Genomic DNA, 1076192 nt, shown 5'->3' with positions numbered 1-1076192 from the left:
GATGACCTCCTCTTTTGTAGCCCAACCTGAAAACTCTGCCTCCAACATACTGCCAAACTCCTTGGGGCCCTGGGATCCTGGGGTTATCGAGTGTCCTGATCCACGGCCCAGGTAGTACAAACATCATCTACCTGGGGCTCTCCATATCTCACCAACAAAGAACTATTCCCCCAGATAGCATACAGGCCTTGATTAACTGTCCACTTCCAAAAACGAAAAGGGAGCTCCTGTGTATCCTCCGCCTCCTCAACTTTTTCTGTATCTGGATCCCTAAATTCTCCCTCCTTGTAAAGCCGCTCTATGAGGCAACTAAAGGATGTCTAGGTGAGCCCCTCTTTAACCCCTCCTCGCTGACCCTAACCCTAACCCTCGCTGGCCAGTCCTCTTCGCCAGCTCACCCAGAGCCTCCTCCGACTGCCAACTTTCCACCTGCCAGATCACACCAGACCATTCTTTCTCTTTGCACACTCCAACCAAGGACAGGCCCTGGAACTTCTATGCCAGCGGGCCGGAGACACCTGGGCTCCCATAGCCTATCTATCAAAACAGCTTGACATGGTGACCAGGGTGGCCTCCCTGCGTACAGGCCATGGCTGCTATCGCAGCCCTTGAACCTAAAACAAATAAACTCTCTGGGCCTGCCCCTTTAACAGTCTGCTCTCCACGCACCTCCCGAGACTCACTATCACATCGGGCTTTCCTCTCCCTTCCCCCTCCCAGGGTACAGGTCCTACATGCCTTTCTCCTCGACTCTCAACTGTCATTCTCTCCCTGCTCTCCCCTTAACCCCGCCAGCTTATTACCCATGTCCTCTACAATAGACCCCCTCCTACATAGTTGCAGCCTAACAGTAGATCTTACCCAAAACCCCTTCCAACATTTAACAGATCAGCCCATCCTAGACGCAGACACCACATATGGGTTCATTGATGGCGGCTCTCAAAAATCCCCACCCTTTGCGGCAGGATATACCATCATCCAGGGGGACCTTCATCACAATCACAGGACCCAGACAATTGAAGCTTCACCTCTGCCACCTCACACCACCTCCCAACAGGCAGAACTGATAGTGTTGTAGCCACGCGTTCCAGGAAACAAACTCACTCAGAAGGATGATGCAGATAGTGGAGTGCAGTTTATTACACCCTCGGACCCAAGGCAGAGTCTCCTATTAGCCAAGGACCCCGGCCAGTTTTTGTGAAAACCTTATATACTCTAAGTGTACGTGTTCAAACCCACCTCCCCAAATTCTCTGAAACTAGTCTGAACAAAGGAAAAGAAAGATACAAACAAAGTTCACCCGTGATTCGTATGCCTTAAGCCTAGGCAGTTAACAGTGGACAGTTATCAATAAGCCTGTGGTCAACCCCAATAAATGTAATAGAATTTATTATTCTATTCGGTTATACAGATAATTAGGGCATTCTTTTAGGCGACAGAGAAGTCGCCTAAGTACGAGCACTGGGGCTTTTCCATCCTGGGGGCCTGGTTTTCCAGTTGGTATGTCGTTTCCATAGATACTGGGCATATAGCTCAAAATCCACAGTCCGGCCCAAGATGGAGTCCTGCTTTTAAGATGGAGCCTGTTCTGTTTCCTCCTTCAAGGTTATTGATATTTCTCCCAGCAATCTTGATTCCCATTTGTGCTTCATCCAGCCCAGCGTTTCTCATCATCTACTCTGCATATAACTTACATGCAGCGTACATTTAAGAGGTAAGTAAACTTAAATCTTTCCCTTCTGCCTGCAATGCGGGAGACTCTGGTACGATCCCCGGGTCGAGAAGATCCCCTGGAGAAGGAAATGGCAACCCACTCCAGTTTTCTTACCTGGAGAATCCAATGGACAGAGGAACCTGGTGGGTTATAGTCCATGGGGTCTCAAAGAGTCAGACACGACTGAGTGACTTCACATTTTCTTTAAACTTAAATCTATTAACAAAGGCAGTTCAACATCTGAAGAGAGTGTGTCCTCTTAACGGAGAGAAAAACCAAATTCAAGTTTTGTACCAGCTTACTTTTAAATTCATCACCTCATGTGAAGAGTTGACTCATTGGAAAAGACCCTGATGCTGGGAGGGATTGGAGGCAGGAGGAGAAGGGGACGACAGAGAATGAGGTGGCTGGATGGCATCACTGACTCGATGGACGTGAGTCTGGGTGAACTCCGGGAGTTGGTGATGGACAGGGAGGCCTGGCGTCCTGTGATTCACTGGGTTGCAAAGAGTCGGACACGACCGAGCGACTGAACTGAACTGAACTGAAAGGTAAACTTAATTACATTTACTTTAGACTTAGTCTGTCCTAACCATGCACAAAACTCTTTTTTCAGGGTCCACTTTCCACAAACCTTATCACTTTCTGTACCCATTACTTTGTTCTCCCATCTTGAGACAGCCACTGTAAGTCAGAGCTCCTTTCTTTTCCCTTCATAAAATGGAATTCCATTTCTCATAACTTCTTTACTGAAAACACACATCTTACTTTCCCTAAGCAACTAAGAACTGACCTTTGTATTAGCATTCAATAGAACGGTGTAATACATACCAGTGATAATTTCTAAAAACATTTGCTTTCTTATAGAGAACATCTCAGGTGATACCAAACATTTTCAATAATATTCTCAAATACTTTTAATTTTTTTTTTTTAGTAATCAACATCAGTATCTTTTAAATAAATAAACTTCTATCACAACTTAAATTGGCAGAGCTTTAGAATTTTAAGTTATCAAACATCTGGAAAATCATATTAATTAGACATTTCTAAAATATGATTAAAGTTTTATCCCAAAGTTTTTATCAAATTTACATTTATCTTGAATTTTCATGTCCAGAGATTCTTTTGCAAAAGATTAGTAAGGTCTTATTTATTAAACCTAAGTACAATAAAGTATTATACTTAATTTTGTGACTCTTAATGACATATGTATTAATTTGTATCAACAAACTTAAACATTGATATCAGGTATCAATGGTGTTGGAGAAGACTCTTGAAAGTCCCTTGGACTGCAAAGAGATCCAACCAGTCCATATTAAAGGAAATCAGTCCTGAATGTTCTTTGGAAGGACTGATGCTGAAGCTGAAACTCCAGTACTTTGGCCACCTGATGCGAAGAACTGACTCATTTGAAAAGACCCTGATGCTGGGAAAGATTGAAGGCAGGAGGAGAAGGGGACAATAGTGGATGAGATGGTTGATGGCATCACGGACTCAATGGACATGAGTTTGAGTCAACTCCAGGAGTTGGTGATGGACAGGGAGGCCTGGTGTGCTGCAGTCCATGGGGTCACAAAGAGTTGGACACTACTGAGCGACTGAACTGAACTGAACTGATCAACTTAATATTGAATATTTCCCAGTTCACATGAACCTGAAAGTCATCTTGACCAGTTTTCTTTAAATGTAATCGCTTTTTATTAAAATTAAATAGAGCTCTTTGTAACTCCAATTCTAAAAATACCTTTTAGAATTAGAGATATCTCATATGTATAATGTGTACACAGACATAAACAAGCTAGAGATCTCATGTCTTTATTAAAAGCTTAGATATGAACTAGGTATTACAATATTAATATAAACTTACTAGCTGACAAACCGTTGGAATACCTTAAAGTTGCTTGCTCAGATGATTAAGGCTTACCATCTATAAAGTTTGGCTGTGGGAACCTTTTAAGCAGTTGATTTAAAACTGCCTCTTTCTTTTTTCTTGGGCTTTCAGGTCTTGCCTTCTTAACTGGGCTTAGGCTAGGTCCTTGTGGTCTGTATTCACATTCTGATTTATACATTTGCAAGACAAAGGAAGTTGTTTAGTTTTTCAAAGAATGGTTTTATCACCTAAAGTAACTAAAGCCAGTGGCAAGATTTTTATCAAACTGAAATGCATTTACAAAGTTCTGTTTTCTAACTTTAGAGTTTTAATTTGTCACATCTTTAAAGGTTTGTATGTGGCATTTAGCACGTACAGATTTTCTGAGTTTATAAATTAAACCAAGGCAAAAATCATAATTTTTTGTATTTATTAACTCTTACATGTGAAGTTTCCATTTTACTTATTTTGTATGAATCAGGTGACTGTTGGTTTCCTGGGTACGTTTAGTTAATATTTCCTTAGTGGCAATCTGTATGCCTTGTTTATCCCAGTGAAAGTGAAAGTCGCTCAGTTGTGTCCGACTCTTTGTTTCCCCAGGCCAGAATACTGGAATGGATAGCCTTTCCCTTCTCCAGGGGATCTTCCCAAACCAGGGATCGAACCCAGGTCTCCCACATTGCTGGCGGATTCTTTACCAGCTAAGCCACCAGGGGGTGTTTATCCCAAAATGTAAGTAAAAAAGAATGGTCGTGACCTTACATAAAGCCCATTTAAATATACCAATTTATATACCTTAATCTAGATTCCAACAGATTTTGTATCTTTAGCTTTCATAAGGACCCAATCAACAAGCTTTGGTCTTAGGGGAGAGTTTAGAAGGCCTTTGCTTTTTGTTCCCTATTTTACCTACTTTTATATAAAAGGCTCTGGGATCCCCAGAGTTGGGTAGAGACGAGGAAGTCAGGCCCTTAGCCCGACTGGCCCCAGATAACTTGTCAGCAACAAATTGGCACTCACCAAGAGCATCGACAGCGACAGCTACAAAGGCATCTGCCCTGTACCTCTGGAGAACCCTGCGCTGTTGACCTTCAACAACCCCTGAGGGAGTTCAGGTTGGAGAAAGGACTCTGTGCTCCAGGGAATCTGGTGGGAAATAATAGCTAAACCTCTTTTCTTTTTTTCCAATTTTTTTGTTGATATTCTTAATTGCTCTTTTTAGCATCTGTAAGGCCCATTGAGAAGGCTTCAGTGAAGCTTCCTAAACCAGTTTTTCCCATTCAAATAAGCTCTTAGGTTTATTTGACTTTTGCTTTATGGTATGCTAAGTCACTTCAGCCGTGTGACTCTCCACGACCCCCCAGACTCCTCTGTCCCATGGAATCCTTCAGGCAAGAAAACGAGTGGGTTGCCATTTCCTTCTCCTTTGCAATTGTTCATAATGCATAGCTATTATTTTAATGAGGTAAAAATTTTTTTTCTTTTTAAAAAAAGAGTTACCACAATGAATTTTAAAAAATTATTTGGATGGTTATTTAGAAGGGAATAGGTAAAATAGACATTTATGTGATTAAAACAAGATTTGATATTACTGTACTACCTAAAGTGGGCTTCCCTCATAGCTCAGTCAGTAAAGAATCTGCCTGCAATGCAAATTCTAACTGCATACCCATTAAAGAGTCTCTTCAATATTTAGGTTGAGATTTATTTTCTCTTTATTTATTTATTTTAGTTAGGTACTTGCAAGTATGAGCTCTGTTCCTTATGTCTTTCTACAACGTAGCCACCTGGCTAACTTTCAACTGAGCCCCAGGTCACTTCAGGTCAGTTCAGTTCAGTCACTCAGTCCTGTCCGACTCTTTTGTGACCCCATGGACTGCACAACAGGTCTATCACCAACTCCCGGAGTTCACTCAAACTCATGGCCATTGAGTCAGTGATGCCATCCAACCATCTCATTCTCAGTCGTCCCCTTCTCCTCCTGCCTTCAATCTTTCCCAGAATCAGAGTCTTTTCCAATGAGCCAATTCTTTGCATCAGGTGGCCAGAATATTGGAGTTCCAGCTTCAGCATCTGTCTTTCCAGTGAATATTAAGGACTGATTTCCTTTAGGATGGACTGGTTGGATCTCCTTGCAGTCCAAGGGACTCTCAAGAGTCTTCTCCAACACCACAGTTCAAAAGCATCAATTCTTCTGCCCTCAGCTTTTTTTATGGTCCAACTTTCCCGTCCATACATGACTACTGAAAAAAACATAACTTTGACTAGATGAACGTTTGTTGGCAAAGTAATGTCTCTGCTTTTTAATACACTGTCTAGGTTTGTCATAGCTTTTCGTTCCAAGGAGCAAGTGTCTTTTAATTTCATGGCTGCAGTCACCATCTGCAGTGATTTTGGAGCCCAAGAAAATAAAGTCTGTCAGTCACTGTTTCCATTGTTTCTCCATCTATTTGCAATAAAGTGATGGGACCAGATGCCATGATCTTAGTTTTTTTCTCTCAGCCAAGATGGATGCCAGTGAGGAGGAGTCTGGGAGGTTGGTAGGACATATGGACTGGCATTGTTGTGGAATCCGGGGTCAGAAAACATACCTGGGAGGACACTCAAGACAGTGGAGTGTAGTTTATTATACCAGCGGGTCCAAGGGGAGTTCCCAACAAGGACCCTGATGTTTCTGAGAGGCTGAGTTTTATACCCCCCACTACATGACCGGTTACATGTTAGCAACCTCTTTATTGTATATGATTGAGTTTTACAAGTAGGTGTTCAGTTCAGTTCAGTTCAGTCGCTCAGTCATGTCTGACTCTTTGCGACCCCATGAATTGCAGCACGCCAGGCCTCCCTGTCCATCACCAACTCCCGGAGTTCACTCAAACTCACATCCACCAAGTCGGTGATGCCATCCAGCCATCTCATCCTCTGTCGTCCCCTTCTCCTCCTGCCCCCAATCCCTCCCAGCATCAGAGTCTTTTCCAATGAGTCAACTCTTTGCATGAGGTGGCCAAAGTACTGGAGTTTCAGCTTTAGCATCAGTTCCTTCCAAAGAAATCCCAGGGCTGATCTCCTTCAGAATGGACTGGTTGGATCTCCTTGCAGTCCAAGGGACTCTCAAGAGTCTTCTCAAACACCACAGTTCAAAAGCATTAATTCTTCGGTGCTCAGCTTTCTTCACAGTCCAACTCTCACATCCATACATGACCACAGGAAAAACCATAGCCTTGACTAGATGAACCTTTGTTGGCAAAGTAATGTCTCTGCTTTTGAATATGCTATCTAGGTTGGTCCTAACTTTCCTTCCAAGGAGTAAGCGTTTTTTAATTTCATGGCTGCAGTCACCATCTGCAGTGATTTTGGAGCCCAAAAAATTAAAGTCTGACACTGTTTCCACTGTTTCCCCATCTATTTCCCATGAAGTGATGGGACCAGATGCCATGATCTTTGTTTCCTGAATGTTGAGCTTTAAGCCAACTTTTTCACTCTCCTCTGCTAGGAGAACAAACAATTAAGGTTAAAAGGTGGGGAATAATGATTATACATCAAGGGGGTATGTCTCCATGGTTAATCTGACAGGGGCAGCCTGACTTCAGCTACAATCTCCGTTTGTCATCTGTAGGGAGGGAAGTCTCCAGGAGACCTGGTTTTCCTTAGCAACGGTTTCCTCACTCTTGGGCAGGGTTCAGGCCCAGTTCACATCCTGTCTTTAAGATGGATGACAGGCTTCAAGATGGAGTCTCTCCTGCTTTCCTCACACTGGCCCCAGCAGCACCTCCTTTTAACCTCCCCCAGTTCTTCCAGTTGGTGGTGGCTTGTTAGTTCCATGTTCCTTTCCAGGACCTCCTGTCCTAAAGTAATTGGTGCAAATGGTTACTATGGTGCCTGGCCAGGGCGGGTAGATTCAGTCAGTGTTTCTCCTAACAAAATCACAGAGTAAGTCAAATACCTTCAAGCAGGCGTCCTTGGCCTACGTAACACTGCAGGGCACAAAGTAGTTTGCTCCCCACAACTGTCTCCTGAGGAGGCGAGGAGGGGCAGTACTCTCCCCAGTAAATCCGGGTTCCCTCACGGTGAGGTGTGCTCTCCTGGCCCTGTACGGTCCTCCTTTGCTGGCTGTTATCCACTTGTCCCTCTGTTACCTGCTTACTTGCGTGCTGTCTCTTTAAGGGCAAGTTGTAAGTGAGGGATTGATTTGAGAGGGTTCCTTGTTGACTGAGGTATCCTCACCCCTAACACAGTGCCTAGAACATTGAGGTGCTTAGCACCGCAAAAGGCAAGTGTGGCAGTTGACTGTTGAGTTAGAAAGAGAGGCGACTCCTGTCTGCATCATCAGCTTAGGCACACCTTCTGTATAATGTGGGCAACACTTTTGACATGGATCCCTTTATTTATCTAGTCATTGAAAAAAAATTCGAGCACCTAAATCAAGCTAATTACTAGTTCTAGATGCCAGAGATACAGCAGTGAGCTAAACAGACGTGGCTGTTTATTCAGTACTATGTTTAGAATAAATTTCTGGCAGCAGATCTAAGCATTGCTGGGCTCACCTTCCTCTTTCCTTCAGACTTTAATTCTATGCTTTTTACAGTAAGTATTCAATAAATCTCAATCGAGCCACTGATTGAAACAAGAAGGACAAAGTGGGCGATTTTAAATGTCCTCATTATCATCCCAATTTCCTCTTTAAAATGTTACTCGGTCATTCTTTCTTTTTAAGTTTTATAGCCCTAAAGAAATGAGCAGTTGATGGATAATAAGGGCTGGATTATAAATTCTAATTCTCTTTCTTGGAATGTATCTTTGTAACACCCTGTACTGTTTTCCTTTGGACTTTGGATATTGTAGAAATTTATACAGAATAGGATTTTAGAGTGAGTGGAGCCCCACAACATCCCACAGTATTTTCTCTCCTGGTTCCATGGCCTCAAGTCTAAGGTCTCGTGTGCATGAAACCCCCAGCCACCATCACGTCTCTGTACAGATTCTTCAAAGACATTTTTCCTAAGCCTGATGTCTGAGAAAACAAATTTACCTCCCACTAGTTATTGAAATAAAAGTAACATTTTTCTATTTTGAAAAATATTTATTTTTAATTGGAGGATAATTGCTTTACAGTATTGTGTTGATTTCTGCCATATATCAACATGAATCAGCCATAGATATACATATGTTCCCTCCCTCTTGAACCTCCATATGACCTAATGATCCCTCTACTGGGCATATACCTGGATAAAACCATAATTGAAAAAGACACACGTATCCCAGTGTTCACTGAAGCATTATTTACAATAGCTAGGACACGAAAGCAACCTAGATGTCCTAGATGAATGGATAAAGAAGTTGTGGTACATATATACAATGGAATATTACTCAGCCATAAAAAGAATGTATTTTTTAATTTTTAATCATATATGTATATTAAAAAAGTTTTTTTTTCTGCTCACTTACCTTTCTTATGGTAATGGTGACAAAAGTGAATTAAAGCATGTGTCCCAACTTGGGAGTCTCTTAGTTAATGTATTACTAGTCTAGTGGTGTCAATGTAAATGGGGTATAAACATGAAACTGAGTCTCTAAAACAAGATACCACCATTTAAAAATATATATATTATTCATCTGCTTTTGGCTGTGCTGGCTCTCTGTTGCTATGTGAGCTTTCTCTCGTTGCAGTGTGCAGGGGTTACTCTAGCTGCAGCGGGCGGGCTCCTCACTGTGGTGGCTTCTCTGGCTGTGGAGTGCACTCTAGAGTGTGTGGGCTCAGTAGTTGTGGCACATGGGCTTAGCTGCTCCTCCGCACATGGAATCTTCCTGGACTAGGGATCAAACCCATGTCCCCTGCATTGGCAGACAGATTCTTATCCACTGGGCCAGCGGGGAAGTCGGATACCATCATTTCTATTAACGAGTGTCACAGCAGTAGGGTCTAAACACAAAATTATTTCTTTTGTTCCATTCACACCTTCCTTCGTGCATTTTCTGTTGAATCTTTCTTTCCTGTTCCGTAGAAACATTTCTAGAAGATTTCATCACTTTCCAGTCACTTCTAGTAACAATAGTCCAGTCCTGTTTATAGCTCCTTTTAGACTTTACCCTTTGTTCCCCCCACATCCTCTCCCTGCCTCCAAGTACTCACCAGGTCTATGGCTCAGGGATGTGGAGGCAGATGGAACTGCTCTGTGCTGTCTCGTCTTTTCTTTCCCAACTGCGGTGGAGGAAGGAGCTTGTGCTCTATCTTGGGGATTCCCTCCTCTTCTCTACTCCAGTTTCTCCAATGTGTTAGGGTAGCTAGATGGTACCCTAACTCAGGTTCTGAGGTTTTTTTTTTTTTTCTGATTGCTTAATCCTCTCCCAGGGGTTGTGATGGTTCATTTTAAGCATCACCTTGGTTAGGTCACGATGCCAGTTATTTGGTCAAACACAAGTCTAGATGTTGCTGTGAAGGCAACTTTTAGATGTGATTAACATTGAAATCACCGCACTTCGGGGCTTCCCTGGTGGTCCAGTGGTTAAGACTTCATGCTTCCAGTACAGGGTGCTAAGGTTTGAGCCCTGAGAACTAAAGTCCCATACGCTGCTCAGCTCCCCTCCAAAATCAGTCCAGTATGAGTAAAGCAAATTACCTTCCATAATGTGGAAGGGCTTCATGCAATCATTTGAAGGTCCTAAGAGCTAAGACTGAGGTCTCCACAAGAAGAACTCTGCTTGTAGACTGTCTTTGACTGTCCAGACGGCAGCGTTGACTTCTGCACGATTGTCAGCCTGCCCTGCCAATTTCAGACTTGCCACTTTCCACAATCGCATGAGCCAGTTCTTTAAAATAAATCTCTTTCTCAGAAATGAGGTGTGGAGCCATGAAGAGATATGGAGGAACTTCTGTTTATTATTAATTGAAAGAAGACAATCAGAAAAGGCTACCTACTGTATGATTCTAACTCTGTGATGTCTGGAAAAGGCAAAACTACAGGGACAGTAAAAAAAGATCAGTAGTTGCCAGAGTTTGCAGCTGAGGGATGACTAGGCAGAGCACAGAGGATTTTTAAGGCAGTGAGAATACTCTGTATGATTCCATAAGGGTTTGCCATGTCTCCAAACCCATATAATGTACAATATCAGAGTGAACCCCAAGGGAAACTATGGACTTTGGGTAATAAAGAGGCATCCCTTGTCCTCCCCCCAGCAAATGTGTCACTCTGGAGGAAGATGTTGATAATGGACGAGTCTGTATGTGCATGTGGAGCGGGGAAAGTGAAAGTTGCTCAGTCGTGTCCGACTCTTTGCAACCCCTTGGACTATAACATTCATGGGATTCCTCAGGCCAGAATACTGGAATATGTAGTCATTCCCTTCTCCAGGGATCTTCCCAACCCAGGGATCAGACACAGGTCTCCGGCATTAAAGGCAGATTCTTTACCAGCTGAGCCATCAGGGAAGCCCATGGAGTGGGGAGGCAGGAGTGTATGGGAAATCTCTGGATTTTCTGTTCAATTTTGCTGTAAACCTAAACCCATCTCAAAAAATATAGTCTTAATTTTTTATACAAATTATATATATATATATTCACATACATGTATGATGATCCTTAAGGCTGTCAACTGATTGGATATGGCCCACCCTCACTATCACACACACACACACACACACTTTGCTGGTTCTGTTTCTCTGGAGAGCTCTGATGAGCAGTCTTCTCTGCCATCACTGACTTGTCTGTGCCAATGACGTCCAATGTGCAGCACAGGGAGTCAAATCTTCAGAAGAATTTCTCTGGGAACCCCTCTTCATTTGGTCGGAGTGGTGGTGAGGGACCCGCTCCGTCCACCTCACAGAGACCGCAGGGCAAGCCCGCTCTGAAACAACAGCGTTCTACTCCTGTGACTCGTCCTAACTCCCCTCCCTAGTCTTCTTGGGTGGGGGTGGGGACTGACATCATGAAAGGGTGGAGAGCAGGATGGTGCCATGGTGATGGCAGTTCTCTTTAGAACACATGGTACTTAATGCTCCTTGGTCCTCAGCTGTAGGGTTTAGTAGTCACTTCTTCAGTAAAAGTCAACTCAACATCAGTCACAGTAAGTTTCCAAGATGAGACAGGCATTCCTTAAAAAAAAAAAGAATTTCAAGTTAAAACATATTTGTGAGCTACTCAGTGAAACAGAGTTATACACTTAAAAATTTTTTTTGTTTGACTGCACTGGGTTGCAGCCTCCAAACTCTTAGTTGCGGCATGTAGGACCTAGTTTCCTGACCAGGGATCAAACCCAGATCCCCCTGTATTGCAAACAGAGTCTTGTTTAAACGTAGGGTTTTTCTGAAACTTGAATATGCTGATATGAAAGACAGACTCCTAAGGGAGGAGACAGTATACAGGAATTCCTCAACTTTGACTCTGAAACAAAATTTGAATCTCAACTAGTAACTCTCAGACAGTGTTCACACATCAGTGACGTGGGAGATACCGATTTAGCAAGATGACTGAGATGCTGGTTCTCTTCCTTGAACCTTCATAACTGCACAATGCCTCGGGAATTTGGGACTGTTCCTTTAAATTTCTTTTGGGCTTCCTGGGTGGCACAGTGGTAAAGAATCTGCCTACCAATGCAGGAGTTGCAGGTCCGATTCCTGGGTCGTGAAGATCCCCTGGAGAAGGAAATGGCAACCTACTCTAGTATTCTTGCTTAGAAAATTCCATGGACAGAGGAGCCTGGCAGGTTACAGTCCATGGGGGTCTCAAAAAGTTGGACACAACTGAGTGACTGAGCACACACTCTAAGTTCCTTAAGTTAGCTTTTGTGAGCATCTGAGATAATAAATGGGGCTTCCGTGTGACGCTAATGGTAAAGATGTAGGAGACATAAGAGGCGTGTTTCAATCCCTGGGTTGGGAAGATCCCCTGGAGGAGGACATTGTAGCCCACTCCAGGATTCTTGCCTGGAGAATCCCACGAACAGAGGATCCTGGTGGGCTATAGTCCATTGAGTCACAGAGAGTCAGACGAGACTGAGGTGACTTAGCGCACATTCATGAGATAAGAAACATAAAGCACCTGCGACAGAGAAGATGTCCCATATATGATAGCTATGACTGGGCACAAGATTTCATGTACATGGGATCAATTCATAATCCATCCCACCATCAGCGAGTTTATTTTACTGATAGTGCTTTGTTGGGGTAATACTCAAATGCGTGATGTGTTGTTAAGTTAAAACTCTAAATTGTGTGTTTCACAAACCTTTCTGTTAAAATCACTCTTAATTTTCCCATGTTTCAAAATTGGTACGTGGAGGAAATCTGGTGCATATTTCCTAATTCCAAAAAGATCTGCACAGTTTTTCTACCAGTCAAGTCAATTTTAAAGAGATTGGTGAAGGCACACAGAGTGGGTTAAAGGGTAGAAAATTCAATTTCCTTTTACAAACATGCAGTGCGTAAACACAATTTCCTACAGCAAACAAACAGGGAAATCCCAGACCTGAGAAACCCTGAGATAAAAGGAACTGAGATCTAGTTAGATTGCTTCCATCCTCTGCCCAGCCCCTCTCTCACATGGAGAGAGGAAACAGTGAAAGGGGGTTGTTTCCGTCTTGTGGGGAAGGCTGGAAAAGAACCGCCAGTGATGCTAATCCCAAACCTAGGCAGACCAAGGTTTGCCCACATACGATACAGTTCCTTCATCTTTCTTTTGATGCCTTGTGAGACAGTATAGACTGGCTGAAAAAATAGTATTTTTCATTATTTTACAAAAACACTTTATATTTCATGTGATTTGTTGTTCAGTCACTGTTATCTCTAACCCTTTGCGACCATGCAGCATGCCAGGCTTCCCTGCCCTCCACTATCTCCCACAATTTGTTCAAGCTCATGTCCATCGAGTCGGTGATGCCATCCAACCACCTCCTCCCCTGTCGTCCCCTTCTCCTCCTGCCTTCAATCTTTCCCAGCATCAGGGTCTTTTCAAATGAGTCAGTTCTTTGCATCAGGTGATCAGAGTATTAGAGCTTGAGCTTCAACATCAGTCGTTCCAATGAATATTCAGGCTTGATCTCCTTTAGAATTGGCTGGTTTGATCTCTTTGCTATCTGAGGGACTCTCAAAACTCAGCACCACAGTTCAAAAGCATTAATTTTTTGGTGCTCAGGCTTCTTTATTGGAGAAGTAAATGGCAACCCACTCCAGTGGGTTGGGGATGGGGGAGCCTGGGATGCACTCCCAGGGATGGGGGAGCCTGGTGGGCTGCCGTCTATGGGGTCGCACAGAGTCAGACATGTCTGAAGTGACTTAGCAGCAGCAGCAGCAGCAGCAGCAAGCTTCTTTATGGTCCAAATCTCACATCTGTACATGACTATTGGAAAAACCCTAGTTTTGACTATATGGACTTTGTCAGCAAAGTGATGTCTCTGCTTTTTTTTTTTTTTCTGCTTTTTAATATGCTAGCTTTTCTTCCAAGGAGCAAGTGTCTTTTAATTTCATGGTGCAGTCACCATCCACAGTGATTTTGGAACCCAAGAAAATAAAATCTACCACGGTTTCCATTTTTTCCCCATCTATTTGCCATAAAGTGATCGGACCAGATGCCATGATCTTGGTTTTTTTAATGTGATTTAAGTAATGAAACATTTTGGATTCCATATCTACATTATGGCTAGATGTATACTGCCTTACACAGCATCAATGTCAAAAGCTATATAATGTTTAATCATTAGAGTTCAAGCTCTCAGAGAGAAAGCTTCTGGCAAATAAAATATTTAAATTTATGATGATAAAATACAGCGCATGTATACACTTTCCAAGAAGGGCTTTTACCCTGAACTGGTCACTGTTTATATTGTTGACGACTGCAAGGTATCTGACTTGTAATATTCTCCAGCCCTTTGTCCTGTCAGCTGTAAATTGGCACTTGCCAATCAGGCTTCCCTTGTGGCTCAGCTGGTAAAGAATCAGCCTGCAATGTGGGAGACCTGGGTTCGATTCCTGGGTTGGGAAGATCCCCTGGAGAAGGGAAAGGCTACCCACTTCAGTATTCTGGCCTGGAGAATTCCATGGACTGTATAGTCCACGGGGTCATAGAGAGTCGGACACAACTAGTGACTCTGAAGAGCATTGCCAGGGACTGAACAACAAGGGCGTTTGCCGTCTCCTCTGTGGAGACCGAAGCCTGTGCTGCGGCAGCTGTGGGCCTTCAACGAACCCTGAGGGAGTTCAGGGTGGAGTGAGGCCCTCTGTGCTCCAGGGAGTCTGTGGGACAGGTCTTTAGATAGTAGGACACTTTCAGGAACAGATTTCATAAGACCAATCCTTGCATCTTTTCATATCTAGTGATAAGTGTGTTAGCCGCTCAGTCGTGCCCGATTCTTTGCAACCCCATGGACTGCACTCACCAGGCTCCTCTGTCCATGAGATTTTCCAGGCAGTGATACTGGAGTGGGTTGCCATTCCCTTCTCCAGGGGATCTTCCCAACCCAGGGATCAAACCCAGGTCTCCAGCACTGCAGGCAGATTCTTTACCGAGTGAGCTACAAGGGAATATCTAGGAAAGCACTAAATCCCTTCATGATAACGTCAGATCCTTGTGACTAGCAGAAAATATTTTGTAAAATGAGTGCTTCAGTCAGGCAGTTCAGTCACTCAGTTGTGTCCGACTCTTTGCGACCCCATGGACTGTAGCACACCAGGTCTCTCGGTTCATCACCATCTCCCGGAGCTTGCTCAAACTCATGTTCATCCAGTTGGTGATGCTACCCAACCATCTTTTCCTCTGTTGTCCCCTTCTCCTCCCACCTTCAATCTTTCCCAGCATCAGGGTCTTTTCAAATGAATCAGTTCTTCACATCAGGGGGCCAAAGTATTGGAGTTTCAGCTTCAAAATCAGTCCTTCCAATGAATATTCAGGACTGATTTCCTTTAGGATGGACTGGTTGGATCTCCTTGCAGTCCAAGGGACTCTTAAGAGTCTTCTCCAACACCACAGTTCAAAAGCATCAATTCTTCACTGCTCAGGTGCAGAGGAGATAACTATTCAGAACTTTCTATTCAGTTCAGTTATTTCAGACATGATCAAGCTCTAGGTGATTGATAACAAACCAAATCAACCATCCCCAAGTGCATTTTCTGGTCTGTTATGCAGCAGCAGGATCTATTTTGGAGACCAGAATTTACCTGGGTCTACTAAAGTACCTGCTGTTTAACAGGATTTGAATTTATTTTCAAAATGGCTCTTATTTTAAAAGCTTTGTTTTGGGGGAATGTTATATGGCCACTCTGGAAAATAGTTCAGCAGTTTCTAACAAAATTAAACAAGCAATCATCAGACAAAACAATAATTTCACTCCTGAGCATTTATCATAGACGGACAGAAACTTGTGTCACACTAAAATATGTACGCTAATGTTCACCACAGCTTTGTTCATAATAGTGCAAATCTAGAAACAATCCAAATCCAGCAGATGGATGGTTAAATAAACTGTGTACATACACGCCATGTGATGCTATACAACAGCAACAGAAGGAAACTATTGATACAATAGTTTGGGTGGATCAGAAGGGAATTATGTTGAGTGAAAAAGCCAATCCCAAAGGTATTTGCAGTATGATTCCATTTATATTACTTTCTTGAGATGACAAAATCATAGAGATAAGGATCAGAGTATGTGTTGCCATGGGTCAGGGACAGGGGTGGGGCTTGGCAAAGTGTGTGTGATGGTAGAAGGGGAAACTTGTGAGATGGGGCTGTTGTGTAGCTTAATTGGTGCTGATTACACGAATCTCTGGGGGTTCCCTAATAGCTCAGTTGGTAAAGAATCCCCCTGCAATGCAGGGGACCTCGGTTCTGTTCCCTGGGTTGGGAAGATTTGCTGGAGAGGGATAGGCTACCCGCTCCAGTGTTCTTGGACCTCCCTAGTGGCTCAGCTGGTAAAGAATCCGCCTGCAACGTGGGAGACCTGGGTTCGATTCCTGGGTTGGGAATATCCCCTGTAGAAGGTAAAGTCTACCCACTCCAATATTCTGGCCTGGAGAATTCCATGGACAGAGCAGCCTGGCAGGCCACAGTCTATGGGGTCACAAACAGTTGGACACGACTAAGTGACTTTCACTTTCACACGAATCTCTGAGTGGTTAAATTGCATAATGTTAAATGCACACACAGAAGGACACCTAAAACTGAGGAAATCTGAATAAAGTAGTGGAGGATACCAATGTCAATTTCCTGTTTGCCACATTGTACTAGAGTTTTGCAAGATATGCCTTTGAGGGAAACTGGTGAAGGAATCTATATTATTTCTTTTTTTAATTTTTTTTATGTTATTTCTTACAGCTGCACATGAATCTACCATTATCTTAAAAAAAAAAAAGCTTAATTGAATTAAATGCTTTGCTTATGAAATTGAAAATATTGCAGAGCAAGCAATTCTTTCAATTCAAAAGACTACTACATAGCACAAAACGTTTGCATCAGTTCCTACTGAGGAATGGCGTACATTGCAAAATAGAACTGTAGGCGTAAGGAAAGATACACATCACTTGTGTTACTGAGGAAGCAATTTGGTGTCAGTAACTTCTGTAAGTCAACACGAGGGTAAGAGCAGCACATAAAGTGAAAGTAACCTAGGTAAATTCTCAATAAATTCTAAAAATGAGCATTTAATCTCCTTTCATATTCCTTAAGCTCAGAACTGGGCTCTATACTGCTGCAGGTCCAGACTACAGATTTGCACATAAGCAATTTCTATGTTGAGAGGTTAACGATTCTTGTCACACTTCAAAATCGTCTAGCAAATGGCTCTCCAGTTCCTAACTGTATGCATGGCATCATAGGGGCCCAGAAACGTGATGGACAGAAAAGGTCTCAGAAAATGTAGGAGCCTGTAGAGGAAGACAGGGCAACAGTGACATGGAGTGTAATGGATCCAACTACAGATGCAGGCCAGGGCCATGCAGAAAACAGGAGGCAACCTGTGTGTGTATATGTGTGTGTGTGTGTATGTGTGCGTGTGTGTCTGTATTTGTGTGTAAAAGTTATGAATAAATAAGGACTGAGGAGATCAGGAGAGGATTCCAAGAGACTTAAACTGATCTTGAAGTGATTGTCTATATGGCTCTTCAGAAGGAAATACAATATAATAAATTGAATTATAAATTTCATCTGTCAGTTTCACTTGCCATATTTTAAGGGCTTTCAATGAACCATATGGCTATAGGCTTCCGTATTTGGCAGTACGAATATAGGACATTTCTTCCATTGAGAAGTTTCTATAGGGCTGTGCTTGGTTGGAATTCAACTATAGGTAGCTGGGGAAGGATATTCTATTTTTTATTTACTTACAAATTTATTAAAATGTATATACGCATGTATGCGCGTATGTGACTGTGCTTAGTTGTGGCGCCTGGGATCTTTGATATCGGGTGTGGCGTGTGGGGTCTGTAGTTGCAGCCTGCGAACCGTTACTTGCATGTGGAATTTAGCTCCCTGACCAGGGATCGAACTCAGGGCCCCCTGCATTGAAAGTGTGAAATCTTAGTCACTGGGCCACCAGGGAAGTCCCAAGGGAAGGGTATTCCAGGTGGAGCAGGTAAAGAAGAGTCAGGAAGGGGTATGTGCAGGGAAGCAGTGGGCGTGAAGTTAAAAGGTAGCTTGGAATCAGACTTGTGGAGCGTCTGAAGGAATGGAAAATTCAGGAGTGTGAAGAACAGCACCTTTCAGTTTTTGATCACCCAGTGATCATGAGACATTAGGAGACAGAGATTTTCCTTATTCTTTTCTGCAGCCACATAGAATGCCATCCTTGCTAGAATGCCATCTCTGCATGTAATGTAAGTTATTCAACCAACACCTCCTGATGGGTATCTGGACTGTTCCCAGTCTCCCAGGTTAAAGCAGTGCCTAATGTCTAAGGCATTTTATATTATAGGCAATGTCCTCTTGACACTCCACTGGTAGCTTCTGGGGGCCCAGCCTAGAACCATTTTTCTAGTTCTTTCTTCTTGGAAAAATGGCAGTCAGGGTGAAACAGGGCAGAAAGGGATAGGACACAATCTTAAAAAGAATGGCAGAGCTATAGGCATGACAAAAACCAGTTAGAACTAACTAGATTCAAGATGGCAGAAGATCTGACTTCCAGTGGACCTTGAGCCTCATTATATGTTCATTGTAATGTATTAGCATATGCTAAACAGCACATCCATGGGTAGCATGTGTTCTGAGGCTGACCATAAGCGGTCAAAATTCTCAATTTTGAGGTGGCTCAATTCCTGGAAATCCCTGTGCCTTCCCCCAAATAGTTGACATAACCCTCCCACTCATTAACCTAAGAAATTTTCCAGCCCCTATAAATTTACCGCAGTCAGTTGTCATTCAGTCGTGTCTGACTCTTTGTGACCCCATGGAATGCAGCACGCCAGGCCTCTCTGTCCATCACCAGCTCCTGGAGTTTACTCAAACTCATATCCATTGAGTCGGTGATGCCATCCAACCATCTCATCCTCTGTCATCCCCTTCTCCTCCTGCCCTCAATCTTTCCCAGCATCAGGGTCTTTTCAAATAAATCAGTTCTTCGCATCAGGTGGCCAAAGTATTGGAGTGTCAGCTTCAACATCAGTCCTTCCAATGAACATTCAGGACTGATTTCTTTTAGGATGGACTGGTTTGATCTCCTTGCAGTCCAAGGGACTCTCAAGAGTCTTCTCCGACACCAAAGTTTAAAAGTATGAATTCTTTGGCGCTCAACTTTCTTTATGGTCCAATTCTCACTTCCACACATGACTACTGGAAAAACCATAGCTTTGACTAGATGGATCTTTGTTGGCAAAGCAATGTCTCTGCTTTTTAATATGCTGTCTAGGTTGGTCATAACTTTTCTTCCAAGGAGGAAGCGTCTTTTAATTTCATGGCTGCAGTCACTATCTGCAGTGATTTTGGAGCCCCAGAAAATAGTCTGTCACTGTTTCCACTGTTTCCCCATCTATTTCCCATGAAGTGATGGTACCAGATGCCATGATCTTAGTTTTCTGAATGTTGAGTTTTAAGCCAACTTCTTCACTCTCCTCTTTCATTTTCATCAAGAGGCTGTTTAGTTCTTCTTAGCTTTCTGCCATAATGGTGGTGTCATCTGCATACTGAGGTTATTGATATTTCTCCCGGTAATCTTGATTCCAGTTTGTGCTTCATCCAGCCCAGCATTTCTCATGATGTACTCTTTATATAAGTTAAATAAGCAGGGTGACAATATACAGACTTGACGTACTTCTTTCCTGATTTGGAACCAGTCTGTTGTTCCATGTCCAGTTCTAACTGCTGCTTCTTGACCTGCATAGATTTCTCAGGAGGCAGGTCAGGTGGTCTGGTATTCCCCTCTCTTTCAGAATTTTCCACAGTTTGTTGTGATCCATACAGTCAAAGGCTTTGGCATAGTCAATAAAGCAGAAATAGATGTTTTTCTGGAACTCTCTTGCTTTTTCAGTGATCCAGCAGATGTTGGCAATTTGATCTCTGGTTCCTCTGCCTTTTCTAAATCCAGCTTGAACATCTGAAATTAACCACAGACGTATCAATAATGTCAGATATGCAGATGACACCATCCTTATGGAAGAAGGCAAAGAGGAACTAAAGAGCCTCTTGATGAAAGTGAAAGAGGAACATGAAAAAGCTGGCTTAAAACTCAACATTCAAAAAACTAAGATCATGGCATACAGTCTTCATGGCAAATAGATGGGGAAACAATGGAAACAGTGACAGACTTTATTTTCCTGGGTCCAAAATCACTACAGATGGTGACTGCAATGAAATGAAAAGATGTTTACTCCTTGGGGAGAAAAACTATGACCAACCTAGACAGCATATTAAAAAGCAGAGACATTACTTTGCCGACAAAGGTCTATCTAGTCAAAGCTATCATTTTACCAGTAGTCATGTATGGATGTGAATGTTGGACTATAAAAAATGCTGAGCACCGAGAAATTGGTGCTTCTGAACTGTGGTGTTGGAGAAGACTCTTGAGAGTCGCTTGGACTGCAAGGAGATCCAACCAGTCCATCCTAAAGGAGATCAGTCCTGAATATTCATTGGAAGGACTGATGGTGAAACTGAAGCTCTAATCCTTTGGCTACCTGATGCGAAGAACTGATTTATTTGAAAAGACCCTGATGCTGGGAAAGATTGAGGGCAGGAGGAGAAAGGGACAACAGAGGATAAGTTGGTTGAATGGCATCACCGACTTGATGGACATGAGTTTGAGCAAGCTCTGGGAGTTGGTGATGGACAGGGAAGCCTGGTGTGCTGCAGTCCATGGGGTTACAAAGAGTTGGACAAGACCGAACTATAAACTAATCACACTGTATTTTGGGAACCTCTCACCTTCTGAGATGGCCCACCCTGTCTGTGGGGTCTAGTTCTCTCTAAATGAATCTACTTTTTATCTATCTGTTTGTCTCTTGCTGAATTCTTTCTGTGATGAGACATCAAGAACATGAGTTTCATTAAGTCCTGAGACCGGGTGTTTGACCTCAGTTAAAAGTGGGTTCGAGCCCCATTCCGGGTTCTGGCCAGGTTCAAGTTCTGGCCTATGGGTTCACGTCCCATCCGAGTTGCACGGTTTCAAGTGGATAGGGTGGGGGTTGAGAAGGCCCCGTGTTCTGGTAATAATCGCCATCTGTGATGGTTTCAGATTCCTCCTTCACATGTTAAATCTGCCCCGTGGGAGGCAATGGTAAGCATCAGGGGCCAAGAGGGCAGGGGATTGGTCGTGGATCAGCAGCCAAGTTACTTGCCTGGGGTCAGAGATGCCCTCAGTATCTCCTCAGCACTGTTGTCTTCTCCAAGTGCTGCTCTGTAATGTCTCGCTGCCACTTAGGGTTTTAAAGAGAATTCCCGATGCTCTGAGTTTGCACTAAAGCCCTGCAAAGCAGTAGGATTGCCCTGTTTTTGAGTTTTGAGTCCCTGTCAGGGTGCATCTTTAGCCATTCTCTCTGTGTCCTGCCTGAAAGGACACACAACATGCCTCCTTTATGACAAGGCTAAGTGCCTTTGTCTTGGTCCCTTCCTGCAATTCTCAAAACAACTCTTTATACTTCATATCTTAAAAATCTTACTTATAAATGTTTTGAGTTTCTGTATTTGCTCATGTGATGCTATTTGTAATTTATTTAAAATGCTGAGCATGGACAGTGTGATATAAATATGTGTGTTAGTTTAAGCTACTCCAGGGGAAGCTGGTTACTCTAATTACAGTGATAATCAGCTAGCATCATATCAGAAAGATCCTGCTCCAGAGGATCCTGTTCCATTTTCCGTATCATTGGTCAGCACTGAATTTGTCATTTGCCCTTCTACATTGCTTATTGAGTCTCTTGATTTGCCACGAGTGTTGTTATTTTTATAATAGAGTTTTTATCAATGGTTTTTCATTATACCCGACTTTTGAGGCAAACAAGCCTTTTTATTCGTCCACATTATATTGGAATTCATCCATATTCTCTTTAGTATTTGGATAGTGGGGGCAGGGGCGATGTTTCATGCCATTCCATTTCTATAAGTTCATTTCTATAAGTTCAGGTCGGTTCAGTCGCTCAGTCGTGTCCGACCCTTTGCACCCCATGGACTGCAGCACGCCATGCCTCCCTGTGCATCACTAACTCCAGGAGTCCACCCAAACCCAAGTCCATTGTAATCAGCACTTCATCTTTACATTTTTGACTACATGCTTTTGCAACAAAGTTCCTATATATTGTAACTTCTCCTTTACTTCCTGGGAGCAGTTCTTCAGAGCTAACTGAGTGGCTGTCCTCTAGGCCATAGTCCTCAGGAAGTTCCTAGAATAAAACAACTCACAACCTTTACCTCGCGTGGATTTCCTCTCAGTCAAAGGTTTTGGCGATCATGAAGGAACCCAGAGTAGACGTCTCTCCTTTACCTGAACCCGACGAGGATCTGGAGCCTTAGTACTGATTTCAGGTCTCCTTGGCCTGCAGCAGCTTCAAGCAGGATTTCGGTTCCCAGCCAGAGACTGAAGTCAGGCTGGAGCAGTGAGAATGCTGAATCCTAACCCTAGACCACATGGCCAGTGGTTAATGACAAGGTCCTGGCCGGTCAGCTTTATAGAAATAACTTTCCACAAAGAGATGGAAAGAGACTTCCCCGGTGGCACAGTGGATAAGAACCCACCTGCCAAATGTGGGGGACACAGGTTTGATCCCTGGTCTGGGAAGATTCCACACTCTGGGAGCAACTACAACCACTGTGCCGTAGCTACCAGAGCCTGCGTGCACGGTTACTGAGCCTGCGTGCTGCAACCCGTGCCTGTGTGCCCGGACCTGTGCTCCACAACCAGAGAAGCCTCCGCAGTGAGAAGGCCACGCACTGCAACGAAGAGTAGCCCTTGCTCACTGCAGCTAGAGAAAGCTTGCTTGCGGCAACGAAGGCCCAGTGTAACCAAAAAATAAATAAAATAAAATACACAAAACAAAAAGCAGGGAGTCAGGAAGGAGTGAAACAAGTAACATGTTTATTAGGAGTATGTGTGAACAGACACACGGGTGGACTCAGAGTCACACCCTTGTGGTAGTTTAAATTGGTTTTATGGGGCATTGCTTTGGGTTCCCTCTTGGCCAATCATCTTGCTCTGCCTGGTTTTGATTCTGCGTTTGGTTTATCTCAGATCCTTCCCTGTGTGAGCACATATCCCTGTGTGCGTGCACATCTCTTCTTAGCCAAGATCGATTTCCAGCGAAGAGGCCTGTTGGTAGGTTGACATCACATATTATGGCGTAGCGCCTCCTCCCTTTCTGACCCCTGAGGAGCCTTTCTGCACATGGGTAGCTGGGAAGTTCTTCTTGACCTCAAGCGTGACTAATATGTGGTCTGTTTATCTCTTATCTGGGCAGAGCTCAGCTCCTCTCTGCCCTTGCTATTACTATTATCTTAAAGTCTCCACCAGAGGCAAAGTCCAGCAATTTGTCCTGTTCCTGTTGTTATTTCTATCTGGATGTGTAAACTATAAATGACTGGCTATAAATGTCTAGCCTGGAGCCCATTTATCTCCTGCCTCAACACCTGCAAGGGTCACTTATGTCCTCCCACCTCCTTGCTGGGTCCAGACAAATTTGGGTGAGTCGTTTCTGGGTCTTGGCTCTCCCAATTACAAGCGGACAAGTTTTATTCAGTGATGGATTAAAAAATACCTGATTCCCCACTTGAAATACACTGAGGAGGGTTTATTTGGTTGAAAGATACTGGAGATACCTGTATTAAAGGACACCAGGGAAAAGTGCCCCCAGTGGAAAGACATTGGGATTTGCTTAGCTGAAAGACAGATGGGTCTGGACTGGGTGATTAGGTAGGAAGCCAGCCAAACGTCTTTCCTGAACAAGGGGCATCAGAAAGCCAACCTCCAACTAATACCACAGCCAGGTGTATAATTTATACTTGCAGATATTTAATAGGGTACTTCCCTTGTGGCTCAGCTGGTAAAGAATCCACCTGCAATGCGGGAGACCTGGGTTCGATCCCTAGGTTGGGAAGATCCCCTGGAGAAGGGAAAGGCTACCCACTCCAGTATTCTGGCCTGGAGAATTCCATGGACTGTATGTATAGTCCATGGGGTCACAAAGAGTTGGACACAACTGGGTGACTTTTACACATACATAATCACACACACAGTAGGGAACAAGGGAAATTGTACCCTAAAAATGGCCACGATGGGGCTCTTTTTGACATTTCAAAACTGGTGTTTTAGTGTCTCATTAGGGAAGGCTGGTTGATGAAACAACTTTGCAAAGCTCTGACCTTAAAGGAACAAAAATCCTTCTAGGAGGAATTTGCCGTTCTTCTGGGCCTTTAAACTGATTTTTTAATTACTCGATTACTTAATTTTGGCGGTGCTGGGTTTTCGTTGCTGTTGCTGTGCAGGCTTTTCTCTAGCTGTGGAGCTTGGGCTTCTCCTGTTGCAGAGCCCGGGCTCTGAGGCTCTCAGGCTTCAGTAGCTGCGGCAGGTGGACTCAGCAGTTGCAGCTCCCAGGCTCTAGAGCACAGACTCAACAATTGTGGTGTACAGGCTCAGCTGCTCCATGGCATGTGGGATCTTCCCAGACCAGGGATCAAACCCATGTCTCCTGCATTGGCGGGTGGACTCTTTACCACTAAGCCACCAGGGAAATCCTACAATATTTTTTAAATTAAAAAAAAAAAAAAAATTCTAGCTCATTTACGTTGTGTTACTTTCAGGCATACTGCAAAGTGATTCAGTTATAAATGTATATATTCTTTTTCAGATTCTTCTCCATTATAGATTCTTAAGTGTTAGTTGCTCAGTCGTGCTTGACTCTTTGCGACCCCATGGACTGCAGCTCACCAGGCTCCTCGGTCCATGAGATTTTTCAGGCAATGATACTGGAGTGGGTTGCCATTGCCTTCCAGGGGATCTCCCCAACCCAGGGATGGAACCCAGGTCTCCTGCACTGCAGGCAGATTCTTTACCGAGTGAGCTACAAGGGAAGCCCAATAGATTCTTACAAGGTATCAAGTATGTCTTCTGTGCTGTACAGTAGGTCCTGGTTGTTTATCTATTTCGTGTATAGAAATGGATATCTGTTAATCCCAAACTCCTAATTGACCCGTCCCCCTCCCTCTGTGCCTCTGATGTAATTGTTCCGCCTGATCTTGGGCGTTTTGTGTTTTGAGAGTACAGTCTTTGCCATCTGGAAGGGGCACACACACAGTACATTTGGCAGCCCGTTGAGTAGACCAGGATTCGGAGCAGTTTTTTGGTCTGGCCCTGCAGCTTTCAGGAAAATCTGTTATAAGGGGCCTTTGTCATCTCAAACTTCGCTATACCCACCTGTACCATGGAAGCCGTTACTGTTTTGGGGAGTAAACATTTTGAATTTGTTATAGAACATCGGTTCGTGTGCCTGACACATAGTGAGGCCAAGCAAACAAATGTCAGAGTTTGGAGCAGAGAAAGGTTTACTGTTGGGCCAACCAAGGAAAGTGGATGGCTCAGGTTCAAAACCCCTGAACTCCCCAGTGATTTTGGGGGGAAAGCTTCTGTAGGCAAAATTTGGGGTGAGAGCTACAGGCTGTGTTGTTTTCTTGATTGGCTGGTGGTGAGGTAACAGGCAGTGATGACACCAGGAGATCCTTCCCTGTTGCGTGCGGCTTTGCCTGTGAAACAGCCTTGGTTGGGATTTTTCCCTTTTGGACTAACCTTGGCCATTTATTTAGCCTCCCTGACCTTCCCTGAGTTCCAAAGGGCAGATTGACAGTCGCTCATCTGGAAGGGAGGAGATGCAGAGGGAGAGGAGGAGCCATCCAGAAACCACAGTGCGGCCTTGGGGCAGGGTCCTGGTTTCCCTCCAAAGACTATACAAAACAATACCTTTGAGTTGCAGGAACTAAGGCCCCACCCAGAGGGAGGGTGGTAACTTCAGGCTGAGAGCAAAATTCCTGGAGGACCGCCCTGATACCTCAGGACTTGATGGGTCCAAAGGCATTATACTGAATGAAAAGGCCAATCCCCAAAGGTGGCATGCTGAATGATTCCAATTATATGACATTCTCAGGATAACCAGCAATGTATTAGTGATTGTGAGGGGATAGAGATGAGGGTGGGAGTGGGAGTGTTTGAGTATAAATAGTGTTGCTTGGCTAAGGGTAGGACATGACTGAGCGACTTCACTTTCACTTTTCACTTTTGCATTGGAGATGGAAATGGCAACTCACTCCAGTGTTCTTGCCTGGAGAATCCCAGGGACGGGGAAGCCTGCTGGGCTGCCGTCTATGGGGTCGCCCAGAGTCGGACACGACTGAAGCGACTTAGCAGCAGCAGCAGCAGTGTTGCAGGAAGGGGGACCCCTCTCAGGGCCTGAGAGTGGGCTCTTGCCTAACACTTGGAAATGAATTGTCCGAGGAGACACACGAGCTGACAAAGCAAAAGACTTTACTGGGGAGGGGCACCTGGGCAGAGAGCAGAAACGTAAGGGAACCCAGGAGGACTCATTAGCCACGTGGCTCGAAGTCTCGGGTTTTATGGAGATGGAATGAGTTTCCAGGTTGTCTCTGGCCAATCATTCGGACTCAGGGTCCCTCCTGGTGGCCCACACGTTGCTCAGCCAAGATGGACGCCAGCGAGGAGGATTCTGGGAGGTGGTGTCTCCTTTTGACCTTTCCCAAACTCTTCTGGTTGGTGGTGGCTTATTAGTTCTGTGTTCCTTCCCAGGACCTCCTGTTGTAAAATAACTCTCACAAATGGTTACCATGGTGCCTGGCCAGGGAGGGCGGTTTCAGTGAGTGTGTTCCCCTGACAATAGGAAGCACAAGGGAGTTCCTTTGTGGTCAGGAACAGTTCTGTATTTGGATCGTGGTGGTGATTACATGAATCCACATGCAATAAAATTGCATAAACTGCACAAGTATACATACTGAAGGAAAAGCTGGTGAAATCTGAACAAAATCTGTTGACTGCACCAACAGGATCTATTTCCTGGTTTGCGTATTGTACTGTTCTTGGTGAATTTAACATTCTTGCCTTGTCTTGGAAAAAATTCGGAGATGAAGCAGGGAGGTTAAGAAGGTAAAGTGAGAGTTTATTAAAGCAAGAATAGTCTATCAGAGGGAGCGCAGGCAGAGAGGTGAGGAACTGGTGCCCTGGGTTTCTTTGGAAAACCAGTGATGAGGAGCATACAAATGAAGAAGTGGAATACTCACTGGGGAACGAGGGGTTTGCGGGCTATATTCCCTGCTTTTCATCCTGGCTCCATCTTCCCAAGGGGAATGATGTGGAAAGCTCAGCCTCTCTGTACACTGGTGCCAAGTGAAATCTTAGAGGCAGAGTTTTGGGGAAGTAGGAAAGGATAGCTCTATTACATTGCCAGGCAAAGTCAGACACCGTAGACTCCTGCCTCAAAAAATGATGTGTCCCAACCCAGGGAAGTTTGGTGACAGGTTTTATCACAATGGTTCAAGGGTGCAGGATTGTTGGCCTTCTAATATTTTTTTGAGCTGGTGGTGGGGGTGGGTTGCTGTGCTAAACACCATACACGGAGAAAGGAGCCTGGTGGGCTACAGTCCTTGAAGGTCAAGAGTCAGACACAACTTAGTGAGTAAATAGCAACAAGAACCAGCATACAGAACTTCCCAAAGACCGAACCCCCGCCCCCAGTACTAGAAGGGCAGAGTCCTACCTGACCACTGGCTTACCAGGGAAGTCCCTGTCTCCTAATCTTGATGAACTTGTGTGTGTTAGTCGCTCAGTCATGGCTGACTCTTTGCAATCCCATGGACTGTAGCCTGCCCGGATCCTCTGTCCATGGGACTCTCCAGGCCAGAATACCAGAGTGGGTTGCCATTCCCTTCTCCAGGGGATCTTCCCAACCCAGGGATCGAACCCAGGTCTCCCACATTGCAGGCAGATTCTTGACCATCTAAACCACCAGGGAAGCCTTGCTGAGCTTCTCCCGGACCTTTAGTCTTGCTTCTGGTGGTTTCTTGGCTGTCCCTCCAGTGATCAGCAACTGCTGGAATCTGGCCTTTGGAATTCAGGGAAGGTCATGGGGGCTGGAGTCTTGCCTACCAGAAATGGGGGAAAAAGCGCCTCCGTGCCTGAGAGCCCCACAGGGCTGCGCTCGGTCTCAGGACGGATTTTTGCCCTTATTTAGCTTAGATCAGAAGTATCATGGAATGAGTGCAAGATGGATACTTCTTATCTGCAAGGCTAATTTTATTGTAATGAGAGCATAATGAGCAAGGGGTTACCTTGGGCTGCAGGAGATTCTGCCTTTCCCCACCTTTCTTTGTGTGCTTCTGGGAATCTTATCACCCAAAATGTGTGATTTCCTGTCAGTCTGGAGGTTCCTGCTTTTCTTTGTTTGCCCAAGTCCTCCTGCTGTTTACAGAGATTCTTGATTTCCTGCCACCTGGTCCCTGTTTGCATTTCTGTGCTCCATAGTTCTTTTTTTCCTAGTTTCATATTTTTGTAAGAGATTCCAACTGGGGGGAATTGGGTGAGGGGACACCGGACCACTCTCGACTATTTTTGCAACTTCCTGTGAGTCTTTAATTATTTCAAAATAAAGCATTTTGAAAGTTTAAAAAAATTGTATGCAGTTGAATACGTGTATCTTCTATTTCATAGCTTTTAGGTTTCCAATTCTTTGTTAAGAACATCTTTGCATATAAAGTGATACATGTTAATTCTCCTAATGAAACTGGAAAAAAATTTCCTTTATAAGAAAAAGAAAAAAGAGTATCACCTCCACTCCTGAATTGTACATGTAGTTTCCTATACTGTTGTTTAAGATTAAAAAAAATTTTTTTTCGGTCTTAAATCCAACTGGGGTTTATTTTCATATATAAGGCACGATGTGATCCGGCTTTCTTTTCTTTGTTGTGCTGTGGCACCGATTAAAGAAATCAACCTTTTACCACTGAAACTAAACACCACCTAAACTGTAAACAAAATTACCACGAATGTATTTCCAGATTCCCCATGCTGTTCTTCCAACCTATCCTCTTACTGACAACTTATTAAATTGCATTGGTGTAGTGCTCAATAAATGTTGAACATTCCTATGTTTGGAGTTCCTCACATTGCCGAAGTTCATTCTGCAGCATCCCTTGCTGCTTGGCACACACAGATGGGAGTGTGCCTTTGCCCAAGGCTGTAAGAGGAGGGAGGGAGAGAGGGCCTGGGCAGAGCCAGTTGTGGACACCCGTGGCGTGGCCTCCAGCGGTGCAGACGCAGCCCCTGTGGAGTCAGGAGTCAGTCCTGAGCATCCGCAGAGGAGCTGGTGGGTGGGCAGTTTTTGCTGAGCAGCCCTTGAAAGAGGCCAGGCGCTATTCCTGGTGGCAAGGGAATCTACATCTCTTGTGCTTCCAGATTCTTTTTCAGCATGAACTAGCCAGAGGAGACTGGGTTTTACGGCTGAGAACCCTGATAGATGCAAGGCATTTTAAAGTTTATTCTCAAAACTGGTACTCATGAGCAGGTTCCCCTGGCCCTCTCCTGTAGCCACCCACTACTTTTTCTCACTTCATTTTTTTCACATTATTTGTTTTTATGGTCTTTGCAGTTGCAGTCTAACTGGAATTGAATTTAACATATATTTGGGAAATACTGATATTTTTGCTTTCCAAATAAAGGACAGTTTTTCATGTTAGATTGTTATTCTGACCTTCAAAAAGACTAGTTTTCATTTGGCCTTGTATCTTTTTTGAAACATTTAGTTCTAGATATGGTAGTTATGGAAACTCCCTGGCAGTCCAGTGGTTAGGACTTGGTCCTTTCACTGCCAGAGCCTGAGTATGTCCAGAGAACTAATGTCCTGCAAGCGCAGGGTGAAGCCAAAAAATAAATAAAAGGGCAGTCTATTTAAGACTCCTGGCTTCAAATGGTTCGACCCCTGGTCAGGAAGCTAAGTTCCCATGTGCCTTATGGCCAAAAACAAAACATAAAACAGAAGCAACATCTCTAACACATTCAATAAAAACTTAAAACTTAAAAAAGTGGACAAAAAATTGCCCACATTTAAATATTTGGTAACTTTAGTGGTGATGTAGTTTTTTTGTTTTCCATTTCCCTTTGTAGGTACTTACTCTAGTATATTCTGTTTTTGTGTTATCAGCCACTTTAGTGTATCCTCTTTCTGGTGCTCATAAGCTTTTTATTACAACCTCTTGGGTTTTCTAGGTATGCAATCAGGAAAAAATGGTTTCTTTCTTCTTTGATGTTGTACCAATTTAAAATTTTTCTTAACTGCTAACACGTAAGACAATGTTGACTAGCAAGTAACCCTGCCTTGGTTTGACTTTAATGAATCTGACATAAGTATTTCTCCTACTTTAAGTTTTTAAAATCTAATTTTGGAATAGTTGTTGGATTGAATACTTCAGCTTAGTGTCATGATCATGAACTTTTTCTGCTTTGTGATTAAATGGTTAGATTTCCTGCTATTGGATCTGTTTAATTCCTTTGAAAATGTTCTGGATTTTGACTGCTGATAACAAGATGCCTCCGTTTCTGGCACTGGATGCCCCTTTCCTAGTTTCAGTGCTAAGGCAGGTTTTCCGCCATTGTTCCTTATCGTGGTCACTTCAGTTTTGATGAGAAGTGGGAATAGCTCCAACTATTCCCAGCAATATATTTTAAAATCATGGAAGACGGTTTAGAAAAGAAATTATTCATAATTCTAGTGTCTTAAGGAGCTCAGAGCTCCGGTTGATCTGCCACGAAGCCCTGTGGTGTCTCAGAAAGTCTGTAGCCCCGGCACACTTCACAAGATGCCCTCGCCCTAAGCAGGACGCACACGGCTCTTCTGAGCCTGGGGGAGCAGCTTCTAGCAAAGAGCCTCGCTATCCTTCCTTGTGGAAAGGCTGCCACGCGAAGTGTGCATCGCACAGCTCCGAGGGCACTCTTCGCGCACGGTGATTCACTGTGTACCTATGCGTATTCATCCCAACAATTTCCCACCAGATGTCGGTGGGACGACTTTAGGAAGCAGCACCAGTGAGGCTGTGCAGACAGCCTTCCGAGACCTGGTGACGGGTGTTACCTGGGACCCCTAGTCAGTTCTGGCACCGATAAGGACCTTGCCAACCCTGGCTATCTGAGAGCAGCTGTTTTCATCCACACCTCCGCAGCCCCCTCCAACACCCCCCACCCCCGCCGCTTGATCCTGTTACCAAAGATCGCGCTCACCCCCAACACCCCCTACTGGTAACGTTCTATTTCTTAAGCAGAATGGTGGTTTCAGAGGTGTTCATTTTATTATGCTTTATAATTTATGTACATGTTACATATATTCATTTTGAAGGCTTTGATACAATAAATAAAAAAGGAAAGCACACATACAAATAAGAATGCCATTATCATGGGGATGACCTTGAATCTGCTTAAATTTTTCTTCAGATTAGCCTGTTCATGAACCTCAGTATTGTTAATTATTAGGTAGGTAGCAAACATTTTACAAGCACCTCATATACCTGTCTTGATGCTAGGATTAGAAATCTTTTATTATTTTGAATAGTAATAATGCCTTTTAATTTTTAAAAGATTATACACCAGGGTAACTTCCCTGCAAATTGTTATAATCTATACTTGCAGTGAATGTGTGATAGCAGGCTATTAAGTTTCTTTAAGCCTCTAGGTCTTTAGAATTTAAAGCATCGAGTGGCAGAAATTTCTTTCAGAATCTATTACATATGTTAGCATCCAAGAGATTTTAAATTTCTGCTCAATGGGAAAAGCTAACCTGCCCTTGAAAGTGATGCTTGGCTGCATAATATACACGATATATGCCAACCCTGTGCCAGAAGACGGCGAGCTGTTCCTGATGGCGTGCTCTCCTGCTTTCAGTCACGAAACCTGAATGTTAATTTGGCCCGTGACAGCCCAGGATAGAGACTTAGTATTTCCCATGCCCCTTTGAAGCTAGTAGGATCAAGTGATTGCGTGGATAAGCCTGTGTGGTGTGAATAACCTGCTAAGAGCTCTTCAAGGAAGGGGGCAGAAATGCTGAGAGGGGGTTTCTAACCGGTGCGGCTGTCTGCAGGCGTGACACGGATGCTGCAGGCTGAGAACGTGGAAGAGCAACACAGGAGGATGGACCCGGGCGCCTGGTCCCGCCGAGGGTCAGAGCAGCTCTGGACTGCTTTCTCGGACGGACATGAAAGAGAAATAAACTTCTAAAACAATGATGCCAATTTGGGTCTCAAAGGGTTGACGCGAGTGATACACTGCCCCTGGTGAGTTACGTCTACTGCTAAGACGATGGGGGCTGTTTCCCACAGACAACGCTGTGTCACAAACGGGGAGAGCGCAAGAGATGCTTCACTCTCAACACTTCTGCCTTTTCCAGTGCTTAAAACCTCCAAGTGCACCTATGGCTTCAGAGCATCAAGAACATTTGAAACATATAGAACCTAGAGTTTAGAAACATTAACAACATCAAAAAGTCACTGCCTCTTAGACTAGCTTAGGATGCGCAGTCAGTCCCCTCCCATAAGAGAATTGTAACGAGCAATTTAAACAAAACAAAAATGGCTTGTTTTATTTACAGTACTCAATGCATTTTACAAATAACATATTTGCATTCCCTAAGTCTGTTGGAAGGTAATTCCAGTTTGTGCAATGAGTTTATAGGAAAGTCTTAAGACATCTACTAGACATCTCAAGCCTAAATTCTAAAATTTGAAAGACATTTCACACTATATTAAGAGGATTGTTTTTAAGAAAAACTAAACTCTGTAGTTAAATATTGCCCTTCAGTATCTTTAACCCAAGTACAAACTGGATTAGTCTCTGAAATAATACCAACAGATTCAGATGACTTATTCCCACTCCCCATCCAATAAAATGCATGAGCAAAGGAAACACGGTCAATTACATTAGTGACATTTTATTTCAATACTTGTCTTTTGGACTCTCTCAACTGTTGTTTTGCTCAATGTAGGGTACAGAGAGGTAGGATTCCAGTCTGGGGAAGTCCTAACCCATTATTCCCTGCTCCAGGACAGGAAGGATTTTCACTAAGTATGGGGAGACAGGTCAGGATGAAGGCGTTTTATTTAAATAGTTTCTCTAGGAGGCTTTGTTTATTAATCAGAACAAGGATCCCCTTCAGGCCTGATAAAAGTTTTAAAGGGGTCACTTATGTCCCTACTAGTGGCTGGGGGAACGTCTAATCCAAGCCTCCAAAGGACGACAATTCTCCTCTCTTCCCCTCCTCCCTGGATTTTAATGTCTTTTGAGTTGATGCTGGAAAACAATTCCTCTGGTTCAGATGCCAGAAACTGCTTTCATGTCATAAACATTTATGGAACAAGTGGAGAGTGATGAACAATGAATGATGTTTTAACTGTGCAACAGCCTGCACCTCATGCATGTGTAAGAGAATGAACTGATAGTCATTTTAACACTCATAGCTGCCATCTCTTGAAATATAAAAGCCATGCCCTAGTTCTTGAGCCAGAGAGAAGGGATGGGTATTTATTTCCATCTCGGATCCACCCCAATTTAGAAGGGCACTTCTCTGTCTCTGCACCCATCTCCCTTCAAAAGAAGGTGTTTGTAACACCTGGCGTTGGTGGTTCAATGAGAGATACTAAGATGGAGAAATAAGAAGTCCGACATTTGACACAGCCAACACAATTCTAAGATAAATGGTGAGGTAGAGTTGAGAGAGTTCAATTAAATTTTTTGAGCATACATCTTTTGGCACATTCTAAAATTACACAGACTTCCTATTGAATTCTCCTTTGCTGATGCCTTTACAAAGTGCTGCAACGCAGGAATCCTTGGATCTCTTTAGGAAGCAGCTATATAAAGCTAATACAGTCATTTCAAGAAATTCACTCCTGGCACTTTAGCTTATTTATCCCGATACTGAAGCAAATAAAACCAATGCTATCCATTTGTTGAATTTATTTAAACAAATCAATTTAGAAATATCAGAGAATTAAACAAAACTTCTGACATGTAAACATACTGCCGTGTTCCTGAAACAGATGTTAACACCTGATAAAAGTTAATAATCGCTTGTTAGGAAAGCTGTCCATTAATAAGGCCAGTCTTCAGCAAAACTGAAACCATTCTGTTTCTTTAGCTTTCCGGTGTGACAATGCAATACTATCAAACCACAATCAAATAGAAGAGACAGAACTGGATGGATAGATCAGTACCATTGGTTACAGCTGTTAAACAGTTTCATTCTGGCGCCACAGAAAAACAATTAAGCCAATCACATCAAGTAAGTCATGGCTTTTTTTCTTTATCACAATTCACTAAGTGATGTTAATTATGGTCCTTGTCAAACACGTTTGGTAAAGGCTATTTACAGTGTACATGGCTGAGCATGCACTATTTATAGTTACAAAGATACCTGCCAGTTTATTACAATAGAATTACACAGTGCCTGAAAACGGTGAAACGTCTCACACATCATTTCAATCAATACAGTTTCAAGCAGGAAACGTTCCTTATTTGATCACGATTGCAATAATTACATGAAAATTCTTATAAAAACACGAATCCCCTTCAAGAAATTGATGCATATTCTACGCACTACAGGTTAAGGCAGTAAAAAAATGTATTCCTGATAACTGGAGGTCTTGACAATGTCAATTAAAGCTGTCTGACTCTAGTTTTTCATTCTCCATCATGTACTCAAAGTTCTGTCTGTATAACTAGTTTGTGAAAGATTTCACTTGTAAAGTCAAAAAAGTATTAGTAACGAAGAAGAATTGATGCTGGAAAAAGTAATTGCTAGGGAAAGGAAAAAAATGTAAGTTGGATTTTGCCTGAAAGTTTTCAAATCATACACAAGAGCATTATTTGTGAGCTGGAACCTTAAAAGTATAAAACAAATACATAGAGTTTACCTTTCTTAACTTAAAATATACTGTACTTTGAACAATTCAAGTAAAGTAAGACTATCAAAAAATAACTTCATAAGCCATACAAGTGTCAACTGCGTTTTGAATGTTTTAAGAACATTTTAAAAATTGTAAACTAAACCATGACAGTTTAGTTAAATAATAAATGACTTTTTATTTGCACTTGTGATTTCTTTAATACAAATTGCTACCAACAAATATGTAAAGATATGGCAGATTATGCATTTGATCAAAGCACTTTGATTTAAGCATAAAACAGATTCAAATGGTTTCAGTTCCGTGCATAAGATCCAAGAAGCTGCCTCCTAGTTTGCAGGCAGCCTTCTCTCTAATCAGAATCCTTTATTCCTTAGCTGCAGATGAGACAGGGCACAGCTGTTGTAAACAGGGCACTGCTGTACAGCCAGGATGATAACCCTAAGATCGCTCTCATCAGAGTGACCTTCCCAGCGTCTTCCAGCACTGCAGCGTGTTCTGCTGACCTCTTAATTTCATAAATTAACTTTCCTTTGATTCCATTTTTACGGTGGTTGTGTTCACAGTTTTGTTTTAAAAACTGGTTTAAATTTATATAAAACTCTGTACATGTTCACAAATTATTGCATAAACAGCATAATCTTCAAGACAGTGTTTGCAAACACATGTCCAATTCAGGAAGAAAAAAAATTCACGTTTCCCGTCTGGCTTTCTTCTTCTTTTTTATTTGTTTGGGAGATTCCCAACTAGTTTCAGACTTGGCTAAAAGGAAAAAAAAAAAAAAAGAAAGGGAGAGCGAGAGAGACGTCAGGAGGATGGTAAATACTGTTCTGTTTCAAAAATACAAAAGCAATGTCGATAAAAACATGCTTTGAAATCCACTGCTAATGCCTCAAATTTTACGTTCTCATTTTCAAGTTCTAGTTACAGGTTTTTAGGTTATTCTCCGGCTGCCCTCCTCTCTTTTCCTCAATTTCAATGTATTATGTGGTTTAACCACACGGATGATAGTTCATCATTTTGACCTAAAAACCCACCACTTATAAGACTCAATCTAAGTAGCAAGAGTGAAAGCGGGCAAAGTGGACACTAAAGGCAGCTGAAGGGAGAAGAAGGGCGGGGAGGGGGCACGGCTTCAAGAACTTGTGCACAGAAAAAGGGAGGGACCCGGAGAGTAGGGGCAGGTACCAAGGGCTCCCTTGTGTATGTCCTTAGCCACCTACTCTGGCCTGAGTGACTTTAGCTCCCTGGTCCTCACAACTGAGCTCTGCAAGGTGCCCAGGAATCTAGGCTTTGCAGAGGAGGAAAGGGCTGCTCCAGTAGTCCTTTCATGGGGTCGCAAAGAGTGACAGGACTGAGTGACTGAACTGAACTCAGTAATCCTTTAGACTTCCAAGACAGTGACACCTATAAACAGTACAGAGAACACCAAAAGAACCAACATGAGGATTACTTACTCTGTGAAGGAGGCACGCTATTTTGCTTAGTATTTGACTTGGATTTATCTGTTTCTTGTAGCATCGGTGGCACTTGGGAAGAGCTTTTGTCAGAATCATTTTTTGATAAAATAACAGATGGCTCGGTAGAAATAGCAGGTGGAAGAGTCTTGATAGGCTATTTTGAAATAAAATTATCTTAGGTTTTCATTAAAAAAATCAAATGTCATAGTAATAACAAGAGGCTGCTCAGCTGAAATACAAAGAATGAATCATTTACAGCAGAAGCACTACAACTCATGCCTGCCCTCTAGTGACATATAAGCAAATAAATCTTTAACTACAATATCCACAAATACAGGTTGAGATAAAAATGATTAAATGTGTAAAATTACAAGATGTCTACTGAATCTCAAAGAGGAGTGAATAATTCAGTTTTCATTAACTTTTACATTTGTCTTTTTCATTACAAATAACAGGATTTTTTCATGTGCTGGTATTCAATGGTTCTGTCCATTTTCCCACAAACTCTCACCTCCTCAAAAGCTTTTCTTGTAAAGTCAAAAATAGCAACTTTCTGAACTACCAGTAGTGACATCTCCTTTTCTCCTTCTCATGAGGTAGGGATATCTCAAGTAGCAGCAGCAGCAACAGCTTCAGTTTTCTCCCCAAGGAAAAAGATGGCCTCAGATAAAGCAGACTAGCTACTAGTCCTAATCTATTAAAGCAACTAGTAAAACTCAGGTTCAAATCTTCAGAGTTAGTGAGAGTCTGGTAGTGAAATTATAAATGCTCAGGGCCAAACTTGAGTCTCGCCTCTCCTCTCCAACCTGGGAGCAGAGCGGTCAACTAACTGATGTGCCAGAATGAGGCCCAACTGTTAATGAATGTTTAGGGCAGGTAAAGGACAGAAACTGTGGTACGTGGAGTGAGGCTGGAACAGATGAGTCAGAGATCATCTCACCCTTAAGCCGTATCCGTGACGACGATTCTGAGTACAGAAACAAGGGTAAGTCACACTTCTCTTGCCCCTTGTTCTTCTAGGCTCCATGAATTCAAAAAAGCAAAACAAGGAAGGAAACAAAGAGAAAGATGTGCGTGCCTAGGTAACTACCAGGACTCCTTTCTATTTCAGGTATCTGAAGCTGCATTTATGTCGCTTGGTTCAGTTTTATTAATGTTCCCTGTATTTATTACAAAGTTTTAGTACTCATTTGAAATCTCTTCCTACTCTCCATCCTCTCACTTCTCTATATTAAATCACAGAAGGACTCAAATACCCTTTACAAGGTGACTTCTGAAAATGACTTATCAAAATGTCACATGACCCTCTGCGGTCTTAATATTAAAGCTGTTTCATTAAATATGTAAGTGCCACCATAAAGGCAGGGATATTTTTTTCTGCTTTGTTCTCTGCTGTATCTCCAGAACTTTAAATACTGTGGGAGATTCTCAATACACATTTTGAATGAGAACCATGCACAATTTCATAGTTATTAATATTTCATGTATTTCTAAATGATACAACTTGCCAAATTAGAAATCAGACTTTAAAGCGCTATGGGCTTTGTGTCACTGGTCTAGGCCTTTTATAAAATGGTCCCTTCTGACATATCAAAATTTTCCACAGATGGCACACATTTTAAGATACTGCCACTACATTTAAAAAGATGCTACATTCTAGAGACTGGACCACAGTCATAATACATTATGTGCAAGCTTTTGGGAAAGTGCAACTACTCACATTTTCTGTAAGCCATGTATCTGTCCCTTGGATGCCTATATATTTAATAAGAAAAAGAAACCGTCTAGTGGCTTTCTCTAGTTTTGCTTCTGACAGCGGTAGGACTTGGGCCAACTTATTCAACTTCTCTACCCTCATTCATATGATGGGTTGTACCTCTTCTTTTCAGGTTGCTATGAGGGCAATTTGGTGTATTAAAAATGTTTAGCACGGTGTTTTAATAAAATATTAGTATTAATACAATTCTCCAGTCATCAGAATTTTATTTCTTGGATATCAAAAAGTTACCTGGCTATTTTTGATTAGTGCATCAGCTGGATCACTAGTGCTTATGGTCTTCAAAGAAAAAGCTTTTTCCTGTTTTGGACGGACTTTAGAGGTATTCACTGGAAGCTCTTCTCTAATCTCTTTTTCTAATTCTTCTGTGTCCTACAGAGAAAAGCAGTGCATTTATAAATCATTTCATGAATTAAAATATACTTGGTTTATAGTACCAATGTCCAGAAGATACTTCTCAGGAAGATAATTTTATTTCAGAAACTGCCCAATAGCTTAAAAGAGCATAAAAAAGTCATTATTATTAAAAGATTTTAAAAATCTCTGGTATGTTCATCATTCTTGTTTTCTTCAGGGATTTAAATCTTCTGTAAACTAAAAAGCAACACACTCACAACCTCGAATGGGAATCATTTAATTTACTAAATCAAACAAAAAACTAGTACTTTTTCCTTTTAGAAAAATTACATGGTGAATTAGTTGATATTTTAAGACTTTAGAAATAGCATTTCACTTAATGATTTCTTCAAGGCATGAAGAAGTCATTAAGTGAAATGCTATTGGAAAATCCCATGGATGGAGGAGCCTGGTGGGCTGCAGACCATGGGTTCACTAAGAGCCGGATATGACTGAGTGACTTCACTTTCATGCATTGGAGAAGGAAATGGCAACCCACTCCAGTGTTCTTGCCTGGAGAATCCCAGGGACGGGGGAGCCTGGTGGGCTGCCATCTATGGGGTAGCACAGAGTTGGACATGACAAGTGACTTAGCAGCAGCGGTAGCATAAGGCACGAAATATATATATATAAATGCATTTTCTAGATAAATTAAGCTTTCACAGTAGAAAGCTTAGGCATGTCATAAAATATCAAGGACAAATTTTTGATTTCCTCAAACTAGTTTTCTCAACTTTAAAATAAAATTTGTGTAGATAAATTCTAAGGTTCTTTCCAAGTTTAAACATTTTCATTCTTAGCCCTTTATAGACTTTTAAAAATACATTACATGCTTAGGTATGTGAAAGAAGTTATGAATAAGACTATATTAAATATGACATCATTGTAAATGGTAAGAAAGAAAAAAAATCCAAAATGTAATCACTTATGCATAGGTTAGAACTTCACAGATCTCATTTAATTCTCAAAAGCAACCTATGCAGTTAAGTAACTTGTGCAAAATACACCTAACAAAAAACTAGTAAATGGCAGAACAGAGAGATGAATACAAATTGACTTACTCTCTTATTCACTGTATATAAGTGAATTAAATACACTTAAATATATTTAAGTGATTATATACTTATTCACTGTATTTAAAAACACAGGACTTCCCTGGTGGTACAGTGGATAAGAATCCATCTGCCAATAAAGGGGACACGGGTTCAAATCCCTGGTCCGGGAGGTTTCCACATGCCAGGGAGCAACTAAGCCCATGTGCCAAACAACTACTGAGCCTGTGCGCCCAGAGCACGTGCTCTACAAGAAGCCACCAGTGAGAAGCTGGCACCACGACGAAGAGCAGCCCCCAGCTGCCCCAATCAGTTTGTGCGAAGCAACCAAGACCCAGTGCAATAATAATAAGAAAAAAAGAACACCAGCAAAGGAATTTTCACAATTTAATTAAGTAGGAAAATTACTATGTAGCCTGTTCTCTAAATATTTTGGCTATCTCTTACATTTAAAGGAATGAATACAATTAGCCACAAAGTTACAGATGAGAAACAAGATTTCCATAAGCTGCAATGTAATAGTGATAATGCTTTCAAAGACAAAGCCATGCATTTTTCTAGTAATCTAGTACACCTGAAATTAACCTGTTTTCATCTATATTAAAATCTAGAAATACTTTCCCAGATAGGAAAAGACCAAAGTTTCTGTTAAAAGCCAAAAATATCAGGAAAGGATACCAAGTGCAACAGCCAGCAAACTCAGAGTCAAGTGCAAGATACCCCTTGTTATGCACATGGCTTTCATAACTGTATTAAAGTTCTAACCTGCTAAATTCCACTGCTTAAAGAATTTCTGTTAAGTGTGAAATACCATAATATCTGTTTCATTTCACCATATAAACCCAAGTGCACTAATTTAGAATTTTAGTCAATTGCTTTTGGTTTATATCTTTGATATGATTTTCTTTAGAGCAACAATCTTTTTATTACAGTATGATATATAAAATCTTTAAAACATTCTATGACTTTTCAAACACTAAGTAAATCTGATGTCTCACATCCTGTCTTTATATCTCTGCATTTTCCTAGCATCTACAAATGATCCTTTCATAAGTCAGTAGTAGGTGCTTAAGGAACGATATCTGTTGTTTTGATACTTTACCTGTGCAAGAGCATTATCTTCACCTTGCTTCTTCTTTTTCTTTTTTTTCTTTTTAGATTTTCCGGTTGGAAGAGCTCCCTCTCCCTTTTCTTTATCATCATCTGAAACCTGATGTTAAAAGCAAAAGTACTGAAATGAATCAATGAAGTTTTCTTTATTCAGAATTTAGGAAATAATTTATTAGGTTTAGTCTTTTTCTCCCAAATTCTACATATTAGTAATAATAAAACTGAACTTAAATCACACACAAAGTAACAAAACTCTTCACTCTTCTATTTGTTTATGATAAACCCCTTTTTCTTACATCTTTCAATACTCACTACATGATAATTAGAGCTGTGCAAACCTTGGTTTTTAAAAGTTCATTTCATAGGTCATTCATTTTATTTAAACACAGAGCTATCTGCATTAAAATTGAATTTGACCCTGTTAAGACAACCACAAGGTACAGAGGAAGAGAAAGTATCTGTAAATTATATATCCAACAAAGGACCTGTATCCAGATTATATAAAGAACACTCAAAATTCAGTAATAAACAATCCAGTTGGAAAACGTGCAAAAGATATAAACAGGTATTTCATAAAGAGACTAGGAATGTTCTGCATCTTTAAAAATTTTTTATTGATATTTATTTTGGGGGCCATGCTGGGTCTTCACTGCTGTGTGGGCTTTTCTCTAGTTGCGGCGGGTGGGGGCTGCTCTCAAGTTACGGTATGTGGGCTTCAGGAGTTGTAGTTCTCGGGCTCTCTTGTTTTGTAGAATATGGGATCCTCCCAGACCAGGGATGCAACCCCTGTCTCCTGCATTGGCAGGTGGATTCCTCACCACTGAGCCACCAGGGAAGCCCTAGAAATGTTCTGAATCTTGACTGTATTAGTGTCAAGGTCCTGGTTGTGATATTGTCTTATTAGAGTTCTACAAGATGTTATCATTGGGGGCCCTTGGGTAAAGGGTACAGGTGTTTTTTCTCTGTATTATTTCTTGTAGGTACATGTGACTCTAAAATTACCTCAAAAGGCTTAATTAAAAAAACAAAACACAATGCGAGAAGGAATGTCATTAAAAATAATACTGTGCATGACAAAAATAGCACATTAGAATCTTGGTTAAGAGACATTCAGTCCAAGTCGGTTACTAGCTGTGGAGAAACTTCCACAGAAGTTTTTACCACAGGCTCATAATGATGAAAATATCATATGAAAAGATGCATCCTTTGAAGGATATTCAGGTCATAAGGACTCTGGTCAGTCTGCTTTTCAGCCAATTTATAATCCAGCCATAAGAGAAATGTGTTTCCGTATGGTATGACACTATTTTTGTTCATGGGAAAAAGGCTGAAATTAACATCTTTTAACTCATGAAAAAATGGACATTCTGGGCTTCCCTGGTGGTCCACTGGTTAAGAATCCACTTTATAATGCAGGGGACGTGGGTTTGATCCTTGGTCTGGGAAGATCCCACATGGCGCTGAACAGCTAAGCCCGTGTGCCACTTTTCTAAGGCAAATCTACAAAACACGCCGCATCTAACACATCCCAAACTGAACCAACCACCTTTCCCCTCAGTTAACTAGCTTCTGTTTTCTCTGTTGGGAACACCACTTTCACCATCCCAGGTACCTAAGTGTTCTTCAAGTCATTTTTGATGATTCTCCAATCAATTCTAACCCCCATGTTCTGTTGATTTTGCTTCAATTAATTGTTTTCAAACCTCTCCCTTACTCTGTATACCATTGTACAGGTCTACTAAAACAATGTTTAGACTGGTGTTCTCATATGCCTCCATTCCTTTATCTACAGGCATTACCAAAGCAGCAAAAAAACCCCCAAAACCAAAACACCACCACCCTACAAAAACAAACAAAAAAATCCCCCAAAACAAAACAAACCACTTTAAGATTCTCCCATTATTTATAGGACAAAATCCAAGGTTTTTTGCATAGTATTCAAGGGTTTGTGGAATCTTCCCTCTGCTTTTCTCTCCAGTCTCATTTCTGACCCCTCTTTGCTATACATTATGCTCTTACCTCTGGGATGCCTTTGCTAAAACTCCAAAGTGCTTTCAGAATACCTAATATATTATAACATTACCATTATCTTCTAGAGTGCTGGTCTCCTTCCTCTCCTCCCTGCCTGGAGTGTAGGCTCCTTGAAGGCAGTAATTATATTTTGTTTCTCTACTAGCACAATATCTGACCCATGGCAGATGCAATTAATCTTTGTTGAATAATAATGGCCCTATTATCTTCTCTTTGACTTTTTTTTTTAATAGAATAACTAGCAGAAAAGTTCAAACAGTAGCTTAGTGTCTCTTGTAAATACCACTTCCATTCTTTTTCAAAGTTATCAACTTAGTTTATTATCTCCTGCCCTGATTTATGTAATCAAAATAGTACAAAATAGGCTCCAAAATCATTCTTCTCAATTTTCTGCAATATCCAGCCTAGTTTTTCTAACCCGAGCAATGAACAGGTTATCCCGGTTTGAAAGCTGTCCTAGGTTCTCATTACTTAACGAATTCCATAAAACTGTGGCAATGTACATCATTCGTTTCATCTATTTACTAAATACCAAACATGTTGCTAGAGCTACAAAAACAGGAACTTCACAGTCCCTTTCCTTAAGGAATGAAGCCTAGAAGGGGAAGACTGACATATAAACCACTGATCCTACCACCAGTCGATTCCACACGTGTATTGTTCCTCCCCATCAAACATGGTACTTTCCTTGGTCCCTTTCTCATAATGTTCTCAGTCTTATCTTGCTATGAAGCTTTCCTTAATTTTTTACTGAGAACCAATCTGCTTTTATCTAAACACACCAAGAGTTGGTAGGCTGATATAATAATTCTGGTAAGAGGACAGGAATTGTGCGTTTGTTTTCTTATCAGTATATAATAGTGCTTTCCACACAGAATCCTCAATAATCTGTGGAAAGAAGAAACAGTAATAGAGAGAAGGCATGCGACCCTAAGATGACTGAAGCTAGTACGATTAGAATGCCTCTCTGAAGCAATTCGACCCCTGGATACATTAATAATTCCAATACAGCCGGATGCACAGAGAAATAAACATATCCACCGATCCTTTTACTCACTTTTTGATCATCAGGAATTGGTTCCTGGGACTTCAGAAGTGAGGCTCTTTCTTCATCTACCCAGTTCCCCCACTCTTCTGCTGGCGCATTCCAATCAGAACTGGGATCAGCAGAAGACAGACCATCTAAAATTTAACAGTGTGAATCAGGTTATCTGTCATTTCTGCCAAAAACCAAATGCAAAACCCCAACTTCTTTATGTTGAACTAAGCTGTAATTTTAAACTATTACTCTTCTTCCTTCCAATCACATTTTAAGAGTTAGGAAAAACCCCAGTAACACTAGATGCAATGACTAAGAAACTCCAGAAAAGGTGTTAATTAACCATTTATTCCATTCTTCCTACTTCCTTTTTTATCAAAGGAACTTTGTCTCCTGAATTTGCTTTCTTTTCATTGTGTATGTCTAACTATAAGAAGGACTTGGTCATTTTTTTTGTTTTCTGATTCTTCCCCCCAGGGTACAAAATGAGTCTTTAACAGAAGTGCCAAAATCACACTCTTCCCCTCCTTATGAACTATTTCAAGATTAGGTTCTTCTTCAAGTTCACCAAATCATACAGAATATTTAACCTCTTCCTTTTCTCCTCTTTTTAAAAATACTTAACCTGTACCTTACAGTTTTTTCAGATTATTCAATGCTACTTACATCTTTCCAAATATGTGAGTCATTTTTAGGGCTTCTATCACCCTATTCTCAAGAACAATTTTTTTTTTTTTTAAAGAAAAAAAATTTAACCTAGACTTTCATACACATCCATGTATACACCCATGACTACTTAAACTGTCAAGATAACAGAAGTTAGGCTTTATTTGTAAATGGTTAGCAAGTCATCCTAACATTGTTCTTTACTAGGGAAAAAAACCAAAAAACAAAACCCTGACTTTTGCCCAATTAATGCCAAATGCTACTTTCCCCAAATATTAAAATTCGTATTTACTTCAGTCTGTTTCTGGAATTTCTGTTCCATTCATCTATTCCTGGGATAGTGGCATACACAATGTAATTCTGTATGCATTTTAACATCTAGAAAAAAAAATCTGCCTGTATTTCTCTTATTTTCTTCACTATTCTTATTTTTCCACATGAATTCTATTATTTTTGTTTAGAGGGGAAGTACTATGATACATCTTCATGAAGACTTTTAAAAAGTCTGTGTTTCAGAAAAATATGTAATGATCTGGGAAAATGCTCATAGAAAAAAAAAAGGCAGACAAAACTGTCTGTGCTTCATGATCCCAAATTTGTATGAGGAAGAGATTAAGGAATACATTAATAATAGGTACATCTTAACAATGGAGTTACAGGAATTTCATCTTATTAAGTATAAGAACTTGAGCTAGACAGGTAACAGAGATACAAAAATGAGTATGACAAGAGGCCTTCCCACACGGAGCTCACAGTCAGTCTGCTCAGGGATGAAGTACAACAGACAGGTTAAGTAGAGTGACAGATTCTGTTATGAGAAGCGCAGAAAGGGAGAAGAGGGACTAACCAGTGGAGGATGGGGAGAGACTGAAAACGTAAGAATTTATGGTCCAGTACAGGAAAAGCATGGACAAGTGATTACTAGTGTGAAATGTATTACAAAAAAGGAAGTTCCTTTCTATGTTTCTATATTTACTACTACAAGCAGGTATCCAGAGCCAGTATCACATAGTAACAGCATAGAGGCTAAGACTTTAAGGTGTCTTAAGAGTCAAACAGACCTATATTTGAATATTGCTCTACTACTTAATAACTATGTAATTTGAGTCACATTTCTTAATCTTAACGGGCTATGTACCAACTTCATAGGATTGTTGAAAGGATTATATAAGATACGTGTAAAGCAATTCATGGAGAAGGCAATGGCACCCCACTCCAGAACTCTTGCCTGGAAAATCCCATGGACAGGAGAGCCTGGTAGGCTGCAGTCCATGGGGTCGAGAACAGTCGGACACGACTATGCGACTTCACTTTCACTTTTCACTTTCATGCATTGGAGAAGGAAATGGCAACCCACTCCAGTGTTCTTGCCTGGAGAATCCCAGGGACGGGGGAGCCTGGTGGGCTGCCGTCTATGGGGTCGCACAGAGTCGGACACGACTGAAGCGACTTAGCAGTAGCAAAGCAGTTCAGGACAATGCAGTAAGTGCTTAATAAATGGCATCCACTTCTTTTATACATTATCGATGACTTTAACAATAGAAAGCCAGTTTAAAAGTTATCAGGCATATACAATTAATTTATTTCTCACAATCCTATAAATCTCCCAGTAAGATACACTTGGTTATGTCTTAATGTAGAAGTCATTTTTATAAGTAAAAATGGATCTAGTAGATGTCTGGAACCAACTGCTCACCTTACACCAAGCATTTATTAACAATATTTTTAGGAGATTTCAATGTCAAAGTTGTCAATGATTTTGCTTAACCCTCACAAATAAGAAACCTACATTTGGAAAACTGGTATTCATAAACCAAGTCTCTTAAGGCCTCTTATCAGGAAAAAACCCTTTGTCAAGAAAAGAAAAAAAAAAATTAAGCAAATGGGGCTTCCTTGGTGGCTCAGTGATAAAGAATCCACCTGCCAACACAGGAGATGGGTTCAATCTTTGGGTCAGGAAGACCCCCTGGAGAAGGAAATGGCAATCCACTCCAGTATTCTTGCTTGGGAAATCCCACGGACAGAGGGGCCTGGAGGGTCCATGGGGTTGCAAGAGTCAGACGCAACTTAGCGACTAAACAAGAAAAACATAAACTCTTAATAAATACGGTAGTGGTGCAGGGGTGGTGAGGGATAAAAATCTAATTAATAAAGTACTTGGTAAAATTATTATTTTTTAAAGGTTTAGACAACCATAAAGCTTGAGGAATAACTGTAGCCCATGCTTCAACTTCTATCAGAACATTAACAGAAACATAAATTTCTACTTGCTTTATTAAAGCTTGATGGTGATTTTTCCATGTTTATTGATTTCAGGTTGGTATACTTATCTATTTTTTGCGGCTCGTTGTGAGTCGAGGCGTGTGGGATCTTAGTTCCCCAACCAAGTACTGAACCTGTGCCCCCTGCAGTGGAAACTACTGGACCACCTTTTAAATTAACTGGAGATCAGATGAAACTGCTTCCTACCCCTGCCCCATTTGTAGGATTTTAGTTCCCAGATCAGGGACCGAACCTGGGCTCTAGGCAGTAAAAGCACAGAATCCTAACCCAAACAAAACTACTTTAAAACAAGAGGTCAATCACTTAAGCCTAAAAATTGTCACCAGGTGACTTCTCAATGCATAATTCTTAACAGTTCATGGGCCCAATGTAATAAACTTCTTAGTTTCCTTGAAACTGTGTAGCATAGTTTCATTCACAGCACAGTTCTCTCCAATTATAATTTCTCACTTCTTAAAATTCTTCCATTAGTTTGCCAAAGTGTTTCCAAAGAACTGTATTAGCTGTCTTTTCAAAATGGTAGGAAATATTTCTCCATTTAATCTGCTTGTGAAACAACGTTTTAGGTTTAAGCATATCACAGCTGTTCTCCTTTCTATTTCAGTAATAACATGGCTGTCAGTTGTTTCTGGTCAAAACGTAATTCAGCATTAACTCTAATAAAACAAAACAATTATGTCAGAAAGACATTCTCCAGTGTTTGTATTAGATAATACAAATTAACCTCACTGAGTCGACTATGCTCCTAAAAGACAATCAATAGTACCACAACACTTACTGAATATTTACCATGTATCAGGCAGTGTTCTAAGAGCTTTAAGTCTGTGAGGGAAGAAATATTATTTACAGATGATGAAACTGAAACACAGAAAAACAAGGTAGCTAAGATTCAAACTCAGGTAGTCTGTTCTCAAAGCTCACGCTCTTAACCTCTTCACATGGGGCCATTAATTCTTTCTCATGTGTCAACAAACACAAAATTCTATTCAAAATCTGACTTTTTATAGGGGTTATGATATTGTTCCTTTATGATCAAGATAATTGACAGATTAACAGCTGCCTTTAAAAGACATTATCTTCCGTACTTTAGCATCTTAATTTTATTTTTTAAATTATTTCGGCTGCAAGGCAGGAACTTAGTTTCCTGACCAGGGATCGAACCTGTGCCCCATGCAGTGGGACTGTGGAGTCTTAACCACTGGATCACCATGGAAGTCCCAGCATCTTAACTTTATATTCAAGTGCTTCGATAAATTCAGTGCCTTTCTGCCAGATAATGATATCTATGCCTCAAACCAGAGGGTCAATATACTACTCAAATCACACTGTTAAATAATATATATACTTTGTGGGATCCGTAATCTCAAATACTTCATGAATTCTATAAATTTAGAAGGAATGACTAAATTCACTGAGTACCAAAATTAGTGACATTAAAGAAGGTAGCACAAAAAATAATTCAGAGAAAATGCAGTTAAAGAGGAACTGAGGACTTAAAAGACTGCCAATACAGCATAACGAACAAAGAAAGTGTTCTTAACACTTATTACTTTAAGAATAGAGTCCCATGGATATGTTTATTTTTAAGGATAAAATAGTAGAGCTATTGTGTCCAAGCAGTGAAGCCTAGAGCCCTGCTTGCTCAGTTTTTCTCAGCTTTAACCACAGCTTTAATCTAACAGCTGCCCACGACACCTCAGTGCTATTTTCTTACAATCACTACCCATCAGTCCTATAATCATTCCTCAAGTCTATTTTGCACATAGCTGTTCATTCTTCCCAAAGCACAGGTAAGGCTTTTTTCCCCTCTAAAAATTGCTTTCACATCCTTATAATACTTTGTATTTATCTGATACTTTATAATTTTCAAAGAACTTTCACGTTCATTCAATATCTCATTAAAACCTCGTAACACTCTATGGAAATAGATATGAGAGACTATTTGCTCTATTTTACAGGTCAGTTAATTTAGATTCCAAGATAAGTGACAAAATTCAACACATATGAGTTACTACTTTTTAAAGTCAGGATTAGAACTAGGATCTACCTTCTAAACTAGTATTCTGACCCTTACCTCCCTTACCGTCAGCAGACGGTAAACAATCTGCCTACAAATGCAGGAGACCTGCGTTTGATCCCTGGGTGGGGAAGATTCCCTGGAGGAGGAAACAGGAGCCCACTCCAGTATTCTTGCCTGGAGAGTTCTAAGGACAGAAGAGCTGGCAGGCGACAGTCCATGGGGGTCACAAAGAGTCAGGTTAGACACGACTGAGCGACTAACACTCAAGGCTTTTCACAGTATGGTCCTTCGTAATTTACCTTTCCAACCTCATCTCCCTCAACCTCTAAGAATTATGCTTCAACTAATCTAACAGAGACCAGTCTAAGACTAATTTTCAGACTATGTTTCAAACCTACCTTCGTGATTACTATCATCACCAAGGCTGTACATGTAGTGGTTACGAGCATAAACTCTGAAGCCAGACTACCAGTTTGATACCTGCTCCTCCAACTTAACTGTGTGGCTGGGGAAAATTAGATAACTTTTCTTTGTTTCAGTTTCTTTATCTGGAAAGTGTGGGGGGGAAATAATACCTACAATAGAACTGTACTAAACAAACTAATAATAGACATAAGACTCAAACTGCTTAGATCAGTGTCCGGCACAGGCAGGTGTTTGCCGTTATTGTCAGCATTGCTGCTGAACCCCTGTGTAACGCACTGCCCTAAGCACTGAGAGAAAGAAAGGCAAGCAGAGTTCCTGTCTTCAGAGGGTTTTCAATTCTAAGACGTGAGGTTGTGGGGGAAAAAAATGTTTTTTTAAAAATGAAGATGGTATGAGCTTTCTGAACATAAAAATCATATTCTTTTCCCCTTTCTCTTTTTTGTGACTCTTGCCTTTAACTTTCTTATGCTTCTATTGGAAATTAGACGAAGAAAATGGTTTTCTACCAACATAAAAACCTGCATACCTCACAAATTCAAAGCCACTCTTACATATTCTATTCACTCTAGTATATTAAAACTAGGGAAACAAATAGAACATTTATTTAAAACAAACAATTTTAAAAACTATAAAAACTACAGTGCAACTATAAGAAAACTTCATGTTTGAATATTGCCTCAATCATGAAAACTGAATTTAGTTTTCTTTTTTTTTAATTCTACAGGTATTTAATAATCGGTTTGTAGTACACATTTGGTATTAAGTTATACTGCTATGACCTAAAAGGTGAAAAATTAGATTTAAAATTAAAACATAAACATGAATTCAGGGTGCTAGAAAGAAAATTCTGAAAACAAAACAAAAGTAAACTAATAAAAGGACATACTTAACCCAGACCATTCATCATCGATATAGGGTTGATTACGGCTAACATCCCACTGATAATCAGAAGTGGTAGACTGAGAAACTGGCTCAGCGGTAGACCCTTAAATGAAAACGAATGCAATAAAATTAAAAATGGAAATTTCTAATGATGTTTCATAACAATAGTTCTATACTTTGCACACGAAGATTTAATTATTTTTCATTTCTCCTAAAAGGAAAAATTCAGACATTAGAAAAAGAGTTAAGATAAAGTAGAATTGAGGGTAATTTTAGATTAAGCATGATAATCACTAGATTGAATTCACTGACCAGAAATCTATTTTTTCCCTAGTACCGATCCATTAGATTTTATCTTTTATAAAATATACTTCAAATTGGCTATCTCCAAATTTCAAGTCAAAAAAATTTTATTTTTCTTAATGAAAAGTAATAAAGCATTAAAAAAAAAAATCCTAGATGTTTCAGAATATCCCTATATCCTTAGAACTGTGAAGGAGAGAACTAGAAAATGTCTGAGTTCGCTAGAACTTTCTAAGGAAAAAGACAAAAGAAATAGATGATATTTAGACAAGTGAGGCAGAAAGAAGCCAAAGAGAATTTAGAGAGTTGTGCCGGCGGTTTGGAGACCAAGTTAAGTTCAAGCGCACTTACAGAGAAGAGAAAATTATCTCCTAAATTTTTTGTCTTCATTTCTCTGGGAGGTGGGGAACAGGTGTGGTGAGTGGGAGTCACACTGCCCGTAAGCAGTGTGATGAAAGCTGTGGTCAGACTACTGTCCAGGACTTCCACAAAATTCTGCTTACAGTTTTCAGGGCATACACATTCGAAGATGTTTGGCTCTACTGACATAAGCTCATTTTAGCATGGAAATGTAAAGCAGTGCTTCTCCATCAGGGATTCATATACCCTGGACCTTCTGCATCAGAATTTGCATGTGTTTTGGAGTCCTTCTTAGGTGACTCTGATACTCACTTTGGATTCAGAGCCACTGATATAAAGAAAGGGTTAAGAATATGTTTGTATAAGACACTTAGCCATAATCACTTCCTTTCATAGAAGTCTTCACAGATTTTCAGTTGGTTGTAGATTAGCTTACCACTAACATGCTTGACATAAACTCAAAATGGTTACATATTTTAAAAATAAACGAACAACCAGAACAACCCTATAAAATTCATATATAATTAGCACATTAGTTGCTTAGAAAGACTATAGTAACACTGTTGCTATTTCTTTAGCAGCTTTCTCTGAATATATGGAGAGAACAGCATCCCTGTTGTACAAAGTCACCAAATGAAGGAAGAAATTAACTTGTACCTCTGGAACTACAGTGGTACCTCTGGAACTACAATGTAGCCTGTAAGACTGGGGGTTGGTAAATCACAACTCATAAGCCAAATCTAGCCACCCCCCTTTTGGTAGGTGCCCAGGAGCCAAGAACAGTTTTTATATTTTTAAATGGTTGAAAGAAAGAGAACAAAATTTCACCCAGATACACTCATCTGGTTTATGCATTGCCTCTGGCTGCTTCCGTGCTACAAAGGCAGAATGGCCCACATAGCCTAAAATATTTATTATTGGGCCCTTTACAGAAAAAGTTTGCTGACCTCTCTTCTAGACTAGTGATTCCAGACGCTGTGGAACTACATGATCAGCACACTGGGACCATGAATTATTATTGATAAATGGCATATCTATGTAAGTAATGCTGGATTGATGGTAGTTTGGTTAGTAATAATGGAATAAACTAGTAACAGAAGTGTCATGACTTTGAAGGAAGGCCTTCTATTAATATTTGCATTCGTCTGCATGAGTGCCAACATGCTTTCAGTTATGTTAGGCCACAGAATCTTCCTATCTACACAATAAAAGGAACTAAGCCACCAGCAGTAAGAGTTTAGGTCTTCCGCTCTCCGTTTCAAGGCCTTTGCTACTTTATGTTGTTTATCTATAATTTATTTGGCTAGTAGTACTTGACTCTGATTATTTTTTCAAAGAACAAGTGCTAAAATTAAACAGAAAATTTTTTGTTAACTAAATGAAAGACTGTTTTCACATACCAGAAACAGCAGAGTTAAGTGTGAGAGATGCAAAAGAAGCAGAATTCTGTTCAGAGGTATTCATTCCCCTATCCACACTAGACCAAGCAGCTGTTAAAATAAAGAACGTCACTTGGAACCTTCAATTTGCAATGAAACTTGAAAGACACGTAAAGATTTAAAACTATGATAATAATATTTAAAGATACCCTGAGAGATCAGAACCACCTAGTACAGTAATAGTGGCTGTTTATTGAATGTCTGTTATGTACTGGGCTCTTGACACCAAATACCTCTAATCCTTAGGGCAACGCTGCTAGGCAAAGTTTCAGAGCAGTTAAGTGACTTGCTGACAGAAAACACCTGAGCCAGCCTGGAACCAGAGCCAACTTTCCAAGTCCATGTTTTCTCTACTATGGCAACACAGCTGATTGTGCGCCACAATGAAGCTACTACTAGCCTGGATCAGGCACTGAAACTTGGTACTTGACTCTCATTCTAGCCAATCCTTTAAACTACTTAAATATGAGGTTCACAAAGGTTCAATAACTAGTCTAATCTCCATAAAAGCCAGTATGTGGAAAAATAGGGATTCGTACCAAATTACTAGGAACATGCTCATTCCACTATACAATGATATCTTCTCAACATTTTTAAAGCAATTTCCTACTTACATATGAGTATTTTTAGGAACATATACATCTATGAGGGCAGTCACATCTGCCTCTTCTCAGAAACTAACTGCAACCCTCATTTAATACAGTTCCTTTCAATTTCAATAAAGGTCCTAAATCCATCTAGGCAGGAACTCTAATCTGATGCTTAATTTTTATCTACAGCAACATTATGCAAGTACTACCATCTAATTTATGTCCTAATTATGATAACACTATATAGCTTTTACAAGTAAATTACAAATATCTCAAAAGGTCATAGTTCTAAAGATTACTTGATTAAACATGACCATTTCTTTTATTAAGTGTGAAAGGATGCTTTATACCATAGAAAGTTATTCTTTTATCACTGCTGGAATGAGGCTAGGAATTTAGGGACTGTCTTTTACAAAACAAATTTTGATATTTCTACACAATTTTTGGACACTGCAGGGGGAGAGAGAACAAACTTAAGAACAATATTAGCAAATGATCTGAGGTTTGTTTCTTGGGGATGTTGCTCAACTTGAGTTTTTCTAAGCTTGGAAGTGATGGGAAAAGCAAATAACATAGGAAGAAATAGTTTTTTCTACTTAAACACTAAAAATTCTGTAATTATCAATCCCCCAAACTAAAATAAACCTGCAATGAGCATAACAGAAAAGATATGTTTAATGCACAAGGAATTACAAATTAAAGCACAAAAAACAAGAGGCTATTACACAAATGGGCAAAGAACATGAATAAACAATTTATGAAAGAAATAGAAATGATCAAGAAAGTTGTGAAAAATATTCATCCCCATTAGTGGTTTAAAAAAGTTAATCAAAATAATTTATGTATTTTTTTCTTATTAAATTAGAAAAGATTAAAAAAAAAGAATAGTCAACCTTGGTAATATACATATGATAAATGACACTCATACTGATGCTGACAGTATAAATTAGAACTTTCCTAGAAAATACTTTGACAACATGTCGTAGAGCATTGCAAACATTCATATTTCCTTTAATCCAATCACTTTCAAGAATCTCTCCTAAAGAAGTAACCCCCAACAAATATATTCACTACAACATCATTTATATTTCTTTTAAAAAAAGAAAAGTTATTTCTCTGATAATGTAGGAACAGTGATTGTCTATGCTATGCTTACACAATGTATTATAGGATCATTAAATGAAATACAGAAAGTAAAGAAAATGTTTGAGGTACAATATTAAGTGAGGGAGGAGGAAAACAAAAATGTACACATGATTTGGATTATGGGGGAAAAAAAGAAAATACTGAACTTGTACACAGGAAAAAAAAAGAAGACCATAAGGAAAGGCCGTCACTGGGTGATATGATTTAAGAGTAGGTTTTTCCTTCTCTTTTTTGCAGTTTTTCATATTAAATATGCATCCGTTTTCTATCACACACACAACCTGAAATTAAGTTGCTTTTAACTTGAAGGCTCTAAACAGAAATAAGGCTCTAATAGTCTTTATCTTTAGAATCTAGGGGAAAAATTAATTAGCAACAGCCATTTTGTAGACTGTAAAACAGTATATAAAATTGATGCTAGAAACTGTACCTCCATTTATTACTTTTATTTAAACTCAATAGTAGTACTGCTGAAATTAATCTAGAAGTCTGCTCACACATTACACTTATTATAAGACTAAAAATACACAATTATACTAGTTAGCTACACTGATAATCAAACGTGATAAAAGCACATGAAAGCATTAAGAGTAAATAATGAATGCTATTATTCACTTATTTAATTCCCAGTTTGCTCCATGTGAAGGATCTGAGATGAGTTAATCATTTTCTTTCTGTACAGCTTGACTAATTTTTCTACCAATGGATCTGTTTTTCATTCTTGGAAAATTTTAAATGTACCAGATAAGCATTTTAAACTAGCTTAAAATTTTCTAACAGCTCTTACCAATGCCAGAAAATATTGATCGGTCATTCCAACTCCTTCCCCAGTCTTTTCCATTTGCATTAGCATCTCCAGTGTCTTGACCCCAAGCAGATGGCTCGGTTTTCCTCTTGCCTGCAGGAGCAGGTGAAACAGAGTTCCACTTCTCCTCACCTGCACTGATCTGTGAGGAGAGTTTCATAGACTTTTCATTCCAGCCTCCTCCATTTATAGTGAGGTTTTCATTCAATCCTGGAGAAACTTAAAGAAGAGAAAACAAAGATTAAAAATGGATACATGACTCCTTGTTAAAACTGGAGTATTTTCAAATTTCCATAATCGCTTGGCTTACATCTATCACTCATTTTCCCCCTACTGTCCTCTAAACAGATCAAGCTTTAAAGATAAAATGGAAGGATGTGAAAAGTAACATGACCACCATCGATGACTTTTAAAAAATACAAGTAGGTTTGAACTTATATATATATATATATATATATTCACACAGTAATAATGTTTTCAAAAGCAGACTGACCTGCTCAAAAGTACAAGAGAGCAAACAGGAAAACAAATATTCTGGTATACTCAGAATACTCACCCACTAAAAACACAAAGGCTTCCCCTTAGTTACATGCTCTTTCCTTAAATGTTTATCCATATATATTATGTCTAAGGCAGTGATTCTAAAACCTGGCTACACATAAAATCAAATGAAAAATTTCTTAGATGTAGACACTGGAGTTTGAATTTCAGTAAGCTCTGGGAGTTGGTGATGGACAGGGAAGCCTGGCATGCTGCAGTCCATGGGGTCACAAAGAGTCGGATACTACTCAGTGACTGAACTGAAGACATTAGAACCTCAGCCCAAATCAATCAAAATCAAAATTATGAGGGGTAGAGCCCAGGCATCAGTATGTTTGTGTGTACACATTTACATGCAGGTATCCATACATATGTGTAAAGCATGTATCTGTGTATACACACACACACATATAAATATACATAGGTGTGTGTATATAAGTACATGTTTCTTTTTATATACATGTGTGGCTTTCTAAGGTTCCTAGATGGCTGTAATGTGTAGCCAGGATTGAGTACGAAGGAAGCTGAAAGTGTTAAGAACAAGTCTGAAATAAGAAGTTGCTTCTTCATTTCTGAATTTTTGTTTTACTACAAACACTTCAGTTTTTAGGTAACAGATACCACTCTCTACTTAATTCAATCTTTATCATAAATCAATAAATAAAATATATTTTCCTTTTGTGAAGTACTGTATAATTTTAGAGCACAGTCCATTTATTATGAAAGATTTGATACTGTTCAGGAAGCAGTTTAGAAGATTAAAGGTATTAAGGTTTCTTATTTAATACACAGAATAAAAGTCTTTTATCCCATATATGCCTATATAAAACCCAAGTCCATGGGAAAAAAGAAATCTTTTTCTCTATTGGATTAAACAATGTAATTGTTTAATTCTCTATTGGATTAAACAAGTAAGAATCAAAATTGCATATAAACTATTACTAAAAAAATGTTTTTTCATACAAGGGAGAGGGATGAACAATGAGAATAAAGCAATGTACCGTTAGAAGTGGAAGTGACTTTTCTGTTTATCTATTTTCCAAAATCTCTGAACTATGATTATGTTACTTTAGTAATTAAAATCATTTCTAAGACTTTTTTTTTCCTTTCAGTGTCATTCATGTGAGGAAAGAGACAGATATATATGTTTCTATTAATACTTTGATGGGCCTTCAATTTAAGTTACATGTAATTTCTCTCACCCTGAAGTGTAGAATCTCCTTTTCCAGACTTAAAGTTGCTAACTTGAACATTTAGATGAGAATCACCTGGTTGAAATAAAAATAAAATTTGTTTAATACTAAATAGGTTATTATGCACATTAAAATTAGGAGTAACATACAAATTAATTTTTTACTAATTATTTATAATAAATTGTTCCTTGAAGTACTAAAGTCTTATACTGGAAAAGAGTTTTACTCACAACATATTTCACATGTTCTTAGGAATTGAGTTCTCTAGTTACCATATTCTTAGTCAACTAAAATGCCAATAAAGGACCTGGAAAATTGCCCAAGTAGATATAGAGTCTCCTGTTCTACAATGGTTATCAAGATTCTTTAAAGGAGGAATTGGAGAACTGGGCTCTGTAATTGGATTCAACTTTGCCACCTCTCAACAATACCAGCTAGCTGCCTTTTCAACAATCCTGGAAGCAAACACATCAACTTAAGAACAATTTTGCCAATATCTGGACCAGGATTTAGGAAATATGGCAAGAGGTGAGACCACACGTTATAACAAAGACACTACTGATATTTCTCTGACACTAAAAAGCATAATGATCATAATGTATCAAGAAATCAGCATGACACAGGACTGCGCTAGCAAGGAAGGCATGCAGCAAACAGTGAAAAAGGGCGAGCAACACAAATGCCACAGCAGGGCCATCAGGCGACAGTGGAACGGGCGAGCAGAGATCAGTGCTGTGCCGCAGCCATAAATTCCACCAATCCATGCAGCAAAAAAACAAAAGCTATCAAGGCCAAGACACAGGTCTGAAGACAAGGGGGAAGTGCTGGCGATTAATGAAAAGGTAAAGGCAGGAAAGCCACTGCTTTGAAGCAAGATGAACAGCATCACTGCAGACTGATGTCCCCAGGGTAAAAATGACAGCAATGGAAGAATTACCAAGAGGCCATCAGTATCGGATAGTCTGAACATTTGAAAACTTGGGAAAAGCATTAGCTCCATAATGTTTGCAGTTCCAGTCTAGCTTTATCAAACATCTACAGCATTCTCAAAGAGTCGGAGTGATAAGAAGTTCAGATAGAACCCACACTATCCAGAACATGCTTGTTTCATCTTGGAATGGAAGCACCCAACATGCAGAATGGTGACAAGTCATTTCATTAAATGAATGTCCACTATAAAAAATGGAGATGTTAAGAGAGCTAGGTCAAGGCAATTACCTTGAGAAAAAAGCAGCAATCATTTTCTCATGTGACTCAAGGCAGAAAGGCAACTTTAATTTAATAGGTCATTCATTAGGCAGTATGTAACAAGTGACACTGCTGGTACCAGGTAAACCAATATGTGGTCCACAATGCTCTCACGAAGAAGGGTATATCAGCACAATGAGGTAAGCGGTTCAAAATAGCCAGATTTCGATATAATGATATTTTGTACATCTGATTAAAAGAAATTGGATTTGATGTATCACTCTTATGTTCCACTAATATACCTTTATTCTTCTTGGAACCAACAGGAAATGATGCAGTTGTAACTTGCTCGGTGGTAACTGTGATGGTATTTTCTATCCCAGGGATAGTTGAATCCAATGAACCAGAATCAGACTGCACCTTATCACGTTTACGCTGCTGTCGTTTCTCTCTGTGACTAATTTTAGTTTCCCAGGCTCCTGACATAGCCCCAGAAAAAAAAGTGTTATTCAGTAGGGGGAAGACAAAAAGGTTGCGATTTTGGGGGGGAAATAGGGTGGGGCACCTGAAATATGATAAATTTAGATATTAAACTAAAAACCAAGAGTGCTGATTATATTCATTTATCCTATGAATTTATTCTAATTGTGCTGTTTCAGGCAGCTAATTGCCATTATTTATTCTGGTAATTTTGATCAGATCTGTCATCTATGGTTTAGAAAAAAATTGATGTAAGTTATCTTGTATCTTTTTTTATCTTGCTGGGTAGAACTAGTAGGGGAGTGTTATATATACTATGGGTTTATTAGGTGAGGACAATAAATGGCTTACTTAAAAATTTTGTACAGAGTCTTCTAGGGATGGTATATTTAAGAACAATGGGAAAAACCCAAGCCACACTTCTAGGAAACAAAGACAAAATGAATGGTTTTTAAATTGCTCAAGATATTGAGCTAGACCTTAAATTTCAAGGCAGTTCCCTTTAAGGATAGAACTATTAGATCCTTAAATAATTTAGGGGAAAAAGTGTCTCCTAATAATGTCACTGATGTGTACATTAAAATCTCGAGTTATTAAACAGAAGAGCTAAATACTAGATTAAGCAAAACAAATGCGGCTTTTATATAATGCACCTTGGTTAAAACATAAAACTTTTTTTTTCTACAGTCCTTTCACTTGCTCAAGTACCTTCATCAACTTCCTTTCCATCATGGCGTGAACTGTTTTGCACTGCTTTAGCATCTGACTTTGATTTCTTCTTATTTTTCTTTGACTGAAAATAAAATAGAATGTTACTTAATATTTCATTATGTTTTCGAAAAGGTAGAAGTCAGTAAAATACATAATGAAATGTATGATGCTGACAACTAAAAAAACTTAATGTTTGATTAAAAAACTTAACATATTACATGGCAATAATAGTATGAGGTTATCATTTATTTAGTCGTTACTATATGCTAAGTACTTTACACTTAATTCTTTATTCCTTAAAAAAAAAAAAAAATCACTGAAGACAGTATTATTCCCATTTTAGAGATGAGAAAACAAAGATTTAGAGATGTTCAATATTAAATAGGCTGCTCTGGGTCACATGAAGTTAACGGATTAGGAAATAGGTCTATCCGGCTCCAAAGTCTGTGGTCTTAGACATCATGTTATCCTACCCTAAATCATAAATAAGGCACTATGCCATGGTGTTCTCAGCACAATAAAACAAAAGGCTACTGCAAGTGGTCAGAAAGAAAATGATGTCCTGATTGTTGGTTTTTTGATTTCGAAAAACAGATTACTGGCATATTCTATGTATAACAAATTAATGAGTCAATTGCACAAAGCAGCCAATATTTTGTCAGTTCCAAAGCAGTGTTAAAATATCTAAGATTTGAATATGGTACATGTACAGTAATTCATTCAAGAAAAAACACCTACACGCATGCAAGATACGGACATTTTTAGAATGGCCTTCCAATTCCCTTCTGCTAATATTTTCTCCTTTCAAAAGCTTGCTAAAAATTTCACAAAGTCATGATAAGTGTTTTCAGAAGAGAACTACTATTCATAAAACACAGATTTTATTTATAGTTGTTAATTTATACTTGTTTATTTACTGAGATTGGCTATGTATGTGCTATTGTACACTATCAAGTTTACAATGAAAAAGAACAGGGTAAGCAGTAAATGACAGTTTGAGTAAGCAATAAATGACAGCTAATCGCTTTTCTTATTAAGAAACTACTGACAAATAATTTCAAGTGACATCAGAATATATAAAAAACGATTACAATTTTTTCTTATATTCTCCACAGTTGATGTGCATGTTTCTTTACATGTTCCCATTATCATGAACATGTTTTAATGTACTGCTTTATTACATCTATCAAACCAGGCTCATATCCACTTAAAGAAAAAAATTTGAGACACCATCTTTTCAAGTGCACAACTCAGTGGTTCCTGGTATCTTCGAAGTTGCACAACTATCACTGCTATCTAACTCCAGAACCTTTTCACTGTCCCCCAAAAGAAACCTGGCATCCATTAACACTCACTCCCCACTATCTTTCCCCCTCTGGTCCACTGACCCACCACTGATGTACTTTCTGTCTCTCACATTCACTCTTAAGCAACGATTAAGCACATGAAGCATCTATCAATTACAATCTAGAGCAAAGGTCAGCAACAGTTTTCTTTTTGCTCTGGCTGCGTGGCCTGTGGGATCTTAGTTCTCCAGCCAGGAACTGAACCTGTGCCCTCAGCAGTAAAATTGCAGAGTCTTAATCACTGGACTGACAGGGAATTTCCAGCAAACATTTTCTATAAAGGATCACACCCTAAATATTTCAGGCCTTGCAGCCCGAATAGATATGTATGTAGCAACGAAATAATCCTGCTGCTGTAGCATGAAAAGCAGTCACATACCACACAGAATGAAATGGGTGTGGCCATGTTCTAGTAAGTTCTATTTATAAAAATTAGGCATATCTGGCTGAATTTGTTGGCAGGGGGGTTGGGGGGTGGGGGTGGGGTGTGTGGTCCAGAGTTTGCTACCTCTTGGTCTAGCAGAATACTGTCCAACAGAAGTATAATACAAACCACAAACATGATTTAAAAATTTCAGCATATATTAAAAAAATATATAACATTAATTTTTGTATTTCACCCAACACACTATCCAAAACACTATCATTTCAAAATGTAATCAATATTAAAAACTATTAAGATGGGCTTCCCTGGTGGTTTAGCAGAATAGAATCCACCTGCCAATGTAACAGATACAGGTTAGATCCCCGGGTTGGGAAGATCCCCTGGAGAAGGAATGGCAACCCATTCTTGCCTGGGGAATCTCACCATGGGATTACAAAAGAGTCAGACATGACTTAGCAACTGACAACAAAATTAGTAAGATAGTATGAAAATAAAGAATGTTGAATAGCCATATGTGGCAAATGACTACCATATTGGACAGTGTATATCTACAAAAACTAGGGTAAGTACCCCAACCTATGGATAAAGAAACTGAGGCCATAAAGAGATGACATAAATTGCCTAAGATATAGGGTTATTAAGTTTTGAGACTAAAATCCAGTTCTGACTCCAGAGTCTGCCCTCACAAATCTTTCCTTTCTGCCTCTCTACATTTAATGCCAAATATAAATTCAATCAAGTATTAGTTATGTGATTTGAGGCTGAATCACTCTAAACCCCTTTCCTCAATGGTCATATGGGACAAAATCTACTAACTTCACGTAAGGTTCTTTTAAGGATTAAATAGGATGTGAAAGCAGACTGTTAACTACAAAGCACTATACATAAACTTTGATCTTCCCAACCCAGGGGTCGAACCCAGGTCTCCCGCACTGTAGGTGTTCTTTACCAGCTGAGCCACGAGGGAAGCCCTAACAGAGGGAAGTTATACAAAAAGAAAAGAAATTGTATTCACATTGAAATATATTATGATTTGTTATTAAAACAAGGTCTGCAGAAAAGCAAGGAAAATTATCTTGACTTAGGCTTTCATCTTGTTCGACTTCACTATTACCTTTAAAACTAACCTCATTTTAAAAGTAACCTCTCACTCAGATGAGACTTCAGTTCAATTCAGTTCAGCCGCTCAGTCGTGTCCGACTCTTTGCGACCCCATGAACTGCAGTACGCCAGGCCTCCCTGTCCATCACCAACTCCCGGAGTTCACCCAAACCCATGTCCATCGAGTTGGTGATGCCATCCAGCCATCTCATCCTCTGTCGTCCCCTTCTCCTCCTCCCCCCAATCCCTCCCAGCATCAGAGTCTTTTCCAATGAGTCACAGCATCAGAGTCTTTTCCGGATGAGTCAACTCTTTGCATGAGGTGGCCAAAGTACTGGAGTTTCAGCTTTAGCATCAGTCCTTCCAAAGAACACCCAGGACTGATCTCCTTTAGAATGGACTGGTTGGACCTCCTTGCAGACCAAGGGACTCTCAAGAGTCTTCTCCAACACCACAGTTCAAAAGCACCAATTCCTCGGCGCTCAGCTTTCTTCACAGTCCAACTCTCACATCCATACACGACCACTGGAAAAACACAGCCTTGACTAGATGGACCTTTGTTAGCACTTAGTAACATATAAAATGCTTTAGAGTCACAGGTTCACACACTAATTGACTCAGCCATCCTAGTGAGGTGAATCTTTTACTTCTGATCAGCTCCACTACAGCTAACAGTTGAAGGAAAACTGAGAACTTAAGTTCTGCCTGTTACCCATAGTTCCCCCTCCCCCAACACTGTTGTAAGCTTCACCATCAAGCTGGGTGAATTATTAAAGTAGCTTCTCTTGAATGGTATTCACGCAAATCAAGATTTATTAAATACCTACCATGTGTCAGACATTGTTTCAGGAGCTCAATATATATAGCTAAATAAAACTTTCTACTAGTGGAAACTGTACTATAATAAACTAATATGAAAAACAGACATGTAAATGAGACATTAGGAGAAATTCTTCAAGGGCTTCCCTGCCATTGCTCACTTCCCAACATTATTTATACCAGTCCAATTAATTTATATTCCCATTACAAAATTCATACTGTTTTCTACCATCTATAAAGTCTACCTTCCTTATATGACATATAAGGCCTTCCACAAATTAATCTCTACTTTATACTCTTTTATTCACATACATGTAATGATTTGGTTCCAACAGGACTGTCATCTCTAATACTCCTCTCTTTGCCCAAACTCTACTGACCATGAATTTTCTCTCAAAATAAAGTACAGTAGCCTGGGTGCTTTAGGATGACTTTCTTTGTACCCTTTACCATGTATCCTCCCCCACTGATGGCCAAATCCTAAAATGATGTTCACTATTTTTTCTTAACTCGGCTCAAGTTCCACCTCATCTGCTTTATCCCTGACACTTTCCTGTCCCCTAATTAATTAGTAACTTTTAACATCCTGAATAAAGGTGCGAATGACTAGCCATATATAAAAGATGTAGTAAAGCTTAATTAAAAAAAAAAAAAAAAAAGCAGTATAAATAGAAAGCCTAATATTTTCTTCGTTCATCCCAGTGGATACTTTTGGAGAGCACAGTCTTTAAAAGCACATGCTAAAGCAGTTCTTAGACGACGCATAATCTGCTCTCAAATTCACAGAACTTAAATATGAGCTGGGAATCAAATAAAACACACAGACATACTTCCATTACTAAGCTCATCTTTCAATCTTAACATAGACATTCCTAATATTAGACAATACCCAAATAAATGCTACTGTTTATCAGAGGGGCAAAAGGTACACCCTGACAGTAAAAGCAAATCTACTTAAATGGCTAACTGCTCTCTTAACAGATATTGCTATTTTAAAGAACTGAAAAGTATAAACAAAGGCAGAACAGTGCCCAGTTAATGCTAAAAAGATTAACTTAGGGAGTATAATCTAATATTTGTATTGCATCAAAACTATCATAAGAATACTGAACAAATTTTAAGTGAAATGATATTTTATTTTGCAATTAGCTATTAACACACAAGGTTAAGTAGCCAGGTTCTGAATGTAACCCTTAATTCAGTTTATTCTCTAACTTGGAAACTGGTTCTTAACATTTGGGGAAACTGACTTAATATTTACAACTCTATAATTATCTAAAGTCTCTGCTGGCAAAGTTAGGAGTGATAAAGTAAATACAGCACACACAAAAAAGGAACTCTGAGTATTTTCTAAAGGCTAGAAATGGATACTAGAGTGTTTTCGTCTGCTGACTAATGGCTGGTACATGAGGTTTTTCATTAACTCATGGCAATAACTTTTTTCTGAGATTTTTGTTCTGCTTCCATTGTATCAAAATTTCTTTTTTGCAATGGTGACAGTGGTTTTAAAACTGTACTTGGTACAATACCATTTACAGGTGGAATCTAGAAAGATGGCAGAGATGAACTTATTGGCAGAACAGAAACAGTCACAGACGTAGGGAAGAAACATGGTTACCAAGGTGGGGGAGTGGGACTGACATACATGCACTACTATCAACCAATGAGAACCTGCTGTGCAGTGCAGGGAACCCTACTCCACTATTCGTGGTGACCTAAGGGGAAGGAAATTAAGAGTGGATGCATGTATACATATAACTGATTCACTCTGCTATACAGCAGAAACTAACACAACATTGTAAAGCAACTATACTCCAATAAAAATTAATTTTAAAAAATCAGGAAGAAAAAAAGTACTTGATGGGATTTCCCTGGTGGTCCAGTGGTTAAGGTTAAGACTCCGTGCTTCCACTGCAGGGGGTGCACATTTAATCCTTGGTCAGGGAACTAAGATCCTGCACGCCACGAGGTGAAGCCAAAAATAAAGTTAAAAAAAAAAAAAAAAAAAGAAATGTACTTGACAAAATTAAAAGTTGTTAGTGAAATTTATTTTGAAAGTTTTAGCAAATGCCACTTGAAAAGTATGAAAACGACTGCTTCAGGATCAATTTCATCTACTTTCTACCTAAACAAATATGGCAAGTCCCTAATTTTATATTGCTCAACATTTTGGCACTATTTTCCTCACTTGTCTCAAACATACAGGCGAGCTGCGCCTGGTTAAACAGCAAAAGATGAAATGAAAGGCCCAAAAGGCATATGAATTCCATTCCTCTACTCTATCTAAACTAGCAGTTCTTAATTTAACTTAGCAACTTGATGACACAAAATCAAGATGAGATTATGAAAAATGTCACAAATCTTTTTAAAAGTAGAGGCTTGCAACTGACTTCCCCCATTTTGGGGAGTGGGTGTGATTTAAACTAGACTCAGGATCACCCTACTCACTACTATCCTGATACATTTTTTTGAATGGAAGAGTAGAGTTGCAGGTGTTGGGAATTGCACACAACGTGTACTTTAACTCTTCTCATCCTGGTTATTTTCTTCCACAGCATTTATACCTGCTCGTTTCTAGTTGTTTTCCCCACTAAACTTCATGAGAACAGTGACTCTTTTATCAACACTTTCATCCTGTTTTACCAACCATTATATTGCTAGAGCCTACAATGCTGTATTTTGTACACAGAAGTGTTCCATTTATGTTCGGTTTATTAATGAAAGGGCCTAAAACTAGACTGAATTACATATAGCCCTATTTACCCAACTTTCACTGCCCCCTCAAATAAAATCTGAGCTATTTGTATACTTGATTCACCAACCAAGCCATTAAATTATTTAAATATATTTGGTGTTAGCTCATAAGTTATGGTACATTGCATGAGCCGCATGATTATCAACTTATAATCTTAAAAATTTATAAGAAACCTTTCTTAAGAGCTTCTTTTATGGAGCCCTTAGCTCTTTCCCAGATATGGTTCTCACATTTCCAATTCTTTCTTGTTGTTCAATCTTTCAGTTGTCCAACTCTTTGTAAAGCCATGGACTGCAGCACACCAGACTTCCCTGTCCTTCACTATATCCTGGAGTTTGCTTAAACTCATGTCCATTGAATAAGTGATGCTATCCACCCATCTAGTCCTCTGTCGCCCCTTTCTCCTCCTGACACTTCCATCTTCCCCAGCATCAGAATCTTTTCCAATGACTTGACTCTTTGCATCAGGTGGCCAAAGTTTTGGAGCTTCAGCATCAGTCCTTCCAGTGAATATTCAGGACTGATTTCCTTTAGGATTGACTGGTTTGATCTTCCTGCAGTCCAAGAGACTCTCAGGAGTGTTCTCCAGCACCACAGTCTGAAAGCATCAATTCTTCAGCAACCAGCCTTTTTATTGTGCAGCTCTCACATCCGTACATGACTACTGGAAAAACCACAGCTTTGATTATACAGACCTTTGTTGGCAAAGTAATGTTTCTGTTTTTTAATATGTTGTCTTGGTTTGTTGTTGCTTTTCTTCGAAGGAGCAAGCGGCTTTTAATTTCATGGCTGCAGTAACTGTCTGCAGTGATCTTGGAGCCCAAGAAAATAAAATCTGTCAGTTTCCATTGTTTCCCCATCTATTTGCCATGAAGTGATGGGACCAGATGCCATCTTAGTTTTCTGAATGTTGAGTTTTAAGCCAGCTTTTTCACTCTCCGGTTTCACCTTTATTAAGAGGCTCTTTAGGGTGGTGTCATCTGCATATCTGACGTTACTGCTATTTCTCCTGGCAATCTTGATTCCAGCTTGTGATTCATCCTGCACAATAGCCTAAACTAATTCCACTTGGGTGATCCATTCTTGCTTCAATCTAAGCACTTTAAAAAATAAGTTCACTGTTTCACCTTTGAACCACCTACCACTTCCTGCCAGATAGCACTACAGCATCATGGAAAAACAATGTGCTAAGGCAGTACTCCTGGTTCTAGTCTCAGTTCCACTATTTGTTAGGCATTCAGACTGAAAAGTGTAAAGACAGAAATGAGGGTTCTTTTGGTTAACCTTAAAGAAGGCCTTGAAAATTAATTCCTTGGGTGGAACCCAAATCACAAAGCTATAGACTGTGGTACAAGGGAGCCTGGAAGGTCAAAGAGTCCAAGACCTAGAGAATCAGATGATATTAAAGCACTCCAGATAACGAGACATTTTAATGAACCCAAAAGACTATATTAAGAGTTTAAAACAGGGGTTCAGGGAAAACAAAAAAGAGATCAGACAGGCTTTGTAAACTATAAGACCTCTTTTGCACTCACTCAACTTTGCAAAAGCAGCAACAGACAATATATAAGTAAGTAAGTCTGTCTGTGTTCCCATAAAACTTTCAACAATAGACAGAGAACCTGATATAACCAGTTGGTCTTGGTTTGACAATCCCTGGTTTGAAACTACAGTTTCTAAGATGCATTATGGAAGATAAAACAAATATATGTAAGTTCCCTGGGCATGCAGGTTTTTCTCTATTTTGCTAAGAGCTGTTACAGTTTATGCTTGTATAAAATCTATGCTGCCTCAGAATAATTTTGTCTTTGGTCTTCTAAACACTACTCTTCACACGTCTTGGTCATAGGATAATCTTTTATACTCTTAAAATGTGTTGAGAATATTGAAGAGCCTTTGTTTGTGTGGGTTGTATCCATTGATATCTACCATTATAAAGTTAAGAATTAGTTTAGATATGAATTAACTTATTTCAAAGTATAATAAACTATATATTGTATAAATATACCTATATAAACAAATTATTTTCCAAAACAAACATTTTAGTGAGAAGACTGTCATGTTTTACATTGTGCAAATATCTTTTGCATCTGGCTCCATTTAAAAAAAAACACCTGGATTTGCATATTATGTTTTGGCGTTAATTTACTTTCATACGTTGTTTGATTGAAGCATATAAAAATATAGCTACATACATGCAGATATGTAACTGGAAGTAGTTTTTTAGTAGTTTTCCAGATAATAGTGTTACTTTTTTTTTGCATTAAAAAAATGTATTTGTAAAGCAATTTGTAAAGCCTGGTTAAATAGCAAAGTACTGGTTAAATGAAGTGTAACTGCTTTACAATGTTGTGTAATTGTGATATTCTTGATAGTACACTGAAGATTGGTAGTTGCAAGGGGAGGACAGGGAAAACAGGGAGCAACTGCTGAACAGGCACACGTTTTCTTCTTGGGAAGAGGAAAATGTTTAAAGATTAGATTGTGGTCACAGCTGTACAACTATGTAAATACACTAAAACTGTACACATGAAAGAGCTAAGTTATATCACAGAATAAAGCTGTTTAACAAGAAAGAATGAAAACCAATGTGTCTGGAGCTTAGAGACGATAAGTAGGAAAAGACTTGAGCTACAGTGCCTTTGATTATGTTCAAGATTGTACAACAAGAACAATGAGAAGTCACGAAGGAGTTTAGATAGAAGAAGGAAAAAATATTACACCAAAACTTGTCAAATGTAGTTTCTTAAAAACTGTTGCAATGTTGAAGTTGAAACTTCGTCAATGAGCTTTCTATACTACATTAAAACCCACTGATCTTGTACCTTAAATGAATCTTTTATACTTGTCTAATTTTAGAACATGCAGTCATTGAGCATTTGGAAAATACTGATTTGCTGAGTTATACTAAGCAGAGCATATACATCTCTCAAAAGGTTAAAAAGCATTCCATTATACACAATATCTTAAAAAAAAATGTTAACATCACCACTGACCTCATCATAAATTCATTAAGTACTGGGATGTTGTCAAGCTCATGGCAGTAGACATTTTCCAAATTTCTAATTTTTACTTGGAAACAAAGCACTTTTCAACAATACTATCAGTTGTTTTCCTTGAAGTGTCCTGACCATTTTTGAGAAAATTCTACAAATACCGAAGTCTAAACAACCATGGCCTGTTTACTTCTTGTTCTCTCAGGTAAAAATGGAGTACCAAGGACAACCACTGTTTTTCAGCACACAGCATACTTTATGCATACTTTCCATTTCATCATACAGAATAATGAAAAGGCATGTATTCAGAGGTCAAGATTTAATAAAATTATCATTTTTATAGATTCATCAAGGATACTTTTAAAGTGGAACAAGCGTTTTTTTTACACTGTAAGTAGACTACTGTCAAGAATTCAACCACTATTAGTTTGGTGTCACTGACTTTATTTGTACTACAGAGTCAACAGTTTTGCTCACTGTTGCTTTTGGACCATTAATGCAAGAATTAGAGTAAAAAAGACAATGTCTCCATTATTAGGAAAACAGTTTTGTCTTCTGGGACCCAAAAAAGGTCCTTGGAACCTCTGCCCAGGGGTCCATGGACCACACTTTGAGAACTGCTATTTTAGAGAAATTGAGACCATTCCTTGTGATCCTGGGAAATTTATTAAACTCTTTTCAATTAGCTGTATTAAAAAAAAAAGATAATACCCTCCTCCCCAGAGTTGTACGTTAGGATTAAGAGATGTGGAAATACTTTGTACATTGTGTACATCACAAAATGTAAGAAGCTGTTAATACTTATAATGAATATTTCAGTAGGACAATCACTGACTTCGTCCTCAACAACCTGATGGTGACTAAATGTTATATACATTTTTGCGTTTGTTGTTTTTCTCACTAACCACCTTTATATTTCTATCTTAATTCAGACCTTTACAATCATGGATGCAATGCTGATTTGTTCATTATAAATATTGCTGAACATATCTAAGTTTTTATAACACCCCACCCCACCCTGACCTGTCAAACTTGACTGGCCTTTCCCTTGAGTATGTCTAAATATATTCTTTCATTTCAAATGAACAATGACTGTGTTCACTTGTTTCTCTCCTCTGCCAAAACTGGCCCCCACTTCTACTTACTGAAATACCATCCCCACCCGCAATTAAGTCAATCTTTTCTGGCTACCCAAATAGGATAATCCTTCTTCTCTGAATACCTGGCACTCAAGGCCTTACAACTGATAGCTTCTCTTCCGTTTGCCTTTCCTTAACAAGGCTGTAATCTCTCTGAGGGTAAGTACATCTTCTATTTTTCTTTACTCCCTTTCAGCATCTAGTAGCACAATACATTCAGCCCGGCTAACGGACCAATGTATATTCTATTAGAGACCAGCATCAATGAAACACTGACCTTTAAGCACTTTTGGGTCAAGCACGGACCCAAATGAAAACCTGGTGGCTTAACTTGCTTTATATACTCAAGATCTATAGCTCGTCTTACCTGCTTTTTAGACAAAGTTTTATCTATAAGGCTTACTCAATTGATGGACTTCCCTGGTGGCTCAGTGGTAAAGAATACACCTGCCAATGCAGGAGATGCAGGTTTGAACCCTGGGTCAGGAAGATCCCCCGAAGAAGAAAATGTCAACCCACTCCAGCATTCTTGGCTGGGAAGTGCCATGGACAGAGAGCCTAGCAGGCTGCAGTCCATGGGTTCACGACGTGACTCAGTGACTAAGTAACAACAACAAACAAGTGACAAGACAAGGTATTCAGTATCACTGCACAGAGTCCAACTGCTTTATGGGCAAATTGTGTTTCTCAAATTGACTAAGGTGTCAGTCTGAGACAAAAACAAATATATAATAATATATATTAAGGTACATAATAGATCTAAAATGTTTATTTATAAAAACAGACAATAAGAAACCTGAAAAAAACCCACATATTTAAAACACATAAAAGCACGCAGCACAAAAAATTAACTGAAAAGAGAGCTGGACTGAACCAAGTTAAAAAGGATAAATTTAAGATGCAAGATGGAAAAAAGAAATACCAGCCATGGGTTGTAACATTTATTATTAAGCAAAAAGTCAAATCAAACAGGCAACTAACCGAAGGCAGAAGCCTTGCACTGAGAAGGCAACAGTGGCTAAAAGGAGGTGATTCTGCCAAGTGATCACAAAGTGCATGGGCTTTGGCATCAGAATGAGCTGGGTTCAATTCCTAGTTCAGAAACTATTAATATACATGAAATTAAGAGAAGTCACAAAATCCCTCTATACTTCAGAGCCCTTATCTGTAAATGGGGCTAATACTATTTGCCTGGAGGAGTTTTTGAAAAGGATTAGAAATAATACAAAGCAGTAAAAAGCACAGACTTTGGAGTCAAGATGGATCTGGGTTAGAAGTGACTATACTTGTAACAGCTTAGGTAACTTAAGCCTCAGGTTTCTTATTTTCAAGATAGGTATAATACCACCTCCTTAGTGTTCTTATAAGGATAATTAAAGTAACATGTATAAATATTCTAGAAAGTCTTAAAAGTACACTCAGCGAGCGCTCAGTAAGTTGTTCCCACTATATGAGTAAATACATTTACCTCATCTTGCACAGTGCCTGTCACATTATAGATACTTAACAAATGTCAACTATTACAATTATTTTCTAACATAAGATATTTCAGAATGATTTTAATCATCCTGTGGTTTTACATCCATATACATACAATCTATATATGATTAATCAGAGACAAATGGTAGCTGATAAATTATTCCAACTACACATTTTTCAGGATAATTCAGGGAGTAGAAGCAGGAGTTAAGTATAAAATGCTCACTAGTAGAGAGAAAGCCCAGGAATAAGGAAACATTAGATGCAAGAAGTATAAACCTATATTAAACATATAGATTATTCACACTGTAAATTCACAATTCCTAAACTGTATGCTTATTTGTTAATACAAGTAATTTTCTATTTATTTTACTGCCAAAGGACAAGTCAGGCATATATTTAATTCTTTCCCACAACCATCCTTCATTTTAAGCTATCCTACCTGCAGTTATCTTGGCCCTAGAACAATTTCACTGGATTACAGGGGCAGAACTGATCTCACCAGTTCTTCAGTGTTACTTTGAAATTACAAGCATTAAGAAACTGTATCGACCATTTCACACCAAGATTCTATGGGGCAGGAGCTGCAGTACCTTGGTTTCTAGACACTACTTACCTACCTGTGGCTGCTTTTTTGTTTGCTTTCCCCTGAAAAGGAGTTATGTATGCACAGGGTTAAAAAAAAAAAAAAAAGGGTGTGCATGTGTGTGCAGTTTTTTTTTTTTAATTTTCAACAAGTTTGGTAGTAATAAGGGAGTGCCTAGAGGAGACAGCATCTTCTAATACGGGAGCCCTGATATTATAAGAAATGAGCAAAAGCTGGCACACAAGTTCATCTCTTTTGTTGTTGTGTCACTGGTTGTGCAAAACTGGTATGCAGTTTTTAATATACCAAAGGAATTAAGTAAGAAGTCTCTTGCCCACAGCAGGAGGTACCACTGTTAAGTTTCTTATACATTTTGCCTACTTACAAGCTAAATTAAGTCAAATAAAAATGGGTCAGTTCTAACACTGGCAACTAGAAAATGAATAAAATCCCAGGGATGTATCATTATGGGGTATACACTGTCTTATTTGAAAATTTAACAGTGCACACCCAAATCTTTTAATAATGACCTGAGTATAGAACATTTTCCTGGTTAAACAAAGTCAAATTGTATCTAGTAAACAGATGATTATGCTGCTATCACAAAAGAAATCTACTTCAACACTACAATAGGACAATCTGTCAAGCTTTTTAGGTCAGATGTGCACTATTAGCAAAGGTAACACAATTTTGTTTTCCTGTAAGAAATATGTAACATATCTGGAACCTTATTCATATAAAAGATGTTCAAGTCGTGAATAAGTTGTCTTTGGCAGAATGCTTAATAACGGCACAGCAATGTTTAGAAACACATAGTGATACATCCTTCCTTAAAAACACACAACTTACTTAAACCTTCACCATTTATCCATCCACTATGGTAAGCTCACATTTTTAGTTTTCCTTAAATGGGGGGGTGGTATATATGTAACATTTTGTATGTCACTCTCTTTATTAAGAGTCTTGCATATAATTTCATAGGCTCCCAAACTTACCTTTTCATTTTTCTTGTCTGTCTCTATTGGCTGCTTTGCTGTTACACTTCGAGGAGTTCGGACAACTTCTTCCTCAGCCACTTCAATGGTCCGTCCATTTGGCTGCAGAGCAACAAAAATGGATTCTGTTATCAAATTGCCTGGCAGATCAAACCAAAGATTTATACTCAGGAAATAGAATCAATGATCAAATTCTTCCCCCAACCCAAATTAAAAAGACTTTTGTACAGCTGTGTCATCTAAGACTTGTCAGACTACCATTTCTAGGAACTTGTAGTGTAAAAAAGAATGAACTTATAAGCAAAATTTGTACCACAAACTTATATTCTGATTTCACCTAGGCATCAGTACCTCCAACAAAAAATAATGGAATGGAAGCAAGAACTAAATTGTACTTGCATTCTGACCACCAACTGGCTGTGTACTCAGAGTATTTCATTATCTTTGAGTATTATTTCTACATCTGTACAAATGATAGGTCTGATCTATTCAAAAGTCCATGAACGTTTCTGGTACAGGGCCAAACAGAAAATATTTTCGGCTTTATGAGCCGTGTAAGTCTCTGTTACAACACAAAACTCCGCTAGCACAAAAACAGCCAGAGATGATACATAAACAAATGAGTGTGCCTGTGTGCCAAAGAATTTTACATAGGTGGAGGGCCATATTGGTCCATGGACCATAGTTCATTGGTCTTTGTATTAGATAATCTCTAATGTCCCCTGTAATCCTACAATCCTATTCTAGGATTTAGAAGCTTTACTAACCCAATGCCACAATTTAAAAAGGCTATCTCAGCTTTCCCAACATCTCTAAAACCAAATGATAGCACTCAGAGATTTTCATGAGTAGAATGAAGTCTGTGAACACCAATCCTAGGTTTTAATCAGAATCACTCATTTTTTTTTTTTTAAATTAAGCATTTCTGAGCCCCATCGCCAGAAATATACTTAGATTCAGGGCTCTAAAGAAAAGGACCAGGAATCTGTATTCTCTCTTCTTTCTAGATCTTATTACTTCTTTTCACTTGCCCATTCTCATATTCAACACAGTAAGTTAATAATCAATATACTAGTTTTAATTGCTTTATTCCCAGTTCTTGCAGAACAAACTTTCATCAATTACTTATTATAGCAGAGCTATAGTCAAGAAAACAATATGAACGTGCAAAAGTCCTCTAATTTGACATTACCTACATTTGTGCTAAATTATCAGGGATATGCAGTTGGAAAAAGCAGACAAGATTTACAGCAGAAAAATCAAAACAAAAGCTGTCTTTTACTTGATTAAATTCCTAGTTAATCCAAATTTAATCTGCTGAGTTTTGAGCAACTTGTTAAAGGCAGACGGCTAATGCTGAAACCAGGTGTCCTTACTCTTGGTTTGGCTTTCTTTCTTCTGTGCCGCTCTGCTCCTTTAATGCTATCCTTCTCATTTCTGTTTATGTATACTGGGGGGCAGGGATGAGGTGGGGTGGAGGAGACAGTGCACAAAGAATGGTCAGAAACCCTAGAAAGGGACTTGGACTTATAGCCATATCCACATCAGGAATACAACACTTTTATTTAATTCTATCAATACTTTCCAGTATCACCACCTTACCTGTCAATTCTCACATGCCATTTATTTCAGACCATCCTCTATCTAGCCAAACTTATTTTTTCAGGTTTTCTGGGGTCATCTTCACCTTTCTATGTAAGCTGTACTCCACCTGAACAGTCTCATAGCTTCAAGTCCACACAGTTCCCCATCTCTTTACTTGGCAGCTCACAAGCCTCATATATGTGAAACTTCATTTAACTAATCCTTTCAGGAAACTATCATAGTCACTTATAAATACTTCCATTTTACTCATGTAAACGACTAAACTGAGTCATTTTATATACTGGGCCTCCTTGGTGACGCAGTGGTAAAGAACCCACCTGCCAATGCAGGAGACAGGTTCAATCCCTGGGTTGGGAAGATCCCCTGAAGAAGGAAATAGCAATCCACTCCAGTATTCTTGCCTGGGAAATCCCATGGACAGAGGAGCCTGTCAGGCAACAAGTCCCTGGGGTTGCAAAAAGAGCTGGACACAACTTAGGGACTAAGCAATAACAATTTATATACTAACTGTAAAAAGGTGAAATTAAGTGGTTAAAAACTATTAAAAAACCACCAAAAAGTTGAAGGAAATTCCTTTGAGACAACTGCAAATATGTTGACAGAGCCGCCCAAATCAAAGATGAAACCATCTCTCCTTTTGAACAGTCAGAAGTCCTCAATCAGTCATCAGGAACACTCAGTTTCCATTTCATAGGCTTCCAATGATCAGCAAGCCAAAGGTGGTCCCACGCTCCAATCCCTGCTGATTTTCCTTCCTTCTCTGCAACATCGACTTGTGTAGCGGCTAGAACTGCAGCTGTTCCCTTGGTCTATGCGGATTTCCCAATTTTCCACTATCTCTTGGGCTTTATATAGGTCTCATAATTATTGGGACTCCATAAGTCATCAACAACTTCCTGCAAATGCCTGATATCATCAAACACTGATAAAAAGCTTCCTACCCTAAAGAAAAAGTCAACAGGAGGAAGAAAGGATACACTATTGTGGTTGTGCCTCTCCTACCCACCAATAGCACTAATCTGGTCTTGTATTCTGCTACCGCTGGTCAAGAAGGCCTTGTCCTGGAAAAGCACTGTTGTTGTTCAGCTGCCCAGTTGTGTTTGTGACCCCATGGACTGCAGCACGCCAGGCCTCTCTGTCCCTCACCATCTCCCAAAGTTTGCCCAAGTTTATGTCCAATGTTATCAGTGATGCCATCCAGCCATCTCATTCTCTGACGCCTTCTTCTGCCCTGAATCTTGGCTAGCATCAGGGACTTTTCCAATGAATTAGCTATTCACATCAGATGACCAAAATACTGGAATTTCAAATTCAGCATCAGTCCTTCCAATGAGTATTCAGGGTTGATTTCCCATAAGATTGACTGGTTTGATCTTCCTGCTGTCCAAAGGACTCTCAGGAGTCTCTGCCAGCACCACAGGACATCAATTCTTTGGCGCTCTGTCTTCTTTATGGTCCAGCTGTCACAACTGTACGTGACCACTGGGAAGACTATAGCCTTGACTATATTGACCTTTGTCAGCAGAGTAATGTCTCTGCTTTTCAACACACTGTCTAGGTTTGCCATAGCTTTCCTGCCAAGAAGCAAACATCTTCTGATTTCATGGCTGCAGTCACCATCCACAGTGATTTTAGAGCCCAAGGAAAGGAAATCTGTCACTACTTCCACCTTTCCCCCTTCTATTTGCCATGAAGTAATGCGGTCAAATGCCATGACCTTAGTTTTAATAAACAGTTTTAAGCCGGTTCTTTCACTCACCTCATTCACCCTCATCAAGAGGCTCTTTAGTTCCTCTTTGCTTTCTGCCATTAGAGTGGTATCATCTGCATATATGAGGTTGTTGATGTGTCTCCCGCCTGTCTTGATTCCAGCGTGTAACTCATTCAGCCTGGCATTTCTCATGATGTGCTCAGCGTATAGGTTAAACTAACAGGGTGACAGCAGACAGCTGGGTGGTACTCCTTTCTCAATCTTGACCAATCAGTTGTTCCATACAGGGTTCTAACCATTGCTTCTTGACCCACATACAGGTTTCTCAGGAGACAAGTAAGATGGTCTGGTATTCCCGTCTCTTTAAGAGCTTTTCACAGTTTATTATGATCCACACAGTCAAAGGCTTTGGTGTAGTCAATGTTTTTCTGAAAGAGGTAGATGTTTTTCTGGAATTCCCTTGTTTTCTCTATGATCCAGCAAATGTTGGCAACCAGATCTCTGGTTTGTCTTCCTTTTCTAAACCGAGCTTGGACATCTGGAGGTTCTTGGATGGCATAATGCTGAGCCTAGTATGCAAGCTTTTAAGCATGACCTGACTAGTTTGGGAGATGAGTGTAATTGATAGCTAGCACATTCTATAGCACTACTCTTCTTTGAAATTGGGATGAGGATTGACCTTTTCTTGTCCTGCAGCCACTACTGGGTCTTCCAGATTTGTTGACATATTGAAGGCAACACCTTGATGGCATCATCCTCTAGGGTTCTACTGGAATTCTGTCACATCCACTAGCTTTATTAACAGCAGTGCTTAACGCCCACTTGACTTAGCTCTCCAGAATGTCTGGCTCTGGGTGGCTGACCACACCATCACAGTAATCCAGAAAAGCATTAACCACATTTAAATTAGTAAATCCCTAAATGGAAGCATGAAGGCTTCCCTAGTGGCTCAGTGATAAAGAATCCACCTGCCAATGCAGAAGACAGGTTTGATCCTGGGTCAGGAAGATTCCCTGGAGAAGGAAATGGCAATCCACTCCAGTCTTCTTGCCTGGGAAATTCCATGGACAGAGGATCCTGGTGGGCTACACAGTCCATGGGGTCACAAAAGAGATGGACACAACTTAGCGACTCAACAACAACAACAAATAAAAATGTATTATGTAGATTTGCTCACATGAAAAGAACTAATCACAAACTAACACTTCAAATCCAATATTACTTCCACACTCAGTTTTACATGAAAGTATTTTCTCTGGTCATGGAGCCTTAATATATGCAATGTCACTTCTATAGATTAGAATTACATGAGCTTCTCTCTATGCCCCAGTTTAAAATTCTCTGGAAAATTCTGAGGTGTTTCCCTCTAGGGCCAGTCAAAGTTAATTTTATATATAGCATGCAACCTATACTTTAAATTAGACCACTCCAAAATATCCTTCAAATTTGGTGAAAATCAACCAGTAACAGAAAAATAAAATTTCTTATGTGGATAAACTTGTAGACAATGCCATGTCAACCTTAATATTAATACATTTCCTCAACTCCCAGCCCAGATCTTTCTTAAAAATACATTCGCAAAAGAACATGTGTGTGTGTGTGTGTGTGTGTGTGTGTGTGTGTGTGTTTTGGGAGGGTGATAATGCAGAAAGAAAACACCCAGCTGACAATCATGAAAATAAAAGGGAGGAGGGGGCCACACAGCAGGGGAGAAGGGTCTTATTTAATAACTATGATTTCAAGGAAATAAAGTTCTTTATGTTAGTTTCCAATTTATTAATTTCATACAATTCTTTACACACTAAGTACTTTTTAGTACAAGGCACTGGGCTAGGGGCCTCAGGGACACGGACATATGAAAGAAATCTGCCCTCTGGGAGTCTTAAAGTTCAGAATAAGAAGGTATGCTTAATAACAGACTTCTACTCCATTTGAGTGACCTTTATGTATTTGTTAAATTTCAAATTCTAAATTTCTAAAATTCTAATTCTAAATTTCAAAAGAACCTATAGCTGGGACTTCCCTGGTGGTTCAATGGTTAAGAATCTGTCTTGTAATGCAGGGGACTTGGTTTCAATCCCTGGTCAGGAAACTAAGCTCCAATGTGCCACTAAACAACTGAGTCCTTGTGCTGTAACTAGAGAGCATGTGTGCCACAACTACAGTCCATGCTCAGCAACAAAAGATTCCACGTGACCCAACAAAGATCTGATGCAGCTATATACATAAATATTTTTTAAAAAGAATCTAAAGCGACAGTAAGCATATATAAGGTTTAACATTTTACACTCCTATTTTTACTTAATTATGTAAAATTTTATTTTTAGTCACAAAATGTAAAACCCATGACTTCAAATTTCTTGGAAACTTCTTAGTCTACTAACTACCAAAAAAAGTGAAATATGAAAAGTCTATGGGGTTTGGAGTGGACAACCTGGGATTAAGGTCCAACTTCTATATATAATCACCGTGATTTTAAACATTTTCCTTAACTTACTCCTCAACTTCATCATCTGTAAATATGAAGAAAATATGTAATTTGTCTTGTATAGGCTTCTTGTTAAAGTAAACGAGAGAACATGTGAAAACATACTTTACATGTTCAAGAAACAGTTTCTTTCCTTCAATATCCTTTCCTCTCCAAAGCTATGAAGGCCCATATCCTCACCCTATGTTCCAGCATTCAAGTCTTTTTTCGTATTAACAAGCTCAAAATGAATGTTAAGTCCTGGTGGTCAAGAGCCTTAAAAAACTGTACATGTATCCAATGGGCCCAATGCTGCAGACACAAATTCTTTTGGGAAGTTAACAGAATACAAATGATGAATAAATATAGCCTCTCATAGGCTAGAAATAGTCCAGGCTTGCTCGAGAGACATGTCGTACTATCTTTTTTCTTAAAAAGCTGCTTACAGTCTGTATTCTAAAAAAGATTACACAATATTTACTCGTGTTCATTCACTCAGTATCCGTTAAATGACCCCAGTAGAGTAATAAGCAGGGCTCTTAAAGCCTTGAAACAAGACAAGTGTGGCACAATCCCTGTCCTCACAAAGCTTAGACCCCAGCAAAGGAAGACAGGTATAGCTCAGAAAAAACTGCCCTGGCTCCCCACCTCCCTATCCCTGGCCTCTAAAAGGAGAACAGTATGTGTTTTGAAAGCAAGCTGAGATCACGGTTGAATCCCCAAGGTCTATCACCCTGGACAAGTTACTACTTCGCTGCAGTCTCAATTTGCTTAGCAAGAAATTATACTTTGCATACTGGGAAGCACAAGTCTACATAGTATGTCCATGATTAAAAAAAAAGCAAGACATCATGGAAATTCCACAGATAACATCTTTAGCTGACAGATCTAGAAACTTCCAAGTATTTGCCATGTCCCATCACTTCATGGCAAATAGATGGGGAAACAATGGAAACAGTGACAGACATTATTTTGGGGGGCTCCAAAATCACTGCAGATGGTGACTGCAGCCATGAAATTTAAAGACGTTTGCTCCTTGGAAGAAAAGCTATGACAAACCTAGACAGCATATTAAAAAGCAGAGACATTACTTTGCCGACAAAGTCTGTATAGTCAAAGCTATGGTTTTTCTAGTAGTCATGTATGGATGTGAGAGTTGGACCATAAAGAAGGCCGAGGGTAGAAGAATCAATACTTTTGAACTGTGGTGTTGGAGAAGACTCTCGAGAGTCCCCTGGACTGCAAGGAGATCAAACCAATCAATTCTAAAGGAAATAAATCCTGAATATTCATTGGAAGGACTGAGGCTGAAGCTAAAGCTCCAATTCTTTGGCCACCTGATGTGAAGAACTGACTCCTTGGAAAAGACCCTGATGCTGGGAAAGACTGAAGGCGGGAGAAGGGACGACAGAGGATGAGATGGCTGGATGGCATCACCGACTCAATGGACATGGGTTTGAGCAAATTCCGGGAGATGGTGATAGACAGGGAAGCCTGGCCTGCTGCAGTCCATGGGGTTGCAAAGAGTTGGACACGACTGAGCGACTGAACAACATTTGCCATGTGCCAATCACATGCATTATCTCATTCAGTGGACAAGACTTAGTCTTGGTCAGTTTCTTAGTTTTAGTTAGGAAGAGTGCTGATACATATTTAAGGTAGAACAATTTCTTGTCATTTATTTAAAAACACAAACTGTGTGCTTCTTTCTGTCAAATGCTGTGCACTATCAATTACATAAGCTAAACATTACAGTACACAGCTTCACTCACAGTAATTTATCAACTTGCTTTTAAATTCAACCTCAATTTTTAACTCTTAAAAGCTAGGAGAATAATCTTATAAATATGACCTAAAAATCAAATTTGCAAAAATCTTGCTATATATCCTGAGGTATTTCCTTTAGGATAAAGATACTTGCACAGGCTTCCCAGGTGTTGCAGACGTTAAGAATGTGCCTACCAATGCAGGAAACGCAAGAGATGTGGTTCTGTCCCTGGGTCAGGAAGATCCCCTGGAAGAGAACTGCAACCACTTCACTATTCTTGCTTGGAGAATCCCATGGACAGAGGAGCCTGGCAGGCTACAGTCCATGGGGCTGCAGAGTTGAATACAGGAGCACACAAAGATCCTTGTGCCTTCTGAACAGCTAGACAAAACTAAACCCTCTTCAGGGATTCCAAAACATCTCTTTGTTAACTCTGAAAGAGCAAGGATGTTCAGGACTACTGTTATAGATGATACTCAATACCAATCAAACGGCCAAGTTATGCTAAAGATAATTTTTGAAACACTAAATACAGCATTGGTTTTTAAGGTTTTATATCAGATGGATACTGAGATAAGGATTACAGGTGATACAGTCAGTGGACACATATCCACGTAGTTCTTTCTCAAATGGATCTGAGAAAGTAGTTTTGAGATGATTTGAGAGTAGTTTCTCTCCAAACTACTAGTATAGTTGGAGAGAAAACAGAGCAAAAAACTAGTCAGGAAATCTCTGGCAAGCCAGGGGTTAGGACTCCATGTTTTCACTGCCAAGGGCCCAGGTTCAATCCCTGGTTGGGCAACTAAGATCCCACAAGCTGCATGGTGTGACCAAAAAAACGAAACCAAACAAATACAAATTAACTACCAACCCCCCTCCACCCAAACAACAAAAAAACTGGTCAAGCAACACCAACTCCTCACATAGATCTCTTGATTTTATTTGAATACTACTCCTAATAATTTTAAAATGCTTTCAAGACTTTCACAACCTTGAAAAGTAGTACATTACCCAATAATGCTGAAGTGCAACAAAAACAAGAGCTCAGAGAGTTTACTGCTGCTCTTGGTATCTGAGATGAACACAACTGTTAAAGGTCTTTTCTGTCAGAACTATTAAAGGTCTTCTCTGCGGTGCCTCTGGCAGAAGAAAATGACAGGATGAAAAAGTCCTGTCATATGACCAAACAAATGAAGCCAAAACTCTGGAGCTGCTGTAAAGGTCATTATAATTTTCAGCAAAAACTTCTGGTTTTTAAAAGTAAAATTTAAAAGCAATAAAGTTATAACTCACCGAGAAAATTAGATTTGTTCTCTGAATGCAGTGTAATATCCTGGAACATGCTATCAAAACCAGAGTGGTATAATGGAAATAACAGTGAGTTCTAAAGCTAGAAATCAGGATATTGTTTTGCCTTTGAAATGCCTTTGCTCTATGACCTTGAGTAAGTCGATCTCTCTGAATCTCAAGATTCTTTTTTTTTTTTTTTGGTAAAATCAGGGATTTTTTTACTATCACTCAAGATAGTAAAACTCAAGTTTTACTATCACTCAAGATTTTTAAATTAAATGAGTATTCAAGGCTTAAAACATTAGCAACTTAAAGGGAAAAAGAAAATCCTCTAGATGACATGTCACTTTAGTAATACCTGAGATAATATGGCAAAACCACTACCTATGAATAAAAGACATAATCCTACTGAGAGTATCTTAAAAGACAAATTTATTTATCTCAATAACAGATTAGACCATCCAGCTAAACAGTAAGATATCATTTTAGATCATTCAGGATTTAATTTAACAAATAGCTACCAAAGGCTCTAATACGCCAGTCACTGTTTGCCATCAGATAGCATCGCTTATAATCTGGACGAGAGAAAAGAAAACCCGGAGCAAAAGTAAATGGAGAAGTTAATAAACAATTTACAAACTATAATAAAGGAAACACATACAAAAGACTGAGACAGAACACCGAAGGGGGTGACTATTTCAAATAGGGTGGTTAGGAAAGTATTTTCTAGGAGGGTGAGTTTCAAAGTTAGATCTAAAGGCTGATTAGAACAGTGGGTCAAGTTTGCAGCATTGGGTTGTGAAAGAGCCTGAGGAAGTGCAAAGGATTACTGTAAGTGAAGGTAGCAAATGAGAGGAAGCTGAGTCAAGTTTGTTTAGAAAGAAAAGCAGCTGCTGAGCTGTACAGGAAAAAAGTTTAGATTTTAAATGCAAAAATTACTAAAATATTGGTTTTAGACAAGATGGCGATTTGCTTTTAAAAAGCCTCATTACTAGGGTGTTGAGAAATGACTGGAGGCAGCCGACAGAAGCTACTGCTGTGCGAGTGAGTTACGGTGGAAACAGAATGAGAGCAGCTGGACTAAATATATATTTTGGAGATAAAAATGATGGCACTTGCTGAAGGATAAGATATGAGGTGAACAAGATGAAGATATAAGGAAAAGGGAAGAATCAAGAATGATTCTTAGATTTTTGGCCTGAATAACTGAAGGAAAGGCAGAGTCATTTACCATTTACAGAAATGGGGACAACTGGGAGAAGGCAGGGTATTATGAGTGCTGTGCTGGAGATGTTAGAAGTTTTTGAGATAAACATCAGGTTTCCTACTGAAGAAATCAAGTATGCATCTAGACATGAGGTTCTGGAGGTAGGAGGAACAGTCCAGTCATTGCTGTTGTTTTAGTCCGTCAGTCACATCCAACTCTTTCGTGACTCCATGGTTTGTAGCCCACCAGGCTCCTCTGTCCATGGGGTTTTCCAGGCAAGAACACTGGAGCAGGTTGCCAACTTCTTCTCCAGGGGATCTTCTCGACCCAGGGATTGAACATTCATCTCCTGCATGGGTAGTCAGATTCTTCACCAGTGAGTCACACCAGGGAAACCCATTAGTTCAGTTATAGATACAAACAAACAACTGATTGCCATTATTTGGAGATTTCATATCCACAAATCCGCCTACTAGCTAAAAGTTATTTCTAACTCCCAAATCAATACTTGTCATTCTTAGACATGCATAGAGTTATGAAAAAATTTGAGTCATCCCACAAGCACATTCCCAGGCAATGCTCTGTTTCAGCTCTCAATATAAGTATATGAAAGAGAAACTAACTCCATCTGGGGAGCTAGAGACAAGCTTTATAGCAGAGGTAGCAATGTAGCTGGGCCATTTAAGGATAGGTAGAAATTGGCAGAGATACAGAAAAAGGGGGCCTTTCAGAAGAAATCATATGAACAGAAGAAGGTAATATGAATAGAGAGACACTGATATCTAGCTAATGGTAATGTCTTATGGGTAATGTGCTGATGAGCTCAGTTGTGGCTGACTCTTATGACCCCATGGACTGTAGCCCGCCAGGTTCCTTTGTCCATGGAATTTTTCAGGCAAGAATACTGGAGTGGGTTGCCATTTCCTTCTCCACGTATGAGAGATAAAATCTAAGATGGGATTAGATTATGAAAAGGCTTGAGAGCCATGCCACTGAATTTCATTCAACAAGTGTTGGGGAATTACTGAAAGGATGTGAACTCGAAAGTCACATGATTAGAGTTGGGTTTCCTAGGTGGTGCTAGTGGTGAAGAATTCACCTGCCAGTGCAAGAGACATAAGTGATGCAGGTTTGACCCCTGGGTCGGAAAGAATCCCTGGAGAAGGGAATGGCTACGCACTCCAGTATTCATGCTTGTAGAATTCCATGGACTGAGGAGTCTGGTAGGCTACAGTCCACAGGATCGCCAAGAGTCAGACATGACTGAGTGACTAACACTTTAAAAGATTTAACTGGCATGAGTGGGTAGAAAGAATTGGCAACAAAGGGACTGGAAGCAGGAAAACCAGTTAGGATGCTGTTAGGATCGCCTAAGCAAAAGGTAATAAAGTCCGAAAGTAGGGCAGTGGCAGTGAAACTGGAAAAGAAGTAACTACTACAAAAGACACAGCTTACTATTAGAATGATTTGCTGGCTGTAGACAGATGGACCTTACAAAATTTATACCAGATGAGGCAAACACAGCCATTTTTCACTGTAAAAATAAAAAGGTGGCTCACATGGATGTCTTCTAGGCATAAAAAATAGAAGCAAGCTGCATACATACATTGGCGGGACATTTTACTGTATTAACATTCAATAACTACTTATCAAGTGCCAACCACTACGCGAGGTTATACAGTAGCAAACAAAACCCTATTTATTGAGCTTATAGATATTAACAATGGTACTATGGAAAATCTTTATGAAAAATGAATTTTCTTTGATGATGATCTTGGTTACCTGCTTCCAGCTGAAACACAAAGCAGTAACTGCTAAAGACCAGCTATTTGAGATGTTGTTCAGTTGCCAAATCGTGTCCAAAAACCTTTGGGACCCCATGGACTGTAGCCCACCAGGCTCCTCTGTCCATGGTATTTCCCAGGCAAGAATACTGGAGTGGGTTGCTGTTTACATCCATCTAAATCACTATACAGGTTAAGTCAAGAAAAAAATATTTACTGAGTGTCTACTTAATACTCATGATGAACGAGGTGTCAAGAAAAACATATGTAAGAAAACAGTGATAAGTCCAGTGAAAAGTGTCACCCCCTTCACTTTTAACAGGGGAATGAACACAAACACCTATGGCAAGGTATTAGGGGATAAAAAGCAAACCAATACAAGAATTAAAAAAAAAAAAGCTTATGAAGAGATTTTAAAAAGCTAAATGACATCTACTCTATTCATAAAAACAGGCAACTAGAAACAAACTGAAAATTTGAGTTGTGAAATCTGGAATGATTTAAGAGAAAACTTAAAAAGGACAAAAATAAATTCAGAATGTCCTTTCAAAAAAACTGTAGTTGACATTCCTGAATCCACTTGAATCAGAATTAAGTATATCCAAAATGTTCATCAGAATGATGTAGTAATAGAAGATCGATTATAAGATTAACATGACTGCACCTAGAAATCTCTCTTATACTTTGAATCTTATGGCACTACTGCAGTCAATGATTTTCAAGTAGGCAAGGGAGCTTATTAAAAAAGCAGATTCCCTGGACCTAGCTCCACAGACTGAATTTACATCTGTAGTTGGGCTCAGGAATCTACACAATTTCACAAGCATTCCAAGTAACTACTGCAAGTAGTCAGGGTGGACAGTCTGAGGAGTGCTGTAGTGTTTTACCCCAAGTAAGATCTTCCATTTATAAACAAGATAAGCTAATGGAAGCAAGGCTAAATGCCTCACTCAAGTTCAGAGTTCCAGTTCCTGCCAGCCAACAGAGTTAAGTCTTCCACCCTCAAGCCTTTGCTATTTCTTCAGCCTTTCCCAATGTCCATTTCCTCCCCATTTCAAAGTCAAATTCCATGAAAGGTTTTTCCTGGCTACCTGGGCACTCACTAAGGTTGCACTGTTAAGTTTCTGATATCTTTTTTCCACAACTGGAAAAGAAGTTCCTTGGGGAACACTGAGCTTTTGCTTTTGTATCCCTTTCACTGTAAGACACAAGAATATGGTGTTCCTTTTTTACTGCCTTCAATTTGCAAGCAGTATCCTGCTTTTCCCCAAACAGAAACTTAGCAAAGTGCTGAAGCATATGAATACTAACCAACTAATAACTAACTAAATGGAAGCTTGGATTTCTTAACTCTATAAAGCAGTGTTTTTCTGTGGGTCACCCCGCAAATCAAATGTGAAACTAATTTAATAAGTCACAAATACCATTAAAGAAAAATAGACTAGTGTGTGGGGGGTATTGTAAAATGTTTTCTCTAGGTTGTGGTCAAAACTTTTGAAAGCAGTTTTGTAAATGTTGATAAACTTCTCCAACACATCTTTACTGTTAGGTAGGCAAACATATTTGCTTTTGCAATTAACACTCAACCACCCTGTCAGCCTTCCCATTCTCTATTCTCCAAAGTTAATACTGGATTTATTTATTCATTCCCCCTAGCACAAATACTAAGTTTGAGGAGTATTTTTCACCACACAAGTTCCACAGGAGCCTGTCTGTGTTCCTTCTTCAGATGGGTCATCTAAGTATTGTGATGCACTTCGAATGGGCACCTGTCTGTTGACCTAAGTCTGTCTGAAATTTGAGAGGCGCAAACAGGGCTTTGAAATTTTCACAACCTGTTTCATCCACACTGGTCCTAGGCTTATGAATGAATGTGAGTTTTTTCAAGATCACCTTCTTTTTTACCTTGGAGCCAGGTTTCCACCATAACATTACTTTCTGGTAAACCTTGATACTCTTCACAAATTTAAATATAATTACATAGCTTCCAAATCAATTCTATTTTCCCTTCTCCTAACCTAAGGCAGTAGTCATACTAACAAAGTTGTATCCGTTTCTAGTTCTTGTACATATCTTGCATCCTGTTAACCAGCAGGTCTAATCTAGACCTAATAATGCAGTAATTGTGACTTGTCACAACTCTAATACAGTGTCATCTTTTGTACTGTTACCAACCATACTCTCATAACTTTAGCTTGAATTCAAATCTGACTTCCTCCATAACTTTGCTAAATTCCTCCAAATCCCTTCAACTCTCTAAACCTCATTTACACTGTTCACACCTCTACAGCACATGTCAGTCCACAAGATATTAAAATTACTTTTGAATCTGTCTCCTATATTAGTTTCCACGACTAACTTTCACGTACATACCGCTCACTGTCCAGCGAAAACCAGAGGGCATTTCTCATAGAACCTTATTGTGCTGAAAAGGTGAGGCGCTAAAACCAGTGGCTACAAAAATAGGTTAGGAGTTGTTTCCAATTTTGCACACCCTCCATACTCCGGTCAACTATACGCTATTTTTAAAGAAGTAAAATAAAACCATGAAAGTTCTAATGGGAGAACCATGGGGGACATGGCAATCAAGGCTGCAGAAATAAAAGGCGAAGGCACGATAAGACGGTCGTGATGCTCTGCCTTTCCACACGTGGTCCGGTAAATGGGCGCCTGATCCCTCTTCTCAGCCCGGCACCATTCTGCTCTGTCATCCTTTTTACCCTATTTCAAAACCTCCCACACCGTTCCGCTGAAGTTGCCTTGGCGCCCTCTCAGAGGGCCGTGTACCCCAAAGTACATTAGAAGACAGACTCCGTCTTGCCGGGCTCCTGTTCCGGCCTCCAGGGGCCACATGCACCAGAAGCAGAGTGGGCAACCATTTCCCTTCTAGAGCCCTAACTAAAATGGAAGCGCGTCCAGACCTGGGTACCTTTAATCCTCGAGTAAGCCCCAGGGTTTTTAGGTCACCGTTATCGCCTCCACTGCCTCCCACCTCGGCGGGACCTGAGCACGCAGGCTCTGGGCTTCCAGGAGCAGTCTTGCCACAACTTCCCAACGCCACCCTAAGGTCCCGTCGGCCTCCGCACACACAGGCAGCCTAACCCAAGTAGGCCTCGGGGTGGGGGGTGGTGTGTGTGCAGCGGCTTGGCATGTCATTCCGGCGGTCAAGGGTCCCCAAATTGTCTCGACCTCCGGGCGGCTTTTACTTAAATGTACCCCTCAAACAGTCTAACTTCCTTCCTCCAAACCGATCTGCCCCACCAGGTCCTATACTTCCTGAGTTTCCACCATTCCCCAAGAAACGTGTCCACCGATCGCCGCCTCCGCCTGGGAGGCTGCATCCCGGCTCTGGACTATGCTCCCTCGGTCCCCTATGCCGAATTCCCGGCGGGGGCGGCTGGGGTTTGGCCTCCCGATCGCTCGACTGGGGTAAGGGGCTCCCCACCCACCGACCACCCCGCCGCTCCTCCCCTACTCACTTTGGGCTTCTCCGGCAATTTCTTCCGGTTCTTCTTCTTTTGCTCCTCGCTCCTGAGATTCTTCAGCACGCCTTGGTCGTCAGCGGCCGGGGCCGGCGCGGCCGCCGCCGCCTCCTCCCGCTTGCGGGGCGGGTTCCTCCGCTTCTTGCGGGCGCCGGCGCAAGCCGCGGCCCAGCCGTAGCCGAGCAGGAAGAGCAGCAGCAGCCCGAGCGCGCCCGTGCCCACTAGGATCACCCAGCCCGGGTACCGCTTCGGCTCCAGCCCCAGGTCGAGGCCCAGCTCGGTGCGCAGAAAGCCCAGGCCAACCGAGAGCATTTCCTGCAGCCGGGCCGAGCCGTCCTCGGCCTCCTGGGCCAGTTCGTCCAGCCAGCTCCGTGTAGCCATCTTCCCTCCCCGTCAGGGGGAGCGGGGGGACTCACAGGATGACGCCGGGCCGCTGAGACGCCGTGGAACAGTCGAGGGAAGCGAGGACGCGCCGGGGCCCGACCGCCTCAGGCCGAGCGCATTGCGGCCGCCCCTCGCGCCGGAGCCGGGGATCGGCCGCTGCCGCTGCCAAGAGGACGAGGGGGTGCTCCCCCGGCTCCCCCCTCGTCAGAGCCTCACTCCGCCGCCGCCAGAAGGAGGGGGACGGCGGGAGGGAGTGTCTCCAGTGGCGGCCGCTAAGCGGCGTCTCCGCGCCAGTGCCGGGCCCCCGCCGTCCTCCCTCGGCGGAACAATGGCGGCTCCGGCCGCGATCCACGCAGCGGGAGGCGACGGGGGGGGGCGGAGCGGGGCCGCGGGTCACGTGGGCGCCGGTGGGCGGGGCGTGAGTGTCACGTGGGCGCGGCGAGGCCGGGCGGGGCGGAAGCCGTTGGAGGGAGTACGCGGCTGAGGCGGTCGGCTGGGACGTTTTTCGGCGTTTGCCGGAGGCAAGCCGAGCACTGGGGACCGGTGATCTGGGCGGGAGGTTGGGAGGGGTTCACTGGAGGAAGCCTCTGCGGAATGGCTGTTGGCCAGGAGCTAGGAGACGTGGCGCTTTGAATGGGTTCAGGGGAGGGGCTCTTGAGGAAGCCTGGGGGCTGCGGCGGGCCGGGGAGGTGGGGGAGCGTGGCTTGCAAGAGGGTGAAGAGCTAGGATGTGAAAGTTGGACTCTGAAGAAAGCTGAGCGCCGAAGAATTGATGCTTTTGAACTGTGGTGTTGGAGAAGACTCTTGATTCAGAGTCCCTTGGACTGCAAGGAGAGCCAACCAGTCCATCCTAAAGGAGATCAGTCCTGAATATTCATTGGAAGGACTGATGCTGAAGCTGAAACTCCAATACTTCGGCCACCTGATGCGAAGAGTTGACTCATATGAAAAGACCCTGATGCTGGGAAAGATTGAAGGCGGGAGGAGAAGGGGACGACGGAGGATGAGATGGTTGGATGGCATCACCGACTCAATAGACATGAGTTTGAGTAAACTCCGGGAGTTGGTGATGGACAGGGAGGCTTGGCGTGCTGCAGTCCATGGGGTTACAAAAAGTCTGACAAGACTGAGTGACTGAACTGACTGAGGAACCAGGTCACGGGGTGTAGGTCCAAGTCGCCCTAGTAGCTGTCTGCTTTTCTCCGTTCTTTTTCTGGGAGTAGTGTTGGGGTGGAAGCGGCTTCTACTCACTGGATCACGGATCCAGCTAGACGCTTCCAGAGTTGGGCTCAGTTGAGTACGAAGCCGGGCACTCTTCTTTCGGGGCCTAGGTTTCGTTCATAAGTTAGGTTTGTCTCAACTTCCAAGTTGTGTGTCTACAGTTTGCCTGCCTGACCAAGGGCGCTTTCTCGTGGTTTTCGCTCTTGGCTTTCGTTCCTGTCATTCGCCAGAACTCAAAAAAGTTGGAAGGCACGTGGGCAGTATTATTTTCCTATTGCAGTTTAACAAGAAGTAATGTGAGGCATATTGGATTGTGTTTTACATGTAGATGAAGTAGTTCCTTCGTTGCGTTCTATTTTAAGCTTTTGTGAAAGATCACAGAGAATTTCCAAAAATTCTTTTTTGTATGCTGCGTTGACCATATCTGGGTAACATTAGGAAGAAGTGAATTTTCAGATCTTAAAAATACAAAGATGATATTCACGGCTGCCTTAGGGTTTTGACGTTATATTTCCCTATGAGAAAACTTGATGTGTTATCGTTAAATGATAATTAGCATTTTTAGCAAGTGTCTTAAGTGAACTAAATACAGGCTTTCTCAAAGATTAGAAAGGGGAGTAATAAGTACCGAATGCCAGAAATGTATTTAGGAGTATTTTGACCTACTTTGCAACTGTGTTGTAACGCATATTGTGATTAATGAGTGAAAGGGAGTTTGGTAAATAATAAACTGTTACTCTAGCCAAGCTTTATACAGACTTATTATTAAAGACTGTAGTTAAAGACAGTGTAAATTACAAGGCCAAAAACTTGGAAGATGTATTTGGAACTACTTTATCTCTAAAAGGTTCCAAATTGCATTTATATTTATGAAAGTAGGTTTACAATTTTACATTTATGCTTTGGTTCCAGAGACATGAGGGTATCTTTCCTAAGAACCCCATTCTAGGTGAACACGTGAGGGCTTATGAATTAAGCTATTATACAATAATAGTAGCTGGATATCCCTGTTCTTTGGCAGTCTGGCAAATACTGATTATGTAAAATCCCATCACCTTTTTTTTTTTTTTTTTTTTTTTTTTCCGTGTGATTCTCCTTTGACCTTAAAAAGAAAATGTTTACTGTATATGGTAATACAGATATAATCATTTTTCACATATAGCTTTGTGTCATCTTTTAAAGTATTTTAATTTAAGAACAAAAATGGATTCATACACTAATTACTGTTTTGCATTTAATGACAAACGCAAGGTGACATTTTAATGACATATTTAATGACATCAGCATTCATGTCACTTGATAGAACCCAGCTGATAAAACTCACCAGGAACATACTAGTAGCCCCACAATGTTAGGTTTATTAACTTGCTGCAGAATGAAATTTAGGTAAAATTTAAATGAAGCAATGCTTTGAAAGAGTCAAAGCAAAGCAAGCGGTGTCTAAAAGAGATAATATCAAGCCTGGCCTGGAATATCCTAATTCCTTGAAAATGGTAAAGTTAAAAGAAATGTTAGATGTCATTGCTGAAACCTCTCTTCTTGAAACAACTGGGTTGGGAATGAAGACTCCTAATTCGGAGTCAAAATGACCCATACAATGGAATACCACTCAGAAATAAATACATGAAGCAGCATAGGTGAATCTCAACATAAATATACCGAGTGAAAGAAGCCAGGCAAAAAAGAGTATGTAATGTATGATTTCATTTATATAAAACTAGAAAATGCAAACTGATCTATAGTGACAGCAAATCAGTGGTGATTTGGGGAGGCGAGTGAGCAAGGAGTGGTGGCTGGGAGTGATTACAAAGGGGCACTAGGAAACGTTGGGGAGTGATGGATATGTTATCTTTATTATTCTCGTTTTATGGGCATATGGGTTTTATGGGTTTATATATGTCAAAACTTACCAAATGTGTACTTTAGATATTGTAGTTTATGTCAAATATACCTCAATAAAACAGTTAACAGTTTTTTGAAAAGTGACCCATGTGGAAGGAACAGCTGCATACAGGAGTGGCGTGCTCCATGTTCACTGATAGTATTTTTAACAAAGTTTTTACCAATCTATAATTTTAAGGTTTCTCAGCGGTATATACTTGATGTTAATTTTTTTAAACAGGTTTGCACAATAAATACTTATTCTATGATCTGGCTCTACTATATAGTTTATTTAACATAGTTTATTATTGGATAGGTTATTTACAAGTTTTTTTGTTGCTGTTCTTGTTTTTTGCCATTAAATGCAATTCTGTCATGAATATGCTTGTAACTAAATAGCTTTGTGAATACCCATAAGAACTTCATGAGGATAGAATCCTGGCACGGTCATTGCCTGAGCCATAGCCCACAGCATGTAACACTTATAGTTTGAGAGGCTTTGTTTTTGTTTTTACATCAAGGCAATTTATTAACAAACAACAATTTGAGGAGTCCTGTTCACAGATGGTTGCCATGGAGACCCCTCTTCCTGCGGGTGCTGTCAGAGGGGATGGGGGTAACATTCTCAATCAGCCCAATCTTCATCCCTTAGCGGGCTAGGGCTCTGAGCGCTGACTGGGCTCCTGGTCCAGGAGTCTTGGTCCTATTTCCTCCTGTGACCCAGAGTTTGATGTGGAGGGCAGTGATGCCCAGCTCCTTGCATCTCTGGGCTACATCCTAGGCAGCCAACATGGCAGCATATGGAGAGGACTCATCTCAGCCTTCACCTTACACGGCAGATGGTTTCCTTGCCTGAAAGATCGGTGACACGGACAAAAGTGTCAATGAACGATGCAAAGGTGTGGCACACCCAAATACATTTTCTTCTTCAGCCACCCGAGGGCCAAGGCTGATGGCCTGTTCTTCCTTTTCTTTCCCCCTGCAAGGTGCCATTTCTGCACATCTCCAGACTCATCACTGGAAAGAGCTTAGTTTGGAAGTTTTAAGAGACCTGAAGAAGTTCTACCTAAAACCTCTCATTTCATAGAAGAGAAGGATGCTTCAGAGGGCTAAGGGTTGTACCACAGAATCAGAGTGGCTGAGTTTGTAGTAGAACCCAGTCTTAACTGTTCTTGACCCCTTGGTTTCTCCTCTTTTTTCCGTATACCCAGTGATTAATTCTTGGGATTAGTTTGTTTGTGTTTGTTTGCTCAGACTACCAAAACAAAATTCCATAAACTAGGTAGCTTAGACAAGATTTCTCACAGTTCTGGAGACTGGAAGTCCAAGATTAGGGGACTGGTTTTCTTCCTGGCTTCCAGATGGCCACTTCCTTGCTGTGTCCTCACATGGTGGAGAGATAGCCAGTGAACTCTCTGATGTCTTATAATAAAAGATACTAATCCTGTCAGATTAGGGCCCCACCCTTATGACTTCATTTAACCTTAATTGCTTCCCTAAAGACCTTATCTCCAAGTAACAGTCATGTTGGGGTTAGGGCTCCAACATGTGAATTTGGAGTGGGGACAAAGTTTCACATTTCAGTAGAGCTTCCCAGGTCCCACAGTTGGTAAAGAATCCACTTGCCAATGCAGGAGATGCCAGAGACTCAGGTTTGATTCCTGGGTCCAGAAGATCCCCTGGAGGAGGAAATGGCAACCCACTCTAGTATTCTTGCCTGGAAAATTCCATAGACAAGCCTGGCGGGCTACAGCCCATGGGGTCACAAGGAGTTGGACACATACACACATTATGTGTAGGTTACAAACGAATATATAGTGTTTTTATCTCTTAAATTAGGTTATGGGTACAAGAGTGCTCCTTATCTCAACTTTTTGTATACCTGAGATACTTTGTAATTAAATTTAACTGACAAAAATGACAAAAGCTATAGTTTGCACGGGAGCTAGGCAAAATAATGGAGGCTCCTGTGGCTATACTGTTGTGGGGGTATGTATCTTATGGTGGGGAATGGTACACTGGCCCGTGTCTATGGGTATCCCTTTAGGCCTTTTAACCCCTTTTGCTCTGATTTCATGCTCAGCATGCCACAGCCATTTTGTAATGAGGCATCTTTATTGTAAGATGAGCTGACTTAAGTAATCTGATCCTCTTTGAAGTTATATTTACTAGTGTAAATCATACATTCTCAGTGGAGCAATATTGTTCCCACAGGGGATTTCTCAGTGTTGGCTTTGGGGGCTTAAAAAATGGTTTTTAGTGTACAAAGTACAGATCAATATACTACATGCACAGATATACAATATATATGTGGTATTAAAACTAAATAGGAAAGTATCTAAAAAGGCCCTTACAGGAGTGATAATGAAAAAATGATTGAAAAATACTGGTGCAAAGGAAGAAATTGGCACTCTGTCTCATCAGTTAGATGTCTGTGGTTTTAGTTAATCAGTTTCCCTGGATCATTAATTCAGTTTTTTTTTTTTAATATTTATTTGGCTGTGCTGGGTCTTAATTGCTGCTCAGGCTTTTCCCTAGTTTTGGGGAGGGAGGGCTACTCTCCAGCTGCAGCGCGCAGGCTTCTCTTTGTGGTGGCTTCACTTGTTGGGGCACAGGCTCTGGGCTTGCAGGCCTCAGTAGTTGCTGCTCCCAGGCTCTAGAGCACAGCCTCGATAGTTGGGGCCCACGGGCTCAGTTATTCCATGGCTTGTGGGATCTTCCCATACTAGGGATTGAACCCCGTGTCTCCTCCATTGGCAGGGGGACTCTTCACCACTGAGCTCCCAGGGAAGTCCCTGTTCAATCATTTCTTCACTGGACGTTTACTGAATTCCAGCTCTTTGGTTTGAATGCATGCTATCTGTCCTCAAAAATCTCAGAGCCTAGTGAGGCCAATGGACCCTTTCTTAAATGGCTTTAATGCAGGAGAGTATCACTACAGCAAACTGATTTGAGCATGAAGATTGTACTGGATGCTGTGATGTACCTCCCAGGTCCTGCTTCGTTAATGAAAGAATTTTCCCCCAACTCTGGGAATGTTGCCAGTGAATTTGAGGTTCTTCATTGAGAATTCGAAGATGAAGATGAAAGGTTAAGAAAATAAAGTGAAAGTTTATTTAAGTAAGGTTTCTTGCCAGCTGGCCCCTGCCCTCATTTCTCTGCTCATACCTAGCCACCTGCCTACTCTAACAGGAGTATTACCAAGGGCCATCTCTTAGGTGTCAGATTTTGGGGAAATGACTGAGGAAAACTTCCTCAGCAAAGGTCATGTCCCCATTCAGGGGCAACCTACATCCAGTGACTCATCAGCCTGGGGCTGCACAGTCTTGGCCTTGTCCCACCCTGGGTCAGTTTTGAAAGACCATCCCAGCCCCACAGTACTCCTTGAGCTTGGCTGAGGATTGTTGGTACTGTATCTCAGCCCACTTCTCGACCTCCTCAGTCCTGTTTCCTTCTCCTTCCCCTGGTATTGGTTCCAAGAGCGCTTCCTTATATGCTCATCTAAAAGTCTACTTCACGGGGAACTCAGTCTGTAACAGTCTGATGAGGATTTACAAAGTGATATCACCAAAAAGGGAAAGGTTATTTCTGCATTTGAAGCAGTGGAACACTTTCAAATACTATATATTTAGGTTCAGTCTAGGAGGATGAATGGGATGTTGCTACGAAGAGAAGAGAGTGGAGAGGAGTTTCCAAGCATGAGGACCAGCAAAAGGGAAGGCTTTGGGACATGAGAGAGCATGGGAAGCTTGGCTTATGGTAAGCACTATTCTGTAACTAGTGATAGAGTCCTTAAGATTTTGTGGAGGGATTTGAAGAAGGAATTCTTAACGACTCTTAGGTGTCTCACTTCCAATTGGATAGATGGTGGTGCCATTCATTGAAATGGGGAATATTGGAAAAGAGCTACGTTTGGCAACTCGAGATTAGTAGCTTTGTTTTATACACATTGATTTTGAGAGTACAAATTATCCAGATAAGTTATCAAATAGGTAGGTACACATGGATGTGGACTCCAGGGGAGAGATGAGAGCAGGGGATACCCCTTAGTTTCCTTGCTCTGTTCACACTCATTTCTTAATCACTGATGCTTTCTACTCTTACAAACCCTTTGCACTGTGCATGAAATTCATTGGTTGCTTTTCCTAGTTAATTTCCACTTATTCTTCCTATCTCAAGTGAAACATCATTTTCTCCTAGACGCTGTGCCCAGCACTTGACCAGGTCACTCCTCATGTTGTGTATATTTATGGCACCATGAAATTTCATAGTACCCATTGAAATTATTTCACACTTATTCACGTGACATTTGCAGAAGACTCAAAAAGTTTTGAGAACATCAGATCAGATCAGTTGCTCAGTCGTGTCCGACTCTTTGTGACCCCATGAATCGCAGCACGCCAGGCCTCCCTGTCCATCACCAATTCCCGGAGTTCACTGAGACTCACGTCCATCGAGTCAGCGATGCCATCCAGCCATCTCATCCTCTGCCGTCCCCTTCTCCTCCTGCCCCCAATCCCTCCCAGCATCAGAGTCTTTTCCAATGAGTCAACTCTTCGCATGAGGTGGCCAAAGTACTGGTTTCAGCTTTAGCATCATTCCTTCCAAAGAAATCCCACAAACAGTACCATTTTGGACTGCAAGGGACAAAGAGAGTAGTGAAGAAGGTATGGAACTTCCAAAACTTTACTGGCGAGAGGCAGGCTGAGAAAATTACTCAGTTGCAAACTGCACTACTTTTCTTGAGAAAAGGAGACTCGGAGCATAAAATTAAGAGTCCAGAGGGTGGAGTTAAGACTCACGGAGAATTATTCTAGACTTTGAAAACTAATCCAGGAACTTTCAACTTTCCTGAGCTGTATTTCAGGATTGCTATGGACAACTGATGCCTTTGTATCTCTAATTTCCCCCCAGTTTGAATGGGAATGTCTGTACCTATTTTCCTTTGCTGTAGCACCATTGTATGGTGGATGTCTAAGGAGAAGAAAACTTGTGTTTAGTTTCACAGTTCCCTCAAATTGAAAGAGATTGTGCTGCAGGAGATATCATGAACAAAACTACACCTAAGGAGCTTCATCTGTACCTGGACCTGATTTAGATGATGAAATCCTGGATCTGAGCAGATGCTCTAATGGGATGAATATACTGAGGGCCTTAAAAGAGGGTGAATGTGTTTTGCATGTAGAAGTGATGTGAGTCACTGGGGACCAGAGGGTGGACTCTGGTTGGCATTTTCCAAGATGTCCCCAGTGATTTCTGCCTTCTGGTATTTATGACTTTGTGTAATCTCATCCCCTTAAGTAATTTCCTTCTGAAAACCAATAAGCTACCTTAACATTGAGAGAATGTCATTTCTGTGATTCAGTTACAAAAGATTCTGATTTCCATCTGGCAAGCCGACCTTCTCCCTTCATGACTCTGATGAACCAGGTTGCCGTGTTGAAGAGGCACAAGTGGCAAGGAACTGAGGGCAACAGCCCATTGCAAACTGTGGCCCTCAGTCCAACAACCAAAAAGGACCTGAGTCCTGCCAACAACCATGTAAGTGAGCTCGTAAGCAAGTCTTTCCTCAAGTGATCCTTCTGAGGAGACCCCAGCCCTGGCTTATGCCTTGGTTGCAGCCTTGAAAAGACTTTAGAGGATCTAGAAACTTGAGCTAGTGCATGGGTTTTAAGTTGCCAAGTTTGTGGTAATTTGTTACACAACAGTAGAACTAATATATCTACGATAGTGTCAAAGTTGGAAAAGATGGGCAAAAGTCAGTGTTTGCAGAGCTATGGGGGAACAGACATTCTCGTACAGTGTTGATGAGAGTAAATAGGCACACAGCTTTCCGAAGGCAGTTTGGCAACATAGACATTTTAAAAATCCAAAGCTCAAAAGGCAAATGATTTTTTGATTCAGCAGAATCCATTGCTAAGAAATTGTCCACAAGAAATAATCAGACCAATACACAAAAGTGGAATCACATAGTCATTACATTGTAGTTTACAATCTCAAAAAATTGGAAGCAACCAAAGGACGCGATTGTTTGAATGTGTTGTGACATATATAAGGATAGGAATATTATGCAGCCATTAAAGAATATGACCTATATCTATGTATATCAATTATTCACTGACATGGGAAGCCTACCTCTTAAGTGAAAACATCAGGTTACAGAAAAACATGGGTATCACATCATTACAATTTTAGAGTATGTGTATGTATATACATGAATTGAGAGGCATCTGGAAAGACAATCCCTCTATCTGTACAGCAGTGTACAGCAGTAGGATTTTTTTGGAGGTTTTTTTTAAAAAAAAACTTTTTTCTTTATACTCTTCTAAATTGTTTGAATATTTTCTGTGAATATATGTGCTTAGTCACTCAGTTATGTCTGACTCTTTGTGACCCCATGGACTGTCACCTGCCAGGCTCCTCTGTCCATGGGATTCTCCAGGCAAGAATACTGGAGTGGGTTGCCATTTCCTCCTCCAGGGTATCTTCCTGACCCAGGGATCAAACCTGTGTCTCCTGCTTTGGCAGGTGGATTCTTTACCTGTGCACGACCTGGGAAGCCCAAATCTGAAGCAGTGGGAACTATTTTGTATGGTACACATTTGGGCTTCACCCATGGCAAGGTTATAGCAGGAATCTGCCCAGAGAGCCCAACTTCTGTCTTCTGAAATATTCTTTCCTTCCTTCTTCCTAAAAGGTTTTATTCATCTTTCAAAATTGGAAAAAACTTATTATTGACCAATAGAAAAATTTCTCACAAGAGGATAATCATTTTCATGTATATATATATATAAAATTTAGTATAAATTTAAAATGCCTCCCTGGGAAATGCTTCCTAAGAGTTATAATATTTACTTAAGTATTCTGTTTCATTTAGGCCTATTTTGCTGCATAATGCCACCACTAAACTTTAAGATATGCTGATTCATGTCATAACCAGTGGCTTCGAAGGTTTCTGTTAAGTTTTCAAAGGTATTTTTGAACTTGTGAAAACTTTATTACTAAAAGGAAAAACTTCTTTAAAATGTGGTGAGTCACCTCTGCTGGATGAGAGAAAAAAAAAATTCCTCAAACCTCATTTGAGACCTAATGTTTGTAAAAATGAGTAGCTATTTTGGTGGCTGAGCAGAAAGGAAAGACACAGGTGTCTGTTCTGGCAAAGACCAAAATCTTTATGTAAATTAGTAACCTCGGATACTCAAAAACTGACCAAAGAATTGATACTATAGTAGTTCTTGCCTGGAGCATCTCAGGGACGGGGGAGCCTGGTGGGCTGCCATCTATGGGGTCGCACAGAGTTGGACACGACTGAAGTGACTTAGCAGCAACCTCAGATACTCAAAAACTGACCAAAGCATTGATACTGTAACTGGAAAGGTAAACTTGGCAGTTAGTAAGCTATATCTAATAAATCCTAAGTTTGACGAATCACTTGGACTCAATGAGTTTTTGTTTGTTTGTTGTTTTGTTTTTGCTCAGGGTATGGTGCAAGTTTTGTCTGTGCTATGACTCTTATTCCTGATGAGTTATTTTGTGAGCGCATGTAGAGAATTTTACTTCCCTGAAGCTGAAGCCTGGTAGTTAGAGAATAGGGCCTGTTTGGTGAGAATGAGAGTAACAGCTTAGTCAGCTTGGGCTGCCTTGTAACAGAGGACCAGCGGCTGGATGGCCTAAACAACAGAAATTAATTTTCTCATATATCTTGTGACTGAAAGTGTAAGATTAATGTGCCCTCAAGGCTGTTTCTGTGGAGGCCTCTCTCCTTGGCTGCAGACAGCTGCCTTCTTGCTGTGTCTTCACATGGCCTTTTGTCTGCGTGTGTGTGGAGAGAGAGAAATCTCTGGTGTCTCTTCCTCTTCTTTGTCCTGTTTGTTTGTTTGTTTTTTGGCTGTACTGCACAGCTTGCAGGATCTTAGTTCCCCAACCAGAGATCAAACCCAGGGCTCCCAGCAGTGAGAATATTGAGGCCTAAACACTGTTCCGCCAGGGAATTCCTTCTTCTTCTTCTCAGAAGGACCTTGGTCCTGTCTGATCAGGACTCCACCCTTATAGCTTCACTTAACCCCGGTTATCTCCTTAAAGGCAGTGTCTCCAAATGCAGTCACACTGGGGGTTAGGGTTCCACTGTAGGAATTTTAGAGGGGACACAGTTCAGTCCATGACACAGGATAAGATCTGGGATTGTTCTTTGGAGTCTTTAAAGGCAAAAATACCATAAAATTGATTTGCTGGTATCTCTTACTAGAACATAAGCACCATGGGGCTGACTTGTGTACTGTGGCACCCCTGGCACTTACTGCACTAGGCACTATTAATACACACGTTTGTTTAACTAATGAATTAACAAACGTGGTGACTCAACAGGAAGATGGGGTGGAGGCTGTTGGCAGTGATCTGGGATGTGAGGTACCCAGTGCCTAAATCCAGTGGTGGTAGAAATGAGATGAAGTGTGACATGTGACAGAATGTGAGATGAAGGGGAGAGAAGAATCATGGATGATTGACTTTCTGTTTTTGAGTGACATGGTGATCATGATTCCATTAGTGGCAAAAGAGAAGTTGAGAGAGATTAATTTATTACCATGAATCCTCATTTATTACCATGAATCTGCCACTCCTTGGACGTGGGGTAGCTCCTCTCGGCCGCCTTCCCTGGCCTCGGGCGTGGGGTAGCTCCTCTCCGCGGCTCCTGCGCGGCGCAGCCTGGTGCTCTTGGTCACCGCCCCTGACCTCGGGCGAGGGGTAGCTCCTCTCCGCCACGCTTCTGCGCGGCCTGTCGCATCCGCGCACTACAAACTTAAAAGATTGTTAGATATAGATTTAGAGTAATTTGTTTATATCTGCTAAGAGGATTTAGCAACAGGAAATCATTTATCTTGAATGACTGGAATGCTTTTTTCTAGTTTGTGCCCTAACTGTTCCAAAAAGAATCAAGTTCAGTATTCAGGTACACTTTCTCTTAACAGACAATGTTACTATTCTATACAAGTAGACAGCACTGTGTGTAACCTTGAGAATAGGGTTTGTTTTACCCAAACTTGAATTTTTATAATTAGCTGATAAAATGATCATTCTGAGCTATTGCCTGATTTTAACACCCACCCATTTTAGCAAAGTTGCCGTGTCTCTCTGTACAGAAATGTGTGTATTTCTTTGAGTATTTTATTGTTCCTTGATGGAAGTGCTCTGCAACAGCTAGAGAAAATGAAATAGCAATTAGCAAGTAAAAGCATAATGTTAAAAAAGTAAAATTGTAAAGTGTTTCAGTTAGGGTACAGAATAAGCTGCTGTTAACAAAGACAGGTGTTTAAACAATATAGAATCATATAGAATTTAATAGTCTAATTAATTTCTCATATAATATTGTTACGTAGGCTCCTTCTATCCTGCAATTCAACCTGTGGCCCTAAAATATTAGCCACATCTGTGTGGTCCTACGGAGAAGGCAATGGCACCCCACTCCAGTACTCTTGCCTGGAAAGTCCCATGGGCGGAGGAGCCTGGTAGGCTGCAGTCCATGGGGTCGCTAAGAGTTGGACACGGCTGAGCGACTTCACTTTCACTTTTCACTTTCATGCATTGGAGAAGGAAATGGCAACCCATTCCAGTGTTCTTGCCTGGAGAATCCCAGGGACCAGGGAGCCTGCTGGGCTGCTGCCTCTGGGGTCTCACAGAGTCGGACACGACTGAAGTGACTTAGCAGTAGCAGTAGCATGGTCCTAGATGGCATGTTGCCACGTCTAACTTCTAGGCACTAAGAAGGGAGAAGAAGGAGTAGGATGAAAAGACGCATGTTCTGGGTCTTCCCTGATAGCCCAGTGGCTAAAACTCCGTAGTTCCAGTGCAGTTGGGGTTCAACCTCTGGCCAAGGAACTGGATTCCACATGCCGCGAGTGACCTGTATTGGCTATCTCCTGAAGCGCCAGAGTCACAATGGCTTGAGATGTTTGATATCAGACCAGGACTAAGTAGCTGTATGCTTGGGCTTCCGTGAGGAATCCTCCAAGTCTTACAGGACACATTTCATTTAGTAGTCTAGGACAGCCCGTAGGGACCTCTGACAGCTGTGAGATGCCATAACTTCCTTCTGGCTTCTGTGGCATGAATTTTTTTTTTTTTTTCACTGAAGGCATTCCTTTAGGTTAAGCCATAGCAGTGAAGCTTTGTCTGTGAATATGTTTTCTGGGAGGGGAAGGGAGTGGGATATTGTATCACTGATTTAATCCTTTAGCTCATAACCAGTTATAACTGACCTGTTTATTCCATTACCTGGTTGGCACTCAGAGGGTAAGAGAAGCTTGAATAAGTATTTTGGCAACAATACAGTCTGAATGACCATTGGTTGTTATGAGGGTGATAAGCTAAATTATGCAGAGTATATCATGCAAATGCTGGGCTGGATGAATCACAAGCTGAAATAAAGATTGCTGGGAGGAATACCAACAACAGCCTCAGATATGCTGATGATACCACTCTAATGGTAGAAAGCAAAGAGGAACTAAACAGCCTTTTGATGAGGGTGAAAAAGGAAAGTGAAAAAACAGGCTTAAAACTCAGCATTCTAAAAACTAAGATCATGGCATCTGATGGTCCTGTCACTTCGTGGCAAATGGAAAGGGAAAAAGTGGAAGCAGTGACAGATTTTATTTTATTGGGCTCCAAAATCACTGCAGGCGGTGACTTGTTCAGTCGCTCAGTTATGTCCAACTCTCTGACACCCCATGAACTGCAGCATTCCAGGCCTCCCTGTCCATCACCAACTCCCAGAGCTCGCTCAAACTCATGTCTATTGAGTCGGTGATGCCATCCACCATCTCACCCTCTGTCGTCCCCTTCTCCTCCTGCCTTCAATCTTTCCCAGCATCTAGGTCTTTTCAGATGAGTCAGTTCTTCGTATCAGGTGGCCAAAGTATTGGAGCTTCAGCTTCAGTATCAGTCCTTCCAGTGAATATTCAAGACTTATTTCCTTTAGGATGAACTGATTGACTCTCCTTGCAGTCCAAGGGACTCTCAAGAGTCTTGGGCTTCAAGGAGATCAAACCAGTCAGTCCTAAAAGAAATCAACCCTGAATATTCATTGAAAGGACTGATGCTGAAGCTGAAGCTCCAGTATTTTGGCCGCCTGATGTGAAGAGCCGACTCATTGGAAAAGACCCTGATGCTGGGAAAGATGGAAGGCAAAGGAGAAGAGGGTGGCAGAGGATGAGATTGTTGGATAGTATCACTGACTCAGTGGACATAAATTTGAGCAAACTCCAGGAGATAGTGGCAGACAGAGGAGCCTGGCGTGCTGCAGTCCATGGGGTCGCATAGAGCTGGACACGACTTAGTAACTGAACAATAGCAACAAAGCTAAGGAGGGCAGGGTCTGGGAACTGCATTGTATAAAGACGACTACTGGTGACTGTGCCTCAGAAAAGTAGGCATGGCACACAAGTTTTATCCAGTGGGACATTCTCTAGGGCTTATCCCGCTCTGACCTCTTTTAGGCTTAGAAGGTCTGGGCTGGAAACACCATACATTATGATGCTAGAGGTTTACTATATTAAATATTTTTCCTCCAAGGATTCATTCAGCTAGTTTCTTTTAGCTAGTTATGTCACTGCATTTTTGACACCATAATCTTTAAAAAGATATATTTCGATAATTATGAATTTGGGTAAAACTTTTATAGTGGGTATGGCCAAGATCAAGCTTTGGATGAGCTTAGTATGTCTCTATGACAGACCTATATCTTGTGAATAGTATAGAACTTTAATGATATGTCTCTTTACCCAAACTAAATAAGTAAAAAACTACATTTATTTATGTGCAAATATTTTTATAAACCTTCATGGATTAAAGGTAGTTCCTTTAATAATGTAAGATAAGCTGTCAATCAATAGAAAGTTCACTGGACCTAAATCCAGAATTCCTCCATTGTTGTCACGGGTCTTGCCAAAATGATTTTGTTGTGTTTTTAGTGGGCGAGATACCTAGTTAATAGTTTACAATGAGAAATGCACCTTCAGAACATTCATATCTATTGACCAAGAGGTGAATCAGGGTATTTGCTGCCAAGTTGCTTCAGTCGTGTCCGACTCTGTGCGACCCCATGGACTGCAGCCTACCAGGCTTCTCCGTCCCTGGGATTCTCCAGGCAAGAACACTGGAGTGGGTTGCCATTTCCTTCTCCAATGCATGAAAGTGGAAAGTGAAAGTGAAGTCACTCAGTCGTGTCTGACTCTTAGCGACCCCTGGACTGCAGCCTACCAGGCTCCTCCATCCATGGGATTTTCCGGGCAACAGTACTGGAGTGGGGTGCCACAGCCTTCTCCCACAGGGTATTTGGGAATAGGTATAATATTATTTCTGATGTAATTTCTCATGATCTTAATTCATTTTTTATAACAGGTTTAGATAAGATAACCTTTAAGGTTCCTTTCAATTTAAAAAATTCCTATTGTATAGGCTACATCATATATCTACATCTTCTTTCTTCTCTGGAAAGGAGAAGCCTTACAAAGTAGATGGTTCAGTGCCAGGCACTGTGATAAGCACTTAATGTGAATTATTTAATCCTTGCAATTGATGAAGTAGGTATTCTTATTATCATCCCCTTTTTCTCACCAGATTAAGATGATAAACAGGCTTTTCATAACTTTCTCACTATCCCGCAGCCCCTGAGTGGCTGAGTCGAGATTTTGAACACAGGCCTGTGGGACTCCAGGGCTTGGAAACTGACGTCTGTGCTTCTTTGCTATCATACAGTTGCAGTCTTAGAATGTTTAGAGCATATAAATAATCTGACCAAGAGCGATAAGTAGACTGACCAAAAGTTTTTATTTTTTAACAATTAAGTATCAGCAATATTTCTCGGGATATTTTCTGTTCACACATTATCATAAGCTTATAAGGTCTGAAAACAGGGTAAACTGACATCTGAAGCAATGGCAAGGTAAATCCAGGTTAAACGACCTTCCTCCAAATCTGATGAACAGAAATAGTGAGAAAAAAGGCAACAATTTACGAATGAAAGGCATCCAAATGAGGGAAAACAATTTTACATAATAAGCTTCGAAAAAAGATGGCTAAGGAGAATGTGAGAGGTTTTGGGGTAGGTCTTTTTTTCACACCCACGGGAATAGTATTGAGAAGCCTGAAAATTTTTATTAATGCCTTCTGACTGGACAAAAGCAGTCTTAGAGAGTTTGTAGGTGGCTCCGAGAAAAGGAGAGGAAAATGCCTCAAGTGTAGCCAACCCTACTTACTCTTAAGAAAGGCCTCCATGTCATCTGAATTTTCAGGTTTCTGTGGGGAGGTGGATGAATGCATGGGGTGGACACTGGTGCAAGATATTTAACTGGACTTCACAGGAGAAGGCTTCTCCTAACCCGGATGCTCACTCATCTCCCACTGTGCCCTCAGGCTAGAGACACTTGGATTGAAAGCAGCTCCACACATTAAATTAGCTCCAAACGGGGCAGACTGATTGGTCCTAAATAAGGTGCAAGCTTTAGAACAGACTAGTTAGGACTTTAGGACACAGCCATCCCATGAAAAATGAAAAGGAATGCAATGACCAGTAAGGAAACTCATTAGGCAAAAAGAATGAAGAAAAGATGAAGAGAAGAAAAAGAACAGAACCTGGTATAAAAAGACAGAAGTTTTAAGGGGGATAATGGGTTTTTTAAATAAAAATATACCCTCTCTAAACAAACAAAAAGATTTACTGGGAGTGCTTTAAGGTGTAGAGGAACTTCATAATACTATTATTTTATAAAACTAAGGCCCTCAAATGAGGTAATAAAAGAACTGAATAAAATGAACACAGAAATTTCTGCACTAAAGAAACTGAGACCCCACAGAGCACCATAATACAGTTAACAAATAATTTAGGAAGAGCAAGGAATAGGATGGACAGTGAGTGAAAATAAAATTAGTGATGCGGATGAAATGCTTGCAATAATCTGTGAATGCAGAGAAAAAAGGATAAAGATTAAAATATGTAAAAGACAAGCAATATGGAGGTCAGAGACCATCTAACACAGACACCAGATGGAATAGTAAAAGGAGCTACATACTTGAGAAATAAACTTTCTCTGAAATTAACAAAACTGAATTCTTAGATAGGAGGGCACATTGTATGCTAGAAAAAATTGATACAGCATCATGAACATCAAGACATATATTAAGCTATTTATTGGCTGTCAAGGATGAAAGTGAAAGTCACTTCAGTTCAGTTCAGTTCAGTTCACTTCAGTTCAGTTCAGTTCAGTCGCTCAGTCGTGTCTGACTCTTTGCAACCCCATGAATCCCAGCACGCCAGGCCTGCCTGTCCATCACCAACTCCCAGAGTTCACTCACACTCACGTTGAGTCCAGCTCTTTGGGACCTCTTGGAATGTCCATGGAATTCTCCAGGCCAGAACACTGGAGAAGGTGGCCTATCCCTTCTCCAGGGGATCTTCCTGACCCAGGAATTGAACCCAGGTCTCCTGCATTGTAGGCAGATTTTTTACCAACTGAGCTATCAGGGAAGCCCGACATTCAAGGATAAGAAAATAAATGTTTAGCTGTTTAGGAAGAAAAAATAAGTCACCTGTAATGAAAACTAGGCTTGCATTAGACTTCTCAGCAATATCCAAGGACATGTTGCAACGCCACAATATATATAAACTTTTGAGGGAAAGAGAGTGTGACCTGGTTGAACAACTGGGTTTAAAGTTAGCAAGTAGGTTTTCTCAAGCATGAAAAACATGGGGAAAATAGTGTTTAGAATCTAGTGTGTAAGAAATATAAAACCTGGGAGTCGTCGAACAAAGAGACAAAGGAAAAGCCACTTGATGTTGAAATTCAGCCTAGAAAGCGAATGAAGCTCAAGAATTAAAAATTGGTTTAAAAAAAAAAAACAGAAATGGGCACAGGATCTGTTTTTAAAAAGAACAAAGGCTGAATAATTAGAAGGACCACTATTATAGAACACAATGTAATGGTTAATAACCTGGCAAAGTGAAATGTATTATAAGTACTGAAAAATGGAGTGAGGGAGAGTGTAGGCAGTAGAAACAGCAGGACAGTATCACCTCATCTTTCACATCAGGGAGTCATGCTGTCTAAAATTTAACCTCGTATTTAAAAGGGTGTTTCCAAACCTTTGATGACTTTTTATAATCTCTTTACTTGAGAGCCAGGGAGACAAGCCTGTGTATGTGTGCCAGAATTGCTTACAGCTGTATTTTGGTTTTGTCAAGGACCCTTCAGTGTTTTTAAAGATTTTAAAGTTTGAATATCTTTAGGTGGGGCCAAAACTTGCCAGTCAACTCTTATTTTCCACCTTATTTCACACATTTAGGAGCTGCCTAGCCCTGCTGTTGAAGGACTCTTTAGGAGCTATTAATAAAGTTTCCTGCGGTGAAGAATCACTTATCTGAAGTTCAACAATTCCTAGAGTAAGATGAAATCATAATTGACCAATAGATACATGCCTCCCATTTGTTTGATGAAACGTCTTTTTCTCTGCATACTAAATGGTATTTTCCCTAGTTTCCAATGACAGAGATCTGTCTCCTGTCAAATGGAAGTGCTACTAGCCCACCTTTTTCTTAACTGGACTGCCTGCCACCCAGCCTTTGGCTCCAGTGCAGTCATGAGTGGTGTACGGGGAGCAACTTCCGTGAAAGGTCCCTTTTACTGTGAAGGAATACTCCAGGGAGACTTCTTATGCTGTGTCTCACTCTATTTAAAGCCTCGTGGGCTTAGCTGTTGTCACCTCCTAGCTATTTCTTTGGCTTGGTTTTAACTTTCAGCCCTTTAAATAGAGCACAGCTTGAGACTGAAACAGAGCCAGAAGGAACAGCTGATTGGCTGTGAAGGCCCCCTTGGGAGTTTCTGGTGCTGGCCTTAGAGGCTGAGCTGGTGATTCTAAGAAAAACTGTGTGGGCAGTCCCAGGGTCTACTCTGAAGGCCTCAGGAGGGGCATCTGATGGACATTGGAAGGACTGGTACTCAAGCAGGAGACCGGAGATTAGGCACTGAAAAACAGTTGCAGAATTCTTAAGTTAGAATTTCCACATGCGTATTCTGCAGTAGTTTTGTTAGGGGAAACATTGACTGAAAGCGCCCTCCCTGGCCAGGCACCATAGTAACCATTTGTATGAGTTATTTTACAACAGGAGGTCTGGTAAAGAACACAGAACTAATAAGCCACCACCAACCAAAAGAGTTCTGGAAAGGTCAAAAGGAGACACCACGTGTCCTACTACTTCCCAGAATCCTTCTCGCTGGCGTCCATCTTGGCTGAGCAAAGTGTGCGCCACCAGGAGGGACCCTGAGTCAGAATGATTGGCCAGAGACAACTTGGAAATTCATTCCATCTCCATAAAACCCGAGACTGTGAGCCACGTGGCAGAGCAGTTCTCCTGGGTTCCCTTACCCTCCTGTTCTCCGCCAGGCACCCCTTCCCGATAAAGTCTCTTGCTTTGTCAGCTTGTGTGTCTCCTCAGAGAATTCATTTCTGAGTGTTAGACAAGAGCCCTGGAAAGGGTCCCCCTTCCTGCAACAGTTCCTCAGCAATCTGTTGAAGACAAAAGATACTACATTCAAAAAGGCAAAACTAACTTGTTTAAAAAAAATAATTTTTATTTTTGGCTTCTCTGGATCTTCGTTGCTACGTGCAGGCTTTCTCTAGTTGCAGCAAATGTGGGCTACTCTCTGGTTGTGGCGTATGGGCTTCTCATTGTGGTGGCTTCTCTTGTTGCAGAGTGTGGACTCTAGGTGCATGCTGCTGCTGCTAAGTCGCTTCAGTCGTGTCCGACTCTGTGCAGCCCCACAGATGGCAGCCCACCAGGCTCCCCCGTCCCTGGGATTCTCCAGGCAAGAACAGTGGAGTGGGTTGCCATTTCCTTCAATGCATGAAAGTGGAAAGTGAAAGTGAAGTCACTCAGTCGTGTCCAACTCCTAGTGACCCCATGGACTGCAGCCTACCAGGCTCCTCCGTCCATGGGATTTTCCAGGCAAGAGTACTGGAGTGGGGTGCCATTGCCTTCTAGGTGCATAGGTTCAGTAATTGTGACTTGTGGGCTCTAGAGCTTGGCCTCAGTAGTTGTGGCACATAGGCTTAGTTGTCCCTTGGCGTGTGGAATCGTCCCAGACCAGAGATCAAACCTGTGTCTTCTGCATTGGCAGGCAGATTCTCAACCACTGGCCCACCAAGGAAGTCCTAAACTAGCTTTTTATTTAAATTAAATCCTGCAGTAATCAAGAGAGAGAGTCCTACCTTTCATATTTAGATTTTAAAGTTCTAAATGTTTCCATATTTAGAACACATTTCATGGGAAAGAAGAATGGCTGGACTGTATAATTGTGGCAGGGAGAATTGGCATGGGAGGGGATGGGGGTGGGGAGTGAGGTGGGAGGGGTTAGGTATGAGCCCCACCCCATTCTCAACGCCTTCTTCATACAGTCCTAACATGTGAAAAGAAGATCCAAAGTTTCATACCATGTGAAAGGCTCCAGTCTACATCGAAGGAAGAACCAAAGTTTGGGTCTGGATTAGATAAGGGAACAGAGAAGGACTCAAGCTTGATCACTTGAATGGTGGATAACATTCACCCTGGGCAAGTTGAGGGGTTTAAACACAATGTTCTCTCACTTGCACACTTATTGATTTTTCAGGTAATACCGTTAGAGTCAGAGTGTTTCCTCTAATAAGATGAACTTCCTCTGTCTCAGCAATGCTTACAATGGCAAGTCTTTTAGGATAAAAATACTGTCTCTGAAAGCACCATGATAGATTGTCCAGTGCAGATGGGCTTCTTCTGCTGAACATTTTTGTTGTGGAAAAAAGTTCATGAATTTGTGTAAAGCTGATCACAATTAACCTATAGATTAACTTCAAAGTTCAGCACTGAGAAAGGTGTTGATAAATTGCTTACAATGGTTTAGGCATATATATGGAATAATATATTTTAAACTGGATACTGAGAAGAAATCTCAACGGGAAATTTCCCCACCTTCTGTGTTCCACTCTGTGACATCCTTTCAGTTTATACCCGAGGCTGCTATCATGCAGGAAAGTACTATCCACATTTGCTTGTATTTAAATAATGTAAATTGGGAAATTTTGATTTTCTTAAGCTTCTGAAACCATTTGTTATTAATAAGTCTTGTGAATTTTTGTAAAAAGTCAAGAAAAATTGCTTTCTCTTGCTTTTTAAGTCAATGTTCCATTAATTTACAAATTCAACAGATTAAATTCTCCTAAATAAAACTAGTTTATTGAGTTTCCTGAGACATTTCAAAGTACTATTACAAGTTTAATTCCATAGCATCAAATCTAAGATGCCATCGATTGTGAGATGGGCCATTATTTCATATAGTTTCATGAAAGGAAAAATACTGCCAATACTATCTTTATCACATTGCTTAGAAGTCACACTCAGGTTGCAGATTTGTTAAAATGAGAAAAAAAGAAGTGTGGTCTAGGTATCGATTATTGCATATCTGAATATCTCAAATAGTACAAAAGCAGGGCAATTTAGTTGTTAGGTTTCAAACAAAAACCTTTCTAAGCATTTAAACAACTCTTGTAAATCTATATACATTAAATTAATATGCATGCTACGGCTTGAATATTTGTTACCCCTCTCCCCCCACAAAATAATTCATATGTTGAAATCCTAACCCCCGAGGTGAAGGTGTTAGGAGGTGGGCTTTTAGAGGGTGATTAGGTTATGAAGGCAGAACCCTCATAAATGAGATTAGTGCCCTTGTAAACAGGGCCCAAGAGTCCCCTTACCCCTTCCATCTATAAGGACTCAGCAAAAGGTTGGCTATTTACAAACCAGCAGACCACCTAATTTGCTGGCACCTTGATCTTGAACTTCCTGACTTACAGATCTTTGAGAAATAAGTGTCTGTTGTGTATAAGCTGCCCAGTCTATGCTATTTTTGTCATAGTAGCTTGAAACGAGTTAAGTACAGACTTCTAAATGTAGTATATCTCAAGTGTTTAAATACTGTTTATAAATGTAAACAAATTGTTACACTTTCTAAAATAAGTAAAAAAAGACAGATGGAAAATTTCAGTAACTCACACTGCTAATATGTCAGTTTCTGTAATATGTCAGATTCTCTTAAACATTTCAAAGACCTTAAATGCAAATACACCAAGATTTTCTTGATGTTTATAAAACTCATTCCTAAACTTAACACAAAAGAATTAACAATGGGTTTGTTTACTTCACATTTTTTTTTCCAATTCATTCATTTCAAGGCATTCAAATTCAATGCCTTCTTAGTATTTTCAAATCACTTACCCACTGAGCATATTTACTCCCTCCTTTGGGCTGCAGTTACTGGTTCTCAAACACCCCCACTGTATTATAAATTATTTCAGTGGTTCTCAAAATTTTTTGGTTATTTTTTTTTTGGTTCTCAAATTTTTGGTGTCAGGACCTTTTTATACTCTTAAAATTTATTGAGAACCTCAGAGGGATTTTGTTTATGTGGTTATTGCTATATAAAATACATTAAATATGAGAAATTTTTAAAAGTTATAGATTCACTTAAAACCAACAATAAACCCATTACATATTAATGGATATAACGCAGTTTTTATGGGAAAAAGTATTTTTTTCAAAGCATAAAACAAATTTTAAAAAGTACGAATTTTCGGCTGTGCTGGGTCTTTGTTGGTGCACACAGGCTTTCTCCAGTTGTGGCGAGCAGGGACGACGCTCTAGCTGTGGTGCACGGGCTTCCCACTGTGGTGGCTTCTCTTGCTGCAGACCGTGGGCTCTAGGGTGTACGGGCTTCATTACTTGTGGCATGGGCTTCGTTGCCCTGCAGCATGTGGAATCTTCTCAGACCAGGGATCCGACCTGTGTCCCCTACATTGGCAGGCGAATTCTTAACTACTGGACCACCAGATAAGTCCAAAAAATTCCTTAAAAATTTTGAAGGACTTCTTTGGAGGTCCAGTGGTTAAGACTCCACACTTGGAATGCAAGGGACATGTGTTCAGTTCCTGTTTGGGGAACTAAGATCCCACATGCTACATGGGGATATGCCAAAGAAATATAGTGAGAAGAGTGAGAAGAAAAATATAGTGAGAAGACATTGCTTTACATTTTTGTAAATCTTTTAAGTGTCTGCCTTAATTAAGGAAAATTGGATTCTCATATCTGTTTCTGCAGTGATATCACAGGTATGTAGCTTCTGGAAAACTTCACTGTATACTAATAAGGACTTCCCTGTAGCTCAAACAGTAAAGAATCTGCCTGTGATGCAGGAGACCAGGGTTCGATCCCTGGGTTGGGAAGATCCTCTGGAGAAGGGAATGGCAATCCACTCCAGTTCTTGCCTGGAGAATCCCATGGACAGAGAAGTCTGACGGGCTACAGTTTGTGGGGTCACAAAGAGTCAGACACAACTGAGGGACTAACACAAGAATACAAACCAATAAATGCTAATAAGAGAATGAGAGGAAAGGCAATAACTTATTAGTGTTATTATAAAGATAGTTTTGACCTTAAATCCTCCTGAAAGTGTCTCAGACAGCCCTGGACCACACTTTGAGAACCACTGAGTTAGGTATAATAATGACTTAAATAATCAGGCTACAACCTGGGTGCTACATAAGCAGGATAATTCTACCCAAGCCACAGGGTGACATGCTGAACTTCCTCTTGCAGTAGATTTGTCTGCTGTGTCAGTGGGGGCCAGTCCATGCCTTTCATCATGTGTCCCTTAGGCATCTTTTCGTTTTTAGCCTTTTTGAATTTGTTTCAACTTTTCATCAGATGATTTAGGAAGATGGAAATCTTTTTACTGCATGATTGGAACTCACTGACCCCTGCACTTTCTCATCTTGACTCTAATACTCCCCTTTACTATCTAGTTGGACTGTTGACCATAATTCTGTAATCAGTTTATTGCTAGGGCTGAAAGTCTTATTCTCGCTCATATAATAATCAAGCATCCAGACACCACTACGCTGTGTCTACTACATTGTGAGGCTGGATGACCCTATACTAGAGAAGCTATAGAAGTAACTCCTTCATTAGGCAACAAGTTGGACTAGACTGATGATCTCAAAGATTCTATATGCTGCTGTTCTTTCTCCTTTCAACCCTGAAAACCTGAAGGTTGCTCTGGGGATCACTGGAGATGAAGCTGTCTGTTCTCTTTCCTGATATCCATTCTCTTCTTTGCCCTTTGTAACAGAAACCCAGCTGTGTTAGATCCTTACAGTGTCCAGTTAAAAAGACAAAATTCCCTGGATCCTTTGCAACTAGGGGTGGCCTCGTGATCTAATTCTGGCCAATGAAATGTAAACAGAAGGCCACAGGTGAGGGTTCTGGGAAAGTATTTTCCTTATAAAAAAAGGAACACACTTGGAAAATTTGTGTCTTCTTGCTTCTTTCTTTCTGGGAGGTAGATGTACTACCTGGAGATGGGGTAGCCCTCATATGACCATGAAGAAGAAAGCCACATGCTTTTTGAAAACTGAGCTGAAAGCTAAAGGAGGCTGAGGTCTTGATGATCTCCTTGAATAAATGCATAAAGTCCATCCTTTTGGACTTCTCATTTCATGAGAGAAAGAGCCTTTCTTTAAGACACTGTAATTGAGTTTCTGTTACATGCAGGCTAAATGTACTCTTACATGTCTAATCCATTTGTACTTGTTAGCTGTGGCAGCTGATGCATTCTCATAGGACTTTAGCCTGTCATCTCACCACTTGAGTGTCCTGGAAGAGGTTAATACCAGAAGAACCCTGGCTCTGTACTACTGGCTGTGTGACCTCGGGCAAGTTACTTAATCCCTTTGAGTCCAAGTCTTCTCATCCATTGAAAGATTTAATATCGCCTGGGTTTTGTGAGGATTAAACAAGGGAACAAACAAAATCCCTAGCACAGTGCTTTGTGAGCCAAAGTAGGTACTTGAAAAATGCAGGCTCCATCTCTTTCTTCCTGTTATGGAAGTAAATCAGTTCCATTCTTGATATTTCAGACCTACCTCCTACCAGTTTGAAAAGAAAAATCTTGGTATACTAAAATAGAGCTTGATTTTAGTATACTAATGCTTAGGCAAATATTTGTACAGTAGGTCAGATAGGGTGGGGTTGCCTGTGACAACTGGCAGGCTGTGCAGCTGACAAAGGTGGTGTCCTGATGATCCGTGGAAACACTGAATGGTGACCCGTCAAGGGTCGGAGATTAATAAAAATAATGATAGTAGCGGATATCTCTTAAGCACCTATGAAGTGCTACTCACTGTGATTAAGTGTTTTACCACATGTTTTATCTCATTTTTAACACTCAAGAACTATAAAGCAGCTGCTTTTATTTCCAGTTTATGGATAAAGACATGGAAGCTTAGAGAGGTTAAATAAGGTATCCAAAGTCACCCAGTGGTAGCGTTGGGTCTAGACTCCAGCTCTGTCCAACTCCAAGGTCATACTGGTAAGTACAACTGATTGATGAGATGTAAATCAGTGGGGAGCTGAAGCTGGTTGTGAGATCATATTACTGTATGTACAGTTCAGTTCAGTCACTCAGTCCTGTCTGACTTTTTGCAACCCCACAGACTGCAGCACGCCAGGTCTCCCTGTCTATCACCAACTCCTGGTGCTTGTTCAAACTCATGTCCATTGAGTCGGTGGTGCCATCCAACCATCTTATCCTCTGTCATCCCCTTCTCCTCCCACCCTCAATCTTTCCCAGCATCAGGGTCTTTTCAGATGAGTCAGTTCTTTGCATCAGGTGGCCAAAGTATTGGAGTTTCAGCTTCAGCATCAGTCCTTCCAATGAATATTCAGGACCGATTTCCTTTAGGATGAACTGATTGGCTCTCCTTGCAGTCCAAGGGACTCTCAAGAGTCTTCTCCAACACAATAGTTCAAAAGTACCAATTCTTCGGCACTCAGTTTACTTTATAGTCCAACACACATCCATATGTGACTATATGTGCGTCTCTTCTCAAATCTGTGTTCAGTGAAGTCACACTGGTAGCTAGAAATCAGTCATGGTGAATGTATTTACATCAGTTTACACCAGAAATTGGTAAATGCTACAAACTGGGTCTCTCTCTGACTTCCCAGCCCTGAGAGCTGATTGTTATACACTTACCAGCACATGGCTGAATAGGATACAGATGCTGTTTTAAAGAAAACAATGATTGGGAAACAGCGAGTCTAGAGAAGGGCAGGTGTTAAAGCTTGGAGGAAGTGAGGGCAGGGAGGCCTCTTGAACATTTGTCCTGAGTTGTTTACCAGTGAGATAGATTCCTGCGAACAGAAGAATAGGAGAATGAATGATCCTTGGGGCTACAGAGAGAAGGGAGTGAAGCTGGAGTGAGGGTCTGAAGATCTCAAACAAAAAGCGTGCGATATACTTTTCCCCACTTACTCCTTGATCCTCTTTTTTAGTCCCTTTTCTGTGCTGATCCTTTTTCTCCTTTTAATATTCATTTATGTATTAATTTAGGCTGTCCTGGGTTTTTGTTGCGGTGTGCGGGCTTTCTCTAGTTGGGGTGAGCAAGGGCTGCCCTTCGCTGCGGTGCATGGGCTTCTCGCTGCAGTGGCCTCTCTTGTAGAGCACAGGCTCTAGGCAAGTGGACTCAGTGGTTGTGGCGCACTGGCTTAGTTACTGCACGGCATGTGGAATCTTCCCAGACCAGGGATCGAACCTGTATCCCCTAACAGGTGGATTCTTAATCACTGGACCACCAGGGAAGCCCTGTGCTGATATTTACATGTCACATATAGAAACATAAATAAAATAGAATCCATTTTCCTGTGAAGCAAAAATATACACAGATAATTGCAATGTAATGTGAGAAAAAAATAATAAAAAGCTCTGCACCTCAATTCTTAGTGGGATGGGAATTTGTCAAAATTTCTGCAAGTAAGTTTTTTTAGTGTTTTGTGGATCTTCTGAAATTCCTTTATTATGATGGATTATGTTAAAAACAATAAAGGCCCAAGTCATACAGATGTTGTGTCCTCAAGTCATGGTGTTAAGGTGCACAGCTCTAGAGACCAAGGTACCCCGTTAACATCTGTTTGTCCAGGTAAGTTGGTGAAGATTTCCAACTTTAGCTCTTTGTGGGTGACTTTCTTCTCCCTTTCAGAAGCCTTCGTGTTCTCTTCAGGTTGTGAATTAAGAAAGGATCTTGTATATTATTCTTACTGTTTGTTGACAAACTGCATGCCTATCCCTACTATGTACCACTTCCATCACTATGTTTTTTATTTTTATTTATTTATTTATTTTTTCACTGTTTTTTAAAGATACTTTTAGTTATTTAACTTCAACTTTTGAATAAAAGGATTTTTCTGCTGCTAAAGGGACTTCAGCAAACTGTAATAACCCATAATGGAAAAGAATATGAAAAATAATGTATATTTCAAGAATTTTGTGAGAAGTTGTTAAACACAGTAAATTATTAAAAACTTATGTATAACTAAATTATATTAAAACAAAGATAATAAATATGCAAAGTTCCTTGCTTCCTACTTATTATACTACAGTATACCATTATTTATACTCTAGAGCTTACTTATTTAGGTCCCTATGGTGAAGAATTAGATAACAGTGAGCTATTAGTGCATCTTTTTTCAACTCAACTCTGTTCTCCATGTACCTGGATGTCACATTCGTAGCTTGAAATTGGGGATGGCTCTTTCTTGGAAATTTAGACCACGAAATCTGAAAATGCTACAAATCAGAGCTTAATTTATTATTTTGTTGATTTTTTAAAAGCATAATTTCTATCAGGATATGGCCAAGGAAGAATAGTTTTATTGTAGTAATGAACGAACCTCAAAATCTCCATGGCTTTGCACAATGACTTTATCAAAGGAAGTTTGATGAAACTGGTGATTTTCAGGGTACCTTGTTCTCTGTCGTGATTTGCAACTCCAGGCTGCTCATATATTGTGAAACTTCATCTCAACATATGACCTCCACGACCTTCATGGCTGGGGAGGAAAGAGCTGGAAGGTGACACTGTCTCATATACTTCCTCCTGGAAGTGACATATTTCTCCTCCCAGGCCACTGGTCAGAACGAATCTCATGACTCTGTCTAATTGCAGGCTTGCAAGGTAGGTTGGAAAATTTGGGAGGCAACAAAGATATCTTGGTGAGTTTTCTGATAAAATAAATGTTCACATTTAGGTTCCACTTTTACACTCTCTCAAAGTACACTATACTTTCCTTTCTGGGAGTCATCAGAATTGTAATTACATTAGTTCCATATGTCTGCTGCTGCTGCTGCTGCTGCTGCTGCTAAGTCACTTCAGTCGTGTCTGACTCTGTGCAACCCCAGAGACGGCAGCCCACCAGACTCCCCCGTCCCTGGGATTTTCCAGGCAAGAACACTGGAGTGGGTTGCCATTTCCTTTCCAATGCATGAAAGTGAAAAGTGAAAGTGAAGTCGCTCAGTCGGGTCTGACTCTTAGCGACCCCATGGACTGCAGCCTACCAGGCTCCTCTGTCCATGGGATTTTCCAGGCAGGAGTACTGGAGTGGGGTGCCATTGCCTTCTCCGAGTTCCTAATGTCTATTACTGTCTAATTGTCTATTGAGTAGTTTCTCTCTCCTAGAGCTTCAGGTAGACAGGGACCACCTTATTCATAGTTGTATTCCCTGGGTCTAGCACAGTGCTTGGCATATAATATGGTGGCTTGTCAAGTTTATTGCTGTATTTTTGAAATGAATGAATAACTGCATTGCTGTATGAAATGTACATAATCCACATTTCCTATGGTATGAAAGAGAGTTATGTGAATGATAAATAAGTGCTTTTAAAAATTGAAAATAAAGAAGACAGCACCTACATTATCAGTAATCCCATAGAGTAATGGTGAATCCAAGCCAGGCTTCAGCAATACGTGAACTGTGAACTTCCAGATGTTCAAGCTGGTTTTAGAAAAGGCAGAGGAACCAGAGATCAAATTGCCAACATCCGCTGGATCGTAGAAAAAGCAAGAGAGTTCCAGAAAAACATCTGTTTCTGCTTTATTGACTATGCCAAAGCCTTTGACTGTGTGGATCACAATAAACTGTGGAAAATTCTGAAACAGATGAGCATACCAGACCACCTGACCTGCCTCTTGAGAAACCTGTATGCAGGTCAGGAAGCAACAGTTAGAACTGGACATGGAACAACAGACTGGTTCCAAATAGGAAAAGGAGTACGTCAAGGCTGTATATCGTCACCCTGCTTATTTAAATTATATGCAGAGTACATCATGAGAAATGCTGGGCTGGAGGAAGCACAAGCTGGAATCAAGATTGCTGGGAGAAATATCGATAACCTCAGATATGCAGATGACACCACCCTTATGGCAGAAAGTGAAGAGGAACTCAAAAGCCTCTTGATGAAAGTGAAAGAGGAGAGTGAAAAAGTTGACTTAAAGCTCAACATTCAGAAAACAAAGATCATGGCATCTGGTCCCATCACCTCATGGGAAATAGATGGGGAAACAGTGGAAACAATGTCAGACTATTTTTCTGGGCTCCAAAATCACTGTAGATGGTGATTGCAGCCATGAAATTAAAAGACGCTTACTCCTTGGAAGGAAAGTTATGACCAACCTAGACAGCATATTCAGAGAAGGCAATGGCACCCCACTCTGGTACTCTTGTCTGGAAAATCCCATGGATGGAAGAGCCTGGTGGGCTGCCGTCCATGGGGTCGCTAAGAGTTGGACACGACTGAGCGACTTCACTTTCATGCACTGGAGAAGAAAATGGCAACCCACTCCAGTGTTCTTGCCTGGAGAATCCCAGGGACAGGGGAGCCTGGTGGGCTGCCATCTCTGGGGTTGCACACATTTGGACATGACTGAAGCGACTTAGCAGTAGCAGCAAACAGCATATTAAAAAGCAAAGACATTACTTTACCAACAAAGGTCCGTCTAGTCAAAGCTATGGTTTTTCCAGTGGTCATGTATGGATGTGAGAGTTGGACTATAAAAATAGCTGAGCACTGAAGAATTGATGCTTTTGAACTGTGGTGTTGGAGAAGACTCTTGAGAGTCCCCTGGACTGCAAGGATCTCCAACCAGTCCATCCTAAAGGAGATCAGTCCTGGGTGTTCATTCGAAGGACTTATGTTGAAGCTGAAAATCCAACACTTTGGCCACCTGATGCGAAGAGCTGACTCATCTGAAAAGACCCTGATGCTGGGAAAGATTGAGGGCAGGAGGAGAAGGGGATGACAGAGGATGAGATGGTTAGATGGCACCACCATCTAACCATCTAACCATCGATGGACATGGGTTTGGGTGGACTTTGGGAGTTGATGATGGATAGGGAGGCCTGGCATGCTGCGGTTCATGGGGTCGAAAAGAGTCGGACATGACTGAGCCACTGAACTGAACTGATGGTGAACTTGATTTGCTGTTATAGTTCTTTTTTTTAACAATAACAATTCAATGTCTATTATTCCTCCAGTTGCATATAAAATATTGACATTCGCTCTTTGGTGGAAAACACTGATAAAGTAGAAAATATGGTATGATAATTTTAGTTGTCCTAATTTACCTACATGTTGGACACGACTGAAGTGACTTAGCAGCAGCAGCAGCATGCTACTGTACGGAGAAGGCGATGGCACCCCACTCCAGTACTCTTACCTGGAAAATCCCATGGACAGAGGAGCCTGGTAGGCTGCAGTCCATGGGGTCGCTAAGAGTCGGACACGACTGAGCGACTTCACTTTCACTTTTCACTTTCCTGCATTGGAAAGGAAATGGCAACCCACTCCAGTGTTCTTGCCTGGAGAATCCCAGGGACGGGGGAGCCTGGTGGGCTGCCGTCTATGGCGTCGCACAGAGTCAGACATGAAGGACGCGACTTAGCAGCAGCAGCAGCATGCTACTGTATATTTTCTCAGTTTTTACTGTTCTTTCTTTTTTAACCCCTTTGGGCACTATTAGATAATCTACGTGGGTTTTAAAATTTATTTTATTATTTAAAAAAAATTATTATTATTATTATTGTTTCTGGCCAGGCCACCCGGCTTATGGGATCTTAGTTCCCTAACCAGGAATTGAATGCACACCCTAGGCAGTGAAGGCGCCGAGTCCTCACCACTGGACCAGCAGGGAATTCATTAAGGTTTTTACAAAGACTATTTGAATTAGACACTGATTGATTCTGAATTTACTCTCTTAATTTTTTACCTTTTATTACCATGTGACAGACTTGGAATTCAGTAAAACTGTGATAAAGCAACCCTGGTTGTATATCTTTTGCAATGGAGAAAGGACAATTGGAAATCTATACCGCACACGCTCTTTCCATGAATCGAACAGGATTTACAAATCACCTTTTTATGATCAAGTATTTTATCTCTGGTGTCTGAGAAATCCTTGTGAAAATTGTATCTTTGTTTCTTAGAATAAAGAATTAGGCTGATTTCTTGCAGTGTAAAAAGTTATTTTCTCCCAGAACAGAATGTTGAGGACAGATAACAGTTTTCAACCTCAAAGCTATATATTCAAATCAGGGGCATAATGTCTGGGTGGTTAGATAGGAACAGAATCATAAACATAACTTTCTTGAGTTACATTCAGGGAAGAAGGTAATTTTGGCTCTAAATTAGACCAGGGATAAACTCCAGACTAATTTTTTTAAACTTGGTAATAAATCATTCTAAGCTTGATTCCTTCTGTTTCTGAAAAGCCTCCCTTAATATCTCGACAAGACTCTTTAATTATTTTGAAGTGGTGATGATTTGAAGTTGATGTCACTTCTCTTTAAACTTATTAGTAGTTCCACAGGTAATGTAAAAATGGACAAGCAATCCAGTGCTCTTGTCAGCCTGACCAGTGTGTGGCCGACACTTTTCTTTCTTCCAGATGGTCTCGCAAGCGGGCCAGCTGGGCCTCTGCCAGCATCTTCTGATTGCTATTGGAAGTGAACCAAACTTCATACATCAGGGGATCTAAGAAGCAGACCGTTCTCCATTGTTTAAATTTTTCTATTCAAATTCATATTCCCTTAAGGACCATATGTCCTTTTGCCTGTCTGCGAGTATTATGCCTGCTTTTTCATTCCCTGAAAGGCTCAGTAATACTTTTGGGAGGGATAATGTGTTGGTTCAAATAGGCTTTTTATTGTAAATAACAGTAGTGATACATTCTCTTTGGCGTGGGTTGGACACGCTATTGTTTACCCGATTATTTTTGTTATGTATTTTGGAGATTTAAAATTTTTTTAAATGATTGAAACCCAGATGCCTACTTTCCCCAAGGACTACTTCTGTTCTCATTTCATGCAGAACTAGACACACGACTTAGCAGCATTATAGTCTTTAGAAAATCCACTATAGGAGGGTGGTTAATAGGGTGAACTGAATCTGTTCTGGCTGTGGGACCTTCAAAATGTTAATGACCCTCGCTAAGCCTCAGTTTCCTTATCGCTAAAATAAAGATGATGGTAATAGTACCTAACTCACAAAGCTGTTGTCAACATCAAGTGAAAAAATTCATGTGAAGTGTTCAATAGATGGTAGCTGTTTATTAGTGGGTAGTATAAAGTTTACAAATGTTTCATTAAAATTTGAAATGTATAAAAGTAGAGAGAAAAGTATGATGTACCCCCATGTACTCATTTCCAAGTTTTAATGATGATTATTTTTTAAAATTTTTATTTATTTATTTTTATATGATTTCTTCTTATTTCCCATTTCTTTCCTTAGCATTCATTTTTGAAGCAGATTTCAGATATCATGTATTTTTTACTTCTAAATATTTTAATATATGTTTCTCAAGGATAAAGAGAAGCCTCATGTTTTTAAATGTCATCAGTAATCTCATAAAGTGATGATGGGCTTGATTTGCAGCTACAGTTTTTCTTTTTTTAGGAATTTAACATTTATTATTCTGATAGCATATAAAATATTGACATATTCTGTTCAGTGGAAAAATTTATAAAATAGAAAATCTATTTTCTGTGTAAAATAAAGTAATAATATTATTATTAATATTGATTAAATTAATATAACTATAAATTTTTAATCAGTTCAGTCACTCAGTCGTGTCCGACTCCTTGCGACCTCATGGACTGCAGCACACCAGGCCTCCCTGTCCGTCACCAACTCCCGGTGCTTGCTCAAACTCATGTCCATTGAGTCGGTGATGCCATCCAACCACCTCATCCTCTGTCGTCCCCTTCTCCTCCAGCCTTCAATCTTTCCCAGCATCAGGGTCTTTTCAGATGAGTCAGTTATTCACATCAGGTGGCCAAAGTATTGGAGCTTCAGCTTCAGCATCAATCCTTCCAGTGAATATTCAGGACTGATTTCCTTTAGGTTTGACTCCATTGAATTAATAAGATTATTAAGAATTTTAATGTCATCAACTATCAATCCGCTGTTCAAATTTCTAATCTGAAATCATAATTTTAAAAAAATCAGTTTACTTGTTTGAATCTGGATCCAGTTAAGGTCTACACGTTATTATTGGTGATATGTCTTCTAAGTCTTTTTAATCCACAGATTTCTTTATCCTCTCTTTGCTTTTCTCCTTGCAGTTTAATTGTTGAAGAAACTGGTCATCTGAACTTTGCTAATTGCTCACCCATAGTGTGTAGCCTGTTCCTTTTTCTCCTATGGTTCTTGTTAACTGGTTGTTAGACCATTTTTTTTTCTTTTTTTTCTGAATTGAAATAGAGTTTATATACCTTATTATGTTACTTTCAGGTGTAGTGATTTGACACTGGCATACATTATGAAATGATCACCATGATATGTCTGGTAGCAATCTGTCCCCATACAAACAACGTTATTACAATATTATTGGCCATATTCCTTATGCTATATATTATATCCCCATGGCTTATTTATTTTATAACTGAGAGCTTGTACCTTGTAATCTCCTTTACCTATTGCTCCCCACTCCCACCTCCTCCCCTGTGGAAACCACCTGTTTGTTCTCTGTATTTATTGTCTGTTTTTAATTAAAATTTCTTGTATTTTTTGTATAATAATAGTTTTTTAATTAAAAAAATTTTAATTGAAGGGCTTCCCGGGTGGCTTAGTGGTAAAAAATCCACCAGCCAATGAAGGAGATGCAGGTTCAATTACTGGGTTGGGAATATCCCCTGGAGAAGGAAATGGCAACCCACTCCAGTATTCTTGCCTGGGACATCCCATGACCAGAGGAGGCTGGTGGGCTACAGTCCATGGGGTGACAAGAGTTGGACACAACTTAGCAACTAAACAATAAAAACGCAGAGTTGATTTACAATTTGCATTAGTTTCTGTATGACAATTATATATATATACATATGATATATGAATATGTATTCATATTCTTTTCCATTACGGTTTTTGCAGGTTATTGGATACAGTTCCCTGTGCTATACATTGGGATCTTGTTGTTTATCTAGTTTTAATATAGTAATCTGTATCTGCTAATCCGAAACTCCTAATTTATCTCTCCTCCTCTTTCCATTTTGGTAACCATAAATTTGTTTTCTAAGTCTATGAGTCTGTTTCTGGTTTGCAAACAAGGTCATTTGTATTACATTTTGATTTCATATATAAGTGATATCATATATTTGTCTTCCTCTTTTTGACTTACTTTGCTAGTATGATAATCTCTAGGTTCATCCATGTTGCTGCAAATTTTTGTTTTTTAGACTTCACATATAAGTGAGATCATATGGTATTTGTCATTCTCTGTCTGAGTTATTTCACTTTTAGCATAATATCCTCTAATCTTTTCATGTTGTCACAAATGGCAAGATTTAATTTTTAAATGACTGAATAATAATATTGCATATTATTATTATATACAAATATATAAAGTAATTATCTTTATTGAAAATACCTTTATATAAAGTAATAATTATCTTTATCTGTTTATTAACAAATACTTAGGTTGCTTCCATATCACGGCTATTATAAACAATGTTACAATAAATGTTGGATTGCACAAATATTTTTGAATATGTTTTGGTTTGCTTTGAGTAAATGTCCAGAATTTAATTTGCTGGATCATGTGGCAGTTTCATTTTTAATTTTTGAGGAAGCTCCATACTGGTTTACATAATGACTGTGCTAATTTATTGTCCCATTAACAGAGTCGGACACGACTGGAGCGACTTAGCAGCAGCAGCAGTAACAGTGTGCAAAGACACCCTTTTCTCCATATCTTTGACAACACTTGTTATTAGTTGTCTTTTTGATAATAGCCATTCTGACAGGTGGTACTAGTGGTAAAGAACCCATCTGCCAATGCAGGAGACATAAGAGACATGGGTTCGGTCCCTGGGTGGGGAAGATCCCCTTGTAGAGGGCATGGCAACCCACTCCAGTAATTTGCCTGGAGAATCCTTTGGACAGAGGAACCTGGTGGGTTACAGTTCATAGGGTGGCACAGAGTCAGACTGAGGCGACTAACTGAAGCGACTTGGCACATACACAATACACATACACATTCTGACAGATGTGGGGTGATATTTCATTGTGGTTTTTCATTTTTGCATTTCTCTCATGATGAGTGATGTTAAACGTCTTTTTGTGTGCCTGTTGGCAATCTGCTTGTCCTCTTTGGAAAAATGTCTAGTCTTCTACCCATTTTTAAATCAGGTTGTTTGTTTTTTTGATGTTGAGTTGTATGAGTTCGTTGTATATTTTTGATAATAACCCCTTATTGGATATGTAATATGCAATATCTTCTCCAGCTGTGTTTTTGTTTTGTTGATAGTTTTCTTCACAGTGAAAAAGTTTGATGTAGTGTGGTTTGATTATTTTTTGTTTTTTCCTCTGCCTGAGAAGACATATCACAAAAAGCATTGCTAAGACATTAAAAGATGATCTACCTATGTTTCCTTCTAGTGGTTTCATAGTTTTTGCATCTGTTCAGATGATAATATGAATTTTATTCTTCATTTTGTTAATGTGGTGTATACTGTTGATTGGTTTATGTGTATTCAATCAACCTTGCATTTCTGGGATAAATCCCACTTGATCATGGTGTATGATCCTTTTAATGTATTGCTGAATTTGATTTGCTAATATTTAGCTGAGGATTTTTGCATCTATGTTTATCTGCAGTATTGACCTATAATTTCTATGGTATATGCGTATGGTATCTTGTGTATGGTATCTTGGTCTGGTTTTGGTATTAGAGTAATGCTGGCCTTGGCTAATGAGTTCAGAAGGGTTCCTTCTTTAATTTTTTTGGAGTATCGTCAGAAGGGTAAATGTTAACTCTTCTTAAATGTTTTGTATAATTCAGCTGTGAAACTATCTGGTCCTGGGCTTTTTGTTAGATTTTTAAAAAATTACTGATTCAGTTTAATTGTTGGTAATTGGCCTATTCATATTTTCTATTTATTCCTGATTCATTCTTGGAAGATTGTATATTTCTAGGAATTTACCCATTTCTTTTGGGTTGTCCATTTTTATTGGTGTATAATTGTTCATAGTAATCTCTTACGATTCTTTGTGTTTCTGTGGTGTCGGCTATAACTTGTTTCATTTCTATTTTTTTTAAGTATTTATTTATTTATTTTTGGCTGTGCTGGGTCTTTACTGCAGGCTTTCCTCTCGCTGCATTGAATGGGGCTAGTCTCCAGTTGAGGTGCGTGGGCTTCTCAGTGAGGTGGCTTCTCTTATTGTGGAGCACAGTCTCTAGGGCACACAGGCTTCAGTGGTTGTGGCACATGGGCTCAACGGTTGCAGCTTCTGGGCTCTAGAGCACAGGCTCTATAGTTGTGGTGCAACTAAGCACATTGCTTAGCTGCTTCATGGCATGTGGGATCTTAGCTGCTTCATGGCATGTGGGATCTTAGTTGCTTCATGGTACGTGGGATCTTAGTTGCTTCATGGCATGTGGGATCTTAGCTGCTTCATGGTATGTGGGATCTTAGTTGGTTCATGGTATGTGGGGTCTTCCCAGATCAGGAACTGAACTCACGTCTCCTGAATTGGCAGGCAGATTATTTAACACTGAGCCATCATGAAAGCCCTCTCTTTTATTTCTGATCTTAGTTATATGGGTCCTCTATCTTTTCTTCCTGATTAGAATGGCTAAAGATTTATCAATTTTATCTTTTCAAACAACCAGCTCTTAGTTTCATTCATCTTTTCTGTGTTTATTTTAGTACTTATTTAATCAATTTCTACTCTTATTTTAATGATTTCTTTCCTTGTAACTGAGTTTTCTTTGTTCTTCTTTTTCTAGCTCCTTTAGGTATAAGGTTAAACTATTTATTTGAGATTTTTCTTATTTCCTGAGGTAGACTTGTATTGCTATAAACTTCCTTCTTAGAACTGCTTTTGCTGCATCTCATAGATTATTGATCATTGTGTTTCCATGTTCTTTTGTCTCCAGGTACTTTTTGATTTCTTCTTTGATTTCTTCAGTGACCCATGGGTTGTTTATAACATATTATTTAGACTCATGTATTTGTTAATTTGCAGTTTTTTCCCCCTTATAGTTGACTTCTAGTTTCATACCAGAAGTTGGAAAAGATGCTTGGTATGATTTTACTCTTACTAAATTTATTGAGACTTTTTTGTGGCCTAGCATGTAATCTATCCTGGAGAATGTTTCATGTATACTTGAAGAGTTCAGGCTGCTATTTTGGCATGGGATGTTCTTTATATATCTATTAAGTCCATCTGATCTAATGTGTTGTTCAATGTTAGTACTTTTCTGTTGATTTTCTGTCTGGATGTGTTTATAAGTTTTTGGTTGGTGATTACCATGAGGTAAACACATCAGTATTTTAAGTTGATAATTAAGTTTGAATACATTCTAACCACCATACCTTTTTACTCCCACCAACACATATTTACCCTTTGTGACATCATATTTTATATCCTTTTGTGTATCCCTTGACTACTTACTGTGGATGAGTTTACTGCTTTGTCTTTAAGCTTCCTTCTAGCTTTTAGGTGGTTGATCCTCTACCTTTACTGCACATTTGTCTTTACCGGTGACTTTTAGAAAATTATTTATTTATGTATTTATTTAATTGACTGTGCTGGGTCTCAGTTGCAGCATGCAGACTCTCAGTTAGGGCATGTGGGATCTAGTTCCCTGACCAGGAATTGTACCTGGGCCCCCTGCATTGGGAGTGTGGAGTTTTAACCACTGGGCCACCAGGGAAGTCCCACCAGGGATGTCCCACTAGTGACTTTTTATGACTTTCCTATTTCTAGTTCTGGGCTTTTCTGTGTAGAGGAGTCTCTTTAACATTTCTTATAAACCTGATTTAGTGGTGGTGAACTCTTTTAGCTTTTGCTTTTCTGTAAAACTCTGCATCTCCTCCTCAAATCTGAATGATAAGTTTTCCAGATGGAGTATTCTTGGTTGTAGGTTTTATTCCTTTCATCTACTCTGTTTTGGCCTGCAAATTTTCTACTGAAAAGTCAGTTAACAGTCTTATGGGCATTCCCTTGTACAGAACTATTTGCTTTTCTGTTGCTACTTTTAAAATTCTCTTGTTATCTTTAAGTTTTGACATTTTAATTACAGCATGTCTTGATGTGGATCTTGTTGGGTTCATCTTGTTTGTGACTGTGCTTCCTGGATTTAAAAGTCTATTTTCTTTCCCAGGTCAGGGAATTTTCAGCTATTATTTCTTGACATACGTCTCTGTCTCTTTCTTGCTTCCTTCTGGGCCTACTATAATATGAATGTTAGTACATTTGATATTATCTTACAGGTCTCAAGCTATCTTTGTTATTTAAAAATTGTTTTTCCTTTCTTTTTTTTCTGTTCAGCTTGGGTGATTTCCACTACTCTGTCTTCCAGATTGCTGCTCCTTTCCTCTGTATTATATAATCTACTATTGATTCCTTGTAGGGTATTTTTAATTTCAGTTATTGTATTCTTTACCTCTGTTTGTTTCTTCTTTTTATTTTCTCTTTGTTGAAAGTCTTATTGTGCTCCTAGCTTGCTGGGAAGTTCCTGGGTTCCTTCATGGCTTTCTGCAGGGCTGGGTTCCTGCATGGCTTTCTGCAGGGCTCAGGGAGCTTTGGGCTGGTGCCAGTCTGCTAGAGGGAGGGGCCGGTTCATTGCACTGCTGCCTGTGCATGGCACCCCACTCCAGTACTCTTGCCTGGAAAATCCCATGGATGGAGGAGCCTGGTGGGCTGCAGTCCATGGGGTCGCGAAGAGTCGGACACGACTGAGCGGCTTCACTTTCACTTTTCAGTTTCACTTTTCACTTTCATGCATTGGAGAAGGCAATGGCAACCCACTCCAGTGCTCTTGCCTGGAGAATCCCAGGGATGGCGGAGCCTGGTGGGATGCCGTCTATGGGGTCGCATAGAGTCGGACACGACTGAAGTGACTTAGCAGCAGCAGCAGCAGCCTGGGAGGCTCAGTGGTAATCAGATTTTTGAAGCTTTGTTAGATTCAGATTGGAGTTTTCTGCAGGATCCCTTCATAGATCACATGGTCCCTCTATCTGGAGGTACCTGACATCTGGTTTAAATATATTCTATCCACCAGTGTTATCTTTTTGGGATGACATTGATCGTTAATGGCTAGATCCATTAATTCACTTGGAGTTTCAGACTGGTGGTATTCTAATTCTGTCATTCATTCTTCCTTTCTTAGTTGGAATACTATTTGGCTACAAAGTAGTACAATTTACATAGGAAAGTCAGGATAAACATTTGATTCTCTTTATCAGTTTTCAGAATAATAAGCCAGTTCACTAGTATCCTTCAGCAGTGACCAATACATTTTATTTTGCATTACTATCTTTACAAACTCATGAAATCAACATATTTGATATATTTAAATTCTTTTCCATTATTATTCATATTGATGCTCAGTGGTTCCATCTTTGGTCAAATTGATGCCTGAGCCCGATTGACATGACTCTGTAGTCACTGACAACTTCTCCCTTGTCTGACGAGATGTTCCAAGCTCACCTTTTATTTCTCTGTCCCTAGAATTAGTGCTTTTTGCATACTTGCATGCATGCTAAGTGGCTTCAGTTGTGTCCGACTCTTTGAGACCTCATGGACTGTAGCCTGCCAGGCCCCTCTGTTTCTGGGATTCTCCAGGCAAGAATACTGGAGCGGGTTGCCATGCCTTCTCCAGGGGATGTTTCCGGCACAAGGATCGAACCTGCATCTCCTGTGAATGCTGCATTGCAACTGGATTCTTTACCACTGAGCCACCTGGGAAGCCCCAGTCCTTTCTAAAGAGCCCTTATTTCTTTTAGTGGGCATAGTAGTTTAAGTTCTACAACTGGAACTTCTACAACTGAACTAGGGTGCTTATTTCTACTTTTTTTGGGTCCTTGTTTCTAGAACTTTCATCAGACAGAGCTAGGAAATATAGTGTTTGTTTTAAAGAAAAAATGAGTCGTTTGTTCATACTGATACTTTATATTCAAATTCATGACTATAGAATTTTTATTTAATCTCTTCTAATTCATTTATTTTCCTTTTTCTGTCTATGCCAAGAATCCCAGTTCTCAATAATGCTGGATATGAGAGAATTTGAGCATCACATAATTACTCATTTGCTTATTCCCAAGTTAAAGACACAATAGCTCAGACACTGACAGTTCACACTTCAAAACCTTTAAGATTTTATTAGTTTTTGCTTTTCACAGTCCCTTCTATCCATAGGGTGTATCCCACAGGGGGTGCCAGTCAAATTACATGTTTTTAAGTCATTTAGAATAGTTCCTCTCTGGTGGTTATGCCCTCATCTGAATATACAGTTATGTTCTTTTGTTTCCTTTCATCTTTTGTTAAGTACTGCTTTTTCTTTAAGTATAAATTATTTAAATATTTACATGATCTCAGTTAAATCTACTAAACAAGGCACATCTAAAGAAGTCTAATGTGTGTTTTTTTTTTTCTACCTCATTTCCTACTTCTCTCATAGTAGGTATTATTATTTTTATTTTATAATTATCTTTTTATTGTTTTAAAATATAATCATTTATATTTTAAAAATAAAAGTACATATATTTTTATACTGTGTTCTCCTATATGTCTAGCATACTATTCTTCACTTAACAATAGATCCCAGAGCTTATGATAGCCATCTAGAAATAGGGCTGCTAGATATAGGAAATGCAGATTTGAAGGCAGAAGAAAGAAAGAGGGTTTGTTTCATTATTCCCTTCAGTATCCTCTTCTCCTTGATACTTTCTCTACCCCAGTAGGAGCACTCCGCAGGATTCAGGCTCCCCGCTCTTTTTACTCTGCAGAGCTCACCCCCTCCTCCCTCTAACACTCCTGACCCCTCCCCTCAACGAGCAAAGACTCAGCTATCAGGACCCTGTCATTAGAACCACTGGGAAAATAAATCAGTAAGTAAGAAAACAAACAAATATATATTTCAACTGGATATACTGTACATTTCAAACACATTTTTTCGTCTTTAAGACGTGTAACAAAAAAACTCAAATTGCAATGCCCATGTAAATAACCAGTGGCGATAAACACCTATACTTTAAATCTTCTGCATCTAAGCCATTGAAATCTGTGGCTTTGGCTTATAGATAAAAATTATTTTTTAAAAGAGTCTAATTGATTGGAAAGTAGGACTATTGTCCTTTAAACAAACTCCATAGAAAGAAATCAAGTTAAGTGTGATCACTTACATCAGCTAAAAAAACTAAGATCATGGTATCCAGTCCCATCACTTCATGGAAAATAGACTGGGAAACAACGGAAACAGTGACAGACTTTATTTTGTTGGGCTCAAAAATAGCTGCAGATGGTGACTGCAGCAATGGAATTAAAAGACACTTGCTCCTTGGAAGAAAAGCAATGACAAACCTAGACAGCATATTAAAAAGCAGAGACAATACTTTGCCAATAAAAGTCCATTTAGTCAAAGTTATGGTTTTTCCATAGTTATGTATGGATGTGAGAGTTGGACCATAAAGAAAGCTGAGTACCAAAGAATTGACACTTTTGAACTGTGGTGATGGAGAAGACTCTTCAGAGTCCCTTGGACTACAAGGAGATCAAACCAGTCCATCCTAAAGGAAATCAGTCCTGAACATTCATTGGAAGGACTGATGCTGAAGCTGAAGCTCCGACACTTTGGCCACCTCATGTGAAGAACTGATTCCTTGAAAAAGACCCTGATGCTGGGAAAGATTGAAGGCAGGAGGAGAAGGGGACGACAGAGGATGAGATGGTTGGATGGCATCACTGACTCAATGGACATGAGTTTGAGCAAGCTCTGGGAGTCGGTGATGGACAGGGAGGCCTGGCGTGCTGCAGTTCATGGGGTTTCGAAGAGTCTGACATGACTGAGCGACTGAACTGAATTGAACTGAACTTACATCAGCAGTTTTCAGCGCTCTTGTCCTCCTGAAAATCTTCCTCCCGCTAAGCTAATCTGGTTGCATCCTAACCAGGAATTACTTGCTCATCTCGATTTCAGTGCCATGGACACTTGCTTTCCACACTTGGAATGTCTTCTGTTTCCATCCACTGCTTTCATCAGCAGTTGGCTTAAAACTCACATTCTCCAGGAAGCTTGTCTGACCTCCTCCACTCTGTTAGGATCCTTTCTGTTCCCCACATAACCTCAAATGTAGAGTTGTCAGATTTAGAAAATAATAAAACAGGGTGCCCAGTTAACGTGAATTTCAGATAAATAATGAATACTTTTTCCCCCTTCCTTTTAACATGGGACATGTTTACACTAAGAATTCTTTGTTATTTATAAAATTAAAATTTTAACTGGGGGTCTTGCACTTTATCTGGCACCTCAAAGTCTTAAAAAACAAGTAAGCTCCAAATATTGTTACACTTGATTATTTTGTTGTTCTCAAAAATTTCCCATGAGTTACTTTAAGTGTGTGTTTTGCCAAGTAGATGACAAACTCCTTGCAAGTGGAAACTGTCTCCGGTGTTTGTAGTCCACCCCTCCCTGACTTTGCTCCGCACACTATGCTAGTCATAAGTTCCAAGTTAATGTTTGATAAATGAATAAATCCTCAGAGTGATCTTTGTTTTGATTAAAAAGAAATTTTTGAGTTAAACATAAAATACTATGAAAACTTATTTTAATTATTTTAAAATCTAAATTTCTAAGGTTGATTTAGAATAAAATCAGAAGCTATTATTATTAATGATTTACATTCTGGGGTTTTTATCAATGAAATTATATGAACAACTCATTAAACATTATAAAAGTTGTGTCAAGTTGTGAGTTCTTTGAGTAGAAGTTATTTTCATTTACTTTATTTTATCCTTACAAAATTGTACCATTATCTTGCCTGTAATATACACTTATATGAATTAAATTTGGTGGCTTCACTTAAAAAAAAATTGTACTAACAGTTACTTCCATCATTTTAATCACTAAGGCAATGCAAAAGATTGCCTTATGCCAGAACCAGTATCTGTGTCATACTCTCAACATCAGCAGAGGGAGCCAACTTCAGTTTTGCTGAGAATTCACTGACTTCTACTTCCAAAGGTGCAAATGTAGAGCTTACTATTTGAAGGCCATTCATTTGTTCTTAGTATTGAGAATGAGGTCATGGGTAGAAAAGCTAATTGAGATAACACCATAACCAGTAGCAAGTTTATGTTGGCATTTGAGTGGGGTGCAGTTAAAGCTAATGCCATGAAAAACAGTTTAATTTGCTGTTAATTCTCTAAACAAAACATTCCCTATGCGTGTCAGGATTTTGACACGTTAATCTTTGTTTCTGGAGGAGCTGGCAAGGTTGTAAAGAGAAAACCCAAGGGGAGGGAGCTGAGGAATGTTTCTTCACTGGGACAAAGAATACAGAGGAACAGACAAAAAGGAAGAAGGGGTTTTGAGGGAAGGGTGGCCAGTGGAAGAGGAGAGCCCTTCCTCTTTTTATCTTGTTGTTCAATTGCTCAGTTGTGTCCGACTCTTTGCTACCCCATAAACTGCAGCACGCCAGGCTTCCCTGTCCTTTACTATCTCCCTGAGTTTGCACAAACTCATGTCCATTGAGTCAGTGATGCCATCCAACCATCTCATCCTCTATCGGTCAAAGGAACTAATTGGGAAATGGTGTTTAAAACAAACAAAAAACAGAAAAAAAAAAAAGCCCCATAGAAACAGTGTGACTGGAGGGAACCTAAGAGCAGAATGCAGTTTTCTCTAACAAGAAATGGTTTGGGGCCAGTGGGAGGAAGAGGAAGTAGGACTAGAACGGAAGGAACCCTTTTTAGCGCACCTGGAGGACTGGCTGGCTGTAGCGGGGGTGGGGAAGCCAGCTGAGCCAGGAGGGAGTGGAAAGCAGAGCTGACCCCAGCTTTGGACTAACCAGGGCTGGGGAAGAGCCTGACAACAAGTTGGAATTAAGGGTGGATATAAAGAAACGTTCAGAACAAGCTCTGGCGTGTGAGAGGTGGAATCAAATTTTAAAAGAAAGTAAAAGGGAAAATTATTAGATATGTTGTAGACTTTGTTTTAAAACTGTGATTTTTGTTGTTGTTGTTATTAAATAAGAAATTGAAAAAAAATGTTTTCCTGAAAACCAGAGTGGAAGATATAGTTCCAGATCTCCATGTATTTTAGCAAATAGAGCCATCGGGATTTTTCCTCCAAATTACTAGGAGCTTTAATTAAAATATCACCTGTAATTTCACCACCCCGATATTGTCAATATAATCAATGTAACATTTTGATATGTATCCTCCTCGAAAAGGCATGTGTCCATATATAGATATTTTGGATATTAAAAAAAAAAACGATGGGACTTTGCTGGTGGTCCAGTGGTTAAGAGTCCACCTTTCGATGCAGGGGAAGTAGATTAGATACCTGGTCAGGGAATTCAGATCACACATACCGTGGAGCAACTAAGCCCGAGTGCTGCAACAAGAGAAGCCTGTGTGTCGCAACGAAGATCCAGCACAGCCAGAAACAAAATAATAATTAAAAAAAAAAAGAACAATAGTGTCACACTGATAGCTGCTATCACAGTGCTAGTTAAGAGCAGCTGAGAGCTTGCTGCTGCTGAGTCGCTTCAGTCGTGTCCGACTCTGTGTGACCCCATAGATGGCAGCCCACCAGGATGCCCGGTCCCTGGGATTCTCCAGGCAAGAACACTGGAGTGGGTTGCCATTTCCTTCTCCTAAGCTGAGAAGCTTAGGACGTGCTAAATGCTTAGTACATGCTAAATGCTCTTGTTGGGTTTTCCTTGTAATACTGCACTTAATCCTCACAACAACCCTGTGAGGTAGTAATATCATTCCTATTTTGTAAGTGATGGTCAGACAGGTTAAGAAACGTGCTCAGATTCACACAGCTAATAGTTGGTATTTGATCCCTGACCATCTGACGCTAGAAGCTTTTGAATCCTTATAGCAAATTATCTTCCTTATCAGCGTTGGACAATCTGCTTTCTTTTCAATTAAAAACTACACTTAATGGGCCTCCTTCTCTGTCAATACAGAACTTCATTATTAATAAAGTATCACAATGTATGTACTCAATCCTCCGTGAGTGGACAATTTAAGTGGTTTCACTTTTGCTATTGTATACATACATCTGTATTCATTTATTCCATTATATTAATAATGTATTCCTACAAGTGGGATTTCTAGGTTAATTGCTTTTTGGGAGCAACATTGTAATTTCATTTTAAGAAAGAATTTCAATGAGGGTTCCATCAGCATTGGGTTCTGAAGGCTTTGCAAGCTAGCCTTGAAGCTGGACTCACACGTCAAAGACTCACTGTTGCCACCTAGTGGCACCATCTCTAAATTGTATAGCAACATTCGGAGGTCGTTCAAGAACTCTCCAGGGATAGATGTTGAGCAAAACGTCCTCAATTTTTCATTATGATAAATACTATTGTGATGATTATGTTTATTCGTATTTAAAATCACTTCATTTGGGAACAGAGTCATAGAAATTCTGCTGCTGCTGCTGCTAAGTCGCTTCAGTCGTATCTGACTCTGTGCGACCCCAGAGACGGCAGCCCACCAGGCTCCCCCGTCCCTGGGATTCTCCAGGCAAGAACACTGGAGTGGGTTGCCATTTCCTTCTCCAATGCATGAAAGTGAAAAGTGAAAGTGAAGTCGCTCAGTAGTGTCTGACTCCTAGGGACCCCATGGACTGCAGCCTACCAGGCTCCTCCACCCATGGGATTTTCCAGGCAAGCACTGTCAAAGGTAAAAACCTTAGTTTTTTTGTCTTATAAATGTAATATGTATTATAATAAAGCATGAAAACTACATTGAATTTTAAGAAAAATAAAATAAGTAACTTCATCAGCCAACAAAACCACTTCTAAGGGACCATTTAAGTAAATTTTAATATTAAAAAAAACAAGATTAGTGTAATAGATGTACACAGCTTAATAACCTGCTTTTTTTTCAAGTTCATTTTTTGGGCAGGGGTTATAGCTTACTGATATGACTGCCTCCTGGGGCTCTTGAGATCAGGACTTTGCCTCCTTTACTCTTGTGTTATTAACACCTGCAGTAATGCTTGGCAAATACTGGTTGACCAAGAAAGTTTTGTAAGAGCTGAAATCAGCGTGTTTTTTTTCTCTCTCTCTTTCTTTTTCCTCCCCATTTTTACGAGGTTATGTCTCCTAGGCTACGCAATGCTTGATCCCACCTTAAGGGGAAATAGCTTCAGTATTTTGATTTGCTGATTATTTGGGGCTGTTCTGAGCTTTGTTCTCCCTCTTCTTTTCTCTTTACTGCTTTCAGTAGTCAGGGGCATGAGAGACAAAAGGAACCCACACAAGAGTGGGGGGTGAGAGAAGTGGGCAGCCAGGTGAGTGAGTGGGGAGAGCTGGGGGCCGTGGCCCACCCGACATGTCCGTGTGGTTGCCCCTTAGCCACCCCCTTGGTCTCCGGGGCTGTAAGTGAAGGGGCTGGCCTCTGGGGTCTTTTGCAGCCTGAGGGGTGTGGGAGTCTGTGGTCCTAACATCTGCGTGGGGTGGGGCTGGGGGGTCACCGTGGAGAGGAAGCTGGGTGAGGAATGAGGCCCCAGCAGAGAGGTGGGGACAGGGCTGGCTGTGTGGGTGTGTGACCCTCCTTGTGGCACAGGCCCCCAGCGCACACGGAAGGTTCACTTTAAGTTTTGCTTTCTAAACTCTGGCCATCCTAAACTTTCTTTTTAATGATTTTTGAACAAGGGACCTCACATTTTCGTTTTATACTGGGCCCTGCAACTTGTGTAGGTGATCCTGGGAAGGGAATAGAGTAGAGGAGGGGGACAGAAGACAAGATGTAGCGTCGAGGGGGAAAGAGCAGAGTGTGAAGAGAAAGGGGCATGAACCCCCTGCCTGGTGGCTGCCACACAGACGTCCAGTCCCCGAGTTCCCACCAAAGGCTCCACCCACTGCCTGAAGCCTGGGGTCCCTTTCCGCCTCCTCATGTTTCCCATAGCCCCCACCCAGCCATGCTTTCCAGGATCTACTGTTTTTCCCCTTCACAGAAAATTATCATCAGAGAGCCTTCATTTAGAGTAGTTGTGTTTTTTTTTTTTTCCCTGTGAATTCAGCAGAATTTTTAGCTTAATAACACTAAATATTTACACCAAATATTTTGAAGGATAGACTTATGTTTAATTTGCCCGACACTTATGCTCACTTTGCCCGACACTTATGCTCAGACCTGAAGAATCAGGAAGTTAGAAGACGTCCATCAAGCATGTGCTCCTTGGCTGGGGGCAGAGAGGCCACGCCTACCTGCTCAGGTCACCTACCTGCACAGGTGTTCTTTGTCTCACCAGCCTCAGGAAGGCCTGGAGAGACTCCAAAGGCGGGCTTTCAAGAGTTTGCAGCAGCTCGCTCTGCAGAGGAGTGAGGGCTGTGGAGGCTGGCGACAGCAGTCTGGATGTTAAAGTAGATCTGGAAAGACAGAAACCATGATCTCTAAATATAATCAGTCATTTTTTACAGAATCCCAAGACATTTAACTCTCACACTGCATTGACAGATTACCTGTGGACATTAAAAAAGAACTGAGGGTTAAGGAACCATGAGATATTTTAATAAGCATTATTTATTTATCTTAAACAACTTGCCAAGGGCTGTGACCGAGGTTTAAATATATTATTTCACATAATCCTAACAACCCAGTGTGGTAAGTAGTTACTGGTCTCATTTTACAGAATTTAATCTCAAGTGCAGAGATTAAAAACATGTATGTGTGTGTGTGAGAGTCACTGAGTCATGTCTGACCCTTTTGTGACCCCTGGCAGACTGTAGCCCTCCAGGTTCCTCTGTCCATGGGATTCTCCAGGCAAGAATACTAGAGTGGGTAATCATTCTCTTCTCCAGGGGATCTTCTTGACTCAGGGATAGAACCCTGGTCTCCGGCATTGCAGGCATATTCTTTCCTATCTGAGCCAGCAGGGAAACCCCTAAAAATATGTACTAGGTCTCAATAGTAGAATTAATATGCAGAGCGTTTGTTGAGGGAAGCTAGTCCTTAAAGAAGATGGAGACAGCTGAATTCCCATTTACTCAACTCATTCCTAGACAAGTAAGATGACATATTCGAGTACTTGGGATCCTTCTCTGGCTCTGAGTTTCCTCTGACCTTGTGTGCTCTGTGTGGGAGTCAGGGGCCTGAGAATGAGACTTTCTCAGACCTCTCATCTTAGACTTCTCAGATATCCGGCTATCTGAGACCTCCCATCTCCAAAAGGAGCAGGCAGAGCGAGATGTTCTGTAATGGGAGATCATGATTACCTTTCTTAACTGGCTACTAATTGAAATTCAGTATTTCCTTAAATTACAAATACAGGCCACAAACCACAGTTTTCTTAGCAGTAGTTGAGACTTTCTTATCAAGAGAAACCACAGATTTTTTTTCTAAAATTTTTTATTGAAATATAGTTGATTTACAATATTGTGTAAGTTTCAGGTGTACCACAGGGTGATTCAGTTATATAAAATTCCTTTTCAGATGCTTTTCCCTTATAGGTTCCTATGTAATACTGAGTATAGAAATCATATTTTCATTTCATTCTGGTGGTAGCTGTGTGGGCAAAGTCGCTCAGTCATGTCTGACTCTTTGTGACCCTAGGGACTGTCACCCACGAGGCTCCTCTGTCCACGGGGATTCTCCAGGCACGAATACTGGAGTGGGTTGCCATATCCTTCTCCAGGGACCGAACCCGAGTCTCTTCTGTCTCTTGCATTGGCAGGCAGGTTCTTTATCACTAGCACCACCAGCGAGGTGTCTCCAAATGTCTACTCTCTTCTGCTTTAGACTGACAGTAGTTACGAGACTTGTGACTAGGTCTTGATTTTTAATATACATTATTCTATTACAAACTGTAAATATTCTGTTATCATTGTAAAAATATATAATCTGCCACTTTAACCATTTTAAAAAAGTATAATTCAGTGGCATTAATTACATCCACACAGTTGTACAACTATCACCAGGTTTTAAAAATATTTTGGTAGCTATATTTTAATGTAATAGGTTCCCTTGTAATTCTGTTTTTTAAAAAATATACACTTGAAAGCATTTGCCTCAGAAGGGGTTAATATGGTTCACCAGACATAGAGCTCTGGAACCCCAAAATGGTAAAACCCCCCAATCTATAAGCTCTTCCCACTTTTTAACATCCTATGACTATATGATTCTAAACCAGTCAAGCTTTCTCTCCATAAATGAGGATTATAACATTTCTCTGCTCCATCTGTGTTAGGGAAATTAAAATGGAGGAAGTCTTGCTCAGGCTTCAGAAGCAGGAGTGCAGGACTCTGACCTGTTTCTGATCTGCCTGGACACTGCCTGGATTCCGTGCCTGCCCACAAGCACAGCAACTCAGGCCACGCAGATGAGAAAGGCAGTGGGTCTTGGAATTTTTGAGCCCTGAGGGTCTGGCCACCTCCCTGGGGTCTAATGAAGTCCTATGACTTATAAGACTAAACAAACAGCATTGTAAAAAGGTGTAAGTAAAACCAGAGCTGCATTTTTGCACACAAACTGATGATGCTATCAATTTGCAACCTGGGATTTTAAGCTGGGGAAACCCCCAAACTATAATTTGAAGTCTCACGGGTGGGGTGGGCACACCACCTGGGACCCTTTCCCAACTGGGACTCCAGATTGCTATCCATGAGGGACTTCCCAGCACCGTTCAAGTCTGGATGTAGGTCGACCCAATTTGGTGATACATATGCTGCTACTTTTCTCTGTTGTTTCTTTTCTCTTAATGACTATGTTGAAATTAAGTCAAATAATCTTCTGTAAAAAAATTGAAATTGTTTATGTGTGTAACGAGTGGTTTCTTTTGTTAACAAATCCCTCGACTGTAAAATGAAAGTAAAATTTTTGGCAAAACAATCTACTCTGGGGGATTGCCACTCAATGAGCTTTTTGTCTGTGTAGTCGGATACTCAGCAGGTGGGCCGGCAGGCCCTGGGCCTTGCCCTCAGCAAACCGCTGGTGTTCCTGTACAGTCTTCCACATGTGAACACTCTTGGAGGCGCAGGACTTGGGATCACTTGTGAACAGGCTGGAGCCCTCCTTCTGAAAGCCTCCGGTGAATGTGGCTCTCAGGAAGGGTCCCCCGCTTCACTTCTGTGCCAGAACCAGACCAGTAGGCATCAGCTTCTCCTGGGCCATTCTCAGGATGGATCCTGTTCGTTGGTGAGTGTGAATGCCCCTCAAGTGCTATAGTTGGGAAGATACCCATTTATTCAATTCATGCCTTTGTTCAATCATTTGTTCAGTCATTTAATATAAATTTACTGAGTTCTAATGTATGTGCCAGGAGACTTCAGTGAAAAAAAAAGGTCAAAGGTTTTGCTCTCTTTTTTTTTAAGTTAATTTTTATCTGAGTACAGTTACTTTATAATGTTCTATTAGTTCCTGCTGTACAGAGTGAACAGAGTGAATCAGCTATACGTATACACATATCCCTTCTTTTTAGGATTTCCTTCCCATTTAGCTCACCACAGAGCATTTATTAGAGTTCCCTGAGCTATACCAGAGAAGGCAATGGCACCCTACTCCAGTACTCTTGCCTGGAAAATCCCATGGACGGAGGAGCCCGGTAGGCTGCAGTCCATGGGGTCGATAAGAGTCAGACACGACTGAGCGACTTCACTTTCACTTTTCACTTTCATGCATTGGAGAAGGAAATGGCAACCCACTCCAGTGTTCTTGCCTGGAGAATCCCAGGGACGGGGGAGCCTCGTGGGCTGCCATCTATGGGGTCACACAGAGTTGGACACGACTGAAGTGACTTAGGAGCAGCAGCAGCCTGAGCTGTATAGGAGGTTCTCATTAGTTATCTGTTTTATAGGTAGTATCAATAGTGTATATATGCCAGTTCTAATCTTCCAGTTCATCGCCCCCTCCCCGCCCTTGGTATCTTGGCTCTTTATGTCTATGTTTCTGTTTCTGTTTTTCAATCAAGATCATCTATACCATTTTTCTAGATTCCACATATATGTGTTAATATACAATATTCATTTTTCTCTTTCTGACTTTACTTCATTTTCTATGACAGTCTTTAGATCCATCCACATCTCTGCAAATAACCCAGTTTTATTCCTTTTTATGGCTGAGTAATATTCCATTGTATATGTGTACCACAGCTTATGGAGTTTACATTCTAGTAGGGAATAAGGTGGAGAAGGCAATGGCAACCCACTCCAGAACTCTTGCCTGGCAAATCCCATGGACAGAAGAGCCTGGTAGGCTGCAGTCCATGGGGTCGCTAGGAGTCAGACACGACTGAGCCACTTCACTTTCACTTTTCACTTTCATGCATTGGAGAAGGAAATGGCAACCCACTCCAGTGTTCTTGCCTGGAGAATCCCAGGGATGGGGGAGCCTGGTGGGCTGCCGTCTCTGGGGTTGCACAGAGTCGGACACGACTGAAGTGACTTAGCAGCAGGAGTAGCAGCAGGGAATAAGGAAGGGGTAGATAATAACCAAAATTTAAAAAGTGCATTGGTGATGGTGATGATGAATACTGGTAAGAAACAGAAGTAGGGAAGGGAGGCAGGAAGTGCTGTTGGGGGTGGGTTGTAACAATTCCCAGCAATGGAAGTGGGTTGACTGAGGAGTGAGTTTGAGGAGGACGCGAGCACCGTGAGCAGCAGAGACGGCCCTTCTGCCACCTTCCTTTTTGGGACCTGCCTGCCTGCAGGGACATGTGTTCCCCAGCTGCCTCTGGGGGTCCAGCATCTTCTGTGACTTGACTCTCCAGGGGCACCGAGGCGCCGTCATCTAAAGCCGGGTTCTTGGTTTAGCCTTGTCAGTTTTAAGTGTGATGTTTTTATCTCCACGTGTGGATCCTTTAACTTCTTGGTTGGTTCAGAAGGTGGGCAGGAAAGGGGATGCTATTCGTTGGTGTTCCATTCAACTCCCCCGATGGTTTTGTATTTGAGCTTTTGATGCTTAACCTCCCTTCTGAATGTGAGTCCTCCAGGGCAGGAAGGGTAATGGCCCTTTCCTCTGCCTGAGATAACCCTACTGACCAGGAGAGTGCTTGGCACAAAGAATATACTCCCTAATCTTTATTTACTAGATAAGTTTCATGTTAAAGTACAGAGTCACTGACTTTTGGTTGTGGGTCATCAGAGACTTACCGTGCTATAGGTCAAATGAACTGAAAGGGCAAAGGCGATTGTTTTTTGTCTGAAACTGCCCCTATTAACCTGTAACTTGTGTAAAGGGGTAATAATCCTTTTCATGGAACAGATATTTAAAACATGCTTTTAGACATTATGAAATCTTCTGAAAAGCAGGGTATTAAGTGACTTTTTTTTTCCCGCACAACCCATGTCAACTTGACAGCTCTCATAATCAGCATTGTAATTTATTTGTGAAGCCCAAGATGAGTCAGTATTTAAGATTTCTACCATTATAGCATTGAGCATAGCCTGGAATGTGAAGTACTACACATGGTATTTCAAGATCTTTAGACATTTGACAACCAGTTATGTAGCAGCATGACACCGTTGCACCCACAGACAGCACATTGTGCTGCACGTGGACTTGGTACAAAGAGATAAGTGAGACACACCCTCAACCCGTGAGCCACTGGGAAACAGGGTTGGGAAATAATGTGTGTGTGCACGCTTAGTTGCTCAGTTGCGTTCGACTCTTCCTGACCCTACGGACTGCAGCTGCTCAGCTCTTCTGTTCATGGAATCCACCAGGCAAGAATAATGAAGTGGGTAACCATTCCCTTCCCCAGGGGATTGTCCCAACCCAGGGATTGAACCCAGGTCTCCCACGTTGCAGCCAGATTCTTTATTATCTGAGCTACCAGGAAAGCCCCTAGGTTACATAAAAAACCAATGGGGTTTTATATGCACTTAGCTGTATTTTAAAGGCATTTTTAAAAAACACATTTATTACAACAACCTGGCAGTGTAGCTACTGTTACATTCCCCACATTTTACTGAACATGTAACACACAGCCTTGGGAGACATACCATCTTCTTTTGGAGCAAAGAGCAATTTCCCTAAATTCAAGGTTCCTCCTCTGTAAGCACATGGCAGGTGCAGATTTTTGCATCTCCTGCCAGAACTGGGGCTCAAGGAACCAGTATAAAACATGCTGATGCTCTGGCTACTGCAGTTGTTGTCGGTAATAAACTGTCATTTGTTTCTGACCCAGGAGTTTCATATGTTCTACCAGCATCTATGAGAGTATGGCAGGCTAACTTGCTAGTTTGCAAGTAGGGTACCAGCTCAGATTCTTCATAGTTCTCGATGCTCACGCAGGAGGAAATTGAAAGACAAATGGTTCAATAACTTACCCGAAGTCCCTCTGCGAGCAAATGGTGGAGGTGGATCTAAACTCTTGTAGTCTAGGCTACTTGGCGAGATTGCTTTCAGGCTTATGCGGTTTGAGGTGCCTTGGGCCGTCTAAATGGTGGTATATCCAGCAGGTCCTTGATCACATAAGGAGGAACCCAGGACATAGATTCACATTTGGGAACCACATTTGGGAGCTCATGTTGTCACTGAGACGATGAAGTCGGGACTGAATGTGTAGATTCCTCTAAAAGCTTGGCTATAGAGAGACAGAGATAGGTTGAATGCTAGAGAAGGATGTAGAGGCAAAATCCACTTTTTTTGTGAATTTTTGATTTGAGATAGACCTGAAGATGCAAAAATATTGTTGGAAAAGAACCATTAGCAGGATGAGATTGAAAGTAGAAAAGAGAGAGAAAAGTTGGTGGAGTCCGACCACCAAGGAAATGGAAACTAATGGAAGCCAGATCATACCTTTTCCACTGCGGTGGGAAGCAGGGAGGGAAAGATAGATAAGGTGCTGATATGCATGTGGGTGTCAAGATGGGATAGGAAGTTAAGGGAGCCCTTCTCTGAAATCAGCTAGGTCACTTCCAAGAGGAATGAGGAAGGTGTTGGGGCAGGGGTTTCCAGGAGAACAGTGTAGGTTAGAAATAGCTGAGGGAGGAACAGAAGATGGAACTGTCCTATGCTTGGCTCAATGCCTTGCACACAGTAAGTGAAATTAAATGACTTGAGTTAATGAGTGGACACATGTAGAGGAATTCTTGGGCAATATACTGAGATGTCGGTTGAGGTTGGAGACCACCTTTCTGCAGGGGCTAGTTTCTGAGATGCTGAGTTAGATGGAATTAGAGGCAGGGAACAGCTTCCTCTTTAGTAACTGCTTGTATTAAAAAATAGAAACATTGCTTTGCCAACAAAGGTCAGTCTAGTCAAAGCTATGGCTTTTCCAGTAGTCATGTATAGATGTAAGGGTTGGACCATAAAGAAGGCTGGGTGCTGAAGAACTGATGCTTTTGAGCTGTGTTGCTGGAGAAGGCTCTTGAGAGTCCCTTGGACAGCAAGGAGATCAAACCAGTCCATCCTAAAGGAGATCAGTCCTGAATATTCATTGGAAGGACTGATGCTGAAGCTGAAACTCCAATACTTTGGCCACCTTATATGAAGAGAGGACTCATTGGAAAAGACCCTGATATTGGGAAAGATTGAAGGAGGGTGGAGAAAGGGGTGACAGAGGATGAGATGGTTGACTGACATCAGTGACTCAATGGACATGAGTTTGAGCAAAATCTGGGTGATAATGAAGGACAGGGAAGCCTGGTGTGCTGTGCAAAGAACTGGACACAACTTAGCAGCCAAACAACAACTGCTTGTTGCTGCTAAGTGGGTGGCACCCAGCCCACCAGCTGAGAGATGGCAAGACAGTCAGTCCTGGAGGATAGGCAGGGCCAGCATGGGGGCTCATGGTAAGCTGGGTTTGGGAGCGAATAGTACAACGTGAGGGCTCCCCTTTGACCAGTACAGATGTCAAGAAGTTGAAGCCTGGTCACACTTGCATTCTAAGCATATTATAGAGCAAACCAGAATTGTTTGTCATGATGTGATCTGAGAATAAATTCAATGATATGACCTCGTTCCAAATGGGATCAGTTTTTATTTTTAATGTATTTATAGAACTGAGGTTCAGGCTTCCAAGGGAATGAGATAAAGGAATAGAGGTCAATATAAGGGGGTGAGAAAAAAAGCTCAAAATGAGCCAAGCGGCATTCCATTTAAAAGAAATGTGTCTGTGGCCAGCCGGAAAATGATCATAATGGTTGTAAAGAGAAAACAGTCAGAAGAGAAAGATTTAAGTAACTTTCCATTACTTGGCAATGTTTTTAATTTGGCTGCATCTGACACCAGGAGGCGAGGGAGAAAGCTGGTCGGAAATTCTAAAACTAAATTAAAACTGCTCCTGAGGCCACTGAAGATTTTGATCTTGAAGAGTAATTGGTTTTTGTTTCGGTTCACGCAAGTCAGCAGGCAGGGTGAAAAAAGCACTGACCTGCAGCAAAACATTAACCTTCACGCAGTGGCTCTTGTTTCCGTAAGTGCAGTGTAGGAAAAGCTCTGCAAACCTTCTGCATCTAAGCTCAATGGGCACTGGACAATTTAAACAGGCAGGAACCTTCACCCACATGCATTCGGCAGGCATCCAAGGATACCAGCGGCTCATGGGCTTGACTTGCAGCGAACGACGGTGTGATAGCACATCCCAAGAGAGCCATTCCCAGGGCCCGAGTGCGTGTCGTTTTCTTTAACTATCATCTACTCTTGATGTTTGGGGACTCTGCCATTTACTTCCACATTAAAGTAGAGCTTTAAAAAACTAGACCATTCTGCCTGCCCATCCAGTGGTTTCTTTTTACTCACCTGCCACTGCTTGGAAAAGTCATCTGGGGAAATGTAATGAGATCACTGGGGCAACCCCTTTTCCAAGCTAATTATTCCAGCACACTCTGTATTGCACTGTTATTTTTAACTTACTAACATAAGCTTTTTTTTTTTTCTTCCAAAGGAGACTTGAGTCCACTCAATTTCCCTGTCAAAGACACAAATTGCAATTTTATTTATTTATTTCTCATTTCCTTGGACATGAGAGCCTGTTTTCTTTTATTTATTTTTTAAATTTTCTTACCGAGCAGGGATTAAACATGTGCACTACCAGATGACATGATGAGAGCAGGCTGGACACATTTGCAGGGGAAGGCTGTTGGGAAGAGTGGCTTCCATCCTGTGGGGCAACGGCTCTCGACTCCTCTTCCTGCTCCGGCCCTGACCCCTCTCCAGTCTGCTCTTACTCCAGCTGCCAGGGTGATCCTGGTAAGACACCAGTTGCTCATGCGAGTCCTCCCCCGACCCCACCTGTCCTCCCAACCCCTCCTTTTTCTGCTCTGTCCCCTCCCTCTCTCCACTTTCCCTGTGGAATTTTTTTTTTCCCCCAAATCAAAAGAGTTCTTATTCATTGTCTCCTGTGAAATTTCTGTCTCTCAAACAAACGAGGCACGCTCCTGCCTCAGGACCTTGCCCTTGCTTTCCCCTCTAGCTGGAATGCCCTTTCCTCAAATACCTATATTTTATCTTTCGCAAGGAATGTGAAGTTTTCTTTTTGAAAATGTATTTTTTACTGTATATTGGAGCATTGAGTTTGAAAAAGAATAGATGCATGTATGTGTGTAACTGAATCCTGTTGTTTGCGTTCTCACATCTCTTTAAAAGTCTTTGCTCACTGAGGCTATCCTTGACCATTCTATTTTTTTCTTTATTTAGTTAATTTATTTTAATTCAAGGATAATTACTTTGCAATAGTGTCATGGTTTTTGCCACACACTGACGTGAATCAGCCGCAGGTACACATGTGTCCCCCCAGTCTGAACCCCACTCCCGTACCCTTCCCCGCCCCATCCCTCTGGGTTGTCCCGGGCACTGGCTTTGGGCGCCCTGCTTCCTGCATATAACCTGCACTGGTCATCTGTTGTACATATGGTGATATGCACGTTTCGATGCTGTTCTCTGCAATCATCCCACCCTCACCTTCTCCCACAGAGTCCAAATGTCTGTTCTTTACATTTGTGTCTCTTTTGCTGCCTTGCATGTAGGATTGTCGTTACCGTCTTTCTAAATTCCGTAGATATGCCTTAATATACAGTATTTGTGTTTCTCTTTCTAACTTGCTTCACTCTGTATAATGGGTTCCAGTTTCATCCACCTGGTTAGAACGGACTCAAATGCATTCCATTGTATAGCTGAGTAATATTCCATTGTGTATATGTACCACAACTTCCTTATCCATTTGTCTGCCGATGGACATCTGGGTTTCTTCCATGTCCTAGCTATTGTAAATGGTGCTGCGATGAACACCGGATGCATGCGTCTCTTTCAATTCTGGTTTCCTCAGTGTATATACCCAGCAGTGGGACTGCTGGGTGGTATGGCAGTTCTATTCCCAGTTTTTTAAGGAATCTCCACACTGTTCCAGTTTGCATTTCTACCAACAGTGTAAGAGGGTACCCTTTTCTCCACATCCTCTCCAGCATTCATTGTCTGTAGACTTTTTGATGACGGCCATTCTGACTGGCGTGAGATGATAGCTCATTGTGGTTTTGATGTGCATTTCGCTAATAATGAGTGATGTTGAGTGTCTTTTCATGTGTTTATTAGCCATCTGTATGACTTCTTTGGAGAAATGTCTGTTTAGTTCTTTGGCCCACTCTTTGATTGGGTTGTTTTTTTTTTCTGGTATTGAGCTGCATGAGCTGCTGATATATTTTGGAGATTAATTCTTTGTCTGTTGTTTTGTTTGCTGTTATTTCCTCCATTCCGAAGGCTGTCTTTCACCTTGCTTACAGTTTCCATTCTATTCGTAAGTAGCAAGCCCCCAACCCTCGCTTGGAAATCCTTCTGTGCTGTCCCCCTGTTCCTTTTCTCCACAGCACTTGTCACCATCTATCATCATGGGCATTTCTTTTTTTATTTTTTTCATGTCTGTTTCTCCCCACCAGCATATAAACTCCAAGATGACAAGGCAATTTGTGTATTTTGTTTATTGTTATATTCCTTTGGCTTAAGAGCGCCTTGAATGAATCAATAAGTATGTTGCCTAACTAGAAACACGTTTCAGGAAGCCTGCTAACATTTTACAAGGTCATCCCTTAATTCTGGCTGGAGTTTCCCTTCTGTGTGTTGTGCCGCTGGTATCCTTCTATTTATAAACAGAAACCACAAATGTCTGCAACCATCCCAGAAATGAGAAGAAACAGAAACACAATGGATTTTTAACATATGCCTGTGTTTCTGAACACTTGGTAAATAGGTCATTCATAGTCTTTCCCGTATCATTAAGAACTCCATTAGCACCATTAGCAAGTTATTAGCAGTGAGTTGGAATTAAGTAGGTATGTCATAATCTTTCCCCAAATAAAGGAAACAACTTTAATAGCTCTGAAAGATGTCTTTGACTGAATTGGTTCAACTTGGCTCTATTTTCTGCAGAACTGACTTTTCTGTTTTGGGGTCAATTTTTGAACTCATTTAATATTTATTAAGCAGCTTCTATATTCCAAGCAACAATATCATGCTTACAATATCATTGTTATTTCATCTGTTAACTTCTATTAGCCATCTTGAATTAGGGTGTTTGGTTTTTGCTGAACCAGGTCGTTGGTAAAGGTGTTAATTATTTTCCCTTTTAAGAATCCCCAGGAGGTTATACCTGTTAAAAACAAGCCAAAGGGCCCCACATGGAGTTGCTTATGCTAAACCCCACATTATCAAACTGAAATTTGACTTAATTACAGTTTTGGCTTTCTCAGAAATGGAATTTTAAACTAGTCAATCAGGAATGGCCTGATCAGCATTAGTTAGGTAATCCTCCTGATGCTCCCTCCTACCATCCCCTAAAGGAAAGTGACCTCCCAATAATCCACCTACTTTTTTGCCTAGCATAACTTTCTTATTCCTGCTCCCTTCTGGTTATAAAAGTCCTTCATTTTGTACAGCTCCTTGGAGCTCCTCTCTATCTGCTAGATGAGATGCTGTCTGATTCATTAATTGTTGAATAAAGCCAATAAGATCTTTAAAATGTACTCAGTTGAATTTTGTTTTCTAATACACCCTTTGAGAGACACACAGTTCATTTTCCAGGGGGAAAGTTCTGTCTTGCTTCCACCAAATTCCCAAATAAACCAACAGGATTTCCCTGAAGCAGTTTCTGTGGTTCTGTGTTTATACTCAGTCTTTTGTGGGGATATATGAGATATTTTGTGGGATATATATTTTAAATATGTAATGTATTCTAATAGATTATATGTAATTCTCTTTTTCACCACTTTACTCATTGCCCTTTCAGGGACTGATGGGTTCCAATTGTGGTTTGCACTCCCTTCTTTTAAAATTTACTTTATTGAAATAGAGTTGTAGTGTTGTGTTAACTTCTACTATTCAGCAAAGTGATTTAGTTATACATAAACATACATTCTTTTTCATAGTCTTTTCTGTTATGGTTTATCACAGAATATTGAATATTCTGTGCTATACAGTAGAGCCTTGTTTATCCATGCTATATATAATAGTTTGCATCTGTGAATCCCAAACTCCAAATGCATCTCTCCCCAACTCCCTTGTATTCCCTTCTTAAACAAAATCAACACATATTTACTTTTAGTCACTCATTCAATCATTAATTCATTCTAGTATAGTCGTTAAGCATGTGGGCTTTGGTGTGTCAAGTAAAAAGTTAAAAATATAATTCTCATACAAATAGAGAATGAATGTACCACACATTTAATTAACGCATTAATGACGAAACTAGCAGGATGGTGGACCTGGTTCAGAGGGTTGTAGTTGAAACAGAAGTATTTATAGTCTCTGAAAGAAAGAATGCTGGACTGAGACTGCTAAATTGGATGCAAAACAGGCTAGTCTCTTAGAGAAGAATACAACTATAACTGCTGGAGTTATCTTTTCCACTAGAGAAAAACTCACCTGCACTGGTATAGGTCAAGAACCATTTGAATCACCCCAAGTTAACATTTACTTTTATGAAGTTGTAGAATATCTTAATCAAGAGTAGAGAATCAGTCATTAGGGTAAACCAACACCCTAGACACTAGAATAATTCTGGAGTGGCTCTGTAATGTTCTAGCATGACTCTGAAAAGATGGGCAGCCATCTTTTCCAAGTTTTGGATATTTTTGTCTTAACATTAGTTAGGTTGTCTCCATTCAAATCCGGGTTCCTATTCTCACGAGCTGTGGCCTTGGCCAAGTTATAAGCTCCTCTAAGTCTCAGTCTCCTCATCTATAAAGTTGAGATAACAACAGTTTCCGCCACATTGGATTATTGTGAGGTGTCAATGACCAATGGTCACAGTGCATGTAGCTGCTGTAACCAATTGTTATAGTACAGTACGCCTCTATCACATGAGATGTGTCTGCAGAAGGAAGGTGTTTTGCTCCTTCAGGACTGTTCCAGCAGCTCAGGACCACAGACTGGTGGCAGTGGAGGTGACGAACACATTAAGAGAACTCTAGCAATTGAGGGGGTATTATGGGTTCAGTTGCGTACCCCTAAGATATATGTTGAAGTTCTAACCCCAGAACCTCAGAGTGACCTTACTTGGAATAGGTTCTTTACAGATGTGGGGCTTCCCTGGTGGCTCAGATAGTAAAGAACCCTCCTGTAATGCAGAAGACCCATGTTGGGAAGATCCCCTGGAGGAGGGCATGGCAACCCACTCCAATATTCTTGCCTGGAGAATTCCCATGGACACAGGAGCCTGGCAGGCTACGATCCATGGGGTTGCAAAGAGTCAGACACGACGGAGTGCCTAAGCACAGCACAGCGCTTTATAGATGTAATTGGTTAAATTAAGATGCAGTCATACTGCAGTGGGGTGGGTCCCTAATCTAATATGACTGGTGTCTTTATGAGGAGAGAAAAATTTGGACCCAGACATGCATAGAGGGAAGATGATATGAAGACACCCAGGAAGATGACCTGTGATGATGGAGGCGGAGACTGGAGTTTTACAGCCACACGCCAAGGAATGCCTGGGGCTACCAGAAGCTGGAAGAAGCCAGGAAGGATCCATCTTTAGAGGTTTTAGAGGGAACAAGGCCTTGGTATCTGACTTCTAGCCCCCAGAACTGTGAGAGAATACATTTCTGTTTGAAGCCACCCAGATTGTGGTACCCTGTTACACCAGCCCTAGGAAACTAAGCACCTTCTTTTTGGGAGGTAGTGTTATTTACAAGTGTCTCGAAGTCTGCATTAAAAACTCATAGAATAGGTCCACATTGATATAAGATTTATACAGCACACTGACACACTCATTTCTTGAATGGGTTGGTCAGAGAGGAAGATCGATGAGACCAAAATGATGAAGAACACAAGGGAACGTTCACTGTAGTTTTGTGATGGCCCACATTCTTCTTTTTTTTCAAAGTAATGGTAAGTTAGACTTTATTCAAGGGGGGCTATTATAGTGGGGTTTTGTAGTAGGTGAGAAAGACTGACTCATTCCAAATATAACAAAGAAAAGTGGTAATTTATAGCCAAAGAGCAGAGTGGATGGAAAAATACTGAGAAGAAATACCAGGGTAAGGGAGGATTCTAGGTAAACCAACCTAACAGGTTTCTTGCTAAAGGCAGACCAAGGTGATCAGCCATCACCTAGGGCATGGTAGAGGATGAGAAACCTGATCAGATATTCAGGATGGGAGATTCTAGATTAAGTGACTTAACAGGATTCTTACTTAAAATTGAATAACAAAGAGACAAATCTGAAAGCCCCTGAAGTTAGCCATTTGAGAAGAGAGTTCTGAAAGTCCTGAGGAGTTTAGTCAAAGAGAGATTCTTTGTCAGTGGTGATGTTCTAAAACCTTGATACAGAATATAAAGAAGGATGTAGAACAGAGAATTTCAGACTGGGATGTGCGGTTTTGGGTCTCGTGGACATCAAAATAGAGAATGTCCAGTAGGCAGTTGGAGTTTGGAAATAATATATATATACAGATGGATATTTTTAGCTTGCATGTAATTAATAGCCAGGAGGTTCCCCAGGTGTGAGAATGAGAGAGAGCTCTCCCAAGTGAGCAAATGAGAATACTGCCAAGGTGAGACCATTAGGAGAACTTTCACATTCTAAGTACAAGCAGGAAAGAGAAATCTATAAGAAAGATGTAGAAGGAACTCCCAAGACTTAAGGAGGAAACTAGGAGTTCCCATGGTCTTGGAAGCCAAGGAAGAAGGTTTCAGTAGGGAAACCTGCACACTCAGAATAAGTATTTTGTATAGATTAATTAATTTACCCTTTTAACAACTCCTATGAACTAAGTGTTATTATTGTCTCCTAGGTACAGATGAGGAAACTGAGGTACGGAGAGGCTAAGAATGCTGCCCAAGGTCACAGTTAGTCTATGATAGGACTGGGATTTAAAGCCGAGCAGTCTGGTTCCAGAACTTGTGCTCTTGACTGTAACAGTACTAGAGTCCTTCACGTGGACTTCAGGGATGAGGAAGGGACAGAAAGTGGCCAGCAACTTTCCACTGTCCACCACCCCCATACTCACGGTTGTTCCTTCCTCAGCCCTCAAACCCTCTCCCTGCAAATGTTCCCTGATACTGTCTCTTATGATTTTTCTTCAACTGACTTAAAAAAAAAAAAACTGAGATGAAATTCACAAAACATAAAATTAACCATTTTCAGGTGAATTAAGTGGTATTTAATAAATAAATTTATAATATTGTGCAACCACTACCTCTGAAAGTCTGTGGGAGACTTGACTCCTTTGGGACCCAACCCAGGGACTCACATAATGAGTGTGGGACTCATTATGGGACTTCCACCTCTGAAATATTTCATCCTCCCAAACCGGGTACCCATGAGGCAGCCACTCCCCACTGTCCCCTCCCCCAGCCCCCTGGCATTGCCCAATCTTCTTTCTGTCTCTATGGAGTCACCTATTCTGGATATTTCATATACATGAAATCTTACAATACGTGGCCTTTTGTGTCTCATTTACCTTTCTACTGGCATGTTTTTGAGATTCTCCCAGCATGTATCTGCAGTGTATCTTTTTGATGGCTGAATAACATCCCATGGTATGTATCGATGTACCGCAATCTATTTATCCATTCATCTGTTGATGGACATTTAGGTTGTTTTTAACCTTCAGCTATTGTGAAGAGTGGTGCTATGAACATGAATGTACAAGGTCTGTTTGAGTATCTGTTTTCAATTGTTTTGTGTCTATATCTAGGAGTACAGTTGTTGGGTATATAGCCTTTTTTTGGCTTTTTAAAAAAATCTATTTTTTAACTGAAGGGCGATTGCTTTACAGAATTTTGTTGTTTTCTGTTAAACATCAACAACATGTATTACTTCTTGTTTAACTTTTTGACGGAGTGTCTCTTCTTGTTTCTCACTTTTCCATGCTGGTTCCTCATCACAAAACCCTCTGTTGTTGTTCAGCTGCTCAGTCGTGTCCAGCTCTTGGTGACACCATGGACTGCAGCGCGCCAGGCTTCCCTTTCCTTCACCATCACAAAACGCTACTCAGCTGTAAATCCCACAACAAGCCAAAGAGTAGGGTCAGGATTAAGGAAAGGCTGGGAACATGCCCGCATTAATCATCCTTTATTTCATTTGTCACACTCATTATGTGGGACTATTTTCAAGTTTTGGGAAAATAGACTAAATGTTTGCTCTTTAACTTTGAATCATAGAACTTTCAGGCTGGAAGAGACCATAGAGATTTTCCAGTTTGGTGAATTTTCAAACTTTGCTTGGCTGACTTCTCTTAGGTCTCATGGGGAGGGCCCTGGGGCCCTCCCATCTCCCACCCACCCCTTAACCACATGGGTTAGTTTTTATCTCTCTTACATTTTGGCTTTCTGGATGAGATTTCACATGAAGAACAGAGGGATGATATTTTAAAATCTAAGTTGTTTTTTTGTTTCTGGTGTTTCTTTATACCCCTGGCTCCTAGACCCATTTGGTGAGCATACTTTCTGTGTTCATTGCCTTAGGAAAAGATGATTCAGAGAAAACAGAGGGACAAAGAAAAGAAAGCATTCTTTGGTTGTAAATTTCAAAGGCCTGGGCTTCCAAAAGGACAGATTCCTGTGCATAGACTAGAGATTTGGGAAATGAGGAAAGGCAAAGACTTCTGCCTGAGGAAGGACTCAGCGCTGGGAGGGGAGTAAGCAGGGTCGTGAATAGTGGGGAGGTCTCTGGGGCCTGAGTGAGGTACTAGACTCTGACAGATGCAGAGTCAGTCAGCTTCTAGTGACTGCCAGGCTCCCCTGGCTTATGAGCCATTGATGAATGGCTCCCTGTGTTGGGTCCCAAAGGAGTCACGTCTCCATTGGAGTGAGCGCTACATCCCCAACAAGGAGTTTTGATAATGGATTTCTTGGTGTCTGGTGAGGACTTCCTTTTAATTAAAAAGGGCTGTGCTGCATAGCCCAAGAGACCCCAGCTCCCCAACCAGGGATTGAACCCAGGCCCTTGGCAGTGAAAACATGGAGTCCCAACCACTGGACCACCAGGGAATTCCCAAGAACTCCCTTTTAGACAGACATGTGCATGTTATCTAATAACTAGCATGAGGACCTCCATCTGTGTCCCAATACTTTCTCATCTCTGTGGCATATGCAGCTATCAGCCTTTTCAATTTCCATTGACCTCTTTTCCCTTGCTGCTCTATCTCCAGTTTGGTTCAGGAGGGCAATGCACCCATCAAAAAATTCCCAGGCTTCCTTCAAGGTCATGCAGAGAGTTCTGGCCAATGAGATGTGAATGAAAGTCTTCCATCTTCAACTGGATAAAGCTTCCAGGAACGCTATTGCTTTCCTAATAAAAGTGGACAGACTCAGCTGGCATGGACTCTCTGCCCTCACCTTTACCTTCTTTTCCTGCCTGACATGGAGACATGATACTCAAAGATGCTCCAGATATGTTGTGACACTTTGCTGAGGATGGCAGAGCAGAGAGAGGTAGAGGGGGCAACTACTTTAGAATTGGGTACTTGCTACTCAGTTTCCTTTCTGCAGGAGAGAAATAAATCCTTCCCTTAAGCCACTATTTAGTTTCAGAAACATCTAACTGAGCACCCTTGGGCCCATGACTTTGACTCCGTGTGGACAACTCCAGTTGGAACACCTGTCCCACATACGTGATGGGGGGTGTGCTTCTGGAGGCCTGGAGAGGTGGTGCAGTGTGGAAGCGAGAACCCTCCGTACTTTGGTGAATCCAGATGGAACCCATTTTCCTTCTCCCTAGAGTAAGGACATTGATAGAATACTCCCCTTCCATTACAGAAGAATGTGTTCACTTAAAAATTAAAGTCCTCTGCTCTAATTCAGCCTTCTCTCATTTTATGAGGGAAGAGAATGAGGTTTAGAGGTGGGAAGTGATTTGCCCAGGATCCCACAGGTGGCTTATTGGGATTGGAAGGTAGGTCTCTCCCATCCCACATCCTTTCTCAACCACCAGAGTGGTTCCAGTGCTAAGTTCCTTATATTTTGTTTTGTTTTCAACTAAAGGCGATTAGCTGAAAATCTAGTGTGTGAAATTAGTGAAATCGGAGGGCTTTTAAATGGAAGTGAACAAGGATTAAACAAATCAAATAATTTGCAAGAAATCCAGATGGTAATTAAAAGGATTAATCCTGGTGTTTCTAAATGATAAACAGTTCCTTTAATCTTAAATATTAATTGCTAAATTAAATGTAACAGCTTCATATGTTCTCATATTGTTCTGATTTATTCATCATCAATGTACTTAAGAGGACTGGAAAACATAAATTAACCATATGTAAATTTCTATATTCATGAGCAGATGCAACAATAAGGCAGATGTCACTAGAGCAAGAGGGTTATAGCTGGCACAGAACTCCAGTTTGGGGCAAAGTTGATCCCACGTGACTCTCTGCCGCTAAGAAATGGTGTCCTGATCTGGAAATCGAGACCCGAAGATACAGTGCTTTTCTGTGGAGTACAGTTTACCAACAATTGGTTGGGAAAAAACCATGAAAGCTTTGAGCCTAGCCCTTGGTAGGTCTTTCATATCTGAGCTTTTCATAGGGAGTTCGCTGAGGGAGTGCCTTTGGATTTTGGTAGAGCATCCTCTGGTGGTCAAATATTTTCCTGCAGATTTTCCCATAGGAAAACTATGTGATGAGAGTAGTTCTGGAACCACCATTTTTATGGTGATTCTGTACCTCTTTTAGGAAAGCATTCCACTGCTTCACGTATTTTATGTTCTAAAATTTTTTACTAAGTCTCAACCTGGATTGGTTTTGAGGCTGTTTAAATTCGCTACTTGATTTTTCTTCAGTTGAAGAAGGTAGTGATGCTTCTTCTAGCACTTGGAAATGGACACCTTCAAATTCTGCATGTAAAGACCAATTTAGTACACCAATTGGAAGGAAGGAAACAACTTCTCCTAATGACAGTCAGTGTAAAAGGAAAACCTGTTACCATTCCTGTCATCAAGTTGTAGTTTTTGGATTCATTTAAATTTAAAATGACTTCCCAGGTGGCGCTAGTGGTAAAGAACCTGCTTGCCAGTGCAGGAGACTCAAGAGATGTTGATCCTTGGGTTAGGAAGGTTCCCTGGAGGAGGGCATGGCAACCCACTCCAGTACTCTTGCCTGGAGAATCCTATGGACAGAGGAGCCTGGCGGGCTACAGTCCATGGGATCGCAAAGAGTTGGACATGAATGAAGCAACATAGCATGGAAACTTAAAATGATTTTTAATGTATGTTAGAGTACTTGGATCATAATAAACTGTGGAAAATTCTGAAAGAGATGGGAATACCAGACCACCTGACCTGCCTCTTGAGAAACCTGTATGCAGGTCAGGAAGCAACAGTTAGAACTGGACATGGAACAGACTGGTTCCAAATAGGAAAAGGAGTACGTCAAGGTCGTATATCGTTCACCCTGCAGAGTACATCATGAGAAACACTGGGCTGGATGAAGCACAAGCTGGAATCAAGATTGCTGGGAGAAATATCAATAACCTCAGATATGCAGATGACACCACCCTTAATGGTAGAAAGTGAACTAAAAAGCCTCTCGATGAAAGTGAAAGAGGAGAGTGAAAAAGCTGGCTTAACATTCAGAAAACTAAGATCATGGCATCTGGTCCTATCACTTCATGGCAAATAGATGTGGAAACAGTGTCAGGTTTTATTTTTGGGGGCTCCAAAATCACTGCAGATGGTGATTGCAGCCATGAAATTAAAAGACGCTTACTCCTTGGAAGAAAGTTATGACCAACCTAGATAGTATATTGTAAAGCAGAGATATTACTTTGCCAACAAAGGTCCGTCTAGTCAAGGCTATGGTTTTTCCCATGGTCATTTATGGATGTGAGAGTTGGACTATAAAGAAAGCTTAGAGACATGTGTACCCCAATGTTCATCACAGCACTGTTTATAATAGCCAGGACATGGAAGCAACCTAGATGTCCATCAGCAGATGAATGGATAAGAAAGCTATGGTACATATACACAATGGAGTATTAATCAGCCATTAAAAAGAAAACATTTGAATCAGTTCTAATGAGGTGGATGAAACTGGAGCCTATTATACAGAGTGAAGTAAGCCAGAAGGAAAAACACCAATACAGTATAATAACACATATATATGGAATTTAGAAAGATGGTAACAATAACCCTGTGTACGAGACAGCAAAAGAGACACTGATGTATGGAACAGTCTTATGGACTGTGTGGGAGAGGGAGAGGGTGGGAAGATTTGGGAGAATGGCATTGAAACATGTAAAACATCATGTATGAAACGAGATGCCAGTCCAGGTTCGATGCATGATACTGGATGTTTGGGGCTAGTGCACTGGGACGACCCAGAGGGATGGTGTGGGGAGGGAGGAGGGAGGAGGGTTCAGGATGGGGAACACATGTATACCTGTGGCGGATTCATTTTGATATTTGGCAAAACTAATACAATTATGTAAAGTTTAAAAATAAAATAAAATTAAAAAAAAAAAAAGCTGAGTACCAAAGAATTGATGCTTTTGAACTGTGGTGTTGGAGAAGACTCTTAAGAGTCCTTTGAACTGCAAGGAGATCCAACCAGTCTATCCTAAAGGAGATCAGTCCTGGGTTTTCATTGGAAGGACTGATGCTGAAGCTGAAACTTGGCCACCTCATGCGAAGAGTTGACTCATTGGAAAAGACTCTGATGCTGGGAGGGATTGGGGGGAGGAGGAGAAGGGGACAACAGAGGATGAGATGGCTGGATGGCATCATCGACTGGATGGACATGAGTTTGAGTGAACTCCGGGAGTTGGTGATGGACAGGGAGGCCTGGCGTGCTGTGATTCATCGGGTTGCAAGACACGGCTGAGCGACTGAACTGAACTGAGAGTACTTGGAAAATTGTAAAGTTCTGCAGATATGTAAGTCTTATAGGCACCTCTGTTGTCTGTCTCAGGAGAATAGGAAATAGTCACCAAGTTCAATTATAAAGGCAGAAGATCCTCAGCCCGAAGGCTGGAAGATCATTCTTTCATTCCCTCATCAAACCTTAGTTAAGCACCTGCAGTTAGCAAACACAAAGACATTCTTAAATAGTAGATAGTCTAGTGGGGAGAAAGAAACATCAGAAAAATAGTTACAGTGAACAAGCGCTTTTATAAGACAAATTCCCTTTACAATAACCATAACACAAAACCACTTTAACCCATAGAATTTAGACATACTGTCTAAAGACATGTACCACTTGGTAACAATTACACATAAAGGAAAAAGAGCTCACATGTGTTAATCATGGAATAATATATTGGTTCAGATGATCCTGAAAATTTCCTTCTATCCTTCCACTTTCTGAAATAACAAAAAAGAATACTGACATATTCAAAAAACAAACAAAAGAAAAAGAGACCATTTCAGGGGCAAGCACAGTGTCTGGTACACAGTAGAGTCTCAACAAATATCTGAGAGATGAAAAAATATTAATATAGTAAGATGGGCAAGGAGATGTATCTATTTCTTACATGAGCATCCTAGTGTACCTGTTAACATCTAATACCCCCTTCTAGGATTCAGTGGGAAAAAATATGAAGGATTCATGAACACAGTGCTGTGGGAGACCACATGTCCCTTTTTCTTATAGCTTGATGTGGCCAGTGAGTTGGAAATGAAATGTAGAGTGGGAAATCCAGGTCATTTTCTTAAAGGGAGTTGACTTAGGTAGAAGGTAGGTAGATTCTTTTGCCCTATCCTTTCTTTGTTGGGAACACAGATATAATTACTGGAGCTCTAAGGGCCATGTTGGGCCATGAGACAACCTGGAGGAAGAAAACCTCTTGCTAAAGATGATGGAAACAGAAAGACAACAGAAAAATAGGTCCCTGATGATCACAGAGCTGCCAAACTAACCGTGGACTGTCAACCTCTTGCTTGCTTTTATGTAAGAGCAATGCCACCTTTATTTTGTTAGAGTCTAAGATTGGGTTTTCCATTATATGCAGCTGAGCCAAGTGCTAACTTACACACTGCCATTTTGCTATTCTTCTCAGGGGTTTGATTCAGCAATTTCCTGCCTTTTATCTCCCTTCACAGCTTTCCCTACCATAACCCCTCCAGCTATCCTTACACCCAGGGATTGGGGAGCTTTCTTTACAGGCATTTTAGGAGATATTTTAGGCTTCGAGAGTCATACAGCTTGTGTTGCATACTTAGAGCAGACCAAACTCTGCTTGTGCAGTACAAAAGCTGCTCAGACATCACACAAATGATGTTGGTAGGGACAGAGTAGAGTGACAAAATAGGTGATTAAATAGTTAATCCCATTAGGGGATTGTAAGTAAAGAAAGAAGTGTAAGAGACCCCTGAAAGTTAATGGTTCCTCAAGAAAGCAGGTTTGCAAAACTGAAAAAGACATTTTTCAATTGAAAAGACAAAAATGCTCATTTCAGCTCTATTTACAATAGCTAGGACATGAAAACAACCTAGATGTCCATCAACAGATGAATGGATAAAGAAGCTGTGGTACATATATACAATGGAATATTACTCAGCCATAAAAAGGAATGCATTTGAGTCAGTCCTAATGAGGTGGATGAACCTAGAGCCTATTATACAGGGTGAAGTAAGTCAGAAAGACAAAAATAAATATTGTATATTAACACACATATATGGTATCTAGAAAGACGGTACTGATGAAACTTCGCAGAGCAGCAATGGAGACACAGACATTGAGAACAGACTTATGGACATGGGGTGGGGGGCGGTGGGGAGGAAGGAGAGGGTGGGATGCATGGAGTCACATGGAAACATACATTATCATATGTAAAGTAGATAGCCAATGGGAATTTGCTGTATGACTCAGGGAACTCAAGCTGGGACACCGTGACAACAAAGAGGGGTGGGATGAAGGGGGTGGTGGGAGGGATGTTCAAGTGGGAGGGGAAATAGGTAGACCTGTGGCTGATTCATGTTGTTTTTGGTAGAAACCAGCACAATACTATAAAGCAATTATCCTTCAATTAAAAATAAATTAAAAAAAAATCCATCCCCCAAAAGAAAGCAGATTTGCTTAACCACATAACCAAGCAGGCTTGCTTAGCAACAAAACCTAGGCAGCAGAAGTGTGGACATGCCTCCAAAGAGCAAAGCAACAGTGGCCTGAGACCCACATCCTGTCCAGTGAGCACAGTAAGTTAATGACCCCTGGAGCATGGTCTGCACACATAAAAAACAGTAACTTATGGAAAGGTGATATTTCAAAATGAAAGACCCTCATTATGCTGAGATCTGAAATAATTTTTCCATAGCGCCAGGACAGTCCAGGCTTGACTATATAGGGACAAAAATTCCCCCTGTCCAACCTGGAGGAGAAGCTGATGATGTCTACTCAGTAATGCAGAAGAAGGTGGTCTTCTCTGCCCTCCTCACTTTTTTTGGAATATAAAACTACACCACTAAGTTCTTGGCATGGCACCCTCTTGCCCACCTGCTTGTAAACCTCACAAGGATCCTATTCTAATAAATCACTTTTTATCTATCAATCACTTTTCCTCTTGCTGAATTCTTTCTGTGCTGAGACATAAAAGACTGGAGCTCCTTGGAGCCCCCGCCCCAATGCCACCTAGAGGTTTCAAATGTTGTGGATGTGTTGGTTCCAGTAAACCTTTATTTATAAAGGTGTGCAGCTGGCTTGTGGGTGCTCATTAGCTGACCCTTCTTTAGCCCACAAAGCCCAGGGACACACCAACATGTAGTCTGGGGAAGGGCCCCCAGGTGGAACGCTAGGCTTGGGCTTGCTGCAGGAGCCAGACTCAGAAGCCTCTGAGAGGTGTCCATTTGGGGAGGAGTACTAGGGTTACTGAAGATAAGAGGGTGTCCCAGGAACGCCAGGTAATTTTCTTCTGACCCATCAATACTTAACATTAATGAAGAGTTGCAGAACAGAGTCAGTCTTTCCGAGATGAATTCTTCCAATATCATTATTCAAAGCCTCTCCAGTCTACTGGGCTGGTGATGCCCAGAAAGATCCCACTACCTGGAGGTGGGAGCTAGGGTGGCAGACTTCTGGGAAGGTGCATAGAGGATGATTTGCACAATGAAGTCACCACTAAACTGCAGCTGAAGTCCAGTCCCTGACCTTTTTCGGCTGGACAGTCCAGAAACATCTCTTTAAAAACCAGAGAGTCCATCATGGTGAGCACCTTGTGGAAAATGTCACTTCATCCTCATGGTGCTTTGAAGCCGCCATGTTAAATCTGGGAATCCGCCATGTTAAATCTGGGAATCCGCCACACCCCTGCTTCTATATACTTTTCTACCAAAGAAACGTATTTGTTAGAAACAGGCGTGTAGGTGAGCTCATTGCCTTCCATGTCTTCTAATCCTGGTAGTACTTGTCCATGAAATGCCTGTGTAACCTCTGGAAATCATCATCCATGATAATGTCGGCCGAATATCCAACCACAGCATCAAATTCTGCGTCAGAGGCGGAGGAGGATGGCGTGGAGCGCTCTTCCTTTGGGGCGTCCTCTTGCTGCCGCAGTCGCCTCAGCGCGGCCCTGGCGCGGCCTCCGCTCAGCCCCCCAGGGCGCCAGCTGGCATCGGGGAGGCCTCTCTGTGCAGGCCGGCCGGCTCACGGCCCAGCCGGGCAGCGCCTGCACGCGAGGCCCCGGCCTCAGGCTCCCGGGCTGCGTGCCGGGCCAGGCCTCACTGAGCTCGTGGCTTGCGCCGCCCACCCTTGCTTTCTTACCCGCCTGCAAACAGAAGCACCCGCCTTGCTGCTAACAGAACAAACGCATCTCACTCCCAGCCCCTTGGACAGGCTGTGCTACTGGCCCAAGCAGGAAAGAGGGGACCAACAGACTTTTCTCTCCTCTGCTTAAAGTAATTCAGAACCCAGACAGAGGACTCAAAACGAACGGCTTTCCAATCAGAAAGTGAAAGTCGCTCAGTCATGACCGACTCTTTGGGACCCCATGGAATTCTTCAGGCCAGAATACCGGAGTGGGTAGTCTTTCTCGTCTCCAGGGGATCTTCCCAACCCAGGGATCGAACCCAGGTTTACCTACATTGAAGGCAGATTCTTTACCAGCCGAGCTATCAGGGAAACCCCTTAGGGAAGGTCTTTTCAATCAGAAGGGAGGCTTTATATTTCTCGTCTCTTCATCACTTTGGGAAATTGGGAAGAAAAACCCTCGGCCTTGGTGACTAACTTCTGAATCACCAGCAGAGGGCAGGCACTGCTCACCTAAAGGAAAACCCGCGTTTCCCCCACCTCCTTGGTCAAGTAACAGGATGAAATGCCGGTATCTGCAGCGACCGGCTGATCCATCACCTCCCATCTTCTGGTGGTTTTCTTTCTCCCTGTCACAAGTGACACGATTAAAGTCACACAGTAATAATTCTGTATCAGGAAAGATTTAATTTGTTCTCTCTTTTGGAGACGATTGTGTGAGGCAATTTGAAAATCTTTCATGAAAAAAAAAATAGCATTGTTTTGCTAATTAAAAATAATGCAGGAGGGATAGGACTTCCCTGGTGGGCTAGTGGCTAAGATGCCACTCTCCCAGTGCAGGGGGCCTGGGTTCAGATCCCTCATCAGGGAATTAGATCCCACATGCCACAACTAAAGATCATGCATGCTCCAGCAAAGACCCAGTCCAATCAAATAAATTAAAAAAATATATACACATGATATTTAAAAAAATTCAGGGAATTCCATGAGGGTCCAGTGGTTGGGATTCCATACTTCCATTGCAGGGGGCACAGGTTTGAATGGATCCTTGGTCAGGGAACTAGGATCCTGGCATGCCACAAAGTGTGGCAAAAAAAAAAAAGAGAAAAAGGCATAAAGCATTGAAGAAAATTAGAAAAAATATAAAACCACAAAAGACATTTTCACCTTCTGGAGATGATTCTTGTTAGTTTGCTTTTTGGTGCTTTTCCTTTTAATCTCTTTGAACATTTATGAAATGCATTTGTAGCAATGACACGGGAGGGGTTCTTGACACTGAGAAACGTATCAGCTTGCTATGCTTTCTTGCCTCTGTACTCACCTCTGTACTCCTGCCTCACCCACCTCAACTGGAGATTCTTTTACTAATCTCTGAAAATCCAAATGTAAGACAGTCTTCAAGGTCAAGCTCAAATGTCTTGCTTGATTCTCCCCAGCAGGAATTGATTTCTTTTCTCTGTATTTTTGTGTCACTGTGTTTATGACTCTCATGGCAATTACCACCTTCTGCCTTGTTTTGTGATTTGTATGTACTCTGAATCTTCCTACTAGGAAGATTTGAATGTAGGACTCTCACTTGATCTTTCGAAAGGAAGGGAAGAGGGAAGGCCAATGATGGGATTTTCTCAGAATAGAAGACCCAAAGTTTGGGCATTTTGGTAGGCTGAATCATGTCCTTTGAAATGATGTGTTGAGGTCCTAATGCCTTGAATGTGAATGTGATCTTATTTGGAAATAGTGTCTGTGCAGATGTAATCCAGTTAAGATGAGACCACACTGGATTAGAATGGGCCCCTAGACAAAAAGACCTGTAAGAAAAAGGAAATTTGGTCACAGAGACCCACAGAGAGGGGGAAGACCCTGTGATGACCAGGCGGAACTTGGAGTGATGCATCGACAAGCCAGGGATGCCGGCTACCACCAGAAGCTGGGAGAGGCAAGAAAGAATTTTCCCTTGGAGTCTTCAAAGAGAGCATTGCCCTGTTGACACCCTCATCCCAGACTTCTGGCCTTTAGAACTGTTGAGAGAATAAATTTCCATTTGTTTAAGCCACCTGGTTTGTGGTAATGGTAATTTGTGACAGCAGCCCAAGGAAATAAATGCATCATGTTTGGAGTGCTTAGTGACAACAAATCCCCCTGGGAGTGAAGGGAAGTCCTATGGATATTTGAAAGGAAGTCAGAATAGAATCTGAAGGAAATATACAGCGTTCTTGGTGAGGATCAGACAGAAGCAGATGTGTTTGATGGGTTCAAAGTTAGCTTTCAGTTGTTTCTTTGCCAAAATTTTAGCACAGCAATCCATCTTTCCCCTTCATTTTTTTCTGAAGGCATTAGGCCTGGCTGAAGGTCTTTGAAAAATGTTGCAGAAGTGAAACATTTGATTTCTCTTGTGTCATCACGGACTATTTCTAAATGCCAACAGTGGCTGGCATCTTCTTATTTCTTACAGTTTCTATTGTATCATGATATATTTGAAAATATGATGTGAAAAGCTAAGATTATGGTACCCACTCACCTCAAACTCTCAGAAGGAAAATAAGAATTTCAGGTACTGCAGCCATTCATTTATCTATTATCATCCTAATGAAGGTTATTATTGATTCTGAGGATTAAATTAAAACTGGGAAAGTATTGCCAAAGCAGGGTCAGTTTTCATTCCAATTCCAACGAAGGGCAATGCCAAAGAATGTTCAATGTATCTCACACCTGCACTCACTTCACATGCTAGCAAGGTCATGCTCAAAATTCTCCAAGTTAGGCTTCAACAGTATTTGAACTGAGAACTTCCAGATGTACAAGCTGGATTTAGAAAAGGCAGAGGAATCAGAGATCAAATTGCCAACAATCACTGAATCATAGAAAAAACAATAAAATTCCAGAAAAATATCTACTTCTACTTTATTGACTACACTAAAGCCTTTGACTGTGTGGATCACAAAAAACTGTGGAAAATTCTTAAAGAAATGGGAATACTAGACCACCTTCCCTGCCTCCTGGGAAACCTGTGTGCAGGTCAAGAAACCACGGTTAGAACCAGACATGGAACAGTGGACTGGTTCCAAATCGGGAAAGGAGTATGTCAAGGCTGTATATTGTCACCCTGCTTATTTAACTTATATGAAGGGTACATCATGTGAAATGCCGGGCTGGATGAAGCACAAGCTGGAATCAAGATTGCTGGGAGAAATAGAAATAACTTCAGATATGCAGATGATACCGCCCTTATGGCAGAAAGGGAAGAGGAACTAAAGAGCCTCTTGATGAAGGTAAAAGAGGAGAGAATGAAAAAGCTGACTTAAAACCCAACATTCAAAAAATTAATATCACGGCATCTGGTCCCATCACTTTATGGGAAATAGATGGGGAAACAGTGGAAACACTGAAAGACTATTTTCTTGGGCTCCAAAATTGCTGCAGATGGTAACTGCAGCCATGAAATTAAAAGATGCTTGCTCCTTGGAAGAAAAGCTATGATAAACCTAGACAGTGTATTAAAAAGCAGAGACATCATTTTGCCTACAAAGGTCCGTCTAGTCAAAGCTATGGTTTTTCCAGTAGTCATGTATGGATGTGAGAGTTGGACCACAAAGAAAGTTCCAGAAGATGGTGAAGGACAGGGAAGCCAGGCATGCTGCAGTCCATGGGATTGCAACGAGGTGGACACGACTGAACGACTAAACAGCAATAACGACAAGGGGAATGGAGTTTCCCTTCTGAAATTAGCCCAATTGTTTCCCTTCACTTCTATAACTCAGGTAACTTAGGTTTTATGATCCAAGAAAGAAAGATCAATTCTCAAAATAAAATGACTTTCTGGGAGGTATAGGTGAGACTGCTTGATATATGTCATCATTTCTCCCCATCGTAGGAACCAAAAGTCAGCAGACATCTAGATAACTTTCTTGGGTTCCAATGGTGACCTTCACATGCCTCCAGCATGGCAGAAATAATGATGAATATGATGGTGACAGGGATAAAATAAGCATGATCACTGGAACAAAAACAGTAGCAAACATTATTTATTTCAGAAAAGACTTTAACTTAGCAGTGTCTGGCACATAGTATCCACTCAAAGAAAGTGCTGGGTGAATGAAAAAGATGAATAAATGAATGAGAGGATTTGAATCCCTTATAGCAGTGCCCTTTATTGCTTTGTGACTGAGTTTATTTCTGTAATTTCCCACCAGGATGTCTAGGAGTGAGGGAGGCTCAGTAAATACTGACAATAGAGGCCAAGAGCTATTAATTTCAAGCTGTTAATGAGTTTTGGTTTCTCTATATCACCTCCTGTCTTTTCAGGGTCACTGGCTCCTGAGCATATTAGTGGGCTGGGATTTGATCCTAGACAAAGATTTCAGGGCTGCTGTGATGCATTGTCTTCAAAACCAAAGGCAACTGTGTCGAATGTTGCAACGCCCATGACATTTCTGCCTCCAGTTTCTGCTAAGTCCCTCCCTGGATTAAATTTTTATTGGCTAAAAATAATATTGCTGTTTGAGTATTTCTTGATCTTAGGATTCAAAACTAATTTATTTACTCAACAAATATTTTGGGGGTAACTATTATGAAGCTCCAATATTTTGGCCACCTGACACAAACAGCCAACTCATTGGAAAAGACCCTGATGCTGGGAAAGATTGAAGGCAGGAGGAGAAGGGGGGGATTAGAGAATGAGATGATTGGATGGCATCATCGACTCAATGGACATGAGTTTGAGCAAACTCAGGGAGATAGTGAAGGACAGGGAAGCCTGGTTCGTGGAGTTGCAAAGAGTCGGACGCGACTTAGCAACTGAACAAGAACTATGGGCCAGATGTGTTTAAGGTATTGAGGACTTTTTAGTAAACAAAATGCCTCCACAGAGCTTAAATTCCACCAGGAAAAGAGCAATAAGAAATAAAAGTGTAAAACAGTGTCAGGTGTTGGTCATGCTATGAAGCAGAACAGCAGAATAAAAGGACGGAGAATGCTGGGGAGGCAGGAATCTCTCTTTTATTTTATTTTTGATTGAAGTATAGTTGATTTACAATGTTATGTTAGTTTCTGGTTAGTTTCTAACTTCAGTTATATATATGTATATTTTCATGTTCTTTTCCATTATGGTTTGCTATAGGATGTTGAATATAGTGTTCCCTGTGCTATACAGTAGGACCTTGTTATTTATCTCTTTTGTGTATAGTAGTTTATATCTGTTAATTCCAAACTCCTAATTTATTCCCCCCCACCCCCTTTCTCCTCTGATAACCTTAAGTTTGCTTTCTGTGTCTTTGCAGGATTCTTTATTTCATATAGATAAACTGGCCAGGGAAAGCTTCTCTGAAGAGGTAATATTTTAGCAGAGACCTAAATGAAGTGAGGGAGTGAATTGTGGGAAAATCTCTGAGAAGGACATTCAGGCAGAGGGAAGGGCGCTTGTGAAGACTCTAAGCTAGGAATGAATTCAAGGTGTTTGAAGAGCAGCCAAAAGGCCAGTGTGGCTAGAGTGAAATGCATGAGTCTGAGAGTTCTAGGAATTGAGGTTGCAGCCTATGTGGGGGGCTATAGAGCATGGGAAAGAGTTTGGATTCTGTTCTGAGTGAGATGGGAAGCCATTGGAGGGTTTTGAGAAGAGGTATGACTTGATATGGCTTACAGTTTGAAAAATAAAAATTTCTCAGGCTGCTGCGACCGTGACAGAGAAGATTCAAAGCATAGAGCATGGCCAGGTGGCCACCGCAGCAGCTCAGGAAAGAAATCAAGGTGCTCAGGCCAGGGTGGTGGGAGGTGGTCTTTTTCTGGGAATTTTCTGAACGTAGAGCCAGTGGGACTTGCTAACAAATGAGGTGTGGGATGTGAGGGTGTGAGAGAGACATCAAGGGAGATTTCCAGGGTGTGGGTGGGTGTACGTTGTACAGTTATTGGGGAGACAGGGAGAGACACATTTGGAGGAACAAAGTCAAACTTTGTTTTAGCCGTGTTAAATTGGAGATGCCTATTAGATTTCTGAACATCGTTTTCTCCTGATGTCAGAGTTGTAGTTATGTGTGTGAGTGCATGCACATGAATGTGAAGAAATGGGATTGAGTTAAAAGAGCACTGGACAGAATGTCCAGATGCCTGGTCCGAGCTGTAGGAAAAAGGAAAAAAATAAAACAAAAACCTATGTGGCTGTGAGCATGTAACTTAATCTTCTTAGGTCTTATTTTATCTTTAAAATGAAAAATTCATTAAGATGATCTCTTGTATCATTTTCATCCTGTGATTCTAATTTGTGGTATTTCTAGCTTTTAACTCTAGACAGCTTCCTGGTTGCCCTAAGAAGATTATCAATGTTCTAAGCTTTTCCTGAAGGCATGGTTATCTGGGCAAAGGAGACAGTGCTTTGACCCATTCATTCATTCTCCGTCACCTGTGGATGGAGCATGATGCATCCGTGATAAAGAGTTTTCATTAATGCACCTTCTAGTTGCTATATAATGGGTGATTGTGGTTGTTCTGTACTCACGATATTACACTGTGGACCTGTTATGAGGGAAGCCACCTCCATTGCACAAGAGGAAATGTCTAATCTCAAGGTGAAAAAATGCATTTAGGCAAGCCCCCAAACCCACCTCTACTGAGACCGTTTACTACACGGCCAGTCTACTTAACTGTGAAGTTCAGTGGGCTTGCTCATGTTACTGACTGCTTTATGCATGTCACTTGGCATTGCTGCGGAAACTTTCGTTGAACTGCCTCCTTTATTGTCTTTCATGTCCAGACAGCCCTCATTCTCTGCCTCCTTCTTTGATTCTTTCCTGTGTCATCGTTATTTGTTGGCTTTTCCTCTTTCCCTCTCTTCCTTGAATGAAGGTCTCTCTCCATATGGTTCTTTTCCTGGTTTTATATTTTCTCCCTTTTCTTTATGCACATCCTTCCTGGACCATATTATTTTTTGCCTTGGCTTCTTCCACCACTTAGATAACATTGGTTCCTAAATCCTCAACTCTGACCTCTCTTAGGAACTTCCTATTTTCAAGAGATGATTAGGCATCTCTGTATGTCTTCCACATGGCAGATCTAAAAATGAACTATTTATCTCCTCCCTTCTCTCAAAAACTGATTTTTTCTCTTGTGTTCTGTATCATGCTTACTTCCATTGTTGAATCATTCAAGCCAGAATGCTCAGAGTCAGCTTTTTTTGTTAACTTCCATCTTGTTCATTGTAGTAGTCAGGCTCCAAGATGGCCTCCAATTATCCTCACCTTCTGCTATTTGAATCTTTTTATGGTCCCCTTCAACAATGTATCATGGTTGGTTTGTCTGACCAAAGAATACTTTAGAAGTGATGGTGTGTGCCTTCCCAGGTTATGTTATCAGAGAAAGTGCCACCTCATTTCATTGTCTTTTAGGCCATTTGCTCTGGAGGAAGCCAGCAGCCATGCCATAAAGATACTCAAGCAGCCCTATGGGGAGGTCCTGATAGGAAAGAACTGGAGCCTCCTGTACAGTGAACATCAAGTTGTTGGTCATATGAGTGAACCACCTTGGTCATGGATCCTCTAACCCCAATCAGACCTTCAGATGACGCAGTCCTGGACAACATCTTGAGTGCAACCTGAGGGATCCTGAGCCAGAACCATCAGCTAAGCTCTTCTCGAACCTCCTGACCCACATAAAACTGTGAGATGATATATTTGTCATTATTTTAAGCTGATACACTTTGGAGGAACTTGTTATAAAGAAACAGATGACTAAAATATTTATAAACCACATTTTATTAATCACTGAATTCTTGTTGATTTTGTTCTTTAAATATTTCCTAAGTATAGCTCATCTTCTTTATCTCCACTATTATTGTTCTAATTTTAGGCCATTATCATTTCTATACTAGATTATTGCAGTATTTCCCTGTTGGTTTCCTTGCCTTTAATTAACCCCCTCTCCTACCTCTAATTCATTCTCCATGTTGCCATCAATTGCCTTTTAAAAATATCAATCTGATCATGTTATTCCATTGCTGTATCAGTCAGGATAGCCTGAAGTTTTGCTGCAGTAATAAACAACCTCTAAATCGAAATGGTTAAGACAACAAAGGTTTATTTCTTACTCTTGCTACAAGTCCACTGTCGTTCATTGTAATCACTCAGGAACTGAGTCTGACAGGAAAGCCAGTATCTTAAGATTGCTGGTCACTGGCTGGAGGTAAAAGAGAAGGCAGTAAAGCATGCACAGGCTCTTAAACATCTATGCAGAAGTGACACCCAGCATTTCTATTCACGTTTCACTGGCCAAAACAAGTCGTATGATCACTTCTTAACTTCAGGTGGGCAGGGAAATTCTATCCATCATGTGCCAGCTTAAAACTTTGACTGGTTCCACATCGCTTTTATTTTTTGAATGTTAATTGAAGTATAGTTGATTTACAATGTTGTGTTAATTTCTGCTATAAAGTGATGACTCAGTTATACATATATTCTTTTTCATATTCTTTTCCATTAGGTTTAATCACAGAATAGTAAATACAGTTCCCTGTTCTATCCCATCATTGTTGTTTAGTCTCTTAAGACGTGTCTGGCTCTTTGCGACCTCATGAACTGCACACGCCAGGCTCTGCTGTCCTTCACTATCTCCTGGAGTTTGCTCAAATTCATGTCCATTGAGTCAGTGATGCTATCTAACCATCTCATCCTCTGTCACCCACTTCTCCTTTTGCTTTCAATCTTTCTCCGCATTTGGGTCTTTTCCAGTGAGTTGGCTCTTCACATCAGATGGCCAAACTGTTGGGGCTTTGGCTTCAGCAACAGTCCTTTCAGTGAGTACTCAGGGTTGATTTCTTTTGGGATTGACTCGTTGATCTCCTTGCAGTCCAAGGAACTCTCAAGAGTCTTCTCCAGCACCACAATTCAAAAGCATCAGTTCTCCAGTGCTCAGTCTTCTTTATGGTCCAACTTTCACATCTGTACATGACTACTGGAAAAACCATAGCTTTGATTATACAGACCTTTATCAGCAAAGTGATGTCTTTGCTTTTTAATATGTTGTCTAGTTTTGTCATAGCTTTCCTTCCAAGGAGCAAGTGCTACACAGTAGGACCTTGTTTATTCCCTATGTATACTAGTTTATATCCCCTAGTCCTAAACTCTCAGTGCTTCCCTCCTCCCACTGCCCTTGGCAGCTACGTGTTTGTTATCTGTGTCTGTGAGTCCACACTGCTTTTAGACTAAAGTCCAAATCCCTTTGCAGAGTATGTAAGATCCCTTGTGATTTGGGCTCAGTCTGCATTTTCAACAGCAACTTAATACTTCCGTCTACTTAATACGCAATGCTCTGCTTCAATTACACTGAATTACTCTCAGTTGTAGAACGTTGCGTGTACTTTCTTGCCTCTGTGCTTTTGTACATGTTAAATTTGCCCAGTTGCAACTACTCATCCTTCAAGGTCTATTTTCTCTTCCTTTATAAAGCCATCCCAGAACTCCCTAAATACTCACTCCTTCCTCTTTGACTCCATTCCATTTTTGTACATATTTCCTTTCTAGCATACCTTTCATCACATCACAGGGTAGGAAGGTAGGAACATCAGATTTATTTCCATATCTGTCTCTTCTCTAGTGTAGAACTCCCATAGGGCAGGGCTAATGTCTTATTCACATTTATGTGGCCATGCCTAGCACAGAGACTGGCTTAAAAAATATTTGTTGAATGAATACGTAAATATCCATTTCCACAATCCCTGAATGTTAAACATATGCCCTCTGCTTTCTGATTCATGGACTTTTAAGCGATTTCTGCCATCTTATTTCTTTCCAACTATGTCATTTTTGTATTCCTTCTTTCTAATAAAAGACTGACTCTTTCACTTAAATCCCAAGAAATCTGTTAGTCATACTCCATGAATTCCCTAAGTAGCTCTGATTGAACTCTCACTTATTATTCTCAACTAATATCAATCACATTTAATGCCAATATTTATTGCCCTCTTTATATGCCAGCACCATGCTTGGTGCTGGGGATATGAAGCCAAATGTCTGTGCTCTGTTTTACCCACATCTTCGGGTGTACCCTGGGACCTGATGGTGCCTTCATAGAGTGGGCTAGCTAAAACTATTCCCATTTCTTTTCCCAATATAGGGAAAAACCCTTTGTGGGAAGAGAGAGTCTTCTGTCCCACCATCTATTAACACTCAGGCTGTCACTTGGCACTGCTGGCCACTTTAATTAATATCCCACAGCACCAGATTAGATAAAAATTTTAGGGCAGGGATCTGGGATTTGGGGTGAATACATAGCATAAGTCAGAGTGAATTAGGAACGTTATCGACTGGAGTGATATAATGGAGGGGAGTGGGTGGGGCTGCTGCAGTGGAGCCAGGGCTTCTGAAATGGAAAAAGCATGGAGAGAAGGTGATAGAGTCTGGAGCTATACTTTCAATATGGAGGCCTCTAGCCACATGTGTCTAGTGAACACCTGAAATGTGTCTAGTCTGAATTGAGATGTTCAATAAGTGTAAAATACACCCTAGATCTTGAACACAATACAAAAAGTTGAGAATCTCATGATCATTTTTTATATTGATTACATGCTGACATGATAGTGTTTTGGATATATTGCACTAAGTACACTGTCTTATTAAAATTTATCTCATCAGTTTCTTCTTACATTTTTCATGTGGCTACCAGAAAATATGAAGTTACAAATGTAGCTCACTTTTAGGGCTGGCATTACACTTACAGCAGACAGCCCAGGTCTAGAAGCCAGACATCACCATTCGATTGATTGTTACCTCCACCCTCCTTCTTCCCTTTCCTCACGCCTCCCTTCCTTCCACGCCTCCCTTCCTTGCTGAGCATCTTTTATGCTCAGGTTCTGTTCTAGGCTCTGGGGTCTTCCTAACCACTTCTAATTGAGTGGTGAATAAATTCATAGAGACAAATGATTATACTCTAGTACAATTATACTAGATAAGCTCTTTCTTAGGCTATCCATGGGGAGTCCTTTGGGGGACCATTTGGTTCTGAGGAGCTGAGGAAGCTGGAGCTGACTTTCAGTTCAGCCTGTAGCCATCTGTGGGGAATGGCTGCCCCAAATTAAATAGTTCTCTACAATTATGGTTCTAATTACTCACTAATACTCCATGGGAACAATGATCCTTTCAGTCAAGTTAGGGGTGGGAGGAGAAGAGAAAAGGAACTTAAAAATTGGGATTTTACAGTATACAGAACACTTGCTCTGGGCTTCACATGTACCATCTTACTTTATCCTCTCCACAAACCTTCCGATTATGTATTATCCTAATTACAGGTAAGGAAGCCGAAGCTTCCAGATATTCAGGAATTTGCATATTTCACCTTGGCCACCTGTCTTCAAAGAGGCACTGGATAATTCGGTGTGGCTGGCTCAATGCTAATCCTTCACCAAAGTGAAAAAGTAGCTGAAAGACTTGTCTTATTGATCAGGAACTAACAATATCAGACACAAGGGATATTTCATTGCTTTCACTTTTCACTTTTTTCCTTGATTTTTTAAAATTTTTTCTTACATTAAAAAATTATAGTTGATTTATAATCTCATGGCTTTTACTATCCATCATCAATTTACAGTTAATTTTGGTCCAGCATCCTTGTTTCTATGATTCTACCATTTGGTCCAGTGTCACTATCCAGACTTTCGTGGGTTCTGTCCTGTGTGTTACTCATCTTTCCTGTGCAGTTAACTTCTGCTTTCCTCTCAGGGGTTTTTCATATATTACATCTCAGGTGACAGAATGCCTCTGTTAACAGAGAAGAGCTCTCAGAGGTCTTTACTTTTTCTCTTTAAGCTCCTATTTTCCTTTTTATCAATGATACTATTTCCTTTCTCATTTTTTAGTTTGAATATCCTATTGCTACCAATGATGAATATTTCCTAAAAATACTAACATTGACCATGATTATAGCTATTGTGAATTAATGAAAATGATTCTTGGACTAGCACTGAATTAGTTGAGTCGAATTAGTTCCAAGAAATAAGTCTAGGACCTTTACCTCATATCTTCAAGAGCCCCCACCCCCCGCCTCCCCAACACAAATCGTCCCTCAGAAAGAGTCTAGGAGTAGAGTATTTAGGACAAGAGCACTGGCCTGAAGCTCACGATCTGGAGTGTGGTTTTTTGGGTCTCTGTTATGCCATCCTCAGTGCTGGTTGCATCTTCAGGTTAATTAGCAAGACAGCTGCAACTATTCCAGGCAGCCATTAAAAAAAGACAACCCAAAGAGCCTTCCAGTGGCTCTTGATGGAGAACGTGTCTTAGCAGGCTTTTTCTTGCGTCTCCTTGGCCATCCCTGGGTTATTAGCCTGTGCCTGATCCACTCACCCCCAAAACAGTGGCATCATCCTTGGTGGGATTGACTTTGGTGGCAGTCACCGTCCTCCGAGGCACTTGGCTATGTTACACCTGAGCAAAATTATGGCTCTGTTAGGAAGGAAGAAAAGAGAATGGGTGTTTGGCAGGCAACAAAAGTACCCACTCCAGCAAAGTTAGCACAGATCAATATGGTACAGGTAGTTATTTTGGTGGACTGTGGTAACATACAGAAACATTAGAGTCAGTGACTAGATTTTCGGGGTAATTAAGAAGTCATAGACAGTATCCAGTAAAACACTCTGCAGGCATTGAAGTTTCATTGTCAAGAATACAGTTATATATAGGATTGCTGTGTTATTGTTCTGCTGATGAATCCAGGCCTCTGCAGGGGAAAACAGATGTTTAGAGCAAAGAGCTAGAAGAGAGAAGAAATGAATCCAAGTTCTGCTGCGTAATATTCAGGTGTTTCATCAACTTAGCTGCTTGAGTCTCTGGAGAGAAGGCAAGAGGCTCTGAGTCAGATGTTCACACATAAGTAGTAGGTCAAAAATAAATTAGCCTTTTGCTACATCACGCAGCCTGGGGTAGTGTTTAGTCACATCAGATTTCCTATTTATTCACATTAATAGTAGGCACTAACAGGATGAGTATAACATGTGGGACTGGATCCGTACCACACTCTCCCTTGGGGATAGTGGGAAGTTCTGCAAATTCTTGATTATTCACAGCAACGGATGAAAGCAAGAGCACAGCTAATCTAAACTGGCAGTCAAAAGGGTTTCTTTTTGGCAACTATGACTTGCCTATGAATATGTGTGTTACCTGCTGTTTTGTTACTAAAAAATCTGGCTCCAGAATTAGCAATCTCTCCACTTCCTCCCTTCTGTCCTCCTGCTGCTCTTTGGACCCCTGTTTCACTCAGATGGAATCGCCCCCAGGCCTCTGCTGGTCATTCCTAGAATGACCTTCCCTGCCTTGTTCACCTGGCAAATTCATACTCTTTCTGGATTCAGATCAAGGCTTTGAAAGTTCTCTCCCGCTAACGATTCTCTGCCACCCGAGTGACTAAAGCGTTCTATTGTCTTCGGAATATCTCCAGGCTAAAAAGAAGCTCTTCATCACAAGGATGACACACTGTTCCCTTCGCCTGGGCCTGAGTTGCGGGGGAAGAGTGTCCGGGGATGTGGGATTTTCAGTGCCAAACCCACAAAAGTCCAGGGAACACTGGCACAAGTTGGTAATCCTAGAAGATCAGCCACTTAAGTGTAAGGAGGACAGAGAGGCAAGGTGGGCTGGGAGGCAAGAAGTAATAGGCGAGGGAGAGGGTGAAATGGTGACCAAGCTCTCACGAATCCCTTTCCCTCAGACTTCAAAATTCATCATGAGGTTCAGGCTTTGAAAAACTGAGTGAAAACAGTTTTGAGATGGAGACAATTAACAAGATGTTTATCTTTTCCGATTAAAACATGTGTATTAAAAGCTTTCAGTCTTACCAGGAAGCAGTACTATTGAATTGCCATGATCACTTCAGTTCAGTTCAGTTCAGTCGCTCAGTCATGTCCAACTCTTTGAGACCCCGTGAACCACAGAACGCCAGGCCTCCCTGTCCATCACCAACTCCTGGAGTCTACCCAAACCCATGTCCATTGAGTTGGTGATGCCATCCAACCATCTCATCTTCTGTCGTCCCCTTCTCCTCCTGCCCTCAATTTTTCCCAGCATCAGGGTCTTTTCAAATGAGTCAGCTCTTTGCATCAGGTGGCCAAAGTATTGGTCAAGCACTTATGAGGTGCTTAGTGAGAGCTCAATCTCCCAAACTGCCCTTGTAAGTTATTCCCCACTCATTCATTCATTTATCCCTTCAACAGTCATTCGCTGACTGCCAGGCACCATGTGGGGGCCGTCAGTCTGGAAAAGGCAAGGCGAGGGCCCTGTCTCCACCAGGAGCCAACTCTCAACTCTTTCCTGTACCTCTTCTTATTTGTAGTTGATGGCTTTTCTATGCAGGGGGATCTTGGTGGGCTTCCAGAACCATCTTGAGAACGAAAGAGCAGAACCTTGGCAAGTTTGACTATAACTTGAGACTCAAGTTCTCTGAGATGCCCAAGAAAGAGCATCACCAACTAAAGAGCTTGCCTGGTGGCTCAGTGGTAAAGAATCCACTTGAGAGACCAGAGACATGGGTTCAATCCCTGGGTCAAGAAGATCCCCCGAAGAAGGAAATGGAAACCCATTCCAATATTCTTGCCTGAAAAATCTCATGGACAGAGGAGTCAGATGAGCTACAGTCCATGGGGTCACAAGAGTCAGACATGACTTAGGACTCAACTACAGTTTATTCTCAGCTTAAATGCAATTGTGAGATGTAGAAGCAAATCATTTTTGGGTTAACTGTGTAGCTCCTGTCCTCATCACTTCCCTCCATCTATCCCCAGTGAACTATTCATAGCTCCCTGAACATGCTTGCTCCTCTGGCTTCTAGGCTTTCCTGTGGGCTGTTTAGTTTGCCTGACACCCTTCCCAGGATAACAGTTGCCTCAGCCCCCATGAAGTTTCATCTTCTTCACCTGTAGAAGAATATTGTGTAATAAATGTAATAAAGAATACTGTGTAATAATGCTGATTATAAATGTATAGCATTTATTACACAGTATTGAAGTTATTTAGTTGAAGTTATTTATTGTTAGATGTCTTTGTCACTAGATTGTGAGTTTTCTGGAGGCAGGACTGTGCTCTGCTCATGACAAAGCAGGTGCCTAATAGACATTTGTTGAGTAATTGAAGGTGAGAATAAAATAACATTTTCTTAAAATGACAGTAAATGTATATTCCATGATCTTTGAGGTTGACTGACCAATTCTAGTTCGAGAATAATATTCAGAATATTTATTACTACTGAAGTAGGCTATCAGTTGGAATAGACCCTGGCTCAGTGGGGCTGGATTAAGGTGCTGGAGCCCCAGCTGTGCCGGAGGATGTTAACCTTTTAGTTGCTGGATCCTGAGGAGGTGGGGAGTCCCCCAGGGAGGAGCCTGATGTTGGGGGGTGGGTGGTGGGGCATGATGGAAAGATGTCTATCTACCAATTGATACTGAAGCATTTTAATATTTTAACAACTGTCATGGTAATCCAGGTGCATTTGGGCCACATTTCAGCCCAGGTCAGGTTCATTTTCTCATTAAAATGGATGCTGTAGAGTTTTTAGCAGGAGGAGAAAGGCTGCATTTTAAATCACCCTAGTTTCCCCTGGTGGGATGCTCTGTGTAATCTTATCAGATATGTTTATGCATAGGGAGGACTCTCTATTCAGTTTCCATGGCAAAGCAGAGAAGCATCGATTTTGTCCAGAATTCTCTCCACTAGAATGCCAGGCTGTGGGGCTTCACTGGGGTCCACGCTGGCCACCGTCCCTGACGTTGGCGTTATTAAGCCCCATGCTTTGACAGAAGGTGTAACGGTTTGGGGAAGTTGGTTGTGGGGAAGTTGGTGGTGGGAATGTTGGCAGTCGGGCAGTATTGGGGGATGCTATGCTCTCTGGAGCTTTCCAAAAGATACCAACCTTCAAATTGGAGTTTTGAAACAGACAGACAACCCCCAAACTGATTTCTTTCAGAGCCTGAAAGTGCCAAAGTGTGAAATCATCAAGAAATGAAGACACTTGGATATATTTGAAACCTCTTTGTGTTTCCAAAGACTTTAAAATTTGGCGTCACTTAATTTAGCCATAGGGAGATGGCTGGTATAATCATTGGGCCTGTTTTGCTCAAGCGCGGAATATAGAAAGGTGTTGAACTACAACTTGGAGCCCAATGAGTGCACATTTCAACAACTTTGCCACGTTCCCCAGTGAAACGCTGATTTAAAAGAATTATACAAAGCCATACTTTCCAAACATAAGGGATTTGGGAAAGAGATAGAGTTCAGAAAGTGCAGCTTTGTGTTATTAAGCCTGTTTCCTACCCATTTTAATATATGCTTGGAAAATGCAGGAGTATTAGAAGCAGGGGAGAATGTAAGTAAGATCCGAGTTATGTACTGAAAGATCCTGGGGAATAGCTTCCAAGGTATAATAGGATGTAAGATGGTAAGAGATTGCATCAGCTCTGAGGACACCATCCCTGATTAAGAGCTCAAATCTAACGGCCAGGACACCTGAAGCAGCTGAATGAAAATAGAATCCCCCAAAGAATCTTTGAAAAGAAAATAGGACAGAAGCCCAGAGGCATATCTAGAAATTGCTAAAGGCACCAAGTAGAGAAAGATCACAAAGAATAAAAGAACATGGACTGGCAAAAGGAAGGAGGAGACCAGGAACGGGCATCTCATTAAAATATAGTGTAAAAACTCTACTGTTTCCACTTCCTGTGACTTACGCAGGGGGACAGCCTTCTGTGCAGGCCCCAATTTATGCTCAAAGATGTTCATCACAATGTTATTTATCACAGCTCAAAGTGGAAATTGTCTTAAAGGTCAACAGTAAGAGAATGATCGAACGAAGGCCAGTGTGCCTATAGGGTATGTTGCAGCATGCAGCCATAAAAAGAACGTTCTTTTGAAAGTTTTTACTGAAGTGAAAATATCTATGGCATCTACATAGCTTAATTTCATCCATGTACACAAAGAAATTTGTTTTTTGGCTTCAGGTTAGTTCGTTGAAATAGTAATTTGTTTTTCTCCCTATAATTCCCCTCCCCCCCATTTTTAATAAGAAGGCAGATTTTGTCATTCTTGGCCTTGGAGATATGAGCAGTAAGAAGAAACAGTCCGAAGTCGATTACCTTTGAAAATATTACTTTTATAATCAGAAAATGGCATAAGTGTTATTTAAAAGCTACTACTAACAGCGCACTTTGAACACTGGGGAAAAATTATGCAACGCCATTTGGCAAAACGGTGCGCGCAGCCTGCTCCAAAGCAGCTGCCTCAGCCGCTGCCCCCGAGTGGTCCTGGTCGCTTACTGCTGCCACGTTTTCAGAGGACAGGAAGGTTGCCTGAGGCTCCCGAGCCCCAGAGAAAGGATGAAGCTTCCCCATCCTCTCGCTGTGGAGGTCCTCTCAACTTCTATCAAGAGTGACTTTGATCTTGTGATAAACTATCATGGAAAAGAATAAAAAAGAATACATATGTTGTTGTTGTTTAGTTGCTCAAGTTGTGTCTGACTCTTTGCAACCCCATGGACTGCAGTATGCCAGGCTTCCCTGTCCTTCTTTATCTCCCCAGAGTTTGCTCAAGCTCAGATCCATTGAGTTGGTGGTGCCATCCAACCATCTCATCTTCTGTCACCCCCTTCTCAATCTTTCTGAGCATCAGGGTCTTTTCCAATGAGTTGGCTCTTCACATCAGGTGGCCAAAGTATTGGAGTTTCAGCTTTAGCATCAGTTCTTCGGCTTCCCTGGTGGCTCAGACTATAAAGAATCTGCCTGCAATGCAGGAGACCTGGGTTTGATTTCTGGGTTGGGAAGATCCCCTGGAGAAGGGAATGACAACCCACTCCAGTATTCTTGCCTAAAGAATCCCTATGGACAGAGGAGCCTGTAGGATGTAGTCCATGGGGTTGCAAAGAGTTGGACATGACAGAGCAACTAACACACACACACACACACACACACTCATGTGTACAACTGAATCACTTTGCTGTATACCTGAAACTAACACATATTGTAAATCAACTATACTTCAAGAAAGAAAATAAAAAAGAGCAACTTGGAGAGTTTACTATATGTACATATAATGTATTGGGAGAGCCAGGAGTGGTTAATGCTGGTACTATCCTTCTATTAACCACCACTTCCATAATAAGACCTTGCAGCAACTCCTGAATCATCCACATTAGCTCAGTACAAGTTTAGGGTGAAGTTCATTTCGTGTGGGCTTCCCAGGTGGGGCTGGTGGTAAAGAACCCACCTGTTAATGCAGGAGATATAAGAGACTCGGGTTCGATCCCTGGGTTGGGAAGATCCCCTGGAGGAGGGCATGGCAACCCACTCCAGTATTCTTGCCTGGAGAATCCCATGGACAGAGGAGCCTGGTGGGTGACAGTCCATGGGGTCGCAAAGAGTTGGACATGACTGAAATGACTTAGCACGCTCACACGGTTTGTTGTAATCCAATTATTCCAACACTGGTAGTTCAGGTAGGGTCTGGGTCATGGAACTTAACTAGTATAGTGGTTTCCAAACTTTCTTTTCAACAGAGTGACAGTCCATTCTTCAAGCCCAAGCTTATGTGAAGTTTACTAGGTCAAGGAAAAACAAGTTGAGTTGCTCTGGTAAAGCGGTGATGGAGAGCCTCCCCCATCTCCAGGTCAGTCTTACTTCTTCTCCTCTAAGTTACCACCTCTCCCCCATCCCCCAACCTGGGAGGACCCTCAGGACTCTTCAGTGCTCTGTGAGGACAATTAGAAAACCACAGAACCTCACTATTTTAATGAGAATGGGCTTTGTTCCAACCATAACAGAAAGAAGAGATTCTACAGCTTATGGATGCTCTAAGCTTATTACGGATTACTGTGGCTTGTGGGAAGATAGGGGAGAGAGAAGGAAAGGGATATCTCCCTTAACTGAAGAAGATTTGGCGATCCCTGGGCCCTTTCCCTCCCCTAAACCTCATCATTTATGCTTTTCTTTGGACTATGAAATCTGAGAGTGAGATACCGCTTTATGGAATGCAACATAAAATTAAATGAAACCCACAGCTTTAATATATTCCAGGGTCAACTGTACATTTGAAATGTGAGAAAGACGAATGCTCTAACAATGTTGTGTCAGAAAGCCTTTGCATTTTAAGTTCATTTGGTATGACAAATTTCTTCACCTCCTCTCTTTCCCTAGTTAAGGTCAGATTTTTCAGGGATCTCTGAGCTCATTTACTAACTCTGTGGCTTCTTCGGTGTCCTGGTGATCAACCTTGCCTGGATTCTGATGTAAACAGAATGGAGTCTGAATCCCTTCCCCCATGGAGTAGCTGCGTGCCAGAGAATGAGGCAGGTAAGCTGTATGAGCTCTGGTTTCTCTCCGGGAAGAGGAGAGGAAAAGCACCTATTTCAGAGGGCAGTTGTGAGGATTGAATGAGGTGATGCATTAAAATACCTATCACAGTACCTGGCACGTGGGAATCGCCCAATAAATATTTATTATTATTGTGATTTTTGTTTGTGAGCCTCTAAGGCAGTAATTAAAAAAATATATCAGGACTGTCCATTAGAATCACTAGGAGTGCTCTAGTAAATTACTGATAGCCCAGACCAATTAAATCAAAGCTTTTGGGCCAGGGTCCAGGCACTGGTAATTCAAAAAATTATCTCAGTAATTGTAATGTTGACAACCACTGGGCTAAGGAAGATGTGCAGCTGTGGGTGAGACACCTGATGGTGGAAGAGAACAGATGTGGGAGCAGGAAGAAGGCCGTGGGGACCCACAGGGATGCTCGGCTCGTCCTCCTCTGACCCAGTGTGTGTGTGTGTGTGTGTGTGTGTGTGTGTGTGTGTGTGCGTGCATGCGTGCACGCACATGTGTGTGGTAACCGAAGGAGGCCAAGGCTGACCGGGAGGAACTGATTTCAGAGAGACGCTTGGAGGGAATGGAACCAATCACCAGAACTTACGTGTTCATGGCATTTTCAAAATGCTTTCCCATAATTAACCTGTTCCGTCCTTTCAATAACCCTGAAGTACACAGGGCACAGGTTATGCCCAGTTAAAGAAAGGGGGATTGAGTTACAAAGAGTCAGGTCCTGTGATCTCAGTCCAACAATACCTGGCACAGTTGGGAGGAAATCAGTTTTGGATTTCGTGTCAATAACAAGCCTTCAGTTCAGTTCAGTTCAGTCGCTCAGTCGTGTCTGACTCTTTGCGACTCCATGAATCGCAGCTCGCCAGGCCTCCCTGTCCATCACCAACTCCCGGAGTTCACTCAGACTCACGTCCATCGAGTCAGTGATGGCAGGGCTACTTTTGTGCCTGAGCTCCTGGAAGTTGAATCAAGTTTGTTAATGGGAGACAAATACATTACAGGTTGGAGTTCAAACTACTTGTGTTGAATATTCCAGGAAAAGCCGACCTGAGAATACATGATGTTCTCTCTCAGTGTCCAGTGTAACTTCTTAGAAGAACCTGTTCCAAAGTCAACTGTGGTCTGGAGAACAGATGCTTACACACATATGTACCCGCCCACTCCCCCCGGGACAATAACCCAGAATTGGATCCTGCTCTTAGGTCCTCTGTGGCCCACTACTTTTTGATACTCCAGCCCTCTTCATTAGTCCAGCATAAACTATCTAATTTCCCCATCCTTGGGGATCTGTTGCAACTTCAAATGCTGTAAGCAGATGATGGGTTTACAGGAATAGCCTAACCAGGCATTGCATCTTGATTTGTGGTCTTACAATTGGTTTTGGAGTTGATCTGGAATCAAAGAAGTGAAGGACCACAGAATCAGGATGTGGGTTGGTCTTAAAAATAAGGGTGGATGTTCATTTAGATACAGCCTTCTGGGAACTAGCTTATTTTGTACCATGAAAGAGACCATCAAGGTGTTTTTTTTTTTTCATCTCCATTTTGTTTTTAATGAGACTTGGTTTAGTCATTTATTTGGAGACTTCAAGCTACACATGAAATCCCCCAGGACCTGAAGTTATAAAAGGAAAACTATTTTAAATTATGTTTCAGTCAATGCTGCTGAGAGAAATATTATCCAGGAAAACCTCTGTGCTCCATCCTTAGGGACTTTTTTCTCATGAGGATCTCAGAAACACAGAGAAATGTCAGGTTTATATCTTACACTTTGGGTTCTGATCAAGGTAACCATCATTACAGTTTTGATGAGCTGTCAGGAGAAAAGATTATCACACATGGATAAGCCAAAAAGAAGTGTGACTGTGGGGTAATGTCATCTTGCCTTCTTTCTGTTCCCCCAATATCACCTTCCTTCCTGCCATAGGACATTTGACAGACCCTTCCCTCTGGCTCACTTATCATCTCCTGGTTAGCTCCTAACCATCTGTTATGAGTTGAATTGTGTCCCCAGAATAGGTATGTTGAAGTTCTGGTCTCCAGTCCCTCAGAATGTGATCTCATTTGGCAATAGGGTCATTGCAGATGAACTAGTTAAGATGGGGTCTTACTGCAGTAGGGTGGGCCCTTGGTCCAATATGAAGGTGTCCATAAAAGAAGGTCTTGAGAGACACACAGGGAGAAACCCATGTGACAATAAAGGCAGATACTGATGCAGCTGCAAGTCAAGGTATCTCAAAGGTTGATGACCACCACCAGAAGCCAGGAAGAGTCTCAGAGGGATCGGGGCTCTGCTGACACCTTCATTTTGGAGTTCTGGTTTCCATAACTGTGATGTTTCCATAACTTCTGTCATTTTAAGGCACCTGATTTGTGGAGTTTTGTTATGGCAGCCATAGGAAACTAATACCATCCTGATCTGAGCTCAAACGTCATCCTGTGGAGAAGCCTTACAGATCCTTCCATGGCTTAGAGTATTCTCCTCCTTTACAGTCCGTTTTCCTTCAGAGCACTTATCCCAGTTGGCAATAACTACAAGCTTTACCTCTTCTCTTGGACTGTAAGAGCTTTGAGGGCAGGGATGATATTTCTAGGACTCAAAATTGCATTCCAAGCAACTACCATGAGCAGCCATGCTCTAAATATTTGTTTACCAAACCAAAGAATAATGAGTAGATTCTATTTAATTTCGTTTCTGACCTTTCAAAATCATCAGCAGGCTACCACTTTAAGAGTAGAAATTTTCTTGTGAAGTTCACTTTATCTGAGAGAGGGGAATGCTTTTTTTGAAGTTTGAAACTCACCCTTTTCATACTTAGTCATAATATTTTTTCAAAGTACTGAAAAGTATTTAGGCTTTCTTTTATATAAATAGTTTTCAAGATGGGAGCAGTATGAAAAAAACCTTGCTGAAATTGTTTGAAGTCTTTCCTCTCTCCTCCATAAAATGCCATTTAAAATATATTTTGAATATCCTCTTCTTGATGGATCTGCCACTTAAGGGAGTAACAAGGCCATTCATTGACTATGAAATGAGTCAACAAGTTGAAACTATTTTCCTTGCCTTTTCCTCAGTGTCTTCCACCTTCCTCTGTGAAAGATTATGAAGTATCTTTCTAAACCTTCACATTCCCTTTAGACCATGTATAATAGTTACAGGGAACACTTAGAAAAATGAAAATATGAGGTTCAACCATAAAGGAGTACGTTGAAAAAAGTGTCTCTTCACCTTTGGGTATTTAACCCAAAACTGCTAAAAAACATTGTTCTTTTATTTTGGAAGAGTTTCTAGAACTTGCAAGAAGACCTGTCATTACTAAGTTGTCATGTCTGGTTTTGGAGGAAAAAAAAGTAGATACCCTTTTTATTTATTTGTGTAATCTTTATCTGATTTTTGACCATCTCCAAGGATGAAAATTTGTCCATGAAGGGGAAATTGGAAGAGTGGGATCCTGAGGGCTCAGCTGCGTCAGCTGATGAGCCTGAGGAAATGCCGGCGAGGGGGATGAAGTCAGCATGGATGAACCAGAACTCCCATTGAGTGAGTCCTTAACTTTCTTGAGTCTCAGTTTCTTCATTTATAAAATGAAAATGAGATTTTATAATGTTGCTAAGAAGATGACTTATGACAATACATGTGAAAACACTTGACTGCATATTAAGTGCTCTGTGGATATGAATTGAAAGAGAAGTTAATCAGGTATAATTAAACGGTACACTCTGGTAATACCACTTACAAATACCACGTTTGGACACATTCTATTATTTGAGATTTAAAGTAGTCTACTAAGCAACCTGAGTTAGGCACTAAATTATTTTGGAGAAAAAAAATAGTTTCTAGTGTCATGGAGCTTGTGGCCTACTGGGAGAGAAAGAAAAAAAGTAGATAACTTCCACAGTAAGTGCAGTGATAAAGGCGTGGGTGAAGAGTAGTCACAGGTGACAGACACTTAGTGAGTGTTAGGAGGTGTCATATCCTTTACCTTGTACTTTACGTGTGTTAAACGCGTACAGTCAACCCATGCTGCTGCTGCTGCTGCTAAGTCGCTTCAGTTGTGTCTGACTCTGTGCGACCCCATAGACGGCAGCCCACCAGGCTCCACCATCCCTGGGATTCTCCAGGCAAGAACACTGGAGTGGGTTGCCATTTCCTTCTCCAATGCATGAAAGTGAAAAGTCAAAGTGAAGTCGCTCAGTCATGTCCGACTCTTCTCGATCCCATGGACTGCAGCCTACCAGGCTCCTCCATCCATGGGATTTTCCAGGCAAGAGTACTGGAGTGGGGTGCCATTGCCTTCTCCGAGTTAACCCATGAGGCAGTAATAATTACATAGGCGACTTGCCTACGGTTACACAGCTGGCAAAGGATGATCCTGGTACTGAATCTAAGTGTATCTCCCAAGTTTAAGGTTTGCTACTGCACTTGGCAGTGACTTCATAGATGTTCTGGTTTCATTACTGTGTAACATACCGTTTCAATCAGAGTGACAAAACGACAACCATTTTATTATGCTCATGGATTTCTGTGAGTCATGAGCCCGTAAAAGGGCACAGCAGCAGTAGCTGGTCTCTGCTCCCTGGTATCTGGGCCTCAAGTGGGCAGACTGAAAGGTTGGGAAAACGCAACAGCTCGGGGCTGGAAGCCAACTTACTCACATGTCCCATGGTTGACGCTGGCTGTCCACTTGGACCTCAGCTGGAGCTGTCAGCCAAAACACCCACATGTGGCCTCTTCAAGTGGCTGCTTGAATTTCCTCACAGCATGGTGTCTTGGTTTCAAGAGGAACCATCCCATAGGGAACCAGGCTGCAGCCGCACAGCGTTTAACAACCTAGCTTTGGGAGTCACACAGTGTCATTTATAAGCTCCACTCCCACCTCATAGTTAAGGAGAGGGAACATAACCACCATTCTCAATGGGAGGCGTGTCAAAGTTGAATTGTAAGAATATGTGGGATTGGAAAATACATCTGCCACAATCCACCCTCTCTCTGGCCATAGTAGCTCACAGTGCTTCTACATGTAAAATCTACTCATCCCCTTCTCCAAGAACCCCAAGTCTCATCCCAGTGTGGCATCAGCGTGAAGCCCAGGATCTCATTACTTAAATCAGATCCAGTGTGGGTGAAGCTCTTTCCATGCAGCATCTCTGGTGGAGTGTCTCTGAAGTCCAGAGACAAGCTATCCACCCTCCTCCTCCCCACCCAGTATACACTGGTGGGACAAGGCATTATGTAGCTATTATAGCACTCTTATTTGAGAAGGGGAAAATGAGTGGTACACAGCAGTTATTGGTCCTTAGCAATTTTGAAATTAACCTGGCAAAAATCGTCAGTTCCTGGGTCAGGGCTTAGTCCTACTGCTTGGGAATTGTTCTCTTGGTTCCACCATCTGAGTTATCCTTCCTTTTCTACAAGAAATTGCTGGTGCTTATCACTGAGTAGTTTTTCTAACTGATTAACCACAAATAGTAGGTCAAAAAATCAAAAGACCTCTTATTTCTGTACTTTTACATCAAATCTGATATAATTCATTAAACGATTTTGCGAGTTTCCTGTGTCTCTATTATTTCCATTACACAAAAACCATAACTATAAAACTCTTTGAGATAAGCACCCTCCTCTCTCAGGCTCCCTTGGCACTACGGTGGGACTATGTTCTTATGGTTCTTAGGAACCATATTGTTTAACAGGGAGAATCTGTGAAGTATGTCTTTAAGATCCTTAAAAGCCAGTTGCCTATTTGAAATGTTCTATGAAGTTTCAATAAAGGATCTTAGAGTCTTTTAAATTGAACTCCACCCTGGATTTGATCTTTGGCCTGAAATCTTTTCTTAATTTAAGAACTGGTTGCTGCTGGAGAGGTTGGGAATGAGAAATGTTTTCTATTTGAACCTAGTTAAGTTACTTGGTCCTTTATATTTAGCATTTCATTCTTGTTTTCTCACATTTTGTTATTGAAAGCAAGAAGAATCCAAATGTTATTTTCATTATTCTGCCTAGATAACAGAAATTGCAGAAATATCTTTTTGGATTGGTTTCCTAAAGTAATGGAAATAAAAATAAATGAGACCTAATTAAACTCAAAAGCTTTTGCACAACAAAGGATACCATAAACCAAATGAAAAGACAACCCACAGAATGGGAGAAAATATTTGAAAATGATGCAACTGACAAGGGATTAATCTAAAAAATTTACAAACATCTCCTGCAGCTCGATATTAAAAAAAATGACCAATCCAATCAGAAAAATGGGCAGAAGCCCTAAATACACATTTTTCCAAAAAAGACATACAATGTTGACCAACAGGGACATGATAAGATGCTAATATTGCTAATTATCAGAGAAATACAAATCAAAACTACAATGAGACATCACCTCACACCAGTTGACATGGCCATCACCAAAAACTCTACAAATAATAAAATCTGGAGAGGGTGTGGAGAAAAGGGAACCCTCCCACACTGTTGGTGAGAATGAGAATTGGTATAGCCACTATGAAGAACAGAATGGAGGTTCCTAAAGAAACTAAAATAGAGTTATCACATGACCTAGCAGTCCCACTTTTGGAGCACATATCCAGAGAACCATGGTTCAAAAGGATACATGCACCCCAGTGTTCATTGCAGCACTGTTAACAATAGCCAAGACTCGGAGGCAACCTAAATGTTCATTGACAGATGAATGGATAAAGAAGATGTGGTACATGTGTACAATGGAATATTACTCAGCCATTGAAAAGAATGAAGTAATGCCATTTGCAGCAACATAGATGGGTCTGGAGATTATCATACTAAATGAAGCAGGTCAGAGAGAAAGAAATATATCATGTGATACTGCTTACATGTGGAATCTAATAAAATGATACAAATGAACTTATTTACAAAACAGAAATAGACTCACAGAGTTGGAGAATGAACTTATGGTTATTGGGGGGAAGGATGCAGGGTAGGGATAGATTGGAAATTTGGGTTTATACACATAGCTATATTTAAAATAGGTAACTAACAAAGACCTACTGTATAACACAGGGAACTCTGCTTAATACTCTGTAATAATCTAAATGGGAAAAGAATTTAAAAAAGAATAAATATGTGTAATGTATAACTGAATCATTTTGCTGTATACTTGAAACTAACAACATTGTTAATCAACTATACTCCAATACAAAATAAAAATTAAAAAAATATTCTGCCTAGAATTCTCCTAACCTAGATTATTGAGTTTGTTAGCTATATGTCCCATTTTCCACATTACTACAGTGACAATGTTGCTAAACTTTCTGTCTCTAAATAAGAAGGGTCCCCTATCTTCCAGTTTCTGATAACATTTTTAAAAAGTTTCCTTTAATCCCTCATGAACAACCTCCTTTAAGCCTTACAGGTTTTCACCAACCAACCAGTCTCAAAGTCAGTGCTATATGTTTTAGGTTTTATTTGGGCAGCGCTCTACTTCTGGATATCAAAATCTATTTTGGATACTATTGCCACACTACGTACCATCCTAAACTGAGTGGTGTAAAACAGCAAACATGTTGTTATGTGGGTTCAGAATTCTGAGCAGGCATAGATCTCTCACCTCAGTTTCATGAAAATTTGGAACTGGGACTGCTGCTGCTGCTGCTAAGTTGCTTCAGTCGTGTCCGATTCTGTGCGACCCCAGAGACAGCAGCCCACCAGGCTCCTCTGTCCCTGGGATTCTCCAGGCAAGAACACTGGAGTGGGTTGAATGTCAATTGGAACATCTTGAAGACTGAGGGTGAATTGATGGCTGAGGACTAGAATCATCAGAAGACTCATTCACCCACGTGTTTGGTACTTGATCTGGATGTTGCTTGGGATCTTAGTTGGGACTGTCAGTCAGACCACCTATACGTGGCCTTTCCCTGCGGCTGCTTGGGCTTCGTATGAATTCACTCTGTGCTCCAAGAGTGAATTCTAAAGGGAAACAGGAAGTAACTGTAACATTTTAAAGATTTAGCTCTGTGAGTCACATAAGGTCTCTTCTACTCTAGTCACGAGCCTTCTCAGATTGAGGGAGAAGGAATATAGACCCTTTCTTGATGGAAAAAAGGTCAACGTTATTGAAGAATAATATATGGATGGGAGATGCTGTTACAGCCATTTTTGGAAAATACACTCTGCTATGATTGGAAAGTATGGGGTTATAAAGAATGAATACCTGAGGATTCCAGAAAGGTTGTCACAGGTCTGAATTTAAGGGGTGGACTTGGCAAGAGTAAGTATCATCCTGTTCCTTACTTGATGGCAAAGGAAAACAGAGTCATATGAGTACAACCTCTTATATTCCTGTGGGCATAACCTCCTGAAGTGACTCGTCAGTTCAGTCGCTCAGTCGTGCGACCCCAGAGATGGCAGCAAGCCAGGCCTCCCTGTCCATTACCAACTCCCGGAGTTTACCCAAACTTATGTCCATTGAGTTGGTGATGTCATCTAACCATCTTATCCTCTGTCATCCCCTTCTCTTCCTGCCTTCAATCTTTCCCAACATCAGGGTCTTTCAAATGAGTCAGTTCTTCGCATGAGGTGGCCAAAATATTGGAGTTTCAGCTTCAACATAAGTCCTTCCAATGAACACCCAGGACTGATTTCCTTTAGGATGGACTGGTTCAATCTCCTTGCAGTCCAGGGGACTCTCAAGAGTCTTCTCCAATACCATAGTTCAAAAGCATCAATTCTTCAGCGCTCAGCTTTCTTTATAGTCCAACTCTCACATCCGTATAAGACTAGTATAAGACAATCCGTATAAGACTACTGGAAAAACCATAGCTTTGACTAGACGGACCTTTGTTGACAAAGTAATGTCTCTGTTTTTCAATATGCTGTCTATGCTATGCTAAGTCACTTCAGTCATGTCCAACTCTGTGCAACCCCATAAACGGCAGCCCACCAGGCTCCCCGTCCCTGGGATTCTCCAGGCAAGAACACTGGAGTGGGTTGCCATTTCTTTCTCCAGTGCATGAAAGTGAAAAGTGAAAGTGAAGTCGATCAGTCATGTCTGACTCCTAGCGACCCCATGGACTGCAGCCTACCAGGCTCCTCCATCCATGGGATTTTCCAGGCAAGAGTACTGGAGTGGGGTGCCATTGCCTTCTCTGCAATATGCTGTCTAGGTTGGTCATAACTTTCTTTCCAAGGAGTAGGCATCTTTCAATTTCATGGCTGTGGTCACCATCTGCAGTGATTTTGGAGTCCCCAAAAATAAAGTCAGCCACTGTTTCCACTGTTTCCCCATCTATTTGCCATGAAGTGATAGGACTGGATGCCATGATCTTAGTTTTCTGAATGTTGAACTTTAAGCCAACTTTTTCGCTCTTCTCTTTTACTTTCTTCAAGAGGCTCTTTAGGTCTTCTTCGCTTACTGCCATAGGGGTGGTGTCATCTGCATATCTGAGGTTATTGATATTTCTCCTGGCAATCTTGATTCCAGCTTGTGCTTCATCCAGCCCAGTGTTTCTTATGATGTATCCTGTGTATAAATTAAATAAGCAGGGTAACAATATACAGCCTTGATATACTCCTTTTTTTATTTGGAACCAGTCTATTGTTCCAGTTTTAACTGTTGCTTCCTGAGCTGCATACAGGTTTCTCAAGAGGCAGGTCTTGAGGTGACTACTTTTAAACAAAACACTCATTTACATACACAAGTTATACTGCATGAGAAATGTCCACTTTGTAGCCAGCTTCACACTAAATATATGTTTAACAACAATCTGTGAATGGTAAAAAGTCACTTTTTCAAGAGATGTAATTCGAATGAATTTGTAACAAAGAGCTCTAAGAAACTGATAAACGATAAAAAGAAAACTCAAACACAAACATCAGGAAAAAGAATTCTACAGGAGGAAGAAAGAGAACTGAGAATCTGCCACAGTACACTTCAGGGGGATTCAAGGCTTCAGATTAAATGGCTTTTCGATTTGGGGATAAATACAGCCAGGACTGGTCAATACGGAGGGCAGAGGGATGATATGGAATCTCCTTTTAAAAGCTCTGGGTCACTATCTCCATAGCACTGCTCTAGATGGGATTGTCTATGCCATACATTTTCCTGTTGAAATGATGGTCTGATAGTGAATGGAGGGCCATTTGGATTTCTAAATGCCCTTCTAAAAAAGGCACTTTTCTAAAAAAAAAAAAAATTTTCTCTTTTTTCTCTTGTGCTGAGTCATGTCTGACTCTGTGACCCCGTGGATGTATCCTGCCAGTCTTCTCTGTCCTTGGAGTTGCTATTTCCTTCTCCAAGGGATATTACCAACCCAGAAACTGCATCTCTTGCATGTCCTGCATTGGCCGGTGGATTCTATACCGCTGTGCCAACTGGGAAGCCTCTGCTGCCCTTTTGATGGAGCTTTGTAGTGAAAACTTCTCAAAGCCTTATTTCATGTTTCTGTCCCAAGTTTCACCCTAGCTTGGCACACTATTTATTTCTCTTTAAAATAATTTTATGAGTAGTTTTAACATTTACCTTATTCAAAGAATCAGAAAGTATCAATTGATTTGCCATGAAATTCTTCCTCCCATTCTTGCCCCTATTTCACTTACTTGTAAGTAACCTCTATTCTTGGTCTCTTAGGTGTTGTTCTAGAGTTTCTTCATGCATAGAATAGCAAATACATTGACAAATACAGACTTTTATCTTCTTCCCTACCTACCCTTGCTCCACTGCCTTTTTTAAACACCAAAAGGTAGTATATTATATAACCTGTTCTGCACTTTGGGTTTTTCATATAACTACCTCTCGCAGATTTTTTTCCCTCAGATAATTATATGGTGAGTTTGTCTCTTTGTCTGACTATATATATTACAAGCAGTAAGAGAATTCTTAAACCATGAGCTTCCCTCATAGCTCAAATGGTAAAGAATCTGCCTGCAATGCCAGAGTGAGTGAATGAAATCGCTCAGTCATGTCCGACTCTTTGTGACCCCATAAACTGTAGCCCACCAGGCTGTTCTGTTGGTTCAATACCTGGGTCGGGAAGATCCCTTGGAGGAGGGCATGGCAACCCACTCCAGTGTTCTTGCCTGTCAGAGGAGCCTGGCAGGCTATAGTCCGTGGGATCACAAAGAGTCCGAAACGACTAAGCGACTAACACTTTCACTTTCTTTCATTGAATAGAATATAGATGATTGGGATTAGGACCAATATGGGTTTGAGACTAATGTTTTCAGTTTTAAAATATTTTTGATTCAGATTAAAAATTCAGTGTAATATTTGGCAACTTCCTTGATCTTTTAGAACCAATTTCCTCCTTTGAAAGTGGTAACAATGAAACCTGGCAACCTTGTGGTGATGCCATCAATGAAAGGCTGTATATAAATGGCTTAGAACATAGTAGATGATCAACAAAAGTATCCCAACTTCCACCCTAGCTTGGCCCACTATTTATGTCTCTTTAAATTAATTTTATGAGTAGCTTTAGCATTCATTTATTCAAAGAACCTGAAAGTATCAATTGATTTGCCATGAAATTCTCCCTCCCATTCTTGCCCCTATTCCATTTCCTTGTAGGTAACCTCTATCATTATTATCATTGTTTCATCACCTGAGTTTGGAATGATTCATGTCTCTTCAGTGCCCCAGTCATCATCCTGATCTGGTTCTGGAGAGGTTTAATAATTGTCTCCTAAACAAGTTGCATCTCCATTCTGTCAGGCACTTTGTAAATGAGGTTCTAGAAGTCCTTGGAGGATTCAAGATCTCTGATGAGCATCAACGATGCTGTGCAGGTAATTGGCAGTACTCAAGGGAACAATGAAAGGTAACAGATCTTAAACTGAAACTTGTATTATGGCTCAGATGCACTGGCCATTGGAACTTTATTTTCATCTTCTCCTGTATTCATGCCATTAGACATGTGACTCTGCAGCTGTATTGCTCGTCTTTCTCACAGCGCCAACTGCCTCACTCTCCATGCTGTCCACGTGGTTCGTTGAACCCAGGGTAGGCAAGGCACAGACTAAGAAGCTGGAAGGAGACTGGAGGAGCCGTAGGAGCTGCAGACATGTTTACGCTCTCCTGACTGACGCCCCAGACATAGCAGTATTCATGCTGTATTCTTTCCTCTTGTGGCTGACCCAGAGGACACAGCTGTGAGGCGGTAGTAATACCACCGCTTTTTAGGTGGAGCTCACATATCCCTCCAGCACAAAGAAGCCCGTGATCAAGCGAGAATCCCGCCATGCGCATGCACAGTGCTACGAGTGATCTCAGCTGTTACATAGTCGTTGTTTACAAAACGTGGGGCGAGAGAGCCTGAATACGCCCTCTTGGCTAATTCGCTCTATCCCCTCAGCAGTTGCCCTGCTAAAGGGGTGGAGTATATTTCCCTTTCACTTGACTATGTATTTGGTCATATGATTTGATTTCATCAGTAAAAAAGGGTGGAAGTGATGGTGTGTCACTTCTTTTTAAGGAGGCCTTGTGTATTTCCATTCTCTCTCTGTCTTTTGAGGAGAACACTTCTCAGTTAGCCCTCTGGCCATTAAGTGAAAGTTGCTCAGTCATGTCCAACTCTTTGTGACCCCATGGACTATACTGTCCATGGAATTCTCCAGGCCAGAATACTGGAGTGGGTAGCCGCTCCCTTTTCCAGGGGATCTTCTCAACCCAGGGATCGAATCCAGGTCTCCCACATTTATTTAACTTACACATCTGTGAGTTGTCTGGACCCTGCAAGGCTATATGGCTGAATTAGCCCTGTGGCCACAGAAGAAGACAAAAGATAGGTGAAACAGGGCCAACCCAGATGAACCATTCCAGTCATACAGCCTTGCTGGGTCCAGACAACCCATAGATGTGTAAGTTAAATAAATGGTTAATGGTATTATGGTCATTTTTTGCACAGCAATAGCAAGCCAGTGCAACTGCCCTTCACCAAATGCTAGGGAACTTTTGAAAAATAACAGGAAATTCAGAAGCCACAATTAGTTGAGGATAGATTTATCCTGTTATATACAGGGACAGAGTAGAGGTCAGGGGGATTAAGAAATGAAGCAGGGGTTTCCTCTGCGGTCCAGTGGCTAAAATTCTGTGCTCCCAATGCAGGGGGTCCAGGTTCGATCCCTGGTCAGTGAACTAAATTCCACATGTTGCAGCTAAGAGTTCACATTCTACAACTAAAGATATTCCACGTGCCACAAGGAAGATAGAGGATCCCACCTCCTGCAACTAAGACCCGGCACAGCCAAATAAATATTAAACAAAAAAGAGCAATGAAATGGTTAGGTATGTTACAATGCAGCCAGACAGGGATAGGAGCAGGTATATAAACTCACTTCAAGCATCTGAAGCACAAATAGCAGGGCTGAACTCAACAGTCCACTGAGCTCCAAGAGGAAACACTTAGGAAAAAATGTGTCAATGCTGAGCCAACAAAAACTTAAGCTGGGCCCAGAAAAAGTCTTCCCGGTAAGATCCACATCACTTTTGCTCCTGAGGAAGGATTAGGGGCCTCCTTGCTTTCACAGTTTTAAATGTAACTGAAGAAGAAAATAGAAACATATTGTGGAAATAACCTCTGGCCAACTGGATGGGGACTAGAATCTGCAGTTCAGTAAAGCTGAGCTTCCAAGTCTCATTAGACAGATGGGCAGCTATCCTGTCCCCAGCGATCTTCCTGCTGTCTAATTACATCCGTCTGTGAATTTTAGACAACTTAAAAGAAGAAATATTAGAAATCATCTCTTGACCCAGAACATTCTCCTTTAAAGCTAGATGTACAGCACAAACAGACCTGACAAGGAGTCCAGGTTAATGGGCTTTGGGTCAGAAAGGAATTGGACTAAAGTTGGTCTTGTAAAAGCTGGCACACAGCCTGGGACTATGGCTGGAGCACTGGTAATGCTCCGCAGTCCAGCCAAGGGAGGCCTCGCTGCTGTCATGGCGCAGGGCGCGGACAGGCTAGTTAATACTGGCCGGGAGGGTTTTCTCTCTCTCTCCCCCTCTCTTTTTAAAATATAGGAACAAGATTGAACATTTCAGGGGAAAATAATTCCAAAAGAAGTTCCTGTTCCCTAAGTAAATACAGGCTTTCAACACTCCAAACGGCCATTCCAATTTCTTTTTTCAGGAAACACATATTATTCTTAAAGGACCCATTTAGAAGTCCTTTTTGCAATTTGGAGAGTCGAATAGTCTGTTGGTTATACAGGAACCGATTTTATGGGAGTGTTGACGGGGCTCTCTTGTTGGGAAGGAATTCACAAGAGGACCGGACAACGTAGTGTACCTTCCTGTCATTAGCGGAGAAGGAAATGTTCTGTCTCTGGCTTTATCAGGGGCTGGGTCTGTGTGAGTAGCTTCTCCTGGTATTTGTAATAATCTACCTCATAATGCTTTTAAAATAATTTGGATTGACTTTTGTTGGCTTCTCACAAATGAATTCGTTCCAGCATCCTGAAATACGTAGCTGGGAGATTTGGCACAGTCTCCTTCCTAAGGTTGATTTAATTAAAACAGTTGCTTCCTCATGGCTGTTTGCTCTGATTCTCTTCAGGATTGTCTTGATTTTGATGAGTTAATACAGAGAAACAGAACACTTAGAAGGGCGTTAGAGCAGTGTCATTCCTAATGGTTAAATATTTTAGTGACAGCAGGGAAAGTCTAGATTCTAGACAAATTGGTAATGATTCTGGAATGTAGATTTATATACGTGTGGGAGAGCCTCTGCTATGTGAATGGTAGAACATGTTCCTCTAATGGTATGTGTAGGAAATACTTTAATCTTCTGTTCTCAGGTTTTAAATGGACGTATAGTTGATTCACCATATTGTGAATAAGTGGAGATGATCCATGTTTTTAAAAAATGACCAATTCAAAGTCACACAGTAGGTGAAAGAATTGGAGGGTTCTGGGATTAGAAAAAATGTTCTTATCACAAATGGGATATGCTTTTATGGTAGAATCAAATGAACAAAAAGAAGGACACTTAAATCATCTATAATTTCCCTATCCAATGAGTGATGAAATCCACACGTGGCAGGTGAGACCTCCCCTCCTGGTGGTCTCCACCTCTGTGGGCAAAAGGGAAACAGGATCCCCAGAGCCCTGCAGACTCCCTTCCACTCCCTCCCCGACAACTCTCACAGCGTTAGCCTCTCCCTACTTGGTGACCAGCAGAATAAATCATCCTGGAGTTAGTTGTCTCAGTCTCCCTGCTCACCCCTCTGTCCCCAGGACTCTGATGCCTATAAAGTTCTGTACACGCCCTTCTCTGACCTAATCTCCCTGACCCAACTCCTCAAATTTTCAAGTCCCACAGTAGGTGAAAGAATTGGAGGGCTCTGGGATTAGAAGAAATGTTCTTATCACAAATGGGATTTGCTGTTATGGTAGAATCAAATGAACAAAAAGAAGGACATTTTAATCATCTGCTTTACTCTGCCCTCAGGAACTCAAGGGCAGTCGTCAACCTTCTCTCTCCAGCCTCTTCTCTGAAGTTTCCCTTTATCATCTTGCTCTCATAACTGGCCTCTCTGCCTCCCTCTCACTAGGAGGTTTCTTTCTTTGTCTTACCATTCATACCATGGAGCCTGGAGATAGACTCCATCTCCTCCTGATTCTTCTTGCCATGGCCAAATCATTCTCCTTACCTTCTTCCTGAAAACCCTGGATTTGAATTTCAATCAGATTGTAACCTGTATTTCTCCTGTGACAGACATCTTCTAACCTAACCTCCTTCTGTTCTTCATTCCTAGAAACATGTTCAATATCATGCTTGCTAAGAGGACTAGAACCACTCACTGTAATCTTGGAGGTTTTCAATATCTGCAAAAATAGCTATTCTAGTACTCTGACCTCTCAGTTCCTTGGCTTCTTCATCTCCAGTGAATATTTTGGTTGCACCTTGTGCCTTGTGGGATCTTTGTTCCCCTCCAGGGATTGAACTCAGGCCCTTGACAGTGAGACTGTGGAGTCCTAACCCCACCAGGGAATCCCCTCCTCCAGTGATCTTGCCCTATACCCTGTTTCAGCCTCCACTTCCTGGCCATACCCTGGACCTCATCATTACCAATGACTCTGCTGCATCTACATGCCAGTTTTAAGCAAACCACTCTGAAGTTCTCTTTCTGTAGTTTACCTCTAAGTATCCCAGACACACGACTTCTCCAGCATCACTAGCACCAACAGTCCATCAATCCTCCCACTTCTCACCGTCTCTCACAGCCTCTCTATGTCCTCACCTGCCACCTTACCATACTTGGACTCCATGGTCGAAATTTTATCACTCCCTTATGTATACTCTTGATATATAGACCCTGATGCTGGGAAAGATTGAAGGCAGGAGAAGGGGACAGCAGAGGACGAGATGGTTGGATGGCATCACCGACTCAATGGGCATGAGTTTGACCAAGCTCTGGGAGATGGTGAAGGACAGAGAAGCCTGGAGTGCTGCAGTCCATGGGGTCACAAAGAGTTGGACATGACTGAGTGACTGAACAACAATATATACTCTTAATTCCCTTTCTTTTCCTCCATCATATTGTCTTGGCAAAACCCTGATTCAATCCAAGTCTCTACTGATTCTGTGTCTGTTCAACTGAGCATGGCTGGTAAAGCTTGTGATCTTGCTGACTGCAGCCCCTTCCAATTTATGGCCACTAACCTCAAGTGGGCCTCTTTTGCTGCTTGGCAGCCTCATTATATTTTCCTAATTCATTTATGCTCCCGCTCCCTGAGTGAATTTTTCATATCTATTTCTCTCATCTCAAGCTTCTACTGTAATCCTTACTCTCAGCTTGCTGCCTGTCTCACTAATAGAAGCAATTAGAAGATGATTTCTATTGCCATATCTACCCAGCTAATTGCATTTGTGTCCACACACCCCACCTGCCCTCCTCCCTGGATGAGCTGTCTGTGCTCCATCTATGAAGAGCATTTCCACTTTTGCACAGCCCCCATCCCCTCTCAGCTACTCAGGGATGCTTTGCACACACTGGCCCCAGGAGGAAGGACAGGAGAGGGGCGGGATGAGAAGAGTGGTTTCACCCAATCCACCTCCATCCAACATGACTTACAATCCACTTGGGAGAGCATGGTGTTGTCAAATTAATTGAGATTGGAGAGAGGATCAATTGGGAGTTCCCACTTGGGCAAGTGTCTCAGAAAGCCCCTGGAAGAGGGAGGCAGGGACCCGCTGAGGACTGCCTGACACATGGAGTGAAGCCTGAGAGGGAATGGATGACTACCTTGGGTACCAGTTACAGGGACATACAGGGTAAAGGATGACTGTCACTGTCACTCTGGATGGGAAGTGGCATTGTGGTCAGAACACAGATGAATAGGAGTTGTCACACAGGCCCGTCTACACCCAAGAGTTGGTGGTAGATTACTGGTAGCCCAGACTCCTGAATTTATCCTATAGAAGTGGTAGTGTTAGTCACTCAGTTGTGTCTGACTCTTTGCAACCCTGTGGACTGTAGCCCACCAGGCTCCTCTGCCCATGGAATTCTCCAGACAAGAATAGTGGAGTGAGTTGCTCTTCCCTTTTCCAGGGGATCTTCCAGACCCAGCGATTGAACCCACGTCTCCTGCTTGGCAGGCAGATTCTTTACCATCTGAGCCACCTGTGAAGCCCATATTCACTATGCTATTGCCTAAGAAACCTCAGTATTTCACAATCTACTTTAAATACATTTCTTCTTATTCTAATCTTAATTTTTAAAGCTGGGGAAATTGCTATTCACCCCTGCACTGGGCTGAACAGTGTCCCTCAAACACTCACATCTGCCCAGAATCTGTGAATGTGACCCCATTTGGAAGTAGGGTCTTTGCCGATGTAATCAAGTTAAGATGAGACCACGTTGGATTAGGGCGGGTCCAAATCCAACCTGACAGATGTCCTTATAGAAAGAGAGATTTGGACACAGAGATACACACATGGAAGACGGCCATATGATAGTGGAGACAGAGACTTTTGAAATGATGCTACCGCAAGCCAAGGATTGCCAAGAATTGTCACCAGAAGCTACAAGAGACAAGGGGTCATGCTACTCACAATCTCAGAGGGAGCGCAGACCTGCCAACGCCTTGTATTCAGACTTCCAACCGCCACAACAATGAGAGAATACATTTCTGTTGCTTTAGGCCACCTGGGGTGTGGTGATCTGTGATGGCAGCCGCAGGAAACTGCTGGGCCCAGGTCTTCGTGTCATCATCCTCTCCTGCCTCTGTGAGGGCTTTCTGCTGTAACTCCTGCACGCTTCCTTTCTAGTGTTTGCTTCGTAACTGTTCAGTCTATGTATGAACATGCATTTTCTCTAATCAGAAAGCCTCTTTGAGAAAAGTGTTAAAGAAAAGCAGCCGACATATAAAATAGGAGAGCTGTGGACCACACATGAAGAAATGTCTTAGGATTTCAGAAGACAAGCTCGTTCAGAGTCAGTGGTAGATGTGGCTTCCAAAAGAGCTAATGCATTGTTGAACTATACTTGGTATTCATCCAACAGAATCATCCCTAAGATCCACGCCAGCACCTTTGGTTTCCACCAAGGCTCTCTGTGAAGAGCCATTTCAGTTCCGTGTGGTCTGGACTGTTAGTCTTTAGGATGCATTCTTCTGGTGACAGAACAGTAACTGGTTCCCTTAGAAGTGAGATGGAAATGGCTGCCTAGAGGCTACCAGATACCCATCCACTCAGCTGATCAGACAGCCTTCCCCTCTAAATGCCTACCCGCTGGGACTGGAATTAGGAGGGCCCTTTAAAACAGTCTGCCAAATAGGCAATAGATTTCACACTCTAAAGGACGAGCAGGAAATAAGTCTGAGATTTGTCCCACTTCCTTTCCCCTGTCTTATTTCCGAATATGCTTTTGTAATTGGTTGTCACTGACTTCTCTTTCTTTTTCTGGATTCTTCCTTTTGATTGATTCCTTTACTGTCCCCACTCTGGTTTATTTTTTTCTTCTAGTTTTATTGAGATATAATTGACATACAGTACTGTGTAAGTTTAGGGTATATACAGTAATGATTTGACTTATATATGTCATGAAATTATTATCACGGTAAGTTTAGGGACCATTCATCATCTCACATAGATACAAAATTAAAGAAAGAAAAAAAAATTATTGTTCCCTGTGATGAGAACTCGTAGGATTTACTCTCTTAATGGCTTTATATATAACACACATCCATGTTAATATATTTATCGGGTTGTGATAAACACCTCTAGTTTATCTTATAATTGGGAGTTTATACATTTTTACTGCCTTCATCCAATTTCCCCTTCCCCCACTCCTACCTCTGGTAATCACAAATCTGATATCTTTTTCTATGAGTTTGTTTTTGAAGTACAATTGACCTACAACACTATGTTGGTTCCTGTTACAAGCATAGTGATTCAATATTCCTATACATTTCAAAATGATCACCTTGATAAGCCTACTTGCAATATGTCATCATACAAAGATATTACATAATTATTGACTATATTCCCCACACCATATGTTTCATACCAGTGGCTCATTATTTTGCAACTGGAAGTTTGTACCTCAATCTCCTTCATCTATTTCTTTCCTTACTCCCCCTCCTCTGGAAACCACCTGTTTGTTCTCTGTATCTATAACTCTGTTTCTGTTTGTTATGTTTGTTCATTTGTCTTTTAGATTCCATGTATAAGTAATAATTCCATGTATATGATTAATTACATGTGTAGATCCCATGTATAAGTATAATTTTTCTTTCTCTGCCTAACGTATTTCATTTAGCATAATACATTCTAGGTCCATCCATGTTGTTGCAAGTAGCAAGATTTCATTCTTTTTTATGGCTGAGGTGATGGAATTTCAGCAGAGCTATTTAAAATCCTAAAAGATGATGCTATCAAAGTGCTGCACTCAGTAGGTCATGGAAATCTGGAAAACCCAGCAGTGGCCACAGGACTGGAAAAGGACAATCTTCATCCCAATTCCCAAGAAGGGCAGTACTAAAGAATGTTCAAATCACCAGACAGTTGGATTCATCTCCCATGCTACTAAGGGTATGCTTGAAATTCTCCAAGCTACACTTCAGCATTACATGAACTGAGAATTTCCAGATGTTCAAGCTGGGTTTAGAAAAGGCAGAGGAACCAGAGATCAAATTGCCAACATTTGCTGGATCACAGAGAAAGCAAGGGAATTCCAGAAAAACATCTACCTCTGTTTCATTGACTACTCTAAAGCCTTTGACTGTGTGGATCACAACAAACTGTGGAAAATTCTTAGAGAGATAGGAATACCAGACCATCCTACCTGTCACCTGAGAAACCTGCATGTGGGTCAAGAAACAACAGTTGGAACCTTGCACGGAACAACTGACTGGTCCAGGATTGAGGAAGGAGTATGACAAAGCTGCTTATTGCCATGCTATTGATTTAATTTATATGCAGAGAACATTATGAGAAAGCCTGGCGGATGAGTTACAAGCTGGAATCAAGATTGCCAGGAGAGATATCAACAACCTCAGATATGTGGAAGACACCACTCTTACAGCAGAAAGCAAAGAGAAACTGAAGAACCTCTTGATCAGAGTGAAAGAGGAGAGTGAAAAAGTCGGCTTAAAACTCAATATTAAAAAAAACTAAGATCATGGCATCTGGTGCCATCGTTATGTGGCAAATAGAAGGGGAAAAGGTGGAAACAGGGACAGATTTCCTTTTCTTGGTCTCTAAAATCACTGCACATGGTGACTGCAGTCATGAAATTAGAAAACGATTGCTTCTTGGCAGGAAAGCTATAATAAACCTAGACCGTGTTAAAAAGCAAACATCACTTTGTTGACAAAGGTCTGCATAGTGAAAGCTATGGTTTTTCCAGTAGTCATGTACAGATGTGAGAGCTGGACTACAAAGAAGGCAGAACACTGAAGAATTGATGTTTTGAACTGTGGTGCTGGAGAAGGCTCTTGAGAGTCCCTTGGACTGCAAGGAGATCAAACCAATCAATCCTAAAGGAAATAAGTCTTGAATACTCATTGGAAGGACTGATGCTGAAGCTGAAGCTCCAGTAGTCTGGCCATCTGATGCAAAGAGCTGACTCACTGAAAAAGACCCAGATGCTGGGAATGACTGAAGGTAGAAGGAGAAGAGGCTGACAGAGGATAGGACAATTGGATGGCATCATCAGTTCTATGGTCATGAAAGTGGGCAAACTCTGGGAGATGGTGAAGGACAGGGAAGGTTGGCATGCTGTCATCAATGGGGTCATGAACAGTTGGACGTGGTTTGGCGACTGAATAAAAACAGCAACAAAGATTCCACACTGTGTATATCTATCTAGCTAGCTGTTTGTTGTTTTTAGTTGCTAAGTTGTGTCTGACTCTTTGGCGATCCCTTGGACTGTAGCCTGCCTCGTTTCTCCATGGGATTTCCCAAGCAGCAGTAATGGAGTGGGTTGCTATTTCCTCCTCCAGGGGATGCTCCTGACCCAGGGATTGAACCTGCACCTCCTGTATTGGCAGGTGGATTCTTTATCACTGAGCCATCAGGGTAGCCCCCGTATTAATGTGTGTGTATAAATATACACACATACCACATCTTTATTCAGCTATGGGGTGGGCACTTAGGCTGCTTCTATATCTTGGATTGTAAATAATGCTGTAATGAACATAGAGGTGCATATATCTTTTCTAATTAGTGCTTTTATTTTCTTTGGATAAATACCAGAAGTAGAATTTCTGGATCATATGATAGTTTTATTTATTTTTTCGTGAGGAATCTCCAGAACTGTTTTCCATAGCAGCTGCTCCAATTTACGATCCCACCAACAGTGTGTGAGGATTCCTTTTTTCTCCACATCCTCACCAACTCTTGTTATATGCGGTCTTTTAAATGATACCCATTCCTTCTGTTTGCATTTTCCTGATGATTAGTGGTGTCGAGCACTTCTTAATGTCCCTGTTGGCCATCTGTATGTCTATTTTGGAAAAATGTCTGTTCAGGTTCTCTGCCCATTTAAAAAATCAGGTTGTTTACTTTTTGATGTTGAATTATATGAATTCCTTGTTTATTTGAATATTAACCTCTTATTGGATATATTGTATGCAACTATCTTTTCTCTTTCAGTAGGTGGCCTTTTCATTTTGCGATGGCTCCCTTCACTGTAGCTTAATGCAGCCCCATTTGTTTATTTTTGCTTTTGTTTCCCTTGCCTGAGGAGACATATCTAAAAATACATTACTAAAACCAATGTCAAAGAGCTTACTGCCTATGATTTTTTTCTAAAAGCTTTATGGTTTCAGGTTTTACGTTTAAGTCTTTATATCATTTTAAATTTATTTTTGTGCCTGGGGTGAGAGAGTAATCCAGCTTGATTCTTTTGCATGTAGCAGTCCAGTCTGATCTTTTTTTCCTTTTCTGTTGTATTGCCTTCTGAATTGTCTTAGATTTATATCCACAAAAGACTGTTGGCTTGACTTGTACCACACATCTGTACTGAGTCTTACTGGCTTGCTCTGGATAAAGAGGGTCTTTTTAACAGGAACCATAGACCTCCGACCACAAACTAATAAGACCACAGCTCTTGATTCTACTTTTTGAGTGGCATGAGGTCGGAGGGGCCTTATAAGTGTGGAGTGATCTATTGCTTTGACCAAGAACTTTCACGTTTGATTGGTCCCAGTTTTCCTGTACTTTCTGATAGGAAACAGCCTGGACTACATTTTCAGGCTTCTCAACGTGAAGAAATGGGCCTAAACCAGCAAGATGAAATTGAACAGGACTATATGTATATGAGATCAGGATATGGCATCCTGAAATATTCTACTTTGGCATAAGGATTAGTTTGAGCTGAAGGCAATTAAGAAACACAGAGACAGGAGAAAATTTCTGCCTCTTTCTGTCTAAAAGCAGGACATAAATTTCCCTTTCATAAAGTTAACATAAATTTCTTTTTGCAAAGATGTCTCACTCTTCCTTATCAGGAAAAGGAGAATGACTCTTGATCATTCCAGACAATGCATCACTGGAGAGGGCACCAAATTGAGTCTGCATACAAACCTTACTCTGTGTGTGTGTGTGTGTGTGTGTGCACGTGCGCACGTGTGCGTGCTCAGTTGTTCCAACTCCTGATTTGATCTGTGTCACCCCACAGATGTGGCCTGCCAAGCTTCTCTGTCCTTGGGATTTTCCAGTCAAGAATACTGGAGTGGGTTGCCATTTCCTCCTCTAGGGGATCTTTCCCACCCAGGGATCGAATCTGAGTCTCTTGCATTTGCAGATGAATTCTTTCCAACTGAGCTGCTTGAGAAGCTTTGCTAAGCAACCCTTATCTACCATGAGTTTCCTCACATATTTACCTTCCCATAATTTACCACCTCTGGGATGTATTTTTTGTCTAGTCACTTCTCTGCAACTTACCACCCTTTGTTAAAATTGTATATAAGTTTCAAAGTCTGAATGCTTCTTTGGGTTTTTCACTTCCTTTCTGTAACCCTCCCCTCTATCCCATGCTTGTAAAATTAAAAAGTTGACAACAATAAAACATAAATGCTTTTATTCCTGTTAATCAGCCTTTTGTTTTTTTTACTTCGCATGCCCCAGCTGATAGACCTGAGAGGGAAGAAGACTTTTTTTCCCTCCTCTACATATGTAATGTTCTGAACAACGAGCCAGAAAACTAGCTACATGAGTTCAGTGGCATAACAGCATCAAGAGCAAGGGAAAGAAACTAGTCAATAGTAAATCAGTGTTAGTCAGAAATTTTCTTTGTAGTTTCTCATACAAATTAATGTCCATCTTAAAATAGATGAATAAAAATAGCATTAAGAGGGATCCACATGAGGTAGAGCTTATTACAAAGACCAAAATAGAGAGTTGCCTGTGTAGTAGATGAATTACAAAAGTGTCCCCAATCTTTCAGTCTCCTCTCTGTTTCCGTACATTCTGCCATTTGAACATGCCATTTCTTCCATCGTGAGATGAAATGTATTTCTTTACCCCTTGAATCAAGCCTTGTGATGTTCTTTGGCCTGTACAGAGTGTGGCAGAAATGATGGTGAGACAGTTCTGAGCCTAAACTTTGTGAGCCCTTGCACATTTCCACACTTTCTCTTGGAATCATGCCTCTATCAAGTGAACAAGTCCAGGCTGTGGTTAGTTGCTCAGTCGTGTCCGATTCTTTGTGACCCCATGGACTGTAGCCCACCAGGCACCTCTGTCCATAGGGATTGTCCAGGGAAGAATCCCGGAGTGGGTTGTCATGCCCTCCTCCAGGGAATCTTCCCAACCCAGGGATTGATCCCAGGTCTCCCACATTGCACGGATGCCACCAGGGAAGCTGAAGAATAATAGAGTGGGTAGAGGGGACGACAGAGGATGAGATGGCTGGATGGCATCACTGACTCAATGGACGTGAGTTTGAGTGAAATTCGGGAGTTGGTGATGGACAGGGAGGCCTGGTGTGCTGTGATTCATGGGGTTGCCTATTCCTTCTCCAGGGGATCTTCCCGACCCAGGAATCGAACCAGCATCTCCTGCATTGCAGGTGGATTCTTCACCAGCTAAGCTACCAGGGAAGCCCAACATGAGAAACACATGGCCTGGTCATCACCCCAGGTAACAGTCAGTCAATGGCTTCATGTGAAATGGCACTGTTGTAGACCAGCCAGTCACCAGCTGACCTGGCATTTGACTGAGGATACATACATGAGTCTGAGATAAGAGCCATCAGTTGGCCTGTAGATGCATGAGTTATAGTAAATGGTTTTAAAACCCAAGTTCTGGTTTGTTACATAGCAATAGATAACTGATAGAGCCTTGAAAACATAACGTAAAGAGGACTGTTAAAGTAATTAGTGATTTTGTACTTGTAGAAGAGAAGAGTTGTGAATATGGGGGGGCATGTCAAGTCTGGAGACAATGGGTGCCATAGATATTTGTGGAAATGTAAAGTTCAGAAGACTGCAGTAGCCAGCTGACCTGATTGATGACAGAGCAAAGAAAAGTGGCTGCTTAGTGAGTGGCCCGCCCTCCTGGTTTGTAGGAAAAAAAGGGTGTATATTTCCAATAGATCCAATGTGAACTATAGCCTGGAGCAAGTTTAGAGAAACTGTGCTCCAGAAGGTAGCCTGGAAGGTGTTACCTGCCAGAAACAGAGTGCTAAAGGTTGGTAATAATTGCTGACTGGAGGGAGTATCAGATATGTTAAGGGAATTGTGTGAGAGTTCTTGAGGGAAGTCTCTGGTGAACCCACCAATACACACCACGAAGAGTCCACAGGGCACCAAGGCCAAAACACAACAGTAGCTCTCGGGTAAGCTCTGTCCCTGCCCTTGACTGTCCCTCCTCCTACTCCTTATCTCTGGGGAGAGTCCTTCTGGTGCGTGGAGGAACAGGGGTGGAGGTGCCAGACAGGTAAATACAATGCAGAGAACTAACCACTATATGACCTTGGCAGGACAGCTAAGCATTGTAGAATAAATGATCATGTCTTCTTGTCTCTAGAGAGTCCCTTGCACAGCAAGGAGATCAAAGAGGTCAATCCCAGAGGAAATCAACCCTGAATATTCATGCTGAAGCTGAAGTTCCAATACTTTGGTTGATGGATGTAAAGAGCTGACTCATTGGGAAAGATCCTGATGCTGGGCAAGATTGAGGGCAGGAGGAGAAGGGGACGACAGAGGATAAGATGGTTGGATGGCATCACTGACTCAATGGAGAAGAGTTCAAGCAAACTCTGGAAGATGGTGAAGGACAGGGAATCCTGGTGTGCAGTAGTCCACAGGATCACAAAGAGTTGGACACAACTGAACAACTGAACAAAAACAAGGAAAGCCTGGCGTGCTGTAGTCAGGCACTGAGGTTACAAAGAATCAGACACGATTTAGCGACTGAACAACAACAACATAAGTCACATCTATGGAAATGGGAACAACCAGCTGTAACCTAGGAGTCTTCCTTATTTGGTTATTCATATACACAGGTGTGTGATATACATATATATATTATATACATTCCTAGTGTGTGTTACTCAGTCGTATCCAACTCTCTGTGACCCCGTGGACTATAGCCCACCAGGCTCCTCTGTCCATGGAATTCTCCAGGCAAGAATACTGGAGTGGTTGCCATTTCCTTTTCCAGGGGATCTTCCCGACCCGGGGATCGAATCTGGGTCTTCCGCATGGCAGGCAGATTCTTTACCATCTGAGCCACCAGGGAAGCCCATATATATTCCTGTATGTTCTTTATTATTGACTTTTTTTTTGGCTGCACTGGGTCTTGGTTGTGGTATGTGGGATCTAGCTTCCTGACCAGGGATTGAATTCATTCCTCCTGCATTGGGAGTGCTGAGTCTTAACCACTGGTCCACCAGGGAAATATCATTATTGATTTTTAATAACATTTTAAGAGCAGTTTTAGATTCACAGCAAAATGGAGGGAAAGGTACATATACCCCTGCCTCCACACAACAAAGCTTCCGCCATTATCAACAGCCCCACACCAGGGTGGTATGTTTGTTACAATTGATAAGCCTATACTGACGCATCATAATCACTGAAAATCCATAGTTTGCAATAGGGGCCATGTTGTACATTCTATGGGTTTAGGCAAATTTGCAATGACACGTCTTCTATAGTGTCATATAGAGTAGCTTCACGGCCTTAAAGTCCTCTGTGCCCTGACTGTTCACCCCTCCCCACTAAGCCCTGGCAACCACTGATCTTTTATTCTCTCTGTGGTTTTGCCTTTCCCAGGATGCCATGTAATTGGAATCATACAGTGAGTAGCTTTCCAAATTGCCTTCTTTCACTTAGTAAGATGCATTAACTTTCCTCCATGTCTTTTCATGACCTGATAGCTCACTTCTTTTTAGTGTTGAATAATATTCCCTTGTCTGATGTACCATGGATTATTTATCCATTCACCCAGCGAAGGACATCTTGATTACTTCCAATCAAGGATACTGACTGAGATAATACTACCTTAGAAAACTACAAGTAATTTCTAGCCGGTTTTGAAATGCTTGATAAAGTTCCCTTACATCTTTATTTTCCCAGTGTGCTTTTGTTTAGACCAAAGCTCAAATTAATTTTAATTTAACTAATGAACTTCTCACCAGGAGAGCTGTAAAGGTGTAGGCCAAGATTAAGTCTGATCCAAAGTTTAAAAACATGTTGATGGATAATCACAATTAACCAATATTTAACTGTTATTGAAATTTATACATATTTTATTCTCATGTCCATGAAATGCAAATACAATGGCTTCAAAATATTTGTCTGGCATTTCAATAAATTCTTCTGCATCTATATAAAAAGCATACCACAGATGTACCACAGATTATTTATCCATTCACCTAGAGAAGGGCATCTTGATGGCTTTCAAGTTTGTCATTCATTGTTCAGTCACTCGGTCATGTTTGACTCTTTGCAACCCCATGGACTGCAGCATGCCAGGCCTCCCTGTCCTTCACCATCTCCCTGAGTTTGCTCAAACTCAGGTCCATTGAGTTGGTGATGCCATCCAACCATCTCATCCTATGTTATCCCCTTCTCCTGCATTCAATATTTCCTGTATGTTCTTTTCTAAAGAATTGGCTCTTCACATCAGGTGGCCAAAATATTGGAGCTTCAGCTTCAGCATCAATCCTTTCAATGAATATTCAGGACTGATTTTCTCTAGGATTGACTGGTTTGATCTCCTTGCTGTCCAAGGGACTTCTCTAACACATAGTTCGAAAACATTGGTTCTTCATCACTCAGCCTTCTTTATGGTCCAACTCTCACTTTCATACATGACAACTGGAAAAACCATGGCTTTGACTGTACAGATCTTTGTCAGCAAAGTGATGTCTCTGTTTTTTAATATGCTGTTTAGCTTGGTCATAACTTTTCTTCCAAGGAGCAAGTGCCTTTTAATTTCATGGCTGCAGCCATTTTGGAGCCCAAGAAAATAAAATCTGTCACTGTTTCCACTTTCTTTCTGTAGATTTGCCATGAAGTGATGGGACCAGATGCCATGATCTTTGTTTTTCTGAGTGTTGAGTTTTAAGCTAGTTTTTTCACTCTCCTCTTTCACTCTCAACAAGAGGGTCTTTGGTTCCTCTTTGCTTTCTGCCGTTAAAGTGGTATCTGCATATCTGAGGTTGTTAATGTATCTCCCACAATCTTGATTCCAGCTTGTGAGTCATCCAGTCCTGCATTTTGCATAACGTACTCTGCATATAGGTTCTGGTACTTATAATTATAGCTGCTATAAACATCCTCGTGCACACTTATGTGTGAATATGTTTTCAATTCCCTTGGGTAAATACCAAGGAGTGTGATTGCTGCAGTGTATGGTAAGAGGATGCTCAGTTGTCTATGAAACCACCAATCTATCTTCCAGAGTGGCTATATCATTTCTTTTATATTTTTATTTTATTTTATTTTTGATTGTAATATAATTGCTTTACAATGTAGTGTTAGTTTCTGCTGTACAACATCATGAACCAGCCATATGTATACATATATCCCCTCCATCCTGAGCCACCGCTCCCCTATTCTTCTTGTCTAGGTCACTGCAAAGCTCCCTGTGCTGTACTGCAACTTCCTACTGGCTATCTATTTTTCGCATGGTAGTGTATTTATGTCAATGCTACTCTCTCCATTTGTTTCTACTTCTCCTTCCCTCCATGTGTCCATGAGTCTGTTCTCTATGTCTGTGTCTCTATTCCTGCCCTGCAAATAGATTCATCAGTACCATTTTTCTAGATTCCATATTATGCATTGATATACGATATTTGTTTTTCTCTTCCTGACTTACTTCACTCTGTATGACAGGCTCTAGGTTCATCCACATCACTTCAATGGACTCAATTTCATTTCTTTTTATGGCTGAATAATATTCCATTATATATATGTACCACATCCATTCATCTGTTGATGGACATCTAGGCTGCTTCCATGTCCTGGCTATTGTAAATAGTGGTGTAATGAACATTAGGGTACATGTGTCTTTATGAGTTATGGTTTTCTTAGAGTATAAGTGAAAAGGAACTAAAGAGCCTCTTGATGAAAGTGAAAGAGGAGAGTGAAAAAGCAGGCTTAAAACTCAACATTCAAAAAAATGAAGATCATGGCATCTGGTCCCATCACTTCATGGGGAAACAATGGAAACAGTGACAGACTATTTTCCTGGGCTCCAAAATCACTGCAGATGGTGACTGCAGCCATGAAATTAAAAGATGCTTGCTCCTTGGAAGAAAAGCTATGAAACTTAGACAGTATATTAAAAAGCAGAGACATTATTTTGCCTACAAAGGTCTGTTTAGTCAACGCTATGTTTTTTCCAGTCGTCGTGTATGGATTTGGATTATAAAGAAAGCTGAGTGTCAAAGAGTTGATGCTTTTGAACTGTGGTGTTGGAGAAGACTCCTGAGAGTCCTTTGGACTGCCAGGAACTCAAACCAGTTCATCCTTAGGGAAATCAGTCCTGAATATTCACTGAAAGGACTGATGCTGAAGCAGGAGCTCCAAAACTTTGGCTACCTGATGTGACGAATTGGTTCATTGGAAAAGACCCTGATGCCAGGAAAGATTGAAGGCAGGAAGAGAGGGGGATGACAGAGGATGAGATGGTTGGATGGCATCACCGACTTGATGGAAACAAGTTTAAGCAAGCTCTGGGAGTTGGTGATAGACAGGGAAGCCTGACGTGCTGCAGTCCATGGGGTTGCAAAGAGTCAGACACGACTGAGGGACTGAACTGAACTGAATGCCCAGTAGTGGGATTGCTAGGTCATGTGGTAATTCTATATTTAGTTTTCTTATTCCCACCAACTGTGTATGAGAGTCCCTTACCTTCCCTGGGGCAAGAATATTGTCTGGGCTGTAAAGAAAGAAGTTGGATTTATGAAAATACCTAGAGGGTTATTTCAAATATACTATCCCCACTACAGGGGCTTCCCAGGTGGCGCTAGTGATAGAGAAGCTCCCTGCCAATGCAGGAGACCTAAGAGACACTGGTTTGATCCCTGGGTCGGGAAGATCACCTGCAGGAAGAAATGGCAACCCACTCCAGTATCCTTGCCTGGAGAATTCCCATGGACAGAGGAGCCTGGCAGGCTACAGTCTAGGTTTTCAGAGCCGGACAAGACAGGAATGACTGAGCATGCATGCATCCCCGCTGCAAAGAGGAAGATCAAATGAAAGGAGAAGGTGGTTGAAAGCAAAATGTCCTTGGGGGAGGGAGTGGCAGAATGCACCCCATCAGTTGTGTGGTGGGTGGGGCGTCTGAATGCTCTGCTCTTCAGCCCAGCAAGTATTATGCACTTTCAGCTACATTGATCTTATGACTCTTAAATTCATGAGACCAGCTCACTTCCCTGATGATCAACTCTTTGTTTATCATTTTACTCTAGGGGACCAGGGTAGGAAAATGGCCGTGCTTCCTTCCACATAAGTATAAACAGATAATACATACTGTTAGTATCTAATAACCAAGATCTATAAACTCAGCCCAGGGTGATAAAGCTGAATTATTTTTTTTTTTATTCACTGTCTTTCGTGTCAATCCTCCTTCACCACAACATCATCAATCAATCAGATTGCACTTGGAGTTCTTACGTTCCCATGGCAATGCCTGCTTGCACAGTTAAAAATAAAACTTCTGCTCTCCTGCTGAAATTCGGAGAAAGCAAGAACCTAATTGCCTGGCGGTCCTCACCATGGGAGAAACGGTACCTCGGCAAAGGCAAGCCAGCCACTTTCGTCCTGGAGGGTGAAGATGAAGGGTCGCCACTGAGCGCTGTCTCTGTCTCCTGGGATGGTTTCCATGACCAAGCGAGCCTGCCTGTCTGCAGAGGTGCAGTGGTGGTTTTCCTCACAGACCCACTGAGGAGCCTTCTCTGTTCTTAGTCCTTGACAGACATCTTTTGGCAGTTTGGCAAACCTATGAGGAAGATAGAGAAAAAAAAATCAATGCAGAAAGCAGGTTGGGAGCCTTAACTGCTCTATAGGACATTTAAGGCTGCTTAATAAGGAAAAGATTCCTCAGAGATGTTGCCTTCATTTGCATTTCCTTAGAGACAGACCCTCATAGCTTCCCTCGTAGCTTCCCTTGTAGCTCAGTTGTAAAGAATCTGCCTGCAGTGCAGGAGGCCCGGGTTTGATCCCTGGGTTGGGAAGATCCCCTGGAGAAAGAAATGGCAACCCGCTCCAGTATCCTTGCCTGGAAAATCTCATGGACAGAGGAGCCTGGTGGGCTACAGTCCACGGGGTCGCAAAAGGCTGGGCACGACTGAGCGACCAACACTTACTTACTTAGAGACAGACCCCCGAGATAGGGATTCAAGGCCGAGTAGTTTATTTGAGAACATTAGTGGGGGAGGGGGAGGTGGAAAATAATACTGAGAAGAAAAGACAGTCAGTAAGGTTGACTGGATGGACATGAGTTTGGGCGAGCTCTGGGAGTTGGTGATGGACAGGGAAGCCTGGCATGCTGCAGTCCATGGGGTCGCAAAGAGTCTGACACGACTGAGTGACTGAACTGAACTGAAGGCTGTGTTAGTCACTCAGCCACCCTATGGGTGACTGGAACTTAGTTCAGCGGGGAAACTCCTTGGAGCACAATAAAGACTTGCCTTCAAGTTATCCTGTCTGAAGCGTGTGGAGTTGGGTCTTTCTTCCCAGCGCCTGTGTTCTGCCACGTGAAGCAGAGAAGCCCTTTGGCTCTATGAAACCTGCTGGTGCGGAGATGCACATATCTGCCGTCAGAAGTCTGTGGCTGAGGGTTAAGGCTGGGATGCTAATAGTGTCAGCTACAAGTTCTCAGACTGGGGACTTTCTTTCTTTTGGGAAGTCAGAGAAATTCTATGGAAGCGAGTTTATAAGAACCTAGTGATAGTGAGCTCTGCAAAGAGTGAGTGTGGAAAGAAGAAAGGAACAGAAGGTGGCTTTAAAAATCGAATTGTTTTGGTTGGTGTTGTTAAAATGGGTAATTTCCTATAGGATGGATATTTGAATCTTGACTATTGTAAAAGGGTCGCTTCATCCGCAACCAAGCACTTAGAACTTTGAAAGTCAGAGTGTTAGTCGCTCAGTCGTGTCCCACTCTTTTGTGACCCCATGGACTGTATAGCCTCCAGGCTCCTCTGTCCATGGAATTCTTAGAACTTTAGTTCCTCAAAATCAGCCATTTAATCCCCAAATATCCTCATGCCACCACATCAGTATAACGACCTTCCCTAAGTATGTTTTGCCTTTTAAGTTTTGCTCCTTTGAAATCTTTGCCCCAAATGACTCCTGAGAACAGTATCTGAGAATAAAGAAACTGAAGTAACATAAATAAGGCTCCCCACAGGAGGGGTAATAGTGAGCCCTTGCGTTTATCTAGAGTCCGCCATGTGCCAGACGCTGTGATATTGTTGAATCCTTTTACCTAAAACTCATAACCGCTCAATAAGGGAGATGCTATAGTGATTCTCTTGTACAGATGAGAGAACAAAGCTACAGTAATTGGAAAGTCCCACCTCTAACAGATTTGGGAGCCAGAATTCAAATCCAGGCTGTCTATTCCTGGAAAACATGTCCTTGGTCAACTTCATTATCTTTTTTTGTTCCATTAGTTCTTCCAAATCAAAGTTGATGTTTTGGGTTGACAGTTTTTAATACTCAGATGGACAATACTGCAAAGTATCTTGGGTTATCTAGGATTAAGCTACCCTCAACTAACCACTCCAGCTGGCCCTGGTCAGGAAACAATGTCACTTCAAATCAAAGGAAAGTGTGCTAGCATCCCTCTCCCACACCCCACCCACCAACACACACACACCCCCTCACACACACAAAGGCAAATCACTGTCAACATTCTTAAATATTTCTCTCAGGTCAAAGTTTGTCTTGTATTTCAATTTATCCAGATCACTGACAAGATACTGCTTGAAGACAGTTTGCCTCTGGTTTAACGACACCAGCAACCAATCTGCTAGAGAGGTGGAAGTTTCTTTCTATAGACAAAGCAATATATCTAAATTTTTCCTCTTTGGGTGAGTAAAGAGTGACTTAGAATACTGTCTTAGGTAATTCACCGTTTATTTTAAGGAGAACTGCACACAGGAAACCAGGGAAAACTGAAGAACTGGACAGGAAAGGGAAGGGTGCATAGACTGCAGACAGACAGAAGGGCCTGAATTCCAGAGCCTTGTGCCAGTGAACCTTCAGCCCCTCTGCAGACCTGCACCTTGAGTCTCTCTGCTCAGTTTTCCTTTCTGTATCTCCACGCACTTCCCTGCTTCCTACCTTCTCCTTCTCGTAGCATTTCCTCTTTTTTATCTTTGCTTTACACATGGAGCAACAGCAATCCTGGCTTCTATCTACATCATCATCTTTCAGCTGCTTTTTTTCCACAGTCAACTGTCCTAATCTCAGTATTTCTTTTCTTTCTTTCTTTTTTTTTAGCTTAAATGATGAAGGGAGAGGATTGCCGTGGACACAATTTTGTTTTCGATGACTGAGCCAGGTCATAAGTTTTAAGTGGCCTATAGTTCATTAGCCTATAAGCCAAGTGACTGCCCCTGGTTCGGTTAGCTTTGGCCAGGTACACACAGAACTCCTTCAGCAAAGGTGTCCACAAGGGCTGTAGGCGGGTCAGGCAAGGACTATGACTGAGGTCTCTTTGATTTCCGTGACCAAATGGCATTGTGCCCCCTGCATTTCTGTTATCAAAAGCACATGGATCTAACATCAGGTGTCAACAGAACTATAAACATACTTAGGAGAATTCAGTCTTGGGTTGTCTCTCTAGAGCCCAGCCATGATATTTTATATTTGAGAAAGATAATCTAACAGAATTTCTAACCATCTAATGTTCTAGAGTTTCCAGTTCTATCTCCACATCAAATTCTAGCACAGAAAATCACAAACCTGGAGCTCATTAATTTACTTCTCTGCAGAAATGCCTTCATAGAAATTAGACCTAATATTATACCCTTGGGGTTTAATATAAGAAATGGTTACATGAAGAATGTTTGCATCTTTAAAATTGCTTTAAAAGTTGCCTACTATTGTTCTTTAATGTTCTTTATATATAGATTGAGGCGATAATTTTCTCTTGGATTTTAGTCCCAAGGACAAAATATTTGTTTCTATTTTAATGAATGAGAATTATATAATTCACCAAATTGCCTATCTACCTCTAGAAAAATCTAAAGCAAAATTTAGGATTCAGTTATAGAAACTCTCTGTAGTCTGAGTTTTATATAATAATCTTCCTCGTTGTGGTACATGCTTTTTATATTTTATCTTTATTTTAATAATTGAGAAGTATATGTATCTGTTGGCTAAACCACTGCAAATACTTTTCAGAGTAGCTAGAATGGGCTTCCCTGGTGGCTCAGCAGTAAAGAATCCACCCGCCAATGCAGAAGACTGAGTTTGATCCCTGGATCAGAAAGATCCCTTGGAGAAGGAAATGGCAACCTATTCCAGTATTCTTGCCTGGGAAGTTCCATGAACAGAGGAACCTGGAGGGCTACAGGGGTCGCAAAGAGTTGGACACAACTTACTGACTAAACAACAAGATTGCAAATAATAAATATAATGCAATATATACTGTGTATTAATATTGTTGCTTTATAAAGTAAATTCTAATGATTTCAGGAGAATTTTTGATGGTTTATGGAATCTGCAGACTAGTAACTTTTTATGCTTAAACATGTAGTAAATGAGATATTAGTTATTACTGTGTTTCAGCTATTAAGCAAATGTCTATAGGGCTCCTGGAGCAATCTGAGGATGTACTTAAGTTGTAGAAAACTGGAATTAAAGACAGTTCACACAAAGATTTTTACTGAAAGGGGAAGGGCTGAGGTTGGTAGCCATTGGTGAAGAGTTATTTATTCCATGAAGGAATCAAAGAACATCTGAGAGTAATTGGCCTTTTATAATTGCTAGAAGCTTTTGCTAGTTACTTTTAAGTATGTTTCCAGTTTCATATTTCTGATATATATTCTGGAGTGGTGTCTTCATTCCAGCTACTTTAGCATCAGTTGAAAACGCAGTGTGTCAACGGCCTGTCTATGCAATACCAAGAATGGATTAATGGCTTTTTTCCTAACTATGTACACAGAGTAGTTGTTTTGACTTTGGCAGACACAACTCCAGGTTTCCCAGGTGGCGCTGGTGGTAAAGAACCCACCTGCCAATGCAGGAGACCTAAGAGACGCAGGCTGGATCCTTGGGTTAGGAAGATTCTCTGGAGGAGGGCACGACAACCCACTCCAGTTTTCTTGCCTGGAGAATCCCATGGACAGGGGAGCCTTGTGGACTGCAGTTCTTACAGTCGCACAGACTTGGACACAACTGAAGCAACTTAGCATGCAGGGCACTCAGATATAACCCCAGTATACAATTTTAAATAAGTCCATGGACTTATTTAAACACTTTTCAGAAAGGAAGCCACTTTTCTGGAAGGTAGCAAGCCATGTGGTCTATCAGGGTCACAAACTTGTTTTCCACTAAACGTTTTTTGGGGTTTTGCATTAAAATATGAGATGTAGAAATAGCACCAACAGAAAGGGTTGTCATTGTGACTTGCATCTCTGTGGAGTGGTATTTCTGGGTCACTGGGCATTCTCTGCTCTTGGATTTAGTGACATGTCAGTGAATGCTTATTTCAAAAGTTGTCAAGTCTTAAAACCTTTAGGCCCTTTAGCCCCTGTCCAGCTCTCCTGTGGCCTTGATTGGTCCTCAGTTGACCTCTGTGGCAGAGTGAGTTTGATCTGTTGCTTTGGGCCTTTTTGCCGTGGCTGCTTGTTCTTTTGGGTTCACTTTGGAGGACTCAATGCAGCTGCTTTTGGCACCTGAGTCTGTAACCTTTTTTGAATTTCTCCTTCACAAGCTCTTGTCACAGACTCAAGTCCCAAAGGCACATGCTAACTCAGTCCAGATGCCAGGAAGATCCAGCCCCAGCTGGGCCATCTGACCCTAATGAGTGGGCAGCCATATGCACAGTTAATTAAAACTGAGGTTGAAAAAATAAAATGAGTTTTCAAGTGCACTTAGCAATGGTTAAGTCTTCCTTTTGCAAAACCTAAACCATTTGCATAGCCACCAGGAAAAAGGGGAAAGCTACTTGTATTAATTCTGTCTCCTTCAAAATCTCAGTTTACTAGCTGTCACATGGATCTATGTGATATACAGAAAAGTCTACTGAAAGACGTTACAAGACAGATACAGTAAAAAAGAAAGCTCTGCTTTCAGCGAGCTTATAGCCTAGTGAGGCATTGAAAATTTAAACTCTCTCCTTCAATGACTTCAGTGACTGGAGACTAAGATTTTCTTTATTTTCTGTGATGCTCTGCAGGTAGGACTTGTCACTTACCTGTGTGGTTCCATGGCACACTGTGCTTGCCCCTGTATCCTGATGTTCTTGTCTCCCTCATTCCACTGTGAGGTTCAGTGGTTATACCTGAACCAAGTATTATGTTACATGTTCCAGAGTGTTGTGAGCCTGCTGTTAAATCAAAGGTGCATGCTAAGTCACTTCAGTCGTGTCCAACTCTGTGCGACCCCATAGACAGCAGTCCACCAAGCTCCCCTGTTCCTGGGATTCTCCAGGCAAGAACACTGGAGTGGGTTGCCGTGCCCTCCTCCAGGGATCTTCACGACCCAGGGATTGAACCTGCATCTCTTAAGTCTACCTGCATTGGCAGGCAGGCTCTTTACCACTAGCGCCACCTGGGAAACCATGGGTAGCTTGATGTTGGCCATAATGGCCATATTTACATCATGAAATTTGGCAAAAGCTACAAAATCAGGGCTAAGAATTTTTTGAGAGTCAATTTACCAGCACATAAGGTCCTTGAAGTCAGCAATATGGCTTTATGTTTGGATCTCCCAAGACTTACAGTATCTGGCATGTGATGGGTAATCAATACCTATTTGCTGAATGAAGGGACTCTACTTGGGCTCTTTAGGACACAAATAGAATGAAAGCAACCAACCTGGTCTTGTGTAGAATGAAACAAGCTGTCCCAACAATGTAGTGATTTGAGAAACCTGTTGAAAGGTCCCATCTCCTTATCAGAATGCATCCCTTGCTCTCCTGCTGCAGTACTGGATTCCCATATTGATGTCATTTATTTAAAGGAAAGTACACGTTTTGATTGGTTTTAGGGAGAAGTTCACTGGGTGGAGCAAAAGCAGAGGAAGAGATGGGGACAAGACAGTGGAGGGTGACACGTTAGCCATACTGAAACGAGGAGTACTTTATCCGCCATACTGAAACGAGGAGTACTTTATCCGCCATACTGAAACGAGGAGTACTTTATCCGCCGTACTGAAACGAGGAGTACTTTATCCGCCGTACTGAAACGAGGAGTACTTTATCCGCCGTACTGAAACGAGGAGTACTTTATCCGCCGTACTGAAACGAGGAGTACTTTATCCGCCGTACTGAAACGAGGAGTACTTTATCCGCCGTACTGAAACGAGGAGTACTTTATCCGCCGTACTGAAACGAGGAGTACTTTATCCGCCGTACTGAAACGAGGAGTACTTTATCCGCCGTACTGAAACGAGGAGTACTTTATCCGACGGCTGTTCCACTTGTGCTCTACCACCGACCTGGCGCTGAGCAGGACTGTGAAATGGGGATTTCTTCCTAATCCTTTCTCATGTCCCTTTCTCTTTGGGGCCTTTCCCTGTAACCTAGGGCCACTACGTCATCCCTTGTTGAGTCAAGGAGCATTTCTGCTCTTTTTAAAGAAAATAGTTCCTTAAGCTCTAGATCTATTTTTCCGATTTTTACTATTCTGTTACAACTTCTCTGTCTTTTGGTCCATTGTCTTTAAGCCTGTTATTCCTGGTTATGACTTCACTGTAATTCAACAGAAGGCTCATAGAAATGGTGGAGATTGACTCCAATGCAGCAAAAACTCCTTTGACAGTATTTGAGGACCTGTGGGAGGAGTGTGGGAGAGGACTTTATAGTGGGGGCAGAGAACATTCAGGACAGTGTGCTTTAAATCCTATCACATAAGCAAACATCTCTACGGCCTCAGTGTAACATAGGTTTTGAGTCATTTTCCATAGAAGTGAGTGTGGGCCTGGCGTGGGTAAGTTTTAATAAAGGGAAGGACGAGAACAGATCTAGGATAGGGGTAATGTTCCCTACCACAAATCCTAGACATTTGGAGGGTATTAAGAATATGGAGTGTGGGTGTGTGTTGGGGGTGGGGTGGGGGCTGGAGTGTCGTAGGGGAGGAGGTTTCTGAAAGTTGTAGGCGAGGGGATGGCAGAAGAGTAGAGGGTCTTGGACGAACACGCCTCGAGCTAGCCTTGACTGCCAGCTGTAAGTTTGGTCTTGTTCTACTATTTTTACTAGTTTTCGTAATTTCTGAAAACTTGTAATGGAATAAGCTTCTCAGATGAGATTTCCGGTTTTGTGTTGCTGGCCTGTGAATCCCATGAATCTTTTCTTGGAGGATTTCTAGGTTTAGAAATCCTTGTGCCCCTTGCCCACCCTTTCATTATGCTTTAGAGAGAAGGCAGCTCCCAGTGAAAGGGATTCTCAAAAAAGGCTTATTTACAGTCTACTAGAGGATTCTGCATTGGAGAAGGAAATGGCAACCCACTCCAGTGTTCTTGCCTGGAGAATCCCAGGGACGGGGGAGACTGGTGGGCTTCCGTCTATGGGGTCTCACAGAGTCGGACACAACTGAAGCGACTTAGCAGCAGCAGCAGCAGCAGAGGATTCTGGGAAATAATTTTGATACCAAAAAGCAAAAGGGGCAGAATCTTTTTATTAAAATCTCCACATTTACCTAAGTGTATGTCTTTATTCCTTAGATAAAGTGTGAGGAGCTGGCAGGTGGGGAAAATCCAAAAACCCTCCACATGTTTTGCAGTGTTTATAAGGTTTAGGTAAAGATTTCACCAAGGCTTCAGAAAATTACCTCTCCTCCCTTGACTCAGCTCTCTGTCTGGGAGTGTAAAGTATAGTTGGAGAAAGCGACTTTACTTTTGTCTCCACTGAGACTGGGACAAACAAGTAGCATCCTTAAAAACAGTATGAATAGAGAATTCCCTGGTGGTCCAGTGGTTAGGAAGCCACCTTGCAATGCAGGAGATGCAGGTTTGATCCCTAGTGGGGGAACTAAGATCCTCTGTGTCATGGAATCCCATGGAGTGGGATTCCTGTGCGCCACAACTGGAGAGTGTGTGCCCCAATGAAAGATGCCACATGATGCAACTAAAACCTGACATAGATAAAAAAGAAATAAACCACAGGGTGAATAGAGGAACGATGCCACTGGGTGAGTGACTTGCAGCAGGGTGTTGGTTTGTGACATTTTGCACAAAGCTCAACTGGAAGCTGCTTTGTCTTTAAAGGTTGCAGGTCACGCGGGGATGCAAGATGGCAGCTAGAGGGAGGCCCCGCGTGTGCGCCTAACCTCAGCTGGTCTGCCCGAGACCACCTGAGTGCCAACCCTAGTCCCCCGCGTGGCCCCATTTCCGCTCCAACAAGATGAAAAAAACTATCATGAACCAAGAGAAACTCTCCAAACTGCAGGCACCAGTGCTCATCGGTGGGAAAGGAACTGCTCGCAGAAAGAAGAAGGTGGTTCATAGGACAGCCACAGCAGATGACATAAAACTTCAGTTCTCTTTAAAGAAGTTAGGGGTAAACAATATCTCTGGTATTGAAGAGGTGAATATGTTCACAAATCAAGGAACAGTGATCCACTTTAAGAACCCTAAAATTCAGGCATCTCTGGCAGCAAACACTTTCACCATTACAGGCCACGCTGAGACAAGACAACAGACAGAAATGCTCCCCTGCATCTTAAACCAACTTGGTGCAGACAGTCTGACCAGTTTAAGGAGACTGGCTGAAGCTCTGCCCAAACAATCTGTGGATGGGAAATCACCGCTTGCCACTGGAGAGGAGGATGATGAAGTTCCAGATCTTGTGGAGAATTTTGATGAGGCTTCCAAGAATGAAGCAAACAATTGAGTTAACTTCTGGAGAAGATAAATCTTGAAGAAGTTACTGGGAGCTGCTATTTTATATTATGACTGCTTTTTAAAATTTTGTTTATGGATCTGATAAAATCTAGATCTCTAATATTTTTAAGCCTAAGCCCCTGGACACTGCAGCTCTTTTCAGTTTTTGCTTATACACAATTCATTCTTTGCAGCTAATTAAGCTGAAGAAGCCTAAGAATACAGTTTGAGACAAAGATAAATAAAATTCTTTGCCTAGTAAAAAAAATTATAAAAAAAAAGGTTCCAGGTTAGCGTAGTAAGGGAGTAATCAGTTCAGTTCAGTTCAGTGGCTCAGTCGTGTCTGACTCTTTGTGACCCCATGAACTGCAGCACGCCAGGCCTCCCTGTCCATCACCAACTCCCGGAGCTTGCTCAAACTCATGTCCATCGAGTCGGTGATGTCATCCAACCATTTCATCCTCTGTCGTCTCCTTCTCCTCCTGCCTTCAATCTTTGCCAGCATCAGGGTCTTCTCCAATGAGTCAGTTCTTTGCATCAGGTGGCCAAAGTATTGGAGTTTCAGCTTCAGCATCAGTCTTTCCAATGAACATTCAGGACTGATTTCCTTTACGATTGACTGGTTTGATCTCCTTGCAGTTCAAGGGACTCTCAAGTCTTCTCCAACACCACAATTCTAAAGCATCAGTTCTTCGGCACTCAGCTTTCTTTATAGTCCAACTCTCACATCCATACATGACTACTGGAAAAACCACAGCTTTGACTATGTGGACCTTTATTGGCGAAGTAATAGAAGTACTTACTGTGTATCAGGTACTGGGTACTAAGTACTTTCCATGGATTATCGCACTTGGTCTTTTAACAAAACCACCCTGTGAGGTGGTCAGTTATGATCATCCTCATTACATAGGAGAGGACACTGAGGCAGAGAACAGTTGATTAACTTGTCAGTGGTTAGCACTGGAGATGAGACTGCACACCCAGACAGTCTGACTCCTCAGCCTATGCTTCTAACCAAGATGCGCTCCTGTCTCCTGCAGGGCAGGGCAAAAACTGCACCAGCATTTTTGGAGCACCTACAGTATGCCAGGTGCTGCACTGAGCCTTTCTATACATCATTCACTTATTTTCTTAACAACACTGTGCAGTCGGTTCTGTTAGATTCCCATTTCACAGAAGAGGAAACTGAGGACATAGGTCACATGATTAGTATGATGGAGCTGTGGGTGGGGGTGGGAATGAAGCATCATATGGGCTTGAACTTCTGCAGCTAAGCATCAGAATGACTAAAAACCCTAGCAAGGACATACACCAGTTTCCATAAAGGTTAACCTAGAGGCCTCACATAACTGGTCATGAGTATGCTCAGACCCTGCAAACATGTGAGATTTCTCTCCCTGGGTGGTGCTACCCAGAGGTTGCCCTGAGGTTTCTGCTCTGCCTCCCACTGCAATGACTTCCAGCACCACCCTGCGTCCCTCTGCTCTGAGTGGCTCACTTCTCAGGGTCCAGTGGAAACCTTTGGTGCTGCCGGTGGACAGACAGGGTCTTTGGTTTGTTTGTCTGATTGTAGTAATAAATGAATAACAGATAGAAGGAATTTCAGGTACTTCTGCATCACTTTGTTCCTGTTACCAAAATTGTTCTCCATCTTTTTCAGGCAAGAAGAAAGGACCAGCAATCAATGGAATGGAAAAGTCACTAAAAGCAGCGTTTCAAGATGACAAAGATGCTCCCAACCCACGTGGGCAGGTTGAGGGACAGAAGTTTACTGAACATGTCTTGACTTAGCAAGGTTGGCTGAAAGCTGAATTTTATCATTTATCCTTTATTGAACTTCACTTGGTTACTGTGCTCCGTACTTTGGTGTTTTAGAGATTAAACTGGTGGTCCCTTCCCCTCCCCCAATCTCTTTTATCCCTGTTCTGTGCTTAGTCACTCTGTTGTGTCCAGCTCTTTGTGACCCCATGGACTGTAGCCTGCCAGGCTCCTCTGTCTATGGGGATTCTTCAGGCAAGAATACTGGAGTGGGTTGCTATGCCCTTCTCCAGGGGATCTTCCCAACCCAGAGATCAAACCCAGGTCTCCTGCATTGCAGGCGGATTCTTTACAGTCTGAGCCATCAGAGAAGCCCCTCTTTTATCCCTACACTGTACTTACCTTTTATGATCTGGAGATTGGCCATCTCAGTGACTTATGAAATGAGAGATGTCTACAACTGAAAGGTGTACCCATGCCTCATCATTTGAAGACTTACTATTTGTGCTTGAGTTGTTTTCCCAGACACAGAGATAGATTGGCAGTGAGCCATCCATACTACGTTGCTTCAAGCCCCCTGCCTCTAGAAGCGAGTGTAACCCAAGCCTCCTCAAGCCTCCTGCATTTATATGGATGGGGACTCAACTGGCCCTGCTCCTGCCTCACCACTATAGGTACCACAGCCCTGTACTCCAGTGTGTAATGAATGAGCCAGCCCCATTCAGACTGCTACCAAGGCTTTGCTGGGAGCTTATGAGCTGGTTTTTTTTTTTTTTAATTATTTTAATTGGAGGCAAATTACTTTACAGTATTGTAGTGATTTTTGCCATACACTGACATGAATCAGCCATGGGGGTACATGTGTCCCCCATCCTGAACCCCCCTCCCACCTCCCTCCCCATCCCATCCCTTAGGGTCATCCCAGTGAACTGAGCTGGGTTTCTATTTTGGACCCTCTTGTTGTTGCCCCAACAGTGTAGTCTCCTAATGCTTCTCACCTCGCAAACCCTAAGGGTGGCTATGGTGCCCAGCCCCTCTGCAGTTTTCCTGCACAAAACCTCCATGCAGAGGTGAAGCTGTGCTCTGCACCATGGTGTGTGCCCTTCTCCCCTGCGGGGTCTCTGAGTCTCCCAGGTCCCTACTGCACACATCTTCCTGGGTTTCTGTCTGCAGCTTTCTCTAACAGCATCAGCCCTAAGTCCATGGGGCTGACCCGTGTCAGCACCAGACACAGCATCTCCACCAGCCCATCAGACATGCCCAGACTATGGTGCATCCCAAGAGCGAGTGAAAATTAGTATGAGATTGGGACTGCAGTCTGTGATGTAATTTCAAGACATAATTATGTTATTCTGACAAATTCGGCTTAAGGGTTAGAGTGAAGCCAATGTTTCCATTCTGACCTGGAACACACTGCTTTGGCCTTAGCCCTGGCTACTCCATGCGCTGTCCCTGACCTGTGGCACCTGCATCACTCCAGAACCGTTCAGAGATGCAGTCTCAGCCTCCAGCCTCGATATACTGAATATAAATCTGCATTTTAAGCAGCCCCTGTGGTGGTTTACATACACATTTAAGCCTGAGCGGCACTGCTCTACGCTGTAACTGACAGATCAGGCTATACCTAAAAAATGATGCTGAAATGATTTTCCAGATTTGGGGAGCCATGCAGTGTAGCATGTCTCAAGTAAACCCAATGAGTGCTTGCCATTAAATCCCTACAGAGATTTTTGTTTTGTCTTTACCACTTTCATTTAAATTCATATTTTATCTTGGGATTTTCCGATATTCATGTTAGTCAATAATGGAGCTTGATATTGTATATTAACTTGAATTCTCCTTCTCCTCCATTCTTCTTGGGTTAAGAACTCTGATAATAGAAGAAACGTATAGAGCTGACATTCAAGGAAAATCCAGAAAATGAATTCCTTTTTTATCTTTGGGCTCAGCAGTGCCAATGAATGAGGTACTGTAATAAAACCTTTTTATATGCCTGTCATAGAAAGACAAACCTTTTCCAAAGGAAATGGATTTGAGTATTTGCGAGATATGATAAACAGCCTGACAAAAAAGGGCCTGAATTTCCCTTTTAAATGTTCAGGAGGGGAAGGTTTTAACTTCTCTTGTCAGGTAAAAAAAGAATTCATTATCAAAGCCACTCCAGCTGAAATTCAGAAATGAGAACTAGACTGGATCAGAGTGGAAAGCAATGATTTAGAAATGTGTTAAAGGGAGCAGTTTAATGAATAAAGTGTCAACTTTCTATAGGAGTAAAAATAAATCATGCATTGGCATAACCAGTTTTGTCGCCACGAATTAGCTGGGTGTAGCTGGCTCCGGCACTCCACGGTGTAAGGAGACATTAAAATCTAATTCTCACTAAGATCTGTACGTGTGAATTGCTGATAATGATGTTAATAATGGCATTATATCCATTTTATGACTACTCTATTCCAGAAAGAGCTAAAGGGAAAAAGAAAACAAGGAACATTTGAATGAAAATAGCCCAAATTCTCGCTTTTTTCTCTTAGCAAATAGCCTTGAGCCCTGGAATCATTTCGTCAGGAAAAGTCCAGGTACAGAATTGCCTGGACCCTTGGAGTTGTCTGTCTGGGGTCTTGGTTTCCAGGTGAGCTGCCTGTCTTACTTCCCAGGGCTGCTCTGACAAAGTCCCACCAGGTGCCTTAAACAACAGAGATGGGTTCTTGGACAGTTCTGGAGGCCAGGAGCCCTACAACAAGGGTTTGGAAGTTGGTGCCTTCTGAGAATCATAAGGGAGCATCTGCTCCATGCCTCTCCCAGCTGCTGGCGATTTCCTACCGGTCTTTGGTGTTCCTTGGACTGTAAACGCATCCTGCTGATCTCTGCCTTCGTTTTCACACGGAGCCCTCCCCATGTGTGTCTGTGTCCAAATTTTCCTTTTTTATAAGAACACAAGTCATGTTGGACTAGGGCCCACCCTGTGGCCTTATCTTGATTACACCTGCAAAGACTCTATTTCTAAATAAGGTCACATTTTGAGGGACTGGGAGTTAGAACTCCAAAATATCTTTTTGTAGGAGACATAACTAAACCCATAATACTAGGTGAGGCTGTTTTATAATGAGGTTGTTTGATTTGCTAATAACTAAACAAGGCTATGGTTTTTCCAGTGGTCATGTATGGATGTGAGAGTTGGACTGTGAAGAAAGCTGAGCGCTGAAGAATTGATGCTTTTGAACTGTGGTGTTGGAAAAGACTCTTGAGAGTCCCTTGGACTGCAAGGAGATCCAACCAGTCCATTCTAAAGGAGATCAGTCCTGGGTGTTCTTTGGAAGGAATGATGCTAAAGCTGAAACTCCAGTACTTTGGCCACCTCATGCGAAGAGTTGACTCATTGGAAAAGACTCTGCTGCTGGGAGGGATTGGGGGCAGGAGGAGAAGGGGACAACAGAGGATAAGATGGGTGGATGGCATCACCGACTTGATGGACGTGAGTTTGAGTGAACTCCAGGAGTTGGTGATGGACAGGGAGGCCTGGTGTGCTGCAACTCATGGGGTCGCAAAGAGTTGGACACGACTGAACGACTGAACTGAACTGAATTGAACTGAAAACTATGGAAGCAAATGAAATGTCCATCAACAGAAGAATGGATAAAGAAGGTGTACATATATACAATGGGATATTACTCAGCAATTAAAAGGAATGAAATAGTGCCATTTGCAGAGATGTGGATGGACCTAGAGACTGTTTACGGAATGAAGTCAGAAAGAGAAAAACAAATATCTTCTAATATTGCGTGTATGTGGAATCTAGAAAAGTGGTACAGATGAACTTATCTGCAAAGCAGAAATAGAGACAGATGCAGAGAACAAACTTACAGATACCTAGGTGGAAAGAGTGGGTGGGTATCTGCAGCAGCAGCAGATACCAATATATGTGTAACTGAATCACTCTGCCGTACACTTGAAACTAACACAACATTGTTGATTAACTATATTCCAATATATAATAAAAACTTTAAAAAAGAAATTCATTTGACCCAGTAACTTATTAACAAACATACAACTGATGCAAATGTCATTAAACACTACTTAATCTTCCTATGGAAAACTCCGGTAGCTCAGAGGTTAAGAATAAGCCTACCAATGCTGGAGCTGCAGGAGATGCAGGTTTGATCCCTGGGTTGGGAAGATCCCCTGGAGGAGGAAATGGCAACTTGCTCCAGGATTCTTGCCTGGAGAATCCCATGGACCAAGGAGCCTGGTGGGCTATAGTCCATGTGGTCACTAAAGAGTCAGACACAACTGAGCAACTAAACAGCAACAGCAGCCTCCTACATGCAGTAGTCTCTGAACTCTCCTCTCTTCTCCCCTCCTTTCCCCTCCCCTTTTCTACTCTTTCTTTCGATTCTCCTTTCTTCCATCCCATTTTTAAAAGACGCTAATTTGCACTTTTTAAATTGATTTTATGATGCACGAGTGAATTCCAACCTGTAGTTTAAAAACCCAGTGGAAGAGACCACTAGCTGCTCATGCAAATCATCATCCCTCTTCCGGTCACACGGTGAGATGAGGTTTTTCCGCCTTCTGTGTATTTCAGTGTGACCCTGTACCCAAGTCCTCTCCACTGGCGTGTGAGTGGAGGCAGCGGGTACAGCTGCCAAGCCCAGCTCTTATGGGTCCTTCATGCTCCTTCCCCCTCCTGGTGAACTGGGAGGGCAGTTCTCAGGGAGACTTATGTAGCCGCCTTCTGAAGATGGCAGAGGCTTTGTCAGCCTGGGCACCTGGACTCTTACAGGAGAGAGAAATTCACTTCTTAGTCTTTAGGCTCCTAAATCTTTGCAGTTCTTTGTAAGGATAACTTAGTAATATCTCATCCTCACTTATCCAGTGACCGAGTAGAGATTTGACTTTTGAGAGATAACAGACCTCTGTGTAACACTCCTTTGTAGCTGTGGCCATCTTTCTGTTTACAGGCCGAGAGCAAACCTATCCAGGTAAACAGAGGCTGCCTGCCCCATTGCCTCCTAAATACGAAAGTCTCAGAAGATGCTCTCTTCACCAGGGCTATGCTGACTGACTGAGCTTGGTACATGCGAGATGGGCACATTCACACGGCTGCTGCTGCCTTTTTATGCACAGTGGGAAACAGCACAAATAAGATGAAAGCACAAATTTGTAAGAACGAGAAGACCAGATCTGTAATGGGAAAACACACTCCAAATCTGAGTTATCATGACAAATTACCCATTTAATGCTAACGCATGCTCTTTGGATCTCTCCAGCAGGCAGTGAGGAAAGATGGCCATTACGTATTGGCTCTCCCTGCATGCCTGAGACAGAGAAGCCCATTGTGTTATGTGATGCAATGCTTGACATTTCCTTCCTCCTTCTGCTTTTCTTCTTTGATGTATTAAGTTTCCACCTGTATCTTACTTGGCTTTGCATGTGGCACTAGTGGTAAAGAACCCACCTGTCCTTGCAGGAGACGTAAGAGATGTGGCTTCGATCCCTGGGTCAGGAAGATCCCCTGGAGGAGGGCATGGCAACCCTCTCCAGTACTCTTGCCTGGAGAATCCCATGGACAGAGGAGCCGGGCAGGCTCTAGTCCATCGGGTTGCAGAGTCGGACTGATGCAACTTACCGTGCATGTACTTACTAGCATGTTGTTGCTCGAGATTTGCTCTTTACTAAGTAAGGAAAACCAAATGATGGAATTATAGTTCATTTTCTTTTCTTCCGATATTCACCAAATGGCAACCTTGATGAGCTGCCATGATTTCAAGGGTAGCAGGAGCAGAGAAGGAGAGAAAACAGGGACCTGCATCATTTCTAAACTGAGTTCATTCACATGTCATCTAGAAATGACCATGAAAAGACACAAAGTTCTCTTGTATAAGACTTGACTTTAGGTAAATTCAGTTTCGTAATCATCCTATTGAATGGAAGTACCACAGAGCCTTACAACTTCTAGTCCAACTCTCCCTCTTTACAGGATACTGAGCCCAGAGAGGATAAGGGCCAGGTCCAAAGTCACAAAAATTAGTTTTTGCCAGAGTCTGTACTGGAGTCTACATTTCCTTCATGCCTGAGTTTCTATTAGAGTATGCTACATCTCCTCCTTCCCTTGTGGCTCTGCTGGTAAAGAATCTGCCTGCAATGCTGGAGACCTGGGTTCAGTCCCTGGGTTGGGAAGATCCCCTGGAGAAAGAAAAGGCTACCCATTCCAGTATTCTGGCCTGGAGAATCCCATGGACTATACAGTCCATGGAGTTGCAAAGGGTCAGACATGACTGAGCGACTTTCACTTTCACTTTCACATTCCCTCCTAGAACTCAGAGCTTTTTTTGCTATCCCTTTCCTCTTTTTCTTTTCTTTTTTATTTCAATTTAAAAAATTGAAGTCTAGTTGATTTACAACATTGCGCTAGTTTCAGATAACAGCAAAGTGATTTGGCTATCATAAGTGCTTTAATGTCTCCTAAAACTTGCTTCTTTTCTCATTATCTCCTTCTATTTCTGCATAACCCCTCTCATATATTCATTCTAGAAGATGGCTAACCATGAAAAATGTATTCTTTCTCTTCCCCGTGTGGCATTATTACTGGGAGCAGGCAAGTCAGACAGGGATGGCATTTTCCAGCCTTCCTTGTGTACGTGTGTGACAGTGTGACAAGTTCCCAATGATGAGAGGTGAGCAGGGAAAAGTCTGTCATTTCAGGCTGGGACTTTGGGGAGGAGGTCTGCTTTCTCCGCTGTCCCTTTCCTCTTCTGCCAGCTTAGAGTGGAGGTCTCCAGGGCCCTGGTGAAGTTGTTTCCACCTTTGCTGTTTATTGGAAACATCTGGAAAGCTTAAAAAAAAAAAAAGACTTGGTCGCCCATTTTGATGCTTATTACATCGATCTGAGGTATGGTGCCAGCAACAGTTTAAGCTCCCCAGATGTTGCTCTAAAGGGCTTCCCTGGTGGCTCAGATGGTAAAGAATCCACCTGCAGTGTGGGTGACCTGGGTTTGATCCCTGGGTTGGGCTGATCCCCTAGAGGAGGGCGTGGCAACCCACTCTAGGATTCTTGCCTGGGGAATCCACAGGGACAGAGGAGCCTGGCGGGCTACAGTCCATGGGATGGCAAAGTCTCTGATGTGACTGAGAGACTAAGTACAGAACAGATGTTCTAGAGGATGACCAAGGTGGGGAACTGCTGCTCCGAGGGCTAGAGGGGCCCTGACTGATGTAAGGACGAAAGCTGCTCAACTGGCCAGGACATCCACGCCGGAATGGCACTTAAGAGAGAAAGAAATTTTTATCCTATGAAGTCCCTGGAAATTCGAGGTGTATTTGTTACAGCAGCTTAGTTATCCTAATTAATATATCTTTTTAATGAGCTCAGGGAGAATGCCTCTTTAGCATGCCATAATTTTGTCTGCTCCAGCATCTTTCAACTGCTTTGTTCTGTCGGATTGAACTGTCCCGAATCAGGCAGCTGGTGTGATGCGGTGGAGTGTCCGCTGGGCTCTGACATTCCGGGTGCTACTCCTACGACTTTGAGAACTTTGAATTAGGAACAGCGCCCCCGGCTACCACCCCGCCCCCAAAACTTACAGGGAGCTAATCACTGTTTATTTGAAAGACAGTGATTCCCTGAGGTTTGCATTTGTTCCGTGATTCCATTAGGCTTTGTAATTCTGTTTACTAGTACCCAGTGCTCAGGGGGATGTCTTCCACTCCGTGGGTTGGTGATATGATACCATATTTAATTTTTCCAAGTTTTCTGATACCACTCAGTGGGAGAAATAATTGTTAGTGTGCAATTGCAGAATGTTTCCACCTAATTGTCTCAGAACTGCAGGGTAGGTATTTTATTTCTTTGATTGATCTGTTTTGTGTAGGTATTTTTCCAACATCTTGAATAATTTAGGAGCAAGCCTGGGTTGGTGGCTAATTTGGTGTCTAGCAATTATGAGTTCTTCTGAAGCATATTTCACTCAATTGTCTGAAGGCAGGAAGGAACTGCAGAAACAAGACTCACTGTTTCATGAATTTGGGCATACCACATGGCCACTCAGGTTCCTGGAAGCCTAGTGCTTATCTTCGGGTTCAGTTGCGTTCTAGAAGGCAGGCTTGGTCCTATCTCCTAACACTGGCTTTGATGGGTTGATAAGTTTTCTCTTTGCTCCTTCCTGTGTGTTAGTTGAAAGCAATGAAGAAAGGGAAAACAATGCCTGCTGGAAGTCCAGTACCAAACTTGAAAATCAAGGATAGGGTATCCCATACTAGAAAATCTAGTATCTAGTACCCTGCTTCCTAGCAGGATCAGCTCAGGAGTGGAAGTGGGCTGTGATAGGGAGTAGGCAACAGTACTATAGATGGTAGGGAATTGTTCTAAGCATTTAGGGACTGCCCCAACTCTCGAGCAGGTAAAAGGATTCATGTACACCAAACTATCCTTTCCTCTCCGGCATCTGACAACAGGATTCTGCGGGCAGGAGGTCAGGATCTCACCTGCTAGATCTGGGAGACTTCATGCTCTTCTCTTGGAAGCTTTCCAGAATTACCAGTGGGAAGTGAGAGAGGGTGAGGAGCAGGTCCCCTCTCTCTTCCTCCCAGGAAACTTAAATGACAGTCTTCACTGAGGGTTCAGGCCCTTCTTGTCAGAAATCCCCTTCTCAAAGTGATCTCGAGGCTTTGGCAGTACACAAATGCATCTTGTCAGGGACCTCTGGCCAAAGCCCACCAGGAACACACTGGTGGTTGAACAAATTGGGTTTGTTGCTTGTTATGACGAGGAAGACACACACTACAGGGAACTTGGGGAGACTTGGTTAAAGGATGTTGGGAAGAACCTACTATAGGATTTGGACTGTGCTTGATGCTTGATAATTTGGGGGAAAATTCAAGAAATCAGGATTGGATGTTTTCCGGAAGTGGGTATGTATGGTTGGGCATCTTAACCCAACCATAGGAGGTACCATGAGTGAGTCAAGGCTGGAGCTGTAACCGGTAAAGAAAAGGGATCCCTCACTAGCAGAGTAGGGGGATGCAGGGTCATTTTTGTACTCTGGATGATGTTCATGTTTTTGCGTGGTCTGGATCCATCACAGTCATTGGTGTTCCGTGAAGTTGCTCATATTCAACAAGGCCTGGCCGCCCGTATTGGCGCCAGCTCCTAGCAACACCAAGGCCTGACTGATAGAACTAGGCCCGTCTGGGATGTCAGTGACTATTTTTCCTGTTTTCAATCTGGTCCACTCTGGATCATTAAAAGTTGGAAATAGTTCTGAATCGCTCACGTAATAGTAATTGTCCACTGCCACGAGCCTTCTGAGGGCACTCTCCTGCCCTGTCCTCTTCCACCTCCCGCAAACCACTGGCGAGTAGCAGAGTTGTGACCCTTCTAGATCCTGTTCCAGCTCCACTGCTAGTGTCTGTCCTGACGAATCAGAGCCCAAGTGGTACCTGCTGCCAGGGTTTGGAATAAGAGCTGAATCCTAGCTTTAGGACTGTAGATCCTCTCAACATTAAGACGGAGAAGAGACAAGATGCCAGAGGAAAGAGAAAAGATAGGAGAAGGAAGAAATAAGACAAAAAGAGAGAGTGAAGGGTAAATAAGGGCGAGGGCAGCAAGAAAGGATGAACAGAAGTCTAGACAATGAAGCAGAAATGAGGCCCCAAGAGTGCACTTAAAAAGGCCAAGAATGGAAAGACAGGGCTGAGTAGTGGGGAAGGAATAGACAGAAACAGAGAACAAGAGGAAAGTTCAGTTCTAAGGCACCCCGCTTAAATATCTTACCTTATACTGCGGCTCCCTTATATTGAATATGTCTTGAAATAAATCTGCCAGGAGCTGGGGCTTAGAAAACAATCATTTTGTTAGAGAACGTTTGGGTTGGAGCTGGATCAAACCTGACAGGATTTAACCCGTAAAGAAAAGAGGACGCAGGGCTCTCCAGTCCAACGTTGGCCAGGGTGCCGCATCAGGCAAGCTGGTTACGAGTCGCAGCTTGGGGCCTCCGCTGTTTTTCTTTCTGTTTCATCTGCGCTGCTCTTTGAATCCCAACTTGCACAGGTATGAAAAACCTCGCTGTCTTTGAGTTAGGATGAAAAACAGCGTGCGTTTCCCTGCCAAGTCTTGGAGAGAAGGCAGTGCGAGCAGATGGCGGAGGAAACTGCACAGGAGCCTTGATTAACCCACGGTGATGGAGCGGGCATCACTCCCGGAGGCCTTTTCCCTGCTTGTGAAGAACTTCTGCAAATAGCCAGCGGGGACCCCGGAGGCGGGGTGGAGGCAGGCTCCCTCTCCTCTGAAGTGGTGGCTCTTTGAATTGGCAGCATAACCACTGTTCCCAGAACACAGGGCTATTTGAAGGCATCAGTGAGAGGGAAAGAGAAGGTGAGCGGGAAGCAGGGGAGATGGCACGCCGGCAGATGGAGGCTGGGGTCCTGAAGCCAGAGTGAGCCCGGAAGGTCACTCCATTCCGAATTTTCACCGCCGCTCCCTGAGCCCTGGTGTCTCGTCACCTCTGGCAGCCAGAGGCCTTGTGGACACTTCCAGTGTCTTACGGTGGCAGGTAGAAGCAGGCGATTGGGAGATTCAGACCAGGACACAGTAGATAAGACATTCACAGGGTGACTTTCCATGAAATCTCTCTTGTTTGCTTTCCCCCAGAGAAACATCACCAAACATTAAGAAAAGCACCCCCAACAGCTCTGAGTCTTCTTCCTGCCTGTTATGTTTCTGTCCCAAGGAAATAATTGTTGAAGTTGTTCTTTCACAGGGCTTCCTTTGTCTGGGCACTAGAGTATGTAATTTGTGTAAATTTCTTTGTTTTATGTTTTTGGTCACGTGAATATACCTGGAAAGTTGAATTTCCTTCAAGGTCGTGTCAGTGTCATTTATTTTTACTCAAGAGGGTTTCTTTGAGTCATAAATGTTATATCTACCTCCACTGGAGACGGTAGTGTATGTTGGATAAAATGATATCTCATCCAGAAATCTCAAACCTGACCATAACATTCTTATTTTTCTAATGCCTTAAACAGAGCCCCATAATTTCAGGATGAAACTCAGGATCGTTGCCGTGGTGGACTGTTTAGAATCTGACCCCTCCAGGCTTCTCCTGTCTCCTCACTTCCCCCACAGCCTGTCCACGTTTCCTGTTAGGAAAATCCTGGGAATCTTTCCGAATAAGTCATGCATCTTCCTGTTTTTCTGCCAAAGCGCAGACTGTTCCATGAGAAAGCACTCTTGGGACCTACCATCCTGTTGGGCAGAAAAGACTTGTTCCTGTAAAGTTAGACTCGTTCAGGTTCCAAGGAAAAGAGGCTCACCTAGAGTACTTTGGGGTTTCATTTGAGGATGCTTAGGGAACAAATAAAAACAGAAAATTGTCTTAATCCGCGGTACCGCCGAACTCGGGAAAACCAGGAGTATTTGGGAACCGGGCCACAGTGCAGCGCATCATACGGCTTATCTCATTACTGACTCCCTCTCCTGTGCTCCTTGTTTGTTATGGTGCCATTACCTTGTAGGTTTGATTGATTCATGGCTTCTGCTTATTGCCTTTTTTCTTTCTTTCTTTTTTTACAGAAGAGATTTCTTTAAAAATTTTTTTTGGCTGCGCTGGGTCTTCATTGCTATGCACGGGCTTTCTCTAGTTGTGGTGAGCGGGGGCCACTCTTCATCGCGGTGCCTGAACTCAGTAGCTGTGGCTCTCGGGCTCTATAGTGCTGGCTCAGTAGTCGTGGCCCACGGGCTTTGTTGCTTTGGAGCCTGTGGAATCTTCCCGGACCAGGGATGGAGCCTGCATTCCCTGCATGGGCAAGGAATTCTCAACCACTGGACCACCAGGGGGAAGGCCCTTATTGCTTTTTCCAAAGGGAGTTTTTCCATTTCCCTTGCCTCTATGTCTGTTTACCTCTCTGTGTGTTTCACGTGCAGATTTCCTTAAGAGAGAGATTCTGTTTGGGCAGTCTGCATCCTGATGAAATGGCACCCACTGAGTCTGGTTTTGATCCTGGGCACCCATTCTTGGGCACTGGCCAATCAAGAGGTCAGATGCCTGTAGGTCAGATGCTAGTCCTTGGTCCAATCAGCCGTGGTCAAGGTAGCAGAGTTGCCTGGTGGAAAACAAATCGCCCTGTTGATGATGAGAGAGGGGCTTCAGAGAGGGGCCATTAGTGGGTTGGCATAACAAAGCTTCTCAGAAATGCTTGTGTGGGCTGCTTGGTACTCAGAAATAAGATAGACAGCGAGTAAGTGTCATATTAGTTAAATTGGAAATGCATGTTCTTGACCAGGTCAGAGGTAGCTGAGACCATTATGGTCTGGGGTGGGCATTCCTCTGCTTACAATCTTGAGCATAAGCTTCTCAGAATGGCATAAGGTCTTCATGGGATGAGGCCCTACTGTGTCCCAGCCTCTGGATCCTCCCTGCAGGCCCTGGATGGTCATGCCATGTTTATCTGGATGTCACTCCTACACCTTCACTCTGTGTATTCAGAAGAACTCCTATGCTTTAATTTCGAGGTAAAGCATAATTTCTTTCCTGAAACCTTACCACCCTACCTCAGATACTTAACACCTCCCCCAGGCCTGTGTACCTGCCTATTACAGCAGCAAGAGCACTGGGCTGTGCTTCCTGGTGGACATGCCCACCTTGCTTACCAGACTGGGAGGAAAGGGACCAACTGTGATTTATTCACTTCTGTGTCCTAGCAACTAGCCCAGTGCTTGGTACCTACTACTACTGCTAGGACTAGCTCCTGTTTATTGAGTTATTATTCTGTCCCAAGTACTTTATGTATATTAACTAATTTAATCCTCTCAGTAGGAGTCATCATAATCCCATCTGTGTTTTGGGAAATTGAAGCACAGAGAGGTTGAGAAACTTGCCCAAGATCATGCAGCTCATATTGAGTGGAGTCAGGGTTCAAATTAGGCAACTTGTTCCAGTCTGTCTTTTGCCCGCTGAGTTATACTGTCCCTTGGCAATAACTCTTGTAGAGGAATCAGTAGGCTTTCAATTAGTTTGAGGATATAAAGGAAACAATGCTGGTGTTTTGAGAAGAAAAGGCAGGGGGAAGGCAGTGTAGGCGAGGCAAATGAGGCATGCAGAAACACACCCACAGAGCATTAAGCACCAGCCTTGGAGGCAGGCTGGACACGTTAGTTGGACCAGATGGTGGACAAGATAAGAGGCTGGGAGTGACATTGATTAAAAGCAAGTTTTAAGAAGATTAATCTGGCTTCAGATTGTTCCGTTCACTTCAGTTCAGTCGCTCAGTCATGTCCAACTCTTTGCAACCTCATGGACTGTAGCACGCCAGGCCTCCCTGTCCATCACCAACTCTTGGAGTTTACTCAAACTCATGTTCATTGACTCAGTGATGCTACCCAGCCATCTCATCCTCTGTTATCCCCTTCTCCCGCCTTCAATCTTTCCCAGCATCAGGGTCTTTTCAAATGAGTCAGCTCTTCGCATCAGGTGGCCAAAGTGTTGGAGTTTCAGCTTCAACATCAGTCCTTCTGGTGAATATTAAGGACTGATTTCCTTTAGGGTTGACTGGTTGGATCTCCTTGCAGTCCAAGGGACTCTCAAGAATCTTCTCCAACAGCTTCAGATTGTAGGAAGCTTGAAGTGGGAAGAGGATAAGTACAGGGGTCCATATAGGAAGCCAGTGAAGTAGCCTTGGGAGGCAGGAGATGCTGAGGTGATGAGTGTGGACCTGGAGTCAGGTGAATAAAGGATGTGAGTCTCAATTCTGTCACTCACCAGCTGTGTGACCTCAGTCTCCAAGCCTTTGTTCCTTCAGATGCAAGACGGGAATTATTACTCAACTCACAGTGTGTTGTAAGTATTAAATGCATATTTGCCAAGGGCTTAGCACAGAACTGACCTTCTTCTTCCTTTGTCTTGAGTGGTAAGGGCCTATGCCCCTGTGGTAGCACTGCAAGGGAAAGGATGGGGAAATGAGACCCTGTAGAACTTGCTGATTGCTGGGCTCTGGGAAATTGAGGCAAGGAAGGGTCAGTACAGGGAGCCTGGGTCCTGGGTCTGGTTTTGTAAGTCACTCATCCACATGGCTGGGTCTCAGTTCCTTCCCTGAAATGCAAAAACGTTGCTCTAACACTCGTTTTCCTTCCAGCTCTGAATATTATCGTAATATAGCCAAGAGGTTTGGAACCTGGAAACTGGGAGAGTATAAAAGATGGTCAAGCTCTGCCCTCCCCTCCAAAGATATTTTTCCACCTCCTTTGCATTTTATTAATCCAGCCCTTTGTTCTCCCTCTGAGTTGGCAATATGAGTGTTTTCTTTTGTTTTAGGCACATGGTTCCAAAATCTCAGCAACTGATGGAAGGTTTTGCAAGTGGAGCAGAAGGTGAATCAGAGACGAGTTTTCCCCTGGAGCCCACTGGTTGCCCTGGTCCTGACCTGAACCTCCGTGTCTCTTGAGGGGCAGAAGCCGGTGACTTCTCATACAATTTACCGTTTCTTTTCACTTTCCTGCAGGGCACGGCCCATGCTCTTCTTGGTCAGTCTTCAGAGCTGATTTGTGATGATGCTCCTAGGATATCTTAACCCCTGGACACTCCAGCTGGGTGTCCTCAAAAAGAAAGTTGGAGCCTATACCTGGCGACACATATGTGTAGTCCCCTGCTAATAAATACTTTTATACTTTGGGCATTTCTTTGCCTGGATTCCATCCTGCTGTAGGTGAAATGAAAATGTGTAAGCAGTTGCCACATTCTCTAGTGAGTAGGTTTCCATGGCAGCCCTCGGAGGCTTGTTCAGTTCAATTTAGTTCAGTCACTCTGTCATGTCCGACTCTTTGCGACCCCATGGACTGCAGCACTCCAGGCTTCCCTGTCCATCACCATCCCCTGGAACCTACTCAAACTCATGTCCATCGAGTCGGTGATGCTATCCAACAATCTCATCCTCTGTCATTTCCTTCTCCTCCCACCTTCAATCTTTCCCAGCATCAGAGTCTTTTCCAATGAGTCAGTTCTTTGCAACAGGTGGCCAAAGTACTGGAGCTTCAGCTTCAGCATCAGTCCTTCCAATGAATTGTCAGGACTGATTTCCTTTAGGATTGACTAGTTGGATCTCCTTGCAGTCCAAGAGACTGTCAAGAGTCTTCTCCAACACCATAGTTCAAAAGCATCAATCCTTTGGTGCTCAGCTTTCTTTACAGTCCAGCTCTCACATTCGTACATGACTACTGGAAAAACCATAGCTTTGACTAGGCGGACCTTTGTTGGCAAAGCAATGCCTCTGCTTTTTAATATGCTGTCTAGGTTGGTCATAGCTTTTTTTCCAAGGAGCAAGCGTCTTTTAATTTCATGACTGCAGTTACCATCTGCAGTGATTTTGGAGCCCAGGAAAATAAAGTCTGTCACTGTTTCCATTGTTTCCCCATCTATTTGCCATGAAGTGATGGGACCAGATGCCACGATCTTAGTTTTCTGAATGTTGAGTTTTAAGCCAACTTCTTCACTCTCCTGTTTCACTTTCATCAAGAAGCTCTTTAGTTCTTCTTCACTTTCTGCCATAAGGGTGGTGTCATCTGCATATCTGAGGTTATTGATATTTCTCCTGGCAAACTTGATTTCAGCTTGTTCTTCATCCAACCTGGCATTTCTCGTGATGTACTCTGAATATAAGTTAAATAAGCAGGGTGACAATATACAGCCTTGACTCGGAGGCTTGTGTCCTTCTCCAAAAGACAATAGTTTATTTGCAATTAACAAAGGGCAAGGAGGCCCTTACTGCAGTTTTGCTTATGGAAACTTCAGATAAATCTCCCCAGCTCTCCAGGGGCCATATGGTGCTGGGAGGAGAGTTGCTGACTTCTGTAACATACAACACCCCAGACACAGAATGTTGGTGATATGAAGACACAAGAAAGCGTTGGTTCTTAATCAAGAAGGAAAACATTATCAAATTGACCTACTAGGCATTCATCAAGCACCTCCTGATACTTCCACCTGCCAGAGATGGCAGATTTCCACTCTGAAAGAGTTCTGGGTTGAGTGTTGAGATTGGATGTCTACTTCATAGGAGGATGAATTGCCTCATTCTTTGAGCTGCTGACCAAAAATATGGGTGCAGTCAACCACCACCTTAAATAATTCGAGAATCACAGCTTCTGTGAAGAAGCAGAGATAATAATTACCCACATATGCTTTACAAAAGAGCAGCTCAACCTGTGGAAACTTGCCATGTTGTTGTTGTTTAGTTGTTAAGCTGTGTCTGACTCTTTTGCAACCCCATGGGTGGGATTTCCCAGGCAAAAATACAGGAGTGGCTTGCCATTTCCTACACCAGGGGATCTTCCCGATTCAGGGATCAAACCTGTGTTTCCTGCATTAGCAGGCGGATTCTTTACCTCTGAGCCACCAGGGAACCCGAAAACTTGCCAGAATTCCACTGAAAGAATAGGGAACAATTCTGTTTTAAAGTCCTGGAAAATGAGATTCTATTTGACTCAGAGGATGTCCAGAATTTCTTCCAGATTACCAATTTTCTCTTCAGATGTGTCCAACCTGCAGCCAAATACAACCATTATTTCTGTTGTTTTGGTTCTTGTATGTTTTTCATGTTGGAAGTTCATTTCTTTTTCAAATATGCTTGTTACTTTGTAGAGTTTCCTATTCCATGTGTGGGCTTCCCTTGTGGCTCAGTGGTAAAGAATCTGCCTGCAGTGCAGGAGACCTGGGTTCAATCCCTGAGCTGGGAAGATCCCCTGGAAGAGGAGATGGCAGCCCACTCCAGTGTTCTTGCCTGGGAAATCCCATGGACAGAAGGGACTGGAGAGCTACAGTTCATGAGGTCACAAGAGTCAGACATAACTGAGTGACCGTAAAACAAAAACAACAATTCCATGCATATATATACATGTTGTTATTTATTTCTTTAAACATGTCATCAGATTTTTTTTCTTTCTTTTTTAAAAAATAAACCAGATCTCATAATTACTATCTGAAATCTTTAGTCTGTTCCTGTGATCTGTGATTTTTTGATGGTTCTTTTTTATGTTCAGGTTGTCTTGTTTTCTTGTATGCCTGCTAATCTTTGTTTTCTGGTCATTTCATTAAAAAAATTAATTTATTTTAATTGGAGGCTAATTACAATATTGTGGGTTTTGCCATACATTGACATGAATCAACCCCAGGTGTACATGTGTCCCCCATCCCGAACCCCCCTTCCTCCTCCCTCCCCATCCCATGCCTCTGGGTTGTCCCAATACACTGGCTTCTGGTGCCCTGTTTCATGCTTCGAACTTGGACTGCTCATCTATTTCACATATGCTAATATACATGTTTCAATGCTATTCTCTCAAGTCATCCCACCCTCGCCTTCTCCCACAGAGTCCAAAAGTCTTTTCTTTATATCTGTGTCTCTTTTGCTGTCTCAAATATAGGGTCGTCATTACCATCTTTCTAAATTCCATATATATGTGTTAATATACTGTACTGGTGTTTTTCTTTTTGACTTACTTCACTCTGTATGATAGGCTACAGTTTCATCCACCTCATTAGAACTGACATTCTTTTAAATAGCTGAGTAATGTTCCATTGTGTACATGTACCAGAAGTTTCTTATCCATTCGTCTGCTGATGGACATCTACGTTGCTTCCATGTCCTGGCTATTGTAAACAGTGAACATCGGGGTACACGTGTCTCTCAATTCTGGTTTCCTTGGTGTGTATGTCCAGCAGTGGGATTTCTGGGTCGTATGGCAGTTCTATTTCCAGTTTTTTAAGGAATCTCCACACTGTTCTCCATAGTGGCTGTACTAGTTTGCATTCCCACCAACAGTGTAAGAGTGTTCCTTTTTCTCCACACCCTCTCTTTTCTGGTCATTTCTATTGAAAAATTATCTGTGTGAGTGCTCTGAGGTCTCAGCTTGACGTGTTTTCTCCTGAGATGAGCTATCAGTCAGAACACCTTAGAGCAAGGTTCAAGGTTTGAGACCCAGTGACTCAACATCCAGGCTGTATAGAATGAGGTTTGAATTTCTAAGAGGGTTGTCTGTGACTGCATATCCCCAAGAATAGCTGTTTTTCTACTTTTCTGTCCCCTCTCCTTTTTTTTTTTTTTAATCACTGAAACAACCCTTTGGGAAGTTTCCAGAGGTTTTTTTGGGGGGAGACGCAGGATGAGATCTGGTTGCATTTGTCTTGAGATTATAGTCCTTTTGGATCTCAGCACAGTGTGGGAAAGGTCTCCCCAAACTCCTCACTGTCAGTGGGCTTGAGCCCAACTCCTCTCTCTGCAGGTCTGTTGCTGACAACTGGGGTCACTTGTGTCCTTGGCAAGTGCCCTCAGATCATAAGCAGTTTTGTAGGTCTCATTTTTGGCTTACCTTTCTGGTTACAGAGTTTCACCCCAAAATTAGCCCGGAAGTTCTTCATGTTTTTTTTTCAGATAGATAGTCAATGTTTTTAAGTTGTTTTCATTTTGCAATCTTATCCATCATTTTCCTTTGATTTAAGCTGGAGGTTTAATCTGTGTAACATTTGGTCTGGGAGGCCACCATGATCTTTCAAAATGCAAGCTAAGGCAAGTTTCTGCTCATCACGTAGGACAGTCGTTCCTTAAATGGATTACTTGTTAAACATTACTCATTGATGGTTGGACCCTGGGCTGCACGGGGAGAAACTTCCAGGATAAAGTTCCAGCATCTTGGTGTGGAACACAAAGCCTCATCCTCCCTCTCTAGACCTACTGCCTTCCCCTCCCCCTTCTCACTCCCGCACTGTGCTCCAACAATGCAGATGAGCTTGGATTTCCCTGAACACACTGTTTCTTTTCTCACAACTGTGCCTCTGTACGTGTGCTCCCTGTGGACTAGAATATGCTTTTCTCTTTGTCTGAGACAAACACTTATCCATCTTTCAAAAGTCAGCTCAGAGATCACCTCCTTTACAAAATTCTCTTCAATTGCCCTCTAGCCACAAGTTGCAATTTATCTTCTCTTTATGGTACACTTTGTACATCATTCTATGAGTACATATACTATTGTAATTTCTTTTTGTACTAGATTTCAAGATCCTTGAGAGCAGGGATTACAGTTAATTCTTCTGATGCTCAATCTACTTTTGCCAATTGATTGAATGCAACACACAGTCAGACAAGTCAGATATCCAGTCCAAGCAGAAAGAATACTGCCATGACTTCTGATACTTTTTTTTTGTTCCGTCACTAAGTTGTGTTTGACTCTTTGTGACCCCATGGATTGCAGCACGCCAGGCTTCCCTGCCATTTACTGTCTCCTGGAGTTTGCTCTGACACTAACCACCCAGAGTTAAATTAAAATTTACAGGTTAAAAGCGTAGTCCTCCACAAGACTGCCCTAATTTCAGAGGCCAGTGGCAAGTTCGGAGGTCCCCACACCACCCTCACTTCTGATCAACTGGTAACAAACTTTGGGGTTCACACCACCCCTGGGGTTTGATAATTTGCTAGAACTACTCACAAAACTCAGGAAATGCTGTACTTGTGACTATAGTTTTATTATAGCACAAAGGATACAAATTAGAACACGCTGAAAGAAGTACATAGGGAGGGTCCCAGGCGTGAGGCTTCCATGTCCTCTCCCTATGGAGATGTTTCACCTTCTGGGTACATCAGTGTGTGACAATATACTGAGTATTGCCAACCAGGCAAGCTTACTTGCACTACAATGTCCAGAGCTTTTATTGGGGTATCATGATGTAGGCATGACTGATTGAATTATTGGCCACATGATTCAACTCAGTCTCCAGTCCCTTCTCCCTTCCTCAGAGGCCAGACTGATGTAAGGTGGCTCAAAGCACCCAGCCTCTAATCACAAGATTGTGTTGTGTGCTTAGTCGCTCAATCATATCCAACTCTTTGTGACCTCATGGACTGTAGCCTGCCAGGCTCCTTTGTTCATGGGATTCTCCAGACAAGAATCCTGGAGTGAGTAGCCATTCCCTTCTCCAGGGGAATCTTTCTGACCCAGAGATCAAACCCAGGTCTGCTGCATCAGTCTTTTGGTTTCCCTGGTAGCTCAGACTGTAAAGAATCTGCCTGCAGTGGTGGAGACCTGGGTTAGATCTTTGGGTCAAGAAGATCTCCTGGAGAAGAGAGTGGCAACTCACTCCAGTATTCTGGCCTGGAGAATTCCATGGGCAGAGGAGACTGGAGGGCTCCAGTCCATGGGGTCACAAAGAGCCAGACGCAGCTGAGCAGTCTTAGGGCCTGGTGTGTTGGGGGTAGGGAATGAGAGATGTATTAAAAAAAACAAGTAAGAAGATGGATATTGGGGAAAATATCATACCAGCCTAACATGCTTGCCTCTTGTCTCACAGGACATGGAAACCTATCGTGCGTTTTAGTGAAGAAATGATCAAGCTCAGGTCTGAATGCCTTCTAGTACCTGCCGAGGGGTTTCTAGGATGAAGAATAAATATTTCTTTTTGATTTATGTTGATAGTGAGACCAGAGCAGAGGAGGACCAACCTTACCACAGGAGGAGGCAGCTGTCCAAAAACCTCCACAAACATCTCCTCCACTGACGCTTGAAATTCCGCCTTTTGGGAAGGGCACTGGGAGTCAAGCTTCCCGAGCCTCCTCCTGCAGGGAGCACTGTGAGGGGAGCACATGATCCTCACTCTCAGTGGTTCCTTCTATAGAGGGTCCTTCTTCACAGGGACACCCTGGCCTCCCTCTGCTCTTACGTCTCTCTTCCCCAGAGGAAGAGGAGGCTCTGACTTGACGGATGAGCCTTTAAATAGGGACAGTGTCTCATCTGTTCTTGGTTATGAAGGAAGTCCTTCAGGGCTGGTCTCGAAGGACGAGCCTGTCCCTGGCGGGTGACAGTGACACCGGTGCTGAGCCATGCCCTCCAGGAGAGCTGGTATTTCCAACTTCATCTGCCAGATTCCTGTGTCTGCCTCCAAACCATTTCAGAACTCCGTTGGGGAACAGGAGCACTATTTATGAGCCCCTCAAAAGCTAACAGGTAGGCACAGAAGTGGCTCCTGGCAGGTGAAGGAGCTCAGTTCATCCCCTCTGCTCCTGAGAAGTGGGGAGTCTGACCCCGCAGGGGAGGATGCAGTTGGCTTATTGGCAGACACTTCAGCAGACCTGGGTTCTATCCCTGGGTTGGGAAGATCCCCTGGAGAAGGGAAATTCTACCCACTCCAGTATTCTGGCCTGGAGAATTCCATGGACAGTATAGTCCATGAGGTCGCACACATGAGTTGGACACGACTGAGTGACTTTCACTTCACTTCACTTCACTTCAGCAGCTCGTCAAGTCCATAGACCCTCCTGAAAGAAATGAAACCCGCACAAGAGAACAGGCAGGAAAGAAGGAAAAAAGAAGAAAGCAAGAAATGAGAAGGACTCAGAAAGAGGGAGCTGACTTAGTAGAATCAGGATGGGTCTCTTGGAAGAACACAGGGCATAGCCCAGGTTTTACATTTTTCTCTAATGATTTTTTTTCTTGCTTCCACTCTGACAAAGCCCAGTTTTATGTCTTCTGTGTCCTGGGAGCCCAGAATTTTCCACAACATACTGATCAGTTCATACACTTTTTTTTAAGGGGTAATCTATGAGTGCAATTTTCCATCCTCCTTTCCAGCACACTTGGCTCCCTTAAGGAAGCCTGGCAGGCTGTGGGGGGACCAGCTGCAGAGAGTCCCTCATCTCTGATGGCCAGTGATGATTCACTTCCCTCTGCCGGCCTTGAAGAGCTTCTGAATCTACTCCTGGGTCAGGCTCCTGCTCCATAGTAGCCCTTCCCTCTGAATTCCCAAAGCAAGAAGTTACCCGCTGGCGACCTGGAATGCAGCCCCAGCTGTTAGGTGGAGGACTTGCGTTTCCGATTCTGCAGCAGTGGGACACTTTCTGGATTCTCATCAAACTCAGACTCTTTGAAGGAAGGATGAGAACAAAGCTGTGAATTCGAGAGACGGGGACCAGCAGGCAGGGTCAGGATCCCAGAGGGCTTGCTTATTACACTGGGAACTTCAGGCCTCAGGATAATGATTGCTCAAAAGTCAAGAAGGATTTAGCTTTCTGTGGCCCCCAGGTAAGACGGATTGAATTTAATAGACACAATAAGATGATTCTTAATCCTGGGTGCACAGACTAGAAATCTCTACTTGAAAGTCTAAGTGGTCCCTCAAAATGAAAATTTTCAAAATCAAACTGACCTAGTTCTCCTTTCACCAAGCCTGCTTTCCCCTCACCTTCCTTCTTATTTAGTGATACCACCATTTACCCCAGGGCTTCTCTGGGGCCTCAGATGGTACAGAATCTGCCTGCAATGCAGGAGATCTGGGTTTGATCCTTGGGTCAGGACGATCCCCTGGAGAAAGGAATGGCTACCCACTCCAGTACTCTTGCCTGGAGAATTCCACAGACAGAGGAGCCTGGCGGGCTACAGTCCATGGGGTCTCAAAGAGTCAGACATGACTGAGCTCACAGAACACCGTTCACCCCACGTGTGCGTTTATGCCAAGACGCTTCAGTGGTGTCTGATTCTTTTTGACTCTATGGACTGTAGCCTGCCAGGCTCCTCTGTCCATGGGATTCTCCAGGCAAAGAATACTAGAGGAGGTTGCCATGCCCTCCTCCAGGGAATCTTCCTGACCCAGGGGTCAAAGCTGGGTTCTTGAGGTCTCCTGCATTGGCAGGCAGATTCTTTACCACTAGCACCACTGGGGAAGCCCCATTAACCCGTGTGCAGCCTCAGGTTTCACTCTTTAAGACCCTGCTCAAATGTCACCTCTTTTATAAAGACTGTCTTGCTTTCGTCCCTCCCCCCTCTAGAGTTAATCCTTCCTATTCTGTGCTACTCCAACTGTCGTTCATCCTGCTACTCTAACATGACACTCACAGCTGGTTTTTCTCTCTGATTTTACACCTTATTTTACATCTCCCAGAGTTCCCTGCAGAGACCTTGGACTATTGTATTAGTTTGCCAGGGCTGTGGTAAACCAAGTACCACAGCCTGGGAGCCTTAAAGAGCAACATGTATTGTCTCACAGTTTGGAGGCTAGAAGTCAGGGATAAAGGTGTCCGCAAGGTTGGTTCCTCCAGAGGGCTGCGAAGGAGCTCTGTTCCAGACCTCTTGCTTCCGGCGATACTGCCCATCTTTGGCTTTTAGAAACATCACCAGAATTTCTGCCTTCATCTTCACATGAAGTTTTCCCTGGGTGTGTATTTCCTTCTGTCCAGATTTCTTCTTTTTTCTGACACCAGTCGTATTCGATTAGGGCCCACCCTAGTGACTTCATTTTTTCTTGCTTGCATTTGTAAAGACCCTGTATCCCAATAAGGTTGCCTTCTGGGTTACTGGCTGATAGAACACCAACATATAATTTTTTTGTTTTGGGAGGACACAATTCAACCATTAACAAGTATGCACCCCAAAATATGACTTGGTATAAACTGGAGTCCTTTTCTGGGGGAAAAAAATAGTACCCGTGACTCTTCTAAGCTTCTCTCTATGTTGAGTTTCCTAAAGTCAACGCCTGTGTCTGGTTTATTTTTCTATTCCCAGAATGTAGCTCTGGGTGTGGCATGCTGGAGTTGCTCAGTAAGTGAATGATTGGCTATAAATCCTTATTCAGATGCCAATTTTCTTCAAGAGAAACCTGTGTAGCAGGAAACTTCTAGGCTTTAAAAGGATAGAATTCCGTAGAATGGTAAGTAGGTTCATGCAAGTTGGCCTAATATCCAGCAGAGCATTTTTCAGTGTATCAATAAGACAAATTATATTTTGCACCCCGTGAAACAGCTACATCAGTCAGGTACTGGGGCCGAGTGAAGACAATAATCAGTTCAGTTCAGTCTCTCAGTTGTGTCCGACTCTTTGAGACCCCATGAATCGCAGCATGCCAGGCCTCCCTGTCCATCACCGACTCCCGGAGTTCACTCAGACTCACGTCCATCGAGTCAGTAATGCCATCCAGCCATCTCATCCTCTGTCATCCCCTTCTCCTCCCGCCCCCAATCCCTCCCAGCATCAGAGTCTTTTCCAATGAGTCAACTCTTCACATGAGGTGGCCAAAGTACTGGAGTTTCAGATTCACCATCATTCCTTCCAAAGAAATCCCAGGGCCGATCTCCTTCACAATGGACTGGTTGGATCTCCTTGCAGTCCAAGGGACTCTCAAGAGTCTTCTCCAACACCACAGTTCAGAAGCATCAATTCTTCACTGCTCAGCTTTCTTCACAGTCCAACTCTCACATCCATACATGACCACTGGAAAAACTATAGCTTTGACTAGATGGACCTTTGTTGGCAAAGTAATGTCTTTGCTTTTGAATATGCTATCGAGGTTGGACGTAACTTTCCTCCCAAGGAGTAAGCGTCTTTTGATTTAATGGCTGCAGTCACCATCTGCAGTGATTTTGGAGCCCCCCAAAATAAAGTTTGACACTGTTTCCACTGTTTCCCCATCTATTTCCCATGAAGTGATGGGACCAGATGCCATGATCTTCGTTTTCTGAATGTTGAGCTTTAAGCCAACTTTTTCACTCTCCACTTGCACTTTCATCAAGAGGCTTTTGAGTTCCTCTTCACTTTCTGCCATAAGGGTGGTGTCATCTGCATATCTGAGGTTATTGATATTTCTCCCGGCAATCTTGATTCCAGCTTGTGTTTCTTCCAGTCCAGCGTTTCTCATGATGTACTCTACATATAAGTTAAATAAGCAGGGTGACAATATACAGCCTTGATGTACTCCTTTTCCTATTTGGAACCAGTCTGTTGTTCCATGTCCAGTTCTAACTGTTGCTTCCTGACCTGCATACAAATTTCTCAAGAGGCAGGTCAGGTGGTCTGGTATTCCCATCTCTTTCAGAATTTCCCACAGTTTTTTGTGATCCACACAGTCAAAGGCTTTGGCATAGTCAATAAAGCAGAAATAGATGTTTTTCTGGAACTCTCTTGCTTTTTCCATGATAATAATAGCTAACCTTTGTTCTCTCACTGAACCCTCACAATAGTCCTTTGAGATACAGCAGGTATGGGTCCCATTTTGCAGATAAAGAGGTAAGATAGATGCATGACAGACACGTCAGGTGGTTAGAATCTGACCCTGATTCTGAGACCAAAGCCAAGATTCTTGGCTACCATGATACTCTGCCTCTCTACTTAGATTTTGGGGTGTTTGGGGAGACACAGGCTCATAAGTTGGAATTACTTTTTAAGATCATCTCAACAATAGTCCCCTCAAGGCAGGAGCCCACACTCTCATCTCTAGGACTCATGGTGTGCCTGTAGCATTTCTAGGCTGGCATTTTGTTTTCTGTGCAATAAAGAAGTGGGAATCTATTGTCCCCACCAACTCAACAACATCCCCAGGAAACACTTTACCCTGAGAGAGGTGGTTATAGCCCTAACTGAGAAGTCTGTATAGACTTGACATCTGTCCCTGCAGATTCTACCCCTTTCTCCTGGTTTGGCCCCTCTGGATAATTTAGTCCTTCTTCCCCACATGGCAGCTCTTTAGAGGCAGCAGCCTTTTTCCTTTGACACCGTCTTGAAGGACTTTCCTACATTGGTTCTCCTCCTCTGGAGGGGTGCCATGTTGTCAGGAAATCCATTGTGAAATGCAGGATCAGGCAGATCTGATGAGGTTGGGGAATTCTGTGGTTGCCACGTGCAAAACTGCTTCTGCAAAGCTGTGGGCTCCCCTCTTTCTTCCTTTTGGATGCCTCTGCTTAGGCAGAGCGCCTGGGAAGGTACTGAGGCCCATCGCCCTGGAGCTGTGCTGAGAGGGTGCGGCCACCGCGGGCTGGCTGGGCAGCCCCCCAGGGCTTTCTAGATCCCAGCCCCGCAGAACTCTTGGCCACCGTCTGCTTCCTGACTCTTCTGTTTCTTGCACCCACTCAGGCCTGCTGTTAGGTTCACTTTTACCTCGGCAGTAATCTAGTCGAGTTTCAATTTTGAGTTCCATTACAATTTTTTTTAGACTTTATATTGGACTATAGTTGATTTACAATGTTGTGAAAGTTTCAGGTGCACAGCAAAGTGATTTAGTTACGCATATGCATGTATCTGGGCTTCTCTGGTGGCTCAGACGGTAAAGAATCCACCTGCAACGCGGGAGACACGGGCTTGATCCCTGGGTTGGGAAGATCCCCTGGAGGAGGGCATGGTGACCCACTCAAGTATTCTTGCCTGGAGAATCCCATGGACAGAGGGGCCTGGTAGGCTACAGTCCATGGAGTTGCAAAGAGCTGGAAATGACTGAGCGACTAAGCACATATGTATATCTATTCTTTTAAAAGTTCTTTTCCTGTTTACGTTATTACAGAGTATTGAGCAGAGTTCCCTGTGCTATGCATTAGGTCCTTGTTGATTATTTTATTATTTTATATATAGTAGTGTGCATGTCAACCCCAAACTCCCAATTTATCCCATACCCCCAACCTTTCCCATTTGTTAATCATGTTTTTTTCCCTACATCTGTGACTCTGTTTTGTAAATAAGTTAATTTGTATCATTTTTTAAAAAGATTCTACATATAAGTGATATCGTATGATATATTTTTTAAATTATTTATTTATTTATTTATTATTTTTGGCTGCGCTGGGTCTTCATTGCTGCATGCAGGCTTTCTCTAGTTGCGGTACGTGGGCTTCTCATTGTTGCAGAGCATGGACTCTAGGGTGCAGGGGCTTCAGTATTGCGGTGCATGTATCAGTATCTCAGACTTAGTTGCTCTGAGACCTGTGGGGTCTTCCTGGACCAGAGATTGAATCCACGTCCCGTGCGTTGGCAGGGAGATTCTTAACCATTAGACTACCAGGGAAGTCCCTGATATTTGTTTTTCTCTGTCTGACTTACTTCACTTAGTATGATGCTCTTCAGGTCCATCCGTGTGGCTGCAAATGGCATCATTTCATTCCTTTTAATGACTGACTAGTATTCCGCTATATATATGTACCACACCTTCTTTATTCATTCATCTGTTGACGGACACTTGGGTTGCTTCCATGTCTTGGCTAAGCAGTGCTGCAATGTCAAGTCCCATTTCTTTAGAATATCCCCTGGGGGATATTCTACTGCCTCTTCTCTTGGCCAGACCCTGACACTCCGGGGCCTGGATTTCCACTGTGGCTGCATCCAGAGTAGCTGTCCTGCAGCACCGCCTCATCCAGCAGCCCCTCCTTTTCCTCTCTTCTCTTTCTGCCTCTCAGTCTGTGGTCAGGGTCCTCTATCTAACCCGCCTGCCCTCCTGCTGGGCCCCACACATATGGTGTCACCGCAGTGCCTCTCACAGCGAGAATGAGGCCTCTCAGCATAGATGCAGAAAATGGAGTACAGAATGTTTATCCCTAAAAAACTTCTTTATACTGATATGAACTGGAGTCCTTTTGTGAAGAGCAGGCACCCATCCGTTTTCTGACAGTGAAGAAAGGACTTATTTATTTAAGAAAGGACTTATTTTGATTTCTCAAGAAGTCAAAAAGGACCAAGTCTGGCTGAAACCACTCTGATTTCAAACATAATCCACCCCCCCAAAAAACAAACAAACAAACAAACATAATCCCCCTTCTCATTAAAAATTTGGAGATGTTTGAGTCTGAAATTAAAGAAAACAGTTCCCAAAGTATTACCTCCCCTCCCAAAGAAATTCATCCAATTTTACCAACTCAGAGGAGGATTTTAAAGATCCTAAATAAAAAAAAATTCTAACATTGCTCAGGTGCCAATTCCAGCTGGTGAGAATGAAAGATTATTAAAAGTGAAAAAAAACCCCAAACAACTGATTATTAAATGACAAGAGGATGACATAATGGCTTTGGGCTTTCATGTGAGTTTTACATGGGAGGATAAGGATCATTTCCAGCTGTGTAGCTGGGTGAGGCTTCCCCTGGAATGACCAAAATTTCCCACTTATCTGCAAGTCAGTTCCGTGAGAAAGATATTAGATTCATTTCTCTTTCCAACAGCAGATGTATTTTTAAAGTGTTTTTGGGACCAGTTCCTAATTTCCTCATTGAGAGTCTTTTCTTAACAGTGACATCCCAGGACTCCCTGGAGTATCAGAGCTCAGGACGCCCCAAAGCAACCTCCCTGTGTTACTTCCTGCCATGCAAACCACCCCCAATCTGCAGGCTCTGGGCCCTTTCCCCTGGGACCAGTGCAGAGGAGGGTGAGGGCTTCCAGCTGGAGACCGTGGACGACTCAGCCTACAGAGTCATGGATTTGAGGGAAATGAGTATTGGTTTGTTCTCAGCACGTCAGTCAGCACCCTCTCCTCCATTTTCCTTTCACGTGTAACACGCATTTCCTCGTCTTTCCAAAACTTCGGCAAGCTCTTGGGGTAAGGCGGGAGGAGACTTGATGGATGCAGTCCGGAAGCTAACACATGAGACACTTGTTATCTAATCTGAATGCTATTTGAGGCTTGAACAAATATAATTGTTTAGACTTTAAACTGCCAAAAAAATCTTGAATACAGATATCAAGTGGGATCATAGCATCCTGCAAGGGCTATTACAGAATATGAATTGAGTGGGATATTTGTAATTCATTGATTCATTTGATAAACTTTTATCAAGACTTACACATGCCAGGCAGGTACCTCAGTACCGGGAATGGGGGGAATTTATTAATTATTGAGATGCCTACGTGCACACACACACACTCAGAATTCACATCACAAAATCTCCTTTTGACACCTGGGTACTGTTGACCTGAAGCACCAGCTGCGGTTGCTTGTTTTTGCTTCAGTTACCTGACTTCTTTATTTACCTTCCCCTCCAGTTTAATTTGGTGTTGCCACTGTGTAAGAAGAGGCTTAGATGTTGGGAGGGAGGTGGAAAGAGATATGTGTATTTGGTGTAAGACATTTGTGTGCACAACTGAGCCGCCGATCTAATGAGATGACATCCGGGTCTGCAAGCTGAATGAGAAGGAAGAGAGATGGGATTTACAAGCTGTCTGGATAATTAAAGATTTGTTTAACTCTCACCAGGATTCCATTTCATGGTTTTGTTTTTGTAATTAAAATTATTTCACCACAGGGTTAAAACCTTGTATCTTAAGTGTCACCCAAAAGCATATTTTTGTGATTGAGTTGTTCTGGAAAGCCTTTGAAACACAAGGTTTACCAAGGAAATAATAAAATGCAGGCATAATAAATACAAAGGGGCAAACTCAAGGTGGCTGATTAGCATGGAAAGATTATTTAAGTGTGCAGTGAAATATGGGGTAATCTAGTGGACATGGTTTATGGGCATTTTGTAAAACCCAGCTTTGATTAGTGTGTGTACTTTTGGTAATAGGATACATAGTCTTGAAAAAATATTGGAGTCCCCTTTGAGGTATAATGGTTTAGCACAGATTTTTCATTTGAAATTAGTGTTTACTTTCAGCCAGAGAAAACTCCCAGATGTTTTTTCCATTAAGTTGTGTATTTAACTCGAAGCCATAATTACAGAGCACTTTGCAATGTGTGGTGTGCTATTGCCCATATCTGAAGCCTATACTAATATTAATAACTACCATTCATTAAGGGTTTGTCTTATGCCCGACCCTGTGTTAAGCATTTTGCAAACCGATTTAATCCTGAGGAAAACCTGTGGGTATTATTATGTCCATTTTACAAATTAGGAGCCTGCTACCCAATGAAGTTAACAAGTCCCCTGCCCAAGTTTCTGGAAAGGCAGAGCTGGGATCCTGGGCAGGTGTGTCTGACTCCAGAGCCTGGAGCTCTGTACCGACTCAGGTCCTGAATGGGGGTGGGGTGTTTGCATGGGGCTCCCTAGGTCTTGCCTCCTGTGTCACCAGGGTGCTGTGCAGTTGGAAAGAACATGTGGTCCTCCTCTACTCCAGCAGCCAGCACCTCAGTTTCATGTTCTGTAAAATGGAGATCATAATTAAAAAAAAATTATTTATTTATTACTGTTTAACTGAAGTACAGTTGATTTAAAATGTTGCATTAATTTCTGCTACAGCAAAATGATTATCTATATATCTATATCTATATATAGGACTTCCCTGGTGGCTCAGTGATAAAGGACTTGCCTGCAATGCAGGAGCCACAGGTGATGCAGGTTTGATCCCTGGGTTGGGAAGATCCCCTGGAGGAGGGCATGGCAACCCACTCCAGTATGCGTGCCTGGAGAATCCCATGGACAGAGGAGCCTGGTGGGCTACAGTCCATGGGGTCACACAGAGTTGGACACGACTGAAGCAACAAGTGACAGCACAATAATTAATATCATTATTAATAATGATATATTATTTTCATGTTCTTTTCTATTGTGGTTTATCACAGGATACTGAATATAGTTCCCTGTGCTACACGATAGGACCTCGTCGTTTATCCATCAAATATATACTAGTTTGCATCTGCTAATCCCAACCTCTGGAGAAGGAATGGCAACCCACTCCAGTATTCTTGCCTGGAGAATCCCGTGGACAGAGGAGCCTGGTGGGCTGCTGTCCAGGGGGTCTCACAGAGTCAGACATGCTTGAAATGACTTAGCATGCATGCATGCATTGAAGAAGGAAATGGCAACCCACTCCAGTATTCTTGCCTGGAGAATCCCAGGGACAGAGGAGCCTGGTGGGCTGCTGTCTATGGGGTTGCATGGAGTCACACATGACTGAAGCAACTTAGCAGCAGCAGCAGCAATCCCAACCTCTCTCTCTGTCCCTTCCCCATCTCCCGCCGCCATGCAACCACAAGGGTGTTCTCTATGTCTGTGAGTCCTTTTCTGTTTCTGAGATAAGTTATGAGTCACCGGCTTGTTGTGAATCTGAAGTGAGACAATGAGTAAGAAAAGTTTGTAAACTGTATGGAGTCCTGTACATGTAATATCAGTTATGCTAATTTTACTGTGACAATAATATTAATCAGTCAATCCTCACAAACTCTGTGAATATAGTCATTATCCTGGTTTCCCAAGGAGGCAGAGTGTTTGGCTGGCTTTTTAAAGTTTAAAACACAGGAATGTGTTTAGGAGTATGTGTTTTGCTGACCTTTCTCTTCTACCTGCAGCTCAGATCAGGGGCCCATGCCTCCCTGTAGATGGAGAATTTCATTTAACTGAAAAACTTCTTGGCCTCCAGAAAGCATTCCTTCCTTTGCAATAACTATTTACAGGTTTTATTGTCATGGTGGCACTAGTAGTAAAGAACCAACCTGTCAGTGCTGGAGATACAGGAGACGTGGGTTCGATCCCTGGGTCCAGAAGATCCCCTGGAGAAGGAAATAGCAACCCACTCCAGTGTTCTTGCCTGGAGAATCCTACGAACAGAGGAGCTTGGCAGGCTACAGTCCATAGGGTCACAAAGAGTTGGACATGCCTGGAGTGACTTAGCATGCACACATTGTCATTTGAAGAACTTTCTTCATGTGTCCACCACTGAACCCCACCCATTGCATCCTTTTTTCCCTACTAGCCCCAGGGCTTTTAAAGAGAGACTTCAGGTTTTTTCCCTTCCCATCCTGAAAGATCAAGTGACTCACAGCAGCTGGGAGAGAGTCTAAATGGCTCTAAATGGATGGGAGATAGATAAATAAATGATAGGTGGCAGTCCAGTCCAGAGATTTATCTTGTCCTGGGCAGGCCTAATAAGAACTTCCATTCAAAGGGTCTGAGTGAGTTGCTAAGGCTCTCATGACTCAGAAGCAGTAGATAAGACACGAAGTACCTTTTCTTGGGATGAACTGTGGTGTTGAAGACTCTTGAGAGTCCCTTGGACTGCAAGGAGATCCAACCAGTCCTTCCTAAAGGAGATCAGTCCTGGGTGTTCATTGGAAGGACTGATATTGAAGTTGAAACTCCAATACTTTGGCCACCTGATGCGAAGAGCTGATTCATTTGAGAAGACCCTGATGCTGGATAAGATTGAAGGCAGGAAGAGAAGGGGATGACAGAGGATGAGATGGTTGGATGGCATCACCGACTCAATGAACATGGGTTTGGGTAGAGTCCGGCAGTTGGTGATGGATAGGAGGCCTGGCGTTCACGGGGTTGCAAAGAGCCGGACGTGACTGAGTGACTGAACTGAACTGAACTGACACACTAAATGAAAAAACCATCTAGAGAAGCTTCTGGAAATTCATATGTATTCCATAAATATTTGTGAGGGCCAATCACATGTTAGGGATGCAAAGATGAGTAAGACACAGGGCTTGTTTGCAAGATGCTTTTGTACTATTGGGAGGAAAAGACTGGAAGAGAAGTGAGTGTAAAATTATGTAGGATATATAACTCATGTCATAATGAAGATACAACATATGGGATTAAGAAAAGGCCCAGAGCACATTCCACTGGGGGAAATGAAAAGGACTCCATGATGAAGTTGGGACCCTGGAAACAGAGAGTGGTCCAGCTTGGCAAGAGTGTTGGGCTGTGTAGGGGAGCAATGAGAAACGTGATGGGGAGGTGAGTAGTTCAGGTGACATCACGGGCAGTCTTCAATTTTAGGTCCTTGAGGGAAATGACAGCAGAGCTGGTCCCTAGAGTCATCTCGTTTTCCACAACCTTTTAAGGTCCTTATGTAGGATTATGTTAAACCCACATCTTTTGACGGATGCCTTAATTGGATTCCTTGTACAAAAAGAGCATGACCAAAGCTAATCTTTTCCCTCTGTTATTTTTCCCTCCTTTTGTTCAATCTACCCTCTCCCAGGGCTCAACATTGGAGCTGTAGCTATGTGATAATTGGCTGTAACCTCTGGAGGTAACGGGGCTCCCTGCTCACTTCGTCTGAAATCTCTTCATCTTGGTTGCACATCCTGTGAAGATTGGGATGGATCAAGGCTCACTTCAAAACACACGGAGGAGGTTCCTTACATTATTGGTTCTCAGCCTTGGCTGCATGTTAGAATCCCTAGGGACGTTTAAAAATTCTGGTCCTTTGGCTCCAACTCAGGATAACTGGATGAGAATCCCTGGGGCTGGGTTTGGATGTAGATGTTTCAAAACTTCCTCTGGTGATTCCACTGTACAGTGAGAGTTAGGAATCACTGCTTTAGGTAATTTCTGCCACACAAAAACTCAGCAGTCAAGTAACCTAACGTTTCCCTTTTTGACATCTTTTCCTGCACTCAAGGTGGAATAAAGAAGTGTCATCTCTCAGGTCTAAGTGCCTATCCAAGTGTTGTTTGGAAGCAGCTGCCAGCAGCCTTACCATAGTGGGTGACCGATAAAGCACGTGGAGACCCAGGCAGGCTAATTTCAAGATTGTGACTTTTGACAAAGTGACCACTAACTCTTCTTCCTAAACACAGTGCTAGTGCTCAATGACTTTGGAATCTGCAGTATAAACAGTGTTTCTGAAATCAAGCAGGGCCCTTTGGGGTTCCTGGGAGCCTTTCTATGGTCTTCGTTCTTTGTTCATAGGGAACAGGCTCCAGTCTCCAAGGTTTTCCCTGAATCCCAAAGGTCAGATAGAAGCAGAGACAAGGCAGGAGCAGCCAAGAAACAATAGTGTAGCCGTGGGGCAGGTCCTGGTTCTGCCTCAAGGGATACACATGAAAATATCTTTGAGGCTTTTACAGAACCAAAGGGCTTCCCTGGTGGCTCAGAAGGTAAAGAATTTGCCTGCAGTGCAGAAGACCTGGGTTTGATCTCCGAGTCAGGAAGGTCCCCTGGAGAAGGGAACGGCAACCCACTCCAGTATTCTTGCCTGGAGAATCCCATGGAGAAGGAGCCTGGCGGGTACAGTTCATGGGGTTGCAAAGAATTGGACACAACTTAGCAACTAAACAACAAGAGGCTGCACCGCACCCTAACCTTATCAGCAAACCTACCCTTGAACTATTGCTATAAAACTCCTCACCAAATCCTCCTGTTAGGTAGTTAGAATAGGAAGTGCTGTTTCCAACAACCTAATTTTTTTTTTTTTTTTTTTGCCTTGAATTATCTGAATAATTCTTTTGTTGTAAAACGAAGGCAGTACATTCGCAAATGTTGGTTCAGGAGAAGAATCTGGTCCAAAAATCACAAATTGTTTTCGCTTCACAGTTATCATATGGGACATTATCTTGATATATTAGTAGGCATCACTGATTCATTGGACAAGAACTTGGGCAAACTCCGGGAGATGATGGGGGACAGAGAAGCCTAGCATGGTGCAGTCCATGCGGTCGTGAAGAGTTGGATGTGACTTGGCCACTGAACAACAACAAGTATATTATCAGGCAAGCTATCCCAACAACAAGTACATTATCAGGCAAGCTATCCCAGGGTAAAGATTACACTTTCCAGACTCTCTTGCAGCCAGGTGTAGCCAGGTCACTAAATTCTGGCCTATGAGACATAAGTGAAAGTGACATGTGACATTTCCAGGTCATACACCTCAGAAGGAAGCCGTGTCCCCTTCCCTCCTCCCTTCTTGCTGGCTGGATTGAGGATGCCATGAAGTCTCCAGGGATAGGCGGTTGAGAGCAGCTTTCATAAGAGAGAGAAAAATACATTTCCATCTTATTTAAATCAGTGTGGTTCTGGGTCTCGGTCACACGTAACTGAACTCATATCCTAACCGATAACAGAGTCCTCAATCTCCTAAGTACCATTATAAAATCTTTCATAGGTACTGGCTCCAGGGGAGGGAAGGGAGTTTGGGAAGAAAACTTGACTTGCAGCACAATGATGTCATGGCCAGCTTTTTTTTTGTTGTTATAAGTAGTCTGATTTGAGTATACCACAGAGCCAAGGAGAAATGGAACATAAGAGAACCACACAGCAGAGAGGATCCCTGGAACATGGGTGTGCTGGGTGAGCTACCCTTGGTCATGCTGGAAGCCTTGTCTAAGTGGGAGAGAGACACAAATCAGAAACAAACCAGGTCACCGAGAACAAAGCGACAGCCACTCTGTATACAATGCATCATTCTAAAAAGGAGACGCCTCCATGTGCCATGCACAGTTCATGGGAAAAATTTGTTTAAAATAAGACCTTAGTTATGTCTATATGTTCAAAGTGTCTCCCCAAAGAGTTGGATTTCTGAATTACGTGCACCAGTTGCTTTGCTAAAGTCATAAATTCCAAAGAAACAGAGAAACGTGAAAGGTGTTAAAGTCCAGGGAGCACTTAGAGCCGGGGCAGTGAACCCCAGAACGTTTGTCTCTGTACAAGCTCCCTGAGTGATCCTTGTGGTACCTACGGAGGAGAGAAGCTCAACTCCAAACTTCGTAAAGGTTCACTTCATTTTTCCTCAGCCCCAGAGAAGACTGTCTAGCATCTGGCGTGTTTAGGAAAGAAAGTAATGAGCTGTCAGGAAGGGCAGATTAGAAGCAATTGACTGAGTAGTCAGGAAACTCAGCTCTGTTTTTGTCAAGGAGACAAGCTTTCCCGTCCTTGGTTCTTCTTTGGAACTTACTTGTCTATTAGCCTCGGGGTAAGGCATCCAGTCAAGCCGCTGGGGTTGACTAATCCCCTCACACTGGCTCTAGTTTTCTAGACATGTAAGAACTGAAGACACTGGATATATGTTCACATTTCCCTCTCCTGAGCCTCTTTTCTTCTCTTGATTCCAGTGCAAACTCAGATATTTCCAGAGCACCAGGCTTAACAAAACTATGATACGGAATTACATGAAGTGTGTTTAATTCCACTCAGCACTGTATTTGGTGATGCAGTGTGAAGTTTTAAAATAATAGTTTAGCACAGAAATGTAAATGTTCTTGTAAATGTCACACCTTTCCCAAGCGCTTTGGTTGATTCATCGTTAAATAAAAAGCCTTAATTATATTTCTGTTCCTCATTAGCTGCAGGGCAGGGATATTCAGTCTCAGAGCTTTTGGAGGGCTGATTTGATGAGATGGCTCACAGATATCAGGGGAAAAGACATGTCCCTCAAGGAGATGGGGTGAAGGAGTGGCTGATTTATTTGGCTCTATAACTGATCTTCAGGGAAGGATGCAGAACTTTTTCGGAAAAAATCTGCTGACCTCAAAGTGTCCTGTTCTCACGGATCACTGAGGTTCTCTCAGGTCTACCAGGACTCCCAAGGCACCTTTGCAGGCTCCTGACATGAGCCTCTCCCCCAAACTGCCAACCTCCATCCAGGGTGTGTTGTTATGGTTCTATCCTCTGTCCCTTCTAAAGGAAGAGGGAGGTGTAGGTTCTGAGAGAGGAAATGGGGATCAGTTAGTTGTGAAGGTGAGGGGAGTAAGGTCTGGGGACCAAAGGAAGAATGAATTAAGAGAAAAGGCAATTTAACATATGGGCCCACTATCGGCTGGAGAGGGAGAGAGATTTGTAGCTCAACAGCCAGGCAGAGTCTGAAGCAACTGTGGACACCAGGGCCTCCCAGGGAAGGGCCATACTGGGCAGGGACAGAGAGTTTAGCGTTGTTCATTTTACTAGTTGAGTCCCCCTGGGAATATCTGCTTAGAGTGACATAAGGAACAGTGGTCCAAAAACCTAATGTGGATTGAGTTTATACTAACCTTTTTAAAGGCTGTGTATCCCTTGCCTCATTTCAGCCTCATCAAGTAGTGTTTCAAGGTGGTGTTGTTGTTCAGTCACTCAGTCATGTCTGACTTTTTGTGACCCCATGGACTGCAGCACACCAGGCTTCCTTGTCCTTCACCATCTCCTGGAGCTTGCTCAAACTCATGTCCATCGAGTTGGTGATGCCATCCAACCATCTGATCCTCTGTTGTCCCCTTTTCCTCCTGCCTTCAATCTTTCCCAGCATGACTACATTTTCCAAATGTAGTCAGTTCTTTGCATCAGGTGGCCAAAGGATTGGAGTTTCAGCTTCAGCATCAGTCCTTCCAATGAATATTCAGTATTGATTTAAGATTGACTTGTTCGATCTCCTTGAAGTTCAAAGGACTCTCAAGAGTCCCCTCCAACACCACAGTTCAAAAGCATCAATTCTTCAGTGCTCAGCTTTCTTTATGGTCCAACTCTCACATCCACACATGACTACTGGAAAAACCATAGCTTTGACTAGATGGAACTTTGTTGGCAAAGTAATGTCTCTGCTTTTTAATGTGCTGCCTAGGTTGGTCATAGCTTTTCTTCCAAGGAGCAAGCGTTTTTTAATTTCATGGCTGCGGTCACCATCTGCAGTGATTTTGGAGCCCAGGGAAATAGAGTCTGTTACTGTTGCCATTGTCACTGTTTCCACTGGCATTTCAAGATAGTGCAGATTATCTCTCCTTCTCCAAAGGAAACTGAGCAGTGAAGAATCTTGACTGAAGTTACTCAGGAAGTGATGAAATGTAGGTTAATCTGTCCATTTCATTCATTCATCCCATAGCTGGGGGTCTACATGTCTATTAAAAGACACTTGCCCCTTGGAAGAAGAGCTATGACAAACCCTCAGAGGTGCCTAGATACTGATACCTCTACTCTCAGGGCAGCTGGGAGGGATAGGAGCTCCCAGCCACTTCCTTCTCCCATGATCCACACATGTATTGTCATTTGCTCTGTGCACCATGATGGGAGAATTGTTGGGTACTGCTGCTATAAACTGATCTTGCTCCTGAGACCACTCTATATGGTGAAAATGAAAGGCGGGTAAAGAGTACTACTGTTTTCAACGCACAGTCTCATGGTATCTCAGTCTTTCCCAGTTTAATCTGCCTCATTCAGGTGAGCTCAGTGTGGTCCATGTAGATGCTTGGATCTTCAGCATTTCTCTCATCCCCTCTCCTTCACTCCCACGTGGTTGCTGGTGTACAGGTGTGTGCTCCATTGGCCCAAATAGGCCGGATCCTTGCTGGCTTTGACTGAGGTGTCTTGGCCTGCTTGTCTTTGTGTATCTGCTTCCATCCTCACTGAATCCACTGCTGGGTCACGTGCTAACATCAGTGGTGGCTTTTGCCCCAGGTCTCAAGGTCCTTGCTCTTGGGAGTCTCATCACCCCAACTCCAGGCCTCTTCAGTCTTTCTTACCTTTTCTGTGACCCCAGCCAGAGTGCATGGGGACTTCTGGAATGCCTGCAAATTCTAGACCAGCCGTGGAGAACCACAAGGGCCATCTCAGTCTCTCTTTCCAGCCCTCTTCCTGTATCACCCTTAGACTCAACCAGATAAGATGTCTGTCCTGGGCCCTACACTCTGGAGGGCACCCCACTGGCTGCACCTCTTCCCACCAGAAGGAGCCCATGGGCCAAAAAAATGTGTTCTTTCTCTAGACTACATTTTTGATACCCAGCTTCCTGAAAATTCCTGTGCAAACAGTTCAGAGGCTGCTTCCAGTGCCTTGCATGCTTATTCCCAGGCCACTAGTGTTACAAAGCTGGGCCCATGAATGACCAAGGGGCAACCTGGGTCTGTGCGGAGATGCATGGATATGTGGGCAACCCCCATTGTGGTGCAAAATGGAGGCAGGGATGGGAAGAAGAAAGGAGATATGTCAGGGGCCTCTGGCTGCCAACCGACCCCTTCCCCAAGGGTACACCTGCTCTTCCTTCTGCCCGGGTGCACCCTGCAGTTGTGCCCGATTGGAGGCGAGGCCCTGCTGGTTGTAAAGCTGCTCTGAGAGCCTGCAGTCTCCCTCCATGGTGCTTGGGAAGCTGGCCACTTGTCCCAGGTTACTCTGGCTTCTCCATATGGGTCTGTATCCTTCTGCGACCATCAGCATCCCCTCTCCCTACTTAGGATTTTTGTGAAAATGAGGTCTAAGGGATCTCCCATTAAGACACAGAGATGGTTCCCCATCTCCCAGGCACCCCCACCCCCTGCTAATAAACACGGCCCAAGGACTGTCTTCTGGGCAGATGAATCAGGCTGGGAAACCCTCCTCTCAGTGTCAGGAGCGGGGAGTGCAGCTGAGTGGGGGGCTGGCAGAAAAACGGCTCAAGCAAGTTGGTGTCTTCATCACTGGGGTCCAGCAAAAGTGTTTTGATATTGTCAAAACATTTCTTTTTCTTCTCACACCAGCTTTGGTGTGACTCTTTGATTTAAAGGTGTGTTATTTTTTTACTGAGTGATTAGACTGAAAGAATTAATGTGATTCACTCAGCAACGTCCCATTTGAAATGCATGGGTTGGGGAAAACAGAGCTGTTTTAGGATATGTATCTTTTTTTCCCAAGGGTCTCAAAGCCCAGGTTTGGGAGATTTTTCTTCCTAAGTCGCAGATAGGAAACAGGCCCAGGGAAGCTGAGCGGTCTGCCTGTGGTGATCCATCAGCGGTCAAAGCGGGTATTCAGTTCCAATTCTCTTCTTGTTGCTCTGGCCAGTATGATGTTCTTGGGGATTTGTGCAGCACGATCTTTGCCTGGGTTTCTGAGGCAAGTGATCTATTTCTTAGTAACTCATCACAGAGAGGCCCTTAATGGATTTACTTCATTTTTTTTTTAAAGGGTGGAGCTCATTTCTTCTCCTCCCAAGACACATGTGTGATGGATGAAATTATTTTGTCAGTTGAATTCTCCCTCTTTTCATTTTTTTCTGCAGCTAAGTCGCTTCAGTCGTGTCCGACTCTGTGGGACCCCATAGACGGCAGCCCACCAGGCTCCCCCATCCCTGGGATTCTCCAGGCAAGAACACTGGAGTGGGTTGCCATTTCCTTCTCCAAAGCATGAAAGTGAAAAGTGAAAGTGAAGTCGCTCAGTCATGTCCGACTCTTAGCGACCCCATGGACTGCAGCCTACCAGGCTCCTCCGTCCATGGGATTTTGGAGTGGGATGCCATCGCCTTCTCCTTTCATTTTTGAGTGGAGGGCATTTTAGCTACATGGCAACCCACTCCAGTGTTCTTGCCTGGAGAATCCCAGGGACGGGGGAGCCTGGTGGGCTGCTGTCAATGGGGTCGCACAGAGTCCGACACGACTGAAGTGACATAGCAGCAGCAGCAGCAGCTTTGACAAAGATTGCCTGTAGTGGTGAAGACCTACGATGCCCTGGAGGGGGCACAGTGGAGCCAGCAAGTGGCATTCGGCGGTTTTGGGTTTCCATTTCTTGTTGCTCTGGGACCTTAGTCTGTACACCCCTAGAAATGTTGCATATGTATGGACAGTTGCATTGGGTGAGGAAGTTGGGTTTCTTTTTCATCTTCCCCACAAATGTACGAGGCACAAAGAAGCCCATTTTGGACTTCAGACTGAAGGGCAGCCAGGACAAAGTGTGTGTGTGTGTGCCAAGTTGCTTCAGCCATGTCTGACTCTTTGAGACCCCTGGACTGAGCCTGCCAGGCTCCTCTGTCCATGGGATTCTCCAGGCAAGAACACTGGAGTGGGTTGCCATGCCCTCCTCCAGGGGGTCTTCCAACCCAGGGATCGAAACTTTGTCTCTTACAGCTACTGCAGTGGCAGGCGGGTTCTTTACCACTAGTGCCACCTGGGGAGCAAGGTAATTCCAGATTGTGTGCCTGCACGCTAAGCTGCTTTAGTCATATCCGACTCTTTGAGCCCCTATACACTGTAGTGTACCAGGCTCCTCTGTCCATTGGATTCTCCAGGCAAGAATACTGGAGTGGGTGGCCATGCCTTCCTTAAGTGGATTTTATTTGAAGGGAGAGAAAGTGAAGGCAGAGACTCCCATTCACTAATGGAAGGGAATGATGAGAAATCAATAGTGGTTCTCCTGTTGAGTGAACAGAACTTGGACTGGAGGCAGAGCTAAATTTGGAGGGTTGTTGACTGGCAAGCAGACCAGGTGCCATTCTGCATAATGTTCTGTGCTATTCTCAGAACATCTGAGAAATATGGTGCAGAGTAACTCAGGTTTCCATGCGATGTCTTCCATAACTGGCTGAAGGCAGACCGAGTCTGTTCCCATTAAAACAAGCAAGCCCTCGAGTGGAAAGTAAAGACTAACTCCTCACAGTTCCTCTCTGAGTATCTGCAACATGCAGGTGTAAGTTGCGTGTTCCAGCCTTCTGTACCATCAGCCTTGAGTCTGGCTCCTGTTACAACTGTGAGAAGCTGGCATTTGTAGGGAATGGATATTTTGAAGCTCAGTAATGCAAGATATGGGCTTCCCAGGTGGGCTAGTGGTAAAGAACCAGCCTACCAATGCAGGTTAGACAAAAGAGATGCGGGTTCCATCCCTGGGTCGGGAAGATCCCCTGAAGGAGGACATGGCAACCCACTCCAATATTTTTGCCTGGAGAATCCCCATGGACAGATGAGCCTGGCAGGCTACAGTCCATACAGTATCAAAAAGTCAGACACAACTGAAATGACTCAGTACACATGCAATACATGATATGGTACTTTTTAGTGGGAATAAGTAATTTATTTTACAGTGTCCTACTCTTTGCAACCCCATGGACTATACAGTCTGTGGAATTCTCCAGGCCAGAATACTGGAGTGGGTAGCCTTTCCCTTCTCCAGGGGATCTTCCCAACCCAGGGATCAAACCCAGGTCTCTCGCATTGCAGGTGGATTCTTTACCAGCTGAGCCACCAGGGAAGCCCAAGAATACTGGAATAGGTAGCCTATCTCTTCTCCAGGGGATCCTCCCAACCATGGAATTGAACTGGGGTCTCCTGCATTGTAGGTGGATTCTTTACCAACTGCGCTATGAGGGAAGCCCCTATTTTACAGTGATTTATTTCATTGTTGACATCTTTACATGGTTCAGTTTGCTTCTGAGGCATTTTCTGGTTCTGAAGATGAGAGTCATTAATCTCTCATTTTTGAACCTAGAAAAGTATACAATTTTTGTTAATAGAAAATGAGTTTCTCTTTACTTCCATTAAATAAATGTTGACCAGGAGAATTATCTGGAGACCCAGTGGATAAGACACTGTGCTTCCACTGTGGGGCTTGGTCCCTGTTGGGGCAATAAGATTCTACAAGCCACACGATCAGGAAGATAAAATTGAACAAATGGTTGAAGAGTATTGGTCTGAAGGATCATTTAATTACTAACTGCTCAGGCCTGATGTGAAGAACTGACTCATTGGAAAAGACCGTGATGATGGGAAAGACTAAAAGTAGGAGGAGAAGGGGACGGCAGAGGATGAGATGGTTGGATGGCATGACTGACTCGATAGACATGAGTTTGAGCAAGCTCTGGGAGTTGGTGATGGACAGGGAGGCCTGGCGTGCTGCAGTCCATGGAGTCGCAGAGTCAGACACGACTGAGCCACTGAACTGAACTGAACAGGCCTCTCATATGTCTCAGTAGATATAGTTCTACCTACTTTCCTAGCTGGAGGTAGAATTGAATGTGGAAGACAGATTTTGCCAATGTCACAGAGAAAGAAACGACAGAAGTCAGTGACAAATCAGACAAGGGAAGACAATGACAAGTCCTACGGTACTGATTTGCATTTGGTCCAACCAGAGTTGGGCCTGAGAGAGGTGGCTTTTATAGCAAATGGGGGAATTGGTGCTTAGGAGCTCTGCTCACTCTTGGAGCCCTAAAGGGGTCAGAATGCGACCTAACAATACAGTCTTTGCAGTTTTGCTGTTTCAAAGTGAATATATGAACTCAATCAAAGATTATTCTGAAATTTTCTCTGACAATAATGAGAGCACATTTGTTATATGAAAGAAAGAATCAATTTAGAGAAAGACAGTAAAGAAATGTCATCTTTGCTATTTCTAGCTGAAACTGGGATCTGATAGGAGATGTCAGAAAAATAGGAAAAAGAGGAGAATGAGCTAAGAGTCAGGAGGAGAGATATGTGGGCTCAGGGAGAAAGCTCCCCTCTCTTATTATTTTCTCAAGACCTAACTTAGGGAGCAATTATTTATTTAAAGATGTTTCTCAATGTAGCTGTAGAAACATGCAATCCTCTTGGAGGAAGACTAAACAAAAAGCCTAATGATTACCGATATGTCATTATTTTTCCATGTTGAACATGAGAATTATTATTTGTATTATTTTGTATTTGGATTTCAGCATTTTTCTTTTGCCCTTCAGATCATTAAATGTGTTTTCAAATCAGGAACATTCTCAAAGGCTTTTGCAAGCTAGGATTGTTTATAGAGCAAAAACTGAGCTCCCAACAAGTATTTGCAAGTTAATGACAGTTTGTATAAAGGCTAGAATTTTGTATAAAACAGGTGTTGGCTCTGTACATGTTTCCCTGCTCCATTAAGCATCTACCTTCCCCTTGAAATCACACCCCATCTTATATGGCACTAATACACTGAAGTGGTCATTTATTTTAAATTAACTCAGTGCTGGACTGGAAAACATGGTGCCCAGATGATGGCAAAATTATTCCAATGAGGTTGCCTTTGGGACTGTTACCCATAAAGTGATCTTTATAAGTCAATGTTTTTCATTGCGAGCTGCTGTGACTGCATGGATGATAAACGTCTGGCATGGAGCAAAAGAGGTGTTTGACCAATAGGGCTTTATGGCCCATATGTCTTCAAATTCCATTTTCTTTTTTCTTTTACTCTTTACTCACCATTGGGACATGTGGAAAACAGGCGCTTTGAGCAGGGGAGACATTCAAAGGTCTCCCTGTTCTGGGGCAAAATATAAACAAACACGCTGGTCATCGGTTTTCAGACTTTCCCGTTTATTGCTTTCACTGCAGCCACCGACTCTCACTATGGGAACTGTTCTGGGTCCCATCTGGGGCTCCTCTTTGGCAGAGTGAGTGAGCGGACGAGTCCAGCTCTCTCTCCCGGTGAAGATTTTCTGACCCTGCCGGATCCGATATTGTTTCTTCTGGAGCTTAGTTCTCAAGTCCTATGACCCAGCCCATGGCTTCTTGCCAGACCCTCCTAACAGAGGGCAAAGGGGGTCTCCCTGCCTAAACTGCAGCGCTTACTTTGATGGTTTAGCTCATGGTTGCTGGGTTTGCTTACCAGTCTCTCTCCCTGAGTTCTCTACCTTCTGATTCCCAGCTCTTTTTTTTTTTAATTTTTGGCTGCGCTGGGTCTTTGGTGCTGTGTGTGGGCTTTCTCTAGTTGTGGTAAGTGGGGGCTACTCTTCCTGGCGGTGCTCGGGCCTCTCACTGTGGTGGCTTCTCTGGTTGCCGAGCACAGGCTCCAGGCACACAGCTTCAGTAGCTGTGGTGCATGGGCTCAGTAGTCATGGCTCACAGCTTGGTTGTCCCGGGCATTTGGGATCTTCCCGGACCAGGGATCGAACCTATGTCTCTTGCTTTGGCAGGGGGATTCTTAACCACTGGAAAACCAGGGAATTCCCACTCATTCCCAACTGTTGGTTTAGCCAAGTAGCAGAGGGTACGCATTGGCTGCACGCAAAGGAACAGAGTCCTTGTTTACGTAGTTCTCCTTCTTCTTAAGGTGGATGGTGTTTTTCCAAGACTCTGGTGCTTGGTCTTTGGTGCACTTACAGTCACTGATCAGAGCCTGACATCCAGGTTGCCTTCAAGCCCAATCATGTCAGAATCTTGAGATTGGGACCCAAGCATCAATGTTTTTTTAAAGCTTCTCGGTAATTCTTAAGTGCAGCCACTGTTGAGAACCACCATCTTAAATGTCTTTGAGTGATTGTGACACTTCTTTGGTGTTTCCTGCTGCTGCTGCTGCTAAGTCGCTTCAGTCGTGTCCAACTCTGTGCAGCCGCATAGATGGCAGCCTACCAGGCTCCCCCGTCCCTGGGATTCTCCAGGCAAGAACACTGGAGTGGGTTGCCATTTCCTTCTCCAGTGCATGAAAGTGAAAAGTGAAAGTGAAGTCGCTCAGTCGTGTCTGACCCTCAGTGACCCCATGGACTGCAGCCTTCCAGGCTCCTCCGTCCATGGGATTTTCCAGACAAGAGTACTGGAGTGGGGTGCCATTGCCTTTTCCAGTGAGATGATATTGACTGACTGTTTTTATTTCCTTGAATTCAAATGAAACCTGGGAAAGGCTGGGTCTGAAGTTACCACCTTAGAGGTCTCTGCAACTTGAACACTGAGAATCTCTGTTCTTGAAACTTCTGCCTTAGAAGAGCTCGAGACTTCTAAAATTAGAGAGCCAGCAGTTCTTCACTCAATTAACAACTTAACGCTAGAGTCATAAGCTGTAATATGTAATATGTAATGTGGTATTGCTTAGAGATGGCTTCACAAAGTACCATTTATTAATTAATTTGCATACACACAGTTATGTTGCTTATTATATATAGTTTGTTGTTATGGGCATATTTTCTTCATATTTATACACTGGGAAGACTGAAATAAATTGTGATGCTGAAACTGAAGGTAAAACTTTTCTTTATGTGCTTAGCTATAAATTCATTTATAGTCCTCCCCTCCAAAAATAGGGCTTCCCTTGTGGCTCAGCTGGTAAAGAATCTGCCTGCAATGTGGGAGACCTGAGTTGGATCCCTGGATTGGGAAGAGGCCCTGGAGAAGGGAATGACTACCCACTCCAGTATTCTAGGCTGGAGAATTCATTCCATGGACTGTATAGTCCATGGGGTTGTCAAGAGTTGGACAGGACTGAGTGGCTTTCACTTTCACTTTCCTCCAAAAATAGAATAAAGCAAATAAATTTCAAAAAATTGTATTTCAAGCTTAAGAAGTTGTTTTACATTAGGTGACTTCACATATGCTTAGATGCAACCATGTTGTTAATTATCACTTTTTCCTATTGTGATTGGATTCATTTTTATGCCATTCAAACAGCCAAATTGTGTATTATCATCCATAGGAGGCTTATAATAGATTTTGTTTACTGAGCTAATCATGATGAATATTGAGCTCTCAATTCCAGAAGATTTATTTGTACAATTTATTACAAATAAATATTTGTACAATTTGAAGCAAATAAAGATATTACAAATCAATTTATTTGTACAATTTAAAACAAATTGGCCAAAGTGTCTGATAAGCACAGACTGTGGTTACCTACAGCACACGTAGGTATCAGCAAGGAAATGAGAAAAAATAGCTTTGAGTTGCATCAAATAGGTCCATGAGTTTCCTTGTGAATTCTTTATCATTTTTTTTCTTCTCAGAATCTAAGAATTTTAGAAATAGAGCCTAAAACTTATCTAATATCTTAGGGCTAAAATGTCTCATCCTTAGTGCCAGGCAGTGGTTGCGTGGGTCGTTGTGTTGATGGAGAGAGTGAGATAACCTGTGGACTCAGCAGAAGGAACTCCCCTGTTGACAGCAGTGTCCACAGTGGGAGGAGGGCAATGGCAGAATTTGGGTCAGTATTCATTGCCTTCATTTAGTTCACCTCTTTCCCCTTGTAACCGTGGTTTTCAACATGGTTGCGTGCTATGATCATTTAGGGCTCATAAAAAATCCCAGTGTCAGGCCACATACAGGCCAATTAAATCAGAGTCTCTGGGCATAGGGCCATAGTGACTCCCAGTGCATCCAGTGCTGAGAAACACTTTCTTAAGGAAAAGGAAACATGAGCCTTGAGAGAGAATGTGAGTCACCCAATGCCGTATAGTAATAGTTGTAGGGAAAGGACGTCTGCTGAGTCTCATAATTACTATCCACTCTTCATCATACCATGTTGGCTCCAGCATGATTCTTTATGGAAACACATGAGTTAAGGCACATTGATGATCTTGTCTGTCAATTTTTAGAACTATATTTCCCTAACTATGATTTTCTGCATGGAAATTAAGTGTAAGTTGTGATAGTTTAAAAGTACTATTTTGAAAATATATGTAGAACTTGCTTTGATGAGTAAGACACAAATTTATTTAGAAGCATTGCTAAATTCGGGGTAGCTTTTGACCTTTTGTATTCTCTCCTGTGAACTACTGCTATGTTGAGGTTGGGAGCCTTTGATTTAGACCTAAGAGGTGCATGAAGCAGGGTAGCTGTGAGGAGCCCAGACTTTTACCAGGATTAATGAAAAGGCTCAATGATTACCTGCAGACAAGCTTTGACACTAGCCTTGCTGGCCTGTCTGCTGTTGTTGGCATATGTAGAAATGAGAAGATTCTTTTAGGACACGTGTAGCTCAGTGTAATCTGACTTCTTGGGTACCAGAAAATGATATCCTCGAGTATGATTCCATGACAGTGCCAGTGACACCTCAGCTTGGAGGTATTCTGAGACTCTTTGAAATCACCAACTAGCAGAATTTGGCAAAGTTAATGATTATGTGATTTGCCACTGTGGTTCTTGTGTGTGTATAAATGTCTGTTTAGGCAACTCCATTTTATTGTAGCCAGAAAGCCTTGTATAAATCACTTTTCTTCCCTATGATCCAATTTTCTAATCTCTAAAAAGGAGGGATTAATATCTCTTCCAATTCTAAGAAACTGTCTCCTAGGGACCTGTAGTTGGATGGTTATTATTTCATAAATGAGGACCCCGAGGCCCAGAGATGTGTGAAAAATCTTCCCTAAGACCCTACTTATGTATTTGAAAATACTGGACTAGAGTTAGGTTTCTTGACTTAGAGATCTATTTTGTTTCTATTAACAAGGCTAATTAAAGACCCATTGGTGGTACTGAAGTTTTAAGGTAAAAGTCTGGGCTCCACACACTCTTCCCGAGATCTCCACTCCAGGACTTCTGGAGGCTGCTCTGAAGACAGCTAGGAGCTCAGAAGCACATCCTTCCCATTGCTGCTGTGCTTGTGAACTGGGTAAAGGGCCATCTAAGAAGATGGAGTGGTTCTCTTCTTTAGGAGTCAGCCCTGGAGCAGGAGCTGGGGAATGGGACATTTAATAATGGGACATATATTTATTGAAATTCTACTTACTATGTGCCAGGAACTTTCCAGAAACAAATTGAGTTGGAAGGAGCTTCTACTGTCTTCCTGATTGTGAAGGAGACAGACACACATGCAAACAATGACCATAAGGCAGATTGGTAGTGTAGGTGATGGTGGCAACATTCAGAGACATCTCAAATGGAGGGGCCTGCCTGGCCTTCGTAGCCCGTGCCATTGGACATAGGTGGGTTGGCCAATTTAGCGCCCATCTCTAGACTCTTTGCTTGCCACCCTCATAGAGGCTCAAAAAGCTAAATGTTTTAAAGTATCTTGTGAAGGAGGGTGGGTCATATGAAGTCTTGTCAATGAGATATAAGAGGAAGACAATCTGAGAATGCTTCTGAGAAAGTTTTATGTTTCTTTCTTGATGAAAAGAGAATGTTATCACAAATGCTACTTCTTCCCATTCTTCTTGAATGTGGATGTGTTATCTAGAGGTTCAACCACCATTTTGCAACAAGGAAGCAAACTGTATGTAGAAAAGGGCAAGATATTTGCAGAGATGACCTAACATAACCCATCCACTGAACCAACCATAGTGGTGGGCTGCCTCCAGACATTTTGTGAAATGAGAAAATGAAATCTTGGTTTGAACCACTAGAAGTTGGAAAACACTATTACCTTCAGCTGCATGCATTTCCAACAGACATAAATATATGCAAGTATTCTGGGAGTCCTTTTCTCTCCTCAGATGGGGGCAATGTAAGATGGTGTTTAAGGGCATGGACTTGGGAGTCAAAGAAGGCTCTGCTGCTTAGGAGCTGTGTGACCTTGGGTAAGTCAATTAACCCTCTGAGCTGCCTTTTCTGCATTTGTAAAATGGAGACAATATCTCTCCAGAGTTGATACAAGGACCAACGCTCACAGAATTGATGCAAGGACTAATTGAGTCTTGATAATACCCGCTATCATGCCTGGCATGTGGAACGTGCCCAACTGGTAGCTCTTTTTATTAACATCCTTCTTGAACTTTTTATTGAAGTTCTTGTGGAGGGCTTAGGTATTTTTTGATAAAGCTTAGTGCCTGGTATATAACAGTTGTTCAAAAAATTTTTGTTGGATGAGTGACTTAGCCTAGCACCCAGTGAACAAATCTCTAAACGAAGGCAAGCCCAAGTGTGACCTGGAGAGCAGGTCATGAATGATCTTTGCTGTGGATGCTGTTCAGCGCCACCCAGGGCCCCCTTCCTCTCCCAAGGCTGCTGGGGGTGTTGCAGCTGATACTTCTCAGCTGAGTCCCTCTCTGAGCGCTGTCCTCAATTGAAGAGGACACCTGACCCAAGGTCATTCCCCCTTCCCAAAGTCAGCCTATATGCCACCTATGTCTAATGACACAGGCTGTGAAGGCCAGGCAGACCCCACCTTCATTTGAAATGTCTCTGAAAGGCCATTCCAGCTCCAGCTCTCCTTGGAGGTTCCAGCGAGGCCTTTGTTATGACTGTGAAGTGAAAGTCACTCAGTCATGTCTGACTCTTTGCAACCCCATGGACTATATAGTCCATGAAATTCTCCAGGCCAGAATACTGGAGTGGGTAGCCTTTCCCTTCTCCAGGGGATCTTCCCAACACAGGGATCAAACCCAGGTCTCCCGCATTGCGGGCGGATTCTTTACCAGCTGAGCCACCAAGGAGGTGCTGTTATGACTGTATTGCATAACAATTGCATACCTCCTCTCTGTGCCTGGCCCTGCTTCTTTCACTTCCCAGGGGTGTTGATCCTGAGAGCCCTCACCAACCATCTTCCCACAAGAGAATCTCCATATCCAAGGCCATTTCCAAGGGAAAGACTGCAAGTGCCTGGTCCCACCTGTGCACAAAGAGCCATGGCGAGTTTCGGCCACATCCCTGAGGACGAAGGACAACCTGGACCCTAGTAGATCTCTTTGTGGGATCCACAGTTGTGTGTGTGTGTGTTGTTGTTGGGGTTCCCAGGTGCTGCTAGTGGTAAAGAACTTGCCTGCCAATGCAGGAGCTGTAACAGATGTGGGCTCGATCCCTGGGTCAGGAAGGTCCCCTGGAGGAGGGCATGGCAACCCACTCCAGTATTCTTGCCTGGAAAATCCCAATGGACAGAGGAGCCTGGTGGGCGACAGTCCATAGGGTCGCACAGAGTTGGGCGCCACCAAAGCTAGCACACACACACTTGTGTATGTTATTACTTCTCTCCAAGATGTTACTTGTTCACTTATTTATTCATTCATTCATTCCATTCCATGAACAGTTCTCAAATGCCTACTCTGTGTCAAGCATGGTGCCAGGCCATGCCCACAAGAAGCTCATGGACTAGGATATGAAGGTAGATGTTAACCGAGCAATCACACACACCTCGTAAGATTACAACTATGACACGCCCTGTGAAGGAGAATCCTGGAGTGGGTTGCCATGTCCTCCTCCAGGGAATCTTCCTGACCCAGGGTTCGAACCTGCATCTCTTATGTCTCCTGCACCGGGAGGCAGGTTCTTTACCAGGAGCGCCACCTGGGAAGCCTGCCATTCCTTTTAGTATTCTGAATATCCACGTGTGTGACGCATCCAGCCCTGGGCCTCTCAGTTGCAGGGATCTCATGTTCCAACCACAGCAGCCTTTTATTTCTGTGGCCAGCATCCTGCAGACTCTGGAATACCCTCTCCTTCACCACCTCAAAGTCTCAGCTTCACTTTCTGACCGCCGTCTCCTCCGGTCCTAGTCTAGTCCCTTAAATAGGCCGACTCTGGGAATTGTTTGGCCCATCTCAGACCTTCCATTCCCCTTCCTTCTTTCCATTGCTGTCTCTTCCTTCTTTACCTAGCTGAGATTTCACAGACCGTCTTTCTATATCTTCTCTCCTGCCACCCGACCCCTTTGTTTGTCTCTCCCTTCTTTGAACTTGTTGGCAAAACTCCAACTCTGGTAAAATCCACCTCTCTCACTAGCCAGACCTGCTCCCAGCAGCAGCTGAGGGTGGCTTGTGTCTGACCAGGCTTTCAATTCATGGCTATGGACTTGAGGTAGGCTCTCAGCCCGGCCTGGCAGAGTGACTTTTCATTATCAATTCATTATCATGAATTGGGTAGATAATCAATTCATTATCTACCCTTTGAGAGAACTGGTTCACTTTCTTCTCTTTCCTAAGACTGCCAATGCTCTCCTCCTATCACCCACAGCCTAACTTCTTACTTAACCGAGAAAATGAGAGAGATGGACGAGAACTCTGGTAGGCTTCGCTAGCCAGATCCACCGCTGCCTGCTTTCCCCACCACTCCCATGGGTTCTCTGTCCCCCTGTAACTTGAGGGCAAGTTTACAGAAACTCTTACTCAAGGCTGGCTCTCCACCCGTGCCCTGAGTCCAAGCTGCTCGGGGGCCCTGCTCCCACCTGTCTGGTCTCTTCAGCATCTCCCATCTCGTCCTCTACCCCTTGATTCTGTTGTGCTTTAAACCTACTGTACTACCTCCTGTCTTCATCCTGCATCCCGCTCAGCCTCCAGACTCATGTTGTGTTCCTTTTTTAGAACTCCTTCAGAGAGCTGCCTCTTTTTTGCTGTCCCCATTTCCTCCCTTTTTGTTCTCTCTTTCATCCATTCTCATCAAGTTTTGGTCCTAATTACTCCATCAAAACTCTGTGTGTCTACACTGATCAATCCAGTGGAAAGTTCTCACTCCTTATCTCAGCTTAAGAGCGTCCTTCGACGTATCACTTCTTCCTGAGGCAGGCTTCCCTTGGCTTGTAGAACACTGCACTCTCCTGGCTTCCTTCCAGCTTCCCGGCCCATTCCTCCCCAGTTTCACCACCTAGATCCTTCTCTTCTGGACCTCTACATGTCGGACCATGCCTGGGCTATGTCTCCAACTTGTCTCTTCCTTCAGTTCAGTTCAGTCACTCAGTCGTGTCCGACTCTTTGCAAGCCCATGAATCGCAGTACACCAGGCCTCCCTGTCCATCACCAACTCCTGGAGTTCACTCAGACTCACATCTATCGAGTCAGTGATACCATCCAGCCATCTCATCCTCTGTCGTCCCCTTTTCCTCCTGCCCCCAATCCCTCCCAGCAGCAGAGTCTTTTCCAATGAGTCAACTCTTCGCATGAGGTGGCCTAAGTACTGGAGTTTCAGCTTTAGCATGAGTCCTTCCAAAGAAATCCCAGGGCTGATCTCCTTCAGAATGGACTGATTGGATCTCCTTGCAGTCCAAGGGACTCTCAAGAGTCTTCTCCAACACCACAGTTCAAAAGCATCCATTCTTCGGTGCTCAGCCTTCTTCACAGTCCAACTCTCACATCCATACATGACTACTGGAAAAACCATAGCCTTGACTAGACGGACCTTTGTTGGCAAAGTAATGTCTCTGCTTTTGAATATGCTATCTAGGTTGCTCATAACTTTCCTTCCAAGGGGTAAGCGTCTTTTAATTTCATGGCTGCAGTCGCCTTCTGCAGTGATTTTGGAGCCCAAAAAAATAAAGTCTGACACTGTGTCCACTGTTTCCCCATCTATTTTCCATGAAATGATGGGGCCAGATGCCATGATCTTCATTTTCTGAATGTTGAGTTTTAAGCCAACTTTTTCACTCTCCTCTTTCAACTTTCATCAAGAGGCTTTTGAGTTCCTCTTCATTTCCTGCCATAAGGGTGGTGTCATCTGCATATCTGAGGTGATTGATATTTCTCCCGGCAATCTTGATTCCAGCTTGTGCTTCTTCCAGCCCAGTGTTTCTCATGATGTACTCTGCATAGAAGTTAAATAAGCAGGGTGACAATATACAGCCTTGATGTACTCCTTTTCCTATTTGGAACCAGTCTGTTGTTCCATGTCCAGTTCTAACTGTCGCTTCCTGACCTGCATATAGGTTTCTCAAGAGGCAAGTCAGGTGGTCTGGTATTCCCATCTCTTTCAGAATTTCCATAGTTTATTGTGATCCACACAGTCGAAGGCTTTGGCATAGTCAATAAAGCAGAAATAGAGGTTTTTCTGGAACTCTCTTGCTTTTTTGATGTTCCAGTGGATGTTGGCAATTTGGTCTCTGGTTCCTCTGCCTTTTCTTTTTTCTTTTTTTTTATTCTTCCAATTTTATTTTATTTTTAAACTTTACATAATTGTATTAGTTTTGCCAAATATCAAAATGAATCCGCCACAGGTATACATGTGTTCCCCATTCCGAACCCTCCTCCCTCCTCCCTCCCCATACCATCCCTCTGGGCCGTCCCAGTGTACCAGCCCCAAGCATCCAGCATCATTCATCGAACCTGGACTGGCAACTCGTTTCCTACATGATATTTTACATGTTTCATTGCCATTCTCCCAAATCTTCCCACCCTCTCCCTCTCCCACAGAGTCCATAAGACTGTTCTATACATCAGTGTCTCTTTTGCTGTCTCGTACACCCGGGTTATTGTTACCATCTTTCTAAATTCCATATATATGCGTTAGTATACTGTATTTATGTTTTTCCTTCTGGCTTACTTCACTCTGTATAATAGGTTCCAGTTTCATCCATCTCATTAGAACTGATTCAAATGTATTCTTTTTAATGGCTGTGTAATACTCCATTGTGTATATGTACCACAGCTTTCTTATCCATTCATCTGCTGATGGGCATCTAGGTTGCTTCCATGTCCTGGCTATTATAAACAGTGCTGCGATGAACATTGGGGTACACGTGTCTCTTTCCCTTCTGGTTTCCTCAGTGTGTATGCCCAGCAGTGGGATTGCTGGATCATAAGGCAGTTCTATTTCCAGTTTTTTAAGGAATCTCCACACTGTTCTCCATAGTGGCTGTACTAGTTTGCATTCCCACCAACAGTGTAAGAGGGTTCCCTTTTCTCCACACCCTCTCCAGCATTTATTATTTGTAGACTTTTGGATCCCAGCCATTCTGACTGGTGTGAAATGGTACCTCATAGTGGTTTTGATTTGCATTTCTCTGATAATGAGTGATGTTGAGCATCTTTTCATGTGTTTGTTAGCCATCTGTATGTCTTTTTTTGGAGAAATGTCTATTTAGTTCTTTGGCCCATTTTTTGATTGGGTCGTTTATTTTCTGGAGTTGAGCTGTAGGAGTTGCTTGTATATTTTTGAGATTAGTTGTTTGTCAGTTGCTTCATTTGCTATTATTTTCTCCCATTCTGAAGGCTGTCTTTTCACCTTGCTAATAGTTTCCTTTGATGTGCAGAAGCTTTTAAGGTTAATTAGGTCCCATTTGTTTATTTTTGCTTTTATTTCCAATATTCTGGGAGGTGGGTCATAGAGGATCCTGCTGTGATGTATGTCGGAGAGTGTTTTGCCTATGTTCTCCTCTAGGAGTTTTATAGTTTCTGGTCTTACGTTTAGATCTTTAATCCATTTTGAGTTTATTTTTGTGTATGGTGTTAGAAAGTGGTCCAGTTTCATTCTTTTTACAAGTGGTTGACCAGATTTCCCAGCACCACTTGTTAAAGAGATTGTCTTTAATCCATTGTATATTCTTGCCTCCTTTGTCGAAGATAAGGTGTCCATATGTGCGTGGATTTATCTCTGGGCTTTCTATTTTATTCCATTGATCAATATTTCTGTCTTTGTGCCAGTACCATACTGTCTTGATAACTGTGGCTTTGTAGTAGAGCCTGAAGTCAGGTAGGTTGATTCCTCCAGTTCCATTCTTCTTTCTCAAGATCGCTTTGGCTATTTGAGGTTTTTTGTATTTCCATACAAATTGTGAAATTATTTGTTCTAGCTCTGTGAAGAATACTGTTGGTAGCTTGATAGGGATTGCGTTGAACCTATAAATTGCTTTGGGTAGTATACTCATTTTCACTATATTGATTCTTCCAATCCATGAACATGGTATATTTCTCCATCTATTAGTGTCCTCTTTGATTTCTTTCACCAGTGTTTTATAGTTTTCTATATATAGGTCTTTAGTTTCTTTAGGTAGATATATTCCTAAGTATTTTATTCTTTCCGTTGCAATGGTGAATGGAATTGTTTCCTTAATTTCTCTTTCTGTTTTCTCATTATTAGTGTATAGGAATGCAAGGGATTTCTGTGTGTTGATTTTATATCCTGCAACTTTACTGTAGTCATTGATTATTTCTAGTAATTTTCTGGTGGACTCTTTAGGGTTTTCTATGTAGAGGATCATGTCATCTGCAAATAGTGAGAGTTTTACTTCTTCTTTTCCAATTTGGATTCCTTTTATTTCTTTTTCTGCTCTGATTGCTGTGGCCAAAACTTCCAAAACTATGTTGAATAGTAACGGTGAAAGTGGGCACCCTTGTCTTGTTCCTGACTTTAGAGGAAATGCTTTCAATTTTTCACCATTGAGGATAATGTTTGCAGTGGGTTTGTCATATATAGCTTTTATTATGTTGAGGTATGTTCCTTCTATTCCTGCTTTCTGGAGAGTTTTTATCATAAATGGATGTTGAATTTTGTCAAAGGCTTTCTCTGCATCTATTGAGATAATCATATGGTTTTTATTTTTCAATTTGTTAATGTGGTGTATTACATTGATTGATTTGCGGATATTGAAGAATCCTTGCATCCCTGGGATAAAGCCCACTTGGTCATGGTGTATGATCTTTTAATGTGTTGTTGGATTCTGATTGCTAGAATTTTGTTAAGGATTTTTGCATCTATGTTCATCAGTGATATTGGCCTGTAGTTTTCTTTTTTTGTGGGATCTTTGTCAGGTTTTGGTATTAGGGTGATGGTGGCCTCATAGAATGAGTTTGGAAGTTTACCTTCCTCTGCAATTTTCTGGAAGAGTTTGAGCAGGATAGGTGTTAGCTCTTCTCTAAATTTTTGGTAGAATTCAGCTGTGAAGCCGTCTGGACCGGGGCTTTTGTTTGCTGGAAGATTTTTGATTACAGTTTCAATTTCCATGCTTGTGATGGGTCTGCTAAGATTTTCTATTTCTTCCTGGTTGAGTTTTGGAAAGTTGTACTTTTCTAAGAATTTGTCCATTTCTTCCACGTTGTCCATTTTATTGGCATATAATTGTTGATAGTAGTCTCTTATGATCCTTTGTATTTCTGTGTTGTCTGTTGTGATCTCTCCATTTTTGTTTCTAATTTTGTTGATTTGATTTTTCTCCCTTTGTTTCTTGATGAGTCTGGCTAATGGTTTGTCAATTTTATTTATCCTTTCAAAGAACCAGCTTTTGGTTTTGTTGATTTTTGCTATGGTCTCTTTTGTTTCTTTTGCATTTATTTCTGCTCTAATTTTTAAGATTTCTTTCCTTCTACTAACCCTGGGGTTCTTCATTTCTTCCTTTTCTAGTTGCTTTAGGTGTAGAGTTAGGTTATTTATTTGACTTTTTCTTGTTTCTTGAGGTGTGCCTGTATTGCTATGAACTTTCCCCTTAGGACTGCTTTTACCGTGTCCCACAGGTTTTGGGTTGTTGTGTTTTCATTTTCATTCGTTTCTATGCAAATTTTGATTTCTTTTTGATTTCTTCTGTGATTTGTTGGTTATTCAGCAGCGTGTTGTTCAGCCTCCATATGTTGGAATTTTTAATAGTTTTTCTCCTGTAATTGAGATCTAATCTTACTGCATTGTGGTCAGAAAAAATGCTTGGAATGATTTCTATTTTTTTGAATTTACCAAGGCTAGCTTTATGGCCCAGGATGTGATCTATCCTGGAGAAGGTTCCATGTGCGCTTGAGAAAAAGGTGAAATTCATTGTTTTGGGATGAAATGACCTATAGATATCAATTAGGTCTAACTGGTCTATTGTATCGTTTAAAGTTTGTGTTTCCTTGTTAATTTTCTGTTTAGTTGATCTATCCATAGGTGTAAGTGGGGTATTAAAGTCTCCCACTATTATTGTGTTATTGTTAATTTCTCCTTTCATACTTGTTAGCATTTGTCTTACGTACTGTGGTGCTCCGTGTTGGGTGCATGTATATTTATAATTGTTATATCTTCTTCTTGGATTGATCCTTTGATCATTATGTAGTGACCTTCTTTGTCTCTTTTCACAGCCTTTGTTTTAAAGTCTATTTTATCTGATATGAGTATTGCTACTCCTGCTTTCTTTTGGTCCCTATTTGCATGGAAAATCTTTTTCAGCCCTTCACTTTCAGTCTGTATGTGTCCCCTGTTTTGAGGTGGGTCTCTTGTAGACAACATATGTAGGGGTCTTGTTTTTGTATCCATTCAGCCAGTCTTTGTCTTTTGGTTGGGGCATTCAACCCATTTACATTTAAGGTAATTACTGATAAGTATGTTCCGTTGCCATTTACTTTATTGTTTTGGGTTGAGTTTATACACTGTTTTTGTGTTTCCTGTCTAGAGAGTATCCTTTAGTATTTGTTGGAGAGCTGGTTTGGTGGTGCAGAATTCTCTCAGCTTTTGCTTGTCTGAAAAGCTTTTGATTTCTCCTTCATACTTGAATGAGATCCTTGCTGGGTACAATAATCTGGGCTGTAGGTTATTTTCTTTCATCATTTTAAGTATGTCTTGCCATTCCCTCCTGGCTTGAAGAGTTTCTATTGAAAGATCAGCTGTTATCCTTATGGGAATTCCCTTGTGTGTTATTTGTTGTTTTTCCCTTGCTGCTTTTAATATTTGTTCTTTGTGTTTGATCTTTGTTAATTTGATTAATATGTGTCTTGGGGTGTTTCTCCTTGGGTTTATCCTGTTTGGGACTCTCTGGGTTTCTTGGACTTGGGTGATTATTTCCTTCCCCATTTTAGGAAGTTTTCCACTATTATCTCCTCAAGTATTTTCTCATGGTCTTTCTTTTTGTCTTCTTCTTCTGGAACCCCTATGATTCAATGTTGTAGCGTTTAATATTGTCCTGGAGGTCTCTGAGATTGTCCTCATTTCTTTTAATTCGTTTTTCTTTTATCCTCTCTGATTCATTTATTTCTACCATTCTATCTTCTAATTCACTAATCCTGTCTTCTGCCTCTGTTATTCTACTATTTGTTGCCTCCAGAGTGTTTTTAATTTCACTTATTGCATTATTCATTATATATTGACTCTTTTTATTTCTTCTAGGTCCTTGTTAAACCTTTCTTGCATCTTCTCAATCCTTGTCTCCAGGCTATTTATCTGTGATTCCATTTTAGTTTCAAGATTTTGGATCAATTTCACTATCATTATTCGAATTCTTTATCAGGTAGATTCCCTATCTCTTCCTCTTTTGTTTGGTTTGGTGGGCATTTATCCTGTTCCTTTATCTGCTGAGTATTCCTCTGTCTCTTCATCTTGTTTAAATTGCTGAGTTTGGGGTGTCCTTTCTGTATTCTGGCAGTTTGTGGAGTTCTCTTTATTATGGCGTTTCCTCACTGTGTGTGGGTTTGTACAGGTGGCTTGTCAAGGTTTCCTGGTTAGGGAAGCTTGTGTCGGTGTTCTGGTGGGTGGAGCTGTATTTCTTCTCTCTGGAGTGCAATGAAATGTCCAGTAATGAGTTATGAGATGTCTATAGTTTTGGGGTGACTTTGGGCAGCCTGTATCTTGAAAGCTCAGGGCTGTGTTCCTTTGTTGCTGGAGAATTTGCTTGGTATGTCTTGCCCTGGAACTTATTGGCCCTTGTGTGGTGCTTGGTTTCAGTGTCGGTATGGAGGCATTTGATGAGCTCCTGTCAATGAATGTTCCTTGGAGTCAGGAGTTTCCTGGAGTCAGGGTTTGGACTTAAGTCTCCTGCTTCCGATTATCGGTCTTATTTTTACAGTAGTTTCAAAACTTCTCCTTCTATACAACACCATTGATAAAACATCTACATTAAAGATGATAAGTTTCTCTACAGTGAGGGTCACTCAGAGAGGTTCACAGGGTTACATGGAGAAGAGAAGAGGGAGGAGGGAGTTAGAGGTGACCCAAATGAGATGAGGTGAATCAATAGTGGAGAGAGTGGGCTAGCCAGTAGTCACTTCCTTATGTGCACTCCACAACTGGACCACTCAGAGATGTTCACGGGTTATACAGAGAAGAGAAGAAGGAGGAAGGTAACAGAGGTGGCCAGAAGGATAAAAGGGGGAATGAAAAGGAGGGAGACAGATCCAGCCAGTAATCAGTTCCTAAGTGTTCTCCACCGTCTGGAACACACAGAAATTCACAGAGTTGGGTAGACTAGAGAGGGGTTAGGGAGGAGACACAGGCGACCTGGTGGAGAAAAAAAGGAGGGTCCAAAGGGAGAGAGAGCAGTCAAGCCAGTAATCTCACTCCCTAGTGAAAAATGGGTCCTGAAGATTGGGTCCTTAAAGGTACAAAATTGGTAACAAATACATAAAAGCAAAAATTAAAAATCTAGAGTAGAGTTTGGAATTTCAAAAAATACGATGTTAAAGAAAAAGAAGAAGGAAAAGAAAGAGAAAAAGAACGAACAAACAAAAACAAACAAGGTCATGAAAATTATAAAGAAAGTACAGGTACAAAATTGATAACTAATACCAGAAAGCGAAAATTAAAAATCTAGAGTAGAGTTTGGAATTTCAAAAATATGATGTTAAAGAAAAGAAGAAGGAAAAGAAAGAGAGAAAAACGAACAAACAAAAACAAACAAGGTCATGAAAATTATAAAGAAAGTACAGGTACAAAATTGATAACTAATACCAGAAAGCAAAAATTAAAAATCTAGAGTAGAGTTTGGAATTTCAAAAATACAATGTTAAAAAAAAAAAAAAGAAGAAGAAGAAGAAAAGAAGAATAAATAAAGAGAGAAAACAAACAAACAAATACGAACAATGTCACAAAATTATAAAGAAAATACAGGTACAAAATTGATATCAAATACCAAAAAGCATAAATTAAAAATCTAGAGTAAAGTTTGGAATTTCAGATATACAATGTTATATAAAAGAAGAAGAGAAAGAAACAGAGAAGAAGAAAAAAAAAAAAGTCACAGAAATTATATAAAAAAAAACTATAGGTACAAAATTGATAACATATACCAAAAAGCGAAAATTAAAAATCTAGAGTAGAGTTTGGAATTTCAAAAATACAATGTTAAAGAAAAGAAGAAAAAAAAAAAAAAAAAAAAAAAAAAAAACAAGGTCAGAAAATTATAAAATATATATATATGAAGTTTGCTGAAGAAGAAAAAATAGGGTTTTTTTTTTTTTTTTTTGCAAAGTAATAGGTTATAAAAGTGAAAATTAAAGGAACAATAGAGGACTTAAATTTTTTTTTTTTTAATTAAAAAAAAAAAAAAGAATGATGATCGTAAAAATAATAAAAATATATCTAGGGCTTTTTTTTTTTTTTTTTTTGTGTGTGTGTTGTGGCTTCAGTTCATTTTTGGCTAGTTCCTTGGTCAGATTTATATTTCTCAAGATCTATAGGCCCCTTCCTATGTAGTCCGTAGTAACCACAGGGTTTTGATCTATTGCCTGTAGCTTCCAAGGCGTTTCCCTCTGTTATATCTTCTTCTGTTTGCTAGTCTCTTCAGTATCTGGTTTCCGCCCTGACTCAAAGGGCACGGTGGAGGACACTTTTTTTTTTTTTTTTCAGGCTTACTTGTTCAGTCGCGCTGTGGGGAGGGAGGGAGGGATGCTGCAAACAAATAACACTGGCGTGGGCTCGCAGTGCCTCAGCCACCCTGGGTCTGCCCCCGCTCACGGCGCGTGTAGCCTCCCTGTCCACACTGCTCGGACTCTAGGTTGTTCCGCCGGGAACAATCCGAGGCTGGCCCTGGGCTGCATGCACCTCCCAGGTCCAAGCCGCTCAGGTTCAGGCACTCGGGTAGTCCTCAGAGGCGCAGACTCAGTTGGGCCTGCGTTTTGTGTTCTTCCCAGGTCCGAGCGCCAATTTGCTCTTCCCAGGCGAGCGCCAATGCTGCGACTTATCGCCTCCCCGCCACTCGGTTATCTGGATGTAAAACCGGCGCACCTTCTCAGGCAGATGTTGACCGTCCAGACCCCCAAGAAGTTTTAGTTAGCAAAGAAGCCTGCTTACAATTTTATAGATAATGTCTCTCTGGGGCTGCGATTGCCCCCTTCCGGCTCTGGCTGCCTGTCATCGGAGGGGGAAGGTCTGCAGCTGGCTATCTCTGTTCAGTCCTTTGTTCCTCGCGCGGGCCTGGCGGTCTTAGGTTAGGGCTGGCTTTTCGCGTGGTAAATATCCCACAGTCTGGTTTGCTAGCCCAAATTATTTCGCTCAGATAGCGCTCAGGGTATTCAGGCCAGATTCTTACTCTCAGCGATGCAGCCCACGCCGCGCCTCCCTGCCCAGCCCCGATTTGCTAATGGCGGATGCAGGCGTCTGTGCTGCTTCTCTGCTGGGGGAGTTACCGTAGGGCTCGCAATCTGCGAGTTTTAAATTGTTTATTTATTTTTTCTCCCTGTTATATTGCCCTCTGTGCTTCCAAAGCTCGGCGCAGATTCGGCAGTGAGAAGGTTTCCTGATGTTTGGAAACTTCTCTCTTTTTAAGATTCCCTTCCCGGGACGGAACTCCGTCCCTCCCTCTTTTGTCTCTTTTTTTTTTTGTTTTTAATATTTTTTCCTACCTCCTTTCGAAGAGTTGGGTTGCTTTTCTGGGTGCCTGATGTCCTCTGCCGGCATTCAGAAGTTGTTTTGTGGAATTTACTCGACGTTTAAATGCTCTTTTGATGAATTTGTGGGGGAGAAAGTGTTCTCCCCGTCCTACTCCTCCGCCATCTTGGCTCCTCCCCTCCTCTGCCTTTTCTAAAACCAGCTTGAACATCTGGAAGTTCACGGTTTCTGTCTCTTCCTTAGCCAGATTCATTTCCCAGATCATCTCTTCCAGGTCCATGAGTTTCAAGACCATCTAACGGCGGATGACTCCCCAGTTGATATCACTTGCCTGGACTTCTCACTGGTCTTATTTCCCACCCAGGGCCATACAGTTGTGCAAGTTATGCTTCTCACAATTCCAGGGGGGTATCATTGGTATTGGTGGCAATCATAGATCTGTGCATTCATTATTATAACTTTCTGGCAATTGACAATGAAGTGTTTTCTAGTTTGTACCAAGTCATCTGGTGGGCTAGTGGGCAAGGCTGTAACAACTTTTCCCTCTATCAGGCTACACTTTTGCCATCCTCTGTTGGGGCTGCTCTTTAGGCAAACCAAGGACACACCTGCCTGTGCTGTGCTCTGCTCTCCTCTGCCGTGGCCCTATTCTACAGGTATGTGCTTGGTCGCCTGCCCACGTATGTCACTCCAGGTTGTGTTCAAGTATTACCAACCTTGATAAACCTCAACTCTCTGCAGCTTGACTATTTTTAATGGTCAGCACTTCTCCTTTGCATTGTATTAAAAATATATTTCCTTTCTTTTTTTTTTTTGCTTCTTTCACTAGTCTTTAAACTCCACGATGGCAAGGACTTTGTCTTGTTCACTGTTGCCATCTCAGCATCTAGAAGAGTGTCTGGCATGGAGCAGGTGTGCAATAAATAAATACTTCTTGAATGGATGAATGAATGAGTGGGTGGCATGCCTAAACTTCATGGCACTAGCTTGTGTCCTAGTGCTCCCTACATAGTGGGTGTTACGAACTGAATGCTTGTGTTTCCCCAAACTTCATGGCACTAGCTTGTGTCCTAGTGCTCCCTACATAGTGGGTGTTACGGACTGAATGCTTGTGTTTCCCCAAAATTCATATGTTGAAGGCTTATCTTCCAATGTGATGGTATTTGGAGGTGGTATTGGTGGTATTTGGGAGGTAATTAGGTTTAGATGAGGTTATGAAGGTCCTGGGGATACAGCAGTGAATAAGCAAAGTCCTTGTCTTCCTGGGGCTCACAAATTCTTAGAAGATCAGATTTCCTTCTCTTTTTACTTCTTTGCCCCAGCTTCACTAGGGCATGGTTTGGGTGAAAGGTGCAATCTTTTTTTTTTTTTTTTTTTAATTGAAGGACAATTACTTTACAGTACTGTGTTGGTTTCTGCCAAACATCAACATGAATCAGCTATAGGTATAACATATGTCCCCTTTCTCTTGAAACTCCCTCCCATTTCCCTCCCCAGCCCACCCCTCTAGGATTTTACAGAGTCCTGCTTTGAGTTCTGTGAGTCATACAGCAAATTCCCGTTGGCTATCTATTTTACATATGGTAATGTAAGGAGGTAAGAATATACAGTGGGGCAAAGACAGCCTCTTCAATAAGTGCTGCTGGGAAAACTGGACAGCTACATGTAAAAGAATGAAATTAGAACACTTCTTAACACCATACAGAAAGATAAACTCAAAATGGACTAAAGACCTAAATGTAAGACCAGAAATTATAAAGCTCTTAGAGGAAAACATAGGCGGAACACTCTATGACATAAATCACAGCAAGATCCTCTATGACCCACCTCCTAGAGGAATGGAAATAAAAACAAAAATAAACAAGTGGGACCTGGTTAAACTTAAAAGCTTTTGCACAGCAAAGGAAACTATAAGCAAGGTGAAAAGACAACCCTCAGAATGGGAGAAAATAATAGCATATGAAACAACTGACCAAGGATTAATTTTCAAAATATACAAGCAGCTCATACAAGTCAATACCAGAAAGGTGCAATCTTTTTTTTTTTTTTTTTTAGAAAGGTGCAATCTTACAGCAGCAGAGGGGTGGAGTAGTGTGTTAGGAGAGAGACTGAGTATGAGCCTGGCTGCCGGGGAGGGCCGTGGCATTTTCACATCCCAGCTGCTCATAACAGAGGATGAGATGGTTGGATGGCATCACCGACTTGATGCACATGAGTTTGAGCAAGCTCTGGGAGTTAGTGATGGGCAGGGAAGCCTGGCGTGTTGCAGTCCATGGGGTCGCAAAGAGTTGGACAGGACTGAAGCACTGAACTGACTGAGCTGCCCCACTTACAGCAGCAGGAATAGCAAAGTTACTTCGTCTCCATAAACCTCATTCATCTCCCCAGTAAAATGCAGGAACCAATGGAATTTACCTCACTGGGCTGCTGTGAGTGTAATCTATGTGAAGCACTTGGATCCAGGGGAAGCTAAGTGCTCAGTAAGGATTACTACTTGTGGAGCCATTTTAAGGAGAGGTCAAGGAGAGAATGGGCTCCTCTCGTGGCTCAGAAGTAAGGAATCCACCTGCCAATACAGGAGTTGTGGGTTCGATCCCTGGTTGGAAAGACCCCCTGGAGAAGGACATGGCAACACACTCCAGTATTCTTGCCTGGAGAATCCCATGGATGGAGTCAGGCACGACTTAGAGGCTAAACAACGACAACAACAACAAGAGGGAATAGCTCCTGAGGGAGAGTTTCAGATCTTAGCGCAGGAAGGAGGATTTCTTAGAGAGGTCCTGGATGTAGGCATATTTATTCCCCAGAGATTGGCTGCTACAAAAGGACATCGTACAATAGCAAGGTCCAGTAAGAAAGGAGGGAGAGAAGCAGGACTGGGGCAAGAACAATGAGCCAAGTGAGTCTGAGGATGTGAAGAGGTGGCCTTGAGGAGACTTACAATTGAGAAGATAGACTTTCTGAATTCCAGGAATGAAGGAAGGTGGGTTGGGTCCGTGGCTTTGGGGCCTGGCAATGTGAAGAAGAGATCTTCCAGAGGGAAGTGGGCCTGTGTTTATTTAGCTGAGACCTTGAGAGGCTTCGGGTATGCTAAGGTGGACGCGGGGTTGCAGAAGGGAGTAGGAAGACTGAGCTCAGTAGAGTGAAATGAATCTGGAGCTTCTTGGGGCTCTGGGGAAGTGAGTTGGGAGGATGGTGAGGGGAAGGAATGGAAAAGGGGGGAGACGAGCCAGCAAACAGCAGGTTAGCGGGGTCCAAAAGTGACCCCCGTGGCTGCAACTGAAGAGCAAGACAATCAAATTGCAGCTCTAAGCTGACAGCTCTATGTTCTGGCCATATAACCCCTCCCTGTGCTGTGCAGCCCCTTGCCTGGGGCTTGATGTTTTCCTGGATGGTTTAGAGTCGGGTTGAGGGGACTGACTAAAGTCATCCTTTTGGAAGGAGTTTTCATTCAGTCCAGGACTGCACGCCCCCCACCCCACACAGGTACAAAGACATATATTATTCCATGATACGATACTTAGCCTTACTTTGTGTGATAAAGTACAAACATAAGCTTCGATATCAACTATGGTATTAATTCTTAAGTGCAAATGAAAACAGTTTCAAATAAATAAAATTACTATAATTTCAAACAAATAAAAATATAGTGAGATAGTTCTCGCCTGTTCATAAATTTATCCTAAGACACATCTACTTCTGGCATATCTGGTCAGCGATTGATCACAATTTTTCTTTCCTTTTCATGCGGTCAAGGTTAAAAATTTAGTTCACCCAAATGGGTTACCATGAATAATAATAATGTTAGCAACATACTTTTTCTACTTAAAAACTTCTTAGTCTCAATCCAAAGTAATGAACATAAGCAAATCTTGTAATCTTTCTTCAAGGCAAATGACGAAGCTGCAGTAATTTATTCTCTTTTTTGGACAGCATCAAGTTAAACTCAGTTATTGAATCAGGGTTTGGAAAAGAAAATGGATTTGTAATCCAAGTGTTTTTCTTTAATGTTTCAATTTCTCTTTTGGAAAGCTAAAAATTAAAAATTTGGGGTGGAAGAGACTTGTGAAATAGCTCTAATTCTAGTTGAGTTAACTAGTAATGTTTTCTTTGATATGTTGTAACGACAATGGGAAGATTTAGTAGCGAAAGCCATTGTTTATTACTTCAGTTCAGTTCAATTCAGTCTCTCAGTCGTGTCCGATTCCCGGAGTTCACTCAAACTCATGTCCATTGAGTCGACGATGCCATCCAGCCATTTCATCCTCTGTCGTCCCCTTCTCCTCCTGCCCTCAGTCCCTCCCAGCATCAGAGTCTTTTCCAATGAGTCAACTATTCGCATGAGGTGGCCAAAGTCCTGGAGTTTTCAGCTTTAGCATCAGTCCTTCCAATGAACACCCAGGACTGATCTCCTTTAGAATGGACTGGTTGGATCTCCTTGCAGTCCAAGGGACTCTCAAGAGTCTTCTCCAACACCACAGTTCAAAAGCATCAATTCTTCGATGCTCAGCCTTCTTCACAGTCCAACTCTCACATCCATACATGACCACTGGAAAAACCATAGCCTTAACTAGATGGAACTTTGTTGGCAAAGTAATGTCTCTGCTTTTGAATATGTTATCTAGGTTGGTCATAACTTTCCTTCCAAGGAGTAAGCATCTTTTAATTTTATGGCTGCAATCACCATCTGCAGTGATTTTGGAGCCCCCAAGAATAAAGTCTGACACTGTGTCCACTGTTTCCCCATCTATTTTCCGTGAAATGATGGGGCCAGATGCCATGATCTTCATTTTCTGAATGTTGAGCTTTAAGCCAACTTTTTCACTCTCCACTTTCACTTTCATCAAGAGGCTTTTGAGTTCCTCTTCACTTCCTGCCATAAGGGTGGTGTCATCTGCATATCTGAGGTGATTGATATTTCTCCCGGCAATCTTGATTCCAGCTTGTGCTTCTTCCAGCCCAGTGTTTCTCATGATGTACTCTGCATAGAAGTTAAATAAGCAGGGTGACAATATACAGCCTTGATGTACTCCTTTTCCTATTTGGAACCAGTCTGTTGTTCCATGTCCAGTTCTAACTTGCTTCCTGACCTGCATATAGGTTTCTCAAGAGGTAGGTCAGGTGGTCTGGTATTCCCATCTCTTTCAGAATTTTCCACAGTTTATTGTGATCCACACAGTCAAAGGCTTTGGCATAGTCAATAAAGCAGAAATAGAGGTTTTTCTGGAGCTCTCTTGCTTTTTCGATGATCCAGCGGATGTTGGCAATTTGGTCTCTGGTTCCTCTGCCTTTTCTAAAACCAGCTTGAACATCTGGAAGTTCGCAGTTCACGTATTGCTGAAGCTTGGCTTGGAGAATTTTGAGCATTACTTTACTAGCATGTGAGATGAGTGCAATTTTGCAGTAGTTTGAGCTTACTTGGCTAAAATCCTTTGAAACCCTTGGATGTGTTATCTTGTTGATTTTCTTTTATGGTTTCAAGTTTAGTTCATTAAGAATACTGAAAACATCAGCAACATATGCCATTTTATTAACAAATATCATGTTTGAAAAAATTATCAATTAGTACTACCTCTCAATTAGAAAAATGTGAATTTCATTCTGGAATTCATATACCCTGCTTACCACTTTCAATGGATATGATTAGCTCTAATCTCTGAATAAAATATTCCCAAAGTCAGTTTTGGTGAGGTTCTTTTAATAAATTTAACACCTTAGCCTGTATTTTTCAATTTGTCCATGAGCTTTGTAAAATATCTTTAGATCCTCAAGATATTTAAGCCACATTCCAAACAGTAACGTCTATCCATTTTCTAATAACTCCATTTTTTCTAATTGTATTTACTGTCCTGTGTCTTTTAATCTCATTATAGTGTCCCAGTTTAATTCATGTTGATCAATAACATGTGTTTCTAATTTTGTGTGTGTGTGTGTGTGTGTGTGTGTGCTAAGTCACTTCATTCATGTATGACTCTGTGCGACCCTGTGCACCATAGCCCGCCAGGCTCCTCTCCATGGGATTCTCCAGGCAACAATACTAGAGTGGGTTGCCATGCCCTCCTCCAGGGGATCTTCCCAACCCAGGGATTGAACCCTTGTCTCTTACATCTCCTGAATTGGCAGGAGGGTTCTTTACCACTAGCACCACCTGGGAAGCCCCATTTCTAATTTTATAACTATTCAATTCAGTTGTGTGAGACCCAGTTTAAATTATTCAACAACTTCTCCATGCATTGTCTTACCACACATATCTGACATAAATGAAAAGGATTGTTTCTCTCTCTCTCTCTTTTTTTTTAAGATTTATTTATTTATGGCTGCCCTGGGTCTTTGTTGTTGCACGTGGGCTTTCTCTGTTGTGGTGAATGGGGGCTACTGTCTAGCGGGGGCACGTGAGCTTCTCAGTACAATGGTTTCTCTTGCTGCAGAGCATGAGATCCAGGCACGCAGGCTTTAGTGCTTGTGGTGCATGGGCTCCGTGGTTGCGGCTCACAGCGTGGGCTCAGTAGTTGTGGCACAAGGCCTAGTTGTCCCGTGGCATGTGGGATCTTCCTGGACCGGAGATTGAACCTGTGTCCCCTGCGCTGGCAGGCAGATTCTTTACCACTGGGCCATGAGGAAAGCCCCAGGGATTGTTTCTATTATAATATTGGTGCCCTCAAATTGGATCTCAAAATCTATACTAGTCTATGTGTTCTGCATGATATACTGGGTTTTTACCAAGAGGAAGAGTTTTGATTTTATAAAAACTGATGATTTATCATTAAAAATAGCATTCACCATATTTATGCATGCCAAAGAAATAATATTTTTTGAGCTGTGTGTTCCATTTTCTCTTTTGTTGCACTGTATGTCAGTATATATGAGGTTATGACTTTCTTATTAACTGCTGTAGAATGACTAAGAATACCATAAACAAATGCCTATATGTAGGACTCTCTAGGGTCAAGATTTACCTTTTTTGGTTTGTTTTTAAAATTACTTAATTAATTCTTGGCTGCGCTTGGTCTTCGCTGCTACAGGAGGGCTTTCTCTAGTTGCAGTGAGTGGGGGCTAGCTCTCTAGCTATGGTGTGTGGGCTTCTTACTGCGGCGACTTCTCTTACTATGGCACACAAGCTCTAGGCATGCGGGACTCAGTAGCCGTGGCACACGGGCTTAGTTTCCTGGTGGCAGCTAGGATCTTTCCAGACCAGGGATCAAACCTGTGTCCCCTGTATCAGCAATCTTAACTGCTGGACCATCAGAGAAGTCCCAGGGCAAGCTTTATCTTTACAATGACACCATGAATTAACTACTGTTATTATTTTTTACTTTACAGATAAGGAAATGAGGCACAGAGAGGTAAAGAAGCTCACCCAAGTGATCACAGCCTATAGTAGGGGGATTTGGAATTTAAACCCTGGAAGCTAACTTCAGAGATTGATTTGAACTACCTCTCAGATTAGGAATTGTGTCAATAATTTGTCTTTTTTCCCTTTATTTGAAAAGACTTTGTGGGATTTGTAGAAAATATATGGTCACAAAAAATATATTGGGTTCTCTCATTTTCAAGGGATTAGATAAGCCCTTATTCTATGTACTCTTCATTATAAAATATTGCATTCAGTTTTTACTTTTCTAGAATGCTGTTCAAATTAAGTTCAAATTTACTGATAAAGTTGCCATTTTACTTGATATGGGTAGCAAGGCTTTTCCATATGGTTTTTCCAGTGGTCATGTATGGATGTGAGAGTTGGGCTGTGAAGAAGGCTGAGTGCTGAAGAATTGATGCTTTTGAACTGTGGTGTTGGAGAAGACTCTTGAGAGTCCCTTGGACTGCAAGGAGATCCAACCAGTCCATTCTAAAGGAGATCAGCCCTGGGTGTTCTTTGGAAGGAATGATGCTAAAGCTGAAACTCCAGTACTTTGGCCACCTCATGCAAAGAGTTAACTCATTGGAAAAGACTCTGATGCTGGGAGGGATTGGGGGCAGGAGGAGAAGGGGACGACAGAGGATGAGATGGCTGGATGGCATCACTGACTCGATGGACATGAGTTTGAGTGAACTCCAGGAGTTGGTGATGGGCAGGGAAGCCTGGCATGCTGTGATTCATGGGGTGGCAAAGAGTCGGACACGACTGAATGACTGAACTGAACTGAACTGAACTTCAAATCTAGCAGCAGAACTGAGCAAGTGCCTCGGGATGTTTCAGCTTATCATTCTTCTGTCTTCTAGCAATAAAATATCATTTGTATGGTCAATTTGTATTGTTTGTACTGAAAGGTAACAATTGTTGAGAAATCTAAAAAATGACATGTTTGATAGCATACCTTTTGAAAAATATTTTGCAAATTTGCAAGCTGCTGTGACTTTGTTAAACCAGCACTTGTTACATAGAGCCTAGGGGGTGTCACAGAATGCTGACCCCCAGTTCAATAATGGACCATGGTAGAAATGAAAATGGAGAGATCTCAGGGGAGGTACACAGCCCACCTCCAGAGGCCACAGGGGGAGGAGGTCCAGGCGGGGTGTAGACACAGAGAGTGGCAGGACCTGGGACACATGCCTTTATCTGGGTCCTTGGGTGGAGTGCTTTGGAGTTTCTGGGCTAAGCCTGGATCAGTCCTTTCAAACCCCTCAAAGCAGGGCTTTTGCAAGCTCCAAGGGGGTCTTATTTAAGGGGCCTAGGGAAGGTCCTGGGAGGCAGGAAAGACTTGATCACGGGTTGCTAGGGGAGTTGTATCAAGAACTGACATTTGTTTGTGACTCTGTGGGCTGTTATCCAGGAATACGCTCAGGGGGAAGAGCTAGGGTGGGTCCAACAGTCTACTTGGCCACACAGAATACATGCGGAGGCAGCAGTACTATGGTATAGTTTAACTAAGCTCTCAACACACCCAAACTCGGTTGAATGATTCTACAATTTTGCCTACAGGGAAAATGCACATTTTCATATAAAGGACACCAAATTAACCCTCTCATTATGGTAGTGGTCAAATTGACCATGATAAGCAGAGAAGTAGAATGAGGCTTCCATGATCGAAAGAACAGTCGACCCATTCCTGGTCACTACGTGTGTTCCTCAGATGCCGGCCACTGTGCCTCTTGCTTGGAAGAGAGAAACCGAGCACAGCGTTGGTGGTACAATTCGCATTGCCAGGATTCCTCCCATGAGCTCTGATATTTTTCAGTTAATTTTTAAAAAGTGCTGGTAGTGACCATTGGTTTTAAGACCTGCCAATAGGTGGGGCCTGCAGTTTGAAAAACACCCAGTCAATGAAAGGGGTTGAGTTTCCCCACTGGGTCAATGCCAGAGTAGAGATAAATGAATATCCATGAGACGTGGCATCCCAAGAACGGGGATTATGGCAAGTTTAGTGGAGCCACCCAATTAGTGCCAGAGGTGACCATGAGACCCTTGACCTTTTGAAAAATTTCAGGATGTGGGGAGAACACTGCAGTTTCCTCAAGATAGGGACGCAAGTTTGGGCTGACCTTATCTTGAGGGGCCTGGTGGTCCCAGTTGCCATTGGCTTGACAACAGCAGCAGTGCATTGAGTTTTGGGGCATGGATGCTGAGTGTGAATCTTGGTTCTGCCACTTACTACCTGTGTGAAGGTTGTTTTACCTTTTTGTGGTTCAATTTTCTCATTTGTAAAATGGGATAGTAGTATTGAGTTCAGAGGATTATCATGAAGACTAATGAATTACTGTATACTGTACATGTAAAATACTTAGTGCATACAATGAAATATGCTTTCACTTAGAATGAGAATTATCAAGGAGAGTTGTGCTCAGGCAGACTGTAGGAGTTGAAAGAGCTTCTCAGGATAGTTGAAACCTCCATCTGAAGATGGCCTCTCTGGGAGAATAGTGCTTCCCTACATCAGATGAGTTGGAAACACTGTCATTCCCCATTAGACCCTCCCTAGGAGTCTGTATGAATCTGTGTTCAGAGACTGCCCATCAGGTCCAGGAGCTGGGGTAGGAGCACGTCATCAAAAGGCCTGGGTCAAACTTGGGGATGCCAATCCATACTCCTCATGAGCAGTTTGATGGAGGTTAAGTTGTTTGCAGTAGAGGAAAAACTTTCAGATTTCAAATGATGGAGTTTAAGATGTTAGCAGAGGAACAGCCGTGGGTTGGCTCAGGGTGTGCTCACAGAATGGGTTTGTGGAGATGGAGCAGAGGCAGACGTAATTCAGAAACATGAGGTATGCACACTGCTCAGAATGGCTATCATAAAAAAATCTGCAAACAATAGATACTGGAGAGTGTGGAGAAAAGGGAACCCTCCTACACCCTTGGTGGGAATGTAAGTTGGTGTAGCCACTGTGTAGAACAGTATGGAGGTTCCTCAAAAAACTAAAAATAGAGCTGCCACATGACCCAGCAATCCCACTCCTGGGCATATATCTGGAGAAAACCCTAATTCAAAAAGATACGTGCACCCCTCCCTGGGAAAACTGGACAGCTATGTGTAAAAGCATGAAATTAGAACATACCTAACACCATACACAAAGATGAACTCAAAACGGATTAAAGGCCTAAATGTAAGACCAGAAACCAGGCTGAACACTCTATGACATAAATCACAGCAAGATTCTCTATGACCCATCTCCCAGAGTAATGGAAAAAAAAAACAACTGGGACTTAATTAAGCTTAAAAGCTTTTGCACAGCAAAGGAAACTATAAACAAAGTGAAAAAAACAACCCTCAGATGGGAGAAAACAATAGAAAATGAAATAACTGACAAAGGATTAATTTCCAAAATATGCAAGCAGCTCATGCAACTCAATACCACAGAAACAAACAACCCAATCAAAAAGTGGGCAGAAGACCTCAACAGACACATCCACCCCAATGTTCATTTCAGCACTATTTGCAACAGCTAGGAATGGAGGCAACCTAGATGTCCATCAACAGATGAATGGATAAAGAAGCTGTGGTACATATATACAATGGAATATTACTTAGTCATAAAAGGAATGCATTTGAATCAGTTCTAATGAGGTGGGTGAACTTAGAGTCTATTATACAGAGTGAAGTAAGTCAGAAAAACAAATATCGTATAGTAATGCATATATATGGAATCTAGAAAGATGATACTGATGAACCTGTTTGCAGGGGAGCAGTGGAAATGCAGACCTAGAGACAGACTTGTGGGCACAGGGTTGGGAAGGAGAGGGTGGGACAAACGGAGAGAGGAGCGTGGAAACATATACACTACCATATGTAGAACGGATAGCCGATGGGAATTTGCTGTATGACTCAGGGAACTCAAATCAGGGCTCTGTGACAACCTAGAGGGAAAGGATGGGGCGAGAGGTGGGAGGGAGGTTCAAGAGGGAGGCGACACATACACCTGTGGCTGATTCCTGTTGCTGTATGGCAGAGAGCAATGCAATATTGTAAAGCAATTATCCTTCAATTAAAAATAAATATGTTAAAAAAATTTAAAAAGATACATGCACCCCTATCTTCACAGCAGCACTATTCATAATAGCTAAGACATAGAAGCAAACTAAATGTCTATCTACAGAGATTTGGATAAAGATGTAGTATATATATATACACAATGGAATATTACTCAGTTACAAAAAAAGAATGAAGTAATGCCATTTGCAGCAAGATGGATGGACCTAGAGATTATCATACCAAGTGAAATGAATCAGAAAGTGAAAGACAAATACCATATGATATCACTTATATGTGGAATCTAAAATATGACACAAAAGAACTTAACTACAAAACAGAAATAGACACACACACACAGAACAGACTTGTGGTTGCCAAGGGGGTGGGGAGGTAGGGGTGGAGAGTGGGTGCTTGGGGTTAGCAGATGCAAACTATTATATATAGAATGGATAAACAAAGAAGGTCCTCTGCAGAGCACAGGGAACTGTATTCAATATCCTATGAGTAAATCATAATGGAAAAGAATATGAAAAATGTATATGTATAACAAGCACTGTGACATATGGTAGAAATTAGCACAATATCGTAAATCAACTATACTTAAGTATACTTAAAAAAATAAAATATGCTTGATGGCAAAAAAGGGAAAAAAATAAATCGTGAGGCATGGGATGCAGGAAGCTGAGATCCTGGGAAAGCTGGGGGCGGGGCCGTGGATAGAGTGTGAAGATGATAAATCAGATGTCAGAGTTAGCGACTGTAGTGGATCAAGGAGAGTGACAGATGTAGTGAAAGGGAGGGGCGGAGAGAGCTGCGAGCTTTCAGGGAGAGGGTGTTCAGTGGGGAGGGGGGCTCACAGAGGGGTAAGAACGATGTGGGGATACTGATGCTGCCTCTGAGCCTTGAGTGTCTTTGGGCGAGATGAAAAGAGCAGCCTGATTTGAGAGGAGGAAGGGGGAGATAGCCTTTGGAGAGCTGGGCGTGGCTGAGGGCGCTCTGCAGGGTGGATGTGTTAGTGGCGGACCACAGGTCTAGAGCGGGGAAGTGGAGGCAGACAGAAGCAGGAGAGATCCAAGGGATGGCAAGATGAGAGCCCCTGTGTCGACAGAGTTGCCAAGAAGGACAGAAGCTGAGGACATGAGCTGACCCAGGGGAACCGATCTGGGCAGGGACATGCCTAGCACAGCCCCTCCCTTCTGTGGGTTTCGACAAACTTGCTTCCCATCTCCTTTCTCTCCTTTCCCGTCACTCAGCCTCAGTTTCCTACCTTGTACGCTGAGTAAAGCAACTGATGTTTGTACATTGCTCATAGACACAAAAACAGGCAATTGACTCCATGGCATTCTTTTTCTCAGTACCCACATCCTTCAAGGTCCCTCCTTTGTGATCTTCCCTGAAGATGGACCCCAGTGGTCTCCAATTCCAGTCATTGGAACCTGTGAATTGTGTACATCAGGGCTGGGGGTAAGGCTCCCCTCTGGCTGTCTTGCCCAGCCCAGGGGCTGGACCCCTGCTTCCATACACCATGGCCCCTGGGGTTAAGGCTCCACTTTCTGTTTTAGGGACATCAGTACATTTTGGGCAGTTGATAGGGGAGGAGTCACATAGGGCTGTTCTGATGGGGGCTAGCTATCCTTGCAGCCCAGGCTGCCAGGTGAGCCGGGGCATGCAAGCTGCCTTGATGGAAGTGGCTGGTGGACAGGACCTTTGCACTGGAACTGCTTCCTTGAAGGGCTGGCATGAGCTCCAGGCCCTCGATGGGCTTGTGAGGGGCTCAGACGCCTCTCAATACAGACTTCCCTCCCCGAGAGGCCTTCCTGTACCCCACCTAGTTCTGGTCCTTCTGTCTCTGAGTACAGAGCCCCCCAAAGGTCAGGGTCTCACCATGCTAGTACCCCCCCTCCAATGCTGACTTTCCCCATCTCTCTGAGGGAGAGTGCTGCTCGGCGGCTCCCTCCTCCTCTGTGACTTTCTACTCTTAATTACAGAATTAACTTGGTCTGTGTTCTCTTCCACTCAGGGCTTGCTCTTGATTCTCAAGAGTCTGGAAGTAAAGGAGTCTGATTATTAGCTCTTTCCTTTTCTCTGTGTCCCTGCAGCTCAAGGACTTTAGCTGCCCTAAAGGGGGAGTGGCCCTCCCTAATCTCTGTTAGGGCAGCAGACTTCAAGTTCTGCTCCATTCAGGGCCTTCTGTTCCCTTCAAGGTCAGAAAGTGAGGGAAGAAAGAAAAAGCCCCAAGATGACCATTTCAGGCTCTTATCTCAGCACACAGGCTCCTGGCTATTTAGGAGTCGACTTCAAAGGGCTGCACTGGGACAGGCTCTCCCATTACAGACCCTCAATGGGAGGGACCTGATGGCCAGCCACTATTTCTTATCAGGACTCTCTCGGTTACAAGGGTCACAAGCTCCCTGGGGAATATTTCGTAAAAGGATACAAGGATGTTCCCCTGTTGCTGGGAGCAGGGGAGCAGCTGGCCTCAGATGGCGCTTGGCACCCAGACCTGGAAGCATCTTGTTGTATGCTCTCCTTCTTTCATGTGGACTGATTTTTCTGCTCCTCTGGCTACTTGGCAAACATGGCTGCCCTAAGGTTCTCATGCGTACACAGTAGAGGGTCAGCCACTTGGATGTTGTCCATTTCTAAGCCCAGATTCCCAGGATGGGACTCTGATGGCTGTGTTTGGATCAGGCATCTGCCTCTGTTCCGATCATCTGGGGCCAGCTGGATGCGGGGCTGCAAGAGGGCTCAGGCAACACCCCATGGTTCTAGACTGGCCATGTCTGAGAGAGGAGGGGGCAGGTCATCCTCAAAGATCAGAGAATCCTCACGCACAGGGCAGGCTTCTGTGCTTTGTCCGGGTATGCATCTGCTTCTCGGGGGGCCCCTACGACCACACTCCACCTCCTAGTGGTCAAGCCTATGTGAGTCCCTCTGCTGCTGCTGCTGCTGCTGCTAAGTTGCCTCAGTTGTGTCCGACTCTGTGCAACCCCATAGACGGTGGCCCACCAGGCTCCCCCGTCCCTGGGATTCTCCAGGCAAGAACATTGGAGTGGGTTGCCATTTCCTTCTCCAATGCATGAAAGTGAAAAGTGAAAGTGAAGTCGCTCAGTCGTGTCCGACTCTGTGGGACCCCATGGACTGCAGCCCACCAGGCTCCTCCATCCATAGGATTTTCCAGGCAAGAGTACTGGAGTGGGGTGCCATTGCCTTCTCCGTGAGTCCCTCTAGGGAAGGGCAAACCTGTCATTCTCACTTTCCCCAGGGTTGGCAGACTGTTGAGCTGAAGGCTTTCTCCCAGCGACATCCCATCTCTCTTGTTAGTTCTGACCCCTGAGGCCAATGAAGAGTTAATCTAGTCCCTTTTCCACGAATAAGCCCATTTGGTATTTAAAGAAGCAGCTTCTTCAGGGAACTCGGGCCAACTCCTTTAGCTTCTCCTGGTGGGATGTGGGCTGACTCCTTTGCCGTCCTGACCACTTTCCTCTGAAGGAGCTCCTTGTTCCGTCGTCTTAATTGTGAAGTGTGGCCCCCTGGGCTGGATGCGGCAGATTTCTGCGTGGCCTGGTGTGGCAAGGGCCAGCACCGACACGCTTCCCTCATTCTAGAAGCTCTAGCGCATGCAGTGTACTGTTGCAGCAGGTTATCTAATGAACTTCTGAAAAGCTGAGAGGGCGCTGGAGCAGAATTTAGCCAGCTGCCTGTCTCCAGATCCTGGCTCAGCCACTGGCTAGTGAGGGATTATGGGAAATCACTTCAGAAATTTCCAGAGTTTCAGTTTCCTCTTCTGTGGGAGTGCAAGTGACCCTAACCTCCTAAGTATATATGTTCCTTTTAAATGGGGACTAAATAAGTTAGTAAAAGGAAAGGTCTTGGCACAGTGCTGGAATCTAGGACATGTGTAGTAAAAGTTAGCTATTAGAGCTACTGTTGTTAGTATCGCTTCAAGCATCCGTGTGGGCTTGGATGTTTCTTTCTTTCTTTTTTTATGTCCTCTGTGGGCAGAGGAATCACCCTCCTCTTCCCCCCTCTCTCGCTTTAAAAAATATTTATTTATTTATTTATGCCGGATCTTTCACTGAAGCACGTGGGCTTCTCTCGTTGCGGCACACGGACTCAGTAGTTGCAGTGCTCGGGCTCTCCAGTTGCAGCACATGGGCTTAATTGCCCTGCGGCAGGTGGGATCTTATTAATAGTTCCCTGACCAGGGATCGAACCCATGTCCCCTGCATTGGAAGGCTGATTCTTCACCCCTGGACCACCAGGGATGTCTCTGGCTTGGGTGTTTCGTACCTGATGTTCCTGTAGGCATCCAGATGTACCCATGTGGTGTTTAGGAATCCAATGTGGGGCTCTGCCTTTGTGAAATTCCATCATGTTAGATGATTCTGCCCATTATTCTAACCCCTTCCTGCTAATTGCAGACTCTGGCTCAGTGCAGCAGTCTATTCCATGATTTGCCCAAATTTGTACGTTGGCCATGGCTGAAGGAATCCCAATACCAATAGGACGGTAGCGTTTGTTTTCCATTGGCCTCTCTAGAGTGTTAGTGAATGGAGTGGAGAATATAAATGGAGAAATGGGAGGCTCAACCGACCATCTCAGGAGTACAGAGTGGCTGTTACCAGCTCCAGGAGGGCAGTCAGCAGCTAGGGGCTCCAGCATCTACCAGCTCGTAGTGCAAGGCAGTATCAGTGAATGGAGTGCTCCAAGCCTCAGCTTCCTCATCTATAATATGTACAGTGTACAGAATCTACTTCCTAGGGTTGTAAAGTGTGGATTCCATGAACAAAAGCATGTCAGGCACATGCCTAGAGGTGCTCAGTAAATTCGAGCTGCTCTTTTTACATTACTGTGATGATTGTTCTCTGCGGTCCTGGGAATCATGGCACAGCCCCGACCCTAAGAACAGCCAGAGTCTGGATGGCACTGGTGGCTGGGTACCATCAGAACAGTCCTCGGGAGAAAAAGGAAGGGGATGGAGTGAGAGCTGGAGGATCTGATCTCCAGGGGAGCCAGCTAACAGAAACAGCAGCAAAGCGGTCCAGCTCACACAAGCCACCCTTTGTTCAGCCCTCCCCTGGCACGCTCTCCTCCAACACTGAGGCTATTATAACACAGGCCTCCTGAGCAGCGCACATATCCCCAGCCACCAAGGTCAGGCATATGCAGCCAACGTTCCCCAGCTGTGGTCTGGCCATCTCCCAGCGCATCTGTGGGTTGGGTGTTCAACAGAGGGGGGGGCCCACAGGGCCAGGGTGGGTGGGGAGTTATGGAAGCTGAATCTTGCGTGTCAGCCATAGAAATGTGAAAAAGGTCCTTTTTTATTTTTTAAAAGCTCCCACCTTAAGGTTTGGCGTTGGGTGTCCCCAAAGATGATGGTAATAAAATGATGGTGATAAATTGTAAAGATAGGGGCTGTTCAGGCTTATGAAAAGTGTTTTGGCTTGATGGAAATGAACAGCTTCTATGCACATTGAAAATTAATCAAATGATTGAGATCTTTGCATAATTAAAGTCCTTTATAGGGATCAACGAAGCCTCTGCTGGGAGGCTCTCAGCCATGCATGTTCTGGAGATCTGGGAGATACCCAACTAGGCTTATTTTGTCCAGACTTAATGACAGTGAAACTGAAAGAAAAACCAGAGAGGACCAGACCATGTTGTTCGTATCCATCTGGTTCCAGATTACCCCAGTGTGACTGAGTGCAGACCTCGCCTTGGAGAATTTTCCTCCACCCTCCTACTTGTTCTCAGGGGTCTCAGGAGAAAGGGGTGCTGCACCCCCACACTCAGCCATGCCTCAGACCCAGTCCTCTGCCGCAGGACCTGTCCAGGTGCTCTGTTCAGAAAGCTGGAGCCCGCCAGACCAGCCAAAGCCTTGAGGGTAGACTCTGTCCCACGATCATAGCATCCAGGCCCTCTGTTTAAAAAGGAAACATTAGAAGTAGGTCACTTGGCTTCCGTTCTGGGTTCTGGGGCCACTTTGCAACTTCCCTGAGGTTTCACTTTGCTCTGTGGTGACATCTTTTCGGCCTGTTCCAGAAACCAGGCTGCCCGCTGGCTGCTGGGTTCCTGGCACTGCCTCTTGTTCTTGGGTGGCCAGGTGGCACCTGGAGAGAAGTCTGCCCCCTCCTCCAAAGCTGCTTGCTTGAGCCTGAAATGGTTCTTTCCCCGCATCTCACACGATGCCCACAGGTCTGCCTTCATCATAACTTCACAGCTGATTGTGGCAGTGCTGTAGCTCAGACCACTTGAGTCTTTTATGTGGGTCATCATTACAAAATTCCTCACAGGAAGCCTCTCTTCTTTCTCCAATCCATCCTTCACGCCAAGGTTGCTTTTCCAGAGTCCAGATCTGACCATCCCAAAAGTCCACCATGGCTTCCCACTGTCTACAGCACAACGTTAAATTCCTGAGCCCAACGGCCAGCAGCTCCTTTAACCTGACCGCAGTCCCCTTTGGTCACTCCGCCTGTCTCTCTCTCTATCATTGTGTTCCCACTGTGTCACGTAACCTGGAGTTTTACGAACCTGGGATGTATCTTCTCGCTTTATGCTTTCGTGTCTAATCTTCTCTGCTGGTCTTTCTCCATCAGTTTCACTCGTCTTGCTGATCAGCTTGGATGCCTTCTCTTGTGTGAAGGCTGTTCAGATCCCTTGTGGAACTAACTGATGGTTCACTTGGCTCTCGCAGAACTTTGATTCTACTTCTATTTGAGCATTTGTTTTCTTTCTGCTTTGCCTTAGCGTTCGTTTGCTGCCTGCCCTCCCCGCCAACCCCGGCCCCCCGCACTATAATGACCTCTAAGATTAGACCTCGTCTTACCAAAAGTACCTACCAAAAGTACTGCTTTGCTTGCACATAGTTGGTGCTTAGTATCTGGGTGTTGAACTGAATCGAATCAAAGACAAACTGCTTCTTTTTCAATACAAATAACTTTGGTTTTCTATGTTTTGAAATCACATGGGCAGGGACTCTCCAAGTTAATACATAATGCATTCTCCTTATTGGCGTTTTGAAGTGACCAATTATGCATGTCATTCTTGTTCAATTGCTAAGCGTACTGAGAAAAAAGATGCAGATGTCAGATTGGGATCAAAATATGAAATCTATTTCTGACAAAACAGGACTAGAAAATACTATTTGGACCCAAGGGCAAAATAGACCACCCACTTTCCCCCCGTTTCGGTTGAATTCGTCAGTTGAGGTGAGGATGGAGCAGCAGGACATCAGCAGGCCCAGGGCCCTGGGTGTGGGGTGAGGCCGAGTCTGGCCTGGTGCTTGTTGCCTGGAGGAGGGAGCAACATGAGTGCCCTGCAGACGGCATGCCCAGAGTACGAAAGAGCCAGGCAGAGCCACGTTGGTTCCTGCCCCATTTCCCTGTCTCAGTGGTCAGAGAACTGACTCCCCCTCAGAGGTAATCATTATTCATTTCCCTGTCTCAGTGGTCAGAGAACTGACTCTCCCTCAGAGGTAATCATTATTCACTCGTTAAAGGCTCCTTCCAAGCCTTTCTCTTTAATATATTTATAGAATAATGAGGATACTTATGCAAACATGGTCTATATTTTGCATACATTGAATTATACAGTATTTTCTGCAACATGTGTTTTCCATGATGATACGTCTCACATAATTTTTTCCTTCAGCACAGATACACATACTGTGTTCTTTTAAAATTCCACTTATGATCCATACTACAGATCTATCATGAAAAAAATTTTTCTGGATATAACATTCTAGTTTGACAGTGATTTTCTATTGTTTTGTTGAATTTTTGACTTCGGGCTTTCATTGTGGCTGTTGGCATTTCAGCTTTCAGCTCAACTGATAGGAGGCAATCTATCTTTTTTCTCTTATGAACATAGAGACTCGCTTTGTGTTCTGTAGTTTGTGCGTGTGTGTTTCTTTGTGTATCTTGAATCTGTAGATTGATGTCTCTTAATACTATTGAAAAATTCTTGCCCATTATCTTTTAAATTATTTCCTCTACTATCCTTTCTCTCCTCTTGTATAAACTTCAATTCAATATATGTTAAATCTATCCTCAGTGTCCTACTAAATTGCTCATCTTTTCCATGTATTTCTTTCTTTACTTCATTCCAGATACTTTTTAAAGTCTATCTTGTTTATTGTTGGTTTTGTTGCATCTATTCTGCTGTTAAATCTGCCTGTTGAGCTTCAACTAACATCTGCTAATTAACATCTTTTCATTGTTTGGTTTTGTAAAAACCTTTTTTTACTAGTTTTTTAAATTTATTGCACACGTTTTTCAAGCTTCTATTTTCTTTCTTTAGTCATAGTAAGCAGAACTATTTACGTTTTTGACTGATAATTCACATATCTAAATTTGGGGGTTTATTTTTGCTGCCTATTGTTTCAGCTGCCTCTCAAACTTGGTGACAGGACTTCTAGCGAAAAGCTCACATACTTTTCATTGTGTGTATGTGTGTGCATGTATGTGTGTATGTATATGTGTGAAAATAGTCTTGAGGCAGGAATGAAGGTGAATTCTTCCAGTGAGTATTTGCCTTTGCAACACAGCTGAGAGCATTACAAGTTCAAGTTCAGAATCATTTAAAATATGTATTTATTTATTTGGCTGCACTGAGTCTTAGTCGTGGCACGTGGGATCTTCGTTGCATTGTGTGGGATCATTCTTTGTATCACATGGACTCTCTGAAAGAAAGTGAAAGTGAAAGTGAAGTCGCTCAGTCATGTCTGACTCTTTGTGACCCCATGGACTGTAGCCTACCAGGCTTCTCTGTTCATGGGATTCTCCAGTGGCCTATGGGCTTAGAAGAGAGGTACGCAGGCTTAGTTGCCTCGGGGCATGTGGGATCGTAGCTCCCCAATCAGGGACCAAACCCATGTCCTCTGCATCGAAAGGCGGATTCTCAACCACTGGACCACCAGGGAAGGCCCAGAACCACTTTAAACCAAATACTTGTTTTGAGAATTTTATAAGACCCACCTCAGACACTATGAATTTGGGCAATACATTGAAGTGAGGAATGGCTTGTGGATATAACTTCTAGGACTTTGTTTTTCCCCTTCTGAGGGTACAGCTTATGGGGATGAGTGTTTTCTATTAGTCCTCCAACTTTCGGTGGGTCTTGGCCTTCCTTAGACTATAAAAATGAAATAGAAGTACACTACGTTTGACAAATACACTCTGGTGAAAGGACCTTTTTTGTGTCCTGTCTGCTTTTTGAAGTTCCCGTCCTCACTTATGATCTGATGTTAGTAAGTCTTAGATATTTTGCAGCTCTCTTTGCCTTTAAGATATTAGTCGTGTTTCCTCCAGCATTTTAGTTGTATTTAGTGGACAAGTTGGTCCCGAAACCTAGCTACATATATTATCTTCCACAAATTTAGTCAACCATTTTCTTTTTATTGGAAATTAGTTTCCCCCAGGTTTTCTGTTACAAATCATGCTGCAGCGGACACGTGTCTTTGTGCACGTACGTGGGTATGTTTCTCGGGTAGATACTTATAATTGGAAATTCTGGGTGGAGGAGTAGGTGCAGTTTAGTCTTGATACATAAAGCATTACTAATTTATCTTCTCATAAAAAGTGGATGAAATTGCTCTTTTTCATAACCTCTCACCAGCATTGGATTTTCATGCTTAAGCATTAGTGTCAGTGTAATAAGTAAAAATATATTTTCATAGTTGTTTTAATTTGGGATTTCTTGTTCATTTGTGAGTTTTATTATCTTTCAATCTCTTAATTGACTTTGTATCTTTTCTTCTGTGAAATGTCTATTTATATCCCTTGTTCTATTTTTTTTTTTTAATGGACTGTTGTTGTCTTACTAATCTGTAGAATCTCTTTGCACTGTATGGATATTAATCCTTTGCCTTCATATTTACTGAAAATATTTTTTCAAAATTTTCACATTAGCTTTTAACCTTTTATGACATCTTTTTCCACAGAGTAATTTAAAAACTTTATGTATTCAATATTTCAATTTCTTTCTTTATGGATTTTGAGTTTTCCACTATTTTTATCTAAAAATGTTATGGTTTTGCTTCTGATATTTAATTCTTCAGTATATCTAGATTTAATTTTTTTTAATTGTGTTATACAGGGTTATTAGCTTTTTTTTTTGGAATGGGCAGTTGCATACCATTTTTATTGAAATAAAGATTTGGAAAAACAAAAATAGCCCTTTATTATATACTAAATTTTCATGTGTGTGTTAGACTATATCTGTACTCTCTATTTTCTTTCTTTGACTTATTTTTCTATTCTTGCCCCAATATCTAACTTTAAATTATATTATCTCTAAAACATGATTTGAAAGTTAGAGCATGTCCCTCTTCATTGTTCTTTTCTGGAATTTACTTGGGTATTCTAATGTGTTCTTTATTCCTGATGGAATTTTAGAATCAGCTTGTTAAATAGTTTGAGAGTCCTTTAGATTATAATTACATTGTTTTATATTTTATTTGGAGGGAATTAGAGTCCATATAATAATAAACATTTCAATTCAGGAACATGGATAGCTGTTTAGTCTGGTCTCTTAAAAAAACATCCTTCAATGTATTGTTTTTCAAAACTTTCTCCATATTTTTTCTGAGTGTTATCTATTACATTCCCCCCTAGACATTTTTATGCTACAGTAGTGAGTGGAGTCTCTCTTCCTATAAAATTTTCTAATTGATTAATTTTGGAAAAAGACTGGTTTTGTTGATCATGTATTCAGCTCCTTTGATGAATCCATTATTAGTTTTCATTAATAAAGTTATCTTGATATGTCTAAGAAGATAGCATTATCTACTGCAAAAAATGACATTTGTATGCATGAGTGTGTATGTGTGTATGATAGATTTTATCCCAAACCTCACATTTGGATCACATACAGAGGCGAAAGAAGGGGGGAAGGCGAAGGCTCTAACATAAAAATTTACCCGACCTAGGAACCACTGCCTTGACCTTATCTGGCATCCTCAAAATAGTATTGCCCCAAATTCTATGTCCTGATCTGATTTTGGCTCTTTGCTTCATCTTCTTCCTCCTCCTTTGTATGTTTTTCATAGATCAGGTACTTAATACAGCTCTCTTGGTACTTTTGAATCTTGCAAATAATTCCTCTTGTTTCTTTTTCTTATCCTGTTGTACTGGCTAGATATCTAACACAATGATGATAGGAGATTTCTTTGTCTTTTACCTGAATTTAATGGAAATGTTTTTAATATAAGTTTGTTAGAGATTTTAGATAGCTTTGTCATATTAATAAGTTTGCTTCTATTCTTAGCCCAGCTTTTTAGGATAGGCTTTTTAAATATCTAATGTTCTTTTAGAATATGTTGGGTTTCATAATTTTTTCATCTTTAACTTGACAATGCATTGAATTAAATTAATAGATATCTTAACACTGCATAATTGCTTAATACTTGGATAATTATGATAAACTCAACTTAACCATGATGTATATTCTAAAAAATTATTACTATATTCCCTTTGCTGCTTTTACATTTATGACTTTTAAATTTTTTTCCAATAAAGATTGGCCAATCATTTCTTTGATTTATTTTATCTTCTCCATCTTGGTGTTGGGGTTATGTCGGCCTCGTATGCTCTTGGTGCTGCCCATTCCCCACTTCATGCCCTTACTTTACATAACACAGGGTTTGTGTGCTTGCTAGAATTCACTTAAAGTCATCTGAGCCTATTATCATTTTCAGGATGTATCTTTGGCAATTTAAAAAATTTGTTAAGTGGTTATGTGTACACTAAGTCTTCCCACTTCTTCTTGAGTCATAGATATTCATAGAAAAACACGCAATACATGTAAACATTCAAATTTATTGGTATAAAGTTGTATAAAATATTTTTCATGTTTGAAAATAGCCCTTTCTGGGGACTTCCCTGGTGGTCCAGTGTCTAAGACCCTGTGCTCCTAATGCAGGGGGCCTGGGTTTGATCCCTGGTCAGGGAACTAGGTCCTACATACCGCAACTACGGGTTTGTATGCCACAACTGAAGATCCTGCGTGCTGCAATTAAGACCTAGGGCGGCCAAATAAATAAATAAATATGAAAAAACCAATCTTCTCTGTATCTAAGGTTATATTATCTTTTGAATGTCTCTCATATTTTTTGTCTCTTCTTTCTTAACAAGACTTGCCAAGATTTTTTATTGATATTTCCAAAGAACAAACTTTTAGTTGCAGGGTTTGTCTGCTATTTCTTTTTTATTTTGTATTCTAATGCATTAATGTTTGCCTTTTGGTCACTAGTTACTTCTTTGGGTTTAATTCTGTGTTTTTTTAGCTTCTAGAATCAAATACTAAATTTCATTTAATTATTTTTTTTCTAATAAATATCTGTGAGGTTACACATTTTCCCTTTTGGTACCACTGTAGCCAAATCTCTTGGCTTTCGATATATAGTACACTCATTCCCTTCTAAATAATTTATAATTTCTCTTTTAGTTAAATGATTATTTTGAATGCTTTAAAATTTTCAAGTTAAAAAATAATTTTTGGGGTGGGAGATGGTATTAGTTCTTACTGATGGTGTAATAAGTTACCACTTAGTGACTTATAAATTTTTTTCTCCTCTAGTTCTAGAGGTCAGAGTATGGGATCAGTTTCATTAGGCTAAAGTCAAGGTGTTGACACGGATGATTCCTTCTGGAGGCTCTGAGGGGAGAATCAATTTGCTTGCCTTTTCTTCTTCTGGTGGTTGCCTGTGTTCCTTGACTGTGGCTCTTTCTTATTAAAAACTCATCAGTCTCCACCATTGTCATCACATTGGCTTCTCTTCTGTAATAGTGTCTCCCTCTACTTCCTTCTTTAAAAAAAATCCTTGTGATTACATCATTGGGCCCACCTGGATAATCCAGGATAACCCTCTCATCTCAAGATCATTACTCTAATGACAACTGCAGGGTACTCTTAGCTATATAAAGTAAAATTAATATTTACAGGTTCTGATATTAAGATGTGGATAATTTAGGAGGGCACTAGTCATCCTAATCTCTAATTGTAAATTTCTAATGTTTTATTTCTGTAGTGATTTTGTTAGTGTTTTATGGAAAGATTAACATGTTTAAAGTTTTGAAGAATATTATAATTTAAATGGCACCCCACTCCAGTACTCTTGCTTGGAAAATCCCATGGACGGAGGAGCCTGTTAGGCTGCAATCCATGGGGTCGCTAAGAGTCGGACACGACTGAGCGACTTCACTTTCACTTTTCACTTTCATGCATTGGAAGGAAATGGCAACCCACTCCAATGTTCTTGCCTGGAGAATCCCAGGAACGGGGGAACCTGGTGGGCTGCCATCTATGTGGTCGCACAGAGTCGGACACGACTGAAGTGACTTAGCATAGCATAATTTAAACCCCTGGTAATGTTATGTAATAAGGAGTTCATGATCTGAGCCACAGTCAGCTCCTGGTCTTGTTTTTGCTGACTGTATAGAGCTTCTCCATATATAATCAGTCTGATTTTGGTGTTGACCATCTGGTGATGTCCATGTGTAGAGTCTTCTCTTGTGTTGTTGGAAGAGGGTGTTTGCTATGACCAGTGCATTTTCTTGGCAAAACTCTATTAGTCTTTGCCCTGCTTCATTCTGTGTTCCAAGGCCAAATTTGCCTGTTACTCCAGGTGTTTTTTGACTTCCTACTTTTGCATTCCATTTCCCTATAATGAAAAGGACATCTTTTTTGGGTGTTAGTTCTAAAAGGTCTTGTAGGTCTTCAGAGAACCGTTCAACTTCAGCTTCTTCAGCATTACTGGTTGGGGCATAGACTTGGATTACTGTGATATTGAATGGTTTGCCTTGGAAACGAACAGAGATCATTCTGTCCTTTTTGAGACTGTATCCAAGTACTGCATTTCAGACTCTTTTGCTGACCATGATGGCTACTCCATTTCTTCTGAGGGATTCCTGCTCACAGTAGTAGATATAATGGTCATCTGAGTTAAATTCACCCATTCCAGTCCATTTTAGTTCGCTGATTCCTAGAATGCCTACATTCACTCTTGCCATCTCTTGTTTATTATTGAAGAAAGTAGGGAAAACCACTAGACCATTCAGGTATGACCTAAATCAAATCCCTTATGATTATACAGTGGAAGTGAGAAATAGATTTAAGGGCCTAGATCTGATAGATAGAGTGCCTGATGAACTATGGACAGAGGTTCGTGACATTGTACAGGAGGCAGGATCAAGACCATCCCCATTGAAAAGAAAAGCAAAAAAGCAAAATGGCTGTCTGGGGAGGCCTTACAAATAGCTGTGAAAAGAAGAGAAGCAAAAAGCAAAGGAGAAAAGGAAAAATATAAGCATCTGAATGCAGAGTTCCAAAGAATAGCTAGAAGAGATAAGAAAGCCTTCCTCAATGATCAATGCAAAGAAATAGAGGAAAACAACAGAATGGGAAAGACTAGAGATCTCTTCAAGAAAATTAGAGATACCAAGGGGACATTTTATGCAAAGATGGGCTCAATAAAGGACAGAAACGGTATGGACCTAACAGAAGCAGAAGATATTAAGAAAAGGTGGCAAGAATACACAGAAGAACTATACAAAAAAGATCTTCATGACCCAGATAATCACGATGATGTGATCACTGACCTAGAGCCAGACATCCTGGAATGTGAAGTCAGGTGGGCCTTAGAAAGCATCACTACGAACAAAGCTAGTGGAGGTGATGGAATTCCAGTTGAGCTATTTCAAATCCTGAAAGATGATGCTGTGAAATTGCTGCACTCAATATGCCAGCAAATTTGGAAAACTCAGCAGTGGCCACAGGACTGGAAAAGGTCAGTTTTCATTCCAATCCCAAAGAAAGGCAATGCCAAAGAATGCTCAAACTACTGCACGATTGCACTCATCTCACACGCTAGTAAAGTAATGCTCAAAATTCTCCAAGCCAGGCTTCAGCAATACGTGAACCGTGAACTTTCTGATGTTCAAGCTGATTTTAGAAAAGGCAGAGGAACCAGAGATCAAATTGCCAACATGTGTTGGATCATAGAAAAAGCAAGAGAGTTCCAGAAAAACATCTATTCTGCTTTATTGACTATGCCAAAGCCTTTGACTGTGTGGATCACAATAAACTGTGGAAAATTCTTCAAGAGATGGGAATACCAGACCACCTGATCTGCCTCTTGAGAAATCTGTATGCAGGTCAGGAAGCAACAGTTAGAACTGGACATGGAACAACAAACTGGTTCCAAATAGGAAAAGGAGTACGTCAAGGCTGTATATTATCACCCTGCTTATTTAACTTATATGCAGAGTACATCATGAGAAACGCTGGACTGGAAGAAACACAAGCTGGAATCAAGATTGCTGGGAGAAATATCAATCACCTCAGATATGCAGATGACACCACCCTTATGGCAGAAAGTGAAGAGGAACTCAAAAGCCTCTTGATGAAAGTGAAAGTGGAGAGTGAAAAATTGGCTTAAAGCTCAACATTCAGAAAATGAAGATCATGGCATCCGGTCCCACCACTTCATGGGAAATAGATGGGGAAACAGTGGAAACAGTGTCAGACTTTATTTTTCTGGGCTCCAAAATCACTGCAGATGGTGATTACAGCCATGAAATTAAAAGACACTTACTCCTTGGAAGGAAAGTTATGAGCAACCTAGATAGCATATTCAAAAGCAGAGACATTACTTTGCCAACAAAAGTCCATCTAGTCAAGGCTATGGTTTTTCCAATGATCATGTATGGATGTGAGAGTTGGACTGTGAAGAAGGCTGAGCATCGAAGAATTGATGCTTTTGAACAGTGGTGTTGGGGAAGACTCTTGAGAGTCCCTTGGACTGCAAGGAGATCCAACCAGTCCATTCTGAAAGAGATCAGCCCTTGGATTTCTTTGGAGGGAATGATGCTGAAGCTGAAACTCCAGTACTTTGGCCACCTCATGCGAAGAGTTGACTCATTGGAAAAGATTCTGCTGCTGGGAGGGATTGGGGGCAGGAGGAGAAGGGGACGACAGAGGATGAGATGGCTTGATGGCATCACTGACTCGATGGATGTGGGTCTGGGTGAACTCAGGGAGTTGGTGATGGACAGGGAGGCCTGGTGTGCTGCAATTCATGGGGTTTCGAACAGTCAGACACGACTGAGCGACTAAACTGAACTGAATGTCATGTAGGGCATATATATGCCAATATATATATGAGAGAGTATTAAAATTGGTACGAATATGTTGTATACAGAAGATAGGAGAAAATCTGGCATTTTAGAGAAAAATGAATCAGGAAATGCTTATATAAAATCAGATGATGAAAGAGTTAATAAAATTAGAGTTAAATGGAAACATCAGCATGAGCTCACCACTTTGAAACGGCTTCTAGTGTGTCACTACGGTAGTGTAGGCAGCCTTTGGTGTGACTGTGTCTACAACTTGTAACAAAACAAAACCCTTTAATAGAAGATGCTAATTGTGGCCATTGCTTTTCAGCAATGTAGGCCAAATGTTTTCTGCCCTATGTTGCAGCAGTATTTGCAAAAAGAGAGAAAAAATATTTGCTTGAAGCTGTTCGTTTAGGATTCTTGATTGCTTGCTCTTTTGTTATATGTCTTTGTATCAGGAGAAAGCTGTAAGGGATTTTGTCAAGGTTTGAGTTCATGATTGATTTCCCTATGGGTAGTGGTTTTAAGTAAATTTCACTATAGCTCTATAATCTGCTTGCTGGAATTATAACCTGAAAATTCACTAGAGGGCTAAGATTTGGCTCCTGGCATTTCTTGCATGCTCCATTTGCAACACTGTGCAAGCGATCCCAGATCTGGGTCCTGGGACTGTTTGAAAAATTGTTTTTTTTTCACTGAGCAGAAGCCTGAAATCAATGTGCGCAAAATCTAAATATCATTTAAGCATTACATACAATAGTGGATAAAGGGCTCTGAAACCAGACTGTCTCTTGATGTTCTGAAACTTACTTCATGAATCAAAGAATCAATGTATAATCTATAATGCTGCTGCTGCTGCTGCTAAGTCCCTTCAGTAGTATCCGACTCTATGCGACCCCATACACGGCAGCCCACTAGGCTCCACTGTCCCTAGGATTCTCCAAGCAAGAACACTGGAGTGGGTTGCCATTTCCTTCTCCAATGCATGAAAGTGAAAAGTGAAAGTGAACTCACTCAGTCGTGTCCGACTCTTCGCGACCCCATGGACTGAAGCCTACCAGGCTCCTCCATTCATGGGATTTTCCAGGCAAGAGTACTGGAGTGGGATGCCATTGCCTTCTCTGATAATCTATAATAGAGATAGTGAAATTCTAAAATTTGGTCAAATGTAAATCATGTACCAAGTTATTTAGTTTTAACTGCAGGCTCTCCTGGTTTCTTTGCTTACCAGTTGTGGTGGGATGAATTTTGATTTGCTTGAATCAGGTCTGTCAGAGGCCGCTTGACTTGTAGGGGGCCCATTGAGAGACTTACTCAGTGTACCTCACAGAAGGTTTAATGTATTTCTCCTTTGTCTTTAGCCATCTAGTCTTACCAATGAAAAATTTTATTAGGATATGCTTGGGCAGGGCTCTTTTTCATTAATACTCTTGGGCACTTGGAAATTCCTTTCTAGAACTTTGGGATGTTTTCTTCCATTTAAAAAATCACTTTCTACCCTTACTATTTAATTTTTATTTTTAAGACTTTATTGCCTCCTGAGAAACCTGTATGCAGGTGAAGAAGCAACAGTTAGACCCGGACATGGAACAACAAATTAGTTCAAAATTGGGAAAGGAGTACGTCAAGGCTGTATATTGTCAGCCTATTTATTTAACTTATATGCAGCTATTTAACTTATATGCTGAGTACATCATGTGAAATGCCTGGCTGGATGAAACTCAAGCTGGAATCCAGATTGCTGGGAGAAATGTCAATAACCTCAAATATGCAGATGATACTTTAATGGCAGAAAGCAAAGAGGAACTAAAGAGCCTCTTGATGAAGGTGGAAGAGGAGAGTAAAAAAGCTGGCTTAAAACTCAACATTCAAAAAACTAAGATCATGGCATTCGGTCCCATCACCTCATGACTAATAGACGGGGAAAATATGGAAACAGTGACAGACTATTTTCTTGGGCTCCAAAATCACTCTGGATGGTGACTGCAGCCATGAAATTAAAAGACGCTTGTTCCTTGGAAGAAAATCTATGACAAACTTAGCCAGCGTATTAAAAAGTAGAGACACCACTTCTCCCACAAAGGTCCAGCTATGGTTTTTCCAATAGTCATGTATGGATGTGAGAGTTGGACCAACCCTTCTTTAGAAGGCTGAGTGCTGAATAATTAATCCTTTCGAATTGTGGTGTTGGAGAAGACTCTTGAGTGTCCCTTGGACAGCAAGGAGACCAAACCAGTCAATGCTAAAGGAAATCAACCTTGAATATTCATTGGAAGGATTGACGCTGAAGCTGAAGCTTCATACATTGGCCACCTGATGTGAAGAATGGATTCATTGGAAAGATGATAGGAAAGATTGAGGGCAAGAGGAGAAGGGGGCAACAGAAGATGAGATGATTGGATGGCATCATCAACTCAATGGACATGAGTTTGAGCAAACTCTGGGAAATGGTGAAGGAGAGGGAAGGCTGACGTGCTGCAGTCCATGGGGTTGCAAAGAGTCAGACATGACTGAGCGACTGAAAAACAACTAACGTATAAAAATTGCACATATTTAATGTTTGTATTTTTATGAGTTTGGATATATGTACGTTAGTCACTCAGTCATGTCCGACTCTTTGTGACCCTGTGGACTGTAGTCCACAAGGCTCCTCTGTCCATGGGATTTTCCAGGCAAGAATATTGGAGTGGGTTACCAGTTCCCTCTCCAGGGAATCTTCCCAACCCAGGAATTGAGCCCAGGTCTGCCACGTTGCAGGCAGCTTCTTTACCATCTGAACCACCAGGGGGCCCTTTCGGATATATGCATATACCCATAATACCAACTCTAGAGATATGCTACACAGCGTGGTGTCTTTAGTTAGCTACACTGTACTATGTACTTTAAAATGTTAAGAGGACAGATAAGGTGTTAAGTGTTCTTACACCAAAAAACCCCCTCAAGCCCAAAAGAATCTGGAAGTGATGGGTATGTTCAGTGCCTTGGTTGTGGTAATAGTATTATATACCGGTGGGGTCATGAAGAGTCGGACAAGGCTGAGCAACTTCACTTTCACTTTTCACTTTCACACATTGGAGAAGGAAATGGCAACCCACTCCAGTGTTCTTGCCTGGAGAATCCCAGGGACGGGGGAACCTGGTGGGCTGCCGTCTATGGGGTTGCACAGAGTCGGACACGACTGAAGCGACTTAGCAGCAGCAGCAGCAGCAGCAAGAACACTTAACATCTTATCTGTCTTCTTAACATTTTCAAGTACATCGTACAGTGTAGTTAACTAAAGACATCATGCTGTATAGTGTATCTCTAGAATTATTCATCTTCTGTAACTGAAACTATACCCATTAAGCAACAATTCTCCATTTTCCTCTCCCCCCAGCCCATGGAAGTCAATATTTTACTCTCCATTTCTATGAGTCTATTTCATTTTATTTAAAAATTTTTTAAAATCTATTTTCAGCTGTTCTGGGTCTTCGTTGCTTTGCCCATGCTTTCTCTGGTTGCTGCGAGTGGGGACTACTCTTTGTTGCCATATGTGGGCTTCTGATTGCAGTGGCTTCATTTTTGCAGAGCACAGGCTCTAGGCACACGGGCTTCAGTGGCTGCAGTTCACAGGATCACTAGTTGCAATTTGCTGGCTCTAGGACATGGGGGCTTCAGTGGCTGTGGCACAAGGGCTCATTAATTGTGGCTCGAGGGCTCTAAAGCATAGGCTCAGGAGGCTGGGGAGATGGGCCAGGGAGGGACCATGGGAACTTTGTCTGATGTGCCAGGAGTCAGTTCAGCACAAGCCTAGCTCCTTATTCTTAGACAGTGGGCCCCAGAGAGGAGTGCATGAGACCACATAATGGGAGATAGGGAGAAGATAGTAGAACTTCCAGAGAACTGCTGTCTATACTCGTTTTGTATCTCATTCCTCCCAAATGTCTTTCTTTCAAACAAAATTTATTGACAATGTTTCATTCAGTTCAGGTGTACAGAAAAATAATTCAGTTATACATACACACATACATGTTCTTTTTAAGATTCTTTTCCATTTTAGTTTATTATAAGATATTGAGTATAGCTCCCTGTGCTATATAGTAGGTCCTTGTTGGTTATCTACTCCATATATAGTAGTGTACATATATATAAAATCTTATAATCACAAACCCCTGATTTATTCTGCTCCTTCCTTTCCCCTTTGGTAACCATAATTTACCAAGGACCCTGATGCTGGGAAAGATTGAGGGCAGGAGAAGAAGTGGGTGGCAGAGGATGAGATGGTTGGGTGGCATCACCCACTCAATGGACATGAGTTTGAGCAAACTCCAGGGATAGTGAAGGACAGGGAAGCCTGGCATGCTGCAGTCCATGGGTCAAGAAACGTCGGACATGACTTAGTGACTGAACAACAAACCTTAAGCTTGCTTTCTATGTCTGTGAGTCTTTTCATGTTCCATAAAAAGTTCATTTGTATCATTTCTTAAAAATTCCACATATTCGTGATATTGTATGATATTTGTCTTTGACTTACTTCACTTAGTATGATAATCTCTAGGTCCATCCATGTTTCTGCAGATGGCATTATTTCATTCTCTTTTATGGTGTTGTGTATACATACAACATCTTTATTCATTCATCTGTTGATGGACACTTAGGTTCCTTCCATGTCTTGGCTATTGTGAATAGTGCTGCTGTGAGATGCTGTGAAAGTGCTGCGCTCAGTGTGTCGGCAAACTTGGAAAACTCAGCAGTGGCCACAGGACTGGAAAAGGTCAATTTTCATTCCAATCCCAAAGAAAGGCAATGCCAAAGAATGCTCAAACTACTGCACAATTTACTCATCTCACATGCTAGTAAAGTAATGCTCAAAATTCTCCAAGCCAGGCTTCAGCAGTATGTGAACCGTGAACTTCCAGATGTTCAAGCTGGTTTTAGAAAAGGCAGAAAAACCAGAGGTCAAATTGCCAACATCCACTGGATCATCAAAAAAGCAAGAGAGTTCCAGAAAAACATCCATTTCTGCTTTATTAACTATGCCAATGCCTTTGATTGTGTGGATCACAATAAACTGTGGAAAATTCTGAAAGAGATGGGAATAGCAACAGTTAGAACTGGACATGGGACAACATACTGGTTCCAAATAGGAAAAGGAGTACGTCAAGGCTGTATATTGTCACCCTGCTTATTTAACTTCTATGCAGAATACATCATGAGAAATGCTGGGCTGGAAGAAGCACAAGCTGGAATCAAGATTTCCAGGAGAAATATCAATAACCTCAGATATGCAGATGACACCACCCTTATGGCAGAAAGTGAAGAAGAACTAAAGAGCCTCTTGATGAAAATGAAAGAGGAGAGTGAAAAAGTTGGCTTAAAGCTCAATATTCAGAAAACGAAGATCATGGCATCTGGTCCCATCACTTCTTGGCAAATATATGGGGAAATAGTGGAAACAGTGTCAGACTTTATTTTTTTGGGCTCCAAAATCACTGCAGTTGGTGATTGCAGCCATGAGATTGAAAGAAGCTTACTCCTTGGAAGGAAAGTTATGACCAACCTAGACCATTAAAAAGCAGAGACATTACTTTGCCAAAAAAGGTCTGTCTAGTCAAGGCTGTGGTTTTTTCAGTAGTCATGTATTGATGTGAGAGTTGGATTATAAAGAAAGCTGAGCATTGAAGAATGATGCTTTTGAACTGTGGTGTTGGAGAAGACTCTTGAGAGTCCCTTGGACTGCAAGGAGATCCAACCAGTCCATCCTAAAGGAAATTAGTCCTGGGTGTTCATTGGAAGGACTGATGTTGAAGCTGAAACTCCATTACTTTTGCCACCTGATGTGAAGAGCTGACTCATTTGAAAAGACCCTGATGCTGGGCAAGACTGAGGGCAGGAGGAGAAGGGGACGACAGAGGATGAGATAGTTGGATGGCATCACAAACTCAATGGACATGAGTTTGGGTAGGCTCTGGGAGTTGGTGATGGACAGGGAGGCCTGGTGGGCTGCAGTTCATGGGGTCGCAAAAAGTCAGACAGGACTGAGTGACTGAACTGAACTGAACACTGGGGTACATGTATCATTTTGAATTAGAGTTTTCTCTGGATATATACCCAGGGTGGGGGTCACCTAATGTCTCTTTTAATGACCATTAAAAATGATCATTAATGACCATTTTGTATTGCTTGTACGGTAATTAATACATATAATCTAGTACTATAAACGATACATATACATACATATACACACGTGTGTGTGTGTGTGTATGTATATATACTTCCTAGATGGTGCTAGTGGTCAAAACCCACCTGCCAATGCAGAGGACATAAGAGACGCAGGTCTGATCCCTGGGTCAGGAAGATTCCCTGGAGGAGAGCATGGCAACCCACTCCAGTATTCTTGCCTGGAGAACCCCATGGACAGAGGAGTCTGATGGGCTATAGTCCCTAGGGTCACAAAGAGTTGGGCATGACTGAAGCAACTTAGCACACATGTATGTGCGTGCACACACGCACACATATAATATTTTGTGTGTGTTTGTTGCTCAGTTATGTCTCTTTGTGACTCCAAGGACTGTAGCCCTCCAGGTTCCTCTGTTCATGGAATTCTCCAGGCAAGAACACTGAAGTGGCTAGTCATTTCCTTCTCCAGGGGATCTTCCTGAGCCAGGGACCGAACCTGGGTCTTCTGCATTGCAGATGGATGCTGTAATGTCTGAGCCACCAGGGAAGCCCATATCATATTTTACTGATTTGGTATAGGACCAAAGAGTTCAGATAATGCAGTACTTTAAAGCACAGCAGCACAGTCTCCCCCACTGAGTGCCCAGGAATGAGGTTGTTCTATCCAAGTGGCGAAATTGGCTCTAAGTTTCTAGGATGACAGTCCTGGGTCCTGGTGGCTGCTCAAAGCAGGTGGGAAAAAATTGTTCAAGATGCTGGGATTGAGTCCCACTGGCCCTATTTTTAATATCTTCCAACATCTGACTAACCTGTCCTGACGGCCTGCTACAACAAGTCAATGTGTTTAGTTACTGGTGTATCTTGGAGGGGTTGCCAGGAAGTGACATTGCTTACAGTTCAATATCTGGCTTGATCAGTGTATTTATTGATTTTTTTAATGACTGCACCTAGAGTTTGTTAATAGCTGATTGAATTTGTTCTAGGCTGAAATGATTACAGGTATACTCTATGGAGTAAGGCTTTGGGGGCTCAGTCATGCATAGTACCCTGATGTGCCTGAAATCATTTGCAGAGAGAATCTGCGCCCTACTCGGGGGGTTCTCCTGTGTCTCGCTCTGCACAGGAGTGAGATGGGGGTGTGTACCAGATGCCTGTCCTTAAAATGCTTCTCATTCTCCGTAGAAGCTTGGAGGTCCTTGCTGGCTATCTACTTTGTCAGTGTCTATCAGTACGTAGACACCCAGGGGAAGACCATGGGCTTGCCCTTAGCAGTGCCATGGAATGCCTGCACCCGTGGTGTTAGAAAATGTGCTTATGGAACTCTGCCTCCTGGGATTCAGCTGGGCCATTGGAAAGCTGTAAAATCTGGGTTTGGCTCTTTTCACCTGGATTATGAGGTCCAGTTTCTTCATGGCACTGAGGTATGTTGTAAACGGATCCATGAACTGGCCTCATGGAACTGTTGTCGAACTTGCTGCAGGGTGCTGTGGCCGGTGACAGTCTATCGTTACATCACACAGCCCTTTTTAAGTGCCTCAAGTGAGGAATTCTCTGTACATCTCAGTACAGGGGATGAAATGGTTGGATGGCATCACTGGCTCAATGGATATGAGTCTGAGCAAACTCCAGGAGATGGGCAAGGACAGGGAAGCCTGGCGTTCTGCAGTCCACAGGGTCACCAAGAGTCGGACATGACTGAGCAACTGAACAACAAAAACAACTCAGTACCAGCACAGAGACTTTCCCCCAAGAACCTAGTTTTCATTTTACGATACTGTAAAGTATGTAAGTGAATACACGTCCCTCTTTGAGAAATGTAGAGCCAAACTTTCTGCTTTCTTCTTCAAAGTACACAGGACTCTCGGGTGTATATTTTGTGTGCTAATTCCAGCTCCATCTCATTTGTTTCTGCCTTAAGTTGCCTCTTATCTCTTTACTTCGCTGATCTGTCATCTTATGTACTGGATGTTTTTTAAGCCACCTCAGATATTTCTGGAATTAAGGAAACTGAGAAAGGTGCACTGATTGCAAATGTGAACTCTTGAGTCAGAATGACCTGAAGTCGAATTCCTGCCCTGCCACTTAGGACTCATGTGACCTTGGATAACTTATCTGACCTTGTTCAGTCTCAGCATCGTCATCTGTAAAATGGGATAACCAGAGCACCAATTTTTAAAGGCTGATGTGGGTAGTGGATGGAAAGCATTTACTGTAGCTTCTGGCAGAGAGTAAGTACACTTGACCCTGGGTATTGCAGGGAATTAGCTCCAGGACCCACACCCCCCCATCCTTGGACACCAAAATCCATGGGTGCCAAGTCCCTTCTATAAAATGATGCAGTCCAGTCAGCTCTCCCATAGATGTGGGTTTTGCATCAGGGCATATGGAAGCTGACGACACTGAATCAATGTTATCCCTGGCAGCTCAGCAGTAAAGAGTCTACCTGCTAATGAAGGAGACATGAGTTCAATCCCTGGGTTGAGAAGATACCCTGGGGAAGGAAATGGCAACCCACTCTAGTATTCTTGCCTGGGAAATCCCATGGATAGAGAATGGGACAGAATCCCAGAGAAGCCTGGCAGGCTACAGTCCATGGAGTTGCAAAAGGCTCAGACACAACTTAGTGACTAAACAACAAACAACAGAAGTATTCAAACTAGTGGGAGAATAAACAGATATTTGAATAAATGAATGCATCTATTGGACTAGAAAAAGTCAGTCTTGTCTTACTGAGACATTTCCTGTGTTCCCATGGGCTGAGGCAGTGTAGAGAATAAACTGTATAAACTCTAATGAAGATGACTTAAAATCCTATAGAAACTCACAAACCCCTAAGTCCCTGAGAAGAATATTTATTTTTTTATGTTTCAACTAGAAGGGAATGGAGGAAGGGTCATAAAATGTTACAGTATATTGCTGATTATATTACTGACCTATATCACTTTTTAACAGTAACTCCTAAAATTATTACCATCTCAAAAAACAGTTCCAAACAATAACATTGCAGCTGGTGTGTATGCTGTCATCAATTTGGAGGGGGGTATTGCTAGCTATGAGCCACATACTCCAAAACTTAAGCAGTAAAACAAAATGGAACAGTAGAAGATGATAATATTCTAGCACAGGCTGGTAATGTTGCAGTGACTAAAGGCCAGATGTATTTGAGAAAGAATAGTAATACCAAGGTGGTGCCTTTATTAAGGTACTTTGTAAACATGAGCCTATTATTTCCCCGAGGAACAGTCTGAATTGCATAAGCTCTAGACACCAGACTAAGAACTCATTTTGGTCTGAACTTCTATGTGCTTAACTCATCTTTGATCCTCTTCCAGCACCCAGAACATGCCTAGAACAAATGTCTGTTGATGGAACAAATGAATGTATAGGTTGCCTCAAGTTGTGGGAGGTCCGCACCAATAACTGGATACTCTCCCCAGAGGCATTAGGACCACAGGAACCTCGGTGACCTGTGGGCTGATGAGTAAAAGCCGCCGAGGCCTGGAATCCCAGGAACACGGGAGCGGGGGGCACATTTGTTCACTTATTCTTTCAATAAATTTTTAAGTCACTACTCTGGGTTGTAATGCCAGGCTGGCCATGGTGGATAGAAAAGAGGAGGCAAATCCAAGCTCTGTTCTCCTGGCGCTGACACAGTAACAACATAAGTGACGGGCACAGGGCACACCAAGGGATGACGGAGGAAGGAGACCCAGTCCAGAGCTGGAAACGGGGAACGCTTCAGCAGGAGTGGCTGTGTAAACGGTGGAAGAGGGTGGGGGCAAGAACAGTCAGAAAATGAGAGAGTGCGTGGTACTCGAGAGACACTGGCCATGCCGGGTCGGTGTGGCTGGGGCAGAAGCGATGATGCGAGGCTGGTGAGGGAAGGGGAGGAGCCTGATCAGCGAGGCCTTGCCTTCTCCGATAAGTGAAAGTGAAAGTCTCTCAGTCGTGTCCGATTCTGCGCGACCCCATGGATTATACAGTCTATGGGATTCTCCAGGCCAGAATACTGGAGCGGGTAGCCTTTCCCTTCTTCAGGGGATCTTCCCAACCGAGGGATCGGACCCAGGTCTCCTGCATTGTAGGTGGATTCTTTACCAGCTGAGCCACAAGGGAAGCCCAAGAATACTGGAGTGGGTAGCCTATCCCTTCTCCAGCGGATCTTCCTGACCCAGGAACTGGGGTCTCTTGCATTGCAGGCGGATTCTTTAACAACTGAGCTATCAGAGAAGCCCCTCTCCGATAAGGAATAGAGCTGAATGATGAGACCTGTGAGAATGAATAGAACATTTTCAAGCAGAAGAGTTTCAATATCAGATTTGGGTTTAGAAAGCTTATTCTGGATTCTGTGGGGGAGTGAATTGAGGGGTGGAAACTAGGGGAACCACCCAGTAAGGGAGCTGTTGTGTCAACCAGGAGACACAGTGTGGGTTTGAAACACAATGGGGGGTTCTTAGTGGTTGGTTGTGATTGAGGACCACAGAGAAGAAGGGCCAAAGCTATTTGCAAAAGAATGAATGAAGATCAACACTTGCTTTCGGTCCTGGGTAGACTCGTTTCCACTTCTGTTTGCAAAGGCCACCTTGTGACCCTTGGGTGGGACAGTGGGATGTGCCCCCAACACACAGGGGGCTTCCTGAAGTTCTGGGAGCTTCTCTTCTCTCCTCGTCCCCAGTCTTTCCATCATGGTGCCCATGGTGCTGCAGTCACTCTGGGAAACTGGCAGGGCAGAGGGGGAGCTGAGGACCCCTCTGAAGGGATTTGGGAGGTTTTAGATCTGACAGTGCTGCCGCACACAGATGAGTGGGGATTAAAAGCTGCCCTTGAGGGCTTCATAGAAATAGAAAACAGACAGATATCAGTGAAAAGGATAATCAGAGCATGGGGCTTCCTGGGATTTGCAGGCAGAAAACTGGAATCCAGGCTCCATCTGGGGTGAGCGTGGGAAAATCATTTAAGCTCCAACACTAAAATGTCATTAATGTTGACACTAAAAATTATAACAACTTAACACAAATCCATGAGTCATTTATGCTCTATGAATCACAATTTTCTCCTTAATGGAATGAAAATTAAAATATCTGTGTGTATGTATATCTTGAATGAAATAAATCATATGTGTACTAATGCTTTGAAGACTGCAATATGATTAACTATGTACATGTTAACATAACATAACAACACAATATATTTGGTTGTTTTAAGTCACCAAGTTGGGGGGTAGTTTTTAATGCAGCAATCCATGACAAACACATTAAGTTGCTCTCCCTGAGTTCCAGTCTCCTCTATAAAATGCAATCCCAGTATCTGTTTGTAGGAGTTACAGCAAGAATTCAACAAGAGAATGTATCTAAGCCAAATGCAGTAGTGCCTGGCATGTAATACCACTTTGCGGTTGTTATTATTTTATAAAAGGCAGCAGAGCCCAGAGAGAGCTGAATGCTACACACATTGTGGGTGCTGAGTTTCGGGCAGTGAGTTCCTGGCTGCCCTGTCATCGCATCACTGCACTTTTATTATTAAAAGTGTTTGTTTAGTTATGTGTCTTCTGCAGTTGACTTTGAATTGGATGAGGCTGTGTCATGTCACCACTTTATCTCCTGCCCAGCAGCACTCAGTGAAAGAAAGTGAAAGTGCAAGTCACTCAGTCATGTCTGACTCTTTGCAACCCCATGGATTGTCCATGGAATTCTCCAGACCAGAATACTGGAGTGGGTAGCCTTTCCCTTCTCCAGGGGATCTTCCCATCCCAGGGATCGAACCCAGGTCTCCTGCATTGCAGGCGGATTCTTTACCAGCCACCAGGGAAGCCCAAGAATACTGGACTGGGTAGCCTATCCCTTCTCCAGGGGATCTTCCAGACCCAGAAAGCACTCAGTGAGGGTTTGTTAAATGAATGATCAAACAATTGAATTAATGAGAAGGCTGAGAGATGTCCCATGGGATGCCTAGTTCCATAAACAGCTGGCACTCATCCCAGGAGATAGCTCAGGGAGTGGACAGGTTGCTGCGCTGCAGCATTAGGATCCCTCCAGGCTCATGGGTCTTGCTTGCTGTGCTCAGACCTTGGTTTTCTCATGTATCAAGTGAGAGTAAAATAGTTGTTCTAACTTTCTTAGAGATTTGCTGTGAGGATGAAGCAAGGTCATGGATACAAAAGTACTTGGACAACTGCGAACACAATACAGACATGACTATGAGCATGTTGGCAGAAACCAGTCCAAGATAATCATTCTTCTTAAGTGGCCTATTTTTCAACCAGCCATGTTTTGACACAACTCAGACTTAAAAAATATGCTTGGATTGTAGATAAAATCCATGAACTAATTTCATGTAAAAGGCAATATTCTAACAAACTTTACCCTTTTATATTATCTGGGTTATATATTCTTCTTTCAAAGGGGTAGGATGCCTTGTTTTTCCCTTGAACTGTTTTTGTTCACCTTTGTGATCTGCATATTTGGATTTTCAATTGGGAAATGTGTCCTTTAGAGAGGTATTCTTTAGCAAAGGACTTGGTAGTTTTGCGTGTCAATCGTGAATTTGGCTTTCCACATTTGTTTTGGGTCCACTGACAAGTAAGTAAACACACTTACTGGCTGAAGAAAACAAAGGGTCTTGAGAGGGACTTCTAGCTGAGGTCAGGCTGGGTTAACCCCCATGAGGAACCAATTCTGCCTCATGTGAAATACCCCAGCAGGCCCCAACTGGACAACTAGTTTTTGCCTCAGAAAAACCCAGCATAGCCAAGAAGGCTAAGCCAGTTTCCTCGGAGCAGGGAAACTCCAGACCTCTTCCCATGACACCCCAGCCTCCCTTTCCAAACACAGCTTCCTTTGCACAGTGATGTCTTTCTCTGGCATTTTACAAATTGAGTGCGGGAGGGATTCACCAGTTTGCCTTAAATGAAGGCACCGTGTGACGTGAACTTGAGTTGAGGGAGCACAGCACACTGGAGCCCCTGCATGGAAAATCACAAATCCCCTGTAAGGCAACTAACCTTAACACCGCTTAGGTCAAAATGAGCAACATTAAGGCAGAGTTAACTACTTCTTCTGTTCTTTCTTATAGCTTTTTAATGACAGTGTTAACCTTATTATCTTTTAGGTATTTGTCCACTTGTGTGTCTCCCTAGTCGCTCTAACATCTTTAAGAGTATAGACTAACTTTTTAACCTCTACTTTTCTGCTTGTCCAATATCCAATACCGTGCTAAGAATAGACTAGGGATCAATAAATGTTTTTGCTTTTTCTCTTTTTTTGCCACACTGCAGGGCATGTGGATTCTGAAGTTCCCTGTCCAGGGGATTAAACCTGCGCCCCCTGCAGTGTGGAAGTGCTGAGTCTTAACCCTAGAATACCAGGGATGTCCTCAATAAGTGCTTGTAGAATAAACTGATGGAACAATAAATGCTGAATCATCGAAGGCGGGCCACGTAAGCAGAACTTAGAAGAAGCAGCTATGGAGAGGCAAAACCAGTCATGTTTGTAATGGGCCAGAATAAGTTATGGGGTAAAAATCCCACTTTGTTCAGTTGCTCTGGGCCGAGTCTGACATCAGATGACTAGTCATCACTCCAGATAGATTTGGTCCTTTGTAGCCATTTATTCAGTGTCATATAAATATGGTCTGTTTGTGCTTTCCTGCCCAGGGATACTTCTTCATCCACACAAATCTTCTTTAATTTTTTTCTAGAGACATGAGTTTGTTTACTGGGGGAAAGCAATTTATAAACTGCTCATCTCAATTTGGAGTTAATGAAACCAAATACACCGGCATCCTTGAATGACCAATAAGACGATCCTCTCACAATGACATTGATAATTTTGGCCAGATACCAATCTAACATCATGGCACCAACCACCTCCTCTTATGCTGTGGGTAGAAGGCTCCTAATTCTTGGAGGCTTTGAGCAGACTCTCAGGTTCTCCATTACTCACCAGGTTGCACTCTCCTTTATGGACAAACACAAACAAGTGGAAAAAAGGATTTGACTCGGACAGGCTCAGAAGTCAGAATAAAGTGTCCTCTGTAAATTTTACCCTTGGAGATTCTCTGTCTTTCAATTAGCTCATATGTCTTTCAATATATCTGGGGGTCTGAGTGTAAGAGAAAGAGATGACTTTTCAGATAATAATGCTGACTCCTAAAACATGGCAACTGCCAAACAAAAGGGAGTGTGATGGTATTGGGTTGTTCCACCATTAGTGAGACAAAACGTGGCCGTAAACTCCAGTTCAAGGTCTGTGTTCTCTGGTGCTAATCCTAATGGCACCGTGTTCTCTGGTGCTAATCCTAACAGCATCGTGGAAACGGTGGAGGAATCCTTCAGAGCTTGGCCATGACATGCAAAGCTTTAGGACACCCTTGGGTATGTTTCCTGAGACCTAAGTGTCATTCATTGCTGAGTAAGGTCAACAAGCATAGCAGAAAAGACAAGAGGAATGACACCTGCTTGCATGTACTTACTGGTGGCTCAGCTAGTAAAGAATCTGCCTGCAATGCGGGAGACCTGGATTTGATCCCTGAGTTGGGAAGATTCCCCCGGAGAAGGGAATGGCTACCCACTCCATTATTCTGGCCTGGAGAATTCCATGGACTATTCCATGGGGTCACGAAGAGTTGGACACGACTGAGTGACTTTCACTTCACTATCAAGGGCTATCCTGGGAACCCAGTTAGAGGAAAGAGAATTGATAAAGATGATCTTTATTAAAAATGACACCTATTAAATTGCTAGTTATTGACAGGAATTCACAAAGCATGCCAAAGACAGAAGAATTAGACTTCCTTTTTGTTTTTAATTTATTTTAGTTTTTATTGAAGTATAGGTGATTTATAAGGTCATATTAGTTTCTGATGTACAGCAAATTGATTCATAAAGATAGATAGATAGATACTACTTTCCATTATTATAGAGCTCCCCAGGTGGCTCAGTGGTAAAGAAATCACCTGTCAATTCAGGGGACACAGAAGACATGGGTTCGATCCCTGAGTTAGGAAGATCCCCTGGAGGAGGAAATGGCAACCTACTCTAGTAGTCTTGGCTGGAAAACCCCATGGATACTCCAGAAGCCTGGTGAGCTACAGTCCATGGGGTCACAAAAGAGTTGGACATGACTGAGTGAGCATGCATTCCATTATAGGTTATTACAAGATATGAGTATAGTTCCCAGTGCTATACAGTAGTAGGTCCTGGTTGATAATCTGTCTTACATATAGTCATTTGCATCTGCTAATCCCAAACTCCTAATTTATGCCTCCCCAACCGTCTTCCCCCTTTGGTAACCATAAGCTTGTTTTCCATGTGTGTGAACCTGTCGCTGTTTTGTGATTATTCACAACTTATGTTCGTTTGTGTCATATTTTAGATTCCACATATAAGTGATACCATATATTTGCCTTTCTCTTTCCGACTTCACTCTAGGTCATTCTGTGTTGCTGCAAATAGTATTATTTCATTCCTTTCTGTGGCTGAGTAGTATTCCATTGTTTATATATACCATATTTTCTTTATCTAGTCATCTGTCAGTGGACATTTGCATCCATGTCTTGGCTATTGGGAATAGTGTTGCTATGAACATAAGGGTGTAAGTATCTTTTCAGATTAGAGTTTTCTCCTGATATATGTCCAGAAGTGGGATTGCTGGATCATGCAGCAATTCTATATTTTAATTTTTTTTTTTACTGTTTTCGATAGTGGTTATACCAATTTGCAGTGTAAATTGAAGGGTTTACAGTGTAGAAGCGTTCCCTTTTTACTACATCCTCTCCAGCATTTGTTATTTGTAGACTTTTTAATGATGGCCATTCTGACTGGTGTGAGTCACTACTATAGTGGTGCCTCACTATAGTTTTATTTGCATTTCTCTAATAATTAGTGATGTTGAGCATATTTTCATGTGCCTGTTGGCTATCTGTATGTCTTCTTTGGAGAAGTCAGATTTTCTTTTTATTAATCCAGTCTTATTTGACTCCAGGAGGTGGGGGTGGCTTTTGGAGCAGGAACATGGGCCATGCTGGAGGACAGAACAGAGGTTCATAAACAGCATATGGAAGCAACCTAAGTGTTCATCAAGAGGGGAGTGGATAAAGAAGATGTGGTGCATATATACAATGGAATATTACCTAGCCTCAAAAAGAATGAAATAATGTCATTTGCAGCAATGTGGATGCACCCAGAGATTATCATACTGAATCAGATCAGATCAGTGGCTCAGTTGTGTCTGACTCTTTGCGACCCCATGAATCACAGCATGCCAGGCCTCCCTGTCCATCATCAACTCCTGGACTTCACCCAGACTCACGTCCATTGAGTCAGTGATGCCATCCAGCCATCTCATCCTCTGTTGTCCCCTTCTCCTCTTGCCCCTAATCCCTCCCAGCACCAGAGTCTTTTCCAATGAGTCAACTCTTCGCATGAGGTGGCCAAAGACTGGAGTTTCAGCTTTAGCATCATTCCTTCCAAAGAAATCCCAGGGCTGATCTCCTTCAGAATGGACTGGTTGGATCTCCTTGCAGTCCAAGGGACTCTCAAGAGTCTTCTCCAACACCACAGTTCAAAAGCATCAATTCTTCAGCACTCAGCTTTCTTCACAGTCCAACTCTCACATCCATACATGACCACAGGAAAAACCATAGCCTTGACTAGACAGACCTTTGTTGGTAAAGTAATGTCTCTGCTTTTGAATATGCTATCTAGATTGGTCATAACTTTCCTTCCAAGGAGTAAGCGTCTTTTAATTTCATGGCTGCAGTCACCATCTGCAGTGATTTTGGAGCCCCCCAAAATAAAGTCTGACACTGTTTTCACTGTTTCCCCATCTATTTCCCATGAAGTGGTGGGACCGGATGCCATGATCTTCGTTTTCTGAATGTTGAGCTTTAAGCCAACTTTTTCACTCTCCACTTTCACTTTCATCAAGAGGCTTTTGAGTTCCTCTTCACTTTCTGCCATAAGGGTGGTGTCATCTGCATATCTGAGGTGATTGATATTTCTCCTGGCAATCTTGATTCCAGCTTGTGTTTCTTCCAGTCCAGCGTTTCTCATGACTGTACAGCAAAGATAACTCTATCAATACTCTGTAATTATCTATTTGGGAAAATAATCTAAGAAAGAGTTGTTGTTGTTGAGTCATTAAGTCATGTCTGACTCTGTGACCCCATGGACTGCAGCATGCCAGGCTTCCCTGTCCTTCACCTCTCCTGAGTTTGCTCAAACTCACGGCCATCGAGTTGGTGATGCCATCCAACTGTCTCATCCTCTATGGCCCCTTCTCCTCTTACCCTCAATTTTTCCCAGCATCAGGGTTTTTTTCCAGTGAGTTGGCTCTTCACATTATGTGGCTAAAATACTGGAGATTCAGCTTCAGCATCAGTCCTTCCAATGAATATTCAGGGTTGGTTTCTTTTAGGGTTGACAGGTTTGATCTTGCAGTACAAGGGACTCTCAAGAGTCTTCTCCAGCACCAGAGTTCAAAAGCATCAATTCTTCTGCGCTCAGACTTCTTTATGGTCTAACTCTCACATCCATATACGACTACTGGAAAAACCATAGTTTTGACTATACTGAGCTTTGTCAGCAAAGTGATGTCTCTGCTTTTTAATATGTTCTCTAGGTCTGTCACAGCTTTCCTTCCAAGGAGCAAGCATCTTTTAATTTCATGGCTGCAGTCACTGTCCCCAGTGATTTTGGAACCCAAGAAACTAAAATCTGCCTCTGTTTCCATGTTTTCAGCATCTATTTGCCATGAAATGACTGGACCAGATGCCGTGGTCTTAAGTGGATACATGTATATAGTGGATTCACTTTGCTTTACACCTGAAACTAACACAGCGTTGTAAATCAACTATACTCCAATAAAAATTTTTTAATTAAAAATAAATCATAAAAAGAGTAAAAAATAAAAGATGTCTGGGAAGAAGAGAGGGAAACATGGTAAAAACAAGGGGAGGTCCCAGTGAGCCTCATAGATACCTGGGTGGGGAGTTCATTAGGCAAATGAGTGAAGTGCCAAGTCACTTAATGCTGAAATTTTGGAGGGAGTTACTGAAAGGAGTCTAGGAGGCCAGGCAGAAAATGATTAGCAGAAAGTAATCATCTACCACTTTCAGTTCAACACTGAAAATCGTACTAAACAACACAAACCAAAAACATCACAGAGAAAAGCCAGAAGATGTGCTCTGGAGCCTGAAGGCTCCTGTAGTGAGGAGGGTTGGGGTGGGTGGCTGCTGTCCTGCAGACAGAGAGCTGCAATGGGGGCAGGGACAGTCTATGATGCTCTGGAGGAAATATTGATATCCCAGAGCTTTGTAGTTGACAAAGCAGTGGTTCTTGCAGACAGAGAAGAGAAGGTCAGGACTGTTGGAAGCCCAGCACCCCTTCCTGAAGAAAGGAGAAATGATGTCAGCTCCTGGAGACGAGAGCTGTTTGGTTTGGCCCCAGGAGTTGCCCTGAAGAACTTCATGGGTAGAGAAAGGGCATGCACTGTGCATTCTGGGAGACAGGCTGACCCTGCCGGAGGCCATGGCAACCCCAGGAGCTGGACAAGATACGACAAAACCGTCTCCATGTGGGTCGGAACCCAAGGCTGACTTGCTCCTTCCAGTGCGTACATTCTCTGGTTTCTGGACTGTAGCTTTTCTGTTAAGTGTCTACATAGTACTCCTGCCACAATAAACAGTCTGGTCACCCCTTTTTCTCCTCTAGGGGTTGGGGAGGGGTAGGGTGGGAACTGTTTGGGGTCCTGGTGTCTTCCTGGGCATGGTGATGTTGGGCTCACCACTGGCACTGGGATGGGGGGGAGTGAGGTGCCCAGGGTGCAGAATGGAGGGAGGCGCTGACTCCCAGTGTCTTGGGGAAAGTTCGGTTATACTTTGTGCCTGGAGTTCCTCACTCCCCCTGCCCTAGTGCTGGCTCTGGTTGGGGTCATGTATTTTGTTTCACATTTTCTGGTCAACTAAGGCAGTTTGGAGTCTTGAGAAGCTGTAGCCAAATCTGGAAAGCATCAGGGTGGGGAGGGGTGTTCTATTCTCTGCAGCTTCCAGACTCCTAGGAAGCTGTGGATACCAGTCAAGAAGGGACTGGTGGGGACCCACTGCTGTGGGTGCTTGCAGTCTATATAATCCACTCCTTCTCTGGGCAAGGAGAGGTGAGCAATAGGAAGAGAGCTTTGAGCAGTGTGAGCTCAAGGGAGTACTAAAAGGACATAGTGGTCAACTTTTAAAGATAACATCTGTTTTTCTCATGTTTAGAAAAATAAATGCACGTTCATTTTAGAGTTCGAAAATTAGAAAACCTATAAAAAATTAGAAAACCAACCTCCTCAAAGTGATCCATTATTTTCATATTGCTCAGTTCCTTTGGATTTTCATCTTTAATCACGTGGTCCTAAAGATGATAATGACAAAGATGAGAGTGATGACCATAACAAAAAACATGTGTCGAACACTTATTTCTCCATGTCAAACCCTATGCTAATTATTTGACACGCATTTTCCAACGTGATCTAATTTATTGATCATAGAAATCCCATGAAGCTAGCAATATTATATCTGTTTTGCTGGTGAAGACATGGAAGCTTAGAGATGTGAAGTGACTTGCCAGGGTGACACAAGAAAGAAGGAGCAGAGTTGGGGTTCCAATCCAGGTCTACCTGACCCCAGAGCTGGCGAGCAGGATGATGTACTTAGAAGCAGTTCTTCTTCTTCCTGTCCTTACTGCCTATCTCCGTTCCTTCCCTGCCCTCTCACAAAGGAAGTGTAAGGGAAAATGAAACAACAGGTCCTATTTTGGATGGTTTTCCATCTTCTCAGGAGGAAGGAAATGAGAGTCCCTCAGACAAAAAGTAAATGGTGATCCATCCCGCCCACCACACTGTAGGTTCTACACGGTGTTTCTTGAGCTTCCTCACAGCATATAATTTCCGAGTTGAAATCAAAGCTTCTTGTCTTCTTTTTGGGTTTGCATTTTGATTTTCCAGGTTGTTTTGACTCTTTCTGGCATTGTATAAAGTTCAAGCAGTGGAAAAAACAGGGGCCCATTGGAGAGGACTGTCTCACTCAGATCCAACACCTCTCCTATCAGACTTCCCCCACTCTTTTTTCTGAAGCTAGACACAGTGGGGCTACACTCCACTGTCATACGAAAAAACTGCCCTGTGTACATACATGTTTTAGAATTACATGTAACATGAAATAAGGATGGCTGCGAATTCTTTGAAAGTCCCTCTTTCGAGGGAGAGGGTTTGTTTCTCCTCCTTGATACTCCGAAGGGTGGCCTGTGACGGCTCTGATCAATAGAGTATGGCAGATGAGGTGCTGCAACAGTTCTGCCCTTAGCTTTTATGAGAACTGGCAGCTTAGTCTCTTAGAACATGCTTTCGGAGCCCTGAGCTCTCCAAGGGTGTTTCAGGCTACCCTGAGGCCACCATGTTCTGAGGAATCCATGTCAGCAAACCCTGAAAGGGAGGAGGAGAGAGACTAGACAGCCCCGCAGACGTTCTTGCCCCCAGCATTCAAGTCATTCCAGGTGAAACCTCAGATGCTGAGGAGCAGAAATGAGCTGTCCTTCGTGTCCTTTCTGAATGCTGATTCATAGACTCTTGAGATAAAGTCATAATTTGCTATCTTAAGCTCCAAAGCTTTTGTTTGTTTGTTACTCAGCAACAGATAACTAACAGAACAATTTGTAAAATTTTACAAAACCACTGAAGATATTTTGACTCAGACAAGCCTGTAAGAGCAAAGGGGCACTGTGTTAGTTTCCTAGGGTGGCTGTAACAAGTTCTGATAAGACTGTGTTTTAATTGCCTATGACAGATATATCACATAATGGCTCAAATGAATAATCTAGCAAAGATTATAAGGAAAACAGATGAAAATGAGTTTGTGAATCCTTAACTTTACATATGCTTCCAGCAAAAACAAAACAAAACAAATCAGGGTTAAAATCATGTTGGTTCTTTGTTACAGCATTTGTAAGGCTAAAAATGTGTGGCTTAAATCAAAGGTACCTCACAGTCCTGAAGGCCATAAGTCCAAAAGCATGACAAAAGCAGGTCCATGCTCCCTCTGAGACTCTGGGTAACATCCTTCCTTGCCTCTTTCCATCATCTGGTGGTCAAGGGTGCCATCAATCCTTGGCACCCTTGGATCAAATCACTGCAATAACTTTTTCTGTCATCAGGCACTATTCTCCCTGGGTTTCTGTCTCTCCTTTTCATATAAAGACCCAGTTGTACTATGGGTCCACCCTACTCCAGTATGACCTCATCTCAACTTAAGTAATTAAGTCTATTTCCAAATAAAGTCACATTCTGAGGTACTAGGGGTCAGAACATGAACCTATTTTGTTTTTTGCAAGGGGTTGCAATTCAACCCATAATAGGTACTCTGGACAAGTGAGAAGTCAGCTAGCAGTCAAAAGGCAACTCTTGGACAACACATTTCCCAAATTATTAGCAGAGCTAAATAATTTGTTGTCTTCTAGTTCAGTTTTAGCTTTTACTCTGGTTTTCAATTCAAGGACTGAAAGCATTCAACGTTCTAGGGAGATGTTTATTTCCAACTTTCATTGGAAATGTTTCATGGATAGCCTGGAGATGTATTTACACTGGTAAGACTGGGGGAACTGAAACAGTCCACACTGTTGCCTATTACAGCCTGTGATTGTGTAAAATACTGAGCAATCAGACAAGAATGTGGGCACTCCCTGTATTCCCCCCTACTTCTATTACACTTACACACACACACACACACACTATCACAAAGCTCAGAAATTCTATAAGTAATCAGGGCCAATCACAGAGCTTTCACTCTGGGGATGGACGGGGGAGGAGGGCTGGGTGGGAACAGCAGGGCAGGAGAACAGACAGGTTCTGGAAGAGTCTAGGAGTGACAGCCAGGTGGCCACCGTGCATTCAGTCACTCACACGGTCATCCAGCAGCCACAGCGGCAGTGCAGTGGCCGTTGACTGAGTGCGACCCTGTGCGCCAGCAGCCGTCAGATGGTAACACGCGCCGTTCTCAGTAAGGGCTTCTTGGCAGCCAGGAATGTTAAAGGAGGTGGTGGGAGATGAAGTAGAGAATGATCTAGATTATTTGATAAGCTAAACTCCACCGGGACAGTGAGTGTGAGCCTTGGAGGAGATGATGGATGGAGGGGATGGTGGAAACAGAGGCATTTACCATCACAACCGATAGTTAACTTTAAATGATAGGATGAATCCACCGCCACAGTGTAGGTGGTCTTGTCTGGTGGTTAGGCACCTCTTAGCCCTTGGGGCCTGATCACTGGAGTTTGAACCCAGCTTGACCTCTTCCCTGCTCTGTTGGTTTGCTAGGGCTGTCATAACAAAATACCACCACCTGGGTGTCTTCAACAATAGAAATCTATTTTCTCACAGTTTTGGAGGCTGGAAGTCCAAGATCAAGGGGTCAGCAGGCTTGATTTCTCCTGGGGCCTCTTTCCGTGGCTGCAGACAGCCGCCTTCTCGTGGTGTCTTCACCTGATCTTTTCTGTGTGTACCTGAATCCTTAGTGCCTCTTTTTTGTGTCCAAATTTCTTCTTCTTATACAGACACCAGTCAGATTGCATTAGGATTTATCCTAACAGCCTCATATTAACTTAAGTGAAAGTGAAAGTTGCTCAGTTGTGTCTGAGTCTTTGTAACCTCATGGAATTCTCCAGGCCAGAATACTGGAGTGGGTAGCCTTTCCCTTCTCCAGGGGAATCTTCCCAACCCAGGGATCGAACCCAGGACTCCTGCATTGCACGTGGATTCTTTACCTGCTGAACCACAAGGGAAGTCCCACATTAATGTAAACACCTCTTTAAAGGAATTTTTTCCAAACACAGTCACATTACTCCACAGTACTGAGGGTGAGGACTCAGTGTACGGACTTTGGTGAGGGGGTGGGCACAAGTCCGTAACACCTGCTGTCCAGTATTGGCAGCTAACCCTCTCTCTCTGAGATCTACCTTCTGTACCACTGGAAAGATGTTTCAAGGAACACAGATCAAACACTTCCTGTGCTTTAAATGTTTTACTTTCATTGTCTCATTTAATCCTCACAATAGCCATATAATGTTGGTGTTACTATAACACCAAATTAAAATATAGGATGCCCAGTCAGATTTGAATATCAGATTAAACACTAATTTTTTTTTAGTGTAAATATGTCCTGTGCTTGTTGGAGACATACTTACACTAAAAATTTCTCATTGCTTATCTGACATTCAAATTTAGTCAGTTGTCCTGTAATTTATCTGGCGACATTATCCCTTGGAGCCAGGATAGCAAGCACAGTCAAGACTGCTCCCTTGGGACAAGCCTGTCCTCTTCCAGCTGAAGCTCTCTTCTCTGCTGGAGCATCAGAAGAAGGCCTCCCGGGAAAGGTCTCCCAGGCCTCCTAGGTCAGCCTGGATCCTGATTTTGAAAGGAATTTACTCTCTCCCTCTCTCTTTAGTTCCTTCTCCTCTGTCTCTGGGTAGTGTGGCTTAAATAAGATTTTCCCTGCATTGCAATCGTAATATCAGGGACTCAAATATGAGTTGGAGGGAAAATGGCTATTTTGGTCCAGTGTGACTGGTTCAGAGTGTGACCTACCTACACAGAAAAGAAAGACTCCTCTGTACAAGCCAGCTGTGTTCATCTAAGCCCTCCACTCAATTTTGAGCTCAAATCTTCAGCCAAGAGTAAAGTGCTATTTGCCTTACTTTGCTTTTCCTCATCTGGAGGTTTAGATCTCCCTTGGGGACTTTGAATAGAGTGTTGAGAAAAGTTATTCAGAACTTGGAAGTGAGCAAAATGATGATTTCATGACCTTTTAATGTCATCTAAGGCCATGTTACCCAAAATGTGGTTTGCTAACAATGGTGGCACCTGTGAACTTGTTAAAATGCAGATTCTCAAGCCCAACCCAAGACTTACCAGATCCGAATTTCTGGGGCGCTGGGCCTAGACATCTGTGTTTTCACACAGAAGCTTGTCTAGGGACCCCCTCCCACTGTGGGGGAGTGTAATATAATTTATACGATTGATTTGGCCTCAGACATTTTACAGTATGGGTGAGATGGTGATGACTTTATCTTCTGTCTGGTGGAAAAGACACCTCCAAATATCATGGTTTTGCTGCTGTCTTGGATATTAACCAGTTTTGTATCTGGGTTTGGAATCCTACCCCAGCCCTCCGTTCCTCCCCACTGACTGCCGAGGCCCGCCTTCTCCCATTCTCCTTTGATCCAGCATTGTCATCCTGCCTGCTCCTTTATTAATGAATTGAATAAAAGTATGACAAGGGCTTACTTATCTATCTATATGAAAATTAGGTTTTTAATATTTAGAGAATTATACTCTAACACAAGCATAACTGAGAAAACACAGGGATTCATCTCTTCTTCAGACTCCTGGCTAAATACTGTCATAACACTCTGTGTCTCAATCAGGGTCTGTGTTACAGACAACAGAAACCAACCTGAATAATCGTAAAGAAAAAGGGATTTAGTGAAAGCCTATAGGAGTCTCATGAGCTTCATTTGCAGGAAATATAGTGAGGCTCCAAGGGAGACTAAACTGTCCGTTAGTCTCAGATTCTTTCACTCCAATGCCCTCTGGCCCCTGATGTTCTCAGGAATAAGCGCTGCATTCTGGCTTCTTTACAGACTGGTTTCCCTGTTTACTTATCAGCATGAATGTGGCTTAAAATGGATCTGAATGATCTTCCAGTCTCTGACAAACCAGTAAATCAGCTAGATTTGGGTCAGATGCCAGCCTGCTGGGAGAGGGGGAAAGAACGAACGCTTCAGCTCAGCCATCCAACCAGAAGCTGAAGTTAGAGCAGATCTAAGGCAGTGGCACCCCACTTCAGTGCTCTTGCCTGGAAAATCCCACGGACGGAGGAGCGTGGTGGGCTGCAGTCCATGGGGTCGCTAAGAGTCCGACACGACTGAGCGACTTCACTTTCACTTTTCACTTTAACGCATTGGAGAAGGAAATGGCAACCCACTCCAGTGTTCTGAGAGTCCCAGGGACGGGGCAGCCTGGTGGGCTGCCGTCTATGGGGTCGCATAGGGTTGGACACGACTGAAGCGACTTAGCAGCAGCAGCAGCAGCAGCAGTAGCAAAAAGCATCAGTGGGCAAGGCTGGTGAATATATCTCTGATACTCTAGGTGGCGCTAGTGATAAAAGACCCGCCCACGCATGCAGGAGACAAAAGAGATGGCGGTTTGGTCCCTGGGTCGGGAAGATCCTCTGGAGAAGGGCATGGCAACTCACTGCAGTATTCTTGCCTGGAGAATCCCATGGACAGAGGAGCCTGATGGGCTACTGTCCACAGTGTTGCAAAGAGTCAGACATGACTGAGCGACGAAGCACAGCACAGCACAGAGATTAAGGAAAGACAGATGTTGAAAGAAGTGTTCTTTCCAGAGTTTCCTCCCTTGGACTTGAGAATGGTCTTGGGACCAGTTTGGCTCAACCCACCTCTGAGGACTAACAAATAGAAAAGCCTCTCGGGCTTTTCTGAAATGGGCAGAGTGAAAGTTGGGGAATGACAGGGTGATTTTTGATTAAAACTCTTTGAAATGGAACCTAATAAAAACCTTATTTTTATGGGTTGCACATTTAGTTAATTAACCTTTGAGAAAAATCATATCATGCTGGCATTTTGAGCCAAAACATTTAAATTAGAATAACACTAGCTACTGTAACAAATAAATCTCTAAATTTCATCCTGTTTAGTACAGTAGAAGTGTATTTTCTACCCACAGCAAAGTAAATATAAAGCAGGTATTCCTGGTCAGTGGGTGGGAATCCTTTAGTTTATTTAAGTCTTCTAAAATTTTTGTCATTGATGGTTTATTGTAAGAATTATTTAAAAAAATCCATTTTCTAATAATTTGTTGCCAGTGTATTTGGAAATATAATTTTATATTTATCTTGATCTATCTATCTATCTATAGTCATATGTACACATGTATATAATCCCAATCTGACTAAATCTACTTATTTGTAGTTCCCAAGGTACTTTGTGTTTTCTATTCCCAGGTAGTGTGAGTGGTAAAGAATTCGCCTCCAATGCAGGAAATGTAAGAGACATGAATTTGATCCCTGGGTTGGGAAGATTCCCTGGAGAAGGGCATGGCAACCCACTCCAGTATTCTTGCCTGGAGAATCCCTTGGACAGAGGAGCCTGGTGGGCTACAGTCCATAGGATCGCAAAGAGTTGGACATGACCGAAATGACTTAGCACACACACACAGATGGATCCATTCAGTTTAGTTGCTCAGTCGTGTGTGACTCTGTGACCCCGTGGACTGCAGCACACCAGGCTTCCCTGTCCATCACCTACTCCCAGAGCTTGCTCAAACTCACATCCATCGAGTTGGTGATGCCATCCAACCATCTCATTCTCTGTCGTCCCCTTCTCCTCCTGCCTTCAATCTATCCCAGCATCAGGGTCTTTTCTAATGAGTCAGTTCTTCGCATCAGGTGGCCAAAGTATTAGAGCTTCATCTTCAGCATCAGTCCTTTCAATGAATATTCAGGACTGATTTCCTTTAGGATTGACTGGTTTGATCTCCTTCAGTTCAGTTCAGTTCAGTCACTCAGTCGTGTCGGACTCTTTGCAACCCCATGAACTGCAGCACGCCAGGCCTCCCTGTCCATCACCAACTCCCGGAGCTTGCTCAAACTCATGTCCATCGAGTTGATGATGCCATCCACCCATCTCATCTTCTGTTGTCCCCTTCTCCTCCTGCTCCCAATCCCTCCCAGCATCAGGGTCTTTTCCAACGAGTCAGCTCTTCGCATGAGGTGGCCAAAGACTGAAGTTTCAACTTTAGCATTATTCCTTCCAAAGAACACCCAGGACTGATGTCCTTTAGAGAATGGACTGGTTGGATCTCCTTGCAGTCCAAGGGACTCTCAAGAGTCTTCTCCAACACCACAGTTCAAAAGCATCAATTCTTCAGCGCTCAGCTTTCTCCGGTCCAACTCTCACATCCATGCATGACCACAGGAAAAACCATAGCCTTGACTAGACGGACCTTTGGTATTAGTAAAACTCAAAAGCTTAGATAATGGACTCTATGGATCTGGCTGCAGACCCCTGGAGACGGGACATTGCCTGACTAGTGCTTGAGGACCTTGAAGAGAGCCCCTTGGAGCTGCTTACAGACCTGTGAGGAGGGGCAACCAGGCTCTCACATTGTTATCTCTGACTGGGCATGGTGAGACAGATTCTGTAGTGTAAAAAAACTGCAAACTGGAAACAATTGCCGCTTCCAGATTGAGGAGCTTTGGCTACCTTAACACAAACAAACAGGAAGAAAATAGGAAAGAGAAAGCCCCTTCTTCCTTCTCCACAGTAGCAGCCCCTCTCTCATGTCCCCTTAAGCCTAACAGGGATCTTGTTGGCAAAGGAAAATGTGATACGCAGAGTCCAAGCTCCCAAAACACAAAATGAAGAAAAAAAGGGTGGGTTTGAAGCTTAATAATTATCAAATAGCTCAATTATTCAAAAAATAATTGTGGCACTTGCTGTAGATAAATCCACTTTACAGGAAATTTGTATCTATGCCTAGTTATTAGTAGTTTTTATAGTGAATGAGTGTTGAGTTTTATTAAATGCTTTCTCTGGACCTGGGGCTTCCCTGGTGGCTCAGACAGTAAACAATCTGCTTGCAATGTGGGAGACCCAGGTTTGATCCCTGGGTGGGGAAGATCCGCTAGAGAAGGAAATGTCCACCCAACCCCAGTATTCTTACCTGGAGAATTCCATGGACAGAGGAGCCTGGTGGGCTACAGTCCTCAGGGTCACAGAGGACACAACGGAGCCACTAATGCTGTCACTTTCTGTCTGTACCCATTGAAAGAAACAGGTAATTTTTCTCCTTTATTCTGTTAGTTTAGTGAGTTACAGGGATTGATTTGGAATGTTGAATTAACTCTCCATTCCTGAAATAAGTCTTACTTGATTATGTCAGATTACACTTCTATTAGTTGCTCAGTCATGTCCAACTCTGTGACTCTATGAACTATAGCCCACCAGGCTCCTTTGTCCATGGAATTCTTTAGGCAAGCTTAATTAAGCTACAAAAAAAAAAAAAAAAAAAAAAATCTACGACTAAAATTTTCCATTTATTTAAAATTTAAAAGTCATACTTTGAAACATTCCAAGGCCAAAGGAGAAATAACAAGGAGAAGTAAAGCATATTTAGAACTGAATCATATTAAAGATACTATCAAAAATTGTAGGCTTCCACTAAAGCTATATTTAGAGGGAAATTTATAGTCTAAAGAAGAGTCAGACAAAAATTATGGTAGAAAATAGATTAATTAAATATCTTAAGAAGTTAGGAAAAAGGACTAAAATACACTCACAAAAGTAAAAGGGAAAAAAAAATAACACAGGGTTAGAGCAGAAAATGAACACATGATAAAGAAGACTCACAAAGTCAAAGGTTTTTTTGAAAAGTTAACAAAATTGACACACTCTGAAAACATAACGAAAATGAGAGAGAAGAGGCACAAGTTAACAACATTGGAAATACAAAAATATCTCACTACAGGTGTTGCATATAGTAAAAAGAAAATATGGTCTCTGAACAATTTAGTGCCTCTAAATTAGAAAATTTAGATTAAATTGACAAATCCTAGAAGAATCAGTTCAGTTCAGTCACTCAGTCTTGTCTGACTCTTTGTGACCCCATGAATCACAGCACGCCAGGCCTCCCTGTCCATCACCAACTCCCGGAGTTCACCCAGACTCACATCCATCGAGTCAGTGATGCCATCCAGCCATCTCATCCTCTGTCGTCCCCTTCTCCTCTTGCCCCCAATCCCTCCCAGCATCAGAGTCTTTTCCAATGAGTCAACTCTTCGCATGAGGTGGCCAAAGTACTGGAGTTTCAGCTTTAGCATCATTCCTTCCAAACAAATCCCAGGGCTGATCTCCTTCAGAATGAACTGGTTGGATCTCCTTGCAGTCCAAGGGACTCTCAAGAGTCTTCTCCAACACCACAGTTCAAGAGCATCAATTCTTCAGCGCTCAGCCTTCTTCACAGTCCAACTCTCACATCCATACATGACCACAGGAAAAACCATAGCCTTGACTAGACGAACCTTTGTTGGCAAAGTAATGTCTCTGCTTTTCAATATGCTATCTCGGTTGGTCATAACTTTCCTTCCAAGGAGTGAGCGTCTTTTAATTTCATGGCTGCAGTCACCATCTACAGTGATTTTGGAGCCCAGAAAAATAAAGTCTGATACTGTTTCCACTGTTTCTCCATCTATTTCCTCCTAGAAGAATATAACTGACCAAAACTGATTCAAGAGAAATAAAATCTGAGTAGTTTTATAATAAATAAAAATATTCATTCAGTAATAATATTGCCACAAAATATCAAGAATATTTTTTACAGTTTTATTGTATTTTTAAAAACAATTATACAGTTTTACTAAGTGCTATCAAACATTAAAAAAATCTTGATTTTATAAAAAATATTTCAGAATATATGAGTCTAGCACAGTAACAATATCAAAGTTGGCAAGGATAGTACAGGAAAAGAGAATTACAGTCTAGTGTCACTTATAAACACGGATGCAAGCATTCTACACAGAAATATTAGCAAACTGAATTCAGCGATGTAGGAAAATAATAATATGTCATGAGTTAGTTGGATTTATCCCAAAGATATAAAGTCAAGCATTAGAAAATCAATTAATATGATTTACTACATATTAAAATAAAGGGGATGGGAACTCCCTGCCAGTCCTGTATTTAGGATTCAGCACATCCACTCTGATGGTGGGCGTTCAATCCCTGGTCAGGGAACTAAGATCCCACAAGCACGTGGCATGGCCAAAAGAATTAAAAGAGGAAAAGGGTACAATTATATCCATAGTTATGTAAGTGGATTGCTAAAATTCACCATGTGCTCATGATATAAACTCTTAGAAACCAGGAGGAACGCTCAATAGGAAAAAAACCTCATCAACTTAAAAAAAAGTCTATAAAAGCTCTTCAGCAGCAAAATCATAAAAAATGGAGAAGTACTGAAAACAGTCCTTTTAACATCAGGATGAAGACTGAGGGCTTACCATCTCTAGTTCTGTTTCATGTTATATTAGTAGTCATAACTAGTTGAGTAAGTGTAATGCTGGCATCATAAAAGTCATACTAACAGCATCTGAAGTTGTGTAGAAAATTCAAAGGAAAACTCTGCAATCACCCTCTGTGTTTTTTTTTTTTTTTCAGTCTAACTTTATCGAGGCTTTCAATGGCTAAGTCAGAGATCTCTCTTGATAAATGTCACATTGCATTTGAAAATATGTGGGTTATTTTCAAATATCTTTTGATATTGATTTCTAATGTAATTGCATAGTGATAAGAGAACAGACTTTGTATGATTTCAGTAACTTCAGATCATGAAATTTTTGTACCTTGTTTTGTGTCCCTGGATATGTTCCAGTGTCTCCTGGTTTACAGTCTATGGGAACTTGAATAGAATTTGTGGGAATACCAGATCACCTGATCTGCCTCTTGAGAAATCTGTATGCAGGTCAGGAAGCAACAGTTAGAACTTGACATGGAACAACAGACTGGTTCCAAATAGGAAAAGGAGTATGTCAAGGCTGTATATTGTCACCCTGTTTATTTAACTTATATGCAGAGTACATCATGAGAAATGCTGGACTGGAAGAAACACAAACTGGAATCAAGATTGCCGGGAGAAATATCAATAACCTCAGATATGCAGATGACACCACCCTTATGGCAGAAAGTGAAGAGGAACTCAAAAGCCTCTTGATGAAAGTGAAAGTGGAGAGTGAAAAAGTTGGCTTAAAGCTCAACATTCAGAAAACGAAGATCATGGCATCCGGTCCCATTACTTCATAGGAAATAGATTTCACTATGCAATTACATTAGTGGAAACAGTGTCAGACTTTATTTTTCTGGGTTCCAAAATCACTGTAGATGGTGACTGCAGCCATGAAATTAAAAGACGCTCACTCCTTGGAAGGAAAGTTATGACCAACCGAGATAGCATATTGAAAAGCAGAGACATTACTTTGCCAACAAAGGTTCGTCTAGTCAAGGCTATGGTTTTTCCTGTGGTCATGTATGGATGTGAGAGTTGGACTGTGAAGAAGGCTGAGCGCTGAAGAATTGATGCTCTTGAACTGTGGTGTTGGAGAAGACTCTTGAGAGTCCCTTGGACTGCAAGGAGATCCAACCAGTTCATTCTGAAGGAGATCAGCCCTGGGATTTGTTTGGAAGGAATGATGCTAAAGCTGAAACTCCAGTACTTTGGCCACCTCATGCGAAGAGTTGACTCATTGGAAAAGACTCTGATGCTGGGAGGGATTGGGGGCAAGAGGAGAAGGGGACGACAGAGGATGAGATGGCTGGATGGCATCACTGACTCGATGGATGTGAGTCTGGGTGAACTCCGGGAGTTGGTGATGGACAGGGAGGCCTGGCGTGCTGTGATTCATGGGGTCACAAAGAGTCGGACATGACTGAGCGACTGATCTGATCTGATTGTGTAAAAATTGTATAAATCTTAATTATATGTTGAATTGGTTCACAGTGCTTCTCAGGTCTACTCTATCCTTCTACTTCTCTGTATATTCATTCTATTAATTTTTGAGAGTTTGATATTGAAACTCATACTAAGAATCTTAAAAAAATAATTGTAACATACAGTGGAACTGTATGTAATTTTGTTCTATATTTTCCAAGTCTCCTGTAAATGTGTTATCGTACTTTGAAATTTAAAAAAATGAAAATAAATATAAAAAAGAAAATCCAAAGGAATCTACAGTTCAATTATTAAACCTAGTAAGAAAGTTTAGCAAAGTGACTGGATAAACAACCAACAAAATCAAGAATGGCAACAATACAATTGAATTTTTAACTACTGGCAATACATTTAAAAAATGAAATAAACACACATGGCTTGGGTCCAGGTGTCATCCTGGCAGTGACAGGTATGACAGTATCCCTGAGCAAGTCCACTGCATAAATTAAAGGTTTGTAAAATAAGGACTGCAGGCGCTTGACTTTCTTCCAGGGAGACTCTGACCTTAGAGGAGGAAGTCTTGAGAAGTTAAACAACTCATTTATATTGTGTTTTTTTCGGCCTCCAAGCTATGCAAATCCTAAAACCTTGCAGAATGTGTCAGTTAAAACTGACTAGAGAAAAGTGGCTCTCTCCTTTCTCATGGAGAAAGAGGTGATTGATCTTGGACAAATAGAAAATGATTTTGCAAGATGTATTTTATGGTAATAAGAGCCCCCTCAGCTTTACGGGTTGCTGTAACAAGGCTGAATTACTCACGGCATGGTTCAAAACTCGAAGGCTTATTTTTTATCTTCGATTACTGTCAGACGAGGCTTCATTAGGCTTTGGGTGCTTTGCCTCAAGCCAAGCCATCCGTTGAAAAAAAAAATCATACTGCAGTAATGAAAAGGAGGCTAACCCAAGTCCTAATTTAGTGAAATGTGGCCACTGTCACAGGGGAACACAAGCCTGGTTACGGTGGGTGTAAATGTCGTCCTGTGCCCTTTTTCTACGTAGAATTTATCACTGTGTTGTTATTATTATCCATTGAAAATCAATGGGAAAAAAGTCGGGAGCCCAAAGCGCATTCAGACTAATCATCTCAGGATGTTTAATCACACGACTGTCAGCTTTGGGGTAATCATAGCCCGCACAGGTGGTAAATGGCATTTCAAAAATGCTGTCAAGTCCTGCCTTTCCCTGTGGCTTACTTCCTTCTACAGCTGAGATAATTTGACCCATACCAGCAAGTTCAGTCCCACAGTAGTTTCCAGGAAAACAGTTGCAGATACGCTTACCTCTATTTCCTGCTTCCCTTTCTGAGATAGACATCATTAATGGACCATCACGTTTACTGTTGATAAAGCTGCAGCCTTAGAATCCTGCCTGACTCAGTGTCCCAGGCAGGGAGGAATGTATTTGTCTTCCCTCCTCTTGAACCAGTTGGGTGTAGAAGACCATAACAGAGCCAACCTAGGACCCTAGCTCCACGTGACACCACTCACGCTTTTTAGCCGTCCTTGACCTTGTGTTCCTATTCTTAAAGCTGAGCTCTGCTTCATCCATCCATTTATCCAACAAACACTGCCTGAGGGCCTCTTATAGTTAGTGTGAGTTGCTTAGTCGTGTCCAACTGTTTGCAACCCCATGGACTGTAACCTGCCAGGCTCCTCTGTCCATGGAATTCCCCAGGCAAGAATACTGGAGTGGGTTGCTATTTCCTACTCCAGGGGATCTTCCCAACTCAGTGATTGAACTCAGGAGGTCTCCTGCATAGCAGACATATTTTTTACCGTCTGAGCTAGCAGGGAAGGGCTCTTACAGATCAGCTACTATTCTAAATTCAAAAGATATAATGTTTATATTGTATTATATTTATTGGTAATATATTTATATTATTTACAATAGAACATACTTATCTATGGGCTTCCCAGGTGGCGCTAGTGGTAAAAAACCTGCCTGCCAATGCAGAAAACAGGAGATGCAGGTTTGATCCCTGGGTCAGGAAGATCCCCTGGAGGAGGGCCTGGCAACCCACTCCAGTACTTTGGCTGGGAGAATCCCATGGACAGAGGAGCCTGGCGGGCTACAGTCTGTAGGGTCACACAGAGTCAGATATAACTGAAGCCACTTAGCATGCATGTATGCCATCATCTTAGAGTGCTCTCTCAGTACCAAGGTCACTCCGAGGGTATGGCAGAATGGAGGGTTGGTATGGGAAATGTTAAGGTACCAATCCAGATGGCTTCCGCTCATGGGACATTGGCAAGAAGGCAGTCAGATGGCCACGACTAACCGCGAAGGACGTTGGCTCAGAAGGAAGAGAATCAGGTGTGGAATTCGGCAGCAGTCTTCTCCAGTCAGAGTGGCCAGACCAGGATTGGAACCCAGGTCTGTCTGCCTCCAGAGTCAGTCTTTCTTTTCGCTGCCCTCTTCTCTGTCTCTGATGTGAGCTATCCCTTTGCTCCCATCTGAAGGCCTGCCTCTTGCCCCTGCTGATTGCCTTCATTGAGCCCCGCTGCCTGCCTGCTTTGGAGCGTGGCCTGTTCCCAGATGCCTTTCCCCCGTGTCTGGGTCACGTGTCAGCGTGCTGGCTCTCCTGTTGTCTGGGTCTAGTCCTCCACATGCCGAGGGTCTGCCTGCTATACTGGGCCTGCACGCAGGGCTCCTCTGTCCCAGTACCTGGGGCAGCACTCCAAAGGGCAGCCTCTCCCAATACTGTTCGGCTTTGTAGCCATGATGAGGCTAACCTCAGTGTTAACTGCAGGCATTATGTTTGGAAAGCCAATGGTTTCAACATACGCTACCAGTTGACCATTACGGTTAAAGGAAAGGTATTTTAGGGACTTTTACAAACTTAAAGGAGACAACCCTCACACTTAAATGAATTAGAAGTCATCGGAACCAGCACATGTGGAGACACAAGCTTGGAGTATATGAGTGAATGGAGTCTCAGAACGTAATCAGTGTACATACACAGGGTCACAAATTGCCTGAGGCATGAGAGGGATGGTTTCGGGTCCCCCCTGCCGTGCCCAGAAAGGAGCTCAGAGCACATGTGTCCCTGAGGGCAGGCTAGTGACCTCACCTTTACATATAAAAGAGAAGGCACAGTAACACAAATGTATAGAGGAGGACTTAAAAGTTCAATACATATTCTACTAAATGCACATGTTATTCTGTTTTATAGAATGATTTTGTCTTCAGAATCTTAGGATAGCACATGCCTGCTTGCTTTGCTTCAGCTGTGTCTGATTCTCTGCGACCCTATGAACTGTAGCCCCTCAGGCTCCTCAGTCCATGGGATGTCCCAGGCAAGAATACTGGAGAGGGTTGCCATTTCCTACTCCAGGGAATCTTCCCGAACCAGAGATTGGACCCATGTCCCTTGTGTCTCCTGCATTGGCAGGTGGATTCTTTACCACTAGTGCCACCTAGGATTGCACAGAAGTTTCTTAATACACATTTGATAAATGAAGGATGATTTATAGACGCATGAATGAATGAAAAGGCAGGATAAAAACTGAAGTTTTCCAACTCTTAACATTTGTGAGGAGATGAATTTTTGAGCAGAAAGTTTTGAAGATTTGTGAAGATGATTGGTTACCACAATTTAATAAACCTTATAATAGAGTTAATCTGATGCATATTACATATGTATGGAATATACAATTAATCAGGATGAACTTTAACCAACTCCAAAGGTGGGACCAGTAGGACATCCAGAGCACTCCCTGAGGTCCTCCCTGCGTTATGAGCTTGGGGACCCTGACCCTTCACACTCAGGCCAGTGTCAGGGAAGATACTTCACCCGAAGTCTTTCAGAGAATGTCCCAGAAACTAATAGACCCGAGGAAAGAAAAGAAAGGAAAAGGCAAACAAAACTGCAAGGGAAAACCAAGAGAAAAGAACAGCCTTGATTCTCTTAACTCTGGCTCACATGTGCGTGTGTGCACACACACACAAACACACACACATACACATGCACACACCTGTTTCCAAGGCACTGGACTTTTCCCTGCCCTCTTTCTTCCTCCCTTGAATTTTCCTGTTCCATGGCTGATCCCTGTAAAGGTCCAGATTCATTTTATTATAGTGTGAGGACTCCAGAAGGAGAAGCCAAGGAGACAAAACCAAACGTCTCGTTCAAAGTGATGCTCAGGTGATCTCGTGCTTTTTGGTCTCCTCGGGGTTTTCTGTCATGGGTGAGCGTGTCACTTCAGGCTGCAGGGACCATAAGAAATGAGCAAGTAGGACTCTGAGAGGCAGTGGACTTCCCCTTTTCTCTTATTCCACACACAACCATATGGGACTCTAGTTCTAGTCTGTCCTGTGAGTCTGTCCTCTCCTCTTTATCAGGCTTCTTCCTGCCTTGGGTCAGGCTCTGGCTGACTCCTCCTGGGTTGACAGCTGTGGTTTGAGCCCATGGACCAAGCATGCATTAGCCTGGCTGAACTATGAGGCTTCCTTCACCTCACTGGGTCCCAGTTCCCACAGCTACCAAGTGTATCTGGAAGGTTGCTGAGATTAAAGAAGACATGAACCTGGGTATCCCCCTGGGAAGGGTCTCAAAGAGAGAGACCCCCCACTTTCCTCTTCTGTCTCGCCCACACTCCACACTGATGCCATCTCTCTGAAATGCAAATCCAATCACTTTGTCTTCCATCTCACACCTGTCCTGTTCCCCTCCATACTATAAAGACTCCTTACCGTGGTTCACAAGGCTTTTATGACCAGCTCTCTCTACTTTTCTGATCTAATCTGCTGCTGCAAAGTACTGCCTTGCTTCCAACCATATGAAATCACACACACTTCTCCCCGAACGTACTCTTTCCCCTCAACCCAAGCCTTTTCATGCACCAAGACCCCTGCCTGGGCTTTCTTCCCCTCTCTTGTCCATCTGGTGAACATCCAGATGTTAGAGCACATCCAGATTCTTAGAGGCAATTCAGATAGATGGCATTCTGCAGAAGCCCTCATGCCTGTGGGTTCTCTCCTCAGCGGGCAATCACACTGGTCACGTGTGCCTGCAGTGGCGATGGCCAGCCTGCGGTGTGTTGTCAGTTCACATGTCTCTCTCCTAGACTGGGGGCTCAGTAAGAGTGGTGGCCTGACCATTCCCTTCTTTGGATCCCTAGCATGTGCTTGGTGCTGACTGATGCTTATTGAATCACAAGTTTTAGCTGCTTAGGATCACACAGCTGGTTAATGCATCGTGAGGAGAGCATTGCATCCTTTCTGTTGCAGGATGATTATGTTCCCCAAATAAGATATGTTGAATTCTTAACTCCCAGTCCCTCGCAACATGACCTGATTTGGAAGTAAGATGAATTGCAGATGTAATTAAGATGGAGTCAGGTTGGGTTTCCCTTGTAGCTCAGTTGGTAAAGAATCTGCCTGCAATGCAGGAGACCTGGATTCAATTCCTGGGTTGGGAAGATCCCCTGGAGAAGGGAATGGCTACCCGCTCCAGTATTCTTGCCTGGAGAATCCCATGGACAGAGAAGCCTGGCAGGCTACTGTCCATGGGGTCGCAAGAGTCGGACACGACTTAGTGACTAAACCACCACCACCACGTTGGATTAGGGTGGGCTCCTCAGTCAATACGACTGGTGTTTTTATGAGAAGAAGAGAAAGCACACAGACACATACACAACATTGCAGGCAGAGTCTGAACTGGTGCATCCTCAAGGCAAGCATGCCAAGGGTTCTGAGGAGCCACCAGAAGATGGAGGAGGCAAGGAAGAATCCTTCCCTAGAGCCATCAGAGAGAACACAGCCCTGCTGACGCCTTCAACTCAGACTTCTAGTCTCCAGAACAGTGAGGCCATCAAGTCCTGTCATTTTGAGACACTTAGTATGCCGTGCCCTTATGGGAGCCCCCCAAAACGAACACACTTCCCATCAGAATATCTGATCAATCCATGCCCTTCACATTTAAAGCTGATTTTGCTGATTTTCTCCCTGTCTCTGCATAGAGATGATACAAAGGTTGGCACACAGAAGCACAAGAACCTTTAACTTCATAAACCTTTAACTTCAAAAGTCCTCACGTATGAGCTCCATTCCAAGGGCATGCGAGGATCTCCAGCTTGGTGTTAACATGATTATAGGTTTTCATAAGTATTTCAAAATGGCATTTTAACCACAGTAAATTAAGAGCACTGCCTTTTCCCTCTCAGACTTTGCCTCGGGTCAGGTGACTTTATCATAGCTTGAACTTTTAGGGATGTCGCTAAGAGGATGTAGACTTGGAAATACTTTTAGTTTGGTTCAATGGCTTATATTTATGTGGTTTTCAGTCACTTTCATGTAGAGTGAAGTTGTTGCTAGATTTCCTGGTGTCAATGATTTTTTAAATTCTCCCCCACTCACTGTGCCAGAGGCTGCCCCATGTTACACACATGTCCTTCTGTGTCCAGACCTGATGCCAGGGAGAAGATGAAAAGAAGGTTTCAAGTATATCTAGACACTTGTCTGTGAAGAAGTCTTTAAATCACCAGATGTATAAGATTGTAATGAGAGAATTCGGCACTCACTGACTCTGTCAAAATGGAAGCTCTCTCCTCAGTCGGATATATACTTGAATGATGTGGGGTGTACACGGATAAATGCTCCTTACATTTTAAAATATTATAATGAGGGTCTTATAAATACTGTAAATGGAGAGTCCATTCTAAATGCAAAGTTGTGTTTTCTGCATGCCTAGCAGATCATGTTTTTATGAATGTAATAATATCTCTTGTTCTGATGAAGTCTGGGGATTTCAGATAAAACAGTATGTAAGAAACAGCCCTTGGAAACAAGTGTGTCCCTGAACAAAACTCTTACACATATTCATCTTTGAATCATCGTGTAGCATACGACCAATTTCTTGTACAACTAGGGAGCACATTACAACATAAGAACCATTTTAAAGTGCATTTCCTCTACTGAATGTGTGTCATGAATTCTAAAAGTATTTAAGATTAGCTAAGAAATGTCCTGAAATCCTATGCCTCATTTTTGAAAGCAACTAGATAGTTTCCCAGACTTGAAAACCCTAAAAGTTAGTACTAAATTGCCAATAATCATTTGTGAAGCTCAGTGTAACTTTTCTAAACCTTTGACAGTAAATTTTTTTTGTTTGCTTTTAGAAGAAAGAGTAAATTTTCTACTCTCTCTCTGGAGAAGATTATGCAATTATTATTATATGAAGAGTTATATTGAGAGTATGGAGCCAAAAACCATGGGGCAAGAAAGTATTATAGAAATGTGCCAGACAATTAATTCATAAGAGTATTATCTGACATTTATGGATTTTGTAATACTTGTGTTATTAGTTAACTTTGCTATATTTGTAATTTGTTGTACTTTCCTCTCTCAGTCTGAAGAAATATTCACCTTTGTACCAAATTTTATATTCTTCATTTTGTATTCTTTGTCTTAAAGAAGTCCCTTCTTCCAAATTATATGTGTTAAACCCCATAAAACCAGAATCTCCCCATGCTAGCACACACTCATGATTTACATGATTTGTTTATCAAGTTTGGTTGAAAGCCATGACAATGTGGGGGGAAGTTTCTGGTGCAGAGTTAAAGTGGGATGTGGTTGGAGTTAAGGGTCCAGAAGTTCAGCCCTAACTCTCCCAGAGAGAGCTATTTGAGACAAGGCAAGTCCCTTCCCTCTTTAAAACTTGATTTCTTCTTATGTTAAAGGAGAAGTTTGGATTAAATAAGTTCCAAAGCTCATCTTCACGGGACAATTTTTGCTTCTTAGAATTTATTTGATTGAAGCATAGTTGATTTACAATGTCTTAATTTATGCTGTGCAGCATAGTGATTCAGTTTTATGTATATATGCATTCTTTTTCATATTCTTTTCCTTTCTGGTTTATCACAGCACACTGACTATAGTTCTCTGTGCTATACAGTAGGACTTTGTTGTTAATCCATCCTATGTATAGTAGTTTTCCTCTCTTGTGACAATTTTCTGAATGTGCATTTCAGAGTTAGCTCAACTTTAATACTACTCATGAATAATATTGCCTTCATCTAACAGTTTCCACTCTCTAGGGGTTTATGATCTTGGTGAGCCAAGATCAGCCTTTGGTTTGTTGTTGGAGGCAGTGTTTACTGGTTGTTCTGTTCCTTGGCTTCATAGGTTGGTTTACATCTTGTGCCACGTAAGCCCCCTTTCCAGTTGCTGAGTCACTGAAGCTGTGTCTTGTCAGGTCCTCGTGAGGATGCCACTCCATTCCAGTGAGAGTTACCACACCTTATGGCTGGAATGACATTTGGGTCTCACTGAGCCTCTGACAAGTCCTGCTCACAGGACCTCCATCAAGATATACTCCTGCCTGGTAGTCTGGGGCAGGATTCCTTGACTTTGTGTTCATGGACCCTACCTTCTAATAGAGTATTCTCTTCCATGTTTCGACTGCGCTCAGGGGATGGCTGTGACTTCTGCCACAGAGATAGTGCTTATTGTCACATGGGGTATTGACAAGAGCAATATCTACGTTGTTCCATAGTTCTTTGGTTTACTAAGGAACCATCTTCTATATAAGTGCCCAAAACAAATTTTCGACCAACCAGCTAATGTTTATCCTACACTAGAAGATTAGCAGTGCCTACTTCTGTTGACACTTCTATTTTTATTTTCATGCCCAAGTTAATTGATGGCCATTTTATTCATGATTCATCTATTGATTTGATTCACATTTCTTCTTCCAACTGAAGGATTTAAGTTGGATTTCTGAACTCAATAGGGAATTCTGGCCACTTCAAAATGGCAGTTTTTAAAACTGGCGAGATGGTAATTGTATTTGGGTACAATTCTGGTTTCCAAAGATAACTTCAGAAGGTGTCAACATCCCTTAATAAGGTCAGTTACATAAGCAGGTAATTAGTTTGTGAACAGAATGTCAACATTGATAAAAGCTGCTAATTTGGTTATTTTTAAAGGTGTTTCCGCTGTGGCACATACTTTTTAAATAAGAACTCTTGTCTGCTATGGCTGTTTTTGAAGATTACACACAAGTCAGTTAAATGATTCATTCACTAGCTCCCTCAATAAATATTTGCTAAGGCACTGAATGGGACGCTGTTGGTCACTTTGCAGAGATGATGGCAGTTCTGCAGATGGAGGGTTAGTGTGAAGATGGAAGTTACAGGTCAATTTGACCCAGAAAAAGAGACCCTGCCTTTGAAGTTCCACTCCAAAGATGTGAAGCTGATAGATGGTGTTGATCCCTGCTGGCTTGGCAGACACTAACAAATAATCGGAAAAAATGGTTGAACTCCAGCATGATCCTTTTGGGAGTCAACAGACATTGACTCTTTTTAATGAAGAAAGTTGTCATTTGGTTGCTGCTGCAGAAGGTAACCAACCATAGGGTTGAGCTACAAAAGCAATAAAACAATAGAAATTGCATGGGTCAAATTATTAGTATTAATGGAACCATGTGGAAAGTGTCCTGGACATCTTACTAATTAATTCAAGCACTCAGTCATTCAAACATGGTCACCCACTCCAGTACTCTTGCCTGGCAAATCCCATGGATGGAGGAGCCTGGTAGGCTGCAGTCCATGGGGTCGCTAGGAGTCGGACACAACTGAGCAACTTCACTTTCACTTTTCACTTTTCACTTTCATGCACTGGAGAAGGAAATGGCAACCCACTCCAGTGTTCTTGCCTGGAGAATCCCAGGGACGGGGGAGCGTGATGGGCTGCCATCTATGGGGTCACACAGAGTTGGACACTACTGAAGTGACTTAGCAGCAGCAGCAGCAGCAGCAGCAGTTACACACTAGGCCTTTGCTAGGTGTTGAGAAATCAAATATGAATAAACTACAGAGGTCAGTGTAAGGAGATAGATAACTAAATCAACACTGCAAAACAGTTTGGAAAGCACAATGACAGAGTACTTGACAAGAACCTAATTCATTCTGGCGAGGGAGTGGTGAGCAAAGAACTATAGGAGAGGAAGAATAGCCAAAACTGTCATTAGCCTACCGACCTCCATTTCTGTCATTCGTTTTTGCCTATGGAACCTGATAGCCTACCAGGTGGCGCTAGTGGTAAAGAACCTGCCTGCCAATGCAGGAGACTTAAGAGACACGTGTTCTATCCCTGGGTGGGGAAGATCCCCTGGAGGAGGGCATGGCAATCCACTCCAGTGTTCTTGCATGAAAAATCCCAAGGACAGAGAAGCCTGGCAGGCTACGGTCCATAGGGTTGCAAAGAATCAGACACGACTGAAGGGACTTGGCGTGCACACTCACACATGCACACACATACACACACAGAACAGGGACTTTGTTCTGTAATGCATTCAGAGAAAAGGGGCTTCTCCAGTCACAGATAAACCATAGTAACTCTTCTCCCTTTTCCAGTGATTTGTCCAGAGTGAGATAGCGATCTGGACTTCACTCAATGGGACCAGAAGAGAAGTCTCCTGGGAAAGATTTTCTTCTCTGCTTAAAAATAAAAGAGATGTTCAAGGAGAAGCTCTTATTATTATTTTTTTCTGCCTTTGGATGTAATTTTGTGTGCATTTCATGTTTGGAGTCAAGGTACGCATTCTGAGATGGAGACAAAAAAAGGCAGCCTAGGGCTCAGCTGCTAAATGAGCTAGTTCTGGAATGGCAGAGTCTAAGAATCTCTACATGATACTGTAATAAATACCTAATTTGATATTCTGTTAGCTGAAGTTGAAAATATCCAAGCTGATACAGAAGTCTTCCTGAAGGAAGTTCTGAGCTGAGTCTTGAAGAGCGTGTGAGACTTAACCAGACAAAGAAGTGGGTAAAGGATGTTCCTGGCAGAGTAGCACGTTTGGGGAACCACAAGTACTCAAGCATGACAATAGCAAGAGATGGGGCTGGAGAGAAATGCAAAACCTTGTGAGCCATGAGAAGCAGCTTACACGTTTCCTAAAGTAACCTGGGGATCGCTGAAGATTTTGCTCAGATTTGATTGTGCAGAGATGACTTCGTGGCCACACAGGGGGTTGGGGATGAAATGGAGACCATGTAGGGTGATCCCTACCAGAAATGGAAGGGGTACTGGTGAAGGTGAAGCAGAGGATGGGTAGTTTTGGGAGATGTTAGGGAAGCAGACTCCACAGGACTAGAAATCTGACTTAATACACGGGGAGAAGACAGAGGGAGGTGAAAAGGCCAACCCTTGGCTTTCTGGTGGGTGTCCATGGGGAAAGTGGGTTTTGCCATTGAGATACGAAATTAACAGGTTGGTTCCAAGACTAGGGGAAATAGCTGGCAAGAATGCTATGATTTGAGGGTGGCATAGGGATAATAAATTCAACTTGAATGTATTACATTTGAGAATTTTGAAGACAAACAAGTGAGGATTCCTAGTGGGAAGTTTCATATATAGGACTGAAGCCATATGCTCCAAGGTGAGGCCTCACCTGGAGAGATCTGAGGGTCCTCAAGATCATGGTGTCTGGTCTCATCACTTCATGTCAAACAGGTGGGGTAACAAAGGAAACAGTGACAGATTTTATTTTCCTGGGCTCCAGAATCACCGTGGACAGTGACTGCAGCCATGAAATTAAAAGACGCTTACTCCTTGGAAGGAAAACTATGACGAACCTAGACACAGCATATTAAAAAGTAGACACATCACTTTGCTGACAAAGGTCCATCTAGTCAAAGCTATAGTTTTTCCACTAGTCATGTACGGATGTGAGAGTTGGACCATAAGGAAAGCTGAGGGCCAAACAATTGATGCTTTTAAACTGTAGTATTGGAAAAGACTCTTGAGAGTCCCTTGGACTGCAAGGAGATCTAACCAGTCAATCCTAAAGGAAATCAACCCTGAATATTCATTGGAAGGACTGATGTTGAAGCTGAAGCTCCTGATGGCCACCTGAAGCTGCTTTGGCTACCTGATGCGAAGAGCCGACTCATTGGTTGGATGGCATCATCGACTCAGTGGACACGAGATTGAGCCTACTCCATGAGGTGGTGAAGGACAGGAAGCCTGGTGTGCTGCAGTCCATGGGGTGACAAAGAGCTGGACACAACTGAGCAACTGAATAACAAGCTTTACAAACAAAAAAGAGGAAAAAGTAAGAAAAAGTGGGACAAACGAGGCAAAGAGACATAACCAGAGAAACAAGAAAAGTAAGAAGATGTGTGTGAAAGCAAAGGGAAGACTTCTGCTGCACCAATTCTCAAGGGTGAGTGAGTTGTCATTTGTGTGATGAATGGACTGACACTTATTTTCTTGTTTATTTCTGTCCTCAGACTACACTGCAATCTCCATGGTGGCAGGGACCTCATCTCTTTTGCTTGCCATTGGATCTCCAGTGATAGACTTACTTCCTGGACTCTAGTAGGTTCTCATTAAATATTTGTTGAATGAATCAGTGGTTTATTTAACTTGGTGTGCTCAGCAGCAATCACTAGGATGCTCAAAAAAAATGTCTAAAGAAGAAGCCAGAAGCCTGCCACAAGCATCACACCACATCCCTTTCTTGATTCCTCAATATTACAGAGCCTAGAAACTGAAAATGAAGACCAGTGTCAATTATGCAGCCCAGACCCCATTAGTACCCATGAACTGACCTGGGCAGGCTGGTTACCTGGGTAACTCCCTGGAGAAGGGAAGGAGAGTTGGATTAGGAAGTAGCTGTTTGGGAGTGTGAATGATGCAAGGATAATTTCAAATGTGAGCACAAAGGCATTTGGAAATGGGCCTTCCATTTTTCATGTCACCTGAACAGAGTAGCCAGCTCATACTGTACAGGTAGCAGGAAGAAACAGATTAACAAAATCTGATGTCTCTGTTTCCCTTATTGGGCTAGCATGTGCCTTCTTGGGGATTGTTTGAATTTGTTGGCCTGTCTCCCCTTAACAAAAAGTAAGCTCCATGTTGTTGTTGGTCAGTCACTCTGTCTTGTCCAGCTCTTTGCGACCCCATGGATTGTATGGAGTACGCCAGTCTTCCTTGTCCTTCACCATCTCCCAGAGTTTGCTCAAACTCATGTCCATTGAGTCAGTGATGCCATTCAACCATCTCATCTTCTGTCATCCCCTTCTCTTCTTGCTCTCAATCTTTCCCAGCATCAGGGACTTTTCCAGTAAGTCAGCTCTTTACATCAGGTGGCCAAAGTGTTGGAGCTTCAGCTTCAGCATCAGTCCTTCCAATGAATATTTGGGGTTGATTTCCTTTAGGATTGACTGGTTTTATCTCCTTGCTGTCCAAGCTCCATGAGGGCAGGAAATTCTGTTTAATTCCCTGGTGTATTCTTAGCCCCTAAATCAGCATCTGGCCTACAATGTTTATTGAATGAGTGAATGAACATTCACACTGGGCTCTGGCTATTATTCGTGGCCGCTGTGGGTTTCCTGGCTTGCAACCCTGCAGCAAACTCCCTCCCTCTCTATAGCTTAATCATCACCTGCTCCATCATGATGCTGGTTGGGTACAGCTTCTTGAAATTCTAGACTCCATAGGGAAGGGGTTTTTGTCTAATTGCCCTCTTGAATTGCCCTCAGTACTATTATACTCCAGAGCACAGAAGAAAGTATGAATGAAGTGTTGACTTTATTCATTCAAAAAAAAAACTGGCTGAGCATGGCTGGTTTCAGGCACTATACCAGGCCCTATTGATACCTTGGTAAACAAGACCCACTTCCTATCTCAAGAGTTTACCATCCTGGGAGGACATATGGGCAGATAATAATCAAACCAGTGAGAAGTGCTATGGCAGTGGGGTCTGTGCAAAGGGCATCAGGAAGGAGCATTCTGGGGTACCTGTCTCTGCCTGGGGGTGGTTGGAAGGTACATTAGGGAAGGCTCCTCAGAGGGGATTCTGTTTGAATTGGGAGATGGGAGGACCTGCGGGTTGGCAGGCATGGATGGTTTGGGAAGTGGTGCAAAGAGAAGCATATTAGGCAGAGAGAAGATTGTATAGACCAAAAAACAAGGAGACATGAGAAAGTGTGCATGAGTTCAGGCTAGGAACATCTGTCATGATGTGGAAAATAAATCAACAATTGATTATAATCAGAATCTGGGACTCCAGCTTAACTATGGCAGCCTCAGGTAGGCAGGATTGTTCATTCTGCTCCAGGAACACAGTCTCAGTGCATGAATCCCAATAAACAAGATCTCTACACTGAAGCTTGGGCTCTGCTTTCTCTTTTATTTGTAATTAATCACTGTGGTTGATAAGACCTCATCTTTCTCCACTTTAAATCCTGTTTTGTGACTGATACTGATCTATGTGATTACAACTCTTCTCTTAATGTTGACCTGGTTTTATGGCATAAGATACACTTTCAAATGATGAAACTTGTTTTCTTTGAGATAAAAAGGGTTGGAAAAGAAATTGACTACAGTGTCTGTAGAAGGAGAAAGAAAATAAACACTTTGGGATGAACATGGATATTTTAAGCCCCAAACTGTGATCTATTAGGGACATTTATATCCAAAGGCAACCCTGTGGACAGCAGTGAGCAGAAACTGTTTGGGCTGCAAATACTAACTGCTTCAAGCAAAACATTCCTCTTTTAAAATAATCAAGTTCAAAGGAAAGAGAATTGAAACTAAATCCCATTCCTAATTTGGGCTAAAATTCATGTGGTTAAAATGTATGATTTTTAAACGAAATTATCTTTGGTCTCTTGAACTGACATGATTGGTTTCCTCAATAAAAGGAAAAAAGAGAAGGAAGAATCATTTTCTCAGAATGTGTTTCCTCTCTGAGTGGGGCTGTTATTTAATTGGTTCTGTTCTGATTTTTCTGTGAGTAGATATGGAGATGAGGTTGCAAGGTAGACCAGACTCCTGTGTCTTCAAACAGAAGAGACAAAGTAGAAGGTATTTTGCCATTTTGCTTTTATTTTTTTGAACTTGGCTGAAGTGACTTATCTTTCTTCAGAATACTATTTACATCAGAGAAATGCAGACCCAGTAATTCTTGTCAGGGACAAAAAGAAAAAAAAAAAAAGATTTCCAACTGTTTGATACTGCAGTGGGATGGAAGTATGCAGACACATGAGGTATGAACTGAAAGGCTCCATGGAACTTCCTCTGTGACCATAACACAAGTAGCTCCCATGATTCTACCACTGTGCCTAGAATTCCTATTTGATTTATCCTTTCAGGGGAAGATAGGTCAATATTTCAGATTACTGTCATCAAATGGTGACAGCCAACTAGATTGCTAGCTGTTGGATGGCAAGGCTAGCTGATGCTTCCTTAATAGGCCCAGTTGGTTCAAGGACAATCTATACACACGGTAGGTATTCAATAAATACATGTGAGAGCCCTAACATACGACTGTGTTAAGCATAGTTAACCCTTAGCACCATATGGCTCATTTGTAAAACAGTTCTCCAACTAAGAACACTGAAATCTGTGCTTATCCAGGAGAACAAAAGTTAGGTTGGTTTGGGTGTTTTAGAGAATCAGGAGTAGGATGTGAGCATGAGATGTTTGGGGCCCAGGGTATTAGGCCTGTATTAGAAATGTATGAACCACATACGCAATATGTAATTTTAAAATTGCTAGTAGCCACACTGAAAAAGGAAGAAGAAACAGGTGAAATTATTTTTAATATATTTAATCAATATACAAGAATATTATTTCAATATGTAATCAAAACAAAAATTATTAGTAACATATTTTATATTTTTTAAATGCTGTCTTCAAAATCCAGTGTGTACTTTCTGAGGAAACCAGAAGGGAAAGAGACACGTGTACCCCAATGTTCATCGCAGCACTGTTTATAATAGCCAGGACATGGAAGCAACCTAGATGTCCATCAGCAGATGAATGCATAAGAAAGCTGTGGTACATATACACAATGGAGTATTACTCAGCCATTAAAAAGAATACATTTGAATCAGTTCTAATGAGGTGGATGAAACTGGAGCCTATTATACACAGTGAAGTAAGCCAGAAAGAAAAACACCAATACAGTATACTAACGCATATATATGGAATTTAGAAAGATGCTAACAATAACCCTGTGCACGAGACAGCAAAAGAGACACTGATATATAGAACAGTCTTATGGACTCTGTTGGGGAGGGAGAAGGTGGGAAGACTTGGGAGAATGGCATTGAAACATGTATAATATCATGTATGAAATGAGTTGCCAGTCCAGGTTCGATGCACGATACTGGGTGCTTGGGGCTAGTGCACTGGGACGACCCAGAGGGATGTTATGGGGAGGGAGGAGGGAGGAGGGTTCAGGATGGGGAACACATGTATACCTGTGGCGGATTAATTTTGATATTTGGCAAAACTAATACAATTTGTAAAGTTTAAAAATAAAATAAAATTTAAAAAAAATCCAGTGTGTACTTTAATCTTATCACAAACTTCAATTCAGAAAAGCCACATTTCAAGTGTCCAGTAGCCATCCATGGTTACCATACTGGACAGCACAGATTTGTGCCAGTTGAAAGTGACTGGAAATTGGGAGGAGAATGGGGAGAGCCAAGGGTCAGTAGAAAGTGGCCAGAGAGTGGGGAAGAGAGTTGGAAATCAGGTATATGACAAAATGTGCTTTGGAAGTTTTCTGGGGCATCTGGTTTAATGGCTGGAGCTCTGCTGCTCAGGTGTGTTTGGCTCAGACTGGGTGAAAAGGATTCTCAGAGGTCCTTGTAGATGGGGTTCCTTTAAGTGAAAGATGTATCATTCCTTTGGTGTCTCTGAAGTGAATTGATCCAACCCAAAGTGTCTCAGCTATCAATGCAAAGAAATAGAGGAAAACAACAGAATGGGAAAGACTAGAGATCTCTTCAAGAAAATTAGAGATACCAAGGGAACATTTCATGTAAAGATGGGCACAATAAAGGACAGAAATGGTATGGACCTAACAGAAGCAGAAGATATTAAGAGGTGGCAAGAATACATAGAAGAACTGTACAAAAAAGATATTCATGACCAAGATAATCATGATGGTGTGATCACTGACCTAGAGCCAGACATCCTGGAATGTGAAGTCAAGTGGGCCTTACAAAGCATCACTACGAACAAAGCTAGTGGAGGTGATGGAATTCCAGTTGAGCTATTCCAAATCCTGAAAGAGGATGCTGTGAAAGTGCTGCACTCAATATGCCAGCAAATTTGGAAAACTCAGCAGTGGCCACAGGACTGGAAAAGGTCAGTTTTCATTCCAATCCCAAAGAAAGGCAATGCCAAAGAATGCTCAAACTACTGCACAATTGCACTCATCTCACATGCTAGTAAAGTAATGCTCAAAATTCTCCAAGCCAGGCTTCAGCAATACATGAACTGTGAACTTCCAGATGTTCAAGCTGGTTTTAGAAAAGGCAGAGGAACCAGAGATCAAATTGCCAACATCCACTGGATCATGGAAAAAGCAAGAGAGTTCCAGAAAAACATCTATTTCTGCTTTATTGACTATGCCAAAGCCTTTGACTGTGTGGATCACAATAAACTGTGGAAAATTCTGAAAGAGATGGGAATACCAGACCACCTGACCTGCCTCTTGAGAAACCTATATTCAAGTCAGGAAGCAACAGTTAGAACTGGACATGGAACAACAGACTGGTTCCAAACAGGAAAAGGAGTACGTCAAGGCTGTATATTGTCACCCTGCTTAGTTAACTTATATGCAGAGTACATCATGAGAAACACTGGGCTGGAAGAAGCACAAGCTGGAATCAAGACTGCCAGGAGAAATATCAATAACTTCAGATATGCAGATGACACCACCCTTATGGCAGAAAGTGAAGAGGAACTCAAAAGCCTCTTGATCAAGGTGAAAGAGGAGAGTGAAAAAGTTGGCTTAAAACTCAACATTCAGAAAATGAAGATCATGGCATCTGGTCCCATCACTTCATGGGAAATAGATGGGGAAACAGTGGAAACCATGTCAGACTTTATTTTTTTGGGCTCCAAAATCACTGCAGATGGTGACTGCAGCCATGAAATTAAAAGACGCTTGCTCCTTGGAAGGAAAGTTATGAGCAACCTAGATAGCATATTAAAAAGCAGAGACATTACTTTGCCAACAAAGGTCCGTCTAGTCAAGGCTATGGTTTTTCCAGTGGTCATGTATGGATGTGAGAGTTGGACTGTGAAGAAAGCTGAGTGCCGAAGAATTGATGCTTTTGAACAGTGGTGTTGGGGAAGACTCTTGAGAGTCCCTTGGACTGCAAGGAGACCCAACCAGTCCATCCTAAAGGAGATTAGTCCTGGTTGTTCTTTGGAAGGAATGATGCTAAAGCTGAAACTCCAGAACTTTGGCCACCTCATGCGAAGAGTTGACTCATTGGAAAAGACTCTGATGCTGGGAGGGATTGGGGACAGGAGAAGGGGACGACAGAGGATGAGATGGCTGGATGGCATCACCAACTCGGACGTGAGTTTGAGTGAACTCCGGGAGTTGGTGATGAACAGGGAGGCCTGGCATGCTGCAATTCATGGGGTTGCAAAGAGTCAGACATGACTGAGTGACTGAACTGAACTGAAAGTCTCTCAGACACCTAAAGTTATAGTTACTTTCTTCTAGAGAATATTACCATCTTCTAGAGGAACATAATCAAAAGCTCATTTTCCAGCACAGGTATACCTAGCCAAATTCTATCTCCACAGCTCTATATTTAATATCCTGAAGATCATAGTAAAGGCTCTAAGAGAGTAAATAGAAAAACTTTTGGTTTCATCTTTTTCGGAATGCCATCCAGTCTACCCAGGGCAATTTTCCATAATCCATGACCTATGAAGTTAAATTCAGCTGGGAGACAACTTCCATAGAGAGGTTACTATGGCACTAGTTTAGCATGGGTGGGGTGGGTGGATGAGTAGGAGTGAAATCCACATAAAAATACCATTTCCTTCTTTAGAGACTGGACATCAAAACGTTCCTGTTTTCTTGCTGAGTTCGGAGATTTACAACAGTAGCAGCCCCAGTCACCAAGCCTAATTCAAAGTCTATTTCTCTCCCATGAAGCAAATTAAAACTTAGAAACTTTAGGATTTTTTTTTCTATTATTAACCTCTAGATTTTTTTCTCCCGAGGGTACCTCATCCTGAAAGAAATTAGAAAAGTGAAGTCGCTCAGTCGTGTCTGACTCTTTATGACCCTATGGATCGTAGCCTACCAGGCTTCTCCATCCATGAGATTTTCCAGGCAAGAGTACTGGAGTCAGTTGCCATTTCCTTCTCTAACCTCATCCTGAGAGCTAAGAAATCAAAGATTTCTGGATCTTTCCAGTATCTATCGTTCAAAAACAGGTTTTCCATCTTCATACCATGAGTTGGATAATCCAACCTAGGGGGTGTGGTTCTGGTAGACCAATACATAACCTGAGGCTTGCACCTGATCTACTTTGGAACTGCTTGGCTTCTTTTTAAAACGTCTCATTTTCACAGTGCCTTTGTGGGGATTCCATGGATTTCTTGGGCATGTCTTTCAGGTCACAGGTATTGTCTGCATTGTCACTTGTGATAACAGTTCCATCTTGAAACTAACCCAGTATTTCTTCTGGGTATTTTAGATGGATCTTCCCTTCTCAAATCTAAGATTTCTGTAACCACTGCTGCTGCAGGCCTCTGCCTGTGGGTCTCTGATTGCTCTGTTTATGGACTTTCTTCCTGTTTAAGAGCCTGCCTCTCTCAATGATCTCCTAAACTTGGGATCCCTTTGCCGGTAGGGGTGGAGGGAGGGCTCGTTCTAGCTGGCTCTGTTAGATTTCATCACTTTTCTCCCTAATCTTCTCTTTATGAGCAGCTGGAGCTGGGTATGCCTCCTGATCCCCTTTATATCTACCTACCTTGTCTCTAACACCCCAAACCTTCTCCTAAGGAAACCTTTCTCTTCCTCTTGCTTCATCAGCCCATCTGCTTTTATTTGTCTTTCAATTCTAGTGAGCTAAAAAGGCAGAAGCGTATTTTGACAGCCAGCCCAGTTCCTCCCGGAGTTTCTGAGCAAGCCGCTTTCAACAATACTGTTTCGGTCTCAGGCTTTCTGAGTTGCCTTCTTAGCTTTGGGGCTGAGCTTCTTTGGGGAGTCAGGGGTTGTTTTATGTAACCCAAGGACATGGGACATTCTTTATAAAACGTGGCTCCTATCCCTTCTTTGATATCTTCATTAGTGAAATCTATCATCCTTTGGAAGTGTCACCGATGTTAGTGCCCCTCGGAAGTAAAGCTAGGGCCGGAATTTATGTTAGTGAACAAACTGAGGGTAACCTTGAGGCCTGGTGGTTGGGGGTGACTTGAGTCTGGGGCTCAGCTCCCTCGTCTCACACTTGTCCCTGAATGCAGTTCTAGGTTAAGGTCTGGCGTGAAACCACCACCATTGCTCTGCAGCCAGAAGAACACAGCTGACAGTGTTGTTTAAACACCTGGCCTCTAGGAATGTTAAAGAGACATAATCCCAATAGGGAAAAAACCTCCCTACCCCAATGTCTAAAAAAGCACATATGCTGCAGCTCTGCCGATTTGAGGATTAGTTTTAACCAGTTTTAAAATGTTCCATTTTTCCTGGAATGCAATTTATGTCACAGCCACGCCTGCTTGGGCATGAAGAGCTCCTGCAAGATCAGATCAAGGTCATCCTTAAAGGCCATCATAGTCATTGCTTACGGGTAGGAAGAATTAGAATATTCTGCACCCCCAAATCCTTGTTCTCCAGCAGAGTGCATCCTTTGTGGGAGGGAAGATGAGAATCAGAGATTCTAGCAGCGGCTGACCTCAAACGCTCAACTCCTTCCCTGAGATTCACCAGGAGGACACAGATCCTCTCCAAAAGGTAGGGAAAATCATCAGAAGGGTCACTCAGCTGAAGTTTCTCCACCCGGAAACCCAAATGCAGGACAGCGGTTCTCAATTTGATCACTTGGAGGACTCATTCAAACAGAGATCACTGGGTCGCTCCCAGAATGTGATCAGGAGGTCTTGGGTGTCCTCTGAGCATCTGCATTTAGACCAAGTCCCTAAGCGATGCCAGTGCTACTGGTCCAGGGACCTCACTTTGAGAACGTCTGATCTATAAAAATGCAGATGTCCTCCAAGAGGCAGACCAGTCATTCTTTGCCTGGATGAGAAAACTCCTTGTGCTTTGAATGACATGGAGATGTGTGAGTGACAGAATGGGGGATGTAGTCCCAATGGCTTGTTTCCACAACAGACCTGGAAGAGAAGAGCTGACTGAGAAAAAGGATTTTTACCATTCTGACACTTAGTCCTTCTTTACAAGGGGCATTAAATTGATCTGTCAGTAGTATTATAGAACCATGGTGACAGGTTTTTTTTTTTTTTTTTCATTTCAGTAAACTTAAAAATCCATTGTTTCATTAAATAAAAACAGTTGAAAAAAAATTGAATTGGTGGTCCCATAGAAACAGCCTGAAACTGTTGGAAAGCAAAACCTAAACTAAGATCAGTAAACCTTGGGTTGTTTTTCTTCACTCTCAAATAAATATCCAGCATTTGGAAATTTTCAGAGCACATTTTCAAAAATTTAATTTCTTCTTATTTTTCATTGTCATAGATCAACATCAACATTGTCAGAAAGCAGTTACAAAACACGCTGATTATACTGGACCCAAGGCTAGGAGGTGTACCGAGCAAGATAGCACACAGGCACTGTCCCTCATCCAACTTGCACTATCAGAGGCTGGACTAAATGGTTGGACTTCTTGGGACCAAGAACCATGGACCAGCAGCACTGATTACAACTGCAGAATCTCGGCCTTACCCAAGGCCTCCTGCAAATAAGACTGTGCATCTTCACAAGATCCCCAGCTGATCAGGCACACTCAAACATTCCAGAAGCACTGAGATAGTTATGCCCCCTTCTCGCCATCCTTTATGAAGCTGCCAGAGTGCTCTTTAAAGATCTAAATCTAAACACTCTTTGCTTAAAAGTCTTCAATGATAAGGTTTCCCAGTTGGTGCTAGTGGTAAAGAATGTGCCCATCAATGCAGGAGATGTACAAGATTCAGGTTCCATCCCTGGGTCAGGAAGATCCTCCGGAGAAGGGCATGGCAATCCACTCCCGTATTCTTGCTTGGAGAATCCTATGGGCAGAGGAGCCTGGTGGGCTACAGTCCATTGGGTTGAAAAGAGTTGGACATGGCTGAATTGACTTTGCATGCATGCTTCAATGATATCCATTCATCCAAAGAATTAAATTTAAGTGTCATACTTTTGGGGAGACAAGGAGTAGATAAGTATGATTCCAAAGGAGGAGTTTTAGGAAGACAGGGTTAGTGACTAGACAGTTTTACAGACTGAATGGTGTTTTTCTGTCTTTCCATTACTCAGAGAGGCATCAGAGGAGCCCAGCTCAGCCTAATCCTTCACCCCACAAAGACAATGCTTTGAAAAGGGCAAAGCCTTGCGTGCTTAAGACACTGCCCTTTCCTGTATTGGTGGGTTTATCCATCTGAGATCTCTATGGGACGGAAAGACGTAACCCCTGTGATTAGAGAATCTAGACACACCAACAAGGGGAGAAACTGCATCTACGTGTTGGTAGCTAGGCAGGGGAAGGGGGAGCATGTGTTGAATCTGAAGGGGGTCATGGAGCAGCAGAAAACCACAGAGGGGCTCCTGGATGAGAGCCCTCATTTACTGAGTGATCCCGGTGCCACGTCATGTGCTAAGAGCTTTACTGATACTCTTTCATGGAATCTCAACAGTCATCGAGTCAGGTACTAATAATACCCACAGTTAACAGAGAAGAAAAGTAAGAATTGGAAAGGTTAAGCAATGAGTCCATGTTAGTCAGCTAACAGGAGGTGAAACCAGGATTGAAATTCAGGTCAGATTCTAAATTCAGTGCTGTCGCTTGGTTCACTACATGGCTTCCTGTCACAAAGGCGGTCATTGTCTGTGCCTGGCCAGTGATGTACATACATATTCATATATATATATATATGAATATATACATATTCATGTCCATATTCCTTGGACATGCATCTCAGGAAATTGCTGACTGCCCTTTCCCATGATGCTTCCAGAATCCGTTTCCTTGCAAGTGATGAAGTGGAAATGGCACCAGTGTGCAGGAATGGATGGACGGATGGGGAGCTCCAGATGGAGGCGGCAAAGGCTGGAACGACGGGCCGTGACAATGAATCAGCAGATGAGCCTTGGCTCTTGGTGACAGACACCCATTTGCCCCGCAGCCAAACTCTCTGCTTTGGCTTCTCTGAGCTGCAGTGGAAGCCAAGCTGTCTACCACCCAATCAGTGACCCCACAAGAGGGGCTGAAATTACAGCAAAGTCAAGCCAGATAAAAATCCACCCCTGTGCACTGCTGCAGTGGCAGAAGAGAAGTCACATATCTGTTTCTGAATGTGTCAGAGATTCCTGTGGCCTGGGAATGGGATGCCAGTGACTGGAAAGGCAGAGGGGTGACTGCCTTAAATGCACTGCCTGTAAAGTCTTTTCATCTTCTTGCCAAGAAATTAACGAAGCCAGGTCAGGAGGAATTGTTATTGAACAACCTAACGTCTGCCATTTAAGCTAAAAATAAAGCAGAAAAGGAGGGTCCGCAAAGTCATAAAGGACGATAGTTTAAAGCTACCAAGGGAGAACTAAGGCAGGTTGCTGTAAACCTTGATTTTCAACCTTATTACTGACACAGATAGGCCTGTGGATCTTTTGAAATTTATTGCTTTTTCATGCAAGTTTGAACCAAGCAAATTTGAAATCATGTAATGTGAAGATAGTAATAAAATCTCCCTTTAGGTACAACATTTGAGATAATATAAATCTCCTTGATTTGCCATGGTCCCAGTAGCAAATAGATGGCAAGCTTAAACTGGATGAAAGAGCTGTTGACAAAGGCATGGGTAGGGTGTAGGGAAACTTCAAGGAACTGTGCCAGTCTCCCCTCCTGCCCTGAAGGCGAGGGGAAGGAGCAGTCACTGCCCTCCTTGGGAGGGTTAGCTGTGTGGAGAAGGTCGGGGACAGGAGCTGGGACTTTGGTAAAGGGACACAGTTGATCTATGGTGGCCTGGAAGAGGGTTCTGGAAGAGACACCTAAACCTCTCTTTTATCACCCTGATGTCTGTTGGTGGGACCTGCCTGGAAGCCAGAGGGCAAGGAGACTTGTTGGTGTAGCCCATACGGATCAACTGCCTAGGGGGAAGAGGATGGAAAAAAAATCTGGGAGGGCCCCCAAACTAAACCCCAAAATGAAGCAAGTATGATATAATTTCAAACCAGCAGGAAGACAAACTGTAAATAGTGTTTCTGCTGTTGCCACACGGCCCTGCCATTTCAGCTGGCAAATAGCACTCTTGCCCCCGAGCCCCCCAAACGGTAATACCTACCTATCTGTGGTTGCGATCGCTTTTGAATTGTGTGGATTTTGAACTATGAGATGCTTTTAGGAAACATGCTTTCCATCAACTTCCCTAATTCGTCTTCTTCAAAATACCACTTTGCTTTGGAGTCTCTTGTAGATTTTAAGCTGCAAATTATCAGGCTACAGAAAGAATTCTGGCTTACCTCCCTTTATGCAGTTTCTGTGCTCATGAAATACCACAAAATTAAGATTTTTCTAAATGCAATTCTATTTTTATTTTGAGGCATGGGACACATTCAGTTCTGTGCAGACTTTTTTCTTACTGTAGAATCAACTGATTCTCCAAGAAGTTAATTTTGAACAGAATGAACAGCTGAGTGTTCACAGTCACAATGGTTGTAGGAACTCGGGTTGATGGATTACAAGCTCCCTGAGAACAGGGCTGTGTCTCATTCAACAGTGTATCCACAGCTTTCATCGTAATGCCTGATTTATAGAAAGTAGTCAATAAATGTTTCTTGAATGAATGAAGAAAGGTTTTGATATACTGCATAGATCAATTGTACCAACTTCCAACCATATTCCTAACTATTTATTTCGAGCTTTCAGAATCACTAGAAATGATACTGTGAAGGTTGACTGGTTTCCCCTCTCCACTGGAATTCTTATAAACTAAGAATTAGCCTCCAAGCTTAGTCCTCCTGTTATTGTTCAATCATTGTGAGAATTCTCCTAAGTGTAATAATTGCCAGTTAGAAACTTTTCCCAACCAAGACCCAAAGGAAATCATGTATTCATTCCCCATGAAAACAGAAATCTGGAATCTCAACCAAACCAAGTATAAGAGTTGTCATGGGGTCCATCCTGTTTAGTCATCTGCTTTTCTTAAAAGATGGCAATCCTGCATTTTATAGCCACAAAGTGCAGCACAAACAGGTTGGAAGAAGCCTTTGATCCTTTCTAAGACATCAGGATTTACTTGGTATCACCCACTACAAGAACGAGCTGGGAGGGGCTGGAAGGATCTAGAAAAGCCTTGCCCTGCAATACTGGGCTTTGTTTAGAAAGCCTGGATTCTGGCATCCCTTAATGATGACCTCATTTGGGATATTTTTAATTCAGGAGATTAAACCGAGGCCTCTTTAAAGAGGTAATCTATGCATTTGATTTCCATTATGAGCAGGACGAATGGATTGTTTTCCTGTCTCTTTTTTTGGGCTGAATTTCCCCTTTACTCAGACTTCCTCTCCTCTGCTTGGTGGTGATGCCAAGGTAGCTTTTAGTCTCTGGTGGGGCCGTGGGTGTGTGGCTCCCCGGCAGCCATCGCTGATTCATCTCGGTGACTCATCCGCCGGGGGCCTCTGGGCTGGGATTGAATGATGTCACTGCACCCCCACCCCCACCCCCCGCGGCCCCCTGCTCTAATTCTCTGCATGATCACCAGGGGCGCATGCCGCTGAGGCTGCCCAGGGAGTCTGGGAACTCGCTGAGCTTCCCAGATGCCACGCGATCCCAGGCAGGGAGCCCTGGGGTGCTCATCGATGGAGGGCTGAACTCCTTCACCCGGCTCACCGCGAGGCCATTTATAGATGCAAAGAGCCGGGAGGTGACCAAACCGACACATCAGAGGCTGCCAGAGGTCCACAAGTCAAGTTTCCCTGCCCTGGTCTCTCTGCTTTGAGATCAATTATTATAAACTACCATTTGGTAGGAATGCTCTTAATTCAGCCGTTGTATAAACCATGGGTCTGTTTCTCAGCACTTATAACTCAGAGCCTTCAGACAGCCGTGATCCCTGGTTTGATCTCTCCGCCCTCCTCCTTTCCACTTCTTTCCTCCCCTCTCTGCTTCAACCGCTCCCCCACCTCGCTCCTAACAGTTTCCAGCTGTGTATCATTTGGCCCTATTCTCACCCCGGTTATCACACGCAGCTGGACCCCTTCTCAGTCCCAGATGTGCTATTTATTTATGCCCAAACATCTGGGCCTCGACACAGTCTTGTCATGGCGACGTGGCGAACTTGAGAAAGCTCCGACTGGCGGTCAGCTCACAGGCTCCAGCATCGCGACCAGCCAGGCAGGAGGGGCCGTGGGGACCCAGGGAAGCCAGAGGCTCACACGTACATGCTGCGGCTTTTAGAGGGGCCTAGTCACGCTGGAAGATGGTTTGGTTCCTTTTAAAGTGGAGGTTTCACTGCAAAATCCAAATAGCTCACTCTCCCCCATCAGGGAGCTGGAAGCGAGGTTACCCAGTTAAAGCAAATGGTCGTTGCCCCTAAGTGATGGGGCTGTGACCAGCAGAGATGCGCGCCAGGATCTTCGGACCGCCTGCCAGGGACAATCGGAGAAGGCAATGGCACCCCACTCCAGTACTCTTGCCTGGAAAATCCCATGGACAGAGAAGCCTGGTAGGCTGCAGTCCATGAGGTCGACTGAGCAACGTCACTTTCACTTTTCACTTTCATGCATTGGAGAAGGAAATGGCAACCCACTCCAGTGTTCCTGCCTGGAGAATCCCAGGGTCAGAGGAACCTGGTAGGAGGCCGTCTATGGGGTCAGACAGAGTTGGACATGACTGAAGCGACTTAGCAGCAGCAGCAGCAGCAGCCAGGGACAATGGATTGGGAGCCCAGAGTCCTGGTGCTGGCTCTGGCTTTCTACTTGTTCTCTCCCTGACCTTGGACAAGCCTTCAATTCCAAGGGTTGATTTGAAATTTCAAATCAATTTCACATCAACAGGCCAATTCAATTTCAATCTAGACTCCTATTTCCTTTTCCATGAAGTGAGACTAAGTTAAATTGTGGGGTTTTTAAGCTTTGGTTTTTAAAGCTCTAGGGCTAGCTTTTCTTCCAAGGAGCATCTTTTTAAATTTTGTGGATGCAGTATCCACAGTGATTTTGGAGCCCAAGAAAGTAAAATCTGTCACTGTTTCCATTGTCTCCCCATCTATTTGCTATAAAATGATGGGACCAGATGCCATGATCTTACTTTTTTGAATATTGAGTTTTAAGCCAGCTTTCCATTCTCCTCTTTCACCTCCATCAAGAGGCTCTTTAGTTCCTCTTCGCTTTCTACCATTAGGGTGGTGTCATCTGCATATATGAGGTTATTAATATTTTTCTTGGCAATCTTGATTCCAGCTTCATTCAGCCTAGAACTTCACATGATGTACACTGCATATAAGTTAAATAAGCAGGGTAACAACATACAGCCTAAGTACCTGGTATTGATACAACAATAAACATTACTTATTTTTATTATCCCTCAAAATCCTTCAAGCTAGCCTTTAGCAGTATGTGAATTGAGAACTTTCAGATGTACAAGCTGGATTTAGAAAAGGCAGAGGAGACAGAGATCAAAAAGCCAACATTCGTTGGATCATAGAGAAAGCAAAGGAATTTCAGAAAAACATATATTTCTGCTTCATTGACTACACTACAGTCTTTGGCTGTGTGGATCACAACCTGTGAAAAATTCTTAAAGATATGGGAATATCAGACCACCATACCTGTCTCCTGAGAAACCTGTATGCAGGTCAAGAAGCAACAGTTAGAACCGACCATGGAACAACTGTTTCAAAATTGGGAAAGGCATATGTCAAGGATGTATATTGTCATACAATATGTCATAGCTTGCTCCTTGAAAGAAAAGCTATGACAAACCTAGATGGCATATTAAAAAGTAGAGACATTACTTTGCTGACAAAGGCCTGTATAGTCAAAGCTAAGGTTTTTCCAGTAGTCATATATGGATATGAGAGTTGGACCATAAAGCAAGTTGAGGGCCAAAGAACTGACACTTTTGAACTGTGGTGTTGGAAAAGACTCCCGAGAGTCCCCTAAACAGCAAGGAGATCAAACTAGTCAATCCTAAAAGAAATCAGCCCTGAATATTCATTGGAAGGACTGATGCTGAAGCTGAAACTCCAATACTTTGGTCACCTCCATACATGACTACTGGAAAAACCATAGCTTTGACTAGATGGACCTTTGTTGGCAAAGTAATGTCTCTGCTTTTGAATATGCTATCTAGGTTGGTCATAACTTTTTTTTCCAAGGAGTAAGCATCTTTAAAATTCATGGCTGCAGTCACCATGTCCAGTGATCTTGGAGCCCCCAAAAATAAAGTCTGTCACTGTTTCCATTGTTTCCCCATCTATTTGCCATAAAGTGATGGGACCAGATGTCATGATCTTAGTTTTCTGAATGTTGAGTTTTAAGCCAACTGTTTCACTCTCCTCTTTCACTTTCATCAAGAGGCTCTTTAGTTCTTCACTTTCTGCCATAAGGGTCATTTGCATATCTGAGGTTACTGATACTTCTCCTGGGAATCTTGATTCCAGCTTGTGCTTCATCCAGCCCAGCGTTCCTCATGATGTACTCTGCATAGAAGTTAAATAAGCAGGGTGACAATAAACTGCCTTGACGTATTCCTCTCCTGATTTGGAACCAGTCTGTTGTTCCAAGCCCAGTTCTAACTGTTGTTTTCTGACCTGCATACAGATTTCTCAGGAGGCAGGTCAGGTGGTTTGGTATTCCCAGCTCTTTCAGAATTTTCCACAGTTTATTGTGATCCACACAAAGGCTTTGGCATTCAATAAAGCAGAAATAGATGTTTTTCTGGAACTCTCTTGCTTTTTTGATGATCCAACGGATGTTGGCAATTTGATCTCTGGTTCCTCTGCCTTTTCGAAATCCAGCTTGAACATCTGGAAGTTCATGGTTCACATACTGTTGAAGCCTGGCTTGGAGAATTTTGAGCATCACTTTGCTAGCGTGTGAGATGAGTGCAATTGTGCAGCAGTTTGAGCATTCTTTGGCATTGCCTTTCTTTGGGATTGGAAAGAAAACTGAACTTTTCCAGTCCTGTGGCCTCTGTTGAGTTTTCCAAATTTGCTGGCATATTGGGTGCAGCACTTTCACAGCATCCTCTTTTAGGATTTGAAATAGCTCAACTGGAATTCCATCACTTCCACTAGCTTTGTTCATAGTGATGCTTCCTAAGGCCCACTTGACTTTGCATTCCAGGATGTCTGGCTCTAGGTGAGTGATGACACCATAGTGATTATCTGGGTTGTGAAGATCTTTTTTGTATAGTTCTGTGTATTCTTGCCACCTCTTCTTAATATCTTCTGCTTCTGTTAGATCCATACAATTTCTGTCCTTTATTGTGCCCATCTTTGCATGAAATGTTCCCTTGGTATCTCTAATTTTCTTGAAGAGATTTCTTGTCTTTCCCATTCTATTGTTTTCCTCTATTTCTTTGCACTGATCACTGAGGAAGGCTTTCTTATCTCTCCTTGCTATTCTTTGGAACTCTGCATTCAAATGGGTATATCATTCCTTTTCTCCTTTGCCTTTCGCTTCTCTTTTTTTTCACAGCTATTTGTAAGGCCTCCCCAGACAACCATTTTGCCTTTTTGTATTTCTTTTTCTTGGGGATGGTCTTGATCCCGCCTCCTGTACAATGTTCATCAGGCACTCCATCAGATCTGATGCCTTGAATCTATTTCTCACTTTCACTGTATAATCGTAAGGAATTTGATTTAGGTCATACCTGAATGGTCTAGTGATTTTCCCTACTTTCTTCAATTTCAGTCTGAATTTGGCAATAAGGAGTTCATGATCTGAGCTAGTCAGCTCCTGGTCTCATTTTTGCTGACTGTATAGAGCTTCTCCATCATTGGCTGTAAAGAATATAATCAACCTGATTTCAGAATTGACCTTCTGGCGATGTCCATGTGTAGAGTCTTCTCTTGTGTTGTTGGAAGAGGGTATTTGCTACGGCCAGTGCATTCTCTTGGCAAAACTCTATTAGCCTTTGCACTGCTTCATTCTGTACTCCACAGCCAAACTTGCCTGTTACTCGAGGTGTTTCTTGACTTCCTACTTAAGCATTCCAGTCCCCTATAATGAAAAGGACATATTTTTTGGGTGTTAGTTCTAGAAGGTCTTGTAGGTCTTCACAGAACCATTCAACTTCAGCTTCTGCAGCATTACTGGTTAGGGCATAGACTTGGATTACTGTTATATTGAATGTTTTGCCTTGGAAATGGCAAAACCGTTTGGAAAGCCTGGAAAGCTTTGAAAGCCTAGGTTATCTGAGTTCAAAATCATAAAGGTCTGGGTAGAATTTCTTTAGACCCTAACATATGCTGCATTAAGGTGCTATCTGTTCTGCCAAACCCCTCCTCCATCCCATGTGATCCCATCCTATCCCATCCCACAAATGCAATTGCAAAATCATAAAATGAATTTTCTATTTTAATTTTCAAATGGCATGTTACTTTGCTGTGTGCAGTTTTAGGGGGTGGTTGGGAATACTTGCCAGTCATGACTGAATGATAAAATTAAGGCCAGAAAGCCAGACTCTTAGATAAAACTGAGTTATGCCAGCATGATTCTTAACATGATTTTTTCCAGAATTTTCTCCTAGGAAATAAATTCTTTCAGCATCAAGAGGATGCCAATATAAACTCTCTTGATGAAAGAATTCAGCTACTGGAGTAATATGTGAAGCATATGGTAGTAATTTTTTTTTAATATCATTTGTTGCTGAAATCCTGTTTGATTATGCAAACTGGGAGAACTGATTGTTGTTACTTGCTTTTCTTTCTCAGTTCCTTTTACTTTTTAATTGGCTCGAGTGATAGAAGACAAGAAACAAGAGAATATTTGCCTTCCCCTTCCCACAGCGGATTCCCTGGTGGCTCAGATGGTAAAGCACCTGCTTGCAATGCAGAAGACCCAGGTTCGATCCCTGGGTCATGAAGATCCCCTGGAGAAGGGAATGGCAATCCACTCCAGTATTCTTGCCTGGAGAATTCCATGGGCAGAGGAGCCTGGCAGGCTGCAGTCCATAGGGTCGCAAAAGTCAGACACGACTGAGTGACTAACACTTGCCACAGGCACTTTCATCTTGTTTCAGTAGCAGGTGGGCTGCCCAGGGACTCCAATGCTTGGAAACCTGGTGCAAGAAGCCTGCTGGCGCCCAGTGTCATTTCCAGGACTAACCCTGCAGTGGTGGTTCTTGCTTCCTTCTGCTTGAGGGTGGGGTGTGGGTGGTGGAGTGAAGAGAACACATCATGGAAGGAGGCAGGAATCCCTTGGCCAGCAGGTCGTATGTTTAGCCACAGGGCAGTTCACTTTCTCTTCCTGTTCTACATAAACTAATAATTCTATGTTTAAATTGCTACTTGTTTTGCTCGCCATTGACTCCAGGCTCACAGATCCCATGATGCTGGGAATGGCTGAGTTTCCAGAAATCTCAACTATGACATGCTGCTTAGCTTTAGTTATTTTCTCTTATTAAAGAGGGTTGCAGTGTGGGAGTGGTTCCCTCTTTAAATCCCCATGCCAGAAAATAGATCTTTTATCTTTCCTTATACTTGGCCTTGTATTTCTAAGTCTTCCCTCACCCCCATCCTTCTGGAGCTCACAGCTGTTGAGAATTCCCCAGTCTCCACACTCTTGCTGTCTCTGAGAGGCAGTCTTAGAGTAGGAGAGTCTACTTACTCTCCAGTGAGCAGCATCTCTCTCAGAGTGTGTGTAAAGTCTTAATCGACACTGTATACTCTTCTCGAGTTAGATTTTGACTATCACATTTCAGCCTGGATTCTGCAGTGGGAAACTTACTGCTACCCAATTCACTTTTATGCAACATCTTTTCTAAATGTGGCTATACCCCTTTTTAGTTCGATATTGTCAAAATTAGTGCTGAATCATACACAAGCCAAGATGGAGTTGGCTTTTTCTGAGGAAGACCAAGCGTTAGGTTTCCTTTTTAAAATAAACTTTAAACTCTTTATTTTGTACTGGGGTATAGCCGGTTAACAATGTTGTGGTGGTTTCAGGTGAATAATGAAGGGACTCAGCCGCATGTGTGAATATATATACATATATCCCTTCTTTCCCTAACCGCCCTGCTATCCAGGCTGGCACAGAACATTGAGTAGAGTTCCCTGTGCTATACAACAGGTCCTTGTTGATTATTTATTCTGAATATATAGCAGTGTATATATTCACACTTTCTAAACTCCCTATCTTCCCCCCCAGCAACCCTAAGTTTGTTTTCTAAGTCTGTGAGTCTCTCTCTGTTTTGCATCATCTTTTTTAGGTTTCACACATAAGGGATGCCGCCCAACACTCCTCCTTTTCTGTCTGACTCCACTCCGTATGACACTCTCTAGGTCCATCCATGTTGCTGCTAACGGTTTATTTCATTCTTTTCAATGGCCGAGTAATATTCTACTGTATGTATCAACCCATCTCCTTTAGCCATTCCTCTGTCAATGGACATTTGTCTTAACTTCAGTAAACAGTGCTGCAATGAACATTAGGGTGCATGCATCCTTTTGGATGTTTTTCTCCAGATGTATGCCCAGGAGTGGGACTGCAGGGTCATATGGTAGCTCTATTTTTAGTTTTTAAAGGAATTTCCATACTGTTTTCCACAGTGGCTGTACCAATTTACATTCCTACCAACAGTGTAGGAGGGTTCCCTTCTCTCCATACCCTCTCCAGCATTTGTCGTCTGTGGATTTTTGATGACAGTAGTCATTCTGACTAGTATGAGGTGATTATGAAAAATGTCAGTTTGAGCAATAACCTGCTGGTGTCCTAAATGTCTTAATGTGAGAATCAGAGGGACCATGTGGGCCATCTGAACAATTATGTGGGTACTGATTGAGAACAGGAAGAAGTAAACAACCCAGAGAGGCAGTGGTAGTCACACACATCTACCATTTGTGTCAGAATTCTGTTACTTGCTTGGTAGAGATTTGCAGATACGGCTGCTGAGTGAGCAAAGCAGTATGGATGTGTCTCTGAGCTGATCTTGCAAAGCCTTCGTATTGCAGGGAGATGAAAAATGTTTTCAGAGTCTAACTCACACAGGGTAAGAAATCAGAGGTAGCACAGAATCTTAGGTATGAAAAAATAAAACCAATTAAAAATAACAATCATTATCTTTGAAGTTTAAAATGAAAAGGGACAAACATCTCGACAAAAATATAATCCCTTACTTGTGCTCGTCTTGAGTAAAGCTGTCTCCCGTTCCCATCAGTTCCTCACTTGCCTTAACAACACAAGATGGAGTCTAGCTTGAGTGAGATTGCTGTTCTTTACATTCATTGGCTTTTCTTGAGTGACAGCCACAAAAATTGCTCTTCTTTGGAGGGATTTAGCAGCAGCAGGTAATTTCTAGACACTCCATGATTTCATTTAAAAATTGAATTAAAGAAAAAAAAAAAACAAGATTGAGGAACAGGGGTGGCAAAGTAGAATCTACAAGCTGAACTGTCTTGTTTGGCTATCACAGGATTTTAAAATTTTTTATTTAAATTTATTTATTTTTAATTGGAGGATAACTGCTTTATAATGTTGTGTGGGCCTCTGCCATACACCAACATGAATCAGCCATAGGTAAACATATGTCCCCTCCCTCTCGAACCTCCCTCCTCTTCCCACCCCATCCCACCCCTCTAGGTTGTCACAGAGCACCAGATTTGAGCTCCCTGTATCATTCAGCAAATTTCCACTGGCTATCTAATTTTACGTATGTAGTGTACATGTTTCAGAGCTATTCTCTCAATTCGTCCCATCCGCTCCTTCCTGCACTGGATCTATAGGTCTGTTCTCTATGTCTGCATCATCTTTGCTGCCCTGCAAATTGGTTCTTTCGTACCATTTTTCTAGATTTCACATATATATATGTATATATGTTAATATATGATATTTTTCTCTTTCAGACTTATTTCACTGTGTATAATAGGTTCTAGATTCTGTCACAGGAGTTTTAAAGTGAGGAATTTCACATAAAAATACAGATTTCTCCACGGCTACAATCTGCTGGAGCGAAGTGGCAATTGCCAGCTGGAGATGGGGTGTAATTCCCTCTTCAGTTCCGTAAAGGCTTGCTCTGGGCCTGCTTCCCTCACCTACTCCCCCTGCTGGGTCCTGAACCTGAACTCTGATTCTGGCTGCCACCTGACACTCTGGAGACAGTGCGGTACAGAATCACTCTGAGAGGGAACCGCAGTTTAGCTCCATGAAGACTGGGATTAGTCTATGTGTGAATGGGGGAGGACCAGGAGCGGGGAATAGTTTTTGAAGCAATTGGAACAGTTTCCCCAAATGCATCCATGTACAGGGGAAGCAAAGAGAGGAGTGAGGAGAGACAGAAAAAAAAGGGAAAGGAGAGGAGGGCCTGGTTCTCAGAAAAGGGCCTGGTTCTCCCTGCTATCCATTTGGTAGCAGGGAGTGGGACGGAACTCACCAGCTCACTCTTTGCATGATGCCTTCCACAGGCAGCACCAGGCTTCAGGCACATGGTCAGCCGAGAAGGCCCTACTGCAGAGGCTAACCTCAAGACACACGCCCACCTTCTCCTCAAAATTCTGCCAACTCTTCTGGAATAAGGTATTTTTGCTCTGGACCAGAACCACCATGGGACTGCATCTACAACCTGGCTCTCTGTCCAGCTGCCCACCAGCCTGTAAAGCGGGGCTACAGGTACCACAGTACCAGACTCAGTGTCAGGATACTAAGGGGACGTTCAGTTCTGATATTCCTCTCTGGATTCAGCATTTTGGATCAGTGTATTTTCTCTGAGAATCTGTTTTGTTTTGTTTTTCTTGTTTGTTTTTAAATATTACAAAACATTATGAGCCTTACACCATGTCTGATTTCTCTTTGCACTGGTGGATAAACGTCAGAATCAAATTTGTGGCCAGCTTCTAGCAAATGTAGGAGACACAAATGGCTGAGATGCATTTGGGGAAAGACAACCTTCCATTATCTGTAGTTTTTGCATCTGTGGATTCAGCCAACCTCGGAGGAAACTATTAAAAAAATTCCAAAAAGTGTCAAAAGCAAAACTTGAGTTTGTTGCATACCAGTAACTATTTATGTAGCATTTACATGGTATTGGATATTACTCGTACTCTGATGATTTAAAGCAGGGGTCCCCAGCCTTCAGGCCACAGACCAGTAGTGGTCCGTGGCCTGTGAAGAACTGGGCCTCACTAGCAGAGGTGCTGTCTTCCACAGAACCAGTCCCTGGTGCCAAAAAGGTTGGGGACTGCTAATTTAAAATATATGGGAGGATGTGCATAGGTTATACGCAAATATACCATTTTATATAAGGGGCTTCAGCATCTTTGGATTTCTTATTCAAGGTGCCCTCCTAAAAGCAATCTCCTGCAGATACCCAGAGACAACTGTACTTTGCTTTTTCTTAATTTTTGAGCTCTTTATTTTCCTTTGTTCTTTTTCTTGACTGCTAATTTTAAAGTGCTTTAAAAAATAACTTACTGCTCTCAGATGCTACACAAATACAGGATGAATAACCAAAGAAGGCATTCCAGAAGGCAAGGAGCATCTTCAGTTAAATTAGTCCAGGAACAATCAAACCGCATGCTTACGAGTGCTAGTTGATTGCAAAATGGAATTGAACATTTTAACTGCACAATGTTTGCCCCTTAATTTAAAAATCAATTTAATTTTGTCTTTGTTCATTTTCCTCATGTACTCAATGAAAATTCCTAGCTTCATGAAAACCGATGGCTTACCATGGGGTGGGGGGAGGGTGTCTCCTCACCCTCAGAGCTACCTGGCTGTGTGTGACATGTGCTGGTTGATATGATTGGGTTCACTGCCCTACCCCCATCACAGGATCCCAACTCCCTGCAGGTACCGGTTGTCCTCCATGAAGATCCTGTGTATGTGTATGTGTGTTAGTCGCTCAGTTGTATCCAACTCTGTGACTCCATGGACTATGGCCTGCCAGGCCCCTCTGTCCATGGGATTCTCTACGCAATAATACTGGTAGCCATTCCCTTCTCCAGGGGATCTTCCTGGCCCAGGGATCGAACCCAGGTCTCCTGCATTGCAGGCAGATTCTTTACCGTCTGAGCCACTAGGGAAGCCTCAATCTTAGGACCCTGTGTAACCCATGAAAAATATTAGATTATATATGAAGTTAGGGTGACTCCAGTTTCTGTTTCCCATACTGTCCTTTCTCAATGACTCCCCCCACCCGGGATATCCCAAGATTCATATCTAAGTCCTGTTGGGATCTTTTCTTCCCAATTAATCTTCCAAGTGAAAATCTACCAACTTCACTTCTTTCTCTAGAATTCTTCTGTACTATTAATGTGTTGTTGGGAAAAAAGAGAAGGTGCAAGTATGTTAAGAGTGTGTATGTACATGTTGGTGGGAATGTGAACTGCTGCAGGCACTATGGAGAACAGTATGGAGATTCCTTAAAAATTTAAAAATAAAATTACCATGTGATCCAATAATCCCACTCCTGGACATATATCCAGAAAACACAAAAACTGTAATTGGAAAAGATAAAGCACCCCAGTGTTCATAGCAACACTATGTACAATACCCAAGACATGAAAGCAATCTGACAGATGAATGAATAAAGATATGGGGTGTGTGTACACACACATACACACACACACACACAGTGGACTATTGCTCAGCCATAAAGAATAAAATAATGCCATTTGTTGCAACATGGATGTACCTAGAGATGATCATACTAAGTGAAGTAAGTCAGACAGAAAAAGATAAATATATGATATCACTCATATGTGGAATCTAAAAAAATGATAAATGAGCTTATTAACTAAACAGAAATAGACTCACAGGCATAGAAAACAGACTTATGGCTACCAAAGGGGAAGGGGGGAGGGATAAATGAGGAGTCTGGGGTTGACATATACACACTACTATATATATACAAAAAAGATAAACAACAAGGATCTACTGTAGAGCACAGGGAACTATAGTCAACATCTTATAATAACCTAAAAATAATCTGAAAAAGAACATATATATATATATATATATATATATATATATATATATATATATAAAACCAAATCACTTTGCTGTACACTTGAAACTAGCACATAAATTTCTATTAAAAAAGAGTATGTGTGCACATAAAGGAAAAGGAATAATAAAGATAATAAAATTATGGGTATAATATGAACAAACATGGCATGAAAAGAGATGGCAGGGAAAAGAGAGACCCTGCACCTACAGCCCTCTGCACTGGGCAGCATGTGGAGGTGTGGATTGAGGGCAGCCTTTTGTTCTGGAAAGTGATGAGGGCTGTGGGACAACTGGGGAAGGGCTCTAGGGTGATTCAGAGAAGGCACGATGCAGCTTACGTAGAAGGCAAGACCAGGCTTTGTAAATTACCAAGCTTCTACTCTGGCTGGAGATGAAGGCTGGCATATGTATATCCCAACCAGAGAGAAATTCAATGACTAAATTACATATTAAAAGTAGTAACTGCAACAGATAGGGTACACCCATGATTCTAAGTTCCACATACATGCAATTAATGGAAGACTGTCTTGGACAGCACTTAGTTTTGCTTTAGGATCCCTTTCTAAATTCTAGTGAAAATCTTCATATTTGGTGATTGGAGTCTCATAAATTTCTTGATTTTTACAATCATAACCATGTTTTATAAGGTCTTCTTTTAATACTCTCTTATTTGGAAGGAATGATGCTAAAGCTGAAACTCCAGTACTTTGGCCACCTCATGCAAAGAGTTGACTCATTGGAAAAGACTCTGGTGCTGGGAGGGATTGGGGGCAGGAGGAGAAGGGGACGACAGAGGATGAGATGGCTGGATGGCATGACTGACTCAATGGATGTGAGTCTCAGTGAAATCCGGGAATTGGTGATGGACAGGGAGGCCTGGCTTGCTGCGATTCATGGGGTCGCAAAGAGTCGGACATGGCTGAGCGACTGATCTGATCTGATCTGATTTTCTAAAATAATAGTGTCATTTATGTTCTAAGGAGTTTTGAAATCAGCTGTCCCTTAAGTTTCTTTGGCTTTGGTATTGCATGGCTTAAACCCATTAGTTACTCAGTCTAGTCTACGTAACATTATTGTAGTGAATATGAATTTTCATAGTTGCAACAATTTATAAAATTCAGATGAACTTAAACATGGCAATTCAAGTAACTAGGTAACAACACTTAAAAAACAAAATTCAAAGAACTTCCTTTGGCAACACGTACGCTGTACAAATTCTTCTGGCTGCCCTGTAATGGGAATAAAGCCCCTTAAGAGTATTTCTTGTCTGGGTCCAAATTTCCAAGTTGGGAACTAGTTCTGCCTACTCTGAGTACTCCCTACTCCTTTCCAGGGAGGGTGGTCTCTACCAGTTCCCTAAGAGTTCTGACCCCTGGAGAGGTAACCGTGAGAATTCCTTTCTCAAGATCTTGCACCAACAAACCAACAAGGCACTCTCTAAATGTATCCTAAGCTCTTCAACTCCAGCCAGCAAAGATTTTTGTCTCCTCTTTGTGTGGTAGAGATTTGGCTTATATATCATCACATGTTTTTCTTCCTTTATGATTTATATTATAAACTCTTAATGCTCTTTGGTTTGCCCTTGCGGAGCTAAAACTTTCTCTTTCAATGCTATTGTATCTTCCCCTCTCAAGAAATTATTTTGTAATTCAAAATAAGAATTTGAGTTGCTAAATTCCACTTTCTTGGTTCCTTGGTATTTTCTCTTCTCTATAACAAAAACCTCAGCCTAAAGATCTCATTTTTTTGGTGAAAAGAAAATGCCAGGAAGGAAGATTATGTCCACCAATATTTTTAAATTTTTTGAAGTTACTTATATGACATGAGACTACTTATATGACATTGAGAGTCCCTTGGACAGCAAGGAGATCAAACCAGTCAATCCTAAAGGAAATCAACCCTGAATATTCATTGGAAGGACTGATGCTGAAACTCCAATTCTTTGGCCACCTGATGCAAAGAGCTGACTGACTGGAAAAGACCCTGATGCTGGGAAAGATTGAAGGCACGAAGAGAAGGGGACAGCAGAGGAGGAGATAGTTGGATATCACCGACTTAACAGACATGAGTTTGAGCAAGCTCTGGGAGACGGTGAAGGACAGGGAAGCCTAGCATGCTGCAGTCCATGGGGTCACAAAATGTCAGACACAACTTAGTGACTGAACAACAACAGCAAAATATGACGTGAACTGAGTGACTTAGGTGGTCTGCTATAAAATTTTGCTCTTTGGATGGCAGGGTGTGGGGAGGGAACTGGGAAAAAGCTAGGCACATTTTTCAAGATATTAAGTTCAAATAGTTTTTGCAATTTACCTTTAAGAGGCAGATTTTTTTCTTTCCCTTTGAAAATTTTCCCTACGTCAATCCTTTTCAATGATCTTCCATAAACTGGGAGGGTTAGCTGGCAAAATTTCATACCCTAAGCAGTACTCACTGTCTCATCTAACAGACTCAAACTTTCATCCTGGGGGAAGAGAAAATCTTTGTGGCTAAAAAATGTCATCTGGGATCTTAAAGCCCATTAGCAGGGAGACAGGGAGGAATGTAGTTCTCTTGACTGGGGAATAGGTTGGATGACTGGAATGTCTTTTTCCCCCGGCGTGTTAATTTCTATGATTGGAAGAAATCAGACCTTAAAAGGAACGGAGGAAGTACAATTTTCAGAGAACAACAGTGAAGACTAGTTATTGGGGAGAGGTGAAAATACTTCCAGGTCTGAGTTCATGACAGTACATTTGTATTGCTTTCATAACATTCATAGAATGATTTTCACAAATGCAGTGCAAATGAAGATGTTTTATTCCCAATGTGGGCTGCTGAAATGAAACTCGCTTCTCTTCAGCATCATCATTCCACATATACACACCATAGAAAATGATTCACAACTAACATATATATATTTCAGTTTATACATATTTGTAGGTGTATACAAAGACACGTGCATATATAACTATATTAAATATATATATATTTGAAAATTAAAAGGTATCTTTACCCACTAGAGAGAGTCTGATATTTCAATCTATTAAGCCATAATTTTACATCACAGATTAGTGGCTAAGAGCGTGGGTGCAGGAGTTGGATTGCTTGGGCTAAGACCATTTATTAGCTGCGTGACCTTGGGCAAGGTCCAGGATCTTTTTGTACAGCAGTAACCTCAGCTCTAAGATGGGAGAAATAACTGTCTGCCCAATGCAGTGGTGTAGGGATTCAGTGAATTGGAACATGGTACTGGATAAAATGCAAAATAAAGGTGAAATTGTGTTATAATTACTCGTATGTGTAAGGGCCACGCTAGGTGCTTTGAGGGATAAAAAAGGAGACACGGTCTCTACCCTTACATAGTCTACTGTCTAACTGGAAACCCAAGATGCGGTGTCATATAAATTAACTATTAATGCCTGAGAAGAAAACCAACAGTTTAGTTCAGTAGCACAGACCAGCTTCTCAAGGCACAGAGAAGTGTACATAGGGTGTCAGTTTCACATTCGCTTCCCTTTACCCAAAGCTTATCTCTTTGACATGATGAAAGGCTCAAGCAGATTGTATAATAAACACTGCTGCAGTGGTCCGCCTACATTAATCCTGCAGTGGTTTAGCCATGGGTGAGGTTATGATGCAGATGTTAATGCTGGATTAAGGCTCTTGACAACGGAGGTTGGTCCAACTGCTAGTGCTCTGAAAAGTGAGCCAATCCATCAATTTCTGCAGTTTGTACAGGGATGGTGATGACTTCAGCTGATCCCATCCCGCCCCCCGACTCCCTGCCGAGATTTACAGAGAATTCCGGACTGTGGTTATCTGGTTTAAGAGGTAATTCTGTATAAGAACTGGCATAAAACTGCATGTCTAATTGCCAAAGGAAGGTATCACAGTTAACAACCTCTCTGTGAGATGGAGGGCTGCTTATATGTGCTCTGAAATGATGATGGAAGGCCTTGGGAAGAAGAGATTATGAAAGGGCCTTCAACAAGATGTAAGGTGATTCTTGGCTTAATCCCTTTTAAGTTAAATATTAATTCCCCTAACTTAATTTTTAAAGCATCACTCTAGATTTTTACCTAAGACTGCCCTGAATGGTGCCCATATCAAAAGATGCTTTCTAAAGCTAAATTATCAGCTTAATAGATCTCCATGTATTGATTTAAATACATAACCTGCACCTATAAAATTGCTTCTGTGGGGAAAAAAGGGATATTCTGATTTCAGAGTAAATTAAAAATCAATTTATAAACTCACTTTTAAAAACTCTGCTTTGACTGGTTCTTTCACTCAACATTTATTGAGTGTTTTTCATGTTATCAGACATCAGACACTGTTGTAGTCACATGTGAACAAAACAAAAATCCTTGCCCTGATGGAGCTGACATTCTAGAGAGGAGAGGCAGTTAAATAATGAACATAATAAAGAGTTGGTATAGTGTGTTATGGGTTTCTCTGGTGGCTCAGATGGTGAAGAATCCACTTGAGATGCAGGAGACCCAGGTTCAATCCCTGGAGTGGGAAGATCCTCTAGAGAAGGGAAGGGCTACCAAGTCAAGTGCTAAGGAATAAAAAAAAAGTAGTGCAGAGTTAGAAGGATGGGGCTGGGTGTCAATTTTAAATAGGACAGTCGTTGACAAGGTTACATTTAAGCAAAGTGTGAAGGGAGCCAGCCAAGGGAGTTGAACCTACCTGGGGAAAGAGCCAGTGCCAATGCCCTGAGGCAGAAGCCTACTTAGTGAGTCTGAAGAACAGAAGGTAGGCCACTGTAGTTGGAAGTGGGTGGGAGAGACAAGAGGATATGGTCAGAGAGGTAAGCTGGGTAGTGGCAGGGAGGGAACCGAACAAATCATGGACAGCCTTGTAAGCTACTGAAAAGCCTCTGAGAGAGATAGCAGTCACTTGTATTAGGCTGGTTTAAAGTAAGGCCCTGAGCTGTGCTAAGTTGCTTTAGTTGTGTGTAACTCTTTGCAACCCTCATGGACTGTAATCCGCCAGGTTCCCCTGTCCATGGGATTCTACAGACAGGAATACTGGAGTGGGATGCCATGTCCTTCTCTAGGGACATGGGGATCTTCCTGACTCAGGAGTCATATGGGCATCTCTTACCTCTCCTGCATTGGCAGGTGGGTTCTTTATATGACTAGCACCATTTGGGAAGTCCACCTGTATCAAAACAATTCCTCTTATTCCTTGTCTCCTGTACTTCAATTTGAATGTGGAAACAATCTAATTGAGATCTTGTTAAAAGTCAAATTTTAAATTAGGAGGTCTGAGGGGGGCCTAAAATTCTGCATTTTTAACGAGCTTGCAGGTAATGCCAGACTGCCAGTCGACAACCCCACATTGACTAATGAGAGTGAAGAACCAATGGGCTTTGAGGCTTTCTCCTCCATTGGTTGGTTGCAAGGGCCTTCTTGTTCCCTTTGAGCTTAAAAGGACATCCTGAAAGCTTTCATACTGGTCATAACCTCGTCAGTGGACTCACTATTTCATGTCCTTTCACCTGGCTAGTAAAGGTATGGTTCAGAGCTCTCTTGGGAATATGAGATATGTTGTTTGGCTGTTTCCATGCAGGGTCTAAGAAGTTTCTAGGGCCTCCTTACTGCCACTATGGGGGCTCTGCTTCTAAACCTTCACCTGGGAAGCCCTGCTCTACTCCTTGAATGATAATAGTTCTCTGAACACATTCCTGTCTTACTCCAATTATAGCAAGTAATTCTGACTTGTAGCCTTCACTCCTGGTCCTATATCTTGAATGATAGCCTGACTCTATAAACTAGGCCTGAGGCAGCTAGAGGATTTGGGTGATGGCCCTGGGACGAAGAGGTGCTCAGCTGATGCTGGTGCAAAAGGTAAGGTTGAACTTTGTTTTTCCCCCTGTGCAGTGCAGCTAGTGAGATCTTAGCTTCCTCACCAGGGACTGAACCCTTGCATTTTGCAGTGGAAGCTGAGTACCAACCATTGGACAACTAGGGAAGTCCTGAGTCTGACTTTCATAAAAACTAATGAAGTAATTTACAGCTGAACAGGCCTGGAAGGACTAGACACTTGTGAATATAAAACAAAGGTTATGAGTCAGACAGACTTGGGTTAGAATTATGCTTCCACGCCTTACTGTGTTATGCCAAGAATGTTCCTTGGCATCTCTGAACCATAGTTATCTCACCTGGAAAATGAGAATGATAAGGATACCTCCTTCATACATTGAGAAAAGGCATATGAGGCATGTAGAAAAGTGCCTGATATAATGATACTCATAAAATACTAGTTGCTATTAGTTTTATAATTACTGTTAAAATCCAACCACACGTCACATCGCTTTGTGGCCTGGCATTACGGTACTTACCTTTAAAGTCCCTGGAGTTAAAAGTACCAGGGCACATCCCTCAGCAAAGTCTTTCAAAGATGAGACAGACCAGGAGCAGGTTCATCATGGCAGTTGTTACAGTAGATAATGGCAGGAACTTTAGATGGTTAGTTTAGAAAGCATATGATGGGGGTACTGATAATGATGACTGTCTTGAGGGTATCTTGTAGAAGAGGACCCTGAGAGCACACCTGAGACCAAAGGGGAAGGTCTTTTTTTTGGAAGACCAAAAAAAAAAAAAAAAAGGAAACGGAAGCACATCCCTCTGTAACCTGTGAGTGAGTTGAGGGGTGAAATAGAGGGGTGGGGGCGCCCGCGAGGGTCGGCGGCTCTTGCGCAGCTGCGGCGGCGGAACCAATCAGCGGGTGCATCCCGTCCTCGCGCGACGGTACAGTCGTGCCGTCGTGACGTCGGCGGTTGCCATGGAGCGCCCCACTCTGTAGGGCCGCGAGCCGGCGCCAGGGGGGCCACGGGGTCGTATCGCGGCTTTGAGGTCTAGTCGGCAGCCGCCATGAGCGGCCGGAGTAAGGGGAGAAGGTCCTCCCGCGCCAAAGGCCGTGGCAAGAGCCGCGCCAAAGGCCGAGTCCGCGCCGCGCCTGACGACGCCCCACGCGACCCGGACCCTCCAGAGTGCCAGAGGCTCGGGGAGGAGACCAAGGCGGCACAGGTGCAGGCTGGCGCGGTTTGGGGTGGCCCGGAAGGCGCTGCGCCGGCGCCGCCCCGCCGGCCCGGGGAAGAGGCTGCCTGCCGGCTGCCCCTAGATTGTGGCCTCGCGCTCCGGGCCCGGGCGGCGGGGACTCGCGGGCAGGCGGTGACCAGGCCCTGCCTGGTCAAGGCCACATCCTTCCCGGAGCGCCTGGTGAGTGACACCGTCTTCGTGGGAACCGTGGGCACCGTGGCGAGGCCGAGAAACGGGCCCCGCGTCGGAAGCCGGCGAGGCCCCGCCGCGAAGAAGGCCCCAGATACCTGTAGTGCGGTGGGAAGGGGGTCTGCGGCCTTGGCCGGTGGGAAGCCAAAGAAAGGGCCCGCGGCGGAGGCCGCCCCCGTCCCCGTGGGCGAGGAGAAGGTGGAGAACGCGGGGTCAGGGCCCCCGGCGACAGAGGGCAGCATGGATACGCTGGAGAACGTCCAGCTGAAGCTGGAGACCATGAACGCCCAGGCGGACCGGGCCTACCTGCGGCTCTCCCGCAAGTTTGGGCAGTTGCGGCTGCACCACCTAGAGCGCAGGAACCTCCTTATCCAGAATATTCCAGGCTTCTGGGGGCAGGCCTTTCAGAACCACCCCCAGCTCTCGTCCTTCCTGAATAACCAGGATAAAGAGGTCCTCAGCTTCTTGAATAGCTTGGAGGTGGAAGAGCTTGGCCTGGCGAGACTGGGCTACAAAATCAAGTTCTATTTCGGGCGCAACCCCTATTTCCAAAATAAGGTGCTCATCAAGGAATACGGGTGCGGCCCTTCGGGTCAGGTGGTGTCTCGTTCCACTCCAATCCAGTGGCTCCCCGGGCACGACCTCCAGACCCTTAGCCAGGGGAACCCCGACAACAGCCGGAGCTTCTTTGGGTGGTTTTCAAACCACAGCTCCATCGAGTCTGACAAGATTGTGGAGATAATCAACGAGGAATTGTGGCCCAATCCCTTACAGTACTACCTGATGAGTGAAGGGGCCCGTGCAGAGAAAGGAAAGGAGGGCAGGCCGGGTCCTGCGAGGCCGCCAGGGGAGACCCCGGAACCTGGGGTAAACAAGTCCAACTGATCGTGCTCAAGTCTGCGTCCTGCGTCCTACCTCCTACTGGCCCCCGTGCCCGGCTGGCCTTGGGTGTTTGGCTGTCTGCCTTCTCTTCGTGTTGGCCTCTGCACACTACTCCTGTTGGACTTCGGTTTCAAGAATATGGCGTTTATGATCATGTTCTTTTGCCTCCCGTGACGTTCTTGCTTTCTCTACATTAGTATCATACGTTTTGTGATCTCGCCCCTCCTGTTCATATGTTAAACTCACTTGATTCCAGCGTGTGTTGCCTCTCTCTACATTGCTTGGACCCTGTTCTTGGCTCTGGCGTTTCCCACCTGGCTTTCACATGGACACTCATGAGTCAATCAGCAGGAGGACCAGCGCATCCTAAGCTCTGCTACTTCAGGACTGGTGACTTGCTGGGCTTCGAGTTCATGCCAGCCATGCATGCCATCTGTGGCAAGCTTTTTGGTGGCCACTGCAGAATGAAGCTAGTGCATGTGGCATTGGCCATCAGCCAAAACTGATTGTCTCTTGGCTCTGAGGTCACCAGCCAAGGTGCCACCTGCAGGATCTCTGGCTTTGGCCAGGGACCCATGCTGCCCTCCTAGACAACGGGTTGAGGTTTAGGGTGAGAAGCAGTTTGCTGTGGGTTTTGTACTGTTCTGCATCTCTTCCTGCCTCTGGGCCTTTCTTCGTGGTAAACCTTTGTCAAGGTCTGCACCATACCTCATCACTGTCAGGCCATTGAGTTTTGTCTAGGTTGCCAGTCGGCCCCAATTGGCTTCCTGGGCAACAAGGACCTCGAGAACTACCTGTGGACACAGGCCCTCTGCCGGTGCATGAGACACACACCTACCCTCTCCAGCCTTCCAGGAACCCTGCTGGCTGCTGGACTGATGGGCAGGCTGGTATGTGTGGACATGTGCTCACTGTCGTCAAGCTGTGGCTCCAGGTGAGGGTGGCGACCGGACTCACTTAACATCTAGGTACCTTTATCCACTCCCCCCATCCCTGCCTCACACATAACCAGAATGCTATATTGGGGTTGCTGGGGAAGGGAGATTTCTGATCTGTGGGCCTGTGTCTACTTCAGCTCACGCCTCTACACCTCCTTCCTCAATCCTCTTTCTGTTTCCTTACCCTCTCTTCCTTCTTTCCCTCTGTCCCTGTGCTTGTCCCCCACTCCTCTCTCTCTTTCTTTCTTTTTTTTGGTTTCAGTAGTGGTACTTCTGAAAGAGAAAACAGAGAGAGAAAACAAAACAGTTGTGAAACCAGGGTTTTCTGCATACAGCTAGCGAGTTGGCTGGGGCCTTGTTAAACACAGGCACACCCTGGGCTGGAATAGGGTAGAGGAAGCCAGAAGCCAGGTGGGTCTGCGGTCATGTCCTGCTCCCTCCCGCCTTCCGGGTCCCTCTGTAATTCTGACATGGAGATTCCTCACATGCAGCGCATCTGCTAGAACGGCCACCCCGGGCAGCAGTGCTGGGGACCAGGGTCACTCCTGCTTTGGCCTTGTTCTCTGCCTCCTAAGGCCCGGCTGCCTTCTGTTCCCTCCTCTGGGCAAGTGTCTCTCATCCCCCAGCTCTCACCCTCAGCAGTGAGGTTTCTTCCTTTTCTCTAGGTTTCTACCTTCACATACCCTTGGGAGTAGACTGTAGCCTTCAGTATGGGGGATCCCAAGGCTGCCCTGGGGCGTGGGGACAGGGGAAGGGGGAGTGCCTTTTCTGAATCTCCAGGGCTCATTTCCAGGGGGTGTAAAAGCTGAGCTGTGCCCTTCCTGCCTAAGCTCATCTGTGCCCTCTTTCCCCCTCATCCCTCAGGGTGGGGTAAGTACTGAGGGTGTGTGTCCTTGCCTTCACCCTAATCTCTCTCTCCTTACGGAAGACCTCCTTCTGAGTTCCCCATGGGCTAGGGAAGTCTTGCCTCAAGAGCTGTCAAGAGGGTGTTTGGGGCAGGCGAGCTGGGGCAAAAACCTAGAGCGGGAATAAGCCTGGTGAGGAGAGGGCTTGGCAAAGCAGCTCGAAGTGGCTTGAGGATCCTCCAGGAGAGTATAGCTCTCTCTCAGAGATAGAGGGGACGGGAAGGAGCCTTCCCTAGGGCAGGGACAGGAGAATTAAAGGGCAGTGGGCAAGTGTTTTGCTGAGGCGAGGGTATGCCCAAACTTTTGTCCGAAAATCTTTCATTTTTGGTAGATTTTATAAATCACAAAAACAGTCTGAATAACATTACTTTGGATTCTTTCTCTTTTCTAGGTGTGGCCCTGTGTTTTGTAGAAGATTATGTGCTACTTATTTTGTTTCTGAGTAAATCTTATCATTTTCCCCATTTTTTGCCTAATGGGAAAATAGAGCTGTACAGGTTGGCTTTTTTTTTTTTTTTTTAAAGCTTTTTCCTCTATTACGGACATTTTTAGACATGCACAGAAATGGAGAGACCTCGTGTGCCGTCACCTAGCTACATCATTTATCAGTTATGGTCAACCCAGTTTCATCTGCATCTCCATCTCCCTGCCTGTATTGTTGATCGAAAGTCCAAGACACTGTGCCAATTCAACTGGGACCACTTTGGGAGACTGAGACACTCTGCTGGTGGTGATCGTGGTGGGCTGCACTCTCACTACCGTATCAGATCTGCTTTTTGCTTTTCATGTTAACTAATGACGTTCCAGAGATGGGCCTTAGAAACAAAAGTCTTCAGAGTTGACAAGAAGTCTTAGAAAGTGATGAAGCTGCCTTTTCCCTGTGTCCACAAGAGGAAAGAGAGACTGCTCTGTTGTAAACTCTTTCAAAGACTTATCTTTCAGTCTTTGATAAGGTGCTTACTTGAGACCTTTCACCAGAATAACAGTCTTTTTTTCCCCTCTAAGACGGAGACTTTGTGTGACTATTACAATTATCAGCGTGTTCTGGTCTCATGATATAACTCTGAACTTGAAAGTAAAGTATAATTTGGAAATTGTTTCTGTGTTCTGTGAAAATAACCTCCCCAAAGTAATCAGTAACCGGTTGTCTTACTTGGTAATTTGGCACTCTGGTAATAATGCAATTATTTCTCTGTTCTGAAACAGTATAAACAGTTGTAAGCTTGCATGTGTGATGGAAACAATAAAAGCTTGTATCTCTATTATATTTTATTATTTTTAAAAAAGAATTGGAAGGTTAAGCAGAGGCTGGGTAGTCGACGGCATGTATACTGTGGCATACATGAGTGATTCCTAAGCCTCAGGCCCTTGTGTGACTAGCTCTATAACAATATATAAAATTCTGATTTCCAAGCCCTTATCAGAGATTGAGATCCTGTGGTTCTGGGCAGAAGCCATGCAGTCTTGTTTTTAGCAAGCTTTCCAAGTGATTCTAGTGCAAAGCCAATGCTTCTCAAATTTTAGAGTTCCTCTGAATCGTGTGGGGAATCCTGTTAAAATATGAATTCTGACGTAGCCGTCTGGAGTAGAAGTTGAGACTCTGCGTTTCTAACAAACTTCCAGGTGATGCTGGTGCTGGCGGCTTGTGAACTGTACTTGGAGTAGCAAAGGAGGTGACTTCAAGGACCTTTCAAACTAGAGTAACAACACTCAGTCTTGGCTGCACGTCAGAATTATGTGGGAAGCTTAAATATACACACTGGCAGAGCTCACAAATAGCAACTGAATCAGAGTGGGGAAAGGGATCGGTCCAGTTGTGGGTGTTTATTCTGAACACATCGCAGGTGATTCTGATGTCTAGCCATCATTGACAACTAAAGTTTCTGATGCTGTTCTTAATAGATTCATAACAAGGACCATTTCCCCAAAATCAGGAGGATCAGCAGCAGACAAACCAAATGCCACATAAAGCACAGAAGTGAGCTGTTAACAAAATAAAATTTAGTTTGTATGATGTTGGGCATGAATCAACAAATGTGCAGTGTTCAGGTGCTCAAATAATGAAAGAATGAATTTAAAACAGTTTATATTCAAATGCCTTTGGGCTAGGCTGGTAATTAAATTTGTGAAGTGGGCCATATTTGCTTTATAAGGATTTATGTGTTAGTTCATTAGGGCTTCCGTAATGAAGTACCACAGATCAAGTGGCTTAAACAACAGAAGTTGACTTCCAGTTCTGGTGGCTAGATTCCTGAGATCAAGGTGACGGCAGGGCTAGTTTCTGCTGAGGTCTCTGTCCTCGACTGTCTGCCTGCTGTCTCTTCGAGGTCTTAGCTCTCTGTGTGTGGGGGGGAAGTGGGAGGAAGTCGGGGCTGTGTGTAGCTGGGGCAGCTGTGTTGCAGTGCCAGGGCATTTACTTGGGGCACCGCAGGCCTGGTGTTGCTGCATCTTCAAAAAAGTGGCAAGAATCAGAATCTCCCAATTTTGAATATTTTCAACTAAAAAAAATCGAACACCCAGAGCCTCGCTCTTAGTGGTAGGTGGAGTGCAGAAGGGTCCCGGGGGCAGCCTCTCCAGGTGTGAGCAGCCTCTCCAGGTGTGAGCAGCCTTTCCAGGCATGAGCGTCCTCTTGGGACCCATGCAGAGTCCTCTGGGGCTGCGAACTGGGACGGCCGTCTGCCCAATTCAAGCTCACATACTTGCTTCTTCAGAGGCTCAGAGCCTGCACTTCCCCAAGCCCCCTTCCACAGCCCTCCCTTGAGTCCCTTGCAGAGCCCATCTGATGGTTTCATCCCCCTACTGCCCCTGGTCTTACTCACTCATTGCCTCCTGTGTGTGTCAGTCTGTTGCAGAATTAGAAATACAGCGATGGGACAAATACAGCTTTGAATTCTGCCCCTCGTTCCGCGTTTCAGCCTCCTCTAGGTTTTGCCTGAAATTGTCAGTCCTTTTTTTCCCTTTTCCTACATGGGCCCGATGAGGGTGTCAGATCCACATGGGGGTAGCTAAAGGAAACCTCTTTTCACTCTGGCCTGTAGGTCTGACTTCACAAGGCAGTTTGGACTTTTAATAACCTGGAGAGTGAGGGCTTCTCGGAGTAATTCTTGTTATGCTAGGAGTCCCTTGCCCCTTTCTCACTCAGTTTTATTGCTAAAGACCTGATTTCTTCTTACGTGCTGGGCTTTTCTGGAATGTAGTGGGTTTGTGCTATGCCACAGGGGAGCAGGGAGAAGAAAAGAAGCGTCTTAGTACCTGTAGCTTACCCAAAGTCTCTCTCAACTTCTGTCTCCCCTCACACGTGGGCGCCCCCTCTGGTCCATTGCACTGATTTGCTACAGGGAAGGAGGTACCCTGCTTGGGGTGGCCTCACCGAGGGAGGGGTCTTCCCCCTTCTTTGCCCTCTGAAGATTTTGGAAACTCCTTCCACACTCTCATCCCTTGAGGTCCTTGGCCTCGGGGAGCTGCTGGTACTGCTGGGTGGAGCCATATCCCCCCAGTATGGAGGCAGTAAAAAAACAAAACCCAGAGATTCCGTCTCCGGTCTGTGGTTTCTGTCTCTGTCCTTAGCGTCTTCATTTCTGCTCTTGGAATCTTCTCCAGCTACATTTCACCAGTCAGGCTCACAGCTCACTTCTGCCGAGTCACTTTCATCTGAAACTCCGACCTCGTGTTAGTCCTGCTTCCGTACCCTAGGTCTGGTACCATCTGGTCAGGTGTTCAGTTACGGACTGTCCAAGGCTGGAAACTTGAATTCGTTCCTCCTCTCCCTGCCTCGTGTCAAGCTGGTCCTGAGCTGAGGTTTGACAAATATAAGATGAGATAACTTCTATGTGTGACACTTCATGGTTTACAAAACACAGTCACTCTCATCATCTCATTATCCCATAAGATGGCTCGAAGAGATTAAATGACCAAAATCACAGAGCCGGTAGGCAATAGAGTTGGGGCTCAAACTCAGGGCTCCTGCTTCCAAACACCTTCTGAACATGCGTGGGTAAACCTGAGGCCCGCAGTCGTCTGGCACGGGACTGGAGGCGCTTCTTCACGCAGAACCTGTATTTAACCCTTCACTCAAAGCATCAGAACCCTCAGCACAGCACATCCGTCACCACCCATCCATCGGAGCTGACGTGAATGTGAACCTTCCTGATTGTCCACAGCTGCTGGAGCTCGACGAGGGGCCAGTGACCCGATGACTTGAGCGACTCAGAATGTGGCCAGGGCTTCCTCTCACTGCTCTGTCCCAGAGTCAGGACTGGTTCCAGACACACGTGGCTGCAGATGGAGGCTGAGTGGGGAGGTTTGGGGCTCTAAGTATCAATACTCGTATATGAATGTATTGGAAAAAAGGGTAATGAGAAGTTCTGTAACAAAAAGTTGGGTGATAGGAAGTCACAGGCTTGCTTCAGTAGCACAATGATATCAGGGCTCTGGGTCCCCTTGTCTGCTTCGCTTCTCTTGGGTTTCCCTTCGGGGTTCCCTAACTCCAAGCACCACAGTCTCACCCAGCTGCACTTACAGACAGACGGGAAGAAGAAGGGGTCTTCTCCCATGTCTCTGTCATCAGGGAAGAAAATCTTTGCCTATAGTGTCTGGTGGATTTCAAGGGACCTGAGTCAGTTTCCTTGGGCCAGAAATGAGACACTCCCACAACTCTGCTTCAAGGAAATTAGCATTTTTTAGCATCTCTCATGAGAGTGGGGTTCTGCCTCCAGGGAATAAGAGATCAAAGGGCTAGAATTGACGGGAGATCTTAGTCACCTGTAGATTCGTCCTTTTTGCGGTGACATGGCCGTGCTGCTGACCCAGAACACCACTTAATAATACCTGGAGGTGCATGCGCCTGTGCTTTCCCCAGCTCCCCCAGTCACCTCTTCTGACAAGAAAGCTTGTTTTGTGTCTTGCCTCCTCTGTTTATGGTAAATGTATTTCAAGCCAGCAATGCCTTTTTGGTGTTCCTCTCTCCCACAGCACTTAGCTCAGGCTTCTCTCAGCGTTTGGTGTGAAGTGAAAAGTGAAAGTCGCTCAGTCGTGTCCAGCTGTTTGCGACCCCATAGGTATAGTCCTTGGAATTCTCCAGGCCAGAATACTGGAGTGGGTGGCCTTTCCCTTCTCCAGGGGATCTTCCCAACCCAGGGATTGAATCCAGGTCTCCCGCATTGCAGGCAGATTCTTTACCAGCTGAGCCACAATGGAAGCCCAAGAATAATGGAGTGGGTAGCCTATCCCTTCTCCAGTGGATCTTCCCGACCCAAAAATTGAACCAGGGTCTCCTGCATTACAGGCGGATTCTTTACCAACTGAGCTAGAGGTGGTCAGTAAACGCTAGTTCAGTAAACACATTAAGCCAATAATCTTTCTGAGATGTAAATTTGATCCTGTCAGTGACCCATTCAGCCTTCAGGAGTAAGGTCCAAGTTTCCAAGAAGCTCAAAACAGGCCATTCATGATCTGAGCCTACATTTTTTTCTTTCAAACTTTTTTATTATGAAAACTTACATGAAAGTTGATAGAAAAGTACAATGATCACCCATCATATACCATTTAAGTTCAGTGAATGTTAACTTTTTGCCGTATTTGTTTACTCATGTGTGTATGTTCGTATTTTGTTGAACCGTCTGAAAATAATTTGATGTTTCACCCCTAAATACCCAGCATGAACCTCATAAGAAATAAAGATATTCTCCTACATGATCAAAAATCCATTATCAGACTGTGGGAAGTTACAGTTCCTGAATACTGTCTAGTATCCAGTCCAAATTTAGATTTCTCCATTGCTCCCAAGATTATTTTAGTGTGTGTGTGTGTGTGTGTTCAGTCGTGTCTGACTCTTTGCAACCCCAAGGACTGTAGCCTGCCAGGCTCCTCTGTCCATGGGGTTTCCCAGGCAAGAATACTGGATTGGGTTGCCATTTCCTTCTCCAGGGGATCTTCCCAACCCAGGAATCGAACGCATGACTCTTGAGTCTCCTGCATTGGCAGGCGGGTTCTTTACCACCAGTGCCACCCGGGAAGCTCTATTTTATAGTATTAGGTTTAAAATCAAGGTCTAATAATGTTCAGGCATTGCATCTTGCTGTTTTTATTCCTTTTAAAATAAGAAAAATTCACTCACATTCTCCTAACCTCGCCCCACCTGGCTGTGACATGGAATTTCTAAACATGTTAGGCAGTTGTTTCACAGGCTGTCCCACATTCTGGATTTGTCTGATTGCTTCTTCTTGGTGTAATTTAACTTTTCGTTCTGTCTCCTGTATTCTTGAAAACTGAGGATTTGGCGAGGATATTGCATAAACGAGGTGTCACTTCAGAAGGCACACGGCTGTTTCACTGTCACGCTGTTAGTGTCGTCTCCTGGTTAAGGTGGGTGATCACTAGATCTTTCCTTTGTAAAGATGCATTTCCCCTTCTAAGCAGGTCATCTCTGAGATGGTTCTTGATCACTGTAAGAATATCCTCTTCCCTTAAACTTTTCATCTCAAGGTTTTAGCAGCCATTGATGATGTTTGCCCAAATCAGTTATTTATCTGTGGGTTCCCAAATAGTGATTTTCTAATCTTGGCAGTTCTTTTACCTATCTTAGCTGATATTCTATAAAGAAAACTTCACCCTCATCATTTGGTGATGAACTCTATCTACCTCCTTCTAGAAAGGCAGATAAATGCTTAACTTATTCCCTTTAGCTTCCAGTGTTTAGAATCAGAAGTTGGTGTAGTAATAGTCTCTAATGTTTTCGGATAAGGGCATGTTTTTTTTTTTTCTCTTTACTATGTCTGTGAACTTGTGGAACTTTATGGATTTAATGTTTTACAATCAATTATGGTCATCTTTCTTTTGGCTACACAGCTGACTCCCATTTTGCTCCAAACACACTTTCGGCAGACTCCTCTCATCCTTGTCCCTTATTTCCTCCCTTTTCCCGTGGGCACCTTAGCCAGCGTGAACCACTGTGAGTTCTCAGGACACTAGAGTGTTTCTTCACACCCTGCACACTTGCCTACACCATTTGCTGGAAAAACACCCTCGCAGCTCCTCTTGGGTGCTCAGATAGGGCTCAGATATTTTTGTCCGTGCTGTAGTTTTTAATCTTTCAAGGTGGAAAGCATCCCTCCCTTTTATTTCCATCATATTTTCTTCACACTTTGATTCACGGTAGCTGATGGGGTGACTTGTTCTTGCCCATTTACCTGTCTGCTTCCACCAGAGACTATAAGATCCTTGAGACAGCAGATTAGTAATTAGCAGTATGTCTTATTTATTTTGGCATTCCCAATAGCTCAAGGGCTTCCACACAGTAGATGCTCATTCAGTCCTGAACAAGTGAGCGAGTGAATGGTCCCTGACAATTCATGACAAACTGCAGAGAGGTTGGAAGTACCGAGGAGCAGAGATTGGGAATAACTTCAAGAGAAGGAGGAGCATGAACCTAATACAAATGCATTAAAAGATGGTGGGGAAAGGAAGCTATTACCTGCACAAAGCCTCAGGCAAAAACGGCACCAAACGACTCTCACAGCATATTGGAAATCAAGTAGGAAGATGGAGGTGAGCAGGAAGTTGGACATGTACCAGGTATGCTGTGCTTTAGTAATTTCCATAGCACACAGGTCTCTAATGGAAAACAAGAGAAAGCTAAGCCCATGTGATGACTTTCCCTGGAGCTTTCTCTCTCTTTATCCGGGGATGTGTATATAAAGTCTGAGATCTCCTAAGAGGTCCTTTGAATTCAAATGACTTTCACAAATTGGGTTAGAACCAAGTCAGTCTCCAAAGAATGATGTCATTGAAAAGCACCTGGACTAGAGAGTGAGCTGCTCAGTGGCATCCAGGGAGTGGATATAGAGAGGGGCCTTGAGTTTCAGTATTAAGAAGCCTAAATTCTGAGATGCTAGCTCACCTGTGGTCCTCAGAGCCTGCTGCTGCGTGGCCTAGTGCAGTGGTACCAGATGTCTTAGGAGAGCATTGAGAGTACTTTGGGGGTGGAGGAGCCAGACCTGGATGCTTGTCCCTCAGGAGGTGAGGCTGTCGGGGTGGGTGTGTCACATGGGAGCTCTTCGTCTTCCGCCCTGAGAACTCGTTTTGCTCTCAGCTCTGCCTCCAGCGTGGGCGCCATGGACTCATCCAGCCTGCCTCGGACTGAGCTCCTCCATGGTCACCCGGCGTTCTCTCAGGAGAAGGTCTTATCTGACTCCCTGATAAAACAGCTCTCCCTCCCCCTCACTGCTCGCTGTATTCCTTCTCTTCCTTCATAGGACTCATCATAAGTCCTGAGTTTGTCTCTGAGTTTGTCTCTTCCTCTGGACTGTAAGATCTCAAGGCTCTTTGCTCACTGTTGAATCCTAAGTGTGTGTGCACAGGAGTTGCTTGACAAAGAGTGTGGGCCGGGGTCGTGCTAGTCTTATACGAGCTCTGGCCTGCTCCCGTGGTGGTTGAATGGGCTGTGCCTGGCACAGTTGTCCTCTGGCGGGAGGAGACCGTCTCTTACTAAATAGGCACCGGCACTTGAGTCTATTCTGCTGAGCACGTATCACATGCTAAGCACAGTGCTAAGGCGTTTTATCACATTCTCGCAACCATTCATATTACCTGCATTTTCCAGGTGAGATAAAAAGAGCCCAAGAACATGCTCTGTGTCATGGAAGTTATCATTCTTCAGGAATGATAACTGAGGGAACTACCCACCACTCTGCCCTGCCTCTCAGGCTGGGGTCTGCAGGGTCTCCTGACTTTGGAAAGGAGGGAGGAGGGTGTGGGGCTGCAGGCAGGCTTCCAGCTCTCCTGAAGGTGCCCACTCACCACAGATGGGAAGGGTGTGTGTTCATGTGTGTGTGTGTGTGTGAGGCCATCTCTGGGTGTGTGAACAGGAGAGACATGGGTTCTGGGTGTGCCCAGGTGTGTGTCCGAAGCCAGCTTTGGAACACAGCCTGCTGACGGCCTGCTTGTTGTCTGCAGGCCCATAGTGCCCAAGGCTTCTGGGCATGCTCGCTCGCTCTGGACACTGCCAACTGAGCCTTGGAGCCCGCGCTTCAGAGGCTCCCAGCTGTGGGCTGCTTGTGGGGAACAGACTCTCCTGGCCTGAAGCTGCTTAGAAGAAGGGGCCTCTACTGAGGCCCTGAGTGGATGGTTTGAGGGAAGCTGAGTCCCAGAAGGCACCAGACTCAACAAAAGGGTGTCGCAGATACGAAACAAGGGGATTTGTTTGTGTGTGGGCAGTGTAGATGGGCCTGCTGGTCTTAAGCCGGTCTTTGAGCTGCAGCCTCCCTCACAGACGGTCGTTCCTAGCACTGCTCTTGTCTCTGAGTGAGAAAAATGGTGAAAAATCATTCTTTCTTGACATTTCCCTAGGAGTGTGCTTCCCTATGGGCTTCTCTGGTGGCTCACGTGGTAAAGAATCTGCTTGCAATGCAGGAGACCCAGGTTTGATTCCTGGGTTGGGAAGATCCCCTGGAAAAGGGAATGGCAACCCACTCCAGTATTCTAGCCTGGTAAATCCCATGGACAGAGAAGCCTGGCAGGCTACAGGCCACGGAGTTGCAAAGAGCTGGACTTGACAAAAATTCACAGAAACTTCTACTCCACACAGGGATCATATGGAAGGAAAAGAAGCAAGGTAGTGAGCATTTATTGAATACCTGTTGCATACCAGGCTGAGGGGCTTATGTACAAGTTATTTTTTACTTTTTATAATAGTAAGCTTATGAAATCTGCATTATCTACATGTTAAGTTAATGATACTAAGCTCTGAAAGTTAAAAAGCTTTATCAGGTTACTCAGCCAGAATTTTGACAGATGAGAGTGCCTCTGGTGTCAAAACAGATGTTCTCCCCCTTATAGAAATGAGACAAAATTACTCCAAATTTTAGTGAGAGTAATATGAATCAGATAGAATGCTTTCAGTATTCTGTAACTGCAAGTAATGTATGCAACTGTAAGGTAAGTAACAGAAACTTTGACCAGTGAGGTCCAAGGATAACAGCAGTGACTGTTTTCACAAAAAGGAATTTGCAGGCGAGCGATCCCATGCTTGGTTTAGCTGCGCTGTTATTTTATCAAGTCTCCAGGCTCTTTCCATCCTTCTAACATTTTTGGCTTGGACTCAGTGAGAACTTTATGTCTTCACACTTGTCTCATGGTCTCAAGATGGCTGCTTCGCTTCCAGGCATCATATTCTCAGAGATAGTATCTAAAATAGAAAAGTAGCCACGGGAGCAAACAGGAAATTCTCCTGTACAGCCCTCTCTCTCTGTCTTAACTGGAGAGGGAAATCTTTCCTGGAGTCTCTAGTGCACTTTCCTTTACATCTCATTCATCTCATTGGCCAGACACGAGTCTCACATACATGTACTTCCATCTTAGACCAATTCCTGGCCAAGGGGAATGTTACTGCTATGATTGACTTAAACCAACCAAAGGATTGGTTCCCAGAGGCTGGGCACACAGCTTGTAAGGAAGAAAGGAGCATGGTTGTTGGGTGGGCACTTGTCACATGGTACTTAAGGTCTCACCGGCCTCTGTGACCACTGGCATAGCCAGAATAGAATAATTGGGACAATGACAACATTCACTGTTTATTCATAGATCTGGAAAGCATGCTTATTTAGTACCTTCCCTGATCTGAGACATGAGTTAGGTATCACGATGTGTTGAAAGAACTGTGGGATATAGATGTGCAATGTACTGTATAATGTAAATGGGGGAGGAGTTAAATAACAGTGAAGTGTTAAATAAAAGCATGAAACAAAAATTTAGCCAAAGCCAGCATAGGATTTAATGGTGTCTGGGTGAGAGGATAATTTTGCAAATTCTTCTTTTTTAAAAATTTGTTTTTAGTTGAAGGATAATAGATTTGCAATGTTGTGTTGGTTTCTGCCAAACGTCAACATGAATCAGTCCTAGGCATACAGAAGTCCCCTTCCTCTTGAACTTCCCTCCCACGCCCATCCCCATCCTACCCCTCCAGGATGTCACAGGGCACCAGCGTGTTATACAGTGACTTCCCACTGGCTATCCATGTTACATACGGGAGTGTGATGTATCAGTGCTGCTCTCTCAATTCGTCGCACCCTCTCCTTCCCCGTCTGTATCCGCAAGTGTGTTCTCTGTGTCTGCATCTCCACTGCTGCCCTGCAAAGAGGTTCATCAGTACCATTTTTCTAGATTCCGTGTGTGTGTGTGTGTGTGTGTGTGTGAATATGCAATATTTGTTTTTCTCTTTCCAACTTACTTTACTTTGTATAATAGGCTTTAGGTTCATCCATCTCATTAGAATTGACTCAAATTCGTTCCTTTTTACAGCACGTTCTTCCTAAAAGTATTTTGTGATTTCTTTGTCTCACTCATGACTGGATAGAAGTGCTTTAAAAACTAGTTGTAATGAGCAGGATTCATTTTTGTATCTTCTGCTGGGTTTTTGCTATTTCCTTCCAAAGAAAATGCATAAAATTCTCAATGATTTGAGAATATTTGGGGCCAAGGAAATTATGTTTAGGTGTTAAACACAATATTGCTGGTTTCCTGGAAAAAAATATTTGGTGTTTTAGCAAGAGATCTGAACCAATCTTAAATTTAAGCGTCAGCCCTGGTAGCTTTACTGTGTAAGGCTAACATTTAAAGTGAAGTTGCTCAGTTGTGTCCAACTCTTTGTGACCCCATGGATTGTAGCCTTGCAGGCTCCTCCATCCATGGGATTTTCTAGGCAAGAATACTGGAGTGGGTTGCCATTTCCTTCTCTAGAGGATCTTCCTGGCCCAGAGACTGAACCTGGGTCTCCGGCATTGCAGGCAGACTCTTTACAGTCAGAGTCACCAGGGAATCCCTCTGTGGATCTAAACAGTATTCGAATTAAGTATGAACATTCATTTCAACAGTTACATTAGAGTCATTTGAATAATGCTTTAAAAAAATGCCATGGCTGCAGCCAAAACTTTAATTTGGCCCCTGATGAAGGGCAGTCTTCTCAAATTGGCCTCAGTTCCTAGAGAAATCCTTTGAATAGATAAACACAAACACATACTTTGCTGATAATTGTGTTGACCCTATAATGAATTGGTTAGGAATTGTTTATCATTCTAAACCAAAAACGGTGATCCAGAACGTGTGCATGTTAAGTCACCTCAGTTGTGTCTGACTTTGTGCGATCCTATGAACCATAGCCCGCCAGGATCCTCTGCCCACGGGATCTTCCAGGCAAGAATACTGAAGGTGGTTGCAAGGCTCTGCTCCAGGGGATCTTCCCGACCCAGGGATTGAACCCATGTCTCTTACATCTCCTATACTGGCAGGCAGCTTCTTTATCAGTAGCGACGCCACCTGGGAAGCCCATGATCCAGAATACAGACTCCCATTTCTTTAGAGTTCCAGATGGAGAACCTTCCTTGTAGCCCACTCACTTTGGAAAGATCATCATCTGGGAGACATCTCCCCTTTGTTTTGGGGGCTTTGTTATGTGATTCTGCACACCCCTCCCCCCGCTGACCCCAGAGATGCTAACTTTATTTTTTCCAGCCTCTTTTTTTTGGGGGTTGGAGAGAGTAGGGAGGGTCATGCCCAGGGTAGCATTTCTCAGGCTCTCTTTTCAGGGACTGTTGTAATTAGAGTGGAGAGTGTTTTGTTACCTTACCCCAGCCTGTTGGGTATTTTAACTGCTCCTCAGCCCTAGTTGAGCTGGAGCCATGGTGACCCATGCTAACTGCAGGGAAAGAGCAAATTAGCCAAGATGGCGGTGGTCAGGCTCTCTCACCCCACATCCTCTCGCCCTCACCCCCACGTTCTGTGAACAATGACTCTGCATGGTTATGTAACAGCAGAGATCACTCATAGCACTGTGCATGCATGTAATGCCTTGGCCACGGGCCACTGTGGCCCGTGTGAACCCTTATAAGCTCCACCTGAAAAGCCCTTGTGGTTGTGTTATGGCTGAGTTATGGCTGTGTCCACTGGGTCAACCACAAGAGAATACAGCATGATTGCATTACGGCTGCTGCACCAGCCCGGAAAGAATAAACATGTCTGCAGTTCCTATGGCTCCTTGAGTTTTCTTCCAGGTTCCCTGCTCATGCCTTGCCTACTCCAGGTTCAGGGAACAGTGTAAACAGTGAGGCAGTTGGTGTAGTGGGCAGGATATGCAGTAGGTAGAGGAGCCTGAGGCTCCGATGGATGGAGGAAGCCAGTGGCCACCACATAGTGTGTGGTACCCAGTGGCTGAAGTCTTCTTGGTAGAAGTCTGGGTGGTGGTGGACTGGCCACCTGATAGTCTTGAGAAGGCATCACAGGCAGTGAGCTCCCATCTGCTGGACAAAGTGGCGGGTACTGCTGCTGGCACCATGGGGTGGATTTTCTTGTTGCCTAGAAGGTGAACATGGACAGTGGCCTCCGTGATGCTGCACAAGTGCATGAGTGGTAGAGACAGGAGGAGGAGCTAGGGCATTGTATACGCATGAGATGTGTGGCGAGAGATGTGTGGCTCTGAGGAACTCAGTGCCTCGGACTAGCAGGTAATGAGGGATGAGGATGAGGAACACTGTGAGACCACGGGTCCCCGCTTGGCAGCGATGCCCATTGTACAGCAGAAAGTGAAGCGTGAGCAGCCTATGGCCCAAGCAGGGCATCCTCAAGGGACCCCCAATGTGACTGAGTTCATGGCATATTGACCACATACTCAGGTGGAGTTGGTTGACTTGGGTAAGCAGTTTCAGCCAAAGCAAGGGGAACCCTTGGCAGCATGGCTTTTGTGACTCTGGGACACACGGGTGGATGGTATCATTTGTTCTGGGGATGAAAATGAATGGTTGGCCTCTATAACCACTCAGCCCTCATTGAGACAAAGGTTGCAGAGCGCTAGGCAACTCATGCAGGGGGCCTGATCAAAAACACACACCCTGATGGAATGGATTAACGCTGCTACCTGCACCGTGTGCGTGAATGCAGTAGCTCCTGGCTACTGTGAGTAAATGGTATACCTATGCCGATTTGACCCAAATGGGGAGAAAACTGGGTGTGAAACAACATTTAACCCAAATACCCATGGCCCAGATAAGGGCCATGTACAAAGTCCTGTAAAACACATGTTTTATAGGCGGCATGCAAGATGCCATTTTGAACAATGCCCTGTTCACCTCTTTTGGATCCCCAACTGCTATTCTTGCACCCTATGGGGTGGGGTACCCTGTCTATGAGATGACCTAGGTGGTGGCTAGCTCGGGAGAAATAGAAGGGCACCGGTAGGCCCAAAGTGTTAGGTGTGTGAAGACCTCAAAGGAGGGGCCAAGCTGGTGAAGACCCCGTTTGTGTGACATGGATGCAAGTGAGGGCTGATATGCTGGCAGCAGGGATTGACAGAAATAAAATTGATAAACAGATCAGTGGAGCCGCGGTTTACCAAGTGTGAGACGCGCCCACAGCTAGAGATACGGGCAGTTCAGTTAGAAGATTACATGGCGCACAAGGGTGTTCTTTCAGATGCCCTTTTCCACTTTGGATAAGGCTCAGGCCAAGGTCGGAGAAGGCAATGGCACCCCACTCCAGTACTTTTGCCTGAAAAATCCCATGGACGGAGGGGCCTGGTGGGCTGCAGTCCATGGGGTCGCTAGGAGTCAGACATGACTGAGCGACTTCACTTTATTTTTTCACTTTCATGCACTGGAGAATGAAATGGCAACCCACTCCAGTGTTCTTGCCTGGAGAATCCCAGGGACGGGGGAGCCTGGTGGGCTGCTGTCTATGGGGTTGCACAGAGTCGGACACGACTGAAGTGATTTAGCAGCAGCAGCAGCAGGCCAAGGTGCCCGCTCGAAGAGCCCAGGTGGGGACCAGAGGGCCCATGTAGAACGTGCCATGTACAGAGAATGATGGCCCTGGTTGACCCTGGTGCCAAGTGCAGTCTTGGTTACGGCAAGCCAGAGTGGTTTCCCAGTCCTACTGCACACATTGATGGCTATGGCGGCCAAAAGGTTAAGGTAAAAGTTGTGTTCTTACCTTTGAAAACTGGACAACTCCCTGTGCGGTTGTATACTCTGTATGTGTCCCTAGTCCTGAACCATAGTTTGGGGATAGATGTGCTACAGAGCATAATATTACAGACCTCTGTGGGGGGAATTTCGTCTCTGAGCGCATGTGGTGAAGGCTGTTATGAGGGGCAACTCAAAGCATCACCCACAGTTACCGCCAGGACATTGCAGGGTAACAGCTCTGAGACAATACCGTTTAGGTGGCCATGAAGAAATCCGTGCCACCAGTGCCGAATTTAATTCCATTTAACTCCCCTGTGTGGCCCGTTCAGAAGCCCGATGGCCCATGGTGAATGGCTGGACTACAGAGAACTCAATAAGGTGGTGCCATCTGTGCCTGCTGCCGTACGGGCGATTCATGACTCGATGGACCTACTGACCACAGTGTTGGGCGCTTATCACCATGTGGTGGATTCTTGAAATGGAAGCACCCAACTTCAGTACTCTTTCAGCAACAATGAAGATAGTAACAATGAAGACTAAAAAAAAAATATTTCTTCCCTTGCAGTTCCCCGCCAAAAGCCCTGAGATTGACACACTTGGTTCTTAGGTCATTATGTACACTTCAACCAGTCGCTAAGAACTGGGTCACTGCCCACCCTGGAGCCCCAAATGGAGCCACCCCACCCAAGCTATTAAGACCGACAATAGGGAAGGGATAATTTTTGTTTTCAAATGAATATAAATGATGTACCAAAGGGAGTGGGGATGGATGCTGGTCAGGAAAGACAATAGATGTCCCCTGAGCAGAAGTCCATTCCCGGGTCATCCTTGTTAAGAAGAAAGTGGAAAGGAGGAACAAAAACACCACTGTTATTTATAAGAACCAGGCGCTGACAACTCCCTGCCTTGCCTTTCTTCACAGTGTGACTACAACAGCCTTTCTACTATGGAAATTTGGTTGCGGCTTAAATGTGATGCACAAACCACGTTGCCGCAAGCCCTCAGGGCATCGAGCTCTGCTCTTGCAGCAGCTCCGCTCTTCCCCGACTTCTGTCTTTCATTATTGTTCTTCCCTCCAGGTTTTGGGGCTTTTCCTCTGTGGTTTCTGGCGTGCCTCTTGGCTGCAGGTCATCCAGACAGTGACTGCTGACTATGGGCGCGTGAGGCTGGGAAGGCTCAGCAGTGAGGACGGCAGCTGCCCCTGGTGTGCGAGGAGGGCGCCTTCAGAGGGCAGGGTGCGGGGCTTCTCACCTGCGGCAGTGCAGAGCCAGGTGAGTTTGGGTCCTCAGAGGATCTGATGAGGGATTACGGGGTTTCCTGGGAGCCATGGGACTTCATGTACCTTGGAGAGGTTTAGGAGTTTTGGCCCCCCCTTTCTCAGGCCACTGGCCTGCCCTTCACTACCCCCATGCCCCTCATGGCTTCCATTCTGGGGCTTGCATTCCTGTGGTTCGCTCTTGTCTTCTCTACATGATGGTGGGTACGCCATCACAGGTAACCCCTCAGGAATGTGGGTGGTTCAGGGACACAGAGGCAGGTCAGCGACTTCCAACACTGCCAGTGAAGGGTTGGATGTAAGACTGGCCACACAGGTGAAGTTCCTAAGGCCAGAGAGATGGCAGGATTTACCTTAGGCCATAGCAAGACAGGCTTCCCTGCTGGTCAGACATTAAAGCATCTGCCTGCAGTGCAGGAGACCTGGATTCAATCCCTGGGTTGGGAAGATCCCCTGGAGAAGGAAATGGCAACCCACTCCAGTGCTCTTGCCTGGAAAATCCCATGGACCGAAGATCCTGGTAGGTTACAGTCCCTGGGGTCGCAGAGTCAGACATGACTGAGTGACTTAACCCACAGTAAGACAGAATTAGAATGAATGAATAATAATGTGAAAATGATTGCTTACAGGAAATGTCCCCCACAAACTTATAAAAAGAACAGCAGCTGGGGAAAGAGCTGAACTCTCCCTGGTGGTGGTGGTGGGCTGTGTGCTTCCCCGCAGGCCACGCCATGGTGACAGGAGGAGGCCGGAGAGAATAAAGGGAGTTTAGATGAGTTGCACAAAATGTGGGAATAAGAGGGAAGGCGGCCGGACACAGAAGGGGCATAGCTAATTAGGTTGGGATGGGTGGGTGTCTAGGTAAATTCACCCCGGAGCCCAACGGGTGAGCCTAGGAGTCAGGCTGTGTGAGGAGGCTGATGGCGTGATGCTGTGGGGGCTGCCTGGGTCTCAGCACTGAGTCTGTGGACAGAGCAATCTCCTCTTCCTCCAGACGCAGGGGTGGTGGTGGGCGGGTGCGGACTGGAGAGGCCGAGCAGGGTTGCAGGACGCTCCCCATAGGCACTCAGGGGCTCAGCCTGTCCTTGGCCCGTCAGGGTCCATGTCCTGATTCCCATCCTCCACCTTGCCTGAAAGCCATTGTGAGGTCACTGCCCCCAACTCTGCCCCCACCTACACTTTTAAATCATAAAACTCTCTGGCTCCAGTCCAGCCTAGAGATACTTTTTGTTTTCTTAAGGTGTATTTCGATTTCCATAGCACAGAAGGAAAAAAAAAGAAAACCAGTCTGAAAGAAAAACGAAAACCATTTTAGACAACTAGGGGCTTTGTTTTGGTTATTTTTGGAAAGGTGTGTAGTGGAGATTGAGAGACAGCTGATTTGGGATGTTTTTCCATCCCTGGAGAATCTAAATCAATGAAAAGTAAATTAAAAATTGAGTCCCAAGATGACACCGAAAAGTCTCAATCCAGAATAAACTCTGAAAGCTACATTTTCAGCTTGAAAGATGAGGGCTGTCTGGTGGAAAGGTTGGCAGCCCCTGGCTCCGTGGCCCTGGCCCTGGGCAGTGCTGTGATGCTGTTTATTTGAGGACAGGATACAGCCCCTGGAGCGGGGTGCTTGGGGGATGCGGTCCTCAGCTCCGGGGACTCCCTGTCTCCAGGAGCGAGCCCCTCCTCCCCCACAGCCCTGCCCTGGCTCCTCTGCTGGAGGGCTCTCGCCGCAGAGGCGTCCTGGGCATCTTCCATGAGCTCCCCTCGCCTTCAAAAGAAGGCGCTGTTGCTTTCCACCTGCCTCTTCCTGGGGATTTTCTTTTCATCGGCCTGCAGGGCAGGAAGCGCAGCTGTGGGCATGGAGGGCGAGGGGCCCACTGGGAGTTGAAGGGCTGAAGCTGCCACTGGCACCCGAGGAACTTGCCCTGTAGGCCCCATACCTCATACCCCAGCTGTGGTCTTCTGCCGGCTGACAGCTCAGCTCCTCAGCTGGGCTTGAACCTGGAGGGAAAACCAAGCTTAGTCATGTAAGGATGGCAGTGTGTGTGTGTGTGTGTGTGTGTGTGTGTGTGTGTGTGTGGGGGATGAGTGTGGACAAGGACAGTAGGGGTACTGATTGGGAGCACTGGCCTTGCAACAAGACAGGAGTGGATTTGAATCTTGGCCCTGAGACTTTATGGTAAAGAATCCGCCTGCAATGCAGGAGACCCGGGTTTGATCCCTGGGTTGGGAAGATCCTCTGGAGAAGGAAACGCAACCCGCTCCAGAATTCTTGCCTGGAGAATTCCATGAACAGGCGAGCCTGGCGGGCTACAGTCCATGAGGTTGCAAAGAGCTGGACATGACCAAGGGACTTAAAACACTCTGACTTTTCACCTGAGACTTACTGACTATGTGACTTTGGGCTAGTCGCTTGACCTCTCTGAGGACCAAAAAAATTTCTTGATTTTTAATTTTTTTTATAGTGATAATAATGAGTACTGTAGATAAAGGCTTAGGACCTCTTGTGCCCTGCAATATATTGTGTGATTTTGAAATCCATGCCTTGGACTCAGACCTGTAGACTGTGGTTTATGAAGATTCCATCCTTCTCCTGAAATGGGGTTTACGTTCTGGTAGACTTCTCTGCCGCAGCTTCCAGTTGGCACCACAGCCTCCGTGTTACCCCTCTATCAGCCCACATGTAACACTCAGGTCCCAGCACTTTTCACAAAACCCTCTCTATGCAAGCACTTTGTGCATCTGGTAAACTTCAGGGATGGCCTGGGGACAAGCACCCAGCTTCCTGTGTTCTTTCTGGTTCTTTCTCTCACCTCTCTCCACTCCTGTCCACGGAGATTGCTCAGAGTTCCAAGTCCTCCTGCCCCTGTTTGCAGAGTGTGAGGCAGTTGTGTACATTGGGGTGGAAGTGGAGATGTTGGGGGCAACTTCCAGGAGCCCACCCTCCACTCCCTTTGTCCTTACCCCTTCCTCCCTCTGTCCATCTGTTAACATGGATGGAATGGCTGTCCCAGGAATGGCCAAGTTGTGAGCCCGAAGGAGGCGGGGCTCCCCAAGAGCAGGTAGAGCCACCATCCCAGTCATGGGTGGCTTTCCTCTGCATTTTTATATATGTGAGAGAAAGAAGCTTCTGTGTTTTCAGCCACCGCTGCCTTGGTCCCTGTATCTCACGGCTAAACCCTCTCCTCTCTGAGGCGGCAGGCTTCTTGGCTTCAGGCCCAGCATGGCCTGTCATGGCCATCCACAGGGTGGTGGGGTGCATGCTCACTGTGGGGGCCCTTGGGGGCTGGGTGCGGGTGACCAGAAGGCTGAGCAAGGCCTCAGAGCATCCTGGGGGCATTCTGAGCTTGGCTTCCCGCCTCCTGTGAGAAGCAGGGGGCCTGGCATCTCCAGTCTGAGGTTTGTCTCCAGCGCCCTCCCGCACCTGCTCTTTTTTGCTCTTCCTTCGCTCTTCCTTCCCGCCTCCACACATTATGATGGCTGCCGTGCGCCCCCATCCCCACAGTAGGCCCTACCACCCACAGGCTCAGTTTCCCCTGCATCTATCAAAGCCTGCTCTCAGGACCAGCCTCTCCAGACCCGTCCCTCTCATGGTGGGTGAGCAACCTCTTGCTTCCGTGGGATGGAAAAGCCTCTTGGGGCTATTGTCTTGCTGTGTCTAAACCAGTCCCTGTACAGTCCGTCACCCACATGCTCTGCAGTGAGACGAGCCTGCCTCTGCCCAGAGAGGCAGTGATTACCAGGCATCGGGATTTGGTGAGAGGAGCCCCGGCCTTGGCGCTGGCAGTTCCAACTTCCAGCTTCTGGATGTGGGGTGTGGAGGAGCCTCAGGTTCTTTGTGAAGTGAAGTGGCTCAGTCATGTCAGACTCTTTGTGCCCCCTTGGACTGTAGCCCACCAGGATCCTCCATCCATGGAATTTTCCAGGCAAGAATACTGGAGTAGGTTGCCACTTCCTTCTCCAGGGGATCTTCCCAACCCAGGGATCAAACCTGGGTCTCCCACATTGTGGGCAGACGCTTTACCATTTGAGGCACCAGGGAAGGTTCTTTGTAGCAGGTGGGATTTCTGGGAGCAGACATGGGATGGTGTCTGGCTTCCAGGACGATTATAATGGATCAGTGTGTGTGCATGGAGTAGAGCTGGGCAGGGGAGGAGTTGGTCAGCAACCCCCATGGGGGCTTTGGAGCATACAGTGGTCCTGCTGTGGGCCAGAATGCCAGGGTCTGGGTGTCCCCACACTGTCAGCTGTGTGTGTCTGCCCAGAAAGGAAAGACCTGCCCTTCGATGAAGCAGCCCTCCGCAGCTAGGCATGCCTGGAAGGAGCTGGTGGCTGGAGGCAACTAGTCCTTTCCCAGATTGGGGTCTGAGTCTGCATCTCGTCCTCCATCACGTTCTCCATCTGCAAAATGGGGGTGGTAACAGGACCAGCCTCACGGGGTTTAAGTTAGATAATGTGCGTGTATATCCTTTGTAAAGTGGCATCGGTCATCTGTACAGGCACTAAGGGCACTCTCCCGGCCAGGCAGCCCTGGATGTGGGAGCTCTTCCCGACAGAGTCGCCCTGGGAGAAAAGAAAAGTGAAAGTCGCTCAGTCATGTCCAACTCTTTGTGACTCCATGGACTATAACCCACCAGGCTCCTCTGTCCATGGGATTTTCCAGGCAAGAATACTGGGGTGGGTAGCCATTTCCTTCTCTAGAGGATCTTCCCAACTCAGGGATCAAACCTGGGTCTGCTGCATTTTTTTTAAACCATCTGAGCCCCCAGGGAAGCCCTGGGAGAAAGACTTGGGTAAGTCCCCAAGCTGACCAGTCGGTCCTGATAGGATTAACCCCCTGTGAGTGTCAGGAGTGGTGGATCCAGAGCCCACAGAATTGGATGCAGTGAAGATGAACATTTTGTTGAGTCTCTGCTGATCCTTCATTCAGATGTTTCACAATTAGTGGCCGTGTAGATTCAGAGCAAGGTGATCTCTGATCAAAACCAGTGAGATTAAATATGGAGCATGTCCAGAAAAGAGGAATGCTGAAGGAAAACTGAGTTTCATTCCATTCTGAGATTTCTGGATGTATATGAGACCTACATCTGCCTGTTCTAAAAGCACCAAGCTTTCTATTCTACATGAGCCAGGAACAAGAGTCATTTCAGACCGAAGTCTAAGTTGGGGTAGCTGAATATAAGGATGCCTCTAGAAGACTGTCCCAGTGATGGCCCCCAGAGATTATGCTTCCTGGCATTCACCCGTGTGGTTCTTGCCCACATTGGCTCTGGGGTTGGCCGTGTGACTTGTTTTGGCCAATGAGATACCAGCACACATAACAGAAGCTGAGACTTGGTAGGTGCTGGGGCACTGGGATTTGCTGAGGTTTGGACTTAACTTCTTGAGGATGAGTTGGAAAGAGAGGCTCTGCCCTCCCAGGCAACCCTTCTGCTGAACGGAGCCTAGGTGAAGCCAGCAGAGCCTGCCAGCTGGCCCACAGAATTGCGAGAAAGAATAAACTGCTGTTATTATATTATTTTTTAAATGAAATGAAATTCATGTAACATACAATCAACCATTTTAAAGCATACATACAATACTAAAGTGGCATTTAGTACATCCACAATGCTGTGCAACCCCCACCTCCTTCCAGTTCCCAAACATTGTCATCACCCCACAAACAAGCCCTGTGCCCTTTAAGTAGGCACTCCTGTCCCCTCACTCTCGCTCCTGGCGGCCACCAGGAGCTTTCTGTCTCTATGGAGACAGACCTTTCGCGACTGGATTCTTTTCATATAGCATGTTTTCCATATTCACCCATGTTTGAGCAGGTGTCAGTACTTCATTCATTTTTGTGCTGCTCCAATAGTTGTGAATGTTCATAGCAGCACTATCACAATAGCCAAAGGGCAAAACAATCCAAATGTTTGTCAATGGATGCTGCTGCTGCTGCTAAGTCGCTTCAGTCGTGTCCGACTCTGTGCAACCCCATAGACAGCAGCCCACCAGGCTCCCCCATCCCTGGGATTCTCCAGGCAAGAACACTGGAGTGGGTTGCCATTTCCTTCTCCAATGCATGAAAGGGAAAAGGGAAAGTGAAGTCGCTGAATGGGTAAATAAATTGTGGTATATGAATACAACAGAATATTATTTAGCCATGTGTTAGCCGCTCAGTCGTTTCTGTCTCTTTGTGACCCCATGGAGTGTAGCCCACCAGGCTCCACTGTCCATGGAATTCTCCGGTGAGAATACTGGAGTGGGTTGCCATTCCCTTCTCTAGGGGATCTTCCCAACACGGGGATTGAGCCTGGGTCTCCTGTATTGCAGGCAGATTCTTTACTGTCTGAGATTATTTAGCTGTAGTTACTGCTATTTTCAGCCATTTGGTTTGGGCTTGGCTTGTTACTCTAGTAATAGATAACTGATACAGTTTTTAAGGTGACTGGAGTAATAACAAGAGCTACCAATTCTGATGGTTTCTATATACCATGTACTATGTGAAGGACTTTGAATGCTAATGCTTTAACATTCACACGAACCCTGTGATTTAGGTACTAATAATGATCCCATTTCACAAATGGGAAAACTGAGAGATTGAATAATTTGTCCAATTTAACCCAGATGATCTCATTCCAGTGCTTATGCTTTATCCATTCATTGTATCCACTCAACCCAGCCCTAAATGATAGGCTTGTTCTGGGAGGTGCAAAAGCCCATGACAGTCTATGGCTTTGCCATGAAAGAAATACAGTCTCAGTTTTCTATACAGTTCGTACTGAATATCACTGGAAGAGAGGATTGACAGAAATGAAAGCCAACTGTGTTTAAAATCTATATGATATAAAATTCTGATCTGTGAAGCCTGATTTGGAAACATTGAACTTTGTAGAAATACTGTCTTTAAAGGAACTGAATGTCTTTAACTGTCTTTAAAGGCAGAAATAACAATCATAATATTTGATATAAACAAAGCACACGTATTGATAGGTCAAAGCTTTATTGTAAAACATGCATGGAAAGAACCCCCAATGAAAATAACTTCTGTGAAGTTCAATATGAACAAAAATGAAAAGACTTTGAATAGATTTAACTGGACTATTAAAAAAAAATTGATCAAGCAATCAGATTGACTGAGTGGAGCTTTTTCCAGAAAATACTTCCAGTACAAAATGTATCCATGATGATATAGTTGTGGTTTAAATTGTAGTATTCTTCAGTTCAGTTCAGTCGCTCAGTCGTGTCTGACTCTTTGTGACCCCATGAATCACAGCACGCCAGGCCTCCCTGTCCATCACCAACTCCTGGAGTTCACTCAGACTCACGTCCATCGAGTCAGTAATGCCATCCAGCCATCTCATCCTCTGTTGTCCCCTTTTCCTCCTGCCCCCAATCCCTCCCAGCATCAGAAACTTTTCCAATGAGTCAACTCTTCGCATGAGGTGGCCAAAGTACTAGAGTTTCAGCTTTAGCATCAATTCCTTCCAGAGAAATCCCAGGGCTGATCTCCTTTAGAATGGACTGCTTGAATCTCCTTGCAGTCCAAGGGACTCTCAAGAGTCTTCTCCAACACCACAGTTCAAAAGCATCAATTCTTCGGTACTCAGCTTTCTTCACAGTCCAACTCTCCCATCCATACATGACCACTGGAAAAACCATAGCCTTGACTAGACGGACTTTTGTTGGCAAAGTAATGTCTGTGCTATCTAGGTTGGTCATAACTTTCCTTCCAAGGAGTAAGTGTCTTTTAATTTCATGACTGCAGTCACCATCTGCAGTGATTTTGGAGCCCCCAAAACTAAAATCTGACACCGTTTCCACTGTTTCCCCATCTATTTTCCATGAAGTGATGGGACCAGATGCCATGGCCTTAGTTTTCTGAATGTTGAGTTTTAAGCCAACTTTTTCACTCTCCTCTTTCACCTTGATCAAGAGGCTTTTGAGTTCCTCTTCACTTTCTGCCATAAGGGTGGTGTCATCTGCATATCTGAGGTGATTGATATTTCTCCTGGCAATCTCGATTCCAGCTTGTGTTTCTTCCAGCCCAGCGTTTCTCATGATGTACTCTGCATAGAAGTTAAATAAGCAGGGTGACAATATACAGCCTTGACGTACTCCTTTTCCTGTTTGGAACCGGTCTGTTGTTCCATGTCCAGTTCTAACTGTTGCTTCCTGACCTGCATACAAATTTCTCAAGAGGCTGGTCAGGTGGTCTGGTATTCCCATCTCTTTCAGAATTTTCCACAGTTTATTGTGATCCACACAGTCAAAGGCTTTGGCATAGTCAATAAAGCAGAAATAGATATTTTTCTGGAACTCTCTTGCTTTTTTCATCATCCAGCAGATGTTGGCAATTTGGCCTCTGGTTCCTTTGCCTTTTCTAAAACCAGCTTGAACAACTGGAAGTTCACGGTTCACGTATTGCTGAAGCCTGGCTTGGAGAATTTTGAGCATTACTTTACTAGCATGTGAGATCAGTGAAATTGTGCAGTAGTCTGAGCATTCTTTGGCATTGCCTTTCTTTGGGATTGGAATGAAAACTGACCTTTTCCAGTCCTGGGGCCAGTGCTGAGTTTTCCAAATTTGCTGGCATATTGAGTGCAGCACTTTCACAGCATCATCTTTCAGGATTTGGAATAGCTCAACTGGAATTCCATCACCTCCACTAGTTTTATTCGTAGTGATGCGCCCTAAGGCCCACTTGACTTCACATTCCAGGATGTCTGGCTCTAGGTCAGTGATCACACCATCATGATTATCTGGGTCATGAAGATCTTTTTTGTACAGTTCTTCTGTGTATTCTTGCCACCTCTTCTTAATATCTTCTGCTTCTGTTAGGTCCATACTGTTTCTGTCCTTTATCGAGCCCATCTTTGCATGAAATGTTCCCTTGGTATCTCTAATTTTCTTGAAGAGGTCTCTAGTCTTTCCCATTCTGTTATTTTCCTCTATTTCTTTGCACTGATCCACTGAGGAAGGCTTTCTTATCTCTTCTTGCTATTCTTTGGAACTCTGCATTCAGATGCTTATATCTTTCCTTTTCTCCTTTGCTTTTTGCTTCTCTTCTTTTCACAGCTATTTGTAAGGCCTCCCCAGACAGCCATTTTGCTTTTTTGCATTTCTTTTCCATGGGGATGGTCTTGATCCCTGTCTCCTGTACAATGTCATGAACCTCAGTCCATAGTTCATCAGGCACTCTATCTATCAGATCTAGGCCCTTAAATCTATTTCTCACTTCCACTGTATAATCATAAGGGATTTGATTTAGGTCATACCTGAATGGTCTAGTGGTTTTCCCTACTTTCTTCAATTTAAGTCTGAATTTGGCAATAAAGAGTTCATGGTCTGAGCCACAGTCAGCTCCTGGTCTTGTTTTTGCTGACTGTGTAGAGTTTCTCCATCTTTGGCTGCAAAGAAGATAATCAATCTGATTTTGGTGTTGACCATCTGGTGATGTCCATGTGTAGAGTCTTCTCTTGTGTTGTTGGAAGAGGATGTTTGCTATGACCAGTGCGTTCTCTTGGCAAAACTCTATTAGCCTTTGCCCTGCTTCATTCCGTATTCCAAGGCCAAATTTGCCTGTTACTCCAGGTGTTTCTTGGCTTCCTACTTTTGCATTCCAGTCCCCTATAATGAAAAGGACATCTTTTTTGGGTGTTAGTTCTAAGAGGTCTTGTAGGTCTTCATAGAACTGTTCAAGTTCAGCTTCTTCAGTGTTACTGGTTGGGGCATAGACTTGGATTACTGTGATACTGAATGGTTTGCCTTGGAAATGAACAGAGATCGTTCGGTCCTTTTTGAGATTGCATCCAAGTACTGCATTTCGGACTCTTTTGTTGACCATGATGGCTACTCCATTTCTTCTAAGGGATTCCTGCCCACAGTAGTAGATACAATGGTCATCTGAGTTAAATTCACCCATTCCAGTCCATTTTAGTTTGCTGATTCCTAGAATGTTGACATTCACTCTTGCCATCTCCTGTTTGACCACTTCCAATTTGCCTTGATTCATGGTCCTTACAATAGAACATCCTTCTGACTCAAAACATCTTTCATCTTTTCATAAGGCTGTTTTTAAGAGTGTTAAATGCCATGAAAGAGACACAGTCTCAGTTTTCTATACAGTTCATACTGAATATCACTGGACAGGTCTGACAGAATGTGGTCCACTGGAGAAGGGATTGGCAAACCACTTCAGTATTCTTGCCTTGAGAACCCCATGAACAGTATGAAAAGGCAAAATGGTAGGATACTGAAAGAGGAACACCCCAGGTCAGTAGGTGCCCAATATGCTACTGGAGATCAGTGGAGAAATAACTCCAGAAAGAATGAAGGGATGGAGCCAAAGCAAAAACAATACCCAGTTGTGGATGTGACTGGTGATAGAAGCAAGGTCCAATGCTGTAAAGAGCAATATTGCATAGAAACCTGGAATGTTAGGTCCACGAATCAAGGCAAATTGGAAGTGGTCAAACAGGAGATGGCAAGAGTGAACATCGACATTCTAGGAATCAGCAAACTAAAATGGACTGGAATGGGTGAATTTAACTCAGATGACCATTGTATCTACTACTGTGGGCAGGAATCCCTTAGAAGAAATGGAGTAGCCATCATGGTCAACAAAAGAGTCCGAAATGCAGTACTTGGATGCAATCTCAAAAAGGACCGAACGATCTCTGTTCATTTCAAGGCAAACCATTCAGTATCACAGTAATCCAAGTCTATGCCCCAACCAGTAACACTGAAGAAGCTGAAATTGAACAGTTCTATGAAGACCTAGACTCTTGAGAGTTCCTTGGACTGCAAGAAGATCCAAGCAGTCCATTCTAAAGGAGATCAGTCCTGGGTGTTCTTTGGAAGGAATAATGCTAAAGCTGAAACTCCAGTACTTTGACCACCTCATGCGAAGAGTTGACTCATTGGAAAAGTTTCTGATGCTGGGAGGGATTGGGGCAGGAGGAGAAGGGGACGACAGAGGATGAGATGGCTGGATGGCATCACCAACTCTATGGACATGGGTTTGGGTGAACTCCGGGAGTTGGTGATGGACAGGGAGGCCTGGGGTGCTGCGATTCATGGGTTCACAAAAAGTCAAACACAACTGAGTGACTGAACTGAACTGAAATGCTATGAAGTTGTGAGTCTGGGCCATTCTGAGATGTCATGAGAGGTTTCTATGAGCCTTTGGAGAGTAGGTACACTAGGACTTGGACAAAGTCCCGGATGATGAGATTGCTTACAATGCTGGGTGAGGAGGTAGAGATGCCCTGGGGAATTTCCTCCTATGCAGGGCCGAGTCAAGTTCTCATATCTCCCTTGAGATACAGGTTCTGGGCAGTGGCTCATGAATAACCTCCTGGCTCAACATGTAGGGAACTTAGTATAAATTTCCGTAAGAGAGAGACGTCATCTTTAATGGAGAAGGAAGAGCAGCAACTTTTGAGGCTGTGGTCTTCTTAGGAAGCCAGAGAGCCCAGCACAACAGAAGTATGAGCCCAGCAGCAACAGCCACCCACTAGCCAGTAAAAGGATTTGGGCTGGCTGGGGCAGCGTGGGGATGGGGAGATAAATGGGACCATTCCTACAATAGTCCTTATATGTAGGCCTACAAGTTTTTCAAGACTTCTGAAAATATTTATTAGCTATAAATGTATAAGAAAAAGTTCAAATCTAAAATGAATACATGAATAAGTGTATATAAAATGTAACACTGTCATCTAGTAAAGGATTCTGTATAGATCTCATAGAGTTATGCATAAATATAAAAAGTCTGGATTATAAAAATAAAATAGCTGTTTATTCTTTGCAAACTCAAATTTATGACAAATTAAACCTTCTTTCAAAAATATATAGCAAAAATATAAAATATAATGTAAGTAATATATACGTATGATTCTATTTATCTATCTATTTATCCATGAACACTGTGGGTATGTTTTCACATATTTGACATGATGTACGAGTGGTCTAGGACCTATAAAGGTTTTCATGTGACATGAGTGGGGGTGGGGACATGACTTGAAAGTGAAGTAAGGGTAATTAGCCTGTTAACAAAACTGGGTGGGTGTGGAGCCAGTGACCTTGTCAATTAGCCCAAGAGCTTGTTTTTTCTTGGGGCACGTGTGACCTTGGAGACAAGAAGAGTATAAAATGTTATGAGAATTTGAGCAGAAAAAATACTGAGTACACTGATAAAATCTAGGTTTTAAGACTGAAAATGTAGATTGTGGTTCAGTGACATACTAGGTGCCAAGCGGGGTTAAAAACAAGCCCTCCAAACCACATCTGGGGCCTCTGCATGGATGCAGCCCTCTGGAGTTGTGCAACATGGTTATGGCCCCAGCACATTGCTGGGGTTCACAGAAACGTGGAAAGCAAGATAGAACTATGGGGATTGTTCATCCAGCCTCTGTCCAATGAGATCCTGTGTGTGTTTGTGTGTGTGTATGTGTGTTCAGTCCTGTTCAACTCTTTATGACCCTATGGACTACAGCCCACCAGGCTCCTCTGTCCGTGGGATTTCCCCATGCAAGAATACAGGAGTGGGTTACCATTCTCTTCTCCAGGGGGTCTTCCTGACCCAGGGATCGAACCCATGTCTCCTGCATTAGCCAACAGGTTCTTTACCACTGAGCCACCTGGGAAGCCTCAGTGGGATTCCACTCAAGTTATAAGGGCTGTGGAGTCATCACAGGAGAGGGAAAGAGAAGGCGTCACGAAAGACAGGAAGCCCCCAGGCTAAGCCCTACCCAAATCATCTCCTCTCTGTCCTTCCTTGCAGGAAGCGGGCTCAGAGGCTCAGGGAAGACACAGCTCTCACTCTGTTTCTAGAGAAGCTGGAGACGTCTGGGCAGCGGGCCATAAGCTGAAGAGACAGCCTGAAATGTGGTGAGCACTCATTTGTCAGGAATCCCTGAAGCCCCTTCTGTCACTGGACATTACTTACATCCTAGGAGTTTTCTTGCAGGGGCCTTCTCGCTCACAAATACATCCATAAACTTAATGCCTTTGTTTTTTAAGGGGAGAGAATGTAAGTCAAGGCTGCAGCAGACTGCGTGCTCTGCGAGCTCTGCACACTCTCACGGTTCATCTTGTTGAATGAGGCAGGCCGGCCTCAGCGCACAGGATGGTTAACTACTGCAGCTTCACTTCTGGAGAGAACTTGAAAGTTCTCCCAACTCCTAGCCTCAGCGTTCATTTTCCTGAAACAGGAACCTCTCCCCTTGATGCTTCAGAAGCTGAACAGATCATGGGAACACTTCCGTGGTGGATGCTGAGAAACAGATCCTTCACCAACACCACCCTTCTCAAGTTCAAGGAGAGCCTGGGTGTATTCTTAACAGCTATTCTTGGCAGCCACTCATAGGGCTTTGGTGGGAATTTGACTAAAAGGGCTTCATCCTCTTTATTCTTGCACAGGTGACTGCCCATTCTCACCCTGCCCACCTCTCTGTCTCTGCTCCTCCAGATTTAGAATACTAGAGCATCAGATTTTAACCTGAGACAGCCTTATCTAATGTAGTATTTTTTTTTTCCCCTGAGGAAACAAGGCCCTGAAAGATGAACAAAATAGCCAATAGTGATTCAGCTTAGCATCACAGCTGTGGCTAAGTTGGACCCACTGCAGGCAGGGCCATTCCCACCAGGGCTCAGGAATTGTGTCCCTTGTTTTTCACCTAAAGGAAGGAGGCTGAAGACCCTTCAATGACACCCAGTTAACTCCAGGCTCCTATTTGGAAACGCGTGGGAATAGCCTCATAGATACAGGTTGACTAGGACAAAACTCCACTGGACATACAATTTTGCTTTGTGGACCAACCAGTTTGCTAAAAGTTGTATATAGATTTTTGTTAACAACTACACTTTATAAATGCAAAAAAAGAGAAAAACCTGGCAAGTTTAAGGAAATGTAAAGGAATCCTTTTGAGAGGCAAGTTAGCGCTTCTTAACTTGCCTTTTATGACAAATGCAGATCTTTACAATCCGTGAGAATCTTTACATTTGGACATCATATGAAACCTTGGATTAAGTGACTACTGTATGTCTTTGTTTCCTCACCAGTAATATAATACTGATATTCCCCTGTACCCGCTGTCAGGACAACTGTGGGTGTTGACTCGGTAGACTGAACAGGAGCTCTCAGCCCCGCTGCCTGCTACCGACATTGTCAGCAGGGTCCATCCAGTCCTTAGCCTTTCACTGATGCTGGCTGGAGCTTCCTGTCCGGGAACAGGAAGATAGATTAGAGTGTGTTTATGAGGGCCCCGGCAAGCCATAAGGGGAGCTATTCACAGTGAAGAGAAGTCCAGACCGAGGGGGTGACAACTCACTTCAGTTTAACTTGTCTACCGAGCACCCACCATGTACCAGGCGCTGTACTGGGCCCGGGAATGGAGTGACCTGCCTCTGCCCTCACATGGTCACTAAGGGAGGACCCCAGTCAGAGCCCTGCTTGGATTCGATAAAGAGAAACGCTCCGCCTTCTGACTCCGGTGTGACCCATCAAGGACAGAGCCATCTGCCACCGACGTATTTTCGGTTGTATTGAGGTGATCCTACCAGACTTCGTCAGACACATCCTGAAGATTAGCAGAGGCAAGAGGCTCATGGAAGAAAGGTGGAGAAATTCACAGTGACTTGAAGCTTCACTGAAGTCAAGATGTTTCTTTGGAAGGGTTCTGATCAGGCTGCCACCTTGTGAAGAAACTTCTCCCCTGCCTTCCTCCAGCACTTGCAGCTGCAGGCTCTGAAGGTGAGCTCCAGCCACCTTGGCTCCCTCAACACCGGTAACCACGACAAGAAGCATCTGGCCATGGCAACGTTTAATTTTTTTTATTTTATAAAATCCTATCTGGAGCACTCACCACACTTAAAAAGAGCACTGACAGATAAGCAGCCTTCAGGATGCCATTTCCAAACACCCATCTCTAACGAGGCGTAGCTAACAAAATGTGTACGGTGATTATTTATTCTACCAGCAAGTCCCGAGGTAATAGAATCCACTGTATGTGAAATTTGCTTTGACAAACCATCCCTGATTATGTAAGCCTCCCTCTGTGCTCTGGATCATGGAGCTTCCACTACTGACTGGAACTTCTGATCAACTCTTCCTGCAAATGGCAGAATAGAGTTGGAAGTCATCTTCCAATGAGGCATACACCATCTCCTGGGACTGCACTCAGAGAAACAGGCTGCTGAATAGTGGGGTGGTTAGGGGGCTGCAAGATACAGGGTGAGATGCTGTTGCTTTACTGGGGAGAAGCCAGTTGTTGGAGACCAAGAAAAGATGGTGTGTGGTGACGATGTGATGATAGAATTCCGGGTCATAGCGGTAGTGAGGTTTCAGGGAACACTGTCGGATCAGGGCTTTGTCTCTCAGCAGATGCCCAGTTTCTGCAGTTTCAAAGGAACTTATACCTGCCCTGGAAATTCTGAAACCTCCGGCTGCTGGCAGTTTGACATTGTCTGTTGTTTAGACTTGATGGGTTCAATTTTATAGAGATGCACCCACGTTGTTCAGGACAGAGGGCCTGGGACAAATAGGCAGTTTACTTTGATTCAAGATAGTGAAGTCTTTCTTGAAAGAACTCGTAAATATCATTCAGTTTGTATCTGTTAAGGATTAGGACCAGCTGCCAGAAACAGACAACAGAAATAAAAGTGGCCTCAATAATATAGAGGTTCATTTTCTTTCATATAAACTAAGTCCAAATACCTAGAATAAGTTTGGACCTCTAGCTTCCGTAGCCCACAATGGCTTCTGGAGTACCAGTCATCACATCTGTATTCTAAGTAGGAGAAGAAGGAAGGATGGGCAAAAAAAAAAAAAAAAAAAAGCCCTCTGGTGCAATTCATTTTTTAAAGAAGCCCCACTTTTACTTTTATTGGTCATCTTTAGTTGCAGGGAAAGCTGAGTTATTTATTACTTTAGCTGGCTACATTGCTGCTCATTGCTTTATTTTTCTGGGCTCCAAAATCACTGCAGATGGTGACTGCAGCCATGAAATTAAGAAAGACGCTTGCTCCTTAGAAGAAAAGTTATGACCAACTAAGACAGCTTATTAAAAAGCAGAGACATTACTTTGCCAAAAAGGTCTGTCTAGTCAAAGCTAGATGTTTTTTCCAGTAGTAATGTATGGATGAGAGAGTTGGACTATAAAGAAAGCTGAGCACCGAGGAATTGATGCTTTTGAACTGTGGTGTTGGAGAAGACTCTTGAGAGTCCCTTGGACTGCAAGGAGATCAACCAGTCCATCCTAAAGGAAATCAGGCCTGAATATTCATTGGAAGGAGTGATGCTAAAGCTGAAACTCCAATACTTTGGCCACCTGATGAGAAGAGCTGACTCATTTAAAAAGACCCTGATGCTGGGGAAGATTGAAGGTGGGAGGAGAAGGGGACTACAGAGGATGAGATGGTTGGATGGCATCACCAACATAATGGACATGAGTTTGAGTAGCCTCTGGGAGTTGGTGATGGACAGGGAAGCCTGGTGTGCTGCAGTCCATGGGGTCACAAAGAGTCGAACACAACTGAGCAACTGAACTGACATTGCTGCTCAGAACATGCTGGGCTGGCAATAGGCAGGCTCTGCCATATCACCTTTTAAGGGTTTCCTTTGCTCAGATGGTAAACAATCTACCTGCAATGCAGGAGACTCGGGTTCGATCCTTGGGTCAGAAAGATACCCTAGAGTAGGAAATGGCAACCCACTCTGGTATTCTTGCCTGGAAAATTCCATAGACAGAGTAGCCTGGCAGGCTACAGTCCACGGAGTCACAAAGAATCAGACATGACTGAATGACTAACACACACTGATTCTTAGGGAGAAAGAGTATTGCTTTAGAACCTAGACATTAACCGTGTGATAAGAGGCAATTTATTCTGATTTTCTGATCTGTTTCTCTAATCATAAAAGTGAAAGATACTAATTCTACCTGAAGGGATGGCTATAAGGAGTAGATGAGATGGCTTATGGAAGCGCTCAGCACATGACTGACCCTTGAGTGGCCATTGTTCAATAAATGTTAGTGCCTTTTCTTTTCTGTGCATTAGAATGTATTATCTCCCTGCATGGAGGACCAGCAGCTCCTTGGCTGGGGCTCATGACACATTCCCTGGCAGAATGCCTGAGAGGATGACAATCACAATTTCACAATTACAACCAGAGAGGCACAGGCAACAATAAGAGGGGACACGTGTCCTGCGACTTTTCCGCATAGGCACTGTGCAAGGTGATCTTCACAAATCCTCTCCTACAAGCCTGCGTGTGTTAGACGCCACGTGTCCTCTGCCAGGTCCTGGGGCTTCTTTTACCATATCGATGCTTCCAGGGCTCACACCTGTGAATCTCATCAGATCTGACTAAGGGCTCCTGGCGTTGGTTTGTCCACAGGGTAGAGTGCCTGAGGGCCTGGTCTATATCTCCTGCACGCTCTGAGCCCCTGAATGACCAGTGCAGGCACATGAAAATCCTGTTTCCTTGTGAGCAGGACAGGCTGATGGATAGCATCCTCCCAAGTGCCTGGGAGGATCAGGCTAGGAAACCAGACCTTGCTCTGACTTCTGCCCGTCCCTGCCTGTTTTCTCAACTCTTGTAATGGGAGTGTGTCCTAAATAAACCACCTGCCTGTGAATCCTCCTCTCAGAGTCCGCTTCTGGTGAGTCTGACCCAAGATACACCTCAAAGCCCATGAGGCCGACATATTTGTAAGCCCTTCACTAATTTTTTTAATTAAGCTTTTTATTTTATATTGGGGGATAGCCGATTAACAATGTTGTGGCAGTTTCAGGTGGACAGCAAAGGGACTCAGCCATACATATAGTATTTTATAGAGGGAAAGTGGATGTCTAGACAGGCCAAGTAATTTGCCTGAAGTCATATAGCTAGTTGGAGAAGGCAATGGCACCCCACTCCAGTACTCTTGCCTGGAAAATCCCATGGACGGAGGAGCCTGGTAGGCTGCAGACCATGGGGTCGTGAAGAGTCGGACACAACTGAGCGACTTCACTTTCACTTTTCCCTTTCATGCATTGGAGAAGGAAATGGCAACCCACTCCAGTGTTCTTGCCTGGAGAATCCCAGGGACAGAGGAGCCTGGTGGGCTGCTGTCTATGGGGTCCCACAGAGTCGGACACGACTGAAGCGGCTTAGCAGCAGCAGCAACAGCAGCAGCAGCATATAGCTAGTAAAGTGGTAGAAATGTGACAGGGTCCTGACTCCACCTAGCAGCACCTGAGATCTTACTTTCTAGCTATACATCTTCTCTGAATGTGGGACCAGAACTCCTGGGGTCATGTTCCAAGGACTCTGGCACATTGAATTTCTCAGCCTGGATTGAATCCCAGCCTGCTGATAAGGTGGGACCCTGTTGTTTCCAAGATTCCTGATGAGCGCATCTAAGTTAGGTCCTCAGTGAGGGGTCACCAAGGGTGCCCTCGAGACTTGACTCTTTTGACTGAGGTTCAGGCAGGGAGCAGTGTAGCCACTGGAGAAGATGCAGGAGCATCTCCTGGCCAGCCGAAGTGGCTGAGTCCAGCCTGGTGGTCCCCATGGTACAGAGGTCATGGTGTTCACGCCTCACAGCCAGTCCCTGCCACACCCTCTCCCAGGGTGCTCTGTGCCAGCCTGTCATGCCAGCATCAGTTCTGCCCAGAAAATTGGGCTCACTTCTACTCTATTGTTTCCAAGCCATTTGGCTTTATCTCTGAAAGAGTGACATGCTGAGTCTTTCCACTTCCTAAGGGCTGGAAGCTCATTCCTTTCCCTCCCTTGGGCTTGAGGAGACTGTCAACACTATTTCCATGGAGGAAGACTGGGATATAATGAAATTAGCAGTAACAATTCAATAATTATAAAAAGTCCTCATTATCTGAGAATGATTGATATTAATGGGAAAAAGGCTATGTGAAAGTGAATCCACTTAAAATATTGATCAAAAGATCATGGTAAGATAGTAAAAAAAAAAAAAAATCAAAACCCAAAAATCTTGAATGTGATTTTGTCTAGAAAATGAAATATTTAATAAAAACCTTTATAAAAATTGGGCTTCCCAGGTGACACAGTGGTAAAGAATCTGCCTGCCAATGCAGGAGAGACAGGAGATGCAGGTTCAATCCCTGGATTGGAAAGTCCCCTGGAAAAGGAAATGGCAACCCATTCCAGTATTCTTGCCTGGCAAGTTCCATGGACAGAAGAGCCTGGAGGGCTACAGTCCATGGGGCTGCAAAAAGTTGGACACCACTCAGCAAATGAACACACATATAACTTCATAAAAATTATTTTCTGCTGACCAAACTCGGGGAGTTAAAACAACTATTAATTAATTCTTAAAGAATGAATTAACATTTTTACATGTGAAAAATTTCCAGCAAAATCATATAATTACCTAATACTAAATTCTTCACATTTAACTTTTGTAGCACAATCCAAAAACTAGTAATTTTTAAAAATACATGAGCTTTTATCATTTCTTGAAAAGCCCCTTAAAAAGCTTTTGCTTTTCACATGGTTTTCTCTGATGCAGCACTGACCTTGCGCTTTTCCTCTCTCTGTTGGTAGCTGGCTACCTCTGCCCATACTCCTTGGTCGGTGTCTTAGCTCACTGAACTGTGCAGTCCCCAACATCACGTTCATCGACTTCATGCAATCCCTCATTTATTGCAAGATTTGCAGTTTCATTTCGCCATCTATTTGTGTTGCATCTGCAAATATGGTGAGTTCTTGAGGGGATCAGACCTCAGGAAGGGGCAGACCTTTCCCTTCTGGCAGGAAGGAGTGCTTATATTAATGGTAAGGAGGTTTGGCGTGGGGACAGAAACCTCAGCAGTGGACAGTGTTGGGATATGACCCCTGTCACTTTCTGGTACCACTCCTTGTGTCAAGCATTTGCGTGATGAATATCATGCAAGGCCTCCTCTGTGAACCTGCAGCGCGTTTCAAAGTTTATGAAGCACTTTGACATTTCATTTGACCCCCAGAACTGCCCAGTGAGGAACCATTAGTTTCTGGATGACCTTTCTGAGAGCCATAAAGGTTACCTGACTTGCCCAAGGTCCCTCAGGCGCTGGAGGAGCAGAGCCAAGGCCTGGAACTTGGGGCTTTGGTGTCATTCCTGGCTCTCTCTCTCTCGCTTATCCACAGAGCTGGCTTATCCAAGGGGAACTAAAGTAGCCTTTGAAAGAAATAATTTGATATTTCAAAAAGATGCATCGAAGCTTTACCAGAAAAAAAAATCAGAACGTCTTTAGAATTTCTTGAATTAATTTTAAAATTTACTAGTACATTTATTTTAAATTATGCATCTTGGAGGGCTGTGTTTTTTTGGTGTTTGCACTCTGGAAGTTCTTTATCTGGCCCTGCACGCTTGGGCACCCAGCAGAGCAACAGCACATCCTGAAGGGAGGGGAGAAAGGCGGAGACCCCCTCGCTGATTCTGTCCTGGTCTCTTCCACTTAACCAGGAGGCCTGTATATGGGCAAAATCTGACACCTAGCCCTCCTCAGATCTAGCTCCATTCCCAGGTTAAAAAGCCCCATTAACAAAGCTCATTTATAAACTTTACCAAAACCAAAGTTAGGTCCTCTGTTGGCGGAAGAGTCTGCCGTGAGCAAGAAACCCTCTCTCTGGTCCAGCACTGCTATCTGCTTCACCTTGGCAACGTCATTTCAATGAGGGTCAACAACCCTCTTAATTAGGCATTATTCCTTAAGCAACAAGGTAATGCTTCATTCATCAAAGTTTTATCTCCTCATTACACCGCTAAGAGTCCCTTTGGTCTATTCCACGCGAATCATCAACGTGAATAAATCTGAGAGTTCAATATTATTGCAGAGCCAGTCATTCATTAGGGCTCGTTTTATTAGCCTCCTGCAGTTTGGAGCTGCCAGCAAGTGGGTTGTCCGCTGCCGGCCAAGGATGAACTGTTACAACTAGATCCAGAGGCACAGTGGCCCAGGGGGCTTCTAGGCAGGCCAAGAATGGGGAGGGGGCCCTTGGGTGGGCTCTGGGGGAGGCAGAGGTGAAGGATTTCTTCTCATAATTTCTAGCAGGTGACGCATTCTTTTCCCCATATCTTTCCCAGGACACGACCAGAGAGGTCAAGGACTCACAGGAACCATCCAGCTTATTCTTCCTCCACTGGCTCCCGTATGCTGGCTTTGCACTTGAGAGCGCCGAGGGGTCATTGCAGTAGGTCTGGGCACCCATGAGGGCATCCAGCTCTGTATTGCACTGCAGTATTTCAAATGTTTTCTGGTGCCTCTGGGATGAATAAAATAAAAATTCATTTAAGAGATATAGAATTCACAATCATTACATCAGCAGCTTTATGCGGGCATCTTTTCAACCTCCAAAGACTCTTTTTCTCTGAGAAATAATTTCCCTCCCCAAGTAGAAAGCGGCCCCTGGCCCATGTTCATATCCCCTGCACCCCCTTCTTCTCAGTTACAGCTAACTGGACCTGGAGCTGGTGCCTTGTCTATGCTAAGCTGACTCGAATCTCCCTTCTAGAACTTGGACTTGAGAGTTAATGAATGTTAGGTGCAGGTGTCTGGCACAGAGGTAATCCATAACTGGCAACTGTGGGCCAGCATCACCTTCTTGTTTTAAGCTGGAAAAGGGGGGAGTTGGGGAGAAGTGTTATTAACATGTGGAGAGAAGCAGAAATCCAGGAAGCTACAGCTGAAAACCTCACACTCTCCAGGTCCAGCCTTTCTCTTCCCAGGTGCTACTGGCAATCCCAGGAATCCTTCCAATACATTAAAAATTGATTAAGTCTAATTCCCTGTTGTGCATACTAAGTCGCTTCAGTTGCGTCCGACTCTTAACAACCCCGTGGACTGTAGCCCGCCAGGCTCCTCTGTCCATGGGATTCTCCAGGCAAGGATACTGTTGCCATTTCCTACGCCAGGGATCTTCCCAACCCAGGGATTGAACCCTCGTCTCTTTTTCTCCTGCACTGGCAGGCTGTTTCTTTACCACTAGCGCCACCCGGGGAAGTCCCAATTCCCTGGTAGCTCAGCAGTAAAGAATCGCCTGCCAATGCAAGACACAGGTTTGATCCCTAGGTCGGGAAGATCCCCTGGAGAAGGAAATGGCAACGCACTCCAGTATCCTTGCCTGGAGAATCCCATGGACAGAGTACCCTGGTTGGCTACAGTCCACGGGGTCACAAAGAGCTGACATGACTGCACAGCACACATAACCAATCAAAGAAACATTCACAAAACAGTGATTTCTTGTTAGAAAGATTCTAAGTAAAACTGTTATTATGTGGGGATCCTGATTTTCATAAATTATAAGGGTCCCTGAATTCCTTTCTTCCAGTTTTAATATATGTATTTTAAATTAAGATATAGTTGATTTGCCATGTTGTGTTAATTTCTACTGTACAGTAAAGTGATTCAGTTATACATATACAGTCATTTTAAAAAAAAAATAATCGTTGCCATTATAGTTTATCATAGGATATTGAATGTAGTTCTCTGTGCTATACATTAGGACCTTGCTTATACATTCTGTACATAAAATCTTACATCTGCTAACCCCAGCCTCCTACTCCATCCTTCCCCCAGTACCCCCTCTCCCCCGGCAGCCACCAGTCTGTTTTCTGGGTCAATGATTCTGTTTGGTAGATAGGTTCTTTTGTGTCATAGTTTATATTCCACATATAAACAATATCATATGGTATTTGTCTTTCTCTTTCTGACTCACTTCACTTGGTATGATAATCTCCAGTTGCATCCATCTTGCTCTGAATTCTTAATAAGAATGTTTTAGAAGGAGGGTGGTTTCTGCTTTGCCTGAAAATTCTCTACAGAAGGAGATGTATTGCAGGAGAAAATTCATGTGAATCACTCAGCAGCCTTCACAGACTTCATGCTCAACAAGCATTATCAATTATTTTCATAGGCTCCGGACCAGTACTCACAATGACCAAAAATACCCTTCTGAAGTCTAGAATATGTCCATGGTTTGAGTCATGATTTGAGCATAGGTCTTCCTCACCTTGAAGATCTTTGCAGACATGAGGCACTACCCTGCTTTCATGAGCGGGAAGAGCAGGCGCTGGGATTGTTTGCGGAGTGTGGTGGTCTCACAAGCATCACCTGGAGAATGTGTTGAATAAAAAAAATCAGGCCCCTTCCGAAACCCATTGAATAGACGCATCAGGGGAGGAAGCTGAAGAGCTGCATCTTTAACAAGTACCTGAGGTGACCCTCATCACCAGGGAGCATGGCCCTGACTTTGAAGTGGACAAGCCACAGCTCTGAGCAGATGTCCTGGGTGCAGAAAATCATATCATGCTTTTTAATTATGATAAAAGGGGGCGGTTATTTTCACAATGACCTAGCATCCAATTGCCTACTCTAACACTACTGAGCTTTTCAGTCTGCTTTCTTCTTCATTACAAATCACAGGTGCTTATAGGAAGCTGACACTGCACTCTCCCCGCACCCAGGTCCAGAGGTGGTTCCTGACTAAATCAAGCCAACCACTACATTCAAATTCCTGGTTAAAGTGTGGACACATGACCCAGGCTGATATCATCTAGGGGGATTTTAGGCCTGTGGCTTCAAAGGGATGGTGTGCTGTAAGAATGTGAGGGTTGGAGCTGCTGAAGTTGTTTTGCCACAATGAGGGGGAAAGTGTTTAAATGACTGATCCTGAGCAAAGCATAGTAGAAAAGAGAAAAGAAACCAAGCCTTCACTGACACTATTAAGGTGCCAAAGCTTAACTCTGTACTTACTTATCCTTTGTGGGGGTTGAGATCCTTAGCTCCATCTCTTTCACTTTCACAGTGTATTGCTAATACTTCTCATGTCCTAGTTAGATGTATATGTCCTAGACATACATATCCTCAGCTTGTTTAGCCCTGAGTTGGATATTTGAAACTCAAAATCACTGCAGATGGTGATTGCAGCCATGAAATTAAAAGATGCTTACTCCTTGGAAGGAAAGTTATGACCAACCTAGATAGCATATTAAAAAGCAGAGACATTACTTTGCCAACAAAGCTCCATCTAGTCAAGGCTATGGTTTTCCAGTGGTCATGTATGGATGTGAGAGTTGGACTGTGAAGAAAGCTGAGCGCTGAAGAATTGATGCTTTTGAGCTGTGGTGTTGGAGAAGACTCTTGAGAGTCCCCTGGACTGCAAGGAGATCCAACCAGTCCATTCTAAAGGAGATCAGTCCTGGGTGTTCATTGGAAGGACTGATGCTGAAGCTGAAACTCCAGTACTTTGGCCACCTCATGTGAAGAGTTGACTCATTGGAAAAGACTCTGATGCTGGGAGGGATTGGGGGCAGGAGGAGAAAGGGATGACAGAGGATGAGATGGGTGGATGGCATCACTGACTCAATGGACATGAGTTTGGGTGAACTCTGGGAGTTGGTGATGGACAGGGAGGCCTGGCATGCTGTGATTCATGGGGTCGCAAAGAGTCGGACACAACTGAGTGACTGAACTGAACTGAACTGAATAGATATACTTCACAACATCTTTAAAAACACTAATTTTATTTCATGTATTGCTGCAAATTGATCAAGGCATTACATCTTTGATTAATCCTTAAGCAAAAGGGAGTGAATTTGAATTTCAGCAATAGGGATTTGGGTTAGAAAGAAGGAATACTTTCTTCCCATGAAGGTTGTGAGGTATTTAAAGGTGTCATCCAGAGAGGTTTTAAGAGTTTCCTGTTCTGCAGATTAAAAAAAGAGAGAATTTGTTAGGATAATTTTAGTGTTAGATGAATTATCCTCACTTAGGACCTTTTCTGCTCCATGATTTCATAAAACCATCCACACTTTATTCTGGATGAAGGTTCTGATTCCAGTTATGAAATTCATCATCCCAGCTCTTCTGGAGTTACTGGAGTGATATGTTGCAAACATTCTCCAGGTAGACCTGCCCACATGCCTTCTCTCAGGCCATGAGGAATGAAGGAGCTCGTTCTCTCTCTCGTCGTAACCAACCAGATGTGTCACTTGGCTGGCCAGGAATATTTTTATTGCCAATGATGCTGTTTCCACTGACCACAGTTCCAAAAGCTGTTAAGACAGAAACAGAATAAAATATCATATTCTGGTTTGTTTGATTTTTCTGATGTGGACTTGATGAAGCAGACATTATTCCAGGGTCTTAAATCTTTCTCACCAAAATGTCCCATAAATCCAATGCCTGCTCCTTTATACATGAATGTAGCCATGGAGGTAGCTTTGCCAAGAAAAAGACTTTGGGTTTTGTTTTTTGCTTTTTTTTTTTCTATACAGGCTGCAACATGGACCAGGGTGCAGTTCGTGTGTGGGGGAGACATCCCCAAGTTCATTCATTTGTTTATTAGTTGTTATTCAACTTCTGATGCTAGGCAGAGGCTGGTCAGAGCTGAACCAGACACCATCGCTGTCACTGATACTCTCACAGGCCAGGGACAGAGGATCCCAAACTGCTAAGAGGATGTGAGAAGTGTAAGCAAAACGCCAGGGAAGGAGGGATGGAGGGTGGTGAGGATCAGCTGGGCTAGGATCCCAAGAGGGAGAGGCCACCTCGCTGGACTCCCAGAGGACCGTGAGCTGAAGAGAGCTGACGGTAGCTCTCATCTGGGAGTTAAAGCTCTGGCTGCCTAGTCCCACCTCTGCTTTTTTTTTTTTTTAACCTTAAGCCAGTCACTACATTTGCCTGAGCTGGTTTCCTCAACAGTCAAGCAGAGCTTATAAAACTACTTCGCAGATGGTGTGCAAGGGCTTTAAAACCACGACGTGTCACTGCGGGTGAGTTCACTGTGAGGCTGGGAGGGGCTGGGTCAGGAGGCATCTTTTGTGAAGAGGGCAGTGAGCTCCGGGGAGGCCGTAGCAACATGGACTGTTGCTGGTCTCTCCTTTCGGCTTAAAACAGCAGCAAACGCAGGCTCTCTCAAGCGTCAACCGTTTCCAGGGATGGGAGTCAAAACTCAAAATTCCAATCCCACTTCCCTGGCCAAGCAAAAAGGCCCAATTTTGTGTGTGTGTGTGTATTTTTTTTTTTTCCATCTCTGAAAGCTCGGGAATGTTTGACAAACCAGGCTGTGTCACCATGGAGATGTGACCCTGTGGGTGATTCCTGGAGCAGGGCAACCCAGGCCTCGAGGATGCCGCACTCCATGGGCGATTTCAGACACCAAGAAGGCCCCCATCTCTCACTTTCCCTAAGGTCCTCGGGGCTTGCTTTTCCCGTTGTGGGGGAGGAGGGGCTCTGCTGAGTAGTGTGGACATTTCCTCTAATGTGGATAAAGGCTTTCATCCCCTAAAGGCTACAAAGGGCTAAGATTCCATTGTCCCCAGGGAGAGAGGAGGGTGACTTTTGCACAGAGGCATAAGCAGTTTGTGAACATCGTTTGAGAAGGATGTTGGGAGCTTGAGAGGGGTGAGAAGAGAGCCCAGCAGTACTTAGTGTTTGGAAACCCAGGGAAGCACCGCCTACTCTGGCAAGAAAGAGGGGAGCAGATGGCTGCTCGGCACGCTGCTCTCTTTCCGTCCCCTTAGGGCTGCTCCTATTCAAGTGCCTGAGATCCAGGGGTGTTGTCTGTGAGAAGACTGGCATGGTGAAGACAATATGTCCATTTTCCAAAACAGGGAGGAGAAAGTGAATTTGAGGAAATACTGGGTTTACTGTTGCTCCTCACCTGAATTCTGGAATAGATTATTTCCTAGAAGTTTGTGAGCCTCTCTCAAAAAACAATGTAGTGCTCCATGAAAAGATGTGCAACATCTTTAGTTATGAGAGAAATGCAAATGAAAACTACAATGAGATATCACTTCACACCAGTCAGAATGGCTGTCATGAAAAAAATCTGCAAACAACAATTGCTGGAGCGGGTGTGGAGGGTAGGGAACCCTGCTACACTGTCGGTGGGAATGTCAGTCAGTACAGCCACTGTGGAGAACACTATGGAGGTTCCTTAAAAAACTAACCATATGACCCTGCAATCCCATTCCTGGACATATATCCAGAGAAAAAGAAGATCCGAAAGACACATGCACCCCAGTGCTCACTGCAGCACTGTTTACAAGTTAAGACACGGAAGCCACCCAAGTGTCCATTGACATAGGACTGGATACAGAAGTTGTGGTATATATACAATGGAATATTACTTAGCCATTAAGACCAATGAAATAAAGCCATTTGCAGCAAGATGGATAGACCTAGAGGGTGTCATACTGAGTGAAGTAAGTCACACAAAGAAAGAGAAATATCACATGACAGCTATTTGTGGAATCTAAAACGAGATGATACAAATGAACTGACTTACAAAACAGAAAGAGACTCAGAGACTTAGAAAATGAACTCACGGTTGCCAGCGGGGAAGAGAGAGTTAAGGACTTTGGGAAAGTCATGTACACACTGCTATATTTAAAATGGATAACCAACAAAAACCTGTTGTACAGTACATGGAACTTAGCTCAACATTATGTGCCAGCCTGGATAGGAGGAGGGTTTGGGGGAGAATGGATACATGTATGTGTATGGCTGAGTCCCTTCACTGTTCCCCTGAAACTATCACAGCATTGCTGATCGGCTATACCCCAATACAAAATGTTTTTGGTGTTAAAAAGTAAAAACTAAAAAAGATCACAATAAAAAACCAAACCAAAACAAAACAAAGAAAGTAGTGCTCATGGGTTATAAGCAAAGGCTCAGTTAGGAGTAGCCTGTAGCCATCTCCTTCCGTCAAGTGCTATGAGTGAGTGAGGCAATAAAAACTATTTGTTAAATAACTGAAGGCAGACTTGAGGTGACCTGTAAAAACAAACACGTATCCTAGTATGGATAACTGTAGATATGAAAAAAAAAATTGTGGAGAAACAAAAACAGTTTTAAAAAAAGAAAGAAAAAGCAGAAGTAAATATTTTAGTATCTGGGCTGATTGAAAGACTGAAAATAACATAAGATTTAGCTCCAAGATTCCTGGAAACCAAAGCAAAAGAGTCATTGTTGGGCTCTCTTATTCTTTCTATGTTTGGCAAAAAAAAAAAAAAAAAACATAGAATTGCATCTGAATAGATGGTTTTCATTTTTTTCTGGCACTAGATTGTATGTGAAATTTATTGCATGAAACTTGTTTTTTACAAGGAACAATATGTTCCCAAAGATCCAGAAATGTTCTTCAAATCACCTTTTAATACTGATTTGCTATAAAAATTGAGGACTTCGTATTGAGTCATAATTCAAGTAAGATATTTCTGCAGGAAACTATTCAAATACAGGCCCGATAAATTTCTTTAGAGACCCTAAAGAAAACAAATAAGTAACATGTCCTTTTTTAGTGCAACCTTTTCTAATATTAGAGCTAAAGATGAACTTCTGGGCACTAGCAGATGCCAGAGATGTCCGTGCTCTGTACTTGTGATGCAGGAGAGAACTAAATACAGAAGAAAGTTGGATACAATGTTATTAAAAAACCTTAGGAATTTGATAAAAATTCTCATTCAGATAAGTAATATAGTATAGAAAAATAAGAGCTGCTCAGATAGACTGGGTCTCAAAACTTGGCTCAACAATTATTATGTGACCACCTTGACTAAGCTACTTAATGTCTCTCAGTCTTGGGATTCTCTTTGCTAAAATGTGGATAATATGCCCTACTTTCAAGGTTGAGTGAAAATTAGATGACATAGTGTATTGATTGCCATTAGTTTTATCTACAAGTAGCAAAAAAAAAAAAACAAAAACCCCAAACCAAACAAAATAGCAGTGACTCAAATAAGAGAGAAATTCATTTCTTGTTTTGTTCTAGACTGAGGACATTCTTCTTGTAGTAGACCAGTCTCTTAGCTTTTTGTTCTACATGAGGGACTTCCATACCTCAGATTACCTCATAGTCCAAAATGGCTGCTGGAGTTCCAGCATTCCCTTTATATTCCAGCAGGTGGGCAGCAAGGAGAGAAAGGGGCACACCATTTCCTTGTAACATTTTTATTTGCATCTCTTCAGCCAGAATTTCATCACATTAGCCTCATTAGCACTTCTGTGCTATGCTCAGTTGTGTCCGACTCTTTGCAACTCCCTGGATTTTAGCCTGCCAGGCTCCTCTGTCCAGGGAATTTTTCAGGTAAGAGTATTGGAGTGGATTGTTATTTCCTCCTCCAGGGGATCTTCCTGACCCAGGGATCAAACCCTTGTCTCCTGCCTCTCCTGCGTTGGCAGGTGGATTCTTTATCACTGTGTCACCTGGAAAACCCAGGTGGCTGTGTAGCCAGCACAGAACATCTACTGTTATCCCCAACATATTTATAAAATTGCAAAGATCCAGGCTGCATGCTGGGTCTCACCTTCCTCTCCAACAATCTCATTCCTCCTGGTGTGCTTGTTCTTGGAGGCAGAGGAAGTCTAAGTGGGAAATGATTGCTCACTTTCAGCCACATGACGCAACCATGCTGAGTGATGAAGACAGTAAAATGGGGTTGGTAACAATTAACCATCAAACTGATGATCCAGAAGGTGTGTAATTGGACATAGACTTATACATGGTCTGCCATTTAGCAGTAGTGATTAAAGGAGGGTTCTAAGTGGGTTGGACTTCCCTGTGACTCAGACTGTAAATGTGGGGGACCTGGGTTCGATCCCTGGGTTGAGAAGATCCCCTGGAGGAGGGCATGGCAACCCACTCCAGTATTCTTGCTTGGAGAATCCCCATGGACAGAGGAGCCTGGAGGGCTATAGTCCATGGGGATCCAAAGAGTCTGACATGATTGAGAGACTAACGCACACTTTAACGTGTTTGACCTGGGTATTTTCTTCTTTGCTTCAGGCAGCTCACCTTAATCCTTCCTGGAGAAGAAATTGTCTAAAGAGAAGCAATTTTCCTCATCCAGCTTTCCCACAGATGATTGTTTGACAGAGCCATCGTCAGTTTTGTCATTCATATATCAGATTCAGCAGATGTTCTGCAGATGTCAGACTCAGAAGAATTGATTGGGTCCCTATATTTCTAGGATGTGTATATATTTTTGTAAGATAAGAGATTGCAAGATGGCCTTGGAGAAGAATCAACATCAACATTTAAAGGGATGAGTTACCAGCTGTGCAGAGCTGACCCATAATTTTCATAGAACATTACTTTTAACGAGAGGACACATATCTTAGTGATTAGGAGCTTTGTGGGAAATTTAATATGACCACAAATCCTTTCCCACTCCTCCCTTTGAGAGATGAGATCCTCTCTCTTTGAATCCGAGCTGGCCATAGTGTCTTACGTAACTAATAAAATATAATGAAAATGATGTTCTGGGATTTCTGAGGTTAGGTCATAAGAAGTGCTGTAATTTCTGCTTAGGGCTTCTGGATTGTGCACTCTCAGAATGGCGCCTCTTGAGCCAGGTGCCAGGCTGTCAGAAGCCCGGGCCAGCATCAGCTGCCAGCTGTTCGAGTGAGCCTTCTTGAGCATCCTCCACAGCCAAGGCTTCGGATAACCAGCTGCTATCTGAGAGTAAGTGGATGAGAAAGCCCCAATGAGAACACCCAGCTGAGCTCAGTCCACCCACAAAACCAGGAGAAATAGCATATTGTTGTTGTGAGCCATTAAGTTTTGGGTGGCTTGCTATGCAGCCACATATAATTAGAACAGAATTTGGTATCTGTAAGTGGAATGCTGCTATGATAAGAACTTAAATCCTGGGATGTTGGCTTTGGGACCAAGCAGCAAGAAAAAGCCAGGAAGTGCTTGAGGAAACGATGAATGAAAACAGAAAGGAAAAGGAAGAAACAGTTATTGCCGGCTGGAAAAAGGCATCCCTTGTTTTGTAATGATGGGCAGTTTGGTCCTCTGTTGTGTACGGTAATGCAAACAACCGGAAAAGTACCTGTGACATGGCAGACTCGGCTAAGGATACATCCAGGTGGAATGTTGAAAGTGCCCACTGTTTTCTTTCAGGCAGGTACAGACAGAGAGGTGAGCTGAAAACTGAACTATTCAGTTTCAAGTAAACTTAGATGAAATATAAAGAAGCAGACTTGTTGGGTTTAGCAATAAAGTTAATTCTTATTCCCAGCCTCTCCTGTTGGAAAAAGGTTCTCAAAGTAAGATATGATATGAAGGTATTGATCATCTCAAGGCATGGCTATAAGACACTTACTAAGCTTTTAGAAAGTAAGAGTATGCCTCATTGACCTTCTCAGCTACACAGACAAGTTTCAAAGGAATCTGATGGATATTGTTCCACACATCTGACTCTCAGCCCAAGGCAGAAAGGGGTCTGTCTCAAAGAGATTTGTTGGTGTGTATTTTGACTAATGGCATGAACTCAAAAGAGTCCTTAGGAGGCTCACAAAAATTTAAGAGCATTATACATGAGGAAGTACCTCTAGCTGGGACTGAAAAAGAGAGAGGTAGTTCAAAAGGCAAAGAGCCTTCTATGGGTGGCAAACAGGAGAAGAAGGCTACTAAGCTGCAAACATGGCTATTTCTTAGGGAAAAGGAAAGACGATTGAGAGTGAGGAATAAAATCGCAGTGAGTGGGGCTGAGAGCCACAGAAAATCAGTAGTGTTCAGTTGGTGGTCCTGGAAGAAATCCCAGCCCACAGCCAACACTGACAGGCAGCTTGTATGAGTCACCTTCTTGAACATCTAGCCCAGCTGGGCCTTCAGATGACTGCGGCCCCAGGACAGAGGGCCAGTGAAGACGTCCACCTAAGCCCAGCCAGCCGGTGGAACCACGAGAGGCAACAGTAAAGTTGAGTAAAGCCATTACATTTTGGAGGTGGTTTGCTATACAGTTAGAACTGGACATGGAACAACAGACTGGTTCCAAATAGGAAAAGGAGTACATCAAGGTTGTATATTGTCACCCTGCTTATTTAACTTCTATGCAGAGTACATCATGAGAAACACTGGGCTGGAAGAAGCACAAGCTGGAATCAAGATTGCCGGGAGAAATACCAATAACCTCAGATATGCAGATGACAACACCCTTATGGCAGAAAGTGAAGAGGAACTCAAAAGCCTCTTGATGAAAAAGTTCAGAAAACGAAGATCATGGCATCTGGTCCCATTGCTTCATGGGAAATATATGGGGAAACAATGGAAATAGTGTCAGACTTTATTTTTCTGGGCTCCAAAATCACTGCAGATGGTGACTGCAGCCATGAAATTAAAAGACACTTACTCCTCGGAAGAAAAGTTATGACCAACCTAGATAGCATATTAAAAAGCAGACATTACTTTGCCAACAAAGGTCCGTCTAGTCAAGGCTATGGTTTTCCCAGTGGTCATGTATGGATGTGAGAGTTGGACTGTGAAGAAAGCTGAGCGCCAAAGAATTGATGCTTTTGAACTATGGTGTTGGAGAAGACTCTTGAGAGTCCCTTGTACTGCAAGGAGATTCAAGCAGTCCATTCTAAAGGAGATCAGTCCTGGGTGTTCTTTGGAAGGAGTGATGCTAAAGCTGAAACTCCAGTACTTTGGCCACCTCATGTGAAGAGTTGATTCCTTGGAAAAGACTCTGATGCTGGGAGGGATTGGGGGCAGGAGGAAAAGGGGACGACAGAGGATGAGATGGCTGGATGGCATCACCGACTCAATGGATGTGAGTTTGAGTGAACTCTGGGAGATGGTGATGGACAGGGAGGCCTGGCGTGCTGCAATTCATGGGGTCGAAAAGAGTCGCACATGACTGAGCGACTGAACTTGCTATACAGTGATAGACAAGCTGATAAGATTTCAAATCTCAAGTTCTTCATTTATTCACAGCTGCAGGAATGTGGGTAAATCAACTGAAATCTCTGAAAACTTCATCTCCTCTGCAGAGTGAGAATGTTAACAGGCTCTACCCAACATACTTGTTTGGGGGATTAAAAGAGATCACGCATGAAAAGCAACAAGCCCAGTGAGCAGGTCTTAGTAAGTGGGTGGTAAGTAGCTACCGTAGTCAGTAAATCAGTGAAAATCATTTGCTTTTGTCCAAAAGGTATTAGTAGATGAAAAGCTTGGGGAATGTGGGAGGAATTCCTTTAAGAGTCTGGTGTTTTGTTAACAACCTGAGAGTAAGATTAGGTCATCAACATCTCTATGTTTACTTTCTATATATTTTTTTTTCCCCCACAAGCCAAGAGGGCATTTTTGAGTCACTGGAGAACTTTTCCAAAGAAATTCTGAGGTCAGAAAAATTAGTACCAATTGGCCTTTGAAAATGTGGCAGCTATGATCCTATAGGTGGGTCTTACTACCAACATATGAGCTGAGCAGGCCTGGTTCATGAAGGGGATAATGAGGGACTGAGCAGCCCTGATCCTGTCACAGTGAGACCTGTGGACTTCCCAGGCAGACGAGGAGGACTCTAAGGTTTCCTGGAGCCCTAGGATGGTGCTATCTTCCCATGTGTGTAGGTGTATGTTGAGGGTTGGGGTGATTGTTGGGAAGTAGTTCCTGGAATTCAGAGTGGATGGGGCAAGCTTTAAGAGGTGAGGCCCCAGCAGAGAGAGTTAAAGGAACATCACACTGAGTTTCAGTGCATCAGCACACTGATGTGTTCGGTCACATTCTGGTCATTCACTCATTCAACACCCATTCATAGCACGGCTCTGTGTACCAGACTGGGTGCTGTGCTCTGGAGACCCATGATGCATAAGAGGCGGTCCCTCCCGAAGAGGTCACATTCTAGAGGGGGAGACAGATGAGTAAACAGGAAGTATAACCAGACAGTAAGCATGCAGGAGAAGAGACGTGACAGCGTGGGAGCGGAGCCCCAGTCCTGGAATCGAATCTACAGCAAAGCTGGTGACAGAGCTCTGAGAGGAGCTGCAAGTGGGGCTTGAGCTGCGTCTGGAGAAAAAGGACAGGCTCAGCGTCAACAAAGAATGAGCTTCGGGCAAAGGCTACAAACAGGCCAGGGGCACCAAAGGACAAGCCACGCCTGACCTCCTGGGGGCTCTAGCCTCTCCCTCCCCTCCCCGCACCCCCACCCCATGAGGCTCAGCTCCTGGAATCTGGCAGACTTGTTCCAAGCCTCCCAGGGGACCTGAAGGGAGGGACCATCTCTCTCAGGCTCAGATGGAAAGCAAAGCAGTTCAAATATGTTTTGGTTTTTGGCTCCAGAGACAACTTCTGTGTGGGCAAATGTTTTTCTTCATGTGTTCTATTACTATTTACTGTTCACGATCTAAAACACTTAAAAAAAAAAAAAAACCCAGCAAGGAAAAGCTAAAAAAAACTTCCACAGGGTTCAAAATGGCAGACTGTGGTTAGAGCCAACGTCCTTTCCCTTCCAACACTGGCCTGTCTGCCGAGTGATCTCACACACACTTGGGGAGACTGGGCCCCTCCGACTCCCATCTTCTCTTTGCTCTCACCTCCCCCCGTCCCCGCCCACATGAGGTTCTCATCAACAGCGGCTGTGGTCAAAGGCCTGGGATGAGGTCTACCCTGAACCTCTTCGGGGCTTGGCTGAGGGACTCGTATCCGTATTTGGAAGTTGAAGTGCCTACGTGGGATTGGTCCCCAAGATGTCATTTTTGTCAGTGATGGTATAGAACTCTCTGGTCCTTTATCCAGCTGATTGTCTAGCTTGAGTCAAGAATAGATTTCTGGGACTTTTCTGGTGGTCCAGGGGCTAAGAATCCACCTTCCAAAGCAGAGGACACCAGGTCCATCCCTGGTCGGGGAGCTAAGACTCCACAGGCCATGGGGCAACTAACCCTGAGTGCCGAAACTACTGAGAAGCCCGCACACCGCAACGAAGAGGATACATACTGCAGTGAAGAACTGACACAGCCAAAGATAAATAAATAAAATATTTTAAAAAAGAATCGATTTCTCCCTGAAGTTATAGCACAATGTGGGCAGCAGCCGTGGCCAAACACAATCCAAATGCAATGGTCATTAGCATCAGTGGGTGAGGGTCCCAGTCCTGGTCCGGGAGCTCCTGGAGAGACCAGAACTCCTTCCCAATTTTCCAGCATCCAGCAGCCTCCTCGACATCTGGAAGGGGTCAGTAGTGCTTGTGGCAGTCAATCCGGCTGTCAACCAGGCAGATAATAGCTCTCAGCTTCACCTTATTATCAGGAGGGCTTTTGTTCTGTTGAATACTACTAATGATAACGGTAATAACAATTTAAAAATGAGTGCTATTTGTGGAGCCCTAACTCTTTGTCGGACACGACTGAGCAACTTCGCTTTGACTTTTCACTTTCATGCATTGGAGAAGGAAACGGCAACCCACTCCAGTGTTCTTGCCTGGAGAATCCCAGGGACGGGGGAGCCTGGTGGGCTGCTGTCTATGGGGTCGCACAGAGTCGGACACGACTGGAGCGACTTAGTAGCAGCAGCAGCAGCAGCAGCAACTCTTTGTCATTTTGTAGGAGGACAAGCCTTTTCCACGCGTGACCTCATTTGAGACTCAGAACCTCTACTGTATGTCTTGATAGATGAAGAAATGGAATCTCGAGAGTTGAGACAACTTGTCGCAGACTGGTACGTGGGGCTTGGACCAGAACGTAGGAGGGTCAGTTTTGAAGACTGACTCTTACTCACGGTATTGCTGTGGATCCTATGTTAAGACTACTGGAAGGGCTCAACCCTGGAGGGCATCCGGGTACCAGGGGACAAATCAATCCTCGGGGGTGCAGAGCAGTTCCTGCCACGTGTCTCCTTTGTCTGGGCTATACCTCCAACTCTCCCCAGGGAAGCAGGAGCCAGGCTTGTGCAATGCGGGGATGGGGTTTGGTGCCCAAGCAGTGAAGAGATAAACACGATCCTGATTCCCACTTAAAAGAAGCAAAGCAGCCCCAGGGCCTCACATGGGCAGGGCAGGAGGCTGAGGGATTTGGTAGGTCTGTTTATTTCAGTTTGTATTTGACCTTCCATTACATTTGCCAAGCAACTCCCAGTGAATGCAGGAACCTTCCCCCTGCCTTGGGAACATTTCCATACAAACTGAAACGTCGCACAGATGACAAAAATGAAGATGTGCTCTCTAGCTCGCCTTGCTGTATTATTTAAAACAATTACTGTATGATTTTGCTTTCACATAGCCATGGAAACCCTGCTGAAAGGATTTAATACAATTTATTGTGTGAAGCTTAAGAAGAAATCTGTTTCCCTAGTGCTGGAAAACAAAGCAAGCCAATTCCTCCCCACTTCCGTACAAGGTGTGATGGATGCAAATTGTGGACCGGTGACCTCACACAGCAGGCAGCTGGGCTTTCTGGGAAAGCATTCTGGAGATAAGTGGACCTGCTTCCTTTAGATTTAGGGGAAAACAAAGCCAGTGCCAGAGGAATGACAATCTCTTTTGATGTGCCCGGAGCTGGTTTGCTATTTCAGAAAGGGAAGCACAGCTCTGAGTGGCAGGACCACAGAGCTTTACAGTAAACACAACAGAAAAACTCTCCCTGCCAGGTGCCCCCAGAAGCCTCTCTTTCACGGGCGGCTCTTACATGTATCTCAGACCACAGTGATGGGATTCACGAGGGAGGGTGTCTTGACACCAGGGCCTGATGAGTCGGTGGGTAGTTTTACAGCAGCGGTTCTCAACACTGGCTGCTTCAAACCCCTCGGGGCTTGGGGGAAATTCTGACTCTTAAGCCCTGGGTGTTACCAATTACATCAGAGCCTGGGACGCTGGGGTAGGCACAGGTATTTTTATAAAGGGCACCAGGTGATTTGAACGGGCAGCTGGGGTTGCAGGCCACTGCCCCAGGGTTTGACCTTCTTTTTTTTTTTTTTTTTTTTTTTATTTGTTTATTTATTTATTTTTTAATTTTAAAATTGTTTATTTTCCAGTTTTTTTTTTTTTTTTTAAATTAAAAAAATTTCAGGTATACACGACCTTCTTTAACTAACCTCTTTGATGGTTACTTTTGGGTTCCCAGGAAGAGAGGCAGTGCCTGATGGTCTGTAAACTTAAAAAGCCTGTTTTCGCCACAAATCTGCAGTTCGATTCTTTATCCCTGGTTTCAGTGGGTGGCGGGAAGAATGTAAATTGTGGCAGAAGCTGGGGGACATGAGGCTTCTCTGAACTCTTTTTTCAACTTCCTGGACATTTCAAAACAAAACGTTAAGCAAAAATTCCCACTGAAGACTTGGGTTCAAATTCTGGATCTGCTACTTGTTAGGTGTGGGACTCAGGGAAATGACTTATCCCCTCTGACCTTTTCCTCTGGAAGGTGAGGATGATTGTAATCTACTTATTGTGTGAAAAAAGGAGATATTAAAAGTGAAAAACCTAGATGCTAGCTGGGGTTCCCTTGCCTCTAAAGGGCTAGATGACATTGTTCAAACCCTCAAACTCCAGATTGCGGAACACCTGATTCTTTTCTCAAGAGTCATGGGAATTTCTGAGCAGCTCACAGCCTTGTGGTCACTTTACGCTGTGAGCTCCTGCTGCCACGAAACTAGTCGGTTCAGCAAGCGTCTCATCACCTACTTGGGTTGTTCAACCCAAATGTGCAAACAGTCGTGTCCCTTAGCTTCCCCCAAACAGACCTCTCACACAGGTGCTTGTGAGTGTAGGTGGCTTTACTGAAGACTGGGGAGGACGAAGGGAATTCCACTGTAGCATCAGAAGAGACACACCACGCAGCGTCAGGCAATCCTGTTTCTCAGCTTTCAGGCCACCTCTACACTGCTCATCTTACCTCCATTTCCCCTTCATCCCTGAGTTTCTGCACATTTTTAACATGGAGTATTGAGCGATCTCATTTGTTTCCTTGGATCTCATCTTTTATTTTATTTTTAATTTAAATTTATTTATTTTAATTGGAGGCTAATTACTTTACAATATTGTATTGCTTTTGCCATACATCAACATGAATCTGCCACGGGTATACACATGTTCCCCATCATCTTTTAAACTAGACATCTTATTAAACGATTTGCTGACATACCCAGTCCCTCCAAAGCTCCGTGGAGCTTCAGTAGGTTGACAAAGCTGGTCCCTGCCTGACCACGTGTGGTGATAACAGCAGCACAGAGTCCTCAGCTCAAAGTCACCGTCCACGGCCCCCTCCTGCCCTCCACAGGCTCCTCCCACCTTCCATAGTACCCCCAGCAGCCCTGGGAAAGCCCAGGTGTCAGAAGGGGGAAGGGGTCTAACTCAAACTCTCCCTCCTTTTTCAGGTTCAGATTCGAAGACCACACTCTGGACATTGGAGATGAAAAAAAAATTCCAGCCTTTGGGGAGAATTTTGAACCCATGGACTGCAGCTTACCAGGCTCCTCTGTCCATGAGATTTTCCAGGCAAGGGTACCGGAGTGGGTTGCCATTTCCTTATCCAGAGGATCTTTCCAACTTAGGGATTGAACCCAGGCCTCCCGCATTGTAGGCAGACGCTTTACTGTCTGAACCACCAGGTAAGTTAGACCTTTAAAAAAGGGTTTATAGAGGCTTCTGGTATCTTGACTAGAGAATGACATTTTGAGGAATGTAAACAAGTCAGAAACCCAAGACTGACATTTCCTCTGAAATATACAAGTTTATAAAAATTGAAGTAAAACACACTGGGCCCAGTGCCCCCTACACATTCAGTGGGAATTTGGAATCATGTTGCTGTCCATAGGCCTCCTACCAACAAGCCCAGCTGGGAGGAAGGGGCCCCAGAGACCAGGAAGGGCCAGTGCTCCGCAAACATTCCCCCCATTTGTCCTTCTTCCAGGGCTGATGACAGGAAGTTCAGAGTTTTGAAGCAGATAACTAAAGGATGGAAGGGACCTAGTCAATTCCCACTGCCTAGGAATAGCTCCAGAAGCCTCCCGTCCCTCCCGTCCCTTATGGATGTTTCTCTGTGACCTGCCAGATCCAGGGTGGCCTTGCAAGAGGCGTCCCTGAGAATCTTCTCCTTCCCCAGGCAGGTTGATCAGCCTCCTGGTGTGCCACCCAGGGTTGCTATCGGTACCTCCATCACATGGACTTCCTCTAGTTGCACACTGGGTCTCTTTCTTACCCAACCCCTTGCCGTAGCTGGCCAGGTTTTCCAAGGCAGGAAACACATGCCTTCTAACAAATAACACAGCCCTGGTGCAGAGAAGACATTTATGAATGCTTGCTCCAAGAATCAGCGAATATGTGAGGGCTCACCAAACAACAGTGCTGAATGTGCTTGTGTTATTTATTTTAATATCATGGGAAATACAGAGTGGTAATGTCTTCTGTTCTAAGGCTTTTGTGAGCAGCTAATCAACAAGTTATGACTAAAGATAAACTGCATCCTAAGAAGTGGGTGAGAAGAAAGCAGTGGTGACCACATTCTTGAAGAGATTTATAATAAACTGCTACATTCCATTGTTAAAGCCATTCTTTAGAGTGCATTCTTTAGAGCTTATAAAGTGCTTTGCTTCATTTAAAAATATCTTGGCAAGGATAAAGGACAGCACGTTTTATAATCGCTTGTCAGTAATTACCAGCTCCCCGGTGATAGGGAAGCATTGAAATTCAGAATCTTTAGAACTTCAGGCTCTGCTGTCATATAGTTTCCTTGCACTAATTCATTCTGGAGAGAGAAGCTAAATCCTTCTAGCAGGCAGAGATGTGTCTCTTAGCGGCAGAAGGCGGGGCTTGGTTTTCCCAACTGCCTTGGAGCTCTTCTTCCTCTGGAGTCCTGTGAACTTGGCCTGTGGCTTTTCTGGATCTCTCAGCTTTCAGGTCCATGCCAGCACTGGGCTGGAGGCGGGCAACGGCAGCTGAGGAGGCACTTGTCAAGCCTCAATGCCCATGCTCAGTCAGTGCCATTCAATTGATACCACGTGGCTTCGACACACTTCAGAGAAAGTCAGTCCAAACACATTTATTGACTGCCTTCTGTGTTCAGGCACTGAAAAAAATATGAGAGCCATGGCCCTTATCCTGCTGGTCCAGCGGAGAAGATGGACATTTAACAAATAAATGAGGATAAATGTGAAAGTTGCTATGAAGGAGAAGGTGACCAGTGCAAATCAAGGGTATCATGGAACTAGGGGAGGAGGTTGAGGTCCCCATGTGCTTCCTTACTGAGCAAACTGTGGTCTCTGTGAACAGCGTCCACTGGAGTTTTGTCTTCTATAATCTATCTGGTCAATACAGTAGTCCTGGCTGAGAGGGAAGAAAGAACGTGTAAACTGAAAAGGATGGAAAAGATTGACCAGGTGAAGAAAGGAGAAGAGCCTCCCAGAAAGAGAGCTTGACATGTGCCAGGGCCCTGAGACAGACAGGAGCTGAGCGTGGCCCAAGGATGCAGGGAGCCGGCGTGACTACAGTTGATGGGATGGTGGGCACTGCGCCTGGAGGAGGTGGAGGACCACGAAGGGCCTCTCTGGCCATTGCAGGGAGTTTGCTTGCTACTCTTTCTTTTTTTAATTGAAGTATAGTTGAGCTACAATATTGTATGAGTTTCAGGTGTGCAGCAAAGTGATACACTTATACCTATATGCTGCTGCTGCTAAGTCGCTTCAGTAGTGTCCGACTCTGTGTGACCCCATAGATGGCAGCCCACCAGGCTCCGCTGTCCCTGGGATTCTCCAGGCGTATTCTTTTTTCAATTCTTTTCCATTATGGGTTATTACAAGATATTGAATACAGTTCCCTGTGCTATACAGTAAGTTCCCTACATAGGAACCTTCAAGTTGCAAACTTTCAAAGATGCCAACGTAGATCTGGTTCCAGCAAGGAACCAGAACTTATGCCATCGATGTCAAGTGTGAGCGAAACTGTGCTTTGCCCTCCATCTTCTATTGCTGATGAGCCTTCAGCTCTCCCATCTCTCACTTCTTCTCCCTCCTCCAGTCAGTAGCTCTTCTTGCCTGTTCGCTCAGTGACAGCCCCTGTGTGCCAGCTGTTGTCGTGTACCACTTTACTTTTCAAGGTACTATACTGTAAGAATAAAAATATTTCCTTTATTTTGTGTGTTTGTTTTTAATGTATTTGTGTGAAAAGTATTATAAATCTATTACAGTACAGTACTACATGGCCAATTGGGTTACTTGGGTATCCAGGCTAACTTTGTTGGTCTTATGAACGTGCTCTTGGAATGGAATCATTCGTATGTAGGGGACTTACTGTACAGTGCATCTTTGTTGTTTATCATGCTAATTCTAATTGCAGTGGGAAAACCTTTCAAACTGAGAATGACATGATCTAGTTTATGTCGTTTTGCCTGCCCCTGGTGGAAGGATTGGGGTGGGATCGGCAAGACTGGAGGTGTAGCAGGCTCCGTGTCAGAGTCATTTTGCAAAGTCCCTGGCGCACACTTGGTGCACAGCAAGCCTGGACTTCCTGTTCCTCCCCTCTTATAACTGCGACACGCTTTGCAATTCCCAAAGCACTTGCAATTCCTTATCTGCTTTGATTTGCATAACAGCCCTGGGAGGTGAGGTGAGTATTCTCTCCGGACTTCAGCCCTGCAGTAACTGAGGATTACAGGGCAAACAACTTCCCTAAGGTCCTCTAGTACGTCCCTGAGCTGGTTTTCCCATCAAATCAGGGAATCATCAAATCATCAATCCTACCGCATCATTCAATGTCCAAAATAAATTATATAATTACTTACTTTTCCAAACACGAAGAAGTAATTTAAAATTTCCAGGAGTCATGATGTGCAAATAGAAAAAGAAAGAAAGAAAAATACCAGTGAAAAAGATAATATTTTCCCTAAAAACAGCCTGGGTCATCCAAACTTCAGATTGACTAAGAAGACTGTATTTCACTGGAGTCACAGTGCTTCTCTCTTCATCTTTATTTACTTCAGCTTGGCCCACTAAAAACATCCAGTGTGCTCTGAGTCTCGGAAGATATATTTTTGCTCATTAATCACCAAACGGGGGTTAAGACATAAACAAATCAACATTATTTATACTGAATGAGGCAAACATTCCTTACAAAGACTTGCGTTTCCTCTGGGAACACAGGCTACCTGAGCCATAGCCCCCAGTAAGCGTTTTTTCTTTCCCTTTTAAGGAAATGCCACCTCATTGCCAAACCTCAAACACAGCATTCCAAATGGAAGGAGATGTTTCAAGCAGACCCAGGGGGTGGGGGATGGCGGAAAACTCAGATTCAAAAGGCTTTAGTCCTCAGCCACTAGGGACTCTCTCTGAAAATGTCTGTGGATAGTGTTTAATGTTCTGCAAATCTTCTATTGAAAAGAGATTTTCATAACAATTACATTATAATGTTTTTCCCCAAGATCCTTCCTTGTCTGGGAGCCAGCAGCTGAAATCTTGAACCAGTGGTTCCCAGACCTCATTTCCAATGCCCTCATTAAAAAGGAGGCAGGCACGCAGGAGCATCAGGCTTATCTTGCCTTTGTCCCTGACTCTGGGGGGCACCAGATAAGTTGGGAGTTTGGGGCTTGAGGACTGTAATTTGTGATTGGCCAACTTCCCTTTGTTTGGCCGGCTTTTTGTCAGACTTAGTTCACTTGCATTTGTTGTTTTCCTAGCATCTCTATGGAAATTACTGATCCAGAACATTACAAGCACCATCCCCATGAAAGCAATAAAACTGACATGTGGGCCGATGTGGCCTGGTGGGAAACAGAGAAGGGTAAACGTGAAAAGCGGAGCTTTTCAGCAAGCTAGGGTTGAGGTGAAGGGATGGAAGGTGCCAGAACTCAGAGCGGCCATGGCCTCAAGGCATGGTCAGTGGAAGGTTTGGGCCTGGGCACTCGGGAGAGACAGCTTAGGGGATGCAAAGCTGCCAGCCATGCCCTCCTTGACCTGGCTTCGCTGTCACCACTAAGAGCCCCACTCTCTCCCCGGGGACCCCTGCCAGACATGGAAGGAGGGGGTGGCTGCATCCACTGGGTCAGCTCTCAGTTCTGGGAGGAAGCTCAGCGGGTCACCTGACTGTGGCTGGCACACACGAGCAGCAGCACGGGTGGGCCGCGGGCCGGCTGCAGGGCCTACTGCAGGCGTCCTGGGTCTCTGTGCACATGGTCCCCACTGTCTCCTGTATGCCTTTTCCCTCCCCTTGGGGATGACATGAGCATCTACATACTTGCTGAGGGTTATCAACAGAGGCTGAGATGGTTGGATGGCATCATCGACTCAAAGGACATGAGTTTGGGTAAACTCTGGGAGCTGGTGATGGACAGGGAGGCCTGGCATGATGTGGTCCATGGGGTAGCAAGGAGTCAGACACAACTGAGCGACTGAACTGAACTGAACTGAGGGTTGTCTATGCCTCTTTTTATTTTATATTTTAATCCTTTAGGGTTCCTTGAATGCAAACAAGAGAAAGTGACTCTAAGTAGCAGAAGGGTGGTGGGGGAGGGGTTTGTTGGGCAGCAGATGAGACACTCATAGAATGAGCAGGACTGTTGGAGCACCGGCTACGAAGAAGACAGGAGGCCAGGGGACCCAGGGGCCTGGGAAAGGAAATCCTGGGAGTCGTCTTTTATTAGGACTGGGCATTCAGGATGCCACCACGGGGCTGGAGGGACCCTATAGTGGCTCCTTGGGACACTCAAGACTCAGAAATGGGGGAAAGCATTCATTCCCTGGGCTTGGTCCTGCCTGGCTCCTGTAACTTTGGGTAGCAAGGGAGAACTGCCTGATTCCTCTTTTAGGAGGGGAGGTCCATGGTGGAGGTTTCTCCACTTATCTTTTCCCAAATCAGAAGGAAATCAGGGTGCTGTTAGGAAAGACGCATGGATGCTTTGTGGGGGTGGATGGGGAAGAACAAATTTCACCACACTTTCTCCGTCTCTCCCATGGGATGGAGAGCTGGTCCAAGCAGGGGACCAAACGTTGTTTGTCATCTCCTTGTATCCCCAGGGTAGAGTCCCCTGTTTAATGACAATATCTCCAAATGGGGGCCAATGGGCTTGCTGTTGTAGGCTTAATGCTGGGAACGGAGAAGCCCTGAGAGAAGGTGGGAGGTGTCCACAGCTCCCTCTCCAGGGTAACTGCTGGCTGTGAACTCTCCTTTCTGCGGGAGCTTCAGAAATGGGGATCAGGGGTCTTGGCAGGGAAGGGAAGAGTCTTTCCCAAAGCCCCGAGGGGATGCCCAGCCCAGCTACTCAGTGGACCTCCAGGAGCCAGTGAAAGGCGGGAATGAGTGTGGTTGAGAACTTGGAAGAGAAAGCATAGGTTCTCTGCCTCTCCCTGGGACCCCTGGCTGTCTCAGCGGCAATGAGGACTGCTTTTGTCCCTCCCCTTCTTCCCCGCCCCTGAGCTAACACCCTCAACAGGATCTACTTATTTCTGAAGCAATTAGAAAAAATACAGCACCCTATAATGATTGGTGGTTGGGTTACAGTTTTAACACAGACGAAGACTTAAGAGAAAAGCATTGGCTTTCTGGGAATCAGTAAATGGGAGGGAAGGTGGAGGTAAGAGGTTGCTGTATAAGTAACAAACTTCTGAAGTTATGACTCTAAACTATGCTTTTTTTATTTAAAAAAATAGTTGTTAGAAAAGAAGAAACATCGACTCTGATGTTGGAAAAGTCACAGCATCTCTCTGGGCCCCGTTTCCTCCTCTCTACATTGGCAGGGGCAGGGGGTAAGCTCCAAGTGCGTCCATGTCCCCCAGGTCACCACCCCAGGCGAGAGGGGCCCACTGCTCAGCTAGGATGCACAGGAGTCTCGTTTATTTGGGCCTGTACTCAGAATGGAAAGGCACAGCAGGTCTCCTAGGTGACGGCCATGACCCACCACGGTGATCTACTTCCTGTGCCTATTCTCCTCGGGAAAGGGCTCTGGTCAAAGATACCAGAGGCCCTGCAGCATGGAGAGAAGCTGGGGATTTTCATATGCAGGTGGTGACATTTAGGGCCCTGTCGGCATCTCCAAGTCTGCTGGTACAGACTTACAGCTCACAAGAGGATGACTCTGGCTCATGTTCTGCTTAAAAACAAAATGGAGATCCACTAGGAGTCCAAAATATCCTACAGCTGAAACTGAGGGACACCTGGTGCAAGCCAGGTGTTGGGGGGGTCTGATGGAAGAGCTGCTGCTGCTGCTGCTAAGTCACTTCAGTCGTGTCCGACTCTGTGCGACCCCATAGACAGCAGCCCACCAGGCTCCCCCGTCCCTGGGATTCTCCAGGCAAGAACACTGGAGTGGGTTGCCATTTCCTTCTCCAATGCATGAAAGTGAAAAGTCAAAGTGAAGTCACTCAGTCGTGTCCAACTCTTAGCGACCCCTTGGACTGCAGCCTACCAGGTTCCTCCATCCATGGGATTTTCTAGGTAAGAGTACTGGAGTGGGGTGCCATTGCCTTCTCCGGATGGAAGAGCAATTTCTATCAATACTCATCTTGGAGAGTCGAGTATTAGCATGTAAAAGCTCCTTGCAGTCCTGACAGAAAGGAAAAGGTTTATGTCTTTATGATTTAGCACCTCCCTAAACTTATTTGGACATGAAATATTTTCTTTTCATAAAATACTCATTAACAGAGGGCAACTTTGCAATATATATTTCCACATATCTATTTGTACTGACCATAGAGTTGAGACAGTTGGGTAGTTTGCAAAGAAATGACTCAGTTAATCAGGTCACTGAATTTTCTTTGAGTGCTCACCCAGGACCAGGTATTACAATGGGTATAAAAAAGGCAAGTTAGTAAAAATCCAAGGTTTCTTTCTTTAAGGAGCATGTAATCTGGTAGTAGGAAAGAGACACTTGAAAATGACATAAACTTGCCTTAAGTACTGTTATGGAGTGAAGTATGTCTCCCTGCTATAGGTTAAATGTTTGTGTCCCCCTCAAATCCATATACTGAAACCCCATATCCCAGTGTAATGGTCTTAGAGGTGGGGCCTTTGGAGGCTATTAGGTGGTTCAGATGGTAAAGAGTCTGCCTGCAATTCTATAGGAGACCCAGGTTTTTCCCCTGGGTCAGGAAGATCCTCTGGAGAAGGGAATGGCTACCCATTCCAGTAGTCTTGTCTGGAGGGTTCCATGGACCGAGGAGCCTGGCAGGCTATAGTCTATAGGGTCGCAAAGAGTGTGACATGACCGATCGAGTAACACTTTCATTTCAAGATTAGAAGAACCCTGGTGGGTGAGCCTAGTGCCTTTATAATGGTCCCAAGAGAGCCTGCTTCTCTCTGCTTTCAGCCACGTTCAGATACAATGTGAAGTCAGAGGAGGGCTCTCACCAGAACTCAGCCTTGTCAGTGCACCCATCTCAAGCTTCCAGGCTCCAGAACTAGGAGAAAATAAATATCTGTTGTTTATAAACTACCCAGTCTATGGTACTTTGTAGCAGATTGAACAAGAAACCCCCAAATTCACAGTGAAGCCTTGTCTCCCAGTTCAGTTCAGTCGCTCAGTCGTGTCTGACTCTTTGTGACCCCATGAATCGCAGCACACCAGGCCTCCTTGTCCATCACCAACTCCCGGAGTTCACTCAGACTCACGTCCATCGAATCAGTTATGTCATCCAGCCATCTCATCCTCTGCCGTCCCCTTCTCCTCCTGCCCCCAATCCCTCCCAGCATTAGAGTCTTTTCCAATGAGTCAAGTCTTTTCATGAAGTGGCCGAAGTACTGGAGTTTCAGCTTCAGCATCATTCCCTCTAAAGAAATCCCAGGGCTGATCTCCTTCAGAATGGACTGGTTGGATCTCCTTGCAGTCCAAGGGACTCTCAAGAGTCTTCTCCAACACCACAGTTCAAAAGCATCAATTCTTTGGCGCTCAGCCTTCTTCACAGTCTAACTCTCACATCCATACATGACCACTGGAAAAACCATAGCCTTGACTAGATGGACCTTTGTTGGCAAAGTAATGTCTCTGCTTTTCAATATGCTATCTAGGTTGGTCATAACTTTTCTTCCAAGGAGTAAGTGTCTTTTAATTTCATGGCTACAGTCACCATCTGTAGTGATTTGGAGCCCAGAAAAATAAAGTCTGACACTGTTTCCCCATCTATTTCCCATGAAGTGATAGGACCAGATGCCATGATCTTTGTTTTCTGAATGTTGAGCTTTAAGCCAACTTTTTCACTCTCCACTTTCACTTTCATCAATAGGCTTTTGAGTTCCTCTTCACTTTCTGCCATAAGGGTGGTGTCATCAGCATATCTGAGGTTATTGATATTCCTCCCGGCAATCTTGATTCCAGCTTGTGCTTCTTCCAGCCCAGCGTTTTCCATTATGTACTCTGCATAGAAGTTAAATAAGCAGGGTGACAATATACAGCCTTGACGTACTCCTTTTCCTATTTGGAACCAGTCTGTTGTTCCATGTCCAGTTCTAACTGTTGCTTCCTGACTTGAATATAGGTTTCTCAAGAGGCAGGTCAGGTGGTCTGGTATTCCCATCTCTTTCAGAATTTTCCACAGTTTATTGTGATCCACACAGTCAAAGGCTTTGGCATAGTCAATAAAGCAGAAATAGATGTTTTTCTGGAACTCTCTTGCTTTTTCCATGATCCAGTGGATGTTGGCAATTTGATCTCTGGTTCCTCTACCTTTTCTAAAACCAGCTTGAACATCTGGAAGTTCACGGTTCATGTATTGCTGAAGCCTGGCTTGGAGAATTTTGAGCATTACTTTACTAGCGTGTGAGATGAGTGAAATTGTGCGGTAGTTTGAGCATTCTTTGGCATTGCCTTTCTTTGGGATTGGAATGAAAACGAATCTTTTCCAGTCCTGTGGCCACTGCTGAGTTTTCCAAATTAGCTGGCATGTTGAGTGCAGCACTTTCACAGCATCATCTTTCAGGATTTGAAATAGCTCAACTGGAATTCCATCACCTCCACTAGTTTTATTCGTAGTGATGCGCCCTAAGGCCCACTTGACTTCACTTTCCAGGATGTCTGGCTCTAGGTGAGTGATCACACCATCGTGATTATCTTGGTGGTGAAGATCTTTTTTGTATAGTTCTTCTGTGTATTCTTGCCACCTCTTCTTAATATCTTCTGCTTCTGTTAGGTCCATACCATTTCTGTCCTTTATCGAGCCCATCTTTGCATGAAATGTTCCCTTGGTATCTCTAATATTCTTGAAGAGGTCTCTAGTCTTTCCCATTCTGTTGTTTTCCTCTATTTCTTTGCATTGATCACTGAGGAAGGCTTTCTTATTTCTTCTTGCTATTCTTTGGAACTCTGCATTCAGATGCTTATATCTTTCCTTTTCGCTTCTCTTCTTTTCACAGCTATTTGTAAGGCCTCCCCAGACAGCCATTTTGCTTTTTTGCATTTCTTTTCCATGGGGATGGTCTTGATCCCTGTCTCCTGTACAATGTCACGAACCTCAGTCCATAGTTCATCAGGCTCTGTCTATCAGATCTAGTCCCTTAAATCTATTTCTCACTTCTACTGTATAATCATAAGGGATTTGATTTAGGTCATACCTGAATGGTCTAATGGTTTTCCCTACTTTCTTCAATTTAAGTCCGAATTTGACAATAAGGAGTTCATGATCTGAGCCACAGTCAGATCCTTGTCTTGTTTTTGCTGACTTTATAGAGCTTCTCCATCTTTGGCTGCAAAGAATATAATCAATCTGATTTTGGTGTTGACCATCTGGTGATGTCCATGTGTAGAGTCTTCTCTTGTGTTGTTGGAAGAGGGTGCTTGCTATGACCAGTGCGTTCTCTTGGCAAAACTCTATTAGTCTTTGCCCTGCTTCATTCTGTATTCCAAGACCAAATTTGCCTGTTACTCCAGGTGTTTCTTGACTTCCTACTTTCGCATTCCAGTCCCCTATAATGAAAAGGACATCTTTTTTGGGTGTTAGTTATAAAAGGTCTCGTAGGTCTTCATAGAACCGTTCAACTTCAGCTTCTTCAGCATTACTGGTTGGGGCATAGACTTGGATTACTGTGGTATTGAATGGTTTGCCTTGGAAATGAACAGAGATCATTCTGTCATTTTTGAGATTGCATCCAAGTACTGCATTTTGGACTTTTGTTGACCATGATGGCTACTCCATTTCTTCTAAGGGATTCCTGCCCGCAGTAGTAGATATAATGGTCATCTGAGTTAAATTCACCCGTTCCAGTCCATTTCAGTTCACTGATTCCTAGAATGTCGACATTCACTCTTGCCATCTCTTGTTTGACCACTTCCAATTTGCCTTGATTCATGGACCTAACATTCCAGGTTCCTATGCAATATTGCTCTTTACAGCATCAGACCTTGCTTCTATCACCAGTCACATCCACAGCTGGGTATTGTTTTTGCTTGGCTTCATCCCTTCATTCTTTCTGGAGTTATTTCTCCACTGATCTCCAGTAACATATTGGGCACCTACAGACCTGGGGAGTTCCTCTTCCAGTATCCTATCATTTTGCCTTTTCATACTGTTCATGGGGTTCTCAAGGCAAGAATACTAACGTGGTTTGCCATTCCCTTCTCCAATGGACCACATTGTGTCAGATCTCTCCATCATGTCCCTCCCATATTGGGTTGCTCCACGGGCATGGTTTAGTTTCACTGAGTTAGACAAGGCTGTGGTCCTAGTGTGATTAGATTGACTAGTTTTCTGTGATTATGGTTTCAGTGTGTCTGCCCTCTGATGCCCTCTTGCAATACCTACCGTCTTACTTGGGTTTCTCTTACCTTGGACGTGGGGTATCTCTTCATGGCTGCTCCAGCAAAGCGCAGCCGCTGCTCCTTACCTTGGACGACGGGTATCTCCTCACCTCCGCCCCCCCCGACCTTGAACTGGAATAGCTCCTCTAGGCTCTCCGGTGCCCGTGCAGCCACTGCTCCTTGGACGTGGGGTTGCTCGTCCCGGCCGCCGCCCCTCGCCTCGGGCTGGGGTAGCTCCTCTTAGCCACTGCCCCTCGGGCATGGGGTCCTCCCATCTTCTGCCCCTGAACTCGGACGTGGGATAGCTCCTCTGACCCGCGCTCTGGGATATGGCCTAGAACAAGGAGGAAACTAGGTTGGATGAGGGTGGGGCCCTAATCTGATAGTCTTTGGCCAAAGAGGAAGAGAGAGGCCAGCCTCTCTGCACACACTGAGGAGAGGCCGAGTGAAGATACAGTGAGAAAGCGGCTGTCTGCAAGCCAGGAAGAGAGACCCCGCCAACAAACCCAACTCTGTTGGAACTCTGATCTCAGGCTTTCCAGCTCCAAATTGTGAGAAAATAAATTTTTATTATTTAAAATAAAATAAACCCAGTCTATGGTATTTTGTTATAGCAGCCTGTGCAGACTAATATAAGTATGGTACGCATTTGGGCCAGAGCAGAGGACCTGAAGTCTAAAGTGGGCAGCCACAAAAGTGTCAGAAATGACAGCTGGGGTGGACAATGCTGGTTCCTTCCAGTACACCATCCTTGCCATGCACTCTCTGTGGACATTTGAAAGCCAAGTCAGGTCTCTGGGCCTCAGCTTCCTCATCCGATAGGTCTAGATGACTCTAATGCTTTGTCATTATTTTGCCCTTGTATTTGATTCGTAGGGTAGTCACAAACTTGGTGGCTTAAAACAATGGGAATTTATTGTCTCACAGTTTTAGAAATCAAGGCATCACTAGGCCCATGCTGTCTCTGAGACTGTGGAAGAATCCTTCCTGGCCTTTGCCAGTGTCTAATGGTTACCAGTAGTCTTTGGAGTTCCTTGCCTTGTAGCTCATCACTCCAACCCTGCCTCTCTCTTTTCATGGCCTTCTGTTCTGTGTGTGTGTCCGTGTCTTCAATCTGTGTACTTGTCCTTACAAGGTCACCAGTCACTGAATTTAGGGCTCAGTCTAATACTAATAACCTTGACTTGATCACATCTATAAAGACCTTATTTCCAAATATGGCTTCACATTCACAGCTAAAGACTTCAACACACCTCTTCGTGGGATACATTCAACCCATTACAGCCACCCATAAGTAGACGAGATCAACTTGCCCAAGGCTTATTGAAGTGCTTTTAGGCCATGTCATAAAGCAAGAAAGACTGATCAAGACTGGCCATGTTTGCAAACATCTCAAGCTAGAAAGTCTGCCATTGGCTCCTTCCTAGTGTTCCTGCTGCTCGTCTCACGCTCCTGTCATTCTCTACTGTGCTCTGAGAACGTCTGTAATAAAATACAGATCTAATCATGCCATCTCCATGTCCAAAATTCTTAGGGAATCCTCGCTTGCCTAAAACACAAACAATACTCCATCAGAGACCATGCCAGACCTCATGATTTGGTCACCACCCAGCCCAGCGTGGGTTTGTGTGCCTGCTCTTCCAACTCATCATAGCACTGGGATGTCAGAAGGCATAGTTAGGTGGAGAGGGGACAGCAGTTACCCCCAAACTCCACAATTGGGAGGGATGAGATGGGAGCTTTAGTTCCATGGGTACTTCCCCAGAAAGGGGCAAAGAGGAATGCAGTGGGGCTTCTGCCAGAAGATTCTCAGAAGTGACCACATGATGTCTAAGGAGTTGCGTGAGATAAGAGGTTTGCCAGCATGGCTTATATGGCGCCCCTTCCCTGCCCATGTCTAGAGGGAGTTGGATTGGCACTCCAATGGTTGAAATAGACAGTTGTCTCCCCGCAGGTGTCAGCTAGGAGGGGCGCTCCCCTTTCCTTCTTCCTGCCTGGAAGACACATCAGAGGGTGGGTGATGAGAAAGCAGATTCTGACCCACCCCAGCCCATGGCCCCAAACCCTAGGAGCCACGCATCCAGTCAGCGCTGGGGAGCCAGCAGGAGAAGAACTTTGAAGCTGGCACTTTAAAATAAATAACCTCAAGTTCAACTGGAGAAAACAAACAGTGAAATGACTATAAGCGGTAAAGTGCAGTTGCCTACAGTTACTGAAGAAAGAAAATTGTGTGGTGTTTATGCCTAGCAAGTTAAGAACTCTTCAATAATCTTTCTAGATGAGGAAACTGAGGCAAAAAGATATTAAGTGGCTATCACGTTCAGTTCTGGGGAAAATTAAATTGTGCATGGTCCCTGGCATAAAACTAAGCGTTCTATAGAGCTTGGCTTTTACTATGTCAAATAGAGAGAAAATGTGGCACGAAACAGCAGATGTTTTGCTGACCTTGGTATCATTGCCACGCTGGCAGTTGTCATCAGCATCGCGATTCTTGCTTCTCATGCCTGCCTGCCTGCTTGACTGTGTGTAATGTGCCTGGCACGTAAATGATGAATGAGTGAATAAACAAGGAATAAGTGGAGTTAATGCACTGAATGGTATTCCTTTTTCAAATTTCAGGATTTAAGAGCAGCCGTGGTGGGTAGATAGGTTTGGCTAAAATAATTGGGATGTTGATAAACTTGGAATTTTGAATTTTTTCTTTGAGATGCGGGTGGTAATAAAGTCGAATTCGTGAGAGAATAAGTGAGAATGGGTTGAAACCTTTAAACCAAGCTGGACCAGTGATGTCCAGTGGGGGCAGGGAGGGGGCTGTCTCTCTGATTTCTAGGGAGTCATGAGCAGCCTGGATTTGATGGTGACTAGTGACAAAGGGCTTCCCTGGTGGCTCAGTGGTAAAGAATCTGCCTGCAGCACAGGAGACCTGGGTTCAATCCCTGGGTTGGGAAGATCCTCTGGAGGAGGGCATGGCAACCCACTCCAGTACTCTTGCCTGGAGAATTCCATGGACGGAGGAGCCTTGCAGGCTACAGTCCATGGGGTCACACAGAGTCAGACATGACTAAGTGATGCAGCAGCAGCAGCAGCAGCAGCAGCAGCAGCAGCAGCAGCGACAATGGGAAGGCAAAGCTGTCATTATGTTCATTATGTCAGGTGCCTGTGTGTTAGACTTGGGCTTTAAGAGATCAGTGTTACATGGAAGAAAGCATTCCCTGTGAGCCAGTTCTGTTGTAATAATAATAATAAAACTACCAGGGACCCAGCTTAATAAGGTCAAATCCTGACTAACAAGGCAAGGCTGGCCCCATTTACAGAAACTCAGCAAAGAATTGTGCTTATTCGGGGTTTTGGAGAGATGTTCTCCAAATTGCAGTAAACAAATTTCCAAGGAATTATTCTCAGAAGAGAAGCACCATCCTTCTGCTGGGACAGTTTCCCAGGCTCCCTGAGATGAAGGGTGAGGGATATGAGCTCTCTGTCCCCAGCGTGTCAGGGTCTGGCATGTAGTAGCTGCTCAATAAAGACATGTGGGTTCAAAAGGAATTGGATCTGAAGTCTTAGGGAGAAAATAACCGACCTGTGTAGGGTGGAGCTCATTCTTTATCTTCTTAAATGACTCAATAAGTGGCAGTTTGAGAACTGTGACTGCACAGAGCTGAGATGACACAGTTCACACTGCAGGAGATGTAGCTGTTTGGTTTCAGGGACTTTCCTGGAGACCAAAGGGCTAAGCTTCCACCCTCCCAATGCAGGGGGAAAGGGTTCCAGCCCTGGTCAGGGAACTAGATCCCACGTGCCACAACTAAGACCATGGAAGCTCAGTCACTAGTTGTGTCTGACTCTTTGTGACCCCATGAACTGTAGCCCACCAGGCTCCTCTGTCCTTGGACTTTTCCAGGCAAGAATACTGGAGTGGGTTGCCATGCCCTCCTCCAGGGATCTTCAAGACCAAGGGATCAAATCCACACCTCCTGCATCTCCTGCATTGGCAGGCAGATTCTTTACTATTGAGCCATCTGGCACAGCCAAATAAACAAATACAAGTAAATACTAAAAAACAGATTTTAACGATCAGCTCTTTCATACGGTGAAAGTCCTATATCTTGTGATCTCCTCTCTGCCTCTTTGATTTCAAAAGGACCAAATACATTTATGAAGCACTTCTAGCATACCACAACTCTGTGGTAGGTACTGGATTTGCTTTCTAGCCTGGGAGGCAGATATGTAAACAAAAACAGAGAGATAGAGGATGCTCAAAAAACTGCAGCAGTCTTCCTCTCCCACATCCGGGGAGGCTGAATAACTCAACATCCCTGGACAGGATTCAAGGTTAATCCAAGACTTTTGGTCTGAGCGCTGGAAGGATGGAGTTTCCACTTCTGAAGATGGGAGAGAAACTTGGGAAGAAATAGAGGTGGGAATAGGGCTTCAGTTCTGGATGCTCAGATATCTGAGATGGCTGTTAATAGTTTGGACTTAGGAATCCTTAGTCCATAAGGATAAGAGGTCTGGGTTGGAGACAGAAGTTTGGAAGTCAGCAGCACATAGATGGTGTTTAAAGCATGGAGACTGACCTAAAGCATCTATGGAGTGATTAGAGTTCAGAGAAGAGACAAGATCTTATGACTGAACCCAGGGTCTCTAAGAGAATTGAGGGAGATGAGGAGGGTCCAGTAAAGGAGACCGAGAAGGAGGAGCTCCTGAGGGAAGGGAGCTGGGGAGGGTGGTGCTCTGGAGGGCAGGTAAAGTGTCTGGAAGAAGAGCACGCGGTCCACTGGGTGAAAAGCACTGAAAGGGGTAGACAAGGTGAGGACGGAGCCGAACTGATTTAGGGAGGCAGAGTCTTCGGGACCAAGACACTGTTTCAAGGGGGAGCAATTTTATGACCGGAACAAGCTCAGGAATAAATGAGAAGGAAAGACATGGAAACCCGGAGGAGAGACAACACTTCTGAAGAATTTTGCTGTAAAAGAGTTGAGAAATGAGACAAGAGATGGGGATGTGAGGTAAAGGGAGTTTGTTTGTTTGTTTTTTTTATGGGAGAAATGATATTTGTGTGCCAATGGGAAAGTTCCAGTAAGGAGAGAAAAATGAATGAAGCAGGAAAGAGAAAACTGCTGCTGGGAGCAAGGGTCTCCCTGGGGCAGGAAGGGAGTCCCCTGGAGGTGATTCAGGAGGGAGCGGGGCTCAGTGCTGGGGGGCTGGGATGGGGTGAGGGGCGGGGCTTGGGAGTGGGGGTGGGGGAGGGCTGGGGGAGGGTTAGGGAGGGGGAGGGGAGGGGAGGGGTGCATCCGCGGCGCCAGAGGCACTGGGGGTGTATGGTGCTAGGAAAATGGGCAACTTCTTTTTGGATTTTTCCACTTTTTCAGTGCATTAGGAAGCTGTGAGTGAGAATAGGGAAGAGTCATTTGAGGAGGAAAGACTGTGAAAAATTCATCTATGAGATGAATGGTGTGATTGTCCTGGGAAATGATCCTTGACTGGTCCTGGGAAGCTTTCAACAAAATATCAGTGCCTGAGTGGGAAGGAGGGAGGGGGCTGGAGGAGGCGAAGCTGGCTGCAACTCCAGCTCTGCTTGTACCACAAGGGGTGTGGGAGGGGCAAGTGGCCTCATGGGACTCGGTGCCCTTGGGGAGAATGGCATTCAGTGAGAGCGAGAGAAGAGGGTGAGTTTGCTGCCCGGTCAGGGATGCAGCTGGAGAAGGACATATCAACCCACTCCAGTATTCTTGCCTGGAGAATCCCAGGGATGGAGAAGCCTGGTGGGCTGCCATCTATGGGGTCGCACAGAGTCGGACATGACTGAAGCTACTTAGCAGCAGCAGCAGGGATGCAGCAGCCACCCCACCACCTGCCACCCTCCATCCATTACTTGCTCTGTATTCCGCATACAGCCTCGGTTTCCTGAAAGGTCTCTGTTGACCTAGAACCACAGCCTTCCGAGGGCAGGGATGAAGGCCTGCACATTGCTTTCTTCCTCTGGTCCTGGGCACTACCTAGTGTTTTATATGGGCTGTCAGTGTTTTATATATATCTGCCAGTGTTTTATATATCTGTCCGTATTTACTGCATTGAAAAAATTTTTAAATTAAGTATTTATTCAGTTCAGTCCAGTTCAGTCTCTCAGTCATGTCTGACTCTTCACGACCCCATGGACCACAGCATGCCAGGCTTCCCTGTCCATCACCAACTCCCAGAGTTTGCTCACACTCATGTCCATTGAGTCGGTGATGTCATCCAACCATCTCATCCTCTGTCGTCCCCTTCTTCTCTTACCTTCAATCTTTCCCACCATCAGGGTCTTTTCAAATGAGTCAGCTCTTCACAGCAGGTGGCCAAAGTATTGGAGTTTCAGTTTCAACATCAGTCCTTCCAGTGTACACACAGGACTGATCTCCTTTAGGATGGACTGGTTGGATCTCCTTGCAGTCCAAGGGACTCTCAAGAGTCTTCTCCAACACCACAGTTCAATTCTTCGCCACTCAGCTTTCTTTATAGTCCAACTCTCACATCCATACATGACCACTGGAAAAACCATAGCCTTGACTAGACGGCCCTTTGTTGGCAAAGTAATGTCTCTACTTCTTAATATGCTATCTAGATTGGTCATAACTTTCCTTCCAAGGAGTAAGCGTCTTTTAATTTCATGGCTGCAGTGATTTTGGAGCCCCTCAAAATAAAGTCAGCCACTGTTTCCACTGTTTCCCCATATTTATTAGTTCATTCAAAAATAATAAATCCATTACATGTTAACACAAATCAGTGCTCTTATGAACAAATGACTGTATTTTCCCAAGGCCTTCTTTGGTTACATGCTAAGTTGTCTCAGTGGTGGCCCACTCTTTGCGACCCCATGCACTGTAGCCCACCAGCCTCCTCTGTCCATGGGATTCACCAGGCAAGAATACTGGAGTCAGTTCCCATGCCCTTCTCCAGGGGATTGAACCCAGGGGTTGACCTGACCCTGCAACTGAACCCTGGGTCTCTTATGTCTCCTACATTGGCAGGTGGGCTCTTTACCTCTAGCGCCACCTGTTTTATTAAGTCAGATGCAAATCTCTTTAAATCTGACTTAATGAAAGGTCAAGGGGTCCTCCGGAGAAAGCAATGGCAACCCACTCCAGTACTCTTGCCTGGAAAATCCCATGGACGGAGGGGTTTGGTGGGCTGCAGTCCATGGGGTCGCTAGGAGTCGGACACGACTGAGCGACTTCACTTTATTTTTTCACTTTCATGCATTGGAGAAGGCAATGGCAACCCACTCCAGTGTTCTTGCCTGGAGAATCCCAGGGATGGGGAAGCCTGGTGGGTTTCCGTCTATGGGGTCGCACAGAGTCAGACAGGACTGAAGCGACTTAGCGGCAGCAGCAGCAGCAAGGGGTCCTCATACCTGCTAGTGCCTTCAGTATGTTGTCTTCCCTGGTCATGTAGACTCTGGAAACCTCCAGGGGACATTTGTAAGAGAATGAGGGTGAAAAAGGTAGAATTTTGGAAGTATTGTGAAAATAGTGTTGACTATTTGCATATGCTCTGGGGTACCCAGAGCATACTTTGAAACTACTCTATGGACACTCTTAAATATTGATATTTGCTGATTTACTGGCTGACTGAATGAATGACCTTCTCATTGTGCTGTGTCCACAGTGTTCAATTATAACTGGGTTTCCTGCTACCACTTGGGTCTCCCCCAACCCACCTTCAGTATTATTGCAGAGTGACCTTTCCATTGCAGTCTCTGTCATCTTAAGGATCAAGTGCAGCTTGGTAGCATGACCTCCATGCTCTCCAGATCTGGTCCTCCCCCAACTTTTCCACTTTTCCTGTCTCTTGTTTTTACTCTCCCGACATAGGCCCCTGCTCACCTCCAGCTGTACATAGCTGTTTCCACCTTTGCTAACATTGTTCTTGTACCGTCCAGAATATCTGTCCTTCTCCCCTCACCCCTCACAACACAGCATCTGGTAAACTTGTTCAGCTCCTTCAAAACCTATTAAAGGTCACTGCTCTAAAGCCTTGCCTGACTGACTGTCACCTCACCCACAGGTAGACAAAGAAGCACTTTGTCCAGACCCTGTCACATAGAGGCAGAGACCTTCATTTTCAGGGCTGATGACTAAAGTGGGTGCAAACTCCCCACCTTCAACCCTCAGGAATTCTGTGAGTCAGAGATCGCTCTATGGCTGCTGCTCCCACGCTGGACTGGAACCCGGGCTCCTTTAGGTCATGGCTCTGGACAAATTCTGAGAAGCTTGTCTGAAATGCCTGGTTGTATGACGCTAGGCAAGTGACTTAATATTGCTAAGTCACGGAACCCTTAGCTATAGAATAGGATGCTAACTGGACCTAAGGGCTTTACAAGGTTTACACAGGGTGATACATGGTTTAGTACACACAGTCTGTACACTGTACACACATGGTTTAGTACACACAATCTGTCTGGCACACAGATATATTCGGCAACCGTGGGCTCTTGTTATTTATTGCCAAGAGTTCATTAGTTCCTATCTTCTGCTCTCTAAATGGAGTCAGATAATTATGTCACTTTTCCCTATTTGACTTTGAAGTCATAAAAGCAGCAAGTACGTCGTATGCCAATGTATGTAAGGCATCTGCTACAGGGCATGGCACCTAGTAGGTGCTCAAGAAATACCCCGTGAACCAAAGTGAGAGCGGCTGAATGATGGCCTGAGTCAAGGAACGCGTATTCCCTGTTCCCTGGACCCCATCTTGGTTAACATTTAGCTTTCACATCATCGACTGAGCTACACATTCAAGTCAGCCCTTTATGGTGCCTCCTTTTTTCAGGGTGACCAGAGGAATTTGCCCACATTATTTTCTCAGAGGAACCTGCAAGGAAGTATAATTTGAGGAAAAAGTGTCTGGTGAAGGCATGCACCGACATTTCTTTTGAGAAGTGCCCTTTGAAGGCGTGCACCTTTTTGGAACAGGAGCAAACCCAGGGCGCCCAGTGGGTACAGAGCCTTCTGGACTACTGCAGCTCTGTGTGTGGCTCCTCGAGAGTGCTCCCTGACGTGCTGTGAGAGAAGGCAGGCTGGCCTGCTGGGGGGCCTGGCTCTGTCCCCCTTAGACTTTCTCCCTGGGGAGTGGCTGAGGGGGGCTCTGACTTCAGGAAGGAGTGCTGGGTTCTAGTTCTTCCACTCTCACTGCCTGGCCTTGCACACACGTTGTGTGCTGTTGCTGTTATTATTGTCATTGCTGTGGGAGTGTCATTCAAAGTCCATCCTCCATCAGAATGAATGATCAGCTTCTGGTCCATGACTGTGCTCCTTAGGCCTGAAGGCTGTGATTCATGATGGTCAAGGGCACCTGCTTGGGGGATCAGACAAAACTAAACACAAACCTCACCTCTGCTTTTTTCTGGCTGTGTGAAATTTCACACAGCCAGAGCTCAGATGAGAAGCCTCAGCTTCCTCATCTGCAAAATGTGGGTTGTGATTGTCCCTCAGAGAGCAAGCATGAGGCTTATGTGATTTAGGTAAAGCTCTGGGACAGTCCATAGTGTTTAGTAAGTGCTCCAGAAATTCTAGCTGTTGTTAGGACAGAAAAATCTCAGGGTAAATAAGCCGGTGTGTGCATGCCTGCTAAGTCACTTCAGTCCTGATTCTTTGGGACCCAATGGACTGTAGCCCACCAGTCTCCTTTGTCCTTGGGATTTCCCAGGCAAGAACACTGGAGTGGGTTGCCATTTCCTTCTCCAGGGCATCTTCCTGACCCAGGAATCGAACCCACGTCTCTTAAGTCTCCTGCATTGGTAGGCAGATTCTTTACCACTAGCGCCACCTGGGAAGCCCAAACAATCTCAGTCACTCAAACCTGACTGATAAAGATCTTGTTTCGAAGTTGCCCAGTATTACCAGCAACTTCGGCTACCAGCTACCAATTGATTTTAATGGATGGACAAGCCCCCCAGCAAGGACTTCGGTTACCAACAAGGACAGAGGGGGGAACTGGGCGGGGCGGAGCGGGGCGGAGGGGGGGGTAGGGGGGGGGGCTTTGGGATTGCTATGGGATTTTGCTACACTGACTCAAACGTGACTGATAAAGATCTTGTTTATCTTTTCTTTTTTTTTTTTCTTAGAAAATCCGTTGGGAAGAAGGTTTGATTTTTATCTTAATAGAGCAAGCACACAGTGTAAATATTTTGTAGTTGTTGGAAGTGTTAGTTTCTCAATTGTGTCTGATTCTTTGGGACCCATGGATTGTAGCCTGCCAGGCTCAGTCATGGAATTGATTCATGGAATTCTCCAGGCAAGAATACTGGAGTGGTTGCCATGCCCTCCTCCAGGGGATCTTCCCGACCCAGGGACTGAATCTGTGTCTGCTGCCACTCCTGCATTGCAGGTGGACTCTACCACTGAGCCACTGGGGAAGCCCAATATTCCATTATGTAGATGTAAAGATACAGATATAGATGCAGATACAGATATAGATATATACGCACACAGATATCACACTTTCTTTATCCACTCTTCCGTCAGTGGATATTTAGGTTGTTTCGATGTCTTGGCCATTGTGAATAGTGCCACTTTGAGCATAGGGGTGCATGTATATTTTTGAATTATTAGTTTTGTCCAGATATATGCCTAAGAGTGGGATTGCTGGATCATATGGTAGCTCTATTTTCAGTTTTTCTTTTTTTTTTCCAGCTGTGTCATGGGGCTTGCAGGATCTCATTTTCCCAATCAAGGACTGAACCCCAGCCACAACAGTGAAAGCCTGGAATCCTAACTACCAGGCCACTAGGGAACTCCCTATTTTTAGTTTTTTAAGTAACCACTGTACTTTTTTCCACAGTGGCTGCACCAGTTTACATTCCTACCAGCGGGTATAGGATGCTATCCCTTTTCGAGACTCCTAAACTGCCACAGATGAGCAGCAATTAATCTGCTGCCTGAAGTCAGAACAGAGCTGGTCCAATGGGGTGGTTTTATTCATTTCTCATCGTTGAAGTCCTTCAATACCCTGCAATTTTTTGTCTCCCTCGAATCCATGTTCTCATTCCCAGCGTTTGAACTCACTTCAGGGCTGAGTTTAACCTCTGGAAAAGTGGACAGGATTGTTAAGAAATGTGGCAATTACTTCGACCACACCTTGGCTTTCTTCTTACTTTGGTGGCAAGGCTTGAACCTATAGTTTTTGGTGGCTCTCTTCTGGGTAATTACATGCCAAGAGACAAGTATCAATGCAATCTACGATGCAGGCTGGGTAGCTGCTTCTCCACACTTCTCTGCAGGTGGCGCTGGCAGTTCATGGCTTCTCATCCCTGGGTCATCATAGGTCTATTTAAGGTCAATTACGACAAGCTCAGAACAAAGGATTAATATAAGTCTGACAAATCGCGTTAGGAAATGTATTTATTGTGTCAGATTTCTTGAGTGGTAGTGTTTCTCTGTGCAGTCTGAATGATGGCACTCAACGTGCATACTTACTCATCCTGACAGCTAACAAGATAAACATGTCAGCATATGACTTGCCAAATAATGTTCCCATGAATTTCACACAGAAGTCGCCAATGTGCACACTTTGGAAAAGGGGTGAGTGTTGCCTTCAAGGCAATGGCTGTCAAACAAATTCATTTCTGCCTGCTCTGCCCAGGTTTTGGCCTCTCATGACCAGGTCAGCCACACATGAGCCTGATTGGCAAGCTCAGGATGAAGCATTGTGGCACTGCGGGCAGAGAGCTGAAGGTTTGTGGGCATAGGCAAAGGGCACCACTGATTGGCAAGGGCATGTCTGCAGCCACAGATGTCCAGGAGCTGCAGTGTAGAGGGCGCCTGCCACTGTCAGACTGCCTGAAGGGCACCAGATCGAGCCCTGGGGAGAACCTCAGATCTCAGAAGGCTGGCTGGGGCCTGGCGACAGAGTAGATGGGGGTCTCAGAGTGGGGTCCCCCTGTGATCCCTTGCCTGGACCGCCAGGCAATGGCTTGTTAGGAACCACTGTATCAATCTCTCTTCATTTCCATGCGGGCTGCACTGGCAAAGACAGGGCACTTCTGGGTTAATTTGGTCCTTTTGCTTGGCCTCTAGTTCCTCTTGATGGGTGCCCGTGGACACAGGATGACTCCAAGTTCACAGCGCAGTGGACCTCTCCAAATCAGAGAACAAGTTTTGACAGGGAGGCCATGCTAGTGCCACAGAGTCCCCACCCCGCTTTCTCCTCTTCTCTGACAGTTTCCCACCCCGAGTCTCAGTTCAGTTCAGTCACTCAGTCGTGTCTGACTCTTTGCAACCCCATGGACTGCAGCACACCAGGCTTCTCTGTCCATCACCAACTCCCAGAGCTGGCTCGAACTCATGGCCATAGAGTCAGTGATGCCATCCAGACATCTCATCCTCTGTCGTCCCCTTCTCCTCCTGCCTTCAATCTTTCTCAGCATCAGGGTCTTTTCCAGTGAGTTAGTTCTTCACATCAGGTGGCCAAAGGATTGGAGTTTCAGCTTCAGCATCAGTCCTTCCAATGAATATTCAGGACTGATTTCCTTTAAGATTGACTGGTTGGATCTCCTTGCAGTCCAAGGGACTGTCAAGTCTTCTCCAACACCACAGTTCAAAAGCCTTGTGTCTGGTCTCCCACAATATTCAGGTAGGTTCTCAGTACATTCTTGTAGGTTGACCAAATTCTGGAGGGACTTTTTGTTTTCCCCACTGAGGATACAGCCTAGAAGATAAGGTGAGCTTCCATCTCCTTGATGAGGTTTCCCCAAAAGTTGTTTTTTTGCCATCCTGATTATAAAATCCTAGGATAGGATTTTAAAACAAAGGCTGTGAAAAGAGACAAAGAAGGTCACTACATAATGATCAAAGGATCAATCCAAGAAGAAGATATAACAATTATAAATATATATCCACCCAACATGGGAGCACCGCCGTATGTAAGACAAATCCTAACAAGTATGAAAGGAGAAATTAACAATAACACAATAATAGTGGGAGACTTTAATACCCCACTCACACTTATGGATAGATCAACTAAACAGAAAATTAATAAGAAAAAAAAAAAAACACATGTGTCTATAAAGCTCACTAAAGCAAAGCACAGTAAAATGAGGTATGGCAATAAAAGGCGTTAAATTTATCAAATAAAAAAATAAATAAATAAAGTGCTGAAAAATTAAAGCTGTCAAAAAAAAAAAAAAAAAAAGTAGGGGCAGTATTCTTTAACAATGACAATATCATAAAAAACAAAAGAAAGGCTGTAAAAGTGTTCCAGATTAAAAGAGACTTTATCAACATGACAATGAAATGCAATATCTGATCCTGGACTAGATCTTGTACTAGAAGGAAAAAGTGCTAAAAAGGACACAGAGGGTCAGTTAACAGTATTAGAATACAGACAGTAGATTTAATAAAAGTATTTTATCCATGTTAAATCACTGAAGTTGACAACTGTACTATTACAGTTATTAACCAATATCCCTATTCTTAGGAAATTCAGAAATATGTACTGAAGTATGTGGGATACTTCATGGGAATAAAAACCATGATATCTGCAGCAGGCCTTCCAAGAGTTTAGAAAAAAACTTTTTGGGTGGGGAGCAGACAAACAATAAAGAAATGGGGTGAAATGATAAGAACAAGTGAAAAATCTGGGCAGAGGTTATATGGATATTATTTGTATTATTTTTGGAACTTTTCTTTAAGCTTGACATTAAAAATTAAAAATGTGCAAAAAAAAAAAAATCCTAGGATATAAGTTAACTATGTGCCATGCTTGTCTTTTGGAGACATCTGCCATTTGCAGACTCATGTCTTCATTCTTGGTTTTCCTGACCTTTTACCCCCTTGTGCTTCCTTCCATTGAGTCCATGAGCCTGGCAGCTCCAAAAAAATCGTCCCTGAAGGAAACTGTCCTTGAATTGGTCTCTGATCGAATTCTATGCTGGCCAAGCCAAGAATACTGGAACTGGTTTCCATTTCCTCCTTCAGGGGATCTTCCTGACTCAGGGATCGAACCAGCATCTCCTGCATTGGCAGTTGGGTTCTTTACTGCTGTGCCACATGGAAAGCCTGGCCATCAAGTCTACTTTAGCATTTGTTTTATTTAGTCATTTGTTTTTTAGGTTTTTTTCTCATCTTTTAAGGTATTTTTTGGTATTTGTGTTTGACATTTTGTGTTACTTAAAAAAAATAGACTAAACCCTTCTCTAATATGTGGTTCTGTACTTCATAGAAGAAAAGTTATGACCAATTTAGACAGCATATTAAAAAGCAGAGACATTACTTTGCCAATGAAGGTCTGTCTAGTCAAAGCTATGGTTTTTCCAGTAGTCATGTATGGATGTGACAGTTGGACTATAAAGAAAGCTGAGCGCTGAAGAATTGATGCTTTTGAACTGTGGTGTTGGAGAAGACTCTTGAGAGTCCCTTGGACTGCAAGAAGTTCCAACCAGTCAATCCTAAAGGAAACCAGTCCTGAATATTCATTGGAAGGACTGATGCTGAAGCTGAAACTCCAATACTTTGGCCACTTGGTGCGAAGAACTGACTCATTGGAAAAGACCCTAATGCTGGGAACGATTGAAGGTGGGGGGAGAAGGGGACAGAGGATGAGATGGTTGGATGGCATCATTGGCTCGATGGACATGAGTTTGAGCCAGCTCTGGGAGTTGGTGATGGATGGGGAAGCCTGGAGTGCTGCAGTCCATGGGGTTGCAAAAAGTTGAACATGACTGAGTGACTGAACTGAACTGAACTGACTTCATTTTTCCCCCCAAAGGAAGATTTATTGGGTAAATTCCACAGTAAAATTTCTTTAATGATTGATTTTGGAGTTAGTATGATTTGAAACGGGATCTCAGAAACATCACAAAACTTTTTTCCAGTTTTATTTAAAAAATAAAGTTTTATAGCACTAAAATGTGCTTTTCATTTTTTACGTTTAATTTTTACATGTGGTTTTGGAGCATCTGTACTAAAAGATGACTTTCAGTGTTTTTAAACAGAAATCCTATTAGTCTATCCTACGGACCCAGAATCTTGCTTTAAGTTGCTTTCCAAAAACAATAATTTTTCTCTATAAAACGCAGTGTCTCATGTCAGGTTCTTTGTGGGAATGTTGGGACAATCCCTCTGCCCTGTCCTCCGCGTCCCTTTGTCTCCCGCCGTATGGTGGCTTCCCAGCTTCTCAGGATGGCCGCTAGGGGTCGGCGCCAAGTCGACATCCGGCTCCTCACCGCTTCCTCAACAGTGCGATTTGTCCTTTGACATGTTCTCTCAGCCAATCAGAAATTAGTGCATGGTAGTCGAGTCCTTATGATTCTTTTCACGGTATGGGATACGTCGCAGCTCAGTCTCATTTGGAGGATGACGGAGTTACTCGCTTTCAGCTTTACGTTCCCAAATCCCAGGTGTGTGAGAAGTTAGTCCCTGGAATCTTGGGAGACACAGCACACACTGGTAGTTGTGCAATAAGGGTCCGTGCAAGCAACTTGCCCTTTCAAGTGTGATTACCCCACTGTACTGCAGCTCACAGAGCTGGGGCAGCGCCTCCCACGTTGCACCCCCAGAAAGCAGAAACCAGCCGAGAGCTCGGCCTTCACCTTAAAATACATATGCTTTTACTTTCTGTTTCTCAGAATGAAATTCATGAGTGAATGTCATATGGGAATGGTAGAACCAAGGGCTTTTGAAGTCAGAAAAACCCAATTTAAAACCTTCACTCCGCACTTCTTAGCTGGGTGACCTCAGGCACAGTGCTTCACCTTCCTCAGTCTCAGATTATTCACCCATAAAATGAGATGGTGACACTGACCTCCTAGGGCTGCTCAGGACGCTCAAGGAGACAAATGTGTTTACGCGGCACCAGATGGGCTGTATCCAACAGACAGCAGGAGGTAAAGAGGTAAAAACAGGCCAGCCTTTTGAAGGACCTGGAGTGACAGTTTCTAGTCTAATTCAGGCCAGGAGATTCCTTGCTTGGTGCCTCTTCACGCTGCCCTCAAGTCGATTGTGGGAGCAACCACAGGGCGTGGTCCACATGCAGGGGGGCATCAGGTCAAGGGTGGCAGATGCTGTGGGCCAGCACTGGTTTACTGTTGCCTCAGCTCTTTCCACGGAAGGTTATAATCTTATAATAAACTCCCGTTACCTGAGGCAACCTGGAGACATTCCTTAGCGTTAACATATCTTAAATAATCCAGGATCAGAGATCAGAAAACATTTTCTCTAAAGGGCCACATGGAAAATATTTTAGGCTTTCTGGCCTGTGTGGTCTCTGCTGCCATGACTCTCTTTACAGCATGAAAATTAATCACAGACCACACTCAAATGAAGGGGTGTGGCTGAGTTCTAATAAAACTTTATTTGTAGAGACTGAAATTTGAATTGCATACAATTTTCCTGGGTCACAAAATAGTCTCCCTTCTATTTTTTAAATTGGCATTTAAAAATATTAAAAAATGAGCCATACAAAAAGAGGTAGTAGACTAGATTCGGTCCACAGGTTGTTTCATTGACCCCCGGTCTAGAATGATGTCTTGTTAAAGATGAAATATGGGAGTCTGCTGGCTTTAGTTTTCTTATTAAATGTGTGTGTGTGTGTGTGTGTGTGTGTGTGTGTGTTTTGGCTGGCATCTTAGTTCCCTGACCAGAGATTGAACCCCTGACCCTTGCAGTGGAAGCATGGAATCTTAACCACTGGACTGCCAGGGAAGGCCCAGGCATGCATCTTTAGAATGTGGATTCTGGGCGTGTATTGGGTTAGGTTTACATTATCCAAACTTCAAGGGGAAAGCAACAAATCCACCATTATAGTGAAAGGTTCCAACACTCTCCTTCACATAAATGACCCATAAATAAGATGCACATTATGTCTTCTCATCTCCACTCAACACTCCAAGGTAGATTTTATCACCCTGATTTTGCCATTGGGGAAACAGGTTCAGAGTGGCTGCCTAACCTGTCCAGGGTAACACATGGGGAAGTGGTAGAACCAAGATTTAGCCCAGCATTGCGTACAGTTAAAGCCCGCAGTGCTTTGCACTGTTTCTCCTGCCCCTGCCCTTCACCCACAGCCTCATGATCATGGACAAACCTGCAGGGGAGCAGAGAGCTGGAACTGCAGAGTTGTGTTGACCACTGACCTCAATTTAAAACCCAGGTCAAGGCTTCTGTTAGGGTAACACTGAGTTTGATCAAATGACCAGCAACTGAAATAGCTATTCATATTTGGTTTTGAATCACACGAGCAGGCATGACTATTAGCCAGCAGTTGATGGCCACACATGGTGAGACACCCGGCAGTGGGGCAATAATTCCTGAGGCCCTCTGCCACTGTGGGGCAAAGCAGATGCCAGGGTCTGTTCACTGATAGAGCAGACCAAGGAGGCTGAGCCATCCTGGATGTAGTTCAAAGCTCTCTGTGTCAAAGGATGCCAGTCAAACTGAAGAAATACAGAAAAATAAATATTAACAGCTCTGGAAGGGGCTGAGTCAGGAAGCCCAGTTTCTGACTTGACAGAGTTGTAGTGGGGGCAAGAGATGATGGAAGGTTCCCAAGAAGAGCCATATGCTCATATTTGGCTTAAGAGTAGAGGAAAGGGGTCAGGTGATCAACTTGAATTGTTGTAGACGTCATTAACCAGTCTCCTCTGAGAACATATATACACACACACACTCTCACACACAGAAAGACATGGGCAAAAATTGAGAAACAAGCCAAAATAACAAGAAGAGCTTGAGGTTTACCATAAACTGGTCTTGGAATAGCCTCTGAAAGGAAGAACATGTGTTTGTTGTGGGAGAAGCTAGACTCGGGTACAACGTGAGATAATAAGCAAACAGGAGGGGACGGTCTCGTCTGGCCGAGAACAGTAAGTATGAAGATGCCACATCCGTTTTCTCACACTGGGACCAAAGGGGCCAGATTTCAGGGCGTGAGCCTGGCACTGCGGCCTGGAAAGCATGCTTCTCCAGGGCGTCCTGCCCACGGGTGTGTGGGAAACGCAGGCGGTCCCAGACTGATGACAAGACGATGTCTCAGCGGGGGCTGCTCCCTGGAGCAGACCCAGAGACAAGTCTTCGAGAGCAAATAGATTTTTGGGGAGGTGATTGCAGGAAGCAGAGGGGGGAGAGAGAATGAGACAGGAAGACAGCCCAATAAAGGGACATCCCCCGGCAAGTTACCCCTGTGGACAGACAGCTTAATCCCACCGGGAACGCTGCGGGCCAGTGTGGAACATGGGTTTTGGAGTCGTCCTGCCCCAGGGGACAGGAAGAGATGATCAGTGGCTGCTTTCGGGCCTTTCCCCACATGCTGTGTGACCACTGACTCCCAGCGGGCTCCTGTGGGCACAGCAGGCACAGGGACTTTCGCAGTCAGAAAGAACCCTTGGGTGAGCATCACAGGGAGGATTGGGCTGGTGCGTACGGCCCTGGTGAAAGCTGAGGGGATACGGCCAGGGCGGTGACGGCATCTCAGCTGGGCACCTTCCAAAGCTTATCTCAGAAGTGAAGGTCGAAGGGTTACGGTTTTCCACGTCCGCGTGCCCCTGGCTAAACAAGCAGGAGGGGGGTGGGAGAGAAGTGAAGTGACGAAAGCTGTAGAGCAAGAGGATGACTACAGAGAAAAGGCAAGAAAAGAGCAAGTTCAGGTAAGACCAGGGGTGTCAGAGGGAAGCCCAGAGCCAGCAAGCTGAGGGCTAGACTTTTCTTGCCAGTTGCCCATTCCTGGGACAAAGGAAAGCTGGATATCATCCGTGGAGCCTCATAATTCAAGTCTTCCCCGTTCTCATGCTGAGGATCATGCTGGATACGAAGATAGATGGTTCTCTCCTTCTCAAGAGTGGAGCTGGACATGGGAGAAAAAGTTGGCCATGTCGAAAAAATTAAGCTGCTTTTGTTGGCATGAAAACCTCCACAGATTAGGGGAAAAAGAGCCTCTGAATCCTCCTTTTAAGTGGTCTAGTAGTGAGACAGTTTTCCCCAAATGAATCCCTGGGCCAGTATAAACCTCTGCTGGGGCCAACCTGCCTTTGCTCTCTCCACCCATTTCCCCAGAAGCATGAGCCCAGCCAAGACCTCTTTCAATACAAGCTAAGCTCTTGGAAGGCATCCGAGAGTCAGTCTTGTGTAGGGAAAGGGTGTCTCCACTCAGCAAGGCTCTATCCATCCTCCGAATCTGGGAGCGGCAAGCTCAGATGCCCTGGGGACACTCTTCTTGTCTTTGAGGCTATGGCTTTTGCTGACTTTCCCTGTTACCCTGGGGGGTTAGGGTGAACTCCTCTGAGCTCAGGGCATCCTCCTCCCCCAGGAAGCCAGAGATATCAGGTCCTGATTCCTGGAAACTCTAAAGGTTCCTCTGTTTGGAAAAAGCATGTTTGCATCACTAGATGTGAGTAAGTCAAGAATCTGAAGATGAGGAGATGAACCTGGGTTATCCAGGCCCTGAAGGCCATCACAAGGGTCCTTACAAGAGAAAGGCACAGGGGGATTTCACACTCCTGGAGAAGAAGGCATGTGAAGACAGAGGCAGAGACTGGAGGGATGCAACTACCAGCCAAGGAACACTGGCAGCCACTGGAAGCTGGAAGAGGCACAGAATGGATTTTCCTCTAGAACCTCTGGAGGGAGTGAGGTCGTGCTGACACCTTGGTTCAGGACTTCTGGCCTCCAGAGCTGTGAGAATCAATTTTGGTGTTTGAAAACAAGTTTGTGGTCATCTGTTACAGCAGCCATAGGAAAACAATGCACGAAAGTATAAACTTGCCTATCACAAGCTGGTCTGGTTTCAACCAACTTGTGGATCAAGCTGGGTAAACTCTCAGCATAGCTTCTTCTGAGCTGAGGGGGAGGTGGGGAAAGGAAAACTCAGGAGAACTCTGCTTCCAGCAGTAGCATCTCTGGGGTGCAAACCTGCCTCCAGAGGCCTTGGGGGAGACTTCAGTTTAGTCGCTCAGTCATGTCCGACTCTTTGCGACCCCATGGACTGCAGCACACCAGGCCTCGCTGTCCATCACCAACTCCCGGAGTTCACTCAAACTCATGTCCATTGCATTGGTGATGCCATCCAGCCATCTCATCCTCTGTTGTCCTCTTCTCCTCCCACCTTCAATCTTTCCCAACATCAGGGTCTTTTCAAATGAGTCAGCTCTTCAACTAAGCAGGTCCTTACTTTCATCTTCTCAGCAGCCATGCTGCTACCCAAGGTGGGGTAACTCACCCCACCTTGGGATGAGTGGGGTGTGGAAAATGGGGTGCGGTGTGGATCTGGGTCTGGGGCCCAGCTCCAGCTCCCCCAGCTCCTCTCCGTGCAGTGAGGGGGCGGGCCTGGGGTAAAGCTGGGGTCTGTACACGGGTCTCCTGATTTCACCGGGGACAGCCCAGGACAGAAATGCTTCTGCCTTCCATGGGCTGTGAGGAGGCTGCTGGTCTCAGACCCTGTTCTTTTCAGAACCAGGTTCTTTTATGGGTAATGCTGAACACTTGTAGGATACCAGGTACCATCTTAAGTACTTCAAAATGTCTTGATAAAGTAGAATTTCTTATTCCCTCCAGGGAAGCAGAGCCAATAGGATGTGTGTATGTGTTTTATATAGGGGCTTCCCAGGTGGCACCACTGGTAAATAATCTGCCTGCCAATGCAGGAGACACAAGAGATGCTGGTTTGATCCCTGGGTCGGGAAGATCGCCCTGATTGGGAAGATCACTTTCATATATATATGAAAGTTAAAGTGAAAGTGTTAGTCTCTCAGTTGTGTCTGACTGTTTGCAATCTCATGGGCTGTAGCCCTCCAGGTTCCTCTGTCCATGGAATTCTCTAGGCAAGAATACTGGAGTCGATAGATATGCCCTTCTCCAGGGGATCTTCCCAACTCAGGGATTGAACCTGGGTCTCCTGCATTGTAGGCAGATTCTTTACCATCTGAGTCACTATAAATATGTACATATATATATAGTGTTTTGTATGTATATGAAAAATAACATGTATATATAGTGTTATATCAGAGAAGGCAATGGCAACCCACTCCAGTACTCTTGCCTGGAAAATCCCATGGAGGCTGCAGTCCATGAGGTTGCTAAGAGTCGGACACGACTGAGTGACTTCACTTTCACTTTTCACTTTCATGCATTGGAGAAGGAAATGGCAACCCACTCCAGTGTTCTTGCCTGGAGAATCCCAGGGACAGAGAAGCCTGGTGGGCTGCTGTCTATGGGGTCGCACAGAGTTGGACATGACTGAAGTGACTTAGCAGCATAGTGTGATATACATATGGAAGATAATATATATAATATATATATAATAAAGTGTATATATTATATAATATCTACCTATCTATCTGCCTATCTATCTATCTATAGAGAGATTTTAAGGACTTGGCTCATACAATTGTGGAGGCTTGGTAAGTAGAAAATCTGCAAGATCGGCCAGCAGGTGGAGACCCAGGGAATCACTGATGCTGCAGCTCAAGTCCAAAGACTGTCAGCTGGCAGAAATCACTCTTGTGTGAGGGGAGGTCAGTTTTTTCCCTTAAGGCCTTCAGCTGATTGCATGAGGCCCACCCACATTATGGAGGACAGTTTGTTTTGCTCAGTCTACTGATCTAATTATTCATCTAATCTAAAGAATACCTTCACAGCAACATCCAAATGTGTTTGACCGGCTGTCTGGGTCCTGTGGTCCCACCAAGTTGGTACAAAAAATCACCAGGCTCTTCTCCCCATCTCCCTATTTTTTCACAGGTAAGGAAACTGAGGCTTAGAGAAGTAAGACAACTTGCTCAAGTCATGCAGGAGTGTGTGATTTAACTCAGAAGCCATGCCTTAGCCTCCACGTTACATTGTCAAGGTAACCCTGGTGTTAGGCTGAGGTTGGATGCATTGTGATGCCCTGTTCTTTGAGCAGGCAGGTAGCCGATGCAGCCTCCTTTGCCATGCTGAGTCAAGGCAACAGGCTGAGGTGACCTTCGTCAAACTGAATTCTTTGTCCTTGTTTACTGCTCACCCAGAATATGCCTACAGTGCTGGATTCAATCCCTGGGTTGGGAAGAACCCCTGGATAAGGGAATGGCAAACCATGCCAGTGTTGTTGCTTGGAGAATTCCATGGACAGAGGCGCCTGGTGGGCTACAGTTCATGGGGTTGCAAAGAGTCACACATGACTGAGTGACTAACACTTTCCTCCTCACCCTTAGCCTTCTGATTCTCTTCCTCAGCACCCTCCTGCCCACCACATTTTTCTGTTCCCTGAGTTTCTTGGCATGTGCTTCCCACTATCGTGTCAATTTACTTCCAACACTTCACACAGATTTCAGGTGCCGTGTATTTACCCAGAGAAGGCTAGTCTCCTGCCAAGAGTCATGCTCCTTGTTGGGCACACTTAGTCGGGGCTGGTGAGGGGTTTCCCTTCCTGCACCCATCAGTCACAGGCGGTGAGAAAGAACAGAACCTGAGTGTTCTCGCTCTTGAAGGGTTAGGGCTTGTCCCCTGCCGACCTTGAAGGCAGGGCTGTCTTTTGGACACTTTTGTGCCCCACGCCAGTCAGTGTCCAATCAGCAAACATGAAACATACCAGAGATTTGAAACAGAATCTGAAATCAATCTGGGAATTTATTGAAAAAAAAAAATCCTGAATAGCACAAGGAAAGGGTAAGGGAGACCAAAGATTAGTAACTGCAGAGAGCTGCTGGGGAGCAAGGGGAAGATGGGATGTGCAGAGCGTTCACTGGCCAGAGAGATGGCTGTGGTCCTCACTGCCTTGACCTGTGGTTTGACCAGCTGCTGCTGCTCCTTCAGGAAGCTAGAAAGCATGCCTTATCCTGGATTGGGGTGTTCTCTATAGAGAGATGCCTGAGATTGATGCAGAGCAGCAGTGAAGCTGAGGGTGTAGCTGTCGTGATGAGGCTCTGTGCATATGTGTGTGTTTGTAGGAACAGGTGCTCTTCATTGCTTAGTGCCTGGATTGGGTAATTAACCAGGCTCCTGTGGGCCACTGCCATCCTTACAGTACTTGGTCCATGACCCAATTACTCCAGTTAGCATCTGTAATCATTCACTTTACCAACTTCCCGTCTAGACTGCTGGCTCCCTGGACTAAGACCTGGCCCTCTTGTTTTGTCTCGTGTCCCCTTGTGCCCGTCACTCAGAAGCTACTCAGTGCCTGGGCATTGACTGACCACCAAGCAGGATCTCAAGAAATACCTTTTCTTTTTTCATCAAAAAACACATGCAGCACATCAGAGGGTCTCATGGGAGTGCCTGGTTTTTTGAGAAGAAAGCTGGCTTTGCAGGGTGTGTTTTTCCTCGGCTATGGCTGTTATCATTCAGCTTTGCACAGAGAAAGGGCAGCAAGGATGCATAGGCAAAAGGCAGTCAAAAATAGAAGCCTGGAGGACATGCACTCCTTCCTGGGGGCATCACTGAGCAGAGGTGGGGTGGTCACTGAAGCAGGCAGAGCTGGGATGCGATAGCAGCCGGGAGCCTGGCCGAGCACTCTCTCATCATCCATCTTTCCCTGCGACCATTATTTACAGCCTGCTGCCCTGATCCCACAGGCTCATCTTCACTCCCCAGGGAAAAAGACTTGAAATAGATGGATAAGAGAATCGGTGTGTTTCATGCACGAGCCTGTGGGAGTTGGCATTCTGAGAGCAGCATTCTTTCTCCCAGAGAGAATCTGAAGGTCTGGTGTGGACCCTCCCTGAGAAGCTGCTCTGTCTCGTGGCTGAAAGTGAGTGGATGGATTCCTATCCTCGGTGGTGTTAATTAAGCTCTATTAATGAGAGTTTATGTTAAGGGACTGTCAGGTCTGCTGGACCGCCACAGCGTGGGCTCTCTGAGGATGCGTTTTAATCTTGTCCCTGCAAATGTGTTTAGTAGACTTGCACTTGTTCAAGAGGCTACCCCTCATCCACCGTTTGACCACAGCATAACCTTGGCACGTCTGTAAGATTCATACTCTTCTAAAAACCCCAGATAACTCTTGTGTGGGAGGGATATAAAGTGCATTTTATCTTGGATGTCCACTTTGATCATCTGTTGGCTGCCTGGGGCACTGTGTTGAGAAGGATTCTGAAGCACTGAGATCAGTAAATGAGGGGCACCAGAGGACTTGTAAGACTCTTGTATAAGAAATATGCTAAAACCAAAGGCTCAATAAGGAGCCAGGGAGGGATTCTTCTGTTTCTCTAAAATGCACAAGGGGCTGTGGTTGTTCTTCTCTTTTCTTTTTGTTAATAGCAAAATTTCCCTTCCCGTCACACTTGCCTGTCAGCAGACGTGACATACTTCACAGTATCATTGAGTGTTAGTGCTGGATGATTCTTCAGAGAGCATTTAATCTAAGCGCCTTGTTTTACAGAAGGTGAAAATGAGGCTGTAGGAGATTGATTTTCAAAAGGTCACACAGCTGGTTAATGCAGGTTCTCTCTGTCTCCCCTTTTCTTTAGGCCCGTCTGCTTCCAAGGTGCGAAATCTGTCTTTACCTTGACTCTCTGCTTGAAAAATATGCGGGCTCGTGTAAGATGGGGACCTTGAGCTGTGACGGGAGCATCTTCAAGCCACAGAGCCCGGCTGTCTCACTTTCTAGTTAAGTGGCCACGAGTGATGTCATCGTACTAAGCCTTGGTCTCCTCACCAGTCAACTGAGGGTGAAGATTGTGAGGATCAAACGAGATCATGAATATAAAGTGTGTAACTCTGAGCCTGGCTCCACTAATACAGGCTGCTGTTAACATCTGCAGAGCAGACTAGTTGGGCTCAATGCTTCCTTACTCTGAGAGCCTGTAATTTGGAGCATCAGCTGATAATACGTGGGGATGCGTCTGAAATACCTGTGAGGAGTTCCAGGTTTCCATCAGGACTGATCTATCAAATGACATGATATGTGGAGGGTGAGTTTTTGCTAACTGAAAAGAAATTTTCATTATTTCAGATAACATATGTACAATCATCATTATTCCTACTGTTGCTGCTAAGTTGCTTCAGTCATGTCTTCAGTTGTGTCCAACTCTGTGCGACCCTATGGATTGGAGCCCATCAGGCTCCTCTGGCCATAGGATTCTCCAGGGAAGAATAGTGGAGTGTATTGCCATGCTTTCCTCCAGGGGATCTTCCCAACCCAGGGATCAAACCCTTCTGTCTTACGTCTCCAGCATTGGCAGGCGGGTTCTTGATGACTACTGCCACCTGGGAAGCCCCATTATTCCTGCTATTAATCATGTCAAGATATATTCTGTGAGTATTGCTCTGATTCCATGGCAAGTTTCAAATCCACGAAGGACTCTCTGAAATTCCTAACCCACTTAAGGACAACCTCTTGTTGCCAAGCTTTATATTCTGACTTGTGCCTTTAAACTGATCCTTCTCAAACAGGGTGGTGTTTTAGGTAGATCTTTTTATCTTGCTATAGTTTAAATTAGTATCATATTTATATTTGCTTTTTTATTGGTATCTTATTCCTGGCTGGTATCCAGTGTCATTTTCTAAAGGACACAGTTTTTAAAAGCCTAATAAATAAATGATAACTGAGTAAATAAGTAAATAAATGATAGGCTTAAGTTGGCACAGCTTCTGAACAGGGAACATAGTTATCTGTGAAGGGGAGTGGCGTCTTGAGGAAGAATCATCTCTTGGGCTTAGGAATGTCGTCTGGGCACAAGTTCCCAAATATGCCATTCTCCGTGAAGCATAATGAGGGCGCAGTTGGAACAGGCTAGGCCCTGGGGCCCGTTGCTGCAATGCTTGCACCTGGACAAAGGTCTCCTCCAGCAGCAAAAGACAGAGAAAGTGTGTGTGTGTGTGTGTGACTCGCTCAGTTGTGTCCAACTCTTTGTGACTCCATGGACTGTAGCCTGTCAGGCTTCTCCACCCATAGGATTTTCCAGGCAAGAATACCGCAGTGGATTGCCATTTCCTTCTCCAACAGAAAGTATAAGGGACTAAAAATGACTTTGAGCTTATTAGCTGGGTCAAATTATGGACAGAACAATACAAGAAGACCAAAAAGCCCACTGCCACTTTCTGAAGAGCTGGGAGCAAAAGCAGGGTATTCAAGCAAAGGCAGGGAATTGCATATGCCCCCTGCACACAGCACCACCGAAGGGGTGGGCAGACCACACACCTCTGGCCCAGCCCCTTGACACATCCCTCTGTCACCCCATACAAGGAACCAGCTCACTCCCATTCAGTGAGCAAGCCAGCAAGGGAAACCGTTGTTTGTTCTTGCTGCCCCCTGCTGCAGTAGGGACCCAGTAAAGCCTCGCCTGAATTTCTGTCTGGCCTCAGATCAATTTCTATTGATGAAGGAGGCCAAGAACCCTGGTCAGTAACAAAATCATCCCATTCTTGTAGACCCGATCCACATGGCGTGTACCAGCTGGGAAGATGGGTGACATGAACTCAGCTGATTTCTCATTTTAAAGTATCTTGAAGCCCCATTGAGTTCCCGGGTCTGTGCTTTATCCTGCTAGAGACGTGCTCCATGGACAAAGTCCAGTAGTGGGACTTGGCTGCATTCTGACTGGCCAAGGAAGCTTAAGTGTCCACTATGGTCTTCCCTGGTGCTCAGACGGTAAAGGCTCTGCCTGCAATGCTGGAGACTCAGGTTCGATCCCTGGGTTGGGAAGATCCCCTGGAGAAGGGAAAGGCCACCCACTCCCGTATTCTTGCCTGGAGAATTACATGGACGGAGGAGCCTGGTGGGCCACTGTCCATGGGGTCGCAAAGAGTCAGACATGACTGAGGGACTACCACCTTCATTTTCATGACTGGAGCTCATGGACCCACTAGGGTACAATCACTGAATTTAGGTCTATTATTTTGTCACGAAAAAGAAGCACAAAGAAAACGAGGGAAAGTGAAGGCTTTGTGATCGGAGCACCTGAGTTAGCGTCCTGGCTGGCCCCTGCTGTGGTATTAGCCACCTGATGCCAAGGCTGGTGCCTCCATCTCCTGCAGGGTCAGTTTCCCCATCTGTGAACTGGACTGTTCTTCCACTGACTTATAGGTTGTTGAGTTTTAAGTGAGATGACAGGCACAAAAGGGTTTGTAAATTCTCAAGTCATTTCAAAATTAAATTTCTCACAACTATAACAATTTTAGTGATACATTCAAGTTCCAAGAGCAGAGAGGAGGAGCATGAGAGATATAGAAAGAATGAAGGAAGGTCTCCCCTCTTAAAAGCTGCAGCCTAGACTGTGCCTGTGATCCCGATGGTGAATCACCAATGAAGCCTGGAGCTCAGGGCTTGTCAGGCAGGTCTTTTTCAGTCATGAGTGACAGTGCCCAGGTCAGCATGGCCTCAACAGAGAGCAACTTATCGTCTCTCATCAGGGACAAGATCACAGCTGGATCCAGAAAGTGGACGTCAATGGGCCCTGGTCTCCCTCACTCAATCTCTTGGCCCCACTCTCCTCTTTGTTAGCTTTAGTCTTGGGCAAAATCATCCCACAGTTCTTGTGTTGATTCCAGCCATAAAAGAACTTCTTATTCCCAAGAAAAGTCCTAGAACTTAAATCCAGCAGGCTTGGGCCATGTTGGTCAGGCTTCTAAACCAACCACTGTTGCCAAGGGCCTGCAATAGGCTGATTCATTCATCTATTGAACACATACTTATTAAGCATCTACTTTGTTCCTAAAGCTTTTCTGGGAGTTAAAGATAGAGCAGTGACCAAAACAGACACACAAGTAAGTATATAACTAAACAAATAACTTTGGAGACAGACTCAAGTCAGAAGTTCTGAGTGGGAGCCAGGACTGCATTTTACCAAGCTCCCTGGTAAGCTGGATGCCAGTGTCACCACTTTATAAGGTGGTATTGAGCTTCCCTGGTAGCATTGCCTGCAATGCTGGAGAGCTCGGTTCGATTCCTGGGTCTGGAAGATCCTCTGGAGAAGGGATAGGCTATCCACTCCAGTATTCTTGGGCTTCCCTGGTGGCTCAGCTGGTAAAGAATCTGCCTGCAATGCAGGAGACCTGGGTTTGATCCCTAGGTTGGAAAGATCCCCTGGAGAAGGGAAAGGATATTCACTCCAGTATTCTGGCCTGGAGAAGTCCATGGACTGTACAATCCATGGGGTAGCAGTTGGACAAGACTGAGCGGCTTTCACTTTCACTTCTCTTCTCTCACTTAAATAGAAACGTGGATTAAAGGTGGAGACTCAGAAGAAGGCAGAGCGGAAATGTCCCAGTGCTCATCCTGTGGGGCTCATGTACCAGAGAGGGAAGTGAGTCCAACAAATGGGGTGACTTGACCAAGGTCAGCCAGGAGCTTTCAATGACAAAGCACTGCAAGGCAGAGGCTGAAGCCACTGTGGCCGAGGGCAGTTTAGATTCAGCCGGAAGCACAATTCCTAAAATCTATCCAGTTACATAATAAAGAAAGAAATGATAGTATGTAGTTGTTTAAGGATAAAGAAATGATATGAGTCAAATTTTGACTTGAAACTTATTCCTCTGGGGCAAGATGCTTGGTGGAGAGTGGATGGCTCCATTTGTAGAGGAGGATTTGGGCAGCTCTTGACTGCTTTCTGTAATGAACAAGCCTCCTCAATGGTGACACCTGGTTCTTTAGGACCTGGCAGTTTCCTCTCTTATTAAAGAGCTTTTTGAATAAAATTTGAATCCTAATTAAAATAATAATAAAATAAAACGATGAAGAATTAATTCAAATCACATGTCACTTCCTGCTTCCAACCCTCCAGTCCAAAGGTCTGAGCAAAGCCTTAGCCCTTAACCAATCTGACCTGCCACCTGACTTCTCATCACCCTGAGCTACTGGCTCCATCCTTTTGAAGACTAAGTTATGCATGGAAATCATCAAGTCTGAGAAAGTGAGTTATCTGTTTCAGCATGTGAGAGAGTGTTTCTTTAAAAAAATTATTTTAAACAGTCAGATGAGTTGTCAGTATTAATACTTGGACTATGAGAGCTGCGGAGAAGGCAATGGCACCCCACTCCAGTACTTTTGCCTAGAAAATCCCATGGATGGGAGAGCCTGGTAGGCTGCAATCCATGGGGTTGCTAAGGGTCGGACACAACTGAGCGATTTCACTTTCACTTTTCACTTTCATGCATTGGAGAAGGAAATGGGAACCACTCCAGCGTTCTTGCCTGGAGAATCCCAGGAACGGGGAAGCCTGGTGGGCTGCCATCTATGGGATTGCACAGAGTCGGACACGACTTAGCAGCAGCAGCAGCAGCACATGAGAGCTTAATCCAAATGAAATGATGGTGGAGGTGGGCAGGTGGGGGGGGGCAGAGAAGAAATATAGCCTGGCATTCACCTAAAAATATTAGTTCGACCTTAGGTACTAAGGTGAACGGGGGATGGGCTTCTCTGAGCCAAGTTCAGACATGACCTCCTTTCCTAAAGAGGCCCAATTAAAGTCATATATCAAATCACCTCCCAGATTTGCATGTGTGAAGGAGCAGTTATGGACATAGCAGCCTGTCTGCCCAGTGAATTACATATAAAGATCTGTCCCTTCCTTATGTCATCAAGACACTATTTCAGCCAGTTCCATATTGATTTTGTAGACTGGAAATCCCTTGTTGTCATTAATTACATCTGTTCAAAACTGGAACGAGTGGAGATGGGTTGGTAATAAAATAAGGCGAGGCAGAAAATCTTGCAGAATACCCCTCCCCATGCTGGGAAAGGGTTTGGGATTATCTGTGCAAAGAATCCAGGCAGGCAGAGCTCAGGAGGACGAAACCATCTCTCAGGGCAGTAGACACTTTTTAGATGCCCGTCCCCAGGTCATCTTCTCTCCCCACAACCCCCACCAGGGGCAAGCTCGTCCAAGTCACCAACCAGCATTAGGTAGCATGCTTTCCCTCCTGCTGTGAGATACATCAGGGAGATCCCTCCCTGACCCGCCAGCAGCGTGTTTTCTTGGCTCAGTTTGGCTGACAACACTCAGGTAGGTTTGCCTCAGCCCAGATAAATACTTTGGTTCTCAAGTTATCCATGCATCAAAATTGCCTAAGAAAATTAAAAAAACAAAAACTGATGTTTAGGCCTAATTTAATTGGGCTGGGTGGGCCCAGATGTTCAGTTTTCTGTTCTTTTTTTTTTTTTTTTTTTAAGCTTTCCCTCTTGGTTCTAACGTATAGCCAAGGTGGAAACTTATGCACTTAAGAAAAGCATAAATACTTCAGGAAAGATGGTGCTTTTCCATCGTTGTGTTTGGTTCAGGCAGGAACCTTCTGACCCAGCCCTCCGGGAAGCATGCTGGAGGGAGGAGGTCTGACTTCGGGGCTCCTCACCCCGTTGGCCGAGTGTCTCAGCCTCACTGGGCTCAGGTTCCTCTCAGATGAAACTGGCTCCATTTCCTCTGGTTCTTAAGGAGATGATGTTGCCACAGCCGCTCCAGGTCTGTGCTCAAAACCTGCCAACCCACACCTTTCGCTAAAAGGAGTGTTAGTCAATAAGTCATCTTTGACTCTTTGTGACCCCATGGACTGTATCCTGCCAGGCTCCTCCATCCATAGGATTTTCCAGGCCAGAACACTGGACTGGGTTGCCATCTCCTCCTCCAGGGGATCTTCCTGAGCCAGGGATTGAACCCAAGTCTTCTGTGGCTCCTGCATTGGCAGGTGGATTCTTTACCTGCTAAGCCACCTGGGAAGCCCTTTAGCAAGAGTTAACATAAATCTTTAAGTTAAAGTGTCCACAGACAAGAAAGGAAGGTATAAATGAACAGACAAAAACCCAGATGGAACCATCCAGGGTCAAGGTGGTGATGAATCTGACCCCCAACAGCCCTTGAGTCTCATTATATGCTGATTTTACTACATGAGCACATTAAACGGCACACCTATCAGTGACCAGGACCGGACCTTAAGGCCCAGAAAAGGATTAAAAGGGGGTGGCAACCACTTCCCAGAAAAAGCCCTGCCCCTTCCCCAGTAGAAAAATGCACACGCTTCCCCATCATTAGCCTCCATCCCCCTCCCTTTGTCTTACTCTTTAAATCCCTGTCTCCAGGTGGGATTTAACTGATCTGTGAACTTAGTTCTTGCTTCTCTGTTCTTTGGCCACTGAGTAAAGTTTATGCTGCATCCATCTCATCTCATCTTTGATTTTTTTTTATTCAGCAGCTTAAAAAAAAACGCTCTCCAGCCGAGGCTGGGTTAGGGCCCCAGCAGGGCCCATAGGAGTGAATTCTGTGACCGTGACTCTGGGACTCCTGCAGGACCTCTGTTCGCCTGCCTGACCAAAGTGCAGGGAGAAAGCAGCCTTCGTGCCGTTTTTCAATTCAGTTCAGTTCAGTCGCTGTTTAGCCCACTATAAAAGGGCCCACGCTTTGCTCTCTCTTCCCTCAGATTTCAAGTTTGGTCTAACTCTAAGCTGGTGAATCACATTCTCTAATCAGAACATTTTCTTCCATTCAACCTGAATTGGCTTGAGTTTGGCACTGAAAGGCCTGATGCAGAAGGGGAAAGGCCAGGATATAGGGTTCCAGATGGCAGGCAAGCTCACTATCTGTCAGAGCTGAAAGCATGCTGCACCACCGCTCAACAGGCACCTTGGACTTAAGCACTCTAGCCTGGAAGCCCAGATGCCTGTGACCCTTAGAAGCTTCTAGGTTGAAAAAGAAACTTCAGGTTCTTGGAGGCATAAAACTCCTCCCAAATCCTTGATTTAAACACAGAAGACATAAACGTCCATTTAGCCCTAGAACACAGGCTGTCACGCAAGAGCAACTATAAGGGTTAATACATAAAAAAAATGGGTTAATAAATCTTAAGGGCAAAACTGAAGTGCAGGCAAAGGACTAAGATGCGCATTACGTTTTCCCTGAAATGGAACTCGTGGTGAAAAATAAGACAAGGACTCGGGACTGAGATATGCGGAGGTCTCCCTGAGCCCACGCTGTGACAAAGGCAGCCGGGTGGTTATGTTATGCGAGGGTGTGTGTGGCTCTTTTTTTTTTTTCCTCTCCCTGAACCTGCTGCTGGAATCTATCGTCCTGTCCTTTTTCATAACCTTCTCTGCAGGGTGGATGTACTTTCCCAACTGGAGCTCTATTTGCCCTGCCAAATCCCATTCTGAAAATCACCTTTCCAAATGGCAGCCTCACAGGGACACAAACAAGGCTGAGAACTAGGGAATCGACCTACAGGAACGGCCTGAGTTGGAAAGTTAGAGACTCTGAGCTTCCCCGTGGAGCGCGCTCACATTTCCGGAGGTCCCTGCTGGCTTGTGCCAGTGCAGGCGACCGGGCCTTCCAGATGAGTCGCACCACTTTGTGCACTGGGCTGCGAGATCCCCTGACAGCTGCGGTCTTCTCACTGCACCAAGAAGAGATATGCCAATGGAAGCAGCAACCAGAAACGCACACTGTTTGAGGCAGATGTCCTATTAAAATTGCAATGGCCTCCATTAGAGAAACTCCTCCCCGTGTTCTCGTTCTTTGTATTTTTCAATAGTCTTCCCCCAACCACTTCCCTCAGATCTCCTGGTGTCTCTTTTGTGGAAGAGAACCAAGGGAATTGCTAGCCTGGACTGCTCTCCCTGTTAAGATATAGCTGCTGCTGCTGCTGCTGCTAAGTCGCTTCAGTCGTGTTGGACTCTGTGCGACCCCATAGATGGCAACCCATCAGGCTCCCCTGTCCCTGGGATTCTCCAGGCAAGATCATTGGAGTGGGTTGCCATTTCCTTCTCCAATGTGTGAAAGTGAAAAGTGAAAGTGAAGTTGCTCAGTCGTGTCCGACTCTTCTCGACCCCATGGACTGCAGCCTACCAGGCTCCTCTGTCGATGGGATTTTCCAGGCAAGGGTACTGGAGTGGGGTGCCATTGCCTTCTCTAGTTAAAATATAGAAGAAAGCCTTTTTCTTGTTTCTCCTTATAGAGACCCTTGCCTCAGACATTGCATTTTTGCATTCATTCACACATCCATCCAACCATTCATCCATCCATTCATATATTCAAGCATTTATTGAACTCCGGGAGTTGGTGATGGACAGGGTGGTCTGGCGTGCTGCGATTCATGGCGTCGTAAAGAGTCGGACATGACTGAGCGACTGATCTGATGAGAATATTTGTTGTTTTTGCCTGCCCAGAGATGTTCCCTCTTCTTTTAGCAACAACCTCATTTTTTCTTTAGGAAAATGTCTTCATTCATTTTCAATCCATGTGGTTCAAGTGGGACTGACCTAAAATCAGGTGATATGTACACCACCCAGGCTGGACACTGCCCTACTTCAGGGACTGGATTAATTGGGTGACTTGGAGTCACTGGTCTGTGGCTGGAGCTCTTGGGAAATAGAATCTCACATAGCATTGATTGCCAAGCTACAAGAATATTAACTTAGAGTTGACAGTAGTGAAGTAGTTAAGAAACAAAACTGGGAGATGACGAATGGGCAGGCAAATTCCCCTGCCTAGTTGAATCCACGGATCTAGCAATTTCAGTTCTAGTCCCTAAAATTTTCACGTTTGTGAGGGAAAAAAATGTTCCTTTTCACCTTTTGGCTTGGGTTTCTGTCACTTGCAAATGAAAGAATTCTGTGTACTCTGGGCTAGGTGCTGAGACCAAGACAAACCAGCCTCAGAGCCCAGGCAGTCTTGCAGAGTGATGAGTGTAAACTGTGCTCACATATGATTTTGGTTCCACCGCTGACAGAGCGCATGACCTCACGCATTTTCCTCTGTGCCTTGGGGAGGGGCGGCGGTGAGGAGATACCCCTCATCCAAGGCAAGGAGCAGTGGCTGCGCTTTGCTGGAGCAGCCATGAAGAGATACCCCATGTCCAAGGTAAGAGAAACCCAAGTAAGATGATAGGTGTTGCAAGAGGGCATCAGAGGGCAGACACACCGAAACCATAATCACAGAAAACTAGTCAATCTAATCACACTAGGACCACAGCCTTGTCTAACTCAATGAAACTAAGCCATGCCCTGTGGAGCCACCCAAGACTGGCTGGTCATGGTGGAGAGGTCTGACAGAAAGTGGTCCACTGGAGAAGGGAACAGCAAACCACTTCAGTATTCTTGCCTTGAGAACCCCATGAACAGTATGAAAAGGCAAAATGATAGGATACTGAAAGAGGAACTCCCCAGGTAGGTAGGTGCCCAATATGCCACTAGAGATCAGTGGAGAAATAACTCCAGAAAGAATGAAGGGATGGAGCCAAAGCAAAAACAATACCCAGTTGTGGATGTGACTGGTGATAGAAGCAAGGTCCAATGCTGTAAAGAGCAATATTGCATAGGAATCTGGAATGTTAGGTCCATGAATCAAGGCAAATTGGAAGTGGTCAAACAGGAGATGGCAAGAGTGAACATTGACATTCTAGGAATCAGCGAACTATAATGGACTGGAATGGGTGAATTTAACTCAGATGACCATTATATCTACTACTGCAGGCAGGAATCCCTTAGAAGAAATGGAGTAGCCATCATGGTCAACAAAAGAGTCCGAAATGCAGTACTTGGATGCAATCACAAAAACGACAGAATGATCTCTGTTCGTTTCCAAGGCAAACCATTTAATATCACAGTAATCCAAGTCTATGCCCCAACCAGTAACGCTGAAGAAGCTGAAGTTGAACGGTTCTATGAAGATCTACAAGACCTTTTAGAACTAACACCCCAAAAAGATGTCCTTTCATTATAAGGGACTGGAATGCAAAAGTAGGAAGTCAAGAAACACCTAGAGTAACAGGCAAATTTGGTCTTGGACTACAGAATGAAGCAGGGCAAAGGCTAATAGAGTTTTACCAAGAGAATGCATTGGTCATAGTGAACACCTTCTTCCAACAACACAAGAGAAGACTCTATACATGGACATCACCAGATGGTCAACACCGAAATCAGATTGACTATATTCTTTGTAGCCAAAGATGGAGAAGCTCTATACAGTCAGCAAAAACAAGACCAGGAGCTGACTGTGACTCAGACCATGAACTCCTTATTGCCAAATTCAGACTGAAATCAAAGAAAGTAGGGAAAACCACTAGACCATTCAGGTATGACCTAAATCAAATCCCTTATGATTATACAGTGGAAGTGAGAAATAGGTTTAAGGGCCTAGATCTGATAGATAGAGTGCCTGATGAACTAAGGGCAGAGGTTCATGACATTATACAGGAGACAGGGATCGAGATCATCCCCATGGAAAATAAATACAAAAAAGCAAAATGGCTGTTTGGGGAGGCATTACAAATAGCTGTGAAAAGAAGAGAAGTGAAAAGCAAAGGAGAAAACGAAAGATATAAGCATCTGAATGCAGAGTTCCAAAGAATAGCAAGAAGAGATAAGAAAGCCTTCCTCAGCGACCAATGCAAAGAAATAGAGGAAAACAACAGAATGGGAATGACTAGAGATCTCTTCAAGAAAATTAGAGATACCAAGGGAACATTTTATGCAAAGATGGGCTCAATAAAGGACAGAAATGGTAGGGATCTAACAGAAGCAGAAGATATTAAGAAGAGGTGGCAAGAATACACAGAAGAACTGTACAAAAAAAATCTTCATGACCAAGATAATCACAATGGTGTGATCACTCACCTAGAGCCAGACATTCTGGAATGTGAAGTCAAGTGGGCCTTAGAAAGCATCACTACGAACAAAGCTAGTGGAGGTGATGGAATTCCAGTTGAGCTATTTCAAATCCTGAAAGATGATGCTGTGAAAGTGCTGCACTCATTATGCCAGCAAATTTGGAAAACTCAGCAGTGGCCACAGGACTGGAAAACGTCTGTTTTCATTCCAATCCCAAAGAAAAGCAATGCCAAAGAATGCTCAAACTACCGCACAATTGCACTCATCTCACATGCTAGTAAGGTAATGCTCAAAATTCTCCAAGCCAGGCTTCAGCAGTATGTGAACCATGAACTTCCAAATGTTCAAGCTGGTTTTAGAAAAGGCAGAGGAACCAGAGATCAAATTGCCAACATCTGCTGGATCATGGAGAAAGCAAGAGAGTTCCAGAAAAACATCTATTTCTGCTTTATTGACTATGCCAAAGCCTTCGACTGTGTGGATCACAATAGACTGTGGAAAATTCTGAAAGAGATGGGAATACCAGACCACCTGACCTGCCTCTTGAGAAACCTATATTCAAGTCAGGAAGCAACAGTTAGAACTGGACATGGAACAACAGACTGGTTCCAAATAGGAAAAGGAGTACGTCAAGGCTGTATATTGTCACCCTGCTTATTTAACTTCTATGCAGAGTACATAATGGAAAATGCTGGGCTGGAAGAAGCACAAGCTGGAATCAAGATTGCCGGGAGAAATATCAATAACCTCAGATATGCAGATGACACCACCCTTATGGCAGGAAGTGAAGAGGAACTCAAAAGCCTCTTGATGAAAGTGAAAGTGGAGAGTGAAAAAGTTGGCTTAAAGCTCAACATTCAGAAAATGAAGATCATGGCATCTGGTCCCAACACTTCATGGGAAATATATGGGGAAACAGTGGAAACAGTGTCAGACTTTATTTTTCTGGGCTCCAAAATCACTGCAGATGGTGACTGCAGCCATGAAATTAAAAGACGCTTACTCCTTGGAAGGAAAGTTATGACCAACCTAGATAGCATATTCAAAAGCACAGACATTACTTTGCCAACAAAAGTCCGTCTAGTCAAGGCTACGGTTTTTCCAGTAGTCATGTATGGATGTGAGAATTGGACTGTGAAGAAAGCTCTGAAGAATTGATGCTTTTGAACTGTGGTGTTGGAGAAGACTCTTGTGAGTCCCCTGGACTGCAAGGAGATCCAACCAGTCCATTCTAAAGGAGATCAGCCCTGGGTGTTGTTTCGAAGGAATGATGCTAAAGTTGAAACTCTAGTATTTTGGCCATCTAGTGCAAAGAGTTGACTCATTGGAAAAGACTCTGATGCTGGGAGGGATTGGGGGCAGGAGGAGAAGGGGACGACATAGGATGAGATGGCTGGATGACATCACTGACTCGATCGACGTGAGTCTGAGTGAACTCTGGGAGTTGGTGATGGACAGGGAGGCCTGGCATGCTGCGATTCACGGGGTCACAAAGAGTCAGACACGACTGAGCGACTGAACTGAACTGAACTGAACTTACTCATCTAGAAGATGGTGAAGGGACAGATAGGGCCTTTGTCATGGCTTGCTGTGAGGATAAGCAAATTTTAGCAAAGTGTTTAGTGTTGTGCCTGGTCTATAGTGAGCATTCAAGAAATAGGAGCTAGAGGCAAATTGTGGTCCGCTGTGTCTGGAGACAATGAATGAGATCACAGTCATACCAATTCGCTCATGAATTTGCCTTCTTATCTGTCTCTTCCCTCTTTATCCCACTTGTAGGGATTGTTTTATCATTCCTAATTCACGACAAACCATGGTTGTCATAAGTCTTTGCTCCTGTGGCATATCTCAACCCACTGCAAATAAATGATGAAGGCAAGACATGTCATGTAGGAAGATTATCTCCAAGTCCATGAGGTGGTAGCCTCTAAATAAACCATCAGGCAGGCTAACCCAGAAAGACTCATAGAACAAATTAAAGTACTTAAGTCACAAGGACTTAGATACATTCAAAACATACAGCAAGAAAGATGGGGTGAGTTAACTGACTCAGGATAGGGTACAAGTGGGGTGCAAGGACCACATTACCCGAGGTACACAGTGTCTCTCTCTGCACTCAGCTCCCCCTGCTGGTAGCATGGTTACTCGGACCAGAGTTGAGTTTTGAGCAAGAGGAGTGGGTGGCAAAGGGTTAACTGAGCAGGCTTGGAGTGTTCAAGCTCTGTTCATTCAAAAGAGAGGACTGGCCCTTGATCAGCTCCTGGGAGGTAATCCTTGAGCCCTTGAGATATCCTGCCTGATATAAGGATGTCTTATTTACCTGGGGTCTTGGAACCTGCCAGATAGTTTATGCTAACAGTGGGATTAACGGAAGGGGCTTTTGGTCACACACTATCAGCTTTACTTCTAGGGGCTGATAACTGAGGAGTTAAGTCATTCCCATGGGCAATCTGTGCCTATGTGACTGAACCCCAATAAAAACCCTGGACACCAAGGCTCAGTTGAATTTCCTGGTTGGCAGCACTTTGTATTTGGTGTCATACATTGCTGCTAGGAGAATGAAGTGTCATCCATGTACAGTTAACTGGGAGAGGACAGCTAGAAACTTGTACCTGTTCTATGCATCTTTCTACTTGGCTGATTTTAACTTGTATCGTTTTGCTATAGTAAGCTGTAACCAAGAGTTTAACTGCTTTTCTGAGTTCCACGAGTCCTAGAAAATCATCAGATCTGAGAATGGTGTTGGGGATCCCTGACACGGGGGCCACACGTGGTGGGTGCCCTGGGTCAATGTCACATATTTATCCTACTGGAGAGATGTGGTGTCTCTGGCCTCTGCTGTCACACGCCAATTAGCCTGATGAACAGTTATGAACTCTATTTGAGTTTCTTGGGCAGAGGACATGTGACCCACAGAGTATAACTAGCAGGTTCTCAAATTTGGAGATCTTGAATGTTAAATGCTCATGTATATTTAATGACTCTTGATATTTAATCTCATGTGTATTTAATACATTATGAATATGTAACACTCAGGTACATTATACGTATTAGGTATTTCTTGCTTCCTCCACTCCTTCTCTACTTGTGTTTAATGTGCACATGTTCTACCTGATGACTACTTACCTTATAACTTAACACGTTCTGTGAATTCTGCTGATGACAATCACACATCTTGCTTAATAGCTACTAATTTGTCTTTAAACATCTTAAGATAGTTTGCCTATGTGTGTAAACTACAGGTTTCTTTATTTATTAGAGCTGAATAATCTCAAAAGCGTGCACATCACAGGGCACAGTCTGATCGGTGAATCAGGGGAGGAGAGGCACGAACACATCAGTAAGTGCTCTTGTGCTCTAACCACTTCGGTTCCAGAAATGAACATGCATAGTCTTGATTCCTGGTCATGGTGGCTGCCTCCCAAAGCACTGAGCTCCTGCTCCTTGCTTCTTGGGGAATAATGATAATAGTGATAATAACAGCAATCACACACATAGAGCTACTATGTTCCAGGCATTTTTAAAAAGCACTTCACATGAATTTATGCTTGACAGGAACCCTATGAGGTAGGGGCAATTTTAATCTCATTTTTAAAGAGGAGAATATAAAATGCAGATGAGTGAAGGAACTTGTTCATCATCGATAACAGCGATGATGCTACAGCTGGAGCTCAGACTCAGGAGAGCTGGCTCCACAAACCTTGCTCCTGGTCACAGCCATCTGCTCACTTCCACAACAGCGTCAGCCCCTCATTTGCTCACTGCCTTGGGTGAACTCAAGTGGAAATGCCTCAGAAATATTGCTAAATATAAAGTATCTGAAAATTAAAAATGCTTAAGCTCAGTGTTGATAAGAAACTAGAGTGTGGTAGAATGCATTCATTTATATTAACCTGTGACAACACCACCATTCAGGAGAATGTCTTATAACTACCATAACTGCAAAAGGACGTGAAGAGTAGAAGTCCGAAACAATAAAATGTCATCCAGCACTAGCACAGTGAAGGGGGTGTTCTTAAAAGGTAATTTGATTTGGAAGTGTTAGGAGAAAAAAATAGATACTTATCCATAGCAATACTGAAAACATATAGTAGCATTCATGGAGCATCAACGCATACAACCATTCCAGATCAGCCAGGTATTTGTCCCAAGGTTTGTCTGCCTACACACATACTCAAAAGTTAGGAATATTAAGAAAAAAAAAAAGTCCAGAAGCATAGATGGGGTGGGTGAGATCGGAGTGTTCATACTCAGAGGGAGACATTTGAAAATCCCTACCCTTTAGCCCTGAATGCTTATGGCAAGGATTTGAACATTGCAAGTTCCTGTCTGGGTTATTCTGTTGAAACAGGGTTGAAGAATGGCAAAGGACCAACATCGGCCAAAGGATAAAGATGCCAGCTCTGTGTTCACCAGGTAGCCTGTTGGTCTGTGAGGCTGACTGTCAGTGTGTCATTGCAAAGCTGGTGAGCATCATGGGTTCCAGATGCTGTGGGTATGGGGGAGCAAGATCAGGAAAAATCCTTTGCACAGGGTCTGGCATACAGTAGGTGCTCAGTAATGAGCACAGTGGACTCTGAAGTGTGTACACATTATTAAAGTAGTTCTTTGGGAAGTGAGCTTCTACATTTTGCCCGTCCTGGCTTCCTCTTTGTCCTAAGAATGTTGGAGGATGGGTGAGTGGGTTGGGAACTGAGTTCCTGGCTCAAAATACAATGTTCTTGACAAAACACAAAATTTAGTTTCCAAGGGCTTCTGAAAGAAAATGTCTCACACAGTTTCTTGGAAATAAGTGCTTCCCATCTGAGTGTGTTTTCAGGCATAGCTGAAGGCAGAAGCACCGGGCACAGAGGAGAGTGGGGAGGAAGATCTTGAAAAAGCTGTCTCCATCAACTTACTGATCCCAGGGACCAGGGAGCCAGCCTCCGGGGCAAGGTATGTTCAGAGTTTTACCAAGATCCTCATTTTATAAAATGAGTAATTCTGCTCATCTTTCTCCTGCCCCCTTCCCCCTACCAGTAGTTAATGATCCCCGGGGGCAATGGTCCCCATAGCTAATGAACCCAAACATGACCAGGCCTCCAGGCCCCTGCACAGGCCCGAAGGCTGCATGTGGCATCAGACTCCCCACAAAGCCTTTGCTGGGAGGGGACCGTTGTCACCAACCGTGGTCACCGGATTGGCTCCTTCGCTGGGCGTCACTAAAACCCCTCAGCTCAGGCCATGGAGTTCTCCTTATAATTAACCTTTCTTTTGTAGCTAATGGTTCTTATAGATAAGACTCTAGTGTAGGGCAGCCACTAATTCACCCAGAAGGCTTCTTTCCACCTATGAAATTAAGCATTGTTAAAAAGAGTCTTTCCGTGGCCCAACAGCAGCTAAATGTTGCTTAGAAAGCTCATGGCAAAAGCCTTTGTTACTCTGAGGACAGTTCTGCTGGACCTCTGTTTGATTTCATTGTTTTTCCCCTTTATTTATTTATTTAACAACAGAAGGAATTAGGTTTATTCCCATTTAAGTGTGTTGTGTGATTGTAAATGGTGCCCTCTCATATTTTGGGGAATATCTGACCAGGGGTTGCTGGAAGCTGAGATTTCAGAGAACTTTCAACCGGAGAGTGATATTGTTAGTAAGATAATTTCTAAGATGGAAAGCTGTACCACCCACCTGTGAATTCAAGGGCACAAACATTGAGGCTAAGGGAAAAAGGGCTAGAACTTTCCAACAGACAACCTGTTCACAGTTCCCACCAGAATGCCAAATAAGTAAATAAAAACAAAAACAAACATACAGATAAACAAAAATCCCAAGATCCTGAAACAAGATAAAAAATGAGTGTGGCATCTCCCAACGCTGTAAGAACAACCAATTTGGTGATAATGACACTAAGAAGAGATAGTAAATATTGCCAATTGAGGCCATGCCAGACATGGTTCTAAGCAGTTGGTAATGGTTCCCTTACATATTCTAGGCCAACTTGATGAAGAGTGGCTCTTAGTCCTATTTTACAGATGAAGACATTGAGGTGAATATACACAAAGCTGGAAAATGTTGGCTTATGACCAAGAACTGATTCCTGGCCATGCTCCAGGTGAGTTCATACAGCAGCCTGGGTAAGGATATCCTCTAGAGACCAGTCTTGGGTGACCTGCTGATCTTCCTGGCTATTGGTGGCAGCTTATGCTATATTTTCTATTACACAGCTTTAGAGTCCAGAAAAATTCTCCTTTTTAAAGCCACATCTCCAGTCTGTCTATCTAGTCCCACCTCAACCCAGTTGGTTTCTAGATACAAAGCCCGCAGCCATGTCAAACCAGAGGATGAGTAAGACAGAGTGTCCAATGAGCCTGCCCTGGGTTGATGTAATGTGTGCGCCTCTGGCACACAGAAGATCAACATCCAAGGTCCTTGCCCTTGAGGATTTCATAATCTGGTGGTGGCGACAGATACGTAAACAGACCCGTTCCAAAACATGTCACAAATGTTATTATAATATGTACAAATAGCACTTAATTTGTACCAGGCACTGTTCTTAGCACTTCTCATAGATTTTTCTCATTTAATCTTCACAACAATCCCGTGAGTAGCTGTGGTTATCGTTTTGCTGATGTAGCGAGAGGCTATGTGACATAGATTGAAGTGAAAAAGACAGGATTCTGAAGCCAGGCAGCTGGGCCCCATTTCCGCATCTTTAGCTGAGCTGCTCCATGGTCTCCGCCATGACGGAGGCGAGCATGGGGGACTCTGACTGCACAGAGGAGGGACTCTGCAGCAGGCAGGGAGGGGCCTCGCCAGACGAGGGGGCTCCCAGGTTGGGCGAATTGACCCACAGAACCCGTTTGTCCATGACTGGGCCGGACTTGGGTTGGGGAATAGTAAAATGGTTCAGACCATATGTATATGTTGTTGTTGGAAGCAATGGGCTGGCAGCCTGGCAACCTTTTATATACCTTTTGAATACAAGACTGAATGGCAAAAGGAAGACAAAGAATGGGCCCTGTAGCCTGATGTCATATATGTAAATTAAAAATGCATACACACAAAACAATATGTATGATATAAGAACATATATAAATGAAACGATTTCTATCAAACAGAGTAGCATGGCTGCCTTTGAGGACAGGTGGAGAACAGAAGTGGAGAAGAGGGATAAGATAAAATAAAGAAAGAGAAACACCATGACAGTAATGTGTTGTGAACTGAAGAGAGTAACTAAGTCAGCCTTGGGCCCCTGAAAGGAGGAAAGAGAGGAGGAAGACGTTGCTCAGGAGCAGCTGCAAGCTCTCCTGAGCTAAGTTTAGCCCCTTCCTGCATCTTTCCCTGGGTGTAGCAGGGGCACCAAGTTGCTTTCTCCAGTGTGATCCTACGCCCTTCTTATCCCTGATTGGTTCAGGGATGGGTACCTGAAGCTCAGCCAATCAACTCATTTCCTTTTATAGACAGCTTTGATGCCCAGTAGAGGCACCCTAGTTTAGGGTGAAGGGCAAACTCCAGCCAAAGTAAATTACAACATGGCTTCCACTGCCGACCATGTGACCCTGGGCACATGATTTAGCCTCTAAGTCCTGAGTTTTCTTGTTTCTAGGAATATATAATACCCAACGTACAGGATTGTGTGAAGATTTCATGAGTGAATGAAATCCATGAACAGTGCTGAGAACAGTGCCTGCCTTAACAGGACTCTATAAGCGTTGGCTATGATTGTTTCCTAGTGAAAAGTGAAAGTCACTCAGTCGTGTCTGACTCTTTGTGACCCCATGGACTACACTGTCCATGGAATTCTCCAGGCCAGAATACTGGAGTGGGTAGTCTTTCCCTTCTCCAGGAGATCTTCCCAACTCAGGGAGGGATCAAACCCAGGTCTCCTGCATTGCAGGCGGATTCTTTACCAGGAGAGCCAAAAGGGAAGCCTGGTTGTTTCCTAAGAACTTGGTAATTGAGAGACTAAAGAAAGGGCTGAATTTGGGCAGCTAATCAGTGCCAAGAAGTAAGTCACTTCCCCATTGTGTGAAGTATTCTCATTATTTTGTCTCCAGGGGCCATAGAAATATCATTGTTTTGTCTAATACTTGTAAGGTGAAAAAGGTTGGAAATTATTGCTAAGCAGAGGTCAGACTCTGGTTAAATTCCTGAGGCCTCACTATACTAAGATCTCAGTATCTTTGCATTCTATCTGATACCTCCCCCCGCCTTTTTTGTGTGTGAAGTTAAAGTATATTTCTGTCAATTACCTACAGAATTCTTGTAAAGAGGGTCATAATGATAGTGAAGACTCCAAGGCTCAGCCTCTGAGCTCATCTCAATGTATGCTCACTTCCATTCTGTCATCCTTACAGTGAGGGTCACCCTTACACACTGATGACCAAGTTAAAAATTCTTGAAAAACAAGTACAAGATCATATATCCCTCTTGCTGCCATGATCAAGTCCCAGTTCATACAAAGGGTAGCCTAACAACCTCAGCACACAGAATTTTATAAAATCTGCATTTTACACAGGATTTTCTGGGGTAACGACACATTTGTGACTTCATGAGCTTTAACTATGTTGATAAAAGAGTCAGTTCTTGCCCTTACTCATTTACCTCCATTCTGGTAAAGTTCTATTTACTATTTCTTAATAGAATGTTTATACAACTGTTTCTGAAAAGATCATTTCAGTTTTTGGAAAAGGTGGTCAAGGCCTTATTGGGAATTCAGACTTGTATATCAAACAGATAAATAATGAATTTCAATTTCCTAGAACAAAAGTACCTGGAAGAGAATGTGAAAGTGTTTCAGGAAGGAGGAACAAACAAAAACCCTTCCTTGACCTTTGGTAGTCAGAGAATAATCCACAAACTGATTTAGGCAATTTCACCACTTTGAAGGCTTTCAAAGAAGACTGATTTCTGTTTGTTCAGCCACCATTTGGAAGTGCAAAGATCAGGGACATCAAAAGCTTTATCTGAGCTTTTAAATGTGTTTGTGAAATTGCAAATATGCCATGGAGGCAATTCTCAGAGATCTGCATTTTGACAGTTTTTATCTATCAGTTTGACAGGTGCCATCTGATCAAGTGGGTGGCCCTTCCGGCATGCCAAACGCCTTCCAGACGCCTTCCAAAGGCAAGCCAGAGAGAAAGGAAAACCAGCCATTTCCTGTGACCGGGAGTCAGGGGCAGCTGCCGAAGGCGTCTATAGTGACTTCCTGAGGATGTTGAGTCAGTCACTGCAGTGGTTAAAAGCTTTTGCATAAAGTGCGTGGTCTACACTTCCCAAACAGCAGTATTAAATCTTCAGAATCATAAAGAAGTCTAGTCATCCTTCAGTAGGAAGTACAACAGCCATAAAATTTATCTGAGTGAGTCAGTCCAGGCCCGATAGGGTACTCCATAGTCTCAGGGACCTGTAGTCCTTCCTGTTTTCGTCTCTGCTGAGTGTGCTTCCCAAGTTCATTTTGTGGTTCAAGTCTGATGCTGCTGCTTCAACCTTCCAAGAAGAAAGAGGATGGGAGGAGAAGGGCACACCCACCCCCGCAACTCTTGTTAGGAGACTTTCTGGAAGTTTCTCATGCTACTTCTGGTTTTAAGCCATTCGCCAGAACATAATCACATAGCTACCTCTAATCACAAGGAGGGTTGCAGGATATACTCTAGTGAAGATTTAAGGGATCTGTTATCACTTCAAAGAAAGGTAGACTGGATTTTGGTGGACAATTAGCTAGCCCTGCCCTATCACCTTTCAGGACTCAGCTCAAATGTCCCTTCTTTAGAGAGACCATCTGAGCCCATCCTCTCAGGAGCAGGCTCTCCTCACTTACTTTCTCATGGAACCTGTTTGATTCCTCCATAGGAATGATCTCGTTCATTTGTTTACTCTTACTTTTTCTGGCCTCAGTCCCCCAGTGGAACAAAGTTCCCTGAGTCCAGGAGCCTTATCTGTCTTGTTGCTCTCCGATCTACCCACAGAAGCTCTCAGTACCTGGCACCCAACAGAATAAACATGTGGAATGAGCAACAAAATAGGGCCCTTACAAAGAAAACCACTGAGATTAAACATATAAGCTCTGGGGTTGGACAGCCTTGATTAAAATCTTGCCTCAGCTCATTAATAATGTGACTGTGGGCAAGTGACTAAACTTGTCTAAGCCTTGATTTCTCTCTTTGTAAAAATGGAGGGGAGGACTTTTGGAAGAATGAAAAAGGTGCATGCATACATGTGAAGAGCTTATGTCTCTAACTATTCTAGAGTGAATGGTCAATAATTTTATATATGCTCATCAAAATAATTTTTAGTTTTGTTGTTATTAGGATTTATCTAGTCCAAAGATTCAAAGGAGGCTTCTTGGAAGAAGGCATCTTAGGGGGAGTCCAATGGACAAGCAGGAGTTAACTAGACAGGAAAGGGGTGAGGAGGGCATCACAGGGAGAAGGAAGTGCGTCTGGAGAGGTCTTGGGGTGGGAGGGGGTGTGCAGGCTGAACTGGAATAAAAGTCTCCGTGGCCAGAGTGAAGAGAGAAAAAGCAGCATGCACACAGAGATGGGGAAGGAAGACATGGCGGGCTAGGACATGCAGGGCCTCCATATTGCGAATTTTATCTCAAGTGCAAAGAGAAGTTACCAGAGGTCTCCAAGCAACGGAGTGCATAATCAGGTTTATAAATGTTTAATATCATCCTGGCTGTGGTATAGAGAGGCAGTTATCACGTCAGAGTAACTTCCATCCATGAGATGTCTACTGTATTCTCACTTTTAAGTCCAAGTTAGCCCCTATCAAACATTGTGAGGCTCTGGCTAAGAGCACAGAGCAGTAGGCCAGCTTGGGCTAGCTATGCTTGGGCTTCTTGACTGAGAGAAACTTTTATATATGCCTAAATATTTAAACATTATAAATGAAACTATCAAACTATTAAACTAAATGTGTTGTAGCATCCTGTTTTGAAAAATATACATACATAATGACTAAAAATCAGAAAAATATAAGAAAATGTTTGAATTTAATTATTATCATCCATGCCTGGGTATTCTGTTATTGGGCTAGACATACATAATTTGCAATTTATTATATATGTATTCCAAAAACTATATTTTTATTGCCATCAATTCAGCAAAATTATGAATTGTGTTCTTATAATCCAGATTTTTACATAATTTGTACTCTGCTGAAAAAAATGTTCTACAGGATGAAAAAATAAAATACATGTGTATTCAAAGTCTAGAAAATTTGAATACATTTAATAAAAATGTAAATTAAAATAAATGTAAGCAATTAAAATATTTGTATACATTTTCAGAAAAGTGACTGCTCTTCTAAAATGTTTAAAGTTAACTACTAAAGCCAGGGCAACTAGCCAAGAAAAAAATAGAAGGCATTCAAATTGGAAAGGAAGAAGTAAAATGATCTGTTTATAGATAACATGATATTATATGTAGAAAACTCCAAAGATCCCACAAACTGTTAGAAGCAATAAATGAATTCACTGAAGTTGCAGTGTACAAGATCAACATATAATAATCAGCTGCATTTTTTAAACATTGATTTTTATTTATTTGTTTGGTGCACTGGATCTTAGTTGCAGCAGGCGGGATCTTTAGTTGTGGCGTGTGGAACCTAGTTCCCCAACCAGGGATCAAACCCAGGCCCCCTGCACTGGGAGCTTGGAGTCCTAGCCACTGAGCCACCAGGAAAGTCCCATGAGCCTCATTTCTCTATACTAACAATGAACCATTTGCAAAGGGAATTAAGAGAACAATTCCATTTATAATAGCATCAAAAAGAATCAAATACTTAGGAATAAACTTAACCAAAGAGATAAAAGGCCTGTACACTGAAAACAACAAATTGTTGCTGAAAGAAATTAAGACACAAACAGATATAAAGGCGTTTGCTGTGGATTGAATATTTGTGTTCCCCCCAAACCCATATTTTGAAGCTCTAGTCTTCAATGGATGATATTTGGAGTTAGGGCTTTTGGGGAGTAATTAGGGTTAGATTAGCCCATGAAGGTGGGGCCCTCATGGTGAGATTATTGCCCTCATAAAAAGAGGAAGAGACCTGAGATCTCTCCATGAGCACACACCAAGGAAAGATCATGTGAGCACGTATTGTGAAGGTGACTGCTTATCAGCCAGGAAGAGGGCCTTCAGCAAGAACTGAATCGGATGGGAACTTGATCCTGCCTGGCCTTCCTAGCATCCAGAGCTGTGAGAAATAAATGTCTGCTGTGTAAGTTACCCAATCTAAGGTATGTTGTTATAGCAGCCCAAGCTAAGACAGCATTCCTTATTTGTAGATTGGAAGACTGAATACTGTTAAGATGTCAATATTATTCAAAATGATTTACAGATTCAATGCAATCCCTATCAAAATCCCAATAGTGAACTTTTGCAGAAATAGAAAATATATTCAAAAATTCATATGGAATCTCAAAGGATCTCAAATAGCTAAAAAATTTTAAAAAGGAACAAAGTTGGAAGTCTTATGCTTGTTGTTTTAAAACTCATGAAGTTATAGTAAGCCCAAACAGTGTGGTGTGTAATAAAGACAGACATATAGATCGATGGAATAGAAGGAAGAACTTAGAGACGAACACTTCATTTTATGTGGTCAAATTATTTTTGAGAAGTGTGCCAAGACCTTTCAATGGGGGAAAAGACAGTCTTTTTTCAATAAGTGCTGTTGAAAACACTGGATATCCACATTCAAAAGAATGATGTTGGATGTTCATCTTATACCATATACAAAAATTAACTCAAAATGGATCAAAGGCCTAAAAATAAACGTTAAAACTATAAAATTCTCTGAGGAGAACATAGGGGAAAAGCCTCATGACACTAGATTTGGCAGTGGCTTCCTGGATAAGACGTCAAAGGAACAGGCAACGAAAGTAAAAACAAACAGAATTACATAAAAATTGAAAAATCCTCTGCATCAAATGATACAATCAACAGAGTGAAATGGTAACTCATGGAATGAGAGAAAATACTTTCGAATCACATCTCTGGTAAGGGGCTGGTGCTCAGTGTTCAGTCACTTCAGTCGTGTCTGACTCTCTGCGACCCCACGGACCACGGCCCGCCAGGCTCCTCTGTCCATGGGATTCTCCAGGCAAGAATACTGAAGTGCCATTTCCTTCTCCAGTGATAAAGTATGAAGTGAGGGTAAGGGGCTAATATCCAGAATATGGGCTTCCCAGGTGGCTCTAGTGGTAAAGAAGCTGCCTGCCAATGCAGGAGATGTAAGAACTTCTGGCTCAATCCTTAGGTCAAGAAGATCCCCTGGAGGAGGGTATGGCAACTCACTCAAGTACTCTTGCCTGGAGAATCCCATGGATAGAGAAGCGTGGAAGGCTACAGTCTATAGGGTCCCAAAGAGTCAGACACGACTGAAGTGACTTAGCACGGTCACACATCCAGAATATATAAGGAACTTCTGCAACTCAGTGACGAAAAAATGACCTGATTAAAAAGTGAGGGGAGGACTTGAGAAGATATTTCTCTAAGAAGATATATACAAATAACCAGCAAGCACCTGAAAAGATGCCCAGCATCACTAATCTGTAGGGAAATGCAAATCAAGACCACAAGATACCACCTCACATGCATTAGGTTGGCTACAAAAAACAAACAAAAACAACACCCCACAAAAAAGATCCCCCAAAATTTAGGGGAAAAAACAGGAACATAACAAGTGTTGGTAAGGAAGTAGAGAAATCAGACCTCTTGTGCACTGTTGGTGAGAGTGTAAGATGGTGTAGCCACTGTAGAAAACAGTATTGTGGTTTTTCAGAAAATGGAAAATAGAACTGCCATATGACCCAGCAATTTTACTTCTGAATTTAAGCAGGATCTGGAAGAGACAGTTATACACTCATGTTCATAAGAAATTCACAATAGCCAAGAAGTGGGAACAATCTAGGAATGGATTAACATCAATGGATACATAGATAAACACAATGTGGTGTAAGATACAATGAAATAGTTTTCAGCCTTAAAAAGGAAGGAAATTCTGACACATCCTACATCATAGATGAAACTTGAGGAAAAGTGAAACTCCAGTCACAGGGCAGATGTGATATGATTTCACTTATATAGGGGACCCAGATAGCTCAGCTCATAAAGCATCTGCCTGCAATGCAGGAGACACCAGTTCGATTACTGAGTCCGGAAGATGCCCTGGAGAAGGGATAGGCTACCCACTCCAGTATTCTTGGGCTTTCCTGGTGGCTCAGATGGTAAAGAATTCACCTGCAATACGGGAAACCTGGGTTCGATCCCTGTGTTGGGAAGATCCCCTGGGGAAGGGAATGGCCACTCACTCCAGTATTCTTGCCTGGAGAATCTCCAAGGACAGAGGAGCCTGGAGGGCTACAGTTCATGGGGTCACAAAGAGTTGGACATGACTGAGTGACTAAGAACAGCACAGTGCAGAGTAGTCAGATCCAGAGAGAGAGAAAGTAGAAAGGTAGCTGCCAGGGGCTCGGGGCAGACAGTAATGGGATATTACTGTTTTACGAAATGAAAAGAGCCCTCGAGATGGATGGTGATGATGGTTGCCAAAAATAATGTGGATGTACTTAATGTCACTGAATTGTACATTTCAAAATTATTAAGACTGTGAATTTCATCTTATGTATCAGTTCAGTTCACTTCAATTGCTCAGTTGTGTCCAGATCTTTGTGACCCCATGGACTGCAGCACGCCAAGCTTCCCTGTCCTTCACCAACTCCCAGAGCACGTCCATCGAGTCGGTGATGCCATCCAACCATCTCATCTTTTGTCGTCCCCTTCTCCTCCTGCCTTCAACCTTTCCCAGCATCAGGGTCATTTCCAGTAAGTCAGTTCTTCACATCAGGTGGCCAAAGTATTGGAGCGTCAGCTTCAGCATCAATCCCAATGAATATTCAGGACTGATTTCCTTTAGGATGGGCTGGTTGGATCTCCTTGCAGTCCAAGGGACTCTCAAGAGTCTTTTCCAATACCACAGTTCAAAAGCTCAATTCTTCAGTGCTCAGCTTTCTTTATGTCCAACTCTCACATGCATACATGACCATGGAAAAATCATAGCTTTGACTAGACATTCTTAATATGTATATTCTACCACAATTAAAAATAATAACTGTTAAGTAAAAGAGAAATAGAAATTATACTGAATAAATATAAAATTTTTAAAATAAAAATATTTAAACATTTTCTTCTTAAATTTCAAAACGGTTATGGAATATTGATAATTTTACAAATATGAAACTATTTGCAGTTCTAGCATGAAATGTCCATCAAGTTGCTAATCTAAGTGATGGATATTAATATTAACATTGAAAATATTAAATAATGCCATGTGTCACCATGTACAATTGTTGTGAATACCCAGGTTATTCATGAGTACTTTCAGAACCACAAATTCTGAACATGATGAGAATCAAGACAATGGGTGCCCCACACTTCTGGAAATACCTAATTATACAAGAACTACTGCTTTTTAAAAAGCCTCTTGATGAAAGTGAAAGAGGAGAGTGAAAAAGTTGGCTTACACAATAAAGAGAACTCCACAAACTGCCAGAATACAGAAAGGACACCCCAAACTCAGCAATTTAAACAAGATGAAGAGACAGAGGAATAGCCAGCAGATAAAGTAACAGGATAAATGCCCACCAAACCAAACAAAAGAGGAAGAGATAGGGAATCTACCTGATAAAGAATTCCAAATAATGGTAGTGAAATTGATCCAAAATCTTGAAATTAAAATGGAATCACAGATAAATAGCTTGGAGACAAGGATTGAGAAGATGCAAGAAAGGTTTAACAAGGACCTAGAAGAAATAAAAAAGAGTCAATATATAATGAATAATGCAATAAATGAAATTAAAAACACTCTGGAGGCAACAAATAGTAGAATAACAGAGGCAGAAGATAGGATTAGTGAATTAGAAGATAGAATGGTAGAAATAAATGAATCAGAGAGAATAAAAGAAAAACGAATTAAAAGAAATGAGGACAATCTCAGAGACCTCCAGGACAATATTAAACGTTACAACATTGAATCATAGGGGTTCCAGAAGAAGAAGACAAAAAGAAAGACCATGAGAAAATACTTGAGGAGATAATAGTTGAAAACTTCCTAAACTGGGGAAGGAAATAATCACCCAAGTCCAAGAAACCCAGAGAATCCCAAACAGGATAAAACCCAAGTAAAACACCCCAAGACACATATTAATCAAATTAACAAAGATCAAACACAAAGAACAAATATTAAAAGCAGCAAGGGAAAAACAACAAATAACACACAAGGGAATTCCCATAAGGATAACAGCTGATCTTTCAATAGAAACTCTTCAAGCGGAGGGAATGGCAAGACATACTTAAAATGATGAAAGAAAATAACCTACAGCCCAGATTATTGTACCCAGCAAGGATTTCATTCAAGTATGAAGGAGAAATCAAAAGCTTCTCAGACAAGCAAAAGCTGAGAGAATTCTGCACCACCAAACCAGCTCTCCAACAAATACTAAAGGATATTCTCTAGACAGGAAACACAAAAATGGTGTATAAATTCAACCCCAAACGATAAAGTAAATGGCAACGGATCATACTTATCAGTAATTACCTTAAACGTAAATGGGTTGAATGCCCCAACCAAAAGACAAAGACTGGCTGAATGGATACAAAAACAAGACCCTACATATGTTGTCTACAGGAGACCCACCTCAAAACAGGGGACACATACAGACTGAAAGTGAAGGACTGGAAAAAGATTTTCCATGCAAATAGGGACAAAAAGAAAGCAGGAGTAGCAATACTCATATCAGATAAAATAGACTTTAAAACAAAGGCTGTGAAAAGAGACAAAGAAGGTCACTACATAATGATCAAAGGATCAATCCAAGAAGAAGATATAACAATTATAAATATATATGCACCCAACACGGGAGCACCGCAGTATGTAAGACAAATGCTAACAAGTATGAAAGGAGAAATTAACAATAACACAATAATAGTGGGAGACTTTAATACCCCACTCACACCTATGGATAGATCAACTAAACAGAAAATTAACAAGGAAACACAAACTTTAAATGATACAATAGACCAGTTAGACCTAATTGATATCTATAGGACATTTCATCCCAAAACAATGAATTTCACCTTTTTCTCAAGCGCACATGGAACCTTCTCCAGGATAGATTACATCCTGGGCCATAAAGCTAGCCTTGGTAAATTCAAAAAAAATAGAAATCATTCCAAGCATCTTTTCTGACCACAATGCAGTAAGATTAGATCTCAATTACAGGAGAAAAACTATTAAAAATTCCAACATATGGAGGCTGAACAACACGCTGCTGAATAACCAACAAATCACAGAAGAAATCAAAAAAGAAATCAAAATTTGCATAGAAATGAATGAAAATGAAAACACAACAACCCAAAACCCGTGGGACACGGTAAAAGCAGTCCTAAGGGGGAAGTTCATAGCAATACAGGCACACCTCAAGAAACAAGAAAAAAGTCAAATAAATAACCTAACTCTACACCTAAAGCAACTAGAAAAGGAAGAAATGAAGAACCCCAGGGTTAGTAGAAGGAAAGAAATCTTAAAAATTAGAGCAGAAATAAATGCAAAAGAAACAAAAGAGACCATAGCAAAAATCAACAAAGCCAAAAAGCTGGTTCTTTGAAAGGATAAATAAAATTGACAAACCATTAGCCAGACTCATCAAGAAACAAAGGAGAAAAATCAAATCAATAAAATTAGAAACGAAAATGGAGAGATCACAACAGACAACACAGAAATACAAAGGATCATAAGAGACTATTATCAACAATTATATGCCAATAAAATGGACAACGAGGAAGAAATGGACAAATTCTTAGAAAAGTACAACTTTCCAAAACTCGACCAGGAAGAAATAGAAAACCTTAACAGACCCATCACAAGCACGGAAATTGAAACTGTAATCAAAAATCTTCCAGCAAACAAAAGCCCAGGTCCAGACGGCTTCACAGCTGAATTCTACCAAAAATTTAGAGAAGAGCTAACACCTATCCTGCTCAAACTCTTCCAGAAAATTGCAGAGGAAGGTAAACTTCCAAACTCATTCTATGAGGCCACCATCACCCTAATACCAAAACCTGACAAAGATCCCACAAAAAAAGAAAACTACAGGCCAATATCACTGATGAACATAGATGCAAAAATCCTAAACAAAATTCTAGCAATCAGAATCCAACAACACATTAAAAAGATCATACACCATGACCAAGTGGGCTTTATCCCAGGGATGCAAGGATTCTTCAATATCCACAAATCAATCAATGTAATACACCACATTAACAAATTGAAAAACAAAAACCATATGATTATCTCAATAGATGCAGAGAAAGCCTTTGACAAAATTCAACACCCATTTATGATAAAAACTCTCCAGAAAGCAGGAATAGAAGGAACATATCTCAACATAATAAAAGCTATATATGACAAACCCACAGCAAACATTATCCTCAATGGTGAAAAATTGAAAGCATTTCCTCTAAAGTCAGGAACAAGACAAAGGGTGCCCACTTTCACCATTACTATTCAACATAGTTTTGGAAGTTTTGGCCACAGCAATCAGAGCAGAAAAAAAGAAATAAAAGGAATCCAAATTGGAAAAGAAGAAGTAAAACTCTCACTATTTGCAGATGACATGATCCTCTACATAGAAAACCCTAAAGACTCCACCAGAAAATTACTAGAACTAATCAATGATTATAATAAAGTTGCAGGATATAAAATCAACACACAGAAATCCCTTGCATTCCTATACACTAATAATGAGAAAACAGAAAGAGAAATTAAGGAAACAATTCCATTCACCATTGCAACGGAAAGAATAAAATACTTAGGAATATATCTACCTAAAGAAACTAAAGACCTATATATAGAAAACTATAAAACACTGGTGAAAGAAATCAAAGAGGACACTAATAGATGGAGAAATATACCATGTTCATGGATTGGAAGAATCAATATAGTGAAAATGAGTATACTACCCAAAGCAATTTATAGATTCAATGCAATCCCTATCAAGCTACCAACAGTATTCTTCACAGAGCTAGAACAAATAATTTCACAATTTGTATGGAAATACAAAAACCTCGAATAGCCAAAGCGATCTTGAGAAAGAAAAATGGAACTGGAGGAATCAACCTACCTGACTTCAGGCTCTACTACAAAGCCACAGTTATCAAGACAGTATGGTACTGGCACAAAGACAGAAATATAGATCAATGGAACAAAATAGAAAGCCCAGAGATAAATCCACGCACATATGGACACCTTATCTTTGACAAAGGAGGCAAGAATATACAATGGATTAAAGACAATCTCTTTAACAAGTGGTGCTGGGAAATCTGGTTAACCACTTGTAAAAGAATGAAACTAGAACACTTTCTAACACCATATACAAAAATAAACTCAAAATGGATTAAAGATCTCAATGTAAGACCAGAAACTATAAAACTCCTAGAGGAGAACATAGGCAAAACACTCTCTGACATACATCACAGCAGGATCCTCTATGACCCACCTCCCAGAATATTGGAAATAAAAGTAAAAATAAACAAATGGGACCTAATTAAACTTAAAAGCTTCTGCACATCAAAGGAAACTATTAGCAAGGTGAAAAGACAGCCTTCAGAATGGGAGAAAATAATAGCAAACGAAGCAACCGACAAACAACTAATCTCAAAAATATACAAGCAACTCCTACAGCTCAACTCCAGAAAAATAAATGACCCAATCAAAAAATGGGCCAAAGAACTAAATAGACATTTCTCCAAAGAAGACATACAGATGGCTAACAAACACATGAAAAGATGCTCAACATCACTCATTATCAGAGAAATGCAAATCAAGACCACTATGAGGTACCATTTCACAGCAGTCAGAATGGCTGCGATCCAAAAGTCTACAAATAATAAATGCTGGAGAGGGTGTGGAGAAAAGGGAACCCTCTTACACTGTTGGTGGGAATGCAAACTAGTACACCCACTATGGAGAACAGTGTGGCGATTCCTTAAAAAACTGGAAATAGAACTGCCTTATGATCCAGCAATCCCACTGCTGGGCATACACACTGAGAAAACCAGAAGGGAAAGAGACACGTGTACCCCAATGTTCATCGCAGCACTGTTTATAATAGCCAGGACATGGAAGCAACCTCGATGTCCATCAGCAGATGAATGGATAAGAAAGCAGTGGTACATATACACAATGGAGTATTACTCAGCCATTAAAAAGAATACATTTGAATCAGTTCTAATGAGGTGGATGAAACTGGAGCCTATTATACAGAGTGAAGTAAGCCAGAAGGAAAAACACCAATACAGTATACTAACGCATATATATGGAATTTAGAAAGATGGTAATAATAACCCTGTATACGAGACAGCAAAAGAGACACTGATGTATAGAACAGTCTTATGGACTCTGTGGGAGAGGGAGAGGGTGGGAAGATTTGGGAGAATGGCATTGAAGCATGTGAAACATCATGTATGAAACGAGATGCCAGTCCAGGTTCAATGCACGATGCTGGATGCTTGGGGCTGGTGCACTGGGACGACCCAGAGGGATGGTGTGGGGAGGGAGGAGGGAGGAGGGTTCAGGATGGGGAACACATGTATACTAATTAAATAATTTTCTATTAAAGAAATAAAATATAAAAAAAGAAAAACAGAAAGAAAAAAAAAAAAAAAAATGAAAAAAAAAGAAAAAGTTGGCTTAAAGCTCAACATTCAGAAAACTAAGATCATGGCATCCGGTCCCATCACTTCATGGGAAATAGAAGGGGAAACAGTGGAAACAGTGTCAGACTTTATTTTTTTGGGCTCCAAAATCACTGCAGATGGTGATTGCAGCCATGAAATTAAAAGATGCTTACTCCTTGGAAGGAAAGTTATGAGCAACCTAAACAGCATATTAAAAAGCAGAGACATTACTTTGCCAACAAAGGTCCATCTAGTCAACGCTATAGTTTTTCCAGTGGTCATGTATGGATGTGAGAGTTGGACTGTGAAGAAGGCTGAGCACCAAAGAATTGATGCTTTTGAACTGTGGTGTTGGAGAAGACTCTTGAGAGTCCCTTGGACTGCAAGGAGATCCAACCAGTCCATTCTGAAGGAGATCAACCCTGGGTGTTCTTTGGAAGGAAATGATGCTAAAGCTGAAACTCCAGCACTTTGGCCACCTCATGCGAAGAGTTGACTCATTGGAAAAGACTGATGCTGGGAGGGATAGGGGGCAGGAGGAGAAGGGGACGGCAGAGGATGAGATGGCTGGATGGCATCACTGACTTGATGGACGTGAGTTTGAGTGAACTCTGGGAGTTGTTGATGGACAGGGAGGCCTGGTGTGCTGCGATTCATGGGATCGCAAAGAGTCGGACATGACTGAGCGACTGGACTGAACTGAACTGAACTGATTGGCTTCTTGCTCTCTGAGAGGAAAGATTTGACAAGTTAAAGAATTTGTCTTTTCTTCTGGAGTACTTGTTTTCTCATCTGTTCTTGCTCTGAGGCAGTATTTATGTTCACAATATTTGGATACAGTTGTCTCTCAAAGGCAGGACTTGAGGGGCAGTGTTTCTTTGGAGCCAACATGGCGTTGCCTGGAGGTGGATACTTAGACCCAAGAGTCCTGCTGTGACTGCCTTGAGTGTCAGATAGCTGGTGACAGAAACACCCTTATATCTCTCAATAAATTAGTTGTTTGTGTGAGTTTGTGATATGCAGGGCCCCTCTTTCTTGGGCCAAAGCCTGGCACTGTTCAAGCCCCACTTTCTAGTTCTCAAAATGAAAATAAACCAGTTAGACTGGATCTGTCCACGTAGCGAAGCTTAGAGGGGTCACTATCCAGAGGGTTTATGTTTGTCTGAGTGGGACTTTGGGGTTTGAATTTTCTAGATGTTAGCCAAGTTTTTTCAGCTCCATGATCTTGGAAAAGTCAATTGTGAGCTGTGTCTCCAGGATTTCTCATCTCTAAAATGGGAATTAAAATAGAGCTGACCTCACTGCATCAGATGAGGGTTAACTGAGAAAATGCACTTAAAATTCCCAGCAACATCACTGGCCCAGGCCGGGTGTTAGTGATAATCATGATATGATTCGGATGACAAGGCGAACATGGGAAAATTCACAATCTCCAAGATAGACTGGCTGGTCCTTAGAATTAAGAGAACTAATTGGATTAGGGTGTGACTTTATCATCAAGATCTGAGTCACAACTAAATGTTCTTTAAATCTGGAAGATAAAATGAGGCTTTCTGAGGTACCATCAGACTCATAGATATATGGCTTGAGCAGATCTGGAATGACCACCAATGATAATAACATAAGATTCTTATAACATCAAATAAGAACAACCATCTCATCTTGTGTACAAAACCCCATTAACCATGCTTGTCATCATTCTGTTGCTGAACTGCAGATCATCTAAAGGGAAAGCAAAAAGGCAAAAAAAAAAAAAAAAAGAAAGACTTCAAAAGTAATTCCTTTCTGCTTCAAAAATAGTCTTGGGTTTTCTGGTTTAACTGAGAATTGAGAAGTAAGCATGCATCATTAATTTCTATGCAAAAACATTCTTCACTTCAAATGGCAATTAGTTGATAACATTTCTATCTCGTGTCATGATGAGATTTTTATGCTAATCATCACATAGCAGTAAATTAATCATTTGGGCACAGTTAGAGAGGATGTATATTTCATGAGACAGATATAGATATCAAGATCTGCTTGATATTTACTCAAGGTAAGTGAGAAGCATCTCAAATTATTACGAGGGAAGCACGCTGGGCAAATACGGCTGTGTGGCACTGAAATGTACGCAGTGGAGACGCCTGAGGATTTTCAAAACGCTCTTGGTGTCATTAATGTAATTATTGTGAGGAAGTTGGGGCACTCTGGGGAACTTCAATTCCAAATCATTCACAGAAATTCCAGAACCCTGAAAACCACATCTTTAACAATGTCAAGGGCAAATTCAGCAATCGACCTCCTTTTCCTCTAATCCCCTCCTTTTTCTGTTATAGAATTCACCCTTTTCACATTGTACAATATTTAAATGGGTTTCTCTGCTCAATTTGCACTTAAGTCTACTCAGTCAAACGAATCAGAAAAGCATCTTGACCCTAAAGTCAAATTGGAAAGCTGCTGTGTGCATAGGAACTAGGCCATGGCTCAAAATGAGATGCTGTTTCTTAGTAGATGAACAGGGCCTTTTACAATTTATGGAAAATAAGAGAATTGTACTTGAAAATGCCTGTAGCCATAGTGATTCAACAGCACGTGCTAGGCTACATGGCTGCCTGGGAGACCTAAGTGATTGTGATGTGCAAGTGGAGTTATCATGAGAAGAAACTCTTTAGACCCCTCTCCTCATAATTCCTCACCCACCACGTGTTTCCCCAACCCCACGCGGCTCTCTGCAACTCCTATGCTTTTAGTACTACTTCTCAGCCTGCCGCCGACACGCTGCCCACCGCACACACTCACACTGGCCCCTGACCCAGCCCCTCTTTCTCCACCAGTAAGCCAGCAGCAGAGCGCCCAGTGAGGGCATGCCTTCAGTTGGCATGTGCAATTATTATTTTTTCCCCAGGGAAATACAAAACATTATGGGGAAAGGATAGGATAAGATCCATCTCTAGGATATAGGTGGAGAAGGTACACCCCCAAACCCGGTGCAGAAGGTGGGATTGGCACAAAGGCTGCATTTCCTAGAGGAATGGTGGGTGCAGACTCAGGAGGCAATTGGTGAGGTGGGGTGGAGGCTTGCAAGCTGGTGGGAATTTGAAGCTAGAATGTAACTCTTTTTTCAAAGTTGCTTCAAAACTTAAAATTCTAGAGTGAGTGGGGAGGATGGTGGTGGCAAAGAGTGGAGAACACAAAATGGGCTGTATCTGAGTTCCACCATCTGGGACGGAGATCTAAAGATGCTACACAGGGCGACAAGCAGAAGGGACAGCAACTCCAAGTCAAAGGAGGGTGGGGCCCGTGAGTGTCCCTCTCTGATGATCTTGAAGGGAATGGATCACTGGTCCAATAGGACATAAACATCCCATTTTAGGGAGCAGCAAGGAGGCAGCTAGCAGCTTATGAGTTTATGTAATAACTATGTACTCTAAATATAGAGAATTCCCTGGTAGCTTAGTCAGTAAAGAATCTGCCTGCAGGAAAGGGGACCTGGGTTCAATCCCTGGGTCAGGAAGATCCCCTGGAGAAGGAAATGGCAACCCTCTCCAGTATTCTTGCCTGGAAAATCTGATGGCCAGAGGAGCCTGGCAGGCTACCGCCCATGGGCTCACAAGAGTCAGACATGACTTAGTGACTAAACCACCCCCCCTTTATGTGTATTTATAAATTATTTAATATACATATATGCTATTGTTGTTCAGTCACTAAGTCATATTTGACTCTTTTCAACCCCATGGACTGCAGCACACCAAGCTCCTCTGTCCTCCATTATCTCCCAGAGTTTGTTCAAATCCATGTCCATTGAGACAGTGATGCCATCCAACCATCTCATCCTCTGCCACTCCCTTCTCCTCCTGATCTCAATTCTTCTCCAGCATCGAGGTCTTTTCCAACGAGTTAGCTCTTTGCATCAGGTGACCAAAGTTTCGGAGCTTTAGCTTTAGCATCAGTCCTCTCAATGAATATTCAGGACTAATTTCCTTTAGGATTGACAGGTTTGATCTCCTTGCAGTCCGAGGGACTCTCAAGAGTCTTCTCTGGCACCACAATTTGAAAGCATCAATTCTTCAGCAGAAACCAAAAGGAAGAAAGAATTAAACCTTGAAGCCTGAAAAAGGAGACCTCAAAGACAATAAGTTTTAAAAAATAATAATGAAAAAGGCAGAGAAATACTGTACAAATGAAAGAACAACTACTGGAAAAACCATGGCTTTGACTATACGGATCTTTGTTGGCAAAGTGATGCTAATGCTTTTTAATACGCTATCTAGGTTTGTCATAGCTTTCCTTAAGGAAAAAGTGTCTTTTAGGTCATGGCTGCAGTCACTTGGAGTGATTTGGGAGTCTGCAGTGATTTGGGAGCCCAGCAAAATAAAAATCTGTCACCGCTTCCACTTTGGCCCTTCTATTTGCCATCAAGTGATGGAACCAGATGCCATGATCTTTTTTTGTGTTTTTTTTAATGTTGTTTCAAGCCAGCTTTTTCTCCCTCCTCTTGCACCTACATCAAGAAGTTCTTTAGTTACTCTTCACTTTCTGCCATTACAGTAGTACCATCTGCATATTTGAGGTTGTTGATATTTCTTCTAGCAATCTTAATTACAGCTTGTGATTCATTGAGCCCAGCATTTCACATGATGTATTTCTGCCTAGAAGTTAAATAAGCAGGGTGACAGTATGCAGCCTTATTGTATTTCTTTCCCAATTTTGAACCAGTCTCTTGTTCCATGTCAGGTTCTGTTGCTTCTTGATCTGCATACCAGCTTCTCAGGAGACAGGTAAGGTGGTCTGGTATTCCCATCTCTTTAAAAATTTTCCACAGTTTGTTGTGATCCACACAGTCAAAGGCTTTAATATAGTCAATGAAGCAGAAGTAGATGTTTTCTTCTGGATTTCTGTTGCTTTTTCTATGATCCAACAGATGTTGACAATTTGATCTCTGGTTCCTTTGCCTCTTTGAAACCCAGCATGTGCATCTGGAAGTTCTTGGTTCACAAACTGCTGAAGCCTAGCTTGAAGGATTTTGAGCATAACCTTGCTAGCATGTGAAAAAGTGAAAGTGAAAGTGAATGTTGCCCAGTCATGTCCGACTCTTTGTGACACAACAGATTATACAGTCCATGGAATTTTCCAGGCCAGAATACTGGAATAGGTAGCCTTTCCCTTCTCCAGGGGATCCTCCCAACCCAGGGATCGAACCCAGGTCTCCCACATTGCAGGTGGATTCTTTACCAGGTGAGCTACCAGGGAAGTCCAAGAATACTGGAGTGGATAGCCTATCCCTTCTCCAGGGTATCTTCCCAACCCAGGGATTGAACCCAGGTCTCCCACATTTCAGGCAGATTCTTTACCAGCTGAGCCACCAGGGAAGTTAGAATACTGGGGTGGGTAGCCTTTCCCTTCTCCAGCGGATCTTCCTGACCCGGGAATAGAAATGGGGTCTCCTGCATTGCAGGCAGATTCTTTATCAGCTGACCTACCAGGGAAGCCCTGCTAGCATGTGAAATGAGTGCAATTATATGGTAGTATCAGCATTCTTTGGCATTGCTCTTCTTTGGGATTCTCTTCTTTCCTCAGCTATTTGTAAAGCCTCCTCAGACAACCATCTTGCCTTCTTGCATTTCTTTTTCTTTGGGATGGTTTGGTCACTGCCTCCTGTACAATTTTATGAACCTCTGTTCATAGTTCTTCAGGCACTCTTTCTACCAGATCTAATCCCTTCTATTTATTTGTCACTTCCACTTATAATCATAAGGGATTTGATCTAGGTCATACCTGAATGGCTGAGTGGCTTTCTTTAATTTAAGCCCAAGTTTTACAATAAGGAGCTGATGATCTGAGCCACAGTCAGCTCCAGGTCTTCTTTTAACTGACTCTTTAGAGATTCTTCATCTTTGCCTGCAAAGAACATATCAATCTGATTTTACATCACCATTTGGTGATGTACACGTGTGGAGTCATCTCTTGGGTTGTTGAAAAGGATGTTTGCTGTGACCAGCATGTTCTCTTGACAAAACTCTGTTAGCCTTTGCCCTGCTTCATTTTGTACTCTAAGGCCAAACTTGCCCATTATTCTGAGTACCTCTTGACTTTCTACTTTAGCATTCCATCCCCTATGATGAAAAGAACACCTATTTTTCACGTTAATGCTAGAAGATGCTGTAGGTATTCATTCAACTGGTCAACTTCGGCTTCTTTGGCGTCAGTGGTTGGGGCACTGACTTGGACTTGCTGTGATGTTAAATGGTTTGTCTTGGAAACAAACCAGTATGATTCTGTTGTTTTTGAGTTTGCACCCAAGTATTGCATTTCAGACTCTTGTTGACTCTGAAGGTTACTCCACTTCTTCTAAGGTATTCCTGTCCATGGTAGTAGATATAATGATCATCTGAATTAAATTCTCCCATCCCATCAATTTTAGTTCACCAATTCCTAAGATGTTGATGTTCAATCTTCCCATTTTCCTGCTTGAGCACATCCAATTTACTTTGATTCATGGACCTAATCATCCAAGTTCCTATGTAATACTGTTCTTTAGAGCAATGGACTATACTTTAACCACCAGACGCATCCACAGCTGAGCTTCGTTTCCACTTTGGCCAAGCTGCTTCATTCTTACTGGAGCTATTGGTAAGTGCCCTCTGCTCTTTTCTAGTAGCAATATTGGACACCTTCTGACCTGGGGGGCTCTTGTTCTGGTGTCGTGTTTTTTTACCTTTTTAAACTGTTCGTGGGGTTCTCCAGGCAAGAATACTGGAGTGGGTTGCCATTTCCTTCTCCCATGAACTATGTCTTGTCAAAATTCTTCACTATGACCCGTCTGTCTTGGGTGGCCTTGCACAGCATGGATCATAGCTTCATTGAGCTAAGCAAGCTCCTTTGCCATGACAGGGCAATAATCCATGAAGGGACTATATTTGTATATTAAATATATAGTATAAGATATTTATTCTGCTGCTGTGCTCAGTTCAGTTCAGTTGCTCAGTTGTGTTCAGCTCTTTGTGATCCCATGGACTGCAGCATACCAGGCCTCCCTTGTCTATCACCAACTCCTGGAGTTTACTCAAACTCATGTCCGTTGAGTCGGTGATGCCATCCAACCATCTCATCCTCTGTCATCCCCTTCTCCTCCCGCCTTCAAACTTTCCCAGCATCAGGGTCTTTTCCAATGAGTCACTTCTTTGCATCAGGTGGCCAAAGTATTGGAGTTTCAGCTTCAGCATCAGTCCTTCGCTGAGCTCCATCATATCCAACTCTTTGTGACCCCATAGCCTGTAGCCCACGAGGCTCCTCTGTCTGTAGGATTATCCAGGTAAGAATACTGGAGTGGTTTGCCATTTCCTACTCCAGGGGATCTTCCCAATCCAGGGATTGAACCCAGGTCTCTAGTATCTCCTGCATTGCCTGGTGGATTTTTACCACTGCACCACCTATTGTGCTCTATTTATATATAATATTATATATTATATGCAAATATATATATGTAAATGTATATATCCATGTATATGATATAGTCTTTATAGAAAATAACCCTTAAGCTAAAGATAATTGCCAGCTAAACCATTAGACTATCTTTGGACTCTGATAATGCAGAGATGCCATGAATTTTAGTTCAGTCTTTGGACAATTTGTGAAATCTCTAAGAATCTACTTTTCCAAATTGGAATCAAGCAGTGAGAAAAGAATGATTCAAAATGTGCAAAATGTAAAAAGAAAATGAGTGTATACACTGGATAAAAACTAATGACTTAACACTCATTTCTGACCAAGTAGGAGTAATAAGGATTAGACTTATTTTTATGTATGAAGTAATTAAAAATTCAAATAAAATATATGAAACAATAGTTTTTAAGACACTACACATCAGGAGATGAAGGACAATCATGCCCGAGATACAGAAAATGATTGAAATGAGTTCTAAATGATGGCACTACTTCACCTTGAGGGAGCTTCCAGGAAACTCCAGGGAAGGGAAGCCTAAGTAGAGCCCGGGAACCATGATGAGTCGAAGAGCAGAATCTGAGTGTCCAGGGAGGCCACGGCAGTGTGGGCTCTCAGGACACAGTCTCAGAGAGGGAGAGCCTCGCATGGTGAGACACTGGAGAGCTTCGGGGCCCCCAGCCCTCCCCAGCTGAGCACGGATCCATGCATGTGTTAGAGAAAACCATCAGAGGCTGCGGAAGCAGCCAGCTAAAAGGAATAGAAGAGAGAGCTCAGAAATCATCTGACATAGTTTGTTCCTCCAGTCAGAGAGGAAAACCTTGTAATTTATGGGGCATCAATAGAGCACTCAGAGAGGTTAGTTCTAGGAGTTAGACAAAATTAGCCTAGAACAAATGCTTTTATAGTTCCACCCCGCAAAGCCTGGCTAAATAATTAGGATGTGGTATATTTCTCAATCCAGCATGAATCTGAGGATGACTGGATTTTGGAGTGAGGTGGAAGCACTTTGTAAACTGCATGACCAGTATTCAGTCAAGAGATCTTCCTATGTCTCTGGAGGGCTACCGTGGTAGGAATTGACAACCTTGTAGTAACTTCCAGTCCAGCTTTCCATCTATGGCTTCTGTCTCCTTTTGTGAAGATGGGATACAAATGGGACCACCTAAAGCACAACTGTGAAGACGTCCCTCGTTGGCAGCTTCCCATATGTCCTTCTTAAGCCTCAAGAGAATCCCAGAACTTTCCTGCTGGTGTTCAGGTTAGCTCTCTCTTGATATGGCTCTGTGTTGGGAACTTTCATCTTGTTTCTATCATTTCCTCAAAGAAGAGAAGAACAGAGGAATGGAAACTGAGAAATGACTGAAGATTGAAGGAGCTGATGTCCCCTGTCAGAGGACAGTTACTGTGAAGCTACTATGTGCTATGTGCTCTTTTTGGTGCTTTCAGATATTTTTCAGGGATTATGCCTTTAAATCAGGCAAGTGATTTAATCACTTGTTTCAATCTATTCTCAACAAGATACTACAGAGGAGGTATGAAGTGGGAATATAATTGTTGACTTATTAGACAATTGTTCTAGAATTTACTGAGAAGTCTCTCTTTTATTTGTACCTTTTGCTGATCTTCTCTACCAACCTGGCCATAAACCAAGTCTTCATGAATGTGCAGTTTTGGATCTAGACTCTCTATTCTGTTCCATTGGTCTATTATTCTACCCTTGTGCCAATGCCATGTCATCTTAAATACCACATCTGATAAGGAGTCTTGTTATCTGATGAGGTGAAATAAAAAAAAGAATCAGAGTAAGCTTTGATAGTAAAATCCCCCAAGTTATCAGTGTCTATATATAATAAAGATTTATTTCTTGGGCATACGTCACGTCATCATGGGTAGACTGGAAGTTAGGTCATGCCTCGTCGTCACTCAGGAAAGAGGTTCCTGGAACAGGCACTCTTGGGAACATTGTCCTTAATTATGATGGGGGAAGAAAGAGTGTACCAAAATCATGCACTGGGTCTTAAAATTTTCACCCAGAGGTAACCACTCCTGCTATTTCTTGGTCAAAAGCACATGGTGGTACTGAATTACAAGGGGTCAGGAGGGTACAATCTTGCTGAGAAAGAAAAGGAAAATGTTTGGAAATCACATTGATGGCTACTTTGATCCTTTACTTTTACTTTCTTTTTCAGGAATGCTGGCTATTGTTAGTCTTTTTTCATCCGATTACATTTTAAAATCAGGTTGTAAACAAAAAAACCAACCAACAAACGAAGATTAAGAACTCAAGCCAAAAAAATCCTATTGTGAATTTTGATTGAGATTGCATTGATTCTATAGATAAATTTGGGGAGAATAGACATCTTTACTACTGAGTCTTCCAAAACTTAAACATGGCATATTTATCCAATTATTTAGTTCTGTTTTAATATACATGAGGGCTTCCCTGGTGGGCCAGACAGTAAAGAATCTGCCTGCAGTGCAGGAGACTGGAGTTCGATCCTTGGGTTGGGAAGATTCCCTGGAGACGGGAATGACAACCCTCTCCAGTATTTTTGCCTGGAGAATTCCATGGACAAAGGAGCCCGGTGGGCTACAGTCCATGGGGCTACAAAGAATTGGGCACGACTAACACTTTCACTAAAATATATGAATGGAGTTTTACCATTTTCTCCCTAAAAGAAACTTGCACATCTTTTTGTAAAATTTGTTTCTAGATATATTATATTATTACATACTAATATAAATAATATAGTTTTGGTTGCATTTTCTAAGTATGAAAATGTTTCTCATTATATGTTAATTTTTTCTATAAAACTCCTAAACTTTGTTTTTAATTTTGATTTTTTTGTAGGTTCCTTTGAATTTTCTACATAGGCAATTATGTTTATCTATAGATAAAAAATTTCTTGCTTTTTCCCATTGCTTGACTTTGCCCTCCCTGCCTTTCTATAGTGGCCAGGACATCTAAGATAGCATTGACTACAGATGACTCCAGTAAGCACTCATGTCTTATTCCTTATATTAAAGGAAAGTGTTTGGTAATTGTGATATTTTAACTTTTTCTTTTTTTGGTAGGAGTTTTTCATCAGGCAAGGATGTCCTCTTTAATTTTTATCCTAAATGGATTTGGGATTTTACATGACCTTTCCCTGTATCTTTTGTGGTCTGTAGTGTCTCTATAACATGTCACTGCAGATTTCTTTATTCTTTTTAGGATTCATCGGGTTTCTAGATTCTGTGGACTGGCGTATTTATTTCTGGAAATTTTTCATTTATTATTCAGATGATTCTGTCTTCCTCTTTTCTGGAACCCTGATTAAACATAAACTAGACCATATAACACTAGCTTTCATATTTTTTAACCTCATTCATATTTTCCATATCTTTTTCTTTTGATGATGAATTATCGTTAATTTCTTTACTGTTTTCTTTAAGTTCATGAATTCTCTTATCTGCAGTTATGCTGGTCCTCTAATTTTAAAATTTCATTTACTATAGTTTACACTTCTATAGAAGTTCTATTTGTTTTCAATAGAAATAGAATTTCTATGTATTTTTTTTTTACAATACACTTGGTCACTTTTTATACCCCTTTGCTTTCTCTTCTATTTTCAATCCCTTCTCTTTACTTCCTTAAATATCATAGACATAGATTTGAAAATCAATTTAAACATTCCAGTATCAAAGGATATTGTGAATTAATTTTGCTGTTTTCTTTTTTTGTACTGCTCTTGCTCAGAATGCTATGATTCCTGGTTTTTTTTTTTTTAACTGGGAGTAAAAAAATAAAAGTTACTTTTATTTTTTTTTACTGGGAGTTACAATAAAAGATTATTATAACTTAATCTGTGGGAATTTCTCTGGACTCTCCACTCAGCACTTACTTAAAATGGTAATTTTTCTTATGGTTCTCAGAGTTATTTTTAATATATAATTTTATTTACTTATTTTTGGCTGCTCTGAGTATTCTTTGCTGCTTGGGCTTTTCTCTACTTGTGATGAGTGGGGGCTACTCTTTGTTGCGATGTGCAGGCTTCTCATTGCAGTGGCTTGTCTTGTGAAACACAGGCTCTAGGCTCAGGCTTCAGCAGTTGCAGCACGTGGACTCAGTAGCTCCTGGGCTCAAGGGCACAGGCTCAATAGTTGTGGCGCATGGGCTTAGTTGTACGGCAAGGTGGGATCTATCTGCATAAGGTATCAAATCTGCGTAATCCTTTGGGGGGTCTCAGTTTCATTGAGGTTGTCTAGTATCGCTAATATGGCAGGCTATGGAATTTGTTGATAGTCCCCAAGCCACTAAAAGTGAAAACAGAATTTAAGTTCACCATATTCTGCTAATTTTCTCCAAAAGAAAGCTAGTTCAATGTGCTCTATATTACCTTGGTTCATGCCTTCACTTAATTTTCGGTCTCATGGTCTTTATCTTTTAATCAGTTAATTCATATATTTAAAAAAGTGTTTCTCAGACGTCATCCAGCATTTTGTGTTCAGTGTAAGGGTCAATCAGTGTACCAGTCTGCTACCTTGCCAGAAATGAAAGATCTTTTTAATTATTACCATTAATAAAACTGATACTTTGTTTCTTCCTTCCAAGAATTTAGTTATATGTATATTAGACCATTTGATAACAAATTACATGTATATTAGGCCATATACATATTAGATCACAGTCTGGGGTGATTTATTCTGGTGTTTGTTTCCCTTCACTTTTCCTTCTCTTCGTGTTTTAGTTTGGATAATTTTTATTGACCTATTGTCAAGGTCGTTGATTCTTTCCTCAGACTTATCCAGTCTGCTGATGAGCCCAAAAAGGAAATTACCCATCTCTGATGCTGTATATTTTATTTTAGTATTTGCATTTGATGCTGTTTTATAGTTTTCATCTTTCTATTGAAATTCTCCTTCTGTTCATGTACATAGTCCCATTTTCCTACTAGATTTTAACATATTAACCATAGTTATGTTAAAGTTGCTCTCTGATATTTCCAACGTCTGGAAATATGATGCTGCTTTGTCTGGTTTTCTTAATTGCTTTAACTCTTGACAATGAGTTTTTCTCGTATTTTGGGGTGTGTCTTGTAATTTTTTAAATTGAATACTGGATATTGTGTGTGAAAGAACAGTAGAGATTATTCTCAGACTAGATGAGGATAAGTGTTTTGCTCTGTGAATATTTTTTAGCTTCTATGAGCCTCAATATTTTTTCTTTTTGACCATGCTGCAATGCATATGGGATCTTAGTTCCCTGACCGGGGGTTGAACCCATACACTCTGCAGTGGAAGCACAGAGTCTTCCCCCATAAGCCTCAGTTTTGTTATCAGCAAAATATGAATAAGCCCCAACTTCATAGATATATTATGTGAAATATATAAAACATAAATGTAAAATAGTATTATCATTTGCTCATGGTAGATCTTTAATAAGGAAATTGGATTTTACATACTTGATTTTTTCCTCAAGTGGTGACATTTTTTTTCTATTAATTAAAAAATTTCATACCTCATTAAAAAATTCTAAAATATTGACGTGTATAAATTAGAAAGTCAGATGCTTGCATATGTTCAATTAAGACCGTACTACAATTGTGTATTCCTCTACCTTTCAATGAATAACTTAGAACAAAAAATTGGTGTCACTATATTTGATTTAATGTTCATATACATGCATAAAAGCCAGAGGTCTTCCAAAGCTTTATCCAGTACTTCCTTCTGAAGTAGAAACAATATTTTTAGTAAGTGGTATAAAGAAATGCCCACACTGGGATCTCTATCATATTTTGATTCTATGTGGGGGTGGGATTTGATTTGATTCTATGTGGGATTATTCTTTAGGAAAACAGAATTTGGAAAGTATCAAGAAAGATAATGTCAGAAAGTATGAAAAAATGTGCTTTGTAAATGATCAATAAAGTTGTCAGGTGAAGAGGAGCTTCCTAAAGCTGCAGACCCAGGATTCCTGGCCAGAAAGGGCAAAAGTGCCCTCTCTCTTGTTCTTGCTAAGACCTGGGCAGCATTTCTTCCAAGTCTGCAACGACGTAAGAGACAACGGCCCAAACAGCGGCAGCAACGTTCATCTGCTTTGGATCCATGACGGTCATGGTGTCTCCATGGGAATGATGGAAGGAGAAATATTTATACAGGTCATCAAGTAGACTGGCTCCTGGAGAGAAAAGAGGAAGAACTCTTAATGAAGTATTTTGACAGACATTGCTGAATAGCTGTTCAGATACCACTGGCCCTCTTCCTTGCTCCTATTGGACAGGCTGTGATGGCAAAATAATGACATTCCCAGCCTCCCTTGCAGCAGGAAACGGCCGTATGGCATTGTTCTGACGACTACGATATGAGTGGCAGGCATGGGAGAGTTCTAGGAAAGCCTTAACTTGGTTGACAAGAGTCAGGAAATGCCCTCGTGCTGAATTAAAAGGGATGAGAGGTTTAGAACTGCAGGGGACAAAAAGCCTCCACACTAAAAATGGCAAGGTGGAAACACAGAAAGAGACTGGGTTTAGAAAATATTGCAAGCCCACCGAGTAAGCTCTACACTGCCTAATACTGAACTTCCTGCTATGGGAAGGAAAATAAACTTTATTTGAAAAGCAAGTGATACAAATGTCCCCTCTATTTATAAAAGGACAATATATGTACTGTTTTTTTGTATCAGCAGAGTGCAAATTATGTACGTCCCTGGATACAAAAGAAAGTCAGTACTCCTTTGCTCAAGATTTTTTTTTCTCAAGTCATTCAGTCACTTCCCATGAAATTTCCCAGCAAGCCCCACCAACAGGAGTCTCCACCACCCTTAAGAACTTCTTCTTACTTCAGTGAGGTCTTTTTCTAGTTTGGTCATGGACCAGAGCCTCAGGGAATGGTGGCTCAGCTGGTAAAGAATCTGCCTACAATGCGGGAGACCTGGGTTTGATCCCTGGGTTGGGAAGATCCCCTGGAGAAGGGAAAGGCTACCCACTCCAGTACTCTGTCTTGGAGAATTCCATGGACTGTATAGTCCGTGGGGTCACAAAGAGTCGGACACGACTGAGCGACTTTCACTTTCTCACTCTCGTGAGGCTTTCATCTTGTTTCGTTATGGATCAGAACCTCAGGGAATCTTCACACCTCCTAGTCATCCTTCAGAACCTACTGGGCCCACTCTGTGGATTCTTTCGCCTCAGTCCTAATTATTTATTTACTTACCATTTTACTAAGATATATACCATACATACATAACACTGTAGAGAACAAAAATGTATATAATAAAGGCCAACAGTATAAAAGTTCACACGTGCCCATGATTCAATGCAAGAAAGGCATCACCAGTATCTTTAACATTTTATGAGCTCCTTCTCACAACCCCATGGGTCCCTCCAGAGGGACCCATTATCCTGTTCTGCTTGTGTGTTAGCCACTCCTTGCTTTTCTTCATAGTTTTTCCAAATAAATATAATCAACACTCTCCAGGCTCTAAATGTAGAAGTGGAATTGTCGGGCTATAGAGCATGCGTATGTTTACTTTCCTCTATTTCTTTGCATTGATTGCTGAAGAAGGCTTTCTTATCTCTTCTTGCTATTCTTTGGAACAGAATGGGAAAGACTAGGGATCTCTTCAAGAAAATCAGAGATACCAAAGGAACATTTCATGCAAAGATGAGCTTGATAAAGGACAGAAATGGTATGGACCTAACAGAAGCAGAAGATATTAAGAACAGATGGCAAGAATACACAGAAGAACTGTACAAAAAAGATCTTCACGACCCAGATAATCACAATGGTGTGATCACTGACCTAGAGCCAGACATCCTGGAATGTGAAGTCAAGTGGGCCTTACAAAGCATCACTACGAACAAAGCTAGTGGAGGTGATGGAATTCCAGTTGAGCTATTCCAAATCCTGAAAGATGATGCTATGAAAGTGCTGCACTCAGTATGCCAGCAAATTTGGAAAACTCAGCAGTGGCCACAGGACTGGAAAAGGTCAGTTTTCATTCCAATCCCAAAGAAAGGCAATGCCAAAGAATGCTCAAACTACTGCACAACTGCACTCATCTCACACGCTAGCAAAGTAATGCTCAAAATTCTCCAAGCCAGGCTTCAGCAATATGTGAACCATGAACTTCCTGATGTTCAAGCTGGTTTTAGAAAAGGCAGAGGAACCAGAGATCAAATTGCCAACATCTGCTGGATCATGGAAAAAGCAAGAGAGTTCCAGAAAAACATCTATTTCTGCTTTATTGACTATGCCAAAGCCTTTGACTGTGTGGATCACAATAAACTGTGGAAAATTCTTCAAGAGATGGGAATACCAGAACACCTGATCTGCCTCTTGAGAAATTTGTATGCAGGTCAGGAAGCAACAGTTAGAACTGGACATGGAACAACAGACTGGTTCCAAATAGGAAAAGGAGTACGTCAAGGCTGTATATTGTCACCCTGTTTATTTAACTTATATGCAGAGTACGTCATGAGAAACGCTGGACTGGAAGAAACACAAGCTGGAATCAAGATTTCCAGAAGAAATATCAATAACCTCAGATATGCAGATGACACCACCCTTATGGCAGAAAGTGAAGAGGAACTAAAAAACTCTTGATGAAAGTGAAAGTGGAGTGGAAAAGTTGGCTTAAAGCTCAACATTCAGAAAACGAAGATCATGGCATCCGTCCCATCACTTCATGGGAAATAGATGGGGAAACAGTGGAAACAGTGTCAGACTTTATTTTTTGGGCTCCAAAATTACTACAGATGGTGACTGCAGCCATGAAATTAAAAGACGCTTACTCCTGGGAAGGAAAGTTATGACCAACCTAGATAGCATATCGAAAAGCAGAGACATTACTTTGCCAACAAAGGTCTGTCTAGTCAAGGCTATGGTTTTTCCTGTGGTCATGTGAGACTTGGACTGTGAAGAAAGCTGAGCGCTGAAGAATTGATGCTTTTGAACTGTGTTGTTGGAGAAGACTCTTGAGAGTCCCTTGGACTGCAAGGAGATCCAACCAGTCCATTCTGAAGATCAGCCCTGGGATTTCTTTGAAAGGACTGATGCTGAAGCTGAAACTCCAGTACTTTGGCCACCTCATGCAAAGAGTTGACTCATTGGAAAAGACTCTGATGCTGGGAGGGATTGGGGCAGGAGGAGAAGGGGATGACAGAGGATGAGATTGCTGAATGGCATCACTGACTCGATGGGACGTGAGTCTGAGTGAACTCCGGGAGTTGGTGATGGACAGGGAGGCCTGGTGTGCTGCGATTCATGGGGTCGCAAAGAGTCGGACACGACTGAGCGACTGATCTGATCTGATCTGATGTTTAATTTCATCATGTATTTCTAAAATGTATTCCTTTTCGGTTTATCCTCCCATTGTTAGTATATGAGTCTTCCTCTTGCTTCACATCTTCTTTAGCACTCAGTGCTGTTAAGCTAGTTTTTGCTGATCTAGTGGATGTGAAATATTATCTCATATGATTTTAATTTTTAAAATTATTAATGAGATTATGTTTTGTTATTTCTTTGCATTTTTTGTCATTTCTTTCCCATGAAATGCCTGTTCATGCCCCTTGCCTATTTTCAATCGATTCACCTTTTCTTATTGATTTGTAGGAGTTCTTGATATATTTTAGATACTAAGCTTTTGTTGGTGGTTAGTTTATATAAATGATTTCCCAGCTTGTGACTCTTTTCATTCTGTTTAGCATGCATTTAGATGAATAGATGTTCTTACTCTTAATGTAGTTGAATTTATGAACACTTTCCTTTTGATTTTTACTTTTCTCTGTTGTTTAAGAAATCCTTCCTTACCTTTATATCACAAAAATAGTTCCTAGGGTCTTAGTCTAAAACTTTTAAAGTTTTGCTTTTCATTTTAAAATTCTTCATCTACTTAGAACCGGAACTGATTTTGCTGTAGGGTAGGCTTCTATTTTTATTTTTCAGTTGTTCCAGCAAAATTTGACTAGTACATCCTTTTTCTCCACTGTTTATGTCTGCAGCATCTATAGGGAGTGCTCTTTTTCACTCCTGATAGTGGTTATTGAAGTCTTACCTCTTTTTGTTCATTAAAATCTTGCCAGCAGTTTGTCGGTTGTATTATTCTTTTAAAAAAAATAAAGAGATAATTTTGGGGGGATGATATTTTCTAATGTGTAGTAGTTTTCTTTCATTGACTTTACTCATACTATTTCCCTTCTTATTCTTTGTTTGGGTTGATTCTTTTTTTTTTTTTAACTTTTTGTGTTGAATGCTCAGTTTATTCCTTTGTACACTTTCTTCTGGAGGCTCTGACAGGTAAAAACCCGTCTGCCAATGAAGGAGATGCAAGTTTGATCCCAGGGTCGGGGAGATCCCCTGCAGAAGGAAATGGCAACCCATTTCGGTTGGGAAATTATTATTGCCTGGAAAATTCCATGGATCGAGGAGCCTGGTAGGCTACAGTCCATGGGTCATGAAAGAGTTGGACACGACTGAGCGACTAAACAACACTTTCCTTACATAAGCAGTAACGCTACAGTCTTCCCCCTGCTACTGTTTGAGCTCTCTATATCCCATCAGCTGTGATGAGTATTTTCATGATCACTTAGTTCTAAATATTTACTAATTCCTAGTTTGATTTTTTTTCTTTGAAGCACGAGTTAGAATGAGTTTTTTTAATTTTAAAGGTACAGGGTTTCCTTAGTTATTTTTTAATTATTGACTTCCAATGTAACTGTTAGAGAATGTGGGCTATATGATACAAATTCTTCGAGTTTTGCTGAGATTTTTCTCCCTGGCTTATTGGATGATCCATTTTATAAATGTTGCATGTGTCGAAAAGAAGGTGCTCTCAGTGTACTGTGTATGCAAGCATTGAAACAAGCTTGTTAATTGTATTCTTCAAATCTTTTAACGCATTATTGATTTATTATCTTATCAATTTTGAGAGAAATGTGAGAAAATGACCTATGATTTTGGATCTTTTTTTTTTGTAATTCTAACAATTAAAAAAAATATATATTTAAAGGTTACGCTTGTAGGAGCACACAAACTTGGAATCACATCTTTCTGGTATTAATAAATTGAACATCTTTATTAATGTGTGGTCATCCTTGCCATTTGTAGTAATGCTTTTTGTCTCGAAGTCTAGTTTTCCTAATATTTAATAACAACCTCCTTTCCTTACCTCATTCTTCATGTGTCTTTTCCTATCAATTTATTTGCAGTCTGCCTCTGTCCTTATATTTTTAGGGAATTCTCTTATGAATAAAGTTCAATTTTAAAAACTAATCTAACAATTTTTGGGTTTTAACTGGAGGTTATAATTCATTTAATGTAGATTCTGATTATTGTTAAATTGGACTCATTTATACCATCTCAATTTTTGCTTCGTGAAAGAGGAGAGTGAAAAAGTTGGCTTAAAGCTCAACATTCAGAAAACTAAGATCATGGCATCTGGTCCCATCACTTCATGGCAAATAGATGGGCAAACAGTGAAAACAGTGTCAGACTTTACTTTTTTGGGCTCCAAAATCACTGCAGATGGTGACTGCAGCCATGAAATTAAAAGACGCTTACTCCTTGGAAGAAAAGTTATGACCAACCTAGATAGCATATTCAAAAGCAGAGACATTACTTTGCCAACAAAGGTCCGTCTAGTCAAGGTGATGGTTTTTCCAGTGGTCATGTATGGATGCGAGAGTTGGACTGTGAAGAAGGCTGAGCGCTGAAGATTGATGCTTTTGAACTGTGGTGTTGGAGAAGACTCTTGAGAGTCCCTTGGACTGCAAGGAGATCCAACCAGTCCATTCTGAAGGAAATCAGCCCTGGGATTTCTTTGGAAGGAATGATGCTAAAGCTGAAACTCCAGTACTTTGGCCACCTCATGAGAAGAGTTGACTCATTGGAAAAGACTCTGACTGGAGGCAGAAGGAGAAGGGGAAGACAGAGGATGAGATGGCTGGATGGCATCACCAACTCGATGGACATGAGTTTGAGTGAACTCTGGGAGTTGGTGATGGACAGGGAGGCCTGGCGTGCTCCGTTCATGGGGTCTCAAAGAGTCGGACATGACTGAGCGACTGAACTGAACTCATATGTTTATTTGTTTTCTGTTGTTTTTTTTTTCTTTCTTGCTCTCCTTGTGTAGATTTTTGTTTCCTCCTATTATTCTTCCACCACCTCCCCAACTCTTCTTGTTTGGAAGTTACACACTTTATATCAGTTCTCTCATTGGAGATCTCAAATGATTGATATCTCAATAGCTTACATATTTTTCTAAAGTTAATCAATAAAGGGCAGTAGGATCCTAAGTTTTGTCTCCTGTCCCAGATGCATTCACTTCTCTCTAAAATCCATGCTGTAGGTGAACAAGGATGGGCAAAGATACCCTCAGACAAAGGCTCTGGAGTTTACTCATTTCTTACGGATTCTCACTTCATCATCTTTCACATCTGAGGAATTCCCTTACTTTGCCTTACTAAGCCATGTATTATAGAAAGACAGTCCTTGTTTTGGGGGGCGGGCGTGGCATGATGTGTCTAGGAGCTTCTGGTCTACCACATTGCCAGCGTTCTCTTCTCCCATTTCTCTACTTCCTGGTCTGTGCAGTGAACAGGCTCATTGTTCTTGAGCCCTCTATTGCCTCAGAATGCGATCCAGGTTTTCTTTCTACCAATCCAAGTTTTAAAAACTTTGTACCAAGGTTTTCCCGTACTTATCTTCCCAAACTCCTTGCTCTGGGGTAAGATACGAATTTCTCTCTATTCATTCATATTTCACACTGAGTTCAACTATGGTGCTATCAAACCTAACACAAGCCACTGAAGCAAAGTAAATACATAAAAGAAAGCTCAGCTCTCAACTCTGACAATTAAAGATTCCAATACCTGTCGGCAAATATCCAAAACAGGGTGTATTAAGCTGATAACACCTATCGAACCCTTCACCTGCGTTGAGGAGGTTTCTTCCTGTTCAGTGATTTTTTTCTTTCTAAACTAATAAAACATCTTTTCTGTTTCTCAAACAGCTCTGAAAGGGTGGAGTCTCACCATTATCCAGCCTAATGATGAACACCCTTCAGTGTGTGGGCTGGAGCTGAGGTTTATAAGTGTTCAGAAGGTTCTATCCAATTCAACTGGACAAGTACTTGAGTTCCTACAACATTCTAGCAGTGGGCTAAGATATAAAGGTGAAAAAGACAGTCTCTGCTCTCAAAAGCTTATTCTGCAGTAGAGGCAGCAAAAATGTGTCCACAAGTAATAATAACACAATCAGAATGTACTGAATGCTGTGGGGAAAGGACAAAACACAGTGGATACTTTGAGTAGTTGAATGACCTTTTCTGAGCCCTATGTTAGGTACCCTTGCTGCATGCTCGCCATACTTTTTCTGTCGGAATCTTCACCATTCTGTCTTATAATTGCCTGTTTCACGTTCGTTTTCTCCACTATATTGTAAGTCCCTGAAGGCAAGGCCACTGTTTTGTTCTCTACTCTGTCACCAGCTGAAGCCGAAGCTCCAATACTTTGGCCACCTGATGTGAACTGCTGACTCGCTGGAACAGACTCTGTTGCTGGGAAAGATTGAAGGCAACAGGAGAAGGGGTCAGCAGAAGGTGAGATGGTTGGATGGCATCACCGACTCAATGGACATGAACTTGGGCAGACTTCGGGAGATAGTGAGGGACAGGCAGGCCTGGCAGGCTTCAGTCCCTGGGCTTGTAAAGAGTTAGACATGACTTAGCAACTGAACAACCACAAAAAACCTAAAATGTAACAGAAATAGATGATGAATGTATATTTTCAAAGTGAATGAATAAAATCAGCAAATTTTATACGTAAACTGAGGCTTGACGGTGCTGTGTCAGTTAGAGCCTTTGTAGGAAACAGATGGGACACTCCAAGGAGAAAACTGGGAAAATTTAATGAAAGGATTATTTACAAAGAGTGGTCATGGTTAAATAAAACTAGTAAGGGATGCTAAAGGAGCTGCAAGGAAGGCCATCACCCCCTCTCAGCCTCAGAGGCACAGAAGAAGGCAGCAATACTGGAGAGGGCCACCAGAGGAGCTGCGCGTGTCTGTAGAAGCCAGCGAATTAGTCCCCGCTGGTGCCTGTCATATCTGACCGGGCTCCCTTGGCCAAACCCAATCATAAGCCAGAGGGTAGTCCATAAGAGTTTGCCTCCCAGGGCACAGTATAGGGGAGAGAAAGGTGAGGATTGATATGGAGTAGTGAAAGAGAGTATCTAGCACAAGTACTTAGGATGTCAACAGACAAGTGAACAGAACGTGTGAGCATTCCAGTTTGGGTGATGTGGCTTAATTTCAGGCAGATAAAATTGGCAACTGATTTATCCATGAAAAAGTCCTAAATAAGGCTGAAAATAGACTGAATGTAGTCCTTAAATGGGGAGCCACTGGGGGGGCCAATGGGCAAGAAGATGGGGAGACTGGAGCTGCACCTTAGGGAGATATCCCAGAAAAATGTGGAGCTGGAACTCCGTAAACAACTGTGGTGGTGAGGACACGGCTGGGGAGGAGGTACAGTTTGGGGGACAAGTGACAAAGATCAGGGCGAGACGATGATATCCCAGCCTCTGAAATTCTCTGAACAGTGTGTGGACAAAGATAGCTAAACCCCCAAACAGTGGAAAGGGCAGCAGTCCATTTTTAAACTAGAAGACACCTTACGCCATGAACTCACAGCAAAACCCAGGAGAGACAAATCAGCGTGTTTACTCTGGTAGGAAAAAGAAGCAGCTTAACATAAATCATGACATTTTGGATCTAGTTAAAGCTGGTGAGAAGCATGTGCTCTCTGGATCCCAGTTAGCTTGGGGTGGATGTCCTATTATGGATGTGTTAAGGATGGCATCAGGATTTCAAAGAATGGAAATCACTGAAGCTAGATAGAAGTCACAACTGTGAACCTGCAGAAACAGGAAAGGACATTTAACTCCAACAGGCAGAGTACGGCTCGCTCAGGGCTGGTTTGCTCCCATTTAGTTTCTTAAAGACTCGGCAGGGTGGCTGACAGACTAAGGCTCCAAATTCCTTACAGAAAAAATAGAGGCAAGAAATATTTGTGCATGCCCTCTGAAATTCCATTTCTGTCTCAGACCAAAAGAAACTGACTGCCAGATGGCTGGGAACTTGGCTGCCTCCCTTTAGAAACTGGTGACTTAAGGAAAGCATTTCCTCAGAGACCATCGACGTTCCCATGAACATTTTACAAAACTGAAACAGTTCCAGAAGATCTGGTACCACCAATGAGAACACTGATAACCACAGGAGATACGAGAGCCGGCCTGCTGGCAGCCTTGCAGCTTTGTCTCTGCGGTCCCAAGGAGACATTTTATCAGTGACAGCCACTGATTGGAAAGACCAGCATGGAGGGACAGCCTGCATTTCAATTTCTGAGAGCACCTGACAATACAGGGTGGGGGCAGCGGGGGAAATCTTAACTATCCTTAGGAGAAATGGCACAGTGTCTCTGACAGGTATGTGAGTTCTGAGCAGGGAATCATCAAATGATTTTTTTTTTACAATTAAATTTATTTTTAGCTGAAGGATAATTGAAACAATGGAAACAGTGACAGACTTTATTTTCTTGGGCTCCAAAATCACTGCAGACAGTGACTGCAGCCATGAAATTGAAAGATGCTTACTCCTTGGAAGAAAATCTGTGATAAACCTAGACAGCATATTAAAAAGCAGAGACATCACTGTGCCAACAAGGTCCATATAGTCAAAGCTATGGCTTTTCCTGTGGTCATGTATGGATGTGAGAGTTGGACCATAAAGAAGGCTGAGCGCCGAACAATTGATGCTTTCTAACTGTGGTGCTGGAGAAGACTCTTGAGAGTCCCTTGAATTGCAAGGAGATCTAACCAGTCAATCCTAAAGGAAATCAGTCCTGAATATTCACTGGAAGGACTGATGCTGAAGCCAAACCTTTAATACTTTGGCCACCTGATGCAAGGAGCCAACTCATTGGAAAAGACCCTGATGCTGGGAAGATTGAAGGCAGGAGGAGAAGGGGACGACAGAGGACAAGATGGTTGGATGGCATCATTGACTCGATGGACATGAGTTTGAGCAAGCTTTGAGAGCTCGTGATGGACAGGGAAGCTTGGCGTGCTGCAGTCTATGGGGTCGCAAAGAGTTGGACACGACTGAGTGACTGAACAAACGATTGTGTTGGTTTCTGCCAAACATCAACATGAATCAGCCATAGGTACACATATGTCCCCTCCCTCTTGAACCTCCCTCCCACTACCCTCCCCATCCCACCCCTCTATGTTGTTGCAGAGCCCTGCTCTGAATCCCCTGAGTCACACAGCAAATTCGCATTGGCTATCTATTTTACATATGGTAATATATATGTTTCCATTTTAGTCTCTCCATATATCCCACCCTCTTCCTCCTCCCCCCACCCCATGTCCATTTCGTCTGTTCTCTATGTCTTTGTCTCCATTGCTGCCCTCCAAATAGGTTCATTAGTATGATCTTTCTAGAGTCCATGTATTATGAGTTAATATAAAATATTTGTTTTTCTCTTTCTGACTTACTTCACTCTGTGTAGGTTCATCCACTTCATTGGAACTGACTCAAGGCTCTATGTTCATCCACTTCACTAGAAATGACTCAAGTGCATTTCTTTTTAAGTCTGAGGAATATTCCATTGTATGTGATTTTTAGAAGTAGAAAGCTGGTAGGAAGGAGCCTGCTCTGAAGGTCAATATTCACCCCTTGGAAATAAACTACAGCAGGCTCAGGGCAGTTCACCTTTAGGAAGTTAGTTCTAATGGAAGTTTGGAATTTAAGGATGTGAAGATATGTCCTTGAGCTTGTCAGTCAAGGAACTGGACCTAGACAGGGAGATATAGCTGAGAGAATATAGGCGTTAGCATCAGGTATGACTGGGTTCAAATTCAAACTTGGGTGAATTCAGGCAAATCACGCTAGGCCACCCAGCCTCAGTTTTCCTCATTCATGAATGAATCAGGGCTGATGACACCCAAGTTCAAGATGCTGGTGAGGATGACTAGGCACTCAGTTAAGACTTTGTTATAGGTATTATGTATCCACAAGGTCGACCCAACATATCCACAACAGCATGACCGATTACAGCTTGAAGGATTTAAATTTCTCATTTAATAAATCAAGGTTCTGATGTGTGTGTTTTTTTTTAAGTTTTTATTTACTTAGTTTTGGCCACACTGGGTCTTTGTTGCCAGGTGGGCTTTTCTCTAGTTGCAGCAAAGCGGGGTTGGGGGTTGCGTGCTCCTCTCTAGTTGCGATGCGCGGGCTCCTCATTGCGGTGGCTTCTCTTGTTGCAGAGCGGGCTCTAGGGTGCACAGGCTTCGTAATGTTGGCTCCTGGACTCTAGAGCACAGACTCAACAGTTGTGGCTCATGGGCTTAGGCGCTTTGTGGCATGTGGGATCTTCCCGGTCCAGGAATCAAACCTGTGTCTTCTGCGTTGGCAGGAGGAGTCTATCAACAGAGCCACCAGGGAAGCCTGATGATCATTCTTAAAGATGAACCAGTTGGGCCGTGAGGTCTATTCTATGTGACCCCGCCTTGACCCGGGTTTGGATTATTTTCCCTTCTCCTCCAGCTCTCCCCACTTCTCTCTCCTCTCTGAATCCCTTTCTGTAAACATTCATCTCACTAAATATTTTCCAGCTGTGTGACTGGGTGAAGATGGTCCAGTGAACATTGTAAGAAACACCTGACCTGCCCCTCATTGCTCACAGCAGATTCCAGTCTTCACAAAGCCATCCCATTAATGACCGTGGTCCAGGCAGGATATTGGAACAAGATTAAATGAATACTTGCTAATTTCTGAAGAGATGGGTGGTAAATACACAAAGATTCTCATGGTCCCCTCTTATCGTAGGTTGACTCATTCATATGTAATCAGTGGGTTTTCATGTACACAGATTAAGCAATTCATGTTATGAGAAGTTTTTGAAAGACATTTGAAAGCTTTCAGAGTTTCAATTCAAGTCTGTTATTTCCGGGCATACATTGACTGCCGCAATGTTTCATGAAGGATGCACTCACAGGCAAGCAGCTGTGGAAAATCCATTTCTCCTTTATAAACAGATCTTGAACAGTCTGGAGTATGCAATTTAATTACAGTGTAATGTATTACAGACATTTCCTGATCATAATAATTATGGGGTTAGAGAAGAATGTTATGGCCTTAACTTATGCCCTGCAAGAAAAGTTAGTCTCTTGTATAAAATGCAAAATTACATTTAAAGTTTAATTAAAATTATTTCTTTTAGCAACATTATCAGATGAAGAAACATTATTATCAAAACAATTAGAAAATCAATTTTTTCAAATTTGCAGACATTTAATTTCTCTTTTCAAAAGGGGCAGTTTTATCCTTACTATATTAAATTTCATTGAAAATTAGAGTGAGGTGCAGGTAATTAATATCTTCCTAACCCCTAACACTTCAGAAGAGAAGCAACTTACAAGAGAAAAGAACAGTAAAACAAAGGAAAGGACAGGACAGGAGCAGAACTGGAAAAACATCCCAGATCAAAACTCCATGAAAAGGATTATAATTTTACTTTCTAAATTCTCACCCAGGAATTTCCAAGTATGTGCTAAAAAGTTTCAAGTGTCACTAAGACCTTCCTTGTTTCATCTCTTTGGAAAACTTGGATTGGTGGCTGGGATCATTTTGACCACAGATCAAAGGTCAACACCCACATATCTGGAGGACCTCCAGTTCACATGTACCTAAACTCTGTGATAATGATTCGTCTTCCCATTAAGCTGAAGAACTGTATGGCTGTAATAAGACTAATTAATTACTGCTTCATGAAGATAGCACTACAGGCTCTCCAAAACTGTAGGAATGACAGGAACAATACTATTTGTTGAGGACTTCCAGTGTGCCTAGGGCTTTTTGGAGTTTATTTCATTTAATTTTCCAAGTGATGCCATGAGAGAATGACCATCATGCCTCATTGACACATGGAAAATTGATTTAAATAACTGGAGTCACATGGTAGTAAGTGATAGAGATGGGATTCAAATCCAGGTGTCTCTGACTTGAAAGCTCTGCTCCTAGCCAGTTTTCTGCGCCTTCTCTCCCTGCCCTACCCCAGCACACCTGCTAAGAGCTTTTGTTTTCCCTGGTGGAGAACTGCGTGTGTGGTTTGCTCCACTCTCAGCACTAGTCTCCCATCCCTATTCTGCTTCATGACAAGGAGATGGAAGTTCAAGCTGGAGGTATCTTGGGCCATGAACTAGAGTGAAGACTCAATCACATCCTGACAGTGGGCCCAGGCGGCCTGGGACTACTTGTCAGAGATGAAGGCAGAAGCCCTCCTGCCACCATGCCCTCTGTTCCCGCTGGGCCGCACCTGCAGGGCCTGCCAGTCCTCCCAGGAGCTGAAACCCATCCCACCTAAAACCCACCCCTCCCCTCTGATCATTCATTATCCCCTTACTCTGCTTCTTTCCCCTCACTTTTCATAGCAATTTCTACTACCTAAATCTATGTTAGTCTTATAATGATTTCATTATTTGCTGCCTGGTTTTCCCATTAGAAAGTAAGAGCAAGGGCTTTGTCTTTTTCACTCTAATCCCCGATGCCTGGCAGGTAGTAAGCACTCAGTAACTCTATGTTGGATCACTGAATGGATAAATGAATGAATTATTAAACATGTAATGGGGCAATGGCACCCCACTCCAGTACTCTTGCCTGGAAAATCCCATGGATGGAGGAGCCTGGTAGGCTGCAGTCCATGGGGTCGTTAGGAGTCGGACACGACTGAGCGACTTCACTTTCATGCATTGGAGAAGGAAATGGCAACCCACTCCAGTGTTCTTGCCTGGAGAATCCCAGGGACAAGGGAGCCTGGTGGACTGCCGTCTCTGGGGTTGCACAGAGTTGGACACGACTCGAAGCAACTTAGCAGCAGCAGCAGCAGCAGCAGCAATGGAGCAAAAGTAGAGATATATACTGACTGCATTCTCTGCCTCTGTAGCAATTTTGCTAAGAAAATCCTATTTTCTGGGGATTCTCCTCTCACTTGCTGCCTTGGTGAAAGACAAGAAGATTCTTGTTACCAAAAACATGGGATATTTCATGTATAAGCTGGGATCTAAACACTCTAGTCTGTACTACTCAATATGTTCCTTTACTTTTCACCACTGTTATGGAAACTATCCACAAGTTGAAAATAAAGCAAAAACGTGGGTAGTATATACTTCCAATGTCATTCAGGGGCAAAGTCCATGTGAAGATTATCTAGGATGACGTACTTAGTTTGACTCGTTGCTTACTACTCATTAAAGGTCCCCAGACTTAGTGATGTTTTATGTTAACTCATAGATATTTAGTCTGCTGCTGCTGCTGCTAAGTCACTTCAGTCGTGTCCGACTCTGTGCGACCCCATAGATGGCAGCCCACTAGGCTCCCCTGTCCCTGGGATTCTCCAGGCAAGAACATTGGAGTGGGTTGCCATTTCCTTCTCCAATGCATGAAAGTGAAAAGTGAAAGTGAAGTCGCTCAGTCATGTCCGACTCTGTGTGACCCCATAGATGGCAGCCCACCAGGCTCCCCCATCCCTGGGATTTTCCAGGCAAGAGTACTGGAGTGGGGTGCCATCGCCTTCTCTGGGATATTTAGTCTAGCAAAGATGAAAATTATTTCTGTCCCATAAAACAGTTAGTTCCGAAGTTTATAGTTTATTGGCCTCTAAAACATTAACCAGTTAACAAGTTTTTATCTAACTTGGCAATCTTAGGTTAATATTTATTAAATCACAGTTTCTCAAATGCTCTTTGAATTAGTGAGAATATCTTACTGATTCTCATATTAATGAATGAATTGAATAAAATCTTTGACATGACATGCGTTCATTTTTGATTTGCATGTGAATCATGATTTTACCTTTTAGAAAGTTATAATTTAATACCACCCATCTACAACCTTAAGCCTTAAAGAAATAATCACATTCGTGTTTCTTCTCCAAAGTTCAGTGACTCATGGATCCGTCTATGATTTTATCCCTGATTACTCTAAAAGCACTGGGCAAAGTGGTCACCAATGTAAGGGCTGGTCTTCTGCCTTCTCCCTGTATGGTCCCCAGTTATGAGGACTGTTGGGGGGAAAAGAAAAACAAATTTTATACACAGACACACACATGTTAATGTAAATGTATGTGTATATATCAATATGTGTATCTCTCTCTATATAGAAAAACACATGTGTGTGTGTATAAAATTGGACTTGTCTTCAGCATCTACCACCCACCTCTTAATATCCTGATTTCTCTCCTGACTTGCCTTGCACCTTCCCCATGAGTCATGATTTTTCTGTTCAGAAAATTATAATTTAATACTACTTGCCTAGAAACCTTAGAAGTACAACCACATTCATCTATGATTGGTTCCTTATCTTGGAGTTTGTAATTTTATATGTGTGCATGTGTAGTCATAGCTTCCATATGTAGCGATAAAGAACACCACTCTCTCCATCTACCTTGTTTTGCAACTCAGACTAATATTGACACTTCTTCTGAGAGGTGTAATTTTGAATCTTACTCATGTTTACTTGTCAGTCTTAATTTATCAATCCCCCTTTGTTCATATAGAAATGATTGCCCATTCTTCTTTCATGACCTGATGTCAATAAAGCTCCCACCTATCTGAGTCAGTGTGACTCTTATAAATGCCTTTCTGCAGTTCTCTCCATGCCTGAGAATGATGCTCCTAAGAAAACATCAGTAAAAACCATCTCTGACAGAGTACCCTGTGAGAACATTCAATGCACATGGGTCTTCATACTTGGAAAGACTCTAAAAATTGGTGCCAGGGTGGAGTTTATAATGAAAGTCTTAAAATCGTCCTGGTTTTCTACAGTTGTGTTTTAATGGAAAGATTTTGATTTCTGGATACAGATATATAAAGGTTACAAAGCTGCATGTGCAGTGGAAGACAGCTGTTAGTAGATACAGGCCTTTGTTTCTGCTTGCCACCTCCATTCTCTTGGCAAGTAGACACAAAGGAATGAGAGAAGTTGGGAGTATTGCATGGACATGTGCTAGACCTGCTTCCTGTACTGAGTATGAGTGACTCTGGAAGGCTGGCTGGCAGGGGTATTGCAGGAATGCTGGGGCAGCTGGAGAGAGGCACGGTAAATGACTACTGTTCTGGAGGGCAACAGGTCGATAGGAAGATGTCCATTCATGAGAGAGGCTGCAAGGGAGACTCTACAAACCTCTGATTAGTGATACTCACTGCCACATGGCCAGCTTGGCGGATCTGTAAAATTTACTTTAAAAAAAAGTTTGTTATTAATATTAAAGCACTAAAGCACTTCCCTATAGTCTATCGGGAAAAAGAGGTCATAGTTTTCATAAAAGGAAGAGTTGTATTGTTTTTACAATCTTTAAATAGGTTTTTAAAAAGTTACAAAAAAGGAGAAGGGGGTATTTCACCCATTCAAAGAAACTTTGATAAAACTATGCCGACAATCAAAAGGGTCCACTTGCTGTAGGACTGAAGGGAACGTTCTGCCGTGCATTGCCGTGCACTGGGATCTAAGTGTTACCGTGCACAGGGATCTAACCGGCTGTGAGACGAAGAACAGAAGCAGCTGGGTACTTCTCACTGCTCAAGGCAGCCCACCTGAGGATTGGTATCACCTTTGAGAACTGGAATCAGTTTTGAGAATCCACACTGGCCCTTCAAGTTACACTGTGGATCTCCATTTCCCCTCTCCTGCCTGCCCCCACCCAGGCTAAAATTGTCCCTTGATGAAAGTGAAAGAGGAGAGTGAAAAAGTTGGCTTAAAGCTCAACATTCAGAAAACAAAGATCATGGCATCCGGTACCATCACTTCATGGGAAATAGATGGGGAAACAGTGGAAACAGAGTCAGACTTTATTTTGGGGGGCTCTAAAATCACTGTAGATGGTGATTGCAGCTATGAAATTAAAATATGCTTACTCCTTGGAAGGAAAGTTATGACCACCCCAGATAGCATATTAAAAAGCAGAGACATTACTTTGCCAACAAAGGTCCATCTAGTCAAGGCTATGGTTTTTCCAGTGGTCATGTATGGATGTGAGAGTTGGAGTGTGAAGAAAACCGAGCGCTGAAAAATTGATGCTTTTGAACTGTGGTGTTGGAGAAGACTCTTGAGAGTCCCTTGAACTGCAGGGAGATCCAACCAGTCCATTCTAAAGGAGATCAGTCCTGGGTGTTCTTTGGAAGGAATGATGCTAAAGCTGAAACTCCAGTACTTTGGCCACCTCATGTGAAGAGTTGACTCATTGGAAAAGACTCTGATGCTGGGAGGGATTGGGGGCAGGAGGAGAAGGGGATGACAGAGGATGAGATGGCTGGATGGCATCACTGACTCGATGGACGTGAGTCTGAGTGAACTCCGGGAGTTGGTGATGGACAGGGAGGCCTGGCATGCTGCGATTCATGGGGTCGCAAAGAGTCGGACATGACTGAGCGACTGAACTGAACTGAACTGAAAGGGATCTAACTAAATTCAGAGCTGATCGAGCCATGTTGGGTTACAAAGAGTTATGACATTATTTTAGAGTGTGCACTCCAAATTTTAGGGGTCATGGCAAGGTGGGCAGCCAAGTCCTCCACAAAATGGCTTTGGGGGCTATTGTCAGCAGTAGAATTCTGGGCTAGAGGGACCAAGAGTCTGTACCAAGATGGGCTTTTTCGTTTTTGGATATCATAATGTGAAGGTCATGGGAAGTTGTACAACAGAAAATAGGAAATATACAGAAGAAAGCTTTACTACTAAAAAAAAAATCTCATCTGAAAAGATAGCAGCATTAAAAATAATAAAAAGTAACACTAACTGTGGTGCTAGAGAAAACTCCTGAAAGTCCCTTGGGCAGCAAGGATATCAAACCAGTCAATCTTAAGGGAAATCAACCTTGAATACTCATTGGAGGGACTGATGCTGAAGCTGAAACTCCAGTACTTTGGTCATCTGATGCAAACAGCTGACTCATCGGAAAAGTCCCTGATGCTGGGAAAGTTTGAGGGCAGAAGGAGAAGAGGGTGTCAGAGGATGAGATTGCTGGATGGCATCACCAATGAAATGGACATAAACTTGGGCAAACTTTGAGAGATGGTGAGGGACAGAGAGGCCTGGCATGCTGCAGTCCATGGGGTCACAAAGAGTAGGACATGACTGGGCGACTAAACACCAACACCGCTATCAAATAACATGCAATCAAAATCCAGAAAAGTGAGAATGATACCTTGTGAATCAATTTACAGGCAGCCCAGGCCAATGAGGAAAATTGATCTGGGAGGGAGCACCTCTAGACTCCTTTTGATTCTTTATTGTTTGTTTTTATGTCAGATAGCATGGATTTATCCAAAATAAGTATGTCCACACTTTTGTGTAAGTCAATTGATTTCAAAAAGATCACAAACCACTTGAATAAAACTGCAAAATATAGTCAAATTTTCTCCACACCAGCTTCTGGGGAAAGAACTACAAGGAAAAATAGAAACATGGTGAATAGTCCTGCCTCAAACCATAACCCTTGAAGATGGAGCAAGTAAACTTAGAGGTGGACACTGGTGAAAAATTTGGTGAATATTGGCTCAGTTACTCTAATGCGCTCTTTTATTTACAACAATAGCCTTTTTCTTTCTTGGTCACCTGGCTGGCTCCCATTTGGCAGTTAAACGCAGCCCCATTAATTGACTATCTGCTAAAGGGATGTCATTTTTAAAAAAACACAAAACCTTTTAAAGTATAACCTTCTAAAAATCATTATGCAGTGAGGGGGAAAAATGAGCTAAACATCAAAGGCTTTGTGGATTCCAAAACAAAGGAAACAAATGTGTAAGGAGGAGACTGGGAAATGAATATGCTTTTAATGCAAACACGTTTCACTTAAAGTAAAGCATCAATTCAAGGAATATCCATTAAACGCCAATGCTCAGGAAAAGATCCTGGCCCACAGTAATCAATTTATGGGGAATCTACAAGGCCGAGATGTAAATTTAACATTTAAATGTAGCTGAATTCCCAATGCTATTACAGTTCACTCTCATTAATGTAATTCTTAGGGCCATCCTTATCATGAAGAAACAGTGATTATTCTCGGTAGCCACCCAACATATAATTACAGTACGTTTGATTAGATGCTCCTGTTGTGAGATAAACCACAATTTATACATTTCTGTGTGTTCTTTTAAAAAGGCTGATGATGAAAAAGGAAGCTAACGCTACTTTGTGAGACAGCATGTTCTTAGCTGTCCCATCCTTTCTACTCAGACTCCAGCTTTATGGGCAAGGTGAATGGTACTTGAGATTTGCTGCTACAGACCCTAAAATAATTTCCAGGGCAGAGTTTATAAGTAACACCAGGAGTCCAGTTGGTTCACCTTCTGAAGTCACTTTTCTTAGAGTCTTCAGAATTCTTGACAAAAGGTGGAAAGGAAAGAATGCTGTCCTTTACTAACTAACTAACTAATTAATTCATTGGAAGGACTGATGCTAAAGCTGAAATTCCAATACTTTGGCCACCTCATGTGAAGAGTTGACTCATTGGAAAAGACTCTGATGCTGGGAGGGATTGGGGGCAGGAGAAGGGGACGACAGAGGATGAGATGGCTGGATGGCATCACCGATGCCAAACTCGATGGACGTGAGTCTCAGTGAATTCTGGGAGTTGGTGATGGACAGGGAGGCCTGGCGTGCTGTGATTCATGGGGTCACAAAGAGTCAGACACGACTGAGCAACTGAACTGAACTGAACTGAAGGATTAGAGGATGTTAGAGGGCGGCACAGGCTGGTTTGCTCTGGGCATGGTACAGACTGGACATGGTACTTCTACTTATTGTCTTTGGAGTATTGGCAGGGTACAATGACATTTAATGATGAGAAAGATAATAAATCATAACCATTTTCATAGCCAGGACTTACTAAGTACTTTCTATGTGCAATGGATTTAACTAAACATGCAAGGTCTTATCAAATCATGAAGATTCTATAATTATTTTTATAGACATTTTGCAGATGAATAAACTTAGACTTAAAGATTTTAATGACAATTTTAAGCAAAACAGTCTGATGAGAGGATGTGCAGAACTTTTTATGTTGTGCTGAATCCATTCCTTCATCTTAAGGATGAAGGTCCATAGGAGTGAGGAGTCTTGCCCTCACAGAGCGGGGTGAAAGGGCAATTCTATAAATCTGCCATCTTCCCCATCTTCAGGTGGTCCATGCCCACATCAGCACAATCTTTTCTTTCTAGGGAACTTCTCACATGAATCTGTGTTTTTTGAAGTTCCTTCCATTAGATTTCATAATAGACTATCGGGTTTGTACATTTCAGAATTAGATCCTTCTCTTGCTTATAATTAAACCTCACTTGCTTGGTAACAGACACTGGATCCCACTCTGTTGTCTCAGGGTGAACCCCTCTCTACCTGTGGTCAGTGGATTGTCAGGATGGGTACTATTCCTCTTAATTTTTAGAATCTCTTCTCTCTGTGGGGAAACACCTCATCCTGGAAGCGTTGTTTTTACATAAGTCAGAGACGGGAGAGAACTCCTCGAGTCCAACCACCATCTGACGTTTGAGTCACCTTGCAGCATTTTTAATGTAGAGTCACTCAGTCTTCTCTTAAACTGCTCTATCGACAGGGAACTTGGGACCTTCCAAAGTGGCCCAACCCAGTTGGTCTCCAGTAATGCATTCATTTAGCATTTACATTCATAAAACGAGCTTCAGGGCAAGTTTTAAGCAAAGAACTGTTACAATTATACCAAGCCCCTGTGCTTTAAGGAGGCCCAACTAAGGGAGCTAAGACATGCACACCAAGAACTAAAACATGAGATCCAAAGTTCTGAAGGAGCTTAGTGGATAAACAGGTCAACTTCAATTATAATATTCAATCAGACCAAGACAACCCATGCTAACCTCCGACTTTTCAGATTAACTAAAGGAATTCAATGTACTGTATAACTTTGGGAAAGAGTTAGACAATAGTAAGTGCTAATATTGTTTATGCAACAAATATTTAGCTTCTTTTATATATAATCTGTGTATTATAAAATATACCCATTTTAAGTATACATTCTTCAGGTTCTGACAAATGTACACACTTGTGTAACTCCCGCCGCAATCAAGCTGTAGAACAGTTCCACTGCTACTAAAAGTTCCGCTTTTAGTTCATTCCTTTCTACCTTTAGCATCAGGCAACCACTGATCTGTTTCCAGGCAGTATAGATTACATACGTCTTTCCTAAAATGTCACATGAATGGAATTATACATTTTGCAGTTGGCACCCCACTCCAGTACCCTTGCCTGGAAAATCCCATGGACAGGAGCCTGGTAGGCTGCAGTCCATGGGGTCGCTGAGGGTCGGACACGACTGAGCGACTTCACTTTCACTTTTCACTTTCATGCATTGGAGAAGGAAATGGCAACCCACTCCAGTGTTCTTGCCTGGAGAATCCCAGGGACGGGGGAGCCTGGTGGGCTGCCATCTATGGGGTCTCGCAGAGTCGGACACGACTGAAGTGACTTAGCATTAGTGTTTGGCTTCTTTTGTTTAACATGATGATTTTGGAGTTCACCTATACTGTTGCATAGTTTGTTCTTTTTTTTTTTCATTGGCCATTGAATATGTAGGCAAGTCTCATCTTCGTTTGAATTTAGATTTCTAAGACAACTAATAATGTCAAGCACCTTTTGATCAAATTATCGGGCATTTATGTATGTTCTTTGTGAATGTAGTGCTTTTTAAAATGTATGTGATAATGTATATATGTACCTATTTTTGGATTCTCTGCTCTCTGCTATTGATCTGTCTGTTTATTCTTATGCCAATATACCACACTGCTCTGATTGTTGTAGACAGGACAATTTCAAAATCAGGTAGAGTAAGTCCTCCAACATTTTTCTTCTTTTTCAAAATTGTTCGGCAGCCTAGGTCCACAGCATTTCTGTGTAGATTTTAGAGTCAGCCTATCATTTTGTACAATAAAGCACTACTTTAACTTCATCCCACACATTTTGATATGTTGTATTATTATCAAGAAGATCCTAAACAATTTCTAATTTTCCATGTGATTTCTTCTTTGACCCATGAATGCTGTTTAATTTTTATTTATTTGGGCATTTTCTTAATACCTTCCTGCTTTTGACTTCTTATTTAATTCCATGGTGGTCAGCAAACATGATTTCAGTGCCTTTAAATTCATTGAGATTGCTTTTAATGACTCATCATATACTCTATCATGGTATATGCTCCATGTGCAATTTAAAATAAGAACGTGCATTCTGTTATTACTGAATTCATTATCCCATCATATCAATTTGATCATGTGGGTTGATAGTGTGTTTGAGTCTTCCTTACCCATATTGACTTCCTATCTAATTTTTCTAACATCATTAAAAAATGAGTGTTGACATTTCCAACCATAACTATCTATTTGGCTCTTCTTTCAGTTCTGTTGTCTTTTTTTTTTTTTTTTCATGTATTTTCAAAGCTCTGTAACTGAGTGCATTCACATTTAAGACTTGTATGCCTTACTGATGAACAGACTATTTTATGATTACAAGATGTCCCTTTTCTACAATAACATTCTTTATTTTGACAGTTATTTTTATGGATAGTACAGTTATTATGGTCTTCACATGTTCAGAATTTGTTGTATATCTTTTATTCATCCCCTTACTTTTAACCTACTTGTGTCTTTAAAGTGTGCTTTCTGCAAATAGCATATATGGAAGTCTAAGTTTTTGTTCAGTTTGACAATCTCTGTCTTCTAATTGAAGGGTTTGGTCTGCTTATGTTTATGTAATTATTGATATGCTTGAATTTTAGTCCACAATCTTGTTTTGCATTTGTGTCACTTCTTCTTTGTTCTTCCATTGAATGTACCACATATTCAACAAGCTTGATCCAGTTTTTGGCTGATCAAAATGTAAAATTTTCCTAGCCCTGTGGTCTCTGGGAATTGTTCAGCCTTCAGCTTCTTGATAGCTGTTCTCTGCTGATTCTTGTGGAATTTTATTCTATGCATGCTCAGCTTAGTATGCAGCAAAAGACTCAAGGGGACCCTTATGCAGATTTCTGGAGCCACTTTTCTGTGTAGCTCCTTGCTCTGGTACTCTGTCCTACAAAACACAGCTCCTCCAGACTCCCTGAGCTCCTATCTCTGTAACTCAGTGAGTCCACTGGATTGTGCTTGGGTGTTCCCTTCCTGCCTCATGACAGAAAACTAGGGCAATACAGAGGTCATCTTTTGCTTTCTTTAATCCAGGGATCACAGTCCTCACTGCCCTGTTTTAAAGTGGATGAACTAGTTGTCTGATACATTTGTCTAGTTTTCTAGTTTCTTCTTTTTTTTAATGGCAAGGGCAAGTCTAAGTTTCTCTCCTATGGCTTGAAGTAGATATACTTACAGCTTCTTGAAGGTATAAAATATGTCATAGGGTCCTACATTCCAGCATCTGACAGGTACTTTACTTGTCAATATAGCACAGTGGTCAATAGCACAAATTATAAAGCCAGCCTCTCTGAGTGTGAACCCTGACTGCATGTATCAGCCTGTGAGATGGGGAAGGATATTTTGCTTCTCTGTGCCTTAATTTTCCCATCTATACTATAGGAATGCTAATAACCTAGCTTTGGGGTTTCTTTGAGTTTCAGTGAGCTAACGAGTTAGAAGACTCTACACATGGACATCACCAGATGGTCAATACCAAAATCAGATTCATTATATTCTTTATAGCCCAAGATGGAGAAGCTCTATACAGTCAGCAAAAACAAGACTGGGAGCTGACTGCAGCTCAGATCATGAACTCCTTATTGTGAAATGTAAACTTAAATTGAAGAAAGTAGGGAAAACCACTAGACCATTCAGGTATGACCTAAATCAAATCCCTTAAGATTATACAGTAGAAGTAACAAATAGATTCAAGGGATTAGATCTGATAGAGTGCCTGAAGAACTATGGACAGAGAGTCATGACATTGTACAGGAGGCAGTGATCAAGACCATCCCCAAGAAAAAGAAATGCAAAAAGGCAAGATGGTTGTCTGAGGAGGTCTTACAAATAGTTGAGAAAAGAAGAGAAGCTAAAGGCAAGGAGAAAAAGAACGATATACCCATTTGAATGCAGAGTTCCAAAGAATACCAAGGAGAGATAAGAAAGCCTTCCTCAGTGATCAGTGCAAAGAAATAGAGGAAAACAATAGAATGGGAAAGACTAGAGATTTCTTCAAGAAAATTAGAGATACCAAGGGAACATTTCATGCAAAGATGGGCACAATAAAGGGCATAAATGGTATGGGTCTAACAGAGGCAGGAAGTATTAAGAAGAGGTGGCAAGAATACACAGAAGAACTGTACAAAAAAGATCATGACCCAGATAACCACGATGGTGTGATCACTCACCTAGAGTCAGACACCCTGGAATGTGAAGACAAATGGGCCTTAAGGAGCATCAGTACAAACAAAGCTAGTAGAGGTGATGGAATTCCAGTGAGCTATTTCAAATCCTAAAAGATGATGCTGTGAAAGTGCCGCACTCAATATGACAGCAAATTTGGAAAACTCATCAGTGGCCACAGGACTGGAAAAGGTCAGTTTTCATTCCAATCCCAAAGAAAGGCAATGCCAAAGAATGCTCAAACTACCACACAATTGCACTCTTCTCATATGCTAGTAAAGTAATGCTTAAAATTCTCCAAGCCAGGCTTCAACAGTACCTGAACCGTGAACTTTCAGATGTTTAAGCTGGTTTTAGAAAAGGCAGAGGAACCGGAGATCAAATTGCCAGCATCTGTTGGATCATCGAAGAAACAAGAGTTCCAGAAAAATATCTACTTCTGCTTTATTGACTATGCCAAAGCCTTTGACTGTGTGGATCACAATAAACTGTGGAAAATTCTTCAAGAGATGGGAATATCAGACCACTTTACCTGCCTCTTGAGAAATCTGTATGCAGGTGAAGAAGCAACAGTTAGAACTGGACATGGAAAAACAGACTGGTTCCAAATTGGGAAAGGAGTACGTCAAGACTGTCTATTGTCACCCTGCTTGTTTAACTTATATGCAGAGTGTATCATGAGAAACGCTGGGCTGGAAGAAGCACGAGCTGGAATCAAGATTGCTGGGAGAAATATCAATGACCTTAGATATGCAGATGACACCACCCTTATGGCAGAAAGTGAAGAAGAACTAAAGAGCCTCTTGATGAAAGTGAAAGAGGAGAGTGAAAAAGTTGGCTTAAAACTCAACATTCAGAAAACGAAGATCATGGCATCTGGTCCCATCACTTCATGGCAAATAGGTGGGGGAAACAATGGAAACAGTGTCAGACTTTATTTTTCTGGGCTCCAAAATCACTGCAGATGGTGACTGCCATGAAATTAAAAGACGCTTGCTCCTTGGAAGAAAAGCTGTGACCTAGACAGCATATTAAAAAGCAGAGACATTACTTTGCCGACAAAGGTCCATCAAGTCAAAGCTACAGTTTTTCCAGTAGTCATGTATGGATGTGAGAGTTGGACTATACAGAAAGCTGAGTGCTGAAGAATTGATGCTTTTGAACTGTGGTGTTGGAGAAGGCTCTTGAGAGTCACTTGGATTGCAAGATCAAACCAGTCCATCCTAAAGGAGATCAGTCCTAGGTCTTCATTGGAAGGACTGATGCTGAAGCTGAAACTCCAATACTTTGGCCACCTGATGTGAAGAACTGACTCACTGGAGAAGACCCTGAGGCTAGGAAAGATTGAGAGCGAGAGGAGAAGGGGATGGCAGAGGATGAGATGGTTGGATGCCCTCACCAACTCAATGGACATGAGTCTGAGTAAGCTCTGGGAGTCGGTGATAGACAGGGAGGCCTGGTGTGCTGCAGTCCATGGAGTCACAGGGAGTTGGATACAACTGAATGAACTGAACTGAACTGAATGAGTTAAAATACTGCTTGGCACATGATGATACTCCATACTAGCGCTATTTCTAATATTATGATGACTTGTCTTCAAAGGGCCAGGTAGCTTATTCCTGTATGACTGATCCTTCACTTTTTTGGAATCTCATGCAGATAATCAGAGTAGGTTAATCAGTGAAAGCACATGATATTGTTTCATTGTTGTTGTATTAAAGAATCGCGGACCTCCATCTCTCCCAGCCTATTGTAAGTAATAAGTAACAGTAAGCTCCTAGCCTGAGAACAAAGGACCTTGACAAAAGCTGCATTAAGATCTAAGGGGACTTAAGTGCACCCTGCTCTCCATATTTCCATCTAGGTTGGCAATGAAAAAGCATATGTGTGCTGCTGTTCTAACAATGAGATTTTATTAGAACTGCACCACTGGCAATACATCAGTTAAAGGAGCACAGCAGTGAATCTGCTGGTAAAGTGAAGACTTCTTTTATACAGCATGTGATTGCTCACTGATTTGTCTCTGCCATAAATCTAGAGATTTGTATGTAGGGTGTGTAAATGGGCTGCTCCTGAGCCAATGGTACTTTCAAAGAGCAGGGGTGACTTAGCTAAGACTTAGCTGGCTGCTTTGAGACATATTAAGAGTTGTTCCTTTAGGGAGCTCCTCTCTGGGTCTTTGAGGGGATTCTTGAGAAAGAGGAGGTCTTAATATTCACATGTGTTAGGCAAAGGCTTGTTACTAACTTGTGTATGTGTTTAACCAGCCTCGTTATCAGTCATGTGTCTAGGAATCAAATATGAATTAACATTTTAACATAGACAAATATCTTTGGTATTTGCTTGGCAAACCAGCCCATCTGTTACCCCACCACCACTGTTCTCTTTTGGGAATAGTCCTTTTTCTTTCTTGGTCCTGGATTAAAATGGCCAGCTCTCAGCTGACCTCAGCAGAGATGCTGGCATGATCTGAAGTTCATGTCTTGTAAATGTTTAGTGAAAGTCTTCAGTGAATAAAGGGATAAAGAAGCAATTAAAACTCCCTCTCTTGACAGGATACTGTGGATTGAATCAGATTCTGGTGTGTTATTGTAGCTTTTGATGAGTTACAACGGTACAGGGGTTTGTGTGTTATCACTAATCTAAGTAACCCCCCACGATGTACATGAGACAACTAATATCACTGAGTAATAACACACCAGTTATTGCTTCCAAATCATCTAACAGCATCTGCCCCATGAATAATAGTAAGTAAGTAAGTGTTAGTCGCTCAGTCGTGCCCAACTCTTTGCGACCCCATGGACTGCAGCCCACCAGGCTCCTATTTCCATGAGATTTTCCAGGCAAGGTTACTGTAGGAGTGGGTTACCATTTCCTTCTCCAGGGGATCTTCACTACCCAGGGATCCAACCTGGGTCTCCTGTACTGCAGGAAGATTCTTTACCGACTGAGCTACAAGGGAAGCCCATCTTATGAATAATACTTGAATTTAAATCATATTTCCTTCATAAAAATACCAACACACTTGTTCTTTTATCTACCTTAACAACACTTCTAAGAGGAAAAATGGGGTTGGATCTGTATTTCCCTCTTTTGAGGAGTTGGTTTCCCAGGTGGTGTTGGTGGTAAAGAACCTGCTTGCCAATGCAGAAGACATAAGAGACGAGAGAGACACTGGGTCGATCCCTGAGCTGGAAAGATCCACTGGAGGAGGGCATGGCACTCCACTCCAGTGTTCTTGCCTGGAGAAACCCATGGACAGAGGAGCTTGGAGGGCTACAGTCCATAGGGTTGCAAAGAGTAAGACACAACTGAAGCAGCTTAGCACACACACATGCACTTTTGAAGAGTATGAGAACCAGAGAACCAGAGAGTAAATCACTTGCATGATATCCTACAGTGACATGGAACCCAAGAGAATCCTGGACCCTGGAATACCAACCTTGAAACTTTCTGCTAAATCAGGGTTAGCCAAGTACTCTTGTAAAGAGCTCAGTTCAGTTCAGTTTAGTTGCTCAGTCGTGTCCGACTCTTTGCGACCCCATGAATCGCAGCATGCCAGGCTTCCCTATCCATCACCAACTCCTGGAGTTCACCCAAACTCTTGTCCATCAAGTCTGTTAAAGAGCTAGAGGCTAAATATTTAGATTGGGTGGGTGATACTGTTTCTGTGGCCACACAACTATTCAACTCTGCTGTTGTATCATGAAATCAACCACAGAGTATAAATGTACATGAATGACCATGGCTGGTTATTATGATTGACTCTTTCTCTCTCTCCACCACCGCCCCCCCCACACCCACACCCACACACACACAACGCAGGTGATGGGCCCCACTGTGCCCACATTTAAAAGTTTAACAGCACTTGCACCACACTGTGACCCATGTTAGATGCTGCCTTAGGATCAAAAGGATACTACATGACAATAGGATGTGACATTTGTCCTTGCTTTTGCATTATCACTTGGTCTTCACAAGGACCCTGCTATATAGTTTATTAACGACTTTCCATTTTACATATGATGAAACAGGCTAGCTCATTGTCTAAGGCTGTGTGTGTGCTCAGTCACTCAGTCCTGTCCAACTCTTTACAACCCAGTGGACTGTAGCCCACCAGGCTCCTCTGTCCATGGGGATTCTCCAGGCAAGGAGACTGGAGTGGGTTTCCATGCCCTCCTCCAGGGGACTCCCCAACCCAAGGATCAAACCCTGTCTCCCGCATTGCAGGTGAATTCTTTAAGGTCTGAGCCTCCAAGGAAGGACACATGGTTGTAAATGCAGTGTGAAGACTGCAATACAAATCTCCTGACTTCTAATACTTCTCTTCTGCTAGCTATTCCATAAAGAGTTCTTATCCACATTTTCATTTTGAAATGTGAAAATGCTTGGGGAGGCATGATTTGTCTGGGGTCAGTGATACTTTAGTGACTTGCGCCAGGATCAGAACCTCATCTGTCGGCTTCCAGGCTGGTCTTCTATTCCTTCACATTATTGTGACCATTTCCCCCGCCCCCTCAAAAAGGTGTAACTTGATAGAATGATGGCATGTTCATTGTATTTCATTCTTTAAACTTCCTGAAATGATATCATTTTAGAAATGATCTCTTTGAGGTACCAAACAGTATCCAGATGGAGAATAATGATTTGTGATTCACTTTATGTCTTTGACTAGTTTTCAAAATCCCAATCAGGATTAAACAATTCTTTTTATAAAATTAAACAGCAGTATTTTTGTTTAATTTTATTCTTGAGTGCTGGTGATTACATCTTTGCTCATAGTATTTAATTATCTCCTCCGATCCAAGGAATGTGTGAATCAGAAAGAAAGTAAATTGGTAAAGAGGACTCGGTTTTAACCAGCACTTCAGAAGGAATCATTGAGTAGGAATCACTGTGACTTCTAGGGTCTCTTCAGGCTCTGTCAGAATACGGAAGATGATCGGGTGATCAACCGTCATGGTTTGCCTGGGACTGAGGGGTTTCTTGGAATGCAAGGCTTCCAGTGCTCAAGCCAGAAAAGTCCCAGGCAAATGGTCACCCTGACTGCTAAATCATATGTGTTCAATGAATTGACCACTAATCATAACTCTGCATGCCTGGAGGTAATGCTGTTACTCTAGAAAGGGACTGGGGGACAGGAACAGGACAAGAACAGCTTCTCAGCAACACTTGAGCATGACAGGGCTTCATGAATTTGTAGAGAAATCTAACTATAGAAACCCAACGATATTAAAATATCAGAGGGTATCGAAAGACTAGCTTACTGACAAATATAAACCAGTCTTGATTATTGTTGCTACTCTTCCCACTCATTGGTAAAAATCGTGGAATCAGACACTTTATCTAATACATAAACAAAGGGGACTTTTAGCTCCAACTATAGCAGAAGGTGTCTGCTCAACATGGAAAATTATCCACAGGCTACTGGAGAGCATCAGTTCTTAGACTCAACAGAATATCCAGTTGCCAACATGGGATCCACAGCAAGGCCAGGAGGTGATGCCAAGTTTCCAGACCCTGGATCTGAAGCCATCGGCCAAATGACACCTTCCTGAGATTTCTCTCAGGCCTCCTGCCATTGCTCCCTCCTCTGACAGTTCTGGTTTTGCAAATGTGGGCTGGCTGAGAAGACCTGCTCTGGATTTCCCAACTTTGGGGAAAGGAGTTTCTGGTGGTCCCATTATAACCCAAGTCTCTCAAAGGTCCCTTTGTTACTGGTGGAGTTAACTTTCCTGCCAAGGGGCTTCTCTAGCCACCACAGGTGTTGGCCACTCTCCCTACCCTGGCGGATGTTAAAAGTAAACACCAGAAGGATCCGCACAGTCCAGCATTGGAACAGTTGCTACCATACTAGCCAGGGTTAAAAACCACAAATGACTAAAACTTTGGAAAAAGCAACACAGAGGATTTTCAGATTTTCCTATAGAAATGCTCACTATCGAAAGCCTTATTCTGCTTTTTCAGTTACATCTGGTGACTGTTTATTTAAGAACTTGGTTAGAAAATTCAGTTGAAATATGCATCAGTAAATTCTGTTGCCCATCACAGGCTGGCCAAACACAGTTAATGAGTCTGCTTGGCTCTCATTTCTGAGTCTGAGTTAGTATCTGCAGGAGGGCGGTCTCCCTGACCATCACGTGTGCTAAGGCATGCAGACACCTAACCCTCTAGGGACTCCTAGCCCTGCCCACATCCTCCCAGTAACCTGCAGTTCTAGGGCCCTCACTGGCTCTGACATTTTCCTCCTTAATCCTTACTTTGGCCTTCACTTATTCTATTCCTTTGTTGAGTCCACTTCTCAGGTCCACATCATTTATTTTCCCGTCTCCTGTCTTCCCTTCTGCTCCTTCCTTGATGCTTTCTCCCTTTCCGATGCATCCCCGTCGACCTCTCCCACTTTTCTTTGCTATTTGCCTCTCTCTTTTGAGCTGTTCTTATTTCTGCGCCCTGATTTTTCTTCCTCTTGCGGAACCTGTTTCTTGCTTTCCACTTGGAATTTCTTTAACTATTAAAAAAAAAGAACAATTATTGCCATGCTGCTTCATTTTTAGTAAACCTGATTTCGAAAGTGGGAACTCTATTTCCTCAGTGTGCTGTGGCAGAGAGGCAGAGACATAAATTAACTAGAGCCGGCTGAGATGCGGAAGAGAGCCAATTTGTAGCTCTGCGCCAGAATGAATACGAAGCAGGTGGCGAGGGGTATGAATACACACCTCCATCCAGCGCAGCACACTCTGTGCTCACCGAGTATCTACAGCCTGTGTGGGCCTGGAGAAAAATCAATTTCTCCTTATCAAATGCCAAATGAAGGCTGCGAAGTCAGGTAGTGATCCACTATTTAAAGAGAACAAATTCGAAACTGGCACAGAGCTTTCTGAAATTGCTGTGAAGTCCAGTTTCAAAAACATGAGTACTTGACTCAGCTGAGGACACTCCTACAGGGGGACTGATGTCTATGTGCTGGCAGAAGCGCCCTGGTATATTCCCCAGATCCCTTAACTTTCTGCTAACATAAAGGCTGAGCAACACAGGCCCACTGGCTAAAATAAAATTGCTTCGGGTTGGTAAGCATTCTGTAGTTTCCCTGAGTTTTCAGCAGGCTCAGATTCACACCTGCCAGTATTGCTTTTGATTACGAAACACAACAGTTGGGCAGTCCAGGTAACCGTAATTGTCTCTGTAATTAGATTCTGTCATGCATGGAGTACTCAGGCCTTGGGCTTTTGTGGAAACAGAAGAGGCGCCTGGAGTATCTTTAGAGTGCTTGGTCTCTTGTAGAGAGCAGGTCGCTAATAAGCTCTTCCTGCAGCAAGGAGAAGGCGGTTGCCTCTCTTTCACACCTCCTTCCACCCCTTTCTGGTTCAGCAAATTTGAGCTGTGTCGCAGAATGAAAAACAAAGGCGAAAACTGTAAACAAGGAGAAGGGATGGAAACTGTCCAGGAAGAAATCCAATTTCTGTCTTGAGTTCTGTGTGTTTCAAAATGGAAATGCTACACTCGTTAAAATGCCCATTAAGCAAACAATACAGGGAAACGAGGTGGGGTTTAGGAGGCTGGGAGGGAGGAGGAGAGGCAGGTCAGGGAGACGAGGGCATTGTTTTTAAAGGCGATTGCAAAATGTTCAATAAGGGGGAAGGAACGCCTGCAGATATTTCACTGGAGAGTGAAGGAGAGCATCATTTCAATACTGACAACTGGCAATAATGTCTCTATTGTAGTCACACAAAGGTCTGTCTGTATCTAACAAGACAATGGCGGGTCAAGTGATGGTACAAACTCCACACCCTGAGATCTAGGCATCAGGAGGCGGAATGACTAAATACTTGATATATTGAGTAGATGTGGGGAAATATATCAGATCTGTGAGAGTAAACATGTTTACCCAGCAGTTTAAACAGTCACACAAGGAAAGGCAAAGAAAAAACACAGCTTACTGTGTGCCAGGTACTTCCATCTCTTCTGTCTCTATCCCAAACTCACACTGATGCAGTGGGTATTAGCAGTCTTTATTCCCAGATGAGCAAAAAAGTTCAAGAAGATGTAAATAACCCATGTTCATTTAGCTGCTCAACAGTAGAGTCAAAATTTGAGGGCAAATCCCACTGCAGATGGTGACTGCAGCCATGAAATTAAAAGATGCTTGCTCCTTGGAAGAAAAGCTATGACCAATCTAGACAGCATATTAGAAAGCAGAGACATTACTTTGCCAGCAAAGGTCTGTCTAGTCAAGGCTATGGTTTTTCCAGCAGTCATGTATGGATGTGAGAGCTGGACTATAAAGAAAGCTGAGCACTGAAGAACTGATGCTTTTTAACTGTGGTGTTGGAGAAGACTCTTGAGAGTCCCTTGGACTGCAAGGAGATCCAACTAGTCAATCCTAAAGGAAATCAGTCCTGAATATTCATTGGAAGGACAGATGCTGAAACTGAAATTCCAATTCTTTGGCCACCTGATGCAAAGAACAGACTCATTTGAAAAGACCCTGATGCTGGGGAAGATTTAAGGAGGACCACAGAGGGGACAGAAGGGGACAACAGAGGACAAGATGGTTGGATGGCATCTCCGACTCAATGGACATGAGTTTGAGCAAGCTCCGGCAATTGGTGACGGACAGGGAGGCCTGGCGTGCTGCAGTCCATGGGGTCACAAAGTGTCAAACACGACTGAGCGACTGGACTGAACTGAACCCATCTGACTTATACCTGGTCATGCTGCCCTCCAAGAACACTGTCTCCATACTTTCTAGAAAGGAAACCAATACTTAAGAATCACCAACCGTATGCCAGTTACTCTGGAAGACACTCTCACCGTCTTCATCTCCCACAATTTCAGTTCCACCCACACATAGATGATTTGACAGACAAACAGTAGGTGGTCTCTTCAAAAAGACAATTCAAATCTCTGCCACTGCAATTACACAACCCTGGTGTCTGGGGTTGGGAGTACTATGAGATTCCCAGCACTGGCACCCCTCCTGAACAGGGAAATCTCATCTGAAAACCAGAGGAAAGGCTTTGGAAAGAAACGGGGTGGGGTCTACAGGAGATTTCTGGGCTATGCTCACACTGCCTTCCCAATGGGCACATCTGCCCTCTGAGTGGAGCCGAGCCTCACAGACTCGAGGGGCCCAGCTCTTCAGGACGGGTCTGATTTTCTACAGTCTAGAGAACAGGATGTGTTTTTCAGACTCATTAGCAGCCCAGGTGAGAAGCCACTAGGCGAGTCCCTTCCCAGGAAAGTTCGGCTTCCTTAGATGATTCCAGCTAACACTTCATTAGCATTTGCCTGCGTGCCAGGCACTGTTTTAAGCACTTCTGCGTCTTAGCTCCTTGCACTGACAAGGTGGGGATGTTTATCCCGACTTTGGGCACAGAGATTGGGTAGCCTCAGCTTCGAATGAGCCTCAGGGTCTGCCCCGGGACCAGCCCACCCTGCTGCCGTGTGGAATCAGATTCTTCAGCCCTTCGGCAAACTGGGGACTCAGCTCACTCTTGTAGAACTTTGTTGTTATCGAGTGAACACAGGGCCTATGTTCTCCCATCTGTTATTTGCTTTCTATCCTACAACTGCTTCTCAGCGCAGACTCCGTGTTTTCACCGTCCTTGCTCATTCTAAAGCACGTTCCAGTCCCGTTTGTTTCTCCCGCCGTACAATACCACCCAGTCTTTTACCCCACACCCCTCTCTAGCTACTGCTCTCTCTATCTCCTCCCTTTATAGCCAGTCCTCTTGAGAGTTTCCTGTCTTGCCATCTCTGTTTCCTCACCTCCGCCTCACTGCTCAGTCTACATTACCGCCACTGTTCCCCTGAAATTGCATCCTGTCTGGGTGGTAACTCCAGCGGGTTTAAGGGTTTCCTTCTGGGACATCGGACCTGGTTGACCATCCGTCTCTTGAAAGACTCACCCGTTGCCTCCTGTTAGGGTGATCTGTCTGCATATTTGCCCCTCCCTGGCCGCCCCCTTCGGTCTTCTCTGTATATTCCTCTTCCTCTGCTCTCCTTGCTGTCCTCAGCCCTCCCCTCTGCTGGGCTCTCTAACCCGTTCCTGGCCTCGCCCTTTACCCTTCCTTCTCCCCCAACTCTCGCAACGTCACTAGCCCACTGCCTTCTCCAGTCTGCCCGCCCCTCCTCTGGCTGAGCCCCTGTCCTGCTCCTCTGGCCCACCTGCTGCTCCAGCTTCACCTCTCCAATCCACACTGTCAAAGCTTCCGCCAGAGTGACCTTTGCAGCCATTAAAGGGGTGACCTCTGTCTCCTCCACGAGCCTTTGAATGACTCCCCTTTGCTATGAGACGTCCCTACTCATCAGAATGTACAGGCAAGGCGTGTTAGGATCACGCCCACAATTGCCTTTTCGGCTTCACTTTTCGTGACCTCTCCTGCATCCTGTGATCCAAACCAGCAAACTTCTCTCGGTTCCTTGCTGTGTCGCACTCTCAGTTTCCACTTGTTCCCATGTGTGGCCTTTATTACACAAAGCACCCCGCTCCCACGCTCATGTCTTCCAGCTGACGTCTAGGTAAGTGTTACTCGGTTAAAGGTCAGCTCTTTTTCAAAGCCTTCCCAGACCTCCTGAGCCTGGACCCAGTGCTCCTTCCCTGTGTCCCTCCAGTGCCCTGGATGCCAGTCAGGACACTTTTTTGTAGCTGTCTCTCTGTGTATCTATGTCTCCTAGTAAACCTAAGCTCCAGAAGTAGGCACTGTTTGTATCCTGGCTTTCGCTCGACTTGAACTCCTACCATAATGTTTATTGGTGTGAAGAGCAGACTCATTGGAAAAGACCCTGATGCTGGGAAAGATTGAGGGCAGGAAGAGAAGGTGGCAACAGAGGATGAGATGATTGGATGGCATCATTGACTCAATGGACATGAGTTTGAGCAAACTCTGGGGGACAGTGAAGCCTGGCCTTCTGCAGTTCATGGGGTTGCAAAGAGTTGGTGATAACTTAGTGACAGAGCAACAACAATAATAGTGTTTAGTGAAAAAATTAAACAATTTAAAGTAGCATTAAATATTTTTGAATGAACAAGCACGCTTTGTAGGAACTAGGAGGTGAAGAGAAAGTGAAGCAGCCTAGCCTGGTGAAGGGATGACCAGAAGGGCAGAATTGAGGAAACTTGGGAAGGTAATATTCCTGAGTACTCCTGCTCACGTTGCCCAATATTTAAAACGAAGGATCTTTCTGGAGTCGAATAAAGACAGAGGGAATTGAAAGAGAAGATTCTTTTGTCCAGCCTGTCTTTCAGGAAGATGTCTGGGAGATGGCCCAGCGTCTACGAGGAGACAGACAAGGTGCTGGTTTGTTTTGCGAGAGAGTGAGAGGGGACAGAGCAAAGCAAACCTGGAAGCTTATAAGCATCCCTCCCTCCTTGTCCTGGTCAGGATATTTGCCAAGTTTCAGCCAACTGTTTCTGTGTCTCGCTTGGAAAGTGAGCAGCCTGTGTGGATGGGGTGGGGAGCTACGCCACTTGCTGCCTCTCCGCATGCCCACAGCACTGACTGCTTTGACACGCACTCTGAAAAGCAACTCAAGCTCTCGACTGACTGGTGAGTGATGAAACCTGGTCTGAAGCAATTCATCGTTTCAAGATGATGGCAGGAGGCAGACAGTTCCGGCTAGAAGTGGAGTGGATCCTTTTGAGCAAAGGATTTAAAAAAAGAGATTCTGCATAGCAGCTGGCCCCCTGGAACATTGGCCACAGAAGTCTGGAGTACACTTGTCATGTAGGGGTCCTGGGATGCCCCTATTAACCTAGAGCCCCTGGAAGCCAGGATGGGGGCTATCACCCTCCACTGGGAAGGTTATAATAATTCACAAGAGAGAATAGTTACCGAAGGGTAAAGTGGTGGGGAAAGCATCATAGAGATATTGGCATATGCCAGGCCTTGAAGATGTAACTTCTAGGAGGGAAAAAGACAGGGCATTCCATGGAAGCATTTCCCCCATAATGTGGGAAAAGGCAAGGAGCAGGCCATGAGCGGGGTACGCCCAGGGAATACCGATTAGAACAGCTTGGCTGGAGAGGCGAGCTCCCGTCATAGAATATTGGAAGTGAAGACAGGACAAAAATACCCTGCAGTGCTCTATAGGTAAGATCAATGGCTCATTTACCCAGCTTCAAAAGGCTGCAAATAGCTATTTTTTATGTTGGAAAAGAAATCCAATAATTTGTATCACTTGCCGCTATGAATCTGATAAAAAGCCCTTCCTGAAGACTGTAACAAATGGCCACGGGAGCCCTGCATTCAAGCTGCAGTATTGTAAGACACGGACAGGAGAGTCGGATCATACTGATTTTGCTGGGCCTCTTGGGCTGTGTGTACAGAATCCCCAGAGCCCCTGCCTCGCTCACTGGGTTCCATTTTCTCCTGTTTTGTGCAGATTTAGAGAGAGCCAGCTCTAAGGAAGGCTACACCGGCGTGTGCAAAGCCCATCGAAGCACAGCTGCAGTCCTTAAGAAGCTCGAGTGGAACAGAGATAAGATGCTCTAATGAGTTAGGGCCATGTGTCAAAGAAAAGCAAGAATGAGGACACAAAAAGAAGAGATGGATGTGGAGCAACTGGAACTGTCATCCACAGCTGGCAGGAATGTTGTTCAGTCACTAAGCCGTGTCTGGCTCCTTACGATCCCATGGACTGCAGCACACCAGGCTCCCCTGTCCTTTATTATCTCCCAGAATTTGCTCAATTTCATGTACATTGAGTCGCTGATGCCAACTGACCATCTCATCCTCTGCCACCCTCTTCTCCTCCTGCCTTCAACCTTTCCCAGCATCAGAGTCTCTTCCAACGAGTCAGCTCTTCGCATCAGGTACGAATATAAAGAATGGGAAATGGTAAAAACCACTTAGGAAAACAGGCGGTTTCTTCCAAAGTTAAACATAGCTCCACTTCTAGATACTTCCCTAAGGAAGAAAATACATGTATCCACATAGAACATTTGTATAAGAATATATTGTAAAGAAACTATACCCCAATAAAAAATAAAATAAAAAGAATGTACCTAGAAGCTTTATGCATAAATACAAAAAAAAAAAATAAGCTCTGAAAAAAGCTAAATGTGCACTTAACAAGAAAATGGATAAACAAATTGTGGATGGAAAGTGCTCATCAGTAAAAAAGAATGAAAGTAAAAAGTGAAAGTGAAGTCGCTCAGTCGTGTCCAACTCTTTGGGATCCCATGGACTGTAGCCTACCAGGCTCCTCCATCCATGGGATTCTCCAGGCAAGAGTACTGGAGTGGGTTGCCATTTCCTTCTCCAGGGGATCTTCCCAACCTAGGGATCGAACCCGGGTCTCCTGAATTCCAGGCAGACGCTTTAACCTCTGAGCCACTGACAAATGCAACAACATGGATGAACCTAAACACACGACAGTGCCAAGTGTGATGCAATTCCTTGCACTTATTCCATTTACACAAAGTTCAGGCACAGGCAGAACTGCGCATGGATAATAGAAGTCAGAATAGTGGTTGTCTCTGGGGATGGGGTGAGGTTGGGAGTTGTCTGGAAAGGAGAATGAAGAACCTATCTGGAAATGTTGCATCTTAACTTTGGGTGGTGGTTACCAAGGGATTCACGACTATCGAAACTTATCAAAGTGAGTGCATTTTACTGTATGTCAATTGTATTTCAGTAAAAAAAAAAAAAAAAAAAGGTATAGAACAAGAAAGGAGCTGGGTAAAGGACAGCATGGTTTCATGGAGATGCTGCCTTGAGCAGCTTCAGAGAGAAGATGGAGGACGGAGCGAAGATGTGATGGGCGCGGTGCGTGAGTGCTCCCAGTGGATGTCCTCACGTCTCAGTACAGCTGGAAGAGAGACCCTCGGTGAAGGGGACAAAAAGCGAGGGCTGGGGCTTGAGGAGCATAGACAAAGCTCAGAACAGGATGCTACAGACAATTAGGAAGGGGCTTTTCCTGAGATGATGGACACATTTTCAGAGTTACACATCATGGCTTGCTGATGGAGATCACTGGCTAGGCTGGGGACTGGCAGGGCATGGAGGATGAAAGCGTACGGTGCTCACTGAGAGCACACTCCAAGTGGGTCATGGCTAGAGGATAGGGATGAGATAGTGCAGGGCCAATGGAGATTGCAGAAGGGTCAAGGTTCTGGCTGTCAGGACGAAGAGGAGCAAGTCCAGGAGGCATAAGACATTTGACTGGTGGCTCAGACAGTAAAGAATCTGCCTGCAATGCAGGAGACCCAGATTTGATCCCTGAGGCAGAAAGCTCCCCTGGAGGAGGAAATGGTAACCCACTCCAGTATTCTTGCCTGGAGAATCCCATGGACAGAGGAGCCTGGGGGGCTACATTCCATGGGATCACAAAGAGTCAGACATGACTGAGCGACTAAGCACAGAAGACAGTGTTGATCAGTGAAGGTGGTTTTCCTATCCACGATGTCTGAAGGAGAGCAGTTCTGAATGATGGATAGGTTGAATGGTGATGACACAGCCTTGGAAGCTGGGAGTCACCAAGGACGGTGGCAGAAGACACATAGAAAGGGAGCCTGAGACGAAGGCTGAAGTCCTTGCAAATGCGGTGGCACGTCCCCAGTTACAAGTTCCTCTCTCTCCCCAGGTGAAGCGGAAGTTGACCTGAGCTTGGATTACAAAGTATTGCTTTAAATAATATGCAATTGGTTATATTTAACTCTTTCTATTCTATGAAGATGAAAATGCTTCAGGGTATATTTTAAAGTTGATTGTCATCAAGTCTCTATGAGTAACACAAAGTGGTTTTTATTCTCTTTTTATAAATGAGGAAAGGAGCCTTACTTCACCAAGGCTCCTCCCCACAGCCTTCCTTCTGATCAGGGTAGGATGTGGGTACACAAAAGTAATTGCTGAAACCACCGGACTACGCAGAAGGGGACTGCCCTTCAGAAAGGGCACAACGTGGCATAGGTTTCAGTGTTTGAAAAGAGCTGTACTGTGTTTTGACACTTCAAAAGTAAAATTTATGGGAAGAAATAGGTTGTTCTGTTCTTATTCATCTTTCCAGTTCTTTTATTGATTTTCTTATTGGAATAATTCCTTCAAGCCCTTAAAAATCTAAATTCTTATTTAGAGACTCCCAGACTCCTACATAAAGAAATATATTCCAAAGGCCAGTGGGGGCTTTTTGGTATATCATGAATCAGAAGGAAATGGCAGCAGAATTGTTTCTACTGCTTATTAACTGTGTAATCTCTTGACAAAATATTGCATCTTTGTGCTTGGAGTTCCTCGTGGGGAAATTATGCAAGTAAGAGCTCTACAAGGTTGGGATTTTTAATACTCTAAGAAAACAGTGAACCGTTAGTGAGCCCTTAAATAGAATTAGCAGCAACAAGAAAGTCAACTTAGACCTGAAGCAGCATTCTGGCAAGGTATTCTTAATCAGGCATCTTCTAGAAATGAGTGCTGATTAATAAGACGAGAACACCCACCCCCACAGCTACTTCCCCATCAGCATCAGTACCCACGTGCTCTGTCTTCCTGCCTGTTACCAAAGGAGAGTGATTCAGGCTTATGTTGCTGTTCAGCTGCCCAATCATGTCTGACTCCTTGTGACCCCATGGACAGCAGCACGCCAGGCCTCCCTGAATCTCATCATCTCCCGAAGTTTGCCCAGGTCCATGTCCATTGCATTGGTGATGCCACCCATCCATCTCATCCTCTGATGCCCTCTTCTGCTTCTGCCCTCAATCAAGGTGTGTGGGCTACAGGCCCTTTCCCTGTGCCACCAAATTACAGTGTAGAACTCCAGAGTCAAGAGTTCTAAACCTGAACCTAGTTTTCCAGGTTCTTATGGACTGTGTATTTGTCAGTATCATGGGAAAAAACATTTTATCTAATAGTTTGTTAGTTTGATACAGAAATTTTACATACTGAAAATATATGCTGATTCCTTCTTTGATCTTATCCCAACCTCTTATATGCTGGGGTTGCCAAGGCTCAGTCTCAGAGCCTCTTCTCTTCTCTACACTCATTCCCATCTGATCCACCCAACCCATGGCTAGACTGCTGATGACTCCCAAATGGTTTCTCCAGCCCACACCTCTTTCTTAGTTTTATACTCTTTACTTGACATTTCCACTTGGATGCCTAACAGGCATCTCAAATGTGCACATGTACCAAAATATACTCCTGTTTTCTTTCCAAAATCCGTTCTAGTCACAGCCTTCCACATTCCACTTTATGCCAACCCCTCTTCCAACTGCTTAGGCCAAAAACCTTGCAGCCTTTTGGAATCACCTTTTACTCTTGCAATCTGTCAGGAAACCATGCTGGCTTTACATTTAAAATATATCCAAAATATGGCCATTTCTCACTACTTCTGCTGCCACACCCTGGTCCAAGCTCCAGTCACCTCTTGTCTGGACTACTGCAATCGCCTTCTCATAGGTCTCTCTTTTGGTCTATTCTCAATACAGACACCAGTGTGATATCATCCCAATATGACAGATCATGTCATTTTGCTCAAGATCCTGCAATGGTTTCCCCATTTCACTCTGAGGAAAAGTGAAAATCGTTAACATTCTTCAAAGCCCTATGTTCCCTAGACCCTGATACCTTTGGAGCACTCCCTCCCTTGCTGATTCAGCCTCAGCCACTCAGGTCTCTGTGAAGGTCCAGAAATGTGTCACGTGGATTCCTGAACCGGTATGTTGCTCTGGCTGTTCAGTCCGCTGGGAGGTTTCCCTCTGTTATCTGCTTAATATGTCTCCATCCACCTAATTCCCACACTCTCCTCTACTTTTCTTTACCCCATACCACTTACCATCGCCTAACAGTCTATATTTCCCTTTCCTACATCATGATGGAAATGTCATACATCTGTACTGTCCAGCACAGTAGCCCCCTGCCGTCTGTGGCTATCGAGCACTTCAAATGTACTTAGAATTGAATTTTAAATTTTACTTAATTTTAATTAATTTAAATTTATATTTTGTTTAAGTAGCCACACGTGGCTTGTGGCTAGCATCAGGAACAGCTCCAGAATCTGAGTACCATGAGACAGGGAACTTTGTTTCATTCACCAAGGTCACCTAAATACCCAGCAGAGTGCAAGACACACAGTAGGTACTCAATAAAAATGTGCTAATGAATGTGTGATCAAAGTCCAAGGCCAACTTGTTCAAGACCTGGCAGTCTACCGCTGGACAAGAGATAGAGGCAGAATCAGGAACTCAATAGGAAGCCCACTTTCCCAGCATATCAAAGAAGGATCCACAAGTCAAGGCAAGGGCTGTCTGTAAGTAAGGGCCCTGTAAGTAAAGTCTAGGCAAGGGTTTTCTGTAAGCAAAGGCCCTCTAAGTAAGCACAGTGCCTCACACATATAAATTAGGACAACAAACAGTCCCTCCTGCACAGAATCCAATCTCCAATCTCTACCAATGTGTAACCAACTCGGCTCATTTGTGGCCATCATCAGAATTCAAGGCAGAGGCTCCCCACAGGCATGGTCTTGCAGAGAAAGGTTAATACGAATGTGTAAAGCACTGCACCATCCCAACAGTGAGGAAAATGAAGGCAAGTATCAGCATCACTGATGAAAATGCTGAGGTCAGGGAATACAAGGTTTTATGCAATTGCATCTTGGAAACCGAGCAGAAGTCCTGAAGAGTTGTGGAAATTTATGTGAATTTGGTAGAATGAACATACCATGCAGGAAATTAAATAACCATTGTGTGAATGGTATTTTAAAAGCTATTTTGGAGATGAAGTAGAGAGTCAGTCTTACAATACCAAATCAAGATTTTCAAACTGTTTCCTTCCAAAATCTTATTTTGAAGACCCGTAAAACCAGTGCTTTCAGTATTACTAAGGTAGTGAAGAAGTTAAAAGTGCTTTACTAAGCTCCAATAATACTAAGGATTAGGCAATATTTTCCTTGTGTTATCTGACTAGCTCTTTAGGTTCCTATTAAAAGCAATAGATTTTTATGTCTCTAGTTTTTACTTAAAATACTTCAGCATATATTTATACACCCATGTTCATAGCAGCATCACTTATAGTAGCCAAAAGGTGGAACCAATTCAAATGTTCACTGGGTGAACATTTCGATAAACAAATAAATAAAACGTGGTATATACATACAATGGAATATTATTCAGCCTTAAAAAGAAATGAAATTCTGACACGTGCTACAACATGAAGACATTATGCTAAGTAAAATAATGCAGGAAAAACATTGTATGATTCCACATATATGAGAAATGTAGAATGGTCAAATTCATAGAGACAAAAAGTGAAGTCACTCAGTCATGTCCAACTCTTTGCGACCCCAGGGACTGTAGCCTGCAGGCTCCTCTGTCCATGGGATCTTCCAGGCAAGAGTACTGGAGTGGGTTGTCATTGCCTTCTCCAGGGGATCTTCCCAACCCAGGGATTGAACCTGGGTCTCCTGCATTGTAGGCAGATGCTTTACCATCTAAGCCACCAGGGAAGTCAGGGGAATGGTTATTTCCACTTTGGGAAGGGGAATTATTGTTAATATTGTTTTCTGGGTATAGAGCTCTAAGTTTTAGTTTGAGAAGATGAAAAAGTTCTGGAGATGGAAGGCATGGTGATGGGTAACAACGCGAATGTACATAATACCACAGAAGAGTACACTTAAAATTGGTTAAAAGGGTGAGTTTCCTGTTAAGTATGTTTTACTACTGAACAAAGACAGACAAAAATTATCAGCATGTGCCGTGTGATCCCGTGTGGCCATTTCTCAGGTTAAGCTATAACCAGGTGCTGGAATGTGCTGCATTCTAATAAAGAAAGCACATCGTGGGCTGGTCTTTCCCGTTAGCTCCCACAGGTGTCTGTTTCCTGTGTCTCAAATCACAAGCAGTGCTGTGCCAATTATACCAAAAGTCAGAAATGGTTCTTTCAATTGATGAAATTAGTAGTCGGTGATGCAGCATGGTGAATGTTAGAAATGTGCTCTTATTATTGAAATTTAAATACTACATTATATTCAGATGTGGACTGGCAGAAATTATTTGAGACCACCCCCATACTTGCTCCATCTGGGCATAAGAATGACCTAGTAGTGAAGCTGTCAGCTAAGTAGGAAACTCTTACCTCAAAATTTCTTCAGGGGCTACCGTGATTTACCAAGAAGAACCTAAGGGTCACAGATGGTCAAATCAGCCCAGGTCAGGTCACAGTCACACACACAGAGGCCAGAGGAAAGTTCTAGTGTCAAAGGACACAGGAAACCAATCTGTGAAGACTTGAATTATTAATCCTGGGAAAATACAATAGGTTGCTTAGTTTACTTCCCTCCTTGATTTTAGAGACAAAAATTGGGGCTCAGAAATGTTGAGTGATCTTTGTTAAGTGTTGAGTGATCTTTCTAAGTGTGAATGAATTTCATCTGCAGAAACTATAAGGGAGATATTAGATGTCATCATTATAGAAGAGCTACCGGTTTTGGAGGAATTAACATATGCGGGGCATACTATTAGGAGGTTCACCACGTGATTGCTAATTTTCACAAAATCCCTGCAGAGTGAACTACTGTCCTCAGTTTTCAGAGGAGGGGCTGAAGTTCAGAGTGGTCATGCCAGCAGATGTGGTGTGCACCACATTCACAGCCCCAATGCACACAACATTTCTCACCAGTTGTGGGCAACCTGAGCAGGGGGGGAGTCCCGGAGACAACACCTCTAGATCAGCACTTGGTCAATGAAGAATCCCCCTCCCAGGTTAGGTATCTCTGAGGTAAGTTCTATACAGTCTCCCAGAACCCGAAGTGCATCCAGTGGCCCACAGGAGGAACCTGCCCAAGAGCGTGCTGCTTGTTAACTTTCTTCCATTCCTAGACTCATTTCCTCACTCCCCATCAGTGCTTCTGGGATCACCTTTCAAATAAACTACCTGCCTCAAATCCCTGCCTCAGGGATGCTTTGGGGCAACTGTGTAATTTTCCAAGGTAACCCAGCCAGCCACCAGGTTGCAGAGTTGGATGGCGAACCCAAGTCTATCTATGTTTGAGGATCATGCTGCTCTTCTACAAATTTAATTACATCTTCCTGCCTGAGTAAGTAGAGATAAGATAGAAGGAGGCAATGGCTGTTTCAGCAAAAGCTCTTGAGATTTCTAAATGATGTGTTTGGTTAGTATCTCAAGTACTCATGTCTTTCGAGTTTCTACTCACCACTTTGCATCACAGAGACATGAAGCAAATTATCACAATGCTGTTCACAAATCTGATCCACGTGGGAAGTTGAAAAATGGCTCCCAAAGATGTCCACAATTCCAGACCCCCAAACCTGTTAATGTTCTTTTATTTACTGGTTAATTTTATCTTATTTTATTTGTTTAGCTGGGTCAGGTCCTAGCTGCAGCATGTGGGATTTTTGCTGTGGCCTGCGAGCTGCTCTCTGGCTGTGGCATGCAGGCTCCAGAGTGCACGCAGGCTCAGCAGCTGCCGAACGTGGGCTGAGTTGCCCCGTGGCCTGTGGGATATTAGTTCCCCACCCAGGGATCAAACCCACGTTCCCTGCGTTGGGAGGTGGATGCTTAACTACTGGACCACCAGGGAAGTCCCCGAATGTCTATATGACAAAAGGGAAATTTGCAGATGTAACTAAATTAAGAATCTTGAGATGGGAAGATTATTGTGGATTATCTGGGTAGATACAATATAATCACAAGGGTCCTTATAAGAGGGACTTAGAAGGAGTCAGATAAGGTGATAATGGAGTGAGGAAGGCAGAGATCAGAGTGATGCAGTCTGAGAATGGAGGGAGGGGCCACCGGTATCAATATTGGGAGACAAAAAAGATAAGGAAATGGGTTTCCCCTCACACCCTCTAGAAGGAACCATCCCTGCTAACACCTTAACTGTAGCCCCATGAAACTAATTTCTGACTTGCAACCCCTAAGACTGTAAGAGAACAAATTTGTGTTGTTTTAGGCCAAGTTTGTGGTGGTCTATTACAGGGTGACAGGAAACTGACACAGTTAGCTAAACATTACCAGTGATAATGATAATATAATAATAGGTAATATTTGGACTTCCCTGGTGGCTCAGTGGTAAAGAACCCACCTGCCAATTCAGGAAATATAAGAGATGTGAGTTTGATCCCTGGGCCAGGAAGATCCCCTGGAGGAATGCATGGCAGCCCACTCCAGTATTCTTGAGTGGAGAATCCCATGGGTAGAGGAGCCTGGTGGGCTACAGTCCATGGGGTCTCCGAGAATTGGACACAACTGAGCGACTAAACCACCACCAGACACTGTTTATTCCTAGTGATAATAGTTAAATAATAACAGATAATGTTATTCAGCCCTGACCATGTCTAGGCATAGTTCTGGGAACTTTATTAGACCATCAAACCTCTAGTCCTCATAAAAAGAGTGAGGAACTATTTCTAATTTCCCCATTTTAGAGATGAGGAAGCTGAGACTTAGGTTCAGAACTTGCCTCAAGTCACAAGCTAATACCTGAACTCAGGCTTTTCTGACCCCAAACCACATTTCTAATAACATTTCCAAAATCTGAATCCTCAACACTGAGAGTAAAAGGAGGTGAGTGTAAGGACACTGGTTGTCAGTGTCGCACAGCAGCCGCCTTGGCCTTTGCATGAAGAACAGAAGAGAAACAGTAACATACACAGCCTTCCTGTTGGACACCAGTCGCTCTGGTCCTCACCCGATTCTCCCAGCACACCACCTCTTTCCTCTTCGTCTTCATGTTTCTGGAAAAGGGCAGCTTAACCCAAACATACTGCTGGTTGGACAAGGGTAATTTAGTAATCAGGTGTTTTGGTTTCTAAGGTATTCTTATCTTCTAGCTTCTATCAGAATTGAGCTAACAAGAAATTACCCAGCAGCTTTCTTGAAATCAGGAGTAGCTTTGAAAACCCAGAATGAAACACATCCTTTTTTACTTTTTTTTTTTTTTTTTTGAGTGCTTTTTCATTTTAAAAACAAACAAAAAGCTCAAGTGATCACATTTTAAAAGGGAGCAGGATTTGCCTGGTTCACATAGCTTGACCTTGTCTAAGTATACAGTACTGTATATGCTTCCAGAGCAGGAAATGGTCTCATTATACCTTTTCTCTGCTAAGCACTCAGTATAAGGTGAGCTATAAGTAAACCCAAGGGGATTGGGGGTGGCAGAGTCACTAGTCCAATAAATAAATAAAGAAGAGCCAAATAAATGAAGAAAGCAAGATGTGAGAAGGGACGTTGACAGCGGGCTTTCATATCAGTCCTGCATCTATGCATTTTAATCATATGCACTTATACACTTCTGGGCCATTAACAGTGATAAGGGGGTTCTGTATTTGCAACTTTGTGGAGCCATCCCTCACTCCAGGATAGTAAGTAGTTTTCCTTTTGTCTGTATCAACTCTGACCTAGTGGTGTGTTAGCCGCTTAGTCATGTCTGTCTCTTTGCAACCCAATGGACTGGGGCTGGCCAGGCTCTTCTGTCCATGGGATTCTCCACACAAGAATTCTGGAGCAAGTTGCCATCTCCTTCTCCAAGTAGCACTGGCTTCTAAAACCCTAAATGGCAAAAAGAACTAATGGCCAAACCAAGACTCAGCTGGAAAGAATGTGTGATTGATTAGTGATGTCTGCTTTGAACTGAAAATAAGAGGAGTGCTGTGCATTTGCAGAAAACTTCCACACAACTAACTGTAGGCAGAGCTTACTGTCCAAATTTGTTTCAAGACAATGCCATCATCTGAAACTGTCTCTACGCTGTGAATATGTAGTTTTCACTTCTGCCTCCTCAATAGTTTCTTTCACTCACAACCACTGGATCTTGCTTTTTGCTTCTAGGCATACTAAGAAACAATGACTTTAATTTGAAAATGTATTTGAAAAGAAGTTTAAATCGATGTTTGTCAAGTTCTCTAAAGATAAGAAATGCTACATATTCCCCAAAACATCAGCAACAATCAAGCTTTGTTTAACATTCTTAAACAATACAAGTGTGCTTGGGTATTATTCTAATCAAGTTCCTTAACTGACTCAGTGAATCAATGGATCTTTACTTCCCACATATAACTTTGTGAAATGAATATATCCAATTAATTGTAATTTAAATTAATTACACAAATTTAACTTTACAGCCACTTTTAAAGTTTACTTAGGAATCTTAAAAGACTTTTCTCACTTTGTCCTATTTTGAAATTATTCAATAAGAAGTGAATAGAGTTCATCTTTTTACCTATTTCTTCCCAGGAACACATCCTAGGCCGTTCTATGAACCATTTTTCCCATTCTAAGAGGACCTCCACAATCAAAAGGTCACCCAGAACATTATTTTCATCAATAGTAACAAAAAGAATGCCATCTCTTAAATAGTTCAAGTTTACAACTTTTCACCTATTGTATCTTCTTGATTTTTATTTAATATATCTTTTAGTAGTATCCCCAAATTATAGATTTTAAATTAGGTTATTGAATAAATGGTAGTTCAGTTCAGTTCAGTCCAGTCACTCAGTCGTGTCCGACTCTTTGCGACCCCATGAATCGCAGCACGCCAGGCCTCCCGGTCCATCACCAACTCCCGGAGTTCACTCAAACTCACGTGCATAAAGTCGGTGATGCCATCCAGCCATCTCATCCTCTGTCGTCCCCTTCTCCTCCTGCCCCCAATCCCTCCCAGCATCAGAGACTTTTCCAATGAGTCAACTCTTCGCATCAGGTGGCCAAAGTACTGGAGTTTCAGTTTCAGCATCAGTCCTTCCAATGAACACTCAGGACTAATCTCCTTTAGAATGGACTGGTTGGATCTCCTTGCAGTCCAAGGGACTCTCAGGAGTCTTCTCCAACACCACAGTGCAAAAGCATCAATTTTTCAGCGCTCAGTTTTCTTCACAGTCCAACTCTCGCATCCATACATGACCACAGGAAAAACCATAGCCTTGACTAGACAGACCTTTGTTGGCAAAGTAATGTCTCTGCTTTTTAACATGCTATCTAGGTTGGTCATAACTTTCCTTCCAAGGAGTAAGCGTCTTTTAATTTCATGACTGCAGTCACCATCTGCAGTGATTTTGGAGCCCAGAAATAAAAAGTCTGACACTGTTTCCACTGTTTCCCCATCTATTTCCCATGAAGTGATGGGACCGGATGCCATGATCTTCGTTTTCTGAATGTTGAGCTTTAAGCCAACTTTTTCACTCTCCTCTTTCACTTTCATCAAGAGGCTTTTTAGTTCCTCTTCATTTTCTGCCATGAGGGTGGTGTCATCTGCATATCTGAGGTTATTGATATTTCTCCCAGCAATCTTGACTCTGGCTTGTGCTTCTTCTAGCCCAGTGTTTCTCATGATGTACTCTGCATAGAAGTTAAATAAGCAGGGTGACAATATACAGCCTTGACGTACTCCTTTTCCTATTTGGAACCAGTCTGTTGTTCCATGTTCTAACTGTGGCTTCCTGACCTGCATATAGGTTTCTCAAGAGGCAGGTCAGGTGCTCTGGTATTCCCATCTCTTTCAGAATTTTCCACAGTTTATTGTGATCCACACAGTCAAAGGCTTTGGCATAGTCAATAAAGCAGAAATAAATATTTTTCTGGAACTCTCTTGCTTTTTCCATGATCCAGCGGATGTTGGCAATTTGATCTCTGTTTCCTCTGCCTTTTCTAAAACCAGCTTGAACATCTGGAAGTTCATGGTTCACGTCTTGCTGAAGGCTGGCTTGCAGAATTTTGAGCATTACTTTACTAGTGTGTGAGATGAGTGCAATTGTGCAGTAGTTTGAGCATTCTTTGGCATTGGAATGAAAACTGACCTTTTCCAGTCCTGTGGCCACTGCTGAGTTTTCCAAATTTGCTGGCATATTGAGTGCAGCACTTTCACAGCATCATCTTTCAGGATTTGAAATAACTCAAGTGGAATTCCATTACCTCCACTAGCTTTGTTCACAATGATGCTTTCTAAGGCCCACTTGACTTTATATTCCAGGATGTCTGGCTCTAGGTAAGTGATCACACCATTGTGATTATCTTTGTCGTGAAGATCTTTTTTGTACAATTGTTCTGTGTATTCTTTCCACCTCTTCTTAATATCTTCTGCTTTTGTTAGGTCCAAAACATTTCTGTCCTTTATCGAGCCCATCTTTGCATAAAATGTTCCCTTGGTATCTCTAATTTTCTTGAAGAACTAGATAGAAACCCAAATGGTGTGACAAAGTCCATACTTGCATGCCTGGTGTGCCTGGTTTCTACCACGTCACCGTGTGATTCTCTGACCTGAGTTAAGCCCATTTCCCCACTGCACTGCGATCATTCCCTCTTCTCTGCTTCTCTTTTCTCGACTCCTGGCTCAGTCTGCCCGTCTGACTCTCTCTAGCCACTCGAAGCCTATTACTCTTCATGGCTCTGCTCAACTCTACCATCTTCATGGATTGCTGCTATTCGTGCTGAGCTCCTTCAACTCCCTGTATGTTGTCTCATCTCCATTCATTTAACAAATACGCCTAAAGGAGCCACTACATACCAAGTCCTACTTAGGCACTAGGGATTCAGCAGTGAATAAGGCTGCTTCTCATGGAGTTCCAATTGGGGTTCCTGCTTCTAGGGTCCACCTCTGGGTTTTAAGCTTCTTTACAACAGTAACCATGCTTGTGTCTTCTCTATGCCTATGAAAGAGCAATGTAACTTCACTGCTGTACAGCTTATCACTAATAAAGTGTTGTCCTGGTTGTGTGAGTATATAGCCAGCTAATGTCAGAGGACTGAGCAAGCAACCTTACTTGAGATACAAGCTCACTCCATTCTCTAACAATTTTCTAACTCTGGGGAATTCACAATACTGTTGGATAAGTGACTTTAGAAAATCTTGAGGAGGATATTGCCTGGAGATGCTTCCTTGTCCATGCTAAAGCAAAATCCAAAATATTCATTCCTTAGAAATATGTCTGGGAAGTTCCACCAAACTTGGGAACAGCAGTTGAAGAGGTTTTGAATCATTATGCCTCATTGACATGTTCTTCCCTCCTTTGATCTTTTCCTTGAGGGTAACTAGAATTACTCTTACAACATTTCAGGGGTGGTGAAAACTTAACACTATGAGAATACTTGCTCAGGAAAAAACCCAAAACCATATTTTAAGATTTATTATAACCAAAATGAACAAGGGTGGAATTGACCCACCAAACCAAATAAACAACAAAAACACCACTTTCCTCTCTCAAGTATGATAGGAAGTGATCAAGAAGTTGTTTTAGGACTTCTTCCAGAGAATTCATCTTAGGAAATCTGGCATCTAGAATGTTTTTAAGACTTGATTTAAAAAGATACTTGCTTGCTGTGTTAAATTAAACTTATATTTAACAGCCTAAGGCAGTCTCCTCCACAAAATTTCCCTCTGAATTTTGTAGACACACACACACCCACACCCACACACACCCACACCCATGTCTTCCTTGAGGAATCATGAGATTTCAGTAGCTGTCTGTGGGAACTGATTTGCATAAAGTCCCCTTTTTCCTTATGGGAGGACACGAGAAGGGGAACTTGGGACTCCTGCCAACTCTTCTGTGTACCTCCTGGCAAGCTACCTCCAGAGGCCTGTGATGCCAGCCTGGGACATCCAGAGCCACACAGGGAAGTGTGAGAGCTCACCTGGTACCTGTGAACACGGTGGATTTGTGTCATGCCTCAGGACACAGTTGTTGAAACAGAATCTTAGCCATAAGCAGGGGTATGGCACTGGCTTATGCTGCTACACTTATCTCTCAAAATTGATCCTAGGGATGTTTGCAGAAGGTTTTGAACCTTTGGAAACAGAGAATCTCTGGAAGAAGAAGTAGGCTTTCTGTAAAGAGTTGCTGTCTAGAGCTGATGTGGAGAGGGGACTATGCCTTCTCTCTGAAGGACCTAGAAGCAGTCTGAGAAGGAGAAGATCTCTGGAGAAAGCCATTTGGAGTTGATGTTAGAACATGACATGGTAAGGCTGGCCCCCAACAGACTGAGCATCTTAAGAGCAGACACTGTCTTGCTCGTGAGGGACTCACTATGACCTAGGACAGGGTCCGACTCACGGTAGGACCTCAGTGTTTTGAACTGAACTAAATCAGAAGCAGCTGCAGAAAGCTATGATCAGGGAAAAAGCAGGGAGGGCAAAGTTGAGAGGACTATATTATTTGTGTGTTCCCTATGTTCTCCACCAACCTATGGATATCTGAGAGTGGGGAAGGCGACTTTGAAACTTTCAAAATACGCATAATAACTAGGATAATGAAGAGGATGACTGTGATAGAGATAATACTAGGTGTTCACGAAGCCACTTTATTTCTTTCCTGAACACAGGAAGGCTACATTTCCCAGGTTCCTTGTATCTAGACAGGGCTATGTAACATGCTCTGGGCAATGGGATGTAGGGCAGAAGTGATATATGCTACTTCCAGGACTTTTCTAGCGGTCCAGTGGTTAAGACGCTGTGCTGCCACTGCAGAGGGCATGGGTTCGATCCCTGATTGGAGAACTAAGATCCCACAAGCCTTGCAGTGTGGCCAAAAAGAAAACCAAAACAACAACAACAACAACAAAACCTGTATTACTTCCAGGGCCTGGCTCCAAACTCCTCTCCTGCCATCTTCCAAGTCCTTCCTTCCTTCCTCCCCTCTCCCCTTCTCTCCCCTCCTCATCCCCTTTCCCTGAATGGACGCAGAGGTTTCAGTGGAGGACTTAGAATGTTTGGGGGCACAGCGAGGCCAGTAGAAGGGAGGAGTCAAGAACCTGAAGACTGCGTGGGGCACAGCGTCTCCTCCCAAACACTCACCCCACTGGACTGTGACCTGGGTAAGAACAAAGCATTTATTTGTTAAGTCCCTGAGCTGGGGCTGATCATCGTAGCTGCCAGCATTACAGCTCTGACGGATAAAAGGCCACCAGATTCTGTGTCAGTTATAGGGACCTGGCATCCACTGGTTCCTGACTGCGGGCAGGACTAGAAAATGGGGATTACAGTCATGTGCTTATGTGTACACTGAATCACAGATGCAACTTCTTTAGCATTTTCCCTATGCAAGGCATCAGATAGCAAGCAAGGATTTCAAAATGACTCTTTGTGTACTCATACATTAAAAGAAGCGAGTCTAAGGCTGACATATTCACCAAGTAATGTCAGAGCTGGCTGCTACCGGCTTCAGGACATCAACCCTGAATATTCAGAATAATCAGAAGGACTGATGCTGATGCTGAAGCTCCAATACTTTGGCCACCTGATGCGAAAAACTGAGCCCTTGGAAAAGACCCTGATGCTGGGAAAGATTGAAGGTGGGAGGAGAAGGGGATGGCAGAGGATTAGATGGTTGGATGGCATCACTGAGTCGATGGACATGAGTTTGAGCAAGCTCTGGGAATTGGTGATGGACAGGGAAGCCTGGTGTGGTGCAGTCCATGATGTCACAGAGTCAGACATGACTTAGTGACTGAATAACAAAAGCCTCAGGTTTCCTATGACTGTTACCTATTTTCCCTAAGAAAATGCATCCAAAAAAATAATTCTGTGTTAAACAAACAAGGGATCAGACTCACTGAGCAAAATCCTTGCAAGGATCTCCTAAGAAATCCAGAGTAGAAGAGCCGGGCTCACTGTGCTGCTTTCTAGGAACCAACAACTTTTCAAGACCAGAAGCACAAGGTTCAGTTTCAAGGCCTCAGGATAGCTCAATTTTCTCCTGGGATGTTAAGATACCATTAAAAACATAAGCTCACCTTATTGTCCAGGGAAGTAGGTACACTTAGACCAACTAATGTGCAAATGCATGAGCTCTGGGAAGGAAGCATGCATCAGTTTAAAGCTTTGGGGCATACTTCCTTGCTTCCAGAGACCCCTGCATGGCAGCGACCAATGGGTTCCGAACCAGGAGTGACTGTCTTCTACCTCAACCCCTCCTTTCTCTGGAGGGAGAAAGACTGCTGAAGCCTCCTGCTTTTGTTTCACTCCTCTGTCATAAAGTCAAGTAATAAGAGGTGGTTGTTCTTTTCCCTGCAACCACTCTTTAAATGCCATAACACTCTTCACCCCTGGTCATCTTCACCCACTAGGATCCAACTTTTCAGGAGCATGAGATGCCACCTCTTCTAAAAAAAGGCTTTCCTGAGTTTTTCTCAACCAGGCTTAAACTTTCTCATTACTTAATTTTCATATCACTTGTAAGTTCTACCATTTATAGTATTTTTCCCAGTTGTTGTGGTATGTCTGTATATTATTTACATGTCTAGGTGATAAACTTGAGAGAAGTATATTTTATTCACAGACCTATTGGGTTGGTGCAACAGTAATTGCAGTTTTGGATTGCAGTGCATTTTAAATCATTATAACTAGACTCAAACACACCTTTATTAATCAAAATAGGAACCATTACACTCAACGCATTTTTGCCAATGAGAAATAAGCTTGTGTGTTCCTGTAATGTAAAAATCCGTGCGTCAAGACTCAGTGAACTCCTGGAAAGCATTTCTACCTCATTCTGGTTGTGGAAGCATTTTCCTGGCAAAACGTTGTTGAGATGCTTTAAGAGGTGGTAGTCGGTTGGCAAGAGGTCAGGTGAACACGGCTGATGAGGCAAAGCTTGGTGCCCAATCGTTCAGCGCTGGAAGCACTGGTGGGGTGGTGTGCAGTCCAGCACAGTCACGGAGAAAAGCTGGGCCTTCTCTGTTGACCGAGTCTGGCTGCAGGTGTTGCAGTTTTCGGGGCGTCTCATCAATTTGTTGAGTGTACCTCTCAGATGTAATGGCTTCCCCAGGATTCAGAACGCTGTAGCGGATCAGACCAGCAGCAGACCACCAAACAGTGACTATGACCCTCTTTTTGGTGCAAGTTTGGCTTTGGGAAGTGCTTTGGAGCTTCTTCTCAGTCCACCCACTGAGCTGGTCATCACTGGCTGCTGTGTAAAACCCACTTTTGGTCGCACGTCAGAATCTGATCAAGAAATTGTTCGTTGTTGTCGTGTAGAATAAGAGAAGACAACACTTCAAAATGACGATTTTTCTTTTTTGATTTGCAGTCAATTCATGAGACACCCACGAACCGAGATTTTCACTCTTCCTATTTGCTTCAAATGCCTAATTCCTGTAGAATGGTCAACACTGAGTTCTTCAGCAACTTCTTGTGTAGTTGTAAGAAGATCAATGTCAAGATCAAGATGATTGCTCTCAGCTGGTCATTGTCAGCTCCTGACAGCCAGCCACTGTGTTCCTCATCTTCAAGGCTCCCATCTCCTTTGCAAAGCTTCCTGAACCACCACTGCACTGTACGTTTGTTAGCAGTTCCTGGGCCAAATGCATTGTTGATGTTGAGAGTTGTCTCTACTGCTTTACCGCCCATTTTGAATTTGAGTAAGAAAATCTCTTGAATCTGCTTTTTGTCTAACATCATCTCCCTAGACTAAAATAAATATAAAATAAACAGCAAGTAAGAAGCCATTAGCAAAAAACATAAGGTGAGAAATGCACATTAAAATGATGTATAACATAACCACATTTATTTAAGAATGGATCCTGATATCAAACAGCTAACTTCAACAATGCAAAACTGCAATTACTTTTGCACCAACCTAATAATTCAATTAGAAATTAGATATGTAATGAACATTTGGGTTGAGTTTCCAGGCCTTCTCTCTCACAGAGTAATAGGATGGACTAAGGTTAGTATCAGGACATGGAAAATATTTCTCCTTTCTTTTTGTGCTCTGGACTATTCTTCCATGCTTTCAAATCCCAACTTCACTATTTATAAGGTGTATCATTTGGCTAAGGTACTTTCTTCTCTCACCTCTAGTTCCTTCACCCATAAAATGAAATTAACAATATATATAAAAAGAAAGGCCCTAGCATATAGTAAGAACTCAATAAATGTAATCATTATCAGCATCACAAGATTTCACTAGAAAACTATGGATGTCTTTGTTATTTTACACAGGGATAGCAAACTCAAATGCTTTAGGGTCCAGGTAGGTAGTGTGAGTGAGTGGAAGAAAGAATGGATGAGTAAAGTGAGATGCTTGATGTTCAGAAGTAGGTGGTGAGGAAAACAAGTAGCTGATTACAATGTACATAACAGTCTTATGGACTCTGTGGGAGAGGGAGAGGGTGGGAAGATTTGGGAGAATGACATTGAAACATGTAAAATATCATGTAAGAAACGAGTTGCCAGTCCAGGTTCGATACACGATACTGGATGCTTGGGGCTGGTGCACTGGGACGACCCAGAGGGATGGTATGGGGAGGGAGGAGGGAGGAGGGTTCAGGATGGGGAACACATGTATACCTGTGGCAGATTCATTTTGATATTTGGCAAAACTAATACAATTATGTAAAGTTTAGAAATAAAATAAAATTAAAAAAATAGTATGATTAATGCTGTGTTACAGGTTCTATGAAAAGAATCAACAGGAGGGGCACCAAACAGCCTTACATACCAAATGGAGATATAACGACAAAAGCAGCAAGTGTAACAATTGCCAGCATTTCCTGAATGAGCATGTAAAGAAGCCATCTGAGCTGAGCCTAAAATTAGAAATTAGCTGGGAGGATTAAAAAGGAAGACAGTTAGAAGCAGAAGAAACAGTATATAAAAGGAGGAATTCTGAAATAATTTAGTGTTTTTAAGGAACTTTGTGAGTTTCCCAGGTTGCTCAGATGGTAAAGTATCTGCCTGAAATGCGGAACACCTGCGTTCAATCCCTGGGTTGGGAAGATCCCCTGGAGAAGGCAATGGCACCCCACTCCAGTACTCTTGCCTGGAAAATCCCACAGATGGAGGAGCCTGGTAGGCTACAGTCCATGGGGTCACAAAGAGTCAGACACGACTGAGCGACTTCACTTTCACTTAAGGAACTTTGAGTAGGATATTACGGCCAGAGTGGAGGTCCACAGGGAAAACTGGTAAGAGCCCAGGCTAGAGAATTTGACCAGTGTCAGGTCATGAAAGACCTTATATGTCTTGCTCTAGAGTTTGCCTAGAAAGCAATGGGAAGTGACATTTTAGGAAAATGGGTAGAAACAATGTAGTAATAAGGAATTTGAGTACTGTAACTTAAAGCACAATAAACAGAGAGGAGGCTACATTTAGAAGGTGGAACTGGTGTGTCTCAGGGTCTGATTGAATGGATACGGTTGACTGAGGAAGAGACGGCCACGTCAGTACAAAGCCTGCAGGTCTGAGTGACTAGGATGACTCTCTGCTCTTCCTAGAGATGGGCTGCGGTGAGAGTGAGAAAAGTTCAGCTTCAGACACGTGGAGTTAAGAACCTACAGGGCACTGAAAACCTTCCCCGGTGGCTTAGCTGGTAAAGAATCCACCTGCAATGCAGGAGACCTGGGTCCGATCCCTGGTTTGAGAAGATCCCCTGGAGGAGGGCATGGCAACCCACTCCAGTATTCTTGGCTGGAGAATCCCCATGGACAGAGGAGCTTGGTGGGCTACACCCCATGGGGTCACAAAGAGTTGGACATGACTGAGCGACTAAGCACAGGGGCACCCAAGTGGTAACAGTGGCTACATGGATTTCAGCACCTGGAGATATAGATTTGGGGATCTATAGAGTTATCTTCTAGGAACAGTGAGTTGAAAAAGAGTTTAAGGATGATACCTTATAGAAACTAACACCGAAGAAGCCAGTGCAAGGAGAGAAACTTGAAAAAGAAGAGAGAAAAGGAGGTGCAAAACTGGGGAAGAGAAGTGCAAAGAAGTTAAGGAAGTAAAGAGCTGCAAGATGTGGACAGTGTTTGACAGTGCCAATGCTGGAGAATGGCATTGAAACATGTATAATATTATATATGAAACGAGTCGCCAGTCCAGGTTCGATGCATGATACTGGATGCTTGGGGCTGGTGCACTGGGACGACCCAGAGGGATGGTATGGGGAGGGAGGAGGGAGGAGGGTTCAGGATGGGAACACATGTATACCTGTGGCGGATTCATTTTGATATATGGCAAAACCAATACAATATTGTAAAGTTAAAAAATAAAATAATATAAAAAAAAAGTTAAAAAAAAAGGGCTAAAATGGGCCCATTTGATTTGGGCAAAAGGAAGACCTTTGAGTCCTGGGAAGGGCAGTCTTGGTGGACTGCTTCAGGTGGAACTCAGTCCGTAGTGTGAAAAGGAATGAATGGGAGGACATGAGCTGGGATGCAAAGAAAAGAAAGAGCTGGAAGGTCATGGAGTCATGGAAACGTGTTTATGATTTTTTCTTAATGCTAAAGACTTGAGGATATTTTATATTCTGAAGGGAAAACTTTCAGGGAAGAAAGAGGACTGAGGCCATAGAATTTGCTGCTGTTGTTTAGTTGCTAATCATGTCCGACTCTTTGAGACCCCATGGACTGCAGCCTACCTGGCTCCTCTGTCCATGGGATTCTCCAGGCAAGAATACTGGAGTGGGTTGCCATGCCACCCTCCAGAGGATCTTCCTGACCCAGGGATCGAACCTGTGACTCCAGCTTGGCAGGAGAATTCTTTACCACTGAGCCACCTGGGAAGCCAAAGCTATTGAATAGAAACTCTAATTTTCAGTTTGAGGTGCTTGAGGGGATACAAGGATATAGGACCCAGAATGTAGCCTGAGATAAGAAGACACATATCCTACTGTATCCAAAAGGGAGAACGAGAAAGGATGGATATTGGATGGCTCTTTGCTGAGCGAGGGAGCAAATGGAGCGCAGGAGAATGTCAGTGGAGACGGTTTGGGAGAGGAAGTGACTGAGGACACGTTGCCGAAGTATGAGGCCTCATCAAGAGTTCAGCCAAGGTCGGAGGTCTTGAGTCTGCAGGGGTACCAAGTTAGTGTGTGCGTGACTTTCTCAAGCAGCCCTTGGTTGTTCAGAGGCCAAGAAGGCACACGAAGGAATTGATCCAAGGTGTCCAGACATTCGGAGAAAAGCTCATGCCCATGAACTGTTTAGTAATTTCCTCAGCCTGAGATTTCATTATGAGTCAGAACAATTTGCAAACCTGCAAATCATCTGAGATTTTCCCAAAGCTGTGCTGAATACTAATTCATCTAGATAGACAGGGTAACCTGCGAGGGAACTGGAGCCTTTAAACTCCATTCTCTCTTGACACTTGAGAAATGAACAGAGAATCATGTGTCCAATTCTTAATCCTTGGAGAGCCAAGCACAAAATGTTTTATAAGAGTTATCAGAGAAGAATTTTGTTCTTTGTGGAATGCTCAATTTGAAACAAAAGGAAAAAAAAAAAAAAAAAAAGCAAGGAGATTTTCACATACTCCCAAGAGTAGAAGGAGGAGCTAACTAAGGGCACTCCCTACCTTTATTTATAACGCCTCAGCCCTTACGGTGCCACAGGCTCTAGATACTGGCTATGACAAGGCTTTAAAGTAGAAGGAAAAGAAATCACATGCCATTTGTTTCCCTTAGAGATTTCAAATTCTGATTGGTGGTTTAACCTCTCAGTAGGTTAGTCCTTCCAAAGAATCCGGAAAAGAAGAGGGACCACTGACCTGTGCCCAGGGTCCTAAACGCTGAGAGCCCAGCCTCTACAGTCATCTATAGCACTCACGAGGCACCACTGGGCTCTTTCCCACATCTCTAATGGAAGACTGCCTCTCCACCAAGTGTTTCCACAGGAGTGTCTTTTGGAAAGGAATGCCCTCAAACCCTGACTCTCTTCTATGTTTGTATGAAAATGAACGTTTCATAGGCTTCAAACTGTATGATGCTGAGGATAACCACAGCCAGCAAGAGACTTCTGACAGACTTCAAAGGTAATGGTGATTAAAACGGGCTTCTCTGATAGCTCAGTTGGTAAAGAATCCGCCTGCAATGCAGAAGACCCTGGTTCAATTCCTGGGTCAGGAAGATCCCTTGGAGAAGGGATAGGCTACCCACTCCAGTATTCTTGGGCTTCCCTTCTGGCTCAGCTGGTAAAGAATCCGCCTGCAATGCAAGAGACATTGCAAATAGTTTTTTTTAATGAGTCTTCATCCTACTTATGTTCCCCTTAGTTAAGAAAATCTCATGAAACATTAGTTGCTTTTCCCCATAATTTTAGTATTATGTGTCAATACCATGTGGAATATGTATGTATGAATACATACATATACACAAATAATAAAATGGGAGGAATCATATGCCTTGTTGGTTATTGGTTCTAGAGGTATTTAGGATAACTGCAACATGTCTGGGTGGCAAGGAGTTCAGATGGGCTTGGTATTTTATATCCACCCACCCGTCTGTCCATTCATCTGTCCCATACTTGAGTAGACTTTAGCCTCAATCGTATCTCTCCTTGCTCCTCCTTATCATTTTCCTACTGATGTACAGCTTCATGGGGAGGAACCTCTCCTCACTCTACTTACTGTTCCTCAGTCCCTAAATGTCCCTAATACCTAAGTTCCTAAATGGTAGGGGCAGGCAACTTGAGATCAGATAAACCAATTATAAACAATGGCAAAGCTGAAGATTAATTAATAAAAAAGACCAAACAACCCAGTATCTACAAAGAGAACTTGAAACATTCACAACAAAATAAATCATGCTGCTCTAAAATCAATTTTTATACAAGGACACTTAATCAGAATAAGGAGAAAGCAGCCCCTGACATTCAGAAACTGATGTGACACAGGTAGGTGGCAGGGCTGTTAAAGAAGCCAGGCCATCTCGTTCTCCTGCTGGACACATCCAGAACCTCGCAGAACACCAGCGTCAGACAGGGGCATTCTGTGACTGACAAAGTGAGTCAAAAACAAGCCACTTCATTGTTCTGTGTAAGGCCAGACCAAAACAAAGTTACTCTGCAAACCACAAAATACTAAACATCCCCTTTTCTGAGTAATATGAGAGACTGTGCCTTCTTTACTCATTGTGTTAGTCTGCATTTGGTCTGCTTCCAACACATGAGACTGAAGATACCCAGTCACTGAACTGTCCCTCTTCCAGAAGGCAAGCAAGTTAGAGGAAAGCTCTGCTTCCTTCATTTCAGTGGCTCAGTCGTGTCTGACTCTTTACAGCCCCATGGACTGCGGCATGCCAGGCTTCCCTGTCCAGCCCCAACCCCCAGAGTTTACTCAAACTTCCTTGGACCTTCCCAAACCCTCTTCTCACCAAACCCTGAATCTCCCAAGTCCTTTCTAACATCCTTTGACTGAGATGCCTCAAGGTTCCTCATGGGATGTGCCCTCCCTCATTGCAATGAGTGATAAACTCGCCTGGTTCCATCACAGGCATCTCCTGGGTCGACAAAGCAGAGGCGACAGAACTCTCGCAGCACACTCCTCTGAAGTGAAGTTCACACAGTGTCCGGAAAGGATGAAGTGGATAAAACGAGAGAGGCTCCTCTAGTGAGGAAGCAAGGAGGCTTCCTTGCAAAAATTCCAATTCCAGAGAACCACTTGTGAGCTTTCCCCCAGTCAGCCCCTTCTCTTCTGCATGAAGTCCTCTAAACAGGCACCCATACACTGACTCGTGATTGGAAGGGCTTTGTGGTTTAACCTGACTTTTTATCATATACGGTCTCGGGCTAGCTCAGCAGCTGTTTGTTATTTTTGGTGAGTCAAATACGGTTGACCTCCTAGCTTCTGAGCATGGGAAATGTAAGATTTCCAAGGGCCCCAGTCAGAGGGTGGCTTAGGAAAGTGATACGTAACCTGGCATCTCAATACCTTCATAGAAACGAACTGAGACAGGACGAAGGTACAGTTGAAAGTTATGGGCAAAGTCTCTGAGGAAATAGTTTTACAAACCATCATCTAAAACTGAAGGAAAATATTATAAAACTTAAGGAAAAGGATAAGTTTTCCACGGGTGTCTGGTTTCTGGAAATCTGTTACTTATGTAACCACACTACCACACAGGGATTAACTTCTTTTCACAAGTTGTGCCTCAATGCTTGTCAGAGCCTTGGTATTAGGTGGGTAGAAGGCAAGGCTAATTATCTCCACTCACCTACTAGAAAACTGAGTCACGATAATAAGTCGCTCAGTGCTGCCGAAGCTTCATCAACAGGGCCCTGGAACTCACCCAGATCTTCCCACCCCAGGGCACTCTCAGTAGCCACTAAATTGCTTTCAGGCAAAGTAGCCTTTGGTTCTGAACCTGATAACATCAATAAACCTAGGAAAACACTGCCTAGGTCATCTAATTCTCAGGTGGCTACAGTAGATACTTGCTGTTTTGGACGTGTGGATAAAAAGTCAGAAACCATCTTCTTCATCAAAGGATGGTGCCCAGACAGCCTATGTTCTACTTATTAATCAACAGGAGAACTTAAAAAAAATGAAGATTCCAGGTGCCACCACAGACTTACTGCAATACTGTTTCAGATATAAGACTCAGGAATCTGCAATTTTAATAAGCTTTCCGAGAGCTTCCTAATTGCATTGTTTGAATACTACTGGCCCAGGGTAAGCACTCAAAGTCAAAGAAAGGATCAAAAACCACTCAAAGTCAAAGAAAGGATCAATACCCCGAACCCCTATCCTCTACTTGTTAGGAATAGTGCTGAAAAGGACAAAGTGGCCAATGTTTAATTCAGGAGTCACCAAACAAAAATGTCAGAAGGGTCCCTCTTAGTTTTTATTGACTACAAAATACAGAGATCGCCAGCATAAAGGGATCCAGAGGGTTTTCAGGTCCTCTTACAACAAAACTGCTGTTCTTATGCTCATGGGGCAGGCAGGTAATCCCTGTATTAATGGCAAGAACTAGCGACTATTTTGATGTTAGCAGAATCTGTGGCTTTAGGTCTGGTCTTGATTGAAATGGGGCCTTAGGATATATTCTGGATCATTAAAATCACTTCTAGGACTGTGCTTTTAGGAAAGAAGCAAATATACAGCAAGGGGATGCAGAAGCAATGTAATTTTCTTATTAGCAATGGCTGCCTAGGAATCTTAGGAGTGTAACATTGTAGATTATTATATTTTTTAATAGAAGGCTCACCTATAAAAGTTATTTCAAGCATAGCTTGGACTTCATATTTTTATAGCTATGCTTTAGGCAACCTATTTATTTTCTTCCTGTATATGTAGTTACAGTTTTAATCAAGCTTTTTAAGCTATCTATGGCTAAAACTAATCAAGTGGGATGAAAATTATGCAACAAACCACTCTGTTACCCTAAAGCAGCATTTTTGAAACCAAGCCCTAGGTCTGAGTGCAGAGATCTCTTCTGACTAATAAAAGCAACACAAGGGAGTGAGGGCCTGTGTTAACAGAGCTGAGACCATCATCAGCCTGTCTAGCATTTCAGTCTCAATTATTCTCATTTTCATGGCTGAAACCAGTTAAGTTTCAGTTCTTCAACAATTGTATAACATTTAAAAACTCACAGCAAAATCACATTCTGGTTTTTAAAATGCCATTCTAGGTAATAGAGTTTAAACTAAGGTAATCAACTTGTATAAAATTTCTCTTTACAAAAGTTTCATTTGGGATCTGAATACAATATACAGAACCAGAAAACCGGTATTAAGTGAAGTCAATGAACCTTTTAGCTTCCTTTTCCCAAATGGTCATCTTGAACACAGATGTTTAAAATGTGCTACAGATGTATACATCAAGGTATATGGCCATTTATAAAATTAAAATTCCATTGATCAAAGGTGAAATATTTACATTTTTTTTACCCTAATCTCAGCTTGGCAAATAGTTGGGTGAAAATTAACTATACTTACCTGAAATTTATTACCACTCCTTTCATCACTACCATTCCCTTTTTGCCATCAGTAATTTTAGGGCAAACACAAAGTATGAAATATTGTTAAAGAAGTAAGTACTTTCTCTTTTAAAATCATATTATGAAGAAAACAGGTGAAAAAAGGTAATTTTCTTCCTTTTTTTCTCTTTAACTTCTGCTTGGATGTAAAATGTTTAATAACTGGAAGTCAAATATCCTTTGATGAGAAAAGAAACTTCTGATATTATCTTATAAACTGTGATTGCATCTCACCAGAACAAAATAATAACTATTTCAATTTAAAATTTGATAAAGTGCTCTAAATGTATAACTTCTTTCTCAATTGGGTACTGCAAATAGGTATTTTTAAAACTAGTTACAGACTATGAATATAAAATATCCCATGCTAGCAATAACCTTTTGTGTTTTTTAGTGAGATCTTTTCAAATTAATCTTTCAACACTGATATTGAGAAATCCCAGTTCTTGTCAATTCTCAAATTTAATGACAGCCTTTTGCATTTGTGATGCGGAGGATTAGAATGAGGTAATGAATGCACAAACTTGGCCAATTTAGCTTACCTCCCGTCCACAAAATTAATGCAACTGGATTCCTAGAGGAAAAGCTTTTAAAATTTAAAATTCTGTTTTGGATTTCTTAATTTACTATTCAAGATGTAATGCTAATTACCATTATAACAAAAGATTAAAATAAAGAGAAGAGCCTGCTACTTTGCAGGGTGGTGAGGACTTGCTGAGAAAGGACTGTTCGTTAGGCAGGGCTGAAAGCTCGTTAGGCTGAGGGTGACCTCAGCTCTCTGGGCCAGGAGAGGTGGACTCCAGAGGCAGCTGCCTGCCCAAGCCAGGGGCCAGAGGCTATCTTGATTCCCTCTCATTTTTTCACAGTGCAAGGCCATTCCTTCTGTCCCATGTAATTTGCAGCCATTATCATAGATATTAGATGTGGAAAGACTTGGCAAGTTACCTAATTTCCCAGCCCTTCGCACAGAGTGCCCCTGTTGAATATGTATGAGGCAGTTGTTAGCACGCGCCTGTGCCTGTTAGCAGTAACGGTCATTTACCACCACCTGGGGGGCCAACGCCAGCCAAAGAGCTTTAGCATATAAACATAAGCGGAAAAATAAAGAAGGAAGGAATGTCGTATTTCAGACGTTTGACTAATTGTCAAGCAATGAGGTTTATTAAAAACTTCCATAGAAACTAGGTTCCTCTTATGTTTGGGGATAACAGTTAAGAGGGCTGGAAACAGTACACAGTGGTAGCTTCCTTTTTGTGTAGAAACATCTCAAAATGGGCTCTTCCCACATCAGTTCAAGAGCCAACCTGAAGGATTCTTAATTTAGGTGCCATACATTTAATGAATATGAAACAGCACTGCTGCTGCTGCTGCTAAGTCGCTTCAGTCGTGTCCGACTCTGTGCGACCCCATAGACAGCAGCCCACCAGGCTCCCCCATCCCTGGGATTCTCCAGGCAAGAACACTGGAGTGGGTTGCCATTTCCTTCTCCAATGCATGAAAGTGAAAAGTGAAAGTGAAGTTGCTCAGTCATGTCCGACTCTTAGCGACCCCATGGACTGCAGCCCACCAGGCTCCTCCGCCCATGGGATTTTCCAAGCAGGAGTACCGGAGTGGGGTGCCATTGCCTTGTCCGATGAAACAGCACAGCATATACTTAATATAAGATGACAGTCTTCCTGTTCCCTGGGACAATATGAGTCTTGAAACATTTTAAGCTGGCTACAAAGTAGAAACTAGAGACTGGATACAGCATTATTTGATCTACAGGATAATTTAGACTCAAATCCAGATCAGTCAAACCTCAAGTTGATTTGTAGGTTTTTAAGTTGGGTGTGTGTCTTTGGCAAGTCAGGCTGCACTGATTGCAAAGCCTAAGTGAACTAAGAAACTGCCACTCTTTGCTGTTTTCAACAAAATCCCTGGGATGTAAAAATAGCAGAGAAGGAAACAGGCTTTGCAGTCATGCAGAGCTGATGTCAGATTGTGCTACACCTCAAACCAGTTAGGAGAATGCTCCTAGGCAGTCCTGGCTTGTTTCCTCATCTGATCTTCTCATGGATATTAAGAGGAGAAGATAAAACAATGAATGTAATATCTTGCAGATCTTCAATAAATACTAGCTTCCTTTTCCCCTTTGAGAATTCTATTGTTGCACTTGAATAATACATTATTTAGGTGTACAGCAAAAATTTATTACAGGTAAATTTGCATGACTTTTAATGCAATCAAATTTTCAAACTATTTCTAACCCACTGAACAGCAGAGCAAGTTTTTGAAGTGCCAAGCAATTAGAATCACTTCCTTCACAAATCCTTGTGTTTAATAGCAAACCGGTGCAAAATTTAATGCTGGAGAAGAGGCATGCTCTTGCATCCTGCTTTCCCCACTTGAAGGATGTGGTTCCTTGGATGTAAGAGCTTTCTCTCTTCTGTAGAACTCTCAAAACTCCTTGAGCTGCTCCTCTTCAATAAGCACTAAAGAATCTGTGGGTCACTTCCAGCCTTCTCCAATACGGGGGTAATTCATTTAGATAACAGCGATAGTTAAGCATTACAACATGCTTGATATTTAAACATTAAAAAACACCGTTATCCAGCATGGAGGAAACTACTATGGCTTTCATCTCAGTCTGAACTTCTTTCTCTTCTAATTCTCTTTCAGCCATTAAATACCTCTTTGAGGTACCTCTTCTACTAGAATTCATTTCATTGTTCCTAATGTTAATAAGAGGTACAATGTCCAAAATACTATGTCTTAAATGAAAACAAAATTAGTATTCCTATAGTCATGCATACCCAATGCTAAACAGTTGAGTGAAAGCAGGAAAAAAGGTCAATACTTTGGACATGGCCAAATATTCCAGGTGCTAGGCTTAGAGAGATGAGATACCTAGATAGATGACTTGTCAATTCAGCTCCACTTTTCTAGGTTCTAGATACTTCTTGAATAATACAGTTTATAGAATGAAAAAGGCTATATGCTCTCAGGTCAATTAGAGGTCCTAAAGAAAGCATATCTCCAGAGGGAATCCCAGTGATTTATAAACATGTGGATCATATTTTGAAAAATCTGACCCAAATCTTGACTAAGAATACAAATGAAATCAGAATTAAGTAGTATTCAAAGAACAGATAAAATCCAAGAAAAGCCAGAAAATGTGCTATTTAACAAAAGAATGAATAAAAATTAAAGAAGCAGTATACAAGAAAAGTGGGTGGTTATGTAGAAAAAGGTCTTTATACTTATTATATGGCATGGTTCTTTTTTGGTGCAGACACACACACACACACACACACACACACACATGCACACCATAAGGGAAAGCAAAAGGGAATGATTAGTTCCTTTACAAGATACATAAACACGTTATCAGGCAAAATTAAACCCTTTAGTTCCAGGACAGTTAAAAAGCACATACTTGTAAACGTCTCTAAGGGCCTGTGACCCGAGGCACAGGGAAGCACATGCCGTGACATAAATGGCACCGTATGTGCCCCGGTAATCGTCAACAGATGTGGCATGCCAGCAGACTAGAAATACAGCTTCTACTTAACAAATGCTTTTTTGGTGACTGATAGGCTGAAAGTCTTAGAAAAATGAAGGTTTGATGAATGAGGCACCCTGCTTAATTGTGCTAAACTGTTTAGTTCCAATTTTCATAAACAGATTCAACAGTTGAAAATAGGAACCCTCTTCTGGCTACTCTCAAGAAGAAAAGAAGGGAAGGGATAGGAAGGAAATGAAAGACAGAAGCACAAGCTCATGTTGCCATGGGATACCTAAGCTGTATAAATCAGGCATTTATATGGTTGTATTAGCAGAAATTGAGATAAAATTGTACCAAGACCAGACGGTAAAAATATTAAGAAAATACATCTCTTCACTGCCGAGATATCCTCATCAATTTGCTCCCTGCGTTTTAGTGATGTTGAAGCACCATTCTTCTGAACAATTTAAAATCCTTAGCTGACCTTTATTCATGTTTGTTTGATATAGGCAATTCTGTGCTGTTTAATCTCTTGCTCCTAAAAGGTAGATGTAATCTCAGTTCTCTTTCATTTAAAACACCTCTGTTTTATTATCAAAAGCAATTTTCACTTCTGGAAAAATATGGGCTTTAGGTTAAGAAGTCAACACTAGAAGAAGCTTAGAAATGTAATTCTCCCATTTTTTAGGTCAGAGAAGATGCACACTGTATATATTTTTTGCTGCATACTATCTGAATATCAATTGTCTGTGATGAGGCTCCTTGCCAACAGAGGATACCTACTCGGTTCACAGTACAGAATCTAGAACTTGATGTTGCCCAAGAGAGTCAGTGAGAGTGCCATCTGTGTCCTTGGCCATGAGCCAGTTGGCTTTTACACATTCACTTATATAATCCTCCCACCAACTTTTATCAACCCATAATCAATTTACTTTGGCTGAATAGAAATGGTAAAGAGGCCTCAAAATTCCCGAAGGATCATTTGACATAGAAGAGCTAATAATGGTATTAACATGTGGCTTTTTCCTACTTTGCTTCCTTCTCTGCAGCGTTCACCATGTTGTAATGAGGTGAGTCAGGTGCTTTCCTAGATAATGCTGTTGAACCAGTCAAGTACCAGGGTCGCTTGTGGTGAATGTCAGCAGTTTTCATCCCTCATTTGCGCAACCACAAAGTAAGCATGCTAAGACTCCAAGGTCAGTGAATACCAATAATACTCATGCATCTTCTGCAATATTTCCTGAATATTCAGGTCATCCTCTCTACCGGGTCTAAACACATAAGAGCATGTTCATAGCAAGGTCTCTTCAGTAATTCTTTAAAGTATAAAACTAGCCCCCAAACACTGAAACCACTTATTGAAGATCAACTGTGTAGAGTGTAATTGACTTTCAAATACACTATCACTTATCCAAATGCACTTCATTCTAACAATAGTCCTGTGTAGTATTATTGCCCTCACCTCGCAGATCAGGAATCTGAAGCTTACAGAAGTTAAATGACGTGTCAAAGGCACAGAGATGAAAAGCTACAAAGCCTGTTGCTCTAGACACTTGCTGCCTCTCTAACACAAATGTTAGGTAAGTGGTTAGAACAACGCAAAGGTTAGAGAGTGTGGCTGCATCTTTTGGGACATTCTTCCTCATTGACTTCTTCTTGGATAAATAGAGCATTTGTAGAGTGTGTTCCTATGAACAAGTCTGCTAAGTTTTCCCATTTGCGGAAAGGAAGGAGAGACCTTGGGGTGGAAGTGGCAGCAGAGAGCACTTCCGGTGTTAGATCACATGGGTTGCTGCGAGTGTGGCATCAATTTATCCAGCTTTGCATCTACCTGGTTACCTGAGTGTCTCAGGTAAGCTGAGCCAGAAAAGGCGAAGGAATGCTTTTTCTTTTTTGCCCGAAACTCATCTTCAGTCATGAAGAGCTGAGAGATTAGGTGTTATAAATTCAGGGTATTTTTTTTTTTAATTCCTTCTGGGACTTCATTGTTGTCCTTCTATCTGCTAATAGATATTAGATAGCAGAGATTTTATGTGTTTTACATATTTTGAATCAGGTCTTAACAGTGAAAATAAAGGTGGTTTTTGTGTTTGTCTACCTGCACATCACTGGTTCTCCCCACTTTAAGAGCGGCACATCTTGACCACAGGGATGAGCAAAGGAGCCAGGCTGGGCCACTGTGATTTTCCCAGCTGAGTTGGAGGTGATGAGTTACTCGACTCTTCTGTGCTAAAGAGGCTGTAAAGATCTAAGGCTTTGAGCTTTAAGCTGCCTAAGGTCAGCCCCTAAGGAGACAGCTGGCTTGAGAGAATAAAGGCAGCATGAAAGAAGGTGGAATAAGCACCAGAGAGAGAGAGGGTACATGCGCTAAGAGCATCCGAAGGCCTGAGTCCGTGAGACCGGATCCAGCCCTCCTCTTCCTGTGGTGCGCTCGGAGTCTCCATTTCTGCCTCAGGTCTTTGGAGTTGGACTTCTGTCACTTAGTACTGAAGGAGTCTGGACTAATACAGAAATTATGCTTTAATAACTGAAATAATAACATTGGCTTCTTGAGAGTTAACTTTGTGCCAAGGATTGCTTTTGGATTGTCTTTATTTTTTTCAATATAATCTCATGAGACGGTATCATTATCACCATTTTATTTATGAAGAAATTGAAGTTTCAAGAGGTGAAATGACTTTCTTAAGGTTACACAGCTAGAGAGCAAAGCAAGATTTTGAATCCATTTCTACATGGCTTCGAAACCCATGCTCTTAAGGCCTAGCCTATGCTTTACCTCAAAATGGTTCTCAAGTTGGGCTGCATATTGGAACCTCCTGGGTGGCTTCTGGAACCAGTGGTCTCCAGCCCTCTCTCTAGGCCCCAAGTCTGCACAAGTACAGCAGGCACCTTTCAATGTGGAACACGATGGTGTTCTTGGTCAATGGTTTTCCCTGAACTTGTGCAACTGTTGTGGCCCCGCAGCCAGACCAATAAAATCTCAGTCTTTCGGGGTAGGGCCCAAGTGCTGATATGTTTTAAAAAGCCTCCAGGTGATTTTAAAGATCAGTTGGGGTTGTGAACCACAACTATAACCTGAACACATATCTGGATCTATACCAACACAAAATGAAAAATTAAAGCAACTGAAGTTAACATGCCAAGTGACTACAATTATGTCAGATAATTGGATATCTCAGGTAAAATCCTCTATCAGGAATAGTGAGTGTGGAATTACTGACCCTTCCATTTGCGCTTTGCAGTATAGCATTGACTAAAGATATTAAAATGATATCTATGGGTACCCTCATGATTTAAATATGGTAACAATAATACTTAATAAAACATTTCTGCCAAAAATGTGGGTTTTTGTAAATATGTGTCCAGCAAACATTTTCAGGTAGGTTTAAATTGTTCATAACTGGATAGTCTTGGGTGATGAAAGCCCTGATGAAAGCCATGCCCATCTTTACATACAATTCTGTTCTCACAATTGTCAGGAGGTTATTGCAGCCATTGCAATAAGAAAGAGAGAGAGAGAGAGAGAGAGAGAGAGAGAGAGAGAAAGGGAGAAAGAAGGAAGGGAGGGGGAAGGAGGAATGAAGAGGGTGGGGAAGAAGTAAAAGAGAGAAGAAGGGACAGAGGAAGAGAGGAAGGAGGGGAAGAGAAGGGAAGGGAAGAGAAAAGAGGAAGGAAGGAGGAAGAAAGGAAGAAAAGAAAGAATACTGAGGATGTACTTCAAAACTAGTCCTATTACAGGCAATAGCTCATCACATCACAAAGATAGATTTCACCACAACTAATAGATTTCACAGAGCTCACCCATGTTTGACTTATGCAGTAGGAACTGGAAGGACAATTAAGATAGCAAGTGTCATATTGGAAAATAAAGCTTAGTTACCTAGAACTATGCAATCTCACACTTTCTTATAAAAATGAACTAACAGAGAGACTTAATTCACTGTTAGAAATCCCCATGAGGGGAATGTACAAAAATATCAGGTTAAGCAGTCATTTTTGAACTTTAATATCGAGCAAAAAAAAAAAAAAAAATCTTAAGCCAATGAAATTACATAATCTAAGGAATCTATCATACATAACTGAGATAGAATTCACTTCTATAGTCAGAAGACTACTCAATCAGAAACTCAATTTTACCAATATCTCTTGCTTTGTGATGTTTTTCTGTTGTTTCCATAATCCTATGCTTATTAAAGTAATTAAATTGATAAGCATATTTTTAGTAGAGCTCAAAGGAAATCGGTGAGCTGTCACTGTACTCGAAGATTTGTTTGACTCAAAGGAGATTCAACAGGTAGATTATGTCCAATTATAGTCAGATTTCATTGCTAACATCTAAGAACTCCAGCCACCACAGCCAATCATGGTGCAATGTTTTATGGGACTACTCTCTATGTCTTCCCAATAGGATAGTCCATCAAGTAGCAAAACATCCAAAACAGTGCAATTTTAGCAAGAAATTGCTAGAGGACATGCAGACCAACCCATGAGATGTGCTGGTATTTGTTCTGAGTCTCTCAAGGACGATGCTGTGGGTTAGATGGTGCCTTCTCAGGGACTGGAATCGAGCCCTATCTCGTCTCCCTCCTCTTCTAAACTTTCAAAGCTTTCTGGCTGTCCCAATTCCTAAATGACAGACAGGGTCAAACTGGGGTCCCAAGAGGCCTTTTTAGTTTTAGCTCTATTTCCCTATATTAAACTAAACTCTGACAAATCCGTTGTTGCTGTTAGTCGCTAAGTCACGTCTGACTCTTTACAACCCCTTGGACTGCAGCATGCCAGGCTACCTGTCATCCACCATCTCCCGAGGTTTGTACAAATTCATGTCCATTGCGTCAGTAATGCTATCTAACCATCTCATCTACCACTGGCCCCTTCTCCTTTTGCCTTCAGTCTTTCCCAGCATCAGGTTCTTTTGCAATGAATTGGCTCTTTGCAGCAGGTAGCCAAAGTACTGGAGCTTCAGCTTTAGCATCAGTCCTTTCAATGAATATTCAGGGTTGATTTCCTTTAGAATTGACTGGTTTGACCTCCTTGCTATCCAACAGACTCTCAGGAGTCTTCTCCAGCACCACAGTCCAAAAACATCAGTTCTTAGGGGCTCAGCCTTCTTTATGGTCCAACTCTCATATCCATACATGTCACTGGAAAAACCATTGCTTTGACTATATGGACCTTTGTTAGCAAAGTGGTATCTCTGGTTTTTGATACACTGTGTAGATTTGTCAATAGCTTTTCTTTCAAGGAGCAAGCATCTTCTAATTTCATTGCTGCAGTCACCATTTGTGGTGATTTTGCAGCGGAAGAAAATAAAATCTGTCACTATTTCCACTGTTTCCCCATCTATATGCCATGAAGTGATGAGACCAGATGCCATGATCTTAGTTTTTTGAATACTGAGTTTCAAGCCAGCTTTTTTACTCTTCTCTTTCACCCTCATCAAGAGGTTCTTTAGTTCCTTTTCAATTTCTGCTATTAGAGTGGTATCATCTGCATATCTGAGGTTGTTGATATTTCTCCAAACAATCTCGATTCCAGCTTGTGATTCATCCAGCCCAGCATTTTACATGATGTACTCTGAATATAAGTTGAATAGGCAAGGTGACAACATACAGCCATGACATACTCCTTTCCCAGTTTTGAACTAGTTGTTCCATGTCTGGTTCTAACTGTTGCTTCTTGACCTGTATACAGGTTTCTCAAGGGACACAGGTAAGGTGGTCTGGTATTCCCAACTCTTAAAAGAATTTTCCATAGTTTCTTGTGATCCACACAGTCTAAGGCTTTAGCATAGTCACTGAAGCTGAACTATATGTTTTTCTGGAATTCCCTTGCTTTTTCTATTACTCAACAAACGTTGACAGTTTTATCTCTGGTTCCTCTTCAAAATCCAGTTTGTATCTCTGGAAGTTCTTGGTTCACAAACTGCTGAAACCTGGCTTGAAGGATTTTGAGTATAACTTTGCTAGCATGTGAAGTGAGTGCACTTGTAGAGTACTTTGAACTTTGTTTGGCATTGCCTTTCTTTGGGATTGAAATGAAAACTGATCTTTCCCAGTCCTGTGGCCACTGCTGAGAATTCCTAATTTGCTGACATAGTGAGCACAGCACTTGAACAGCATCATCTTTTAGGATTTTAAATAACTCAGCTGGATTTCCATCACCTCCACTAGTTTTGGTCATAGTATTGCTTCCTAAGGCCCACTTAACTTCACACTCCAGGATGTCTAGTTCAAGGTGAGTGAACACACCATCATGGTTATTTGGATCATTACGACCTTTTTTGTACAGTTATTTCGTGTATTCTTGCCACCTCTTCTTAATCTTTGTTTGCTTCTATTAGGTCATTACCATTTCTGTCCTTTATCATGCCTATTTTTGCATGAAATGTTTCCTTGATATCTTTAATTTTCTTGAAGAGATCTCTAGTCTTCCCTAGTCTATTGTTTTCATCTATTTCTTTTCATTATTTATTTAAGATGGCCTTCTTATCTCCCCTTGCCATTCTCTGGAACTCTGCATTCAGTTGGGTATATTTTCCCCTTTCTCCCTTGCCTTTTGCTTCTCTTTTTTTCTCAGCTATTTGTAAGGCCTCCTCAGGCAACCACTTTATCTTCCTGCATTTCTTTTTCTTTGGGATGATTTTGGTCACTGCCTCCTGTACAATGCTACAAATCTCTGCTCATAGTTCTTCAGGTACTCTTTCTACCAGGTCTAATCCATTGAGTCTATTCATCACCTCCACTGTATAATCATAAAGAATTTGATTTAGGTCATTACCTGGATGGTCAGGACTTCCTTTATGGCTCAGCTGGTAAAGAATTCACCTGCAATGTGGGAGACCTGGGTTTGATCCCTGGGTTGGGAAGATCCCCTAGAGAAGGGAAAGACTACCCACTCCAGTATTCTGGACTAGAGAATTCCATGGACTGTATAGTCCCTGTGGTCACAAAGAGTTGGACACGACTGAGAGAATTTCACTTTTTCTTTCACTGGATGGTCTAGTGGTTTTCTCTACTTTCTTCAGTTTAAGCTTGAGTTTTGCAATAAGGAGCTGATGATCTGAGCCAGTCAGCTCCAAGTCTTGTTTTTACTGACTGTATAGAGCTTCTCCATCTTTGGCTGCAAAGAACATATCAATCTGATTTTGGTATTGACCATTTGTTGATGTCCCTGTGTAGAGTCATCTTTTGTGTTGTTGAAAAAGGGTGTTTGTTGTGACCAGCACGTTCTCTTGACAAAACTCTGTTAGACTTTGCCCTGCTTCATTTTCTATTGGAAGGCCAAACTTGCCTGTGATTCCGTGTTCCTCTTGATTACCTACTTTTGCATTCCAATTCCCTATGATGAAAAGGACATCTTTTTCTGGTGTTAGTTCTAGAAGGTTTTGTAGGTCTTCATAGAACTGGTCAACTTCAGCTTCTTCAGCGTTAGTGATTGGGGCATAGACCTGGATTACTGTGATGTTGAACGGCTTGCCTTTGAAATGAACTGAAACTATTCCGTCATTTTTGAGATTTCAAAATTTGTATTGTATTTTGGACTCTGCTGTTGACTGTGAGGGCTACTCCATCTCTTCTAAGGAATTCTTGCCCACAATAGTAGTTACAATAGTCATTTGAATTAAATTCTCTGATTCCCATCCATTTAAGTATCAGTGTTCACTCTTGCCATCTCCTGCTTGACCATATCCAGTTTACCTTGATTCAGTTTACCTAACATTCTAGATTGCTATGCAATACTGCTCTTTAGAGCATCAGATTTTGCTTTCACCACCAGACACATCCACAACTGAGTACTGTTTCTTCTTTCAACCAGTCCCTTCATTCTTACTAGAGCTGCTAGTAATTGCCCTCTGCTCTTCCCCAGTAGCATCTTGGACACATTCCTACCTGGGGGGCTCATCTTCCAGTGTCATATCTTTTTGCCTTTTTATATTATCCTTGGGGCTCTCCAGGCAAGAATACTGGAATGGATTGCCATTTCCTTCCCCAGTGAAGCACGTTTTGTCAGAACTCTTCACTATGACCCGTCTGTCCTGGGTGGGCCCTGCACGGTATGGCTCATAGCTTCATTGAGTTATGCAAGACCCTTTGCTGTGACAAGGCTCTGATCCCTGAGTACTAGTAGTGTTAGCTGATCAGTCATGTCTGACTCTTTGCCACCCCATGGACTGTAGCCCACCAGGCTCTTCTGTCATGGAATTCTCCAGGCAAGAATACTGGAGTGGGTGGCCATTTCCTTCTCCAGGGGATCTTCCTGACCTAGGGATCGAACCCAGGTCTCCCACATTGCAGGCAGATTTGTTACCATCTGAGCCACCAGGGAAGCCTGTGATTCCTGAAGGGGTGGCCAAATCCGACTACTCATCATCTCAAGAACCTGCTGAACTTTTTCACCTCTACAGTCATGTGTCTCCTCATCTTTTCATGTGGAATGCACTCCCTCTCCATCCCACAGAATTCTATTCTTCCTGGAAAATCAGGGGAATTGTCACTTCTCTTGTGACACCCCTGCTATAATTCTCTGTATTACCCTTATCACTCCCTAATGTTTTTTTTTTTTTTTTATTCTGGATTTCTTTCTTACAGTTTGTCTCTTCCTACTGCCCTCTCCGTACGGCTCACTACAATGTAAACTTCACAAGGGCAGATAGCTGGACTTTTTTCATGCTCTAGCCTCAGTGTCCAGAGTGCCTGGTTTATAGTCGGCACTCAAGACAGACTTGCTGATGGAGTGAAACCGCTGGACTATGTAAATAAGGGTTATAGTAACAAACCAGGGAGCGCCCTTTTCATGTTCCCAGTGGTGTGAAGTCGACTCACCATGCAGCATCACTCTCTCACACATCACTAGCGTTAAGTTTTTTTTTTTTTTTTTTACCATAAAGGAGGCATCGTTTCATTAGGGACAGCAGGGGAGATAGAACTACTATATTGCACTATTCCATCTGGGACTGGAAAACATATGAGCCCTGGGTCCAGAGGCTGAACCTTCAATTTACTGAACATTCCTACTTGTGCCCTGATCTTCTCCTTTCTTGGAAAATTTTAGAAGAAAGGCCTTTGGAAATGTAGAAATAAAACATTTTAATTTAGTTCTGCTTAACGCCATATAAGGTATCAGAAAGAAACAAAATGGAAAATATGAGAAATTCTGAGTAATCTGAATATTTGGTACTCCACTATGGAGTCTGAACCATTCTTAAAAAATGAAAGAAAATGTGATTTTAAAAACAATATGTAACAGGACATCTTGATGAAGCAAAGTTATTACTACAGTAGTCACAACTTATGGCATTTCAGTTTACAAACCTCTTGTACAACATCGCACTCTTCCTACAGACCTAGATGCTACTGACTCAGCATTTGATTCAGGCCGTTCAGGCCCATTTGGTCTGGGCTCCACCCGAGACCCAGGAAGTAAAATGTAATCAGTTCAGGGCAAGGCACTCCTCAGACGCTGGAAATGATGAGGAATTCGCAACCACAGCTCTGAAAGGGTAACTGCCATGAGGAGAGGTGAACAGGGGGTTATGAGAACAACCTCCAAGGTTTACTCACCCAGCCAGCTAGGGATTAAAGAAGAGAACAGGGTGCTGAATCATGGACGAGTAGGAATTCACTGGTGAAGAAGACAGAACGAGGCAGGCCCGAGTACAGGGTGCACCGGAATCTCAGTGAATGAGACGCGTATGAATAAAAGGTTGACAGAAAAATGGGATGGCCACGAGAGGGGAGGCTGCACAGCAGCCCAGGGTGAAAGCAGAAGGGCCTTGAATCTCAGGCTAAGCAAAGACCTGCCTCGGAAAGCAATGGGGCGACAATGACGGATTTTAAGCAAGGGGGAGAGATGACTAAATATGCGGCTACTCTTCGCTGCTCACAAGTGGGAACCCTCATCTTCCTAAAGAATCCCAGTTATTCTTACGCATCAGGAGACTACATTTTCAGGAGAGACTGGGCTCCACCCTAGACCCAGGAAGTAAAATTTAATCCATATAATCCAATTTTGGTAATTCTACTTTATTGCCACAAACATGTTACAATTTTGGCCAATGAAATTGAGGAACATTTGGCTTTAAAGCTTCTGGATGAGCCTGCCTCACTGTCATAAGGGCCAGCCACTGTGGACATTCAGTCTTCCATTGCGGTACAGTGTGTTAGAATCTGTTGTCTGGAACAACTGCCAGCCATCTTGGGACCATGAGGGGACAAGCCTGAAGACAGAATTCATGCTGATGATGGCACAGTGGAAAGATGTGAAGAACCAAGGTCTTTGGTATGACTGATGACTAAATTAAGCATTCTGTAACCACCTACTCCAGAGCCCTTTTTTAAAGTAAATTTAAAAAATCCCCTTACTACTGTTCTAAGTTGCAGCTTCTGTGTTATTTTGCAGCCAAGGGCAACCCAACTGATAGTCTGATTTTTAATCTAGAAAGTTCACTTTGGAAGAAGTGAGCCAATTAGATGGAAGGGAACAAAGAATGCAGGCTGAGATGCTAGCAGCAGGCTGCTACAGGAAAATCAGTGAGTACTGCTGGGATAAGGTTTGTGGGGTAGAGAGGAGGGAATGGGCTTTAAAAATAAGAGGAATTTAGAGTAAACAGGACTTGAGAGCATTTGGTTCTGTGTCCTGGGTGATTGTGTGGTTTCTGGAAGGTGGTCCTAGTCAATGAGAGAGAGGACAGAGAAGGAAGAGGAACATATGTGGGGGCTTGGTGGTGACCATACCCATTTTACATATGAGATAATCAAGTCTCACTCACTAAACTGTGGAGCTTGTCTGTCTCCTTTACTATTGATTCCCAAGTGCCATGCAGCAGGATAAGAATAGTTTGGGTTTCTCTGGTGGTCCCGTGGTTAAGAATCTGCCTCACAGTGCAGGGGACACCAGCTCAACCCCTGGTCGGGGAAGACTCCACATGCTGCAGAGCAACTAAACCCATGCACCGTGACGACTTTGCCGATGGGCTGCAACTGCTGAAGCCTGTGCGCCCTGGAGTCCGTGCTCTGTATCGAGAGAAGCCACTGCACTGAGAAGCCAGTACATCGCCATAGAGAGGAGCCCCCACTTGCCGCAACTAGCGAAAGCCTGCACGTAGCAATGAAGACCCAGTGCAGCCAAAAATAATAATGAATAAATAATTTAAAAAGTTATATAAAAAGAATGCTTAATAATAATTGGGCGAGGCTGAGAAAACTTACATCATTTGCCCAAGATGGCACAGGCAGTTCAAAGTTGTGAACCCAGAACACTCTCTAATCCTTCCCAGCACACTGTCTACTACTTGCCCAGATCATCCGCAAAAGACTGCTTCTCAGATTCTGAAGCAGAGGAAGAAACTCTTATTGGAAGATGTGCAGTCATGATGGGCTCACTCCCTCAGACACCTTAACAGAGTATTTAACTTTTTCATTAATGTATATTTTATAGAAGAGTTTCTAAAGAAAAGTGTTCACGCAGGACACATTTATGGACATCTGAGCACCATGAATCATACCTTATTACTGACATGTTCAGAATGAAATAGATTCCTGTCACTCTAACTCAGACCTCATAATTGGAAAATCAGGCAAAAATTTAAGATAGAAGCCTCTCTGCTATCTGGAATCAATAGAGACTAACCTAAATGCATCTTGGACACTTTTGATGCTCTTATATTATCTTTCAGAGAGAGTCAGGGAAAAACTGTTTACCATTGTAGGTATAAGAATCACTAATGTACTAGAAAATACTAATCAACATCTTCTCTCAGTCTTTACTCCTTTAAGGTAAATAATCCTAATTACTCTAACCTCCTTAATTTATGTCATCCTTCCATCTGTCGTTCCTTCCATCTGTATGTCTTTTTTTTCAGCATCTTTTAATTTAGCCACACTTTTAAGCTGAAGGACCCAAAGCTTGTTGAGAAAACAATTGCTTCTATGTTTTTTTTTCTCTTGTGATATTTACAAGAATTAAAAAATTTCCCAAAGTTAAACTAAGAGCTAAAGAGGATGCAAAGAAACAGAAACCCTTGACCTCAAAGAACTGATCATTGAGTATAGGAGGCAGGATGGAGGGAAATTCCTAGCAACCCAAGGACAATGTTAGTGTGTGACCCGAGTGCCATACTCGGGGTTACAGAAGTGTTTTAGAAATTCAGAAAAGCAATAGAGCACCAGGCTGTGTTAAAGAAGGATTCCCAGACACGGATGAATATAGAGTGAGCCTTAAAGCGCATTTAGGATTTGGAGAGAAAATAGGAAGAAGTATGGAAAAGGGTGGAAGTGGGTGGTGGCTGGAGTATGAAGATGTCTAGAACAGAGAGTTTATGTGGGACATACATCTAAGATTTTTTAAAAAACTTTCCTCCCACCCAAAGCCTTATATTTATGTTGATAGTTATCCTGTTCATCATGGACATCACCTAGATGGATGAAGGATATCCTATCTCCTCTCCAAAGATGATCGTTTCATAAATTTATCCATTTGACTTCTATAATTAATGAAAATCGTGTTGAATTTTAATCCTATCTGTGCTCTTAATTAGTATTTTGATACAGAATATACAAAAACCATTAAAAAAATGGGGCTCAGACATCACACTACAGAAATGTGATAGGCCAATGACTTGAAATGGCTCAATAAATTTATTAGTTCAATGGAAGAAAAGGAAGAAAAAGAGAAAGAAGAAAGGATGAATGGAGTTTGGAAATACTTCTCATTAATTTTTCAAAAGTGAGCTGAACAGTTATTTAAATCATAACTAAATTAGTATTTTGAGTCCTATTTTTAGGTTTAACTCACTGTAACTTGCCATGTCTTCAAGAATTCTGAGTACACAATTAGTATATTTTAATTTTCTTTTTCAGATTAACTATGGTTCTTTATCTTTTTTCTAAAGTTCCTAAAATTTTTGATGGGTAACCAGAGTTATAAACAGTTCCATTATTTCTTCCAGGAAGAGCTCAAACTTGAAATACCAGAAGATAGCTCAATAATAATAGGGGAAAACAGCAATAATTTGCTTCCATCTTACAATACTCTAAATGGAATGAAAAAGAATTCCAGGAAACATAAGTTGCAGTCTAAATGAGCTACCAAGTTTACATAAAGCTTCCAGATAGAGAGAGGAGTGGAACAAAGAATGCGAGAAGAAATCAGTAGTTATTTACAATAACAAACTCCTTTCCCCAGGGGTAAATTATTCTGGAGCAGGAATGAACTGAAATCCTTTGCATAAGCAAGAGCCGAGCAAGATAAACATTTCGGACACTGTCATAGATCTGGAAGACCATCTTAGCATTCCAGACGCCCCGTGTTGTTGCATATTGTGGGAAAGGGGCCACCAGCCTTGAAACCAAAGAGGCCTGTTCTCAGGGTGACTTCCGCACTTAAGAGCCAGACAGACTTGGGCAAGTCATTCAGTCCCTCTGAGTCTGCTTCTTCGTCTTCAGAACAGGAACAACTGTACCTAACTCTTAGGATGGTTATCTAGAGCAAAAAGAGTGTCTGCAAAAAGCCTAACCGGGTGTCTGACAGCTAGCAGGAGTTGAGTAAATTATATTGTTTTTGCTCAGTCACTAAGTCATTCAGTCACTAAGTTCTATCACATTCTTTGCGACCCCATGTACTGCAGCATACCAAGCCTGTCTGTACTTCACTATATACTTCAGGTCAGATCAGATCAGATCAGTCGCTCAGTCGTGTCCAACTCTTTGCAACCCCATGAATCGCAGCACGCCAGGCCTCCCTATCCATCACCAACTCCTGGAGTTCACTCAGACTCACGTCTATCAAGTCAGTGATACCATCCAGCCATCTCATCCTCTGTCGTCCCCTTCTCCTCTTGCCCCCAATCCCTCCCAGCATCAGGGTCTTTTCCAATGAGTCAACTCTTTGCATGAGGTGGCCAAAGTACTGGAGTTTCAGCTTTAGCATCATTCCTTCCAAAGAAATCCCAGGGCTGATCTCCTTCAGAATGGACTGGTTGGATCTCCTTGCAGTCCAAGGGACTCTCAAGAGTCTTCTCCAACACCACAGTTCAAAAGCATCAATTTTTCGGCACTCAGCCTTCTTCACAGTCCAACTCTCACATCCATACATGACCACAGGAAAAACCATAGCCTTGACTAGACGAACCTTTGTTGGCAAAGTAATGTCTCTGCTTTTGAATATTGCTATCTAGATTGGTCATAACTTTCCTTCCAAGGAGTAAGCGTCTTTTAATTTCATGGCTGCAGTCACCATCTGCAGTGATTTTGGAGCCCAGAAAAATAAAGTCTGACACTGTTTCCACTGTTTCCCCATCTATTTCCCATGAAGTGGTGGGACTGGATGCCATGATCTTTGTTTTCTGAATGTTGAGCTTTAAGCCAACTTTTTCACTCTCCACTTTCACTTTCATCAAGAGGCTTTTGAGTTCCTCTTCACTTTCTGCCATAATGGTGGTGTCATCTGCATATCTGAGGTTATTGATATTTCTCCCAGCAATCTTGATTCCAGCTTGTGTTTCTTCCAGTCCAGCGTTTCTCATGATGTACTCTGCATATAAGTTAAATAAGCAGGGTGACAATATACAGCCTTGACGTACTCCTTTTCCTATTTGGAACCAGTCTGTTGTTCCATGTCCAGTTCTAACTGTTGCTTCCTGACCTGCATACAAATTTCTCAAGAGGCAGATCAGGTGGTCTGGTATTCCCATCTCTTGAAGAATTTTCCACAGTTTATTGTGATCCACACAGTCAAAGGCTTTGGCATAGTCAATAAAGCAGAAATAGATGTTTTTCTGGAACTCTCTTGCTTTTTCCATGATCCAGCGGATGTTGGCAATTTGATCTCTGGTTCCTCTGCCTTTTCTAAAACCAGCTTGAACATCAGGAAGTTCACAGTTCATGTATTGCTGAAGCCTGGCTTGGAGAATTTTGAGCATTACTTTACTAGCATGTGAGATGAGTGCAATTGTGCGGTAGTTTGAGCATTCTTTGGCATTGCCTTTCTTTGGGATCGGAATGAAAACTGACCTTTTCCAGTCCTGTGGCCACTGCTGAGTTTTCCAAATTTGCTGGCATATTGAGTGCAGCACTTTCATAGCATCATCTTTCAGGATTTGGAATAGCTCAACTGGAATTCCATCACCTCCACTAGCTTTGTTCCTAGTGATGCTTTCTAAGGCCCACTTGACTTCACATTCCAGGATGTCTGGCTCTAGGTCAGTGATCACATCATTGTGATTATCTGGGTCATGAAGATCTTTTTTGTACAGTTCTTCTGTGTATTCTTGCCATCTCTTCTTAATATCTTCTGCTTCTGTTAGGTCCATACCGTTTCTGTCCTTTATCGAGCCCATCTTTGCATGAAATGTTCCTTTGGTATCTCTGATTTTCTTGAAGAGATCTCTAGTCTTTCCCATTCTGTTGTTTTCCTCTATTTCTTTGCATTGATTGCTGAAGAAGGCTTTCTTATCTCTTCTTGCTATTCTTTGGAACTCTGCATTCAGATGTTTATATCTTTCCTTTTCTCCTTTGCTTTTCCCTTCTCTTCTTTTCACAGCTATTTGTAAGGCCTCCCGAGACAGCCATTTTGCTTTTTTGCATTTCTTTTCCATGGGGATGGTCTTGATCCCTGTCTCCTGTACAATGTCACGAACCTCATTCCATAGCTCATCAGGCACTCTATCTATCACTATATCCTTAGGTTTGCTCAAATTCATGTCCATTGAGTTGTGAATCTATATAACCATTTAGATAGATTGGTGCTTCGTCATCCTCTGCTGCCTTCTTCTTTTGGCTTCAATCTTTCCCAGCATCAGGATCTTTTCCAATGAGTCAGCTCTTCGCATCAGGTGGCCAAAGTATTGGAGTTTCAGCTTCAGCATCTGTCCTTCCAATGAATATTCAGGGTTGATGTCCGTTAGGACTGACTGGTTTGATCTCCTTGCAGTCCAAGGGACCCAAGAATCTTCTCTAGCACCGCTGTTGGAAAGCATCAATTCTTTGGCGCTCAGCCTTCTTTATGGTCCAACTGTCATATCTATACATGACTACTGGAAAAACCATAGCTTTGACAATATGGACCTTTGTTGGCAAAGTGATGTCTCTGCTTTTTAATATGCTGTCTAGAGGCTTCCCTGGTGGCTCAGATGGTAAAGAATCTGCCTGTAATGCAGGAAACCTGAGTTCGATCCCGGTTCGGGAAGATCCCCTGGAGAAGGGAGTGGATACCCACTCCAGTATTCTTGCCTGGAGAATCCCATGGACAGAGGAGCCTGGCAGGCTACAGTGTATGGGGTCTCAAAGAGTTGAACACAACTGAGCAATTAACACTTTCACTTTCTTTTTTAGGTTAGTCATAGCTTTCCTTCCAAGGAGCAAGTGTCTTAATTTCATGTCTGCAGTCACCATCAGCAGTGACTGTGGAGCCCAAGATAATAAAATCTGTCACTTCTTCTACTTTTTCCCTTTCTGTTTGTTGTGAAGTGATGGGACTGGATGCCATGATCTTAGTTTTTTAAATGTTGAGTAAATTATAACTCACATGAGTTCTTAAGTAATCACAATGGGGTTCAAATTCCCCACTACTCTGTGTCAAGAGGGGAAGCCCACCTTACCTTTGTGAAGACAATCAAATCACCTTGTTCATTCCAAATAGAACCATTCTTACGGAATATCAACAAGGAAGGAATAATGCTAGAGCTGATTCTCCATCATGCAGAGCAACAAAGGCAGAAACTACCGGGCACGAGGGAGCACACACATCTTTGTTCTCCTTCTGTCTTTGGTTTCAGCTCCTCCCATCCCCTCTCACCACCTCCAGTCTTCACGCTAATTCACCCACAACCTGTCAGGGTTTTTTCTCACTTCTTACCACCCAGCAAACTTATGGAGCTTTTCTGAAATTTTAAGAAGATTCTTTCTGGAAAATTCACAGGTCAAGAAAAATCTAAAATTCAAGCAAAAACATTTTATACAATTCAAAGGGCAAATGCCCTTCCCCTAGACCTTGATCATGATTAAAAGCACATATATGTAGAGAGTCTTGGTTCTGTACAGATGAACCACAGCACTGAAAATGGAAATGTTGTTGTAAGTTATTTCAAAATATGGTTAAAATATACACAAACCACTGGAGAGAATTTAGGTCCTTGTCTTACAATAAATAAAAACTTCTTCTCTTTTTAGTTATAAAAGACTATTAACAACCTTAACATCTAAAATGTGCTTTAATCTATAATATCTAAAGAATGAACTTAAAAACAAAACCCTTAAATCCATACAGTATGGCTTTTCCAGTGGTCATGTATGGATGTGAGAGTTGGACTGTGAAGAAAGCTGAGTGCCGAAGAATTGATGTTTTTGAACTGTGGTGCTGGAGAAGACTCTTGAGAGTCCCTTGGACTGCAAGGAGATCCCACCAGTCCATCCTAAAGGAGACCAGTCCTGGGTGTTCATTGGAAGGACTGATGCTGAGGCTGAAACTCCAATACTTTGGCCACCTCATGCGAAGAGTTGACTCATTGGAAAAGACGCTGATGCTGAGAGGGATTAGGGGCAGGAGGAGAAGGGGACGACAGAGGATGAGATGGCTGGATGGCATCACTGACTCGATGCACATGAGTTTGGGTGAACTCTGGGAGTTGGTGATGGACAGGGAGGCCTGGCATGCTGTGATTCATGGGGTTGCAAAGAGTCAGATATGACTGAGTGATTGAACTGAATTGAACTGATGGTACTGATAAAGTCTATTTTGCAGGCTGAAAAAAAAAGGCTAGAGTGGGGTGGATCTAGAGTGACTTTAAAAAAATTGTGAAATATTTTGTAGCTATAAAAATGGTTCTGGAAACTAATTTTTAAGACTATTCAAAAGCTAGACTTCCTGTTTGCATAATACAAGTACAGAATAATACACAAATAGATTTTTTAACAGTGTTTTTGATTATGGATATAATGGTGTTGAGGGAACAACCTCTGTGATCAGAGGTCTAATATCATCAACAACCCTCTCCCATGGCCAGTCTCAGCAAATTTATGAGGGAAATTCGTTTGTCTTCTTTCTTGTCCTGTAACTGTCCCATGCCTAGTCCTACTATATAATTTCATATCTGCCCAGGACTTGTCTTAAAAATATCAGCCTGATGAATCACTGATCAGGATAAACTAGTTTATGTCCAACCACTTAAAGCAGTCTTTGCATTAGGAAAAAATGATTAACAAAATGTTCCCAGCCTCAAAGAATAACTCTCCAATGGTAAAATTCCAGATACTTTGGTTTTGGGTAGGGGATTATTTGGGTCAGAGAAGTTTCGGCAGCACAGGACTACAACTAGAAAGATATCAGTAATAGTAAATATCGATAACCTCAGATATGAAGATGACACCACCCTTATGGCAGAAAGTGAAGAAGAACTAGAGAGCCTCTTGATGAAAGTGAAAGAGGAGAGTGAAAAAGTTGGCTTAAAGCTCTAGATTCAGAAAACTAAGATCATGGCATCCGGTCCCATCACTTCATGGCAAATAGATGTGGAAACAGTGGAAACAGTGGCTGACTTTATTTTCTGGGCTCCAAAATCACTGCAGATGGTGACTGCAGCCATGAAATTAAAAGACGCTTACTCCTTGGGAGGAAAGTTATGACCAACCTAGACAGCATATTAAAAAGCAGAGATATTACTTTGCCAACAAAAGTCCATCTAGTCAAGGCCATGGTTTTTTCATTAGTCATGTATGGATGTGAGAGTTAGACTGTGAAGAAAGCTGAGCGCTGAAGAATTGATGCTTTTGAGCTGTGGTGTTGGAGAAGACTCTTGAGAGTCCCTTGGACTGCAAGGAGATCCAACCAGTCCATCCTAAGGGAGATCGATCAGTCCTGGGTGTTCATTGGAAGGACTGCTGTTGAAGCTGAAACTCCAATACTTTGGCCACCTGATGCGAAGAGCTAACTCATTTAAAAAGACCCTGATGCTGGGAAAGATTGAGGGGCAGGAGGAGAAGGGGACAACAGAGGATGAGATGGCTGGATGGCATCACTGACTCGATGGACTTGAGTTTGAGTAAACTCCAGGAGTTGTTGGTGGATAGGGAGGCCTGGCGTGCTGCAGTCCATGGGGTCACAAAGAGTCAGACACGACTGAGCGACTGAACTGAACTGAACTATCTTCTACTCTATTTCATAAATTTTGGTCAGGAGATCATTTGTGTTACAATCACCATATACCTGTTTTTAAAAACACCAAACCAATTTCTAGGCCCAATCCCAGAGTCATTAAATCAGAATTTATTGGAGAGAGGAACTTGTACTTTAGAAAGAGAAGACAGATGGATAAACAAATATAAAGGAATATTATTATCCCAATATTGGAAATCATCAGATTATATCTTGTAGACAAAAGCTAAGGGTTTCCATGTATTAATTGACCTACCAGTATCTGTTGTGGTGTGTTAGAACAGAAACTTTGTTTTAAATTGCTGGCAGTATGTAAAGAACCCTAATTTCATCTTCTGCTCTTACCAGGCACTCCATCTTGGATCCAGAAGTTAATGTCCGTCCCGTCTCCAGCCTTCAGGACCTGTGTGATGTTGATGGGCTGCAGCAAGCTCATGACCTCCTCCATGATGACCCTGGCCTTGTCAGAGCCAGTGAACTTTAGCCCAGAGGGTAAGAAGGTTCCCAGGTCAGACTCCATCACGAGGCTGTAGTTGGAACTATTTGCCTAAACAAAAGAGATAAGTGTTTGGTTCGTATCTGCTGCATCTCTGCTTTCTCTTTGGGAGTTACTGAAAAAACAACAATCAGAGACTTTATCTCCTCACTAGTTGTTGCCAAAACACATGAGGCTCTGCTGGACTTGGGGTCTGTTCTGCATATTACTAACAGTTCTGAGATGCAAGCTTACTCATCCTGGGATCTGCCAAATTTGAGTTGACTTGGAAAGATTTTGTTTAAATTCAATGAAAATAAATATAAAGTTCCATATTAAAATCACTCAATTATTGCTATTATCAATAATATTCTTTCAATTAATTTTCTTAACAGCTTAATTTGTACCAGATACAATTCCTTTTCTACAGTGGGGATCTCCAGATAGCATTAGCCATGTTTAGGCCAAAAAAAGGTATGCTCTGTGGGCCTATTTCGCTGCACCTCTTTCCTCTTGATGGACATCCTGTCTTATTTTAATTGTGGATTCTACAAAGGCTTAAAAGCATCAAACCGACAGGTTTGTCTCGGGTTTCTGATTCTGTTGTTGTGCCATCTGTTGAGTCCCCAGGGAGGGAGGTAATAGAATGCCAGTGAAATGATGCTCTCTCTGGGGTACAACTGTAGAACTCTAAACCCCAGCAGCTCTGCCAGGCGGCTGAGTGTGTAAACTTTTCCCAAATAAAGTCTGGTGAGAAAGCACAGTGATTTCATGTAGCCAATATTGTCACAGCAAGAGCCTAGAAGAGGCCCTCATCAGATTGCACAGCTCAATTGCCACCCGGCCCAAAGACTTTCAAGTTTAAGGTTGTTTCAAGTTTAAAGTGGCCTGGCCATCTATTTCTCAGGAACCATTCTTTTCTTCAAGACTGACCAAATACTACCTTGGTCAAGTTATTCTCAAGCTGGCATTGTCATTACTCACCTAGTAAAAATCAATAATGACATTTTTACATTGCTTTCAGAGGGCTTTCATGTTTGCAATCTCCTTTGATTTTTTTCCATGACCCATAAAGTAGACAGGGCAGTTTTACCATTGATAGTGGTTTATAGAAAAGAGACTGAGGATCAGAGAGGTTAGGTGACTTGCTCAGAGTCACACAGTTGGCAAATGAGAGAGCTGGGTCTGAAATACTGTGCTTTCCAAAACTCCACACTGCTATAGCTAGCATGGAGTTACACCTGTTCTGAATTAGAATGATTTTTCACTTGCATAACAATTTCAGGGTTGCATAATTATTTTTTTCTTTTGTAAAACAGATACTTTTTATAATGATTTCCTATTGCCGTGGACGGGCACTGTTGTTACAACAGCAAGAACAGTGGTGGGTTCTAAAGAAGGACATTTCTAGTGTTTATAGGACTGAACTTTGTGATCCTTGGATACCTGTTCTATTATCATTGATGATGAGAAGGCTGACAAAGCAGAAGTCTGTTGGTATTTCCACTTTCACGTCTAAGCAATTTCTGTCTTCATGGTGATTTTCAGAGAAAGACCAAGGCAATTATGATTAAAAACAAAACAAAACACTTTTCTCTGTTTTCAGCTGTGGCTACTGCAAGAAGGTAGCATCATTAAGAGTTTAGAACAAGCAGAAATACCTGCATTAATGTATTACATTCAGGGCTCATCCAGCTAGCACACCGGTGCTGGTCAACAAGTTGATATGAATTCGGCAGGGTTAACCCTGTCCCCTTATGTGCCCACTGCTCCCACCCCAAATTCTTTTCCTCCCCTATAAAAATGAGAAAAGAAATAGCACAATATATCTTCAAATAAAGACAGAGTTAGGTAATGTCTGTGAGGGTTCCCATGCTTCTCACAGACTCCCATCCTTCCAATAAGAAAATTACCCAATTTGCTCCTGACTATATACGTTTTAGTTGAAAGTAGAGCCAGGTAGTGATTTGGGCATCAGACTGGTGAGGCGCGCCCAGCCCTGGACCCACTCAGCTCTACTCCTGGCTCAACAACCGACCTGCTGGACTGCCGAGAGGAGTGTCTGGCCTCTCTCTCTGTCCCCAAGTCATGATGCCTTGACCTTTAGCATCTCCATCTGTAGGCTGGAACAAATGCTTTTTTCCAGGCTTAGACAGTGGTAAAGAACACGCCTGCCAGTGCAGGAGATGTAAGAGGTGCTGGTTCAATCCCGGGGTTGAGAAGATCTGGAGGAGCACAGTAACCCACTCCAGTATTCTTACTTGGAGAATCCCATGCACAGAGGAGCCTGGTGGGCTACAGTCCATGGGGTCACAAAGAGTCAGACACAACTGAAGCGACTGAGCATGCACTCAAGCTTGAACAATGAGCCCGGGCACATGGAACTTTGAGGGTCTTCAAAGAAAAGATCTTCATGGACCACAGTGAAAGTGGTGGTGTGAGCTGAACTTGTCCAAGCTCCTTACAAAATATGCACGAAGGGCTTCTTGGCCCTCTACACCTGCAAATGAACAAGGGCCTGGGTATCCCACCATGTGTGAATGGTACCATGTGATGCCAGGATGCTGATAGGAATGTTGAGATTAATTTAAATAAGGACACTTTCAAAGGTGTCAGATGCTATGTGGCAATAGGTTTAGCACAGGGATAACAAGTATGGGCCCTGGGACTATTCAGTCTGAGTTTAATCCTTAGACTGACCAGTCATGAGCTCTGTGACTCTGGGCAGTCTGTGTGACTTCTCAGTTTCTTCTGTCATGAAATGGGATAATGATGGCACCCCAGTACTGGTCTTACCATTAAAGATCCATACTTCTCAGGTTTTCAAGAAAGGACTCCATATAAACCATTCTGATAGCTGCATATAATGATAACCAGTATCATTTTTGCAGTGCTTCCAACATGCCAGACACTGTGTGACATGCCTTATAGCTTAGCCCAGGTGATGCTTATCATCATTCTATAAGTGCCGTTATATTTCTCATTTCACAGATGAAGCAACTGAGGTCTGGTCAGGTTAACTAACGTCCCCAAGCTTACCTAGCTAGTGAGTGGAGTGGTCAGAAAACCTAGCTAGTGAGTGGAGTGGTCAGAATTCAAGCCCAGAGGTCTGCTTCCCCAAGACTGTGGGCTCAGCCCCTTCAATACTCTGTCTGCTCATGCTTACTTCCAATTGTCAGGCCACAGGTCCTTGCTTTTAATTAAAAAATACAAAGACTGTAGTCAAACAAATGTACAGAGTTTAAAATATTCTTGCATGATCACAATACAAAATCTGTTTGGACAGAATTTATTGTCCCTGCTAACAAAGTAATTTGATTAGGCAAAGAGAAGATTGAAAACAAAAACAAAAACAAAAGCCTTGCTCCACCATTTCCTACCAACTAGGAATAAAAAGCCTAAAATAATAAAATATCTTTTTCAACCCCAATTAGACAGGATGTGCAGATTTCAGTAAATCAGAATTCTGTCGTAGGTAGAAACGTGCTAGATTTCTATTCATGTAGGATTTTATTAGCTGTTGCTAACATGACGGCAGCAGTCTATTGTTGTCTATTTATATATAAACATTTCCATATGTTTCAACAAGCAACTAAGAAAACAAACCACCCACCATCCATGACACTGCTTTTCCTTCTCATCGATGGCATCATTGTCTAATCGTTAGCACATGGCCAAAAAGCTGGGAAAACAAAACGTCTCTGCACAAAGAAACTGGGATGAGTAAGCCGGGTCACAGGGCTGTTACAACTGCTGCTTCTCAGAATGTGTTGTCACGCAAACATCCGTGTCCCTCACTACGCTATGGGCCACTGGGGACACACTCGGTGTCGACTTGGAAAGCTGATTATAGCTAGTGACAGTGGAGCGACCCATGCTGGTTTCACTCGACCCACTTCTGCACACAAAACAAAATATCCATCCTCCTACTTACGGGATGTAGGGAGAAACCTCCCTTCTGGAGACTGAACGCTTTATTGCTGAGATAACCAGCACCGATTGAGGCAAACGTATAGATGGGGAGGCTGAGAAGCTCAGTGACAAGCTCAGATACTACGTGTAAACTCCTCGTCCTGCTCTCTTAATGAGGAGAAAGACCTCTTTCTTAAGAGCCATGGAAACTGTCCTTCATTTCCCTGCAATGGACATCATGCAATGCAGAGAAAAGCTGCTGGCTAACCTCCTAGATCGGGGCTGCTCGAGTAGTTAATATCTGCTTAGGGCTGAAGACTCATACATTTGTTTTGTGCTAGAATCACATCCTACCACTTCTTTTCTTTTCTTAAGGGTCAGCTTACTCTGCCAAAGAACAATTTGGTAACCATTAGCATTCTTTGGGTGCAACCCAAGATTAAAAAGTAGAACAATGTTTAAAATACATATTGCATATTTTCAAATGCTTACTTCCTAACATAAACACAAGGGTGATGTTTGTGTTCTTTGCTTTTATAAAACTCCAGATAATTCTTCTTCAGAAACATAGATTCAAGCTCGACATCTCCTCTCCTCCCAAACTTGGCATCATTTTTTTTGTTTTAAAGCTTTTATTTTCTCATAACCTAGGCAACCTGTCTTTAGTTTTGAACGAAAATCGTAATCCCCAAAATCAAACGATGAGAAAAAGAGACTCCTAATTATTTGAATTAATCATTTAGCCTCCTTAGTTCAATCTTCGAAGAAGTAAACACACCCCCCTCCCCCGCCGCCCCCAACACAGGGCAATCAGTCTCGGTACCACGTCGCTTCTCCAGTAAAAGTTAATATTTTACAGATGATGGTTGTGACGCTGTTTGGTCAGGTGGTAAACTCAAAACAAGTTCTCAGAAGGAATCATCCTATGAGACCATGTGCTGAGTTGCTACAGTCATCTTCTCCAGCGCAGCCAGTGACCCTGGGATTCCCATTTCAAAGGGTAAATAAATGGGGTAGGGGAGTGTTTCGTGGAGCTTTAGGTCAAACACCTGTCATGACGGGGTGATAGGAAAAGAGGTTCCTCCCTGCTGGGCAAAACCAAGAAGAGGTTTTCCTTTCTGGTCATGTCTACCCCGAGGTTCAGACTTTTATTTCTGGCGCTCACCAGCATTCAGTTTTGAACAACCTTGGGGACCCAGTGGGGAGAGTCAGGAAAGAGAGGATGACAAGGTGGAGGACCATACGCTATTTGTATTTGACAGTTAAACTGGCTGTGGCTTGGGAGAAGGGGCAGTCTTGGTTAAGTTACACTGGTACTAAAATCGCAGACACCTACTGTGGTTTAGCCACCATGCAGCCTGGAGACGGCACGGAATAAATGGCTTCTGGAGACCCCTTTCCAGCCCTATCATTCTATATGTGCACAGAAGGTTTCTCTTGTGAGTCAAACCTGTGTTTTCAGGCAATCCAATTTTCACAGTGTTGCGCCAAGCACTCTAGATCTCAGTGAATTCTCTTGAGCTGGTTAAGGCCCACGTATAGCCCTTAAACTTATGGAAAACACATGATCCCTCTATAAATGTCACTATGGTAACAACAGTGACTCGGAAGGCTGAAAGATATGGCATAAACATAGGCTAAAAGAAATAAGAATTTTATTTCTATTATACTGGAACTATGACTGTATTCACATTTCTTTGAGGAATAAAAACGACTCAGTAACCAGAGTATTTGGTAGACAGGCTTAAGAGCTTACATGGTAGCTCATTGTCTATCTCAGCTTTTAATTTTATTCCTGCATGTTGAAGCAACATAATCAGTAGCTGAAATCAGTGGGACTCATAATCTCCACAATTAAATTTTGATTCCTTTAACATAATACATTGCCCAAGTGTTTGGCATTGCTAGTTTCATACACATTTCAATAAGCAGCTGTAAAGAGAAATCTCCAACACAGCTGGCTTTGTGAAAGCAGCTGCTTCTGCCTCTTTCATTCTCCATCCCTCTCTCAACCTCCTCCCTCGCGTGGATTTTCCCTGTCTCCTCTTGTATCTGCCATGCTGCATCAAGGTGTAAGAACTAAATTGTTTAAAAGAGGATCCCTTCCTTCGTCTGACCTTTCTTCTCTGACACTGTTACGTGCTTAATAGGCACAGAGACGTGTTTCTGGTTTTGGACAGAGGGGTCTTATCAGCCAAGACAGAGCTTTTGAGTTGACTTCAAACCAGTCCTCTTCTCTTGGCTGGAAATCCCACGGCAGCTTCTTTAAATCCCTATTCAAGGTTACAACTGATAAGGAGTTCCTTTTCTTATGTGTAGACAGGTTATTTCTTTTAAAAAATAATAGTGCTTATTTTTATGTCCTGCAAAAATAGGCTACTTTATAATCTGGAACTGAGATATTTATGCGATCCAATGGCGTATCACATTAAAGCACGGTTAATCACGAGTTCTCCTTTTCCATAGCCGGTGGATGAGCACTTAGAGCATGTTTGGATTATGATAACATCCTTAAATGCTTTATTTGATCAAGCATTCTTTACTAATATTAGTAAAGATGCCAAACACAGCTTTAAAAGTAATTTTATGTTTTTAAACATGACTTATTTTCTCTCAGAAGCACAATGGTGGGTCTGCAACCTCATGAAAGACAACTGTACCCAAATATGAGCTTCAAGGCTCTGGCTGTACTCAAGGCTTCACGCTCTGCCTCTCCCCTCGCCTTCCATTTCTAACACTCCAGACCCCTGTCTAATGTGCTGTGCTGTCACACTTTATTCAATTTGTTTTTTATATCCACCTTGCTCCTGAAAGAATTCGAGTCTTCCTATAAGACACTAATTGACAGAATTGATGCTTTTGGACTGTGGTGTTGGAGAAGACTCTTAAGAGTCCATTGGACTTCAGGGAGATCCAACCAGTCCATCCTAAAGGAAATCAGTTCTGAATGTTCATTGGAATGACTGATGCTGAAGCTGAAACTCTAATATTTTGGTCATGTGATGCGAAGAACCGACTCATTGGAAAAGACCCTGATGCTGGGAAAGACTGAAGGCGGGAGGAGAAGGGGATGACAGAGGATGAGATGGTTGGATGGCATCACTGACTCTATGGACATGAATTTGAGTAAGCTCCTGGAGTTGGTGATGGACAGGGAAGCCAGGCACGCTACAGTCCATGGGGTCGCATAGAGTTGGACACAACTGAGCGACTGAGCTTAGAACTTATAAGACACTAATACCATATTTTATAAGTACTGTAAACTCGAGAACCAAAAAAATGCCCTGAAGACAGGGATTGAATCTGTGTGGATCTCTACCACACTTCTAGCTTAAATAACAGAGCTCAGTACATGGTGGGTGCTCAATAAATATGTGAGGAGAAATAAGGTCACAACTGGGAAAATCTGACATGATACCCCAACAGCAACTTTGGAGATGTAACTTAGCTAGTGCTGCCAAGGTAAGAGGAAAAGACAATGTGCTAAGAAGCTCTCATTACTTAGGAAAAGAAAGGATATCACCAGCTCCTTGGAAAACTTATTTCAGCTCCAGATTATCCTGTTTTTAACAGTTTTGCCAGCAATCAGTTCTGAGAGGAATTGCCACATGGTTCTTTCTATGAGGAACATTGAACAAAATTATGAAAGAGTCTCCAATAGCAGTTTTTTAAAAAGAGGCAGAAACTCCTTTCATAACACTGTTTCCTAAATATTGATCCTCAATTAAATCCAAAAGCAAAATATTAAGTCACACTTCAGTAAAGCTGTTTCTTTAGGAAGCAAACTGTATTTATTTAACAGTTACTGAGGCAGAAACCGAACTGGATGACCATACCTCCCTGTTTGCTCTGGGCAGTCTGTCTGTCATGGTATGATTATTAATGGTGCCTAATTTTTCTAACCCACCCTCAAATATCAATTGTCCCTCCTAGCATTTTTGTAGAAGTTAGTGAAAATTCCAAGATTGAGATCATTTAGCATTAAATTGCAAATATTTGGTGGCGCTGAACTGGTCACTTGCTGATTCCTGCAAACACTTTCTTCCCTTGGCTTCCGGGACCTTAGACTCTTTGCTGTCCTCACACATCACTGGGTGTGCCTCCTCAGTTTCCTTGGCTGGCTTCCTCATCCTTCTGATCTTTAGATATTGAGGTGGTCAAAAACAGACAAGAGGGCTTGTTTTCCTAGTCTCTTCTTGGAATAGTGTTTGGACCCTGATGGCAGGGACTTCTCTATTATGTTTAGTACTTATGATTGATTATTTGATGGTTATAAACCCTCCCATTCCCTGTATATATTTCCTTTTCCAATGTAAATGTAACATTTCTTTCATCAGGAGGTACAACTCTCTTCCCCCATGCTCTGAATGTAGGCTGGTCCCATGCCTTTCTTTGACCAAGAGACTCTAGCAGAAGTGACCATTTGTGACTTCAGAGCATGGGCCGAAAGAAGGCTTACAGCTGCCACCTTGACCTGTTGCTGCCCTAAGACTGACATGTAAAGAAGCCTGGGGTACCACGTGGGAAGATCAGCCTAGATGACAGCCAGTCCAGTCCCAACTTCTGTAAGTTGGACCATCTTTGATCACCCAGCCCAGGCAAGCTGTCATGTGACTACAAGCTGAGTGACCAGGTAAGATGCAGGATACTCAGTTAAATTTGAAGTTTTTAGTATAAGAACATCCTATGTGATATTTGGAAGCATATAAGAGCCTTTTGATGAAAGTGAAAGAGGAGAGTGAAAAAGTTGGCTTAAAGCTGAACATTCAGAAAACTAAGATCATGGCATCCAGTCCCATCACTTCAAGGCAAATAGATGGGAAAACAGCGGAAACAGCAGCAGACTTTATATTTCTAGGCTCCAAAATCACTGAAGATGGTGCCTGCAGCCATGAAATTAAAAGACGCTTACCCCTTGGAAGGGAAGTTATGGCCAACGTAGACAGCATATTAAAAAGCAGAGATATTACTTTGCCAACAAAGGTCCATCTGGTCAAGCCGAGGTTTTTCCAGTAGTCATGTATGGATGTGAGAGTTGGACTATAAAGAAAGCTGAGTGCTGAAGAACTGATGCTTTTGAACTGTGGTGTTGGAGAAGACGCTTGAGAGTCCCTTGGACTGCAAGGAGATCCAACCAGTCCATCCTAAAGGAGACCAGTCCTGGGTGTTCATTGGAAGGACTGATGCTGAGGCTGAAACTCCAATCCTTTGGCCACCTGCTGTGAAGAGCTGACTCATTTGAGAAGACCATGATGCTGTGAAAGATTGAAGGCGGGAGGAGAAGGGGACGACAGAGGATGAGATGGTTGGGTGGCATCCTTGACTCAATGGACATGAGTTTGTGTAAACTCTGGGAGATGATGATGGACACGGAGGCCTGGTGTGCTACAGTCCATGGGGTCACAAAGAGTCGGACACAACTGAGTGACGGAACTGAACTGAACTGAGGCTCCCTAATTACAGGGAACTCCTTAATGACAGGGTACCTGAAACACGAAGAACATGTAATAGGTTCTCAATAAATATGTGTTGAATGAGTGGATATTCTATATTATTGATTCAAAGAAGATTCATATGTTTATATATAACTTGGATATGTGGAAAGGTATTGAATTTTTATCATTAAAAAATTAAAAAGTCTGGTTGTAATCTTGCCCATGTGTTAGAACCCTCTTCTGCTGACATGGGTTTAGGAGCAAATCTAAAAAACATTCTCAAAAAGCACCTTCAGATATGGTGAAATGCCCAATTACTTGCTTAGTTGAATTTCCAGAATTCTTCACCAAAAGAATGAAAGAAATGATCTTGGCCAGTAAGAATCTGGGGGCAAGAGTTACTAGTTATTTGGTTTTATGATTAAAGTAGCCTCAAGTTGTCCATAGACGATTGAATTGAACCTCATAGAAGGCTGAACAAAACCATCTCAATCAAACAAAATCAACTGAATTATTGAATGGAATGGTGGAGCATCCAAATGCCTTAAGGGGCCAGTGGCTATGAGGGCCTTGGGGGAAGGAAAAGAGAGATGGAAACTGAATCAGGAGTAGGGAGAGAATAGCCCAGACAGAGTGATTTCCAATGATTTTGATAAGGATGGGATGAAGGAGACCTATGGAGAATGCTAACTCAACAGACTTGTTCAGTCACTCAGTCATGTCCCACTCTTTGAGACCCCATGGACTGTAGCCCACCAGGCTCCTCTGTCTATGGGGTTTTCCAGGCAAGAATACTGGAGTGGGTTGCCATTTCCTACTCCAGGGGAACTTCCTCACCCAGGGATCGAACCCATGTCTCCTGCATTGGCAGGTTATTCTTTATGGCTGAGCCACCAGGGAAGCCCATAGCCCTGGGGACTAGAGGCTCTTAAATCCTCTGGAGGGCAAAGATAGCATCCCTCTGTTGAAAGCGTGGAAGCTGGGTTTCCAATGGACAGGAGGCAGAGGTACCAAAAGAAGGCAAGTAGTACTGTTGATACATATGGAGAAAACTCCATAACCATGACTACCTTTAGACTTCTCCCCTAAACTCTAGTCTTTTTTACTGAGCCATGTATTTGACCTCTCCATGTGGATGTCTGATAGCTCAAACTTAACATGTCCAAAACTGAGCTCCTTATCACCTCCTCAGACCCTTCTAACCGACTCCTCCCATTCGAGTTGCTCAGGCTTCCAACTGTGGGGTCACACTGGTCGCCTTTCTCTCACATTCTATATACAATTCACCATCAGATCCTGTTGGCTCTTCCCTTAAAATATCCCTGGAGGCTAACAACTTCTCACCCCATCCACTGGTCCATGTTATTATAATCTCTCACCTGGATTATTCAGCCTTGTTCAGTTCTAGTCCGCCTTCAGTATTTGTGAACCCAGGGACCCAGACTCCTCTGTCCTCTACTATCTTCCAGAGTTTGTAAAGTTCATGTCCATTGAGTCCCTGATGCTATTTAACCATCTTATCCTCTGCTGCCCACTTCTCCTTTTGCCCTCAATCTTTCCCAGCATCAGGGTCTTTTCCAGTGAGTTTTCTCTTCCCATCAGGTGGCCAAAGTACTGGAGCTTCAGCTTCAGCATGAGTCCTACCAATGAATATTTAGAATCAATTTCCTTTAGGATTGACAGGTTTGATCTCCTTGCAGTCCAAGGGACTCTCAAGAGTCTTCTCCAACACCACGATTCAAAAGCATCAATTCTTCAGCATTCAACCTTCTTTCTGGTCCAACTCCCATATCTGTACATGGCTACTGGAAAAACCATAGCTTTGACTATATGGACCTTTGTTGGCAAAGTGATGTCTCTGCTTTTTAATATGCTGTCTAGGTTTTGTCATAGCTCTCCTTCCAAGGAACAAATGTCTTAATTTCACGGCTGCAGTCACCACCTGAAGTGATTTTGGAGCCCAAGAAAATAAAATCTGTCACTTCTTCCACTTTCCCCCTTCTATTTGCTATGAAGTGATGGGACCAGACCATGGTCTCAGTTTTTTGAATGCTGAGTTTCAAGCCAGATTTTTCACTCTTCTCTTTCACCCTCATCAAGAGGCTCTTTAGTTTCTCTTCACTTTCTACCACTGGAGTGGTATCATTGAGGTTGTTGATATTACTCCTGGCTGTGATTCATCCAGTCTGGTCTTTCGCATGATGTACTCTGCATATAAATCATACTTCTTTCCCAATTTTGAACCAGTCAATTGTTCCATGTTTGGAACTGTTTGTTTCTTGACTTGCATATAGGTTTTTCCGGAGACAGGTGAGGGAGTCTGGTACTCTGATCTCTTAAAGAATTTTCCACAGTTGTGATCCACACAGTCAAAGGCTTTAGCTTAGTCAATGAAGCAGAAGTAGATGTTTTTCTGGAACTCCCTTGCTTTCTCCAGGATCCTATAAGTGTTGGCAGTTTGATCTCTGGTTCCTCTGACTCTTCAAAACCCAGCAGGTACATCTGGAATTTGTCAGTTCATGTACCAGTGAAGCCTAGCCTGAAGGATTTTGAGCACAACCTTGCTAGCGTGTGAAATGAGGGCAAACGGATGGTAGTCTCAACATTCTTTGGCATTGCCCTTCTTTTTTTTTTTTTTTAAATTAATTTATTTTAATTGGAGGCTTGCCCTTCTTTGGGATTGGAATGAATTCTTTTTTTTCCAGTCCTGTGGCCACTGCTGAGTTTTCCTAATTTGCTGACATTTGTGTAGCATTTGAACAACATCATCTTTTATGATTTGAAATAGCTCAACTGGAATTCGGTCACCTCTACTAGCTTCGTTTGTAGTAATGCTTCCTAAGGCCTACTTGACTTCACCTCCAGGATGTCCAGCTCTAGGTGAGTAATCACATCATTGTGGTTATCTGGGTCATTAAAATCCTTTTTGTAAAGTTCTTCTGTGTATTCTTGCCACCTCTTCTTAATCTTTTCTGCTTCTCTTAGGTCCTTACCGTTTCTGTCCTTTATTGTGTCCATCCTTGCATGAAATGGTCCCTAGATATCTCCAGTTTTCTTGAAGAGATCTCTAGTCTTCCCCAGTCTATTGTTTTTCTCTATTTCTTTGCATTGTTCATTTAAGCAGGCCTTTTAATCTCCCCTTGCTATTCTCTGGAACTCTGCATTCAGCTGTCTATATCTTTCCCTTTCTCCCTTGCCTTTCATTTCTTTTCTTTCCTCAGCTATTTGTAAAGCTTCCTCAGACAATCACTTTGCATTCTTGCATTTCTTTTTCTTTCAGATGATTTTACTGACTGCCTCCTGTACAGTGTTACAAACCTACCATAGTTCCTCAGGCAGTCTCTCGACCAGATCTCATCCCTTGAATCTATCTGTCATCTTTATGTATAATCATAAGGGATTTGATTCAGGTCACACCTGAATGGTCTACTTGTTTTCCCTGTGTATGTGCGCATGCTAAGTTGCTTCGGTTGTGTCTGGCTCTTTGTGACCCTATGGATTATAGCCCACCAGGGTCCCCTGTCCATGGGGATTCTACTTTATTTAATTTAACCTTGAGTTTTGCAATAAGGAGTTCATGATTTGAGCCACAGCCAGTTCTAAGTCTTGTTTTTACTGACTGTATAGACCTTTCCCATCTCTGGCTGCAAGGAACACAATCAATCTGATTTTGGTATTGACCATTTGGTCAATTTGGTCATTGACATTTGGCGATGTCCACGTGTATAGTCATCTCTTGGGTTGTTGAAAAGGGTGTTTGCTGTGACCAGCATGTTCTCCTGACAAAATTCTGTTAGACTTTCCCTGCTTCATTTTGTATTGGAAGGTCACTTTGCCTGCTTCATTTGTCTATGATTCTGGGTAGCTCTTGACTTCCTACTTTTGCATTCCAACCCCCTATGATTAAAAGGACATCTTTTTTGGTGTTAGCTCTAGAAGATGTTGTAGGTCTTCATAGAACTGGTCAATTTCAGCTTCTTAGGCATTGGTGGTTGGGGCATAGCATTGGATTACTGTTATGCTGAATGGCTTGCCTTGGGAATGAATCAATATCATTCTACAGTTTTTGATGTTACACCCAAGTATTGCATTTTGGACTCTTTTGTTGACTCTGAGGGCTACTCCATTTCTTTTAAGAGATTCTTGTCCACAGTAATAGTTATAATGGTCACCTGAATTAAAATCCCCCATTCCTATCCATTTTAGTTCATTGATTCCTAAGATGTTGATATTCACTCTTGCCATCTCCTGCTTGACCACATCCAATTTACTTTGATTCACAAACCTAACATTCGAGGCTTCTTTGCAACATGGTTCTTTACAGTGTTGGGCACATCCATAGCTGGGCATCATTTCCACTTTGGCCCAGATGCTTCATTCTTTCTGAAGCTATTAGTACTTGCCCTCTACTTTTCTCCAGTAGCATATTGGACACCTTCCGACCAGGGTGCTCATCTTCCAGTGTCATATCTCTTTGCCTTTTCATACTGTCCACGAGGTTCTCTAGTCAAGAATACTGGAGTTGTTTACCACTTCTTTCTCCAGTGGACCACGCTTTGCCAAAACTCTTCACTATGACCCATCTGTCTTGGGTGGCCCTGCACAGCATAGCTTATAGCTTGAGTTACGCAAGCCCCTTCACCATGACAAGGCTGTGATCCATGAAGGGGTATATTTTATAAAGTTTTTCAAATATATAAAGTTTTATAACATCTATTATAAGGGCTAAAAACAAATCCTTCCTATAAGGCTATATAAACTAATAGCAATAAAAAATGCTCTTCAATTACCTAACTGCAAATGAAAGTTCTAAGATTCCTTCAATAATTGAATACTAAGATACTTTTATTCACAAAGCTGTACGGCCAAAGTAATCTCTCTCTCAGGTGAAAACAGTGCTAGAAGACATCCTTAGCAGACCCTATGTCATGGTCATTTCACCATCAAAGTTGCGAAATCCTAATGTGCAAGATTTGTCAAAATAAAATGGCCACCATGAACAGGAAGAGGAAGAATGAGCAATTACCAGCTGAACTGCCAAGGGGGCATGCACAAAGAATTTTTAAAATATTAAATAATTTTTAAAAGAAATTTTAAGGTTTGTTATGATAGAGTTAGTACAACATGAGGCCAATAATACATGGTGTAATCGGTAAGACTCAATTACAGAAACTAATAAATGCATCCTGGGACTACTTAGAGCTCTAACAATTGCCTCTCATACTTCGTAAGTTTTAAAGTATTCAGACAAAATGAAGGAAAAATAATAAACAGATGAGGCAATTTAGCTTTGAGAAGAGTTAAGATAATTTAATAGGTATAGTTTAGATAAAAAGAGGCTAAGGAATTACAGCAATTACAGAAAAAAATCCAAACTAAGTATCTATATTGAGCTAGGGGAGGTGTAGAAAAACAATTTCCCTCATCCAAGAATAGTAATAAGCAACAGCAGTAATCACCTAAAAGTAGGAGAGGAAAACAGCAACGGTAGGAAATAGCATCAAATACATCGGAAATAATGATCATTCTGAAAAGCCACCTGAGGACCACTCAGGGGGAGACCGAACACTAAAAATGCTTGGAGGAAAGTAGAATAAAAACAGGCACAGAGACCTTGCCCCAAATTTCTCTTTGGTTATCTGCAATCTTCACCAAGGATATCATTGGTGTTTGAAGAAGGTGCAAGTGATTTTAATCCTGATGGGGTCATCTGTCTCCAAGAGGGGTGGATGCTACTGAGTTCCCATCTCAATAGTGATTGCCACTGGGGAGCCAGAGGATATTAGCATAGATGCTAACATCACTTGACACCCTTCTTGGCTATTGGGTGAAAAATATTAGGCACATTACTGAATATTCTGGGCCTCAGTTTATTCAGTTGTATCATGGGGATAATAATAGTTATTTTGCCAATTTATTCAAACCAAGAGTTCTCAACCTAGAATCCCTCGGGAGTTCATAAATTTGGAGGTGGTCCCACTTGAGTGGGAAAAAAGTATATTTTTATTTTCAATATCCTCTAACTGAAATTTAGAATTTCCTTCAATTATGAATGAAAGTAACAAATCACAGTAGTATTAGCAAAACCTGCCACTTTGTCACCAAGTAGACATCACAGATATTTTCATATCATGTTAGACTTGTAGAAATATCAAAATAATTCTTATGCTCACCACTTCTTTAAAATTACAATCATAGATAACAGTTCAAGATCTTATTTTATGCATTTAAAAATATAAAAATATCACATATTTAGTTTAAAAATTTGGTAACTGTATTTTAATAAAATTCATATCCTTGTAATACTATGCATTTTATTTTATGCTTTAAAAAATAGTTCTTGAAAAGATGTCCATAGTCTTCACCAGATTGCCAAAGTGGTCAATGAAACAAACAATAGCCACCAACCTCCACTGGGTAAGTGATAGCTTTACAATTAAGGTGATGATGATGATGGTAATCATTCCTGTTATTATTAATAAAATCACTAGAATTCACTGGCCCTGGACATCTGGATGGGAGTCTTGGTTCCGTAACATAAAGTTGAATGAGCTTGGCAGGCCGTTTAATCTCACTGAGCTTTGTATCCTCTTCAGCAAAGGAACGACTGATTTAACAAGGTTTTCCTGAAGATTATATGAATTTATTATATGTATTTATAGATATATTGTATATCAAACTATTCAGTTCTCCTGAAACTTCTCACTGTTGGTGTCACCAAGTGTCCAATACATAGAACAGTTATATAAATGATCACCCAAACCAATGACTCCTTTAAGAGCATAAGGTTAATAATTATGGCAGGACAGTGGGTGGAAAGTGGACTATCTAAGGTAAATTAGGAACCAAGAAGCTACTTGAATACTAGCTTTCTGATTTTTTTTGGTACCGGGAGAAATATCAATAACCTCAGATATGCAGATGACACCACCCTTATGGCAGAAAGTGAAGAGGAACTCAAAAGCCTCTTGATGAAAGTGAAAGTGGAGAGTGAAAAAGTGGGCTTAAAGCTCAACATTCAGAAAATGAAGATCATGGCATCCGGTCCCACCACTTCATGGGAAATAGATGGGGAAACAGTGGAAACAGTGTCAGACTTTATTTTTCTGGGCTCCAAAATCACTGCAGATGGTGACTGCAGTCATGAAATTAAAAGACACTCCTGGGAAGGAAAGTTATGACCAACCTAGATAGCATATTCAAAAGCAGAGACATTACTTTGCCAACAAAGGTTCGTCTAGTCAAGGCTATGGTTTTTCCTGTGGTCATGTATGGATGTGAGAGTTGGACTGTGAAGGAGGCTGAGCGCTGAAGAATTGATGCTTTTGAACTGTGGTGTTGGAGAAGACTCTTGAGAGTCCCTTGGACTCTAAGGAGATCCAACCAGTCCATTCTGAAGGAGATCAGCCCTGGGATTTCTTTGGAAGGAATGATGCTAAAGCTGAAACTGCAGTACTTTGGCCACCTCAAGCGAAGAGCTGACTCTTTGGAAAAGACCCTGATGCTGGGAGGGATTGGGGGCAGGAGGAGAAGGGGACGACAGAGGATGAGATGGCTAGATGGCATCTCTGACCTGATGGACGTGAGTGTCAGTAAAATCCGGGAGCTGGTGATGGACAGGGAGGCCTGGCGTGCTGCAATTCACGGGGTTGCAAAGAGTCGGACACAACTGAGCGACTGATCTGATCTGATCTGATTTCTACCACTGTAAAAGTCAACAGATAAACACCAAATTTCCTTGATTATAAGAATCACATTTTTCTCCTATTTTAGCATTTTGGAAATTGGAATGCACCTTGTTATTGATTGTTGGGGCTTCCCTGGTGGCTCAGATGGCAAAGAATCTGCCTGCCATGCAGGAGACCTAGTTTGACCCCTGGGTTGGGAAGATCCCCTGGAGAAGGGAATGGCAACCTGGAGAAGGGAATGGCAACCCACTCCAGTATTCTTGCTTGGAGAATTCCAAGGTCAGAGGAGCCTGGTGGGCTACAGTCTGTGGGGTCACAAAGAGTCGAACACTACTGAGTGACTAACAGTTTGTTATTGATACATTCCATAAGATACTTGCCAAATTCCAGGCAAATAAACAAATTATGCCATTTATTAGTTGTCATTATCTATGAACAAACATCATCACACACAAAGGGTCTCTGAGATTTCATTTTACGCTTTGGTTATTTGCATTAGTATCAACACAGATCCCTAAATTTAAAATATTAGCCCCTCATTATTGACTAAAATTCCTGTTTCATGTATACAGAAGACTGATTTCCATATATGAAGCAAAACAATGAAAGGCAGTAGAAATTGACAGATGTTCAGGCTAAATCCTCGGAGAAGGCAATGGCACCCCACTCCAGTATCTTGCCTGGAGAATCCCATGGATGGAGGAGCCTGGTAGGCTGCAGTCCATGGGGTTGCTAAGAGTCGGACATGACTGAGTGACTTCCCTTTCACTTTTCACTTTCATGCATTTGAGAAGGAAATGGAAACCCACTCCAGTGTTCTTGCCTGGTGAATCCCAGGGACGGGGGTCACACAGAGTCAGACACGACTGAAGCGACCTAGCAGCAGCAGCAGCAGCAGCAGCAGGCTAAATCCTAGAGTGTTCAGGGTTAGCGAAGATGGGTGTCACCAAACACGCATCATGGAGGCCTCTACTCAGGTATGGAACAATTTGTTGACAACTTCCTTAGACTTTCAAAAGAAGTTGTATGACTTTCAGAAATATTAAAATTCTTAAATGGAAGAAAAAAACAACCTTAGCCCAACTGAAAATACAGAGGAAAGCCTTTATTCAATATGCCTCATAATTGAACTGTCAACTGTAAGAGGCCATCGTTAGCCCCTCATCAACCTGAGTAGCACAGGTTCCACCATGTGGCCTCTCACCAGACTTGAGGCCTCACTGCTCAGGGCCAAAGTGTATCCAGAGCCATCTTTAGACTTGGCGAGAACTACAAAAATATGAGATACTGTACTCTATTGTCAGTTTTTAAAAACTGTACATTTAATGTAGTTTCACTTTTCCTGAGGGGTTTCCCAGGTAGCGCAGTAAAGAATCTGCCTGCCAGTGCAAAAGAGGTGGGTTTGATCCCTGGGTCAGGAAGATCCCGTGGAGGAGCAAATGGCAATGCACTCCAGTGTTCTTGCCCACAGAATCCCATGGACAGAGGAGCCTGGCAGGCTACAGTCCGTGGGGTGACAATGAGTTGGAAAGGACCAAGAACACACAGGTGTACATATTTTTTTTTTCCTGAAAAAGCTTTATTATTTCTAATTGCACTCCTTAAAACTGATAACCCTTAAATCAAATAAATGGAGAATCAAATCTCTTCCAATCAACCCCACTAAGTCCCTCTCCAGTTTTCTCTCCCCTCTCTCAGGCCCCACCATTATTTTACAGCTTAAATTTGAGACTACAGTATTTGATATTCTGCTGTTCTAGCTGAAGAGGTGTGAGTGGTTGAGGGTGTTTTTTTTTTTTTTTATGTAAAAGGACCTCTCTTCCACCACTATTCGTACATCAACTGCTGGAGCCGTGTTTTGAGAAAGAGGAATAGTCCAGATTCTTGCAGCTGTTGGCAGCCATATCCCTTTACATTCCTTGGGTTTCACTGTCAGTAATAATTTACTCGCATAAACCTCACTACCCTACTTCAATGATAAATATTTGCTAAAATAAGGTAGTACTATACACATAAATATAGAAGGCACTTTTACTTAATCACAGTAGTCATGAGAAAAGTGCATTTCATTCCACTTGGAAATTTTAAGTGAAAGTCCACAACTGCTGGTTCTTATGAAAACCACATTAAGTTATTACTTCACGTGTGTCACTTCAATATAATGAAATAATTCGCTGAGAAATTATATTTGCATTCTCAATATTTTTGTACAATAGGAATGTCATTAATTAGGCATTAACACAGTTTAAGAGAACTGGAAGTAGAAACCTTATATACCAGCAATTATTTTTTCCATCTTCATTTGTTCCATTCTTATCTCAGTGATTCAGAAAAAAAAGATGTTTAAATAGAGCCTTTCAATGGAAACCATCACTACTGTGTCCCATGTCAAGGTAATTGCCTAAATGAGTGTGAAGATAAAAATCACACGGGTGGCCAGTATTTCTGCCAAGCTCTAGTGCAAGCCAATAGACTTAGTGTTTTAGATTCTAAAGATGTGATACACTCTTGAACATATCCTTCCTTTCACTTTCCTTTCCACTTCTGTTGTATTAGACTTTGGAAGACTGAACTACTCAAGAGAGGCAGCTCTTGGTCAGGCACCTTTCAGTGAAGAAGAGCAGACACCAATCTATTCTGGCAGGTACAATTTGCCAAAAGCAGTAACAAACTGAGGTCTCAATTATGAAGAAAAGAACATAATGAGGGTATAAATTATTTTATCTCCCCACCAAGGAAAGAATAAATTAGATCCCCCTTACTTAAAAACAAAACAAATGAACAAACAGAACAAGTGCTAAAGAATGTGTTCTTTGAGTTTAATTTGTAAATAATGTTTAAATTCCTCTTTCGCAATGCACAATTCATCCCCTACTCCACAATTTGTCTTTCCTTCCTTAGTGTTTTACACAGAGATTACTAAGGCAGGGAAGGCTTAGGGTACACTAACTTTTGGAGACCTAGTGGAGATCTCATGGCTAACTTCTATTATAAGTGCTCCTCTGCTATTCTAAGTTATATCCTTAAACTAAGACGTTGCTAAGTGGACACGGCCTGCAATATGCTTATTGTATGGTAATGCTAAAAAAATACTGACAGAGTGAAATCTCTGCCCTTGGAAATCTGTAAAAATAACATCAGCAGGGATCCACCCTGGGGTATCCTCCTGACTTAGTGTTCCAGGCACAGCTTTCTTGGAGCAAGTAAGCTGAACTCCATTTGTGGGGAGTCTCAGTATATTTTCCTGGGTGTCTAAGCTCAACACATGCACAAAAGATGTAAACAGATAAACATATGTACTATATCCATCTCTCAAGGATCAGAGTTTTCATCTCATTTTCCTTTCTTGCAAGATTAGAGGCAGATTCCACATACACGTGTTAAAATATATTTTTCTCTTTCGGACTTACTTCACTCTGCATGACAGATTCTAGGTCCATTCACATCTCTACCAATGGCCCAGTTTTGTTTGTTTCTATGGCTGAGTAACATTACACTGTATAAGGGCGCCGCATCTTCCTTACCACTCCTCCGGTGATGGACATTTAGGCTGCTTCCATGCCCTGGCTATTGTAAACAGCGCTGCGATGAGCACTGGGGCGCATGAGTCATTTTGAATTATGGTTTCTTTGGGTATATGCTCAGGAGTGGGATTTCTGGGTCACACGGTAGTTCTATTTTTCGTTTTTTAAGGAAACACCATACTGTTCTCCACAGTGGCTGTACTTACATTCCTGCCAACGGTGCAGGCCGGCTCCCTTTTCTCCATATCCTCTCCAGCATTTTACTCTTTTTAGATTTTATGGTGATGAGAGTTCTGACCAGTATGAGGTGATATCTCATCACAGTTTTGATATGCATTTCTATAATAGTTAGTGATGTCAAGCATCTTTTCACGTGTTTGTTGGCCATCTGTATGTCTTCTTTGGAGAAATGTTTGGAAGATGTCCTAAGGTGGTACCCAGGACATTCTCTGATCTGAAGTCAATCTTTTATTTATTTATTTTTTGTGTGTGTTGGCTAATTTTATTTATTTATTTTTTTAATTTTATTTTATTTTTAACCTTTACAAATTGTATTAGTTTTGTCAAATATCAAAATGAATCCACCACAGGTATACATGTGTTCCCCATCCTGAACCCTCCTCCCTCCTCCCTCCCCATATCATCCCTCTGGGTTGTCCCAGTGCACTAGCCCCAAGCATCCAGTAAACAGTGAAATGATTTTAACTTTTATTAGTGTGAAGACTTTTGTATCACTAAGAGTTCTCTTTGCATTTTTTTTATTCTATCTATTGTCTAGCTAAAACATTACTTAGAAAATGCCCCAAACTAAAAGCAAATTACAGTGAATATTAAAATTTTTTTATATCATTGTAACAGGATTTAGAGAATTAACCTCAGGAACAAATAAATATATTTATTTTTACAGTCTTCAGAGAAAGGGTGAGTATAAAACATTGAGAACTATTGGTGACAGCTAATGCTATTGGTGACAGCTAATGTCTGCATGATTATACAGTATCCCTTGACCTTTATACTCCAAAATACAGTAAAATATGATTCTGCACTATATGTGTTTTAAACTAAGCATTTAGACGTGACTTCTCCATTCATCCATTCATGTGTTATTGCACCCAGCATTGCTGTTGTTCAGTCTCTAAGTCATGTCTGACTCTTTGTGACCCCAAGGACTGTAGCATGCCAGCCTTCCCTGTCCTTCACTATCTCCTGGAGTTTGCTCAGATTCAGGTTCATTGACTCAGTGATGCTATATAACCAATCTCATCCTCTGCTGCCCTCTTCTCCATTTGCCTTCAATCTTCCCCAGCATCAGGGTCTTTTCCAATGAATCAACTCCTTGCATCAGGTGGTCAAAGTACTGGAGCTTCAGCTTCAGCATCAGTCTTTCCAATGAATATTCAGGGTTGATTTCCTTTAGAATTGCCTGGTTTGATCTCCTTGCAGTCCAGGGGACTCTCCAGAGTCTTCTTCAGAACCACAGTTCGAAAGCATCAATTCTTTGGCACTCAGCCTTCTTTATGGTCCAGCTCTCACATCGGTACATGACTACTGAAAGAACAATAGCTTTGACTATATGGACCTTTGTTGGCAAGGTGATGTCTCTGCTTTTTAATATGCTGTCTAGGTTTTCTCATGGCTTTCTTCCAAGGAGCAAATGTCTTTTAATTTCACGGTTGCAGTTACCATCAGCAGTGATTTTGGAGCCCAAGAAAATAAAATCTGTCACTTCTTCCACTTCTCCCCCTTCTGTTTGCCATGAAGCGATGGGACCAGATGCTATGTTCTTCGTTTTTTGACTGTTGAGTAGTAAGCCAGCTTTTTCACTCTCCTCTTTCACGCTCATCAAAACGTTCTTTCGTTCCTCTTTGCTTTCTGCTATTAGAGTGGTATCACCTGCATATCTGAGGTTGCTGATATTTCTCCTAGCAATCTTGTTTCTAGCTTGTGATTCAAGCAGCCTGGCATTTCATACAATATACTCTACATATAAGTTAAATAAACAGAGTGACAATATACAGCCTTGTCATACTCCTTACAGGAAAGACTAGAGATCTCTTCAAGAAAATTGGAGCTATAAAGGGAACATTTCATGCAAGAATGGGCATGATAAAGGACAGAAATGTTAAGGACCCAACAGAAGCAGAAGAGATTAAGAAGAGATGGCAAGAATACACAGAACTATACAAAAACTGTCTTAAAGACCCAGATAAGCATGACGGTGTGGTCACTCACCTAGAGCCAGACATCCTGGAGTGTGAAGTCAAGTGGGCCTTCTGAAGCACTATTACGAACAAAGCTAGTGGATGTGATGGAATTCCAGCTGAGCTATTTCACATCCTAAAAGATGATGCTGTTAAATTGCTGTAGTCAATATGTCAGAAAATTTGGAAAAGTCAGCAGTGGCCACAGGACTGGAAAAGGTCAGTTTTCATACCAGTCCCAAAGAAGGGCAATACCAAAGAATGTTTAAAGTACTGTACAATTTTGCTCATTTCACATGTTAGCAAGGTTATGCTCAAAATCCTTCAAGATAAGATGAGCTGAGAACATTCAGATGTATAAGCTATGTTTAGAAAAGGCAGAGGAACCAGAGATCAAATTCCCAACTTTCGTTGGATCATAGAGCCAGCAAGGGAATTCCAGAAAAGCATCTACTTTTGCTTCACTGACTATGCTAAAGCTTTTGTGTCCAGCATGCCTAATAAGTTGGTATGTATATGCTTCAGACTATGACAAGCAGATAAATGTACACACAAATGTATGTAAATCCTATATGTAAGTACACAGAGAAATGATTATGGCTCAAGTCTGGAGACAGAAGAGCTAGGTTCAGGTTCAGGCTCTGGAGCGCGTGTCCATGCTGTGTAACATGGTTTTTTTTTTTACTCTCTTGAGCCTTATTTTTTCAAATATCAAATAAGGAAAGCAGTACATGGTCTGACAACTGCCAGGGTCATTACTATTACCAGTGTCTATGCAAAAGTATTCAGACTTACAAATGATCATACAGATGCAAGTGATTATAATAACATCTTGTAAATAGTAAGAACATAGTACATATTTGTTTGGGAAATGGGATCTCTCAAAATTCTTGATTGTTTCTTTTCTCTCTATAAGTCTAACCAAAAAAAATCTCTAGTGTTGCATCTCCAGATCTATTAAAAGGAACAAAGTATTTTCTCTTATATGGAAAAATTGAACAATTTTCAAAAAGCACTTTCCTCCTCTACTATTGCATTCTTTTCCCTTTGACCTTTCCTATTCAATTCAAAGGATATAACAGTTTTATTGTCTCCCATTTAGTTCTGTGGGGCATAATAAAGTCTTCCAGAGCTTTGGAGGGGAAAATACCATCCAGTCATGCCAGGGACGGGCTTGGAGGTGCATCACACAACCCCAGGTGTTAGTGAATACCTGCAGAGTCTCCTGAAATGCAAACTTACAAGTATTTAACATAGGGTCATCTGTACTTTCATGAGGAAAGGAGTACATCAAGGCTGTATATTGTCACCCTGCTCATGTAACTTATATGCAGAGTACATCATGAGAAATGCTGGGCTGGAAGAAACACAGCTGGAATCAAGATTGCCAGGAGAAATATCAATAACCTCAGATATGCAGATGACACCACCCTTATGGCAGAAAGTGAAGAGGAACTCAAAAGCCTCTTGATGAAAGTGAAAGTGGAGAGTGAAAAAGTTGGCTTAAAGCTCACCATTCAGAAAACTCAGATTATGGCATCTGGTCCCATCACTTCATGGCAAATAGATGGGCAAACAGTGGAAACAGTGTCAGACTTTATTTTTCTGGGCTCCAAAATCACTGCAGATGGTGATTGCAGCCATGAAATTAAAAGACACTTACTCCTGGGAAGGAAAGTTATGACCAACCTAGATAGCATATCAAAAAGCAGAGATATTACTTTGCTAACAAAGATCAGTCTAGTCAAGGCTATGGTTTTTCCAATGGTCATGTTTGGATGTGAGAGTTGGACTGTGAAGAAAGCTAAGCACCGAAGAATTGATGCTTTTGAACTGTGGTGTTGGAGAAGACTCTTGAGAGTCCCTTGGACTCTAAGGAGATCCAACCAGTCCATCCTAAAGGAGATCAGTCCCGGGTGTTCATTGGAAGGACTGATGCTGAAGCTGAAACTCCAATACTTTGGCCACCTCATGCAGAGTTGACTCATTGGAAAAGACTCTGATGCTGGGAGGGATTGGGGGCAGGAGGAGAAGTGGGTGACAGAGGATGAGATGGCTGGATGGCATCACTGACTCGATGGACGTGAGTCTGAGTGAACTCCGGGAGTTGGTGATGGACAGGGAGGCCTGGCGTGCTGTGATTCATGGGGTTGCAAAGAGTTGGACACGACTGAGCGACTGAACTGAACTGAACTGAAGATAGGATCATGTGTACTTTCATGAGGATGAGTTTCATTAAATGAAACTATAGAAATTTCTCAAAGTAAATTAGACTCTTTTTTAAACTAGTAATGAATATTCTGTCTAGCCTCAAAATAACTCATGTTATGAAACCAATTTAAACCTCCTTTGAAAGGTTTTGGTAAGTTTTAAAAATTCGAATTTTTGTCTACATACATTGTGCTGTGTGGGGTATAAAAGCTCTTGAGCAATTGATTCTGAGACTTCTCCTTTAAGAGAACTCTGAAACCAAAGCAGTTTAGGCAAACTGCTGGTTGCTAGGGGTAACCTCAGCTTCCAGAATGAATAATTTTAAATGCAGTACAAGCATTTGATAAGACGATGCAAGAGTGAGATCTTCTGAAAGAAAATAAGGAATGAGAGTTCTAATCGTTTGGTTTGGAAAAAATTATATCTTTATGCTTTTAACACAAATAGATGAGTCAGAAGGAATTATAGCTATATCCTAACTGATAAGCAAGCTAGAAAGCCAGACCATAATCTACTCTATCAGGGGAGAAGTGGTATCTTTAAGACAACACAGGACTTGGGTTAATACTTATGTGAATGACCTACTGGGATGAGTTCCAGAGAGAAAGACAAAGGACTACGGGCAATACTCAGGCTGTGCTCTCAGCTGTGTCCCATGATTCTGCTTCTCAGTTCCCTGTTTGATCTCTAGTCCTGAAAGTAACACAGTTTCAGTACTACCTACTGTGACTTCTGCACACTCCTTCTCAGAGTACCAAGTAAACTCACCATCCAGTATCTGCTTTCTAGCACTGACCTTGCTGGCAGCCCTGCTAGCTTGGTTCTGCCTATTCATTCCTCAAACCATCATCAACAGACCATTTTTCAATGGTTATGTGTTATTCTAGCAGAAGTATACAAAAACTGCAGCAGCCAGAGTAGAGGACAAACTTCTAGAAAGACTTGTGCTGTTCAGTCACTAAGTCGTGTTCATCTCTTTGTGACTCCATGCACTGCAGCACGCCAGGCTTCCTTGACCTTCACTATCTCTTGGAGTTTGCACCAACTCCTGTCCATTGAGTCTGTGATGCCATCCAACCATCTCATCCTCTGTCACCCCCTTCTCCTCCTGCCCTCAATCTTTCCCAGCATCAGGGGCTTTTCCAGTGAGTCTGCTCTTCAAATCAGGTGGCCAAACTATCGGAGCTTCAGCTTTAGCATTAGTCCTTCTAATGAATATTCAGGGTTGATCTCCTTTAGGATTGACTGGTTTGATCTCCTTGCAGTCCAAGGCACTCTTAAGAGTCTTCTCCAACACCACAGTTCAAAAACATCAATTCTTTGGTGCTCAGCTTTCCGTATGGTCCAGCTCTCACATTTGTATATGACTACTGGAAAAACCATAGCTTTGACTATATGGACCTTTGTCAACAAAGTTATGTCCCTGATTTTTAATATGCTGTCTACGTTTGTCCTAGCTTCTAGAAGGGCTGCTGCTGCTGCTAAGTCACTTCAGTCGTGTCCGACTCTGTGTGACCCCACAGACAGCAGCCCACCAGGCTCCTCTGTCCATGGGATTCTCTAGGCAAGAATACTGGAGTGGGTTGCTATTTCCTTCTCCCTCTAGAAGGGCTACTAATTACCAAAAGAGATGAGGTTCTTGGGGTTTCCTGGAAAGAGCTTCTCTCTCACATAATAATTCAGATTTAAAAAGACACAGTAGGCAAATCTATGGATAAAACTAGGATGTGGTTAAACAGTGAATGACAATTGCTATGGATTAGTAGAAAACTGCCAAGATATTATACATTAGAGTGTTCATTTCTTTCAAAGTTGCTTCTACATTTTAAAAATGCCATTTAAAACATATTTTCAAATGTTATCATATTTAGTTATCTTGATAAAATCTTCTGCTCTTCTTTAGGAAATATTGAGGAAGTATGTTAACCCTGTCATCCAATCAGCTTACTATACTTGTTGTGTGCCTCACTGGGCTACGACTAATGAGACAGACTGACCTGGCAATGGTGTATTCTGTTGGCCAAATATCTAAGGGGAAAAAACTGAAACCTCTTGAGTGCTGAGCATACAAATAACAGTCATATTAAAATCTAAATGTTAGCTAAAGACACTCTAAATGTTAGAATACCATCATGTGCTACAAACCTCTTTCTCCAAACGGTGTGATTATGAAATTGAAAAAAGATTTGGAAGAAAGTTCTTTAAACTTCTCCCCAATAACAGGAATCATCATACTATGGCCAGCACGTCCTATCTGACCACCTCCTTCTCCTCCCTTCCTTCTGCCCTTTCTCCTCCCCTCTTCTCTCTTCTTCCTCCTCTCCTTTTTCTCCTTCTCCTTCTTATATTTTATTTGAAAAGTCTGGCTCATTTGTCTAGTACTGTCCATGACTACTTTGGACCTATAAAGACTGAGTTGAATAGAGAGGTCATATGGCCTGAAAACCTAAAATATTTACTACTTGATCCCTAAGAAAAGCTGACCAACCCTCACTTTAGAAGACAAAGGGAAGATGACATTCCTAGGTGAATTAAAATAGTGCTGGTGGTTCAAAAGTGGTTTGTTGACTCTGTAACTTGTGCATGGGATCTGACAATTTAATCCCAAAGGCTCTTGTGATGCATAAGTCGCTTGGGAGCCTAAGCGTGACACCTCACTTCAGATTTGTGTATCCTTGTGTGCCAACCTGGTCTCTTAGGAACTTCATGCACTAAATATGCTATGGATCCTTCCGGGTCAGATCACGACCTGGTTAGCAATAGAGGCAGAAGCTGTTTGTGCCTACTAGGCAGCCTCTAGTAAGCTAGTAAAACAGGCTGGGTACAAACTGAAGTCAGTCATGGTTTTACAAATGGAGAACAAATGAGGTAAGATGCCAACCACAAGAATTCACAATAAACCTTGGGGCTTTGCCACAGTGTTCTTGGAACCAGCTTTGAAAGGTGGTTGCCTTATTTGGATTAGTAGTCATAGTAGAGAAGTCAGGATGTGGTTCTTTACATGTTTGGGCTAAAACCAATACTCAAGCCAGACTTCACTGTGACCTGTGACTTAAGGTCATATGATAAATATTGCCCCACAGCTGTAGGCAAGATCAAAGATTCCTTTCTAGTTGTCACAGGTAGTCTTTTTACTTCAAATGACTTCTTTTCTCCTATATGGAAAAAAATAATAAAAACTTCACCAAGAAGTATACCTTCTAAAGAGTTAAAAGAAAGAGGTGAGTCCAAGCCTACTCGTGTTCTTTGACAAGGTGGCGTACTGTGATTGTCCTAAAACCAAAGGAAATATTTTGACCTCTCTGTCCAGGCTGACATAACATCTATATAAATATAATACAGAATATTCTAAAGTCCCATAGTCATAATGGAATTCTCAGGAGAAAGCAAACAAATGCAAAAGACAGCACTTGCCTTAAAATATAAAATAAAATTCACAAATTCGAATAAGACCCCAAAGAGCTCCCAGGCGTGCTGTAGAAATTATGTGAATGTTGGAACTACATGGGGCTCCAGACCAAAAAGACACTGAGAGAAATGAAATTTAAACCAATTTTGTGATGTGCTTGACAGACTCATGCAAATACCTAGGCACTGAAAGAGAAACATGGATGCATCGAAGCCCAGCAGTAATGACTGAAACCATAACCTCTGATTAGTACATCTATACCGCACGGAACATTAACGACATAAGAAATGCCATTCTGGAGACCCAGTCCAGACACAATCAGGCTGAATGAGCCTATCAGGTCTATTATTTTTATAACCAGAGCTGCAGATGAGTACAACACTGTTTTCTCTCTAGCAATGTCACCCTAACTAAATCAACATTACATGGAAGCAATAGGGTTGGTAAAATAAAAATGCCAAAGTAAATCCATTTGCCCAAATAACATTGAAGAATTCTCAAAAGCATTTCCAAGTATCTCTTATTTTAGAGTGAAACATGAACCCAGCGTGGGTTGGGAAGTTGGCAAGAACTTTACTACTAAAAGAAGCTGGCATTTTTATATATTTACATAAGTAAAGAGGAAATTTTGTTCCTCAGCGTGGCAACACCAGAAATTCTGACAAAATATTATACATATTCATTTTAACTTTTTCTGTTTTAGAGTTGGCTAGAGTTAGGATAAACTAATGTATTTAGAATGATCATACATCCCATCCCTCATTTAATAAAGCCTGTTTAAAATATTGCCCTTATTAATGACTACCAGAACACAGCAGTGTTCATAATCCCAGTAATTCAATTGCCAGTAGTTTGTGCAATAAATCAGGAAAAGGTTAAAATATTTTTCATGCCAGAATAGAACATATCAATCTATTTTATTTGATTACTTTGTGTAATGAGGCTTTTTCAAGGCCAGACTACCTTACTCATTATAATTATGCCAGATCATATTTTTGTTTAAAATGGAAAAGATTTAAAAATGCCAGCAATAGAGTTGAAGCTAGTCTAGGGTGTTTTTCCTCCTTTGTAAGTTTCAGGACATGAGAAATGACATCCTGCTCTCCTTCTAAGAGTAGAGAAGAAAGTAACATTGTTCCCATGAAAAGTAGATTAGGCAAATGGCATCTGGACAACACTCATTTGACTCATTGACATGAAAATTCAATAAAATCATCTGCAATGTTTTTTAATTCCAAAGTTAAATTCCACTCTGATAAGTAAACTCTTGAAAATCACTAGAGCACAGTAATATCGCCTCTACATGTGGCGACATTCCTTTCTCAGTGAATGCAAGCTGAATTCAACCAAAAAAAAGTCATATTTTTTAAAAATAATAATTTTATCAATAAAGAATAACACAAAACATTTTCTGACATCCTTTTCCCACTTTCTAGAATAAACTCTTTCGGGGACATAAGGGAAATCTCCCTCCGAAAACCCAATGGAGCCTCAGGCCCCCTTTGGCTCCAGCTGAGTTCCAGTAGCCCCACCCTGCTGTGAGGTCTGTCTCTAGGGAGTCAGCTGTGGTCATGAGAGGAGGGCATTTCTATAACCTGTTCTCCGTGTTCCTTCAAATTGAAATAAGGTCACTCCAACCATGAATAGCTCCACAAATCTCATGCTGGGTATAAAGGGCTTTGATCTTGGTAAATCATAAGACTGAACAAAGAATGAAGGCAAGGAAGCAGGAAAGGGTGAAACAATGATGGCCATTAGAAGTGGAGTCAGAACTTTCCCGGGGACTTTTCAGAACTGTATCTCGTAAAATTATTATTCCTGAATAATAATAATAACAAGAATGGTCAGAAATAAAAAGTCTAACAAATACTACTATATATTGGGTAGGATGGGGGGGCAGTTAAGACTCTCGTATGTTGCTGGTGGGAATGTCAAATGGTATAACCTCCTGCCATTTTGACAGTTTCTAACAAAGGTTGTCATTCATCTCTCACATGAGCCAGCAATTCTACTCCTAGAAGACAAAAGAAATGCATATCTTCACCTAAAGATTTGTACAAAAATTTCATATCAGCCTTATTTACAACAGCTAAAGCTAGGAGCAACCCAAATGACCATAAGTAGGAGAATGGATGAAGAAGTTGTGCTATATACTACTCACACAATAGGAAACCTGGGCGTGATCAAGCAGGAGATGGCAAGAGTGAACATCAACATTTTAGTAATCAGTGAACTAAAATGCATGGGAATGGGCGAATTTAATTCAGATGACCATTATATCTACTATTGTAGGCATGAATTCCTTAGAAGAAATGCAGCAGCCCTCATAGTCAACAAAAGAGTCTGAATTGAAGTTCTTGGGTGCAATCTCAAAAATGACAGAATGATCTGGGTTCATTTCCAAGGCAAACCATTCAACATCACAGTAATCCAAGTCTATGCCCCAACCACTAATGCCGAAGAAGCTGAAGTCGAATGGTTCTATGAAGACTTACAAGATCTTCTAGAACTAATACCAAAAATAGATATCCATTTCATCATAGGGGCTTAGAATGCAAAAGTAGGAAATAAAGAGATAGCTGGAGTAATGGGCAAGCTTGGCCTTGGCGTGCAAAATGAAGCAGGGCAAAGGCTAACAGAGTTTTGCCAAGAGGACATACTGGCCATTGCAAACACTCTCTTCCAACAACACAAGAGACAAATCTACACATGAACATCACCAAATGGTCAATACCAAAATCAGGTTGATTATATTCTTTGCAGACAAAGATGGAAAAGCTCTATACAGATAGCAAAGACAAGATCTGGAGCTGATTGAGGCTCAGATCATGAGCAAAATTCAGGCTTAAATTGAAGAAAGAAGAGAAAACCACTAGACTTTTCAGATATGACCTAAATCAAATCCCTCATAATTATACAGTGGAGGTGATGAATAGATTCAAGGGATTAGATTTGGCAGACAGAGTGTTCGAAGAACTATGGATGGAGGTTCGTAACATTGTACAGGAAGGGGTGAACAAAACCATCCTCAAGAAAGAGAAATACAAGAAGGCAAAGTGGCTGTCTGAGGAGGACTTACAAACACGTGAGAAAAAAGGGAAGCAAAAGGCAGAGGAGAAAGGGAAAGATATATACAACTGGATGCAGAGTTCCAGAAAATAGCAGGGAGAGATAAGAAAGCCTTCTTAAGTAAACAATGCAAAGGAATAGAGGAAAACAATAGAATGGGAAAGACTAGAGATATTTCAAGAAAATTGGAGATGCCAAGGGAATATTTCATGCAAAGATGGGCACAATAAAGGGCAGAAACAGCAAGGACCTAACAGAAGCAGACAAGATTAAGAAGAGGTGGCAAGAATATACCTAAGAACTATACAAAAAGATCTTAATAACCCAGAAAACCATGAAGGTGTGGCCACTCACCTAGAGCCTGACATCTTCGAGTGTGAAGTCAAGTGGTCCTTAGGAAGAATTACTACGAACAAAGCTAGTGGATGTGATGGAATTCCAGCTGAGTTATTTCAAATTCTAAAAGATGATGCTGTTACAGTGCTGCACTTAATATGTCAGCGAATTTGGAAAAATCAGCAGTGGCAATAGGACTAGGAGCAAGGTAACGCTCAAAATCCTTCAAGCCAGGCTTCAGCAGTATGTGAACTGAGGAATTCCAGATGTACAAGTTGGATTCAGAAAAGGCAGAGGAACCAGAGATTACATTGCCAACATACACTGGATCATAGAATAAGCAAGGGAATTCCAGAAAAACATCTACTTCTACTTCATTGACTACACCAAAGCCTTTGATTTTGTGGATCATAACAACTGTGGAAACTTCTTAAAGAGATGGGAATACCAGAGCACCTTACCTGCCTCCTGAGAAATCTGTATATAGATCAAGGGGCAACAGTTAGAACCGATCATGGAACAAAGGACTGGTACAAAATTGGGAAAGGAGTATGTCAAGGCTGTCTATTGTCACCCTGCTTATTTAACTTATATGCAGAGTACATTATGAGAAACGCTGGGCTGGAAGAAGCACAAGCTGGAATCAAGACTGCTGGGAGAAATATCAATAACCTCAGATATGTGGATGATACCACTTTAATGGCAGAAAGTGAAGATGAACTAAAAGAGTTTCTTGATGAAGGTGAAAGAGGAAAGTGAAAAAGCTGGCTTAATACTTAACATTTAAAAAACAATATTATGCGATGAACCCCAATGTTCATCACAGCACTGTTTATAATAGCCAGGACATGGAAGCAACCTAGATGTCCATCAGCAGATGAATGGATAAGAAAGCTGTGGTACATATACACAATGGAGTATTACTCAGCCATTAAAAAGAATACGTTTGAATCAGTTCTAATGAGATGGATGAAACTGGAGCCTATTATACAGGGTGAAGTAAGCCAGAAGGAAAAACACCAATACAGTATACTAATGCATATATATGGAATTTAGAAAGATCGTAATAATAACCCTGTGTACGAGACAGCAAAAGAGACACTGATGTATAGAACAGTCTTATGGACTCTGTGGGAGAGGGAGAGGGTGGGAAGATTTGGGAGAATGGCATTGAAACATGTAAAATATCATGTATGAAACGAGATGCCAGTCCAGGTTCGATGCATGATAGTGGATGCTTGGGGCTAGTGCACTGGGACGACCCAGAGGGATGGTATGGGGAGGGAGGAGGGAGGAGGGTTCAGGATGGGGCACACATGTATACCTGTGGCGGATTCATTTTGATATTTGGCAAAACTAATACAATTATGTAAAGTTTAAAAATAAAATAAAATTAAAAAAAAACAATATTATGGCATCTGGTCCCATCATTTCATCGCAAATAGATGGGGAAAAAGTGGAAGCAGTGACAGATTTTATTTTCTTGGGCTCCAAAATCACTGCGGACAGTGACTGCAGCCACAAAACTAAAAGATGCTTGCTCCTTGGAAGAAAAGCTATGACAAAGCTAGACAAAATATTAAAAAGGAGAGACATCATTTTGCTGACAAAGGTCCATGTAGTAAAAGCTGTGGGTTTTCTAGTAGTCATGTATGGATGTGAGAGTTGGACCATAAAGAAAGCTGAGCACTGATGAGCTGACGCTTTTGAACTGTGGTGTTGGAGAAGATTCTTGAGAGTCCCTTGGACTGCAAGGAGATCCAACCAATCCATCCTAAAGGAAATAAGTCCTGAATATTCATTGGAAGGACAGACTGAAGCTGAAGCTCCAATAGTTGGGCCACCTGATATGAAGCGCGGACTCATTGGAAAAGACCCTGATTCTGGGAAAGATTGAGGGCAAGAGGAGAAGAGTACAGAAGAGGATGAGACAGTTAGATAGCATAACTGCACATTTTATCACTGAGTGCTAATTATTCCTCAATAAAGCAGCAGGAAAATTGTATTGTTATTGTTCAGTTGCTAAGTCCCGTCTGCCTCTCTTGTGAAGCCATGCATTAAGCAGGAAGTTAGCTGAGGGTAAGGAGGAGTGGCCCCTTCACCTAAACATCCAATGGCCGCCTACTCCCACCAAGAAATTCACCAGCCTCACCCCTAATACGCCCCCATCAGTACTCCAAAATAGTTACAGGATCTGGAAAAATTTCCCACTGGCCGACTGATGGGACTTTACTACTCTATCACATGAGCACACCTCACACTGTGAGTTGCTCAGTCACAGCCATGTTCAACTCCTTGTGAGCCGATGCACTGTGGCCCACCAGGCTCCTCTGTCCATGGAGTTTTCCAGGCAAGCATACTGGAGCGGACCTCCATGTTCCTCTCCAGGGAATCTTCCCAAACCAGGGATAGAACCTACGTCTCTTCAGTCTTCTTGGATTGGCCAGCGGATTCTTTACCACTGAGCCACCAGGGAAGCTCCTGAAAAATGTGTTACTTTTAAATGAATCAATAGAGTACAAACAATATACATTTTAATAATTCTCAAGTTCATGTGATAATGTATGGAGCTTGTGGAAGGATTTCCACACTAGGAGAGAAAAGTTTACAGTTTATCAAAATATGTGAAATAACTTTTTAAAATTAATTCATTTATATTAATTGGAGGCTAATTACTTTATAATACTGTGGCGTTTTTGCCATTTTTTTTTTTAAAAGAGAATAATATGTACACAGCCCTACAGCCCTTATGGGACTTTATGCTATGAATTGTTATGGGCATGCTGGATGGACACCAGGAATGATTTCTATTCAAGTTGACTCCAAAATATAGTGAAAAACTCAGTATTTCCTGTTTGAATTATTTATTAGTAATGCTTGCTAAAATGCTCATAGACCTTTTTCAGTTGGAATTTGCTTCCTTGTAAAGTGTTTTAGATACCACAATAAAGTTCGATTTTCGTTTCAAAATTTATATGCAAACCACAAATAGCCTCACATATTTCATGACAATTAAGTAAGGCTAGCAATTATTAAATAATTGAACTAATACTTTATAAGAAAGCATAATTATGAAGTAAAGGCAGCTCTTAATCTGAATACAATTTTGAAAATTAGGTAATAAGTTTAAGCATATGATTTTAAATCATTTTAATTTTATATATTTTTCTATGAATATATTAATTATAAACAAAGATATATTTCCTAAGAAAAGGATAATAAATGGTAATATTAATTTTATTCCCATGAAAATTTAGCTTATATACATATCCACTGAAGTTATATTTATAGTACTTTTAATGTTGAAAAGATTCTATAATTATGAAAAAGAATATATTCGGGGCAACAAAAAAAAGAAGAAATAATAATTTTTTACAAACATACAAAAAGAAGAAATTTTTTGCATACTGGTTTTCTCTATAATTAATGCTATGAAAGTCTAGCTAACTTTATGGTAAAACTCTACACCAAATAAGAATGCATAAAAACAGAGTGGTAATGGAATTTATGTTATTGAAATAATATCTGTCTGCAAAACAGTTAACTTGCTCCAAATAAAATCTATAAAATTATCATTTAGGTCATACAAAGTTATAAATAAATTATTGTACAGAAACAACATGAAAATATTTTATGATTTTTATCATATAAATTAAGGATCAATGAACTGTTTCTGTAAAGGGCCAGATCCTTATTATTTTGGGACTTGCAGGCCACATACAATCTCAGTCACATAATCAGTTAAAACATAAAAGCATTCTTGTCTTGAGGTCTGTACATAAACATATGGATTTAATCCACAGGCCATAACTTACTGATCCTTGATATAGATCATTAATAACCATATCATAAAAATGCTAGCATAGTTATTTTAAAAGTTCAAATCTTTTCTTTTTACAATTACAAAATTCAAGTTCTGTTCTTGTTTGTTATCACTCCTACCGATGCCAAGGGTATTTGTCAGGCAGTTCTCATCAATATGAAGGAGGGTGGCTTTCCTTTTTTCCTCCCTCCTGACTACTCACTCAAACTCACTTACTCCTCAGGGATGAGGTCCTTGTTATAGTTACTTCAAAGTTAAACTCAGCCACCCAGAAATCATTTGCTCTTGACAATTCTTAGATCCATATGCTAATCATAAGAGTATAGAATTAAGTCCTTCAGAATTGGTTGTGTCTTGTAAAACACATAGAATGCCTTTTTAAAGGAGAGATAAAGAGCTATCCTAAAACAAAAGGCTTATGTTTTCTCCTTCTGGAATTTCTTCTTTTGATCCCTGAAATTGCAATTCAGACCAGCCACCAGTATATAGACACATTTGTATGAAGGCAACGTGGATGTTTTCAAGATAAAACAGGTTCACTGCATGTCCTTTGAGTATATATGCATATATGTGTGTGTGTGTTCATACCTGCCAACCTCTTAGAAGTTTAAAATCCAGTAATTTCTAATTTTATCCATGTTACTACTACAAAACTACAGCAAAACTCAATATCTTCAGAGAAATAAAAATTTTTTTTCAGATCTAAGGAATTTCAATGGTTGAGGAAATTTCAAGCTGGAGCCATTGCAGTTTTATTATTAAATAATTTTTTTTTCTTGAAGTAGAGAATGACAGAGCTTAAAAGAGTTCCTTTAGGTGTTTTGTTTTTAATATGTATAGATTCTAGACACTCCTTCTTCAAAATAATTTAATGACTCCCTTGTCCTCTGGATAAAGTGCAAACTTCTAAGCATGGTTTGCACCTTCTCATCCAGGCTCCTTTTTCTCTCTCTTCTTTGCTTCTCCCATGGCATCTTGCATTCGATGCAGCAGCCACTCTGTCAGTCTCTACTGTGTCCAGTGACCTCTGTACCTCCAGCCTTGGCGCATGGAGGTCCCACTGCTCTGGACTCACTTCCTCTTTGCCAACACTTTTCCCTTACCTGGCTTCTGCTTAGTCCTCAGTCTCTGCTTAGATGTCATTTCTCTTATGTAGTCCATTGTGACTGCTCCCGAAGCCCAGGTTACGTGAATTTTCTCTCTCTTCCATCGCTGATTTATTTTTTATCAGAACACTCTTAACACATTATATTGTGATTGAAGTTCAGTGGTCGGTGCCCTTCTTTTGACAGCTGTCTCAGTAAGGTCAGGGTGAGGCTTCTTAATGACAGTAAACCTAATGCCTACTATGGTGTCTGAGACGGTAGATTCTCAGAGAATATTAACTGAATGTTGCTGGATTTAGAATGACTCCTATCTGATCTTGTCCACTACAATGGAGAGAAGATGATGCTACTGACCCACCAACCAAAGGACATAATCTGAATTAATCTTATTTTCCATGAACACTTGAGGCCTTAAGAACTGAAGTAGAGAAAGAGTTGGGCAAAAGGCATGGTCTTCCTTTGTACAGAAAGTAACAATATTTAGTGAACCAAATTTGTGACCCTGAACTCATTCTTAAGCTCTGCATAACTGAAATAGGGTAACAGAGACTGACTTTGTCAAATGATCAAAAAGGATATAAACACAACTTGGAAAACAGACCTCTCTCTGATTTAGATAACTGAAACTTACAAGATGTGCTCCTTTCAGCCTGGAGATGCAGGGAGAGCAATCCTGCAGACCAGATTCCGCTCCTCCTCTCAGCCGTCACTGCTGAGCACGGCCACTGACTGGGGAATTCCGCTTTACACTAACACTTGATTTGTGCTTGTACATCTTGCCCCTTCTCCCCTTTCTCAAAGGTTGTTCTTGATATTAATCTCCCTATCCCTCATTTTTTAAAAAAAATTAAGTTTAGTTGATTTTATAATATTGTTTTAATTTTAGGTATACGGCAAAGTGATTCAGTTACGTATACATATTTTTTTCAGAATATTTTCCATTATAGGTTATTACAAGATTCTGTATATCTTCTGTTATATAGTAAATTCTTGTTGCTTATCTATTTTATATAGTAGTTTGTATCTGATAATGCCATACTCCTAATTTATCCCCCGCTACCCTGACTCCCTTTCCCCTTTGGTAACCGTAAATTTGTTTTCTATGTCTGTGGTTGTGTTTCTGTTTTGTATATACATTCATTTGTATTATTTCAGGTTTCACATATAAGTGATATCATAAAATATTTATCCTTCTCTGTCTAACATACTTCACTTAGTATGATATTCTCTAGGTCCATTCATGTTGCTGCAAATGTCAATTTTTTATGACTAATAATACCCCACTGTATGTATGTATGTATGTATGTATATATGCTACTGCTGCTGCTAAGTCACTTCGGTCGTGTCCGACTCTGTGCAACCCCAGAGACGGCAGCCCACCAGGCTCCCCCATCCGTGGGATTCTCCAGGCAAGAACACTGGAGTGGGTTGCCATTTCCTTCTCCAATGCGTGAAAGTGAAAAGGGAAAGTGAAGTCGCTCAGTCATGTTTGACCCTCCAGACTCCCCCATCCATGAGATTTTTCAGGCAAGAGTATTGGAGTGGGTTGCCATTGCCTTCTCCAGTATGTATGAAAACCCTTAATCTGAAAAGATACTTGCACCCCAGTGTTCATGGCAGCACTAATTTACAATAGCCGAGACATGAAAAGAACCCAACTGCCAGTCAACAGACTTAACACATCATAAATCTGTTGACTGGCAGTTGGGTTCTTTTCATGTCTCGGCTATTGTAAATTAGTGCTGCCATGAACACTGGGGTGCATGTATCTTTTCAGATTAAGGATTTTCATCCTTTCCAGATATATGCCCAGGTGTGGGATTGCTGGGTCATATGGTAGTTCTAGTTTTCATTTTTTAAGGAACCTCCCTACTGTTTTCCAAAGTGGCTGCACCAATTCACATTCCCACCAACAGGGTATGAGGGTTCCCTTTTCTTTCAGAATGTACTATTTGCAGCCATTTTGATGATGTCCATTCTGACTGATGTAAAGTGATACCTCATTGTGGGTTTGATCTGTATTTCTCTAATAATTAGTGATGTTGAGCATCTTTTCATGTGCCTCTTGGCCATCTGTATGTCTTCTTTGGAGAAATGTCTTATAAGGTCTTCTGCTCATTTTTGATTGGGTTGTTTGTACATTTTGGATATTAAATCTTTGTTGATCAAGTCATTTGCAAACATTTTCTCCCATTCCACTGATTGCCTTTTTGTTTTCTTTGTGGTTTCCTTTGCTGTGCAAAAGCTTTTAAGCTTGACTAGGTCTCATTTGTTTATTTTTGCTTTTATTTCTTTTGCCTTGAGAGCCCCTGTTCCCTGTCTTAAATGCGGTCTTGTATTTCTATATATGATTTTCCACTATCACCTTCTTGCCTCAAGCTTCACTTTTGCCTTATTTTGGTCAGTGTCAAACCACACTGCCCTCCACATTCCCAGGTCTGAGACTTTTGGTCAACACTCCTGGCTGACTCAAGGTCTTAGGATGTGGCTTTCAAATACCAGCGCTTGGGACCTTGGGGCATGGGGGTGGGCTCAATAGGAACAGGGACTGTGAACTTATTACTGCTTCTCTGGCATACATGAGCCCAGCAGAACTGGAGAGTCAACGAAAATGGCTAAATACCAAGTGGAATCTTCCTAATGCCACAGATTAACATAGACATAGAAAATTCCTCAGCTCACCAGGGTGTTCTCCTTTATGGGGCTGAATGAAGACGATTTCTGCAAGGGGTGTTTGCCAGGGTCAGCCTACCACAGAGTACTGTTGAGTCTTCAGGACAATAGAGGAAATTTTCAAACCAGAAGCGTCAGTGCTCTTGGTGCATTGACACTGACATTACACGTGCAAATGCCCAGCAGTCCACGGCTGCTCTCCTACCTTGTGCAGCTGATAATACTGGGAGGAACCAACTCCACCTTGCTCCTCCGCAGTCCAGAGCACCAAACGCAGGGTTCTCTTTGGACGCAGCCCTGGGAATAACAATAAAACAAGTGATTCTTCAGTTGATTTTGAATTAAAGAAAAAAAAAATGGCAGGGCCTCTCATCTGAATTCTGCAGGAGGGAAGCAGGAGGGAATCAGAGGTATGCCCTTTCATCTCTTGCTGGTGTGGCTGCCTGATTCACGATGTGGCTGACCCAGCAAAGGAGGACCCTCAGGGCCAGTCTCCAGGGCAGGTTAATGATGAAAGGGATTGTGGCGACTGCTGTCTGCAGCCCAGGGAGTGAGAGCCTCTATTCATATTTTTAACTGGACAAAGTGCCCAGTAGGACACAATTGATGGCCAAGTTCACTGGGCTACTAGAGTCCATCCAGAAGATGTAGTTAGGAAGACTCTAGGCAGATCCTAAGGCCTTCCTTCCCATGATTAACTGAAACCCAGTGATTAGTCTCTACTTCAAGAAAAGGTACGTAAGGGGTTGCTTCTTAGTCTAAATCCACAAGTATAACCAACTGCCCATGCTATCCTTAGTAATGAATGATCATGAAGAAAACACAACGCTGCATTCATTGACTTGGGAAATACAAACGTACATCCTGCAGTCATTGAAGTTACTGGCAGATCTGGCATATCTAGAACCATCTTTGAGTGACGGTGTCAGCTCCATAAAAGTTAACTACAAGGGTCAAACAGTATGCTGGGAGTTCCACTTTTTGATCAAGACTTGAAACTTGTTTCTGATTTGGACCTGATGATGTTGCTTCTGAGAAATAATAAGTGCAGAAAAACATGAAGTGGGGCTTACACCTCATTAAGAAGACCTTTCCTCTTGCCTCACTGCAGGGAAGCCGTAGGGAAGGACTATGAATGGCTACGAGACGGACATACAACAAGCATCGAGTATAATGACCAGTGCCGCCACCCAGGCACGTGGCCTTCTTGAAGGGAGCAGGCTGGTTGACTGCAGCCTGGATGATAAGTGCTCCTGGGAAACGGAGCTCTGTTCCTCCTCCTCTGGACACCGACAAGTATTCTTTCCTTGTATAAGTCTAGTGCTAAGGTACTGAAAAGGAGTTAAGCTTTTCACTAAATGAAACACTGTGAAATGACTTTACACTTGAGCAATTTTGACATCAAACAGCACAGGCTGTTGAGTTCCAACTGTTGAACTGAGTTGAATTGAGGCAGGCTGACCTGAGTTCCAACTAAAGCTCAGAAAAGCAATTTCCTCATCCAATTGTTCAGCAGATCCCATTGGTGTTTCCTGCTAAGTCTATCTAGAATCTAACTTTTCACCTCTGCTCCCATGCTGGTCCAAGCCCCACCCATTTTTGTGTGGACTGTTGCAGTCGCCTCCAAGCTGGTCGCCCTGCCACAGTCCATGCCCCTCTGCAGGTGATGGTCTGCACTGCAGTCAGCAGGCCCCTCGTAAACCGTATGCCAGAGCACGTCATTTCTCTGTTCAAGACCTCCAAGAGCCACACTGCAAGCTTCTGGTTCAATGTGATGCCCCCAGCGCCTAGACTGTTTGGCACACATATTTGGTGCCCAATAAATAGGTACCAAATTACCACACAACTGCACTCATCTCACACGCTAGTAAGTAATGCTTAAAATTCTCCAAGCCAGGCTTCAGCAATACGTGAACCGTGAACTTCCAGATATTCAAGCTGGTTTTAGAAAAGGCAGAGGAACCAGAGGTCAAATTGCCAACATCCACTGGATCATCGAAAAAGCAAGAGAGTGCCAGAAAAACATCTATTTCTGCTTTATTGACTATACCAAAGCCTTTGACTGTGTGGATCACAATAAACTGTGGAAGATTCTGAAAGAGATGGGTTTCTGCCTCTTGAGAAACCTGTATGCAGGTCAGGAAGCAACAGTTAGAACTGGACATGGAGCAACAGACTGGTTCCAAATAGGAAAAGAGTACGTCAAGGCTGTATATTGTCACCCTGCTTATTTAACTTATATGCAGAGTACATCATGAGAAACGCTGGACTGGAAGAAACACAAGCTGGAATCAAGATTGCCGGGAGAAATATCAATAATCTCAGATATGCAGATGACACCACCCTTATGGCAGAAAGTGAAGAGGAACTCAAAAGCCTCTTGATGAAAGTGAAAGTGGAGAGTGAAAAAGTTGGCTTAAAGCTCAACATTCAGAAAACTAAGATCATGGCATCTGGTCCCACCACTTCACGGGAAATAGATGGGAAAACAGTGGAAACAGTGTCAGACTTTATTTTTCTGGGCTCCAAAATCACTGCAGATGGTGACTGCAGCCATGAAATTAAAAGACGCTTACTCCTTGGAAGGAAAGTTATGACCAACCTAGATAGCATATTAAAAGCAGAGATATTACTTTGTCAACAAAGGTCCATCTAGTCAAGGCTATGGTTTTTCCAGTAGTCATGTATGGATGTGAAAGTTGGACTATAAAGAAGGCTGAGCGCTGAAGAATTGATGCTTTTGAACTGTGGCATTGGAGAAGACTCTTGAGAGTCCCTTGGACTGCAAGGAGATCCAACCAGTCCATCCTTAAGGAGATCGGTCCTGGGTGTTAATTGGACGGATTGACGTTGAAGCTGAAACTCCAGTACTTTGGCCACCTGATGAGAAGAGCTGACTCATTTGAAAAGACCCTGATGCTGGGAAAGATTGAGGGCAGGAGGAGAAGGGGACAACAGAGGAGGAGATGGCTGGATGGCATCACCAATTTGATGGACATGGGTTTGGGTGGACTCTGGCTGATGGACAGGGAGGCCTGGCGTGCTGCGGTTCATGGGGTCACAAAGAGTCGGACATGACTGAGTGACTGAACTAAACTGAACTGAAATAGGTATCAAATTAATAAATAAATCCAAGGTGTGGTGTCTTAGGGTAAAATTCAAAGCTCTCTAACGCTATCCCAGCCTCATCTCCTAAGACTTTCCTGCTAGTTCATTTTCCAGGCAAAGTATTGCAGTTGAAAAATGTGGACAGATCTGCTGAGCCCTGCTATCAACAGGCACCAACTGTGTGACCGCTGAGACATGTTTCCACCTGGACTTCAGCTTCCTTATCTGAAGAGTGGAGGGAATATTACGTGTTCATAACATAACAATTTCCCGGGGTGGCTGTGAGGATGAAATGAGATGTGATGACGTATGTAAGACACTCTGTCTGGCATGTGGCAGACGCTCAATGAATGAATTATAAAACTACATAATGGATAGTCAGGCACAGAGCATATGCTTTTACCCATAGAGAGAAGGGGCATCTAAATACTCAGTACAATCTTCCCAAGTCACATGAGTCCCTGCTGAAAAAGAATCCTGAAGGGCCCACTGCCTGCTCCACAGAGTCAAACTGCCTACTCATTTTCATAGCACAAACTGTTGTTGGAGGAAGAAGCCTAATCAGTCTATCTAAAGATCACAGTCATTGGCTCCTCAAACAGAAATGTGCTTAATGTCAACTTAAACCAAATGGCATTTTGCTTGCAACAGAGAAAACAGTCAAAGAAAAAGGATAAAGCGCTGCAAATGAAAATTCTGAACTTTTTTGAAACCCATATAAAAGGGGAAAAAATCTTTCTGTTTACATATCTCTGCCTTTACCAGCAAAACAGTACCAAATTATTAAAATGATGGCGTTCTCTAAATAGGGATCAAGTGACAGTTTAGCACAAATTAGAGAAAAATTAATTTTTCAAAGCAAATGCTCTGAATATCCCCATAGACTTGGTGTTCTAACTTGCAAATCATTGCTGTACAGGGTTAGTCTCCCTCACATTTCAAATCAGCCAGGTGGCCAATGATGTTCCATTAAGAGAACAAAAAAGTGATCTGTTTGAAGTACGGAATGCTAAAACCTGCAAACAACAACAGCATAGCTAGTGCACAGCTGGCCCTGAGGATACAGAGACCCCCACCCCCGCTCAGTCCTGGAGAAATTCAGTCCCCATTCTACTCCACAATCAAGGTGAAGGCCCAAGAGAGGAGGTTGGGAAACGGGCGGTTAAGCAGATACCGACGGAGCTGCAAGGTCTCTTTTCTGCTCTGACCTTCTGGTTGCCCCTAGAGCCTAAGAGAAAAAGCCTTCACTCAGCCCTCGACCCTGCCTCTAGCCTGGAGTTCGAGCTCCCAGGCCACAGATGGGCAGTGCGGGCACAGGGAGGTGTTGGCCCTGGGATCTCAATAAACTCGGTGTCCCTGCTCTGCCCCTTCTAGCTCTGTGACTTCGGGGGAGTTGTCTAATCTCTATGAGCCTCAGTTTCTTCATCTACACAGTAAGGAAAAGGGTAATTGCCTCATGGCTTTGTTAAGAAAATTAAATAAGATAAGGCATTTAAGTAAATATGAAGCACAGTTCCTGGCACACAGTAGGCTTTCAAGAATCGTGTGTTAGCTTCTCTCTACATCACTCCACGAACTTCAGCCTGTGCCAGTGATTTCTAGGAAGCGCCTGTGAGAGAACCAGGAAAGAGGCATCTTCCTCGTTCCTCTTCCCTAGGAGCCGCAGAACATCTTTGTTTACACAGAATGCACTCGCAGCCAAGGGGAAGATACAAGTTTCATCTAGCTTGTGGAAAAACACATAATCTCTTTCAGCGTGGAATATGCCCTCATTCCAACACAGAGCATGTCTACCTCCAAATAAACAGAAGTTGTTTCCTCACTTTAAAAACTGAAGACAATCAGAATTTTCAGTTTCTGGATAAAGTAAAAACACACGCACACATACACACAATAAATTTGATAGCTGAGTGAAGTTGACATAAGGGATGTCTATATTTATCATTTCTAAATAACAGAATTTATTGTGTATCTCAAATTCAAACTGGTTTTAAAAGCTGGGGATTTTAAGTATATGAAGTAACAAAAATAACAACAACAATAATAAAGCAATAATATTGACAGCAACACAACAAAATGATTCAAGGTCAAAGGCAGGGCTCTCATCTTGTAGCAAAACCAGGGTAACGTAGGAGTCCTAGCTCACAGCTCTGGCCCTGGCTCAGTGGTTCACAGCACCAGACTAAGGCAAGAACAGGAAATAAGTCTTTGAGCTGATAGGAAGGACTCTGGGCTGAGCAGGCTTGGAGTCATGTCTTATTGAGGTTTTGTCAGAAGATAAGCAATTAGTTCCCCCATCAATATAACAAAACTGCCCAGAGATCTCTTGATCTCCTGGAATTTTTAATTAGAACTTTAGAGAGTACAAGAAACATTATATAGCATTCCAGTTTTCTATTAAAAGAACGTAGACTATGGATAATATGTCAGAATTTTGCCTTTGTTTATGAAATATGACATACACGCACTTCACTTTCATTTTATTGAGGAGAATAATAACGCTATTGGGAAAACAGTGTCTATGAGAAAGGGTGAAAATAATCTGGTAGGAGTTTATTTTTTGTTGTTATCAAATTTAAAGATAAGAAGGCTGAGAATAAAACTGATAAATTGGAAAGGTCAACTGACTGTCCTGCACTTGGATGAGGACTGAGCCCAAATTAGATTAATCTACCCCTGTAGAGAGATTTTCCAAATTATGAATTCTAAAGAACACTATTTATAAACAAAGTGTATTAACCCAAATGCCTGTTTACTACTCCGCTTCAATCCTACCAAAACTATGTAAGTACTCTTCTCTGTTCTGAGACCTAATTTTGCAGCATGCATGCATGCTAAGTCACTTCAGTCATGTCCAGCTCTTTGCGATCCCATGGACTGTAGCCCCCCAGGCTCCTCTGTCCATAGGATTCTCCAGGCCTGAATACTAGAGTGCTTTGCCATTCCCTCCTCCAGGGGGTCTTCCCAACCCAGGGGTCATACCTGTGTCTTTTATGTCTCCAGCACTGGCAGGCAGGTCCTTTACCACTAACAGCACCTGGGAAGCCCAAATTTTGCAGAGAAAACACAATTTTCTCTTACAGTAAATATACTCAATTTCTACATATTCGCAGTTTTAGATCATAAATACACTTGTTATCCAGCTCCTCTTTATCAACAGTTCAATATCTGCACTTAGAGAAGTCTACTTCTCAGTGGTAAAGAATAAGTCTGCCAATGCAAGAGACTCGGGTTTGATCCTTGGGTCAAGAAGATTCTTTGGAGGAGGAAATGGCAACCTATTCCAGTATTCTTGCCCGGAAAATCCCATGGATGGAAGAGCCTAGTAGGCTGCAGTCCATGGGGTTGCAAAGAGTCAGCCATGATTGCATCTATTATGCAGTTCTGTAATAAACTTGACTAGTATAAAATAATGATATGTGCTGTGCTTAGTCCCTGAGTCGTGTCTGACTCTTTGCAACCCCATGGACTGTAGCCCACCAGGCTCCTCTGTCCATGGGGATTCTCCAGGCAAGAATACTGGAGTGGGTTGCCATGCCCTCCTCCAGGGGATTTTCCCAACCCAGGGGTTGAACCCAGGCTTCCTGCACTGCAGGTGGATTCTTACCACCTGAGCCGCCAAGGAAGCCTATAATGTTATATTAGTGCATAAACTGAATGAGATGAGGCAGTAAGCATAGTAGTTAAGCACATAGGTTTGGGGGTTGAGACCTATTTCAATTTTGGCCAACTTACTTAGTTCATTATATATGAAAACATTACACTGATTTTTTAAAACAGGGGGCATGGTTACACAAAGATTCATTATTTTTGTCAAGTAAATTGTGACTACTCTTTATAGGCAGGAACAGAAAATCACTTGGAAGAAGATCTTTTGTTCTCAGAAGAATCACTTGGTATCTTTCAAAGTCATGTAAATATAAAGCAATTAGGCACTTTTGGGGGGCACTGGGGCAGGGCAACAAACTTGTAAAACTCCATCTTGCTGGTTACTGCCTCTTGAGCTTTCTGACAAAACAACCCGGATACCAGGCAGGAGATAAATCAGAGTGTAAAAGGAGCCTTCTGGGAGGAAAGTCAGTGCTCTGACTGCTGCTTCCTCGGATGGAGGACTGGGGATGAGGGAACTGTTGAGGCAGAGTGCTGTTGTTCTTCAGTCACTAAGGCGTGTCCGAATTCTTGCAACCCCATGGACTTGCCTGTCCTTCACTGTCTTCTGGAGCCTGCTCAAACTCATGTCCATTGAGTTGGTGATGCCATCCAACCATCTCATCCTCTGTCATCCCCTTCTCCTCTTGCCCTCAATCTTTCCCAGCATCAAGGTCTTTTTCAATGAGTCTGCTCTTCGCATCAGGCGACCAAAGTACTGGAGCTTCAGCTTCAACATCAATCCTTCTAATGAATAGTCAGGGTTGATTTCCTTTTGGATTGACTGGTTTGACATCCTGGTTGTCCAAGGGACTCTCAAGGGTCTTCTCCAGCAACACAGTCCGAAACCATAAACTCTTCGGCCCTCTGCCTTCTTTATGGTCCAACTCTCACATCTATACATGACCACTGGGGAAACTATGGCTTTGGTCTGGGTGACCATGACTAAAGGCCCCAGGGCAGGGAAGGTCCTGGAAACCACTAAAACAAAATGACCTTGATGAAGAGAGGAATCTGGGTTATTATTGTCCTGGGCTCAACACAATGGAGTAAGATTGAGGGGAAAGGCGAATTTTAGACTAGCATGTGGCCAAGTCCAGAAGGTCCTCCAGATCCAGCCACTCTAGTAGAGGTTATGATTTAAAGAACAACAGCTGAGGATGGGAGTATCAGCAAGGGGAGTTGTAACCTTGTTCCCCAAAATGGGTACCACTGTAACTTAAGACTGTGAACAGTGCCGTGCAGCAGACAGAAAGAATAGCAGTCACAAGTGGATCCAGCCACAGGTTTCTGGAGGAGAAATGACCCATTTGTCTTGAGTCAAGTTCCAGGAACCTCTAGGAGATAATAGACTTCCTGCTAATAAGGTCTATGGAGGCTTGGATGATTAATGGTACAGAAGATTGAAGGATGTGATCATATTTATAACCTGTGTTTGTGGAGCAGGTCATAATAGTTATAATTTCCATAATTCAAAGGGAACAGTCCTACCTCATTATAACGATTAGGATTCTATTAGCCAGGAAAATCATGATTAATCACTGCTGAAGCAGAAACGCTGTGACCACCAGGGTGTGAAGGCTGTTTCTGGCCCTTATCCAGTTTTCCACTCTTTTCATCCTGCTTTTACCTCTCACCCTAAGCTCCAGCCACATACTTCCTACTTGTTCCTGACCCAAGATGCCATGCTATCTCAGATTTCTAGTCCTTTGTAGATTGATGCTCTTCTTCCTATCTAGAATGCTCCTTCTACTTTTCCACCTGGCAAGCTCTTATTCATTTGACAAAGTCCATTGCTAATATTTACTTTATCTAAGAAGGAGCCCCTAACTCTAGGGAAAAGCTGGCTGTTCCTTTCTCAGTGTTCTTCTAGAACTTCCTACAGACTTCTCTGTCGATTTTCAACCACACTTACATATTGATCTCCCCACTAGATCATTAATTTTCTGAGACTTACTTGTTTCTCTTTTTCATAATCCTGACCCAGTACCTGACATGCAACAAGTGCTGAATAACTGTTTACTGACTGACTGAATGAATGAGTGAATAAACATATTTACATGAGTATATACATAAGTATATATTTACATAAGTATATTTATTTACATAAGTATATATATAGCTACTGTCTTTTCATCTAATCTAAAGCATACCAGCTACTCCTTAGTTCAGAAAGTTAAGCTCTACTTTTACTGTGAAACCAAAGTCCAAATAACACATGTGAAACCACCCCAGTAGCCTGGTTAATATGTGCTTCAACTTCTGCATCTATGCATTTACCTACTTTTGAACCACAGGTGCATCTATTAATAGTCAAAATTATTAATCAACAGCTCTTGCTGATCAAGTCACTAAATATATAATAAATATATTATGGCCACAGAAATCATTCTATCAGCTAGTTGTATTAAATTATAGGTATTTACATTTTAGATTTTGATAACTCTAATTTTCACTTCAATTTCTTTATGATTATAAACAATATATCCTTAAAATATGAAAAACAATAAAAATTAGAAAACAGAACTTATAAGCATATGGTATTTCCTTATAATTTTTGTATGCTTGTTATTTATATACATATACAAAGAGTGATTTTTATATTTAATTTTATTCTACTTTTACCACTTAAAAATCTTGACATATATGGCTTTTATTATAATTAATAATTTTCAAGAAAGTAATTCTTAAACTTTTTACCTAGTCTCTTACTGTTGCATATTTAAGATTTTTTCCTTAGGGCAAGATCTTAAAAGTAGAAATAATTAGTCTAAATATTATAAATATTTTTAATTTTTAAGGCTCTTGAAACACATCTGTAATGCCCTAAGGAAAGCTTATCAATATATATTCCCACCAGCAGTGTATGAGAATATTCACTTCTACTTACTGTGGAACTTTTAATCTTACCTCTTTAATTTTTATGTCTGTCAGTATGTTATATATATATTTTCTATACTACATTCTACTAATTTTCAGCCAAAATAATTATACACACACACACACATACACAATCTGTAGTGGAGTTTAACTTGACTGAGACAAATGTTAAGTTTATATCTGATGCCTGACTAGAGTTAAAATATATGAATTTGTTTTTCTTGTTTAAAATGCCTGATCATACAGCTCTTTCATCAAAATATTTCTAAGATAATATTATGTCTTGTAGGGATCACAAGCCTGGTCTAGCTGGCATTTTAAAACATAGAATTTCTTTTTCCCTACCATTATTCAGAGGGTTTTTATCTGCAAGGAGAAATCGAGAAGCCTGCTTAATGATAGATTTGAACTCTGAATCACACTTTTGTTAAGAGTTCTACCTTGCAACAACATCAAATGGGGAAGTTAAATAAATAGTGCAATTTTTAAAAAATTATGGTAATAAAGTACAAGTACCAAAATCTACCTCTCTTAACAAATTTACATTTGCCAGTATGGTTTTCTAAATTGTATTTCTTGTGCAGATGGTGCTGTGTGAGGAAGCATGAGAGTATTTGTATTTCAATCAAGGATTATCAACAAATAATGCATCTCCAACAAACAACTGAGAGGGAAGATTTCTGGAACCCTTTTTCAACACCAAGCAGCAGATATAAAGCACAGACGCTTTATTATATAATGAAGGCGCCATCATTAAGCTGCTCCTGTTTACTCTTCCAAATGCTCATTTTTAGGATTATGGTGGAGAGGAGCAGATTCCTCTCCACCTTTTATATATATATTATATATATATGTTTTATATACATATTATATATATATTTATAATATATATATTTTACATATATATTATATATATAAAAATATATTTTTAAAGATTTTCTTTCTGTATAAAATGATCTGTAAAGTTATCTAAACTTGTTTTTGACCAGTAATTAATCATAATTCTTATTCTTGTTTCTATTTAAGTTTCAGTTTTCAGACCACAACATGTTTGGCCGTATCAATAAATTTTTGCAATCCATTTTGAATAAAAAAACCTCTTCTTTAGCACTACTCCATTCTTGGCTCCCAAAGTGATTGCTGACTGCTCTTGCTAAGGGAAAATCTCACCGTGAAAGGAACAAGATTATCAATGTGTCACTGGAACTCTGCCCTTTCTTTCCATTCCCACCATGGCCACCATTATTTAAGTCTTCTGAATTGCTGTGGTCACCAACTAACTGCTTCTTCTCTCTGTAGAACTGCTGCCAGATTCATCTTCTTAAAATACTGCTTTGAATGTGTCACTTATTAAATGAAAATCTTTACTCATTCGTCATCTAAAGAAGGAGTCTGCCTCTACACTTTTTTGAACATGCATCGCTTCCAGTAAAACATTTGAGCATGCATCACCACATATGTTTATTTATGAATAAATGACACATATAATATTGTCTACATGTGCAATAAATATTAGCAAGAAATTAATGTCTCGTTTTAGACAGAGAATAAATATTTTCCTGTACCCAAATGATGGTCCCACACAGCACCTTGCTCTGATGGCCACCGGCTTACAGTGCAGCCTCTCCTGTTAGTATGGCATTCAGGAGCCTACACACACGGGTTCCAATCTGCCCCTCCAGACTTGCCTCTACTTCTCCCCGTCCCAAAGTCTCATTTCCAGTAAACTGGTCTCTTCATGTTCTTCCTACTTCTGTGCTTTTCCTCACACCATTTATCCCATCACCTTTGCCCTTTCTTTTCCTTCTTGATTTACCCATATCCCAACCATCTTTTAAAATTCATTTCTAAGACCTCCGGTTCCACTCTCTCCTTCCTCTGAGCTTCAAAGCAGTTATTTTCTGTTTTACCCATTTGGCAATTAATCATGACTAATGTATTAATACATCCTGCTCTTAATCTCCACAAACCAGTCCCTGGTCAACTGAAGAGCCCTACGTGTATTTCTGATGAATGGATTAGCACATCTAATGGAAATTGTTTTAAACTGAAACAAGACAGATACAGACTAGATCTGCAAAATGAACTTTTGGACACAAGACATTTTCAAACATTAAATCAGTCATGAGTTACATTTGCCTAAGGGAGAGTAAAGCCTGGAAAAAAGGCTGGGCTTGGACAGGTTTGGAACATGGAAACAGACTGGAATCTTTGCCATCTCTGTTAGATCTAGAATATTATGATTGATGACTTTGCAAATACTGAGCTCCACCCACAGGGATGTGAGGCTGACATTTTCTCAAGAGAAGTATTTGGCCTTACAGAAGATGTGTTGTTTATCTCAAACACTTTCATTTCTCAATTATGAAAAGTGTGAACCCATTTATATTTTCCAGATGAAAGAAAACTTAGAGAAAACTCAGAGTGTTTCCATGAAACCAATGCTGCATAATCTATGCATGCCACGTTGCCAAGGTAATGGATTATCTGACCCCATGGGCCTCTTGCTTTTCCAGGTCATCATGTCACATCTTACATATAAAAGCCATTAGGGTAAAGGAGAGATTTTATATATTCTGTTAAAGTATTTATAGGCACTTGTAAAAATGTACTTTAGATCAGGGGATTGTCATCTTAGAAAGACTCTCCAAATTTAGCAGCTCCATCCCAGGGCCAACCGCCCAGGGCATGTTCAGAGTCTGTGGACACTTTGGTTCTGAAATGAAACCAAACCCATGCAGAGTTATGTGCTTAGTGTGGGAAGGAATGTGATGCCTCCGATCTCGGAACTTTTCCCAGGACCCCTTGTCCTCAAAACCTTAAAATCAACCTACTAGAATTCTTTTTCCCTATGTAGACACTGACATTTCAAGAACATTATTTCCTGTCATTGATATTTAATGTGTACATATAGTGCCTACTAAAACACAGCACGGTCCATTTTGGATGTACAAGCATGTGCTTAAGAATGCCATGATATAAAAGAGGAAACTAATTCTGTGCTAGAACAGGTGAACATACAAACCAACAAATACTCATCTGGACTAACTGTGCAGAAATCAAGAAGATTAAATGGCATAGTCAAAGCTACCTGAAATATCAGACTCCTTAATTCAACAACTATTCCTGGTCCAGGACAAGGAGTTTAGGACTGAAAAAGACAGTCATGCTCTTTGAAACTTACAATCAAAAAGACAAAGTGAGTAAGAAATTCCCACTTTATTCTTATCATCATTGCCATCACCATCGATCATTGTTGTAGGTACTTTCAATCTGTTTAAAGAAAACTGATTTTTAAAAATTAAGTTATCATTGCTCTGGATGGTGACTTAACTAGGTTCAAGGGTAGAATTGGGAGATAAGGCAGAAAGGTAATGAAGAAAAGAACTGGGGGAGAGCAATGATGTAGTAGTAAAAGCAATGAAAGCATCATTAATGTGATTATAGAGATGGCCAACATTCAGCACAAGATGCGGGAAGAGCGGGCCAAGATGGATGGGCACTCAGTACCCTACCAGGCACTGCCGAGATGTTGTCAGACGCTGTATCATACATAATTTCAGAAACATGATTTCATTTAGTTCTGCAAAGCAAGTAATAGTGCCTTCCTCTTTTACAAATAATGAAACCGAGAGATAGAAAAATTGTCATTTGTCCAGTACTACACAGTTGGTAACCAGCAGAGCTGGGATTCTAACATGGGGGTGTCTGATGCCCATCCTATGCTCTTAACCACATCATGCTACTGTCTTCCCATTTCGCTGCATGGAAAGAGCTGACCCATCCTGTGCAACCTCTGCCTTTGGTCTTCATTAGCTGAAGCTCTCATGTCAGAAAATAATATACTCTAACAAAGCTACTGTATCTGTCCCGTTACTCAGAGGTCCATGTTAAGGGTCTTCAAATTCCATCTAAAACCATTCAGTTTCAAGAGACAGAGTGGCAAGAATATGACTATAGGTAGTTGGCTGGGTAAATGCGTTTGGTCAGGAGGGTGAGGGCTGGGACCAGTGCAAAGAAGGACCCTTTATAGGCCAGTAGAGATAAGCAAGACACTGAGACATGCAGAAACTGAACAAAACTTGAGTACTGAGATTTACGGCAACACTTTATTAAGTGTTGGGTCCAAAAACCATCACCGACTCAAAATAAATAGGTGACAAAGAGGATACTTTAACTTCTGTGTGGGGCGCTGAAGAGTTTCTTGCATTCTGGGGACCTGAGCTCCTGAAATATTCAAATGAAATCTAAAAAATTAGAAGCCTAGCTTAGATAAGTTAGATAAGATCCTTTCTCTGCACACAAAAATCAGAGGGCTCTGCAAAAATCAGAAAATACTACTGTCAAGAATATTGTGAAAAATAAACTCCAAATGTAAATATATTTTTACTGTCAGTAATAAAACCTATTGGAAAAGAAGCACTCACACGGTGTTTTAGGAGCTTTAAGTTCTTTGCAAGAAAAATGATTTCTTTAAACATCAGGATTTCACTGTCTTTGTGAAGGAGATTTCATTAGAGGGAGAGTCACGGTGTGTATTTACTACGGCCGGTAACTCGCCGAGCTGGGATTCCAGTGTGGGGCTGTCTAGTGCCCATTCCATGCTCTTAACCACATCATGCTACTGCCTTCCCTTGAGTTTGGGACCTGGTCCTTGAGTTTAGGACCACTTGGAAGGGAGGCAGAAGGTGATCAAAGAGTGGAGTGGTGGACAGTGATTTTATCAGAGTGAAAGTATTTACAGCTCCACTGCTCCTCTCTTAGAAACAGCTGACTAGCTGTGGGGCGGTGAAACGGGGAGGTGAGGAGAGGCGAGCAGGGTAGACTGGATGTTAGCCACTGAGCTGGACATTGTGCTAACTTTTTTCCAGACAGGATCTCACTTCATTTTCATAGCAATCCTACAGTACCTGGGAGTATGATGATACCTGGGGCTGTTATCCCCAAGTAACAGATAAGAAATAAAGGCTAAAAGAACACAAATGACTTGCACTATGTCACAGGGCAGGTAAGAGCTAGAGGCTAGATATGAACCCAGTGTCCACGCCTCACCTATTAGACCACCCTGACTCAGGCTCTCTTACAGTAGGAATATTCTCTGACAAACAAGACAAAAATAACTTAGGACAAATACCGAAGCCATAGAGAAACCACAGGGAACTGAACTTCAGTACGATGTGGAGATAACCGAACTGCTCCCTAGTGTTATGTTTCCCTGAGTCCACCGAGTATGGAGTCATCAGTGTTAGGTTACCGGCATCACCATTGTAGAGAACAGGGCCTGCTTACATGTCTTCTGGTGGCTCAGATGGTAAAGAATCTGCCTGCAATGCAGAAGACCTGGGTTCAACCCCTGGGTCAGGAAGATCCCCTGGAGAAGAGAATGGCAACCCACTCCAGTATTCTTGCCTGGACAATCCCGTGGACAGAGGAGCCTGGCAGGCTACAGCCCATGGGGTCACAAAGAGTCGGACATGACTGAGTGATTAACACTTCACTTCATTCACTTCTATTAGGTCCCTACCTTCAAATCCCTCAAATTTCCAGAGCAACCTTCCTCAGAAAAACAAAGATTGAGATAAATGAAAAGTGTAGGAAAGGAAAGAAGTGGTACAAAGGCAGACACAAAGCATAACAGCCGATTAAACACCACCAACCTGCTGCCTGCAGAAATCAGAAATGATACAGATAGATCACGTTGTGAGCTGTAGGCTCTGAGCCATCACATCGCTGTTCTCCACTATACACTGTACACAGTGCTCTGAGAAAAGTCGTCACCTTCTGTTGTCGTTTAGCGGGGCCAGATCTCTCACCCGGTTTAATGGATGGATGAGCAGATGAATGAATGAACAAACAAAAGAATAAAAGAAAATAAGGAAGAAAACTAATCGAGATTTAAGAAAATCAAGAAAGCAAACGACTAGGATATAGTGATATAGATATGATACAGACACTCATTCTCAAGTCCCGTTTCAAGAGATGAAAATCAAATGGTAACCTGTGTTCCTTTTTATACAGAATAAAGAACATCTTTTATTCCCCCCAGTAGATAAATAATTCCTTAAATTAAAACTGCTGACCATAAACAACACTGTCACAAACTCAAGATGTGGATGCCTTCCTCCATCCCTCCCAGCCCCTCCTGCCAACACCACCCTGGCTGGAGCAGCTGTTAGCAAGCCACAGTCACTCCTGAGACTCTGCATCCATCCTCTAAGATAAGGAAAAATCAGATGTGACATGGAGGAGATGGGGCGGAAAGTGTTGGGACCGGGTAGAAAGAATGCTGGAATTCGTCAAACAGAGACTCCAAGAGTCCCCGCATGCAGGTGCCATCTGGCCTGGCTCTCTGAGGCCTGGAAGGTGTGCGGTGGCTGCTGCACGCCAGCACAGAGCCTTGCAGATGGTGAACAAGTGCCCCGGGGCTGATCAGTGGGGGCCTGAGCAGCTGGCTGACAGAGGCTAGCACCCTGGACAGTCAAGAGACCTTGTGCACAGGACTGGCTGCACCCCAAGCCAGGGCCACAGCCCGGACGTTGGAGCCACCAAATCAGCCTGTGAAGAAGTAAATAAGTTACGAGGCTATAATGGACCAATGAGGCTGGTGGGCTGCAGTCCAGGGGGTTGCAAAGAGTCAGACATGACTGAGCGACTGAGTGCATACATGTGCGCATGCACACACGTGCGCGCGCGCACGCACACTGAGTGCATACATGTGCGCATGCACACACGTGCGCGCGCACACACACACATACTGTACAGCACAGGGAGTATCGTCAATGTTTTATAGTAACTTTTTTGGAGTGTATTCTATAAAAATTTCAAATTACTACGTTTGTACACCTGAAATACAAAGCAGGCAGACTTCCATGGTGTCACGTTCACCCTGATGTGGCCAGGAGAAGACTAACTAGAGGGTAGAGATGTTTACTAATGAAGTAAGGTCAAAAGAAAGCTACCATTTACTGAGTACTTGCGAGGTGCTAAGGCAGTTTTCCAGTCTGTTAAGCATTGGATGTGTTCCTTTAATTTTTCTCAACTGATCCTCAGAGTAAAACAAGGACACAGGTATTATCATTTTTCCTAGTTTACAGACTAGGAAACTGAGGCTTAGGAGGATGAATGAAGCAACTCACTCATGGTCATATGTATAATATTGGCAGAAGCAGCACTTGAACCCAGGCCCTTCTGACCCCAGAGCCTGTGGATTTAGCCTGCCCTCAATGAGCCTGGTGGGCCAGGGCTGACTCACATGGGGATTAGTCCTAAGGGAAGGGGCATAGACATCTGATGAAGAGGATAACATGATATCATTGATACACACTCAAGACTCCAATAAGAAAACTACGCTCTCATCCAGTTACCACACTAAAGCGAGGAACCCAGTCAAGGCCAAGAGCTAATCTCTTGACACTAGGCCCATGCTGCTGCAAGCTGAAGGTACACGTATACCAGTTTGTGTAAGCAGACAGTCTAAAATGCCCAAGTATAAACCAACACATCATTACAGAGTCTGCTGGGCTATTGATCCAGCTTCCCAGTTCTCCTCGGCCTGACTCACTACTTGCTTAAATCTATTTCTCTGTGCTGGGGAATCAGTGGCACAAGGCATCAATTTGCTCTGGGCACATAATTTTGTCTTTAAATTCTTCAAATGAAAACTGGCAATGAGGGATTTTTTTAAAACATAGAGATGCTAGACCACTTCCTCAAGGCCCGGACTTCACAAGGACCTAGAGAGGGAGTATGACTCACTGCCCCATCACCCAGCCACACGTTGGTTCAAATGCTCTGTGTGCTAACCATGTTGATGTATTCATCTTTGAGCCCTGGACCTGGATTACTTTCAGTCAACTGCCTAATCTAAGTCAGACTGTTTAACTGTTTCAGCATTAAATAATGGCACCTCAGTGACTCTCTCCAGCACCTAACAGACCACGGGCATTAAATGTTAAATAAACAAGACTTATCCCAGTGTTTCACAGCCCACTTCTTTATGGTATTAAAACTTGCTTCATTCCCCTGAGGTTCCCAAATAAGAAAAACAGCCTGTTCTTTATTATAAGCAGTAACATTTTTTCCTCCCATCTAGAAAATGCATGTCATTGCCCAGAATGAAGCTTATTTCAAGAATTAGATCACCTTAGACTGTAAAGCATAACTGTGTTCTGGCTGCCTGAGAAATCACAATTCCTTTTGAAAATGTATACACACTTGTCATTTAGAAATAGTTCTTTGCCTTGGCTGTTGAGCAAGAGAAGGATTTTTCTAAGGACAGTGTCAGACAGCCTCACGGTGACTCCCAGTTTAGTATGCTAATTGTTATCTGCCATGACCTGGCTGCAGACACAGTAGGCTTTGAAAACAGCCCCTGTAAGGAAAATAACACATGAGTCAGGAGGCAAACGAGTTCTCAGTAGCCTTTGTGTGTCATTTTATCCTAGGCAATACCTGTGGCATTTCTGCAGGGTGGGCCTGCTTTCATCAGCTGCCAGGGCATCGTGGGAAGACACTAGCTCTCAAAGATCTGGCTGGAAAAACACCCCACAGCTTCTGTCAAAACAGTCAGATGCCAAAAATGAAGCCACACAGAAAACCGTTGTGTCCAAACTCCAAATGAAACAGAAGATCTGCCTCTCTTGAGAGAAGCCCGTCTCATTCCAGAACCAGCTGTTACAGACATCGGGGTACTTGGGGTGCATCTGTTCTTCTATAGAAGAAACTCTTCAAACCAACTTTGGTGCAGGGGGGCGGTGGGCGCAGGGAGACAGGGTTGGGCGCAGGAGTGTGCTTTTTAATGACCAAGGCTGAATAAGCTTTCCTCTGGTTTTCTTTTATGTTTCTCCATAAAGCACTTTTCATGCTTTCCTGCTATTTTGCAGTGGCTTTTTTTTTTTCCTAATTTACTTAGGTTGCCAAAGGGAAAAAGATTCTATCTCTTGGTTAGTTGAAAGGCAAGTTTCAACTATTCCATGCAGGAGAATGAGCTGGCAACCTGCTGCCAAGGTCAGGTAACAAAAGGCTCCCTTCAGAGCCTGTCAGTTTCCAGGTGCTGCTGCTCTGCGACCAGATAAGTTGGTTCACTGTGCACCTGGGTCCTCCCCAGCTGCCTCGCATCAAGGAACCCGTCATGATATTTGCATTTTAATAAATATTTTGTTGTTATTGCTTTTTCTTGTTTGTTTCCAGGGGTTCTAAGAAAGGGAAAAACACAGTTATAATCGACACATGTAGGGTAGAAGCAGCTACATTGGGCTGAACTGCCATTTGGTCTAAGAAATCTGAGCTGGAATTTTTTCCCAACAGGACAAATGTTTAGAAGGCAACAAATGTACATTGCATAAAGTCCTTTCATGTCCCTTGCAGAGCAATTCCCTGCCGCCCTTGTCACGGACGGTAACAGGTGTGGGAGTAACAGAGCCTACAAGACTGCAGGAGTCCAGCTCCTGACACCTTTTTCTGGGTCAGATTTGAATAAATCTAAGGGACAGCAAGACAGGTACGCAGAAGAGGCAGCTCGACTTTTAGAATCTTTCACTCCTATTCAATCTTACTGCTATCCCTTCTGCAAACTGTAACGGTTTTCTTGGTTTCAAAATTGCTTCCTCACTTTTATTCAAATTCTGAGAGCCACCTTCTGATAATTATGAATAATCCCTCAAAACCCCACAGGTACAAGGATTTCAGACCAGGTGACAGACTCAGCTGCCTGAAACTGAAGGCCTCTGTTAGGGCACTACTGGGCTTGTTTAGACTCTACTTCCCTCATCATATACTTTTGAGGACTTTTTCAGGATTCTAAACTGAGGAGGGTACTTGGGATATTGGTGGTAATTTATGGAGCATATCAAATGGGCAATTTAAAAAATTTTAAGGTCCCCATTATTCAGTGCAACACTGTACGCCATGGAGATCAATATTTCCAGGGTAGGAAGATTAGCCTCGAAGGACTAAAAACTGAGACTTTATATTCAGAACAAGCAAACAAAGAAACCACAACTCTATTTAAGTAGACATTTAGTTTTCACCCTATTAAACTGATAACCTCTTCAATGAATAGATAAGGTTCATTTGTAATCAGTACCATTTATATGTAGTGATAGACAGTTATATAGCAAAGACATCACTTTGCTGACAAAAGTCTTTATAGGCAAAGCTATGGCTTTTCTGGTAGTCATGTGTAGATGTGAGAGTTGGTCCATAAAGAAGGCTGAGCACCAAAGAATTCATGCTTTCAAACTGTGGTGCTTGAGAAGACTCTTGAGAAGTCCCTTGGACTGCAAGAAGTTTTCAACCCTGAGTATTCATTGAGAATACTGACGCTGAAGCTAAAGCTCCAATATTTTGGCCATCTGCTGCAAAGAGTTGACTAACTGGAAAATACCTTGATGCTGGTAAAGATTGAAGGCAAAAGGAAAAGAGGGCAGCAGAAGATGAGATGATTAGATAGCATCACTGACTCAATGGGCATGAGTTTGAGCAAACTCCGAGAGATAGTGAAGGACAGGGATGCCTGGCATGCTGCAGTCCATGGGGTCACAAAGAGTCAGACACAACAGCAACTGAACAACCACAACAATAACACTTTTATATATTTATTTGGCTGTGCTGGGTCTTAGTTGCATGACGCAGGATCTTCAGTCTTTGTTGCTGCGTGGGGGATCTTTGAGTTGTGGCATGAGAACTCTTACCTGTGGCATATGGGATCTAGTTCCCTGACCAGGGATCAAACCTGGGCCCTCTGCATTGAGAACCTAGAGTCTTAGCCACTGGACCTTAGGGAAGTCCCTTCCATGCTTTTAAATTGCTTTAAGTTGATCCATTACACATGTAGATTATTCACTTTACATTACAACCTGGATGTTAATCTGTGTTATCTCTGTAAATTTCTATTTCAAAATATTTCATTGTAAGGGTAAGCATAAGTTAACTGTTCTTCACTTGTTATACTTTTCATTTATTTTCAACTTTTAATATTAAACATAATATTGTAATGACTAGTTTCAACATAAAGCCTTTTCAGATATTTGAATTTTTTGAGGATAGATTATGAGAAGCAGAATTAGTCAAAGGGTAATTTTACCTCTTGAGATATATTGCCAAATTGCTTTCCAACCAGTTAGTATCAAATTATACTCCTATACACAGTGTATCCGAGAAGGCAATGGCAACCCACTCCAGTACTCTTGCCTGGAAAATCCCATGGACAGAGGAGCCTGGTAGGCTGTAGTCTATGGGCTCGCTAGGAGTTGGACACGACTGAGCGACTTCACTTTCACTTTTCACTTTCCTGCATTGGAGAAGGAAATGGCAACCCACTCCAGTGTTCTTGCCTGGAGGATCCCATGGACGGGGGAGCCTGGTGGGCTGCCGTCTGTGGGGTCACACAGAGTCGGACACGACTGAAGTGACTTAGCAGCAGCAGCACACAGGGTATAAAAATGTCTTTTTGTTATGTTCTTACCAGTACTCTTTTTTAAAATATAATCTTATTTATTTTTGGTTGTGCTGGGTCTTTGTTGCAGTGAGGGCTTCTCTAGGTGCAGAGATGGGGGACTACGCTCTAGTTGCCGTGCACAGGCTTCTCATGGCGGTGGCTTCTCTGGTTGAGGAGGAGGGGCTCCAGGGTACACGGGCTGAGTAGCCGCAGCACGCGGGCTTAGTTGCTTTGCGGCATGTGGGATCTTCCCAAACCAGGGATCGAACCCATGTTTCCTGCATTGGTGTCTGGATTCTTACCGCTGAGCCAACAGAGAAGCCCCAGTATTCTTTTTTTTTTAAATAACTAATTTAAAAGGCAAAAATGTTATTTCACTGGTTTGAATTACATGTATTTGATTGCTACTACCTTTTTGTGAATTATATATTATGGTTCTTGGCTCATTTATTTATTGTGAACACTTTATATTAGGGATATTTATATTAGGGATATTATTGGCTATAATTTTATTGGAATTCTTTCAAATATTGTGAATTCAATTCTGTGATTTTACTATCTGTCCTTCATCCTCAGTCTTCCTGTTAACCTTTCAAAGGATGGTTTGGGATATCACATAATAAAAATGAATTAGGAGACTTAAAAAAAAGATGTCAGAATAGTTAAATCCAAAATGTAATTCTCTAATATTACAAATTCAATGTTGCTCAACATGCCAAAATTCCTTCCTAAGTCTGAGTGATAGAGACAGGCGCACATATCCTAGATCACAGTGATGATGATCATCAACAAAATAACATATCTCACCGAGTGATAAGGTTTAAGGTAAATACTCCATGTATGGCCCTGGTAACAACTAGAATTCTTCCCCCCCTACTTGGTTTGGCATCATGAGGAAGAGTGTAATTTTAAAGGCCCCTACCAAGCAGAAGTTATCAATATGCACCCAGGTCCTTACCAAATACTTTAGTTACCAAATTCACTTGACAAAGCGCACAGATAGCTTCAGACCAAGTTATAGAGCACGAGGCCACCTGGGAAATGAGAGAGGTAAGCCATAGGTGGGAATCTAGTGCTGGGGTCTCAAAGTACAGCAAAGCTGGTTACCACTGAAGAAAAGGCCAGGGCTCTCAGGCTTCAAGGAGTACACCTGGAGTGTACAAGTCTATAGAGTGGGTAGAGTCATAGGAAGTAAAGTCAAAGGACTGCAGACAAATATATTCACCTAAAACAAAACCTTCAGGTTAATAACAGCTAAACTGTATACAGTGCTCTGAGGTGGCTCAAATGGTTTTAACATTAATTTCTCAGTTGATCCCTCCAAAAAGTCAGTGCCTAAATGATTATATTAATTTTACTGATACAATAGCTAAGATAAGAGAATTTCATTGAGGTGTCCACAATCATAGAGCTTTCAGCTTGCAGAGCTGAGAATCAAAGACAGACCTATTAAACAAACTACAAGACCAGGCAACTCTTTGACTTATTAATGATTCCTAGCCTTGCTGGTCTTCTGTGGATACCTCTCCTCCTACCCGAATAGAAAGCTCAACTTGTCCTCTCACCTAAACTTTATAAAACTCAGAAGTAGAACCAGTGCCTGCTTTCAAGAGAAATACAAAAGAGTAGAGAGGAAATGCCCTTTTGTTAGAATCTACAAAAGGCAAGTAAGTGCTATGCCTCATGAAACTAAAGGGTTCCCCAGAAATATATGTCACAGGGATAACTAGACTGGCTGAGAGAGTACTTATGATTATGTAGCCTGGATGATCTTGGCCATATGTGGATCTGAAAAAGTGAACCATCTATAAACCAACCAATCACTTGTCTGGAGATCAGAAGTCATCAATGTCAATGTTCTAGAATACAACCCCCACAGGAGAAAGGCTGCTGAGTCAGACAGCCAGTAGTTTTCCTAAAGGCTTCTCTTTTTCATTAAAAAAGGGGCTTAGTATTAGACTGACTCTGTTAAAATCTAGGATATATCACTGACCGTACTAGTCAAAGCTACACGACCTTGGACAAGTGACTCAGCTTCTGTAACTAAAACCCAGGGCTCTCATCTGGAGAATGAGGATGATACAGTAGTGCTAGCTTCACGTGGATATCATGAATGGAGATTATATGAGAAAGGTCTTGTAAAAGTGTCTCATAAATAGTAAACATTCTATAAATAGAAGCTATCGTTACTCTAGTATGATTATGTCCTGCTTTAAGCCTATCCTTTGTTCTGTGGACTACTCTTATTTATTAACTATTGAAAGTTTCTCAATGAAAACAGTTTTTGGATTGTCTAACAAATAGCAAAGAACAGCAGCAATCTAAAACAGCTGGAGGCGAGCACAATGACCACGTGACGGGAAGCAAACAACTAATATAAAAGAAAGCTTCATCACAGAATGCCAGAAGAAACCACCAGTGACCAGGAGAGCTCAGGATTAGTTCACATCTTCCCATTCAGAAAAGTGAACATTTTGTCCGTGACGTTCTTTAGCTTCGCTATAACATAAACACAAAAAGTTTTAAAAATGTAATATTGCTTGGCAGTCTTTGAAATTTTGTGACTACAAATACTCATGTCTTGCCTTAATTTCAGAAAATATTCAGCCATTTGCTATCTGTTTTCTCCTATTGGGACTATTTACTAATGTACACTAGAATTTGTTATATTTTAAAATCTTTAATATTTTCAATTTTCTCTTTTATGCAATTTGATTATTTTCTAATTTACTTTTTCCAAACTATAGTCTCTCTTTGACTATTCCTTCTGTTGAGATTTAAAAAAAAAAATCTGAATGACTATACATTTAATTTCCAATAATTATAATTGGTTCTGTTTTGTATCTGGACATTAAGTTTCACTCTAGTTTCTACTATTTAGTTATTATTTCATAAACTATTTGTTCTTTTTTAATGGATGCTATTTATTCTTTTATTTTTTGAGGATTTTAAACATACTTGTTTCTTACTTTCAAATCTTTTCTACCATACCGTTACCACCCTGTGATGGCTAGGGTAGCATGGCATGCTGCAAATGGATATAAACCCAGGTTGCTAGACAATAAAAGACAATATAAGGAAAGGTATAAACAGAAGAATGGAGGTGATGGAGATAACGTGAGAAAGCCACCATAGAATTCCTACTCTTCTCAATTTGGATTTTAAAATATTGAGACAAAGGTGTTGAACACACTTTTAAGAAATATAATAGCTTAAGACCTATAGTAAATGACTTGACTTTACAAATTCAAAACTCTTATTATCCCCAGGTAGCATTCATCATCCATTGCCTAGCCAGAGCTTAAGACCCAAATGCTCTCAATAACTGCAGGTTGAATGGGTGCATGAAGAATAGATGGATGAATTCAAAGATGAGTCCCTCAGATGCAAAGTCTCAGTCAAGTGAAATGATCATTAATACCAGAACTTTTCAATTACAAGAGCATATTTTTCAATATTTAATGTTTTTAAAACAGAATTATGATCAACATACACATTCAAAAAGAGTTTTTTTTTTTTTTTCATGAAAATTTCTTACTGCAAAGATGTGTCTTTCAACTAATGCTATTTGGAGTTAAGAAATAGAATATTTTAATACCATAATTATGAAAAGGCATTACACACCTGCATGAAAAACAAAATGATTAAAATAATTTGGAAGTTTCTAATTAAATGGGAACAACAGAGACCAGTCCTTAACTGAAATGGATAGGCTGCATTATACATGTCAGTTCAGTTCAGTTGCTCAGTTTGTCTGACTCTTTGCGACCCCACGGACTGCAACATGCCAGGCATCCCTGTCCATCACCAACTCACGGAGCTTGCTCAAACTAATGACCATTAAGTCGGTGATGCCCTCCAACCATCTCATCCTCTGTCACTCCCTTTCCCTCCCACCTTCAATCTTTCCCAGCATCAGGGTCTTTCCCAATGAGTCAGTTCTTCACATTGGATGGCCAAAGTATCGGTGTTTCAGCTTCAGCATCAGTCCTTCCAATGAATATTCAGGGCTGATTTTCTTTAGGATTCACTGGATGATCTCCTTGCTGTCCAAGGGACTCTCAAGAGTCTTCTCTAACACCATAGTTCAAAAACATCAGTTCTTCAGCACTCAGCTTTCTTTATAGTCAGACATCCTGCAATGCAAAGTCAAGTGGGCCTTAGGAAGCGTCACTACAAACAAAGCTAGTGGAGGTGATGGAATTCCAGCTGAGATATTTCAAATCCGAAAAGATGATGCCGTGGAAGTGCTAAAATATACCAGCAAATCTGGGAAACTCAGCAGTGGCCACAGGACTGGAAAAGGTCAGTTTTCATTCCAATCCCAAAGAAGGGCAACGCCAAAGAATGTTCAAACTACTGCACAATTGCACTCATCTCACATGCTAGCAAAGTAATGCTCAAAATTCTCCAAGCCACGCTTTGACAATATGTGAACCGTGAATTTCCAGATGTTCGAGATGGATTTAGAAAAGGCAGAGGAATGAGAGATCAAATTGCCAACATCAGCTGGATCATCAAAAAAGCAAGAGAGTTCCAGATAAATATGTCCTTCTGCTTTATTGACTATGCCAAAGCCTTTGACTGTGTGGATCACAACAAACTGGAAAATTCTGAAAGAGATGGGAATACCAGACCACTTGACCTGCCTCCTGAGAAATCTGTATGCAGGTCAGGAAGCAACCATTAGAACTGGACATGGAACAACAGACTGGTTCCAAATTGGGAAATGAGTACATCAAGGCTGTATATTGTCACCCTGCTTATTTAACTTATATGCAGAGTACATCATAAAAAATGCCAGGCTTGATGAAGCACAAACTGGAATCAAGATTGCCAGGAGAAATATCAATAACTTCAGATATGCAGATGACACCACCCTTGTGGTAGAAAGCGAAGAACTAAAGAACCTCTTGATGAAAGTGAAAGAGGAGAGTGAAAAAGTTGGCTTAAAACTCAACATTCAGAAAACTAAAATAATTGCATCTGGTCCTATCACTTTACGGCAAATAGATGGGGCAACAATGGAAACAGTGATAGACTTTACTTTTTGGGCTCCAAAATTGCTGCAGATGGTGACTGTAGCCATGGAATTAAAAGAGTGCCTGAAGAGCTATGGATGGAGATTTGTGACATTGTTACATACGAAGTCGGCAAAAATATGAGCTTGGTCAAAACCAGAGGAAAATTAAATTATATGTCTTGAACTCTTCAGAGGAAAATAATTTTTCCCTAGCTCCCTAGGGTCTGTCCATATGAGTAACTTTGACTCTTCAAACTAACATGATCTTTCTAATAAACCAGTGGAACCGTGTTCATGAGTTTAAGAGGAACTTAATTGGTAGAGAAAAAACTAAGAGGTTATTTCTGAATGCTCTTGATCAAAACTGAGGTATCTCTGGGAGAAATTTTTCCCCTGAGGCTAAGAAAACATTTGAAGAGACTTTCCAAACAGAATATCTCAGATAAAAGGCAGCAGTCCTGAATAACGATGCAGTCATAAATTCTGATTCTCTTATGCCCTAGCAAGACTGGAGGTGAGTGATGGGAGATCTGGGACCTTTTGAAAACAAGGCCATTGGCTCCTCCTGGTAGAACATTTCCAGATGCTTACTTAGTCTTACCTTATCCCACTAGTAGCAAACTAACTGCTTTATTCTAGTCAATAATCCAACTAGAGCTCTGGGGGAAAATGTTAAAGTCTTTGAAAAGAACTATCATTCAGTAAACCTCATCCAATGTTATGATCTAATGATTCAAGCTGGAAACATACGCATGAAAAAATAATAGTCAAAAAAATAAAAACTGCAAATAAGCATAAGCAACTGGTTGAAAAAAGTAACCAATTAAAGAGGTAGGTTGTAAAGGAATTAAATGATGTGATGCTAAAAATTTGAGAGCCCTATTAATAAATATACTAGGTATGGATTTATGTTTGAAGATATATATCCCAAAAGACTCATAAAATCAAATTGAATTCTAACTTAAATTTGTTAGGATAAGACAGATTTTATGATTTGTGTACAGGTATCACCCTGTGAAAATAAAAGCTGAACCATGGAAATTATTAAGTAGAGAATCATGGAATAATAAACATTGAGGTGGAAAGAACTTTGAAGGTCATGTAATTTAAAACCTTTCCTGTTCTGCAAATTCTTTTGCAACCCGGGGGCCAAATGATCCCATAAGCTCTGTTTATTTTAAAGAGGCTCCAGCCACCTCCTAACACTTTTTTCTCCTTCACAGTCAAGTGTCCTGAGGAAAAGAATGTTTCATTATCTCCACATTCTCTCTTCTCATCCTCACCGCTACTCTTTGTGATCAGACTTCTACTTTCCCTACTCCGTTGAACTTACTTTTTTCTAAAATCACAAATAGACCCTTCTTTTTGTATCCATAGAACTCATTTCTGTTCTTATCCTCTCGGGTCGTGTTCGGCACTCAACACTGTCATCCACCTGCTCTTCCTCCACACCTATCGTTGATTCTCTTCTACCTATCTGGCTGTATTCCTTCTTGTCTTTTTCAAGGGTCTTTTATCCTCTGACCTTCAAATATTGGCTTATCCCAGATATCAAGTAATGGCCCTTTCTTGTCTCACTCTGAATACATTGTTTGATCTCCCATATTTCCTTGGTTCCAACCACCATCTAAGATCCTAAAAATTTCACAAATCTAGGTTCCAACTCAGAACTCTATCTAAGCCCAGATTTAGATATTGAGCTTCTTATCAGACACTGTCATTTGGATACCCAACAGGTCCCTCAAACTCAACACAAACTTTTATTTCCCCCCACTTAAATTGGCTTTTCCTGTATCAACTCTTTTAGTAATATATCCAAACTGTATGCATTATTTCCCCCACATAAATGTTTCCCCTGCATTTACTATTTTTAAGAGCTTGTTTTCTTTCATTTATTTATTTGCTTTTATATTCTACATATAGAAAGGTCATACGGTATTTATCTTTCTTGTCTGACTGTTTTCACTTAGCATAATGCCCTCAAGGTCCATCCATGCCATTGCAAATGGCAAGATTTCATTCTATTTTATGTGTGTGTTATTCACTCAGTCATGTCTGACTCTTTGTGACCCCATGGACTGTAGCCCACAAGGCTCCTCTGTCCGTGGGATTCTCCAGGTAAGAATACTGGAGTGGGTTGCCATGCCCTTCTCCCTTCTTCTCTATTTTATAGTTGGATAATATTTCACTGTGTGTGTGATACACACACACACATATGTGCATATATATATGTAGCAGATTTTGTTGTTATTGTTTAGTGTGTATAGATAGATAGATTTTGTTGTTGTTTAGTCACTAGGTCATGTCTGACTCTTGGCAACCCCATGGACTATAGCCTGCAAGGCTCCTTCCATCCATGGGATTTCCCAGGAAAGAATACTGGAGTGGGTTTGCATTTCCTCCTCCAGGGGATCTTCCTAACCAAGGAATAGAATCCATATCTCCTGAATTTCAGACGGATTCTTTACCTTTGAGCCACCAAGGAAGTGTATGTATATGTGTCATATATACATACACACACACACACACACACATATGTAACAGTCTCTTTTCTCATCCATCCATCAGGGAAGTGAACATTTAGGCTGTCTCCATGTCTTGACTATTGTAAATAATGCTGCAATGAACATGGGGATGCATATATATTTTCAAGTTAGTGTTTCCATTGTCTTTGGACAAATACTCAGAAGTGTAATTGCTGGATCATATGGCATTTCCAGTTTTAATTTTTTGGCAGAACCTCCATCCCATTTTCCACAGTGACTTGTATCAACTTACATTCCCACCAGTATGCATGAGAGTTCCCTTTTCTCTACATCATTGCCAACATTTATTTCTAGTCTTTTTCAGAAGAGCCATTCTAACAGTTGTGGGGTGATATCTTTGGGGTACTGATTTGTATCTCCCTGAGGATCATGTACCTGTTGGCAATCTATTGTCTTCTTCAGAAAAAAAGCCTATTTGGATCTTCCGCCCATTTTTAATTAGGTTGTTTGGGTGCTTTTTTTTTTCTTTTTTAGCTATTTAGTTGTATAAATGTTTTATCTATTTTGAATATTAGCCCCCAACAGATAGATTGCCAGGAGAACTATCAATAACCTCAGATATGCAGATGACACCACCCTTATGGCAGAAAGCGAAGAGGAACTAAAGAGCCTCTTGATGAAGGTGAAAGAGGAGAGTGAAAAAGCTGGCTTAAAACTCAACATTCAAAAAATGGAGGTCATGGCATCTGGTCCCATCACTTCATAGCAAATAGATGGGGAAACAATGGAAACAGTGACAGACTTTTATTTTATTGGGCTCCAAAATCACTGCAGATGGTGACTGCAGCCATGGAATTAAAAGATGCTTGCTCCTTGGAAAAAAAGCTATGACAAACCTAGACAGTGTATTAAAAAGCACACACTACTTTGCCGACAAAGGTCTATATCGTCCTTTATGTTTCCATATTGTCCTGTGGTGTTTCCAGTAGTCATGAATAGATGTGAGAGTTGGACCATAAAGAAGGCTGAGCACTGAGAATTGATGCTTTTAAACTGTGGTGTTGGAAATGGCTCTTTTTTTTTTTTAATTTTATTTTATTTTTAAACTTTACAATATGAGAGTCCCTTGGACTGCAGGGAGATCAAACCAATCAATCTTAAAGGAAATCAATCCTGAATATTCACTGGAAGGACTGATGCTTAATTTGAAGCTCCAATACTTTGGCCACCTGATGTGAAAACCCAGTTCATTAGCAAGGACCCTGATGCTGGGAAAGATTGAAGGGAGGACGAGAAAGGGACGACAGAGGACCAGATGGTTGGATGGCATTACTGACACAATGGACATGAGTTTGAGCAAACTCCAGGAGATGGTGAAGGACAGGGAAGCCTAGTGTGCTGCAGCCCATGGGGTCACAGAGTTGGACATGACTGAGCGACTGAACAACAATCAGAGCAAGGATTTAAAAATATTTTCTCCCTTTAAGTAGGCAGCTTTTTCATTTTGATGATGGTTTCCTCTACTGTGCAGAAGCTTTCCTGGTTGATATAGTCCCACTTGTGTATTTTTGCTTTTGTTCTTTTGCTTTGGTATCAGAGTCCAAAAATCATTGCCAAGACCTATGTCAAGCAGCTTACTACTGATGTTTTCTCCTAGGTATTTTATGGTTTCAGGGCTTTTATTCAAGTCTTTAGTCCATTTCAACCTAAATTTTGCATATGTAAGTGTAAGATAGTGATCAGTTTTATTCTTTTTCATTTGACTGTCCAGTTTTCCTAACAAGGAATTGTCCTTTCTCCATTGTATATTCTTGGCACCTATGTCATAATTTAATTGATCATATGTATGTGGGTTTATTTCTAGGCTCTCTATTCTGTACCATTGATCTATGTACCTGCTTTTATGCCAAAACCATTCTATTTTGATTACTATAGCTTTGTAATATTGTTTTAAACCAGGAAGCATGATGTCACCAGCTTTGTTCTTCTTTCTTAAGATTGCTTTGGCTATTTGGGGTCTTTTTGTGATTTCATACAAATTTTAGAATTGCTTGTTCTATTTTTGTGAAAACTGCCATAGGAATTTTAATAGGGATTGCACTGAATCTGTAGATGGCTTTAGGTAGTATGGATATTTTAACAATTTTAATTCTTCCATCACTTAAGTATGGAATATCTTGCCATTTATTTGTGTCTTCTTCAATATCTTTCATTAATGTCTTGTAACTTTTGATATACAGGTCTTTCATTTCCTTGGTTAAATTTATTCTGAGGTACTTTATTCTTCTTGATGTAATTATAAATTTATAAATTATAAATCTTAGCTTTTCTTGATAGTTAATTATTAGTGTATAAAAATTAAACATATTTTTGAGTACTGATATTGTATTTCACAACTTGTTGAATTTGTTTGTTAGTTTTAACAGTTTTGTTTTTATTTGATGGTCTTTAGGGTCTCCATATATAATATCATGTCATCTGCAAATAGTGACAGTTTTATTTCTTCCTTTTCAGTCTGAATATCTTTTATCTTTTCAGTCTGAATGCTGTGAATGGGAATTCCAATAAAAAACTAAATATTCAGTAGAAGTGAGAAGAGTGAACATCCTTATTTTTTTCCTGATCTTAGAAGGAAAGTGTTCAGCTGTTCAGTGATAGTTGTGGGCTTGTAATATATGGCCTTCATTATGTTGAAGTTTTTCCCTCTGTACTCCCTTTGTGAGAGAGTTTTTATCACAAATAGATGTTGAATTTTGTTAAATATTTTTTATGTACCTATTGAGTTGATCATATAATGTTTATCCTCATTTTATTAATGTGGTCTATCACATTGACTGATTTCTGGATATTGACCCATCCTTACATCCCTAAAATAAATCCCATTTGATCACAGTGTATAATTCTTTTAGTGTATTGTTGAATTCTGTTTGTTAATATTTTGTTGAAGATTTTTGCATCTGTGTTTATCAAGAATGCATGTGTGCTAATTTTTGTTACCAGGGTAATGTTGACCTCATAAAATGCATTTGGAAGAGTTCCCTTTTGTTCTGTTTTTGGAAGATTTTTAGAAGAATTGGTATTAATTCTTCTTTGAATGTTTGGTAGAATTCACTAGTGAAGGCAGTTGATCTTGGAATTTTGTTTCTTGGGAGGTTTTTAATTACTGATTCAATCTCCTTTTTAGTAATTGGTAGGTTTAGATTTTCTTTTTCATCATGATTCAGTCTTGGTAGATTGTATGCATCTAGATTTTTATCCACTTCTTCTGTGTTTCCAATTTGTTGGTGAATAATTGTTCATATTAGTCTATAATGATCCTTTGTATTTCTGGAGTATTAGTTGTAACATCTCCTCTTTCATTTCTGATTTTATTTGAGTCTTCTCTTTTTTCTTGATGAATCTAGCTAAAGATTTGTCAAATAAAAATAAAAATGCAACATACCAAATTTATGGAATGCAACAAAAGTCATTATAAAGGAGAAGTTCACAGCAATAAATGCTTACCTCAAGAAACAAGAGAAGTCTCAAACTACCTAACTTTATACCTTACAGAGCTATAAAAAGAACAAATGAACCCCAAAGTTAATATAAAGAAGGAAACAACAAATATTAGATTAGAAATAAATGAAATAGAGATTTAAAAGACATGAGAAAAGATCAAGGAAACTAGGAACTGGTTCTTCACATTTTCTGTTTTATGCAACCATGTATCAAGACTCCAAAGTCAAAAACCTGTGAGTTTCTCAGATTCTTCTGTCATATTCACTCATTACAGAAGAACCTACTCCTTCTCTGCCCCCTCCTCCTCCTTCTTCTTTATTATTGTGATCATAACAAATATTTATGGAGTGTTTATTGTACGATAAACACTCCTAAGCTTTATAAGTTATCTCATTTAGTTTTCACAACAATTTATTATTAATCCCATTTTACAGATTAGCCAATTGAAGCCAAGATTAGTTGGTTAACTTCCCAAGTTAAAATAGCTAATAAGTGGTGGAGTTGGTTTTCAAATACAGACAGTCTGACTCAAGAGCCTATGCAGGTTAGTTATCAAGACTGCTGAGTTTAATTTCTCAGCCTCTTTCAAATATATCTACTCTGCTCCATCCTTATAGTATTGCCCTGTTTACACCTGTATCATTCACCAAATCAGATTCTAATTCCGTGAAGATCAGAATCATGTGTGCCTTTGTTTATCCATGTCCCCAGTGCTTAGTACAATGATTAGCCCTTAGTAGATCTTCAATAAGTGTCTGCAGAGGATACCAAATATTTTCACCATGTTAATAACAGGAAGATAGCCATGTACCCTCGTAGTTCAGTAGGTAAAGAATCTATGATGCAAGAGACCCAGGTTTGATTCCTGGGTCAGAAAGATCCCCTGGAGAAGGAAATGGCAACCCACTCCAGTATTCTTGTCTGGAGAATCCCAAGGACAGAGGGCCTAGGAGGCTCCAGTCCACGGGGTGGCAAGAGTCAGACATGACTTAGTGACTAAGCCACCACCAGCTGTGTACTTTAGTGTCCAAACTGGGAAAGTTTTGTGACTGAAGCAGGGCACTATCAATAGTCACTCTGCATCAACAGGAACAGGTTGGGGCTGTTCCAGACAAACTGAGACCTATCATCGCCCTGATAACTGGGTTACCTGTGTATGCCAAATTGTTTTCTGCAACTCAACACCATTTTCTCCTTCACTACTCTCCTTGGTATTAGAGGGATGGGAAACCCAGAAGCTACAATTCCAGGAATCCATGCCACCAGCGTTATGAGGTGAGATGAAAACAGTGAGCTTCATTCACGTGAGATTTCAAAGACAAAAGAGAAATAGAAACCACTATTATTCTCTTGAGCTGCATAGTTACTCAGGCCTTGATAGATAGAATATGCGAGCTTTTGCCAACAGCTTCATAGTATCTTCCTAAAAACCACTCACTTTGGGGCTGGGGACAACTGAAATCATTGGTGAAAGTTTCCAATAGTTCCTGTGCTTCAAGATTTTCTGAATATCAGTAGCCGCATCCCTGATATTCCCTCTCCTAGGCTGCCCTGCGGAGAAGCAATGGCACCCCACTCCAGTACTTTTGCCTGGAAAATCCAATGCATGGAGGAGCCTGGTGGGCTGCAGTCCATGAGGTCGCTAAGAGTCGGACACAACTGAGCGACTTCACTTTCACTTTTCACTTTCATGCACGGGGAAGGAAATGGCAACCCACTCCAGTGTTCTTGTGTGGAGAATCCTAGGGAGCGGGGAGCCTGGTGGGCTGCCGTCTATGGGGTCGCACAGAGTCGGACACGACTGAAGCGACTTAGCAGCAGCAGCACAGCAGCGGCAGGCTGCCCTGGGAGAGAGGGAAAGTCCCTTTATTTGTAAGGCAATCATGGTAGATACCTCACAGACAACACTCTCGAATCTCTTCGTGTTAGTCTGGTAAAAGTTGACTTATGCTCATGCAAAGTCCAAACGCAGGTTGATAAGAGCTCTCTTCCATCTGGAGACTCAGACAACCACGATTCTTCCGTCTTTTTATATCGCTCCCAGGGCTGCTCCCAGGGGCAGTAAGTGTTGGAAAAGGCATACAAGCTCTTAACCATTTTTGCCCTGGGAAATTAATTCACTCTGCTCCATAGTCCTTTGACCATCGTAAGTTCCCAACCTCACAGCAAAAGAGGATGAGGGAACACTACAAAGTTTGGGAAACATTAACTTTCTGTCATAGGCTCAAATTTCCTAAATTGAATTCCTTCCTACTTGAAATATCTGAGGTAGTTTCTGCTCTTCTCCTGGATATGCTATGAAATGATACATAATCGTAGAAACTAAATATATTAACTTTATGAAGAGTCATTTATCATGTTTCCACACACAAATGTGTAATTATTAGTTTTGTTATATATACAAATATATTATCTTACATAAAATTTTACATACATGCTATAGCTTAGCTCATATACCTACTGATAGATATTGTTTGAATTAATAGATTCAACAGTAAAGACTAAACTGTCTTTACTGTTTAAGGTATTATTGCCTTAAATAAAGAGAACAAAACTTTGTCTATATGTAACCTATTTCTACATGTAGCTACCATTCCTTTGAATTAAAATCGTCTATTTTTTTGTGATTAATAATGCTTTTGAAATTTATAAAGGACTGCATCTGTTGTACCTGCAAAGACCAGGGTCCGTATCATTATCTTTTTATACCAACATGCCTGATGATGTGTAAGGTTGTAATAAAGTGAGCAAGAGTGGATATGAAACAGGACATTGACTCCTGAACTTAGTAATCACTATATGTTCAGAGAAAACTATTAGCTTCCATTCAACTCTTATCAAGAAACATAATAATACATATACAAAGCCACTCATGCAACAGAATCTCTTAAAACGTTTGTGTTGGTGTGATTGCAGATGCAGATGCATCATATATATACTGTGCTAGCTATTTGTCCTTCCCATCTGAAGGTGACGCTCAGTGGACAGGCCCTTGTTTCCACTCAGTGACTGTGCTGAAGACGGTTAATTTCCAGGGATGATGTACCGTCAGTGTGGGTGCCAGAGCCAGCCCGCCCCACAGGCAGCACTCAATTCCTGCCCGAAGCGAGATAGTCATCGCTGTGTTCTGCCTGTTTGTGTCTCTGTCAGCAAATGAAGGTCAGGTTACTCCCTGCAATTTGTGTTAACAGGAAACATGGGTTCCCAAGCAATCTGAAAGATAAATATGAGTTGAGAGTAAGTGCTCTAGGTGAGCCACTCCGGGATGAAGTCTAATTCTGCCCCTTTTCATTCAGGTTAATTTATAGAAAAGAAAATGAAGGAAAAGGAAGTGAGTGGAAACTCACCTTCACTAAATATTTACTCTGGACCAGATTCTGGGCTCACTAATTTCAGACATATTTCCTTACTGAGTCATCACAACATCTCTTGTTCAAGGCATGACTGTTATTTTATAGTAAGGAGGCCTGACTGTGTTATTTACTGTCTCAAAAACTTTGAGCCAAGCTTCCTGTCTCTCTCAGCCTCAGTTTTCCCACCTGTTAATACCTACCCTACAACTAGGTGTTCTTTACACATGGAATTGTTTCTTTAACATTTCCCTTCTTTACCAGACTATCAGCTACATGAAACGTTCACATGCAGACCTGTCTGGTGCCAGAGGCCATCAGGGCCCACCTGTAGGGAGGCTTTAAAATAAGAGCTCGCTTGGATAAGCTAGAGCCTCCTCAGACACGTGTGCACCCTCAGGCAGGAACTGCATTTAGTGCAGCACTATGAGAAGCTTATCTCCGCCGCTAAAAAAAACTCATACATCAAAGACCAAAGAAGAGAACTGCAGGAGAGCCGGTCAGTGCTGATAAGCAGAGAAGGTCACCCCGCTGTCGATGATCAATGGCACCCATGCATCACGGGACGCAGAACAGACCTGAGAGAAGGTCAAATGCCTCCACTTTGTGTGCCAGGTACTGTGAGACCAGGGAAGACTCTACAAAGAAATATCATGAACTTTTGATGGGCCTCGCTTACAGCCGAGGGTCAGTGTGGGTTGGTGGATTTTCTGAGTCTTTGCCTTCTCAGTCATGGAGAGTGGAAAATGGGAACCCAAACTAAAAAACTACCATTCTCTACAGAGCCAGGACAGGAAAGTCATGAAGAAGTGAAGTGAAGTGAAGTCACTCAGTCGTGCCTGACTCTTTGCAACCCCATGGACTGTGGCCTACCAGGCTTCTCAGTCCATGGAATTTTCCAGGCAAGAGTACTGGGGAGTGGGTTGCCATTTCCTTCTCCAGGGGATCTTCCCAACCCAGGAATCGAACCTGGGTCTCCCGTATTGCAGGCAGACGCTTTAGCGCCTGAGCCACCAGGGAAGACATAACAGGAATCATATAACAGCTCGTAATTGCTTTTACCTCTTCCCTGTCACTGCATCAACCGACCACTGACTGTGGCACACACCCCACTGTGGACCAAGTTCCGGAGGTACAGCGGTAAACAAGACACATACAGACCCTGCCCTCGTGTAGTTGATAATCTGGCAGTGAAGGAAACGTCAGGAAATTCCATGTGTGGAGAATATCTAGATGTAGGGCAGGGATTCTCACTCATATTTAAGAGGCAAGACTGAAGCTGGGATTGGTAAGAGGCTTTTTTTGAGTATCGTTTTTTCAAACCAGTAAGTGGTACAGTCAGGCCTCAAACGTGGGTCTTTGTATTTGTCATCCAGGGCTCCTTCCATGTTGCTACATATCTGGCTGCCTGCCTCTGAGGACCCCTTTCTATCAAGACCCCATGCTTTGAGTCTACCGAAAGCTGAACATGGTGAATCCAGACTTGAATGAGAAAAGAGTAAACAGATGACAGGAGATCCTGGAGCTGACCTTGTGTCCTTCCCTTTCTTGGCTTTAAACAGCAGGGTTCTTATTTTCAAAGGGATTTTAAAAAGGAGGTAGAAAGCATGTCTTTGAATTGCACTATGATTCACAGGACTTTTGCTTAGGATAACTATGGTCTTTATTAGTTTCCATGCAAAATCTTTCTATCGTCAGGATCCTGCAGCTTTTCTAGGGCTCACCAGTCAGCAGTCAGTAGATACCTGTGTTGAGCATCTACCATGATAGCCCTCCTGTGGTTTCCACCCCTTCTCAAAGAAGAGCTTTAGATGAAACTATGGGCTGCATGACTATACTATTGGCAAGGCTGTTGGGAGATTTCCATCTCAACAATAACAGGAACTAGCTCTTTTTGGAACTGTCTCTGGAGGGAAGGGATACATAAAAATCACTGCTGATGCACTAGTTACAATAGCTAGGACATGGAAGCAACCCAGATGTCCACCGGCAGATGAATGGATAAGGAAGTTGTGGTACAAATATACAACGGGATATTACTCAGCTATAAAAAGGAACGTGTCTGAGTCAGTTCTAATGAGGTGGATGAACCTAGAGCCTATTATACAGAGTGAAGTAAGTCAGAAAGAGAAGACAAATACTGTATAGTAACACATACATATATGGAATTTAGAAAGATTGTATTGGCGATCCTACATGCAGAGCAGCAAAGGAGATACAGATGTAAAGAACAGACTTTCAGACTCAGTGGGAGGAGAGGGTGGGATGATTTGACAGAATAGCATTGAAACATAGACATTTACCATATATAAAATAGATGACCAGAGCAAGTTTGACACATGAAGCAGGGCACCCAAAGCCAGTGGTCCAGGACAACCTAGACGGATAGGGTCGGGGGGAGGTAGGAGGGGTGTTCAGGATGGGGGGACACATGTATACCTATGGCCAATTCATGCTGATGCATGGCAGAAATCATAATATTATACAGCAATTATCTTCCAATTAAAATGAATAAATAAATAATGGCTGCTGATACAGATGCTGGCAATGTCTGACCAGTGGAGACTGATTCTGAAGAGGACCTGAACTTGAGTGCAAGTGACGTCTGTGTGGCTGTGTTTCTCCCCGCCTCTGCCTGCCTGACAGGGGACTGTTCAATCCACCCACCAACAGCAGCGAGTCCGCTGCGTTCTCAGCATAGTGGGAGGAGTGGGAGGGCTCCAGTGCAGAAGACAAAAACTTAGACGTCGGAGAGTGTGGTCTGATTAGGAAGCAGAGAGCAAACACGCTTCTGCTGCTGCTGCTAAGTCGCTCCAGTCGTGTCCGACTCTGCGACCCCACAGACGGCAGCCCACCAGGCTGCCCTGTCACTGGGATTCTCCAGGCAAGAGCACTGGAGTGGGGTGCCATTGCCTTCTCCAACGCATGAAAGTGAAAAGTGAAAGTGAAGTCGCTCAGTCGTGTCCGACTCTTTGGGACCCCATGGACTGCAGCCCACCAGGCTGCCCCGTCCCTGGGATTCTCCAGGCAAGAACACTGGAGTGGGGTGCCATTCCCTTCTCTGAGAGCAAACACGAAACAGGATAAAAATGGGCTGAAGCAGTCCAGGGAGAGGAGAGGTTCGTTTAGATGGGAAGAGCTGTAGAGCCTTCCCTTTGGAAATGGGGTAGACTGTGTGCTTCGGGAGGTGGTGAGTTTGACTAGAGGAGCTGGAGGAAAGGACACACGACGTCAGCAGAGGTGCCCAGGTGGGAGTGAGGAGGGCTCCTGGGGGCCACAGCAGCCCATTCCAAGAAGTAGAACATGTGTCCTGGAGAGCAAGGAGATTCAGCTGGTGGGTGTGCGACAGCCTGCCCAGGGCCCCAAGTCAGAAAACCTGGCCTGCGACACGCGCTGTGCTCTGTATCCCTGCACAAGCCACATTCTCTCTGGGCTCTGCTTTATCCCCATGAACGCATTGTTCCACTGCATAGTCTCTGAGATCCGCTTCCAGCTCTAGCAACTATGATTCTGTGATTCTCAAAGATACGGGGGCTCCACTTCTGGCTAAAAGGTCCAGGGGGAAACAGAGAGCCAAGACCCACAGGTAGGAAAATGTCCGATTATGGCTTAGCACAGTTGAGACTGCTGGAACCTCTTTAACAGAAGGAAGAAGTTGGGGTGGTTTCACACAGAGGTGCTGAGGCTCCCTGTTCCTCTCCTCCCAGGACCCACTGCCCACGATTGCTGGGGTCTGAGGAAATCCAGCTCACATGTTGCTTTCTTTGCTTTTCTGCAGCAGCTCACTTTTGACAGGAAGACATGCTTCACCAGTCACACCCTGTAAAACTGGCCATGCCCACCGCTTTCTTCAGAATCGTTTCCCCTTGAAGAAGATGCTTCCTCACAAACAACATGTTCAATGGCCACTGCGGCAGTTTTCATTTGGTGCCTCAGAACTGGGGCCTGCAGAGAGCCGGCTCCCCTGTGCGGTGTCACCGTGATGGGAGTCACCTCTGCTGCCTGGCAGCACAGGGGCCTGAGCAGATGGCCATGGGAGAGGCACAGCCGGGCCCTATCTGTAGCAGGGGGAATTCACACAGCGGATAAAAATCTTGTCTTCGTCTCAACACAGCCGGGGCAAACAGGACATCTTAAGTAGGCTCTTATATAAAACGAGCATTTTACAAGAAAACCAGTTTGATCTAGATGTGTTTATCTTAAAGAGGATAAATACATCAGAAAAATACATTTTTGAAGACCAAATAAAAATAAGCACCAAATACAAATATACACACACTCATCAAGGGAAAGCCTCTAAGACTTTGATTTTATTACTACTACGCAGTATCCTCAGTTCATACTTAACTGAAGGAGGAGGCGTTTCTGTTTGATCATTTTTATCTCCTCCTTCTTAGCGAGGAATTGCTTTTTTAAATTGCCGGCTGTTCTTAACAAGAAGCAGAATGACCAAAGTTTCCTTTTCTTGATGATGTCTCATAAGAGTTTAACTGTGAATATGACTGCTTCCTCCACCGAGTCACAAGAGACAAATCTCCCCAAGTTTGTTGGGTCAACAACAAGGTTTGGTCAGAACTGGGAAACAGCATCTGTACTCGCATGTTTCTCACGGTTTCAAGCAATAAATCGTGGGGAGAGAGAAATAAAAAGGCATTTATTGAAATTAAATCATCTGCTCACAAACAGCACATTTTTTTCCCAGTCTGAAAGATTGGAAAAGAAAACAGAAACCCTGGAGGTGTATGCAGCAGACAGGAGCAAATGCTAATCAGTCTTAAATAATACATATAACAGCGTTTTAGAAATAAGACATGTGGAATAGTAGGTATATGAATTATTTGAAAAAGTGAATGTAATGAAGTTAGTATCACTGAGGAAAGATAAAAGATTCCCTCTCTTCTCTAGGCATCTTTCAGTAAATGAAGTCGGGGAGGGGGAAGAGCATGTAAAAACTGCACATTAACATAAAATTTCAGGGCAGCTAAACACAACAAAACTACCCCACAACTGAGCTAGTGAACAGCAACCAGATCCAAAAACAACAACCCAAAATGCTTGAATTGCTTGGATGTAGATCAATTCATCTCACACATTTTTGAGTCTAAAACAAACTCTACATAGTTGCTGACAGACAGTGTGGAAAGAAAAATGACTTCAAAGATGATCACTGCAATTCACAATGACAGGACAACTCCCCTCACGGGAATTCACTTCATGCCATGAAGTTACTTTTTATAGTATTTGGAGAATTATGAAGAATTTGCCACTGTGACCACAACTAATCTCCCCACTTGAAAAAATTATTCAATAAAGTCTATCTTTTTCCATAAGAGGAAATACTGTCACTTTATTTTTTTATTAAAAAATGCTGCCATATTTAAAATTTTTTCAGTGTGTATATTTTATCCCAAACTCTTTTAAAAAATATCTACAAACTTTATTGGCCATACTACTTTACTAACTATACTTAAAAGTGTTTGTAAAAAGAGTATCTACAAGAGAAAATCTATTTAATAGATATTCAGATATATAAAAAAAAATACTTTATTGCCAAAAACGCTAACCATGGTCTAGACCTTCAATGAGCCATAATATTTTTGCTGGTGAGAGTCTTGCTCTTGATTGTAGAATATCAACTTGATCATTGGAATTAGAAGTGGAGCCTGAAGATATGACTGAATTGCTATAATCTCATGATAAAACTTGAACAGATGAAGAGTTGCTTCTTATGAATGGGCAAAGAAAGTAGTGAATAGCTTTCTTGAGATGAAATCAACTCCTGACAAAGATGCTGGGAAGACTGTTGCAATGACAACAAACGATTTAGAATATGACATAAACTGAGTTGATAAAGCAGTGGCAGGGTTTGAGAGACTGATTCCAATTTTGAAAGAAGTTCTACTGTGAGTAAAATCCTATCAAATAATATGGCATGCTCCAGGGCTTCCTTTGTGGCTCAGCCTGTAAAGAATACGCCTGCACTGTGGGACACCTGGGTTCGATCCCTGGGTTGGGAAGATCCCCTGGAGAACGGAAAGGCTACCTACTCCAGTGTTTTGTCCTAGAGAATTCCATGGGCTGTATAAGTCCATAAGGTTGCAAAGAGTCAGACACGACTGAGCGACTTTCACTTTCAGAGGAATCATTCATGAAAGGGAAAGAATGAGTTGATCAATGAGGCAAATTTGATTGTTATTTTAAGAAATTGCCAGAGCCACCTCAGCCTCCAGTAACCATCACCCTGATGTGTACAGCAAAAGGACTGACTGTGGCTCACCTGGGAGACTGCCGAGGTTAGAAGAAGTGTTCTGAGTTAATACCAATGTGATGGTTAAGATGTAGCTTAGGAAGGACAAAAGAAAAAAATGACTAAATGATTAAATAAAGACCAAGTGATTACCAAAAGACTAAAATCCAGAGACAGTGTAATGATGGCACCCAGATCAACCAGACTTAGATGCGGACTTCCCATCTGACTTTACAATATGCACCCAAACATCATTCCTTCAATCTGCGCTGCCTCCCTCAACCAGGGTATGCTTCTACCGGGTTGTGCCTCTACATATTCTCTCCTTTTTTATCCTTTTAGTCACAGCTGGCTTACTTACCTGCCCTGTGTTCCTGTAAGAGACCCAGGGCCTCTGCAGATTGACTCCTACACCCACCAAATCAAGCTTCCCTCCTCACTTTCCTGGCCCAAAATATTTCAGTGGATCAGTTCTGCTGAATCTGACAAACACTGGTATTGATATTATCTTGTGTTGGGGGCTGAACATGCAAAGATTAAAAGTCATGCTTAAGGAGCTCAAACCTGACTATGGAAACAGCAGGCACATGTAATGTATTGGGGATGAGGTGAAGGAGAAGAGATGAAAGAGCATGGCAGACATAGGGACCTGCCGTAGATGTCACAGAACATACTCTTGAAGACACACAGCAGGTGGCAGCCCCCATGGAAGGGCTTGAAGGATGAAAATGTACTCACTTCCCATGTGACTCCCTTCTGTGCCCACTCTGAGACCTACGCCCACTCTTTCCAGGCCATTGACCAACAGTGACCAACATCACTTTCTATTCTATTCTCTTTATTCATGTTCCCTAGATTTAAATATGTCCTCCTAAGTGTCCTCAATGGGCTTCCCTGGAGGCTCAGATGATAAAGAGTCCACCTGCAATGTGGGAAACCTGGGTTCAATCCCTGGGTTGGGAAGATCATCTGGAGGAGGGCCTGGCAGCCCACTCTAGTATTCTTGCCTGGAGAATCCCCACGGACAGAGGAGCCTGGTGGGCCATAGTCCTTGGGGTCACAAAGAGCTGGACACGACTGAGTGACTAAGCACACACACAAAGTGAAAGTTGCTCAGTTGTGTCTGACTGTTTGTGACCCCATGGACTATATAGTCCATGGAATTCTCCAGGCCAGAATACTGGAGTGGGTAGCCGTTTCCTTCTCCTGGGGATCCTCCCAACCCAGGGACTGAACCCAAGTCTCCCGCGTTGCAGGCGGATGCTCTTGTCCTCACTAGTGTACCCATCCTTCACTTAATGACCTTTCTTCATTATGAAAATAAAGAACAGTACATAGAAGTAAATCAGGCAAATTCCGAGGCTAGAGGCGTGATTCACCAGTTTGGATAATAGAGCTGTATTGTTTATCCCTCTAGCAAGTCCATTCCAAAATGATGCTCTCTAACTACATAAAGCAACAAAGAAATGGCCGCTCCTCCTGGTGGCTTCCTGATTCACCCTCCCACTATCGCCTCAGGCTCTCCAGTGACTAGGGCTTTGCCCACTGTCCTTCAGTAACAGGGCAGCTTCTGAGTAAGCTCAGGTATGAGTGTCATGCATGGCTTAGATTTGGATGAGGGATTTGTTTCTTCTTCATTGATGGGTGTTGGGGGCTGCAAGATGGGGGAGACTGCTTAATAATTGTCAAGAAAAATCAAATAGATTTTTCTAAGGTACTATTCTGAAAAAATAAACAAAAACCCACAGTGAACATCTTTAAGTGAGGGTGATTATGTAAGTTGCATTTATAAAAGCTGGCAGAATCACTGATAAGAACACATTTGCTTGGATGGCCCAGGACTTTATAATCTGATATGAAAATTGGGGTCATTTATCAAGGGTGGCAATGAGAGGATTTTGCGTGATAGTCTTCCTGCTAGTCCAAATAGCATCCTCTGAAAACTAATAAACGCTTGTGCTCAGACCATTTAGGAGCTGTATCTCCAACCTCTGTAAATGCTGAGAAGAGGGTTAACAATGACTTCAGATGCAGTTTCTGGACCAGCCAGCAATAGCCAGACCTTGGGAGACAAGGAGGTAAGCAAGAATGACTGTTCTCTTTCTAGGGCTCTATCAGTGCCTTTATGTCAGTGTTTCCATGAGAGGGTCTATAAACCAATTTCTAAAAACACAGAACAAAAAATTGCACCTTTATAAGTGAAATGGTTCCCTGTGTAAATTAAACTGACAGTTTAATTTTTTTGCTCTTGGTTGGAAGAAAATCATATCAATGAGAGTAACACTGGCCAGCCCATGATAAAAGTGTGGTTGTTAAAAAATTTAATGAAAAACAAAATTTGAAAATAAATCATCATTAGTTAAGAGGTTTGTTTTCAAGATCTTGCAAAGCATGCAAATAAAGATGAAAACACAAAGGAAGCTGGATGGTAAAATGACAGGGGACTTTGGCCTTGGCCCTCCATGCTTTTCTCCTTGTCCCTTTCTCATCATCCCATGACAGTAAATGCCATGGACAGCTCACCATCCTGGTTTTCCAGTTCTTCTCTTTTCCAGATGCCAAGCATTAGGATGAATGAAAAGTGTTCTGCTTTCTTTGAAAAGGACTAGAGAACTTCTGGCTGCTCAAGGTGATGCCAAAAGGACCCTTTCTCATATAAATATTTATCAGTTCAGTTCAGTCGCTCAGTCATGTCTGACTCTTTGCGACCCCATGAACCACAGCACCCCAAGCCTCCGTGTCCATCACCAACTCCCGGAGTTCAATCAAACTCATGTTCATTGAGTCGGTGATGCCATCCAACCATCTCATCCTCTGTTGTCCCCTTCTCCTCCTGCCTTCAATCTTTCCCAGCATTAGGGTCTTTTCCAATGAGTCAGCACTTTACATCAGGTGGCCAAAGTATGGGAGTTTCAGTTTCAACATCAGTCCTTCCAATGAACACCCAGGACTGATCTCCTTGCAGTCCAAGGGACTCTCAAGAGTCTTCTCCAACACCACAGTTCAAAAGCATCAATTCTTCGGTGCTCAGCTTTCTTTATAGTCCAACTCTCACATCCATACATGACTATTGGAAAACATAGCCTTGACTAGACAGATCTTTGTTGACAAAGTAATGTCTCTGCTTTTTAATATGCTGTCTAGGTTGGTCATAACTTTCAATTAATATGCATAAATGCTTAGAAACTATGCATTTTAAAAACCATTTTTAATTCATAGCATTAACTCATAAAAAGAGAAATGGAGGAAGAATTGAAAATTATAAAGTTGACATGACTTAGCAACTGAGCAACAACAACAAAATCAGATCAGATCAGTCGTTCAGTCGTGTCCGACTCTTTGCGACCCCATGAATTGCAGCACGCCAGGCCTCCCTGTCCATCACCAACTCCCAGAGTTCACTCAGACTCATGTCCATCGAGTCAGTGATGCCATCCAGACATCTCATCCTCTGTCATCCCCTTCTCTTCCTGCCCCCAATCCCTCCCAGCATCAGAGTCTTTTCCAATGAGTCAACTCTTTGCATGAGGTGGCCAAAGTACTGGAGTTTCAGCTTTAGCATCATTCCTTCCAAAGAAATCCCAGGGCTGATCTCCTTTAGAATGGACTGGCTGGATCTCCTTGCAGTCCAAGGGACTCTCAAGAGTCTTCTCCAACACCACAGTTCAAAAGCATCAATTCTTCGGCCCTCAGGCTTCTTCACAGTCCAACTCTCACATCCATACATGACCACAGGAAAAACCATAGCCTTGACTAGATGAAACTTTGTTGGCAAAGTAATGTCTCTGCTTTTGAATATGCTATCTAGGTTGGTCATAACTTTCCTTCCAAGGAGTAAGCGTCTTTTAATTTCATGGCTGTAGTCACCATAGGTAACCGCAATAAAGATAAGCAGAATAAACATCCCCGCTAACTGACAGGGATTGTGAGACTGAATATTTAAAAATCTAACTATATGCTCGTCACAACAGAATCAACTGAAAAACAATGACCTAGATTAATCAAAATTAAAAATAGAAAAAGAAAGAGTAAGCAAAAGAGAGGTAGTCATGATACATACTAATATAAAACAGACTTACAGGGAAAAAACATTATTAAGGATGAGGAGATCTTTAGACTCAACCAGACACAGCAACAAAGCTTCAAACTACACAAAGCTAATTAAGCTGATAGAAATTAAAGGAGAAATTTATAAAATCACAGTCTTAGTGGGAGATTTTAATATACTGCTCTCAAAAACTGATAGTGCATTCAGATGAAAAACTAGTAAAAATAAAGAGCACAATATATTTTCTCTAACGAATGCATATGTAGAATGCTATCCTCATAAAAATGAGGACACATATTCCTTGTAAGTCAAAAGAACACAGGTTTTAAAATTTGACCAAGTAATAAACCGATATTTTGTCTCAAAAAATACCAAAGAATCAGTATTACATAATGCATGTTTAACAACCATTTTCTAACATAATTAGAACTCTATAACTAATATTTTTAGAAACTTAGAGCTGTAATGATTAAGTAGTCAAAGAAGAAATCATAATGAAAATTTTTCTAACATGTTTAGATTTCATGGCCATTAAGACACTATTTCAAAACTTGTGGAAAGTAGCTAAACCAGAGCTTAGCAAGAGATGCATGGCCTTAAATGTAAATATTATAAGAAAGACTGAATATTAGTGGACTAAACAGTCACTGAAGAAGACAGAATAAAAAATAAAACACAATAAATCCACATACAGAAGAGAATAATACCATTTATGTAAATTCAAAATCACAAGAACTATATGATACTGATTTTGGATAAACACACTTACAGAATAATGTTATAACAATCAGAGCATGATGACAACTGCAAGGGGAGAAGGGATGGATTGTGGAGAGGTGCAAAACAGGTTTCAACTATTCTGGTAATGCTTAACTTCTTTTAAACTAAGGTCCGGAAACAAATATTTGAAATTGTTAACGTTTATGAGATCCGGGTGGAGGATTGTTGGTGTTTATTATCCTATGTCGGTTTCCAAATATTTGAATTACTTGTTTAAAAATGAGGGGGCAAATAAAAAAAGAAAAATGTTAAGAAAAAGAAATAAGAGATTTTCTACTTTTTCAGAAATTGTAACCACCTTCAGCTTTAGGCCCCTCATCTGTAAAAGGAATAATAGTAATTTCCACCTTCCAGACTCAGTGAGAACTGCACGTCGCTCAGAGCTTGGGACACTGTGCTCTAGCAAGCTAAATGCCATTATTACTTCATCCTAAAGTCAAGGAGCATCTCCTCTCTTCTTCACATCAATCTAAGGAGACCTGGATGAGAAATCTCACTTGATTCTCCTTCATTTAAGTTTCTAAAGCAAGAATATTCACTGCTACTGTTGACTCTTAGAAAGAGGAATGTTATACATTAGTAATCAGTAAAATGATGCTACCATTATAAAACGCTGTAGGACATCACTGAAGCTTTTTCTTACTACCACCGCTTTAAGGTTGCCTTGTCTCCCTACCTCCCAAAGCACTTCTCCACCGAAGTGCTCCGTTTGAATTCCAAGTCGGTGAGACGGCCACCATCGGTGGCAGCATCGCCACTGCAGTGTTCTCCAACGTCTGTGGCATGGAGTTTTCATCTTTACAAGTCTGATAGATATGCATTTGCTTACTCTGTGTTTGATTCATGTAACAGTCCTGCAAGCATATCGTCATCTATTTTACCGCTAAGGAACTAAAGGCTAGATAGGTCCAGTGTGCCTTCCAGGCATAATGATATACACGTCAAAGGGCTCTTTTGAGGATTAAAAAAGTCATGTGATGTAACTGGTGCACAGGAAATATTCCTCATGTATTAATTCTCTCCTCTTTTCTCCTAGATGTTCAATTAATGTTTGCTGATACATTGTTTAATTTATGTCTGTATTATATTAATATTAAGTGAAAACACATGGGTCTCTTTTGATATATGTTTTCCATTTTTACCAAAAACCCATGTCTTATTAATTTAACCACTGGTTTCTTTTGCAACATATAAAGTTCAAAAATTCCGCTCTTTATTTGTGGCTAAAATAATATTCAAATGATTCCATCTAAAATTATTCAACTATAAAGGGTTAATTCACACATATCTTTCATAAAAAGAGTAATTCTAGTGTGAGTCACTTCATAAAATCTTCCCTTGTCCTAAAGTGCTGCCTGAAACAACTGAATATGGGATGGCTAAGTGGAAACAGTGGAAACAGTGTCAGACTTTATTTTTCTGGGCTCCAAAATCACTACAGATGGTGACTGCAGCCATGAAATTAAAAGACGCTTACTCCTTGGAAGGAAAGTTATGACCAACCTAGATAGCATATTCAAAAGCAGAGACATTACTTTGTCAACAAAGGTCCATCTAGTCAAGGCTATGGTTTTTCCTGTGGTCATGTATGGATGTGAGAGTTGGACTGTGAAGAAGCCTGAGCGCCAAAGAATTGATGCTTTTGAACTGTGGTGTTGGAGAAGACTCTTGAGAGTCCCTTGGACTGCAAGGAGATCCAACCAGTCCATTCTGAAGGAGATCAGCCTGGGATTTCTTTGGAAGGAATGATGCTAAAGCTGAAACTCCAGTACTTTGGCCACCTCATGCGAAGAGTTGACTCATTGGAAAAGACTCTGATGCTGGGAGGGATTGGGGGCAGGAAGAGAAGGGGACGACAGAGGATGAGATGTCTGGATGGCATCACTGACTCGATGGACATGAGTCTGAGTGAACTCCGGGAGTTGGTGATGGACAGGGAGGCCTGGCGTGCTGTGATTCATGGGGTCACAAAGAGTCGGACATGAGTGAGCGACTGATCTGATCTGATCTGAAGTGGATATATGGTCTATGGTGATGAGAACAAAAATACAGGCTTTGAATCAGCTCCTGACATGTTTTCCTATACACATTAATCAAAGCCATAACTTGCAATACTTTCAATTACACTTTAAGTATATTTCTTTTAAAAGATGCCATTATTACAGAGAAAGAACAATAATACAAGCATTAGTGGTCATTGTCCTCAGTTTTCTACTCAGGATGATCTTCTGAGAATGACCAGAAACTGCAGGATTTTTTGATTATATTAAAAAGCAGAAAGATTTCTTGAGAACTTGGTTATAAGAGTAAAATGTAAAAGTAAGAACTAGATTTGATTCTTTGTTTTCTCCGCTTTCAGTTTTTTCTATATTTCAATTTACTTTGTAGTAAATTATGTTGTTCTCAACAGCTATTTCCTGATTTTTTTTTCTCAGAGATATGATACAGGGCTTCCCTGGTAGTTATTATAAGTCTTTGTAAATACAGTATTACTAGCTTAAGGATATTGGCAGAAAGCTAAAAAGACACAGGAAAAGATGGAGCTCTTTCCATCTCCATATGCTGTGCATGTTACTTTAATCCTGTGTCACATTTTTGAAGCATCTATTTAGTGCCCTTCTCTACAGCAATGAGGAGAGAATCAGCCTTATAGATTAGCCTTATATATGCTCGTGGATGGAGGCTATCCTGGGGTGATGGTAGGTGAGTTGGGCTCACTGGAGCCAGCTACTGTTCTTTCATTATGAGGCTTCTCTGCTTTAGGGATGACCCCAGTCAACTCCAACTGTGCAAAGAATAGAGACATCAAGCCTTAAGAGACAAAGTCAATCCTGAGATTATACCCTCTGCTAGAATATCCACCCTTGCTTTGGCAATTAGCATCTAATAATCATAGTTATTATTACTGATGATCTAGTTGGGGGGGCAGATACTATCCAAATTATTTCAAATTATCCTCTAACAATTCAAGATAAGCTGTTACTATGGTAAGGAAGAGGAAATGAAGATTTAAAGGTTAAATAAATTTGTCCAAGATAATACAGCTACTAAGTAGCATAGAAGGATTTGAACCCTCAATACTCTAACAAGGAGGGTATATGTACTCTACTCTCCATGCTGCCTCTCATTTGCCTACAGATTCTGAGTTATTTTTGGGTTAAGGAAGGAGGATTTCATGGGCTAAAAAGTCCATGAAATCTGGGTCACATGGTACAGTCTGGGGTTGGGCTGTTCTTGTTCATCTATAAGGCTGATTCTCTCCTCATTGCTGTAGAGAAGGGCACTAAATACATGCTTCAAAAATGTGACACAGAATTAAAGTAACATGCACAGCATACGGGGTTGTTCTTGTTCTTCAGACAAGAACATGGACTGGGCATCAGTTCGTCAGCAGTTATTTATCTAATATGAGGATGGCATTAGCAGGATCACAAGCAAGTAATCTTATAATAGTCAACTTCATTTAATACTTATCATTTCTAGCACACACCCAGTAGAAACTCTCCATCCCTAGAGCTGGATTTTGAGGATGTTCACAGGGTTGGTGGTGCCTAAAAATGAACTAAACTAAATCCTTATCTCCCAAGACCATTGAAAAAACCCAGTTAATCATAAAGGTCCAAGCAGATGTTCATAATATATTTCCTTGTTTCTTGGTCTGCAGACTTCTGTTTTTAGGCACGCTTCAGTTCAGTTCAGTTCAGTCACTCAGTCATGTCCAACTCTTTGCGACCCCATGAATCGCAGCATGCCAGGCCTCCCTGTCCATCACCAACTCCCAGAGTTCACCCAGACTCATGTCCATCGAGTCAGTAATGCCATCCAGACATCTCATCCTCTGTCGTTCCCTTCTCCTCCTGCCCCCAATCCCTCCCAGCATCAGAGTCTTTTCCAATGAGTCAACTCTTTGCATGAGGTGGCCAAAGTACTGGAGTTTCAGCTTTAGCATCATTCCTTCCAAAGAAATCCCAGGGCTGATCTCCTTCAGAATGGACTGGTTGGATCTCCTTGCAGTCCAAGGGACTCTCAAGAGTCTTCTCCAACCCCACAGTTCAAAAGCATCAATTCTTCGGCGCTCAGCTTTCTTCACAGTCCAACTCTCACATCCATACATGACCACAGGAAAAACCATAGCCTTGACTAGACGAACCTTTGTTGGCAAAGTAATGTCTCTACATTTTAATATGCTAGGTAGGCACACTTACTGGAATGGAATTCATTCTAAGCTCAGTAGACCTCAGCTTCGCAAAACACAGCATTAAGCATGATGCAGAGAAGTGTGTAGGCAAAGAACACAGCATCCTTGGAAACCCCAGCACTTCCTCTTCGGTATATTTAGCATAGACAGGTAGAAGCTGGCTTGTCAGCTACATGGCAAATACAATTTGCTTAGTAACTCCCAAACTCTGGTTTTCCAGGCTCTATATAGCTGGAGTCTTCCCCCCTCCACTTGCCTGTCTCCATTCTATTCATCCCACTTCCCTATAAGTTAAAAGGACAGCCTATCCAGTATCTTTAAAAGAAGTCAATCCCCTGCTTAAAACCTTCAACAGCTCCTACTGCCTAGAACACCAACTCCAAAGTTGAGCTTTGTGTCCAATGCCTTTTTACAAACCGACCCTAATTTCCCACCACTCCTCACTCACCTTTGCTCTAGATTTACAAAAGCGCCCTCCACTCCTCAAAACCATGGACTCTCCTGAGCTCTAATTTTGTCTTTTCTTCTCCTGTCTCCCACGCACTCAAAGCTTGGCTCAAATCTCTGTCCATGTGAAGCTACCAGTTCCTGACTGTGATCTCTTTGCTGGAAGGATCTGTGCCTTGCCCTTTTATTTGTTGACCGTGAAGTGGGTGTTCAACATTTATCACCGAAGGAGGAGATCTCCTTGTGAGCCAAGTTGTGCAACACTGTGATGATACTGTTTTAATGAGGTAGCCTCCCTTTTTGAGACAGCCCTGCCCTGGGCTTACATGGATCCCATTCTTGAGTGGGAAGAAATGGTATCCACTAAGGATACCATTATTAAGTTTTTCCATAGCTGTTCTTCTCCAGGATAAATAGCAGCAACTTTTAAAGCTTCCATTTCCTTTACCAACACCACATTTCTTAGCTTTCTAAGGCATACAGGCCAAGTCAAATTAGATGTGGGAGAAGAAGCTGAGTATGCTCCAGACAGAGGGGCCCCCCGAGACCCTTCCTCTCACAGCATTCATCTGCCACCCTTCCAGATTCTGTCAGACAGTGAGGAATTAGTCATGGTGCTGAATGCCACTGGGCCAAGGTCTTGTCTATTTTCACAAAGAAATGGTATATTTTAGCTAACTGATAAAATAATAACAGCAATATTAATGTAGTCTAAGGCTTGAAAAGAACTACAGAGTCTCTCCTATCACATCCAAACTAAAAGGTAGGACACCTTCTAAGTGATTCATTTTTAATAAATCTTACTTTATCTCATGACACATTTGGAAGATCAATCTACACATTTTATGTCTCTCTACACACACCAGTGGAAATGTCTATGTTATCTGAATGAGATATAAATATGCAACGTGTTTTACTGAGACTTATCAGTGTGTTCAAACCTTAAGAAAAATTCTCAGCAATTCCCAGCTGCAAAAATATGTATCTGCCACAAGTGTTAAGGTAAAGCCAGACATTACATAACCTGCCACTAGAGGAAATAACCAGCTGAGTGAAAATGAGAGTACCATCCTCTAAAGATCGTGAGAATGAGCCATAAATGTCCACTTACTATAAATCTACTTTTAGATTTTAGAAAAAGAGAAAAAGCAAGCAAATCACAGTTTCTACGCCTTCCATTGTTCTAGGTATTTGCATCTCTAAATAGAATCATAAACTATGAAGACCAAAATTTTTTCAGAAAAAAAAGGCAAACAACCATCTATACATTAAAATTAAAATTAATAAAGTGTGATGTTGGGGAAAACATTTTTTCTAAGTTAATTTTTTTCCAAGTTAATTTCTTGGAGAGTTTCAGAAGCAGAGATACTATTTCCTAAAGGGATTGAGGTATAATAGGAAATCTTTCCCAGGGCTGTAAGTCTCCTAAATAATTGTGTTCACAAAATAACTGCAGAGGAACAGCATCTAAAATGGGAGGAGGGAAGTTTGTGGAATGTTTTAAGATAAAAATTCCTCCTAGAAAAAATAAATCCTACCAAATTCTAATGTACTCAGGGCCATAGAAAAACCTGGCAGAGAGAGCCTTCAGCATATGTCAAGCATTTCCAATAATACTACATTCATCTTAATAAAACAGGCTCAGATAGTACAGAAATAAAGTTATGTATTGGGTTAAATTTGCACTTGGGTGGGTACAAATGCTCTTCAAGACATAATAAAAGAATAATCTCTCCCATGCCAATTCAGAAACCATTACATGGTTATATCTTGTCAATATTCTGGCAAACGCAAGAGCCCAAAGACAACCCACAAAATTGAGAATGAAGATAAATCCACAGCCATCTGTACTCAGTTCCATGCACGGTGCCTCAGCAAGCGTTCATGGATTCTTCCTCACTTCTGCCAACACTGGTAATGGCCCAGAGCAACGCTTCCAAAGCACACTGGAGTCATGGAAGACTCTTCCAACAAATGTGTTTTAATGAATAATGAAATTACCAAGAGGGAGTTTCCCAAACTTATTTGACCATAGAGAAGATTCTTTCCAATGGGCTCTTCTCTCTCCAATGAGCTGGCTTCAGGCTTTCTCTGTCACTGGCTCTACCCTTCAGGTGTCCCTCTCTTGGAAGTTTTTCATATCCCTAACTCAGATATTCTGGATTGAACATCCTGAGGCTTTTCCAAGGGAGGCTTGACCAGGGCCTGGGAGAAGAAAACCCTTTTCCTGGATGGGTCCCCACCTCTAAGAGGCAACCCACTGCATTAGAAATGATTCCATAAAGCTCTAACTACACCACAGCCTTGGCACGCATTTGGCTGTGTATACTTCTGGGCCTGGAAGGCTTGGTGACTCACGTGAGATTCTTCCTACTTCCTACCTCTGCTCTGTAGTTCCTGTTAGCAGACTATTTATAGTGATGGCAATACCAATATTTTTTTTTTAATTTTGAGGGTTTTTGCCTTAATAAAGTAACACAACTTTACTACTAAAAAATCTAATGGTATGTATGTATAGGAGGTAAAAAGAGCACCTCTTGCAATTCTCAAATCCTCCCTTCTCCCCACAGTCCCATGACTGTTAATTGTCAACAGTTTTCTTCTCACTTTTAATGATGCACAGCACTGGAAGCTCTATAATCTGCTGGGAATCCTTCACTGGGCCCACTTTGCTTCCAGAATTTCTGTTCATCTTTATAAAAGAAAGCTCAGATATCGCCTTTGTGAAGATGCCTTGACCCAGACGAGCCATGCTGATCCCTCTCTTTACCAGCTGCCTGAAGTAATTCACACATATTTCAATTAAAGGGTTTATAACAATTTCATTGCAATTTGTAAACTAAATGTCTCTCTTACTTCAAAGACTTCAAGGATTGTGTCTCATTCCTCTTTGTTGTAAGGTATCTGGCACACTGACATTCAATCAGTATAGTAAATATTTGTTGACTCAATGAAATATGAATAAAATATTTTCTAACACACAGACTTCAAAGTCTATAAAAATTACAGTCAAGATGCTCACGTTAAAATTTCTCTAAAAAGATGTTTCACGTATATTCAACATTTCAACAACCAGGTAGTACTGTAAACTATTTTTTCCCTTTGTTTAGGCCTGAAAATTAAAAATTCTAACTTAATGGAAAATGGTAAAGTTGGAAGAATTTGGGGATGGATGGTGGTCTATTATTCAAGTGCCAAATGAGCATTTTGAAGCATAACTTCTTTGGCCATAGGCTTTGTCCACTGACACCAGAACATTCCAGGAAATGACATTTCAAATAAACATTGAGTTTCAAGTCCAGTAAACCACAAACACAAAAAAGTATTCAATAGCATTTCACAGCAAATAGCCTTCTGTTGACAGTTACTCAGAAATGACTGATTACATTTGCAAAGTACAAATATCTCTTCTGTTAGATTAATTGAATCTGGTTTTAGCTGATGGCTTGGGCAAAAGAGTGAATCTATAAAAGTAGTGAGAGAAGAGAATAAAGAAGAGACATGAAGAATGAATCTTAGAACAATATGCCTAAATATCAGAAAGTCCCACTAGACAAACACTTCAAATTAACAAGCCCCACTGAGGGACTCTGACATGCATTCTGCATGACATATTGTCCAAGGGACAGCAGCCAAAAGAAGTCTCACTTTTCTTGGAAAAACAGATTGCCATAGAGCTTTCATATTTCACCAACTAAACAGCCTGGACTCAATGTAATTAAGTAACATAATTATGAGCCCATTTCTTGGCCTCTAGCCCAAAGTGCTAGCTCTTGTTCAAGTAAATCAGTAATTTTCATCTAGAAGGCATCAGTCACATGTTAGACCTAGTTCTTCATATTAAAACACATAGGTAATCTACAAGCAGAAATCCACAGTCTAATTTTAGTTTTAAAATTAAAGAGTAAGACTCAGTAGATGCAATTGCAGAATATGAGATGTACTGTGGATTCTGGGCATTCAACTTAAGCAGAAAGTGGAAGCAGGAAATGACCAGGAGAAATTTAGACTCTTGAAAATTTAGTATGAAAGTGGGAAATAGTGCAGGGGTGAATGGATTTCCATAATATAATGGATGGTGACTTGAACAGTAAACGAAAAGGATATTTAGGGATATCATAGCATCTGGCCCTAAAGTTACAATTAACATATTAAGTTAGGAGGCAAAGAAACCTAGGCAGATGAGAGGTTAAAGACAAAAAAAAAAAAATCCCTTAAGTAAAAAATACAGTACTATTAGATCATGCTTATTAAATAATAAAAGTTAATTTATTGAGTTTTGGGGATGGGTTAGGCTCTGTTTTAAGTGCATTATATACATAGATTATTTAATTTTCAGAGCAACCTTGTGAGATAGGAACTATTATTATTTCCATTTCACAGATAAGAAAATAAGCACAGAAAGGGAAAGTAACTTACTGAAGGCCACATGTTAGTGAGTTGCTGAAATGGGATTTGAACCCAGGCAGTCTGGCTCCATAGTGCTGTTTTAACAGTATAGCATGCTGTCTCTTAACACCTACTCAAAAGAAATGTTACTCTTTAAGAGTTGTATTCATATGTTTACATAGGTTTTCAGAAATCTATAGGAGAGTTAAGTCCTGAATTGAAGGAGACTTACTACTACTTTCAAAAGCAAATAAAGTCAGTGTAGTTTCAAAGCTGGAGAAAGATAACTCAATTCACCATTGCATACATTTATTCATGCAACTGAATTCAACTCAGTTAACAGTGATTCAGGGTCCCATGATGAAAGAAGTAAGATTCAAAGCCCATAAAAGATACTAATAGGAGATGGCAAGAGTGAACATCGACATTTTAGTAATCAGTGAACTAAAATGGATAGGAATGGGCAAATTTAATTCAGATGACCATTATGTCTACTACTGTGGGCAAGAATCCCTTAGAAGAAATGGAATAGCCCTCAGACTCAACAAAAGAGTCTGAAATGCAGTACTTGGGTGCAATCTCAAAAACAATAGTATGATCTGAGTTCACTTCCAAGGCAAACTATTCAATATACAATAATCCAAGTCTATGCCCCGACCACTGATTCCAAAGAAGCTGAAGTTGAACAGTTCTATGAAGACCTACAAGACCTTCTACAACTAACACCAAAAAAAGATGTCCTTTTCATCATAGCGGACGGCAATGCAAAAGTAGGAAGTCATGAGATACCTGGAGTAGCAACCAAGTTTGGTTTTGGAGTACAAAATGAAGTAGGACAAAGGCTAACAGAGTTTTGCCAAAAAAACACACTGTTGTAGCAAACACCATCTTCCAACTACACAAGGGATGACTCTACACATGAACATTATAAGATGGTCAACACCAAAATCAGATTGATTATATTCTTTGCAGCTGAAGATGGAGAAGCTCTATATAGTCAGCAAAAACAAAACCTGGAGCTGACTGTGGCTCAGAGCATGAGCTCCTCACTGCAAAATTCAGACTTAAACTAAAGAAAGTAGGGAAAACCACTAGGCCATTCAGGTATGACCAAAATAAAATCCCTTATAATTATACAGTGGAAGTGACAGGTTCAAAAAATTAGATCTGATGGAGTGCCTGAAGAACCATGGATGGAGGTTCATAACATTGTACAGGGGCAGCGACCAAAATCATTTCAAAGAAAGAGAAAAGCAAGAAGGCAAAATTGTTGTCTGAGGTGGCCTTACAAATAGCTGAGAAAAGGAGGGAAGCAAAAGGCAAAGGAGAAAGAGAAAGATATATCCAACTGAATTCAGAGTTCGAAAGAATAGCAAGGAGAGAGAAGAAAGCCTTTTAAGTGAACAATGCAAAGAGATAGAGGAAAACAACAGAATGGGAAAGACTAGAGATCTCTTCAAGAAAATTAGACATACCAAGGAAACATTTCACGCAAAGATGGGCACAATAAAGGACAGGAATGGTATGGACCTAACAGAAGCAGAAGAGATTAAGAAGAGGTGGCAAGAATACACAGAAGAACTATACAAAAAAGGTCTTAATGACCCAGATAACCATGATGGTGCGGTCACTCACCTAGTCAGACATCCTGGTATGTGAGGTCAAGTGAGCATTAGAAAGTATTACTACAAACAAAGCTGGTGGAGGTGATGGAATTCCAGCTGGACTATTTCAAATCCTAAAAGATGATGCTGCTCTGAAAAGGCTTCACTCACTATGCCAGGAAATTTGGAAAACTCAGCAGTGATCATAGGAAAAGGTCAGTTTTCATTCCAATCCCAAAAGGGCAATGCCAAAGAATGTCCAAACTACCATAAAATTGTGCTAATTTCACATGCTAGCAAGGTAATGCTCAAAATCCTTCAAGCTAGGCTTTAACAGTATGTGAACTGAGAACTTGCATATGTACAAGCTGGATTTAGAAAAGACAGAGGAACCAGAGTTCAAATTGGAAACATCCACTGGATCATAGAAGAAACAAGAGAATTCCAGAAGAACATCTAATTCTGCTTCACTGACTATGCTAAAGCCTTTGACTGTGTGGCTCACAACAAATTGTGCAAAATTCTTAAACAGAAGAGAAACCAGACCACCTTATCTGCCTCCTGAGGAATCTGTATGCAGGTCAAGAAGCAACTGTTAGAATCCACCATGAAACAACGGACTGGTTTAAAATTAGGAAAGGGGTACATCAAGGCTATATATTGTCACCTTGCTTATTTAATTTATATGCAGAGTACATCATGCAAAATGCTGGGCTGGATGAATCACAAGCTGGAATCAAGAATGCAGGGAGAAATATCAAAATCTCAGATATGCAGATAATAACAGTCTAATGGCAGAAAGTGAAAAGGAACTGACAAGCCTCTTGATGAAGGTGAAAAAGGAGAGTGAAAAAGCTGGCTTAAAACTAAACATTAAAAAAAAATTAATATCATAGCATCTGGCCCCATCACTTCATGGCAAATAGATGGGGAAAAATGGAAACAGTTGCAGCCTTTATTTTCTTGGGCTCCAAAATCACTGTTGATGGTGATTGTGGCCATGAAATTAAAAGATGCTTGCTCTTTGGAAGAAAAGCTATGACAAACCTAGACAGCATATTAAAAAGCAGAGACATCACTTTGCTGATGAAGGTCCATATAGTCAAAGCTATACATTTCCAGTAGTCATGTACGAATGTAAGAATTGGACCATAAAGAAGGCTGAGTGCTAAAGAACTGATGATTTTGAAATGTGGTGCTTGAGAGTCCCTTGGACAGCAAGATTAAACCAGTCAATCCTATCAGAAATCAACCCTGAATATTCATTGTGAGGACAAATGCTGAAGCTCCCGTACTTTGGCCACCTGATGGGAAAAGTCGATTCACTGGAAAAGATCCTGATGCTGGGAAAGATTGAGGGAAGAAGGGGAAGGGAGAGACAGAGGATAAGGTGGGGTTGGATGGCATCACTGACTCAATGGACATGAATCTGAGCAAACTCCGGGAGATTGTGAAGGACAAGGAAAGGCTGGCATGCTGCAGTCCATGGAGTCACAAAGAGTATGACATGACTGAGTGACTGCACAACAAGAGCAAGTGAGATACTCTGGAAGCTGACAGTTGAAGAGAGATGAAGAAAACAAATCCAGAGAGTTCAAATGACCTGCCCCAGGCCAAAAAAGTAGTTTGTGGCACAGAGTGACCTAAAAATCTAATTGAGATGGGTCTAGTTCTCTTTTTACACTGCCATTGTGCCTCCAGTCAAGCTGGTTGGAACACACTGAATTAAAATTAACTTCCAAAATAAATATCTGTGCCCCATGGAGAGGAAAATTTTTGATAGTTGCCTGCCTCATCTCTCGAACCCACTTCATTCTAGAATAAAATTAAGGGCAGATGGCCAAGGGTATATTTTTTTAAAGGAAGAAGAGGAATGAATTCACATGTGGAGTTTCCCAGATCTCCTCTGAAGGAATGAGTGTTTCTGTTTTTATTTGCTGGACAATTTATCTTTCAAACATTACCCAATTCTAAAAGCAGACTTGATATTATATCTTTATAACTATGTGTGTTGGTGCATATGAATGTCTTCAATTATATTCTAAGGGTCTTAAGAACAGAGTATGTAGTATGCTCAGCTTTCACAGAATGGTTTCACATAGTAGGTGCTCAATATGGTAATGATGTTTAAAGTATAAATAATATAAAGTTACTAATTAGTTCATTTTTAAAAAAAATGACCTTGTGTTCAGGTGTCCTACAGTTCTTTAATTAGCCTATTTTAGTGGAGCAATTTTACATGCCACCCTCTCCCCCCACAACCCACCAGGGGACATTCGGCAATGTCTGGAGACATTTTTCACTTCACAACTTGCGGACAGGGGGAGTTGTGCTACTGGCATCTAGTAGGGATGAGGCTAAACATCCTAAAATGCACAGGACAGACCTCACAGCAGAGCAAACTACTGAATTCAGAATGCATAAAAAACAAGGTCCTATAAACCTGTGATTAAACCATATTGGAAAAGAGTACAAAAGAAGAATGCATATATATGTATAACTGAGTCACTTTGCTGTACACCAGAGATGGGCACAACATTGTAAATAAACTATATTTAAATTTTTTGAAAAAGTAATTATCTGGCCCCAGATAGCAATAATGCCAGGGTTGCGAGACACTGGTCTATTTAGAAGTAAAAAAATTGCACACTTTTCCATTTTTCCATTTTTAAAACACAAGTAAGACATAAATTAAAAGTATACACTAAAGATTTGCCCCAATCAAGACAATTTCAGTAGTCTATTGTTAAGATGAACAATTGAATACCTGTGGCCAATCCATGTTGATGTATGGCAAAAACCATCACAATAGTATAAGATAATTATCCTCCAATTAGAATAAATCAATTAATAAAAAAAAAAAAAACAGAGCTCCAGTCCAAAAAATAAAAGATAAAAAATTATTTAAAGAGCTGATTTAGGGTTAGAAGGGTTCATTAAAAGTCAGAGGCAAAGCTTAGGTTTAAACACATGGGTATTTAAGTAAGCAATGGAATGCCTTCACCAAAAGGAGTGCTCTGATCTCTATGACATTTGAAACTCCACAGTCACAATGGAAATATTCTGTTGATGAGGCATTTTCCAAACCGCCACTGGTCTGATTCAGATATAGAACTCTCATTTCAGATTGTTTGATTATTTCTAACCTCACTCAAAATCCACCTCTTGACCAGCCCACAAAGAGGAAATGTATGTTTTCTGTTTGCAAATAGGCTCATCAAGATAAACTGTTTTCACAATTAGTTCTTGCTTTGTATGCCTATCCATCTTCCCCCATGTCTAGGTTAACCTGCAAGGTCCAGTTTTTCATCCTGGATTCCTGACTGTGGCGAAAAGAATCATTCCTCCAGGCCTACTTTGCTCTCCTTGACTCCGGATGTGGAAAGATGCGTGCAGCAAAGCTATCCGAGCAGCTTGGTGATGTCTAAACAAGGAAAAGGAAGTGGGGGAGCTACTGATTTTTCTTTCCACTTGTTTATGGTTTCCTTACACGGTCTCTAGCTGATGCGGTTGCATTTGCTGCAGTTTTATTAGCTTGTTCATTTTCCCCAGTGGCTGATTATATTTGATACTTTGGCTGTCTGGTGGACACTTGAATAAAAATTGCTTTCTTTATGGGGACAAATTAGTTCTTTTCTGGGAATCAACTGACAAAAAACATACAGACCTCAGGAGAATCTTTGAACATTCCACAGCAACTAATCTGCTGAGCATTTTGTGTGTTGAGTTAAACATCACCACTGACAACCTCACACACGGGTTAACTACTTTCTAAATATTTACCAAGATCTTTAATAAGCGAGAGGGCTTCCCATGATATAAAGGCTCCACCACCATCATCCATGGCACCCTGCCCGACATCCCAGCTGTCCAGATGTCCACTGACCAGTACAACCTAGAACAAATAATAAAAAGAGAAAAAAATAAAAGCCAAGCAGAAATGACATCAAAGAAGAAGCATTCACAGGCGTTCCAAATACAGAAAAGAAGTTTTGTATTTTCTTTTCTATTTTTACTTCTTAAAAGAACTGTGTCATTGCTAATGGAAAACTCGGTATAGAGGCATTACATAAGGGGTATGAGGTCATCTTAATAGGAATAAAACTTCTCATCTTGTACCTCTATTAATATAATATTGAATACTAAAGAAGAATTATTTATTATTGACAGATGTTTGACAACTTTATTACATGGCTTGAAACCTAAATGACATGCAGATAGAGCTCACAACCTCAACCATATTCTCAGCTGTCCCAAATTCTAGCAGACAAATAATAAACATGTGTTGAATTGAATTTAAATGAAAAAGCGAGAACAATTAATTTGTTTTTAATTATTGTGTTTGTGCATTATAAATCACTCTAGTGTTGAATAAATATGCTGGTATTACAAACGAGAGTCTAATTAAACAGAATACCTTTTAAGAAATATCTCAATTTACATGCTAAATAAATGTATAGATTATATTATAAATTTTACACCATCATAGACTTAAATTATTTTTTGAGTATCATTAATAATTATCTCTAGGAAAATATAAAAATATCTCAGTAAAACTAAATTTCATAGATAAATTTTAAACAAGTTAAAAACCAAGTAAAATGATGCTGGGCTAATAGGATATCTACATGGAAATTATATATTGCTCTCTGGATTATACAATATATGAATATCAAGTCAGATGAATTACAAATTTAAATAAAAATGGAGGAAAGCAGAGAATAATTTTGTCAAGTTAGAGTATGCAAAGATTTCTTAAACTGGATAAGAAAAGTGCAAACTATAAAATGAAAAAATAATAAACTGGACTTTAAAAATATTAGGAATATTTGTTCATCAAAAGATCCTATTACAAGAGTGAAAAGGCAACCCACAGAGGAGAAAATATTTATAAAACATATTTTCAACAAAGTCCCATATTCTGATTATATAAATAACCCCTATGAAACAGTAACAAAAAGGAGAGTGAAATGACAGAAAAATGGGGAAAAAAACTTGAACAGACAATTCTCAAAGACAGATACACAAATCACTAATGAAAGTCACTCAGGTTCATTATCAACGAGGAAATACATGGTAAACCACAATACATATCCACTGGAATAGCTAAAATGAAAAAGATAGAAAATATTAGTGAGGAGATAGAATAACTGGAACTCTCATACATTGAGTGTGAGTATAAATACTAGTCAAGTCTGTGGTTCACTAGTCTAGTCAACCATATCTAGTCAAATCCGCCAAGACAAGGCTATGGTTTTTCCAGTACTCATGTATGGATGTGAGAGTTGGACTGTAAAGAAAGCTGAGCACTGAAGAATTGATGCTTCAGTGGAAAAACCACCAGAAAAAAACAAATAAACAAACAAACACCATAGCTTTGGAAAAACCATAGCTTTGACCATATGGACCTTTGTCAACAAAATGATGTCTCTGCTTTTTAATACACTGTCTAGGTTTGTCATAGCTTTTCTTCCAAGGAGCAAGAACCTTTAATTTCATGACTGCAGTCACTGTTTCTGGTGATTGTGGAGCGTAATAAAATAAAATCTGTCACTGTTTTCACATTTTCCCCCTTCTGTTTGCCATGAAGTGATGGGACTGGATGCCATGATCTTAGTTTTTTGAATGCTGAGTTTTAAGTCAGTTTTTCATTCTCCTCTTTCACCCTCATCAAGAGGCTCTTCAGTTCCTCTTTGCTTTTTGCCATTAGAGTGGTATCATCTACATATCTGAGGCTGTGGACATTTTTCCCAGCAATCTTAATTCCAGCTTGAGAATTTTACACTTCAATACTGAGAATATTACACTTCAATAAAAAGCTTAAAAAACCAAGTTCAACAGTCTGATCCTATGAATAGCATACAGTAAATAAGCAAACCAAACTTGAACAAATCTTCTTGACAATCAACATGAAAGTGCCCCAGGACTTTGGGAAAGCACGATTTGGGGTTTCAAATGTCAGAGTGACCCATAGCACGGCCGTCTTCCCTGAGCAGCTGCAGGATCTCCCATTGACTCTGTGTATACAGACAGTCCTGACTTACTATGACTCCACTGTAGTCACAAACAAGTACAATGCTCCAGCCTAACAAATGGCCATGTAATGAACTCAAATGGATTACTTTAAGAAAAAAAAAAAAGAATAAAGAAAAAACATGTTGCAATAGCAGGACATTCTGGTTCAGAAAGTGGTATAATCCCATGTGGGATGAACAAGCCAATTAGTCAACATATTTACCCCCTCAGAACCATTTCCCAATGAAGTTCAAGTTCCAGTGGATAAAAAGTGTCAAAATCTGTTTTAATCAACTTTTTCTCAGATAATACATGAGTCAGTAAATCAAGGCAGCTATTGTTTTAACCTTCAGATTTTGGAATAACTGAGGTTGTTTTTACAATCGTACTTCTTTCTGTTTTCTGAACTATCTCTGTTCTCCAATCCAGAATTATTACTTAAACTAATAGTTCAAAGATGGAAGTGGTTTTAAATGATAGGGAAGTAAATGTTATCTCACAGGATAAGGACTTTGGCATAGTGATATGGAAGAATGATTACAAACCATTTGGATTACGAGAGTTTGTTTTACTTTTTTTTTTCTTACAGAAAAGAATATACTGGGGATCATCAAGAGACAGTAATTTTAATATTAACTGGTTCAAAAACTAGGTGATGACAAAAAACTACTTCAAATTCAGTGACACGTTTAATAAACTTGAATTTTCCTAATCATAAAAGCTTCGACCTACACCTGGTAAATAGTGCAGGAGGTCTCAACGCGCTGTCTGTTTAGCATTCCATAATGCAGTCTCACAAAGGATAGCCCAGTAAAACATAACAAAGCCACTACATCTTGTGCCAGGGTCAGGCAGAAATGAATATCAGCTGTAACATATTTGGATCTGATTTAAGCAAACAAAACAAAAACACACAACTCTGAGACACAGTAAACTCCAGATTTATGAAAAAGGATCACTTTGTAAAAGATGGGAGAATGCACTGGTTCTGTTGCCAGAAGTGGAGCCCCTCAAGCACTAACATGGCCTAGAACCAACAGAGAAGTGGGGCGCCCGCCCATCTACCCCTCTTGTGTGCTGCTCACCGAGGCAAGCAGAGCACCGACCAATTCCCCGCCCTCCAACTTCCTTCTCACCGCCGTCTCTTCTAAATGCAGTGATGAGTAAAAATGATTAAAACCATCAGCAGGAGCCAAGAGCAGCCACAACAAAACAAACATGAGGGCAGGATAGGAACCGCAATGCTTTGAAATACAGAGTTTGCTATTTGTGAGGCACACATTAGTCCTGACCACCAAAGAATTGGCCTTAGGGTGGGAGCGGGGAGGGCCTTCTGCAGCAGGGCAGAGATACCCTGGATGACAGCCTGCCAGGATGAAGAATTAGACTGGCAGTGGCGCAGAAACACTTGCAGGCCAGCTGTGGGTCTCGGAGCAAAGACACAGTAAATCAGGGGTAGACAGATAGCAGCCCAGGGACAGGTCCCCACTTCTCTGTTATTAGGGCATATGGAGATACTGAAGGCAAACAGATTTGCTTGATTAAAAGATGAATAAGAATATAGTTGGAATGGAACATATGAAAAACATGGCAGAACAAGGGAGAGAGCAACTTCAGAGGAAGTATATTCTTATGAAAACAGGTAGATGCAAAATACTGGAGAAAATGTCCTGCTTTTTGGGCTTTCCTGCCTGCACTTATTCAACAGTTTTAATTGAGTGTCTATTAAGAGCCAGAGACATCAGATCACATCAGATCAGTCGCTCAGTCGTGTCCGACTCTTTGCGACCCCATGAATCGCAGCACGCCAGGCCTCTCTGTCCATCACCAACTCCTGGAGTTCACTCAGACTCACATCCATCGAGTCAGTGATGCCATCCAGCCATCTCATCCTCTGTCGTCCCCTTCTCCTCCTGCCCCCAATCCCTCCCAGCATCAGAGTCTTTTCCAATGAGTCAACTCTTCGCATCAGGTGGCCAAAGTACTGGAGTTTCAGCGTTAGCATCATTCCTTCCAAAGAAATCCCAGGGCTGATCTCCTTCAGAATGGACTGGTTGCATCTCCTTGTACATAGACATGGATAAAACAAATATTCTGCCTTAATGGAATTTACATGCTCATGAGAGAGATGGGCAATACATAATGATAGTTTCAAGTACTACCAAGAAAAATCAGGCAGAGAAAGGGTATAGAGAATGGTGGTAGCAAGAAGAGGAAGAAAAATCAGTCTGCTTCCTCCTAAATCATAGATAGCCTCGGAGAATTCTACCCCCACCATAATGAGAAATCTGGATGATCTCGAAAATTGTAACTTTTTTAAAGCCCATCAGAGGTCTCAGATTGTCATTCAGTCAGAGGAACTGAATTCCAGAGGATAAGGAGCTCATCCAAGGAGTGGTGGAATACAGTCTTCCTTTAGCAGAGAGTAGAGGGAGAGGTAACACGCAGAAGAGCAGGAATGAAGACAATGAAATGTTGACAGATTCTTCAAGGGTGAGTGTGAGTTAACATGAGACTTTAGAACCCCTGGGAACCTCCTACATAAGGGCTCTAGGTACCCATTTTCCAGATCTTTTCCACAAGATTCATTTAGGTGCTGATAGGAAAAACTGAGAGCAGGGCAGAAGCCCTGAGAGCCCACCTCGTGACGCAGGGGTGCAGAAGACGACTGGTGCTGCTGGGAAGCAGGTAGCAAACATGCCTGCTTCCAGGACCCTTCTCTCAAACTGGAGCCAAGTCTAATGTCCAACGGCAGTGAAATGAATAAACTATGGTACAGTCATACAGTGGAATATTATAAAGTAGCTAAAATTACCTATAGCTCATTTATAAATGAACACAAGAACAGAAATATGAAAGGAAAAGAAAGAACAAAATAAATTGCAGAAAAAATAGAAGAGTATGATTCCCTAACACAAATTGCAAAATTCAGTGAGCTAAGTAATCACTCAGTCATGTCTGACTCGTTGTGACCCCATGGACTGTACCCTACAAGGCTCCTCTGTCTGTGGGATTCTCCAGGCAAGAATACTGGAGTGGGGTGCCATTTCCTTCTCCAGGAGATCTTCCTGACCCAGAGATCGAACCCGGGTCTCCAGCATTGCAGGCAGACGCTTTACCATCTAAGTCACCAGGGAAGTCTCTAAGTAATCTTTTGCAGTGCGTAAAAAAAATATGATAAAATTGTGAAGAAAAAGCAAAGTCATAATAAATGAAACTTAGGAGAGTGTTTATATCAGATGAGGTTCAGGCAGAGAGGAAGAGACCATCAGAGAGGGCAGACAGTGGACTTCGAAGGCATTAGTAGCGTTCTATCTCTGAAACTGAGAAGACATGTAACACTCATCCTCCTTTAGATTGCATATACATGTTCTTTGGCATGTGTGCTATATTAAACCATAGCAAGAGTTATCAAAGATGGTTTTTAAAGTGAGTTGAAACAAACATTAAAGGTCAGATTTATATCATTCCATTTCAGCTGTTGCAGAGAAAAATATGGAAATTGTCTATATTTACTTACAATCATAATTTTGTCACTAAAGCATGAAAAAAGGTTGCATTACTTTCTAAAAGTCAACTAGAGATCAACTGCAATTGTAAAACCTAAGATTATTGTATCTAGTAGCATATTGAAAGCTATTGAAATATAATGACTCAATGATCTCCAAAGTTACAGATATGCAGCAGATAACAGTCATCTCTCCCTCAGGATATTCAGAGTGTTTGGTTCCAGCTGTTGTCCATTTGCCCAGCTGTGTCCAACTCTTTGCAACCCCATGGACTGCAGCAACCCAGGCTTCCCTGTCCTTCACTATCGCCCAGAGTTTACTCAAACTCACGTTCACTGAGTCAGTGACGGCATCCAACCATCTCATCCTCTGTCATCCCCTTCTCCTTAAACCTTCAATCTTTCCCAGCATGAGGGTCTTTTCCAATGAGTTGCTCTTCCCATCAAGTGGCCAAAATATTGGAGCTTCAGCTTTAGCATCAGCCCTTCCAATGAATATTCAGTGTTGATTTCCTTTAGGATTGACTGGTTTGATCTCTTTGCAGTCCAAGGGACTCTCAAGAGTCTTCTCCAGCTTCTGAATTGATTCAAAAGCATCAGTTCTTCAGTGCTCAGTCTTCACTATGGTCCAACTCTCACATTCATACATGACTACTGGAAAAACCATAGCTTTGACTATAAGAACCTTTGTTGGCAAAGTGATGTCTCTGTTTTTTAATACCCTGTCTAAGTTTATCATAGCCTGTTTTCCAAGGAGCAAGTGTCTTTTAATTTCATGGCTCTGTCACCATCTGCAGTGATTTTGGAGCCCAAGAAAATAGAGTGTCCGGTTTCCATTGTTTTCCCATCTATTTGTCAAGAAGTGGAGGGATGGGATGCCATGATCTTAGTTTTTTGAATGTTGAGTTTTAAGCCAGCTTTTTCACTCTCCTCTTTCACCTTCATCAAGAGGCTCTTTAGTTCCTCTTTGCTTTCTGCCATTAGGGTGGTGTCACCTGCGTATCTGAGGTGATTGATATTTCTCCCGGCAATCTTGATTCCAGTTTGTGCTTAATCCAGCTTAGCATTTCACAGGATGTACTCTGCATATAAGTTAAATAAGCAGGGTGACAATATACATCCTTTACATACTCTTTTCCTAATTTTGAACCAGTCTGTTTTTCCATGTCCGGTTCTAATTGTTACTTCTTGACCTGCATATAGATTTCTGAGGAGGCAGGGAAGATGGTCTGGTATTCCCATCTCTTTAAGAATTTTCCACAGTTTGTTGTGATCCACACAGTCAAAGGCTTTAGCATAGCCAATGAAGCAGAAGTAGATATTTTTTTCTGGAATTGCCTTGCTTTTTCCATGATCCAGCAGATGTTTGAAGTTTGATCTCTGGTTCCTCTGCTTTTTCTAAATTCAGCTTGTTGGGCTTCCTGGTGGCTCAGATGGTAAAGAATCTACTTGCAATTCAGGAGACCTGAGTTTGATCCCTGGGTCAGGAAGACCCCCTGGAGAAGGGAATTATTATTATTATTATTCTCCATTATTCTTGCCTGGAGAATTCTACAGACAGAGGAGCTACAGTCCACGGGATTGCAATGAGTTGCACATGACTGAGCTACTAACATTTTCCTTTTGGTTTCAGGGCCCCCAGCAAATACCAAAATCCATGGATGCTCAAGTCTCTTATATAAAATGGTATAGTACATGCAGATAACTTATGCACAACCTCTCATATACATTAAAATCATCTCTAGATTACTTATAATGCCTGCTGCTGCTGCTGCTGCTAAGTTGCTTCAGTCGTGTCTGACTCTGTGTGACCCCATAGACGGCAGCCCACCAGGCTCCACCGCCCCTGGGATTCTCCAGGCAAGAACACTGGAGTGGGTTGCCATTTCCTTCTCCAATGTAGGAAAGTGAAAAGTGAAAGGGAAGTCACTCAGTCGTGTCTGACTCTTCGCGACCCCATGGACTGCAGCCCACCAGGCTCCTCTGTCCATGGGATTTTCCAGGCAAGAGTGCTGGAGTGGGGTGCCATTGCCTTCTCCGACTTATAATGCCTAGCACAACATAAATGCTATGCAAATACCAATAGTTGCCAACTTGCAGTAAATTCAAGCTTGGCTTTTTAGAATTTTTTTCCCCAAATAGTTTTGATCTGCAGTTGGTTAATTTCTGTGAATGTGGAAACTGCAGACCCAGAGAGCCAATTGTATGAGTAAAGGGCCAGTACTATTATACAGAGTGAAGTAAGCCAGAAAGAAAAACACCAATACAGTGTACTAACACATATATATGGAAGTTAGAAAGATGGTAACGATAACCCTGTATGCGAGACAGCAAAAGAGACACAGTTTGGACTCTGTGGGAGAGGGAGAGGGTGGGATGATTTGGGAGAATGGCATTGAAACATGTATAATTTCAAATATGAAACGAATCACCAGTCCAGGTTCGATGCATGATATAGGATGATTGGGGCTGGTGCACTGGGATGACCCAGAGGGATGGTACGGGGAGGGAGGTGGGAGGGGGGTTCAGGATGGGGAACACGTGTACACCTGTGGCGGATTCATGTTGATGTATGACAAAACCAATACAATATTGTAAAGTAATTAGCCTCCAATTAAAATAAATAAATTTATATATTTTTTAAATTATAATAAAAGCTAAAATATGTATTTATATTCCTTTACAATAATAACCATGTAATTACCTTTAAAAAAAGGGGGGCCAGTACTGTCTCATCCTTGCCATTTTGGCGTGCCTAGATTTTCACAGTCTGCATTTTAAACTGAGAGTTGTATAAGCATTTATCTAAACCTGACCAAGTTCTTGTTGATCAATCTTCAATAAATGAGATGCTAACCTCTCCGAAGCATGCTTCATTTTATAAATGTTTTGCTCAATCAAAAGCCAGAATGACAAACCTGGTGGTTTTATTTTCTAGTTTTGCGATGTTTTGTTTTGTTTGCAGCTGCTTCATTCTCTTCGTCTCATTTTATTTGGTGTATTTAAAGAGCTAGCAGGGAGGAACATTAGGGCTACAGAGTTCAAGGACTAATGCATTTCCAGACATAGGAAATCCCCGATCAAATTTTCAACAACAAAATTCATTAAACAGTTGAAAAATATGACCTACAAAAAGAGAAGGAAAACCTTCTCATTACTTAGCCTTAAAGGAGAAGCCAAGAAGTGATCTAATAATGGGCTTCAGCTGTGATGGGCCCCTCTGTGGCAGATATGAGCAGCAGAAGATGGAGCAAAGGAACAGATTTGGGCTGCAGCAGTGAGCATTTAGGGTCATAGAAACGACCAAGAATTTTCTGATGGAAGGATTTTGTAGAAGTTAAAAAAAATAGCTAACAGGGAAAAGGTTATGGAAAACTCCATTCCTTGGAAGGTTTCTAAAATAGGACACATTCTTAGGTCATAGTAGTAAAGCTAACAGAGAAGGAAGAAATAAAATCTTTCAAGGTCCCATCTTGTCCAAAGTCTGTGACAGTTTTCAAGAGTTCTTGTTTTATTCAAACCACTTTAAAGTGGGAAACTGTGCTTTGAAAAGTCTCCATAACCTCAACAGACTTTTCCCTCAGCATCTCCCAGCTACTCTGGCTGCCACAATCTTCCCAAAATTTAGAATCTAAACACAGGTGGGTAGGCACCTCTCAAGAAACCTGTTTCATAATTCCCATCAGAGACAAAGACTTGGCTTTCAGAGGGCAGTTGCTGAATGTTTCATGCTATTGCCTAGAACAGACAAAGGGGACAACGTTTGAACAGATATTATCCTCCCCAATGAACAGACCAGGTGGTTTACAGAATAGAATGGGGCTCCTGACACGTTGGGTGTTCAGAAATAACCCAGCAAACATTTTATCTCCTCTTGACTTGGTTTCTTATCATCAAACCTTGTTTAGTAAAGCTTTTGGGTGCTGACAGCTTGTGGGTTACATGCTTCTTTTACAATAAAATGGTCCGTCTGTCCAAATGCTCACACATCACAGAGCTGCTTCTGAAAGGGGCTCTTTCCATCCTACTGGACCCCTTTACTCATGCAGGGCCCTCACAGTGGCCTCAGAAAAGGAAGATCATACCTATTCCTAGTTGAATTCTGTGAGCTGATGTTGGAGGAAAACCAAGATGGGCCTAATTTATCTGTGATTCACAAAAACCAAGTCTCCAGTAGATTTAGAAAATGTGGTTGCAGTGTATTTGGAAGAAATGGCTGAAATTGATTAAACATTGATTTGTGGATGGGGCACAGCAGAGACTATCTACGGAAGGAAATCATTCTGATTAAACGGAGGTGATTGAGTTTTATCCAGAAGTGAGGACTGGTTGCAATTGGAGACGATATTCTTTTAAATGAAAGAACTATGCTCCTGCACGCCTTCTCCCTTGGTCTAAGCAACTACAGGATAAGCTGCCTCACTTCAGAGGATGGGAGGAGTAGAAAAGTTGACTTACAACATTGCACTTGAACCTTCTCAGGGGAGGAGTGGGAGACAGAGACTTTAGGCAACTTATACCTCGATGACCATCTTTCCTGTGATTGAATCCAACTATGATATTATTACTGTGCCCAGACAAAACTTCACTCTTCTTACAACCATTCACTGACCACTGTGTTCCAGAATTCTGTTAGGCATGGTATATAGGACTAGAAATAGAAAGAACAGAGGCCCGCGGTACTTTGATATCCTACAGATGTGTTCATGGTTTGATTTAGACAAGCTAATAGCGGTAGCATCACTTTCATTATAGAAAATGGAGGCTAAGGTGCTTCCTACCTAAAGAAACTTTTTTTTTTTTTTTTTTTTTTTGCCATTTAGATTTATAAGCTAAAAGATTCTTCTTGTCCCCTAATGGTTTCTAAAATCCCAGAAGCCTTTGCAGCTTAGAGTACTGTTTTTGATGCTTGTTTGTCTACTGACTGTGGAAACTTTCTCAATTACTGAACCTTCTCTGATATTCTGAACAATCCCTACAGAAGCTGGTCTGCAAGATCAGCTGAAAGGCTCAGTCTATAAAACTTCCAGTTCTGAGCCATGAGACAAAACTAAATAACAGGCCAAGATTTACCTATTCAAATGAGTACTGTCATTTTGCAAAGCACAGTCCCTGAAAGGTTATACAATAATTCCTTCTCTACCACCAGTTAGCATGGATTAGTATGCACATTTACTTCTGTGTACTTTTTCCTTAATAGAAAGGAATTTAGTCTGAGGATGAGGGATTTTTACTTGCTTTAATTGTGCTGACTGGGAAAGGAAGGAAAGAATTAAGGAAGGAAAGAATTAAGGAAGGAAGGAGAGGGGGAGAGGAAAGGAATAACTAGCACAAAGCAGAAGATGAAGCAGAGAACAGATTAGAAGGGAGAGTGTAAAAGTGAAAGTCGCTCAGTCATGTCCGACTCCTTGCAACCCCATGGACTATACAGTCCATGGAAGTCTCCAGGCCAGAATACTGGAGTGGGTAGCCATTGCCTTCTCCAGAGGATTTTCTCAACCCAGGGGTCAAACCCAGGTCTCCCACATTGTGGGTAGATTCTTTACCAGCTGAGCCACCAGAGAAGCCCAATCAGAAGGGAAGAGGTTGGCAAAGAAACGTGGAGAAAGGCAGAGGAAGAAGAGATGTAAACCAGATCAAGATGTGAATCCGGCTGTGTCGGGTTGCTGAGGTTCACCTGACAGAAGTCAAGAGAAGACGTTTCTCCATGTTGTGATGAGCACAAGCTAGATGTCCTCACAGATGGTGCTGAGACTAGGCAAGCTCAGAAGCGGGAAGGAGGCATTGGAAATACTACCCAGCCATGATAGCCTGTGTAATTCAAAGAAAAGTTACCTAAAATAGTTCTGCCTCAAACATCTAAGTAATTCTGTTGGCTCCTGCCTGCTGTATGCTTGGACCACAGTGGTAAGAAAGAATCAGAAGTCAACCATGCCAAGTCCTAAAACTTGGTATTGAACTCAGGGGTAGCTCCACGGCTTCCTATGACATCAGCACTTAAGACAAGCTTAATTTTGGTTCATGAAGTATAGCTTAAACAAAAGACCATCAAATCATGTTATAGCTACCCAGACAGAGGACATCGTTTTTTTGTTTTGTTTTTTAGCTGTATCATGCAGCCTGTGGGATCTTAGTTCCCTGACCAGGGATCAAACCTGTGACCCCTGCAGTGGAGGCACAGAGTCCTAACTAATAGACTGCCAGGGAATTCCCAATAGAGGACCTTTCAGAACATTTTGATGACCTAGTTTTAAACTTCAGGACAGAGTGTCAAGGAGCCAAGCCATAGGCTTGCTGCTCAAGGGTAGCCCTTCCTGGTCTTTTAGTCCTCTCATCGTACTTGACCTCACATTCTATCAGCCAGGTCATAGAGTTAATAATCTCTGTATTGAGACTCCAGAAAGAAGCCAGATTTCCATTGGTAGATTTTGTTTTAGGAGAAAGACGTTGAAAATATTAAGCATTTTATATTCTTGCATCCTTGGGCAAAAGAATATTACTTTGCCCATTAATCCTGATTCTGTCTTATTTTTAATTTCAGTTTACATGTCCTAGGGAAAAAACCCAGAATAGACCTCTTATCTGGAGAAGGCAATGGCACCCCACTCCAGTAATCTTGCCTGGAAAATCCCATGGACGGAGGAGCCTGGAAGGCTGCAGTCCATGGGGTTGCTGAGGGTCAGACACGACTGAGAGACTTCCCTTTCACTTTGCACTTTCATGCATTGGAGAAGGAAATGGCAACCCACTCCAGTGTTCTTGCCTGGAGAACCCCAGGGACGGGGGAGCCTGGTGGGCTGCCGTCTATGGGGTCGCACAGAGTCGGACACGACTGAAGTGACTTAGCAGAAGCAGACCTCTTATCTAGCATTGTACCTAATATATACGCTATGAGATCCAGGGAAAGTATACACTACATATATTTACCCAAACTGAAAAACTCTCTCTTTCCATTCAAAATACAATAAATTGAAGCTCAACTTCAATATTCACAGGCAAATTACACATCTACATGAAGAAGAGAAGTGACAATTTTAGTCTCACAAGAATCAAAAGTCACTAACAGCTAAAAAGTGGGTTAACCGTATGTTTGTGCATCACAACTCAAAAGGAATTGCCAGGAAGTGATTTCTTCTAAGTTCAAAGTTAACCTGAAGCATGGCTGTGCTTTGCACAACCCAAAAACTTGTCCTCTGTCCTTTTTAAAGTGACCTTCAAGGATAAGAAGTAGGAGCAGCTTGAATGTCATAATGTTTGGGAAAGGCAGATCTGCTAGACAGAAAGGAATAAAAATGGGCCCGAGGGACCAAGAGCCCATGAGGAGTGCCTATCGAGAAAAGAAACTAATGGGAATACAAGATAGTTTTCAAAACTTATCAGAGGCCACAAAAAAATAATGAATAGTTTAGCTTTTGTCTCTCCAAAATGCAATTAATTAGACTAAAGTAACATTGTGATAAAAGAATGTTCAGTTTCTCCATAAATGGATATTGGGACATTATTATAACATTGTAGGCCTAGATTTCTTAATGTCAACTCTTATGAGGCCATCCATGATCCCCTAAGTATTTTGACTTGTCATGAGGTTATATTCTCATCAGTTAAATGTTGATTATAGCCATGTGGTTTGAATAGTTAATCATATACTTTGGGGAAAGAAAGGAAGGAGGGAGGGTGGGAGATGGACTCTTTCTCCTGAAAAATCAAAATGCTAAGAAGACAAGTATTTATTAATTTAACTTGTATTTGGTAGCACAATCAGTGTATTTTAATAGAATACAGAACTAGAGCAAGATAAAGAGAAATATAAGCATCAATACAAGTCACATAATTTGCACCAAATTCTTAATGTCAGCACCTGCTTAACCAGTATAATCAGGTTCAACATTTTCATCAATATCTTAAAGATATGCTTATGAATTTAAGGAAGATAGAAGTATAAGATGAATCATTAATATGTGGGAACAAATCAAGATCCAAAAATACCCTGAGACAGAAATGATAGCTTATAGCCAACAAGATAATTCCACAGGATGAATATGAAGGCGTGCCTTGCACTTTTTGATGGTGGGTTGATCGCAGTTCATTTGGGGACAACCAGAACATTCATGTTCTGGAGAAGGAAAACGGCAACCCACTCCAGTGTTCTTGCCTGGAGAATCCTAGAGATGGGGGAGCCTGGTGGGCTGCCGTCTATGGGGTCGCACAGAGTTGGACATGACTAAAGCGACTTAGCAGCAGAAGCAGCAGCAGAACATTCATGTGGGAACTCAGCAGTGGCCACAAGACTGGAAAAGGTCAGTTTTCATTCCAATCCCAAAGAAAGGTAATGCCAAAGAACGCTCAAACTACTGCACAATTGCACTCATCTCACACGCTAGTAAAGTAATGCTCAAAATTCTCCAAGCCAGGCTTCAGCAATATGTGAACCATGAACTTCCTGATGTTCAAGCTGGTTTTAGAAAAGGCAGAGGAACCAGAGATCAAATTGCCAACATCCACTGGATCATGGAAAAAGCAAGAGAGTGCCAGAAAAACATTTATTTCTGCTTTATTGACTATGCCAAAGCCTTTGACTGTGTGGATCACAATAAACTGTGGAAAATTCTGAAACAGATGGGAATACCAGACCACCTGACCTGCCTTTTGAGAAATCTGTATGCAGGTCAGGAAGCAACAGTTAGAACTGGACATGGAACAACAGGCTGGTTCCAAATAAGAAAAGGAGTACATCAAGGCTGTATATTGTCACCCTGCTTATTTAACTTATATGCAGAGTACATCGTGAGAAACGCTGGACTGGAAGAAACACAAGCTGGAATCAGGATTGCCGGGAGAAATATCAATAACCTCAGATATGCAGATGACACCACCCTTATGGCAGAAAGTGAAGAGGAACTCAAAAGCCTATTGATGAAAGTGAAAGTGGAGAGTGAAAAAGTTGGCTTAAAGCTCAACATTCAGAAAACGAAGATTATGGCATCTGGTCCCATCACTTCATGGGAAATAGATGGGGAAACAGTGGAAACAGTGTCAGACTTTATTTTTTGGGCTCCAAAATCACTACAGATGGTGATTACAACCATGAAATTAAAAGACACTTACTCCTTGGAAGGAAAGTTATGACCAACCTAGATAGCATATTGAAAAGCAGAGACATTACTTTGCCAACAAAGGTCCATCTAGTCAAGGCTATGGTTTTTCCTGTGATCATGTATGGATGTGAGAGTTGGACTGTGAAGAAAGCTGAGTGCCGAAGAATTGATGCTTTTGAACTGTGGTGTTGGAGAAGACTCTTGAGAGTCCCTTGGACTGCAAGGAGATCCAACCAGTCCATTCTGAAGGAGATCAGCCCTGGGATTTCTTTGGAAGAATTCTAATACTAATTCTAATTACTAATTCATGACGGACCATCACCTCTTCATTCAATTAAATGTTACCAAAGTCATTTTCATGTTTTGCATCCATGGGTAAAAAATCCCATGAGTCTATCAACCCCACGTGGTATTTCCCTTTATCTGCCCTAAGATTATTTTCTCAAGTACATAGTACATAAAAATTATGACCTTGCAGACATTTCTAAATGAATTATTATTTTTTTCTTTGCAGGGTATAAAGATTGCTGTACTCATTATTAGGGTCTCATTATATCATTTTGATGGTTCGTTCTGAACCTCCTCCAATTCCACTGGATTTTGGAGACGTGGCAATCAAACTTGTAATGTATAGATGACATAAGTTTTTGTGTGTATTGTAAAGAAACTGCGGTAACCTTCCTGATAGTTCCCAGAATTTACTTGGTCTCTTTAATTGCTTAGAATTACACAGATTAAGAAACCTATCTGTCTCTGGACTCCTTGTCAGGCTCCTACATTCACACTCTACTAGAGTGAAAATAACTTTGGGAGATCAGGGCCAACACCCTGCTTTTACACAGGGAAGTAATTTGCCCAAGTGGCAGGGCCTGCAAATAGAACCCAGAACTTCTGACCCACAGCCAAGGGTTATTTCCATCACATCCCTTTGCCTGCTTCATATAAATGGTACATAGCCTACTTTTGATTGCTTTTCTTTAACACATTACCTTTTACTTGACTATGCTAAAATTAATCTGCTATGTTTAGCTTTAACACATAATCTAAAGAATTTTTTAAACAATTTATCCCGATTCGCATGACATGGCTGAGTTTTTAACCTCTCTAAACCTTGCTTCCCTAGCTGTAAAGTAGGAATAATACAAACCTTTAAAGTGTATTGTGAGAATTAAATGAGATGAAATAGCATGTTCACAACTGTCATGGTCCCTGGCACGGAGCAAGAACACCTAAATGGTTGCCATTATTGATTACACCATAATTATTTTAAGATGACCTCAAATGCTGCAAACAATTCTCTCGAGGAAAGCCTCACTCGGGGGCCTGGAGCACATAAGTGGGTTTCACAGAGCCCACTGCCACAGGCACAGGTTTTGGGTACTATGTGCTGCCAGTTTGAATTAGAGGGAGTATCAATCACAAGCACATGTTATTTAGAAATATGACAAATATTCTAAAAATGTTGTTTGGTGAGCTTAATTTAAAACAGCATGAACTTCTTCCATCTGAAAACATCCATATGCCATGAAGTAGCTAAGTTACATTTTCATTTCAACAGTAGGTTGCAAAGGCGGTGGGGGGTGGGGGGGAGGAGTTAGAGCTCAAGTGATCACAAACACACAGGCTTCTCTAAATAACTCTGCAGTTACTAGGTAACCAGGTAGCACTGGGTGAAAATAACTTCAGGTGTTTGAACTGCTGCTGCCCATGTACCAGAGGTGAGTTTTGCCCTGGCAATGGCTAACTGAGTGAATGATTCCACTGTCAATTGCATTTACAGGACTAGTAAGACTGGCCACACAATAGCCCTCTTCTCAGGAGGGTCTAGAATAGAGCCTTGGAGGAAGCATCAAAAGCCTGGCATATTTCATGTAAAAGTAAGAAGCTTATGCTGGGAACAAAAAGCATATCCTGACATCACATTTGAGCATAATCTCTGTAGAGAAGGTAAAAAAAAAATCACCAAGAATGGGGAGGGGATGACAAAGGGCAGATAGCAATAGTTTATGCATTGTAGACAAATTTAGGGGTAGCATTGTCTGAAGATCAAAGAAATAACTAAATGGCTTGTCAAAGGAGCATTGTTTTAGTTCATTCAACCCTATACCCTAACAATTTATGAATTTCAACGTCCATATGTTCCTCCAGTAAACTGCGATGAGGTACAGCATGTTTCAACACTGTCTTTGCCCCTCTTCTTTCAACAGAGTAGTTAAGCCCACGGGCTCTAGAGGCAGACGGGCAGGATGTAAAGTGCACCTCTGTCGCCCACCAGCTTCCCAGGTGGTGCTAGCGGTAAAGAAGCCACCCGTCAGTGCAGGAGATATAGGAGATGTGGGCTTGAACCCTGGGTCAGGACGATCCCTGGAGAAGGGCATGGCAACCCACTCCAGTATTCTTGCCTGGAGAATCTCATGGACAGAGGAGCCTGGTGGGCTACAGTCCATAGGGTTGCAAAGAGTCGGACATGACTGAAGCGACTTAGCATGCACACATGTCACACTGTTATTTACAAGGAGCTTTCAGTAAGCTGCTTGGGCTCTCTGGGCTCCCATTTCCATGGATCTAAAAGTGAACATTAACAAATGTCCTCAGCATTGATGTACTCGCAAGCACGAGGAAAGGACTCATGCCAGGCACCCAGTGCAGGCTCCATCCACCTAGTTTCCCAATCATTCATCCTAGTGTTCATTACATGTTTAGTTGTTAGCAGGATGTCCTGATGAAATGGTGTCTGTCTTCAGTACAAATGGATCTCTTGATGGTATTCTCAAGCAACTGGAGGGCAAAGAATAAACTTCCCTCCCCTGGTGGTAGGGGCCTGGGAAGGGGGAAGAGAGTGCAGACTTCAAAAATAAAAAGGCTCCCACCCCTGATCTGGGGCACCTCTCCCGGGAGAGGGGAGGGTGCGCCCACAGCCCCATCCCTCAGCTCTTCTAGTAGCCGGTACGTCCTTTGTGTATGTTTCTCAAAAGACTTGAAATATGGTAGAGAATCAACACATCAGTGGTTGATTTGCTTCTATTTAGTAATAGAATGTGATTCAGAATCAAAATAGTTCAGTCCCTTACAGAGAAAGATATTAGTTGTTGTGATCAATACACAATTAAAACAAATTTCCAATTGATTACTTTGACTTATACAATTTAATCACATAAACCTATTAAAGACGTTTACTTTCAACTATGTATAATGGATAATGTAACTGTCTTCCTCTCAATGATGAGTATAAACAATGAGCACATTAAAAAAAAACTAACCTTCAATGCATTCTTCGAAGGTCAGAACCATGTAGAGCTATGGACAAGAAATTAGGACCAGAATTAAAGTCATGCTTAAAAGTTAACTATAAGACTTCTGGTCAGCAAGTTCACATCTTCATGAACCTTTGTTCCAAACATGTGGCAATTAGAAATGAAATTATAAAAAGAGAAAACCAAAAGGTTATAATTTGCCTCCGAAAACCAGATAAACATCTCTGTGGACTAGAAACGGATTAGAATCACAAGGCAGTGAGTGAGTTTGAAGCCAGGGGTCCTGCAAGGCTCCAGACGTAGAAGCCAGCCATGACTGCTGGGCTTTCTGTTCCTGTAGGCAGACAAAAATCTAAAATCCCTTCACTGGAGAAAGGGGAACCTAAGCCAGGCTAACTGTGTGAAAGCAAGCAAGAGGGTTGAGTTCAAGAGAGGAGGCTGAAAACAAAAGAAGCCTGCCAAGATGTGAAGCTTTATGAAACAGTTGCGCCTACGAAGGAGAAATGAACAAAGATATGATTCAGAACCAGGCACTGAATCAAGCCATTGGCTGGCCTTATAACAGGATGTGTGATCCTCGTTATCACCATTGGCAAGAGCGGCTGATACAACATAATAAAGTCTGGTTCTCGACTGGCAATGTCCTCAGCCAGGTGAAAGCAACTGCAAAACCTTGAGAGAGACAGAACTGAACCCAGAGGGAGAGAACACAGTGCAAACAACTATACAAACTGAATTTTAAAACATCCTACTCAAAAACAGCTAGCAAACCCAAATTTCAAAACACACGAAGGAACAGAGTGCTAAAAATGTCAACAAAATCAACAACTGAAAATAAAACCTCCACTCCAGATTAATTTGTGAAAGACTGTATAACAATTTTTTAAAAATTATGCTTAGGGTGATCAAAGGATTAATTTTCTAGAAAAAGAAAAAATCACCAAAATTGACCTAAGAAGAAATAGAAAACCTGGAAATATCAATAAACATTAAGAAAGTCAATCAAGAATCAGAAAGTACCCTCCGTCCCACACACACACAAACTAAGCCACCAGACTCAAGAGGTTTTACAGGTGAGCTTCACCCAATTAAAAGAAATAGAATATCCTCAAACTTAGCCAACTCATTTACCAAGGTGTTACACTGAAACCAAAAAAAGACAGGGACAGTATAATAAAGTAAATTATAGACCAACCTTATTTCTGAATAGGATGCAAAATTATTAAATAATTAAACATGATGTACAACTTCCTCCAATTTTAACTGATAAAATTAGAAAACAACAGCCAAAAATCTTCGGTCCCAAACGTGAAATATAAATTAGTGATTCTCTATGAAAAAAATGAAATCCATATACTTCTGATTATAGACATGGAGGGGTCAGTAGATCTGTGTACACAGACAATGGCATTTGGAATGATAAATTCCAGGTTGTTACCCAAAGATTAATTCGAGCAGAAAATGAGCATGCTACTTCATTTACTCCTGCTTCACTACCCCAGAAAGCCGAACAGCATGGGACCCTAGCGCCATAGTTTATTTATTTTTGTTTTATATTTACACTATCGCAGTATCCGTGAAATATTCAACAATTTAAAAAGAAAACAAAACAACAATAAGACAGAAATGTAGGACTGTGGGCGCCCAGTTGTCTTCTGTGCCAGACAGGAGCCCTGAAGTACCAAGTGCCTGCCCAGCCCGCAGGCTTCTCCTTAGGAGAGCAACCCTGGAAATTCCCTATGGACAGAGCTGCTAGACCTCATGCCATGTGTCAAGAGGAACCAGCTCTGCGTCCAGGGCTACAAATAATTATCTCTAAATCAAAGCAACATGGGTAAATCAGACATGGGAGAAGTTTACCTTTGACCTGGCTTGGCTCAAAAACCTTTTCAAGAAGGTGAGTTGCACTGGATGGTGATACATGAGGGGGGCACAGAGAGAGGGAGATGGGATGGAGGGGTCCCTACACCCTATGGGGTTCATCTTGGTTTATCCTTAAATCTGTCCTATAACACAATCTTAAAAGTACAGGGGCTAGAAATCTCTGTAAAGCGAAAAAGCAAACTACATACCCGCCATCCATATGTCCTCATCACCCCCCAGGTTAATCTGGGCATATCCCATCCCTTCTATGTTCCCACAATTATCTGTCCCATCTAGCTAAATATAGTTAGAAAATGCTATACCACTCTAGAGAAACCTGTTTAGCTTTACTCCCCATAAAATGTTTTATCCATGTACTCTGCAAGCATTTATCAATCCACTATTAGACGACATACTGCATATGTGGTGAGGATAGAGCAATGAGCTGGATGGATAAGACCTCTGGCCTTCTGAAATCACATTCCAGTTGAAGGACAGGTGATGACCAAATGCACAAAGATAACCCCAGGCAGTGACACATGCTGTGAAATAATAAAATTTCGTGATGTGTCAAAGAATGGTGAGGGGCTCATTGGCCAGAAAAATACCTCTCCAAGGAAGCAGAGTTTGATTGAAAACTGAATGGTAAGAGCTGGCCTCATGAAGATCTGGGAAAGAAAACTCCAGCCAAAGGGAACAGCTGGTGCAAAGATCCAGGGGTTGGAATGAATTTGAGTGGTTAAGTCTTTCTTCACAACAACTTGTCACCATTTAGCAGAACAGTGAGTCAGGGAACCACATTTACGAAATATTTGAAGTACCAGAAACACTGGTTTAATTTGAATTTGGGAATTATGAATGGACATGCTGATTTAGGAACTATAAAAATTATTTAAATGCTCATAAACAGATCCATCTGGAAATGCTAATAATTCTCTTTCAAGTAGGGAAATGCAACATATTAGATCTAGAAGTCACAGGAAAGGTGTGATATAGCAAATTGAAGTGAGATTTTCTAGGATTATTTTTCTAATCAGAGACATTCATCAAATAATTTTGTTTTGGAAATCAAAGTAATGCAAATGCCTACTTGTCATAGAAGTCTTGTGGAAGGGAACCAATAGGGAAGGATTTTTTTTTTAGGAAAAAAATCAATCTACAAGGGAAAACTGGGGAAAGGACGGGCCCTGAAGACAGAATTAAATGGAAGAGGAGCTGGATAAACAGAAGATCAAAGCAGACACAGGCCACTTCACAGTAAGTGAGAAAGGCGACATCATTGAAAGCAGCCTCGGGGCCCGTGGTCTGTGGCACTGGGGGTACCAACCGGGCAGCATGCCCCTGGGATGCTGCAGTGCATCCAGTGAGCGGCCACCGCTCAAGGCACGTCACCTGGGCATCACCTGGGCTGACTGCAGTTCAATGTCACAAGAGATGGGCAGAGAGCAAACTCGGGGGAATGTGAAAGCAAACTAGTGGCGTGGAGAACTTCCCCAAGAAGAGGCTGCAGTTTTGGAACACGGGGTCAATCAGTTAAGGAAGAATTCATGCGGTGCAAATTGGATGAAACGGGGACAAGTGAACAAGTTAGCAAGGAGGCTTGTGTTCTGGGTTTTATGGACTATCGCACCATTACAACAGATTACCTTTGAGAAATGTAAGTTCCTCCAATTTCAAATCTAACTTGAAAGGGATGCTAAACTGGATTTAAGTGCAAAAGATAACCATGCTGCTGGGGCCTCTTTCATCTTGAGGGAAAAAGAAAAAGCAAGCTCAATCAAATCATTTGTGGGATGGAGTGTTCTGATTAAATCGATTTCCTGACTAGATAGATTTTAAAAATACAGTTGTCAATCTTTCTTAAAGATATCAGCTGAGATCAGCGGAACAGAAGAGAAGCAGTCCTGAAGCAGATCTGTATGTGTATATGAAATAATTAAGCGTATTATAAAAAATGGCTCACAACACCAGCACACTATGTGCATTATGAAACACCCAGAGCAATAGAAACTTGAAATGAGATAAATCCAAGTTTTACATTTTCCTGCAACATCCTCAAGGGCCTCCTTGTACCCTCTCAGAGATGTCTGTGTTCTCTACCCACACTGACCTCTGCTAAATTACCATCATGACCTCTAGGAGGGTGGGGACCATGGCTGCCTTGTTTATTCTCTGCTGCTGCTAAGTCACTTCAGTCGTGTCCGACTCTCTGCGACCCCATAGACAGCAACCCACCAGGCTGTCCCTGGGATTCTCCAGGCAAGAATACTGGAGTGTGTTGCCATTTCCTTCTCCAATGCATGAAAGTGTAAAGTGAAAGTGAAGTCGCTCAGTCGTGTCCGACTCTTGGCAACCCCATGGACTGCAGCCTACCAGGCTCCTCCATCCATGGGATTTTCCAGGCAAGAGCACTGGAGTGGGGTGCCACTGCCTTTTCCTGATTACTCTCTAATCCCCAGTATCCTTAGAGTACTCAGTGAACATCAGATCTCCCTTGAGCCCTTTCCTTCTGGGGGCGCTGACACTAGACACAGGTGATACTAGCTCTCCATTAGCTTTCAGTTCGGTTGAGTCACTCAGTCGTGTCCGACTCTTTGCCACCCCATGAACCGCAGCGTGCAGGCCTCCCTCTCCATCACCAACTCCCAGAGTCCCCCCAAACCCATGTCCACCAAGTCAGTGATGCCATCCAACCATCTCATCCTCTGTCGTCCCCTTCTCCTCCTGCCCTCAATCTTTCCCAGCACCAGGGTCTTTTACAATGAGTCAGCTCTTTGCATCAGGTGGCCAAAGTATTGGAGTTTCAGCTTCAACATCAGTCCTTCCAATGAACACCCAGGACTGATCTCCTTTAGAATGGACTGGTTGGATCTCCTTGCAGTCCAAGGGACTCTCAAGAGTCTTCTCCAACACCGCGGTTCAAAAGCATCAATTCTTCAGTGCTCAGCTTTCTATAGCCCAACTCTCACATCCATAGATGACCACTGGAAAAACCATAGCCTTGACTAGACATTAGCTTTAAGCAATCTAATTCTATAACCTCTGGGTCTGGGGGGCACTAAAGAGAACTTCTCCACACAGTGACAGAATGACAAGCACGGGGTATAAAGTGAGTCCCATAGCCTGAGGCTACTGCTGAAAGTGAAGGAGAATTTTTATACCCTCTAGGAAATGCAATCCATTAAACCATTAAAAATAGGAATTTGAGGTATTTCCCCCACTACCCTCTGCCACTGGAAGAATTTTTAAAGTTGAAGAATAAATATGGGAACACTGTAACCTTTCAGAAGTACAACTGTTTAAAAAGAGCATACTGGCAAGCTGCTCAAATATTCTAAAACAATGAGCAGCTTGACATTTTTCAAACAAATATTTTAAAACTCAGGTCCACATGTGCACTGAAAATTAATGCCATTTGTTCAACAATAATAGACTTGATTCATATCCACTCTTGTACGTTGGATTATATTTGCTGATTTCATTAAACCTTCAAAAGGTTACAGCTGGTTGACATATGAAAAACTCTACACCTCTAGAAGAAGCAATTTTTGTACCAGTCCTCTTTGTATAAAGCCTCTCTTCAGAAAGAAATGATAAAGCATAGGACTCTGTTCCTCTCTATCACAGATTATAAATTCAAACTTCTTCACCTACAGATACACTAACAAGGAAACAGAAACAGGTGGTCATGAACAAGCGGGACTGAGAACAAGGCAGGTACCAAGGGGAACTCCTAGAACTGCCTGAAGGGACTTTGAAGGGGGGCCTGGAGACCTGGGCTTCTAGAGCAAGGGTCATAGAATGCAAAACTGGGCATGAATGTTAACGATCCCACCCTCAGCACTTGACTGGTGGGGCCAGGGGGGCATTTTGATCATACAGAGGACTCTGGAATTCAAAGCCAATTGTCTTCCTAGCTCTTCTTTCCAGAACACACACACACACACACACAACTTCAAAGGGATTTTGGCAGAACTAACAGAAGGGCTGTGTAACTACAGAGAGATAGGAGCCAGCCCTTAAATATGCTTTATAAAGCTACTTGAATCAGAAGAAAATTCTTGACCATGCCAGAAACATATTGTGATCGATGTGGGTTAAATTAGAGTTTCCAAGATCATGACAGTAATTTCTGCAATAAGATCTTTACCAGTTACTAATGTACAGAACTTTCCAGCCTAAAAGGCCTAGTGGCACAAATAGCTATTACACTGTCAAATCCTGAGTGACAATAAAAGTCCTGGAATTAACCCCAACGTGCATTAAAGGCTGCAGCTACTGCATCTGCAGCCTAGACACATTTCTGAAAAACCTTATAAAAAAAAGGGCTACAATACTTCTCACTAGTGGTTGCGCTGTAGGTCTTTAATGCCCTCTGTATGTTTACTTTCTTTCTCGTTTGATAAAGAAGGCATCTTCAGATTCCTAGAGTTTCCATAACTGTTTCATTTTAACTTACACAACCAAGAGGACCGGAACTGCTATTCTCTAATTGTACGAGTTCCCTAACTTCCTTGTGCTTTGGTTTTTTTATCTATAAAAGAAGAATAACGATAATAATACTTAAAGTAGTGGTTATTATGAGGATTTGCTGAACATGCGAATCATTTAAGACAAAGCCTGGCTCACGGTAGTCAATTATCAATTATTTGTATTATTTCAGTGTTTTATAGATTCATGAAAATAGGTCAAACCATGATATGGGCAAACTTCCAATTTAAAAAAAAATATAAACTTATATATAGCCATTTATTTATTTATTTCTGGCTGTGCTGAGTCTTCATGGCTGCACGCATGGGTTTTCTTTAGCTGTGGAGAGCGGGGGCTACTCTTTGTTTGGGGTGCTGGCTTCCTCTGTTATAGAGTGTAGGCTCTACGGCACGCAGGCTCAGCGGTTGTGTCACCGGGGCTTAACTGCTCTGTGGCATGTGGAATCTTCCTGGATCAGGGACCCAATCTGTGTTCCCTGCATTGGCAGGTGGATTCTTAACCACTGGACCACGAGGGAAGCCCTCCAATTTTCGATAATTTACTTTCAGGTTGTTCAGCTCTTGTATTTAAAATTCCATCCTATGAGTATCTCTTATTCTACACTGGAGTACTAGAGGGTTTTCCAAAGGAACAGAATTTGGGTAGGTCTGGAAGGCTAGCATCTTTCAATTGAAGACAGCAGCTTTCAGTCCACTCGAACCAGAGGACAGTACATGGGTCTGGCAAAAGTGAAAGTTAGTCAGTCGTGTCCAACTCTTTGCAACCCCATGGACTGTAGCCCGCAAGGCTCCTCTGTCCATGGAATTTTCCAGGCCAGAATACTGGAGTTTGTAGCCGTTCTTTTCTGCAGGGGATCTTTCCAACCCAGGGATCGAACCAAGGTCTCTCACATTGCAGGCAGATTCTTTACTGACTAAGCCACCAGGCAAACCCAAGAATACTGGAGTGGGTTGCCTATCCCTTTTCCAGGGGATCTTTCCAACCCAGGAATTGAAGCGAGGTCTCCTGCATTGGAGGCGGATTCTTTACCAGCTGAGCTACCAGGATCTGGTGAGAGTCTTCCAGAAAGTAGATCTCCAGTAAATACACTTAACACCCTCACAGATAGAGTTCAACCAGGATAGATAAAGGTACGTCACAGGAATTTCTTGTGTTTCAAGTGGTGGCACTAAAATAATCATATTCAAAGTCATTTCCTGAAGCAGAGAAAGAGCAGAAGGGAAGAGATAAGAGGCACCAAGTTGGTGTTTCTCTAAGTATGGTCCTCAGACCACTAGCATCAGAATCATCTGTGCCATCTGTACAAATGCAGATTCCTGGGTCCCATCCTGGACCTACTGAATCTGAGCATGGGTTTGAGAAGTCTACATTTTTATTAGTTGCCCAGGTGATTCCTGTGCATGCTAAAGTTTGTAGACCAGCGCAAGATATTCGACTCAGGCTATGGGACTAAGTCATGAACCTGTGCTGTTGGTGATGAATCTTCTGTGTCACTAGACGAACTGTGAATTGGCTGGGCTCTGGCTTATCTTTCCTACACTCCAAGTGCCCCTTTGATTTGCTTCATCCTTGCACCTTATCCCAGCCTCAAACAGAGAACCTAACTCTACAAATCGTACTGGGACCAAAGGAGGCAAATGGGCAGAGCTTGCCATCCTGAGAACTTGGCTCCAACAATGCTGACTTGGTAGTATTCCTTCCTAAACATGGCTTTTGACAAGACTTAACACTTCGGCAAGTGTTAAGTCGCTTAGTTGTGTCTGACTCTTTGTGACCCTATGGACTGTAGCCCGCCAGGGTCCTCAATCCATGGGATTCTCCGGGCAAGAATACTGGAGTGGGTTGCCATGCCCCTCTCAAGAGGATCTTCCCAAGCCAGGGATCAAACCCAGGTCTCCAGCATTGCAGGCAGACTTTTTACCGTTTGAGCCATGAGGGAAGCGATTTCTATTAAAAAAAAAAAAAAACAAAAAACAAACTACTGAAGTTCAGCCTAAGACAGTAAGGCTTGATGAGGAAGGAAGGAAACAAAGAAAGGAGAGAGGGGGAGAAACCTAGAGGTGGGAGAAAGAAAAAGAAAGAGAGAGAAAGAAATCACTCGGCTCCTTCCTTGAAGGGATGAAAGAAGAGAATGAAATATAGAAAATGTACCAAACTAAAAAGAGAGAGAGAGAAAAAATATACCAAATAATTGCTTTTTCTGATTTACTTGTGAAATAAGTTAGGCAGTTTTTGAAAAGTCCTTATCAGGTTCTCCTAACAAAAATAGCCAGATTCTCTCTCTAAATTATAAATCAACAGGAACCTGTATGTTTTTTAGACATTGCAAAATGAGCTGTATTCTCTAGAGAAAAGGAAAGGAGAAAGGATAAGGATAATAAAGTATACATCACCATCAAAGAAAACCAATATTTCGATAGAAGTTTGAATGGATAAGCATCTTCATCTTTAAAAGTGAGCTGCCTTATTCTCTCTTTTTATCAGTTCAGTTTTCTTATATTTGCATATTTTAAAATATTAAAATGCTTACATGTGATCCATAGGCATGAGAGTTCGACATCCCAATGAACAGGCCGTACACAGGTGTGAAATTGTGCTTGCCCTACTCCCGTGAGGGCATGGAGGAGTACTGCACACTTTTGCTCCAGTAGAACCATGGATCTCAGTTATGTTCCTAGCAGGGAAAGGAAAATGTCACCTCTGGCAGGAGTGAGGTGGGGAACCTGAAGTGGCTTGGCAAATTCTCCAGAGTCCCACAGTGGGCTGCCAGGAAACTCTCAGCTGCAAGCATCTCGATCACCCCATCCTCTCAAACTCGTGCTGATGCTCAATCAGCATTATATTAATATTAATATAATTAATATATTAATTAGTATTACTACTAATACTCATAGCAACCATATTGTCCAGCATTCAGGTGCACTGCCACGCTATGGACAAAAGCCTAAAGAGAACGAAATCATTACAGAGCGTAAACTGGGGGAGTATATAGGCAGCTCAAAGTCTGAAGAGGTCTGATTTGCATGCAAGCCAGCCAAGACAAATGGTTAAAGAAACTAGGGACCCCGGCAAATTCAGCTGGGTCTGGAATGCAAATAAAGTGTACACATGAGAAAGGTATCAAGGTTATAATAGTGAGAGTGCAAGGCCAGCAGGAGTTCAGCCAATCCCAGCAGCTTGTTAAAAGCAGTTCTCCCCTGGCCCACAAATGTGCTTCCTGATTGCAAAGTTCCATGAGCCCGTCTGCAGCAGTGGCAGCTCCGCACTCCATCCATTACCCACATTCCATCCAGCTAATTACCAAGCACCAGACGGACTTCTATGCGAGAGGGCTGACAGCAATTTGGTAAAGTCCCTGTGTTTTCATTAATGTGAATTTCTCAGCCTTTCTAGGTCAGAGAAACGCTGGGTGATTACAAACTCTTACTTGTATGAAAAGGGGAAAAAGCAGGCTGGTGCATTATAAGGAGCTAATGTCAGTTCCCAAGATTTGGGGAAAGAGGACAGAGTGCTTGAAAGAATGCAAAAGTTTAAGCAAAATATATTGATAGAATCGTTATCATCTCTGAAAAGAACAAGAGATAATAAACAAGAGATAATGCAAGGTGTTCTGAATATTAAATTACAAAAGACTAACTCCAGCAATTCAAGGTGGCCTAGTTGATAAGGAATTCAACTTCATGTAGTTCTTCCTAAATGACAGCGTGCTTAGTCACTCAGTGGTGTCCAACTCTTTGTGACCCCATGGACTGTAGCTCACCAAGCTCTTCTGTTCATGGCATTCTCCAGGCAAGAATACTGGAGCCGGTTGCCATTTCATCCTTCAAGGAATGTTCCCGACCCAGGGATTGAACCCACATCTCTTATGTCTCCTGCACTGGCAGGTGGAGTCTTTACCACTAGAGCCACCTGGGAAGCCCTAAGTGACAATGAATGAAGAACTGAAAACTCTTTGTAGGATTCATTCATTCATTCAGCAAACACTCAGTACAGCCTACCTCATTCCAGGAACTGACGTGACCTCAAGAACACAGGAGTCGTTCAATTTCCTCCTGGTGCTCCAGAAGCCATCTAGCCCCTCCACATCACCCGATCTAGAAGTTACTCAGGGATTTAGTTTGTCTTTTCCACTAGGATTTTAGCTGATCAGTTAATGAATCCATGAGAAAGGAAAAATAGAAGAGAGGGAGAGAGAAAGATGGAGGGAGACACAGTTCGTTTCAAAGAGCACATCCTCTAGTTTGCTGTGAAAATCAAGGTGGTCTGGAGGTTGGTCAAAGGGGACCATGGAGAACTGCTGGCTTTCTTCCCTCTTCGTGAGCTAAGTCCTTCACATGGGACAAACCCTGACCTTCGGCTCGTGAACCATAATTTTATGCGGAGCCCTATCAGGTCACACTCATTTTAGAGTTGTGCGCATGCTCAGTCACTCAGTTGTGTCGGACTCTTTGCAACCCATGAGCCGTAGCCCGCCAGGCTTCTCTGTCTGTGGGATTCTCCAGGCAAGAACACTGGAGTGGGTTGCCATTACCTTCTCCAATTTTTAGAGTTGAGAAGAACTTAAAACTGATTTGGCATATTCGTTTTCAATGCATCAATATCAAACTGGGTAACAGTCAGGGAACAATGAGGCAAATCACATAGGGAAGGAAAGGGAAACAATTTTTACTGAGAAAAGTAGAATTCATGTTTTAGGATATCCAGTTAAAAATATTTATTATGATAACAGAGTCAGGCTCTCATTAAACTTTCATTTGGCATCCCTGAAAAAATTAAGACATCTGAAATCATCAAGCAATGGGGAGGACAGGGAACAACCAGACCCTTACGTACTTCTGGTGGGAATGTAAATTGGCCCAGTCCCACTGAAAACAATTTGGCATCACCTAGCAGAGCTGAATACGTGTAAACCCCTTGATCCAGAAATTCCAGTCCTAGGTATATGCCCTGGAGCAACTTTTGCATGTACGTACCAGGAGACACGGGCAAAAAAATGTTCATAAGCCACACTGCTTGAAACAGTAAAAACTGGAATCAACCCAAAAGTCCATCAACAGTCAAATGGGAAGGTAAGTTGTGGCAGTCACACAATGGAGCATTATAAAACGTGAAAATAAATGAAGCACAGCTGCACATGGCAAAACACATGCTATTTTTTTAAAAAAACAAATTATGGAAGACTACATACAATTAAAATAGTTTTGTAAAGCTTTTTAAAAAGCAATATTATAGAATATACTGTGTAGAGATACATACATGGGAAAATAATTTAAGAAAAAACATAAAAGGATTAACACAGAAAGTCCCGACTAGCATTTGCAGGGTGAGGGGACACAGAGAGTCCAGGAGTAAAGCCCAAGGTAGAGTCAATGGGATTAGTGACCCTAGGCTGAGATTGGTTCATTGAACAGATGATCGTTTCATCGTTAGGCTTCCTTATATGAGATCTTAGATTGAGATCGTTTCATTATACATACTCGTTTCATTATAATCGTTCCATTGTTAGGCTCCCTAATGTACATAGGTGGTACATATTCTGTTATACACATCACCTATGACATATATAAAATATTTAAAAAATCTGATACAGCACCTCATGAAATACTACACAGCCATTAAAATAAGTTAATTACATCTATATCTTCTGATAGGAAAAGATCAAGACAAATTGTTTAGGTTAACAAAAGAACAAGTCAGAAGAACACCATGGGACACTCCCATTTCTGGAACAAGTTAGCAAAGATGCTAAAAGCTCATATAACTATGTGATAAATATATATGTGTATTGAATCACTTCTGTTTGGCCCTCTAACCCATGCTCCATCCTGTTCTCTGGCCAAGGAGGCTGACCTAGATGGATGCATCGATTCATTTTCCTGCCCCGTGCCCCAGGCTTCCCATAGGGTTCAGTCGACGGCAGGGGTGGTGGGGAGATTTAGCAGGAGAGTGGAGGGAGCGAAAAGAGGGCAGTCCATGAGCTTCTTCCCAGACACGTGCCTCGCTGGACGTGCGGCCACATCTTTCCACCAAAGGTCTTGGCACCGTCAGAGGGTCCTGTCTGCTGCACATCCCCATTGTTCAGGTGTCCCTGACACTCCCTCTCTGTGCCCTTTCAGGCTCGAACTAGTAAGTACTGTCTCCTGTGGCTTCCCCCCATCCTCCTCACACTTTGTAAATTGCCCCTTTATTAAACTCAAAGGATCCTAATTTGATGGCTCCATCTGTTTCCTGCCGTGAGCCCAACTGATACAATTATATATGGACAGTATTTTTGTCCAGAGAATCCCAGGGACAGAGGAGCCCGGGGGGACTATAGTCCATAGCGTGGCAAAGAGCTGGAAACGACTGGAGCCAACTTAGCATGCATGCATACGTGCCTAGAAAAAGGACTAGAAATACACCCAAGAAAGGTTATCAGTGGTTAACACAGGTGAAAGAAGCTAGAATTAGAGGAAGAAGGAAACACGAAGGTTTCGGCCTCTATATTTTTGTATTGTGTTACTTATTTGTAAGAGGCAAGTATGCATGCATTTGAGCAAAACGAATTTTATAAGTACCAGAAAAAATAATGGTTTAAATGTAGAGCTAAAGGACCACATCAGGTCCTTTCATGTCTGTATCCCTGGTCCCCAGCACAGTGCCAGCTACACGGTAGGCACTGATAAGAAATGCTGACACTCTAATCCAGTGAACCTTAGACAGAAAGGATTTCTCAGAAGCAAAGCTAGATTCTACAGAGTTAAGTAATAAAAGGGAAAGAGCAAACCCCTGCTAGCGTAACTCCACAGGGGCTTCCTGGAGGTGTGGGCGACAGTGGCCCAGGGACTACAGGGGCAGGCAGCAACTGGGTGGGCCTGGGCAGTGCCCATGGCTGAGGCCCGCTGCAGGCTGAGCTGACATGGCCTCTGGGCACGAGAACGGCACCTAGCCACTCTCATGTATGCGCACTGGTCTCTCCAAGGCCTGAGAGACTGAGCACGACTGTCTCCCCTCTTGGTACCCAGGGTCTGGATGCTTCTCTGCACTATGAATTCTGTGGTTAAACCCTTTGGCTCTCAGATGATGATGTCTAGACTGAATGCCATCTGGGCAGCTGAGACTGGGGGTGACCCCCAACACCTGTCTGAGCCCAGGAGGGAGATTAAACCCAGGGCCAGGCTCCCCTCAGGTTGGCTCACTCAGCCATGGAAGACCAGGTCTGGTTAACTCAAGTTGTCCTTCCCAACTCACTTCCTCTGAGAAGCTTTTCCTGATTCCCTGAGCTTGGGTTAAGTGCTCCTCTTCTTTAATGGCCCACAGACACTGTACTTCCTTCATCATAATAGTTTTATGCTCTACTGAAGTTTCCCGTGAAGTTACTTGTGAGCATCTGTCACTGAAGTACAGGCTCTGAGGACAGGGACTGAGTCTTATTCACCTCCGTATCTGAAGGGACAAGGACACAGAGAAGGGATTCATCAAATACTGGAAGGGAGAAAGAAAAGGGAAAGGAGAGGGAACGAGGGAACCAAGGAAGGAAGGAAAGAAGGAAGAAGCAAAAAGAGACCACACATCGCTGCATCCATAGATGTGACAATACAAAATAGATACCCTGTTTTACTTTACCCTGGTGGCTCAGACCGTACAGAATCTGCTTGCAATGGAGGAGACTGGGATTCGATCCCTGGGTCGGGAAGATACCCAGGAGAAGGAAATGGCAACTCGCGCTAGTATTCTTGCCTGGAGAATTCCATGGACAGAGGAACCAAGAGGACTACAGTCCGTGGGGCTGCAAAGATTCAGACATAACTGAGTGACTAATGACTTGAAGCAATGGATATTCAAGATGAATATCCAATGTAAAGATGAAGTTGTTGATTTATCACATACTTACTGGGAACTTCCCTTTCACAAATCTCTTTGCTAGGGGCCACTGATATAATCATGAGAAAGAATACAGACCATAGTGCCCTACTGCATATATTTAGGGGTATTTTGCTTTTCAAACTTCTGCTGTTTCTAAATGTTTTGAAATATTTTCCAAAGCTCTCTCGAGATCTTTGGAGTATTTAGATATATAGCATATCTCTACTAATTGTTGTCAGGCAAGAGATTACATGAGTTAATTAGCATCAGATACAGCTATCAGAGACCTGCACTGGCTCCTCTGTGCTGAATTATCTCAAGAATCCTTTGCCAAAGCAATGAAGATGAATGTTTAATTTTGACCCCCTCTGTCTTTCTGATGGCTTTACAGAATTCTGTGGTATTTGAAAAGCGTCAGAAAAAGTAAATAATGAAGGCTTAGTGTTCCTTTTTTAAACACAAATGATATCATTAGGCAAATGAGTCAGAAATCATATAAGAGAACACTAGGAATTAAAACAAACTTGAAAATAATTTCTAAAAGATCTTGGGCAAAATTCTATTCAATTCTGCCTAGAAATACTGCACTCGTCCATCCCACCAGGCTGAACAATGCTACCCTCTGGCTGCTCATCACCCCTACCTTCCTCTAATGTGTACCCCCTGGCACAAGGCGTTAGGATGAGAGAATGCAAATCCTTCCTTCTTAACAAGGCTCAGGGTTTCTCCAAGCACGTGAGAAGTACACCAAAAGACCTCAAAAAGGAGACAAAGAATAAAACCAACACATAACACTACAACTTTCTATCTGGTTTTCACTGCTTGACTTGGGCTCACCAGACACTGGCCATGCTCATTAAAAAGGTAAGCGATACATGATAGAAGAGATGGTGACGATCAGCCAGCTTTCAGTCACCCACATGTGGTTAACTAGTGCGGACCTTTTAATCTCAGGAAACCTCTGATTTCCTGGGCTACCATCAAGATAAGATTTTTAAGTGGACAGAGTAGACAGTTTCTTTGTGCTATGATTTCAGGAGATCCTGAAATCCAAACTCTTCATCTGCTCCAACCCCTTTCCCTGGGCCTTTCCACGGGACACAAAATTCCCATGTTATACAGGCTAAGCCACTGACAGTCCTTCGCGAGAAGGCAAACTCTACCAAGGATACAAAGCTTAAAGTGTTATCACCCTGTGGTAGGTTGTGTGGGTGACACCTGAGTCAGTTCACACACACTGGCGCAACATCCATTTCCCTTTCTTTTGAAAACAGAAACCTGGATTTGTCCTGGGAACCATCTCTTCTCCACACTCAGCCCACAGTTTGGGTGAAACAGACCATGAACCCTAGTTCTAGTTGTGAGCACCCTGGCTAGTGCTGACAAGAACAGGTCTGCAGCTCTTCAACACAATGAAAGGAGGCAAATGACTCCAGTCAAACTGATGAAAGCTTTCTCCAGGACTTCTGCCAGAAAAAAGAGTTTTCTCCATTTCTCTTTGCTGTTGTTCAGTTGCTAAGTCATGTCCAACTCATTGCAACCCCATGTGCTACAGTACACCAGGCTTCCCTGACCTTTACTATCTCCTGGAGTTTGCTCAAATTCATGTTCATTGAGTGATGCTATCTAACCATGTCATCCACTGATGCTCCTTTCTCCTCTTCAATCTTTCCCAGCATCAGGGTCTTTTCCAGTGAGTTGGCTCTTTGCATCAGGTGGTCAAAGTATTGGAGCTTCAGCTTCTGCATCAGTCCTTCCAATGAACAGTCAGGGTTGATTTCCTTTAGGATTGACTGGCTTGATCTCCTTGCAGTCCGAGGGACTCAAGAATCTTCTCCAGCACCACAGTTCTCTTAGGGTGCTAAAATGATAGGACACAAGCCTGGATGCTGTTAAGGCCTTCAGGACACCATTTCTCAGTTTGCCCAGGAATGAAGCATACTGAAAAAAGTAGAGTCTTGTGAAGGAGAGGGTAACACTGGACACATGCTAGAAACCTGGATTCAGCCCCACAAAAGTGCTGTAGTTACAAGAGCCAAGACATTGTCCCCTCATTAAACCAGTCTCTCCAAGTTTCTGAAAATTGAAACTCCAAAAGTTCTGATTCATACATGGGTGCTGAGGCCCTAATCAGAATGCATGGTGGAGAAAACACAGGCTACAGATTGGAAGGAAAAGAACAGAACTGGAGATCACAAAGATCTGGCTCTGTCCCTAAATACTTAACATTGGGCCACATCCCTTCATAAAAACAACAGGGGGTAGATGATAATGAACTCTAAGCTCCCTTTAAGCTTTGACATGCTATGATTACAGACATACTTCTGAGAGTGGAGAGAACCAAAGAAAGGCATACTTTGCAGGTTTGCAAAGGACGCTTGTTGAGCTGAGCTGACAGGGACCCACAGGTTGGGTCCATTTCCCATTGCTGACAGGAAAATTAATGATCATGCAGATGAACTTCAATAACTTAATAATTTTGCCAGATCAGCCCTCGTTATCAAAGAAAGACACTTCTGAGTCAAAGTCGAGATCTGTATGCACCATTCTGCTCCAGGAGTAAGGCTGCCCTAGAGATGAGGAGATGAAGGATGCAACTGCCGCATCGATGTGTGATTGGGCCCTTTCTGCTCCAGTGAGCCCCTGCATGGAGTGCCCTCCTCAACAAGCCCTTCCTGTCTAAAGCCCACCCGACCTTCAGCACCCAGCTCAAGGCTCTTCTCCTCCACAAAGCCTCCGGCATCATCACATCACCAGTGGTCTCTCTGTGGTCCTTCATCCTAGGTCCCTTGGTTTATGTTCCCCTCACTTAAAAATTTCTGATTGTGGATGGGCCTCTCAGCAATGATGGGAGACCCCACAGGGTGCCAGAGAAGACACCCCCAAGGGCATCTCGGTCCCCACTGACAGACGCTGGGTGAGAACTTAGGTTCCCAGCCCCCAGATTCAGGGCTCTTCCCTCCACATCCAGCAACCACACCTACTGCTAGCTTCTCCTACGCTTGCTGCCTTTTTACTGAATGCTCATTTCAACCTCCTTGCCACTGAAACATCTTCCTGAACCTTCTGTGTACGAGGCACCGCCTTAGGCTGCTTGAAAACACTTCTGTAATCATCCCAACTCTCCTGGAAGTACACATCAGCAGTCTCATTTCACAGATGAGGCACAAAGGCTGGATGACTTGTCTGAGATCGCAGAGCTAAGAACAGAAGGGCTAGGATTTGAAATCAGGACTCTAGTTGTAAGGCCGTTTCCCCGCCCCTCTATCGTCATCAACACCACCAACACCACATCATCATCACTGGTTCTTAGCAAAGAGCAGCGATTTAAAGATACTACTTTAAATCCTCCCCACCTTGCCACGTAGATATTCATCTTAACCAGATGAGGTTACTGCCTCCCGAAGCCGTGGCTGACCACCACCCCAAGCTGAGTTTAGTGTCCCTCCTATGTCTTCCCTGCCACCACGCTTCCTCTACTTTTAGCATTTAGCTACTGCCTTGAGAAGACCAGCTTTCTGTCTCCTTCAGTGACTTAAAAGCAACTTGGAGGACAACGTCTTGTCAGCGGCTTGAAAGTGTTAGTCGCTGAGTTGTGTCTGACTCTGTGTGACTCCATGGACTGTAGCCCGCCAGGCTCCTCTGTTCATGGGATTCTCCAAGCAAGAAGACTGGAGTGGGTTTCCATTCCCTTCTCCAGGGGGTCTTCCTGACCCAGGGATTGAACCCGTGTTTCTTGTGTGTCCTGCATTGTTCGGCGGCTTCTTTACCGCTGACCCCACTCAGGAAGGTCTGCTTATTCAGTAAATGACACTTGAATAAATAAGGTTGACAGATGTTCACAAGAAGCCTCTGCTGATGGCACAGCACACTTTCCGTTTCGCCCTGGCCCCTCACTCCTTCCAGGAGAGTGCGTTCACTTGCAGGCAGAGCAAGAACAGGCGGCCCTGGCTGCCCAGCACAGCAGCGTCGGGGGGACGGCACCTCCCAGTGACGCTTGGCGTTTTCTCACCCAGTCTGGTATTCGTGACTTTGCTGGGGCCTCGGCAAAGCCAGATCCAAGCTACTTCCCAGAGACAGACGGCAGAAGAGCATGACACCCACCACACCTTCCAAATCACCGATTCCCTGTGGCAAGAGTGTTTTGGTGGCTCTCTGCAAACATCCAGTGGTCCTCACTGAGCCATGCGGAAGGACTCTACAACCTGAACGAGTGGGCAGAAATCATCTCTTATCTCTTGTGGCAATTTGTAAAGAATAAATCAATCAGCAATCAGCGAGAAATCAGTGGTTGCTGGAGAGGGGTGAGAAGATTTTCAGAAAAGGCCGTAACACCCTCTCCCAGGCATTCAGAGTCACAGCATTAAACCCTTATTCTATGGACACCTCCTTTCGCCGCAAGCAGACAGACACCAAAGCAGCACTCGCTGAAGACCTATTTAGAAATAAGCTCCCTCCTAGGTGCTGCAGAGATGAGGTGAACAGATGAAACCTGGCATCACAGATGAGCCCTTACCATGGAGAGGCTGCTCATCAGGCCGTTTGTACTCACTGGAATCAAGGCACAGGCATTACTTTATCAAGTAGGTGAATGGTTCTTTGGAAAAGCAGGACCAAGGAGGAGCTGGACCAAGACAGTACAGTCACCCCTCTGTATCCACAGGGGGCTTGTCTTTTTCTGTTTTTGTGTGTGTGTGTGTGTGTGTGTGTGTGTGTGGTTTTCTAAAATGTTCAAATATTTTTAGAATTCAAAATAAGCTTTAAAAAAAGAAACATTGAGACCAATTAGGGAGTGGGACATTAAAAGAAATACAGAATAATAATAATAAAAAATCTCAAGTTTCCTCTCGAGGGAAGTTACTGTTTGGCTGGAGGGAAAGAGTCCACAGAGATCCGTAAATATCATTTCAAGGCAAGGGGATTGAACTAACACCAAGAAGACCTTGATGTATGAAACCAAGGTCTAAGATCTTTCATCATACCAAGATGCAGCCTGGTCCCTCTTCTCCTCTCAGCTCTAGAAAATGAGGCACTTCTATTTGGAGCGGTTTTGCTCACAGGACTCTTTTTGGAGCTAGGAGAATAGGATGTGGGGTCAAGGAGAGGGAAGAGCAGTAGTTCTAAGGTTAATCCCAGGGCTCAGTGATCCAAAGCTCTGGACCAGCTATCTGAGCTTGAGACAGGGACCCCAGCCGAAGAAAGGGAGGACCAACCGAAGCAGGCTAAGCCCACGGCAGCCTCCTCTGCATTTTTCCTGACGTTCCTACTCCTTCTTGAAGGCTGAGCGTCACCCAGTCTAGGCGATCACAGAAGTGAAGTGTTACTTTTTCAGTTGTGTCCGACTCTTTGCGATCCCATGGACTGTAGCCCCCCAGGCTCCTCTGTCTATGGGAATCTCCAGGCAAGAATACTGGAGTGGGTTGCCATTTCCTTCTCCAGGGGATCTTCCTGACCCAGGGATCGAACCTGGGTCTCCCGCACAGCAGGCACTTTCTTTACCATCCGAGCCACCAGGGAAGGTGATCACAAGTTGGGAGATAAAACAGGAGCAAAGGAAAAAGTGGGACTATAATAAAAATGAACAAAAAAAGACACAACAGTTTTGTGGAAACTGCATGGCAATTTCTCTGGGGTTACCATAAAACTCTAGGACCAAAACTTCGCTTTTGCCAAAACATCTTCAAATAAGCAGGGGATGCATGTGTTCTCTGTGGCACAACAGAGAAGCTAAAGAGAAGTAAAAAGAAAAGAAGCTGACAATGAAGTCATTTTTACCTATTTTGTGTTTGAAGCCAGCATGGTGATAAGGCAAAAAGGTCAGATCAGCAATTGCTGAACGTCAGTGAATAGCCTTGATCCCTGGAATGCTCTATAAGTGAAAGTCGGTCACCTCCTAGCCAGCACCGTGATCACTGCTTCGATGAGTCCTTTGTAGGAAAGAGGGGGAGAGACTGTGTCTGTGACCTTTGGTGAGCACACAGCCACTGAGAGAAAAGGGGGAAGTGCGCTCCTGGTTTTCCTCTTGTCCCTCTGCCCTGGATGCTCATTACTGCTTGGGGACCACACTCAGGGAGCTGACGCAAAGCAGGCCATGAGCCTCAGCACCGCCAGGCCATGAGCCTCAGCACCGTGACATCGATCCTGCCATGTGAACGTCTTTCTAGGGGACAAACATCTCCCTCCTCCCTCGGGGCTGACGGACACAAGCCCAAGGAGAAATAAATCTGTCTGACATTCTAACTGCCCAGCAGAATTCTTTCCTTATCTTGGGACGCAGCCAGCTATACCGATCTCCATCCCTACCCTTTGGCCAGGCGGTCGGACGACACATCCGCTACGGTCCTATGAAGGGAGCTGGCACGGTCCCCTGCACTCTGCACACCTGAAAAGTCATCACTGGGAACCAGGAGGGCAGTGACGGCTTTGCCTCTAACCACTGGGAAATGGCTGCATGCAAGTTATGCCTCCAGTGAAACTAAAAGTCCCCAAAGAACACCATCGTTTACTGCCAGAGAGAGAACTTTTTGGTAATTGTGTTTGTGAGGGTCCGACTTACACTTTAGAAACAGCTAGGCAAAGAATCCAATCTCTGAAACAGCAATTCTATAGACTTCAATGGGGGACCAGGAGGCGAGAGAGATTCTCTATTCCGAACAAACTCTGCACAAGTGAACAGGATTACCATTTCAGTATGTCCAAAAAGAAAATCACTACGTGTATTTTTAAAAATGTAACAGTTCTCTTAAGTCCTCATCCAGTGAAGATCTAAGGAGTTCCAATTGCTAGACATCTGCTGGGCTACAAGAAGTACGTGTCCCTCTTTGCTCTGTGACTCGATGAATTCCATTTCTTGATCTTAGGCTCATGTGAAGCTGAGGGATCTTAAGGAGAAAAGATAACACTGTATTTTCCTTGTTCATTTCTGTTGTCATAGAAACCTCTACAGTTTTTGAATACGTTTCAGGAAACCTGTGTCTCCCTCTTGATCTCGTAGCAGTGAAGTTTGGGAAGGATCAGTGCCCTCCTCTTGGTTTTGGAGTGCTCTAGCTGGGGATGTTTCTTGATTTACCTCCTGACCTGAACACAGCGCCCCTGGAGTTCTCAGCACACAGAAAAGGCTGTTTTCAAAGCAATTTGTGAAGAAACTTTTGTCTCTGAGACACAGACCTAAAGTGAATTCTCTACCTACATTTTCAGTGGATGCTTTCAGCTGGGAGCAAGAACAAGTGATAATATTTGAGTACAATCCACTTGTGTGTTTATATACACATGCCTTAAAATAAAAGAATAGAGTGAAAGCACATTTTCAACCCAAACCCTGGGGGGTAAAGGCAGATGTAAGAAAAAATTAAGCATGTTTCAGCGAGTCCGAACGGGAGAGAAGCCACGCTCTGAACCAGGCTGAAGAAAACAGCAGGAATATCCACTTGGATTTCTGAAGTAAGCCACAGCAGGAAAACCTGAGAAGGGACTGCATTCCAGTTCTCTAGGATCTGAACTGAGAAACTGACACTCGAGGAAGCATACAAGGAAGCCTAGAGAGAAGAGCATTTTTGTTTCCTCCTGTTAAACAGGTCAAAATAGCCCCCGGGCACAACCTCTTTACAGCATGACATGCCATGTTCAGAGAAAGCAAACATCCTATAACCACTGCAAATTTGGTATATGAAGCAGGGAACCCAAAGCCGGTCCTCTGTGACAGCCTGGGGGGTAGGGTGGTGGGGGTGCTGGGAGGGGGTTCAGGATGGAGGGGACACATGTATACCTATGGCTGATTCATACTGATGTATGGCAAGGACCATCACAATGTTGTAAAGTAATATTCCTCCAATTAAAATAAATTTAAAAAATACTGTGTAAAACACAAGTTAACTGGGAGTAGGATTCAAAACAGAATAGTTTTCCCAGACCCATGTATTTGGTGAGCTTTCTATGTCAGTACGTACAGTTCCACTTTTCTCAATCCCATCAGAGCGTTCCTTAATAAGGATATATTATAATTAAACAACTTCTATGGAAAAAAAAAATCCTACCTGCCGCATTCCTTCCACCCAACACAATAGGTTGCTTCAGTAAGGCCTTCCTCGTGGGAACACAATGAATGTTACACATTTTATTTCTTTGCCTTGGAAAGGTTCTCCTTAGGAAGTCTTGTTCCCCTGTCCTTCTCCGATTAACAAAGAAAGCAAGCACCTGGGACTTTGAGCTATCACTCACTCGTCAGAACGAGCTTCCACCATTCAAAAGTCTGCTCATGCTCTAAGGCAAATGCTTGCTAACAGTTGCTTAGAAAGTCATGTCCCATCTGTGGGAGAAGGTGAGGGTGGGATGATTTGAGAGAACAACATTGAAACATGCATATTACCATATGTGAAACAGATCACCAGTCCAGGTTCGGTGCATGAAGCAGGGCACTCAAGGCCGGGGCACTGGGACGGCCCTGGGGGATGGGATGGGGAGGCAGGTGGGAGCGGGGTTCAGGATGGGGGACACATGTACACTCGTGGCTGGTTTGTGTTGGTGTGTGGCAGAAACCATTACAGTATTGTGGAGTAATTGGCCTCCAATTAAAATAAATAAATTAAAAAAAATACAGTTGGATCTTAAAAAAAAAAAAGAAAGAAAGAAAAAGTCATGGCCCAGAATGAGGGTGGAAGGGGAGAGCATCCTCTCACTGGGAATAGAGTATAGGAAAAATACAGGTTTTGAAATCTTTCACAATTCCTTGAAAGTGACCTGGACTGAAGAGTTTGGGTTTTGTTTATTTTCAGACTGAGCAGAAAGCCTTCAGGCCCTGGACTCCTCAAATTAAAAATCAGACACCAGTCCAAGCAAATTGCTTCTTCTGACTTGCTGCCCTTGGATATGGAGTATCATCTGCCTTCATCCGGGTCTGAACTTCAGAAGCCCATCTTGCAAGCAGTTTTCAGCCCACAAACCAGGTGAAGAGACTTCTGCTTTTCAGTGGGAGAGTCGCTGGTGTGGAGGGCCTGGTGGCTCTTCAGAGCACAGCCCGGGTGGCTGCAGTCTAAACACGGGGCTGTGTGCTTTCTGCTCAGGAACCATGGAGCACAGAGGGAAACTGCTTAACCGTGCCTGCCTGTTCAGAATACCGACGTCAGGAGAACCTGATTAAGAGGCCTGTAGCCGGCCATAAGGTCAACATCTGATAAACACGCTTCCCCCACAAATCACCAGGCTGTGTCTCTGCTGCTCCACACAGGCCAGCACCCCTCTTTCTCTCTCATGCAATCCTATCTTAAACCAAGACCTAATTTTTGGCTGATTCTTAATTCAAAGTAGGCAGGCACCAGACAGCGCATACGAAAGGAACGCTTACCCCTGAACATTGAATTTCCTGACAACTGATTTATGCTCCCGTGCCAATGGTACCTCCATTTAATTTAATTGCTTTGGTTTACGTTCTTTTCAAAAGCACGAAGGAGGGAAGGTTATCAGTGCATAAGTGCCCCAGGGTTTGGAACTCAAAGAGCACTTTCCCCTCACTCCCTGTCTTAGGATGTTAGAAAATGCTTCCTGAGGATAAGAGGTGGGTACGGTCAACCCACAGAAGGAACTGAGTAATGAGCTGGTTGTAAAACGTCGTGATGAACTTGAGCCGTACAACACTTGCTGGACCGGCCCTGCATGTTTTCAGTGCCTGTGTCTGCTCTAAGGTCGATGCGGTTGCAGAGGGCGCAGCTATGTCCTGGCATGATGTATACCATGGGATAGGGCAGAGCAGGGTGGAGGAATAAGCCAGAATTCATCACCAGAGTGCAAATTTCATTGCACTGAGAAACTCAGTTAGAAGGAATTCAGATCATCATGGGGCTGGGTTTATTTGAAGCAAACAAGAACCTGAGGTCAAAAAGAAGATGATGGTGGAAACATCTTAGCTAGGTTGGTGTCTGGAGTATAAAATGCCTCTCTGACGTGTTTCTAACTTGGGGGAAGTGGAACCTTGTTCTGATACCCACGAAAACGTCCCTGGGACCCCTGACTTTCCCTCTGATGGGACAGCATAGAGTTTCAACACTTCTCCAGCACTGGTTCTTTCATGGCCGCTCATATCCACTGTGCCCTGGTGCCAATGCCACCTCATGACACTTCCCTGGGTACCATTCTCCTGACATCTTCCAACACAAATCCTTGGAATCCACAACAACAGGAATGGAGCCTCTAGAATTCCAAGTCTCAGCAGCCGGCCTTCCTCTCCTTGAAAAAGCCTTGGGAACCCATTTAAGGCTAGTGTGACCCAGACCAGCCTTTAATGTGCTTTGTTTCCCAGAAGAACCTTCAGTGTTAGGGAACTGGCATGATCAAGCACTTCTGGAGCAAGGTTCTCCTGGGAGACCCCAGCTGGGTGCTGGCATCACGGGGCATAATCAAAGGGGAGGCAATCTTGACCATCTTTCCCTCTCCCCAAAGTCTCAAAAGTCAGCTATCTTAATCATTTAGCCTGGTTTCATTTAGAGACATAGAATGACCCAGAAGGAACTCTGAGAAACGACCCAAGACACTTCCCTCGGCCCTCAAGGCAGTATATAAACGGAGTACATGAAAGTATGTCCTATTTAAAGTTTCAAGAAAAGATTCCACAGCTTCACACGGTAAACTGTTCCCAAAGTTTTACAGTCATAATATAAATTTCTCATGTTGTAGCTTAAGCCCATGTGGTCTCTTAGTGTTCTAGCCTAGATAGTTTTTTATATAAGAAATGTGGCATATTAAAACAAAACAATTCATTTATAGAAATGAAAACTGACTTTCAAATCTTTCTAGGAATCTGTACTTTTATTTCCAATGAGGTAACTCAGTGTCCCATACATAGTAGGCATTCCTTAAAATTTTTTGAATGTATTATTTAAACATTAAAAAAAAAAAAAAAAAAAACTGGGGGAAGATTTTTTTTTCCCTTAAGTGGTAGAAAGAGGAAAAACAGTGTGAAGCTACAAAGAGATGGACTTGGATCTCAACTGTTTAGAGCCGTCCAAAGATACAGGAGGAGGAGGGGACGACAGAGGATGAGATGGCTTGATGGCATCACCGACTTGATGGACATGAGTTTGAGCAAGCCTCGGGAGTTGGTGATGGACAGGGAGGCCTGGCGTGCTGCAGTCCATTGGGGTCGCAGAGTCAAACACAACTGAGCAACTGAACCGAAACTGTCCAAAGATGGATTAGTCAGCAGTGGGGATTAAGTTCCCTGCCACTGGGGGTATCCAAGCTGGACAACCAGAATGCTGTCAGAGGTATCTGGGAACTGAAAGAGTGGCTGGGTTAGTTCATCCTCAAAGTACTTTGATCCAGACAACAAGGAGCAATTACAGCTGACTCTAAGAGTTATAGTCAAGGTTTTCTGGGTCTTCAGAGAAAGGAGCAAAGCCATGCAGGTAGGATGTGCTTCTCCATCTTGGCTGCACATTGTAACCACCTGAGCTTTTAAATATCTAGAAGCCTGAATCCCACCCCTAGCAGCTCTGATTTAAATAATCTTGAGAGTACCCTGGGGCAGGGGGAAATTTTAACAGCTCCCCAACTGCATCCAAATATAAGAAGCACTGAATTAGAAGAGATGGAAGAAAAGTCTTTATAGAAAGAGAAATTATATCTGGGCCTTAAATACTGGACAAGATTTGAATAAGCGGAGGGAAAGAGAGAGAAATTTCTGATATATCTTGATATGTGTTTGATAAACATGTTATATAAAACATGTGTTTATGATCCAGACAGCAACCATAAACGAATACCAAAAGAAGGTTAATTTACTAATTTTTGTCAGAGTTTATGGGCATTTGTTCTGAGATATTAATTCCAAATGAATTTCTTTCAAGCATTCAATAATATTTCCCCAATATTAGTTACAATTATGTTTGTCCTCAGCCCAGTGATGTGTAGTGTAGAAAAGATTAAACAAAAGAGGAGGCTGCATTTTTAAAAAATGACAAGGACAATTCAATTATAAAAGATTAGTAAAAGTCTTTTCTCTGATACTTCAAAGTATTAATAACCACAGAAGTTTCTTTATAATTTAATTAATTCAATGGTACCTGGTAAATTAAGCCGACCAAACTGAGCATATAGCAATCAGTCATTGTATCTAGTCTGGTTTTATATCCATCTCTTCTTCTCTGAAAGGTGGGCTGAATCAGATATTTCTCTCCCAACTTTCCATGTATAGTGTCTGTGTACTAACACACAATAATTGGAGAGTGAATGGGTAATAAAACAAACTGCATTAGCCATTAAAAGAGTTATGCTACATAGATATAATCATTCTTTGTAAAAAAAATCATTGCATGATAGTTGTGAAATATTCTTTCCAAATGATAGATAATAAATCAAATGGGCATGATTAATATCAGCACAGGGAAATTTGCAGTGGTGCTTTCAGTTGCAATATTTTTCTTGTCTGCATAAATCTGCTGAAAAGAGGTTGTAAAGAAAAGGGAAGCTATATATATTCAGGAAATGAGTAAGTCCAGTTCTAAACATAGGGCTGTGTTTCTGTACACGAAGTAGAGTAAATGCCCACTCTGGTAAACTTTAAGTGGAAAATGGAAAAGTCTCATGCATTTCTATTTCAGGCAGTTAGGGTGGACGCAGATGCTATGGCGACCTCACCCCACGGCCTCTGGGCCCACCTCTGGGCTCACCTGCAGCCTTGGTGAACAGAACCTCTTCATACCTCTCTTCTCTGCTTTTATACCCAAGGACTTTGTCTGGCATTAAAAGTCTACTAGGAGGGAGTCCTGAAACATGTCAGGGATTTAATGCCCCCAAGGTGATTCTCAACCAATGAGGGCAAGAGTCAATGGATAAGTCTCTCAGCTTTCCCATCTTTCAATGGGACAATTCTGAAGTGTGCTCTACAAAGTTGCTTAAAAAACTCTCAGCAGGACTGAGCCCACTTGCCATAGCAATTGCCTACATCTCAGTTACCCATGTCTTAATGCGTCCTTTACTGTTTTTTCCTCTTTCTTTCTCCTTTACTTCACTTTGGCTTCCTTGAGTCACCTATCAAATAAACTACAAGCACCCTCCAATTCTTTATTATAGGTTCTGCTTTTGAAGAATCAAACTACAAGTAGAGCATCTAACCTTTCATTGGCTTCCTAGGCTGCCCAGAGAAATAAAGCTTTGAGAATATGCCTTGCATGCACATAGTAGTTACTTGACAAAGGATGGAGGGGTGGATGATTAGATGCAGGAACAGATCACAGATGGATGAGTGGACCAACAAAAGTATGTTACTGGGGACAACAGAAAAAAAATAAATACTGGAGCCATGGAAAATAACATGTGAAGGAAAGAGAAACAGAAGTTGAAGAAGCAGACTGTATTATTCCCACTGGCCGGGTTCCAGGATCCAGGTGCATGATTCTGATGGAAGAGCAGTGCCAGTATAAGAGGAGAAGGAAGCACTTCATGGGCACAGCTGAGAGGTTTATCCATTGACTCTTGTCCTCTTTGGTTGATAGTTAACTCAGGGACGTTAAAAAGGCACTCTCTCTGGATGCCTAGACCACCATGTGCTTAACTATATAGCCACTGATGATTCAAGTTCATATTTTATACCATTTTCTTACACTTCATTGCTTCATAATCTTAATAGTGTCAATTTAATATTTAATTCATTTCTTTTAACCTCCATATTAGAATTCTGATTCCAGAGAGATGATATTTTAAATAAATCAAGTGAGGATAACATAGAGGCCAAGAGAAAGACTACCAGAACGTCAGTCGGGTTAAGTATGCCTTGTGCCACTAAGAGGGCTGCTGTGATCTTGACTGAGAAGTTCTTATCCCTGTAGCTGAGTCTTGGCTAAGATGACGTCAGCATTCAGTGGCAATGGCTCATGGAGATATTGACGAACAGTTTGTAGCCTGCTGCTGCTGCTGCTACGTCGCTTCAGTTGTGTCCGACTCTGTGCAACCCCATAGACGGCAGCCCACCAGGCTCCCCCGTCCCTGGGATTCTCCAGGCAAGAATACTGGAGTGGGTTGCCATTTCCTTCTCCAATGCATGAAAGTGAAAAGTGAAAGTGAAGTTGCTCAGTTGTGTCCGACTCTTAGCGACCCCATGGACTGCAGCCTACCAGGCTCCTCCATCCATGGGATTTTCCAGGTCTAGTTCTGGCCCAAGGAAACATGGAGCCGCTGTGGTAGAGGCAGGCCCTATCCCTACAGGGAGTTTATTCTCACTGAGACATGGGAATGGACTGAGGGGAGGGTCGATGTTAAGGAGTGGTCTCAACTGCACAGCCCTGCCACTACCTTGATTTTGGAGGTCAGCTAATCCTATGGGATGAATCATCTAATCAAGCACCAAAGGACTTTTCTGACCCTGCCTAGGGCACTCTGCGCCCTCTGCATACTATGAGGTAATCTAATCAACACCATCCATGAATGCATTCATTCAAAGACATTGGCTTTTCAAGCACATTATGGTCTTGGTAAGTATTCACAGGCTTCCCTGGTGGCTTAGATGGTAAAGAATCCATGTGAAATGCAGGAGACACGGGTTCAATTCCTAGGTTGGGAAGATCCCCTGGAGAAGGGAATGGCAACCCACTCTAGTATTCTTGCCTGGAGAATTCGATGGACAGAGTATCCTGGCAGGCTACAATTCATGGGGTCGCATTGTTGGACAGGACTGAGTGACTAACACAACACTAAGTATTCACTTTTTAAAAGGAGTCTCTGCACTGGAGGGAACTATAAGGAATTTGGAGGAAATTATGATAGATAAGTAACACTGTCTTATTTTTAAAATTTTATCTATTTATTTATTTGGGTGTGCCAGGTCATAGTTGCAGCATGCAGGATCTTTGGTCTTCATTGCAGCATGCAGGATCTTTAGTTGTACCATGTGGATCTAGTACCCTGACCAGGGATCGAACCCAGGCTCCCGGCATTAGAAGCCTGGAGTCTTAACCATTGGACCACCAGGGAGGTTCCATATTGTCTTATTTAATCAGAAAAGCATGCAATATCTCAAAGCCTTTCAGGTTCAGAGAGACATTGAATCAAAAGTTGTAATAAATTTTTAATTCTTTTAAAACAAATCCCTGTTGCAAAGACCCATGAAGAACAGGAAAACAATAAAATTATCCCTTCCTCCTGTTACAGCCACTAGTCAGTCTCCAATCCTGTTTGGCAACTCAGGTTGAGTACATGGAATTCAGAGCAGTCTAGCCCTTTCCAAAAGGAAAAAGAGAAACAAATTAGGGGGTTAATCCTTGCTGTCTGATGAACTCCCACTGTCCGAATCACATGCTGCTGAACAAACAGATTTAAAGCCTCTGTTTGCAAAAGCATTTTGATTATCATCCAAAGTTGTTGTTTTTTTCCCACCAAACTCACTAGTTATGTCATCTTGTAAAACAGACAGTTGGGAAAGTATTAAGGGTTGATCCTGCTTAGGCAAATGGGTTGTCATAGTTACTGTTTTATAAATATGGGCTCTGGACCAATTCCAATACTGACGGCAGTTAGGAAACATCTTGCTAATTAGATGGCCAGAGAACTCAAGTTACATACTTTAATTGTTGTCTCACAAGAAAAACAAAGGTCTCTGAAATTTAAAATTTTAGTTTGATTTTTAAAATATGCTTGAAAAAAATAACTGCTACTATTAGGGAGTAAATAGAAGCAGGCTCCATTTCTTGAAGTAAGATTTTTAGTTAAAAAAAAAAAATAATACGCACAAGCTTCTTTTAAATTGTTGTATAAAAATAATAGAGAAGAAATCTCAAATCAAAGTTGTTACTTGAATGTCCTATCTATTCACCTTCTCCCACAAGATACTTCCACACGTGAGCAAACAGTTATAATAACTTTAATTATGAATGATTATGACAGCAAACTAAAATTGTATAAGACCAAAAATATCAGATTATTTACTATATTATTTTGAGGCACACTTCTTCTAATTGCTGTAGAAATCTTTCTGAGAACGAAGGAGAATGTTGGAAGTTTAATTTTGGGGTGGGGGGAGGTATACTTTCAACACAGCAAAGAAGGGACTCTGCAATCTCACAGAAAGGAGAAACCTCCCTGACTCAAGGGCCACAGTTTTCTATCCAGCCACACCCCTCCATCCGCACACATGACGTCCTACTTCAAAAGCTGATGTCCAAACTCAGGCCTCCCAACAGGTGCTCAACACATAGCTGTGGAATGAATGAACAACTAAGTGCGGATCTACACACAGAAGGGCTTCAAATCAAAACAGAAGCAGAACAATGAAAAGACAACTAAGAATGGGAAAAAATAATTGCAAAACAAGCAACTGACAAAGGATTAATCTCCAAAATATATAAGTGGCTCATACAGCTCAATATCAGAAAAACAAACAACCCAATCAAAAAATGGGCAGAAGACCTATATAGACATTTCTCCAAAGAAGACATTATCAGTTCAGTTCAGTTCAGTCGCTCAGTCATGTCCAACTCCCCATGAATCACAGCACACCAGGCCTCCCTGTCTGTCACCAACTTCCGGAGTTCACTCAGACTCACGTCCATCAAGTCAGTGATGTCATCCAGCCATCTCATCTTCTGTCGTCCCCTTCTCCTCCTGCCCCCAATCCCTCCCAGCAGCAGAGTCTTTTCCAATGAGTCAACTCTTCGCATGAGGTGGCCAAAGTACTGGAGTTTCAGCTTTAGCATCATTCCTTCCAAAGAACACCCAGGCCTGATCTCCTTCAGAATGGACTGGTTGGATCTCCTTGCAGTCCAAGGGACTCTCAAGAGTCTTCTCCAACACCACAGTTCAAAAGCATCAATTCTTCGGTGCTCAGGTGGCCAATAAACACATGAAAAGATGCTCAACATCGCTGATTATTAGAGAAGTGAAGTTGCTCAGTCGTGTCCAACTCTTTGCGATCCCATGGACTATAGCCTACCAGGCTCCTCTGTCCATGGGATTTTCCAGGCAATAGTCCTGGAGTGGATTGCTATTTTCTTCTCCAAGGGATCTTCCCAACCCAGGGATCGAACCCGGGTCTACCACATTGTAGACAGAGGCTTTACCATCTGAGCCACCGCAAATCAAAACCACGATGAGGTATCACCTCACACCAGTCAGAATGGCCATCCTCAAAAAAATTTATGAACAATAAATGCTGGAGAGGATGTGGAGAAAAGGGTACCCTTCTGCACTGTTGGTAGGAATGTAAACTGATACAGCCATTATGGAAAGCAGGATGGAGGTTCCTTAAAAAACTAGGAATAAGTCTACCACATGACCCAGCAATCCCACTACTGAGCATAAACTCTGAGAAAACTACAACTCTAAAAGACACGTGCGCCCCACTGTTCACTGCAGCACTACTCACAATAGCCAGTACCTGGAAGCCACCTAGATGGCCACTGACAGACGAATGAATACCACAGAGTATTATACCACAGAGTATTCAGATCAGATCAGTTGCTCAGTTGTGTCCGACTCTTTGTGACCCCATGAATCGCAGCATGCCAGGCCTCCCTGTCCATCACCAACTCCCGGAGTTCACTGAGACTCATGTCCATTGAGTCAGTGATGCCATCCAGCCATCTCATCCTCTGTTGTCCCCTTCTCCTCTTGCCCCTAATCCCTCCCAGCATCAGAGTCTTTTCCAGTGAGTCCACTCTTCGCATGAGGTGGCCAAAGTACTGGAGTTTCAGCTTTAGCATCATTCCTTCCAAAGAAATCCCAGGGCTGATCTCTTTCAGAATGGACTGGTTGGATCTCCTTGCAGTCCAAGGGACTCTCAAGAGTCTTCTTCAACACCACAGTTCAAAAGCATCAATTCTTCGGAGCTCAGCCTTCTTCACAGTCTAACTCTCACATCCATACATGACCACAGGAAAAACCATAGCCTTGACTAGATGAACCTTTGTTGGCAAAGTAATGTCTCTGCTTTTGAATATGCTATCCAGGTTGGTCATAACTTTCCTTCCAAAGAGCAAGCGTCTTTTAATTTCATGGCTGCAGTCACCATCTGTAGTGATTTTGGAGCCCATTACTCAGCCATAAAAAAAGAACACATTTACATCATTTGTAGTGAGATGGATGAATGCAGAGCCTCTTATACAGAATGAAATAAGTCAGAAAGAGAAAAACAAGCACTGTATATTAATGTGTATATATACAGCATCTAGAAAAATGGTATTGATGAACTAGTGGAGAACAGATTTGTGGACACGGTTGGCAGAAAGTGAGGGTGGGGTGAACTGAGAAAGCAGCACTGACATATAGACACTCTCATGTGTAAAACAGTTGGTGGGAAGTCGCTACATAACACAGGGTGTCTAGCCTGGCGCTCTGTGATAACCTAGAGGCGGTCGGATGGAGGGGCAGGAGGGAGGCTTAGGAGAGAAGATATATATATATATATTTATGCCTTATTTGTGTACAAGAACAACTAACACAAAATTGTAAATCAATTTTCCACCAATTAAAAAATAGATTTAGAAAAAGGTATGTCAATATTCCACTCTTCACTTTCAGTGGAACAATGATAGAAAATTGTAAGGTACTGGATTCTGGAAGATGAGTAATAAATAAACATATTCTTTTCAGATTTGGCAAGTTTGCCAAATTTTCTTCATCCCAGCATTAGGCAGAAATCTGCAGTCACCAGGGATAACCCGCCAGAGTTAACCTGTCAAAACTCTCTAATAACAAATCCAGTATATAAACCACACTGGGAAGAGACAGGCGCACACTGCACACTCGTGGTGATGGGGAGAAGAGAAGGAGACTTGAGATGAAAAGCCTCACTTCCGCCTGCCCCCTGAACAGCTCTGTGTCTGCATAGATTCTCTGAAGGCCCAAGCACTTCATCTGTAAAATGGAGTAAATAATAACACTTATTTTAAGGGCTGGGCAAGATTCAAATGATGTGTGTGACAAGTGCTTTATAAACTACAAGGAATAAAATAAAATCAGAAATTCCAGAGTGAATTTTTCTCCTCAATGCCAGCTGTGTCAGTCAGCTAGGGCTGCCATAACACAATACCAGAGTAGGTGGCTTAACGGAAATTTTTTTTTCTCATGTTTTCTCACAGGCTGCGAGTGTAAAATCAGGGTGCCAACAGGTTGGATTCCTTCTGAGGCCAGTCTCCTTGGCTTGCAAGATGGTCTCCTTTTATCTCTTCACATGACTGTTCCTCTGTGATCACACACCCCTGGTCTCTCTGTGCCCCAATTTCTTCTTAGAAGGACATCAATTAGATTAGGGCTCACCCTAAAGGCCTCATTTTAGCTTAATCACCTCTTTAAAGACCCAATCTCTAAATACCGTCACTTTCCGAAGTACTAGATGTCAGGGCTTCATTGTCTTTGGTCGGGGTGGGGGGGACAGAATTTAGCCCATAATACCAACCAAATATGTTTTAATATAAAAGTGTGGTGAGGGGATGAGATACTGTAACAACACTGAAGGCTGATCTGCTGACTAATTAGCAGAATACCAGAGTTAAATGATAGCATTTGGAGAGAACAATATATTATAATTGTTAAGAAAACAAGTCCATTACCAAATAACACATTTATTTACCAATGGCCTCACAACATTAACAGCTAAATGGAGTAGCTAATGGACTTTAGATCATAAGAAATGATTCGTGTAGCTGCTCTTTTCCTTGGCTGCTGGAACACAATCTTTCAATTTAACGGGGCTCAGTGAAGAAAGTACGCTGCTTATTTAGACTGGTAAATTTTTTATTCCTCCACCCCCAATTTTTTTCCCTAAACATTACCAAGTAATTTTAGAGAACTATTTAATACTTGATTGATATTCTATTAGTTGTCATGACAGCTGACAACAAGTATAGGTAATACTTATTGAAAGCTTACCAAACGTCAGGTATTATGCTGTGTTTTATATGCATTATCTTGTTTTATCCTCACATAGCCCTCATACAACAACCATGAGTATTCTTTTTATCTCAGCTTTAATGTGGAGATACTGAGGCTCAGAGAAGTTAATGACTTACCCATTTGGTCAGTGAAGGAGCTAAGATTCAAACTTGGTTGTGTCTAACTCCAGAACCCATATTCTCAATTACCTCATGTGGCTCTCTTGTCTTAATCCTAACTGGACTTGGCAGTCATTGATGAAATGACTCTTTCTAAAGATTAGGCTGCAACTACATCATAGCAAGGGCTACCCAGGTGGATCAGCAGCAAAGAATCCACCTGCGATGCAGAAGACACAGGAGACATCACCAGATCCCTGGGTCAGGAAGACCCCCCCGGAGGAGGGGATGGATGGTAATCCACTCCAGTATTCTTGCCTTGGAGAATCTCATCAACAGAGGAGCCTGGCAGGCTATAGTCCATAGCATCACAGAGTCAGACATGACTGAAGCAACTGAGCACACACACATGTACATCACAGCAAATCTGCAGGAAATTATATTAAAATATGAGCGGTGCCTCTATCTAATTAGAAAAAATGGCACCCCACTCCAGTAGTCTTGCCTGGAAAATCACATGGACGGAGGAGCCTGATAGGCTGCAGTCCATGAGGTCGCTAAGAGTCAGACACGACTGAGCGACTGCACTTTCACTTTTCACTTTCATGCATTGGAGAAGGAAATGGCAACCCACTCCAGTGTTCTTGCCTTGGAGAATCCCATGGACAGAGGAGCCTGGCAGGCTACAGTCCATAGCATCACAGAGTCAGACACGACTGAAGCAACTGAGGACACACACATTTACATCACAGCAAATCTGCAGGAAATTATATTAAAGTATGAGTGATGCCTCTATCTAATTAGAAAAGTCTAGCTCTTCTGGAAATTTCCACAGTTCTTGTATCCTCAATTTCCCACAATTCTTCCAGGTCACCCAAGAATACCTCTTAGAGGCAGCATAGTTTGGGGGCATAAAACTGTGACAGATTTTTACATGCATTCTCCCAATGCCAGCAAACAGAAGTATAAGCCTCACAGAGGCAAAGACTTGAAACTCAGTGACCAATGCAGGATGAGTCACCAATCTGAGAACAGGGAGATTAATTGAGAGCCTCATATAAAACAACAGAACCCTCACTTTCCTTTTTCATCCAGTTTCCAAGTACCAACGTCCTTATTCCTGGCACTTACATAATTATTCTCAAGGAAGTATTTCAGAAAAGAGAGGATACTGGGAGGTGAGGATGAGTGGTAAGAGACTGAAAATTATTAATAAGTTTGATCATGTGGGAAAAAAATTTAGACCAGAAGACAGTGATAGGTACAAAAATTAATTATCAATTCCAGGATTTTTTAATTAATAAGAAATTAAATAATCCAAAACTAAATATTGATTTAATATTAGAAAGTTGTGAAGTTACTATGTTATAAAGAAACTGGTAACAGGACGGAGGTGAAATAAAAGTTAAATCCTCATCTAAAATATTAGGAAATCAATGGATAATGTTTAAAGTTGATATCTCAGTAGAAGTTGTAAGCACAGTATTCAGAATTATGGATACATATAGCTGAGCAGTGACTGTGCTGCTCTTGGGAAACAGGTCAAGATGGAGTTGGATGAAGGGACTGCTTTTTTTTTTTCAATATTATAAAGCCTTTTGTATTACAAGCTTTTCAGTATTATTTGACATTTTTAACTATATGTTTATTCTTTGGATAAATATAAAACATGATTTTAAAAAGATTATGTTTTAAAATTGTATGACTGGGCAGGAATCAAGATGGCAGAGTGGGAATACCCTGAATCACCTTCCTTGGGCACACCAAAATGACAACTCCTCACAGAGCAGCTTTTCATGAGAACAACCATAAGGCTGGCAGGAAGGATTTCCTAAGACTAAAGATATAAGGAAGGAAACACAATGAGGTGGGTAGGACAAGCAGCATTCCCTAAGAGCAAAAGTCTGAGCCTCGCTTTGGACTCCCCAACCCAGGGTTTTGTACCAAGAAAAATGAAGTCCCAGAACATCCGGCTTTGAAAACCAGCAGGGCTTATCTTCAGGCGAGCTGGGGTTGTATAGGAAACAGAAACTCTCCTCTTAAAGGACATGTGAAAAAGGTTATACACTCCAAGTCCCAGTACAGAGGAAGTAACCCAAAAGGCACCTGCTTTGATCATGGAGACTCTTCTGGAGAGGTGAGAGGCACCTGAGACTCCCTCTGGGCACTGAGACCCTGGCAGAAGACTTTTCTTGGATCTCATTCTACTGTGCTGATACTGGCACTGGTGAGTATCATTCTGAAATGCTCCTTCCACTCTAATATTGAGGGGGCCTTCTCTACTCACCAGCAAACTCACAGCAACCACACACGGCTGGGCCACGTGGCCAGTCATGCTAGGAGCTGGCCCTGCTCACCAGCAGACCTGCAGCAGCTACGTAAGAGCCTCATAGCCTCACTACCAGCATGCCTATGGTATCCGGCCCCACCACAAGAGAAGGACCCATGCAGCCACATAAGAAACATCCCAGGAGGATCTATTCTGATGACCAGAAGGAAGTATGATGCTGGGTCCCAGAGGATGTCTCCTACATAAGATTATTTCTCCAGGATCAGGAAACATAATAGATTTACCTAATACAAAGACATAAACACATAGAATTAGGCAAAACAAGATCATTTCTCCAAGATCAGGAAACATAACAGACTTACCTAGTACATAGAAATAAACATACACAATTAGGCAAAACAGAGAAATATGTTCCAAACAAAGGAACAAGAGAAAAACCTCAGAAAAAGGAACCAAATGCAACAAAGACAATCTACCCAATAAAGAGTTGAAGGTAATGATCATAAAGATGCTCACTGATCTTGGGAGAAAAATGGATGAGTACAGGGAGAACTACAACAGACTAGGAACTATAAAAAAAAAAAAAAAAAAAAACTGAAGAATATAATAACTGTCAGTCAGAGCTGAAAATATAATAACTGAAATGAAGAATATACTAGAAGGAATCAACAGTAGATTAGATGATAAAGAAGAGTAGATCAGCAATCTGGAAGACAGGGTAGTGAAAATCACTCAAGTGGAAGAGAAAAAAGAAAAAAAAAATATATTTTGCATGAGGATCATTTAAGGGTCCTCTGAGACTGCTATTCACATTATAGGGGTCTGAGAAGAAAAGGAAAGAGAGAAAGGTACAGACAAATTATTTGAAGCAATAAGAGCTGAAAACTTCCAGGTTCAGAAAGCACAGAGAGGCCCAAACAAGAAGATCTCAAAGAGGTACACACCAACACACACAGTAATTTAAATGCTAAAAATTAATGAGAAAGAGAGAATCTTAAAAGCATCAAGAGAAAAGTGACTAGTTACATATAAGGTAACTCCCATAAGACAATTGGTTGACTTTTCAATAGAAACCTTGCAGACCAGAAGGGAGATGCATAATATATTTAAAATTATGAAAGGCTAAACTTATAACCAAGAATATTCTACCCAGCAAGGTTATCATTCAGGATTGAAAGAGATAAAGTTTTACAAACTAGCAAAAGTTAAAAGAATTTATCACCACTAAACCAGCCTTAAAAACATGTAAAAGTGACTTTTCTAAGTGGAAAGGAGTAGGCCACATTTAGAAATAAGAAAATCATAAAAGTAAAAATCTCACTGGTAAAGGGAAACATATAGTAAGGGCAGTGGATCAACCAATCATAAAGTTAGTAGATAGCTTAAAAAAAATCAAAACAGTAAAATACCTACATTTCACCCTTGAACAACATGGCTTTGAACTATACAGGTCCACTCATATGTGGGTTTTTTCAATAGAAAATGTACAGTTTTACCAGTTTCATGGTTGACTGAATCTGTGGATATGTAGGGCCAACTATAAAGGAAAATGCAGATTTTCTACTGCATGCAGAGTTGGCAACCCTAACCTTCACTTTGTTCAAGGGTCAACTGTATCTCTACAACTAATAGTTAACATAAAATTAAAAGATATAACATATGATGTCAAAAAACATAAAACATAGGGGGCAATGAAAGTGTAGGTCTCTTAAAATATACTCAAGCTTAAGAGATCATAAACTTAAAAAATACACATATTTCTCATGTTTTAGTTCAGTCACTCAGTCATGTCCGACTCTTTGTGACCCCATGAACTGCAGCACGCCAGGCCTCCCTGCCCATCACCAACTCCTGGAGTCCACCCAAACCCATGTCCATTGAGTCAGTGATGCCATCCAACCATTTCAATCCTCTGTTGTCTCCTTCTCCTCCTGCCCTCACTCTTTCCCAGCATCAGGGTCTTTTCAAATGAGTCAGCTCTTTGCATCAGGTGGCCACAGTATCGGAGTTTCAGCTTTAATATCAGTCCTTCCAATGAACACCCAGGACTGATCTCCTCTAGGATAGACTGGTTGGAGCTCCTTGCAGTCCAAAGGACTCTCAAGAGTCTTCTCCAATACCACAGTTCAAAAGCATCAATTCTTTGGCACTCAGTTTTCTTTATAATCCAACTCACATGTCCGTACATGACTACTGGAAAAACCATAGCCTTGACTAGTCAGACCTTTCATGTTTGCTGTAAACTAAAAATCTATAATAGATACGCAAAAGTAGAGAGAAAGAAATCCAAATGTAACACTAAATCTAGTTATCAAATAACAAGGGAAGAGAGCAAGAGAAGAAAAAATACAGCAGGGAACTACAAAAACAATTAGAAAACAATGAACAAAGTGGTAATAATTACATACTTATAACAAATTACTGGAAATGTAAATGGACTAAATGTTCCAATCAAAAGACAAAGAGTAAGTGAGTGGAGACGAAATAAGACTCACATATATGCTGCTTCCAAGAGACTGACTTCACATTTAAATACATACACAGACTAAAAGTTAGGAGATGGAAAATGGTATTTCATGCAAATGAAAAGAAAGCTGGAGCTTATCAGAAAAAATAAACTTTAAAACAAAGACTGTAAAAGAGATAAAGAAGGGCATTACATACTCATTACATACTGATAAAAGGATCAGTCCAACAAGATATAACACTTGAAAATATATAAGCATCCAACATACATGGTTCACCAAAATACATAAAACAAATATTAACAGACATAAAGGGATAAATAGTAGGAGACTTTAACACCCTACTTACATCATTGATCAGATTATTCAGGAGGAAAATGGTAAGGAAATGCTGACCTTAAACTATACATTACAGCATAAGGATTTATTATATATATATATGTGTGTGTGTGTGTGTGTATACATATATATGTATATATATGTACATATATAACAATCCATGCAAAAAAATGTAAAATAAACATTTTTTTTCAGGTGCATTTGGAACATTCTCCAGGCTACATTACATGCTAAGCCACAAAACAAGTTTCAGTAAACATAACAAGACTGAAATCATGCCAAGCACCCTTTCTAATGAGAACAATATGAGACTAGAAATTAACTACAAGGAAAACTTAAAAAATAAAAAGCCAAGTGGAAGGTAAGTAATATGCTACAAAGAAAAATAATTGGCTATTAAAGAAATTATAGAGGAAATCAAAGAAATAAAAAAAATACCTGGAGACAAATGAAAATGGAAACATAATGTACCAAAATCTACTGGGCATAGAAAAGCAATTCTAAGAGGGAAGTTTATAGTGATCTAGACCTGCAGAGTACATCATGAGAAATGCTGGGCTGGAGGAAGCACAAGCTGGAGTCAAGATTGCCGGGAGAAATATCAATAACCTCAGATATGCAGATGACACCACCCTTATGGCAGAAAGTGAAGAGGAACTAAAAAGCCTCTTGATGAAAGTGAAAGAGGAGAGTGAAAAAGTTGGCTTAAAGCTCAACATTCAGAAAACGAAGATCATGGCATCTGGTCCCATCACTTCATGGAAAATAGATGGGGAAACAGTGGGAACAGTGGCAGTTTTTTGGGGCTCCAAAATCACTGCAGATGGTGACTGCAGCCATGAAATTAAAAGACACTTACTCCTTGGAAGGAAAGTTATGACCAACCTAGATAGCATATTCAAAAGCAGAGACATTACTTTGCCAACAAAGGTCCATCTAGTCAAGGCTATGGTTTTTCCAGTGGTCATGTATGGATGTGAGTGTTGGACTGTGAAGAAAGCTGAGCACCGAAGAATTGACGCTTTTGAACCATGGTGTTGGAGAAGACTCTTGAGAGTCCCTTGGACTGCAAGGAGATCTAACAAGTTTATTCTAAAGGAGATCAGTCTTGGGTATTCATTGGAAGGAATGATACTAAAGCTGAAACTCCAGTACTTTGGCCACCTCATGCGAAGAGTTGACTCATTGGAAAAGACTCTGATGCTGGGAGGGATTGGGGTCAGGGGGAGAAGGGGACGACAGAGGATGAGATGGCTGGATGGCATCACCGACTCGATGGACATGAGTTTGAGTGAACTCCAGGAGATGGTGATGGACAGGGAGGCCTGGTGTGTTGCGATTCATGGGGTCACAAAGAGTCAGACACGACTGAGCGACTGAACTGAACTGAACTGAACTGAGACCTACCTCAAGGAACAGGTAAAATAAGCAATCCAATCTTTTTCTAAAGGAACCAGAAAAAGAAGAACAAAGCCCAAAGTTAGTATAAGGAAAGAAGTAATAAAGATCAAAGCAAAAATAAATGAAATAGAGTCAAATAAAATAATTTTAAAGATCAATGGAAGATGAAAATATAAACAAAATGGATAAAGGGGGGAAAAAAGGCCCAAATATATAAACCAGAAATGAAAGAAGAGAGGTTCAAACTGAAACCACAGAAATATAGAGGATCCTATTATTAAGATAGTTATACAGTAACAAAGGAGAACCTAAAAGAAATGGATAAATTCCTAGAAACATACAATTTTCCAATACTGAATCATAAAGAAACAGAAAATCTGAATAGATCAACTACAGTAATTAAATTGAATCAGTAATCAAAAAACTCCCAACAAACTGAAGTTCAGAATCATCTTCACAGGAGAATTCTACCAAGCATTTAAGGATTAATACTTGTGCTTCTCAAACTACTCCAAAAAACTGATGAGGAAGGAATGCTCTGAACTCATTCTACTAGGCCAGCATCATCTTCATTCCAAAACCAGACACACTCAAAGGAAAAAAAAAAAAAAAACTTGCAGATCAATATTATAGATAAATATGGATACAAAAATCCTCAACAAAATATCAGCAAACTGAATTCAACAGTACATTAAAAGGATCATATGCCACGATCAAGTGAGGTTTGTCACAGAGATGCAAGGATAACTGAATATCCTGAAATCAGTTACACACTACATTAACAAAATAAAGGGTAAAAACCATCTGTTCATCTCAATAGATGCATAAAAAGCTTTTGACAAAATTCAGCTTCCATTTATGGTAAAAATTCTTAACAAAGTTGGGTAGAGAGGGAACATAGCTCAATGTAAGAAAAGCAATATGTGACAAATGTATAGCCAATATCATAGTCAATGGTATAAAGCTAAAACCAGTTCCTCTAAGATAAGAAATAAGATAAGGATGTCCACTCTTGCCACTTTTATTCAAAAATGGCATTGGATGTCCTAGCCACAGCAATCAGACAATAAAAGAAATAAAAGGAATCCAAACTGATAAGAAAGAAATAATAAAACTGTCACTGCTTGCCGATGACATAATACTATATATAAAACAGCCTAAAAACTTCAATAAAATCTATTAGAGCTAATAATGAATTCAGTAAAGTTGCAGGATACAAAACTAATATACAGAAATTTGTTGTTTCTATATTTTAACAACAGACTATCAAAAAGAAAAATTAAGAAAATAACTCCCTTCACAATTGCATCAAAGAGCATAAAATACCTAGAAATAAAGGAGGTGCAAGACCTGTACTCTGAAAACTATAAGAACTGATGACAGAAACTGAAGACAACACAAGCAATGGAAAGATATGGCATGATTAGGGGCTGGGAAAATTAATCAAAAACAAAGGTGACAAAAATATATAATGGGGAAAAGATAGCTTCTTTAAGAAATGATGTTGGGAAAACAGAGCAGCTACATGACAAAAAAGGAAACTGTAAGCAGTGTACACTAGTTGATAAAATTGTTTCCTACAGGAGTATGAGTTAACAATCTGAAGCAATAACATGTGTACACTGGAATTCAATGGAAGGTGGGTGACGGGAGCCAGTTTTCTCATTGTTGGGTGAGAGGTTACAGAAAAGCAAGAGGATAAGGCTATCATGCGGTAAAGGATTAGAGCTAGAGACGTCAGGATGAAGTCAAGTTTAGTTTAATATATCAGTGGATGTTGTTTAGTTGCTAAGTCACGTCCAACTCTTTTGTGACCCCATGTTGCAGCCCACCAGGCTCCTCTGTCCATGGTGTTTCCCAGCCATGAGTACTGCCGTGGGTTGCCATTTTCTTCTCCAGGGGATCTTCCCAACCCAAGTATTGAACCTGTGTCTCCTGCACAGGCAGGCAAATTCTTCACCACTGAGTCACCAAGTAAGTCCATAGCAATAGATACAGATGGTTATATACAGAAATATTTACAGATATGTATATACAGATGGGTTGGTATTATAAACATATCTCCTTGCTCTGTCAGCTGAGAGGACCTAGAACCAATGACATTTACTTATTACTATAGAGTAGCAGGCATACCCAGGGCCAGACCTTTGTTTATCATGACAGTCTCCTAGAAAAAGAACTAAGGTTCCTTGGAGAAATGGCTGATTTTCAAACTGGGGCAGAAACATGCAAAATTAGCCTAGAGCATCTTGTAGTATCAGAAAGCAAGGAAGTGCATAAAAACAAGAAAACAACAATCCATGCAACAATAACGGGAGTATGTCAAAAGGATACAGGAGCCAAATGAAAAAGCTCCCAGTGGCCACAGCTGCAACAATATGAGCAAAAAAATAAACTAGTATTGAATTTGTGGCTCAAACAGTAAAGAATCTGCCTACAATGTGGGAGACCTGGGTTCAGTCCCTGGGTTGGGAAGATCCCCTGGAGAAGGGCATGGTAACCAACTCCAGTATTCTTGCCTGGAGAATCCCCATGGACAGAGGAGTCTGGCAGCTACGGTCCACGGAGTCACAAAGAGTAGACATGACCAAGCGACTAACATTTTCATTTTTCACTAAATTATAACCTGAAGTGTAGACTAAATATCTATGTAACCATTGTAACATAAACAATTGAATAAACAAGTAAATAGACAAATAAAAATAGTCAAATCTGTGCAGAAAAAGTACAAATAATTTATATAGGTGTTCCACCCTTTAAGAGGTACAGCATGACTCTTCAACTCTGTAAGTGTGGGATGCACATATTATTTCCTTCCAAAGAATACAACATGTAAAGGGAAAACTTTAAGGTGAAGTAAACTGTCAAATGAAGTCACCTTCAATGGTAATTTCATATTGTTGATGAGTACCCTTGATATCATGTGATGAGAATGGCACTTTATACCTCTGTGGTCTTCCTCCCCAAAATGTATCACTCCGATCTAATCATTAGCAAATATTAGACAAATTTCAATTGAGGGACATTCTATAAAATACCTGATCAGCACTCTTCAAAACTGTAAGGGACATCAAAAACAAGGAAAACATGAGAAACGATCAAACCAAGAGGAGTGTGAGAGGTGAGACGTCTAAGCGTAGTAGGATTTCTGGATAAGATCATAGAACAAAAGAAGGACATCAGGGAGTAAGAAAAAAACATGAATAAAGCATGGATCAACATCAATATTGATTCACAAATTATGACAAATGTACCATACTAACATAAAATGTTAAAAATGGGAAACTGGGGGTGTGGGCTATATGGGAATTCTGTACTATTTTCACAATCATCCTGTAAATTTAAAACTGTTCTGAAATAAAAATTTTACTTAAAAACAAGATAATGGTCACAAATTTCCATAATTTCTGCTCTAATTCTCCATGTTAAACCCACAAGTTTCTAAAACTCTTGGGAGAAATAAAACAGCATAAGAGGAAACATTATTTAAATTCATATCCAAGATCCCATTGAATTCTAAAATGTTCTGAACTGTAGGCAACAATCTACATTATGTTTTCAACATGCTGTACACTACTGTGACGTTAATTGCACTGAAGGTCAATATGTATATTTTGTTAGCAAACAATAGCTGACTTTGGCCAATTGGGACAAAATAAAGGGATTTATTGGAAAGATACGGGGCAGCTCACAGAATCTTAGGTATAGCTAGCTACCCAGCTGGGCTTTGCAAAGGACAGGAAGCAGGCAGCTCCCAGACAGGCAGCAGGATCTGCTGATTTCTTCTCATTTGAATCATGTGACCACCTCTAGGCAGAGTAGAGCAGAGAAGCTTATTTGCAATGTTACTTAGCCTGTATGCAAAGTGGGAGAGTAAGTTCTCCCAAGTAACTAAAGCATTTCCAGAAGAAGAGGAAGCAGATGCTCAGTGGGCCAAAATACCAGCCGTCCAACCACAGTTGTTCCTTAAAATCCAAAGGGAAGGTTGAGGCCAATAGGACATTTGGACCCAAGCATCCTGAGATACAGAACAGAGGTGGCAAGTTATAAAGCTGAGAGGTGGGACCCTCGAGAGAGGAATTTTCAAGATCCCTCCTCAACACTGGCAGCACAGAGATTGAAGACATCAGAGTCAAACTAATGTTTTCTGGGAAGGGAGCATTCAGTGAGAAACAAGTACAGAAAACTCAAGTGAGTGACTTAAAATTCATCAGTGACGAGAGTAACCCATTTTGTCTACATGGGTGGGTGGTGTGTTTTCTCTTATTTCTTCTTTTGCAAATCAATATGCTTTTTTTTTTAGAATATTCACAAATCCATGAATGAAAAAGAAAGCGTATATTCAGTCACAGGGATGCTTCCAGTGATCAACTTTAGCTATTTTAGTGTTCAGGCTATCAGCAGTGGACTTCTAGGTACACAGGTCGCATGCTCCTAGAACAGGATGCTATCGACACTTCGGTGGGCTTGTCTCCACCTCTCCGACGTGCAAAGAGCCTTGCACACAGGAGGGATACCGGAAAAGAACCTTCTTAAACCCTGACTCTTAGAAAACAGAGGCTCCTGCAATGGCAAGAAGGAAAGATCTTTGCTCGTTTCACTGCTCATTGGGCAAATCAGTGCTGAGGCCCACTCATCTGTTTCTGGCTCTTTAGTTCTCTCGTGCGGTACGTAAGGCAGGTAGAGCAGATAACCCAGGACACCAGCCTCCCGTGTCACAATCCATCTTTTCTGATAGTTTAGAAGATATCCCTCAGATTATTCCATCCGTGATTTCAGTGCCAAAGAGCCAGCTGCAGTAAGTAATTTTTCCCCATTTCTGACTGCACAATGGACCATAATTGGCAGAAATGCATCCCAGAAGTCAGTCTCTAACCCACGATTCAGGCTTACATCAACAAATTCCTCCAATCTGCCAAGTGTTATTCCATCTGAGCAATCGCCTTATTCCTGGCACCCATCATGCCACTTCCTGTTTTGTATGCTGGACATGGGGCTCGTTTATGGCTGGCTGGAGTCAGCAAACTCAGCTTGAAAGTAGCCTGGTGGAATTCTAACCCCAAAATCCCTTACTATAATTTAAAAATAAATCATACCAAAATGACAAAGCAGAACCAGGGCTTTGTTCCCCTCACTGAAAACGAAGGAGTTTAATGGAAAATAAAATGCCAAAGCTGCAGGGAAAATTACTATTGCAGAAATTGTATTTCAGATTTCTGAGCACCAGTCAATTATATTTCCTAAAGCTGTTCAGAGTATAGATAAAATGCCAGCTAACCTCGCAGTGTGTGTGTCTATTAATTTCCTACCAGCAATACCTGCTGAAAGCACCACAAGATGATTCCAGAGTTCCGCTTTGGGCCCTACTCTAGTGGCTTCTCCGTCTCACAACCGTTGCTATAGACTGCTCTGTGATGTGGGCATTCAAGGAATAAACCCAAACTGTTTTTTCCCTCTTGTCTGGGTTGTAGTGAGTAACCATGGCTGCCTTTTCAAAGCTATGCAGTCCTTGGAATGGTATCTCCTTTCACAAAGCTAATCAAAATCAAAACCTCAAACCCAGAGAGAGGAGAAGTTTCCTTATGAAACACCGAAGGTATTCAATAAATGTTTATCAAAATTAAAGATGGAAGCATGAGTGCATGCTCAGTCGCTTTAGCCGTGTTCGACCCTTTGGGATGTAGCCGAGGCTCCTCTGTCCACGGGATTCTCCAGGCAAGAATACTGGAGTGGGTTGCCATGCCCTCCTCCAGGGGATCCTCCTGACCCAGGGATTGAACCGATCTCCTGCACTGGCAGGCAGGTTCTTTACCACTAATGCCACCTGGGAAGCCCAAATGAAAGTAGCACTAATATAATTTGTTTATTGAAAAACGACTAAATTTGTTTTGGCTATGTACCCAAACTTACCACCACAATCCCCCAACACATGCATGGCACAATTATGTAGAGAAGCTTGAATACAATGAAAGGAATAAAAATAATTTTCTTGAAAAGCCATTCATAATCACTTTGTAAATCTAACAGGTATTTAGGAAGCATTATTTCACAAGTTCTTTTAAGTGGTGTTCAAGGGAAGCATGTCGATAGTGTAAACAGCAAAGTAATGACTTAATGACTTAGATCTCAATGATCATAATACTGTTGTTGTTGTTTTGGTAAAGTTTTCAGCAATCAGCAAGACTTTAGACTGAATAATAATAATTTATAAATAGTTAGACAACCAAAACAACATCCCTTGAATTGCCTCTTTGGAATTTTAGTTGGTGAGGAATTTTTTTTTCCTGAGAGGTGGAAAACAGTACATTTACAGAATATAGACAGTTTATACTCCAACCTGAAATCACAACTAGAGTCTTGACTAGAAAAGGAAAGGCAAAGTGTTGTCCCATAAAGCCTGAAAGCATGGAATAGGTGAGAGTCTAGAGTCCTGAGTTAAGAGAGTCTTACCCATTTAATTTCCTCTTCTGACCCCCACCCGCACATGGGCAGGGCCGCCTTCCCTTGTATGGGTAGGGCAAAGCCCGCTGCCCCTCCCTCTGATCTGGAATTAACTTATCCATCACTTTGTGCTAGAGGAGCACAGGCGTTCACAACTCGAGAGCAGAGAGATATTTGCTCTCCTGAACACATCATAAGGATGATGTGGTTGGCTCAGCAAGACTTTGAAAGCCAGGGTGAAAACAAGGGACCATATGCGTTGTAACCATTCTTTCAAATGCCGCCAGGCCTGCAAGCAGCGTGGACAATGGCCCCATATGCAAGGTACATCTGGAGCTACGTGCGGTTGCCTGATTTCCTTGCTCAGTGCTTCTGCATGCTTAGTAGAATAGGAGGGTTTAATACAGAGTCCTCTTCATACGGGAAAGCAATGGTAGCTTGTGTGTGTGTGGCTGGAGGAGAGGAGCAAGAGGAAAGCGGAGGAGGAGTCAGTGGGTCCTGGCCTCACACGGTCAGAATGTCACGATCAGATGAACCATCTGTACAGGGCATGGCTTGCACACACTCCTCATCAGAGCACTCCTGTCTCACCATGTCTTACTCACATGGGCCTCATTCTGTGCTTGGTCGCTCAGGTATGCCTGACTCTTTGCAACCCCACGGACTGTAGCCTGCCAGGCTCCTCTGTCCATGGGGCTTCTCCAGGCAAGAATACTGGAGTGGGTTGCCATGCCCTCCTCCAGGGGATCTTCTTGACTCAGGAGTCGAACCGGGGTCTCCTGCATTGCAGGCAGATCCTTTACCAGCACCTGGGCCTTAAGAACAGCGCCTTTTACAGACAGAGAGGAGGTGTCAGAGGAGAGCATATGGAATCATTCTGTGTAGCTGAGGCAGATTTGATTTCTGAGACTAAAGATTCTATGTTTCCAGCAATATAACTGATTGTTTCTCTTAGTGCTCCTTCGAGGTAGGTCAGATTCTGCTATTTCCTTCAAAGAGCTGGCTGACGAATTCACTTAATTCCTTTATTTTAGCATTATTTCTATAAAACCCTAAAGAAAATCCTACATAAAGTCATGAATTTGGTGCATGCCTGATGTCATACATTTATGAAAAAATAGTAACCTCTTTATATGTCCCCAAGTCCTCAAAAATATCCTTATCATTTAATGTACTTTTCAATAAGCATTTTTAGTTATTATTATTATATTGAAAATTTGAGATTTTTCTGACATTAAAAGGCTAGATTAAAACAAACAATATGCTCCCAGAGATGAACCTGGCACATACAGGGTATTTTCACATTAATTTGCAAGCTAACAGAAAGAATGCCTTCCTAGCTGCCTTCCTCCCAGTGAAAGGATAAGGAATGAAAGTAACCTGGAGTGAAAACTTACTGATGTTATAAGACTTGACTTCTAAAGTGAGGTACAAAGCTTTAAAAAGAATATTTTTTAATCTTCCCCATACAATGAATGCATTTCAAATGTTAAAAAGAATCCCGAATGACCTTTGTCTAGCTAAAGATTGCTAATGAGGAAAAAACATCACAAGTGAGTCACTCACCTGGTTCTGGGGAGCAAGATCAAGCAAAATGCTGTTCTTGAATTATAGCACTTTGCATGGGGCAGCTCCTTTGATCCTAGCAGCAACAGCAGGAGGAGGGAGCATCACTGTCACCTTACAGGTGGGGAAAGTGAGGCTCAGAAAACCCCCAGGATGGTGCAGTTAGGCAGCAGAGCCAAGCGTCCCCCAGGGCCTGGCTGAATCGGCCAGTCCCTGCTGTGCCCTTTTAAATAACGCTGCCCCTGTGCTGCTCTGTTAACCTCCATTCGGGAAAATGCCCACAGAAAGAGCAGAAATAATGAGAAAATCAGACTACATTAGGTTTCACAGGAAAACCTCAGAATGTCAATATTTACATTTTTTAAATGTGCATGGTTTTCTACATATGGCCATTAGAAGGGTTTCTGAGATTTAAAGATTTCATTGTATTGCCGGAAAGAACTGCTTTTAGGTAAGCCTGATTACTATATGGTGGGCCCGGATGGCTCAGTGGCAGCAGGATGGGGGTGGTGGGGCATGAGCCTTAAATGCGAGAGGCCGGATGGAAGTGCCACTCACTGCGTGCCCCTCTCACCAAGGATCCCTAACCCTGACCGCAGTGTGGGGGACAGACAGAACACGTGTCGCAGGGCCCTGGGGGAGTGCAGAGGGGCTCCTCACATGGATCGGGCACCGCGACAAGGGGGCAAGCCAAGGCCCACAGACGCCGCTCCTGCTGAGCTTCCATGTGCCCTTTGGAGAACATGCACCAGCCTTGCCCTTGCTGGCCTGAACCTGCACTTGGCAGGAACAAATGGCTCAGACCATCTCCTCATTTACGAGCTGCATTTTTGGAGGCGCAGACAGCTCATTCACATGTTGGAGCAAGGGCCCTTCCTGGCTGTTGTCTGGTACATTCGGTTTGGTTTTATAATTACTCCCAGTGGAAGCCTGCTGTCTTAAGCTTGATCTCTGCATGTACCACTGGGGTCTGATGGCTCGAAAGCACATGGGTCACTAAAATATTAATATAACTCCAAAAAATCGCTTTGGTCTTCTTGCAGCACCCTCATCCTAAAAAAATCCCGACTGTGGTCACTCAGTTAGAGCTAATGCCATGGATTCCTGTTTGTTCCGTCTCTCAGTCCTCTCCTCCAGCTGCTGGCATGGCAGCGAGCGACCACTGAGCACAGAGCGAGGCCCACACAATGAAGCTGCTCAGACCTGGGCTCAAGCCCTCAGTCGGTCCTCAGTGAGACCCCAACAAAATGCTTGGTCTTTTGGGGAAAGGGTATCACTTTCCCCAACTGTAAAGTAAAAAGCAATGACATGATTGTAACAATACTTCACCAACTGCAAATTAAATCAGTTCAGTTCAGTTCAGTTGCTCAGTTGTGTCTGACTCTTTGTGACCCTATGGACTGCAGCACACCAGGCCTCCATGTCCATCACCAACTCCCTGAGTTTACTCAAACTCATGTCCATTGAGTCGGTGATGCCATCCAACCATCTCATCCCCTGTCGTCCCCTTCTCTTTCCGCCTTCAATCTTTCCCAGCATCAGGGTCTTTAAATAGGAATATTCATTTTAAAGGGCTTCCCAGGTGGCGCTAGTGGTTAAAAAACATACCTGCCAAAGCAGGAAACATTAGAGACATGGGTTTGACCCCTGGGTTGGGAAGATCCCCTGGAGGAGGGCATGGCAACCCACTCCAGGATTCTTGCCTGGAGAATCCCATGGACAGAGGAGCCTGGTGGGCTATTGTCCATGAGGTCACAAAGAGTTGGACACAATTGAAGTGACTTAGTACACATGCACACACGTTCATTTTAAAAAGGACTTTATAAATTTTAAAAGTATCACACAAGTGATCGTGATTAAGGTCATCATTGTATACAAGTACAGTGGGTGACAAGGAAGGGAAAGGCAGCCAGAGGTCTAGATGTGACCTAGTGAGAAAAAGCCTTAGAAGCATTACTCCCAGCTCTAGGTCTGCCTTTACCTAAATGTACAACTGGACAAGGCGCTTAGCTTCTTTGTACCAGTACTGCATCTGTCATAAATATGAATGGAAATAAGGGAAGGAAACCGTGGGCTAGGATGTGCACATCTTCTCTCATATAACCCAAACGGCAGGCTTCATGAGAAGCATCACGTAGCCACTGGTGCAGGTGAAGAGCCCAGAGACCCTGAGAACTTAGTGAAGAGAACACAGAGCACAGCCTGGTGGCTCTGGGTTCAAACCCTGCTCTTCCGACTCCAAGGTGGAAGCTCAACCTGGTCGGGAACCACACGGAAAAGGCAGAGTGGCCAGGACTTTGACCGAGGTGGCGTCTAAGGATTTCTTTTATTTCTAAAATATCATGAATCTAAAACTTGGTGATTTTTCCATTTAATTAAAAATAAAAGCCTGAGTCATGCAGAGCAAAATCTCTCTCCAGTTTCTAAGTGAGCTCCCTCCACAAATGTTCCCTTGTTTTTTCAGGGTCAGGCAAACTGGCTACTAGTGGGCTGATCAAAGTTCCTCAGATGTCCACTCCCATCGCTTCTCTGGGGGATGGCTGTGACTCATGGCATTGGGCTAATACAACTCATCTCTCTTCTCACAAAAACACAGGCCAATAACAGCAAGACAAGCAAAGCCCTGGCTTCCAATACTGTGAGAAAGATCTGCCCACACATCCCCAGCCCCATGGACAAAATAAACATCTCTTTCTCTCACTAAAAGAAAATGGCAGAATTTAAAGCATAATATGCTCATGATACCCGCATTGAGAAGGAAACAGAGAAACCACGGAGGAATTCTCCTCTCTGACCAGTGCCTGCCATAGAAGAAAAGCGTTAGGAGGAAGGCTGCCTTGTGTTAAGTACAAGGCCTCTAACTCCATTTTATGTCCACGGTCACTGATGTAATTGTGAATTCCTGCTGCATTTATAATTAAGAAAGAAACAGATGGTAATGCTTAGTATTAAGCACTAAGGAGTGGCCATTAAAACAATCTAGAATGCCAGCAGTTGTATATGATATCAGAGGTTCAGTTTACCATAACAAAGTTTTATATCCATGGGAAAAGAGGCTGAGAGATGAAGGCCTCTTTCTCCATCACAAATCCATTCCCATCACAGCTGTCCCCTCACTGAAGGCACACTGCACATCACAGGCGGCCTCCTAGCCACATTCGCTGCTGGACACAAAATGGGTCACGTCACATACTATAGATGGCCAACATAAGGGGCAAAACACAAAGTCCAAGCTGGAGCGCGCACCGAGTCATGGAAACGCAGTTGGTGAGGCCCGAGAGAACCACTAAAGGCACGTGGGGGTCAGGGTAGGCTGACAGAGGAAAAATTCCAGAACGCTGTGGGAACATGGCCGGCAGCCTGGGTCTCCCGGAGCATGTAAGAGGCTATTAAATTCTGCTACAAAAGTGAAACAAACTGCCCCTCTCACGAAATATATGTGTTTATGCAGTGTGTATATGTGTGTGTACGTGTGTGTGTAAAAACTGAAAGGAGAATGGCTGTATAATTTTTTCCAGTAAGACAATCTTTAGTGACCATATCAGCTAGCTGTTGGGAAAGTAATCTATCTCCCATTCTCCACTGATACACATGAGTGTTTTTGCCTTTAGTAATCTGAGCTTCCTGAACAGTTTCTCAGCTCAACCTGCCTTCAGATTCCTCTTTGAACTAATCTCATCTCATTGGAGTCACACCACGCTCTCACAGGGATCCGGTTCCCATGGCGGGGGCAGGTCACTTGCTGAACCAAGGTACCCGTCCTGGCAGCAGCTCGCGCTCACATCGGTCTGCTTCCATCATCCTTAGCGGTGCCTGTCACCTGCCAGCCTCCGGTCTAAGTCACTAATCACGCAAGCTGCACGGCAGCAGAGTAGTTTCACCTGTAGAACATCCCGAGGCCTCTAATTATAAGACCTGCCCACTATGAATAGTGCTATACATCACGAAATAACGAGGAACCAACTCTAAGAATTCTGAAATACACTGTCAGGTTGGAACATTCTCTCCCCGAATTTTGTCCCCACCCTCAACAGAGAGGGGGTGAGAGAGAGAGAGAGAGAGAGAGAGAGAGAGAAATTCAATAAAGAGCTAGTATAGAACAAAGAGAGCACAGGGGCAGGTGGAGTCTTGGGAACCACTGGGAAAAATGTTGAAAATTTTTGAACTCCTTTTCTGCTTGGATGATGAGCTGAGTGAACTCCGGGAGATGGTGATGGACAGGGAGGCCTGTCCTGCTGCGATTCATGGGGTCACAAAGAGTCGGAAACGACTGAGCGACTGAACTGATCCTTAAGAAAATGTCCGTAATGTTTCAGAGCCTCTGATTACGTGACCAAAGTCACACTTGAGATTCACTGTGTCACAACTGTCAGAAAAGCAAACGGGAGACAATTCAGACCAGTGTTTTTACCAACATTTTCCAACTAACAGCACATTTACTGACTGTTTGATGTGACTCAACAAGTCTTTTCTCCTGAGGTGCACAGGATATAGGAGAAGAACCCTAAGGCCGAGAAAAAGGAATGCCAGCATCCACATGGCCCAGAAGAGCAAACAGGCGCGGCTGGATGCTGGGAGTGAGGTTTTAGACAGGCTGGGAACAGCACACCCAAGGAAAGAGAATACTCCAGCACAGCAGCCAATGAGTGAAGCCAGGAAGTGCAGCGACTGGCCCCACTTTCAAAGTCCCATATACCTTTTCTCTGGCAGATACTGCTAGATAGTCACCAACGCTATTCTCCCCTACTTCTAGAGCATCGATAATAGAGGCATAGCTGGGGGTGTTGCTACTCAGCGAACCTGCACTTCCCAGCCTCCCTTTCACTTAAGCATGGTGCTGCTTCAAAGCGTGTCAATGGCTTGTGAATGGAAGTGACATGGGCCACTTTCAGGCCTGAACCTTAAGATATTCCAAATTCTCTGATCTTTTTCCAGCTGACAAGTCAGCTGCTGCAATAAAGATGATGACAACTGCCCTGGGTTATGAAAGAGCAACAAAATGGAAGGAAACTGTGGCCTGAATGACCACAGGAAGCAGAGGGACTCAGGAGACATGGCCCACTCATAACAGGCCTGCCGCATGAGTGATAAATAAATCTTTTTGATATTTGAGTCACTATATTGTGGAGTTTGTTACAGCAGCTAGACTTTGACTAATACATTACCTGAATAGGATCAAAATATATCAAAAGTATAAAATATAGTGTGTATATTGGCCATATAGTACATGTATGTGTGTATAGAGGCCATATACTATATATATAGTTCTATATATAGAACTACATATAGTTCTATATAAAATATAGAATTTTATATATATATATGCTGCTAAGTCGCTTCAGTCGTGTCCGACTCTGTGCGACCCCAGAGACGGCAGCCCACCAGGCTCCCCGTCCCTGGGATTCTCCAGGCAAGAACACTGGAGTGGGTTGCCATTTCCTTCTCAATGCATGCAAGTGAAAAGTGAAAGTGAAGTCGCTCAGTCGTGTCTGACTCTTAGCGACCCCATGGACTGCAGCTCACCAGGCTCCTCCGTCCATGGGATTTTCCAGGCAAGAGTACTGGAGTGGGGTGCCATTGCCTTCTCTGATATATATATAAAATTCTTTGGTCCATATTTGCTTTCATCTATTGAGCTCCTTCTATCAATCTGCCTTGGCAAATTCTTCTACATTAGTTTGGCAGATCCTAATGTCTAATAGCATAGAGATATAACTAATAGCCAGGTGGTGCCATGGTAAAGAATCTGCCTGCCAGTGCAGGAGACACAAGAGACATGGGTTTGATCCCTGGGACAGGAAGATCCCTTGGAGTAGGAAATGGCAACCCACTTCAGTATTCTTGCTGGGGGAATTTGCTGGGACAGAGAAGCCTGGCAGGCTACTGCCCATGGGGTTGTAAAGAGTTGAATGTGACTGAGTACACATGCATAACTAACAGCAATTTTGCCAACTTGATATTCTAGAAATTTTTCAAAGGCTTTGAAGCAAACTAGGTCAGATTAGGGTACCTTCTGTACACATATACCTGTGCCCAATGGTGGATGTAGGGGGTCAGTTTACAGAAGCCCATGAAATAGACTTTTACTCATGTAGATTTCTTTCTTTTTTTTTTAGCGGATTGACATAGTGCTTTATTTAACCTGTCTGTATGAAGAAAAATAATGTACATCCCTATCATATATGTGTAAAAATACTAAGGATGTAGAGTGTACAAAACAGTTTCTTGTAGTTATTTCACACCCTTGTGGGTCATATACTTAAGGAAAGAAACAGTTTTAGTATGACCAACAGTAAGAGTAACTACAAATCCTTAACCAGATGACTAGATCTTGTGTGGATCTAATGAAAGAACTAGCAAGGTCCAGAAATGTCACAAACTATAAAACTGCAGGGAGGTAATTCAATTCCCAAATTGAGGTTTTTCTTTTTATTTAAATAAACACTTTACATTTCGTGCTTGCCTGTAATGCACTACCAGGAGCAAGATAAGGGAATTCTACTGTAGACAGTACAAACGATAGCAGCAAAGTGTGTACACTGACGTGTAATAGAAAGACCCTGCAGTTAGTAAGGAAGGCCCTTACTATGGACTCTAAGAGAAGCAAGTGGCCCCTGCGAGAACAGCCAGCTTTGAGAAGCTGGAGACCAGGTATGGGAAATGGGAAACACTGGAATAACGCAATGGAGTTGGTGTGGAAAGCAAAGCTCTGAGCAGCCCTGCCAGAAATCCACGCAGAAACGGCCAACTTCCTCCAGGATGGCTGCATTATGGCCAAGAGGCAGACTTCGTGAAAGTCGGTACGGGAATGAGTCTGCAAGCCTGAACTCCTGCTGTGAAGCCTGAACTTCAGTCGCTCCTGAACAGAGTGACTCTTGGTTCAGGCCTTTCCATCCGCCAGAAGCCAAAACTTCAGCTGTGAACAGACACGCGGGAAGTTTTAGAATCTCCTTCTATACACAGTTTCTATTTGTGTCTTGCTTTTCCATGCCGGGCTGACTGAGATAAGGGAATGAAAGTAAGGGATTCTCAAAATCAAAGCCAAGAAAACACCTTGTGTGACACTAACGGAATCTCAGAGGAGATGTGAGACTAAGCCCTAGGCACAATCTGGGGACGGAGAGCCGGCTGTGCAGAGTGGCCATCCTGGGGCACAGTCAATGCTGTCATTAATCCAGAGGACATGTCCTTGGCCAAGGTCATAGAAATTACCTTAAGATTTGGAGGGGGTGGGGACAAAACAAACAATCAAAACCAAAACCCGAAATTATCTGTGTGCTTAGTGTATGGTATTATACGTTCCCTCTGAAGAAATGAATGCTCTGAATGCCAGCCAGTCTCAGCTTTCCTCTCTTCCTCATTCCTGTTTCTTTTTTATATAACGGATGCAAGACAACTTATAGAACATACCTTCTAGTCTACTTCCTTGTCAAAGGGAAACATTCAACATAATTACAAAAAAAAAAAAGTTGAGCTATATGTGTAAGAATGAACTACCATTGACTGTAACTTCCTACTCAGTACTAAGGATGAATTTCACTCAGATAGAGATATGAAAAATTAGGAAAAATCTATGTCTGAATATGTCTTAGCTGCCTTAGTTAAATGACCTTTAACCTCCTCTCAGCCCCAGTGGTCCACCCACTGCCAGCAGTGGTTTCCTGTCTATAAACCCACACTTCCAGCGTCAAGAGGCTAATACATCTGCATATGAATATGATTCATCCTATTCATGACTTAGAAAGTCACTTGCTTTTTCATACAATGAAATCATAACACTACAGCATGCTGTAGTCTTCCATTTGGGAGCTGTCAGATAGTTTAACTAAAATACATCTCCACGATGACTCCATGGAGTTGGGAGGACTCCAGCTTACTGCAACAAGGGCCCCCTGCCCCCTGGACTTCATAGGCTTCTTTGGAAAATGTCAGCTCCTAGCACCAAAGGGTTTAGTCTGAAGATCATCATTAATGAAAGAAAAAGATGAGGTTTGCATACATGCCCCCTTTCAGTGAAAAATGTTGGACTTTGAGGACATGAGTGTATACAGAAAAAGAAAAGTCAGAGGTGTTCTTGTTTTGTTTTGTTTTTTTCCCTGATGGCTTAATTCAGTGATAAATGTACCATGATCAGAATAAACACACCGGGTCCTTACCCTTCACCGCCCACTTTGTAAATACTTGAGCTGCTCATTTTGCAAAATAAAGTCCATTACCACCATCTAGGACTCAACCTTCTTCATTATAATACATTGCCAGGCCATCATAGCCTTTTAATTCTCAAAATAGCAAATATAACATCCATTTGTTTCCAGCCCTTAGCATAGATAGTTGAGGATTTCTCATTTTTAGCACCAAGGGGTTGAATAACAGCATTTCTTCTCCCAAAGCCAAATTCTAATTATATGTACAATTTCAGAGCCTCATCAAAAATTATTTTACTTAGAGGAAAAAGTGCGTGAGTCCCACCGGCATGCACGTCCCTTGCACATGGGTCAAAAGAAGCTGCAGTAAGTCTGTTTTACGCAAGTTGGAGCTGCATTTGCTAACATGATGTACAGTTCTCATCACTAAAAAATAAATACTACTGCAATGTAAACAAAATCATAAGAGGACATTTGAAGTTTTAACATCCGAGAAAAAGCTAATTCACGTAGAACTGAAAGTAAAACAAACCGAAACAAACGAGGCGAACACCTGTTCACCTCTGTGTGCAGATTTTGGTGAAAAGCGGATCATTACACCTGCCTACATTCTTAAGCCATCAGAGGTGATAATATCAGGAAGGAGAAGAGGTTTCCAAGCACAAGAGAAATAACATGCTCTCTGGTGCAAATCATACTGGAGACCCTTAAGTCATCTACTCTGCTGCGCACATGCTTCCTTCCTCGGCAGAACAGTGTTCCTTTACCAACAAGAGCCTGTGAAATCTGGACATGCGCATGAAACACCAGGCTTTCTGGGTACCTTCGGTACACATATTCCTGTGCCCAATGGTGGATGTAGGGGGTGAGCTTTACTCATGTAGATTTCCTCTCTAAGTAATTAGCACCATCATCTCTTTTATCTACATAGTTTATTTTGAAATATTTTTCTGAGACCTGTGATTTTAGTAGGAGAAAGTATCTATTTATATTCCATGAAAGAAAACTGAGGCTCTAAGGAGTTAGTATAATTCCCCAGAAATGCAAGGAGGCTCTATTCTGAGACAGAGGTCATCATCCTTCCTCTCATTGTCAGGAGAGCAATCTCAAAATATGCTTCCTGGAGGTTCATGATAAATGCAGATCCCAGGTGTCTCCTCATATCCACTGAATCAGAATTGGCTGGAGATGTGGCAGAAATCAGCATTGCTGTCAAGTGCCTCATGCAAATTAAGCAAAATACTCTTCTAGACAATGGACATAACTCAAGCCATCTCAGAAACATTTTACTGGTTTGTGAGGGGGAAAAAATCATTTATAACATTTAATCTAATCAAAACTGAATCCCAACATTTTTCTCCCAGAATTTTAACCTTAAACTACAGTACTCTATTATTTACCAATATAACCTGACTTCTGGCAGCTACTGTGATATCTTTATACAGGCTTAAGTGTGAACAAATCTCTTTTTTTTAACTTGGCTAAGAAACGGCTGGATCATTTTTTCAAAAGGGACTTTAAAATATGTAAAGGGAAAGCAATGCAAAGAAATAGAGGAAACAATAGAGTGGGAAAGACTAGAGATCTCTTCGAGAAAGTTAGAGATACCAAGGGAACATTTCATACAAAGATGGGCACAATAAAGAACAGAAACAGTATGGACCTAACAGAAGCAGAAGATATTAAGAAGAGGTGGCAAGAATACACAGAAGAACTATACAAAAAAGATCTTCACCACCCAGATAACCATGATGGTGTGATCACTCACCTAGAGCCAGACATCCTGGAATGCAAAGTCAAGTGGGCCTAGGAAGTCTCACTACCAACAAAGCTAGTAGAAGTGATAGAATTCCAATTGAGCTATTTCAAATCCTAAAAGATGATGCTGTGAAAGTTCTGAACTCAATATGCCAGCAAATTTGGAAAACTCAGCAGTGGCCACAGGACTGGAAAAGGTCAGTTTTCATTCCAGTTCCAAAGAAAGGCAATGCCAAAGAATGTTCAAACTACCACACAATTGCACTCATCTCACACGCTAGCAAAGTAATGCTCAAAATTCTCCAAGGCAGGCTTCAACAGTATATGAACCATGAATTTCCAGATGTTCAAACTGGATTTAGAAAAGCCAGAGGAATCAGAGATCAAATTGCCAACATCCACTGGATCATCAAAACAGCAAGAGAGTTCCAGAAAAACATCTACTTCTGCTTTATTGACTAGGCCAAAGCCTTTGAATGTGTGGTCACAACAAACTGGAAAATTCTTCAAGAGATGGGAATATCAGACCACTTTACCTGCCTCCTAAGAAATCTGTATGCAGGTCAAGAAGCAATAGTTAGAACCAGACACGGAACCTCAGTCTGGTTCCAAATTGGGAAAGGAGTACATCAAGACTGTATATTGTCACCCTGCTTATTTAACTTATATGCAGAGTACATAATGCAAATATTGGGCTGGATTAAGCACAAGCTGGAATCAGGATTAAAGGGAGAAATATAAATAACCTCAGATTTGCAGATGATACCACCCTAATGGCAGAAAGTGAAGAGGAACTAAAGAGCCTCTTGATGAAAATGAAAGAGGAGAGTGAAAAAGCTGGCTTAAAACTGAACATTCAAAAAACTAAGATCATGGCATCCGGTCCCATCATTTCATGGTAAATAGATGGGGAAACAATGGAAACAGTGACAGACTTTATTTTCTTGGACTCCAAAATCACTGCAGATGGTGACCACAGCCATGAAATTAAAAGACGCTTGCTCTTTGGAAGAAAAGCTATGACCAACCTAGACAGCATATTAAAAAGCAGAGACATCACTTTGCCGACAAAGGTCCATCTAGTAAAAGCTATGGTTTTTCCAGTAGTCATGTATGGATATGAGAGCTGGATCATAAAGAAGGCTGAGCACCAAAGAATTGATGCTTTTCAACTGTGATGCTGGAGAAGATTCTTGAGAGTCCCTTAGACTGCAAGGAGATCCAACCAGTCAATCCTGAAGGAAATCAGTCCTGAATATTCATTGGAAGGACTGATGCTGAAGCTGAAACTCCAATATTTTGGCCACCTTAATGCGAAGAACTGACTCATTGGAAAAGACCCTGATGTGGGGAAAGATTGAAGGCAGGAGAAGGGGATGACAGAGGATAAGATGGATAGATGGCATTACCAACTTGATGGACATGAATTTGAGCAAGCTCCGGGAGTGGGTGATGGACAGGGAAGCCTGGCGTGCAGTTAGTCGCACACGACTGAGTGACTGAACTGAAAGGCAAAACAAAGCCAAATAACCCATAAAGAGGAGAAATTGGCAACGACAAGCTTGTCTTAGCTAGGAGAAAGTCTTACTTCTCTTCCTCAACTCAACTCTGTCTGACGATCCCTGAGCCAGGCTGCCTTCAATGCCCTGCTTTCTTCACAGATCTGTTCCTCATCTCCGATGGGTGCCAGGTGTAATGTGGGCAATAATCTGATAACCAGTTTCCTGCGAGGCAATGTTCATTAGCTGTTCTTAAGCTGCCTTCCACTTTCCTATGCTAGTGTCATAGCTACTGTGCCTCTGTGCTTAACAATATGCTTCTGAGTCACTGTCTATTCAACACCTCACTCCACTCCGATAACATAAAATCAGAGAATATCCTTGGATATTCTCTGTCGCTTGGAAATGACCGTCTGCAGTCATCTTCTCCCATAGTGTTGCTGTGTCGCACATTCTACTCCCTGGGAACAAGGCCCATGGAGCTCACACAGGCAGATGGCAGCCCTGGAGCCGTGCTACTGGCAGTGCTGCATAAAGTGGCTCCTAAACTGTGCATCTGAATGGCTTCGGGAGCTTGTTGCAATTATGGATTCTGGGCCTCTGCTCCTTCTTCACTCTGCTTTCTCTTCCCTCTACCGGAATTGTGAATAGTCCTGAGATGGGGTCCTTTTTAAAAAGTATCATTGGTGAGTCTATGATCAGCATGGTTTGGGAATAAATACTCTACGCAACTCTCCCATTCTGCAGGTGAATGAACTGAGTCCCTTAAGGACTAGATGAGAGTCACACCCATCTGGTAAGGCAGAACTGCAATCAGGTCCTAGATCTCAAGACTTTCAACAAGGGCCTTTGTCTCTATTATTTAAACAAGAATAAATGACACAAAAAAAGGAAAACTAAACAAAACAACAACAATAGAAACATTACTAGAAGGGTAAAAAGTGGCGAGACATCTCAAAGTCAAATATGAAACACAATTTGTGTTTCCGTTTGGATGGATCGCCTGTACCATGACTTGCTTCCATGGCAAATGTGGTCCTATTTGTGCACAAACACAAAACTGGGGATGTAGCAAGGAGGGAAAGCTGGGCGGTAAGAACTTTCAAGTCAAAGGAATAAGTTTAAATAAAACTTGGCTCCCCTAAGGACACCTATCAAGAAATTTATTAAGGAAGAATTCTGCTGGCTGCTCTGGGCTGGGTGACCTTCAAAAGATCACCACATTCAGGGTTTGGCTCTGCCAGGCAGACTTAGAGGTCAGGTTCATGCCAATCCAAATCTTAAATGCATGGTCCAGGAGCCAGAGGGCCCATTTACTATTTTACAATGGTATCTCTTCTTGGCTTGAGATGTACCAACAGTCTGCTACCCAGGAACAGGCACTTCTTCCTGGGAGGCAAGGACACTCCAAACACAAGCAGCTGGCTCCATCAGAAGTTGCTTCTGGAGCAAATTAGAACAAAGGGAATAAGATGCTCTCATGCCATATTTTCTCTCCATGTGGCTCTTCCCTGCTCCAAAGAACTGGCTTTGATAAGGAACTTTGCAGAAGGCAGTGGAAGGTATCAGTTTTGAGTACAGACTTCGGAGTCTGGCAGCCCTAGGGACTTCAGCATTCATTAGCTGCTCCATAGTCACTTCTCTGTCTCACTTTTCTATCTCAAAGGAATAAATGAAACATTCTTCACCATTTTGCACGGTGTCAGGAGTTTAGATTGGTAAAAAAAATCCACCTGATAATGCAGGAGACACAAGAGACTCAGGTTCAGTTCCTGGGTCAGAAAGATCCCCTGGAGAAGGAAATGGCAATCCACTCCACTATTCTTGCCTGGAAAATTCCATGGACAGAGGAGCCTGGCAGGCTACAGTGCATGGAGCCACAGAGAGTCAGACATGACACAGCACATACACACAAGAGTTTAGAAAATGGTGGCTGTTTCTACTGTTGGCAACATGAAGAGGAGCAGGAGACAGGTATAAGAGGCGGAAAAACAAGTGTGATCTCCAATTAGCCTAATCAGAGAGAGCATACCCGAGATGTTCTTCACTCCTAAGCGTCCCTCCTCCTTTGTACTTGTTCACATTTGGTGAAATTAACTTGCTAAGTACTGACACTTCCTAGTTGTAATATCAACTTGCACTTTATTCTAAATGTGTTTTGCAAAGAATCAATGTCCTCTTTGCCACTGAACAGTGAAGTATTGCTGAGACGTTGCCCACTTCTCTGTTTCCACTTTTTAGCCCAGGCCTACTTTCTTAGATTGGCCTTAATAACTACGGTGGGGGTGGGGGGTGGGGTGGGGCTGGAGTGGGCGGGCAGGGGGCTGGGAAGGCAGTAAATCCAGAAGAGCAAGAGTTATAAAGAAGGAAAGGGGGACCAGGAAGGATGCCAAGCAATGCCAAGTAAAGTCAGACTGTTGCCTCAAGATAAGCCACAGAGAGACCCAAGTCCTCAGGCAGGTGAATCCACTTGACACAAGGGACTTCTCTGGATGTTCTAGCAGGAAAAACCTATGCCTCATTGATGGGACAGCAGGTGATGGATATACCAGGCCACTTGCCCCCGATCCTTGCATTCCTCTGGTCAAGTCTCACCCCACAGGAGCTAACCCTCCTGAATGTCTGGATCATAACCCCTAGGTTCTTCTGATGCTCTTAGAGCTGCATACCAGGGCCTGTGGTTCGGTATCTCATCCAGGTTCTGAAGTGGCAGCAAGAAAGAGCCAGAAACTCTGAGACTAGCTGGCCAGCAGCACAGAGACAAGCAAGGGCAAGAACCCAGTTCTCCCAGAGCGGATGGCTGGATGATTCCCTGGGCTGTGAGTGCATGATGTGGTTGGGCCAGATGGGTCTGAAAAGGCATAGAGAATGCATGTCTGGTATGCCCATCTCCTCCCCTCCCACATACTCCCTCTTGGCTTTTCATCAAGGAAAGTTGTAATATACAAGACGCTCTGCCTCAGAAGCAGCTATGTAAGCAATGAGCAATACTCAGAAGAGACTAAATTTGGGGGGAAACCTGGGTCTGAAGCCAGGCTCAGCTACTTAAGAGCTATGTGACCCTGGAGAAGCTTTCGGACCACTTGGTGCCTCAGTTGTCTCATCTGCTAAATAGGTTTGAATGATCATCCTTTCCTTATACCATAATACACACACCTACCTCATAGACTTATTTCAGGAATGAAATCACATACACGCACGAAATGAACGAACAGCACCTGACATGTATGTAATAAGGGACACAGAAAAAATATTCACCACGCTGGACATCTGTTCCACAATCTGACATCTGATTTCCTAGGTGCTCTGGCTTGGGGCCCCGTCTCTCTCTTTCCACTCAGAGTCCTGACTAGCTTCTCGGTTCTGAGATGAGCTTCGTGAACTTAACCCAGGCTGTGTCTCTTCACCTCTGCTGATCTTCCCCGCTCCTGGATACCTCATGTTGTGGATGTGTAGCTCTCATCAGCCTCTCCTTTGTCACCAGGCTCTCAGTCCTGGCCTGCTCAGTCCTGTTACTGCCAGGTTCCTGGGATGACAAGTATGAAATTTTTGACATGCTTTTTCAGACAGTGCAAGTATTACCAGGACAATCTTATGCAGGTCTTGGGACTCACAGCTCTCCCAGAGTAAATAAAAATGCTAATTGGCTGTCTGACTACATCTCTCAAATCTCCTGAAAAAAGCCCATAGCTCTGCCACTTGACACCCCAAAGATGAGCTCATTAGGAAGCTGCTGATGAAGAACTGCAGCGACGAAATGACGGCCATCACTGTGACTAACCCGTTCAGAGCTGAGTCACTCATAAGGGACGGCAGCTCCTCCACAGGAAGTGATGCTGAAACAGGGCCTCAGGTCACACGGAGCCACCTCCCCAAACCCTCACTCCTCACCCCGATTTAATAATAAACCGCTACCTGGCTTAACATCATTGGAGTCAAAACTCTGCGACATTCAAAATGTAGTGGACACAGGGCAGTTAAATCAAAGACATCAAAGGAACTCTTAGAAAACCACTGTCAAAATACTTAGCAATGCACGTCTGCTATTGGTAAACACGCATGCCAAGTACATGGGCCTTTAAACAGGGGTTTCTGTAACTTCTATTTGTGATAGTTTGCTATCGACACATCTAGCCAAGTTCAGTATTCTACTCATGAATCAGCAACCACTTCACTACTTCCAATTCATTAGAAAGTCTCTCTACCTCTTATGATCAGAGAAAAAAAGGCTTGACAACTGTTCTATGAACTTGTTAGTAGTAAACCCAGTCCAGTGCACTCGGTCCTTCATAAAACCCACACACAAAGAAAACTCCGGGACCACACCATGTTTGTGACTACCACCGTAGATCAGTCCCCTCCTGAGCCTCGTCTCACATCTCGGCCTAACTTTTCAGACCCATGATTGCTGCAGTGGCCAGTTCCGTGCAGGCATAACTGGAGAATTTTGCCTCAGCTGCACTGGGCATCTCTCACTTTCTTCCCAGGGCCTTCAGCGCGTGCCTCCTGGGAAAGTCACAGGCCCTCTCCCAGCAGTCCCCGGGCGTGCACAAGCCTGGACCAGCAAGGGAGTGCACACATTACAGGGAAAGTCTTCACCGATGGGGATCAGGAGTGGGTGGAGAAATGCTCTCCTTTCATCTTCTGGCAGAAAACTCTGCCCTGCATCTCCGAGGGTCACAGAGAGCGAGTACCCCCGGTGTCCATGGTGGTGAGTAGCTCATTGATGACCACTGGACAGGCTTTCCCTCCTTTGCTGTTTCCAGTCTTCCACTTCTATTCCTCGAGATAATTTCTAACTACTCACAAGTCAGCCCTGTCTCCAGCCCTACGTTTGAGTGGGGTACCTCGGCTGAAAAAATTTTTTCTACTATATCAGCTCTACACATTGGATTCATAGCAATGAAACTTAATTTAAAATATTCTTCAGAGTCAAAAGCATAATGGTCATATAGGAGACTATCCTAGGTACTCATCCATTCTGGAAGCCCTACCAAAGTATCTAGGTCTGTAAACAAAGTGAGAACCATGAGAACCATGGTTCATGAAACCACCCATCACAGATGGGGTGTCCCAGAAGGCATACTGCAGCACACTTTGGCCTGCAGACTGTTTACATCCCTGGGAGGCACACCTGAGGACAAGAGAGGAAGGATACAGGAAAGAATGGGTGGAGAAGTCAAGTCGTAATGCAGCCCAACAATGGCCTCACCTGACCCCACTGGAAGCCCCAAGACTAAACTGGCTTGCCAGAATTGTCACGTATTGGACTGAAATAACTGGGCTTTCATATCTTTGTATGAATCAGTCGTTGGATATAAACCACTCCAGGACAGGGGGGTGACACTGGATGAATGGCTCTCTGCCCATGAAACAATCCCTGAATGGGGTGATACTGGAGGCCATCTGTGCAGTGCATGCCCAGATCCTGGGCCAACATCTTCCCTGAAGGAACATGTCCCCCAAAGAACCACTGAAGAGCTGGAGGAGAAACTCAGCCCAGCAAAGAGAAAATCAGGAGAGGCAGGGAGGCTGCTTCCAGATATGTGATGAGCTCGCATGTGGAAGAGATACTGGGATCTGTCTTCTGTGGATAAAACTAGAAACAACTGGTGAATATCTGCTCATGGGTGGGAAGATTTCACCTCAACAGTGAGGTGTAGGGAGAGCTATCTAAAGAACTGGGATGTGTCAGTAAGGATTTCACTCAGATATAAAACAAAGTCTGCATATGGAGCAAACCCAAGAGACAATATCAAGTTTCTTTCCAGCCTTGAAATTCTCTGATTCCAAGAGTCAGAGCAATGTTCATAATACAAAACTGTCACTTATGCATCATTCATAGGCAGCACTATCAGCCCTTAGGCACAAAAAATAAATATGAAAGTTCTATTTGTCATAGCTCCATGAGGAAATAAAGTTGCTAAGCAATAGGAATACTGACTAGTGACTGCAAACACTTCCCAACTTCCAAACACTCACCTCACCAATAAACATCTGTTCATCTACCTACATATCTACCTAGCTGTCTCTGTCAATATATCCACCTATTTATCCTGTGCTCTTCTGCAGCAAATGAATCACTCCAAGTATACCCATCGCCACCACTGGGCAACAAACCAAGACTTCTCTTGGGACCAGACAGCAGGACATAGCTATCCTAGGGCAGCTCAGAATCTACATATCTAAAACCAAGCTCACCTTTCCTTTGTCCATACCATGCTCCATCTCATATTTCTTCTATAATCCTTTATTTTGTTAATGGTGGTCTATTAGCTCAAACATTCCAAGCCAAAAATGTTAGAGTTAGTGAGTTTCAGAGCCAGATAAACTTGATTATGAAACTGACTTTTCCCATTATTATATGGACATCAGCAAGTTACATAAACTCTTCTGAGTCTCATATTTCTTAGTTACATCATTGGGATAATACCTATTTCATTGGGTTGTCTTGCAACAAGGGGACACTATGTGGGAGAAAAGTTAACAGGAACTGGAAGAAGAGGACAAAAAAGAGGGTCTATCAAAGATGACTTTTTTTTTTAATTTTTCATCTTTATTTTGGCCAAGAATTGGCCCAAAGTTTCTAGATGAGAGAGGAAATTCTCCTTCTCCATCATCCTGTTCGCTCACACTTTCTGTTACCCTAGAACCTTGTTCTGGTACATCTAAATGCTAGAATACGAATTAAACAATCATTTTCAGCCTCATATCTATTGGAAATATGCTCAAAATTCCAAGTGACCTACTTTTTGTACAATGGCTGGAAAATTGGCAACTGTTCAAACTTAAATAATACAACAAAAGGTCACTTTAAATAGCCATGTAGCTGCACCTATGGCTTCTAATACTCTCTCCAGGCCCCTATACTAAAGATCAAACGTACACATTTGATCAAAACTCCACCAACATTTCACATCAGTGTTCCACCAGCAAGCAGGACCCTAAAATTGCCCAGAACCTTTCATCGGCTGAAATAACAAAGTCTTGATCCTAGGTTTCCTTAACACAGATGCCTCCTGGACATCTCATTTATAATTCTCTATATTCTTGTTATCAAATCCAATCTTCACTGTTTCACTTTTGAAGTTCTTACCACCCATAGCTGAACGTTGATTAATATGCTGGAGCCTCCTCATTCATTAAAATGGTGAGGCTTGGCAACTGGATCCCTAGATGGCTACTTCTTTACAGACTATCATCCTTCTTACTCCCTCCATGTCCCCCACCAAACCTCCACCTCCCAAGAGACCACTGATTTTGTGACAGCAGAGCACTGTGAGTTTTAACAGCCGTACTCTAACAAAGCAGCAGTGTGTCAACCCACAGTTCACAATCACCCTCAGCATCATTTGCTAACTCATCATGGGAATGGTTGGATGTTCTTCTCAAGCACCATTAATAATTCTGTGTATGCTGTCTCCTCAGGAGAAAGAATCTACTTTTGCTTTTCTTCCTTTGAGGGAAAAAGAATTATGCCTAAGACTACTAAACTCAAAGTCCGGTAAACAGCATTCATTGAATAACAACTCTGTGCCAAAGCTTTCATGGACAGTATCTCACTGAATATTCAAACAACTCAATGAGGCATATGAACCCCATTTTGCAGAAGGAAAACCTCAGGCCCAGAGATCCTGAACTGTGTAGGGCAAGTCACGGATGATTCAGCCCCAGCCTCCTCGATCCCTCTGTGTCTCTGCTCAGGTTTGCAGTTCTTTGTATTATAGTAGAAGCTGGTGGTCTACTGGAAGCACAAATTTTGGGAGAGGGAACATTCCCAAAGGGAGGGATCCTGGGCAGACACACCTTTCTCAAGTTCTAGTTCCTTAATTGGAAGCCCACTGCTTATTTTTTGTTTCTTTAACTGAAATATAAGAAAACAGAATTCAGAGTAACTGTAGATTATGACAGAATGATCATCTTAAGGAGAGTCTCGCCTACTCTGCTTTGGTGTGGTGTGCAGAGTAAAATGAAACCACCAACTACTAGGAACAGTTCAGCTGTTCAAGGTTTCGCCTTTCTGTGATTTCAATAGCTTCCTGAAAAAAAAAAAAATCAGGCCCACAGTCTCATCCATCATGCATAGAGCTAAGGTTTAATCTGCCTCCCCATAATAGTTACTAATCTAGTGGGCATGGACAAGTTGCCGAATCTCTTTAAAGCCTAAAGGCATACTTGAGGAAAATTGGTTGAGTGGTGGTATAACGGACAAATGGAGAGGAGAAAGACTAGAACAAAGATCAGAGGAGAAAAGTACCTGATTCATAGACCTCTTTAGGGGAGAAATGGAAACCTGGACAGGTAATGAGAAGCCTGATGCACGGTGAACACCAGCTGATCGTTATGATGCCTCTCTTGATGTCTCACTTCTATTAGGAACTAACCAAGTCACCTAGTTCTTACTCATTGCTCAAAATAAATGGTTTTTCCAAATTATTTAATCTTCTATGTTTTTCTTAGGACTCAGGTTAACATATTGCCTTTTTTAAAGTTAAAATAGGTTATCAGCCCGCTGAAAGTAGAATTTTCCTATTTAGTGAAAGTGAAAGTGGCTCAGTCATGTCTGACTCTTTACGACCCCCATGACTATACAGTCCATGGAATTCTCCAGGCCAGAATCCTGGAGTGGGTAACCTTTCCCTTCTCCAGGGGATCTTCCCAATCCAGGGATCGAACCCAGGTCTCTGGCATTGCAGGCAGATTCTTTACCAGCTGAGTCATGAGGGAAGCCCAAGAATACTGGAGTGGGTAGCCTATCCCTTCTCCAATGGATCTTCCTGACCCAGGAATCCAACTGGGGTCTCCTGCATTGCAGGTGGATTCTTAATCAACTGGGCTATCAGGGAAGCCCCCTTCCTATTTAGTGATGTTCCTAAAACACTATGTCTTATAATGAAAACCAATGACAAACTATAAGGCTGCTTTTGACTTCTAGAATATAGTGCAGAATGTGGTAACATGCTGGAAAGAAACGATTGATCTAGAAACCAGAAGATAAGGATTCCAGGCATTCCTTTCTCTGTTGAAATGATCCAACGTGGAAACCACATAGGAGTGTTTCATAGACTTGAAACCCCTCACAATCTTAAATTTCTATCCTAGTTTAATCATTTTATTTTAGTCGTTAGCTTCTCCTACTAAAGAAGTCAAAACTTTTCTTTGTTCATTAATTCATCTACCCATTCATTTTTTTTAATTCAAAAAGAATTTTTGAGAGTCTACTGTATACATAGGAATGAGATACAGATTTGTGACAAAAAAGAAGCATAAAAAAACCAATAAAAGTTCAGAAGAGAGAAACACTGTTTATGGCTGAGAATAACTATCCTCACTGGAAAGGCTTCCTTGGGCTTTTCTGAGAGTAACTATCCTAATTAGCTAGCAAAGTAATGCTCAAAATTCTCCAAGCCAGGCTTCAACAGTATGTGAACCGTGAGCTTCCAGATGTTCAAGCTGGATTTAGAAAAGCCAGAGGAACCAGAGATCAAATTGCCAACTTCTGCTAGATCATTGAAAAAGAAAAAGTTCTAGAAAAATATCTACCTCTGCTTTATTGACTATGCCAAAGTCTTTGACTGTGTGAATCACCACAAACTGTGGAAAATTCTTCAAGAGATGGGAATACCAGTCCACCTGATCTGCCTCCTGAGAAATCTGTTTGCAGGTCAAGAAGCAACAGTTAGAACTGGACACGGAACAACAGACTGGTTCAAAATAGGGAAAGGAGTACATCAAGGCTGTATATTGTCACCCTGCTTATTTAACTTCTATGCAGAGTACATCATGCAAAATGCCAGGCTGGATGAAGCACAAGCTGGAATCAAGATTGCCGGGAGAAATATTAATAACCTCAGATATACAGATGACACCACACTTATGGCAGAAAGCAAAGAAAAACTAAAGAGCTTCTTGATGAAAGTGAAAGAGGAAAGTGAAAAAGTCGGCTTACAACTCAACATTCAGAAAACTAAGATCATGGCATCTGGTCCTATCACTTCATGGCAAATAGATGGGGAAACAATGGAAACAGTGACAGACTTTATTTTGGGGGGCTCCAAAATCACTGCAGATGGTGACTACAATCATGAAATTAAAAGACGCTTGTTAATTGGAAGAAAAGTTATGACCAATCTAGACAGCATATTTGGAGAAAGAAATGGCAACCCACTCCAGTATTCTTGCCTGGAGAATCCCAGGGACAGAGGAGCTTGGTGGGCTGCTGTCTATGGGGTCGCACAGAGTTGGACATGACTGAAGCGACTTAGCAGCAGCAGCAGCAGCAGCAGCAACAGCAGCAGACAGCGTATTAAAAGGCAGAGACATTCCTTTGCTGATACAGGTCCGTCTAGTCAAGGCTATGGTTTTTCCAGTAGTCATGTATGGATGTGAGAGGACTATAAAGAAAGCTGAGCACTGAAGAATTGATTCTTTCGAACTGTGATGTTGGAGAAGACTCTTGAGAGTCCCTTGGACTGCAAGGAGATCCAACCAGTCCATCCTAAAGGAAATCAGTCCTGAATATTCATTGGAAGGACTGATGCTGAAGCTGAAATTCCCATACTTTGGCCACCTGATGCGAAGAACTGACTCATTTGAAAAGACCCTGGTGCTGGGAAAGATTAAAGGCAGGAGCAGAAGGGGAGACAGAGGATGAGATGGTTGGATGGCATCACCGACTCAATGGACACGAGTTTGAGTAAACTCTGGGAGTTGCTGTTGGACAGGGAGGCCTGGCGTGCTGCAGTCTATGGGGTCTCAAGAGTCAGACGCAACTGAGCAACTGAACTGAACTGAACTGATCCTAATTAGAAGGGCTTCCCAAGTGGCTCAGTGGGTAAAGAAACTGTCTGCAATGCAGGAGACTCCAGAGACATGGATTTGATTTCTGGGCTGGGAAGATTCCCTGGAGGAGGGCACGGCAACCCATTCCAATACTCTTGCCTGAAGAATTCCATGGACAGAGCAGCCTGTTGGGCTGCAGTCCATGGGGTTGCAAAGAGTCAGACATGACTGAAGCAACTGAGCACAGCACATAGCACATCCTAATTAGAAAGGCATTTTGGCACTTGAGCTGGTCCTTGAACAGTGTTTGGCATACAACTGGTGTTCTGTAAATATTTATTAAATAAATTAATGTTATTCAATCACTCAATTAAATATTGAATTAGAATAAGCAGGTAAGATTTCAGCAGGTGGATACAGAAAAGGAGGTTGGTATGGGGAAGGCAGAGACTTGGAAGTGACACAGAACACGTGGAACAGAGAATCTTCTGGACTTCCAGAACACAGATCACCTGAGAGAAAAGGTATGACCAGTATAACAGCTTGTAGATACTAAGCTTTACATGAAAGGTTTAAGAAGTGTTGGCTATTATCTTACAGGAAGTAGGGACTCATTGACTTTTTAAAATGATGATACACAGAGGCATACTTAAGGAATAAGCATAAAGGTATATTGGTTGGGTGGTGGTATACCAGACAGATGGAGATGAGAAAGACCAGAACAAACACGTTAAGATGGCATTACTATTGTCTACCCAATATCCCCTGAAGGATAAAAAAAGAAAGACTGGGCCCAGGACCCTGTTTTGCATTGTGTCTTGTGCTCTCAAATCCAATCCCACTTCTTGGAGGCTTATTATGAAAATACACAAATGGTGGTTTATAGTATAAACTCAAAAGTCTTCTGATATAAACACTGAGGGAAAATGGGAGAGATTGCTACTTACAAATCTGGTCAGAATAACTCTGGAATGAAATATTGTAATTTTGCTAAGAGATGAAGCATGACTAAGGAAGAACATGCATTAACTGGCCATAATTGCCGCTAAAAATTCACATGACATTAAATTAAGTTACTTTAACCTTAAATTAAGAGTCAAGAATGTGCACAGAATAATAGCATTCTTCCTCCAATCATCCGCGTTTAATTTAACTAATGGTATAACTATGATGGCACTTTCGGCACATGGCTGTGTAGTCATCTTAGAACTTTCCAAAGGCAGTTCTTATGGCAGAGACAGAAATCCTGTTAACCCGTTGCTAAGATTCCCATTGGTTATTATTTAAAATTACTGCATTTTAGCAAAGCCCATGAACAGTTCAAAAGACAACTTCAGTATTCCCTAGCTGAATCCTTATTTAGCTATAACATCATTCTCACTGAAAGATTCATGTATAACCAAAACATTTAATAACAGGTTAATTATAAAGTACCATTTGTTTGAATAACTGGGATACTAACATTTCTATTTCAAGGGATATTTTGCCTGATGTCAAACAAAAATTTGATCTGATAACATTTATAAAATATAACTATAAAGATGTTCAGAGAAGGAAATACAGGGAATGAAAAGCAGCAAGATGTTGAGAGCAATTTTCTGAGTTAATGTGCTTCTGAGTGAAATTCTTCTCATTTTTCTCTATTTTTCAAATAAGTAGGTATTAATTTTATATTAAAGTCCAACTTAAACTATAAACGGAGTCTTTCTACCAGGAGCTGCTATTAACTCTAGAAAACAGTGGAGCTGGACCTGGGATTCAAAGAGATTTCTGCAACACAAACATAAAGGTTTGCTTTATGAGCCTGTCAGAGTGGGTAACACGTGAATAGCACTCAATAAATAGTCAATGAATAAGATAAGCATAGAATAACAAGTCAATTTGAGCTATTCCCTTTTATAAAATTTCAGTTCGTTAGCATGATGCCAAGCAAAACACGTAATTGGTTATAAAATGTTAATTTCTACCTGATTGTTGTAGCAGAACTGGTAGAGTGAAATCCTGGGGAAAATCCAGGTGTTCTTCATTAGCTATTTCTTGGCCCTACATTTAAGCCTAAAGTTTTCAAAACACAGACCCAGACCCTAGTGAAGCTACAACATAGGGAGGTGGCTATTTTGGATAGCCTAAACTATCCCCTTCACTTAGGATTTATACAGTACTTTTTATTTTTTTGAAGTAAATACTTCAATGTTTTAATTACTTTCCTATCTTCTTAAATATTTCATATGATACTTTCTTGTAGACTCAAGTCACTTTCAGGAACATTAGTTACTGAATTATCATACACTATAATAAGTTATTAGTGAGATTCTTATACTCCAAATGCTATGATTTTTGAGTTGTGAGTTTTGTTTTGTTCTTCACTTGCAATTTCTAAAATGTGCCTTGCCGTGTTTAAACTTTTTTACACACATTTTCTCTTTGCACAGAATGCCTCCCAATACATTCTTGCTCCACCTATTAAATTCCTACTCATCACTCTCAGCTTTCAGTAGTCAGTTTTGCTGATAGCTCAGACTGAGTTACTGTTCTCTGTGTTTCTTATATTCTTTGATTGCTATATTAACTTACTCCAAAACCTAAGGGCTTAAAGCAATTGATATTTATTATATCATACAATTTTTGTGGGTCAAAAATTTGGAAGTGACTTAGTGGGTGGTTCTGGCTCAGAGTCTCTTATAACATTGTGATCAAGATGTTGGCCAGGGTTGTGGTCATCTGATGGCTTGACTAGAGCTGCTGGATCTACTTGCTAGGTAATTTGTGTTGGCTGGTACAGAAAGCTACACTTCTTCACTAAGTGGATCTATCCCCAGGGCTGCTTGAGTATCCTTACAACATGGCAGCTGGCTTCTCCTAGAGTGAGTGACATGAGAAATAACAAGGAGAAAGCCACATTGCTTTCTATGTCCTAATCGAAGACATCACACCAATCATTTCTGCAACACTCTATTCATTACAAGTTCATTCCTAATATGAAAAACAAAGATAGCACAAAAAAAGAAAATTACAGGCCAATATCAATGATGAACATAGACACAAAAATCCTCAACAAAATTCTAGCAAAGAGAATCCAAACACACATTAAAAGGATCATATACCATTCAAGTAGGGTTTATCCCAAGAATGCAAAGATTCTTCAATATATACATATCAGTCAATAGATATACCATATTAACAAACCGAAAGATAAAATCTATCTCAATAGATGCAGAGAAAGCTTTTGACAAAATTCAACACCCATTTATGATGAAAACTCTCTGGAAAAATCAATATAGAAGGAACCTATCTCACCATAATAAAGGCCATATACAAAAAACGTACAGAAAACATTATTCTCAAAGGTGAAAAACTCAAAGTGTTTCCTCTAAGATAAGGAACAAGACAAGGGTGCCCACCCTTAACACTATTATTCAACATAGTTTTGGAAGTTTTAGCTACAGCAATCAGAGAAGAAAAACAAATAAAAGGAATCCAGATTGGAAAAGAAGAAGTAAAATCCTCACTGTTTGCAGACGATATGATACTATGCATCAGATCAGATCAGATCAGTCGCTCAGTCGTGTCTGACTCTTTGCGACCCCATGAATCGCAGCACGCCAGGCCTCCCTGTCCATCACCAACTCCCAGAGTTCACTGAGACTCACATCCATCAAGTCAGTGATGCCATCCAGCCATCTCATCCTCTGTCGTCCCCTTCTCCTCCTGCCCCGAATCCCTCCCAGCATCAGGGTCTTTTCCAATGAATCAACTCTTCGCATGAGGTGGCCAAAGTACTGAAGTTTCAGCTTTAGCATCGTTCCTTCCAAAGAAATCCCAGGGCTCCTTCAGAATGGACTGGTTGGATCTCCTTGCAGTCCAAGGGACTCTCAAGAGTCTTCTCCAACACCACAGTTCAAAAGCATCAATTCTTCGGCGCTCAGCCTTCTTCACAGTCCAACTCTCACATCCATACATGACCACAGGAAAAACCATAGCCTTGACTAGACGAACCTTTGTTGGCAAAGTAATGTCTCTGCTTTTGAATATACTATCTAGGTTGGTCATAACTTTCCTTCCAAGGAGTAAGCGTCTTTTAATTTCATGTCTGCAGTCACCATCTGTAGTGATTTTGGAGCCCAGAAGAATAAAGTCTGACACTGTTTCCACTGTTTCCCCATCTATTTCCCATGAAGTAGTGGGACCAGATGCCATGATCTTCGTTTTCTGAATGTTGAGCTTTAAGCCAACTTTTTCACTCTCCACTTTCACTTTCATCAAGAGGATTTTGAGTTCCTCTTCACTTTCTGCCATAAGGGTGGTGTCATCTGCATATCTGAGGTTATTGATATTTCTCCCGGCAATCTTGATTCCAGCTTGTGTTTCTTCCAGTCCAGCGTTTCTCATGACGTACTCTGCATATAAGTTAAATAAACAGGGTGACAATATACAGCCTTGACGTACTCCTTTTCCTATTTGGACCCAGTCTGTTGCATAGAAAACCCTAAAGATGTTACCAGAAAATTAGTAGAGCTATTCAATAAAGGTAGTAAAGTCGAAGGATATAAAATCAATATACATAAATTTCTTGCATTCTTATACACTAACAATGAAAAACCAGAGAGAGAAATTAAGGGAAAAAAAATCCCACTCACTATAGAAACAAAAAGAATAAAATACCAAGGAATAAACCTACCTAAAGAGACAAAAGACCTGTATGCAGAAAACTACAAGACACTGATGAAATAAATCAAAGATCACATAAACAGAGGGAGAGATATACCATGCTCTTCGATTGGAAGAATCAATATTTTGAAAATGACTCTACTACCAAAAACAATCTACAGGTTCAATGCAATCCCTATTAAACTACCAATGGCATTTTCCCATAGAACTAGAAAAAAAATTTCATAATTTGTACGGAAACACAAAAGATCCCCAAAAGCCAAGACAATCTTGAGAAAGAAAAATAGAGCTGGAGGAATCAACCTTCCTGACCTCAGACTATACTACAAAACTGAAGTCATCAAGACAGTGTGGTACTGGCACAAAAACAGAAATATAGACCAAAAGAACAAGATAGAAAACCCAGAGATAAATCCAAGCACCTATGGACAACTTATCTTTGACAAAGGAGGCAAGAATACACAACGGAGAAAAGATAACCTCTTCAGTAAGTGGTGCTGGGAAAACTGTACAGCTACATGTAAAATAATGAAATTAGAACACTTCCTAACAACATATACAAACATAAACTCTAAATGGATTGAAGACATAAATGTAAGGCCAGAAACTATAAAGCTCTTGAAGGAAAACATAAGTAGTACACTCTGACATTTTATAAATCACAGCAAGATCTTCTTTGACCCACCTCCTAGAGTAATGGAAATAAAAACAAAAATAAACAAAGTGGACTGAATTAAACTTAAAAGCTTTTGCACAGCAACAGAAACAACAGTAAACAAGATGAAAAGATGGTCCTCAGAATGGAGAAAATCACTGCAAAAGAAGCAACTGACAAAGGATTAATCTCCAAAAAAATATATGCAGCTCATACAGCTCAATATCAGAAAAACAAATAGCCCAATCAAAAAAAAAAAAACAAAAACAAAAACAAAAAACCAGACATTTCTGCAAAGAATAAACACATGAAAAGATGTTCAACATTGCTCATTATTGGAGACATGCAAATGAAAACTACAATGAAGTATCACCTCACACCAGTCGGAATGACCATCATCAAAAAATCTACAAACAATAAATGCTGAAGAGGATGTGGAGAAGAGGGAAAGTTCTTGCATAGTTGGTAGGAATGTACATTGATACAACCATTAGGGAGACAGCATGGAGATTCTAGGAATAAAACTACCATTGTTGTTTTCCAGTCTCTAAGCGGTGTCTGACTCTTTGCAACCCCATGAACTGCAGCACGCCAGGTTTCTCTGTCTTCCACTTTCACCCGGACGGAGCTCATTCAAATTCATGTCCACCGAGTCAGTGATGCTATCTAACCATCTCATCCTGTCATGCCCATTTCTTGTTGCCTTCAATCTTTTCCAGCATCAGGGTCTTTTCCAATGAGTTGGCTCTTTACATCAGGTGGCTCAAGAACTGGAGCTTCAGCTTCAGCATCGGTTTTTCCAATCAGTATTCAGGGTTGATTTCCTTTAGGATTGACTGGTTTGATCTCCTTGCAGTCCAAGGAACTCTCAAGAGTCTTCTCTAGCACCACCAGTTCAGAAGCATCAATTCTTTGGTGCTCAGCCTTCTTTATGATCCAATTCTCACATCCAAACATGACTACTGGAAAAACCATAATTCTGATTCTATGGACCTCGGCTGGCAAAGTGATGTCTCTGCTTTTTAATATGCTGTCCCGATATGTCATAGCTTTCTTTCTGAGGAGCAGGATTCTTTCGATTTCATGGCTGCAGTCACTGTTCGCAGTGATTTTGGAGCCCAAGAAAACAAAATCTGTTACTGCTTTCATGTTTTCCCCTTCTATTTGCCATGAAGCGATGAGACTGGATGCCAAGATCTTAGTTTTCTGAATATTAAATTTCAAGCCAGCTTTTTCATTCTTCTCTTGCACCTTCATCAAGAGGCTCTCAGTTCCTCTTCACTTTCTGCCATTAGTGTGGTATCACCTGCATATCTGATGTTGTTGACATTTATCCTGGAAAACTTGATTCCAGCCTGTGATTCATGCAGCCTGGCATTTTGCATGATGTACTCTGCATAGAAGTTAAATAAACAGGGTGACATTATACAGCCTTGTCATACTACTCTCCCAATTTTGAACAAGTCCATTGTTCCACGTCCAGTTCTAACTGCTGCTTCTTGACCCACATATAGGTTTCTCAGGAGGCAGGTAACACAGTCTGGCGCTCCAATCTCTAAGAATTTTCCACAGATGTTTATGATCCGCACGACTAAAGGCTTTAGCACAGTCAGTGAAGCATAAGCAGATGCTTTTCTGGTATTCCCTTGCTAGCTCCATGATCTGGTGACTGTTGGCAACTTGACTTCTAGTTGCCTCTTTGAAACCCATCTTGAACATCTGGATGTTCTCAGTACATGTACTGCTGAAGTCTAGCTTGAAGGACTTTTAGTGTAAACTTGCTAGCATTTGAAACGAGTATAATCATATGGTAGTTTGAACATTCTTGGCACTGTCCTTCTTTGGGACTGGAATGAAAACTAACCTTTTTCAGTCCTGTGGCCATTGCTGAGTTTTCCAAATTTGCTGACATATTGAGTGCAGTTCTTTAACAGTATGATCTTTTAGGATTTTAAATAACTCAGCTGGAATTCCTTCATCTCCACAAGCTTTGTTCATAGTGATGCTTCCTAAGGCCTACTTCACTTAATACTCCAGGATATCTGGCTCTGGTGAGTGACCATACCATCCTGGTTATCTGGCATAAAGACTTTTTTGTATACTTCTTCTGTGTATTCTTGCCACATCTTCTTAATCTCTTCTGTTTCTATTAGGTCCATATACCCTGAGAAAACCACAGTTCTAAAAGATACCTGTACACTAATGCTCACTGCAGCACTATTTACAATAGCTAGGAGATGGAATCAACCTAGATGTCCATCAACAGATGAACGGATAAAGAAGATGTGGTACATATATACAAAGGAATATTACTGAGCCATAAAAGGAATGTATTTGAGTCAGTGGTAGTGAGGTGCATGAGCCTAGAGCCTGTAACATAGAGTGAAATCAGAAAAAGAAAAGCAAATATCATATATGTGGAATCTAGAAAAGCAGTACTGAAGAAACTATCTGTGGGGAAGGAGTGAGGAAGCAGATGCAGAGAACAGACTGTGGAGCCAGTGGGAGAAGCAGAGGGCAGGATGAATGAGGAAAGTAGCACTGACATATATGCACTGCCATGCATAGAACAGATAGCGAGTGGGAGGTCACCATGCAAAACAGGGAGCCCGGCCTGGCTCTCAAACAGATAATGAGTGGGAGGTTGCCATGCAAAACAGGGAGCCCGGCCTGGCGCTCTTTGACAGCTTAGAGGGGTGGGATGGGAGAGGGGAAGGAGGCTTAAGAGGGACGGGACATATATATCATGATGACTGGTTCACACCGGCGTACAGCAGAAACCAACACAACACTGGAAAGCAGTTATCCTCCAGTTTAAAACAAAGTAAGACACTGAGTTTAGCCTACATGTAGGGGAAGAGAGTCCAGCTCCATCTTTTAAAAGGAGATCAAAGAATGTGTGGGCATATTTTAAAGCCACCAAGACTGCTCTTACTGCATTCTAATTATTTATTTAAACACTTTCATTTTTAGGTTGCTTTTGAGGACATTCTTAAGGCATTTATTTTACCCTGTATAAAACTAAAGATCTGGGCACTGACTATAGTTAAGTTACAGAGGAATCAAACTTTAAATTAAGTTATAGAGGAATCTCATCTCCCACTTAAGTAGACATGTGTCTGACTTTAGTCAAGTTAGTTACTCTGAATCTCAGCTTCCTGATCTTTAAAGTGGGAGTTGTAACCACCAGTCCTGTCGGAGGATGAAGTGGAATAATGCAGGTGAGAGTCCCCTGCAAACTGTGAGGTACTGTGGGATTACTGAACCAGGCAGGATGCAGTCAGTGCTGCAAGCCCTGTGTGAGCATAGTCTGGCTTCCAGAATTTACTGCCTTGTTTACTTATCGGTCACCACACATGAGCCCCTTTATCACCTCTCCTCTCCTCTCGGCCTCAGACGATCTCCAAGCTTGTAACACAGAGTTTTGCACATAGAAGGTAATCCATAAACATTTGCTGTTGTTCACTATGATACTGACAGTTCTCCTGATTTTCTTTTCATTTCAGGTTAAATGGAGGAAACTTTTTAAACAGCTATATTGCACAAACTAGAACAGAAAGTTATTATGAAGTATAGGACCATGAATTGCTCAGAGCACAGGTTCTGGGAACAGACTTGGGACAGACTTGGGTTAAACTCATGTCTGCCACTCAGAAGCTTCTGAACTCTGTCAACTCCCTAAGCCTCCTCAGTTTCTTCATATGTAACTTGGGGATAACAGCACTGATTATTTGACGAGGTCATAATGAAGATCAAGGAGATAATACATGAGAAGCATCTAGAATACTGCCCGTCACATTTTCAGTAGTCCATTAATGTGTATTATTATTCATCATATGATTATTATGAAATGGCTCCATTATTAACAAGGGAAAGGCATTCAGACCCATGACAGATGGCACCTTCCTGCTTTCGAGTCCCATTTTGCACTCCAGGATGACTTACTGAGTCCAGGAAAAAGAGCTCTTCCAGGCTTACCTTGTCTACCTGGGTGGCTATCTATCTAAAACAGCCTGTCTGGCTTGAGCTATTTCCATTTGCTGTCTTTATGAGCCTGGAGGCATGCACAGCTATGAGCACATTTCAGAAATTTGAAAAATAAACAATGAAATGTCTTACGCTTGCCACACATGCATTTTTTCCTACCATGATTTAGGTTGGCTGGTTCTAAGCCATAAAAAGTTTATAATAAGAAAGAAAAAAAGAATGAAATTTCCCAGTTTAAAACTCTTTAACCCCAGCCCTCAAAACTTTCCAACTCAAGGTTAAGATGCGAACAAATGTTCCAACCAATATGTTCATGAAAGATTTAATAATTACTTTGCTTATGAAAGTTTAAACAGCTGCTTAAGTGAGTAAAAAGGCTCCCACCCAGGCAGAATAACTTGCTGTACCCATTAAGAAGGTTTTACAAATCACCAGACTGTGTATTCAGATGAAAGGAGAGCTGCTTTTGCAGCACAGCCTCTAAATTTCAATTATGTATGGAATGGGTTTGGCCATCAGGTCAATCAGGTTTTGTTTATTCCTTCAGCAGGGGTCTTGACAGCATCAGTGTTAAGGCAGTTTCCAAAGGGATTGCTAAGCTTTTCCATCATGTATTTTTAAAAACACACATACAGGAAATAGGCCAAGCCTTTTTCTTTAGGTTGTTTTATGCCTTAGTTCCATGAATATAAAGTTCATTATCAAATTGATTGGGAAATTACAGGAGGTTGCGTTACACTCCTTAAAAAAGAATAACATTATGCTTTGGACTTTCACATACGCTATTCCTTCTTGGAATATCCCCCATCCCAACTCCATCCCCATAACCTTTTGCATGGTTAACCCTTCACGATTAACTATTCTGCTGTAGGAATAAGTTGGATCTCACCAGAAAGCCTTCCTTGGCCTCCTTGACCAGGATGGTTCTCCCCATCATACCACTTGGCTACCATATTATAGCACTTAGCACCTGTTACTGCAGTTACTTGTTTAACTCCCTGTCTCTACCATGAAACCTCACAAATTACTAAGGGCTAATTAATATATCAACATAGAGTAGGAGCTCAGTAAATTCCTGCAGAATTAATGAATAAATTCTCCAAGTCACCCACACTGCACTTTTTCTTCTCTCCAAACTTTAACAACTCTTGCCAATTTTATTTCTTAAATATTTCCTGAATCCATCTCCTCTTTTCCAACACTATTTCAACTGTCTCTGTTCAAATCCAGCTAATCTCCTGGCTGAATTTCAGTCTTTGTCCCTCAAATACATACAGTGGGTAGAGTGAGTCAAAATGAAAAATCTACTGCTAACCACACCTTTAAGTCCCTTCTTGCTATTAACAGGACAAAGCCCAGCCCTTTGAGGGGCACGCCAGGCTTCTGTGGTTAGTCCCTCCTGATGTACCCCTCTTGATTCTCAGTTCCTTACTTCTGCATAATCTCTGCCCTCTCCAAAGAAGGCTAACATTCACTGAGGGTCAGAGAGGCATAATAACCTACCAACAAAATGTCAGAGGCAGGATGTGAATTCTACAAGCTACATTGCTATGCTACCACCACAGTGCTATGCTGCCCACCCAATGCTACTGCTGTAACCCTAGTGCCTGACACACACCGCATATTTCATAAATGTGTGTTGAATGAATGAATGAAGAGTTGAAAGTGGGAAGAATATAAAAAACACCAAAATATAAACTATCCGATAGATCTTAGTCCTCTTTTCTCCTGTTTCTCAGAAAGCTTGGGGATTATTGCAAAACGACCTGTTAGAGATTTCCAGTGCACATCAGCACATTAAAGGCTTAAGAAGTTCTTCAGAAAAAAAAGTGGGGTGTTTGTTTAACTTTTCTCAATAGAAGAGTTCCTAACTGTATTTGAACACAGAATGTGTTCTTTAAAATAAGAAAAGAACACCTACCAATACCCCTACTCTGTGAAAGACTGAAAGGGCTCCCACTGCGTCTGAGCATCTGAGAGCATACACTCTGCACTGTCAAGCTCCTGATAATCTCCAGGTTTTTTTTTTTTTTTAAGAATGGAATTTTAAGGCTGGAAATGACCTTTGAGCTTTTCCAGACAAAGTCCCCCATTCTGTCTTTGAAGGATTAAGTGGCCCAAAGTCACTCAGGTTATTTGTGGCAGAAATAAAACTAGAAACAAGGCCTGGCATCTCCCACCCAGTGGGTCCTTTGCATCAGTCCACACCAGTGACTCTCCATGTGCAGTGACCTCTGTCCCTCAGGGGACATCTAGCAGCTCCTAGAGATATCTTTGATGGTCTCGGCTGGGGAATAGGGGACAGACGGGGAACGCTGCTAAATATTCCACAATGTAAACCACGGCCTCCCACAACAAAGAACTATCTGGCCTCAAATATCAATAGTGATGACTCTGAGAAACTCTGTCCCACACTAAACAAAAGAAAAAGCAAACTGTCCAGTGAACAGACTAGAGCTTTCATTTCAACATTTCCCGCTAGCCTGCATAGTGCTGCATTATATTTGAAATAATACCGGCATATGAAAATGAAATTGTCCTTTGAATCCCTGAAAATAACTGCTGTTGGAAAAAGGCTTAGATTAACCACCCCCCCCCCATCAAGGCTTCACTGAAATGGGTTTGGATATTATTAACCAAAAAAAAAAAAAAAAAAACCAAACACACTTCTTTACATACAGTTCCCTCAGAAGAATTCTTGAATGTATTAACTTTTGAAAAATACTGTATTTACTAAGCAAGACCTCAGAGTAAAGCCTAGGAGATCACTCAGGAACAATAGCAACCAGCCAGCCTTAGGCCAGCCCAAGAGACTCTGCTCTTGGTCTCCCGTAGAGTCTCCCCCATAGCTGCCCGTGGCCCTAGTCCCAGGTCCCAATCATGTCAGTTTGAGCACAACCCTCCTTCTGTGTTTGTTTGTTTGAGTGGGAGACCCTGGAAGGATCATAAACGAAGCCTGGGAAAGGACTGTGTGGGGAGATGCTAGCACGGGGTCCCACCTACACCAGGGGCTCCACAGAGGTTGCTCACAGGCAGCCGCTGCTTTCCAGGAAAGAGGCTCACTCTTGGGAGTGTCTTCAGAGCGTTTCCTTATTGGGTTTCTGTTCCACCGTTCTCTAAGATGTCATCACTGGGGAAGCTGAACAAAGGATACACCTCACCCAAGCTTCCTGCACTATTTTTGCAACTTCTTGGGAGCTTAAAATTATTTCCAAATAAAAAGTGCTTTTTAGGTGATGAGATTGGTAGTAGATCTATTTAGTCTTTGTCTCTGGTCTTTTGCTAAAACAGAAACACTTGATTACCGGACTGGTGAGGGTAAAGGTGTATGAATAGGGGCACAGGGGAAGAGGCATCAGAAAGTGTCACTGACACCAGAGAAGTGCTGCATCCACCAGGGACAGGGAGCTAAAGAGACTGAGACCCAAATCAGACTCAGTGGAGAGACGATGAGTAGCAAGAATGGACCAAGCACAGGTGGGTTCCTCATGGGTGCTCTAAGGAAACTGCAGAACAACAGGGGACAGTATATCTGAGAGTTGTTCATGCCCAGGAGAGTGATATCAGAAGAAAAAGCATGAGAAAAAGACACCAATAATGACTTAGCAGGCATAGCATGACTTGAATCATGAATCAACAAAATCCCACAGATTCACACACTATCTGTCCAGCTACAATGCACCCTGGCACAATGGAGTATCTTTGAGGTAGAAAGGAATGGGAGTCGGGAAACCTGTGGTCACCTTCCAGATGTGACCTATCACACGTTTGTTGTGTCTCCGTGGACAAAGTCCCTCAGATTCAGTTTCCCCATCTGCAGATCAGGGAATGGCTGCTGACTGCTAGGAGCCTTACCTGTCTGTCTCACTCGTGTAAGACTCTTCTAATAGGTGTGATACCCTCTACTTACTGAAAAATAAAACCTATTCATGAATAGCAATAAGTTTCCTATGAATTTTCCAATGCACATTAGCTCTTTAATAAATGGGAGTAGAATAACATGGCTATTTTAGGACCAGGGAGGATCAGCTCAGAAGTCAAGGAGCTCTCATGCCCACCCTTTCAGATTCATTTTCAACCACGGATGGGCCCCACAAACACAATGATTTCCCGGGGGTAAAGCTGTCTGACAGAAAGGAGTTCGAAGGCCTAATGTCACACAGATGGCCAAAAAACATATGAAAGAAATGTTCAACATCACTAATTATTAGAGAAATGCAAAACAAAACTACCATGAGGTATCATCTCACACCAGTCAGAATGGCCATCATCAAAAAATTTCCAAAAAATTTATGCTGGAGAAGATGTGGATAAAGGGGAACCCTCCTACATGGTTGGTGGGAATGTAAATTGGTACAGCCACTATGGAGAACAGTATTGAGATTCTTTAAAAAAAAAACTATAAATAGAACTACCATATGACCCAGCAATCCCACTCCTGGGCATACACTGGGAGAAAATCACAATTCCAAAAGATCCATGCACCCCAGTGTTCACTGCAGCACTATTTATTAATACAATAGCTATGATATGGAAGCAACATAAGTGTCTATCAATAGAGGAATAGGTAAAGAAGATGTGGTACAAATATACAATGGACTCAGCCATAAAAAGCAATAAAATTGTGCCAGTCGCAGAGACACAGATGGACCTAGAGACTTCATACAGACTGAAGTAAGTCAGAAAGAGAAAAACAAATATCAGATAATACCATGTATATGCAGAATTTAGAAGGATGATACAGATAGGCTTATTTGAAGAGCAGAAATAGAGACACAGACTTGTAAATGCCAAGTTGGGGGAGGGCGGGATGAATTAGGAGATTGGGATTGACATGTATATACTACTATATTTAAAATAGATAACTCATGAGGAACCTACTGTGTAGCACAGGAAATTCTACTCAATTAATGGAAAGGCATTTTCATTTATGGCATGTAAATGGGGAAACTTCATGGCAAATAGATGGGGAAACAATGGAAACAGTGAGAGACCTTATTTTTTTTGAGTTCCAAAAAATAAAGACACTTTATTTTGGGGGAGGGACTCCAAAATTACTGCAGATGGTGACTGCAGCCATGAAATTAAAAGACGCTTGCTCCTTGGGAAAAAAGCTATGACCAAACTAGACAGCATATTAAAAAGCAGAGACATTACTTTACCAACAAAGGTCCGTCTAGTCAAAGCTATGGTTTTTCCCGTAGTCATGTATGGATGTATGGCTATAAAGAAAGCTGAGAGCTGAAGAATTGATGGTTTTGAACTGTGGTATTGGAGAAGACTCTTGAGAGTCCCTTGCACTGCAAGGAGATCCAACTAGTCAATCCTAAAGGAAATCAACCCTGAATATTCATTGGAAGGACTGATGCTGAAGCTGAAACTCCAATACTGTGGCTATCTGATGCGAAGAAGTTACTCATTGGAAAAGAGCCTGATGCTGGGAAAGATTGAAAGTGGGAGGAAAAGGGGACGACAGAGGATGAGACAGTTTGATGGCATCACTGACTCAATGGACATGAGTTTGAGCAAGCTCTGGGAGTTGGTGATGGACAGGGAAGCCTGGCGTGCTGCAGTCCATGGGGTCACAAAGAGTCAGAGACGACTGAGTGACTGAATTGAACTGAAATGGAAAGGAAATTCATAAAAAGAAATTATATATATAATGATATACTTTGTTGTACAGTAGAAACTAACACAACACTGTAAAACAACTATATTTCAATAAAAAGTAATATTTAAAAAAATGGCCTAATGTCAGAGCTTCCAGCCAACCTGCTTTTCGCCAGTGAAATGCACCCCCTCAAAGTGTTCAGGTCTGCTGAACCCTGCACAACACGCCCAAACCACAGAGGAGCAGTTTCAGAAGAGGGAAGAGTGGAGAGAGGATTTCAGGCCTGGAGGAGCCGTCTTGCGGGGTTTTTAGGAAGCAGGTAGGATTTGCGTCTATAATACCCTTATTCTGCCTTTTCATATATTGGAACCCAATAAAGTATGTGTATAATTGGCATTTTTTAAAGCCTGTGGTTAATTCAGTCAAGGCTTATGTCTGAACTATGTAACAGGGTTTTGAAACTAATGCTTCATTAATCACATATACACTTTTCCAGAGCCAAAATTCACATGTTGTCCATAGATCTTGGGCCAAATCAGAAGGATTCTTTATGTGTTAAATGCTTTCCTTTCATCAAGGTGCTGTGCATGTATGAGATATAATGTGGGTGTCAGCGCCGAAGAGTATCGGCCACTGCCTGGGTGTTAGACCACTTTCAGGTCACCCACGATGCTTGGCTGCAGGCAGAATAATGGCAGTTTCAAAACACATCCTCTTCATTTTTAGCAGTAATACCCACTGCAACTGGTTTGCTCAGCACTATTTAGCATTGCTTCCCGGTCGTTAATAAGAAGCAAGGTATCAGGGATATGTCAGGGATAAGTAGGTCAACATAAACTATCAAGACCAATATTTATGTCATTGTCAACATACTAATTTAAATAAAAATTTTATTAAAATTAAAATAAAAAATAAAGTTAAATGATGTTAGAAAAGTTTGCCAGAGTTTAGGAGAGCTGAACTCCCTCACTAGCCAGGGAAAGAATGGGTCTAGGTGGTACGGGATCTCTACCATGCATCTCTTTTTCCCCTTTCTTCATTCTAATTTTTCACTCATTTATGAATAGTTTAATTTAATTTAACCATAACTGCCTCCTACTTAACTCCCCTAAACTTTTCCCAACGTGCTCTCTTTTCCTCTGTCTTCCTCACCTCCAATCACTCACTCCAGCATATACCTTTATTTTACTTTTATTTGTTTGGGGGGAGCTTCCCTGATAGCTCAGTTGGTAAAGAATCCACCTGCAATGCAGGAGACCCCAGTTCAATTCCAAATCTGTATTGAATTTATGACAATATTGCTTCTGTTTTATATTTTGGTTTTTTGATTGTGAGGCATCCCTCCCCAACCAGGGATAGTACCTGCTCCTCCTGCATGGGAAGGTGCAGCCTTAACCAATGGAGTGCCATCAAAGTCCCAGCATTTACCTTTATCATAACTTTTATCTTTTAGGGGACAGGACCCCTGACAGCTTGGAAACTCCACTTTGAGACTGGCATTTTAAAAGATAACTGAACTGCATTGCAAAAATGCAGAAGCAGAAAAAATGCACAAACAGAAGAAAAGAAAGTCAGGAGGGAAATTTCAAGGGCCTGAATTAGAACAATAACAACATAAAGACAAAGCAGGAATAGATTAAAAAAAAATAGGTTGAAAGCAGACTGAATGGGATATGGCTCTTAACTGTAGGACAGTGATAGAGAGGAAGAAGGAAAAATAACTTGAAGTCTCTGAACTGTGCTCATAAGTAAATAGGGTTCCTTTAATAGAGACAAGAAATTAAGATGAGGTGTCAGGTGTGAGGGAGTTGATGAACTTGAGTTTAGCCACATAGAAATGCATTTAGGGGTGATGTCCAATATGCCCATGGACAACCAATGTTCTAAATAGGCAGGAAAACTTCTGGATTTAAAGAGAATAGAGATTAAGAAAATCGTCCATTCATTTTCTTCTGTTTTTATTATTTCTCTCCTCATTTCACTGAAATAAAATATGTGTGGAGAAGCCACTGCCTGCCAAATTCTGGGATAGGCGTTAGGGAAAAAAAGAAAGTAAACAGAAGGCTCATGGCATCTGCGACAAGCTCTGGTGGGAGATGATAGTCTAACAATGGCATCAAGTGGTGGAATGAGGGGAGGGTTCCCCGAGGAGGCTTTGTAAGGGATGTACTGTGCTTATGTTCATTAAGTTGCCTAACCCCTAGGGGGAAAACACATGATTCCGGCTTCCCTTCACAGCCTAGACCCCTCTGTGGTTCCAGGCAGACTGTAAGGCAGACTCCCCCCAACACAGCCAAGTGGATGTCACTGCACAGCACTCGCCCACATTCCTTCTGGGAAGGTAATACTGTGACTTCTCTGTGGGAGACCTTTTGCTAATCTTCCATCCTTTACATCTAGGTAACAAAATATTTACAACTGACTCTTGGAATGCGATGCAACACTACGATTGAGGTGAAATCCTGATTCCTAGGACCTCTCTGCAATTGTCCATCACACACCTGGAGAAGGTGCTACCCCATAGAATACAGACTGAAGCATCTTTACAGAGATTAGGATGCTAAGATTCAGGCAAGCCTTGCAATTCCACTCCTAGGCACTTGTTGTTGTTTATAAAGAAGGAAAACACATGGCCAGGAGAAGATTTATGCAAGAATGTTCACAAAAGCTTTATTCATAACAGTCAAAACCCAGAAACCACCAGAATGTCCATCATCCTCGGTGAATGGATAAATACATTGAGGTCTAGCCTCACAATGAAATATTACTCAGCAGAATAAAGGAGTGAGCAGCGATACAACATGGATAAGTCTCAAAAGCATTATGCTGAGTGAATGAAGCCAGTGCGAAAGACTCCACGTGCATGATGCTATCTCCATGAATTTCTAGAGAAGAAAGAGCTATAGTTTCAGGAAGCAGACCATGGTCCCTCGGAGACAGGGGAGTTGAGGAGGAGATGGACTGTGAGGGGCCCAAGGGAACATTCGGGGTGAGGAAAATATTCTCTATTATGCTTGGGGTTATATTACTGGGTGCATTTTTCAACACTCATGGAATTGTACACTTTAATTTGGTAAGCTTATTTTATGTGAACTATACCTCAGTAAAACTGATTGAAAAAACAGTCCTGCAGGGCTGAGGAGTAGACTGACCGTGCGCAGCGGGAAGGTGCCTTGGCTCCTGGGAAGCTCTGAGCCAGCACCACCTCAACCTTCCAGCTGCTGCTGCCCGAGAATGCCTCTGTTTTAATGTTTTAGCCACAGACCCTGACACCCACTGGCCATTTCAGACTACGGTTCCGATAACTCACTCTCACCTTGCCCCCTGTTCTTAGGCTACCAGTGTGCGCATCTGGACAGCTGATAAAAATATAATCCTAAACCCCTCCCACCTGGACTAACAACCTTAACAAAGCAACATTTCGTCCTGGAAGTACTGACAGTAAGGATTACACTCCAAGGGGTCTTGACTACTCAGTTCCTGGAACCTGGACTCTTAGCTCTTCTATTGCCTCTGTTTCCTGAAGAGACAAGGGACTTGTTTCTTTTCTCAACACTTAAAACTATAATTTCGCTAAGGCTGTCTGACTCCCCTGGTCCTACTGAGATCTTGCTTTTCCACTATATCTGTGGCTTATAACCCCAGGGTTGATGCATGCCCCAGCCCTGGGAGCAGTTCATTTAGGAAGAGAGAAAAGGGTTCTGAACTTAAACCACATCTGTACTGCAGCACAGCCCTTAAGTCTGAGAGAGGCCCCAAGCTAGGACGCTTGCAGAAGTTTCTCCATCACTGTGCACTTGTTCTCTCATCCCGCTGATCTCCTTAAATGAAATACAAGTCTAAACTTCCTGAACAGCTTTATTTTAGGGGCTATTTTCAGAATTCCAATACCTACTAATAAATAAGATTCATACCAGAAACCTTATAAAAGCCATTTTTTTGTACATTTAATGTCATAGGAAGAAAACATGACATTCAGTGGGTGCCTGTGACACGACAAACACTGAATCAGGAGGCTATCGGATGTGCATTATCTAATCTAGTCCTCACACTGATCCTGTTCTTCCCCTTCTTTGTAGATAAATTCTCTTAGACTTAGAGGATAAGTAACTCGCTGAAGGTATTTAATCTTCAGCTAGTATAGAGTTTGAATATGTATCTAGGACTATTTGATTTAAAAAAAACCTCTAAAGAGTTCATGTAAACTGTGGTCTACAGTTTGGTTTAATATTCATAAGGTCCTGGTTTGAGTCCCTTCTCAGCCATTTACTAGCTGTATGGACCTTAGGCAAGTGAGTTTCCTTCCAGATTATTTTTCCTCAACTGTAAAATGGAGAAAATAGACCTACTTCACGGAGCTTTGAAAAGATGAAGACAAGTCACACAATAAGCCTACTATCAACCATTGGCATGATCTCAAATGCCAAGCTGGTTCCAAATGGAAGAAATTCGACACAAATAGACAATTACTGCCCTCAGCTATTCAGAGGTGAACTTCCACACAGCGGGTCATGTTTTGGCCTTCGGTTAGTCCTGCCCTTGTTCATTCAATGTAGTAAACTTTTAATAGGGAAAATATGTGTGTGTGTGTGTGTGTGTGTGTGTGTGTGTTAGTTGCTCAGTTGTTCTTTGCAACCCCATGGACTGTAGCCCTCCAGGCTCCTTGGTGCGTGGGATTTCCCAGGCAAGAATACTGGAGTGGGTTGCCATTTCCTTCTCCAGGAGATCTTCCCCACCCAGGGATTGAACCTGGGTCTCTTGCATTGCAGGTAGATTCTTTACCATTTGAACCACCAGGGAAGCCTTGTGTGTGAGTGTGTGTGTGTGTGTGTGTGTGTGTGTGTGTGTGTGTGTGAGTGTGTGTGTGCATGTGTGTGTATGAAGTGTCTGCCTTTAATGAGTCTATGAGGATCAGCTCTGCAGATTCGTGCTCTCTTTCCTAAACTGTTTCTAAAAACTGAAACTTGACTGCAACATCCTGTTCCCAGACAGTCCATCCCTTTCCTTTGTCTTCACTCACCTGCTCCGGATACTTGCTCCCAGTGATCTCTGCCACTGTGTTGAAGGAATCAGCATCTGGATAGCTCTTTGCCCCCATCTTCAGCTGAACGACAATTCTGTTCCCGCGAGAAGCCATTCTTGACATCATCTCTGCGTCCTCCACCGTAATACAAGCTGTTGGGATCTTTGGCACACCCTTCTGGTATTCCTGAATACCTGTGTGAGGACTTGAGAAAAGAAGTCACCAGGTTACCTTGATAGTGGAAATGGACCAAACGTATTTTTTAAAAGCCCCTGTATTTGACATTTGATTTTCACTGGTCTTTGTTTGCATGTGAGGAACGGAAAGGGTGGGCAATATTGGTTTACTTGCTTTTGATGTGAAGGTAATTTTTTTTTATAAAAATAACTTAGAGAATTCAGTTTAATAATAATTTCATTGAAAACATTCTATAAAATGTATTTTGATAATTTGAATAATCCTTTACAAAGTTGCAAATTGCTTCAAACTCAGTGTCTTCAAGACCAAGAGGTGAAGACATGTGTTCGAGGAGATAAAACTCTATCACAGCTACAGACCAGAGGACCCACAAACTGGCGTAGATGCACCTGGCTCTCTGGTCTGGCTCAAGTGCTGCCGTCTTCCCACCCGAACACAGAGGTCTGCAGTGTAGCCCTGCATAAGGGTAGAATGCCCTGCGTAAGGGTAGAACGCTCTGCAGGAAAACCACAGAACAATGTCGGAAGAAATGTTTGTGTTTCCATAAGGAAAAGTGCCAAATAAACCCAGGTCCGGTGATGTCACCATTACAAGGAAAAGGCTCCTGAGTGCTCCCCATATCCCGTCAGTCTATTCCTGTCTTCTGTGGAAGCACAAGCTAAGAGCCTTCTTATCCAAATTAAAATTTTTTTTAATATTTCCATACTTGCTTCAGGTGGTCTTATATTCAGAGAAAAGTGTTTCTCCTCTTTTTAGCCAAAACACACTTCTCTCCTGGAGAAGTGACTTCAGTCTTCACGTGCACAAACACGATGATGCAGTCTTACCACTGCTTTCTTGGTGTGACTATATTCTTGTGACCATGTATTAGGTGATGACTTACTGACTTAGAGAAACTGCATGGCAAAGTGATTAAGAATCGAGATTCTGGATTCAAATCTGGACTGTGCCACTTATTACTAATTGGTCTTGGGCAAGTTACACATCAGACTTCCCTGGTGGCTCAGTGGGTAAAGAATCTGCCTGAAATGCAGGAGACCCAGGTTGGATTCCTGGGTCAGGTAGATCCCCTGGAGGAGGGCATGGCAACCCACTCCAGTATTCTCACTTGGAGAATCCCAAGGATAGAAGAGCTTGGTGGGTGATGGTCCCTAGGGTCACAAAGAGTCAGACACGACTGAAGCAACTGAGTACGCACCCACCCAAGTTATACATCTTTGCTTCAGTGGCTTCATCTGTGATTGAAGATGGTAATTATAATATCCACTTCACAGTTATTTTGCAAATTTACTTAATTTATACAAACATATTACTTACCCTAGAATATAGTAAGCACTCGATAAATGTTAAATATTTACCATACTAATTTATCTATTACATTAATCTTGCAGAGAGAGACTGTGTGAGCTCAAGTCCTTAGGACAATCTAAGCACATTCTTTATAGACATTTCTTAAGTGTTGGCTGGAAATTTTATCCTTCATAAGAGAGAGACAAATGACTTTTAAATCTAAAACTTATAAAACAAAGCCTGAATCTGAATCCCTGTTTCAGAATATGCCTGACCCACTCTGACTCCAGTGTTCTTGCCTGGAGAATCCCAGGGACGGCGGAGCCTGGTGAGCTGCCATCTATGGGGTTGCCCAGAGTCGGACATGACTGAAGGGACTTAGCAGCAGCAGCATGAAGTTACATAACTCAGGTCAGATCCTGGTTCTGCCAACTCTCTGCCTGCCTGACACCAAGCAACTTGGATCATCTCTCTGTTTCTGAGCTTCCACATCTGAAACGTGGAGAATAATATTAGCACTGACCTCATAAGATTGCTATGAGGAATAAAAGAGATAGCATATGTAAAGGATTTACAAGTGCTTGGCACATAGGAATTACTTAGTAAACATTAGTTGTTATTATTATTATTTCTTCAGTGTTAATTTTCCCCACTGACTTGGTAGAGTGATTAATGACCGAAAGTATTTTGAAACATGTAGGAAGACAATCTAAATATTTATTATTTATTATTCATAGTACCTTACGTGATGTCTAGGATCCAACAAACTCTCCTTGTTCTCAGGCTCTCTGACTCGAAAGGAGGTCAGTGTAACACTTCTTAATAGGCTCTTTTAAATAATGTTTCCAAACAAATTGGCACTAATAAGTTGCAGGTAAGAGTTCTTAATCCAGGTACAGTGAACTGGGCATACACCCATAGCTCTACTGAGGAAAATGGCATTTTCCAACTGTGGTACTGAATTCAAGATATAAAATGCTTCAATTTATTTCTGTAATTAAACATGTGCTCTGGTGGTGGAGTATTCAGCACTGTTCAGTAGAAGGAGACAGAAGACTCAACAGTTTAGTTGAAGTTCTGCATTGTCACTGTCAATTGTCCTACAGGAGAGGATCAGCATAAACATCAGCTTCCTGACCCCGTTTACAAACCCCGTGTGCAATTTAACAATAACAAAATGCAAATGACAAAGGAAGCTGTAAAAAAAAATCAAAATAAGAACATTTAAAGATTAACACCAATCCCTCGTCAAGTCTTCAAAAGATACAAGGGAAGGGAACGCTTCCCAACTCATTCTACAAGGCCACTACTACTACTAACAAAACCAGACATAGACACTGCTAGGAAAGAAAACTGCAATCCAAAATCGCTTAGATAAGTATAAATGCAAAAAAGAAAGAAACTAAAATAAACTGATACAGCAACATATGAAAACACCATGACCAAGAGGAATTTATTCAGGAATGCAATATCAAAAAGTCAATCAATGTAGCACATTATAATAATGTAATAAAAGATAAAAATCACAGGATCATCTCAATAGATGCTGACTAAGCCTTGGACAAAATCTAATCCTCTTTCATAATAAAAACACTCAACAAACTAAAAATGGAAGGGAACTTCCTCAACTCAATAAAAGCTATCTATTAAAGTGAAGTCGCTCAGTCATGTCCGACTCTTTGCGACCCCATGTGACTGTAGCCTACCAGGTTCCTCAGTCCATGGGATTTTCCAGGCAAGAATACTGGAGTGGGTTGCCATTTCCTTCTCCAGGAGATCTTCCTGACCCAGGGATTGAACCCAGGTCTCCCACATTGTAGGCAGACGCTTTACCATCTGAGCTACCACCCATAGCAAACATCTTAGTTAGTGTAGAGAAGGAAATACTTTCCCCCTGAGATCAAAAAACAAGACTAAGATGTCTGCTCTGACCACTTCTATTCAACATTGGACTAGAGGTTCTAGCTAGAAAAATCAGACAAGAAAAAGAAATAAAAGAAATCTAGATTGGAGAAAAGAAGTAAAACTGTTCACAGATGGTCAAATATATAGAAAATCATAAGGAATCACACACACAAAAACTACTAGAACTAATGAGCAAGTACAGCAAGGTTGCAGGATCAATATACAAAAATCAATTGTCCAGTAGTGATAAACAATACAATATAGTAGCAATACAGTAGAAATGAGGGACACCTGAGTTTGATCTCTGGGTTGGGAAGATCCCCTGGAGGAAGGCATGGCAACCCACCCCAGTATTCTTGCCTGGAGAATCCCATGGACAGAGGAGCCTGGTGTGCTACAGTCCATGGGGTCGAAAAGAGTTGGACATGACTGTGTGACTAAGCACAGCACAGCACAGCAATGAGCAATCTGAAAATGAACAATCGCTTTTTCATTAGCAACAAAAGGAACAAAATACTACAAATAAATTTAACAAAAGATGTGTGAGATTTGCACAATGAAAACTGCAAAACATTGAGATAAAGAAGATCCAAATGAAAAGTGCCCTATGTTTATGGATTGGAAGGCTTCACATTCTTAAGATGGTTTGTGCGTGTTGTGCTCAGTCGCTTCAGTTGTGTACAAATCTTTTCGACCCTACGGAATGTAGCCTGTCAGGCTCCTCAGTCCCTGGGATTCTCCAGGCAGGAATACTGGAGTGGTTTGCCATGGCCTCCTCCAGGGGACCTTCCTGAAGGAGGGATTGAATCTGCATCTCCTGCACTGCAGGCAGATTCTTTACTGACCGAGCCACCAGGGAAGCCCTCTTAAGATGACAATAGTCCCCCAGTTTATTTACAGATTCAGTGCAATCCCTATCAAAATTCTAGCTGCCTTTTTCGACGAAATTTACAAGTTGATTCCAAAATTCATATGGAAAAACGAGGGACTCAAAATAACCAGCACAAGTTGAAAAAGTAGAACAAAATTGGTGGATTCACACTTTCACATTTAAAAACACACTACAAATCTATAGTAATTAAAAGGATAGTACTGGTATAAAGATAGAGATGGTGCACCATAAAATAGAATTGAGAATTGAGAAATAAACTTTATAAGAATGATCAATTCATTTTCAACAAGAGGGTTGAAATAATTCAGTGGGGATGAAAAGTATTTTCACAAATGGTGCTGGGGCCAACCAGACACCTGCGTGAAAAATAATGAAATTGCACCCCTATATCACACAAAATATGAAGGAATCATAGACCCAAATGTAAGAGCTAAAACTATAAAACTTCACAATCTCAGGTAAGGAAATTATTTCTTAGATACAACACTGAAGTCATAAGCAACAAAAGAAAAAAGAGATAAATTGAATCATCAAAACATTAAACTTTTGTACTTCAAGTGGCACCACCAAAAAGTGAAGAAAACAAACCACAGAATGGGAGAAAAACTTTTATGAATCAAATATCTGAGAAGGCACTTGTGTCTAAAATACATTAATCACTCTTTAAAACTCAATAATAAAAAACTACCCAATTTAAAAATGCATGAAGAATTTGAATAGACAGTTCAACAAATAAGATACACAAATGTATAAAAAGCATGTGAAAAGACGCAGTGCACCACCAGCTATAAGGGAAATGCAGGTCAGAACTACAACAAGGTGCCACTTTGCATAGAATGCTATGAACAAAAAGAAAGGTAAAAAGAAATGCTGGCAATAATGTGGAAGACTCTGAGCCCTTGTACATAGCTGGTATGAATATAAAACGGCATAGTCAATTTGACAGTTCCTCAAAAAGTTAAACATTTAGTTACCATACAACCCACAGTTCTACTACTAGGTATAAACTCAAAAGAAATGAAAATATGTGTTCACACAAAAATGAGCACACAAATGTTTACAGTATTATTCAGAAGAGGCCAAAGATGGAAACAAACCTAACGTCCATCAGCTGATGAGGGGATATTCCAATACACTATATCTATACCATGAAATACTATTCAGCAATAAAAAACAATTGCTCTAAAGTGTGCTACAACATGAATGAACCTTGAAAACACTATCCTAAGTGAAAAAAGCCAATCACACCACACCACAGACAGTTAGTCCCCTAGTATGAACCTTCTAGCGGCAAACTTTCAAAGACGCGAACACGTGTTTGCATGTCTAGTCACGTAAGTTAGTTCACGTGTCTGGCGTACATTGTTGCCTGCCTGCGTTCTCTGTAAGTGGTGTGCTTTTGAGTACTTTACTGTGTAGTACAGTATCTTTATTTCAAGCCCAGGATGTGAGTGAACTTGCAGCTTGCCCTGTCTCCTATTGCTGATGATTCTTTCAGCTCCACCATCTTCCATCTCTTCTTCCTCCTCTGGTCAGTAACTGTTCCCTGGATGCCAGCCTCTGTATGCCAGCTGTTATACCATGCTACTGTAATTTTCAAGGTACTGTACTATAAGATTAAAAATGCTTTCTTTATTTTTTGTATTTGTTTTTTATGTGTTATCTGTGTGAAAAGTGTTATAAAATCTATTACGTACTGTTTATCAACTTATTTAGTTAGGTACCTAGACTAACTTTGTTGGACTTATAAACAAGTTAGACTTATAAATGTGCTCTCAGGACGAAACTTGTTTACACGTAGGAGACTTACTGTATCATAAAATTCCATTTGCAAGAAATGTTCAGAAAAGGCAAATTCATAGAGGTAGGAAGTAAATTTTAGGTTGTCTTGTGCTGTTGGAAAGGAGAGGGAAATGGGGAGTGAATGCTGATTTGGGGATTTCTTATCAGGATGATAAATATGTTCTAAAATTGGACAGTGATGGTGCTTGCAAAATCTTTGAATATACTAAAAAAAAACCTGTATGTGTTAAAAAGTAAATTATATGGTTTGTGAATGTATCCTAATAAAACTTTTAATATAAAATATCAAAATAAGAATCTAAGCTTCCAGATTTCTCTTCAAGGGAAAAAGTTCATTCAAAAACCATGCTTTCATGACTCTGGTTTATGACATGTATGAAAACAAAGCCTGCTGCTCTCTACGCTTGCAAGAGAGTAATCCCAAAATATAAAATGAATATGGAAACTAAGTTTCAAATCAGCTTTTCAAATTCTACTAAATTTCTTGTGTATGTGGTGTGAAGTGATATGATTTGAAGTAGGTTGAATATTGTCTTTTATCTACATAAAATAAGTGCAAGGTTTAAACAAGTAGGTTTGATATTTCCCACCTGATTGCCATACGTCAGTCAAACTCCCTTAACGCTAGTCACTTTTGACTAGCTCTTTATAGAAGATACAAGGTACACTTTGTTTCCAAGTACTTCAAAATTTGCAAAGTTCAAATCAACTGTTGAAAGTGGATGTCACCTTGTGATGTTAAATATCCTACAAAAGGAAAATTATGTATCCTTACTGAGGAACAGGTAGATTTCCACAGGGTCATGGAGACATTGACTAAAGTAAAAATTATTCACAACACAGTGAAGTCTTGGAATGTTTCCTGAAAAAATAGGTGGAAGTGATTATGAGGACTGGGAGCTTTTGAAGCTATTGTCTTTTTGTTTTTATGAGAGTGTTTTTTTAAACTTCCTTATTAGGAAGGTTAAAAGAGCATCTATTCTGTTTATTTGCTTCCCTGGTGGATCAGTAGTAAAGAATTCGGTTGTTAATGCCAGAGATGCAGGTTCAATCCCTGAGTCAGAAAGATCCCCTGGAGGAAACAGCAACCCACTCCAGTATCCTTGCCTGGAAAATCCCATGGACAGAGAAGCCTGGCAAGCTACAGTCCATGGGGTCACATAATCAAACACGACTTAGTGATTAAACAACAAATTTTGTTTGTTTCAAAAATCAGTTTGAAATAACTTTCTTACAAAAATTACAATTGAGTTTATTGATTTTATTTTTTTAGATTTAGCACTTGAACAGTAAATTCATCTCAGACTTTTCTACTGTCACTAACAACAAGAGTAAATTGATCTCAGGCATTTATACTGCCATTAAGAATATAAAAGCAAAAGGATTCATTTACACCATAATTTCACAAAAAGGAAACACTGAAATAGTTCCAACTCCCACAGGTTAAAAAAGGAAAGCAAAAGAAAATCTTGATCAAGAGAGAGAAAGTAGGGCTAAATTTCATTTCTAATTTTCATAATTCAGTTGAAATGGCAGAAAAAGAGAAGGAAAAATCAAATTCTTGCATTCTAGTCCATATTGATGACAGACTCCACATGAGCAAAACTCAACCAACCTATTAACTAAAAGATCTTAGTAAGGAGACTGTAACAGATATCATCAGAGATGCTGTAAGACAGCATCAGAGAGCTGTGCCTTCTTCCAAAACAGAGGACCCAGCCAGCTCCACAAGTGTGAGACAGAAAGAAGATGGTCAAAGTGCTTAGTGGAACAAAACCGAGTGATTTTTTTTTTTGTAACATCCACAGCATATATGAAGGTTTTGGCTTATTTCTAAGACAAAAAAAATATAAAGGAAATTAAAGATATAAGGAGGTACTGCCTGTAAAATGAATATAAAAGAGAACTCAAGATATCTAAAAATTTTTACACAAGATTTTGTCATCTAGAAGTATTGTATAAATACTAGTTTTGTTATTTTTAGATATTTTGTAACCTAAACATCAAAACATGTACTTGTTCCCTTTTTTCCTTTCTGATCTTGTGCTTCTATGTAAGTTACAATTTTCTGCTAATGTTCAGTCATTTCATCATCTTAATTTGTCTTCTTATTTTCTCCTTGAATCTTTACAATCTCTATAAGAAAGACATACTTCTGATTAAGTAAGATGAAAACCTACCTTGGAATAACAAAAATGTTACAATAGATAATTCATTTAATAAAAATAATAATGATAAAGATATGAAGTAACATAAAAATCATTTTATAAATGAAGATGGTAACCTTAACCAATGAAATGTTCTGTCCATTTTACTAATTAAATGTTGTTTTTAGTTTAAGTCTAAATGGGAAACAGTTTTGATTAACTGGACTGGAAAGTATTTAAAGATCATCTAACCCAAGATCGCTGTCTTCTCAGTAAGAACTATGCCGTTTCTATTATTAACTCTGTTAAACTATGCCAATCTCTCATTACTCTCAAGAGCCCAAACATCCTCCTATTAGAATAGAACTGAAGACATAACTCATAGCACATGCTATAGACTGAATGCTTATGTCCCTGCAAAATTTATATGTTGGAATTCTAACCTGCATGGTGGTGGTTTTAGGAAGTGGGGCCTTTGGCAAGTGATTGGGTCATGAGGATATAGCCCACCTTAGAGGGATTAGTACACTTAGAAAAGAGGCTCCAGAAAGATCCATCACTCCTTCCATCACATGAGGTTATAGTGAAAAAACACTGTCTAGGAAGTGGGTGCTCACCAGACACTGAATATGCTGGCACCATGATCTTGGACTTTCCAGCCCGCAAAACTGTAAGAAATAACTGTTGGTTGTGTATAAGCCACCCAGTCTATGGTATTTTTGTTATAAAAGCCAAAACAAGCTAGACAGCACATTTTGTCATAAGGTAAATAAGATAAAGACATTTGAATTATTTATTATCCATTCTTGATTAAAACTCTGGGGCCAGGGGGTAAGGAATGGTTGATTTCTTTCTTGACATGAAGAAAATATTTTTAAAACAGAGCATCAGATAGTCATACAAGGTCAGAGCAAGATGACAGAATAGAAGGACGTGGAGCTCACCTCCCCTACAAACACATCTACATGTGGAACAGTTCTCACAGAAAACTAACTGGAGACTGGCAGAACTCTACAGCAGAAGCTGTAGGGAAGACTTCCACATACCTGGGTAGAATGGAAAAAGGACATAGGGTCAGGACTTCCACCCTTAGGATCTGAAAGAAAGAAGGGTCTGCACAGGCAGACCCTTGACCTGGGGCTGGATTAGGTTGAGCCACAGTTGAGCAGCTCAGTCTTAAGAGTCCTACATGGAGGAGACAAGCCCTCTTGGCTTCAGGGAGAACCGCAGGAACTGGAGAAGGGCTGGAGAAGTCTTGACTCCACTCACAAAGAGTGTGCAGGTGCTGGCTTACCAACGAACAGGGTAGAGAGAGCCCTGCACCGTGGCTGCCACCTCACCGTGCTGCAGAATCCAAGTGGGGCAACACCCCAGCTCTGCCCACTCCACACCACATCTTGGCATTGGATCTGGAGCAGACAGGCCCTGGGAGAAGACTCAGTCCAGGGACACACAGGAGGCTCTGGGGCGGGGGGTCTGGGGTAGGTGCGGGGCAGCAGCTCCAGTGTAGGTGCTAACTCAGTCTGCACTACAGAGGCAGCCCAGATCGCTGACAGCAGTACAGCCCCTTCAGTTCCTCCAGCCAAGGTGCTCCAAACCCCAGCTCCAGCCTAGTGACTGCTCCACCCCTGCCCACACCACACACAGCCTCACCCTAGATCACACAGCACTAGATGCCCTTACACTAGAGATTGCAACAAGGGGAGGAATACAACTTGGGTTGTGTCTGAGTGGTGCTGCACACGCCTACACGGGCGGTACATCAGATCTCTGTAAGCACAGAAGCCTCAGTACTCCTGTCCTTTGGGCAAAACACACACTGAAAGGGAACAGACCACTTAAGCCCAGCCCTTGGGACTTCTGCCATAGCAAATGGGGAGCACACCCCACCCCTGACAGGCCAGGGATAGCTACAGGGCAGAGAAAGTTCCACCTCACACATGGCACAGGTTTTACACCCTCCAGCACCAACCACGCTCCCTATCAAGGTGACAGGGGCCAGCACACCCTGAGGAAAGATGTGGCTGGTGTCTACATCAAAATCAGCCCTCATGCCAAAGACACTGGATCAAACACAGTCTACACAGGGACACTCCCACATAAAAATACCCCTTCAAGACCACAATAGTTCTCCTAAATTAACAGAGAGCTGTTATTTTGTTTTGTTTTTTATAAATAAATAAAATGAATAAATCTTTAGCCAGGCTCAGCAAGAAGAAAAGAGGAAAGGAATCACTAATTATTAGAGAAATGCAAATCAAAGTCACACACAGGTCAGAATAGCTGTCATCAAAAAGTTTACAAATAACAAATATTGGGGAGGATGTGGAGAAAGGGAAATTATCATACACTGTTGGTGGAAACGTAAAATTGCTGTACCCACCATGGAAAACAGCATGGAGGTTATCTAAAAAACTAAAGATAGAACTACCATATGATTCAGCAACACCACTCCTAAGTATATATCCAGAGAAAACAAAAGCACTAATCTGAAAAGATACATGCCAGTGTTCACAGCAGCACTATTTACAGTAACTAACATATGGAAGCAACCCAGGTGCTCACCAACAGACCGCTGGCTTAAGAAAATGTGGGGTGTGTGTGTAGTGGAATATCACTCACTCATAAAAAAGACTGAAATACTGCCATCTGTACCAACACAGGTGGACCTAGAGACTATTACACGCAGCAAAATAAATCAAACAGAGAAAGACACGTACTGTATGATATCATTCCTGTATGGAATGTAAAAAGTAATACAAAACTGAATATACATATACAAAACAGAAACAGATTCACAGACATAGAAAACAAGCTGATGGATACCAGAATAGAGGGAGGGAGGGACAAATTAGGGATATGAGATTAACAGATATAAACTACTACATTTAAAATAGATATGCACCAAGTAATTTATTATATAGCACAGGGAATTATATCCAGTATCTTGAAGTAACATAGAATAGAATCTGCAAAACGAACAACAAAAAAATCTGAATTACTATTAATCTGAATTACTTTGCTGTACATCTGAAACTAACACTATATGGTAAGTAAACCAATTTTTAAATTTAAAAGTTAAAAAAAAAAACCAACAAAGTATCAGCTAAGCACCAAAGGAAACACTAGAGCCATGTTCTTAGGGTGTTTTCTACAGAATACCAGGCCGAAGAAACCTTGTAAGGGGCAAAAGATCCCATGGGCAAATACAGTCATGAAACATTGAGCACTATGTCCCTGCTTTGAGGAATCACAAAGCGCATTAGTTTATTGATAGCTCTGAGAAGCAACATAGCTAAGAAACATGTTTGACTAAGCATTCCCAGGCTTAACTGACATAAGGACCCTTTTTGGTATAACACTTGTATCATCTCATAGTCTTATCTGAGCAAAAAAGTTGATTCACTCTCCTTAAAGGAGGACCAAGAAAATGCCTGGGCATTTTCCTTCAGTGATCAATTCAGCTGGCCCTTTTTCTGTAAAGGTGTCTGAATACCACCAAGGCAGAGTTCCAGACTCATTCCCCTATGTACTCCTGCTTCTCCCTCAATATTTCTGTTTGTAGCCCTTATGATACTGTTATATTCACACACCTAAACATCCCATAGTAGAAATGAGCTACTCAAGAGTCTAGACCATGTTGAATGATTCTTTATACAGCAAAAACTTGTAGCTTCTACTGTATTTTAAGTATTTATATTTCCTACCATATTTTAAAGTGCTCAACAAATACATATGTGCTCTATATATCTGTTGAACAGTTTATATATATCTTATTGGGTCTCTTTTTCCAAAGAATCCTGACTAAAAGTCAGATTTATCTTTATTTGCAGCCAAATATATTCAAATCCTGAAAGATGATGCTGTGAAAGTGCTACACTCAAATGCCAGAAAATTTGGAAAACTCAGCAGTGGCCACAGGACTGGAAAAAGTCAGTTTTCATTCCAATCCCAAAGAAAGGCAATGCCAAAGAATGCTCAAACTACCGCACAATTGCACTCATCTCACACGCTAGTAAAGTAATGCTTAAATTTCTCCAAGCTAGGTTTCAGCAATACGTGAACTTCCAGATGTTCAAGCTGGTTTTGGAAAAGGCAGAGGAACCAGAGATCAAATTACTAACATTTGCTATATCATTGAAAAAGCAAGAGAGTTCCAGAAAAACATCTATTTCTGCTTTATTGACTATGCCAAAGCCTTTGACTGTCTGGATCACAATAAATTGTGGAAAATTCTGAAAGAGATGGGAATACCAGACCACCTGACGTGCCTCTTGAGAAATCTGTATGCAGGTCAGGAAGCAACAGTTAGAACTGGACATGGAACAACAGACTGGTTCCAAATAGGAAAAGGAATATGTCAAAGCTGTATATTGTCACCCTGCTTATTTAACTTATATGCAGAGTACATCATGAGAAACGCTGGGCTGGAAGAAGCACACGCTGAAATCAAGATTGCTGGGAGAAATATCAATAACCTCAGATATGCAGATGACACCACCCTTATGGCAGAAAGTGAAGAACTAAAGACCTTGATGAAAGTGAAAGAGGAGAGTGAAAATGTTGGCTTAAAGTTCAACATTCAGAAAACAAAGATCATGGCATCTGGTCCCATCACTTCATGGTAACTAGATGGGGAAACAGTGGAAACAGTGCCTGACTTTATTTTTTTGGGCTCAAAAATCACTGAAGATGGTGATTGCAGCCATGAAATTAAAAGACATTTACCCCTTGGAAGGAAAGTTATGACCAACCTAGACAGCATATTAAAACGCAGAGACATTACTTTGTCAACAAAGGTCCATCTAGTCAAGGCTATGGTTTTTCCAGTGGTCATGTATGAACTATACAGAGAGTTGAACTATAAAGAAAGCTGAGCCCCGAAGAATTGATGCTTTTGAACTGTGGTGTTGGAGAAGACTCTTGAGAGTCCCTTGGACTGCAAGGTGATCCAACCAGTCAGTCCATCCTAAAGGAGACCAGTCCTAGGTGTTCACTGGAAGGAATGATGTTGAAGCTGAAACTCCAATACTTTGGCCACCTGATGTGAAGAACTGGCTCATTGGAAAAGACCCTGATGCTAGGAAAGATCGAGGGCAGGAGGAGAAGGGGATGACAGAGGATGAGATGGTTGGATGGCATCACTGACTCAATGGACATGGGTTTGGGTGGACTCCAGAAGTTGGGGATGGCCAGAGAAGCCTGGCATGCTGTGGTTCATGGGGTCACGAAGATTCAGACATGACTGAGCGACTGAATGGAACTGATATTCCCAAAACTTGCAACAACCAAGGTAGAAAAATCAGTACATTGAATATTTTAAAATTATAAGTATTAAAGCTTCCCTTTTAAAAACATAAGCTCCATATCAAATAAATAAGTTCAAATTAAAATTACTGAAATAAGCCATTGCAGAAGATTCTTGGAAGATGATAGAATAAACCTGCTCTTTGAGAACTGATCAAAAGCATCCCACAGGTTAAAATGAAAGGACACAATAACGTGAAGCTACAGAAAGAGATAAAGATCTCAGTAAAGATGAATGGCCAATTATAAGAGCCATTTTTTATTGTAAACACAGATTGTAGCTCCACTTTTCGTTTTCTACATGATTTAAGAGAGTAATTCATCGAAAATAATTAGTTTATGTATTGGGGCACATAATATACGGAGATGTAATCCTGTAACATCAGCAACCAAAAGGGTTGGGGAAGGAGCTATAAAGGAACAGAGTTTTTGTATGTTACTAAAGTTAAGCTAATCTAAATTCAAATTAGAGTGTTATAACTTTAGGATGTTAAATGTAATCCCCATGGTAACCACAAAGAAAATAGCTCTAGAATATAAACAAAAGGAAATGAGAAAGAAATGTAAACATTCCACTAGAAAATAATCAACTAAACACAAAAGAAGATAGTAATACAGGAAATGGGAAACAAAAATGCTAAAAGGTAAAAAGAAAGCAAGTAGCAAAATGACAGAAGTCACTAATTATCAATAATTACTTTAAATGTAAATGGATTAAACTTTCTAATCAAAAGACAAATATTGGCAAAACTGATTGTTTTAAGTGATCCAACCATCTGCTATCTGCATGAGACTTGCTTTGAAGTCAAAGATGCAAACATATTGAAAGCAAAAGAATGGACAAAGATATTCCACACAAACAGTAACCAGAAGGGAACAGTAGTGGCTATACTAACATCACACAAAATAGACTTTGAATCAAAAGACTTTACAAGAGGAAAAAAAAAGGATATTGTTTATTAATAAAAGGTTTGATACAGGAAGAAGACATAAGAATTATAAACATTTATGCATCTAATAACAGTCTATAAATGTATATGAAACAAACACTGACAGAATTAGAATTGGAAAGTAGAAATAGATGGCTCTAAAATAATAGTCGTAGACTTCAATACTCAACTCTCAGTAATGGTGACCAGTCAGAAAATGAGTAAGAAAATAAAGGACTTAAACAATGCGATAAACCAACCAGATCTAACAGACATATATAGACTACTCTTCCTAACAAAAACAGCATTCACTTTCTTCTCAAATCTACATGAAATGTTTTCCAGGATAGACCAAATGTTAGGCCAAAATCTAATTCTCAATATATCTAAAAAGATACATATGCAAAGTATGTTCCCTGACTACAACAAAATAAAGTTAGAAACAAATATCAGACAGAAAACTTGAAAATTTACATATTTCTGAATAGTACATGGCAGACTCTTAACCAACCATTGGCTCAAAGAACTCACAAGAGAACCTATAAAATATTTAGAGATGAGTGAAAAAATAAATACAACACACAAAATGAAAGTCAGGACATTCCTATCAATTGCACAAAAATAAAAAGAATTTTAAGAGAGTTATACCTTAACAAATTGGGTAACCTAGGTGAAATTGACAAATTGCTACAAACACGAAACTAACCAAGACTGAATCATGAAAAAATAGAAAGTTTGAATAAATCTATAACTAGTAAGGAAATTAAATCAGTAATCAAAAATATCTTCTGACTGATGGCTTCAATAGTGGATTCTACCAACCATTTAAAGAACTAATACCAATACTTCTCAAACTATTTCCAATACAATTTAAGAAGAGAGAATGCTTCCTAGTTCATTCTATGAAGCCAGCATTACCCTGATACCAAAGCCAGGTAGACACTACAAGGAAAGAAAGCTACCACAAATATCCCTTAATATTTGATGCAAAAATCCTCAACAAAATACTAGTAAACAAAATTTGGCAGCATAATAAAAGGAATATACACCATGACCAAGTGCAATTTATTTCTAGAATGCAAGGATGGTATGGCAAACAAATTTGATCAGTGTAATATATCACATTAACAGAATGAAAGAAAAAACTGACATGATCACCTCATTTGATAAAGAAAAAAACATGTAAGAAATGTCAAAACCCTTTGATGATAAAAACACTTAGTAAATTAGAATAGAAGGAAACAATTTCAGCATAACTAAAGCCATGTACGAAAAACCCACAGCAAACATCATACTCAATGGTCAAAGAAAGTTTTTTCACTAAGATCAGGAACAAGGCAAAAGAACATGTGCAATGGTGAAAGCAACCAGGCAAGAAAAAATAAATAAATAAAAGGCATCTAAGTTAGAAAGAAAGAAGTAAAATTATTTCTGTCCACAGATAATATTTTATGTAGAAAACCCTAAAGATCCCCCCCCACACACATACACACAGAACTATTAGAAGTAATAATGAATTCAGAAAAGTAGCACAATACAAAGCCAATATGCAAAAATCTGTTGCATTTCTATACATGAACAATGAGCAAGATGAAAAAGAAATTTAAAAGCAATCGCATTTACAGTAACATAAAAAAATCAAATACTTAGGAATTAACTAACCAAGGAGGAGAAAGACTTATACAATGAAAACAATGCTGAAAGCAATTAAAGAACACATAAATAAATGAAAACACATTGTATGTTTATGAACTGTTTAGTCCTTAAGTCGTATCCAGCTCTTTAGGGACTCCATGGACTGTAGCCTGCCAGGCTCCTTTGTTCCAGGATTTCCCCAGCAAGAATACTGGAGTGGGTTGTCATTTCCTTCTCCAGGAGACCTTCACAATCCAGAGACTGAGCCTGCATCTCTTGCACTGGCAGGTGGATTATTTACCACTGAGCCACCAGGGAAATCCTCTTCATGAGTTAGAAGACTTAAGATTGTTAATATGTCAATACTACCAAAAGTCATCAGCAGATTCAATGCAATCCCTATCCAAATTCCAAGGATGTTTTGAGAAGAAATAGAAAAATTCATCCAAAAGCTTATATGGCATCTCAGTGAGCCTTAATAGCTAAAATAATCCTGAATAATAAGATCAAAGCTGAAGGGCTCATGTTTCCTGATTTTAAAACTTACTTCAAAATCAACATAATCAAAACAGTGTTACGCTTGCATAAAGATAGGCATGTAGACCAATGAAACAGAATAGAGAGCCCAGCAATAAACCTTAGAATATATGGGGTTTTGGACAAAGACCATTCAATGGAGAAAGGGCAGACTTTACAATAAATGGTGCTGGGAAAACCGGAAAACCGGATATCCACTTGCAAAGGAATGAAGTTAGACTCTTACTTAATATCACACACAGAAACTAACTCAAAATGAATCCAAAATTTAAATGTAATGCCTAAAGCTATAAAACTCTAAGGAGAAAACATGGCAAAAGCTTCTTGACCCTGGATTTGGCAATGATTTCTTGAGTATGACACTGAAGGTACAAAAAACAACAACAAAAATAGACAAATTAGACTTCATGCATATTATAAAATTTTGCATCAGAAGACAGTATCAACAGGTTAAAAAGACAATCTACAGAATGAGAGAAAATGTTTACAAATCATATCTCTGACAGATTAATATCTAGAATAAATAGATGACTCTGAAAACTCAAACACAAAAAACAAATGACATAATTCCAAAATGGGCTAAGGATTTGAACACATATTTCAGCAAAGATATATAAATGGTCAATAAGCATAAAAATTATATATCCTTCTACAGATTCAATGCATTCCCTATCAAATAATCAAAAGCATTTTTCATGGAACTAGAAAAAAAAATCTTAACATTTCTATGGAAACACAAAAACACTCAAATAGCCAAAGCAATCTTGAGGAAGAAAAACAGAGCTGGAGGAACCAGGCTCCCTGACTTCAGACTACACTACAAAGTTACAGTAGTCAAAACACTATGGCACTGGTACAAAAATAGAAATATAGATCAATGAAACAGGTCAGAAAACCCAGAAATACACTCACACACCTATGGTCAATTAATCTATGATAGAGGTGGCATGACTACACAATGGTGAAAAGTTCATCTCTTCAACAAATGGTGCTGGAAAAACTGGACAGCTACATGTAAAGATATGAAATTAGATCATTCTTTAACACCATATACAAAAATAAGCTCCAAGTAGATTAAAGGCCTAAATGTGAGACTGGACACTCTACAACTCCAACAGGAAAACATAGGCAGAACGCTCTCTGACATAAATCACACCAATATCTTTTTTGATCCATCTCCCAGAAAAAAATGGAAATAAGAAATAAAGAAATGGGACCTAATTAAACTCAAAAGCTTTGGCACAGCAAAGGAAGCCATAAACATACAAAAGACAACCCACAGATTGGGAGAAAATATTTGCAGATGATGGGACTGACAGGGGACTAGTCTGTATAAACAGCTCATGAGGTTAATATCATCAAAACAAACAATCCAACTAAAAACTTGGGAAGAAGACCTAAATAGACATTTCTCCAAAGAAGACACACAGATGGCCAAGAGATACATAAAAAGATGTTCAATATCACTAATCATTAGAGAAATGCAAGTCAAAACTACAACGAAATATCATCACATACCAACCAAAATGTCTACCATCAAAAAAATCCACAAACAATAAATGCTGGAGAGGGTGTGGAGAGGACAGAACCCTCCTACACTGTTGGTGGGAATGTAAATTGGTATGGCCACTATGGAGAACAGTATGGGGGTTTCTTACAAAACTAAAAATAGAACTATCATATGACCGTGCAATCCCACTTCTGAGAAAATATCCTGAAAAAAACATGGTCCAAAAGGATGCATGTACCCCAATGTTCTTTGCAGTATAGTTTACAATAGCTAGGACAGGGAAGAAACCTAAACGTCCATCAACAGAGGAATGGATAAGGAAGATGTGGTACATACATACAATGAAATATTACTCGGCCATTAAAAAGAATGAAATAAGACAATTTGCAGCAATATGAATGGACCTAGAGATGGTCACACTGAATGTGAAGTAAGGCAGAGAAAGAGAAATATCATATAGTATGTCTTATATGTGGAATCTAAAAAGAAATGATACAAATGAGCTTATTTACAAAATAGAAACAGGCTAACAGACTTAGAGAAGGACTTACCATTACCAGGGAGAAGAGGAAAGGGAGGGATAGTTAGGGAGTTTGAGAACAACATGTATACACTACTGTATTTAAAATGGATAACCAACAAGGACCTACTGTACAGCACAGGGAGCCCTGCCCAATGTTATGTGGCAACTTGGGTGGGAGGGGAGTTTGAGGAAGAATGGATATATATATATATATATATATATATATATATATATATGGCTGAGTCACCCTGCTTTACACCTGAAATAATCAGCCATGTGTGTTCGCTGATGAGCTCAGTCGGCCCGACTCTTTGCAATCCCATGCAGCGTAGCACACCAGGCTCCTCTATCTGTGGGATTCTCCAGGCAAGAATACTGGCTTGGGTTGCCATTTCCTACTCCATGGGATTTTCCGACCCATGGATCGAACCCAGGCCTCCTGCATTGTAGGTGGATTCTTTACTGTTTGGGACACCAGGGACGCCCATTAATCAGCTATATTCCAACATAAAAAAGAAATGATGCTTAACAGTAATCACTAGGGAAAGGCAAATCAAAACTACAGTGAGATGCCTCCTCACACCCGTTAGAATATCTCCTATCAAAAAGCAGATAATAGCGGGTATTGGTGAGGATGTGCAGAAATTGGAACGCCTGTGTGCCATTGGTGGGAATGTGCAAGGGTACAGACTCCTTGAAAAATCGTACGATTGTTCCTTGAAAAGTTAAAAATAGAATTAGCATATCACTGGCAATTCCACTTCTGGCCATATTCCCCAGATAATTAAAAGCAGGGCCTCAGATAGATATTTGTACACCCATGTTCACAGCAGCATTATCTCAGCAGCTAAAACGTGTTACCAACTCAACTGAATGGATAAACAAGATGTGGTATTTACATACAATGGAATATTATTCTGCCTTAAAAAGGAAGGTTGATTCTAACATATGCTACAATGTGGATGAATATTGAGAGCATTATGCTAAATGAAGTAAGGCAGTCAAATACGATGCAAATCCACTTCTATGAGGTACTGAAAGTAGTCAAAATCAGAGACAGAAAGTAGAATGGTGGTTTCCAGTGGGTGGGAGAGGGGTACGATGGGGAGCTATTGTTTAGTTGGTACTGAGTTTCAGTTTTACAAGATTAGAAGAGTTTTAGAGATGAGTGATTTGATGGCTGCAGAACATTATGAATGTATTTAATACCATTGAATTGTATGCTTAAAATGGTTAAGATGGTAAATTTTGTTACTTCTATTTTTAAAGACACTGCATACATAAATTAAAATAAAATCCAGTATTGTACAAACAGGATGGAAAGTATGCATATATCCCACGCTGATGGTACTGCAAATTAGTTTGATATTTATATAGTGTGATATCCCAATATGTAACAACAACATTAAAAATTCTTATTTTTTTCAGTTTTTCTGCTATGGAGAACAAACTCCATGGAAATATTATAAAATAAAAAAATTATAATAAGATGTTCTCTATGTCTCTGTGTATAAATGTGAAAATCTAGAAACAGTCCAGCAGAGGAATTTCGGGAGAGGTGGCAAGAAAATGAATGAGCTACACTGCAAATAAATGGCCAAAAGCTACACATGGAAACATGTAGATAAAATAATGTTAAATAAAAGTATGATAAAGATTGAATATGAATTTGGATTGAAGTCAATTGAGTTAATAGTCACTTGATTCTTTGAGAAATTAGTCATCTTGTTAGACTGAAATCAAGTGAACTGCAGTATTACCAATAAACAGAATTAAATCCTTAGAAGTCTGTGTCACAGTCTGTTAAAGAAAAACACCTGGAAGCAAAATCTGAAGCTATCACAGTAGCAATTTGAATCCTTGAAATTCTAGGTCATGGGCATTTCAGCACCTATGGCAAATTAATAGAAAAATATATGTTGAAATTTTTTCTTCCACCATCAATTACATGGAATTCTTGCAGCTGAATGCTGCTGCAGTGCCAGTCCATCGACACGTCATCTAGGCAGAACTATAAAGTTACTATTTTCTTGATGTCAATCACACTTGCGTTCAAGGGCTCTTCCTGTACATCTGGTAGTGTTTCAACTGTTTATTCCTGCTTTGTACATCTTCTCAGCCTCTGAGTCAACGGGTACATGTTTTTAGTCTTCTACCTTTAGGAAAGTCATTCACGAGGTCTCCATCCCACAACAATACGGAGGGGCATAGAATTAATTCTGAAAAGGATTCTGGCACAGACAGAAAGTCAGCACTTAGTCACTTCAAAAGAGGAAAATTATGTCTACAAACATCATCTGTGCATCATTATCAGTAAGTGCGCTTAAATAATACATTTCCATGAAATAAAAATGGATGTCTTGCCCTTGGATTTAAAGTTTTCCTTCTCTTGGCCTTTTTTAAAGCTTTACTTTGGTATCAACATTTTCTCCCCTATTTTAGGCACCATGAAAAGACCTTTACTCAAATAAGCAGTGGAGCTATGAACCCTACAGATTTAAGGAAAGGTGATCTTTCTGTTCCATGGACCCCTAAAACATAAATCCTTCTATCAAAATCACAAATACCATGAACAGAAGTCAAATTCTCCAACAGAGTGGTTCATAGAATGTTCCAAAGATGTTAATGATGATAATAGCACTTACTAAGCACTTGCTATGGGGTAGGCTGTGTGCTGAGTGTTTTATATGCATTAATTCATTTACCAGTCACTACAACCCTATGAGGGCTTCCCTGGTAGCTCAGTCAGTAAAGAATTTGCCTGTAATGCAAGAGATGTGGGTTCGATCCCTGGGTTGGGAAGATCCTCTGGAGAAGGAAATGGCAACCCACTCTAGTATTCTTACCTCATGAACAGAGGAGCCTGGCAGATACAGTCCACAGGGTTGCAGGAGTCAGGCACAACTTAGTGATTAACCACACCACCACCACAACCCTATGAAGTAAGGACTTGTATTGCCCCCACTTTACTGATGACAAAATTGAAGCACAGAGAGGCAAAGCCCACAGTCTCACAGTTAGAAGTTGACAAAGCTAGAATTGAACCCTGGCAATTCTGTCTCAAGTCCATCCTCTTTAACTGTAAATAATCTGTATTATATGGGCATACACCACACTAGTAACAATGATGATAATCTTGATGATGTTTACTAGTTAACAACAATAATTACTACCTATTGTATAGTAAGACATGTACTGAGCTAAACAATGTCATGCATTACCTTGTTTTTGACTTCCCTGGTGGCTCAGACGGTTAAGCATCTGTCTACAATGTGGGAGACCCGGGTTCGATCCCTGGGTCGGGAAGTTCCCTGGAGAAGGAAATGGCAGTCCACTCCAGTATTATTGTCTGGAAAATCCCATGGACAGAGGAGCCTGGTAGGCTACAACTCATGGGGTCGCAAAGAGTCAGACATGACTGAGCGATCCTCACCGTATCACCATATCACCTTATTTTAATCTCAGTTCTGAGATAGGTGCCCATATACCCATTTCTTAAATGAATTGACAAATACAGATTTCATGAATAGCTCAAGTTCTCTGGATAAGAAACAGGACACTTTGAGACAAAAAATTTATGTTTTCCAGATTCAAGGGAACCTATTCAAGCCATACAGCACCTTTTAAGCTTTTATAGTCCTTCTGATGGGAAGACCAAAAGAGATTATACATTGTGATTATACACTTGCACTGGGCCTCGCTGGTAATACGTAGCTTATAAACAGTACTTATCATCACCACTCATATACTGCATATATTTCTACATTAAAGTATCAGAGATCATTGCATTTATTTACACATTTTATATCCATTATACATTTTATCTCTTTTAGGCCATCAGCTCCATGAAAACAAAGACAAGATCAGTTTTGCTTTTGGGTACTTGTTACCAAGTCCAAGATCACTCTGCTCACCATGACAGGCCAATGAATCAGAGAGACTAGGTGTTGAGGCAAGGAATATGACTTTATTCAGAAAGCCAGCTTACCGAGAAGATGGCAGACTAATGTCTCACAGTAACTATATTGTTAGGGTCTGGATACCAGTTTCTTTCCTAGAGTCAGGGAGAAAGAAGCAATGAGGAACTAAAGTCAAAAGACAAAAGAGAGAGGGAGAGGGGAGTAAAGGGAAAGTGTTTTCTGTCTTGCAAAATATCTCCTCCACAAATGGCCAGTCTTTAGAAGGGGCATATTAATCTCTTCTTTTTGTTGTAGCTATTCACAGGTGGGCAGGGTCAGATTATCTCTCTATGAGCTGAACAAAGGCCCTTTATGGTCAGGCAGAGGTACAGGGTCCTTAGAGCCAGGACCTTATGTATGACTGTAGTAACAAAAGCAACAAAAGTCAAAGAAATAGCTTCCAACATGGAATCAGAACTGGCTTCTTCTCTGCAACATACTCAGTATTGGGGCTTCCCTGGTGGCGTAGACAGTTAAGAATCTGCCTGGAATGTGGGAGACCCAGGTTCGATCCCTGGGTCAGGAAGACCCCTGGAGAAGGGAATGGCTACCCACTCCAGAATTCTTGCCTGGAGAATTTCATGGACAGAGAAGCCTGGTGAGCTACAGTCCATGGAGTTACAAAGAGGCAGACCTGATGGAACGATTAACATTTCACTTTCACTTGATGTTACAGCACAATTTTCAAATTTCAGTCTATAATACATGCTCAGAAAACATTTATTGAATTTTATTAACTTATGGCCTCTGACACCAACTTTCTCTCGTCATAGTATCATATTCTTGAACTTTATTTTCAGTTTTCCCCAGGCAACTTTACTATTTATTTATCATGAATCTGCGTCAGAATCAGACAGAGGACTTGCTGAAACACAAACTGTTGGACCCAAGAACCAGAATTTCTAATAGGTCCAGAGTGAGGCAGTGGCACATGCATTTCTAACAAATTCCTAGGTGATGTGGAGAGTGTTGAAGAGTTTGAGACTTCACTAGCAGAAAGAACTTATTCAAAGACAGCACCTATCAATTGAAAAACTAACTTTTTAACAGAGTATTCATGTCCAGAGAATCTGTCCCAAATATACACAGGTGTATATACAAGAGAGTAACAGAAAGTGAAAGTGAAGTCGCTCAGTTGTGTCTGACTCTGCGTGACCCCATGGACTGCAGCTTACCAGGCTCCTCTGTCCTTGGGATTTTCCAGGCAAGAGTACTGGAGTGGGGTGCCATTGCCTTCTCTTTCTCTTCAGGTCGTATAAAGTAACAGAAGTGCTGTGAAAAACTCAGTCCTTACCCTCAATGATCTGACATTTGTAACAACGTCAGTTTTCTACAGAGTGTGACTATAGCACTATGAACCTGATATGGTGACAAACTTACTGAGACTCATGTGCCAAAAGGACTGTTAAATGCTGTCACTATGGAGGCTGGCTGCAGAATGAATCAGTGATCGCCCATTGCTATAAACATTTTTGGAACTTTTTCTTCCAAAATCACCTTAAGAAAATTTGGCAGTCTTCCAAATGGTCTAAAAATGGAAGCAAAGTTTTGATATTTAAGATTTTTATTTTTTGAAATAGTCAAAATATCACGAAACAATATTATGAACAAGATGAATGTTACAAAATAATTAAAATACCGTTAATGCATGGCTAACTAACTGGCTCTAAAGAATTTCAAGATAGGTATCAGAAATATTTGCATCAATGGCAACTATGTTAGAATATGTGTTTAGTCTTAAAAGGTATTTACACAATCATGCTAATTAGATGTATATATCCTAGTGTATTTGTAGAAAATGACTTACGGACAGTATTTCTCTTTTTTTTAAGATTATGAATTGTATTTTTTTTTTTAAATTATTTTAATTAATTTATTTCAATTGGAGGCTAATTAATTTACAATATTGTAGTGCTTTTTACCATACATTGACATGAATCAGCCATAGTATTTCTTTTTTAAAATGAGAGCAACCTAAAAGTTCAGTAATAAGGAAATTACAATATAAATTATGGTGTTCAATTTCAATGGAGTCTTTTGCAGCCATTAAAATGTTAATTACAAAACATATAAAACCACATGAAAATTGTTGATATAGAGAAAATGCCAAGTCCTATATAAACTATGATAATAATATAAAAGTTATACCCAAGGAATAGAAGAAAATATAGATAAAAGAAATAAGTTTAGATAGCAGAGGAAATTTTTTGCCTGTGAACTTTCTCGTTTTTATACAACTACAAAATTAAGACTTAAAAAACAAATTTTTATCTTAAATTTGCTATTGGTATTTGCCATAGTGACAGAAAAATATGGGCAAAGCTAAACATAAATGTTGTGAGAACAAAAAGTATGAATGCTTGTATTTGTATGTGACATGAGTTATTAAATATACCTGAAGTCAGTCAAAGGCACACTTTAAAAACAGAAGTGTAGGGAGAAATATTCCCCAACTGTTTGAGAATCTGAAGGTATATACAGTGATCTGGCACATAATTCAATAAAATGAAGGTAAATATGGGTCCATTTGATGATCACAAGGTCTAAACCAGATTCGAAGTCTGAATACACACGGTAAGTGTATCAATCACAGTAGGCTAAATTACACTATGAAAACAAACAGCCCTTACAATTCCATTAATTAAAATGATAACTTTTAAAATCAGGGACATAGAAAATAGACTGGTTGTTGCCAAGGAAGAGGGCAGTGGGAGAGAGTACAATTTGGAGTTTGGGATTAGTAGATGCAAACTGGTATATATAGAATGAATAAACAACATCTTACTGTTTAGCACAGGGAACTATAGTCAGTATCCTGTGATAAGCCATAATGAAAAAGAATATATATACAATATATATACATGTGTGTGTATTTAGTATAACTGAGTCATTTGCCATAGAGCAGTAATTAACAAAACATTGTGATTCCAGTATACTTCAATAAAAAATAAATTTTAAAAATGACAGTTTTATTTAAAATTTCAGCCTCTTTGAGATACAATTGACATTTGAAATTGTAAGATATTTAAATTGTACAGAATGATTGATTTGTATGTGTACATTGTGAAAGAATTTCCCCCTTGAGTTAACTCAAACACCTGTCAACTTACATATTTATCTTTTTTTTTTCTTTTTGTGAGAGCATTTTAATTTCTGCTTTCTTAGCAAATTTCAACTATATAATATCATTGGCCCTTGAACAACATTGGTTTGAATGTCCAGGTCCACTTATATCATGGATTATTTTTCAATAAATATGTCCTAAAGGATATCAGTCCTGTGTGTTCCTTGGAAGAAATGATGCTAAAGCTGAAACTCCAGTACTTTGGCCACCTCATGCGAAGAGTTGACTCATTGGAAAAGACTCTGATGCTGGGAGGGATTGGGGGCAGGAGGAGAAGGGGACGACAGAGGATGAGATGGCTAGATGGCATCACTGACTCGATGGACTTGAGTTTGAGTGAACTCTGGGAGTTGGTGATGGACAGGGAGGCCTGGCATGCTGCAATTCATGGGGTCGCAGAGTCGGAAACGACTGAGGGATTGAACTGAACTGAACCATACTGCACAATCTGGGGTTTGTTGAATCCTCAGATGGGGAGCTACAGATATGGAGGGCCAGCTATAAACTTATATGCAGATTTTTGATGGCACATAGAGTTGGTGGCCCTAACCCCAGAGTTCTTGAAGGGTCAACTGTAACGTGTTATCAATTACAGTCACCATGTTTTACATCAGGTCCTCAGACCTTATTCATCTTATAGCTGAAAATCTGAAGACTTTTCCCAACCTTTCCCTATCCTCCTTCACCCCCACACACCCAGGCCCTGGTAATCAATTCTCTACTTTCTGTTTCTATCAGTTAGACCTTTCTTAAGATTCCACATGTGAGTGATGCCATGCAGTATTTGCATTTTTCTCAACATCCATTTGTGTAGTCACAAATGGCATGATTTTCCTCTTTCATGGCCGGATAGGATTCTATTGCACATGTATATTCATACACGGGCTTCCCTGGTAGTTCAGCTAGTAAAGAATCTGCCTGCAATGCAGGAGATCCCGGTTTGATTCCTGGATCAGGAAGATCCCCTGAAGAAGATAGGCTACCCACTCTAGTATTCTTGGGCTTCCCTGGTGGCTCAGTTGGTAAAGAATCTGCCTGCAATGGGGAGACCCGGGTTCGATCCCTGGGTTAGGAAGATCCCCTGGAGAAGGGAATGGCTACCCACTCCAGTATTCTGGCCTGGAGAATTCCATGGACTGTATAGTTCATGCAGTTGCAAAGAGTTGGACATGACTGACTTTAACTTTTTTCATACACACACACACACACACACACACACACACACATATCAGCATCTTTATCCATTTATCTGTTGACAGATGCATATAATGCTTATATATTTTGTCTACTGTGAATATTACTGCATTGAACATGGGGTTGCAGATATCTCTTTGATATTGTTTTTATTTATACCTAGAAGTGGATTTGCTGGATCATATGGTAGTTCTATTTTTAAATTTTTAAGGAATATCCATACTGCTTTCCATAGTGGTTGTACCAATTTACATTCCTACCAACAGTGAATAAGGGCTCCTTTTTCTTCATATACTCACCAACACTCATCTTTTTTCTGTTTGATGATACTCCACCAATACCTCATTGTGGTTTTGATTTGCATTTCCCTGTTGACCATATGTATGTCTTCTTCAGAAAGATGACTATTCAGTTTCTATGCCCATTTTTTAATCAAATTTTTTTGACTATGAGTTGTATCAGCTATATATACTTTGAGTATTAACCCTTAACAGATATATAATTTGCAAATATTTTCTCGCATTCAGTAAGCTGCCTTTTCATTTTGCTCATGGTATCCTTTACTGTGTAGAAGATTTTTAGTTTGATATAGTCCAGCTTACTTATTTTTGCTTTTTAAAAATCAAATCCAAAAAAAACATTGCCAAGTCCAAGGAGCTTACTGCCTGTGTTTCCAAGTAAGAATTTTATGGACTTAGGACTTGTGTTCAATCCTTTAGTCTATCTTAGTTGATTTTATATATGTGGTGTAAGAAAGGGATCCAGCTTCATTCTTTTGCATCTGGCTATCCAGTTTTCCCAATATCATTTATTGAAAAAATTTACCCTTTTGTATATTAAATTATCCTATTATAGGGTATACTATTATTATCTATATTTATATTATTTCCCAGGGTTGCTTTGGTTATTAAGGGTCTTTAGTGCTTCCATTCAAGGAATTATTTTTTTTCTATTTACATGAAAAGTTCCATTGAAATTTTGAGGGACTGCTTTGCAAAGAATGAGCATTTTAACGATATTAATTCCTTTAGTCTATAAAGTACAGAATATCTTTTCATTTGTGTCTTTAATTTCTTTCATCAATGTCTTATAGTTTTTCAAGAACAGGTATTTACCTCCTTGGTTATATTTATTTCTAGACATTTTATCATTTTCTATGCAATTTTAAATGGAATTGTTTTATTTTCTTTTTCTGAAAGTGTCTCATTAGTATATAGAGATGCAATTGATTTTTGTCTATTTGTCTCTTATTATAATCCTTGGCTTAAAGTCTATATTGTCTGATATTTGTATTGCTACCTTTGCTTTCTTTTGGTTTACATTTACATGGGATATATTTTTCTACTCCTTCACGTTCACTTTATTAAAGTTAAAGTGAATCTTTTTTAGGCAGCATATAGTCAGATCTTTTTTGCTTTGTTTTGTTTTTTATCCATTCAGTCACTGAATAATTTTAATTTAATTAGAGAGCTTAGTCTATTTACATTTAAAGTAATTATTTACAAGTATGCTTATTATTTGTCATTTTGTGGATTATTTTCAGGCTGTTTAGTAATTCTTTTGTTTCTTTCTTCTTTTGTTCTCTTCCTTTGTGATTTGATAATTTTTATTAATAGTATTATTAGAATCATTTTCTTTATTTTCTATGTATCTACTATAGGTTTCGGCTTTGACGGTTACCATGAGGCTTACATAAAGTATCTTATATGTTATACGCTTTATAAAAGCCTATTTTAAATCTTCACTTCAAACACATACTAAAGTTCTACATTTTTACTCTCCCCTTAACATTTTATGTTTTATGTCACAATTTATATCTCTTTTTCTTGTGTATACGTTAACCAGGTCTTCACAGGTGGCATTAGTGGTAAAGAACCCACCTACAAATGCAGGAGATGAAAGAGACGGGAAGAGCCCCTGGAGGAGGGCATGGCAATCGACTCCAGCATTCTTGCCTGAAGAATCCCATGCACAGAGGAGCCTGGAGGGCTACATGGGTCTCAAAGAGCCGGACACAACTGAAGTGACTTAGCATGCACATATATTAACCAACTGTAATTGTAGTTATTTTACAACTTCGGTATTTGAACCTTTATAAAGTATTTATAAGTGATTTGCCTACCACCATTACAACATTACAGTATTCTGAATTTAACTGTGTGTTTACCTTTACCAGTGAGATTTATATTTTATTATGTTTTCCTGTCACTATTTAGCATCCTTTAATTTCATCTTGGAGAATTCTCTTCAATATTTCTAGCAAGACTGATCTAGTGGTGATGAATCCTTCAGCTTTTGTTTGTCTTGAAACTCTATCTCTGCTTCAGTTATGAAGAACAACCTTGCCAGGGAGTGTAACCTTGACTAACAGGCTTTTTCTTCCCAAATATTGAATATATCATGCTAGGCCTTGTGGTCTGCAAAGTTGCTGCTGAAAAATCTGCCTTTAGTCTCTTATAGGGTTTCCCTTGTGCCTAATAAGCTGTTTTTTCTCTTGCTGCTTTGAAGGTTCTGACTTTGGTGTTAACTTTTGACAGTGTAATAATAATAATGTGTTCCAGTGTGCGTCTTTTTAGATTCTTTTATAGAGCAGGTCTCTGGGATTCTCGTATCTGGATGTCGGTATCTTTCTCCAGGCTAGAGAGGGTTTTGATCATTATTTGTTTGAATAAGCTTTCTGCCCTTTTCGCTCTTCCTTCTCTTTCTGGTGCAATATTTGCATCATAGGTCCACCATCAAGAGTCCTCTTGATAGTGTCCCATAAATCCCTTAAGCTGTCTTCGCTCTTTTTCATTCTTTTTTTCTTTTTTCTGCTCTGATGATAAATTCCAATGCCCTGTCTTCAAGTTCACCGATCTGTTTTTCTGTTTGATCTGGTATTGGCTATTAAACCCCTCTTAGAAATTTTTAGTGCAGTTATTGTATTCTTCGCAGCTTCCACAGTGGCTCAGCAGTAAAGAATCCACCTGCAATGCAGAAGATTCAGGAGACACAGGTTCGATCCCTGGGTCAGGACAATCCCCTGGAGGAGGGCATGGCAACCTACACCAATATTCTTGTTGGAAAAATCCCATGGGCCAAGGAGCCTGGCAGGCTACAGTCCACAGAGTCACAAAGAGTCAGACATAACTGAAGCATCTGAGCACACATTGTATTTTCAGCTCTGATTTCTGTTTGGTGTTTTCTTATATTTTCTATCTCTGTAGACATTCTCACTTTATTCATACATTCTCTCCTGACCTCAATGAGGGCCTTTATGACCACTGTTTTCAACTCTACAAATACCATAGTGAGCTAAGAGGGACTCAGGGAAGACAAAAGGTAGATATGAATTACCAGGAGACTAAGACTGGCACCATGAAAGGGTTCTTTACCACTAGCACCACCTGGGAAACCCCCTTAAAAGACACGAAATTCAGATAAAGGATAGTAAAATCATCACAAATAGCTATACAGCCATTAAACACCATATTTCGATGAATCTCTAATGACACAAGAAAATGGTTAAGACATATTTCAATAGTGTGCATATACTCTAACCCCAATAGTATATATGTAAATTTATGCAGCAATATATGACTCAAAAATAGATGAAAAGATAAAACTTTTTTATCCTCTGAATCTGAATATAAAATATAAGCTTTAATATGGCCTTGTTGTTGTTGTTTAGTCACTAAGTCGTTTCTGACTCTTTGCGACCCCATGGATTATAGCCCACCAAGCTCCTTTGTCTGTGGGATTTCACAGGCAAGAATATTGGACAGAGTTGCCATTTCCTTCTCCAGGGAATCTTCCCAACCTAGCGATCTAACCTGCATCTCCTGCACTGGCAGGTGGACTCCTTTCCTACTTCTTTCTCCCAATGTATCTTTCTCAGTTGTCATAAACTGACTAATAATAATCATGAGTTAAGCAGACAGACTTTTGCAAAGGATTAGGATCTGCTGCTGAGTTTTGAGGAAGGAATACATGTTATTCTATTCATTTTATGTAGTTTCAATTAATAATCTGGCTTAAGAAATTTAGAAATTAAAATTCTTTCATAGAATTTATTTTCAGTAAAGTAAAAAAACTAAGGGAGGTACAGGAAGCATTACCAAGGACTTAACATTCACACAAAATGCCACCAAACAGGTTGAATTTTTGTCAAATGTCACGGAAAAAATAGGTGATGATATGGAATAAGCCCCTTTAAGGTGGCGGAAGGGAGGAGTGAAGGGGTGCAGAGCAACTCTAGTATGATATTCAGTTGATGTAAAATAGTTTCATCTGGCACTTTGAAGTAGGCAAACTATATACATTTAAACACAAACTCAAAGTATAAACAGGACATTAGTAAAATGGCATTTTATAAATATCTGGATAATGCATTCCTAAGGCCTAGGACTAAAGATTCAGGAATCAGCCCCAATAATTACAAATGCATCACTGATTGAAACACTTTTCAAACATCAAATCTCTGGTTCTTGCTGTGGTTTCAGATTGCACTGGAACATTCCATATGATTTAATCCATTTCATAAGCACTATTTTGAGGTATTTAGCCTTAAATGTATAGTTTTAATTTTAAAGGCAGGGGTAACTAAAATCATCCAAAAACAGATGGAACTTGACCTGCCTCTTGAGAAACCTACATGCAGGTCAGGAAGCAACAGTTAGAACTGGACATGGAACAACAGACTGGTTCCAAATAGGAAAAGGAGTTCGTTAAGGCTGTATATTGTCACCCTGCTTATTTAAATTCTATGCAGAGTACATCATGAGAAACGCTGGGCTGGAAGAAGCACAAGCTGGAATCAAGATTGCCAGGAGAAATATCAATAACCTCAGATATGCAGATGACACCACCCTTATGGCAGAAAGTGAAGAGGAACTCAAAAGCCTCTTGATGAAAGTGAAAGAGGAGAGTGAAAAAGTTGGCTTAAAGCTCAACATTCAGAAAACTAAGATCATGGCATCTGGTCCCATCACTTCATGGGAAATAGATGGGGAAACATTGGAAACAGTGTCAGACTTTATTTTTTGGGCTCCAAAATCACTGCAGATGATGATTACAGCCATGAAATTAAAAGACACTTACTCCTTGGAAGGAAAGTTATGACCAACCTAGACAGAATATTGAAAAGCAGAGACATTACTTTGCCAACAAAGGTCTGTCTAGTCAAGGCTACAGTTTTTCCAGTAGTCATGTATGGATATGAAAGTTGGACTGTGAAGAAGCCTGAGGGCTGAAGAATTGATGCTTTTGAACTGTGGTGTTGGAGAAGACTCTTGAGAGTCCCTTGGACTGCAAGGAGATCCAACCAGTCCATTCTAAAGGAGATCAGTCCTGGGTGTTCTTTGGAAGGACTGATGCTAAAGCTGAAACTCCAATACTTTGGCCACCTGATGCAAAGAGTTGACTCACTGGAAAAGACTCTGATGCTAGGAGGGATTGGGGGCAGGAGGAGAAGGGGACGACAGAGGATGAGATGGCTGGATGGCATCACTGACTCGATGGACGTGAGTCTGGGTGAACTCCGGGAGTTGGTGATGGACAGGGAGGCCTGGCGTGCTGCGATTCATGGGGTCGCAAAGAGTCGGACACGACTGAACGACTCAACTGAACTGAACTGAACTCCAAAAAATAGTAATCAAACAGAAACTATTGTTTCTACTTTAGAACTACAATTAAACTTCTGTGAAAAATTATAATAATATCTATTACTCTTTCAAATCATAAAAAGTCATCAAATAACATATAAATTTCCCATAATCATCCCCCTTTTCATGTAATTTCTGCTATTAAATACCATGATAGATGTAATTTTGTTATTTTCCTAGTTGTTTTACAAGAATATTATATAATCTAATAGGTCTCATTTACTGAGAAACTTTCTTAAGCAATCTGGTGCAATGTCTTAAAACTGCCAACAGATTTGCTGAGCTTGTCATAGGTCTTCTGCTTTTATTAAAAATAAATCATTCACCAAACCTGTGACTAAGCACAATCATTAATTACCAGAATTTAAACATTTGGCTACCAGGTTGACTTTGGCAACCAAAAGTTTCGAGCTCACTAAAGGGAGTAAAAAGAACTCAAGGGTTAAATTAACTCATTCTGGCCACTTGATCATACAATTAGAAATATTAATATTATAATAAATTATATTATAATAATACTATATTAAAAATATTAAGTCATTTCACAAAATGTCTTGGGTACTCAGCTAAACCAAATTCTGTGCTAAGGCAATGGAGATAGGCTACATCTTTGAACAAAACAAATGCAATCCTTGTCCTCTAAGGAAAAAAGAAATTCCACATTTTTGCAAGAGCTTATTGAGCATTTATTTCTGAGACTAACCTGAATGCCACCCTCCATCTCTCTATTTCACTCTCTAGGACAAGCATTGTTTATATCTTTGTCTCTGTATGCATAGCATTTAGTATGCACCGTAATGCACAGTGCATTTTTAATAAATGTTTGATGGATGAATGAAAAAAAAATACACATTACTGTATCCATGATTATGTCCCTTACTAGGGGATGATGAGCCTAATATCAACAACTTGAGTTTAGGAAATACTTAACCTCTCCTCATCTGTACTCTCTCTAACTGTTCTCAAACCCTATGGGTATACTTAAAATCAATATCATCTGAATTTCTAACTAAGTCTGACAAACATCCGTCACACAACAACTGTAGAGAAAGTTCAGTTTAGGAGGCAAAGGCATGTTGTAAGCCCTCCAAAGTTAAATGAACTGAAGTTGAGTGGAAGAGGAATCCAATAACTGGCCACCCTCCACAGGGCAGCATATTGACTGCACATGCTAAGAAGGGTCCTGCTGGGCTCCTCTCACATGCACTTGTTAATGAAAGGGATACCCGAATATCTCAGCACATCATCTGTGTGCTGCTCAAAGCTAAGTCAGATCTAGCAGAGCCTCTTTCTCTGTTCCTTTCTGCAAAGACAGACCTAGCTTGCCCTGGTGGCTTACTTTCAATACCTGCCTCTCTACTCCAGACAGACTCACAGTCTTGCTGAGTGAGAGCTAGCCTTTGAAAGCATTCAAGCTAGACAGAACTAAGTTATCATTCAGGGAACTGTTGATTCCATGGTGAATCCTGGAGAGGCAGGGTCAACGTATGAACCAGAGCGACCAGGGTCCAGTCCACCTCTGACACTAACAGTATAACTCAGAGCAGCTTTCAAAGCAGGCTCGGCCTCAGATTTCTCATCTGTAAAATGCAGGTAATATCTAGCTCAGAGTGTTGGTGAGTCTTCAGAACAGCTTATACAAAATTTCTAGCCCACTGTAATTTAAAATCGCAACCATCATTATTATTCTACTTTTTGGAGCCACTTGCCTTCCTACATGTCCAGAGGCCCAAAACCCACACACTCCACCAAGCTTCGCTCTCATGCCTTCCTCCACGGATCCTACTCCCTGGCAGTGCTGCAATTATTAGTAGTTTATTACATTGTCGTTAGTATCAGTAATAACATCTGACATTTGCATTGTACTTGGAACTTACTAAGCAGGTCCTCATAACTTTTATTTAATGTCAACAATCATGTAAGGCACGTATTGCTCAGTTCAGTTCAGTTCAGTCGTTCAGTTGTGTCTGACTCTTTGTGACCACAAGGACTGCAGCACACCAGGCTTCCCTGTCCATCACCAACTCCTGGAGTTGACTCAAATGCGTATCACAGAGTCGGTGATGCCATCCAACCATCTTATCCTCTGTCGTCCCCTTCTCCTCCCGCCTTCAATCTTTCCCAGCATCAGGGTCTTTTCAAATGAGTCAGTTCCTCACAGCAGGTGGCCAAAGTACTGGAGTTTCAGCTTCAGAATCAGCACCTGAATATTCATTCAGGACTGAGTTCCTTTAGGATGGACTGATTGGATCTCTCTGCAGTCCAAGGGACCCTCAAGAGTCTTCTCCATCACCACACTTCAAAAGCACCAATTCTTTGGTGCTCAGCTTTCTTTATAGTCCAACTCTCACATCCACACATGACTACTGGAAAAACCAGAGCTTTGACTAGATGGAGTTTTGTTGGAAAAGTAATGTCTCTGCTTTTTAATATGCTGTCTAAGTTGGTCATAGCTTTTTTTCAAAGGAGCAAGCGTCTTTTAATTTCATGGCTGCAGTCACCATCTGCGGTAATTTTGGAGCCCCAAAACATAAAGTCTGTCACTGTTTCCATTGTTTCCCCATCTGTTTGCCATGAAGCGATGGGGCTGGATGCCATGATCTTGGTTTTCTGAATATTGAGTTTTAAGCCAACTTTTTCCCTCTCCTCTTTAACTTTCATCAACAGGGTCTTTAGTTCTCTTCGCTTTCTGCTATAAACGTGGTGTCATCCGCATATCTGAGGTTATTGATATTTCTCCCGGCAATCTTGATTCCAGCTTGTGCTTCATCCAGCCCAGCATTTCTCATGATGTACTCTGCATAGAAGTTAAATAAGCAGAGTGATAATATACAGCCTTGATGTACTCCTTTCCCGATTTGGAACCAGTATTGTTATATTTTATTAAACAGAGAAACTCTGGTCAAACTCTGGCTCAATAGCACACAACTAGTAATTAAAGGAACTGAAATTTGAACCACAATTTTGCCAATACCTTTGTTCTGTGGGGAAGACATGCTGCCTCTCAGTGCTGTGCCGGTCTATGCCTCATCCCTCACCCCACCACTCCAATTAGCTACTGGTGTTCATTTCCTTATAGGTGAAAACACAGAGGACACATAGATCTAGGATGCAATTTTAAAATATTCTGAAATAAGAATATTTACCCAGAATTCATTTAACAAGTATTTATTGAGGCACTCTGGATTTGGATGATATAGCAAGAGAACGTGATATTTTGCTAACATGGTTTGTGACCCTTTGGGGTTCCTTATGGTTATTCATAACTCTGCAACTCTTTTGTCTTCCATATCACAGAACACTAGCTGCTGGCTATCGTCTTCCCAGTGGTCGCATACGGTTGTGAGAGGTGGACTGTGAAGAAGATGGGGCAATGAAAAATTGATGGCTTCAAACTGTGGTGCTGGAGAAGACTCCTGAGAGTCTCTTAGACAGCAAGAAGATCAAACCAGTCAATCTTAAGGGAAATCAACCCTGACTACTTGTTGAAAGGACTAACACTGATGCTCAAAAGCCAGTATTTTGGTCATCTGATGTATACCGCTGACTCATTGGGAAAGTCCCTGATGCTGGGAAAGATTGAGGGCAGAAGGAGAAGAGGGTGTCAGAGGATGAGATGGCTGGATGGCATCACCGATGCAATAGACATGAACTTGGGCAGACTTCAGGAGATGGTGAGGGACAGAGAGGCCTAGCGTGCTGCAGTCCATGGGATCACAAAGAATCGGACTTGACTGGGTGACTGAACAATGACAATCAGTCACAAGTAAGTCACAGGTCCTGGCCACACTCATGGGGAGGATATTACACAGGGTGTGAATAGTAGCAGGGAAATACCACTGACAGTCAACCCAGCCTCTGTCTATCATACTAAAATGTTGATTTACATAGTATTCACCCAGTGTATGGAGAAGGCAATGGCAACCCACTCCAGTACTCTTGCCTGGAAAATCCCATGGATGGAGGAGCCTGGTAGGCTGCAGTCCATGGGGTTTCCAAGAGTCAGACATGACTGAGAGACTTTCACTTTTCACTTTCATGTATTGGAGAAGGAAATGGTAACCCACTCCAGTGTTCTTGCCTGGAGAATCCCAGGGATGGGTGAGCCTGGGGGGCTGCCGTCCATGGGGTTGCACAGAGTCGGACATGACTGAAGCAACTTAGCATCAGCATACTGCTCCTTAAACCAAAACTCTGTCTCACAAAGAGTCCTGTAACCTTTACATACACAGACCTTCCCCTTTAGAGTCTGGATGAGTGCAGATAATCATAATTTCTGAAGTTTCTATGGTCCAAAATCTCCTGCTGAAAGAAGAAAAGCTTCAGGTAGGGTTATACATAAAGTCTCAAAGAACTCGCAGGAAAGCATGCAGCCACAGATGGCAGTATCTTCCATCTTCTCCAACGAGAGAAGATGGCCAGTCCTGGCACATGGAGACCAGTACAGGTAGACCCACTAGGCCCTTTGGTAGGCTTGACTAGGGGCAAGACACTCTAGGCCCCCACCTCTAGAACAAGCTGATTACAAAAATAGGAGGGGAAAGGTGCCCACTTCTCAACCTTTCCTCTTGGCACAAGCCATCCTGTCCCTCACATTGCTCAACATTATCCCACTTACAGCTATTCCCATAAACACCTGGTATATCCAGACAAAAGTAATAGTGGCTACCACCAGTTACAGCCAGTTACTATATGACCTGTTCTCCTGGAGACCAATAACAATTATGCATATTATTACAATGTGTGAAATACAATTTGTCATTCATTTCACTTGATGCCAAAACTAAGATATTCTTGAGTACTCAGTGTTCATGGTTTGTTGCTTACGCAGTATGATCATCTGCTCACTGCTTTAAAAGCCATTAAGTAACTTTCCAACCAAGACGATCCATTCTCCATGGAATTCCTTGGCAATTCTGTCACTGAGACACTTTGGGTTGCAGTTGCCCATCTGAGAAGGGCTTACCAAAGTTGTAACCAAGTCTTAAAAACAGAAAATAACTCGGTGGGCTGCAAGGAAAGGCCCCCCTGAAACATTCAACAAAATAGCATTTTATTCTTTAACAAATAAACACATCTAATCAGTACATTCTTGACTATGAGGAACCTGGGACTTTCTGTTCCTCTCCCACATTTCTCGCCATTTGCAAAAGAAATAAACGTTACCAATCTAGTCTCGATTCTTCTTCCTTTAAGCTTCAGCCTCAGTATGCTGCTTCTGCCTAACCCACCTGTCTCTATTGCCCTTCCCCCACCGTCTATGAACAGAGCTTTCATCCAGTGTCAGCCTTCAGTTTTTTGCACTCATTTTACACTCTTTCTACACTCTTTTCCCTTGGAAATTTCATCTCCTCCCATATAATCAATTATCAGAACTATTTAGAGGCCTGCTTCCCACTTCAAGTCAATATCTCCAACTCTGACCACTCTTCCAGGCTCCCAACATTGTTTGTTTGTTTGTTTTCCTTTTTTAAAAAATTTATTTAACTTTAATTGAAGGATAGTTGCTTTACAGTATTATGTTGGTTTCTACCAAACATCAACATGAGTCAGCCATAGGTTACCCATGTCCCTTCCCATTTGAATATCCCTCCCACCTCCCTTTCCATCCTACCCCTCTAGGTTGTAACAGAGCCCGGGTTTGAGTTCCCTGAGTCATACAGCAAATTCCCATTGGCTATCTATTTTACATATGGTAATCATCTGACATCTCCATCTGGACTGAACCCCAAACCAAAAGCCTCATCCTTCCCCTGGCTCCAAACACGCTCCCCTATATTCCTACAATTGCCATTGGCTTGGACTCCTAGAAAGCAAACTCCTATTCACTTTCCCCTCCAACTCTGAGTTGGCTAGGATTACATGCTATTGCAAGTAACAGAATGCCAAATTTTCAATGATTTCAATAAGATAGTTTGATCCTCTCTTATGTGGAAGTCTGGCAGAATTTAGTTTGCCACTGATAGGACAGTTGTGGTCCATGAAGTCTTCTGGGACTCAGACTCCTGCTATTTCAACTTTCCACTATTCCTAGGATCCAAATGAGCACCTAGACCTACCAAGAAGGCAGATTATCTCAGTAGCAGAATCAAAGAAGCAACGGAAGTAAAGGATGCGTGCTTGCAATCTGTTAGGCATGCTACTGCCTGATAGATACTTCTGGCCAGAACATAATCTTACAGCCCCACATAACCACAAGGAAATCTGGGGAAAGAGTCTTTATTTTACAGCTAAAACCTTGCCATCTTTACAGCTAAAAATTGAAAGGGGAAAGAACAGTTATTAAGGTGTGACTAGTAGGGTCTGATATCATTCTCCATTAATTGCTCTACTCTTTCACACTTCATCCCCACAATGCATCTGGCATCAGCACTGCTTTCAGAATAAAATTTCCAATTCTAAACTTTAACTACTTCCTAGTCAAACATTTTCAATGGCTCTCGGATATCTATATGTAAAGTCAAGTCCATATTCTCAAACTAGCTCCTTTAGACCAACCAAAATTTGATCACAGAATACTTTTCTGGTCTTATCTAATACCATGGCCCCAAACTGAGACAACCTAGCTACTTACCACAATATTTGCTACCATTTCCTGACAGCCACAGAGTTTACATAGATTATGACAAATCTTCAGGAAAGAAAAATCAAACACACAAAAGAAACAAATATTACAGTCCCTACTTTTGAGATGAGAGAACTGAGATTCAGAAAGATTAAGTAACATGGGCATAGTCCCACATTTATGAGCAGAAAAGATCTGAAGACATATCTGTGTGACCCCAAAGCATAGTTTCTCTGCATCCTCCATCCCCACCCCCACCCAATAATATAACAATAGTCATCATACTCCTTCTAAAGCTTTGTTCTAAACCCAAAGCTGCCGTTATCTCACCCGTAATGTCCATATCCTCCCGCCCTGTTGAGATCTATCACTTGTTGACGTTCAAGCCATCTTCCATGGTAAGTTAAAATACTCTCTCCTTCATGAAGGCTTCTCTGATTTTTTCGCCTTCCTTATTCTCCCTGTAGTCAATTATCCAAAAACCAGAAGTACATTTTCCTCTGAATGCCCACAACAGTTTGTTTGTATTTCTTTTAAAGTCTTCATCATATCCTATCTTACATCATGGTTGGCTGTATTCCAGCCTGCCCTCTCTCGTGGCTTCTTGGTCTCAGAGGTTGGACCAGTGTTGTCCTGTACACCCCCAGTTTGGTAGCACTGGGTGCCAGGCATTCTGGGTAATCATCTAATTTTTGTAAAGTAAATAAGTCTGAATTTAAACCTCAAGTTTTCTTAAGAACAAACAACCTGTTTAAGATGTATCTCCATACACTCCTCAGCACGTGCTCTATGTCAACTCTGATGCCAGAATCAGCTGAGGGAAGTGAGACTGTGAAGAATATATCACAGCCCAGTGATATCCTCATCTTGTCCTTTTTTTATTATTTTTTATTTATTTTAATTGGAGGCTAACTTTACAATATTGTAGTGGTTTTTGCCATACACTGACATGAATTAGCCATGGGTGTACATGTGTCCCCCATCCTGAACCCCCTCCCACATCCCTCCCCATCCCATCCCTCTGGGTCATCCCAGTGCACCAGCCCTGAGCACCCTGTCTCATGCATCCAACCTGGACTGGCGATCTGTTTCACATATGATAATATACATGTTTCAGTGCTATTCTCTCAAATCATCCCACCCTCGCCTTCTCCCACAGAGTCCAAAAGACTGTTCTATACAACCGTGTCTCTATATGCTGTCTCACATATAGGGTCATCGTTACCATCTTTCTAAACTCCATATATATGCATTAGTATACTGTATTCATGTCCTTATGTGTTCAGGGTCACAGTGTACTGATTGGGAAACAGAAGATCTTATAAGCTTAGTGACCTAAACAACCTTCTTCAATCCCTGTTGCCTTTCCTCCTTCTGTTTAAATTCTGTCCTCTCAACTCTGTCCCCATTCCATTAACTTCTTGCCTCTTTCATTGTTCTTTCCAATTTTCTACTCAGTGTTAGCCATAAGATTCTGAATGACTGGTAAGAAGCAGAGCACTTTCTTAGACAACTGGCTGCATAATTTTTATTCTAAATGGAGTATTTCTGTTTGATTTCTATTTTCTATATTCTAAAGTGCTCATGCTGGCTTAGAATCCAATCTAGACAATTTTCATGACACACCACCAACAAAAGTATCACTGGCTTATTCATTTGTCTATCACTAATGCAAAGCCCAATGTCTAATATTTAGGAGGAAGTTAAATAACTGCTTAATGAAGAGTGAATAAATGAATGAGTCCAGAAAAGAAGCTGTTTTATTTCTGACCCCTCCCCTGCTATATTCAAAGAATTAAAATGACACCACTAAATCAAAATTCAAAATTTTTAAATTCAAAATAAACCAGCATGTATTACTAGAAACCAGCATGTATTCCTATTACACTGAAAATCCATTTACTAGTTTTGAAAATAAGCACTACAGTTTCTTATTTTAGTATAACAGAGAGCTTATGAATACTGCCTAAAGCTAAGCTACAGTAAAGGAAAAAAGAATAAGGAATTTCTCTTTAGAATTTTAGGTTAAGTGTCCAGAGCCCTGAGACTTATCCCTACCTCCCATCTATTCAGCCAAGAGTTTAGTTTTGCCCTGGAGTGAAACGAAGCCCAAGGTCACTATCCCAGCAGACCCAGCCTATGAACTGGAGGAGCTCCTGCAGACCACGCACACTTGCGCACCCCACACTTACCGCCCCTGACACTTCCCATTGCTCAATACAAATAAATGCTTAGAAAACCTACCTTCTTATTCCCTGTGCTCTGGCAAGAAAAGGAATTGCTACTGGGCCAAGGAGTGCGAGGGAATCTGAAAAGGTATTCATATGCACTGAGTGAACCAGCCAAAAGACTGATTTTATAGCAAGCACGTGAAAAAAACCACTGATATGAATAAAGAGCAGATCCCACAACTTTAAAGCAGTTACCAGTATCCTCTCAGTGCAGTAATAGCTAAGCTTTTCAACTGGGGAATTGCCTGTATTGGAAATACGCTATTCTCAGTGATTTGTTTTTTCCTTCTGTCTCCTCAGTGCTGGTTTCACTCCACTGGTGTCTTAGAGAATGTGCTGAAGTGCTGCAATCCACTGCATGATCATCTAACACATTGTAAGAGTTCTGAACGTGCCCTCAGGAGACCATCAGGGTCAGAGCGGCAGGGCCCCCAGTGTGCTCAGTGCCTCTGAAACACAGTCTGTAGACCTCTCCATGTTCCTAGTAGAGTCAAAGGCAGACCTAAAAAGTATTGATCTAGTTGAAAGGAAGCCTCCAAGAATCTAATTTAAATAGTTGCGGAGAACAATTTGGTAATCGCTATCAAAATTAAAAATCCATATTTGTCAGTCCAGAAGTTCCAGATATTAGTAATTGCCATACACCTTAAAGTACACAAAAATGCATATACTTTAATTTCAATTACAAGACTGCAACAATGAAAACCTGGAAATAATCAGCATGTCCATAAACAGGGAGAGGGCTAAATAAACTGTAGAAGATAGTATATCATGCTACGAAATCATCTGTAGGAGTTAAAAAAAAAAGTAAGGAGAAATTCTAATTCTGGGTATAATGAGTTATTCACAGAAGCCATGGGTATAATGAGTTATGCATAGAAGGCCAACTTTCTCACTATAAACAATAAGAAAAATCAAATAAATGACAAAAATCATATATTTAAGGTATGAGAGCATTACTGAAGCAAAGAGGACTGAAAAGTAAAATTCCAGAAAGAGGAAGATTTCAGAGGTGACCTAAGTATATGCAGCTACCCACGGGGGACATCTGCCACTAGTGAGCTGGCTCTGGCTACAGGGTCTAGAGGACAAGCTCAGGGTCCATGCAGGCAGCAGACAGCACAGGGACAGGGACAGCAGCAGGTCCTCTGGCAGCCACTGGGACTTCGGTAACAAGACTGGCCATATGAGGGACTTGACCACAGAGCTGGTCTCCCCATCCAGTTGGCAGATTATGAAGTTGCACATGGCATAATAGAGAGTTAAGTCAAAACTTCTCAAAAGCATGTCAGAAATTCTGCATTCTCTTGGGACTAAGGATTCAGAGATATACCAGGCTTTGGATAGAAAGCCCTAGGGGGCCATGCTTAGAACAGGGAGAAACCCATAGAGTCTGAGTTGTAACAAAATTGCAACTTATCCTGATGCAACATAGTCTGCAGTTGAATTAAGAAGATCAGTTCCTTAACTTGGTTAGTCTAGTAGAGGAAAGGTAAGCCTATGAAGCTTCCATAGTTTTTTTTTTTAATGCATGGTATTTGCACAAAAATTAGTAGGCATACAAAGAGTTAGAAGAACATAAATGACAATTAAGAGAAAACGAAAATAAAAGCAATTTAGTAGTTTACATAAATTTATTTTAAAATATTTCTAAACACAAAACTAAACATTTACAACAGCTAGAAAATTAGTGAGTCAGTAACCTATTTGCCTTCATAGGATAGAAGGAAAGAAGCCTGTGGAAGGACAGAAAGAGTGGGAGATCTCATTAACTACCCTAGGAATGGAGATTTCAGTTATAGTCATTTTGTTAATACAATTTTGCATTAGCAATTTTCATTTGGGTGGGAAAAAGAAGAGTAACATTCAGGATATTTAACACTATTGTGTAAATAACTCAAGATTAAGTAAGTGGAAACAAAGCATAAACTCAAAACAGATGGAAGATTATCTGATAAAAGTGAACATAGGCATACATACCAGTCTTGATATGGTCTGCCACAAGTTAGAACTAACAATCCAAGAAAAATACTCAAAATTAAAATCTGGCAGAAAATTTACAGGAGGATCCCTAGTAAGGCCTGGATTACCCTACAAAGTGTTATCGTCTATCTCCCCTATTTCTCATTGTTGTTCAGTTACTCAGTCATGTCCAACTCTTCACAGCCCCATGGACTGCAGCACGCCAGGCTTCTTTGTCCTTCACCATCTCCCGGAGCTTGCTCAAACTCATGTACATTGAGTCGGTGATGCCATCCAACCCTCTCATCCTCTGTCGTCCCCTTCTCCTCCTGCTTTCAATCTTTCCCAGCATCAGGGTCTTTTCCAATGAGTCAGCTCTTGGCAGCAGGTGGCCAAAGTATTGGAGCTTCAGTTTCAGCATCAGTCCTTCCAATGAATATTCAGGATTGATTTTCTTTAGGACGGACAGGTTTGATCTCCTTGCAGTCCAAGGGACTCTCAAGAGTCTTCTCCAACACCACAGTTCAAAAGCATCAATTCTTTGGCACTACAGCTCTCACATCCATACTGAAAAACCACAGCTTTGACTAGATGGACCTTTGTCTGCAAAGTAGTGTCTGCTTTTTAATATGCTGTCTAAATTTGTCATAGCTTTTCTTTCAAGGAGCAAGCGTCTTTTAATTTCATAGCTGCAGTCACCATCTGCAGAGATTTTAGAGCCCAAGAAAATAGTCTGTCACTGTTTCCATGGTTTCCCCATCTATTTGCCATGAAGTGATGGGACCGGATGCCATGATCTTTATTTTTTGAACGTTGAGTTTTAAGCCAGCTTTTCACTCTTCTCTTTCACTTTCATCAAGAGGTTCTTTAGTTCCTCTTCTCTTTCTGCCATTAGGGCAATGTCATCTGCATATCTGAGGTTATTGATATTTCTCCTGGCAATCTTGATTCCAGCTTGTGCTTCATCCAGCCTGGCATTTTGCATGATGCACTCTGCATAGAAGTTAAATAAGCAGGGTGACAATATACAGCCTTGATGTACTCCTTTCCCAATTTGCAACCAGTCCGTTGTTCCATGTCCTGTTCTAACCGTTGCTTCTTGACCTGCATACAGGTTTCTCAGGAGGCAGGTAAGGTGGTCTGATATTCCCATCTCTAAGAATTTTCCACAGTTTTTTGTGATCCACATAATCAATGGTTTTAGTGTAGTCAATCAAGTAGAAGTAGATGTTTTTCTGGCATTCTCTTGCTTTTTCTATGATCCAGTGGGTGTTGCCAATTTGATCTGATTCCTCCACCTTTTCTAAATACAGCTTGAACATTAGGAAGTTCTCTGTTCACATACTATTTCTCATAAGATTTCATATTTCCCTTATTATCCTATTAATAGGTACATGCTTCCTGGAGAGACAGTGCTCATGCACGCTTCTTTCCTGCACTCAAAACTGAGGCCCCAGAGGACAGCAGCATGTCAGGTGGATCTCAGTATCCTGCCTCACTTCTAGTAGAGTGTCCATATGTGGTCAGTGCTCTACATTTGTCTACGGTCTAAACCAAATGAGGACACTCTGGCCATAGTGCTTAGCAAGAAAACAGACATTCCCTCTGCTGGGCACCATTCACTGAAACCATCAAACCACTGAATCATGAACTGAGCATCTACTGTCTGGTTAGCATTATGCTAAGCTCACACTTTCACAGCATAAGAATTGCCATGACTCACCTCTTCCCAGTCTGCTTTCTGATCAATATTTCCTCCTAAAAATACAATGGGTTAGTGATCTTGAGTTATGAAGAACACAGAGACAGAAAAAGCATTAAATAACAAGAAGGCAAAGCCTTAGGAATGGTTCCTAGTGGAGAATGAGTAAACAGGAAGTATGAATAAATATTTAGAGACTACCTGACAACCAAAAAGTCTGTTCTGGCTAAAATGTTTACAGTCGCTTATAAATGGACAACTGAAAAATGTCATGCTACCAAAGCATTTCAAGGTTACTCCAGTCAGGAAAGATTTTTCATTTTTCATTTTCATAGCTGACCAACAACCCAGTGAAAAATTTCCCCTGATTGTGCATCCTTATCTGAGGAAAAGATTGCTTAAGGTCAAACAAAGCTCTTTTGAAAATCTTCTGCTCAAAGCAGATACGATGGAGGAAACAATTTGATCAGAGGAGGTCTAAATATGTTCCTTTAGTAGGGGAGGAGGTGGTTTTTTTGTTTTTAATAAACATGTGGATGCTCTTAGATCCCTCTGGGCACTTATTTCTGGCACTTCATGTTTATTGGCCTGAGTGTATCTTCCTTACAGATTTAAATCTTCCCTACCGACCCTGAGGCACAATCTTCAGCTAAATTTGCAGCAAGGCTGTGCGTGACTGTGTGAGTCCATAGGTGGACTGTCTATGCTTAGTGACAACCAAAGCCAGGGGATCAGTTAATTTACAAGGCCTGTCCAGGCAGAGACCCATGGGTCTAGGTACTGCTGACCTACATGAGAAAGGAGAGGCCTGGTCACTTTTGTTAGCTGTCCACTTGCACAGATAACAAAACAGGTGCCTAAGGCACACTAGGAACCAGGGGTGGCTTCCAGGTATGACCAGCCTATTTGTATTTCCTAGGGACATATTATCTGCTTGACACTATACAAAGAATATAAGACCTAGACCTTACTTTCATGGAAATTTCCATCTAGTGAACACATGTAGAACAAGAGATAAACTATCATTTTCTCAACTCAGTGACAGAGGATGAGATGGCTGGATGGCATCATCAATGACTCAATGGACATGAGTCTGAGCAAATTCCGGGAGATAGTAAAGGACAAGGAAGCCAGGTGTGCTTCAGTTCATGGGTCACAAACAGTCAGACAGGACTTAGCGACTGAACAACAATAACAACAGAACAACATAGCACTTACCAAAACCTGAAACAACTTTGTTATCTATCTCCTCCACCAGAATGCAGACTACATGTCTATAGAGGTTCCTTCTTTCTTGTTCTCCTCTATACTTCAGCTTTAGGACAGCCCTGGTTCATACAAAATATTCCATTGATAATTGATTCATGCACACATTCGAGCAATGTCACTGTCCTAGATGTTGAGGGTAAGCAATTCCTTGCTGCTGCTGCTGCTAAGTCACTTCAGTTGTGTCTGACTCTGTGCGACCCCATAAACGGCAGCCCACCAGGCTTCCCCATCCCTGGGATTCTCCAGGCAAGAACACTGGAGTGGGTTGCCATTTCCTTTTCCAATGCATGAAAGTGAAAAGTGAAAGTGAAGTCGCTCAGTCGTGTCCAACTCTAGCGACCCCATGGACTGCAACCTACCAGGCTCCTCCGTCCATGGGATTTTCCAGGCAAAAGTACTGGAGTGGGGTAAGCAATTCCTTAGCATCTGATAATATAAGCAAGGTTGCTTCTCTCACTGTACCTGTAGCCTGGCAGGAGGAGACAAACAGCAAAGTATACAAATGAATAAGCAAGATAATTTCAAATAAAGATAAATGCCACTTAGAAAATAAAACCTAGCATTCACCTTTGAATCTTTTATTTTCTTCACCTCCTGCATCCAGTCCATCAGCAAGTCCTGAAGACTCTGCTTACTCAGCAGCCAAATCTGACCATGGCTGGCCATCCCTACTGCTATGAGCACAATCCAGGTATCACAATGTATCACATATCCCTTGCAACAGCCTCCTAAATGTGTGGCCTTCTTACTTCCATTCCTTTTCCCTACAATCTGTGTCCTACCCTGAGGTCAGTCATTTCCTAAAGCACAGATTGTACTGAAAGTGAAAGTTGCTCAGTCATGTCCAACTCTTAGCAACCCCATGGACTATACAGTCCATGGAATTCTCCAGGCCAGAATTCTGGAGTGGGTAGCCTTTTCCTTCTCTGGGGATCTTCCCAACCCAGGGATCAAACCCAGGTCTCCCACATTGCAGGTAGATTCTTTACCAGCTGAGCCACAAGGGAAGCCCAGATTGTACTGCTCTTCTACTAAAAACCCATTTCAATTAGAGTAAAATGTAAGCTCCAAACCAAGGATTATACGACCCCTTTTATGAAGACGTAGCCCTGCTGATCTCTCTGCCAGCTACTTCCTACCTCTTGCTCCCTCTATTCTAGGCACATCAGTTTCTGTTAGGTACCTAGAACACATCAAATGATTCTCCTTGTTGTGCTATCTAACTAAATGTTACCTCTGACCAAGAGTCTCTTCCTCCAGGTCTCTGAATGGACAGCTTCTTGTCATCACTCAAATACAAGTTGAATGTGATCTTATAGAAATGTCTTCCCTGACCAGTGGAGCTACTGTAACTACCACTGTGGCCAAGTCTACACTCTACTGCATTAATCTATTGTATTTGTTATTGCATTTAATACTATCAGAAATTACATTCTTTATTTGTTCCTTTGTTTCCATTTGGGTCCATTAGTGGGTAAGATGCACAAGGGTGGGGACCTTGTCTCTTAACTACAGTCATTGTTGAATTCCCAATGCCTTTCATGGGATAGGCTCTCAATAAACTTTTGTGAATGAATAAACGAGAGCAGCTAGAAGGACTACTTTGGGCAGTGTCTAGGGACAGCCCCCTGAGGAAGAAGTATATGAATTGAGGCTGCAATGGAAAAAAAAAAAAAAAAGACAGAATGAATGAATTACATAATTTAGAAGCTTGTCTAACTATTTCCCAGAACCAAGAATTCTCCTATCAGGACTGAATTTACCATCTTTGCCTTGGATCCTCGGGCTCATGACATGATGCCATCAGTTTCCTTTTCTCAGCATTCACTTGTTGTCTAGAGATAGGAAGACATCTTAATGTAACTGATGGGAAATGGCTGAGGTGGTTAATTTTATGTGTTAACTTGCCTGAACCACAAAGTGCCAGATATTTGATCAAAGATTATTCTGGGTATTTCTGTGAGGGTGTTTCTGGATAAGATTAATATGAAGGAGTCCCACCCAATCAGTTGAAGGTCTGAATGAAATAAAATGATGGCTTTCTGCAAGTGATCTTCTTACCTGATTGCCTTCAAACTGAGACATCAGTTTTCTCCTGCCTTCATCTCAGACTGAAACAATGGCTCCTCCTGTGTCTCAGGCCTGGAGTCTGAGTTGGAATTGCATTACTGGCCCTCCTGGGTCTCGGCCCCTCGGACGTGGACTGGGATTATGCCATCAGCAACCTTAGATCTCCAGCTTGCAGGTCTTGGGACTTATCAGCCTCCATAACTGTGTGAGCCAATTTCTTATACTAAATAAAGGTTAGTTCCCCTAATCTGTTACTTCAAAAAAAGTCACAACATAATTTTTCTGGGTGACTCAATGCTATCCTTGTAAATTTCTACCATTGTGGGTACGGAAATCCAACTTTGTGGCTACACTTTAGTTTTGGTCTCTTCCTTTAGTGTCCAAAATATCCTCCAGCAGTCCTACATCTGCTAATCTGGCATGTCCTTAAAACCCAGAAATCTACATTTGTCAAAAATAAAGTTTCAAGAATAGCTAACACAATATTAAAGGAGAACAAAGTTGAAAGACTTGCTTGCTTGCTAAATCACTTCAGTCGTGTCCGACTCTGTGCGACCCCATAGACAGCAGCCCACCAGGCTCCCCCGTCCCTGGGATTCTCCAGGCAAGAACGCTGGAGTAGGTTGCCATTTCCTTCTCCAATGCATGAAAGTGAAAAGTGAAAGTGAAGTTGCTCAGTCATGTCTGACTCTTAGCAACCCCATGGACTGCAGCCCACCAGGCTCCTCCATCCATGGGATTTTCCAGGCAAGAGTACTGGAGTGGGGTGCCATTGCCTTCTCTGAGTTGAAAGACTGACACTACTCAATTTCAAGACTTACTGCAAAGTTACAGTAATCAAACCCTGTGGTGTTAGTGAAAGAGCAGACAAACAGACCAATGGAATAAGTCAGAAGCCCAGAAACAGTCTCATAAATATAGGTAACTGATCTTTGACACAGAAGCAAAGGCAACGCAATGGAACAGATAGTCTCCTCAACAAAAGGAGCCTGAACACATCCACATGCAAAAAACCAACAGACACACATCTTACACCCTTCACAAAAGTTAACCCAAAACGGATCTTAAACACAAAATGCAAAATTCTAAAAGTCCTAGAAGATAACATAGGAGAAAACCTACATGACTTTGGTTATACTGATGTTTTTTAGATACAACATTAAAGATATGATACATGAAAGAAATAATTGCTAAACTTGATTCATTAAAATTAAATATTCTGCTCTATGAAAGATAATACTAAGAGAACGAGAAGATAAGACATAGATTGGGAAAATAAGACACATCTGATGAAGGATTGTTATCCAAAACATACAAAGAATTCCTAACACTCAACAATTAAATAAAATGAACAACTCAATTTAAAAATGAACCAAAGACCTTAATGGACACCTCAGATATACAGATAGGATATACATATATGAAAAGATTCTACTCATCATACTCATCACGGAAATGCAAATTAAAACAGTGAGATACCACGATAAGCCTGTTTGTTACTGTTTAGTCCCTAAGTCTCGTCCGACTCTTTTGTAACCCTATGGACTATACCCCATCTAGCTCCTTCTATCCTTGGGATTTCCCAGGCAAGAATACTGCGATGGGTTACCATTTCCTTCTGCAGGGGGTCTTCCTGACCCAGGGATCGAACCTGCACCTCCTGCATTGGCAGGTGGATTCTTTACCACTGAGCCACCAGGAAGCCCAGTAGAAGCCTATTAGAATGGCCAAAATCTAAAATACTGACACCACCAAGTCTGGCAAGGATGTGGAACAACAAGAACCTTCATTCACTGCTGGTAGAAATGCACAAATGATTCAAATAGAAATGGCAACCCACTCCAATATTTTTGCCTGGAAAATTCCATGGACAGAGGAGCCTGGCAGGCTACACTCCATGGGGCCACAAAGAGTTGGACGGAACTGACCAACTTCATTTTCTTTCTTTCTTTACAAAACTAAATATACTCTTAATACACAATCCACAAATCACACTCCTAGGTATTTACCCAAAAGAGTTAAAAATATATATTCATACAGAAACTTGCACACAGATGTTTATAGCAGCTTTATTCATAATTGCCCAAACTTGGAAGCAACCAAGATCTCTGTCAATAGGTGAATGGATAAACAAACTGTGAAACATTCAGACAATGAAATAATATTTAACACTAAAAAGGGATAAGCTACTGAGCCATGAAAAGACATGGGGAAAACTTAAGTGCATATTATTAAAGAAGCCAATCTGAAAATGCTATATGCTGTATGATTCCAATGATATGACATTCTGGAAGAGGCAAAACTATGGAGATACTAAAAAGATCATGGTTGCCAGAGGCAGGGGCAAAGAGAGATGAACAGGCAGAGCACAGAGGATTTTTAGAGCAGTGAAGATATTCTGTATACTACTATAATGATGGATATCTGTCACTATGCACTTGTTCAAATCCATAGAATGTACAATATGAAGAGTGAACCCTAGGGAATTCCCCGATGGTCCAGTGGTTAAGAATCTACCTTTCAATGCAGGGGACATGGGTTCAGTCTCCGCTTGGGGAACTAAGATCCCACACGCCACAGGGCAACTAAGCCCATGCTCCACAACAAGAGAAGCCCATGCGCTGCCGCTGGAGAGAAGCCCACACCACAACAAAGACGGAACAGCCAAAAAAAGGAGTGAACCCTAAGGTAAATTCTGGACTTTGGGTAATAATGATGTGTCACTGTAGTCTAATCCTTGGTGAAAGTTTTTGCCATTCTGGGGAGTGATGTTGTTTGTGGGGTGGGTTATGTATGTATGGGGGCAGTGAGTACATGTAAAATCTCTGTATCCCCCTCTCAGTCTTGTTGTAAACCTAAAATTCCTCTTGAAAAATAGTCTTCAATAATATTCATGAGCTAAAGTCCCAAGAGTTCTTGGAGAGAAGAGCAGAAGTACAACATGCTATCTTGCCATGTGGGGGTTGTAACAGCTAGATGAGGCTGCTCAGAGGTCTTTTTCTCTGATTCCCATTTTAAGTTATTAATGAAACTCCAACCTGCAAATAAATATGCCATTGCCATCAACTGGCTTTGCCCAACTATGCGATTCCTAATACCAAGCACATGTATCCTGGGTTGTCTACACTATTTGATACTTTATTTCTTCACTTACAATAATCCTTTTCTATGAATAAATTTCATCACTGAATTAGCAACAACATCAAACCTCCAAAACATGTAAATCCAGAGCCAAAGCTTACAGGCTGGAAAAAATAAAGGTTCTCATGTGAACCAAGTATTGACCAAAAAAATATTGATGCCCAGCATTAAAAACACTTGCTTTGTTTGTGTACTTGGAACATAAATTGTGTTGCTCTCTCAGAAGGCCTCCTAAGCGACCAGTAACAGCAGAGGGCAAGGTTGAGGGAAAGAATTTCACTGCAAACATAAGCAAACAGCAAATGTCACATGAATTACCAGTGTTCAGAGGAGGAATTCCACTTGTGTCTATAAAGGTTGATCTCTTTCTTTCTGTTCTCAGGGTGTGTTAAGAATTTAATGATTCATAGATTACAGCCTGCATGGTGCCCTGGCCTTGAATTTTAGGAGGTTTTACATGGACCAAAAAAAAAAAAAATCTTACCTTCCACTAAATAACTTCCAGTGACAATTATGTCTATAGGTTCTCTGTCTGGCAAGTGAGAGTCGCCCTCCACCCGCCTCCACCTGAAAAAAATCAGTCCAACTGGGAGGCAAATGGGGAAGAATATTTAAGAGTAGTAGTGTTTGTTAGTCACTCAGTCGTGTCCAACTCTTTGCAATCCCACAGACTGTAGCCTGCCAGGCTTCTCTGTCCATGAGATTCTCCAGGCAAGAATACTGAAGTGGACTGCTATTCCGTTCTAGCCTGCCAGGCTCCTCTGTCCATGGGATTCTCCAGGCAAGAATACTGGAGTGGACTGCCATTCCCTTCTCCAGAGGATCTTCCTGACCCAGGGATCGAACCTGGGTCTCCTGCATTGCAGGCAGATTCTTTACTGTTTGAGCTATAGGGAAGACCCTATATTGAGAAGAGTTAAATGTAGCCAAGGTGGGTGACTGTCCAAAATGTCAAGGTTTTTTCAGCTTGGATAATAGACCTGTTTATTAAACAACTTGCAGGGCTCACAATTGAGGCTTCTTCAATTGAGGCTTTGCAGTGCCCAAAGGGTTCTGCGGAGCATCAGCAGTGACAAGCACATATAAGGGGAGGGAGTGGTAGGGTTGCTAGGCTGAGTCACTATCACGTCTTTTTCTTTGCAACTTCCAAGGAGAACTGCATTTGTATTTCAAGGTTTCCGTTTGGGTCAGCCGTGAACAAATAGAAATAGGGGAGGGAGAGACAGACAGGCCACCTGGAACGTGAGCTGGGAGTCTGATAAGAGTTTCTCCTGTTGAGCCATCTGGTGTGTCCTGGCACTTGTCATCCAAATTGTTGTTCTCCTCAACAAATTTAGCTTCCCCCAGACAGTTCAGCTTAAATGAGCTCATGCTGTCTATGTGATGCTTGTCAAAAGACAAGTGCAAGACTTCTCTAAGCCCTGATGGAAGGAGAGAGGGAGGTAGAGAGAGAGAGAAGCAAGTCAGCAGGAGCGCGAAGAGGGCAAGGAGATGGGATACGAGCAGAGCAGGAGACCAGAAAGGGAGCTCTTCCTTGAAGAGCCAGAGCATTTCTATCTTCACCTATAAATCTCATGCCAGAAGGTAGGAAAAGAAGAAAAAGGACCACTTCCAATCGTACTTATTAAGGCAAATATGATTGAACACACAAAATAGGAAAACAGTACAAACCACCATCACACTCATCTACTGTCATTTTTCTTTTGGGGTCTGATTGTTGTGTGGTGTTTTGTTTTTAGTTAAGAAAGGAAGAGATGGCATTGGAGAAATCTTATCTGCTTGGGACAGCATGGCCAATGCTCTTTTCCAACCCAGCTGGAACAGGATTCAGTAACAGGCAAGGGCAAGGGGAGGAGTGATTCATTACCTAACTCTTGATTTTGAGCTTTGCATATCTACAGATCTGCTTTTTTTTCTCCCCCCCAGGTCTTGGGGAGCTGCAATATGTGCAAAAGGGATGATGGTAATGTACTGAAGCTGCCACAGGGCAAAGCTCTGGAAGCGGAGATATAACCAGTTGCCAGGAGGGTACAGCTTGTGCCTCTGCTGTTTAGTCTGGCAGGTAACAGGGAATCTCATTTAGGAGCCACAAGAAGGTACTAAATAAAGAGAAGCAGGAGGGGCAAAAGGAAGAGCCTCACAGAAATATGATCAAGGATGTCTTTCAAAATCTGCCTTCCAAAGGAAAAGGGCCCAGGACTGCAAACGCCTCTTCACTATTGTTAATGCTGGTGTTCGGACATTTGTTGGCAATTTTCCTTCTTTCATTCTCTCGACCCGATCTTCTCAACTGGAACACATCACTTGGTCTCTTTTCCACTTTTACCACAGTGATCTTACAAAAACTCTTATCAATACATTACTTTCTCTATTTCCAGTTCAGTTACATCAACACTGTCAGTTCCTAAGCTAGCAAACAGATGATGAAAGAAATTTTCTTCAAAATGTCCTAGGATACAATCTCCACCAAGTTACTCAAATGTAAAATGGATCTAAAGTTCCCTGCAATCCAAGGGTTCAGCTGAGATTTAATATAAAGTACTCAATGATTAAAAGCTGTTGAATATACGTTAGCTCATTTTCTTTCCCCACTTGGAATTAAGAGATTCCTAGAACTTACAGCAGAAAAATCCACATCAGTAACAAGCAGTATTTGGATATACATTCATGAACTTAAGTTTTTTCTCAGAGGAATAAATCCAATTAAAAATTGGTATACTTTCACAATGCCTATTTGGGCTATTTATGAGCCTCAGAGTCCCTTGTAACAAGTATTCCAAAGGAGCAGTATTTTAAATTCACCATGGTGTTATGGATACAGCTGGTGCTAAGCAACATAAGGCATGTAAGCAATGAAGATCTATTTCACAGCTTCTTTCCTTAGCAAGAGAACAGATGAGATTTTGTCAGCCTCACCTCCCTGGAGATTAAAAACCAAACCCCAGAGAAAGACCAGGTAGCTGACATATAGTCTCTTCCCCTGCGGAGGGAAGAAAACACAAAGTCGGTGGAAAGCTTACTTCTTCACCAGGTGAGTTTCCATTTTCTGTGAGAGTGTTCCTGATACAGTGCACTTTTGCTGAAAGTCCTATCAAAATGAGCAAGGCAACCCTATTAGGTGGCATTTTAGAAGCACACTGTGCATGCTAACTCTTAAAAATATCCACTGGGGTGGGGGGAGGAATCCCACAGAGATTAAATCAATGTATGTCTAAGTTAATTGACTCAATCCTGGGAGGCTGCGTATAGCTCATAGAGATCTACCCATGGAGACATGAGAGAAAGGAAACACGTGATCAGGAGCTAAAAGACACGTTGTCCCTGCTCTACCATAGCTGAGTTACCTTCAGCCCCAAGGTCACTACTGCTCATCTCTAAAATGAAGGGGTGACCTTCAGCCCCAAGGTCACTACTGCTCAACTCTAAAATGAAGGGGTGGAGTAGACGTTCTCTCAGGGCTCATCCAGCTTTACCATTTTGAAATCTAGGTCCTAAAAGGGAAACGGAGTAGAAATAGGAAGAAGCTGCTTATAAAGAATTGCAAGTGCCAAACCACCAAAAACTGAAAAGACCACTAAAACACATACAGAAATGAGGAGGAGGAGGAGTAAGGTGAGCATGGCGTTACCGGCTCCATCTGTGGAGGCCTCACCAGAAGCCCAGCTCAGGTCCACGCACGTCACAGTATTAACTCTCCTAATACACTCTGACTCTACTTCTGTCATACCTCCCATCATATTAGACAACATCAGAATGAATCTAGATGTTCTGAGGAAGTTGATTGGGGATGCATTTACAGGATTCACAGTCATAATCTGCGCCTGGTATGAGAGAGGCTCCTGGGACTACTACAAAGGGGCGGGGCCAGGGGTCACATAGTGCTGAGAAGGGATCCTGCAACACCTGGCGATGAAAGGAGGAGTGCCTGGGAGAGGTTCAGAAGCTGGTCACTCAAAATTCCTTCCAGTTATCAGGTGTGCAAAACCGCAACTGAAGGATTCCATTCCCATGGGCACCTACTTAAAATGGAAAGAACTTGTCAAGAACAGATTCTGTAATTCAGGGTATGCTATTATGAAGACACCTCCTAATTTTATATTTTATTTTATATTTTTTACCTTTTTGTGTGTCTGTCATTTGTATATCTTCTTTTTTTTAATTTTATTTTATTTTTAAACTTTACAATATTGTATTGGTTTTGCCAAATATCGAAATGAATCCGCCACAGGTATACATGTGTTCCCCATCCTGAACCCTCCTCCCTCCTCCCTCCCCATACCATCCCTCTGGGTCATCCCAGTGCACCAGCCCCAAGCATCCAGTATCATGCAGCAAATCTGGACTGGCTACTCGTTCCATATATGATATTATACGTATTTCAATGCCATTCTCCCAACTCATCCCACCCTCTCCCTCTCCCACAGAGTCCAAAAGACTGTTCTATAAAGAGACACTGATATATAATTTTATATTTTAATTTTCTTTTTTGAGCAAGTCATACAAAATGCAATTTGTCAGAAACCCTATGTTCACAGGGCACAAGCCTATGGTTGTACTGCAAACAGTGTGTGCGTTGATGTATGAAGTCACATGTTTTATTTGAGTCAACAGATCAAATAGCATGTTAGCATATATAACATATCTGTTCTAACCTGTCTGGCAATAAATACCAGAAAAAAAAGACATACAAAAGCCACATTTACTGAGAAAAAGAGATGTGCTTCAAGTATTCATGATGAATAGTCTCTTAGATTACTTAATAATACAAATAATGAAGGACAAATCACCTTAGAAAAACACTGACATTTCTTGATCTGACACAAAATAGTGACAAATATAAAGGTAACAGAAAGCCATAACATGTATCCAAAGACTGCTGTCAATTCATTGTCACTGTATACAAGAGCGTCTGTAATGTCCTTAAGCTCATATGTGAAAATAACTTGATAGCAACTTTCTGAAATCTGACAGCCTTAAGAACGCATATGATATTGCAAACAAAAATCTGTCAAGCTGAAATAAACTTTCCCAGACTATCACTAATAAAATCTAAATTTCAACCATGGTAAAGGAAAAACTGAATTTTCTTTTTATTCTCTCTATAGAAAATATAAACACCAATCAGACTATGCAAGAAAAAAACGAGGAAAAATATAGAAGCTTGACAGGTAGTTATTTTTTAAAAATATGATTTTTTTAAAATTTTGTAATGTTTATAGTATTTGGCAGATTTCTTAAATTTGTAACTTGTTACAATTTGCTATTCTAACTAAGTAAATATTGATTTTAAAACTAAATTTGTTTCTGCAATTTCATATTCTTTTTCTTAAAGAAACCCTTAAATTATATAAGTGCCTGGCCCTACAAAACTTGGGTCCTTCCTGGCCTGGAATATAAAAGACACCTGATGAATGTTTATTGAATGAATCAACTTGGTAAATGTCAAAAATTAAATTTTTTTCTCCTAGATGTCAAATATTTAATTTTTAGAGGAGCAACCAGTGCAGAAACAGACGTTCATTGAGCTATGAAACTATTACCCACTGACTGACTGGCCAAGGCTGGTCGCCCCTTCGCAAGCACTGATGACGTGGGCAAGATGCAGTGGGCGCGTAACTTGCAGTTTTCTGTAGCCCACCACAGACACTATGTAAACTCCTCCCAAACAGGCGTCCGCGCAGGCCCTGCAAACCCACAGAGACACACTTCTCCTGGAGAGAACTCTGTGGGAACACACTCCTCAACATCAGCATGACACAGCAAAAAAGTGAAAAGAAAAAGGTTAAAAACAAAACTCTGGAGAAGCAATCTCTGGATCTGCTGCTGCTGCTGCAAAGTTGCTTCAGTCGTGTCCGACTCTGTGTGACCCCATAGACGGCAGCCCACCAGGCTCCCCCGTCCCTGGCATTCTCCAGGCAAGAACACTGGAGTGGGTTGCCATTTCCTTCTGCAATGCATAAACCTGAAAAGTGAAAGTGAAGTCACTCAGTCATGTCAGACTCTTCGAAAGCCCAGGGACTGCAGCCCACCAGGCTCCTCTGTCCATGGGATTTTGGAGTGGGGTGCCATTGCCTTCTCCAGACTCTGGATCTGAGATCTTTGCCTATTTTAATAATTAACAGCAATTATGGATGGGGTGAGGATCTTCATTCACATGTGGTACACACTGGTAATGATAAACTCTAAAAATATTTCCAGAGTCATTACTCCAGAGTGCATGCTGTTAATGACAAAGTTCAGAGGAAATGGATGGTATTGATTACACCCTGCTAATTAGCTGACTACCTAGGATAGTTTGGGTTCCTTTGGATTAAAAAAAAAAAAAAAATTCCTGTCAATGTTTCCAATATTCGAGCTTATCATAAAATATTAGCTTTGACACTTAAGGGCTTTGAAATTGTTGATGCTTTATCAACAAGAATGACAGCTATAGATTTTAATACATTCCTTTAAAAAAATCCATGAAGTGATAATCAGAAACAATAAAAAGAGTGAAAGCTCTTCTTTACAAAAAAGTGCCAGTTAAAAAATGTATATAATAGGAATCACTGAATTAGGAATACATTTATAACTGGCAATGTACTATCTGATGCAGGCAAGGATCATCAACACATGCTAAATTTTCATTGGATGAAATTTTAATGGAGAATATAAAATTCATAAAGTCTCAAAGCATCTCCCCATAATTACAATGTATTTATTTACCCTACAAAGGAGAACTTCTCTAACGATGAAATCCAGAGATACTGCCTTAGACAAGTGATCAAACTTAGCCTCACTATTAAGGAAAACTGGTATTACTCATTTCCTTATATAATGCAATAGGGGGGACACTACATATCCATTTAGAATTCTTGCCAAAAATATTTAATTTGAATTTAATAATGGGGAAATAACTAACTCCAGTGAGGGACACTTTGCAAAACAACTACCCTTATCCTCAAATATGTCAAAGTGATAAAATATTAAAAAGACTAGGGAATAATTCCAGATTTAAGGAGACTAAAGATACATGAACCCTAAATGTAATGTCATACCCTTGATTGGGTTCTAGAACTTTTTAGAAAGCAGGGACATTAATTATTGAGAGTTGGGGATAATTGGAGATCTGAATGTCAATGGAATTTACATTATATAACATTTATACAACTATGTTAAATTTCCTAAGTATGACAATGATACTACCTTATGTTAGAGAAGGTCCTTGTTCTTATGAAGTACACGCTCATATATTTATGATTTAAATGCTCTGTGGCTGTACCTACCTCATTTTAAATTGATTAAAAGGTGAAAGAGAACAAATGTGGTAAAAATTAAATAATGAATGTAGGTGAAGGGTGCATGAGTGCACACAGAAAGCAACTAAAAAACTTGATAAGTTAAAATCTATCAACATTTAAAACATCTCATCAAAAGGCACTGTTTAAGATAAAAGCAAAACTGTAAGTGAGACACCACCTGAGAGAAAATATTTGCAAAACATATATCTAATAGTGGACTTTCTTCTAGAATATATAGAGAATTCCTATTACTGAATAATTTTAAAACAACCGAATTATAAAATAGAGAAAAGACTTGAGCAGACTATTCACAAAGGAAGATTTGGAAATGGCCAACCAACATGTGAATGTGTGTTCAACATCATTAGTCATCAGGAAAATGGCTAAAACTAAACAGACTGAAAACACCATTTTTCAGTGAGAAAATGGAGCAAGCTGAACTCTTACACATGGCAGGTGGCAATGTGAAAGGTACCATCTCTTCAGGAAAAAGTTCAGCAATTTCTGACAAACAGTATATGAGTCATCTAATAGTCTTTCAATTTTACCACAGACTGCTATTTTACCAAAACACAAAATTGGGGGAAAACATCTGTGATGCTTTAGAATGTGGCTTCAGAAAATAGACATGAGTCAGTATATATCCATTTATAGTTGGTTCTCCATCCTTTTTATCTTAGATAATTTTTTAATAGTAACTGTGAAAAAGTGAAAGTCACGTAGTCATGTCCAACTCTTTGCAAACTTATGGACTATAGCCCACCAGGCTCCTCCGTCCATGGGATTCTCCAGGCAAGAATACTGGAGTGGGTTGCCATTCCCTTCTCAGGGGATCTTCCCGACTCAGGGATCGAACCCGAGTCTCCCACATTGCAGGCAGATTCTTTATCATCTGAGCCACCAGAGAAGTCCAAAAGACATACTTCCAGGAGTTGGTTCCACTGGGGATGGATCCCAGGACCTTCTGTGTAAAAAGCAGATGTGCTAACCACAACTTGAATCAGTAAACAGTTCTTGAGTAACTGTCATGTGTATTGAAAGTATAATGATATACAAGAAAGATGTAGTCCTGTCCTTGTGGAATTTATGTTCTCATGGAGAAACACATACTGAACAAGCAGAGAGAGAGAGACAGAAAGCAGTTACCAAGTTGATCAGGGGTCTGATCCCTGGCACTGATACGAGTTGCTTTATCTTTGGTCTGGCCACTGATCACTGGTCTGAGTCACTGTGGCTTTGGCACTATGTGCAAGAATGGTGCGGAGCACTGAAAGTGAGGTCAAAGGGGTAGAAAGAGAACAGAGTTTTAAGCCAAAGACTGAGGGAGACTGCAAGAGTGGGCTCCTGAAATCAGGAGGTAAACAGAACCAAGGTCTTTGGTGCCCACACCGAGGAGAGTTCTGGAGTTGCTGCTTCTTAAGATGTTCCAGTTCATGTCCACCCGCCTGCTTAGTGCTGTCATTATCCAAGGAAGACAGTGATGATGGTAGCAACCATGACAAAGATAAGATGTCAGCTACAAAATTCACTGATTGCTTCTCACATGTCAGGGTCTCTACACTGAATGCTTGATCCCATACAGTTCTCCCAACAACTCTATGGGATAAAGAGTATTCTCGCCATGTTACAGATGAGCAAAGAGGTTCTCACATTAAACCATGTATGTAAATTCACACAACCTCTAAGTGGCTAAACCTGCATTTGAATCTAGGTCTGTCTGATTCCAAATCCCACTCTCTATATTGTTACTTTGTTCATCTTGAATCCTCGTGGTGGGCTTCTCTGGTGGCACGAGTGGTAAAGAACCCATCTACCAATGCAGGAGACATAAGAGACGTGGGTTCAATACCTGGGTTGGGAAGATCCCCTGGAGGAGGGGATGGCAACCCACTCCAGTATTCTTGCCTGGGAAATCCCATGGACAGAGGAGCCTGGTGGGCTATATAGTTCATCAAGTTGCAAAAAGTCAGACATGACTGAAGTGATTTAACACACACACACAGTCCTCCTGGTAGTACCTTCTGATCAGTACTTTCTCCAGGGGGCCAGAGATGCCAAAGGGTCCTTTGGACTCAAGGTGACTTTTGGAACGGTCTTCAGCTTTGATGTGAGAAAGAGAACAAAAGTGCAGGCAATAGTAAAAAGCAGACTTGAGGCTACTGGGGATTATTTCGGTTCATATGCTACACTAGACATTTTTCAAAGGGCACTGTATAAGCAAACAACATTGTCATAATCCTGAAACCTGAATTCAAAATGCATTAATTTCTTTTTACCACTAGGGATTCAGAGAAACATGCCATAGTGATATGGTTCTTAAGCTTATGCTTTCAGTAATCAGAAAGCTGGAAAATAGAAGATGAACATTCACAAATATTTTAAAATTATGAATGCAAAATATCAGCCAAGAATAAATCTTTATATCAAGGTTACAAGCAGATGAAAAATGACAGTCCGTACTGGGAATGCAAACAGACCATTAATTATAGCAGCCTCACAAAGCACCCAAGTAATAGCAGTTTGCAATTCTTTACCAAAATTTACATAACTGTATAGTCTCCTTTCAGATTCTAGAGATTCTATTTTTGATAAGTAGCAACTCAGAAGCTTAGTTACCTCATCTCTATTATTATTCCACTTTTATGAATATGAAATGGTGACACCTTGAATTTACACGTTAGCAAACCTAACAGGCTCCCTCTAACATGTTTTACTCATTCATTCCAGCAATACTGTGTGCCAGGCCTTGTGCCCAACCCCAGAGACACTGAGATGAAGAAGACACAGAGTATGTCCCCAAGGGAACTTCCAATCCAGAAAGAGAAACAGACTAGTAAACACACAACCCTAACAGAGTTTGAACAAACTAAACAGATGGAGATCAAAATGGCAATACAATGTTAGGCGTCTCCCAATCAGATAGCAGCAATCACAACAGCGATATTAAGTAAATTAAGCTCTTCTTTCTCTCTCTCCCCTCCCTCTTTCCTACCTGTCTTCCTTCCTTCCTTCTCTTCTCTTTCTTCTTCCTTCCCTCCCTCTCTCCATGTTTCCCTCCCTTCCTTTTTTATTCAGTGAGTATATCCATTCATTACTTAGCAAAACTATATAATAATAGTACATTCTGCTGCTAAGTCGCTTCAGTCGTGTCCAACTCTGTGCAACCCCAAAGACGGCAGCCCACCAGGCTCCCCCGTCCCTGGGATTCTCCAGGCAAGAACACTGGAGTGGGTTGCCATTTCCTTCTCCAATACATGAAAGTGAAAAGAGAAAGTGAAGTCACTCAGTCGTGTCCGACTCCTAGAGACCCCATGGACTGCAGCCCACCAGGCTCCTCCGTCCATGGGATTTTCCAGACAAGAGTACTGGAGTGGGGTTCCATTGCCTTTGTATGCAAAACTTACCTTGTGTCAGGCAATTATAGAATTTCATTTAAACCTCACAAAATGCTCAGAAGAAGGTACAATTTTCCCCATTATACAGATGAAACTGAGGTTCAGAGAGTTACCCAGTATGCCAAGGTCACACCCTGTCAAGAGACTGAATAAAGACCCAGACCCCCTGTGACTCCAGAACTGGGGCTGGAGTACTCTAGAGAGTACATCGTCTGAGTCTACCCGTTACCAGACAATATGCCTGCCTGTCACACTACCTGAGGCAGTAATAAGGACTCAGTGATTAAAGGACATTTTGGAATTTCTAACAAAGGCTTTCTAAACAAAGGATCTGCCTTTCAAAAATCGGAGAGACATGAAGAAAAAAAAGGATGATGAGGAAAAAATGCAGTGTTCAGTGTGGGCTTCCCCCCTCAGGAGCACTGAGGCCCTCCACCTGCATAAATGATGAGAACTGGCATTCTGCTTGATTACCATGCATCTGTTAGGGGCCTCAGAGTGAATTGAGCAACAAAAGCAGGAAGAAAAAGCGCCTACTAATTGAGGTTGGTCCAGTTGCACCATTTGAGTCATGGTGATACTCTCTTTATTTTGTAATCACCAGTGGCACCTATGCCCCCTAGGTTGCAAAAATATTTCAAAACAACTTAAATCAAGCTTGATAGCCAATTATGCTAAGGTCATGCCAAAGAAGCAAACCACCAGGACATCAAAAACCCAAGACAGTCTAAGTGTAAAGTAGCAGCATTAATTTTTCTCCCACTAAAAAACAAAGGGAGGGAGACAAGCTTTTTTACTTTCTTGAGGATAAACTGGCTTTTAATAATCTTCGGAAATAGACCTCTTAAGACATTTCACCTCTGCTATGAATGTTTGAGACTGGTCCTCTGATTACAAAAATGTTCATGTTAAATTTCATCAAGATGCTTTCTTAAGATGAAGAATGTTTTATAAATTGTAATGGTTTTAATCAGAACCCTCTTTGAAGCTATTAAACGCTACAATGTAGCCCAACCATTGCTTCAATTATGCCACTTATCGACTCTGTATTAATTAAGTATCATTATAGGCACTGATTTATATACTTCCTCACAGCTCGCTCGCCAGATGGTCCAACATTCTCCCTCTCTGACATTCCATAAACATCACCTGGATTCACTCATATTTCTCTCCAGCCGAATGTTTAATCAGCTCTCAGTCATCTTCAAATTGGATTGCTTCTCTTCCTCCTCTTCTCTATACTCTATCAATACCGCACACAAACGCCAAGTGATATAAAACATAAACCAGTGGTAGTTACAAAGCCAAGTTCTATCATCAGCTCATTCCCACCTCGATGAATTCTTCCCCAGTATGATGATACACTTCTCACAATAGAGTGAAAGGAGAGCCTTTTTGCTTCCTTAGCTGATTAAAACTTACAGTCTGTGTTCAATTATCTTGGGCAATGGAGAAAATAACTAGGAAAAAAAATGTATATTTGGCAATGGGAGTACAATAGACGATTTGGCCTCAGTAGAGTTTCTTTCTCAATTATATTTTGCTTGGTCTAATATAAAAATTATTTTGCATTCTTGAGCTCACACGTTGAGAGCAGGAGGCAGAGGTCTCAAGGTATACCGCACTGCAAGGAAACCAGCCTAGAATTTTAACTGCCTTGGGTGATCCAAAAAGTAGATAATAGAGAAATGGAAATGCTTAACTGTTTTTCTTACAAAATATAAAAACCAGATTATTGGGACAATCTCACAGCCACCTCAAGTTCAAAAGCTCTAGGAACCAAACTGGTTCTGTTGCCTCTCTATGGGCTCCCTCTCCCCCTCAGTCTCTCTCATCATTCTTCAGTCCCCAAGCTGGGCGAAGGGAAATGGAAACTGAGGTAGACCGGAGAAGGCACAGGCCATCAGCCAAAAGGACTTGATGCTAACCCACGAGGCTGCAGTTTACCTTACAGAAATACAAGATGTCACCTCCACAAAACCCTATTTTAACATAAAGCTCATGACTTTAAAATATTGGGCTGGACTGAATGCAGATTCAACCCTTGGTTTTCAATCCTTGACTTACTGTTGACTTTGACTCCTCATCTTTCCTCCCTTCAAATGCAACCTGTCCTTAAGTTTTGATATTTTTTTCATTACCCTTCTGTATGATCAGGCCACTCAAGATGGCTGTTCTCTTGCTCTCTGTACATCCCCTGGTCAACCAGTCCCTGCTTCACCAACATGCACCCTCATGACTATCTAATTCTCTTAATCATAAAGCTTAATTGGAGTCGTGCTTGCCTACGTTTGCCTCCTGCCCCACTGATGGTTTCTCCGATCAGCCAACCTGACGTCCCTTCCCCCTACTCTCCTCTATCCCAAGAAGCAAAAACTGCTGCCATACCCTGCCTGCTATCTGCCATACGCAGTGGGGTGTCACTCCAGGACTCCGCTTCCGAGTTGTAAAATCTTCTATCCAATAAACTGCTGATGGCTGCTGCTCTCTCGGGGCTCTTGCTTCAGTCTCACGGTTGGGCAGTTACACAGCCTGCTGGGTACAGCCCAACACCCTTCTGCTGCCTCTTCCTCTCCACTCCCACCAGCCATGTCCTCATTACTTCACATCTGCATTCGGAGATCAGTGTCCTTACGTTCGTAAAGCACATCATCTACGCTCAGCAAATTGATCTAAAATAGTAGTTCCCAAACTTTAACATACCTCAGAATCACCTGGAGGGCTGTTTAAACCACATACCGCACCCCCAAGCATGTTTTAATTTAATGGGTCTCAAGTGGAGCCTAACAATTTGCGTATCAATAGCTCCTAGGTGAGGCTGATGAGGAGAAGGGGACGACAGAGGATGAGATGGTTGGATGGCATCACCGTCGCGATAGACATGAGTTTGAGTAAACTCTTGGAGTTGGTGATGGATAGGGAGGCCTGGCGTGCTGCAGTCCATGGTTGCAAAGAGTCGGACATGACTGAGCAACTGAACTGACGTTGATGAGGTTCCAGGGACCACACTTAGAGAAACAATGCTCTAAAATGTCACCTCCAACTCTAACACAATCAATGATTCCCCATTTCCTCCACATTAAACTTAAACTCCTTAACCTGGTACTTTGGATTCTTCATAAAGCTGGTCTCTTCCTCTCACCTCAAAATAACATTTCTCTGATCTCCCATGAAACCCTGTTCCAGGCCAGCTGGTCTACTTAAATATTACCCAATGCATCAAGCACTCCCACTTTCCTGCCTTGATCATGTATAGAAAGTCTTTCCAGCTCCGATCTCTTGTTCAAGTTCAACCTTTTCACTGAGTACCCAGAACCCACATTCTCCATGTAGCCAGCCCCCATCAGACCACTGCTGCTTCTTCTAGACTTCTAGAGCATTAACTCTCCAAGTTGCTGGTTGAATCCAAAGTGCATGGACTTCAGAGCCAGAGCCTCTCTGAGTATGACTCCTGCTTCTTTCATTAGCTGTGTAATTTGACTAGTTACATAGCCCTTCTGAACCTGTTTCTCCCTCCAAAAAAGAGCAATAATAATACCTATTTCCACAGGTTGTATAAAGAATTAATCAAAACAAAATTTTTAAGTCTTCTAAGAAGTATAAACAAAGTATGCTTAATAAATGTCAATTTCTTATCTTGGTCCCTTCTCCCAATCATGCATTTAGCACTAAATATAAAATATATTGCATTAATCATACATATTTTAAGCTTACTCTCCTCTCTTTTAGCCAGATAGAATATTTCTGAGGAACCAAAAACATGTCTAATTCATCTTAGCAACCGTAGTGCCTGACAACTTCTGAGTAACAGGTAAGCTCTCAATAAACATTTACTAAAAAATATGATTAATTTGAGAAATAATGTAAGGCAAATGATTCCATAGAGCAGCTCTTCTCTGCAGAGCTTCTCTTATAATTACTTTTATTGTAAAATGTCTTCCTATGACAAGGCAAACTATATTTTACACACAGGAAAACTAAAATAGATCTAATGAGAATCCCTATTAGATAGTCCCCACTTGATACTTAATACTGAACAAGAGAAAAGTCATTATAAAAGCATCAATGACGGAAAGATCTTCTCTTTGAAGTCAATTTGAACACAAAAACACTGATAACGGGAACACAGAGAAATAATGACAAAAAGCCCAGAGATAATGCTGCAGCAAGTAGTGGCTGCCTTTTGAGGACCTCTTTCATGTAACCACGTGGCCGTTGTACTTCCAAATGGCTGACACATATTGCTAACTCTACTGACAGATGTTAAGGCAAGATGTTGGTAAAACACATTGCCTGTCCTTTAGGAAATTCTCTAATTTTTAAATCAAGCAGAAACAAATTATAGCTTCTATTCTCTTCTCCAAAGTTACTAATTTCTACACTATTCCTAAACAGAATCCAGTATAACCCACTGGCATAGAGCCAAGGGTAACAGAAAAAAAAAAGATATAACCTAGTATATTGGCATCTGGATATTTTCCTCCAAATACAGAGCAAAGTGCCCTAAAAGTTCAAGTTATTGTAAATTCACTATACAGAGGCTATACAGTTTGATCAGAGAGCCCTAGAGATTGGGTCACCTGGTTTGTTGTAAGAGCAATCTGCCATCACTGATCACATAAACTCAGACAAGTTGATTCCTCCAATAGTCATTTCCTGAGTGGCTACTATGTATCAAATATTATACAAGATGATCGGGATACCGAGGTAAAGTGTTTAATCCATGTTATCCTGGAACTTACAGTCTAGTGTAGAGTCAGACAGTTGAAGACTGTACAGTTGTTTACCAAACTCATCTTCCTTTCACAGTGAGCATGAAGACAGACCAAATTTCCCAGCCTCCATATAGCATTGAGGACATAGAATGTGAGCAATGAGGTATGTCATACCCAGGCATGACCACAGAAAGCCTCGCCTGTGATTATTGACTTTCTCTCTCCATCTTCTTAGTTGCCAGTTGGATGCAAGGGACCCTGCCGAGGACTCTGATTTCGCAGAGGTGATGGAGCCACAAGATGGGAGAAAAGGCCACCTGCTGAACACTCTCTTGGAACTATTACGTGAACAAGAAAGAAATTCCTATAGTGTCAAGTGGCTAAATTGTTTGTTACAACAATACTTGAAGTGAAAGTAAAAGTTGCTCAGTTGTGTCCGACTCTTTGCCACCCCGTGGACTATACAGTCCATGGAATTCTCCAGGCCAGAATACTGGAGTGGGTAGCCTTTCCCTTTTCCAGGGGATTTTCCCGACCCAGGGATCAAACCCAGGTCTCCTGCATTGCAGGTGGATCCTTTACCAGCTGAGCCACAAGGGAAGCCCAAGAATACTGGAGTGGGTAGCCTGTCCCTTCTTCAGGGGGTCTTTCCAACCCAGGAATAGACCTGGGGTCTCCTGGATTGCAGGCGTATTCTTTACCAACTGAACTACCAGGGGAGCCTTACAACACTTGATCTACCACACTAAAGCATGAACTCAAACCACCTCCAAGACAACATGATACAGAGTATGCACAGCATGACATGGGATACCCAAAAGAGGCAGCCTACCTGAGCCGAAGCTGGATATTGGGAAGGGCTCCTCAGAAGAAGTGCTTAAAACGAATCTTAAAGGACAGTGTGAGACAGTGAGAAAGGGAATAGAAGGATGCAGAGGAGAAAGCATTTGCAAAGTCATGAAACCTTGAGGAAATGGGCTGCATTGGGGAAGCCTTAGTGATTCCTGACAGTATGTATTTGCTAAAATGACAGACAAAAAGCAGAACCTAGGAGATGTAGTAGCTACTAGAAATGATGGATAGGGGAAGAGTAAAAAATAATAAAGAACCATCGAACTTTAGAAGGCAGAAGAGATGGCATTGAGATAGAAAATGCAGCAGAAAAATGTGAAAGAATGAGTTCAATTTTGAAAAAGAAAGAAATTGAGATAGCTATGGAACACCCAAAAGATGAATCAGCAGGTAGTTGAACATGTGGACCTAGAGTTCAGGCAGTGGTATGGACAGGAGAGGTGAGTCTGGGAAGGGCCACGGCACAGGTGCTGGCTGAGGCCAGAAGCAGGGTGGGATGGCTCTGGTAGAATACTCATAGCGAGGAGCCAGAGAAACAGGGAAGGAAAAAGGTAAGTGGGAAAGAGGGGAGGAGCAAGAAAAAGAATATGAGAAAGAAGTCACAGATGCCAAAGACTGTGAAAAAAGCAGTCCATAGTAAGAAACGCTTCAGAGTGGTGAAATAAGAGGACAGCCTGAAAAATGTCCACTATATTCAATTAGGCAGCTATTTGTGACCTTAGCAAGTTCCATTTCAGTCAAGAAGAGCTAAGTTAAGATGGTCTGGAGAGTGAATGAGGGATAAAGAATTACAGACTGGAATACAGAATACTCTTTAAAAAAAAAATCTAAAAAATCTAATTGTTTAACAATTAGCCCGAAGTGGAGAGAGAAAGAGAGAGTGTGTTTCACTTTGATTTTCATTTTTCAAGAAGCAAGACTTAAACATGTTAAAATGTTGAATTCTCTGAACTTTTATTTCTCTGTAAAATAGGGATAATAAGGCCTCTTCTTGGTCCATTGGATTGTTGTCAGAACAAATAAGATGAAAGACGACATATGTGAAAGAGTCTAAAGTTCTACATAAATAGCAATGTTATTTTGTATTTATAAATGTTGAATATATAGAGTTATAAAAGTTAAGAGGCCATTGAAATATGGCTGGCTATAAAATTAACAAAAAATTATAATCAGTCTAGATCTAGAAATATTAAGCAAATGCCTTTTGAACACACACTACATGTTGGCAACCCCAAATCTTAGAGGCTAATGACACAGGCTAATTTTGCTGGACAAATTTCTTCTGGTGCATCTAGGTTACAGCCTGAGTTTCCAGATGTCTTTGTTATACCAGGAAAGAAAAAAAAGGCCAGTGAACTCGGGAAAATTGGTGTGCATTAAATCATCTGGGAATTTTTTAGTCTTATGAGTAGTAGTTTTTAAATAAATGTTTCTGGCATTTACCCAGTTTCACAAAGCAACAGACTAGCCCCATAATTTAGGTCTCACGACCAGCGAAACCATGGTGAATGGCCACAAGCTGCTGAGCATGTTATTCTAAGGAGTGACTGAAGTATTCTGGGAAGTGAGTTATCCATCTCAGGACTTCCCCCCTGGGAAGACTAACCATCTGAAAGAATATGGCCCAATCATTATTTCACTAGTCACCAAACTTTTAAGGACTCTACAAAGAGCATTATTTTAAGCACTATGCCATCACTGTAACTAGGTTTTCTCTCTTAAAACTTGAAAACAAGTGGTTTCAGCATGCCCCAACTTCCTCCCCTGGGAAGATATCTTATACCTGTAAAAGAAAATGTCCCTTTCCTTTTCCGCGCACTTTTGAACAACTCTGACTGGGCTCTGATGCCTCCTCAGTTATTTTCAAGGACACAGGGTGCTAATTGAGGTCAAGCAGCTGTGACTCCAGTGCCAAAGAACAATTGTACAGAATACAAAAGTCTTCCTTTACAAAAGATACTAAGGATCTAGTCTTGAGATCCAAATAAACCCTGTTTGCAGTTACTTTTGCATGTTTCTTTTATCTTAAACAGACCAAGCTACAAGACTGAAATGGTGTTTCTTTTATCCATGTTTCTCAAATATTTTATCCTTGATACGTGACACTATCATATGTAGCTATTAAACTGACTCAATGTCTCCAGGTCAGTTTTTAGAACTTTTACCCACTGCAATGCCAAATTTCCTCCCAGGGCTGAGGGTCAATAAAGCGCTTTGCAAATACCTCAATCAGAAATACAAAGAAAAAGACAAAGTTTCCATTGCCCTCAAAATAGACCTTTATAGAAAACTGAATATCTTTCATAAGTTTACCTCAATCTCAAAATAATTTTGTGAAAGTATTGTCATTAATTATCAACAATTAATAGAGTAGAATCCTGAGGCCCAAAGAGTTTTAAGAATATTCCAAGGTGGTATGAGATTAATAGGTATAAACTACTATGTATAAAATAAAGAAGGAACAAGAATATATTGTATAGCACAGGGAATTATAGGCATTATCTTGTAATAACTTATGGAGTATGAGCTGCAAAAACACTGACTCATTTTGCTGTATGTCGGAAACTAATACAATACTGTAAGTCAACTATACTTCAATTAAAAAAAGAACATTCCCAAGACCTCTTAGTTCTTTAGAAACAGATTTATATCCAAGGTCCTCTGCTGCCTCAACTCTTTCCTCTACACCATAGATGGCCCCCATCAAGTTACCCACTTTATTTGTATTTCACTTCTCTAGCAACAATGGACAGAGAAAGCAATGGCACCCCACTCCAGTACTCTTGCCTGGTAAATCCCGTGGATGGAGGAGCCTGGTAGGCTGCAGTCCATGGGGTCGCTAGGAGTCGGACATGACTGAGTGACTTCACTTTCACTTTTCACTTGCATGCATTGGAGAAGGAAATGGCAACCCACTCCAGTGTTCTTGGCTGGAGAATCCTAGGGACGGAGGAGCCTGGTGGGCTGCCGTCTCTGGGGTCACAAAAGAGTCGGACACGACTGAAGCGGCTTAGCAGCAGCAGCAGCAGCAACAATGGAAAAAAGTCTGGCTTCTTCTGAAGTCATTAGGAATCTTTGATGAAATGCAGACGTGAATTCAGCTCTCCCTCCAATGAAAATACATAAAACATACTGGTTATATAAGAAATGTTATGGGATCATCGTGGATGTGGAAAACTTTTTAAAGGAATGCACAAATGATGCTTGGAATCCTGAAAAGGCCAAAGAAGTTATTACAAACAAATGACCAAATGTGGAATGGGGGGAAATTCCATGAACAATCAGTATTGTCACTTGACTAGTTTGTTTTTATTCTGGAAGGGCTTCTCTTTGATGGAAAACCCTGGTTTTTTAAAGCGTTTCAAATGAACTCAATGACCAACCTGTAGATGGAGAAGGAAGCCACGGAGCGAATGAGGGATGCCAAAGCCCCCACTTTGGCAGCTTCCACCGCCCCCTCCATGCGGTACTGCACTGCTGCGGAGTAGTTGGTATAAGGTTGATTGTAAACGACGATCTTCCCTTCTGCATCTGGCCCCCTTCTCTGCAGTTCATCGAAAGAGGTCACCACCAGAACTTCCGCAGTAATGCCTACAAGTAAAAGTCATGCAAGATTAACGCGTGGTTTCCGATCAGCCAGGTTGAATTGGCACACAAAAGGTCACACACGCTCTATCCACTACATCTGGCAAACTGGTTTGCAAAGATCAAAGTTTCAGAGCCATTTGCTATGGGAGAAAGACTATAGGGGTTAGCCAGTTTCCCAAGAAAGAGAAAAGGCATTCAAAACATTTAATATACGACTCATTAGGTTTTTCAACTCATTTGACCAGCTGCTATTAAACCACAAATTGCTTGCAAAGATGTCTTTTTTTTTTGTCTCTTTCCCACCCTAACAGGTCATGAGTTTCACAAAATGACACTAATTATTTATTTAAAAAACACATTTTAGAAAGCTTCCCTTGGGATTAATGAAACACATATTTATCTTTTCATAAAACTATTTTGATATGTGGCTAAACAACATTCATTGACATCATACAAAGGACGGCAGTTTACTAAAAAAATTCTTAGGAGCCAATGATTTTCATACTTCCAATTTTTAACAAATAGTTAATGTAACTTCTCCCAAGAGCCACAAAAAGTCAGCTTGTTTTCTTTCCTTCTTTGTACTGAATCCTTTTAAAGAATGTGAAAACTGCCCATGTCTCGATTTATAGGACTTGTTCATTACCAAACATTTCACTATTCTTCACCTAAAAATTCTGAAGATGCTATGTAACTGTTCTATAATCCTGTTGTCTCATTTAGAAAGATGTGACATCTTTTTTCACACCACAAGTCTTGCCCAAATCTTCCTGATTAGGACAGGATTTCACAGCTTCTGAGAAGTCATTCAAAAACTGCCAGACCACTGAGGATTCAATTTGATGGCACAGTTACAGGGACAAGAAAAAAAAATATTTAGCAACAAAGGCCAGATGCAGTAGCTAAATATAACTATCTAAAGTAAGGAGGCAGGCACCTACTGCTTTATAGCTTCAGCCAGGCAGTCATGAAATATGGCAGTAAAAACCCAAGTATCAACATGGATTATTTGGCACATTTCTTTAGTCTTGCAAACTAGAGAATCAAGTTCTTCTGGAAGCTTAACATGTCATTAAAATAGTAACTGTTACTTGGAAAATCCTTTTTAAATGCACTGCAGTTATGAGAGAATTTCAACATGGGCCCCACACAATGGACCCTTTGAGCTGGCTGCTCTCCGCTTCTGGTTCCACCATCCAGACTGAATCTGTACCATCGCTTTAAAGTGATTGACTACAGATCTACAAGTATGTCTCCACCAACATTCAGAACTCAGAACTTAATTCATAATCTAAGGAAAGCAATGGACAATTATGAAAAGTAAGATAGCCACCAGCTTTTTCACATGATAAATATGTGTAAAAATACAAATAAAGGCTTGGCTAGATGGACTTTGAGATTCATAACTTTTTGAAACCTGGAGTTACCTTGAAATTTGACTGGCGTTATTGTTGGCATGTCACAGGAATTTTGTTGATGCTTTTCAGCTGTTTCTAATGAATAACAGATTCGATGGTCCACCCAAGGGGTGTCCCAGCAATGGGGTAATTTTGGCATCTGGATTGGAGCCACTAGAAACGAAGCCAAGTTTCTATAAATTTTCATTGGCCACTGCAAAATTAAAATCATACAAGGGGAGTGCTTCACTAGGGTCTATGGTTCAAGTTCTTTTAACAAATGTGAGTGACAGAGTCCTAATGAGCCAAAACCTAACCTAGACATCAGTCGCCAATGCAGAACACTAGAAGCAGCTATAGGTCAAAATCTATCACCAAGAACTTGCAAGAAGTCTTCAAATTAATCTGTTTTCCTGAAAGCTTAGGGTCATCTCTGATTCCTCTGTCTCCTTCATCCTCCAGGTCCCATCAGTCCTCAAATACTGAGACTCTTACTCCTTAGTACTACCTGAAAGCAGGCCTCTGCTCTGCCACATTACACCTCTCACATCAGACTCTGGTGCCCTTCTGTTTGGACCATGAGTTGCTCCTCTTTCACCTCACCACCACTAGTGTCCCAGCCTCCAGCCCAGCTCCCTCAAATTTAACTTCCACAGAGCCACCAGGGTGAAGGACTCAAACTGCGGAAAAGTCAGAGCAGCCTGTGCCACCATCTCCCTGCCCACCCCGCCCCCCCCGCCCATTACCCGTCACCTCACAGTAACAGTCAAAGCCTGTCTGTCTGTATAGACGTGGGCTCCCTTTTATTTTAAATTCAGTCAATACTAAAGTTAAAGTTCCCACTCTCACCACAGCAGTTCACTTCTCAGTGTCTTCGTTCACACTACGGTAGATATGTCTTGTTGACCCCACTCTCCCAACTTTGTCATGTGACTAACACCTATTTATCCTCAGATGCTGTTTAAGAATCACTCCCTCAAACTCTACACAATATTATGCAACAGCCGATATCGGGAAAGAATCTAAGAAAGAGCAGATATATGAATATGTATGACTGATTCACTTTACTGTACATCTGAAACTAGCACAACACTGTAAACCAGCTATTCAGTTCAGGCCAGTTCAGTTGCTCAATTGTGTCTGACTCTGTGACCCCACGGACTGTAGCTCGCCAGGCCTCCCTGTCTGTCACCAACTGCCGGAGTCTACTCAAACTCATGTCCATCAAGTCAGTGATGCCATCCAGCCATCTCATCCTCTGTCAACTATACTCCAATAAAAATAAAATTTAAATAAGAAATAGAAAAAAAAAAAAGAATCATTACTTTAGGGAGCATTCTCAAGGACTCTGGCCTCTTTGCCTCACCCCTCTCCCCCTGCCTCCAGGAAGGCTGGTTAGTGCACCACTCAACTCTTGACTTTCAGAGTCTCCTGGGCATACCCAGGCACTAGACAATGTTGTTGTTTAGTCGCTCAGTCGTGCCTGACTCTTCACAACCCCAGGGACTGTAGCCCTCCAGGCTCCTCTGTCCATGGGATTTCCCTGGCAAGAATACTGGAGTGGGTTGCCATTTCCTTCTCCAGGGAATCTTCTCAGCTTAGGGATCAAACCCAGGTCTCCTGCATTATCAGGCAGATTTTTTACCATTGAGCCACCAGGAATGCCTAAGAGACAATGCAACTTTGCTCATTTATGATTGACAATACCACCTAAGCCGGGAACTCTTCGGGGTCTGGGGCTTTTGCTTTGGTTCGTATCTCCTGGGCCTAACATAGTGCTCAGTGTGTGTGTAGGCAGCCAGTCAATAAGCTTTCCTCAAATGGCACTGCTCCACATAAGGGGCTATTGACTGGATCTAAAGCATTTCCATAGAAGTGCAATTTTATCTTTAAAGTTTGAGAGCACTTCTCCCACAATAACTCAGCAGTCTGACTCTCTGACCACCCAGAGCACAGCTGCACAACAACAACCAAGCAAAAAAGGCCTCGGGGCAGTCAGAACAGAAATATAAATCCCAAGTATAAAAACTCAGGCGCTTGAACATAAGGAAGCTCTTCTGCTCTTAAAGCCTAGTTACCCTTATTTCTATAAAATTCTAAATCTAGTGCTTAAACCTATGAACTATGAGAAACAATAAATCAGAAAGGAGATAGGTTTGGAAGCTGATAGCAGTACCACAGGGGGAAAAAAAGCAATGTCAGAGACAGGAACATGAAACATAACAAATACGCACTTACTGACATTTTTGCAGTATCAGAAATGCTCTGTGTCTGGGCTAACATGGCGGCCACTAGACACATGTGGCTACCAGCACGTTATTTTTGTACTTACTTGGCTGCACCAGGTCTTAGCTGTGGCATGCAGGATTTCCGATCTACATTTTGACAGGCAGGCTCTTGGATGCAGCATAGGAACTCTTAGCTGTGGCATGTGGGATCTAGTTCCCCAACCAGGGATCAAACCCAGGCCCTCTGCATTGGGACTGCGGAGTCTTAGCCACTGGACTACCAGCGGGGTCCCCCTGAATGCCTTAAATGTGACTAATGTGACTCAGAAACTGAATTTTTAATGCCATTTCTTTTAATCAACTTATACTCAAATTTAGATAGCCACATGTAAATAATGGCTACTGTGTAGAATGCGTAATCACCGCAGGCTCAGCTATTACGTAGGCAGATGGCCAAAAGCGCCTCTGCTGACCCCGGGGGGCTTGCTTCAGGACAGGCAGGAACAGACGTGGCCATCACCGCAGGGCCTCCTACAGCAGCCTGTATTCAGTACCCACTGTTTGGGAAGTCAGGGTATGTACAAAAATACTTAAGCAAGATTTTTGCTCAAAATGAATAAAATAAAACCAGGCCATCCAGAAAACCTCACTCTTCCATATTAATTGTGTTTTGACATGGTACGCAAAGGAAAGCCTTCTGCTCTCCTACACAGCAGGCTGCTATTCTTTTCTCTCCTCTCTGCTCCCTTCTTTTCATGCCCTCGTTCTTAAAACTAGCATATGAAAACCTCAAACATAAAACCATTATCAGATGTCCTGAACTCCTTATTAATAATTGTAACCCACTCCCAACCCCCATCTCTCTTTTCTAGCTTAATTTTTCAATAGCAGTTGTCTGCTTCCAGCTGCTTCTACTACAGTAATGTAAGCCCCAGGGGGTGGAGGGGGGGGCAGCGGGGTAGAAATTCTTGTCTGCCTTATTCATTAATATTGTCAAAATGCCTTAAGTGGTACCTGACATGTAATATGTGAAATTTACTCATACACACTCATAGGCACAAATGCACACATGTACACATGCATATACAGAATGAAATAAAGAGAAACCAAAAAATAAGTGTAATAATATCCCATCCATGATCACTCCCCTAAAATGTATACATCCAAGAAACTTACACATTTCTGTAAGTGAGTATAATTGATAAAATAATAATAGTGAGTATCTATTGTTTAAACCAGTGTTCATAGCAACTCTGCAAAGTAGTCATTAGGAACACGGAAGTGCATAGAAATAAATTTACACGACTACAAGGTGCTGAAACTGAAAGTTGAATTATTGGTCATCTGAATCCAAGGGTCATGCTCTTCCTATTAACATCTTTGCTATCTTCTTTTGAAATGTAAAACATATCAAAAGAAAAGCTCTGGATTTTCATCTGAAGAGGAATAAGAAACATAAGTAAGTATATAAAAAGCTGCCTAAAGTTATCCTTTATTTTTCCTTCATCTTGCTCATACATCAGAGCACTGTTATCACACTAGGTTCCAGTCTTCTCACAGGGGAGCTATGAGGGATGTTTCACTCTAGGACAAGAGTCATCAAACTGTTAGAGCAATGAAAAGAATGGTGGTAGTTATTATTATAAAAATAGTATAAAAAGCCTCAGGCTCCCTTCTATTCTCCACTTCTAATTCTCCATTTCTAATTTTCAAAATTGATTCACTTATTTTTTTACACGCCTCACCCTGTGCATAGTTAGTGCTGCAGTTTTCTTGCAGAGACAACAGACGCTGACTGCTGTGGTGTTGGCTGGGATCATTTATTCTATGGAAAATTTGATACAGAGACTCAAATCTCAGTCTCTTCTGCCCTGATTCCTCCCAAGAACAGTTAAGAGTAGGAAGATAGTGATGTGAGAATTTCATAATCTTTTCTATTATTAAAAGGAAAAGATTACAGACAGAAAAACATGTCTCTGGGGCTCAATTCAAAGTGGGAAGTCTCAGGAAATGGATTCTGATTTCAGAAGACTTAACCCCAAACAGGAATTACTCCAGCCCCACCTAAAAGAAAGCCTAGTGTCTCACTCTTCACCATGTAATCTTATTCCAAGTGTGCTATACAAGGCTACTAGGTCCAGTGGAGTGGTTGGTTTTCCTGAATTCAATTACAGAAAAAAGGATAAAAGCTGTTCTTGGAAATTTGATGTTTTGGCCTGAAGTGGTAAGGAAATTGCAAATTCATGGCAAGGCAAATAAAAAGAACTTCAGAACAGTCCTTTCTGAGCATCCATCTTTTGGGGGAGAAGATAATGATTGTGCACCAACCTTTTCATGGAAGAACAAGCGTTAAAGATTCAAAGTCATTGAAAAAATTTACAGCCCTCCTGCTGGGTGGAATTTGTGTTGAGCATTGGGATAATAGGAACTTTAAGTTCCATTTCTGTCCTCAAAAATTGTATAATCTGGGGAAGAAAAATAGGTAAATAATAACTTTAAAAAGCACAGGATGTCACAAGCGCTTAAAGTACAGAGTAAAATTTCATGAAAAAAGTAACATAAATCAATATCAATTCTGATAGGGGGAAATCTTGCAAGTTTCCCAATAAGATCAACTTTAAGTGGGACTTAAAAGATTTCAGTAGGCTGAAAATAAAGAAAAGGGCATTCCCAGGTAAAGAACAAAGAAGGGAACCCCAAAACAGGTGAAACATCTATTCAAATTCAGTGAATAGGAGATTTCCTGCCAGGTCCCAAAAAACAGACAGTGTGACACTCTAAAATCTTCTAATTGTTAACCAAGATATTTATGGACCCCTATCATTCTATGAATTCTAAGAAGACAAGTAGAAGAGTGTCTTTGAAATAATTTTCAGGAAAATACGGTTAAACGAAGCTATTATCTTATGAAAAAGTTGGCTTAAAGCTCAACATTCAGAAAACTAAGATCATGGCATCCGGTCCCATCACTTCATGGCAAACAGATGGGGAAACAGTGGAAACAGTGGCAGACTTTATTTTTTGGGGTTCCAAAATCACTGCAGATGGTGACTGCAGCCATGAAATTAAAAGACGCTTACTCCTTGGAAGGAAAGTTATGACCAACCTAGACAGCATATTAAAAAGCAGAGACATTACTTTGCCAACAAAGGTCCATCTAGTCAAAGCTATGACTTTTCCAGTAGTCATGTATGGATGTGAGAGTTGGACTATAGATAAAGCCGAGCATGAAAGAATTGATGCTTTTGAACTGTTGTGTTGGAGAAGACTCTTGAGAGTCCCTTGGATTGCAAGGAGATCCAACCAGGCCATCCTAAATGAAATCAGTCCTGAATATTCATTGGAAGGACTGATGCTGAAGCTGAAACTCCAATACTTTGGCCACCTGATGCGAAGAACTGACTCATTGGAAAAGACACTGATGCTGGGAAAGATTGAAGGTGGGAGGAGAAGGGGAACGACAGAGGATGAGATGGTGGATGGCATCACTGACTCAATGGACATGAGTTTGAGTAAACTCTGGGAGTTGGTGATAGACAGGGAGGTCTGGCGTGCTGCAGTCCGTGGGGTTGCAAAGAGTTGGACATGACTGAGCGACTGAACTGAACTGAAGCTATTATCTGCGTGAAAGTTAGAAGAGCAAGAGGCAAAACACTGCTCCAGTGACTGAATTGCCCTATCCACACTGGCCTCCGAGAGCCAGCTCCAATCAAACCTTGTCCGTCCGCCTTGCAAGTGAGCCCGGACCTGACTTCATCACAATCCAAGGAGACAATAAATTCTCACCATTTCGTTTGTTCAACATCGCAGCATGCCGCAAGCTGTCTTTCCACACTAACACTTGAGGACGGGCCGCAAGCAAAGCAGCTTGTCTACCTTGACTTCTAAAATACAGAGTTTGCACGTTTTGTCTTTTGCTGGAGAGGCTACTCCAGGACCATTATTTTTAATCAACATGTAATGTAGGCCACTCAGGTTGTCCAGAGACCCAACTCAGCAATACCCTTAGCCACAGCATACAGCACAGACTGGTCCTTAGCAATCTGATCACTTAGAATCCAAACTGCTTCCACAGCAGGCAAGGCAGTCACACAATAAGGCACCTTGATCAAGCTTAGTGATTATCAAAGGGAGCATTCATAGCCTAGAACATGAGGTGCACTGTGTCTGAATCACAGTTGCTTTGAAACATGGTTGGTTTGAAACATGTCTGAAATGGTAGCCTTCTCCCCAGCCCCTGGTATTTCCTTGTAATGGGGATTGGTGTGGGTGAGCAAGGGCTTTCGCCAAAACCAGTTATCTAATACATCTGGAAAAGTGAGCAGCTGCAAGATACTGTGCACCTTGGTCAGTTTCCAGTGGTATGTAAGGAATAAAATCCACAGGCCTCAGTGACAGTGGAGATAGAGAGGTGAGTTTCTATAGACTAAAACAGGATTTGTTTTAGCTTTGCTGAGAAGGTGTGTTGTTAGTTGTTCAGTCGTGTCTGACTCTTTGTGACCCCATAGACCGCCAGGCTCCTCTGTCCATGGTATTTCCCAGGCAAGAATACTGGAGTGGGTTGCCATTTCCCTCTCCAGGGAATCTTCATGAGATCAAACCTGGGTCTTCTGCATTGCAGACAGATTCTCTACCATCTGAGCCACCAGGGAAGTCCTTGCGATCTCAGGAATGAGTGTTGAGGGACTACAGGACATTGGCAGGGAGGCTGGGGAGAGGTGGAAGGGAGGAGAGTACTGAGATTCCAGTATGTAGACAGTAAGGGAAAGGATGGCATGAGAGGAGACGGGCGGTATGTAGGCAACATCACACGGGAGCCCTGTAGCTGTACTATGGAGGGCATTTGGGTGGGGATCGAGAAGTCAGGCAAATTCAGATTTACATTTAGAAAACATCACTGGGCTCAGGGTGATGAAGCATTGGAGGAGGTAAGGAAAGGAGGCGGGCTTGCAGGACAGCTGTTTAGGGGACCACCGCCACATTCTGCCTGAGAGGTGACAGTGGCTTGGAGTAGCGCAGGGCAGTAGAGGAAAAGAGCAGTGAACCCACTTTGGGCAAGAGTGTGGAAGGGACACCTTTGACTGTGATGGGGAGACTGACTTGGAGTTCTGCACTCCACTATCCGCGCTGTCCAATCTACGTAACGGTTTTCCTGGGGAAAGGTGTATATCAACCGAAATTTAGTGATCAAATCATTCAAAATGAAGACAATTTTGAAAATTTTTGTTTGCTTCATTTCTATTGAAGTATAGTTGACTTACAATACTGTGCTAGTTTCAGGTGAACAGCAAAATGAATCAGTTATACACATCTCACTTTTTTAGATTCTTTCCCCATATAGGTCATTACAGAGTACTGAGCAGAGTTTCCTGTGCTATGCAGTAGGTCCTTACTAGTTATCTATTTTACATATACTATACTAGTATGGAGAAGGCAACGGCGACCCACTCCACTACTCTTGCCTGGAAAATCCCATGGACGGAGGAGCCTGGTGGGCTGCAGTCCATGGGGTCGCTAAGAGTCAGGCACGACTGAGCGATTTCACTTTCACTTTTCACTTTCAAGCATTGGAGAAGGAAATGGCAACCCACTCTAGTATTCTTGCCTGGAGAATCCCAGGGACAGAGGAGCCTAGTGGTCTGCTGTCTATGGGGTCGCACAGAGTCGGACACGACTGAAGCGACTTAGCAGCAGCAGCAGTGTGTATATGTCAATCCCAATCTCTCGATTTATCCCTCTCCCATTACCCCTTGTTAACCATAAAATTGTTTTCTATTTCTCTTTTGTAGATAAAAATTCCACATGTAAGTGATACCCTATGATATTTTTCTTTCTCCATCTGAATAATGTGAATCCTACTGGTAAAACAAGCATCTTACGCTAAAACTTTTTAACAAAGTGTTTATATGTTACATTATATATATATATTATTCTTCACTATATACTTTAAATGGGGTATTTCTTTATCAGTAATAAGAAGTCTCCATCATTATATATTGGCTACAAGGCTCACTAGCCTTTGATCTGGAACAAGTTGCCCAACTTTCCCCAGCCTATAACATGAGAATCACAATAATATTGATACCATCAGGATTCGTGGGAGCACTGTTTAAGATGATAGAGGTAAAAATTACTCTGTATATTACAAAGCATTATAAAACAAGAATAGGTATGCAAGGGGTCTGGACATACACAGAATAAGTATAAGCAATAAATATATGATTTATTTAAAATTTCATTTCAAACGATTACCAGAAGTAAAACAAAAATAGTAGGTATGACTTCAACAAAGAGGGAGCCTCTTGGCTCAGAGCAAAGCTAGTCTTTATCAGGTCAGACAGCTCCAGAGGCTGTGTGACTTCTTCTCAATTTAGACTAAATTGATAACTTAGGCAGCATATCATAAAGAGCTCAAGTCAGGCTGGGCAAAGAAACTGAGTAGGTCTCATGGGTCTGCTTGGCAGCAATGGGTACAGAAGGAGTGATGGGAGAGAGGAGGATGGAAGGGACATTTTTAAGTAGCATCAGAAGAACAGGCCAAAACAGAAAAAGATGCCAGTAGCCCTATCTAAAATTACATCTGTGCTATATTTGATGATTTCCTCTACGTTTCTTTATTAAAAAAAAAATGACCACCCACTCATCAATTGCCTTGTAAACTGCAGGGTATCTCTTGGAACACTGGGTTTGGCCATGAGACTTGTTCTGGCCAATGGAATGTGAGAGGCCAGGGTGTGTGGTCACAGCTGGGTGGGAAATGTAAGAGCCATTGTTAAGTTTTGACTGCCTTTGAAGAACCCTTTACTTTCAGCCACAAGAATGGAGTGTCCCAGATGGGTTTTTCCTTCAGCCTGAATCCTGGGGTTAAAAAAGAGATCTGAGGTAGAAACAAGGGCATTACCAACTTTATATACATATATAATATATATATATATATATATTATAATACATATATAAATATATTTTAAATATATTATTTAAAAAGTTTGTTTATAAATTTATGTTATATATATGACATAAACCGTGGAACTTCCCAGGTGCTGCTTGTGGTAAAGAACCCACCTGCCAAAGCAGAAGACAACAGATGCGGGTTCAAGACGTGGGTTCGATCCCTGGGTCAGGAAGATCCCTGGAGGAGGGCATGGCAACCCACTCTAGGATTCTTGCCTGGAGAATCCCATGGACAGAGGAACCTGATGGGCTATAGTCCATAGGGTCACAAAGAGTTGGACATGACTGAAGCAACTTAGCACGCATGCATGCATATGACATGAAACTTGGTGGTTGCAAGTCACAGAGATTTGGGGGTTGTGCATTACTGAGGAAGAGCTGAGTGATGTAGGAGCCTTGAATTCCAAGTTTCTATCGGTATTTTACAATCCGCAGCTGATGACAGATAAGATATAGGATAAATATATTTAATGCCTTAGGGAAGACCGTTCAGTGAAAATTAGATAACTACTGTCTTCCTCCCATCAAACATCAAAGTGATCAAACACCAAACAGTAGAAAGAAAACAAATCTGAAGAAGAATTAGTAAGCGTCAGTGATTTAACACACATAGACTAAATGACAAAGAATTTTAAGCAGGAGATAAGCCCTAGAGATTATTAAAATACAGTCTCGGCAGCTCAGTTAGCTAACCCATCTAATGTTACTTCTAAAGAAACAAGAAGCCCTGTTGTGCAGTTAAATAAGTCTATATACTTTCAGGAGATTTCAATATTTCATAGCTAAATGCATTTTCTAAATTCCATCTTCAAAAATTGAGGGCAAAAACGATAGAAACTGGTGTGGTTGTGTTTGTACCAAGTATAAAATAATGTTATTGTAGTGTTATATCAGAGAGAGAAAACAACTCTGTGACAATCTGGCATTCCAAAATGGGATTTTTGTAAAGCTATGTTTTGAAATGTTAACTGTCCTATGCTCTTCTTAGAGAAGTAAAAGTTGGGGAAAAAATACTGTAACCAAACAGAATTTCTGCTCTCAACAATAAGAAACCTGGCTCAGGTTCATAATTAGTTTGATACAGCAATTTACCTCTAAAAGAAAGTTCTAGAGACATGATTGAAATATCAGAATGAGAAAATTTCCAGGATGTTGTTTATTAAAGTCCATCGACTGGAAGGACATAAACTCAGCTATCAATGTCAATCCCATTACAATTATAATTAAAAGCTATCACCATACAGTTTAAGCAGGAGTGATTTAAGCAGAAAGGCATTCAGTTCAGTTCAGTTCAGTCGCTCAGTCGTGTCCGACTCTTTGCAACCCCATGAATCGCAGCACACCAGGCCTCCCTGTCCATCACCAACTCCCAGAGTTCACTCAGACTCACATCCATCGAGTCAGTGATGCCATCCAGCCATTTCATCCTCTGTCGTCCCCTTCTGCTCCTGCCCCCAATCCCTCCCAGCATCAGAGTCTTTTCCAATGAGTCAACTCTTCGCATGAGGTGGCCAAAGTACTGGAGTTTCAGCTTTAGCATCATTCCTTCCAAAGAAATCCCAGGGCTGATCTCCTTCAGAATGGACTGGTTGGATCTCCTTGCAGTCCAAGGGACTCTCAAAAGTCTTCTCCAACACCACAGTTCAAAAGCATCAATTCTTTGGCGCTCAACCTTCTTCACAGTCCAACTCTCACATCCATACATGACCACTGGAAAAACCATAGCCTTGACTAGATGGACCTTTGTTGGCAAAGTAATGTCTTTTTGAATGTCTTTTGAATATGCTTTTGAATATGCTATCTAGGTTGGTCATAACTTTCCTTCCAATGAGTAAGTGTCTTTTAATTTCATGGCTGCAATCACCATCTGCAGTGATTTTGGAGCCCAGAAAAATAAAGTCTGACACTGTTTCCACTGTTTCCCCATCTATTTGCCATGAAGTGATGGGATGGGATGCCATGATCTTCATTTTCTGAATGTTGAGCTTTAAGCCAACTTTTTCAGTCTCCACTTTCACTTTCATCAAGAGGCTTTTTAGTTCCTCTTCACTTTCTGCCATAAGGCAATTAACCACATTTAATAGATGAGAAAATATGAAGTTTCAGGAAGGTACAGGAAAGTTTAAAGATCTTATCAAACTAGAAAGTGGCAGAATTTGAATATGAATTTAGGTCAGACTGATTCTGAATCCATGCTCTTCTCACCCCATCCCACATAGCTTCCCTCCCAGTGAACTTAAGTAAGCATGTACTGATAAGCTTTCTAGGACTCTCTCCTCAGGTGGCCAATAATCTTTGAAGGTTCCCAACAACTGATCCTACTCCACAAATCCCTGGACTTAGAAAGTGGAAAAGAAAAGCAAAAATGTTCCAAAGTCTCACAAATGAATAAGTACCATTAACATTTCAAATATTCAAAGATTTTATGTTGCCTTCGGGATACCCAAATTCACTTATTCCCTATATTCTCTATGCTATTCCTTCCTGTTTTACAAATAACCCAACTTTCAACGCTTGGCCAAATATCTATCTGATTCAGCACATAATTGAATCAAACTAGACTCAAGTTAAATAAGTGATGTTAGAGTAGGAGAGGTGTATATATATATATATATTTTTTTTTTTTTTGATCATCCCATGTCATGTGGGATCTTAGTTCTCAAGAATTGAACCCACACTCCCTGCAGCAGAAGCGTGGAGTCTTAACCACTGGACCACTAGTGAAGTCCCTATATTTCCATTTTAAAGGAGATTTTCACCTACAATAATTTGTTTATTCAATAAATGTATTTGAGCCCTTCCAATATGCTAGGCCATTCCAAAGTGCTAATCAATGATATAGTGATTTCACTATATGAAGATTACATTCTAGTGGGTAGGATCAGTAACCATCAAAACCAGCAAACATATTATAATATAATTACAACTTAATACCTGATGCTCTGAAATTGGAGTCCTTGGGACTTGATCTGGTCTGAAAGGATCTTGAAAATCTTTTTTTTTATAATTTTTAAATTTAATTTTATTTTTAAACTTTACAATATTGTATTAGTTTTGCCAAATATCGAAATGAATCCACCACAGGTATACCTGTGTTCCCCATCCTGAACCCTCCTCCTTAAGAAAAGGAAACATTTAGTTAAGAAACTGTGAGATGAATAGACATTAAGCAGGTAGAGCAGGAGTGGAAAGGGAGAAATAAAATAGTCCAAGTTGACCAAATAACATATGCAAAAGCTCTGAAGTGAGATGACATCCAAGGAACTGAAAGAAGACCAGGTAGAGTGGTAGAGTGATACAAAATGAAGCTGGACGGGTAGAAGGAACAAATTTAGGCAGAATCTTGAAGGCAACTTTAAGGAATTTGGGTATTTATTAATTAGTTGGAAATAATTGAGAGGTTTTAAGTATGAACAGTGATAATCCATCTTCTATTTTTCAGTATCATATTGGACTGTATCCAAGGTGTTTATGACCTTGTAAGTTCATGTTTCAAGCATTAAATAAAAATAAAACAAGGTTGCTATCACAACTTCTATTCAGCAATATACTAGACATCTTAACCAATGAAGCAAGACAAGAAAATATATCAAATACTTAAGTATTGAAAAGGAATGAACAAGATATCTTTATCTGAGAATGACATAATCATCTGTAGATAATCTGAGAAAAATCTATAGAGAAAATAATTGCACTGTTTACACAATCAATATACACAAATCAAAACATCCTATATACCAAGGATATTCTGATTTTTAAAATGTAAAAGAGAAAATTATGTTATTATTAATGGCAACAGAAATTAACTTTAAAAATTGTGAATATATTACAGAAAAAAAATCCATTCTTGTGCCCATATTAAAAATGGAGGCCAAAAATATCCTGGAACATCGCAATAACAACAAAACACAGAGAGAGTATTGCTAGATAGTACGACTTATTATAGAACTTACATAATGAAAAAATATAGTAGTACTACATGGAAAGAACCTAACAGAAAAGAATAGGGTCCAGAGATGGACCCACCCAGCAATGAAAGTTTGGTATATGATACAAGACGACAAAGAATACAACATTCCAAATCAGTTGGGAAATGATAACTCATTCTATGAAAGACCCTCAGTTCAGTTCAGTTCAGTCGCTCAGTCATGTCCGACACTTTGCAACCCCATGAATTGCAGCACACCAGGCCTCCCTGTCCATCACCAACTCCCAGAGTTGACTCAAACTCACGTCCATCGAGTCAGTGATGCCATCCACCATCTCATCCTCTGTCGTCCCCTTCTCTTCCTGCCCCCAATCCCTCCCAGCATCAGAGTCTTTTCCAATAAGTCAACTCTTCACATGAGGTGGCCAAAGTACTGGAGTTTCAGCTTTAGCATCATTCCTTCCAAAGAACACCCAGGATGTTTAGAATGGACTGGTTGGATCTCCTTGCAGTCCAAGGGACTCTCAAGAGTCTTCTCCAACACCACAGTTCAAAAGCATCAATTCTTCAGTGCTCAGCTTTCTTCACCGTCCAACTCTCACATCCATACATGACTACTGGAAAAACTAGATGGACTTGACTAGATGGACCTGTGTTGGCAAAGTCTCTGCTTTTGAATATGCTATCTAGATTGGTCATAACTTTCCTTCCAAGGAGTAAGTGTCTTTTAATTTCATGGCTGCAATCACCATCTGCAGTGATTTTGGAGCCCCCAAAAATGAAGTCTGACACAGTTTCCAATGTTTCCCCATCTATTTCCCATGAAGTGATGGGACCGGATGCCATGATCTTCGCTTTCTGAATGTTGAGCTTTAAGCCAACTTTTTCACTCTCCTCTTTCACTTTCATCAAGAGGCTCTTTAGTTCCTCTTCACTTTCTGCCATAAGGGTGGTGTCATCTGCATATCTGAGGTTATTGATATTTCTCCCAGCAATCTAGATTCCAGCTTGTGCTTCATCCAGCCCAGCGTTTCTCTGCATAGAAGTTAAATAAGTAGGGTGACAATATACAGCCTTGACGAACTCCTTTTCCTATTTGGAACCAGTCTGTTGTTCCATGTCCAGTTCTAATTATTGCTTCCTGACCTGCATGTAGGTTTCTCAAGAGGAAGGTCAGATGGTCTGGTATTCCCATCTCATTCAGAATTTTCCACAGTTTATTGTGATCCACACAGTCAAAAGCTTTGGCATAGTCAATAAAGCAGAAATAGATGTTTTTCTGGAACTCTCTTGCTTTTTCCATGATCCAGAGGATGTTGGCAATTTGATCTCTGGTTCCTCTGCCTTTTCTAAAACCAGCTTGAACATCAGGAAGTTCACAGTTCATGTATTGCTGAAGCCTGGCTTGGAGAATTTTGAGCATTACTTTACTAGCATGTGAGATGAGTGCAATTGTGTGGTAGTTTTGAGCGTTCTTTGGCATTGCCTTTCTTTGGGATTGGAATGAAAATGGACCTTTTCCAGTCCTGTGGCCTGTAAATTTAACACAGTCTCTCTCAAAATCCCAACAAAATGTTTTGCAGAAATAGAAAAATTCATTCAAAAATTCACAATTCATTCTCAAGGGACTTCAAACAGCCAAAACAATATATGAAAGAAAAACAAAGTTGGAGAATTCATATGGCCAGATTTCAAAACCATATTACAAAGCTACTATAAAAAAAACAATTTGATACTAGCATAGAGCTAGATAAATAAGCCAATGAAATAGAATAGAAAGCCCAAGGATAAAACCCTCGCAGATAGAGTTAACTGATCTTTGACGAGGATGTCAAGACAACTTGAACAGCTGATGTTGGGAAAACTAGATATCCACATGTAAAAGAGAAATTGAAAGTTTACCTTACACCTTATACAAAATTTAACTCAAAATGGATTGAAGACCTAAACATAGACTTGAAGCTATAAAACTCCTAAAAGGAAACAGGGGGAAAGCTTGATTACATTCGACTGGGCAATGATTTCTAGGGTATGTTACCAAAAGGGCAGGCAACAAAAACAAAAACAGACAACTGGGACTACATCAAACTTTTACAATTTCTGTGTATCAGAGGACACAATCAACAGAGTGAAAGGCAACCTATAGAATGGGAGAAAATATTTGCAATTCATAATTGGGTGAAAGTGAAGTTGCTCAGTCATGTCCGACTCTTTGCGACCCTGTGGACTGTAGCCTACCAGGCTTTTCCGTCCATGGGATTCTCCAGGCAAGAATACTGGAGTGGGTTACCATTTCCTTCTCCAGGGAATCTTCCCGACCCAAGGATCGAACCCAGGTCTCCCGCATTGGAGACACATGCTTTAACCTCTGAGCCACCAGGGAAGCCCCATAATTGGGTAATATCCAGAATACATAAAAGTATCCCATAACTCAACAACAACAACAAAACACAAAGTTAACCTGATTAACTGATTAAAAAATGGGGAAAGACATGAATACACAAAAACACAATGAGATATTACCTCACATCCCTTAAGATGGCTACTATCACAATAACAAAAGATAACAAGTGTTCATAGGACATGGAGAAACTGGAACTCCTGTGCACTCTTCAGTTCAGTTCAATTCAGTCGCTCAGTCATGTCCGACTCTTTGCGACCCCATGAACTGCAGCACGCCAGGCATCCCTGTCCATCACCAACTCCCAGAGTCCACCCAAACCTATGTCCATTGAGTTGGTGATCCCATCCAACCATCTCATCCTCTGTCGTCCCCTTCTTCTCCTGCCCTCAATCTTTCCCAGCATCAGGGTCTTTTCAAATGAGTCAGCTCTTTGCAAACACATCACCATTCCTCAAAAAATTAAAAACAGAGCTATCATATGATCCAGAAATTCCACATGTGGGAATATATTCAAAGGATTGAAAGCATGGTCTCTAAGAGATATTTGAACACTCATGTTCATACCAGTACTAGTCACAATAGTCAAGAGGTGGAACAGATGAATATCCATCAAGAGATGAACAGATGAACAAATGTGGTATATACATGTAATAGAATATCGACCCAGGAATCAAACCCAGGTCTCCCGCATTGCAGGCAGATGCTTTAACCTCGGAGCCACCAGGGAAGCCCCATAATAGAATATTATTCAGCCTCAAAAAGGAAGGAAATCTTATCTCATGCTACATGGCTTACCTTGGTACTTGGTATGCTAAGTGAAATAAAACCATCACACACACTTAGAGTAGTATATAATTGCATTTATATGACAATGATCAACTTCATAGAAACTGAAGGTAGAATGGTGGTTATCAGGGGCTAGAAGAGGAGAAAAAAGGGAATTACTGTTTAATGGGTATAGTTTTTCAGATTTGCAAGATAAAAAAGTTCTGAATATCTGTCTCACAATAATGTAAATATACTACCACTACTGAACTGTACACTTAAAAATGGCTAAGGTACGAAGTTGTACATTATGTGTTTTTCACCACAATTTAAACGTTTGAAGAAATTATACTAATATTTATGACATCAGAGTAGGAAAGGAATTTTCGATACTTTATTTGTTTATCTGTTTTGCTGCACCGAGTCTTAGTTGTGGCACGCCAACCCTTAGTTGCAGCATGTGGGATCTAGTTCCCTGACCATGAGTCAAACCCAGGCCCCCTGCACTGGGAGCACAGAGTCTTAGCCATTGGACCACCAAGGACGTCTTGGGAAAGGATTTTTAAAAGACACAAAGCGCAAACTGCAATGAAATGTTCATTAAATTTGACTACAGTGAAATAGAATAATATAAAAACTTATGTTTGAAAAACACTTAGTGAACAAAGCTAAAGTGCCACAGACTTGGAGAAGATATTTGCTCTTCATACAACTACAGAGGATTAGTTTCCAAACTATATAAAGAACTCAGGAAAATCTATAAGAAAAAATAAACAATAGAAAAATGGTCAACAAATATAAATAAGCAACGTGTATAAAGTAGAAATGCAAGAGACCAATAAACCAAAAGGCATTTAGCTTCTAATTATTCTACAGTGAAATAATATTTCACATCCATTAAAGGAAAAGTTGAAAAGTCTGGCAATACCGTGGGTTGGCAAGGATTTGAGGACAATGCAACCTCCATACATTGCTAATGGTAGTGTAAATTTACATAAACATGCTGTAGAGAAATTTAGCAATTTCAAGTAAAGTTCAAGAAGTCTTGCTGCTGCTGCTAAGTTGCTTCAGTCATGTCTGACTCTGTGCGACCCCATAGACTGCAGCCCACCAGGCTCCCCCATCCCTGGGATTCTCCAGGCAAGAACACTGGAGTGGGTTGCCCCAACAATTTCACACTGAAGTATTAACATTGACTTCAAAGAAATTAAAGAAACTCTCACACATGTGTATTGTGCAAATACTGTACAAAGGTATTGTAGCATTATTTTTAACTGCATAAAAGCATAAATAACATAATAAAAGTATAAATAATGAACAAAAGTGTCCATCAGTAGGAAAAATATATAAAGTCTTATATATTCATTCAAAAGAATACACAATTGTTGAACTAGATGAACTAGATCCACATGTATCAACATGAAAATCAAAGCATTAGTTGCACAGTCGTGTTCGACTCTTTGCAACCCCATGGACTATAGCCCACCAGGCTCCTCTGTCCATGAAATTCTTCATGCAAGAACACTGGTGTGGGTAGCCATTTCCTTCTCTAGGAGGATCGTCTTGATCCAGGGATCAAAACCAGGTCTCCTGAATTGCAAGCAGCTTCTTTACTGTCTGAGCTACCAGAGAAGCCCATATCAACATAGATAAATCATAAAAAGAAAGTTTTTTAAAAGCAGCATTTTCAGACTAACTTGTTCCATTAATGTGTCATTTAAAAACACATAGAATAAAATCGCATGTGTAGTCTATGACACGTACATATAAAGCAAAAGAATAAATGCATGTAGGGGAGAAATAAACATAAACTTCAGAATAGTTATTATACTTGGGGGAAGAAAGAAAAGAGAAAGGAATTGTTGAGAAGTACAAAAGGAGCTTCAACTGTATAAAAAATTATTTATTCTTTATTTTAAAAAGTATATATGAATGTGTTTGTGACTGTGAGTATGAAGCAGATATGCCCCAAACTTTATAATTATTAAATCTTACTAAGGAACAGTTTTCTACAAGTTTGAAATATTTAAAAAATTCATCCTAGTTGAGGGAAGTGCAGGATGGAAATGCTATTCTTTTCATATATCCTATGTCTTGTTCTCCTGGGAATAAGGTACAGAGTAATGCCACTATAAGCATATACACTTAGTTTGCAACTCTAAAAATATATAGGTTGTTCAACAACCCAATTGCAAAATGGGCAATCGATCTGAAGAGACATCTTACCAAAGAAGACATATAGATGGAAGTAGTAAGCACACTGAAAAGATGTTCAGTATCATGTATCATTAGGGGATTATAAGCTAAAACAATGAGATAACACTGCACACCTACTAAAATGGACAAAATCCAAAAACATTTACAATACCAGTGCTGGTGAGGATATGGAAGAACAGAAGCTCATTCACTGCTGATGTGGATGAAAAATGGTATAGCACAGTTAAGCAACTGATACATGGATTTCTTAAAAAGTAGCACATTGACAGTAATGGTAGTAGGGCTTCCCTGGTAGCTCAGCTGGTAAAGAATCCACTTCCAATGCAGGAGATCCCTGTTCGATTCCTGGGTCAGGAAGATCCCCTGGAGGAGGGCATGGCAATCTACTCCAGTATTCTTGCCTGCAGAATCCCCATGGAGAGAGGAGCATGGAGAGCTACAGTCCATGGGGTCGCAGAGAGTTGGACATGACTGAATGACTCAGCACAGCATGGCACACAGTATATTGATACAACAAAATATAATTTGGCAATAAAAAGGAATGAAGTACTGATGCATGCCAAAACATGGATGAACCTCAAAAGCATTAGAATACATAGAAAAACCCAGTAACAAATATCTCACTTTGTATGATTCCATTCATATAAAATATCTAGAATAGGCTAATCCATAGAGAAAGCAGATTAGTGGTTTCTAGGGGCTGTCAATGAGGAATGACTGCTAATGGGAGTGCCTGTCCTGAAGCCAATGAAACATTCTAAAATATATTGTGGTGATGATCACATAACTCCAAATATAATAAAATTCACTGAATGGTATACTTTGTATGGGTAAATTGAATGTTAGTTCAGTTCAGTCACTCAGTCGTGTGCAACTCTTTTGTGACGCCATGGACTGCAGCATGCCAGACTTCCCTATCTATCGCCAACTCCCGGAGCTTGCTCAAACTCATGTGCATCAAGTCAGTGATGCCATTCAACCATCTTATCTTCTGTAATCCCCTTCTCCTCCCACCTTCAATTTTTCCCAGCATCAGAGTCTTTTCTAGTGAGTTAGTTCTTCACATCAGGTGGCCAAAGTACTGGGGTTTCAGCTTCAGCATCAGTCCTTCCAATGAATATTCAGGACTGACTGGTTGGATCTCCTTGCAGTCTAAGCAACTCTCAAGAGATTCTCCAACACCCCAGTGCAAAAAGATTCAATTCTTTGACACTCAGCTTTCTTTATAGTCCAACTCTCACACCCATACATGACTATTGAAAAACCATAGCTTTGACTAGGTGGATCTTGGTTGATAAAGCAATGTCTCTACTTTTTAATATGCTGTGTAGGTTGATCATAGGTTTTCCTCCAAGGAGCAAGCATCTTTTAATTTCATGGCTGCAGTCACCATCTGCAGTGATTTTGGAGCCCCCCCAAAATAAAAGTTCTCACTGTTTCCATTGTTTCCCCCACCTATTTGCCATGAAGTGATGGGACCAGATGCCATGATCTTAGTTTTCTGAATGTTGAGCTTTAAGCCAACTTTTTCACTCTCCCCTTTCACTTTCATCAAGAGGCTCTTTAGTTTTTCCTCACTTTCTGCCATAAGGGTGGTGTCATCTTTATATCTGAGGTTATTGATATTTCTCCTGACAATCTTGATTTCATTTTTGTGTGATCCAGCCCCACATTTCACATGACATACTCTGCATATAAGTTAAATAATCTACAAAGCCACAGTCATCAAGACAGTATGGTACTGGCACAAAGACAGAAATATAGATCAATGGAACAAAATAGAAAGCCCAGAGATAAATCCATGCACATATGGACACCTTATCTTTGACAAAGGAGGCAAGAATATACAATGGATTAAAGACAATCTCTTTAACAAGTGGTGCTGGGAAATCTGATCAACCACTTGTAAAAGAATGAAACTAGAACACTTTCTAACACCATACACAAAAATAAACTCAAAATGGATTAAGATCTAAATGTAAGACCAGAAACTATAAAACTCCTAGAGGAGAACATAGGCAAAACACTCTCCGACATACATCACAGCAGGATCCTCTATGACCCACCTCCCAGAATATCGGAAATAAAAGCAAAAATAAACAAATGGGACCTAATTGATCTTAAAAGCTTCTGCACATCAAAGGAAACTATTAGCAAGGTGAAAAGACAGCCTTCAGAATGGGAGAAAATAATAGCAAATGAAGCAACTGACAAACAACTAATCTCAAAAATATACAAGCAACTCCTACAGCTCAACTCCAGAAAAATAAATGACCCAATCAAAAAATGGGCCAAAGAACTAAATAGACATTTCTCCAAAGAAGACATACAGATGGCTAACAAACACATGAAAAGATGCTCAACATCACTCATTATCAGAGAAATGCAAATCAAAACCACTATGAGGTACCATTTCACGCCAGTCAGAATGGCTGCGATCGAAAAGTCTACAAGCAATAAATGCTGAGAGGGTGTGGAGAAAAGGGAACCCTCTTACACTGTTGGTGGGAATGCAAACTAGTACAGCCACTATGGAGAACAGTGTGGAGATTCCTTAAAAAAACTGGAAATAGAACTGCCTTATGATCCAGCAATCCCACTGCTGGGCATACACACTGAGGAAACCAGAAGGGAAAGAGACACGTGTACCCCAATGTTCATCACAGCACTGTTTATAATAGCCAGGACATGGAAGCAACCTAGATGTCCATCAGCAGATGAATGGATAAGAAAGCAGTGGTACATATACACAATGGAGTATTACTCAGCCATTAAAAAGAATACATTTGAATCAGTTCTAATGAGGTGGATGAAACTGGAGCCTATTATACAGAGTGAAGTAAGCCAGAAAGAAAAACACCAATACAGTATACTAACGCATATATATGGAATTTAGAAAGATGGTAACAATAACCCTGTGTACAAGACAGCAAAAGAGACACTGATGTATAGAACAGTCTTATGGACTCTGTGGGAGAGGGAGAGGGTGGGAAGATTTGGGAGAATCGCATTGAAACATGTAAAATATCATGTATGAAACAAGATGCCAGTCCAGGTTCGATGCATGATACTGGATGCTTGGGGCTGGTGCAATGGGACGACCCAGAGGGATGGTGTGGGGAGGGAGGAGGGAGGAGGGTTCAGGATGGGGAGCACGTGTATACCTGTGGTGGATTCATTTTGATATTTGGCAAAACTAATACAATTATGTAAAGTTTAAAAATAAAATAAAATTAAAAAAAAAAAAAAAGCAGGGTGACAATATACAGCCTTCACATACTCCTTTCCCAATCTGGAACCAGTCTGTTGTTCCATGTCCAGTTCTAACTGTTGCTTCTTGACGTGAATACAGATTTCTCAGGAGACAGGTCAGGTGGTCTGGTATTCCCAACTCTTTAAGAATTTTCCACAGTTTGTTATGATCCAAACAGTCAAAGACTTTGGCACAGTCAATAAAGCAGAAGGAGATGTTTTTCTGGAACTCTTGCTTTTTCAAAGATCCAACAGATGTTGGCAATTTAATCTCTGGTTCCTCTGCCTTTTCTAAAACCAGCTTGAACATCCGGAAGGTCATGGTCCATGTACTGTTGAAGCCTGGCTTGGATAATTTTGAGCATTACTTTGTTAGTGTGTGAGATGAGTGCAATAGTGCAGTAGTTTGATCACTCATTGGCATTGCCTTTCTTTGGGATTGGAAGGAAAACTGACCTTTTCCATTCCTGTGGCCACTGCTGAGTTTTCCAAATTTGCTGGCATATTGAGTGCAGCAGTTTCACAGCATCATCTTTTAGGATTTGAAATAGCTCAACTGGAATTCCATCACGTCCGCTAGCTTTGTTTGTAGTGATGCTTCCTAAGGCCCACTTGACTTCACATTCCAGGATGTCTAGCTCTAGGTGAGTGATCACACCATCGTGGTTATTTGGATCATGAAGAGCTTCTTTGTATAGTTTTTCTGTGTATTTCTGCCTCCTCTTTTAATATCTTCTGCTTCTGTTGGTATGGACTCATACCATTTCTGTCCTTTATTGTGCCTGTCTTTGCATGAAATGTTCCCTTGGCATCTCTAATTTTCTTGAACAGATCTCTAGTACTTCCCATTCTATTGTTTTCCTCTATTTTTTTTGGCATGGATCACTGAGGAAGGCTTTCTTATCTCTCCTTGCTGTTCTTTGGAACTCTGCATTCAAATGGGTATATTTTTCCTTTTCTCCTTTGCCTTTAGCTTCTCTTCTTTTCTCAGCTATTTGTAAGGCCTCCTCAGATAACCATTTTGCCTCTTTGCATTTCTTTTTCTTGGGGATGGTCTTGATCACTGTTTCCTGTACAATGTCATGAACCTCGGTCCATAGTTCTTCAGGCACTCTATCAGATCTAATCGCTTGAATCTACTTGTCACCTCCACTGTGTAATCATAAGGGATGTGACTTATGTCATACTTGAATGGTCTAGTGGTTTTCCCTACTTTCTTCAATTTAAGTCTGAATTTGGCAATAAGGAGATCATGATCTGAGCCACAGTCAGCTCCTGGTCTTGTTTTTGCTGACAGTATAGAGTTTCTCCATGTTTGGCTGCAAAGAATATAATCAATCTGATTTTTATATTAACCATATGCTGATGTCCATCTGTAGAGTCTTCTCTTGTGTTGTTGGAAGAGGATGTTTGCTATGACCAGTGCATTCTCTTGGAAAAACTGTGTTAGCCTTTGCCCTACTTCGTTTTGTACTCTAAGGCCAAATTTGCCTGTTACTCCAGGTATCTCCTGACTTCGTACTTTTGAATTTCAGTCCCCTATAATGAAAAGGACACCTTTTGGGGGTGTTAGTTCTAGAAGGTCGTGTAGGACTTCATGAACCATTCAACTTCAGCTTCTTAAGCATTACTGGTCAGGACACAGACTTGGATTACCATGATATTGAATGGTTTGCCTTGGAAATGAACAGAGATCATTCTGTTGTTTTTGAGGTTGCATCCAAGTACTGTATTTTGGACTCTTTTGTTGACTATGATGGCTACCCTATTCTTCTAAGGGATTCTTGCTCACAATAGTAGATATAACGGTCATCTGAGTTAAATTCACCCATTCCAGTGAATTTTAGTTCACTGATTTCTAAAGTGTCAATGTTCACTCATATCTCCTGTTTGACCACTTCCAATTTACCTTGATTCATGGACCTAACATTCCAGGTTCCTATACAATATTTCTCTTTACAGCATTGGACTTTATTTCCATCACCAGTCACATCTACAACTGGTGCTGGTTTTGCTTTGGTCCATCTCTTTCTTCTTTCTGGAGTTATTTCTCCACTGATCTCCAGTAGCATATCGGGCACCTACCAACCTGGGGAATTCATCTTTCAGTGTCCTATCTTTTTGCCTTTTCATACTGTTCATGGGGTTCTCAAGGCAAGAATACTGAAGTGGTTTGCCATTCCCTTCTCCACTGGACCACGTTTTGTCAGAACTCTCCACCATTACCCGTCCATCTTGGGTGGCCCTACATGGCATGGCTCATAGTTTCATTGAGTTAGACAAGGCTGTGGTCCATGTGATCAGTTTGGTTAGTTTTCTGTGATTGTGGTTTTCATTCTGTCTGCCCTCTGATGGATAAGGCTAAGAGGCTTATGGAAGTTTCCTGATGGGAGAAACTGACTGGGGTGGAGGAGGTGGGGGGGTGGCGGGAGTCTTGTTCTGATAGGTGGGGCCATGCTCAGTAAATGTTTAATCTAATTTTCTCTATGGGTTGTGTTCCCTCCCTGTTGTTTGATCTGAGGCCAAACTTCAGTGGAGGTAATGAAGATAATGGTGGTCTCCTTCAAAAGGTCCCATGCATGCACTGCTGCACTGAGTGTCCCCAACCATGCACCAGGCCACCACCAACCCATGCCTCCACCAAAGACTCCTGGACACTTACGGGCAAGTCTGGGGCAGTCTCTTGTGGGGTCACTGCTCCTTTCTTCTGAGTCCTGGTGCACACAAGGTTTTGTTTGTGCCCTCCAAGAGTCTGATTCCCCAGTTTTGGGTAAGTTCTGGCGGCTCTATGGGGGGGTTAATAGCTACCTCCTCCAAGAGGGCTTATGCCATACCCAGGCCTGCTACACCCAAAGCCCCTGCCCCTGCAGCAGGCCACTGCTGGCCCATACCTCCACAGGTGACACCCCAGACTAAGACGGTGGAGTAAAAGGATATGCACTCATCTTCTCCTGCAAGAACTCCAAAATTACAACTTGCTGCTGAACAACCATCAACAGGAGAATGTTGGATCACACCAAAAAAAGAAAAAGATACCCCACTTCCAAAGGCAAAGGAGAAGCCCCAGCAAGACAGTAGGAGGGGCAAAATCACGTTTAGAATCAAACCCCATACCCACCAGAGACACTCAGAGGGCTCAAATGAACCTTGTGTGCACCAGGACCCAGAGACCCCACAGAGACTGAGCCAAATTGAATGTTAAGTGATTTTATTAATAATCTCAAAAAAAGCTGTTATTAAAAAGGACACAGAGAGGAGGAGGAGAAAAGAAAAGAGGGGAGGAAGAGGCAGAAGGGGAGAATATTAAAAGCAGAGAGTGAGATGGATATGGGAAAAGAAACAAGGTCCCCACAGTCATAGTTGTGGTAAAATGGACTCTGCTGCTGCTAAGTCACTTCAGTCATGTCTGACTCTGTGCGACCCCAGAGACTGGGGTCTATATCACTATATCACTTGGCATTTTCTTTATGATGGACCTCAAAATAACTTTCTTGTAGGAATTTGTACTTCCTGGCTTATTTTCCTACTATGGACACTGGCTTGTTTCCTACTATGGACACTGTGAATCTTGTGTCTGATTATGCTTCACTCTTTGCTTTGTTTGCCAGGCACTTTGTAGCTAAACTTATGGTGATCCCTAGCAACTGCACAAACTTTATGGTAGTATTTTTTCTATAATATTAATCCTGGCATTATTTTATTTGATTGCACCTGTTTACTTTCTTCATTTATTTTCAGTGTAGTTTTGAAGTCCCCTCAAAGTCTTTTGGTAATAACGTAGAAAGCAAATAAAATACAAATATAAATAAGTAAATCTAATACTGTATACTTAATGAGGATATTAAAAGTATTTATTCATAAAGCTTCTGAGAGAATCAAGAGTTAAAGCAAAACATTTAAAACAGTAGCTGGCACATTGTAAGAGCTACGTAAATGTTTATTCAGTATTTTTATTAAAATTGAATCTTTACTGAAGTAATCATCAGGTAAGCCTATTTGAAGAGATAGTCTTATGAACACTAGAAATAGGTTAAATGAAGAGGTTAAAGATTAAGTTATATATTTAAGGGCCACTCATCAATGATTATTCTATGTCTGTGGATTATAATCTCTGTAGCAGCTAGAAAGTATATGTGTTATATAAGATAATATGCTTAAAGTCTTAACAGATATGGCCTCTAAGACATTTCATGTGTCCAGTAGTTAGGCATCTTATAAATGCATGTTGCTTATTAGCTGGATGAGGATTCAATCACCAGAAAGATAGTTGCTCTAATCTACCTTTTTTGATGTTAGTAGCGCTCCATCGGATATGTCTGGAATCTTTCATCTACAATATACCAAACTCTGGGGCCTAGGTGAAGTTTCAGTTATCACCTCAGTAAACAGGGACAGTGATAGTTACAGATATGAACATAAGACTTATCTGAAATAAAGCAAGTTGAAGCGTTCTGTATGAAATCCAGCCAGAGTATGTATATATTAAATTCAGCCAGGGTAAATCCAGCCAACAAGTTTTTCCTGTTATTAGTTTCTTATAAATCTTTTAAACTGAAGAATTATTACCTTTCATCTCTAAGGTTTATTATATTGAATGCAGACAGTATCTGCTGTTTTCTTTTCTTTAAAACGTCTGCCCTAAAATCTAATGGAAAGTCTTAAATTTTGACTTTTTCATCATGAGGTTGTCTAGAATAGTAGCTTCTTAAAAACGGTTCGAGGATTATAAATGGGTCACATGAATTCTTGGGAACCAAATAAGCCATGGGTTTCTGTTGCATTAATGTTTCTATTACCATAGCATTTCTGCTTAAGTCTCTGGTATCAATTAATAAACTATTAATGGTGTTAAATGGATGTCTGGTTTTCATTAATTGGTAGCTCTTCAGAGACTCATCAAAACCTTCCCAATCATTTTGTTGAATTCAAATTGTTGGGGATGAATGACTTGAGAGCCTTTTTATTCTGCTAAAATGGATCATGAAAAATATGGTCAATTTAATTCAATCCAGCAAACATGTACTGAATTCAGAATATGGGAAAAAAACATCGTCACATACTTGGGCGGTATCAAGAGATATCCTCTGTGGTGGCCATCTGTTGTTGGCTACCCAGCAACCAACAATCTCTCCTCTATTTGGGAGTAGGTGAAGACCGCCCAGTCCCAGCCGTATGATTTAGGTGGGATGGGTCCCTCATTGAAGTCTAAAGGTGGGTTTGCTTGGCCTAAAGTAGTCAGCATATCCCATCATCAAGACCATAGCACTGGATTCAGAGAGGAATGTAACCCATGACTCTTAAAACTGACTTGTTCCCTAGGGTGTCTGTCTTTCCCACGGGAACCACTGAAGAGACGCTTTCCCTTTCCCTGGCCAGTATAATAAGTTGTGGGGTCTAAGAGAACCTGGAGCTGTGGAGGAGCAGAGCACCTCACAGATGCTGAAGATGAAGGAGGGCAGTGCCAGAATCCAGAAGCTATGTGAGGTCAGCCCTACTATTGGTTACTTGAGCTGATACACTTACTTAAGCCAATTGGAAATCTCCTTAAGCCAAACGGGATTTTCTATCACTTGCAAGTATGTGAATCCACACATTCTTTGACCTCAACAAATAGAAAAAAGATGCAGGATGGCTGCAACTCAAATGACAAGTGTTTATCGAAATGTCCTAAGAGAAGGGACAATATTCTTCATTTACTGTTGGGTCTTCTAGGACCATTCCTCCATAGTTAAGCTCTCTATATGTTGATTGAATATGTGAGCTCAACCCTACACTAGGCTCTGTGTTTCCCACACATAGGAGAGCTTCCCCATTGGGACATTCCTGATTATAGACTTTAATGGCCTCCTTCTTTTGAATATATATTTTTAATTAATAAAATTTATTTTTAGACAAGTTTTAGGTTCACAGAAAAATTGAGGGTAAAATACAGAGAATTCCCATATACTCACTCCCCCCTACATACAAATAACCTCCCACACTATCAACATCCCACACCACAGTGTTACATTTGCTACAAGTGATGAATCTACATTGATACATCATTATCCAAACCCATGGTTTACATTGGGGTTCATTCTTGGTCATATATATTCTATGAGTTTGGATGAATGTATAATGACATGTATCACCATTTATAGTATTGTACAGAATCATCTCACTGCCCTAAATGTGCTCTGCCTATTCATCCAGAATGTCATATAGTTGGAATAATACAAAGTTTAGCCTTTTAGATTGGCTTCATTTAATAATATTCATTTAAACGTCCTCCATGTTTTCTCGTGGCTTGATAGCTCTTTCCTTTTTAAGCCTGAATATTTGTCTATAAGTAACACAGTTTATTTATCTACTTGTATATTGAAGAAAATCTTGGTTGATTTTGAATTTTACAATCTTAAATGAAGCTGCTATAAACATCTCTGTGAAGATTTTTATGTGGTCATCTTTTCAGATCCTTTGGGTATATGTCAACAGGTACGATGATGGACCAGATGGCAAGAGTATGTTTTAAGCCAGTGAGCACTGTTACCCCAGAACTGATGCCACCAACTGTATATTACTCATTTCTATAACACCACCACCAACACCTGACTGGCATATAGTAGGTGTTCAATAAAAGTTTACTTAACGAATAAAATAATAATAGGGTTTCAAAATCATTTATTGAGAGAAGTTATATATTGAGAGCAAAATTTAGAAAAATACAAATATCTAGATTTAGATTCATTTATTTATTCATTAGCCCTTGGATATGGAGAAGGCAAGGCAAGGGCGCCCCACTCCAGTACTCTTGCCTGGAAAACCCCATGGACAGAGGAGCCTGGTAGGCTGCAGTCCATGGGGTCGCTAAGAGTCGGACACGACTGAGCAACTTCACTTTCACTTTTCACTTTCACTTTTCACTTTCATGCATTGGAGAAGGAAATGGCAACCCACTCCAGTGTTTTTGACTGGAGAATCTCAGGGACAAGGGAGCCTGGTGGGCTGCCGTCTATGGGGCCACACAGAGTTGGACACGACTGAAGTGACTTAGCAGCAGCAGCAGCAGCCCTTAGATAACCCTAAAAACTAATCTTACGAAAGCAAATAGACTGCTTCCTTCAATGAAGCCAAATTTTCTTAACTTGGAATGAAAACACCCCAGGAGCATTTATCCATCCAGAGTCCCTTCACAGTATTGTGTCAAAGCCTTTGACTTTCCAACTTCTAGTCTTCCTAGTGAAAAATATGTTGTTTCCAAAAAGGTGCTGTGTTGCCTTTGCAGGACTCATAACCCCTAATCTAATTGATAGAGTCCCTGTATCCCATTGAAGGGGTTTGGGGGAAGCCTTAAGGAAACAGATTGATTTTCTGTACATTTAGAAAAAAAACGTAGAGGCTAATTTAAGTGAAATTGAGTTTATTCATGGTCTCATCCTTGATTTAGGTAAGTAGACAGAATAATGACCAAAATGATTCAAGAAGTACTTAAAAGAAAAAATAAATAAATAGAAGACATTTCTGTGACAGTCTGGTAGCCTGAGTTCCTCACCTAATTCCTACCTGTCTTTTCAGATTGGCTCCTCCTTCTGGAAATGAACAAGAACATGAACATGGCCTGACCTAAGAGTATAATGACACCCCAGCATCGAGAAATATCTCATTATCCAAACACAGTCACCTGGACAAGCACTGTTCCCTCATCTTAGAAGGACTATCAGGAGTGGGCAGCACCCGAAGTCTCCATGCCACTCTGAACTCAGTGATCTGAGTGTCAACCTCTGCAACAGCTCCCAGGCCTTGCCCCCTTCCAGATTTAGCTTGTTCTCTCCTTCCCACCAGAGATGCCTAGAATATCTCAACTAAATACATGAATGGAAAATTGAGGTTCAAGTTGCAAAGCAGTAAAAGTTATGCTTAGGTTGTAGCCAAATTCTAGAAGGCCTCCACCTGCCACCAACGCTTAAGTGTTTGGACTTTTCCCTGTCTTTCCTGTGGAGGAAGAACAAAACAAAATCACCATTTATTTCATAAATGCATCCTTCTGCACTAATCTACAGTATCAAACACAGGACCAAAACCCCAGGAAGAGGCCTCTCACTCTGAGTGAGGGCCCAAATCACTGTCAACCTAGATGACAAACATTTTGACTTTCTTAAAAATGGATGTGTTGTTCCTGTTTTGATAAAGAGAAGCAATAACATATGGCCAGAAAACCAGACATTTGCTCAGCTTGAGAGGACAACCTTGGTGGGGACTCAGTATTTTCTAAGATCACCTCTTTTTCTCTTTCGTCTGGTCTAGCAGCAACGGCGTCCCTTCCTCTAATGTGACTGGTGCTGCACCAACACTGAAGCACTTGACAGAGGATCAAGGAAGATCCAGGAAACCCATTTCTGTTCTCAAAGACTCCGTTATCTAAGCATCTCTTCTGACCGTTCCACTCGTTCCTTGACCTTGACAATACTATTCCAGTTTTATGTTTGCATCTGAGATATTCAAAACAGTCTGCCTACGAGTAAAGATACTACTTCCCAATCACACTAACATTTCGATCCCTCCAGCAATATTTTATAGCAATTACTTTCAAAAAGAGAAGTTCTTTATTATGCATGAGGCAAGAGACCTAGACCAACCATGCTTTTTTCAATAAACAGCTATAAATTAATACATGCTGTTTAGTAAATAGGCACATCATTTTGGAAGGTGCTTTTAATCCTTTTAAAAATTAATGTAAATTTAAATATAATTAAAGATGAATGGCTGAGAAACACTTTTCCTATGGCATATAACACAGTAAGGATGCCAACCATCTTGAAAGCTTGCAAACTTCTGAGAAATTATAATGCTGCCTTTTCCCCCCAACCCCTGGAGGTGGGGGAGGGTATGAACAGGAAAATATCTGTGCCAAAAAGCTACGCTAAAATAAAGCCCTCTGTATTTGCGGGTTCTGCATCTATGGACTCAACCAACCACAGCCAAAAAAAATTTTTTTTTATTTTATTTTTTAACTTTACAATATTGTATTGGTTTTGCCATATATCAAAATGAATCTGCCACAGGTATACATGTGTTCCCCATCCTGAACCCTCCTCCCTCCTCCCTCCCCATACCATTCCTCTGGGTCCATGGACTTAACCAACCACAGACAAAAAATCTTTTTTAAAAAAAGCAATGAAGATCCAAAATGCAAAACATGAATTTGCCATGTGCTGGCAACTATTTACATAGCACTTACATTGTATTGGGTATTATAAATAATCTAGAGATAATGTAAAGTATATGGGAGGATGTGGGTAGGTTATATGCAAATTGTTGTTGCTGTTGTTCAGTCACTCAGTTGTATCGGACTCTTTGCGACCCCACTGATGCAGCACGACAGGATTCCCTGTCCTTCACCATCGCCCGGAGCTTGCGCAAACTCATGTCCATTGAGTCGGTGATGCCATCCAACTATCTCTTCCTCTGTCGTCCCCTTCTCCTGCCTTCAATCTTTCCCAGCATAAGGGCCTTTTCTAATGAGTTGGCTCCTCGCATCAAGTGGCCAAAGAATTGGAGCTTCAGCTTCAGCATCAGTCTTTCCAATCAATATTCAGGACTGATTTCCTTTAGGATTGACTGGTTTGATTTCCCTGCTGTTCAAGAGACTCTCAAGAATCTTCTCAAACATCACAGTTCAAAAGCATCAGTTCTTTGGTGCTCGGCCTTCTTTACGGTCCAACTCTCACATCCATACATGACTACTGGAAAAACCATAGCTTTGACTAGACAGACCTTTGTTGGCAAAGTAATGTCTCTGCTTTTTAACATGCTGTCTAGGTTTGTCTTAGCTTTTCTTCCAAGGAGCAAGCATCATGGTATATGCAAATACCATGCCATTTTATAGGAGGGACTTGGGCACCCCAGATTTTTATATCCACTGGGAGTCATGGAAACAATACTTCACAGGTACCAAGGGACAACTTTCTGCTATATTAGAATACTGAAGATAACCCACTTGGTAAAAATGTAGTATTTCTCTTTGAGCACGCCAAAGAGAATTGCCTTATAAGCATATATAGTTTTATATGAAAATAATAATCTACAAAGAAAAGGAATTATTGGGTTAATATCCCAACTATCAGAGTCACTAAGGCGGATTTCTAAATAAAGACTATAAACCAATATTTGGTTTATATTCAAGTTCCTCTTTCTTTCCACTTCCCCCAATTTATACAGTCACTCATGGGAAATTCTGATTTGTGTAAAGTAAATACGAACAAGTACTGGATTTATTCCCCAAATATTTTCATATCCTGACCAAGAACACATTTGGATAAATATCTATAAATGCCTCAAGAAGTTAGTGCCCCTTGGCATATTTGAAAAGTTAAGCTAACAAATCATTAAATTATTTTAAATTGCCTACCAAAATAGAACATAGGTTTAAATCACCTTGAAATAGAAATTCACTTATTAAAAATGTCAATAATATAGATAATTTTTTGCTTTCTACTATGTTATCTCATAAATTTAATATTTGTAGAACTTACTTTACCAGTAAAATATCCCAGAATCTCTCACATATTCTTGTCAACTTCACTTATTTCCATCTGTGTCTGAAAATAGTCACATCATCTACAATATTATTTTGATGAACTGTTGTTGTTGCTCAGTCAGTAAGTTGTGTTCAACTCTATGCGACCCCATGAACTGCAGCACACCAGGCTCCTCTCTCCTCCACTATCTCCTGGCATTTGGACAAACTTATGTCCATTGAGTCAGTGATGCTATCTAACCATCTCATCCTCTGCCACCCCCTCCTCCTCTTGCCCTCAATCTTTCCCAGCATCAGGGTCTTTTCTAATGAGTCAACTCTTCGCATCAGGTGGCCAAAGTATTGGAGCCTCAGCATCAGGCCTTCCAATAAATATTCTGGGTTGACTTCCTTTAGGGTTGACTGATTTCATCTCCTTGCTGTCCAAGGGACTCTCAAGAATCTTGTTAATATATTGAGTGTAGCACTTGAATGGCATCATCCTTTTGGTTTAAATAGCTCAGCTTAAATTCCTTCACCTCCACTAGCTTTGTTCGTAGTAATGCTTCCTAAGGTCCACTTGACTTCACGCTCCAGGATGTCCAGCTCTAGGTGAGTGACCACACCACTGTGGTTATTTGGGTCATTAAGACCTTTTGTGTATTCTTGCCACCTTTTCTTAATCTCTTCTGCTCTGTTAGGTCCTTACCATTTCTATCTTTATCATGCCCATCCTTGCATGAAATGTTCCCTTAATATCTTCAATTTTCTTGAAGAGATCTTTAGTCTTTCTCATTCTATTCTTTTTTTTTTTTTTCTTCTCTATTTCTTTGCATTGTTCATTTAAGAAGGCCTTCTTATCTCTCCTTGCTATTCTCTGGAACTCTGCATTCAGTTGGGTATATCTTTCCCTTTCTCCCTTGCCTTTCACTTCTCTTCTTTCCTCAGCTATTTGTAAAACCTCTTCAGACAACCACTTTGCCTTCTTGTATTTCTTTTTCTTAGTGATTGTTTTGGTCACTGTATCCTATACAATGTTACAAATTCCATCCATAGTTTTTTAGGTACTCTGTCTACCAGATCTAATCCCTTGAATCTATTTGTCACTTCCACTGTGTAATCATAAGGGATGTGATTTAGGTCATACCTGAATGGCCTAGTAGTTTTCCCTACTTTCTTCAATTTAAGTCTGAATTTGACAATAAGGAGCTCATGATCTGAGCCACAGTCAGCTTCCAGTCTTCTTTTTGCTGACTGTATAGAGCCTCTTCTTCTTCAGCTGCAAAGAATGTAATCATTCAGATTTTTATATTGACCATCTGGTCATGTCCACGTGTAGAGTGGTCCTTTGGGTTGTTGGAAAAGGGCATTTGCTATGACCAGTATGTTCTCTTGACAAAACTCTGTTAGTCTTTGCCCTGCTTCATTTTGTACTCCAAAGTCAAACTTGGTGTTATACAAGGTATCTCTTGACTTCACACTTTTGCATTCTAATCCTCTATGATGAAAAGGACACCTTTTCTTGGTGTTAGTTCTAGAAGGTCTTGTAGGTCTTCATAGAACCAGTACACTTCAGCTTCTTCAGCATCAGTGGTTGGGGAATAGACTTGGATTACTGTGATATTGAATGGTTTGTCTTGGAAACAAACCAAAATCATTCTGTCATTTTTGAGGTTGCACCCAAGTACTGCATCTCTGCTCTTCTGTTGACTATGAGGGCTACTTCATTTCTTCTAAGGAATTCTTGCCTACAGTACTAGATACAATGGTCATCTGAATTAAATTTACCCATACCCATTCATTTTAGTTCACTGATTTTTGAGATTTTGATCTTCAGTCTTGCCATCTGTTGCTTGATCACATCCAATTTACCTTGATTCATGGACCTAACATGAAACATTGTCCTTTACAGCACTGGACTTTCTTTTCACCACCAGACACATCCACAACTGAGGGTCATTTCTGCTTTGGCCCAGCCACTTCATTCTTTCTGTGAATATTAGTAATTTGCCCTCCACTCTTCCCTAGTAGCATATTGGACACCTTCTAATCTGGGCAGTTCATCCTCTGTCATATCTTTTTGCCTTTTCATACTGTTCATGGGATTCTCACGGCAAGAATACTGGAGTGGTTTGCCATTTCACTATGATCTCTGGTGGACCACATTTTGTCAAACTTCTTCACTATGACCCATCTGTCTTGGGTGGCCCTGCACAGCATGGCTTATAGCTTCATTAAGTTATGAAAGCTCCTTTGCTACAACAAGGCTACAATCTGTGAAGGGGGTTAAATTCTTAATGTACCTCAAAATTTATACATCTAATTACTTTTCCCCCATTTTTTCCCAAGCAATATCAATTAGGTTAATAGAAACTAAAATTAATGATGTATCTATCCAATTAGAGCAGGTTAAGTGCCTAGTGCTTGATCTATTACCTACAAATCAGACCTAGTTCCCATTATTTCTACAACCAAGGTAAAATATTATTTTTAAAATAAAAATCTCTATGAAATGCTGACAGGAATGCCGCACAGATATTGTATGGTAGATTTTTAAAATTATGGGAAATGGGTCTTAAATACAATGAATTCATTAGTCCTAGTCTTAGTCATTCAGTGCAGTCATATCTGACTCTCTGTGACCCCATGGACTCTTTGTAGTCCACCAAGCTCCTCTGTCCATGGAATTCTCCAGGCAAGAACACTGCAGTGGGTTGCCATTTCCTTCTCCATCATTCGTCTTATGAAGTTCCAACTGAAGACATCAGTAAATATCCAAAGATCTAGGAGATTTTTATTAGCTTCAACTTGGCAGCAACTTGGAGAGTTTTTGTGGTTACCCAAAACTATCTGACTCATGAACAGACTCTGAAAAGGAGATGCAATTACAACTTGATTTTTAAATTTAGCCTTCTTAAAGAAAACTGGCTAACATTTCTCTAGACTTCTATATTCTATGGTAAACACTACTTGGTTTATCTTTTTCACATGTCTGGGTGCACTGCTTTCTGTTAAGCACTAACAAGGACCCAGAGATAAATAAGACAAGAGCCCTGCCTTCAAAAATTTTACACACTGGTTGGCAATTGCTTCAGTGTGAAATAACAGAGTGAATGGATTTGACAAGACTATAGATGTCTCTCACAAGCAGAGGAAGTTCTAACTAATGCCACAGGGAGTCGGGTAAACAAATCAATGTAATGCTGACTGAACTCAATCTTAAATCATTGACGGTGAACAGACTTTACCTATTTGATTTGATTTTGCATCACTATATCCCAGAGCTGAGAAATTACATCCTTCCAATGATACAAAATAACTCATGTGTGCAAACTGTGTCACTCCGTAGAGTACTTTCACATACATCTTATTCACGTCTCTCAGGAAGCCTATTCGGTAGATAGGACTATTTCCCTCATTTCTTATATGAGAAAGCTAAAGCTGATACATTAAACAACTTGTCCAAAGTTATTCTAACCACTGAGAGATTGGGTTTCAATTAGATCTTCCTTCTTTTCCAAACTTTTCACAATCTCACTCTGCCTCACCACAATTCCCTGACATACTCCCATTCATTCATTCATTTTCCTTTAGAGACATCAGCAACACCCTGGGCTCTGGGGATAAAAAGCATTTAAGCTACGGTACCCAACCTCTAAAAGATTATCATCTTGTAGGGAAGTCAAGTCCATAAAGAGCTAATTATAATGTAATCTGGAAAATGTTGTTATACAGCTAATATATGAGGATACTCAAGGATGTCCCATATTTAGAGGTGAGGGAAAAATCATAGAAATCCTGCTGGAGAAAGTGAATTCCAAATCAGATCTTCAGTGGTAGGTGGGAGTCAGCCAGGTGAAGGAGAGAGGAAGTGGGAGCCCCAGGCGAGGACAGAGAAGGAGCAAGTCCACCCAAATGTTCAGCATAAGCAAATGATAGCAGAGAGCGAAACAGTACAGTGTATATGGAGGACTTCTCAGCAAGTTTCATATTACTGGAGACTAATGCTCAATGCAAGAAAAGTGAGGCTGCGAAACGTATTACTTAAAGGCAGAAACTGAAATATATAAACTGTAAAAGGGGTCTATCTTGATTGTAATAGAATGTTCCTCCTTTCTATTTCAACACTATGTTTTCTATTTTTCATGAGAAAAGTATTTTTAACTAATTTTTTAATCAACTTGTTACAAGGCATAATTTATATAAAACAAAAGGGGCCCGTTTTCAGTATACAATCTAGTGTGTTTTAACAAACATATATAATTATGGAGCCATTATCACAATCAAGATATAGACTATTTTCATCACTACAAAAAGCTCCCTCATGCCTTCTTCAGTCAATCCCTTCTCCTATTCTGGACCCCTGGCCATCACTAATCTTTCTGCCACTAACCTTTTGCCTTTACAGGATTGTATATAAATGGAATCACAGAGTATGAAATGCTTTGTATTGTCTTTTCTCGCTCAGCATACAGCTTTGAGATTCATCTGTGTTGTGGTATCCACCTGGCATCCTCCCTTCGTATTGCTGAGTAGTACTCCATTGCAAGGATGCACTACGTATGTTTATCCAGTTCTCCTGGTGCTGAACATGTGAGCCACTGCAAGTTTTCAGCTGTTATGGATACAATTAAGATGAATATTCACAGAAAAGCCTTTGTATGGGCATCATTTTCCATTTCTCTTAGGTAAATACCCAGGAATGGAATTGCTGGGTTGTATAATAAGCATTGGAGAAGGAAATGGCAACCCACTCCACTTTTCTTGCCTGGGAAATCCCATGGACAGAGGAGCCTAATGAGTTATAGTTCATAGGGTCACAAAGAGTCAGAGAGGAATTCATGACTACACAACAACATCAAATAATAAGCATATGTTTAGCTATGTAGGAAACTACTTTTCAAATAAGTGAAATGGTGGGGCAATAATTATTCTCATTGAAGAACTGTTTGGTCGAACTGCTGCTCAAAGCACTTCTCAAATGTTCTGCCTAATGCATTCATTTTGCATTAACAGCACAGATTTATTCATTACATTTTCTAAGCACATGCACGTGGGTGATCTTATTTTACCCTTACAGCAACTCCATAAAACAGTCCTTTTTGATGGTCAGCTGCTAAGTATCAGAGACAACCTTCCCCGATGCCTGATAGATCAACAGCCAGAACACACTGGCAGTCAGGTATTTTAAACAACACTTCTGAAGTAGGTCCGGTGGGCCTCATTTGATGATGAGGAAACCAGGGCTCAAAGTTAAGAATCTTGGCCACCATGAGATCCCGGAAAAGCACAAGGACAACACACTCCCATTTAGATCTTCTAAGCTCCTGTCCTTTCCATATCTTATAGGCACCACAAAGGAGTAACCTGGTGAGTTTAGGGGATGTTTGGACTATAATTAGATCAAAAGCGCACCGTAACTTCCACAGGCTTTGCATGAGAAGTCTGTCCTCTGAAGTTCCCAACTAAAATTCTAGAGAATTTTAGCAAAAATACATTGGATTTCTCTACAAGGGGCCAGGAATAGAAAACAGTATCAGAGATGCTAGAAGCCTCCATCCGTGAGAGGAGAGAACTGTATGCCAAATTTTGTGATGACAAGGCTTTCCATGCTCTGTGTATCCAAGCTCAGTGTGATCCCCCAACAAATTCTCCCAAAGCCAGCCCAGACACCTAGTGGCTACCGCTCAGCTACCAAGACCACTTCATAGTTTTATTTTTCTTTAGCTCATAAAAAGACACAGGTAATTTAAAACGTGTTATTTTCCCCCCATTTTCTTAAAATAAAACTATATTGTTACAATCTTAACAACCTTCCTAAAAATCACTAACTGACAAACATTTAGTTTGGTAAAACTGAATAGAATACAAATGAGGACAAAATTAACACTGTCTGGATTCAAGAGCAACCCCAAGATGCAGTCACGGTCTCAACAGAGTGATCTGTAAAATTAACAACAGTACCAAACCCCAACTTTGCCCAAGGCCATAAAAAGCACACTTTTCCTTGAGGAGTATGAACCCCCACATGTGTTCACCTTGACAGTGTCTCTTGTCTCCAGCTTAATACATTCAACTCTCTGACAAAATAAAATGGAAAAGAAACTTTCAAATCTGCATATAAATATACTTTGATTTCATGGTTGCTCTGGGTCTGAGCACAATCTATCTTTACAATTTAGCATCTAAAACTGATCCCATGTATTCTAGATCAGCGATTCTAAAGTTGAATTAAAAAAACAACAACAACAACAATAAAAACTATGGTTGTGGCGTATATGTGTGTGTGTGCGTGGTATACATATATATACTACTCAAGTATAACAAAGAATGAAATTTTTGCATTTGTGGTAACATGGATGGATTTGAAGACTATTACACTAAATGAGGGCTTCCCTGGTAGCTCAGCTGGTAAATAATCCACCTGCAATGCAGAAGACCCTGGTTTGATTGCTGGGTTGGGAAGTTCCCCTGGAGAAGGGATAGGCTACCCACTCCAGTATTCTTGGGCTTCTATGGTGGCTCAGATAGTAAAGAATACACCTGCAATGCAGCGGACGTGGGTTCGACCCCTGGGTTGGGAAGATTCCCCTGGAGGAGGGCGTGGCAACCCACTCCAGTACTCTTGCCTGGAGAATCCCCATGGACAGAGGAGCCTGGCAGACTATAGATCATGGGGTCCCAAAGAGTTGGACATGACTGAATGACTAAGCACACAGCACACACATACTAAATGAAATAAGTCAGACAGAGAAAGACAAATATTGTATGGTATTACTTACATGTGGAAACTAAAAAACACAACAAACTAGTGAAGGTAAAAAAAAAGCAGACTCACAGCTACAGAGAACAAACTAATGGTTACCAGTGGGGAGAGGGAAGGGAGGAGGGGAAATATAGGGGTAGGGGAGTAGGATGTACAAACTATTAGATATAAAATAAACTAAAAGAATATATAGTACAACATGGGAAATATAGCCTATATTTTATAATATAAATGGAATATAAACTTTAAAATCTGTGATTCACTGTACTGTACACTTGTAACATATAATATTGTATATCAGCTTTTCTGTTATTCAGTCGCTTAGTTGTGTCTGACTTTTTGCAACCTCATGGACTTCAGTAAGCCAGGCTTTCCTGTCCTTTACCATCTCCCAGAGGTTGCTCAAACTCATGTCCATTGAGTCAGTGATGCCATCCAACAGTCTCATCCTCTGTTGTCCCCTTCTTGTCTGCCTTCAGTCTTTCCCAGTATCAGGGTCCTTTCCAATGAGTCAGCTCTTTGCATCAGGTGGCCAAAGTATTAGAGCTTCAGCATAAGTCCTTCCAGTGAATATTCAGGGTTGATTTCCTTTAGGATTGACTGATTTGATCTCCTTGCAATCCAAGGGATTTTCAAGAGTCTTCTCTCCAGCACCACAATTTGAAAGCATCAGTTTTTCAGTGCTCAACCTTTCCTTATGGCCCAACTCTCACATCCATACATGACTACTGGAAAAACCATAGCTTTGACTATATGGACCTTTGTTGGCAAAGTAATGTCTCCGCTTTTTAATAGACTATCTAGGTTTGCCATTGCTTTTCTTCTAAGAAGCAAGTGTCTTTTAATTTCATGACTGCAGTCACCATCCATCATCCATAGGTGAACGTCAACGAGGCCTCCATAATAAAGAAGAAACTATGGTTGCTCCTACCTTCATGAAGCAAAAGTTTCTTGAAAAGAAACTGTCAGAAATTATAGGATAAATGATTCCAAGATATGTTTAGTTCAGAGCAAGAGCATTAAGTGTGCAGGTAGACAGGGAATGAACACACAATATATTTCTGTATCACAGACAGTAAACAGCTAAGTGGTTTTCTCTAATAAAGGGAACAGAGATCATGGCTCAGGAAAGGCTTAATTTCATTTGTGTTGCTGGAATTTCTTTTTTTGTGACCAGGTATTAAGTTCCTCTTCCCCATTCTAGTAAATCATGAAGTATGTTAATCATATGAAAAATAGACATAGTATAGACATACTTCACCCTCTTCACATCTTAATATTTTGTCATCTCTGCTTCAGTTCTTTTTTTTCCTTAAATAATTATCCATAGAGCACAAATCTGTGATGTTTTACCTCCCCCATCTCATTCTCTTTTTTCTCCAGAGATAATGCTTATTATCTAAATGTGATGTTCAGATTACACATGTGTTTAAACCTTTACTCTATATAAATGTATAAACATGGCATTATTTGCATGTTCTTTAACTTCATATAGGATTTGCTCATTTGCATAACACCTCTCAAAAAGCAGTAACTCATACTCTAGGAGCACTTGGAATTTCTGCTATCCCAGAGCATTTTGCTAGAGTCAAATTTCTAAAATTTTTTAAACTTTAATATTACCTCATTTGTATTATACTTTCAATAAATATATAAACTGGAGTGGAGGAGGAGCAGCGTGAGGCTCCAAGACATCACCAAGATACAAGCAGACAAACACACCACTGAATTAGTATCTCCAGCCAAAGTAGCACCAAATTCATTAACGTTATGTGAGCTTCATTCCCTTGTTCATCCTACCTTGTGCTGGTGATACCTGACTCTGCTCCCGAAATTCCAACTTGGTTTCATCCCTAGACTTCAGTACCCTGCACACAGGGGCTTTGGCGGCCACTCATAAAATCCTATGACAGCATGACTCAGATCCAGCCTTGAGACCCATGTGGAAGGCCAACCACACCTCTGCTCCCAGCCCCATCTTCCCAGATTTCACTCCTATCAAGTTCTACTGTGGAGGGCATGTGAGAGCATCACCACTGCATAAATAAATCTCATGCCAACCAAGTGAGGTCATGTGGTATGAAAAGAAAGTGAAAAATGAAAGCCGCTCAGTCATGTCCAACTCTGCAATACCATGGACTATGCAGTCCATGGAATTTTCCAGGCCAGAATACTGGAATGGGTAGCTGTTCCCTTCTCCAGGGGATCTTCCCAACCCAAGGATTAAACCCAGGTCTCCCACACTGCAGGCAAATTCTTTACCAGCTAAGCCACCAGGGAAGCCCAAGAATACTGGAGTGCGTAGCCTATCCCTTCTCCTATGGATCTCCCTGACCCTGGAATCGAACTAAGCTCTCCTGCATTGAAGGTGGATTCTTTACCAGCTGTGCTACCAGGGAAGCCCGTGTGGTATGACCAATGCCATATGAAGACAACTGCGAGAAGTCCCAAGTGTCAGAAATCCATGGAAAAACTCCCACAGGGGACAACCTGCAATGGGGTGAGAGTCTGGCTCAGCAGTTTTTCTTTATAATTGAACTAGACACACAAATCAATAACTGCACAGTTAGAAATCTGATGACACCAACTGTGTCATGTAGCTTAGCAAATATCACATGCAGAAAACAAAAAAACCCTACAAACAACTGAAATATCAGTAATAAAGGACTCAGATAATAAAACTCTATGTGCCAGGCACTGAATGCTTTATGTGTATTATCTCACTTTGCCCTGATTCTAATCCTATGAGGTAAACACTATTATTATCACGTTTCTGCAGAAAATACAACAGAGTCTTTTGAAGGTTAAATCATTTGATAAAGGTCACACTGCCAATTAGCAATCAAATCAGGAGACAACCTCAAAGTCATGTTCTGAGCAATTATACTGCACAGTCATTAAAAAGTGTAGAAATGTTCACAATGTATTGTAAATGCATATAAACATTCAAATGAAGAAAAAAATAGAAGATGTATATAGATCAAAAATGTTCTCAGTTCTTACCTTTGGGCAATACGATTTCATGTTATTTTGTATTCCTACTGTGCTTTTCTTTAGTTTTTGAATTTCTACATTTGAAAAGAAACGCATTACTTTGTAAAACTGGGAAAATATTGTTTTAAAGAACTGTATGACACTGGTACTTCCTGCTGGCACATCATCAGCTGTTTAGTTTTTGTTTAGACCAGGTATACCACTACTTTACCCAAAGATGAGTGCTGAATAAATGCTCTTTGGGATGAAAATAATGCATTAAATACAGTCCGAGAACAAACGTCCTGTTTCATGAACTGAGAGAGACAGCCAAGAGCCTTCTCAGCAAAGTCCTGGATGTTTTGTGGTAATTTCACCAAATTAAGTAGAGAAAATCCACTTGAAGAGTAAGGTTCAGGGGCAGCACAATATGGAAGTCTGAACTTTAAAAAAACACACACTTTGCAAAGCGTTCTTTCACTAAAAGCTGCTACTGCTGTTGCTAAGTCGCTTCAGTCGTGTCCGACTCTGTGCGACCCCATAGACGGCAGCCCACCAGGCTCCTCTGTCCCTGGGATTCTCCAGGCAAGAACACTGGAGTGGGTTGCCATTTCCTTCTCCAATGCATGAAAGCGAAAAGTGATGTCGCTCAGTTGTGTCCAACTCTTTGCAACCCCATGGACTTCAGCCTACCAGGCTCCTCCATCCATGGGATTCTCCAGGCATTAGCTTTAAAGTCATTTGGATCATAGTAAAACTGACAGAGATAGATTACAAAATGGCAGATAAAGAAGGAGGTGAACTTTATTTATAGTAGACAACGAGGTTAGCAGTTGCCTGTGAAGGCAAGACTGAAAATTATTTCGTTAATCTGGTATGATCAAGAAACTATGAGCTACTGTTTGGTGCATTAGATTTTTTAAAACCAAAAACCTAGGCATCTTACTTTAAAAACTCTCAAGAATTCTCATATCAAATACAAATTACACAATTACTAGTAATAATGATAAATACTAAAGAAATTGACCCCAAATCATTCGGACAATTTTTTAACTGTCCTGGTCACATGATATAGTACCAATGATTAAAACTCAAAACTCTTTATAGCTAGTTCTTTATGCTTGACTAGGAGATACCAATTCGGTTACCATCTAATCTCCCCTTCCCTTATTTCCTTACCCTAGAAATAATTTCTGTCCTAAGAAAGGTAAGAATGCACAAGATGACCTTAGCAAGGTTTTTGCAGTCTACCTATGTACCTTCCCAGCCCTATCATATCCCCTTCTTCTCTCTATAAACATGCTCCTCCAGTCATCAGGCAAATTCATCAGACACTTGCACACCCTCATGGCTTTGCTTGTCTTCTCTCCTGTCTTAGGAATATCTCTTTTTCCTTCTTCGCCCCAGGGAATCCTTCATCCCTCAATGTCATGTCCGTCTACAAGGTTGTTTAATCCACACATGCAGCTTCTCTATGTTGCCATCTTATTCACACCAGCGTTGTCTCCTCGTTTGACTCATCTGGGTATCACTGCCACCTAATGCTGTGCTGGGCATACAGAGGGTGCCAACACAACAACCAGGTAGTGTGCACCTGCCAGTGAAAGATGCCACCTTGGGGCCTGGAGAGGAAGAGATTATACACAGCTCTTGTCTGAATCAAGCTCACAGTACACTGACTTGACAGATAAGTAAACATGAATCACTGTTATGGCAGTATCAGTAGAGAATTCAACTGTTTGTAGAATTTAACTAAAGAAAATAAGAAATGTCACATAGGTGAGATTAGTGACCACACTGGCCCACTGCTAACATTTTGTGGCATTTGGGAATGTTCTATAAGAGAACATGAAAGTTTTCTATGGAATAACCCTCAAAAGGTCAGTGTATTAAAAACTAACCCAGTTTCGACTGTCTTCAGTCTACTTCCTTCCCTAATTCTCTTCTTTCTCTGTAGTTATCATTTTTCTATTAACTCAGACTTGAAAGCTCTGTAATCTTTAATTCCTCCCATTCCTGATCTCTCATATCCAAAATGTATTTATAGGTCGTTATTTAATAATATTCATGGAGGAATCCCCTGGCAGTCCAGTGGTTAGGACTTGGCACTTTCACTACAGGGGCCCAGGTTCAATCCCTGGTTGGGGAACTAAGATCCCACAAGCCACACAGGCTGACCAATATATATACATGTCTCCATTTATGAAGTCATTATCCAAACTGTTAGTCCCTCAAATCTGAACTCCCTGTGATCTTTCTCCTTTCTCATCTATTTGTCACAGAGCCAAGAGAATGTTTTCTGAAAAATGTTTATCCCAAAATTTCCCTATTTATAAGTTCATAGCAGTTCCCACCAGTTATAAATCTGATCTGGCCCTATCTTAGGTTTTCACCATTATTTAGACATCATCTTCTGTCATTTATATGCACCTTTCATAAGTGTCCTACATATTACCTTGTCATATATAAGGGTGAAATAAAAATTTATGATCATCAACAAAATTTACTTCTCAAAGTCTTCTTGGAAGAATTCCTATGGAGGATGGTCACAAATCTGATAATTCTTGGGCTCAGTGGCAACTAACAAGGATTAAATATAATTTAAACAAGTTTTGACAGTTTTTACCCTCAACTTTCTTTGAAAACACTAGGTGGATGTCATCTGGTCCCACAGGTTTATTGATCACCCACTTTGTCAATCAGGCATTGAGGTGCCAATATATTTACCAGTGGTCTATCTAAAACCTCTAAGCCATCTATTTCTAAAGAAGAAAAATCTTAATGTTTCCTCAGAAAAATGTTTCAATTTGATGATATAAAATTCTAAAACTTCTTGGGAAATGTACATGCAAGTTTTTTTCAGACAAAGAAAATCAAGAATGTGAGGAGTCCCACAAGCCTTGGCCTATTAAGTGACCCTGGAGAAATCAAAGTACCTTCAGCTAATCCATATCACTGATGTGTTTTCCAGGTAGCCATCAAAATGACACTGATTCTGAGGAAACCATTTTCAATGTGAAAATGAAAGTGTCAGTTGCTCAGTCATGTCCAATTCTTTGAGACTCCATGGACTGTAGCCCACCAGGCTCCCCTGTCCATGGAATTCTCCAGGCAAGAATACTGGGTAGCCATTCCCTTCTCCAGAGGATCTTCCCGGCCCAGGGATTGAACCTGGGTTTCCTGCACTGCAGGTGGCTTCTTTACCATCTGAGCCACCAGGGAAGCCTTTCAATGTGAAACACATCACAAATTTTCTCTTTACTGCTGTAAGAGTACAAAACATGTGCTCACCAACTTGCTTCAAGTGACTATAATTCTAAGAACACAATGAGGCTGTCAAAGAGGACCGTTACAGACTAAGAGAAATATAGACGTTCCAGTTGTATCTAAAGCAATAACTTGACAGAGCTGCAAAGACATAAGCCTTGGACCACCCTGTTGGTGAGGCAATGAACCAGAAACTAGGAAGTAGGAAATGAAAAAAGACAAAATAAAAGACAGAATCCAAAGCAAAAAATAAAAAGAAAGAAAGCAAGAAATACAGAGAATAATCAGAGAGAAGGGCAGAGATGGTTAGTACAGAGAGGTACAGAGAAAGAAACTACAAAGAGAGAGACAGAGCACAAACAACAGGGATACAAAGAGAAAGAGGAACCTGTGGTGGATTCATTTTGCTATTTGGCAAAACTAATACAATTATGTAAAGTTTAAAAATAAAATAAAATAAAAAAAAGATTCACAACTGTTGAGAAGAAACACCTAAATTTCCTAGTGCTTCATGATGTAATTCAATACTAACTGTAGTCTTTTGATTATTGAAGATGTTTCTTGGGTTCATCCACAACACCAATTATCAAAAACCTATAGTTATTAACCAATGATATTGTCCACTAGTAAAAAGGAGTCAGAAATTTGTTAAAGGAAAGGACAGGATGAAATGTGAGCTGGAAAAGGGTGCTTTTTAGAAAGGATACCTGGGTATTATCAACCTACATTATTTCATCATCAAGTCTCTAGGGAACACCATCCATACATTCAGGTTTAAAAAGAAAACTTCTTCCTAGAAGATTTTCAAAAAAAATTAAACTAATGTGACTTAAGGGTCTGACTATGCTAAAGGCTACACAAAGCAAATGAAAAAGAAGAGACATCATCCCTGCTTTCAGAAGTTTTGAAAGTTAAAAGATAAAAATGACAAATATTGTATATTATATTCAAACTAAAAACATATAAGTAAAAAGTAAAGACTTTACATTGTGTAAACATAAATCTAAGTGATTACCATAAGATTAGGGATGAAGAGATAACTGGATAATGTTTAAAAAGTATAAGAAAAATGGTTTCCTTTCCTCTTGGAGCAAATGACAAATTACCCAGATGTCTACCTTAACCTCATGGCTCATGGACAGGCAGGTGGATCAAAGTGCTGGGCTAATTATACTCCTTAGTTTATAGTATACCATCCTCATTGGTCTCTTCAAGGCAAATGTCTTATTTGCTTGTTTTTAATTTATTTATTCTATTTCCCCACCTGGGGATCTGGCAAAGAGACTAAGAACCCCCAGGTAATTTGACTTTGGAGGCCAGTGGGATTTGGTTACAGAACTTCCACAGGACTGGGAAAACACATTCTTGGAGGGCACAAACAAAACCTTGTGTTCACCAGGACACAGGAGAAAGGAATAGTGTCCACAGAAGAGACTGAACCAGACTTGCCTGTGAGTGTCCAGGAGTCTCTGACGGAGGCATGCGTTGGCAGTGGCCTGCTGCGGGGTCAGGGGCACTGAATACAACAGCACGTGCACAAGTCCCTTTAAAGGAGGTCACCATTATCCTCATTACCCCTACTATAATTTGGCCTCAGGCCAAACAACAGTAAGGGAACAGAGCCCCACCAATCAACAGAAAATTGGATTAAAGATTTACTGAGCATGGCCCCATGCATCCATCAGAGGGAAGACAGAAAGAAAACCACAATCACAGAAAACTAAGCAAACTGATCACATGGACCACAGCCTAACTCAATGAAACTATGAGCCATGCCCTGTAAGGCCACCCAAGACGGACAGCTATGAGCCATCCGTTTAGACAAAACGAGGTCCACTGGAGAAGGGAATGGCAAACCACTTCAATATTCTTGCCTTGAGAACTCCATGAACAGTATGAAAAGGCAAAAAGTAATTGTACCCAAGTACTTCAATTTGGACTCTTTTGTTGACTATGAGGGCTACTCCATTTCTTCTATGGGATTCTTGCCCACAGTAGTAGATATGATGGTCATCTGAATTAAATTCACCGATTCCAGTCCATTTTAGTTCACTGATTCCAAAATATCAATGTTCACTCTTGCCATCTCCTGTTTGACCACTTCCAATTTACCTGGATTCATGGACCTAACATTCCAGGTTTCTATGCAATATTGTTCTTTACAGCATCAGACTTTACTTCCATCACCAGTCACATCCACAACTGGGTGTTGTTTTCACTTTGGTTTCATCTCTTCATTCTTTTTGGAGCTATTTCTGGTTCCAAATTAGGAAAGGAGTACATCAAGGATGTATATTGCCACCCTGCTTATTTAACTTATATGTGGAGTACATCATGTGAAATGCAGGGCTGGATGAAGCACAGCTGGAATCAAGATTGCTGGGAGAAATATCAATAACCTCAGATATGCAGATGACACCACCCTTATGGCAGAAAGTGAAGAGGAACTAAAGAACCTCTTGATGAAAGTGAAAGAGGAGAGTGAAAAAGCTGGCTTAAAACTCAACATTCAGAAAACTCAGATCATGGCATCTGGTCCCATCACTTCATGGCAAATAGAAGGGGAAACAATGGAAACAGTGAGAAACTATTTTCTTGGGCTCCAAAATCACTGCAGATGGTGACTGCAGTCGTGAAATTTAAAGATGCATGCTCCTTGGAAGGAAAGCTATGACTAACCTAGACAGCATATTAAAAAGCAGACACATTATTTTGCTAACAAAGGTCCATCAAATCAAAGCTATGGCTTTTCCAGTAGTCATGTATGGATGTGAGAGATGGACCAGAAAAAAAGTTGAGTGCCAAAGAATTGATGCTTCTGAACTGTGGTGTTGGAGAAGATTCTTGAGAGTCCCTTGGACAGCAAGGAGATCAAACCAGTCAATCCTTAAGGAAATTAGTCCTGAATATTCATTGGAAGGACTGATACTGAAGTTGAAATTCCAACCCCTTTGGCCACGATGCAAAGAACTGACTCATTGGAAAAGACCCTGATGCTGGGAAAGATTGAAGGCAGCAGGAGAAGGGGACGACAGAGGATGAGATGGTTGGATGGCATCACTGACTCAGTAGACATTAGTTTGAGCAAGGTATGGGAGATGGTGATAGACAGGGAAGCCTGGTGTGCTGCAGTCCATGAGATCACAAAAGTCAGACACAAGTTAGTGACTGAACTGAACTGAACTGAACCAACTCTATTTTACCCCCATTCTTCATTCCTACTTCCAACCCATGTCCTGGGTAGGTGACTATTCTAAAGATGTTTTTTGCATATATGTCTTCTTGTAAAATATGAACTATAATTCTGCATACATGAAAAACTATATTTTTATGTATGCAACTATATTATGTATGCCATTCTATTTTTATTTTATTACACAGCTTTATACATGTAAGATATAACAATATAATACATTTATGTTGAGATATATATATATATATATATATATTTATATATAGTCCAGTTGGTTGCTTCCAGCTTCTGTATAGCATACCCTGGGGGGCATCTACCACATTTCACATGTCTCCTCTCCCAGTGATGGACCTCCAGATGAACCTTACCCCCACAAATAAGGCTATAATAATCATCCTGCATTCATGCCCTTATACCTAAGTATATACCTAAGTAGTACATATGTGTACCTGTGTGAAAATTTCTTTGGGAAATACACTAAGGAAGTGAACTACTTGCTCACTGAGTATGAAAATATATTTAAGTGGACTAAATATTACCAGTTTGCTCTCCAGAATGGTGGCACCATGCTTCATGCCCACCAATCAATGTATAAGGGTCCCTATGTCACCACAGCACTACCAATACATTTTTACATCTCAGCTGTAAAATTATCTCATTATTTTTAAAACTTGCATTGATCTGATTACCATTAAGTTAAGATCTCTTTACACACTTGTCAACTTTCAGGCTTCCTCTTCTTTAAACTGCTTATTCAGAGCCTTAGTCCATTTTTCTAATAGGGTTACTGCCTTTTTCTTGTTGATTTCCAGTACTTCATAGCCTACATGTTAATCTAATAACAATTTTAGACAGTGTTAATATCTTCTCCCATTTCTCCATCTGCCTAACAGCTTTGTTGATGGTATCTTTCATTGAATAGTAACTTTTAATTCTGATGCAATCAAATTCAGGGATGTTTTCATCTTGTGGTTTGTGCTTTTTAAGTTATGTTTGTGTGAGAGTGTTAAGGCACATAGGAGACAGATATAGTGTCCCTCTTCTTGAGGAAACAACCAAGAGGAAAACAGATACACCTGCAAAGTATTGGCAGAAAGATCCACCAAGAGGCAAGGTGAAGAGGGAAGGTCATTGAGAAGCTATGACTTGAGACATAACTCTGCCACATATTACATGCTGTGTTACTTTGGACAAAGTGCTGAACCTCCCAGAGCCTGCAATGTGTAAAGAGTGAACAACACCTATCCCAAAAGACAACATAAGTTACAGAATCTGCCAATGACTCATGTATAATAGATGCACTCTCAGTAAATGTGAGTTCCTTTATCCCCTTTCTTCTCATTCCCAATCCTGATGTGATGCTGAAGAACGAATTTGCAACTTGGGACACTTTAGAATCAGATCCTTCAGCTGACCCCACACCTCCAAATTCCAAGTACCATCGGTGGACATAGGCTCTTGAGAGCACTTCTGCCCATATTGCATTAGGTATCAGACAAAGATTAAGTCCTGACAAAACAAAAAAACAAACCAATAAAAAACAAAGTGAAAATGCTCTTTTCCTGATGATGCCAAAGGAAGAAAAGTGGACAGGTGCAAACAAATAATTATCTGATGATAAGTTCTTGGGCATAAATTAGTTAGCACCTCGCTAAGAAATGGATCAAATGTAGAAGGCCTTCATTTGATGGATGTGCTGGGAGTATGCAGGAGGGCTATTTTAAATTCCCATAAGATTAATATGGTAAGAATTTGGTATAAGATTATGCTGTAGCTTTCCAGGCTTTCTGATCCATGTTGCTAAAATTTTCAAAAAGAATACACTGGTAAACAACCTCACCGTGATTTGATTGATGTTCATTTATCCTCCTCTTTCTTTCGTGCCTTTACCTCAGATGCAAAGCAAACTTTAAATATCTTTTTAAAATCTGTAATATTTATCACAATCTACTCATCAAATCAATATCTAATTAATATGCATTAGTATTACATTACTAGGTGCCGTGCTGAAGGAGATACAAAGATAATGAAGATGTGCTTTTCCCTGGAGTAGGTCACAATTTCTCAAGAGAGAATCATGTAAACAACTAACTATAGTAAACTGTGATCACTGTATAATACAAGCAAACAACGTGCTATGAGAATGAAGATGAAAGAACAATTACATTTATTTAGGTTTGTGTTCAAGAAAGGCTTAGAGAAGAGAGCCACCTTAAAAGAGTCTTTAAAATGGATAGGAATTCTCTAAACAGAGAAGGGTTGGGTTAGGATTAGGGTTGGGTTAGCAGAGATCCAGGCAGCAGTTTGTAAGTCAAGGAGGAATGAATATGTCCAGGCAAGAGCAGTTAGGATCATGTGGCTGACGTACAAGGTGGATGGCTTGGGAGAAACTAGACACAAGCCTAGAAACACAGCCTGGGGTCACTTTTTAAAAGGTCATAAGGATCTGAACTATACTCTGAAAAATGAAAAGCATTTAGGTAAGGGAGTTACACAGTGAGATCTCTATTTTACAAAGACAACTGAATCAGCAGTATGGAAACTGATTAAAATGAGACCGGAGTCAGGAGTCAGGAAAATCAGTTAGGAAGCAATTATAACACTGTAGGCAGGAGAACCCTGAGAATAGAGAAGTGGAGTCAGGTGACATTTAAGTCTTGGTGACCAACTGAATGCTGGAGTGAGATAAATGGAAAGATTCATTCAACAAATATTTCTTAAATCTTTTCTGTATATGAGATACTATGTTAAGAGCTAAGACAGTTTATCAACTTTGGCACTACTGGCATTTTAGAATGGATGATTATTTGATGTGGGGTACAGGGAGGATTGTTCTGTACACTGTAAGATGTTTAGCAGTATTCCTGACCTCTACCCATTAAAGGCACTGCCTCTCAGTCATGACCATCGAAAATGTGTCCAGACGTTGCCAAATTTCCCCTAAGGAGCAAATTATCCCCAGTCCAGAACCACTGAAACTGGGATCTCTAATTTTAAGAGGCTTATTACATTTAGAGAAATGCTTATGACATACACAAGTATAGGGTACAAAAAAGGGAGAAAAAAGGAAGTTGTCAATACTTCTTTGGGGATGAGTAAGCACAGAAAAAATCTCCATAGAAAAGGAGACATTAAAGCTGAATCCTTAAATAAGGGCATTCCTGGCATGGAAAAACAGACTGGTTCCAAATAGGAAAAGGAGTATGTCAAGGCTGTGTAGTGTCACCTTGTCACCCTGCTTATTTAACTTACACGCAGAGTACATCATGAGAAATGCTGGGCTGGATGAAGCACAAGCTGGAATCAAGATTTTCTGGGAGAAATATCAATAACCTCAGATATGCAGATGACACCACCCTTATGGCAGAAAGTGAAGAGGAACTAAAAAGCCTCTTGATGAAAGTGAAAGAGGAAAGTGAAAAAGTTGGCTTAAAGCTCAACATTCAGAAATCGAAGATCATGGCATCTGGTCCCATCACTTCATGGTAAATAGATGGTAAACAGTGGAAACAGCGGCTGACTTTATTTTTCTGGGCTCCAAAATCACTGCAGATGGTGACTGCAGCCATAAAATTAAAAGACACTTGCTCCTAGGGAGAAAAGTTATGACCAACCTAGACAGCATATTAAAAAGCAGACATTACTTTGCCGACAAAGGTCCATCTAGTCAAGGCTATGGTTTTTCCATTAGCCATGTATGGATATGAGAGTTGGACTATAAAGAAGGCTGAGTGCCAAAGAATTGATGCTTTTGGACTACAGTGTTGGAAAAGACTCTTGAGAGTCTCTTGGACTGCAAGGAGTTCCAACCAGTCAATCCTAAAGGAAACCAGTCCTGAATATTCATTGGAAGGACTGATGCTGAAGCTGAAACTCCAATACTTTGGCCACCTGTTGTGAAGAACTGACTCATTTGAAAAGACCCTGATGCTGGGAAAGATTGAAGGTGGGAGGAGAAGGGGACAACAGAGGATGAGATGGTTGGATGGCATCACCAACTTGATGGACTTGAGTTTGTGTAAACTCTGGGAGTTAGTGATGGACAGGGAGGCCTGGCGTGCTGCAGTTCATGGGGTCGCAGAGTTGGACACAACTGAGCGACTGAACTGAACTAAACTGGCAGGTGACAAAAACATGAAGGTAAGATACCAAATCCAATATTAGCAAAATTTTGAGGCTCTGAGCCTGAGCACCTGGGTGGTTGGCAATGGTATTAATGAAGATGAGAAACACTGGAGAGACAGGATGCTCAATTTGTGGGTTTGCAAGACAACCAGTAGTTCTCAGAAATGCAAGTAGAAAGTCTTCCTCCAGTTTTCCACAGGTAGCTATCAGTCTTAACCCGGACACACAAATTAATATACACTATAATACTCAAGTCTATAAATGGAAAGCTTAAAAATATTAGCTCCAGTTACATAAGGAATCTGCTCCATAGCATGTGCCTAGAATACTTCTCTTTTAATATTCTGATCATCTTCACCCATCCCTTGTGGATTCTCAGGAAAAACAACAACCTTTCTAATCTAGAGAGATGTTATAGAATTATATGTCAGCCATTTTTCATTTTATAAGTGACAAAATTAAGGCCATAGAGATTAAATGACTGGGCCAAGGTCACACAACTAGGTGGCTAAACCAAGGATACAGCATGGGTTTCCAGGGAGATGAGCTCTGCACCATAATACCTGTACCTAGAGGTCCTTTTATGCAGACCTTACCCTATCTCCTGTGGGAATTACACCTGATCCAGCCTAACTCTCCAGTCTTCTCAGAGCTTAAAATAGCCCAGTTGCCAGAGAATTGCTTATGTACCTTGAGCTCCATGGAAGAGGGAATGGGGTGAAAGTGAGTCTTAGAACACCACAGTAGACTCCAATGAGTAAAATTCACTTCCCCTTGGGTTTTTAAGGCCCCAGTGGAAATCAGTAACTTGGCTTAGTTTTCCCAGGCAGGGAGCCAGGGAAGAGCAGGCCCATCTACAAATACAAGAAATAAGGATAGAAAAGAAAGGGAAATGAGAAAAAATGTTCAAAATAAGGTACAGACACGGGTATCATCACAGTACAGGTACCAGCAACTCTTGAGACAGATCAGCTTCAGTCAAATGGATAAAAAAGGAAATCTTAGAAGTGAAAATAACATTAAGTTATTTGTATGTGAGGCAATATAGTCTAATGACTAAAAGCACAAACTCTGGAATTTGACACTTGTTCACGCCTGAACTTGGCCTCTCACTAGTTGTGTAACCCTGGGCAAATTGTCTAATCTTCTGCAGTCTGCTTTTCTCATTTGTTGAAAACAAAACAAACAAAAACCTGTAGACCTTTAAAGACAGTTAAGAGGGTTAAAAAGGAAATATATAGGTACACACACACACACACACACACACCCCAGTGTCTAACACAGATGAGCAGTAACAGAAGGCAATTAGGCAAACTCCTAGTTTACAATATAGAACCCAAGTGGAGGGCTCTCTAAAACCTTAGAGGACTCTTCCAATTATTCATACAGCCTCAGAGAGATCACAACTAGCCATCCCAGTGGTATATCCAGAATGCTGGAGTGAGAAACTTGGCAGATCTTCTTCCCTATGAAACATTTAACTGGGAAAAAATATTTTTAAAAAATCACTTAAAGTCTCTCAACATTGTCCTAAGGGCATATAGCAAGTAGAGCAACACTCATTCAAGAAAACACTCTATTAATAAATCTAAGTTAGAATTATGAGTCTGTAGCTTTTGGCAATGATCTGATTCCTTCTCCCATCCCCAGTTCCATGTTATAGAAACTCTATTATGGTCACTTCACCCCATTTCTCTACCCAGCCTCTACTTGTCTGATGGAAACACTACACCAAGTATAGCCATGAGAGGACTGGAACCTGACCTGAACATCTTAGCTTGTTCATAGGCAGAGGTCCCACGGTGGGACAGGCAAGCTGAAAAGACCAGTAGCTACCACTCTTCCCTTCTAGCACCTGCCAGGGATGTCACTCTAGGGAAGCAGGCCACTATCACTGTGCTGAGCTCCTGGGAACTCCCAGGGAAGAGGTAAGCCAGGTGGATGAAGTTCTTAACCAGGAACAAGGTTCTTAACCAGGGTGGTGATTTTATTTGGAACAGAAAACAGAGAATTCCATACCTGAGGATGTTGTTGCAAATGATGGAGAGCTTGGGAGATACTGATACTTCATGATACTGGGAGTTTCATGATACTGCTAGCAATAAGCTAAATGGAAGAACAATCAGAAAAAACAGCAACAACAACAACAACAAAAAACAGAAGGAGAAATAACAACCAAGAAAAGCCCTCCCTGGATCACAACAAACCCTGGGTTTGGGAAGGCTATATGCACATGTTCCTACTTAGAAACAATTGAAACTGGACATGGGTCAGATTGAAAACATTTTCCAAGCTGCACACAGATCCCTCAACAAAGGGCAGAGGCCCTACTGGCACAAGAGGCTTAAGTGCAACCTCTAACCAAATACTGACTGTAAAATAAGCTATTCTGACACAGTGGAAAATACTATTAAACTGGGCTTAATATTAAAATCATATGCATCCTCACAAGCTGGAACGCTATGTGCATGTCCAAGGCTGTGACCTCTCAAGACTGATTGGAGAAGAGATGTTCAAGCTACTAGGCCCTGACTGAACCCGGGGCAAAAACATAATTCATTAGTTTTAATAACAGCCCTTAAACAACATAAATATCCAACAATAAGGGGTAAAAATATAACTGGCTAAGGGGACCTAAGCACAACCTTTGACCAGTAAGTGGCTTGTACAGACCTCAGGATGACACCTAGAGAGCCAGACTAAAGGGAAATAAAAGCAGTGTGAATAGGGACATCTGAATCTGTACACTTCGGGAGAAAGAGACTTCACAAAGTTAGTAAAACTAACTCATTATGCAAATAAAGGACAAAACAATAAAAACAACATCAACCTCCAGTGGCAATGGAGAAGGAGCAAGAATCAGTATTCAGAATTGCTAAAATGCATTATTTAAAATCAGTTTTAAACAACAACAAAAATAAATGGGACATGAAAAGAAGTAGGCAAGTGTGACCAATACACACACAAAAAAGCAGGCAAGAGAAACTGCCTGGAGGGGGTTAGTTGTCACGGACATAGACTTCAAAGCAGCTATTATAAACATGCTCAAGGAACTAAAGAATTAAAAGAAGGTATGACGACAATGTTTCATCAAATGGAGAATACCAATCAAAAGACAAAAATGAGAAAAAAGGCCAAAAGTTAATTGTGGAGTTGAATGGCAAAACCAGTACAATATTGTAAAGTAATTAGTCTCTAATTAAAATAAATAAATTTTTTAAAAAAGAGGAAAAAAAAGTAAAATAACTGAAAAGAAAAATTCAGTAGAGGGACTCAGTAGTATATTTAAGCTATCAGAAGAAAGAACTAATGAATTTAATGATAGATTGATACAGATTATGCAATCTGAAGAAAGGAGAGAGGGGGGAAAGAGAGGAAGAAAATAGGCAGAGCCTCAGAGAAGTGTGGGACATCATTAAGTGCACCAACATACTCATAACCGAAGTACCAGAAGGAGAAAAGAGCAAAGAGAGGGTAGAAAATATATGTATAGGAAAAAAAAAGTTGAAAATTACCCAAATTGATGAAAAATATTAATCTATAAATGAAGTTCCACAACCTCTAATCAAGATAAAAGGAAAGAGTTTCTCACCTAGATACATCAAAATCAAAACACTGAAAACTGGAAACAAAGATAAAAATCTTGAAATCAGTAATAGCAAAATGACTTGTCACATAGAAGCATAGCTCATTTTATTGTCCTTCTCATATACTGCATTTTTCTTTTTAACAAACTGAAGGCTTATGGCAATCCTGTGTTGAGCAAGTCCACTGGTGCCACTTCCAACAGCATTATTTTTTAATTAAGGCATGCACATTTTTTAGACATACTGATACTACCCACTTAATGGACTATCAGATCAGATCAGATCAGTCGTTCAGTCGTGTCCGACTCTTTGCGACCCCATGAATCGCAGCACTCCAGGCCTCCCTGTCCATCACCAACTCCCGGAGTTCACTCAGACTCATGTCCATCGAGTCAGTGATGCCATCCAGCCATCTCATCCTCTGTCATCCCCTTCTCCTCCTGCCCCCAGTCCCTCCCAGCATCAGTCTTTTCCAATGAGTCAACTCTTAGCATCAGGTGGCCAAAGTATTGGAGTTTCAGCTTTAGCATCAGTCCTTCCAAAGAACATCCAGGACTAATCTCCTTTAGAATGGACTGGTTGGATCTCCTTGCAGTCCAAGGGACTCTCAAGAGTCTTCTCCAACACCACAGTTCAAACGCATCAATTCTTTGGCGCTCAGCCTTCTTCACAGTCCAACTCTCACATCCATACATGACCACTGGAAAAACCATAGCCTTGACTAGATGGATCTTTGTTGGCAAAGTAATATCTCTGCTTTTGAATATGCTGTCTAGGTTGGTCATAACTTTCCTTCCAAGGAGTAAGCGTCTTTTAATTTCATGGCTGCAATCACCATCTGCAGTGATTTTGGAGCCTAAAAAAATAAAGTCTGACACTGTTTCCACTGTTTTCCCATCTATTTCCCATGAAGTGATGGGGCCAGATGCCATGATCTTCATTTTCTGAATGTTGAGCTTTAAGCCAACTTTTTCACTCTCCTCTTTCACTTTCATCAAGAGGCTTCTGCCATAAGGGTGGTGTCATCTGCATATCTGAGGTCATTGATGTTTCTCCTGGCAATCTTGATTCCAGCTCGTGCTGGAATTATCCTTCAATTAAAAATAAATAAACTAAAAAAAGGATCCGATGAATTTTCAGGGCAGGAATAGAGACACAGACCTAGAGAACAGACTTTGGACACAGCAGGGTAATGAACTGTTGTTTAGTCGCTCAGTCACGTCCAACTCTTTGAGACCCCATGGACTGCGGCACACCAGGCCTCCTACACCATCACCAAGTGGGATTTATCCCAGGAATGTAAGGTTGGTTTAACATCTGAAAATCAATAAATGAAATGTATCCAATTCAATGGGGAAAAAGTAGTCTTTTCAACAGGTAATGCTAAGACAAATGAATAACCACAGCAAAAGAACAAAGTTGGATTCCTACCTCACATCTAAAATTAACTCACAAACCTAAATGTAAAAGCAAAAGTTATAGAACTCTTAGAAGAATAAATAAAAATAAGAATAAAACAGGAATAAATCTTTGTGACCTGGTTTCGGCAATGGTTTCTTAAATATAACAGTAAAAGTACAATCAACAGAAAACAATTAGAGGAACTGTGCTAATTCAGAATTAAAGACATTTCTGCAGGAAATACTACCATCAAGAAAGTTTAAAAAAAAAACAAAACACAAAAACAATCCATAGAATGAGAAAGAACATTAGTAAATCACACTGATAAGAGACTTGCATCCAGAATACATGAAGAGCTTATGCAATTCAATAATAAAAATTCAACTAGCACAATTAAAAACTGGGCAAAGTGATTCCCCTGGTGGCCCAGGGGTTGAGAATACACCTGCCAATGCAGGGGACACAGGTTCAATCCCTGACCCAGGAAGATTCCACACGCCAAAGAGCAACTAAGCCTGTGGCCACAACTACTGAGCCCACGTGCCTAGAGCCCATGCTGTGTAATAAGAGAAGCCACTGCAATGAGATGCCGATGCTCTGCAACCAGAGAGTAGCTCCCACTCGCTGCAACTAAAGAAAGCCCACACACAGTACAAAACCCAGTACAGTCAATAATAAATAAACAACTTAAAAAAACTGGACAAAGGTTTCAAATAAATATTTCTCTGAAAAAGATGCACAAATGGCAAACAAGAACATGGAAAGGTGCCCAAAATCATTAGCCATTAGAGAAGTGCAAACGGAAACCACAATGAACATCACTTCATACCCACTAGAACAGCTGTAACCAAAAAGGCAGAAAACAAGTTCTGACACATATGTATAAAAATTAGAACACATGAGTGAAAATGTAAAATGGTGTGGTCAATTTGGAAAACAGCTTGGCAATTCCTCTGAAAGTTAAACAAAGAGTTATCACATACACAAGCAATTTCACTCTTTGGTATATACTCAAGAGAAATAAAGTACATACAAAAAACTTACACATGAATGTTTATAGCATTATTCTTAATAGCTGAAAGGTGGGAAAAAGTTGTTCATCAGTTGATCTATGGATAAATAAAATACAGTATATCTATAAAATGGAAAATTTTTCAATAATAAAAATGAATTAAGTATTGAACATGCTACAACGTGGATAAACCTCAAATACATGCTATGTGAAAAATTTCAGTCACAAAAGAAAATACTAGTGTATTACTTCATTCATGTGAATTATCCAAAAAAGGCAAATCCATAAAGACAGGAAATAAATTAGTGGTTGCCTGGGGCTTAGGTAGGAAAGGGATGAAGCATGACTGCTGATGAGTATAAAGTTTCTTCAGGGGGTGATGAAATGTTCTTCAGTTAAGATTGTGCTAGTTCTGTGAACATTAAAAACCACTAAAGTGTAAATGGGTGAGTCATTATGATATGGGAATTATATCTCAATAAAGATTTTTTTTTTTGGCTGTGCCCAGTGGCATGCAGAACCTTAACTTCCCATCCAGGGATCAAACCTGTGCTCTCTGCAGTAGAAATGGGGGGTCTTAACCACTGAACCACCAGGGAAGTCCTGATACCTCAATGAAGATGCTTTTTTTTTTAAAATTTATTTTATTTATTTTAATTGGAGGCTAATTACTTTACAATATTGTATTGGTTTTGCCATACATCAACATGAATCTGCCACGGGTGTACACATGTTCCCCATCCTGACCCCCTCCCTCCTCCCTCCCCGTACCATCCCTCTGGGTCATCCCAGTACACCAGCCCTGAGCATCCTGTATCATGCATACCTGGACTGGTGATTTGTTTCACATATGATATTATACATGTTTCAATGCCATTCTCCGAAATCATCCCACCTCGCCCTCTCCCACAGAGTCCGAAAGACTGTTCTATACATCTGTGTCTCTTTTGCTATCTTGCATACAGGGTTATCATTACCATGAAGATGCTTTTTAAAAGCTGACCATCTGCTTCTCTACTGGATGTTTCTCTTGGCATTAGAGAAGGTCAAAAGTTTTTAGAAAAGCTCAACTTTTTTTTTTTTTATCAACTACAGTTAACCCTTGAACAACACAGGTTTTAACTGCACAGGTCCACTTACACATAGATTTTTTTTCAATAGTAAATACAACAGTACTACATGATCTGTAGCTGGTTGAATATGCAGATGCAGAAACTCATGGATACAGAAGAACCAAAGCATATATGGAGGGATGACTATAAGTTCTATGCAGATTTTTAACTGTGTGGAGGGTTGGTGCACCAACTCTACTATAGTTACTTTGCCATAGGAAAACTGTCCATGAATACATGCATAGTCCATGAACAATCCATTACTGATCAGTGGCTCACTGTTGGCTGCTTATACATTCCTGATCTAAGCATTTATATTGTCTGATGAAGCTGAGCCAGAGTGCTGCTGAGTAAAGACAGAACTCCATCCTAGACAACTCTTTACATTAGAGGCCTTGGGTTCTGTTAAAATAACTACTTGAAATCAATTCAATGTGCAAGACTCTGTCCCCTATTTCATTAATTTTAAGAAGTTCTGTTCATTGAGGCCACTTGAAAGAAATCATAACTTTGTGACCTATTTATATATATTGCATTCTCTACAAAATGATACTAATGTTATACTAGATAGAAATTATTAAGTGATTCAGTTCATAAGTATCATGGACCAATAGTAGATGCTTCATTTTAAAAAGTGACACTTTCAGAAAAGAGAGGGAGAAAAGGGAAGGGGAGAAAAAAGAGTATGAGTAAAGCACTCATGAAGCCAATGAAATGGAAAATGATTCTTTCTTTTTATCACCCAATTATAATGTGAACCATGCACACTATAATCAGTTATGTCACATGGCATTAGTTTTATAATGAACACAGCAAATTGACTTGAAAAAGCAAACCATACCTTCTGGGGGCGTTCCAATGCTGCTGCCAAGACCCAAAATAGCCATCTTGTGAATCCTCGGCTCCAGCATCACAGCAGATTCCTCTCCCCTCTCCCAGTGGGGTATTTTGACAGGCTCCAGGTGGACGTTCTCCAAGCCATCTCCCTTCAGGTTTTGCTGCATGATCTCGATGGCTCTTTCTAGGTTCTTGGAGCCACTTAGTCTGGGCCCAACAGTATCAACCAGAAGTGCCAGCCGCTCATAGGATCTGTTCTGGGCTTTACCATAAACAGTAAGGTTGATGATTGATTTAGCAACATCTCCATAGTGGGCTATTTCTTCTTTGATTTCTTGAAAAGTCCTCTGAGAGGGGCCATTCCCATATATAGCTTTCCCAGAGGCCAGGGGTAAAAGGTGAACAACACCGACAAACATGAAGAGAAGGAACTTCATTGTTTTTCCAGTCAGTTTTCTTCCTAAAATCATCTGTGTAAGGAAGAAATGTGTGTTAGGAGAAAAGAATCTCACAACTACCTGCCCATAACCCAGGGACTGCTTTTTAAATAGGAAAAACTGGTACCCTTATCAACTGGTACCCAGTTTCCATCAAATTCATAACTCCCAGGAATGAAGGAAAGAGACAGCAGTTGTCCTTATTGATAGCTTAGCATTTATTAAAACCACAAATCACATATTACCTAGAAATCAGTTTAAAATCTGCCAAAAGATTATAATAGGAAGATAACTAGGAAAGAGAGGAAGAAATAGTGGTAACAGTGATAGGAATGTGCTGTGCTGTGCTTAATCATGTCCGACTCTTTGTGACCCCATGAACTGCAGCTTGGCAGGCTCCTCTGTCCATGGGATTCTCCAGGCAAGAATACTGGAGTTGGTTGCCACGCCCTCCTCCAGGGGATCTTCCCAACCCAGGTCTCCTGCATCGCAGGCAAATTCTTTACCGACTGAGCCACCAGGGAAGCCCAGTGATAGGGCTAGGGCAGTGTTATCTGCTACCCCTTTTTCTGAACAGTAGTAGTGCTCAGTTGTGTCCAGCTCTTTGCAACCCCATGGACTGTAGCCCCCCAAGGCTCCTCTGTCTATGGGATTGGAGTGGGTTGCCATTGGCTTCTCCGGGGGATCTTTTCTGACCCAGGGATCAAACCCACATCTCTTGCATCTCCTGCATTGGCAGGCAGATTCTTTACCACTAATGCCACCTGGAAAGCCCTTCTTCTAAACAGAATATGACCCAAATCCATTTCAGAGTTCCCTCTGCCTGAAAGGCCTATTGGAACTCATCCTTTGAGGCCCTTTCACATGTTACCTTTTCTTGATCCTCTCCCTAACCCTATCCCCTCCAATCCTTTAATCCTCACAACTCTATGAGACAGTTTCTTATTATTACCTTCATATTAGAATTGAGGATTCTGAGATAGTGAGAGATTAAGTAACTTTCCAAAGACACACAAAGACTTTCTAGCTCTAGAGACCATGATGTAAACAGTGCTACTCAAAGTATGGTTTGTGGACCAATGCCAGTCCACAGCTGTTTTTCCACAAAATATAAATACAAAGATTAAGAATAAACATATTCAGGGCTTCCCTGGTGGCCCAGTGATGAAGGATCCACCTTGAAATGCAGGGGGCACGGGTTCTATCCCTGGTCGGGGCACATCCCATGTGCTGCGGGGGAACTAAGCCCATGAACCACGACTACTCCACAACTACTAAGCCCGTGCTCTGGAGCCGCCAGCTGCAAGTACTGAGCCCACATGCTGAAACTACTAAGGCCCAAGCACCCTCAACCCTGTGCTCCTCAACAAGAGAAGCCACCCCAGTGAGAAGCCTGGGCACCGCTAGAGAAAGTCAGAGAGCGGCAACAAAGACCGAGCACAACCGAAAATAGAGTAAACACACTTAGTGCTGTGCAACACAGTAGCTAATAGTCTAATGAGGTGATTACAATTTAAATTAAATTAAATAATCAGCTTCTCAGTCACACTAGCTGCATTTCAAATGCTCAGTACCCACATGTGACTAGTGGATGTTGCATTGGGCAGCACAGCGAGAACATTCTATCATCATAGGAAGTTCCACTGAATAGCACTAGCCCAGACACCTTTATAGACAATTGACAGAACAACGGTGTATTTGTCAAATCTAGTAACTAAAAAATCGTACTTTCCTTTGTATAACTCATTTTATTTTTCTAATTCACTATTATATTTTGCAAAAGTATCAGTCTGAAACAAATTCTAAATTTAAGAATCTGGTCCTTCATGACAGATATTTTGAGAAGCATAGTCATAAACTACTATAAGAATAAATTCCAAATTCAGACAGACAGCATACAAGGCCTCTCAAAATATGGTTCCAACAACCACCTCAAGCTCATCTCTCCACCTGCCCCTCTAGAGTGCACACGTTTCACTCTCATTCTCATTTCTTCTCTCTCCCTCTCTCTCTCTCACATGCACCGACACATGTACACCCCTAAGCTTTGAGAAATTGAGCACCTAAAGTGTGGCTAGTCCAAACTGAGATGTTTTGTACATGTAAAACATATACCTGATTTGATCTTTAAAATCAACTACTTCATACTTAAGTATGAGCAAACAACATAAATATTTCAGATATACTGGATTAAATATATTATTACTAATCTCACCTATTTCTTTTTACTTTTTAATATGGCTATTAGAAATTTTTACCTTATATAACATTTATATTTATAATTAGCAATATTCTACCTACACTGAAGTGGACCCTGTTCTTCAAATATCCAGGTTCTTTCATAACTCTGGGACTCTACTTACGTTTATTCCCTTTTATTGCAAGGACCTTCCTTCTCTCTCTTTTTTTTTTTTAATTTTATTTTTAAACTTTACATAATTGTATTAGTTTTGCCAAATATCAAAATGAATCCATCACAGGTATACATATGCTCCCCATCCTGTACCCTCCTCCCTCCTCCCTCCCCATACCATCCCTCTGGGTCGTCCCAGTGCACTAGCCCCATGCATCAAGTATTGTGTATCAAACCTGGAGTGGCATCTCGTTTCATACATGATATTTTACATGTTTCAATGCGATTCTCCCAAATCTTCCCACCCTCTCCCTCTCCCACAGAGTCCATAAGACTGTTCCATACATCAGTGTCTCTTTTGCTGTCTCATACACAGGGTTATTGTTATCATCTTTCTAAATTCCATATATATGCGTTAGTATACTGTATTGGTGTTTTTCCTTCTGGCTTACTTCACTCTGTATAATAGGCTCCAGTTTCATCCACCTCATTAGAACTGATTCAAATGAATTCTTTTTAATGGCTGAGTAATACTCCATTGTGTATATGTACCACTGCTTTCTTATCCATTCATCTGCTGATGGGCATTTAGGTTGCTTCCATGTTCTGGCTATTATAAATAGTGCTGCGATGAACATTGGGGTACACGTGTCTCTTTCCCTTCTGGTTTCCTCAGTGTGTATGCCCAGCAGTGGGATTGCTGGATCATAAGGCAGTTCTATTTCCAGTTTTTTAAGGAATCTCCACACTGTTCTCCATAGTGGCTGTACTAGTTTGCATTCCCACCAACAGTGTAAGAGGGTTCCCTTTTCTCCACACCCTCTCCAACATTTATTATTTGTAGACTTTTGGATCGCAGCCATTCTGACTGGTGTGAAATGGTACCTCATAGTGGTCTTGATTTGCATTTCTCTGATAATGAGTGATGTTGAGCATCTTTTCATGTGTTTGTTAGCCATCTGTATGTCTTCTTTGGAGAAATGTCTATTTAGTTCTTTGGCCCATTTTTTGATTGGGTCATTTATTTTTCTGGAGTTGAGCTGTAGGAGTTGCTTGTATATTTTTTGAGATTAGTTGTTTGTCAGTTGCTTCATTTGCTATTATTTTCTCCATTCTGAAGGCTGTCTTTTCACCTTGCTGATAGTTTCCTTTGATGTGCAGAAGCTTTTAAGATCAATTAGGTCCCATTTGTTTATTTTTGCTTTTATTTCCGATATTCTGGGAGGTGGGTCATAGAGATCCTGCTGTGATGTATGTCAGAGAGTGTTTTGCCTATGTTCTCCTCTAGGAGTTTTATAGTTTCTGGTCTTATGTTTAGATCTTTAATCCATTTTGAGTTTATTTTTGTGTATGGTGTTAGAAAGTGTTCTAGTTTCATTCTTTTACAAGTGGTTGACCAGTTTTCCCAGCACCACTTGTTAAAGAGATTGTCTTTAATCCATTGTATATTCTTGCCTCCTTTGTCAAAGATAAGGTGTCCATATGTGCGTGGATTTATCTCTGGGCTTTCTAGTTTGTTCCATTGATCTATATTTCTGTCTTTGTGCCAGTACCATACTGTCTTGATAACTGTGGCTTTGTAGTAGAGCCTGAAGTCAGGTAGGTTGATTCCTCCAGTTCCATTCTTCTTTCTCAAGATCGCTTTGGCTATTCAAGGTTTTTTGTATTTCCATACAAATTGTGAAATTATTTGTTCTAGCTCTGTGAAGAATACTGTTGGTAGCTTGATAGGGATTGCATTGAATCTATAAATTGCTTCGGGTAGTATACTCATTTTCACTATATTGATTCTTCCAATCCACGAACATGGTATATTTCTCCATCTATTAGTGTCCTCTTTGATTTCTTTCACCAGTGTTTTATAGTTTTCTATATATAGGTCTTTAGTTTCTTTAGGTAGATATATTCCTAAGTATTTTATTCTTTCCGTTGCAATGGTGAATGGAATTGTTTCCTTAATTTCTCTGTTTTCTCATTATTAGTGTATAGGAATGCAAGGGATTTCTGTGTGTTGATTTTATATCCTGCAACTTTACTATAGTCATTGATTAGTTCTAGTAATTTTCTGGTGGAGTCTTTAGGGTTTTCTATGTAGAGGATCATGTCATCTGCAAATAGTGAGAGTTTTACTTCTTCTTTTCAATTTGGATTCCTTTTATTTCTTTTTCTGCTCTGATTGCTGTGGCCAAAACTTCCAAAACTATGTTGAATAGTAATGATGAAAGTGGGCACCCTTGTCTTGTTCCTGACTTTAGAGGAAATGCTTTCAATTTTTTCACCATTGAGGATAATGTTTGCTGTGGGTTTGTCATATATAGCTTTTATTATGTTGAGGTATGTTCCTTCTATTCCTGCTTTCTGGAGAGTTTTTATCATAAATGGGTGTTGAATTTTGTCAAAGGCTTTCTCTGCATCTATTGAGATAATCATATGGTTTTTATTTTTCAATTTGTTAATGTGGTGTATTACATTGATTGATTTGCGGATATTGAAGAATCCTTGCATCCCTGGGATAAAGCCCACTTGGTCATGGTGTATGATCTTTTTGATGTGTTGTTGGATTCTGATTGCTAGAATTTTGTTAAGGATTTTTGTATCTATGTTCATCAGTGATATTGGCCTGTAGTTTTCTTTTTTGGGGGGATCTTTGTCAGATTTTGGTATTAGGGTGATGGTGGCCTCATAGAATGAGTTTGGAAGTTTACCTTCCTCTGCAATTTTCTGGAAGAGTTTGAGCAGGATAGGTGTTAGCTCTTCTCTAAATTTTTGGTAGAATTCAGCTGTGAAGCCGTCTGGACCTGGGCTTTTGTTTGCTGGAAGATTTTTGATTACAGTTTCAATTTCCGTGCTTGTGATGGGTCTGTTAAGATTTTCTATTTCTTCCTGGTCCAGTTTTGGAAAGTTGTACTTTTCTAAGAATTTGTCCATTTCTTCCACGTTGTCCATTTTATTGGCATATAATTGTTGATAGTAGTCTCTTATGATCCTTTGTATTTCTGTGTTGTCTGTTGTGATCTCTCCATTTTCATTTCTAATTTTATTGATTTGATTTTTCTCCCTTTGTTTCTTGATGAATCTGGCTAATGGTTTGTCAATTTTATTTATCCTTTCAAAGAACCAGCTTTTGGTTTTGTTGATTTTTGCTATGGTCTCTTTTGTTTCTTTTGCATTTATTTCTGCTCTAATTTTTAAGATTTCTTTCCTTCTACTAACCCTGGGGTTCTTCATTTCTTCCTTTTCTAGTTGCTTTAGATGTAGAGTTAGGTTATTTATTTGACTCTTTTCTTGTTTCTTGAGGTGTGCCTGTATTGCTATGAACTTTCCCCTTAGGACTGCTTTTACCGTGTCCCACAGGTTTTGGGTTGTTGTGTTTTCATTTTCATTCGTTTCTATGCAAATTTTGATTTCTTTTTTGATTTCTTCTGTGATTTGTTGGTTATTCAGCAGCGTGTTGTTCAGCCTCCATATGTTGGAATTTTTAATTGTTTTTCTCCTGTAATTGAGATCTAATCTTACTGCATTGTGGTCAGAAAAGATGTTTGGAATGATTTCTATTTTTTTGAATTTACCAAGGCTAGCTTTATGGCCCAGGATGTGATCTATCCTGGAGAAGGTTCCGTGTGCACTTGAGAAAAAGGTGAAATTCATTGTTTTGGGATGAAATGTCCTATAGATATCAATTAGGTCTAACTGGTCTATTGTATCATTTAAAGTTTGTGTTTCCTTGTTAATTTTCTGTTTAGTTGATCTATCCATAGGTGTGAGTGGGGTATTAAAGTCTCCCACTATTACTGTGTTATTGTTAATTTCTCCTTTCATACTTGTTAGCATTTGTCTTACATACTGCGGTGCTCCCGTGTTGGGTGCATATATATTTATAATTGTTATATCTTCTTCTTGGATTGATCCTTTGATCATTATGTAGTGACCTTCTTTGTCTCTTTTCACAGCCTTTGTTTTAAAGTCTATTTTATCTGATATGAGTATTGCTACTCCTGCTTTCTTTGGGTCCCAATTTGCATGGAAAATCTTTTTCCAGCCCTTCACTTTCAGTCTGTATGTGTCCCCTGTTTTGAGGTGGGTCTCTTGTAGACAACATATGTAGGGGTCTTGTTTTTGTATCCATTCAGCCAGTCTTTGTCTTTTGGTTGGGGCATTCAACCCATTTACGTTTAAGGTAATTACTAATAAGTATGATCCCGTTGCCATTTACTTTATTGTTTTGGGTTCGAACTTACACACTGTTTTTGTGTTTCCTGTCTAGAGAATATCCTTTAGTATTTGTTGGAGAGCTGGTTTGGTGGTGCAGAATTCTCTCAGCTTTTGCTTGTCTGAAAAGCTTTTGATTTCTCCTTCATACTTGAATGAGATCCTTGCTGGGTACAATAATCTGGGCTGTAGGTTATTTTCTTTCATCATTTTAAGTATGTCTTGCCATTCCCTCCTGGCTTGAAGAGTTTCTATTGAAAGATCAGCTGTTATCCTTATGGGAATTCCCTTGTGTGTTATTTGTTGTTTTTCCCTTGCTGCTTTTAATATTTGTTCTTTGTGTTTGATCTTTGTTAATTTGATTAATATGTGTCTTGGGGTGTTTCTCACTTGGGTTTATCCTGTTTGGGACTCTCTGGGTTTCTTGGACTTGGGTGATAATTTCCTTCCCCATTTTAGGGAAGTTTTCAACTATTATCTCCTCAAGTATTCTCTCATGGTCTTTCTTTTGTCTTCTTCTTTTGGAACCCTATGATTGAATGTTGTAGCATTTAATATTGTCCTGGAGGTCTCTGAGATTGTCCTCATTTCTTTTAATTCATTTTTCTTTTATCCTCTCTGATTCATTTATTTCTACCATTCTATCTTCTAATTCACTAATCCTATCTTCTGCCTCTGTTATTCTACTATTTGTTGCCTCCAGAGTGTTTTTAATTTCATTTATTGCATTATTCATTATATATTGACTCTTTTTTATTTCTTCTAGGTCCTTGTTAAACCTTTCTTGCATCTTCTCAATCCTTGTCTCCAGGCTATTTATCTGTGATTCCATTTTAATTTCAAGATTTTGGATCAATTTCAATATCATTATTCGGAATTCTTTATCAGGTAGATTCCCTATCTCTTCCTCTTTTGTTTGGTTTGGTGGGCATTTATCCTGTTCCTTTATCTGCTGGGTATTCCTCTGTCTCTTCATCTTGTTTAAATTGCTGATTTTGGGGTGTCCTTTCTATATTCTGGCAGTTTGTGGAGTTCTCTTTATTGTGGCTCTTCCTCTCTGTGTGTGGGTTTGTACAGGTGGCTTGTCAAGGTTTCCTGGTTAGGGAAGCTTGTGTCAGTGTTCTGGTGGGTGGAGCTGTATTTCTTCTCTCTGGAGTGCAATGAAATGTCCAGTAATGAGTTATGAGATGTCTGTGGTTTTGGGGTGACTTTGGGCAACTTGTATCTTGAGGCTCAGGGCTGTGCTCCTTTGTTGCTGGAGAATTTGCTTGGTATGTCTTGCCCTGGAACTTGTTGGCCCTTGTGTGGTGCTTGGTTTCAGTGTCGGTATGGAGGCGTTTGATGAGCTCCTGTCAATTAATGTTCCTTGCGGTCAGGAGTTCCCTGGAGTCAGGGTTTGGACTTAAGGCTCCTGCTTCTAGTTATCGGTCTTGTTTTTACAGTAGTTTCCAAACTTCTCCTTATATACAGCACCATTGATGAAACATCTACGTTAAAGATGAAAAGTTTCTCTACAGTGAGGGTCACTCAGAGAGGTTCACAGTGTTACATGGAGAAGAGAAGAGGGAGGAGGGAGTTAGAGGTGACCCAAATGAGATGAGGTGGAATCAATAGTGGAGAGAGTGGGGTAGCCAGTAGTCACTTCCTTATGTGCACTCCACAACTGGACCACTCAGAGATGTTCACGGAGTTATACAGAGAAGAGAAGGAGGAGGAAGGAGACAGAGGTGGCCAGAGGGATAAAAGGGGGGAATGAAAAGGAGGGAGACAGATCCAGCCAGTAATCAGTTCCCTAAGTGTTCTCCACCATCTGGAACACACATAAACTCACAAAGTTGGGTGGAGTAGAGAGGGGTTAGGGAGGAGACACAGGCAACCTGGTGGAGAAAAAGGAGAGTCCAAAGGGAGAGAGAGCAGTCAAGCCAGTAATCTCGCTCCCTAGTGAAAAATGGGTCCTGAAGATTGGGTTCTTAAAGGTACAAAATTGGTAACAAATACATAAAAGCAAAAATTAAAAATCTAGAGTAGAGTTTGGAATTTCAAAAATACGATGTTAAAGAAAAGAAGAAGGAAAAGAAAGAGAGAAAAAACGAACAAAGGAAAACAATCAAGGTCGCAAAAATTATAAAGAAAATACAGGTACAAAATTGATAACTAATACCAAAAAGCAAAAATTAAAAATCTAGAGTAGAGTTTGGAATTTCAAAAATACAATGTTAAAAGAAAGGAAGAAGAAACATAAAGAAAGCAAACAAACAAAAACAATGTCGCAAAAATTATAAAGAAAATACAGGTACCAATTTGATATCAAATACAAAAAAGCATAAATTAAAAATCTAGAGTAGAGTTTGGAATTTCAGATATACAATGTTATATAAAAGAAGAAGAGAATGAAACAGAAAAAAAAAAGTCACAGAAATTATAAAAAAAAAAACCTGTAGGTACAAAATTGATAACATATACCAAAAAGCTGAAATTAAAAAACTAGAGTAGAGTTTGGAATTTCAAAAATACAATGTTAAAGAAAAAGAAGAAAAAAAACAAAAACAAGGTCAAAAAATTATAAAATATATATATATGAAGTTTGCTGAAGAAGAAAAAAAATAGGGTCTTTTTTTTTTTTTTTTTCAAAGTAATAGGTTATAAAAGTGAAAATTAAAGGAACAATAGAGGACTTAAAAAAATTTTTAATTAAAAAAAAAAAAAAGAAAGAAAGAATGATCGTAAAAATAGTAAAAATATATCTAGGACTTTCTCTGGTTTTGTTGTATGGTGGGTTCAGTTCATTTTTGGCTAGTTCCTTGGTCCGACATATTTCTCAAGATCTATAGGCCCCTTCCTATGTAGTCCGTAGTAACCACGGGGTTTTAATCTATTGCCCGTAGCTTCCAAGGCGTTTCCCTCTGTTATAACTTCTTCTGTTTGCTGGTCTCTTCAGTGTCTGGTTTCTGCCCTGACACAAAGGGGACGGTGGGGGAAACTTTTTTTTTTTTTTTTTTTTTTAGGCTCATTTGTTCAGTCGCGCTATGGGGAGGGAGGGAGGGATGCTGCAAACAATTAACACTGGCGTGCGCTCGCAGTGCCTCAGCCACACTGGGTCTGCCCCCGCTCACGGTGCGTGTAGCCTCCCTGCCCACACTGCTCGGGCTCTAGGTTGTTCTGCCGAGAACAATCCGAGGCCGGCCCTGGGCTGCATGTACCTCCCAGGTCCAAGCCGCTCAGGTTCAGGCACTCGGGTAGTCCTCAGAGGCGCAGACTCAGTTGGGCCTGCGTTTTGTGCTCTTCCCAGGTTCGAGCAGCTCAGGTGATGAGGTGTTTGGCGAACGCCAATGCTGCGACTTATCGCCTCCCCGCCACTCCGTTATCTGGGTGTAAAACCGGCGCACCTTCTCAGGCAGATGTTGACCGTCCAGACCCCCAAGAAGTTTTAGTTAGCAAAGAAGCCTGCTTACAGTTTTATAGATAATGTCTCTCTGGGGCTGCGATTTCCCCCTTCCGGCTCTGGCTGCCTGTAACCGGAGGGGGAAGGTCTGCAGCCGGCTATCTCTGTTCAGTCCTTTGTTCCGTGCGCGGGCCTGGCGGTGTCTTAGGTTGGGGCTGGCTTTTCGCGTGGTAGATATCCCACAGTCTGGTTTGCTAACCCATATTATTTCGCTCAGATAGCACTCAGGGTATTCAGGCCAGATTCTTACTCTCAGCGATGCAGCCGGCGCCGCGCCTCCCTGCCCAGCCCCCGCTTGCTAATGGCGTGTGCAGGCGTCTGTGCTGCTTCTCCGCTGGGGGAGTTACCGTAGGGCTCGCAATCTGCGAGTTTTAATTGTTTATTTTTTCTCCCTGTTATGTTGCCCTCTGTGCTTCCAAAGCTCGGCACAGATTCAGCATTGAGAAGGTTTCCTGGTGTTTGGAAACTTCTCTCTTTTTAAGACTCCCTTCCCGAGACGGAACTCCGTCCCTCCCTCTTTTGTCTCTTTTTTTGTCTTTTATATTTTTTCCTACCTCCTTTCGAAGAGTTGGGTTGCTTTTCTGGGTGCCTGATGTCCTCTGCCGGCATTCAGAAGTTGTTTTGTGGAATTTACTCGACGTTTAAATGCTCTTTTGATGAATTTGTGGGGGGAGAAAGTGTTCTCACCGTCCTACTCCTCCGCCATCTTGGCTCCTCCCCCACCTTCCTTCTCTTCACCCTGCTCCCTTTCTGTCACATATTTATATTCACTCTTCAATCAGAATACATTAAAAATCACCTCTTCTATGGGGCCTTGCCAAACAATACCCCAGAGGTACATGCATCATTTCTGTGTGTCTACCATAACTAACTCTGTGTGTGTGTGTGTGTGTGTTAGTTGCTCAGGCATATCCAACTCTTTGGATATGACTCCATGGACTGTAGCGTGCCAGGCTCCTCTGTCCATGGATTTCTCCAGTCTAGAATACTGGAGTGGGTTGCCATTCCCATCTCCAGTGGATCTTCCCGACCCAGGGTTTGAATCTGGGTTTGCTGCACTGCAGGCAGATTGTTTACCATCTGAGACATCAGGAAAGCCCATAATTAACTGTATTATTAACTAATATATTTATTTATAAATCTGTCTCTCCTGCTCTCAAAGTCAAGCAGGGTAAATTACTCATCATTTCATCATTATATCCATACATAAGCACTCAATACTTTTTATGAAGGAGTTAATAATACTTTAATCTCCCTAGGTCTCAGCCTCCCTAGAGTACGAGAGTACTTGTCTTTGCCTCCTTCACAAAGAAGCTATAGGAATTAAAAACTTGATATCATATTTAAAATTATTTTGAAAAATTATAAAACTATACATTGCTGCTGCTTCTCTTTCATTATAACTACAGTTGACCCCTGAACTACAGTTGATCTGGTGTGAGCTTCCCAGGTCCACTAATAGGCAGATTTTTTTCTGATAAATACTACAGTAGTACAAGATCCAGGGTTGATTGAATCTGTGTATGCAGAACCATGGATCCAGAGGGCTGACTGTGGGATTTCAGGGTCCACCATGGGTCCTAGGACCAATACCTCTCCTTGTTCAAGGGTCAACACATAGGTTTTTTTCATTTCTACAGGTACTATACTGATGCTTGTGTTAAAAGTTAAATTTCATTAAACCATCAAAACATTTCACCAGATTGAAATTTATAAGAAAAGAAAAAAAGAGGTTCATAAGTTATCTATTAATTAGCACTAACCACAAGTATCTACTTCTTATTAAAAAAATTCTCTAAGCCTTCTGCAAACATTAATTAATGATTTCATAATACATTTCTAGTGATGGATTAGAATCATATTATGACAACACTGTAGAGATACCAGTGAACTTAGGGATCCCTAGTCCATACCCTCCTTTTATAGAACGTTAATCAAGGCCTGTGATGTAATTCCCAGGCAGCTGACAAGCCAGCAACTACAATCAACCAGGTAAGTGGTCCAACTAGCACATACTTCCTAAAGGATTAAGAATGATTTTCTTATAGGAAGGGCTTCCCTGATAGCTCAGTTGGTAAAGAATCTGCCTGCATTGCAGGAGACCCTGGTTAGATTCTTGGGTCAGAAGGTCTGCTGCAGAAGGGATAGGCTACCCACTCCAGTATTCTTGAGCTTCCCTTGTGGCTCAGCTGGTAAAGAATCCACCTGCAATGAGGGAGACCTGGGTTTGATCCCTGTGTTGGGAAGATCCCCTGGAGAAAGGAAAGGCTACTCACTTCAGTATTCTGGCCTGGAGAATTCTACTGGTATAGTCCGTGCAGTCACAGAGTCAGACAAGACTGAGTCACTTTCACTTTCTTATAGGGAATTGTATGCATTAACATATAATAGAAATTCAGTGAAGGATACCTAAAGGCAGTCTGAGAAGCAAATACACATAATAAAATATATGTATATAGAGTAGCACCAGAACAAAGAGAACAAAGGGGATCATGAAAAGCTACAGAAAAGACATAATATCTGAAGACAGGCTCAAGAAATGGCTGCTGCTGCTAAGTCACTTCAGTAGTGTCCGACTCTGTGCGACCCCATAGACAGCAGCCCACCAGGCTCCTCTGTCCCTGGGATCCTCCAGGCAAGAATTCTGGAGTGGGTCGCCATTTCCTTCTGCAATGCATGCATGCATGCTAAATCGCTTCAGCTGTATCCGACTCTGTGCGACCCCATAGACAGCAGCCCAGCAGGCTCCTCTGTCCACAGGATTCTCTAGGCAAGAATACTGGAGTGGGCTGCCATTTCCTTCTCCCCAAGAAATGGCTACAGAAGCAGAAAAAAATGAATGGCATCCCTATCAGAGGGCCACCAGAACATCATCTGTTCGTCAATCCTGGTTGTCCAGAAAATAATGGGGCCTGAGTCTATCATCTTTACATCTTTTTGCATATATGTCAACTGAATTAATAGGTAACACATCATTTTGATAATAATTCTTAATGCTTCTTAACATGGTCAGTTAAATAAATTTTGACATTAAAAATGATATAATTACTTTAAAACATAATTCAGTATCTTTGAGTATTGTTCTGAGTACCTTAACTTCACTGTTTCTTTAAATCCCACAAATGCAATAAATGCTTATTTTTAAAAGGAATTTAAATTTTTTTTCCCAATGGATCAGTTTTTCCCTGAGTATAAAATTTTCTAAGATCTAAGGCACAAAACAATGCATTACACAAGAAATCACCTAGAATACTTGACATAAGTAAACACTAAATACATGTTAGTTGATTCTAAACCTAGTTCTCCTCTGTAACATAATCAGAAAATTACCAATGTAATACTTGGCTAGAATGCGTAATTATATATCTCTCCAATGGAGCACTACAAGAATATTATAGTTTATTTTATTATTATTGTTTTTAGAAAGGTACATTAGCCCAACTAAGATATGTCCTCACTAATAACTAGCATAAATAATTATAACAACTAACAGTCTATATTTGGGGAGGTAAGAAAAATGGACCAAGATATTTCTATATCACATTCCACTCAAGAAAAAACAAAAATATCATATATAATTTAAAAACACAAGGACTATATAAAATTTGTACAAATCTGATATACAATTTGTACAAATCTGATACATTTGTACATTCCTAGCAAGAAATAAAGGATTAAAATAGTGAAATATACAAACAGAGTAAGACTAAATAAAAGCCAATAATCAAAAACAACTTGAAGAAATTTGTTCCTAATTCGCAGATTTAGGAACAAATTCTCAAACAAATGTTTGAGAATTACTCATCTCAAACATTTCCCCATTATAATTGTAAACGGAGCTTCATTTCTCCAGCCATTTAACAGGAATGTACTGAGCACCTTACCTACTAAGCACCAAAGACACAAATGTTTAAGATAATACTCATACCCTCAAACAGCCGTCAAGTATAGTAAAGAGACAGATAACGTGAAAACCTGATAACTGAGATGGTTACAAGGTTCTGTGAAAACAAAGTGGAGGGGCGGTTAGGAGGAGTTTCCTGGTGAAAAAAGCACTGTAACAGGGGACTTAATAAACAGTTCCCACCACATGTGTAGGAAAAGGAATGGAGGCAGGGATGGAGGGAGGGGTGGAGGGAGGGAGGGATGGAAGAAGGAAGGAAGGATAGTTTTCTTTTTGATCTTCAGTACGACCTGCTCCTTAGCACAAAGAATCCACACAGATTCCACATCAGGACAAGGACAGCATGTAGTTCCTCAAAATCCCCAATCAAGCCACTACTTATTACTTATGTGGGTTATTCCTTGGAATTTTCACAGAGGGAAAAATAACCCATGCTTACAAAACATATGTTTGTCAAATAATTCATTTACAAAGACATTCAAGATTTTATTTAATATCCCTAAAATACTAATAACCTGATTGAAAAAAAAAAAAATCTAGCACACTCTTGAGCAAATTATAGGACACTTGAAAAAACACACACTTTTAAAATATTATTTTTGTACACAAAAGTTTGAAGTCATTGTTCCTTTACTTGAATTCCAACTGTAGAAATATTAAATGCTATACTCTTCAAAATCTTAAGCAACTATTTTAAAACACTCATGCTGTATCATGTCTTTGAATTCAGAAAGTTACATATTCAAAGGAACCTTTGGAGCACTGTTTGAAAAAAGACTTTCTTTTCATATATTGCCTTCATGAGCCATAGTTACAGATTATCTTTTTCACAAAAAGAGATAAAATTGAAATGTCATTTTCATTCTTTTCTACTTAAATTTGGAAGGAAACTTAAACAAAACCAACTTTGCTTCTGCTGTGAATTATATTCTCTCTAATAATAGGTTTATATTTTGAGGAAACAAAACAAAATCCTTGCTTCTATTTCTAAATCTTTTCCCTGAAATATTATTGTTTGAAAATGTCTCAGGCTATGCTAGAAATGCCACAATGAATAGACTAAGTGAAGTGGAAAAGGACACAATGAAAAGAGAATGTGCTGAAAGACAGAAAAAGTAAGATTTAGAGACTGAGATTTTTATTGATTTTTTTATTGTGTCACTTTTTCTGCTAAGGACTGCATATACTACTTATATAAAGACTTAAATATGTTCCTTAAACTTACATTGCTGAACAGGATTCACTGACATAAATTTAACTCTTTGTCTTCAGCCTAGCATGTGTAGCAGATACAATGTCCATAATTGCTAAATACTAGTTTAGAAACTGGCACATCAAAATTCACTTTCTGACTCCCACTAATGCTCCTAGATTTATAATAATTAGCCTTTTAACCATCTTAAGGAAGATTCTCTCCTTTATTCAATTCAAAGCTCAAACAAGACCAACCTAGACAGCATATTCAAAAGCAGAGACATTACTTTGCCAACAAAGGTCCATCTAGTCAAGGCTATGGTTTTTCCAGTGGTCTTGTATGGGTGTGAGAGTTGGACTATAAAGAAAGCTGAGCGCCAAAGAATTGATGCTTTTGAACTGTGGTGTTGGAGAAGACTCCTGAGAGTCCCAAGGACTGCAAGGAGATCCAACCAGTCCATCTTAAAGGAGATCAGTCCTGGGTGTTCATTGGAAGGACTGATGCTGAAGCTGAAACTCCAATACTTTGGCCACCTGATGCAAAGAGCTGACTCATTTGAAAAGACTCTGATGCTGGGAGGGATTGGGGGCAGGAGGAAAAGGGGATGACAGAGTATTAGATGGTTGGATGGCATCACCAACTCAATGGACATGGGTTTGGGTGAACTCCAGGAGTTGGTGATGGACAGGAAGGCCTGGTGTGCTATGGTTCATGGGGTTGCAAAGAGTCGGACACGACTGAGCGACTGAACTGAACTGAACTGAACTGCTTTCCATAGCTTATATCCAATCATTCATTCAGTTCTTCAAGAAAACTCATTGAGAACTTACTATCTACCAGGAGCTGTGCAAGAATTTGGAAAAGATAAAAAAATTAGCAAGACTCAGTTCCTACTGTTAGTAGACACTGTTAATTACTAATTTAATATACATCCCTCCCTTTTCTTTCTAAACAAAACTGGATTTTATTTGGGGTGCAAAGTGTCCAGCCCCATTAATCTAAGCCTTTTGCTCTTAATATGGATGGCACCAGTCTTATAAGATGTTTTGTAAATGTGGTGGGTAGGGGAGAGAGTATTTGGTTGTCATAAAGATGTAGGGGTCCTACTAGTAATGAGTTGGCAGAGGCCAGGGATACTAGACATACAGCAATGTGGAGGGAAATCCTGTCTACTAAGAACTCTCCTATATTCTACACAGATTTTTATTTTAATGTGAAAACCTATTATTTGAACCTTGACCCTAACTCTATTGTACATACAAATACATGCAAAACTGGATTTTGTGCAGTTTTAATGCAAGCTGACTTTTTCAAGAAGCAACCACCATGTATATCAAGGGAGGACTATACTGTGCTTTTTTCAGGATTTTACTGAGAGCAGTTCATCATTTCGGTGAAACCCCAGTGACAACACTACTCCTGGTATTGGAAACACCATCAACCCTGGGCCCATCTGCATTCACTGCGGTCATGTTCACTATGTAAGCATCTGAATATGTCATTATGTCACCTAGTGCAGTCATGCCTGGGCATGTATGTTTTGAAGTGCTTTATTATCAATTACCTTTATTTAATGGCTTCTTTATATTACAGTTAGGATAGCACAGTGATTTACCTGAAAATATGCAAAACCACCCTTATGGCAGAAAGTGAAGAGGAACTAAAAAGCCTCTTGATGAAGGTGAAAGAAGAGAGTGAAAAAGTTGGCTTAAAGCTCAACATTCAGAAAACGAAAATCATGGCATCTGGTCCCATCACTTCATGGGAAATAGATGGGGAAACAGTGGAAACAGTGTCAGACTTTATTTTTCTGGGCTCCAAAATCACTGCAGATGGTGACTGCAACCATGAAATTGAAAGATGCTTACTCCTTGGAAGGAAAGTTATGACCAACCTAGATAGCATATTCAAAAGCAGAGACATTACTTTGCCAACAAAGGTTTGTCTAGTCAAGGTTATGGTTTTTCCTGTGGTCGTGTATGGATGTGAGAGTTGGACTGTGAAGAAGGCTGAGTGCTGAAGAATTGATGCTTTTGAACTGTGGTGTTGGAGAAGACTCTTGAGAGTCCCTTGGACTGCAAGGAGATCCAACCAGTCCATTCTGAAGGAGATCAGCCCTGGGATTTCTTTGGAAGGAATGATGCTAAAGCTGAAACTCCAGTACTTTGGCCACCTCATGCGAAGAGTTGACTCATTGGAAAAGACTCTGATGCTGGGAGGGACTGGGGGCAAGAGGAGAAGGGGACGACAGAGGATGAGATGGCTGGATGGCATCACTGACTCGATGGACGTGAGTCTGAGTGAACTCCGGGAGTTGGTGATGGACAGGGAGGCCTGGTGCGCTGCGATTCATGGGGTCGCAAAGAGTCGGACACGACTGAGCAACTGATCTGATCTGATGCAAAAGCATATGATTTGTGATGCTTTACTCAGGATAATAAAGCAGGCATTATAAATTACTTGTTTTGCTTTTTTTTTTTTTTTTTTAAGAGGCACTGCATCTAATAGGATAGAGAACTAGTGATTTAAGTGAACTCAACAATTCTCTTCCACACTCATCCTGCTTACTTTTTAACCAGAGAAGACCCTGTGATCCAATTCTACTCAAAGATAACCCAAACAGAAGCAGTTGACAAAAAATGGCCATAATAATAGAGCTGCATCAGCTACTTTGTAACCATAAGGGTAACTCCAAGAGTACTGGTCCTGAGATCACTGAGCAGTTAAACCAACATCAGCACCACCAATCTGTCTGTTATGTGAGAAAAATAAACTACATTTGTTACAGCCACTGTTAACTGGATTTTCTGTTATTTACAGATGTCAACAGTTGGTAAAGAGTCCGCTGCAACACAAGAGACCACGGGTCAATTCCTGGGTTGGGAAGATCCGCTGGAGAAGGAATAGGCTACCCACTCCAGTATTCTTGGGCTTCCCTTGTGGCTCAGCTGCTATGTGGGAGATCTGGGTTCCATCCCTGTGTTGGGAAGATTCCCTGGCAAACAGAAAGGCTACCCACTCTAGTATCCTGGCCTGGAGAATTCCATGGACTCTATAGTCCATGGGGTCGCAAAGAGACACGACTGAGCGACTTTCACTTTCACCTTATATTTCTAATTGCTATAATACTTTCAGGCCTTCTTGGGGATCCACAATTAAATACATTATTCATACTAATTAACACCATAAGTGCAGTCAGTTCAGTTCAGTCCCTCAGTCGTGTCTGACTCTTTGCGACCCCATGAATTGCGGCATGCCAGGCCTCCCTGTCCATCACCAACTCCTGGAGTCCACCCAAACCCATGTCCATTGAGTCGGTAATGCCATCCAACCTCTCATCCTCTGTTGTCTCCTTCTCCTCCTGCCCTCAGTCTTTCCCAGCATCAGGGTCTTTTCAAATGAGACAGCTCTTCGCATCAGGTGGCCAAAGTATTGGAGTTTCAGCTTCAACATCAGTCCTTCCAATGAATACTCAGGACTGATCTCCTTTAGAATGGACTGGTTGAATCTCCTTGCAGTCCAAGGGACTCTCAAGAGGCTTCTCCAACACCACAGTTCAAAAGCATCAATTCTTTGGCCCTCAGCTTTCTTTATAGTCCAACTCTCACATCCATACATGACTACTGGAAAAACCATAGCCTTGACTAGATGGACCTTTTATGGCAAAGTAATGTCTCTGCTTTTGAATATGCTGTCTAGGTTGGTCATAACTTTCCTTCCAAGGAGTAAGCGTCTTTTAATTTCATGGCTGCAGTCACCATCTTCAGTGATTTTGGAGCCCAAAAAAATAAAGTCAGCCACTGTTTCCACTGTTTCCCCATCTATTTCCCATGAAGTGATGGGACCAGATGCCATGATCTTTGTTTTCTGAATGTTGAGCTTTAAGCCAACTTTTTCACTCTCTTCTTTCACTTTCATCAAGAGGCTCTTTAGTTCCTCTTCACTTTCTGCCATAACGGTGATGTCATCTACATATCTGAGGTTATTGATATTTCTCCCGGCAATCTTCATTCCAGCTTGTGCTTCCTTCAGCCCAGCATTTCTCATGATGTACTCTGCATATAAGTTAAATAAGCAGGGTGCAATATACAGCCTTGATGTACTCCTTTTCCTATTTTGGAACCAGTCTGTTGTTCCATGTCCAGTTCTAACTGTTGCTTCCTGACCTGCATACAAATTTCTCAAGAGGCAGGTCAGGTGGTCTGGTATTCCCATCTCTTTCAGAATTTCCCACAGTTTATTGTGATCCACACAGTCAAAGGCTTTGGCATAGTCAATAAAGCAGAAATAGATGTTTTCTGGAACTCTCTTGCTTTTTCCATGATCCAGTGGATGTTTGCAATTTGATCTCTGGTTCCTCTGCCTTTTCTAAAACCAGCTTGAACATCAGGAAGTTCACAGTTCACATATTGCTGAAGGAAGGAAAGTTATGACCAACCTAGATAGCATATTCGAAAGCAGAGACATTACTTTGCCAACAAAGGTTCGTCTAGTCAAGGCTATGGTTTTTCCAGTGGTCTTGTATGGGTGTGAGAGTTGGACTGTGAAGAAGGCTGAGTGCTGAAGATTGATGCTTTTGAACTGTGGTGTTGGAGAAGACTCTTGAGAGTCCCTTGGACTGCAAGGAGATCCAACCAGCCCATTCTAAAGGAAATCAGTCCTGGGTGTTCATTGGAAGGACAGATGTTGAAGCTGTAACTCCAATATTTTGGCCACCTGATGCGAAGAGCTGTCTCATTTGAAAAGACCCTGACGTTGGGAAAGATTGAAGGCAGGAGGCGAAGGGGACGACAGAGGATGAGATGGTTAGATGGCATCACCGACTCAATGGACATGAGTTTGGGTAAACTCCGGGAGTTGGTGGTGGACAGGGAGGCCTGGCATGCTGCAATTCATGGGGTCACAAAGAGTTGGACACAACTGAGTGACTGAACTGAACTGAACCAGCCAACTGAATTTGAACTCACAAGGTCATTAAGGATGCCCTTGTTGCTAAGTCCAATAATAACATTTCAATTCCTATCATATGTAACACCTAAATCATTGACCATCATGGATAACCTCACCTTCTTCAAATACTCTTCTTTCTATATTTCTACTCTCCTTCTCAATCTTTCTTGTAGGATCTCTTTTCTCCATATATCCTTGTAAAGTTTAAAAATAAAATAAAATTTAAAAAAAGAAATAAATAAAAAATAAAGTTTATTGTTTCCTAGGGATTTCTCCTGGAGAAGACAATGGCATCCCACTCCAGTGGGATTTTCTTGCCTGGAAAATCCTATGGATGGAGCAGCCTGGTAGGCTCCAGTCCATGGGGTCGCTAAGAGTCGGCAACAACTGAGTGACTTCACTTTCACTTTTCACTTTCATGCATTGGAGAAGGCAATGGCAACCCACTCCAGTATTCTTGCCTGGAGAATCCCAGGGACAGAGGAGCCTAGTGGGCTGCTGTCTATATGGTTGCACAGAGTCGGACACGACTGAAGTGACTTAGCAGCAGCAGCAGCAGCAGCAGGGATTTCTCCATAACCTACCATAAGAAGGCTTCATTAAATGTCTCTGCCACAGAACATATCACCCTGAACATGAATAAGGTATGGGCATTGAAGAAACAAGGGAGGAGAACTTAAGGAAGAGAAACAAATTCTAACAGCCATGCAAAGAACCCGGTGTATGACATTCCTCTTTCTTTTGGAAGATAGTACAGTAACTGTGGGTTAGTGAAGTAATGAAAGCTGGGCTAAGGGTACACTGAGTGGCAGTCCCATTCACAGAGGCAATCCCAGGAGCTCTGGGTTGGGAGGTGTGGGGGTGACAACCTGCTAAGACATCTACCACCAGACCTCTCTCCTTCCACTGGCCACACTGAACACCCAGGGCCCCACTCTACAAATGTCAAGTGACCTTCTCTCTCTTATCCCTTCATAGCCCATCAGGATGAGATACAGGGCTAACTCCTTTTTGTCCCTTGACATTTTATTGCTTACCAGTGAGCAGTTTTGAGAAATTTTAAGAAAATTGTTTGGGCTCACTTTACCAATTTTTTTTCCAGATTTCTTTATCTCTTTCTTGACTATATAAGATAACAAAGCCTTAATTCCTACTGTTCAAAAACAGGCATATTTGTCATATAACTGAATGTTACTGACTTTTGACCTACATCATGCTGAGACTAAGAGCAATAAATATGAACCTTCCTTACATGTTGCTTCAGTGAAACAATATGATTAAAATGCCAATAAATTAAATCTACCATGAACTCTAGGACAAACTCCATCTTCTTGGCTTGCAAAATCTGTACGGAAACTTCAAATGGATAATGAGACAGTTCTTGGTCCCTTTGTTAGTGAAGGATGCTGGACTGACAATGAGGGTGGATCCCTTTGAGAACAGAGGTCTGTGATCAGTGACTCTGCCACACGTGCACACATCTGCAATCAGCAGCCATGCCAAGCACATACAGTTAACAAAAACACAGAACAAGTCATGAAGAATGCAGCCCATACCCTTTGGGGAGCCAAATACAAAGCAGGTAATCATAGACATAAGTATTTCTGAGGTCCCATGATCTGAGAGAAGTGAAGAAAGGGACAAAATGCCATGGGATTTTAGTCTCATAAAGTCCTAGTTTTCTAGAACTTGGACCCCCAAAGTAAGAGTAATAATAGGAAATGTTTCATTTCTGTCAATAAAACCAGTGAAGCATTTGTCTTTGATCTGGTGATGTTAAAAAAAAAAAAAAAAAAAAACTACTACAAGGCACAGCAGTCTCTTCCAGAGGAAAGGCAGAGAATATGGCCCTTCTTGAATAAGACAAAATGCAAAAGGCTTCCAGAGACTCTGCTGCAGAAAACTATAAAGCTAGAGATATATAGATTTAATTACGACTTGCCAATACAGGGTTACAGTAAGCTGACTGTACTAATGGGTTTTTACTGCTAAACAGCATGTTTTCCCCCATCTCTCTTCCCCTGAACTGGTTAATAATAAGTTCCAAGGAGCACTCTGGTAGAGATATTAGTAATTTCCTTTGGAACATGCCTTTTTGTTTCCCTCGCTTTAGCCAGCCCCCCACACCCCATTCTATAAACACAAAAGCAGAAAAACTCACTGAATCGTGCTGCAAACACAGTTCTTATTACAGCCCAAGCCAGGGAGGCCTGTTCAGCAAGTCACTAACTGCAAAATTTGCTATTAAACCTGTCAGACAGACCTGGATGAAACTGTGGGCTTCACTAAACAGCTGTTAAGTTTCATGAGCTTAAAAAGAAAATATCATCTAGCTATGCACTGTTAACAGAAACTCACCATTCAGTTTTAAAACCTGATCTGCCGATACTCTTTTCCCCAAATCCTAACATTTGCTCTCTGCTATGAAATGGCTCGGAGAACGCAATGGCACCCCCCTCCAGTATTCTTGCCTGGAAAATCCCATGGATGGAGGACCCTGGAAGGCTGCAGTCTATGGGGTTGCACAGAGTTGGACATGACTGAAGTGACTTAGCAGCAGCAGCAGCATGAGATAGCTGCCACACAGCACCATCAGCAAACATGAGCTGAGACAGCACACACACACACACACACACACACACACGCTCACTTGACAACAGTTCGTGCTCCCTCCTCTTGCAGTGGGAGCACTCAGCACCTGTTGCTTCAGGCTCCTACACCTCTCAGTGGTGTCAAGGAGAGATGAACGCGCTGAGCCCTCCATGTCCCAGTGGTCACACATTAATCAGAGGTGGCAAAATAAAAGAGTTAAGCCAAACGGATTCACAGTAATGGAGCTAAAACAATTACTCAAAGTGCTTAATCAGTCAATGTAAAATAAAACCCTGGTAGCACTCCATCAGAGCACATCCAGCCAAATTATCCTGGAGAGAAAGAACACTCATAAAACAAGTTTTCTACAAAGTGGAGAAAGCAAGGTGATACAGCAGATGTTTGACAGCAGGAAATTAAAAAGCCAATTTTAAAAAATAAAAAAAGGAATTAGGGAGACACTTAGAGAGAGATGAGTTTGGAGTGTGGAACGACGACAGTGGGGAAAATATATCTCGGTCCAGAGGTGAGAAGGGAGGAGAAAAAAAACCTTAAAGAGGCATGGAGCACCGGCTGAAAGTAACTTTTCTTAACTGGAAATTTCTAAATCCAAAAAGGAACTTATTAAAAGATAATCACACTTACCAGGAAACTGTATGATTTAAAGGATAATGAACACAGACTTAAAGAAAAGATTCTCGGATCCCAGATAGAAACTGCAGAAGAAAAAAAGGAAACGAGAATGGTTACCTCTGGGGAAAGACCAAAAAAAAAAAAAAAAAGGCTTGGGAGGACGGAGAAATAAAAGGTACCACAGCTCGTCTGGGTTTTGGTGATTTATTCCCCATATCTGACTCAAAAGATGAAAAGCCTAAATAGTCAGGTCACTCAAGTCATTGTTATGGGAAATGAGGTGAGGAAACACGAAGTCGGGAATAATCGCCCATAATTGCCTAGAGGTCTGCTCAATCTGTGAAGGATCGGCCTGTTTCCTAAATGCAGTGTGTGTGATTTCCCTCCAGAGGATGCAGGAAATTGTACCCTTTGAAACAGATGAGAAGTTTTGGATAACATCAGCTTCGACTGGAAAGCCCCCAGGTAATGAGTCGGCAGCTCGTAGCCTGCACAGCAGTGTCGGATACGTTTAGTAGCAGATGAGGGGAAGTTTGTTGTGACAGCTGGGCAGAAAAACAGGCCTGAAGGTTAGGTGGATCTGCAACAGGAGACAGTGGTTTGGGTTTGGAAAAAGCAAAGATGTCTTCGGATGAGGAGTACACAGAGAGATGAACAAGAGAAAAACGCAGTGCGGCGGAAGTAGAGGAGCCAGCGGTGCAGACTTCTTGGCATCGTTTCTGTGTCAGGAAGACCTGCTCATCGGTGAGAACGCCCACCCAACACAGTTGTACAGTTCGCCTTTACGGCCGTTAAAGCCTAACCAAGAGCTGGAATAATGTACTACTTGCAAGATGCATAGATGCAGAGTAAACTTGAGATATACTCGAAGATGATTTTACTTCCTGCTTTTCCTCCCCGGAGACCAGCATCCAGGCCTCTGTTCCCTCCAGCCAGTCACGAAGGCCATCTCTCAGGCTCCGCACAGGTGAGGGCTGCCGGCCACCCCCCCGCCCCCGCCGGTGTTCTGTTCCGCGCAGCTCACGGTGCTTCATTTATTTATCTCTCGTCTTCCCTCTGCCGTCACCACTTGCTCAGAGGCCAACCGCTTCCCCTCATGACGTGTCACCGGCAGGACAGGAGAGACCTCGTGCCATCCACGAGATGGTCCAGACCAGCATCAGGAGGAAAAGCCCCTGGTGAATTGGCAGCAGGAAGGTAAACGACAGTGACAGAGATGCCGGCTGAAAATCCTCCAGAACTGACCACTCTGTGACCAAGCTCCTCACTGGACGCAGCGGGAGCGGGAGATAAAGGAAGGAAGAAAACCAGCATTGACCTTGTCTCAGCAAGTGACCGGGCTCCGTGCTTTCATGTATATCATCTGATTTAATCCTCTCCGTCAATCACGGAAGGAAATAATAATAATTACTTCCAAAACAGGGGTTCAGAGAACATCATGTGATGTGCTTATGCGATCTGAGTGATTTGCTCATTGTCACTTGAGTACTAAACTGCAGAAGCTTTTCCACTGCTTCTCTGAAGGGGTAACTTTGACTCAACTTTTGAAAAGCCTTGCCTGACTTGATAAGTTTGGGTTGGATGACCCTCCTATAGGTCCCAGTGCTACTCTGTTCCGAGTACTTTCTCCATGGTACACATCACTCTGCATCATAAATCGCCTGTTTCTCAACCTCTATCTCTAGGCTGAAGGCTCACTGAAGGCAACAGCTGTGGTTCAGTGTCCCTTAGTGCTAAATACAATGCCTGGGCTCTATGTGCTTGAGGAACGCTGGCTAGAAATGAGAGTCCCACCCCATGCTGTCTCTGAATAGTACTGGTCGGAATTTTAATTTAACCAAGTGCTTAGCAAACTGAAAAAGAGAAGCTGCAAAGATTAAATGTGTCCTACTTCCAAGCTCCTACTGTATAGTCTCAATGGTACTAATGCTATTATGTGGAGCATGTTTATGGACTTGCGAAAGAAATAGGGTGTTTAAATGCAAGTGACTATACAATGCCGTGGTACTTGCTATTCCCTGGTTGGAAATGAATGTTAGGTGGAAATGTTTGTGTCTGACAGTAGGTTTTTTTTCCAGGTTCTATTCCATAGAGTAATGAGAACACTGTAAGTTCAGTCTTCACTCTTGGAGTCCCACAGACACCAGTCATTCATATGCAATATCACAACTTCAAAATGTTTAAGGTGCTCTGAACTTCGGTGGATTCTTTCTTTTAGAGATGGCAACAAGAAGAGACACAAATTATCAATACCTTTTAGCCCATGTTTTCAGGAGACATTCTGGTTTCTGCACCATAGAACCCACGCAACTATTTCAGCAATTATATTCCAATGCCTGACTCCAAAGCAAAAAATATGTGACTTGACCACCAGGAATGTGTGTACTAAGTTCAAGCCCAGGGCACAATGACTATGTCTGAGTTATCACCCCTGAAACCCCATCAGTTAGTAAAGTCTAATAAATCCAGAAAACCAGCGAAAAAAGGTCAGCCAAATAACTATGTCCAGACTGAAGCAAATCTGCCTCTAGTTACTTTTCTCTCTTGTTCCAAACACATCTAAGTACAGACTTTCATAAAGGCATGTGCAAAGGCTGGTTTTACTGAATTCCACACCCAGTGGGGATAGCAAATTGTGGATTTAAAAAAATTAGCCTCTAGCTACTAGAACCAGACTTGAACATGCATTTAATTCAAAGGTACTGAACTCTATGAAAAAAAGCTCAACCTTTCTCAATTTGTCGTGGTATTTTGTGGTTCCATGCTGAAATATCAGGTCTGCCAACCCTGTAAGGAATCTCCTCTTGATCTCCTAACTGACTGGACTGGATATTTCCGAAAGCATACAAGAAAAGAGTTGCCCAAATGCTGCTGGGATAGTGGAAATTCTAATAGGCTTGAAAGCTGATGGCTAATATTCTTGTATTTTCCACCTTATTTTTTGAGTCTTCATACCATTAATCCACATGTTTTCAGCCACTTTTTAAAGCAGCTTTACTGAAGTATAATTAACATATAGTAACATTGTATATTTAAAATACACAATTTGATGAGTTCTGACATATGTTTAAACTCATGGGACCATCACAATTAAGATAATGAACATATTCTGTCAAATTCCCAAAAGTTTCTTCACGCCCTCTGCTTGACAATCCCTCCCTTCTACTCCACCTTGAACCCTTTTACTCCTGGCCCAAGGAAACCACTGATCTGCTTTCCATTAATAAACATTAGTTTGCATTTAGTATAATTTTATATAAATCGAAGTACATAGTATGTATTCTTCTTATGGCTGGCTTCTACGACACATCATAGCTATTTTGAGATCCAGCCACATTGTAACATGTAAATTCATTATATTTTTTTTTTGCTGAGTAAAATTTCATCATTATGGATATACTGCAGTTAATGTATCCATTCAACTGTTGATAGATATTTCGGTGGTCTCCAGTTTGGGGCAATGACAAAAAGAACTAGTATAAATATTTGTGCAAACTCTTTGTATGAATATACGCCCCAGTAATGGAATGACTGGACCATGAATGTGTGTTCAACTTTTTTTAAAAATGCCAAATTGTTTTTCAAAGTGATTGTGCCATTTTACATTCCCACTAATAGTATACGAGAGCTCCAGTTCTTTCATATCTTTGCCACACTTGGCATGGTCAGTCTTTTCGTATTTTCCTAATGGTGGCTTTGTAGTTTTATTTTATATTTCTCTAGTGACTAACAATGGTGAGTATATTTTCATGTGCTTATTTGCCAACCACATTCAAATCCTTTACCTATTTTTTATTGGGTTATTTTCTTATTAGTCAGATCTCATAGTTCTTTGTATATTCTGGATATAAGTTCTGTATCAGATCTATGACTTCCAAATATATATTTTTTCCCCATCTGTGATTTGTCTTTTCGTTTTCTTAATAGTGTCTTTTGCAGAACAGAAGTTTTCAATTTTGAAAAAGCCCAATTTATCCATTTTTCCCCAAAACTTATTATAAAGCTAACGTAATCAAGATAGCATGGTATTGGAGTACAAATAGATCAATAGAGCAGAACAAAGACTACAGAGATCAACTCACATTTATATGAACAACTGCTTTTCAACCAAGGCCCAGAGGCACTTCAGGAAAGAGAGGAGGTTCTTTTCAAACAACGTTGCTAAAACAATTAAATATCTATACACAAAACAAAAGAAAAATCTCACTTCAATACATATATCATGGGTTCAATTACGTTCCCCTCTCAATTCATGTGTGGGGGACTTCCCTGGTGGTCCAGTGCAATGAACCATGCAATGCAGGGGACATGGGTTCAATACCTGGTCAAGGAACTAAAATTCCACATGCTGAGGGGCAACGAAGCCCGCATACTACAATTACTGAGCCCACATGCCACACATGGAGATTGTGTGCCACAACAAAGGATATCACAGGACACAACGAAGACCCAGCACAGCAAATAAATATTAAAAAAAAAATGTTCAAGTCCTAACTCGCAGTACTTCAGAATGTGACTGTTACGTAGAGAGAGGGTCTTTAGAGGGGTAATTAATTTAAAATTCGGTCATATGGGTGGCCCTTAATACAGCATGACTCATGTCCTTATTAGAAGAAGTCAGAACTCAGATATGCATAGGGGAAGGACCATGTGAAAGCGAAAACAGCCACCCAGAACCCAAGGGGAAAGGCCTCAGGAAAAGTAACCCTGTTGATACTCCAACCTTTGGCTTCTGGCCTCCAAAATTGTGAGAAAATAAATGAATTGTTTAAGCCACTCAGTCTGTAGTGCTTTGTTATAACAGCCCTAACAAACACCCAAAACTCTCACCATATATAAAAATTGACTCAAGATGGATCACAGATCTAAATTTAAAACTTAAAACTATAAAAACTTCTATATAAAAAATATTTGTGACCTCGGGTTACACAAAGATTTCTAAGATACAACACAAAATAGAATTCATAAAGAAAAAACTAATAACTTGGGCTCACTTTTTAAGCATTTTTCCTTAAAAAAAATCTTATGCAGAGCCCCTATATATAGAACAGATATAAACAGAGCTTCTTTTGAAGAGGCAAGGATCCTGGATAGTTTCCTTAGTCCTTCCATCACCTTCCTTTGTGTGAGGAAGATGTCTCTGAGACATCTCTGCAGAACACAGAGCTCAAAGAATAAAAAGTGGAAGCCATTAGATTTTATTAAAAGGATGTTTGGATCTGCCCAAAATAATAACCACTGTTTGGATCTGCCTGAAATAATAACCACTAGCTTTTATTGCAGAGAGGGAAGTGGCACCCCACTCCAGTACTCTTGCCTGGAAAATCCTATGGATGGAGGAGCCTGGTGGGCTGCAGTCCATGCGGTCACTAAGGGTCGGACACGACTGAGCGACTTCACTTTCACTTTTCACTTTCATGCATTGGAGAAGGAAATGGCAACCCACTCCAGTGTTCTTGCCTGGAGAATCCCAGGCACGGGGGAGCCTGGTGGGCTGCTGTCTGTGGGGTCGCACAGAGCTGGACACAATTGAAGTGACTTAGCAGCAGCAGCAGCTTTTATTGAGAGGCTATTTAGGTGTAATGTAATGTGATAGATACTTTATTATTTGCTTTTTTTCTTTTAATCCCATGACGTAGATGTTATTTATATTCACACATGAGGAAAATTAAGGCTCTCATAGCTGGTACATTTCACAGGTGAAATCTGAACCCCCACATCCATAAACTTTCAGGGACACCTCACAGTATCTTGAAACCAAACATTAAAGATAAGAACCTAGACTTTTGTGGCCATAAACCAGTTGTACAAAATAACTGTCAATTCTAAAACATGAAATTATTTCCCCAGAAAAATAAAAATAAAAGTAAAAAGAGGAAGGATTCACAGTGGAAATAAATTAGTGGATAACAGAAAAGGAAATGTATGTGTAAATGCCCATCCCATAGTGAGATGGAATCATATTACATGTTGTAAGTTCTCAAGAATTAATGAGCCAGATATTTTATAAACAAAAGTGTGAAATGTCTCAATAATTTATTATCCTGTTAGGACAAAAAGAGACTATGAAATAAGCACAGAAGATTGTATTGTTCTCTACAGCTTCTCAAAAGGCATTGTTTTATCATCCTCCTGAATAGAAATGAAAATAACAGTATTTAAATCATAAAAAAATAATAATAATAAAATAAAATAAAAATAATGTATTATAAACATCCTGATGTACTTCCAATAAAGCCACACCAGCATGTGATATTGTGCTCTAGGGCCAGGTTTTTTGGTAAGCCCCTCTCCCAGACACACACACACCCACACCTTCACTACTATTAAGCACGTGGCGCATGGCGGGGTTGCAGCTGATAAATTCCATTTGTTTAAAAGCCTCGATAGGGGCTTCCCTGATGGCTCAGCGGTAAAGAATCTGCCTGCCAATGCAGGATTTAATCCCTGATCCCTGGCTCAGGAAGATCCCCTGGAGAAGGAAATGGCAACCCACCCCAGTATTCTTGCCTGGGAAATTCCATGGACAGAAGAGCCTGTCAGGCTACAGTCCATGGAGTTGCAAAAGAGAAGGACATGACTCAGCAACTAAACAACAAAAGGCCTAGCTAAGCTGGAGAAAGCAATGGCACCCCACTCCAGTACTCTTGCCTGGGAAATCCCATGGAGAGAGGGGCCTGGTAGGCTGCAGTCCATGGGGTCGCTAAGAGTCGGACACGACTGAGCAACTTCACTTTCACTTTTCACTTTCATGCATTGGAGAAGGAAATGGCAACCCACTCCAGTGTTCTTGCCTGGAGAATCCCAGGGATGGGGGAGCCTGGTGGGCTGCCATCTATGGGGTTGTACAGAGTCGGACACAACTGAAGCGACTTAGCAGCAGCAGCAGCAAGCTAGTTTACTGTGCTCTATACCGAAGAGGGTTAGGATAGTAGTGGTGATGAATATATTAATATCATACAAAGAGTAAATAGACGGAGCCCTGATAAGATTTGATGCTACTAGTAGAGGTAACAGTTAAAATAATATCTGAAAGTGAAAGTTGTTCAGCCATGTCCAACTGTTTGCTACCTCATGGACTATACAGTCCATGGAATTCTCCAGGCTAGAATACGGGCATGGGTGCTAGCCGTTCCCTTCTCCAGGGGATCTTCCCAACCCAGGGTTCAAACCCAGGTCTCCCACATTGCACGTGGATTCTTTACCAGCTGAGCCACCAGGGAAACCCCAAATAATATCTACTCCTTATCAAGTCATAGGGACTTAATATCACATTATCTCATTTAATTCTCACAACTCTGGAAGCTAGGTATCAATAACATAGTGTTATAGATGAAAGAGGCTTAGAAAGGATAAATGGTGGGGTCACACAGTGAATGAGGGACAGAGTCGCAATCTGCACCCAAATTTGCGACTGCAGAGCTGATTCTCTGAGCCCCTGCTGCAGTGTACCTCTCTCACGGAGAGTAAGAGCACAGAAAACAGAAAACTTCTCCACCCTGAGTGACTTCTCTTACCTCTTTGTCCCTTCACTCTAGTTCCCTAGGGTAGGGCAGTCACATCCCTGGTCACCCTACAGACCCTACAGAAGGGGATCCCATTGGGGAAGTCAATGTAAGGCTTCTGTGAGAGGAATATGTGGGGTGCTGAGAGGGGTGGATGGTGCAGAGAGCTCTGACCCCTGGAGGCAGTGAAGGTGCCATTGGAGGGCGACGTGTCTGCAAGGCAGTTTATCTGCATGTGATGGCATCACAGGCTTCAGGCATGTCAAGCAGACATGCAGCCTTCTTCCATGAGCCAAAAACCCAGCCTGGCCAGGCCTCCTCGCTCAAAACCACCTCACACCAAAAGTCCTTAGAAATAACAGGAAGACGCTTGTCACCTACAACCTCCTCACTTTGTCACTACAGCATTAGAGATGCAGAAGGGAGGTTTTTACCTGAAACAGCTACGTATTTCCTAAGACGTCTCAGGCAAAATGCTCAGCCACACAACAGTTTAATCAACACACATCCTGAGACTTTTATAGCTTTAGTTTTTCTTGTTAGAAGACTGTGCCTCTCTCTGACATAATTACAAGTTCCATATTTTTGCCCTAAGGCTAGAATGTAAATCATTTCCTGGTACACCACAACTTCCCAGCACTGACTATATAAGGCAAGGCTGCATAGCATTTAAAATTAAAAACATCATTTTCCTGAATGTGTGTGTCATTATGATGTTTACCGATGTGTTTTTGCAGCTTAAGTCCCAGTTTTTATGTATTTCAGTCAAAGACCCGCTGGCATCATGATAGAAGCTAAGCAATGTAGCCTAAAACTCGCCAGTTTTTCTTCTCTTTGGCTTCTCTGAGTTCCTTCAGAGCATACTTTATGGGGCTCCAGAATATTGATTATAATGCTTATAACCAGCGGGGGCTAAATTCCTCTCTGTTGGTTAAAGTCCTCCTTTGGGCCCTTAGAAATATTGCTCCCTCCCATTAGCCATGAGGGCATAGCCATTGACAGACCTGGGGAAAAAATCCTGACTTCTCCACTCATAAGCTTGCAGAAACTTCTTTCACCTCTCCGAACCTGTGTTTCCTCCTTCACAGTGTGGGAATGGTAACATCAGATTTCTAGAGTTCTCAAAAGTGACACAGGTTGCCAACAGCCTCTGGGCATAAAATCAGTGTCTAGTACATGCTAGTTCCTATCACTTTCTCTGCCCCTCTTATACACTCAGCTCTCCCAATTCTACTCCAACAATAAATCCCAGATTTGTAAGAGTCATAGGGAGGAGAATAAAGTTTGTAATCATAGCTCAGGAAATCATTAGAAACGGCGCAGCCTTTTAAAAGCTAGGCTGTGTTGAACATCCTCACTGGCTGTGTCCAGTATAAAGCTTAGAGGGAGCCAAGTAGCTAAGAGCTTGGGTTATGAAATCAGAGAAACCTGGGTTCAAAGTGCAGCCCTATCAGTGCTAGCTGTGTGACCTTGATCAAGTTGCCTAACCTGTCTAAGCTGCAGTTCCCTTGTGTGCAACTAGGGGGATAACATGGCTGGCTCTGCTGTGCTAGGAAGAGTGTTAAGTGGCACCATGAAAGGACTTCCCTGGTGGTCTAGTGGTTAGGTCTTCACCTTCCAATGCAAGGGATTCGGGTTCAATCTCTGGTTGGGTAGCTAAGATCCCACATGCCTTGGGGCCAAAAAAATTAAACCATAAAACAGAATCAATACTGTAACAAATTCAATAAAGACTTTAAAAGTGGTCCACACCAAAGGTAAAAAAAATGACATCATGAATATAAAAGCTCTAACACAGTGGTTGGTGGTGGTGGTGATTCAGTCGCGAAGTCGTGTCTGACTCCAGTGACCCCATGGATGTAGCCCACCAGGCTCCTCTGTCCATGGGGTTTCCCAGGCAAGAATAGTGGAGTGGGTTGCCATTTCCTTCTCCAGGTGGTCTTCCCGACCCAGGGATCGAACCCAAGATTCCTGCATTGCAGGTGGATTCTTTACCGGCTGAGCCATCAGGGAAGCCAACACAGTGGCTGGTCTGCTGTAAATACTCAGTGTTGGTGATCGCTTCCTTTACTAACAGTGATAGGAAGCACACCCTTGTCATCCTCGCCAGAGACCTAGCTCCTGGTCTGCATGCTGCCACCTTACTCACTGCAGGACTCTGGACAAGTCACTTAAACCTTCTGTACCTCAGTCTTCTCATCTATAGAACAGGAATGAGGATAGACTCCCTACATCCTTCACAGCATTGTTGAGAGTATCAAATAAAATAATGACCATAAATCACCACAAAAAATGTGATACAGAAATTTCAGAAGTTATGATTATTATAATACAAAATGTTATAGAAATGCTAATGGATATTAATCATAAGGTTCTTAAGTTCATCCAAAAAAAAGTTGGTCTGAATAGAGCTTAACCGAGTGCAAAAAAAAAAAAAAAAAATCAAGCCAGAAGCATCCATTAGTCAGGAAATCACACTTCAAAGAAGGGTTTTAATGCTTCATACATATTTATGTGGTCTATTTCTGACTTTGGAATTCAACAGCCCATTTTTCTAATACTAAAATCTCTTCTCTCACTGGAGGTTCAGGGGAAAGAAAAGAAAGGAAACAAGAGAATAAGCTGAGCTCCGTGAAGGCAGATTAAAGGCAGGACAGGGACAGAGCAGGGGGAGGCAGGCTATCCCCCACAGCCCCGGAGCAGCACGCTTACTGGCTTGGTCCCAGGAGACAGGCGAGGCAGCACATGCTTCCCCACCAGGAGATCAGAAAGCAAGGAGCTGAGGCCTGCGCAGTAGGTGTCTGGGTTCCAGATTCTCCCTAGAAAACATAATCCCACCTTGTCCTTTTTCAAGCTTTGCTGGAAGAAAGAGGAGTAGGAGCTATCAGCCCTTCATGAAGTTTATCAGTAAATAAATATTGAACATCCACTGAATGGGAAATATAGTTAAGACTTTTTTTATGTCTTAACTTAAAAAAGTTAAACTGGTGGCTCAGCTGGTAAAGCATCCGCCTGCAATGCAGGAGACCTGGGTTTGATCCCTGGGTTGGGAAGATCCTCTGGAGAAGGGAAAGGCTACCCACTCCAGTATTCTGACCTGGAGAATTCCACGGAGTGTATAGTCCATAGAGTCACAAGGAGTCGGACACAACTGAGTGACTTTCACTTTCAAGACAACTTTGATCTTCAAGAAAGTAGCTCATGGTCTAATTGGTGATTCAGTACCCAAGATACTCATCCATGCAAGTGATAAACCAGGATGTGGAAGCAATAAGAAGACTCAAAAAAAGGTTAGAGGGAAAAAATTGGGAGATCACACAAGATGAGTTAAGTGAAAGAGAATCCAGCCTCTGAGGACGAATTAAAAACACAAAAATAAACATAAAACATGAAAACTTAATAATAAAATAATAACTAAAGAGAAAACCAAAAGCCACCTGAGATCCCTAGCTCATCAAAATTCAGTAACAGGCTAATGACTGGTCTTCTTAGCACGGTAGTAGGCTAGATTTACATAACAGGGCTTCTCCTCACTTCTTATTATAAAAATCACGTATAATAGCTGGTAAACCCAAACACAAACACATGTAATAGCTGGTAAAGTACAGAAACCAAAGATCAGAAGGGATAATCAATCACTATGGGTATCAAAATTCCATTGAATGCAGCCTCAGTAGGAATGGGTTAGGAAAAGCATCCTTAGACTATGCATCACAGGCTTCATCTTTAAATCCAGACAAAGGATGGTCCAAAGAACAAAGGAAAAGATCTCTATCATCTCAAAAGTCAGCACCAAATTTCAGAATACAAGAGCTGCAGTGGTCAGAAGTTCTCATAGGACAGCTTCCTGTCTATTGGTTCTGTCTAGACGACTTTGCTAAGAGACCTCAGCTCTCCTAACTTAGCAACATAATGAATACAAGTGGAAGTGCAGTTCTTTTAGAAAAAGTATCACAAATAGGAACAAAGACAGGAAGAGTTCACATTCTGGGATGACACATTAAGAGTATTTAATGTTTTATACTATTTTAAAAACTGCAAATAGCATGTAACCTTATAGTTTAAAAATTGCAAGAGCTGTATTAAGAGGATATTAACTGTAATCCATCTAAATCCTTGATAGATGAATGCCTGCTAGATATAAAAATAAGAAATAAAGAAAACATGAAATTAAATTTTTACATTAAATCTGAGCTGAACAATGTGAACAATAAGTAGAGTGAAAAATAATTCACCTATTCTTTTTATTAATAAGAACAAATCCTAGCTAGATTTCATATAATTCAGGAATTTAAAAAGTAGGAAAAAAGCCAATAATGGGCTTATGAAAAACAAAAAGCCTCCAGCAAAAGAAAAAATAAATAATGTCCTAAAACCGAAAAGAAAGAGAAACTAAAAAAAGTTTTCTACACGTGAAAAATTAAATCTTATTTTGTCCTCTTCATAAAGATGTAAAAGGTCACCATCTCTATGAAGCAAGATCAGAACACAATAATCAGAGAACAAACTGCCAAAAGACTTGGCTAAAATACGAAGATATTAGAAACCCAAAATGCAACTGGGGATTTTAAAACATATTAACAACAATGAAGAATAGAATGACATTGCATAAAACGGAATTTGCGATAGAGTAGGGCTTTTCAAACTTTCAAGTGCACATGAATCCCTCAAGGCCCTTCTTAAATATAAATTCTGACTCAGCAGTTCTAGAGGGGGACCTAAATTCTGCACCCCTAACAAGCTCCTGGGAGATGTTGAAACTGCTGCTTCTTAGACTATGTACACAACAAAAATACAGGGAAAAAGTTTGAAAAATTCTGCCAGAATACAGAGAAACAAAAAACTACACAAAGCAAGATGACAAGTAGGATGAACACAGAATATATATTCAACACCACCTATAGGTTTGCTAAATGGAAAAAAAATAAGATTAAAACCAACAAACAAACAAACTTTGTCTCAACTTTAGAGGGGTTAATGAAAGAAAAAGACACTGTTCAAAATAATTGAGAAAAATCATATCTAGAAAATTTTCTGAATTTCACCCTGAAAACACACACACACGTGCGCGCACACACACACACACATGCACACATCCCAGATCCAGGCAACAAAACAATTGCCACAAAGGGAAATAGAGAGGGAAAAGGATGGAAAGAAGCAAAAGGTTCGTCTCAGACTTTCCCACCCAAAACATATGAAAAGAGGGGTACACATTTACACACAGATTTTACAGAAAAAAAGCTGTGCCCAAAGAATATACACCAGGTCAAATTACTGTGCTCGTCCCAAAGCAGTTGAACAGCATTTTCACATGTGAATATGTTCAGCAAATATGACATACACTCACTTGCTGAAAATACTACTTACACATATTCTGCCTGTAGGGTCTAATCAAAATTAAGAACTGATTAATAGGAACGTCACCATTTTAAAATACTATTAGTGAGTATTAATCAAACTCAACACTGCTTACAATCAACAAATTAAAAGAAAATGAGGTATAAACTAATAGGCTGAATAAAGCTTTATCAGCCAAAAGTAGAAAAAATGAAAGGGAAATGGTACTGTACATACAAAACATAAAGGCATTCAAGACAAAAACTATTAACTAGAAGAAAGCACATTTAACATTGAAAAAAAAATTACAATGAGCTTTATCTCCATAAAGGAAGCAGACCCATAAGCCCTCTGAAATGCCAGTTTCAAAAAAATACAAAAGAAAATAAAAGCAGAAAATATCTGAAAAAAGAATAGAATAAAAAACTTTCAAACTTGAAGATATCTGTCTTTAGGTTAAAAGAATCCAGGAATGTTCACTAGGATAAGTAGAAAAACAATTCTTAGTCACTTTTGACAAAAGCACAATACTGAAGTTATAAAGAAAATCTTAGAGCTTCCAGAAGGAATAACTCAGATCACCTAGAAAGTAGAGAGAATCCACTTGGCCTCACAGTTTTATCAGGAATGGTAAAAGACAAATGAAAAAGCAAAGGAGCAATACTTTCAAATTGCTAAGAAGTTATTTTAAATCTAGAATTCTATACCTAGCAAAATATCAGTCAAACATTAGGTCAAAACAAAGATATTTTCAGAAAAACTTGGACCTAGAAAGTTTATCTTTGATATACCTTTACTGAAAAAAACAAATCACTTGAGTATGAACTGCAAGGGAGGAAAAATGGAATAAAAATGAGGATGTAATAAAATAACTACAAAATAAAATATAGGATGTAAGGAATAAGTGGAACAAATCCAGAAGTGAAATTAAGAAAAATTCTAGGATGCTAGCTATAGACAGACCTAAAAATTATGTCAATATAAACTACAGTATTCAAAAATACCATGACTATCAGTTGCCAAATATTGCTATATGGTTAGAGTGGCATGTGCTTCTTTTGTTAAGAAAAAACACAATCAGAAATTCCAAAAAAGAAAAAGAGAAATCGTTTTCTAAGAATTGTCCACATATGAAACAAGTTAAATCATTGAATGAGTCTGAGTAATAGATGAAATATTAAAAGAGAAAGAATCCATTTAGCCTTGACTTTGGAACATTCACCTTCAAGGGGCATACATGTAGAACTGCACTATCTTCTCTACATATTCAATATTCCTACCAAATATACAGTGAATATTTATATGACTTATTATATTAAAATGCCATCTATCAACTTTTAACTTTCAATCTATAGACAAAGTATGGAAGGGTTATTATAACTAGAGAACAAAATGCTCTAAGCTTTCTCCAAACAAAAGCAATAACATAATTGGATGGCAGAAAAAGAGAGGTACAAAAGATGTTAAATTGGGAAATTAATTTCCAAATGTTAAATAACAGCATTAAAAAATGTTTAAAATGTATGAATCAAGAAGTTACAGTTTAACTGCTTTTTTAAATTATAAAGGTTAATAAAACATTAAAATTAGGAGGAATTTGAGGAGAGGTAAAGTTTGTATAAATAACTTAAATCTTAATCTTTCATATTGAAAAGTCAATATATAATATGAAGTTAATAAATTAAGAATGAAAGATATAAATCCATTATTAAAACTTATGGAAGTAACCACTTAGAAAAATAAAAATAATTACAATTTAAGTGTGACATTGTAGGTGGGGAATTTGAAAAAATATTTTACTTTCCATCTGATGTCCTTCTCTATTACTTGAATTCTTATTTCCAGGTATAGGTATGAAAGGTTGTTGCTGAACCATGAAAAGATGCCGGGATTCTTGGCCTCCAGAGGAGAAGAATTCAATCCAGGGCCAAAGACGAGGCTTGATCACTCAGAGCTTTTGTGCAATAGAGTTTTATTAAAGAGTAAAAGGGATAGAGAAAGCTACTGACATAGACATCAGAAGGGGGCAGAAAGAGTACCCCCCTTGCTAGTGTCAGCAATGGAGTTATATACTCTCTAATTAGCTATTACAATGAATCAAAAGAATGTCTGGAGGTTGTAAAGACCTCACTAGACCTACTCCCATAATTTACATTTTAAGATAACAGGATTAGCCAGAAGGTCTTTTCCAGAGACTGTCCTCAAGCAGGATACATTATTGTTATACAATCCGAAACAGTGGAAACAGGGTCAGACTTTATTTTGGGGGGCTACAAAATCACTGCAGATGGTGACTGAAGCCATGAAATTAAAAGACGTTTACTCCTCGGAAGGAAAGTTATGACCAACCTAGACAGCATATCGAAAAGCAGAGACATTACTTTGCCAACAAAGGTCTGTCTAGTCAAGGCTATGGTTTTTCCAGTGGTCATGTATGGATGTGAGAGTTGGACTGTGAAGAAAGCTGAGCGCCAAAGAATTGATGCTTTTAAACTGTGGTGTTGGAGAAGACTCTTGAGAGTCCCTTGGACTGCAAGGAGATCCAACCAGTCCATTCTGAAGGAGATCAGCCCTGGGATTTCTTTGGAAGGAATGATGCTAAAGCTGAAACTCCAGTACTTTGGCCACCTCATGCGAAGAGTTGACTCATTGGAAAAGACTCTGATGCTGGGAGGGATTGGGGGCAAGAGGAGAAGGGGACGACAGAGGATGAGATGGCTGGATGGCATCACTGACTTGATGGACGTGAGTCTGAGTGAACTCTGGGAATTGGTGATGGACAGGGAGGCCTGGTGTGCTGCGATTCATGGGGTCGCAAAGAGTTGGACATGACTGAGCGACTGAACAGAACTGAACTGAACTGAAGGAATGTAGAGGGAAAAAAGTTTGTCCTTTCTTCCTCTTTGAGAATTCCAGACCCCTGTTCTCCTTGGGGACCCCTAGACTTCTTATCAACCTGCCTAGGAAATGACTCTCTCAGGTATTACTTTTAGAATTTTTTTAAAGAAGTAATAGTTAGACTCCTAAATAAATATATAAGAATAATTAAGCTTTATGTGCATAAAATATAAAACACAAAAATTATCAGGAATAAAAATAAAAATTTACAAAAGTTAAATTTTAAAAAGAAAGCAATTTACTACTCTCTATAATAATAGGTCAACTAAATAACAACAAACAAAAAATGTTTTGAATAATAATTATATACTTTGGGCCTCTAAGACAATACAACGCAAAATATCCATGAAATATTTATAAAAATTGACCATGTAATTGATCACATGATGTATGTCACAACTTTCCAAACAGTACAGAGTATAAACTACATTAATCACAATGCAATAAAAATAGAAATGAATAAAATAATTTAACATCTTGTGAAAAAGTTTTAAAGCCACAGTCCTATTATTGTATCAAATGAGAAATTAAATTAAAAGTAGGTCCTCTACAAAATAGAAATAGAGTTACAGATGTAGAAAACAAACTTATGGTTATCAGATGGTAAGCGGGGAAGGGACAAACTGGAAGATCATATACACACTACTATACATAAAACAGATAACTAATAAGGACCTACTGTAGGGAACTCTGTTCAATGTTATATGGTAGCCCAGATGGGAGGGGGGTTTTGGAAGAGAACTGATATGTGTATATAGATGGTGGAGTCCCTTTGATGTCCACCTAAAATTATCACAACACTTAATCAGCTATACTCCAATATAAAATAAAAAGTTAAAAAAATAAGATAAAAAATACTCTGTGGTGGCCTACGTAGTAAAAGCATCTAAAAAAGAGTGGATATATGTATATGTATAACTGATTCATTTTGCTGTACACCTGAAACTAACACAACATCGTAAATCAAATATTTGTTTTTGTTGTTCAGTCACTAAGTTGTGTCCGACTCTTTGAGACCCCATGGACTGCAGCATGCCAGGCTTCCCTGTTCATTATCTCCTGGAGTTTGCTCAAATTCATGTCCATTGAATCAGTGAAGCTATCTAACCATCTCATTCCCTGCTGCCCCCTTCTCCTTTTGCCTTCTTTCCCAGCATCAGGGTCTTTTCCAAAGAGTTGTCTCTTCACATCAGGTGGCCAAAGTATTGAAGCGTCAACATCAGTCTTTCCAATGAATATTCAAGATTGATTTCCTTTCGGATTGCCTGGTTGGATCTCCTTGCAGTCCAAGGGACTCTCAAGAGTTTTCTCCAGCACCAGTTTGAAAGCATCAATTCTTCGGCATTCAGCCTTCTTTATGGTCTAACTCTCACATCCATACATGACTACTAGAAAAACTAAAGCTCTGACTGCAAGGATCTCTGTTGGCAAAGTGATGTCTCTGCTTTTTAATACACCATGTCTAGGTTTGTCAGAGCTTTCCTTCTAAGAAGCAAGCATCTTTTAATTTAAATTTACTATACGCCAATAAAATTTTCCTTTAAAAAGCAGGTCTTTTTTAAACCTAACAAAAATAAAAACTAAGCATAAAGGCATTCATTCCTGACAAAGCCACTTAAGAGTAGCTCTGGAACAAACACAAGGAATTGGGAACTGTAGTTGGGGATTGATGAGTAGATGACTCAGCCAGGGGAAGGAAGGAGACTCAATTTTCTTTGCAAGTCTTTTTATAAACTTTGAATATTGCACTATGTGCATAAAAGACCAAAAATACACAACTATTTTAAAATTAAATTAATAGACTTATTTTTATCACTAGTCAAGATTTTGTTTAAATAAACTTTTCAGTCAACTTAAGAAACTACACAAAAAGAAAAAACAAAACAACTGCAAGAAACATAGGAATAATAAAATAACAATCTAAGCAGAAAACCAATAAAATAAATAGATGGATAGGTGGACAAATAGATAAGTAGAAGGAGTGATTATCTGGGCAGGGAAAGTTTTTAAATTGAGGAAGTTATGACAAACTAAATAAAAAAGAAAGAAACAAAATTAGAAGGAAAGTAGGGGAAAAAAAAGAATTCACCATTTACAAAGTGCTATATACTATATTTCAAATATTTGGCATAGATCATTTCTTTCCATTGTGTTTACCAACGAATAAGAACATGTCTTACAAATTAACGAAAATTCTACACATTTACATTTTAACCAGTTTAGAAATCTCAATAATATGAACCATTTTATAGAAATATGAATTAATAAAATTGATTCAGTGGAATAAGAAAGTTGAATATTCATGGAAGACATTGCTAATGTTATCAAGAGATAATTTGCGAAACTGGTTCCAGGCCAAGACACTGCTATGGGCAAGGCTTTGAAAGTTTTCAAGAAACTAATTAATATCTATATTGTATAATCTATTCCAGAGCATATAAAATTATGAAAGGCTATCCCAATTCATTTTGTGAGGTTAACATAACTCTAACGCTAAAATCTGGAAATGAGTAGTATATTCTAAAGAGGGTTCTGTGGATATTAGTGTCTAAGTTTCTAAGGGGAAAAGTCTATTGTGCATTAGTTTGGAAAACACTCTCTCAGAAATTTACAGCACATATTAATTAGCATATTAAAGTCTCTGAGAGGCCAGAAGCAAAGAAAGTTCTTTAAATGTTTTAATCTGTCTTTCTTAAATGTGTTTGACCATGGAAACTTTTTTTTCCCCTCATAATATTCCTTCTAGAAAATACTTCAACTAATGATACTCTAGAAACAATTCATTTACAGATACAGTTGTGAAAATCCTAAATGAGAGACCAGTGAATTTAAGTAAAGTATATTAAAACAATAAGCCAGCATAATCAAGTAGGGATTACCTCAGGAATATAAGTATGATTTAATATTAGAAAGTTTATTAATATAACACATTACATTACTAGGTCAAATGAGAAAGAACCCAAGATTATAAAAAAGGACAAAAGATCATTTGATAAAATTCAACTTTTTTTTTAAGCCTCCTAGTAAGCTAGGAAGCAAAGTATATTTCTTAATCTCTCCTAGACCAATTGTCAATCCCTTTTAGCAGCAAATTACTAAAATTGCTCTCATTAAAAATCGGAAGAAGGTAAAGGATGTCCAGGATCACTGCTGCTGCTGCTGCTGCTAAGTCGCTTCAGTCACGTCCGACTTTGTGCGACCCCATAAACGGCAGCCCACCAGGCTCCCCCGTCCCTGGGATTCTGCAGGCAAGAACACTGGAGTGGGTTGCCATTTCCTTCTCCAATGCATGAAAGTGAAAAGTGAAAGTGAAGTCACTCAGTCATGTCTGACTCTCAGCGACCCCATGGACCACAGCCTACCAGGATCCTCTGTCCATGGGATTTTCTAGGCAAGAGTACTGGAGTGGGGTGCCATTGCCTTCTCCGCCAGGATCACTACTAATATTCAAAAAGAAAGATACATAAATATTTGAAAATAGAATAGAAGTTATAATTTTCTGCATGATTGTTTTCCTAGAAAAATAAGAGAATCAAAAAGCAAAATGATAACAACTAACACTCAACAAATTGGATAATTATAAAATATATATTCGAGATTCAACTTCCTATATAGTAACAATAACCAGTTAGAAAATGTAATGAGGGGAAGGTCTAATTCACAATAGCTGCAAACTTCAAATTACTTAAGGAAAACACTAAGAGATGAAACAGAGGAGAAAATTAAACCAACATGTTCAAGAGGGCACACTAAATAATGGAAAATGTCAATTATTTCCAAATAAATTTATATTTTTGGCATAATGCCAAGCATTGAGTAGTATGCATGAAAACAGTAACATCAGTGGAAATGTACCCAAACTAGATATTAAATTGTATTTTAAAATTAGAACAGTATAATAACAGTGTCAGAATCAACAGACAAAACAATGCAACAACAACAACAACAAAAAGGCCTGAAATACTTATATGTATTATAACTTAATATATGACAAAGTACATATCACAAGTCTATATGGAATAAAATGGGTTGCTCTATAATTTCTGTAAAACTGGACAAGTGTTTTGGAAGAAAAAAAATAATGCATGGTCTCATCTCAAACCATACAACAATAGATTTCACATAGATTTTAGAATTAACTTAAAACATATTTTGAAGCAGAATAAATAAATACTTGCCAAATTTTAGAGAGGAAGAATTTGCTAGAGCTAATAGCTTCTGGAAGGAACTGCAGGTTAAAATAATGAAATGACACGGGACCATGAAACCTGACTCTCAAAACCTTTAATGAAATGAACAAAAATAATGAATGGCCAGCCAGAAATATAATACACCAGCAACATTCAGAAAAAGAAAGGGGCACAACCTCATACCAAGGAAGGTATGTAACCTCATAAATGAGTGTCTGAGAAGCAAAATCCATTGGAGGAGAAAAGATCTCAAGAAAAACTAAAAGCAGCTGTCCCTCAGAAACAGTTTCAGTGGAAGAAGATGAAAGAATAAAATTTAGAAAAATCTCCCCATTATTACCTACCATTGCCAAGCTGGGAGTAAAGTTGTTTGCCTATTCATGCACTCATTTAATTTGCTAAAACCAGGTGGCACAAGGGGTACAGAATCTGCCTGCAATGTAGGAGATGCTGGAGACCCGAATTTGATCCCTGGGTCAGGAAGATCGCCTGGAGGAAGAAATGGCAAACCATTCTAGTATTCTTGCCTGAAGAATCCCATGGACAGAGGAGCCTGGCAGCTATAGTCCCTGGGGCTGCAAAGAGGGCTAAACACAGTGATACATTTATTCTATTCCAAGTACTATTCATTTAATCCAGAAAATATACATTTGAATGAACTATCCTTCTATAGGTAACAATATTTTTCAAATTGTTCTCTTTATAAGTCAAGCATTATATGCTCTCTGTAGAAAATTATAACACTAAATCAAAATAAAAAAATGTTTTAGTGTATAAGTGAAGTGAAGTTGCTCAGTGGTGTCCAACTCTTTGTGATCCCATGGACTGGAGCCTGGAGCCTGGTAGGCTAGGCTACAGTCCATGGAATTCTCCAGGCAAGAATACTGGAGTGGGTTGCCATTTCCTTCTCCAGGGGATCTTCCCGACCCAGGGATCGAACCCAGGTCTCCTGCATTGCAGGCAGATGCTTTACCGTCTGAGCTACTAGGGAAGCCCCATTGCTTGGTCCATATATACACGAGTATATATGTTTTGTTTTTTTTAAATTTTATTTTATTTTTAAACTTTACATAATTGTATTAGTTTTGCCAAATATCAAAATGAATCTGCCACAGATATACACGTGCTCCCGAGTATATATGTTTTATAAAGAATAATCATAGTCACCTATGGTTTCTTGGACAGCTTTCTTTTAATATATCATGTACCTCTTTCCTTTTTAGTAAATATAAGCCTACATCATTATTTAAGTGCCTATGTAACATTCCCCTGCATAGATGAATCAATATGTTCGACCAGTTCCCTATTTTTGGACCTTTAGGCTGATTCCAAATAAGTATCTTTATACAAACATCTTGGTACTCTTCTCATATGATTCCACTAAGAAAAATCCTTAGAAGTATAATTTGTAAGAAAAGTAAATGTAAACACCCTTAAAATGTTGAACACGCACTGTAAAACCACACTCTAGAAAGGCTGTACCAGTTTACACTTCTGTACTCACCAACAGTGTAAAGCCCCCGTTCTCTCACACCAGAGTCAACCGCCACTAAGATACTTTCTTGACTGCCATGCCCTTGCATTTCCTTCATTCTCAAGCTCTTCATCAGACCTGAACTAAGGCTCCTTCCTGAATTCCACGCTAGCAGCAGAGCACCCCTTTCAAACTGTGGCCTTCTTGCCTCTTCCTTCTAATCCTAGAAGGTCTGCGTTGTTTACTGACAAATCATCTCAGCAATTTTCAGGTCAGAATGAAAGATTACGAATTTCTGAGTTCTGATCCTTACTCACTGAGATAACCAAACACTGGCCCTAATCTAGACTTGAGACAGACACAAGTCTATTAAACTAAAAAGGTAGTTCCAAGCTTTTCAAATAGCCATCGTCACATCACATAAACGAATTTTTCTTGACTGTTCTTTGACAGGGGGAGCTATTTCCCAGACCAAAGAAAGAAGTCAGATCATTTAGCCAGTCTGTTATGGCTAAGTCAGTACGCATAAGATCCCGTGATCCAGGTATTACAGAATAAGGTAAGAAGGATACATTTCTTGAAGAACAAATATCTTGGCCAAAAGAAAGTTTTCATTTAACATCAATTATTGAACATCACTTTGTGCTATAGAAGCACTTAGATATAAAGTAGAACGAAACATAACCTAGTAAGGGAGACAGAAACATAATAATATGTTTAGTCTCTCAAGCATGTCCGACTCTGAACCCATGGACTGTAGCCTACCAGGCTCCTCTATCCATGGGGATTCTCCAGGTCAGAATACCAGAGTGGGTTGCCATGCCCTCCTCCAGGGATATTTCCAACCCAGTGTTTATTATTATGTTGAATATGAATTATTAAAAAGTATAGACAAATATCCCAAATAACATGGAAAATACATAGGAAATAGTACTTCACTGGATCCATATGTGTCAGAGACAGCTTCACAGAGGTGACAGATCCACTGAGTCTTGAACAATGAGTAAGAATTCTTCAAACAGAGAAGCTTCAGAAAGGCAATCCAGAAAGAAAGAAATCATAGTAACACAGGCTCCACTACTTCACGGAGAACCCTGGTGCTCCACAAACAGAATCAAGGTAGTTTATAGAATGGCAATCTGCTGCAACAAACCCTTTATTTCTAAAGTAACATATAGGGAATCCTAAATTTTATGTTATTATTGGATAAAAATATCTTTGGGGCTTTTTCTCGTCCAGTTTTACTGAAATATAATTGACATAAAGCACTGTAATAAGTTTAAGCATAATGATTTGACACCATACACACCATGAAATGATTATCACAAGAAGTTTAGTGAAAACCTATCATCTAATATAGATACAAATAAGAAGAAAATATATCTTTCTTCGTGATGAGAACTCTTAGGATTTACCCATCACTTTCAAATACAGATACAGCAGTGTTACTTATGCTGATGATGTATATTACATCCATAGCACTTATTTATCTTATACCTGGACATCTGCACCTTTTCCCTGCCTTTATCCAGTTCCTTCCCCTGCTACTCTCTGGTAGTCACAGATATGATTTCTGTTTCTATGAGCTTATTTATTTGATGAAGTATAATATATACCTCAACACTATGTGAGTTTCTGGTGCCCAATATAGTGATTCAATTTCTCTATACATTTCAGAACGATCACCATGGTAAGTCTAGTAACCATCTGTCACCATATAAAGATATTACATAGTTATTAACTATACTCCTCATGCAGTACATCTCATGACCACGACTCAAGTATTTTGTAACTGGAAGGGGTTTTTTTTTAATTTATTTATTTTCAGTTTTTTTGGCTGTGCTGGGTCCTCTTTGTTGCGCCTGGACTCTCTCTAGTTGCTGAGAGCAGGGGCCACTCTCCAGCTGCGGGGTGTGGGCTTCTCAGGTGCTGGCTTCCTGTTGCAGAGTGTGGGCTCTAGGAACGTGGGCTGCAGTAGCTGCAGCTTGTGGTCTTTACAGTGGTCTTCTCAGTAGCTGTGGCACATGGGTTTAGCTGTTCCTCAGCAGGTGGGATTTCCCTGGATCAGGGATGGAACCTATATACCCTGCATTGCAAGGTGCATTCTTAAATCACTGGACCACCAGGGAAGCCCTGGAAGGTTTTTTAATTTTTATTTTATGTTGGAATACAGTTGATTTACAGTGTTGTGTTAGTTTCAGATATACAGCAAAGTGATTTACATATACATATACATATATTCTTCTTCAGATAGAGCCTGTTACACAGAGTGATGTAAAACAGAGAAAAACATCGCATGAGTAAGTGAGTGAAAGTTGCTTAGTCCTGTCCGACTCTTTGTGACACCATGGACTGTAGCCTGCCAGGCTCCTCTGTCCATGGAATTTTCCTGGCAAGAATACTGGAGTGGGTTGCCATTCCCTCCTCCAAAACATCATATATTAATGCATATATATGGAATCTAGGGGCTTCCCACATGATTCTAGTGGTAAAGACTTCACCTGCCAATGCAGGAGATGCAGGAGACCTAGGTTCCATCACTGGGTGGGGAAGATCCCCTGGAGGAGCATGGCAATCCACTCCAATATTCTTGCTTGGAGTATCGCATGGACAGAGGAGCCTGGCAGCTACAGTCCATAGGGTTGTAAAGAGTCAGACACGACTGAAGCAACTTAGCATGGACGCACATGCAACCTAGAAAATGGTACTGATGAACCTATTTGCAGTGAAGGAATGGAGATGCAGATGTAGAGGATGGACTTGTGACACAGTGGCTGAGGGAGAGAGTGAAACGAATGGAGAAGGTAGTATCAATATACATACAGTATCATGTGTAAAGTGGACGGCTGGTGAGAGGCTGCTTTATAACATGGGGAGCCCAGGCTGGCACTCTGTGATGATCTAGAGGAGTGGGATGGGGGAGGTGAGGGAGGCTCTAAAGAAAGGGGATATATGTATAATTATGACTGATACACATTGTTGTATGGCAGAAACAAAAACAACATTGTAAAAACTATAAAGCAAAAAAAAATTTTTTTGAAGCCTATCTAAAAGATTGCCTTCTGCCATGCAATAGGTCCTTGCTGATTATCTATTTTATATATCAGTTCAGTTCAGTCGCTCACTCGTGTCTGACTCTTTGCAACCTCATGGACTGCAGCACGCCAGGCCTCCCCATCCATCTCGAACTCCCGGAGCTCACTCAAACTCATGTCCATCGAGTCGGTGATGACATCCACCATCCCATCCTCTGTCGTCCCCTTCTCCTCCTGCCTTCAGTCTTTCCCAACATCAGGGTCTTTTCCAATGAGTCAGTTTATTCGCATCAGGTAGCCAAAGTACTGGAGCTTCAGCTTCAGCATCAATCTTTCCAATGAATAGTCAGGAATGATTTCCTTCAGGATGGACTGGATGGATCTCCTTGCAATCCAAGGGACTCTCAAGAGTCTTCTCCAACACCACAGTTCAAAGGCATCAATTCTTTGGTGCTAGGCTTTCATGTGCTGCGATTCATGGGGTCGCAAAGAGTCGGACACGACTGAGTGACTGGACTGAACTCAGGCTTTCATTTTGGTCCAACTCTCACATTTATACATGACTAATGGAAAAACCATAGTTTTTACTACATGGACCTTTGTCGGCAAAGTAATGTCTCTGCTTTTTAATATGCTGTCTAGGTTGGTCATAGATTTCTTCCAGGGAACAAGTATCTTTTAATTCATGGCTGCAGTCACCATCTGCAGTGATTTTGGAGCCCAAGGAAATAGTCTGTCACTGTTTTCATTGTTTCCCCATCTATTTCCCATGAAGTGATGGGACCGGATTCCATGATCTTCATTTTTTGAATGTTAAGTTTTAAGCCAGCTTTTTCATTCTCCTCTTTCACTTTCATCAAGAGGCTCTTTAGTTCCTCTTCACTTTCTGCCATAAGGGTGGTGTCATTTGCATATCTGAGGTTATTGACATTTCTCCCAGCAATCTTGATTTCAGCTTGTGCTTCATCCAGTCCAACATTTCACATGATGTACTCTGCATATAAGTTAAATAAGCAGGGTGACAATACACAGCCTTGATGTACTTCTTTCCCAATTTTGAACCAGTCCATTGTTCCATGTCCAGTTCTAACTGTTGCTTCCTGACCTGCATACAGATTTCTCAGGAGGCAGTTAAGGGGGTCTGGTATTCCCATATCTTGAAGAATCATCCACAGTCTGTTGTGATCTACACAGTCAAAGGCTTTGGAATAATCAATAAAGCAGAAGTAGATATTTTTCTGGAAATCTCTTGCTTTTTCTGTGATCCAAAGGATGTTGGCAATTTGATCTCCGGTTCCTCTGCCTTTTGTAAAACCAGCTTGAACATCTGGAAGTTCTAGGTTCACATACTATTAAAGCCTGGTTTGGAGAATTTTGAGCATTACTTTGCTAGTGTGTGAGATGAGTGCAATTGTGCGGTAGTTTGAATATTCTTTGGCATTGCCTTTCTTTGGGATTGGAATGAAAACTGACCTTTTCCAGTCCTGTGGCCACTGCTGAGTTTTCAAAATTTGCTGGCATATTGAGTGCCATTCTTTCACAGCATCATCTTTTAGGATATATTTTTTTTAATATATAGTAGTGTATATATGTTATATCCCAACTTCCTAATTTATCCCTCCCCCTACCCGACCTTTTCCCTTTGATAACCATAAGTTTGTTTTCTAAGTCTGTAAATCGGTTCATTTGTATCATTTTTTTAGATCCCACATATAAATAATCATATGATATCTGTCTGTCTTGGTTTGACTTTTTTCATATAGTATGGTAATTTCTAGGTCTATCCATGTTGATGCAAATGGCATTATTTCATTCTTTTTTATGGCTAAGTAATTCTGTGGGGCTTCCCTGGTAACTCAGTGGTAAGGAATCTGCCTGCCAATGCAGGAGATGGGGTTTTATTCCTGGGCCAGGAAGATTCCCCTGGAGAAGGAAATGGCAACCCATTCCAGTATTCTTGTCTGGGAAATCCTGTGGACAGAGGAGCCTTGCAGGCTACAGTCAGTGGGGTCACAAGAGAGTTGGACACGACTTAGCAACTAAAGAATAACAACAAATATTCCGTGGTAAATAGGTACCACATCTTCTTTATCCATTCATGTCAGTAGACATTTGGGTTGCCTCTATGTCCTGGCTATTATAAGTAGTGCTGTTATGGACATAGGGGTGCATGTGTTTTTCAAATTATGGCTTATTCTGGATCATGTGGTAGCTCTATTTTAGTTTTTTAAGGAAACTCCTTATTGTTCCCCATAATAGTTGTACCAATTTACATTCCCATCAACAGTGTAGAAGGACTCCCTTTTCTCCACACCCTCTCCAGCATTTATTGTTTGTAGACTTTTTGATGATGGCTATTCTGACTGGTGTGAGGTGATACCTAATTGTAGTTTTGATTCGTATTTTTCTAATAATTAATGATGTTGATTGTCTTTTCTTATGACTTTTGGTCATCTATATGTCTTCTTTGGAGAAATGTCCATTTATATCTTCTGCCCATTTTTTGATTGGGTTGTTTGCTTTTTTTGACCTTGAGCTGAATGAACTGTTTGTACATTTTGGAGATAAAGTCTTTGTCGGTTGCATTGTTTGCAAATATTTTCTCCCATTTTGGGTGTTGGCTTTCTGTGTATATTTTTTAAGTTTCCTTTGCTATACAAAAGCTTTTGAGTAAGTTCCACTAGGTTCCATTTGTTTATTTTTGTTTTTATTTTCATTACTCTGGGAATTGCATCCAAAAAGATACTGCTGCAATTTATGTCAAAGAGCATTCTGTCTATGTTTTCCTCTAAGAATTTTACCTTTAAGTCTTCAATCCGTTTGAGCCTATTTTTGTATATGGCATTAAAGAATGTTCTAATTTCATTCTTTTAGATATAGCTGTCTAGTCTTCCCAGCACCATTTATTAAAGAGACTCTCTTTTTCCCGTTCTAGCCTCCTTTGTCATCAATTAATTGACCGCAGATGCAGGAGTTTATTTCTGGACTTTCTGTCCTATTCCATTGATCTATAAGTCTGTCTTTGTACCAGTACCATACTATACTGTCTTGATTACTATAACTTTATTCTACAGTTTGAAGTCCTCCAACTCCGTTTTTCTTTCTCAAGATTGCTTTGGCTATTAGAGGTCATCTGTGGAAAATCATTTTCTTCATCTTTTCTTTTGTACTTTTTTCAATTTTCTAATAGCAATAAGTAGCAAACAGTAAAAATAAATATAAAAAATATGAAATAAAAAACTCAAAAAGCCAAACTAAATCCAGTGCTTGCTTTTTTACTAATAAACACTTTTGATTTAATGATTTAGCTTATTTTATATGAATAAGATTGTCCCTATATCCAATGATGGAGTAAAATACTCCAACGATGGAGTAAAACTACTTCATATTAAAAAAAATTAACAGGATGACTAACTCTAGGTAATCAGTTACCTATGCTACTTTGAGAACCAAAGGATTCCTGGATGGATGGATGCATGCATGGATAGATCACTAGATGGATGGATGGATGAGGGTGAAAAATTGGTAGATAAAACTACAAAGATATGGTAAAATGCAGTACTTGAAAAGCTCTAGTAAAACATGTTGAGAAATTAAGTGTTTTATAACACAAAGAAATAACATATCAATTGTGTGAGGGACTTCTTTGAGTTTGTTATTTTACAGATCAAAATATCCTCAGACAAATCCATCCTTAGGAAGAGATTGAAGGTTACTGCAGTTATGCAGGAAAGAAACAGGACCAAAGCAGACTGTAAGTTAGGAAACACAGACACAAATAATGAAAATAATATATTGTCATCACATACTAATTAGTTGATTTCTGGCAAATTTAAAACAACTAGAATCTTTGACATGAAAGAAGAGCATTCAGTTATGACCAACAGGTACATGAAAAAGTGCTGAACATCACTAATCATCAGGGAAATATAAGTCAAACCCAAAATGAGATGTCACCTCACACCTGTTACGATTCAGTTCAGTTCAGTGGCTCCGTTGTGTCCAGCTCTGTGCAACCCCATAGACTGCAGCACACCAGGCTTCCCTGTCCATAACCAACTCCCAGGGTTTACTCAAACTTATGTCCATTGAGTCAGTGATGCCATCCAGCCATCTCATCCTCTGTCGTCCCCTTCTCCTCCTGCCTTCAATCTTTCCCAATATCAGGGTCTTTTCCAATGAGTTAGTTCTTCACATCATGTGGCCAAAGTATTGGAATTTCAGCTTCAGCCTCAGTCCTTCCAATGAATATTCAGGACTGATTTCCTTAAGGATTGACTGGTTTGATGTCCTTGCTGTCCAAGAGACTCTTAAGAGTCTTCTCCAACACCACAGTTCAAAAGCATCAATTCTTTGGTGCTCAGCTTTCTTTATAGTCCGACTCTCACATCCATACATGACTACTGGAAAAACCATAGCTTTGACTAGATGGACCTTTGTTGGCAAAGTAATGTCTCTGCTTTTTACTCTGCTGTCTAGGTTGGTCATAGCTTTTCTTCCAAGGAGCAAGCTGCTGATGTTTCTGCTAAGTCGCATCAGTCGTGTCCAACTCTGTGCAACCCCATAGATGGCAGCCCACCAGGCTCCTCTGTCCCTGGGATTCACCAGGCAAGAACACTGGAGTGGGTTGCCATTTCCTTTTCCAATGCATGAAAGTGAAAAGTGAAAGTGAAAGTGAAGTCGTGTCCAACTCTTAGCAACCCCATGGACTATAGCTTACCAGGCTCCTCCATCCATGGGATTTCCCAGGCAAGAGTACTGGAATGGGGTGCCATTGCCTTCTCCAAAGGAGCAAGCAAGCATCTTTTAATTTCATGGCTGCAAGTCACCATCTGCAGTGATTTTGGAACCCCAAAACAATAAAGTCTGCCACTGTTTCCACTGTTTTCCCATCTATTTGCCATGAAGTGATGGGACTGGATGCCACGATCTTAGTTTTCTGAATGTTGGATGGCTATCATCAAAAAGACAAAGATAAAAAATGTTATCAAGGATGTGTAGAAAAGAGAGCCTTGATATACTATTGGTGGGAAAGTAAATTGGTGCAGCCACCATGGAAAATAGTATGGAGTTTCCTCAAAAAACTAAAAATAGAACTACCACATGATTCAACAATTCCACTTCTGGGTATTTATCTGAAAGAACTGAAATCAGAATCTCAAAGGATATTTGCATTCTCAGGTTCACTGCAGCATTTTTCACAATAGCCAAGTTATGGAAACAAACTAAACGTCCATGAACAAATAAAATGTAGTATTTACAGTCAATATAGTATTATTCAGCCTTATAAAAAAGAAAATCCTGCCATCTGCAACAATATAAATAAACCTGAAAGACATTCTACTAAGTGAAATAAGCTAGACACAGAAGAATAAATACTGCATGATCCTACTTATATGAGGACTCTAAAATAGTCAAACTCATAGAAGCAGGGTGTAGAACAGTGGTTACCAGGGGCTGGGAGGAGGGAGAAATAGGGCAATGCTGGTTCAAGGAGACAAAGTTTCAGTTATGCAAGGTGAGTAAGTCCTAGAGATCTACTGTACAAGTACAACTTAGTGCCCACAGTTAACAGCACTGTATTACATACTTAAAAATTTGTTGAGAAGTAGATCTAATGTTGTGTTCTTACCACAAGGAAGGGAGGGAAGAACGAAGAGGGAAAGGAAGGAGGAAGTGGAAAATTTGTAGGTGACAGATGTGTTTATGGCACTGACTGCACTGATGGTCTCACAAGTGTGTGCTTATCTCCAAACCCACCAAGTTGAGTACATTAAATATGTTCAGCTTTTGTATGTCAAAAAAGTTTTATGCACCAAAAAAGTAAAGAAATCTCTGCCAAAATTAAATCTACAATTGTTATCCTTCTTTGTCATCTCACCCAGAAAATCATAGGATGTCTCAGGTGACCGAACCTCAGCGCACATACTTGCTCAGCTTGTTAAAAGGAGTTAAAAGGAAGCCACCTGCATCACTTCCCCCAGAGGCTCCAATCCTGTTGGCCTAGATGGAGTTCAGGAATCTTGACTTTTAACAAGCTCCCCCCCTAGAAGTTCTGAGACATGTGATCCGAGGACCATCTTCAGAGAATCACTGACCTGGCACAAGTGTCAGATGAGAAGGCTGAGGCCAGGGCAACAAAAGTCATGAATCTAATCTCAGGAAGTTTCAGAATCCAAGCCCTAGGTTCCCAATTCCCAGGAATCTTTACACTACCCATCTCTGGCTGCCCACAAACAATCCAAAGTCAGTGTGGGCAACTGGATGAAACCAGAATGATCCATACCTAAGAGTCACAGGGCCAAATTCTGAAAGTAAGAATCTTGGGGGGTGGCTTTAGTCTCACACATGCAGGTGAGAGTATCTTCACCCCAGTGCGAGGCCCTCCTCAAAGTGTGTTCGCATGCTAGTAGGCTTTCACAGCCATGCCTCTTTCCATGCCTTGGGTAGCATTTGGTTGGCCCTTTGCAACAAGTAGCTCAGCAAACTGTAAATACCTCAAACCCCAGGTATCAGCCATGTCATATGACTTAAACACCAAGCGTCAGAAACTGGTGGGAAATAGTTTGGAATGCAGCATTTGACTGTAAGAGTCAAGGGGCTAAAAGATGCTAACACTGCTGCTAACTATTTACAATTCATAAACCTCCTTAGGCCTCAGTGTCTTCACAAAAGACCACAGTGAGACTTTTCCTACACCCCTCACAGACCTGGTATAGGCGCAAGTAGCTGTGGCACTACTTTTACGTATTTTAAAAGGACGATCGAACAAACAAAATCCTTCTCATCTACTTCAGCTGCCCCTATTGGACGCTTTGAGAGGTACAGGTATCAGCAGAGGCATAGGTCAATAGAAGCATCTGGAAGAAATTTGCTTTTGGCAAGGCTTTAAAAGAAGAAGTGGTTACTGATGGAGTGACAGTGAGGATAAAGAAAATTAGGTGTACAGAAGAGACTACAGGACAGGCATCCTGATAAAACTGCTGACAGAAATCGACTAATTTTTTATTTTTTTAATGGGCTCTTGGCCTTCACAAGGCAGAATGTACCAAGAAAGTAAGAAACAGAGGACAGACCTTTTTTCCCCCAATTCTGGCTACTTACCAAAAACTTATCTATAAAATAATATTTCATTTTTAAAACACTGAATTTAAAAATAAGGTACTGCTTGACTGTTACCAGTTTTTCAAGTGAGGAGGCTGATGTTAAACGCAGTCTCTCGGCTCTTGCATCTCTCGGCTCCAGCATGCCAAACTAATGAACCTTATGCCGCACTTGTGTTTTCACCCCATAAAATACACATGACTTGCTCTTCTCCCATCTAAACAGGCCAAGTCGACTTTCATCAAGTCATCATCAAATAACATTTTATTAAGCCACCACCTGTGCACATCATGTAACGCTGCGGTGAGTGAGCAGCCTGAGTGAAGAAAGGACAGGTTCACATTGCAGCTCCTCTCAAAAGGGAGGGAAAGTTTTGAGAGGCATACACTTGTTAAGCTTTGGCACAGTTTCAGTAAGATGATGGAAACTGAGCTTCATAGACCTTGCCGGTCATCTAATCCAAGCATCTGTTCAATCAACTTCCCACTCAAAGTAAAACTCCCACCACCACAGCCTTGATATATGACCACCTTCTCTCTGCTTGGAAATGTCCAGAGATGGGATGCTCACTTCCCCCAAATGACAGGTCCTTAAGCTCTTGATCAAGTTTAGTTAAAAGACAGGTCTTTTATTTGCTATTTACCTCTTCAACTCCCTGTGATATAACTTAATGAAAAAAACAAGAGTTGTAGAGCCATACAGGATTCAATACAATTCCCAGTTCTGCCATTTACAAGTTGTTCGGCCTTGGGCATCTTCTCTAAGCTCTCTGATCCTCAGTTTCCCCACCTGTAAAATGAAAACAGTAACTCCCCACCTTAGTGGTTTGTTGTGTGAAGTAAATTATATGTGAAAAGTGCTTAGCAATGTATATGGAACTTAACAGCTGTTCAATGAACAAAGTATAATATTATTCCATGCATTTGTTCTAGCTCTGTCATTTGCTGCTAATGTTTTAATTCCTCTTTTGTATGCATATGAGAGTTGTTCAAACATGATGAAGGTGAACTCCTCCTTTCCTAACACTGTCTTTAACTGTCTCCAGTTCCTGCATTGTGTTCTGTTGCCATTTCATCCCAAGTCACTACCACGTTGGGGTCATAGGGACAACCCAACATAGGTGATTGAGTTATTCAGTGATATGGAACATCTTTCAGCCAAAGACTGTGACACAGTACAGATCAACACTTCAGTTCAAATAATTACAAGATGGAGGGAATAAATTCAAATACAGGCACACCTCATTTTACTGTGCTTCACTTTTCTGTACCTCGCAGATACTGCATTTTTAAAAATCAAAGGTCTCTGGGAACCCCATATCAAGTAAACTATCAGTACCATTTTTTTCCAACAACATTTACTTCAAACCTCTGTGCCACGTTTTGGTAATTCTCATAACACTTCAGATTTTTTCGTTATTATTTGTTATAGGGACCTGGTAGTGACCTTTGAGGTCACTGTTGTAATTGTTTTGGGACACCACAAACTGCACCTACATAAAATGACAAACTTAATAAATGTTGTGTGTGTTCTGACCACTCCAGACTCTCTCCCTTTCCTTGGGCCTAAGACACAGCAATATTGAAATTAGGCAAATTAGTAGCCTTACGATGGCCTCTAAGCATTTGTTCGAGTAAGAGAAAGAGCTGCACATCTCTCACTGTAAATCAAAAGCTAGAAATGGTTATCACACTTTGTGAGGAAGGCACATCAAAAGCCAAGAGAGGCCAAAAGCTAGCCTCCTGAACCACACAGTCAGCCGAGTTGTGAACGAGTGCAAAGGAAAAGTTCTCGAAAGAAATAAAAGTGCTACTCCAGTGAACATACCAATGATAGGAAATTGAAATAGCCTTAGTGAAGAAAGAACAAAATTTGAGTGATCTGGATAGATCGGCCACATTTCCTTAAGCCAAAAATTAATCTGGAACAAGACTCTAACTCTCTTGAATTCTTTGAAGACTGACAGAGGTGACGAAGCTGCAGAAGAAAAGTGTGAAGCTAGCAGAGGTTGGTTCTCGAGCTTTATGGAAAGAAGCCATTTCTGTAACATAAAAGTACCAGGTGAAGCAGCAAATACTGTCATAGAAGCTACAGGAGTTATCCAGAAGTTCTGGTTGAGGTAATTAATGAAAGTGGCGACACTAAACAACAGATTTCCATGTAGATGAAATAGCCTTCTGTAAGAAGAAGATGCCACCTGGGACTTGCATAGCTAGAGAAGAGAAGCCAGTGCCTCACTTAAAAGCTTCAAAGGACAGTCTGACTCTCTTGTTAGGGGCTAATGAAGCTGATAACTTGAAGCTGAATGAAGTTTAAATGACCATTTCAAAATTTCCAGGGCCCTTGAGAATTATGCTTAATTTACTCTGCCTGTGCTATATAAATGGAACAATACAGCCTGGATGACAGCACATCTGTTCACAATGTGGCTTACTGAACATTTTAAGCCCACTGTTGAGACCTACTGCTCAGAAAAAAAAAAAAAAAAGATCCCTTTCAAAATATTACTGCTCATCGACAATGCACCTGGTCATCCAAGAGTTCTGATGGAGGTGTACAATGAGATTAACGTTGTTTTCATTTCTGCTAACACAACAACCATTCTCCAGCCCATGGATCAAGGAGTCATTTCCACTTTCAAGTCTTACTATCTAAGAAATATATTTTGTAATGTTATAGCTTCCATGGATATTCCTCTGGTGGATCTAAGCAAAGTAAACTGAAAACCTTCTGGAAAGGATTACCACTCTAGACGCCATTAAGAACATTCATGATTCATGGGAAGAGGTCAAAATATCAACATTCAAAGAATTTGGAAGAAGTTGATTACAGTGCTCATGGAATGACTTTGAGGCACCCAAGACTTTAGTGGAGGAAGTAATTGCAGATGTGGTGGAAACAGCAAGAGAAACAGAATTAGAATTAGAAGCGGAGCCTGAAGATGTGAATAAATTGTTGGCAGTCTCATGATAAAAGTATCACAGGTAAGAAGCTGCTTCTTATGGGTGGGCAAAGGAGTTTCTTGAGATGGCATCTATTCTTGGTGAAGATACCAAGACAACAAAGACTTTAGAATATTAAATGACAACAAAGACTTTAGAATATTAAATCAACCAAGTTGATAAAGCAGTGGCAGGATTTGAGAGGATTGACTGCAATTTTGAAAGAAGTTCTACTGTCGGTAAAACTCTATCAAACAGCATTGTATGCTGCAGAGAAATCATTCCTAAAAGAAAGCGTCAATCATTGCCTTGTTTTAAGAAATCGCTACAGCCACCCTAGCCTTCAAGCAACCACCAACACCAACCTGATCAGTCAGTTGCCATCAACATTAAGGCAAGACCCTCCACCTGCGGAAAGGTTACCTAATGATGGGACTTCCCTGGTGATTCAGTGGCTAAGACTCCGTGCTCCCAGTGGAGGGGGCCCAGGTTCTATCCTAGTCAGGAGAACTAGACCCCACGTGTCTCAACCAAGAGTTCTCATGCTGCAGCAAAGACCCAGCACGCTACAACTAAAACCTGTCCCAGCAGATACATAAATAATAGTCAAAGGGAAAAAAAAGGATTACAATCTGATGAAGGCTCAGAAGATGGTTAGCATCCTTTAGCAATAAAGTAATTTTTAACTAAAATAGGTACATTGTTTTTTGTCATTGTTATTTTTTAGGCTTTGCTTTCTTTTTTTCACTGTTTTTGGAGATATAACGCTAGTATTACATATTTAACAGACCACAGTATGGTGTAAACCTAACTTTTATATACACTGGAAGGCCAAAAACTTCATATGACCCATTTTATTGGGATATTTGCTTTATTGAGTGGTCTGGAATCAAACCCAAAATATCTCCAAGGTATGCCTGTATAACATTAATCACAATCAGTGTAAATGAACCTGACTGTCTGGTTAAAAGACAGATATTGTCAGACTGGACTGAAAAATAAAATACAACTTTAAGTTATTTGCAAGGGCCATATATAAGGCTTAACAAAAATTTAATGTAAAGTTTATGAAAAACTACATCAAACACAATAATCAAGAAAAAACTGGTAAAGCTATATCAATGTCAGACAAAACAGATTTAAAGGCAAAAGGATTACTGATATAAAGATAATCATTAATAAAAATGTTCAGTTTACCAGGAATATGTAATAATTTTACATGTATATGCACTTAATCACATAGATTCAAAGGTATATAGAGAAAAAAGAGTCTGAACTAAAAAGAAAGTGTAAATCCACATAATAATGGAGGATTTTAACACACTCTCTCAGCAACTGACATACAAAACAACAACAACAACAAAATCAATAAGGACACCAAAATCTGAACTACACAACCAACGTGAGCTACTGAGTACCTATGATACAACTCATCAACAACCTGAGAATATACATTCTTCTTAAGCACACATGGCTTATAAAAATTAACCACATTCCAGACCATAAAATAGATCTCAACAAATATTCTCTTAGCTCACAATGTTATCTGAAAGTAAATAGTTAAATTAACTATCAGTAGCAAGAACTATAAAAGGAAATTATATACTTGAAATTCAGAAACACACTTCTAAATTACCCAGAGGTTACAGAAGAATTAAAATTAGAAAATATATAGAACTGAAAGATAACAAAAATACTATTGATCAAAATAAATGAAATGAAGCTAAAGACAGATTCATAACTTTGGAATGATGTGGAGTGTACTTAAATGAGATTTTAGAAAGCAGAACCATAAAGGAAAAGATTGGCTAATTTACTATATTAAAATTAATAATCTTGGTTCATAAAAAGACCATAGAATGACTTAGGAGGTAAAAAGGAACAAACTGGGAGAAAATACTAGCAATACGAATACCATCAAGCATTAGGACCTAGAATATAGAAAAATCTCAAAAAACCAATGAGGAAAAGATGAACAATCAAACAGAAAAAAAGGCAAAAGTCATTTTAGAGAAAGGAAAACAGGAATGGTGAATTTTAAAAAATTAAAAGTTCATTAGATTTTCATTAGAAATCAGGAAATTATAAATTTAAATCATAAAATATCATTTACACCACAATACTGGCAAAAACACAAAAGTCTGATAAGGATGGCAGATAACATAGAGCAAACAAAGAATTCCTACACTCTGGAAAACAATTTGGAATTACATGGTCAACTTGAACATGCACATGCCTGTGACCTAGTGAGTCCACAACCACGTGAGCTGGCGTGAGGACAGGGGAGGTTGGTGGTAAAAGTATACTTATTCTACAAAGCAAATTTGCTGATATTGCAGTCATCATCTCAATGCCCAGTGGAATCTTCCCAAATCTATCAGCAATTTGCCAAAGAAGTAGCTTCATAAAGGATATACTCTAAGATGTTCACAGGAAAACAGAAGGTAGAACACCGTAGTCATATCAACATGAGGTTTTGCAACCTCAAGAAGCCTCCTAAAGCTACCAAACTGCTAGAAACAACAGGCTGAGCCATTTACAGGTTCAGCTGGAATTTATTGAAGGCTTGCAATATGCTGGGCCCAGAGCTGGTACTAAAGATACAAAGGTCATGAACAAGGGAGAGAGTGCGCTCTTTTATCATGACTCTTACACTGGTCAACCCAGATAATACACTAAAATTACACAAATAATCATAAAACTCTTATAAATGTTGAAGAAGACATAGTGGTACTATGAAAACATATATTACATATAGAATGGGAACCCAAGAGTCAAGGAAGAAAAGAAGGCAACCCAAGGAAGTCCTATTTGACTTGGAACGGCAAGAATATGTTAGCCAGGCAAAGAGAGAGGCAACAAGCCCTGGAAGTAAAAGTTGAAAAGTGTGTGAAAGTCCTAGTAAGAAAGAGAGAAGCAATGCAAAATAAAGAAGGAAGGAATAGTAGATGGGTAGGAGCCTCAGAGAGCCCTGTGGGCCACCAAAGGATTTTGGCCTCTATCCTAAAAGCACGGGAGGTTGTTAGAAGATTTTCAGAGGGAGAGAGGCCTGCTCAGACTTGCCTTTTCCAACACAGGTTGCAACATGGAGAAAGGACCGGAGAACATCCAAAGTGGACGTGGGGAACCAGTTAGCAGCCACTGCGTTAGTCCAGTTGGTAGCAGTCTCTCTAAAGAGGTGGTAGCAGAGACTGAGAGCTGAAGTCTGATTCTAGATATATTTTGGAGGCAGAACCAACATCACTCGGTGACAGTGACAGAGAGACTGGAGAAGATGGGCAAGGGGGTGGAGGAGACAAAGTATTACAAAGAACGCCCTTTCTGGCATGGACAATTAGGCAGTGTTACTGAAACAGTACAACTGCAAACAGCCGTGTGCATTGTAATTAGTAGTCTTGGAGGTGAACACTGCCCTACCTATAAAAACATACAGAGCAAATCTGTCAGTGACAATTGCTGAAGTGGAGAACATCAGGGAAGATTTAGGAATAAAAATCATCAGTTTAGACAAACGTTTTTCACAAAGAATACAGTCTAGTTAAATCTAAACCTAAACTCACAATTCAGTCGTCTTCTTACTCAGAAACTTTCCAAGTCTAAAAATAATATAGTCACTAGCTACATTTAGCCACTGAGCACTTGAAATGTGGCTATTGCAAATTGAGATGTGCTACAAAATATAAAACTACATCCTAGATTTCAAAGACTATGTACAGAGTGGGGGGGTGGACAAAAACGAATATGAGATACTTCACTTTCTATGTGGATTGCACAGTGAAATAATATTTTACATTGGATTAAATAAAATATATTTCTAAAAATGTATTTCACCTGTTTATTTTTATTTTTTAATGTGGCTAATACAAAATTCAAAATTAAGTATGGAGCTTACATGCTATTTCTATTGACCAGGGCTGTTCTAAGAACTATCTGAATCATGTATTCACTATTATCCATGTCTTCATTAAGTAACAACGAAGTGAAAACGTTTATTATTAAAACTAGTGAAAGGGAAATAAAGATGTGCCTCACACTGAAAAGTCAGGATCATAATCAAGGGAGTCAATTGTTAATTGAATGCAAAGGGAGGAATTGAAATCCCTATACTCTACAAGCTTCGCCTCTTCACCAGTACTGAGAAGAGTAAAAGTGGGTGGAAATTGAGAGGTCACCAACTTCTTACCTTTGGTAGGAAGGGAGGGGACTTTTAAATGTCCTGGCAGTGGGGAGGTGTAACTAAAAGGGAATTTAGTGACATTAAGCTAAAATTTAAGTAAGCCCTATCTTTAAAATAGGTTTGAAACATAAATCTTGCATTGAGATTTGAGGAAGTCTGTATAAATGACTATACACCATTCTGCCCCAGTCATTAAAATCTATACATTAAATCCTGGAAATGCTTTTGTTGACAGATGGATGCATTAGTTGGGGTTTATAGGGAACTTCTCTTGAAATGTATACAGTCACAGCAGGCTAAAACACTGAGTCCTACCACTGATGTCACACAGAACTTAAACTGAGCTATCCTTATCAAATTCATTCCTCAGATAGCTCGTTAACACTGAGACATTAAAAAAATAATAATTTTCTTGGGAAGGAGAAATGCTAAAAAAAATAAATAAGATCTTAGCCTTGCAGGGGGTGCTCTTACAGGACACTGTGGGCAAGTAAACTGTGATCACAGAGCCACATGGGCCCTACGCAGCGCCTGGATGGGAGCGGAGGTGTGCCAGACGGCAGGAGGAGACAGGGGATAGCGGGAGACGGGGCCCCGGAGATGAGGCCACAGCTCACAGTGTGCCAGAAACTGCCTTGGTTTCCATTTCAAATTACCAAAAGGTTTTATCATTCCAAATGAACATTTTCTACTTCTCACTTCTTAGAAGTGTTTTTTTTTTTTTCCCCCTCACCTGTCTGTTAAGAATGGAAATAAAAAATACAATACTACATTAAAATGGGTTAGCAACCAAACTCACCTATTTTGGATAATAACCTGTTAATAATTTAAAAAAAAATTTTTTTAATGGACTATCCACAGTGAGCCCACCAAACATCCTAATTGGCTCAAACACCTATTGGGCTGCTGCTGCTGCTAAGTTGCTTCAGCGGCAGCCCACCAAGCTCCCCCATCCCTGGGATTCTCCAGGCAAGAACACTGGACTGGGTTGCCATTTCCTTCTCCAATGCATGAAAGTGAAAAGTGAAAGTGAAGTCGCTCAGTTGTGTCCGACTCTTAGCGACCCCATGGACTGCAGCCCACCAGGCTCCTCTGTCCATGGGATTTTCCAGAACACCTATTGTAACAGGATGCTATTCCTCCACTTAGTCAGACGCCAGAAATAAAAGAACTCTGAAGGTTCTTCATTGTGAGTGCTGAGGAAACTAGGAAAGCACTTTTCATTCTGCAGAGGTCGGGGGTGTGCAGGAAACACGATGTGGAAATCAATGCCAGCTTGTGAAAGATAAACAGGAAATACCACATTTAGCCATGCTGAAACTTGAAACATTAGTTCAATGTCATTGAGATAGGGCCAAACCCAAATGAGTTTTCTTTAAACAGATTTTAGACACTTTTGATTTGTGTATTCTACTCAACATTATTCAATTACAGACCATCTAGTTTTGTAATTCTCCCAGCCTCTGACTTCTCCTTTGTCATCTTCCTGAACACCTCCAGCCATTTCACAACTTAACAAAAGTCTGGGTAGGAAGAAGAAGGAGGAGCAAGTTAAATTCATATCACTCAGTTACACTTCTCAGCATATGCACAATGAAAAACATTGAGGTGTCTGTATTACCTGGGAGTTTTGGTTAACCATATTGGAATAGCAAAATGGGAAAGAATATGTTCATGTTTTTACATACTTGCTTAAAATTCCATTGTCATTTAAAAAAAAAGTTTCTTGAATCAAAAAATTCCTCCCTCATCTATGAACCTATATCTCTGTCTGGCCCACAGATAATTCCTTCCCACATCAAACTCCTGGCCCATCCATCACCACCATTTCTAGACCCTCATACTGCTTTCATTCTCACGAAAATCGGCTTGTGCCTGCTTCCCTCTCCCATGATTATCTCGGTTCATTCACTTACGAAGTTGCAGAGTATTTCCTGAGACATTTCATGGAAGCTCCTGGCTTCTCCTTCATCATTCAACAGGAACAACTACACCCCCACTCCATCTGTTCCCATGAGGCTACAAGTCAATCAAGAACTTTGAACCTATAATGGATAGAGCGAATCTGTGTTCACCCAACAATGCAAGTACAATACGAAGGCAACTGAAGTTTCCTGGATTAAGCCAAACCATCAGTTCCATGCCAGAACAGACCTGAAAGTTTACGGTGGCCTCAAGGAAAGCGTGAAGTATCCAAGGAGCTAACCTCCATTGAGAGTACACTAGCTTATATCCAACTTTCTTTTTCATTAACAACGTGTGAGATAGGTATCATCTCTAATTAAGAGGTAAAGGAACTGAGGGTCAGAGAGTTTAGGTGTAGTTGTCCAAAGTCACACAGTTAACAAGTAGTGTTCAAATCCAGATCTAGATGGCTAAAATCCAGTAAACTCTATATCGGTGATGTTTTTGAATAGTCTTCCTCTTTGGCACTTAGTTCTATGAAGATGCTGCTATAGGGAGGAAATGAGAGCTTGGAAAAAGTTAGTAATGCAGATGGCAAATGGTGTCCGATGAGCAAGATCTCACAAACACCTTAAGTAAAGAAAATCCACTATTATCTTTTTTATGCATTAGAATTCCATACAGCTTAATGGATGTGGGAAAGATGTTTGAATGTCTTAAAAAAAAAAAAGATAATGTATATATGGTCTATTGCTCTAGGTCAGTAGGTCTCACACATAGATGCACATTAGAATCACCTGGGGAGTCTTTAAAAATCCTGTTGTCATGGCCAAATCTGAGGCCCCTTACATCAGAATTTCTGAGGGTGGGACCTAGGCGTTTGTTGTTTTTAAATCTTCCCACACGTTACCATTCAAGTTTCAGCTCCCCTGCGTAAGTTAAGAATGCTAATAAGGACTGAGTAGTTTTCCAAAACACCTTTAAGATCAGAAAGATTTTACAGCCTTTCTCCTAGCACCAGTCTTTGGGGGGAAGGAGAAAAGAGGCGAGCTGGACCCTCTCACCATTTGCCTCCCTATACTACACTTCCTTCTTTGGCTGTGTTCTACGTCCCAAGTCTAATCTCCTCAGGTCTGTCATCAGCTTCTCCCAAGACACTTCATCCTCTGCAGTTGTCTACTCCAAATTTGGTTCCCTGCTACAACCAAGAGAGATGAGCAGACTTCAGGAGAGGAGAACAAACTCAAGCTGTCAGGCTACTGGTAATTTCCTATGGCCTTCTCATAGCTTTAGTTTCATCTTCCTGTCTCTTTAACTTGTTCTACTCAAGATATGCTATTCAAAATATATGTCCAATAGGATCATTATATCCTCAAGCTCTGTGCTAATGACCTAGCAAAAAGAAAAATCTTGCTGGTTCTTTCTGAAAGGACTATGGTGCTGTGTGTTCATATGAGTCTATCAGCTCTGGCAGGAAGCAAAACACAGAAACATGATATACCCTACTGCCTTTTTAGTCTATCCTCCTTATTATCTGGGCCCTCTGTGTACAGGGTCTCCCAACTGCTGCCAATCTTCAGACCCAAGGAGACGTTCAACATCAAATAAAGCATCAAAACCCATCCTGAAAAAGCAGACAAATTCAGGAAATGAGACAGGGTGTAAGCCAACTGGCTTGTCTCTTTAACAAGTCAATGTCATGTGTTCACACAAAGACACACACACACACAACACACATACAAAAGTAAGGATAAAGAAGAACTGTTCTAAGCTCAAAGAGGCTTAAGAGACATAAGAATGAAATGAAATGCATTGGCCCTGATTAGATCCTGAACTGAGCAAACCAGCTACAAAAGATACTTTGAAGACAAGTGAGAAATTTGAATATGGACAACGTATTATATGATATTAAGGAATTTTAGCCCATTTTAATGAAAGCAATAATAGTATATGGCACTGCAAGAAAGAGCCATACTTTTAGAGAAATATGTAGGGATGATAAACACTAGCAATAAAACAAAAATGATACAGCAAATGCGGTAAAATGTTGACAATTATTAAATTCAGATGATGTGTATATGGATATTATTATATGCTATTTTGAAATTTTTCATAATAAAAAATTGTTTTTAGAATTCTCATCCTTGAAAAATAGGCACAGCTAGAAAATACTGTCCTACCTATAATGAAAATTTTCATAGGAAAACGTGCAGGAAATGTGAAACCAGGATATACAAATATTCAGGATGCATAATGCAGCAATAAGACAAGTGTCTCCAATCCTAGGCCCAAAATGACTCTTTTCACCCTGGGTAAGCAAAGCGTTGCCTCAGGGTACATGCACATGTTGCTGCTCAGTCTCTAAGTCATGTCCGACTCTGCAACCCCATGACCTGCAGCACACCAGGCTTCCCTGTCCTTCACGATCTCCTGGAGTTGGCTCAAACTCATGCCCATTGACTCAGTGATGCCATCCAACCATCTCAGCCTCTGTCACCCCCTTCTCTTGCCCTCAGTCTTTCCCAGCATCATGGTCTCTTCCAATGAGTCGGCCAAAGTATTGGAGCTTCAGTTTCAGCATCAGTCCTTCCAATGATTATTCAGGACTGATTTCCCTTAGGATTGACTGGTTTAATATCCTTGCAGTCCAAGAGACTCTCAAGAGTCTTCTCCAATACCACAGTGCAAAAGCATCAATTCTTTGGCATTCAGCTTTTTTTATGATCCAACTTTCACATCCATACATGACTACGGGAAAAATCAGTAGTTTGACTAGACAAGCCTTTGTTGGCAAAGCGATGCCTCTGCTTTTTAATATGCTGTCTAGGTTTGTCAATAGCTTTTCTTCCAAAGAACAAGCGTCTTTTAATTTCATGGCTGCAGTCACCATCTGCAATGATTTTGGAGCCCAAGAAAATAAAGTCTTTCACTGTTTCCATTGTTTCCGCAACGATATGCCATAAAGGGGTGGGACTAGATGCTATGATCTTCATTTTTTGAATGTTGAGTTTTAAGCCAGTTTTAACTCCTCTTTTACCTTCATTAAGAGACTCTTTAGTTCTTCTTCACTTTCTGCCATAGGGTGGTGTTATCTGCATATCTGAGGTTATTGATATTTCTCCCGGCAATCTTGATTCCAGCTTGTGCTTATTCCAGCCCAGCATTTTGCCATGATGTACTCTGCATAGAAGTTAAATAAGCAGGGTGACAATATACAGCCTTGACGTACTCCTTTCCCAATTTTGAACCAGTCTGTTGTTCCATGTCCAGTTCTAACTGTTGCTTCTTGACCTGCATACAGATTTCTCAGGAGGCAATTAAGGTGGTCTGGCATTCCCATCTCTTTCAGAATTTTCCACAGTTTATTGTGATCCACACAGTCAAAGGCTTTGGCATAGTCAATAAAGCAGAAATAGATATTTTTCTGGAATTCTCTTGCTTTTTCGATGATCCAGGGGATGTTGGCAATTTATCTCTGGTTCCTCTGCCTTTTCTTAGTCCAGCTTGAACATCTGGAAATTCTCAGTTCACATACTATTGAAGTCTCACTTGGAGAATTTTGAGAATTACTTTGCTAGCGTGTGAGATGAGTGCAATTGTGTGGTAGTATGAACATTCTTTGGCATTGCCTTTCTTTGGGATTGGAATGAAACTGACCTTTTCCAGGCCTGTGGCCACTGCTGAGTTTTCCAAATTTGCTGGCATAATGAGTGCAGCATCTTTTAGGATTTGAAATAGCTCAACTGGAATTCCATCACCTCCACTAACTTTGTTCATAGTGATGCTTCCTAAGGCCCACTTGACTTTGCATTCCAAGATGTCTGACTCTAGGTGAGTGATCACACCACCATGGTATTCTGGGGCATGAAGATCTTTTTTGTATAGTTCTGTATTCTTGCCACCTCTTCTTAATATCTTCTGCTTCTGTTAGGTCTATACCATTTCTGTCCTTTATTGTGCCCATCTCTGCATGAAACAGTCCCTTGGTATCTCAAATTTTCTTGAAGAGATCTCTAGTCTTTCCCATTCTATTGTTTTCCTCTATTTCTTTGCACTGATCAGTTAGAAGGTTTTCTTATCTCTCCTTGTCATTCTTTGGAACTCTGCATTCAAATGGGCATATCTTTCCTTTCTCCTTTGCCTTTAACTTCTCTTCTTTTCTCAGCTATTCGTAAGGCCTTCTCAGACAATCATTTTGCATTTCTTTTTCTTGGGGATGATTTTAATCACTGCCTCCTATACAATGTCACGAACCTCCATCCATAGTTCATCAGGCACTCTGTCTATCAAATCTAACCCCTTTAATCTATTTGTCGCTTCCACTGTATAATCATAAGGGCTTTGATTTAGGTCATATCTGAATAGTCTAGTGATTTTCCCTACTTTCTTCAATTTAAGTCTGAATTTGGCAATAAGGAGTTCATGATCTGAGCCACAGTCAGCTCCTGGTCCTGTTTTTGCTGACTGTATAGAGCTTCTCCATCTCAACTGCAAAGAATCTGATTTTGCAATCAGAACTGCAAAATCAGTCTGATTTTGGTATTGACCATCTGGTGATGTCCATGTGTAGAGTCATCTCTTGTGTTGTTGGAAGAGGGCATTTGCTATGACCAGTGCACTCTCTGGCAAAGCTCTGTTAGCCTTTGGCATGCATCATTTTGTACTCCAAGGCCAAACTTGCCTGTTACTCCAGGTAGCTCTTGACTTTCTACTTGTATCTCAGTTTACTCTGTAGATGCATTACCAAGATATGCTTTGCACTTAACGTCATTTTGGCTTCATAGGTTTCATAGGAATGCTCTACTTTCATATAGCGGGAAGCTTATATAGGCCTTCCAGGAAAAATGTCTGTGTTGCAACTTAAAGGAAGAGCAGGAGTTAGCCAAGTAAGGTGGGAAGTCAAGATGTGGGGATTCCAGACACAGAAAAATAAATGTGCAAAGGGAAGTAACAGCACTGCACATCTGACAACTGGAGGAGAGCAGCGTGACCCACACAAGGGTTCAAGACAGAGCAACAAAACCCAAGGCTGGAGAGGAAGATGGGGGATGAATCAAAGAGAGAGGACTATGAGTCACTTTAGAGAGTCTGAATTTTATCCTAAGGGTAATAGAATTCCTAAGGAGGATTTCTAACAGTGAAATTACAGAGCAGATTGGTGTTTTACAAAGTTCCCTCTGGAGATTATATGGAGATTGAAGGTAAGGGGACCAGGAGACCAGTTAAAAGGCTGCTGTTTCAATCTTGGGTGATTATCACCTGTACTAGTGATGGATGGGTTCTAAAAGAAGCAGAGAAAGGATTTCTGCTTCCAATGGGAGTCCAAGAGACTGGAGTTACTCATATAGGACTAACACATCCACCATTCCCACAGAACCATAAAACTGAATGAGGGCAATGATTTTCAGACATTGAAAATATCTTTCAGTGCAAGACTGTAATCTCTGAGAGAAAAAAACTCACAAGGTGACCCAACTGCCCAGCTCTTTGCCTAGGAACATTTATCAAAAGCATCAAGGGGAGCTAGAATGCACGCTGAGCACAGCAGGCTCTCTGAACTGGGAAAGCTGAGCTCTGAGTTTGAAGAGCTGGAATCCACCAGGCAGGGCAATGGAGAGGAGCAAGTCGTACAACGAGGAGCCTGGGAAGTCACTGTGGATGTCCCTGCAAGTCCTCCACTGAGGGCTGAGACTACGGAGAGCTTCCCAGAGAGTGGCTGCTGGAGAGTTGAAAAAGAAACAGAAAAACCAGAGCTTGAGGCTTGGTGGAAAATCCTGGTGTTCTGGCACAGCCAAAGAGGAAAAAATCTCATTATCACCTCATGAAACCTCTTGGCAACCAGGAGAAAGACCAAAAAGGTTTCATTTCATGAATAGGGACCACACCCTAGAACCTGTATGCTCAACAAGAGTGAGAGCATCAGAAGGGTAAAAATTAATTCCTGGGAGAGAAGGAAAGTGAAAAATAGCTTGGGTATTACACAGCTCATAAACAGATACATTGTTAAAACTTCACAAGAGGAGTAGGGAGGTGGGAGCAGGGTCAAAAGATGGGGGAGGGAGTGAAAATGTCTAAAACATCTCCTTGGTGGGTAATCATTTTTAAAATATTGACAAACAATGCCCTAGAGTACAGACTACTACAGACCTTATCAAGAAAAGCCTAAAACTAAGCCTAAACATAACTTTTTTCCAAGGAGTAAGCGCCTTTTAATTTCATGGCTGCAATCACCATCTGCAGTGATTTTAGAGCCCCAAAAGATAAAGTCTGACACTGTTTACCCATCTATTTCCCATGAAGTGATGGGACCAAATGCCATGATCTTCATTTTCTGAATGTTGAGCTTTAAGCCAACTTTTTCACTCTCCTCTTTGACTTTCATCAAGAGGCTCTTTAGTTCCTCTTCACTTTCTGCCATAAGGGTGGTGTCATCTGCATATCTGAGGTTATTGATATTTCTCTCAGCAATCTTGATTCCAGCTTGTGCTTCTTCCAGCCGAGGGTTTCTCATAATGTACTCTGCATAGAAGTTAAATAAGCAGGGTGACAGTATACAGCCTTGACGTACTCCTTTTCCTATTTGGAACCAGTCTGTTGTTCCATGTCCAGTTCTAACTGTTGCTTCCTGACCTGCATACAGATTTCTCAAGAGGCACGTCAGGTGGTCTGGTATTCCCATGTCTTTCAGAATTTTCCACAGTTTATTGTGATCCACACAGTCAAAGGCTTTGGCAAAGTCAATAAAGCAGAAAAGGTCCATCTAGTCAAGGCTATGGTTTTTCTAGTAGTCATGTATGGATGTGAGAGTTGGACTGTGAAGAAAGCTGAGCACTGAAGAATTGATGCTTTTGAACTGTGGCGCTGGAGAAGACTCTTGAGAGTCCCTTGGACTGCAAGGAGATCCAACCAGTCCATTCTAAAGGAGATTAGTCCTGGTTGTTCATTGGAAGGACTGATTCTAAAGCTGAAATTCCAATACTTTGGCCACCTCACGCAAAGAGTTGACTCATTGGAAAAGACTCTGATGCTGGGAGAGATTGGGGGCAGGAGGAGAAGCAGATGACAGAGGACGAGATGGCTGGATGGCATCACCGACTCGATGCACATGAGTTTGACTGAACTCTGGGAGTTGGTGATGGACAGGGAGGCCTGGCGTGCTGCGATTCATGGGGTCGCAGATTTGGACACGACTGAGTGACTGAACTGAACTGAACTGAAGCCTAAACAAGATCTTCATAGGAAACTGAGTATTTATATGAGTCTCAGTAAGTTAGGCTTTGGGAACACCAAAAGCTTTCCATAGGGCCATTCTAACAAAGCATAACCCAAGCTTATCCAAGCTCAAGGTGATCAGATGTCTTCTTAAAAAAAAATGCAAATGCCTTCTAAAAAGAAAAAATACTCTTCAGAGGACAATAACAGATCACATAATATCTAAAATGTATCACCTGCAATATCTAGTATGCAATCAAAAATTGCTAGATCTGCAAAGAAAAAGGTGGTCTACAGTTAAGAAATGAGTAATCAATAGGAACTGACTCCAACATGGCCCAGGTGCTGAATTTATCAAAACTCTTAAATAATTATTATAAACATGTTCAAGAAAATATAGATGCTCAGAGAATTCAAGAAAAAGTACTCTTAATTAATAAATGAGACTCTAAGCAGAGAAATGAAAACTATTAAAAACTTTAATTTCCAGGACTGAAAAGTATAATTACTACAATGAAGAAAGTGGAATATATCAGAAGTATTTTCAGAGCTATATGTTTTAGGATCTTTAGTGGTGGTAGACAGAGAGAACTCTGAAAATTTCTGCTCAGACATCTGTTGAGGGGTAGCACCATTTCTTGAGATAGTAACACCAAAGGAAAAGTGTATCAACACTGTTCCAACAGTCAAAACCAGAGTGCTACTGTGTGGAGACAATAAAGGGCCAGCTGATAGGATGACAAAACAATTAAAGATAGACAACACCAAGACTGATTTTGTTCCTAAGTATGGAGTACCCTTCATAGGAAACTAATGACAGAAGCTAAGATCCGCTGGAGAGGGCACAGGCTACCCACTCCAGTATTCTTGGGCTTCCCTTGTGGCTCAGCTGGTAAAGAATCCACTTGCAATGCGGGAGACCAGGGTTCGATTTCTGGGTTGGGAAGATCCCCTGGAAAAGGGAAAGGCTACCCACTCCAGTATTCTGGTCTGGAGAATTCCATGGACTGTATAGTCCATGGGGTCGCAAAGAGTCAAGACACAACTGAGCGACTTTCACTTTCACCTTCAAATGAACCACAGATTCTATAGAAGAGGATAATACTGTATGGGATAGAAGATTGGACTAGGTATCCTTAGTCCAATAACCTTATACCTAGGTATAAGCTTCCTTTTAAAGTTAAATTTCTACTGTTTTCAAATCATTATGAGAACTCCAAACAGCAGTGAATGAAAAACAGGCATAGGCTCAACAAATAAAAGATGTATAGGGCTTAGCTTGCCCTTTCACTAAATGGCTCCATATTTACAAGATGATGTGGTATGCAGAATAAAGTCCTCCTAAAGATGTCCAATTCTTAATCTCTAAACCTATGAATATGTTAGGTTACATGGAAACGGGGAATTAGGGTTGCTAACCATCTGACTTTAAAATAGGGAGAGGCTGGATTATCCAGGTGAATCCAGTGTAATCACAAGAGTCTTTAAAAGTGGAAGAGAGAGACAGGAGAGTCAGAGAGAGATGTGACCAGGGAAGAAAGGGACAGAGATAAGTAACACTGCATTAAAATGAAGGAAAGGGACCATGAACCAAGGAATTATGAGCCACTGCTAAAAAACAGAAAGAGCAAGGAAATGGACTCTACTCTAGAGTCTCCAGAAAAGAAAGTAGCCTTGCAAGCACCTTGATTTTAGGTCACTGTGACCTTTGCAGACTTCTAACCCACAGAACCATAAGAAAATAAAATCATGTGTTTACCCCACTAACTTTATAATAATTTTTTTAACTGCAGCAATAGGAAACCAATACAATGACCTAGAACTGTGTCATCTAAGATAGGAGCCACTATCCACATGTGATTATTTAAGTTAAAATGAAATAAAAATTTAAATTCAGTTCCTCAGTCATAATAGCCACATGGCCAGTGGCTACTGCATGGAACAGTACAGACAATCATGTCTGTTATCACAGAAATTCCTTCTGAACAGCACTGATCTCCTGAGTGTCTCTCTCAATTACGCTTTCAGGCCAGTAACTTTGAACAAGGATATTTTTAAGGCCATCATCTTTTGTTTTGTTTCCTAGGTCAAAAGTAAAAACTATGTATTTCCAGGAAAAAAATAAATAAAATGCCATAGACATAACTAAATCAGATAAGTTCCAGGCCTATTACAAAAAAAGGAAATGCCATTCTAGTTTTACAGGGTGAACTCATGGACTGTGTGGAACATGTTTTTGTTGAACTCAAAGGTTTTTATTATTGGTTTTATCCAATATTTGTGGCTACTCCATAAGGTTACAATTGTAAGAAATAGGCTAATTGAGTAGCAAGATCATTACTGCAATTTAAAATTTGCAATCATGTAAAAGGGATATAAGTAATGACTACTGAATTTTTAAAAATCAATTAAAAAAATCATTTCTTCCTCTATAAGTTTTCTGGGTTTTACTCACAGTATTAATATAATAAAACCTGAAGATGCAAAGCAAGTTAGTGTCAATGAAAAAGGTCATGCTATTCAAAATTATACTACTGCTTATAAATCATAACTTCCCATTTTTAACACTACAGTCATCTTAAATGTATGCCTTCAAATGTTTAAAAAAAAAATTGGTCTTCACTCAGTAGACAGAATTTCATATTCACCTTGATTTGAATCAGTGAAATTTATTTTGCTGAAAGTCCCTCACCAAAGCAGTCCCTGCTTCCCCAAGACTCTCTCTGCCCTGATGCCCTCCATGCACTCACCCCAACCCTCCAAAGCTAAGCACCACTCTTCTCCAGTCACACGCAGGTCATGCTGATGCCTTTGCCCAAAGCTAACAAAATGCCCAGTCATCCAAGTCATCCTGGAGACAAGAAATATAACAGGCAGCAGAAAAGATAACAGGCAGAAGCTGAAAAACACATCACTGGCTTAAAAGAACAGAGTCATTGGTTCAAAACTAGGGACTTAAGAAAAATTCCACAGATCAAGTAAGCATAAAATCCCACAGGTCAAGAACAAACAGTTTAAATCTTGAGAAAAGAAAACTCAGGTAGCAAAGATCATGAATTAAAGCAGAGTCCAGGCATCAAGGGCCAGATCACTAGCTGACAGCAAGGTTTCAATATTACAGCTGTTGCTTCAGCCCAGGAAAAAGAACCAGTCCCCAGACATGGGCATGAGAGGCTATGCCAGCACAGACAGCCCCACAGGAATGAGGAATAATGCGAGGACGGGATGGACCACTGACCTTCACACACCGATCATACTACCATTATCAGATCCATTATCAAAGAGAAAACATAAACCCCATTACCAAAAGTAAAAATTATATGAAATGAAGTAATGCATTTCAGAATAAAAAATGGAGACAAGGGTCACTAACCATACAAAAATATTAAATCTTTAGTAAAAATAAGGCCTGGAAAAGGTCAGCTTTCATTCCAATACCAAAGAAGGCCAATGCTGAAGAATATTCAAACTACTGCACAACTGCACTCATTTCACCTGCTAGCAATGTCATGCTCAAAATCCTTCAAGCTAGGCTTCATGAGCATGTGGACTGAGAACTTCCAGATGTACAAGAAGCTGGATTAAGAAAAAGCAGAGGAACCAGAGATCAAATTGCCAACATCCATTGAATCATAGAAAAAGCAAGAGAGTTCCAGAAAAACATCTACTTCTGCTTTACTGACTACACTAAAGCCTTCAACTGTGTGGATCACAACAAACTGTGGACAATTCTTAAAGAGATGAGAATACCAGACCACCTTATCTGCCTCCTAAGAAACCTGTATGCAGGTCAAGAAGCAACAATTAGAACCAAACATGGAACAATAGACTGGTTCAAAATTGGGAAAGGAATGTGTCAGGGCTGTATATTGTCACCCTGTTTATTTAACTTATATGCAGAGTACATCATCTGAAATGTGGGCTAGATCAATCACAAGCTGGAATTAAGATTGCAGGGAGACATATCAACAACCTCAGATATGCAGATGATACCACTCTAATGGCAGAAAGTAAAGAGGAACTAAAGAGCCTCTTGATAAAGGTGAAATAGGAGAGTGGAAAAGCTGGCTTAAAACTCAACATTCAGAAAACTAAGATATGGCATCTGGTCCCACCACATCATGGCATATAGATGGAGAAACACTGGAAACAGTGAAAGACTATTTTCTTGGATCCAAAATTACTGCAGACAGTGACTGCAGCCACAAAATAAAAAGAAGCTTGCTCCTTGGAACAAAAGCTATGACCAACATAGACAGCATATTAAAAAGCAGAGACATTACTTTGCCAACAAAGGCCCATATAGTCAAAGCTATGGTTTTTCCAGTAGTCATGTATGGATGTGAGAGTTGGACTATAAAGAAGGCTGAGGGCCGAAGAACTGATGCCTTCCAACTGTGGTGTTGGAGCAGACTCTTGAGAGTCCCTTTGGACTGCTAGGAGATCAAACCAGTCCATCCTAAAGGAAATCAGTCCTGAATATTCATTGGGAGGACTGATGCTGAAGTTCCAATATTTTGGCCACCTAAAGCAAAGAACTGACTCATCAGGAAAGACCCTGATGCTGGGGAAGATTGAAGGCAGGAGGAGAAGGGGATGACAGAGGATGAGATGGTTGGATGGAATCACCAACTCTATGGACACGCATTTGAGTCAACTCCAGGAGTTGGTGATGGACAGGGAAGCCTGGCGTGCTGCAGTCCATGGGGTTATAAAGAATTGGACATGACTGAGCAACTGAACAATAAAAATAATGCCTATAATTGTGAAACATGTTCCTGGATTCTTCCAGCAAAGGAAAAAGAAGGATTCATAAAAAGTTATGGGAAGTGGCAGTACACAATTAAGAAGGAGATGGAGGAATTCCCTGTCAGTTAGGACTCCACGCTTGGTTTGATCCTTGGAGGGGGAACTAAGATCCCACAAGCAGCAGGACACGACCAAAAAAAAGAAAGCAATAGAAAAGTGAAGAGAGGCCTGTTGTTGGATACCAACCTGTGATGCAGCAGCTTCTAGCAGCCGCAGGCCTTGGGATAGGAACAAATCCATGCAAAGACATCATAGATGAAGAATTTGAACTCCTCTACCCCTAGAAATGGTCCCATATACTTCCTGATACCTGAAGGTCAACATTTCAGTTTTAGACAAAATTCTTAAAATTGTCTATGGTTGCCACCCAGAGAAGCTATATGAGAAAAGCTCTGCTTTCTGTCCTCACTCATCTTTCCTAAGGAGGATCCTTATTCCCACTCCAACACAGACATCTGTTTTGCGACAAACACAAAGCTTGCCTACTGGGTTGTCAGTGTGCTGGATGCTAGGGTTTCAAGCATGGTTTTAAAAGACAAAGTCCCAGTTCTCCAGTAAAATAGAAGGAATGGAGAAGAAAGTGAATAATTAGAATATAATAAGTTGAATTTCAGTAGAGAAATTAGGCTCAAGGTGGATGTAACTATCTTTGGCCAACTGACAACAAAACTGCTAACAGAGGATATAGAAATTGATGTAAATGTAATATTTCAGCCCCTCTGCTTTTAAGATTCTTCTCCATTCATCCTTTTGGTCAAGTCTTTAAAAGTTGAAGTTCCTTGGGACTTCCTTGGTGGTCAGGTGGCTAAGACTCTGAACTCCCAACACAGGGGGCCCAGGTTCGATCCCTGGTCAGGGGACTAGATCCCACATACCACAGCTGAAAATTTGAATGCATCAATTTAAGAACCCACATGGGGCAACTAAGAACTGGCTCAGCCAAATAAAATAAATAAATTTTTTTAAAGGTGAAGTTCCTCAAGACTAGTTAAATAAAGCTCTCTCTCTCTTTTTTTTAAGTCTATACTCTCTCCCTAGCCATTCATCAATACCCTCGACTTCAAATATCATCTACAGTTTTTTGTTTGTTTGTTTGTTTGTTAGTCACTGAGTCGTGTCTGACTCTTGTGACCCCGTGGACTGCACGCCACGCTTCTCTGTCCATGGAATTCTCTAATACTGGAGTGGGTTGCCATTTCCTTCTCTAGGGGATCGTTCCAACCCAGAAATGAAGTTCACATCCCCTGCGTTGCAGGTGGATTCTTTACCACTGAGCCACCAGTGTGTTTTTACTCAAATGTGTATAATCATCTCAGACCTCTTCTCTAAACCCAATAATATGTATACACAACTGTCTATTTGACATATCCAACTGGAGATGTTTTACAGGAACTTCGACTTCAAGATTTCCAAAACTGAATGGCTCATCTTCAAAACCACAAAAGGTCACACTGATTTGTCTCCCTCCAATCTATAGAGCAACAAGATTGATTTCCTGTTTACAGTTCTTCAGTTGCTTCCCACTGCTTGTAGGATAAAACTTTAAATCTCTTCACACAGCCTGAAATCCCTGATGTCCTGCCCTCTCCTAGACTCTTCTTATGCATTCTCCTACCCTTGAACTCTAGATATGTTGACTTAATCTCACACACTCCATCATGCCATGCTTTGTCCCGATTCCTCTGCCTGGAAAATACACCCTCCTTGTCCCCTTTGGTTAATTCTTACTTCTTCAATTCAATCAGTATTTTCTTAAAGACATTCCTGATTCCTTGCCCTAAGTTAAAATCTCAGAGAATACACTTCATAACATTACCACAATTACAAATAAATAAGACCAAACATTTATTAGTGTTAGTTGCTCAGTTGTGTCCAACTCTGAGACTATGGACTGTAGCCCGGCAGGCTCCTCTGTCCACAGGATTCTCCAGACAAGAATACTGGAGTGGCTTGCCCTTCCCTTCTCCACGGGATCTTCCTGGTCCAGGGATTGAATCTAGGTCTCCTTCATTGCAGGCAGACTCTTTGCCATCTGAGCCGTCATGTAGTACAGAGAAACATTTATTAAGTACCTACTATTAGACCAAGCACTATTCTAGGTGATGAAGATTTAGTTAACAGGAAAGACAAGCAAGGTGTGCACTCTTTTAGAGCTATATACCTCTGAAGAGAGACAGACAATGAACAAATAGACCGCCACAAAGCAAGATAATTTCAGATAATAATATGGGGGCAATAAAACTCATGGTGTGAGAGAGTGGCTGGGTTAGGAACAAGGCCAAAGGAGAAAGCACTGATCTATTGTTCACTGTCTGCTTTTCCTGGAAGAATGGAAACTTCAAATGACAGAGGCTTTGTCTGCTGCTATAACCCATGTGTCTGGACATAACAGATGCTCAATGAATATTTAAGGAATAAATTATGAAATATATTGCTTTCTAAATAGGACTGTTTTCCAATATGCCACAGAATAGCTGCAATCTTGGGAAGTCACATTTTTACACTAGAAATTACATCACCAAAATACTTGTTCAAAATCCTTGTTGAATAGATAAATAAATGAAACAAAAACATCCATGTTTCTATGTCTCCAGGCATTTATAAGGCTCTCCATGGACCAGAATCCCTTACATAATCTACCTCTCTAAGCTGGTGATTCTTGACCTCTGAACCCAACAACTGTCAAACAGATGACAAGGAAGTGACACTGGCGGCTGATAACCTCTCTGTTTACTAAAGCGCTCTTAGGAAGTCAACACTGCACTCTTACCCAAGACAGATGGACCTTAATCTTATCAGACAGGGCTAAGGGAAATAAACAATCTATATAACAAACCGTAAAATACCATTCAGAAAATCCCAACAGCCAGTGCTTAACAAATAGTATATAATCAACTAGAAGGCAAGTTTTATGGCTTACTTAAAGAAAATATTGATTCCCACATCCATTCTTGTGTTTCTTAAGATGTGGAATAATAAACTAGTTTATCTTATGGATATGAAGCGTTCACTTACTCATTTGTTAATTCATTCATTCACTCAGCATTTACTGAGCATCAGCCATGTCAGGAACTACGTAAGATGTTGGGTACGGGATTTTATGACATGAGGAAACAAAGCCTGTACAGCATTAGGGGCAGCGTTCGGCAAACTGACAACACGGCTTCGAAAGATGGCTGTATGTCTAGCCAAACTTAGATGGCAAGGAGATATTTTCTATCGTCTTTGCCAGAAATATATATATAATCAAGTCTCATTACTCATGGTAGTTATACTCTATAAAGTCACCTCAAGCACTGAACTATAGAATACTAAACTGAGGCTCCTAGGGAAATACAGGGTTAGGTTCCTTGTCCTCTGGTTACAAGGGTTTGGGCAACTTATCAATACGTAACTTTGTTTCATGTGTGTTTCTTTTAAAGACACCATATATGACACCTCAGTCAGTCAGTGAAGTTGCTCGGTTGTGTCCTACTCTTGGCAGTCCATGGACTGGAGCCTACCAGGCTCCTCCATCCATGGAATTTTCCAGGCAAGAGTACTGGAGTGGGTTGCCATTTCCTTCTCCAGGGGATCTTCCCAACCCGGGGATCGAACCCAGGTCTCCCACATTGCAGGCAGATGCTTTACCGTCTGAGCTACCAGGTGTTAGGTGCATAACACCTAGTGATGCATTAACATCAAACGTACAGCCAATAGCACTATAACTCATGCCTGAACAAAGCTTATCTAACAAAGCTTATCTATCCTTGCCTTCCATGTAAGGCACATCACAGCCTTCTTGTACTTGGAACGCTGGACAGCACTTCACCACTACATTTGAGAGCCAATTTATACACTGTAATCACCCCCCAAAAAAGCACAAAAATGTGAAGAAAAAAAAAGAGGCACAAAAGAGATCACAAAAAAGACACTTGTTTACCGTATGAGTGAGGAGAGAAGGAAAGGGAGGGGAAGGGAAAGAATCGACCATTTGCAGGCAGAAGTCGTCTTCTTGTTAACTGGGCAGCTCTGCAACTTGCCCTCCCCCTGGCAGCAAGGGACTAGAGCCTCTCCATCAGTTTTCAGTGGGTCACAAGGAATCTAGGCTCCAGGCAAAGTAAAGAGAGAGATGAGGAGCCAGGTGGGATGGCAGTGCCAAAGTGGGGGCCTTCTCAAAGCAAACCTCCCGCTGCACTGCCGAGCTGGGAGAAGAGGGGAGGAAGCCTGGGTCAGGGCCAGTGAGTACAAGGAAAGAGATACAGTGACCATCACTCGAACAAAAGTTCCTCGGATGGGGGGCAAGGAATTGGTCAGGAGCAAAGGCACTCAAGCCAGCCCCAAGTGGCAGGGCTTTGGCTGGCAGCATAAAAATCCCCTCTGCCAAGGTTGCTGAGGAACGCGCTCCCAAGGCTGAGAGCATGTCATTCAGAGCGTTTTCCCAGTGAAACGTGTGTGGCACATTTGGAGGCTGACAGAAGCCCTGCCTCGGGTCTCTTTTTTGGAGCTTCCTCGTGTTTCTGATCAGGACAAGAGACCCTTTTTTCATGGTTTTCATAGAATTAGATTCCAGTTAGATGTTTAAACTTGCAAATCAAGCAGAAAATGCTTTGAAAGTGTTACTGCTTTCATTGAAAAAGAAAGTTTGGGATTTACAAAACATCAAATACTTAGCAGATTTGACACGTCTAACTGCGGTGAATGACAGGTGACAGCTACACTGGCCATTAGTCCTTGACTTATCACCTCTGTCTCAAGTTACAGTAATGATCACTCCCCTTTTCAAGGATCCATGCTGTAGCCATCACACTAGACACTTCCTAGAACTTATGTCATTTAATCTTCCCTCAAATCCCTGGGAGGTGTTTGCTACAACCCATCCACATTTCACAGTTAAGGAAACTGTGCAGAAAGTAATTTGCCAGAAATCATGTGGAAAGTAAGTGGCTGAGCAAGGACTCAAACCCAAGTCAGCCTGAGTTTAATATCTGTATCCTTTCTACTCTATTGCATATAACCAGGTAATTGTATGGTCTGCATGTTCAACGAAACACGAACTTGAAACGGTTTTATTTTTCCCCAGTCCTTCCTGTGAGGTGTGCCACAAAGCACCATATACCTTATCATCCCTTAGTAACATCTGGACAGACTCCAGAATTTTCGGATCATTTTCAGTTATTAGAAGAGTCTCGGTGCAGTTTTTAAGACACAAACCCATTTGTTTCCTGGACTCCTGTTTCTCACCCAGTTTCAAGCTCCCCTCCTTCCATCTCCCGGGGGCAGCCCTGCTTCAGGGCAGGTCTGGACTTGGAGGAGCAGGGGTCCTGGTCTGCTCCTCTCCCCTCCTCACCCTCCAGGTGGAGAGACCTGCTCAGCGCCCAGGGCACCTCCTCCCTTCCCCACCTTCCAGGCTTCAGTCGGCCAGTGCTTTGGAGCAGAGAGTGAGATCTGTGAGATGACAGGGCCCGAGATCTCAGGCCAGCTGCCGGTGAGAGGCGGGCGGTCATTCGAGTGTGATCGCGTGTCCACTCTGGCCGATTCCGGTTCTCTCAGCCACTGGAGGTCATCACGGATTTGGCAGTCTTTACCCAGAAGGTGCGTGTGGTTTACTTGGGGAGACACGCTGCTCCATCTCCGTCTGTGACAGAGAATGCTCTCAGAGAGCTGGGTGGCGTGTCTCCGTGTTGTCTCAGCCATCAGTCCACACCCCCCAGGATCTGCCCCAGCACCTGATCATCCCAAAACCCAGGCCTCCCAGCCTGCATTCTCTGCTTCCTCTGTGGAGCCACAGGAACCATGGAAATCCCCTTCAGGGCCTTCCAGGTGGGGTGGGAGATCCCCTCTGCCTTCTTAGACGCCTTACCCTGTGGTGCCTTCTTTAACAGCTTTGGCAGACTCCTGGACCAGGCAAGAAGCAGCCACCAATTTCCAAATTCACATATAGCCCTATACTTCAGAGAGCCGTGTAGGTCTCTTGCTTTCCTTCCCCATGCTTAGCTCCACTCCATGCTAATGGCAGCATCAAGAGTGGCCTCTGTTGCCCCATGTCATCCACCATCTAAAAGCCAGCAAGAGAAGCCAGGCTCCCGGGACACCCCCAGGCTCTCATCCGGCAGGCACCCGTCACAGCGCTTGGAGGTCCTCAGGAAGGCCCCGTGGGGAAGGTGGGGAACACCGCCATGCTTGGACCTTTGCTCAGCAGTAACAATGCCTTCTTTCTCCTCTCTATCCCATGCCTTCTTTCATCAGCTGAGAAAGAATGGGGGAGGTATGAGGTGACAGTTCAGAATGAGAACAGGCTGGCCACCTCTTACTGAGTTCTGGGAAAAATGTCTGACTCCACTTATTTGCATCTCATTTTACAATAAGGGGTGCTTGATACATGGGCCCTTGATACCAATTCCAAGCGACAGGAAAAGTGGCATTGCATTCCACTCAATGCAATGCAACAGAAGTTCTGCCTTTGAATTTGGTACCATGCCTTTCAAATTTTAACTGAACTTCAGATCAGATCAGATCAGTCGCTCAATCGTGTCCGACTCTTTGTGACCCCATGAATCCCAGCACGCCAGGCCTCCCTGTCCATCACCAACTCCCGGAGTTCACTCAGACTCACATCCATCGGGTCAGTGATGCCATCCAGCCATCTCATCCTCTGTCATCCCCTTCTCCTCCTGCCCCCAATCCCTCCCAGCATCAGAGTCTTTTCCAATGAGTCAACTCTTCACATGAGGTGGCCAAAGTACTGGAGTTTCAGCTTTAGCATCATTCCTTCCAAAGAAATCCCAGGGCTGATCTCCTTCAGAATGGACTGGTTGGATCTCCTTGCAGTCCAAGGGACTCTCAAGAGTCTTCTCCAACTCCATAGTTCAAAAGCATCAATTCTTCGGAGCTCAGCCTTCTTCACAGTCCAACTCTCACATCCATATATGACCACAGGAAAAACCATAGCCTTGACTAGACGGACCTTTGTTGGCAAAGTAATGTCTCTGCTTTTGAATATGCTGTCTAGGTTGGTCATAACTTTCCTTCCAAGGAGTAAGCGTCTTTTAATTTCATGGCTGCAATCACCATCTGCACCATCTGCAGTGATTTTGGAGCCCAAAAAAATAAAGTCAGCCACTGTTTCCACTGTTTCCCCATCTATTTGCCATGAAGTGATGAGACTGGATGCCATGGTCTTAGTTTTCTGAATGTTGAGCTTTAAGCCAACTTTTTCACTCTCCTCTTTCATGTTCATCAAGAGGCTTTTGAGTTCCTCTTCACTTCCTGCCATAAGGGTGGTGTCATCTGCATATCTGAGGTGATTGATATTTCTCCCAGCAATCTTGATTCCAGCTTGTGTTTCTTCCAGTCCAGCGTTTCTCATGATGTACTCTGCATATAAGTTAAATAAACAGGGTGACAATATACAGCCTTGACGTACTCCTTTTCCTATTTGGAACCAGTCTGTTGTTCCATGTCCAGTTCTAACTGCTGCTTCCTGACCTGCATACAAATTTCTCAAGAGGCAGATCAGGTGGTCTGGTATTCCCATCTCTTGAAGAATTTTCCACAGTTTATTGTGATCCACACAGTCAAAGGCTTTGGCATAGTCAATAAAGCAGAAATAGATGTTTTTCTGGAACTCTCTTGCTTTCTCCATGATCCAGCGGATGTTGGCAATTTGATCTCTGGTTCCTCTGCCTTTTCTAAAACCAGCTTGAACATCAGGAAGTTCACAGTTCACATATTGCTGAAGCCTGGCTTGGAGAATTTTGAGCATTACTTTACTAGCGTGTGAGATGAGTGCAATTGTGTGGTAGTTTGAGCATTCTTTGGCATTGCTTTTCTTTGGGATTGGAATGAAAACTGACCTTTTCCAGTCCTGTGGCCACTGCTGAGTTTTCCAAATTTGCTGGCATATTGAGTGCAGCACTTTCACAGCATCATCTTTCAGGATTTGGAATAGCTCAACTGGAATTCCATCACCTCCACTAGCTTTGTTCGTAGTGATGCTTTCTAAGGCCCACTTGACTTCACATTCCAGGATGTCTGGCTCTAGGTCAGTGATCTCACCATCGTGATTATCTGGGTCATGAAGATCTTTTTTGTACAGTTCTTCTGTGTATTCTTGCCATCTCGTCTTAATATCTTCTGCTTCTGTTAGGTCCATACCATTTCTGTCCTTTATCAAGCTCATCTTTGCATGAAATGTTCCCTTGGTATCTCTGATTTTCTTGAAGAGATCCCTAGTCTTTCCCATTCTTGTTTTCCTCTATTTCTTTGCATTGATCGCTGAAGAAGGCTTTCTTATCTCTTCTTGCTATTCTTTGGAACTCTGCATTCAGATGTTTATATCTTTCCTTTTCTCCTTTGCTTTTCACTTCTCTTCTTTTCACAGCTATTTGTGGAGTACAAATATGAAGCTGTGGTTATAGATTCTTTCAAAGGATGTTGAAAGTCTAGTGCCTCAGTGAAAACTGATTTTAAATGTTGTCCATCTGTCAGTGGAGTCAAAGGAATGCCACTCAATTGAAACTGATGAAGAAACATGTCCCTACTCTCCATCGTTAAGTGGTGGTCCCAAATAAAAGCCAGCCACTAAAAAACCAAAAGTCCCACACCAAGGGCTTCCTCGGCCCTCATTTAACAGGGCTGACAAACTGGTGGCCAAGGGCCCAAAACTGCCAACGGGCATTTTGGTTTGAGTCACACAGCATTTTTTTTTAAAAAACTGGAAACAAGTGCCAATTCATCCAGAGGGCTCACGTAAACTCCAGATCTCCCAGGATGGGCCATACCAGCCATGCACCCCCACACAGTAACAGCTGCAGAGGCCGGGTAGTGGTCCCCCTCCCAGAGGCCATGACCTGCCCCCTTCAGTCACTTGTGCCATCCTGGCTCCCAGAGATGCTTGTTTATAGGTCATGGCCCGCCTCTTCTGCCTGCTCCCTCTGCAAATGCTTTTTTTTTTTTTTAACTCAATTAATCTTGCATCAAAACTTTAGTAATCAAATAAATTCACTCCATATTTTCCCTTAGTCTCTTCCTTGGCTTCTATTCTCTACCAGAACCACGCTCACAAAAGATTAAACCCCTTCCATACAGTGGAGCCCAGAAGATCCTGACCCCATACTTCACTGACTGTGGGGGTCAGAGCTCTGCTCTCCCCTTCTCTGGAATTCTCACTAACAGACGCACCCCCTGAAGGAGACGCACAGAGGGAGAATGTCCCTCTTCCTGTCAATTACACTTAGCCCTACTTGTCCAGATCCTGTCCACCTTGGCCAATTTCATGGGTCCGCTCACTCTTACATTTCTAGTCCCTGTCTCTAAGCTCTTTCCTTCCAATCTCTTACCTGGTGCTAAAGTTCTCTCTGCCTGGTCACAGAGTTATCTGACTGGACCACCTGCTTAGACAGCCCCTCGTTCTGTTCCTCCCACTCATTACCAGTATGGCTCCGTTTCCTCACCATCCCCCTCCTCCCGACTCTCTGCCACACGCCTGTCACTGCCCTCCATCCTGCCACACGCCCACGCTGCTGAGATGTGTTATTACACATCAGGAACTCCAAACTGCCAAACAGCTCTTCTCCTTGACCTCTCTCAGCTTTGGGATTTTATAGGTCAAGTCATGCTTCTCAAAATTTTCCCCTACTTGAGCCCCAGTGACACCAATCTATCCTGGTTTTCCCATCTCTAGCGGCTCCCTCTCTGTATTTTTGACAGACTCCTCTCTCTGTCTCCTTCCTTCCCTCAGTCCACCCTTTTGAACCCTGTTAAGGCCAAGTCTCACAACAAAATGAATGGTGGCTCTCATTGTGAAGTAGAGTTAAAAAAAAAAAAAAATCTCACAGGCTATGGAAGGCTCACCCTTTACTAAGAACTACAGCTTTAGTACTTCCCTGGTGGCCCAGTGGTTAGGACTCCATGTTTCCACTGCAGGAGGTATGGGTTTGATCACTGGTGGAGGAACTGGGATCCCACAAGACATAGAGAGGCAAAAAAACCAACAACAACTTTATTCAGGACAGTCCTTATATTCATTTGCACACCCACTGAAAGCCTGAAGGAATCCAGCCAGACCAGACCATTCATGTGTTGTTTCAAGCCTGTCTTAGGCACATTCCTGCCTTTACCAATGTCACAGTCACTGATGGAATGCTCTCCTTGTCGGTCATATTGCATCCAGCCTTTCAGATTCACCTCAAGATCTACTTCCCAGAGACAACTCAAACCACAGTCCTTGCCCTTCTCCAAAACTACAGGACTTATTAAGAGCATCACTGTCTTGAATTTAATCATATGCAAGTGTGTGTTTTTATAAATCCCAGCTCCTTTACTGGTTTCCAAAGGAAATCTGCTCAACGAACTTTTATTGTGATTTTTATGGTTATTACTGATGTATATCAGAGAAGGCAATGGCAACCCACTCCAGTACTTTTGCCTGGAAAATCCCATGGACGGAGGAGCCTGGTGGGTTGCAGTCCATGGGGTCGCTAGGAGTCAGACACAACTGAGCGACTTCCCTTTCACTTTTCACTTTCATGCATTGGAGAAGGAAATGGCAACCCACTCCGGTGTTCTTGCCTAGAGAATCCCAGGGACAGGGGAGCCTGGTGGGTTGCCATCTGTGGGGTCGCACAGAGTTGAACACGACTGAAGTGACTTAGCAGCAGCAGCAGCAGCACTGATGTATACAGAGAATAAGAAAGGGTCACATTTCAGAAAACAGAGAATTTCACATGAAAAAAATCCCCTTTTGGCTTTCCTCTCCCTAAAGCCATCTTTCATACCACCATCGATGACCCTCTTGATCCTCTTGCCTTTTAAATTCGTTCTTGCGGAAACTTGAGGACCTGCCAGGCCTTGGAGCCTAACTCTTGCCCAAACTTATCGAACCATCATCTCAAAAAAGGCATTTCTCCAAGTAAAGTAATTCTTATACTAGTTACCAAAATGTTCCACTTTTTAAACTAACTTTTAAAACTTGTATTATTGTTCAAATGTAGTTCTTAAGTCCTCAATCAAATTATAAACATTTTGAGGAATACTGGTAACTAGTAGTAAGTAAGTAAGTGTAAGTCGCTCAGTTGTGCCCAACTCTTTGTGACCCTATGGACTGCAGCCCACCAGGCTCCTCTATCTCACTGCCCTGTGGACTTCGCTCTCTCAAGTGACTTCTGTTCTTGTACTTGCAGATGATTCCAAGATGCCACACCCAGACTAACCAACACAGCTGCCTACCTTACTGCAGCCACTCAAAATAACTTCACTTGAATCTCCAATTTCACTTCAGAGGCAACTAAACCAAAACCAAACAAATTCTTCCTCAAAACTGACTTCCTATTTTCAATTTCCCTATTTCTATTACTACAGTTATTATTCTCCACAATTCTTAATCCCAAATTTTAAGTCATCTTTAACTCATCTGTGGCTCCTATATTTAGTCAGTCTCCATATCCTGTGTGTATTAGCCAGGGTTCTCCAGAAAAACAAAGACTTATTATAAGATATTGGTTCACACCATTTTGGGACTGCTGCTGCTGCTGCTAAGTCACTTCAGTCATGTCCGACTCTGTGCGATCCCATAGACGGAAGCCCACCAGGCTCCTCTGTCTCTGGGATTCTCCAGGCAAGAACAAAGGAGCGCGTAGCAAGTCCAAAATCTGCAGAGAGTTGACTGATGTCCCAGTTTGTGTATCAAGGCTAGTTCAGTTCAGTTCAGTTCAGTTGCTCAGTCATGTCTGACTCTTTGCGACTCCATGGACTGCAGCATGCCAGGCCTCCCTGTCCATCACCAACTCCCAGAGTTTACTCAAACTCATGTCCATTGAGTCGGTGATGCCATCCAACCATCTCATCCTCTGTCGTCCCCTTCTCCTCCTGCCTTCAATCTTTCCCAATATCAGGGTCTTTTCCAATGAGTTAGTTCTTCACATCATGTGGCCAAAGTATTGGAGTTTCAGCTTTAGCCTCAGTCCTTCCAATGAATATTCAGGACTGATTTCCTTAAGGATTGACTGGTTTGATGTCCTTGCTGTCCAAGAGACTCTCAAGAGTCTTCTCCTACACCATAGTTCAAAAGCATCAATTCTTTGGCACTCAGCTTTCTTTATAGTCCAACTCTCACATCTATACATGACTACTGGAAAAACCATAGCTTTGACTAGATGGACCTTTGTTGGCAAAGTAATGTCTCTGCTTTTGAATATGCTGTCTAGGTTGGTCATAGCTTTTCTTCCAAGGAGCATGCAAGCGTCTTTTAATTTCATGGCTGTAAGTCACCATCTGCAGTGATTTTGGAACCCTAGGTCAGCTTTTCCTAATCCCTGCCACTATCAGGAGAGACCGCGAGAGTCTGAACAAGTCAACAACTATAGCATTCAAAAGAAGCGGGCATATCTCATTTCCCTTGCGTTAGATATATAAACCTGTGTCACAGCTCAAACAGGGCTGCACGAAGATGTCAGAAGAGAGTACCAGTGGCTACTGATCTGAGACAAAACCAGCCGAGGACAGTTTTCCAAGCTGCCCAACCTGATGGAAAGAAGCAACAACCCCTTGTTTGGAATGATGATGGTAGCGACATGAAGTAGCAGCAGATTTTCTGGACCAGAGTTAGCACAGAAGAAAGCAGGTAGCTGGGAATAGACAACAAATCAAACGTACAAGCCATATTTTCAGAAAACTGATAATGAAGCATTGAGGAAGAAAGTAAAAGCTAAAATACCTTACTCTACAATAAAACCCCATGTCTCAGGGACATCTACTGTTAGCCTGGAACACAGCAGTAGTCCCTCTCCCTTACAAACCTTACACAAATAAATGATATGGAAAGAACATGCCTCATTTAAAGAGGAGTATAAAAAATGAGGGAAGGGAAACCTCTCGTGGTCCAGTGGTTAGGACTCAGAGCTTTCACTGCCAGGGAGGTTCAATCATGGTCAGAAAACTTAAGATCCAGCAAGCCATGCAGCATAGCCACATAAAATTTAAAAATTACATAAAAGTCACAAAGGAGAAAAAAAGTGACTTAAAAAAATATTGGGACAGAACAGATAAAAATTGTGGCTAGATATAACTTCACAAAATCAAAAATAAGCAAATGTCTCTATAAAACAAAAACTCAATGTAAATATACAAGAGCTTAAGTTAAATAAACTAAGTCAATAGAAAGAGATTAATTATGTATTGATGGAATTCATAAACAGAAGAGAAAAATAAAATCATCAGAGAAATGAAAATCATTTTAGAGACAGCCCAAAGAGACCGCTAAAAAAAGTAAGGATCAGGAAGGATACAAATGAGAACAGTGATCAGAATGGAATGCAAATGCAAGTTAAAAATATTTACAACAAAATTATAATTTTCAAACAATTACAGCAAAAATGAAATATATGGAATTCAGAAAATGGAATCAAACATATGCATAGACAGTGTCTCCAAAGCACATAATCAAAACAATGAAACAGATAGGATTCAATCCATATTTATTTCCCAGTCTGGAGAAAAAAAATCTCAAAAAAATACACCAAAACCAAGTAGTTTGTATCCAAAAGAACTGTTGCTGAAGTATACTGACAGCTGACAAACATTTTTTGAGCATGGAAGGACCCAAATTGATTCTCTCTCTCCTCTTCACCATCCCTAGAAGAAACTGCTAGTATATTAACTTCAGCTAATCAAGAAATAAATGAAAAAAATTCCAACCAAAATGACTAACAGCAGTACTGAATTCACTATAACTAAGAACAAAACAAATAGATTGTGATTATAGGATAGAATTAATGTGTTATAAGCCATAACATGTAGAAAAGTATATTAACAAGTAAAGCAGCAAAGCAACAAGAAAGTTAGTGATAATCTACTTCTGCTGGTTTCCCATGGTAAGGAAGCAGGGATAGCTGACACCAATGCGTAGGTCCCACCTGCACAAATCTATTCTCCCCAGCTGCTTCTTCAGCAGAGCTGGGCGGGGCTCTCAGTTTTGAGGAATGGTCTAAGCCAGGCTTTGTAAGTCTGTTTGCCTTAACAGTAATGCCTTAGCATAAACATGTGGTTCAGTTCTAGCCCATGAGGAATGAGGAAACATTTGTTTCTTTGCTCTTGTGAAGCAATGTGAGAAGGCAAAACAGCACTATTTTTCTGTCTCTTGCCTCAGCTTCATAGCTACTCCATCCCTGTAACGGAACCAAAAAGAGATAACCATGAAGATAAAGCCTATATGTTAAGGAATGCAAAGTGGAAAGATGCAAAAACCCAAGGTCCTAAAGACACTACTGAGATACTAGAACTATCCTATATCTGGACATTTGTTATTGAGATAACATGTCTTTATTGATTAAGCAATCATTAGATTTGCTTACAGTTTTCAGTTATTCATTGATGAAAATATTCTGAAATACTAGAGGTCAAAAGATATCTTTTAAAATTGACAAATCAAGCTTTAGAATTAAATGTTTTAAATGTATATAACATATTTAAATGTAGAATTATATTTAAAGAGACATAAAGAAATATAACACTATGAGTTTGGCAGTGAAGGTAGTGGAAAGAAGTGGAAATAGCCAAGTTCACCAATGTTCACAGGGAGAAGAGAGAGAAGTATGTAAAGATGATCATAAGAGTAACTACTAGAACAAAAATACAAATCTTCCAAATTATCATAAAGTACACACACAACCCAACAAAGCAGACCACCCAACTAAACTGTATTTAATTCATATTGTAAACTTAAAAACAAACAAAAAGATGACAGAACGGAAAGCAAACATTTATTTCCATAAATACATATAACTTAAACATAACTATTAAAAGAAAAAAGAGACTGTTAGACTGAATCTCAAAGCAAAATCCAACTATCTGCTGCATATAAGAGGAGAGTTTTAGATTTGGTAAAAAAAAAAAAAAAAAAGGTTGAAGATAAAAGGAAGCGCAAAGGCTCTAAAAAGCAATAGCAAATAAAAAGAAAATAAGGTTCATGATATTAGTAACAGATGAGTTTGAATGTAAAGTAAAATACATTAACTGAAAAAAAAATCTTTATAATGTTAAATAGTACAATCCAATATGGAGATTAATTGCTACAAATATCTAAGTATCCATCAATATAGCATTGCTATCCATAAAGAAAAATCTATTTTAAAACAATAAGTTTTAAACTAGAAAATAATAATCTCAGCAACAGGAAACTTTGATTCTTTTCTTTCAGTACATGACAGAACAGACAAAATATATCTCAGAATTTAGAAAACATAAATAAAACAATGTACCGCTAAGTGATATGCTCAGAAAATAGAGAACACACCTTCTTTCAAGTTCCCGAGATACATTTACAAAACTATCTGGAAACAAAGAAAACTTTATCAAGTTCCAAAAAAGTAGAAACAGTATAGATATCTGTGACACAATGCAATAAAACTTTAAAATAACAAAACTAGAACATGAAAAATATTCTACCATGAGATATCTTAAAATTCTGTTAACTTTTAGAGCCCTCTTACACTGTACGTGGGAATCTAAGCTGGTATAGCCACTATGGAAAACAGAATGAAAGTTTCTCAGAAAAATAAAAATAGAATTACCATATGATTCAGCAAGTCAACTACTGGGAATATACCTAGATAAACTATAGTTCAAAAAGATACATGCACCCCTATGTTCATAGCAGCGCTGTTCACAAACATGGAAGCAACCTAAATGTCCATCTCCAGACAAACAGATAAAGAAGCTGTGGTGCATATATTCAATGGAATACTACTCAGCCAGAAAAAACAAAAAAACAAAAAACCGTCTGCAGCATCATGGATGAAACTAGAGATTACCATACGAAGTGAAGTCAGAAAAAGACAAATATCATATGATATCAGTTATATGTGGAATCTAAAATATGGTATGAGTGAATCTATCTACAAATAGACTTACAGAGAAATAGACTCATTGAGAACAGACTTGTGGTGCCAAGGGGGAGGAAAGGGAGGGGGATGGATTGGGAGTCTGGGGCTGTAGATGCAAACTATTACAGTCAGAATGGGTAAGCAGCAAGGTTCTAATGTATAGCACAGGGAACTACATTCAACATCCTGTGATGAATCATAATGGAAAAAAATATTAAAAAGTGTATATATGTGTATAAATGAGTCATTTTGCTGTACAGCAGATATTGGTACAACATTGTAAGTCAATTATACTTCAATAGAAATAAATAAAATTTTATTGCTAAAGTTTCCTTTGCTTCCAAATATGATGTAACTGATATCATGTTTCAAAGATGATACTAAAATTGAAGCTGTAGAGGGACTTCCCTGGTGGTCCAGTGGTTAAGAATCCTCCTTGCAATGCAGGGGATGCAAGTGGTTGAGGAATTACAATCCCAGTGCTGCAGAGCAACTAAGCCCGGCACCACAACTACCGAAGCCTGTGTGTTCTGGAGCCAGGGAGCCACAACCACTGAGCCCACGCGACACAACTGGAGTCCACACACTGCAGCGCAAGATAGTGTATGACTCAAGGAAGATGCCCACACGCTGCAACTAAGGCCTGATACAGCCAAACAAGTACAGAAATTAAATTTTAAAAACAGAGATGTAGGATATCTAGAAAATAATGATTAGAAAAAAGGACTATGTGGATTGAAGCAAGAGAGTTCCAGAAAAACATCTATTTCTGCTTTATTGACTATGCCAAAGCCTTTGACTGTGTGGATCACAATAAACTGTGGAAAATTCTTCAAGAGATGGGAATACCAGACCACCTGACCTGCCTCTTAAGAAACCTGTATGCAGGTCAGGAAGCAAGAGTTAGAACTGGACATGGAACAACAGACTGGTTCCAAATAGGAAAAGGAGTACATCAAGGCTGTATATTGCCACCCTGCTTATTTAACTTACATGCAGAGTACATCATGAGAAACGCTGGGCTGGAAGAAGCACAAGCTGGAATCAAGATTGCCAGGAGAAATATCAATAACCTCAGATATGCAGATAACACCACCCTTATGGCAGAAAGTGAAGAGGAACTCAAAAGCCTCTTGATGAACGTGAAAGAGGAGAGTGAAAAAGTTGGCTTAAAGCTCAACATTCAGAAAACGAAGATCATGGCATCCGGTCCCATCACTTCATGGCAAATAGATGGGGAAACAGTGGAAACAGTGGCTGATTTTATTTTTCTGGGCTCCAAAATCACTGCAGATGGTGACTGCAGCCATGAAATTATAAGACGCTTACTCCTTGGAAGGAAAGTTATGACCAACCTAGATAGCATATTCAAAAGCAGAGACGTTACTTTGCCAACAAAGGTCCGTCTAGTCAAGGCTATGGTTTTCCCAGTGGTCATGTATGGATGTGAGAGTTGGACTGTGAAGAAAGCTGAGCACTGAAGAATTGATGCTTTTGAACTGTGGTGCTGGAGAAGACTCTTGAGAGTCCCTTGGACTGCAAGGAGATCCAACCAGTCCATTCTGAAGGAGATCAGTCCTGGGTGTTCATTGGAAGGAATGATGCTAAAGCTGAAATCCAATACTTTGGCCACCTCATGCGAAGAGTTGACTCATTGGAAAAGACTCTGATGCTGGGAGGGATTGAGGGCAGGAGGAGAAGGGGATGACAGAGGATGAGATGGCTGGACGGCATCACCGACTCGATAGACATGAGTTTGAGTAAACTCTGGGAGTTGGTGACGGACAGGGAGGCCTGGCATGCTGTGATTCATGCGGTCGCAAAGAGTCGGACACGACTGAGCGACTGAACTGAACTGAATTGATATGGATTGAAAACACTGTTTAGAAAAACAGGGTAACTAGATTATCTAGTTGATACAGTCAAAATATTAAGAAACAAGGATGAATGAAAAAGATGATTTAAGCACTCAAGAAGGCAAAATAAAAGAAAAGAAAGATAAGACAGCAGGAAGAAATTAATAAAAATAAATGTTGAAATTAATAAATTAGAAAAAGAGAACATGATAGAATTAATAAGTAAATCCAAGAACTGTTTCTTGGGAGTAGCGAATACAAAAGAAAACCTTTAATTTGTCTCCTTTTTTTTTTTTTTTTTTTTTAGTTAAAAGGAAAGAAATAATGATGAGAAAATAACAAAGCATAAGAAATTAAAATTCTAAAACACCATTTTGGTCACTCAATGTTAGTAAATTTGAGAACTAAAATGAAACAGATTATTTACTAGGAAATCTACCCCAGATAGGAATGAAAATTTAACAGACTAATGTCCATAGAAAAAGTAGGATAAATTGTCAAACATTTACTCCTACAAAAGTAGTTCAACACAGTTTGTTTCACAAGAGAAATTCTGCCAAATCCTTAAGAAGCAGATAAGCCCAATGCCATTTAAACTGTTTCAGAGCATAGAAAAAGAAGAAAAGTGTCAAAATTATATTTATGAAGATATAAACCTCCAATAAAGATAGTGTAGAAAAAACAAAACTACAGTTCAAATTCATTTTATGAATATTGGTGAAAACATTAGACAAATATGCAAACAGAATCCAGGATCACATTAAAATATATTATGCCATTACCAAGGAGAGTTTATTCCCAAAATAAAAGAGTAATTTTATAATAAAATTGATTAAATAATTTTGCATATTAATAATATAATAAAGAAAATTAAATGACCACCTCTATAGACTACAAAAAGCTTTTACTTAGGGGCTGATGTTCATTCAAATGGGGGCACAAAGGCAGAATGGCTATAGCCAGATCCTTGGCAGGAACTCCAAGACGAGTCAATCAGAATTGGTGGCAGTGTGTGTGTTAATCACTCAGTCATGTCTGACTCTTTGGGACCCCATGGACTGTAGCCCACCAGGCTCCTCTGTCCATGGAATTCTCCAGACAAGAAAACTGGAGTGGGGTGCCATTTCCTCCTCCAATTGGTGGCATTCAGGACAATAAGAAACACAGGAATGGTACACTGAGAACTCTTTTGAGATCACGGTTTTCTCACCAGTTTGGAGGGCTATTGAACCAAGGCGGCCCTGTAACACCAGCTGCCAGAAGCTAGGAAAAGACTCTAAGGGCACCATAGCTCCTGCCCCTGAGGCTGCTGGTGGCCCTGCACACTTGGAGCCGCCAGAGCCCCCACTATCCAAGCAGCTGTCACCTCCACACTTTCATGGGTCATACTTTCATGTCTCCCTGGGGCAGAGGTGCCAGAGGCTGAAGGGCCAAATCTCCTGTGCCCGTGGCTACCAGTACCCCTGCGTACCCGGCAGTGCCAGGGTCCCTATGATCCAAGAAGCTGCACCACGTCCACACCTGGTCCCCACTGAGACAGACCCAAGCCCTCCAGGGCAGCCTCGGGAACACACTCGAAAGTGACAGTGCTGGTCGCTTGCATGCATGCATGCTAAGTCGCTTCAGTCGTGTCCGACTCTGTGCGACCCCATGGACAGCAGCCCACCAAGCTCCTCTGTCCACAGGATTCTCCAGGCAAGATCACTGGAGTGGGTTGCCATTTCCTTCTCCAATGCATGCCTGCATGTGACGTCGTTTCAGTCGTGTCCGACTCTTTGTGACCCCATGGACCGCAACCCACCAGGCTCCTCTGTCCATGGGATTCTCCAGGTAAGAATACTGGGGCAGGTTACCATTTCCTCCTCCAGGGGATCTTCCCAACCGAGGGATCAAACCCCGGTCTCCTGCATTGCAGGCAGGTTCTTTACCTCAGAGGTGGGGATAAAACCACAATTGAACTCCAGGGTCAGGGAGGTTAAGGAAGAGGATTGAAAACCATTTCACCAGCTGTACGAGCGGCAGATTAAATCCACACAATCAACTAGGCAGACTCTGTGTCTATGGAACATATAAAAGGACAATGAGAGTGACCACAAAAGAAAACACCCTAGCTCTGGCAGCAGTGGACACTGGAGGCAAGAACATGCAGGGGAAGGGCCAGACTAGAGTCTGAGCTGTCCTCGCAGCAGGTATAGAGACCAGCCCAGTCCTGGAGGGCAATCTAGGGAGGTGAAGGTAGGCTGTGACTCAGCATTGAGGGAAAGGAAGCTGACAGCTGAGATCCGCAAAGCACATTTATTATTATTCTTGTCTTTAGATTTATTCTGTAGTAGTTTCTGGATTTTTGTTCTTCTTTTTTTTTTTTTCTTCTGTTGCTGTAGTTGTTGATTTTATTATTCTTCTTAACTTTATTTAAGCTTTTGAGAACTTTTTATTAAATCACAGTTTTTATTTCCTTTATATACTTCTACCTCTAAGTTGGCTTTTTGAACTTCTGTGCTGTTTTTTATCTTTTTTATTAGTTTTGCTTGTTTTCCCCTGTTGTTCTTTTCCTGCTGTAGGTATTCTTTAATATATATACATCTTTTTTATATATTTCTACTTAACTTTGCTTTTCTATTTTTTTCTTCCTTTTCTGTCTTTATCTCATCATGTTTGTTAGTTTGCTTTGTTTTCCTTGCTTTATTCCCCAGTTGGCACTCTGCTTTGGTCTTATTTTCTGGTTTGTGTTTTAGTTGGTTTCGTTTTTAATTGGTTGATAAAATTTTTGCTTTCCTTTGCTCACCAGGTCACTCTCTTGTACTTTCCTTTCTTTGGACTATTTTGGTTTTGTTTCTGTGTGTGTGTGTGTGTTCCTTTGTTTTTGTTATTATTTGTCTGATTTTGTATTTATCATTTGTCTGGGGTTCGTTTTTTCTTTCTTGTTGTTTTATTTTTTACTTTTGTGTATTTGCTTTAAACCCCTTTATTGCCATAACAAACAGCTTGTGGAATCTTGGTTCCCCTGCCACAGACTGGGCTGAGCCTTTGGAGTGGAAATGCTGAGTCTAGGACACCAGGTGGCCAGAGAACGCCTGACCCCAGGGAGTATTAATTAGTGAGAACTCCCACGAAGGCCTCCACCTGTACCCAAGACCAGGCATCACCCAACTGCAGAATTCCTCAACCAAACAACAAGCAAGACAAAGACAGAAACCCAGTCATCAGCAGACAGGCTTCCCACAGACACCCCAAAACATACCAACTGAAACAGCACTGTCCATTGGAGGGAAAAAAAAAACCTTACCTCCGCCCACCAGGAACACAGGCACAAGTCCCTCCCCACACGAAGCTTACACAAATCCCTAGAACAATCTCATCCACTGAGGGCAGAAACCAAAAAGAAGAAGGAATACAACACTACAGCCTGAGAAAAGGAGACCACAAACACAGAAAAAATTGACAAGACAGAGAAATACTGAACAAATGAAGGAACTAGGTAAAAACTTACAAGACCAAATAAATGAAGAGGAAATAGGCAAAAGTGTCTGAAAATCATTCAGAGTAATGAGAGTAAAGATGATCTAAAACCTCAAAAACAGAATGGAGAAAACAGAAGAATCAATTAACACATTTAACATGGACCTAGAAGAAATAAACAAACTGAGACGAACAACATAATTACTGGAATTAAAAATACTCTAGAAGGAATCAATAGCAGAATAACTGAGGCAGAAGAATGGTAAACCCGCTGAAAGATAGAATGGTGGAAATAATAGCTGAAGAGCAGAATAAAGGAAAAAGAATGAGAAGAACTCAGGATATTTTCAGAGACCTCTGGACAATATTAAACTCACCAACATTTGAACCCCAGAAGAAGAGAAAAAGAAAGGGTTTGAGAAATTTTTTTAAGAAATTATAGTTGAAAACTTCCCCATAAGGGAAAGGAAATAGTCAATCAAGTCCAAGAAGTGCAGAGAGTCCCATACAGGATAAATCCTAGAAGAAACATGCTGGACACATAGTAACAAAGATTAAACCCAAGAAAGAATATTAAAAGCAGCAAGGAAAATGCAACATACAAGGGAAACCCCATAGGATTAATAGCTGATCTTTTGGCAGAAACTCTGCAGGCCAAAATGGAATGGTAGGACATATTTAAAGTTCTGAAAGGGAAAAATATAAAACCAAGATTACTCTACCTGGCAAGGATCTCATTCAAAATTGATTGAGAAATCAAAAGCTTTTCAGATAAGTGATAGAACAAGATAGAAAGCCTGGAGTTAAACCCACGTACCTATGGGCATCTTATCTTTGACAAAGGAGGAAATAATATACAGTGGAGAAAAGACAGTCTCTTCAGTAAGTGGTGCTGGGAAAAGTGGACAGCTACATGTAAAAGAACGAAATTAGAACACTTTCTAACACCATACACAAAGATAAACTCAAAATGGATTAAAGACCTAAATGTAAGACCAGAAACTATAAAACTCTTAGAGAAAACATAGTCATAAATTCATTAAGGATTCTCACAAGTCAATAAGTACAATAAAGCTTTTTTAAAATATTTAATTTTATTGGCGTACAGTTAATTTGCAATGTTGTGTTAGTTTCAGGTGTGCAGCAAAGTGATTCAGTTATAGATATACATACATTCATTCTTTTTTAGATTCTTTTCTCATATACAGAATACTGAGTAGAGTTCTGCACTATTTAGCAGGTCCTTGAGTCTGAGTGAACTCCGGGAGTTGGTGAGGGACAGGGAGGCCTGGCGTGCTGCGATTCATGGGGTCGCAAAGAGTCGGACACTACTGAGTGACTGATCTGATCTGATCTGATCTGCTGGGTATTTATCTCATATACAGTAGTATGTGTGTGCTTGTCCCAAGCTCCTGATTTATCCCTCCCCTTCACCTCTCCCCTTTGATAACCATAAGTTTATTTTCAGTGTCTGTAAGTCTGTTTCTGTTTTGTAAATAAGTTCATTTCTGTCTTTTTTCTTGAATTAAATTCCACATATGAGTGATATCATATGGTATTTGTCTGACTTACTTCATTTAGTATGATAATCTTTAGGTCCATCCATGTTGCTATAAATGGCATTATTTCTTTTTTTTTATGGCTGAGAAATAGTTTATTGTATAAATGTAGCACATCTTTTTTATTTATTCCTCTGATGACAGACCTTTAGACTGCTTCCAGGTCCTGGCTATTGGAAACAGTGCCGCAGTAAACACTGGAGTTCATGTATTCTTTTGGATCATGGCTTTCTCCAGATAAATGCCCAAGAATAGGATTGCTGGATCATATGGTAGTTCTGTTTTTAGTTTTTTAAGGAATCTCTGTTCCTTTTTAAGGAACCATTCTGTTCTCCACAACGGTTGTACCAATTTTCATTCCAGATTTTGCCTCTTTCTGTTAATGTAAACATAACTGTCCTATATCATTCAGTCTCATCTATTCATTCTCCCACGTATGCAATGTCACTAAATCTTATCATTCTATCCTCTGACATCCCTTCCTTTTCTCCCTGCCAACAAAAATGTCACCACTGTAATTCTGGTCTTTCATTTTTCTACCTTAGCAGTAGTATCATATATCACACATCTCGAAGATCACCTTCTCTCTGAAACCTTTTCTTAACTGCAATCCCCTCGCTCTGCTTTTTCTCCACTTCCACTCTCGTTCCTTCTTTTTGAGTCAACTCAGGCACAGTTATTCCTGGGTGCTCTTCCTGACCTGGTTCCTCTTCTCACAGAATGTGTTGCATGTATTCTTCTACAATTTTCTAGCACCCTCTGCTTAACTCCTTTAAAGTTTACCGTTTCTGAATCAAAATTCTGAATCAAAATTATCTGGATTATGTCACCAGTCTTAAAGCTTTTCAAGGTAAAAATCAATGTCCTACATATGATCTGCCTAGTATACAGCAGAAGCTCAATAAACGCTTTTGAGCTTTTAAAGTGAATTGTGTTTTCTTCATCCTTGTATCCCCGCCACTCAGCACATGTGTGGCAGAGTAGCAGCTAGATTGATGCCAGCTAAGTGAAGAGCCTCCAGCAACAGACTGAATGTGTTACCATAAAATGCATATAATACCACCATAATAATGTGACAGTATCAGCAGGTGGGGCCTTTGATAGTTAATTAGGTCATGAGGATATGCTATGCTATGCTAAGTCACTTCAGTCGTGTCTGACTCTGTGCGACCCCATAGACGGCAGCCCACCAGGCTCCTGTCCCTGGGATTCTCCAGGCAAGAACACTGGAGTGGGTTGCCATTTCCTTCTCCAATGCATGAAAGTGAAAAGTGAAAGTGAAGTCACTCAGTCGTGTCCGACTCTTAGCGACCCCATGGATTGCAGCCTAACAGGCTCCTCCGTCCATGGGATTTTCCAAGCAAGAGTACTGGAGTGGGGTGCCATTGCCTTCTTTGCATGAGGATATAGTCCTCATGAATGGGATTTGTTCCCTTGTAAGAGGGGCACCTTCTATTTTTGCCATGTGAGGCTACTATGAGAAAGTGGCAGTCTACCACCCAGAAGAGGGTCCTCAGCAGAACCTGACTATGTTGGCACCTTGATCTCAGACTTCTAGCTTCCAGACTGCAAGAAGTAAATTTCTGCCATGCATAAGCCACCCTCTCTATGGCACTTTGTTACAGTAGCTGGAGCTAACTAAGACACTTCCTTGCCTCCAGTCTGACTGTATTTCTGTCTACCCAACTAACCATTTCAGATTAATCTTGGCTCACAACATCACCTGGTGGTTAACGATTCCAAGAATGCTTTCATTAGCACCTTAGAACACCTTTGCCTTTCCTCTTCATCTAAGCTGCCAATTCTTCAAAATTGCATGTGCTCCATGATATTATCATCAACATTTTCTTAACCATGGCAAATATCTCCACTATGAACTAAGGCTGTCTGATCTCAGCTGGGTCCCTTGCATTGCTCAGCAACCCTTATATTTATCTTCAACTGACTCCTATCAAATTCCCCACAGCAGCTGCTACAAAGTTTTTCCACTCTCCTTAAGCCCCAGATTCAACCTCTACTCCCCTCATACTCACCAAAAGCTCTCCTCTTCTACATAACTGAGAATATGATATTATGACCATGAGATGACTTGGCTTTCTTCATCCTCAACCCAAAACTTTTCTATCCCTTTATCTACACAATTCTTCTCAGCTCCCATCTCAGTGAAAGAACTGTGCACCCTCCTTTCCAAAGACAAATTCTCTATCCATAATGTAGCAATTACTGAAGAATATCCTCCAAACTGACCAGGAACTTTGAGACCTGAAAACAAAGCAGGCAATTCCATTAAGTGCAATTATGAAGTTTACTGTGGGTAACCTACACATAGGCAGGAAGGATCAGGCAGATGGAATGATCTGGAGGCATTTGCAGTTGCACTTTGCACCACGGAAAGGGGTACGGGGGATCTAAAGGGGCCAAAGCTAAAAACAGAATCCAACTATCGACTAAGAAGCACGACCACACCGATGGGGATGGGGGATTTTCCCCCTCCCCAGGGATCTCATGACCAGTAACCATCTGTGTAAGCATAAGGCAGGCTTCCAGTTTTCATACCAGAAGACATGGGTAAACATTGATGGGGAACATATCTGGCTTGGGCGAATTTTTGTCAATTAAGCTAAATCTCAGCCTCACAGAAAGTGGGGTAGGGGTTAGAACTGTGGACCTAAAATAGAGCTGACAAAATGGACTCAGTGTGGTACAGCCACACACCAACTATCCAGTTTTTTCCTTCTTCTTGGCTCCTTCCCTTTATCATATAGGAATGCTTAAATCTTCTCTGTCCCAAAAGTTATTAATATTTCATCATTAGCTAACATTGACTGAGCATTCACAATATGGCAAGTGCCACTGTGAGCAGTTTGCATACGTGCTCAATTGCTTCAGTGTGTCCAGCTCTTTGCAACCCCATGGCCTATAAACCACCAGGCTCCTCTGTCCATGGAATATTCCAGCCAAGAATACTGGAGTGGGTTGCCATTTCCTCCTCCAGGGGATCTTCATGACTCAGGGATTGAACCCACGTCTCCTGCATTTGTAGAAGGGTTCTTTATCAATGGGCCACCTGGGAAGCCTGTAAGCAGTTTATATAGATCATTTTAATTAATTCTGACAATAAACTTCGATGTTCTTGATACTATATTCCCTATTTTACAGACTAGGAAACTAAAGCTAGTAGCATTGAAAAATGTACTCAAGGTCACTTGCTTTTCACTTCCTTATACATGCCCACTTTTCTAAAGAATAATCTAAATTTGATTCTTCTCTCTTATTCTCTTCCTCTTTCCCTGTGTGCATCTACGTCGTGTGTCCAAAAGCTTCATTGCTATACCAATCACAATTTGAGCAGTTCTGTGTCTGTCAGCACAGACAGGGAAATGCATACACACAGACACACATAATACTTACACACCATTAACACTTATTCAATATATATTTGCTGAAATGTTGAAAAACTGAATTATATATAGTTCTCTTATAGTTCTCAAGAGAATAATATTTTTAAAATAAATCAGCACTGCCCTTTTTCACTTTCTCAGCTACTATTATCACTTTTATAACTTTTCAAGCTCAAAGAACAAAACAACTAAAGCACCAAGTAGGTTTTCTTGAGTTTGAAAAGCACTCACTGCCTCAGAGTTTCCCTCTAGTTACCTAACCTAATCCCATGGCCCACAGGTTGGCACAGTTTCCACAGCTTTCAAGAAGACCCTTTTTTTTCTTTTTTTTGGCTGCACCACTCGGCCTGTGCATCTTAGTTCCCTGATCAGGGATAGAACCCAGGCCATGGCAATGAAAGCATTGAGTCCTAACCACCAGAAGGACATGACTGGGTCCAGAAATGAAGGGCATTCAACAGTATCGGCGCGCAACTCCTTCCCCACCAGAAAGGCCAGGCTGACACCAGGTCAACTGAGGAAGCAAACGTTTCTTTTATTGAAAAGTGTTTAATTGGACATTTTGAGAATCTAATGTCATGTATGCAGATGCAAATGTTTGAAGAGTTGTTTACAGTGTGGTTTGTGCCAGACAGGCTCCCATGCCAAGCCAGCACATAGCCTCCCATTATTTAGCTGGGCTCAGCTTCTAAAGATGTTTCAGGGCTCTCTGAGTCTTGTAAATTTCCACACCCAAAGGCTCATCTGTTTTTTCAAGGCAGAGTCATTTTTCCCCTCATGCGTAGACATCAGTCCTTCCCCTGCCAATCCCTGTTACTGCCTGCTCTGGTTCAGAAAAGGCTTTGGAGCTATTATTTAAGAGGCGATTACTCCATCTCTAGAAGTTTTAGTAGTTTTGTGAAGACTGACAAAGGGTAAGTCGGACTCTTGATCCCTACTCAGAAACTGGATCTTAGCTGATGTAATTATTTCAAGAACTGTTTCTGTTACTCACTGACCCAGAAAAACACAGCTTAGTATTAGCTCAGCTAATAGATTTCCATCTTAACATATCCCCCCTAAAAGGAATCAGTTCTTGATTGGGAGGATAAACAAGGATATACAAGTGGACGCTGGGAAATCCATTCATCTTTAAGAATTGAACCATCCACACTCTGCCTTGAAAATACAATGCAAAAAGAAAAATTTGTCATTATCACAAATTGTTATGATGCCTTCACTATATCCTCTTCCTATTATCAAACACCTTCTACAGGAAACTTTTTTACATGTTTAAAGTTCTAAGTGGTAAATACACATGAAGAATATTGCTCTTGTATCATGTTAAGGATACCCAATTCAAGAGTAAAATCTGCCATTAGTTTTACATTGTAAAGCTAATAATTTTCTTATGACTTTTTATCCAGTGGAGAGCATTGGATAAAACAAATAAGCTTATCAAATTGTAAAGCAATAATAGCCCAGTTTTTAAAAACCCACTTAAAGAAAAAGAAATTATTAGCATTTATTAATGAGTTAATTTATTCATACTACAGACAGTGACTGGTTACCTATGCTCAGAGCAGCTACAACTGTTTCAGATACACAGAAATAAAGAATATGTCATCCTAGGCCTAGGCCTTAGGAAGCTGGTGAAAGATGAAGGCAAATGACTAGGACACACACAAAATAGGAAACTGATTCTCAAGTATTAACAATAAAGTACAGTTGACCCTTGAACAACATGGGTTTGAACAGTGTGTGTGCACTCACATCCGGATTTTTTTCAATAAATACCGCAGTACTACAGGATCAAATGTTGGTTGAATCTGAGGACTACAGATAGGTGGGGCTAACTGTAAAGTTATTCTCAGATTTCTGACTGCTATGGGGTTGGTGCCCCTAATTCCCAAGTTGTTCAAGGGTCAACTGTAATAATAAAGTTGTGCAGGATTATCACAGGAGAGAACAAGGAAGTAATAACAGAGAAGATGGTATTTCAGCTCAGCCTAGCAGGATAGATGAATTTTCACAGTTGTATAGTAGGAAGGGTCTTTCTAGTTAAAGAACAACCGTGAGCAAAGACGTGAACATTTATAACATGTTCTCCAGAACTTACTTATTTTAAAAAGTCTGGGGTATAAAAAGCTGCAGTACTATAAAGCACTAGGGGGAAACTGAAACATACACATGCATACAACAAATGTATTCCCAGTCCCATTTCAGACATATGGTTCAGAACCCACAGTTAGGTGGGACCAGGAATCAGTATCTTTCCCATCTTCCCATGTCAAGATGTGCACCCATGATGCAATCCAATATACACATAAAGAATAAGACATGGAGGGGTCTTCCAGGTGTTATGGGCTGAACTCTGCCACACCCCAGTTCATATGCTTAAGCCCTACAACCCAGGGCCTCAGAATGCGATGATATTTGGAGATGGGGACTTTAAAGAGGTAATTAAGTTAAAATGAGGGCAGTGGGGGAGGTGGGCTAATATAACCTGATTGAAGAGGAAATTTGGACATATAGAGACACCGGGGTGCACATGAACAGAAAAAAAGTGACCATATGAGGAAACAGCAAGAAGATGAACATCTGCAAGCCAAGGAGAGAAGCTTCAGAAGAAACCAAACCTGTTGACACGTTGAGCTTGGACTTTCAAGTTCTATAACTATGAGAAAATAAATTTCTACTGCTTAAGCTACACAGTCAGTGGTATTTTGTTATGACAGGCCTAGAGAACTAATACAGTAAGAAGGCACTAGGAATGCACTGAGAAATACATTTTAATGCCAAATCTTTAAGAACTTTAAATGTCACAGTAGGAGTTTCTACTTTATTTCACAGGTAATTTCTCAAAGTGTAGGTCTTCTAAGAAGGAAAATCATATGATCTGGCCTATGATCCAACTCTTGAAGCAGTGTGGAAGATTAAAAGACTTTGCCTGTCCAAGGCAAGAAACAATAAAGGATATCACTAGAGCCATGATAGAAAGGATTACTGTTCTTGGTCAGTCACTAAGTCACATCCAAACATTTGCAACTCCATGAACTGCACCACATCAGATTCCTCTGTCATCTAGTATCTCCCAGAATTTGCTCAAATTCATGTCCACTGAGTTGATGATGCTATCTAACCATCTCATCTTCTGTTGCCCTCTTATCCTCCTGCCCTCAATCTTTCCCAGCATCAGTGTCTTTTCCAATGAGTCAGTTCTTAGCATCAGGTGGCCAAAGTATTGACAGTTCAGCTTCAGCATCAGTCCTTCCAATGAATATTCAGGGTTGATTTCCTTTAGGATGGACTGGTTTATCTCCTTGAAGTCCAAGGGTCTCTCAAAAGTCTTCTCTGGGACCACAATTCAAAAGCATCAAGAAACTCTTTTATTTTTGGTATTAGTTCCAGAAGGTATTGTAGGTCTTCACAGAACCGGTCAACTCCAGCTTCTTCAGCATCAGTGATTGGGATATAGACTTGGATTACTGTGATACTGAATGGTTTGCCCTGGAAACAAACCAAGATTATTCTGCCATTTTTGAGGTTGCACCCAAGTACTGCCTTTCAGATTCTTCTGTTGACTATGAGGGATATTCCATTTCTTCTAAGGTATTCTTGTCCACAGAGTAGATATAAGGACCATCTGAATTAAATTTTCCTATTCTGTCCACTTTAGTTCACTGATTCCTTAGATGTCAATATTCAATCTTGCCATCTCCTGCTTGACCACATCCAATTTACCTTAATTCATGGACCTAACATTCCAGGTTCCTATGCAATGTTGTTCTTTAGAGCATCAGACCTTACTTTCACCACCAGACACATCCACAGCTAACCATCATTTCTGCTTTGGTTCAGCCATTTATTCTTTCTGGAGCTATTAGTAATTGCCCTCTGCTCTTCCCCAGCAGCACACTGGATACCTTCTGACCTGGTGGGCTCATCTTCCAGTGTCATATCTTTTTGCCTTTTCATACTGTTCACGGGGTTCTCCAAGCAAGAATACTGGAGTAGGCTGCCATTTCCTTCTCCAGTGGACCATGTTTTGTCAGAACTCTTCACTATGACCCCATCTGTCCTGGGTAGCCCTGCATGGCATGGCATATAGCTTCATTGAGTTAATTCCCTTTGCCCTGACAAGGCTGTGATCCATGAAGGGGATAGAAAGGACAGGGACAATTAAAAAACAGAAAATTTCAGGTGCTATCAAAGGTAGACACAACAGCATTTGGTGACTTAAAATCTGGGAGGATGAGGAATAGGAAAGAGTTAAGGCTAACCTCCCCAGGTTTTGAGCCTGTTTGTACCCTGTATTTCAGATACATCACAGAATCCTTTCTGGGTTTTCTATTTTGGTTAATGGCATCTCAATCTATGAGAAAATCCAGAAAGCATTCTTTGGAATGAAACTGAGTTGAAAACCAAAGAACAGAAAGGGATCCAGTATAGAGATGGAATTCTCTTAAGAACAGAGGAGCTCATTATAGCTACAGGGTACTGAGAGCACTGTTTTCACTTCTGTCATTACTCCTGTCCTTATAGAAAGAAATAAAACTGAACAAACTGACAACCACTCCCCTTAGCGCAGAGAAGCAAGGGTAAAAAGCAAACCACCACCCTAAAATCTACAGAGACAGGCAAATCCAGAGAGTCACAGCCCAGATCTGGCTTATCTGGAGCAGAAGCCACTGAACCCATAAAATATAGGAATACCTGAATGGTAATTCTAACAATGCTGGAGACTGAATACTGGCTACCCTGGGAGTGAGGAACTCCTAAGGTCACAGTCTCAGGGAAGGAGGGGAGTGATTTCCAACAATCTGGGGTAACCACAGGACAGCTATTACAAAAAGGCAAAGACAGAAGAGAAAGTACCAGTGAAAAAAATAATAATGACAGTAGCTAGTACTGACTGAGAAGGCCTTTCCTAAATGCTTACATTTCTTAACCCTACAGCAAATCTATAGGATAATGCATTGGTTTTCTATTGCTGGCTATAACAAATGACCACAAAACTTGGTGGCTTAAACAAAACAAATGCTTATAGTTCTGTAGGTCAGAAATCCAACACTGGACTTACCAGCTAAAATCAGTGTGTTGGCAGGGCTGCATTTCTTCTGGGGGCTCTAGGGAAGGATCTTTGCCTTTACCAGATCCTAGTGGCCATTAACATGCCACTTAATTAAAGGGTTATTTGCCTCCTGGAAGATTTAATCATAAAATTGTTTTATATTGTAGACTCTCCTATTACATTTTAAGTGTTGTTTGAGTTCCACAGATATTCTCTAGAGACTTCATGACCATCCCTACTGCATGGTAGGGATGCAGTAGGGATGGTAGCACAGCTGGCAGTAAGGAGCCTTTTCATCACTGCCTCTCTCCCGATCTTGGTTTTCTTGACCTTCAAATATCATCTGCTTTATTCTTATTTTTACAAGATGAACATGGTGGGAGTGGAGGGAACATACTGTAACACATCAAGGTTCCCAGGCAAGCAAGATTCCAAAACAATGGATAGAGCAGTGGGCTGAATTTCAGAAGGCCTGGAGTGCTTGCCAGTTACAGGATCTGAGACAAACTACAGCCTCTTTCTTATCAAGATTTTTAGTTTATAAAAGAAAGATAATAGTGCCTGGCTGCACATGCTTCTGAGGGTTCATGTAACTATCAAATGTAAAAATTCTTTCTAATATATAAGGTTCTATGCTAATATATCCTTTTTTCCAATCAAGTCTAATGCCATGACCCTAAGAGAACACTACATCAATCTTTTTCTTTGTTAGCAACTATTTCTCATAGAATTCATTAAATGTTCTGAAAATTCCTTCTAATTATTACCCTTCTCATTTTATCTTACTCTGTTATTCTTCTCTTAGTTCAAAGTCTTCCAACACTTTATCTGCAGAATAAGAACAAACCCTCTACACAGTACCTCTAAACAATCACCTGTTTGTCTCTTCCTAATAAGTTGAATTAAGAGACACTTGCTCCTTGGAAGAAAAGCTATGACCAACCTAGAAAGCATATTGAAAAGCAGAGACATTACTTTGTCAACAAAGGTCCGTCTAGTCAAAGCTATGGTTTTTCCAGTGGTCATGTATGGATGTGAGAGTTGGACTATAAAGAAAGCTGAGCACCAAAGAACTGATGCTTTTGAACTGTGGTGTTGGAGAAGACTCTTGAGAGCCCCTTGGACTGCAGAGAGATCCAACCAATCCATTCTAAAGGAAATCAGTCCTGAATATTCATTGTCAGGATTGATGCTGAAGTTGAAATTCCAATACTTTGGCCACCTGGTGCAAAGAACTGACTCCTTGGAACAGACCCTGATGCTGAGAAATATTGAAGGCAGGAGGAGAAGGGGACGACAGAGGATGAGATGGTTGGATGGCGTCACCAACTCAATGGACATGAGTTTGAGCAAGCTCTGGGAGTTGGTGAAGGACAGGGAAGCCTGGTATGCTGCGGTCCATGGGGTTGCAAAGAGTCAGACAGGACTGAGTGAATGAACTGAACTGAACAAGTTGAATTAGATGAGAAACCAAAGCTTGTGATATTCTTACCATTAAAGAAATACATTATTTGGAAGAGCCAGCTCAAATATCATCTCTGTATTCCAAATCTGCCTATACCTGTGACTTGAGCAATCAGTCCTCTCTGCTACACTCCAACCATTTGCTTATCTTTGTTCATTTCAACCACTCCCCTCTGTGCCACTCTAGTTTGGTTTTCTTGATAATTTTTAATCAGATCAGATCAGATCAGTTGCTCAGTCATGTCCGACTCTTTGCAACCCCATGAATCGCAGCACGCCAGGCCTCCCTGTCCATCACCAACTCCCAGAGTTCACTCAGACTCACATCCATCGAGTCGGTGATGCCATCCAGCCATCTCATCCTCTGTCATCCCCTTCTCTTGCCCCCAATCCCTCCCAGCATCAGAGTCTTTTACAATGAGTCAACTCTTCGCATGAGGTGGCCAAAGTACTGGAGTTTCAGCTTCAGCATCAGTCCTTCCAAAGACATCCCAGGGCTGATCTCCTTCAGAATGGACTGGTTGGATCTCCTTGCAGTCCAAGGGACTCTCAAGAGTCTTCTCCAACACCACAGTGCAAAAGCATCAATTCTTCGGCGCTCAGCCTTCTTCACAGTCCAACTCTCACATCCATATATGACCACAGGAAAAACCATAGCCTTGACTAGACGAACCTTTGTTGGCAAAGTAATGTCTCTGCTTTTGAATATGCTATCTAGGTTGGTCATAACTTTTCTTCCAAGGAGTAAGCGTCTTTTAATTTCATGGCTGCAGTCACCATCTGCAGTGATTTTGGAGCCCAGAAAAATAAAGTCTGACACTGTTTCCACTGTTTCCCCATCTATTTCCCATGAAGTGATGGGACCGGACGCCATGATCTTCGTTTTCTGAATGTTGAGCTTTAAGCCAACTTTTTCACTCTCCACTTTCACTTTCATCAAGAGGCTTTCTAGTTCCTCTTCAGTTTCTGCCATAAGGGTGGTGTCATCTGCATATCTGAGGTTATTGATATTTCTCCTGGCAATCTTGATTCCAGCTTGTTTCTTCCAGTCCAGCGTTTCTCATGATGTACTCTGCATATAAGTTAAATAAACAGGGTGACAATATACAGCCTTGACGTACTCCTTTTCCTATTTGGAACCAGTCTGTTGTTCCATGTCCAGTTCTAACTGCTGCTTCCTGACCTGCATACAAATTTCTCAAGAGGCAGATCAGGTGGTCTGGTATTCCCATCTCTTGAAGAATTTTCCACAGTTTATTGTGAGCCACACAGTCAAAGGCTTTGGCATAGTCAGTAAAGCAGAAATAGATGTTTTTCTGGAACTCTCTTGCTTTTTTGATGATCCAGTGGATGTTGGCAATTTGATCTCTGGTTCCTCTGCCTTTTCTAAAACCAGCTTGCATATCAGGAAGTTCATGGTTCACATATTGCTGAAGCCTGGCTTGGAGAATTTTGAGCATTACTTTACTAGCGTGTGAGATGATAATTTTTAATAACCTCTGATTGTTTGTGTATCTTTTTTTTTTCAGTAGAACTTACATAAGAATTAGAGTTCTAAGAAACTCACCTGAAATATAAGCATCATTAGTAAAGTCTAGTGTGTTTTTTCCTTCTTTTTACATGATTTATTGAATTAATTTGTCTATTTAGACTGCGGATCTGTCATAAAATTTGACCGGTCGTGGCTATATGATGTCACAGTACAACTATAGTCACTAGTCAAGAGTATACATCAAGGATCTCCCATGGATATTCCTACATGTTCTCACATCCGTGAGTTGTATCTACTCACTGTCTTCCTCCCCAAACCTCTTCCTCATCTGATGTTTATTACCCTCCTTAGGGGCATCTGCATCCACCTATGTAAGCAATACCGAAACCTCAGAATTATTGTCAACCTTACTTCCCATATCCAGCGAGTCATTAAACCCTGTTCTCCCTATCTGCTGATTATCTCTCAAACCTATGCTAGTTTAGACCCTTATCCTATTTCCTTTGGACTATAGTACCAGCATCCTCATTTTCCTCTGGCCTCCCAGCTTTCCATCTCTAGTTTCCCCAAAATATTATTGCTGGAGTTATTTTCTAGAGAAAGTCCAATTATAGCACTCCTCCTATTAAAAATTAGCTTTAAAACTCTTAAATAAAATTTTCTAGGCTGTGATAAAGTTAAAATAACATGACATTCAAGGACCTTCTTTCTCTGGCCCCAACCTCACAAGACCCACCCAATCCATGTCTCTCCCTGGCAGTGCCATGCTCAAACTGCCTCCTTTTCTTTGCCCATCCTGTTCTCTGTTCTCAGAACACTTTTATCCCTTCTTTTGGCCTTTAGGCTTCAAAATCCAGTTCAAAATTCACCTGCTCTGTGAAGTCTTCCTAAATTCTGACCAAACCTCTCTCCTGGGAGAATGAGTGGCCACTACTCCCACATTACCCTGTGCTGCAGTTATCTGTGGATGGCTCACTTCCCTCCATAAACTTGGTATCTCATTCATCTTTATCTGGCACACAGTACACACTCAATAAATGGTTACTGAAATTAACACACACAGAATAAAATAATAACTAAAGAAAAATTCCACAGAAGCACACCAGTCCTTCATCTTAGCTGCAATAAATAAACAGGGCCCAAGAATAAAGGAAAGGACTAATAATCTGATGTAGCAAACACAGGAATGGGTTGTTTGTTTTAAAAAACCTAAGTGGTTTAGGGAGGGCAGGGGGAGAAGAAAGTACATTTTAAAGCTCTAGCTCCAGGGCAAGTAATAAAAATTGTTGCTTTAATGTTTTTTTCATAATATTGTGAGCAATGGGAAGGTCTATTCCATCACACCAGCCTTCAGGGCAGAAAGTTTCGGCCTCCTGAGCTAAATCAAACTGGCATCACTCTTAGTTTTTCAAGCAGCTGCAACTGGTCTCTGCCTTCTATGAAACTCGACTGACAAAGAAGAAACAAAATAATTTACCACTTACTTTATGGGCCTCTCTTTTCCTCCTGTCAATTAATTATAAGAGTTCTGGAAACTCATCCTGCATTCCTGCCCCGAGATTACAGCAAGGTAGGCATTGTACTTTGCATTAGGAGTTGTCACTCTTATAAAGAAGGAGGTTGGGAGGTAGCAACTTATCAAGGATCGGAAGCTAGCCCAAACAACATTGTATTCAGTTCGATGTCTGTAGGTGCCCCTCACCCATATATCTCTTGACGTGATTGATCCTTTTTATACTCCCTGGATTATTAAATCTGAGCACATTTAACATCAGGATGTATGTGCACCTATGTAAAAATGTGAGTCTTCCAGAGTAGCAATGGAACTCAATAATTTTCAAAATGCTATACCAATTCTCTGTAATTCAGTCTCAGTTATCCCCCTCCTGAGCTCCCATTCTAAACACGCTTATCCACAATGCCCCAAAGTTTAATATATATCCTGGAACACACACAGAGACCACATTCTCCAATGTTACACAGATTTTCCTAGCAGGGATTGTCTACATTTCTGGGAGAAACCCTGCCTCCATCTGTCTGTGTTTTGAATACCTGACCTTCCCATTTTCAAAGCACTGTTTCTATTTTTGGAAGGTGGAATAGGGATTACAAGGTATGCAGCACTTAAGGTTACAGCAAGGCTGAAATGGGACAAAACAAGTAAAAAGGTTAAATGTAACAGTGCTTGGTGAGTGGTCATTGCCCCATAAATATCATCTCTGTTACATTCCATGTCGGAATCACATGTGACCCAACAACTGGATTTTTGAGAACAGAGTCACAAAAAGTTGTTGTTTTTTTTTCCTACCAAGCACCACATCTGACTTCACTTCTCCCAAGAGACTTGAAAGAACAGAAGTAGGTAACATTAATTTTATTTTACTTAACACGTTTGGGACTTTGTGAAATGTAGCATGCAAGAAATATTTTAATATGTATGAAAAATGACTTTTTAAGTGCCTTTTAAAAATCTCTAAGGTCCTTCCATTTCCAAAATGTTGTGATCTATGATAACTAATCTCAAATGCAGGTAAATTAATAGTGATAATTCCCTAGATATACTGAAAATACATGGCATTGTCGGGCTGGGTGCATTGAAAACAAGTTAGACCCAGGATGGGGAGCCTGTGGCAATGCTCAAGACAGTTTTGCCCTCCTTCCCCCCCTCCTGCCCAGAGTCTATAATTCTCATCTGAAACTCCCAGGTCCTTCTGCAGCAGATGTGAAGAAGATGAGGAATGAGTTATAATTTGCAGATAAGACAGTGGGGCCAAGATGCTACAGAATCCCAAGCAGAGCAGTTGAAGTGAGTTAAGCTTTCATAAAATCATCTGCAATTTCACCTTTTACCTACTAAAAGAGAATCCTGAAGTCTACCTCAGGAAGGGGCCCTACTGAACCTCCTGCATTTCGAAGATTAAGAAACAGACCTAAAGAGATAACGGAACAAGTCTAAAGTCATCCAGGTTTTCTGAAACCCAGGCCTGGAAACCTGGAACCGAAGCAGTGACCAATTGAATTAAAGCAGTCTCCACCTGTGTCACTTCCCAAGTATCTGCACACAGATAAATGTCTCTCTTTTCCTCTCTGAACTATAGTCAGCCTTCTTCAGTCACCCACAAACCAGCCAGCACCTGTCTTGGGAAAGCAAACAAGATCCCCCACAATCCTGAATTCAAAGAAATGTCTGGTTTTACAAATTACTAAAAGCAGAGTCACGTGGTACTGCCTTCAGATTCACTCTTACCTTTCATAAATACATTAAAAAATATTATAAAGTACACAATAAATGTAAAAAAAATATGTATTATAGTGACACTGATTCTGCAAAGTCAGAAAATAAAATACAAGCAAAAAAAAAAAAAAACAGAAGAAGCCTAGATATACTTCACTTTAAGCAACACATAAAGGAAAATCTCCCTAAAATGGAAAATGAAGGGGTGCTTCTGTGGATTATTTTAATACAGCATAGAACTTTTAAACAGCCACAATCAGAATGACTGCATTTATGAGTGCAACATCTATACAGCTTTTGGAAAACTACCAGAAGATAAGAGTTGTAAGCCTCTGTCTCCACTGCCTCCACGTTGTGTGTATTTATATCCATTCATGTATTCCTTCATTCAGCTGTATTTCAAGTGTATTCATTCACTGATGTTAATTCACCAGTTCTCCTCCATAGGAACTCACTTTTTTGCTCAATTCCTCACTGAGTACTACTGAAAGAAAAAGAAAGTGAAGTCGCTTAGTCGTGTCCCATTCTTTGTGACCCCATGGTCTGCAGCCTACCAGGCTCCTCCATCCATGGGATTTTCCAGGCAAGAGTACTGGAGTGGGGTGCCATTTCCTTCTCCGGGGGATCTTCCCAACCCAGGAATCGAACCTGGGTCTCCCGCATTGCGGGCAGATGCTTTACCGTCTGAACCACACTGAGGACCTGACAAGTTCAACAGGGGCTCTGTCCCGTGGAACTTAAGAGCCGGCGTGGAGCCTAGAATTGCACACCAAAAATGAAAGTACAAGATAAAAGGTGAAAAGAACCACAAAGGACCTCCCGATAAAGGGTTAACTAGGAATTGCTTCCAGATGCGGGCGAGGGAAGCATCTTGGCAGCTTGGGTCCGGAGCACCCCCTCCCGCGTCCCAGGACGAGAGGGGAAAGGACCCATGATGCCTGGCTCCTGCTCTCTGCGCCCAGCATCCTCCTCCATCCCGGCGCTCTCATTCGATTTCCTCATTTCTGGGCCTTTGCTGCGGAAGCCACAGACCAGACCGGTCTCCCGGCGGCTTCCCCACCCCGTATGTCAGTCGCTCCCAAGAACGAGCTACTCGGAAAGTTCCCCTCACTCTGGGGTCGGCCACCCGCCTCGGCTCGCCCGCCCGGAGGAGCCAGGCCCAGCCGTTGGCTGACGGGGGCTGGCGGGCGGCGCACGCACCTGGTCGGCCGCTGGAGCTATGGCGGCGGCGGCGGCGGCGGCCGTGCTCAGGGCCAGGTTCAGAGCCCAGCCTTCAAGTGGCGGCGGCCACACCCGCGACGCGGCCCCCCCACCTGGTCTGGCAGCTGCCGGGTTTCCTGCGGCGAGAAGGCGGGGCGCAGCGGCCAGGGACTCCGGGCGCCCGCGGGCGGGCGGGGGGCCAAGCGCCGCCTCCACGACACCCGACGACGGCCTCGCTGCGACTCAAGCGACCTGAGGGCCGCGGGCTACCGGCTGTCACCTCACCTTCTGGATCTGCTCCACAGTGTCCTGGGCCCCCGCAGTCTTGCGTCTTTATTTGGAGTCTTTCGGCCAGAACGTCGCTCTCAGGCCTCGCGGGTGCCCACGGCCTTGGACCTCGGAGCCACGAGGGAGTTTCAAGAGCTCAAGTGACCAAAGGGCCTACCTGAGATGTGACTTCAGGTGGCCAAAGGGCTCACCCGAGGTGTCGTATGCTTGCAGGAGTGGCCGGGCAGGTAGCGAAGAAGGGGGTTGAGGAGCTGAAAGGAAAATGTTCAAGGTTTTGCTGTCTCAGCACCTGGATGAGGGCAGAGTCTGGAAACCCCGGGATAGGTGAGCTGCCCAGCGCCTCCCACGGCTACCGGGGTGATTAGAGCGTTATTGTCCCATCCTGCCCGGCAGGGTTGTTGGAGAGCAGACGGTGATGAAGATGGACGAGAAGACCCGAGCTGGGCGAGATCGGGCAGAGTCCTGCCTCTTTGGTTGATGTGTTAATTATATAAGGGTGCCGGAGAAAGGAGATTCACCTGATTACCTGGCGTAGCTTTTTGTATGAACGAGTCACTCGCATCACTGGTCACACAATGTGTGCTTACGTATTTTCAACATTTTCTGTTTTGATAAATTTGAATTCCTTTGTATAACCACACTCTTATCAAATACAAACACTTATATTTGTGAGACACGGAGCAATTCAGGTCTCCTCTTTAACAACAACATCAACAACAAAAAAAAAACCCACATGCTCCCTGGGAACTTTAAAAAAGTACAAAATTTGCAATGTCCATTTACCTCCATACACTTAATCCTCAGTTAACAATCTGTCTAAACTTTTAGTAACCCCATTGCCCACTGAATAAAGTGTGAACTCAGACATTCAAAATAGTTCCTCAAAGATGACCTTGGCCCACCAGGATCATCTCTATGTTGCTATCTCCAGCTCTGCAGTATTACTTTTTCTCAAATTATCTGAGGTAAGAATAGTTTATTATTTATTATTATTTATTTATTATTTCCAATAAGTCATGAACTGTCATTTTTGTAAGATACAACTTAAAACTTGCTAGAAAAGTGAAAAAAATAAAAACTACAAGTCCTAATTTTCATTACAGGTATTTTCAGTTCAGTTCAGTTCAGTCGCTCAGTCATGTCCGACTCTTTGTGATCCCATGAACCGCAGCACACCAGGCCTCCCTGTCCATTACCAACTCCCAGAGTCCACCCAAACCCATGTCCACTGAGTCGGTGATGCCATCCCGACTCATCTGCCAACCATCTCATCCTCTGTCGTCCCCTTCTCCTCCTGCCCTCAATCTTTCCCAGCATCAGGGTCTTTTCCAATGAGTCAGCTCTTCTCATCAGCTAGCCAAAGTATTGGAGTTTCAGCTTCCACATCTGTCCTTCAAATGAACATCCAGGACTGATCTCCTTTAGGATGGACTGGTTTGATCTCCTTGCAGTCCAAGGGACTCTCAAGAGTCTTCTCCAACACCACAGTTCAAAAGCATCAATTCTTTTGCACTCTGCTTTCTTTATAGTCCAACTGTCACATCCATACATGACCACTGGAAAAACCATAGCCTTAACTAGACGGACCTTTGTTGGCAAAGTAGTGTCTCTGCTTTTTAATATGCTGTCTAGGTTGGTCATAACTTTTCTTCCAAGGAGTGAGCGTCTTTTAATTTCATGGCTGTAATCACCATCTGCAGTGATTTTGGAGCCTAGAAAAATAAAGTCAGCCACTATTTCCACTCTTTCCGCATCTATTTGCCATGAAGTAATGGGACCAGATGCAGGTATAAGTTTCAACTTATTATATAATAATAATAATAGCTTCACATTTATTGGGTACTTTATGCTAAGACTTTAATGCATTAACTGTGACTTAACAACTCTATGAGTTATTATATTATTATTATTATAATTATTATTCCCACTTTACATATGAGGACATTAAGAATTAGAGAAGTCAAATCACAAACTAGTGAGCTGCAGAGTTAGCACTATGACCTGTTCAGGCCTATGCAGTCAACCTTAATGGGAGCCCTCCTCCATAAAGCCTCTGCATTTGCTTTGGAGTTGAAATTAATCACACCTTAGGACTTCCCTGGTGGCTCAGATGGTAAAGCGTCTGTCTACAATGCGGGAGACCTGGGTTCAATCCCTGGGTCAGGAAGATTCCCTGAAGAAGGAAATGGCAACCCACTCCAGTACTCTTGCCTAGAAAATCCCATGGATGGAGGAGCCTGGTGCAGGCTACTGCCCATGGGGTCGCAAAGAGTTGGACACAACTGAACGACTTCACTTTCACTTTAGTCCCTCTACCACAACATTTCTCCCCTCGTTGTTTAGGGAGGGGGTGTTTTTATTGTTGTTGTGTATAGGCAGCTTGCAGGATCTTAGTTCCTTGGCCAGGGATGGAACCTGGCCCCACCATTAGATTGCTAACCATTGGACCACCAGGAATTTCAACCCCCACCGTTGCACCCCCATCCCCCTCATTGGTTTTTATTGATGTCTGGCTTTAAGCTTTAAGCATCGCATCAGAGTCAGTGACATTTGTGAATTTCCACCCCTCTTAGTGCTGCTCTCTCCAACTGGAACATCCTTTATGCTCTTGACTCTGCTCCTAATAACTGGAAACCAAGTTCATCTTCATCTTTGTGTTACCACTATCTTTTGTACTTACTCCATGCTATTTTATAATGATTTGTTTTTATCTGCATCCCCTGTTAGACCACAGCCCTCCCACAACATTCAGTTGTCTTACCAAAGATATTTTTGTTTATTTAATTGAACAAGCACTTTCATTAGCATTTATGATGAGCTATGTACTGTTCTAAGAGCTTTACAACCTGATAAACAGCCTGCAGAGTAGGTTTTATCACCATTTAACCCATGAGGAAACTGAAGCACATAGAAGTTACTAGTAAACTGCTAGTAAGTCACAGAGTCAGCCTTCCGAGCTAAGCAACCTGGCTGCAGAGTTGATTTCTGAAGTGCCACGCTGTGCTGATTTTCCACTTGTTCGATGTGCTTTACCTGCTCGAAACACTTCAGTGACTTTCCATCGCTCTTAGGATAAAGACAACACTCTTTGGTGAGGCTTGTAAAGCCCTGTGTAACCTTAACTCTGCAGCTGCACCTCCCACCAAGCTCCCACTTGCCACACTTGTCCTCTTTCCCTTGATCAGGTCATGCTCCCTCCAACCGTAGCACATGTTATTTCCTGGACCTGGAATGCTCCTTCATCTTGCTCTTTCCTAAACCTACACTTATCCTTCATCTGATTTTAGCTCAGGAAAACCTTCTTAGACTAGGTCAAATATCCTATTACAGATTTTTTTTTTCATGTATGTGCTTTCCATTTTATTTTACTTATTTATGTTTTGGCTATGCCAGGTCTTCATTGCAGTGCACCGGCTTCTCTCTTGTTGTGACACAAGGACTCTCTAGTCACATGCAGGCTTAGTTGCCCTAGGGCATGTGGGATCTCCATTCCCCAACCAGCAATAGAACTTATGTCCCCTGCATTGGGAGGCAGATTCTTAACCACTGGACCACCAGGGAAGCCCCACCTATTGTAGATTTTTAAAGCATTTTTTGGTCTTAACAGAAATATCATTTTTAATTTAATTTATGTGGATATCTGACTAAGGTCAATCTCCCCCTTTCAGCATTGTCAGCTCCATAAAGGCAAGGATTATCTTATTTGCCCACCTTTATAGCCTCATCAATAAGAACAGTATCTGACATGTAGTAGGAAGTAGGTAAACATTCACTGAATGAATAAAGTAAATGGTCTTCTAAGCATTATGAAAATACAGGAGGGGCACAGTGTTGTTCTGATAAATGTTGACTAATCAGTTGAAAAAAAAAAAAAGACCCTGATTTGCACCATTTGTCAATTTCCCTTGTGTGAATACTTCCGCTGTGGCCAGTTTCAAGATGCCAACCTGATGTCACGCAACGCTGAACTTGGGAAATGATGTGAATAATCGGCTTTAAGACTGTTCCAGTTGGCTCCAACACACCACTGGAAGGACACCAAGTTAGTGGGACAGAGAGTGGCTCACAAAGTCCAACCAAGCTGCCTGGAGATCTAACTACGATCTCAAGTATGAATGTTAGTTGCTCAGTCAGGTCTGACTCTCTGTGACTCCATGAACTATATAGCCCACCAGGCTCCTCTGTCCATGGGATTTCCTAGGCAAGAATACTGGAGTGGGTTGCCATTCCCTTCTTCAAGGGATCTTCCCCACCAAGAGATTGAACTCAGGTCTCCTGCATTGCAGGCAGATTCTTTACCATCTAAGCCACCAGGGAAGTCCCAAGTATGAATAGAAGATGGGTTTGGGAAATGGGTATATGTGTGGGACAAATACAGGCAAAGTGGGTGAGGAGAAAGTTCAGTAGGGCTGACATGTACATTTGAGAAAAAAGGCCTGGTAAATCTTAAGAGGTTCAAACTTCATCTTTATGGGAAGCAACACATTGGCTTAGGAAGGTGAGCAGAAGGCTAACATTTGGAGAGATTGCTCTGTATGCCTTTGCTAAATGGATTGGACACAGTGCGGTCACCTAGAGAAGAAATCCTGGTGAACAGAACCAGGATAGGGTTGAAGAGAAAGTGCTGAGAACTGTAAAAGGGAGCCTGGTAGGAAGTGTTTGATGTGGAGATTTGGACAAAAGGGCAGTTTGGCAGACCTAAACTACAACACAAGTTTCAACAAGGTGGAACCCCAGTGCCTGAGGGATGGGAATCAATGTAAGGCTAGAGACCCATAGATTACACCTGATTATAAGCGCGGATTTAGAAACAGGCTGCAAGGCTTGAGTTTGATTTAGTCACTTACTACCTGTGACAGGTCATTTAAGCTCTCTGGATTTACAGTTTTCTTATCTGTTAAAAAAGAGGAGTAGAAAAAAGGGGTATATTCTGATGACAAGATATGTCAGAGTAATATAGTACATGGAACATAAGTGTACAATGAATATTTTTATAATTTAACAGGAGAAAAGAAAGTCAGGCATCTTGGTTTATAAGAGTGGTCTTCAGATCTGAATAATGTTCACTTGGGGAACCACAAGGGGTACTTGATGGGGCGATCAATATTATCCTCCAATCGGAGATACTTAAGAGAGTGACAGGGGTTCTGTTAATACTTACCCCAGAACAACAGGCATAAACTGGAATGTGTAGTCATCTTAGTGATGAAGGACTTTCCAAGAGGCAGACAGGCATGAAAGGCTTAAGATCCAGAAGCTCAAGAAAGAATTCCTCTCACATATCCCTCATCTCCCTAAAAATGCATTGTCCTGAGGGAAGAGATGTCCCTGAGCCAGCTAAGGGACATTTTGATAATGCCCTTAATCAGAGTTATACAGATCTACATGACCCCCATCTATCTCATTCCAGTATCTTATATTTATATTCAATAGTTGTGAAGTGAAAGTTGCTCAGTGGTGTCTGACTCTTTTCGACCCCATGGACTATACAGTTCATGGAATTCTCCAGGCCAGCATACTGGAGTGGATAGACTCCCTTCTCCAGGGGATCTTCCCAACCCAGGGATCAAACGCAGGTCTCCCTCATTGCAGGCGGATTCTTTACCAGCTGAGTCACAAGGGAAGCACAAGAATACTGGAGCAGGTAACCTATCCCTTCTCCAGTGGATCTTTCCGACCAAAGAATTGAACCAGGGCCACCTTCATTGCAGACGGATTCTTTACCAACTGAGCCATCAGGGAAGCCCATATTCAATAGTTAGTGAATTCATAATATATTTTAATGAATTTTGAACTACTGGTAAATATAATGATAATTCAATTCAGAAAAACATTTTAACACAAGACCTTATGGTCACAGGAAATTTATGTGTATTTATTAATGTAAAGTACTGTTGCCTGGAAAATCCCATGGATGGAGGAGCCTGGTAGGCTATAGTCCATGGGGTTGCTAAGAGTCGGACACGACTGAGCGACTTCCCTTTCACTTTTCACTTTCATGCATTGGAGAAGGAAATGGCAACCCACTCCAGTGTTCTTGCCTGGAAAATCCCAGGGACGGGGGAGCCTGGTGGGCTTCCGTCTATGGGGTCGCACAGAGTCGGACACGACTGAAGTGATTTAGCAGCAGCAGCATTAATGTAAAGAATTCTGACAGATAGGGAAGCCAAAAAATACTTTGAATCATAAAAACTAGGGGATAAAGTCCTGGAATAAGGGCATTGAGATGGAAAAATAAGTTCATGGAAGGAAAGGAACTGTGTAAAATTTATAACTATTATAAGTTTTTTCAACTATTTTTAAATGGACTATGGTGAGTAGCCAATCACTGTGAAATTTAAATGCCATTGGATACGAAGAGTGATATAACACTTTTATTGTGAAATGTCAGTATTCACAATGCTGGAAATTGTATTCTTTGTAACTATTATAATTATAATGAAAATTATAGAAGTAATTTTTTTAATGTCCCAGAGAGTATATTAGCAAAAACATTGAAAGACTGTGAGTTTATGTGACCTAGAACTAATGCAGAGAGAGGCCATGGACAAGTCATTTAGCCTCTCTCTGCGTTAGTTTTCTTATCTATAAATAGGAAATAATAAACCTACTTTGAGGATTAGATTGAATAAACTTTATAAAAATTCCTTACAAGTCTGGCATTCAAGCCTAGTACTCAATAAATGGTACAAAATGGTAGTCAGTGTTAGCAATAGCTAATATTTCTTGATCACTTACTATATGCTAAGCACTGAGCTAATGGAATTTAATTTTCATATGACTCCCTGAAGTAGGTTTCTATGAATCATAGATGAAGAAAATGAGGCACAGGGCAGTGTCATTTTGTTTTTCAAGTACTTTTCAAAGCAATTGGTTAATGATAGAGCCATCATTCAAAAACAAGTACTTGGACTCTAGAACTTTCCCTGGAAACCACTGTATCTTGTTTTTCTTCCCTAGAGACTCCTCTGGCCCATCCAGAAAGCTCAGTTACTATCAGAATTTAGAAATAATTATCTGCTTATAAGTGGAACTCTTCACTGTGCTGCTGCTGCTGCTGCTGCTAAGTCACATCTGTCGTGTCCAACTCTGTGCGATCCCATAGACGTCAGCCCACCAGGCCCCCCCATACCTGGGATTCTCCAGGCAAGAATACTGGAGTGGGTTGCCATTTCCTTCCCCAATGCAGGAAAGTGAAAACTGAAAGTGAAGTTGCTCAGTCAACTCTTACGATCCCAGGGTCTGTAGCCTACCAGGCTCCTCCATCCATGTCCATGGGATTTTCCAGGCAAGAGTACTGGAGTCGGTTGCCATTGCCTCACTGTGCTAGGAGTCTCTTATTATTTTTCTCATTACTGACTTTCCAACCCTTTGTACATTACTGCACACAGGGAAAATATCTATAGGAAACAATGGATTTGAAGAACGAGGTATCTCATTGTAGGAATGACCAGCCCAGTAATTTTTTCCTCTTCAGGCCTGGCTTAACCACTCTTGAAGGTTGAGTAGAATCTGGCCTCCATACACATGTAATTCATTCCCAGGACACAGTGTACCAAGGCACACAGATTGGGAAGCTCTAATATGCATACTACTGAAGAGAAGTCTACACCTTCTTTTTCCCTTGACGTGGGTTTGCAGGAATAACTGTGGGTCCTTATTTTGGTGGGTCCTGATCAACTTGGCATTATGAAAAAAAAAAGGTGTTTTTTGTCAAAGTTGGCATCATCAGAATATTGCAATTAGAGAAGGTGTTATAATCGAATGCTGTCAGCTAACAAAAGTCAATGTTATGTTGATTCTTCAAAGAATGCAATAAGAAGCATTACTTATTCCCTTTCATCACTCACTTCTTACTACTCTCCCAGGTATGTGAAAGAGAGGTCTCCCTGAATATGAAAGGCTGAAACTTATATCTATTCCTTTAACTTGTCTACTGTAAATCCATTGGGGGAAAATGAGTGTCATTATAATTAAAAGCTGTATAGAATCAATGTATTTTGATCATATGTCTCTGTTTCTAGGCAACCACTTCTAATTAAGATTATATTAAATAGTATAAAGAGTCTGATAATTATGAATGCCAAATACCTGTGTGTAACTCAGTCACTTTTCATGTGAACATACCTGTATAATCAACATAAAGATCAATAAATACTATTACCAGTACCACCAAAACCCCTTCATGCCCCTTACAGTTGTTACCCGCCCACAAGGATACCCCCTTACT

General features: G+C 41.8%; 4 protein-coding genes, 1 long non-coding RNA gene, 1 other non-coding gene and 1 pseudogene across 8 annotated transcripts; 2 read left to right on the top strand and 5 right to left on the bottom strand.

The window, feature by feature from the left end:
- Nucleotides 1-33959: 33959 nt before the first annotated feature.
- MTDH (metadherin) lies at nucleotides 33960-88439 on the bottom strand. 3 transcript variants are annotated; one of them, XM_070383009.1, is made up of 13 exons: nucleotides 87731-88439; nucleotides 72420-72521; nucleotides 58816-58900; nucleotides 57930-58106; nucleotides 56449-56514; nucleotides 54689-54925; nucleotides 52127-52216; nucleotides 50068-50166; nucleotides 43805-43929; nucleotides 40709-40816; nucleotides 38390-38530; nucleotides 36379-36535; nucleotides 33960-35683 (listed from the first exon to the last, which is right to left on the bottom strand). In XM_070383009.1, exons 1-13 carry the CDS (start codon nucleotides 88112-88114, stop codon nucleotides 35613-35615), a joined length of 1842 nt encoding a protein of 613 aa, XP_070239110.1. In that variant the 5' UTR covers nucleotides 88115-88439; the 3' UTR covers nucleotides 33960-35612. The 3 variants fall into 3 exon arrangements, with proteins under 3 accessions (XP_070239110.1, XP_070239111.1, XP_070239112.1); XM_070383010.1 differs by lacking the exon at nucleotides 52127-52216 and having other exon boundaries at nucleotides 87731-88437; XM_070383011.1 differs by lacking the exons at nucleotides 50068-50166; nucleotides 52127-52216 and having other exon boundaries at nucleotides 87731-88438.
- Nucleotides 88440-91776: 3337 nt separating this feature from the next.
- Nucleotides 91777-92324, bottom strand: LOC102267676 (small ribosomal subunit protein uS11-like; annotated as a pseudogene).
- Nucleotides 92325-219373: 127049 nt separating this feature from the next.
- LOC102267955 (transcription factor BTF3) lies at nucleotides 219374-220191 on the top strand. The gene has a single exon (XM_005892175.3). It carries the CDS (start codon nucleotides 219458-219460, stop codon nucleotides 219944-219946), a length of 489 nt encoding a protein of 162 aa, XP_005892237.1. The 5' UTR covers nucleotides 219374-219457; the 3' UTR covers nucleotides 219947-220191.
- Nucleotides 220192-381897: 161706 nt separating this feature from the next.
- LOC138990793 (uncharacterized) lies at nucleotides 381898-385625 on the bottom strand. Its single transcript, XR_011466906.1, has 3 exons — nucleotides 385297-385625; nucleotides 383640-383713; nucleotides 381898-383508 (listed from the first exon to the last, which is right to left on the bottom strand). It is a non-coding gene; the product is annotated as an uncharacterized lncRNA (long non-coding RNA).
- Nucleotides 385626-385705: 80 nt separating this feature from the next.
- Nucleotides 385706-389467, top strand: TSPYL5 (TSPY like 5). Its single transcript, XM_070383008.1, has 2 exons — nucleotides 385706-388001; nucleotides 389302-389467. The coding sequence occupies exon 1, from the start codon at nucleotides 385829-385831 to the stop codon at nucleotides 387068-387070; it is 1242 nt and encodes a 413-aa protein (XP_070239109.1). The 5' UTR covers nucleotides 385706-385828; the 3' UTR covers nucleotides 387071-388001; nucleotides 389302-389467.
- A 134301-nt stretch (nucleotides 389468-523768) lies between these two features.
- On the bottom strand, nucleotides 523769-1067864 carry CPQ (carboxypeptidase Q). The gene is made up of 8 exons (XM_070383007.1): nucleotides 1067675-1067864; nucleotides 952794-953259; nucleotides 890675-890882; nucleotides 819512-819719; nucleotides 710628-710739; nucleotides 649904-649995; nucleotides 610182-610383; nucleotides 523769-524306 (listed from the first exon to the last, which is right to left on the bottom strand). Exons 2-8 carry the CDS (start codon nucleotides 953257-953259, stop codon nucleotides 524143-524145), a joined length of 1452 nt encoding a protein of 483 aa, XP_070239108.1. The 5' UTR covers nucleotides 1067675-1067864; the 3' UTR covers nucleotides 523769-524142.
- TRNAC-ACA (transfer RNA cysteine (anticodon ACA)) lies at nucleotides 566920-566991 on the bottom strand. Its single transcript has one exon. It is a non-coding gene; the product is annotated as a tRNA-Cys (tRNA).
- Nucleotides 1067865-1076192: the final 8328 nt, after the last annotated feature.

This window comes from Bos mutus, chromosome 14, assembly GCF_027580195.1.
Source record: "Bos mutus isolate GX-2022 chromosome 14, NWIPB_WYAK_1.1, whole genome shotgun sequence".
NCBI lineage: Eukaryota > Metazoa > Chordata > Mammalia > Artiodactyla > Bovidae > Bos > Bos mutus.
This window is presented reverse-complemented; position numbering and strand designations above follow the sequence as displayed.

What these genes read in the sequence shown, in the direction of transcription:
- MTDH (XM_070383009.1), bottom strand. Translation starts at nt 88,114, where the DNA reads ATGGCTACACGGAGCTGGCTGGACGAACTGGCCCAGGAGGCCGAGGAC. An exon ending in TGATGAATGGTCTGGGTTAA is followed by an intron (nt 43,930 to 50,067) that starts GTATGTCCTTTT and finishes GTTAAATTTTAG; the next exon opens with ATGGTCTGTCTTCTGCTGAT. An exon ending in TAGCGTGCCTCCTTCACAGA is followed by an intron (nt 35,684 to 36,378) that starts GTAAGTAATCCT and finishes TTTTCCTTTTAG; the next exon opens with CCAAGTCTGAAACTAGTTGG.
- LOC102267955 (XM_005892175.3), top strand. Translation starts at nt 219,458, where the DNA reads ATGAAAAAAACTATCATGAACCAAGAGAAACTCTCCAAACTGCAGGCA.
- TSPYL5 (XM_070383008.1), top strand. Translation starts at nt 385,829, where the DNA reads ATGAGCGGCCGGAGTAAGGGGAGAAGGTCCTCCCGCGCCAAAGGCCGT.
- CPQ (XM_070383007.1), bottom strand. Translation starts at nt 953,259, where the DNA reads ATGATTTTAGGAAGAAAACTGACTGGAAAAACAATGAAGTTCCTTCTC. An exon ending in CTCGCTTATTAAAGATCTTG is followed by an intron (nt 649,996 to 710,627) that starts GTAAATATTTAG and finishes TGTTATTCCCAG; the next exon opens with GGCTGCGTCCAAAGAGAACC. An exon ending in GATCCAAGATGGAGTGCCTG is followed by an intron (nt 524,307 to 610,181) that starts GTAAGAGCAGAA and finishes TTTTCTCTCCAG; the next exon opens with GAGCCAGTCTACTTGATGAC.